General features: G+C 45.2%; 2 protein-coding genes across 2 annotated transcripts in view; both read left to right on the forward strand.

Annotated features, from left to right (window-relative positions):
- Positions 1-102,135: 102,135 nt before the first annotated feature.
- On the forward strand, positions 102,136-754,148 carry CCDC60 (coiled-coil domain containing 60). Its single transcript, XM_086943297.1, has 14 exons — positions 102,136-102,981; positions 386,284-386,373; positions 422,184-422,266; positions 536,095-536,328; positions 566,264-566,383; positions 570,451-570,555; positions 613,468-613,558; positions 637,937-638,213; positions 673,141-673,228; positions 682,386-682,478; positions 720,218-720,358; positions 723,569-723,703; positions 745,865-746,054; positions 752,476-754,148. The coding sequence occupies exons 1-14, from the start codon at positions 102,697-102,699 to the stop codon at positions 752,584-752,586; spliced, it is 2,043 nt and encodes a 680-aa protein (XP_086799423.1). The 5' UTR covers positions 102,136-102,696; the 3' UTR covers positions 752,587-754,148.
- A 101,224-nt stretch (positions 754,149-855,372) lies between these two features.
- SUSD2 (sushi domain containing 2) overlaps positions 855,373-1,153,433 on the forward strand; it is a 1,032,760-nt gene continuing 734,699 nt past the window's right edge. Inside the window, exons 1-14 of the mRNA XM_086943298.1 lie at positions 855,373-855,564; positions 1,039,572-1,039,779; positions 1,047,796-1,047,947; positions 1,050,632-1,050,799; positions 1,069,995-1,070,169; positions 1,082,477-1,082,678; positions 1,087,034-1,087,119; positions 1,088,804-1,089,072; positions 1,113,285-1,113,410; positions 1,129,501-1,129,707; positions 1,140,161-1,140,409; positions 1,144,089-1,144,355; positions 1,146,453-1,146,629; positions 1,151,879-1,152,083. Of these exons, the coding sequence (XP_086799424.1) occupies positions 855,495-855,564; positions 1,039,572-1,039,779; positions 1,047,796-1,047,947; positions 1,050,632-1,050,799; positions 1,069,995-1,070,169; positions 1,082,477-1,082,678; positions 1,087,034-1,087,119; positions 1,088,804-1,089,072; positions 1,113,285-1,113,410; positions 1,129,501-1,129,707; positions 1,140,161-1,140,409; positions 1,144,089-1,144,355; positions 1,146,453-1,146,629; positions 1,151,879-1,152,083 (2,561 nt within the window). The 5' untranslated portion in view covers positions 855,373-855,494. The remainder of the gene's footprint in view (positions 855,565-1,039,571; positions 1,039,780-1,047,795; positions 1,047,948-1,050,631; positions 1,050,800-1,069,994; positions 1,070,170-1,082,476; positions 1,082,679-1,087,033; positions 1,087,120-1,088,803; positions 1,089,073-1,113,284; positions 1,113,411-1,129,500; positions 1,129,708-1,140,160; positions 1,140,410-1,144,088; positions 1,144,356-1,146,452; positions 1,146,630-1,151,878; positions 1,152,084-1,153,433) is intronic.

The raw sequence follows: 1,153,433 nt of genomic DNA on the forward strand, positions 1-1,153,433 counted from the left end.
TCTCCGGAACACCAACCAGTCACACGTTATTCCTCCGTGCCCTGCCTTCCGCATCCTCGGCCCTGTCCTCCAGGAACTCCACCCGATTTAACAAATCCTGTATGTGTTTGTGCGATTGGCTAGCTTGGGGTTGGAGCTCTTTCACAGTTCCTTCCAGAGACGTAGTGCGGTCTGCGAGCTTTTTGTGATCTGCCCGCAGGTGCGTGAGGTCTCTGGCCACGCTGTCGATCTTGGTGGCCAGGGAGGTACGTGTGAGTTGGATAGACTCTTCCAGCCTTTCCATGACTGCAAGCATGGTGTTGAGTTTTTCTGCCGTCTGTTCCTGGTCGGTGATCTTGCCAGATTTGTCCATTTTGCCCTTGTTTATTGCGCCCCCAGTGCCGGTCCGTGCCCTGGTCCCGCCAGACATCAGTGCTCAAATCAGTGCAGTAGGGAGGTGCCTGGTGGGTAGGCCGGGTATCAGGTCTGCAGGGGAGCCAGGAACCGGGGCCGGGCGCTCCGAAAAAAGAGGGGGGGGGTCCTCACAGTCGGCCAGCGGAGCGCGTGCTCAGACACGTGGCGTCGGACGTTAGGGACCGGGTCCGAATAGACACTTCGGTTGGCCTGTTCCCATGTACTCTCTGCGGTCTGGCCGGTTCCACTCTTCGGCCTCGTGTACCACGGTGTGTCTCTCCTTTCAATGCCACTGGCAGAGGGGGTTCAGTGTGCCCTTCAGGCGCGGCCTTGGTCCGTCCAGTCTGGCCGTCGGCAAGGGTACGGCGGTGGGCCGTTGCAGTCAGGTGGCGGCTTGGCGGGCGTCTCCGTTGGGCTCCGTTGTCACCCGCCCGTGAGGTAGCCGTCTGGTGTCCGACCTCTTCCGAGGTGCGGGTAGTGTAGCTCGTTACCCCTGGGGCAGTGTTGTGGGCGCTTCGGCATGGCGCTTTCCGGCCCGGCCCCGTGTGCCTAGGTGTTGCTGCTCCTATGGCTTGCGTCCTGGGTCTTGCCGGTAAGCTGAAAGCTGCGCCGCAGTGAAGTGCCAGGGCTCGGTGCTTATTCACGGGTGTTTTGTGTCTCATAGGCGCTGCTGGCGACAAGGGTTTTGTGCGTTGTGCGCCGTGGCCTTTACGCCCACTGCTGTCCACTGGTGCTTGTCGTTTCGCATGCACCGGCCCCCGCTATTCGCTGGCCCCCAGGTGCCCAGGGTCCGGCTGCTCACCTCTTTGCTCCTCCATGTGTTCGGGCTTATGAAGCGCCTGTCGCGGGGAGGCTGCGTGCAGGTCCAATGGTTGTCCCCAATCTCGGGGTACACCCGCCGACCTTCTCCGATTTGAGTGTGGGGTCCCAGGTTGTGCCGCTGTGGTCGTCTCTCCTCGTCATCCCCCCGCCGCGGGGAGTGGACGGCTCCCGCTGCGTGAGTGCGCAGTCTGTGTGCGTTCAGTGTGGGCCGCGTTTTCGGGCCTTCCGCCGTCCTGAGATCCCCAGCGTTTCCTGGGCTCGTGCCGGGTTTGGAGTCGGCGCTTGCGGCCACAGGTGGTCAGCTCCCCTCGGTGCGGTGCGGCAGGTCCGATCGGCGCCAAAGTTGGACAGGCGCCGTATCAAGGCTTGTGGGACACTCGCCAGTGGTTTTCGGCAGGCTCTGCCGAGAATATTTCAGGATAAAAGCACCGGGAAGGGGAGCTCGGCACGGAGCTCTACCCGCAGGCGTCCATTCGCGTCGCGTGCTAAGCCTCGCCCCCATGCAAAAGAATTCTTAATGTTAGCATTGAAATAATCCACAGTTGTGTGAAAAGTTCACAGTTGCGTCACGTTTAGCCAACAGTAGCTTTAGTTGCGACAAAGTTCCAAAACAGAAGCTGGTGTGGTGTGACACTCCTGAGACCTTGGGGAGGTGATGCGCCAATTCCGCTGGATGTAGTGGCGTGTTGCAATGAATCCGGTCTGTATGGGAGGGCTGAGATACCTTGTATGGATTCCGGTGCGGACGTTCCATAGTGAAAAATGCTCGCAAAGGCACGATGCGATGATCTTCGGGGGCTGCGACTATCTCCGGGGCGACGATGCATGGTACAGCGACGATCTTCCTCTCGCAGCTCCTCGATGCGATGGCTTTACGATGATTTTCGCAGCGACGTGATGTGGTGATTTCACCCAGCGGTGACAGGTTCTGCGACGATGTTCGCAGCGACACAAATCCTCCCGCTAGCGAAGGGTGCGACTTCTTCAGGCAGCAGCGGCTGGCGCTGCAACGATCCTTGTCTTCGTAACGGTGGGAATTTTCTCGCTTTGCCGGGTATGCGACAAAACTTGCAGAAAGTTCTTTAAAAGTCGCATTTCCAGCTCCCCAACACGGGTACAACTTCCAGAGTCACCACAGCAGGCCCAAGCACTCTTGGAAGGACAGAACTCTCTCAGCAGAGTTCAGGGAAGCTGGGGGTGAATTCATTTTGTTCCTGGGACTTCAAAACAGGGAGCCAGCTCCCAACAGGCCCTTGGAGATTCCTTCAAGTCAGGGGACAAAGCATCAACAAAGTCCTTCCCCATTCCTAGGCAGCAAAGCAACTGCAGGTCAGTCCAGCATCACACAGCAGGGCAGTCCTTCTCCTTCAGTCTTCCAGCTTTCTCCATGGCAGAGGTTCCTTCTTGTTTCCAGAATGATCTAATTTTCAGTAGTCAGGGGTCCTTTATTTATTTATTTATTTATTTTCGAGCTTTTTATTGAGCAAACAAATACCCGAAGGTGTCTCGGCGCATGTGGAGGCTAGAGGGACCGAACAGCAAGCTTACTGGTTGAACAACCATGTCTTTAGGAGCCTACGAAAGCTCATCAGATTGGGGGCAGTTTTAATCATGAGTGGCAAAAGGTTCCAAAGTTTGGGAGTAGCAACCAGGAAACGCCTGTCTCCCCAGGTTGCCGTTCTCGTGCGAGGTACCGGCAGGAGGCAGGTGTTGGCGGATCTCAGCCGACTTTTTCGGGGTATACAACTGAAACGCTTCAGTCAGAAACTTAGGTCCAACGCCGTGCACTGCCTTGTAGGCAATGCAGAGGGCCTTGAATTTAATGCGGCCCTCTACTCTTAGCCAATGCAGATGACGAATGGCGGGAGTAGTAGGCTGGCGGCGGGGGATGTCAAGAAGGATTCTTGCAGCCGCATTCTGTATGGACTGCAACTTAGATAGAACGAGTTTCTGAGTACTAAGAAAGAGGGCATTCCCGTAGTCATTCCTGTACTTATACCCCTAAAAGTCTTTGTTCTCTTTGTGCAGGAGGGCTCTGAGCCTGGTCTGAACCAGTTCTGGATGTTCCTTGAGCACTTTGTTTTCCTGACTTCTCCTTTCCTTTCAGAGTGAGGGGTAGGGTCGTCAGCCACCCAGCAGGTGGTGGAGCCAGCATTGTGGAAGGCAGGCACCACCCTATTCAGGCCCAGGTGCTATCCCCTCCCACCACTCAAGGTGCAGATGCAGTCATTCGGCCTAGGGCTGACCCAGCCAGCCTCCTGGGGGCTCCCCAGCCCCTGTCACTCTCAAACCAGACAGTCAATTCACAAACAGGCCAAGGCACACAGATAGGTCAGACAAGAGAACACCAACTTTCTAAAAGTGCTGTTCTCAAACACAGGATTTAAAAACCACCTTTCCTAAAAAATGTGTTGGGAAGATATGCTGGTAGCCACTGTAGCCAGCATTCCCAATGATAGCCTATGGAGCAAGATAGCCTTACAATAGTGAAAAACGAAAATGGCTGCCATTCACTACCAGAGCATGTCACCTGCACTAGTACATGCTCTACCTTTCACATAAACTGCACCCTGCCCAAGGGGTTACCTTGGGCCTTCCATGCGGGGACCAATGTTCACAGAAAGGGAAGGGTTAGGCCCGGTCAGTGGGGACACTGACCAGGAAGACATGGCAGTTCACAGACTGCACACAGGCACTGTGGTGGCAGGCCAGAGACATCATTTTAGGGCTACTCATGTGGGTGGCACAACCAGTGCAGCAGGCCCACTAGTAACATTTGAATCACCAACCCTGGCACACCCAGTGCACTTTACTAGGGACTTCTTGGTAACACAAATATGCCAATCATGGATAACCAATTACAATACAATTTCCACATGGAGCACTTGCACTTTGACACTGATCAGCAGTTGCAAAGTGCCCAAAGCATCCAAACCAGCAAAAACGAAATCCAGCACAGTGTCAAAAATACAGGAGGCAGAGGCAAAAAGACTGGGGAAACCATGCCAAAGATGCCAGGTCTAACAGTATGGTTTAGTATTGTAAGGCTAAAGCCAAGGTTGTTTTGTGATATACACTTGTTTCAATAAATCTACCTTTTACACACAAACCCGATGTCAGTGGTCTGTGATGCTCCCCTCTTCCCCAATCTGTGATTTTAATGTTACAGATAGATCTTTGCTGCAAAGACATTCAGGTAATGAGCTAGCCTTACCGGCTGCAGACCTTAATGGTGCTCATGCCATTGATTGTTTTGATGCTCTCAGTTGATGAAAGCGCAGGGTCTGTATCCGAGCCCAGAACACTCTCAGATGAGGAAAGGCAGTCTCTATACCAGAGTCCATAATGTTCTAAGAGGAAACAGTGTTTACAACGCTGCCATTACATCTCTGTGCTTTTACAACACACTCATTCCAACAAACTCCTTGTTAGTACGCGATACCTTTACATTGCAAATCATTAAATAGACTTGCTGTAGGGGGCTCTCCAAACTAAGGAATAGTATAATTTACTATTCCAACACCTTCCCTACTGTTGAACACGCTGGAGTTGGAATAGTAAATTATACTGTGCCTAAATCCAGCATGCTCACCACAGCAGGTGGAGCTAATAACTTGTGATGTAAAGGTATCTCATTCCAACAAGGTGGTCATTGTAACAACCGCGTTGTAATAGAACGTGATGTAATAGTATGCGGAGTAAAATGCTACATTCGGTTCTAAAAGGGCAGTCCCGGCACCTCGGTTCATAAGACTCTCAGCTGAGGAAGGAGCCATCTCTGGGCCAGGGTCCAGGAGTCTGTCAGCTGACAAAAGGGCAGTTTCTGTATCTTTACCCAAAATACTTTCATTTGATTAAAGGGCAGTCTGTGCATCTTGGCCCAGGTATCACTCAGCTGAGGAATGGGCAGTCTTTGTATCTGGGCCAAGGAGTCTCTCAGTTGAGGAAAAGAGAAAGGTAGTCTCTGTTCCAGGACCCAGAATGCTCCTAGTTAGGGAAATGGCAATCCCTGTACCAGGGCTGTTGGAAATTGGATTTCTGGTTGGTAGAGGTATGCACCCTGTCCAAGCAAGAACCACAATCTTAGTCAGGGTAAGTCACAGACAAACCATAAAATTAACCTGTGCTCACCCTCTGGTAGCTTGACACAGGCCAGTCAGGCTTAACTTAGAAGGCAATGTTGAAAGTATTTATTCAACAATTCAAACAGTAAAACAACGAAAACACCACACAAAAACATTCCATGGCATGTTAGTAAAATTGGTCTTAATTTTATAAATTAAATAGGAGCAAAATGACAAAAATACAATAAGTAGAACTTGAGATATGATTTTTTAAAGAATAAATTGTAAAATAGAGCTCAGAAGAATAAGCGCCTATTTGAGATATCTGGTCGCACAGGACTCAGTCAAATTCAAAAGTACTGGCCGGCTACGATGGAGTGCGGGCCAGATACAGGGACTCAGTGAGACCCGCTGAACAAAAGCATCTTAATCCTTGGTTTTCAATGACAAAGATGCGGGGTTGCAACTGAGCGATGCCTCGGTGTTTCCCACACAGTTGGGGCGATGCATCAATTTTCTCCAAGCAACAGCGGCAATGTGATGATGCTGAAGACGATGCCCTGGTTCTGAGATATGATGGTTCTGGAGGCAATGCGCTGGGTTTCTCCATGCAATAGGGGTGATGCGTTGATCTTCTCCACACAGTAATGGTGATGTATTGGTTCAGAAGTGGTGGTTCTCGAGGGGATGCGCTGGTTCCGAGTATGATGCACCAATCCTATTCTTTCAACAGTGTCAATACGTCAATTCTACTCTCACAGCAGAGTATGCATTGGTTCCACTGCAGCAAACACCTAGGCCCACTTCCAAGGCTGCAGGACTGGGGTCGCACCAATCGGCAGGGCAGACACAGCCTGATGCAGGTCCAGTCCTTCTCACCCAGGTAAGAGAGAGCAGCAGGCAGCATGGCAACACAGCAAGGCAGGAGTCCAACAAACAGCATTCCAGCAGAGTAGCAGTCCTTTAGCAGCACGACAGTTCTTCTTCCTGGCAGAGTCAGAAGTGTACTGAAGTCATGGTGTCAGAGGTCCAATACTTATACCCAGCTGTGCCTTTGAGGTGGGGGAGACTGCAAAGAAGGGTATTTGAAGTGTACAGAGGTTCTCACTTCCTGCCTTCGCTCCAAACTAACAACAGTGGAGTATGCAACCTTTTGTGTGGGGAGAGGCCACAGCATATTCAGGTGTACTGTGAGATTGTGAGGCTGTGCCCAGCTCTCCTCTACCATCCTCCCAGATAGACCAATCAAGTCACACCTAAGCTCCCTGTGTGTGTGGCTGTCTAAAAGGACTACACAAAGCCCAGCTGTCGCCCAACCCACAATGAACAGAGACAGGCAGTAGGCACTAACTGGCTAAAGTAAAAAAATGTCAACTTTCTAAAAGTGGCATTTTCGGAATTTCACTTGAAAATCCGACAACACCATAAGTTGCGATTTTGAATTGTGATTCCAGAGATGCCAGACTTGGGGGTCTTCCCTCAATGTAATAAAGTAATCCTAATGTTATCCTATGCGAGAAATAGTCCTTGCAAGAGTGAAAAACAACTTGAGAGTTTTTTTTATTATCAAGACATTCAAAATTTCAAAGTACATCTCCTGCCTTTTAAACTATTACCCTCGGCCCTGTGACTTATACGTATTAAAAAGGATGGTTTAGGCCTAGAAAGTGGTTTAACTTGCCAGGATGACATTGCAGTTTTAACTCCACACACAGGCTCTGCAGTGGCAGGCCTGAAACAAAGTTAGGGGACTACTTAAGTGTGTGGTACAAACAGTGCTTCAGGCCCACTAGTATCATTTAATTTACAGGCCCTGATCACATGTAATGCACTTTGCTAGGGACTTATAGGTAAATTAAATATGCCAATTGGGTATGAGCCAATGCTACTATGTTTAGAAGAGAGAGGACATGCACTTGAGCACTGGCTAGCAGTGATAAAGTGCTCAGAGTCCTAAAGCCACAGGAGGAAGGCAAAATGTTTGGGGGTGACCCTGCAGAGACTGCCAGTTCCCAACAAGGACCGTAAAGACTCTCAGCCGAGGAAAGGGCAGTTTCTGTATCTCCGCCCAAAAGACTTTCAGCAGATGATAGCGCAGTCTCTATATCTGGGTTCATAAGACACTCAGGTGATGAATGGGCAGTCTCTGTACTTGGGCTGAGAGGATTCAGTTGAGGAAAGGGTGGTCTCTCTATACTGGCACGGATAAAGTTGAATTGTACAGACAGATGGTTTATCTTTTCTAAGGCAATGCATTTGTTTGGGGCCTGATACACTGTACCTCTTCTCACTGTCAGAATGTAGTTTAGTGGCATAACAAAAGGAGACGACATTTTTGCTTTACCTGGCATTTACATATAATGCTGCTTTATCAACTCTGTTATTATTCTTACTTTGGCTGGTATATGTACAACTGCATTGTGTTAATGCTAGGGCCTAGATGCAATGGTTTCTATGGCCACTTTATTATTTGTGCTTGGGTGACTGCAAGAGACAATGGAAGCTCTAAAAGATATACCAATCTTTGATTAGTGTCCCACCTCTAATAAAAACAATAGTGGAAAGAGAGGGATGCCTGCACTATATATGTGCTGCATTGGTTTATTTAAAATAAAAAGATGCAATTTTGACTTGTGATTCTTGATATTACAACAACATGCTGATTCAACATGATATGAATTGTTTGGATAATAAAAATGCTAGTTATAGAACATTCACGCAAACATTTTGCATATAGCATCTTTATTTGTAATTATTACCTAATCGAAATTGGTACTCTATCAAACTTCGAAGGACAAAAGACTGACTCAGTGAGGTTTAATCCTGCAACCAGTATATAACTCAACATTGTCAATTCAAAGTGCTCAACTCGCTGAGCTATTCCAGCTGCAGGGGCTATAGTTGTTGCTTGAATTGTACTGTCTGTGCTATGCTGAAAGAATAGAAGCTCACAATGTGGATATTTTGTACTTGATAGAGCAAAATAAAAACAACCAAAATAAACAAGACAGTGCAAGGATTTAAAAAATGTGGATGTGTTTCTATTTTGCATTTGTTTAAACATTTACTCTGGGGGGTTAATATTATTCTAGAAGAATGTTGAAAAAGGTCAAATCGAAATCTGCGTACACCCTAAGTCTATTCTTAGAACCCCACGTTTTTGTGGTCTAGCTGCAGACATGTTTAGTTGTCAGTTGCATACAGCATTGTATCATAGTACTGTCCTTTATGTTTTTTAAGTACAACTAATAAAACAAGGTAGCATTCACCTTGTTGCAATCATTCACTGGTTGTAAATGGTAATTAGGCCAGTCCGTTAGGAATCCTTGGCCCTGATGAATGCCTGTGACCGGTATAGGCAACAGTTAAGGGCAGAAACATGTTTGCGTAATAGGGATGGTTTGAGTCATTATGCTCAGGGTCCATTTCGATTTTAGTTTTTAGAGATACCAGAGACTCCAACAATAAAGGTGGTAGCCTGGGCACCTCTAGGTATTTTTAGTTTTGTCTGGATCCCTTATTGCAGAGTGGTACCTAATCTAATAACTCCCTCTGCCTCAGGAGGTTGAGTGTGCCCTAATGATATCCTGCTAGGGTGGGGAGGAGGTTGCATATGATGGAGCGTGACACATAATGTGTGTCAAGCTTCCTCTGCCAAAAAGATTGGCCTCTGGTGAATCTCAGCCATAGGAGAATTAAAAGTCTGATTAGGAAAGCCATCCGAAATACCTAGGAAGAACATTCTTTAGTAGCCAGCACACCTGCTGTGTTTTTCTTTAAGGTTCAGGGAGGATGTGCGCTGGTTGAACTCCCCCTCTCTATTTTTGTGGTTATTGCATTGTAATCAGTACTTCTATGTTTCTTAGAGTGGGCATCATGTTGTCTCATAACTGGATGTTTTCTTTGTCTGTTTCACTTTGCTGCTCCTGATTCATGGGTTGTGCTTACCATTGTGTTTATCCTGCTCCTGGAGCATTTAGGTTTCACCCTTCTGTTTAATTGGCTGATTGTATCCTTCTTCTACTGAAGTCGGAGAAATATTGTATAATTTTTTCACCATCATTTGTGATTTCCCACTTCATGGCGTGCATTTACTCCTCCTTTTTCTCACTCTCTCTTTCCCTCACGCTCTTTGTCTCTCTTCCCACTTTCCCTCTTATCCATCTCCCCAGTCAGCACCCTTACCCGACACCAAGCACAGCTATAGTTCGGTATGACACACTCTCTCTCTCCTCCCCTGCATCTCTCTCTCGTTTTCCACCTTTCTCACCCTCACCTGCAGCCTCTCTCCTGCCTCTATTGGCTTTGCCCATGCCGGATACTTTTAAAATTGCACCAGCATTGGGAAAACCATTAGTGGCGACCAGCCATCTTGAAAGTGTATTTTTTTTTACTTCTAAGATGACCACCACATTGAGCAATATAACATAACACAACCTGTGGCCATCTTGGAAGTGTATTTTTTTACTTCCAAGTTGAGTGACCGAAAGTAGCACAATACAAGATGTTGTATCTTGCAAGGATAAAAAACAGAATATTCTAAAATGACAGAGCATTATCGTTTATACTGCTAAGATGGCCACCTTATTGCATGTACAGCCAAAGTGATAGACATCTTTGAAGAATAGAAAATGTAGTCATACCATGGCCAACCACCACTAATGGCTCTGTCAATGCTAGCTCAATTGGACATGCATTAGCCATTGAATATGCATTGGCAAAACCAGAAAGGCCAAATAACAAACACTGGCATAGTGACACTGGTTGGCTTTGCCAATACTTGTCTTTAAGTTCTGAAGATTTTCTGGAGTGAAGAAACTGTTTATAATTTGATTTTAATCTAAATTGTTAAATGTTATGATTCCTTTGTGGGTGGGACTGCTCTGCTAAGAAAGGAGTGCGGGGATGGAGTGTTTGCCCACTACTAAGTGTGCAATGACTTTTTTTGGCCGGCCCTCTTTGAACGCCCAAACCAGTCATGCGCACATTCCCTTTCTCCATGCAGGCTGTAATGCAGCCTGCATGGAGAAGATGCCCACCTCTCCAGCCCCTGGCTGAGTGCCGTGTCACATTGCAGCGTTGTGATTGGTCTAGAGGAGGGAGCCTGGCTGCATGCTTCTTGTTCCTGGAGTCGGAGAGCAGGATCAGCTATTTGGGATTCTGCCTAAAGGTAAGTTACTTTTTCTTTTAAATTACGCTCACTCCTGCGCAACTCTCCAGCGAGACCCCCAGTTACTCCCCGCGACCTCCCCCCCGCCCGCACCCTGTTCCTGTGAGCCATTCTGACCCCCAACTTGTGCACACAAATGTTTATGAAGACTAATAACCAAAAGAGTTAGGAAAATAAATAGGAAAAGAAACACAGGATTGTCCTAGATGGGAGATTTTAATATTGTCCTAGATCCTAAATTAGATAAGTTAACCAAATCTAAAATTTCCAGTTCTGTCAAATCCAGAGAAACTCTCAAAAACATCATGACACATTTGGGCTTGGCAGACCTATGGAGAGAACGAGTCGGCAATAAACCAGGCGTCTCTTTGAGGAATAGTAGATTTAAACATAAATCTAGAATTGACTACGTCTTCTTTAGTTATGGTCTGAAGGATGTACTGGAGTCAATTGATTATATACCATCACATCTCTCAGATCACTCTGCTATAAAATTTGCTTTAAAATTTAATAATTCGGTTAACCACCCGTCCTGGTCTTTTGACCGGACACTGTTGCTTGAGGAGGAAGAGGTCAATTTTTTGTCAACTGAATCTCTAGTTTTTTTCGACATAAACAGAGACTCCGCAAGTCAGATTAAAAGTAGAGCCTTTTATAGGCGGAAACTATATTCTCAAAAAATTAAAAATCTAGAACAAGAAATGAGACTGTTGGAATCTAAAATCGATTCGTCTTTTGGAATATCGAGCGATCAGGAGAAAATGGCTGAATTAAAATCCCAATTGGAATACACCTTACAGGAGAGAATAAACAAAAGATGGGAAGTGAGCAAATCCTCCCAATTTGAATTTGGAGAAGCTGCAGGGAAGGTACTTGCGTGGAAAATAAGAGCAGGAAAAACCCTCAACTATATCAGAGAAATCAAGATACCTGGAGAGTTAAAAACAAGATCCACTAACTCAGAGATAGGGAGAGCTTTGTTTGATTTTTTTGAGGAGATATATAAAGAGAACATCCCCAACGACCAGCAAGCAAGGGATAGATGGCTAGAGGCCATAACCCTACCAACTTTATCAATAAGTCAGAGAAATCTCTTGGAGGCCGAGATCACTGAAGACGAGGTTAAGAAAGCAATTTGCCACTCCAAAAAAGGAAAGGCAGCGGGTCCGGACGGTCTGCCTGGAGAAATATATAGATCTCTTGAGGAAATAGTTACCCCCGGGCTTACGATACTCTTTAATGGCATTTTAGTACATGGGAACCAGCCCCCAAAAACTTGGGGAGAAGCTACAATCGTGCTCATTCCGAAACCTGGGAAATCATCACTGGACTGTGGATCATACAGACCAATATCATTGCTCAACAATGATTATAAACTTTTTACAACAATTATGTCTACAAGACTGGCTAGCGTCATTGGAAAAATCGTTCATCCCGACCAAAAAGGTTTCACCAAGGGTAGACAACTAGCAGAGTTAACATACGAAGCTGTGGGGGCTATAGACATCGCTACGGCCTTTTCTGCACCTTTGGCCATCTTGACTCTGGATGCAACTAAAGCGTTTGACAGAGATAAATTGGTTATTTCTTAACGATGTCTTGAAAAAATTCAACTGTGGGGAGAACTTCTGTAGGACTATCAAACAGCTATATAGTGCTCCTTCTGCAAGGTTAATGGTCAATGGATCTTTAACTGAAGCGTTTAATATAACTAGAGGCACAAGACAGGGCTGCCCGCTTTCCCCTCTCCTATTTAATTTATACATCGAACCGTTCGCTCAACTTTTAAGGGACAAGGCTAATATTCCATCTTTTAGCTTTGGAGAGTGGGAAAGGCGGGTAGCAATGTATGCAGATGACATTTTGATTTTCACATCTGATCCAGTAAGAGCATACCCTGTAATCATTCAACGGGCGGAGGAATTTGGCCACATATCGGGGTATGAAATTAACTCAAGTAAAAGCGAAATAATGGCCTGGAATCTACCTAACATTCAGCTGGGGGTAAAAATTTCCTCATCGATGCGCTACTTAGGAATTAGAATAACCCAAGAAGTGACTAGCATTGGGCAAATAAATTTGGAAAGGGTACACACTGAGAGTAAAAAGCTTTTAAAACCTTGGTCACATCTACCGCTTTCAACTATAGGCAGGGTGAATTTGGTTAAAATGTGTATCCTTCCAAAATTCACCTTTGTCTTCAATACCATTCCTATTGCCTTTGATCCAAAAATGATTGAAAAATCTCAAAAAGAAATTAGCTCATTCATATGGAAATACAAAACCACAAGAATTGCGTGGAAAAAGTTAAGAAGAGGAAGAGAGAAAGGGGGCCTTGCACTGCCTGATTTATTGTATTACTCAGGGGCCTTCCAGCTGTCACATTCAAGAATGCTTCTTAAGATGCCGTCTAATCTTGCAACCAATTCCATGTATAAGGCTATGTTAATGGGGGCTAATCTAACATCAGATAGCTTTATGTTTAAGTTCGGGTGTCAGAAATTCTTTAAAAATATTAAACTAAAAATTGCACAATCATGGGCTAAAAATTGGTATAACATTAGAAAAAAACTGGGTCTATCATACTATTCCAACTATTCTCCAATCTGGGACTCACCAGGGTTACCATTATGTCTGCGGGACAGCCTTTCCACTATAATAGAACAAGCATGCATTATAAGATGGGGTCAACTACTTAAAGATGGTAACCTTATAGCATGGGATGAGTTACAAGAATTGGTTGGCGCAGGGCTGTCAAGATTTAAATTCATTCAACTAAACAGCTGGGTGAGATCTCAGATCTGCACTGACACCAACCTAGGGAAAATAAGCAAAATAGAACAAAATTTGGTGGAAAGAGCTACGGGGGGAAGGAGGTAACTACTTGGTATTGGCAGCTCTTGGAGGAAATTGATGGGGAATTCCAACTCCCAGACGAATTATGGAGGACGGCAATTGGCATCTCATGTAAGGAGAGATGGCAAAACTCTTTCACCCTATTATACAAAACTGTAAAGCCTTCATGGCTGAGACGAAACCACCTTTTTTCTGTACATCGAGCATACATAACCCTGTGAAACTATCTAAATTTCTACCAAACAAAAAATGCAATAAATGTAATTTAGCAGATGCCTGTGACATACATATGTTTTTTGAATGCCCTGACATCCAAAAATTCTGGATAGATGTGAAGGAAACTTTAAACTCTATCCTAAATACATCTCTAGAAATAACTCTTTCCCTTGTCATCTTTGGGCTGGAAGATAACATAAAAGGCAAGGCGAAATCCTTTCTTTTCTACGCAATTTTACTGGCGAGAAGAAAAGTTTGCATAAACTGGGTAGAGAAAACACCGCCATTACATTCTCGGTGGCTCTCCTCTTTATATGAAATATCTAAAATGGACCTTAAAAGAACAGCTAGTAAGAGGAAATTGGCCTTTTGGGACCTCTTAATCAACTGGAGATGAACCCGGGGTTTTTTTTTTCCCGGGTCTAATGTTTATGCCCTACTTACTCCGGGACCAGGGTCAGCCAAGTATCGATAAAGGTCCTACAGGTTGAAATATAACTTGATGGAGCAAAAAGCAACTGTATCTCGTCTTATGGGACATCTCTACTACCAATATGTCAAATCACGTCTATAAGTCGTGTCAGGTGGTTGGTATGGACCTTATTGAAGAAAAGGCAAATGAGGACAAAAAAAACAACAACAAAAAAAGAAACACAGGATTCGAGTGTCAAATTTAGCTTTTTTAAAACAATGTAATAATGTAATAATGTCAAATACTATATTACTTGCCAGAACTTGGACACATTAGTCTGATCTTTATGTCGAGCTCTCATGGCAGTGTCTTCACATCAATACACAAAGTAACTTATTTGTAACTTATGTGTTGATAATTGATCAATGATTTGCAACTGCAGTCCCAAACCTGATGCAACCATACCTATTTGAAATTAGGATGAGGAAGCCACTTTCACACACCTTACTTATTGTGATTTAGTATGGGTTGCTAAATTAATTTTGTGAGTCAGAAAGGCTCTTTCGACTCACAAAATGGATTTAATACATACCTAAAATCCATTTTGGGGTGACATACCCCACGATTTTGTGAATCGCAGGGTTTGCAAGTGCAAAATGCCTTTGTATATCTGGCCCTTTATCACATTATAACAAAACATCACGTGGCAGACAAAGTGACAGATATGACGCTATAAAAAAATAAAATGACTACATTATTCTTGGATTTTTTTATTGTGGTCTACTCCATGCCCCAAACATATTAGGTGGCACATCTCCTTTAATTTTAGTTATTGTCAGGCAGGAATGACTCTGCAGGTGAAGGATTCTTATCCATATTGCAGTCTCCTCCAACTCACCTTTACATCCACTTTAAATCAAGATACTAGTGTCACAGCTCTTCCTGCACTGCGCATCCATTATTATGCAGCTGGTACATGTAAAGTCAAATGCAGAGCTCATCTCTTTATTAGAAAATTATATTGTCATGCCACTTGACAGCCCTAGCTCAAAGGTAAATTTTGTAATTAACCTCTACCCTTTTCTGTGCGACAGCATCTTACTGAGTGTTAGCTGCAGTGTGATAACTTATGTTGTTCAAGGGGCACATTGTGTTGGTGGAGACAGTTGATAGAATTCAGTTCAGTTCAAAACACTTTATTGCGGTTAGTTATAACCATAAAAGCACAAAAAAATACAATGTACAGTTTTTAAACATATCATGATAATTTAAGATCAATTCATTTATAAAATACATCGTCTTAAGTTCATCAGAATGGGAAGAGATAAGATTTCAAAAGTTGTAAAAATTTAAGTTAAAACTACAAATAATTAAAGATTATAAAATAACCCATGATGTACACCTTTACTCTCTACGTCTCTACAATAAAACTGTGTGCAATGTGTGTACCAGTTTTAACTGATCAGGTTCCATCGAGTAGAATTATTAGTCGATCTAATCACCCTTATTCCATTCATTTCCAGGAACTCATGATGAGATGGATGTATTCGGACAGTGGCGGCTGGTACAGAATGCGCATGACGGACCGGGGGAAGGGGAATAAAATATATAATAGTTACCTCTACAAGGCTGCAGTTTCTCCTCCGTCGTCTTTCTTCTGCTTCTCTTCCTGACTCCCGGAAGTAGGAGGCACACAGGCTTCCTCAAGCCAATCATGACATTGCTGTCACCAGCCTTTTAAGTGCTCTCCTGAATTGGAGAGGAGTTGTCCAACCAGATCCAATTCCTTGTATTGGAATGAACTTAAGAAGAAGCTGTGGGCTACTCCGTGTTCTAGTCCTAGTCCAGATTCATGTAAAAAAACAGGGATAGTATGAAGAGAAGCCCTGCTGCTGTTCCCTTCCCAAAAAGATGAGGATATGGACTGCTTGAGAATGATAGAAGCTGCGCTGACCAAAATGACAAGTGCAAGGTCAAGCAGGCCATGGAAGGACTGGATGCTATCTGCCATTCAGTAAATGTAGCCTTAACTGGAGCCATGTGATTCTGCAGTCAGTCAAGCATGACCAAACCTGATGGCATATACTTTGCCTGAGGGGCGAGAAAATAATACTCCTGTTAAGGCATTGCATATCTTGGAGAGCTTGCATTGACACCTGTCATATCTGACTTTTCAAGGGCCTTGTCCTTCCTTGAGAGGTATACAAATGGTTTCCCTTTTACCCTAGGTCTTCAGGGTGTGTACCATGGGCTGAGGACTACTGCTGGTCACTTGAACCATTCATATACAATGCATGGCTTCAGAGAAAGTGCTCTCTAACAGAGGAGGAACATCGCATGAGGTCCTAAAAGCTCCTTAAGACCAGGCTACTTGAGTAAGTATTCCACCTATTGTCATGAGATGTTGAGTAATTTTGTGCCTATATATTCTAGTCTATGAGAGATGGCGCCAATTACAATTAAAATTACATTAATTAATAAGGAAATACAATGGTTTAAAGGAGTGTTAGATACCTGACCCGGTGTGCCCCTGAATATCGAATCAACAATATTAATGGGACAGAAAATCGGTTATAAAATATCGACAGGTAAGCAAAGTTTTCTATACCTAACTCCACATATATCAATCTACGCAGTACATATATCTTCAAGGTGCATAGATGCAGAAGTAGGAACAGTAAATCTATACTGCACTAGATGCACTTACCTTCTAATATTTTTCCCCTCTATATTTTGTTCTCGATATCTGTATGCCACAATATTGTTGATGTTGAAATTCAGTTCTTTAATCACCTGACCCTAAAGCACTACTCATCACTAATGCTCTTGGGAATTGATGGGTGGCAAAGGTCTTGTGTTTTTTCCTGCCATTAGGATAGTTTGACCATGATCAGCCATTTATAAGGTATGAGACTTTAAAGCACACTACCCAAATTGAACCTACTTGGGATGCAAAGTTCCTACGCACCTGCAGTAGTTTCCCTATTGGTCAGATTAATTCACTGTGGCCCTAATAAATTGGAGGCTGAAACTTTGAGGTCAAATACTTTTGACAACCAAAAGACATTTTTCATGTGGTTTTGTAAACACAGGCCTTAACAATTAGTAAGGTTTTTTTTCTTCAAATTCTTAGTCATTTGATCTTGTGGGAGAGGAACTCCAAAACCCTAGACACCCTAAAATATTACCTTTAAAGGTTCTGCTCCGACAGCACCCATCTAGTGTTAAAGAACACCCTTCTCAACCTCAGGCCCAACATTAGTCTATCAGAGTAATACAATAGTAACTGGGACCACTCAATAACTGAGTTCCAGATCATAAAAGAGTTAAATGGTTTTATTACAAAAATCTCAATAAAACATTACCAAGAAATGCTGAATATATGTCATGAATGGACAGGTACAGAGCACATAGTCAGAAATCCGAATTATTCTATGTCCCAATGAACAGCAAAAATCACAAGAGGGATGGACTGCATCCCAGAGGGAAATCAAAAGTCATGGCTCACCCCCAAAACCAAGGGGTTTTATACACATTTTATGGATAGGATTTAAGCAAAAAACACACAGTACTTAGTATCGGCCACTTTAGTAATATACTCCAAAGCAGATCAATATGGAATTACAGGTTTGATGGTGCACCCAAAAGAAAGAAAGCCCAAAGTTCAAGATTTCTTATATCTTCGTTTATGTTTATTTCCATATCTTATTAGTCCATATCCATAAGAAATCTTTCATACAGCCACAGCCAATGCGTTTCATTCAAATAACAATCTTCTTCAGGTCAGTTTGTTTAGGTGATCCTTATCTCTCCATTAGTTCAATCAATTTGAGGAAAGCGAGTATCATATAGTCATATCTCCAATTCTTAATATCTCAAATCCCAGTTTGTTCATAAGGTACACTGGGTATTTCCACAGATTCACAGTTCATTGTAACCAATATTGGCACCATAGCCAGTGTCCTACGTTATGACAGGCGTTTCACATCTCTCAACCGTAAAAAAAAAAAATACTAAGCAAAAAAATAAAAACATTTGAGATGTGAAAAGCCTGTCATTACGTAGGACACTGTAGCTGTATAAAACAATATGAAACATTAGTCAAACAAAAACCCATACACCAGTGTATTCTAGCAGGCCCACCTAGGAATCTACTGCGGAAATGTATTTGAGATTGCAGCATTCAGTACGCAAAGAAAGTTTAATTCACAATACACTTCACAATTCATGCACTTTAAGGGAAATAACCAGTTATGTCACAGTGTCTTGCGCTCTGCGAAGACTGGGGGAAGAGAAGACATGAAGTGAATATTGATAGGGAGGGGTGACGAGCAGGTGCAAGATGAACGAAACAACAAAACAGTATCCATATTACTACAGATGGTGTAACTGCATTAATAAAGACACTTCTAAATGTTGAATCAAAATCGCTTCAACTGCACATTAATAATTCATTGTTTATGGTGAAATTCTTCATAAAAATCATTAGTATTCAAAAAAAATTTGCCACCAAAATTACTAGAAGAAACTTTCCACAATCTCAAACCATGTGGCACATTTGCCTTGTCTGTAATTTGTTATCTATTGCCCCTTTCATAGGTGCCAAGGTATTTTCGACAGATTTCTAACATCATGATCTTCTGACTGCATTTTGATTTTAGGTGATTTAAAATGTTGTGCTGACGATTAAATTAATCTTAATTTTCATTATTTTAATGATGACCTTAAGCCAGTGGAGGTCTAAGTAGCTTGTTGTCACTCCATTTCATATCAGTGATTGCACTCAAAATAGTCTTTGCGAATCCAGTTGCTATCTCCAACTTGACAATTCAGTCAGTAATTTCGTCAGTCGTGAAGACCTCCTGGGCTGTCAGCCTGCTGTGGAGGCAACTTTCTATCATTAATTTCTTCAGGATCCCAGTCATCGATACCTCCACCATCATAACACAGATTCCAGACAGTGCAAAATGCAGCTGCCCGTTTGGTCCGGGGTATTACACTTAGGCAACATATTTCCCCTTACCTGTGAAAATTGCACTGGCTCCCTGTCTCTAAGCGAATTGAGTTTAAAGCTATGACTCTGGCTTATCGGTTGACAAAAGGCAAAGGCCCAGCCCATCTCAGGTCAAGTCTCCGACCATACAGCAACTCCAGAGTCCTCCGTTCAAACACCAAGCTGTTACTAGTGACCCCCAGATTCAAAAAAGCCCAATCGGGAAGTAAAACTTTCGAGGTATGTGCCACCCAGCGCTGGAACAAGCTTCCGCTGCACCTTTGTATGAGCCAATCGGAACTTGAATTTCGCAGAGCCCTAAAAACCTTTTTATTCTGCCTGTAAGGTTCTATCTTGGACCATCTGCCGTCTGTTCAATCAGAGCCAGGACACCCCGTTGGGGTAGCTGCGCGCTTTATAAAATACACAAATAATAAATGTATGATATTGTTCTGCATTCTGTCCATCAATAGGTCCCTTTGCATTTGTCACCCTGAGTGGGACGGGCATGCTCAGACGTGAGTCCTGTGCTCTCCATGCCACTGGAATCAAGCCATCCTGGCTTAAGAAGGGTGAAACTCCGAAACCGGACCTAGGATGCTTGTTTCCAGTCCAGGGAGTACCTGGCCTGGCAGTTCGGGCTGGACTGTTCCCATTGGGCGCAGGGTCAAGACTGATTTGCATATGGCTTGGTCCAAACTGGAATGGCATGGTGAGCAAAAAACAATGGATTTAGGCCCAGATCTCTGTACTAGGGTGAATGTATGACATTGTTCTGCATTCTGTCCATCAATAGTTCTTTTTGCAACTTCAGACAAGGTCATGTCTGCCATCATAGAATCAATATCTGGATCACCCAATGAGCAATGTCCGGTGCCATTCTGCAAGCATTGCCTCCAACAGTTTCTCTTGCCTTCTGCAGTATATATATATATATTGCTCTGGCAAAAGGTCAGGTCCCCGGTAATTGTAAGAGTGGTATGATTAATCCCCTACAAAATTGGTCAGAATTGGGTTGAGCACATTGAACAAATCAATTAGCCTAAAGTGTAATAGAAAATCATATATTACCAGGTAGATTGCAGCCCCCATTTTCCCAGTGTGCAGTAGGGAGTCCTTCCTACTGACTAATCTGTGTGAGTTTTGTGCTACAAGAGGCTACAGGCTCCATAGTCGGCATCTACTAATAAATATGACCATGCTTGAAAAACAGTTGGTCATTGTGGTCTAGTTGGCCGTCTCTCAGCAACTGTCCTTCCTGAAGTCTAGGTCCTTGACTGATTGCACAAAAGCGGCCTTTGACCACCGTTTGCTTGGATGTGCAGTGCTTGTCCTGTGTGGTTCGACAACTGTCGGCCATTTAGCCCATTCTTTGCAAATTGTATATGGAAGCATTAGACAGACTTGTTCACTAGTTAGGCTTCAACGTGCTCTCCAATGCAGCTACTAACATTGGCTCAGTCATCTTCCTATTCCATCTGTTGTCTGGGAGAGTGCTGACTTCCATTCATTTTTAGATGGCTACCGCCATTTTGAAGATGCCTGGGGAGAAGACAGATTCTGTGATTATCCGTAAAGAAGGTGCCATTTATTGAGGTTGGGGGCTTTAGTCCACCCAGAGAGGACCACTGCTCTCAGCTGTTTCACAGATGGCTGGTCTGCATGCTAATTCTGTATTTATCTCCTCTAGAAAGGTTTGCACTTTACCCTGGTCAAATGAAGGCAGAGGTGTTCCAGGCATGGACGCTTTCTTGTCTGGAGTACAGGAGTGTCATACACATCGGCCAGCTGAGGGCTAGAGTCCATAGGCTTCAATGTATTAAAAACATGACAGTGAGAATAGGTTACCGCCCCTGAATTTCAACCATTTAGTGGCGGTAAGATGCTCTCCTTACTGCCTCCCTATTAAACTTAATCTGGGGAAGCTATACCCCTACCATGTTCTTGTATAAGAAAAGCACAACACTAAAGAGAACTTATAAAATCTAACATGCATTTAATGTAAAAATAGCCAATATGCACACAAATTATTGCGAGGCAATTGACTTTTCAATGCCCTCAATCATTTGGAGTGTGTAATTATAAAATTCATACATTCAGTGATAATATTTATGCTGTATTTTTTCAATACAAGTTTAAACTAATAGACCTCATTATGATTTACGTTGTAAAGAAAGCTGTTCCCTAAAAGATACAAACATTGAATGAATGTTGCATAAAGGATAACATCAAGTCCAAGCCTCGTTTACTCCACAAAATGGTGAATTTTTCTGTTCTTGTTTTAAAGTATCTGTAACATAGTATGAAGTTAGGGTTTATAATCTGATGTGTTATCATTTTATCCACACAAATGGAAAACGGAAAATGTATTACATTGGAAACTGAATTATTTTGTATTGAAAGAGACTGAGTTGTGTGGAAAAACTGAAGAAAGAAATTAGTGACTTTACTAAGCATGGGCGAATTTTGTGTTTGCAAGGATTTCTGACAGTTCGCAAGGATTTCTGACAGTTCGCAAGGGTTTTGTAACAGTTCGCAATTGCGAACTCACATGTCGGCTCGCAACGGTCACGATTATGTTGTTTCTACGTCTGGTTCATCAATATAGGTTCCCAGCACCCTCTGTTTCACCCATGCCACCCTCTGGTACATCAATGCCTTATGCCACCCTCTGGTTCATCATCACTGTAGATTATGGGGGGAAAAAGCAAGCACACCTGCCTGCTTCAACTGACATGAATTAATTTGGGGTTGATTTATTAATGTGTCACTGTTTTAAAATTCCAGTCTGGCATCTGCTTCCTTATCTGTAATTTGCTTTCTGTTGCAGTGCAATTTTTTTTTCCAGGACCCTTGTGGCCTACTTGTAGCTATTCTATGAGCCTGCTGTGAGGGTCAGAGCAGGGTCATACAATTGTTGCAACTAGCAACTGAACTCTGGAGGGGCCCTTGTCAGGAAGCACTACAGGGAATGGTTACTAATGATGAGTTTGAACTTTTGAACCTGCTTTCACTTTTGCAAAACTCGTTTTTCTGCAGAACAGCATTACAGCAACTGTAATGCCCCACCAAGCTTATATGAGAAAGTTGATTTCTAATCCAAAAGTTATCCAAAGAAAATCAAAAGGCCTCAAATCCAAAAAAGTGCAGGCAAATGTCAACCTGAGGAGTTATTCTGATAAAAATCATCATTTTCAGAAGGTCTATGCTGCTTGCTAGTAGATTTCTTGTGCAGAATTGCAATTTTTGTAATTTCGCGAGTGCGAGATTGTTGCTGCCCGCCGCACCTACATGTTCGCAATTGCGAACTTGCACCGCAAAGAAAAAAAATCCGCTGCGTGCGAATTTGCGGATTTTGCGGGAAATTCGCGAATCTCGCGGATTGCGAATTTACCGAAAATCCGCAAAAACCGCGAGCGTAACGGATTTTCCGCCGATGCTTAGACTTTACTAAAAGTAAATGTTCCCAAACCATCTTGGAATTCTTCAAGTCATGTGTGAGGGTTCGCCTCGCATAACAATCTTACACAAACAAGAGTGCACTTGAGTCTCATTTAGGCACATTTTGAGCCATAAAGTTTAATAAGTGGAAATTGATATAAAAAAATAAAGGAAAATCTGGGGAATTGAAATACTTGTTAATTAGTGCAACAAATGAGTCAAAATAATTCAAAACACAAAAGGCAACTCATTGGTTAGATGAGTTAAAAATCTCATTTTAAAGAACAATTTGTGGATGTTACATCTTCCTGGACTAAGGTTTTCATATGAAGTATTTGCAAACTATTTTACTCCCCAAATTAGAAAATACCTATTCAGAGTGTTGCAGCTAAAAGGCCAATATCCTAATGAAATCAGAAATAACATTACCTATGCAAATATGGAAATCCAGGCTAGGTTCTTTAATCAAAGAAATTATACACAAAGAGCAACAAGAGTTTATCAAAAGTAAAATTTGGAACAACCAATGTTAGACAAGTAGTAGACTTAATTGCAGTCTGCAGAAATAGACTTGGTTACATTTTATTAGTGAGTTTGGATGACAAAGAGGGTTTTGATAAAACAGGATATAAGTATCTACAGGAAGCCTAAAAAGTGATCTGTGAGATTAATTCTGTGCAAACCTAATTTATTTTTATGAATGCACCAAGGACTATTAATGTTGATGACCTTTTATCGAAGGTAGTAACCATAGCAAAGGGCTGCAAAGAAGCCAGCCGTATTCCCTATCATATTTAATTTGACCATATTGTCCATAGCCATTTGCATTATGGATAATGTGGTGAGTTAATGAGTTACTGTGGATCTTTTAAATTTAAAATGCCATTATTTGGTGACAATATTTTGTCAAGCCTATCTAAACTAGAAAATGTAATTTCCGTTCATTTGCATCTAGTAGAATTTGATTCCATGTTAAACTATGGTGTTGATTGCTTTAAATCAAGCCTAGTGTCAGTCTCAAACATGATTTAGAAATCCAACTATGCACACTTTCAATTTAGTTGTGAATAATTTAAACTATGCATGTGTCACTATGTTTCAAAAATTGCATCTAGGCGGACAGGTTACTCTGTCACAACGGTGACGGATGTCCCGTCTGCTGAAATATAAATCCAATTATATACGTTTGGATTTTTATTTCGGCAGACTGGATATTGTCACCGTTGTGATGAAGTAACCTGTCTGCTGAGATCTAAGTCAGGCCCTTTTTCTTGCAAAACACTTTAAGTCCTTTTGGTTTCCTGCACCTTGAAGATTATTAAAGATTGCAGGTGGTACGGAACGGGGTTGGCGGGCGGGCCGAGGGAATATAAAAAGAAAAAAACACACCTTTTCTGACGGCCGAGTCTCTTCACTGCTCTGGAAGAAGCTGCAGAAAGCACCCGGCACACAAGCTCCCTGAGCCAAACAGATCATGCTGCAATGCAGTGTTGTGGTTGGTCTGAATGCTGTGGATCGGCGCTCAGATTGGGACAGGGAGCCTGTGCTTATTCCCCACCAGGCTGTCCATTACAGCCTGGTGGGGAATATGCAGAGTGTGCATGACTGCTTGGCCGCCCAAAACCGGCCGGCCATGCAGTCATGCACACTTAGTGTGCACAGTCCTCTCCACTTCTGACCCTGAGCCCTCAGCCTCGCCCCAAACCCAGCCTGCAGCAACCAAAAATAAACAATAAGAACCTTGTTATTATCATTTTATTTTGTCCCTTTTTACTGCACTAGGAGCAGTGGGGGAGACCTGCCTCCCCCCTAACGGAGGAGCTGTCACTGTAAAGGTCCTATTTTAAACAATGAACAAACGGGGTTAAATGCATGCATACCTAGTACTACCGATTTGGGTAGGGCCGGACTGGCCATAGCGGGCACCGGGCATTTCTCTGGTGGGCTGGAGGGGTGGGAGGCGTTTTTTTTCTCCCAGTGGGGCTGGTTCTGTTACAGGGGCAGCATCGGCCCCATGTAACCAAAGTGGGAGCAATGCATTTAGCTACCCCCCTCGGCTCCCAGGGCCGGTTGGACAGCAATCGCAAGGGCTGGTTGCTGTTCCCAGTCCAGCCCTGGATTTGGGTATTTATAGAATAATAAACCTCTTTGAATTACCCTTTTGAGACTCATTTAACACTCTGCTGAATCAACGTTCAACACTGTGTTTTAGCTTTAGTGAAGATCAGCCACTTAGCACTGCTTTATGTTTATTGTGCCTTTAAAGCTGTCCGTTAGATAAAAAGCTTCACTTATGCATATAGATTCTACAAGGTCTTCTCATTATAAGTCAGGTCATAAAAGGCGATTTCCTGTGTGCCCTTTTGCAGTTTACAAAAGCACATTCGTCTTTCTACTGGAGTGATCTGCAATTACATGAGTTTGTGAAAGACAATGCTGCCAAATACCACTTGAATTCATTTTCTAGGTCGAGTGTGAGCCAGCGCACAAGCGCTGCTCTACGAAGAGCTGTGATAGTTCAGTACGAAGGGATGCTCCACCCACTCCTTGCCTTTATTTTTCTTTAGCTTGTGTGTTTGTCCTTTGTAAATGCTGTCTTCTGATTCATTTAGAGGCTTGTTAGTCCTGCCTTAGTACAGCCATGTTGTCATTTGTATCCTATCATGGCTACTGGCCCCTTTACTTGGTTGTTACACAGGCATGTACTATTTCCTTTATTGCAGTGGCGCAGTTCCTCTGGAAGTCCAAGGTCCGAGGCCCAGGGAGCAGCTACAGTCCGCCACAGGAGACGGACCAGGTGTATGCGGAATGCCTTTTCCCCTCCCTCCCGTTGTCCATGCCTTCTCTACTGCTACCCGCCCGCCCTCCCGTTGTCCATGCCTTCTCTTCCCTGCCTTCCCTCCTTCCCCACCAATATCCGTGCCTTCTCCCCCTCCTGTTTTGCCAACCATTTGCAATGCAATAGGTCTCGCGTAAATTGGAGACCTACTGCATTGCAAATGCTTGTTTACCTTTTTATTCAGTAAATTTCCTAGAGAACTTTGACCTGCAGATCTGAACTTCGACCTACAGTTCTGTCTCTTGAAGTGAAAGCGCTCTGGGCAGTAGTGCAGCCCTCCGAATACCAAAGCGTCTTTTGCGACTGTGCTAGTAGTCAAGTAGCCACAGAAGACACGTGTTGTCTGGTAGGCGGGAGCAACGGGAACGCCACTGTAAATTACTAGGTGTAAACTTCTGCCTCTGTATTTTGCACACGTGCCCCATTTCCATTATCGGCTTAGGAAAGCTAGTCTCTCGATGGACTTGTGTGTGACGGTCTGGTGGCCTCTACAAAGGCAGGGTGGTGCCTCTAGTTACAGAAAGGTCGCCATCCCTTGTTTTACAGATTATTGTGGCCAGTTGTGATGAGAAAACGCTTGCCACCAGGCCACAGCAGCTACACACAGCTGGCTCATACCAATACAAAGACATTGACGATTTATTGAAGAGATTTCAAAAACTCACGGGTCTGGTACATAAGACAAGAAGGTTTCATTATGCAACTTAAAGGCATATATGTTATCGATCTTGAAAGGGTAGAAGCTGAGCCTGCATAGATGTATGTGCATTGACGGCAAGTGCTGCTCTGTCGATCTGCTTTAGTGGACTAGGGAATAAAAGGCCCGCTCACTCTCCGCACATATTTGCCATTGGCTTGTGTCATTGTCCGTCCTAAATGCTGACTTCTGATTCGTAAATAGGCTTATTACTGCCGCCTCCTCATCATTAGTCACCTCCCATGGCGACTGGCCCCTTTACTTTGGTTGTTGGACATTACATGTTATTTAGAGTGTGAGCACTATTTACTTAATCGAGTTTCTCTTACTGCAGGCACGACATGCTTTGGTGCCTTCTTTACAATCCCGTCCTCCCTCCTGTTGTCGTGCCTCCGTTACCCTCCCCCACCCTTCCTCTGGTTATGTGTGCCTGTCCCCCCCCTGGTCCGTGATGCCTATCATTTGAAATAGGTCTCGCATTCACGCAAGTTTGAGCTATTGGCATTGTAAATGAAAATGGCTTTTATATTTGTTTTTAAAACATAAATAAAATGCATTGTCATTTACAATGCCAATAGCTTAAACTCTCATAAATGTGAGACCTATTGCATTGCAAATGCTTGTTTTAAGTTGGATGCGTCTGTCCTAAATATTGCATCTATTCCTAAACTTAATAACAATGCCTTAGAATAAATGTGACGTCTAACTTTGTTGTTCTCTATGTTAATAAAGTATTACATCTTCTCAAGACAATCTGAGGCTGAAACATTGTTTACATCGTATATATTGCATGCCATTACAACATATTTGTTACAACGACTGTGTTGTTACATCACAAACCATTACAACGTAAGTCGTTAAAATGACTTGCTGTAGGGGGCAGAAGGTGTTGGATTTAAAATCGAACACCTTCCTTACTGTTGCACACACTGGAGTTGGAATAGTAAATTATACTAGTCCATCATCCAGCTTCTCCTTCAGCAAGTCTTTGTAATGATTTGCGTTGTAATGGTATGCAATGTTACAACGCAGCCGTTGTAACAACCGTGTTGTAATGGCATGCAATGTATTGCATGCATTGTAACATGGCCTATCCACTCTGAGGTGTTGCGATTAAAACACACTCTAGTGTGCAAAACAATCAACAGAGTTATATGTGTTGTACAAAGCAATGTGACTTTCTAAAAACATATCTGCTCTTGTGCATTAAATGGTGTAGCACTGTAAGGTAGTGACTTGTGGCATGCAAAGGTTAATAGGAAACCCTACACATTTCATGAAGATGCAAATGTGTTCACTGTCAATTTGAGAGAATTAGAAGTTTGTGGGCAGTAAAATACACACATCTAGTATTTACTCCAGTAAACTGGTGCAGATGAATACATTCTTCTTGGAAAACACTTTGGGTTTTTCCTTCGCAAATGGCATTTTTCAATTTTTAATTTAGCTAAAAGTATCGTTTTCTCATTTTCTTTCTCCACAGGAACATTTTTCAATAGAATTTTTATTGCAAAGCACTGATTGCAGCAAGAGGGAAGTACTGCACGTTAGTGCACAGAATCCACTGATGACTGATCAGAAGAACATAAAGGGTAGCTTAAATAATTGTAAATTGCATTTATATAAAACTTACTGTTGGGAACTGGGCTATTATTGCAGTTACCTCCCCCTCTCCCCCACTTCTTCCCCCTTTTTAACTACTAGATGCTGATTTTCGAGTCTGACATTGCACTGAGGCCTGCAAACTAGACCTCAGTGCCAGTGCTCCTTCCCTAAAACAAGGTGTTGTCTAATTGTGTTACAATTGGCAAAGAACTATAGCACTCTGTAAGTCACTAGTAAGTGGTACCCCAGGTACCTAGGGCAGGGGTACTAAAGAGTGTCCCTAAGGGCTGCAGCATGTCTTGTATCACTCCAAGGGACCCACATACAAATTCCATACAGGCTGCCAATGCAGGCTACGTGAGATGGTGCAGATCATGAGCGAAAATATGACCTGGCACACTCCTGTGAGTCATGCCGAGGTCAAATGATCTTATATATGTAAGTCACCCCTACAGCAGGCCTTTGAGCCGTAGGGCAGGGTGCTTCATAATTCTTGTGAGGACATACCTGTTTGAGCAGATATGCCCCTGTGATGTCTAGTTCTTTTACTGGATATTGCAAGTGAGCAGTGAACCCATCTTAAGGTTTGTACTGGCACTGGTCAATATTAGTTCCCTAGCTACATAATGGCTTCACTGAAACAGATGGTGTTTGGTATCTTTTTATTTAAGAAGTTTTCTATAGCGCTGTCAAGACCCAAAGGTAACAGAGCACTTTACAGTAAGAGAATAGCATATAATCAACAGAAGCATGACATATGAAAGGTTTTAGCAGTCAACGAGTGTTAGAGTAAGAGCTGCATAATAGTAATGCAGAACTTCTTTGGTTTCAAGATTCAATGCGGTCGCATAGTTCTGGGGTTGCTGTCTGTTCCGTGTTATCCACAACCAAGGGAACAGATGAGGAATAGGGATTTGAGTTGACTTTTGAATTCCACAAAGCACGGTATGGTTCTGATGTGCGGGTAGATGGAGTTCCAAATTTTGGGGGCGTTTCCCGTGAAAGAGCAGTCCGCTATTCTTTTCTTTCTGGTTTTAGGTAGAATGAGCAGGAGGGAGTTCGAGCTTCTCAGATTCCTGGCTTGGCCTGCTTTTTTGATTTTTTTTGCCAAGTATTTGGGTTTGCCGGTATGGAGGGCTTTGTGGGTTAGGCAGGCCGTTCTGAAGTTATTTCGCATTTCTACTGGGAGCCATTTGAGTTCTTTGAGGGGCGGGGAGATGTGATCAGATTTTTTGATGCCGGTGATCATTCTGGCTGCCGCATGTAATGTTGTTTTGATCGGTGCCAAGTGCGATTTAGGAATACCTGTTAGGATTGCTTTCCCATAGTTCAGTCTTGACAGTACCAGAGATTGAGTGGCCAGTTTGAGATCCTTGTTAGGAATGTAGGGTTTGATTTTGTTCAGAAGTCTGAGGTTAAAGAATGCACTTTTGGCCGAGTTCTTAATGTGTTTCATCATGTTTAGTTTAGAATCTAAGGTGACGCCAAGAGATTTAACAGAGTCTGCTAGAGTAAGATTCCCTTTGAGCGCATCGATTGCCTTTAGCCATTCAGTGATTTGAGGGTTGTCCTCCTTGTTCAAGATAAGGAGTGTCTCGGTCTTGTCTGGATTTAGTTTCAGGTGATTGTTTGTCAGCCATTCTTGAACATCTTTCAGGACATCATTTAGTCTTTGGATGTCATTGAGAGAAGAAGTTTCCAGTTAGATCTGTGTATCATCCGCCTAGAGGTGGAAGCGGATGTTGGCTTTTCTGAGTAGCTTGGAGAGCGGTTCCATATAGATGTTAACCCATTCGGTGCTCATGACGAGCTCAGCTCGTCATGAGGCACAGTGCTCGTGTGCTCATGACGAGCTCAGCTCGTCATGACCACAATCATTTCTATTAGGGCCCAGCACAGGAGACGAATCTCTCAAGCAGCCAAGGTGTTAAAAAGCTGTGGAGAGAGCACCGATACTTGGGGGACGCCCTTGTTGACTTGCTGGGTTTCGGAGGTGAAGGTCTTGATTTTTATTTTTTGCGTGCGATTGTGTATAAAGGAGGAGAACCACTTGAGAACTACCTCACCGAGACCAGCTCTTTCTTGAAGAGCCTTGATGAGGAGTTTGTGGTCCACCATATCAAATGCTGCAGAGAGGTCAAGGAGAATGAGGAGGCAGCATTTGTCTGAGTCTAGTGATCCATGGATATCATCAATGATGTTCAGCATTGCGGTTTCTGTGCTGCAGCCTTTTCTAAAGCCAGACTGGTGGGTGTCTAGGAGGTTGATGTTGTCCAGGTGCTGTGTCAGTTGATGAAGTACGCAGTGTTCAAGTGTTTTAGAGAGCAAGGAGAGGTTAGATATAGGTCTGAAATTGTTCAGATCTGTCAAGTCTAGACCAGGTTTTTTCAGCAGGGGGTGACGCCCCATTTTAAGGCAATCAGGGACCACTCCACTTTTTAAGAAGCTATTTATGATTTTGCTCCCAATAGGTGCAAAAGCGTGCTTCATTTTCTTGATTAGTAGGGGAGGAATGGGGTCTGAGATATGTGCTGATGGTTTGGAGGTCGAGATCAACAAAATTATCTCTGTTTCTAGAACAGGGCGAAAGCTAAGCCAGGGGGTGAGAGAAGAGCCAGGAGAGAGGGCATGAGGTACAGCCGAGCTGCTCTTCTTGGGGTGTGATTCATTGATGTCTAATGATAGTTTGATTCCTCCGATCTTGTCGTTGAAGAAGTGGGCGAAGTTGTCGCATAGTTCTTTGGACGCCTGTACAGATGAGGACAGTGGCTTGGAGGTTTGTTGTCTGATGATGCTGTAGAGCTCCTTCGGTCTGTTTTCGGCCTTATCCAGTGCCTCGCGGAAGAAGCTGGATATCTTGTTTTTGATGTGGTTGTTGTACTTCCTACGGGCTGCTTTCAGTTGGTCACGAAGGATGGCGGTCGCTTTGTTTCTCCACTTTCTTTCTTTGGCTCTTAAGTTAATATGAGGTATCAAATACCTCATATTAATAAACCCACACTGATTCCAGTGATCGATTTAATAACACATGTACCCAGAGGGCACCTTAGAGGTGCCCCCTGAAAACCTGCCAATTACTAGTGTGCTGACAGACTGGTCTTTGCCAGCCTGACACCACAGATATATTTCTTGCCCCCAGGTGTGAGGACCTTTGCTCTCAGGAGGTCTGAAACAAAGCCTGCTCAGGCAGAGGGTGGTCACACCCCATCCCACAGGATGACCTGCAAATTAGCATACCACAGCAGGGGGCTTCACAGAGCCCATTGCCTTTGGTATTCAAATTTGGCTTCCCTCATTGGAGGGGATGCCAAACCCCCCTGTCCAGGGCCCATCTGGCACAAGGACAGGAGGGAAAATTAGCTATGCAGGAGGCATGTTCCACTGCCAGGCTGGGCACACCTCTAGGGTGACCAAGCCTGAAGTGAACACCAAATCTAGGATTCCACCATCATGTGTGTGGTGGAATTAGGAATTTTTGGACAGGATGATGCCCACTTCCCTAAGGAAGTGGTCATCTAGGGGGTATAGTGACCTCAGGGGTAAGCAGCCCATTGACTACTACCCTCACTCCCCTTAACATCCCTAAATTGAGTATTTAGGGAAATCTCATATTCCAGGACTTCAGATTTCTATGCAACGAAAAGAAGAAGTGGACAAAGAAGAAAACTGCAGACTCAAGAACCAAGGAGCACGACTGACTTGGAAGCCAACCCTGCCAGCCTGCCTACTGCACCAGGCCCTAATGGTGCAACTAACTCGTCCTGCCATACATAAATATACTCAGAGGCCTGCTAGTGCTTCACCAATTGCCAAAGAAACTCCCTTGGAGTAGAGGAGCTTCTCCCCTGCAGCCACAGGCACCAAAGAATCAAGACCGGGTACACATATCTGGCATCTATGGGGAATACTGATAAAACAGCCACCAAGGAAGAGGTAGCCGTACTCCTACAGGTCAGATCACTCCCAATCAGAGTGGGGGGATGCTCGAACTGATCGGAGCCTCACAACACAAACACCTGAGGTGCCTGACCACTTGCAGCAGCCAAGGCTTGTTGTGTCCAGTCCAGACACCAACACAGAAGAAGACCGACCTGCACGTAGAGGGACTTCAGGGGCAGTGAGACCCACATCGTGAGTGGCCCAGATGTCCTGTTTGCCCCCCTGCCTCAGAACCAAGGACAAAGTGTGAGTCTGCACTCCAGAGCCTGTCTCCAAGGGAGGTGATGATTCCAATGGGGTAAGCAGACCCACAAGAGCGAAGCCCATCCTTGGGTTTGCCCAGACTGGACTTCCAGTCGCCGTCTGCAGCCTCTTTCTGCAGGTCCCCACCAACTGCGAGTGATTCCAGTGCAGAAACCCAATGCTAAAAGACAACACTGCACCTGAGCCTTCAGCCTAAGGAGAAGTACACCAAGGATGTCCCTGTGTGCCTGACAATCTCAACCATCGAGCCCCCCCTGTGGGTTCACCAAGACTGATTCCCCAGTCCCTGCTTGCAGCCTCTTTGTAATCGGACCGTTTTCCCATTGAAGTGAATGGGACACGTGACGTCATGACACACCTCTGCTCCTGAACGCCACAGAGTAGTATTCATTTGAGGGAAGCCCTAAGCCACCATACCTCCTATGGGTAATCAGTTTGGACAAAGTTAGGAGTGATCTGGTGGTGCCCCTGATGAAGAAGGGATGAGACAAATGGCTGTGTCAATGGATTCGATCAGTGAGATTGGGATCAAAAACTGAAGCATGCCTAAGACTTAAGTGAATCTAGGGAGGGTTACCATTTTGATGGCCTGCATCTGCCCACAGAGGGAGAGATCAAGGTGAGTTCACTTGGTAAAGTCTGTTTGGGTCTGTTCTAGAAGAGGTTCTAGATTGTCTGCTGTCATGTGATCCAAACCCTAATTGGCAAAGACGCTCAGATATTTGTGGCAGGAAGGCAACCAGTAACCCTGAATGGCAGGCACTGTCGTGTTTGTAGAAAAGGGCAGGGCTTCGCTCTTTTCTCCATTAAAGCAGTATCCCACTTTCAGGTCAAACTTGTCAATGAGGGTCAAGAGAGCTGGTAGGGAGTTCCTTCCAAATCAATAAAATGCCATCTGCATAAAGGATGGTGGATGGGCCTCCCGCTATAGGAATTCCTACGGCATCCCTCAATTAACGAATGGCCGCAGTAAATGGTTCTAGGGCCAACAAGAAAAGGAGCAGTGAGAGCGGGCACCCCTGATGAGTCCTGCATCGAATTGGGAAGGGGGCCGATAAGTAACCAGCAGTTCACCTGTGTATCATATAACTAATGGGCTTGAGCTTTGAAATCGCCTCCATGGCCAAATAATGAAGGACCGCAAAAAGGTATCTCCGCTTTATGCCGCCAAATGCCTTTTCGACGTCGAGAGACAGGATTAGTGTCTTGTGTAGCAAGTCTTTGGCCAGCTAAAGGACTTGAGCCAGGGTTCTGAGATGGTTGTGAGAGGTGCGGCTCAGGAAGAAACCAGCCTGCATGGTGTGGCTGAGTGTGTGGATGCCATTCTTAAGGCAGGCTGCCAACACACTGGCCAGGATGTTGACATCACTGTTCAGAAGAGATATGGCTCAGTAACTGTTGCAGGCCAGTGGGTACTTACCCGACTTGAGAAGCACTGTTATGATGGCCTTGATGAAGATAGGTCCTAAGCTGCCCATTCGATCTGCCTCCTGGTGAGCTGCCTCAAGAGATTCTGCCACTTCTGACGATGTCCATTTGTAAAATTCAGAGGGGGAATCCATCTTCACCGGGAGCCATGCTGTGGGGTCCAGCAGAGTTGGTATGCGCAATCTCCATCCTGCTGATTGCTCCAGAGAGTAGTGTCCAACATCATCGTTTTTTGGGGGAGACAGACCGAAATAAGGATACTATAGATTCTGCCCTCATCCGTGGCAGCTTCCAGAGTGTAGAGGTCTCTTTGGTACTCCCAAAAAGTATCCACTATCACTTGGGGATACATGATGAGGCAGCCAGGTTGGTCTTTAATAGCCGGCATGGTGGAAACTGCCTCCTGTTATCGGAGCTGGGCCATGAGTAATCTATCGGCCTTTTCACCCTGTTTGTAATGATGGCACTTAAGCTTATGGACCGCATGTTTCGCCTTGGAGGTGAAAAGGGCATTAAGGTCTATTTTCGCTTTCTTCAGTCGGTGGCAGGTTGGGTCTGTGGGACGGAGTAGGACCAATTCAGGTCCCGAACTGTCACTTCCAAGGAGGTCTGCTAGGATACATTTTGTTTGTTGTGGAAGGCCATGTCACACCAAAGTTGACCCCTAAAGATGGCCTTAGATGCCATCCAGAGTGCCTGTTTGGATGTAACACATCCCTCGTTATTGACTAAGGTTTTAAGGTAAGATTGTAGAGGCTTTCCTCTCAGGCATCTAATAGTAAGAGGCGTTGAACCCTCAGGGTTTCCAAATCATCATGACAGTCAAAGGTTTAGCAAGAGGTTGGTCAGGGAGTGATTGGAGAGTGATCCATCCAATATATGAGCATCCAGCACAATCAATAGAAGGGATTGGGAGATGAGAAAATAGTCCAACCTAGACTTAGTGCTGTGTACAGGCGAAAAGTAAGTATATAACTTGTCAATCAGATAAAGAAGGTGCCACATATCGAGGATGCCACGGTCCTCCTGTATGTCCCTGAGGATTGCTCTATCTGTATTGGTAGCCCTATCAATTGGACCAGTGCAGTCCAGCACAGGGTCTGGTGCCAAGTTCCAATCCACCTCTAGAAGGACAGGTGCAGTACCTCATTCTGTTAGGATTCAGTTGCGATGAAGGAGAAATGTTGCCTTAGTCCCTACTGGGGCATATATCTTCCCAACACATAGGATATTGTCAATGATCTTGAGACGGGTAACGGCATACCTACCCTCTGGATCTGTCCGGGTCTTGAGAACAGTGCAGGAAAGCGATTTGCACAGCAAAATGGCCACTACACATTTTAGTGGTGTGGGTAAGCCTCTAGGAGAAGGCTGGGTAGAGCAGCTGCTGTGGATAACTTTGCCTACCCAGTCTTGTTTAATTTATCCGCTTCAGGGCTGGTGAAATGGGTTTCCTATAGCAAGGTTTTGACTGCGTGTTTAGAGTTCAGTGAAGCAATTACTTTTTTCTGTTTCATGTAATGGGTGAGGCATTGAACATGCCTAGTTAAGACCATCAAGGGCATCAATGACTGGGTAGTAGGTTGGGCCGGAGACAGCAATGGGAAGGCCGGGGAGAGAAACAGAGGGATGGGTGATTGGTTTGAAAATCAGAGCAGGTGGGGAGAGTGAGGGTGGGAAGTGCATGTGGGGTAAAAGGTCGGTCAACTACGATGGACAGGAGGGGAGAGTGGTATCGCTTTAGTCAGTGACTGGATCTGGAGAGGAATTGAAGCAAGTATTGAGACCCCACAAGAAGGAGGAGGAGGGGGTGGGAATGGTGAATGGGTGCCTGGGGGAAGGCCTCCTGTGAAGGGAGGTCCATATTGATCTTGAGGAGAACGTCAATGGTGACCATGGAGGCTTATCGGTAGAGGGGGATGTCGGGGAACATGGAGGGGGGGTCGCCAAGTGGTACTGAGAGCTGAGGATAGGGGACGTCCATCCTAGCTGGAAGAGGGTAAAGAAAGAACAGGATCCCTAACGGGAAGACCCTTCAATACCAATTGATACAAAATAGAAAGAGCCCACACCAGCATGCAATGGAATATAAAATAGCAGATAGTTGTGGACGTCATTTAACAAATTTCAACAAAGAAGACAGGAAAGTGGGAGACATGAGGACATTGTAGGTAAAGGCAACAAGAAGAACTAAGAGTACTAATCCATCAATCAATCAATCAGGGGAATTGGAAGCTCACTTTTCACCTGTGAGGGTCTCAAGGCGCTGGTGGGGGACGAGGAGCTTTGGTCAGTTGAAGAGCCAGGTCTTGAGGCTGTTCCTGAACATGTGCAGAGTCAGGACGCATCTGATGTCAATCGGGAGCTCGTTCCAGGTCTTAGCCGTGGTGTAGGAGAAGGATCTTTCACCCATTCTTGCTCTGCAGATGCACAGGGTTTCAGTGAGGGCGAGGTCTGCGGATCAGAGGTTTCTCCTGGGTACATGGAAGGAAAATCTTTCATTGAGATATTGGGGTCCGGTATTGTGGAGCCATTTGTAGGCGGGGGGAATATCTTGAAGGTTCCTCTTTTCTCGACGGTGAGCCAGTGGAGGTTTCGCAGGTGTTGGGTGATGTGTTTGTGTCAAGAAATGCCGAGGAGGAGTCTGGCTGTGGTGTTCTGTATGGTCTGTAGTTTGCGGAGCAGAGACATGTTGATCCCGGCGTGGAGGGCATTTCTGTAGTCCAGTCTGCTGGCTATGAGTAAGTGGGTGACAGTCCTTCTTAACTCTGGGGGATCCACTTGAAGGTCTTGCGAAGAATGAGGAGGGTGTTGAAACAGGTGGAGGCAACCGCATTGATCAGACCCTCCAGGATATCGCGATTTGCAAAAAAATCGCGAAATCGGCAGTTTTGAAAAAAGTCCGCGATTTTTGCTAAACTGCCCGCGAAATTTGGAAAACTCAATCCTTTTGTTTTTTTACACGGCACTCCAGCTCATTATTTCTGTGCCCTCTATAAAAGCATCTGTACTCCTTTCATTAAGACAAGGAGACAAGGTTCGAGTATTGTTAGAACTCGCGCCGACCTCTGAACTTAACAAACTAAAAGTTGGAAAGTTGTATTATTTCCGTCTGCCAAATGTTAATTAAACACAGCCGTCGCGCTGGCCAGGGGTTCATACTTACACCAGCGCGTGCTGTAGGTTTGCACGTTGCCTATCGATATGTGCTCAAACTTCTGTTTTAGTTTGACGGTATACCAAGCCCTGGGACAGTTAAGGGGATTCACTGGGCAGTGCCAGGGGTTGCAGATTATTTCAGGGCGTCTGCTAAACCAGTCGAGCTCGAAAGCATGCAGTTGCCACCCTCGATAAAAAAAGTCCCTGTCTTCAGAAGGACAAACTGCCGAGAGCTGGGCCACAATATATTAATCTGCACCTCACACGCTAGTAACCAGTGTTGGTACTCAGCCCTAGTGCAGTTTTTGTTGGCAGCTTCTGAAACGAATCCGATTTCCTCGATGAGCTAGGAACCCACTCAGCTGGCTCGGTAGAAATCACCTGGGGATTTTTTTTACCTGAATTTAATCTTGAAGAAGCCGCAGCAGCCATCTCTCGGCGGATCAAAAGTTGCTCAACTAGACAGCTGCCCACTTCTGTGAAAGCCTAAGCTGGTAGATGCGCACATACACTGTAAGGGTTTATTAAATTTACACTTGTGTTAATGTATTTTCAAGAAAACCAGAAAAAGTATTTGAAAATCATTTGGTAAATATGCAATTAAACAATGTTAGAAAATATGTAGTATTTCTATTGGAATGTCTCCAGTTCGTCAATTCTGAGCACAACAGCATGTTCTGGGATTTTAATTATATTTTTGGCCATTACTTTATGCCACCTTCCTGATACTTCTTGTTCACACCGTGTGTGTTTGTTAGTCGCACTGAATACATGAGGCGCTGCCGGACATAGAATTCCACGTGCTTCCTGACAAAAAACACACCTGGCAAAATATGATTGAAGGTTGGTTTAAATAAAACGATCTGCGACACAATATTTATCGCATTTAAGGAATTGGCAGTGCACGACGAGCATGGTTATTTTTCATTATTTGGAGACTCATAAACGTCAAATACTTTGAGATGACTCCAATTATATTCAAACCTGAAAGGGGGAAGGCGCAGACCCTTGAGTACAGTGACTGTAATCAAGGGAAACCATTGCTTGCATACTTCGCAGCTCGTGGTGAGTGAGGCAAGGTGACAGGATGTGGCATTACAGTGAAAACTGCTGACTCTGGAACTGGAGAACTCGGTTCGAGTCTCGGCGTTAGTTCTTCATGCTGTGATTCTGGGCAAATCACTTAAACACTAAAAACATTAATATGTCCTTGTGTAAAGTAACTGGCGCTCAGGTAAAGCTCCAATCAATACCTTCGGGTTGAGTTTGCGCTATAGATATAAATATGAAAAAGTGCAGAGTCCAAAAAGACCACTACTAAACTACCCCAGCTACCCTGTGGAAACTTTGAAGAGCCTAATGATGTGAGAGGGTAAGTCTGAGGTGACTAACAGGCTGAGAGGCGTAGGTTTAGCCCACAAGGAAGATTTCTAATTTGAAATAGGAACACGTTCTATGAATACTCAATTTCTACATTTTGCATAGAATTATAGTTGAACTTACATGCCTGAAACAGATAAAATACAGAAGGTAGGCTGAAGACAAATTCACATATGATGGACCCCTTTTCTGCGGCAAACGTCTGACTCCTGGGTAACACCCCATGCATGGCAGAATTCCTTAAATTTTTTACTCCCATCACAACACTCCTCCTGATGAGCTAATGATTACGTCTTCACCTTCAAACGGGGAACTGAAACCAACTTGCTTTGCAGCTCACGTTTCTACAAATCTTTCAATTCGCTCCTCTAGTCACACCCCCCCAGGATATTGCGGCATGGATTAGCAAGTTTAGCGGCACAAGGAATAGTACCAGGGTGTTAAGTACATGCTTAAGTCAACTTATGAGGACTGAACCAGGTAAGCAGGTGGTGACCTTCCTATGCAGTCTGTCTAACTTATTTGGATCAGCCACTACGATTCTGCGCCCTAGGGTGCCTGAGGAAGATGTGTCCTGCCTCACGGATCCGGGAGGCAGCGGTGCCCTGGCAGAGGTGCACATATGGGCACTAGAACATCCCAGGGAGAAATACAGCTCCCTCCCATGAGGTTAGGACTTGAGCTGTGCTTCCATAGAGCTGCAGACCCTTTAAATATGCCTATTGCAAAGTGGAATACCCTGCTAAAACAGTTTCCATTGATTACAGGCTAAAAAGGAATGATTATGAGTAAAATAAAGTGCCGCAAAAATGCCGCTAAATTTCCATATTTGTGCCGCTAAATTTCCATATTTGTGCCGCTAAATTTGCTAATCCATGCCGCTATATCCTGGGGGGTCTGATTGATCTTTCGGGTCATGGAGAGGGAGGAGTCGAGTACAATGCTGAGGTTCCGGGTGTGGTCCGTGGTGGTGGGGAGGATGGCAAGGGCAGTGGGCCACCAGATGTTTTCCCATGCTGAGGGGGAGGGTCGGAGGACGAGGACCTCTGTCTTCTCTGAGTTGAGCTTCAGGCAACAGCTGCTCATTCAGGATGCAAAGTCCTTCATTCCTTCCTGGAAGCTGAGTCTGGTGGTTATGGGGTCCTAGGTGAGGGAGAGGATGAGCTGGGTGTCATCAGTGGAGGATACTATGCTGAGTCTGTGTTGTCTGACAATGGAGGCGCGGGAGGCCATTTAGATGTTGAATAGTGTAGGGCTGAGTGATGATCCTTGGGGTACTCCGCAGTTGATCTCTGTGGGCTCAGAGTGGAAGGGTGGCAGATCGAAAGTTGCACTGCAATCCATGCTCTTTTAGTGTAGCACATAGAAGTAGACGTTAGGGTGTTAGATTTTAGATGACATTTTAACCATGTTAGAAAAGTTAATTTTATTCTTGTTATTTATATTGTGCTTTGTTGCTGTTTTTATAATATTCTGTGTAGTTGTTTTGGATGTACTGAGAAACAGATTATTCCTGGCGTAATAAATACTTTTTTCCTTAAAATGATTCACTCTTCTTAGTACAGCATATGTTTGATACTATGAATAACAATTTAAGTTTTGGTAATGTTACTACAGTGTCCCTGACCCCTTTATTGTTAGTAACTCAAAAGCAATAACTCTGTTTTAATAATACATTGATTAGTATTAGGTGGGGCTACAATAACCTGTCTTTCACATTCATCTCTGTTGCATTGAAATCAGTTCATCCGTGGCACCCATGGATGGCAAAGCAAACCTTGTAGAACTACGCCAAAGATATAGTTTATGCAACAGCAGCCGCTGGATATTGTCTCTTACCACATTCTGCAAAACTTGGTTAATTAGGATACCCAACTAAGGTTCTAGGAGGTCATGTGAGTGGGTGTCACCCAAGCATGTGTACGGTGGCAAGCGTAGTCACAGCCAAAACTTTACTCCTGCTTTATTTTCACAGTGCTTAGCAACTATCAGATTCTAATATGGTATTGGGGTTAGGTTAAACAAGAAGCATGGTGCGCTGTCACACCACCTTGATCCTCTTTAATCTAGAAGTCTTTATCGACAATGCGAGCAATGAGGATTTGATCGTAGAAGAAAAGGCCAGATGCACCTTATATTTTAGGGTACTGCCCAGGCAATGTCTCGGAAGTGGTTAGTTGTGACCTTGCTGGTGTGTTCGTAATTGTTTGATTTACCAAGTGTGGCTTTTGGGCTTGTTGCAAGGCACATTATTTCAGTCCTCAAACTGCTAAAGATGGAATCTATTGTTTTTTTTGTTCTCTTTTTTGTCCTCATCTCACCAATAAGCTTCTGCAGATCTTAAAAAGCTGTCATTCTTCAACTGGGTGGCCTAAGACTTACTGCACTTGCTTAGGTCGACCTGACTGGCCTGGTTTGATGGAGGCTTGGTGTAATCATAGGACCATGAGGAAGGCCAACACAAATTATATTATTCTCAAGTCTCGGCCCCAGCTCATTAGGGGCTGCCATATGGTTATAGAGCTATTCCCAGTTCCATCCTGGTCTAGGCGGGCCATAGCAAATGAGGCTATAAGCCAATCTTCTCTCTTTGGAGGGTGGGGATCGTTCCACTTCAAAACATATCTCTCTCCGGGCGAGTAACATCAAGTATAACAACAACCCGCTGTGAATCTGTGGAAAATTCAAAGTAAGTAAACCGTCATTCCCAAAGAACACTAATGATAAATTAACCTTGATGTTGACTCTAAAAATGCCACAGAGAGTATCTCCCACCCCCTTCCAAAAAGTTTTTAATCTCTGGAATCTAGTGTTGGGTGACCTTTGACTTTGGATCTTGTTTTGGAGAATAAAGGGGATCTTTAGATGAGGGCACAGCTAAATAAATTCACGGTGTTACTAAAGTGTGAAAAGGGAAAATATTACATTTGACTTCATTTTTTCAAATGTTGGAAGGAGCCGCACATCCCCACTCCTCTGCAAGGCTAACATGTACCCTCAAAGCCTATGCCTTATTAGACTTGTATTACATAGGCCTGGGCGGAGTTCCCCAAAAACTCAGCTGTGCTGTGCGGAGTTCTGCAAAGCAGTCAAGTGTGATAGGTCATGCCGTTCGTGCAGATTTTTAGCACCGGGTGTTTGTTCTGGACTGGAAAATCAGCACGAACTCCAGCATGGACAGCGCAAGAGTGCGCTGCTTCTTTCTGCTGCTCGAGTCGATTTTCTACTCGAGCTGTATCTTCCTCAATGCAAATGGATGTTTCCTCAACGCGAGCGATCGCAACCATCCGCGATCGCCCGCCTGGGATAAATCTCGCTGGGAGGTGATCTAACATTTGATTTTCCTCGCTCGACCTGGCCAACTTAACATTGGTGAGCGCAAGCAAGGAAACGTTTTTCAGAGCTCTATGGGACCCGCGGAGTGTGGAAAACTCCACAAACAGAGCGGAGTTCACCGCCCAGGCCTAGCATTAAACCATTTTCCAGGCCTGATCGTGGTTCCCAGTCCAGCCTTGCCACAATGGGCTTTAAAGTGCGTTTTTACTCCACTTTTAGTGACAGGTAAGTGGCACCTTCATTCCCATAGTAAAATTTATTGAACTGGGGCCACTGATACTAAGTGCATTTAAGTGCTGGTTAACTGTCTAAAAGATGGTACATGGTTTCACTTGGCCAGCAATAGTAGGTAGCAGGGAGGAGGTCGTGGCCCTTGGCCTGCTGTTCTGTTCTTCACCTTGTTGATGCTCAGATCTGGGAGACTCTTCCGGGTGGGGGAGCAGGAGCCTGTTGTAATGAAGTGAAGCAGAACTCTCTCTGCGGTGAAGCCTCCCTCTGCTCCAGCTCTCGCCGGTAATTGCACTGCAGAGAGCTCATTGCTTACCGCCTGTGGCAGGATCCTCTCCTTAATATTCTGTGCATAGATGGCTCTGTATTAACAGAGATATAAGGCCATAAAATGGAATATGTTATGACACCATAAAATGCAGCGTAATTGCTATAAAGCCGTAAAGTGTTAATGTAATTGACAATAGCAGGCATTATCTCTTTTTGCAAAGATTCAGGCAGTCACACACTGTTATGTTAATGGGCAGAGTTTGGGACAAACAGCGTGTCTGTCATCTGCCACCCCAGTGCAGCTCGGTGAAGTGCGGACCCTGGCTACGGTGCGATGGTTTTCATAGCCCATGTTGAAATTACTAATCTCAGCCTGATGCCTCGGATCTGAATCCATGTTTAATACCTTCTTTTTTATATGTTCGCTAAGCACCTGCCAGGACTGCAGATGTAAAGCCGAGCGGCGGCGAGAGCTCCGGGCCCTGGCATTAAGGAGAAGAAACGCTGTGGCATTGGAGGGAGATCTGGCGAGACGTGATGGAAATGTGGGCATGGCATCTCAAGGGTAGGCTGACAGTGGCGCCCTAGAGCGAGAGAGAGACAGACAGAGAGAGAATGAGAGAGAGAGAGAGAGAGAGAGAGAGAGAGAGAAGAGAGAGAGAGAGAGAGAGAGAGAGTGCGAGAATGAGAGAGAGAGAGTCAGTGAGAGAGACAGAGAGAGAGAGAGAGAGACGGAGTGAGAGAGAGAGAGAGAGTCAGAGAGAGAGGGAGAGGGAGAGAGAGCATGGTATCTCAAAGGCAGGCTCACAGTGGTACCCTAGAGAGAGAGAAAGAGAGAGAGAGCTCAAGGGTAGACTCACAGTTCAACCCCAGTGAGACAGATAGACAGAGAGAGAGTGAGAGAGAGAGAAAGAGAGAGAGAGAATGAGAGAGAGAGAGAGAGAGAGAGAGAGACAGAGAAACAGAGCTAGAAAGATACAGCAAACATGGCATCTCAAAGGTAGACTCACAGTGGTACCCTAAAGAGAGGGAGAGTTTAAGTGTAGACTCACAATGGAACCCCAAAGACAGTGAGAGAGAGAGCATGGCATCTGAAGGGTACACTCACAGTGGCCCCTAGAGAGAGGGAGAGCAAGGCATCTCAAGAGGAAACTCACCAGTGGGCCCTCAGGAAAAGCCTGGCATCTCATGGGTAGACTAACAGTGGAACCCTCGAGAGAGGGAGAGTGAGCTCAAGGGTAGACACACAGTGGAACCAGAGAGAAAGTGAGAGAGATAGAGCGAGCATGGTATTTCAAAGGCAGACTCAGAGTGGTCCCCTTCAGAGAGAGAGGGAGCTCAAGGGTAGACTCACAGTGGAACCAAGAGAGAAAGAGAGAGAGAGACAGAGCGAGACGAGAGAGTGGTCCCCTTGGGAGATAGAGGGCTCAAGGGTAGACTCACAGTGGAATTTCAGAGACAGTGAGAGTGAGAACATGGGATCTGAAGGGTACACTCACAGTGGCCCAGAGAGAGAGAGAACACACTGGTGGGCCCTTAAGATAGACCCTGGCATCTCATGGGCAGACTCACAGTGGTACCCTCGAGAGAGGGAGAGAGAGCTCAAGGGTAGACACGCAGTGGAACAAGAGAGAGAGAGAGACAGAGAGAGAGAGAGACAGAGAGAGAGAGAGAGACAGAGAGAGAGAGAGAGAGAGAGAGAGAGAGAGAGAGAGAGAGACCGAGTAAGAGAGATAGAGCAAGCATGGTATCTCAAAGGCAGACTCACAGTGGGACCCCTTGAGAGAAGGAGAGGGAGCTCAAGGGTAGACTCACAGTGGATCGAGTGAGTGAGCAAGAGAGAGAGGGAGAAAGAGAGGGAGAGAGCATGGTATCTCAAGAGTAAACTCACTGTGGGCACTCAAAAAACAGCATGGCATCTCATTGTCAGACTCACAGTGGGACCCTCAAGAGAGAAAGAGCGTAGTAACTCAATGGTAGACACACAGTGAGAGCCTAGAGAGAGAGAGAGAGAGAGCATGGCATCTCAAGGACAGACTCTCAGTGGTGCCTGGCAGAGTGAACATGCATGGTAGACTTGCAGTGGACCCTGGAGTTAGAACATGTCATCTGAATGGGCGCCGGCATGACAGTCATTCGTGACCTTGGTTTGATAGAGGGCTCAGGAGGCGTATTTTGGGGAATTTCAGATTGGAGCGTCCAGTACCTGCAGGCTTGACCACACTGGAGGATTTTTATCTGGGGTCGCAGCGTGTGGTCGAGTCCCAAGGGCGATAACTTACTTTCTTTCTCATGGGCTACTATAACTGTTTTCCTAATACAAGAAGGCAGCTGGAAAGGGGTCACCACAAACACTGCTTCCAGGTCCTGAGCATCAGTGTTGGCATCGGATTTAGATGCAGCAACTAGAAACGCTTCAATTTTGGCAAGTCTGTCACCCAGCCTCCCCCACACTTAGCCTTTCCTGTTTTCTGTCCTCTGCTTACAGTTTCATGATACTTTCTTTCTGCTAATGTGTATGTTTTTCTGTGGTTTCCTTGTTCTTTTACCCATAGGCATATCTTCTGATCTTTGTACTTCGCACCAGTGAACAGAAAATGGCCTAGGATTTGTTCCTCTTAGCACAAAATCGATCAGCTCGCAACGTGGGCACCCTTGCACCATGGTTCAATTGTACCTGCGTTGGCGCGTGGCAGCCCATTGAGCGCCGGCATAGGGGAAAATGACAGGAATGCACCATTATCTCGTTGATAATGTGGAGAAGTGTGGCTCAATGATTAGAGCGTCAGACCCTGATGCAGAGGTCTAGCCTAGGACCAGGGTTCAATTCCCCGCCTCGGCGGGTCTTGGGCTCAAAATTCCACGGACCTGATAATTCTCGCCTCAGTGCCTATTCCAATCATGGAGTCCCACTCTGCAACTCTGGGCAATAGCTTGCTTAATCTCCACAACTGCCCCCAAAACGCTAAGGATGCCTGGCCTCCACCTTAGGGGTGCCCTGGAGTGGACACCTCACAGGGAAAGCCAGGATGGGTTCCACAGCGGTGTTCGTACAAGCGCCTTGAGACCCTTGTGGGTGAGTAGTGCGCTATACAAGTATCAATTTACAATTTTGATACAGCGCATTTTTTTCCCTTTTGGCTTGATAGAGGGCAGCGCCGCGAGATTCCTTGTGGCGCTGCCCCGCACCAAATCCTCATAATTGAGGACCTTTATTTGACTTCCCATCCTGGCTGATTCAAGCTGGCCTAAGCGAATGTCTAATTTACTTTGTAATGGACTCAGGGCTAAGAATCACTCCAGTGTTTGATCTGTTTCTGTGCAAAGGTGCACCCCTTAGAATGCACCCTGTCTCTGAAAATTCAATGGACAGATTTCAGTTAAGCAGGCCCTCATTGGGAGCTGTTCTGAGCAAATTTACTGCATGGTTTTCAGCGAGAAATCCAATCCTTATAGTTACAAGTTTACAAGGTGTGGAAATACTGCACCCGGACATAACCTGTTGTGGTATTCCCATACTCACATATACTTGGTGTAGAAAAAGAAAACAATATGATTATAACTTGCAGCAGAATCTGCCTAAGGTGAGGAATTATGACATATTGGAAAATCACCCTAAAAGACCACCACTCACAAAATTTAAATGCAGAGAAGCAAAAAAGGTACACAACTTAAGGTGTTTTCATTTGGTGCAGCAAAAATGTAGTGCCTTATAACCTTCACTAATCAAATGTTAATATGTGTGTTAATGTATGGCTTTATACATGTAAAGAAGCCACACTTTGTAAAATTGAAGAGAAATCAGTTGCGGCTAAGGCGGAGGAGCTTCGCCCCACTGCCTTCAAGTTGGAAAAGAAAGGAAAAAAAAATGATAACAACGTAATGTTATTATCATTTTATTTTGTTCTCCTGCTGCGGCAGCTCTTGTGAGGTGATGCGCGGGGCTGCAGAGCAGGGGAGGAATGACACAACCCTCCTAAGTGCACATTGACTGTTTGGTCGGACCTCTTTGGCCACCCTAAACTGTCATGTGCACTTTCCCTGTTCTCCATGCAGGCTGCATTACAGCCTGCATGGAGAACATGCCCCCCCCCCATCCAGCCCCTGGCTGAGCGCTATGTCACTGCGCTCAGACCTATCACAATGCTGCATTGCAGTGTTGTGATTGGCTGGGGGGAGCGTGGGAGCCCTGGTGCTTCCTGTTCCCGGAAGACGAGAGCAGGAGCAGAGACGCGGGACCCGGTAGAAAGGTACATGCTTTTTAAAAAATTGTGACCTGCACTCTCCCCCTCTTGCCCCCAGTGCACGCCCGCCACCCATGAGCCGTGCCGGCAGCCACTGAGTATAATCAATAGCTTATAGTATATTCATGTTTAACCAAATGTGCATTCTTGACGTTGGCCTAATCGCAAGTAAGCCTCAGTTGCTGAAAAGTTCCTTTCTGTGGTCTGGCGGTGACACTGGACACTTATTTGTCTCCAAGTTATTGCCTAATCGCCCCCAATGCTCATGCTGTGGAAAGTCTTCAAAGAAAATGGTTTCCATTGCTCAAGAAAAGCCACCTCGCTCATTCCAGTTGAGAATTGTGTGTCCAGGGGGCCAACAGAGGTTACTGTGGCTGAGCTGATAGCTTTTGCTGGAATGATCATTGTTATTGGAGTAGTTTGACCAACACTGCTTGTGGTGAAAGTGCAGGTGGCTGTCATACTAGTAGCCCTTGTGGTTGATGGCCACAGTTGTTGTTGGTGGTCATACTTGTTGGCAAGCATTGCAATTGATTCTGACTGACGCTACACCTGCAGATGTTGATACAGTTATGGAGGGTTGGTCTGTTGTCTTCCTTTTTTCTCGCTGCATTTTAGTCAGTAGTACATGGCTAGTGGATGACCGATCCACAATTTCCCCATCATCTTCTCGTATGTCTCATGCAAAGCGCATTATGTATTTTTGGTTTGCATACATTTGACCATGTCTGTTTCACATTATACACTGTGGCATTTAGTAGGATTTTACAAGAGGTGTTTTAGCCTCTGTGTGAGTGGGCTTTGTGTTACAATGAACCTGCCCATTCAGGGTTCTACTATTATTGAGGCCTGGGTGTGAAATTCCGCTCCGATTGCGTAGAGCGCAGAGTTCTGCAACACTCTGTGTAGCAGTGTAGAGTGGAGTTTTTCCTCTCCTGCTGCTCACCAACATTAATTTCGGGAGTGTGAGTGATTAAAATCTTTCTCCAGACCACCTCCCGGCAGGATTTCTCAGTACGGGCTGTCGCGATTGGTCGCTACCACTCACATTGAGAAACCTTCCGCTCGGTTTGAGAAAGCTGCAGAAAGAAGCAGCACCCTCTTGCGCTGCACGTGGTGCTGTTCACACTGATTTTACAGCGCAGGAAAAACACCCGGTGCTACAAATTAGTGTGAGCAGCACAACGTATCTCACTCTGCTGCTTGCAAAACTCCGTGTGGCACGGCTGAGTTTTTGGGTCACTTCTACAAACTGCGCCAGGACTATTTCACAGCTTAAAATCCTATGACACCTGACACCAGGTTGTACATTATAGACAACTGTTAGCCAATTGGAGGTGGGGATTCTGGAGTAGTGATGGCGCATTCCCTTGCCTGGATCTTCAGCCCTTCCAACCTCAGCCCCTGAAGCCTTGGCCTCAGTAGTGGTGATGTCAGTGATCCTATGCATATCCTCCTCCCATGCTTTCACATTATATTGTGCATTGCTATTCATCCATATTAACTGAAAGTACTGCCTGTGGTTTGCAAAATAACACTTGTATTTGCGATTCATGTGGTTATGTGCCTTGTAAAGGCACAATGTCTAGATGTGGTTGGAAAGTCTTCTTGTGAGTTCTAGTGCACAATATATCTTCCCTCATTTGTTCTAGCTACAAATATTTTCAGTTGAGTTCTGGAACTGATGTCACTACAGCATAAAAATAATGGCATACATACAGAATTGAGCCTTGGTATCCGCCAATGGCATTTTGCTGATGGTTTCACCTTTTGATTTAGTGACTGGAGGACCAGATGGCCTTCTCATCGCAGCTGATGAGACTTTTCATGAGATTTGCAATGAGAGCATCAGAGTCCCAACTGCAGACCGTTAGCAGTTCCATCCGACCCCATGTGTGCGTGCGTTGGTGGTACTGATGGGAACCTACACCCTTTCCCAGAGATTGCCCCTACCTTCTAGCTGTTTCAGCCAATGACATCAGTGCCCCTACTGAATTTTCCACTTCACTGCCCAGTCCTGGGTCAAGCAAGTTTGCAATGTCTCATTTCTCTTATCCGTGGAAGGACATGTGACGTATCTTTCCCAAAGGACAGGGCTTGGCTGCGTAGGCTGAGGTTCCCTGGATTCTTTGGCTGCAGGATAGACTGCAGTCATATCTTTTGTGGCCTTTCTCAGCTCCTTATCATTCACGACATATGTAACACCTACAGTTCTAATCTACCATGCCTCTTTCCAAGGTTTCTCAGGACTCGCCATCCTGGCTTCCATTCTTCTGATATTTAACAATGCGCCTTGAACCTTGTTTGAATTTTGTAGAGAGGCAACTCTTATGGATAAGGAGGTTTCCAGCTTATTCAGCTCCCTACCAACTTCCACCAAACGTTTCTCCACCCCAGTAAAACTCCTCATGAGGGTCAGTAATTTGATCTTAACCACCTTTACTGATTCTTTTTAGGTCTCGCTGGTGTTAGCAGCCGAAAGTGCTGCACCTGCAAAAGACCTATTGTTGTGGGTTTGCCGGGAATGGGGCACAGGGGGTGGTTACGCGCTTCACCTCGGCGATTTCATCTCGAGGACGCGCTTCTGCAGTCGGGCTTGCATCACGTGTGCAGACTCTCCAGGGCGTTGCAGATCTGTTTTTGCGATCGCGCCTAATGACTTCCGCGTCTCTAATTATTTTAGGCAAGAGGCACGCGCTTCTGCTGGCCATGTGCAGACTCTCCTGTGCGCTTCAGTTCAGATGTTGTTAACTAATGTGCTTGGTGATTTTTATTTAACCACGGTGTTAAAAGTCGCACAGGTATGTTAAAAGCCGCCTCACTGGGACTATGGTTGCTTTTAAATTCCAAAGCATTACCACGTCTCAAACTTCATAACTCTTCTTGTCTCTGACACCATTACGGTTAAAAGAACGGCTTACAATATATCATTTCTACGATAGCTCTCATGTTATGGAATTAATTAAAATCAACAAGTTATGTAAAAAGCCGCCTCACTGCCGCCTCTGCTGGCCCTGTGCACACTCTCCTGTGCGCTTCCGTTCAGCTGTTGTGAACTAATGTGATTTGTGATAACCACGGTGGGCTCTCATGTTATGGAATTATTTAAAATCAACAAGTTATGTAGAAAAAAAGCCGCCTCACTGCCGCTTCTGCTGGCCCTGTGCACACTCTCCTGTGTGCTTCCGTTCAGCTGTTGTGAACTAATATAATTGGTGCTTTTTAGGTCTCTCTGGTGTTAGCAGCGCATAGCGCTGCTCCAGCGAAAGACCTATTGTTGTGGGTTTCCTGGGAATGGCTGAGAGGGGGTGGTTACGTGCATAACCTCGGCGATTTCACCTCGAGGACACGCTTCAGCTGACGGGCTCGCATCACGTGTTCAGACTCTCCTGGGCGCTGCAGCTCTGGTGTTGTGAACGTGCCGAACGTGCCTAATGACCGCGCCTAATGACTTCCGTCTATCAGTCTAGCCGTCAATGTTCCCCAACGCCCCCACTCACCGGGACTCTCATACTCCTCTCGTCCTGTCCCGCGGTAGTTGCGCTGCACGGGATTCGTAGGCGGCTAGCTCCCTTCCCTTTACAGGAGCGCGGGCTAGGCTCCCGTCCACTTCCTGTCTGTGCTGGTGGTCCCGCCCTCAAGCAGGCAGTCCCGGGCAGTTCAGCCTGGCTTCCTGTGTCTCGTCCGTGCAGAGGGACCAGAAACACTCAATCCAAGAAAGGTACGTTGCTTGTTGTGGTCGGCATTTGCTTGCAGCGTTCCTCAGTAGTGTCTACCAACTTTGTTTGATGCGCTCTAAGCTTTCAATTAGCTAGATAAGAATATTTACATTTTAAAGAGCTGCGAATGTTGCTGTATAGAAGGAGGCGCGATAGGCCAAGAATCACACAAGCTGATGAAGTGGGAAGCCAGGATCCCAACCTAGGTTTCTTCTTCGAGAGAGACACACTTTCTGCTCTGCCCCAGCTCACCTCAGTCTGAAGTTCCAATGCTCACTCTGACCTGAATGGCAAATTTATTTACTCTTATAGCCTTAGACAAACGTTACCATTTATAGACTGTTTTAGGAGGGAAAAGATTGCCTCAGCTGTGCGAGATCCTGTCTTCCTTGGATCCACCTGTTGGGCAGACTTCACTGCAGGCTCTCTGATCTGGATACACCCTGTTTAGTTGCCTCTTTATGCCGGGTGAGACCACCGCCTTTATCCTCTGGGACTCTCTCCCAGCCTCTCATGGCCCTTCCTGTGAGGGATCTTGAAACATTAGACCAACCACAACCCAAGAGAAGGAGCAAGAGGGTTAAGGCTGTGCCTTCCCACTTGCCCCAGGTTGAGGATCAGGTTTCACAGGAAACTGATTCTGCAGTTCAAGAGGAGACTGTCTCTGAGGAGCTTGAACCTGATCAGGTTGAGTTTCTGGGGACAGGGGGACCCTCAAGGGCAGACCTGGGGCAGTCCCAATTAGATTTCCCTTCAATTGAACCCCTCAGACAGCTAGCTGCTGCTGAGGCTGCAGGGAATGCTCAAGGTGCCCATAATGTTTATTGGGATGATGGACTCCTTTACTCAGAGGCTAGAGACCCCAAGCCTGGTACTACCAGGAGGTTGGTTATACCTTTGAAGTTTAGGGGTTTCCTTCTCACCTTGGCCCATGATATTCTCCTTGCAGGACACCTAGGCCAGAACAAGACTTGGGACAGGCTTGTTCCTCACTTTCACTGGCCTCATATGTCAGAAAATGTCAAGGAGTTTTGTCGCTCCTGTGTCACTTGCCAAGCCAGTGGTAAGTCAGGTGGCACAACAAAGGCCCCCCTGATACCACTACCTGTGGTGGGGGTACCCTTTGAAAGAGTTGGCTAGATATTGTGGGTCCCATGGATCCTCAAACAGCATCTGGGCACAGATTTATACTGGTGGTAGTGGATCATGCCACCAGGTACCCAGAGGCAATTCCCCTGAGGACCACCACAGCACCTGTGGTGGCAAAAGCCCTCATTGCAGTTTTCTCAAGAGTGGGCTTTCCAAAGGAGGTTCTTTCAGACAGAGGTACCAACTTTATGTCTGGATACTTAAAAGCAATGTGGAAGGAGTGTGGAGTAAACTACAAGTTTACCACACCCTATCATCCACAGTGCAATGGGCTTGTTGAAAGGTTCAACAAGACCCTAAAGGGAATGATAAAAGGACTACCAGAGAAGCTTAGGCGGAAATGAGACACCCTTTTACCCTGCTTGCTCTTTGCTTACAGAGAGGTCCCACAGAAGGGGGTTGGCTACAGCCCTTTTGAACTTTTGTTTGGCCACCCTGTGAGGGGTCCACTATGTTTGGTGAAGGAAGGATGGGAGTTACCTCTCAAAAAGCCTAAGCTAGATGTTGTGGACTATGTACTTGGTCTCCGCTCCAGGATGGCTGAATACATGGAGAGAGCATCCAAAAACCTGGAGGCCAGCCAAGAATTACAGAAAGCTTGGCATGACCAAAAGGCTGTTCTGGTTGAGTACCAGCCAGGGCAGAAGGTGTGGGTGTTGGACCCAGTGGGCCCAGCAGCACTCCAGGGCAAATGGACTGGACTGTCATATGGTTACTACGTTTCTATATATTGTGTTAAGTTAGCATGAGCTTATTAAATGTTTAAACGCAATATTTTCTTCCAGCTTGAGTTTGCACACAACACCTAATTGTTATTGTAGCTTTCAACCTAGACGAAAGATGTGATTTATTTGAGAATAATATGTTATTGCTCTAGTATCAGTCGTGCTTGGTACACTTGGTACAACTGTCTGTACACCGAGAACTGCACACTCTAAGAATAACCTAACACAAGGTTGCTGAAGGCCTGATCCTCGCACCACGTTAGACATAACACAAATAATGTTGCTGCCAACATTGGGCTCTACGCGGGTTTAAGATACAGTTACAGGGAATGAATCAACACACTTGAGGCTTCGCATGCAGAGAGCTGGTAGCTGTTGATGTGATCTCCTCCTACTGAGAATTAGAGGTATGGGTCCGCCCTGCTAGAACCCAGATGAGACCTTCTTAGATATAATATAATATGCTAATTAGGGTGCGCGAAATATAGGTGATACAGAATTCTATAGATTTTTGCATCATAACATGCTATCACCTTTTGCTTATTATGGATTAGTGACTATGCTGCTAACTCTGATTTTTATAATATGTATGTTGATATTATACAAGATACTGCGTTTGAGAATGTTGCTTTGAAAAATAAACATTTCAAACTTGCACGTGTGTTCTTTGCCTCCCAGTTTCGGTTTGGAATGATTATATAACGAAAGAGTGTTCATGTGTTCCACGATACCTGAGGTATTCTAAGTTCATGTTCTGGATTGTCTAAGTCATTGGTAAGTTATTACTACCGATGAGACACTGTAGCTAGCTTGGTAAGGGGATTTCTGAAACAAAGGTGAGTTTTGGGTCATCCTAATTCACCCAGGTTCTAGATCTCTGTGCACAGTTCTGTGGGAGAACGGAAACCCTGCTACATGGCGCCCATACGTTGATTGGCCTTATTTCATGACACTCGAGTAGTATATCATTCAAACCTTAACGCCTTCATTTCCCGTTTCCGGAAAACGGCAGTGTCGGAAAAACCTACCTATTTTTGAAATAGGTCTTTTTCAAGCTTGAATCTATCTGTAAAGGGTTTCTTTGAATTACTACCCAGTTGTGCTACAAAGTAATCTTTGTTTTTTCACATTCCTGTGCTGACATGGCACAAGCCGTGGACATCCCGCAGCATAGTCGCATTGCGGTGCGTGACCATTTGCGGACTTATGATGTTCCTGTGGAAGGCTTGGCTGTTGTTCTGGTAGTGAGTGCGGAACATGCTTACCCGTACGAACTGTTTTATTCGTGGGTGACATTTCCGCCAGTGGACGCTAATTCTGGAGTGTTCCGTTCATACACTGCCTCAGCTGTACCGGCTGCGTATGCTCCGTACAGAGCACTGGAGGTTCCTATTGATGCTTGGCAGCATGGAGTTTGGTTTGGTGGCGCCCTACCGCACGCTTTATCCGCTTCGAGGTTAGGTCCTTTGTCCATTCCGGGCACACCTTGGCCCGCTTTGGCTGGATTCACTCCTCACCCTCAACGCGCCACTTGTAACGTGGGAGATCTGCGGCGGCTTCATGAAGTCGCGGTGGAAGTGATTAGAGCGCTTGTTCATTACACTAGCCGTAATGTTCAGGACGCGGCCCCTAGGGGCGCACAGCTTCGTGCAGAACATGCTGGTCTGAAAATCAATCCGGTCATGGTAAATTCCCTGATGGGTAAAAAGCCCCAGGACAAGGATGATTTTCCGTTCTGGCTTGCTGAGAAATTCGGCCATCTGGAAGCTGTGTTTCCCAACACGAGTCCGGGTGATAAACACCGGATTCTTACACTAAGTTTGCCGAAAGATTTGGCACCTGAACTTGTTGACTGTGAGACCTGGGGTAAGACTTTTGCAGCGGTCTATTCGAGGTGCTATGGCTCCCCGTCTGTGACCAATCTAGGTGGGGTCCTTAAACGTGTTCAAGACGAACACGGACCGGAGTCGGCTGTTGAATTGGGTATGCGCCTGTGTGGCTCCTTTGATGTAGTTTGCGATCTGATCCTTGCGAATGTCAAGGGGGATGCAGTGAACTTTCAGGTTGCTAACGCATTGGCGTTGGTTCCCGAGGCCGAACGACCCCGACGGTTGGCAAGGATAATTGTGGCTGCTTCAAAACTGTTGGCCGCAATGCCATGGGGGTTAAAGCTTTTCCTGATAAGGAGAAGAAGCAGCCCCAGGGTCAGACATCGGAAACTAGTGGTCAACAAAAGTCCAAAAAACAAAATTGGCCTAAAAAGCAGAATCAGGGTAAGCAACAACAACAACAAACACAGGTTTCTGCTCCTGCGACTCCGTTGCCTGCGCAGTCGGATCGTGTTTATGATTTGCGCGACCGCGCGATGATTAAATCGCCTGAGAGGTTTCAGGCATCTGACCAACGCTCTCCTCGTTCATTTCAGGACTCATCGGCTCCGTCAACCGGTGGTGGAGGGGGCTGCAGGGGCCGGGGTGGCCAGCCAGGACGTGGTCAGCCCTGCCCGCGAAACAGTGGAGAGCAGCAGGAAGGCTCTACGCCCAAGAGACCGCAGTTTGCCACGAAGAAAGTCGCCGCCCTGACAGCGCATCGTTATGCCCCAGATAGTGAGAACGCGGTTCCGGAATCTGACGTGGGCTCTGACCTTGCTGGACAGCGCAGCAGAGATTACCATAGTGAGAGAGGCCCTCCGTCCACTGTTGAAGGTGACAGCGACTGATACTTATGTTGTGATTGAAACTGCTGATACGCATGTTGCTCCCCCTGAACGTCTTTTTGAAACTGTCCTGTTAATTGAAGGTGACATGCAGCGAACTGTAAAAGGGGTATTTTGGGAAAATCTCTCGTCTACGTATGACATTTTGCTTTCGGAGGCTGACTGGCCCCCACCTTTTGTTCTCGCAGCTCCGCGAGGGGAGGAGGTAATCCTGCCCAGTTTCGCGCACACTGTGCCGAGGGTGGAAGCGCTGCATTTTGCAGAAGAGTGGGCTCTGGCGCTTGCGCCGGCTGTGTACCGTAATCAGTGTGGCTGGGATAAATTGTCACCAAGCCACGAGATTCCTTTACGATCTCAGCCACAGCCTCAACCTCAATATCCCATACGGCGTGAAGCCAAAGCTTCAGTCGCGGCTATCCTTGAACAATTGGAATATCAAGGTGTAATTGAAACGTGTGTGTCACCGATGAATAACCCCCTTTTTACTGTGAACAAGCCGGACGGCTCATATCGTTTGGTTTTGGATTATAGGCATTTGAACTCGCATTGCCGTAACTGCGCAGTACAGAATACTCATGGCTCTGCGTTAGTGAATAGTCTTGAGCGTAAACGGTTCAAAACCACGCTTGACATTTCCAATGGTTTTTATGCCCATAGACTAGACGGTCTAAGTTCCCAATGGACCAGTTTTACATGCGGCGGTGTGCAAAAAATGTTTCGGCGACTCCCAATGGGCTACAAGAACAGTCCTGGAGTATTCTCCGCCCGCATTGTTTCTCTTCTGGAGGGCTTCGACCCAGTTGCTTGTTCGTATGTGGATGACATTTATCTCACAGACGACGATCTTTGGGAGCATCTGTGTCGAGTAAATAGCATAATTTGTAACTTTGCTGATATAGGTTACAAGTTTAACTTTGCAAAGTCGCACATTGCAGAGTACACAGTGTTGTTTCTAGGTTACGAGCTTAACAACGAAGGGAAGGGTTTAGCACCCCACTTCCTGGAGAAATGCGCACAGTTGCGTTCTCCGACAACACTGAAAAAATTACAATCTCTGCTGGGCTTTTTGAATTTCGGGAGGACTTACATTCCGGAATATGCCCAGCGTATCAAGCCTTTGTATGCTTTGATACAACTATCTTTTTCCAAATCATGCTGGCTGCCTGAGCATTCAGCCATTCTACAATCTTTGCAGGCTGATTTGCTCGCTTCTGAATACTTACAGACTCGTGATAACCAGACCAACCTGGTGATAAGAATTATCCCTGGGGCGGTGGGGTTCACGTACCTGACTTTTAATGAAGGAGATACAGTACCTATTGCTTACAAGTCACACTTGTACACTTCGGCTGAATTGCGTTTTTCCACAGTGGAGAAGGTTTTAACGGCTGTACAGATGGCGATTCTTAAGGAACGTGCCCTGTCACAAGGAAAACGCATGTTGGTTGTTACCCCGTGTCCTGCCTTTGAGGCGGTTACGAAAGCCAGTGTACCTAATTCCAAAGCTTTGCACCCTCGGTGGATTCAATGGGCTGCGTCCTTGACGTCCCAGGATGTCACGTTTATTTTTGACGCCACTTTACGGTCGCAGGAGTATTTACAGTATGAATTTGTTCATCCTGCTCCATTAGCAATGCGGCCGTTGGAGGATTTCCATTGCATCATTTACACTGATGGTTCGGCGCAGGTTGCGCATGGCTCTAAACATGCCTACGTTTCCGCTTGCGCCATTGTGGTCGGTGCCATGGTGAACGATGAGTTCAAGTCCAGTGTCGTGCACACGCACACACTTGGGGACTGCACCGCACAATTAGCAGAGCTTCGTGCTCTGATGCTTGCATTGGAGTACGCTGATCCTAGTGTGACGACTTTGATCGTAAGTGACTCTTACTACTGTGTCCAGTCTTACAATGAAAACTTGTTCTTTTGGATTCAGAATGAATTTCGTGATTCCAAAGGTAGCACAATAAAACATAAAATGATCTGGGTCCGAGTGGCGGAACTTAAAGAGAAGTTGCCACTCGTGTTTGTGATTCATACTCTCGGTCATCAGCGCGTGGGGGTCCACGCTGTTGGCAATTCGCTTGCTGATGAAGCAGCGAAGTCAGCGGTATCAAAATACTTAGTTGCAGCAGTCACGAGGTCCAAAAGCAAAATAGATGATGACATCTTGGCAGCAGTTGCTGCAACGGAGAAGGGAAGTAAATATAGAAGGGTTTCCTTCTAAGTACACATACCACTTAAGTCCCGATAAGGTTCCTTATGTGAAAATCCCTGATGTTGGCGAACGTCTAGTTCCCAACTCGGATCGCAGGGCTGCTTTGATTACAGCGGCTCATGAAGGTGTGGCGTCTGCGCATGCGGGCGTCTCAGCCACTGTAACTCAGCTACAACAAAGATTCTGGTGGCGGGGACTGTACAAACAGACGTGCGATTATGTTCTTCAATGTGACATTTGCCAGCAGATTAAGCCTTCAACTGCTGCGCGTCCGCCTCAGACAAGGTTGTATATCTCGAATAAACCGCTTGGATGCGTTTATTTGGATCACTGCGGTCCATTTTCTTCTGATACTGCATACAAGTACATCTTAGTAGCAGTAGATTCATGCACACGCTTTGTGTGGGTATGGCCACATCGGAGCGCTGATTCACGTACTGTCATTAAGGATTTGCGTGTCTTTGTGGGAATTTTTGCCTGTGGTACTTTCCATTCGGATCAGGGTCCGGCTTTCGCCTCTAAGGCGTATAAGGATGCTATAGTTTCGATGGGGGTCCAAGTCAAGTTTTCGAGTCCCTACAGACCTGAGGGTAACAGTGTAGTTGAACGAATGAACCGCGACTTAAAGCAATCTTTGACAGCTCGAGTTATAGGCACTGGCAGAAACTGGTTAGCCCACCTCATAGGCGTGCAGCGTGCGCTTAATAATCTCCCTAGAAGGTCTCTGGGTGAGCGGATCCCATACGAAATGCTCTTTGGTATCAAGATGTATGTCCCTGACCTCGATGGGCTAGACAGCAAGGCCCAGGCCACGGCCTTTGACGTAGATGAACATTGCAATGTTTTACAGAATCTACAAAAGACCAGAGACAGTCTTGCAAAGGAACATTTGCCCTCCACATCGGATGACGCGTTGCAGATCCCGGTAGTTGGCTGGCTACCCCAAGTTGGAGAACTGGTTCGAGAGAAGATCGATAACAAGAAAGAGTTTGGTCCCTCATATCGTGCACCGGTTCGAGTTCTTGGAGTGAAGGGCACAAGAACAGTCATTTTACCTCCACTTCCAGGTCGTAAAGAAAACAGATTTATTTCTATTGACAATGTCAAGACACACAGGGTGGCTGATTCTTCATAGCATGACACCGGCTGTATCCTGTCCTTCCATGGTGAGGCACTCTGTGCTGGCAATAAGATCTGGTGCAGAACAGGAGGTGTCCCTCGAGATGCCTGCCATATCCAGTCCTTTATTAAATACTATTCCTGTTACTAACATTGATGAGCTGAACTACACTTATCCTGCTGATTTATCGATGCCTGATATACAGACCCGGTTGGCAGACCAATCCAGATTCTCTTTTGACTCTGTTTCGGAACTTTCAAAGAAACCCTCAAATATTTCAAAATATGCCAAGTTATTTAAAAAACATTTTTTGATTCCCCCGTGGACATACATTTGGTTGATCCTATTTTCATTTTTCCTTTTTATGTCAATTGGTTTTGTGTTTTATTTTTTCTGCCTGATCGATGGTCACTACGTTAAAGAAAGAACAGGAATTCGGTACTTGAATGGAACATTGGCCCCTCTTTCCTCTTCACATTCAGCGCACAGACTGAAACGAAACTTAAATACAGTCAACATTACTGCTTGGCCTGTCCTTGATGGGATTGTGTGGGATGCGGTTAGGTTTCAGATACATGGGCCCACTGAAGTGATTAATGTTCCAAATGTGCTTAGAGTAAACATGGGAGATGTGATTAAACAAAATATACGTTCTGATGATTGGGATATTCAGGCCGTAGAAGCATTATTCTCTGATTTGAAGTATTATGCTGCCTTCGATGCTGAGGATCTGTATTCAGATTCTACTAATTATGGTGATTTGTTTTGTTTTCAACACTATGGTAATCATTTTTTACATAAGACAAATTCCAGGAGGGTTGCTGTAAATTATACACAATGGGAACATTGCCCTGCTCCATTAGGTGGCAGCTCCAATACGTTTCTGAAAAAATACACTTATTTTACAGACTTTAATCAATCTAATCCCGAGTCATTTTATTTCAAAATGACACAAAAGTCCATGTCCAAAGTTAGACTTACCGATACAAAATTGCTGTATTCGAAGTCCTTTCTAGACAGGTTGGCTGTAGATGGCTACGAGTTTTGGAAAGGAAAAATTGACCTTAAATCGGTTTGGGGTACCAAAGATTGGCAGGTACAAGGCACTGAGGCTTTGCACCGTGCATGTCTCGTCCCGAATCACATGTTGTTTTTAAATTCATCCATTTTCCAAACAACATGCTTTGGATTGGCTACTTCTAAAAAATTAAATACACCGACCATCCCAGATTTAGAGGAATATTCAGGTTGGGGTAATTGTACTGATTTGTTCATTCATGATTTGCAAGCTCTTTTGGACAATTCGTCCTTTAACATTTCCAGTTTGGATTCCAAGGGTTGGCTGATATGGCAGAAGAGTGCTGATTCTTGCCAACGCCGTTTTCTGGGTTTGGCTGAAGGGTTCACAGAAGTCAGACCCGATCCCCGTTTTGAAGAAGACTATGCTGTCACAACTTATTCTGTGGGGAAGCTGTGTCAAAATTGGTTACAACATTCCACATTAGCTGCAGTTAAACTACATCTGTCTCAATTAAATGATAATGTGGATTTGAATGATTTTATAAAAGGCCCAGCTAAAGGTAGATCTAAACGATGGCTGTATGCGATTTACAATGAAATTTGGAAAGTTTCCCAAATTGAGGCTGCTAAACGCCTGAGAGCTATTGATCAAGCAAATTTAGAAAAGGTGCTTGCAGTTGTCGATAACAGTATTAACACGCTTTCTTCCCGAATTTACACGTTGAACAATATTGTGTCTTCTGTTGTTGACATTATACATGATGAAGTGTCCGTGATATATCATGGTCAAAATCAATTGCGTTCTGTGATGCAGTTTGCTTGGACACTACAGACTTTGAAGTCTGGTCGTGTGCCTTGGAATTTTATGAACGTCTCATCACTATTTGCCCCATTTAATTTGACTGAAAAACAGCGTATGCTATCAATGAGAGATGCATCATTTTCTATGTTACACATTGAAAAATTTGAATCCTTGCCCTTTTCTGTGGCTGAGGTGACTACTGCTACATGGCTTATCCATGGTGTTATTACCTTACCTTTTGCTCTGTATAAATTTACAAATTGTATGAAATATATGGCTATAGGGCGATATGAACCATTAGGCAGTGCTTTCTTACATGAGACATGGTCTTTACCATACACTTACAGATGCCTAAAAGAGGGAAATGAAGTGAATCTGAATGGTGAAGAATGTTTACAGTCGCCTGACCGCTCACTAATAGGCAGACACATCCAGTTGCATGGTTCTTGTAATCAGGACAAACCTAATTTGGCCTGTGTTTTGAAAGGGACACCAGTTCCTGCAATAGTTCCCACGTTCACTTTATTGTCCAACGGTAGTTATTTACTTTTGAATAACGATCTGTGTTGTGGGTTACAGGCCGGTATCGCTTATGTGGTAACCGTTTCAGAGAGGGTGGTTTGCTGCAAGAATGTGTTATATCCACCCACGCATGGGAATTCAGATGTTTCAATTTGGCCACGAAAACCAACCTTGAAAGCTGAGTTCAATGGTTTAAGCCATATAAGAGCCCTATTGTCTCAAAAGCAGGTGGCCCTGAGCTCTGCCCGCGAAACTTATGTCCTTCACATAGCAAACACACGCACAGAGGTGCAGGCACTTTTAAGTACTGATTTGTCGTTTCATTTCTCCGAGCTGGTTCATCAAATCTTCAATGCCTCCTCCACAACAGGCCTGGCTCATTTTTTTAAATGGTTAGCAGTGGTCTTGTGACTACATTTGAAAAAGTATTTGGTATTATCCCTGCATTCTTTCATTCTATATTCGCTAGCCTGTTTGGCGGATTTCCTGTTTTGCTGGCTTTGGCTGCAGGCGTTCTGGTGATATTTTACTTTATAAAACATGGATGCCCATCCTGCGCAAGGAAACGCTCAGCCCCTACTGATGCAGTTTCGCAACCGGATGCTTGATTACTATGGCTCCTTGCCGCTTGCGACTTTAAGCACGGCTTTTGGATTATCGTTCAGATTTTCCTATTTCACATGTGTCCAGCCGTGTTTCATTGCCTGAGCTGTGATTTCGACTGGGCCATTGATTTGTGTCTCTGTTTACCGACTTCTCCTGACGTCGATTTTGATCAGCTGATGAACCCCGTAGTGGCTCACGAGTTGGTCTGTTCTGGCGAAAGGGTTATGGCTGTGGCAGCGATGCATGGACTAATGGGTCAGTGGGACATATTCGCAGCGGCGCATGACTTTCTGGCACATAGTGTTCTCGAGAACCCACTGAGTTGTCCTCTGATGTTGCTAGAGGAATCGGTATTGTAGGAGCACGTATGTTCTTTCCCATTGCTTAATTGGATGGCTGAACTGTTTTTGGATGATGACAGTGATTTCATGTTGGAAGCTGTAGCTACCTATTTTGCATATTCATTCAACCCATGAGTGACTTTGAAGACTTTCATTATTATGGCACGTGACTTTTTAGTAATTCTGAATGGTGCCTTTTTCAATACGAACATTCGATTTTCATATGTTCTGGGCCTATGAACTGGGAGTGGGCCTTAAGTTCGACTTTTTATATTTTGTGTGGCCACTATAGGCATTCATACATATTTTTGTTTTTAAATTTTACATACATTTGCATACATTTAGCTTGGCTCAATATCATTGAACTCTGCTTTCATGTTTTACCTTTCATGTGGTATTAGCTTGTGTTTTTCTCCTTTTTAAACCGTCCTCGGATGATTGGGGGGGTGTCATATGGTTACTACGTTTCTATATATTGTGTTAAGTTAGCATGAGCTTATTAAATGTTTAAACGCAATATTTTCTTCCAGCTTGAGTTTGCACACGACACCTAATTGTTATTGTAGCTTTCAACCTAGACGAAAGATGTGATTTATTTGAGAATAATATGTTATTGCTCTAGTATCAGTCATGCTTGGTACACTTGGTACAACTGTCTGTACACCGAGAACTGCACACTCTAAGAATAACCTAACACAAGGTTGCTGAAGGCCTGATCCTCGCACCACGTTAGACATAACACAAATAATGTTGCTGCCAACATTGGGCTCTACGCGGGTTTAAGATACAGTTACAGGGAATGAATCAACACACTTGAGACTTCGCATGCAGCGAGCTGGTAGCTGTTGATGTGATCTCCTCCTACTGAGAATTAGAGGTATGGGTCCGCCCTGCTAGAACCCAGATGAGACCTTCTTAGATATAATATAATATGCTAATTAGGGTGCGCGAAATATAGGTGATACAGAATTCTATAGATTTTTGCATCATAACATGCTATCACCTTTTGCTTATTATGGATTAGTGACTATGCTGCTAACTCTGATTTTTATAATATGTATGTTGATATTATACAAGATACTGCGTTTGAGAATGTTGCATTGAAAAATAAACATTTCAAACTTGCACGTGTGTTCTTTGCCTCCCAGTTTCGGTTTGGAATGATTATATAACGAAAGAGTGTTCATGTGTTCCACGATACCTGAGGTATTCTAAGTTCATGTTCTGGATTGTCTAAGTCATTGGTAAGTTATTACTACCGATGAGACACTGTAGCTAGCTTGGTAAGGGGATTTCTGAAACAAAGGTGAGTTTTGGGTCATCCTAATTCACCCAGGTTCTAGATCTCTGTGCACAGTTCTGTGGGAGAACGGAAACCCTGCTACAGGACCCTACCCTATCATTGAGAAAAAGGGAGAAGTCACCTATGTGGTTGACTTTGGAACCCCTAGGAGCCCCCACAGGGTGCTCCATGTAAATCGTTTGAAAGCATTTGTTGACAGGGAGGACATGAGTCTCCTCATGGCCACAGATGGGGATCAGGAGGAAGAGAGTGACCCTCTCCCAGACCTGCTTTCCCAGAACCCTGATGATGGTTCAGTTGATGGAGTAGCCTTGGCAGGCAGCCTCACTGAGCAGCAACAGGTGGACTGCAGACAGGTGTTGCAGGCCCATAGGCATATGTTTTCACTCACACCCAGCCAAACTAACTGGTGCACATTGAGGTGTGGGCACCACTTCTATTACTCTTGTTTAGAGAAGTTGTGGTAGGGCGTATTCCGACTTCCTGGCAAGAGGCGTTAGTGGTTCCGATATTCAAAAAGGGCGACAAATGCGACCCTTGTTGCTACAGGCCAATATCGCTAATAGATGCGTCTTGTAAACTGATGGGTAGGGTGATATTGGCTCGCCTGGAGACCTGGGCTGAGTCAACAGGTATTATTGTGGATTCCCAGAACGGGTTTAGGCGGGGAAAAGGAACCACTGAGCAGTGCCTTAATTTGGCTTTAATCATCGGTCCTGGACCAGGGTTCAATTCCCCGACCCGACGGGGGTTGGGCTCAAAAATTCCACGGACTCGATAATTCTCACTCCGGTGCCTACTCGACTCATGGGTTCACACTCTGCGACTCTGGGCAATAGCTTGCTTAATCTCCACAACGGCCCCTCGCGGCGGGATGCCTGGCTTTCACCTTGTGGATACCCTGCCGGGGTATCTCACAGGGGAATACCAGGACGGGTTCCCTAAGCAAGCGCATAGATGCCTGCGATGTGGGCGATTTGCGCTATATAAATACATGTACATTTACATTTACATTTACATGAGGGCTAAGCGTGGTTGTATCAACTTGGCCTTCATGGACTTATCCAGTGCCTTTGACACTGTATATAGAAACAAATTGTTGCAAATGATGGAGTCCATGGAGTTTGAAGAACCGTTGGTCACCCTTCTCCGCAGACTACATGCTGCTACAACAGTGAGGATCAGATTTGGCCCTGCCGGGAGAAGACAAAGTCGATTCCATCGACTGAAGGTGTCCGCCAGGGGTGTATCTTGGCCCCTTTTCTGTTCCTGGTGTACACCAATGGTCTGGAAGCCTTTCTGTTGGAAAGTTGTGTAGACTTTCCCCAGGTTAATGGTAAACGGATACCGATGTTATCTTATGCAGATGACACGGTGCTAATGACCCTAACCGCTAATAGCATGCAAACTTGTTTGAATGCTTTTGAAACTTTTATGCAAGGATTAGATCTAAGGGTCAACTTCACAAAGTCCTTTGCCATGGTCTGCGGCCCAAAAGGGTTAAAATCTCTCAGGCTTATGGTGAAGGACTCAATTGTGAAAGTTGATAGTTTTATTATCTGGGGAATCTATTCAATAAAACCCTGAGCTGGGATCCTCTAATATCAGCTCGCGTTCAAAAGGCTACGCAATCCATAGAGGCCATTTTCCGTTTCTCAAGTAAATTGGGTCAGAAGTCGGTTGCAGAACTAAAAACCTTATATAAAGCAAAATGCCTCCCTTATGCAACATACGGCGCGGGCGTGTGGGGTATACAAAACTGTAACAAAATCCAAATTACGGAAAATAAATGTATAAAGCGCCTCTTATCTGTCCCATCTGGTACCTCAAACATTTTCTGCCATACTGAGGGTGGCCTTGAATTTGTGAGTGACACTATCCATGTCTCCCCCCTGCTGCTATGGAGCAAGGTTTGGAGTTCTGAAGAATTGAAACTCACAAAGGAAATATTGCAAGATTGCCTTAAGCTTGAGTATTCTGCGAAGATCCCATGGTTATTATATGTCAGGGAAACATTTTATAAGATAGGTTTGGGTTATATTTATTTAAACCCCGAAACTGTCGGTAGGGAGACCAAGTTAACAATTAAAGAGGCCTATCGCATCAGGTTTAGGCATGTTGAGAAATAGTGAGAGTGTGGTATATGATAGGGGAAGGTTGCAGCAGCAGCCTTACCTTTCATATATTGCGCATATCCAATGGCGTTTTTATTTGACTAGGTTTCGCCTTAACACACTGCATTTTCTTTTTGCTTTTCCAAAGCAAGTGGGGTGGTGTGAGAGACTACCCCCTTGCCCCTGTAATAACAAAGTTTCACAAAACACTGTGCACCTTATTCTTTTTTGTAATTTGTACAAAGATCCAAGAAATCGATTTATTAGGCCTGTTTTGTTAACCCTTGGCTCACGCTATTACAAAGAGGGATATGAATACTTTTTGTCTTTATCAACTCCAGCTATATGCAGTGCTGTGCTTAGCTTTATTAGACTGGCGCTCACTATCAGAAATCGATATTGACTTCTATTATAGATTATTCTTTGATTTATATCAATGAGAACAGTGTGTAGATTGGTATCCTTATGGATTGCACAGGCACTTTACAAAAATCCCTTTTTAATGTATCCCAAATGTATTGCAAACTAAATTCTGGATATATAATATGTTTTATGGATGTTAACATAACTGTATGGTCCTTTTAAATTATTTGTGTAATGTGTAATGTTCCTTTTAATTGTTTATACTTTTATGATCCCATTTTTTGAATCGAAATAAAGTTTCTTGAACTGAAAACTGACTCATGACTCGAACAATCTATTCTCCAAAACTAACAGGCGTAGTGGCACAGACGATCTTTGAGATGGGTATAATGGTTTGACTCTTTTCCAAGGATCTTTGATCTTCGGTTCCGATTCTAGACAATGCATCCGCCTTTCCATTTTGAGCCCGTGGTCAATAAGTGATCGCCAAGTCAAATTCAGCAAAATATAGTGATCATCTGAGTTGTCTGGGCGTCAAGGTTTTAGCGGATTTCATAAATTTTAAATTTCGATGATCAGTAAAGACCGTTACTTGATGTTTGGCCCCCATAAGCTAGTGGCGCCCATCCTTGAAAGCATCCTTAATGGCCAACAATTTTTCCATAATCGTGTAATTCTGTTCCGCAGATGTTAGCTTCCTAGACCTGTAAGCTACTGGATGCAGTTGACCAGTTTCTTTATGCCTCTGGGATGGTACACCACCTATTGCTTTGTCTGAGGCATCTGTTTCCACATAAAATGGTTCAGACGGATCGGCATGTAATAGCACTAGGGCTGAAGTAAAACTTTCCTTTAATGAGTTAAAGGCTTCCTCAGCTTCTTTGGTCCATTGAAAACGAACCCCTTAGCGAAGTAATTTGGTATGGGGCAGAATCTTCCTGGAAAATTCACCAATAAATCTCCGGTAGAAATTTGTAAAACCAATAAAGCTTTGCACTTCCTTCACACAGGTAGGAGATTTCCAATGTACCACTGCCTGGATATTGCGTTCATCCATATTTATCCCTGTTGGAGAAAGGATAAATCCCCAAAATTCCACCTTGGAGACATTGAAAGCACATTTTTCTAGCTTAACGAACAGTCAGTTCTCTCTGAGTTTCTGCAAAACTCCTCTTACTTGCTCTTGGTGTTTGCAGGTGTCATCTGAGTATATCAAGATATCGTCGATGTAGACAATTACACATTGATCGATGTGTTCTCTCAGAATGTCATTGATAAAGTGCTGAAAAGCAGCCGATGCATTACATAACCCATAAGGCATCACCTGGTACTCAAATAGTCCAAGTCTTGTCCTGAAGGCCGTTTTCCATTTGTCCCCCTTTTTCATCCGGATTAAATGATAGGCTTACCTCAGGTCTAGTTTGGTGTATATCTGTGCACTTTTGACCTGGTCCAAAAGGAGGGAAATGAGTGGGAGTGGGTAGCGATTCTTCTTTGTAATTTTATTGATGGCCCAATGGTCTATACAGGTCCTTAGATCACCCTCTTTCTTTGGCACAAAAAACAGGGGCGAGGAAACTGGGGATTTGGACGGCCGGATTAACCCGTTTGGCAAATACTTGCCTAAGTATTGTTTCAGATGTTGGTGTTCTTTCTCGGTTAGCACATAGACTCGACTGCAAGGTAGATTGGCACCAGGTTCCAAATCTATTGTTCAGTCGTGGGTTTGATGAGAAGGTAATTGTTCCGCCTCTTTTTCATTGAAAACGTCCTTGAAATCTCGATATTCTTGGGGTATTTCTTGTGATTTGATAACACAAGCTGCTGCACCCGTCATACATAGTGAAAGAGCAGGGTTGTTCTCATAAATCTTTTCTTGTCTTCCAAAACAATTCTCCTTACAGTAGTTCGAATTCATTGCTATCATTCTGGTGCTTCAATCAATGGTGGGATTGTGTTTGGTGAGCCATGGTAGTCCTAGAATGAGCTGAAATTGAGGTGCATCAATCAAATTAAATTGAATGACTTCCTGTAATGCTTGACACGAATGTTGCCTCAGAAGTACCAGGAAGGCGATGTTTTTTCCTTGTCTCCCCTAACCGGTTCACCACCTGCCAGAATTATATCACTGCGCAGGAATAGTGATGCCCGTCAAGGGAACACAGGGAGACAAAACAAGGAAAGTGGGGGAAAAAAGAAAATGCAGGTGTCGTCTTTGCACCGGAGGAGTAACTGTTATTCCTGGAACCACAGAATGTCTGGATACCGGATTCCTAGGTAGATGTAAAGAACATATGGTAAGTGCAGTAATACTAAGTGTAACAGACAAGGATACTGATAGAGAGAGCAGGTACCTACAGGGGAGTTGGATGAGTAAAGCTGGGAAGGTGTAAAATATGGAAGAGATGGCATCCAGGAATGGTAATCTCTGTCTCCTGTGTAATATAATGCAAAGTGAATAACCTGTCTCTATTCTATGCAGGGAAATGAGTAAATAACCACTACTGCCTACCTGTGTATAGCTTATAAAGAAGCCTTAATGCCTGGAACTAGAATCGATACTCCTCTAGTTCCATGTAAACAATGATTCAGCGCTGGGACTAGTATCAATGCTCCACTAGTCCCGGATAGTATCCAAGAATGAAGGCACACTAACTAAATCACCTTCAATCCACCACGCACCGCGTGGTAACCCAAATCAAGAATCAATAATAAATAGAAACTAAACAAATCCCTTAAACTCAGGGAAGGCTTCGAGGCTCAATAAACAAAACAAACGTTCACACGTGTATGAACACACAAACACGCTTCAGGTATAACTAAATAATGCGCACAACCAGAATCTCCTAATAGTCGACGGTACCTGAATGGAGAAGCACCGACGCCCGGCGAAGACCCGACGGATCCCGCTGCACGCCACCACCGTGACCCGGAAACGTAACAAACCAACGACCTCAGTACCGGAACGGAACGCGAAGCGTTCAATGCAGGGAAGGGGGGTGGTTTAATGACGGGTCTGTTCTCTCTGCGCATGCTTGGCTCTTCACGCATGCGCCGTGCGTTTGCCAACCATCAGGGGCTGACGCTTGCCAACCACGTCTTTGTATGCAAGCACGACACTTCCTCGTGCCCGTCACTGGATATCATCTGCAAGGGCTCGGTATGGCTCACAATCGGTCCAGACGAAAGGTTTGTACCATCCACTGGCCTTACTGGTTCGCTTTTGGGTTTGGGGATGGCTCTTAACCCTACCTTTGATGCAAACTTTAGATCACAAAAGTTTCCAGTGACCCCAGAATCCACCATCACCGACACATCTGTTAGAGTTATTTCCCGGAACTTGATTACCATAGACTGAACCAAATGAAGTGAGGAGGACTGAAGTGTATTTGCCATCTGGTGTTCTTTCAGAGTTGATTCTTGATTAGCATCCACCGGTCCAACTCCTCCTACTTGTGGTGCTGCGAGTTTTCCTTCGGTTTAAAAGAGGTTTTAGGTTTCTTCGGACAACCTCTCACAAAGTGTCCATTCGAGCCACAGTACATGCATAAATTTCCAGCTCTCCTCTTTTCCTTCTCCTCTTTCGTCAATGGACCCCTTATAGTTCCAATTTGCATTGGTTCGGAGTTGGATTGTCCTTCCTCTGCTTGGTTATAATCGGATCGGGCTCTATTGTATCGGGATTGGTTTAAAATCCTTCCTTTTTTCACCTTTTCTTTCTCCTTGACGGAAATCAATTTCTAGTACTAAATCTACTAGTTCTGATATCTCAGTTGGTCGATTTGGTATTTGTGCCAGCACATCCTTGAGCTCATCTCGTAATCCACGATAGAAAACTGCTGCCCTTTTACTCTCTGGCCAGTTGGTTTCTACTACCAACTTATTAAATTGAGCGAGATAAGCCACTAGGTCTCGGTTGCCTTGTCGTAATACTAATAATTCATTGTCTACAGCTTGCGATATTCTTCATCTGTCAAAAATTCAGAGGATTTCTTTCTTAAACTCATCGTAATTCTGCAAAATTGGATTGTCTCTGGAAACTAGGGGCATTGACCAGGATGCTGCATCACCACTTAAATATGACAGGGCAAAGGCGACTCTTGACTGTGCATCTGGGAAAATTGAAGGGTGACACATAAAGTGAAGGGAACATTGGGTGAGGAATATTTTTGCCTTTTGGGGGTCCCCACTAAATTGCTGTGGGGGGGCAGTGGAATTACTGGGACAGGGAATGAATAACCTGCGTTGTTAGTCGGTTGGAACCTTCTGCTGTAGCCCCTAAATTCTCTCTTCCTGCACTAAAAGGTTGTCCCATTCTTTGCGCTAACTCAGCTGTTTCCTTTCTGGATTTTACAACTTCCTGTTTTAAATTTTGGTATTCCTCCCTAACAGCTATCAGCTCTTTTTGAATGGCCTCTTGAACCGTTCCCAAGGTTTGTAAATTAATGCCTTCTGCCATCCTGTTCGGGTTCAATATTAGCGTGGGCACTTCACTCTGTCAAGGACTATAGTGAACTCTTATCACGACTTGCACAGGAACAGGACTGTAGCCTTGTCCCAACTCCACCTCAAGGATACCAAGGGTCAGTCATTGAAACTTGACCCTCAAGGACCCCCAAGGGGGAGAGGGGAATTGGATAAAACAATAAACTCTTGATAGTTGACAATTTCTTAGAAGTCCTAATACAATAAAGAAAGAGAAATTAAGTACTTCTCTTCCCGATCTCTAGGGTGTCTTATTATCAATCTTATCTACTTCTTACCTAACCCTCCAGAGGCATGGAGAGGATATCTTATTGAGCCAGGTACTTGCACACAAACAGGACTGTTGCCTCGTCCCAAATCCACCTCAAGGATACCAAGGGTCAGTTATTGAAACTTGACCCTCAAGGACCCCCAAGGGGGGGAGGGAATTGGATAAAACAATAAACAACAAAAGAGACTGCTCTGGATCAGTTCTTAGCTTCTCTTGTCTTCACTTGATAGTTGACAATTTCTTTGAAGTCCTAATACAATAAAGAAAGAGAAATTAAGTACTCCTCCTCCCTATTTCCAAGGTGTCTTATTATCAATCTTATCTACTTCTTACCTAACCGTCCAGAGACTAGTGCTTCTCTTCTTTTCTTTATCACTCTTCTCTTCAAGAGCTTACTTCTAGAGACTTTTTCTGCCAGATTCATGAAAACCATATTCTGCGAATTCTACATTGCGATTAATACCGAACCGCAATTTAGAATTTGCATAATGGGATTCATGTAAATCTGCGATAAAAATTAGCGATTCGCATTCGGCCGCAAAAGCCGATAGCGAATAATCTGAAATCGCAGAAAAATCGCAAAATCGGTCAAATCCAGTGTTGAAATTGCGATCTCGCTATTAGCGAGATCGCAAAAACGGGAAGTCGCATTTCGAGGGAAGTCGCATTTCGAGCACTGTGATGACATCACAACCAGGAAGCAGGCAGTTCCCTCCCTCATTCTGAATACAGAGGCAGAATAGGAAGCAGCACTGCTCAGAGCTCCACTCCAACCACCTCCAGTGTTTGCATTTGGATACTGCAGACTGCAGCTATGTCACAGGAAGCAGCAGGGCCCAGTGACACATGGAGAAAGCGCAAAATCAAATTCTCCGAACAGGAGCTGGAATATCTCATCGATGGAGTCTGTAAAGACCATGATAGACTTTTTGGCAAGGACTCCAGGAGGGTGCCAGAGGCCGAGAAACGGCGCCTGTGGTTGCGCATCCGCACTAAAGTGAACTCTGTTGGAGTCACACAGAGATCTATTGACGATCTCAAAAAGAGGTGGTACGACCTCCGAGGTCGTGCCAAGGAGAGGGTGGCTGAGAGGCTGGGTGAGCGCCTTGCAACAGGAGGGGGAGAGGCTACAGTCCCTCCCAACACCCCATTGGAGGATCGTGTGGAGGACACATTGCAACCTGAGGCATGCGTGGGGGTTACCCGGCTGGACTCATCCCGATCCACCCAAGACAGCCAAGGTAAGTGCCATGCGACAGCGACCCTGTCCCCTAACAATGGCCATGACCTATAGCTACCCATAGTAAAGCCCAGACATGCAGCCCATGCACACCAGAACATCCCTATAGCATTGTGGGACATGTAGTCTGACCACAATGTTCAAAAAGTCCCATGCAGCCAGACATGTTCTAATGTAGTCAATGCATCAGCCAGTCAGGGAATGGTAGCCAGCATGCATGTAGCAACCTCACATGTGAAAGATACATGTAATTAATCAACGTCCACTTTCCATCACAGGTGGCGCTGATAACAGAAGCAGCCACAGTGAGGGGCTGCAAATTGATGACACACATGAGGATCCTGAGGGTGAGGAAGATACATCCACACAACCAGCTCCATCTGGCCAAGCACCAGTGCCAGCAGGCGTACCACCACCTGCAACGCCAGCTACAACAGGCGCACCACCATCCTCAGCTGTGAGACCCATGCCAGTGGCACCGTCAACACCAGCAGCTGCAAGACCAGTGACACAAAGCACACCTACTGTGCCCACCCAGCCCAGCAGGCATGACAGGGAGCGGCGCCAAAGTACACCACGCACCGGCAGGAGGGGGATGACCGTGCGTGTGCCAGGGCTCTCAATAGAGCGCCGCATGCTGCGCGTGCACCAAATACAGGCCCGACACCTAGCAGCTATACACCTGCAGCTGCACAATCCAGGCAGGAATGTTGCCCATCTGTCCGACAGGATGGACCGGATGTGCACAGCTATGGAGGCAAACACTGCGGCCATGGTTAGCCAGTGAAACCTCACCCGCCGCCGCCGCCGCCAGCTCCTCACACGCCTCTTGGCGTACACGCGCTCCAATTATGTAATTGGAAATGCCACTTCCCAGTTGTCCCGTAGGTCTTTGGCCATGCAACTCCAGATGGTCCAATGCTGTCAGGACGAGGTACGGGCACTGGAGCAGGTAACCACTGCTGTTCAGGCTCAGCAGCCAACTGGCCATGGCCATGCTGGAGGGGATGACACAAGTGAGGGGACATCTAGTCACATCAGCCTGTCTTTGTCACAGGTTAGTGTTCCACGCCGCAACAGCAGGCCCACTGCGGCATCACGTGCTCAGCCGGAGGAAGAGGTTGAGAGGCGACTGGGAGCTTCGCGCCGGAGGCGCCAATGACATTTATGTACATAGGGCAGGGACATGCTGCTGACATAAGCATGCCCACTACAAAAACTTGAGTGGTATGACGCAATACTCCTCAAATGTTACTGTTTGAAATAATGCCATATTATTGTGCAACCAACAATAATATTTATTCAACAATACTACATCAGACTCATGTCATTATTTCCATTGTCATGCATGAGTGAAGTGTTGGGTGAGGGGAGTGGGTGCACTAGAAACAGTTCATTGTGATTTGGTTGCGCAGTCTGTGTCCTTCAGCAGGATTTTCCCCGCGTGCATGACGCGCATGCGCAGGTGGGCGGTGGTCCCCTTCCGACTCACTGCCAGATATCTCTACAGGTATCCGGCGCTTGGTGGCAATGTTGTGTAGTATTGCACACATGGCTACAATGCGGCAGCAGACCTCAGGCTCGTATTTGATGGCCCCACCAGTCTTGTGAAGTATGCAGAATCTGCTCTTCAGAAGGCCAAATGTCCTCTCAATGCAATTTCTTGTGCGTATGTGTGCTGCATTGTAACGCCGTTGCTGTGGTGTAGCAGGGTTGAGGTATGGGGTGAGGAGGTACTCACGGAGAGCATAGCCACTGTCACCTGAATGAGAGGAGCAAAGGGTGAGTGCCTGTGCTGCGCAGCTACATCATCACAGTGTAACATTGTGAGGCAAGTGTACTTACTGAGTAGGTGTCCTTCACCAAAGTCTCCCCTGGCCAGTCGTGTGTGGAGGCCGCTGTGCCAGAATATGAAGGAATCATGTGTGCTCCCCGGGTACTGTGCCACTATGTCCGTGATGTATGTCTTAGCATTGCACACCATCTGGATGTTGAGGGAGTGGTAGGACTTGCGGTTGCGGTACATGTATTCCGTTTAAGCTGGTGGGCAGATGTGAATGTGGGTACAGTCAATGCATTCTATCACATGTGGAAATTGTGCAATGTTGTAAAATTGATGCTTCGTCACATCCAAGTCCTGTTGGCTGGTGGGGAATGAGATGTGGTGGTGTAGCCGGGTCAGCATTGCATCCAGGAAACTCCTTAGGCAGGGGGACATGGTGGGCTGGGATATCCCCCCTGCAACTGCAACTATCCCCTGGAAGCTTCCGGAGGCCAGAAGGTGCAGGCTGCACAATACCTGGACATGTGTGGGCACGGCATTGGTCCTCCTTGTTGGGTGCTGCATAAGGGGGTCTAGGTCCTGGATTAGCTTGATGATCATTGGCCCATTCAGGCGTACTTAGCGTATATTTGCTCCCTGGTTTGGCCCAGAAGGGTGACCCGCTGGTGGAATATCCGCTCCTGGATCCTACGTCTGTTCCGTGCTGCTCGCTGTAGCCTTCGCCGCCTGACCACCATGTAGAGTCCTGGCATTGTGAGAGTCCTGATGCTGCAGCTGCATCTCCTTAAGTGTGTTTGGTCAGGCCTGCACCTGTTGCTAATTAGGAAACGTTTTTTTCAAATACTTTTTTTTTCCTTTCTGGTTACCACCTGGTTTGGGTTCTCCTTAAATTGCGCGTCACAAAATGCGATTTTCGGGTTTTATGCAATTTGCGATTTATCATGAATTGCGATTGCGATTTATTTGCGATTTCGCAGTTTTATTTGCAGAATCAATGGTTTCTCGCAATTTCAGATTCGCTAATGGCCTTCTTCCAGGATTCTGCTAAATTAATTGCGATATCGCAAAAAGTTATTTGCTAATTCGCAATTTTTGGATTTCCACTGTCTTGAATTCCTTTTCATCAAATTGCGATCGCAATTGCTTTTTCGCAGCTATTGCGATCGCAATTTAGCTTCATGAATCTAGCTGAAAATCTGTAAATTCACATACATTTACCTCTAATCTTTTCTGATGACGTAATACTTATATTATTGCTTTTTTACTATTCTCACCATGTCTGGAATTGGTAGCTCTTCATTTGCATTCGTCTTGTTGAGTAATTATTCTTTTTTAGGTTGCTAAATGTTCTTGTTATTTGTCTTATACTTTCTCTGCTTACTTTTCAGGTTTACTTCTATTATGTCTTATTCTATTCAGGTAAGTATTGTCCATTTTATTATTTAAATTCAGCCCTGTAAATTCTCCTTTACTTATGGCTAATTCTGAGTAACTTTAAACTCTTCCTCATGGAAATATTACTCTCGATGTTTTCACTGGTACTATAATCACTTATCTGTCTCTTTTTGTCAGTTTCTTTGTTTCTAGGTGCAGGTATGATGCTCTCGTTCCTCACTGGAAATGCTCTGGATTGCGGGAGAGTCATGTTCAATAATCTTTCTTTCGTACTCAAACTCAGTGGTATTTTCTTTAAGAGGGAAGGGAAGGGGAAGGAAGATGTCCGGCGAGATAGCGGACGAAACGGGGAAGCGCGACCCCAAAAGATAAGGGAAAAATTGGGAAAAGGTACACCAGCACAAAATCTACGGTTTGCCTCTTCGGTCTACTCAGGTGAAGTGCGCATTCAAGTTCAAGCGCGCGCTTCATCTAGATACCGGCACCTGCAAGAGCACACAACAACTAGACCACTGACTTGTCTACCCAGACAGCGGCCATCTTGGAATTCCGCTCGTGAACCAGAAGGCTCCAAAAGCGGTTCCGAGTCGGATTCTTTTGTTTAGCCAACAGTCTTTTGATTTCAGGACACATACAGAGTGAGGTTGCATGGCTAGAGGTTTAGGAAGCCTGACAAGGTGGGTAAACCAGTCTCGGCCAGTACCTAAACCTTAGCTGTCAAGGATTGCTTTAAGTCATGGTTTATTTGCTCCACAACTGAATTACCCTGCATGGAGACGAAAATTTGACCTGGACCTCAAAGAACTCAAGGCATCCTTGTATGCCTTAGAGGCAAACTCTGGACCCTGGTCCGAATGGAAGGTACCACATGCAAAAATTCCCACAAAGATACGCAAATCCCTTACGACAGAACTGGAATCAGCACTACGTTGCGGCCACAATCACACAAAGCGCGTGCAAGAGTCAACTGCTAATAAGATGTACTTATACGCAGTATCAGATGAGAAAGGACCACAGTGATTCAAATAAACACACCCAAGAGGTTTATTAGAAATGTACAACTGAGTTTGGGGCGGGCGCGTAGCAGTAGAAGGTTTAATTTGCTGACAATTGCCGCATTGAAGGACATAATCATGCGTCTGTTTGTACAAACCCAGCCACCAATACCGTTGCTGGAGAAGAGATCTAGGGCCAGATGTAGGTAAAATAGATTTACCGATTCTTAATTACCGAAAATTACCGAATTTTACCGATTCGGTAATTAAGAATCGGTAAATCTGAGGGGTGGATATGTAGGTATTCCAGATGTGCTGGAATAACGAATCGGAAAAATTTGGTATTTACCGATTCGGTAAATACCGAATCGGTAATGACTATTCATTCCTATGGACTTTGAAGCCCATAGGAATGAATGGGCATTACCGATTCGGTATTTACAGAATCGGTAAATACCGATTTTAACAAGGGTGCAGGGGGTGTCACTTTGACACCCTCTGGCACCCCCAAAACAGGCTCGGGTGCCATGTGGCAGGCATACATGCCCTAAGGGCAGGTCTGCCTGTCACATGGCATAGGTGTGCATGCACACATGTGCATGCACACCGGAATCGGTATTTAACCATCAAATTGGATTTGATGGTAAAATACCGATTCGGTAAGGCCTCTGGGACTCAGAAGAGTCCCACCTACATCTGGGTGCCTCAGATTCGGTAAATTTACCGAATTTTTATTTTACTGATTCGGTAAAATTACGAATCGGTAATTTTACCGAATCGGTAAAAAAATGCCCCCTACATACCTGTCACCCATTTACCGATCAGTAACGGCCAAAATCGGCCGTTACCGGTCGGTAAATGGCCTGAAATGGCCACCTACATCTGGCCCCTAGTAGCTGACACACCGGCATGCGATGAGGCCATCCCAGCGTGGGCTGCTGTAATCAAAGTCTGTCTGCGGTCCGCGTTGGGAATTAACCTGTCACCAACGTCATTAATTCTCACATAAGGAACTTTATAAGGACTTAAATAATAAGAGTATTTAGAAGGGCAACCTCTAGGGTAATTACCTCCCTTCTCTGTTGCGGCAATAGCTGCCAAGATGTCATCATCAATCTTACTTTTGGAACGTATAACTGCTGCTACTGCATATGCTGCAACTGCTGTCTTTTCAGCCTCGTCCGCGAGATAGTTGCCAACAGCGTGAACTCCGACAAGCTGGTGACCCAGAGTATGAATTACAAACAAGAGTGGCAGCAGTTCTTTAAGCTCAGCCACTCGAACCCAGATCATTATATATTTTATTGTGCGTCCTTTGGAATCACGATATACATTTTGTGACCAAAAGTGGAGATTGTCATTGTATGATTGCACACAGTAGTAAGAGTCACTTATGATAAGAGTAGTCACACTGGGATCGGTGTACTCCAATGCAAGCATCAGAGCACGAAGTTCTGCCAACTGGGCGGTACAGTCCCCTAATGTCTGTGTATGAATGACATCGGACTTGAATTCATCATCCACCATAGTTCCAACTACAATTGCGCAGGCCGAAGAATATGGGTGCTTTGAAACTGTAGCCGCTTGCACGCTTCCATCAGTGTAAATGATACAACAGAAATCCTCAAGTGGGCGCATAGTCAGAGGAGCAGGATGAACAAATTCATACTGCAAGAACTCCTGAGTCTGCAGAGAGGAATCAAAAATTAACGTGACATCCGGGGATGTCAAGGACGTGGCCCATTGTATCCACCAAGGGTGCAAAGCTTTGGAATTTGTTACACTGGCTTTCGTCTCTGCCTCCAAGGCAGGATACGGAGTAACAACCAAAATGCGTTTTCCCTGCCACAGTGCGCGTTTCTTAAGAATCGCCATCTGCACTGCTGTCAAAACTTTTTCCTCAGTGGAAAACCGCAACTCAGCCGAAGTGTACAAGTGTGACTTGTAAGCAATAGGGACTGTGTTACCCTCATTAAAAGTGAGGTACGTGAAACCCACCACCCCTGGCACGATTCTTATTACCAGGTTGGTGTGGTTATCAAGAGTCAACGAGAATTTAGATTCTAGAAGATCAGCCTGCAAAGATTGCAAGAAGGCTGAATGTTCAGGCAGCCAGCACGATTTGGAACAATTTGGTTGCATCAAGCGTAAAGAGGCTTGATACACTGGGCATATTCGGGAATGTAGGTACGCCCGAAATTCAAAAAGCCCAGTAAAGATTGTAATTTCTTCAGTGTTGTGGGAGCTCGCAGAAGTGCGCATTTCTCCAGGAAGTTAGGAGCCAAACCTCGACCTTCATTGTTGTGCTCATAGCCCAGGAACAACACTGTGTACTCTGCAATGTGACTTTTCGAAAAGTTGAACTTACAGCCAAAATCCGTAAAACGGCAAAATATGCGGTCAACACGGCACAGATGCGGCCATAATTTGTCGTCCCTGAGATAGATATCATCCACATACGAACATGCATCTGTGTCGAGCCCCTCCAGTGGTGAGACAATGCGCGCGGCAAATACGCCTGGGCTATTCTTATAGCCCATAGTCAAACGGTGGAATTGGCGATGTTTGCCACCACTAGTAAAAGCCGTCTATTGACTACTAAGAGGGGACAGATTGTGGGCAAAAAAAATATTGGATATGTCAAGTGTTGTTTTGAACCGTTATCGCACGAGACTATCCACAAGAGCAGAACTGTGAGTATTCTGCACCGCACCCGTACGACAATGTGAGTTTAAGTGGCGGCAATCCAAAACCAAACGGTACGAGCCATCCGGCTTGGTCACAGTAAAAAGAGGGTTATTCATTGGAGACCCAGATGTTTCAATTACACCTTGATATTTCAATTGTTCAAGTATTTCCGCAGCGGAAGCTTTTGCTTCAAGCCGCATGGGTTATTAGGGTTGAGGCTGTGGCATCGACCGCAAAGGAATCTCATGTCGAGGGGAAAATTTGTCCCACCCACAGTGAGTACAGTACAATGCCGGCACAAGTGCCTTAGCCCAATCTTCTGCAAAATGCAGCGCCTGCTCCTTCGACATTGTGTGCACGAAAGTAGGGAGGATCACCTCCTTCCCTTGAGGAGCAGCTAAGACAAAGGGTGGGGGCCAGTTGACCGCCGCCAACAAAATATCATAGGTAGTAGTTGGATTTTCCCAAAATACCCCTTTTATGGTAAGTTCTATGTCACCTTCAATTATAAGGACAATTTCATAAAGTCTTTCAGGGGGAGCCACTCTAGTATCAGCTGTCTTAGCCACAACAAAGGTGTCAGTCGCTGTCACCTTCAGTAGTGGACGCAACGCCTTTCGAGTTATGATAATCTTGCCGCGCTGTCCAACAGTGTCAGCGCCCATGTCAGATTCCGAAACTGCGTTCTCACTATCTGTGGCATATCTCGCTGTTACTGCAGAAACTTTCTTCTTCTGAAACTAGGGCCTTTGACGCTCCGTCTCTTCCTGCTTGCCTTTTCCGTCAGCCTTGCGATGCTGCTCACAGCTCTATTGGGCACCTTGTCCTCTGCCGCCGCCTCCTCCACCGGTGGGTGAGACCGATGTTTCCTGAAAATAGAGAGGAGAACGTTGTTCAGGAACATGAAATCTATCAGGTGACTTAATCGTAGCGTGGTTGCGCAACATATATTTACGCTCAGTAGAGGCAGGTGTAGGTGATGCAGGACAGGACCCATGTTTCTGTTGCTGTTTCCCCTGTTTCTTGTTCTTACTCCAATTTTGATTCAGAACTTTCTGGCGCTCATCTTTATCAGATGACACCTGCTGCGTTTGCTGCTGTGTTTGTTTTTTAGCAAAAGGCTTAACACCCAAACTATTACATCCAACGGTCTTATAGGCTGGCGTGATAATTCACGGTAATTGCCGGGGTTTCTCTGCATCGGGTACATCACGCAAAGCATTTGACACCGGGAAGCTTACCGCATCTCCCTTAACATTAGCAAGGACGAGATCGGAAACTACGTCAAACACTCCAACAAGTCTTTTTCCCAATTTAACAGGCGCCTCCCGTCCGTGCTCATCCTGAACACGCTTAATGACGGAGGGTAGGACAGTCATAGATGGAGTGCCAAAGCCCCTCGTGTAGACCGCCACAAAAATCATACCCCATGAGGTACAGTCAGTCACACCCGGTACTAAGTCTTTCGGCAAACTAATTGTCAGAATTCTGTGTTTCTCGACAGGAGTTGCATTAGGAAACACTGCCTCCAGTTGGTCAAATTTCTCGGCAAGCCAGAAAGGCATTTCATCCTTATCTGTGGGACGCTTGCCCATAACTGCATGAACCATAACGGGACTAAGCTTCAACCCGTTCAGGCCAACTGGATGCGCCCTAACGCCAGGACCCCCACCTGGCAAGTTGCCAAAAATATAATGAACTAAAGCCCTAATAACCTCCACTGCAGAGGTATAGAGGGGTCTCAATTCAAGTTAAGGACATTCACCTGCACGTGGGTGCGGGGTAAATCCAGCCAAAACAAGCAAATAAGTGCCTGGAATGGACAAAGGAGGGTGGGGAAGGGTGCCATCAAACCAAACGCGGTTCTGCCAAGCAGAAATCAGAACTTCCTGTGTCCTACAAGGAGTGTACTGCACAGGCAGGGAAGTGGGAGTGTAAGTATGAAACACATTAGTGTTTGCATCAACCGCAGGAAACGTAACCCAGGAGTAGAAAAGCTCAAATGAGTACACTGCGTCTGCCTCCACAACAAAAACAACTGCCATGCCTTCCTAGGCGACGTTAAACCCCTGCAAATGATTGCGTACAGCCAAACGACTGAGCTGCAGGATATCAACGGCCATAATGACACAGAAAGAATAAAGTACAATGCAATTAAATGTAGCACAACTGAGTAGTAATTCAATTGAAACCCTTTTAGAATATCAAGCTTGAATAGACCTATGTAACTATAGGTAGGTTTTTTCCGCCACTACTGTTAACCGGAAACAATAGTGAGGGGGTCGTGGACTGATACAAGCGCTACTCGAGAGTCTCACAATAAGACCACACTCGTTGGCGGCGCCATGTTGCAAGGATCCTGCTCATACACAGAACTGTGCACAGAGACCCAGGACATCAGTGAATTGTGGTGTACCAAAAACTCACCTCAGTACCTAGAAAAACCCCAACCAGCTAGCGTCAGTGCCACATTAGCTCGTCCTATAGCAAAGTAACCAATGATTAGACTGTAGGAGAGTAGGGTCTGCAATCCTATGATCACCCAGATTTTTTGCTTTTGTTTCACTGGTTTATGACTTTCTCTGGCTGTGGGCCTGCCAATCAGACCCACAGCCTGGCTGTTCTCTCTCTAAATTACCACATGTACCCTAGGTGCATTTACTAATTGGTACTGGGCCACCTTATCAGACCCTGTAACTCAGGGCATAGGTGTACCCAGGGCCTACCAGGGGCTGAAGCATGTATTATGCCACCCCTGGCTGGCCTCCTAAATTTGACACAACTGGCTGCATGACAGCTGGGGCAAAGTCGTGTAATCACCCTTTGCTGTAGATATAGTATACCTATATCTAACCCTAAAAATGGACACACAGATTCCTATCAGTCACTCCTATGGCAGGCCTTAACAATCCTGAAGGCAGAGTGCTTGGAATCGTGTGAGATGGTGCTCTGGCATGAGCTGAGCCTGTCTGCAGCTTGCGGAATCAAGTCCTAATAGCTGTTCCATGATATCGCATACCATATACCCTTAAGTGCATTATAATCCTCGCGGTTAAATGCTATCTTTGGTATTGCTTTATCAAAACATGTCGAGTAAGGTGTCATACAAATTGGAATACTAACCCCTCGCCAATTCTGGCGACGGGGTTAGCATTCCACCCTTCTAGAGGGACACGACATGTATGTAACTGTGAACCCCGGTTAAAGTTAAACGAAGCCTCAGCTCCACAAAATGGATGCTGCCACCACAGACACGAGTCTGACCTCCTGCAGCTGGGAGTCCTTCCAGCGAGGGGAGCCTGGACAAAGGGTTTCCTGTCAGGGGCGGTGCTAGCACCGTCCCAGACATGGTTTTGTGTATCCTGGGTAGGCAGGGCTTTACAGGAAGGTGACTGCTGAGTGGCACCCCGGTGCTCACTACGCATAGGCCGGTCAGAACCAGTTCCAGGGGCACACCAGCCCCTGGCCTGGGGAAAGTCCGGCATGGCAGAGGGGTGTAACCACCCCCCTCCTAGTCCCACCCATAGGCAGGACCTAGTCACCGGGTCAGCCCCCTTTTTTAGTATAAAGATGGGAGCGGGCCCCCTGTTCAAATTAGATCATCTTTGGAATCAAGACACGACTTTCTACGAAAGGACATCAAGATTTCTTCTTCAAGATTCTCCCTTGTGGCTAAGGAGTAGTCACCCTGCATCCGCAGGCACCATCCTAAGAACACTACGGTCTGCTGCAAGTCCTTCTTCACGAATCCGACGACCCAGCTCGACGAGACCCGGCTTCCCTGGCACCTCTGACCTCTACTCACCTCTACAGCAAAGCTGAGAACCGTGAGTGCGACGAGACCTCGAGGGACCGACGATCGCCAAGACTGCACGACTTCTTTGTAACAAGCCCACCGAGTCTTCCACTGGTGAGTGCTTTGGGGTCCGAGAAGCCCCAACCCTGAGCAGCTCCAGCACCGAAGATCAGCCCTCCAGCATCTCCACGATCTGCGTGGGGCCCTTCTGCTTTTGCGTGCTCACCGCGCTGTGTGGCTACTAGCCGGCTGGCTTGTGGCCTTCTACACGACGCCCGACGACATCACTGCTGCTGGTCTGGTTGCTCCAGACTGGCCCTTGCTTCCTTCTTCAAGAGAGGCACCCCGGACCCTCCTGGTCCACTCCAGACGCCATTTTAGGTCCACCGCGTGGGCTTGAATTTGCCAAGGCTTTGTTGCCCAATCCTGGGTCCAGTGACGCCGACAGCTTCTATCTTCGTGGGACAGCTCGATCCTCCTTCCTGGTCGCCGACAACGCCTCCTGGTCCGTGAGATCTTCGAGCACAGCGTCACCCACTCGCCTTCTCGAGGTGGCTACCATCCGGTGCCCTCCTGGTGCCCACTGACTACTGGCTAGTAGTCTCGAACTTGGTCCCCTCTGCTTTCAGGTGTCATCTTCCATCGATCCAGGCTTGGATCCACCGAACTTTCTTCACTGGTCGCCTGCCAGCAACTTCTTTCTTCCAGGCTCCTGGTCCGTCAACGAGGATTCCCGACGTCCTTTGAGTCCTATGCAGCTGCAGCCCCTGGGCTAGGTAACTTCGGCATTTCGGTGCCCCAGCATAGCCTCAGTATCCAAGGGTCCGAGTCTACTTTCGTTTTCTTCCTACCAGGTCGGGTTCGCCCGAGAACACTAACTTTGCAAATTCTAGCTACCATAGACTTTGTCCCGCATCTCGCGTGAGAGTGCACACACTGCACCCGAGTCCCCTGGGTCTCCTAGAAGTAATCTAACGATTCTATAGTCAAGTCCTAGCGATTCCAAAGCCTATTAGTACTGTACTTACCTGCTAGTAATTTCGCATTCCACTTTTCAAGTATATGGTTCCCCGTGCCCCTCGGGCATTTGTATATACTGTGCTAACTTAAGTATTTTTGTAAGAGTTTTGGTTTGTGCTTAGTACCCTGTCCTCATAAAGAGTACAGGGCTGTTGTGATTCTTAATAAATAACTGTTTATTTTCATAACACTTGTGTGGTGTCCTTTCACTTGGTATTCAAGGGGTATATGTGTGGTATAACAGCTGGCTTAACACGCCCTCTCGAGTCTTTAGCCTTAGACTGCTCGTATCCATGCTACTAGGATAGCTGGTCTATAAGGTTGACTTACAACCAATCATCAATAAGGGTTGCTGGACTGATACATAGTGATCACTAGAATAGTGACCACTGCATATCAGGCCACCTTCTCACATTGGTGAGCAGCGGTTGGGATTTGAGCTTGCTGTTGTTTTACCACACGTATCCTAAGAATATCTTGTTGAAAGATCACATAAGTACTGTTAGTACATATAACTAAGCTTAGAATACTCTGAGTTCTACTGAACCAGCTGTTGCAGCTCCTCAAGGCTTAGCACACCTTGGCTGCAACTCTTAGCAAGGGATCAGTAGGCAAACACATAGTGTAGGTAGGTGCATCACTTACACCACACTAGAAACAGTATGTCGGACAAAGGAGGAAACTCTGAGTCTCCCCTTGTGTCAGTTGACCCTCCACAGGTCATCCCTTCAAGATATACTGTGCTTAGCTTCCGTGAGTTACGACAAGTATGTAACACAAGGAAGATTAAGCAAGGGGCTAACCCCACCACCTCCTTTCTGATTGGTCTCCTAGAGACTTATGATGCCAGAAAGGCTGAGAGACTTCTTAGCCCTTCTAATCCAGATGGAGGCATGCCTCCCCTTGAGGGAACCAGAGGAGACCCTGACCTAATCCACCTCTCACCTGAGAACGAGGATGTAGAGGAGGATGAGGATGAGGATCCCTCTGGGGATGAGGCAGACAAGGGACAGGTAGAAGTCAGCAGACTAACCAGGTCCAACTTAAGCAAACATGACAGTGGTACTGGGGGACCCCTGGGGCCACTATCAGGTCAGCTTAACATTGGGAATGGACGAGCCAGATCTCTGTCAAGAGGCTCTGGCAGATCCCTTCAAACCAATGGCTCTCACAACTCTTCTCAAAGAGGGATGACTTCCCCTCAGAGGAGAGTGTATGAAGCTAAAGAAAGGGCAGCCAATCTGAGGATTGAAAGGGAAGAACTTGCCCTGGCCAAAGAGAGGCTTGCCTTTGCTAGAGAGCAACAGTTAAGTGGGGTAGTCCCCACTGGTGGCAGCATTGTACCTAGCAATAGGGAAAGGAGTTTTGATACAAAACACCTGGGTAAGATAGTGCCCCCCTTTAAGCAAGGGGATGACATCCACAAATGGACTACTGCTTTGGAGAGGGCCTGCACTGTGCAAGGTGTTCCCCAGAGTCAGTGGGCAGCTATCTTGTGGCTCTCCTTTGAAGGTAAAGGAAGAGACAAGCTCCTCACTACTAGAGTGGAGGATGCTAACAATTACCAAATCTTGAAAAACACACTGATTGATGGGTTTGGCCTAACCACTGAGCAGTACCGGTTGCTGTTCAGGGATACCCAGAAAACTCAGTCTCAAGATTGGTCTGACTTTGTAGATTGTGCCACTAAGGCTTTGGAGGGCTGGTTGCTGGGCAGTAAGGTTACTGATTATACAGGATTGTACAATTTGATCATGAGAGAACAAATTTTAAACAATTGTCAGAACCAGTTGTTGCATCAGCATCTTGTTGACTCAGATCTGACCTCTCCCCAAGAATTGGAAAAGAAGGCAGACAGATGGGTGAGAACAAGAGTTAAACAGAACCAGGGCCAGAATCAAGGTGGTCAGAAGAAAGCAGACCAGAAGGGTAAAGATTCTGAGGGGGAACAAAATGACCAGAAGTCTTCGACAGGTCCCCAACAACCCAAAGAGGGTGGGGGTCAGGCTCCCCAAAAGAAGAAAGAAGGCCAATCTAAAAGGTGGTGCCAATACTGCAAAAGCAAAACTCACTGGTTTAGTGAGTGCACCAAGAAAGGAGGAGGGCAGACTCCTGCCACTGCAGCCCCTAAGGCACCTGTGCCCCCTAGTACAGTCAGCAGTGGTAGTGCACCTCCCAAGGGTTTAGTAGGGTTAACCCTGGGTTCTGAGGGGAGTGACAACTTAGTTGGCACACTCACTCAGGCTGTCCTTGTTTGTACAGGGGATGTGGATATGTCCCCTGATATAAGTCCCAATACTTTGGGCAAATACAGACAGACACCTTTCATTAATGGAAAAATGGCTCAGGCCTATAGGGACACTTGTGCCAGTGTCACAATGGTGACACCTAACTTTGTGGACCCTGGACAGATCATGCCAGGTACAGAATTCCTGGTGACCAATGCAAGCAATGTCACTACCAATCACAGTATGGCAATTGTAGCTTTCTCCTGGGGAGGGGTAACTGGCCAAAAGAAGGTTGTAGTTAGTTCAGACCTCCCAGTGGATTGTTTGTTGGGCAATGATTTGGAGTCATCACAATGGTCAGAAGTGGAGCAGAGGACTCACATGGAAATGTTAGGCTTGCCAGCACATGTGTTTGCTGTGACCAGGTCACAGGTCAGGAAATGCCCCACTGAACAGGTGCTGGATCCTGGAACAATGGACCAGACACCTCCCAAGAAGAAGAGCAGTGGGGTTAAGGCTGTGCCTTCCCCCTTGCCCCAGGTTGAGGATCAAGTCTCAGAGGAGGCTGACCTACAGGAATTGAGGGAAACTGAGCCCAGAGAGTTTGAACTTGATCAAGTTGAATTCTTGGTTTCAGGGGGACCCTCAAGGGAAGACCTGGGGAAGGACCAGTTAGACTGCCCTTCTCTTGAACCCCTCAGACAGCAGGCTGCTGCTGAGGCTGCTGGGAACGCCACAGGTACCCACAAGGTATACTGGGAAGATGGACTCCTGTACACTGAGTCAAGAGACCCCAAGCCTGGCATGACCAGGAGGCTGGTTGTACCCTTGTCTCAGAGAGGTTTCCTACTTACCTTGGCCCATGAGATTCCCTTAGCAGGTCACTTAGGCCAGACAAAGACTTGGGACAGGCTTGTCTCACACTTTCACTGGCCTCACATGAATGGGGATACCAAGGAGTTTTGTCGCTCCTGTGTCACTTGCCAAGCCAGTGGTAAGTCAGGTGGCACAACAAAGGCCCCCCTTATACCAATGCCTGTGGTGGGGGTGCCCTTTGAAAGAGTGGGGATTGACATTGTTGGTCCAATGGAACCCCAGACAGCATCAGGGCACAAGTTTATACTGGTGGTAGTGGATCATGCCACCAGGTATCCTGAAGCTATTCCACTTAGGACCACCACAGCACCTGTGGTGGCAAGGGCCCTAGTTGGAGTATTCTCCAGAGTGGGCTTCCCTAAGGAGGTTGTCTCTGACAGAGGTGCAAACTTCATGTCAAGCTACTTAACTGCTATGTGGAAGGAATGTGGTGTCAATTACAAATTCACTACACCCTATCATCCACAATGCAATGGGCTTGTTGAAAGGTTCAACAGGACCCTAAAAGGGATGATTCATGGACTACCTGAAAAGCTCAGGCGTAGATGGGATGTCCTGATACCCCGCCTTCTGTTTGCTTACAGAGAGGTCCCACAAAAGGGGGTTGGCTACAGCCCTTTTGAACTTTTGTATGGGCATCCTGTGAGAGGCCCCCTGTGTTTGGTGAAGGAAGGATGGGAGAGACCTCTCAAAAAGCCTGCAACCAGCATAGTGGACTATGTACTTGGTCTCCGCTCCAGGATGGCTGAGTATATGGAGAAGGCATCTGAAAACCTTAAGGCCAGTCAAGAACTTCAAAAAGCTTGGCATGACCAAAAGGCTGTCCTGACTGTTTACCAGCCTGGACAGAAGGTGTGGGTGTTGGAGCCAGTGGCCCCAGCAGCACTCAAAGACAAATGGTCTGGGCCCCACACAATTCTTGAGCAAAAGGGAGAGGTCACCTACCTGGTGGACCTTGGAACTCCCAGGAGCCCCCACAGGGTGCTCCATGTCAACAGGCTCAAAGCATATGTCGACAGGAAGGACATGAGCTTGCTCATGGCCATAGATGAGGGACAGGAGGAAGAGAGTGACCCTCTCCCAGACCTGCTCACTCAGAATCCTGATGATGGGTCAGTAGATGGTGTTGTCTTTTGTGGCAGCCTCACTGAGCATCAACAGAAAGACTGTAAACAGGTTCTTCAGTCTTTCAGACATATGTTTTCTCTGACACCCAGTCAGACCAATTGGTGTACCCATGAGGTTGACACTGGGGACAGTCTGCCAGTTAAGAGTAAAATCTACAGGCAGCCTGATCATGTTAGAGACTGCATAAAAACTGAAGTGCAGAAAATGTTGGAGTTGGGAGTCATTGAACCCTCAGATAGCCCTTGGGCTAGTCCAGTAGTTCTAGTGCCAAAGCCTCACACCCAGGATGGTAAGAGAGAGATGAGGTTTTGCGTAGACTACAGGGGTCTCAATGCAGTCACTAAGACTGATGCCCACCCAATACCAAGGGCAGATGAGCTGATAGATAGATTGGCTTCTGCCAACTACTTAAGCACATTTGACTTAACAGCTGGGTATTGGCAAATCAGGTTAGCTGAGGATGCCAAGCCCAAGACAGCATTTTCAACCCCTGGTGGGCATTATCAATTTGTGGTAATGCCCTTTGGTCTGAAAAATGCACCTGCCACCTTCCAAAGGTTGGTGAATCAAGTCCTTACTGGGCTGGATGACTTCTGTGCAGCATATCTAGATGATATTGCTGTCTTTAGCTCCACCTGGGAGGATCACCTGGTCCACCTGAGGAAAGTGTTAGAGGCTCTGCAAGCAGCAGGCCTCACTATCAAGGCCACCAAGTGCCAGATAGGGCAGACACAGGTTGTATACCTGGGCCACCTTGTAGGTGGAGGCCAGGTTCAGCCACTGGAGAGCAAAATACAGTCAATCAGGGACTGGGCTCCTCCAACCACCCAGACTCAGGTTCGAGCTTTCTTGGGCCTGACTGGATACTACAGAAAGTTTGTCAGGAACTATGGTTCAATTGTGACACCATTAAATGAACTGACAAGTAAGAAAATGCCAAAAAAGGTTCAGTGGACAGCAGGCTGTCAAAAAGCATTCGATGACCTAAAGCAGGCCATGTGCACAGCACCTATCCTTAAGAGTCCAGACTACTCCAAACCATTCATTGTCCAAACAGATGCGTCTGAGTTGGGTGTGGGAGCTGTTCTTTCTCAACTGAATTTTGATGGTCAAGACCAGCCCATTGCTTTTATAAGCAGAAGGCTGACCCCCAGAGAGAAGAATTGGTCAGCTATTGAGAGGGAGGCCTTTGCTGTGGTTTGGGCCCTGAAGAAGCTGAGGCCATACTTGTTTGGCACTCACTTCAAGATTCAGACCGACCATAAGCCCCTCTTGTGGCTAAATCAGATGAAGGGTGAAAACCCCAAACTGCTTAGGTGGTCCATTTCCCTACAGGGGATGGACTTTACAGTGGAACATAGACCTGGTACTGATCATGGCAATGCCGATGGGCTCTCCAGATATTTCCACTTAGAACAAGAAGACTCACCTGGTCAAGGTTAGCTTATTGTCCCAAAGTTTGGGGGGGGGGGTCATGTAGGAGAGTAGGGTCTGCAATCCTATGATCACCCAGATTTTTTGCTTTTGTTTCACTGGTTTACGACTTTCTCTGGCTGTGGGCCTGCCAATCAGACCCACAGCCTGGCTGTTCTCTCTCTAAATTACCACATGTACCCTAGGTGCATTTACTAATTGGTACTGGGCCACCTTATCAGACCCTGTAACTCAGGGCATAGGTGTACCCAGGGCCTACCAGGGGCTGAAGCATGTATTATGCCACCCCTGGCTGGCCTCCTAAATTTGACACAACTGGCTGCATGACAGCTGGGGCAAAGTCGTGTAATCACCCTTTGCTGTAGATATAGTATACCTATATCTAACCCTAAAAATGGACACACAGATTCCTATCAGTCACTCCTATGGCAGGCTTTAACAATCCTGAAGGCAGAGTGCTTGGAATCGTGTGAGATGGTGCTCTGGCATGAGCTGAGCCTGTCTGCAGCTTGCGGAATCAAGTCCTAATAGCTGTTCCATGATATCGCATACCATATACCCTTAAGTGCATTATAATCCTCGCGGTTAAATGCTATCTTTGGTATTGCTTTATCAAAACATGTCGAGTAAGGTGTCATACGAATTGGAATACTAACCCCTCGCCAATTCTGGCGACGGGGTTAGCATTCCACCCTTCTAGAGGGACACGACATGTATGTAACTGTGAACCCCGGTTAAAGTTAAACGAAGCCTCAGCTCCACAAAATGGATGCTGCCACCACAGACACGAGTCTGACCCCCTGCAGCTGGGAGTCCTTCCAGCGAGGGGAGCCTGGACAAAGGGTTTCCTGTCAGGGGCGGTGCTAGCACCGTCCCAGACATGGTTTTGTGTATCCTGGGTAGGCAGGGCTTTACAGGAAGGTGACTGCTGAGTGGCACCCCGGTGCTCACTACGCATAGGCCGGTCAGAACCAGTTCCAGGGGCACACCAGCCCCTGGCCTGGGGAAAGTCCGGCATGGCAGAGGGGTGTAACCACCCCCCTCCTAGTCCCACCCATAGGCAGGACCTAGTCACCGGGTCAGCCCCCTTTTTTAGTATAAAGATGGGAGCGGGCCCCCTGTTCAAATTAGATCATCTTTGGAATCAAGACACGACTTTCTACGAAAGGACATCAAGATTTCTTCTTCAAGATTCTCCCTTGTGGCTAAGGAGTAGTCACCCTGCATCCGCAGGCACCATCCTAAGAACACTACGGTCTGCTGCAAGTCCTTCTTCACAAATCCGACGACCCAGCTCGACGAGACCCGGCTTCCCTGGCACCTCTGACCTCTACTCACCTCTACAGCAAAGCTGAGAACCGTGAGTGCGACGAGACCTCGAGGGACCGACGATCGCCAAGACTGCACGACTTCTTTGTAACAAGCCCACCGAGTCTTCCACTGGTGAGTGCTTTGGGGTCCGAGAAGCCCCAACCCTGAGCAGCTCCAGCACCGAAGATCAGCCCTCCAGCATCTCCACGATCTGCGTGGGGCCCTTCTGCTTTTGCGTGCTCACCGCGCTGTGTGGCTACTAGCCGGCTGGCTTGTGGCCTTCTACACGACGCCCGACGACATCACTGCTGCTGGTCTGGTTGCTCCAGACTGGCCCTTGCTTCCTTCTTCAAGAGAGGCACCCCGGACCCTCCTGGTCCACTCCAGACGCCATTTTAGGTCCACCGCGTGGGCTTGAATTTGCCAAGGCTTTGTTGCCCAATCCTGGGTCCAGCGACGCCGACAGCTTCTATCTTCGTGGGACAGCTCGATCCTCCTTCCTGGTCGCCGACAACGCCTCCTGGTCCGTGAGATCTTCGAGCACAGCGTCACCCACTCGCCTTGTCGAGGTGGCTACCATCCGGTGCCCTCCTGGTGCCCACTGACTACTGGCTAGTAGTCTCGAACTTGGTCCCCTCTGCTTTCAGGTGTCATCTTCCATCGATCCAGGCTTGGATCCACCGAACTTTCTTCACTGGTCGCCTGCCAGCAACTTCTTTCTTCCAGGCTCCTGGTCCGTCAACGAGGATTCCCGACGTCCTTTGAGTCCTATGCAGCTGCAGCCCCTGGGCTAGGTAACTTCGGCATTTCGGTGCCCCAGCATAGCCTCAGTATCCAAGGGTCCGAGTCTACTTTCGTTTTCTTCCTACCAGGTCGGGTTCGCCCGAGAACACTAACTTTGCAAATTCTAGCTACCATAGACTTTGTCCCGCATCTCGCGTGAGAGTGCACACACTGCACCCGAGTCCCCTGGGTCTCCTAGAAGTAATCTAACGATTCTATAGTCAAGTCCTAGCGATTCCAAAGCCTATTAGTACTGTACTTACCTGCTAGTAATTTCGCATTCCACTTTTCAAGTATATGGTTCCCCGTGCCCCTCGGGCATTTGTATATACTGTGCTAACTTAAGTATTTTTGTAAGAGTTTTGGTTTGTGCTTAGTACCCTGTCCTCATAAAGAGTACAGGGCTGTTGTGATTCTTAATAAATAACTGTTTATTTTCATAACACTTGTGTGGTGTCCTTTCACTTGGTATTCAAGGGGTATATGTGTGGTATAACAGCTGGCTTAACACGCCCTCTCGAGTCTTTAGCCTTAGACTGCTCGTATCCATGCTACTAGGATAGCTGGTCTATAAGGTTGACTTACAACCAATCATCAATAAGGGTTGCTGGACTGATACATAGTGATCACTAGAATAGTGACCACTGCATATCAGGCCACCTTCTCACATAGACAAGCTAGAACATGCGACTTAGGACCATCTCAGGAATGGTGGGAAGTGAGAACACTCTTTTGTTATACTCTCATACCAGTCCACAACAGGAGTAAATAAGAGACACTGTAAGGTTAAAATATTTATTTCAACGACGTGATCTCAGGTTCAGTATCCTAGCCAACATAAGCAGACATATGATTAATAATAATATGGTCAGCATTGTTACAATTCCATAAAATACAAAAGGAGAAATCATATTACAATGATAGTGAAAAACAGGTCTTATAGTGCCTAGTTTTAACACCCTCCCTATATAGGAACTATGTATTATAAACTAAAGAAGGTCTCTTAGGCTTGTTTGGGGGACCCCATTACCTTTCCGCTCAGCAAGAGTATATTACATCTGGATCAGCATAAGCTCTCTGTATCCCTGGAAACGGAAATCTTCCAAGTGTCTGAAATCATGGCAAGTGTGTGATAATAAAGACGCCAGAATCTTAGTTGGTTCACAGCTGCCAAATTGTTATGTCTAACCGCGTTATTCAATCATGTCGAACAACATCAACCGTTATGATAACCTTGACGGCTTCAGCACTCACTGTGCAGACTAGGGGAACGATGTAAGTCTAGAGATGTCGAAAACAAACCTTTTCTCCTGTATATACCTTCGCAAAGCCTAACTTACAAAAACAGTTATATGCAGTGTTGTGTGCAAAAGCAGCAAAAGGTAAAATGGTGTTTAAACTTCTAAAAAGCCATGCTAACATAACATGCACGCAACGTAGGCCTCAGCCCATATTACAACAGCGAAGTACCTTGTTCTGGTGATGCTGTTGCATCTTACCTGACAAAGGTTCAGTCGAAAGGGCGAAGAGAAAGTGGGAAAGCGGGCACCCCTGTCTGGTGCCTCTGGTTATAAGGAATGCTCGAGACAGTCGCCATTGATCATGACTTTAGCCGTAGGGAGATGGTAAAGTAAATGGATCCACGAAAGAAAAAGTGGATGGAAACCCATTCGCTGCAATACTCCAAATAGATAATCCCACTCAACAGAGTCAAATGCCTTGGTGACATCTAAAAAGACAACCGCCAGGGCCAGGCTGGGGTCTGCGATGTGCAATATGGATAAAAAAGTGAGTAAATTATGTGTGATCGAACGCCCAGGGATGTTTCCCGACTGGTCGGGGAGGACGAGCTTTTCCTTGAGTAAATTTAGGCTGTTGGCGATGACCTTGGCCAGAATTTTGGTGTCATAGTTGATGAGGGACAATGGCCTGTACGAGTCGCAGTGGGTGGCCGACTTCCCAGGTTTAAGTAAGGAGATGATGAGCGCCTCTCTCATTGACGGGTGAAGCGTACCCTGCTTTATGGCATCTTCGTATACCTGCCAGAGGATGGGAACTAATTGGTCAATGTAAGCCTTATAGAAGTCAATTGCAAGTCCGTCTTGGGCCTTCCCAGACTACATTAGCATGATTGCTTTCCGTTTTTCATCCTGTTCAAATGAGACACACAGGAGCTCCTGTTGCGAGTCGCCCAGCCAACCCAGGTCTACATCCGCGAAAATGTCCTCAAGGTCAAGGGTATCCCGCCTGCCCGAGGTATATAACTTGGAGTATTGTGTGGTAAATGCATTAAGTATGTCCTCCGAGTCTCTGCATGTCACCTCTCTTAGACCCTCGACTTCCAGGATACAGTGGAGAAAAATCATATTCAGGTGCAAAATCATCTTTAATGATACATCTGCAGGACTGTGGAAGCATGTTAGACACATAAATCATATTTAGGAGGGGAAACTAGGTCCAAAACAAATTTAGCAGCAACATTAACAGGAGTGCGAAAACACCATTAGGCACACAAATCACATTTAGGAGAAAAAACATATCTTTTTTAAATAATGTTTTTTATTGTTCAGTTCATTGCATGTGCATACTTACAAATCAGTAATTAAATCATTAATGCGAACATAATGTTTCCAACTGAAAGAGTAAAACATAAAATATATAGGATGTTGTTTTTCACAATGATATGCCCATATGTTGCAACATAGGCCCCCAAATTTGAACCCACAGCTTTTTTTCCTCATATATTTAATGCTATACAACCTATTTTCTAAATTAAATACATATAAAACTTTGCACGCCACATTTCAAACGAAGGTGCTTCAGGTTGAAGCCACACTGACGCAACGCACAGTCGAGCAAATGCCGCTGCCATAAAGATCAAATATCTGAATGGATAACATGCCAGAGCAGGCTGAATACCGTCACCCACTCCCGTTGACCTCAGTAATATGAGTCAAAAACTGCGCTATATCGTGCCGAAACAGAATTAAGCCTATACCGTCAAAAATGATATGTACAATATCAGCATTCTCCATCTGACATCTATAACATTTCCCATCATGGGGTCCCCCCCACTTCTTCATTTTAACGGGGGAATGGTATAAATTTAACAACGTTTTATAATGCTGAGTGCGCAGATTAGCTCTCAACATAACTTTAGCTGCGGTATCAATTGATTGTTGCACACATTCTCCTGGCATCATGTCTCTCAATATCATCACTTAAAGTCTCTATCAAGAATCCATATAATAACCCAATCCTGGCTCTTTTCTTCACTGCCTCTATTAACATATTAATTGTTACTGCTAGATGTTTACAATGTTTAATTAAGTAATTACGGATTTGTAGAAATTTAAAGAGGTCATGTTTAAATAGATTATACTGTTCAGCTAATTCTGTGAAAGAAACTAATATCCCACCGCTATACAGATCTCCTAGATGCCAAATCCCCTTATCATGCCATCTCACGATCATTGCATCGCCAGAATATAGCAGGGAATAATTCTATGGAGTTTAGATGTGTATGATAATTTATACGACCAATCAATACCAATTTGCGTACTATCTTCCAGGCTTTATATGCTGTGCTAAAAATTTTAAACCACGTCTTCGTAAAGTAGCTAGGTTCATACAACTTAAGTAAATCATCACTGACCTGAGTCTCCATCAGCATTTGATATATATTTGGCGCTCCTGCATGTTTACGTCCGCTCCAGTCACTAAATATTGCATGTTTTGCAGGAGGCACACTAAATAATAAAATGTAAAATTCTGTACTGCCCATCCCCCACGTTCTAATGGAAGCGTCATATACTTCAAAGCCCAGCGAGGTTTCTTCTGCCCACAGATAAACCTATCAGCAATGTATTGCAGCTGTAACAATTGAAGGCGTTTTAATTCAAGTGGGACAGTCCTAAAATAGTACATTGCCTTAGGGTGTAAACACATTTTAAGCACATTGCATCTCCTTACCATTGACAGATGCAAACACTCAACCCGCTTCAGTTGTCGCCGTGCCGAGGATACTATCTCTGCCCAATTTACATCCACAACCTCTTGAAGTGACATCTGGATTTTATTACCCAAATATCTAGCTTCTTGCGTAACCCTTGCTTCTCCTAGACAAAGTCCTTCAGTACAAACAATCTGGGTTTTAGATACATTCAACTTATACCCGTCAACTGCACCATATCTCTGAGTTAGGTTCTTAATTTCTCTTACTGCTTGCTCTGGATCGGACGACACTACCGCTATATCGTCGGCGTAAGCAAGGACATGCACTTGATATTGCCCAAGTGTCAGTGACTGTATTTCATTGGTTGTCTCCAACACGGTTAAAAATGGGTTAATATAAATAGCAAAGAGAAGGGGCGAGCACGGACATCCCTGCCTTGTTCCCCTAGTGATATTTACAAAGGGTGACTCTCTGCCCATAGTGCATATTTTAGCCCGTGGCCTTTTATACATTGTTTGTATAGATGTTATATAGCCAGGCCCAAACCCCATCTTACGCATAACGGCCCAGAGAAACGGCCTTGATACACGATCAAACGCTTTTTTGGCGTCTAATAAAATTATACCCATTTGCTTTTGCTGTGCAGTGACATAATCTATAGTTGCAATCACCCTATGTATATGATAGACCGTACTCCCATCCGGTATAAAGCCATGTTGATACCTGGAGACTAGTGGAGATATAACTCGAGCCATTCTATTTGCTAGAATTTTTTGGGGATCCACGTGGTCTCTAACCACTTGTATAAGTTCCCGCTCTGCAAGCTTTATCTCTTCTAATAGACCCAACATTTGCTCCTTTTGTTGCCTTTGCTTAGCCCACCCACAGGCAAGTGCTTCCCCCCTCAACCCAGCTTTAAGTGCATCCCAGACAGTTGGTTGAGTAGCCGTGCCTCTGTTGCTCTCAAGAAATAATTTAGCTCAAGTCTTAATATGATTCATGTAGTCAGCATCACATAATAACTTCTTATTAAAAGTAAAAGATCTATGTTCCCTCACAAGACTGAGGCCTGTAAGATCTACTAACAATGGTCCATGATCCAACATGATTCGTGGCCATGCTTGCATCCTTGCGCCGACCGTAAGTGACCGGGGCAAAAACACATAGTCAAGCCGAACAAATTTATTATATGGGTATGAATAAAAAGTATACCCTGGATCACCTTGATTCACAACAGCCGAGCCATCTACTAGCGCATGATTCTGCAATAATTGTTGTAGGGCCTTGTATACTTTGGGTTTACGTCCACTATACTTCACATATACGGGGTCCCACATCTGGCCTCCCCTGTGTATTTTACGATCCCCAGACAATATCAACAGGGTTATCCATAGCGCCAGTTCAACATTCAAGAATTCAAGGGTGTCGGCCTCATCCAAGTTAGAGCCATATACTGTATACAGAACTAATTTAGTGTCACCTATAATACACTCTGTAATGGCCCACCTCCCCAAATGATCAACCTTCTCCTTACCTGTACCAGAAATAACACATCGTGGTTGCGCCGACTGTCCATTTCTTACCACCCGTTGCCGAAAAGGAAATCTGTGCGCACGTTGTATTTCCTAAGACCATTTCCATTCTTTAAGTTCAGGGAGCGCTTCATCAAACATTTCAATGACAAATTTCCGGATATCTTGCCCCTCCAGACCTTCCGGTACGCCCAGTATACGAATATTGTTACGACGCAGTTGATTTTCAATGTCAGCCAGCTTATTATACACATCCTCTTTATTAGCCTGCATATCTACAACTAGGTCGTTTTGTACTGCCATCTGATCTTCCAACGATGAGATACGGATCTCAAGAGAAAAAACATATCTAGTAAGAAAAATCACTGGAAAACATTGGCACGAATGTGGAAAACATTTCAGAGCACTAAACACATTTTGTGGTGAAATCACGTTTAGGTGCACAATCAACTTTGCATGCAAAATCAACCTTAATGTGAGGTAAGCATTATTGTATGTCATGTTTAAGAATAAAATGACATCGAATTGCAAAATAAGGTACAAAATTAATCTTGTTTTTTGCACTAGCAGAAGAGTGTAAACACTTTTAGAAGCAATTATCACATATTGGAGCAACATCATAGTAAGTTGCAACATCACAATTGGTGCAGCATCAGCAGAAGAAGGGAAGCACTTTTAAGAACACAAACATGCCTCCATTGCAGTGCATGGATGTTTCACTTCACTGAAAGCACTTGATGAAAGCACTCTTTAAGCAGGCAAACTAATACACCCAACAGGCATTAGCTAACAATGAGACTAAAACACTTCTCTAGCCTATGCCCAAATGTGAAAGACACTGTCTTCGAGCAATAATGGATAGACACTGAGCCATATAAACTAGTGACTGAACGGGGCTGACCCATGTTCTCTTTCTGTGGAAGTTTTGTTGTTCAAGATATGAGCTCTGGTAGATAGTTCAACTGCCTATAGCAGGCCCCAAAACCAGATTTGCAAACGTCTGAGGCCAATTTAACGCCAACCCAGTTTTACCATCCCCACATCAATGCACACCATCAGTCCTTAGATACAGCAAAACAGCAGGGAACTCGCTGTCAAATAGCCAGAGGCCAGCCACATGCCAAACCTGAGAAACCTTCTCAGCTCAGCCAGATGAGTGACACCTGACGTAAAGGCTCAGAACTACAAAAGTAGAAAGGGCAGGGATTTAAAGTTACCACAAAGTTATTTTACTGACATGGCCCAGAAATGTATGTCAAGGCCAGTAAAACATATTGACAAAAATCTGCTAGTTTCAGTATTTTTTTCTGGCTTCAAATATAAACTAAAGACAGCAAATACAAGAAGTTACTTGAGAAGTATTGTTAAACTGTCTAAGCATGTGATGCTACACATAGAAAACAACGGATTAGACCAAGATCTGTGACTGGGGGTGAATGTTTGATTTGTTCAGCATTCCGTCTATCATTTGTTCTTTTTGCTTTTGTCACCCTAGGTGCTCACTGTGCCACTGGATTCAAGTTAGCCTGCCTACGGAGGGTTGATACCCAGAAATGTGTCCCAGGATGCTTGTTTCCGGTCCAGGGAAGACCTGTTCTGGTAGCTCGGGCTGGTCTGTTCCCATGGGGAGCAGAGTCAAGACTGATTTGCAAATGGCTGTGTCCTAACTGGGGTGGGGTGGTGAGCAATAAACACAATGAATTAAACCAAGACCCGTGACTGGGGGTGAAAGTTTAATTTGTTCAGCATTCCTTCCATCATTTGTTCTTCTTGCTACACATAGCCAAGCACTCACCAAACCACAGCAGACGTTCAACCAACCACATAAACGGTGCAGATCCTACCGGCTCTCACACTAGCTGGAATTTGAGTCACACCAAAAGTGCAGAACGATCAACAGAAGCAGCATGGAAGAAGTGCAACTGCTTAAATATGCCTCACAGAAGTGGAAAAAGCAGTCTAAGGCAGAGACAAAGAGCAGCAGAAAGCGCTGTTCAAAGATGTGGTCCCGGCAGATGTCCTCAGTAATGGAAGACGTAGCGCAAAAAAAGAAATCTGTCTTAAATTCAGTCTAAAGGAAAATAAGAAGACTTAGACGAGGTGCTTTCCAGAAGAAGAACTGAACATCAGAACCAGGTGTGGCTAAAGGGATAGGAAGAACATGACTGGAAATCAGGACCCATAAAAAAAGAATAGCTGTCCCACAGTGGAAAGGAATTACATTCATATCAGCCCTCCCAATTTAGAAGGGAGACTCTTAAATTTTGTTTATCAAAATTGTCTTTATTTTACTTTCTCCTGACTAAAACACCCTGCACCTCAACATAAATTAATGGGGAAATTAACTTACTCAGATTATTTTTCTAAATCCCCATTTTATCTGTTTTAAGATGTTGGCATGAAAGGAATTAAGAGGCCCACACATGATTCAGAAGGAAAAAAACACTGTGCCTCAAAGGAGGTCAAATAAAACAAAATATACAACTCAAATTCGTCCCCGCGCTTAAAAAGTGAAGCCCAATATGTGGCCCAGAAAAAGAAGAAAACTATGAGTAAAGTCTGAGCACTGCCATGAAAGAACACAATCAGACTTAGACTTAGGGTCTGATTTAGAGTTTATCAAATGGGTTACTCCTTTACAAACATGATGCATATCCTGTCCTTCAGATTACAAGTTTCATAGGATATAATGCATTTGCAATAAGGTCTATGGGATACCCATCATATTTGTGACGGAGTAATCTATCCACCAAACTCTAAATTAGGCCCATAGTCTTCAAAAGAAAGCAAGGCCTTTAAAAAAAAAAGTCAAATGTGGCTCTACAAAGAAATCAGTGGAGTGTGCCCCCATAATTGTAACCTTCCAATTGCTTAACAATAAAATCTAATATCTTGCTGCCAAGATTGCGTACGCAGCTACAAGAGCTACCCATAAACCCATGAGGCCTGGGAGTAAAGACAGGATAATGTAAAATGCTCTTCTTGCCTTTGAGGAGCACTAGAAGATGGCTTTCTCCTTCTCCTATTACTTTGGGTCAAAATCCACCACCGATGAAAAGTGTATATTTAGTTTTGATTTCACATTTGAAATCCACACAAAAACAGAGGAGTAACAACCATAACAACTGATGGAGCAAGGATTCGCACGAAAAGCGACTTGCTTGAATTCATGAACCTCAAATAACCCTCACTATATAATCAACCTGTTTGTTTTAATAATTTACCCCTTTTCTATTGATATTGGGAATCTGAGTGAAGCTTGCTTATGTGTTTTCTAATCCTAATACGCTTGCATCTAAAAATGGCTGCTGCTACGCAGTAATTTCTACTGCGCATGCATCTGTCATACCCACATGACATGGCGTACTCGCAGCTTTGGAGGGAACTCTGTCGCATCTGCGCACTAGTGTTAATATGGCTGTTCTGTGTTTTCATATGCGAGAGGCTTGCACTTCTGCTTTTGCTAAGCTGTTCGTTCTGCCTAATCCTAATGCTATAGTTTATTATAAAGTAATGGGTATAGTGTAGAAATTCATGGTATACAGTGTATTCATTTATTCTGTGTTCTAAAACTGTTTCTTTTCCATTTCATGTTACACTTTGAAAACTGGCCTGTCTCGTAACGCTGTACTCCATCTTTGTTGAAACTGCGTCTGCGCGAGAATCACCAGTCTTCGGAGCAGTGACCTTTGGACTATTGCCAAGGAGCTGACTGTCTCGAAGATGCTCCTGAGAAGCTGCCCCAATGAACTCTAAATTGTATACATTGTAATTGTCAATAGAACATCCATTGTTAGGAAGAAGAAATCGGCATGAGAACCTGAATTTGATGGGCGTGGACATAAATTTGAATAAGGAGACGGCGAAAGTCTAAAATTTAAGTGGTGTCATGACCTGTCCTCCTCCTTTGTCCAATCGAAATTGGGGATCCTTACACTTGCAACATTGGGGGGTGGTACACTGACCTGGAAAATAGTATAACTAGCGTAGGTTTAGCTAGAGAAATTGTCCGACTTGTCTGAATAGCTGACCTGTCACTGACCCAACGCACTCAATAGGTAACTAAGAGGAGAGGGCTGTGGAGCACTCTGTCGGAAGGTTCGAGAACCCAATCGGGGTTCTGGGAAGTTGAAGTGCTGGCGAAGCACTTTGCTGTTGAAAGCTGTAACCCAATCACGGGTTTTGGCTGATTCCTTGCAGAGAGGGAGTAGCGCAGGCGTTGCAACCGAAACTGCGGGTGCTGGTCTTAACCTTTGGTGGTCCGGTCCTGATCCAAATCTTGGGGTTATCCTGTCCTGATTTTTTCTGATCTGCACCTGCTCGCCTACTGGCACTGAAATCTTTGAGGTTTCTCCTGTCCTTTCCAACTGACCCGTGGCCAGGGTTGGTCTTCACACCATTCTAGGTAAATATAAATCTGTGTGGGTAATTGTCATTCTATTTTGCGTCCTTTTCTTTACCTTCCCTGATTTGCAAAGTTTTGATTGCATATGTTCCTTCTCAACCTTCCCGTGGATAAATGATACATTTGCGTTTTGCTGTTTATTAGTGTGTTCCACTTTTACCCACCTTTTAGTTAAATGCTAAATGTTTTGAATAATCGTTCCCTTCTTTACCCTCCCTATAAGGAGTTATGCTGAATTTATAGCGTGATCCAAATCTTTACCCTCACTATAGTTAAGTGCTAAATTAGAGTTTCGATATTGCATATTTTGTTCTCTTTTTCAAACTGTTAGCAATTGCGAAAGTTCTTGGGTTTAGTATGTTCCTTTTCTTTACCCCCCCCCCCTTAGTCAAATTGCGAAAGACTGTATTTGAAAAATAGTATGTTCCTTGTTTTTACCTTTCCCTTATTTCAAGTTTGCTAAATGGTTGGCATAATCTATCTGTTGCATAGGTATACACTATTCGTAATCTTGGTTATTGACAGTTTAATCGCCTTTAATCTATGGCTCATGACTTTTGATGATGATTAAATAAAGAGTTTGAACCTACCCTGAGTCTGTGGTTATTATATGAGTGAAAATGTTATGGTATTTCTGATTGCCTTTCTTTACATAACTCTCTGATCCATGTGGTCTTAGGTATCAGTGACAAGGATTAGTAAATCAATGGTGTAGGAATTAGTAGAATAAAATAAACTGGTCGTAGAGTGTTAGTTACCTGATTGAGTAAATGTATAATTGAATAATGGGCCCAGGTGAGTATTGGTAAAATTACACTTGGGTGACCTGCGCGCTCTATCACAACCATAACATATTTTGTCCACATTCATACATGCGAACACTATACAATTGTCAAGGACATGAAATGAAGACAGCATAATGCAATTTGGCCTTTGTAATGCCCTAGTTGCGTTCCATCACTTTATCAATGATGTTTTGCTCTGGACAATAGTGAGCAGTCAAGGCTTAATTCAGAAGGTTGTGAAGGAACTGGAACTCAAAAACAGTACAACAAATTCACTATAGTATGACAAAGTCATCACACTCAATAAACTCACAAACCTGCAGAGGTGTATCTTTCGAGATAGCCTGATTTAGAGTTGAGGGCAAATTGTTCTATAAAGTAACAACGAAATGTTAGCCACCATAGGCTTAACATTCATTTCTCCACTAAGGTTGAAAGGCTGTTTCTTTATCCACGTGACCAGTATTTTAACACCTTCAGCGCGGCGCAAATTTTTCTCGCTGTGCTGAAGGTTCTAAGAAACGGGCGTGGCCGTGACCGAACGGTTCTGTCATAAGCACAGCCCAACCGGCGCTCGTGACGGAACCGTTCCGTCACAAGCATCGCAGGGGTTTTAATGTACCTATCAGTACAAAAATTAGGAAACTCACTTAAAACCGGTATTTTTTACCCTTATTAGTACATACCTTTAACAGTAAATGTAGGACAAGAGTGTTGTAAAAATGTTTTTATCTTTTTCCCTGACTGATAATTAAAGTAACCAAAGAGAAAAACACACATGCCAATAGACTGGATTATGGCTCTCTCCTGCCTGAAATGAACTCTGCTTCAATAGAAGTCAATGGGAAAAATACATTCTCCCAATTATTATTTTTTAATCTCTCACTTTCCTGTTCTAAAATGTTAGCATGTCTGCTAAAAGAACATTTTGAAAATGAAAACATGCAATTTTCTATAACGTTCTATTCAAATATCATGTCCGGACCGCTGCAGAATCTTAATAAAAACGGGACCAAACGCCCAGTATTTTTCATTGGGAAAAGTGGAAATCCTAGTCTCCAAACACCAGTAAAAATGTACCTAATTGCTTTGTAAATTCAGCTATCCCTGCCTTCACTCCTGCATTAATGCACGCACTCAGTATCCGTTCTAACATGGCCGCCAAATTTACCTTCCTCGACTGATCTGCAGTTAACATTTCCGCTGCTGTCTGCAACATGTGGGCGTGGTTCAAAGAAAAAGATACAACGAATATGGGGAAGTCCATAATTCAAATTAAAGTAAAACAGGCAGACAGAGAGTGTTTTCCTTCTTAGTTCCGATCCGTCCCAGTTAGTGTCAATACTTGAATGTTTATGCGTTTCTATAAATTACTACTGTAGCGTATTGCATTGATTTATTTCGTGAAACAATTTTCATTTGCATTCACCCCCCTCCGCTTCTGAGAACTGAATATGCCTAGGCGTCCTTGTAACTATGGGCGACCACGTGTTTAGGTCTCTGTTCATGCTGTTGTATAGTAAACTTCATTCTTTGCCTGTACCAGTGAGCGAGATTGAGAGGCGCTTTCACTTAGGCTGTGTTCCTGCGCTTCTCCAAGTATCCTTTCTGCGAAAATCTGCAATTGGATTTTGGGTCCATAAAGTACATTTAAAATGCTCCTTCGTGTCTCAAATATATAATCAGGTTGCGATTCCGGTCCGACAATTCTACCCTGTAATTCCAAAACAGTATATCGGCTTTTATTTTTTTATTTTCTCATACAGTCGTTACAATTTCTATTTTGACCAAACAATGCAACAGAGTGAACGTAACGTTCTCACGCGCTTGCCTATTTGAATTTGCTACCGAACATAGTTCCACTTCCAGAATTTAGACCTGTCGGCATTTAGGCAAAATAACTTTTACTTCATAGAACGCTTTAAAAGTCATTTGATTAATTGACACCAAGTAGTTTCTAAAAAAGAAAGCAAAAAAAGTTTGGTCCACTTCTGTGTTTTTCTCTCTCTGGAGTTTGGGAGTGCGCTGTTTTATCATTGGATTCTGCATACCAGCTGCTGGTTCGTAAGAAGATAGGGGTGATTCTCTAATCGTGTCATAGCAAGTGCCAAGATGCCAGGAACTTCGGGGCACAAAGACCCGCGCAGCTATGTCATCATAAAGCCACTGCCAGTGCCGAACCAAAAAGGAGTGAAGGTCCAGGCAAGGAGTGACACCGTCTACAGTAGCTGGGGGGTCACCAGGGAGCAGGTCTTCAGAGCCAACTACCAGAGGAGGCAGCGGCAGCTCACCGTTGGGTTCCGCTCACCCAGTTACAAACCCTATCAGGAGCTTGGACAGCCTCTGTACCTGGAGGCCAAAAAACTCATTCTTCATTCATTGGGGCAAGCAGCAGAGGTAAGTGACCATTAGGGCAATATCTCTCAAGAAATTGTGTTCATCACAATTAATGCAGAATGCACAGCTCACTTATCTCGTATTTATTATTACCCATTTAGTTCTTTTCCTCTTTACAGCTCTTAGTGAATTAAGAATATACCAAGGCTAATGCAAAGATGTGACACATCTTAACCCTTTCACTCTGGGGTGTTGATGCAGTCAGGGGTGTTTACGCACCTCTATTCGGAAGCTTTTAAAAAAATAAATAAAACCCAAACAAAGTCCTTGTTATATTGCTTAAACACATGCACCACTTTGGTCTCTATGTACACCATTCAAACTCTATGTTTATTCCACCACATTTATGGCTTTGTATTGGCGCAAACCTCACATCAATATCTCATTGCAGTGTAAAGATGTATTAAACATTTGAAGACATTTTTATTGTTTTAACAAATGTAATACATTTTTTTTGCTTTTTGAAATTGTACAAACGTAACTCCTAATATGTTAACCAAGGAAATGTTGCCCTGAATGTCTGGAGTCCGCGGATTCCAAATTGTGTGTGTGTTTGCCTAGGGAGTGAAATCTTTATGTAATATTTGCGCAGATCACAAATTCGTGGCAGAATCACTGTCCATGGTACGCTGTTTATTTCATGACAGATATCAAACACCTTATTATGTGTAACGTATTCTATAACTATAAACAATCATAGCTGAACAACAGTATTCCAGTAAATGTCCATCTCATTAATGACCTTTTATAGTACAAAGAGGGCGCAGGCTGATAGACATCCACACACAAGGGGTTCAATGGCCCAGCCCAGTGCCGCACACTTGCTTAAGCACAGTGAAGCACGCTTCGAGCCCAGAGGATCCCAATACGATAGTGAGGAAGTATTTTGTGTAGGGCTTCTGCTGGCGGTGGATGGAACACGTATTGATTTAATTCAAGCCAAGACTCCTCGACAGACTTAGTTGCACGTTCTCTTTTATCTGGAAAAACTGTTCGTTTCATGTATTTTTGTATTGGTGTTTTTTGTCAGTTTTTAAATATTTTAATTAACTATACACAATACAATTATATAATACAATACAATACAATATAAAACGATATATTTTCTAATTCTGTATGGCCTGGTCATGCAGCACCTAATGCAAACAAGACCTCCATTGCCCTGACTGGCTGGCCAATAGAATGCTGTGAACATGACGTTGGTACGTTTTTTAACAATTCGTTTTCCAAAACATCAACACTTTTTTGGGGGGAAGTTTTATATAGCGCGAATTCGACCCAAAGGTATCAGAGCCCTTTACATGAGAACCAGCTGCACTACAGATGGACACATTCATTTTGTTAGGCATGGAGAGATTAAATGATTTGCCCAGAGTGACAGGATGTTGAGCGTCCTTGTCGAGACTCAAACTCGGTTCCCCAGCTTCGAGGTCGACTTCTCTAGCTGTTACATATCCTAAGGTTTCTTTTGCATGGCGCCAGACCTCCCTCACCCTGGTTAGCTGGCAGAGAGATCATGTCAAAGTGACATTTGTCAAATTTATATAATTTGGGACACCGAGGAATCCAGGGTGATGTGGTTGATTTGTGTGAATGTCATCATGTTTTATTACTCAGAATCCTCTACAAATATGAAAGTATAGTTACAGAAATCAAAATTTCTTCACTTTTCTGTTGCAGAACCCTCCAGAACTTCAGACATATTACAACAATAAACCAGTGCTCATAGAAGTGTGGGTGGGCCTATTGCAGAAGGAAGCTGAAATTGTGACCCAGTGAAGACAACCAGGGCTCGAGTCGGGGGTCACGCGGGTGGACGGCGTCCCCCCACTCTTTTCACAGGGTGGACGCTGTCCCCCATGCCAAGAAGCTAGGGCCCACAGAAATATGTTGAACGTGTCCCGGTGTAAATTTCAGACACCGGGACACGTTTAGCACGTGATGTCATGAGGTCATTTGCATACTATCAGTCCCCCCTCTTCTTTTTATAGGACTTGTGCCCTTTAGACAATATTCATACTATATTGACTTCACATGGCCTGTTCTTGTTTGGTCAAAAAAACACTGATATACAAAGTACTATCAGTCCCAGGATGCATCACACCATGTTGGATGATAAACTTCATCAGAAACCAAATTTAATCCACTGTTTTTGGTTCATATTTTCAATTTTTACTGTTCGTTTGTTGAATTGTTCAAAGCAAGGTGATTCCAATTTTCAAGTGCATGTATAATGCCCAATCGCCTTTAATACAGCATGTTAAAATCCTTTGTTTCAAAAGTGAATACAAATGCTTAATCCTATGCATTGCAAGCTATTGCGGCCCTTCGTCAGGGGTTCATATCTGTAAAGTTAAAATCAAATGCATTGCCATTAACATAATGTGCTTATTACCACATGTCAATATCAATCACTGAGTTGTTTACAGCGTCCCATTCTACACCACACTAACCCTCCCGTAAACAGCGTTTTCCCTCTGTAAGCGTGTAAAAACGCATCAAACTTTGTTGCTGAATCGGTTTAACGAGTTATGCCATTCTTACTTATTACGCTTAAAATAAAAATCTGTGTTATCAGCATACAAGATTTTCAATAAACAGTAGCCCTAGAGATTACGTGTTCTTAACCATTATTATTTACCATCAAGTGTACATTGTGTTAACGTACCTTTCTTCACTAATCAACTACGAAGGTGACATTCTGAATTTCTCTTCCAAAATGTTACTCCTATCATTCTCCCCTTTAAACTGGTGGTTTTGAGCAGCTCCTCAACCACGCCCAAATCATTACCTTTTTTTCAACGATCATCTATTGCAAGGTAGTCAAGAGTTGTAACTCCCATAAGCCACCATTTTTGGCCTCATTGTTCGCCGCCCTTCCCTCGCATGTTTAATCCCTATGCTGTTTCCGCAACAGTTCTTAGCTGGCACAAGCTTGCAGATATAAATGTAATGTGAGCAAACTGAAACATACAACAAATACAATATTCTTTCTTTTGGTCCAGTAATACAATACTTCAATTTTATACTTAATTTATACTTAATTGACAATCTTGTGTGATTGACATTCTCCAATAATCCACATTATTTATGGGTGCTGAGTCGGGTAGGAGAACTGTTCGACAATGAAAAAGGTTTATGCCTCGCACTCCTCTATTTAACAAGTTCGTCTGGATTTATTCTTTTAGGGAGCTATCCTGGTATACGCTTCATCCTTTAAGCGTCGGTAGTATACGTAAAAAAAATACTGATATACAAAGTACTATCAGTCCCAGGATGCATCACACCATGTTGGATGATAAACTTCATCGTAAACCAAATTTAATCCACAATCCACTGTTTTCGGTTCATATTTTCAATTTTTATTGTTCGTTTGTTGAATTGTTCAAAGCAAGGTGATTCCAATTTTCAAGTGCACGTATAATGCCCAATCGCCTTCAATACAGCATGTTAAAATCCCTTGTTTCAAAAGTGAATACAAATGCTTAACCCAATGCATTTCAAGCCGCTGCGGCCCTTCGTCAGGGGTTCATATCTGTAAAGTTAAAATTAAATGTATTGCCATTAACATAATGTGCTTATTACCACATGTCAATATGAATCACTGAGTTGTTTACAGCGCCCCATTCTACACCACACTATCCCTCCCGTAAACAGTGTTTTCCCTCTGTAAGCGTGTAAAAACGCCGTTCTTGTTTGGTACATAGACTCGCACATGCATGTAAGGTACTGTTTACATCGGTTGAAATGTAGGCAATACTGGGTGGGGGGATTTGCTGGTCCCGACAAAATCAAAAATATTCTGTCACAGAAATGTCAGCAAATCTTTTTTTTTTTGCCAATGTTTGATCTGTGGAAGGCATTCTGAGAATGAAAGTGGTGACACCCACAAAATATACATCACCAGGCTTCCTCCAGGTATCAATTTTTCAAAAAGGTCTAGGGTTGTTAGGTTTCCTTACATGGTGGCCAATCCCAGGCCCAAATGCTTCAGCAACCAATCAGCCTAATTCCATGCTTCTTTCTTGTGCTTCTGACAGTTGGGTACTTGGGTATTTCCTGTCTCGGAAAATATAGTTTTAGGCTACACTACAAATCAGGAGAAGCATGGAAATGCAGCATGGTAGGATATTTGCTATTAACTACTGAGTTTCTCTACATTTTTAGCTTTGTTTGGTAGATCATTGCCCACAAAAGCACAATGAGTGAAATCCCCCGAAGAATCATGGGGGTTATACAGAATATGGGTTAGTACAAAATTCCACTGTGCCCAAAATTCTGATTGTATATTATATTTTAGGATCTGCCATCTGAGTGAAAATATACAGGCGAAAGCTTGTGACCCATTGCTCTGTTTTCCACTACAATACTCTGTCCTAGCAGGGATGAAGATATTTTTTGTATTTTTTCTTACCCTATGAAAAATCAGATCAGTGTCTGGCTCCTTGCTGGAGCACAGGCACACAGATGTGTGTCTCAGCACGGAGCAAGGCACTGTAGTTGGCCTGGAGGACATCTGGTTTTTGGGTATTGGGTGTATCAATACTCCCACAAAAAACAGAAAACATGAACTACTCAAAGATTTGTCCACATGCATTTCTGTTGAAGGACCTTGTTCAGGATCCTCATGAATCTTTTTCTTTGCTATTTGCTTGGGGCCATCAAGGAGTGACCCTGATATTCCATATTCTGAGTGAATAAAGATGTTCTCCTAACTTCAAGCACTGGACTTGGACTCAAGTATGAATGGGATGTCAATAGTAATGACAGGGGCCTCTCTGGTGGCCACGTGGATTGGCACACCACAGACTTTCTGATCATGGCTATGACCATGATGTTCAGTTGCAGAAATAACACCTTGATTCTCAGTCTAACCTTGGATTTCCCAATCCCTGGTGTGAGAGAAGGTTGCAGGACTCGGTTTGTAAGGGCGAAGGAATGACAAACTGCTTGACCATCAAGACTGACTCATTATGAGTTACTGCAATTTGTTGTGCACATGATGCAGGAATGTCAAGATCTAGGGAGCGTCAGTAGTGCGACATGGTTTGTTGTGAAAGACAGTTTTCCAGGAGCCTTATGAGGTATCTTGAATTGCACATTGAATGTGGGGACATTGTGAAACGCCATGACATCTCCTACATAAACAATGTATTCCTCTGTTTCCAGAACAGTCTCTGCCTTTATGTTGCTGACAGACCAAGTGTGGTGTGAACATATAGTCTGCTGGTATTTGAGATCATAGTTGGTTGGGGATTTTAAATTAATGTTTTTGAAGCTGCAGAATCTACTTTTCAGCTTACAGCAAAAGTCCTTGAGATTTGTAGTCTGATCATATTTGAAAGATGTCGCCATATCGAGAGAGTTGGAAGTGTCTGTACCCCCAGTGGATGACAAATGCTTGTTTCTTGATTTGCAAGTGCCTCTATTTGGGGGACTAGTCCTTTTCAGACCTAGTCTAATTAGACCCACTCCACACACCTTTGCTTTTGAAAAAGGGGAGCCCCTAGTCCTGTGCGAGTTGCGTCAATGCACAGGTAAGCTTATTTGGTAGAGTCGAAGAACTGTAGTGTGATATCCAATGAGAGGGCATGGAAAACCCACCGATGGTCATGCAGCACCTACAAGCTGACATGGATTTGCAGTCAAGGAGTTGTTTAATGGAGTGGTGAGATTTCTAGCGAACCACCCAGAGTGCCTGACCATGCCCAGGAAATTGCAAACGTTGGATACTTATAATGGTTTGGATACTTTGATCTCCAATACCTTGGTGGGATCACTACTTGGTCTAAGAAATTCAAATCACATTTCTTCTTGCTCAAGGTAAGGCCACAGTCCTAGAGGTGCATCAGGATGACCCTCAAGCAAGAGTTATATCCTTCAGTGGTTTTGGCTTGAAAACAATGCCATTGCTGACATTAATGCCAATGGATACCCCTGATGAAGCTGTCTGGAGCGGTTTTGAAAAAATTTGACAGCTCTAAAAATGCCAAAATTCCTCCTCTTGAACCTTTGAAAGCCAGAATGCATTGAGAAAGTAGTGATATAGCTCGACTCGGGTCAAGAAGTAGCTGATGGTATGCTGAGGTTAGGTCAGTTTGTGGGAACTAGCAGACTCCATTGACATCGGTGACCAGATTGTTTACTCTCATTATTATGTGGCATTCAAGCTTGATGGTAGTGTCACGTAGGCGCATGTCTATACAGATACACACTTTTGGTTTTGTGGCCACAACGATTAGGAAGATACATGGTGCGGTCCTTCACCTTTTTCAATAATGTTAACATTTCTGAGTCAAATTAGTTCTGCTTCTACTTTTTTCTGCTTCTAGCCGGGTCTGATGGCTTAGTGGACTAATACGTCCACTGTAGGGTCTGTGTTTGACCTCATGATCACAGGTTAAATTCCTGGTGGGTCCATTCAGCCTTTCATCCTTCTAAGGTCGATAAACTGAGTACTTTGAATTGGGTAACAATAAACATCTGTTATACAGCGCCAAGATACCCCTTGGTGAATGTGCACTTTACAAATACACGTTATGTTATGGTGATTTACGTTCTTTGTGGAATGAGGCACGTAAATAAGAGTTTTACAGAAAGCACAGTATGTTCACTATATAATCACACTTTTGTATTCTTTTTTTTTTTTATAAACATTTTTATTTGCATTTTTCATATTACAGCAAAACAGTCATGTCATCACTGGTCAACATTCCCCGGCCTTCCACCCTCCACCCCCCCAGCCACACCAATAAAAACAATACATCATTATACTTCCCGCACCATGTTACTAACACAGTCTGCACCCCAATCTGCCGTTCCCCATCCGAATGCCCTCGGAGCTCTCCTGTCCTTGAATGTGTCTTCCTCCCACTTCCCTTCTCACAGTCCCCCATCAAGGCCACAATACTTCCTCCATCTACTCCAGACTCTGCCAAATTTCTTGGGGCATCCCGTGCTTTTTATGTGACCCTCTCAGCCGCTATATAAAGGTCTAGACCTCTTCGCCATTCCTCTATCCGTGGTGACGTAACTGGACCCCAGTACTTTGCCACATCCCTCTTAGCTACCACCAAGGCCAGGACCAGGAAGATCAATAACGGGCAGGCGAGATCTACATCATTGGTCATGCCCAGCAGGACTAGTTTTGGATCTGTCGGCAAGGGCGCTTCCAGGACCTCACCCAGTTCTTTCAGAATCCCCACCCAGTAAACCTGAATCATCGGACACGACCAGAGTGTATGGTAGAAGTCTCCTCCTTCTTGGCCGCATCTTAGGCAGTTTGTATCTCCTATCTTTCCAATTCTATGTAAACGTACCCTATCGAAATAGGTCCTGTGGAGGACGTTAAACTGTATAATGCTCAGCCGGGATTTAATTGCTACCTTTCTTGGATGTATAAGAACAGTGTCCCAGTCTACCGCATCCATTGCACCCACGTCACTCTCCCACTTACTGCGAAGGGTACCGATCCCATCGGGCATGTTATTCATAAGGGTCCTATATGTAAGGGACACCGCTCTCTCTGATATTTATTCTTGCAGTAGACGGCCCTCTAGGGGTGCGTATTCAGGGAGTGTGCCTTCCGTGATCCCCTCCGCCCGCCACGCTTGTCTCAGTTGAACGTATTTAAAGTATTGTGTGCGGAGGAGTGCAAACTCCGCTCTCAAGGCTGGGAACGACTTCAGCGCCCCTTTTGCAATCACGTCTCCTAGGGTCGAGATTCCGATGTCGTCCCACTTTTTGAACCCTTTCAGTTTATTCAGCTCTTTCAGCCATGTGCAGTGCCATATGGGCGTTTGTCTGGTGGGCTTCTTTTCCCATCCTATGGACTTATTTGCTCTATTCCATAGCAGCAGCGTAAGCCTTGTAGCTGGCAGCAGTCTCTCCTTCCCTTTGCCCCTGTATAGATAGTAGTTATACGGGCGCGTACCCATAACGTACCGCTCCAATGCGTATGTGGGGTGTGCGGCCAGGGCATGAAACCAGTCATTGATGGCCACCAGGTGTTCTGCCCAGTAGTAAGCCTCTGTGTTGGGAAGTGAAATCCCCCCACTATATTGGTGTCTCTGTAGGGTTGCCAGTGCAGACTTCCGAGTTTATTCCCCTAAACACCCTTCGAGGGAGGGGGTAGTATTCGTTTTGGAACGCCTATAGAAGCTTGGGCAACGTCATCATTCTGAACATGGCCGCGCGGCCTAAGAGCGCGAGGGGAAGGGGCGCCATCTATTTGCGTCCTCTACAAAATTATGTATAATTCGTCCGACATTCTTGTCGTACGAGTTGTTTCTATCTAGCGTCATGAATACACCAAGGTAGGTGAAGCCTTCCGCCGTCGTTTGCAACCTCTCTGGAAGGGCCGTCCACTGTTCTCGTCCTCTAGGATCATATAGCACTGACTTATGCCAATTGATCCTGTAACCCGCATGCGCTCCATAGCGTTCTAACTCTGAGAAAAGCACCGGGATCATTGTGGCAGGGCGCGTAATGTATAGGAGGACATCGTCCGCGTAGAGGGATATCTTTTCCTCTGCGGCGTCTAATGGTCCCAACTGAAAACCCCTGATTTCCTGATGCTGCCGGACTGCTGCTGCAAGCACCTCTATTGTCAGCGTGAAGAGCAAGGGGGACAGGGGGCATCCCTGCCTGGTTCCCCGCCTAACTGAGAAATCCCAGGATATGATCCCGTTCACCTTGACCCTGGCTCTGGGGTCTGTATACAGCAGTTGCACCCATTGCCTGAAATTTGGGCCGAAGCCCAGCCTTATCATAACTCCCTCTAGGAAGGGCCAATGAACCGCATTGAACGCCTTCTCAGCGTCAAGCGATAGGAACCAGTGGGGGTCTTGTCTCTTGCTCACCTCCTGTAGTCAGTTATGCGACCGTCGGAGATTGAATCTAGTCGCCCTACCCGGGAGAAGCCCCGTCTGGTCCAAATGGACCAAATCTGGGATCATCCTCCGCAATCTGAGCGCCAGTACCGTCGCCAGGAGTTTCACTTCAATATTTAGTTAGGAAATAGGGCGGTAAGAGGAGCATTCCTCTGGCGGTCTACCTTCCTTAAATATCGGAATAATCGTGGCCATGCGGAGGTCCGGACAAAGTTCCCCGTCCTGGAGTGCCCCCTCAAAGAGCCCCAGCAGGTGCCGAGCCAAAAGGTCCGCCGTTTTCTTAAAGAATTCTGCCGGGAACCCATTCGGGCCGGGGGATTTCCCTGTTCGTAGTTTAGCCAGGACCTGTTTGATTTCCTCCAGCGTTAGGGGCGCTTCCAGGTCTTTGAGATCTGTGTCAGTCAGTACTGGGAGTTCCAGATGCTCCATATATTTCATGGCATCCGCTTATGTTCCCAGATCTCGCGCCTCATAAAATGACTGGTAGTGCTTAGCAAAAGCGCCCGCAATCTGGACGTCTGAACCCGTTAGGTTAACCTTGGGTGTCACGCACTTGTTCAATCCACCTAGCATCTCTCTCCCTCCTGCTCAGCCATGCCAGCAGTTTGCCCGATCTGTCTGCTACGTCATACAGACGATGCAATGTCGCCAGTGCCTGCGTTTTGGCCTCTCCCGTTACTAGTTCTCTGTATTGACTTTGGGTATCCATCAATTTACGTAGAGTCCCTATATCTTTAGTAACCTGGTATTCCCTTTCTAGCTCCAATATTCGGGCTTCCAATGTCTCAAGCTCTCTCTGGATGGCTCGGGTCGCCTCAGCCAGCCTATTTTGGGCCCTGTCTCTCATGACTGCTTTGAAGGCCTCCCATAGGACCACTTTGGACGTACCGAGCCCTTTTTTCCTGCTATGCAGACTTTGACATCTGCTCTAATACCTTTCAGTATTTTCGGGTCCTGTAAGTCCCAGGCCGACAGTCTCCAGGTCCCCTGTCTTTGAGTCCATCTTCCCACCTTGACCATGAGTGGGGAGTGGTCCATTATCCCCCTGGCTTTGTACTCGGCAGTGTCCTCTCTCGCCATAACATGTTTGGCAAGGAATATATAGTCTAGTCTAGAGTGGACCCTATGTGCGTTTGAAAAAAAGAAATAGGCTCTATCGTCCGGGTGCACCCACCTCCAAATGTATGTTAGCCCGATAGCATTGATCGTGTTAGCTAGGGCCGTCGGGGTCTGGTCTCTAATCCTGTCTCCTGTTCTCTCTAAGGTCGGAGTCATCACATCATTGAAGTCTCCCCCCAGTATCTGTATCGTGTCGGCTGAATTAAGGAGGACCTCCGTTACCCCTGACAGTGTAGCTGCTTGTAGTTTAGAAGGTGCGTACGCCGATATTATTGTATATTCCTTCCTTTTCCAGGTGCCCCTCACCCCCACAGATGTCCCCAGTGAGTCTGCCCAGATCTGCGCCACCCTGAATGGTTGGTTCCGTCTAATCAGTATCGCCACTCCTCTCGAGCCTTTGGTAAATCCCGCATGCGCCAGAACTTTGTATTCCCCTCTTGCTAGGAAACTGCAGTTGCTACCCATGAGATGTGTTTCTTGTAACAATACGATATCCGGGCCTACCCTTTTAATGTACGTGTTCACTAGGCCCCGCTTGATCTTACTACCTAGGCCATTTACATTCCATGTTAATATCGAGAGCCCCTCTAGATCCTGTCTCTGTTCCATGTGTCTATCCGACATCTTACCACAACCTGCTGTGGATGTTGTTCTGGTCCCTCACTAGTGGAGTGTCCCGTGCTGCGGCATATGTGACCTTTCTGACATGTCCCGATCCCTCCCCCTGCCCCCTTTCCTCCCTCCCCCTCCCTTTTCTGTCCCCCAACTTCTCCAACCTGAGAACGTGCACAACTCCCCCCTTTCCCCCCTCCCCACCTCCCCCCCTTCAGTCCCATCTTCCACAAAAGCAGGACTGTCGGCGGAGAGGGTCTTTCGCCCTCCCGTGTAACCCCCCTTTCAGCCTACTCTAGCAATCGGCGTAGTGAACATGTAACACATTCCCACCAGATCAACCGGAAGAGTTAAATGAAGGAAATAGTACATAGAAAAAACAAAAAGCAAAACAATAGGAAAAAGGGTGTGTCAACTTGCGTGCCCCTGTGGCGATGAGCTGCAATCTACACTGCCTAAGTCGCCACGGATTAAAAGTAAAAGACAAAACAATAGGTAAAGGGGTGTATCAACTTGCGGTCCCCTTTTAGCGATGAGCTGCAATCTCTACTGCCTGATCAGCCCCCGTTCAGGAATGTGAGTTGTGAGTGTCTGTTCTCGGGTCGTCTGTCCGTCCAGACGCATCTTGCTCCATTTCTCGGATCGCCTCCACTAAAGGGTGCATGAAGCGCATCACCTCCTCTTCCCCCCCCCGGAGGAGCGACCCCCAGTGTCCTCCTCTCCCTCGTAGCGGGCATTCCTCTCTAGCCAGCTGAATCTAGATCCCGTCGCGTCTCCCCTTCTGGGTGAAGCAGAGTTTCTACTCCGTCGACCTGTGTCCTGGATAAGGCGTTGTCTGTATCTGTCTCCTGCTCGTCGGTTTCTTCGGTCTCTGAGTCTTTGGCAGTTCCCCCCTGGAGTCCAATGGTTGCTAGTCTGTCCACCACCCTGCTTCCTGTGGCCTCTGCTCTACGGAATGTAGGTCGTTCCTCCAGCCATTGCCATGCATCTTCCGGATGGTTAAAAAAGTGCGTTCTGTCCTTGTATATCACCTTCAATTTTGCCGGGAAGAGCAACATATATGTGATATACAGGTCCCTCAGTTTCGCTTTTACCGCATCAAAGGAGCGACGTTGTTTTGTACCTCTTGGCTGTAGTCTGGGAAGATCATAATGTTCGTATTGTCTAGTCGGATCTCCCCCAGCCTTCTGGCCTCTCGCAATATCAGGTCTGGGTCTGCGAAATTGAGGAAGCGTGCAATGACCGGTCTTGGTCTCGCACCCACCGGTGGCTTTACTAACAGCGCCCTGTGTGCTCGTTCAATAACAAAGCAATTCGAGAACTGCGTATTTGGTAAGGTTGTTTTCAGCCAAGTATGTAGGTAAGTCACCATGTTCGTCCCCTCGATGCCTTCTCTAAAGCCTACAAAGCGCAGGTTGTTGTGTCTCGCCCTATTTTCTGCGTCGTCCACCTTCCACATCAGTTGGCGATGTGAGGCCTGGAGTTCCGCCATGTCTTTTCGAAGGGTAGTGAGCGAGTTCTCTGCCTCGCCTATCCGCGTCCCCGCCGTCGTCACCCTCTCTGTTAGAGTTCGGAAGTCCTGTCTCAGTAGCGTCACTTCCGAGCCCACCTCGCCGATCTTGACCTCCAGGGCTGCCCGGGACTCTTGAATGTCGGCCCTAGACGCTTGAATGGCTTCCATCAGCAACTCGGTGTCCGAGCACGAGCCAGAGGCGGGAGGTGCAGCCTCTGCCGGCGGCCGGGATGTGGCGTAGTTGTCCATGGTTCCCTGCCTGGAGGTTTTAGCGGCCAATTCTTTTTCCCCATGTCCCGCACCTCGGTGTGACCATCCGTGCGGAGGTCTCACTCTCGTACCCCTCGCTGCCTCTCTTCGAGGCCGTGGGGAAGGTTCGTTCTTCTTTTCGCCCTTCCGCGGAGGCGCCACTCGGCCACTTTTCTCCTCTGTTTCCGGAGTGCTCTCGTATCCCGCAGGCCCCTTCCACCATCAGCACCTTGTCTAATGGAGTCAACGGGACTCCCTTGGCTCTTCCTCGTCTTTCCCGGAAGCCCGTGACATGTAGGGCACAAGCCGATGGCAGCAGGTTTTTGTCGCAGCTATGTCCTCTCTTCAGCGGGTAGGTCTCCCGTCCTCAGGGTTGGGGCCTCCCTTGGGCTTAGGCAGTGCTGATCCGTCCGGTTCGTCAGGGCCTCGGGCGTCCCTTACTCCATCTAAGGGCCTAGTTCCGGCCCGTACTGCGGGTCTCGCCGTTATCTTGGCCTCTAAGCGGCAGCGAGTTTACGGGATCTGTCACCGGGGCCTAGCTCTAGGTAGTTCTCCGCCTCAGATCAGGTTGAGCTGGGAGGCAGGGCCCGAACTGCCACTCCGACTCCGGCCCCGGCTGTCTGTACGTCAGCCCTCTGCGATCCGAGGCCTACTTCTGGTGCCAGGAGCCACGCTGTCGTCCCGGATCCAGTGGCCCGCTCCCGTGTCCGTTTACACCAATATCGGGGGTCCCCCCTGTGTACCCAGGCCTGTGAGTCTTCTCCTCCCCCCCCCTTTTTTTTGTAGCTGTGTTCGGGGGGAGGGGGAGGGGGAGGAGTTGTGGAGCCTCCCGTCAGCCGCCGCCTTACCGGCCTATTGCCGAGGTCCCCGGATCTGGTGTTCCCGGTCTCTGTCCTTGCGGCCCCCGAGGGTGCCTTCCGCAAACTGCGCCGTCTCGTACCGGGCGCCGCAGGCCTGTCCCTAGGCTCTCGATGATTCGGCTCAACAAGGCAAGGGCCGGGTGTCAGGCCACCTCAGACCGCCGGGTCAACTCGCTTCCGTGGGCTCTGAGTCCAGGCCTTCCCCTCACCAGCTTAACTCCTCCGAGTCAGGCCCCTGTACTCAGAAAGGAGGCCCCAACCCACTGCGCCCGTCTCTGCCCGGATGGTGCCGGGTGCTGCTTTCCTGAGGCAATGCGGGCGGGCTCTGCAGCGTCGCCCCCCGCTAAGCCCTGGGGCCCTGGAGCCAATGTTTTCTGCTCTCCGGTGCCGAGGCCTCAGTCCGGCCCTGTCCGTCTGTTTCCGTCTCTGTCCAGGCGACGCCGGGCGCCGCGGGCCCCCAGCAGTGCGGTCGGGCCCCTCCGTGACGCACCTATCTCTCACGTCTTTGCGGCCCTGGGGCGTCTTCTGGTTCTCGTCCGAGCCGGCACCGGGGTTCCCCAATGGCTTCTGTGCTCCGGCGTCAGGACCCCACTCCGGCTCCCCCTCCACTCCGGATTCCACACCGCTAGCGCCAGGCTCCGATCAGCGACTCCGGCCACCTCCCGGCTCCTTTGCACGGCAGCCCTCTCTGCTCCGGGTTAGTCCTCACTGTTCAGGGCACCGCCGCCATCTCGGATCGCGCTTCCAGGCTCGCGCCAACTTCGGCACCGAGTTTCCTCAATTCTCGGCCATAGTGTTTTGCAGTTGCGGACCCCAGTGTGTGTCGGGTCTCTTACCGTTCCTTTTCCATCAAAACGGGGCTTCGTGGCAGTCATTAAACGTCAGATTCAGAGCAGCTCGCCAGGAGCTACAGAGGAGCACGTCCTAACCGGCCATGTAGTTGGCCACGCCCCCCACACTTTTGTAGTCTTGATCTATTCTGTGCCCTTGCAGAGTATTGATAATGTTGCTCAGTTCACACATGCTGACACTCAAAGCAAACTGTTCTGGACAGTGTGACAACTGATCAAAGTTCTATATCCAGATTTGTGACAAATACTTGGGTACAAAAGTTATGATCTCTATGGGTGATGCGAGCAACGAATACTCCACGGAGTGGAAGGGATACAGTATTGCCATAGGCAAGAATGCAAACCCTGGTTGGATGCAGAGTTGGTGGTATTTTTAGAACCATATACAATCATTTTAGTTTCACATTGGTGGAGACCCTATCATCGATCATGGTTTAACTAGCTCAGTGCATATTTCTACCTGCCTTTTTGGCTGGTGGCTCTAATGGACTATGCACTTGAAAAACCCCTCTCACCACTTTGTTTTTATCTAAGTCTTCAACTATGGCATCTGGATTGTGTAGAATCTGCTTGGATCTCATGAAGTGGAGAGGTATTCTGTGATCGGCCGCTGAATGCTGATCTAACAGACTTGCAAAGTGATTCAGTTTCAGCATGTTCAGAACTTCTTGTAAATGCAGTACTCACCCGAATGAGGCAAGCACCACCACAGCAGCTACAGGTATTCTGCTTGGTGGAGGACCTCCCAATTTAATCTTTACCACAGAGCTTTGAGCATGCCTTTGAATTGGGAGTCTTTTTTGCTTGACAGTTTAACTGAGTGGCCTAGAGTGAGCATGTTTGGTAGTGAATCCCAAGCTCCATGAGAATATAATGTTTGAGTTTTCCTGAGGTACACCCTTGCTTAATTTGCACACAATTCTCTTCTGCTACATCATGCATTGTGCATGTGGTTACCAGGTCTTTGACGCACACATGAAAATTGTCGTTTGACTCTTCCAAGCCTTGCCTGTCTTGCTGTAGTAAGAAATGTTCATAGTCAGTGTGACTGTTGCTGTGCAGTGCCTTACATGAAGGATGGGTCAGTAGTTGCATTTGCGATAGTATGAAAACTGCTTCCTTCACCAAATGAAGAAATGTTAGTATTTTTGCCTTGTCTTTGACTTTTGTGGGAGAAAAGTACATTTCAAGGAACAAGGAATAATGACATGCCAACAGTTTCAAGGAGGTGTACCGGCTTGGAAGCCAGACAATGAATGCTCTGTGGCGTTAGTCGGTCTAAGGTTGTCAAGGGCAAGATGGTGCAACAAGTATTATGGTATAGCCAGACCATTGTGTGATGGGATGGATACATGGAATCTTCCTTCACGCACTCACAAGCCTTGTACCATGTCCTATTTCTGATACATTAGTTGGAGCAACACTGGCAACTTTCCTATACTCAGCCAGTAACAGATAGGGCCATATTGGAGGCTGGCAGAGAAATGGCAAAGTGTGACCGTGTCTAGCTTGAAGCAGCCAGCAAGAGAAGTCCCAGCGATGGAGAATCCAGGGGTGTGAGGTGATTAGAATGTAGAAGAATGAGGATCTTGAAGATAAATGTTTCTATGAGGAAGATCCACTATTTGTAAAATGTAGGTGAGGATAAAAGATGCCCATTCCAAATTGGCAAAGTTGTATCCTTGAGTTCAGGTGTTTGACACCACACAAGCAGAGTATGCAGGTTATGTTAAGTTGCAGGCAAAAGTGTCCCAAACTTTTATTTAACCAATGCAATATGTCACAGGAAAAACCAGCAACAGGGGCAACATAGGGGTGAGCTACTTTTTAGTGTAGTGTATCTGCAACACTACAAGTGCCAAGAACAATAATATGATACTGAAGGTGGGTATTCTACTTGGCCATAATTCATAATGTACATGATTACTTAAACAATATTTACCAGAAAATAATCAAGCAGGTACTCTATACAAGTAGAAAACAATGCCATCAAGGTGCAAGAGTAGATGCAGTAAACGTAACCTGTGGTTCAAAGTGTTGTATTGATATGTAGTGTAATTGAATTTACATGCATCTCAAACTCTTCACAAGGTAACACAGTCCATTTGAAGATGGATAGCATAACCTATTGTTAAGTTTATACCTAAGAGAGGCCTGATGGGTGATGTTCTGGTGCACTGTACTGAACCTGGGTAGGCACCAGGGACTATGCTGAGTACAACTATATGATGTATGCATAATATTTGGTACACGTGCCAACATGTGAGGTTTTATGCCTAAGGCGTTTTGCTAAGTGCACCCTTATCAGTTTTACTGGTTGTTTTCACTATCTGTGAGTTGTGATATGATGAATTGAATTGAATCTAAATTAGATTTATAAAGCGCAGCTAATGCCCGAAGGTGTCCTGGTGCCATAAACGAGCTGGGGACAGAAGGGACAATAGTGCAGGCGGCAATCAAAGTTAATTCCTTCAGGTGGTCTCTGTGAAGAGCCACGTTTTCAGACCTTTCCTGAAACTCATCAAGGATGGTGCTGTTTTTAGGGCAATAGGTAATGTATTCCACAGCATTGCTGCTGATCTGAAAAGGCTCCTGCCTCCCCAGGTGGCCTTCTTGAAGTGGATAGTTGCCATGTTCCAGGCCATTCCTGACTGTAAGGTTCTGTTAGGAACATACCACTTTAGTTTGTTCCTGAATTGTGTTGGTCCTTGGTCGTATAGTGATTTAAAAGCCAGACATAGGACTTTAAACTTGCATCTCTGCCTGACTGGAAGCCAGTGTAATTTTTTTATGGCTTCTCTCGCAGATACATTTTGGGGGATTTTTAGGATGAGACGTGCTGCAACGTTTTGTACTATCTGAAGCCTGTTAATCAGGTCTTAATTAATGGTGAGATAGAGACTGTTGCAGTAATCTAAGCGGGAGAGGACCAAAACCAGAGTCACTGTTTTGAGGAGTTCCTCTGGTATGTGTGTCTTAATCTTATAGCACAAAAGGAAATGGATGTGACTTTGCTGACTTGTTCCTTGAATTTGAGCTCTTTATCAACGATGATGCCCAGATCCTTTGTTTTGGTGGAGGGTGTAGGCAGTGTATCAAGTACTGGTGGCCACCAGTCGGGCGTCCAGAGGGAGGGTTTGTTACCAAAAATGATAACTTCCGTCTTAGACGTATTCAACTTCAGACAGTTGCCATCCATCCAGTCACTCACATTCTTCATACAGGTCTTAAAGGCCTCACCCAAGTACTTTTCTCCATTTGTTAAAGACACCACAATCTGTGTGTCATCAGCATAGGAAGCTAGGGCGACTCCTAGTTCTTTTATTATCAAGGCTAACTGCGCTACATATAGATTAAAAAGTGTGGTGCTCAGGACAGAGCCCTGAGGAACTCTACATGGTAGGGAAAACTGTTTGGAGGCTGCTGACCCCATTGCTACATTTAGTTGCCGATTGGTTAAAAATGATTTTAAAAGTTCAAATGCAGTGCCTTTTATTCCTGCTTCCTGCAGACGGTCAGCCAAGATCTCATGGCTGACCATATCAAAGGCCGCTGAGAGGTCAAGCAGCACCAGCGTGGCTGTTCCTCCTCCATCTAGGATTGCATGGATATCTTCTGTGGCTGTGATCAGGGCAGATTCAGTGCTATGATGCCTCCTGAGCAGTAGTATGTCATCTAATAGTAAATTTAATTCAATATGTTCTGTAATTTGTTTGTTAATTGATTTTTCAAAGCATTTGGCGGCGAAAGGGAGTCTTGCGATAGGGCGATAATTGCCAGGTTCTGAGCTATCAAGATTGTCTTTTTTTAGGAGAGGGAGAATAGAGGTGCATTTCCATTGAGCGGGAAAAATTCCCCTGGCGAATATTGTGTTGATGATAGAGCCCAGATATACTGCCAGTTGGGTGGGTATCAAGTGCATTATGTTGGGCGGGCATGGGTCATATGGGGAGCCAGACTTGATTGATAAAATAAGTTCTTTTAGTTGGTCGTTGGAAGGATTCCTAAATTCGAGAAGCTGGTTATATATTTCTTAAGGTTGGGTGTATGCTTAGTCTGGATGTTAATGCTTGCAAATTTATCATAGATGTTAATCACCTTCTTTTGAAAGGAGTTCGCTAGTAGGTCGCAGAAATCCTGGTTTGATTCCGTATGGCTGACCTTATTGGGTTTGACCAACTTATTGATTAACGAAAATAGGGTTTTATTGGTATCACAAGCATTTTTTATGTGTTCAGTGAAGTAATCTATTTTGGCTTTTATGCTTCTTTTTTATGTTTTGAAAGTTTGACTTTATATGCGATTTTCTCTTCTGCCATATAATTTCTTCTCCATCTTTGTTCCTGCCTATGACATTTCTGGCTAGATAGTCTCAGATTCTCATTGTACCAGGGTTGGGACAGTTTACTTTTTATTGATATACTAGAGATGTGGGTTATTTGTCCATCGCAGTATTGAGCCAACTAGAGAGAATTTCAATGTTGTGATCTGCGTCCTGCTCCAATCGGCAGGGGGTAGCAGCAGTCGCCTCAGCAAATTCATCTGGCTGGATTTTATGCCAGGCTCTATTGTAATGTATATAATCCACTGTAAAGTCATACCTAGTGCCAGTGGGCACAGTAAATATATGTGATTGTGTACTAATGTGTTTTATGAGTAATACAAAGGATATTTTTTTATATAACCTTGTGTGGGGTTTCTTATGTAGTGTGCCTTGTGTGTCACTGATGTGTGAGTATGTTGCGCAAACGCTTTACACCTTGCCTCTGGGATAAGGCTGACTGTTCTGCCAAGCTACCAAGGGGGTGAGCTTGGGTTATCTTCAGCGTGTAACTCTCTTGCCCTGAGTAGTGTAGTGGTTTCTGCCTGGCTTAGGCGCTTGCCCTAGCCAACCAGAAATCCCATGTCTAACACTCCCAGAGATATTTTTTATTATTGGATTCATTAAAAATATTGTAAGTAATAGGAAACTGAATAACAGAGATTTTGTTACCTCCATTCTTTTGACCTATGAATCGATCCTTTCGCAGTTCCACTAATATACTCTGTAGGAAGGTGTTTCTGTACATACTATACCAAAATGAGTTTTAGTGTGCACAGAGTCCAGTGGATCCCCAGAGGCTTTATAGAGGCTCACATAGATAATACTAATGCTCTCTTTTGTGGTAGTGTGGGCAAGCAGTTAGGCTTATCAGAGGGCAGTGGTAAGCATTTGTTGTACACACACACAGACAATAAATGATTACACACACTCCACGACTAATCCGAGACCAGTGGTTTGTAAAAATATTACTTTTTGTATATTTTCTTATAGCACGAAAGATACTTTGTTGCAGTAAAATACATTTTACAATCAATAAAATGTTATTCTATGGGAGGAAACACAATCAGCAATATGCAGGTAAGTAAACGATTTACGATGTTGAGCTTTAGGATGAAGAATTGATATTAGGCATGGTTCAGGTACGAGGCAAAACTGTACCACCAGGGGCACTGGGGTGGCCGGGTGCAAAGATCAAACTCGGAATCTGGTGCCAAAGTTATCTAATGGAGAAAGGGGGCAATCGAAGTTGTGCTACTTACAGGTAAGTAGAACGGTTTGATAAACCAGTCTCCAGGAATTAAGGTCATCACAGAGGGGGCCACAAGACAGCACCAAATTTACACCCTCAGCGACATAAGGGTGACCGGGTGAAGAGCCCCAACACAGCTTCGGACCCCCAATGCAAACAAATTTAGAATCGTGAAGTCGGAAAAAGGCTGCAGGCACAGGCCAGGAGGCCAAACATAGAAAAACCTACAGCTGTACAGTTAGGATGTGCTGGGGTGCAAGGACGATTCAGAAAAGGGGGTGGTGATGAACAGAGTGTCTGAATTAAGCAGACCACTCTTACCCAGTCCAAAGATCAGGGCTTGATCCATCACCGTTTTTTAGCTCACTGCACCATCCCAGCTCAGAACTTGGCTATATACAAATTAGTCTGACCCTGGCCAGTGCATCATGGGAACAGGGCAGACCAAACTACCAAGCCAATTCTTATACTGGGAAGGAAACAAGCTACCGGGGACCGGTTTCTGGCATTTCAGCCGTCTTCGGCCCGGCTTGCTTGAATCCTGATGGTGCAATGAGCTAGGGACTCACATCTGAGTATACCCTTCCACGCTTATGGTGGACAAAAATGATTCAGAAAAGGGGGTGGTGATGAACAGAGTGTCTGAATTAAGCAGACCACTCTTACCCAGTCCAAAGATCAGGGCTTGATCCATCACCATTTTTTAGCTCACTGCACCATCCCAGCTCAGAACTTGGCTATATGCAAATTAGTCTGACCCTGGCCCAGTGCATCATGGGAACAGGGCAGACCAAACTACCAAGCCAATTCTTATACTGGGAAGGAAACAAGCTACCGGGGACCGGTTTCTGGCATTTCAGCCGTCTTCGGCCCGGCTTGCTTGAATCCTGATGGTGCAATGAGCTAGGGACTCACATCTGAGTATACCCTTCCACGCTTATGGTGGACAAAAATGATTCAGAAAAGGGGGTGGTGATGAACAGAGTGTCTGAATTAAGCAGACCACTCTTACCCAGTCCAAAGATCAGGGCTTGATCCATCACCGTTTTTTAGCTCACTGCACCATCCCAGCTCAGAACTTGGCTATATGCAAATTAGTCTGACCCTGGCCCAGTGCATCATGGGAACAGGGCAGACCAAACTACCAAGCCAATTCTTATACTGGGAAGGAAACAAGCTACTGGGGACCGGTTTCTGGCATTTTAGCCGTCTTCGGCCCGGCTTGCTTGAATCCTGATGGTGCAATGAGCTAGGGACTCACATCTGAGTATACCCTTCCACGCTTATGGTGGACAAAAATGATTCAGAAAAGGGGGTGGTGATGAACAGAGTGTCTGAATTAAGCAGACCACTCTTACCCAGTCCAAAGATCAGGGCTTGATCCATCACCGATTTTTAGCTCACTGCACCATCCCAGCTCAGAACTTGGCTATATGCAAATTAGTCTGACCCTGGCCCAGTGCATCATGGGAACAGGGCAGACCAAACTACCAAGCCAATTCTTATACTGGGAAGGAAACAAGCTACCGGGGACCGGTTTCTGGCATTTCGGCCGTCTTCGGCCCGGCTTGCTTGAATCCTGATGGTGCAATGAGCTAGGGACTCACATCTGAGTATACCCTTCCACGCTTATGGTGGACAAAAATGATTCAGAAAAGGGGGTGGTGATGAACAGAGTGTCTGAATTAAGCAGACCACTCTTACCCAGTCCAAAGATCAGGGCTTGATTCATCACCGTTTTTTAGCTCACTGCACCATCCCAGCTCAGAACTTGGCTGTATGCAAATTAGTCTGACCCTGGCCCAGTGCATCATGGGAACAGGGCAGACCAAACTACCAAGCCAATTCTTATACTAGGAAGGAAACAAGCTACCGGGGACCGGTTTCTGGCATTTCAGCCGTCTTCGGCCCGGCTTGCTTGAATCCTGATGGTGCAATGAGCTAGGGACTCACATCTGAGTATACCCTTCCACGCTTATGGTGGACAAAAATGATTCAGAAAAGGGGGTGGTGATGAACAGAGTGTCTGAATTAAGCAGACCACTCTTACCCAGTCCAAAGATCAGGGCTTGATCCATCACCGTTTTTTAGCTCACTGCACCATCCCAGCTCAGAACTTGGCTATATGCAAATTAGTCTGACCCTGGCCCAGTGCATCATGGGAACAGGGCAGACCAAACTACCAAGCCAATTCTTATACTGGGAAGGAAACAAGCTACCGGGGACCGGTTTCTGGCATTTCAGCCGTCTTCGGCCCGGCTTGCTTGAATCCTGATGGTGCAATGAGCTAGGGACTCACATCTGAGTATACCCTTCCACGCTTATGGTGGACAAAAATGATTCAGAAAAGGGGGTGGTGATGAACAGAGTGTCTGAATTAAGCAGACCACTCTTACCCAGTCCAAAGATCAGAGCTTGATCCATCACCGTTTTTTAGCTCACTGCACCATCCCAGCTCAGAACTTGGCTATATGCAAATTAGTCTGACCCTGGCCCAGTGCATCATGGGAACAGGGCAGACCAAACTACCAAGCCAATTCTTATACTGGGAAGGAAACAAGCTACCGGGGACCGGTTTCTGGCATTTCAGCCGTCTTCGGCCCGGCTTGCTTGAATCCTGATGGTGCAATGAGCTAGGGACTCACATCTGAGTATACCCTTCCACGCTTATGGTGGACAAAAATGATTCAGAAAAGGGGGTGGTGATGAACAGAGTGTCTGAATTAAGCAGACCACTCTTACCCAGTCCAAAGATCAGGGCTTGATCCATCACCGTTTTTTAGCTCACTGCACCATCCCAGCTCAGAACTTGGCTATATGCAAATTAGTCTGACCCTGGCCCAGTGCATCATGGGAACAGGGCAGACCAAACTACCAAGCCAATTCTTATACTGGGAAGGAAACAAGCTACCGGGGACCGGTTTCTGGCATTTCAGCCGTCTTCGGCCCGGCTTGCTTGAATCCTGATGGTGCAATGAGCTAGGGACTCACATCTGAGTATACCCTTCCACGCTTATGGTGGCCAAAAACGATTCAGAAAAGGGGGTGGTGATGAACAGAGTGTCTGAATTAAGCAGACCACTCTTACCCAGTCTAAAGATCAGGGCTTGATCCATCACCGTTTTTTAGCTCACTGCACCATCCCAGCTCAGAACTTGGCTATATGCAAATTAGTCTGACCCTGGCCCAGTGCATCATGGGAACCCCCTTTTCTGAATCGTTTTTGGCCACTATAGGTGAGGCAGGGTATACTCAGACATGAGTCCCTTACTCACTGCTCCATCAGGATTCAAGCAAGCCGGGCCGACGACGGCTGAAATGCCAGAAACCGGTCCCCGGAAGCTTGTCTCCTTTCTGGTGAAGAATTGGCTTGGTAGTTTGGTCTGCCCTGTTCCCATGACACACTGGGCCAGGGACAGACTGATTTGCATATAGCCAGGTTCTGAGCTGGGATGGGGCAGTGAGTTAAATAACGGCGATGGATCAAGCCCTGATCTTTGGACTGGGTAAGAGTGGTCTGCTTAATTCAGACACTCTGTTCATCACCACCCCCTTTTCTGAATCGTTTTTGGCCACTATAGGTGCGGCAGGGTATACTCAGACATGAGTCCCTTACTCACTGCTCCATCAGGATTCAAGCAAGCCGGGCCGACGACGGCTGAAATGCCAGAAACCGGTCCCCGGAAGCTTGTCTCCTTTCTGGTGAAGAATTGGCTTGGTAGTTTGGTCTGCCCTGTTCCCATGATGCACTGGGCCAGGGACAGACTGATTTGCATATAGCCAGGTTCTGAGCTGGGATGGGGCAGTGAGTTAAATAACGGTGATGGATCAAGCCCTGATCTTTGGACTGGGTAAGAGTGGTCTGCTTAATTCAGACACTCTGTTCATCACCACCCCCTTTTCTGAATCGGGGTGCAAGGACAGCATCGCTTGATCTCCCCAAAGTTGGGTGCAGGGGTGCCCTTTGGCGTTTGAAATCAGCTTACCATTGCAGGTCGCGGTTGGGGGGGTCATTGTGCAGAGGCTGCAGGCGACAACGTGGAGTCCTGCAAGGGTCAACCCAGGGTAAACTCTTGCTCTAAATCGCTGTGTAACCTTTGCTGGACTAGTGGGCCACTGGAACTTGTGTCCTGGGCTTCTGGTGCAGAGGTAGTCAGTTTCATGGTTCCGCGGGCTGAGCATTTTGTCTTTAAAGTTGGTTTTCTTCTTGACAGGTTCGCTGTCCAATGGCGATTAGGAGTCTTTTTAAAAGGCAGGCAGCCCACCCAGAGTTCTGGAGGTCACTGTACTGCGGGATAAGTTGCTTTTCTTTCGTAGGGTCTTCGAGGGCTGCAAACAGGCCGGTAGGGCGGGGGCTAAGTCAGTTAGTGTTTTTAGACTTCACTGCTGCATGACTCTTCTTTGTCCTCTTCTTCGTAGGTTGTTGGTAATCTGAGGATTAAGGTTCAGGGGTGCCCCAAAGTACTGAATTTAGGTGTGATAAAGGGTTTAGAAGGTGGTAGCCAATGGGCTACTTACCTTTAGAGTGCCTACACCCTTTGTATGTCCACTCCCTCTGGGAGGGAGCATACCCTTAACCCTATTGGCTAGAATGCTCTAAAACAACATGGAGGATTTTGAAAGGCGAGGGATCACTTCAGCTTAGGTCAAACTTAGGGGTGGCCCTGGCTGAGAGGGGACACACGTCTCCTGCTTACTAATTTTCCCACGACCTTGCCGCCAAAAGTGGGGCTTGGTAAGGGGGTGGGTATATACTCCACTAGCTGGAGAGGCCCTGGTCAGCATGACAAAAGACGGGAAACCTTGAGGCTCACTGCCTTTCAATGCTGTTCCTGCTTGGTGGTAGGTGTGAAGCATCCCCCACCCAGAGCAGGCATTCTTTCTGATCCACAAGAGTAAAAGCCTCCCACCTCAGGGGGTCAGAAACATGTTTTGAGGTGGCAGGCTAGTGCAGACCAGTCGGGTGCACACTAGTGGGTTGGTAGGTTTTCACGGGACACCTCTGAGGTGCCCTCTGGGTGTATTTTTTCATAAATTCAACACTGGCATCAATGTGGGATTATTAAGATGAGATGTTTGGTACCAAACATCTGAAAATTCGGTGAAGCCATCATGGAGCTGTGGAACTCGTAGTGACAAGTTCTCAATCCATGTACTCAGAATGGCTTCACTGTGCACTTATAATGCCTAAGAATGTATTTAGACAGTATGGAGGCTCTCCACACCACTGGAGTCAAACTATCCAGGCTGATGAAGGCTGATAGCCAGAAACCAGTCCTTGGATGCTTGATTCCGGTCTGGGAAAGACATGGCTTGGTAGTTCGGACTGGACTGTTCCCATGAGGCACAGGGTCAGAGCTGATTTGCATATAGCCAGTGTCTAACCAGGGTGGTGTGGAGTGCAAAAAAACGATGGATTTAGTCCCAGATCCTTGTGCTGGGGTGAATGTATGACATTGTTCTACATTCTGCCCATCAACTGTGTTTTTTGTAATTTTCACCCCGAGTGTGCTGGGTATACTCAGACGTGAGTCCCAGGCTCTCCACACCACGGAAGTCAAGCTATCCAGGCTGATGAAGTCTGATAGCCAGAAACCGGTCCTTGGATGCTTGATTCCGGTTTGGGAGAGACATGGCTTGGTAGTTCGGACTGGACTGTTCCCATGAGGCACAGGGTCAGAGCTGATTTGCATATAGCCAGTGTCTAACCCAGGGTGGTGTGGAGTGCAAAAAACGATGGATTTAGGCCCAGATCCTTGTACTGGGGTGAATGTATGACATTGTTCTACATTCTGTCCATCAACTGTGTTTTTTGTAATTTTCACCCCGAGTGTGCTGGGTATACTCAGACGTGAGTCCCAGGCTCTCCACACCACTGGAGTCAAGCTATCCAGGCTGATGAAGGCTGATAGCCAGAAACCGGTCCTTGGATGCTTGATTCCGGTCTGGGAAAGACATGGCTTGGTAGTTCGGACTGGACTGTTCCCATGAGGCACAGGGTCAGAGCTGATTTGCATATAGCCAGTGTCTAACCCAGGGTGGTGTGGAGTGCAAAAAAACGATGGATTTAGGCCCAGATCCTTGTACTGGGGTGAATGTATGACATTGTTCTACATTCTGTCCATCAACTGTGTTTTTTGTAATTTTCACCCCGAGTGTGCTGGGTATACTCCGACGTGAGTCCCAGGCTCTCCACACCACTGAAGTCAAGCTATCCAGGCTGATGAAGTCTGATAGCCAGAAACCGGTCCTTGGATGCTTGATTCCGGTCTGGGAAAGACATGGTTTGGTAGTTCGGACTGGACTGTTCCCATGAGGCACAGGGTCAGAGCTGATTTGCATATAGCCAGTGTCTAACCCAGGGTGGTGTGGAGTGCAAAAAACGATGGATTTAGGCCCAGATCCTTGTACTGAGGTGAATGTATGACATTGTTCTACATTCTGTCCATCAACTGTGTTTTTTGTAATTTTCACCCCGAGTGTGCTGGGTATACTCAGACGTGAGTCCCAGGCTCTCCACACCACTGGAGTCAAGCTATCCAGGCTGATGAAGGCTGATAGCCAGAAACCGGTCCTTGGATGCTTGATTCCGGTCTGGGAAAGACATGGCTTGGTAGTTCGGACTGGACTGTTCCCATGAGGCACAGGGTCAGAGCTGATTTGCATATAGCCAGTGTCTAACCCAGGGTGGTGTGGAGTGCAAAAAAACGATGGATTTAGGCCCAGATCCTTGTACTGGGGTGAATGTATGACATTGTTCTACATTCTGTCCATCAACTGTGTTTTTGGTAAGAATGTATTTAGACAGTATAGAGGCATTTCTGCTCATGCAGTTATGCCCTCACATTAGGTATAGTGCACCTTGCCTTAAGGCTATAAGACCTGCTGTAGGGGTGACTTACCTATGCCTCTTGCAGTGCCAGGTCAACACTTCACTTTTATTGGCATAAAAACAACACGCGGGCTGCAGTGGCAGTATGCCTGTGTTTTGTGAGCGGTCTCTTAGGATGGCACAATACATGCTGCAGCCTTTAGAGACCCTCTCTGATCACAAGGCATTTGCTACCATTTGTTCCTTTTATAAGCGACATATAAGTGAGCCAGAGTTTTGCCAGTTCAGAGCAGTCTGGTGGCGCTGGCAAGCACCCCCACCCCAGCCCAATACACTAAGTATTTTCTGGGAGGTGATCACACCCCCCTGTGACAGGAAACCTATTATTCTACCTCCACCTGCTGAAGCTCTGCTCAGCAGCAAGAGGGCAGAACCATGTCTATGGTCGGCAGCAGCAATAGCTTGCTGTTGGACCCTAAAAGGCTGGCCCTATAAATACAGGGGGGTACCCTAGGGGAGTTCCCACAGTACATGGGATCCTACATCCAACACTGCAATCTGTTTTGGGGTAGGATTCCAACATGTTTGATACCAAGGATGACCTGTTTTGGTACAGCCAATATATAGTTAGATATCTTGTATTTGACTGGATGTCCACTATATGTATTAAATGGCTGACCACACTTACAAAGCCTGGAAAATAGATTCTGGGGGTTGTAGAGGGGCCCTGCTTATGCAGGGGCACCCTCACACTTTTAATAAAAAGCACCCTGCCCTGAGAACTGAAGAGCCTGCCATAGGGGTGACTTATAGGTTGTTAAGTGCAGTGCAGGTCCTCCTGGATATCCAGCTCCAGTTTCCTTAGTCTTCCTGGCTGTTCTGGTCCTTCTGATCGTCAGAATCTTGCTATCTCCAAGTTCTGGTCTTTGTGCTCCACGTACTACTCTGGTCCTTTGGTTATGGTTCATCTGGAATGCCTAGGCCTGTTACTGGTCCTCTTAAGGGCTGATTCATCTAACCCTCCTTGCTCTGGTCATCTTGGTTCTGCTCCTACTAGTATCCTTAGCACTGGCCTCCTCATCTTACTTAGTAATGCACGTCCCCTTGTCCTCAACGCTAAAATATGTATGCTTCTAATCTTCAGGGTCCTACAGCCTCTGGTCCTGAGCCTCCTGCTCTTTGTCCTTCTGCTTCTACAGCAACTAATTATGGTCCTAATTGCTCCTGTCTTCCTGGTACTAGTCCTCTTGTTCCTCATCTTCCTGGCCTTCTTGTTCCTCGCCCTGTGGCATGGACCTCAAGGGTGTGGTCATCCTCGTCCTCATACTCATCTCAATGATCCTGATCCTCTTTTTCCTCCTCACCCTTGTCCTCTTGGTCTTAGCACTTAAGGACCTGATTCTCTTTGCCCTGATCTTCCTAGTCTCCCTAGTCCTTTGTTTACTCATCACCTTAGAACGTTTTCTACTGGTTCTGGTTGCCCGTGTCCCCGGGGTCACCTTCCTGGCACTCCTGGCCATAGTCATGCTATTCTTGTTTTTCATAGTCCTTGTCCTTCTTAGGAGCCTGTTGGTTCGGATCTTTCTGGTCCTCGTCCTCATAATTTGATTTCCCCTAGCCTTAGTTCTTAAGGACCTGGCTCAACAACCATCCAGAACTTGGTCTCCTTGCTCCTGGTTGCCCTGGTCCTTCTTGTCGTATTGTGCTTGTTCATAAACATTGTCTCTTGGCCATTCTGGCCCTTCTTCGTTCCGGCCAGTCTTGCCCCCTTTGCCTCTGTTCTTTTCTGGTCGTCTTGGTCTGGTCCCCTTGTCCTGGTTCTATTCACCCAGAACCTGCTAGCTCTGGTACCACAGGTCCTTGCCCATCTGGCCTCTAGTGTCCTAACACTCTTAGCCTCTGTCTTTCTGGTTTGGATTGCCCTTGTCCTGCTGGAACTTGTATTTGTTCTTTTAGTCCTACTAGTACAGCAACCATTGATCCTGGCCCTTTTGATACAGGTTCTCCTTGTTCGGGTCCTCTTGAACCTGGAAATGTTGGTATTCCAAGCCACCACTGTACATCCCCTTGCTCTCTCCCACTTGGTAACCTGAGCTGTGGTCCCCTAGGTCCTAATCTTCATGGCCCTTCTAGCCCTGTTTTTGGACCTTTTGGTCATTATCGTTTAGTTCACCTAATTCTCCTTGCTTTGGTCTTCTGGGTGCCCTTGGTAACGGTCCCCTTGGTCTTTCTAGTTCCTGTCCTGCTTATTCTTGTTTCCTGGTACTACTGACCATTGCCTTACATGTCGTGCTCTCCATAGTCCTCTTAAATCTGATCCGGATCCTCCTGCTCCTTGCCAGCATAGTTCTGCATGCTAGAGCCTTAGAACATTCTGACCCTGTACTTTTTGGTCTGTCTGATTATTATTACTATATACTCCTGCACCTAGTCCTTTGTACCCTGGGTTTCCTGTTTCACAGGCTCCTGGTCCTGGACCTTTTCACCACCTCACTATAATTTCAATCATCAGTCCTCCTGGTCCTGCTCCCCTGATTTATCTATTGACCTGGTTTTCCTTTTCCTAATCCTTCTGCCACTGGTTCTCCTGGCCCACATAGCACTGGGCTTACTTCTGGTAGTCCTTTGTCTGGTCCTCATGTATCTAGTCTTCTGGTGCTGGTCCCACTGGCCTCGGTTTCCCTCTCCCTCCTAGTCCCCCAGGCCTGTTCCATCCTAGTCCTACTACTCCTCCTCCTGGTTTGCATATTCTACCTTGTCCTTGTCAATCTGACCCTGGTCCCCTACGTCATTGTCATCCTAGTAATGGTCCTTCTGGGACTGATCTTACGACATCCCTCTGGTACTGGTCCTCAGAGTTCCCCTGTTGCGGATCAGTTTGGTTCATGTTTTCCATGTCACCCTGGTTTAGGATGCCCCTGAATCTGATCCACTTGGACCTCCTGACCCTGGCCCCACTGGGTCTAATCTCCCTGGTCTTTTATATCCCCATGTCATTCTAATCTAGGGGCTCCAGGTCCTGCTAGCTCAGGTCCTTTCTGCAAATGGACTTTCCAGTAGTGGTCCATTGGCTTCTGGCCCCTTGGTCTTCCTTGATCTGATCTTTGCTGTCCTGGACTTTCTATCTCTGCTCCTTCTCTCCATTGGTTTCCTGGTATGGGCCCTCATTAGTTTGTCTACCTTGGTCTGCTGTGCCTGGCCTGGGTCATCCTCATTCCTCTGGTCATGGTCGGTGATCTCAGGCCCTGCTAGCTCTCCTCACCATTATGCCCAGGGCCTTCTGCTCCTCAACCACTGGTGCTCTTGTTGTTTCGGGCCCTTGTTCATTTTGTCCAGATCCTCCATTCTACATTATCTTGGCCCTCCTGATCCTTATCACCCTAGTCCTGATATCACTAGTCCCATTTTTTCTTGTCCTGTTCCTTATCGTCCATTTGTTCCTGGTCCTCTCATTGGTAACCCTGGTTCTCGTTGACAAAGTCTCCCTGGATCTGGTTTTTCTAGTCTTGGTTGTCTGGCCTCTGGTTGTCCTAAACCTCCGGGCGGTCCATCTTCTGCCTTTATTCTTCTACTTGTCATCATCCTCTTCCTGCTGGTCCTACTCTTTCTTTCCCCATTCCCTCCTCAATGACGTTAGTCAGGTGTTGCCTCCAATCCTGTCACACAGATTTTTATTTGATATCTTTTTTGTGTAAAGGTTTCTTTAGCTGAGGCACCACTGTCAAGGACATACATGAGGGCTCAGTAGAGACATGACCTTGCCCACTTAAAACACTGCTTAGCATTTTATAAATACCAAACCTACCATTCCCAAGATACACGGTGCAGGTGACTTAAATGTCAGTGTTGATGAGAGGGCCACTGATGACATGGGATCAGTAAGCATCTACGTTTGAATCCCACTTAGCTGGATGAATACTATGAGTAGGTGTGTTTATTTACAAGGAGCAAAGTGAACTACTTCTGTGAGTTATCAAAATGTATTACTTACCTGTCTCCTGATTTGATGTCCCCATTCCACAGAAGCCCCATTATTGAGTCGCACTCAATTTACCTCCTGCAAGTGTCCCAAAATACTGTACCCCCAAGCACCAATTTCCTACTGTGTATATCCCTACCTCTGAGGCCCAGATACTACCTATCTGCCTGAATTTCCTTTTTTCTATGGTTTGTTGACTGTTCGTTAGTTTCCAGGCTTGAAATATCAAGCAAGCACAACCCCTTAGAAAAGAAGTCAAAAACTAGCACAAGGTTATCCATAAGAAGCCAAAAACGGGCCCGGCCCTCAAAAATATTCAAATGAGGATCATGAGCATTCAAAAAATCCAATGTATTCTCATAAGTGAATAAAATGTTTATGTACATGCTTTAAACCATACTCATTCTTTGTAAATAGCCAAGTACTGCAAGACTGCAGCACACAACATCTGTGTGCCATACTTGGAAGTTCTGAAATAGAAGTTTAATTTCTACATTTCTTATCTGATTATTTAAATAAAACATTTTTTATTTCAAAATTGATTTTACAATGTTTTCATCTGTAAGCAGCTTAGCTTAATTCATTCACCTATCAATCCACAAACTATAGCGCATTTGTATATGCTCTTACAAATACCTCACACATGTTACATTCCCATTGTAAGATGGCCACCTCCTTACCATTGCTGTTGTCCAATTTTCCTTTACGGCCGGCTAAATAAAGACCTACTTCACACTATCCAAAGCCCATCCAAATTGTACATCATCTCTACTGTGTAGCCCATGGCCAGCTAAACGGAAGAGATTATGTACTATTTTGCCATCCACCTGGTACATAGCAGAGAATATGGACTATTTAGGTGGTGGTCGGGTAAATAGCCAGTTCCATTAAATATACCGGAGAAGCCTACAGGGAGCAACTGATATCGTACCAGCCATAGTATATACTCTAAGGGTTCCATTATAAACATCTAAGCTTGTCTTGTGAGTCTCCCCAGGTGCGGCAGACAGTAAGCGTGAGGAATGGTAAGAACACAACAATAAAATAGGCAATATGATTTGAAGAGTTGTCCTGGAGTGGCAGGGGGCAACCCATTGGAATAGCAGCAATCCATTGAAATGCTGAGGAGCCCCCAGGAGCACAGAAAGAATAGCCAAATTAATGAACAGATCCCCCCCCCCCCCACCACCACACCTCCTCCCACATGCACGGGTCTCTGTGGTCCACCCAGGCCCTGTGATGAACAAGTCAGAGTACAAGAGAACTAGTGATTTCAAGGAAAATAAAATGAACTATGAGACCAGTTCTTAATTTGAGCCGGTGATTTCTGGTGCTCGGTACTAGTGCTTAATTGGTTTCCGGTGCTCGGCACCAGCACTTAATTGCCATCACCACACTTATGACACTCTGCCACATGGTGGCGCTGCTTATCAAATTTAGAGATGAGCAGAACAACAGTTTTTTATGAATATAATGTACAGTAAAAAATGCTAATACTTGCCTCCCCAGCCATTTCTTTAGCTTTGGGGACCTTGAATAATCTGAACATACAATCGTTGAACACAATTCATTAGGTTAATTCGTTTTCTCCTATGTATTTTTTCTAAATCACCCTCCCTCTGTTTCTAAATGTTGCTGTTTTTATAAGCATGAAACACGTGTGTTTATCCCAGGGTTCTCCACCCTATTCTGTAATAAGAGCTACTTTGGGTAAAATAAAGTTATCCCAAGCTACTAATATTATTAGTGTTGTAATAGCCAGCACATCAGCTAGAATACCTTAGCGGCACACAATTTATTTATTTATTTTTTATTTTTGAAGCTTATAAAGTGCACGGCTACCCCCAACGGGGGTGTCGCAGCGCTACGGACTAAGAGCAGCAGGGATGTCTAACACGGCTAGAGGTTGGAGAACAGCCAGGTTTTTAAGTTGCGCCGTAACAATGCAAGATTATCAGCAGTTACACTCAATGCATAAGGAAGGGGTCTCAGCAGTAAGGTGAAACAGACTTTGTCAATTTGGAATGGCTTTATGTGGATAATACATAATAGCCATTGCTGCACTGCTCATCCCTGGCACCAAGGTAGTCACAGTAGTAATAACTGTCTCAACACTGTATGGTTTGTCACTAAAATAGCAGCTTTAAATACATTTTGGAAATTCAGCCATTTTTTCCAAACATCAGCTTATGTATTCTAAATATACACGCATTTTCGTTTTGAATATACATTTTTCAATTTTGCTATACATATGTTAATTCAGCTAAGCAAAAGCTTCTCATATAGTATGTTGGGCTGTACACAGAAAAGCTACTAACGGGACTGGAGATTGACCAACAGCTCACAAGCTTTTCATTGGAGAAGCCTGGTTTAACCAGTCATTCCAACGAAATGTGTTGCCTATTTCGTTAAGTTGTATTATATTATATTCTATTGCAACATGTATATAGCGCTGACTATCCCTATGTGGGGAACTGATGCGCTTGCATAAATGGGTAGCACCCTACACCATGCAGGGTGTATGGTTGGAAGTGTCTTTGTTTTGATCTTATGTGGGGAGTGTTTCCATGTTGTGCATGATGACCACCCAGCAGAGATTACTAAGTTACAGGTCAAAACGCTTAGCAGTGTTACAAATGGAGAGGTGTGAGAGAGAGGCACACAGTTTATGATTTTTAGTAAGCTGGTCGCTTTTAGCAGCTCTGTAGATCCCTTTATGGTATTTCTTATAATAATAGTCCACTTAGCTGGTTAATTGACTACGATGCCGATTCTGAGATATTTTGTTTCAAGCTTATGGTCTTGAGCAGGAGTAGGTTGGAGAGAGAAATGGTGGATAGGTCTGTCAGGATAGATTTTGTTAATATCATCCCATATCTGGTTGTCACTGTAAGACGTCAAGAAGCGGTTTAGTATGTAGCTTGTAGGGACCTGCAGTGGTGGACTAAATGAATGTCTTCCTTTGGCCAGCGGCGTTTGGCAGAGCTGTTCCGTTATTCCGTGCTCTTCAGTGGCTAACGGGTGTGTTATTGCTGTGGACTGATACAGTACTGGGTGATGGACATGAGTGTATGCAATTTTGTGTTATGTCTATGTAAGACTGTCAGACAGCATAAGAGAACTATTATGCAACCTCTATGAAATACAATTGTCCGCCAGACTTCTGAGTGTTCTGGCATTAGTTCTGGAGTGTTTTAGTAGCCTTATATAGCATTTACTGCCCATGACAAAGCATTAAAGTGCTTTTTGCCAGACAGCACGCTGCTCCTGAACCCAGAGTTCGCTTTTTTTTCACCAATTGTTATTGTTGGTTATGGACTTTTAAAGGAAAGGTGGTGATGTTTGAAATGATGTGTGACAATTTGCAAAAATACAATAGCAGGGATTAGAGCAAAAATGCATGTGATTTAGAGAAAGCTGTGCTTAGAGACAGGCGACATGCAGAGGATGGAAAGTAAGTAGAGGATGGAAAATAAGTAGAGGGTCATTTGAAAGAAAATGACAGGCAGCAGTTGAAAGTTTTAAGACAAGGTCAGTTTTCTTAATAATACAGTGGAAGCTTTTTTGAGATTGCATGCAATCTGAAAATGCCAAATTGTAAAAGTAAATATTATTTGCATTTGAAACAGTGCAATCTTAGAAACATTTGATAAGCCCTAGAATCAGGCAAACATTCTATCCTCTGAAGGCTAAGAGAACAACTGATCAGCTAATGGCAAGAAGCATAAATTAATGGCTGGCTTACATACGCAGGGACATTTTGAGAAGTTTAGGCTCTGCTCAGAGGCAGCAGTAACCTCATTATCAAAGCTAGGTGGGAGAGTATGTGGGGAAAATACTGCAAACATCAAAAGGAGATAATGCTAGAAAGGATGTCTTCTGATGTTGACCCTCAAACCTTGGCTCAGAGTGTTAATTACAGAAGGAAAGTGGTATTTCTTCTGGATGACCTTGGTTGTAGCAGGTCACAAGATGGGGGTGAGAAAACCTTTCCAGACAGTAGAACTGTATTGTATGCATTCCTTTGGCTGGAGGGTGGAGACCAAGACAATGAAGTGAGGAGGATGTAGGACTACTATTAGCCATTCTATTAACTTCGTTTGCAAGGTGCTGCCAAATATTGTTTTCTGAGCGCTTTTGTTTGGTAGATCGCAGGGGTGAGGAGATGGGGCTGCACTTTGCTGTTCAAGGTGAACACGTTTCTAAGCATGGCCTGCCATTTGTCTGTCCATAATTGCTGCTTCAGAAAAGTTAATTACAGTCAGATACACTGACGTCCTTGAGCCTATATGGTTATCGCTGGTCCATCTTGTTGCTGGAGGACCCACATTTCTTACTTGTATAACAAACAGGAAGAACACGCAGTAGGTCAAACAGTTCAGAGAAGACCAATATTTAAAAACATTTAGCACAGGAAACTTCAGCCATACCCGAAGGAACTTAAGAGACGTAGACTTGTTGCAGTTTCTTTTTATTTAAAGGTCTTTCTTTTAAGTTAAAACGCCCACGTGAATACATAGGTCTGACAGAGCTTGAAGCATAGGGAGCAGCCACATACGCAGCTGTCACAGAGAGAAGAGAGTGACCTATCTTACCTGTTGCAGTGTTAGATCTGGCCCTCTTGTTCCTCCGGTTGCTCGCACCATCACTGAGCTCCCTTGTCTCCAGCTAGGCTTCACCACCCGTGCAGACAGGGTATGCAAGGCGTGCAAGAATGTGCAGACAGTGTGTTAGGGTGCACAGCTCAGGTGGGTGGTACGTTCAGCTGTCCAGGGCTCTGGCTGACAGGCTATGGAAGGTGTACAGGAGGGAAACCACCTTTACCACATGGTCATTACCACGCATTACCATTACCACGCATGTTCATAACCACGCAATTCCTTGAAAACGCAAGTCTTTACCACGCATATGCCTTTACCATGCATGCCTTTACAACAAAAATTTAACCATGTATCAAGTAGTAAAAAGCCTTTAATAAAAGGGGTGCATAAGGGTATTAAGGTGTAATGGTGTTTTTAGGGTTATGGGGTGGGTAAAGGCATTGGGCGGTAAGAGTATATTTACGTTATAGGGGTGGTTGAGTTTAGGGATTGGGGGTTGATAAGGTAATATATATAGAGCGATATACACGGTTGCCAGTAAGTAGGGTATAGTTAGGAGCATGTTTCCATAGGATAATCGTTTGTTGACTTGCCTATATCTTTAGAGCCATTTGACAAATCTTAACAAAAGTTTCCACAAAAATGTGCACTGGTGATTCTTGTTGTTCATGGAAAGTTTTGGGGTGATCCTCAAGGGGGGGCTGAGAAAAAGGGGGCGGAAGTCAAAAAAGTATGTTTCCCATGTTAATTCATGTAGGGATTTTGAACACAACTACAGCCCAAATCGCTGGATGGAATTACACTAAATTTGACAAAAAGGTAGCTCTTCGTCTACAAAGGGTGCTTTTTGTAATTTGGTGTAAATCCGTTCATAGTTGTGAAGATATTAAATGAAATTCAAATTTGTATATATAGGGACGTGAATCCTCCGAGGATTCAACAGTCCCCGTGCTGAAATGTGATTGACTGCAAACATGTTAACCAGGAAGTCTTGGCTGCCATCATCAGACTCGGCTTCAGCTGAGTCGCACAAACAAAAGAGAAAAGAAGGTAGGAATACCCTGAAAACCTAGGCTGTCTGGGTCAAATAAGCATTAAAAAAAATGTTGGTGGCAGTCAAGCTGGATCTGCTGCTCATGCCAAAAAACAGAAGCGCAGGCTCCTTCCCTTCTCTTTTTTTGTAGCCCCATGGCAAAGATGTGGGGTACGCCACCTCCGTAGTCACACATTCATCAGGAGGAAGAGAATGTGGATGTCACCTAACGAGCCCCTTGTGAGAAGTTGGCCTGATATGTAGTGCTCACTATTCTAGTGATCACTGTGTATCATTCCAAACGACCCTTATTGATGATTAGTTGTAAGTCAACCTTATAGACCAGCTATCCTAGTAGCATGGACAAGAGCAGTCTTTAGGCTAAACTCTAGAGGGCGTGTTAAGCCAGCTGTTATACCATCACATATACCCCTTGAACACCAAGTGAAAGGACACCACACAAGTTGTTATGAAAATAAAAGGATATTTTTTTATAACACAACAGCCCTGGACTCTTTATGAGGACAGGGCGCTAAGCACAATACAAAACTCTTAAAGAAATTCTGCAAGTCGCACAAGTTACGCAAATGCCCGAGGGGCACGGAAAACCATATACTACAAAAGTGGAATGCGAAATTACTAGCAGGTAAGTACTACTCTCAGAGACTTTAGAAACGCTAGGCCTACAATGCTGAACCCTTGGATTAGAAGCAGGAGGCCTAGGGACGTCGTGTGCAGAGTGGGAACTCTCACGCTTGATGCGGGACAAAGTCTATGGATACTAGTAAATGCAAAAGTTAGTGTTCTCGGGCGAACCCGACTAGGTAGGTCAAAAACGAAAGTGGATCTAGACACTTAGAGAGTTGGTCTACGCTGGAGCACAGTGGTACTCGGTTTACCTAGCCCAGGGGCTGCGGCTGCATAGGGTTCAAGTGTCGTCGGGTTTGTTCGTCGAGGAATCAGGAGCCTGAAGTGGAAGTTGCTGGCAGGCAACCAGTGAAGATGTTCTGGGCCGATCCAAGGACTGGATCAGCTGAAGAGGGTACCTGTAAGCAGAGGGGACCAAGTTCTGAATCACTAGCCAGTGATTAGATGGGCACCAGGATGGCACCGGATGAAGTTACCTCGACCAGGTGAGTGGGCGACGCTGGGCTCTGCAGTCTCTCGGACCAGGAGGCGTTGTCGGCGACCAGGATGGAGGTGCGAGCTGTCCCACGAAGGTATCTGCTGTCGGCGATGCTGGACCCAGGATTGGGGCAACAACTCTTGGCAAATGCAAGCCCACGCGGTGGACTCAAAATGGCGTCTGGAGTGGACCAGGAGGGTCCGGGGTGCTCCTCTGTTGGAGGGGAGCAAGGGCCAGTCTGGAGCAACCAGACCAGCGATGGAAGTGTCGTAGTTCGTCGTCAAGAGGGCTACAAGCTAGCAGGCAAGTGGCCGGACAACGCGTTGAGCAGCAAAGAGCAGAAGGGCCCCACGCAGATCTCGTGGATGCTTGGGGGCTGGACTTCGGTGCTGGAGCTGCTCAGGGTTAGGGCTTCTCAAACCCCAAAGCACTCACTCAAGGATCCCTCGGCGGTCGTGCTGGATAAGCGTAGTGCAGTTCTGAAGATGGCCGGTCCCTCGAGGTCTCGTCACACCCACGAATCTCAACTGGGCTGATGATGTAGGTAGAGGTCAGAGGTGCCAGGGAAGCCGGGTCTCGTCGTGCTGGCCGGTCTGGTTCCGGAGGAAGGACGTGCAGCAAACCGCAGGTTACTTAGTTGGTGCCCGCAGATGCAGGGTGACTACTCCTTAGTCACAAGGGAGAAATCTTAGGAAGAAGTCTTGAGTTCCTTTCGTAGAAAGTAGTTTCAGGATTCAAAGATGATCTAATTTGGAAGGGTCCCCGCTCCTACCTTTATTCTAAAGAAAGGGGCTGGTACTGGACTAGGTCCTGCCCATGGGTGGGACCAGGAAGGGGGGTGGTTACACCCCTCTCCCATGCCGGACTTTCCCCAGCTCGGGGGCTGGTGTGCCCCTGGAACTGGATCAAACTGGCAGATGCATAGTGAGCACCGGGGTGCCACTTGCAGTCACCTTCCTATTCAGCCCTGCCTACCTAGGATACACAAAACCCTGTCTGGGATAGTGCTAGCACCGCCCTGACAGGAAACCCTTTGTCCAAGCTCTCCTCGCTGGAAGGACTCCCAGCAGCAGGAGGTCAGACTTGTGTCTGTGGTGGCAGCATCCATTTTGTGATGCTGAGGCTCGAGTTAACTTTAACCGGGGTTCACAGTTACATGCATGTCGTGTCCCTCTAGAAGGGTGGAATGCTAACCCCGTCGCCAGAATTGGCGTGGGGTTAGTATTCCAATTCGTATGACACCTTACTCGACATGTTTTGATAAAGCGATACCAGAGTTGGCATATAACCGCGAGGATTATAATGCACTTAAGAGTATATGGTACGCGTTATCATAGAACAGCTATTAGGACTTGGTTCCGCAAGCTGCAGACGGGCTCAGCTCATGCCAGAGCACCATCTCACATAATTCCAAGCACTCTGCCTTCAGGATTGTTAAGGCCTGCCATAGGAGTGACTGATAGGAATACATGTGTCTATTTTAGGGTTAGATATAGGTATACTATATCTACAGCAAAGGGTGATTACACCACTTTGCCCCAGCTGTCGTGCAGCCAGTTGTGTCAGATTTAGATGGCCAGCCAGGGGTGGCATAATACATGCTGCAGCCCCTGGTAGGCCCTGGGTACACCTATGCCCTGAGTTACAGGGTCTGATAAGGTGGCCCAGTACCAATTGGTAAATGCACCTAAGGTACACGTGTCAATTTAGTGAGAGAACAGCTAGGCTGTGGGTCTGATTAGCAGGCCCACAGCCAGGGAAGTAGTAAACCAGTGAAGCAAAAAGCAAAAATCTGGGGTGATCATAGGACTGCAGACCCTACTCTCCTACACCCCTGTTCACTGTTGTAATGCGGGCCCATAGTTGAATATGACTAGGGTGTAGCTGAATTAGCAGAGGGACTGGTAGGGTTATAGGTTTTACCCTTGTTGCATGATCTGAGTGCGTACCATACTTTGATTATCCGGAAGAAGATCCTAGACTTTGTTGGCAAATGCAAGCCCACGCGGTGGACACAAAATGGCGTCTGGAGTGGACCAGGAGGTTCCGGGGTGCTCCTCTGTTGGAGGGGAGCAAAGGCCAGTCTGGAGCAACCAGACCAGGGATGGAAGTGTCGTAGTTCGTCGTCAAGAGGGCTACAAGCTAGCAGGCAAGTGGCCGGACAACGCGTTGAGCAGCAAAGAGCAGAAGGGCCCCACGCAGATCTCGTGGATGCTGGGGGGCTGGACTTCGGTGCTGGAGCTGCTCAGGGTTAGGGCTTCTCAAACCCCAAAGCACTCACTCAAGGATCCCTCGGAGGTCGTGCTGGATAAGCGTAGTGCAGTTCTGAAGATGGCCGGTCCCTCGAGGTCTCGTCACACCCACGAATCTCAACTGGGCTGATGATGTAGGTAGAGGTCTGAGGTGCCAGGGAAGCCGGGTCTCGTCGTGCTGGTCGGTCTGGTTCCGGAGGAAGGACGTGCAGCAAACCGCAGGTTACTTAGTTGGTGCCCGCAGATGCAGGGTGACTACTCCTTAGTCACAAGGGAGAAATCTTAGGAAGAAGCCTTGAGTTCCTTTCGTAGAAAGTAGTTTCAGGATTCAAAGATGATCTAATGTGGAAGGGTCCCCGCTCCTACCTTTATTCTAAAGAAAGGGGCTGGTACGGGACTAGGTCCTGCCCATGGGTGGGACCAGGAAGGGGGGTGGTTACACTCCTCTCCCATGCCGGACTTTCCCCAGCTCAGGGGCTGGTGTGCCCCTGGAACTGGATCAAACTGGCAGATGCATAGTGAGCACCGGGGTGCCACTTGCAGTCACCTTCCTATTCAGCCCTGCCTACCTAGGATACACAAAACCCTGTCTGGGATGGTGCTAGCACCGCCCTGACAGGAAACCCTTTGTCCAAGCTCTCCTCGCTGGAAGGACTCCCAGCAGCAGGAGGTCAGACTTGTGTCTGTGGTGGCAGCATCCATTTTGTGATGCTGAGGCTCGAGTTAACTTTAACCGGGGTTCACAGTTACATGCATGTCGTGTCCCTCTAGAAGGGTGGAATGCTAACCCCGTCGCCAGAATTGGCGAGGGGTTAGTATTCCAATATGACACCTTACTCGACATGTTTTGATAAAGCGATACCAGAGTTGGCATATAACCGCGAGGATTATAATGAACTTAAGAGTATATGGTACGCGTTATCATAGAACAGCTATTAGGACTTGGTTCCGCAAGCTGCAGACGGGCTCAGCTCATGCCAGAGCACCATCTCACATAATTCCAAGCACTCTGCCTTCAGGATTGTTAAGGCCTGCCATAGGAGTGACTGATAGGAATACATGTGTCTATTTTAGGGTTAGATATAGGTATACTATATCTACAGCAAAGGGTGATTACACCACTTTGCCCCAGCTGTTGTGCAGCCAGTTGTGTCAGATTTAGATGGCCAGCCAGGGGTGGCATAATACATGCTGCAGCCCTTGGTAGGCCCTGGGTACACCTATGCCCTGAGTTACAGGGTCTGATAAGGTGGCCCAGTACCAATTGGTAAATGCACCTAAGGTACACGTGTCAATTTAGTGAGAGAACAGCTAGGCTGTGGGTCTGATTAGCAGGCCCACAGCCAGGGAAGTCGTAAACCAGTGAAGCAAAAAGCAAAAATCTGGGGTGATCATAGGACTGCAGACCCTACTCTCCTACACCCATAGTTCACTGTTGTAATGCGGGCCCATAGTTGAATATGACTAGGGTGTAGCTGAATTAGCAGAGGGACTGGTAGGGTTACAGGTTTTACCCTTGTTGCATGATCTGAGTGCGTACCATACTTTGGTTATCCTGAAGAAGATCCTAGACCTTGTTAGGCTAAAATAGTGGTTGAAACATGTTGGTAAGGGAAAGATCTCAGATCTGGTGATTCATTACAATTCACCAGTTGACCGACATCCTTTTAGCGTTTTTAACATACCAGTCACTGAATAAAGGACTATTTTGAGTGTACCTCTAGGTATATTTTAAACACCTTTTTCTTGCCCATAAAAAACAGGGCCAAGTGCATTCTCCTGATCATAGATTTATAAGAAATCCCTGGGGAAGACTAGCTTCCTCTGGTTGAGTCCGCCAAGGTGGTATTGTTCCTACCTCGGTGTGAGAGGACGTCAAATGATGAAGCATGCCTTGATAAGTTGAGGGTGAGACGACCTCTCAAAAATCTCTTGATGACCATGCTCTGGTATAAGCCCCCAAAAAAGCTTTGTTAGTGCTTTGTTTTACACACACACACATCAAAATCACCACTATATATATATATATATATATATATATATATATATATATATATATATATATATATATATATATATATATGTATGTATATATATATATATATATGAGTACAGATTTGCTTCAAAGCAATAAATTGCGCACTCAGGAATCCATATTCAGCAGAATGTTTATTTTCAGTTACAGGCTACGCGTTTCAACACACCTTGTGTCTTGATCACATGTGAACCACCCAGGTCAGGTTGGCTTGTTATGCACGAAGGTAAACATAAAAGAGGTAACTTAGAATGTATGTACAACAAATCGTGTCTGAAAAGTACCGCCATTTTGTAATGGAGTATCAGTACAGTAAAGCATATACTTAGTAAGAACTGCTTCTCATATATATATATATATATATATTTCCACACTTGTGCTCCTGCTGCCACGCCAGCCCTCAATCCTCAGCCAACACACGAGCAAGAACACGGAAGACCCAAAGTGCAGGTGAGTTTTTATTTTGCAGTACACCATGCCAGGATAACGTTTCGCCCTACACAGAGGGCTTGGTCACATGGCGCACTGAAAAAAGTTGCGTGAATTTAAAGTGCTAGTGCAGTAACAACGACATCACTGATTGGTTGTAGCTTAATCAGTGCAAATATACAACACCATTGTAACAGTAATTTCTTTACAGGTGATAAAAGGGCAAAAGCGGCAGTATTGGGCAAATGCATGGTAATACCTGTATGAATACAGTTTCATTATCCGGTAAAATCTATGAGAAGTTTGTAAACGAGGGACCATCTGGGTATTCCCACAATACATAGTAAGTTTGTACAGATTTATCAACAAATTTCATATATTTACAATTTGTGCAAAAATGTAGCAGCATCACTGTGTGCAACCTGGCTATTGAGTAATCACTGCATAAATGATATAGCCCCTTATGTACAATGCGAGAGTCCTCACGACTTCCTAATAAAATATATACAAAAATTTCATCTATATACTTCTATATACAATAGGAATCTTACATACCATTATCAGTAATCACCTTTGGAGTATTGACTGGTAATGTACCACCGGATAACAAGAAAAGGGCCTAAAATAGTATATGCCCTACAACTTTTACAAGCGCCCTACTAAGATTACTGGTGCCAACTATGCCCATGACGTTAGTTACTAACACCCTAAAAAACAAGTGAAGTTTAAAAAAACTGTTTTTTGATTCTTAGTCAGTATAAGATTGTAAGTTACAGCTAACTCAGCTACGGAAGATCTAATACAGTGACTGATAGAACAACTCCCTAATATAAGATACAGGCGCACGGCCAGCAACATGCAGCACTAGGATGGGGGGTATTGACGAGGTACTGAGGAGATAGACAGAACTATAGACATGTATAAAAGTCCTCCGTGGAATTAAGACCATTAGGGCTTTTGCTGTCCATCTCCAGGATGCATCTGGTCTCAAGAGCCCTCAAGATCCCTTCTCGGTTACCTCCCCTTCTGAGTGGACCTATAGCGTCAATCGCATAATATTTAAGGAGCCCACTGTTATTGTTATGGAACTCCTTAAAGTGCCTGGCTACTGGGTATGTGGCATCATTTGTGTTGATTGCTCGGATGTGCTGGAGCACCCTCTTGTGTACCTGCAATTTGGTACTACCAATATATTGCAGGCCACACGGGCACTCCAGCACATACACCACATACTCTGATTTACAGGTTAGTTGCTTGGTAATTTTACGGGGCACTGTAGAAAATGCTGTCAAGAACTCGGTTTTGTTAAGTCCCTGAGAGCAAGCCTTGCAGCTAGAGCACTTCCTAAACCCGTGGCTTGCTGCTAGCCAGTTTTTGGGAGGGATCACTTCCGGGCTGGATTTAACCAGGGCATCTCGCAACGAAAACGCCTTCCTGAAGGTGATCGCAGGTCTATTGGGCATGTGATCTCCTATAACTGGATCTAGTTTAATTAGATTCCAGTGCTGATTTATGATTTTTCTCAGCACCCCATGTTGACTGTTATAGGCCCAGATGAGTCTGACTGGTTGCTCATTGCTGGCTGCAATAGTTCTCTGAGATTTCCGATGGGTCAGATGATGAAGCATGCCTTGATAAGTTGAGGGTGAGACGACCTCTCAAAAATCTCTTGATGACCATGCTCTGGTATAAGCCCCCAAAAAAGCTTTGTTATTGCTTTGTTTTACACACACACACATCAAAATCACCACTATATATATATATATATATATATATATATATATATATATATATATATATATATATATATATATATATATATATATATATATATATATATATATATGTATATATATGTGTATATATATATGAGTACAGATTTGCTTCAAAGCAATAAATTGCGCACTCAGGAATCCATATTCAGCAGAATGTTTATTTTCAGTTACAGGCTACGCGTTTCAACACACCTTGTGTCTTGATCACATGTGAACCACCCAGGTCAGGTTGGCTTGTTATGCACGAAGGTAAACATAAAAGAGGTAACTTAGAATGTATGTACAACAAATCGTGTCTGAAAAGTACCGCCATTTTGTAATGGAGTATCAGTACAGTAAAGCATATACTTAGTAAGAACTGCTTCTCATATATACATATATATATATATATATATATATATATATATATATATATATATATATATATATATATATATATATATATATATATATATATTCACTGAAAAAACCATAGGTTTCACACCAGTTATAGTTAGGAATTAGCATTTAAAAAACCTAATAAATTCACTGAAAAAACCATAGGTTTCACACCAGTTATAGTTAGCTGGAAATTTTACTGACATAAAACCATTGAAATTCCCACGTTATAGTTAGTTGGACTCACTATAACTTGCGCGCCTGCAATGCACTGCTGATGACGTCACATATTACATCACTCATGACATGGTTAGTGACATCACTCATGACATCACTGATGACACCATCCAGTGAATGTGTGTCTTTCTGAAAAATAAATATGTTTTATATATGTATTTGTAAAGGTCGATGGACGAATAAATGGTTAAATAAGTGTGTAAATGGATGCTTATTTTTATTCGTTCGTGATAACTTTATTTCGGTCAATGACCATAAAAGCACAAGCAAAGTATGTACATACAATAAAATACATAAATAATTAAGAACCAGCAGTTAAAACATTATTAAACAATCAGTTATCCACGAAAAATGGCCATCATTAAAAATTAGTCTCAATTAATCAAAGTGGACCTTCTGCGCCACATACCATACAAAAAGCGGGAGACCGAGAACACAATAAGGGGGGATGTATCATATTTTAAAATTCTAACGGCTTGAGCACAATGTTTTAGTCCCAGATTTCTACATAGTGGTACCAGCCAGGCTCTCCGGATTACGCTATAAGCAGGGCAAAAAAACAAAACATGGGCAATGTCTTCTTTGCCATTGTTGTAGACAGGGCAGATTCCCTCCTCCTGACCTGCCCATTTGCAGGTCAGTGTCCCAAGTGGCAGGCAGCCATGCCTTAATTGCGTGTATAATTTTCTTGCAGGGTGAGGTTCTATTTGATCCAGAAATTCCTCCCTGCTAGGCACGAGTTTTACCTGCAAAAACTCCGAAGACAACCTGCCCATACTTGGTGAACGGTGCAGCAGACTTAGGTTGTAGGGCCTCAGAGAGGCCAGCAGCACAGTTCTCCTCAGCACCGGACAACTCTCCGCCGGAGTCTCCCATATTTGGGGCATTCCTATTCGAAAGGCAATAGTTTTATTATGGAGCAACCAGGGTATTATCTTGCTCTTCAACGACCCCCAGACAGCAGCGAACTCAGCTCTATAATCCGCAAGCTCCGGTACTGTCCAGAGCCTTCTCCAGTACAGGAGGGGTCGGGCCGCTAGTAGTTCAGAGATGGGCTCCACACCTAGGTCAAATCTCAAGGGTATGAGCGGGATGCTTTGGGGTAGTCCAATCAAATTCCTCATAAAGGCCCGTTCAACCCTGAGAAGGCTTGCTGTACTCGAATGTCCCCAAAGTTCTGCACCATAAGTTACAGCAGGTCTAACTTGAACACTGTAGATTTCAAGCGCTGGGGAGACTGGCTTAAATTGCGTTGTCCGCTGGAACTTACCTATGCCCCCTAAAATCTGTGAGAGCTTTAGGGTAGATTTGGATACCTGAGGGCCCCAACCAAAGTCTTCAGTCAAAGTGACCCCCAGGTATACAAAAGTTCTCACCCTTTCGAGCGGGATGCTGTTTAATGTGGGGTTAGGGCGAGTGCGTTTCGGGGGACCGAAGATCATACATTTTGTTTTCTCTAAATTGATCTCGAGTCCCCGTGAGGCGCAGAATGAAACAAAACCGTCCAGAACCCGCTGGAGGCCTGTTGATGTTCGCGACAACAATAGGGTGTCGTCTGCGAACATCAGAGCAGGCACCCGACCTGACGCCAACCAAGGGGCGTCGCTATCCCTGACTCTCTCAAGTTCCCCCACCAGGCCATTTATATAGAGACTAAAGAGCGTGGGAGCCAGCGCGCAGCCAGGCGTACGCACCTAGTTACAGGGAAACGTGCAGATAGTTCCCCGTTCTTTCCACACCTCACCCGGGCATAGATGCCTGCATGAAACCGCTTCAAGACCTCCAATAGATAGGGAGGAAGGCCAAGATCTTTTAAGACCCTCCATAAACTCTCCCTCGGCACAAGGTCGAAAGCGGCCGGCAGGTCTACAAAGACCAGGTAGAGGCTGCCACCCTCGACACTTACGGTCTTCCAGAAAAGGACCTGCAGCCTAAAGAGTTGGTCCGTGGTCGAGATCCCTGATCTAAAGCCGGCCTGGAGGGTAGTCATTACTTCATGCTCCTCCGCCCATCCCAGTATTCTATCCAGGAGTATCCGGCCTATCAGTTTCTGGCTAGTGTCCAAGAGACTGGTTGGTCTATAATTTGACGGCTCCAAAGGGCACCCCTTCTTGAAAATGGGGACGATCTCGGCCCCCGCCCAGGTGTCGGGTATCTTTGCCCCCAATAAGACCGCATTAAACAATACGGTTAGGTACGGAACCCAAATCTTTGGCTGAGAACGAAAAAGGTCACCCGGTACCCTATCCAGGCCTGGTGCTTTGTTAGGGAGTTGTCTGGTAATTGCAGTCTCCACCTCCTTTGCTGAAATACTCTCGCCACTTCTCGGGGCCATCCTCACCTCGATGTCCCCATGGTCTATCTGATGTTCCATGCCCAAGGCCCCCCGCAGTCGACACTCGTGCGGGGGGCCTCGGGCAAGAGAGACCCAGGAGGGACCTTCTAACTCCGGCATCCCAGACCCATCTAAATGGTCACTGTAGCTGGACACAGGGCTAGTATAGAGTGCAGAGAAATGCACCTCCCACACTGAGGGGGGATATTTGGTAGAAGAGTCCCCCCACCATCATTTGTACCGGAATTTACTAATGCCCAGAATAGTTTGGCATCTTTTGTAACAAGGGCACCTCTAAGTACCTCTAAGTTCCTCCCACCTGGCTTCTTCCCACTCTCTTTTGCCCCTGGTCAGCTCCTTTTTATAGATCAGTCTAGCTGCCCTAATGTTCTCTCTATCTTTTGCCTTGATTGCCGCAAGGAGCTCCTTTTTTGAGTTCCTGCATGCATCATTAAACCAGGGGTGAGTTTTTGGAACATGCTTCTCAATTCTATTTAAGGGGTAGAACACATCCCCTAGTACCTCAACTAGCTGTTTATGCATATCTATTGCCTGCTGCCAGCCAGGCGAGTTACCCATCTGCGCTATAAAGGGGATAGCGAGTTGGTAGATTTTAGCAAGCTTCGAGGTTGAATCTACAAGGTGGGGCCACTTAACCCTCCTTCTGTTATTAGTCAGCGTGAGGGGAAGTGTCATCGTGGCAGGTATGTGGCCAGGAGTGGTTAGTCCAAATGACTCTGGTTTGAAAGTTACTACCAGGGCATTGTGATCACTGTCCTGTCTTTGAATGACCTTAAATTCTTTCAGCTTGTCCCAGTTTTTAGCATCCATCATTAGGTAGTCAATGATGGTTGTTTTGTTTGCCCGATTAAAGGTTGCCATTGCTGGGCGGTCAAGGTCCAGTTTTTCCATTGCACGCCCGCAAGGATGTCGCAAGGGAGAAACATTTTATTTGGAGCACAAGAGGTGTCCATGCCCTGACGGGGGCAATATTCGGGTCTGGGATATGCCATAGTGCATCTACCTCGTCTTGGTCACCCAGTTCTAGACTACCCAGAGGTTCAAATTGGCAGTTAAAATCTCCTCCGAGGATTATTGAGATAGAGGGATCTAGCCCTTGAATTAAAGAATTCAGGGTTCTAATTGTAGCTGATTCCTGGCCGTTCCTGGATGGCCTCGAGTAGGTGTTTATTATTGCTACTGGCGGTTGGCTTGGGGGTTCTATTAAGACACACTGGATGTCCGGGGAATTTGTTTGAATCTTGGTTGCTTGGATTCCCAGGTGAGTTCCTATCCAAATTGATAGCCCGCCCGACGGGCGCCCTCTACCTGTGGATACTGCCAAGATATCAAACGTTGCAAAAGTCGCACTCAAGGTCACTTCTAGTGCCCAGGTCTCTTGCATCAGGCAGATATCAAATGCTGCCATAAAGGTGGCCCCTCTGGAGTAAGCAGTTTCCAGGAAACCAATTTAAGGCATCCTTCTTCTGAGCTTTCTGTTCCTTCGACTTCCCTAATCCCCCTATTGCTAGTCCTTTTCCTTACTATATTGACAACTTTTGGAGCCTCCCTCAACGTTGGTGTCAGGATATTTTCCTCTAGTGCCCCTAAACTTCTATGTACTACATTTGTGGCTTCTGAGGGTGGCATTCCTCCTTGACTGAGTCAATCTACATTTTCCAAAACACTGAACCTATTCCAATGTGGCTGTATCGGGAGTAATGGACCATAGGAAGACATGCCCTCCCTAAATACCCCCCCATTTAAAGTTCTATGTGATGTAGGAAACCCCCCCCTGTTATTGTGTGTTAATCTAGGGCAACATGGTTCCAAGCTTGGAGTGGGGTAAAAATACGAGAGGTGCAGAGGACATATTTGCGTGTCTGAACTATAGTGCGGGGCATTACAAATATACCCTACAGCAGAAGCATCCCTAAAATTCAGAATTATCACGTCACCAGCCACTGTTTTAGGGCTCCTCCCAATCCAACCCACTCTTCTGGCTGACAGGATTTCCCCTGAGACGTTCCCCGGGAGGGGTCTATTTACACTAAGCCACTGGATACACTTGTTTTTCAGCTCAGTCTCCCTTTCTCTTTTCCCCTCAGTTAACGGAGGAACTCCTGCGAGTGCCACCACATAGGATTGGGCTTCGGGGGGTAAGTTAATTGTTGGTGGCTGTCGAGAAAAGGTTCTTGATGTTTGGCTTTGTTTCGGTGGCGGGCTTGTTTTGTTAATTCCCTTATCTCCCTCTTTTGTCTTTGGCATATCTTTCGCTATGGCATTTGCCAAGTTTCCTGCTGCTTTGCAGACCTGCTTCTGAGTGTTGGTCCTTGGCAGGTGTTGTGGTGGATCGTGCGTGGATTTTTGGGGAGTTGGTGTAGCTACGACATTAGCGGTCTGTACTAGGGGATTTTTGCTTTCCACTACTCTAGTTCTTGGGACACTTTGGGATGGAGTATCAATAACATGGGGTGCAGAGTTTCTCACTTGTTTGGCTGGCTCAATTTTCCCTCCCCCCTTTGTATTAGTGGCAGCAATGAGTTTATCAAGTTTTGAAACCAGAGGCTTGAGTTGGGCAACAATAGTCCGCTCCAAGGATGCTTGTAGATCGGCAACCATGTTTGTGACCCAGCATGGTATTCCTAGCGTTGGGCCAGTAGTACTGCTAGTTGGTGTCACAAGGTCATGGTTTGCCAATTTATTATTACCCAATTTATTTAGGATATTTCCTTTCTTTTTCCTCGTGCATGGTTTGCGTACTGCTGTCCTTTTCTCCGGGGAAGGGGAAGACAGGGTGATTGGATGCTCCTGCACGTCTATAAAAGTCTCAACGGGCTTCTGACTGCAGGGCAAGTCTACATATGATGGCGCCAAAAATGAGCTAGTGTCCAAGACATCAGTCGTGGTAGCTGAGATGTCTCTTCCCGGGTTTTGCATACCTAGTGTTGGGGTTATCGATAGCCTCCTCTCGGTGTTCTCAATAGCATTAACCACAACACCGATAGTCTGTTGCAGCATCTTATCGATAGCCGTCAAAGTTGGTAGGGGTTGTGGTTCGGCTGCCAACTGCTTGGTGTGAGATCGTGTTGCGGGGGTTATGGTTTTATTTCCCTGTTTATTCATTTTGGAAGAGGGATGTTTGGAGGTCAATAGCTGGTAGAATATATCTAACAGTCAGATGCCCCACCTCAGGTGCTCTCACAACGTTGTTAGTGCGCTATATACAGCTAAGAACGGGCGGTAGTCTTCTCACCCTTTTCTGCACCACCGGGTTTGCTTGCTGGTGGGCGTGTCACCGCCGAGCCTCCTGGGGGCTGTAGTCTCCTGCCGCGTGGTGGACAGAGCGGCGCTCAGGGACACTACAGCGGGAAACCAGCGAGAGCCCCCAAATGTCCGCCTTTTCGCTAGAAGCCCCCGTAACGAAATGAAGAGTGTATGACTGGGCCAGCAGCCAGTCTAAAACCGTGTCCGTGTGAACACAACTCCTAGCCAGCAGAGGGATACACTTGCGCGCGTTCGTACACAACTGCACACTTGCAAGCACTATCACACAAAGCGGTATTTGCAATGGAGGCTGGAGCGGCAGCGGGAATAATCCGCGGGTGATCTGCGAGTAGCGGTCAGCACCAGCCGCAGTTCGCAGTTGACAACCACAGCCGCACCAACAATCCACTCCTCTCCCCGCTCTGACACGTTGAACGGAGCCGAGGAGCCGTCCCCTTGCTTCCCTCCACTCGCTTGCACTCCCCGGCACGCTGACTGGCACCGGGACCTGGGGTGGTGTCAGCAACTTACTGCTTCTGTGGTGTGTCGCACATTAGTGAAGCTGAGATGGTCTTTCCTTGTGCCTTGCACGCCGGAGTGATGCCGGTCAATCTGGTGCTTTGAGGCGCTTTCAGCTTCCGCGATTTCCCCCCGCAGCGGAGCCGCCACAGTCAGCGTCTCTCTCCTCGCCCGACAAGTCTGGGAGTCTGCAAACCACGGACTGGAGTCTGCTAATCCATGGCTGTGTTCCTGTGACACACTGCCAGCTCTGATGCAGACATCACTACATCCACTTTACAGTGGCTGGTCAGAACCCTTTGATGATCAAGGCCTGCTTGATAGGAAAAAAACATTAAAATATTGATTGGTTAACTGGCTTATAAAGTGTATCTTAGTGAATACATATATTAGCGAGTCATTTTTAAATATATGTATCAGTGTTTCACTTTGTGTATAAGTGGCTGCATGGGTTGGTGACTGACTCACTGTTTGTATGCTTTTTTAAGACTGCGTATGTGCAGGACTGTATGGGTGGATGAGTGTGAATATGTGTGTGTTAGTGAGTGAATGCCTGCCTCACTAGTGTGTTTATGAGTAACTACATATGTTTTAATCTAGTATATGTGAGTATTGATGTATATAAGTGAGTATATGTGAGAGTGAGAGATTGAAAGAGTTCCTGTTTAAATAAGTATGTGTTTCTATAAGTGATTGTTTAAGAGAGTAAGTATGTGTAAGTTTTCTTAGAAGTAATGTACTAGTGTGTGTATAGCTGTATATGCAAATAAATGGATGTTCAATAGTTTATTTGCATGTGTGAGTATGTGTGTGAGTAACTTTTGGATGACTGTCGGTGTGTAACAGGATGTAAATGTGTATCACTACATATGATGAGTGAGTATATGTATGAGTGACTATATAGAACTGTTTCTGAATGAGAGGATGTGTATATAGATGGAGGAATTACTGAATTGGTTGTTGTAACTGGTATAGGTATCTCAATTTTTTTGAAAATGTTAGTTTCTATTTTTGAATATGTGTTTTAAGGGTTACATTACACCCAAAGGAGGTCTGTCAGTCTGTCACAAGGATGGTGTCATCAGTGATGTCATGAGTGATGTCACTGACCATGCCATGAGTGATGTAATATGTGACGTCATCAGCAGTGCATTTCAGGCGCGCAAGTTATAGTGAGTCCAACTAACTATAACGTGGGAATTTCAATGGTTTTATGTCAGTAAAATTTCCAGCTAAATATAACTGGTGTGAAACCTATGGTTTTTTTTCCAGTGAATTTCATAGGTTTTTTAAATGCTAATTCCTAACTATAACTGGTGTGAAACCTATGGTTTTTTCAGTGAATTTCATAGGTTTTTTAAATGCTAATTCCTAACTATATATAAGGCCCCAAACCTATGTTTTTTTCAGTAAATTTCAAAATTTTGTTAATAGCAAATGTCTATAGCTATGAAATGTAATATTTTCGAAAATGAATAAATCCTATATTATATTTGTATTTAAAACAATTTTTTTAATGTATATATATATATTTTTTTTGCCCTGGAGCGCTCCCTGTTGAGCGCCCCGAAAAGCGTAGTCTTTTGAAGCGCCCCAGGGCGCGCTCCGGAGAGCGTCCCGTTAGCGCTATTGCCGCAAACGAAAACAACATCGTGATGTATCGCGTAGCCGCGTCCACGTGATACGCACAGCGTAAGCGCACCCGGAAGCACTTGAGCGAATACGATCGCGCAACGTAAACATCCAACGCGCTTACGCGACGCGACCCGGGGCGCGCCTACGGGCGCGCCCGTGGGCGCGTCGCGTAAGCGCGTCAGGTCATGTGACCTGAAAATAACACTTTTAATTGGTTTAGGACATTTTTGGTTTCATAATGATGAAATCCCTAGTCTTGTGACCTGAAAATAACACTTCTCATTGGTTCAGGACATTTTTTTTTCCAAATGATGAAAGACCCCACCTTTTTTCCTTATTCTGACTTTGTCCTTTGACTGAGGAAGACCTGTTTTGCAATCTTTGAGGTATATTTTGTACTTTGAAATGGCTACAGTAGCAGCATCAGCTGGAGCATCTCCACCACCACCACCACCACCAAGAGGACCACCACAACATCACATTGGTGGTCAAGAAGAGGAGGAGGAGGAGGAGGAGGAAGAGGAGGAAGAGGAGGAGGGGACGAGGAGGAGGTGGCTGGAAGAACACAATACCCCATACCAACCCAAGCCACACATTGTATGGGAGTTTTTTTTCCATCCCTGAGGGAAAAAAGAAAGTGAATGCGGCAAAGGTGACTTGCCTTATCTGTGACACGGAACTCTCAAGGGATAACCCAAATAAAAAATATTCATTTGGGAACAATACCATGATAAGGCACATGCAGCGCAAGCACCCTAACAACTATGCTGCCGCAGAAATGAGAGAACTGGCCAGCAACCCTCCCCAATCTACACCCAGCACCTCCAAACGAAAACAACCCGCTCCATCGGGACCATGGACAAGGGAGACAATCCCTTGCATTCAACCACGATTTGGAGAATCTAGGGTCACCTGTATTTTTTGTGGTAAGACCATCTCCTATGGTGAGCAGAGCCTAAAGCTCATCCTCCTTGCTGGTGACAACAACAATTGCCCCAAAAAACCCTAATTTTTTCCTTATTTTTTTTTTGCTCCTGTTGGGCCATTTTCAATTCCGTTTTTTGTTTCTCCCCATAAAAATAACCAAACAAAATAGTTCATAAAAGCCAAAAAAAAAAAAAAATGTTCAAAAAACATTAAAAAAAATATAAAACAACAAAAAGAAGAAAAACTTTTTAGAACTACCTCCAATTTCTAAAAAAAAGGCTACATTTTTTTAAAACTCTTTCATTCATTTTTCCCCATGGCCCGCTCCCCGGTATGCTCCGCGGTGCTCGTACCGGGCGCTCCCCCCCGCGCAAATAAAAAATAAATAAATTATTTGCCCCACGGGGCCCTTTTATAGCCCCCACATCAAACCTAGGGGGTCAAGGGGGGTCTACTCTGCCCCCTTATGGTCATTTCCCCCTTTGCTTTTCCCACCTCTTGTGTCTCGATCCTACCGAGACACAATATGGCGGCTGCTCCGGAATGTTTCGAATGTTTACAGACACCCGAGAGCCAATCAGCTTTCGGTGCGCACCTCGCGTCGCGCGCCCAGAGCGCTCCCTGGAGCGAGTACCGGGACGCTGCCATAGATATATATATTTTTTTGAACCTAAATTACTCAAAAACCACTGGAGCACATATCTTGAGACATAGCAAAGGCACATCGGGCTACCAGTCCCTACAATTTTGCCAAGTTTGGTGGAAATCCATTCAGCCGTTCGGGCTAAAAGTGAGTTTGACCGCCCTATGGAAATTAACATGGGGAAAACATGTTTTGGGACCCCCCTTTTATCTCGGCCCTCGCTTCAGGACTCCCCCCCCAAACTTTCAAGGAAGGACCGAAGCTCCGCGAGGCAAATTTGAGGAAATTTTCAGGCAGATACGTCAACCGGCGCCAAAGTTATTCACAATAGAATTTTGAGATTTTGCATTGAAAAAAATCCTAACTATAACTACCTACTGGCAACCGCCAGTAGGTTATATATATATATATATATATATATATATATATATATATATATGTATGTATATATATATATATATATATATGTATATATATATATATATATATGTATATATATATATATATATATATATAAACCAAAGTTTCCCTGCGCGTTGCGGCTCGCCTCAGCTTGCGCCAGGAACACAATACACGGACCAGTTTTCTGCGGTGCTCAAAATTTCTTTATTCGCATTCCGGCTTCCTCATAACGTTTCGGCACTCAGGTGCCTTGCTCACATGACAGCGAACTTTGGTGAGAATGATTAATTTAAAGTGCAAGTGCTGTGTTGTGATTGGGCTCTCACATATAGAGCTAGAAGACAGACTTGTAATCCTTGTCTAATACAATGCGATCAAGATCCTTTAGTAAAATACACAAAAATGCTTAGTAAAATACATCATTAATACATAAAAGGAATATCGCACATCTAATTTGATAAAAGTGTTGATGACAACAATTATCTTTTAGAATGGTTGCTTAATAATTGTTAAATACATTATTTACACTCAATTCGACCACCTTAGTATAGAACTGTCGAACCTTTCCTAAGAAGCCAACCATATAAGAGTTCAAACTTCCACATTGTTCACACAGAAATATCGTTATGCCCCTATGTTATAGAGTCTACATCACCTAACATTTATGAAAAAAAGTGTTTTTGTTGTTAAAAAAAAGTGCAATGTGCATAAAATTCATATGATAACCACACACAACCATCTAAAAACCCCTCTCCGAACCGCTGACTGGGCCCAGTCAGTGAGTTGGAGTGGATGACCATCACACAATGATTAGTTAAATACACGTCAATTATTTACAAATAATCCAATAAGGCATAGATCAAATATCCCATTAGGTGGAAATAGTTTCACAACTAGTTTAAATAGACATCATCCATGGATCAAACATAAGATTCAAATATTGTGTAGATAGTCATTATTTCGCTTGAATCCAAAAGTCAATGCTCATAGTAGAGGTTGTTGAGATATTGCAGCCCATGATTTAAGAAGATCCATTATATACTTGACTGAGTTTCATATTTTGTATTTTATATATTATTCTGTGTTTGAAACGCGTAGGAGGAGGAGGAGGTCTGAAAAAAAGAATTATATTCATACCAAGGAGAGTGCCGTGTAAAGATTCTTTCGCTGAAATATAGATATATATATATATATACTGACCCTACTAACTATCTCAAGATCACCAAGGAGAGATACAAGGAAAGTATCATGGAATACAATGAACTCATCGATAAGTGGTCAAGAAAGGGAATGCTAGATCAAGATGAATTAAAATTCCTTAAATGTTCAGATCCAACAACACCAACATTTTACCACTTACCAAAAATACACAAGCATGCAAGTAAACCACTGGGTCGTCCTATCATCTCCTCAATAGGCAGTTTAACAGAACATATGTCGCAATTTATCGATGTTTTTCTGGCACCTCGGGTGCAGACATTGTCTTCTTATATTCCTGATTCAACGGATTTTGTAAGAACAATATCGGATATCACCTGGGAAGACCACATGCTAATGATGGTAATGGACATTACTAGTTTATATACTAGTATTGACCACGAACAAGGACTGAAAGCGACTCAGTATTTTTTGAAGGGAAGATCACTGGAACTGGCAGAACACAACCAAATGCTCCTTGAATTTTTGAGATTTTGTCTTTGCAATAACATCTTTCTTTTTCAGCAGCAGCTGTATTTACAACTCAAAGGGACGGCAATGGGAACCTGCTTCGCCCCCAGCTACGCAAATTTATTTGTGGGCTGGTGGGAGAAGCAGGTGGCCTGGGTTGACATCAACCAAGAATGGGTATCTAATATAGTTGGTTGGTACCGCTATATAGATGACCTTTTCATTTTATGGAAAGGTCCTAGAACAGAGGCAGTGAAATATATTGCAATTCTGAATGATAATGATGTCAATCTACAGTTCAGTGGAGAAATTAGTTCCAAGGAAGTCAATTTTTTAGACTTAAAAGTCTTTGTTAATGATAACATCTGTACTTCCTTGTTCCGTAAGCCCACGGCTTTTAATTCGATTTTAGAAGCCACCAGTAGCCACCCAGTTCCCTTAAAACAAAGTATACCTTATGGAGAACTTTTAAGGTTAAAAAGGAACTGTACCAGAGAAGAGGATTTTAATACAGCTGCAACAGAAACCATCAAAAGGTTTGACAGAAGAGGCTACTCAAGAAATCTATTAGACACAACACTTACACGTGTTGGTAGAATCTGAAGAACCAGCCTATTAAAAGACAGAGACAGAAAAATTATCTAATGATTCAAGTATAGCAAACACAAGACTAATAATGACTTACACTAGTGATGGTATATAACATTGCAAAAATAAGAAGACACAACTTGCACATTTTACAGACTGATCCAATAATAGGATCAGATCTATCCAATTATCCTAAAATAACATATGGGAGAAGTAGATCACTTAAGGACAGTCTAACTCAAAGTCACTTGGAAGGGGTAAAAAAGAACTCACGGATTAGGGATGTAATGGAGTTTTTTCCTTGTATTAAATGCAAGGCGTGTAAACACAGCAGCAAGAAGCTAACTTATCTGCTGCCAGGTTTGAGAATTGAAAGGAAAATCAATAAATTCCTCACCTGTAATACACAATTTTGTGTTTATGTACTGATGTGCCCATGTCATTTATGGTACATAGACAGTACAATTAAACCCACCAAAATGAGGATTCTTGAGCATGCCAGGGCAATTGAGAAGAAAGACCCAACATGCCCTATAGCGAGGCATTTTGCTGATTTTCATTCAAGTAATAGGAATTTGTTGAAATTCTTCGGCATTGACCACATACCTTACACTGAGATAGGAGGGAATCGAGAACTCTGCTTAACAAAACTTGAATCACGATACATAATATATCTCCAAACAAAAATACCAGGAGGTCTTAACAAAGAAGAGGAGCTAGCAATCCATCTATCATAAAGAAAATGTGAAATATAAAACTAACTTGTCTCATTTGAAGTTGATGCTATGTATAGTTCATGTTTAATTTTGGTTCTGGTACTACTCCCTAGAATCTCAATGTATTACTTTAATGACGGATTAAGAGTATCAGATGGAATATCTAATTGTTGTTATAATATTAATCAATTGGGAAGGCCCATTCAGGGCTTAATAATTAAAAATTTATTTTTTATAGAAAACAAGTTATTTGAAAAAAATTGCAATCAGGTATTGGTGGGTGTGTTTCTTATAAAAGTGATGAATTTCATTGAGCACATATCCTTACCATCCATTGCACACATTATCAAGCACTTTATAATTTTCTTCACTCATTCATTCATGTGGGTGTCATGATACAGGACATAAATTTGCGAATTTGCACATAGACATAATGTATATGCATTGGTGAATCAGCTGATGTCACAGTATTGATGTTTATTCATTCTTTTTGTATATAGAGAATTGGATTTTAGGTCAACTTTTATCACATGCCAAGCATTTTTATGTATTTTTTATATATACATATATAATTATTTATAGTAATATACCTATTTATTCCACAATATCGTGTACCATAACGCACAGAATATTTATCAATACAAACAATTTTGATCCTGAGGCAGGTTTTTAAAAAATATTATGTTTATTGATTTATATTGTTTGTATATAGGAAATGTTATGGTTAGGGATTTATCCCAATACTGTGTTTAACCACGAGGTTAGCGTGCGCAAGATTACTAGTGTCATGCGACCCGATCCATTATGTCGATTTATATGCAATAGTAAGCTTATAGGGATTGATCCCAATACTGTTTTTTGGTTAAGAAGCACATTGAAAATCAAGGGAAAATGTGTAGTATTTTTACTATGTTCCTTGTGCTTGAAACTGACACCCAATGAAATTGTTTATTTCACTTGCACTTTAAATTTCTGCCGTCGCCCTCTATGGCGCCATGTGACCAAGGCCTCTGGGAGGCCGAAACGTTATGCTGTCCGTTGCAGAAATAAAATAATTGCTCACGGAAATCTGGGTCTCCTGTTTCTTGGCGGTGCTGCGGCTGGATTGAGCCTGTTACATTGTTTTTGAAACCAGTGTGTGTGTGTGTGTATATATATAATATATATATATATATATATATAATCTCACCAAATTGCCCAGAAGCTTGTAGGGGCGCACACCAAACAAACAAACCATCCGTTTTTTTTCCTCGAGGAAGAAACCTGCGCTGTTGCCTCCTGTTTGTGTTTAAAGACCTAACGCGTTTCGAGGCTCCTGCCCCTTTGTCAAAGGTCACACGTTAAAATGAAGGTGATACGAACTTGGCTGTTGCCCTGGAGCCCACTTAGGGTGATAAAGAATGGGACTTTAAACTATGAAACACCGGACCTACCATAGGTAAAGCAATGTGTTCTGTGAATGGACTATAATACCCAACATGCACTACTGTTGTCCCGCTTGATGCGAAGCCCACTTAGGGGGTGGCATGTGTGAATAAATTGAATGCAGAACTTCTGGTGCACTTCATTTTAACGTGTGACCTTTGACAAAGGGGCAGGAGCCTCGAAACGCGTTGGCAACAGCGCAGGTTTCTTCCTCGAGGAAAAAAAAAACGGATGGTTCGTTTGTTTGGTGTGCGCCCCTACAAGCTTCTGGGCAATTTGGTGATCAATATATATATCTATATATATATATAATATATATATATGTATATATATAATATATATATATTACCTACTGGCGGTCGCCAGTAGGTAGTTATAGTTAGGATAATTTTCAATGTTAAATCTCAACATTCTATTTTGAATAACTTTGGCGCCGGTTGACGAATCTGCCTGAAATTTTCAGGAAAATGGTCTCATGGTGGTCCGGTCCTTCCCTGAAAGTTTGGGGGGGATTCATCAAGCGGGGGCCGAGATAAAAGGGGGGTCCCAAAACGCGTTTTCCCCATGTTAATTTCCATAGGGCGGTCGATTTCACTTTTAGCCCGAACGGCTGAATGGATTTCCACCAAACTTGGCAAAATTGTAGGGACTGGTAGCCCGATGTGCCTTTGCTATGTCTCAAGATATGTGCTCCAGTGGATTTTGAGTAATTAAGGTTCAAAAAAATATATATATCTATAGCCGCGCTCCGGTACGCGCACCGGTACGCGCACCGGGCGCTTACCGCGACTTGCGCGGAGAAAGCTGATTGGCTCTGGGGGGTCTGTAAACATTCTAAACAGTCCGGAGCGGCCGCCATCTTGTGTCTCGGTAGGATCGAGACACAAGAGGTGGCCAAAACAAAGGGGGAAATGACCATAAGGGGGCAGAGTAGACCCCCCTTGACCCCCTAGGTTTGATGTGGGGGCCATAAAAGGGCCCCACGGGGCAAAAAAAAAATAAAAAAATTTTTTGATTTTCGCGGGGTGAGCGCCCGGTACGCGCACCGGTAAGCGTACCGGGGAGTGTACCATGGGGAAAAAGAATGACAGTTTTAAAAGTAGCTGATTAGAAAAAAAAATGTTTCGTTGTTTTTTTTATATATACACATACATATATATAAATGCATATGCACATATATATATGCATATATGTCTATATGTGTGCGTGTAGAGAGAGGTAGAGAGGTAGAGGTGTAGAGGTAGAGAGGTAGAGAGGTAGAGAGGTAGAGAGTAGAGAGTGAGTAATAGAGAGTAGAGAGTGAGTAGTAGAGAGTAGTAGAGAGCAGTAGAGAGAGTAGCAGAGTGAGTAGTAGAGAGTAGTAGAGTGAATAGTAGAGTGAGTAGTAGAGAGTAGTAGAGAGTGAGTAGTAGAGACTGAGTAGTAGAGAGTAGTAGAGAGTAAGTAGTAGAGTGAGTAGTAGAGAGCAGTAGAGAGTGAGTAGTTGAGAGTGGGAGAGAGTAAGTAGTAGAGAGTAGTGGAGAATATTCCAAAGTTTGGCACAGCACCACTTTCACAATGAGTCCAATCAAATCATATCACTTAGAGTACTTATTGAAGCGCTGAATCTTGGTGTATATTCAAATGCTTTTATTTTCCTTAAGTTTATGTACCACAGCCAGCCGAAACGTTTCGTTCTGTACAACAGAACTTCTTCAGGGCGTTCTTATTTCCTTCAAGTTATGTCGGTATCCCGTTGTCATATAACTAGATATTTCTTCCAAATGTTAGACGAGACATAAGTATATTCCTATTCAAAGTGACTAGGTATCAATTTTACCCACACAATTCGGGCAGACTTGAGTAATTTATAGCATCCTCAAAGTCAGTCTTTCAAAAATTCCAAAGTATAGGACATGATAATCCAAATCCAAATGTTTCTCAAGAAAAGTCATTTACAATCGTTCGGAATATCGGTGTTTGGGCAGATATGATCCAGGGACCCCCAGTATGCAAGGGGAATTAGTCCCCCCTCTGCAAAGGCGCCAGTGGCCTGCATTGCAGAGAGGTGTAACAAGGGTGTGGCCTCATTACACTTCTCTGCAATGCAGCTCCCTCGTGCATACTGGAGGCTCCTGGTGGACTAGTTGACCCCAGGGACCCCCAGTATGCAAGGGGAATTAGTTCCCCCTCTGCAAACGCGGCAGTGGGCTGCGTTGCAGAGAGGTGTAACAAGGGGCATAGTCTCATTACACCTCCGCAATGCAGCCCCAGGCGCATACTGGAGGTTCCAGGTGGGCTAATAGGCCCCCAGGGGCCCCCAGTATGCAAGGGGAATTAGTTTCCCCTCTTCAAACATGCACGGGGGCTGCGTTGCAGAGAGGTGTAAAAAGGGTTGTGGCTTCATTACACCTCTCTGCAATGCAGTCCCCTGGCGCATACTGGAGATTCCTGGTGGGCTTTCAGGTCTTATATAGTTAGGAATTAGCATTAAAAAAACCTTTGAAATTCACTGAAAAAACCACAGGTTTCACACCAGTTATAGTTAGGAATTAGCATTTAAAAAACCTTTGAAATTCACTGAAAAAAACCATAGGTTTCACACCAGTTATAGTTAGGAATTAGCATTTAAAAAACCTATTAAATTCACTGACAAAACCAGTTATAGTTAGCTGGAAATTTTACTGATATAAAACCAATGAAATTCCACGTTATAGTTAGTTGGACTCACTATAACTTGCGCGTGCAATGCACTGCTGATGACGTCACATATTACATCACTCATGACATGGTCAGTGACATCACTCATGACATCACTGATGACACCATCCTTGTGACATAGTGACAGACCTCCTTTCACTGTAATGTAACCCTTGAAACACATATTCAAAAATAGAAACTGAAATTTTAAAAAAAATGGAGATACCCATATCAGTTACAACAAGCAATTCAGTAATTCCACCATCTATATGCACATCCAGTCATTCACCAACAGTTCTATATAGTCACTCATACATATACTCACTTATCATATGAAGTGATACACCTATACATCCTGTTACACACCGACAGTCATCCAAAAGTTACTCACACACATACTCACACGTGCAAATAAACTATTGAACATCCATTTATTTGAATATAGAGTTATACACACACTTCCACCTTACTTGTATTGAAAATTACACATATTTATTCTCTTAAACAATCACTTATAGAAACACATACTTATTTAAACAGGAACTCTTACAATCTCTTACTCTCACATATACTCACTTATATACATCAATATTCACATATACTAGATTAAAACATATGTAGTTACTGATAAAGACACTAGTGAGACAGTCATTCACTCACTAACAAACACATATACACACTCATCCATCCATACAGTCCTGCACATATGCTGTCTTCAAAACACATACAAACAGCGAGTCAGTCACTCATGCATCTATGTGCTAAGTAATACCCCCACCAAACCATATAGACACTCATACTGATACTAAGAGAAACATCTAATAACCCATATACATACGCATGTAGCTACTTACCAACACATGTAGCCACTTATACACAAAGTGAAACAATAATATATATATTTAAATATTTAAACATTACTCACTAATATTTATTTTTCAGAAAGACACATATTCACTGGATGGTGTCATCAGTGATGTCATGAGTGATGTCACTGACCATGTCATGAGTGATGTAATATGTGACGTCATCAGCAGTGCATTGCACGCGCAAGTTATAGTGAGTCCAACTAACTATAACGTGGAATTTCATTGGTTTTATATCAGTAAAATTTCCAGCTAACTATAACTGGTTTTGTCAGTGAATTTAATAGGTTTTTTAAATGCTAATTCCTAACTATAACTGGTGTGAAACCTATGGTTTTTTTCAGTGAATTTCAAAGGTTTTTTAAATGCTAATTCCTAACTATAACTGGTGTGAAACCTGTGGTTTTTTCAGTGAATATATATATAATCCAAACGATCTGCACATTGAATAGATACTTTACAGTTGTATGCAATTGTCCATCTTTCCCATTAGCAGTAGGACGGCACATTCACATATGCCCTATTCAGGGGTAATCAACAAACATGACATTCCCCATTTCGCCTACCCCAGCTTTTGCAATGTTCAAGAAATCACAGGTCTTTGACTACGCCTCATGACCCAGCCCCTCAGTCACTCAACTACATCAGCCAACGATAACGTTGCCCTGCTTGCGCCTTATTGATTAGACTATCGGAACCACCTAAAACGGAAAGACAGTTACTTAGTTTTGTCCTCCAAGCCTCCGGCTGCACCTACGTGAGTGCAAAAGTGCTATCCCTCCCATAGACAAAACGTTGTGACCCTGGAAGCAGGTGCACTTCCAAGTCTGGAGCAGTGTTTTCCCTCCGGCGGAGGTGTGATCTACCATAGCTCCTGCCAGCCAGCTGTAGATGCCCACAAGGCACAACGAAACCCCTCTGGCCCAGTCATGATGTTCTCCTCAACAAAGTACCTTGTGACATGGGTTAAGGGAGAGGGAACCAACTACCTCCAATTAGGTAGCGATGACAGGTACTGTTGTCCTCCCGATCTGGAGGTCGAAGATAGTCTCAGCTCCCAGCTGAGGTCCCCCAACAAACCTCGAAGACCACATGCTCCACAGTACAATCTAGCACAGGTGTCTTGGTTACAAGGACAGGTCTCTTGGACTCTGCAAGCTTCCCCCGCACTACTCAAACTCCTCACTTCCCGGTACCTCAGGTGGGCTGCTGATCTTTACAAGCACACTCCTCTGTACAGCAGGATGACGGTGTACGTCAGGATGGTCCTTGTCCCAATCAACAATCACTTCCACCTGTTTCCTCCGCACCCTGACAGTTAGCTGCAGGCCAGCAACATCCAGGCAGAATCCACCAAGTGATAGTCCTGTTCCTGGAGCATGGCAAGCTCAAGGCCACCACAAGTCTGCGGATAATTCAGTTGCAGTCCCTCCTGCCCTAATGATTCCTCTTGTTGATGTCTCAGCATTGAACCAACGTAGTAGGATTCCAAATCCAAAAGCGTATCTTAAGTTCTGAGGCCAGAGCCCCAGTAGTTATACCCAAAATGGCCTTTGACGATGCAGTCAGTTCAAAAGGCCATGTTTGAAATGCCCAGGCCCTCTTTAAATTCTGTCTTGTCTGCCATGCTACCCCGGAAGGGTAGATCACTATATCTTGTGGTGCCACAACTGGGTATAAATACTGGACCTCAAAAACAACTATTGAGTATGCTTCTGGACCTGTGGATACTCTGCCAGGAAGAAGCACTGATGTGCTACTACAATGACTGCCACTCTGCTGTACTGTTGTTCTAAAGGAACTTCTGCCCTGCTGTGCTGGCCTGCTGTCTGGGGAAGAAGAACTGGACCTGCAACTTTATCTTGAGCTCAGGACCCCAGAGTTACTGCAAGGGCTAGTTTGCTGGCTTTCTGATCTGAGCCTCAGAGGCATAAACGACTCCCCAACCAGCTTCTGGACCTAGCTGCAGCGAGTTTCTGCCCCCCCAAGTGGTGCCTCACAGGTCCTAGACCCTTGGTGTGGCTCAGCAAGATTAAATCAAGCTTTTGGGTTCTGAGCAACCACAAATGGGTCTGTTCAAACTGAGACAGCGCTGTCACACCGAAAACCAGAGCGAGCCTGCCCACCTCTTTACATAGCAACATTGCCCACTTGCGGGAAATTGCCAACGCGAATCTCCAGGCAACTTGGCCACAAAGCCTGGCCTGTTTTCTGCACCATGCAGACAGCCTCTTGCGACGCTTTCCTTGCTCCTCGTGGCCCCTCCAATGCGAACGGGACTCTTGACAGGATTAAGGTCTGGGACTATATCCGGCTTGCACTCTATCAAGGTCGGCCTGAACTTTTGACTTTGACCTGGTCCAACGTGATCAGATATGTGCTATTTTACACTTTATTCTTAAAAAATGTATAACTCCGGTTCTATTGACTGAAGGTTTGTTGCACTGGTCTTGTTTTATTTGTTAAACTTTGCTCGGTTTTTCTAAGTTGGTGTGGGATTCTTTTTATGTGTTTTTTTCACTGTTTTACAGTTTAATGTGTTGTACAAATACTTAACACATTGTTCTAAGTTAAGTCTGACTGCCCTGTGCCAAGCTACAAGGAGGTTGAGCACAGATTCATTTTGGGTTTGCTTGTGCCTTACTCTGACAAGGAGTGTGGTTGCTTCTTGATGAGGGCTCACACCCCAGTCAACTAGTAACCCAGTTTCTTAAAACACTCAAATATTGGCCTTCATTGTCAGGGCTCTAAACTCATTATAAAAATACCGGTACAATTGCCTCAGTAACACACAACACTATAGATATTTATCATACACTAAAGTGAGTGCAAAGGCGACCCAACATAAAAGTAACCATCCCAATGAGCATACTCTATTTAGCATCCATTGGGCAATACATAATAAACTATGGTTATTTAAACAACTTGCAGGTTGTCTGTTTACAAACAACAAACAGAATAAATTATGTTAGCTTCTCATCTACCTAAACCAGGCAATGGAGCTTGAAGATTGTTGTACACATTCTTTCAAAGTTCAATTACTTTCTAAAACAAACAATTAGTTTTGCAGTTAATAGAGCTGTATGTTCAGTCAGAACCAGCATCCTCCAGTATCTGCCTTCATCGCCTAAATAAATATACTGAGAGCAATCACAGTAGCTTATTAGGAAACGTACAAAATAAGTGGAATTTGCCATATAAAGTAATGTTATGGGGCAATCAAAACGCCAATTTTCTTCTGAGCAAGGTCTTAGTGTATTTTTTATGCATAGAGGTTTCAGATTCTTGGTCTGTGATAAGACACATCATCGAAGATGGGGTCCTGCAGAAGCATCACCGGACAAATTGCACATATTATCATTCCCTGCCAAAGTTGAGCGCACATGTCTCTCACCTTTCAATTAGGTACGTTTTTGAAATCTGTAATTTGGTCAATAATTCTGACACCTGAATTGAAAAGTTGTCTCAGATTTACTGTTCATTGTACCAGAGTGGATATCCGATGATACTTACTTCTCCAAATTGTCCATAGGAGAGGCATGTCTGAATCAGGAAGTTTCTTTAAAGTCATGATGTATTGGTGGGGTTATAAATGTTGATTTAAGAGGAAAACAATGTAAGTGTTGTATGTTTGACCATGCCCAACAGTAAGTAAATTTATAATAGGGCCTAATTCAGATCTTGCCGGACGAGTTACTCTGTCACAATGGGGGTGGATATCCCGTCCACCAAAATTTAAATCCCATTGTATTATAATGAGATTTATATTTCGATGGACGGGATATACATCACTATAGTGATGGAGTAATCTGTCTGCCAAGATCTAAATCAGACCCATAGTTGATGAAAAAACTCTTATGGGTTCTGTGTGGGTGGGAATTGAAGCAACAGAGTAAAAGGTCCAGATGCCTATTTCGAGAAAAGTCACTGACGCAAGAATTCATAGATGCCCTTGAATATCTGCCAACACATAGTGCAGCCTTCTTTGAAGTAGCATCCCGCAGGAGTGCCATTTATCTCATAATTTGTGCATGAAGGCTCTGGTGAGCTCATCCACTTTAGGTTTACGTGAGGTAATTACACCCTAGTGGATCACTCAAGGGTCTCTTGCCAAATGCATGATTACAGTGCACGGGAAACATCTGATCAAGGAGCATTTCTGAGCTATTTTCATAAAATATCAGTTCGTTCATAGAATTGCTTTACTCAGAACTGTCTGCCTGCATTAGAATACTTGAACATCTGATGTTCTGTTGAGGCATCATTCACCTTTCCACTGTGAGTAGTATTTACAAGGCAGCATCTAGTTTTCTAATGATTGCAAGTTAAATAAGGATATTGCACAAAGTAATCATGCATCTATGGCGTTTACGACATAGATCATTTTAGTGGCATGGTTTGATGCGGAGGACCGTCTCACTTACCTAGTTGTCTTGACGTCTGATTTGAAATCTTGTTTTTCCTTCAAAATGAGAAAAACAAGCGTCCACTTACATTCGTAAAGTCGGGTAAGTGTTTGTCGTGTTCAAAGGATTCAGTGGGTTGCCTTGACTCACACCATCACACCACTTAGGGTGGTCTTGTACTTTTGGTGAATAAGTTGACTGAAATCTCTGGGGTTGCGGCTGTACTATATGATAGGAAGTAATCAGGGAGTCATGAGTAAGATAGATTCAATCTTATTAGACCTTAATTAACTCTGCAGGCACATGTAGAGTAGATATATATAGGCATAAACATTGAAATGAGTCAAACTTTGTGCCAGTGAGTATTTCCTTGATATGCTATCAAAATGTTGTAGACTAGAGTTATTTAGGCTGACATTGTCTAAAAGTAATTTCACTGAGTCAGAGTATGAGCCTTTGAGATCTTGATTGATATTGACTGCAATTAGATACAAACTCTTAAAAATAATATTCTTCTTGTTTTGGCAAAGAGAGCACTACCAACATTACATATATTTAGCAAGGAAGAGGCGATAGATCAAATTTGTGCCTCAATAGGCAGAGAAAAAAATCAGAATACACTTATTTATTTATATGTTTATGTTATACATACTGGTATGGTGCCTCTTGTATAAGAGAATTCTATGCACTAGTGTGGGATAAAATAGCAAGCTGGGGGGACGAGGGGTTGTGGGAAAAGGGGCTTTCTGAAAGCCAGGAGATAGAAATGCGTAGATATTGAGGCATGTTATTCCAGAGGCAATGTCCTGTCAATGAAAAGCTCCTGTCACCTTGGGTGGTCTTGCAGTTAGTTGGGGGACTTTATGGTAGATGAGAATGTTATTGTTGAGTGGCCTGGTCTGGGAGTTTCAAGTTTATTTGTTTTTACATAGTTACTAAAAACCATTGCAATACAATAAAACAATAAAACCATTAATACACATCTATAAAACCAATAATACACACAGTAAAGTGCAGTGCATGTCTGGTTTTAGCACCTATCAGATGACGAGCGAGTAAAATTTAGTGCATCTTAGAACGGTGTTTTTTTATTGCTACAGTATGATAAAAATTAGCAGCATTGTCAAATTATGGGGCTAGATGTATCAACATACCCTTTTGCGATTTCCAAATAGCGATTTTTAAGGAATCGCTATTTGGGAATTGCAAAATGGCATGTATGTAGAAATTCGCTATTTTTTTGCGATTTCTTAAAATTCCTTATTTGCGTTTAGCAAATTGCTAATCGCAAATAAGGAATAATTTCCCATACATTTCTATGGGCCAGGAGGCCCATAGCAATGAATGTGAAATTATTCTCAATTTGCGATTCGCAATTTGCTAATCGCAAAATGAGAATAATTTCAAGGGTGCAGGGGTGTCTCAAGGGCACCCTGCTGCACCCTTGAAAATGACATGTGTGCGTATATGGCGCACATACATGCCCTAAGGGCATGTATGAGCAGCACATGGCACCTTTACAAATTGCATAAAGGCATTTGTAATAGAATTCTCAAATTACCACCAACTACAAGTTGGTGGTAATTTGCGATTTCTTAGGTTTAAAGTATTTTATTCATGCAGCGTGACACACCAAAACAGATACACAGCAGTATAGTATCGGCAAATGAAAAGGAGCAGAAGTCTGGCATGACACAACATTTTAGTACAAACGCCCCCCCCACCCCAACGTTCCATTACCCCACCCAACTCCCCCCCCCCCCCACCCGCCCCACCCACTGTCCAGTGCGCTACCAACAAGCAACCTATACCCCAAAGCTCTAAGTGATTGGGGAAGAGGGCTTCACCCTACTCATTGATCCGACGCCAGCGGGCTCGTGAGCCGCAGGAGGCGTAGGTATCTTGGACAAGTGAGCTCCCTGAACTCTGTGATCAGCATAGAGTGAAATGGTTCCCACAGTTCATTAAATTGCGTTACATCCCCAGCCACCACTAGAGACAGTTTCTCCATACCCAGCACATGCCACAGTCTGTGGAGCCAGCCCGTAACCGTGGGCGTTGTGACTGTGCGCCAGTATATCAAGATGTTCTGAACAGCAGAGCCAAGGGCGATGGTGATCTGCCTACCTCTTCTAGACCTGAGGGGATACATTAGATCATTCGGGAGTCCTAGCAGGGTATACGCCGGGAAGCGCGGGAGCTCTATGCCAAAATGCGAATCAATTTCGTCCAGCACTTCCTTCCAGTAACTAGTTAAGAGAGGACAATCCCATAAAATGTGCGTGAGTGTACCCCGGTGTCCGCACCCCCGCCAGCATGTATCGGTCTTACTATGGTCGAACTCGTGGATCCGCTCAGGTGTATAGTACCAGTAAGTGGACACTTTGGTGAAGGTATCAGTGAGGCCCATGTGATAAGCAGAATGGCGCGCTCTATAGGCTATGTGGTCCCATTCCTTGGGGCTCAATGTCCTCCCAAGCTCCCGTTCCCATCTAGCCCTCCCGGGATTATGAAAGTGTGTTGAGGGTAGTTGTAAGAACTTATACAAGTCCGAGATCAGTTTCGAGTCCGATGTACGGGACAACAGCCATCTCTCACACGGCAAAAGCATCCTGTCCACTACATCCCTCACCTGAGATTGAAGAGCCCAGTGCCGGACCTGCATATAACGGTGTCTCTCCGTTTTGGGGAAAGAGAATTCCTGTCGGAATTGTATGAACGGGATGACTCCCTCAGGGCCATACAAGTGACATAATGCTCTGCACCCTGCCTGCCGCCAATGTGTAAAGGCTCCTTTCTCCATTCCGGGTGTGAAGGCAGGGTTATCTACCAGCGGCGAGAGCGGCGAGGGGAATGTGGTGAGGTCATACCGAAGGTAGGTCGCGTCCCAAACCCGCAAAGGCACCCTAGTAATAAAAGAGGCGTAGAGATTCTTAGGCCGATGGGTCCGGTGCGAGAACGGTATCTCCTGCAGAGGCTGCCCCGCCACCGCCTGGTCCTGGAAAAGCCAGTGCTTATCTGACTCCCACCTGCACCATTCGACCAAATACCTCAGTTGCGCCGCTTGAAAGTATTTACGGAAGTCCGGAATGCCTAGACCTCCAGACTCAGGAGACAAGAGGGAGAGAGTCCTGCGCAACCTAGGCTTTTTCACCTGCCAAATGAAACGGGCCACATCCGACTGTAACTGCTGTATCCAACCCTTCGGTGGTTGAAGCGGCAGGGCCCTGAACAAGTAGAGCACCTGCGGCAAGATCGTCATCTTGACGGCAGCAATCCTACCCAACCAGGAGAGGATGCCGCGATTCCAATGGCCTAGTTCGTTCTTGATCTTGACTCCCAGGGCTAAGTAATTAGCCGAGACCATGGCTGGCAGCGTGGGGGCTATCTGAATCCCCAAATATGGTATCGCCTCTGAGGACCAAAGTAACGGAAATCTGTTCTGAAGATACGCTTTGGTGTCAGGCGCCAGGGAGATATCCAAAGCCACTGACTTCCCCATATTCACCTTAAAGCCAGAGACCGCGCCGAACGCCGCCAGTTCTTCCATACAGGCCAGTAGAGCTACCTGGGGTGCAGCTAACGTAAAGATGACATCATCAGCGTAAAGACTGATTGTATGAGTAAATCCACCCATCCTTATCCCCTCCACCGCTGGTCGTGTCCGCACCCTTTGGGCGAATGTTCCCATGTATAGCGCGAAGAGCAAGGGCGAGAGTGGGCAGCCTTGCCTGGTGCCTCTCTCAATGGTGAAGGCTGCGGAGGTGTGGCCATTCACCCGGACCACTGCTGAAGGTTCCTTATAGCAGTTGAGAATCATAGTGCGAAACCGTTCCCCAATACCCGCTTTCACCAGTACCTGCTCCAGGAAAGGCCAATGCACACGGTCAAACGCCTTCTCTGCGTCAACCGTGAGCATCATCCTTTCACCCGGAATCCGGGAAGCCTTTTCCAGCAGATGGACCACCCGCTTCGTATTATCTACCATCTGCCGCCCTGGCACAAAACCCGCCTGATGCGGATCGTCAAGGCCTGGCAGGTGAGGCGCAAGACGAATGGCTAAGATCCCAGTATAGAGTTTCAAATCTACATTCAAGAGGGATATTGGTCTATAGGACCCACAGTATTTAGGATCTTTCCCCGGTTTGGGGATGACCGTGATAGAGGCCCTCAGGAGATGCGGCGGGATGGCTCCAGGTTCCGCAAAAGAGTTGAAAAGGCGGGTGAGAACTGGGGCCAACGATCCGCAGAATGTCTTATAGAAGAGGGCAGAGTAGCCATCCGGGCCCGGTGCTTTGCTGTGTTTGAGTCTGGCAATGGCCGTCACTACTTCCTCTATGCTAATGTCCCTGTTTAGGTGGTCCGCCTGCAAAGGCTCCAGGGAGGGCAGAGTGACCGAGTCCAAATAGGAGGCCATAGCTGGCACATACGACGGGTCACCGGCGTATAGATTGCCATAGAACCCTCGGAAAACGGCCGAGATACGGGCGTCGTCCGTTACTGCAGTGCCCGCGGATTCATAGAGTTCTTTCACTAACTGACTCTGCCTAGCGGCCCGGAGTCTATTGGCCAGAAGTTTGCCACAGCGATCCCCCCCAGTATAAAAGGCATGGCGCAGTCGGAGGGCCGCGTATTCCGCTCGGTCCACATCCAAGGCGGCAAGAAGTTTCCTTGCTTCTTTAAGCTGCCGCCAAATCCTTGGCGCCCCAGTCCTACGGTGGATCAACTCCAGCTCTCGGACTCTGTCAGTGAGCTCATCCCTCTTTATCCTGCGCTCCTTGTTTTCGGCCGCGGAAATCGTCAGGAACTCCCCTCTGAGGACAGCCTTCAGAGCCGCCCATTGTGTGGCCCGGGTGGTATCCATGTTATCGTTGTGAGCCAAATATTCACGGAGCACCTGCTCAATACGGTCCGTTACCGGTTTCCTATGCAGCAAAGTATCCCGGAGGCGCCAAGTCCTCGCCGGTAAGGCAGAGGGTGGCAAGCAGAAAGAGGTCTCGACCGGAGTGTGATCCGACAAGGAGATTACCCCCATGTCCACGGTGGACGCCAGAGCCCGCACTGGGGAGGTGACCAGAAGATGATCAAGCCTCGCGTAGGTTTTATGCGCGTGGGAATAGTAGGAGTAGTCCCTATCTACGGGATGCATGTGACGCCAAAGGTCCAGAAGGTCCATCTCCGCAAGCCTAGCCTTACAACCCGCCGAAAATTCCCCGACCTGCGGGGAGCGCTGCGCTGATCTATCTACAGCAGAATCAAAGACCATGTTAAAGTCGCCCCCGAGGATAATATGCCTGTCCGGCGAGGCAGTGATCTCTTCTATCGCAGACTGCAAGAACCGCTCCTGTTTATCGTTGGGACTATAAAGGGAACCTACCGTGAATGTAATTCCCCCCACCTTGAACCTATGCGCCAGCAATCTCCCTTTTATTTCTGCAAATTTGTGAATGTGTTCTCCTCTGAAGTGTCGAGCCACCAGAATCGCCACCCCAGCTGTCTTGGTGGAACCAGAGGAAAAAAATTGCGTCGGAAATTTACAAGAGCGTAACCTGTGTGTGTCTTGTGGTAACAAGTGTGTTTCCTGAAGGAGGCATATGTCCGCTTGAGCATTTTCTAACAAGGACAGCACCGCCCGCCGCTTAACAGGATTGTTCAGGCCCCGAACATTCAAGGTCACAACTTTAAAAGTGTGAGGAGGCATATTGGTAAATGTAGGTAAAGGCGTTAGCGTTCTGCGTGGTGGTCATAGTGGGCGAGTGTACCCCCCACAACTCAAGCAACCAAACAATCTGCCAAAAACCATAAGCGAAGCCACTCCCCCTGCGCCGCGCAACCTAGCATCCGCCAGGAGCCCTAATGCAACCGTGCCTCCCCCCCCACACCAACCATCCCCCCACTCCACCACCACTCTCGCCTCCCCTCCCCTGCTGAGCAAGACAAGGTGGAGAAAGACAGACAAAGCAATAAATCCTAGCACAGCGCACTGGACAACTCCTACCCCCACTCCCATCTCCCACAGCCCCTCCCAGTTCCCCAACACCCCAACACAACCCCCCTTACTCCCAGAACTCCGCCCCCGTCCCCCCAAAAATGGAGTCGAAGGAACCATTGTCCAAGCCCAGCCCAAACAGGCAAGTCTATGGAAAGTCTCAAAAGTGGACGTCCAGCCACCACACAACCCCTGCTCCCCTCCCATCCCCCCCAGGCCTCCAAACCTGCAGCTCAAAAAGAAGCGATGTCGATCTCCCCCCGGAGAACTTCTAGGCGGTTAAAGCGACCTCTCCAGTCGCCGTCTCTCTAGCGACCTCTCTCACAGCATTGTCCATTTCAGCCCAGATAGTAGGTGAGTCAGGTCTCACCAATTTGCGATTTCTTAAGGAAAAATTGCTAATTGGAAATGTTTGATGCATAGCATTTAAGGAATTGCAATTTGCGATTCCTTAAATGCTGACGCAAAGTTAAGGAATCACAAATTTTGTGATTCCTTAAATTTGCGATGCGATTTTTTCATGCATCGCATTTCCCGTTTTTTTTGTCGCAAACACTGCAATTTTGCGATTCGCAACATTTGCGACAAAAAAAAAGCTTGATACATCTAGCCCTTGGTCTAGTTTTTTCGCACTCAGCCTGATACTTGCAACGAAGTACAGTACAGCAAATACAGGCTTGAAAGTAAAACCTAGCAGCTATGGGGCAGCCAGAATATGTTGTGACACGTTTTGTTGTTACTGCAAGGTTAATTTAAAAAGAGCAACATGTTTTTTAAGACCCTCTTGACATGAAGGCCTAGTGCTGAGTTCTTGCCTATGTGCACTATTCAGTTGACTACCGGTTCATTTTCAACTGGTAGCCTGGCCACCTCTGCAGTCTTAAGCTTGTGGCATTTTTTGTTCGGTTAACATGCAAAATTTTGCCAGTCTACAGTTCAATTGAGTTACCCCCGGCTTAAAGCACACCAGCACTGCTTGTCTTCTAGAGCAAGTTCCCCTCTGTTTGAAGGAAGCCTTTAGCAGCTGTATCCTTTCTTGTAGTAGCTCCTTGCAGGTGAACATTAAATGCAGATTATCTCCTATACCCATATCACACAATCTGCAACAAGAAGTTTGGGTCCGGCCCTCTGCCAGAGTGGAAGATTCTGGGCACACGGGAGAAGCTCAGACAATAACTAAGAAATTTCATTTTTAGTAATTTAGGATAGCCCTGATTAAAAACATTTTGAGGTGCAAGTTTTATAAGTATCTGGGGTCATCCAGGTGTGGTCTGGGAGGTGTTTTAAAATTTTATGTTGTAAGTAGTTTGATACGCTTGAATATTTAACAAGGACCCCCTGAGGATTCGGATACAGCAAAGTTCCTAGGCCAGGGAAAAAGAACCAATTGACAAAAAACAACCTAGGCAACCTATAGAATATAATCACAGACAAATGGCTACAAGAGGTTAAGAAAATGTATATTGCTTTATTCTCAGATTATATATTAAAAAAATGCATAACATATAGTACAATCGACAATGGACATGAATTAAAATTTACTCTCACATAAGTAAAGGTTGAACAAATTTATACATTAGTGGCAAAAAAATATATATACGAATTCTTGGATTAAAAGGGAAAACATAGAAAAGTGGCCGATAGGATCTCTACGCGTGTTTCGGCGAACCAGCGCCTTCTTCTGGAGTAGCCACACAAAGCTCTAGAACAAAATATTTTTAAAAAAAGAACAACATTGCATTAATAATACATCTTTAAAACTGTATGTATAAAAACATGTAGCAATCTACATCTTAACACTGTAGCCAACAAGTCTTGTATCTAGATAATCTAATATATATCTTTTCATTTCCTAGCGTGAGTCATGAGTCCAATCAGACACAGATCTTGTAGTTTGATACGCATCAAGCCTTTTAAACATGAGTCGAAGTGTTTTGAAGATGACCCTGTCTTTTTGGGTCTATTTAAATCTGTTTATTTAACCCCTTTGGTGCTCATGACGAGCTCAGCTCGTCATGAGGCATGATGCTCGTGTGCTCATGACGAGCTGAGCTCGTCATGACCACATTCATTATCATTATGGCCCAGCACAGCAGAGAAATATCCTGCGCAGCCAAGGTGTTAATATACAGGCAGCCAATGAAGAGGGAGTTGCAGTAATCTAATTGAGAGTTCACCAGAGGTCATGCAGCATGTAGAGTTCCTGGGATGTGCATAAATGCTTCACCATTTGTGTATTGCTATGTCATCACGGGTCCTGATCCCATTGATGGGATCGGGACCGGGAAAGGTAGAGAACTGTTTCTTGGGCATGCATCTTGACCTTGACTGAGGCAGGATGAAGTGGATTTGGCTGTCCAGTGAAATAGCTGATGCAGCACACATAGTTGACATGAGTACAAGTACAACATTTTCTCTCTAGAAACGTCACCCTCTAGATTGATAGAAAATGTATTGACTCTTGGTATATTCTCATTCTGGGTTAGAACCCAAACAGGGACTTAATATTAAATCTAGTGAGCTACAAGAGGGAGTGCTGGTAGCAAAGGAGACGCATTAGGATTGTTTGTGTGTAAGTAAATTGCCTTATTAATATCTTTTTGCCTTTCAACTTGTGTGTCTAGCATCTGTCGACACCCCGTCCCTCGTTCAGACAATTCTCCTTAGTGGGGCATGGGCCTTATTGTATTGTATTGTAATTGCATTTATATAGCAGTTACTACCCCTGACGAGGCCTCAAAGCACTTTTTTGGCGAGTAGCACAATGCTCCGGAACCCATAAAGGATTATTGTTGAATTAGTATAGTGAAATCTGAAAGTAATTTGAGTGGTGGATATTAGTCAGCTATTTGGATTGAGAAGGTTAGCGGAGGGATAGCAGAGGGAAAAAAAGGTTCTCATTTATATAGCACTTGTTACCCCTAATGGGGTGTTGAATCACTTTCTTGGCGAGTAGCACGCTACTACAGAACCCCGTAAGGATTAGGGGTGAATTAGTATAGTGAAATATGAAAGTAATTTGAGTGGTGGATATTAATCAGTTATTTGGATTGAAAGGATAGTGGAGGGATAGAAGAGGAAAAAAGGTTTGCATTTATATAGCGCGTGTTACCCCCAATGGGGTGTTGAAGCCCTTTTGGGCGAGTAGCACACTCCTTCAGAACCCATTAAAGGATTAGTGTTGAATTAATGTAGTGAAATATGAAAGTAATTTGAGTGGTGGATATCAGTCAGTTGTTTGGATTGAGAAGGATGGCGGAGGAATAGAATAGGGAAAAAAGGTTTGTATTTATATAGTGCTTGCTACTCCTAAAGAGGTGTTCAAACGCTTTTTTCCGGTGAATACCACGCTACGCTGGAACCCATAAAGGATTAGTGGTCAATTAGTATAGTGAAATATGAAATTTGAGAAGTGGACATGTTAGTCTGTTATTTTGATTGAAAATGATAATGAAGAGATCGAAGAGTGAAGGATTTAGATTTTTTTTGGAGGACTTAGCAGTAGTGGGAGGCTTGGGATGCGTAAAAAGGGAGGTGGAGGGGAAGAGTCAGAGGGAAGAGTTTAGAAAGTCTTGTTTTGGGGGATCAGTATAGTAAAAGAGGTGTCAGATGGTGCAAGGAGGGGTAGAGTAGGGGAGAATTTAGAAAGGGCTATTTTGGGGAGCATAGTAGTGGTATGGGGTTGAGATGAATGAGAGAGTTAATGTAGAGGATATATTGATGGAGGTATAGGGTGAGTAATAGGGTAGTGCATTGGAAAGAGTAGTAGAAAGAGGTTTGAGATGATTCAGAGAGTTGAAGTAGAGGATATATTGAGACAGGTATAGGATGAGAAATAGGGTAGTGCATTGGATATGCTGAATTAGAAGAAAGAAATATAAAGATCCATAAGTAGATGGAAAGTTTATATATGCATAAAGGAAGTAAGTATATGTAGTTAAAGATATTGATGGAGGTATAGGATGAGAAATAGGGTAGTGCATTGAATATGTTATTTTTTTGGTAGGAGAGTAATACATTTATAGAGTCAAGTGCATGGAAGGTATATAGATGCATAAAGGAAGTAAGTATAAGTAGATTACAGATGCATTCGATAAACGCTGGTTTTCAAGTGCATGTAGAAGCACTGGCGTAGACCAACCTTCCAGAGCACATGTTAAAGGTGCTAGGAATCAATACCTATGTTAATGAATGCTATCACATTCTTCAGCTTAGCTCATGCATCTCTCAATGTTGACTGAAAAGTGGTTGGGCTTTGCCCATCATGGCCTAAACCAGGGTTCTCCAATGTCGGTCCTGGAGTGCCAGACCCATGATAACTACATTTATCTAAATGTGGATATGCTAAAAAATCTGGCATGGATCCGGCTTTTCAGGACTGACTTTGGAGAATCGTGGCCAAACTTAAAGGAGCCACCTTCATCACCTCAGATGCTACACACATTGATGACATTAGTCATGGTTACCTGCTCTGTGAGAACCCACCTTGGAACACTGACCTGCTCAATGTACACAAATTTGGACACTGGTTTAAATTATTATATTGACACCTCACCCTTTTACATAGTCACTTGTATCATTACTGGATTCTTTGTTGATTTTGCATGTCTCTAGGAACGTGATTTTTACTGTAGCACAAACCAGCTCTCAAAAAACCTATGCCGTCTACGACTGTACACAGGGGACTAAATTCTGAAACATAAAAATGTTGTATAACTTAACATAAAACGTCAAAACAATAAATATGCATCCAGTACCAAGGAATTAAATTGAGAAAATGAAAATATCTTGCATTATACAGAAAATAAACCTCTTTAAACCTGTGTTGTTTGTTTAGTCATTTTCCAAATAAGCACAAATGCATACGATTTTTGTAAAACCGTTTTTCTCAAAGAATTGTATTGCGACCTTTCAGGAGTTATTGTCCATTTATGGCCTCTTTGAATGTCAGCGCTTAAGGAAAATTAAACAATATTGATTTTAAACACATGTTTTTTATAAGTCACCATATAGAATCGTACGTGGCGACCTACATTTTCATCTGTTCATACTGATCCAAATAAAAATATCTCCGTTTTTTTCGCAAAAATGTACACATTTGTTTATTAATTTGTGTGCTCATAACTGGTATGATTACCATTCTAACCAATGAGAACTCTGTGACTTTTAGCACAAAAATATTCTATGTCCGAGCTTCCAAATAAGTGTCTGCTTGATACAGCACATATACACCACAGTGATGATATGTAGCAACATTTTTGTTTATCAGTTTCTGATATACTTGGATGCATTCTGGAACTGAGCTTCCTGAAGTTTCAAGTACTCCTCCCAATATGACAGTTGCTTCTTTTTTTTTTGTTCAAATCTGTTTTTATTGTGAACACAGCGATAAGCCTACAACCCCTCACCGGGGCCGGCCGCGCAGAGAAAAAAATCGGTAATGGGAGCAGGTAACCAGTGGAGATGAAGCTTTTAACACAGCGCCCTGCCTACAACCCCTGGGAGGGCCGGCCGCGTGGCTTAAGGGAGCAGAAAGCAAGGAGTAGCCGTGCGCTGGCAATGTGCCACAGTACGGGGGAGGCGCTTATGGAAAGGAGAGCAGTGGTGTCACATTTTCAACGGCCCAACAGGGACCAAACTGCCCCGAAGGGGGGCGGAAGCCAGAGTGGCAAGGCAGGAAGAAAGTGAAAGTCGGAAATGGGAGAGCAGGGGTGGGGTGAAGAGGGGCCAGGGAGGTGTGCCTGCGTTCGTCTACAAGGGGCCTAAGATGCAAATCAGTGCTGGGGGGGGAGCGACTATGAGCCAAGCCTGCTTGGGTCGGCGGGGACAAGGGCGTCCTCAAACAGTTGCAGAGCGCGGAGCCTGGGAGGCATGTGGCGGGTATAGCTGATGGAGCACAGGTGACGCACAAGAGGTTCCCACACCGCCTTGAAGCGCACCCCCCTTGACTGTATCCGAGCCGTAAGTAGTTCCATGGTCAGGACCTGCCAGAGACGCACGAACCAGGAAGCTATCGGCGGTGGCTCGGCCCTCTTCCAATACAGGGCAATAAGTTGCTTGGCAGCGCCTAGCATGTGGAGGGTGAGGATCCAGTCGCTGCGCGTGAGTGCTTTAAGTGCGGGGGGTCGTACGCCTAGCAGTAGTGTGCAAACCTCCTCAGGGAGGGGGAAACCCAACACCTCCTTAATGTGACTGAGGACCTCTTTCCAAAAGACAGCCAGGGCAGGGCACGACCACCAGATGTGTATGAAGTCGCCAGTCGCAGCGCCACACCTCCAGCACAGCGGTGAGGAGGTAGGGAACATTTTGCTGAGCCGCAGGGGGGTGTAGTACCATTGTGTTAACATCTTGTATGCGTTCTCCCTCTTCGGGATGCTGCGGTAGGATTTGGGTATGTCGTTCCAGAGTCTAGACCATTGAGACGGCGTGATGTCGGAGCCAGTGGCGGTCTGCCACTGTCTCTGGTAGGGATGTGCAGGTGGAGCGGCGGGATGCTGCAAGATATTGTAGATTTGGGAGATGAGCCGCTTCAGTCCCCCAAGGGAGCGAGCCAGCTTCTCAAATGGAGTGTGCTCCCTGGAAGCAGCCTGGTACATATCGTCACCCGTGGTCCAGTGGCGCAGCTGCGCGTACTGCAAGCTGGCGGTGCAAGGGAGGTTGAATTCTTCCTTGCAGTCCGGCCACGATTTAGGCGACCCACCAAGAAAAAGATCTCCTGCAACCCTACAGTCACCCTGGGTCCAGTTCTCGAACGCCCGGGTCTGAGCAGCAGGTGGAAAGTGCGGGTTGCCTGCAATGGGGGTGTGTGGAGAGGGGAACGTGGTCAGACCTTTGGGCACTGCCACTTTGTCCCATACCTCAAGAACCGTCCTCGTGGGGACCGCCATGTATGCACTTCTGGAGCGCGCCACCCGCGGCAGCCAGGGCAGGTCCCAGATGGTGCGTCCCGTAACCACTCGGTCCATGTGGAACCAGTGTTTGTCGCTTTCGCGTGCACCCCATTCGACCACGAACCTGAGGTGCGCCGCCCAGTAGTAGTGAAGGAGATTCGGGCAGGCGAGGCCGCCCCTGTCTCGTGGCTCCATGAGGACTTTTTGTGAGAATCGGGGCCGTTTGCCCCCCCATATGAAAGACGTGAGGTCGCGTTGGAGGTGCTTAATGCAGTGGACCGGTATCGGGGTGGGGAGACACTGGAAGACATACAGAATGCGGGGGAGGATTGACATCTTGACCGCGTTGAGCCGCCCCAGCCAGGAAACCATCAGGGGCTTCCATTTCCGCAGGTCCGCCAGTACTTCCTTACGGCAGAGAGCCCAATTCCGCGAGGACCACGAGTCGAGGTGGGGAGTGAGGACCAGACCCAGGTACTTGATGTGGTCGTCCGCCCAGCGGTAGGGCGTGGTCCCCTTCAGGAAGGAGACTTCCTCCTCGGGAATAGTGAGATTGAGCGCCCAAGATTTGGTGTGATTAATTTTAAGGCCGGATGCCCGCTCGAACAGCGTGAGGGCGTCATGCACCGCAGGGAGAGAGACTCGAGGGTTCATGAGAGTAAGGATCAGGTCGTCCGCGAAGAGCGCCACCTTGTTGGCACGTCCCCCGTGGGGGATGCCATGGATGTCAGGAGCACGCCTGATTAGCTCCGTCAGCGGTTCGACCGCCAGGGCAAACAGGAGCGGTGAGAGCGGGCATCCCTGCCTCGTGCCCCTGTGGATCGGGAGCGGCGGTGTCAGTTGGCCGTTGACCCGGATCCTAGCCTGTGGCCCGATGTAAGGGGCCATACACCTGGAGATCATGGTGGGGCCAAGACCCAGCTTCTCAAGGACCGCCCTCAGAAAGTTCCAGTCGACCCGGTCAAAGGCCTTTTCCGCGTCTAGCGAGAGGAGGCAGGCCGGGATCTTCCAATGATGTACCTTTCCCACTAGGTGCGCCAACCTGCGAACATTGTCGGCCCCCTGGCGGTCCCGAATGAAGCCCACTTGGTCCGGGTTCACCAAACCCGGCATATGCGGATCCAGCCGTTTGGCCAGGATCTTGGTGTATATTTTGAGGTCGGTGTTAAGGAGGGCGATGGGACGGTAGGAGGCACACTGATCAGGGTCCTTCCCAGGTTTGGGGATCAAGGCTATTTCCGCCATGCCCATGTCAGGGGATGGGCCAGTGGTGTCAGAAAAGGAGCCGTAGAGGCGCAGCAGATGCGGGCGGAGCTGTGTCAGGAACAGGCGATAGAAGGCCAGCGGCAGCCCGTCCGGTCCCGGGGTTTTCCCCACGGGGAGGTCCCCGACCGCCTCTGTCACTTCCTCCTCCCGCAGGGGTTCCTCCAGTGAGGCTGCACATGCCGGAGACAGCGGGGAGCCCTCAAGGTTCGCGAGTACGGCCTCCCGTGCCTCCGCAGAGGTGGGTTCCTCAGCATAAAGAGAGGAGTAGTAATCAACAAACGCAGCCTGCTTGGCCCTTTCAGAAGTGACTCGGGCGCCATCCGGTCGTTTGACATTGGCAATGTGGGTCCTAGCGGCGCGCGCCCGCAGCCTGCCTGCCAGCAGGCGACCTACCTTGTCCCCCCCCTCATAATACCGTTGCTTGAGCGCCAGCAGGGAGAGTTCCGCCTTGTTAGTGCGTAGTGCGCGGAGTTGCCCCCTGAGATTGGCAAGGGTTCTTTTCGTCGCCCGATTGGGGGCGTCCCGGTCTCGGGCCTCAGCCAGCTTGATCTCACTGGCCAGGTCGGTTTCCAACTTGTACGCCTCCTTCTTCCGTGCCGCCGCCAAGGAGGTGATGTGGCCCCGAATGGTGGCCTTGAAGGCATCCCACACCGTGTGAAAGGGCATGTCAGGGGTGTCATTAATGGCGAAGTACGAGTCTATGGCGTCACGGATGCTGTCGACGTCGTCTGGGTCGCGGAGAACAGTCGGCGGAAGCACCCACCGACGTTCACGAGGGGCACGGGTCCGAGGGTCCTGCAATAACAGCTCCACGTGGGCGTGGTCCGACAGAGAGATGTCAGATATAGCGGTAGCCAAGGAGTCACGGGCTAGTTCAAGGGAGGTAAACAGATAGTCGATACGGGAGTACGTCCTATGGGAGTGTGAGTAGAAGGAGTAGTCTCGGGTCCCCGGATTGTGATAGCGCCACACGTCTACAAGACCCAGGTCTGTGAGCTGCGTCTTGAGGGCAGAGGACATCGCCCCTGCACCGTTAAGGGGGCCGCCCGCGCGGTCCAGCTCGGGGTCCCAGACAAGGTTGAAGTCGCCGCCCAGGATTGTAGCAGCGTCGCCCGTTGGGAAATGTTCCCGCAATAGTGCCTGGAGATATTTGTCCTGCGACTGGTTGGGAGCATACACACATCCCAGAGTGAGCTGTGCACAGCCTATCTGTACTGTGGTTCGGAGGAAGCGCCCGTCAGTGCTTTTGAAGGGCTTCCCGGGTCCCCGCCTGATACCAGCCCTACAGAGGATTGCCACCCCCGCTGTCTTGGTGCCAGAGGATGCCCAGAACTGTGTGGGGTACCTAGGGTGCGCCATGCGCGTGGAGTCCCCTCCGAGGAGGTGTGTCTCCTGGAGGAGTACTATGTCAGGGGAGTGGTGCAGGAGGTAGCGCCATATCTGCCTTCGCTTATTGGGAGAATTGAGCCCCTTGACGTTGAGGGAGAGGACCTTCAGGGGAGTGGGGGGGTTTGCTGTCATAGCGCTAAGGCAGGTGGAGGTCGCGCAAGTCCTGGCCCAGTGAGCCCTCCCGCAGGCGGGGCAGTAGAAGCGTCAGCACAGCGCCCGCACAGCAGCCCCCGCAGGACCCACCATACCACCCCTTCGCAAGCACGGGGAAGGAACAGGAAGAGAAGGACGCGCAAGGGGGAAGTAGGAAGAGAGGAGAGGAGGAAAGAGAAAATGACACAGAAGAAAAACAGAATCATAACAGGCCAACGGGCCCAAAGTACAGTGCCCCAGGTACCAGACATCCTCTACCCAAGGGTTTGGACGAACTCAGGAATGTCACTTCCTACGGGACAAAGGGGGGAGAACGGAGATCTGAAGTAGTATGAGGACAAGTCGTCTCAGAGTCCGTCCACCCCGCTGCCTCAAAGTAGTTCGGGGGGTGCACCGGGCTATGGGGCCCAGGCAGCCCGAGCAGGCGCCTACAGGGCGCTGGGGTGCAGTGACGTGGTGCTTGGTCGGGGAGAGGTGAAGGGCGCCAGCCATGTGTGGAACAGTGGGGTCAGGCCACCGTGGTAGATGAGGGCGAGGCCAGGCGCCCAGGTGCTGAGCGTGTGCTCAGGGTAGCTCGAGGCGTAACAGCAGCGATCAGAGTCCATCCGGCGTGGAGGGGCGATCCCCACCCTCCGAGCCAGAAGCAAAGGGCTGGGAGGCCCGCTCCTCGCGATCACCCTCGAGGGAGCGAATGTGTGCTATGATGTCCTGTTTGGTCTGAGAAGTAGAGAGTGCGTCCACCGGGGGGGACCTCCTGCGGGGGCGCACAGTGGACCAGTCCGGGCGTGGGGGGGCCCTCTCCGGGCGGGAGGGGCGAGCCGAGCTGTGGTCCGGGGATTCCGGCATGCCTAGCAGGAGTGCGGCCTCACGATAGGATCGAAGAGCCCTACGCTTGCCCTCCCACTTGAAGATGAGAGCAAAAGGATGGCCCCACTGGTAGGAGACATTGAGGGTCCGGAGTTTCTCGGTGATCGGGCGGAAGACCTTCCTTCTATGGAGCGTCGTAGGGGCCAAGTCCTGGAAGATCTGGATCCTGTGGCCCTCGTACTGTAAGTCCGGGTTGTCCCTGGCTGCCTTCAAGATGGCCTCCTTCTCGGTAAAGCAGTGGAGTCTAGTGACGATGTCGGGCAGAAGGCCCGCTTTTCCTCCCGCTCCAAAGACCCGGTGTGCACGGTCGAGGCGTGGCGGGGGGGCGTCCTCCTCGCCCCACACCGCCTGCAAGAGCAGGGCCACGTAGGCCATGGTGTTAGTCCCTTCTTCTCCAAGTGGCACACCCCGTATGCGGAGGTTGTTGCGTCGCCCCCTGTTTTCCAAATCCTCCTGCTTGATCTGGAGCTGGATGTGTTGTTCCTCAAGAGTCGCCACTCTCTGCCAGATCTGCTCCAGGTCTTCGGTGCGGGAGTCGACCGTTTTCTCCAGGCCGTCGACTCGATCGCCGAGATCAGTGACTTCCCTGCACAGTTCCTTAACACAGGTGTGGACCTCCGTTCTGAGGGATCCGATTTCTGTCTTCAGATCAGCCATGAAGGAGGTCATAAAGGCCTGCGTCACCGGTGGAGAGTCGGCTGGCGGCAGGGGCTTACCCCCCGAAGCTGCGGGGGGGCCCCCGGAAGGCGATGAGGAGCCCGCTTTGCCCCACATAGAAGCGACCGACGCCCCCCTGGTCGTCGCGGACGGAGGGTCCGGTTTGTTCCCCTTGCCGCGAGTCATGGTCCACTCGAGACGTCGCAGGGCAAGTCCGTAGCGGGGCCCGTCTGCTGGCAGGGCGCGGGGCGCACTCAAGATGGGGGGGTCTGAACGTTGCAGGGCCGCTGGAGCGGGAGCAGGCAGCGCAACCGGTGAGGTCAGGCAGCGACAAGGCAGGTGAGGCGTGTGGTGTGGAAGGGCACAGTTGACCCACGGTAGATCAGGCCTGAGGCCCACAGGTGGAGGCCGCCGGAGATCCCTGGCAAGGCGCAGCCCATATGCCCCACCAGGATCAGGGCCAGGTCTCAGTGCAGTGTCCGGTCCGCCCCTGAGCAGCAGCCAGAGGGTGTCCAGGGGGCCCCCCGGGTGTCCCAGCTCCCCAACTGCGGCGGGAGAAGCAGAAGGCCGAGTTTCTCGGGGTCCCCGCGCAGGCGCGGCAGGTGCGCCCGGTCTGCGGCCCACCAGGCTTGGCGGGACCGGGCCTTAGCGAGGGGGCGGCCAGAGGGCACAGCTATACGATGCGGGGTCCACCAGGAAGCAGGGCCCGCCTACAAGCAGCAACCGGACTGCTCCCCAGGCCGCCGTCAGCAAGCGCAGGGCAAACGAGGGCTTCCCAGCAGGGTTCCTCCGTGCGTGGTGCAGCCCTCCGCCGAGAGGAGAAGAAGGCGGGAAGAGCAACCGCCAGGCCCCGCAACCGCCGGACCCCCCGGGAAGGCAGCCGGGGAAGGGAGGAGGTCAGCGCGCTGCAGCTCACCGGGTGGGTCCAGCGCCGGGCGATGGAGCAGGAGCTCGTGGGCAGGGGCCACCGGATAGTCCTCGTGGCAGGGCCTACTGGCTTTGCAAAGCCGGGAGCTCGCGTAGATTCGGCGTCCAGACCGCCGCAGCTCCAACAGCTCCGGCGCGACTCCGCCGGCGACAGGCTGCCCCTGCGCGGTGACCAGAGTGTGTCCAGGGGGCCCCCCAGGCGTCACAGCTCCACAGCTGCAGGAGGTCCGGTGCCAGGATAAGCAGAAGGTAAGGGTCAGCGTGGTCCACCAGGGCTCTGGGTCCGCTTGCACGCAGCGATCAGGCTGCTCCCCAAGTCGCCGCCAGAAAGTTCAAGAGAGCCTGTGGAGCAGCGCAGCTCTCCGCCGAGGGGGGAGAATGGCGGGAAGGTCAACCGCCAAACCCCGTAATTGCAGCCAGGGAGGGGAAGGAGGTCAGCGCGCTGCGGCTCACCGGGTGGGTCCAGCGACGGGTGGTGATGCAGAGGCTCGTGTGCAGGGGGCACCGGCAGGCCCCCGCGTCCGGGCCTGCGTCCCTCGTGGAAGCCGGGAGCTCGCGTAGGTTCGGTGCCCAGGCCAGGGTCAGCGCGCTCCGCTCGGGGCAACCCAGCTCCGGTAGCTCCGGCGCGACTCCGCCGGCGACAGGGCGACTCCGCTGAGGCAGGGAGTCCACAGATGGGCGTAGGGGGTGTTCCGGTGCCTCGCCCGAGGCGCCGTGCCGGGCCTCACCCCGGGAGCCAGCCGAGATATGCCTCTGAGGGACCACGGGAAGATGGCGGCCAGCGGCCGACTGCGAGGGTCCCGGATGCCGGAGCCGCTACCGCTGGGAGCTCCACTGCCGCCGTTCGCCGCCCAGAGAAGGCACCAGCTGGATCGGTGGTTCACGGGGGGGACCCCAGGAGTGGACGATCCCCCGAAACTACGCTGAAACAGGCCAAAGTAAGCAGCGGGGCGACGGAGCTCAGGCGAGACACGTCCGCTTACATCGCTGTCTCGGCCACGCCCCGACAGTTGCTTCTTTAACACACATTTTGTTGCGAAAATGCTCCAGTAGTGAGTCACCCTGCCGCAACTATACTTTGTATCGCAGTCAACTTCCTTCATTTGGGCAGGTGAGTTACGGCCTGAGGCCGGAGACTTTGGTGGACGCCTGGCTTGTAGTGGAGCTCCAAGTGGTGGGGGCTGTTTGGGCCTACGCTGTGAAGGGGAGCATGGCCTGGTGAAGCCACAGTGCCGAAGAAACATCTGTTCCTGCTTACCCCAGCATTGCGGTGTGTAGCGCCCAGCGGGGATGCCTGACTTACCAGAGAGGGAGGCTGCCCCGAGTGAGGTGGCGGCTGGAGGAAGGCAGAGTCGCACGACTGCGAAGTCCCTTCAGCAGTTCAGTCAGCTTGCGGACCCCTCGACGGCGGCTCCGTGCTGAAAAAAGTGGTTGGGGCAGCAGGAAAACTACTTTTTGGCCACCCGAGAGTCTGACAATGCAGTGAAGAGATCGTTGTTGCTGTTGATGGGGGGCGATGAGCTTCATGACCTGTTTCAGGACCTTCCGGATAAGGGTGAAAGTGACGACTATGAAAAGGCGGTCCGAGCCCTGAACCGCCATTTTGATCCGCAAATAAACCACGATTTTGAACATTTTAAGTTGAGACAATAGAAACAGCGGGCTGATAAATCGATCGACATGTTCTTTGCGAGACTGCGGAAGGTGACCAGCACGTGTGTGGAGGTCGATCGAGCCTTTGAGACACGGGCCCAGCTGATTGCAGGGTGCAGGTCAATAGAACTGCGCAAATTAATTTTACGCCAGCCAGGGATCACATTGGACGAGATACTTGAACTGGGAAGGTCACATGAGCTGGCGGACGCGCACGCAGGCGAGATGGAGGCGGCGTTGGCGAGGAAGTCGGCGAGAGCACAGCCGGTGTTCCAAACGCCTATCAAGGAGGAGAAGGTTGAGGCACTCAAGAAATCCGATGGTCGAGGAGCTGGAGCTGGGGCCAAGCAGGAAGGAAGGCGCCAGAAGCGTGAGTGTAGAAAACTGTGGCATGGGGCCACATGCTCCAAGAGTGTGCCCTGCCCAAGGAAGGCAATGCCTCAAGTGCAACAAGTATGGACATTTCGCAAAGGTGTGCCAGAGCGGGGCACAGCAGGGGGGAAGTAAGCCTCAGGACTGAAATTCACAAAGTCGGCGAAGACCGCGCAGGAGGAAGAGGATGGGAACAGTCGCAATCAACAGTTGTCAGCCACGGCGGATGAGGAGGACAATGTGTTTGTCATTTCACACATCAGGGGGGTTAATACCCCCAAGAGACCCCCGCCTACCCGCCTACATGCCAAGTGTGGATCGGGGAGTTGTGTGTGCGGGCGCTGATTGATACGGGGCGTCTGTGAACATCCTGGACGCTGCACAATACAGGAAGCTCCACCCGCGGCCTCGGTTGATGCCAACTACCGCCAAAATTCTCACATACGGAGGAAGCACTCCGATTCCATTACAGGGCGTCATCGACACAGAAGTGAAGTACAAGGACAGGGTCACTGTCACCTGATTCTATGTCACCTGCGATCAGGCCAGCTCATTACTAAGCTGCCACATGGCCGAGGATTTGGGGCTAGTGATGTTTGTGAAGCACATACACCAGTCACAGGCGGACAAAATTCTTGAAGACTTCCCGGAACTGTTCAAGGGGCTGGGTTGGCTGAAGGGAGTTGCGGTCCAGCTTCACATCGATGAGTCTGCAAGCCAGTAGCGCTGCGCCACCGTAGGGTGCCCTTTCATCTAAGACCTCTGGTGGAAGCCGAGCTGGACCGGCTGGAGCGAGATGGGGTGATTGAGAAGGTGTCCGGCCCTACGCCCTGGGTGTCGCTGCTGGTGATAGCACCAAAGCTGAAACAGCCTGGGGCCATCAGGTTGTGCGTGGATATGAGGCTGCCAAACAAGGCTATCCGCAGAGAGAGACAAATCACACTTGAGGAAATTGTGACTAAATGGGGCATAATGGTTCTCGAAAGTGGACTTGAACTCTGGATACCACCAGTTGGTGCTAGCAGAAGAGAGCCGATACATCACCACTTTTTCCACCCATGTGGGACTCCATTGTTTCAAAAGGATGAGCTTTGGGGTGTCGGCGGAGGTGTTCCAGGAGGCAGTTCAAGAAGCGCTATTGGGCCTAGTGGGAGTCCTCCATGTCAGCGATGACATTCTGATTTTCTTGAATTCGCTGGAGGAACACCATGGCAGATTGAGGGCCACTTTCAAGCGATTAGCGGAGCAAGGCCTAACTCTTCACCAGAAGAAGTGTGAGTTCTATACAAAGGAGGTCGAGTTACAGGTGGATCCGGCTAAAGTGGAGGCCTTCCGGCCTCTATCCCTCAGACGCCATCAGAAGTGAGGAGTTTTTTAGGGATGGCCAACTACTGTGGCCGTTTCATTCCTCGGTTTGCTACTATATCGGAACCTCTATGACAACTCACCAAAAAAGACAGAGTGTGGCAATGGAAGCACAAGCATTCGCCGATGTGAAGGAAGCGCTGCTGAATGGGGCAACGTTGTCCTATTTTCAGCCGGGAGCGGCCACAGAGTTGATTGTGGATGCGAGCCCAGTGAAGTTGGGGCAGTGCTCTTACAGAGGAATGATCAGAATGAGTGGGTGCCTATTGCATATGCCAGTCGAGCGCTTACCGCCGTGGAGACCCACTATGCACAGATCGAGAGGGAAGCATTGGCCATCCAGTGGGCATGTCAACATTTTCACATCTACTTGTGCGGACACACGTTTACTGTGGTGACGGACCACAAACCGCTGGTGCCCCTCTTTGCAGGAACGGCGAGGAATGGGCCTCCAAGAATTGAGAGATGGGCTGGGCAAATTCAGCAGTACCGGTTCAAGGTAGTGTACCGCCCGGGGGCAAGCAACCCCGCTGACTATCTGTAGCGACACCCCCAGGCGCCGAATGGAGTCCAGGGACCAGAGGTGGATGAAGGAGCCGAGGTATTTGTGAGGCAACTACTGGAAGAGGCCCAGCCCCAAGCCCTGCTGAAAGAAGACATCCGGAAAGCATCGCTACAGATGAGTGTTTACAGGCAGTGGCAATAACGCTACGGGACCACCAGTGGAAGTGGTTCCTCCGTGGAAATGACTGCAGAACGTCCGATGACAGAGAGTACTGGAAGAGCATGTGGAGGTCTCGAGAAGATCTGAGTGCTGCGGGGGACGGTATAATCTTGAGAGTCCCACGCATCGTCATACCTGTTCCCCTACAAGACCGTACAGTGGATCTGGCACACCAGGGGGTCGAGAGAAAACCAAAGCTCACCTGCGAACAAAAGCGTGGTTCCCCGGGGTAGATCGGCTAGTGGAGGACAAAGTACGGAAGTGCCATGCGTGTTTAATAACGGGGGCTGACCCACCAGAAGTGCCAATCCTGACGGAGGGTCCGAGCCGGTCACCCTGGGCGAGGGTGAGTTTGGATTTTGGGAGTTTTCCGGATGGAAGGCAAATGATGGTGTTGGTGGACTGCGATTCCAAATTCCCCGTATTGGAAGTAGTCGCATCCACAGCTTTTGATTGTCTCCAACCAGCTGTAGAAAAGACATTTGCCTTGCTGGGGCTCTCCTAGGATATCCGAACAAACAATGGGCCACCCTTGGGCCACCCTTCCAAGGACAGGAATTTCGTGAGTTTCTGGACCAGCATGGCATAAGGCATCGGAAAATAACACTGCAGTGGCCCCAAGCGAACGGAGATGTAGAGCAGTTCATGAGGACTTGGAATACAGCCCTGAGGATTGGGGTGGCACAAGGTAGCCATTTGAAGACCTGCCTGCACCCGTTTTTGAGGGCATCCGGCAAATGCCTCACTGCACCACCAAATGTGCGCCCCACGATTTGCTGTTGAAAAGAGCTGTGCGTGATGGGATACCCAGCAGTGAAGTGTGGACTCCTGCAGTTGTGGATGTCGAGAGATCTCAGGCTTGTTGCCAGAGCAACAATGAACGAGCCAGTAAGAAAAGAAAGGCTCGGCCGGCGGATATCCAGATGGGAGACTATGTGGTGGGAAAAGATCGACACCCAGGGTCCAAGTTCCGCACACTGTTCGAGTGTGACCTGTGGATGGTGGTGAGGATAAAAGGTACTCTGGTGGTGGCAGAGAAGGGTCATCAACATATAGCCCAGAACATGTTGTGGTTTAAGAAGGCTTCCTGTCCGGGGGAGGCAGTTGTGGAGCCTGAACTGGAGGCGTGGGAGGAAGGACATGCCGAGGTGCTAAGAGAAGAGACCTCGTCAGTCGGTACTCCTCCCGAAAGACCAAGGGAGGGAGTCGAACAACAGGAGCCCACAAAGAGTCCTGACAGCAACCCCAACTGTGCCGAGCACGGAGAAGAGCAGAGCAGGCACCCTCGATATGTGTTGCGTAACAATCCCGCACCGAGCGCTCGATTGCGAGACTTTGTGCGTTAAGGGCTCCGGAAGGAACGTCGACCAATAAGTGCTGATGGGACTGGTGCAAGGGGCGGTCCCCGTCCACTGACTGTGTGACATTGCATTTCATTGTTGGTTCCAAGTTCCGAGGATGGATGGGATGTAGTGAGCCACCCGGCCGCTACTATACTTTGTTACCCAGTCCCGGGCTTGGACCAGGGAGTATTTAATAAAGGGTGCAGCTCACCTGGGTGACGGCACGGACAGAGCACTAGTGTGGACGTCCCTTATTGCTGCACAGCCGTTAGTAGTTAGGCCTACCCGAGCACTCCCTAGAAGATGGTTGTAGCCCCAACTGCATTTCCAGGGAAGTCCCTTGTTTGCACTCCCCCAGGGACACCCTAGCACTGGTGTTTCTGGGGTATCACAGCTCCTAAAGGAATTTGGGTGTCCGACTATACACAATTTAGCAACTTTTTAAGCAAAGTTTGAAGAACCGGGTTTTAGAACCCAGCGGCGCCAGGGGAAACGCCCGAAGTCTTCGAGTTCTCCGGTCTTGGAATACAGAGACACGGGATACTTCTCGGTGGTGTCAAAGATCAAATTTATTGGCTGCAACCAGGAACAGAACTTCTACGAAGTACGACACAAGTAGGTTTGTCAGAATCTGCTCAATCTTCGTATTGCGAGACATTGTCTTTTATGCTAAAAATCACATTCCTAACAAACACTTTTCAGTTGTCCAGCCCACCATCAATTACACGGGAAAGCCCAACATTCTTGCTCGGACAGGCCGGACAAACCCATAATAAAGGACCACAACCCAAACCATAAACAGACCATAAAAGAAGGAGCAGAAACAGATGAGAAGCAAGATAAAGGGTGTGTGCGTGTATAATAAACTCAGCAATGTCCTGTTCTTTTGATCCTAATCTCGATCAACTACCGGACAAGGAACTGGCTTAGCAAGGTTAGCTTCAGGCAACAGGGTCAGTTCGCTCAGGTCACTCAGAAGTCAGCTAAAGTGTACGTGTACCAAAGACTCGTTCGGCCGTAGTCATCGGCCTATGTGAGGGCAACCACAAAATGGAACCCAAGGGTTCAGAACGAAATCCCTGAATACGTAGTGAATCCATCGATCGAACATGACGAAAACACTCATACACACTGCACTCGCTAGTTACGGTTCGCTACTATCAAATTCGTAACGATATCATGACCTTTATGAAACGGGTTCAGAATTCACGGAACCTCAGACCCTCCTTTTGCCCTTACATAGGCAATAACCTAAACTCACATCAATCTGAATCCAGGTCTATATTCATCAGGTCATCAAGATGCTGCTGGAGCATCATCCTAGTACTTAGTAACTCTCTCTGGACAGGTCTCCTTGCACACGTGGTAGCACATAGGCCACATATAGCAGGAGCACACTGTATACAAAGACAGAACAGGAAAAGGATAGCTAAAACCATCCCAATGATCATCAAAATCTTCCATCCCCAAGTGGATAACAATTCCCAAAACCATCCCATCAACCACCAATCTCCTTCGTCCACATGTACAGACTCGGAGATCTTATGTAGCTTGGAAAAGGCCTGGTACACTGTCGGAGCATTGTCTGGAATGAAAATGCAGCAGCTCGATTGGATCAATTTACATACCCCTCCTCTATCTGCAAGTATGACATCTAATGCAACTCGATTCTGCAACGTCATAAGACGATCCGATTGGAGCTCAGCAGTCAGATTACTAAGGGCACCAGCAGTCTCAACTACGGTGGACTCAACCACCCTCATCAATTGCCGTATGTTCCTACTGTTGACCATAGGTCCCCAAAACGGCAGAAAACCCTTAAGAAAATCCCCCAATTCTTGTCCTGCAGTATCTTCCTTACTGAAGACACCTCTAACAACTCTCGTTTTGTGGTAATCTGCCGCAGCAGTATACGTAGGGGGCAACAAGAACGAAACATAACATGTTCCCGAAAAATCAGGGGGCAACCATGTATATGCTCTATCGTGACAAACAAAATAGGCACCCTTAGCTGCTAAAAACGGTGGGGAAGTCTGGGACGAAAAACATACGTCTCAGTGCAAACACTCTTCCCTAACTGAGCTCTCGGATTCTTGCCATTACCTTGCAGACAAAAATGACCACGATGGGGTACGATCCAAATCGGGGATGACCTTACAGCTCGCTGCTTTTCACTCAGACTAATACCATATCCAGTCACGTTCCATCCAATATATGCTAGTGTCTCATCTTCAGGAATAGTCTCCTAGGAATTAATTCCTCTAATCATGTCTACTATCCTTAACTAGAGCACTATTCCTCGGATTATCTTTCATAGAACGCAGGGGGTAAACTTCACGGGCATAGATGAACATCGTCCTATACGCCCATACAGAACCATTGTAGCTAAATGGCAGAACCAGATAAGGAATACCTTTATCCGTAGTATGAGTCATAAGCCCACACACCCAACAATTAGTGGTGTTCACTACTAACTGATGCTGATGCAAAAGTTGAACAAAGTAGTTATTACCAAATTCCAATCTTCTAATGGACTCATGTTCAGGCAAAGGATGAAAAGTATGCGAAGAAATAATAGTAGGAAAAGGCATAGGTTGTGTAGTGGGTGCAAACGTCACTTGAAAAGAGAAAGTTACATATCCCACCAAAAACATCATGATGCTAAGTAACATCAAAAGACACATTATCAGAAAACATTTTCTACTCATTACTTTACACAGTTTTCTCCTAAAGTTCATTTCTTCAACAGCTCTCTCGATCTCAAAAAACTCCATCCTCTAACCGTGCTGTTCGCGGCAGTTGGTTCTCTTCTGCTCAGGTGTACGTCTGAATGTCCCAGGGAACACCCTAGAACAAACCAAAACTGTCGACCTTGTGTCTTCCAGCTGTACACTCTGAGTCTTTATACCGCGATCCTACAGCTGAACCCGGATGGCGGTTCGAAAAACAAAAATAGGTGAAAACAGTTTTCCGGATGAGAGAGCGTAATTTCAGAGGCAAAAAAGGAAATTATCTCTTTATTAGTTCATCGACTCTCGGTCGTAAATTATAGCGGCCTTTATCAGGCAATGTCTGATCACGAAACAACAACTCAGGCTCAGTAGTGTTCAGTCGGACCGATGGAGGCTCAGCTTCCTGCAGAAATTGTCGTTGTTCTCACGCTCAGAACTTGTCCCAATCAAACGTGCATCGCTGAACGGAATGAAACGTGGCACAGTCTCAGACTCTGAATCACCAACACCTTCCTGGACCCACTGGTCGTACGGCAGAGGCAAAGGGGCCCTCTTACAATGTACGCCGTGGATCCAGTTCTTTTTGCCGTGCACCCTCACTGCGGTACGCGTCGCCAACAAAACTTGAAAGGGTCCCGTCCAGCGGGGCTGATCGTTCTTTGTCCTCTGGAAGTTCCGCACGAGGACCCACGAGCCGGGATCGATGGCATGTCCTGGATCTTCAGATGCTTGTGGCAATGTATCATGAACCTGTTAGTGTAAGATACGCAATTTAGCCGTCAAATCATACAAGTAGTCAATCAGTACAGGATGTTCAATCTTGCTAAATTTTGTTGGCCTCGGCACTCCCCATACATTTACCGGGCGACCAAAACCTATCTCATAAGGACTAAGTCCCACTCGAGAATGTACTGTCGTCCTAGTTAAAAAAAAGTACCAATGGCAAAGCATCGGGCCATTGGAGACCAGAGCTCGCCTGAATCTTGGCTAACTTCAGTTTCAAAGTGCCATTGTAGCATTCGACTAAGCCAGCTGATTGGGGATGATTTGCAGCGTGAAACTTCTGTCTGATGTCTAAACCTTCACATACTCTCTTCATGACTTGACCCACAAATTCACTCCCATTATCACTCCACACCATTCTTGGCAAAACAAACCTAGGGAAAAATTCCTTAAGTAGGGCTTTAGCTGTGGACAAGGCAGTATTATCAGGGGGTATGCTTCTTCCCATCTTGAAAAGGCACACACAACTACAAGGACGTATTTCAGGTTATTACATCTCTCCATATGGATAAAATCCAATTGCAGCACCTCGAACGGATAAGTCGGAGGCGCAAAATGACCAGCTGGAGTTGGAGTTCCCTTACCAGGATTATACATCATACAAACCATGCAATTCTTAACCAGATTCTCCGCACACTTAGGAATTCCAGCATTCTGCCATACTGGAGCCAACAACTTACAAATCCCTTTCGCACTAATGTGAGCCATTCCATGTGCCATCGTAACCACTGCAAGCACATAAGCATCAGGTAACAACCATCGCTGATGTTCTGACAACTAAATCCAACAACCAGTCGAATCCGATTTTCCCGTACTCGCTCTTCATACATTCAATTCTTTCTCCGTAGCTTCAGCCTGAATTGACTTCACACTCTCTATCGTATCCTCACACATTTCTCTATCCGGAACCCATCTTGCTGGACCCGCAACATACATTCGACTCATCACATTCTTCGCCGTCTCTTTCGCAACTTCATCCGCAAACGCATTACCACGACCAACGTCATCGGTAACCTTCTTATATGCACTGCATTTCACGATTGCAACTTGCATCGGTAACGTAAGTGACTCAAGAAGTTCATTCACCAACTGACCATGCTGAATTTTCGTACCATGCGAAGTCAGGAACCCACGCTCTTTCCACAAACGTCCAAAACTATGGGCAACACCAAACGCATACTGACTATCGGTATACACAGTCACTCTCTTTCCTTTCGACAACACACACGCTCTTGTCAGTGCAATCAACTTTGCTGCTTGAGCTGAATTCTGTGGGATGCGTGCAGCTTCAACAATCGTATGCAAAGTCGTAACCGCATATGCTGCAGTCGTATCACCATTCGGAAGCTTAAAGCATGAACCATCTACCCATAGGGTACCATCACACTTCGCAAGAGGAGTGTCCTTTAGATCTATTCTACCCTTCGTTTCCTCCTCTGTCCTAAGAAAGCAATCATGCTGTCCCTGAACATCTGTCTCTACAGAAATCGGCAACAACGTAGCTGGATTCAACGTGTTGCATCGCTTTATATGCCCATGACTCGCCAAAAGTGTCAACTCGTAACCTGACAATCGAGCACTAGTCAAGTGCTGTGTCTTGGTCCTGTTTAACAAAGTATCCACTGCATATGGAACCATCACAATCAACATGTTATCCATTACCAAACCAGCAGACTGTCGAATAGAAACAGCTGCTGCCGCTGTGTCTCTCAAACAATTCGGTAATGCTCTAGCTACCGGATCCAAAGTCGGCGAGAAATACGCACATGGACGCTGTTTATCGCCAAACTGCTGAGTCAAGACTGACAATGCACATCCCTCTTTTTCATAAACATAGAGTGTAAAAGGCTTACTGTAGTCGGGAGTACCCAACACAGGTGCCGAACACGATGCATCACGTAATTCAGAAAAACTCTTCTGGCATTCGTCAGACCAAGGAAGAGGATTCGGAGTATCCTTAACAGTAAGTGCTAACAAAGGTTTCGCAAGAAGTGAAAAATTCAGAATCTATTGCCTACAGTACGAAGTAATACCCAAGAAAGCACGCACTTCTCTCTGTATAGTTGGCACATTCATTTTCGCAATTGCTTGAATTTGTTCTGGAGTCAATCCTCTTCCCTCCTTCGATAAGAGATGACCTAAGTAGGTCACTTCTTGTCGACAATACTGCAACTTCGAAAATGACACTTTATGATGAAGGTCAGACAAATGTCACAACAAAGAAAGAGTAGCTTCTTTACAAGTCTCCTCATCATCAGCAGCAACTAACAAATCGTCAACATACTGAATAAGAGCAGCACCATCAGGTAAGACAATCATATCAAGCTGTGTTTTCAAAGCCTAACTATAGATGGATGGACTTTCACAATAGCCTTGAGGAGCGCGCTTAAACCGGAAACTTCGAACTCCTAAAGAGAAGCCAAAAATATCTCTACTCTCCTCGGCAATCGGGATGCTGAAGAAAGCATTCTTCAGATCAATCACCGAAAACCAAGTAGCTGAAGCAGAAATCATAGTCAGCAAAGCAGTAATATCTGGAACAACAGGAAACTGTGGCATAACAATTTTGTTCACTTCTCGAAGATCGATCACAAACCTATACACAGGCGGTTGAAAAGAATCAGTACGTTTCAAAATAGGCAAAACCGGACTATTGCACACATTTCCTCTCGTCTCTTCAATCACACCTTTCTCAATCAAATCATAGATGATCGCTAAAAGTGCTCTTTCGCCATCACTAGAAATCCTATATTGGGGAATACGTGGCAATCTAGCATTCGCTTTCAACGTCACAACATATGGCGGAATCTCCAAAAGACCCACATCATTAGGACCAGTAGCCCAAAGAGTATCAGGGAGAGAACGCAATTCCAATGGAAGCCGATCCTTAGACAAATACATCGGAGAGATTACTCTCTTACCCAATGTAAGCTGTACTCCTGAAGGAGAACAATACAATGTCGCATGCAATCTCTTCAACAAATCCAATCCCAACAAATTCTCACCACAACCTGTCGTTAAAATGAGGGGTGCTTCAAATTTACAAGGTCCAACAGAAAGAGACAAAGGACTAGAAACTGGATTACGAACTGGGGCGCCAGAAAAACCTACTGAAACATTCGTCAAGCCAGACAAAGGTGCGCCAGGGAGTTTAGAGTGCATGATAGAACTCTTCGCAGCACCAGTATCCAACAGAAAAGGCTCTGACACACCTGATGTAATCACTTCAACATAAGGTCCATTCTGATCTACTGGAACTGACACAACTCCCTCTCTTTGTCTATGGCTGTCCTAGCAATCATTACCGTCCGCATTCTCACTCTCAACATAGTAGTCGTCAGCATAGTACTGAGTCGACCTACCAGACGCAAAATTCTGCTGATCAAAACAATTCATCGTATTCTGTGGAGGAAAGGAACGTGCATTCTGGGGGAACACACCACGTCCTCTACCTCTAGGAGCTTGCTGAACACCTCAACCTCTCACACCAGACGCACCATTCATACGCTGCAACAGAATCGGACAACTATTCTTAAAATGCCCTTCTTCCCTACAATACGCACACTGATTAGGGCCTGGAGGAACACGCTGCTGAAAATACTCGGACCTTTGAGATCCTCTCTGAAACTGCTGAGGTTGCTGAAACTTACGCTGATTATAACGAGGCGAATACGCCTGTTGCAAAAGAACCTTCGTCTTTAAATCATTAGTCTTTCTCTCTGCTTTCTCTTTTTCATCCTTATCCCTATTTTCGTAATATTGTGCAGTAGCCAATATCTGGGCAGACGAAGAAACAGCCCATGAACTCTCTGAATCCTTCAACTTATTACATAACTCGGGAAGCAAGTTATGAACAAACTTATCGACGAACAACCGTTGGCCGCCTTCTGTACTCATATCCTGACTACTGTGATCAATAAACGTCTCTTCAAACCTAGTGAAGAAATCAGACACACTCTCATCTTTCTTCTGCTTGCATGCAGACAATTTATCCCAATTCACTCGCATAGCAGGCATCAAAGCCTTCATAAAATTAATAATCCTACCAGGGAGTTCTGCAACTAAAGGCTCAGGTTTAGCTCCACCACCTTGACGACCATCTGCAGCAGCAATGTTAGCCCATGTATCACCTAACTCTTGTGCATGATTCTCATGACGAATCTTCGCCCATAAAGGCTGAGGAACCACATTACCAAACAACATATCTATATCGGCTAAGTTCATAATGCATGCATCAGCTGTCTGTGATAACTCTTTATAATACCCCGCAGGATTCTTTCGGGGATCAGGTAACGTCTGTTTAAGGGCCAAAACTTCAGCTCTCTTTCTATTTTTCTATTTCTGGATTTGGTGAAGCGCAGCAGCTGCCCCAGCAATGGGGTGTCCCGGCGCTAAGAAACAGGCACACAGACTGAGGGTAGAGGGGGAGGGGGGGAAGGGGAATCTAGGGAGCGGGGAAGAGGTGAGTCTTAATTGCTTTACGGAAGGCTGGGAGGGAATCTATGGAACGAATGCTAAGGGGGAGATCATTCCACAATTTGGGGCCAAGGACGCTAAAGGAACGGCCTCCAGTTCGGCAAAGTCGAATCCTAGGGATTGTCAGGAGGAGTTGGTTGGAAGAGCGCAGAGCACGGCCAGGAACATAAGGTTGGGCAAGGCTACGAAGCAGAGGGGGATTTCCTTGTTTAACGATCTTAAAGATCGTGACTAAGGCCTTGAATTTAATTCGGAGTTCCACGGGCAGCCAGTGGAGCTTACGGATGGTAGCTCTGGCTGAACATCTGCGTGGGAGGCCGACCAGCGTTCTGGCTGCCGCATTCTGGATACGTTGGAACCTAGTTGTTTCCGCTTTGTTGGCTCCCAAAAGGAGGACGTTAGCGTAGTCCAGGCGCGATAGGGTGGTGGCCTGGACGATTAACTGGCGAGCCTTAGAGTCGAAGAGCCCAAGTATGGGCCTGAGGTTCCTTAGAAGGCCTATGCAGGTGGCTGCCACCTTTTTAGTGTGGGACTGGAAGCTGAGGTTGGCATCTACCCAGACTCCCAGATTTTTGACACAATTTTTGGGGAGTGGAGTGGTGCCTAGGGATGACGGCCACCAGTGCTCGTTCCAAAGGCTGGTGTTGCGGCCTAGGAGGAGCACCTCGGTTTTTCCGGCGTTGAGTTGGAGGTAGTTGTCCGTCATCCAGCGGGCCACAGCAGTCATACCCTCTTTAAACTTGGATGCCACGGAGGACGGGCTTTCCGAGAGGGTGACAACCAGCTGGGTGTCGTCGGCGTACGAGACCAGCGTGAGCCCCCACTCTCTAGCCACGTCAGTAAGTGGCTGGACGTATAGATTGAAGAGGGAGGGGCTCAACGCTGAACCCTGGGGGACACCTTGAGCTATGGGGTGGGGTTTAGAAAGAAATGGAGGAGCCGACACCTTGAAGGATCTATCCTTGAGAAAGGATTGGAACCACGCAAGTGCGAGGCCAGTCACACCGGCCATCTCCAGACGTTTCAGAAGGATGTCATGGGATACCGTGTCAAAGGCTGCGCTGAGATCAAGGAGAATCAGCGCAGCACTTTGACCGGAGTCTAAAATCGTCCGGAGATGCTCCGTAGTGGCCAGTAGGGCAGACTCCGTACTATGGCCTGCGCGGAAGCCGTTTTGGGAGGGGTCCAGGATTCCGTGACGTTCCACATGTTTCGAAAGGATGCCATTAACATGGGTTTCGGCTATTTTGGAAATCCAGGGGAGAAGGGATATAGGCCGGAAATTTTCTGGTTTGGAGGGGTCGAGGGTAGGTTTTTTAATTATCGGTGATACCCATGCTTGCTTCCAAGCTATGGGTACAGATCCTGTAGTAAAAGAAAGGTTGAGGATGTTCAGCATGGGGGATAGAAAAAAGTCCATCGAGTCCAGGAAATGAGAAGGACTCATGGGATCAGCTGGGGAGCCAGACTTCACTTTCTTACCTAGTCTGATCAGGTCTGCAGCGGTGATGGCAGAAATTTGGGACAGAGGTAAGATGTTAGGAGCTGTGGTCTTAGGAACTCCACGGAGAGGAGCGATCTGTGGAAAGGTCGCATAAATTCTCTGGACTTTTTCAACGAAATATGTTGCGAGCTGCTCACATTGTTCGTTGGAAGAAATTTTTGGTGGGGGCGCCCTAGGGTTTTGGAGCTCTTTCACTAGTTTGAAGATGATTTTAGATGGGTTCGCATTGGAGTTAATTTTGTTGGTATAAAAAGAAGCGCGGGAAGATCTGATGGCTTTATGGTAGGTCTTAAGCCTGGATAGATATTCTGCCTTATCCTGATTATCATAGTGTTTCCTCCATAGGCGCTCGGCTTTTTTACACTCCTTGCGCATTGCCCTAAGGGTATCGTCGTACCACGGGTTAGAGGGTGTATTACGTCCTTTAGTCAATTTAGCCGGAATAAGAGTGTCGAGGCCATTGCTGATCCAGTTGGTGAACGAGGTATAGGTCGCGTCTATTTCCTGGTTAGCATCGTATTGGAACTCTCCAAGGGTTTCATGTAGGGCGAGGGGGGAGAGTTTGTGCCAGGGTCTTTTTAGACGCTGAATGGATTCAGTTTTAAACTGACGTTGAGGTGCCAGAACACTCAGTTTAACAAGGTGGTGATCCGTCCATCCCATGGGGGTGGGGGTTTCTGTAGCTGCCTCCTGTATGTTAGAAAAGATCGGATCTAGGGTATGTCCAGCTATGTGGGTAGAAGTGTGGACTAGAGAGTTAAGTTGCAGTGCCGAGAGGTCTGCAAGGAGATTATTAATGGTATGGTCGCCGGTTGCGTCAAAGTGCAAGTTTAGGTCACCTAGGATGGTGAAGTTGGCGGATTTAGTAGTGAGCACTGTGGCCGTTTCGAGGAGGGCATTAATAAATCTAGTGGCCTGGCCTGGAGGACGATGAATGTATAGGCCAGATAGCGTAAATTGGGGGGTCACGCTAATTTTAAATTGGGCGCATTCACAGTCTTGGAGAGGTTCCTTGATAAAAGAACAAGTCAGGTGTTTTTTATGGATAATTGCGATGCCGCCGCCGCGAGATTCACGGTTAATGGTGACCAGGTGGAACTCATCTGGGAGCGTTAGGTTGGGGATGGTAGTTATGTCGTCTCGGAGCCATGTTTCGCATAGAAACAGTACGTCAGGGTTTTCCTCCTGAAGAAGCGTATTCACCTCAGGATGGTGTTTAACGAGGGATCTGCAGTTGAGTTGGAGTATCGTCAGTGGCGGGATTGTTGTGTTGGGTGGGTCACTCCGCACCCTAGTGGGCATGTTGGTGGAGAAATGGCAGCGGTTGCAGTAGAGATGCGTAAGACCTAAGATGCCAGTGGCGTTAGAACATTTTTGGTGGGGGTTCAGATGTAAGAGTTCCTTACCGTCATAGTGTATGCGTGGATATGGCCTGGACGGACCAGGGGGACTGGCGAGAGGCGATGGTCTGGCGATGACGGGCGCAGACGGGCTTGCCTTAGGCGCGCCTTCGGCGCGCAAACGGCGCTCCCGCTGCGCTCGTCCGCTGCGCTTCCGTCCAAGGCACATTATGTAGGTAATTGCCAAGGGGGAGGTCTAGGGGCGTGTCCTAAAAGGGGCGTGGCCTAAGTCCTCGCGCTGGGAGCGTCCGAGGAAATGTTTCACTGCTCGACCAGCCGGCAGCGTTAGGATCTGCTGCTAGTGCAGGTGAGTGGCAGAGAAGTCAACAAGGTGCTTTTAAAAGCTAGCACACATAAACAAAGTGATAATTTTATTTTATAAAAACGAGCAAATTCGAACCTCTCCCGGCTTCCGCCTCAGGGGTGTGGACCGCTGGCCTGTCAGGCGCTTGTTTTCAGCGCTTTGTAGTTGACGCGGGGGGCGTGGCCTAAAAGGGGCGTGGCCTAAGTCCTCGCGCTGGGAGCGTCCGAGGAAATGTTTCACTGCTCGACCAGCCGGCAGCGTTAGGATCTGCTGCTTGTGCAGGTGAGTGGCAGAGAAGTCAACAAGGTGCTTTTAAAAGCTAGCACACATAAACAAAGTGATAATTTTCTTTTATAAAAACGAGCAAATTCGAACCTCTCCCGGCTTCCGCCTCAGGAGTGTGGACTGTACCCAAACATGTACCCAAAAATGAGCTTCTACAGCTGCAATACCAGCATTAGCATTGGCCTGAACTGCTTCTTTCCATACCGGAGGAACTTCTCTCATTGGATACTGTCGCGCTTTTCTACTAACAGAAGAATCAGACTCAAACAACGACTGAGAAGGACGCTCACTCCTAAACGCAAGCAACGTCGCAATTGCTTTCTCAACATCAAGACCCACTATCGTTCCTTTCGCAAACTCGGACTGTACATGAAACAACTCTGATGGAGTTTGACCCAATTCACCATCTTCCCATTCCTCACGAAGGAAAGTACACATGATATTGAAGACATACCTCTGCTTTGGTGCTTCCCATTGATGGAAGACATCCATAATTGACTCTAAATCATATCTCAAGGGATTAGTAACCCATTTACGAGCCAAATGATCCAACACTACCCGCTCTTCGGGACCAGGCAACTTGCTACGCAACTGTTTACGCGCCGAAACAGGGGTCATAGTCAGTGACCCAAAAAGAGGAGACAAAAGACCAGTAACAGTGTCAGTCATTCTCTGTCGAACAGAAGGAGAAGCTGTCATCATCATCATCATCAAGAAATACTGCTGTCATAAGGACAGGAGGCAAAGCAGGTTTGGATAAGGCAAACGTAGGAGCAGTAGCAGCAGGAGTAACAGAAGAAGTAGCAAATACAGGAGAAAAAGTCGTAGGAATTGGAGACGGATCTGTTAGCAAAGTTGGCGGCCCTAGAGAAGGCTGCGCCAAAGGAGGAGGAACCAGTTGAAGAGGAGCTGGCGGCTGCGCAACAACAAGAGGCTGAACAGCTAGAGGTTGCGCAACTAAAGGTTGCGGAGGTGCCCTAGCACTCTGCGCATAAGGGGGTGGTGAACTCAACATATGTGACATCAAAGGATACTTTTCAGGGTCCTTCGTTGCACCTTGTGGAAGAGGCGACAAAGCTGGATAACATTTATCAATGGCCATTTTATGTTGCCTATGCAACTGCTCACTCAAGTGTTCTTCTTCATTATCTTTAAACTGTATAGCAGCCTGCATTATCAATATACCCTTCTCTCTTTTATTTCTTTTAGCTTGTTTAATTTCTCTCTGTTTGGCTTCCTTTCGCCAAAGGCGGAAAGAGTCAAACATTGCCGGCCGGGCTTTCTTCTTAAATAGTTTAACTTCCAGATTATCTAAAATCTCTGTGTCATAGCTACCATATTGGGGCCATTTTAGAACACCGTCTTTCCTAGTGTATCGGACCCACAATTCATTATACTTAATGGGGCCCACACCATGTTTAGAATAGAGCTCATAAGTCGGAGTTCCAACCGGAGGTATCGGACACGAATCCTCCAACCGGGAATCCCTATTACAAGTACAACAAAAACTCTTTCTAAATTTGCTAAGACCAGGCATCTTCGCTCACTAGTCTAGCTTCAAACTTCAAGGGATTACCAAACTCGATAGTCTCGCAAATATAAGAGTCCCTCGGCTTTGGCACTTGCAAGTTCCAAATCAAAGATCCCGAAGGAAACCAAAAACTAAGGACTGGGAGACGCTCCACTTATACTTAACTGAAGTATCGATCACGTCACCAGAAGACCCGTCTATCGTCTCGCTCTACAAATCATCACAAAAGGGTCCAAGACAGGGCGACAGTCAGGGCAGCAGTCCTTCGTAGCCATTGGAAAGCGGGGAAGCCTCGCAGCAAAAACCTTCGGACCACGACGACATACAGGGGTCGATGAAGTGGTTGGCCTTCCTCCAGAATTTTCTCAGGAAGCTCCTCACAATCTTCAGGCTTGGACCGGTACCACTGAAGTCGCCCCACGTTGGCGCCAGGGGAAACGCCCAAAGTCTTCGAGTTCTCCTGTCTTGGAATACAGAGACACGGGATACTTCTCGGTGGCGTCAAAGATCAAATTTATTTGCTGCAACCAGGAACAGAACTTCTACGAAGTACGACACAAGTAGGTTCGTCAGAATCTGCTCAATCTTCGTATTGCCATACATCGTCTTTTATGCTAAAAATCACATTCCTAACAAACACTCATTATTTACGAACTGTCCAATCACAAGTAGCATTGCAAAAGGTATCACATGACGACAATCCCACTTTTCAGTTGTCCAGCCCACCATCAATTACACGGGAAAGCCCAACATTCTTGCTCGGACAGGCCGGACAAACCCATAATAAAGGACCACAACCCAAACCATAAACAGACCGAAAAGAAGGAGCAGAAACAGATGAGAAGCAAGATAAAGGGTGTGTGCGTGTATAATAAACTCAGCAATGTCCTGTTCTTTTGATCCTAATCTCGATCAACTACCGGACAAGGAACTGGCTTAGCAAGGTTAGCTTCAGGCAACAGGGTCAGTTCGTTCAGGTCACTCAGAAGTCCGCTAAAGTGTATGTGTACCAAAGACTCGTTCGGCCGTAGTCATCGGCCTATGTGAGGGCAACCACAAAATGGCTACCGTACACAAAATGGAGCCCAAGGGTTCAGAACGAAATCCCTGAATACGTAGTGAATCCATCGATCGAACATGACGAAAAAACACTTGTACATACTGCACTCGCTAGTTACGGTTCGCTACTATCAAATTCGTAACGATATCATGACCTTTATGAAACGGGTTCAGAATTCACAGAACCTCAAGTTCTCAGGTGAGCATTTGATGCTCTATTGGATCCTAATCAGTTTCCAGTGCTTAATTTATGAAAGAATAAGTGTTGAAGGCGAACGTTTGTGCAGAAGCCTAGTGCTGGCCCTTTTGATGGTTGGGGAGCAGCATGCAAAGCCTGCAGTGTTTTGATTCCACCTCATATGTCAGTAATCTACAACAGACACTCCTTGCTTATTTATCTCACATTTGGAGGTGCTTTTTCATCCATGCCTCTCCCTTTACCACTGTTTTTCTGTCTTGCACATCCTCTGTCTTTCCGCCATTTATGTTTTCTTTCTCTGGAATAATGTTTGTTGAGGGAAAATGAGAGCCGATCCCCAAATATGAGTGCCAGTAGGTCCTATCTGCAACCACTGGCTCAAATTAAACACTGGCTGTTGCTTACATGGTGTATTCCTGATTGCTTGGGTCAGCGAGAGGAGCACCTGAAGAAGAGATCACAGTGGAGCTCTCCATTGAAGCGTCTTCGAGTATAATTGGTTGGCTCTGACTTTCCCCACTATTTTAAGTATAATGTTGAACCACACTTGATAAGTAATTTCTGTAGCAGTCATGACTTATCAAGGTCAGCTTGTGGTTTAGCATTACGCTTAAAAACTGTGTGGCGGGAAGCATCCAAAATGCTGGTTGCTCTTGTAAAACACGAAATCATTATTTTCTTGTTTTCCGTTCTTGTGTTTTAAGTTTGGCAGAGGATAGAATAGAGTCCCCGGGCCATCTAAGGTATATGGATGTTATAAATATTATAATGATTGCCTTATGATTTGTAAGTAGGTAAACCCATCAATATCAAAGTCTAGTTTTAATGTGCTTTTTGGTCATCTAAGTCACAGGCTTTCTCTCTAATTCAGCATCTTCCTGTGGAATCCCTAAATACAAGAGTATAGCAAAATATGAGGTGGAGGCATGCTAAAAGAGCTGCAGACTCCTATTTGTAAGAAGTTGAAATGTACCTAATAAAACTGTCCTGTGTCCTATTTTAAACTGAGCTCCCTATGATACATCTGGCCCAGCCTTTGACACATTTTAGAATGCCGTGTGCCCATAAAAACCCATGGCCATGCTGAATACTGCAGTGGCAAACAGGAGGTGTGTGCCAGTAAAATCCAGGGGTTTCCCCTGGTTAATCTTGTGTGATGGTAAAATGGATGTCCATAATTGATAATCGGCTTAGTTGTGCAAAGAACACAGTGACCTCCTGAGACTATCTTTGGGAAGCAGAATTTGCACTTCTTCAGTTATAGACATTCACCGGAAAGTGAGCAACACCAGCAGGAAATCGGTAGATCCTCAAATTGAGATCTGGCAAGTGAATGGTCTGAAGGAGCAGTATGACCATCACTGTAATTAATCACTTATGTTGGACTTGCAGGTACCCTGATCTTCTGAGGACCTACATGAGGGGTTAGTCCCATGTAACTGACTTTTAGAACAAGGCTGCACATTGATCTGCTTCATGACATCAGGGGATTTTTTATCAGGATAGCTTTATCCTTCGCCAGTGTTCACCGATTTTCTTTCAGGTCATGACCCTTAACATCCTGACTTCTTGAGAGATGTGGAACACTCAGCAGTTTCTTGTGTGCAACCTTACTAATCATGGAAGATATTCCCTCAACCTTCCTAAATATTCCTGTAACATAGAATGTGTTTTTCAATCATTGGATAAGTAGATGAGATGCAAATGATGTTGTTGCGCCCAGTAATTAAAATAATACTTTCAAGGGATTCACGGTGCATGCCTCATGTCATGATCACACCACTCCAATCCAGTCTGACTGTATTTTGCATGCTTTGTCCTTTAAGAAATGCTGAGTTAAATGTCCTACTTCCTGTATAATTTAAAAATAACAATCTGAAGCTCTTTGTGGCGTGTAGAGAGAGCTAACGTTTGCCTCCTGTTACATTGAGTTAGACATGCTACCATATCCTGCTGTCCGGCTTGTATCTTTAGAGACATGCAGGGCTAGTTCACCAAGACTGACTTCATGCACCCAGGACAATAAGCATCGCTTACATGGATCTCGAAACATCTACAAGAAAGTGGTAGACTGCACTAGAAAATGGAAGACTAAAACGTGCCAAAAAGACATCCCAGCAAGACTCTAGAGAAGAAACTGAGTTAATGGAAAGTAGAGGATAGACCAACACTGGTGAAAACTAGCAATAGTCAGCTTAACAAGATCATCACCAAAGGCGGAAAAAGCAGATTCTAGAGATGGGGACAAGGATACTGGACGAAAAGGAGTCTAAGCCAAGCTTGTTAGACTTAAATTCGCATCTGTGCCTGCCTGTGAGATGACAGGATGCATTGGCAGTCCCAGCCTTAACAAGATGAAAATACTGCAGGAATGTATTAGAAAAAAACCTGATACAGGATATAAGCAGACTTTGAGGCAGTTCTGTTTGCTGTGTTTCACTTCACATGTCTCCATTCTCACTCGCAGCCAGAACACGGAAAATAGTTTCCTGGTACTAGAAACATTGCAGAACAGTCTGCCACAACAGAGTTAGAAACAAGATAGATGGCAGTCTTCAGGAAGCATGCCTTTTCAACAAAACTGCACTCATGCAGCCTCACCATAGTACATTGATGGTGTTATACAGAATGATGGGGCTCCTTGCATAATATGATGATAGGCCCCTGAGCCTTTCATATCTCATAGATATTCATAGGCTTTAGACTGAATATGGGGCCCTAAAGCATGGGGGGCTCTTTCACAGCAAGTGCTGCACAGACCTGCCTTACGTTCCTTGCTTGAAATCACAGAGGGAGACTGCCAGAGAGCTTAGACGAGGTGCCACTTGCACTTTAATTGTTCCTTAATCTGTCAACCACCTTCGATACCATGCAGCATGGGCTCCTACTGAACCACTTGCAACAAGCTGCTGGGGCCTCTGTCAACTCTCTTAGGTGATGAGCGTCTTTAGAGATGGATAAAGTTGTGAGGAATAGTGTTATTGCACCAGCTGTAGTTTATTCCTGTGGAATACTCAAGACTCCCCATTGTTCCTCATGTGCTTCACGTGTACTGGAAGCCTTTGCATGATTTATTGGAGACAAATTGCCACAGGTCCACATTGTTATGCATGATACCCAGCTGCTACTTGCTTTAAGTGGTCGCTTTAATTTGGATTTGTTCCTCCTCTACAGCCTAATAATTCGATCAATTAATCAATCAGGAGTTTATAAAGCGCACTACTCACCCGTTAGGGTCTCAAAGTGCTGGGGGGGGGGGGCGGGGGGGCAGCTCCAGATCAGTGAAAAGCCAGGTCTTGAGGTCCTTCCTGAAGGTATGCAGGGGGCCGTAGAGCGTCTGATGTTCACTGGGAGCTCGTTCCAGGTCTTGGCTGCGATGTAGGAGAAGGCTCTCCCGCCTGCTCTGTTTCTGCGGATGCGAGGATCTCTGCCAGGGCGAGGTCGGCGGAGCGGAGGTTCCTACTGGGTACGTGGAAGGAGACTCTCTCGTTGAGGTATTCGGATCCGATGTTGTTGAGGGATTTGCAGGCGTGGGTGAGGAGTTTGAAAGTAACTCTCTTGTCGATGGGGGGCCAGTGGAGATCACATAGGTGTTGGGTCATGTGTTCAAGACACGGAATCCTGAGGACAAGTCTGGCTGCAGAGTTCGTGATGGTTTGGAGTTTGTGTAGGAGAGTACTGTTGATTCCGGCATAGAGGGCTTTGCCGTAGTCCAGTCTGCTTGTTATGAATGTGTGGGTGACAGTCTTTCTGCATTCGGGGGGGGGGGGGGATTCATTTGAAGGTATTCGGGGGGGATCCATTTGAAGTTGATCCAAGCGTAGATGCAAAACAACTAGCCTGACTTGAATGCAAGTGAAGCAGGGCTATTTCTTGTAGGATACAGGGCCAAAAATACAATGATTATTACTCCCTAGACATCAAAGAAATGAGATGCTGATGTTGGGCTCCCTCTCAAAGTTAAGACGTAGGAAGCTGTGTTCTGTATCTACTTGTCAGTGGAAAGACATGTATAGTGTTTAACAAAATCTTGTGGTTACTCTATTCGTGCTTCTAGTGCTCATCCTATTATTGTATCTAAACTAGATGTTCAGTTGTAGATAGATGGAGGTCCGCAGCAAATACAGAATTTTGCTGCCCAAGTAGAGCTAGATTAATCATCTATTTGAAGTCTACTTTGTTCAGGAGGCAGGCCAGATTCTCTGGAGCCACAGGTTAAGGTCCTACCATCTTGGCCTCATGCAGACTTTTCAAGATAAGAATCTGCTTTGTGCTTTAAAGTTTAGTGGGAAATCTATGGGATAAAAAACGCTACAAGCTGTAGGATGGTAACACTGGAATGCTCTTTCACTAGATCCAAGGAAGGAAACGTGCCTCGTGCAATTTAGAGATCACATTATAACTTAGCACCAATGCATCGTGGTATATGCTGGCTCCTGGATCGCCCTGGGATATTGAATTCTATAACTTGTTCAATGTAGGATTAAATCAAGCTATAGTTGACTATGAATAAGGAAAATTATTTCTGGAAAACTAGGCATGCCCTCAAGCACCACTAAACTCCAGAATCTGTGTATTTTCATTGTACAAATGGATTTCTACTGCTTCCCTGTAGGCTGGAGACACCAGGCATAGTGGTGAAAGTTCCATGCTGCTAGTTAAGCATATATATATATATATATATATATATATATATATATATATATATATATATATATATATATATATATATATATATATATATATATATATATATATATATATATATATATATATATATATATATATATATATATATATATATATATATATATATATATATATATATATATATATATATATATATATATATATATATATATATATATATATATATATATATATATATATATATATATATATATATATATATATATATATATATATCCATACTAATAATATAAAGAGAGAGCCCAAACCTTTGAGGCGGGTAATCTCAGGAACCACAGCACCAATCACAACACCCAATACAGCGTTGGAAAGGGCAGTTGCAGCAGAAGGACATAGGCTATACAGACGCCCACCATATACATTTAAAAGGTAAAAGAACCGTGCCAGCAAAGTAGTCCCTTGTGGGCGTGTCTGCGTTGTGCTGTGGGCGTGTGTTGAGGGCGTGTGCTGGGGGCGTGACAAACACAGGGGGCATGTGGCACGTTCCACCCTTCATGCCATGCCTCATATTGTGTGCTAATCCCACCCTGCTCCCTTTAAATACCACTGCACCCCATGATCATAACCCACCCTTACTCCTTAAAATACCCCAACACCCTTAAACACTAACCCATCTTAACCCTATAAATATACCCTGTACCCCAAAACCCAAACCTATCCCTAAACCCTAAAAATACCCCAAAACCCAAACCGAGCACTGAACCCTATAAATACCCCTGTACCTCAAAACCCAAAACCTACCCCTGAACCCTAAAAATACCCCTGTACCCCAAAACCTAAACCTAGCCCTGAACCCTAAAAATACAACTGTACCCCAAAACCCAAACCTACCCCTGAACCCTAAAATACCCCTGTATCCCAAAACACAAACCTAGCCCTGAACCCTTAAAATACCCCTGTACCCCAAAACCCAAACCTACCCCTGAACCCTAAAAATACCCCTGTACCCCAAAACCCAAACCTACCCCTGAACCCTAAAAATACCCTGTACCCCAAAACCCAAACCTACCCTAAAAATACTCCTGTACCCCAAAACCGAAACCTAGCCCTGAACCCTAAAATACCCCAGTACCCCAAAACCCAAACCTAGCCCTGAACCCTAAAAATCCCACTGTACCCCAAAACCCAAACCTACCCCTGAACCCTAAAATACCCCTGTACCCCAAAACACAAACCAAGCCCTGAAACCTTAAAATACCCCTGTACCCCAAAACCCAAACCTACCCCTGAACTCTAAAAATACCCCGTACCCCAAAACCCAAACCTAGCCCTGAACTCTATAAATACCCCTGTACCCCAAAACCCAAAACTAGCCCTGAACCCTAAATACCCCTGTTCCTCAAAACACAAACCTACCCCTGAACCCTAAAAATACCCCTGTACCCCAAAACCCAAACCTAGCCCCGAACCCTAAAAATACCACTGTACCCCAACACCCAAACCTACCCCTGAACCCTAAAATACCCCTGTACCCCAAAACACAAACCAAGCCCTGAACCCTCAAAATACCCCTGTACCCCAAAACCCAAACCTACCCCTGACCCCTAAAAATACCCCTGTACCCCAAAAACCAAACCTAGCCCTGAACCCTAAAAATACCCATGTACCCCAAAACCCAAACCTACCCCTGAACCCTAAAAATACCCCTGTACCCCAAAACCCAAACCTACCCTAAAATACTCCTGTACCCCAAAACCGAAACCTAGCCCTGAACCCTAAAAATACCCCTATACCGAAAAAACCCAAACCTAGCCCTGAACCCTATAAATACCCCTGTTCCTCAAAACCCAAACCTACCCCTGAACCCTAAAAATACCCCTGTACCCCAAAACCCAAACCTAGCAATGAACCGTAAAAATACCACTGTACCCCAAAACCCAAACCTACCCCTGAACCCTAAAATACCCCTGTACCCCAAAACACAAACCTAGCCCTGAACCCTAAAAATACCCCTGTACCCCAAAACCCAAACCTACCCCTGAACCCTAAAAATACCCCTGTACCCCAAAACCCAAACCTAGCCCTGAACCCTAAAAATACCCCTGTACCCCAAAACCCAAACCTACCCCTGAACCCTAAAATACCTCTGTACCCCAAAACCCAAACCTAGCCCTGAACCCTAAAAATACCCCTGTACCCCAAAACACAAACCTACCCCTGAACCCTAAAAATACCCCTGTACCCCAAAACCCAAACCTAGCCCCGAACCCTAAAAATACCACTGTACCCCAACACCCAAACCTACCCCTGATCCCTAAAATACCCCTGTACCCCAAAACCCAAACCTAGCCCCGAACCCTAAAAATACCACTGTACCCCAACACCCAAACCTACCCCTGATCCCTAAAATACCCCTGTACCCCAAAACCCAAACCTACCCCTGAACCCTAAAAATACCCCTGTACCCCAAAACCCAAACCTAGCCATGAACCGTAAAAATACCACTGTACCCCAAAACACAAACCTACCCCTGAACCCTAAAATACCCCTGTACCCCAAAACACAAACCTAGCCCTGAACCCTAAATATACCCCTGTACCCCAAAACCCAAACCTACCCCTGAACCCTAAAAATACCCCTGCACCCCAAAACCCAAACCTAGCCCTGAACCCTAAAAATACCCCTGTACCCCAAAACCCAAACCTACCCCTGAACCCAAAAATACCTCTGTACCCCAAAACCCAAACCTAGCCCTGAACCCTAAAAATACCCCTGTACCCCAAAACACACACCTACCCCTGAACCCTAAAAATACCCCTGTACCCCAAAACCCAAACCTAGCCCCGAACCCTAAAAATACCACTGTACCCCAACACCCAAACCTACCCCTGATCCCTAAAATACCCCTGTACCCCAAAACACAAACCAAGCCCTGAACCCTCAAAATACCCCTGTACCCCAAAACCCAAACCTACCCCTGACCCCTAAAAATACCCCTGTACCCCAAAAACCAAACCTAGCCCTGAACCCTAAAAATACCCCTGTACCCCAAAACCCAAACCTACCCCTGAACCCTAAAAATACCCCTGTACCCCAAAACCCAAACCTACCCTAAAATCCTCCTGTACCCCAAAACCGAAACCTAGCCCTGAACCCTAAAAATACCCCTATACCGGAAAAACCCAAACCTAGCCCTGAACCCTATAAATACCCCTGTTCCTCAAAACCCAAACCTACCCCTGAATCCTAAAAATACCCCTGTACCCCAAAACCCAAACCTAGCCATGAACCGTAAAAATACCACTGTACCCCAAAACCCAAACCTACCCCTGAACCCTAAAATACCCCTGTACCCCAAAACACAAACCTAGCCCTGAACCCTTAAAATACCCCTGTACCCCAAAACCCAAACCTACCCCTGAACCCTAAAAATACCCCTGTACCCCAAAACCCAAACCTAGCCCTGAACCCTAAAAATACCCCTGTACCCCAAAACCCAAACCTACCCCTGAACCCTAAAATACCTCTGTACCCCAAAACCCAAACCTAGCCCTGAACCCTAAAAATACCCCTGTACCCCAAAACCCAAACCTAGCCCTGAATCCTTAAAATACCCCTGTACCCCAAAACCCAAACCTACCCCTGAACCCTAAATATACCCCTATACCACAAAACCCAAACCTAGCCCTGAACCCTAAAAATACCCCTGTACCCCATAACCCAAAACTATATCTGAAGTTGAACCCTTAAAATACCCAAACACCCCAAAACATATACCTCAGTACCCAAAAACATATACCCCTATACCCACACTTACCTTATCCAAACATTTAAAAAAAACATGCTTTTACCATTCATGCATTTACAATGAATTTCGTTGTAAATGTATGCGTAGCAAAAGCATATAAAATGTAATGCCATGCATTATAATGGCATTGCGGAGTCATGGTACTTTCGTAATGAAAGTATGCGGAGTGATGGTATGCGGAAAGAAAGTTGCGGAATAATCTGTGTTTACCCTCCCCCGGTAAGTACATTGGTGGCACGGCGGCCCACATCTCCAGCAACATACTCATATTTTTTCACCACCCATTTGAAAAATGCACAGGTCTTTCTCATTGATGGCCAGCACCAACATACACTTTTAGACACACCTCCCGCCACAAGTTCTAGAATTGTGAACTTTAGAGCTGGGGAGCTACGTTCGAATCTCGGCATCAGCTCAACATCCTGTGATTCCAGGCAAATCGCTTTGTCTCCCCGTGCCTACCACAAATGAATGTGTTCTTCTGTAATGTAAATTGTGCTCATGCCATGTTGTCGAGTTTGCGCTATATAATATTGCAAAGAAATATATAGTAGGGAAACTCGAGTTCACACACTACTGAACACGCACTCAAGTGCATCAGCAGTGCACTGTGAATCGTAGCGTTTCACAGGCCTGTCACAGATAAGAAATGCTATCAAAACGAAATCCTACAAAACAATATACTACTGGCCGGCAACAATTCATACCCGGACAACGTCGGCACGGGCTGCTATCAACAATGAAATCATAAACCAAGGATTTATAGAATATAAGACTCACTGTATCTATTAAACGAGAAGTCCTTACAAGATTTCAGCCTGCCGCCAGCGGTTCGAACTAACTTAACTGGATACCACAATATCGCTACCGCACACAATATTCCAGAGCTAAATATTACCTTGCTCAACACTTGCCTAACTTAGTTCCCGATCAACAACTCGCCTACAACACCATAGTTGATAGTGTTGAAAAGAAGCAAGGCAAACTATTGTTCATAGACGCCCCCGGTGGCACAGGAAAGACTTACCTTATCAACCTCATACTTGCCAAAGTTCGATCTTCTGGGAATTTGACTCTAGCTGTTGCTTCATCTGGAATAGCTGCCACTTTGCTAACAGCTGGGAAAACAGCACATTCTATCTTTGAACTGCCTCTAACAGTTTCCCTGGAAAGGGATTCAATATGCTCTATTCGGAAAAACGGACCTTTGGGGACACTGCTTCAAAATGTGTCTCTTATGTGGGACAAATGTAAAATGATACTAAAACCATTGCTGCCTAGCCTTTTTTTACCCGGACAACGTCGGGACGGGCCGCTAGTATATATATATATATATATATATATATATATATATATATATATATATATTGAGAAAAACAAATATTAAAGGGGCATTATAATTAGGTGAGAATTTCAGTTAAAATATACCATTTGAAATTAAGGAAACCACTGAAATTCACCATTTACAGTTATCTCAATTAACTGTAACTCATGCACTAAAGTAACTATAACACTTGCCCCTGCCATGCACCGTGTTGTCACTGTCGTTTCAGAATATTTGAGGTAATTAGCATGGCAATGGCACAAGTTTTAATTACTTTAGGGTACTAGGTATAGTTACTTGAGATAACTATAACCGTTGAATTTCAGTGGATTTGTTTTGTTTAAAATGGTGTGTTTTCAAAGGCATTTATGCCAAAATATAATGTCCCCTTAACATTTGTTTTCTTCATTGAATTTATTTTTAATATAAAGTAAGAAATTATTACAATTCCCAAGTATAACGTCACTTTAACCTTTGTTTTTTCCAGTGACTTTCTATTTTTTTTAATGTAAAGTTAAGGGGGTTGGGAGCTGAGCCTGGCTACTGTGCCTGAACCTCAGTTATGTGCATCGCTGACTATATTATGTAACAATGTAGTGATACTCTACTATGCACAGTGGTCTCACAAATGATGTCATTTGAGTGATTTAGAGTGGCGTATCGTAGTCGCACAGTAGAATGTCATTGACTGAAGTATCATGGAGTGTCATTGAGTAGTTGATTATAAGGTGGCACAGAGTGGAGTAGAGTGTTGTGGAGTGGAGTGGCTAACGGTGGAGGAGAGTGTCATAAAGAGCAGTATTGATTGGAGTGTTGTACGGTAGAGTGAAGGAGGCTGTTGAAGAGTGTAATGTTGTAGATTGTAGTGTTGTAGAGTGGCATGTCATACAGTGAAGTGTGGTACAGTGTCACAGACTGGAGTAGAGTGGAAGGGTATACCGTGGACTAGAGTCTTCTAGAGTAAAGGGATGGAGAGTGAAGTGGCATGTCGTACTCTACGGTGGAGTGTTATAGAGTGGAGTGCTGTAGAGTGGAGTGCCACACAGTAGAGTGTCATTGAGTGGAGTATTGTTGAGTCGAGGACAGTGTCATCGAGTGGCACAGAGTGGAGTATAGTGTTGTAGAATGGAGTGACATGGAATGCTGTTGGGTGATTGGATTGTCGTTGAGTAGAGTGGAGTGTCTGGTCTTACTTTGTAGTGGCGTGCCATAGACTGGAGTGGGGCATCGTAGAGTGTCATATAGTGTAGTAGAGTAGCATAGAGTGGATGGGCATAGTTTGGAGTACAGTGTTGTAGAGTGGCATAGAGAGTAGTAGAGTATAGTTGATAGAGTGTAGTAGAGTTTTATACAGTATAACGGTGTAGAGTGGAGTGCGACCTGTAGCATAAAGTGGTGTAAAGCGTTGTACAATAGAATGGTGTTGAGTGGAGTGGCATAGCATAGAGTCTAGTGAAGTGTCATAAACTGGAGCGGAATATTGTACAGTGGATTGGAGTTGAAAGTGTTGTAGAGTGGAGTGACATAGAGTAGGTTAACGTGTTGAACAGTGGAGTTGCATAGTGTAGTACAGTGGGGTCGCATGGTGTAGAGTTGTGCGATGTAAAGTGGAGTGTCATACTGTGGCGTAGAGTGAGGTAAAGTGTGGGACAGTGGAGGGGAGTCGAGTGGACTGGAATAGCATAGATTGGAGTAAAGTGGCATAAAGTTGAGTGGCACATCATAGAGTAGAGTGGCATGGAGTGGTGTAGCATAGAGTGGAGTGGTGTGTCATGGAGTGTAGTAGGGTGTTGTAGAGTATCGTAAAGTGTCTTAGAATAGAGTGGGTGTCGTAGAGTAGAGTAATGTGAAGTGGCATACATTGGAGTAGAGTGTGGTAGAGTGAAGTGACATAGAGTGTTGAAAAGTCGAGTAGCATAGTGGAGGAGAGTGAAGTTGTGTGTCATAGTGTAGAGGTCAGTAAAGTGATGTCAAGTGGTGTAGTGGGATTTGCATAGTAGAGTAACATAGAGTGGAGCAGAGCATTGTACAGTGGCACAGAGTTGAGTAGAGTTTTGTGTAGTGTAGTGTAGTGTGATAGAGGGCAGTGTGGTAGAGTGAAGGGGCGTAGAGTGTTGCAGAGTGGAGTAGAGAGTAGTTCAGTGGAGTGGAGAGTCGTACACTCTTGTGTGGTATCGTGGAGTATTGCGGCACACAGTGTCATGGCGTAGAGTGGAGTGTTGTAGAGTCTCAGTGTACTGTGTTGTGGCAGGGAGTAAAGATTTGTAGAGTGAACTGTGTAGAGTCGAGTGGCGTAGAGTTGAATAGAGTACAGTGGAGTGGAGTGGAGTAGAATGGAGTGTCATGTCTTAGAGTACAGTGGAGTGTTGTGTCCTAGAAGAGGCGTGTCGTACAGTGCCTTACAGTGGAGGTGCGTAGAGTGGACTACCATACAGTGGAGTGGTGTAGAGTGGAATAGTGTAGAGTAGAGTGGCATTCGGTAGAGTAGAGTCTAGTAGAGTGGTTTGGCGTAGAGTGTGGGAGAGTGGAGTGGCATGGCATAGAGTGTCATAGAGTTGAGTGGCACAGAGTGGCGTTGGGTGGTGTAGAGTGCAGTACTGTTTTGTAGAGTAAAGTGGAGTGGAGTGGGTGTCATGCTGCAGAGTGTCATGCCGTAGAGTGTAGAGGAGTGCCATAGAGTGGAATAGTGTAGAGTGGAGTGACATGTCGTAGAGTGGCGTACAGTTGAGTGACGTGTCGTAGAGCAGAGTGGAGTGTACTGTCATAGAGAGGCACGCCTTACAGTGGGGAGGTGTATAGTGGAGTGGAGTGGTGTAGAGTACAGTGAAGTCACATCTTGTGGAGGGCAGTGGCGTATTGTAGAGTGAAGTGTTGTGCCATAGAATAGCCTGTATTACAGTGGAGTGGCGTAACGTTGAATAGCGTAGTGTGCAATGGGGTTGAGTGGCGTGGTGTAGAGTAGAGTGGTGAGAGTGGAATAGCGTAGAGTGGAGTCGCATTGGGGAGTAGAGTGTTGTAGTGGAGAGTGGCATAGATCAGAGTGGAGTGGCATAGAGTGATGTAGAGTGGCATTGAGCAGAATGGAGTGGCATAGAGTGAGTGTTGTACATTGCCATATCGTAGAGTGTCGTATTGTAGTGCGTATATTGGATTACAGTGGAGTGACGTAGTGTTTTTTGGTGTACAATGTTGTTGAGTAGCGTGGAGTGACGTACAGTGGAGTATCTAGAGTGGAATAGTGTGGAATGTTGTACAATGGAGTGGAGTAGAGTGTTGTGGGGTACAGTGGAATAGCGTGGAGTGGTATATAGTGGAGTAGAGTGGAGTGGGTAGAGTGCTATAGAGTGGAGTGGCATAAAGTGGAATAGCGTAAAGTACAGTGGCATAGAGTGGAGTGGCATACAGTGGAGTTGAGTGCTGTACAGTACAGTGGAATGGTGTGTCGTACAGGGTCTTGGATTGTAGGGGCGTACATTGGAGTGGCGTTTTGTAGAGTGGATTGGCATAGAGAGTAGTGGAGTGTGATACTGTAGAGTTGAGTGGTGTTTTGTACAGTGTCTTGTAGAGTAGAAGGGAATAGAGTGAACTATGATATTGTACAGTGGAGTGGCATTTGTACTGTGGAGAGGAGTGTGGTAGAGTGGTGTGTAGTAGAGTGGAGTGTACTGTCATGGAGTGGAGTGGAATGTCATACTGTGAAGTGGTGTGTTGTCATAGAGTGTTCAAGCAGATTTAGTGGGAAAATAGCTGAACGGATTCAGATGACATTTTGCAGAAATATAGATTATAGGGTGGAAAGAGTTCTTTTTGGTAGTAGATTTCAATTGGTACAGTAGTTTGTTATAATGCACAAACACGTAGTGATATATTGTGCTGCGGTATAGTGGGGTAATTTTGTGGTATACCGCAGCACATTGCATATGCAAAATAGTATATATATATTTTGGTAATGAATGTCCTTCGAAAATTAAAAGGCAGCCATATTATTTAGACCACACTTATTCAGCGTTTTGGGATATAAGGGGAAATATATTGTAGTACTGTTTTAGAAGTGCATAGGAAGGAATGAGGCAGCTTACCAAAGTAAAGCTAAGGAAAAGTAGTTTTATTACTTTATATATTTTTTTTAAAATGTACAGAGTACCACGGTAGTACCTAGAAAGTATTGCAGTACTTACAGAAATTTTAATAAAATACAGATCTACAAAATAGAAAATACACTGTACCTCACTATATTTCCTCGTAAAACCCAGAATGCACAGTAGTTTTAGTCTAAACAATATTTCGCCATTCAAAAATTTAAAGGCCGCCATATTGTTTAGACGACTCTTAATCTGTGCTACACACACTAGCGGACAAGCCAGTTTTTCTAGGTAATGTAGTCATTATTGATGCAGATTGGTTTCTTCAAGTTCATTCTAAAGAATCAATCTTTTCCAGGACAATTAATGTGAATACCTGAAATATTCCAGCTGAGGTGGAGGAGATTTCTTTTTTAAAGTTTCGTGAAGATTTGTGAAATGGGGCAAAGTTATTAAGAAAGTTATACAGAAAACAAAAAATGCGGGCGTGGCCAAGGCAGCGAACATGGCGGACGCAGCCTAGGTGAGCTCTGTCCCGCCGATGACTTATCCGCCGAATATCCTGCGTCTCCCCGACCCTGAGACGTCCTAACTGGGATATTTGGCTGTCGGGGGTGACGGAGGGGCCCCAACGGTGATCTGGACGACTTCGACGCCTGCTCGATGGTGACCCGGACCCCGAAGAGGTGCGGCCTTCCTGGCGCACAGAAGCCGGGACCTCGAGTCTGAGAGCACCCGGGCGGAAGTGCGACGCGGCCGGAGCCAGAGCGGAAGCGGTGGGCAGGTTCGCACTTCCGGTGAGTGGAGGCCCGGAGTGCGTAAACGGTGTGACGCGGAGAGGTCGATGCAATTAATGCCGCCGCTGCCACAAAGAGTTATCGGAGGCTGTGCCAGCTACGATCAAGAGGAGTGCGGGAGAGACTAGGTGGGCCTCGCTCGGCGGTCGTGTCGGACCGCGGAGAAACTGCTGGATCGTGGGCGCTGTGGGGAGTCTCTCTTATTTCCCCCCCCAGTGACAGCGCTCGCTGCAGGGGAGGCAGTGACTTTTTTCGAGCCCGGCGGATACCCCGATGTAACAGCGCTTCATACGCAGCGCGCCACTGCGTGCCCCCTACTCGGCGGTGTGATCGGACCGCGGGGGAGACCCTCCAGGGCGGGGTTCCTGGGCGCCAAAGACTAGCCCCTGAGCGGAGAAAAGCAGGCGGTAGCACAAAGGTGTTCGGAGGTGGAGGCGGGCAGCCCAACGCAGACCCTGCGATTGCCTACGCATTGGGGTCCCTGGCTCTCGGTGGAGGTCCCCGGCGGAGTAGTGGCGGTGTCCCCGGAGTGGCTCCCGAACAAAGGTGGGACCCATACATCCCCTGCATCGGAAGTGGAGTATTTGCTCATAGTAAGACTGGATGGGGCGCCGCGACATTGGTGTGACATTGGAGTGAAGAGACGCGATAACACGAGCGAGCACGCAGATTGGCTTGGGAGTGGACAATAACCTCCTCGACGCCTGAGACAGCGGGGAAGGCCCGGACACGGATCCGCTACTGAAGAGGTTGGTGTGGCTGATCTACACCCCCACAGCACCCTAGACTCTGTGCACATATACGTAGACTACCATGACGAGGGCTGGCAACAGTGGAGGTACCTTGAAACAAGGCACAATAGACAACTTTACTGGGCCGACTGGGGGTGCCGGAGCCTCGGGGGGCTCTCCAGTGTCCGGCCCGGACAATGCAGCCCTCATGGCGGCGATCACACAATCCAGAGACATGCTAGATGCAAAAACAGGGACAGTTGGGGCTGATGTTACTTTGCTGCGCCAGGATCTACGAAACGCTGTGGCCCGCATTACTGAGACTGAGACCAGAATGGGTGGAGGACGATGTGGCGACCCTGAAAAAGAAAGTGGCCAACATGGAAGGGATTCAGAAGGGTCTTGCCCTGCCGGCCGAGGATGCGGAAGAGCGTGCTCGGAGAAACAACCTGCGGTTTGTGGGATTTCCGGAGGGCTGGGAGAAGGGCGATATGGAAGCCTTTTTGACCCAATGGTTGGAGGGGTGGCTCCCTCCAGAGTCCCTTTCGCGCTGTTTTATCATTGAGCGCGCGCACGGAGCACTGATCCAAAAGCCGCCGGTGGGAGCTCGCCCTCGGCCGGTGATAGCCAAGCTACTCAATTACCATGATTGCGACACGATTCTGCGACAAGCGCGAATGAAGGAGCCTCTATTATTTGACAACCAAAAAAACTTAAGATTCCCGGACTACACTAGGCTGGTACAGCAACAACGTCAGTCAGCGGCCAAGGCGCGGCTGAGGGACCTCAATATCCAGTATGCTTTGCTCTACCCGGCCTGTCTGCGTGTGGTCTTCCTGTCCCGGACCCAATTCTTTAATACTCCGGAAGAAGACTTCACCTGGACAGACGAGACAGTCTGAATCAGAGTAAATACTCCTCTGGGTCGAGACTCGGACTCATCCTCCACGGCGGGGCCCCCGCGGACCCCCCAGGCGATCGCGGAGCAGGAGCAATTGGAGATCGCGGTCCAAGAAAAACCCTCCTCCCAACAATGGGGCGGCGGAGGCCACTGGGGCTACAGACTCAGAATCTGGAATCATGAGCTCCAAAGATGCGCAGCGGATTTCAGACAAGGGCCCGGGGAAGTGGCTAGACGATCGTACTCGTCTCTTGGGCGGAGATGACTTTTGTAATTTATCACCTGAGACTCCTGATGAACAAGTAATTTTGTGACCATGGGACGCGGGTTGGGGGACGACAAGGGGAGGGCGGTCATAACCCCTCAGTTTAGAGGAGTTTGTTAAGTGGGGGGTAGGTTGGGTCTAAGTGGGTAGTTCATGGGGATCCATTGGGATAGTGGGTCTCGAACCTCCCGTTGGGGGCCGGAGACGATCTATACCGCGACAGGTACTTCAATGTTGCTGAGGTATGGGGTGGGGGTGGTGGGGGAGTTGTGGGGGTGGCTAGGGGCAGGGAGGTGGCTGGGGGATTAGTTGGGTGGGAGTTGAGGAGGGGAAGGGGGGATGCTTTCATCTGCACAGTGTTCTTTCAAGTCCTATTGAAGCATAATATGTGTGTGTGGTCTCTGACGCCTGGGCCATTCCTCTTTCTGCCTATAGATGGCGGTTGATACTCCTGAGACAGGCCCTCAGAGGGCTTTGATGCGTGTTGTGAGCTGGGATGTATGGGGAATGCTAGATAGGATAAAGCGAGGCGCAGTCCTGCGGCAGGGTAAGAAAGAGAAAGCTGATGTGTTACTGTTGCAGGAGACTCACCTCATGGGTACCAAGACTTTTAGTTTACAGCGCTACGGATATCAGCAGGTATTTCATGCTGGTTTTGTGAGGGGATCTCGAGGAGTAGCTGTCCTAGTACACCGCAGATTGTCCTATGTTCATGAGGCTCAGTGGGTTGATGCACAGGGCAGATGCGTGTTTATCCAGGGCAGGATAGGCACTGAGGCGATAGTTTTCGGTAGTGTATATGCCCCACCTCCACTACAAGGTGCTCTTATTGAAAAGTTGTTTGGTGTATGGACCGAGATACCACATGTTCTGGCAGTGGTGGGCAGTGACTGGAACGATGTGATGAATGCACAAATGGATCGCCACAGGCTGGGGTGTGATGTGCCAGCGGACACACCTACTAAACTGAATGGCATGGTGAGAGGGATGGAATGGGTTGACGCATGGCGACACCAACACACCCAAAGTCGACAGGAGGCCCTGAAGCCCACTCTTCGCGGGGTTGACATTGCTTGGTGTGCGGCTGCTCGTAAGACATGTAAGGAGGACATAGCAAAGGCTGCGGATCTGGTCAGAGATCAGGAAGAAAGATGCCATACTGGAGGGGGTGCGGATGACGTGGGACAGTTGCTACTGACGCAGCAATCATATGCCTCCTTGCTACTGGATGAGGCTAAACAGCTGTGGCTGGCGACTCAGAGTAGGATCTACCAATGGGGCGATAAATCCAGCTCGATGCTATATAGGCTTTGCCAGAGCACTTTTCATGCGCAGTCCCTACCGTGTCTTCGTGATGGGGAGGGAACGACCATGACGGGCCCGGCAGCTCTGGCGGCCAGCTTTGCACAGTATTATGCGACCCAATATGCCCCCAGAGAGTCCCTCCCAGCAGAAGATATCGACAAATTCCTTGCTGACCTCCCGCCACGAGCGATCTCGGATGAAGGGCGTGCCCGTTTGGAACCTTGTTTGTCAGCAGAGGAGCTGGGCACAGCCCTCGGAGAACTAAATATTGGCAAAGTCCCGGACCCAACGGGTTCCCTTGTGATTTTTTAAAGAAATTTCACCTCCAACTATGAACATACTACAGAAGGGCACTGGAGGCAGCCAAAGAGTGTGGCCGTCTCCCGAAGGACTGGCGACACGCTGAAATAGTGGTCTTCTGCAAACCGGGGAGGCCCCCTGCACAACATGAGTCCTATAGACCAATATCGTTATTGAACACCGAAGCAAAAATATTGGCGAAAGCACTGGCCAACCGCCTCCTCCCGTACATTACTGACCTTGTCCACCCAGACCAAGCCGGGTTTATGCCCCGCAGAGCAACAACATGTATATAGCCTGACACCTGAATGGCTGCCAGGGCTCTTGGGTGCACTCTTAAATGAGTAAACTCTTATTTAGCTTTCAGCATTTCAATTCTTGTTTAATCAATTATTTATGTGATATATTGCATCAGTATATCAATCGTATGCAAACATTATTGACATTTTTCAACATAACCTAAAACGAGTTCATCGCATTCAATTAATCAACCAAAATATACAATGTAAAATACATCAACCCAATGCATTTCGGGACCTTGCGGCCCCTTCGTCAGGGGTCTGCCAAAGGAAAACATGAAGAAAACAAGAGTAATAGAAAGAAGAGAAAAAAGGAAAAAAGAGAACAAGAAAACTCGTTACTCTCGATGTTTAGAGGTTTTGCAGTTACTTGATATTTATCCATATTAGCATTTAAATAATTTAAGCTCTCTTATATTGAGATGCTATCTCTTTCGGTGTTAAAGTGAAAATTGTTATCAATATTACAACAAGTGGTAAATTGTATTTCACGCAGAGCAACAAGACACAATATTAGACGCGCACAGGTGGCAGTCGAAGCAGCCCGGGTGGCGGGGATCCCTGCGGCGAGATTACTGGCCGACATAGATAGGGCCTTTGACTCAGTGACCTGGGTCTACCTCCGCGCACTCCTGTCCCGCCTAAATCTCGGGCCCCACTTCCTATCGTATTTGCAGCTACTATATACGGATCTGACGGCGTCGGTGAGAGTGGCTGGGGCAGTGTCTGACTCTTTCCCCATAGGTCGGGGCACCAGACAGGGATGCCCCCTATTGCCATATTTATTTGCCCTGGCTATGGAACCGCTAGCGGCGTGGGTACGAGTGGATGCACAGATGCGAGGTATCGAATGGGAGGCGGGACCTTCCGATAGAATCGCACTCTATGCGGATGACGTCCTATTTTTCCTTACAGATCTAAATAGATCCGGGTCGTGGGTCCTTGACATTATGCGAATATTCGGGGAAGTGTCGGGCCTCCGTTTGAACTTACGTAAGTCTGTGCTGTGGGTGCTGGGTGAGCGCTGTGGCCTTGGGTCCTGGGCGGCCGCGTTGCAGGAAGCGACGGGAGGCCTTAAATACCTGGGTGTGTTCCTAACGGACTTGCGTGGGATCTCCTGGACACGCAATGTGGTACCTGTGTGGGATCGTGTCCGATCAGACGTGGCTACATGGTCCCGTATGCCCTTAAACGTGTACGGCCGATCGGCCATATTTAAAATGGTGGCCCTCCCACGTCTATTATACCAACTGCAAAATCACCCATACCCTATTTCACCGCAGTGGTTCAGGCAAGTAAACTCGGCACTCAGTCAGTTTCTCTGGGCGGGGGGAATGGCGAGAGTAGCACTCCGCACATGCTTCCTCTCTACGTATTGTGGCGGTCTAGCAACGTCGGACGTTCTGTCCTATTATCAAGCCTCTCATTTATTGATACTGAATGAGTGGTGGTATGGGGACTGGGGTGACCCGACCTATGCCCTTCAGAGACATCTAATGGACCCTGACACGCTGCACACCATACTTTACTCGACAACTAAGAGAAAGAGGCTCCCAGTGGTTACTCAGATAGTGTTTCATATATGGCGTGGAGCACTTCGCCGCATGGGGTGGTGGAACAGACTAACGAGGGAAACCCCATTGTGGCAGAATGGGCTGTTGCCGGCGTTGGCGTCCCTGCAAGGGTTTCGAGGTTGGGACACAATCGGCATATCAGCCTTAGGCCATGTTACCAAAGGTACGACCCTCAAGTCGTTCCAGGAGTTGCGGGAGGAGTTTGACATGCCCCAGACCCAATTCTTTAGATACTTACAATTCCGTCATGCTATCACACCCACCCTGAACGGCCTGGACTCATTGCCTGAATTTAGCCCACTGGAGGCTAAGGTGTTTATGGGGGAATTGGAAAGTAAAAAAATATCTAATATTTACCAAACGCTAGTCACACACTGTTCTTCCTCCCTAGACAACCTGCAGACTAAATGGGAGAGTGATGTTGGGGCGTTAGATTAGTAGGACTTCAGAGTAGCGCTTGAGGCTCCGAGAGGGGCGGCAATTGTGGTACGCCTGCGATTCATTCAGTTCAAATATTTGCATAGAGCCTACTATACTAGAGAACGGCTGTGGAAGGCGGGCATGATTGGGTCCCCTGATTGTTTGCGATGTGGTCAAGAGGTGGGAACATTTATACATACGGTATGGTCGTGTGACGGGCTGAGGAGGTTTTGGTCGGGAGTGTGGGACTGCTTGTCTGAGGTGTTGGGCTGGGAGCTCCCCCGCTTGCCACAGTTGGGGCTACATCATGTCCTGGAACAAGTGGGGGGGAATATTTACAAACAACACTTGCTGCTTTTGGGCCTCACAGTGGCTAAGAGAGATGTGGCCCGAGCCTGGAAAGACCCCAGGGCCCCCCTAGTAGGAGTTTGGAAAAGGGGACTGGATTTTTATATGGGGCTGGAGCGCCCGATCTTTGAGGCCAGAGGCTGTCCCCAGAAACACTATAAGATTTGGAAGAGGTGGGCAGACTATAGAGGACTGTGGCTGGAACCGCCAGTGCACGATGAAGCTGAAGCTAGACAATTGGACACTGATCCCGGGTGATGAGGAGTACACACTAAATGTTTCTTGATATGCTTTTTGTTTATAGACTAACTAGACGCTGTGCGGAGGGTGAGGGGGGGGGTCCTGGGTGGGGAAAGTGGGAGGGAGAAGGGAGGGGGGATATAGGAATGTTACTTTATTTTTTCTTTAAAAAACAAGAAAGAACTGTTGTTTGAATTGCCTAAATGTGATTATTCCACTAATGCTCACAGCTTCTCCGGTGCCCGGGGCGCTGTGCTTGTCAGACATCTTTTCAACAACATAATAAAATTTTGTTCTGAAAAAAAAAGAAAACAAAAAATGCTTTTCCAATGGAAATGTGGCAACTGTACCTAAGTAGTATATATGTATATATATATATATATATATATATATATATATATATATATATATATATATATATATATATATATATATATATATATATATATATAGATTTACAAATAGTTTTTAACCTTCATATATTGGAAACTACTGAACGGATTTACAGCAAATCACAAAACTCACAATCTGAAGACCAAGATTTAGATTCATGCCAAATTTGGTGTTTTTCCATTCAGCAGCTTTGACCGTAGTGCTTCTTAAAGAAGTCCATGGAAAAGGCATGGGAATTTTACATTTTGGGACCCCACTTTTTCTTGACCCCTGCTTAAAGGATCAACCGAAAACTTTCCATGCACAAACTAAGGCAAAAAAGAGCTCCGTTTCCGAGCATTTTGTAAAGATCTGTCAAGTGGTGCCAAAGTTATTCCCAACACAAAAAACTTATTTCTCATGGAAATGCTGACCTAACTATAACTATTATATATATATATAAAAAACAAAAAATGCTTTTCCTATGGAAATGTGGTACTAAATAACTGCCCTCTGGTGACTCCCACTTGGTAATATATATACATATATATTTCAGAGTTGTGCAGAGTTTATCGCAACCGGTAATCACTGAGTGCAATAAAGTCTGTATTCCCTGATGAATTTTACAATGTGAAACCCGCCAGAAATGAAAAGGCCAGGTATTTATCCGGATATGAGGATTTTGGTGCCATAAGCATCAAAATCCACATGTTCATCCTGTCACTAACTTGCACTAGGTGGAACTGATAGCTCTAGGTACATTTCAAAGTCCAGGGGTATCTGATTTTATCGAGAGCAATAAATTCGGCTACTCCTCTGGGGCAATCGTAATCAGGCCCTTTGACAGCTACGTTCTCCTGACTTCTCTCTCTCCCCATCTTTGGTGCAGAAAATAAGCTGGACATATTGCCTTTCTCTGTAGTCTGCTGTTTCCTTCACTGGGACTGAGAGAGGACGAGAGGAGAAGTAAGGTGTGTGATCCTACCTTTGTATCCCTCTGCCTCTCTGTCACTGTAATGGAGGTAAGGAGAATAGGAAAGGAGGAGAAAGGAGCCACCTTTCCAGAGGGCATTGGGCCTAGCTGCTTATGTTAGGGAGGATGGAGAAGTACTCAACACAATGGAAGGACTACAGTACTAATAGCAGCTGCAGCTCTTATTTTAGCCAAAGGAGCAAATCACATTCTAAGGTGGCATTCATTGTCCTAAAAGGTATCAATGCCCCTTCACTGCACCGAATGGACTGTGCTTCCTCCATGCACTGCAACTGCTTTGGAAATGTAAAATAATATGTGATGGATCCATCAACTTCCTGCTTAGTAGTCCATTTCTTTTAAGACACAATCCAGTAGACTTTACCTGTTGGTCCTTAGGAACCACTGTGCTATAACACCACTACACACTGACTGAGCCTTCAGCAGCCTGTGTTCAAGGAGTGTGTGTGATCGGAACCAGATGTAAACATTTCAAGGTATAGTTTCATGACTCCACAGGCCCAAACAGTTACCCCTAGCCAATGAAGACAGCGGTCCAAGTGCGCTGGTATTCTCCTTCCTGCCTTGGGGTTGGGGCAGTGAAGAGAAAACCACATCTATGAATTCTTAAACATGCAGTTTGTCAACACATCCCCATGGCCCAGAAACTGCTGTCAGACAGCCAGAAAAAGTAGTGAGAGTGCATTTGCCGTCGGCTGCATTCACCTTGATCTTCTGCTAACAGGATTGGAGTCATGCATGATATTGAGGTCAAACGCAACCGAGGTAGACTTTGGGACTGCAGCAAATTACCTAAGCCCTCTTAAATGCAGGCTCAGGAATCCATTCTCTTCCAGCATGGAAAGCTGCGAGCACTCTGAAGTGTGACCCAGCCTAATAGTTTTGAATTTCCAATTAATTTCATGCTGTGTGTATTTTAACAAGGCAAGCAGGGTGTCATGTTTAGGTGCAAAATATCTGCTGTTCTGTATTCACGACCAGAAGATATTGTATTTCCTATTTAAGCACTTTAATAAAATACGCTTTACTTAGGATGGCTGTTCTTGGTTTCTGCTGTACAGCATATCAAAATAAGGAAGCATGTCAAAGAGCCAATAAAATCATGCAACAGGAGCAGGCTAAATTAAGCAGCAGTATGGAATAAATTATACAGCAAAGGAAAGGCAATTTATGCTGCAAGGAGACACTAAGTATGCCTCGTAGCATGCAATTAATGTAAATTATGTGGCATAGTCTGTGCTATTACTGTGTAGCTTTTTTGACATTTTAGCAGCCATTTAATACAACACGGACACAAAGGCGAACCCAGTTCCAAAGAAAATACATACACCAGCATTTAAAATTGTATTCACGAACAATTTATCACTTTCTCTTGGTTGACAGCACACGAACGGCACTGCATTCCCATTGTGTCTACCTCCAATAGTTATATTGTGTAAAACATCTGCAGTATGCCACTAGAAGAAACGTGTAGACACTTCTCGTAATAAAAGATGTCTCTTTTAATCTGTTTCCCGAGTTGTGTTTTAAAACTTGGCATCAGTTCAGGTTCCCCTTATTTCACACTGAACATCTCCCAAAAAAAGAAGCAGCTCTGCGAAATAGTAATTCACGTTGGCATGTTTCTATGTCTATAATACCCCAGTAGACCAATTAATTTTCATGAGATCAGTCTATAAAAAGGGATGCAAAGTGTTTGGGATTCTTCTAAACTCTGAGAGCCATTTGAACAAACTGCTGCATCGAGAACAGCGACCAAAACATGAATTTGAAAAAAAAGTGAGGCAACATTTTCTTTAAAAAACGAATACTTAATTCCTCCTTGTTTGAATTAAATTCAGATACTCAAGGGTTCTGTTTCCTGCTGCATACAAAAGCCCTGCCACTGTCCCACAGCCACTATTTGGAAATCCTAAAACTCTCTGACTATCAGTATCTGAGCAAACTTGCAAAAATGCATTCAGTTATAAAATGCGGATAGATAACCAGTTATCTTTTACAGTGTCTGTCGATTTAATAACTTTAGACCCATATTACCTAGAAGCATTCTTTAATTGATATCTGCAAATTATAGGGTAGGTGATGCCATTATGTAGCACATTTATATTTATGTAAAAAATGCTGCCGGAATGAAGTGCCCTCATTTCACTTCCACCGAGTACCTGCAGCATCACCAGTGGAGAAGGTTCCAGGGGATACAGTTCAACAAGGCTCTGTGCATTGGGTGCTGAGAGTTGTGGACTATTGTCAGTGAATTAATGAGTCATTGGCAGTGAAAATCCCTTCAGCATAGAACAGATGCGTTTCTAGGCAGTTTTAAGACTTCACGGAAGTGGGTAGTCTGGGCCTGGGAAAATGTATATAGGGAAAGCAAGAAGACATTTCATATACCTGTCAAAAGCTGGGTTTATGGAGTACTAGTTTTCTATACAAGGAAGGTGAAGTGGCGATGGATACCTTTGATGTATATTTGTGGCTAACCGGCAAAGGTGGCAGTTGAAGTGATAACATCGGAAACATTGACTTCACAGTGAAGTTGTACTCCACGGTACGGAGAGTGGAGGAAGGAAGGGTTTTGTAGTAGTGGAGGAGTGGATTGATGACATTTCACTTATGAAAGGATTTCATATGTGTCATTGGTCTTCCTTTCACAGATAGATACAAATAGAGCTATAAGGGGCAATGGAGCAAAAATCATTTGCATGTATTAGGCAAATCCAAAATAGTTGCAAAAAGGTTTGTGTGCGTTCTTCTTCATTTATCACACAACTCTATAAATTAGGTCGAAAGCTTGGTGTTAATAAATGCAATGCATAAGTGTGCAGTTAAAGTCTTGCACCGGAGTCTAAATGTCCCTTTGGGCACTGCAGGAAATTACCTAACCTCCCTATGTCTTCTTAACCTGGGCTCCAACTTTACTCAATATTCACTACATGGATATACATTTATGTAGAAGACGTACCACTACTGAGAATACTACTACATCGATTGAAGTATAAAGAAGGGTAAGCATTAGAGTTATGGTAAGGGGTATGCTTAGATTAAAGGTTAAGGTAAGGGGTAGGATAAGCCTTACGTTTGTGTTTAAAGTTAGTGGTATGGTAAAATGTAGGATTATGGTTAACGTGAGGCTTCGATTCAGGATTAGGATACAATATAATTCTAACATTTATTGTTGGGTGAGGATTGGGGTTATGATTAGAATAAGATTAAGAATTAGGGCTACATTTTGAATTTGGTTCAGTTTAATGGTTAGGGTAAAGTCTAGTTTTGGATTTAAGATGAGAAGTAGGCTGAGCATAGGGTTAAAATAAGTGTGATGCTTAGGGGAAAGGGGTTTATGTTCATTGTAGTGGTACATTTTGTTTAGTAGCTTTTAATCAGTTACATAACTAGTGGAACTATGGAGTGGTAGATTGGTGAAGGGCAGTGCTTAGTTTGTGTAAAAAAATAAAAATAAAAAAAACATGCCAGGGCTATTTTCAGGAGGCCAATGCAACTTGCATCACACGTTGCCCCTGCCATGCTGCCAATGATAGTAACGCGGTACAAAAGGGGGTGGTGATGGACGGAGCATCTGAACCAATCAAACACTCACACCCAGTCAACAGATCTGGGTTTAATCCATCACCGTTCTTTATCCCACTCTGTTCGCCATAAGTTGGCAGGGTATGCTCAGACGTGAGTCCCTTGCTCACTTTGCCACTGGATTCAAGCAAGCCTGGCTGAAGACGGCTGAAATGCCAGAAACCGGTCCTAGGAAGCTTGTTTCAGGTACAGCGAAGGCATGGCTTGGCAGTTCGGGCTGGACTGTTCCCATGAGGCACAGGGTCAGACTGATTTGCATAGGGCCATGTCTGAACTGGGGTGGCAGAGTGGGCTAAAGAACGGTGATGGATTAAACCCAGATCTGTTGACTGGGTGTGAGTGTTTGATTGGTTCAGATGCTCCGTCCATCACCACCCCCTTTTGTACCGCCAATGATAGTAACAACACAACTACTAGCCATCACACTCCTACAAGTGTTGCAATTTGGACAATTTCAGGCTTCCAAAACTATAAGAATGGCTTGGGCGGAAGGTAATTGTTATTTTTAATGTATATTCAATTAATAATTAACTGTTGTGGTCATCTCTAAATTAGCCAAACAGCACCACCTTGTGGCAGCCTGTCACAAGCACTGGTGTTGTCAATTAAAAGCTGGTGCCGGGCACCGGAAACCACCGGCTCAAATTAAGCAATGAAAGGAGTATTCTATGTAGGGTGTCACAATCGACTGGGCAACATGCCCAAAGTGAAGGGGGTGCTGAGCGAAGTGACACTTTATTGGAAAGCCAACTGGTAACATGGCCTGACTGCTATGTATTAGTAGGCTAGGACACATGGTGTGCAAAGTTACAGTTTAACTCCATTGCCTGCTTATGACGGAACCGCGCCAACATGAGCCATGGGCAGCGTGTGCTCATGACGGCGTAGTTCAGTCATGTGGCTGCCGCTCCTCCCACGCGGCATTAATGTGCAGGCGAATTAATGAGTGGGCGGGCCTTGACAGAACCCCACCGTCATGAGCATACGCCTGTGGCTCATGACGGTGTGGTTCCATCACGAGTGCCGAAGCGCCGTGCCCGCCCCCTAGCCCCCAGCTCCATGGTGGAATTTGCTCCGTGGCCAAGGGGTTAAACCCTAGGTCAAAACAACGTAGAAAAAATTCAGATTTTTATATAAAGACAGCACTTAATTTGCACAAGTAAGTTAGCAGCATAGGACCTGATTATTTTCAGTAACTCCATCTACCCATGGTAATGGACGCATCATTTTGAATGAAAAATGGTGCTAGATAATTCTTTATTCATATGCAGTTTCTAAATTCTGGCAGTAAGATAAAGGATTACTTCAGAACATAAAAAGTTGCACCATCAGGTTGTTCAGAAAACGCATCAGACACCTTGGAAGAGGGACTGAATTCAGTGCCTGAGACAATTGTTTCCAGTTCAATAACATAATTAAAGGGAAGGTGCAGCCAAGGGCCAAGTTTCAAGAAGACAACAATCACTTAGCATTCCAACAAATGTAGAGCCAAAACAAGACACTCGGGCAGTACAAAGTGCAACTTGAGGAGAAGCAACACGGCAAAATCTGGAGCGAGATCTCGGACGAAGGCTTAGACAGACACTAGCCGACAACAGCACTCAGTTTTAGTACCAAAGTGAAGGAAATGTACCTTAACAACACATAGATCAGTCCGCTGGATGGAATTGCAACAGTGTTTTGGATACTTCCCTCTCCTGGAAACAGCACGGAGGGGTACTGTAATTCATCTAAAAAGACGGAAGCGCCATTACTAGGTAGCTCTTCATTCAGCTTCCAGCCACTCCAAAATAACAGTTAATTGCACCAGAGAGTAAAAACAAACCAGCATTTGCAATGGAATTGGTCTCGCCTTTGGGACCTTATAAGTGTTTAGCCATGAAGCACTGTATCCTGGGTGCTGTGCAACCAGGGACTGAAGAGCAATACAATTACTACACACTGGGTCATGCAGTCTGATTCAAGAATACATGTGTGCCTTTATAGACACATTCCTGGGCTTTTTAATGCAAAGACAGAAAGACATGTGCCTCGATGCACGTGAACAGCACTATAACATTTTGTGTGTGACTGCAAAGTACTATGAATTAACATTATAAAATCTGCGTCACTTTGGATCGTTGAAGCAACGGAAAGGCAATAAAAGTGCTGCCCAAGCTCCAACACGAAGCACACAGAAGAGTTACAATATTGTCAGCTAATTAAGGGCCAATATGCAGTTTTATGGCATCTGCTGTTTATGTATATTGGTAACACAAACAAAATCTAGCTTTGAGGATGGAGCTTTGTGTTTGACACGAGAATTGCAACAATGTGTGTAATATGCTGTTCGGTGAACGAAGCTAAAAGCAATGCTTCCCCTTGAAGAAAATGTGCATATAATGTAACCAAAGTAGGCAGAAGGCAAAGTGAATTCGAAAAACAGTAAATATTTATCTCCCACCAACAAAAAAAAAGAAAACAAAATTGAACCCAAGTGAAGCTTTGCCGCTTTGTGAAGCCACAGTTGTGAACCAGGCCCTGTTTTTGTATTAAGTATTTTAAGAGGCAATCAAAAATCTGTGTGAAATGATATTAGGTGAACAAAGCTAAATTAAAATTTTTCGAAAAAAGTGTTCCCTTAAAGAAAGCTCAAGATAGCGTGCATACACTGAAAGGAGGCAGATGATAATGTTAATACATTAATGTGCATTATAGCCAGGTATCCAGTCGGACTTTAAGTGGTAGTGCCTTACAGCTGGCTGTAGTGGGTAAGAGAAGGCACTAGTTATGCCCTGATTACGAGTGCTCCTCAGGCTTAATCGCTACTTATCGTACCCAATACAGTCTGACACTATAGAGTTAAGGATTTAGTGTGTGTGTTGGACTTTTTTAAGGGTGGGCGTAGTGAGCGTAGTGGGGCTACGCGGAGCTACGCTAAGTGGGCCTGAAACTACGCCCACCCCACTACGCGCCGCCCGCCTCCCTCCTGCCCTCTCCTAAATACCATTTTAAATGTAAATATACGACAGAAGTAAATTAAAAGGCACTTACCTGGTCCGCGGCGTCCCGGGGCTCCCTCTTCACTTTTGCGCCGCGATGGCAGACGGCGGCGCGAAAGAGAAGAGGGAGCCCCGCGACGCCGCGGACCAGGTAAGTGCCTTTTAATTTACTTCTGTCGTATATTTACATTTAATAAGGTATTTAGGAGAGGGCGGGAGGGAGGCGGGTGGCGGGCACTACGCTCCGTCCACGGAGCGTGCGTAGTGCTGCCTACTACGCCTACTCCGCAAAAAGCGGAGTAGGCAGCACTACGCACACTCCGTGGGCGGAGCGTAGCAGTACGCCCAGGGTTAGACTTTTTGCCCTAAACATAGGGCATAACACGCAGATTTGAGTGCATTTTTTAACCATATTTCATATGGCTCAATAATTACCATGCATTTTTCTTATGGTATTTCCGGCAGGTCTGACCTCCCATCATTTAACCGGGGCTGAGAATTTTATCATATCTGGTAATTACTGGGTGTAATAAAGTCTGCACAACTCATAATTCCGAACCTGTCCAGGGGTCTGCTTTTTCCAGCCCTCCTGGATTCACGCCTGCCTTTTGCAGTAGGCTGCTTTGTTCACGGAGAATGTGCACCAAAATATCTAGTATATCGGTTTATAGAAATTAAAAATACATAAATCTCTAAAAACAAAGGTGTTGCAGGCAATACACGACTTTTGTTTACAAAACGTATGTATATTCTTTTACTTTTATAAACAATAAATGTGGCATCAACAATTTTATTGAGTACTGTACATGAGATTTCCATTCATTGATACACATGGTAATATTAGCTAATCATTATTTACAATACTAGAGCCTTATCCATTGTGCTGTAGTGGCGGCAAGCCAATAGCATAACCCAGAGCGACTAGGGTCTGGCTGGGCTTTAAGATCCCAAAATGTTTGGCAGATAAATGGTATAACAAACACCATGTAAAATATGAAAAGTCTGTTCAAAATTCAAAAAAGCAAATGTCTTGAACATGTGGGAGCGTTTCAACATAGTACATCAGATTACATCATTGCATCAAGAGGCATTTACTAGAAGTGGCAGTTTTCAATTATGAACTTAAAAAGATCCCTGCCCCTCCACTGAGCCAAAAGGACCAGCACACATTATGAACTCACATATTGCTAAGGGCTTTTAAATGCAACAATGAGGCAAACGGAAGTACAGTGAAATAATCCCAGATTTACTGGTTTCACTTTGTGTTGTTCAGCCGCTAAATGGGTATCTTTAGCTTTCATGTGTACATCAAAGGTTAAAATGTTTTCTTTAATTCTCGGCACATGCGGTCAGGCGGTCAGAGTGTGGGTGGCAGGCAGATGCTACATGGGAGCTCGCTTGGTTTAGAGCTCGAGGGTCCCAGCGGACTCCACGCTGAGTTGGGCATCTGGCCCGAGCCTGGACAAGCTTTGAATAGCTCAGCCACGTCTATCATGCTGTTGTTAGATCTGGGGGTCTATAGTTGGCAGGGGTAGGTACCAATGTCCAAATAGGGACCCTTGCTTCTAGTCAGGGTAAGGGGGATACACACTTTAGATAATCCCTGCTCACACCCTTGGTAGCTTGGCACGAGCAGACAGGCTTATTAAAGGCAATGTGTAAAGTATTTGAACCAACACTCACAGTAACACAGTGAAAAGACCACAAATGGACTCCACACCAGTTTAGAAAAATAAAGTTATTTAATCTAAACTACACAAGACTAAAACAACAAAAATCCTACATACACAGTTCAAGAATATGATTTTCAAAGAGTTCTAGAGTTTGAGTTAAAATAATCCACAGTTGCGTCATGTTTAGCCAAAAGTACCTTTAGATGCGACAAAAGTTCCAAATGAAAGCTGCAGCTTTGAAAAACAAGCGACGCGTCACTCCTGAGACCCTGGGGAGGCGATGCGACAGCCCCGCTGGACGCAGCAGGTGTGTTGCGACGAATCCGGGGTGTATGGGGAGGGAGGCGTACCTTGTATGGATTCCGGTGCGCAGGTTTCGTAGGAAGAGTCTCGCAAAGGTATGATGCGACGATCTTCAGGACGGCGACGATCTCAGGTTCGGCGGCGATGCGCAGCTTCGATCTTCTCCTCTCGCGGCCCCTTGATGCGGTGGCTCTGCGATGACACTCGCAGCGACGTGATGCGCTCCGCAAGCAAGCGGTGTGGCGACCTCACCCAGCAACGACAGGCTCTGTGACGATACTCGCAGCGATGGTAATATTCCCGCACCAGAGCGATGCTATCCGCAAGCAAAGGATGCGTCGGTTCTTGCAGTGGCAACAGGCGCTGCGACGATCTCGATCTTCGCGGCGGCGGAAATTACCTCGCACTATCAGGGATATGCTCCGCAAGCGAGCGATCCTGGAAAATTTGCATATTTTCTTAGTTTCTCCTTGTCCAGCTTCCCAAACAGGTACAACTTCTAGAGGCACCACAACTGGACCAAGCGCTCTAGGAAGGACAGAACTCTCTCAGTAGAGCTCAAGGGGGAAGCTGGGGGTGAAGTCCTTTTGTTCCTGGGACTTCTTAACAGGGAGCTAGCTCTACTCAGGCCCTTGGAGGTCTATTCAAGCAAGGGGACACAGCACAAAGGAAAGTCCTTCCCCTCTCCTTCGCAGCAAAGCAACTGCAGGTCAGCCCACAAACACACAGCAGGACAGCCCTTCCTCTTCAGTCTTCCAGCTTTCTCCTTAGCAGTGGTAAAGTGCCCTGAGTCCTATTGCCAACAACCACTGGGTCAATAATAATAAAGGAGGAAGAAGCAAAAAGTTTGGGGATAACCCTGCAAAAAGGGCCATTTCCAACAACTGTTATACAACAAAGCAGAAGAAAATGGTGCATGAATATTTCTAGTTTCTGCACTTCTTCTAGGATCAATAAACCAAGAGCATGGCCTTCTGCCCACGGAGTAAGGCCATTTCTTGAATACCTCTCCAGCCAAACCTATGGCCCCCCCATCAAAAGGATCCATGTAGCAGGGTCGGTAGCTAGCGCGGGAATAAAACAGCCACAAGGCGGGACAAATGAGTTGTATTCACGAGCGAAAAAAATATGGAATTTGTAAAGGCAGACCAAGCAACCAATGAAAAGCGGTGGGCGTGTGAAGGGCATGTTCAATATCCACAGAGAGAATACAGCATCCCTCGCAGAGCAGCGCATGTTCGCTGAATCTAGGCTCGACCTAAAAACGTTCATGCTGAATGGTCATTGCTTTTGGTTGCCACACATTTGTTCAAAATCGCCTAATTTTCTTTGGTGAAATTTAACTATTTGTTTGTACTGCGTGAAAATTAAACATGAGTGCACACAATGAGTTCATTTTCTCCTCAAAAGGCAGATTAGAGGAGAAAATGTCTCACAGCCACGGTTTTATTGTTGCCATGAGACCATTTCTGCTCAAACCAGTGTGCCCTGGTCGAATTAGGAGAAATCTCAGAAAATATGCATAAAAATAAATTCATGAATTTCACAGGAATAACAAAAAACAGTCAGGCCTATGTGTGACCAATAAGGATTGCTACTAAGCAAGTCCGATCAAGTTTTATCAATGGCACGCCGAAAGGGCCTGTTGCATCATGGAGGTAGTTGTAACTTTACATGATAGCATGCGGTGAAGCCTGTCGAGGAAATCAAGATCTTGCTCTTTGCAGGCTTTCCTAAGCTCTAACTTCCTATTTTTTGTTTAGAACACCTTTTATTGTTTTGACCTAACCAGCCACCTGGAATGCATTACAGACTATTGACAAAACAGTTCAGCATCAACATTTCATCCAACTGACTTTCTCTGTTGAGTCTTGTTATCACTCCTTTAATGATGTGGATTGTTCAGCTGCAGTGTTTTTCACTTTCTGCCTATCTGAACCTTAACTCACACATCTCTCTTTTAAAGCTAAACATTTTCCATCTTCCTCAGACTTTGAGCCCACTCTCTATTTTTTAGTTCCATCCAAAATCCAACAGTGGCAAGGCTGTTTTGGTGGGCAACTGGCCTCTTTTTTAGCACTCCCAAACAGCATCTCAGTCAGCTTAGTATTCGCATGTAGAAGCTTGATCTTTGCATCTTCTCTACTGTATTTTTGAAGGTGTGCTTTATCAAGCACAAGGCACATTTCCTAAGACAAACTGCTTTTCTGACCAAAAAATATACAAGTGTCTTGAAGGACAGAGTCGCCTCTCACTGGGATGGATTGAGCTTGACATTTACAAAATTCCGGGGTTCTAAATGATACTTTCACGCTTTTTTAGCTTCTGCGCCTAAGATCTGGATTCCTTCACAGGTTCACATTAACTTCTCCTTTCTAAAAGCCCTCACAAAGATTCAAATCGCCTTACATTCCATCCTGCTTCTACATCATTTTATATTGTTTTTATTATTAATCATGGTTTATTTTTTTGTGTTAACTATCCACCAACAAAATTCGTTATATACTGTCCCCGTACAATTTTATGTATTTTTATACCATGTTTAAAAACAGTGTGTATAGCATTCACTTACTTCCGAGGTTGGGGTTTAACACTTTTGAATGTTATGTCTAATAAATTAAAGGCAAGCTACATTTAGGAAAGCAATGAAAAGTCTTGTTCATCATGATTTGTTATCCTTGCATTGTTACAAAGCTCAGTCTCATAAGCTCCATAATAAATACGGCTGCCAACCTAAGCGCAGGGCCTCCCAGTTTATAGTAATATATAAAAATCAAATCTTAGTTATTTGCAGGAGGATCGCCCTGTTTCTTGTGTAAATTCTAGAAAATGTTCACTTTATTTGAGAAGCGGAATGCTTCTCCCACTCTTATCTATGGGTTATTTTGTCAGCCCAGCCTGCCATTTGAGCTCATTGATAGTGTTTTCTTCCCTTTCTCGTTCTCTATTGAATTTCCAAGAGTCTCATTAGCCTCATTATTCAGGTAAACTTTATCTTTTCTACTGTTTTATTTCGTATTTTTAATGTATATGTAGTATGCTTGCCTATATATGGTAGTAGTGTGCTTTACAAATAAGGATCAGTTAGCATGCAAAATAACCCGGGACTGAAAATTAGAACAAAGCAAAACTAAAAGGTGAATATAGTTGAGTTATGGGTAGGTGGCAATTCAACCTTTATTTCTAAAAGAAATCTGACGGTCAAGCAGAATGGGTTTATTTCAGAATCCCAGTAATAGAGATTTGCAGCAGGTAGTTGCTGTATGTCCAGATATATAAGATATGTTGGCTAGGAGAGGTGGCTGTGGATTTGCTTGGTGGGGAGGAGGTGTCTTTTGAAATATTTTGTACCCTAGGCGGCAAACCGTTTGAAATTAAAATTATATTTATCTTTTTATTGTGTAATACATCAAAATATTATGACGTCTATCTGTGCTATGTTTACTCTGGTGCAAATACCGTGTGGCACATTTCAAACAAAAATGTTGCTAATGGAATTGCTGTGCTCTTTCTGCACCGCTGCAAAGCTTCTGTAATAATTTGAACCCTTGCTATTTTTCCATCTGTCGCACCTGTAAGGGTTATTCAGATAAAGTGCCCTAAAGAGTATATGGGGTCAGTGGAGACACTTCTTGTACGATAGGAGCAAGGTCTGGAGGTGTAAGAAGGCTGTGACATGTATGCTGATTTCCCCTGATGCGACCCTTCTACCGCCCCCCAGCAGTGAACCCGCCAACATCATCACTGAAACCTTTGAAGCTAGGGAAATGTTCTGCGTTGCCTCTGGCCACGTTCCACTTAGCTGAAAGTCATGTTCACTTAAGGTGATCTGCTCCCGAGACCTTTTCAAGGCTCTGAAAATAGCAAAAACATGGCATGAAATTGCTTTGCTGCCGCGTGAAGGCAACTCACCATTCCTCACCAATGCTTCTTGTTTTAATCTGACACCCACCCCCGACCAACCAAGACTTGCGGTATTCACACATTTTTGTTTTTTTCCAAATGGACATACGAAAGCAGTTTTTTCATTGTGGCCGTAAACTGGAGAATACGAAGTTCTTGTTCATTGGCCATGTGGTGTCCTTAGTGACGTGATCAGATTGGGCCTCTACTGTGATGTGCAAAAACACAGCCAAAGGAACTGGCTTAATATGTGTGTCCTGCTTCTCGGTCGGTAGTCTATTGAACTAAAGGCAACTATGCAATCCTTGTGAGAAGTACTGCTGTTGTCCCTATGTTGGAAATGGCCCCTTTTCCAGGGTTTCCCCAAACTTTTTGCATCTTTCTCCTATTTTTTCCTGACCTGTTGTTGTTGGCTTTAGGACTCTGGGCAATTTACCACTGCGAATCAGTGCTAAAGTGCATATGCTCTCTGTGTAAATTGTTATTATGATTGGTTATCCATGATTGGCATATTTGATTTACTGATAAGACCCTAGTAAATTGCATTGAGTGTGCCAGGGCATGTAAATCAAATGCTACTAGTGGGCCTGAAAGGGTACCCATTTGGACAAAGGTACCTACCTCTGCCAACTAGAGATCCCCATTTCTAACACCCTAGGAACAAAGAACTTAGATACATCTGTCGCATCTCTGAATTGCCAACTACCACCTCTTTAGTCTTTGACTTTCAACGGTAGCGAGGTCAAACAGAGACGGTTTCCTAAAAACTGTAATTTATGACATTAAGTCCCTCATTATTAGGGGCATGGTTAAATGTGATGTGTGTGGTAACTCCTGTTGCTGGAAAAATCATTATTAGGATTCTAGCGGCTACCACTGCAATTCAGCAATTATCTCTCGATATTTCAGAAGCTCAAACATGCAGAAATTTATTGGGGGAAAAATTGCTAAAAGGACATGAGGATTGTAAAGTGTTAAGCACCAACATTCACATCTTCGTCCACTTATTTGGGGGCAAACTCATGATTGAGTTATTTATCAGACCTGATAAATTCTGACCCGACACATTCAGGTTTTGTTAAGTGCAATAAATGTTGTCACAAACACAAGGCCGCCCATATTTAGGCTTGGCTTACTCACACAAACTCGTAGTACTCAGCAGCGTTCTCTTTTGGGAAAAAAAAGAAAACATTGACAAAGCTAAATAGCTCTACTATTTACCTAATCAATTCTTTTAAGCCATGTTGCACAGTGACGTGGCTGTTCTGCAGCATGGCTGAAAGTAAAAAAAATTTCAAAAACGGCACTATGACGCTGCCAGCAATAACTGCATCATCAGGGGTGTAATACGGGCCCCGTAGTGCGGGGGCTCCAAGCTCCTGGGGGCCCCCTCAGCACAGCATTCTGGCTTTAGAGCTCCTGATTGAGCCCGGAAGGGGCCCCTCCACGTGCCTTGCAGGGAGGCCCCCTCAAGATGTTACGCCAGTGTGCATCATAGCACTTTTTTGTTTGTACAGGTGGGTTGCTGTACAACTGTTCTGAAGCTACATAGGCCCGGGCACAGAACACCACCATTTTACATGTTCACGTTTAAAGTTGACATCTTTTTTAAAACATTACTTTTGATGCACATCTACTTGCATCCCTGTATGGGAAAATGTTCTCAGAAAAGGGTTTGCCTACATTTACACTTCTTTGTAGGCACATTTTCAGGCCCTTGAACATTCTCTACAAAGACTGTTTACGTTACAAAATGTAATTTGTTTTTGTCCATTTGGCGAAATGTCTGCTAGGGTGGAAATCAATAATGACAGCCAGACTGGAGACCAGGCATGGAAAGCATGGGTAACATTTATCATATAAGCTACATCGATCATTTGTTTAGACAGAGGAGCCTTTCGCGGTTACTGTTGAGGTCGTCCCAGCCCCGCTGAAACCTGTTACCTTCCCGAGAAGGACAGTTGCCTGCTCTACACTAAGACAAGCTCCCAGATGAAACATAGCCATAGGTAACTGGGGAGTAAGGCCACTATATGGTATTATGGCAGATTCACAACCCCTATATCCATCAGGGTAGGAAGTGCTAGGTAGGAGTATAGGTGTATATTATATATGTGTATACGCCCTAACGAACCAAGCACATCGGTGGCAATTTTGGAGGAGAATCGTGGAAGCGGTAGTGTACTTGGCGAGCTGCGGCCACGGGAAGGCGAAATTCTGGCCTAGATGGGACCGTGACTTCACGGAGAAACATGGAGCACTGGCACGGCGTTTCCCAGATACGCCCAAAACGTAGGCTGCAGAAGGCGTTGGACAGCACAGAACGGTTATTCAGCCCCACAAAACTATTTTCAGGACTCTGACAGCCCTTTCCATCATCCGTCACGAAGGATGCTGGAACTTGCAGTTCCTGAGTCACCACCAATGGGGAGGATGCACTTTGAATATTAATGAGGGACTGCATTTGGCGCCAGTTTGGGGGAATGAAGGCATCTGATGAAGGAGACACTACTCCGAAACGCGTCATGCCAACACCATTCTGAATTAATAAACGTACCTGAGTACTGCCCGCTGAGTCTCCCGTCGTTTCTGTTCTGGAGGCGACTTTCCTGGATATATTTGTGGAGCCACAGAGCAATTAAGGAGACCCGCCCTAACGAACCAAGCACCTCGGTGGCAATTTTGGAGGAGAATCGTGGAAGCGGTAGTGTGCTTGGCGAGCTGCGGCCACGGGAGGGCGAAATTCTGGCCTAGATGGGACCGTGACTTCACGGAGAGACACGGAGCACTGGCACGGCGTTTCCCAGATGCGCCCAAAACGTAGGCTGCAGAAGGCGTAGGGCAGCACAGAACGGTTATTCAGCCCCACGAAACTATTTTCATGACTCTGACAGCCCTTTCCATCATCCATCACGAAGGATGCTGGAACTTGCAGTTCCTGGGTCACCACCAATGGGGAGGAAGCACTTTGAATATTAATGAGGGACTGCATTTGGCGCCAGTTTGGGGGAATGAAGGCATCTGATGAAGGAGACACTACTCCTACCTACCTGAGTACTGCCCGCTGAGTCTCCCGTCGTTTCTGTTCTGGAGGCGACTTTCCTGGATATACATATATATATATATATATATATATATATATATATATATATATATATATATATATATATATATATATATATATATATATATTTTCCCTGAAAAAACCAAAGGTTTTACACAGGTTATAGTTAACTGGACATTTTACTCATATAAAACCAATGAAATTCCCCCGTTATAGTTACTTCAGCTAACTATAACTCGCGCGCCCTCAATGCACTGCTGATTACGTCACATATTACATCACTCATGCTTTGAACATTTTAGCTTCTATTTTAAATGTGTGTATCAAAGGTTATATTACGCTGAGAGGAGGTCTACCACTCTTTTACAAGGATGATGTCATCAGTGATTTCATCAGTGATGTTATTTCAGATATCATCAGTGATGTCATGAATGATGTCACTGACCATGTCATGAGTGATATAATATGTGACGTCATCAGCAGTGCATTGCGGGCGCGCGAGTTATAGTTAGCTAAAGTAGCCCATGTTGCGGATTTCCTATGGAAACTAGGTCCTAACTATAACTACCTACTGGCGACCGCCAGTAGGTAATATATATATATATATATATATATATATATATATATATATATATATATATATATATATATATATATATATATATATAAAAACAAGGGGTGTTCCCGGATGACGACGCACTCTCAAGGTGAGTATTAACACATTTAATGAGCACAGACAGTGAAGGCAGCAGCACAAGTGGGATCAATGTTCAAGCAGCCAGACCAGTTTCGGGCCAACGCCCTTGTTCACTGGCAAAAGGAGCAAGCAGCAGCTCTACAAACAAACGTCCCATTTTGAATTTTACATTTATGATGCTCCGCCCCATTGGGCCCCTCGTTGAGTCAGCAAGCTGAAAAGCATCCTGGGTCACGTAGTTGGTCCTGATCCTCCCCATGAGGGGATGGTGTCGCAGCCAATATCCCAATCAAATCCCTCCGTGTGCTGAAACCTGCATTTCCAAGCTGCAATTGCTGTCCAATAACACTGCTCAACAAGGTCTCACTGATCCCTTTCATGGCAACCTATCTTAGTTACCACAGACCCGCCAGGAAATGGCAGCAGTGCTGTCTTCGCGGCTGGACGAGCCGCAAATATATGAAAACAAAGGCTGTCCCCGGATGAAGACGCACTCTCAAGGTGAGTATTAACGCATTTAATGAGCACAGGCAGCGATGGGTAGTTCCTTGGGTCCCCAGCACTTCCACATCCTCTTGACATGACATTGTCTTGACCCGACTTGTGGTTCTTATACCACTTTCTTAGTATATGGTTTGGTAACCCCCCCCCGGGCCCACTGTGTATTCTGTGCTATTCCCTTTGTTTCTTTGCAAAGTATTGTGTGAATTGTGCATATCTCTGGGTAGGAGATATTTCTGTGTGTTAGAGAGTATTGTATTATATAATAAATACATACTTTTATAAATACCTTGTGTGTTTCTTTTTCTCTTAATGTATACTATAAGATTGCATTCTGGGGAAACAAGCTGCTTTACACTCCTTCTGAACAAAGCCCGAAGGCAGCTCTCCCCAGCTACCACTTTGAGAGCTTTCTAAGGTTGTCTAAGAACTCTTAAATGCCATAAGGGTTGTCTGGACTGGTGCAGGGTGCCCACTCACATAAGTTCCCATGAGGCACAGGGTCAAGACTGATTTGCAAATGGCTGGGGTGGTGTAGTGGGCAAAAGAATGATGAATTTAACCCAAATCTTTTGACTGGGGGAGAATGTTTGCATTGTCAGCATTCTGGCCATCATTTGTTTGCTGTAACATCATATACCAGGCCAGCTTCTCACAGTCGTCCCCCCCCCTCCACTTCTTGAATCACCTGTGCTGAAATCAGCACTGCTGGCTTCCAAGTCCAGCTTTCTCAACATCAGCTCAAGACCAAAAAGCATTTTTTATTCCTCCATGGCCAACTCATTTTTCTCCATGGCCAGTTTATCATTTTCTGTCTCTCTTTTGAGTTTAACTGGACGTCCTTTCATATGGCTGAGATACCCGCCACCCCCTCTCAACACAATCCCCAGAGATGGGAAGACGGAAACGGTTCTGAACTTTTGGAAGGCGGGAGGGAGTTACCCTCCCGGCCGTATTTATTAAAATATGAAACAAAATTAAAACATTAAAATAACAGTTTCATATCATGTACAATTTCATTTACACATTACGATGTTCTTGGCTGACCTTAACACATCTCTAATACAAAGGTTCTCCTAGCCGATACTAAACATCCTGTAAATGCATTTCTCAAAATTGAAATTGTACATCCTAACATTACGGGCCAACGGCAAGGTCGTAACCGGTGTCAGATCCCTAATACCAGACCACCCCCCTCACTTGTGAGGGGCGGGCGCACAGAGGACGGTACCTCTGTGCCAACTTCCAATTTCCCTTGTCTTAGCGGGGGCCCCTGTTAACTCGACGCCATCTTAGTGGTCGTCCGAGGACTCGTGTGAGGTGTCTAGAAGGTAGCGTAGACCCCCCTCCCACCCCACACTACTTACCACATCTGCCGTCGCAGATGTCCTGGCCCCGGGAAATTCCCAGGAGGGGCCCGTAGCCCCTCCTCCCCAGGGAGGGGCCTATGACCGCCTTCCCTTTCGGCGTCCCCATCCTTAGAGGGGACCGCCTCCCCGTTTGAGGGGCAAATGGCCGCCTCCCCCCGGGCGCTCCCATCCATAATGGGTGACGCCCCACCTCTAGGGATCTTCCAATTACTGCTCACCGATCATGACCTTACCGCCCGACCAAAATAAATACGACAATTTAAGCTAAAGAGGAGAAAAGGCAATTATACTAAGCAATTCGAAGTATAACTTCTACCAAGCATCACTGTTCAACTCGGGTGAAACTACTTTGCTGAAACCACATGCTGAAAAAATAACAACTTTATTACATACCAATTACACTTTTATTCACAACAACCTGTAAAAGAAACAATATCACGTCACTCGACTTTATTCAAACAAATCGCTGTCATCAGGGGCTGGTGGGTGGGTCAAAATTGGCTCTTCGGTCCGTCTCGAGCTCACGTGCAACGGGGAGGTGCAGCTTCATAGCACAGGAACAAGAGGATGCTTCCTTGGCTTGTTGCTCCTTTTATCCTTCTTCGGGCGGGCGTGAACCCTCCTCCAATCCGCCTCCGGGGCGTGGCCAGCGGTGTAGGTGTCTAGGACAACCCTCTCTTGGGCGGGAAAAGGCGCGCTCCGGCTACGCCGCTTCGGGCATACCAGCCGAGACTCGCCTCCTGCCCAAAATGGCTTCCCGGGGGGATCGGGGCACTCCACCATACGTTCGGGGGGACCGAGTGGTCGCCCCTTTCCATATGGCTGAGATACCCGCCACCCCTCTCAACACAATCCCCAGAGATGGGAAGACGGAAACGGTTCTGAACTTTTGGAAGGCGGGAGGGAGTTACACTCGCGGCCGTATTTATTAAAATATGAAACAAAATTAAAACATTAAAATAACAGTTTCATATCATGTACAATTTCATTTACACATTACGATGTTCTTGGCTGACCTTAACACATCTCTAATACAAAGGTTCTCCTAGCCGATACTAAACATCCTGTAAATGCATTTCTCAAAATTGAAATTGTACATCCTAACATTACGGGCCAACGGCAAGGCCGTAACCGGTGTCAGATCCCTAATACCAGACCTCCCCCCTCACTTGTGAGGGGCGGGCGCACAGAGGACGGTACCTCTGTGCCAACTTCCAATTTCCCTTGTCTTAGCGGGGGCCCCTGTTAACTCGACGCCTTCTTAGTGGTCGTCCGAGGACTCGTGTGAGGTGTCTAGAAGGTAGCGTAGACCCCCCTCCCACCCCACACTACTTACCACATCTGCCGTCGCAGATGTCCTGGCCCCGGGAAATTCCCAGGAGGGGCCCGTAGCCCCTCCTCCCCAGGGAGGGGCCTATGACCGCCTTCCCTTTCGGCGTCCCCATCCTTAGAGGGGACCGCCTCCCCGTTTGAGGGGCCAATGGCCGCCTCCCCCCGGGCGCTCCCATCCATAATGGGTGACGCCCCACCTCTAGGGATCTTCCAATTACTGCTCACCGATCATGACCTTACCGCCACAGGCCGGATAGTTGACCGGCTATCCGGACCCCCCAAAAAACTCCTACTTAAAGGTCATGACTGCACAGACTCTTTAACCAAGCTACAAAGTCTCCTATGAGTAAAGTATTCCCCACCCGGGACAAATGGACCCCATCCTCCAGATACATCTGGTCCCCCCTGATACATCCATGAGGAATAGAATGCAATGTACTTCTACGGAACAACCTACCAAGTTTGTTATTCACTTTCTTCACCGAATGGTTTAAGGCTGACACAGAATTAGCCCCCCGCCATACCTTCCGCGGAATCATATGGGACCATGCAATCGTGCACCCCGGAACCCTTCTCACCAACCAACTTACTGTGGATAGTATCAATACGAGAAGTACTCGTCGACCAGTGGTCACCAAATCATTGCCCCCAAGATGCACTATGGTTACAGATGGCGGTGACCTTGTCCGCCCTAACAAACCCTCCATAAAAGTTTGAAACTGGTCAATACAGAGCCCGCCCCTTCCGTGGAAGGTCACCCTGTACCCGTATTCCCCAGCCATGTGAACCATGTCACCTGCTTTGAATACGTCTGCGGCCCGCCTCACGTATGAGTGGCCCACGACCCACACCACTCTTTCCTCAGCCGGTGATCTTTGACCGCTGGTTCCCAGGTGTCGGGTCGACTGCACAGTCCGCCCCGCCTCGTAAGCTCGCGAAACTGTAAACCAAACAAAAGACAAGAAGCGTGAGTGCATGACATTAGCCTCACAACATGTGCAACCGCACATACCTTTTATAACAATTCGAGGACCAGCGCCCCAACCGTTTCACTTTTTCCACACTCAGACCCCTGGCTGTAGCCTCTGTAGCAGCCCCTATCCGGAAAGAATGGGTCCCAAAATCGCACGGGTTCAAGCCCGCAGCCGCGATTGCCATTGTTAGCACCCGCTGGAACTGAAACCTAGTCAGCGGGGTGGCGTCGGCGTGCCTCAGCAAGCTTCCCCCCCATGATGCCGCCATCTGCGCTAAATACTCTTCAACGCATGTTACCGGGCACATGGGAGACCCCGGAATCCGCTGGACAACCACACTGTCCCCGATCGCACCCTGATCGTTCTTGGACCTGGCAAATGATATTATCATTGTCTCCCCCTTAATTTGAATGTGCTCTCGGCACAGACCTCCCCCCGTTTCCTGCTTGTTCCTTGCTACCAGCTCGCTAACCCGCATAGCCCCATGGAATGCTAATGCAAAAGCGGCCCGGAATAGCACTGTCTCTGATTGAGATGAACAAGTCGCCGGGAGTACGGACAGTAACTGGGCCAACCTTTCCAGACCTATCGGGTGCCTCTCATCCACTCTGCGACCCTCAAGGCGTTGCCACCCACGCAGTGCCTTTTGTACTAGAAAAGACGATGTGGGGTCCTGGATGCCATGAGCCCGTGACATGAAAGAAATGGCGGCCCGGTGCCTATTGGCCGTAGCCACCGATTTGCCTGCCTGATGTAAAGATAACAGAAAGTTCAGGACATACTCCTCTTGGCCCCAAAGCTCCCCCCTAGCTGAACCCAAAAAGGACCAATACGAACGGAACGCCCCTTCATATGCCTTCCTTGTCCTGGGTGCTAGACTCTCTCCCACGAGGTTTTGTAGTCCGGGGCACCGAGAGACCAGAGAGCTTTGGGAAATGGTGCCGCTACCGGGTCCGCTGAGGGTAGAAAACCCCAGAAGGCCTGCATATGGGAACGAGAAAGCGCATCAGCTGCCTGATTTAGTACCCCTGGCACGTGTCTTGCCCTAAAGTGGACGTTTAGTCTCATACACAGTAGGACAATTTCCTTCAGCAATCTCAAGATCCATTTGCAGCGAGCTGCCTGACTATTGATACACTCAACCACGGTCATATTATCAGACCAGAACACCACAGAGCGATCACGAAACCCCTCAGGCCAGGTTTCCAAGGCCACCAGAATGGGAAACAGCTCCAGACACCCAATATTACCAGTGAGTCCATCATTGTGCCACCACTCTGGCCAGGTCCGTGCCGACCATCGATTGCCGAATATGGAGCCAAAACCTACACTCCCCGCCGAGTCAGTCCACAACCCCAGTTCTTTCGAGGAAACAGGTGGCTCGGTCCAGACCACACGACCGTTGAAATCCGCCAGAAATGCAAGCCATATGCGCATATCCTGGCGAACCTCTGCTGACAGTCTTGTGCGGTGGTGCCCTTCCCTGAGGCCCACCATGGCCTGTGCAATAGAACGGGAAAAGGGGCGAGCCATTGGTATAACTCTCAGGGCAAAGTTCAGCTGACCCACCGCCTGCTGTAACTGATGGAGAGTTACCTTCCTTTCGTCAAGACATGTTTCTAGCGAGGCCCTGAACTTTGTCACCTTCTCCCTGGGCAAGCGGAAGCACCCCTCCACAGAATCGAGCTCTATTCCCAGAAACTCGAGTGTAGTAGATGGCCCCACCGTCTTACCGGGTTCCAGCGGCACGCCAAACTCCTCCATCAGAGTACAGAATTCCCTCAAAGCCTGTGCACATTCTGTGTCCCCGGCTGCCCCCAGAAACAGGAAATCATCAAGATAATGCATAACATGTGTAAAGCCCGTGGCTCTTGTGAACGCCCATTGCAAAAAACTACTGAATTTCTCAAAATACGCACAAGAGATGGAGCAACCCATCGGCATACATTTATCCATGTAATAGCGTCCCTGAAACATAAAACCTAGGAGACGCTGATCATCTGGGTGTACCGGGAGCAACCGGAACGCTGACTCGATGTCTGATTTAGCCATCAGCGCTCCGGGCCCCAGGCGATTCAAAATGGCGACGGCCTCATCAAAAGATGCGTACCGCACTGAACAGACTCCCGGGTCAATTGCATCGTTTACCGAAAGGCCCCTTGGAGCTGACAAATTATGTATCAACCTGAACTCACCTGGGTCCTTTTTGGGGACCACTCCCAGAGGTGAACAAACAAAATTGCCAACTGGCGGCATGTCATATGGTCCAGTAACCCGACCTCTGGCCACCTCTTTCCCAATCTTTGCTTGTACCACCGCCATATTCTGTTGAACCGATAGTTGGTTCTTACATTGTGCTTCCCCCTGAAAATCCCCCGCCGGGATGCGGAAACCATACGAAAAACCGTATCGCAACACCCCGGCGGATATATGATCAGGGTATTCGTTCAGCCAAGGGATCAGTGCCATGATATCAACCGGGGTAGGTAAAGGCGCCCCTCGGCCTAATTCAGACCTGTTTGGCGCCTCCTCTACTTCCCGTATCACCCGACTTGGATCTGCACGTACTCTCGGGGTGCGAGGACTGTCCGCACCCTGCACACTCATGCCTGAACTTGCAAGACCCCTGTGGCCTAGAACACTTGCCTCTGTTAAAGCTCCAGCAGACCCCTTTCTTACCTGAGTTACCATTATTCCTCGTGTTCTGATCACTGCTTGTCCCCGCCCGAAAGGGCGCCCCCAAAGGATGGCGGGAAGGCTCAACCCCGTTTCCGCCTAAAGATGGCGACTTCGCCGTGCTTGACCTCTCAATTTTTTGCCAGGAAATGGAGTCGAAACAATCCCACGTCAGGGATGAGTCGTGCTCCTTGGCCTTACGGAATATGCTATCATAACAACACCATTGACTACCCCCGTAAGTTTCATAAAATTCCATGATACGTGTCTGATAAACGGCTAATTTAACCAATAAATCGGGCCTACGTTCCCCCATAATTGCAGTGAACATTCCAAACGCTCTGGCTCAATTGGCGATCGTTTCATCCACTCTGAAACCCGCCATCTTTGCGCGCCATACACTAGGATGCAAAAACTCTTTCTGGTTTTTTACATGCTCAATCTCATAGTGATCGGTCAACAAGGAAAACATGTTCACATATTTATCCGCCCAAATCCTCTCTTTCACATCAATTGGGATATGTTGAACGACTTTTTCCCTCCTTGAGGGTACTGACCCCTCCCCCGCCATTGGCAATGGCTGCTTACCTGGACCGGTAGCTGTGACCGCTGTCGCTGCCGACCCAACACCCGATACTGGTTGTTCCACGGGAGCCTGCGGGGAAACAAGAGGACAGGGTGCCTTCACGGCATCTTTCGATTGCCGCAACTGCTTCATTATCGACCTGGCTTCCGCAGCCGTGGCCCCCTCATTCTCTCTGCCCAACCATGCCGCCAACTGGGCAGCCAGCTCAGGAGGCATATCTTCCTCGTTTACAGGAGTAACCACCACAGGTATCGGTTGTCCCGCGTTTGGGACTGGAACTGGGGCCTCAATCGGGGTGACCGGGTTCGCTGGAGGTGATTCGGGAACCGGGGCCTCCCCACCCGATGCCCCCTTCTTGGCCCTTCTACCTCTCCCGTTAGGGACCACTCCCGGCAATGCTGGTCCGACGATTCTCTTTGGTCCACCCGCACCATTCATTGCCGCCATCTGCTTCTTCATATCCGCCATGTCCTTCATCAGCATACGAAGCATCTGGTCGGTTCCGACCCTCTTTCCGACCTTCTTGCCAGGCATCGTCCGCAGATACTCCTCGAGGTCCTAGGTCAGGAAGCTTCGAACTCACTGAAAGAAGAAACACAAAATTAAATCCTCAAAATTGGCTCTTCATTCCGTCTCGAGCTCACGTGCAACGGGGAGGTGCAGCTTCAGAGCACAGGAACAAGAGGATGCTTCCTTGGCTTGTTGCTCCTTTTATCCTTCTTCGGGCGGGCGTGAACCCTCCTCCAATCCGCCTCCGGGGCGTGGCCAGCGGTGTAGGTGTCTAGGACAACCCTCTCTTGGGCGGGAAAAGGCGCGCCCCGGCTACGCCGCTTCGGGCATACCAGCCGAGACTCGCCTCCCGCCCAAAATGGCTTCCCGGGGGGATCGGGGCACTCCACCATACGTTCGGGGGGACCGAGTGGTCGCCCCTTTCCATTCTCCATTTTGAGCTTTTCCAATTCTAGCTTCTGGTTTCTAGTTTCCTGCCTGTCTTTCAGCTCCTCTGGGGACAGACCTTTAGAGGGCACACTGCTATTTACCCTGGAGGGTGCTTCCCCCCCAGGTATATCCTGATTCACAGAATCAACATGCAGGCTCTGTTCCACCATATCCACAATATCATTATCATCTTCTTTGTGCTCACAGGCCTCCCTGACTGCCAACCAGGCTCTCATTGTGTTTTGCAGCTTCTCCTTTCTAGTGAGGCCTTTAGAAGGACAGTGGAGGTCCTTACAGAATTTTTTAGCTGAGTCAACGTATAGGTTTCCAACCTCTCCTGCTCGAACACCAAATCTGCAGCCTCAGCTGACGGCTCACCAGACTGAGGCATGATTGTGAAAACTCAAAAGTTGCACAAAAAAAAGAGAGAAAAAACAGAATGCTGGGGTGCAATGGTCTACGATAGAACAATATGGAAGTAGTGTACACCAATCACTGTATATAATGTACAAATACAAGTCCTATCCTCACCGCTGATCACCAATGTTAGAAATGAAGTCTCTAGTTGGTAGTGGTTTGCACCCTGTCTAAATAGGGACCCTTACTCTAGTCAGGTTAAGTAAGTTATGCCCTTAGAATAACCTGTGCTCGACCCCTTGGTAGCTCGACACGAGCAGTCAGGCTTATCCCAGAGTCAATGTGTAAGGTATTTGTACTGACACAGTGTTAGACCTGTCTGGCTTTTTGGCGAAGTCCCTCCTAATTTTTATTTATTTTGTCCCCTTTTTGCCCCTTATACCCTTATTAATTTTTGTGTCTACTGACTTTTTGTAGGTGTTGGCCAGGGGGATAGGTGTTCTTTCTCCCCCTCATAATCTTTTACCTCAGGCCCAGAGGCCTGTTCTGACAGGAAAGTTGGCACCACCTAAAATGGTGGCCACCAACTGCCCCAACTGTCACAAACAGAACTTGGCCATAGCCTAACATAGGGCATTCCAGAACCTTCTGGTCCATTCTGGACCACTGAAGGGCAGCCTATATAAGGCGGAATGCGGGGCAGCCATTTTGTCTACCTGTGGAAGTCAGCTGGAGGACAGGCTGTAGCTGAGGGTGGGAAGAGGTTGGACTTAGGATTGACCTCCTGGACTGGGAAGCTACCTTATTGGTCCAACCCACTATTCCCCTGTTGGTTACTTGTCTTGGCCCCACTGTGGGAAGTTACTGGAGACCCTGGGCGCCTAGCTTGCCCCTTTTCTAAATAATATAGGGGAAGTCTATAGGAGAAGGAGACTGCAGCGCTGCGGAGTGCAGTCCTCTGCCCAGCAGTTCGATTCTAGAGAGACTGTTGTAGAAGGATTCTCCTACGGAGAGGGGCTTATCCTGGTGCCCCTCCCCTTGCTCTGCTTGTTATCCAAGTGCTGCCCAACTGCTGGAATCGCGCCCCCCTGGTGCCAAAACCCCTCCGTGTCCCTCCTCCTACCTGTGACAACGAGGGCTGGGGAAGCGGAGACAGCGGGACCACAAGCTGTTCTGCACCTGGGTCGGCGTGGGAATGCTGAGGGAGCAGAAACGGTCATTCAGCTAGCCGTGCTGTTCCTGCATCGGTGTGGGCGAGCGGCGTTGTTGTGGAGCTGTAATTGAGGGCTCTGAGGTGAGGAGCGGACTGCGCAAGCCCTCGTCAATTTCGAAGTGGGCGGAGGAGGAAGACAGCGTCGATCGAACAGCGCGATCTCAGGCGGTGAGACACTCGCCTTTCGCGCATGCCCCATTGAGCTGCCGGGCTCCGTGAGGCGGAGCCGGATCAGAGGAGGCGGAAGCTGGCAGGCGGGTCCGGAAGAGGAGTGCGTCCTTCGTTCGCACTGCGGTGAGGTGAGCGCCTTCAGGAAGCTAGGCGCGAGAAGAGTCCTTCCTTCGAGGCTGCGCAGTGGGCGGCGGCATCAGCGTGAGCGGGGAGCGCCAGCTACCGCTGCAGTCAAGTGAGGATCGCGCATCTCTCCCTCGCTCAAGCGCCACCGGAGGAGCCGGCGCGAGCGAGAGGGGGAATCTGAGGAGCCATCCGCCTGCTGATTACCCTGCCAATATCCTTTTCCCGCTCGAGTGCCACCGGAGGAGCTGGCTCGAGTGGGAGAGGGGAGCTGGAGTGTCCCATGGCTGGTGAGTCTCGCCGGCGCTTGGCACAGTCATCCTGACACGTGATTTTCCCTACACTCCCTGGCAAAACAGGACCTCGATTGCAAGTAAGGAGGTAGTTATATGGGGAAAGAGCCTTCTACATGAGGAACTGGTGTTCTGGCTAGATACCTTACCAAGGAGTACACTGAGACTCTGTCTCCAGGAGTTCAGGGTCCCTAAGGGAGCCCAGGCAGGGCTTAATTAACTGTTGATTTAAGTGGTTCTTAACCAATTGCTTTTAAATAGGATTAGTAGAAAAACTGTACTGTTATCCATGTAAAGGAGTGTTGCTCTGATCTGATTTAAGTGCTGCTCTTGCCAAACTTTAAAGTAACGCTGTGTTAAGAGATAGTATAAAGTACGCAGAGTACAGTAAATGCCTAGTTAACTATTAGAAATTCTAGTAATGTAATGTGGATTCTTAAGGTCAGTGACCCTGCTAAAAAAGAATGCTAATACTGTGATGATATCTGCTTTTGCTTATAGTGAGTAGTAGTTCTCTCCCAAGATTCTAGCGGATTAATAATTAGCCTGATTGATTCTAAAGTACAGTATATACTGAATGCGGAAGTGTGAGAAGAGTTCAAGAATATAGTAACTGCTTTAAAGACAAATTGACAGTTGCTGGTAGTTTAAGAAGAACAATTACTGACGCTAGACTTTCCTGTAAAGTCCTAAACTGTAAAATTCTGACAACAAAGAGTATATTATTTTTATAAAGCAGAACGTATTTTCACACAATTTTGGTGTAGTGTTTTCTTTTTGAGTGCTATTGCGTGGAATTACTTTTGGGTGGTCTGCAACCTTTACACTGTGCCTCTGATATGCTAGTCTTGCCCTAGGCCAGGCTACCTAATTCCAACACACAGTAACACAGTGAAAATACTACAAAGGGATTCCACACCAGCTTAGACAAATAGTCAATATTTATCTCAATAGAAAAAAGACCAAAATGACAAATATCCAACATACACAAGCCACAATATGCATTTTCATAGATTAAATAAAGTTGCAGATCTTAACAATCAATGGCTGTGCTTGATACGGGCAAAGTACCTTAGATGCATCAAAAATCAAAGACGATGCGAAGCACAGGAGAGGTGAGGTGTTGAAAAAGTGGGTGATACGTCTATTCCTTACTGCTACAGGTGAGGTGATGTGTTGGTTCCTTACTGCTAGCCAGGGGAGATGATTTGTCGGTTCCTTACTGCTACAGGGGGGGGGGGGGTAAAGAATTGTTTTTGGGCACAATCCCTCGGTTCCTTACTAAGGCGCTGTGTACACTTCAGTGGCAGGTCTGAGACATGTTTGCAGGGCTACTCATGTGGGTGGCCCAATCAGTACTGAGGCCCACTAGTAGCATTTTACATACAGGCCCTAGGCACACCTAGTGCATTGTTCTAGGGACTTACTAGTAAATCTAACAGGCCAATCATGGAGAAACCAAATGCCAATACCTTTCGGAGAGAAAGCATATGCTCTTTAGCACTGGTTACCAGCTGTAAAGTGCCCATACTCCTAAAGCCAACAAAAAGAAGATCAGAAAAACTGAGGGAAGAAGGCACAAAGTTTGAGGATAACCCTGCAAAAAGGGCCTGGCCCAACAGCTACCATGGTAAATTATTTGGGATCTCCCTGTGTAGAGTCTTTGGAGTTTTTAGAGCCCGTCCTGCTTAGCCATTGACGATATTTTAATTATTTTTTTAGACCAGCGTTTGCGTGCTGTTTAATAGAGCCTTTTGTCAGCCTGATTTTTTTTAAGTCTGTTGTCATATAGGGCCAGATGTACGTAGATTTTTTTTATTGCAAACGTCCTGATTTGCCGAATTGGGACATTTGCGACTGCAAAAAAGCCTTTTTGAATGTACAAAACCCTAGTTTGCGACTATCAGACAATGGGTTTGCGATTAGAAAGGGGTGTGTTAAGGGCGCCGCTTCCTAAAAGCGACTCACAGAGGTGTGTGTGATTTTTTGCGACCTAAATGCGATCGCAGACATTAACATTTTACTGCCTACCTCAAGTAGTTGGTAACCCATTTGCAGCTGGGAAGGGGTCCCCAAGGGACCCCTTTCCACTATGTGAATGGTTGTAAAAACATTTTCTAAGAGCAGGCAGTACTCTTTAAAAATGAAAAGAATTTTTTTTGAAGCACACCCTGTTTTCCGTTAAGGAAAATGGGATATATATATATATATATATATATATATATATATATATATATATATATATATATATATATATATATATATATATATATATATATATATATATATATATATATACTTTACATTGGGTCACAGTTTGCAACCTATCTCCTGAATATTAATGAGCTATGTCTATTTGCGTCCCACTGGGAATAGCTAAATATGTTCAACACACGTTTATACATTGCTGCTTACGATTGCCTAAAAGTGAATCGCAAAAAATCGCTGTTAGGTAATCGCAAACACAAAGCTACATACATCTGGCCCCAAGTTTTTTGAATGTCAGTGTCTGGCGTTTTTGGTCATTACGTAACTTTGGTGTTTAGAACTTTTCTAATTGGTCGATCTTTTGGCAGATTTGTAAACTGAGATGTGAATTAGTCAGGTTTGTACAGTGTGGTCAGAAGAGAAATAAATATCCCTCACTCTGTAGCCCTGTTTTACAGTATGCACCCTAGCCGCCAGAGTCCCTCGTTTGTCAGACAGCCTCTTTTATTGTGATCAATTTCCTGAAAGCCTTTCAGAACTTCTTGTGTTTATGCTCTGGAACACTTTGAGAGCAGCCCTTGTTGGATCTGTGAAAAGAGGTAGGGGTTCTTTCGGGGCCTTTCTTTTCGAGTTTTTGGCCGAGTAATTGACTAGCCGAAGCCATGTGGGGAATCTTGGTAGATGGAAATGCTCTTATTTTTTATGACCTTTTATGAAGCAGGGACTGCAGAAAGCAATTTGCTTCTCACCCTTGTACAGCCAAAGTGTACATAATGAGCTCTGCGCTTGAAAATAATTTCACAGCGAGAGCCATAATATAAAATAAAGTGCAGCCTATTATGGGGTAATTAAATACTTTAATCTCTGATGGAGAGGAGTTGAAAAGCTTGCCTCGGTGTGCACGTTTTCACTTGGAATCTGAGGACCTGAAGCAATACTTGCATTTTAATAGGGAAATGCGGATTTAATAATACATCGAGAACAAAAGTGACCAAATACATTTTAAGGCAGGATGGTTAAGGCGATCAATTTTTTACAATAATACTAATATCTGTCCCAGGTTCTAAAAGATCAAGATTAACATATGTAATACACAATGAATGACATCACATGAAGTGATTTCCCAATCCTAACATACTATTGACAGTGGGAATAGGTTTATTTCCCATCTGTAAGTTAGGGTGGGCTTGGAGTGTGAGGGGGAATGATGGATTTAAATGCCAAGTGTCCCCTTTCCAGCAGAGATGGGGACAGCAACAGGACAGTTCGTGTGGATTCGAGGTTAGCTTAGCCCGGGTAGGCCCTCCTCCTCCGCCACTATAACACTTACAAAAGTACAGAGCCTTCTTGACTAGCTGGGATCCGTGCAGACAGCGTCCAGCTGCAGGCAAACCCTTGGCTCATGAGAGGAGAAGTTTAACCTCTACACCCTGTGTCCTTGACCACCCGCCGCCCGCAGCCTCCCGCCGCCTGACCCCTGCAATATCCTCAGGTCGGGCCGCCGAGCGGAGCGCTGAGCGGGCCAGGGTGAGCTACAAACTACATTACCCAGGATTCCAAGGGGACGCATTCCGCGTCTATCGCGCGCCAGGAGGCGCATTAAATTGCTGTCACCCCGGTCGAGGGGGGGGATCCGTGCAGACAGCGTCCAGCTGCAGGCAAACCCTTGGCTCATGAGAGGAGAAGTTTAACCTCTACACCCTGTGTCCTTGACCACCCGCCTCCCGCAGCCTCCCGCCGCCTGACCCCTGCAATATCCTCAGGGCGGGCCGCCGAGCGGAGCGCTGAGCGGGCCAGGGTGAGCTACAAACTACATTACCCAGGATTCCAAGGGGACGCATTCCGCGTCTATCGCGCGCCAGGAGGCGCATTAAATTGCTGTCACCCCCGTCTCGCGGGACGCCGGGCGAAGCCCGGGCCAAGGGCGGGCCCGTTTCAGCCCATTCCAGGCTGGGCTGGGCCCCCCCCCTTGGATTGAAATCGCCAGGCGACCATCTCTTCAGTTAAAGGTAGTCTCCTCTTTCGCATATCGGACTTTGTTCGCCGCCCCTGGTGCCTGCACACCCACATTATGTTGGTAACAAGGGGATCCAGGAGTAAGACTGCTCTTAGAACTGCGCAGTTCATAGGTCCTATTGACAAATTCATATCAACTACCACTGAGGCTATCAACTTAAACATTTCCCTTTTAGAGCGCAGGGTATCCCAGGAACTCGCGTTTGCTAAGAGATCCTCACTGGGTCTCATAGCTACGGCTTTAACCCCGCTCCCAGCAGTTACATCTATCCCCAGCCTTTCTCAACCTGTAAATGTTATAACACAAGTCCACTCCATTCCCAATGCTGTAGACCTATCAGCCACAAACTTGTCATTGGGACTGGACTCTACTGAGAACCTTGAGATCACTCCGGACCTAGAGCGGATCGTAGTTGAAGACCACACTCAAGGTGTCTGTTCCATGGGGGTGAGAGAAGGTGCTATATCTAAGCAGTCAATACCTTCAAATAAAGGGAATAAGGCTAACCAACATCCTAAAAACAAGAAAAAGAAAGGGTCTACTACTGCTCCAGCCACGAACATTCCCACCTGTACTAACTCTGTATCATCTGTTTTGCCTAACTCAAATTGTCTTTCTAAGGGTAACGTTCAGGGGGGTGCATCCTGTCCGTCTGAATATGAAAATGCCCAGTTGTTTGAAAGATTCAGGGACTTACTTAAACACCAACTCCAGCCCCTGGAACGGAGTATCATGGCCATTGAGAAACAACTTGCCATACTTATTGATAAATCTCCCAACCAGTCTAGGACAGGAATAGCCAAACCCGGGGGGGTTTCATCTGTGATGTCCTGTCCGGGGCTTCCTTTAGCTAACACTAACATAGACAGACCATCTGTTAATTCGGTTACGTTTAATACCCAATCTAAAACAAAGGATTCTACAACCTTAACATCGTCTGTTTCTACTACTTGTGTAAATTGCTCAAAATCCAAGCCTAAAGACAAATTAGTACCCCAGACACCGTCATCTAGTCAGCAAATCCTTGCTGTCCTGACCCCACAAGTTACCTCCACTGACGCCAACCGCACCCTGACCAACGAGTCTTTACAGCAATCTACTAGTAAAAATAAAGCCCCCAAAGCTAATCCCCTTCCAGGTAAAAAGGGGCCCAGACCTAAACGTCCATTTCATCTGGCGCCTGAGGTATCTCCATTTACTGTAATTTTAACAGGAGTACCAGAACTTCCAGAAAGAACTGATGAACCCCACTGGTCCCTCCGGAATAAAATTCTGCAGTGGCTCTGCATTAACAGGCCTTTGAAGCCCCCAACCATCTGTAGAATATCTTCGGTACGTAGGGTACCCTGGGTGGGGAAGAGCCCCAAGAGTATTCAAGGGGATTGTGTCATCGTTACATGCGAGGATGTCTCCACTGTGAACCACATTTGTTCATGGCCTGATTTAGAGAAGAAAGGGGGAATCGATACTCACCGACTCTCCTTTTTCTACCCCCCTACTTTTAATTACCATTATCCAATTCCACCGCCAAATCGGGCTATGACCCAAGAATACCAATGGGACTATGGCGACCCATGGCAAATTCAACAGTATAGAGGTAGGGATTGGGTACCTCGCCCCTGGTATCCCAATAATAACCGTTTTGCAGATGGCGGGTGGCAGGGCATCCAAACAACCAACAGATTTGACTGCCTGGAGACGGTTGATTGACTTTATGTCCCACTGCCATCTATTCATCCTGTCGGCAGGCGGTCGGTATCTGGTGTGGTTGCGCGATCTGACCCTGCCAGCCCAAATTCTGCCCTTACAGTGGCCCCCGTGTCCTCTAGTGGTCACATGGTCTTACTGAGGGCTCCTGCATCTGAAAATTCTGTGACCCAACCCCCTCCTTTTAGTCACCATCCTTCAAACATTCAATCCCCCACCTGTAGGTCAGTAATCGGACCCTTAAGGATACAAGCTCAGGTAACTAAGCTCGCCGACCTTATTTTGATTTCCTGGAATATCGCTGGTATTGCAGGGAAACTAAATACTCCTTTTTGGTCTAGATTCATAAGTGAAGGGTTTGATATAGTCCTCCTCCAGGAGACCTGGAGTCAGGAGGATATCAATGTAGAAGGTTATTCTTCTTATTGCCTTAATGCCACCAAATCCAACTCAGGCAGGGCAAAGGGGGGTCTCCTGATTCTCCTTTCTAATAGATTGGAAACCTACAAAGTTAGAAGTAGTTCAAATGTGGGAGTTCACAGCCAGGTATTAAGGATCGCATGTGCCAAGGGTAAGGATCTGGTCCTCGTTAATTTTTATAATAACATCTTTGATGCCTCCAGAGGGAATATCCTGTTCCCCCTGGAAAAAGAAATCGCTAAGGCCATGGGCATTTCAAACAAGCAGTCAGACATCCTATGGGCTGGGGACTTTAATCTGCAGCCATGCCAGCTATCTAAGGGTAACCCATGTGGCTTTGGGGCGGAGCTGGATAATTTCAACGGGAGTGTGGGTAGGAGTGAGGATTTTCCTCATTTTCCACATTGCCATTACGGCTCCACTTTAAATAAACTGCTATCCAAACTAGATTTATCCTTGTTAAATTGCAATAAAAATAAGCAGAATGCCATTTGCCCCACCTTTACAGGGAGGGAAGCTGGGACTTTCATCGATCACATCCTGTTTTCTAGTAATGGTGACTATTTAAGCTTGTACGTGAGAGAGGAAAGTCTTAGCGACCACAACAGCATTTGCGTCACCCTTCCTTTAAGGGGCGTTACACAAAGTGCTTGAGAAACCTGTACCACCGATATTGTGTCCTGCAGACCCAATGGCCCTAGGATCAAATGGACGGGGGTTAACTCCGCGGCAAAACAAAGGGAGGTGATAGTCAGCTGTAAAATTGAGATTAGTTACTGCCTTAAAGACGTTTTTAATCCCGATCTTCTGATATTACAATTTATTAATATCAACACCATTATCAAGGGTATTTTCACCAAGAAACCATCAGCTAACAAAACGGTAAAATTGGGATGGTTTGATAAGCCCTGTACTGTAGCCTTACGGGAATTGAAGCATGCTTTAGGGCTCAAACCTCGAGATGGCAACAGAATTAAACATGCAAGGGCCAACTACAAACTGGCTATCTCTAATAGGAAAAAGGTTCTACAGAGAGAAGCATGGGATAAATTGAATGATGCAGTTGAGGCAAAAAATAGTAAACTCTACTGGGAAATAGTCAACAGCCCATTTCTAAATACAGAAGGTATCCCAGAAATCACTTCTTATGTTGCCTGTGAAGACTGGGTCTCTCACTTTACTAATATCTTTAACCCAGAAAGGGTATCACTAACCCTACCTCTTGTTGATTTGCCAATATGGACACCAATACCTTTAGAGATTACGTTGCAAGAGGGACTAGAAGGCCTTGCTAAAAGCAAGGGGGGGAAGGCCCCGGGACCCGATGGGGTGCCTATAGACTTATTAAAAACAGAACCTAACCTGTGGGCCCCCATTTTGGTTAGGACCTTCAACTGTGCAGCGGAAGGCAACTTTCCTCCCTCTTGGGGTCAATCGGTTATTGTACCTTTATTTAAAAAAGGCAGCAAATCTGAGGCCTCCAATTATCGGCCAATTTCTTTACTGGATGCCTCAGTCAAGGTTATGAGTAGAATTCTGCTCAATAGACTAGAAACCTGGGCAGAAGATATGAACATTTTAACTAAAGTGCAATATGGCTTCAGGAAGGGGATGGGCACCCTGGAGCGGTGCGTGAATTTGGATCTTTTAATTAATAAATATACAGTGGCCAAAAAGGGCAATTTAATTTTATGTTTTGCTGATCTGAGCAGCGCATTTGATTTAGTTGATCACGACATTCTTTGGCAGGTTTTATTGGAGTTAGGAGCACCGAAAGAAATAGTACATTTTCTGGCAAGGCTTTACCAGAAACTTTCTTGTAAAGTCCGATATGGCACCCTAGGTGAATGTACACCATTCTTTAAGGTATCTAGGGGCATCCGCCAAGGATGCGTACTAGCTCCTCTTTTATTTTCCCTCTTTATTAACTGTGTTGACCGCACTCTGGCTACTATACCGGCAGACGCCCCGCAGATTGGAGGCAATTCTGTCTCAATCTTACTTTACGCGGATGACGCGGTACTTTTATCCCGCACCCAGATAGGCTTACAGCGTCTTATCGATAGTTTTATGTTGTTTATACAAAACAGGAGACTCTGTGTAAACAAATCCAAGACCTATGTTATGTTGTGCGGTGAGTCAGCCAAAAATTGAAGCCAAATTTTTACCTAGATAATGATAAAATGTTACAAGTTAAAACATTCTGTTACCTAGGAATTACCTATGCCAATGATGGGTCATGGAAACCAGAGCTTGATAATGCCAGGTTGAAAATGACTCGCTCCACTAGCAGCGTTTTTCGATTTGCTTCCAAGCTCGGTTCAAGAAGCATTCGAGACATGATTAATATCTATAATATTCGCTGTGTTCCCTCGGCATTGTATGGGGCGGGGGTGTGGGGCCACATAGATGGAACTTCTCTCCAAAAAGAGGAAAACAAGTTCCGAAGAAGAGTGCTATGTGTCCCCCACTCCGCTTCCATTCAACTAATTCATGACGAGGTTGGGGTCGAGTTTATCTCGGACTTAGCAGCCGTTCGTCCACTCTTATTGTGGCGTTCTATTTGGGCTAAGCCAGAAACTCGATTTACTCAAGAAATTATTCTTGATTGTATAGGTCTGGACTTTTCCGTACGAATTCTTTGGCTGAAATATATCCGTTTTTGGTACAAAACTTTGTTTGATATTGATGTTTTTCTCGACCCCGAATTGGCGGTAGAAATCCCTAAAAAAGAGATCAAACAAACTTTTCTAATGCACAAAAAGAAAGGGCGTGATGAGGTATATGGTAAGTTAGCTACTTTGAAGTTCTATAGAGAACTTAACTTACCATCGGGGTTCCAAGCTTATTTCCTATATGTCTGCCGCCCATCTCATCAATTTGTTTTAACCCGCGTCAGGTTGGGTATTGTACACTATCTAGTTGCGTTCCCAGTACAGAAACAGAAATCTGAAACCCCCTGCCCTTGTGACAACATTTCACGTCAGAGTTGCTGCCATTTCTTACTTTTTTGCAAATTTTATCACTTTTTAAGATTAAGGTATTTAAAACCTATATTTATTAAATATAATATACGGTCTTTTAAGAATGCCCTTGTGTTACTATCAGCTCTAGAAAATGTGTACATTTGTTTTTTTGTTGCCACATTTATTTTGAAATGTACAGCTGCCAGGAAAAGTATTGTATTGCTGTGATTTTTACATTCCTGTCTGTACTTTCCTAAAATGTACAGCTGCCAGGACGAGCACCTTTTAGTAGTGATAACCTATTCTCAATCCTGTCTGTACATGTTCTTTCTTTTGATTTTCATATTTTTTTGGTACAGCTGCCAGGAAACCTTTGGTGCTGTTATATTTTTATATTGTCCTGTCTGTACTCCAATTTTAAAACTAAAAATTTACATTTCCCATGATCTAGGCAGGGGTCTGTTATTTAACGTACAGCTGCCAGGATAAGCATTTTGTGATAATATATTTATTCCTGTCTGTACGATTTTAACTTCCGTACCATTCGGTCATCTTCGAATTTTTAATTATGATCCAATGTTTAAACGCTTGTCAGTATGTGTCTATTCCCATTTGAAATAGTCTGGATTCCCCTGTATAAATTTTGTATCTTATAATAATTTTTTTAATGTAATGAATTGATTTTATGTTTCGCTTGTATGATATGTTCACAAATCGAATAAAAGCTTTTGAAATTGAAATTGACTAGCTGGAAAGCCACACTGTGTAGAGGTTCCATGCTCACCTTGTTGTTGACCGTCTGATATTGGCTCTAGAATGGGAGACAGGCTGTAGAGAGCCAATTGCGTATGATAAACGGTGGTACCGTGTGAGATGTAAGGAATCAAATTGTGAATATGTGACTATATAGAGTGCTGTACCAATCGCATACCTCGTCCCATTCTGGTTTCTTTAATCTGATTGGACCCCACGCTGTGACCCATCCTCAAACTACACATTTCCCAGTTAATTTCACTCATGTGTCTTTGCAAAGAAAAAGGTGGCCGCATATTGAAGTCTGTTAATGTCAAAATGGTACAGCTCAGTTCAAATTCTTGAGAAGGTCTCTCTGATTGTCACTTTATATGCAACAGAAGGATGCCTTTGCACCTTAGAGAGATGTTCTTCCCCAGCAGGAGGGATTTGCCCTCATCACCCGGTCCTTATTTCACTTCACTGACTAGAGTCCTAGTTCTGTTTCAATTCATCTCCATTCATTTTAAAGCCCTGCAGCTGCAGCAGTCTTTTGTCCACGATTATGGGTATACCTGAGGCTTTGGTGAGCTTCACACACCATGGGAGGCAGATCTTGCCTATACTCACCAGGAGGAGCAACACTCTGCTCCAGGCTTTATTTTATTTATAAAGTTTTATATAGTGCAAACCAGACCCAGCGAGGGTATGAGCGCCTTACAAATGTTACATCAAGAGCACTTGTTCACTCCTAGAAGAACCTCGTTTCAAGAGTTATCTTATGCCTAAACACTGGATTTTGCGTCACTCTCCTGCTCCTTTCCCCCCTTCGCAATGAGTCTTCCTCCTGGGTGCATTGAGACTCAGACTAATGCATTGGCCTAAACGTGCCGAGACCTACCTATCAGGAATGAAACTTGTCAAGTATTGTAAGAGGCATCCTTCGTGCTTGTCGTTGTTCTCCGGAACTGGGCTCAGAAAGAGACATGTGGCCTCCCTCTGCTGGCTGTTTGGCAGTGGTGGGTTGAATCATTGAACACTGAATTCTGTTGCAACCCTTCACACAACGAACCCATGTAAGTTTTAAAAGTGACGTAGGCCAACACAACTTGGCGTTGTAAAAAATGATCATCGACAAATATGTCTCCCAGAGAGCTCTATTAAGGAGCAGTGCCCGGGCCGGCGCCATTGCCTGCTGAAGGACCTCCGTTTGACGTGGTGGGTGGGAGGAGGCGCGCACGCGGTGGAATAAGGCGCGAGGGAGGCGGAGGTCAGCGCCGTCTTGCTCAGTGCTTGTGGCTTTTCTATATTCATGGAATTCAGATATAAATTGGGTTGAAGTCATAGGTCCGGAACGGGGTGTGTGGGGGCGGCAGGGAGGAGTGGCGACGCTTAATACAATGTCACCGTGTTGCTTGCATTATAAAATGACCTTTCCATTAGATTAACGTTATGCAATTTGCACAGTAGGGGAGCTCTGGCAGAGAGTATTTTCGGCAGACAAAAGGCAAGTTAATTAGGCAGCTACATGGCTTTAACCGCCGAGCGTTAAAAGCTGAGTGCTCGCGCCTGAGATCAGGCTGCGGGGCCTAATGGTATTGTAAATGCCACCGCATCGTGAGGAATATTAGCCGTAGGTTCGCCCGTGGTGTTTAATATGCGGTCAGATTTCGATTTACAACGGGGCGTTGGGAACTATCTTCGCTCACCCACATCTCAGTTTGCCAGAGGAAGGCTTGCCAAGACATTTGGCCTTGGACACCCTCATAATGTATCTCCTTGTTTTGACCCTCCTGTATGGATATATTCTGTGAGAGATTGGGTTGTTGGCCAAGGGGGGTGAACCCTACTCAGTGGCGTAGCTTGACCTACTGCCACCCGGGGCGGACCCTAAGTTTGCCGCCTGCTGCAAGTAAGAGCGGGTGTGGCCACGGCTGACTGTGTTCCGTGGGGGCGCAACAGACAACTTATTCTCGGGGCGGGGGGATGGTGGTAGTTGAAAGACACGACTTGCCCCTCGCTATGTCCCTACTAAAGCAATAGCCACAATCCCTGTCAAGGTGAACCACAAAAAGCCACTTATTTAACCTGTGCTTAATCCTCTAGTAGCTTGGCACAAAAGTGATCAGGTTTATTTTAGAGGCAATGTGTACATTTTTAATGCAGCACACAAACAATAATAAATAAATCTCATGCTAATTTTGAGAGATAGTGTACATTTTAGTAAATTATTTGACACCAAAATAAACAAAAAGTCCTATCAGTGGAATCAGAGGTTTCAAGATTTAAGGTAAGAATAGCTCCTAAAAGCAGAAAGCTCCACTCTTAGTTATCTGGTTGTGTGAGACTGGGTGACAGTCTCAAGTCCAGACCGACCGTGACAGAGTGTAAGCGGCATACAGGGACCAGCTTAGTTTCGCTGAAAGAGTTACCTTCAAAGTCTAGTGCGAAGAGTCCAGTTCGTGGTGGAGAAGGCCGAAATGAGCAGGGGTAGCATCACAGATGGTCGTCTCTGTAGCGCAAAGAGCAGGCTGGATGTTGTGGATGGTCGCCGCTGTAGCCCAAAGATTCCGTTGGGTGTCACGGATGGTAATTGCTAGAGATTTGTATTGACGGTCACCACGGGCTGTTGATGCTGTAGCATGACTAGCAGATCTCGCATTGCAGGCCATCACTCGTGGTCACTTTAGTGAAGAGTCACTGGAGCTTTGCTTTGGTGGTCGGTTTTGGAGGCAAGATCTGGGATGGAAAAGACATGTTCACAGTCATGTAGAGGTCAAACTTTCAAAGATTTGTTCTTTTCTTCAAGGAGGAACTCTACTGATGCCACACAAAGTGTCCATGACCTGAAGGGCACCTCTTAGAGTTCAGATACTAACTCTAGTAGAGGCCAGCAGGGCCCAGGGAGTTCAAGTTGCAGGTAGAGGCAGCAGGTGATCTGGGCAGATGCGGGGTGGTCTTTGGAGCTTGTTATGTCGCTTAAGCTCAGAACAGGGGGGGTCTGTCAGCTAGCCATTGGAGTCACCTCAGCTTGGGATGAAAGGTGCAGATCCAGGCTTTCTTCTCAGCAAGGAGGGGAGGCCTCAAGCAGAAAGGAAGCAGAGGATCCTTGTGTAGTATCCACAGGTCTAGGAGTGTACTGAAGAGTGGCTCTGAAAGTCCCCTTTATATACCTGGTGCCCACTTTGAAGTGGGCAAAGCTTCTGGAGTTTACCCCTAGAGAGGTGTCTGAAATTTCCTGCCCCCCTGCGCTGGTCCCAGTCTGTCTGGGGGCACAATAGGCTAGTGTGAAGCCTTTTGTGTGCGAGAGCTGAACCATGGTCTTTGAAGTGTAAGTGTGGCAGGTGACCGCTCCACCCCCTTATCAAGTCAGAGCTGGCCCATCCTGCCAACATCTAGACCCTCCTTTGTGATGCTGTCGAGAAGGAATACATAAAGGCCAACTGCCAACTGCACATAGTCATGTGACCCAGGAACAGGCTGCATGCACCAAATGGTTAGGACAAGAAAAACGCCAACTTTCTAAAAGTGGCATCTTCAGAATTGTGACTTAAAATCCGACTTTACCATTAATGAGGATTTTAAATAACATTTCCTCAGACACCAAACATGACCTTCCGATCTGCTCCCAATCAAAAATGACCACATACGAAATGTAATAAGGTAAGTCCATGTTATCCTATAGGAGAGCTAATGCCGCACAATAGTGAAAAACAAATGTAGTAGTTTTCTCAGTACCAGGATATGTAAAATTAAAAACTACACGTCCAACGTTTTAAATGCTGTATGGGCTGTTAGGGCCTACCCTAGTATTGAGTTATATATATTGAAAAGGGAGGTTTAGGCCTGGCAAAGGGCTTATTTTGCCAGGTCAAAATGGCAGTTTACAACTGCAAAGAACAAAAAGAACTTGGAGGTCTGAAAAAGAAGCTAAGTCCTCTAGGTCTTCAAAGAAACAAACTACACACTGATATTGCACTGAACCAGTCCCAAGTGGTCGATAGACACTAAATGTAAGGTAGAAATCCTATCAGCCCACCCTCTTGGCGGAGCCTCGTCATTTAGGACATCTAGAACCAAATTGGTGTATCCATGCCCAGATGAATTGGCTGGATATCACACTGTTATGGTTCACAAGATGAAAGTGTCCACGCCACTGGCGGTGCTGGTACAGTGCAGTGCAGTGAAAACTGAGTGAGTGATGTTAAAATGACGGTCAAGGCAAAAGAAAAATCCTTTTATTGTTATTCACCTGGACGTCACATTAAAAAAGGGTGCAAAACAGTGTGACAAAATCACTGTCTACTTTGCTGTGTGGTTAATAAGGCCAACATGTTTCTGCCATAAGGTGAAAATACACCGGCATTCTTCAGGGCCACTAGTATAAAGATGTTACTGCAAAGATACACTCTATTGATAGTGCAAAGAAAAAGTGAAGTGTCAGACCAAAATAAGTCCGTCAACAGTAAATGTGGTCAATTGGACCATCCTACCGTATACTCTTGAACCATGTGCTGATAGAGGATGCAGTCCCTAACTATGTGTGGGAGTCAAGCCTCACCTCACCCGGCAACGGCTCGGAGAATGAGGCCCCGCTCTCTCCGTCGGTACCTCTCGGCGGAATACAAAGCCGAAGGGGAGCCCTCCGCCGAGAGGTACCGACGGAGAGAGCGGGGCCTCATTCTCCGAGCCGTTGCCGGGTGAGGTGACTCACCCGGCACATCAGCTCTATCAGCACATGGTTCAAGAGGATACGGTAGGATGGTCCAATTGACCACATTTACTGTTGACGGACTTATTTTGGTCTGACACTTCACTTTTTCTTTGCACTATCAATAGAGTGTATCTTTGCAGTAGCATCTTTATACTAGTGGCCCTGAAGAATGCCGGTGTATTTTCACCTTATGGCAGAAACATGTTGGCCTTATTAACCACACAGCAAAGTAGACAGTGATTTTGTCACACTGTTTTGCACCCTTTTTTAATGTGATGTCCAGGTGAATAACAATAAAAGGATTTTTCTTTTGCCTTGACCGTCATTTTAACATCACTCACTCAATTTTCACTGCACTGCACTGTACCAGCACCGCCAGTGGCGTGGACACTTTCATCTTGTGAACCATAACAGTGTGATATCCAGCCAATTCATCTGGGCATGGATACACCAATTTGGTTCTAGATGTCCTAAATGACGAGGCTCCGCCAAGAGGGTGGGCTGATAGGATTTCTACCTTACATTTAGTGTCTATCGACCACTTGGGACTGGTTCAGTGCAATATCAGTGTGTAGTTTGTTTCTTTGAAGTCCTAGAGGACTTAGCTTCTTTTTCAGACCTCCAAGTTCTTTTTGTTCTTTATAGTTCCAATAGGGGTCTTGAACTTGGATGGTCTATAAACATACTCCCCTTGACCCTCCCTTAATAGTTGTTTCTCAGTTTACAACTGCACACACAGGCCTAAATGGCAGGCCTGGGACATGTTTTAAAATGCTACTTAAATGGGTGGCAATATCAGTGCTGCAAGCCCACTAATAGTATTTAATTTACATGTCCTGGGTACCTGTAGTACCACTTTACTAGGGACTTACAAGTAAATTAAATGTACCAGTGGGGTGTAGGCCAATTTCACCATGTTTAAAGGAGAGAGCACAAGCACAATAGCAATGGTTAGCAGGGGTGAAGTGTGCAGAGACCTAAGGCCAATAAGAACGAATTCAGTAAAATAGGAGGAGTGAAGGCCAAAAGTTTGGTGGAAAACCACTCTAAGGCAGACAGGTGTAACATATTCCATACCACAAGGGGTGCCCGTTCTTCAACTCAGTCATTAAGTATTTAGGGGTGACATTTTCACAGATGTTTCATCACTTTTCCACTATACATGTGTAAAAATATGGCGGCCTCATCGGAATAATGGTTATTTATTGTTTTTACTAAACTAGGTGTAAAACTGCTGATTGAAGCTTGAGTATGACTTGATAGCTTTGACATTAAGGAAGGAACCACCTTGGCTTGGCACATGATGCAGAAGGAAGCAGATGACAATAGATGCATCTGTAACAAGGCTCATTCTCTGGCAACACACCAGTTGCAAAAAACATTGGTGTCAGAACTCCTTTCAGAGGGCCACAGGGTACGCAGGGTTTACTGGATCCAACTTTGGGGGTTGATGCTTTCTGCTCCTGATGTCCTGTGGCCAGACCTACTATGGATCCTGAGCAACTTTGCCAAGTGCCCCTTCTGCACTTGACTCCCAGTGGTAGCTATGGTTGAGCAGTCCAAGGATCCCCCAGGGAGGATGGGGGGGGAGGGTTATGCTAGTTAGTGAACACAACTCATAAATCAAAGAGCGCTTAGCAATGTCAATAAATCAATGTCCAGCCTGATACTTACTTTTAAAATAAAAAATAAGTATTTTAGTTCTAACTGTATGCATTCAAAGCAATATTACAACATATATAGACAATAACACATTTCCCCTTGATGTTGGGACCATAGTGATTTGCTAGCGAATCCCTGCCCCCCCCATTCTTCGCAATGTGGTAAGAGGTCTTCCCCATTCAATTGTGGCTGTATCCATTGAATGCTTACTAGTAAACCTTAACTGAAGAGTCTACTCAGACTCTTAGCAAAGTAGTCAGATGTGTCTTGGTGCCGCAGCGCACCTTAGCAGAAATTCAGACAGGGCCTGATATGCTCATAACCAGTCTTACCTGCTCCAGCACGAGGAAGAGTCTCAGCGAATGCCCTAACTGTGGACACTCCCAGTGCGCTGGTCCTGTTCGGAGAGTTGACTGCACGTGGGAGGTGTGGCAGCACCCTGCTGTCTTCTGAGTATACAAGGTCAGTTCTAGCAACGATTGGATGTGCGTCGGTTCTCCTGCACAGTAAGTCCTGCACTCTCCAGCAGGGAGTGAGAGATTCGTTTCCAATGCTCCTGACTGGGGTCCCAATAAATGTGGCAGTGCACTCACGGTGTCTTCCTCATTGTCGACATGAGCTTCGATGCCATGAGGCTGCTTTTGCGCACAACACTACATGCCTTTATATTGCAAGCCTTTGTTTGTGCCCTTTTCACACGAGAACTGTCTGCTTTTCGTGTTCTCTGCTGTGCTCTGATGTTTAGTCTGCACACGATGTACAAGGTCGATCTATAATGCCCCTTGTTATTCTGTTCTGGTCAGTTCCTCGCACCTAGATATAACATGACACACAGCTGCACTATTGATAATCGTATGCTCTAATATTGCAAGCTAAGCATGTTGTTCACGCATTTGGAGAGAGACCTTTCCAGAGAGAAAGCTGTACTTGTCCTGAGATGTAAACATTTCATCTAGGCCTTGAGGTATGGAGTCTGCTGACAAAGCCCAGAGGCCATCTTTTTTTATAATAAACTATATCTGAGCTTGGGTAGGGTGGTTAGGCACTGTAGACCTTTTCCACTGTCTTTATAAAGTTATATCCCCATTTGTATTCTATGGAATTGTGACAATGCTGACAATATTGTTTTCATTCATTTTGCTGCTAGTAATGGCACGTGTACTGTACCATAGAGCGCGTTAGTTAAAATAAACATTTTAAACTATATTGTGACTCTGAATACTCTTATTGTGGACAAGTAAAAGTGAGTGAGCGAAAGAGATGTCTTGCTCCCACGATTCCTGAGAGAGGTGGGAGTGTCGTGCTCTGGGTTGGCTAGTCATTGGTAGCTTCGCTGTTAGTCGGATCGCGAATGAGACACTATCGCTACTCGCTTTTTGGGATTTTGGGTACTGAGGTGATAGGGTGGTACACCACTATCTACCGAGGTCCTGGTTTCCTGCGTATAGTTATGTATATGTACAGAATCCCCACAACACAACTCAAGCACAAGCTTTGATGCTTTGGGTGACCTGCGGGTCACGTGGCTTACAGTTCTCGGGTGACAGCCCGATCTTCGCTGCAACTTTAGTATTGCATCCCCTTCTGTGACGCAGCATTTCCGTAATACTACCGGCCAAGGAGCCGGCCCTCACCACACAGTACCACAGTGGCCCCTCCTAACAAAACAGAGTCCCTGCTAAGCTCCTCACAAGCTTCATTCTGTATTATCCGGCAATAACTTTCATGCTTGCATATGGATGTACTCAACCTGAGCCGCACATGCTTTACTCGCCCCACCCAGCACTCCGCTAATGGCTATCTTCATGGCAGCCCTCTCCTGGTATATGGGTATTGCCAACTGGAATGTGCACATGGGCAACAATCCGGTCGGTTCAGAAGCAGTCTCCTCACACCTTGCACTAGGAGTCTGCTCAGCTCTGCTCTCAACTGGACCTCGCTCCCTCCAACACTCCTCTTCCTCACATGTCACACTGGTCCTGGCTAGCAAGCAGGTGCTGTTCCTGAGCAGGTGGACTTGGTTTTCTTGGGTGATGTCCCCTTACCCGGCAGGGAGACTAGCAGGCTTTGGCACCCAGTCCTGGTCACAGACAGACATCTTGCAGAGCTTCTCCTCCTCACACAGCCCTTCGACTGCTTGGCAGATGACAAATTTGTGGGCTCTCAACGTTCCCTTCTGATAGTCTATTTCCAGGCACTAAATGCGATTTAGGGTCCTGTTCTTTGACGTTTTATGTTGTGATTCTGCTTCTTTTGAAGTCCATGCTTCTCCTCTCCCTCTTACTCTTGAAAAGCTGCCTGTCTCAGCAGGAGAGACTCTGAAGCTGAGAGTCCTACAACACAGGTCATGGGAATGACCAGAGTTCACACTGGGATGTCAGCCACAGTGATATGTCCATCAAAAGTTTAATCCTGTGCTCCGACCCTTACTTTTTATGATTCCTTATAAGCCCCATCTCCTTCCTGAGATAGTTTTAGGCCCATTCCTTGTAATCTCCCTCTGAATCATAGGGCACCCTTTGAAGTGTATAGGTGGAGTCCCTCTCTTCATTCTCCAGTATGTCTCCTCTAACTCACAAGAATGCATCAATACACAAATCTGCCTGGGGGAATTCTGCTCCTCATGTCTTCATAAGGCAGGCCCGGGCTTCCCAAAAATTGAAGCCAGTGTCTTTCGTGTAATGTACCATTAGAGGTACACTTGCACTCAGTGTATGTACAAAGCATACACAATAATGAGGACTGTTACCTCCATGAAATGTGCCACCCTAGGCACACATATATTCAGCACACACATTCACACCTGCAGTGGTTCCTCCACTATAGCGGAGGAGTGTCTCCCCCGCCAGCCTCAGAATTAAAAAAAGAAAACATGTTTATTATCATTGTATTTTTCTTCGATTGAATGTAGCTGGGAGCGGGCCATCATAGGGCAAGTCAGGATGCGAATTGGTGAGCACTGCCTTCAGTGCGCATGTGGGTTTGGCCAGCCATCTTAGGATGGCCAAAACCACTTGTGCACTGACACTGTCTCCAACCCAGCTGCATTGCCGGGTTGAAGACAGCAGGAACAGGTTCCCAGACTCCCTGGGAACCCAAATCGAGGGCGCTCAGGCCAATCCTGACGCTGCTCACATGCATAAGAGCAGCTTAAGGATTGGCCACAGGGGAGGCTGGGAACCTGTGCTGCAACGAGGAAGAAACAGAAGAGTGGCATTTTGGTTGTCGCGATGCAGCAGAAAAGTTATTTTTTTTACTTTACTGTTTTCTCCATCGGTCCCCCGCCCCACCACTCTGACAGTGCACCAGCTGCTATTGATGAGCACTACTCAGTATTGTAGCCTTTCTGTATTGTTTCATAGTATGCCATTTACAAGCACACTGTGCTAGCACACACATTCTCCATCTGCGCGCTGCACAACACTTCACCCACAACCCTTCTTGCAAGTATGCATACACCCAGTACATGTGTTCACAGTGCACGCACTGTGCAACCCTACATCCCTCATGGAATTTACTCCTTTCAGGTGTACATGCACCCAATACATGCACTCACCATGCATTCAGTGCACATCACTACCTGTACTGTACCCTTCCCAGGCACACATATATCTAGCACAGAGTCACCACTCCTTTGCTGCGCAGCACTTTACATCTAGCAATATAGGCCAAGGATGAGTTAAACACACAGCAGCCTAACTTTAAAAAAGTAAATGAGCTGGGCCTCACTCCAGTGACACAGGTTAAAAAGATTCCTACATAGTATGCTGCCACTTCCGGGCTTGTGCTGCTTAACTCTAGGTGAAAGTGGTAGGCGTCCACCACTATGAAGATAGTGCTTTGGGCGCCACTCTTGGCCCAACAAGATTGCAATCCGTGTGACAGGCCTATGTCATGGAGCAAATGAATGATCCATGTTTGCCTATGACAGCAAAAATCAATATTAGTGTTCCAGACAACAGTACAGGTGGGCACTCAGAGCAGGGGTCCTCGTCAGTTACCTGCAGAAGACTTTTCTGGCCCAACAGTTGGCAAAGCCAGTAGGTCTGGCCGTGGCAAGACAGTGCAATGGTCACATTTCTTTTCATGTTTTGTTGACAGCCTAAGCCACAAATAAAACAAGCATTAGGAATGCATTAGGGCTCAGGTTTGTTTGAGTTAGAGATAATGGCATTGTAAATGGCAATGTGTTTTAGGCATGTGTTTTGGAGTGGAAGCATGTGTTGTGTGTTGGAGATATGTGTGTTGTATTGGAATGTTATCAATAGTGGCATGCTGCACTTTAACGCATTATCTTTAAAAGGTAAAGTGCATCATAGTGCGATAGGTACAATATTAATTGGTGGATGCGTTATCAATTGGTGTGTGCATTGATGGGTGGTGGATGTGTGTGCCTGTAGGAATTGTGCAGTGATGGCTGTTGGTGTGTGTGTGCTAGACGGGGACCCGGAGGGTCGGCCGAGTACAGGGGGAGAGGCCTCCGGTGAGGGCCGTCTCCGGCGATCGTACAGACAAGTAACTTCCCCCCCACAGATGGACACCACACAAGGATGAGTTCAACACACTTTATATAAGAATCTTGAGGCAAGGTGATAAACGATACAGTGGGGTCAGGACACGAGGATCCTCCCAAATCTAGTCTCTGTAGGGGAGAGGGGTAGCGGGACAGTCTTAGTACGGGTCCGGTACAGGTGCGGCAAGAGGGAAGCTCGCAATCCTCGAGCTTGGGGGTCCGTAAAGATGGGCCGCGGCAGCGCCAGCAGGCTAGGACGATGGTTCACAACGAGGAGGGCCGCGGCAGCGCCAGCAGGCTACGAAGATGGTGCACGACGAGAAAGGCCGCGGCAGCGCCAGCAGGCCAAGACGATGGTTCACGTTGAAGAGGGCCGCGGCAGCGCCAGCAGGCTTCGGAGATGGTTCACAGGGAAGGGCCGCGGCAGCGCCAGCAGGCTTCGGAGATGGTTCACAAGAAAGGGCCGCGGCAACGCCAGCAGGCCTCCAAGGATGAGTTCCTCACGGTGTCTCTCGACTCCAAGATACAACTGCCTTCCTGCTCTGGAGCTGCCCCAGTTATAGGTCTGGTCTCCTTTGATGTCCGGACCCTCGCCCTTGGAGGTCGGGAGGTCCGGGATGAGGGAGTCCAGACACCCAGCAGGGGGGTGGAGCCAGCGTCCGGGGAGGCCGGGGGCGATCGACACCTGGCGGAGTGGAGCCATTGACACTCCTTCTTCCATTGACCTGCCAAGTGGTCTCTTCACCCCCTATGTGGAGGGTGGTGCCTCTATGTCGGGGCCTGGCCAGGCCCAGGGTTGGGGTCGAGCCGAGGCCACGCGGCCTTGTTATGTAGTGTCCAAAGATGGCGGCAGTGGTGCTGACGGGGGCCCGGGCCAGCCGATACTGGGGTGTTCGGGGGCTGGAGTTCCGTTGTGGATGGGTCGTGGGTTGCCCCAGCGGGTTGCCGGGATGGTTCTTGCCGGGGATACAGGGAGAGCAGGGGTCCGGTCCCCGTCATGCGGGGAGGGAGCGGACCTTCCCCGAGGCCTGTCCAACATGCGTCCCCCCCAGCTGAAGGCAGGGAGAGTCACCCATCCTCTTGGGTACTCTCCTCGCCAAGGCGGAAGAAGCGTGACAGGCCGTCTGCGTTGGCGTGGTCCTGACCTGGACGATGCTCCACAGTGAACTCCATCCCCTGTAGGGAGATGGACCATCCCAACAGTTTTGGGTTCTCCCCCCGCATCTGCATCAGCCATTGCATGGGTCGGTGATCTGTTTGCACCCGGAAGTGGGTACCAAAGAGATAGGGCCGGAGCTTCTTGAGGGCCCATACCACGGCGAAGGCCTCGCGCTCGATGGTGCTCCAGCGCTGTTCTTGGGCCAGCAGGCGTCGGCTGATGAAGGCCACTGGCTGATCGACTCCCTCAGGGTTGAGTTGGGAGAGGACGTCCCCAACGCCATGATCTGAGGCGTCCGTCTGCACTATGAATTTCCGGCTGTAGTCGGGGGCCTGGAGCACGGGGGCGGTGCACATAGCGGCCTTCAATTTCTCAAAGGCCGCTTGACAGTCCGGGGTCCAGTTGACTGTTTTGGGGTTTTTCTTGGATGTGAGTTCTGTGAGGGGCCCCACAATGCTGCCATAGTCCTTTACAAACCGCCGGTAGTACCCGGTGAGCCCCAGGAAGGCTCGGACCTCGGTTTGGGTGACAGGTGGTTGCCAGGCCTGGATGGCAGCGATCTTGAGCTGGAGGGGGGCCACCAGACCGCTCCCCACTTGGTGTCCCAGGTAGGTCACGGACCCTTGGCCAATCTGGCATTTGCTGGCTTTGATGCTGAGCCCGGCCTGCCGGAGGGCGTGCAGCACCTCCCGGAGGTGGTGGAGGTGTTCTGCCCAGTGGCGACTGTATACAGCAATGTCGTCCAGATAGGCGGCGCTGAATTCTTCGAGGCCCGCCAGTACCTGATTCACGAGTCTCTGGAAGGTAGCTGGGGCGTTTTTCATGCCGAATGGCATCACCTTGAAGTGGTAGTGGCCATTCGGGGTAGAGAAGGCGGATCGCACTTGGGCCCCGGGGGTGAGGCCGATCTGCCAGTAGCCCGCTGTTAGATCGAAGATGCTCAGGTAGCGGGCGGCCCCCATGCGGTCAATCAGCTCATCCGCCCGGGAGATGGTGTGAGCATCGGTTCTGGTAACGGCGTTCAGGCCCCGATAGTCCACACAGAACCGGAGCTCGGGGACAACGCGGCAGCCTTGGGGACCAGTACGACTGGGCTGGCCCAGGGGCTGTCAGACGGCTCGATCACTCCTAGAGCCAGCATTTTGGAGACTTCGTTCTGGATGCAGGTGCGCACTCGATCCGGCACTCGGTACACCCTGTGTCGAATAGGGGGGCTATCCCCGGTGTCCACGTCGTGAAGGCACCAGGGGGTGACCCCGGGGATGAGGGAAAACAGGTCTGCGAATTGTAGCAGGAGATCTCGACAGTCTTAGCGTTGCTCCGGGGCTAAAGCATCGGAGAGTCTGACCCCTTCCACTGAGCCGTCCTGCTCGAGTGTCCTCAGCAGGTCAGGAAGGGGCTCGGAGTCTTCTTCCGTCCCACTATCGGTAGCCATAAGGAGGCTGAGTTCTGAGCGTACGAAGTGGGGTTTGAGTCTGTTGGCGTGGAGGACCCGTAGGAGGTTCCGGGGGGACTCCATGTCGATCAGGTAGGTGACGGGACCCTTGCGCTCTATCACCTTGAAGGGCCCTGTCCATTTGTCCTGTAGGGCGCAGGGTTCAACCGGGGACATCACCCAGCCTTGTTGTCCCGGCTCGAACTCGATGGAGGAGGCATGCTGATCATACCATCTCTTCATGTCCTCCTGACTGGCTTCAAGGTTGGCCTTGGCGAGTTCCCTGAATCGCCGGGTCTGGTTGCGGAGGGTCAGGAGATACTTGTATACATCCGGAGGAGTCTTCTGGGGGGCCACCTCCCACCCTTCTTTGACCAGGCTGAAGGGGCCCCGGACGGGGTGTCCATACAGGAGTTCGAATGGGCTGAAGCCCAGGGATTTCTGGGGGACTTCTCGGTAGGCGAACAGGAGGCACGGGAGCAGCACATCCCATTGGCGACGTAGGGGTTCTTCTAGGCCCATGTTCATCCCCTTGAGGGTGCGGTTAAACCGCTCGACCAGTCCATTTCCTTGCGGGTGATAGGGGGTCGTTAATCTGTAGGTGACCCCGCACTGTTGCCAGAAGGACTTCATGTATTTAGAGATAAAGTTTGTGCCCCTGTCGCTGACGACTTCCCGGGGGAAGCCCACCCGAGAGAAGATCCCCATCAGGGCTCGGCCTACCACGGGTGCCGTCACGGTCCGAAGAGGGATGGCCTCGGGATAGCGGGTGGCGTGGTCCACCAGGACCAGGATGAACCGGTGCCCTTGTGCTGTCCGGGGGTCCAGGGGCCCCACAATGTCTATTCCCACCCGTTCAAACGGGGTGGTGACGATGGGGAAAGGCTGCAAGGGTGCTTTGATCTTTCGGCCGCTCTTCCCGCTGGCCTGGCAGGATGGGCAGGCCTGGCAGTGGTTGGATACATCATTCCGCATTTTGGGCCAGTAGAAGTGGGTCACCAGGCGGCTGTACGTTTTGTCTTGCCCCAGGTGTCCGGCAAGGGGCACATCGTGTGCTAGGTACAAGAGGAAGTCTCTGAAGCGGAGGGGGACCACCAGCACCCGGCTGGCCCCCAGCTCAGCAATCCTTTGCTCACTGTAGAGCAGGTCATTGTCCCAATAAATCCAGTGGGCCCCCGAGGTGTCTCCTGCGCTCTGGGCGAGGGCTTGCTGCCGGAGTCCCTCGAGGGAAGGACATGTTCTCTGCTCCTGTCGGAATTGTTCCTGGGTGGGGCCACCCTCTTGACGCCACTGGGCCAGTTCGGGAAGGTCCCGGAGCCGATCGAGTCCTTCTTCACTGTGTTCCGGAGAACTGGCTTCCAGGGTGGCTCCCTCGTGGACGATCGGGGGAGGAGGCTCTGGCCATTCGTGTTCTTCGGGACTGGGGATGGCGCGTGCGGCCATGGACCGGGTCGTTATGCAGACCCATTCAGGGAGGCCCAGCATCCCCAGGTGCTCTCTTCTCTCGACGGCTGACCAGGGAGAACTTTCGAGGTCGTTCCCCAGGAGGCAGTCCACAGGGGCATCATCGCGGACAGTCACTTTCAGCATTCCGGATACCCCTCCCCACTCGAAGGGGACGCAGGCCATCCGACATAGGCTTTCTGAGTTGTCGGCCGACCGTACGGGGCAAAGGATATTTGGCAAGATCTGGTCCGGGGTCAGCAGATGGCAGCGGACTGCGGTCACACTAGCCCCGGTGTCGCGGAGGGCTTCAGCCCGGTGCCCATTAATGTTGACCCACTGGCTATACTTCTGCGTGTTGGCGGGAAGGGGTGCCCGCGGGATCAGGTCTCTTTCCCCTAGGCAGACCAGGGACATGGCGGCTGGTTCCCACTCGGGCTGGTCTGGCTCGTACTCTTCAGTGTCTTCTTGGGTTTGCTCTTCTCCCAGGGCGGTGGCAGCAACCTGGCGGGGCATAGGGCTGTGGTTCTTCGGGCAGTTGGGATCATTGGCGTAGTGGCCGGGTCGCTGGCATCGGTGGCAGGTAACGTTGGCGCGGAAACCTGGTCGCATCGGGAGGCTCCCCCTGCCGGCCGGGGGCGGGGTGTTGCTGGCGGGAGCCACCGGGACGGTGTCTCTTCCCAGACCCTGGCCCCCTCCTCCCCCTCGGGGGCGGTGGAACCCTTGGGCGGCTCTGTTCTGCTCGATGGGCCCGTTTCGGGGAACTCGGGTGCTTTCCCATCGGTCAGCCTCGACGGCGAGTTGCCGAGGTTCAGTCAGTTTACTGTCAAGGAGGTGCTGCATGAGCTCGACGAAGCAGTTGTTAGAAAGGTGCTCCCATACAATAAGGTCAAAGAGTTGCTCGTAAGTGGTCACCTTGCTGCCCTTGATCCACCCCTCGAAGGCTCGGCTAAAGAAGTTCACGTACTCCACACAAGTCGTACCCGGGATCCGTTTGCAGTCGCGGAACCTCTGGCGGTACATCTCGGGCGTGAGTCCGTATCGAGTGAGGAGGGCGGCTTTCATGTGGTCGTAGGATGTCATCTGATGGTCCGGGAGTTGCAGCAGGGCGTCTCACCCTTCGTTGACAAACCTCCCCCATAACCCGGCTCCCCAGTCGCTCCGGGGAATCCGGTGGGAGGTCATGGCTACTTCGTAGGCTTTGAACCATTGCTGGATATCATCGTTCCTGTAATATTCTCTGACGACATCCTTGGGGATGTGGACCTTGGGGTCCGTATGAGCAGGGGGGCTCTGGTGCCCGGGGACTCCGAGGTCTTTGTTCTGCCTCCGAATCTCTAGTTCCTTTAAGTTGCGCTCATGCTCGTAGGCTAGTCTTTTCTCTTCCAGCTCTCTCTGACTCTTTTTCTCTTCTCGCTCCTCTCGGAGCCGTAAGTGTTCCAAAGTTATTTTTTGTTCCGCCAATTTGAGTTCTCCATCTAAGCGAAGTCGAGCCAGTTCCAATTCGTGGAGCCTGCTCTTCTCTCGTTCTCGGGCCTCCTCTGGTGAGAGACCCGGTCTTCTTTCTTCTGTCGGCGCGGTGCTTGTTTCGGTTGTCTTGAGGCTTTGGTTTTGGGGTACGGCCGTACCCGTCTCTGCCCAAGATTCCAGGACGTGTTTGAAGTCCTCTTTCGTGCTCAGTCCTGTGGTAGCAATGCCCAGTTCTATGCAGAATTGTTTTAGTTCTCTGTGGCTGTATTCTTCTAGTTTTTCCATCTGGAATTTTTCCGTTGTTCCGCTCTCTTTTGTTGTCATGGTGGTTGTGTGTCGTGGGGTGAGTTACTCTCTGTACGATTATGCGTTGGCTCGGATCGCGCCGCTGGCCACCAATGTTAGACGGGGACCCAGAGGGTCGGCCGAGTACAGGGGGAGAGGCCTCCGGTGAGGGCCGTCTCCGGCGATCGTACAGACAAGTAACTTCCCCCCCCACAGATGGACACCACACAAGGATGAGTTCAACACACTTTATATAAGAATCTTGAGGCAAGGTGATAAACGATACAGTGGGGTCAGGACACGAGGATCCTCCCAATTCTAGTCTCTGTAGGGGAGAGGGGTAGCGGGACAGTCTTAGTACCGGTCCGGTACAGGTACGGCAAGAGGGAAGCTCGCAATCCTCGAGCTTGGGGGTCCGTAAAGATGGGCCGCGGCAGCGCCAGCAGGCTAGGACGATGGTTCACAACGAGGAGGGCCGCGGCAGCGCCAGCAGGCTACGAAGATGGTGCACGACGAGAAAGGCCGCGGCAGCGCCAGCAGGCCAAGACAATGGTTCACGTTGAAGAGGGCCGCAGCAGCGCCAGCAGGCTTCGGAGATGGTTCACAGGTAAGGGCCGCGGCAGCGCCAGCAGGCTTCGGAGATGGTTCACAAGAAAGGGCCGCGGCAACGCCAGCAGGCCTCCAAGGATGAGTTCCTCATGGTGTCTCTCGACTCCAAGATACAACTGCCTTCTTGCTCTGGAGCTGCCCCAGTTATAGGTCTGGTCTCCTTTGATGTCCGGACCCTCGCCCTTGGAGGTCGGGAGGCCCGGGATGAGGGAGTCCAGACACCCAGCAGGGGGGTGGAGAAAGCGCCCGGGGAGGCCGGGGGCGATCGACACCTGGCGGAGTGGAGCCATTGACACTCCTTCTTCCATTGACCTGCCAAGTGGTCTCTTCACCCCCTAGGTGGAGGGTGGTGCCTCGATGTCGGGGCCTGGCCAGGCCCAGGGTTGGGGGCGAGCCGAGGCCACGCGGCCTTGTTATGTAGTGTCCAAAGATGGCATCTGGGCCGGGGCAGTGGTGCTGACGGGGGCCCGGGCCAGCCGATACTGGGGTGTTCGGGGGCTGGAGTTCCGTTGTGGATGGGTCGTGGGTTGCCCCAGCGGGTTGCCGGGATGGTTCTTGCCGGGGATACAGGGAGAGCAGGGGTCCGGTCCCCGTCATGCGGGGAGGGAGCGGACCTTCCCCGAGGCCTGTCCAACAGTGTGTTTGGTGGAAGCGTGTTGTGGTGGCTTGAGGTATGCATGGCTGGTGGTAGTGTGCACTAAGAGCTGTTACTGAGTGTGGCTGTCAAGCGTACAGAGCTGGATGGTAATGCGTGTGGTTGGTGAAAGGGTGCACTGACAGCTGTTGTTGATTGTGCCAATTGAAAGAGTGGCTGGTGCACTGTCAGATGTTGGTGTGTGTGTGTGTTTGGTGAAAGTTGCATTGACATTGTTTGTTGTGTGCGTGGGTGTTTAGCGGCACTGATGCATGGTCGTGTTTGTTTTTGGTGAAAGCGTACATTGATGGTTGTTGGTGTTTGTGCCTGGTGAAAACATTCATTGACGGCTGGGGGTGTGGTTGTTGTGTGTGTTGTTTTGTGTGTAGTGGTGAGTGTGTGGTGGTGAGTGTGTTGTGGTGAGTGGTGACACGTGTGTGGTGTTGAGCGAGTGAGGTGTGTGTGGTTTGTGTGTGTGGTGTGTGTATGGTGTGTTTGTGTGGTATGTGTGTGTGGTGTATGTGTGTGTGGTGTTTTCTGCACACTCACACACTGCCCCTACACATTCACACACTGCTCACCCGCACACTCCCAATGTCACCCTGCATTCACACACTGTTTATCCTGCACACTCATTCTGCACACTCACACAATGTGCACCCTGCACCCTTACACACTGTCTCTGCAGTCACTCTGCACTCACTGTCACTTTACACTCACTCTGCACTCACTGTCACTCTACACTCACTCTGCACTCACTGTCACTCTCGCACTCACTGTCACTCTGCACTCACTCTGCACTCACTGTCACTGTGCACTCACTCTGCACTCACTGTCACTCTGCACTCACTTTGCACTCACTGTCACTCTACACTCACTTTGCACTCACTGTCACCGTCGCGCTCACTCTGCACTCACTGTCACTCTTCACTCACTGTCACTGTGCACTCACTGTCTCTGCACTCACTCTGCACTCAGTGTCACTCTGCACTCACTCTGCACTCACTGTCACTCTGCACTCACTCTGCACTCACTGTCACTCTACACTCACTCTGCACTCATTGTCACTCTCGCACTCACTCTGCACTCACTGTCACTCTGCACTTACTCTGCACTCACTGTCACTGTGCACTCACTCTGCACTCACTGTCACTCTGCACTCACTTTGCACTCACTGTCACTCTACACTCACTTTGCACTCACTGTCACTCTCGCACTCACTCTGCACTCACTGTCACTCTGCACTCACTGTCTCTGCACTCACTCGGCACTCACTGTCACTCTGCACTCACTCTGCACTCACTGTCACTGCACTCAGTCTGCACTCACTGTCACTCTCGCACTCACTCTGCACTCACTTTCACTCTCGCACTCACTCTGCACTCACTGTCACTCTTGCACTCACTCTGCACTCACTGTCACTCTTGCACTCACTCTCCACTCACTGTCGTTCTCGCACTCTGCACTCACTGTCACTCTGCACTCTCACTGTCACTCTTGCAATCACTCTGCACTCACTGTCACTCTCGCACTCACACTGCACTCACTGTCAGTCTCGTACTCACTCTGCACTCACTATCCTCTCGCACTCACTCTGCACTCACTGTCACTCTCGCACTCACTCTGCACTCACTGTCACTCTCGCACTCACTCTGCACTCACAGTAACTCTCGCACTCACTCTGCACTCACTACACACAGTTCACCCTGCACACTCACACTGTTTACCCTGCACACTCACACACTGCAGTCACTGTGACCAGTGCCTATGTGTGCGCGCAGTGCCGGTGTGTGTGAGCAGCCTGTGTGTGTATGTAGTGCCTGTGTGTGTGAACAGTGTCTGTGTGTGTGAGCAGTGTCTGTGTGTGAGCAGTTTCTGTGTGTGTGAACAGTGCCTATGTGTGCGTGCAGTGCCGGTGTCTGTGAGCCGCCTGTGTGTGTATGTAGTGCCTGTGTGTGTGAACAGTGCCTGTGTGTGAACAGTGCCTGTGTGTGAACAGTGCCTGTGTGTGAGAAGTGCCTGTGTAATGTAAATGTAAATGTAAATGTACAGGAATTTATATAGCGCAAATCACCGAGCGGTTTCTAAGCGCTTGCTTAGGGAACCCTTCCTGGTATTCCCCTGTCAGATAACCCCGGCAGGGTATCCACAAGGTGAAAGCCAGGCATCCCGCCGCGAGGGGCCGTTGTGGAGATTAAGCAAGCTATTGCCCAGAGTCGCAGAGTATGAACCCATGAATCGAGTAGGCACCGGAGCAAGAATTGTCGAGTCCATGAACATTTTAGGACTCAAGACCCCGCCGAGCCGGGAATTGAACCCTGGTCCCGGGCTGACCTCTGCTTCCAGGTCTGCCTCCTCTAACCAGTGAGGCACACTTCTCCAACACTGCCTGTGTGTGAACAGTGCCTGTGTGTGAGAAGTGCCTGTGTGTGTGAGAAGTGCCTGTGTGTGTGAAAAGTGCCTCTGTGGGTGAGCAGTGTATGTGTTTGTGGGCAGTGTCTGTGTGCGTGAACAGTGCCTATGTGTGAACAGTGCATGTGTGTGAACAGTGCCTGTGTGTGGACAGTGCCTGTGTGTGGACAGTGCCTGTGAGTGGACAGTGCCTGTGTGTGGACAGTGCCTGTGTGTGATCAGTGCGCCTGTGTGTGTGCGTAGTGCCGGTGTGTGTATGTAGTGCCTGTGTGTGTGAACAGTGCCTATGTGTGCGCGCAGTGCCGGTGTGTGTGAGCAGCCTGTGTGTGTATGTACTGCCTGTGTGAACAGTGCCTATGTGTGCGCGGAGTGCCGGTGTCTGTGTGTGTGAACAGTGTCTGTGTGTGTGAGCAGTGTCTGTGTGCGAGCAGTGTCTGTGTCTGAACAGTGCCTGTGTGTGAGAAGTGCCTGTGTGTGTGAGAAGTGCCTGTGTGTGTGAGAAGTGCCTATGTGTGTGAGAAGTGTCCATGTGTGTCAACAGTGTCTGTGTGTGTGAGCAGTGCCTGTGTATCCCTGCACCTAAAATCAACCTACTTGTCATGAGGCCCATGGTTAGACACACAAGCACAACTGTTGCAATTCGGCTGCTCGGACCCTCCATGCAGAAACACATTCCTGCTCTCTGAGGTTTGGTTTTGTTGCTGAACAAGACATGAGCCCCTTTGATGAGATAAGGAGAATGCGGCAAAATGTGGGACTGTTCGTAAGCCAGTGAAAAGAATTCTGTTTCGTACCTGGACGTTACTGTCTCCAATACAAACGCTCTTACATACTTTGTAGGGTAATGAAGACTGTGTGTCTCATTGTCGGCGCACAACCAAGCCAGCTCTTCAAAGGCCAACACTTACACATGAAAGGATGCAGACGAACGCGCGCCTACCAAACTCACTGCAGACTGGTGAACGTGCCCTGAACATCTGGGTTCAATTACCGCGGCACCCTGACAGCTCGTAATTGACAATTTATTGCACTCCCCTGCGCGTAACCGCACAGAATATGCAGGAAGTGCACAAACTGAAATCCATATGGCTTATTGCGTGAAGGCTACTAGAAACACAGCACTGCGAGGACCAATTACCATGCAGATGCCAAAATAAACTACGGAAAAATCTCGCGCAGTGAGGAATTTTTACTTCACTATTCTGAGCCCCGTAAGAAGACGGCTCGGAGCTCATTTACCAACGCGCACTTGCCGGCACCCTGCGCATCGCTACCTGCAAGCATAAGGACGGTATGCTTTACCTCCCGGCACTATGAAGTAAGTCCCAGCCTTCGCTACTGCATGCTTACCAGCACGCTGTCCGCCCTACGCGGTCCCGCTAATCACACGCGTTAACATCGTCTCACTACCCTTACCTTCACTTTAGCACAACGAGCACCGACGCTTTTATAGTTTGTTCCTGTCACAGCAGCACCATTATTAGTTCACTAGTAAGACAGGCATTATAACCGCACCCCCACTTACCTTAGCCTCTCGCCTTCCTCCACAGCGCTCCGTGATCAAGGGCCCCCGCCCGAAATGCATTGGAGATAATTGTTCATAGAACAACCCATATGGAATACATGTCGCCAATTGATATGCAACTAATATCTAAATGAACACACATTTGCTGAATAAAAGCATTGAAAATGAAAAACATATATGAATCAATCTCATTGATCTACCGTGGAGTGCCTACCCAGGGGATGTATTGGCAGATTTCTGCATACACTACTCACTTTGTGTCTGAACAGTGCCTGTGTGTGAGAAGTGCCTGTGTGTGTGAGAGGTGCCTGTGTGTGTGAGAAGTGCCTATGTGTGTGAGAAGTGTCAGTGTGTGTCAACAGTGTCTGTGTGTGTGAGCAGTGCCTGTGTATCCCTGCACCTAAAATCAACCTACTTGTCATGAGGCCCAAGGTTAGACACACAAGCACAACTGTTGCAATTCGGCTGCTCGGACCCTCCATGCAGAAACACATTCCTGCTCTCTGAGGTTTGGTTTTGTTGCTGAACAAGACATGAGCCCCTTTGATGAGATAAGGAGAATGAGGCAAAATGTGGGACTGTTCGTAAGCCAGTGAAAAGAATTCTGTTTCGTACCTGGACGTTACTGTCTCCAATACAAACGCTCTTACATACTTTGTAGGGTAATGAAGACTGTGTGTCTCATTGTCGGCGCACAACCAAGCCAGCTCTTCAAAGGCCAACACTTACACATGAAAGGATGCAGACGAACGCGCGCCTACCAAACTCACTGCAGACTGGTGAACGCGCCCCGAACATCTGGGTTCAATTACCGCGGCACCATGACAGCTCGTAATTGACAATTTATTGCACTCCCCTGCGCGTAACCGCACAGAATATGCAGGAAGTGCACAAACTGAAATCCATATGGCTTATTGCGTGAAGGCTACTAGAAACACAGCACTGCGAGGACCAATTACCATGCAGATGCCAAAATAAACTACGGAAAAATCTCGCGCAGTGAGGAATTTTTACTTCACTATTCTGAGCCACGTAACAAGACGGCTCGGAGCTCCGCCCCACTTCTGACGAAGTGGTGACGTAGGTCGAGCCCTAAAAAGGAGAAAAAACTATAAAACATGCACAGCCTATATGTAGTGGCCTTATAACTGCAATAAAAAAGCAAAATTAAAAAATAAGGTAATAGTCACACTAAGTTTTGGTAGAATAATTCTGGAGCTTACCAAGCGGCAGGTGTAGGTAGAACATGAACGGAAACTCTTTATCTTTAATGCACATAGCAGGAGCATATATTTGTTATAGGAGAAAAAAAGGTACTTTTGACATTGAATTACTGTAACCTGAACACATAGTATAAACAAGCAAGACTGTGTCCTGTGCTTCAGTCCATGAGATGAGCAAGTATTTTGCAATGCAATAGGTCTTGCATTGGTGAAAGTTAGAGCTCTTGGGGTTAAAAATGACCATGTTTTTTTACTTTAGATTTTTTCTATGTAGTTGAGTGATGATATTTGCATCACGCTATTGCCATTCGTATGACCCTGTGGCGCTGGAGAACCAGAAAATGGTAAATAGGTTATGAGGGAGAAGGGACGAGCAATATGCTGGTTGAAATACACATTAAACCATTCTCATTCCCTGTGCAAAGCAGTGACTTGACTTGCGCCTTACATTTCATGAATAATCTATAGAACCTTTTCAAAAAGAACTGTGTTGTAGCGTGATTAACACAGAAATGAAGCAAATGTGAAATACAGTTGGAATTTTAAACAACACCCATTATGTTTAGCAACAAGTGTGATATCACAGTGCACATATCTGAAGTTAAATACATGCATAACGGCTCTAGTGACATACATCTATTGTATGCAAGATTTCGACTCCTTTCTAAAGAAAGATACAAATTAAGAATTTCATCAATTATGCTCTTTTCAGGAATGCATATTAACCCTAAAGGAAATCACCCTCCCAGCTGTAGAGCAAAAGCTCCAGCCATGGAAACATTCAAATGCTTAAAAAAATAAAATGCTAGAGAGATGATGATTTTGGAGTCTCCCCAACCTAGGGTGAGGATACATAGAATGATCTGAAAAACGAGAGCATGTCATGCTGAACAGTTTGATGGGGGTCCCATAATCCTAGGACCACCACAGGCGATGATATAGGCAACTTGATTTTTGAAATAAAAGGCCCTGCAAAGCATAATGGGGCGGCTCCCTGCGGTGCAGTGAATTTGACAGCAGCGGCGCCCCGCTGTGCCAGGGAGAGCCGTGAAGAGGTTTTTTCTTATTTTTTTTCCCTAATTTGCAATGGCTTCACGCCTCGGTTTCATTCTTCTTCGGGGTGTTTCAACGTTATTAAAGCAGAAAAGGTTAGCAGATTAAGGAATATGCCCAGAATTACAGGATGCTGATCTGATGGCGCTACTCAGACCTGGTTCCCGTGCTCCAAAGTCGGCAATGCTGACCGTGACGCCACATCTTTTCCCCCTATAAAATGTATAAAACACAAATTCTGGGAAATATAATGAAAAAAAGCAGTAGCAAAGAAAGAGCCCACCAAGATATATATGTTGCTGCGGCGTTTACTTGTGTTTGTCCATTAATGAATGCTGCTGCGATGAATCATGTCATGTTTCATTAGTCAAGCCGTGGGAAAGAGTGTAACAGTTCATGATTGATGCCACCCAACACACATTGTTCATGGAGCTTTGTTTGCTTGGGTCCCTGCAGAGAAGGGGAGCCAACATTTTTTGCAGCCGTACTCAGTTGTAACGCCCTCTCGGAGCGCACAAAACACAACCACGCCAGTATTGAAGTATCAGAGTATCGAAACACACATGTCCAATCATATCATCTACAACATGCTGTACAATGTCGGCGTTATAATTGAATTGTTTTGCTTTGTGAAACTTTCCATATAAACAGCTTCAATATGCATGCACAGCATCCCAGATAAAAAAAAATAGTTAACTCCTGACAATATGAGCAGCCCCTCACACACTGAAAGTGAAAGAGAGTGCAAAAGCAGTCTGGGGTGGCACATGAGTGAATCACTGCTACATATGGAGTGGTGGTCATGAATGTACACAAATAGGCTAAACAAAGCAGACTGAGTGATGAGCTCCATGAAGAATGAACAACAGATGCTTCTAGAGCTTAGCTAGAATAGCTACTGTCATACCCCGACTTCCCTCCGACACTGTATCTTTAATTGCATTCACTATTTAAGATGCTAAGAACAACAGAACGACGCTTTACGTTCTTGCGTCTAGCTCCTTCCGTTTTGGGTTCCGTCCCGTTTCTGTATTGCCTGACTTCCGGTTTGCGATTTGTTCCGTTTCGCTTCTAGAGTGATTCCTGCCCTCTCGGCAAGGTGTTGTGGGCACCTGCATCCATTGCTCCTTCGGCGGAATCATGGTTATGTGACGTCTTTCCTCCTGACGTCCACATTTGCGGTGGTTACAGTGTTTGCTGTAGTCGTCCATATTCCCCCTTCCTTGAGCCCCGCCCGGCGGCCGGGACCTTCTCCACCATCCGGCTGGGTTCAGCCTCTGCTTTCATTTTAGTCCTCAGGTGCTCCGCCCGGCGGCCGGGTTTGATCTCCGCCATCCGGCTGGGCACCCTTACAGTTCACTTAGATAGTTAGGGTCCTTTCCTTCCCCCTCCTATTTTCTCCTGGTGCTTCGCCTGGGGGCCGGGATAGTCTCCGCCATCCGGCTGGGCACGGCTATTCATTTGGTCATATTATTCCTCACTTGTTGCTGGATTCTCGTGTGCACTTCTTCAGTCCACCCATTCCTTGGCCAGCTACATATTATTTCTGGGGCTCTTGCGTGGACCTGAGTGTGGTGCATATTCAGGCGACTCTTCACAGAATCACGGTAACAGCGCTGTGCGCTGCCTTACAATATATATTTATTTTGTGACTAATTGTGAGAAGACCTGAATGTATTTCCTGTTTAACAGATATTAATGCAAGATTCATGGTATTGGCTCAAGCTCATATCCATACCTACAGGAATATTGGATGTTCTCCCAGTATCCTCCAAGAACATACAGAGTGAGATTTACACTTTAGATACTTGACACTCAACAGTACAGAGTAAGAAAGAGTTATTTACTATTGTTTTTTGTCATCTTTGCAATAGCTCAAGACGAACACCTTATTATATCCTACTAATCAGTTCTACAGTCCAGACAATCAATTGTGGTATGTAGTGGTCTTATATGTATCATAGACATTGTGTATATTTATATTGTGGTTAGCAAAGATAGACTGTAATACTTATCTTCCTTTTCAGCCTACCTGTTACCAAGCATCCATTCTGAAGTCCACCATCAAGCTCTATTTTTTCTCCCCCAACCTTTCCTGTTTTGTCTCCCTGTTTTCCCCTGGCGAGCCATTCGATACTCTAGTGTTTGATAGAGTCGGGAGGCCGTAGGGGAAGGCTGAGGATTACTCTCCGGATTCCTGACGCTCCTGCGGAACCTGCTTGGAAATCATTACAGCTACATACTTAAAAATAAAGTGTGGCATGCTGAGCTGCAACAATTATAACAACACCACACACAATGGATCCCCATGTACACCATACTATCATGCGTGTTAAAAAAGAGTTCCCATAACCAGCACAAAAGCAACAAAAGTGTAAAGAAACTGTACTTAGTGGGTTCTTCTGAACAAAAAAAAATGAAGTTACGTATAGGCTGCAGAACCAATTAGCAAGCAGCAAAGAAGATTGACACTGGACGCAGCCTATTGTAAGCAGTAGGTGGAATTACACTTGAATAGTCAATATAACGCGTCTTGCAGACGGCGCATACGTGCTGCCAGGATCGACCTAAAAACAAGCAGTGTTGCAAGGGTGCAGTACCATAGTCTGTCACTAGGTGTCCATTGGGACCTCTTTTGGCCACATATAGCACAGCACCCTGCAACATGGCTAGGGAAAGGATATGGCTCAGCGGTGAGATCTGCCAACGGGGAAGCTGGGTTTCTGTGTTCGAGTCTGGTGTGGGATTAACCTTCAGCACATGGATAGGTGCGCTATATAAATAAAAGAGACAAATTTAAAATAACACTAGAATTCAAAGCACACTATATAAATAAAAGTAAAAAATTAAAATAACATAGGAATTGAAAGCAGTGATCTCAGGGGTGGGCAAGCAGTGTTGTGCAAGGGGTGGGTGATCTACTACGTTAATTAACAAATGAGCAAAACTGCAGTGGCCTGTGATCAGTGTTGTGGGAGGGGTGAGTGGGAGATAGGAGACAAAAGTAGTGTTGTGGGAGGGATGAAGGTGGCACAAGACAAGCAAATGAAATGACCGAAGTTTCATTGCACAAGTAAACAGAACAGTTATCGAGCAAAGAGGCAGGCCAACTAAAAAGGATTTCTCTCTAAGTATAAATAACCTGAACAGTAAGAACACTTGTAAGAGGGCCAGTCCTCATGGTAGGATGCCAAATTCTAAAAGGAGGGACTACTATGTGTATTCACTAATAAAAATTCTGCATTTCTAAAGAACAGTAATAGGAACCAATGAAAAAGATGCATGTTTTTTTCAATCCCATATGCTAAGATACAGCATGTCTCGAGGAGGCAGTGCATGCATTACCTAGATGAGATCTAAAAATCATCAAAGTTTGTTTCTCAAATAGGGGTTTCACTTGCAAATAGTCTTCAATAATTTCGTAAAAATAAAGAGGAGGATTTTGGATTGAAGGGAAAGGGTCGTGGAGTTCCAAATCTTAGTTGCAGCATCAGAGAAAACTCTCACCATAAACTACTGTCATTATTGAGGGGACAGAAAGAAAGAAAAGAGAAGCAAAACACAAAGCTCCACTAGGAGCATCGCAGGAGAATTTGGAGGCTAAAAATTGGAGATTTTGCTAATGGATGGCATTATGTAGAATCGTCATAGAGTTAAAAATTACCTTTGTGACCTTAATACCATTAAATGTTTGTGGCTAGACCAGCCTGCGATACTATGGGCAGCTGTAATCCGAACTACCTGTAACTGTGAGCACTGAAAACATTTGGCTGCTGAGGACAAACAGACAGAGTTCCTATAGAATTCAATGGTTTGGCACAGGGACATTGAGATGGGGTTCAGACAACACAACGGATTTCAGGAATCTAGGATGCGCAAAACAACAGTTGTCAACTTTATTGATTTGAAAGTCACAAGATAGAGATCCACCTAAAAACAGTTCCCATGTTTCATACGCCAATTGCTCCACAGTATGATTCTTTGAACGTTGAGTGCATGGCACGAAAGGTAAGATTTGTATCCGTACGTGTAAGTTGTACAAACATGTACACATGATTCATTAATACTAATGTTTTTACCATTAGAGTGAGTGCTCTCAAGAAATCCAATGAGCAGTGAGTTCAGCTTGCATCACTGACCGTAGTTCCATTATAATTTTTTTTTCATGTTTGTCAAATTTGACATTTAAGGCTATTTATATTACTTCCAGAATGGTCTCAGTTTACATAAAAATATATGCAGAGGCATGAAAGCAAGTTTGATGACTATTTGCTTTCAAAATAAAATGTGAAAACCCCCAAAAAATGTTCTAAACTATTGTGGCAACGTTAAAAGCTATTTCTCTGACACATCGCCTAGAAAAATGTTTGATGCAGGGCAGTATATTTAAATAAAGGTTAATTTGTGAGAATTGGTGTGAATCTATTTAGGGTAAAATGAAAATAATTCAGGACCCAATTCTTAAAGAAAGTCATAAAAGTGCACCGGTAGAAATATATGTTTTGGTACTGTGCTGATTTATGAATATCAGGAATTCGCAAGTGTTTACAGAAACAGACCTGGAAACCATACGCCTAGCAAACATTCGTGATTTCCATTTTTACATAATGAAATAAACACATGTATATTTGCGAATTCTGAAATCTGTGAGTGATTGCAAATTCACTTTCCCTACAACCTATTTTTCCCACTCGTTTTTACTCCTATCCTTTTCAGGAGTAAATCTCCACCCTTTTTTCAGCGTGGGCAGAGTTTGGTGGAGAGTTGGTGAATGCCCTAAAACATAAAAGTTTATGCACACTTCGAGGACGTTCTCTAGGTGGAACTACTGCTTCCTGCAAAATTGCTACTCCTGTATGTAGATTTCCTAGAATACAAACTTTAATATAATATACACCCTGACGTAAACAGAGGATTGTTTGTTATTAAATAATTAGAAGGCTGCCATAATTTGTTCTCTTCCCGCAGGGCACCAGATGGGTCAAGTGGATTTTTTTCCAGCACAAGTTCATTTCTGGTGCCTTGGGCAGCTATAAAAATTAGTTCGTTTTTAGCTCGTATGAAAAAAACGCAAGTGTGCTCGAAAAATTTGAAAACTTAGATTGGGCCTCTAATTTACCCTTCTTCGCAAAAGTCCTGGAAAGCTGCTTGAAGGCTCAATTCAAACATTTTATAGATTAAAATGACATACTAGGACAAACTTCAGTCTTACTTCAGACCGACAGAACTTCATTGAAAAGAATGCAAGAGATCTGGCCATCTACAGAGAACACCCGGCCACCAAGGAAGGCATGTTTAAAGGTGGTAATGATAAGGAGAAATTAATTAACTAGAAACCATGAGAACGTGACATCTTGTTGAAAAATAATTTCCAATTTGTGATCATGCATAGGGGATTGGTAACATTGAGATATGCGGAATGTATCAATTTAGAAATGCTTTTCAGTGTGCTGATACTGCTTACGGAATCAAGACCATGCATGTACATTACTGGGTGTATTTAGTTTGTGCTTTCTAAAGCCTTTACAAAATGAACTCTCAAATCCCTTCCAAAAAAAATTGATTACACATCTAAAAATTTCTGATTTGTGGTACAAACCCACTCCAAAATGTGATCTCAAAAGAACAATAACTAATATGTAGATATTCCATGCCTTTCGCAAAGTACATTTAGAGAGATCTGCATTCCAAAGAGAATGAAAAGATTGCTTTTTTAAAAGATGTATGCACCTACGCTGTGGTTTGCAAATACACAGATGCATACCATAGACCTTTTTTCCTTCTACTTATGCTAAAGTTACCCATATAGAGGGCAGCATATTCCAACAAATGCCATTAACATTCCTTAAGAAAAAGCAGTCCTCATCAGGTGTGCATCTGAAGGTGAAGCACTTCTGAACAGATCCTTCAACCTGCGCGAGAATATTCTTCATCACAGTAAACCTCTGACACTAGAGGCACCATCAGATTCAATCAATTAAGGAGGGATCACCAACAGATCACCCTCTTTTACCCTTTCACTGCTAGGCCTTTTCCCCGCCTTTTTTTAAAAATATTTGTGGTAGTTCGCGTGAACCAGTCGGACTGCTTCACCGCTTAGACTAGTCGCACCGCTGCCCGTGATTTATCTCCAGATAGCAGCTCGAATTCGTTCAGACGCTGCCCGTTTCTCCACCCTGCCACAGACGCCGCTTTAAGCGTCCTTTAAGATGTGCTACCCCTGACGACGAACTCAGACCTTCGAGATACGCGTCCTCCATCATTCTAACCATCCAGAACCTCCTGCCAATCGAGCTCCACGGGGCCATTAACTCCCGCAACAGAGCCCCATCAGCACACTACAAACTCGACAACCCTGTCCTGAAGAAGATCCCAATCAACCGTGGATCGAAACGCCGTCGACATCACAGCGCAATTGTTTGGCCCACTGTAGCGTTTGGCTCATAAATATGATAACCTGTATTGTGATTGACTAAAATCATTATTCACTGAGCCACCATTGTACATATATTGGTCACCTTGCGCCGTTCACGCTGTTCACCTTCATCACTTGCACTTGTATATATCACTCCTTCACCAAGTGACTCCGGGTTGTCACATGATTCTCTCTATACAGTGCTGCCTTAACTGTATTTCTATGTGCAACTTCTTCTACAAATTGGTGAATTGCAAGCCATATACCAATTACTTTAGTCTCCTTGTTTCCTTCCATTGTAATGCTGTATGCATGCATACTTAAACTGCCTTAAGATTGTTACCTGTTGGGACATTGTTTTTTTCTGTATATTCTACACCCAATCCCAACGTGGTTTATGGGTCCTACTCCTGTTCTTTATCACTACTTATTTAGGATAGCATTGTACATGTATGCGATGTTTACAACATGCCTGGTTCCTCGTCGGATAGGGAATGGGTTTTGGAATACAGGAGCTTGATGTAGGTGAAGAATCGTAGACCTAGTCCCTTACCAGGACCTTGTTCAGAAAGGACAAACCCATCGAATCAAACACCTTCTCAGAATCTATTAATAAGAGGGCCCAAGGATTTTGGTGTTGTTGAAGGCGGGCTAGTGCAACATGTACTAGTCTTAGGCAATGGCGAGTACAGCAACTGGGCTTAAAGCCACATTGATCTGGGTGAATAACTGCATACAGAATTCATTGGGGTCTGTTGGCAGGTACTTTTGCACATATTTTAATTTTCATATTGACGAGGGATTTAGTCCTATGAGGTACATTGATTTGCAGGCTGGCCCGACTTGGGGATGAGAATAGTAGCTAATCAAGTTCTGACAGGAAAGTACACTATGTGGTTGCTTCAGCATAAAGTTTGAGTAGTTGAAAAGCAAGAATATTTCCGAATTTATGGTAGTACTTGATGTGAAAGTCATCCAGACTAGACATTTTGTCAGAGTTCATCCCCTGCATTACCTCATTTATCTCCCCTATATTTTGAGCCGAGTCTAAGTCTCCTCTGGGTGAGAGTGAGATCGAAGGGAGGGAATATCTACCAGAATCGATCTGGCTTGCTCTCGTGGGAATCATGATTGCTGGGCATAGAGTGTTTGATAATAGTTGGCAAAGTCAGCCGCCATCATTACTTATCTCCATCTTTTTTGGGCGTAATGGGCCTAGGTCAGGGGCGGCTCCTCCATTAGAGCGGAGGAGCATCGCCCCACTGCTTTCCCGCAGTGTGAGAAGCAGAAACATAAAATGGTAAAACTACCATTTTATGTTTCTGCCTCTTGCACTGCGAAAAAGCAGAAGGATTTGGTTGGGGCGGGCAGATGGGTGGGACTGCTTGATTGTAGGGGAGGAGTGTCTTGCCCCATGCTGTGGGCCCTGACTGTTTGGTCGGCCCTCTGTGGCCGACCAAACCATTGATGTGCACTCTCCCTTTTCTCCATGTTGGCCTCCCCGTAGACAACTGGCTGGTCGGCGTCCCCACCAATCACAACGCTGTGATTGCAACGTTGTGATTGGTTTAGGGGAGGGGAGGGAGGCTGCCTGCTTCCTGTACGCAGGACCTGGCCAGGAGCTGAGACGGCGCGAGACCCGGGAAGGTAAGTTTATTATTATTTTTAATTAACCCCCTCCCAACCCCATTATCTCTCACCCTTCCAAACCACATTATCCCCCCCCCGCCACCCCCAGCGAGTCATGCCAGGTGCGACTGGCTTAGGATGTTGGGAATATTCTGGAGGCCATTTGCCTGGTGGCCAGCTAGTAAAGCATCTTCCCAGTTTTGTCCCCCTACTCATATTCTCGCCTCGTTGAGGCCCTCCAGCATTGGTGGGCCTTGTCTAGGGAGATTTGCCATAACGCGACTTTAGCAAGCAGCAGTTGACAATGGAGCTCTACTGATGTTCTCGTAATACTGACTCTCCAGGGTCAGGATCTGAAATTCGAGAACAGTTATTTGACTCGATCTTTCTCTTTATGTCTGACATAACTCTTCACTATACCCCTCATTGTGGTTTTTGCCTGCCCTTACGCGCTTGTTAAAGTCACACTACCATGTTTGTGTCAAAGTACAATTGGAGCTCAGTTGACAAATAGTCTGAACAATGGTCATCTGCAAGGTCCAAATTTGACTGTAAGTAGCGAGTGGTCTGAAATGCCTCTGGGTACTGTTGTTGCTACACTCACCTAGAGGACAACTGTCATAGGGAGCAGGAGGAGGTTGATGCAGGTGGGAGTCTTGTGTGCTGCGGATGTGTGAGTGTATTCCTTGTACTGAGGATACCAAACAAACCCTCCAACAACACATATACCCAATGACTGAATCCAGTAAGTAACTTGCTTAGTTCTCTTCAAATGACCTGCTGTAGGGGGCCCAGAAGATACATGGGCCCCGTGCACACTGTGTCACTGGAACCAAGCTGTACCCGGCTGAAGAGCCCATAACTAGGGCGAAACTGGTCCAGGATTTTTTGTGTTCTGGTTCATTGAGGACCTGGCTTGGAAGTTTGAGGTGGATTGTTCTGATTGGAGCAGGTACAAGAATGATTTGCATATAACTGGGTCCAAACTGAGGTGACATGGTGTGCAAAATAAGGATGGATTGAGATACAGCCCTGAATAATTATCAATGGCTGAGATTCATTCAAGCATTCCATCAATCACTTTTTTCTATACTTTAGTTTGTCACCTTAAGTGGGAAGGGTATTCCCAGATGTGGTAATCCAATTGGGAAGGAGCGTAAAAGTAATACAATGAGTATACAATAACTTCTATTCACAATAACACTTCTCCAAAAAACGTCTTCTGTATTGTTCCAATGTTCTTTTTATTCTTATTCTTATTCTTATTCTTAGTGAGTCAAAAATTCTCAAAAGGTCACAGTACAATTCAACAGCCGACACGTTTCTTCCCGTGTTGGGACGTCCTCAGGGCTTAAATAACTTTTGTTCCAATCAATATGTAAACTGGACAAGAATCCTATCCTTTAGTGGCATTCAGAAGGCGACCCAAAATCTGAGTTTTGTTTAAAATCTGTGTTCCACTCAGTAAATTCTCCCTGCTATTCTCTTCTTATTTCTGCCAATTTGGAACCTCAAAGACCGCCTGATGCTCCCTGAATAATGAGTTATTATAATCTCCTGGTATTCATCTTCATATTTTCACATAGTAGCATCAAAGCCATCCATCTGATGTTTCTTGAATAAAACGCTGTTCCTTCTTTCAAAATGTCTTTCTTGAATAGCGGACTCCTTTCTGGTTCCCCTCATAACATAATACGTCCCATGTCTCCTCTTCCTTGATAAGCACTCTCATTCACTTGACCGTCGCCTCTATCATCATCCGTGCACAAACCCGATTCAGTTTGTCAAACTGAATCAGGTTTGTGCACGGATTTTGAAAGAAGGAACAGCGTTTTATTCAAGAAACATCAGATGGATGGCTTTGATGCTACTATGTGAAAATATGAAGATGAATACCAGGAGATGATATTAACTCGTTAAGTACTGCTCACAATTGTGTCCCTAAATAAGCACACTACATGAAAACAAACTTGTATAGATTAGTGGTACTTTTAAATCCCGAATTTTGCTGGGTATTCTGTGGGTGTAGGCATGTTTCCAGCACAGAAAGGCAGCACTACACCTTCCAGAATGCCTTGAGAGGAGGTAGGCTAAGCTAGGCCAATTGAACCGTCCAGATTAGGAGGGCCTGAGGGTGTACAGTCCGCCTTGCCTTGAACGTATATGCATTTTAATGAACTCCTATAGCATTGTTTGATATCATTATATGGTTCTCAGCGTACATATTAATTTCTGTGGAACGGCAGTGATGCTACTCATTGCCTATCAGCTTTAATGATGGAATCCAAGCAACCGAAAACATAAATAAGCATTGGACGCCCTGTCAGCCTCCATCCATGCCTTCTAATGAGACTCTGCCCTTGACATGCTGCCTTGATGGCTCGCAAGCATTGCCATTTCGCAGGCTCAGCTCATGATAGCAGTTAGTCGGTCTGAATTCCCGCACTCTCGCACTCGGTTGACATACTTAGCCTTTTCTGGGCTGCCTCCCTGAGATCTGATGGCACCTCATCACATTGGCTTCAGATCTCTTTCTGAAGCAGTTTGACATTTGCTGCAGGGGTGCATCCATCAAGGATATGTTATTTCATGTCCCAATGATATTGGCTGGAAATAATCAGCGTGAAGGGGAAATGTATCACTGGCAATGGATATTTAAACTTAAAACTGAATTCTTTCTTATTATGCAAATGGCGGGCTACGACATTGAACACAAACTTACTTCTCAGCTGTGGTATACTCATTCACAATTGGACAAGAAAGCAGTTACTTTCTCTCCGCTTCAAGTTATGCATGAGGTATTTGTATTTTTACACATTTATAGAACACCAATGTTTGCTGAGTGAGTTTTTTGCAGTTTGAAAAATGCTTACTTTCTTTAAAAAAAAAAAGAAAAATAGTTCTACTATAATGCTGCCGTAATTGTGTGTGATAACAGTGGTTGTCCAGTTCATCTCTCTGGTGTCTCAGGGTCATGCTATAAACACAATAGACAAGCCATGTAGGGAGCGTGAGCGACTCCTGCAAGGTACCCAAGTGAAGAATCTCACCGTATCAAGGTGCTGTGAATCTCCACCCCGGCGTATAACTGAAAAAGCGAGAAATTAAAAGAATCTCTTACTAAAGGCCTAATTCACAAAATATTTTGGTGTAGGTAACTACAAAATACAATTCACAAACCTATCATTGTAAGTCCACCTCTCCTAGCTTTTCTAAGGGGAGATTCTTGCACATCCAAGTTTACCGCTTTGTAGTGAATGCAGGAGAGACCAGGATAAGTGGCTGGAAAATGGGAAATACTTACTAATAAATGGAAGAGATTTAGGGAGGAGTAAGGATGGGTTTAAGGTGGGACAGACACCCACCCACAAAAGAGTAGACCTATTCCTATTCACAAAAAATGATTTTAAAGTTGCTACAGTCAAAAAGCATCCAAAGCAGTAGTAAATGCACTCCAGCTCTGATTTGGTGTAAGCACCACATATGGCCAACCACAAGTGCACTACAACACCCTCCCTAGAAAATAACGGAGGAAGGGACTTAACATAGAACCCCGTAGAAAATGATAAAATCATTTATTTTGGGTTCTTAAAAATATCTATAAAGGTAATTTCATGTTAATAAATTATACATAAATAGAAAATAAAATATTTAGATTTTATTAACTTTTTAATATGAAAATAAATGTAATAACAATCTTTTTATATAACTACATTAATTAAAATTATTTCTTGAATTAACTTTTGTAATTCTTATTATGTAATGAATATTTTTTTTCTTTTGGTGAGATTTTTAAATGAAATAAAACAAACGTCTAATTTAACGTTTTTAAACTAATTAAATATGCAATTCAAAATCAAGTCAACAGTGATGTATCTTTTTTTTTGTTCTACAGTTAGAATAAATATTTACAACGAATTAACATTAATGGTTAACATACAATATTTAACTATACTTTTTAAAGGTTGATTTTTTTTACATTTTCCTATATTTTACCATAGGGAGACCTCTTTCCCAGTGGTGGTAAAGTCTGCATACATGTGAATAGTTACTCATAGTAACTTCAGACTTGTAAATTTGGCTCCTCTCCCTGTTTCAGTTTAAGTTGCTCTAGGCTCTCTTGACCATGGCTTGACCATCTTATTAGATCTGAAAGCGAAAGAGCCAGATGTACGAAGCCATTTAGCATTTCTTAATGGGGCCAAGGGTGGGGATACGAAAATTCTAGGCTATGCGGCCAAGGGTGGGGATACAAAAATTCTAGGCTATGCCGACGATTTAACCATTGTGACTGATTCCCCGCAGATGGTGTTACAAGAAATCCAAATCTTAACATCGCAGTTTGGTGTGTTATCGGGTTACCATTTAAATGAAGCAAAAACCCAAATAATCTGTAATGATAAAATCAGTTTAACAGACCCCCGTATAGTTGGCAAGTCCAAATATTTGGGGATAGAGATTAGCTTAAAGCCCGAGAAAATAGTGGCGATCAACCTGAATCCCCTAATACGTAAACTAGTAGTGGATGCTCGAAGAATGAATAATTTACAGCTGACATTGATGGGTAGATGTAACGTCATCAAAAGGATATTTCTCCGCAAGATTTTATATTGCCTTAGAGCTATCCCTTTGTTGATAGACCAAACCTAGTTCAAAAAATTAGATCGGATTACTTCATGGTTTTTATGGGCCGGAAAACGACCAAGAAGGGCTTTGAAATTTGACTTTGCCTAGAGACATGGGGGGGAGGGTTGGACAGTACCCAATTTTCAAGTATATTATTGGTCCATAACACTGAGACAGATAGCTGACCTATTGGATATAGGAGCTTTGGAGCGCTCAGATACTTCAATATATCATTACATTTTTGGGGCGGAAGGCTCTGGGACTTTTGTTTCGACATATGAGTTTTGCATATTTTAAAAGTGTGAGGTTTAAGGCCCTGCTTGGTGCCTTTAAAGTTTGGGCGGCGGTTCGTAAAATGCTTGAAATTGGAAGATTCCATATATATTCTCCATTTGCAAGGAATACTCTTTTCCCAGAAATTTTTCGGGATGCTTATTTTAGAGAGTGTTCAGCTCAAGGGGTTATTACAATAGGGGATATTATTTCTGATTCTGGGCTTATGACCTTCGAAGCCATAAAACAGAAATTTGGGATAGGGAATAGACCATTTTTCAGATTTTTACAGATTAGAGATTTTTTTTGTTAAAGAACTGCCACTTGGGTACACATCCCGATATTGGAATCGATTAATGGGAAACTATCGACCATATCTTCTATATATAAATTACTAAATGCTAAGAGAAGTGATGATTTAACCAAGCATTTCGATCGGTGGCAGGTGGGGCTACAAGCGGGACAAGGTGTTTGTGAAGATTCACTTGTGTATAGCCAATCTGCTTCTATCTCTGCTAAACTCCAGGTGCAATGTTTCAAGACTTGGTTCAATTTGTATATAATTCCTTCCCGAATTGATAAATGGGGAGGGACTGTGGGAATAAATTGTTCACGATGTGTGGAACTCGTAGCTGACAGTATACATATGCTCGCCACTTGCCCCACTTTGTGCCAATGTTATATAAAATAGAACAGCTCTTGGGCCAAGTTCTGGGAAATTCTGTATCATTGACACCTCAGGTTATTATACTGGGAGTCTCTGACCAAAACATGGCCGAACCAGAGCGGAAGTTGCTTTTTGTTGCAATGGCTGTGTTGAGGCTATGCCTAGCGACAGTTTGGTTGGATCCAGTCCCCCTGGCCCCACATGTATAGTTTAGAAAATTCGTAAGTGTATATAAATGGGAAATATCTGTATTTAAGAGAAGAGGACATAGGGCTCCGAGGTAGGGCAAACAGATTTGGGGATCTCTTACTAATTGGTTGAATTTAGAGCAATGATGCCCTCTATGGTTTTATGGTTTGATGGTTTGAATTTTGTATCTATAGCTATGTTTTTATCTATGATCGATTGATATTGTTGATAATTGTCCTCTTTACCCTGTGGGGATCCACTCAGGGCGGGTTGTGGAGGGGGGGGGGGTATAAGTATGAAAAAGAGGACCTATGGCATGGCGATTGAATGTTAGGTTTTTTCTCTCTTTTCCTTTTGTATGATTCCTGCATATGTCATATGTCCTAATAAAACATTTTAAAAGGGAAAAAAAGCATTTCTTAATGGGCTGGATCTCTATTTCGGCCCGCTAAGAAATGCTAAATTGGCTTTTCCTATGTACAAAAGACAAATCACAATCACAATTTGTGATTTATACCCGGGGGAAATCGCAAATTGCTTCCACTTTAGGGAATTGCAAAAAGGGATTACCTATTTGCGATTCACAATGCACATGTACAAAGTATTTCCTAGATGCAAATGGAGCATTTAGAAAACGCACTTACCATTGATTCAAAGTTGATGGTGATCATGTGCAAATTAACAAAAAGCATTTAAAATGCATTTTTTTAATGTGACATGAAGTGCACATCAGCCCCTTGGGGATATGTGCAATTACATGCACACTAGGAATTTCGGGGTGCCTCCAGGTGGGCCTTAAGCTCAGAGGCACCCTTGGCTTTACATTTCTTAAATTGCGATTTCCAAATAGGAAATCTCAATTTAGGAAATGCAAACCATTTCCTATTTTCCATTGGCGCGACTGCAATAGCATTTCATATTTGCAATTCCCTTATAGCAATTCCTATACTGGAGGAATCACTATTAGTGAATTCCAAATTTTGGACATATCACTTTGCATTTCATAAATAGTGAATTCAACTGAGTCGCTATTTATGAAATGCAAAATTAGCATTTTGTACATCTGGCCCAAAATGCTTAAGCCAGAAAAGTTCCAAGTGCAAAGGCTTATTGGTTGCTTCAATCAGTTTTGTAAGAGAGAATGAGTTCTTGTTCTAGTCTTGGGTCTGACGGCAGCTCCCAAGCAGGGAAGAATCATAAACAGTGCCCCAATAAAATCCAATGCTCATTTTAACTTGAACATGACCACTGTAGTGTTTCCAGCCTTGGTAACCTCTGACCACTACAATGGCCAGATGAAATGGTGCTTAATATCAAAGACTACCGACAGATAAAGAAGGAACAACAAGGATAGTATGTATGCCTTATTTCTGTAGGTTCCTATGGTGGTCAAGCCCCACTTTTACTGTCACACAGTGAAAATGCCAAGAGCAGGTTGTCTTGTTGAGAACTAGCCCATTAGCAATCTGATCACATAACGTAAACACTGACGGAATAATTTGTTCATGGCTGGCCTGTTACACTCGTGCTGGCCTTTTTCTCCGTTCCACACCTGTATGGTACAAAAATTGAGGATCTCTCAGACAGCTGTGGTTTTCGTCAAGGTCGAACATCAGACTCCTTCTTGACTGAGGAGATACTGTGGTCCTGATCCTCCTTGACATCTTGGTGGTTTTCAACACCATATCCCAATCCCACCCCACCTTCATTGACAGACTCTGCAGCTTAGGCATCCAGCAGAACGCTCTCATATGGTTCACCTCTTTCCTCACAGGACACACACAGAGCATCCGTCTGCCTACATTCACCTCTGCCAGAAGAACCTCATTTGTCACGTACCCCAAGGATCATTCCTCAGCCCCACCCTCTTCAACATCTGCATGACCCCCTTGCAGATGTGTTCAGATCCCACAGACTTAACATAATCTCCTATGCTGACAACACCGAACGAATCCTCTCGCTCATCGAAGACTCCGCCAACACCAGAATCAACTTCTGCAATGCAATGACCAATGTAGCCAATTGGATGAGAAACATCTGCCTCAAACTGAACTTGAACACAAGAGAAGTGCTGATATTCTGGAAGAACACCACCACTTGGGACCACACCTGGAGGCCTGTAGAACACGGACCAACACCCACACCGACTGACCATGCGCACAACCTGGGCTAACTAACCATGAAATGCCAAATCAATGCAGTCCAATCCTTGTGCATCCACACTCTCTGGAACCTCCTCAGAATCTTCAGATGGATCCCACTTAACACCGGAAAGACTGTCACCTAGGCACTCGGCATCCAGCCGCCTCGACTATAGAAACGCCATCTATGCTGGAATCTCCACCCATCCCCTCTGATGACCCTAGGCCATACAGACCATTGTAGCTAAACTCATCCTGGCCCTCCCCAAATGGCCCCACATCACCCCACACCTCAGAAACCTGCACTGGCTCCTGGTTCAGAAGAGATGCCAGTTCAAGATACTCAAGCACTCCTACAAATCCTTACACTGGGACCGTCCTACTTAAACCATTGACATTCCATCAGCCCTTAAGACACCTGCGTTCCCCCTCACTTGCCCTCGCCCACACCCCATCTATCTGCTGCACGCAGCGGGAGCCACTCTTGCTCCTACATCACTGTTAAGGCCTGAAACGACCTGCCCCTCCAACTCCGGACTGCACCCACCATAAAAGTCTTTAAGAAGAAACTCAAGACCTGGCTTTTTGACTAAGCTTCAGCAGCATCAGTGCTCAGATACCCTAGGGGTGATAGTGTTGCACTAAACAAATACTGATTGATTGATTTATTGATTGGTTGACTGGCTAATAGGGCAATCTAACAACGCCCATCTGACAGATCTGTGTTTGTGTTGCTTTTTTGTTTGGCTGTTTGTGGGATAGTTGTATGGTGTGGTTGGCCGGTTTTTATTGATGATTTGCCTTATTTTACCACAATGTTGGCCTGCATCAAGCTAAATGGCATGCAACCTCCCATACCTTGCAAAACACTTAGACAGCTTGTCAGTACAAGTTCAAAACTGCCCAGATTTGCAAATGTAGGCCACTTCCATCTGATTCACTATTGGGGGGCACTTTTATTTTGGTTCCTGGTCCTTTTTCTTGTCCCAGTTCGACCCTCGTTCTCATGACATTGTTCGCAGACAGCCCTACAAAAATGATCCGAATAATGGATGTACCGCAACTAAACACATTCTCAGTGTCTTGAATTTGTCAGGAGATTCACCTTCACATGCATCAGGGCCTGGAAGCCCATCTCGGTTCTCCACAATGCCACTTTTGCCTGTGACTGACTTTGACAATGTAGGAAGAATTAAGCCTCAAACACTAGAATTGGACGCTTTTAAGCTGTTATCACAATAGGAAGTCACTCCTCTCCAGCTCTTAACAGCTTCCTAATGCGGCCTTGAGGCGCGATCTAAAATGACAGCTTCCATAAAAACCGTAACCATGGCGGCCAAGCGATATGAAGGCGGAGAACCAGGCGCACGGCACCTAGGAATCAAAACAGAACGTAAGTCCGAAATTACAGTGCGATCATCTCGTCACGTTGAGATTGGTCATTACCATCTCTGGGCGATAGTGATGGCTACCACTTATCCCCCCGAAGGACGAATACATGTTCTGCACAGAGTCCTGCCAAAGGCACAAAACTGAGAACTTTTTATGAAGTCAATAAGCACTGTCTCCCACTGAAAGGGTATTATAGTCCCGGTTCCTAAGTTCCTCTGAATGCTGTCACACATACTTGGCTCCAAGTCTGAACCCACCCTTCCCCTTGCAGGATGTTTTTGCTGGGTGCTGTGACCGCTGTAATTGTTTGGGCAGCAGCTCCTGTTTCCATCAAGTTATTTTTTACTTGTTTTCTATATTGCGTCAGATGCCATTTCTGAACTAAGTTGATGTTTTCGTGAAACTCTTACATTTGATTTCCGTTAGAATTGCAAGTTAGGCCCTCATTATAAGTTTGTCCCAGTAGTGTGGGGGCGTTTATCACAAGTGGTAAATACCATTGTCCCAGAGTGAGGTGTTTACAGAGGCTGGTGCTTCAAATACAAAGTGGTGGGGCAGCGTGGGGAAATAACATTAAAAAATATAAACTTACTGGCTGCTGCAGGGTCTAGTATCTTCCACGAGCACAGTTCTTGGGCCACACTGCACAGGCTCAGGGACTCCCCACCCAATTAAGACCCTGCTCTCATGCTATTACCCAGCATGAGAGACAAGCCGGGATTGGCCTGAACGGGCTGGTTTCAAGCTCGCTCAGGACTCGCCCTGTCCCTCTTCTCCAACCCCGGCTGTGCAACCCAGCAAGCTTGGAGAAATGTAACTTAAGTGTGCATGTCAGTTTTGCTGTCCTAATACGCAAAGCAACATGCACACTTACAGTGGCCAACTCTCCTCCTCCCTCCTAGAAGATGGCCCGCCTCGCCCCGCCCTAGGCTCAGCCAGGGAAAAATAAAATGATAATATATTGCTTTATTATCATTTTATTTTTTTATCTGCTGGCTCTGAGCAGTGTGGCCCCGCTATTCCGCCATAACGGAGGAGCCGCTGCAGGGTGTTTACGTTGTGTGGGAAATACCACCTACTCCAAGTTTGGAACAGGAAAATGAAACATAACATAGGGAATCAGTTTGAAAACACTGAATTCTGAATTTTTTGCCTGTTCCTCTTTCCCCTTTTGCACAGGAATATGCATTTAACCCTGAACTCATAATGAGAGCCTTAGTAAACAAATTACCGAAATCTCAGGTGCTCATGAAATAATACAACAAACACTGCTAATGTGAAGAGGCTCACTTTCCTTCGTCTTATTTATTCCACTTTCTTTTGCACTTTTTTCTCACCTCCTCACATTTTCTTTGCTTTTTTCTGTCTCTCTCCTCATCTTCTCTCTCCGTCTCTCTCTCATTCTCTTTCTCTTTCTTTCGCTCTGTCCCTGACCCTCCCTCCTTCCTTCCTAACCGAAGGCTGCCCATAAAGCACTAATTAGACTTTTGGTTTGACCCAGCCTATCAGGTCCAGTAGCAGCTCCTCTCTGTCGTGCTATCGCCCCAGCACCTCTGCTGTAGCCGCTGAAGTGGCAGGTTCACTACTTAACTTGCTATTGACATAGAACACTGTATGTCTGTATGTTTTACTTCTGCAACCCAAACCTAGCCTAAAGGGAGCAGAGTGGTCTACAGCATAAAAGGTAACAATAGTCAACTAGTGATTAGCGTGATACCTGGGTTCTGGGGTAAGCTTTAAGTGGGATTAAAAAAAAAGTGGGGAGTCTCTAAAAGGGGCATGACCTAAGAAGGCTACCTGGGATTCCTTTCCAATTAGCGTGGACTATATATTTAAGGGAACAACTTAAAACATCTAACCTTCCATAGCGTTCCACCTGAACAGTATTGTGGTGCCTCTCTCTGAGCCTTTCTTTTGTTTTTACATCCAGACGCATCACGTAGTAATCGACATTGACCTAAAACAAGTCAAACTCATTGGTTCGCCAGTGTGTATCAACAGTGCCAGATAAAGGTGTAACAAAATTGTTTTGTTGTGAATAAATGCAATTGAAAATATTTCAATTCTAAAAATATGTGACTGTGAATTAAACTTCACTAATGTGTGTGGAAGGGAGTCTTCAGAGTGTCTCGGTCATTCCTGTTTTTCCCTTTTTACCACTAGGTTGGCATAGAAATAATAAATCGAACCCCTCCGGAGACCAACATTCCCCTGCTGTTGCTTAGAGTGCAGTGGTTATAGTAAATCTAACCCCTCCAGAGCCCAACACTTTCCCTACTGTTGTTTAGACTGGAGTGGGAATTGTAAATCTGTCCCCCACAACTCGTAGTCAAACATTTTCTTTAGTGTTGCCTAGACCATAGTGGGAATAGTAGATTAAATCTCTGAATACAACACTTTCTCTGCTGTTGCTTAGGCTGCAGTGTAAATAGTAAATGTAATCCGTTCAAAGTACAATACTTACCCTAATATTTATTAGGATGATGTGGGATTTGTAAAGTTTGCCCATGCAAGGTGCATACTTTATCTAATGTTTGTTAAACTGTATGTGTATAGTACATTTAGTATTGAGGTTTAATATTCTATATTTTTATTTTTCTAATTGTTATATTTTTCTTTACATTATTTTTAGAAAAATGTTTATTTGAAAATTATTTTTGTTTATATTTATTATAATAATTAAATTATTTATTATAATTTATTGTATTTTGTTATGTTTGTTTGTTATGCTGTTAATATTATTTTTAAAATTGTAAATGTGTTGGTAATATTTTGTATAAAATATATATATCTATAAGAGCATAATCCAGTGACTGAACATTTTGGTGTTAGAATTAGCATTAAGGGAAGGAAGCAAGGGCTGTGACAAAAGCAGCAGAAAGGTCAGCCTTACTAATAGTGGATCAGGCACTTCTTTTAATAGAGTAGTTGTAAGCAACGTAATGCTGAGCTAAGAATATGCTTAGTAGGAGTGAGAACGGTGCCAGAATTGTTATCAAAGTAGGCATGATAACATCTAATGGGTGGCAAGCTAGGTGAGTCAAGCTGGTCACCACCTGAATGGCACCTAGCAAAGTAAAAGTATCTAAGTTAGCAACTTCAGAGACAGGTAAAATCCTCTATCGAGAAGTTGAAGTTACCGAGCAGTAATTTGGTAGCTTGTATGTATGAAAGAGCCAGTGACTTTCAGAAATTAGTAGTGGATCTAGCTGGGTGCTAAATGAAACTGCCTATGATGCGAATGATTTAGAGATCAACAAGTTGACTAGAAGTGTTTCATGGAAGATAATATGGGAGCCTATTTAGGAGAGACTACTCACATGTCTATATGTATTTTGCGGCACCCTCCTACTTGGTCTGGAGTTGCAACCAACTCTGGTTATGGAAGGAATGACCATAGTTAAATCAGAGCCTGAAGATCGCCAGCTAATAGGCCACGGTTGTGCATGTAACAGCAAACTGTAATAAAGAAGATGTATAGAACAGCTATTGAGTGTTATGGCAGGTATCCGCCTCATCGAGATGGAGAAACTTCTATAAACTGTGCATAAATCAGTAAGGTTACTTCAGAATTTGAGCCAGGTTACTCCTTCACTCTGAGGTGGGTCTTGAATACCTTTTAGAAAACCAGACAGTTCAGTGCAAATATAGCATCCATTTTGAAAATGTTTTAAGTTAAACGTTCACAACATTCACAGCATTCAGTCAGCTGTTTTTGAAGATTTTGTCCCCGATTACTTGCTGTAGCTAACCACTTTCTAGACACAAGTCGCACCATCTAATAAAAGGCTAAAAAGGCCAAGAATGTGTACTTTAAGGATTGACCAGTATTACTGCTGCACACCACCTCAATTCTCCTGCAAAGTAAGGAAAGACTGACTTGCTTCTCAGTGCTCCCAATTGAAACTCCTGATCACCTTGAAGCATGTAAAACCCATCTTTATATATCAACCCTATCATTCATCTGGGTTATTAACTACAACCTCAGTGTATTTTATGTTGCCATTCAAATGCTTATTTCCTGTACACAAGCGTGCCTACAGTCTAGAACAGTGACTGACAAACAAGATCATTTTCGGGCCAACTAGAGACTCTGAGAAGGCTCTTTATCACCATCTAAGCATGCTAAATCAATGCACAGGGGTGCTGGTAATCCTGCCATGGGGACAATGCTCACAGAAATACACGATAGAAGGGGTAGAACCAATGATGTCTAGGATGGCATGGCTGCTTTTCCTAGAGAGGTGGTGTGTGAAAATTAAGATGAAAGACAACAGGAATGCTAAACTCTTTCTTAATCCATCAGTCAACATAATTTTTCCTCTGAACAAAGACTGCTTCAGTGAAGAAAACCATGGTTCTCAATCAGCGTGATAGGGACTTCTCAAGGGATAGCCTGGTGTTTGTGCCCTATCTACTAGAGGATGAGCAACCATTCTCTCAGAACTGTGTTTAGGCCTAACCAAAGAAGATTTGTTGCATTGGTTCTAACCCCATCGCTGACAGGGAGGAAAACACATATTTACAAAAAATGTTAAGCATGTTTTGTTGGACAATATTATTGCATTTCTGTTACAGGTTTAAAACCTGTATTTGAATACTAATTCATGGTGACTTTCCTATTTGCTCATGCTATTTACTTTGTGTCAGAGTGTACACTCAGTAATTGCTGTTATTTCATTATTGATGCTGAGGCATTCCATCATCATCATCATCATCATCAACAGACACCTCACTGAATGCCTCAGTGACCACCAACTCCTCAATGCCACTCAGTCTAGTTTCAGACCCTACCTAAGCATTGAAAATTCCCTTTTTGCTGCCACAGATGACATCCGAATGCCTCTGGATGGAGGAGACACTGTGGCCCTCATCCTCCTGGACTTCTTTGCAGCATTTGACACTGTCTCCCACCCCAACATCATCCTTCACCTACATGACATCGGAATCTAAGGACCCGCACTCCAAGGGATCTGCTCCATTCTGACTGGAAGGAGCCAGTCAGTCAGCTTGGTACCGTACATGTCAGAGGCCCGTAACCATGTCTACTGTGTTCTGTAACGATCCTCCCTGAGCCTAACACTCTTCTGAGGAAGCACAATCCCACTGGCTAACATCATCCGCTGTCACAACATCAACATCCTCCCCTATACTGACAACACACAGCTTATTCTCTCCTTCACGGACAAGACGCCCAGTACTCGGATCAAGTTCAATGACTGACATTGACCACTGGATGAAGGCCAAATGTCTAAAGCTGAACACTGAGATGACTGAAATCATGATCTTCAGGAAGAGCACTTCACAGTGGGACTCTACCTAGTTTCCAACTGAGCTAGGACCAACACCCATCACCGTCACTCAAGCCAAGAACATCAAGATCATCATCGACAGCAAACTTGACATGACCTCCCAAATCAATGCCATCACCGCCTCATGCTTCCATAACCTAAAGATGCTAATAAAGATTTTCAAATAGATCCCAATCAGCACCTGAAAAACTGTCACACATGCCCTGGTCACAGGCAAGCTGGATAACGCAAATATCCTCTGTGCCGGGATCACCAAAAAACTCAACAGGAACCTGCAGACCATTCAGAACGGGGTGCCCAGAATCACTCTCAACCACCTATGCTGCACTCACATCACACCACATCTGAAGGAGGTCCACGGGCTCCCAGTTCATGAAGGAGCACAATTCAAACTTTTCAACCACACTTTCAAGGCAGTGCATAACACTGGCCTAGCATACCTCAACAATTGCATCTGCTATCACAAACCTTCCAGACATCTATGGTCGTCAGGACATCTACTTGCACACATCCTTCACAACCATAACTGGACATCCAGATCTGGTGGCCAGGCCTTCTACATTGCTCCTAAAGCCTAGAATGACCTGATACTACACATAAGAGGCTCCTTCTCATATCTTGATTTCTGCAAGAAGGTGAAGACCTGACTTTTTGAGTAGTCCCACTAGGCCCTAGATGTGACTATATGCACACATGATCAGTGCCAGGATACCCGACCGGGTGACAGTGCGCTCTACAAATCTGCATTTACTAACTGTGAAGTCTCTGTAACCTGAGTGATAGCTCTATAGTTTGAACCTGTCCTTTCTGCCTCACTTAAGATAGCTCTACCATCTGTTTGTTAAATCTGTGTAACATTTTACTTTTTTCTATGTCTCTTGCAATTAGATTCTCGGTCCTAACATATGATCTGAACCAGAACCTACTTGGAAGGGACGAGATCAGAAAATGTAAGGAATTGGAGAATAGAAGTGAAAAAAGATGCCTCATGAAGCTTGAACGATGATAGGAGGCCTTATTAAATTCCATAAACAGATTATTTGAACTGCCTGTTGAAGCTATCCCTATTTAGTCACCTTTTAGCGAAAATATAGTGGAAAGGGACAGTTTTCCCTTCCATCTTTTCAAAGATTTCTGGGGTACGGTGTAGACACCTGCCCACTGTGGAAGGTTGGGTTTTCTGGCACACAGTGGAAGCACTGGAATATTTTATGAATGCCCCTTTACAAGGCCGTGTTACAAACTGTAGCTTTTAAGCCATTTTATAGCAAACTGAGGGCCAGATGTACGACCAGTGTAAATTGTGACTCGCAATTTGCGCTTGATTGCGAGTCGCAAATTGCGAGTCGGAATTTACAATGTACAACAGTGTCAGAGACACTGATTGCGATTCCCAATGGGGTCGCAAAATGCGAGACTCATGAATATTATTGAGGCACTTGCAATTTGCGACCCCATTGGGAATGGCTCGCCCTCCCAGGGATGGTGGCCTGCTGGGCTCAGCAGATCTCCATGTCTGGGACTGCTTTTCAATAAAGCAGTCTTTCTTAAATTTTTTTAATGCAGCCTGTTTTCCTTAAAGGAAAACGGGATGCATTGAAAAAAACAAATTTGAAACGTTTTCATTTCATTTAGGGAGTGGTCCCTGAGACCACTGCCTGCCCCTAAAAAATATTTTCCCCTGCATTTGCAAAGGGGAAGGGGTCCCCTGGGGACCCCTTCGCATTTGCGACTGCATTACTATCCTCCTGAAGAGGATGATAAATTGCAAGTGTTTTGCGACTACAATTGTATTTGCAAAACATTCATACATGGCTTGTGAGTCGCTATTAGGAAGGGAACGCTCCTTCCTAACAGCGAGTCACAATACACTACTTTGAGAGTCGTAAATGATGAGCGACTCGCACAATAGTGTTGATACATGGCCTAGAGGAAAATTACATGTGCAAACGGGTCGCAAACCTGTTTGCCTATGCAATTTTTAGTCGTGCATCTGGCTCTGAGGTAATAAATGCACAATTTGGGGATGGGGAGACTCGATGATCCGGAGTAAAGTTGAGTTTACTTGGTGCCTCAGGAAATGTTAGGGTGCTCTTTTCGTCTTACCCCTGCCTAAGATTAACAAAGGCCACTGCCACCACCTTTGAGCACAACTGGGGCGAATTATACATCTTATGAGTTATGATGCTGACACCCCTGCTCCTGCCTTGTCTTTCAGCCTGTACAGAATCAAGGGCAGTTTTTTCATTTCTCCTTGAACCTGCTTTACCCCGGCGCCTACTGTTATTCAGTTCCTGATCCCCACCGCTCTCCTCTTTTCTTCACACCTAGCAAGCTGTGATCTTTCTTTTCTTGCCTTTTTCATGCTGCCGCTGTTGCTGGTTTTGATGAAGTTTTTATTGATTTTGTTCAGAAGTAATTAAAGAGATAATTCTTTCTCAATTACCTTTCCTTTCAATTTCCTGAGGCTGTCGGCTCGGCGATGCCCTGCCGCTCTGTCTCTCTCACGCTCTTTATTTTTGTTTGTTTCAAATTAACTTTGTTCTCGTTGTAAAGTGAGACAGAGCACCCTTTTGTAGGGATTGATCGCTGAAAGGTGACTCGATGGCCTGAAAAACTCCTTGCAGTTGATTGGATTTACCCTTCAATGTTGGCTGCTTTCATTACAGAGACCTTGTTTTCTTCTGGCTTACAACAGCAACAGGGGGTGTGCCTGAGAGCAGCTGAGTATAACGCATTCCGATTGGCAGAACAGATGCTCCTCCCCAATCAATCAGATTGATGCTCTCAGCAAACTGCAATAAATGTGAACTACTGAGTAAGCATTTTAGTTTGTTAACAGTATCACCTGTTAGCAGGACAAACTTCAGGTGGGAGTATGTTCTGTAGACAGGATCACTTTTCCTATTGAATTGCCTTCGAATATGTGAGATTCTACAGATGGTGAACGTACACCTGGCTAAAAAATGGCTGTTATATGCAAAGTGCGCCATCTTTGTGAGATGAGAGCAGACCAGGTGCATAAGCAGGGAGCACTGCATTGTTATGTTGCGGCCCACAGCCGTGGGTAGATAAGGTAGTGTTTGGGGTTGGTGATACTGGGGGACAATGAGAATGACGAGGCACATACTTTTGGTATCGGCCGGGAGATGAACCGCGTGAGGTTCCTCCCCTTTTATTTAACCATGTGGGCCACGCCTGTCCCACGGATGCTGTGCACCTCATATACGTCTCGAAGCCGTAGCACGGGGCCGCTGACCCACAACAGCCCTTCCCAAATGGATCCTTTTGACAGCTGCCTCTGAAGTCTATTAAGCACCATTGATGCTTCAACAGCAGTCTATGAAAGTCAGTAGGCAAAACCTTGGAGATGCTGGTTAGGCCGGGGATTTGGTCTAAGGCTGTAGCATTGAGGCTGGCTTTGGAGAGGTGGTTCGACTGATCTGGGGTCCCGTTCCGGCCACTCTCTGGACAGGGGGTACTCCTGTCCGGGTCTAGAGGGACCTGGGAACCCTGCTCGGTTGAAGCAGACGGGACCTCTTTGAACCATGAGATGTTGCAGGATATTTCTCCGCTCCCTCTCCGGGCGCTCACCATAGTGCCACTGTTGGTACCAACTGTCCAGGTGCCAGGCTCATGAGTGGTTAGAAACTTTCTGGCAGGTCTGCGGTCCTTGAGTATTACAGATGCCCCTGCCCGGAGGGACCTTGGCATGGCACAACACTTGGCGTTGGCTTGGTCGCTCCCACGTTCTTCTCTTGCCTGAGTGTCTTAGATGTTATGTTGTGGGGGCCTCCACCCCGGACACCTAGGAATTCGGTCTCTTCGCAGTCCGTTGAACATGAGCACCGAGGGTGTTTGGAGTGTCGTGCAGTGCAGGGTACTCCTGCACTCCTGAAGGAACGAGTTGAGACGCTCTTCCAGGTCCGCTTGTTCCGCACTGGCAATAGGTAGCATTTTGTTTAGTGTCCTCATGAACCGTTCCACGTGCCCATTGGCTTGGGGCCACTGAGACGCGTTCCGCTGGTGATGGATGCCTCGCTGTTTGGGAAATGTGGCAAATTCAGCTCCGTGGAAGTCTGGTCCATTGTCACTCTGAATCTCAGTGGATAACCCAAACGTCCCAAATATCTTCTCCAGGACGGGCGCCACATGAGTGAATGCAGTCTAGGGGATGGTTTCCACTATGGGTGACCTGGAATGAGTGTCCACTAGGACAAGTGTGTTTCTCCCTCTGGGGAAGCTCCCAAAATCTTTACTCACTTTTGACCACGGTTGGTGCATGCCTATTCTGTGATCACCGAGGCAGGACGTTCTGGCATGCTCGTCATCTGGCAGACAGGGCTTCGATGTACCAGATCCTCAATCATTGTTTCGAGCTCTGGTAACCAGACTTTTTCCCTCATTCTGGATTTCATCTTGGTGGTGCCCGGGTGATCACTGTGGGCCAGCTGGGTAGCTTGTTGCCTTAGCACATGGGGGATCACTATGCGTGAGGCTCGTAGGAGTACTCCGTCCTGAGTGGCGCTCAGCTCGCTCCTCACCCTTCATATCTTGGTCAGCTCTTCCTCGTCTTCAGGCGCCCATGCGTTTGCTTGTAGGAGATAGTACTTCCATAATCCTTTCTGGACAGCTTGGAGAGTTCTGATATATATTGAATCCTTTTCAGCTGCTTTCTTGATGTCTTCAATCGTCATTGCTTGGGGGCACACTGCAATTAAAATCCTTTGGATGTGTTGTTCTAACCCTTCTACGTCGTTGGCCTCTTCTCCTGCGAGGGGTGTCGGGTTAGGAAGTTAGCTGGGTTTTTCGCCCCAGGTCGGTAGACCACTTCCATCTGGTAAGGCAGGAGTTGGATAGCCCACTGTTTGATCCGCGGAGGCGGGTGAGGGGCGGAACACTTGAAGAGGGGAACTAGCAGCTGATGGTAGGTTACGACTATGAAGGGTTGACCACTCAGGAACAAATTGAAGTGGTTGCAAGCCCACTTGATGACAAGTGCTTCCCGCTCGATTTGAGTATACCTGGCGTCCACCAGTAGTTCAGTGCGCTTTGCCGGGTCGAAGTATGCCAACGTGGCCTCCCCTAGGAAGGCGTCCTTGATGTTCTGAAACACCTCTTCTTCACGATGTCCCCTGGTCCACTTGGTGTTGGCCTTTGTGAGAGCTCGCAGCGGCTCGGCGCGGTTTGCGAGGTCCTGGATGAACCCCCCACAGTAGGTGGCCATGCCAAGGAAGCTTCGCACTTCAGTAGGTGTGGTGGGGGCAGGTGCATTTCGGATCGCTGGAGACTACCCGGGTCCACTTGGATGCCCTGATTAGAAATGTATCTGGAGAACTCCAGTGAGGGGTGGAAGGATAAGCACTTCTCTTGATGTAGTGTCACACCGTGCTCGCTGAGGCGGCGCACAGTATTTCTCTGGTGTCTGTGGTGGTCGGCTGTGGTGGCGGAGTGGACCAAGGTATCGTCACTGACGTTGATAACTCCGGGTAGGCCGGAGAGGAACTCGCGGATGGTGTTCTGGAATATTTCTGCCTCCGAGTCGTTTGTACTGCTGCAGCCCCAGATGGGTGCTGAACATTGTAATGTACCTGCTCTCGTCTGCCAAGGCCAGCTGGTGATACCCGGTGTTAAGATCCAACTTGGAGAACCACAGGGATCCATTGACATCCGCAATTATATCGTTCATGGTGGGTGTGATGTGGCACTCTTGTTTGATGGCACAATTGCACAATCTCATGTCAATGCACAGGCGTATTGCCCCCAGCTGTATGGGCTTCTCTGCGATCACCCTCAGGGACACCCACGTCATTGGCCCACCCCTTGCTGTTCCAGCTTTTGGAGTTCTTTTTCCACTAGAGGCCTCAGGTGGAACGGGATCCGTTGGTGTCGCAGTGACACGGGGGTGACCGTCTTGTTAATGTGCAGCTTAATGGGAACAAAGCAGCCCCCCTCCTAATTAATAAAAATAAAATTTAATAAAAGCCCATGCCCCGGGGGATGAGGTCACCGGGGGAGATTATGGCTGTGGGCGGGGGCGGGGGGCCACGCGGCCCCCTTCCCGATTTTTTTTAAAAAATAAAAATTGGGGACAGGCCCTGGGGAATGGGGTCCCCAGGGCCAAAAAAAAAGAAAAAGAAGGGGGGCTACACAGACCCCCTTCTTAAAAGTAAAGAAAAACAAGCATTTACAATTCAATGGTCTCGGCATTATTATAGGTAGAGCTATTGGTATTGCTCATTATTTTTTTTATCTTTTTTGTATCCCTAAATAAATGGCATTGTCATTTCTATCGGCATTAGCTTTTTTTGCATATGTGATACCTATTGCATTAGCAGAGAGAGAGTGAGGTAGTGAGAGAGAGTGAGGTAGATAGAGAGTGAGGTAGTGAAAGAGTGAGGGAGGGAGAGGGATGTTGTGAGGTAGTGATATAAGCATCGAGTGATGTAGTGAGAGAGAGAGAGGTAGTGAAAGAGAGTGAAAGTGAGTTATGTTATTCTAAACTTTTTAAGCGCACAGACACCCAGGGGTTTCATGGTGAGTTAGTGAGATAGAAAGAGTGAGGTAGTGAGATAGAGAGTGATTGAGGTAGTGAGTTAGAGAGAGAGAGTGAAGTTGTGAGCTAGAGGGTGAGGTAGTAAGAGAGTGAGGTAGTAAGAGAGTGAGGTAGTGATGTTTTGAGAGAGAGAAGTTGTGAGATAGTGAGGTAGTGAGATAGAGTGGTGTAGTGAGGTAGAGAGAGTTATGTAATGAGAGAGAGGTAGATAGAGTGAGGTAGTGAGAGACAGAGACTGAGGTAGTGAAAGAGTGAGGTAGAGGGATGTTCTGAGGTAGTGAGATAGAAACAGGGAGTGAGTTTGTGAGGTAGTGAGAGAGAGAGTGAGGTAGTGAAAGAGAGTGAAAGTGACTTAGTGAGATAGAAAGAGAGAGTGAGGTAGTGAGATAGAGAGAGAGTGAAGTTGTGAGGTAGTGAGATAGAGTGAGTTAGTGAGGGAGTGATGTAGTGAATTTTTGAGGGAGTGAGTCGTGATATACTGAGGTAGTGAGAGTGAGATTGAGATAGAAATAGAGTGAGCTAGTGAGATAGAGAGAGAGTGAGATAGAGAGTAAAGTTGTGAGGTAGTTGTGAGCCAAAAAGAGGGAGGGATAAAGCAGCCCTGGTTGTAATGCAGTGGTTGTAATGCATTCCTATATGAGCCACAGTATTGCCGCCTGATTGTCTGACTTTATATAAACTCTGCAGAAATAATCTGAAAACAAAGGGGAACTTATAGTAAGGCATTCGTGGCTCAGTTTGTTAGTCACCAACAGACTGCTTTGTAGATAGATGACAGGGTTAAGGGACCTGTTGCACAGATCTAGTCTAGCTGCAGTAAGCTTCAGGGCACTGTACTGGGGAGGTATGTCCAGCGTTAATGGACTTGCTCTGGTACCACGTTTGAAACAACACAAAACAGGGTCAGACTGCCCTCAATGATTAAAAAGAGAGCAGGAATGTCAAATATGCCAAACCCAGAACAGACTGTAGAAAAAACCAGAATACGTTTAATATACAATCAGATCTGATCTGAAAGTGTATTCATACAAACAAATATTTATTTAAGAGGAGAACAGTGCTCTCTCGTTTTCACAAGAATTGGACCAGTGGCATAACACAAAACCATGTGTCCCCGCAGCATAATATACGAGGAGGGGCCCCCAGCATCCCATATCTGAAAGATAGTCATAGGCTTTCAGGGGAATGGGGAATCCCTGAAGGATGGGGGCCTCCAGCCCCCCGCCCCTGAATGGAATATACGGATTACATTTATAAGCTTTCCCGGGACACCTCTGCCTTTTTGAACTGTTAACAATGCGCAGCACGTTTCAACCACGTGTTGTGTCTCCTTGAACCATAAGATCCTCTTAAAGCGTGTTTACAGAACGGGTTTTTAAATCATGTGTAGATATAACACGCGTAGCTGTAACTTGCTGTCCTGAAAATGATGGCGCTGCAAGGGATTTAACACAGAACAGATGGGCGATGCAGAAACTATTGTGCAAGCACATTCCTGTCGGTGTTCACTGCTGCACGCTTGAGTTAATATGGCCACGAGTCCTGCAGGGTGGCAGGCTGATGCAACTCGCCGGACTGAGTGGCTTGAACAATAACGTATAAAGGCTACTCTGTGCCATGACGTGCCAGGCTTTAAGACTGGTCCAGGTCTTCTCCGTTTCAGTGCAGGCTTTGTTTACACAATCCGGAGCGAGGCTAGCACCGCCCACATCTTTGCTGATTGGCCACTGTCGTTGTTGATAAACACTGCAGATCCCCACGAGAAGGTAGCACTATGGGAATTTGCACCATGTTGTCATAATAGTGCATTTCTCCCTGCAATTGTTTCTGACTGTTACTAGGCACTGATCGACATGAGATTCGTGTGAAAACGAGTTTAACGCTATAGAATAGCTACAATAATAAATGCGGTTAAATAAGCGCAGTGTGTACTTGTGCTACACATTGTCATTTCTTATTTGTACCTTCCAGGGCTGGCCTCGTGTGGCCCAACGAGCTGCGGTGTCCCATCTGGCTCCAGGCTCATCCAGCCCGACATGAAGATAAAAACGCAAGATGCCGGTTGTATACCCTTTCAACTGAACACGCATGACTACCTGTGTCGAAACTCCTGGCACTTTGTGATCTTAAATCCAGACTGTCACCAGCAGGGGCTCGAGGGGCACTGCCTTTAATCCAGACGCAATTACATTTGTTAATTGTACTGGCTTGTTTTTAGTATTTCATGTGTGCCTCAAGTGGTCGGTGAGCGGGAATATCAATTTTTGTTGTTAATAATATAACAGTAGAGCACCAGAGCACCTATCGATGAACAGTGCATGGGGTGAAAAAGTCATGTGGTACAATATTTAACTCTTGCTTTCTTTTGCATCCTCGTTTGCTTTTTCGGACACCAACTTCCACAAACTCTTAGCACCGTTACTGGCCTTTGCAATACACTCTACTGAAAGGTGTCTCTGCAGTCTCCTCCCCCACTCCATTGATGTTTTATGAATGGCGAGGAATTCACACAGACTCTCGTACAACATTTCTTGGTCAGAGCGGGGAGTAAAGGGTTAGATGCCGTGAGACCCTCGCGGTTGAGTAGTCGTGCTTCATAACAATCCTGATTGATTGAGAAGTCCAGCCACTGGCTGCCATTTCCCGAGCGCGCCGGCCATAGCCCCGCCTCCGGAATAATGTTATAATTTGAAGAAAAATTGTGCAAATCCATTTGAATCCTCAGCTCTCTAAAACAGAATGAAGCAAGGACATTGCAGTGTTTTGGGTTCTTAAAAAAGCAATGACTCGCATCGCGACAAATATCTACTTTTCCGTCTTTTTGACAGGATTACGATTTGTTGTGGATAAGATGCGAAAGTTTCATTATTTTAACCCGCCAGGCTTGAACACAAAACACTGGCATCATTTACTCATGCAAAAAAAAAACTGCTGTCGGATCAGCATCGCTGCTTTGTGCAAAAGACCCGTGGGAAATGCTTAGAGCTGCAGCAGAGGGAGGGGGAGGGGGAAGCGAGAGCGCGACGGAGGAGGGCAGAGGGAAGGGAGGAGGCGAGCGGAGCCGAGCAGCTCCTAGGGAGGAGTGAAGAAGTGGACCAAATGCGGTCCGATGTGATTTTTAGCACGACGGAGGAGAGCTGCGGGGGTGGGGGGGGTGGGGGGGAGGGAGGCGAGAGCGCGACGAGGAGGGCAGAGGGAAGGGAGGAGAGGAGCGAAGCCGAGCAGCTTCTAGGGAGGCGAGCAGCTCCAAAAACACCACCACGTTTCTCCGAGGCAAGGAGAAAATGCCTTGGAGAAACGCACGGCCATTTTCGGATTTGGGGGCGTGTTTTGCTGTCCTGAGTGACGGACAACGTCACGAGCTAAAGAACAGCAAAAATGACGCCCCCAAATCCGAAAAAGACGGGGCTTGTTTGGAATGACTCACTTCTCTTCCAATGGCTGGCCTCTGTTTAGGAAGCCAGCCAATGAAAGCGAACGGAGCTGAGAGGCGGGTCTAAACTGCCCTACTACACAGCATAAGATCTCTTTACATCCGGTTTTGCCTTCGGCAAAACCGGATATACCTCGGCCTAAAAACTGGATCGGGAGGAGGCCACGCCCCTTCCCTGCACCTCTCTGTAAATGCGCCCCCTGGCGCGTTTGCAGAGGGGGAACTAATTTCTCTTGCATACTGGGGGTCCCTGGGGGCCAACTAGCCCACCAGGAACCTCCAGTATGCGCCAGAGAGCTGCGTTGCAGAGAGGTGTAATGAGGCCATGCCCCTTTTTACACCTCTCTGCAACGCAGCCCCCTGGCGCATACTGGAGGTTCCTGGTGGGCTAGTTGGCCTTCATGGACCCCCAGTATGCAAGGGGACTTAATCCCTCAACTTAGGACGAGCTACGGGGTGTGTTTGCACAGTGGTGAAGGTAGGGGGCGGGGCTTGATGTGATATGTGTGCAAACATGCCCTGTTGCGCTTTTTAAGTTGGGGAATTAATTCCTCTTCAATCCAGAGGTCCCCTAGGGGCCAACTAATCCAACAGGTACCTCCGGTAAGCGCCACGGAGCTGCGTTGCAGAGTGTTGTAAAAAGGGGGCGTGCCCTCTGAACACCTCTCTGCATTGCAGCTCCCTGGCACATACTGGAGGTATCTGGTGGGTGAATTTACAATTGCACTATGTCTAAATCGCATTACTGCAAATTGGATCAGAAGCGGGCCAGACCAGCCATCGAGCTCCTGATCTTGAAACGGTGCGATTGCGTACTTGTAAGGAATCCCTATCTCGTCTATCCAAGTGGACTCCCGAACCAACACGATCCCTATCAGCTGGCTAACCGCCCCTTGTGACCGCGAGCTATCACGCCCGCTTCTGATCCAATTTGCAGTAATGCGATTTAGGCATAGTGCAATTGTAAATTCATAAAGACAACAATGAAATATTATGTTGTCCTGAGGATGATGCCCAGTATCTAGTGGTGGCATCGAAACGTCGTCGACACCAAAAAACCCCATATGCAATATGACTATGCAATATTGTAATGTGCAATGGTATATAAGAAAATGATCTTAGTCTGTTAAAACTTTCAAATAGGAGTTTTCAGACGTATTTCACTTTGCCCTTTGGCGATTCTGTGCTTCGTTGTGTTGTCTCACTGTTACGTGGGTCACGGCTCTGCCCACTTGTCATTGAATGTTTCTAACAATTTAATTTTATATATATTTGCAAAATAAATTCTTGTACGGCTGGACAAAAGACATACTACCTATTTAGAGTATGATTATTGTATATAAGTGATGCTTCCTCTGAAAATAGGGACAATTGTTCTCTATAACATGATACTGCCCAAGGTCCCTATACTATACCTTTTGGGATCCCTTGTTTTTTTGTAACAGTAATATGTGACACTGGAGGGCTATAAACATATCCTGAATTGGCATACAGGAAACAAACCCACTGGAGGGTACAAAATGCCTAATCTGACTACATTTCCCAGCAGACATTGTATTGAAACTCACTTTGACTATGGAGGCACACCTGGGGCCAATCGTAATTGTAATAAACAGCGAGGGAAATGTGGCCGCAATGAAATGGTTTCCTGTTATGGGGCCTATGATGAGAAGCGAAAGTGCTTCGAAACGCGTAAGGCCAAAGGATGAAGCACGGGATTTGAAAGCTGCATGTTTCTAAATAAAAGGTTTGGGAACCGACTTGCGGCCTCATATCTGAGCAAGTTTGGAAAAAAAAAAAAAATATATATATATATAGCGCGAATCTCCGTGAAAGCCTCTGAAGAGAAAGCTGAGGAGTTTTCGAAACGCGTCAGGCACACCTGCACGGAGTGATTCAAGCGGCAACCGCCTGTACCTTAAAGAGAGTCCGACTCTCTGCTGCTGTTGGTCGAGTGCAAACCAAACTGATGGACACATCCTGGAGCTTGCATATTTACGCGGCCGTCCTGCCGCGGGGTTGTGCACCTCCCCGAAAGAAAGGGGACCACTCGAGGAGAAGACACCTCTTCGAATATGTGGGGTAACAGCAGGGATTCAAGACGGACCCCCCTGCCTGAGTCCATATCTGCATCTATAAGAACTACCGCTCCCACAATGCTCAGCCAACATCATCTTCCCATTGGAGGGCGTGCATTGTTGAAATTGGGAGCGCGAATCTCCGTGAAAGCCTCTGAAGAGAAAGCTGAGGAGCTTTCGAAACGCGTCAGGCACACCTGCACGGAGTGATTCAAGCGGCAACCGCCTGTACCTTAAAGAGAGTCCGACTCTCTGCTGCTGTTGGTCGAGTGCAAACCAAACTGATGGACACATCCTGGAGCTTGCATATTTACGCGGCCGTCCTGCCGCGGGGTTGTGCACCTCCCCGAAAGAAAGGGGACCACTCGAGGAGAAGACACCTCTTCGAATATGTGGGGTAACAGCAGGGATTCAAGACGGACCCCCCTGCCTGAGTCCATATCTGCATCTATAAGAACTACCGCTCCCACAATGCTCAGCCAACATCATCTTCCCATTGGAGGGCGTGCATTGTTGAAATTGGGAGCGCGAATCTCCGTGAAAGCCTCTGAAGGGAAAGCTGAGGAGCTTTCGAAACGCGTCAGGCACACCTGCACGGAGTGATTCAAGCGGCAACCGCCTGTACCTTAAAGAGAGTCCGACTCTCTGCTGCTGTTGGTCGAGTGCAAACCAAACTGATGGACACATCCTGGAGCTTGCATATTTACGCGGCCGTCCTGCCGCGGGGTTGTGCACCTCCCCGAAAGAAAGGGGACCACTCGAGGAGAAGACACCTCTTCGAATATGTGGGGTAACAGCAGGGATTCAAGACGGACCCCCCTGCCTGAGTCCATATCTGCATCTATAAGAACTACCGCTCCCACAATGCTCAGCCAACATCATCTTCCCATTGGAGGGCGTGCATTGTTGAAATTGGGAGCGCGAATCTCCGTGAAAGCCTCTGAAGAGAAAGCTGAGGAGCTTTCGAAACGCGTCAGGCACACCTGCACGGAGTGATTCAAGCGGCAACCGCCTGTACCTTAAAGAGAGTCCGACTCTCTGCTGCTGTTGGTCGAGTGCAAACCAAACTGATGGACACATCCTGGAGCTTGCATATTTACGCGGCCGTCCTGCCGCGGGGTTGTGCACCTCCCCGAAAGAAAGGGGACCACTCGAGGAGAAGACACCTCTTCGAATATGTGGGGTAACAGCAGGGATTCAAGACGGACCCCCCTGCCTGAGTCCATATCTGCATCTATAAGAACTACCGCTCCCACAATGCTCAGCCAACATCATCTTCCCATTGGAGGGCGTGCATTGTTGAAATTGGGAGCGCGAATCTCCGTGAAAGCCTCTGAAGAGAAAGCTGAGGAGCTTTCGAAACGCGTCAGGCACACCTGCACGGAGTGATTCAAGCGGCAACCGCCTGTACCTTAAAGAGAGTCCGACTCTCTGCTGCTGTTGGTCGAGTGCAAACCAAACTGATGGACACATCCTGGAGCTTGCATATATATATATATATATATATATATCAGTCACACAAAGGGTAGCCCCCAAATAGAAAAGACCTCAGGTTGATGCTTCAGCCGGACTTTATTGACGAACAGCTGCAGACATTTTAAAAACAAAATTGCATCTCCTCTAGCTGCCAGACGCGTTTCGGGTGATGAATCCCTTTCTCAATGGCGTGGACTGCATTACACAGGAAAGTTTTGCGCACCGATTTAAACTCTCAAGGACCGCCCCAGTGGGTGGAGCCAACCGCATGCCCCTGTGGTCCCTGTAGTGCCTGTATTACTCTGGTGAGTCTCCTGTGTTCAGCAATTTAGTCCCAGTTTTAACCCCAGTGGGTTGATGCAGAAGTTCGCTTTTTAAAAGGCTGTATGTTTTGCGCTGAACATCCCGGCAACTAACCTCCCAAAAGCAACATGACGCCGGTTGACGCCAAATGCGGGCCCGCATTCACGCGGTGGGTTCTTTTCTGCGGCTGGGCTCCAGCCGCTCAATATCAGTCACACAAAGGGTAGCCCCCAAATAGAAAAGACCTCAGGTTGATGCTTCAGCCGGATTTTATTGACGAACAGCTGCAGACATTTTAAAAACAAAGTTGCATCTCCTCTAGCTGCCAGACGCGTTTCGGGTGATGAATCCCTTTCTCAATGGCGTGGACTGCATTACACAGGAAAGTTTTGTGCACCGATTTAAACTCTCAAGGACCGCCCCAGTGGGTGGAGCCAACCGCATGGCCCTGTGGTCCCTGTAGTGCCTGTATTACTCTGGTGAGTCTCCTGTGTTCAGCAATTTAGTCCCAGTTTTAACCCCAGTGGGTTGATGCAGAAGTTCGCTTTTTAAAAGGCTCTATGTTTTGCGCTGAACATCCCGGCAACTAACCTCCCAAAAGCAACATGACGCCGGTTGACGCCAAATGCGGGCCCGCATTCACGCGGTGGGTTCTTTTCTGCGGCTGGGCTCCAGCCGCTCAATATCAGTCACACAAAGGGTAGCCCCCAAATAGAAAAGACCTCAGGTTGATGCTTCAGCCGGACTTTATTGACGAACAGCTGCAGACATTTTAAAAACAAAGTTGCATCTCCTCTAGCTGCCAGACGCGTTTCGGGTGATGAATCCCTTTCTCAATGGCGTGGACTGCATTACACAGGAAAGTTTTGTGCACCGATTTAAACTCTCAAGGACCGCCCCAGTGGGTGGAGCCAACCGCATGGCCCTGTGGTCCCTGTAGCGAACTTCTGCATCAACCCACTGGGGTTAAAACTGGGACTAAATTGCTGAACACAGGAGACTCACCAGAGTAATACAGGCACTACAGGGACCACAGGGCCATGCGGTTGGCTCCACCCACTGGGGCGGTCCTTGAGAGTTTAAATCGGTGCACAAAACTTTCCTGTGTAATGCAGTCCACGCCATTGAGAAAGGGATTCATCACCCGAAACGCGTCTGGCAGCTAGAGGAGATGCAACTTTGTTTTTAAAATGTCTGCAGCTGTTCGTCAATAAAGTCCGGCTGAAGCATCAACCTGAGGTCTTTTCTATTTGGGGGCTACCCTTTGTGTGACTGATATTGAGCGGCTGGAGCCCAGCCGCAGAAAAGAACCCACCGCGTGAATGCGGGCCCGCATTTGGCGTCAACCGGCGTCATGTTGCTTTTGGGAGGTTAGTTGCCGGGATGTTCAGCGCAAAACATACAGCCTTTTAAAAAGCGAACTTCTGCATCAACCCACTGGGGTTAAAACTGGGACTAAATTGCTGAACACAGGAGACTCACCAGAGTAATACAGGCACTACAGGGACCACAGGGCCATGCGGTTGGCTCCACCCACTGGGGCGGTCCTTGAGAGTTTAAATCGGTGCACAAAACTTTCCTGTGTAATGCAGTCCACGCCATTGAGAAAGGGATTCATCACCCGAAACGCGTCTGGCAGCTAGAGGAGATGCAACTTTGTTTTTAAAATGTCTGCAGCTGTTCGTCAATAAAGTCCGGCTGAAGCATCAACCTGAGGTCTTTTCTATTTGGGGGCTACCCTTTGTGTGACTGATATTGAGCGGCTGGAGCCCAGCCGCAGAAAAGAACCCACCGCGTGAATGCGGGCCCGCATTTGGCGTCAACCGGCGTCATGTTGCTTTTGGGAGGTTAGTTGCCGGGATGTTCAGCGCAAAACATACAGCCTTTTAAAAAGCGAACTTCTGCATCAACCCACTGGGGTTAAAACTGGGACTAAATTGCTGAACACAGGAGACTCACCAGAGTAATACAGGCACTACAGGGACCACAGGGCCATGCGGTTGGCTCCACCCACTGGGGCGGTCCTTGAGAGTTTAAATCGGTGCACAAAACTTTCCTGTGTAATGCAGTCCACGCCATTGAGAAAGGGATTCATCACCCGAAACGCGTCTGGCAGCTAGAGGAGATGCAACTTTGTTTTTAAAATGTCTGCAGCTGTTCGTCAATAAAGTCCGGCTGAAGCATCAACCTGAGGTCTTTTCTATTTGGGGGCTACCCTTTGTGTGACTGATATATATATATATATATATATATATATATATATATATATATATATATATATATATATATATATATATATATATATATATATATATATATATATATACGCAAAAATTTACAGCTCGGCAAGGACAGCAGTGTGTTAGTCCAATGCTTAAAGACTTTGCTGTAGAAATGGCAAAAGACTTTGTCCTTTTCTATCTCGTCGTGGATGGCACTGTGCTAATCCTATGCTTAAAGACTTTGATAGAAAACAGACATTTGAGGTGAGCAGATCTAGAGTGTCGCTGGTGTTGAGAATGCTCTAACTGGAGCTGCTTTCCACCTAAACTTGAGAACTTCTCCTCTTCTTTTTTGCATAATTTATGCGTCACTCTATGCCCGAAAGGGTTTTGTTTTGATATATATTGGGAACAGCCTTAAAAAAAACAACTATATATATATATCCATGAAAAAACGGCGTTCCTCACGAGCACTCAGGCGCCGGACGTACAGACCACAATCCACGTATAAGTCCAGAAAAAGTTGATTTATTCAATTCATAAATCCACGTGACGCGTTTCGCACTCCATAGAGTGCTTGATCACACAAGTTGCAAGTGTTACTTTACATCTTTTATGTTTACCTAACAATCATGTTAGAAGACGGACTGCAATTGTCAGTGTAGTGCTACCAGTTAGTACACATATCGCCATTTTGGAACGGTATACAACTCTTACTGCTTTTACTAATATTCATGTAGATAGGGTTCATGTAGAATTATTATGGTAAATCATATGTTATTGCAAGTCCATCTGTCAATTATTTATTCATATTTGCAAAATTATAATGATATCTAGATGAATTTTGTCGTGTTTGTAATATACACAATACCGTTACCCTCGTGTCCTGGTTGCCGACGCATAAGATTAAAGTCATCAAAAGGTAGTATTGGTGACTAGAGTACCAGGTTAAGTGGTGTGCCCGGTGGAGTAAAGGTGGACAAGGTAACCGGGTCTCGTGATAGAGGACCGCCCCAAGCTTAGGGCGAAGCGAGGGGTCCCGGTTACCATGGCGACCCGATGCCGGTATGATCGCCCGAAAGTGAACACAGTGAAAGATTCATGTCCTGGTTAGTGGACGAGTGTTCCAATGAGCCTGCAGATAGACGATTTCATGCATAGGCAATGAAAAGGTATCATCGCGAATAGTGCGATAGCAGAATAAGATCAAGGAGAGGTGGAGGTCCTGGTTAGTGGAAATTAACTCCTAGTGGTTGGGGGAACATCTTATGTATCAGTCCAGAACACCAATTAAGGGTATATTTTTCATATATTCTTATGAATGCAAATATATCTATAGTTCATAGGTTTTATACATTTCAATTGGTTAGCTAAAGGCAACACATGCAACTTATCCGTAAATAGTGAAATAAAGTAAAGAAAGAAAATTTAAAATATTTGATACTTTCGTCCAGATGGATGGGGGAAGACCACAGTGAAAGGTTTAGGGTGATCGTGTCGTGATTTCTAGACACATCCCTCCCTTTGTATCTGTGGGAAAGAAGGAAAAGAGAGACAGTGGTCAGGATATTCACAGTGCATGTAAAAGAAGAAGAATTGTACATCTGATAAATCGGTAACAGTTATTTCATAATAATGAACATCATTCTTGCAAATGTACATTATACTCTTCATCCATGTTATGGCCTTTAGGATAACGGGTACATAGACTTATTATAAACCTGGATTCTTTTTGTCTTCATTTCATAAGACGATTCCCCCTTCTCGGGCCGATGTTCACTTGCTCTAATACATAATAGGCTAGTTTTTTGGGGTCTGAGAAATGATGACTCTCGAAATGGCGTGCTATAGGGTATTGTTGGTCCAAATTGCTAATAGCACGAGTATGTTCTAGTACTCTTTTTTTGGCCATATGGGTTGTGCTCCCAATATATATCAGTTTACATGGACAAGTTAGTGCGTAGATAACAAAGGAAGTGGTACACGTTAGAAATTGTTTGATATGTTGCATCTTTTTGCTACTGGGATTCCAGTATTCTTTTACCATGTGGCTATTAGCACAAGCTTTGCAATGGCCACAGGGATAAAAGCCCTGTAGGTTGATGCCTCTAGGAATTACATTTGTGCTTACATCGTTGTGTACTAATAAATAACTCAAGGTTCGCCCTCTTTTGTAGGTTATACTGGGTCGACTAGGTAGAGTGTCCCCGATTATGGGATCATTAGTGAGTAGATTCCAGTTCTTAACCAAACTTTTCTGTATTTGTTTAGAGTTCCCGTTATAGGTTAGAATGACTCTAGTGGTACCTACATCTTCCTCATCTTTGTTATCCTTTTCTCTGACAGTTAATAAGTCTTCTCTTTTGGTTTCTGTCACCTTTTTGCTCGCTTTTTTCATCACCCACATGGGATATCCTCTATTGAGAAATCTTTGTGTCATCACTTTTTCTTCAGCTAGGTAGTCTAGATGGTTACTACAGTTTCTTTTGGCCCTTAGTAGCTCCCCGTAGGGGATGCTCCATTTAAGATTATCAGGATGACTACTCTCTGCATGTAGCAGAGAGTTGCCTGCTGTGTTTTTCCTGAACAGTACAGTTTGGATGGTGTTTTGTCTGATTTGGACCTTGGTGTCTAAGTATTCAACCTCTTTCTCACTGATATTACTTGTGAGGGTGATGTTTCTTGTATTGTTATTCAATCTTTTGATTAATTCGGAGGCTTCTGTTTTGTCCCCTTTTCAAATGACAATAATGTCATCTATGTACCGTAGCCATAATCGGACTTTCTCAAAGTCCTTCTTGAATTGAACATCATTTTTGATGTCCGCCTCCCATGCTCCCATGAAGAGGTTAGCCAGGCTCGGCGCAAAGGAAGTACCCATCGCAGTACCATGGGCTTGTACAAAGATGTTACCATTAAAGCTGAAGAAATTGTTCTCTAGGCAGTGTTTGATCATGTCAAGCAACATAGTGGTATGTCCCAGAAATCTTATGTCTCTCCCTTTAAGGAATCTAGCGCATGCTTCCATCCCCTGTTTATGTTCAATTATGATGTAAAGAGCATTTACATCCATTGTTATTAGGAGACATTCTTTGTCAATAGTCACTTTGTTAATTTTGTCCAGAAAATCCTTCGTGTCTCTCACATACGTCGGAAGTCCCATGACAAAATCTCTAAGAAAGTGATCAATGTACCGTGAGATGTTCTCCAGTACGCATCCTCTGAAAGAGATGATAGGTCTTCCAGGGGGGTTTTGAATGCACTTTTGGACCTTAGGGAGAAGGTATAGGAGAGGTAACATGGGATGATCTTTTTTAAGATAACAAAATTCTTCCCATTCCAGCCAACCTTTGTCTCTCCATTCACCTAATTTTTCCCATATTTCTTTGATGCTACGATTATACTCATTGCGATTAGATATTTTGTATGTTTTACCATCATACAGTTGTCTTTCAGCCTCAGCAATGTACATTTCCCTAGGCATTATGATGATATTTCCGCCTTTGTCCGCGGGTCTGATGAGTATACTTTGATCATTGGCAAGATATTGTATGGCATTCTTCTGTGTCACAGTCATGTTATACTTCACTTTCTTCTTGGTTTTGGTCCAGTTCTGGCTACGTAGGTCTAATAGTTCTTTGCCCATCTGTTCTTGGAAAGTGTCTATGCTGTCATGGTTCACTTTGGGAGTGAAGGTAGACTTTGGTTTAAAGGTAGTGCCTGCCGCTTGATTATGTTGAATTTCTAATGCATCCAGGATTCTCCTGGCCTCACTACGGAGGTTAAGTTCATCTTGTTCATTCTGCAGTTCGTCAATGGCAACCAAATTGTCAATGTCTCCTATGATCATGTTGTCATTCTCTGTGGCTGGATCTTTATTCCACTGTCTTTTATTTCTATTAGGTTTCAATTTGTGCCACTTCTTCAATTTTAGTTTTCTACAAAATTTAAAGATGTCTATCTTCTCTTCAACATAATTCATGGTTACTGTTGGGCAGAAGGATAAACCTAAACAGAGTGTTCTTTTGTCCTTCTGAGTTATGTGTCTATCTAATAGGTTGATTATGGTTTTATTTACCTGTGTGCCATCCATAATTATTTTTTCTTCTGTTGTGCCCTTCTTGTTCCCACTGGCAGTTGATTGTCTGTTCTGTTTGTTCCTTTGTTTACGTTTCTTCCTCCTCTTGATCTGGTATTTCTTGGTCTTCCTCTTGCATTTGAGGGTTGTGCTTGGTTCTTCTCCTGAAGTCTCGTTGATGATCTGGTGGCTTCCCGGCTCTGTTTCATGAGCCGGTATTGCACTAAAAAATTATTCTGTTTTGGCATTGTTCCATCATTTGATTTGATACTCTCTGTGCTTATTGTTAGATCTGACATGTCAGTTAGTGAGTCACTGTTTTCATGCTCCTCAGTTGCAATTTCATCATTGATGTTTTGAATCTGGTTCGTTTGTGTCTGAGTCTCATATAGATGGCCATATTTTTTGCTGTGCGTGAGTATCCTGCCAGACTCATAATCACCACAGTCTCGATGCAGTTTATATTGTTTCCTCTTTTTTATGTCATCTTCTAGAGTTTTTAAGCGTTTTTTCATTTCCTCTATAAATTTGATGATTGTTTCTTGGTCGTCATGTTTGTTGAGTTCCTCAGTTATTTCTTCGATTTCTTTTTTGATTTTTATTCTGTCCGCCCATGCATATTTGATAAGAATTTGCATCATCACCCTGTACCTGTTAGTTGCGTTCTCCTACCAATCTTCTAACATTTGCGGATCTAATGAGTCATAGGATGGTATGAGATACAGTCTTAAGCCTCTTGGTATCATGTTTTTATCCAGGTAATCTTGTAGTGTTGTTGCTTCCCACCACTTTGAGACTTCAAGTTTATGCAGTTTTTCATATCTGTGTAATCTGTCCATAATCGTTTGTCTGCCCTGGTGGGTGTAGGGAGTGTTATTGTTTTGCCCGGTGCTCTGGCGAAAAGGGACATAGCTGCTTCCCTTCTTTCTTTCTCATCATCCATCTTGTTTACTGGGTAAAAGTGTGGTTTTTTACCCTTGGACTTATTTAGTGGTCAGTGGTACTGTGTCCTGTTGCCTCCCTGCGAATGCAGGGTTCCCCAATGTCTTTGAGCAAAAGAATCAGTAATCTACTGTCCCCGTAAAATTCTTGCTTGTAGGGTAATTGTAAGTTACTCGATTCAGTCTTGCTGTATATCAGGTTCCTTTTTTTTTTTCACAACAAATTTTATTGAGTGAATTAGGCAGAATAAGAGATGTGGCTCCCCACAGTCAGGAGATTGCCACCAAGCATCTTGGTACAGTTTACATCACAGGACCAATGTCCAATCAAGAATAAAAGAGAAAACAAGTAAAAGGAACTCCCACCCCCGCCTCTACCCCCGCCAACCCCCATTACCCAACCCCCTTGCTACCCACCCCTTATCTCTCCCTAACCCTGTGCACGTGTGTATAGAAAGCTTCTGTGCTCGGTCGTGGTATGGCAGGCATGACGCAGCTCACAGGCCCGTCTGGCATCGTGCGCCTAGAGTTCTTCTTCTGGTTTTGCTGGGGGATCTAGTGTCAACCCCCTATAATCCGCCCACCTCTTCCATATCTTAAAGTGCTTACGGGGGCATCCTCGCGCTTCAAACACTGGTCGTTCTAGACCCATACAAAAGTCCAGTCCGGCCTTCCATGCACTCAGGGGGGGGGGGCTCTCTCATCTTTCCATGCTCGGGCCAGATCTCTTTTGGCAACCACCAGCCCCAACAACAGCAAATTACTTTTATATATGTTCCCACCAACACCCTCAAGGATGTGTAGCAACCCTAGGCGATGAGTGCGTGGAAGGTCCCATCCCAGTACTTCAGACAGGCAGCTCCATACACCTCTTCAGAAACCAATTAGACCATACCGTATGCAGCAGCGTGCCCATTGCAGCCCCACAGCGCAGACATTCCGGTGACTCAATCAGTCCTGCCTTCCACAGCCGCTCACGGGTGTAATAAGCCCTGTGGAGATATTTGAATTGGATTAACCTAAGCCGCATTGCAATGGCAGTCCCCCGCGGGGATTCCAGGGCTTCCCTCCAATCATCCTCATCTTGGGGACCAATGTCTGCCTCCCAGGCCGCCCTCAAGGGAAGCAGGGTGGAGGAGCAGTGAGTGACCATCGTTTGGTAAATACGGGAGACCTTCTTATCTCCGAGGTCACCCATGAAGACCTTCGCTTCAATTGGACTAAATTCAGGGAGCGAGTCCAGGTTGGCAATGCTGGGTGCCAGTGCGTGCCGAAACTGCAGATAACGAAAGAACTGGGTCTGGGGCATATGGAACTCTGTGCTGAGCTCTTTGAACGATTTGAGAGTAACCCCGGACATTACATGTCCCAATAACGAGATCCCGATTGCATCCCAGCCATCGAACCCCGACAGCGTGGATAATTCGGGGGGGAGTCCATTATGCCACAGCGGCACTTCCGCAGTCAGTCTACCCCACCAGCCCATGCGACGTAGCGCCTGTCGCCACACAGCAAAAACAATTCTTGTGACACTTGGCAACGTCCGCCGCAGCCGGGCCGAGTATAGGATCGTATGCAGCGTATTGTCCCCCATCAGTGCGCGCTCCAGGGCATACGCCGGGTCTCCGCTTTCGCCGTACCACCATTCATTCAGAATTAGCAGTTGGGAGGCTTGATAATAGGACAGTAGGTCCGAGGTGGCCAGGCCCCCACAATACGTGGATAGGAAACATGTACGCAGCGCCACCCTGGCAGCCCCCCCAGCCCACAGGAAGCGGCCCAAGACAGAGTTGACCTGCCGAAACCACTGGGGTGTGATGGGGTGGGGATAATTCTGCAATTGATATAAGAGGCGCGGGAGCGCTACCATTTTGAAAATCGCGGACCTGCCAAAGATAGTTAGGGGCATCCGAGACCACGTTTTTAACATCCGCTTGAACCCTCTCCCAAACAGGCACTATGTTGCGTTCCCAGGTAATGCTCACCGATTCCGATAGGAACACCCCCAGATATTTCAATCCTCCGGTAGCCACCTGTAGTCCCGTTGTCCAGGGATCTGTCACAACTCCGCCCCCTAGTACCCACAGGGTGGACTTGCGTAGATTAATGTAAAGGCCCGAAACTTCCCCAAAGATTCGCATAATTTCTAACACCCGTGGCCCGAGCGTCGCAAGTCGGTAAGAAAGAAGAGGACATCGTCCGCATATAATGCAATTCTATCTGAAAGGTTCTCGGTCCACACAAAGCCCCGCATCTGTGCATTTATGCGCACCCAAGCGGCCAGAGGCTCCATGGCTAAGGCGAATAAGTAAGGGGACAGTGGACACCCCTGTCGGGTCCCCCGTCCAAAGTGAAACGTGTCTGATATCGCCCCGGCGACTCGCACCGAAGCCGTGATATCCGTGTACAGTAGTTTGACATATGACAGAAATACCGGGCCCAGATTGAGACGGGGCAGGAGCGCAAAAAGGTATGTCCAGCTAACCGAGTCAAAGGCTTTGTTTATATCAGCTAGCAATATAGCCGCCTGTTCTCCGGTGGCCCCCATGGCATCCACCGCAGCCTGAGCGCGCCGGATGTTATGTCGCGTTGCCCTATGAGGCATGAAGCCGGCCTGATCTGGATGAACCAGGTCCGTTACATATGGGAGTAAACGATTCGCCAGAGCCTTTGTCAGTATTTTAGCCTCTATATTGAGCAAGGAGATGGGGCGATATGAGTCGTGCCTGTCGGGGGGTCTACCCGGTTTTTGAAAAACCACTACTTCAGCATGGCGCCAGTCAGGAGGTAACTTGCCCCGCGTACGCGCTGTCTCAAGTGCACATCGGTAATGGGACCCTGGTTGAAGGTGGAATTTCTTAAAGAACTCACATGGGTAGCCGCTCGGCCCGGGGGCCTTCCCTGTATTGAGTTGTCCCAGTGCCTCCCCCAGTTCATCAGCTGTAAGGGGAACGTCGAGTGCCTTCCTGGTCTCATCTGACACCGCCTTAGGCGGCAAGTCGTCTATAAATTTAGCCACCTCGTCTTCTGATAGGCAGTCGCACGGAGCATATTGTGTCTCGAAGTAGCTAGCAAAGCTCGCCGCTAACTCGGTCGGGTCTGTAATTACCACTCCGTTCTTGGCAGTAAGGCCTGGCAGCGTGATAGGTTGAAAACTGCGTTGACAAAGTCTATGGAGCATTGTACATGACTTATATCAGGTAACTTTTTAGTAAAAAACGAAACGCTTACCTCCAGTAGAAGTATTCTCCACGCAGAGGTGATGATTTCGTTTTTATATGTCCAGGAAACTCCGTTGCATTCCTGATGGTCAGACTTGCTCGCCGACCGCATAGGTTGCTTTCCTTTTACTATGTCAAAACCAAAACGCTCCTGCTGGCAACCCCTCGACTTTAGCTGGGGTGGCTCGAACCGGCGGAGCAGCCAGAATTAATATCCATGAAAAAACGGCGTTCCTCACGAGCACTCAGGCGCCAGACGTACAGACCACAATCCACGTATAAGTCCAGAAAAAGTTGATTTATTCAATTCATAAATCCACGTGACATCCTTGATCTTATCCTGCTATCGCACTATTCGCGATGATACCTTTTCATTGCCTATGCATGAAATCGTCTATCTGCAGGCTCATTGGAACACTCGTCCACTAACCAGGACATGAATCTTTCACTGTGTTCACTTTCGGGCGATCATACCGGCATCGGGTCGCCATGGTAACCGGGACCCCTCGCTCCGCCCTATATAGGGACAGGGGGGCCAGAGGTTGCTGCTAATAGTACCGCCAGAGACTTGTTCAGGGAATTGGAAAAACTGAAAAGAAATGAACAGTCTAAATGGTGGGAAGCTCGCTCCCTCAAAAGATATCTGGATGTAGGGAGAGTCCCTAGATGACTTCGCATCATGCTGGCCCCCAGTTACGAAAACCCCAACCCCTTGATGATGGAGGAATGGGGTCAGTGCAACCTTGAATCCTCACGGAAATTAATGCAGATACTAGTGAAGTTTGCTGAAATTGATGGTGAGGAACTCCAAACAAAGATAGACATTCTTGAGGAGAAAATAAAAGCACTTCAAGGAGATAAGGAAAACCCACAGACCACCAAAATGAGGAATGAAATGTTAACAAGACTATCTAAGGAGGAAGAAAAAATAAAGACAAGAAAAATATATAAATTTAAAAGAGACCGGGACGACTACGCGAACGGCCAAATATTCACATTTGCACGTCGCTACGACAATTTAAGAAGAGCCACAGCAAGTAAGAGAGGAACAGCCAGTACAGGGGCAGTGACGGCAGAATCTGAAGAAATATCCATATACAGCTCGGCCGCTGAAAGCGGCTCAGACAACGAAGGGGCAAGAGGCAATGTTGTTTTGACGATGGGGGAAGAGTTGGCGGTCTTGAAAGATGGCAGAAAGGCAACCCTAAGATCGCACTTCCAGGGAAAATTGTCCCAACCAAGTCCCAAAGCAGGAGGGGCAGAAGAAAAGCTGCCAAACAAAGGCGAGCCATCCAAGCGGGGACGAGGCTGTGGACGGGGAAGGAGCAAGAAACCCCAGGCCTAGTCAAAGACAACACCATGGATTCCTCCAATAATGTGAGCGGTGATGGAGATCAATCCCGCAAGGAGAAACAAGCCAAATCCTTAATTAACCTAAGCTCAGTACAACTATCAGCTGCAGAAGAGCAACTTCTAAACTTAGGTTTAAGCTTTTGCCCTGAGTCCAATTTCTCGTATACCACCACGAGGGCAGACATCTACAGATTTATAAGGAAATTGAAACTTAAAAAACAATTCCTAAATAAGACAGCCAGCACAGAAAATGCTCCAACAAGATCAACTACTAGCACCTCTGAATTGGCAGTCAGTGACCTAAACCTATATCGTGACATGTGCCAGCTGGGGATAGATGAGACTATGGGGACACAGGAGATAGTGGCATCCAGTGGTCAAATGAAACCGATTACCCCATTTAAGCCTAAGTCCAAATACATTCCGCTAGCGGCACGTGATGGTCTTGACTCATTTAGCGATGCTGTGGTGCAACAAGTGAAAAAGATGGCCTTAAAGACTGACAATAATAAGCGACAATTCACGAACCAGGAAAGAAAATTAAATCAACTATCCACCAAGTTAAAAAATGCTGAAGTTATAGTTCGGAATTCGGACAAAGGCGGGAACATTGTTTTATGGTCTACCACGGAGTACCTTGAGGAGGCTCACAGGCAATTAGACGACCCACAATGCTACATTAAGAGTAACCCCCAGAAATACAGGGCAATGCTGGAGGCCTTGTGTAAAAACCTGGTGGCATGGAAGGGGCTGGGTATGCTAAGTGGAGATGAGTTTAAGTACGTTAAAAAAGATCATCCACTCACTCCATATATTTATTTCATACCAAAGGTCCACAAGAGTATCTCCAAACCTCCAGGCAGACCAATAATCTCAGCGTGTGGTGGCCCGTTGGAGAACCTCTCAAGGTACATTGACTATTTTTTGCAGCCACACATGAAGTCTTTAAAGTCATATGTACAAGATTCTAGTGACTTTCTGCGAAAATTGGAGAATGTAGAGTGGAGTCCAGACTTGCTGTTGGTTACGTTGGACGTCAGTTCATTATACACATGTATAAAGCACATAGATGGCCTGCGTGCATGTGAGTACTACCTTAGCCGCAGACCCATTGAACTGGCCCAACATACCAAAATGCTTTTAGAAATGTTAACATTCTGCCTCAATAATAACTTCTTCATTTTTAATGGACAAATGTACCAACAAGTTCAAGGTGTAGCAATGGGGGCCAGTTTCTCCCCTAGTTACGCGTGCCTGTTTATGGGGTGGTGGGAGGAACTGGTCCTCATGCGTAAATTTGAGAAATACTGCACCACTAATATCACTTGTTGGCTCAGGTTTATTGAGGACTTATTTATTGTATGGCGTGGTTCCAAGGAAAGTGTTTTAAATTTCATACATGAAATCAATGAAAATGATTTTAATCTGCATTTTACCTCTGATGTAAGCAGGGAATCGGTGACATTTTTAGATGTACAGGTTTTTATATCCAATAATATCATTACCAGTACTCTCTTTAGAAAACCGATGGCAGGTAACACTCTTTTACATGCCACGAGTGCTCATCCCCAACATCTAATCAAATCGATACCTTATGGCGAGATGCTACGCATCCGCCGTATTTGTAGTAATCATGAAGACATGATTGTCAAGCAACAGGAAAGTTTTCAAAGATTTGTAGATAGGGGCTATTCTGCTAAGATATTGAACACTGCTATAAAGAAATCCAGGGTTAAAGAAAGAGGTGACTTGTTGATTGAGAAAGTGAAACAATGTGACAAAACCAACGAAGTTCGACTTATTCTGACTTACTCCAAGCAAGAGAAAGAAATCAGGAGTATAGTCAGAAGAAACTGGCACTTTGTAAAAGATGATCCCATGATTGGCGATGTGATGCCCCCCAATCCATCCATTACTTTTCATAAAAGTTTTAGTATGGGCTCCATCCTCTCTAAAAACAGCCAAGAACACATAGGCAAGGAGCCATGGCGACCCACTAGTAGGGGTTTCTATAAATGCCTGGCATGTAAGGCCTGCCAACATGGTGTCAATACCAGAAAATACACAACAGTAATCCCAAGAACTACAAGGGAAATAAAACAATATTTAACCTGTAGAACGAATACTGCGTGTATATACTGGAATGCGATTGCAAACTGAAATATATTGGCAGCAGCAAATTGCAAATTCATAAGCGTATTCTACAACATCTGCGCGCCATTGTAAATAAGGACCAGAGCTATCCTGTGGCCAGACACTTTGAGGCATGTCACAACAGCAAGCCTCAGTGTCTCAAATACTTCGCCATAGAGTCCATCCCGCTTACCAAAAGAGGAGGCGATAGGGAGGCGTGTATGCGCAGACCTGAAACCAAATATATTTTGGAGTTCAATTCAAAGTGGCCGGGAGGTCTTAACACCACGGAGGACCTCCATACATACTTATGATCACTTCACGATAAGGTCACTTTTTAGCCATATAGTCAACACCATGATATAACAATATACTGTATTATAAGAGGAGTTGGTCTGCACCTTGCACTTTGTTTACACATTTGTATTTAAATTGTAATGTATTATTTATAATTTATATATTGAGTGTACTATTTGGGTGTATGTATATATATGAATTGATTGATTTTAGCCGTCGTTTTAAATATTAGGGTAGCTTGTTTTATCCTGATGTTTGATGTGATAGCTGATTTTAGTCATGTCACCGATTCCCTCTTTTTTATAGATTGTTTTTATGGTGTGAGTTTTTCTATATGTGCTACATTGGTAATGTATGATTATATCTTGTCTTGAATACTGAAGTATAGCTCTGTATGAATAGAGTTTAGACTTTCCCTCCCCCAACTACCTCATTACAGCATAATCCTCCAGCACCAGCCACTTTATCTGTATTTGCACTTTGATTGCACGATGTCACTTTAAGGAAAAAATTATATATGTATTTTTTCCAATTGACACAGAGTCACTTTAATATACAGGTGCAATAATATGGCAGAAGGTGGGAATGTAACAGTAGAACTAAATAATATCTAATGGTATTATATCCCCTTCTTCCGAGTTCTCAATGGCTGGTACCATGTTCGTTATGAATTCATTTCTTCTCTTTTTTGTAAGGTCCTCTTAGATTAAGTTATTCTCCTTTTTTGGATCTTTCTTTCTCTACTATCATGTAATAGTAGTGATTATTATTATAATTTTGTATTATGATTTAATACACATTGGTGAGCACCAACTATGCACAAATATTTACTAATGGATCTGATGGACTAAATTGGTATATTTTTTTCATTACCAACCTGAAGAGTCATAGAAAAGGCATTTATGCTGTTATGTATTCAATAGTGCAAAACCGACAATACTCTTCAGATGAGAATTGAAGCTGCAAATGTATATATTTAATAATGTTTTATACAAGGTGAATACGAGATCAATTTATGTATTTAAACAGTTATTAATTCAATTCTATGTTGGCACCATGAGAAAGTACAGGCAAATGTATTTATACATATAGTATTTTGTTTATGTCCATCACTTTTACATGTGACTGCACGATATCACTTTAAAAAGGGCAAAAGCAATCTGTATCGCCATGTGACCAAGGCCGCTGGGACGGCCGAAACGCGTCATGACTCTCTGGTTAATGGCTGAATAAATAAGATGCTGAGAAAAAGCTGGTCCTTGCCTCGTGTTTCTTGAAAGGAGCGCTGCTGCGAGGTATTTGCAGATATATATATATATATTACCTACTGGCGGTCGCCAGTAGGTAATTATAGTTAGGATTGTTTTCTATAGGAAATCCGCAAAATTCTATTGGGAATAACTTTGGGCCGGTTGAGGAATCTGCCTGTAATTTTCCTTAGATTTGCCTCGCTGCACTCCGCTCCTTCCCTGAAAGTTTGGGGGGGATTCGTCAAGCAGGGGCCGAGATAAAAGGGGGGTCCCAAAACGTGTTTTCCCCATGTTAATTTCCATAGGGCGGTTGGACTCACTTTTAGCCCGAACGGCTGAATGGATTTCCACAAAACTTGGCAAAATTGTAGGGACTGGTAGCCCGATGTGCCTTTGCTATGTCTCAAGATATGTGCTCCAGTGGATTTTTAGTAATTTAGGTTCAAAAAAATATATATATCTGGGCGGAGCCTAACCACACATCTGATCTCATTGGCTGTCAGCACTTCATCCAAGAAGTGTTGGCAGCCATCTTGGGACCAATATAGATGATAGCACCTCATTAAAAAGCATTGTAGTTAATAGAGGGTTTTAGGACTTTAGTTACATTATAAATAATGTTTTGATGGTACCATACTCATTTTAGGAATTGTGGTGTGTTCTAAGGTGATTTTACCATGTGAAAAAGCCTTCTGCTGTGATATCACGGATCAGGTTTGAAAGAAAACTAATATCTCATGATTTACCCACAGTGGTTTGGAAGGGGATCCATAAGCTAAACTGAAAGCATATTTTATGTAAATTCACATTATCTTTCTCAGTCATGTGAGAATGAAGTCTGACATTCTCAGTAAAACATGTACATCCAACAAGGACAGAGACTATCAGTTGATTCCTTTGTGTTCTACTACCCTCCTAGAGTGTTCTAAAGAACAACTAGAGCGCTAACAGTCCTACTTATTACAAAGGTATAGCACACCTGAAGCCATCGTGATGGGAATAAAGTGGTAACTCTTAAAACATTTAATTTAAAAAGGAACAAAATGAGGGGGTATTTTATGCCATAGAAAGTATTATTAGTGCTGCAGAAAGAAAAATTAGGGCACATTTTGAGTGTCTTCTCAAATCCTCTTCTATTTCATTAAAAATACTGACATGCAGTCTCCCAAGATGGCCACCAGAGACAAAAGAGCCCAAATGTAGCCCAAATATCACCCAGACGTAGCCCAAGTATAGCCCAATGACAGAATGTCCCAGAGTGTTCTAAAGAACAACTAGAGCGCTAACAGTCCTACTTATTACAAAGGTATGGCACACCTGAAGCCATCTTGATTGGAATAAAGTGGTAACTCTTAAAACATTTAATTTAAAAAGGAACAACATGAGGGGGTATATTTTGCCATAGAAAGTATGATTAGTGCTGCAGAAAGAAAAATTAGGGCACATTTTGAGTGACTTCTCAAATCCTCTTCAATTTCATTAAAAAATTCCGACATGCAGTATCCCAAGATGGCCACCAGAGACAAAAGAGCCTAAATGTAGCCCAAATATCACCCAGATGTAGCCCAAGTATAGCCCAATGACAGAATGTCCCAGAGTGTTCTAAAGAAAAACTAGAGCGCTAACAGTCTAACTTATGACAAAAGTATGGCACACCAGAAGCCATCTTGATTGGAATGAAGTGGTAAGTCTGAAAACATTTAATTTAAAAAGGAACAAAATGAGGGGGTTCATTTTGCCATAGAAAGTATGATTAGTGCTTCAGAAAGAAAAATTAGGGATCATTTTGAGTGACTTCTCAAATCCTCTTCTATTTCATTAAAAAAATTCTGACATGCAGACTGAAACATGCACTTTGAATACCAGCAGCAGACTTCCCTGGTGAGCAGTAGCTTTACTACAGTGATCTAATGAGCAACTAGAGTGCTAACATTCAGAATTTATGGCAAATGTGTGACACATCTGAATGCCTTCTTGATGAAACCAAAGTAAACAAGAATTGAAAATGTAATTGATCTCGCCCTCGTTTAAGTTAAAGCCATTCTGTTTGTAATGAGGTGGCTTTTTAGCTTTGCTTTTATTAGAGTTTTTTAAACGTTCATGTAAATAACATGCATCTGTATGCATATATGTATATGTATGCATGCATTTATATTTGTATTTATATAGATATACAGATTATATATGTTTATATATGTATGTGTATATATATATATACATACACATACATATATATAAATGCATATATATACAAATATATATGTGTATATGTGTGCGTGTAGAGAGAGGTGTAGAGGTAGAGAGGTAGAGGTAGAGAGGTAGCGGTAGAGAGGTAGAGACTAGTAGAGAGAGATGTAGAGAGAGGTAGAGAGGCAGAGAGTAGAGAGTGAGTAATAGAGAGTAGAGAGTGAGTAGTAGAGAGTAGTAGAGAGCAGTAGAGAGAGTAGCAGAGAGTGAGTAGTAGAGAGTAGTAGAGTGAGTAGTAGAGAGTAGTAGAGAGTGAGTAGTAGAGAGTGCGTAGTAGAGAGTAGTAGAGCGTAAGTAGTAGAGTGAGTAGTAGAGAGCAGTAGAGAGTGAGTAGTAGAGAGTAGTAAAGAGTAAGTAGTAGAGAGTGAGTAGTAGAGAGTAGTAGAGAGTGAGTAGCAGAGAGAGAGAATAGTAGAGTAGTAGAGAGTGAGTAGTAGAGTGAGTAGTAGAGACTAGTAGAGAGTGAGTAGTAGAGAGTAGTAGAGAGTGAGTAGTAGAGAGAGTAGTAGGATGAGTAGTAGAGTAGTAGAGAATGAGTAGTAGAGAGTGAGTATTTGAGAGTAGTGGAGTAGGAGAGAGTAAGTAGTAGAGAGTAGTGGAGAATATTCCAAAGTTTGGCACAGCACCACTTGCACAATAAGTCCAATCAAATCATATCACTTAGAGTCCTTATTGAAGCGCTGAATCTTGGTGTATATTCAAATGCTTTTATTTTCCTTAAGTTTATGTACCACAGCCAGCCGAAACGTTTCGTTCTGTACAACAAAACTTCTTCAGGGCGTTCTTATTTCCTTCAAGTTATGTCGGTATCCTGTTGTCATATAACTAGATATTTCTTCCAAATGTTAGACGAGACGTAAGTAAATTCTTATTCAAAGTGACTAGGTATCAATTTTACCCACACAATTCGGGCAGACTTGAGTAATTTATAGTATCCTCAAAGTCAGTCTTTTCAAAAATTCCAATTCCAGTATAGTACATGATAATCCAAATCCAAATGTTTCTCAAGAAAAGTCATTTTCAATCGTTCGGAATATCGGTGTTTGGGCAGATATGACCCAGGAACCCCCAGTATGCAAGGGGAATTAGTCCCCCCCTCTGCAAACGCGCCAGTGGCCTGCGTTGCAGAGAGGTGTAAAAAGGGGCATAGCCTCATTACACCTCTGTGCAATGCAGCCCCCTGGCGCATACTGGAGGTTCCAGGTGGGCTAGTTGGCCCCCAGGGACCCCTAGTATGCAAGGGGAATTAGTTCACCCTCTTCAAACATGCATGGGGGCTGCGTTGCAGAGAGGTGTAAAAAAGGGTGTGGCCTCATTACACCTCTCTGCAATGCAGCCCCCTGGTGCATACTGGAGGCTCCTGGTGGGCTAGTTGCCCGCCAGGGACCCCCAGTATGCAAGGTGGAATTAGTTCCCCCTCTGCAAACGCAGCAGGAGGTTGCGTTGCAGAGAGGTGTAACAAGGGGCATAGCCTCATTACACCTCTGCAATGCAGCCCCCTGGCGCATACTGGAGGTTCCAGGTGGGCTAGTTGGCCCCCAGGGGCCCCCAGTATGCAAGGGGAATTAGTTCCCCCTCTTCAAACATGCACGGGGGCTGCGTTGCAGAGAGGTGTAAAAAGGGGCGTGGCTTCATTACACCTCTCTGCAATGCAGTCCCCTGGCGCATACTGGAGATTCCTGGTGGGCTTTCAGGTCTTATATAGTTAGGAATTAGCATTAAAAAAACCTTTGAAATTCACTGAAAAAAACATAGGTTTCAGGCCTAACATAGTTCGGAATTAGCATTTAAAAAACCTTGTAAATTCACTGAAAAAAACATTGGTTTCAGGCCTTATATAGTTAGGAATAAGCATTTAAAAAACCTTTGAAATTCACTGAAAAAACCATAGGTTTCAGGCCTTATATAGTTAGGAATTAGCATTTTAAAAACCTTTAAAATTCACTCAAAAAACTATACGTTTTAGGGGTGTTATAGTTAGCTGGACATTTCACTCATACAAATTCATTTGAATTGCTCCTATATAGTTAGTTGTACTAACTATATTTCGCGCTTATATCGTATGCGCTCGGGTGCTTACGGGAGTGCTTACGCCGTGCGTATCACGGGGACGCGGCTACGTGATACGTCACAATGATGTTTTCGTTCGCGGCAATAGCGCAAATGGGACGCTCACCGGTACGCGCACCGGGGCGCGACGCAAGACTGCGCTTTCCGGTGCGCACACCGGTACGCGCACCGGGAGCGCTCCAGGGCAAAAAAAAAAAATGAAGAATATACATAAAAAAAATAATATTACATAAATATACAATATAGGATTCATTATAAAAAATATTATATTTGATCGCAATAGAAATTTGCTATTAAAAAACCTTTGAAATTCATTGAAAAAAACATAGGTTTGAGGCACTATATATAGTTAGGAATTAGCATTTACAAAACCTATTAAATTCACTGAAAAAACCATAGGTTTGACACCAGTTATAGTTAGCTGGAAATTTTACTGATATAAAACCATTGAAATTCCCACGTTATAGTTAGTTAGACTCACTATAACTTGCGCGCCTGCAATGCACTGCTGATGACATCACATATTACATCAATCATGACATGGTCAGTGACATCACTCATGACATCACTGATGACACCATCCTTGTGACAGAGTGACAGACCTCCTTTCAGTGTAATGTAACCCTTGAAACACATATTCAAAAATAGAAACAAAAATTTTCAAAAAAATAGAGATACCCATACCAGTTACAACAACCAATTTAGTAATACCACCATCTATATACTCATTCACCAACAGTTCTATATAGTCACTCATACATATATTCACTCATCATATGTAGTGAAACACCTATACATCCTGTTACACACTGACAGTCATCCAAAAGTTACTCACACACATAATCACACATGCAAATAAACTATTGAACATCCATTTATTTGCATATACAGCTATGCACACACTACCACCTTACTTCTAAGGAAACTTACACATACTTACTCTCTTAAACAATCACTTATAGAAACACATACTTATTTAAACAAGAACTCTTTCAATCTCTCACTCTCGCATATACTCACTTATATACATCAATACTCACATATACTAGATTAAAACATATGTAGTTACTGATAAAGACACTAGTGAGACAGTCATTCACTCACTAACACACACATATACACACTCATCCACCCATACAGTCCTGCACATATGCTGTCTTCAAAACACATACAAACAGTGAGTCAGTCATTGATGCATCTATGTGCTAAGTAACACCCCCACCAAACCATACAGACACTCATACTGATACTAAAAAAAACATCTAATAGCCCATATACACACACGGGCACATATGAACTTTGATATTTATAACAAAGTATGCACGATATAAAAGATTTATTTTATATCATTCTAAAATAAGTGTTGGATACTATTTAACACAGTAATTGATGTTACAATTGCATATATGTCTGTTATTATCGTGTAACTTTACATTGACGATGCTTGTTACGAAGTCCTGTTTCTATGACCATGAACCTTGGGAATATTAACTGAAACTGCTCACTTTCAAACTAACGTGATCAAGGCTGTCCGCAGCCGAAACATGTTGTTAGTTTAAATAAACACCCTTGGAGACTTCAGTGGTGTTGTGTTATTTTGCGGACTGAGAGCACCTGTTACTTTGGAACTTTGGAAAGCATATATATATATAAACATACAGTCACTGGATGATGTCATCAGTGATGTCATCAGTGATGTCATTTGAGATGTCATCAGTGATGTCATCAGTGATGTCATCAGTGATGTCACTGACCATGTCATGAATGATGTAATATGTGATATGATCAGCAGTAGATTGCGGGTGCGGGATATATAGTTAGTGCATCTAACTATATATGAAATTTCAATGGTTTTGTGTGAGTAAAATAAGGTTTTGTAAATGCTAATTCCTAACTATATATGGTCTATAACCTATGGTTTTTTCAGTGAATTTCATTGGTTTTTTAAAAGCTAATATCTGTAGCTGTAAAATGTATTTTTCTTTAAATCCCAAAATATATTTTATATGTTTGTTTAATTTTTTTTAAATATTTTTTTTTTTCGCTCCCGGTTCGCGAACCGGGAAGCTTTCCGTTAGCTCAATTTGATGCCGCGACCCGGTCCGCTAACCGGTAAACATTCCGTTTGCGCAACTGCCGCGTTAGAAATTAACATCGTGACAAGTCGCGGAAGCGCAACATATCACGTTGCCGCATAATGCGTCTTATGACGCGCCGCGTTAGCGCACCCGGAAGTGCTCCGGACCGCGAACAGAGGCGCGAAACGCAGCTTTCCGGAAGCGATCCGGAGCGCGGCGCGCAGTGCGTAACGTAAGCGTTACTGGTCATGTGACTTGTAAATAAAACTTTTCATTGGTTCATTTCACTTTTGGTTTCCTAATGATGTAAGACTAGGTCAGGTGACCTTACAATAACACTTTTCATTGGTTAAGAACTATTTTTTTTCCCAAATGATGAAAGCCCCCACCTTTTTTCTCACTCTGACTTTCAACTTTGTGAAAGGAAGACCTATTTTGCACAGTGGGAAATGGCTTCAGTAGTAGCTTCAGCTGGTGGATCCCCCCCCCCCCCACCACCACCACCTCCTCATAGGAAGAGAGGACCACCTCCACAGTTCCTTGCAAACCCTGAGGAGGAAGAGGATCGAGAAGAGGAAGAGGAAGAACAGGCACCACAATTTTTAGAAGAGTTGCCCCGGGTATCTCATTATAAAGATAGTTTTATTTGGCAGTTTTTTTCATTTCCAGCAGGAGAGAAAAAAGTTAATGCACGCTATGTGACGTGCCTAAAATGCAAGCAAAACTTATCTAGAGGCACAGAAAAGAAGTATAGTTATGGGAACCATACTATGCACCGTCACATGCAGAGGTGGCATCCTCTCAATTGTAGCCGGGCAGAGATGCGTGACCTGCAAGACAACCCTCCAACTTCTGTGGCCAGGACATCAGCAGATATATCTCTGTCAGGGCCAGAGGCACGAGAAACAGTGCCAAACATCCAGGAAAATTTTGTGCATATGAAGATTGTTTGTTTATATTGCGGCACCTTATTTTCATGTGCCAATATGAGTATTAAGTTAGATAATTTAGCATTTGAAAAACACCAATGCTCTAAACACCCCAAGAAATAAAGATTTTTTTTTGCTCCTGTTGAGCCCTTTTCAATGCCTGTTTTTTGTTCTTTCCCTTTCAAAAAAACAAAAAAAAACATAAAATTGTTCAAAAAATACAAAAAAAACAAATAATGTTCAAAAAAGAAAAAAAAATATAAAACAACAAAAACATAAAAAAAAGTTCTTTTCAGAACTACCTCCCCTTTATACAAAAATTGCTAGAAAGTGTAACACTCTGGCAAGCTGTATTTTTTTTTAGTTCGCTTTCCGGTTCGCTCGCCGGTACGCGAACCGGGAGCTAACCCCCCAATTAAGTACAAGGGAAGTAAACAGAGAGTAATATTAAAAGAAAGACAGCTATAGGGACTAAACCAGAGATGCTGTTTAATAGATTTATTTACCGAAGAAAAGATGGAAGAGGATATAATTGTGGAAAACAAAATAGATAAGGAAGTGAAAGAATCAAGCATTGAAAATGCAATATGTCTCACAATAGAAGAGTTTGTCCTTTTGGTTTTGCAAATGGATGAGTGGCGTTGCGTGGATGAGTGGCGTTGCGTGGATGAGTGGCGTTGCGTGGATGAGTGGCGTTGCGTGGATTAGTGGCGTTGCGTGGACGAGTTGCGTGTGTGAGTGGCGTTGCGTGTGTGAGTGGCGTTGTGTGTGTGAGTGGCGTTGCATGTGTGAGTGGCGTTGCGTGTGTGAGTGGCGTTGCGTGTGTGAGTGGCGTTGCGTGTGTAAGTGGCGTTGTGTGTGTGAGTGGCGTTACTGTGGGGAGGGGGGGGAGGAGAAATGCACACGGCGGACAGGGGAGGGGACGGAGCGGGGAGAGCAGAATGAGGGTGTAAAGCAGCCGGGGCCTTTGAAGTGAAGCTAATCTTCACTTCAAAGGTGTGGGAGGAGTGCGGCTGAGGGAACAGACGGCGATTTGTAATGTGCACACGCATTTTAGGTCAATGCACTTGCGCATTGACCTAAAAGCCACGGGCACAGCTCCAAATTGCCACATTTAGTTAAACTTTGTTTAAAGCTCTATAGTCTGAAGCCCTATAGTAGGTGAATGTGATAGAAATGTAACGAAAAGAGTAGAAAACATTTACCTTATAATTGCTGTTAACTTATTCACTTTTTTTTCATACTTTCAATCTGTGAAAGAGAGAACAAACATTTGAAAAATATTAAAACATGTATTTAAAAAATAGAAAAGACAAGGGAAAAGGTTGAAGGACAAACAGTTTTTCAACAACTTTGACATTTACAGAAGCCTCTGCTTCTCCAGGCCCCCTACACAGTCCTAAAGATATATATTTTAAACTAACAGTATCTTGATGCTGATGAAGTGAGGCCTATTTTGGAACATGGTGCATCTTTTGCACTGCTGATGTCTCACAAGAGTGATGCAATGGCAGCGCAAAAGAGATGTAAAGCCATCATAAAATTGTCCCTAACATTTTAAATGATTGTTTCAGGATGCAAATAAGATGTGTCCTATCCAGAGGTTTGTTTGAGGTGAGGGCTACTCAGGTTTCAAAATAAAACAGTACCCAGAAGTGCAGCACTGTATGCATTACCTTTGACACTTACAGAAGCCTCAGTTTCTCCATGTCTACCTCACATTTCTAAATGTATATCATAAGTACAAAAAGTAGAGGATTAATTATACATGTTAAATGGTTTATTTTTGCTGTTCTCAGAATGTATCAAATTTCACTAAAATCAGTGACTTGAAGGTATTCATCATGTAACAGCGGGGAAAAAAAAACACAATCAAAATGATTGTGTTTAAAAAACCCATACAACATAAGAAATCAGAATTCAAAACTCTTTAAAATTAACTTACTTTCCATGACGTCGAAGGATGTCCTATGAACAGCTTACACTCTGTTGTGCTGTTAATATTTTCAGCCCGCCACTTTCTGAAAGAAAACCTCTATCGTTTTGAAAAATATGTTACATACGATAAAAGACTTCTCACATTCTACCACATGTTTCCACAAGGCCAAATCATGTTAGAGCCATTTACAACTCTTGGAATTCTTGTAAGCAAATGCCGTCATTTTCTATTTTCGCAACTTTCAGAAAGAAAACGTTTAAGATTACTTTCACAATCCTGGACTACTAATATCTTACCCTTGTTGCTCACTCATGTTCTATATTTCCTATGACACTGATACTGCTTACTATGAAGCAGAGTTACTTGCATCATGTTTATATTTTTGAATTTTTAAAATGACATTATGATCAAAAGTTTGGATAAATAATCTAGACAGCATTGCAGACTTACATTCCCTCTACTCCATGAACCTCTTGAAATTCCTCAGAACAAATCCCGAGATTCTGTCCCTAAAATTTTGGTTTTAAAAACACCAGGCAAGAATTTTTAAGGTCAAAAGGCAATTTCTTTTTGAAAGTTAAAAAAGAATCGTTGCAGAATGACCAGCCGTTTCTGGACTTTAAATAAGTTGTGTAATGTCCTGATGTTGTTGTAGGACCGTCATGATATATAATTGCTGCAGTTACAAAAGTCCTTCCTAATATTGACAACTGCGAAGCAACAATTTTTTTTATTAAAGTTGTCAATTTTGTTCCATCAGGCCTACATCGTTGGAACATTAAAATGACATACAGGCCATATCTTCGTAAAAATAATGTTGACATCATTTCAGATTTACATTGGCTACACTCCATGTTGTGATCAGCTGCTTTTACTAGCTTATGAAAGGACACTGATTTACTGTCTGGCAAAGTTAAATATATAAATCTTTCAGAATCTACACTAGTAGTACTTGATACCCTACAATTCTCGCAGTCATGCTGCCATTGATAAGAAAGCCCAAACAGGTGATCTACATCTACACCTTCAGCATGCAATACATGAAGCATATATATTAAAAACTCCTGACAATCTTGCTGAATATTTTGAGAGAATTGTGTTTGACCTGAACATCTGTCTAACAGATTTCGAATTTCAGACAAACTTTGTATTTTTGTTCTATCAGTGCTACATTTCTCTAACACAGAGTTTAACAAACTGCAAAATCTTTGATCCGAATTGACCACAATCTCTTCTTTTACATTTACTAGAGAAAACAAAACATTAACCACTACATTAGCATAGCAGTTGACACCAGAACTATTTTCAAATTTAAAACCAACAACATCTTCAACAGAATCCATTTTCTTTCTGCTTATAATTTCAGGTTCATCGACTTTTCGTCTTTTTGCTATAACCTCCCTACTATTGGTCACATTTCTTCGTTTCTGGCCTACCACACGTTTCTCAAACAAAGGATATTGAGGCAAATGTGGCGCATACTCTCTTCTTAACCTATTGTATTCCTTAACACAATCTAGATCCGCACAAATGTTTGTGACATCACAGTCAATCAAGTACAATCCTGATAAAGTTCTAACTCGTGACAATGCCACATATGCCATACCCTCCTTGAACACAGAACTGCCAATATTCACCAAAGCACTATCTACACTTAAACCTTGCGATTTATGGATCGTCACCGCATATGCCAAGCAAACAGGAAACTGCTTACGGCGCACATATAAGTCTTTTACAAGCAAAAATCTAGCAGAAGAACGACCAATTAGCTGTACTTCCTCAATGCCATCAAATTAAATTTTAAAAAATTCAATTCCATCGCTATTTCTGTATTTCTCAAAATCAACAACATTACCCATTGATCCATTTACCAGACCTCTTTCAACATGTAAATTCCTTCTCAAAATGATTCGGCAATTTAAGCATAAATGCAAAGTCTTTTCAAAACCTGCAGTTTTAGATATAGTCAAATCCAATTTAGATTTCAAATTCTCAGACAAAATAATTGTTGCTCCCATATGCTCTATTTTGTCAATAGCTTCAAGTTTCACAATCTCTTGTCTTTCTAAATTCAACATTTTGTTGTTGAAGATGGCACATTCTGCAAGAGTTGGCATCAAACATATTCCAGATTTCTTCTCAGTAATTTTCTTAAAAATATTCTCAGGCACAATGTCTTGTTCTGGATATAAATTTGACAGTAATCGTGCATGTAAAGCTTCTTTCGCATGCTCGGTCACTTTTCCAATTCTAACATCTTGTAAAATATTCTTGTAATCTTCATCCTTCGCCTGACGCATATTTTCATGCAGTTCAGCATAATTGAAGTTTAACCATATATTGACGTTGCCAATGCTCCCTAGGCACTTCCTGGTATCTTCATGCATGAGTATTTTGAACACAGGTTGTCCTTTCACTGGTGTTAGCTGCAGAAGATCTCCGAAAACAATGATGTGTTTGCCACCAAATAACACATCATACTCTGTTTTAAGAACTTCTTGCATTCTCAAATGCACAAAGGCAAGCATGAGATTTGAAACCATGCTTACTTCGTCAATGATAAGAAGTTTCATTTTCCTCAAGACTCTTGAAACTTCACAACAAGCATCTCCAGATAACTTGTGGTATTGTAATTTGTTGTCATGCTCCACTGGCAACATCAGTAGACGATGCAAAGTAATTCCTTTAATGTTATGTGCTGCCAGTCCAGTTGGAGCGGTGACAACACAAGACAGCGATGACTCAGTCCTTTCCTGCAAATAACAAGAAATTGCTTTAATGAGGAAACTTTTTCCAGTTCCCGCTTCTCCACTCACGTACAATCGGACAGGCATCAACGACGTACATGAGCACTCTTTCTTCTCATGACTTAATCCATGCTCAATTTGCTTGGTAACTTCGTCATATATTTTCCTCTGCTCAACGTTGAGTTGTCTTTCCAAGTCTTCTAAGTTAACCGCATCCTCCTGAGCATGTGCCATGGCTCTTTCTACTTCATTCATAGCAGTGGCGGCTTCATTTTCAATAACAGGTCCTCCTAGTGGATCCTGACTCAATGAAACAGTACTCTGACTGTCCTGAGAACTGTCTCTAGCAATCTCGGCTGCAATCGTTGCTTCCTGCTCGATTTCCAAAGTCAACATTTCTAGATATTTGGGAAAAGCAGAACATTCTATGGTCTCCTTGGCGGCATTGAAAGAGTCTTCGTAACAAAGAAAATCTCCAAGCAGTTCTTCTTCTGCACGCCAAGGCTTGAAAAGTTGCAAGAGTGCTAAATAGAAAAACTCTTTTTTTTCGGGAGATTCGCCACTCAATTTTCGATGGTTTACCAAGTGGCATTTTCTTTGCTTGACCAGACATCCCTCACTTCCAATTACAGCATACACTCCTTTCTCAATATCTTCTTTGATGTTCCTCTTGAATATGTAATTTTGTAGAACCTCATATAGACAAACATTCTCGAGGTGACTGCTTCGATTTGGATAATATGTATCCAACATGTTGGTCTTCAAAATGTCGGTACTGTTTGGCTCCTTTTCCGCCAAATACTCAATTTCCCGGACAGGTTTTAGAACTCGATTTCGCGTTGCAGCAAGACCAAGACTCGCCCAAACGATACTCCTGGATTTGGCATAGAGACTTGCTGAAGACAACCGGTCAGAACATTCGTAAGCTCCGATTTCTCGATGCGACAACATCTTCAAACTGAAACTGTACAACTTCTTGCTGAGGCTCTTTTCATGGGAAATATCCTCCCACATATCCTTCAATTCTGTCTTTTCTTTTTTGGTGATGTAAGATGTCACATACCGAGCCACAGCCATACAGTTGTCAGCCACAAACTGTATATCCATGTTAGCATTCCACATGGACAAAATCACTGGGTTGTAGTCGTTGATGTACTTGGACTCTTCGTTTCTTTTCAAATTGTATGTGTTTTTGGGTGATTTCCTCGTCACATTATGTCGCAGCGAAGACATCAAACTGTTTACTCTTCCTTTAGAAATCACCGGTCGTGGAAAGTTGAAACGACATTTGGTGTAGAACTTGTCCTTGTTTCTGAATTTACGACGACAGTACTTTCCACAACGATGGCTTTGGAAACGTAGAACTTGTTCTCTTAGGCTTTTCTTCTCCTTTGCGTTTGGAACAGCACACGTAGAATACTGTTCTATGAAACTCATCACTAAGTCATCCGGATCTGTTCCAAAATTAGGTGCATCCTTGATCCACAGCAGCATATGTATATGAGGAGCACCTCTTGCTTGGTACTCCTTTCTCCAGAAGAAATCCAACACCTCTTCAAGAGGTGGATTCTTCTTATTCATGATGAAAGACATCATCGCTTCAAATCTATGATTGAAGTACCTGCATACATTCACTGGATCCAAAGAGCACAGTTCTCCGGGTGTCTTGAATTCAATATTTTCAATGTTTCCATTTGCCTCTCGTAGAAATTCAAGTAAGTCTTCCCAGCTATACTCGGCACAGCTGAGAGTGAGGAACCATGTCGGAGTTCCTAAGTTCCTCAGCATACATTTTAAATCACCATGACGACGGTACCAGTACTCATTAGTACCACGCTGACACGCCATGAGATTAATTAGGTGAGAATCCAAAATACTGTCTTGGACATTGACTTTATCCATAAAGTCCCTTGCCGAGATGTTTCGCATCTGTATACCACTTTTCAAGATGTGGTTCACTGCATATGACAGTCCTGACAGATCGCTTTCAAACAGGAGATGAAACAAATAGGGAATGCATTGTCGAAACCTAGCATCTTCTGCATACAATCGTAAAGTCCGGTATTCTGAAGCAGGAATTTGAACAGGTCGCTCATCATATCCTCCTCCTCGACCAGTGGGAAATAGCTGTGGGAAACACCGAGCTTCCAAACTTTCCTCCCAAACACTAATGGGACTCCCTTTGGCTTGTTTCATTTGAAACAACTCAATAGCATTCCCCATAACTTCCTTGGAATGCAAAGGATGAACACTATAATGTTCATATATTTCTTCCTTTTTAGAGGCTTCTACTTTTTCAATTTGACCAGGACACAAATCGCTATCCTCTTCCTCACTTACTTCCTCTTCTGCAACATATACATTCTTATAGTACTTATTATTTTTTTTTAAATACAATGTTGCCTTTTTGACTTTCCTAACATCCACTAAATCTTGCCATATTTTCTTACTCTTTGTCGGAACACCATTAACTATGATAACTAGAGGTTCCTCTTCCACTTTCTCTATTCCAATTGTGTTAATGTTTTTGTTCAAATCTAGAGGCAAATAAACAACTCTTCCCTTTAATCCTCTCTGTAAATCTGATGGAGGCAACTTCCCTGTCTTTGGCTCCATTCTTACAATAGCCTGAAAGGGATGGATACTTTGAATCAAAATAGATTCATAAGTATTTAAATCCTTCAATTCAGAAGGAATCTCAACCAATTCCAGATTATTATGAACCGCCCTAGCAGGCATCTGGTTTTGGTTTAATTTGTTACAACAATAAGTACACACACGTTGATCCGATCGCAAATCAAAACAATTTTCTACCATCAAGTATGTTGCGAAATCCTTCCATTCACTATTATTTTCCCTTTCACTTTCTGCATATAAATCCACTAACTTAGTCTGATTCTTATAATAAGTGCGTCGACAACACACACAAGTGAAATTAGGCCTCTCACTTGATTTCACCTGAAACGTGGCAATTTCCTTCTGAAAATTATCTGTACTGGAAACCTGTACATTATCTTCAACATTACCCTCTTCTTCTGGGTCAATTTCAACATTCTCCTCTTTACTTCCAAAGTAACAAAACTCAATTTCTTCACAAATATTCTTCACATCTATTTCAGAACCATGCAAAAGAGCAGCACATAATTGTTTAAGCATAATTGCTGGACTCTTAGCATAATACAACATTCTAACTAATTTCCTCACTTTATTATGATGCACTGCTAGCATCCTGAAATGATGAAAAACACTCTGGCATACTCTCCTGGAAAGACAAGCCAGTTAATTACCATGCAAACCTGTCACTTCTCTCACTCTGCAAGGATCTAATTCTTGCAACAACTTCATTTTCTGCTTCAAACTTTTCTTATTAAATGTCCGTACAAAATCACAAAGCAAATTGATGGAATCCTGTCGCACACTGCAAATACTACTACACTTCCAGGTGTAAACAGGACCCTTAGGACGTCTTCCTAAAACCTCATTACCTAACACCTCTTCTGTCTCTGTTGTCACAAGTTTTTCTTTTTCAACTGGACAACCATCTTTCACTTCATAAGCTCGACCACTGGTGTCAACTGCATGCACCAAATCATTATCCTGGAAATAACTCTCCTCATTAAAAAATGCCTCAGAACTTGAACTATGCATCCAGTCTCCTGAGAAAACATCACAAAAATTACTACGATTAATTATTCTCTTCCATCTACTATTTGTTTTGAAATCATAAATTACCTTGTTTACCTTCCTAATTCAGTTGATTATCAAAATAAATAACTCGTTTAATTTCAAATGCCTGATCAATAACTTTCTCAACTTTTTTTTTTCTCTTACAAAAAACCACTTTCTGTTGACCTTTGTTAATATTTTTTAACAAATTGCCAATTATCCTGTTGCGGAACATTCGTTTACGAATGTCCCTAAACTGTTCTTTCCTTCTGCTATCATGCACAGAGTTATCTCTTGCTCTAGCAGTAACATTTTTGATTGGCCCTTCCTTTCCGTTTAAATTGCTTCTCTTTTTCTGGACTGAAACATTTTCTGTAGAAATACTTTTTTTACAACAAATTTTTCTTATGAATGATTTCGTGGTCTTACCCGGTGCTTTCTTGGTGACTTGACAAGTTTTTTTTGTAGAGGACTGCTGCAGTAATTGATGGACCTGCTGTCTTTGACGTCTTGTAGCCTTTCTAATTCGATTCTTAGTTGGCATTTTCAAATTTTGAAATAATCTGCAGTTGAATCTGTGCTAAAATATAATAAAAAATGTTATTAATCACTATTACCAAATAGTAAAGCAATAACAGTCATCAAAAACTTACACCCTGCTTGTTATTTTAACATAGAATAATTTTTAGTGCATTGGCAAATTTAGAAATTACAAATAGTAGCAAAGAAATTAAATGCTTCTACATTTTACCTGTGTTGTTTTATATGTGAATCTGAACTAATTTTACGAGCATATTTGATTATTTTAATAAAGACACTACACACAAACTATTTTTGAACTTTTGTTTAATTTTAAATGAAACGGTTTACATTTTTACTACATAGGCTCAAGCAGATCAGCTTCCCACCCTATATCATACAATTCTGACAAATCTGACGCAGGTTTCATGTGGCACAGGACTTTACAGCATGACACATCTGTCTAAATGCATCAAGTTGAAAATATGTCGCCACATAGCAAATCTTTTGCACCGCCGCTGCAGAGTACAGAGGAGATAATACATGTGAAGGCCTACCAATGAAGTAAGTCATGTCCACTTCACTCTTGAACAAAGGCCAGACCTCTTTTGTGTCCGTGGACAGACCTAAACTTCATCTGCACAATGTTATTCATAAACTTAGGAAACACAGGTGATGTAATTGAAAAATGTGGAGTTTCTTTTCCTCATTGCACAATCACATCACCTGTGTTTCCTCAGTGACTTAAAATGCCCTAAGACACATGAAAGAGTTTTTTTAAAGCCTTTGCACCATTTTGGATCACTTTTAACATGGCTATGTAAGTCAAATAATCAAAATCTAAATTTGCCAAGCACAGATGGAAGCATATTTACAAGGAACGTGCACCACGGGGAAAGGTCTTAAATTAAAATGGGAAAAATAACATCAGAGACACTTAAATGCCTTATAAATATGCCCCAAACAACCTATGAAGCTCTAGCAGTACATATCCAGAAATGTAATTGATTTGAAAAAAACGTTTTTAAACACAACATATAAATCAATTGTATACCTACATTCAAGAGGAAATGACTTAAAATGTCCTGAAGACACATGAAAGGGGTTTTTGATTGCCCTTGCACCATTTTTTGGGTCACTTTTAACATGGCTATGTAACTCAGAGAATCAAAATCTAAATTTGCCAAGCACAGGTGGGAGCATATTTACAAGGAACAAGCCCCACGGCGAAAGCTCTTAAATTAAAATGGGAAAAATAACATCAGAGATACTCAAATGCCTTATAAAGAAACAGACACAATTTTTTCCTTATGATAAATTTTAAAAGCATTCCTTTTCCTCAAAAACGACAGCATGACACATCTGTCTAGATGCATCAAGTTGTAAATATGTCGCCACATAGCAAATCTTTTGCACTGCCGCTGCAGAGTACAGAGGAGATGATACATGTGAAGGCCTACCAATGAAGTAAGTCATGTCCACTTCACTCTTGAACAAAGGCCAGACCTCTTTTTGTGCCCGTGGACAGACCTAAACTTCATCTGCACAATGTTATTCATAAACTTAGGAAACACAGGTGATGTAATTGAAAAATGTGGAGTTTCTTTTCCTCATTGCACAATCACATCACCTGTGTTTCCTCAGTGACTTAAAATGCCCTAAGACACATGAAAGTGTTTTTTAAAGCCTTTGCACCATTTTTGGATCACTTTTAACATGGCTATGTAAGTCAAATAATCAAAATCTAAATTTGCCAAGCACAGATGGAAGCATATTTACAAGGAACGTGCACCACGGGGAAAGGTCTTAAATTAAAATGGGAAAAATAACATCAGAGACACTTAAATGCCTTATAAATATGCCCCAAACAACCTATGAAGCTCTAGCAGTACATATCCAGAAATGTAATTGATTTGAAAAAAACGTTTTTAAACACAACATATAAATCAATTGTATACCTACATTCAAGAGGAAATGACTTAAAATGTCCTGAAGACACATGAAAGGGGTTTTTGATTGCCCTTGCACCATTTTTTGGGTCACTTTTAACATGGCTATGTAACTCAGAGAATCAAAATCTAAATTTGCCAAGCACAGGTGGGAGCATATTTACAAGGAACAAGCCCCACGGCGAAAGCTCTTAAATTAAAATGGGAAAAATAACATCAGAGATACTCAAATGCCTTATAAAGAAACAGACACCATTTTTTCCTTGTGATAAATTTTAAAAGCATTCCTTTTCCTCAAAAACGATTTTCAAGTAATAATTTGAAAACACTGCACAGCTCCTATGTACAAAAACACCCTGACAGTGCTAATACTTCACATTATTTTCAATTACAATTTCTCAAAGAAACAAAATCTATTTGTAAAACACTTTAGACAAAGCAACATTTTAAAAACACAGCTTTCTTCATAATTTTGTCCTTAAAGCATACTATAGTCTATCTAAATTAAATAAATCTTTTCTCACCTTAGCAAATTCTTTATGAGTTTCAAAACAGTCTCAGAAATACACCAAATTGTCTTCAGCAGAACAAAGAGTATGCACTCCAGAGGCTGCAGCTATAGAAAGCACAGAAATGCTGATATTCATCACACATATCTCTCATGTTAGCCAATCAAAACTCTTCCCTCACTTTTTTCAAATCAAACCCCTTCCTCCCTCTGCCCTCTCTGCCTTTTTTGCATAGCAACCACCTCCTGAAAGACCTCTGATGTTTGCAAGTTCACACAACAATGTTTCAATTGAACTCTGAACTCTCAGTGCACCTGCGTATCCAGTGCAATCTTTCATTAAATGTTTTTTTCCTTGACCATTCAAATTACATCTTTCAAAGAACACATCCATGCACCCTAACTTTCTGTTTTCAGAAATGGAAATCCACCAATCGCTGCTAGTGAATCATTAGCACTGAAACTCCACAGTTTTTTTTTCTTTACAAACTCCTACTGTTTCATCTGCCATTTCATTACCACACTTCATCTGACTGCAGCAGAAACTTCTCTCACCATGTTTACTGTCTGGATTGTTGGACATAGTTACATCTACTGGGCTCAAAGGTATGCTGAGAACAGAAATTTACCTAACCTCAATTTACAAGATGTGGAAATTAAGTGGTTTGGCCACAGAGGATTAAAATGTCACCAATTGATACCATTGGTGAAAACCTTTATGCATTTGCCAAAACCTGACCTGTTAATTGTGCACTGTGGAGGTAATGATTTGGGCACTTTGACTGGGGTAGGTCTGGAAATGCTTTTAAAGGACACCTTTGAGCAATTAATGGCACTTTTTCCTCAAACTGCCTTGGTATATTCAAATATATGCCAAAGACAGAAATGGAGGTGGTCGAACCAATTTTGTCCACAAATTGAGAAGTCGAGGAAGCATGTAAACAAATCTGTTTCAGCTTACATGAGAGACCATGGAATGGGCTCCATGTACAACAATAACTTGCGTTTTTGCATGCAAGATATCTACAGAGGAGATGGAGTTCACTTCTCAGATGAGGGCAACAGAATTTTCATTTTGAATTTAAGACTGTGCATTGGTACCTACTTATAAGTACATAAATGTACCATAAACCCAAAAGCTCTTCTCAGAACTACCCTACATCTAATCACTCACAATTATTATTTTTCACTAACTTTTTACACTAATTTTCAACAAACTACGCTCCCCGGAGAGCTACCCGGTACGCGAACTGGAAGCTAACCACGCGAAATTTCTTAAAAAAATGTTTTTTTCCCCGCACATATGAACCTCCTCAACCACCCTCAGAAAACCTAGGGGGTCAAGATACGTCTACCGTGCCCCCTTCTACCCATTCTGAACACTATTTGCCCTCCATCTTGTATCTTAATTCGACTGAAACACAAAATGGTGGACTCCCGTAACGCTGCTGGTTACATACAATATTTGAAAAGTCTATCATTCTTCTTTCCTCATAGTACGCTCCCCGTGCCGCTTCCCGGTTCGCGAACCGGAAGCTTCCCACGCAAAAAAAAAAAAGATTTTTTTGTTTTTGCCCCACGGGCCCTTTTAAAGCCTCCACATCAAACCTAGGGGGTCAGGGAGGATCTACCTTGCCCCCTTATGGTCATTTCCCCCTTTGTTTTGGCCTCCTCTTGTTTCTCGATCCTACCGAGAGACAAGATGGCGGCCGCTCCGGACTGTTTCGAATTTTGACAGACACCGGAGAGCCAATCAGCTTCGCTTCGCGAAGTTCCGTTTCGCGTCAAGTACGCGAACCGGAGCGCTGCCCGGAGCGCTGTCACAGATATATATCTTTTTTTGAACGTTAATTTATCAAAATCCACTGGAGGACATATATTGAGACCTAGCAAAGGCACATCGGGCTAACAGTCCCTACAATTTTGCCAAGTTTCGTGCAAATCCATTCAGCCGTTCGGGCTAAAAGTGAGGCCAACCGCCCTATGGAAATTAACATGGGAAAAACGCGTTTTGGGACCCCCCTTTTTTCTCGGCCCCCCTTGACGACCCCCCCCCCCCAAAATTTTCAGGGGCTGCTCAGAAACAAAATGTGCCATTTCCTGAAAATTTCAGCCAATTCCGTCCACAAACACCAAAGTTATTAGACATAGAATTTTCAAAAATCCCATAGAGAAAAAATCCTAACTATATATACCTACTGGCGACCGCCAGTAGGTAATATATATATAGATATAGATATATATATATATATTTGTTGGAAGAAACATGTAGCTCAACATTCTACCTTCTAATGTCACTGTTAAGGGTATTTACTGTATACTTCTCCTTTCCTGTGAAGAAATATCCTTCGAATGCAGTTGTGCCTGGGTAATGTTGATTGAGACTTGCTAAAATATTTAAATGCTAGGAGGAATATTCTGTTGAAATGCAGGATTATACACATAATTGAGAGAAAACTTAGACTAGTATTTGCAGCAAAATACTTCTAGAATTTTCCATCAAAGAAACGGCTAATGCTCTGGGAAGTCTGAATAATCAAATGAGTGTGCTTTTGTGACAATCATGAAGTTTATGTTTCTAAGTCAGACTTATGTTTCTGATTCAACATAACTAATGTTCCACATAGTCAGGTAAAGACAAGATTATTGCAGACAATCACTCTAGCCCACAAAAGTGTCTTATATAAATTACAAGAGAAGAGCTGTGTTGTCTTTGGATTGGTGGTTTGAAAAGATGAATCTGAGTTTGAGGGGATGTGGCCTGATCATGGACCAGGATGGCCGCAACCTAAAGAAGCTCCTGACCAACCCTGCAATATCCGATAGCATCCGGGTCCCTAGTGAACATTATCCTGCCTGTGAAGGCGTGAACGGATGTGGGGGCGACCTGTCGCTGCTTCTCCCCCCTCCCTGGTCCTGTTCCAGGAACTATGAGCTCCGGGGCGGCCTGAGGCCCTGGTCCGCTGCTGGCGTTAGGGGTGACCAAATCTGATGTAGCAGTGTGGGGAAGCCTGGCTACTGGGCAGGACGAGCTTTGTCTGCGGGGCCAGCTGTGGCACTGTGTTTGAGGTCCCGCTGGTGACTGGCCCAGCGGAGAGTCAGCCGAGGCCGTGCCACAGGGGGGAGCCCCAGTGGATGTAGGCAAGGCCTGCGGCTAAAGTGGTGACTCAGCTTGGAAGCTCTGGTGACTCACTTGGGGGATGTCTCGCACTCCCCTAGGAAAAGAACCAGGGGCCAGAGATACTGTCCAGAAAAGAGGCACAAACTTAACAAAGATCGGCGTGCGGGTGGCGCTACTGAGAACCTGGTCCCGCACAGAGAATTATGCATCGCCGGCAGCCGCAGGGTCCTGAGACCTGCAGTAAGGTGGTGTCAGCCCAGATTGGGCGTCCGGTGCCTGGGTCAGGTGGCGACGGGCTCCGGTTAGAATCTGGCGAGGGGTCTGTCCTCGGAATGGGAGAGATTGTGCCCATCAGTTTAAAGTAGACAAGCCGACACACCGCCCACCTCGTGCCGGGTGGCCTGTGGACGAGTGTGTGGAGGTGGGGACGACTCCCCAGTCTCGACCCCGTTCTGGCCTGGCATGATTTTGATCTTAGGTGACGCCGTTTGGGGCCGCACGTTACAAGCAAATGCCCCACGTAGAAGACGTAGGGTAGACTGGAGATTGGAATGGACCAGGGAACAACATAAATTTACACCTCAAAACAGGTACACATGCCCCCATCGCATTGAGCACTGATGCAAAAGAAGTGCACATCCTAGAACAAGCATCAGTGCAGAGCAGCCTGCGTGCACCATTCACAGCAGTAAGGCGGGAATATCACCAAAGCAGGCCCCAGAACAAACATGAGTATGAGAAGTGGGGCATAATCAGCACCCCAATGGGAAGAGACCTGTCAGTGAGGGGGCTGTGAGGAGAGAGTGGGCGAGCCTGCTGAGTGCCTGCATGTAGAGCCGGCTTGGTGGAGCTCAGGATCCCTCCCCATGGATCTATTTGTTGATGATTCAGTGGAAGCTGGAGAAGTGATGGTGAAACTGAAGGGCGTGGGCTCGCCTCATGCTAACAAGATGGACAATTATGCCAATGCCAATGCCCAAAGCCCGCCAAAAACACAGAGAAAGGAGCGGCCAAAGACGCCTCGCTGGCAGCCATAATGGCAGCGATCAGAGATGTGAAGGCTTCACTAGAACCTAAAATAGACTATATCAATCGAGGTCATGCTGATTCGGGCGACCTCCCCAAATTGAGTGATAAAGACTCCACTGCTGAAACTCACATTGCCCAGCTCCAGTCTACAACAAAGTGCCTAGAGTCACAGGTGCTCACCATAGTGCAGCAAGCCTCGCATGTGGCCCCACAGTTTGAAGACCAGGAGGGTATAGAAATGAGAAACATTAGGGTGGTGGGAGTCCCAGAAGGGGCAGAGGGCCCTAGCATAGACCTATTTTTGGAGGACTTTATAATGAACAAGCTGCAGCCCAAAAGACTGTCTAAGTTTTTCTCCATAGATTGAGTGCATAGGGCTCCAGTCCCCCCCACCCAAACTGGGGGCCCAGCCCAAACAATAATTGCAAGAATATTGAATTACTGTGACAGAGATGCCATTCTTCAGGCGTCCAAAGCAAAGGGGGACAATTTGAATTTTCTTATTAGACTTTTTCTGGACTTTGCTCGGCAAGTGCAATGACAAAGGAGAAGCTTTGAGCCTGTTAAAAAGAACTAATAGAGAGAGACCTTAAATACATGATGCAGTTTCCTGCAATAGCAGAGGTCATAGTGGAGGTAAAGACTTGGCACTTCGGCTCTCTGGAAGAGGCATGAGAGTGGCTGGAAGTCTGGCGCACTGTTGACCGAAACAGAGACCGTGATCCAGGCAGCAGACGGGGCTAGCACAAGCGGCAAAGAAGAGGGGCCCTCGCAAAGCCAACAGACTATGGGGTCTCAAGAGGAAAGTCTACAGACTGACGTGGGGGCACTAGGGAACTAAATAGGTGGGGTCACAGAAGAGGTAAGAGTGAGTGGGGCTGATAACTGACCCTGGGGAGTGTCACAGCAGGAGTGGCATGACCGGGACACTAGCAAAATAACCTGGAACTGCTAGACATGTGGTGGACCTATGAGGCACACAGTGACGACAACTTGAGGGGGCGCTTGGAAGGGGAAGAATTTGAAATGGAGTGCATTTTCTGTTTTTTCTTGGCAGGACGATCCTACCTCAGTTGTAGTTTAGTAAGGTTAGTTAATGAGCTACAGGTGCTCTGCATGCTGGGTAGTCGGGGGCATTACATCCAGGTTAGCAGGGTAGCAGGGGGGACAGGGGCTGTTCTATACATGTTCTACTTAAACCCTAAGTGATAAAACAATGTGCAAAGGGAGGGACCAGGATTAAGAGGGGAGTAGTTGGGAGTGGGGGTTACAGCCCCTTACAACCACAAGCATCCGTACAAGGGGTAAATCTAGACTTCAGTACCAATGCCTAACTGTCTGAGAGAGTCAATGACGATTTGGTCCTTGAATGTGAACAGCCTTAATGGTAAAGTGAAACATTCAGTAACTTTGCAATTTATTAGAAAAAATGCTCCAGACATCAACCTACTACAAGAAACACACCTCAGAGGAAATCAATGTAAGGCCCTTGATAGATATGGATACACTCTGCTGGTGCATGCGGGATACACCGCAGGTTCCAGGGGGGTTGGAGTGTTATGTAGAAAAGCGTTCCCCTTGTGCCAATACCAGGGAAGCTATGGACAGACCCCCTGGGCAGATGCGTGGCACTGAGTGGCATTAGGAGGGCCAGACTATTAAACTCTATTCAGCATATACTCCTCCAAGATTGTAAATTCCCATGTTGGACAAACTGGCTTGTCCTTTGCTTGAGCTCCCACAAGGAAGTCTAATTTTGGGGGGAGACATGAACAATGTGCTATCAGCCGAGATGGACGTCCTGGAAGGTGTATCCACTGGAAGGGGGGCCGGGCATTAGGAGATTTTCTTATGACCATGGGATTGGATGACATATGGCGACATCATCATCCCAACCTTAGACAGTACGCTCACTTGTCGGCTGCACATTGAAGCCTCACACGCCTAGACTACCTGCTTACTCACACGCATGCCATGGGCCCCTTCAAGGAGGCTTAGCATGTGGCTCAGGAATATCCAATCACTCCCCAGTGGCAGCCGTGTTGGAGGGCCCCTGCGACATTGTGTAATACAACGCGGATTAATCCATGGGAGCTCTATGATTCACAATTTAAGGACAGTGTAAGGAAATGCACTGACCACTTCTTTGCTGAGAATGAGGGGTCAGTGGAGTGAGGGTTAACACTATGGGAAGCTTTTAAAACAGTTCTAAGGGGCCATGCCCAGGCTCAGATTGGGCTTCCAGAAAAGAACTGAATTTGAAATGCATGTCCCTTGAGAGAAAGATTTTGAACCTGGAGGCCCAGGTGGAAAGACGGGAAGGAAAGTCTGGGTAGATGGTAAACCAACTCAGCTTATGTCAGAAAGAACTGAGGGACTTGCTGGAAGAGGAGGCCAGGGCACTTGCTAAGGCCATGTATTATATGATTTATGCTATAGAGGACACGGCCTGTAAACTATGAGCATGGTTGGATAGACACAAGACCGCAACAAGGTGGGTCCCAGATATACAGGACGACACAGAGGATGTATATGTGACTGGGCGGAAGATCATGGACACGTTCACAGCCTACTATGAAAGTCTGTACATATCTACCCTCGGACATACAGAGGCAGACTGTTTTGATTTCTTCGAGATGCCACCCTATTGAGCCTGCCCGAAGTAGATAGGGAAGGAATGGAGGGCAAATTGACAGTGGTAGAGATTAGCGTGCCCACCTGAGCACTGCAGTCGGGGAATACCGCAGGGCCAAATGGCCTGGAGCTGTTTGAATGTATTCTTGATTTGATGGTGCCACACCTCCTCACAATGTTTTAAGAAGCTAATCAGACAGGGGTTCTGCTGCGGGATCAGCGGACCGCAATGATAGGCAAGCCCACAACACTGTGTGGGTCATATCGGCCGATATCGCTCCTTAATTTTAAGCTGAAGGCATTGGCGAAGGCACTAGACCCGAGACGGAGTACGGTGATTTCCTCTCTGGTACATGCAGACCAGTTGGTCTTCATGCCACACAGGGGTGCTAGACTCAATCTGCATATATTTGTAATCCTGCAGTTAACGGAGTCAAGCTCCTCAAACTCAGTGGCTCACCTGTCCCTGGATGCCAGGATCGTTTTCGATAGCGTAGCGTGGAAATACCTGTGGATGGTGTTAAGACTCATGGGGTTTGGACCACGGTTTATTGGTTGGATAAAGTTGCTGTACTACGAACCACTGGCAAGGGTGCAAATGAATTCAACTGTCTCCAGCGAGTTTCCCTTAGGCACGGGTGCCCCCTGTCACCTATTTTATTTGCCCTGGCCCTTGAACCTCTGGCTGCCTGGGTCCGTCAGGACTAACCCCTGGCGCATTTCTCACAAGACATCTTGGCAAGATGTACAGCAAAAAGGAGGAGGACAGCCCGGGACACCCCAATACAGGTAGTTGACTTTATTTCTTTTAAATTAGGTTGTAAGTATTATTTTATTAGGGGGGTGGAGGTGGGGAACCAATTTAGCGGGACGGGGGGTTGGCTAACTCCGCTCCGCTGGAGAGTCCGAATTTTGCCCTACTCTGCATTCTCAGCATAGCATGGAGTAGGGAAATCTCTGCACACTCCGCTGGCGCAGCAGAGTTCTCCGCCCGCCTATAGTCAGGACCCATTAATATGGGATATTCCAGTGTGTGACGAGTGGGAAGAGCGTATATCCTTTTACACAGATGATATCCTGTTATATGTTCACCATCCAAGGGAATCCACTGATAAAATTCTGCAAATATTCCGCATTTTCAGAGACTACTCAGGGTATTGCATTAACTTGGATAAGTACTGTTTCCATTGGCAGGGGAGCCCCCCAGACAAACTTCAAGGTGCGAGGTCCCGTTGGTGTTGGATGGGTTTAAATACCTGAGGATAAATATAGCAAGGATTTCACAGGCATTTTATGATCGTAACTTGCTACCCCAGCTGGAAAGATTTAAGAAAGATGCCCAACGATGCAAATCGCTGCCCTTGACATTGATAGGCCGGGCGGCTTTATTTAAAATGATGACACTCCGACAATTAATATACGTTCTACAAAATGCCTCGTATCAAATTCAGACATCATTATCCAGATCCATAGAGGCCGAGTTGCAATCCCTGTTGTGCAGTGGAGGGGCCTCTCGCATGGCTCTGCATGAGTTACAAAGGGAGGTTTATGAGGGAGGACTGGCGGTCCCAGATGTAAAGCTGTATTAAAGGTCACAACTAGAAATCGTAAATGACTGAACCTTTGGGGATCGCGCTGAACCGGCTTGTAGAGTTGATAGATCGTATATTGGGGCTACTTTTCTCTATATGATGGGAAGAAGGCTCAGAGACTACAAGCACATACGCAAATGGTGGTTGAATTCTAGCGGGATGCTACGAAATATCTAGACTGGAAAGGAAGGCTGACAGCAATGACTCCCCTGTGGGCCGGTGACCTACTAGAGAAGGTGAGCAGGTTGAAGGGTTTTAATAAATGAGAACTTCTAGGTTCAAAAAAACTTGGACACATCTGAAGAAACCAGGCATATACGACATTTGTGGTCCTCCAACAAGAATATGAAATGGGTGCTGGGGAGTGGTTGCAATATCTACAGTTGGGCGATGCGCTGCAATGATACAATAGTGAAGGCGAGGACCTAGCAGAGACATTCCCCGTGGATGATAGACTCCTGACAGATCCCATGGAGGGAAAGGCAATTTCCCTGATATATAAAAAACTGGTGAACAATGCCCCGGGCCCTTTAGGACCATTAAGATCAGCACGGGAAGGTGACATGGGCACACTAGAGGACGAAGACTGGGTTGAGGCCCTACAGTGCCTCAGAGAAGTTGTAATAAACTCTTGCTTCCATCTGATCCAGCTGAAGATCTTTCACAGAACATATTGTTCCGGGGGATTGTTGTGATGCCTGGGCAGAACCTTCCTGTCCATATCACCTGTGCGACAGGGGATGTGGACAGGAAGGTTCATTCATTCATTCTATCACCTCCTCTGGGAGTGCCCAAAGACACAAAGTACTGGGTTGAAATTAAGAGGATCATGGAGCAGGTATCAGGATTGGAAATCCCCCAGATGCCGCAGTGGTTCTTGTGAAGGTTTGCCAGGGTGGAGGATTGGTACACCAAAATATGATTTGCACTAGCGCCATAGTGGCAAAACGCAATATGGCTTGGTGTTGGGAGGCCCAGGCATTGCCAAAGGTAGCGAAATGGCAACCTGATATGGACTGGTGCTGGTTAGCAGACCAAACATTATATCAAAGTAGAAGATGCTCAAAGAAATGGGGGTAAATATGGGGACAGTGACAGGCATACGGAGGGCTGTAGGGTGGCATTAGCCAAGGGGACGATCACAACTATCTCCTTTGTGGTATCCTCTCCATGTGTATAATGTTAAATGTATACTATTGGTCGAATATTCCCTGTGTCAATTGTATCACTGATGTACTGCTTGTTGTGATGTTAGCAATAAAAAGATTTTTTTTAAAAATACAAAATCTGAATTTGAAAGAGGTGCTTCTTTCTGGGGAGGCCTCAAGTAACGAGGAAGGATACCGTACTCATGATGGACGGCTCTCCTAGCATGGCTTTCTGCTTGAATTGGATGATCACCGAAAAACTAACTCTGCTAGTAAAACACCTAAAGCACTGAGTAGTTAGGCCCTAATCGATGTTCAAATGGAAGCAAAGGATGTTCAGGTTCTAGGAGACATCTGGGTTATGATGGTTTACTTGGAATGCCACGAGGTATAATGCAGAAAGCGTTGTCCTACTCACTTGACAATATCATTTATCATGAAAAAAGCTGCGTTATTGGTAATTTTTTTCCAAGAATGTAAAACCTTACTGTAGGTGACAGCAGCAGACATATTTGAGCTGAATCAGCAATTATAAGAAACAATTGTATGAAACTTCAGGTTTCCTAGAGTAGGTCTTTGTGCTACAGAAAAAAAATCCACCAAATGGAAAATGTTCCCTTTAAATGGGAATAGTTCAGCCTTTCTACAAGTGTGCAGTTGTGACAATACTGCACACTAGAGCCACTAACAAAGATTCAGTGTAATACAGGAAATACTATTTGAAAGCACTACAAATGATGTGTGGTCAGAAAAAAGGTTGTTGTTATTAAAGTGGAAATGTATGTAGGAAAATGTTTGTTGACCACAAACAACCCCTACTTTTCTACATCTTAAATCTAAATTTAAAGATTATATCATGAAGTGAGGCTATTGGAACATAATTTCTTGATTTTCTGATTTTCTATGCACCGATGACATGGAACAACATGTCTTTATCCACCAGGACCATCCCAAGGCTGCTCCAACTTGGGAAGGAGTTGAAGACGCTCCTCTTTAAAGAACACTACATCCCAACCCTGCTACCTCTCCTATTACTTGTGGACTTAATGCTTGTGTTAACCTTGTACAGCACTCCGCTGCCTTTTAGCTAGGTTTGTACTATAGAAATACTATATACCTACATAAATACATAACCTGCTGTAAGACCAGTGTACAGGTTTCCTTCTCTCTTCTTTTTCCAGAAGGTTTAACATGTAAGTAAAATATGCTTCTTAGAAAAGCTGAGTATTACGAATCACGTTTTAATGTTAATTCAACAAATATTCTGCTCTATTTCTGCCGGCACAATTCCAAGATGTGTAAATGAATCACATGTTGAAGAGAATTAATATTTTCCGGATGGGGAGGGGGGGGGGCGGAATCTGAGTTTAGACAACACAATTCATAACAGAGACCCTCTGATCCAAGTTGAATGACATTTAAATGTAAATAACTTGGATAAACAAATCCCGGTGAGTAAAAAGCATTCATGCTAGACAAGGCAATTATGATTACTAATTAGCAAACTACAAGTTGTTCAACTGTGGAATCCTAATTACACAACATAAACTTGTGTGGAACTGTAGAAAAGAACTCAAAGTGAGTGAGGTCCAGTCAGAAGGAATTTGACAAGATTTGGAACTCACTTCTAAAATTTTACTCTAGATGTAGCCCTACTATTCATTGCACCTTACCTCACTTGCTTCTTCCCATTTGACCCTTAGTTTGCTCAACACTAGTCAGCCATAGTTCGGAGACGCCAGTGGAAGGTGGTGGTATGCTGAGATGCGACCAGTCAAATGCAAAAGGATTGTATTTACAAAGACGTAACTTCACACGAATGAAAAAATATTGCCCAGGGGATTCCTCCAAGGGTTTGGAATGGGCACCCTAAAACAGTCCAGGTGTAGTTATTTTTTAAACTTTATTAAAGGAATTATCAGTTTGGTGTTTCATGGGATATTTTCTATAGTCTGAGAACGTAGACACCTTTTTATAATGGCTGGATGGCATATCCCACATGTAGAAAAGTTTGCAATCAAAATAGTTTCTGTAAAAATTATTTTTGCTGCCTTCTACAAAGAGGCCGCTCCATATATATTCAAAGGGACCTGTGTGGGAGGATAGAAACTTAAGTTTCCTGGCTTCACACAGGACACTGGATTTCTAAGCCTGGACACAGCAGTGAAAAGTTTACCCGCAGGCACTGGAGAATGAGCCCTGTAGTATGGTGCCATTGAGGTTCTTTTTTTATGGTCTCTGTTCATCGCTCTTCGCTGTTTGGACCGTATGGCTATTTGAGGCCCTGGCTTCACGGAGGCCTGGGTGTACGGTAGGTCTTGGTAAGTGAATGAGCATATTTAGGGGCAGAAGGGCTGGAAGCTTTCCCTACAGTGGTGTGTTGGCCCCACTGGGCGAGGTATTTCGCCTGGGACTTTCCAGAACAGAGAGGAAAGGTGCAAGGTTACTCATTGCATACAAATTACTCATGCCACCATGGATTGGCTGGGACACTGCCAGTAAACACTGATGAACAGCTCCGACATAATGACCTTTGAGAAGGGTCTGCTGGGCCACTGTTCGGCAGACCGCCTATGGGAGAAGGCTCACTGGAGGGATGCTCCTGAGTAGGCGTGGCTCAGTGAGACCACCCAGTTTCACTCTGCTGTACCCTAAGTGGACTCTGGCAGGAGACGTCAGTGAGCATCCTGTGCCCCCTTGTTATGGATTCCAGGTGACCTCTGGATTCGACATTTGCAAGTGCGCCTTGCACACTATGCCCCTCTGACCCTTTCCACGGCCACAATGAACAAAGATGGCCGTTTACCTCTCTTCTGCCCGAAAGGGCACCACAGGGAGTGATTCACTCTTCTAACCCCCCCCCCCCCCCCCCCCCCCCACACACACACACACACACACCCCTACCTCAATGTTTCCTGTAAGTTGAGAGTAGCAGTGCACTCCTAACAGTCGATGTTGTAATAGAAGAACTCGGTTCTTCTTTTACCAAGGTTTAACGTTTTGCACCCGCTCGCCTATGCATTCGGGCGTCTGTCGAGAGTGTTTTTTTAATTAAGACCTTGCTGGTTAATGATGCGTAATAGTGCGCTTGTTGCTGGCTTATCGATCGACGCATGCGACTAATGGGTGCAGTGCAAGGAAATCCCGGTCACGCATTAATATTTGGCAACTATAAAATGGAAGCTTAGCCTGATTGTAGTGGGCTTACCTGAAGGAATAGGTTGCCACCTACTGTTGTTTCTAGGACTTGCGCCCTCACTTATGCTTCTGCACATTCATGGCCGATACTTTGGCGTTTTGTAAATATCTGCACCTTTTCAGAAATACTCCTAGAAAGCTTAGTTTGTAAATCAAGGAGTGACACGAAACAGTGGAAAAAGTAAAGTAATGTCAGTGTTCACCATAGGTACGTACTACGTTGAACAAGGGACCGTGCCTCCTGGTTCTTCTTACATCCTACGCACTTGCGTCACCAGTGTAAAAAAGTGCTTCTTATGGAAGAGCAGATCCCGATCTAACTGCCAGCCTATTCCAGTGTCAACCTTTGCCACGGCCCTCTTGACCTCCACACACCTCAACCTGGTCAACAGTAGCATTGGGTTTCTGTTTATTCGACTCCAAATTAACATTAAAAATGTTATTAAAGAGGCAAACCTTTATTGAAAGGTTAATTTAAATCAAAGAAAGGAAGTAACTAGGGTATCCTGTACTGCTAAAACTTTAGGAACACCTCAACTTGAAAAATGTCTTGCACCAAAAGTGTGAAGTTATGATAGAGTCTCTTCAAATTCAGTGTATTTCATTAACATGCAGAAATTTCACCTTAGTACATCAGATTATATCAGTGCATTAAGATGTTTTTTTTTAAAAGTGATAATTTTCAAAGATGAATTTGTAAACATTAATTCTTCCCCACCCGGCAACAATACCAATAGTAAACTAAGATGCAAGTCAGTTGTTAGGTGCATGCCTTGGGCGGCCTGGGCCCCTACTATACAGGAACAACATTATAGTTTATTAAATCAAACACAAGAGAAAATTCGATATAGTGCACATTCTCCAATCATGTATTTTGAAGTCCTCTTACATGTGATAATGAAGGAAAAAGAGGGAAAGTGAAATAAAACACTTGCCCAGGTTCACTCAATTTGGTAAAGTGGGTGGAGCTAGGATAAATCTCATGGTTTCTGGTTTCACATTGTGCAGTTCAGCCACTAGACATGTATATGCTTCACTTCTCCTACACCCACCTCAGTTCCCTCCCCCCCTTACACTGACATCACCCTGCTGGCATCCATACGACCCTCTGTCGCGCCACAGGCTGAACTTGTTGGCCCCTGGGAAAATGTTTGCAAGTAACTATGGTTCAAACCCTTGCGCTAAGCTTCCCAAAACTCATACATGATAACACATAAAAGAACTAAAGTTGGAAGCTTAGAGAAAGAATTGGGGAAATTCATTTCCCAATTATCTTACATTAGCGTGATGGGTTCTTTAAGCAGGAAAAGGCTAAAATAATACTTTCTGGCTTACAAATCCAGGGTGTTGGTACGCGAGCGGGACGCCCGGAGCTAAGCCCGGGCAAAGGGCGGGCCCTCTACGGCCCTCATCGGCAGGAGGCGGCAGGGGCAGGGCCCCACCCCCTGGTCCATCAGAGACTTGTCTACAAGTAAGACTCTGTTGCTGTGTTGTTTGTGAACCGTGTGATATATAAATGGCGACTAAAAAGAAAACTGCTGCTCTGCCCGCAAATACCATGGACAATTATGTTGTGCAAACAGTAAAGAAAATAAATGAACAAAGGAGGGAATCACTTGGGCTAAGCCAGTCACCAGATTTGCGCAGGTTAAGCCCTACTTTACCTCTGTCAGCTGAGGATAGCCCCTTCGTGTTGGTGGAAAACAGGGTCTCACCAAACGTATCACCTGTGATTGAGACTGATAGCCAGCCATTGATTATGCTAGCATCTCCTGTTACTCTGGATGTAGACTCTGATAATGTTAATGACTCAGACTCAGAAACTGTATCTGGTCCTGTGGAGGATGATCTACCACTGATTGAGCATACACCACGGCCTGTGCGCGCCTGTGTGAAGAATCAGCGTAAACAGGGCGTTCATAGGCCAAGAGTAAAAAGGAAAAGAACATTATCCCCAGGCTCCTCGAGAGCTCCACAAAAGGCAGTAGGGGAAGGGACTTTAAGAAGCAGAGGAGATGATGAAATGTTCACTAAACTGCTTGAGGTTGTAGAGGGTAAACTTTTTGACATTGTAAAACCTCTGATCTCTAAAATAGATAAATTACAGGCGGAAGTGAAAAGACTTGGAGGTGTGCAAACAAAGTTGACGGAGGAAATAGGTAGCCTTAACACTTTACTTATAACAAGAGGTACCCCCGAAAGGGTTAATCAAGCCGGGGAAGGGCCACCTGATGTGCCGACTAATTTAGTCCTTATGCCGGCCCCGAAAGTTAATCACAATATAGCAACTGTAGAAGGGCGTCCGTTGATAGAAAACCTACCCCAAGCACAAGTCCACGGAACAGACCCACTGCAGTTTATTGAGGAAGCTTCACCTGTCGTTCTGGTGTTAGCTAATGTACCCTTGCTGGATGACGGTATTACCGAGTCATCCAGCTCTCTGTGTAGTAAGGCCCTCCACTGGCTCTCTGGTAATATGAGGTTAGCGCCTGGTGGGTCACAGCAACTGGCGCATGATATCAAAGCAGCTAAACGTGTTCCCTGGATAGGGAATCGCCCCAAAAGATTTAAAGGGGACTGTGTGGCGGTAACATTTGCCCACCCCGATGTACTTCCTAATGTTCTAACACATATTCTCCCACCCCAGCGTAGACGAGGTACGGTGGTACCCCTAACACTAAAATTCTTTTATGGGGAACAGCAAAATGTAACTCTACCAAAAACGCCAGCACTAGGATGGGATAACAACTTGAATATGCATAATCGCTGGGCATCCCCCCCTAGTATCAAGCATGCTACTACACAATAGATTTGATGCCTTGTCTGGTCTTAATAACTGCGATTGACAAGAGGTCAGACATGAGCTTGCTGAAGTGGGTGCAGGATTAGATTTACATCAGTCCCCAAACACTACTGGTAGTATACAGCCTAAGTATGAGGGTACATCATGCATTACCTCAGAGGGGTTATCAACAACTTGCATTATTGCCAGTTGGAATATTGCAGGCCTAGTCTCTAAATTAGAAGTACTAGGGTGGTTAGAACTTATTAGAACATTTGATATCTTATGTTTACAAGAGACCTGGTGCTTAAATTTTGAAGGCCTGGATGGTTTTGTAGCATACGAGTTACCAGCAACGGCAACTACCTCAGGGAGGGCCAAAGGTGGTTTGCTAATCCTGATCTCGGTGAAAATGCGAATCAGGGTGAAGGAGCATATCACCGTGGGCAACAATTCCCAACTGCTGTGGTTAGTTGATGAGGCAGACAAAAACATTCTGTTGATTAATATGTATAATAATGTTTTTGATGCTAGCAGATACACGGTCATTATAGAATTAGACATCGCAATCAAACAATTGATGAAAGCTTCTAATACAGTTTTTGAGTTCATATATGTTGGAGATTTTAACATTTCTATTTGTCCTCTCTCTAACCAAAAGTTGTGTGGCACTTTGAACCGTGTTGGAGAGCCAGCTACACATTTCCAACACAATACATATGGAGAAACTCTGAACTCCTTCCTATTAGACTATGACTTGGAGATCATAGAGATTGAGCAGGATGGGAAGGGTGATAGTTTGCCAACCTTTGTGGGGAGAGGGGCAAACACTGTAATTGATTTTATTTGCATGTCTTCCGAACTAGCTCATTTTAGTTCTGATGTCAAGGTTGTTGACTACTTGGTCAGTGACCACAACTGTCTTGTTATTGAAACCAGGTTTTGGAAAGTTTGTACAATTCCAGATAGTAGCCCTATTATAAACATTGAGGTACATAGACCAAATGGTTTTAGAATAAGGTGGGCAGGGGATAAAGCAGAAGTAACATCTAATTGCATTATCTCATGCTGCTCAAATGATATCACGTCAATTATTGATGAGAAACCAAACCTGGAGGCCTGTATCCTTCATTTTACGAAAATCAATGTTTTTATTAGTGGTAAGTTTACTAGGTCGGCTGGAAACCCTAATAACAAAGCAAGGGGATGGTTTAATAACGCATGCACTGTGGCACTGAAGACACTAAAAAATGCATTATCCATTAAACCCAGAGACAAAACAGTTGTAGCTAAGCTTAGATCCGACTATAATTTAGCTCTTAAGCAAAGGAAAGCTGAATTACGTGAGGAAGCTTGGGAGCGACTGGATCTAGCGGCTGCATCGAACAATTGTACTCTTTTTTGGGCAGTAGTAAATAGCCCCCTTTTAAAAGATGATAAACTTCCCGTGTTAACCTCAAACGTGGGTAAGGATTCATGGGTACAGCACTTTTCTGGTATTTTTAATTCTAATATGGTAACGTTGCCGATAAGTTGCTCTTGGCCAGTACTTAACCTAGATATCACCTTACAGGAGGTCCTAAGCAGTATCAGGGCTAGTAAGGGTGGTAAGGCCCAGGGACCCGATGGTGTCCCAGTTGATATGTACAAATTTGCACCTGAGACTTGGGGGCCAGTACTGGTCAAAGTTTTTAACGCTGCTGTTCGCTATACTTTTCCGTGCACCTGGTCTGAATCCATAATAGTTCCGATCCATAAGAAAGGGGATCGAGGAAACGCTAAAAATTACCGGCCAATTTCATTGCTGGATTCATCCGTCAAGATTATGAGCCGTGTACTCCTCGTCCGATTAGAAGAGTGGGCAGAGTCTAATCAGATAATGACAGACTGCCAATACGGGTTCAGGAAAGGAAGAGGTTGCATTGAACAATGCTTAAACCTGGAACTCCTGATAGGGAAATATACCCGAGCAAAAAATGGCTCACTCTACCTCTGTTTCGCTGATTTGAGCAGCGCTTTTGACCTGGTGGATCACGCCATACTATGGACTACCTTGCTAGAAATGGGAGCACCTAGGGAAATTATATATTTTCTGGCCCGTTTATACGAGAGGCTTTGCTCGAGTGTCCGTTATGGGCCGTCGGGCGAATGCACAGACAAATTCAGGGTCAGGAGAGGTATTAGACAAGGGTGTGTTTTGGCACCCTTGCTTTTCACTCTGTTTATTAATGAAATAGACTCGATCTTAAAGAAGGCACCAGCTGACGCCCCTAGAGTAAACACAAGTACCATCCCCGTGTTACTCTATGCGGACGACGCTGTGTTGCTCTCTAGGACCCCTCGGGGTCTACAGCTTTTGATGGATAAATTTGTGGCCTTTATTGAAAGAAGAAAGCTGGTCATTAATAAGAGTAAGACGTATGTGATGGAGTGTGGAGCTAGTAAAGTCAAAACTAAAAAGCCCTATAGGTATCTCATTGATGGCCAAGTGGTGCAGTGTGTGGATAATTTTTGCTACCTGGGGGTTAATTTCTCCAAAAATGGCCGCTGGGATGTCGAGCACAAGGTGGTGCGCGACAAAATGATCAGGAGTGCCAATGGAATATTTGCTTTTGCAAGTAAATTAGGTAGTAGAAGACCTAAAGCAATGCTTAAAATTTTTGAAGCTAGGTGTCTCTCTGCTGCCCTCTACGGAGCTGGGGTATGGGGGGTTTCCAGGGCAGAATCTTTACAGGTAGAAGAGAATGCATTTCTGAAAAAATTATTGTGTCTCCCGACCTCTACTGCTAATAGTTTGGTCCATAAAGAACTAGGACTATGTCATCTAAACGATTTATTATTTCTGAGACCTCTGATGTTGTGGCGTTCGGTCTGGATGAAAGACGAAACCTCATTTAATAGGGCCATCATTGAGGATTGTCTACGTCTAGACTATTTTCTCAAAATCCCATGGATTAAATACATAATTGAATCCTTCTCTAATGTGTTCGGGTTTAACGTTACATTAGATCACTGTTCTGCTTCGGATCTCTCTAAAGAGAGTCTGAAATCAATTTTCCTAAATCATTGTGCAGAAAGACGAGCCACGGATGATCTTAAACTTTCCACCTGTATACGTTATAACCTTCTGAACGAATTTGTGGGCCTACATCCTTACCTCCTCCAGGTAACCAAGGGGCAACACCGGTTTGTTCTCACCAGGCTGAGGATGGGTACGGTCCACCTATTGGTTGCATTCCCTGAGATTAAAATGCGCCCCTCAGGTCCATGTCGGTGCGACAACATTTCAGAACAAAGCACAGAGCACTTTCTACTTATATGTAACCTGTATAGTGAATGTCGCAAATTCTTTTTAAAACCTTTATTTATTAAATTTGGAACTAGAACTGTTAATGCGGCAATGAAATTACTTTTTAACGTGCATCACCCTGACATCTGTTTTTATACGGCTAGTTATCTACTTAGGGCCATCAGCTACAGGAAAAGCATGATTTTTTAAAATTAAAATTTTTTATAATATCTTATTTATTCTATATCTTTTTAAGTGTGTTACTCGATTTGTTATATGTACCATACTGTATTTTTAAGCGGATTGCGATTGTCACGAATATTTTCTTTTAACATGTTTTGTATGTATGTACTTTTATGGACATGATTTACATGTTTCCGAATAAAGTTTATTGAAATGAAAAAATGAGTCAGACTTGCTTATTGTGCAGTGCAGAGACTGTAGGGTCACATCCTTTACTCTTCAGTTTGCTCAATTCTTTGTTTTCAATTATTCAATTAGTGTTAGTATTTGGAATTCAATAAACACACTTATCACACCTTAAATCAAACCGACACTATACACATATGTATAAATGTGTGTAGCCATAAGATTTAAAGGTGTGATTTTCTGTGTGGAAACTTCCTGCAGACAGGAAAGATCAAACACAGCGATGGGATATACATGTCTGAAATCATGCTGCACTTCACAAGCATCTCTCTGAAGAACTGTAACCCAGGTAGAATCGCTGTGGGGGCTTGTAGACCTCTTTGTTCTTTGCTAATTATTTAATTGCTGTGATTGCGGCGCTAAGCCTATTTTGAAATCTGTATTTTTCCCAAGTCAGCAGAGCTAGCAGTAACATTAACCTAAAAAGCATCTCCTGCTTCCTTTATTCTGCTGGCTCGCATGGTTTGACAAGTGTACCAAGTTAGGGGAGGCTCATCACCTCAATGACAGCAATGAAATAATTAACAAAACAAGGAGCTCTTTGCGCCTCCACAAGGGGTGTCAAGAGACTTGGGCCATGTGTAGCATGTCTTCAGAGAGTCATGCTCTGTCTGCCACTGTTTAATCTTCACTTTCGACGTCATAAAATATAGGTGGATAGTGTGCTCTTTTTCCCCCCATTTCAACATTTATTGGGGATAAATCCCCTCTGCCCCCATGGTTCCAACACCCATGCAGGTGTGTTCACTCCCACATCTGCAGTTCACTGCTGTATGTCTGCCCAAATGTGTGGGTGCAATGAGATAGCAGGTGGTGTCTCTGTTGATCTTACTATGCAGGAAACAACCATCCCTCTTACCCTATCAGGAACAAAGGGAACGAATATGCAGCACTGAGTCTCAAGTCAAGTTCAAGTCAAGTCAAGTCAAGTCAAACCACTTTATTCAAAATCATAAAAGTATGCTATACATATACAAAACGTTAAAAATATTGTTAAAAATATGTTATACAAAGTAAAAACACAGTACAAAAGGCAATTAAAAATCATTAATAAATGAAATTAAACACGAAGCATGGGCTTAGCTTATGGATAAAGCAACCCTAAAAGATAGTGCCAAGTTTTGGCCTATTATTAATACCCCCTTGTTTTCCTGTACTCGAAATACTGTCTTAAAAGTAAATATTGCAGAGGAGGATTGGTTGAGCCACTTTGAAAAAATGTATGGAAGTCATCTAGAGCTGGAAACCTTTTGTGGCCCCAGCCTTTGAACCCCCTGTTATGCCAGTAAGGTTTAACTTAGCTGAAGTTGCTAAAGCAATTGAGGGCACAGCAGGACGAAAGGCACCAGGCCCAGATGGGGTACCCTCAGATATGTACAAGGCAAACCCAGCGCTGAGTCTAAATGGTTTGAGTACAGAAATAGTATTTTTCCCAATGAACCGCTCTTCATTGGTGAGGAAATTAATCTTGGGCTTAAAAGAAGGAAGAGTCCCAACTCCAGATATGTTCCCTTTTCATATGCTAAAATATGATATTAACTGTTGGGACAGCTTTCTTCTAAAGGTGTTTTAGGTATGTAGATACACTTCCAAAGATCTGGCGGGGAGCCACCACAATGCCAGATTATTAAAAAGGCAACCATGACCTACCTGAAATGTTTAGTTTACGCTCTTTATTAAGTGAGGTAGCCAAAGTCTTTACTAGGCTGATTCTTAGCAGAATAGATGGAAACGTATGAGGTTATTCAATGGATTGAAGAATGTTATCGAATTAATAATTCTATTGCTCATGTTTATATTATATTCCATTTCTTGGACATATGTTGTAATCGTTGACATGGCAATGTGCATGTTGCCTTTGTGAATCTCGGTAATACATTTGATAGTGCCCATAGGCTATTATTGAAACTAGGATTTCCTTTGGATATTATCAGAGATATCCCTAAGTATACATAGACTGGTATCACTCAGGGCTGTGTCCTTGTACCAGTATTGTTTAACATATTTATGAGTACTTCCCACATGTGTTACTACCTCCACGGTATTTCAACCAAAGGCTGAGAACAGTGCTTGATGTGAGCCAGTGGTTTCCGGTGCTCGGCACCGGCAATTGTGACAGCTCTCACATAGTGGCGCTGTTTGTGTAATTTAGAGATGAGCAGAACAACGGTGGTTTATAAATTCACTGTACATTATAAGCAACTAATACCTGCCGCCCAAGCCATTCTTATATCTTTGGGGCATCGTGAAGCATTGAGGCTCCCTCCACCTCCAGGAGACCAAAGCAACTCAATGGAAGATGAAATCCCCGTCGAGTTTCACAAACACCTTGCACAAATGCAGAGGCACACCAAAAATCAGTCCAAATCTGTAAGGTAGGCAAAAACCATTATGGTAAACAGAGGAAGTCCATAAGTCTATATATCCTTTATTTCATTTCAGAATCCCATTACACAGAAAACAAACAAACCTGGCTGCCAGTGTTTCTTGTGTAATGGGAATCTGAAATGAAATAAAGGATATACAGAAGAAAAAAGATTGACTTATAGACTTCCTCTGTTTACCGTAATGGTTACTGCCTACCTTACAAATTTGGACTGATTTTTCGTGTGCCTCAGCATTATATCTTTGGGGCCTCTGATAGTCTGAATTGTCTCACTTTAGAAGTGTGATGGTTAGTAGTTGTGTGTGAATTGTCATTGGCAGTCCTGGAAGGGGCAGTTGGCGGAATAACTATAGTGTCCTCCTGACGAGGGGCCTGGCACTTGAATTTTTGCAAATTAAGCACTGGCTGGGGAGCTTGTAGCTAGTCCACTTATGTATGCACATGATTTGGCATTAAGAGATTTGATATCTTGGTTTCAGATAACATGCTTATTAGCTACGTTGCGAAAACAGCCATGATTCTTGAGGGGCACTAGTGGTCAAAACATTTTAAGCCAAACTGTGATGGTACCATAATACATACATACTCGCGGTTCCACTTTTAAATATTTAGATTACCGTACTGTATAAGCAATTTAGGAAGATGGGACTTCCCCTTCATGCCTTTATCACACTTAGGGGTAACAACGGTGAAGTTTCTTAGTACGTTTGGCCATGTGTACAGGAAAATCTGGCCTCCAAACCCAAAAGCATGCAATTGTTTGGTTATACCTCAGGTTACCCTTGGACCCGAAATATGTGGCAGAAAGCCTACTGTGTTCTTAGATCAAGTGGAAGGAAAAATGTGGCATGGGCTCTCTCGCTACCTGCTGTAACTCGGTGAAGACTTGTTGATAGCCAGCTGCCATTGATACCTTTGTCTTACAATGCAATCAAAAGCTCCTTCGTGTTTGTTAGAGCTCTTTGCAGAAAGACCAAACAGTTTCTAACTGGGTGTTCTTATTTAGAAGATCAGGCTGGCTTGGGTACAGGAATGTTATACCCTGTGAAACGCCTGCTTTTTGTGCTGTCTGACTGTATTATACCTCAGACGATGTGTGTTTTTTTTCTGGATACTCAACACTGTTTAACAAAGGTCTTGCAACTTAACTTAAAGCATCTGCTTACAATTTACTCGAGCCAATTATGAAGTTTAACTTTTGCTACCCCTCATTGAATATGGATTTGAAGAATGGAATCCAGCTTTATGGATTGCACTTTCCTGATGTGGAATTTAGAAAGTGGATTTGAAACTGAGGAGTGATATTTATGCTACCCCTTCCCTGAAACAGATACAAGGAACTCCTTCAAGGTACAAGGTTGTGTGCCTCTAGAAGCAGTGTTGTACCCCAAGTAACTTTATTATGCTTAATGTTTACAGGTATCGAGGAAATGCTTTAAAATAATTATATTTATTTTACTATAATTGTAAGGATATACTTTTGATTTTGGTATCCAGTGACTCCAATGAAATTGATTTAAATGTTGCATTTTCTAAAAATATATTGCTATGCGTTGTTCAGTTTGAAGGATGCATGAAAGAAATGATGCGAGGAATAAATGACAGGACACAATGAATAAGTGTAATAATTTACATTTATATGCAAAGTTAAGAACACCATACAGAAAATATTTTGAAGTAAACTGATATGTGCAGTATCACAAATGGTGATCAACAAGTATTTTGCCTCACAGGTGAAAGCAAACTACTGTTGATTCTTACTACAAGCTAAATGGGATCCCGGAGTATCCACCTTGACCTCTATACATCATTCTAAAGTAAATCAATGGCACTTCTCGGTATGATTCAAGAATTCGATTAAATATTTGATTGTCTTTCACTCATCAGCAATGAATTCTATCACCATATAATCATGTTTCAGACTCAGGGGAAAGGATGTGGCTTAACGGCTAGAGCTGCGGTACCAGGTTCGAGTCTCGGCAGGGACGCTCAACGTCCTGTGATTCTGGCAAATCATGTAATCTCACCATACCTACCAAAAATTAATCTGTAACGCAACTGGTGCTCATGTAAAGCGCACTGATATATTCGGGGCAAGTTCGTGCTATATAAAAACGCCGAAAAAAGCCATTTAAATAATGTATCGAATTATTGAATGATACTCCTAGGAGTGCCCTTAATTTACTTTAGTATGTATACCCAGGCCTGATGGCTTTATGGCCAGCTCTAGTGTAATGGTGTAATTGGCAAGACTTCCGATCACCCCATTAAACTTCATACCCATCGCTCTACGAATTATTACAATACAAAAGAATCGTATAATGAGCAGGGAAATCGCAAGTACACCGCTGACATTAAAGCTCATAAAACAAACAATACTCCGGTCTTTGCAGATCCTCGAAATCAGAGGGAGGAGGTACACAATAGTGCTGCAGTACCCTATTAATTGCAGAATGTGCGCTATATGCCCAGCTCTTGTCATGTGACCTTGAGAACACCCTCTCTAAGCAACCCAGAGAAAGAGGTGAGGACCCTAAATATAAAACCATAATTCATCAATCTGACCGATTATTCCTTAAACGCTTCAATGTACCCCAAAGGACATGTTTTGTTTTGTTTTCTATAGCGCGGACTAGACCCAAAGATCAGAGCGCTTTATATGAGCACCAGCTACGTTACAGACGAACACATACATTTTTGTTAGGCACAGGGAGATTAAGTGATTTGCCCAGAATCACTGAATGTTGAGTGTCCCTGCCCAGACTCAACCCCAGTTACCCAGGTCGACCGCTCTGGCCGTTAGACCACATTCTCCACCCAACATTATCGAACTTGGGAGCTCACATGGAAATTTACTCAGAAATGTCATGGCTTCAAACCCTTAATAAGATCGAAAATTGCTGGCATACTGGAAGAGGAACAATTTTGCCATGGTCTCTTTATTGGAAGATGTGAAACACTACTTGAAAGTATGCAATATGGAGTAGAAACACAAGAAATAAGAATTCCCACATTAAAAAAAACCTATTTTTTCATGTAAAAACATACTTATTTTTTACAGTTGCTCCTAATTTAGCAAAAGCACATGCATGCAGCATTCACTGTCTGTGACACTACTTTAAGCCATGCTGCGGTGGTTTCAGATGCTCGTTTCCATTTTGTATATATTTATTTAAATCTTGCCTGAAATTCCTAGTGTTGCGTAAATTAATTGAATTGCGTAATTCATCTGGTGGTTATTTAATGACAGTTGCAAAGAAATAGAAAAGAAAGTGTTCAGTTTGAATAATCAAGTTGGCATTCCTGTGCCACAGTGTTTTTAGTACGTATGGATTTATTTTTTAACCAAACACCTGCTTTGTTCATCTTGTGATGCTAAGACTTGGAAATATTTCGCATAATAACAAAGTACTCAATTTGCTTGTAGGACACGAAAGATGAAGACCTTGATTTTGCTGATGATGTTGCTGGAGCGGCCAAGACACATCCTGCATTGAAAGATTCCCAGGACAAGACTGTGAGCTTTCTTTCAATACATTTACTAACTCTTTTCCCAAGCGGTGTGATTTTGCTCTTGATGGGCACAAGATCTCATGTGAAATCTGCCCACATGCAGCAATGTGACTTTTATATGACTGCAATCACTCCAAGAACCTCTCTCCTATTCGCATTTCCTTACATGGGTCCTCATTGAAGCAAGGTGAATATTTAAAGTGTCCTGCCTGATGCACAAAGTCCTTAGCTTTGCCTCTCCTCAGCCTCTCACACAAACTGAAAATCTCTGGAGTATTCGCTCTCGTTTAAAGTTCTCGGAAACTCGCTTGCTTGAACCCACCTGTATTCAACATCCCCACCACACCTGACACAATATGCTCCTTTGGATGTGCTGACAAAATCTGGAACTCCCTTGCTCCACACGGATCCTACTAGCTCACTTTTTAAATCTAAACTCAAATACAGCCTTTTCAATAGCTTCCTCCACAAATCCCTCACTCTAACCTTGTCTTTTTCTTTTTGCTCATCCTATCTTATCTTCTTGTTTTCCTTTTACACCTCAGCTTCCCTTACCCTCTCTGGCCACTACAGTGAACTTTGCTGTCTCCAACCCATTCACCGTATATATACTGTGAATATTTTATGTCTGGTATTTGAGACAGTTTTATGTGTCTTGAGAGTCAGTCTGGTTTTTCCCCAAAAATTTGCTCATCCTATCTTATCTTCTTGTTTTCCTTTTACACCTCAGCTTCCCTTACCCTCTCTGGCCACTACAGTGAACTTTGCTGTCTCCAACCCATTCACCGTATATATACTGTGAATATTTTATGTCTGGTATTTGAGACAGTTTTATGTGTCTTGAGAGTCAGTCTGGTTTTTCCCCAAAAACATAGGCAACGTTCATAGAGGAGTTTTGGTCAGAAACCTTCATCTGATGGTGTGTTAAAATGTTATTCATATTTTGGTTCTGCCCACCAGAGCATATAGCATGGGGCTATTGGTCAGCCCATTTTACAAATTGTGTCCTTTCGCTTTGCGTCACCACGCAAAGCCTGAGCTCATTGCTCATTTTTCACATCTGCCTACAAATATTTCCTTTCCCTTTAGTTGCAAAGTTGGTTCAAAGTATGTTGTTTATTTTTTTATTTTAACTTCAAATAGCATCTGTTTTTCTGAACTATTTAAGTTACATTGTAACATTATAGATGCCTGCAAGATGATGAGCAGAAAGTAAGCTGATCAGTCAACGGGAAATGGGAGAAGATCGTGGTGTTAAAAAAAGGTGAAAATAAAATAAAGTGGGGGGAGAAAGATAAAAGGATGAGCCACAGTGCTAAAAGCAGAAGAAAAAATAATTTCCTCACATCATCAGTGTTAGGCTACAACTCATCCAATGTGAAACAGACAATAAATGCATCAATCGTGAGCAAGTTGCTGACCCAAAATCCACTCTAGGTACATAAAAAAGTATGAGATACAGTGTTGTCTTCAGTAGACTATTAAAGCTGTTTCTAGTGAGACCACAAAAATGAATTCACTTGCCATTAAAATAATTTTATCAGCATCAGAAAATGTGTTATACTCGGTAGGTGCTCCGTCCATGTCTAGAAAGTTCTAAAGTGATTTATCACATTGTTTCAGCCACAAATATTGTGATATGTTGAAAACAGCATTGGGAACATGTTTATACAAAAATGCTTACTCTTATATATTTGGCCCATCTTTTTTATAATTTGAAGTACTGACGAAGGCCATTACTTTTCAGATATATAAAGGGCCAAAACAATTGCTCTCACCTCTTACAATACAGTATTGTGATATTGTGTAATTTGGAGGTTTGTGTGGAGGCAGGGATGTGGAGATCGATACAGTAGCTGGCAGTTGTTTGATTTCTGAGTCTTAGCTTCAATCTGACAATCTTCACTGATCTATCAAAACTGTACAACTCAAGTTTTTGAGTCATCCTAGCTCATGTTAAAGAAAATATGTTTCACAAGTTCCAAAATGCCGACTAACTTTAATGTGAAACTAAGCCCTTCTTGTACACAAACATCAAAGAGCATTACATCAATACTGTGACAGAGTAAAGTTTGGGAAGGTGACATGGACAAGAGTGAAGATCAAATTACAACCCATTTAGTGACCTTGTTTGTCCATCATTCGGAACTAGACTAGAGGTTTTTTAAATAAAGGTTAAGGTGGCCATTTATAGTTTCATGGCTGGGTTGCCAAACCACTTGGGTGGTGGCACCCCAACCTCTTCCAGCTTAGTTACAGTTCTGCCAAAGTGGATGAATTTCAAGATATTGCTCCCACTGACAAGGTTCTCAGAAATAAAAAGAAATCCCCAAAAGCAGGATTGGTTTTGGGAAACAAAAAAACAATAGTCCATTTTTTTCCTGTGGCATTTCAGGCAATATGTATTTGAAGGTCAGCTGTAGTTATTGTGGATTCCTGACATTCATTGCCCTATTGCCTTGTGCAGGGTCACTGGTCAAAGGCTTCCAATTGTGAAGATGATACGCCACATTGGAATGCTGGTTTTCCCACACACGCTGAATTGTGGCAAATCTCCTGCCCTAGGTTGCATATAAGGTCTTAAATCACACTGACTGCTATTACCTCCTTCAAACTTAACATTCAAGCTGCTGTCATAGATGCAGCACAGATACAGCAATCACAAATGCCTTTGACATTGTCCTACAATTCATTGTTAAATGGTAACATCAGTGAAGCCACCAGCAGAAACAAAACACTTTAAAGAGAATCATGCACTGCATAAATCCCCTTTCAGAACCACTTATGACTCTCTCCACAGAAAAGTGCTATGTCATCAACCTGTTCTTCTGTGCAAAAGTACATAAGATTTGACAGCAAATCGACAGTACTAAGCCTACTTCATCTCTTATGCCCATTGCTTTCTTGCACATTCTCGTACTTGTCATACTTCAAACCCCTATATCGTGCAGATTTCTCTGACATACTTAACCACCTCAAAGCCACTTCTGATGAAGATTGTGTCTTACCTTCATTCTCCATCAATGCTTTCTCTGGGGACACTCTCACGACTTATTACCATGATCAATGTCTCCCTCATGCAAAGTATCTTCCTTGAAGCTCTGAAGACAAGCCAGATCCTTCCACTCCTTCCACTCCTACAGAATCCTGCATTGGACCAAATGGTCTCACCAACCACCATCCCATCATTCACCTATAATTCTTTGCCAAAATCATTGAAAATAGGAAAACACAACAAATTGCCCGCCCCTCCTTATTTATTGTAACAAAATTAATCAAATCAGGACCAAACTAATACTCAATTTCGTTTGATCAGGTACCTTGATTGGTACCACTTGATTTTTTTTTTTAGTAAAATTTCAAAACGTGCTTTAGGCAGAAAAAGGGTACACCTTATCATGTAGCCGCATATATATATATTATACATTTACATACATTACATATAAAACAAAATAATTATTCACAAAATTGGAAAAGAACATCCAACAAATATTTAAATAATAAACCTTACAATTATCATTTTCAAACAAACATCAATTTCATGGCTTATCATAAGACAACGTCAAAAGCCCAGGAACATTGAGAACTATTTCATTAATCCTAATGTGTACTCAATATATTACTCTGTTCCCGTTGGAATGCCGACGCATTTCGAGTTAGGGCCAGAGGGGTTCCCGAACTCTCATCAGGGCCTTATGAATAATCTGTGTGGGATGTAAAGGATAATGACTTTTAGTTAAAAGTCTAAAGGCCTCGTCTCTCTCTTATATCAAAAGTTATTGCATGCCAAAATGTACCTGTGTTCTTCAATCAGAAGAGAAGCGGTGTATTCTCAAGCTTCCCAACTGGGGAGGGGGGGGCGTGTAGTATTTAGTTTGCCCCCCCCCCCATCCCACACAGATTATTCATACGGCCCTGATGAGAGTTCGGGAACCCCTCTGGCCCTAACTCGAAACGCGTTGGCATTCCAACGGGAACAGAGTCATATATTGAGTACACATTAGGATTAATGAAATAGTTCTCAATGTTCCTGGGCTTTTGACGTTGTCTTATGATAAGCCATGAAATTGATGTTTGTTTGAAAATGATAATTGTAATGTTTATTATTTAAATATTTGTTGGATGTTCTTTTCCAATTTTGTGAATAATTCTTTTGTTTTATATGTAATGTATGTAAATGTATGAAATGTATATATATGCGCTACATGATAAGGTGTACCCTTTTTCTGCCTAAAGCACGTTTTGAAATGTTGCTAAAAATAAAAATCAAGTGGTACAAATCAAATTATCTGATCGAACGAAATTGAGTATTAGTTTGGTCCTGATTTGATTAATTTTGTTACAATAAATAAGGAGGGGCGGGCAATTTGTTGTGTTTTCCTATGGTTGCAAAAGGTCCAGCCGGCCCCTGTCCCGTCAAGGACCTAACTCCCTTGGGTGTCAAAAATCATTGAAAAAGCAGTATTGGCTCATCTCCAAGATCACATTAATGCGAATCATCTCGTGCACAATTACCAGCCTGGCTTCAGATCATGCTGCAGCATGGAGATAATTACCTTCCACATCATAGATGATACCCTCCTGACCACAGACAGAGATGACCACTGCCTTCTAATATTGCTGGACCTCTTATTTGCCTTTGAATGTTTATTGCACCTTCATACGCACCCTGGAGTCTTGAATGGGATCACTGGCAATGTCCTTCACTGGTTCTACTCCTACCTTTCCAACTCACAGCAGTTTGTTCACTTCCAGGCCCCTAAAGACCTCTATAAATTGCAGAACCCTCAAGATTTCCATACTGTCCCCTATCATCTCATAATCTCCGATACACTTATGATACACAACCCTATTTTAAAGTATACTCTGCTTCAGACATCCAATAACTGAAACACTTCCTGAAAGGCATCCAACGCCTGAAACAGACCTGGATGGAAAGCGCCTACCTAAAGCTCATCCCAGGCAACACAGAATTTCTGTTAATTGCTAAGAACAACATGCAAAAAACAGTACAAACCTAGCTCAGTAAGATGAACCTTGAAGGCTTTGAAACCCAACTTTCACCAAATACAAAGTCATTTGGATTCACCTTGGACACCTATCTCCCTCAAGGAACACATTGCAGAAAAAACAAGGAAGGCTTGGTAGCAGGGCTTTCGTAAAAAAAAAAAAAAAGTGAAATCGCTACCTCCAGAAAGTGGCTCCTGAACTGCTGTCAAGCCCTCATACTCTTGCACCCGTATGGTGGTATTGCTCTGCTCCTTGGCCTATCAGACACCACACTAGCTCTCATGAAAGAAATCCTGTGTGCTGCAGTATATCTCGTAAAGAACCTGGAGGAATATGATCACATCACCCCCATCCTGATGGAACTTCATTGGTTCCTTACTAGCCCGCCGCATCTTCAAATCCATCTCTTTCATTTAAAATGTCATCACAACCAGCACCCCAATCTTTTTTGCTGTCCATCTGACATTCTCTGGTTGTTCTCAGCAGCCAGGACACCATGAGATTGCAGACTAAGAATGCAAAAAAAATGATGACAAGGCCTTTTCCATCTGCGCACCCTAGATCTTAACAATATTCTTGTATCCATCAGCAACACCCCAGGTCTACTCCAATTTAGGAGGAGTTGAAGACACAACTCTTTAGATAACGCATAAATCACAATATATCAACCGCTTACAAACCAGCTCCCTTTCCTATCACTCATTGACTTTATTCTTATCTTTGACCATGTACAGTGCTCTGCTCCCTTTTGGCCACCGCTTGCACTATAGAAATACCTCATACATACTTAACTATGCCTTCGCCTCCTCCTTTTTGATTTATTTGCGGATGTTATGACTTTAGACAAAGATTAAGTAAAGAAAGTACATAATATATTAACTTTGTAAATATACAGATGTCATCACCTAAGTTGTAAAGAATACTTCAAAGTATACTTTATTGAAAGTGAAGCATATATCATGCATTCACAAGAGTGAAATCCTGGCTAGCACTTAACATTTCCGGTGGATTCATAGAAATGTAAACCTGCGAGGCCTCCTGATTTATAATTATTTATGGTTAATGTACTTAGTTTGAAAAGTAACCAACTGGTAAGCCCTTTCTTACAGAAAACAGGCATGTGTTCCTGTTATAGTTTACCTATAAAATTGCAATATAAGATTTAGCAAGAAATGTTTTAGTTTAAATGAGAATGTTGTTTCATGTGTTCCCACATTGTAACCTGGAGGATCTAGCAAATGGCTCATGGGTACAAATAGAATCAAAGCTACATTTGAAATAGGCAGCCCAGTCCACAAACCATTCTCGCTATGTAAAGTGTTTTCTTCCTGGAAATATGGGACTAAGGGCCTGATAACAATGCCGGTCGGACTTTTGTCTGACCGGCACAGTGGCGGTTGTAGGACCGCCTGACTAGTAGTCGGCGGTCCCGCTGCCCGCATTACGATGCAACCATCTTCACAGCGGTCACAATGTGTATACTTTGCATTGTGGAATGTGCTACGGGCTGCAGCACACTCTGGAGTAAAAATATACACATTTCGAATATCCCTGCACATATCATAAGACCTTTACCTTTCCTATGTTCATCTTTAAAGAAATAGATAATATTTTGGTCTATAAATCGTAAAAATTAATATGGTAATTGAGGGCCCAATCTGGACTTAAGATAAGGACTAGAAAGAATGAATTGTGGGGCGAGGTGAATCAAAGGAAATGCAAGAATAACTTATCATGATTTAAATGCACATTAGAGGAAGTATTTTATAAACCGCTCTACCGTTGGTGAAGGAGCGTATGGGCATTACTCTTTAAGGGTGGTGTTATGTTTAGGTGGGATGGGCCATTATAATTTTTAACAATCGAGAAGTAATTCCATGAGTGCCTACAGCATGCAGTGGCTCAGCAGGGTCGCTCTGTAAGGTAATGGAAGTATGGAAATTGGGCCCCACTTCCCCCAGGATTGGTAGCAAAAAAATCAACCAGTAGTTGTCGTGACATGAAGTGGGCCCTTCGCACTCCTAGGCTTCCATATCACTACACCTGCTGCACTATTTTTTAGCTACGCCCCCAATTGCTTTACATTAAAGTACTTTTAGCTAATTCATTTGTGACGAAGGACGACTGTAGGTCGTTGCTTAAGGACGTGAGATATATTTATAAAAAGGCGACTGTTCCTAGAGAGACAGTAACAAAACCCTTGAAGAATATACGATAACTAAATGCACATATTGGCACCCGCTAAATTACCCATTTCTAAAGATAAACGTGAAGACTATTGGAGGAGAAACGGATTCTGGAGCTTCATGGTTAACTGACAGAAAGCATACTGTGCTGTTATAGGATGGGTTCAAACACTAGTTTGACCTAGAAATATTAGACAGTGTGGTGTGGACATTTATCTTTATTCAGGCAGAGCCAACCAAGTGTCTTTAGCCATGTATTAGTATATTCACTAGAAAACAGTCTCTTTTTTTTTTTTTTTTATTGAGATGGATTAGAATAGCACTACAAAAAAGAAATACGTTCATACATATAATGAAATATCAGCTGGATAAGAAGATAAGTACAAAAATACACAAGGGTTTAAAAAACAGTTCATCAATACATAATACAAGTCACCATCTAAAAGTATTTTACAAACAGGCAGGAGTTCAATCAATTCATCCTCTTGTTTCCCTCCACTTACTAAGGGGTGCCCAGATTTTTTCCCCAAATACTTTCTTCTTCTGTCCCTTGAATTTATATAAGCATTCTTCGATATTATGAGTTCCAAGCAATCTAGTCAACCAAACCTGGAATGAGGGGGCAACTGAGTCTTTCCATGCCGCCGCTATTAAAATTCTTAACACTGCCACACAAAGAAAGACAAAGGCTTCCGCTTCATGTGTGATTTTCAGATTTTCATCCCTGCCAATTAACACAGTCGTTGGGGATAGAGAGATTTGTCCCTCTAGCAGCCCCGATAAAAATTTCTCCATTTCAGTTAAAACAGGTTTCAAGTTTGGACAAGAATAAAACATATGAGTTAAATCTGCAGGGCTTTGGTCGCATCTCGGGCATCTATCTGTATCCCTTTTCCCCCATTGGAACAGCTTTGTTGGGGTGTAATATAGATTAAAAATCATTTTATAATGTTGTGTTTTTAAGTTGGTTGCTCTTAATATTTTCTTGTTCAATGCTAATGCATAGTCCACATCTACATTTGGATCCCCAATTCTAAGAGCCCATGCGTTTTCCACTTGCACCACGTCATCTTCCAGACTCTGCAACAAAAGACCATAGCCTATTTTAATCTTCCGACCACCATTCCTTATATATTGAACAATCGGATTCATCTCCTGGATAGAAATCCTAGGTCTTATGGATTTCACTGATTGTTCTAATTGATTGTACAACATCCAGTGGTTCGCTGAGATGTCATATCTTTGTTGCAGAGTCTCGAACCCCAACAACTCTTCCTTACTCATTACATAACCCAGATACCGGATACCCAGCCTTTTCCAAAGGGCACTATTCCTATTCTGTCCAAGATGTTTAAATGGGTTTGAATCCCAGAGGTCTAAAATACCATTAATCTTCGGGATCTTAAGAAATTTCAACATTTGCTTCCATACACCCCATGCACCTAACATCAATTTACTTTTACTCCTCTTATAAAATTGCGCATTTACCTCCCGTATTAAAATCCCCTTGGCTTTTTCACCTATTACTAATTCATAGATTGTGGGAATTCTGGAAAGGCCAGGCTGGCCTACCGGGGTGTTACAGCATAATAACTGTTTCATATGCAACGCTAAACAGACCCAGTGATATAGTCTGAGATTAGGGGCTGCTAGCCCTCCCCTCTCTTAAGGTAGTGACAATTTAGCTAGCGATCTTCTTACTTTACCATATTGCCAGAGAAACTGTGAGAAGACTGATTCCATTCTTTTTATCAAAGTTTCTTCAATTAATAAGGGAATAGCACGAAATAAATACAGCAGTTTCGGAAACATTGTCATTTTGAGAACATTAACTCGTCCAATCAAAGATAAATGTAAAACATCGATTCTCCTCAAATCTTTCTCTATCACCGCCAATACTGCCAAATAATTTTCCTGAATTATCTTTCCCACATCTGCATTAATTTTAACTCCTAAATAAATAGGAGCATCAACATATCTTTGATCTCTTTTCTGGATATTCTTTGTACAGATTATTATAGTTTTCTCCGTGTTGAGTTTATACCCTGAATATGCCCCGAACTGAAAGCCAGATTATTTAATTCCTGTATTGCTATATCCGGTTTATTAGTAACAATTGCCAAATCGTCCGCATACGCTAGTATCTTAGTAGTATGACCATGTGAAATAACAGGGGATATTCTATCTGAGGCCAAGATTTTCCTAATCAACGGATCTATATATAACGCGAATAATATAGGTGAGCAGGGACAGCCCTGGCGTGTGCCTCTTTTGATTGTTACCTGCTCTGATTGAAGCCCCATAGTAGTGATTCTGGCAACTGGATCCGCATACATAGCCTTAATACCTTTCCTACAGTTTTCTCCGAAACCTCTTTTCTCCAACACCTCCCACATAAAATCCCATACTACACGGTCAAACGCCTTCTCGCCATCCAATAAAATCATAGCCATATCACTCCCTGTCATAGTAGCAGCATCAAATAATGAAATAGCCCTTGCAGTGTGTTCGGTGGTACCACGCCCTGGAACAAACCCATGTTGCCAGGGCGATACAAGTTGATCTATAATCCCTCCTAATCTTTTAGCCCAAACTTTTGAATATAGTTTCGCATCTGTATTAATTAAAGAGATCGGCCTATATGAGCCCGGGTTTTCCTCTGGCTTTCCCTTTTTGTGGAATACCACAATATTGGTCTGCTTCCAACTATCAGGAATAACACCTGAACATATGACTCCATTAAAAAGATCCTCCAGTATTGGCAGGATTTCTTCACTCAAAGCCCTATAAACCTCGATCGGGATCCCATCTGGACCTGCCGCTTTGCCCAATGCCAGTTCACTCAGAGCATTTTTTATCTCCTCACTTGTTATACCCAATTCCAGTCGATCTCTATCTTCATCCTCCACCCTAGGTGTTATAAAAGATTGGTCTTGTATAGGAAATACCGCCCCTGGATCCTGATCATAAAGTTTTTGGTAGAAATCGTGAAACGCCTGTATTATAGAGTTTGGGTCATTATATTCCCTCCCGTTGTAGCTTATCTTACTGATGTTATTTCTATTCGAATCTTGTCTTATACGCAATGCTAATGCTCTGCCCGCCTGCTCCCCGGTCTCATAGCGCCTTGCTCTTTGCGTTTGATATGCACAAATCTCTTTCTGAGTGATTATTTTTAGAAGGTCACCCTTAATCCTGGCCATATTTCTAGTAGTCTCACTACTATCTTTACCAGTTATTATTTCATCGATATGATGTCTCTCTGTTTCAGCCAGAGCTGCTATCAAATTATCTATCTTGCTCTTGTCTTCTTTCCTAATTCTTGTTGCGCAGCTAATCGGCTCCCCTCTTAATGCAGCTTTATACGATTCCCAGACTCCATTTCTGGATGCACTATATCTATTAACATCAAAGAATTCTTTTGGCCACATTTTCATATGATTTAAAAACCTTTCGTCATTTAATAATTTCCTGTCAAAGGTCCATCTAGAGGTTTTCCTTAATACACTGGGAACTTTATAAGAGAGTACCAGAGGATTATGATCTGAAATTATTCTTGGTAATTTCTGAATGTTTACTTTCCCAATCTCTCCAATTGTGATGAAGAAATAGTCTAACTTAGAATATTTTTGTGCTGGATGGGAGAAATATGTATAGCCACTATCACCTGGCATCTTATCTCCCCAGATGTCTACCAGGCCATGAGACTGCAGCATGGAGCTTATTGCTGCCTTAACCTTTCGTTTGCGGCCTGTATATATACTCCCCTGGCGCCAGTCTGCAGAAATGTTCATATCCCCACATACTATCAGCGGGGCATCCCAATTGGCCAATTCCTCTTCCAACTTATCAAACATCATAGGATCATCCTCATTTGGACCATACATTACACATAATGTGAACCCCATATTCATTTCCGCCAATAGCCATCTGCCTGAGCCATCCGTTTTGATACGTTTCGCTCCGCCTAGATGATTTTTAGCTAGTATGGCCACTCCTCTTATCATTGACGATTGGGTGGAACAACCAATCAAAGTAAACCCATACATTTCCAAGATCTTCCTTTTATTCCAGGGAATATGGGTTTCCTGAACGCAGACTATATCAATATTATTTGTCAATCTCTGCCTCTTCTTCCAATCATTTAAACCCCCTGTATTAATACTACAAATTCTAATGTCTGACATGTTTTACATATTTGCCTTTCCTACCTTGATTCTTATCCAGAAACCTGATATCAACCTGTAGACTATTCCTTTCCATCTCTTGCTTTTTCCAATTTTTCACCCCCCCTTCCCCCCCCACCCCCACCCTCTCCTCCCACTGCGCTTCCTCCCTCCCCCTGTCGAGCTCCGGAATGGAGCTCCCCCTCAACCCTCCCCCTTGTCTTGAGGCGCTCAGACCGCTGGTCTGTGCACGTGATGGTTACAGCTTAGCGTGAGGAGAAGTGACAACTACTGTAACCTTTTGTCCCCCTTAGTTTTACCCCCCACCAAATTTACATTAGCAAAAAATGATCTCATTGTGATCCCCCACCTTTTACCAACCCCTCCACCATATGTGTTAGCTACCAGTTAGGATCTGCCATTTTTCTTTGAACTCCTTCAGTGATACACGGGAGTACCCCCTACTCTGTTCACTCCACACGAAAATATTGTACTACCGTACTCCCATTTCCATTCCCATTCACAATTTGGGTCAACATTTGATCATTCTTTTAGCACACCAATTACGACATCAAGAACTCTTTAGCTTTGATCCCTGACGAGAAATAAAATGTTTTTCCATCCTGTATTACTTTCAGCTGGGCGGGGTTGATCAGGTAGGCCTGCATACCCTTGTCTTGGAAAGGTTTGATCATCTGCCGTAATCTCCAGCGTCTCTCGACTGTAATATGGCAGAAATCGGGGCGAACGAAAAAGGTATATTCATCAACTGTTTTTTTTTTTATCAGGTCTCGCCCTCTCAGAAATTGCTTGTCTCAAATTAAAGTTGCCCAGAAAGATCAAGATTGCCCTAGGCTTGACTCCCTCTTTTGCCTTTTGATAGATGTTTGCCGGGGTGCGATGTGCTCTCTGGATCTCCCTCTCAAAATCCCAATCTTTCAACTCCTTAAAGGCGGACACAAAGAGCTTGACGATGAATGCTTTCATATCTGTCCCCTCGGCCCCTTCGGGGATTCCAAGGATACGAAGGTTGTTTTGCCGCGACCTATTTTCTAACGACTCAAGTTTCCACTGAACGTCGGTAAACTGTTTTGCTTGCATGTCGACTTTCTTGACTGCCGCTGCTGAATCCGCTTCTGTGGATACCACTCTATCCTCCAGATTAGTCACTCGCTCACCGAGGTTCACACACGCCTTTGTCAGCTTTCTCACCTCCCCTTGTATTTTCCTCACAGCCGCCTGGGATTTCCGACTATCTTGCCTTGCTTCCTCTCTGTGAGCCAATATCTCCTGGTGAATAATCTCCAGGAGCGACATTTGTGCCGAAGCCCCCTCAGGGCTGTCTAGCGGAGCATTCGAAAGCGGTGGCTCTCCATTTTGATTAAGTGTTTTTGCTCTCACCGCCATTTTTACCGCTGTGCTTGGGGGGGTACTTTCCTCAGGTTCTGAATCACTGCCAGTCTCTATATCGCTGATTTCTTGTTCCAAGCTATCATCTCCTTCCTCAGACCATTCGCCACCCTCCGATACCGAGAAGAATGCCTCACTTTGGGCTTCTTTTTTACTACAGCTGCTCCCCCCTGTATCATCCTGCAAGATCCCTTCCATGCCATGATGTAAAGATTTAACGTCACCCAGCTGATCTTCTACCGGAATTTCCCCTTGCAGTTCCCTTTCTTCCACCAATACTACAGAATCCAACTGTTCTGCGAGATCATCAGTTGTAGTGCATGGAGGTACCTCTTCATTACCATTATCCGGGGGAACCTGTGTATCATCCTCCTTCTGATCTTTCATATCTTTAATGTCTTTATTCTTATTCAGCTTCTGGAAGATGTCTGATATTGGAACAGTGCCCAGATTATCCGAGTTCCCCTTGCTAGCACCCTGCTGAGCTAGTTTTTTTATTTGAGGGGAGCCTTGTCTCTTCCTTTTACTACCTTCATTGTCTGCCATAGACTCTGCAAGCGCCGCTGCTGCTTTTCTCCTAGCTGCTGCTTTAGCGCTGGCGCTCATTTTAGGAGCCATAATTGCCCTTCGCCTCTCTTCTGGCCCAAATGTCTCCTTACCGCCAAAAATATCCTCGTTTTCATCACTCTCAGTCTGTACAACTCCAATGCCCTCCAGATTGTAGGATCTCTGCTCCTCACCGTCTCTTGGAAGGCGAATATCCGATTTCAGTAGCTTCTCAGCGCGGGACTTCCTTCTCTGCTGGGATTGCCGTCTTTGGAAACGACTCCGCTAGGCTTCGACCCTGTAGGTTATCTCCGCGAACTCCGCCGCCTCCGCTAGCAGTCTGGAAGCAGCTCCGCCTCTGAACCGCCGAGTCAGCTGAAACACCTCCAGTAGCAGCCGCTTCAGCGGCTGACAGCACGTAAGTTTCATGCGCGTCAGTTTCACCCAGCCGCGACTTCTTGCCGTTCTCTTGCGCTTTCTTTCGCCCCGACGTCAGAGACCCTCGCAGATTCCACCCAGCATCCGAAACACAGCCTCTGTTAGGGGAAAAACGGGGTAATTGCTCGACTTTACACTCCTCCTCACGCGAGCTGTTTCCCGACCGTCTCACACGGCCGCCATCTTGCCTCCAGAAAACAGTCTCACAGCACAGTTAAACATAAGGTTGCCGTAACGTGGATCATCCTACCAGATGTAGAGGAGACTCATGAGAAGGAAACATTCTTCATGTTGTAGGTCACATCTATAGACCGCTTTAGCTGTTCATTGTCGAAAAAATACACATTGCGTACACTATCAATGCTTACAGCGGCTTTTGGAGCAGCCTTTGCTTATCATTCATTGGCTTTTTTGTCAAACTAATTTATTTCTTCTTCAATGAGTTTCACTCCATTTCTTGATTTTGCCCCCCCCCCCCCCCCCCCCCCCAGAAACCCCCCTCCCCGATCCCCACGGAGTCTGGCTTCTTCGCCATCATTTCATTTTATGATCCCTGCTTACATTCAGCGAACTATAATTTTATATTGCTTTTAGCCCTCTATCGGAGTGCTTTCTGTCTTCTCCACACTCTCAATTGTGATGCTTCGTACACTTGTGCCTCTTTGCTCTCTGACTCGGCATCTCGACTGTTGTATTTCTCACCCCAGTCCCTACTTAGTGCTGCTTACTTGTACAGTTGTTCTCACCACAGCTTCCTTCTTTGTTTCCACGCCCCTCCCTATTCCTTTATAAACATGCATTATTTTCTTTTTTATGAGGGCCTGGCAGCTTCAATTTACTACCTAGCCACTTTCTGTAAATTCACTTTTATGCACCTTTTAATCTATTTGGTCTTTTTAATTTAGTGCTACAAGGTGGGTGTCCGCCATCTGCAAAACATAATTAAAAAAAACAAATAAGCCAAAATGGCCATTGCATCTTGACCTATGAATGTGCATGCCTAATGATACATGCATGCACATAAGTCACTGCGCTGGCGCCAAAATGACGTCTCCTTCACAATGTATGCACTCGCATATATGATGACGCATGCATGCACATACAATATTATGGTGGGGCCAATTTATTTTTATTTTTTTGCCAAAGCTCTTCAGCATTTGATACAGGCATTTTTGCTTGGGCAACAAGCTTGACAAAACCAAAACATCAGCATATACCTTTTAAAACCGTGATCTATTGACTTTGCGGATACTTTTTAGGTCGAGCCTAAACAGTGCTTGCGCTGTTAGGCGAACTGTTGGCCGTATTTTGTGGGGTCTGAGTCCTCACACACTTTGGATTGGCTGTTGCGTGTGTCATGTAAAAATCGTAGCCTGCAAATGGCTAATTGTGGGTGCATGTCCCACTTTTTCTGAAAAGGTCACTCCCATGGAGTATTGCTGCGGGTACGAACAGCGACACACACGCAGTCCCTACGTGCAATTCTGACCTGGGAGTGTAGCCGATGAGTGCTTTTTTTTGTGTAAATCGTACCATGTTGCTTTTTTAATGGTGCGGGTGCCGCAACTGCTTAGCGGTGTCATGCGTATCCCTTCTCCAGCACGCACAAAGTTGAAGAGATTAGCGAGGTGCAGCGCTTAGCAACTACGACATGCAAAAAACGCATGTTTGTAATTGCCTTGCCCCAACATGTCCTCCAGAGTAGCCTATTCTTCTTGGGGCTTAGGGGTGAGGCAAAGAAGGTAAGACAATTGTGCTCAAACTTTTGTAAGAGTGCACGCCCTTTCTGAAGCAAACTTGCGCGAGGCCGTAGCTTAATATGCACTGCTCCAGGGCTTTCAGACACCAAGGAGCAGAGGAGACAGAGCGCGAGGTGTTAGCACTGCAGCAGCGTGAGCTAAAGTGGGAGCACAAGGCCTTCTCCTTCCGCTGCTGACTTTCCTCAGCCGCCTTCATACCATTATGTCAGCCAGCAGTCTACTGGAGTAAGTGAGGCCATCCTACCAACATGCCGCCACCAAAGGCCACGTGTTTCTGTAGTGCAAAAGAGGTCTGCGGCTTGGGCGGAAGCATGGACCTTCACTTTCACATCTTTTACCCCTTCATAAGTCCATATCTCAATTGTACATGCAGATCTCGCACTTCTTGTCTGCTTACAGGATAAGTGGTATGGGCGCCCTAGCACAGGCCGCAGTCACATTTAGGGTTCTCTTCCCTTTGTCAGTACAGGCCCCAAATCCTAAAACACCTTAGCCGGGTCTGGTGGCTCAATGGACTAATAGGTCCACTTCAGGGGCCTGTGTTCGACCTTATGGTAACAGGGTCAAACCCCAGCGGGTCCACTCAGCCTTTCATCCATCTGAGGTCGATAAAATGAGTACCAATGAGTTGGGTAACAATACACATCTTTTATTCAGTGCCAAGATACCCTCCTGAGTGAATGTGAGCTTTACAAATGCACATGTTATGTTAGTCAGGGCTTCTTGCTCACTCACCGCAAAGGCCTGGTACTCAAAATGTTTAGCCAAATTGCCCACAGATCTTTCCCTTCCCCGAGTATCCTGGTCCTGCCCTTGGATCAGATTTCTTTTTACAGTATTGCCGTAATTTCCACCAGTCACTCAGCGTGCCTTGCACTCCCCATTCAGAATTTTAATTGCCACATACCCCCTGTTTTCCTAACATTAGTCAGCTTGGCCCTAATCCCTCTTTAGCATCATACTACCCTTTTTTGACCTCAAGCCTTCTGCCTTCATTTTTTTGGAGAGGGATTGCTTTTTTTAGCATATGGTTTAGTTTTCTTTTCTTTTTGGATCCTCTTCTTTGCATTGTCTTCACTGATTTCCTTTGACGCCTCGTCCCAGTTTCCCAAGGACATGGCATCCCAGTTCTACCAATTTGCTGAGTTTTTCTTCTGCATCTCCAGTGCTCCCCTTTCCATAAGACTAATATCTACCATACTCTTATCAGTACTACTTCTTGGCAGTCGTGGGTGGCTCCATAGTCCCATGTCTTTTTCAGCATTAGCGACCCGCATCCCCTAATGGCTTTTTGCTTAAGCTGCTCCCAAGTTCATAATGCAATCTACATGGCACTTGATCTTAACAACTTTTTTTTTGTTCCCCGTGTCTAATGGAACTTGCTTTGGACATGATACAGAGACCAAGGTAGCCAGGGAAACTAAACGTTTGAGCTATTGGCATTGCATTTATATTAGCAGCGCCAATAGCTCAAGCTTTCAGTAATGCTAGACCTATTGCATTGCAAATGCTTGTTTCTAATGGGGTATTCATGTTCTGCCGGTACTTCACATGAGCATATCTATTGACGAATTGCAACTCTAAAAGACAAAACATCTCATTAGGGGAAAGCTCTGAAAGCCACTGCTCTACATGCATTAGCAGCAAATCATAATTTCTTTATTAGCTTATTATCAGCTCTGAACATTAGTGTGTAAGTACTCTCTGCCCCATGAATAGCCCTTTTCTATGGTACATAGTTACATTCTCTCGAAGCAGTGTGGAACTTAGCAATACATTCATTGAGTTAGAAGGTTAGACATTTTTAAAGAAAACTTTGCCTATTAACATTTTTAAGTTAGTCATGGGTAAAACACAAAGCGAGTTTTAGCGACCACTACTTATCACTTAATTATAATAAATTATAGACCAACGTTTTTAATGATGAATTTTATAATTCAATGCATTTAATAAATGTGTTATATTCTACAGTGAACGCGTGCTTCTTTAGTCCCTGCTCTTTCACATCAGTGTTTGGAGCGACAGAAAGCTTATGATTCAGCTACAAATCCATGCATTTTCCATCATCCTAAGCCAATGGGCAGTGAGTGTCCTTTGTTACCATTGTATTGCGGGCGGGGTGGGGTTTACTGTATGCTCTTGCATGACAACGCTTGTTTGTACTGGTACCTAATTTTTACATTTTTGCATTACATCTTTGTAATCTAATTTCTTATTAAAATAATGTAAAACACATATTTTGTTTGTCATAAAACTTTCAATGTTTAGTTACTGATTTAAGTTGTCCTGGGTATCATAGGGTTTACTCCGAGAAGGAATGTTCAGATCGGAAATATCATACTTCTGTGTTACAAATGGGGTTGGGGTCGCACACTACTCACACACCGGCGGTGTCGCCCCTAAGGACTCTGGTCAATGTAGTAACGTGTTCGCGATGCATCATCTTTCGATCTTTTGCTATCCTCGCTGTCTTCGCCATCCCTGTTGTTTTGTGTGGTTTTTTTCGGGTATCACCCCTCTTCAGCAGGGATAGGCCGTGCTCTGGGGTTGCCGATGGCTGCCAATATCTGCCATGTATAGTACCACTCAGGCGCGTAGGTGCGGGATCCCAGGCTCGTCAGCCCGCTGCTCAAGGGAGCTTTAAAGTTACAAATGGGGGTGGGGTCGCACACTACTCACACACCGGCGTTGTCGCCCCTAAGGACTCTGGTCAATGTAGTAACGTGTCCGCGATGCATCATCTTTCGATCTTCTGCTATCTTCGCTGTCTTCGCCATCCCCAAAAAAAAAAACAGGGATGGCGAAGACAGCGAGGATAGCAAAAGATCGAAAGATGAGTGGTACTATACCTGGCAGATATTGGCAGCCATCGGCAACCTCAGAACGCGGCCTATCCCTGCTGACAAGGGGTGATACCCTGAAAAAAAAACAAAACAGGGATAACGAAGATAGCAGAAGATCGAAAGATGATGCATCGCGAACACTTTACTTCATTGACCAGAGTCCTCAGGGGCGATACCGCCGGTGTGTGAGTAGTGTGCGACCCCACCCCCATTTGTTATCATACTTCTGTGATTTTCATTTTGTATAACTTCAGTTGAGTCAATTAAAAAAAAAAAAAAAAATTATTGAATTACTTTAAAAAGCTCTCGTGTGGGCAAACAAGAGCAGGCATGCCAAAGTACTTTACTTATTCTATTTGCAAAGGGTAAACATTGTTAAAAAAAACACGTGATTTAATAAAGTAGCAATTATTCCTGCCGCAGTAATTGATTGTCGGAAGACCTTTTACTTTTACTTTCGGTCATACTCTGACAAGGGAGTAACTGTCACTGACCTTTTTTTGCCAAACGGGAACCTTTTCTAAGAGCTGTCCAAGCAAATTGGGACTTTTGTAAATCTCTCAACATTAATAAAGACATTAATAAAGACATGATCACACGGAAAGCCAAAAGGATGAAAATACGTTTCAAATATGTTACACCAGAGCCCTTCTTATGTATAATTAAAAACATTTATAAAAGAAGGTCTTGATTGATTTGTGAATTGTAGCGAAGCAGAATACTTGCACAAATCTCATTGTCCGAAATCCATGCTAACATTAGTTATATATTAGGGGCAAATAGAAGGGCATTGAATACTATAGTAAAAAAATATATAATCTTATTTATGGATCGTGTTTTCGTCGATATTACAATAAAGGCACACATTCAGACAGAGTGCTGACGATGGATCGCTGTCTATGATGATTATTTACTGGAATGCATGTGGGGAGATGTGGTATTTTTTCATAAAATAAATGATGAAGCTTTGGATGCAAAACTATATGAGAATCTTTCAAACCTTTGTTTGGGGGGAACGGTATATTTTTGTATGCAAGAATGGTCAAGGGAATGAAGCTCTGCTTTTTATTAATAAATATATTTAGGATATGGAAATATCTCTGACAGGTTTTGAACTTGAACCTACTTGAAGGAAAAACTAAGAAACTGTACTCTAGAATAAGGAACAGAAACGTGGGGTTACCTTGAGGACATGAAGACCTTTGACTAACAAAGATGGTTAGAGGTGAAATCAAAACAATCACATTTTCAGTGCTCATGGTAGTAGGTAAATATTACATTATTAATAAATCGAGAGGAATTTTGGAAAGCTACAAAGCTCTACTGAGCTGTATGTTCAAAAGAAGCAACAGATTCCAAGAGAAATTCACTCTTGTTATTGAAAAATTGGAAGGCAACCCCAAAAAAGGCCCAGACTATCTTTGAAAAATTAGGTTGATTAAGCAATATCACGTAGCAAAGCTATAGAGATATATTTCACTCACTACCCAGTAGTTTATGAACATTTCATTTACAGGGAATTCCTGGCATAGTTTGAAAAATTCTAACATTTTTATTTCTGTAACCTACAGCTTATGTTTAATACCCAATTTCTGCCTCCTTAACTAAAATCGTTGTAACTCACATCCCCCAACTCACTTAGCTTACCTCACTAACTGCTTGCTTAATGTAAGATGGATAATTCCTCATACAAACCGTGACCAGGGACTTGTATAGTCCGAAACGCGTAGGTGGGAGAAACCTACAGGAGAATAAATACAACTAAACAGCATTGAAGTGGTGTGCGGCGTATTCTTTGATGAAGAAAACTTGTTGTAATAATATATATATATATATATATATATATATATATATATATATATATATATATATATATATATATATATTTTTTTTTTTTTTTTCACGCTCCTAGTAACTGCAGAAAACAAAGGCACTCGTACAGGCGGATGCAGTTTGCGGTTGTGGTAAAACCGCTATGCATTCATGCTCCAAGTCCTTGCTTGTCAAGAATTACCGCACTCACGGGGATGCTTTTCCAATTGCTTTATTCAGCAAACAGACAGTGAACAAACGCGTTTCGGTGTAACGCCTTACTCAGTGTTCATGACACACCGGGGGAGGCACGTTTAAAACCACTGACTATTGGGTGTGGAAATCAAGAAGGGACAAGCGCCTATTGCTATCATGGGCGCCATCTTAAAGTGTTAAATACACCATTGCATTCAATATTGCACATCATTTTACATCATGCAACATTGCAGACATGTTCCTCTAAATCATTTAGAATTTAAATGTATATATTGTATCTTAACAATTAGTTTCTTTGAGAAAACAATGAGGAATTTACACAAAGGACCCTTTGATGAATTTAGCTTTTGATCTACTTTTCAGAAATGTACAGTTTTTTACCTTCACCTCACCCATGGGTGTCCTACCCCTTTCTAGCATAAACTGCGAGTGGGTGGATCCACAAAATAAGAAACAATGATTACCACCATCCAAAAACAGAGGTTAAAAAGGGATTCTATTTACAACTGAAAGCTACAAAGAGGATCATATCAGCACAGCAATTCTCATGATGAAGCAATTATTTAACAAAAGTAATTGACCTCCAGAGCACCTTTTTCTCATTTTAAAAAAAACAACTTTTTTTTAGTCCATTTTGACTATTTTCTTGGTTGCTCTCAAGGGGAGTCCACAAACCCCAGGTACCTATACAATCTGCAACATGTGGGAAAACAACACAAATCTTTTCTGGATATCTTTTTTGGGGAAACTTTTATGAAGGCTGAAGTATGCAACGCCCTAAGCATCAAAAAGGGCATTTTTAGAAATACATAGGTTTCTTGATATTCATTTTTCACTCCTTATATTTTACCATATGAATTGCTCGATACCCGATACACAATTAAAAATCGTTTTAAGGTACAGCTCAGCTATTAGCTCTAGGTACCTTGGATTCTTTGAAAACCTACAAACTTTATGTATTCTTGCAACCAAAAGGGACTAACAGACGTAATGTTATATTGTTTATGTAAATCGGCACTAGTGACAAGAAGTTAAAAGTAAAACAGTTGTCATAAATGGACGTTTTTTCCTACTCATATTCTTTATTTTTGTATTTCAACAGTTAGTTTCTTTGGGAAAACCTCGAGGGATCTACACAAATGACCCCTTTCTGAATTCAAAAGTTTGTCTACTTTTCAGAAATCTGGGTTCACCCATTAGTTTCGCAGCAGTTTCCAACTCAAACTGGAAGTAGGTTGAAAGCACACAAATTAAGAAAAATATGCAACCTCTTTGAAAATTGCCAAAACTGTGGTGATAAAATAGTTGTTTTTGATTCATCTCTGCATGTTCCTGAAAGCTGAAAAGATGGTGAATTTAACACAGCAAACCTTTTGCTGATGACATTTTTAGGAAAATAAAAAGACACTTTTTTTGCAAAGCCATTTATTTGTCCCTGAAAAACAACCTTTTACTATATTTTGGCTATATCCTTAGTCACCTCCATGGGAATCCGCAAATCCTAGGTACCTTTAGAACTCCCATGATGTTGGGAAAAAAAAGGACGCAAAACTGGCTTGGGTACCATATGTGCAGAAAAAGTTATGGATGTCTAAGCACGAACTAACTACCACAAATAGCCAAAATAAGGCTTCGCTTTCTAAAGGAAAACGCCATAGCAGCAAAAGGGTTAAATGTGAGGTCTTAATAATAAGGCATTTGCATCATTTTGAGTCAGTGTACAAGTACTGTCCAAACGGCCAGTATAGCCATCTTGTTTAACACAAGTGTTGTATAAGTTTACAAAGTGACTAGTACTAATATTTGATCCTGAGGATTGCCTATGAACTCCGGTTGGAGTCTAACAAGGGCAGAAACATGTTGACCTTAAGAGGGCATATTTGTTTTGAACCTCCAGTCCTCTTACTTTTGAACCCTATCCAAGGACACTACTGAATAAATAAATTGAGCCCTTGAGATAGGTTTAATTTATCATGCACATTTTGTCTTAGCACTCCGTTTTTCACCAATCTTACGGAAGCCTGCGTCACCAGCTACACACCCCTGGCATGGACTGATCATTATTTGATACAGATCCACTGCCCTATTGTGGCTATTCCACCTAAGCCAGTGGTGTGCTCTGTTCCAAGACGACGCTGGAACAAACTTAAGCTGGATGAGTTCTTCCACCTCTTATCGGCTGACCCGTTTGACGTCTCGGGCCCGCCTGATCAGGTATATGACAGGTTTAGCGACTGGGTCTCTAGGGCCCTGGACACCCTTATTCCCTTGGTAACCTGCAAAACTAGAACTGGCAAGGCCAGCCCCTGGTACGACGACTCACTGCGGGCTCTGAAGGTCTCTTGTAAGCGCGCAGAGCGGGCGTGGCGCAAAGCCTACTCCAGCTCAAAGAAAGCTCTATATCTGTCAACGGTGAAGGTGTATGTAGAACTCGTGCCGCTTTTTACGCGGCACAATTCAGGAATAGCTCGAACCCGTCTAAGGCTATCTTCAAGGTACTGAAAGACCTCACTGCCAAAAAAGTCACAACATCACACCAGAGCTCTGTTGAGCATTGTGAAAAGCTGGCAGAGTTTTTCTTGGAAAAGGTGAATGCCATCTATCGAGCCTTTCCTTCGGTCGCTCCCTCGGCGAATCCACCTTTTAAGCCATTACCATCTGAGGGACTACATTCTCTACCTTTGCTAACTTCTGATAGCCTAGGCACTTTGGCCCGCAGAGTGAAGTCTGGGTCCCCAGAGGATCCACTTTGCCCTGAAGTGTTCAAGGACCTAGCGGTACATGACATCTCACCGCTTTGTTCCTTGATCAATTTGTCATTAACATCTGGCGAAGTTCCATTGAAGTGGAAGCGAGCCATGGTTCGCCCTATTCTTAAGAAACCTAGCCTGGACGGGAGCAAGCCGGAGAGCTATCGGCCTATTTCACTCCTGCCATGGCCGGCTAAGGTGATGGAGGCGCACGTAAATGCTGTCCTCTCGGAACATCTCTGCCGAGCAGATATCCTCGACGCTACGCAGAATGGGTTTAGGGCAGGTCATAGCACGGAGACGGCTCTGCTTTATATGGTGGAGCACCTTCGCTCCGTGCTTGACGCGGGACAAACGGCAGCGCTTGTGCTATTAGATCTAAGCGCTGCCTTTGACACCGTCTCGCACCCTATCCTTCTGCTGCGCCTAGAGGAGGCTGGTGTCACCGGCACTGCTCTCGAGTGGTTCCGGTCGTTCTTAACCAACCGGGCATTTAGCGTGACCGTCCCGCCTTATCAGTCCAAATTCCATCCGTTGAACCTGGGCGTCCCCCAAGGCTCCTCGCTGAGCCCTACGCTGTTTAATCTTTACGTAAGGCCGCTAGCTGAGGTTGTCAAACAATGGGGTATGACCATGGTGTCATATGCCGATGACACCCAGCTAGCGGTCACGATCAGCGGGGATGCCGAAGTCGACGCCCCCAGGTTTCAACAAGGACTGCGGGCGGTCGCCAGCTGGATGACGTCCAATTGTCTTCAGCTAAACGCTAGTAAGACCGAGGTCATGGTATTTGGCAGACAGCCGGAACTGTGGGGAGAGAGATGGTGGCCGGGGGAGCTGGGTCCTGCTCCCATCCCAGTCGCCGAGCTTAAGAACCTCGGGGTCTGGCTGGACCCTTCCCTTACGTTTGTATGCCACACTAAACGCACGGCTGCATGCTGCTTCGGCATCGTGCGTGGGCTCCGTCCTGTGCTAAAGTTCTTCGATGCCCCCACCAGGCAACTCATGATCCAAGCTACTGTCATCTCCAGGCTGGATTATGCGAGTTCCTTGCTGGCCGGTTTGAATGTGGCAGAGATCGGGCGCTTACAAAGGATCCAGAACGCCGCAGCGAGAGCGGTGGTAGGCCTCCCAAGATTCTGTCCTACCTCCAGCACCCTACGGTCACTGCATTGGCTTCCGGTGGCCCAGCGGATCCAGTTTAAGGTCCTCTGCGTCGCCTATAAGATCTTGAAGGGGTCCCCGGCAACGATCCTTACGACCCTCCTGGCCAATTACATCCCAGCGCGACCCTTAAGATCGGCAGACCTCGAATTGGCCGTTGTGCCGCGCTTCAAGCGAAGTAGGGCCGGTGGACGCTCATTTCGAGTGCGTGCAGCTGCTCTGTGGAACTCCTTACCCCCGGCAATTCGCGCTATGAGCGATTTGCTTTCCTTTCGTCGAGCGGTGAAAACGTTTTTATTCCCTTAGTTGTATGCTTATGTTGTTTATTGTTTAGTTGTGTTGTGTAGCTGCCTTGTCGGGCGCCAGGACGCTCCTTAGCTGGAGCATCTGTGCGCCAAATAAAAATCACATAACATAACATAACATAACATAACTCTGCCCCTCACTCACTTATATTGCTTTGTGGCACCCCTGTCTAAAAACACCTCAGCTCCTCTCCACCCACTACATTAGATGTAGATTTGTAGCCCACATCTGGGACCTTACGACCCCAATGTGAGGCGGGAGCCCAATGATGAAACATGTCACCCTTGGGTGTGTGAGGGTTCTCGTCCTTAAAAACAACTCCTTCCCTATGCTCCTACAAAACTTATCTTTAATGAGTTTTCATATCTAGATAGGGAGTGATACGTTCTCTAATGGGAGTGACTCCCTTGGATCCCAAGTGTGGTATTATAGCATACCCGCTCACCTTGTGTACGGTGTTGATTAACTTGGACAGTGCCCCTGAACTTGGGAAGGAAAATGCTCATTATTGGCCAGCCCCCATAGGAGAGGAGTTGGTAGAGAGGCCAGAGCACTGTTCAAGCTGGGTCACAACCCACAGGATGGGAAAGGTGGAGGGTCGAGCTGGTAGCTAGTTTCTCCACTCTGGAGCGGCGAATGGCAAGCGGACGAGGTGGGGGGGAGTGTCTGAAATTTGGCTGCATATGGGTGTTTTCTCTCAGGGTGGTGAAAAGCTGCCAGCCTTGCAAACCCAGTGTATGGCAGAAGGTGTGGAAGAGGGAGATGTCTTATGTGCAGTGTTTGCCTCTTGATATATTCAAGGGGGTAGGTGATCTTTGTGGGTGAGATTCTCAAAGTGATAAAGGAGGGTGTGCCAAGCTGTGGAAATGAGTAGCAGAGGACAGTGTTTTTCTTATCTTATTGTCTCCCTTCCGCCCTCCCCCTCTTCCGCATCACCACGCCTCCTCCGATGGGGCCTGTGCTGCCCTCCTCTACATGGTGAGGGTTCTCTTGGCTAGCAATCGAGCCATAGCAGTGTTTTGTGATTCCTTATCCTTTCCTAATGAGACCTTTTTAAGGGACCTTCGGTTTGTAGAAGGGGAAGCGGACTCCAACTGCCATATTGTAGATCTGAAGAAAATGGAGGTGATAAATAGTTTCTATGTTCCCCAATTGATTCCTCTGACATTCCTACACTGTTAAGTATCTCGGATCTTGCAGTATGTACACTTTTATGTGGTCATATTTTATCACCTAGGCTGTTTTTCCTAATATATATTATCAACCAGGTCTTGTTATATTTTGCCTTGGGTTAGAAATGGGGTTTCTGGTTGGCTAGGGTATGCACCTAAGCCAGGCAGAACCCACCATTTCAGTCAGGGTAAGGGAGTTAAACACCCAAGATAACCCCTGCTCCCCCCCTGGTTGCTTGGCAGAGCAGTCAGGCTTATTCCAGATGCAATAAGTAAAGCATTTGCACAACACACACACACACACCAATGAGACACTAGGCACACCACCAAAGAGACTCCACAGAGTAGTATATAAAAATATCCTTTGTGTTATATACCAAAACACATAGACCACAATCCCATAAATTAATATTTGCTTTGCACATAAATCACTTTGTAAATAAATTAGCATTGTTAATTTGGCCAACAAAACTTTATTTTCAGTGCACTGGAGCCAGTACATGCACTCTGCACAGAAATCAATTTGTAAATAAATGCACAATTTTTAATTAGGCCAATAAAACATCACTTTCAGTGTACTGGAGTCAGTACACGAACTTTGCACAGAAATCACTTTGTAAATAAATGCATTTGGTGCCCTGCATCCCAGATGGGCGAGCAGCCAAATTACCAGCCGGTCGCAACCGGCCAAATCCTCAGAATGCAGCCTGGATGATGGCCTGAGCAACTTGGGTTTGCCACCGGGTGCTATTACTACCAGGTGGTGGCTGGATCGTGCCCCCTCTCTCCCAGCTCCCACTGGCGGCTGCTCGTTCTCAGGCATCACCGCGGAGAGGGCTTGAAGATGCCTGAAGGATGGGGGAAAGGCACTCGCCCGGTCCCCTGGCTGAGAACAGCTGTTTCCTGACATTGGCCCCTCCCCGGGTGAATCAAGCGTGAGGCGTGAGGGCTTTCAGTCGCCTAGCACGGCGGTGAAGCTCCTGAGGATTTTCAGAGCATCCTCGCTGCTCTCCGTACTCAGCATGGCGTCCTGCTGGGTGGGGCCATAGCTTTCATCCTCTCATGAGACAGGTCGCCAGGTAATAGCTGGTGTCTCTGCTGCTCTGGGGTCTCTTCTGGCCTGCGGGTGGGGGCTGAGCCCAGCGCCGGGAGGCATTTTCAAAAAGATTAAAGCGCCCAGTGGTTTTCTAAGATTGTGAACGATTTGCCCCAGCAGCACGGGGGAGTTCAGAGTGGCATCAATAATTATACTACCAACAAAGCCTTAGAAACCTCAGAGTATATGAGGCAACAGGGATTTCAATTCAAGCGAAGCACCAGAAACCCAAAAATTAAGTGTAGCACACAGAAGGAAGACTTTGATGTCCGTGAGTCTTGCACAACTGGAGGTCAGCACACACCTTGGAGAATTCTTCTCAAGCAGGATATCACAGCAGAGCAAAAAGAGTCAGTCCTTTTCCTCCACCACAGACAGAAGCAGCAACTGCAGGCCAAACCACGCCTCCCAGAAAAGGCAGCACTCCTTCCAACAGTCCTTCCTCTCTTCTTCTTGGCAGGGTCCATTAACTCCATGAAGTAATCTAAAAGTCCTAGGGTTATAGGTCTAATACTTATACCCCATTTTGTACCTGTTCTCTTTGTGGCAAAGGTTTCTGAACCCAGTCCAAATCAATCCTGTCCTCCCTGGGGCAGCATGCCCACAGGGGGTAGAGACAGCATTGTGAAAAGGAGACACAGCTTATTCAGGTGCATGCAAAAATCCTCCCACCACCTTAAATGCAGCCAAGGTCTATTCAGCCCAGCTCTGAGTCACCCACGAAAGGCAGGGCACACCTCACCCCTCCCCATGACGGTTTAGAGTGAATGCACATCCCCAGCTCCTGTCACTCCAACATCAGACACTGAATACACAAACAGTCAGAGGCACACAGGATGGTAAAGTAAGAAAATGCTCACTTTCTATGAGTGGCATTTTCAAACACAGAATTTAAAAACCACCTTTACCAAAAGGTGCATTAATAAATTCTGAGTTCAGAGAGCCTAAACTCTGTCTCGTTCCAATTGAAAGTTACACATGTAAAATTGTTACAGTCCAGCCCCAATGATAAGCCGATGGGGCAGATAGCCTTTCAATAGAGAAAACGAAATACACAGTATTTCACTATCAGGACATGTCACACACACCAGTACATACACTGCACCCTGCCCATGGGTGTACTGTGGGCCTACCATAGGGGTGCCTTACATGTACAAAAAGGGAAGATTAGGGCCTGGTAAGTGGGTAAACTTGCCAGGGCAACCTGGCAGTTTACAACTGTGTGTATATTTTCTACAGTGGTAGCTCTGAGGCCCATTTACAGCGCTACTGATGTGGGTGGCACAGCCAGTGCTGCAAGCCCACTAGTAGCATTTGATTTGCAGGCCTTGGCACACACCATGCACTTTGCTAGGGACTTAACAGTAAATCAAATATGCCAATCATGGATAACCAACCCTATTAAAAATTTATACAACGAGCATATGCACTTTAGCCCTGGTAAGCAGAGGTAAAGTGCCCAGAATCCTATTGCCAACAAAAACAGGGTCAGAAAAATAGGAGGCAAAAGGAAAAACGTTTGCGGATAAACCTGTCAAAAGGACACAGTTTAACAACTTGCCTCTATTATTGTATGTAATTTGCTTGGCAGAGTTCGCAGTTAGTCGATAATTTCCCCCCACACAACCATTGAATTGTTGTCTTTGGAAATACCTCAGTTTGTGTCTCCATTTAATTTGAATGAAAACTGAATGCCTCTACTGTTTCTGTTAAGAGAGCCATTATCAACTTAAGAGCTACTGTCAGTGAGTCTTATATATCTAACTCATCCATTTGGGCATCAGATGTTTAAGTTTAGTTCAACACTACATTTGAGATGCTATTCTAAGAAATACACATTTTATTAGGTTTACATGAAAATGCACAATTTTATTATATCATGATATAGTTTTATTTTCCTTTTTGGTATTTGTTTGTGTATGTTTCTCACTATTAATTTGTTTTTTTTTGTTTTTTTTAAAAACCTTTATTGAAAAACATGGATATACAATAGCAAGCATGCAGCCACTCAGGGTCGGCTGTCAACATTTCCAAGGATCATAACGGATAAGTGAGTTACACTGCACTTTAGCCGACAACCCGAGGGCCCGGCGGCAATTAAACAAACATGTCATAGCCATACATTGAATCACAGGAGAAATAAGGTCTTTTTCTTTAATATGTTTTGAAAACCAAAAAAACCAAGATACTAAAAAGAGAAATAACTGTGGAGGCTAGACACAAAACGTATACACAAGTGATCCTTCTGGGGAGGGAGTACCTCATCCAAGGCTGTTACTCAGTAACAAGTGAAGTTGAAAAGCTATAGGGAGAGCAGGCGGGAGGGGGAAAGGGGAAAGAGAGCAAGCCAGCAATATATGAACAAAAATCCAGACAAGAAGGAACATCACGCTAAGGGGAGTGCAACACTTCCGGTGGAGGCACAAAAGGGGGGGTACAAATCTCACCACGGTACTGGTTCCACTGATTCCACACCCTCCCCCACTTCTTGGGCCTGCTCCGAGCGACGTAGACTGTTTTTTCACGAAACATGCACCAGTCCATGTTTCTGGACCAGGCCGACAGACTGGGTCCCTTGACGATCCCCACAGTTGCACAATGTCACGCTATGCGACCATATTACCCAAGGTGGCCCACTGCGTCTGAGCCACGTTGTAGTCATTGGGCTCCCACACATTCAGTAGACACCTTCGGGCCTCAGGCAAAATCTAAACACCCGTCACTTCCTCCATAACACCATGCACACGATTCCAAAAAGACACCACCGCCGGACATTCCCACAAAATATGAAGGAAAGTACCCACCATTCCACACCAGCGCTTACACAAGCCATCCGATGCATACCCCATACGTAACAATCGAGGGCCCGTCGTATACACTCGGTGTAGGATTTTCAATTGCACCAGTCTCAGAAGGTCCGGGATTGCCACCTCCTTCGGGGAGGATATCGCCGCCTGCCAATCCTCATCGTCAAGTTCCAGTCCATCGCTGGTCCAGGCCGTATGGAGCTGTAAAAGAAGGTCTGCTCGGTCATGTATCAGTTTTTTATATATAAGGGAGATCGTACTGTCCGGGACATGGCCGTCGAGCACTCTGTCCTCCAGGGGGGAGGACTCCGGAACAAGAGTGCCAGTCGGAAAGACCGAGGAAATGGCGTGTCGGACCTGCAGGTACCGAAAGTACTCTCGATTGCTAAGTTTATATTCAAGTTGAAACTCATCCAAAGTCTTTATCCTGTCCTTCTGCCAAAGGTCCCCCACCTTAATAATACCAATGAGGTCCCATTTTTCAAAGCCCTTGGTAGTCCACAAATTGCCTAACCTCTCGGCAGCGTAGAGTGGAGTCGCTCGAGTGATAATGTCCGACCAGCCCATAGCAGCATTAGCGTTGTACCAGACCCGCACCGCAACCTTGGTGGGCCCCGTTAACGCCGCATCTGACCGTTTAGAGTAAAGTGCCCTGTTGTAGTCCCCGCCCGGCAGCAGCCATTTATCCATAGCAAAAGCCGGGTTAGAAGCTGGGCCATACATCGCATGATTGACTGAGCTTAATTGCGAGGCCCAGTAATAGCTTCTGATATCAGGCAACGTTATACTGCCATCGTACCAAGGCAGCGGGAGCTTGGCCAAGGCAATCCGGGGACGTCCAGTCCACAGCAATTTTCTTTGGAGGCTCTCGATCTCATGGAAGTAGCTGGAAGGCACAAGATCCAGGGTGTTTTGAAGCACATATAAAAATCTAGGAAGGGAAATCATTTTAAAGAGAGCTGTTCTGCCCACCAGGGACAGCGGCAGTCTGCTCCAGGCTTTCACATCTGCCTTTAAGCGAAGAAGCGGGGGGAGCAAGTTGCGCTGATACCTGACTGCAGGATCACGCGAGACATATATACCTAAATACTTGAACCCAGAAGGCGAAATTTGTATTTGGCACTTGCGCGGTACGAGTGGTGTGTCATCCGTGAGCGAGTAAACACAGGACTTACCCCAGTTGATGACAAGACCAGAGTTCCTCCCAAAGGAACTAAGGACATCGAACAACACCCCCAGAGATTTCCGAGGGGAAGTGAGGTAAAGGAGAATGTCGTCCGCATAAAGTGAGATGCGGTCTTCAAAACCGGGAGTCCAGCTGATACCCCTGAGTGATGGCTCCCACCGCAACCTAGCGGCCAGGGGCTCCAAAGCCAAGGCAAAGAGGAGTGGAGACAGAGGGCCTTTTTCAAAATTCGAATCGGATGCCGGACACCCGAAATACTCCTTCCTGAAGCCTGAAGGCCTACACCGTGAGTCATCCCGGGACTTGGGCATCCGAAGCACCCCGAAGGTAGTTGAACAACAACGGCGTATGTAAGGGGACGACTACCCAGGGTCTACTTTCGGTTTCGCGTACCCCTCCCTAGGACAAAGGGAGCCGACACTCTACCATTAACGACCACCTGGGCTAGGGGCTCTTCATAGAGTAGCCGGATCCATCCAATGAATACCGGTCCGAAGCCGAACTTCACCAAAGCTGCCCATAGGTACGGCCATTCCACTGTGTCACATGCCATAGTGGCATCCAGAGAGACCAAAATGGGCGGCTCACGTAGCGTCTCCGCCCTCGCCAGCACGCTGTGGAGACGGCGTAAATTCAACGCAGTGTTGCGGGTCGGAATAAAGCCAGATTGATCTGGGTGCACCAAGTCTCCAATCACTTTAATTAAACGATTAGCTAACATTTTTGCCAGAATCTTAGGTTCCACATTAAGAAGTGAAATGGGTCTATAGGAGGTACACAACTCACTGGGTTTTCCTTCTTTATGTATCACCACAATAGATGCTAATCGCTGATCACAGGGAAGCAAACCCCTCTCCCTGGACTCCAAGAACATCGAGCGAAGATACAACGCCATTTTGTTCGGACACAACTTGTACAGCTCGATGGGTATGCCGTTCGGGCCCGTGGCTTTTCCAGAGCGGATGGAGCGAATAGCGAGCGCTACTTCATCGGTGGATAAGTCCGCCTCCATTAGCTCTCTGTCAGATTCAGACAAGCAAGGCAAAGCGATATCCCTGAGCAAAAGATGCGAGTCCTCCTCCGGCCGGTCTGAGACTGGCGCATACATCGCTCGGAAGTGGCAAGCGAACTCCTCCACGATCTCCAACGGATCCGTCACACGTACACCATCCACTCGCTCAACAACCGGCACCACTCCATTCAATCTCTCTTTCTTGTCCAGCCAAGCTATCAACTTCCCCGCCTTGTCGCCCACATCATACAAACGGCCCTGTTGCTCTCGACTCATGGCTTTCGCGGCATTCGTAACCAAGGCTTTATAGTCCAACTGCTTCAGTTGCAAAACATGTACCTTATCACGCGTGACCCCAGACTCAAGATCTGCCTCCAAAGCTACAATGTCAGACTCCAGCTGCTCAACCTCTTTATTGTGGCGCTTCTTAGAACTGGCGATCAGCGATAGCGTCCGACCCCGTATAACAGTTTTAAAGGCTTCCCACAGGGACACAGACGAAGACACCGATCCCACATTGTTGACAAAGTAGTGATCAATGGCTTTAACCACCCCAGCCTAGTCTCCCGAACATGGAGATGCCAGGGATTGATTGGGGCGACCCGGCCCCCTGCGTCCAGATGGAGGTCTATATGGATCCATAGCAGGGAGTGATCCGAGATGCCTCTAGGCAAACGTCGGACCTCTCTTACCGTTGTTGCCTGGGCTGCGGGCACAAGGATATAATCAAGTCTAGCCAAGCTCCCGTGGGCCCCGGAATGGAAAGTGTATTGAACTTGCCCGGGGTGAAGCATCTGCAAACAATCAACCATACCAAACGTTTCCAAGAAACCTCCCAGGCAGGACTGCGACGGTGTGAGAGCCCTGGGAGGATGGCGATCCTCCAGGCCGCTTACAACCGAGTTGAAGTTCCCTCCAACCACCAGAATCCCCTCTGGAAGCCTCAACACCAGTTTCCCCAGGTCGACAAACGTGGTCGCCTGCAAACCTGGGGGGACATATATCGAGAGGATGGCGACCACCCTCCCCTCCCACCTACCAACAATGGCCGCATATCTTCCCCCATCATCATCCAATATCATATCATCAATCTCCAAGGGATAGGGAACTATGGACCATAACACCAGCCCATCTGGAGCCCGAAGTGAATCCCGAGTGTGCAACCAACCGGGAGCCCCTCCGGTTCATAGCATGGAACGTGTTCCCCACCAAGTGCGTTTCTTGTAGTAATACAACATCGGGGGAATGGCGTTTTAAATATTGAAGTACAATCCCCCGTTTTATTTTGTCCCCCAAGCCGTTGACATTCCAACTCAAGACTCTCAACCCCCTACCCCCCATCCCAGAAAAAGTGGCAGGGTCCCCCAAACCCCATGAAGGAAACACAGATCAAACTATGCAGCAATACGTGGCCACGGAAACAATTCAAACAGGAAAAAAGAACCCCCCCTCCCCCAAAATGCCCCGAACAAACAACCCCCCATCCTGCACCCCTGCGATAAATCAAAAAACCACCCCAAGTTGCAGTGTGCCTGTCGCCCTACCCAAGAAAACTAATCTACAAGAAGAAAAGGAAACACCCCAGGAGGAGGAAAAGTCCCGAACTCCCCGCCGCCCCAGGGTTTGTCTGTAAGAGTGTCATTGACCCAAAAAAGGATAACAATCCACCGCAACACGGTACAATGGTGACACACGCCGGTGTCCCTACTCCTCCTGGTCCCGTTGGCTTCCTTCTGCTCCTCTGGAGTGTTCCGCATTGTCCCGTTGTGTCGATAGTGTGTCCAACCATTCACTGACCACCTCTGGCATATCAAAAAACAACATCATTATGTTCGATGCGCAATCGGGCGGGGAAGAGCATAGCATACTTCATGCCCAGGTCTCTCAGTCTACGCTTCACCTCAGTAAATCCCAGTCTCTGTTTCTGCACCGATTGAGTAAAGTCGGGGTAGAAGCTGATTGACGCATTCTCAAATTTGGTGGGGCCGCTAGCCCTCGAGGCCTGTAAATTGGCGTCTCTGTCCCTGTAGCTGAAGATCCTCGCAATGATGGGTCGCGGCGTAGACCCTGTTTGCGTCTTTTTCCCGGAACTCTATAGGCACGCTCCACCACAAAAAAGTTACTTAGGCCCTTAGGGACGAGGTGGTTGAGGATCAGATCTTCAACGAGTAGGTCCGTCGATTGATCGGCTGAGGACTCCGGAACTCCGACGATGCTGACATTATTGCGCCTAGCGCGACTTTCGAAATCCTCAAGCCGGCGGGCAAATTGGTCACTCGAGGTCCGAAGGGTTCGGATCTCGGTCTGGAGATCGGAGACATCGGTGGTGAGGCTGGCAGTTTTGATATCCAGCGACTTGACTCTCTCGTTAGTCTTGGCCAAATCTGCCCTAATCAAGCCTACATCCACAGCCACAGTGTCGATCTTGGCCGCCAAAGTTTCATATTGTTGGCCCATCGATGACTTCATACTCGCAATGGCGCCCATCAGGTCTCTAGGAGTCAGCTCCTCCGGCTCAGGGGGGCCACCACCAAGGTCTTCAGGGGTTTTGCCAGTCCCGCTAGGCGAGCCCTTGTTGCGCGCAAATCGGTCCATAATGGTGGTCTGAGTAATGCCACCAGGAGTCGTGTTCTTGAGTGACCGATTGTCGCTGTAGGACTTGCCCGCCATGGTGGGCTGCGCGCCCCTTGGGGGCTTTTGGGACCTGGTGAAAATGGCTCCCCACGGGGAAAAACATTGAGAAATCGAAGTGCAGGGCGCCGGTGAAGAACAGTCAAACGAGTGAGCATACAGGCCAGCTTGATCAAGAGGCAGCCGTCTCCCAGCCTTCTTAGACAGGAAAAGCGAAACCGAAAGTAGACCCTGGGTAGTCGTCCCCTTACATACGCCGTTGTTGTTCAACTACCTTCGGGGTGCTTCGGATGCCCAAGTCCCGGGATGACTCACGGTGTAGGCCTTCAGGCTTCAGGAAGGAGTATTTCGGGTGTCCGGCATCCGATTCGAATTTTGAAAAAGGCCATTCAGATCAGGAGAGTCTTAGCTACAAGAACCCGCCATCAGAAACAGTATTCGTGCCAGGATAGACGGTGGAGGCGGCGAGGGTTTCGGGAGCTCACAGCTCACACGACCATCTTGGATGCGCGCTAAGCTCCTCCTCCCACTATTAATTTGTTAATGAATATTTCTATACTGGATTACTTTCTATAAATTCTATAAAATTATTAAAGATAGAAAAACATATGTAAAGATAGATGGTTGATGAAAAGGTATTCATTGAAACTAGAATTATCCAGTTGATTTGCAACATGGGCTATTGAACATTTAATTATAGATATTGCTTATTTTGATATTGCGTTGATAGTCTATAGTCGGCACGGCCTTCCTTTTGGGAGTACTACATTACTTAGAATATCATTTTAGATATCACTGGTTGCATCGGAGAAGAAGTATGACATAGCATTCCTTGCAGAATGAGATTCAATTTTTAACTAGACTGGACAACTAAGTAAGGATTCAGTGAGTATGTTACACCAGTACGAGATATCATAATCACCTTGAAGCATTCCTTAAGATGGAGCTCACATAGCAAACACATGGGAAACGTCTTAAGTTCAATACAAGGTTCTCAAGCCCCTCTCTTTTTAGTAGCTGTTACCAATATTAAATCTTGTCCATAGTTGACTAAGCGTAATTCATAGATAACCATGGTTTGTCCTTGAACATAAAGCAGGGGTTATCCCACACCAGCCTTCTAGCAAAGTGCCACTTATTTCTTGTCTATGCTGGCCATGACCTTAGAAAGTATCAGTTCCTAAACAGTGGCATATTTTCAGGTGTAGATTGGGAAGAACTAGTGGGTGAGAGAGAATGGTGATGAAGCTGTCTGCTTTCAATACATTGATTCCTGAGCTACTCCTATTGGTTATCTTTTCAGAAACCTCTTTTGACACCTTCTGTCAGCCAGAATCGCAGAGAAAAGGATCTAAGAAGCCTCAGCAAAGGACTATCCCACACGAGGTAAGGTACATATTGAGCAAATGTTTGAATGACCTTGTTATCAAGTTGATGCCAATTCAAGAAATGGTTCAATCAAAATATTCCTTTTGGCAGTGATTTCATGATGCCAACAATGTGGAATTGAGATCTGGGCATATCCAAGCATGTGGTAGACCAAAACAACACAGAAAGGAAACAGGACTGAGTTACAAATTGGTTTAAAGCAATGTTTTAAATTATTTTTAGTGTATAAGAATATTTTTTATTCATTGCCTTATTTTGGATAATATTCATACACATTGGTTACCTATGTCTGTTTATCACCATCTTGTTGCATCTTAGATCAAAATATGATAAAGGAAACAGCAGTTTGCTCTTATTGTAGATGTGACCGGTAAGCTCTGCAATAAATGTTGTTTTCTAAGCTGGGGTGTCCACAATCTGGAAGGCCAGATCCACGTTTGATGTTCAGGATATCTGCATATAGTAACCCAGAAAATGTTAAAGACCTTACAGGGTAGACCCTGATTGTAGTGATCACTGTTCCTATTGAATAGACGTTCTCTAATAGTAAACTTACTTTTTTCACTATAAAAACATACTAAATTAATATATTTCTTTTCAAAAATGTATTATTGAACAATAAATCATGATGCATAATACAACTCTTACATTCATCAGCGTACTATTATGCAACCATCTGACAACAACATAATTGGCTTTAACACAACAAATTCTTAAATTTGAAAAAAGCTTAGTATTGTACAGTACAATTTTCCAATACAATGTATCCTTGCGTTACAGTCCCCAAATCAGTTGGTGCATAGCTGTCAAGTGGCCCATGGATGTCACAAATCCTGAACCCCAATGCATTTCGAGACTCACAGGTCCCTTCCTCGGGGGCAGTATTTTGTGTTTTATGAAAGTATGATCCATGTAACGTATCAAAACATGTTTCCAGCAAAAGCCAATGAGTAAAAGCTGGGGGACCAATTACAAAGTTGTGCTTTCTCAGATGGGTGCCCCTTTTTAGTTTATTCTCATTTTACATCTTCGAACATAGTACGTTACGCAGTTGGAGGAGCTGCTTACATTCTGTATAGAAAGGCTTTCTGTCCATGGACTGAATGTGACCCGACATAAATAACGTAATCTTCCCCATCGGCTGCACAAGACGCTCTGTGGGCTACATTGTGCCCATGGACCCGTGCTGGGTAAGCCTGCCTTAAGCCCTCCTACATCTTCAACTCTGCCTGTCTCATGTTAGATGATTTGCTAGACCCCACTGTCGCTGTCTTTCTCACCTGCTTTCCTTGCTAACCGTTATTCCATTGTGGCTATTCAAACCTCCTGTTACAGACTTGCCTTTATTCCTGGCTCTCCTTTGGCAGAGGCTCGATCATTAACAGATTCTTTGCTCACATTATGACAAGGTTTATTTTGTTGACAAGATTCCCATAACCCCGTACTCCCGGACCATATGAAATATATTAGCTACATTGTTTTGTGGCACACAGGACTTTTATACTGTAACCATATTTGCTTTCTCCGCTGGCTCTTTATGTAAGATTTTCAAAGAAAGGTTTAGTGTGAGGAATACAAGCCTTTCTGACTCGGCTGTATACTGGCCTGGTTCTTGGCATGGACTGCCTTTCATGTTTCTTTTCCAAGAAGTTATTTAAAATAGGTCTAGTTTTTATGTCAAGCCTAGCAGCATCGCTCATGTGCTGCTCACTCTGTGAGGCATGCTGTATTAGGGTATGCACTGGAAGCCCTGCCCAGTTTCCTCATATTTGTAATTGGCTTGTGTCATGCTGGCTTCTGATTTGTAAATAGGCTTGTTAGTCCCTCCTTGGTACCACCTTGTCTGCGTTTGTTACCGCCCATAACAACTGGACCTTTTTACTTGGCTTGTTACACGGTCTGCATTATAAGTGCACTATTTTCTTTATTGACACTGATGGGGACAATGGCGGTGCTTTTCTAAAGAGCGCTATGCTGCTCTAACTTGCACGGTGAGCTCAGTGCCCGCTTTAGGGACACTGCGCTCAGTTTGAATAAAAACAACAAAAATGATTTTGAGCATGGTTCCCGATTAAGGGACACCGCACTTGGTTAAAACATTTTTTTTAAACTTTAACAATGAGCGCAGCGTCCACTTCATGGACACCGCGCTCTGCAATACAATAGGTTTTGCTTTTGCAAAACTTTGAACTATTGGTATTGTAAATGCCAATGCCTTTTAATATTATAATAGGCATTGCCATTTACAATTCCAACAGCTCAAAAACTCGCGATTGCGAGAACTATTGCATTCTAAATGCTTGTTAACAAGTAGCCTGGAGGTTACTAAATATCAATGGTTCACATGGTGTCATTCAACACTGAATTTCTTAATTGTAAAGTAAACACAGATTTAATTTGACAATGGAACAATGTCTGATAATTAGATTGTCAGAACAGATGCAGATATACCAGCAGACTCTTGGTAATAGACAGAGGGATGATAAATAAATTTACTTATTCTTGGTAAAATGAGTGAAGAAGGTACAATTGGGTGAATGCGGTGCAGTACTAGGGTCTATTATGGTCCTGCCCCTTGACATACGTCTGTAAATAAATTGTTGTCCAAAGATTTTCATTTTAAATTTGTTTTTTTGTATCATTAGGAAGCAATTTAGCTTCAGTAGACTTTGCTAATCTGGGCCGAATTCTACTGGACAATATTTTAAAAATGGCCGATGTGTTGCAGTGATGATGTAATATTTTAGGAAGCATGAGTCCTATATCCCTTATTTTGGTGTAAAGACATTGGATTTTCGGGGTGAAGTAATCTTATTCAGACAGAAAATAGGTCCTCAGAACAACCCTTCCACCATTTTCCGAAATGGCAGCTCTATAATGATGTGTTTAGCCAACATATTGGTAATTCATTTCAATATTGTTCTTGATTCAGGTTTTCCTTTAATTCAAATTCGTAAACAGGAGCAAAGCAGGTGGTAGCAGAAAATCTTTACCTCCTGACAGAGTGTTGCAAAGTGCAAAATCTGAGGACTCCTTCAACAAAAGAAAAGAGTGTCATATGACAAACTAATCTGAAAGAAAAGCTAACATTAACTGTGGCTGGACAGAAGAGAGTTGGAGATGCTTCAGAACTACGGCAAGACGAACTTCACAAAAGATTGAAACTGATGGGTGAAGAGGATCAAATATATTATCATTGTAACAACAAGAGCCTGGAAAAAAATTATCAACAAATAGCAGAAACCAGTGACTCACAAGCATCTGAGTCTTCTGAGAAAGTGATGACAACCAAACCCTGTGCCCATCCACTTAGAAGATCGATGGCTGCCCCTTGTCCACTTCCAACAACTAATCAGAAAGCAGAGGATCTTCAATGTGTTATCTGTAGTTTAAGCACAAGGAGATGATGAACAGTGTTCTGAAACTTTACAGACACTCACCCCAGTCATAGATCTTGGTTGAATCTTTACTCACTTCGCCACCACAGTTCAGACCCAGACATTCCTCATGGGAACAGTCCATCCTGAACTGCCAAGCAAAGCCGTCCCTGGATTGGAAACCAGCATTCTGGGACCGGTTTCGGAATAACACCCCTCATCAGCCAGGCTTGCTTGAATCCAGTAGCAAAGTGAGCAAGGGACCCACATTTGGGCATACTATTCTAACTTAGGGCGAAGAAAGCAAGCAAAAGGAGATGATTCAAGGAAATCTGAACATTTACAGACACTCACCCTCAGTCACAGAACTGGGTTGAATCCATCATCGTCCTTTAGCTCACTATGCCACCCCAGTTCAGACCCAGCCTTATGCAAATCAGTATTTACCGTGTTCCTCAAAGGAACAGTCCAGTCCAAACTGCCAAGCTTAGGACGGAACTACAGAGTATGTGAGTCTCAAAGAGCAAATATGTTTTTATCTGCACTAGTTCCTTTCAAGATGAAGCTTTTAGCCGAGTAGCTGATCTAAACAGCGAGGTGAATACATTTGCAGCCGATCTGTGTGCCCATCTGAACTGCAGGCTTGTATGCATCCGAAAAGATGAATGTACAATTAGCTCCCAGCAGCAGCGTAACTGCCATCCTTTATTTAAGTTTTCACTCTTTGAAAAATGCAAACTAAGTTTTAAAGCCACTGTTAGACCAGGCATCATTGGCGTAGGTCTCCCTTCCCCTCTACTCTTCCTGTCTTGTATTTTGGCTGGATGTAGATGTTCTGGGCGCTGTGCTACTGCTAATCAGTGCCACAGCGCGAATGCTCCCTGTATATTAATGACTGTTTGTTCCCTGAATATAAATCACTGTTTTCTCCCTGTATATAATTGACTGTGGGAATAAGGATAACCCTGATGCCTACATCTGTGTAGACTGTTCGTTAAGGATTACTTTCTATCACCCTATCCGGCCCTAGGAATCTGATAGGAACTTCGAGATTGATATGTGTATGCTCAGGACATTGAAAGCCCGCTGTTAGTAAGGACTGTTTATATATCTCATGTTGTGAAATGCCTTTCTTGAAAACGCAGTACTTTCTGGCCTAAAGCTTTACTGGCGCTGTTGCGAGTATGTGAATTGGCCGTCTGGTTTTGGAGCAGCAGGGCCAGCTGAGTCAGACCTGGCTTGAGAGAGAGTACGGTATTCAGAGCATGGGGAGAGGTGACTCTTTGTTACGAGCAGGTCCGTGCCTAGCAAGGTGAATGATGGCTCCACCTCCCACTGGGTGTCTGATAGCGAACCCCCTCATTCTGAAAGGGCAGGATGTCACCTCGTAGACCAAGTGCTCTCCAACCCCACCGAACTGATTCTGACCGGAGTCAGTGATTTGCGAACTTAGAGAACAAAGACTTTTTAGGTATAAAATGCTGCGCTGGAACTTGGGGCAAGTGTGTTCCTTCTGGATGTTAAGACAGAACTCAGTTTGAGCAAGCAGAGCAAAGGACTTTGAAACTTTCACCAAGCTTGCCGAAGAAACTACCCGAGGGCCTAAAATCGAGAGGGCCTCCTGCAGAGCTCTCATGGACATTAGACTTCACCCCGTCAGCCGTCGGAATTCCTGTGCGAGGAATTATCCTTGGAGGTGAGGCCTGTGTCGTGTAACCCGGAGCCTCTAGTTCTACTGTGAGGACTGCGCACTGGGAACTTTTGCACCTTTTGCTAAACCTGTGTGGGCCGCTGCAGCTAAGAGAGAGCTGCCGCAGCTGAGAGCCCACCTAACTCTGAACCTTTTAACCTTTTACTAAACTTGTGCGGGTCGCTGCAGCTAAGAGAGTGCTGCCACCACTGAGAGCCTGCCTAAATATGCACCTCCAACCCTTCCACTGGATCTGTGTGGGCCGCTGCCACTGAGAGACAGCTGCTGCAGCTGAGAGCCTGCCGGAATCTGCACCTCGAGCCCTTCGCTGAACTGGTGTGGACCGCTACAGCTCAGAAAGAGGTACAGCCACTGAGCGTCCACCATTGTGCTAGCCTGGGCCGAGACCATCCTCCGTCATGTCGGCCACCGCAGCTGAGAGATCGCTGCTGCCGCTAAGTGCCCGCACCCTTGCCTACTCTGCATCATCGTGAATTGCCCCGTGGGCCGCCACAGCCAAGAGAGAGATGTAGCCACTGAATGCCCACACCTTTTGCTACTGTGCATCATCATTAATTGCTCAGTGGGCCGCCGCAGCCAAGAGAGAGCTGTAGCCGCTGAGTGCCCACACCTTTTCTACTTTACATCATCTTGAATTGCTCCGTGGGCTGCCGCAGCCAAGAAAGAGCTGTAGCCGCTGTGTGCCCATACCCTTTGCTACTGTGCATCATTATGAATTGCTCCATGGACTGCCGCAGCCAAGAGAGAGTTGTAGCCGCTGAGTGCCCTAACCCTTTGCTACTTGGCATAATCGTGAGTTGTCCCATTGGCCGCCGCAGCGAAAAGAGAGCTGTGACCGCTGTGTGCCCGCACCTTTGTCAATTTTGCATCCTTGGGATTTGTCCTGTGGGCCACCGCAGCTGAGGGAGATCTGCTGCCGCTGTGTGCCCGCACCTTGTTCACCCTTGTTGAGGATTGTCACTATCGTTTCATGGTCCGCTGCAGCTAAGAGAGAGCTGCTGCTGCTGTGCGCCCACCAGGGAGCTGCATGACGAGAGTCATCGTCACCACCAGCCCGGGCCGCCGCAGCCGCGTGCTGCTGCCGCTGAGCACCCGCCTGTCCCTGAGTGCCCGAATCATTGTGGGTGCCCGCTGCGGACATCCGCCCCCAAGAGTTGTGGTCACTGGGAGTTCGCATCTCATCGTTTCTGCTTTTTTGAGAAGCTGCGTGCTGTGCATCCTTTCCACAACAGGTATCTGGTGTGCAACGGGTCGCGTAGGCCCCGGCCCTGAACTCAGTCAGTGTCACGCTTTGGTGAATACATTATTGTCTTTCTGTTTGAGTCCCTATGGGTTGACGGGAATTGTAGTTGTTGAAACGCTTTGAGAGTTTTGAGTTAAACTGTTAGATAAAGATATTAATTTCTATACCTACCTGAGTTGTGTCCTTTTGTGGTGTCTTTACTGCCTTATTGTACGTGGTCATAAATGCTTCACACACTGCATCTGAGATAGGCCTAACTGCTCGTGCTACGTTACCACAGGGTTGAGCAGGGGTTATCAAAGGGGATGGCCCTCTTGCCCTTACTTAGGAAGATGGGTCCCTAGTTGGACAGTGGCGCCAGCCAGTGCCAACTAGAGACCCCCATTTCTAACAGCCACGCTTGAGTGCTGGCTGCGGGTTCACACTCAGTGAGATCTGAGAAATAATGTTCAACATTGATGAAACTGTTTTGGTTCATAAAATTGAAATTATTATTTTTCTTGTGAGAATGTACAATAACAGAATTATTTTTTGTCAGTCTCACACAAGGAATGAACCACTCATGATGTTCTGAGCTAATTTAACTCCTAAAGTTCTTGCTGCCAAAATAAGATCACAGGATGCAGAAAAATCAGCAGGAGCTGTTATAAGAAATGTCCTGAAAGATCTAGATTTTGGACTTAATGGCACATTTTGTGATGTGCCAGAGCTCCGCAAATCATGGGAGTCAACAAAAAATGCCTGATGTTTTCTTAACATTTTTACATCATTGCTTAATATCAGCAAAGCAAAGCTGTTACAAACTAAAGTTCTTGAGTTCCGAACAGAAGCCAAAACCATTGATGATGGCTTTGAAGATATAAGTGAAGAAGTGTAAGACAATCCTGTGAATCAGCAAACTTATGCTGTGCAAATGTACTTTCTTTTCCAAATCATGTTTTATGAATTACATCATGGCAAAAAGAAAACTCCTTTACACATGATGACTGCCCACGCAATCTATGACAAGTGCAAAAGTAAAGAGCTAATCACTTCAATCAATAGGATTAGTGTATCAACATGTTATGATGACATAGTTTGGAGCGGGAACTTGTTTGCAGCTCAATCTGTAAAATCTTATGAATCTGACAACACACCACTTCCAAGTCACTTTAACAAAAGATTTACAATTGCTACTCTTAATTTTGATTTTGAAGACAGCTCTTCTTTGTCTTGAACATCCAGCACACATGATATTGCCATGGTGCTTTTTTCAAGACTGTATTAATGAAGAAGCTGCTGGCAAACAAGCTGTATCTGCTGTATGCATAATCAAATGAAGCTGCAAACTATTAACCCAACTGCCTTGCCAACGTGTGCAAAATCACTTTAAGCCATCAAAACATCCCAGTCTACCAGAAAGTTCCAAAATGGCTGAGGACATGGATCTTTTTCTACATGATGTTGCAGTCCACAAAACTGATTTAACTGAATTTATCATATTGCTTATTCGATGCGGGCTGAAAAATGAAGAAACGCTAGTTCCTCCTTAGGCTGGAATTCATGATCCCAGAATACCATCCCACTGAAGAAGGTTGGGTTTTTACCCGTAAGACCATCTCTAGTTACAAACTACGCAACAGTAGACACAGCTCTAAAACGTTTCCAAAATATGCGTGCACAGCTTGAAGATCAGCCTATCCTGCCAATTTTCAGCGATAAAGGTGTTTTCCGTATTGGAGCTGACAATGAAGTAGAATTTGAAGATATTTATCCAATGATGGGCATTTTCCATATGACAAAAGTTGTGTTACGGTGTGCAGGAAGTTATCTCAATGTATGTGGCATAGGCTGTGCACTTATTGAGGTAGATATCTTTAGAAAGAAAACTGTTTAGTCAGTATTGAGCTGAGCTCATGTTAGTTAGTTACAAAGTATGCTTATCATATCTGAGGCAATAGAAACATTGCATTGGATTGCTTTCTGGAACAATAACGACAAATTAGGTTTTGCATATCTTATCTCAGAAGCGAACATGGCACAGGGTGCACTTCATTCAAATGACATAATGCAAAGCCAGGCAATGTTGAATACACTCAGCTCAAAATAAAAAAAAACAAGTTCCCAGAGTTTGTCAAAGAATATGAAGACAAATCCTACATCTACAGAAGATTCATCCCAATATATTTTGTGATGAAAGACACAGAGGGAAGTTTCAATGCTGTGGCTCCAGATATGAAACTGGAACAGAGGATCCAGAGATCACTGAAAAGCTCCAAGGGAATTGTTGGTCAGACATGTAAAGGTGAATATTTTGCTTTGCGGGTGCCAGTTTACCATGAAGTCCTTTCTATTTGCAAAGTTTTCAGAGAGATGACAAAATCAAAATTAATAAACCATTGTGAAACTCTTCCTCACCATGAACTTTAGGGAAAGAGCGGGGACTTGATTATTAAACATATTGATAGCCTTCTTCATTTCAAGTAGAAGCAAGGAAATCCCTTTGAAATGACTGAGCTTGTGTGACTTCACAACTTCGTGACCAAACATTATGTGTGTAATGATATAAAGACATGTCTACTAGATGTCCTGGACCATGGATTGAAACTGTATGCAGGTTCAGGTTTTAAAGTCTTTATTTCGATAATAAAATCATAAAAGACAACATTTAAAACACATAAAATTTGGACAGCATAACAATATACCAATATACTGGCATTTTACAACAACATTAAACTTGTCCGAGCTTGTTAATATTTTTTAACAATAACTAGATATATTTAAAATAGTTATTAAACATCCACGCAATATAAAGACAAACCTGACCAAATAATTCTAAGAGTGTAAAAACAGTGAGTGAATTAAAACGTTCTTAGTACGATATACATTATCCTGTATTAAGAAAAAACAATGGTGAATTAATTGAAAAGCTGGAATTTGGTCTTGTTTTTATCTGCTTTTTGCCCTAATGGCCCAAGCCCACCCTAAAAATTTCGCTACGCTCACCACGAACACCTCTGAGGTGTTAGTTTTTAATACCCAGAGGGCCTCAGAGGACCTTCTGTAAGTGAGGCGTTGAAACAGAGGTTTTATCCATTTTCTTCGTGGTGCTAGGTAGGTCGGACAGGCAAATAAAAGGTGACCCTCAGTTTCCTTGTGACCTGGGCACCAACAACAAAATTCCGTTGCTCCAGTAACCCAATTTTTTGTAAAGGAATTCAGTGGCAAAGATCCCACACGAAACTGGTGATAAAGTTTCTTATGTGTAATTGCTGCTAATTTTTAAAATACAGACTGCGTGTATTTTACTCTGTCCCTCAGTATTTTTTTTTTAAAAATTTGCAAATTGTGCACCTAGCAGGGCGCGAACCCGCGTTCCCGCCTCACCAGACCCGCCATCTTGGTTGAGGGGGACGAGCTGGGCGAGCACTCTAGTGCTCCGCCCGCCCGCCCCTGCCTGCATAAAAACCCATTGAGCCCTTCAATCGCGCTGATCACTAGCGCGGTAGGAGTGTGTCCTGAGGCGGAAGCCGGGACTGTGTTTTTACCTGTTTATATGTGTAATTGCTGCTAATTTTTAAAATACAGACTGCGTGTATTTTACTCTGTCCCTCAGTATTTAAAAAAAAAAACTTTGCAAATTGTGCACCTAGCAGGGCGCGAACCCGCGTTCCCGCCTCACCAGACCCGCCATCTTGGTTGAGGGGGACGAGCTGGGCGAGCACTCTAGTGCTCCGCCCCGCCCGCCCCTGCCTGCATAATATGTCACCTGGCTCTAGGGAGCGCAGCGGGCGCGCCGGGCGCAGCGGGCGCGCTGGACGTGCGCCGAAGCTGCGCCAAAGCCAAGCCCGTCTGCGCCCGTCCGTGACCGGACGCGGCCAAGGGCCACCCCCCCTGGCCCTGTCACCCGCATAAGGTAGAGTCGGAACGAGCTTGTAAAACTGTCCACCATTATATGCAATCCCGGCCTCCACACCATACATATAGGGGAGGAAACTGGTTGCAGACACTGTCAATTTCAGTGTACTACGTCAATAGCTGACATCCGGGGCTGCTCTACCCTGTCCTGTGGCTTACTCAATGTGAGATCGCTACGACGCCATAAATTCGACATCCATGACCTACTAATAAATAGACAACCAGACCTGATATTCCTCACAGAAACGTGGCTGGATGGCCAATCTGACCCCGACATCATTCAGGCATTACCGGAAGAATACCTGATGGTGAGGTTGGACAGACCTGATGGCAGAGGAGGAGGTATAGCCATTGCATTTAAACAGCAACTGGCCTGTCAACTGGAACAAGTCCATATGGCAGATTGCGAGGCCGGTGTTTTCACCATAAAAGTCAATGGGGGCACCACGGTGAAGGGCTATTTAATCTACCGACCCCCAGGCCCCCTGGCAAGGTTTAAAAACAACTTGATAGAATGTGTCACTGAGATGGCGTTGAGGAGAGATAACTTTCTATTACTAGGAGACCTAAACATGCATTTAGAGGATCAGATGGACAAAGGAGCAATGGAGTTTCGTCAAGAACTCCAGGCCCTACAATGAGAGCTAAAGGGCCAGCTCCCGACTCATCAGCATAACCATCTGCTCGACCCAGTGTTTGCTAACTGGGAGGAAGTAACAGCGGCCCCCCCCCGTGCCTCTCCCCTGGACCGATCATTTCCTGGTACCATTTGAAATCTCCCTCCCAAAACACAAGGTGACAGACTCCACTCCCCTCAACTACCCCAGGCGCAATTGGGCCAGGTTCTCCCTACCAGACTTCAATGAAGCCTTCATGGCAGAGGGCCCCCCTGGAGGTGACGACGCGGACACGGCAAACAAATTGCTTAACGCCCGTATCACGGCGGCTCTAGACCGGACGGCCCCTCTGGGCCGGCCGAAGGTGGGCGGTCGTAAACAGAGAACGGCACCCTGGTTCAACGAGGAACTACGGAGTGCCAAGAAGAATTGTAAGCGAGCAGAAAGGCAGTGGCGGTCAGCCTATGACAGCCAAGTAAGAGAAAAGTGCCTCGCTAATAGACGGACATACCACAACCTAATTAAGAAAGCAAAAACGGCCTACTATTCTGTCAGGATCATGGATGCAGAAAATTCAGCTAAGGAATTATTCTGTGTCTACAAATCCCTGGCTGTCCCCAAGTCCTCAACAGGATCAGAGGATCGCTCAGTCGCTGCATGCAATCGCATTGCTGACTATTTCAGCGACAAAGTATCTAAAATCTACTCTGCCTTCCCTGTCCAACCCGTGGCAGGAGGGGAGGTTAAAATACCAGCAAGAGAGGCTGATGGACAAAATATGTTGCTTAACTTCTCCACCCCACCAGTAGAAGACCTGATCAAAATCTGTAAATCAGTAAAGTCAGGCTCCCCACGGGACCCAGCATCTCCTAAACGGTTGGGCGACAGCTTGACAACACTTGAACCATACATTAGGCATCTGCTGGATGTCTCCTTTAGTTCCAGCTGCATGCCTATGGAATGGAAACAAGCTGTGGTGCTCCGCAAGAAGCCAAATATCAGCTTCGATAAGTTGGAGAATCTGCGCCCCATCTCCCTTCTATCCTACTTCTCAAAAGTGGCGGAGAAGGTGGCCAATTTGCAGTTAATGCAATTTGTGGAGAACACGAGTCTTCTACACCCCACCCAGTTCGGATTCCGGCCCCGACACTCAACGGAGTCGGCTCTTCTCATGGCAACCGAATCCATCAGGCAGGGCGTCGACGAGGGCCACACTATGGCCCTGATCCTACTAGATCTGAGCGCTGCGTTCGACACTGTAGCTCATTCCATCCTGCTACAGTGTCTGAACAAAGGAGGGGTAGGAGGTGCAGCCCTAAAATGGATCCAGTCGTTTCTAGCTGGTCGTGGTTTCCAAGTCAGGCTAGGTGACTGCTACTCCAAGATAGTTGCTCTAGACCAGGGGGTCCCGCAGGGCTCGTCCCTGAGCCCAACTCTTTTTAATCTTTATGTTGCCCCGGTTGCCACCATAGTGGAGAGTCACGGCTTGCGCATGGTATCGTAAGCTGACGACACGCAGCTGGTCATCTCCCTATCACGAGCGCCCGGTCTTGCGGCAGACATCTTCAGAGCATGCATGCAAGACCTAGCTGCCTGGATGTCTGCCAACTGTCTCAAGCTCAACGGAAGCAAGACTGAGGTGCTGGTGGTAGGGGGAGACCGAGCGGCCTGGACGTCAGAGTGGTGGCCACCCTGCCTCGGACCCACACCAATCCCTTGCCAGGAAGCAAGGAATCTAGGTGTTTGGTTCGACTCCAACCTTACTTTCGGACCCCAGGTCAACCGTGTGGTCGGCTCATGTTTTGGGACCCTCAAGACCCTCAGGAAGGTCTTGGAGTTCCTTCCCATCAAAGCCCGCCAAACACTTGTACACGCACTAGTCACATCCAAAATGGACTACGGCAACCTGCTCTACTTAGGGACCCTCGAGAAGAACTTAAACCGCCTGCAGGTTTTACAAAACGCCGCAGGTCGGCTGGTCCTCAGACAGCCCAGAAGATCAGCATCAAAATCCGCTCTCCAAACGCTACACTGGCTCCCGGTGAGAAACAGGGTGAAATTTAAAGCCCTCTGCACATGTCACCGGATCATCAACGGCAGGGCACCTCTCCCCTTGCAGGATCTCCTGGCACAATACGAGCCTGTGCGTTCCCTTAAATCATCTGGCACGGGATGCCTGTCCATCCCAAAGGTGTCCAAAGCTAGGATGGGTGGCAGGTCCTTTAGGTACCTGGCAGCGTCCAGCTGGAATAAACTCCCTGTGGCGCTTCGCTTGGAACCCTCAGAGTCCATCTTCAGAGCTAAACTAAAAACATTTCTTTACGCCCAATAGCGGACCACCTTTTCACCTCTTCTGCTAGCACTAGGATCACAGCGTGGGGACACGCCGTTGGCGTCACCATGCGCTCTACAAATCCCCCTAATATTATTATTATTATCCAACGGCCTGGTGATGATATCCCAGTAGGTCTCGCGGGAAGGGTCCAACTTAATGGTCAGAAACCTTCCCGTTAGACTAGCAGAGCTGGAAGCAATCACTAATGATTGACGGACTGAGGCCCAGTACAGTGCCTTAAATTCCTGTTTTGCGGGGAAAACATTGGTTCCTGGAGATACCCACAGCTGTTCCAGTCCCATTTCGACCAGAGTGGTTTTTGCAGTGCGTAGCCATGGGATTCTCCCGGAACCCTCAATTGACCTCACCTCAGCTAGTTCCTTAGCAAAAAGGGCAAGGTCAGGAGAGGTCCAAATGCGCCTCCAGAGGGCCACCAGTCTGAACCTTGCCATCTCATTAATTGGGTTGCATCCCAGGTCCAGGCAGAGTGGTATAGATGGAGTAGATTGAGGTAGTCCTACCAAACTCCGCATGAACTTGCACTGTATTTTAAACAAGCTGGAGAGATCCATGTATCCCCAGAGATCTGCACCATACAAAATTGCAGCATTAATCTTTGTATCGTAAATCTTTAACGCTGGATTGACCCGTTTGGTGATCGATCTCCTTTGCTCACTCAAAAGGCAACCGGTTAGTCGGGCAAGTTTTAACTGTTGTACTCCTATCTGCTCTTTCCATCGTAAACGATGGTCCAGGGTGACGCCTAAATAAGTCGTGGTCTCAACTTGTTCCAAGTTAACTCCACTCATACTTACAGAACTCCACAAAAAATGACTCTTGGTAAGAACCATAAACTTGGTTTTACCCACATTTACCTTAAGGCCATTGATGACACAGAACTCCTCGAAGCGGTCCAGAGCCAGCTGCAAACCACTACGGGTCTTAGAGAGGAGTAAAGTGTCATCGGTGAAGATGAGCATGGGGAACCTTGTCCCTGCCAGAGAAGGGGCATCAGTGGGGGTAGCTGCAAAGAATTTAACTACTTGATCAATAAATAACAGAAAGAGTGTGGGCGCCAAGACACACCCCTGACGGACTCCTCGAGTTACAGGGAAGCAGTCCGTCACCTGTCCTTGACCTCCCCACCTCACCCTTGCAAATTTGTCCTCATGCATTTTAACAATTAGATCATGTAGTTCCATGGGTAGTCCTAAGTCTCTCAGAACACACCACAGTTTATCCCTCGGCACCAGGTCGAATGCCGACTTCAGATCAATGAACGCGGCAAAGATGGTTCCACCGCCACCAGCACCACCTTCCAGTAGATTAGACAAAATCTAAACACCTGGTCGATGGTGCTCGTGCCAGATCTGAAGCCTGCTTAAATGGGAGACAAGATATCCTCCAGTTCCATCCAGCCTAGAACTCTGCCTAAAACCATCCGTGCAATAACTTTTTGAAGGGAGTCGATAAGACTAATCGGGCGATAATTGCCCGGGTTGGACCGGTCACCTTTTTTGTAAATTGGGAGGATCTCGGCCCCCTTCCAAGACTTGGGAATTCTAGCCCCTTTTGCTATTGCATTTGCTATCTTGGTAATGTATGGCACCCAGAGATCAGGGTTGGCTTTGAACAAATCAGCAGGAATTAGGTCCATCCCTGGTGCTTTCCCCCGCTGGGTCAGGCCAAGGGCTAACTCCGCTTCATGTTCAGTGAAAATCAGTTCCTCCCCATGTACAGGCATTATGAGCACCCTACCTGATGTTGGGAGGGGTTCCAAATTCTCAACACTGAATTGGGCAGAGTAGTGATTCACCCAAGCGTCAGGAGGTACGTGATTTGTGGGAGTATGGGAGTCTGAGTCTCTGCCCCACTTTACAAGTTCCCAGAACTTAGTCTGGTTATTTGAAGTGGAGGCATCCAAGAGGTCAGACCAGTGCGTATCTTCCCACTCTCGTTTTGCCTCCCACTGAATTTTCTTATACTGCGCCCTTGCTGCCTTAACATCACACATGATCCGGGACTTTACCGCTTTGACAAGATGGCTATGAGCCTCCCTACACTTCTTATTATACCATTTCTGGCGGGAGCCATGTGTTTTGACGGTTCCCTTAGGACATGGTAAAGATAGGAGGAGCTTAAGCTGGTCTAAACAACATTCGTGGGACTCAATTGTGCTTTCAGGACTAGGCCCCCCGGGATCGGCAGACATAAACTCATTTACTGTGTTGGAAACCACAGTCTTAATACTTTCCAGGAGAGTCTCATCCCCCGCTAGCCTAGACCATTTTAACCTTCTTCGGTCATTAGACAAAACGACATCCCCTGTCCGGAAGGTATCTGGTTCATTCAATCTATCCATACCCGGCAGCCTTAGTTTAAGTGACAACGGGTTATGGTCGCTTTCTGGGTGGGGTACCACTTCCATGTCTATCAAAAGTGTCCAGGATTCCATCTTTAACAAAAAATAATCTATGCGACTTTTCCTTAATCCATTATCAAAAGTATTATTGGCGCATAGATCGGATGTAGTGCGACCATTTGCGGCCCTTAACCCCCAAGTCAAACATAGAGCCATCCAGTTCAATGCAGCCTCAGTCCCTTTAACAATTTTATCAATGGACAAATCCGGGATATTCCAAGCTGCGTCCTCTGCAGACCCCCAGCTGTCCCCTGCAGCGTAAAGCGGCTCAAAGGTACAGTTCAGGTCTCCGGCTAAAATAAGAAAGTTATCTCTTCCCAAACCACCAAGGTACCTGTCCAATACATCGACAATACCAGGGCAGCGGCCGCCCGGTAGGCCTCGTGCATAAATATTAATAATGATCAAATCACGATGGCCATCCTTACTCAATTTAATGCCCATAAGGTCTGGGTGTTCTACAAATATCTCAGACGGGTGGTAGCCCAATGCCTGCTTCACCCAGATCACCAACCCCCCTGATGCCCGCCCTTTGCTGCCCCTGATAGCTGGTTTAAAAAAATTAAGAAACCCAACCCTGTGGATTGGATCTGGTGCCCAAGTTTCATGGAATAATACAACATCGAAAATATCGACAAATTCCAACCAATCCTCAGAGTGCAACCGTCCCTTGACCCCTGCCACATTCCATGAGGCTACATTAATTGTTTCGAGTGGGGGTGCTGCAATACATTGGGAAAGATGTACCATTGTCAAATGTACAGCCGGGATCGCCAATTCACTCCCTTTTCCTGGCCTTCTCACCTTGTTGACATCCCTATCCAAACGTTCCACCCCCAACATGGCCTCTGTCATATCCTCAACAATTACTGCAGCATTCTCCCCAGTTGCATGTGGCACTAAGCCCACCTCTTCAGCATTCACAAGAGACGGGGCCCCCCGACATGGCTCAGCTACCACATTCCCACAGCCCTCAACAGTGTTAGTCTTCCTAATAGGTAGATGTAGTCAATCTATGGCCTCGAGATCGGAAAGGGGCCCAAAACTATTGAAAAGTAAGGGATACTGCGGGGGGTAAGGTGTTCTGGCTGTTGGGTACCTCCTAACTGGGAGTCTCATGGATGTGGGGCCAGATGGAAAATTACAATATCTTTGAGGATAAAAATAAGCAAGCCCCAGAGTTTGTACATCCCCCAATCTGGCAAACCTGGCTTCCCTTTGAATAGTATCCACCACCCAAGGATCCTTAAACGATATTAATATGCAATCGCCCTCCAAGTCTTTGGTACCATAACCCACCCAGTCAACTCTCCTCACAAATAGGATTTCTGTAAAAGATGAACGAGGGAGGGGGCGATTTTTATTCAGCCAAAATACCACTTTATTGCGTAAGTCCCCATGTGTTTCCTTAATGCCCTCCTTTAGCGGGGCTACCCCTGTTAACACTATTGTGTATTGAGTTGCTTCAGGGGGTAAATCTGTGCGGGGAAGAGCATGCTTATTTAATTTCCCCACAGTTGGGGTATTGGTGTTATGGCGGTTAGCTGTCTGCCCTGTGAGCGACTGTGATGAAGTACTAGGGGCGGATTTTACACGGTCATTAAACCGGGCTACTTGCGTTCGATCTGGATTGTATTTGGCAGTAACCTTCTTGGGTGCCTGTGGCAAAGTACCTATAGCTACAATGCTGGGTTTGTCCCTAGGTCTCCCCCCTACTATTGGTTTATTTACAGCTACCCCTGTTATTACAGGGATAGTGGCTTTTCCAGAGGGAACATTTTTCGTACGTTTTGTTTTACTTACTGGGGAGATAATATCCCCTCCCACTGGAGTGGGCACAGTTAGCTTTTGTAGTAAGCCCAAATTTGTACTTACTACAGGCTCCAGAGCATCTAATTTAACGGTCATCAACCTGGATAGCTCCAGGACGGGAAGCAGGAGGGTTTTAATCATAGTCTCCATTTTTACCAATAGGATTTCGTCACTATTGAGGCAGGTTGGGCAGGGATTAGATGAGCCCAAGGGAATAAAGGAGTGGCATAGCACATTGGGGAATACCGGGGGTAGTTGAAGTGCGGAGGGCTGCTCAAAGTCAGAGGCACCAGTACTAGATGGATCATTTAACTTGGGCAACTTTTGGTCTCTCCCCCCCTGGTGGCTCAAATCCTTTTTCCTCTTGCGGGGTACCGGTCCCAAGGGACCAACCTCTACTGGTAGATTCGAATCGGAATTATTAGTTGTGTGCAGACTTTCTGAGCTGGTATCATTACCCGCGCTAGAATGAGTGTCGTCCTGGTTCGGGTCAACATCCACCAGAGAATCTGAAGGGCCCACTCCCTCTCCCTCTTTATGGACTAGTACCTCAGTGGTAACAGAATGTAAACCGTTATGTGATGCTTGAGCAACGGGGCTGGTGATTGTTACCAACCCATCCAACGAGGAACGCTTACCACTAACCAAATCTAAGGAGAGTCTTTTCTCTGCCATTGCTATCTCCTTTTCCAATATCCCAGTTGCTCGGGTGATAAAGGCTTCAAGTGGTCCAGAAACTACTCCCTTAGTAGTTTGCAGTTGGACTGTACGATCTTTACCTGACCTTAAAGGCATGTTAAGATGTACTAGGGCTAACTGTACCTGTATTATACCACACACAGTTTTAATAACGGATGCTATGGCAACACTGGGGCCCAAACAATGAAGAGATAGATACGTTATTTGCCAAGGGGTATGGCCTAACCCAACCTCGGCCGACCACGGACGGCCACAGACGGTCCCGCCCTTGTCCCAGGCTTCTCCCGGCGCACTCCCACGCGCTCCCGCGCAGCAGGTGCACTGGATACCTTTGAAGCAACTGAGGGTTGAGTGATGGGCGGGTGGGCGGGGCCAGCAGGGAGAGCAGCCCAGGTGTGCTCAATGGGCCTCGCAGGGACTCCTGGTTGCTGGAGTCCCTGCCTCGATGCTCGCAGCCCTGCCAGCGATTCCACACAGCCCCAGTCCTTGCAGGGAGCAACCCCTCGCTGTCAGCAGCTCCGGATGGACGTGGCACGCTGCGGGACTCGCAAAGCGGGTCCGGCGAGGCGCTGAGGGTCCCGGGAGGTAGAAGATCAGTAGCAGCAAATGGTGAGTCCCAGCAGAAAGACAGCAACAAGTTCGCAGTTTACAGGGTCCCACAAGAACAACTCTGAGCCCGCTTTTCACTCCGTGGGCGGGGGGGCGGGGCCAGCAGGGAGAGCAGCCCAGGTGTGCTCAATGGGCCTTGCAGGGACTCCTGGTTGCTGGAGTCCCTGCCTCGATGCTCGCAGCCCTGCCGGCGATTCCACACAGCCCCAGTCCTTGCAGGGAGCAGCCCCTCGCTGTCAGCAGCTCCGGATAGACGCGGCACGCTGCGGGACCCGCGAAGCGCGTCCGGCGAGGCGCTGAGGGTCCCGGGAGGTAGAAGATCAGTAGCAGCAAATGGTGAGTCCCAGCAGAAAGACAGCAATAAGTTCGCAGATTACAGGGTATGTATGCAGAACTGGAGCAACAGAGATTTGTATTGAATGAGAAACAGCTGTTTAACCTAATCACAGAAGCTAAGCTTCCATGCTTTAATTCAGCCAGCCACTACAAAGCAGGTTACATAAAAACAACTTTCGCAAGTACATAGAGAGATGGATGTAGCAAAAGAAAGGGGTGAAATTATCAAGGACATTGTCTTATGATCTTCTTCCAACAAACACGTTATTTGATGGAGATGCTGCAGCCAAACCAGTAAAGCACTAACTCGTATAGGAGGTAAAAAAAAAACCTTTCACCTGAAGAATTTCAATCGAAAAGGTGTCCTCATTGAAAACTGCTGTTGTTGTGGACTATGTGTCACAATTGCGAATGAACAAGATTTTATCCATGCAAATCTTTGGAGAGGTTGTTCAGACTGTTCTACAGATATCAAAGTCAGTGTACATCTTGCAAGACATGCACATCGTCTTTGACAGTTATTGTGAACTATCTGTCAAAGAATGTAAAAAAATGAGATAAATGGCTAAAAGTGGAACAATTGACCTTGCCTGTATCAAATATTCAACACCTATACCTGTGCAACTTGATAAATTCTGGTCTTCAACAACGAAAAGGAAGAACTTGGAGATGTTAACTTGCCAAAACATTGCTGATGCTTCAGTTAACACTGAATTTCCAATTATTGCAAGTGAAATTATTGTCAATGAGGAGTTGGCGCCTGCAGAGATATATTCAAACGGCACTGGCCACATTGTTCAAGAACTTAACAGCAAATTGAAGGAAGCTGACCTTGGTTCCAATTGAGCCAGTGTACTGTCAAAAGACACAGATGATATTATTGTGCTACTTAGATTTGTGGCAATGTTCATAAGTCAAAGATTGTCAGAAGTATCCATACATTATGGCATAGGTGAGAAAAGACACTAAATTCCTCTTCATATTCTGTACAAGATACTTGACCCAGAGATGCCCAGTGTTTTTATCAATGTGCTGCCTTTAACAAATGATGGACAGAAGGCTGAATACATCAAACATTCACCCATAGTCAAGAGATCTGAGTTAACTCTATTGTCCTTTTGCTCAGCAGTGTCACAGCTGATTTTTATATGGCTGGTTCCAAACTAGGGTGGCGTAGTGAGCAAAAGAACAATGGATTTAACCCAGATCTCTTGATACGTATGAATGTTTGGTTTACTAAGCATTCCGTTCATCATTTGTTGCCAGTGCACTTTTTGCCCTAATTGGGATTGGTATGCTCATACATGGGTCCCTTGCTCACTGTGCCACTGGATTCAAGCTAGCCTGGCTGATGAGGGGTGATACCCCAAAACCAGTCCCAGGATGCTTGTTTCCAGTCCAGGGAAGACAGGGCTTGGCAGTTTGGGTGGGAGTCTTCCCATGAGGAGCAGGGTCAAGACTGATTTGTATATGGCTAGGTCCAAACTGGGGTGGCGTAGTTAGCAAAAGAACAATGGATTTAACTCAGATCTCTTGATAGGTATGAATGTTTGAATTATTCAGCATTCCATCAATCATTTGTTGCCTCAGCACCTTTTGCACTGAGTTGGATGGGTATGCCCAGACGTGGGTCTCTTGCTCGCTGTGCCCCTGGATTAAAACTGTTCTGGCTGATGAGGGCCAAAACCCCAAAACCGGTCCCAGAATGCTTGTTTCCAGTCCAGGGAGGTCACAGCTTGGCAGTTTGGGCTGGACTGTTCCCATGAGGAGTAGAATCAAGACTGATTTGCATATGGCCAGGTCCAAACTGGGGTGGTGTAGTGAATGTACTTGGTTTTACAAAGTCACTTAATGAAACCTTGAACTGATGTGGATATTTCAAGAGTTCAGCCGGGCCATAGATTTCTTAATCCGTTTTGTCCCAAGCTACCCCACCGGGTATTGGAATGGCTGTGACGTTCACTGATGATAGTTCTCTTTTCTCGATGTGAGATGACTTGTGTGGCTTAAGGACCAAGTTGATGTTCTGACTTGCTGTGTCCATTGTACTGTATTTTCCCTCAATGAATTTTCCCAAACAAAGTACCATGATGAGCCAAAGCAGGAGGAAAAGTACACCTAACACAATCCAAAATTCGATCCATGGAGAAATCAGATAGGTTTCTTTGAGTTGATGAAAGAGTTCAGTTAATTTGTCTTTGAAAGTTTTTGTTGTTGGCGTTTCTTCAGGTTCGCTTGGATCTTCAGAAAAGTTATCGAAATTAATGAAGTAGCCAGATGCAGTTCTGTCAATTGTTGGAATTGCTTCCGAATTTTCCTTTGCTTTTTCATATTTTCTTTCATTAGCATAGTCTGAGGCTACATCAATGTAGACAGGTGTTTCTTGACAAACTGTTTCAATTTGGGTTTCAAGAGGCACAAGTTCCATGGCATTGTTGCATAGTCCTTTTTTATTCACTGCAGGTTTATCAAATGTGATTAGTCTCTCAGTTTGAACCTCTTGGATTGTAGCAAATTTTGGTATTCTGCTATTTCTTGGGAGTCCACTGGGCCTACTACTTATTATTGGCCACATGATTGTGGTTTTACCAGGTCGATGGATACAACTCGGTTCTCCTTTTTACCAGCAAGGGGCGGTAGTACAACTGATCTTGTTCCGCTGACAGCTAAGACAGGTACTGCTTTTCTGTAAGAAGGCCCAAATTTCTTCTTCACCGCGATCTTCTCTCTGACCAGATCCCCAATCTTTGGAATCCAGACAGGCCTTGCTGGGACAGGTGGTTTATCTTCAGTGGCTGTTGGCTGCTGTTTTAACTTTATGTTGCTCAGGTCTTTTCTTGTTTCATTTACGTCCTGTAAAACAGCCAGACGATCTTTGATATCAAAGCATTTTCTTTCTACCACTGAAGTCTGACTATCTAAGTCCTGAATATGCATTCTAGTACCGAACAATAGTTCGTACGGGCTGAAACCTTTTAGAGAATTTCTTGGCAGATTATTAAGACTACGTTGGACACTTGTTAAATGTTGGACCCACCCATCACCCAAACCTAATACCCTCGCCGTTATAGATTGCTTTATGTCCCGGTTTTTTCTTTCCACAATCCCATTTCCCTCAGGATGGAAGGGACAAAAGTACAGCAATGCAATGCCCATGCTGGTCATGGCCTCCTTATAAGCTCGAGAGCTAAAAGCAGGACCCTGGTCAGAATGTAGCATGCCAATTGCATATGTGCCGATAAAGACTCGCAAATCTTTTAGAACAGTTCTGGCGTCAGCCGAGCGCTGGGGCCACATCCAAATGAATCTCGTGCAGGAATCCACTGCGACCATGATATATTTATAGTTACCATCCCTTTGTAAGGGATCACAGTGGTCCAGGTAAACACATGCTAATGGTTTATCTGAGATTAGAAGGGGTGTCTGCGCAGGTCGTTTCACTGTTGATACTTTCATTCTTTGGCATATTTCGCATTCTAGAACATATTTCTTAGTTTGTATTCTCATGCGCAGCCACCAATATCTCTGTTTTAATAATGATATTGTGGCCGAAACACCAGCATGTGCAGAAGCGAGCCCTTCGTGTGCCGCTGTAATTAGTCCTAACCTGTGTTCCATGTTTGGAATTGCCCTATCCCCCACTCCAGGGATTTGAGCAAATGGAACATTATTCGCATCAGTTATGTATGAGTACTTTACTGGAAAGCCTTTCGGGAGTGTTTTTCTGTCCTGCTTTACTGACGCACTGACAGCTTGCATTATATTTATTTATTTATTTTATTTTTGCATCTTATAACGCGCGAACTAAAACCCGAAGGTGTCAAGGCGCCTAACAAAAAAGATCAGAAAGCGGGCAGTCATGCACTTACATGTACGCTTGGACAAAGAGGTGTGTTTTAAGGGCTGCTCTGAAGGTTTGGAGGGAAGGGAGGGACCTAAGTTCTATTGGAAGATCATTCCACCATTTAGGGGCCAGGAGGGAGAAAGCCTTACCACCCCATCTAGCTTTCCGAATACGTGGGATGTGAAGGAAAGAATGATTAGAGGAGCGGAGGCTCCTGCCAGGGTTGTAATATGTCAGGATGGCTCTGATCCCTGTGGGGCTGCTTTTGGCCAAGGCTTTATAGACCAAACACATGGACTTGAAAACAATCCGCTCCTTAATCGGAAGCCAATGCAGCTGCTTCCTGGCCAACGTGGCCGAGGTGCGACGGGGAAGATCGAGGACAAATCTAGCTGCCGCATTCTGGACTACCTGCAGGCGCTGCATCTGACTTTTATTCAGTCCAGCATACAGCGCATTGCAGTAGTCCAGACGCGATCCCAGAAGGGCGACAGCAAGTTGTCTTCTTGCCGGCTGGGAGAGGTAGTTCCTTATTTTCCTGAGAACATGAATTATGTCCCAGCAGGTCGATACCGTCCTGTTGACTTGCTGGCGCATGTCAAGAGTAGGGTCAATCATTACCCCAAGATTTTTAGCTACAGAGGTAGGTTTGGGGCACAGGCCAAGCGAGTCAGGCCACCACTCCGTGGACCAGATATCTTCCCTTCCACCGAACACCATCACCTCGGTCTTCTCCCCATTCAATTTGAGTGAGTTGTATATCATCCACTGGCCGACGGCCTCCATACAGGATCTAAATCTGGAGGCGGTCAGCTCAATTGACTGGGAGAGAGACATGAGGATCTGCGTGTCGTCCGCGTAGGAGACGACCTCCATCCCAAAAGATCTGATAAGTCTGGCAAGGGGGGTCACATAGATGTTAAAAAGGGTGGGACTAAGCGCCGACCCTTGAGGGACCCCACATTGCACAGACAGGGATGGAGATAGAAATTTTCCCAACATTACCCTCTGCTCCCTAAGATCGAGAAAGGAAGAGAGCAGACCCAGGGCTGCCCCCCGGACCCCAATCTCACCCAGTCGAGATGTTAAAACCTGGGGAGATAGGGTATCGAAGGCAGCTGTGAGATCCAGAAGGATCAGGAGGGATGTCCGGCCCTCATCCACACTCATACGGATGGAATCGAGAACCAGGGTGAGGGCGGACTCGGTGCTATGTTCCCTCCTGAAACCATGCTGGGAAGGGTCAAGACAGCCTGAATTCTCCACAAAGGCAGCTAGATGCTCGTTAAGATGGGACTCGAGCATCTTTGCAGGGGCCGGAAGCAGTGAGATGGGGCGAAAGTTTTTTAAGACCCCAGGATCAAGGGAGGGTTTCTTAAGAAGGGGCTGTATATCGCTGTCTATTTTTGTTTTTGACCAGGTGATAGCAGGTACGGAAGCCGTTTGCACAGCTGCCTTCGCGCCTTCATCAGCCAATGAATTCCCCACAAGGTGAACGCCATCACGTTGATGACTCAGTGTATGTATCACGTGAGTCTTCTGTAGTTCTTTCTGTAAAATAACTACTTGTTCCCAAAGCGTTTTATGCTTGATTGTGCCACCTTTTGCATCTTTGAAAATGTTTTGAACCCAGTTCTGCAAGTATTCATTATAAGACTGAATGCAGTAATATGAATCGCACACTATTAGTGTGGGGAATTCGCGATCAGTATTTTCAAGCGCCATCTTAAATTCTAGTAGTTCAGCTCGCTGAGCTGTACTATCTCCTAGAGATTGCGTTTTTGTGACCAGTGGTCTAAATTTTCCTTTGTGCCAACGACCTTTAACAATCGCGCACGCAGCACTGTAAGCTTGTTTACCCCCAACTTCGGGTTGTGCTGACTCGTCTGTATATATTATACAGCCGTAGTGTTCTAGGGGCAGGATTTCGGTTGGCAGAGGACATTCATATTCATATTGTAGAAATTCTTGTGTTTTTAAATTTGGATCAAATTCATATACTACGTCTGTTGCAGCAAGAGAATTAACCCATTGGATCCATCTCGGATGTAGTGCTTTAGCATTTGGAATGCTTGCTTTTGTTACCGCTTCTAGTGCTGGTATCGGTGTAACGATTATTATTCGTTTACCTTGTGCTAGGGCCCTTTCTTTTGCTTTTGCTACAGCAGTCTGAACCGCAGTTAGAATTTTTTCAGTTGAACTGAACTTCATTTCAGCTTTTGTGTACAAATGTGATTTGTAAGCTATTGGTACCGTTTCTCCCTCTTTAGAGGTCAGGTACGTCAATCCGCATCTTCTTGGGATGACTCGGATTACAAGGTTGCATGTGTTGTCGCGAGTTTGTAATTTTGTTTTAGCTAACATGTCTGTTTGCAATGATCTCAACATTTCTGTGGGTTTCTGAGTCCAATTGATTGGTTTAAAATCAGGTTTTATTAATTCATAGAGAGGTTTAACCCTCTCTGCATAATTTAGAATGTAAGTTCTTCCGAAATTCAGGAAACCTAGTATTGATTGTAAGTTCTTCAGCGTTTTTGGTGCTTGGATTACAGCGCACTTCTCTAAGAAGTTGTCTGCTAGGCTTTTGCCTTCACTTGATATCTCATATCCTAAAAACAGGACAGTTAGGTGGGCAATTCGTGACTTTTTAAAGTTGAATTTGTAACCCTCTGCTGCGAACCCAAGTATTATGGTGTTCACTCTTTTCATTTTTTTGTTTAAAAGTTTTTATTCAAGTTTTCACAAATATTACATTACATTACCCCCCCCCCCCCTCCGCCCCCTTTGAAGACCAAGGTCCAGAAACAGAAAATACCTTAAATCACCAAACAAAAACATCTATGTAGATGAAAGCAACTATACAAAGAATATTATAGCAGGCATAGCATAAAGCCAGTAACAGCTAGATGGAAAAGGAAAACAAATTACCCTGGATCCTGAGTTCACTCTTTTCAAGTGAGTATCCAGGTCATCATCTGTGAGATAGATGTCATCGACATAAGATAATGCCTCATCATCATATATTTGTAGTAACTCTGTTACCCTTGCTGAGAATAATCCTGGGCTATTCTTGAATCCCTGTGGGAGTCAACAGAAATTTTTCTGTGACCCCATTATTGAGAAAGCGGTTAAATACCTGCTTTCAGGTGCAATGTTTTGACAAAAGAATCCATTAGAGATGTCTAATGTTGTTTTGTATTTTTTGCGAACGATATTATTCATTAGTGCTGCACTGTGTGAGTTTTGTACAGCAAATCTCTTGCAACATGAGTTAGGGTGGCTGTAGTCCAAGACTAGACGATATGAATCGTCTGGTTTGGAGACAGGAAACAAAGGATTGTTCATTTGAGAGGTGCATGTTTCGATCACCCTTTGGTATTCAAGTTGATCTAAGATCTCCCTGACTTGTTTTTTAGCTTCTTGCTTAATTGGGTACTGCCTTTGTGCAGTTGGTTGACATTTTAACTGGATTTTGTGAGGAGGAGAGTCCTCATCCCATCTTACATGATTATTATATAATGCAGGTGCTAGAGCTACTGCCCATTTTCTTGCATATATGTATTTTCTATGAAATGGAATATGATTTGAGAAGGCAGGCATAATCATTTCTTCGCCACAAGGGCACTCCCTGACAAACTCTGGTGGCCAGTCTTTCTCAGCTAATAGGATGTCATAGCCTTTTGAAAGGTTATCCCAAAACAGACCCCTTACTTTCCTAGTCTTATATCCCTCTATACGCAATGTTATTTCGTATATTTTATGAGGTTCGCTAACTCTGGTATCTGCAGTTTCCACCTGACTGTATTCATTCGTGTCCACTGTCTCCAGATAATTCATCAGGATCTTGTGAGCTATTGTCACTTCTGCAGCGCCGTCTAGCATTGTCTGGGCCCACTCTCCGTTTTTCAGCTGTGTCCTCAGTATCCTCGGCATGCTTGATTATTTAATACTTGCTACCTTCTTTCTTGGAAATTGTAATTTTTTACTTTGAGCAGGTTCCTTGTCTTTGGACTTGACGTGCTCTTCCCTTTGTTCTGACCGTCCTCTTCTTTCCGATTTATGCGAGGAAGTCTGAAAAGATCGAGAGGGACGTGTATCAATATCTTGATATCTATCAGGCTTTTTCAAATTATCCCTATTTCTAAGGTTGTATCTTTTCTCAGAGGGCTCCCTCTGGGGAGATTTGTGTCTTTGGTCCGGAGATCTTTCTCTCCGCCGAGGAGACCTTCCTCTGGACTGGAATCTTTTTTATTTGGGAGTGGATTGTTTATTTCCATCCCAGCTCTTCTTCGGAGTGTTTAGATTATTTTTAATAAATATCTTTTCAGGATTTTCAGTTAGTTGGGGCTTTACCGGTTTCCCACCCAAACTATCTCTACCTAGTTCTTCATAGGATTTTTCTATGATTCTGGCAAGTTCAATTGGTTGGTCTGCTATGTCTGTTTCTTTCAATTTCTGGAGGTCAGTTATATCCTCCATTGCCAATTGAACTAACTCTCTATATGCCTTTGTTAATTCTTTTATTTTAACTAAGAGTTCTGCGCTTGACATTTTATCAATGTCTGGATGTGGTGTATAGCTGGCTAGAACCGGCCACGTTGCTCCTGGTCTAACTAGTGGACCGAGCCTGGTGATGTGATCATTGTTTTAGGGCACCTTTAAACCAGAGCAGGTGCTCTTGGTAATTTAGTGGGATTTCAACGTCCTCGAAAGGAGTGTATTCATCCGTAGGTTCCTCTATTTTGTAATAGTGGAATTCGTGTGTTACAGCGTTTGCTGCTGGAAAGTTTATCCATAAATAGAATACCTCAGTCTGCCGATATTCATGGGCCTCTACCACGAATATGACTGTACCACCTCGTGATGTCAGTCCGTTTTCTATAAGTTTAATAGTTATAGTTTTTCTTATGTTGACCGGAATGAGTATAGCATTCTGGTCAGTCTGTAGGAGACTCGTGTCATCCTCTAGGAGTCGAGCTGCTATTCTAGCTGCCTCCCTCTCTTCTTCACTTTCCCCCATTTTACTGGCAGAAAGGATTATGTTGCAGATCAAGTTTCAAGGAAACAAAGATTAGGTGCACAATATTTTGGAACACTGTATCCTTCAACGTTGACTAAACCAAAAACTATCAGGGGTGTGGAATTTAATGAAATATGTACTTGTCCATGGGACAAGTAGCTTCATAAATCTACTTGTCCTGTAACAAAATCCACTTGTCCCTTTGGTGCCACCTAGTGTGCCGTAAAATAATGGCAGGAATCATTATAGAAGGGCTCTGATATGGCAATGTGGCCTTTATGAGCACTAATACTGGCTGTCTAGTAAGAACGCGCTAGCAAACAGCACCACGCCTACCTGATAATCCCCAGGTAGAGAAAGGAGCATAGAGCAGGCCAAGTGAGTAACCAGAAAATTAAAATATTCCCCACTTTGATCCAAAGCTCTTATGCGACAAAGCAAGCGAATAAAATCATTGGAATCCTCTCTAGAATTGCTTTGCCTCTTCCATATAAGCATCTATCCATTCATCCTTTCACCCACTGATATCTTACATTTCACCTTTACATTGTCATCCATTCATTCTTTCATCTATTAGCCTTTCACCAATATGTTTGTCCATCTGTTGATTTGTCAGTCCATCCGGTCATCCATATCCAAACCTACCCATCCATCTCCAACCTAACCATTTCAGCCATCCGTCCATCCTTTTGCTCATCGATCTATTCACCATCCCTTTCACTTTTCCATTCATCCTTTTCACTCATCCATCCACCCTTCCACTAATCCATCAATCCATCCTTCCACTCATCCATCCATTTATCCTTTACACTTATCCATCCTTTCACTCCCTAATCCATACACCCTGTAACCCATCCATCCATCCACCTTTTCCTTCATTATAACATCCTTTGTCCATCCACCATCCCCTCACTCAACCATCCCTGTCATCCATCCATTTAGCCAGCCACACTTGCACTCACTTATCTTTTCACCTGCACATCTACCCATTCATCCTTTCACTCACACCCACCCTTTCACATTAATTATGAGCCTTTGTCTATCGAGCTGCAGACAGAAGAGGCCCATCAAGAGCTCCATCTCTACAGTAGCTGCTAAAGTGGGGCATTCACGAAGCCACTGTTCAAACCTATCCTTCCATCTCCAAACCTATCGATCAAACTCATCCATCCTGCCTTCCTTTCACTCATCCATCCTTTTTCTCATCCATCCATCCTTTCACCCCACACATCCTCCTTTTCGCTCATATTAATCCACCCTTTCACTCATCCCTACCTCCATCCATCCTTTCACTCATCCATCCATCCTCCTTTTCACTCGTATATCCTTCCACCCTTTCACTTCCTCCATTTGTTTTCTCTCATCCATCCACCCTTTCGCCTCATCCATCTTCTGTATCCCTCATATATCCATCCAGCCTTTCATTAATCCCTACATCCACCTTTACACTCAACTATCCACCCATCCATCCATCCATCAACCCTTCCACACAGGCAGCCACCTACCCGTCCACTAATTCATCCACCCACCCAGCCATCCATTCATTCATCTACTCTCTCACCCATTAATCCAAACCTTTCATTCAGCCATCCACTTTCACCCCATCCATCCCTTCATTCACCCTTGCACTTATCCATCCATTCTTTCACGCATCCATCCTTACATCCATCATTTCACTCATTCATCCATGCATCTATCCATCCACCCTTTCACTCCACCCATTCATCCATGCACCTATGCATCCAGCCTTTCACTCATTCATCCATGCATCTATCCATCCACCCTTTCACTCATTAATTTATGCATCTATCATCCACTCTTTCACTTATTCATCCATACATCTATCCATCCACCCTCTCACAGATTCATCCATGCATCTATCCATCCACCCTTTCACTCATTCATCCATGCATCTATGCATCTATTCATCCACCCTATCACTCTCTCACCCCGTCACCCACCCCTTTTAAATCCATTATGGGCTTTTGTGTGCGGACTTGCAGACTGAAGAGGCCCATGAAGAACTCCACAGCTGCGGTAGTTGCTACGGCAGTGTGTTCAAAATGCCCCTGGTGCATGCACAAAGTGAGAGCCTAGTGCAAGGATAGAAATGGGTGTGGCCTTAGGCCTGCATGAAAGCCTCATGGAGAAATGTATGAGCTTTAATGTAAGCCCTGGATAACGTAAGATATGAGAGGCCATGGGGAGCGGGCAAGGGCTGTCAGAGAGGGCGGTGGAGGGTGGTGGGGTGAGATTAGCAGGTTTAGGCACCGGGTGAAACGTAAGGTGTACAGGAAAAGCAAAATAGGAGGTGTACAGGAAAGGCAAACTGCAAAGAAGGGGGCGCACAAGCTGCATGGGAAGGGAAAGCAAAGTGAGTTGAAGATGTACAGGGATCTTGGCGCTGTATGAGGCCCAAGAGTGGAGCAGAGATTAAAAGGCAGGGGTCATACAGTTCAGCTCAGAGCAAGGGGCCAAGAGGCAGATAAAGCAGCCTCTTACATGCCAGTGCTGTGAGTGTTCTGGAGCTGCAGAAGCACGATGTTTGTCTCATGCTGAAAGAAAATAAAAGGAACAGGGGCGGGCCAGGGAGCCACACGAGCCTCTGGAGCTGGCTGCAACTTTGAGTTCTGCTTTATCATGTTATTCTTCTGTGCTGGGGAAAATAAAGTGCAGGCCCCAGCTTTTGCATTGACCCTTACACTGCCATTAAACTGCTCAGAGCTACTTATTAACATGGTTGTGACCAACAGGGTTGAACAGCATTGTATCGGATTACAGATAAGACTGTCTACTTGTCCTTTGGACAAAATACAAATTAAAACCTCTTGCCCTCCTTAGAAATCTTGATGTCTCGGGCGTCGGGAGATAGGAATTCCCCACCCCTGAACTATACATAGGAATCTCTTCCTACTAAGTTCCGGCGGATTTTAACCTCTTACCCACTTCAGACGTCTTTTGGAGTATTTACGGGAAAAAGGGTCTGTGTGAAAAAGCACGACTGAGTTACTCTAACGTCTTGCATTAGTTTTATCGCCTTACCAAACGTTGGGCGCCATGTAGTGTAGTTCCTATATTCCCAATAGGCTCTGCGCATTGGAATAATATATTCAGCAGTGTAGACGTAGGACTGAGGTCGACTAGGTCTCTACTGACTATATTAGACTTAAGGTTTGTCAGCTAGCTCAGAGGTCACTAGAAACATTCTCGAATAAACGAGGAGGAGTTTAACCTCCCTGGAGAGACAAGAAGGGATTAGCTTCCGACAACCATATAACATGACAACTTTGCTCCCTCAGAATAAGAGTGTATCTCTAGAGTTGTGTTAAAACAATAGACAGCTATTTCACTCTGTCAAATGTGCGTACTTAGTTTCACCAGAGTGCGGAGAAAAGAGAGACAGGTGTTTTCAATAAAAAGATGTAATTTATTGAGCAGTTTTCTTTCTCATGCAAGAGAAATGAATTGCCATAATTGCAATACTTAATGTAAAGTAAAGTGCGTACAGTAAAAAGAGTATTATAAAATAATACTGTAAAAGCATTGATATGGTTTCTTAGCCATAAGATACTTTAAAATGGATAAAATATATACATACATATATACATTGACTAACGTACTCAACTGGTGCTTCTAAAGTACGCCTACCCCGGTGTACCTGACCTAAGCCTAATACGTGGGAAGGAGTAAGTAAGTAGCAGTTTAAGTTAAGTTGGTTTTGCCAAGAATCTGACTCAAGAATTCTCTTCAAGTATGTATTGGCATTTATATAGCGCACTACTTACCCGTAGGGTCCCAAGGCGCTTCGACCGCTGCGAAACCCTTCCTGGCTTCCCTGAGAGATGGTCCCTTAATGGGTATCTCCAGGGTGAGACCAGGCATCCCCGGCGGTCTGGTGGGGCCGTTAGTGAAGATGAGGCAAGCTAATGCCCAGAGTTGCCGAGTGTGATCGCTGATCAGAGTGGGCACCGAGGCGAGAGAATTATCGAGTCCGCTGACCCTGGTCCAGAAACCTGCCGCGCCGGGAATCGAACCCTGGACTCGATATCCCAGCAGCCCGCAAAGGCGGCTGAGAACACCGGAGCTGGATTTCTCGGCTGGAGAAAAGACAGCGTCTTTCTCAGTGCGTCAAAGAGGAGGGGCAGCGTCCGCGGGCTCTCGCATCAGCTGGGCTCTCGGGCAAGTAGGTAGCTGCTCGGCTCCAAAACCACCACTGTGTGTTTGCTTAAGGCAACGTTGGTATATTTATACCTGAAAGGTGCCGAGTTTGACGTAAGGTTTGGACATAAGACGTCAATAAAGATGTCACTAAGAACTGACTGTTCCTTTAGTGTTCGCAGGAGTTCAATGACAAATCAAAACAAAAGCAAATGGGGATTTCCCAGGTTGCTGGAGGTTTGGTGTGTCGAAAGAACATGTTGTGCTTTCTAGGAATCCAAGGAAGTCGCTTCTGCTGTGTTTTGGACTGCAAGGGCTATGTACTTAAATATGGATCTGATTCTTATGCCATTATAGGGATATTATTGATTGTAGCCGTACAAGGGCATAAAATAGCAATATTGATTTGGTTCCTAGATAAAAACACAATAAAGCGATTGCCAAAACAAATAAATAAAGTGAACTATAAAAATGTGTTGAAAACAGAAGTGATAACCATTAGTTTTTATTTTCATATTCAGATCATAAACATTATTTGGTGTATACATAAAAGGATTAAAAAACATTATTATTTGTTTCATTTTTATATATGTCTGTTCTTCGTCTATTATAGCCACCATTTCGGAAAAAGGCGTAAGGGTTGTTTGAGGAGTTATTTTCTGTTTCTATAAGACTACTTGATCCTCAAAACCTATGTTTTGACACCAAAATGAAGTGTATACTTCTCATGGTTCCTGAAATATTACATCATCATTGCAACACATCCACTACTTTTAAAAACGTCATCAAGAAAAAGTCGGCCTAAATTGAAGGACTGGGTTCTTTAAGACCCAGCGGTGCCAGGGCACAACACCTGAAACCTTCGTGGGTAACCTGCTCCGGCGTACAAGTCACAGAGACACGGGACACTTCCTTCGGCGTCAAAGATTCAAGGTTTATTTGCTGCAGGGAACACAGAAATCACAGGAAGTACATCGAGTGTAGTTCGGGGAGACTGCTTCAAATTGGTTCTGTGGATCGCTCCTTTTATACAGTTTTTACCCATAGGATAACATTGAACACAAAAGTTTACCACCCTGTTCCCACAATTAGCCCCCAGAGGGGTCGCTTTGGTCACTTTGAAACACATGAGGTCCGGAACATAAGTGCGGAAACATTTGGCGGTTCCCAACTGTAAAAACCCATCTTCCCACCATTAGCAAATTCCAATCAGCAGTAAAGTAGATCGAAATAGGAACGAAGACAGGTGTAGAGGAAGAGAGAGACAGTGGGGAGATCGGAAAGGGTGTAAAAAGGGGAGGTAACGGGAAACACGAGATACAGGCATCAAAGGGACGTGCCTAATGAGATGCACGGCTGAGACAATAAGTCCGTGCGGCAAGATGAGCCTCGAGCGGCGCCATCTGCCTTACAGCAGCAACCCCCTCGTCATAAAGACACTTACAAAGAACATGTGTCTTCCGCAAATATCTTGGGAGTCCCAGGGTCGCGAAGCGGACAACGTCCGTTCGCTGACTACTTGAGGGCAAGAGACAAAATGGATGCCGTATCTAAGATGGAACCCGTGGGTGCAGATAGAAATACCCACGTAACAGACGAACGGTTTAGGTTAGCACAGCGAAACTGCGCACACTTACTAAACTCGTCATTTGCGGTTCATAGATACCAGACTCGACCATATTCGAGCGAGTTAAAAACACCACTTACAATTGTCACGGAACCTCAGACGCTCCTTTTGCCCTCATGTAGGCAAGCACTAGTCGGAATCATACTCGATATTCATCAGACCATCAAGATGTTGTTGTAGCATAGCTCTGTCCAATCGAGTCCCCTTGGTAACAGATGGTTGTCTCATACACGTTGTAGCACAGAGGCCACATAAGGCAGGACCACACTGCACACAAAGGCAACACGTGAACAGGAACACTACCACAACTCCGATGATCATCAGAATTTTCCAACCCCAAGTCGACATCAGGCCCCAAAACCATCCAAGTAGCGTCCAATCCCCTACATCCACGTGTATGGATTCGGAGATCTTATGCAACCTCGAGATGGCTTGATAGACAGTAGGAGCATTATCTGGAATGAAAATGCAGCAGCTCGAATGGAGGCGAGCTTTTAAGCTGCTTTTCACTAGTGAACACACTATATTCACCTCTACTTAGGACCTTATAGGCTTGTACCTCTTCTTCAGGGATAAGCGAAGGATCATAGATCTCACTATCTAAGTCCTCTATGGCTATCGATAAAGGCTTCTGATACGAGGTAGGGCCAGAGTAGGGGGAACGTGGTTCTCGAATGGGGTGGAAACCCAGTGCGCTTCGAAACATTGTTTGAAATGCTCGAGCTGACCCTTGGGAACTATACGGTAACACCAGATATGGAATTCCCTTATCCGTAGTATGTGGCATCAACCCACACACCCAACAATTAGTAGTGTTAACCACTAACTGATGCTGATGGAGGAGCTGAATAAAGGAATTGTTGCGGAATTCTACACGTCTAGCCTGCTCGTGTTCCGGTAACATATGAAAGGAATGGGGAGAAGCAGTGGAGGTAAGATTAGGGTAAGGAGTAGGAGTAGGTGTAGCAGGTAAGAAATAAGACATCGTATAATACACCCCACCCGCCAATAATGCAGAAGCAGTCAAAAACAATACAAACAATTGGAATATGAAACATTTGGTACGACTGAGTTGCTGCAGCTTGAATCTGTGCGCCTTAGCTCCCTCCAAATCATTCAGCTTCGAGAATGCCATTCCCTACGACCGTCCGCAACGTTTCTTGACGCACTTCGTTCTGTGCAGCAATAGTCAATCCCCAGGAGTTCCTAGGAACCGACGGCCTTTAACCTAGCGTCAAGACCTACTGTCCAGAAGGAAGTACGCGCGCGGCCCTACGGCCTTCAATACACAATATGTATAAACAAGCACAAAGTCTCTCGGCTGTGGAAGTAAAAAGATACAAGGAAGGAAACTCAATATATATATATATACACAAATCACAGTGATACGAATGTTCAAAACTGATCACGGGAAACGAGGATATTGTAGTTGTCAATTTCAGCAAAGCAAGAAAATTTTATTTGTCCTTAGTGCGAGATCGCAGAGAATATCTGTGTTTCCCGGGACGTGTCTGCTCGTCGAACAAAGGATCCGCTGAAGAGACAGCGTCCTGCTGATCAGTTGATTGTTCTGGTCTTGAGTCTTTTGCTGACAATGTTTCAACAGTGGCTTTCTGCTGCACTGAGGATTCTCCAACAAGCTGTGCGTCGCTGAAAGGTACAAACGCCGGCAATGTTTCTGTTTCTGTTGACGCAATGCCTTTCCTTACCCACGGGTCTGCCGGCAAAGGAATAGGGACTCGCTTACAATGGGTAGCATGTACCCAATTTTTCCGCCCCTCAAGACGAACGGCAGTCCTCGTGGCCAGGAGCACCTGGTAAGGTCCGGTAAACCTTGGGTCCAGATTATTCTTTCGTGAAAAGTTGCGAGTTACCACCCAGTCTCCGGGCTGGAGCTGGTGGCCTGGACCCTCCGTCTGCGTCGGCAATGCGTCGTAAACCTGTTGGTGAATTAACCTCAGTTTAGCAGTCAAGTCATGTAAATAGTCAATCAACATTGGATACTCAAGGTCAGAAAACATTCCTGGCCTAGGAACCCCCCAAACATTTGCAGGACGGCCGAACACTATTTCATAGGGACTAAGCCCTATTCGGGAGTGTACAGCCGCCCTAGTTGACAGTAGTGCTAGAGGCAAAGCGTCAGGCCACGAAAGTCCAGTCGTAGCCTGAATCTTCGCTAGTTTTAGTTTAAGGGTACCATTGTACCCCTCAACTAATCCAGCTGACTGGGGATGATTGGCGCTGTGGAATTTTTGGTTTATTCCAAGGCCCTTACACACACTCTTCATCACACTTCCAACAAACTCACTTCCGTTATCTGACCACACGACTCTAGGCATTCCATACCGAGGAAAATATTCCTTCAGTAGGATTTTCGCAGTAGACAAAGCAGTATTGTCTTTGAGGGGATAGGCCTCGATCCATCGAGAGAATGCGCAAACCACGACTAAAACGTATTTCAGGTTATTGCATCGCTCCATATGGATGAAGTCCAATTGAATCACCTCAAAGGGATACGAAGGAGGAGCAAAACTGCCAGGGGGAGTTGGGGTTCCTTTGCCAGGATTGTACATTATGCACACCATACAATTCTTCACCAGACGTTCAGCACATTTCGTAATTCCATCATTCTTCCACACAGGCGACAACAATTTACAAATACCTTTCGCGCTAATATGTGCTAACCCGTGTGCCATTGTCACAACAGCCAGCACATACGCATCAGGCAACATCCATCTTTTCTGATCCGACAAATCAATCCAACAACCACTCGCATCCAACTTTCCCGTACTTTCTTTCCACTTCGTCTTTTCAGTGTCGGTGGCCTCATTCTGAATTGCTTTCACGCTCTCAACAGTATCTTCACACATACTTGATTCTGTAGGCCACCTAACCGACCTCGTCACATACATTCGAGTGCTAAGGTTCCGGGCAGTCTCCTTAGCAATCTCATCTGCAAACGCATTACCACGACCAACATCATCCGTCACTTTACGATGCGCACTACACTTAACAATTGCAACTTGCTTAGGCAAAGTCAATGCATCCAAAAGATCGTTCACAAGCTGGCCATGCTGTATCTTCGTACCGTGCGACGTCAAGAAACCACGCTCTCGCCACAATCGTCCAAAACTATGTGCTACACCGAAAGCGTACTGGCTATCAGTGTACACATTCACACGTTTCCCTTTTGCTAACACACATGCTCTAGTGAGAGCAATTAATTCCGCAGCCTGGGCAGAATTCTGATTCAATCTTGCCGTTTCAACAACAGTATTCAACGTTACAACAGAATAAGCGGTAGTCGCATCACCATTCGGCAACTTGAAACATGACCCATCCACATACAGGGTGCCATCCGGATCTTCCAATGGGGTTTTTTTTAAGGTCCACTCGACCTTTCGTTTCCTCTTCCGTCCTCAAGTAGCAGTCGTGTTCTGCTACTTCATCTGACTCTGCGCTAATTGGTAACAAAGTTGCCGGATTCAGGACATTACAACGTTTTATCTGAATATGGCTTGCCAAGAGCGTCAATTCGTACCCAGACAGCCTCGCACTCGTCAGGTGCTGAGTTTTCGTACGATTCAACAGAGTATCAACTGCATGCGGAACCATCACCGTAAGCATATTATCCATGACCAATCCTGCTGATTGTCGGATGGAGACCGCAGCTGCCGCAGTTGCTCTCAAACAACTCGGCAATGCTCTAGCTACTGGGTCCAAGGTCGAGGAAAAATATGCACGTGGACGCTGCTTACCACCAAAAGGTTGCGTTAAGACACTCAAAGCACAACCTTCCCTCTCGTGAACATATAACGTAAACGGCTTACTGTAATCAGGGGTACCTAACACAGGAGCCGAACACAATGAATCACGTAATTCAGAAAAACTTTTCTGACATTCTTCCGTCCATGGTAAAGGAGTTGAAACATCCTTGCACGTAAGAGCCACCAATGGTTTCGCTAGCAATGAAAAATTAGGAATCCACTGCCTGCAGTACGACGTGATACCTAGAAAGGCACGCACATCTCTTTGGGTTTTTGGCACAGCCATTCGCGCAATTGCTGCAATTCTCTCTGGGGTCAATCTCCTTCCCTCCTTTGACAATAAGTGACCTAGATAGGTTACTTCTTGACAACAATATTGGAGTTTAGAAGGTGACACCTTGTGATGTAACTCACAGAGATGTTGCAGCAACGACACTGTCGCAATTTTGCAAATGTCCTGAGTATCAGCGGCCACCAATAAGTCGTCAACATATTGAATTAAAGCCGCACCAACCGGCAACCGAAACGCATCCAATTGACCCTTCAAGGCTTGACTGTAAATAGATGGACTTTCACAGTAGCCCTGAGGAGCGCGTTTGAACCGGAAGCTACGTCCACCGAGAGAGAAACCGAAAAGGTCCCTACTCTCCTCGGCAATCGGGATGCTGAAAAACGCATTTTTCAAGTCAATCACCGAAAACCATGATGCAGTAGCTGGAATCAGAGTCAGTAGCGCCGTGATGTCAGGCACAACAGGAAATTGAGGAATCACAATTTTATTTACCTCCCGTAAATCGATAACAAAACGATAAACAGGCGGTTTTGCAGGATCTGTACGTTTAAGAATGGGCAGTACAGGGCTATTGCACACGTTTCCCCGAGTCTCCTCAATAACATCTTTCTCGATCAAGTCATAGATGATCGCTAACAGTGTTCGTTCACCATCAAGGGAGATACGATATTGGGGAATACGTGGCAATCGCACATTCGATTCCAACTGAACAACATAAGGGGAGATATCAAGTAGGCCCACATCATTTGGACCCGTCGCCCACAAAGACGCAGGAAGAGAACTCAATTCCGGTGGAAGCTTATCGAGGGACAAATACATGGGAGAGACTACCCTCTCTCCTAACGTAAGCTTTACACCCGCAGGAGAACAGTACAAAGTTGCATACAAACGTTTAAGCAAATCCAGACCCAAAAGATTTTCACCACAACCAGTGGTCAAAATCAACGGAGCTTGGAGCTCACGAGGCCCTATGGTAAGGGGCAAAGGGCGCGAAACGGGATTGCTAACGGGGGCGCCAGAGAATCCAACGGAAACATTTGTTAAGCCAGACAAAGGTGCGCCAGGGAGTTTCGAATACATGATAGAACTTTTCGCTGCACCAGTGTCCAACAGAAAAGGCTCAACGACGCCCGATGTAGCAACTGCGACGTAAGGCCCTCTCTGATCAACCGGAACTGATACCACTCCCTCTCCTTGTCTTTGGCTGTCCTAGTAATTACTGTCGTCAGTTCCCTGATCGACGTAATAATCGTCTACATTGTACTGTGCAGATCGCCCTTGCGACGATCCACGTTGATCAAAACAATTATTAGAGTTAGATGAGTTATCAGAGCGATCGTTTTGAGCACCACGACCTCTACCACGTGATGCCTGCTGCGAGCCACCACGACCTCCTTTAGACGAATTACCACTATTACGTTCATTCAAAGCAGGACAATTGAATTTAATGTGTCCCTCTTGTCTACAATAAGCACATTGATTGTACCCCAACGAGGATCTTTGAAAGGAGGAATCATTACGCGGCTGCGATCTATTCGATTGCGACTGCGATCTATTCTGTTGGGGCGCATTTTGATTGGAACGCGGCGGATACGCTTGTTGCAACAACACTTTAGTTTTTAGTTCTTTCGTCTTTTTATCAGCACGGTCATTCTCTTCTTTCTCCCTATTTTCATAATATTGTGCCGTAGCCAATATCTGAGCTGAGGTAGAAACGGCCCATGCACTTTCCGAATTCTTCAATTTATTGCTCAAATCGGGCAACAAGTTCGACACAAATTTATCCACAAACAACCTTTGTCCACCCTCAGTACTCATATCCTGTCCACTATGATCAATGAATGCTTCCTCAAACCTCGTAAAGAAGTCTGATACACTCTCATCTTTCTTTTGTTTGCAAGCTGATAATTTGTCCCAATTTACTCTCATAGCTGGCATAAGAGTCTTCATTAACGTAATTATTCGTTGCGGAAGAGCAGTAATCAGCTGCTCGGGTTTAGCAGCAGCCGTTTGTAAACCATCTGCCGCTAAAATGGCAGCCCAATCACCACCTAATTCATTCGCATGATCTTCCTGCCGAATCTTAGCCCATACCGGTTGCGGTACGACATTGCCAAACAACATGTCGATATCGGCAAGATTCATTACCGTAGCATCTACGAGCTGCGATAACTCTTTGTAATAACCGGTAGGGTTTTTGCGCGGATCAGGCAAAGACTGCTTCACCTGTAGCACTTCCGATCGTTTCCAAGGGAGATGTATCCATACTCTCTGGAAATGTGGCGGAATAATAGGAACAGCAGTAGCATCGCCTGGCATCCACACTGGTGGAACTTCCCGCATGGGGTATTGGCCAGACTCATCAGGTTGTTTTTCAATATCCTCAACGAACAGTGCATGAGGTATTGGAGCGGGACGGAAAGACAGTAACCGCTCAATAGCACGTCGGACGTTAGTATCTACTATCAGTCCAGTTGCGAACTGAAGCCGAAGTTCAGACAGGGCGGTTAGCACCTCGTCAGGCGCATCGGCCGCTATCTGATCATGTAGGAACTTGCACATTTCGTCAAACACATATCTCTGAGTCGGTATGTTGAATTGACTAAATGTTTCAAGAACAACTCGGGGTGGATTTCTCTGCGGATTTACCATCCAACCCATCGCCATATTGTATAGCGCAACGCGTTCCCTGTTACCAGGAAGCTGACTACGTCTCTGAGGACCATCGGAACCAGCAGACCCATGAACAGGTCCGAGCGACTGAAAGAAACTGGCTGCAATAGGAGAATTACGGCTACGAGTAGAGGGAGAGAGATAAGACACAGGGCTAACAAGAGAAGGAGTTGAAACAGTAGCAGCAACAGGGGTTAACAAAACAGGAGCAGTAACAGAAACAGTAGCGGGAACAGGAGTATGTGGAAGCGGAGGAGCAGTAGGAATAGAAACAGACAAAGGAGCAGGAACAGTCGGAAGAACGGGTGCAGGTTGAGGAACGGGCGGAGGAACAATAGGTGGAAGAACAGGTACGGCAGGGACCACAGGAGCTGCGGTACCCTGTACGTACGGAGGTGGCGACTTCATAAGATAGGACATTAAAGGATCCTCAACTACCTCTTCCTTCTTATCCGACTCCGTAGGTAAAGCAGGATAACATTTATCTATAGTCATACGCTGTAGCCTCTCAAACACTTCCTTATCCTTATCCTCCTTATCACGCTGGAACTGCTCAGCTTTCTTCACTATGGTAGCAACAGTATCTCGCTGACTACGTTTATTTTGTCTGATTTCTTTCTGTCGGGCTTCTTTGCGCCACAACCGAAAGGCATCAAACATGGCCGGCCTTGATTTACGTTCGAACAATTTCATTTCTAGATTATCTAAGATCGACGCTTCGAAGCTACCGTGAGGTGGCCAACGAAGGTCGCCGTCTTTCTTTGTATATTTAACCCAATAATCGTTAAAAGCAATCGGGCCTAGCCCATGTTTGCTATATAAGTCATAAGTAGGAGTTCCAACCGGAGGTATCGGACACGAGTCCTCCAGCAGGGAATCCGCACCACAAGGTCTAAAACAGCTAAACAAAGTACTGCGACCAGGCATCTTGCACGCTAGCCGAGTTTCACAAACTTCAAGGGTTACGGGATTTACCAAGTCCCAGCAAAGAACAAAACCCTCGGTTTTTGGCGGCTGCAGTCGTCAAACAACACAACAAAGTACCAAGAACCACAAATGCAATGGAACCATGCAACTACTAAGTAACCACAACCAAGAACTCTGGGAGCGACCCACAAATACTTAACTCAAAGATCGATGGCGTCACCAGGAAGGCCCGTCAGTTGTCTCGCTATACCAAGGTCTACGCCAGGCGCCAAAACAGGTCTACAGTCAGGGCAGCAGTCCGTCGCAGCCGTCAGGAGGCGGGAATCTTCGCGGGAAAAGTCTTCGGGCCACTTATTTCGACAACAGGATCGATGAAGCGGAGTGCACCTTCCCTCGGAGATTTCACACGAAGTTCCTCACGATCGTCGGGCTTGGACCGGTACCACTGATGCAGCCCCACGTTGGGCGCCAACTGAAGGACTGGGTTCTTTAAGACCCAGCGGTGCCAGGGCACAACACCTGAAACCTTCGTGGGTAACCTGCTCCGGCGTACAAGTCACAGAGACACGGGACACTTTCTTCGGCGTCAAAGATTCAAGGTTTATTTGCTGCAGGGAACACAGAAATCACAGGAAGTACATCGAGTGTAGTTCGGGGAGACTGCTTCAAATTGGTTCTGTGGATCGCTCCTTTTATACAGTTTTTACCCATAGGATAACATTGAACACAAAAGTTTACCACCCTGTTCCCACAATTAGCCCCCAGAGGGGTCGCTTTGGTCACTTTGAAACACATGAGGTCCGGAACATAAGTGCGGAAACATTTGGCGGTTCCCAACTGTAAAAACCCATCTTCCCACCATTAGCAAATTCCAATCAGCAGTAAAGTAGATCGAAATAGGAACGAAGACAGGTGTAGAGGAAGACAGAGACAGTGGGGAGATCGGAAAGGGTGTAAAAAGGGGAGGTAACGGGAAACACGAGATACAGGCATCAAAGGGACGTGCCTAATGAGATGCACGGCTGAGACAATAAGTCCGTGCGGCAAGATGAGCCTCGAGCGGCGCCATCTGCCTTACAGCAGCAACCCCCTCGTCATAAAGACACTTACAAAGAACATGTGTCTTCCGCAAATATCTTGGGAGTCCCAGGGTCGCGAAGCGGACAACGTCCGTTCGCTGACTACTTGAGGGCAAGAGACAAAATGGATGCCGTATCTAAGATGGAACCCGTGGGTGCAGATAGAAATACCCACGTAACAGACGAACGGTTTAGGTTAGCACAGCGAAACTGCGCACACTTACTAAACTCGTCATTTGCGGTTCATAGATACCAGACTCGACCATATTCGAGCGAGTTAAAAACACCACTTACAATTGTCACGGAACCTCAAAATCAGCAATGTTTAGCCAATCTAGATTACTTCTCTAATGATCCAAAAACACAAATCAAAAATGAAAATCTCTGGACAGCAATTTTTTTACCGAGGTATATCAGGGGGCCAGGATTATTAAGTGCAGTATACATTTTAGTTCACACATTTAAGTACAGTATTTTCTAAAAGTAAGTATGTGACTATTTTACAGTTAAGAAATTCAGTGTTGAATGAAACCATATAAACTATTGTTAATCTCATAAGGACACGCCTTCGGAATTACATATGGACAACATATTGTTTGTCGTCTTTTAGTTCAGTACATTAAGAGCACGTCAAATGAGGTTAACGAATAAATAGATTTTGTACCTGCCATATGCCATTTGAAATTATAACATTCTAGGAACCCAAGAAATTATTCATTTGAAAGTAGGGAGGAGGAGAATGCATGCACATAAAAGTGATGTTAGAATATGTTACCTTGGCATTACTTCAAATAAAATGGCAGGGTGCATGAAAGTTGTGTATTCCAATTGGTGTATAGAGTGCATGAGGGGACAGGACAGAAGAAACTAAAGATTTCATAAGAACATTGGAGACTGCTAACTCAAAGGAGCATGATAGTTTATGGTGGGGTTGTTAATGGGGCTAGTCTTTCCAGTCAAGTTACATTGACATTGGCAAAAGTATGGTGCTTGACTGTCAGAGTCAAGTTCCCAAGAGAAAAAAAATCATTGCATTGGTTGATTGCATCCAATACCTGTTAAAATAGGTCTCACCAAAAGCAGTGTTGTAGGGTTTGAAGAATTTCATATTTGGGGTGTCCACCCATGCAGGCAGGCAGGCTCAAAAAGCAACAATCAATAACATGCAAAGAGATGGAGCGTGGGCTTTTTGAAGGAACCTTTCCAGTTTTCTGCAGTTGTCATGAAATATGTGCTTACAGGAGGCTTTCATCAATTACCGAAGTGATTTATGCACCTGGGAGGCAGCGAGATGCTACCTCATTTTCTTCTGCTGTGCCACTTTATGTGCCACATTCGTAGATACTATTTGTGACCATTATTTCTCTATCACCTAAGATCATAACCTGTAAAGAGGCGGAGGTTTTCTGCATGAGAACTGGTAAGAGAGCTATCGGAGAGGCTGTTTCTTCCTATATTCATGCAGCATGTAAACAAAGAGCAGACGCACATTCAAAATTTAACTTTAACCCCTTGCCCGCGGCCGGAATTCCGCTCCTGTGCGGCACATTCTGATCGCGGGTGTGGTCATGACGGCCCCCAGACGCCATCAGCACACGAGTACTGTTTGCCATGACGGCTGGAGGCCATCATCAGCATGGAAGGGGTTAACAGGCGAGCCTGGACACTATCTAACGGAGTCACATCAGATTAGACTAGCACACAAGCACTTATACATCATTATTTATTTACTTATTAGCTGATTGCCAAGTATAGTGAGCAACGCCACAGGTACTATTGTTGAAAGCATGCACATTGATAAAACAATTAGCTTAGCATTAGGGAAACTTGTCTCTTAAACCTACTGCTTTACATTGTATCAAGGAAAGAGCGTCAGCTACTTACTATCTAATTCTGACTTGCTCAGTGTGAGAAACAGGTGATACATTCTTAGGATAGGAATCATGACAATTTAAAAGTAATTACACACTTTTAAAGGATTATTAATTGTATTGCAGTATTTTGCTTTTGGGAACGCTTATGAAAACTTGTGTTGTATAATGAATTTACATTTTTATGGCCAGTTTGGCTGAAAACAATAAAACGTTGAGTCAATTCATGCACCATGGAACTGTCATATGTCTTACAAAGGAGACAATTCACATCTTCCTTACCTGTACTCTTTTGTCCTACACTATGAAAGGCAAGAAAGATTGGAGATCCATTGGGAAAACTGAAGTTATTTCATAGGATGATTAAGGGAGTAGATTCTTGTGTCAGCTCCTCCTCGCTGCTGCATGTGCTCGCCCCAGCCTATTGTGCTTCTTTGCCTGTATTCTGCCATAATTGTTTCAATCAGTAACATTACTTGGATTCAGCACTGCTGCGCACAGCAGGCCCACCGAAGATGCATCAATGACAAGCCTGTCTGCGCCCGTCCATGCCTGGGCAGCGCCAGGAATCCTGCTCCCCAAAACTTAAAGTGCTGATTGGATGAAAGGCAACTGCCTGAAACTCAACACAGACAAAACAGAAGTATGATCTTCAGGAACAACCTCCCCGTTGAGCGACTCTTGGTGGCCCTCTGAACTAGGACCCTCAACAATGACGACAGACCATGCCCGCAGCCGCTGCATCATCTGGACAGCAAACTCGACATGAAAAACCAGATCAACGCAACCACCTCCACCTTCATCCTCACTCTGCACGTGCTCCACAAGATCTTTAAATGGCTCCCCATTAACTCCAGACACAATGTCACCCAAGCGCTAGTCACCAGCCGGCTGGACTATGGCAACGCACTCTACACAGGAATCACCTCGCACCACCTGAAGAGACTACAGACCATATAGACTGCATCGGCCAAACTCATGATCGACCTCCCCAAGTGGACCAACAACCCCTACTAACTCAGAAAACTCCACTGGCTTCCCATTTAGAAGAGATGTCACTTCAAGATGATGATCCACACAAACAAAGCCCTGCACAACCAAGGATCAGCATCAACCACAGCTTGGACTTCCACCAACCCTCCAGACACTTTTGATCCGTCTCCCTCTACCTCGCTCACACCCCGCATGTTCATCGAAGCAACAGCAGTCCTGGAACAATCTCTGGTCCTCACCCTCTCTGATGGAATTCGGGAAAGGACGCAAGACCTTGCTGTTCGACTGAACCACATCTCTGCAGCAGGATTCTCAGCTTCTGGATACCCTCACAGATAATTAGCCGTGCTCCACAAATCTACTACAAATTGAACTGATTGGCCATAGAATTTAAAGCATTGAGGTGAGTTATTAAAAAAGGTAAACTAAATAAGTAGGTAGGCTCTGTATATCTGTATATTCCTTCGCCGTTTAAATGTTTATTTATAGAAAAATAGCTGTCCTTGAAGGGTTTTTTCGAATATGACCTTCAGGGTCGAATAATTTAAAACTGATCACCTAGCTCCCTTCCCCAAAAGGAGGTATTCCCCTTCACAGAGAAGCTCTTGAGGGAGGGTACTTCATACCTTCTCTACCTGGTTCGGAATGGACATGTAGGAAGATAAATTCCAGCCTATGACCTTTTGTCTTTTTCGTGATCTGTTGCCCCCTCAAAACATTTCCACTCCCCCCATTCTATCTCTTAGAGGCAACCTTAAGTTGGTGTACAAGTTTCAACAATAATACAGCACTCTGAAGAGACCTAGGTGATGTGCAGTGCTTTACAAAAGTCACCATAAATAAATAAATTATAGAACACATTATATGTGCATACACATTCTCTGCTGTCACCCTAGCATATCCTCCAGAGATATTGCAGCATCTACTACCATTTGCATTCAGTGATGCAGCCTCAGAACCTGCCTCAAAGTGCATTATACCATCCGTGACTAAAAAAGCTCACATCATATGTTAAAAGGTGTTCCTGTTTTAATTGATGTTTGCATTCTAGTCCCATTCTATCTTTCCCACGTCATTCAAAATGTAAGTCTTTCCTATCTTATCCTGCAAGTGACGGGTTTTAACTCTCACAGGGCTGATTTAGCTGATCTTACGGAGGTTGTCAAAATGCGTACCATGGATTAATCACAAATGTCACTAGTCATATTTTTGAACTTTTAGGGGATTTGTGTAGGCACGTGTTTAATTTTAGTTAGGTAGGTGATGCTACATCACCGGTTTGCTTGACCAGACCTATCATTATGGAGAGCCATTTGTTGGCCGTATAGATGTCTGTCTAATTGTTTGGTTGATATTGGGGTAATGGTGGATAAAAAAAAGAATCAATGAACAGCTTCACTATCCCTGGTCACCGGCGTATGAAAGTAGATATTTTTGATTTAATAGCTAAGAAATTATTGTGTGAACTTCATAAGCGGTTGGTCTTAGCTTCAAAAACAAATAATCTTCGCTTATGTAAAACATTCCAGAACTGATTCTTATGAATTCAGTCATCCCATGTGCAAAAAAGGTATGTATAGGTTTATTTCAAGTTGTTATTATCCACATCCGGGAGCACTAGCAAACGTAGAATTCGTTATCTCGTTCACAGATTTCCCCTAATGCTTTTACTTCCAGGCAATCATATGAGATCAGATGAAAGGAAGTCTGTGGGCTCTCTTTAAACACCATATTGTCAGCATTCGGGAATCTAATTGTTTTGGGGATGAACAAGCCAGTTTGTTTCTGTGTATAGTATCCAGGCGGACTTCTTTCATCGACGCCCCGCGCTCAGATATGAAGAGGATAAAATGACTTTGCTTCCCTAGCAAGATGTAGGGATTATTATTATGATGGTAACAAATCTGTAAATTGGAGGCTTTTCGTTTTTTTGTTTTTTAATCATCTACTAGAGATGTGTTTGGTGTCCACTGTGTACCAAAAGTGGAGTGACTCTAGCAGCATTTGAAAAGGCCAATTCCAATATCCGCATCATATAATGAGAAACCTGTGTATGGCAGATGCGGTTTCTAACTATTGCCACCAGGATCTAGATATTTATACTCTAGGATGCCATCTTTTGTCAGAAAGATTTCTTGCTGGGACATATTCACATAAAGTAGTGAATGAACCATCTGGGTAGCCATAAACAAGAAGCAAGGAACCAATGTTGACCATAAATGAAAGCTCCCACACATCTGGGTTTAGTGTCAGTATCCATATGGTGCTGACTCTGGGAGCGCAGAACCTCAGGGAGGGGGTCACTTTTTAACAGGCAATTAATTAGAGAATACCTCTGTTTAAAACAAACCGCAGCGTCCATAAACACTGCTTTTGATGGTTCAGCAGTGTCTTTAGAAGTAAATGGACTCATCCAGTGTGAATGCTGTGCGTGAACTTCAGTAAAGGTGGAAAATATGAAAGTTTTGACTTCCGTGGGATACAACATTTTGTGAAATTCTGTCAACTTCATTTGCTAATTATGATTGGGCTTTTCAAATAATATGGGGTACTTTGCTACAAAATGACAGTTCCAATTGAACGTTGGAAATCGAGGATGTGACTCTTTTGTCAATGTACAGCTGTTCAAGCCTGCATACTCTTGTATCCGGATGGTGGTATCGCTCTGTTCCGTGGCCTGTCAGACTCCACACTGGCACTCCTCAAGAGCATACCACACACCTCAGCAAGTCTCATCTGGGGCTAAAAAAACTATGATTACATAACCCCCACCCTGATGAAACTCAATTCCCCCCTCCCTCCATTCCGGCCCGCACCATCTTCAACATTTACAAAGCCATCATGAACAGCAACCCGCTTATCATGCAGACAAGCTCCCCCTCTCTGGTGGTCTCTGCACACCCGCAGCCAGAACACCCTCTGTAGACTACAAGACCTCGAGCCGTTTCCATTTACAGTCAGGATCAAAAATAACATCCTGGTATCCATCTCCATCAGGACCACCTGAACGATGCTCCAGATTAGTTAAGAGTCGAAGACGGAGCTCTTTCAAGAACACTACATCACAAAGCATTTAACATCCACACCCCAGCTGCAACTCCCATCACTCGCTGACTTTATATTTGACTTTAACCCTGTGCACTGCTCGGCTGCCTTTTGACTAGATTTGCACTATCGCAGTACCATATACACACATACAGTTATCTTTATGCCCAGTGCATTCCTTGAGTTTACCTTGACAAGATATACAAATGAGATCTCTCGACTCTCTACATCCGAAATATTCATAGAAAATCTCATCAAATGTTAAATTGGAGAGCTTTAGCAACAGAGACACAAAGAATCGACTTGCTACAGTGCATGGCATCACCAGAATTCATAGAAGAAGTTGTGTGGGCCAGGTTTTACAGGCACAACAACATGCAGGTAAACACAAAAAGCTGTCAACACATGAAGTTGTAGAGCTGAAAGAGGAGAAAGAGATGTCTTTGAACTTAGACATAGTGCACACTGGGGAGAAGCAGGACAAATCGACAGAGGACAACTTCAGCAGGCAATCTACCCCAGCTAGAGCATCTCATTGACCTGAGCTAGGTGGCCTGCGCACCTTTCACTTTCAAGCCGCTAGCAGAAAACATGTACATTCCCGGCATGATTTTGGGTGACTGGCTAAGTTCTGCCTGGAGGGCGTTACTCTCATTTCAAAGAACAGTGTAGGCCACATGGGATGACCTGCTGGTCTCCTCTGCCGGCTGCTGCTTTTGGTGATTTTCAGCGCCTTCTGTCCACATACCGGTTACCCTTTGATGGTTGCAGGTATGGGAGGAAATAAATCCAGTTTTAGTTCTAGACAGCGGAGTAAAGGTAGGAAAGCACCTGCAGGATTGTTTATGTTCAGACCCATAGGCCTGGCTAATCAATAATTCCACAAGATGTATTGGTCTGAAGACGGGCGTGGGCTTAATTCATATGTGTTGTCCACAGGCTGAGTCCAGTCCTACAGCTTGGCGGGAGTTAAAGGATACCCATTTCTGGTCCCTTTGGCTGTGCTTCACATTGGTGCCCCCAATCCACCAAGGCACTATCCACTATAGGTCTTTTTCACTCCAAGACGTGCCCACTTTGCTTTTCAGCCTCCCTCGATGCTTCTTGACTCGACTAAACGCTATAGATGCTGTGGTGAGCAAGCCGTTCGCTTAGTACTGCTTGAGCCCCATGTACTCCTAGCATATAAATACAATCGGGCTCTTCTGTGCTACAACTCAAGGCACCTGCAGCAAGGATGCCTTCATCGCCCCCTTCACTACTGCTTCCAGAAGGAGGGCACTGACTCTTCTGCAGTCCTGGATTAAACCCTTTGGAGGTCACTAGACAGTCGAAATTTTGAGACCCCCATCCCCTAATTACATTAATCTCCTAATTACATTAATACAGTACTGCAATAATGCAATGTTTGCTCTATAGAGTCTTTCATATAAAGTTTTCGTTTCTTTCGGTTGATTTATTTTGTTCTATATTTTAGACAACAATTTAAGAAAGCTTGATTTTAATTTTCTTTCAAGATCAAATCAATATTATTTTGATTCATTGTCGCGGGCCTCTAAAAGGAGCTGGACCTATAAGCCGGTGCCTACTTTGCCTATTTGATCATCAGAGACTGTTCTCCTGCTACCATAGCACAAATATATAATAATAACAAATCAAATAATAATGTGATTCATTGACTTTTGATTGGACCTTAGTAAAACAGCACTATACCTGCTTTCCAGTAAGTGAATTGTCCTTGACTAACCCATACATGTCATTTCTTCGTTTGCTTCTCTGTTCTTCACCCTAATTCTCCCATAATGTATCGGGATTTGAAGCTGTCCGTTCTTTTTAGCAGTTATACCCTTTCTAGCAGAGCCCCGCAGCTCGTAATTTGCAGTGCCACTGGCAGGGAGCCAGCCATCCTTGGCCTCTTGCACTTTTAATTGACACATCTCCAGAGCCGCGGTTGCTCAGTATTTTCATCATTCTTTTTTTAGCTTCATAGGAACGCCAGTCTTCTCCCCTGAATAATGACAGGCTGTAATTGGACAGTAGTCCTGCGCGAGACATCTATTTCGCAATCTGGATGGCTGAGTCATCCTTCCCATCATCCCCCAGGGCAAGGAGTGGGGACTGCTATAAATAGCTCTCGTTACAGCCACTCCCGAGGTTCATGGCTGGTTCCTATTGGGAGTGTAATGTACCAAGGTAGTTCTGCATCGAAAAATAATGTGTCATTGAATTTCGCTCAGACCAGTGCAGGCAGTACGACAGCATCAGATGAGGTGGGTGGGAGGACACAACTTGTGGCATTGGTGGTACTGACCCACTCCATTTTGCAGGTGGTCTTAGGACAGCACCCTGTGGTATGAATGGGAACCATGTTAGACCTCACTGACGACGTCCATGCGCATGGCGAACGGGACCATGGTGCACACTCAACCGGAGATTTTAGGCTGCTACCGGCACTACTATGACCAGTTGTATCGCAGTCGTGCTGTCAAAGACCCTGACCTTCTCGAGGACTATCTGAGGCCCCTAGAGCTCCCAGTGGTGGAGCCTGACGTGGCGAAAGCCCTGGGGTCCGATATTGAACTGGGGGAGATCCGCAGCGCCATTAAAAAGATGGCGCGGAATAAGACCCCAGGGCTAGACGGTCTTCCTGTGGAATTTTACGCGGCCTATGCCGACCTCCTGGCTCCGAGACTGGTGATTGTTTATAGAGAGGCGAAGAGGCTTGGCCGACTGCCTGGCTCGATGCGCGAGGCCCTGGTGGTTCCCCTCCTCAAGCCGGGGCGGGACTCAACCGATCCGGCGTCCTACCGTCCCTTATCGATGCTGACGGTCGATTATAAGATTCTGAGCAGCATCTTGGCCTCGAGACTGCTGGGCCACATGGGCTCCCTGGTGCATGAGGACCAGGCTGGGTTCATCCCCAAGCGCAACACGACAATGAACATCCGTAGGTTGTTCCGCTTGCTGGGTGAACCGCTAATGGATGCTCCGTGCCCGGTGGTCCTATCGGTGGACTTAGAGAAGGCGTTTGATAGCCTGGAATGGGACTACCTACACACGGTGTTGCGGCGGTTCGGCCTCGGAGAGGGCTTCATCAGGTGGACCGCGGTCTTATATACCTCCGTGTCGGCCAGGGTTCGGGCGGGTCCGTTAATTTCCTCGCAGTACCCGGTAGAAAGAGGCACGAGACAGGGCTGTTCGTTATCCCCACTTCTCTTCGCGCTGGCGGTGGAGCCCCTCGCATTGCTACTCCGATCGGGAGTGCATTACAATGGTTTCTGGACACCTTCGGGCCCGCACCACGTTTCGTTATATGCCGACGACCTGTTGCTCTTCCTTGAGGACCCAGTCGAGGCCCTACATGGAGCTGAGGCGGCGCTCACGGCGTTTGAGGAGGTCTCGGGCCTACGAGTGAATTGGGCCAAGACATGCCTTTTCCCGGTTCGCAGAGACACCCCTAGTCCAGTCCTCAATAGAGAGCTTAGATGGGAACCTGACTGCTTCAGGTACCTGGGAGTGTACATCTATCATGATCCATCTGACCTCCTGGACGGAAACATTACCAGATGCAGTCGAGCTCTACGGGGGAGTATGGACTTCTGGGCTACGCTACCGCTTTCGTTGGCGGGGCGGGTCGCTCTCCTCAAAATGGTGGCTCTTCCCCGGCTGCTGTACTATTTCCGGGCGCTACCAGTTTGGATCCCTCCAGCCACATTTAGGCTCCTACGGTCGATGATAGTCGGATTCCTCTGGGGCTCGGGCCGCCGTAGAGTGGCCCTTAAGACCCTGATGAGGCCGAAAGCCGAGGGTGGACTCGCGGTGCCGGATTTTGAGAAATACTATCTGGCAGCGCAGCTCCAGACCCTCACCCAGGAGATTGCCAGGGAATTCCGAGGCCCGGAGGACAGGAGAGGTATAGGGATGGCCAGGCATGTCCTATCCTTCATAGCTCTACGCCAACGTTTGACCTTGCAGGACCTGACGCTGGAGGAAAAGACCATTCGCCTGTGTTGGAACCGGGCTCACGCCCGGGGCCAATTGCGGATACCATATGCGCCTGAAATACCATTGGGGATGTTGACGGCCTTGCCCCATGGCGGTGATTGGTCACGATTGGCGGACTGGGAGAACGCGGGGTTGCAGTTGGTGGGGGATCTTTATGAGGCTGGGGTACTCTTGCCCTTTCAGGAGCTCATTGACCGCTTCGAGATTCCCCACGGAGACTTCCTGTTGCACTCGGCCCTGGTCCGTGCGATCCAGGCGCATTGGAAAGGCGGACAGGAGGAACCTCCTACGTCTCCGGTGTGCCAATACGTCATGATGTCTGCGGGCACGGTGAAGGCGGTCACCTGCCTCTACGGTAGATTGATCAATGAAGGGCTGACCCCCCTTACGACCCTGAAGGCCCGTTGGGAGGCAGACATAGGCAAGGAAATCCCGGAAGCGACCTGGTCTCAGCTCGTGCGGCGAGCTTGGAAGGGGACGCGCCACGCCCGTTTTCAGTTGGTCCACTATTATGTACTCCATCGGGCATACCTGACCCCGGCGAAAATCCAACAGTACTTCGCCACGGGCTCGGCAACCTGCCCCAGATGCCCGGCGCCGGAGGCGGACCTCCTCCATATGTTGTGGGCCTGCCCGGGTTTGTCCTCCTACTGGGTGGAAGTGGAGAAGACCCTGACGGAGGTGACGGGGAGACCCCTATCGGTCGATGCGGCGGTGGGTCTTTTGCATTGGTTTCCACATACCCCCAAAAACAAAATTTCCAGTAAATTTATTGATTTAGGGCTTCTCTTGGCCAAACGAGAGGTGACCAGGAACTGGAAGGCACGAGCTGGTCCGACTGGGAGCAGGTGGCATAGCGAACTCTTGAAGTGGGCGGCGGGGGAAAGCACGCTGAGATACCAACTGGCTGGGAGGCAGCGTAACGAAAAAGCACAGGAGGCAGCGCTAGAATGGGAGACACTAGTGCAGGCCCTCAGAGACTATTGCGCCCCCAGCGACTCTGATAGTGAGATTGCAGCGCGCCCTGAGTCCCGATAGGCGATTGCGTTTTCTGTTTCTGATACGCTCATCTTGGGTCCTCTCACGAATCCTATTGCGGCTGCTACCATACACTGATGGCGGGGTTGGGTTGGGGAGGGATTTCTTTGTAAGTTAGTGTTTTGTGGGTGGGACTTTCTTTTGGGTTTTGGGGCTTGTTTAGAAAAGCAGATGACGGACAGTGGTTTATCCGGATCAGCCTTGCGCTCCTGCTGAGCCCCCACTGGATTTTGTCGCCCGACCTTTGAACTGTGGGCTGAATGATTATGTATGAAAACGTGCTGCGGGGGGTGGACGGGATGCAGTTAATTGATTTCAGTGGATTTCTGATGCTGGTCATATATGTAACAGTTTGCTGATTCCTGCAATAAAAATATATTTCACAAACAAATGAATGGGAACCATGTTATAACCATTATTGATCAGACCTAGCTGATGCTCCCATCTCTATTAAGAGTTTGGGCTGCTGGGATACCCTGGGCAGCGCAAACACCGCCAAAGAAGAATGCCTTTACACCACATAGGCCCCTAAACAAAACTACCACTGCTTTTATTTATTCGAAAGTAAACCTGTTCTGTCCTTCTGTGTCCTTCTCTCCCCTCTTTACTGTTTCTATCACAAAAGTTCCGATATCTCTATCCCCAACTTCTGCTTCCCTCTCTCCACGTACCCCTCTTGTTTCATTCGCCTTTTTAACTCCTGTACTTTTTATCTCTTCTTCGCTGTCCCCTTCTTTCACCATGCATTCTTAAAGCAGAATCTCTCTCCTTTACCAAACATAATTCTCACCCTTTGCTTCTCACATTTTAATGTCGTTTCTTTACCATCTCTTTTTATGACATTATCTTTTTTCCTCTCTTGCTCATCCTTTTCATTCCATTCTCTTACTCAAACTCCCCCTCATGTATTTCCTTATTGTTGTATCTTTCTCACACCTGCTTACTCACTCCCTCTCCTACTTTACTCAGTTTTTCGCGTATTTCTGCCGCCCTCTTTCAAGGAAAAGAACAATTGCATATATATATATATATATATATATATATATATATATATATATTATTTTTTTTATTTATTTTATTTATATATGTGTGTATATATCATCTACTGGTTGTTGCCAGTAGAAAGTTATAGTTAGGACCTTGTTTCTATTCAAAAGCATTTTTTCTTTTCCCAATGACTTTGGCACCATTTAACGAATCTTCGCAAAATTTGCAAAACTTATGGCCCGCTCAGGTCAGCTCCTATCTTGAAAGTTTCGGGGTGACTTGGCAAGCGGGGGCCGAGAATTACACCAAATTTGGCAAAAAGGTAGCCCTTCTTTCAGAAAACATTCTTTTTTGTAAATGGTGTAAATCAGTTCAGTAGTTCCTGAGAAATTAAAAAAAAAAGTAGAAAATGCATTTTCCATAGGAAACTTTAAATATAGATACAGCTCGAACTGCTGACTTGGAATTACACCAAATTTGGCATAAAGGTAGCCCTTGTTTCAGAAAGAACTCTTTTTCTTAAATGGTGTAAATCCGTTAAGCAGTTGCTGAGAAAACAAAAAATAAAAGTTTCGCTATATAGAGAAACGGAGGATCCGCGCACCATCCCGACCACGAGCTTTATGCTAATTGGCTGTCAACACTCCAAACCAGGAAGTGTTGGCAGCCATCTTGTGCCTCGGTAACCGAGGCACAAGAAAACTGAAAGACACTGAAAAACAAACACAAAACAAGAATAGGGGCAGGGTAGAAACACCCTGACCCCCTGGGCCTGCTCAGGGGGTTCCACAAGGACCCCCAGGGCCAAAACATAAAAAAACAAATCAGCGACATTCGCGCACCCAGCGTGAATTTTGCCCGAAAATAAATAAAAACTAAGCGCGGGCTCCCGCGATTTGTTATTATTTAGCCCACGGGTGGGCCTAGTCCCGGGCGCATGTACAATTGAAATTGCTGGTGCCCATGCAGGCTCCCCCAGTCCAGGGGGCAGCCACCCCTGGGGCTTTCATTAAATATTTGTGTGTGGGCAGCTCACTGACCCCCTGCAGCCCAAGGGACTGCCACCCCATTGGGGCTGTGTTTTTTTTTATGTGTGGGGGGCTTCTGAGGCCCCCCTAGCCCCAGGGACCACCCCGAGGTGTTTACTAATTATTTAGCGGGGCACACGGCCCCCGGGGACCGCCACCCCCCGGGGCTTGTTTAAAAAAAAAAATCATACACCTGTGTGGGGGGGCTCGAGCCCCCCTACACATCTTGGGGACCGCCACCTCCCCGGGCACTAAAATGCAAATTTGGGGGTCCATTACGGGCCCCCAAGTCCCGGGGACCACCACCTCCCCGGGGCTGTGCATGTGATGGGAGTGGGGCTGCATGGCACCCCTCCTGAAGGTTGTGACGGCCCTGGGGACCGCCACCCCCCAGGGCCGGCTCCTGCAGTGTCCCGGGGTGCCCACCCCCGGGACACTGCTGTTTTTAATGACAGGGCGGGAGCCGCGTGGTTCCCACCCTGTCATTACAAACTGCTTTGCATCATTGAAGCAAGAGCAGGGGAACCTTTCAAAGCCGACACTTGCCAGCAGATCATTGCAGAAAGGGGTATTGTTTGTTTTCTTTTAAGACAATGACAGACAAGCCCCCAGTACACTTGTATGTAACAATATGGAAGTAAATAGTATTGACCTACACATATATTGACTTCACAATATCGACCAGCACCTTATCATCACCGTGAGCATACACGTGGAAGTTGCCGTTTTATTGTTCTAAAAGCCCATCTACTGAGCTTGTTGACCGAGTTGTAATGAAATAGTGGATATAACTTAAAAGGAAGCCGGTAATAAAACTTAATAGCATAGCGCTTCACCCTCTGAACTCATTTATTTATGCTTTCTTTTCAGATTGTGGCTTTGAAAAGACAACTTTATATACAACATATTTTCTTAAATTAGTTTCTCGTGTGCCTTATTCACATGCTATTGCTTTCAAATGTCTGAGAGCTCTATCTAAAGAAATTAGGGTGAAATGCCCAGATGAGCTCTCAATCTCTACTGAATATAATACATTTGGACTGAAGGTCTTTTTGACATAAAAAGTCTGGGCTGTATGGGGGCGTCAGACAGAAATCACAGGTTTTGGAGAATGTTTCGAAAGATCACTGCTGAAGATGGTCGTTACTTGATTTAGAAAAGGGCATTAAGGCCCTATTGTTAAGACCTCGACCTCCTGTTATATACAGATGGGATGTAGTGTCACCATAATAGAGTAAGGATCAATTAGGGAACTGGGAGATAAGATAGTCAAGACCTGGTTACAAAAACACCGTTGGCTAGTATGTGCTACAACTACAGCTTCATTGCGGACCTTCTCTAAATGCATCAGCGTTATACTCAAGACCAAACCAACTCCAGAAGGTCCTGCATCTTAACAAAATGTCCAAAAAGGTTTAAGTGCATTTCAAGACCCTGTTCAGAGGACCACGGGGCAAGCAGAAACTACTGGACCCAACCGTGGGGGTTTTGGCCTTTTACTCTTGATGTCCCAGGGCCGACCTACTATGGATCCTGAGCAACTGAGCCAAGTACCCCTTTAGCACTTGACTTTCAGTGATAGCACAGGTCGAGCAGTCCAAGGTTTCTCAAGGAGGAGGTAGACACAAGGGGTTGAACATACACTCACATCTCAAAATACGCTCAGTAGAAGCAATAAATGATTGCCCAGTCAAATACTTGTCTTTGTGAAAAAAGGAGCAATTATATGCAAAAGCAAAGTAAAATACAACATTTACAGGCTATACACACAGTCCCCTCATGTCACGGCTCTAGTATTTCATAGGCAGGACCCTGGTTCCTACTGCCCTCTATCCAGCTGTAGTAGTTATTCCCTGTTCAATAAAGGCGACATTCAGGTTAAACCCCACTAGTGGTCCTAGTCTCAGGAGTCCCATTGTGACTGGTAAAGTCAGAAGTGTTCTAGTGCTTAAGTGCTTTCTGGCAGGGAAATTCCCCCGGGCCGTCTGGCCTATAGATAAGTGTTCCCAGCACCAGCAGAATCTGAGTGACTTTAGTGTCTGAGCTCACCCCCTTCAGAGGTGCTGAAGCTGCTCTGGCTGCCTTTAGTAAGTCTTTCACACGCCTCCCAAGAGGGCTTTAGTTGGGTGCCCATGAGTTCCTCACACGTGGCCCTAGAGCGGCCAGAGGCATTCTCGATGCTCGCCTTATACTGGTAAGTTCCTTTTGATCGACCGCATGGGCAACGGTGGAGCAATGCTCCTGGTGCTGCTCCTCATTTGCGGCTTGAGCCTGCTCGGGTTACACTATGGTCTCCTTCCTCCTCCGATGGTCTCAAATAGCCCACCCTCCTTGCATTGTCCCAGTGGCCCCAGCATACAGGGTCACTTTTCCTCTTCTGTACTTGGATTACAGCCCAATTGATACAGCAGCAATCTTCATGGCACACAATGTCACCAATTTAGCTCCGCACAAGGTCTGCAGCCCGCTTGGCATGGCAGTACTATTCACAGTGGCCCCACCTGGCATACGAGATCACCAAATTACAACCTGCACATGGACGATGACCCATTCGGTGCAGCAATGGTCATGACTCACTTCATGGCGGCCCTCCGCTGGCATACATGGGTCACCGACTTTCCCCTGCACACAGTCATTGACTCAATCAGAACAGCAGTCATTGTCTGCCACCTTGCTACAGGGATCCAATCACCAGAATCCTCCAATGCACTCCTCTCCATCACAGAGATCACTGGTCTTGTCAAGCAGGCATTTACTGGTGCTATAGGCTCTAGGGGCAGATGGTCTTGAAGTCCCTAAGTGATATTCCCTCGCCCTGCTGGGAGACTGGCAAGCTTTTGCCCCTTGTTATGGTCACAGGCAGAAGTCTTGCAGAGCTTCTCCTGATGCAGCCAGACTGGCTGCTTGACAGTTGACAGATTTGGTGGACCTCAAACCCCCCTTGTATAGTCCATTTCCACACACCAAATGTGATTTAGAGTGTGACTCTTTGAAGTTCTTATTGGGGGTCTGCTTCCTGTTGAAGTGCCCTCTCATCTGCACTGCCATTCCTCCAGAAAGGAGTCTGTTACATCAGGATGGACTCCAAATCTGATGGCCCCACAACACAGGCCATGGATGTGAAGATATTTACACCTGGATGTCAGCTATATTGATGCGTATTGAAAGGTTACACCAGAGCCTCAGCCCTACTCTTTATGATTCTATTTTTACCCCCTATCCTTCCTAGCTGGTGCCCAGGCCCATTCCCAGCGACCTCTCTCTGAATCAAAGAGCACCCCTTGAAGTGTACTGAAGAGCCTGGCTCTTCCCCTCCAGTGTGTCCTACTCAGCTTACAGGAATGCAGCGATACACAAATCTGTCCGAGGGGCTTCCTCTACCTCCTCTCCTCATACTCCTCCATTTAGCCCTTGGTCTTCCAAAATGGAAGAGTCTTTCATGTATTGTACCATTCACAGGCACACATACATACAGCACATGCATATTACATAAACTGCACAGCACTACTTCCTTCATATATTGTATCATTCGCAGGCACACATACACCCAGCATATGCATGTTACATACACTGCACAGCAGTACATCCTTCATATATTGTACCATTCACTAGCACACATACAACAACCACATGTATATAATATTCACTCACTGCACAGCACTGCATTATCCCTGCATCATACCTCTCACAGTCACACATACATCCAGCAAATGTGTCCCACAATCGCACTGCTCAGCACTCTAACCAAACCATTAGATGCCTAAAGTGATTTATGTACACAGCAGCAGAACTTTAAATGAGTGAGCCCATAGACCTCACTCCAGGGACACAGTTAAAAAGGACCTGCTCACTCCAACTGATCACTACACGTTATGTTGCCACCATCGCACACATGCTGCTTAACTCCTGGTAAAGGCACTAGGATTTCACCACTATGAAGGTAGCACTTTGGGTGCCCCTCCCAGTCCTAAAAGACACCAGTCTGTGACAGGCCTATGTCATGGTGTACAGGTCTGATCTATGTTCGTGTAGGACAACACAAATCAGCATTAGGGACCCAGACATCATTTCAGCTGGGGGAACCAGGTCAGAGGTGCACATCCATCACCATGCAAGGGACAGTGCATTTCAGAAAAACACTATTGGTCACTTGGCAAATCAACAATCAACTGTCCTTTGAAAGGCTTGGTTCCTTATACTGCTAAGCGAAAATTCACACTGCTGAAGTGATGGTTTCTTTGTGAGGGCGAGGGGGCTTCTCCCCACCCGCTGTGGCGCTAAACGTGACAAACAAAATGGCAATTAAATTATTTCACTGCCATTTTATTTTTCACGTTTAGCAGCGCAGTAGACTGCTGCCGCGATTAGTGGGGGCTTGCCATCCTCTGCTGTCAATTGGCAGCAGAGGAGGACTGGTGGAGCAAGATAGACCCTCCAAAGTGTGCATGTCACTTTGGTCGGCTCCCTTGAGCCAGCACGTCCAGCCAGGACGCTCAATCCAATCCTAGTACTGCTCTCATGCTAGTGAGAGTAGCACCTGGGATTAGTTAGTGAAGTTCCTGGAGTCTGGAGCCCGTTGAGCTGATGGAGGAGGGACCGAAGAGAAGGTCAGACTCTCATCAGGAAAGTTACGTGACTTTATTTATTATTATTTACCACTCGATTTGCCTGCATGCAAACATGCTTAGTTGCCTTGGCCACCTGTACATATACATGCCAGCCGCCTCTGCACTGCTGCCCTATAATATTGATTGTGCACGGCTGGAGGGAGCTCATATTGCTAGAGTCCTACGGCATTAAAGGGTTTGTGATGGGCTTGGTTCACCCAGGAAAGGAAAGAGAAAACATATCTGAGGCACAGAGGAAAACTCCTGGTCACCAGATGCATTTATTTTCTGATGCACAGATAGAAACCCTGCTTTGGGGATTTCTTTCTGAAGAATAAAAACTGACATAGCGCGCTACTCAGCATTAATTTTCGCCAAAAGTGCCCTCACTTTTTTGGCGGTAGCACTTTAGGCAAAAACAATCCCTTTCAAGCCAGTAGGACCTCTAATCATGGGGTGCATTCCTTGGGCAACCTGGTGGAGGCACCTGCTGCCGCGGAGGGATCATTGACTTGCTAAAAATATGCCATTTCGTTTTGGCAGCGCTTTAAATGTGCAGGTACTGTCTGGTACATCGTACCTGAATTTCTTTAATTTGAAAAGGAGAGTGCCTGCACTTCTCAGCACCCCTGCAATACATTTAATGGGAGCGTATCAGCACTTATCAAAAGTAAGCAGGCACTCTGAAGGATAAGTACCTACACGTCTATATATCCATTTACAACAGTGTATGGCATAATTGCCTTCTTCTCTTTCGCATGAGTTTTCCACATTCAGTAGCTTGGAGTATGCTATGTGCGTTCAGGGTGATATTTTAGTTTCTAGAATTTCAGAAAAAAAGGGTACTCCAATGTCGTTCCTGGAGGGCCGGATCCATGCCAGATCTATAGCATATCCTCATATAGATAAATGTAGCCATCTTAAAAATCTGGCATGGATCTGGCCCTTGAGGACTGGCTTTAGAGAACCCTGCTTTTAAGTCTAATGTCTTCTCTATAAGTGAGGCTGGCATCTAATAAAAAAAGTTGTCCCAGGGGAAGCTATTGTGAGGGCTTCTCCTCGTATTGATAAATACCTAATGAAATTCAATTATCTAATTTACTAATTTTATTGACCGTTCTTTTTTGTTCTTTTTGGAGTCATTAACGACTATTATGGAAATTATATGTCCCGCATCAGGAGTTAAAAAGGCTTTAGGAAGTGGAATTTGTCAGCCTCTAGTTTCAAGCCTTATGAAGTGCAAAAACCCAGTGTTATTACCAGGGCTGTAAGCATGTGTGCAATCCGTTCAGTGTCCATACAGATGTGCGCGGGGCAGTTAGGAACCAGGGTTGCAAAGTACCAAGCAGTTTATTTTTGATTCTGCCTCAAACCTTTCTTCCTCTACTCATCATGTAATGTTTGTTTATCTGTCACGGGCAACTTCTTTATCATTCCTGCTTCTTCCTTGTTTGTTGTCGTTTTCTGTCATTATTTTGTTGTACGTCGAAGTATTATAAAAAATAAATCAAGGTCCCAAAAATGAGTGTTGGTGACCACCTCTTGCAACCACTGGCACAAATTAGGCACTGGATTATGATCAAGTTTGTGTCACATATTTTAAGACTGCCAGAATGTTAGTATTGATTAATAGAAAATTAACTTCTGTCCTGTGCAAAGACATGTCACCCATTACAAACATTATTTGTGAGATTTTGATTTCACTATAAGAACTTGTCACAAATTGTTGACGTACGGTCATGATTCATGCAGATAGAGGCGTGGCTTGGGCGCCGATGGCGATGGTCGCCTGAGAGCTCGGCTCCGGGACTGAGCCCGGAATTATCCTGAACATCGGAGGCTGAGGGGCACCCCAGACCCCGCATTCGGTTGAGCGAGGCGACGACACCCTCCCGAAGGCCCTGGTGGAGTTTGGACGGAGGTGGCTTTGAAGAAATGCCGAAGTTTGCGAAGTGGCGGAGTGCGACCCAATATGGCGCCCGGACCCCTTTGTCCCCTTGATCGAACCTACGGAGTTGAGGAGGTCTCGCGGGTGTCGCCCGGCACCCGGCTTCACCAGCCTCAGTTGTTTTAGACATTGGACATTGGCTGGTTCGGACCCTCTACAGCGGGACCATACTTGTTTAGACGACCGGGCGGGTGCCCACGCGTTAGAGGGCACCGGGCACGGGTGCACTCAGTTCTAGGCAGTGGTCGGCACCGCGACTCCGCAACTAGCTGCGAGTTCCTGGCCACCCCAACTACATGGATGGCGCGACACTCGGGCGCCACAGGAAAACCGGGGGAGTTGGTGGCCCTCCCCCCGGAGCTATAGTGGGTGAACGGGCCTGCCCGACTCGGAGACGGGTGTCTCCGCCCCCTTATCGGTGCCCTCGGACGCCGTGGCGGTGGCGTGAGCCGAAACGGCGGAGTCTCCACAGGCTCTGGAGAAGGAGATCGCCCATTCCGGACTGGAGGGCGAAACCCCGGGAAAGTCGTGCTGGACACTTGCACACGGAGGCGACTACTCCGGGACCTTTGCGGAGAGCCCCTGGCAGCATGGGGAAACCTAAAGGAGCCAAGGGATCCAGCCAGGCCACCTCGGACTCTGAGGCCCAGGACAAGGAAGAACATGGAGATCCTAAAAGACCTGGTGGCGCACCACTCCAACAACAATTCGACCGTGTACTGGAAGCCATAGAGGCAACTCGGTCGGCCCTACAACAGGACATTGCCCAGGTGGCGACTGGCCTGGGCCTCCTTAGGGCAGACCACGGTAAACTCTCGGACCGGGTCAAGGAGGTGGAGAGCACGGTGAAGACTATCGAACCGGCGCAGAGAACCCTGGCTGCGACGATAAAGGATGCCATGTCCCGAATCGAGACCCTCGAACGGAGGGCGGAGGATGCGGAAGGCCGAAACAGGAGGAATAACATTCGGGTAGTGGGCCTGCCGGAAAAGGTTGAGGAAGGCGATATGGTGCGCTACCTGGAGACCTGGCTCCGAGACACGGTGGTCCCGGAGGGCCTGTCCTCCTTTTACACTCTAGAAGGGCCCACAGAGTTCCAGCGCGGCCCCCACAGCAGGGACGAGCCCCGAGGCCGGTGGTGGCGCGGTTGCTACATTTCCGGGACAGAGACCTGATCCTAAATGCCGCCAGACACAATGGCCCGTTCCAGGTTGCAAACAGCCAGGTGAATATCTTCCCTGACTATACCTACGAGACGCAGCGCAAGCGGTTCTCCTTCCTGGCGGTTAAGCGTGAACTCAGGAGTGAGGGCATCCAATATTCACTCCTATTTCCCGCGAGGCTCCGAGTCATTGTCGACGACAAAACCCAGTTCTTCGACACCCCGGAGGAGGCCTGTGACTGGCTCGAACTGTACCGAACAGGGAAGGATGGTTACAACGCCTCGACCCATCAGGCGGAGGAGCCGGAACAAAGGAGGCGATCTAAAAGGGTCAGGAACCGCCGTGGCCGCACGGGAGGACCCTCGACAGCGGAGACATCATCTGAGCGGAGGGGAGTGCTGGAAGTTCTGTCGGAACTGTCGGGAGCAAGGGGCGAAGACGTCGAAGAGGAGGAGGAAAACCCGGGTGCTCAGGGGGCACCATCGGACTCGGAAGACTCAGTGGCAGACAGTACCCACACACCGGTGATCACACCGAAATCGGTGGAGGACCTTTTGGACGGACAAGGGTAATGGGATAGGTTGCCTTGTTTTGGGTGGGGGCCCGGCAGGGGGGAGGCGGCTGCCGTTCTTTATTGCTGACAATGGTAGAGGGAGGGTTGGGAGGCTTCTACTCTTGCCCCGAAAGATTTTGACACGGGGGGGCTTATTATAGTCCTGGTAGCCTGGGCGACGAGGGCCCACTGCCTCCGCTCAGCCCGCACCTGGCCCATAAGGCCTTCCTACGGTGGCGACCGTAGGACTAGTGGGGTTTTTGGGGTTGTTCTCCGTAGAAGTTTGGATGGGATCTAGATGGTGCAGTTTGGGTCCTGTTCTGGGGTGGTTGGGAGGGGGTTTTGTTGGTTTTTGGGGGGTTTGGTTCTGGTTGGGGAAAATGGCCGCCGACAGCGCTGGGAGGATTGATGTTTTTTCTTTGTGGGGACCCGGACGGGGAGACTGTGCAAGAACACTTTGGGACAATGGCTGATGTTGCTAACTTGAAATGTATTACTTGGAACGTGAGGGGGCTTCACACTATGTCTAGGCGTCACAAGGTCCACGCTTATTTAGAGCGTAGGGGAGTGCAAATGGCGCTGCTGCAGGAAACGCATCTGAACAAGGCGGAAGGGGCGGCGCTTCAGCGTAGGTGGCGAGGGCAGGTCTTCTCCACGGCGTACTCTGCTTATGCCAGGGGGGCGCTAATATGGATCAGGGCAGGAGTCCCCTTCCAGGTCACGAGGACAGTGTTGGACCCAGAGGGGCGCTTCGTGGCCATATCAGGCACGCTAGGAGGGAGGGACTTGAATGTTTGCTGTGTGTATGCCCCTAATGTGGACCAGACTGCCTTCCTTTCCGGGTTATCGGGCTCGTTGGCCCACTTTTTCACCGGTCCCCTCCTGCTGGGGGGAGACTTTAACTCCGTGGTAGATGTAGACATAGACCGCTCGCATCCCCCGCTCCCCGACTCCCCGGTCCGGCGGACGGCTAAGGGCCGTCAAGATTGGCAGACCCGCTGGGGTTTGACGGACATATGGAGGGCGCATCACCCCGCGTCTAGAGATTATTCGTACTTTTCGAGCCTTCATGAGCTGCATGTCAGACTGGATGGCTTTCTTGGTTCGTCCGAATTAGTCTCGGCAGCGGTCCGATCGGAGTATTTATCGCGGACCATTTCGGACCATAACCCCCTCCTGCTGGACATTCGCTGGTTCCCTGGGACGCCAGCGGTACCCACCTGGAAGATGCGCCCCGAGATCCTCGAGGACAGTGTCTTCAAGGCAGACCTAGGGGAGAGAATCACGGATTATTTTGCATCCAACGGCGGTTCCGCGAGTACTAGGGCGTTCGAATGGGACGCTTTCAAGGTGGTGGTGAGGGGGTACTGTATCTCTAAGAGGGTGGGCATGCGGCGTGTTATCCTGGCTGATTTAGACGCAGCGGACCGAACGCTCCGCGCGCTCGAAATTAGCCGACCCGGACGCCCGGAATTGCAAACACAAACGGTAGAGGCGAGGGAGAAGGTGGCGGTGGAGGTCGAACGGCTCCGCTGTTTCGATTATAAGGCCTACACGGTCCGATCTATAGCGGAGGGCGACAGGTCGAGCGCGTTACTGGCGTGGTTGGCCAACCCTACGCGCCAGTCCCAAACGACGACTAGGATGCGTAGGGCGGATGGGACCGAGGTGTGCACCCAACCGGAGATTCTTACTTGCTTCCGGCATTATTACGAATGTTTATACCGCAGTCGCTCCGCGCGTGACCCAGACCGGCTCGATAACTATCTTCGCCCGCTGGAACTCCGCACAGTGGAACAAGAAGTGGCAGACACCCTGGGATCTGACATAGACTTGGGGGAGATCCGCGGGGCCATCAAACGGATGGCGAGGAACAAGACCCCGGGCCTAGATGGCCTGCCGGTGGAGTTCTATGCAGCTTATGCTGACCTTCTGGCCCCTCGTTTATTGGTGGTCTACAGGGAGGCGAAGAGGCTGGGTCGCCTCCCCGGCTCGATGTGTGAGGCGTTGGTGGTTCCTCTCCTCAAGCCAGGCCGAGACTCGTCTGACCCGGGGTCCTACCGTCCCCTCTCAATGCTGACGGTGGACTACAAAATATTGAGCAGCATCTTGGCCTCGAGGCTGTTAGGACATATGGGCTCCCTAGTACACGAGGACCAAGCCGGTTTCATCCCACGGCGAAATACGACCATGAACATCCGAAGGTTGTTTCGCTTGCTTGGGGAACCATTCGTGGATGCCCCGTCCCCGGTAGTTTTGTCGGTGGACCTGGAGAAGGCGTTTGATAGCCTGGAGTGGGACTACTTAAGCGCGGTATTGCGGAAATTCGGCCTCGGGGAGGGATTTATCAAATGGACGGCAGTTCTTTACGCTTCCGCTTCAGCCAGGGTTAGATCGGGCCCTTTGATTTCATCGCGATATCCGGTGGAGCGTGGCACGAGGCAAGGGTGTTCCTTATCCCCGCTTCTTTTTGCACTAGCGGTGGAGCCACTAGCGATGCATCTTCGCTCGGGAGCCCACTATACGGGCTTATGGACAGCGGCGGGCCCGCATTACGTCTCGCTCTATGCGGACGACCTGTTGCTCTTCCTGGAGGACCCGGTCGACGCATTACGGGGAGCGGAATTAGCGCTAACGGAGTTCGGAGAAGTCTCAGGCCTACGAGTGAACTGGTCTAAGACCTGCCTCTTCCCGATGCGTAGGGGTGTCCCCGCTCCGGCGCTATGTAGGGAGATCAGATGGGAACCCGACTGCTTTAAATACCTTGGGGTATTTGTGTACCACGACCAGCCCGACCTCCTAGACGGAAACATTGCCCGTTGCATACGAGCACTCCGAGGCAGCATGGATTTTTGGGCCACGCTGCCGCTCTCCGTGGCAGGACGCATCGCCCTGCTCAAAATGGTGGCGCTCCCCCGACTATTGTATTACTTTCGGACTTTGCCGATCTGGGTCCCTCCGGCTACGTTTCGCCGCTTGCGTTCTATGGTGGTCGGGTTCCTTTGGGGCACGGGCCGGCGGCGGGTGGCCCTCAATACCCTGATGAGGCCGAAGGACGAAGGGGGGCTCGCTGTGCCGGACTTTGAGAAGTACTACCTGGCGGCGCAGCTCCAGACATACACCCAGGAGATAGCCAGGGAGTTCAGAGGCCCGGAAGACGGTAGAGGGACGGGTATGGCCAGGCACGTCCTCTCCTTTATCGCGCTGCGACAGCGTTTAGTCCTTCGGGACCTGTCGATGGAGGAGCGGACTATCCGACTCTGTTGGAATCGGGCTCATAACAGAGGTCACCTGCGGACCCCATATGCACCTGAAATACCATTGGGGATGCTGACGGCCCTCCCCCACGGAGGAGACTGGTCGCGACTGGCGGACTAAGAGGATTCGGGTTTACAGCTCGTCGGGGACCTGTATGAGGACGGAGTGCTCCTGTCCTTCCAGGATCTCATTGACCGCTTTGGGATCCCCCGGGGCGACTTTCTGCTGCACTCGGCCATTGTGCGAGTGATCCAGGCGTACTGGCAAAACGGACTAGAGGAACCTCAGTTGTCTCAGGTGTGCCAGTATGTAATGATGTCGGCGGGCACAGTGAAGGCGGTCACTTGCCTTTACGGCAGGTTGATTACTGAGGGGTTGGTCCCTCTCACCACACTGAAGTCCCGCTGGGAGGAGGACATCGGTAGGGAGATCCCGGAGACGACCTGGTCCCAGCTGGTGCGGCGAGCATGGAAGGGTACACGTAGCGCCCGTTTCCAACTGGTCCACTACTATGTTCTCCATAGGGCGTACCTGACCCCGGTTAAGATCAGGCGTTATTTTGCCACAGCCTCGGCGGAATGCCCTAGGTGCCCGGCTCAGGAGGCGGGCCTCCTACACATGCTATGGGCCTGTCCCGGATTGACGTCCTACTGGCAGGAGGTGGCGGCGACTTTAGAAGAGGTGACGGGGAGGCACTTATCGTTCGATGCGGCGGTAGGGCTACTGCACTGGTTCCCCCATACCCCCCGGAATAAAATCACCAGTAAATTTATAGACCTGGGGCTCCTACTGGCTAAGCGAGAGGTGACCAGGAACTGGAAGGCACGTGCTGGTCCTACGGGCAGCAGATGGCACGGTGAACTTTTGAAATGGGCGGCGGGTGAGAGCGCGCTGCGATATCAGTTGGCTTGGAGGCAAAGCAATGAGAAGGCGCAGGAGGCCGCGTTAGAATGGGAAACGTTGGTGCAGGCCCTCAGGGATTATTGTACCCCCAGCGACTCCGAAAGTGAAGAAGCAACTAGACCCGAGTCCCGTTAGACACTAGCATTAACAGCACTATTACCTTCCCCGAGGGTCAAGCAGTGGATCCTACAGTGATAAAACTCCCTGGCGCTGATGGTGGGGGAGGGGAGGGGGGAGTTTCACAATGACTGGTAGTTTGAGGGGGGGGGTATCTTTTTGGGGGTTGGGGTTTGTTTAGAAAAGCAGATGACGGACAGTGTGTTATCCGGACCAGCTCCAGCATCCTACTGACCCCAGCTACATTCGCTGTCCAACCCCAGGAATATGGGCCGCTTGGCTGTATAGCAATGCTATGGAAGGGGGTCGGTGGGCTATATCTTGTAAGAGTTGGCTATAATATGATGCTGGTCGTTACTGTATTGTTGTACTGATTCCTGCAATAAAAATATATTTAAAAAAAAAAAAAAAAAAAATGATTCATGCAGATAGTGTACCGCTAGATCCCACATAGCAAGTTTACCATGTAAACAGAATGCTGTAGCTGGATTCAATTCTTTATGATAATCCGGTCGGAGGAAAGGACAGTGGATTGCAGTTAGAGTGAGTTTTTCAAAGTACATGGAGTTAGGCACCATACAGTATCTTTGTACCACCAACGAACGAATGGTATAGTGAATCGGATTAATAGTATGCTGTAGGTTTTTATTCAGTTGGCTGTTCAAGGAGGGGTAACATGGTTCCGACATGTGCCGGAAACTATCTGGGTGTGTCTCTCCTATTCTAAATCATAAACACAAGTCTCTTCCTTTTTTGGTCACGGCTACAGAAAGCCTCAGATGTCTGCACCCAGACCCATTGTTTAGTGTATACTTGGAGTGGCCTTTGGGCTAGCACTTTGCTGATGATTGGATGGCCTTATTGTCCATCTCAGTCAGGGTGTCCTAATTAAATGTTCTCCTCCCTATTTAAAAAAATCATATGTTTCTCACAAAGAATTAAGTATCATGGCACACCTCGTGGTTATCAGATGTTATTTATTGCAGACCATACATTTTCTCCTACGCGTTTCGAACCGAAGTTCCTTCTCCCGGGTGCTTTTTTTTGCCGCAATGCTGACTCAGTAAGACCGCCGTCACTGTTGCCACCTGGGTGACACGGGCGGGTTTTTAAAAATGGCGTTTTACTGTAACAAATTGTAACACTGATGAAGGATTGAATCCGAAACGCGTTTGTTTACCGTACCATCTGCTGAATAAACAACGTCGATGGTTGCCTCCTGTGTGCCCGAATTCCTAATTTGTACGAGACGGAATTGGCAGCACTGATATATATATATATATATATATATATCACAAAAAATCATATATATATATCCTTACTAATATAATAAAGAGAGAGCCCAAACCTTTGAGGCGGGTAATCTCAGGAACCACAGCACCAATCACAACACCCAATACAGCGTTGGAAAGGGCAGTTGCAGCAGAAGGACATAGGCTATGCAGATGCCCACCATATACATTTAAAAGGTAAAAAAAACGTGCCAGCAAAGTAGTCCCTTGTGGGCGTGTCTGCGTTGTGCTGTGGTCATGTGCTGGGGGCGTGACAAACGCTGGGGGCGTGTGGTACGTTCCCAGGTTCTGTTCATTCCAGCTCCGGGTGTGCGTGCCCCGCGCTCCCCTTTACACCCTAAAAACGAATTCCACCCTGCTCCCTTTAAATTCCCCTGCACCCCATAATCATAATCCACCCTTACTCCTTAAAATACCCCAACACCCTTACACACTAACCCATCTTAACCCGATACATATACCCTGTACCTCAAAACCAAACCTATCCCTAAACCCTAAAAATACCCCTGTACCCCAAAACCCAAACCTGGCCCTGAACCCTAAAAATACCCCTGTACCTCAAAACCCAAACCTACCCCTGAACCCTAAAACACCCCTTTACCCCAAAACCCAAACCTAGCCCTGAACCCTTAAAATACCCCTGTACCCCAAAACCCAAACCTACCCCTGAACCCTAAAAATACCCCTGTACCCCAAAACCCAAAACTAGCCCTGAACCCTAAAAATAACCCTGTACCCCAAAACCCAAACTTACCCCTGAACCCTAAAATACCCCTGTACCCCAAATCCCACACCTACCCCTGAACCCTAAAAACACCCCTATACCCCAAAACCCAAACCTAGCCCTGAACCCTAAAAATACCTCTGTACCCCAAAAGCCATACCTATCCCTAAACCCTAAATCTACCCCTGTACCCCATAACCCAAAACTATATCTGAACCCTTAAAATACCCAAACACCCCAAAACATATAACCCAATACCCATACTTACCTTATCCAAAGATTTTAAAAAAAACATGCTTTTACCATTTATGCATTTACAACTAATTTTGTTGTAAATGCATGCATGGTAAAAGCATATAAAATGTAATGCCATGCGTTATAAGGGCATGGTACTTTCGCAAGGAAAGTATGCGGAGTGATGGTATGCGGAAACAAAGTTGCGGAATAATGGGTGTTTACCCTCCCCCGGTAAGTACATTGGTGGCACCGCGGCCCACATCTCCAGCAACATACTCATATTTTTTCACCACTTATTTGAAAAATGCACAGGTCTCTCTCATTGATGGCCAGCACCGACATACACTTTTAGACACGCCTCCGCCACAAGTTCTAGAAGTGCAAACTTTAGACCTGGGGAGCTACGTTCGAATCTCGGCATCAGCTCAACATCCTGTGATTCCAGGCAAATCGCTTTGTCTCCCCGTGCCTACCACAAATGAATGTGTTCTTCTGTAATGTAAATTGCGCTCATGCCATGTTGTCGAGTTCGCGCTATATAATATTGCTAGGAAAAATAAAGTAGGGAAACTCGAGTTCACACACTACTGAACGCGCACTCTTAAGTGCATCAGCAGTGCACTGTGAATCAGAGCGTTTCACAGGCCTGTCACAGATAAGAAATGCTATCAAAACGAAATCCTACAAAAACAATATACTAATGGCCGGCAGCAATTCATACCCGGACAACGTCGGGACGGGCTGGTAATATATATATATATATATATATATATATATATATATATATATATATATATATAAAAAAATATATGCGGTGAGGTGTGCTGGGCATAACCAATTTATTTGCATTAGTCTCCTTCGATCTCGTATGTGTGCCTATGACTGTTTTATACTTCATGCTGCTCGATTGATCACGCAACATTTCTGTAACTGTAACATTGATTAGGGACTTCATCCCTCTTGTTTGAACTATTATCCGGTTATTGGCACAGACTATTCAAGGAGCACTTTAATTTTGAACTCCCACATAAAACACTCGCTAACCAAACAGGAACACGCAAGGCTGCCTAAGGGGGTTATGGGTCTTGCAGTCCCGCTTAAAGGAGTAGCAATTACCCGGAGGCCGGCATTTAAGTCAAAATTAGACACAACCTGAGTAATTAGAGTCCCGTGGCTTTGTTACAAGCCCAATATCTGTTTACCCCATGTGTTTGTTCCTGCGCCCATTTAGAAGCATAGTTCAAATTTCGCTCTGTGTGACATTGTTTACACCGGACAGGTTTTCTTTTATTTAGATACGAGGCAATGCAGTGGATGCAATCGAGTATTAACATTATTGGCAGCATGACTTGTATACAAAACCGTTTTAATTTTTGCAGTTCTATTTTGTATTATCTGATTTATCATCAGCAAGGCAGCATGTTCTGAGAGTATTGACGCCATATATATATATATATATATATATTATATATGTATATATATATATATATGTATATGTATATATATATATATATATATATATGTATAACAACACCAAAGTTCCGGTTGGCACTCAGTCACGTTCACGGGTGGGTCGGCGTAGGGCTACCGGTCACCCAATACATCCATAAGGTACCTTTATCCGTTAGAATAAAACGTCGCCGACACTCAGAAAGTTGCTGTGCACGATAGATTTTAATAAGGCAGGAAAACAACGCGTTTCGCTTTACAGCTTGATCACGTTTACCATATGTATATATATATGCATATATATATATATATATATATATATATATATATATATATATATATATATATATATATATGTTTTTAGGATCCAAGAGGATCATTTTATCTGTATTAATTGATGAATCTATGAAGTTTCTGGCGTACAGATGATTGGACCTAGTATATACATTTGAATAATTTGAGAAATTCACACCATTCACATTGGCACTTTATACATTTAATGTTATGGTATGCACTTTTTGCACTTTTTTGTCGCCTCTCCAGTACTTGAGACTACATAGTCTGACTAAACAACTTAAAAATCATGAAAAATAAGAATAATGGTTAAAATAATAGCGCATCACAAAGAGTGCAGGTTGGTTATAAACGGATTTAACCGGTTATATATTTTCCTATGCTCACGTTGTAAAAAATGGCTAATACAATGGGATTGATCCTTTGTAGAGAAGTTGTTTTAAAGAATTGAACTGTATTTATTATTTTAATTAGTTCAAGGACACCCGGGCAATTTACATGTAATTTTAAATCAGCATGTTTATGTAAAATATCTGCCGTGTGTCCATAGCTATATGCCCTTTTTGAAAAACGTTGTGAAAGCGAATGGTGAAAACGCATTAGGATGTTTTCAGTGTTTTTGCACATGTGATCAATGACGCAAAGAGTGGGAGGGGCACTTTGCACTTTAAATGTAGACAATGGTGTATTCAAACTGTGACACATGATCAAGGGCTTACGGGCTTGAAACGCGGTGTGTTGGGTCACTTAAAATAAAATCACTGCCCACTTGAAATACCTCGGAGGTCTGTGTCTCTTTCCTCGCCTGTCTGCTGCTGCGGAGTATCAGGAAGTGGTTCGAGTGTTTCCATATATATATATATATATATATATATATATATATATATATATATATATATATATATATATATATATATATATATATATATATATATATATATATATATGTATACTTCTCACAAAAAACAAAGGTTACAGGCACGTTATAATTAGGTTCAGATTTTACATGCATAAAACCATAGAAACTGAGCATTTAGAGTTATCCCAAGAAACTATACCTTGTGCCCTAAGGTAACTATAACCAGCGCCCCCACCATGCATAGTTTTAACATCAATAATTTTATCTCAAATGTTGCAATGATATTATCAATGATATTATAGAAGATGTCATGAGCAAAGTAATATGTGGGGGTTGATAGCAGTGCACGGCAAGGGTGCGAGTTAGAGAGTTAGTGTACCCTAGGGCATGAGTTATAATTTCTTGAGATAACTATAACTGCTGAATTTTCATGGTTTTGTGTGTGTAAAATCTGAAGCTAACTATAACTTTCCTGTAACCTTTTGTTCTTTTTAGTGAATTTCTAACTTTTTTTAAATACTATTTTGTGGTAAATTTTAATTACCTATACGGAATTTATGCGGTAAAGTTCAATAAGAATAACTCAGTCAAAATGAAGAGGCAGAATCCGTGGCATCTGAGGTTTAAAAGGGGTTTTATTCCTTAAAAAGGAATTGGTTTGAACCAGGTAACATGACCCATCGCCACGAGGGTTCAGGGTAGGAATTGCAATGGACATGTACAATAATTTATTAACAGGAAATCATATATATAGTCATTTCATACAGTAATATTGAATGCAGAAGGCGTAACAGCTGAGAGAAACGAGATAAGAACAGAAATACGTAACAGAAGGCGTGCACTAGGGCGTACACGGAGGTGTGTGCTAGAAACGTCACATAAAGGTGTCATAAGTGGGTGGATCCCTAGAAGGATCCTGCAGAGTCAGCAAAAACATGTGGCAGAGATGCGCGCGCAGCAGCATGACGTATGATTGACGTGTAACTGGAGGGTAAGGGGACTTGACATTTAGCCCTACATGTGGAGACAGAAGTCTGGAGTGTCAGAACAACCTAATCCCAAATCATATCTAATATCTTGTGTTTGAGGAACTGTTTTATCTAGAAGGAAAGGTCTCTCGGGCAGAGGCTATTCTATACTGACTGCTAATTCGTGCATATGCGACTGCGTGTCTACGTGTAAAGCAAGGGGGCCATGGGCCTACCATGGTAACGGAGGCTATGAATTACTTGCATGGAGACAGAAAGGCCGGGCCCTTTGCTCTGCAGCTGGGAAGGATGTTTACCTAAACTACTAGACAGGAATGTATTTTTCGAGGAGCGGAGCAGATAACTTGAAGGCTGAATACAGTCTTGGCAGGCCGGCAGGCTGAACCAGGCACCGCTAGCCGCACAGGAAGTAAGTGAAAGGTCATGGATACAGATGCAGGTCCAGGCTGCAGCTTCCAGAGGCAGAAGGCAGGAGAAAGCTTGAATGGCAGAAAACAAGGCCCAACTCGCCAGGGCCAGAAAAACGTGAAAGTGCACCATGTAAAGACGTTGGCAAGGCACACTTAGGAACTGAATATCGGACCCATTCATGGTGGATCTGAAAGAGGACATGTTAACGTTGGACGCAAATGTATTTGCGTCTTCATAGCTGGTTGTGGAGGGAACTTACATGTACTAGAAGCACGTACATGGAGCCGTTGGGGTCTACGATAGGGGACACAATTGACCATAAAAACTCATATTACCTCATTCCCTCCTTGTCCCCTACGGACCCTTCATGATATATCAATCCTCATTAATCTATCAATCTGTTCATGTAACATCATTTGCTCTTCTTTCTTCTTACGACGTTTTGAAGGTGTACTTGAATGAGGGATACATGATGTGGCGCACAAGCCGCAAATCGCTGGCCCACATTGCAGACATAGGCAACAACTGAATACTATGAGAAGGGCTATACCTAGGAAGGATAGGACTTTCCATCCCCAGGCTGACAACGTGGTCCAGAACTAACCGGACCAAGTCCAGGTGCCTGGATTCTGGTGTAGCAGACCTGCAATCTTATGAAGACGGGTAATGGCTTTATATACTGATGGCGCGTTTTCTGGAATGAAAACACAGCAGCTCGATCCGATGACTCTACAGGCTCCGCCCCTATCGGCCAGGATGACGTCAAGGACGAGACGATTTTGAAGAACAACAATCCGCATCGCGGACTGCTCCTCTGTTAAGTTGCCCAGGGCGGAAGTAGTTTCATTCACTACAGCTTCAAGGGTTCTAGTTAATTTTCGTATCAGTTTACTATTAAAGACAGCACCTAAGTAGGGAAAGAAACCTTTATTGAAATCTGTGTATTGCTCCCATGCCGTTTCAGTATAGTCGACAATCGGGAGATCTCTCTGCGGTCTATTGTGTACTAGATGAGTGTCTCTATGATAGTCAGGAGGGGCTAGAAAAACAGGTGGCAGAAGGAATGCAATGTAACAGGTGCCATCCCAATCTAGAGGTAAGCGTATATATGCAGTATGACCACAAATGAAGTAGGAATGACGTGAAGCTTTGAAGGTAGACTTGCCCTTATCACTGAATTCGATCACAGTAGTACATCTACTATGACCCAGGTGTACTGAACCATTCTTTCTGACACATAATTCACCTTTGACTGGAAGTACGGACATGGCGGGCAAGACTGGTTCTGTTTCAGATTCAACACTGAGAATCATGAGGTTAAGTGTAAAGTTACCTAATCCATATACTTCATTTCATCAGTTCCTGTCCTTTTGGGGAGACCCTCCTTGTCAGGGAAACATACTTTATGCAAAACAGTGTTCAGGTTTCCCCATACCCAGTTACCCTGGTAAACTACGGAATCTGAATTCAAGGAATTAATCAAACTAAACCATGCACCACAGGATCCATTGTGTGTGAACGGGTACGGAAAAAGAGGCAGAACTCCTTTGTATTTCTGATAGGGAGGGAGTCGGCCACATATCCAACAATTAGTAGCATTGCTGGTCTGATGGGAATGATGTAACATACTAATGAATGTATTGTTGCGCAGCGCAAGTCTGTAAGATAATTCATGCGGGGGTAGTTCACTAAAAGAATGCAGTAACATTGAAGGGAGACTGTGCACGTTTGAATATAGGATAGTATATGTGTAGAAGCACACTTGCAGCAATAATCATAAGGCTCAGAAAAAACATAATCAATAAAGTCACAATGCAGTGGCTGCGAAGAGATTTGCAATATTCACGTTTCTTGAGCTGTTCTGTCTATCTCTCTCTCTATTGGGGTCTAGGGGATACATGTCAGAAAACACGTCTAACCGATTCACCTAGGGGAGGACTTAAACAATTAAACTGTCTGACTTGCTAGACCTCAGTTTTTCTTTATACTCCTGCTGTGGAGTTTTCTCTATCAGGGGAAGTTTAGAGTCACTAGAATCTGGACAGTCCTTAGAGGGGGAGGGTGAGTCAGTCTCTGGCAATGCATGAAATTTCTTCACATGACTCGAGTGGAGCCACCCTTTGCGGCCCTCGACCTTGATTGCAGTCCTCGTGGTGAGAAGTACCAACTTCGGCGCCTGCCAACGGGGCTCCAGCGGACTTTTCCTGTCGAAATTTCTCACAAGGACGATGTCTCCTGGAACAACGTCATGCGGTTTCACCTCGGTGTTGTCGGGAAAGGCTGCAGCGACCTGTGAACGACATGATTGTAGTGCAGACATCAAGGAGGCAAGGTAATCTGTCAACATATTACAATCGACATCAGTAATTTTTCTAGGCAAAGGCGTCCCCCACATATTTGGAGGCCTTCCGAAGACCACCTCGTACGGGGATAGCCCTGTTCTGGAGTGTGCGATCATTCTCATATAAAAAAGGGCGACTGGCAAAGCTATGATCCAGTCGACACCCTTCTCCCTACAGATTTTAGCAAGACGAATTTTCAGGGTCTGATTGTGTCTCTCTACGAGACCTGCTGCTTCGGGATGCCGGACACAGTGAAACTTCCATTGGTAGCCTAGCAGGAGTGATACCTGCTTCATAAGCTCGGACGAGAATGGCTGACCGTTGTCTGAGTATACGATACGGGGCAAACCATATCGAGGGAAGAATTCACGAACCAGCTGCTTGGCAGTGGTCGGAGCAGTGTAATCTGGGACTGGATATGCTTCTGTCCAACGGGATAGTGCACATACAACTACGAGGACATATTTGAAACCTCGACAACGTTCCATCTGGATATAATCCATCTGGAGGACTTCAAAGGGGTGATCGGGAGGATGAAAACCACCTTGCTCTACGGGAACGCCTTTTCCTGGGTTGAACTGACAACAAATCATGCAAGTACGCACTTTCTTTTTGGCTGCTGCTCGTAAGTGTTTATTGAACCAGAGATGTTGAATACTGTCTAACATGGCTTTTTCTCCTAAATGCGCTGGACTGTGTACTGTGTTAATGATAACTTGAACCATAGAGTCGGGGAGAAACCATGTGGATTTTCCTTTCGTCATCCATCCCTGTTCTGTCTGGATCCCTCCTAGTTCAGTCCATTTCTTGATTTTGTCTGGTGTGGCATGGGGAATTACATAAATTCGAGTTGGTTTCTACAACCACTCCTTGTGCAATGAGCTCTTCAATGATTTTCAGTAAAGCCACTACAGCATCTGGGGGTAACTTGTATTGTCGAATTCGTGGTAAAACAACACCTGGCTTGAGTGTGACTCGATACGGTGTAATGTGCATACAACCTACATCAGTGGGGCCTTGCACCCATAAATGTGCAGGTACATTCTGTAATCGGGGATCAATATCTCTCAACACATAGTGACCTTTAAAGTCACGTAGAAACAATCGTACTCCTTCCGGAGAACAACAAATAACAGCTCCTAGAGCTTTCAGAGTCATTATACCTAACAGGTTTTCTGGACATGACTTCGTAAGCAATAAATCTGTAGTACGTGTTAATGGACCAACTGCAAGGGGAAGTGGTTGCGATACTTCATTAATAATAGGCTTGCCTGAAAAACCAAGGGAAACATTCTGTGAGCCTGAGAGGGGTGACCCTGGGACCTCGTCATGACTTATCGTTGTTCGGCTTGCCCCTGTATCAATTAAAAACTTTCTGTCTTTCCCTAATACTTGACTGTGTACATAAGGACCCTCTTGATCTACAGGAACCTCAATAAGAGGCAAGCCAACTTCCCTCTCTAGGTTGTTTCATGTGTATCGCTGATAATCGGGATAATCAGTCTGGGCATACTGGTACATCTGCTGTGATGCATGTTGAGTTGCAGCAATCGGTTGGGGCTGTGGTACCGCTACTGTCTGAACTGTCGGTTGTGAGGCTTGCATAGGCTGGATATTCTGTGGTACTTGTTGTTGGACCTGGTCCTGTCTAGGAGGACGCGGTCTCTCTTTAGTTTTTCCAGTAAGTATATTATGTTTCAAAACTGCACAATCGTTTATATAGTGACCTGGCTGTTTACAATAGTTGCATGTCCCTTTAACAGGAGCTGCTGAATTATTAGACTGTGTCGTGCCCTTTTTCTGACCGTCAGCTGGAACTGACTGAGCAACTAACATTTTCATTTTCGTGTCTTTCATGCGTCTCTGTTCGTGTTCTTGTTCTTCTCTAATTCTATTCTGGTGGTACTGTAACATTTGTAACATTTGTGAAGGCGTATTCGCTTGCCATGTGCTCTCGACTTTCTGTACACAATTCTTAACTTGGGGCAGGGAATTCTCGACTAGCTTTGTTACGAAAAGATGTGGATACGACTCGCTACTTGCTTTCAGGCCACTATTAATACCAAAACATTTCTCAAATCGGGAATAAAAATCGCTAGTGTCTTCATCGGGTTTCTGTTTGCAGGCTGAGATTGCATCCCAGTCCTCCTTTTTAGTTGCTAATAAACGTGGCAATACTTGCACTAACAATCCTGGTAATGCTTTAGATTTGTCCCCAAGCCCTGTTCCTGGGGTACAAGTCTTTTCTTCGTCTTCTAATGCAGCCCAATCAATCTTTTGTTCTCCCACCTCCCAATCTTTTTCTTTGAGTTTCTCGTAAATACCGGCAGGCATTAACACTTTTAATATTTTCATAATGTCGGGATAGGTATAATCCCCCATGAGTAACATGTCTTTAATTTCGCGGTGGAAACCTGCTGGGTCTTTATCGTGACTGGGCACTAATTTCTTCATTTCTAACAGTTCCATTTTAGTTATAGGCGTGTACACAAACACGTGTCTAAAGGTATTATCAGCATTCTGGACTGGATGTACTTCTCGCAAGGGGTTCTGTCTGTCTATGTAATACATTTTTCTTCCTACGGGTGGTGCTGGAACAAACTGTGTATTCAGGAAGGTATTATACCTATGTCGATGTTCTAGAATTACTTTAATTAAGTCGGTACCTAGACCTCTCCATTGTGGCGAGAGTAGTTCCATTAAAATATCAGGTAAGGGACCTGGATCAGAATGTTGGCCTTTGAATAATGTAATGAGATGCTGAACCATATATATACCAGCTAATTTCTGTTCGTCAGGGGAAAGGTTTAAAAAGGTCTGCGCTAAACCATCATCACTATATTTATCAGGATTGTCAGTCCATTGTACTGCTGACCTAGCCAATTCTTGTTCATCCATGGTACTGAGAACATGGTATCCCATGCGTTCTTGAAGTATTCTATCAGTAGCCTGAAATAGATGTTCAGGGGTCTTTGGATTTGACATGACAGCTTGAAAGATTCTTTTACTTTCCGGACGTACCGGACGCATTGAATTATTATAGGGTCTTCCCTTACCTACATATGCTATCATTTCTCTAGCTGGTAATTGTAATTGTCCTGTTGCCGTTTCTGGCTGATCCTCCTCCTCCGAAAATTCATTCTTATCTGAATCTATTTCTGGTGCAGGCTGTTTTCTTCTTTCGTGTATCTGTTCTACTACCTTCCGGATCCTTCGATACATATTTTCTATGCAACTCTGTTTATCATGTTTTCCATCGGCTATATTCTGACCCCATTTATTAAGTGCTTTCATTTCTTCCTGGTCTACACCAGGCCTATCCTGGTTTCTTATCAAACAGTTTATGAAGAATCGTAATATCATTTTCTGAGTCTCTACTTTCTGGTATGCCATTGCATCGCCGATACTTTCGGGACCTTTCCCCGTTTGAACAAAATGATATATTCTGTCTAGATGATCAATCATTCCTGGTAATAACATTAGATAGTTTGCAACTCGTCGTAGACGTACTGATGATAGCATCATTCTGTCGTCTTTACCGGGTACCGGATCATATCTACAGTCTGTGAGAGGTTCTTTAAGTATGTCGTAACTGGCTGATTGAGGTGTACGTTGTTGCGCTAAATCCCTATAAGTCAATCGGTGTGCTGGTGGCGGTGTTTGAAAACCTGTCGCACCTCCCGAGGTGCCAGGTCCAAAAGGATTTTGTGGATGAAGGATAGGAAGAATAGGTGCAGGGAGAGTTGGGGAACCAGGTGCAGGGGGTGGACCGGGAGGGGGAGTTCGTTGCGGAGGCGGGAGAATATTATCTCGGGGTGGAGAACCAACAGTGGGTGGTGCTTGAACACGTCTATTTACATATGTGGGAGCTACGTCGTCTAAATAGGAAGAAAGGAATATGTCTTTTGTGGTCTTATGATGTACTTTAGTCGGGAGCAGTGGAGGGGGCAGATCCTTCGGTATTTCCGGAGTGGCCTTAGGTAAACCCTCGGCCAGCAAAGGATACATACCATTCATAAGAGTGTTTCGTTGTCGGTCTACTTGTTCTGCTTTTACTCGTATCCCCTCCTCAACTAATACGTTTTCTTGGGCTTTGTCTGAATCCTCTCTATGTTTTTCTGCTTTTCTGAGTGCTTTCTCTGTGCGTCTGTGCGATTCTTTACGCCATAGTTCAATGGCGTCTTTCTGTGACTGTCTGGCTTTCTTTTTCCATAATGCTTCTTCTACTCTCATGATGCACTCGGCATCCCATGTCCCGGTAGCGGGCCATCTTTGATTCTCTGCTAAATCTTTAGTATAGTCTACCCACAAATCGAGATATAATACAGCATCTAGGCCGTGTTTGTGGTACATAAAGTGCCCTGGAGTGTCCCTAGGTGGAACAGGCACTGCTTCTTCTAGAATCCCTTTTCTAGTTCCTATCTGTCTTAGTTTGGAGAACAGCGGCATGTTTCAGCCGTGCTACTCTGGGCTTGATACTTACTCGAACTTGGACACAACTAATACAGTAAACACAATAATGCAGATCGAACAATCACTCATACCACGACATTAAAACATACTAAAACATTTCAGAGCGAACAATAATGATTAGAAAAAACTAACTAATTTCATACTGGATATACTGCTAAATAGTACAGATACACCGCTAAACAGTGCAGACCGGATCTGCGTACCCAAACCCGTCTTGACCGGCACAAATTAATGCGCTCGTCTAGATGCGTCCCCAGCAACGGTACTCACCGGGAAGCACGGAACAGAAGGCCTCGGAAACTCGACACTGGACTGGACTCGACTGGACTCGACTCGTGACGTAAGCACTTCGGAACTTCGGAACTGGTGGGCCTCCGGATACCTCGGACTTTGCTCTCTCAGCTAGGCTCTGGTCGGGATCCTCCGCACTCCTCACCGCCTCGTCTGGGTGTCGATCGCAGCCTCAGTCACCTCCGTTGGCCTGAGGGAGATGCAGGAAATCCTGCGGGTACGCGTAGTTGTCCGTCAGCGCTGTGGCAGGGGACCGGGCCTGCAACGCACCGCCAGCGCGTGGGGTGGGGGAGGGGTCCCTGTTCGGGCGCCAATTATGTGGTAAATTTTAATTACCTATACGGAATTTATGCGGTAAAGTTCAATAAGAATAACTCAGTCAAAATGAAGAGGCAGAATCCGTGGTATCTGAGGTTTAAAAGGGGTTTTATTCCTTAAAAAGGAATTGGTTCGAACCAGGTAACATGACCCATCGCCACGAGGGTTCAGGGTATGAATTGCAATGGACATGTACAATAATTTATTAACAGGAAATCATATATATAGTCATTTCATACAGTAATATTGAATGCAGAAGGCGTAACAGCTGAGAGAAACGAGATAAGAACAGAAATACGTAACAGAAGGCGTGCACTAGGGCGTACACGGAGGTGTGTGCTAGAAACGTCACATAAAGGTGTCATAAGTGGGTGGATCCCTAGAAGGATCCTGCAGAGTCAGCAAAAACATGTGGCAGAGATGCGCGCGCAGCAGCATGACGTATAATTGACGTGTAACTGGAGGGTGAAGGGGACTTGACATTTAGCCCTACATGTGGAGACAGAAGTCTGGAGTGTCAGAACAACCTAATCCCAAATCATATCTAATATCTTGTGTTTGAGGAACTGTTTTATCAAGAAGGAAAGGTCTCTCAGGCAGAGGCTATTCTATACTGACTGCTAATTCGTGCATATGCGACTGCGTGTCTACGTGTAAAGCAAGGGGGCCATGGGCCTACCATGGTAACGGAGGCTATGAATTACTTGCATGGAGACAGAAAGGCCGGGCCCTTTGCTCTGCAGCTGGGAAGGATGTTTACCTAAACTACTAGACAGGAATGTCTTTTTCGAGGAGCGGAGCAGATAACTTGAAGGCTGAATACAGTCTTGGCAGGCCGGCAGGCTGAACCAGGCACCGCTAGCCGCACAGGAAGTAAGTGAAAGGTCATGGATACAGATGCAGGTCCAGGCTGCAGCTTCCAGAGGCAGAAGGCAGGAGAAAGCTTGAATGGCAGAAAACAAGGCCCAACTCGCCAGGGCCAGAAAAACGTGAAAGTTCACCATGTAAAGACGTTGGCAAGGCACACTTAGGAACTGAATATCGGACCCATTCATGGTGGATCTGAAAGAGGACATGTTAACGTTGGACGCAAATGTATTTGCGTCTTCATAGCTGGTTGTGGAGGGAACTTACATGTACTAGAAGCACGTACATGGAGCCGTTGGGGTCTACGATAGGGGACACAATTGACCATAAAAATTCATATTACCTCAATTTACTAAATATAACAACTCTGTAACCTTTGTTTTTTTTCAGTGAATTTCTAGTTTTTTATCATAAAGTAATATTTAATTAGCATACGTTAATCCAACTCCCCACATGTACCCAACCTCATGCTGCACACTGCCCTTAGCCGTGCATGGCATGGGGTTGTCTCAGGGCCTAGCATCTGGTCAACCCCATGCATGCAGCCAACCCCACGCTGTGCATTGCCTTTACCATTTTGCCTTGTGCAGTGGAGGATTGTTGGCTGCAAGAACTGGCCACAACACCCAACGGCAGCCAACCTGCTGTCCCCCTCCAGCATGCTTCCCCCTCCCCGGGCCGCTTCTGGCCCCAAGGACTCCATCCACCAGGCCCTGGGGTCACCAGGGCTGAAATCGGCCTTGGGAGGGGGGCCGCATACCCTTCTCCCTTTTTTAGGTCAAGCCTATGCAGCGCATGCGCTGTCTGGAAGATGTTCTGTATTTATGATGTGGGCTTTCATTCCTCCCCTCGCTTCTGATTGGTTAAAGAGAGTGGCACTCGCTTAAGCTTGCTTCTCAATCGTGAATTTGCCTTCTATGTCCCTCCTTATCATGTCTTGGTCTTCCCCTGGAGCATTTCCATATTACAGTATCCTTTCACAAAGGTGTGTTTCCCTTTGTGTTTGCGTACTCTTTTAGTTTTGCACCAACATGAGTTCCATTAATCACTCCGGTGTCATCCTAGCACCACCACCTCCGACCGTCGCTGCTTGACTGGGCTAGCACCCAAGCTGTATGTTTTTTAGGGGGTTTACTCGCTGTGCCGTTCCCCCCCCCCGTTTATTTTAGGTCCCCGAGCGGGTTAGTTATATACTCAGCTTAGAATGTGATACTACTAATTATCATTTATTTTGGCAGCCTGTAGATAATTATATAGCTTTACATTGTTAAATATTTTTAAATAGTCCTGTTTATAACAGTTTCCTCTTTGCATTGATTGATTCACTTTAGTAGCTGTATTTTGTTATAGTTGAACTGTTTTTCTAATTAGTTCACCTTTTTTTAGTTTCCCTTGTTTCTTTCATTACACTTATCTTTTTCCCATTTGAGAATGCATGTGTACTTTATTGACTTCATGCTATCTTTTATGTTGCATTGCAACGAAATAAAGATTAAACTTGAACTTGAACTTGAACTTGACTTCATGCTCCCTTATATCACATTTGATATTGTTATTAGCTTCGTTATTCTATGATGTATAACTCTCTGTACCTTTATTCAGTGTCTTTTTTGTATGGTCTTTTGTTTCCTACTAAACTTCAATAAAATATCTTTATACACGATGTGATAAACTCAAACCTTCACTGAAAAAAGTTAATTAGATTAAAGTGATGTTATAGTTAGTTATAGTAATAAGATGTTAACATACTTTAAAATTCACTGAAATTAAAACAAAGGTTATATTGACAATATATTTAGGTGTTGAAATGAGATAAGAACCAGCTTTTAAAAATATGGAACACCACCGAAAATTGCCACAGTTTAGTCAACGAAGTATACCTTGCCTTCATCATGCACTACTTATGGCCACACATATTGTATAATTCATGATTTGTTAAATGACATTAATTGATGCCATCACTTTACATTACATCTCCAATTACAAAATTGCTGACATCATTCATGATACTTCTATTTACATCACTCCATAATCCCTTACATCATTAAAAAAAAGAAAGTAGGTAGTAATGAGTTTACACTACAGCATGAACTGCATAGAATTACTATCTGAACATGTGTGGATGTACAGAATAGAAAAAGCGTTGGCCCTGGAGCCAAGTGTGGCTGTCCATGGTGAAAATAATATGGTGCACATACTACCTACCAGTAAAGCTTGGGGTGCAAGATTTACTCCGTGTTAAATAAGGTAAAGGCTGAGTTTACATGGTGTGGGTTACAGAGGCGTGTTTCAAACAAGGCTGAATTTTAAAGCCAAAGTTTGCTGCCAAAAGTCTGTGTGAAAAGCCAAAGCTTCTATTCACAATAGTGATCCACCAGTGGATGTCTGGGCATCTGCCCATGTTAAATGGTTATCATACTGTGCTGTAGACAAATTTGATGTAAAGTGTTATTTATAAGCTGTGGAAGATCATTTAAAGAACTTCTCTGAAGATGTTGAGGCATTGCACGTTGTTGAATAATGTGCAACGTAGGGATGACCCACTTAGTCATGATTAAACTCAGTGTGCATGTAACCATGTCTCTAAAGTTGACACAAATTTAGTCATCTCGGGAATGTGTGTAGTGTATTTTACCAAATTGCAGAGGGTTGTCGATAGGACCTAGCTGTACGTCTCATATAAGTGGCAAATGAATGTGTGTCAACCACTTACCTCAAAATTGTGTAAATATTTCTTTATTGGTATTTTCAGTAACAACCCAATCATACTAGTGCAGCTGGTCAACATTAGCAAAGAATAAATACATGTGAACATATTCTCATCATTTGCATGTCTTGCACGGAAATGTCCAAATGCCACCTTCCCGCATTCTTTTAATTTCATCTCACAAGTGTGAGAGGATGGGGAGATCATGACCATTCTTGGGTCGGCCTCCCCGATGTTCGTCCCACTGGATTCCTGTGAGTACCCCATCTCCCCATCATCCACCTAATCCTGCCTAATGTAACCTCGGCCATTCCATCTCCAGGGTGGTCAAAATTATTTGCATCTCCCAGGACCATAGGGAATAGCAACATATATGATTTTAAGGGATACCTTATGTCTTTCGGCATAAAGGATGGTGGAAACAGTTCAGAGTATATAGACATTTATTCCTAGCAAAATAATAAATCTTTAATCCAATCCTTGAATTTTGGAGCCTTTCTCGCCCCCATCTGCATGCCACCCTTCGTTTGGCCATCAATAATCCAAGTGATACATAGCGTCTAACCGTTACTTCCACATTCTCGGTGCATCCTAGTAATACCACAAGTGGGGTGAGTTGTTTCCGTTAGCTCGTCATTTGTGACAGGGCGTCTTCCACCTCTGTCCACTAGCTATTAACCGAGTAGCATGTCCACACCAGGTAGAAGAAGTCCGCTCCCTCTACCCTGCATCTGTCACACTTATCATTGGTGCACAAGCGGTAGGGGTGTAGCCTAGCTGGAGTATAGTAAATACAGTGTAAGAACATATAGTGTATTGTGTGTAATCTGCTTTTAGCCGTTATCTTTCCTGTCTGTTGACCGCAATATTCAGCCTCCCACCCCAATCGTGCCTCAGCCTCCATTTCTGTTTGTTCTGATTGAGCACTACGGTACAGCATTGAGACTGTGTGTGTGAGGTTGGGTGTTTGCAATAGTGTATGCAAAGGGGTAAGTGTGTGGCGATCCCGTGGGAAATCAGGGGAAGCTGCCTTAATATTATGCCTCAGCCAAATGTACAAGAATGTTTCCATCAGGGTTGGGACAGTGTTTCCGAAAAAGGCCTCTCTGCTCAAGAAGCTTCCCTCCTTGTATAAGTCCACCCATGTGTGGATTCCAACCCTCAGGAGAATCTGTCTGCAACACGCTTCATGTGTCACCGGGAGCTGGGGATGGTATGATAACCATAGGAGCAGGGAATATAAGATGGGATATTTGCTAGGCAGTAGTGGTGCAGGCTACCGTTGTGATATCTGCCTCAGTTTCCTTTGGGCACGTCCCCAAAAAAGTGTTTTTACAGATTGGCACCATGTACCCCTGCTCTATCACCAGGTGGGGCATGTAGCAGGGATGGTAGAACCAATACGCAGTGTAATGGGTCTAAGTGCCCTCCATAACTGATAAATTCCCGGAGCATTGGGTTGAGTCTCACTTGCGGGTCCCGTACGTATACGGTGATATTATTGGCATAAAGGGATACTAACAAATGTCTAGTAGGATGTCAAATGTTATACTCCCAATGTTGTTTATGGAGCTTAGCTGCTTGTGGTTCCACTGCTAAAACAAACAGCAAGGGGGACAACAGCCATCCCTGCCTGGTTCCGCTGGAGATAGCAAAGTAAGGAGAGCACTTCCCATTTATGTGTACTCTCGTTCGTGGCTGATTGTATAGGAGCTCTAATCAGGAAAGAGATGAAGAGAGGAAACCCATGCGCCTCAATACTGTTAGTTGATAATCCCATTTCAGGGAATCTAATGCTTTTGTGGCGGCTAAAAAGACAACCACCGCAGTCAATCTGGGTTGATATCTTGTAATCATGTAAAGAGAGTACTCAAGATATGTGAGGTCGCTGTTGCTGGTATAAAACCAGACTGATCAGGCAATACAAGGGAGAGGGAGGTCCTGAAAAGACTGAGCCGGATGGCCAAAACTTTAGCCAGGATTTTCACTTCTCAATTAATCAATGATAAGGGCCTATAAGACTCACAGATGCCTTACCAGGTTTTGAGAGTGATATTATTAAGACCTCCGTCTTGGAGGGCAGTCGAGTGCCTGAGTCCGGGCTTCCTCATATGAAGTTTTTAGGCCATAAATTAAGCTGTCAACATAGGTTTTATAAAATCCGTCCGGTAGTCCAATCGGACCAAGAGCGGCCCCGATCGTAGTTGCATGATTGCAGTCGTAATCTCATTGCTTACAAAGGCAGCATAGAGAAAGTCATGTTGGGCATCGCTCAGCCACCCCGGAGACACTTCTTTCCAGACAAGCATCCACATCAAGAGGTTGAGATGTACAAGTGGTGTAGAGAATAAAATGGCACAAATGTGAGGAGAATATCCCCTGTACCTTTTCGCAGGACACCTCCAGAGTCCCTGACCTCAAGTATGTAATTCGAGAAGCAAGGCTTGCGGGTCATCTTGGCTAGAGCCTTGTTGGGATGCTCCCCCTCTCCATACCATCAGGCCTGCTGATTTCTTCTTGGAAACAGGTATTCTCATTCACAGGTGTCCTGATAGTCAGTGAGCATGTCTCTGAATTTAGCACAAATGCGTCTACCCAACTGGGAATAGTCAAGTCACGATTCCATGAATTAAAGTTCCGTTTCCATTTTCCAGAGCTTTTCGCAAATATTGCATAATATGTCCTCATCTTTGGCAATACAGAGGCCGTGGATAGTGATATTGAATGCTTCCCACACAGTCGCCAGTGGCGAAACAGAATGAATCTTATGGTGGACAAAAGATTTTACCTCCTCGCGCAATTCTTCCCTAAAGGGAGTATCCAGCGGAGTTGTAGGGGGGAGTCTACAAAACATGGAGAGGGAAGGGTAATTTGGCAGAGACAATCTCATTAGGACCCGGGAGTGGGTCCGACTATGTTCAGGCCAAGTGTTGTGCCTGCAACAACCAGGTGCCAAGCCCCCTAGATATAATCCAGTAATCTAACCGTGACCAGTTTGAGTGTTCTGACGAGTGAAGTGTACCCTCTTTCTCAGAGGGATGCATAGTTCTCCAGGCATCTAATAGATGACATTCATTGATCATTTCCCCTTTATAAAGCTGAGCATTGGTGTAGTGATATGTCTACTTCATATGTGAATCTTGGCCTTTGTTGTCAAATTGTACACAGATAACTTTGCTCAGGTTAGATGGGACAAGGCAGGTCATACCACTGAAAACATTTTGGTGGAAAAGGGGGTAAGACAGGGGTGCGTCCTCGCACCCACCTTATTTTCTATTTACATCAATGGGGTACTGGAATATTTTGAAAACTGTCCCACTGATGCCCCGAGTTTAGGTGGAAAAAAGATCCCACTTCTAATGTTCGCCGACAACACTCTTATTCTTTCCAAAACGCGCCAGGGGCTCCACGTGCCCTTTATAGATTTGAAGAGTTTTGTGCAGATCAATACTTGGCTGTTGATGTTGATAAAACTAAGTTTATGATTCTCCCGAACTCCAGTAAACCCGTCGGTGTAGTTAGGATGAAGGAAGGTGCTTTAGAGCAAACTGAGATTTTCTCATATTTAGGAGTAACTCTAGACAAAAGAATGAGCAGGAGGCCGCAAATTGACTGTCTTTTGGCCAGACATGCCCAACTATCGGGGGTACTGCTTAGGGAGCACAGCCTCTCCTTTACTAAACCCATAGCTCCTGTATTGCACATTTATAATGCCAAAATTAGTGCCTCAATCTTGTATGGTTCGGAGCTATGGGCGCATGTGAATTTGGACTCCCTGTCGGTGGCACAAAATAAATATTTACATTTATTAAAGGGGCTGCCGCAATCACCTCCCTTGATTCCCTTGTATATGGACTTGGGGTGCCATTCTATTCGGGACATCGCCTGCTATAGATTAGTATCATATTGGAGAAGACTCTGGGTGACTCCCGAATTAGCGATCTATGCATCGGCTGTGTTAGAAATTCCGGACATGGATGTGAAAAACAAAATTGAGTGGTTCAGGTGTATTAAAAACGTTCTTTCTGAGTTGGGCCTGAGCCGGCTATGGACTTCCCCTGCGGGTAGTCCTTTTCCTAGCAAATCTGAGCTAAAAGCAGCATACTGGTATTTGGTCTACTCTAGGCAGTTTGTCTCTTCCAGCAGTCCAACTTTGTCTAGTACTTTTCTACAAATCAAATCTGAACCCACCTATGAATTGTATTGGGATCTAATCACTTCAACCCGGGGCAGAAAACTTTTCCACCAATTCAGAGTGGGAATACTACCCACCAAGGATTTTACCTCTAAGTAGTCTAACTTGTACACTAACTGTAGTAATTGCCTTTCTGCCCGGGCAGGGTTGAAACTGTGGCCCACATTTTATTTGCTTGCCCTGCGTATCAAAATCAGAGAAGTCATTGGCTGAAACCTGTGTGTTTATTAATGGGGACCTGGTACCACTGTGAGGCTTACAGATTACTTAAAACCGCAGTGGATATCCCATTAGTGATTGCAACAGCCAAGTTTTGTGGCTAGGTGTGGGTGATTCGCTGGTCTTTAGGGAGGAAAAGATAAACATCCCTTTTTATACAAATTTTATTGATTGTTTTTACAAATGTTTTTCTTTCTCTTTTTATGATTGATTGATACTCTTTTTAAAAAGGATACAGCTCTCTGGCATGCTATTTGGGTGTGTTTTTATAGTGTATTAAATTATTTATTGTTTTAACATGTGTATTTGAGAGATATTCACATTCATGCTGTTGTGACAGTGTAATGTTATTGTTCAATTTAGCCCCTGTATTTGTACTGTGATGACTTTTGTGATTTATTTTAAAATCGAAATAAAGTTTATAAATTGGAATTGGATATGTTTGAGGATGGGACCTGTCCAGTTTCAGGTCAATCGTAAGATTGAAATCACCTCCCCAGATACCGTGAATGGAGCCTATATTAAGGACTAATCTCCATAATTCAGTGAAGAATTTAACATCATACCATATTCCAACAGTAACAATTTACTAACTTCATTGAATGAGTAGCCAGCCTGCCCCACTTAATACAGTATCAGCCTGATGGATTCTGCATGGAGCCAGCCGAGACATAGGGTGTATTTTTCGTATGATTATGGCAGTACCTCAAGAATATGTGGAATACATGGAAAAACTACTATAAGACGCCCATCTGGTAGCGAATGTGGACTGGGAGCTAGGGCCCTTGTGTATTTCTTGCAGCATGGCCACATGGATGTTATGTCTATATAGATAAGCAAGAATGGTGTAGCGTTTGCATGGGTCCCCCAATCCTCTCACATTCCATCTCATGAAACTATATCCTGGGCGTGTTGGTCTATCTATCATGCATGGTATGTCTTGATTATTATGCGAGTATAGTCCTTCCTGTAAGACACCATGGGCCTACAGTAGGCAGACACAGATAATCAAACACTATGAAATGCAAACAAGTGCCCCCAACCCCTCCCTCCTCCTCCTCCCACAACGGCAGCCCAATCTCGCCAGAGACAATAACCCACCCTCCCCCAATGCCCCAACGTGGGCATGGAACCCTATGACTCAAACCTTGAGTGAGGTAGCAGGAAAACCAAAAGAGACCGAGAGAGAAACCCAAAAGGAACAGAGAAAAATTATATTGGAGAGTTGAAAGAGTGAATAACGAAGCTCCTGAGCCAAGTTGAGACCAGGGCTAGAAAAAAGGTGCAGATGGAGAAAAATGAGTGAGGAGAGATAGTGGTGGAGGAGAAGAAGAAGCAGGACACTGCATTGTGGCAGGGGTATCCTTCTGTGGTGTTGACACAGGACAAGGCTGGTCCTCCTCGAGTATACAAGGGTGTCCAGGACATTTATTGGAAGTCCCAGTCGACCTGCAGAGATAACAGAAATTCTACGTCTGCAACAGTAGTGACATGTCTTCTGACACATCACCACAGGCGGATAACGATACACGAGTCCTAAAGTAGTATATCCAAGTAGAGGCGATGAGTTAGTGGCAATTTAACAGAAAGCGTTGCACCTATTAGTTCGATGTGAGTGAAATAAATGGTCGATAGTTTGATGTTCAGTGCACCCATAGTTCCGGGGGAGCATCTTACTTTCAGGAGGGGAGATGCAGTTCAACCTGTTTCCAACATAGGAGACGAAGATCTGTCCTCTGGCAATTAAAACTGGTGTCTGCGGCGAGCCACGAGGAAGGCGTTTCAAGAAGTCTGTAACGTGCTACTGGTTGGTAAAGAAGTGCTGCTTCCCCTGATGGGTGACCCAGAGGCAGGTCGGATAAAGAATAGCATAGGTGATGTTGGCTTGCTGAAGTTTTCATTTGACTGGAGGAATTTCTTTCTGGCTTTTTGGTCCACCAAAGTAAAATCAGGGTATATTGTTATCGTTTTGCCCTCGAACGTGAGCGTGCGGACCTCCTTGGCCAGTCAAAGGGCTGCATCACGGTCTCAATAATTTAACATTCTGGTCACAAGGGGCCTCTGGTTGACTCCGAGAGGGGGGCGAGCCATCAGTAAACGATGGGCTGTCTCCACTACCATCAATTGGGAGAAGGCATCGGTCCCAAATGTAGTGGTAAACACCCTCTCCACATACTCCTCCATTTTCCCGTGTTGGTGGTCTCTGGAACCCCGAGAATTCTGATGTTATTTCTGCTTAAGCGCGCTTCTAAATCTTCATTCTTTGCGACCATAACTTTTAATAGACGCTCAATGTTAAGAACTTGATTGTCCCTATGCGAGGATGAGTCCTCTAGCTTTGATATTCTGTGCTCTGCATCCTCGAGCCGGCCAGCATGTTTTTTCAGTTTTTGAGCAATAAAGTCCATTCTCAAGCACATGGATCCATCTTGGATTCTATAGACGTGAGACTCTGCTTCATCGTGGGGAGGAGTGTTTTCATGTCTTCTTTGCCTGAGGGCTGATCCATCCACACCCTCTCAACCATGGTGTGTTCAGTGTCATTGCTGTAATTCTGAGCAGACTTGCAGTGTTAAAATGGTAGTTTTGAATGTTTCACCTCCGTCCTTCCCACTTCGTGAAGGTGTGTGTCAGGTTGCTCCATGACACAGAGGGCTAGAGTCAGCGCAGCAGGGACAGTGCAGATTAAGACTCCCAATGGTGTCATGATTTGTGACCCTGTGTAGTATTCTTCCGGTCCCGCTTCGCCCTCCTGGGATCCACAGTGGGAGCTTAAGCAGACCTATACCCACAGCAGGATCGTGGCACGTGGAAGATGGCCCAGGCAGTACCCAGTGGGTAGTTCATGCAAAACTCAAGTAGGCTGGGGGAGGGAGGTGGGAATGTATGTAACCCTCTGGCACAACAGTCTCCCATTCCCCACGATCAGGTCGTTATGTGGCATGCCACAGTGTCACCCTTCAGTCTGGTCCAGAAGCCTCATGGCCTTGCAACAAATCTTTTTGCGGGTCTACAGATCCCCGCGGTTGTGTTAATTGCTGGCCACCACGCCCCTCACTCACCCCCAGGCCACTGTAGCCACTGCGTCTAATCCTTGCTAAAAAGTCTCAGGCTGACAGGCATTCCCCCTCAGGCAGACGCTGCCTCCAGCCACTGCCAGTTCACAGCAGGGTCGAGCGGGTCTCCCCGACTGCTGCCAGTGGTATGCATCAAGCGATCAAGTTGTTTGACAGGGACCAGTCACAGTCCCTACATCACCTCGTTCCGGGAGCCCACGTCTCTGGAGTCCGGGTGGCTTTACATGCACAGAGGCCTCTCCAAGTAATCATCATTCCGTAGATGGCCAGCAGGGAAACAACTGGTAAAAAGGCACTGCAGCACCCTTTTACCACACTACGCTGACATTTTGATGGGTTCTGTGGCCATTTGGGGCAGGATCATGTTGATATGGCGTCCGAGACAGCAGGAGCCTCATGAAAATGCGTCCATTTTGCTAGCCTGCCCTTTAGCGCCCCCTGATACCTTGGTCATCCTGGGGCATCCCACAGTAAGGTTCAATGTCCAGCCAGAGGTACTGCTTTGAAAAGTATTACATTGTAATTCACCGGCATAATCAAACAATTGAAATAACAAATAAATATTCTAAAATACTTAGCACTTACACTTACTGAGATACCAGACTAAAGAAAACCCATTTTAGACTGTATAGTTAAGAACACCCCAGTGTTCACTTATGAGGCCAATTTTGTAATTTCTTCCAAAAGGATTGAGTTGTTACGGGTAGGGATGAGGTACTGGAGTACTTGGACAGTAAGTGGAGGAAATATTATTTCAGTAGCTCTGATACCAGGGCCTCCTGTAGACCTCCATTGACTAATTATACTACCAGAGAGACAAAAAGAGCCTGTAATTCAGAAATGGCCAGTCAGGGTTTGATACTGCCAGTGTGTATACATTTATTGGAACTAGATCTTAGAACGGGCCTTACCAGGTTAAACTATTTGGGTGTCAGTTTTTAGATGGTCCCAGAAGTCTGGCGGAGGAGAGTAAGGCCTAACGGGAAAGCTTCAAGTCCCTATATCTCAGGAACCTGTGATCTGCGATCCCTTTTTAAAGGTATCTGCTAGCCTCTAAGATAGGTTAGAGATAACGTGCCTTGGAGATATTAGCCTGGATAGAAGGGAGAATAGTTAAAGGTCCTGTGTAGCCACAACCACCACCTTACCTGTTCTTGTCAAATGGGGATCTTAGGGGAGTCACTTTTGACTACAGAAATCCTCCCAACTCAGCAGCTGTAATCTTTGGGCTCATTAGAGTTAGGCGGGGCCCTGTGGCATGAGATTGTGGATATGTTCAGCTGGAGGGTAGAAAGAGTTCTCTCCCCACTTGGAGCAGTAAACCTGCCTGACTTATCGAAAAAACATGCATACACTTTCTGTCTCCCTCGGACTCACAATTGCCCCATACTTACCGTTTCCCTTTTCCACTTTCCTGTTTCTCATTTTCCCTTCTTTTTACATCTTTGTCCTTACCTCGCTGGCATGTCTCCATTCTCACTAACACAAGTAAGTAGTTGGTAGACCACATTCAGACGGGTACAGAAAACGATGTTCTCGGAATGTTAATCCAAACCACCAATAACCTAGTACTCCCACTTAGCTTCCGGAGAGTCTTTGTTGCCGATGAAATGAGGAGCAGTTTGGGTTCTCCTTGATGCAGCTTAGTTTTAACTTTACTTGGTGGCATGCCAGAGTTAATACCAGAGTGCTCTCTGATATGGAGGAAACTCAGTGTAATCCGTGTGAGAAACAGTTTTTTTCCAGGGTAAGGAGCATAGCAAAAAATCAAAGGACTGAACAGCTGCAAGTGGGATCTCTCAAATTCTGCCCTGACTCATAACTGCCAGAAGCAGTGATTCTGTCAAGTATTTTTCCTGTTTCTTACTTACTCATGAGAGAGAAATCTCAATTTGCTTTCAGTGTGGGCCATCCATTGATGAGGGATCTTCCTTCTCAAGTAGTTACAATGAGTGATTTTGAGTAGAACACAGGCTGGACACCGGATCCAACTAGCAATGCAAAGGTGAACTGGCTAGCTGGAATGCAACAATATATGGACTCCATAAACAGATCATTATCCGAGTGCCAAGCTACTAGAACCCCTACCTCATAGAAACTCGTCAACACTCTCTACAATCCTGATCAGTCAGTGAACCTGCACCTTAGATAACGGACTTTATTCATCTCCTCTATTCTTGACCTGGGAGCTTCAAACATTGTACAATTAACATGTCACTAAACGTCCTGGGCTTCCACTTTTGCGACACTGCGATCCGCATCTCATCCAAAACTGATCAACATAGGAGTCCTAGGACAACAAGCATATCAGTGACACCAGAGTAAACAAAATGTATATCTTCTGACACTGGAACTTAGCTGAAAAGTACAAATCATATCTTTTTGGTGGCCATTTACTTCATTGAAAGTGAATGCATGTCGTTTACATTTAACATAGTGGACTTATTTGTTGTGATAAATTCCCCAAGCCTACCACTCATCACAAGTTTACTTCCATGTAGGTCGTTGACCTTCAGCGCTGCAATGTTAGGAGGTACTAGCCGCTCCACTGAAAAATTCTCAGCAATCAGAGAAGAAGGGAGTTGTAAATTTGCATGCTGACAGAGTTATTAACTTGCATGTTTTTATATAAAAAACGAGGCGTCATTTTGATCTGAAAGGCAGTTCGAAAGCTGTGATGTGACTACAGCTGACTGAGACTCAATTACTGTAATAAATGTATTCCAAATTTCATCTCAATTGCATTTGCATTTTAATAGATGATTTGCTCCTTACTTGTCAATTTGGCGGCAGTGCTAAATTTATTAAGTTCTTTTTTATATTGAATTCATGGAGCGTTCCGCTGATGTTTGCACGCAAATGTGAAAAGTTCTGCTTTTGGAACCTGATTAGATTTACAACATTAGATCTATTTGGGATAAGTTAGAAGACAATTTTCACTCTATGAAAACAAAGTCGGCGCACACATTTGCATTTCAGTTGAATAATGCATCCATCCCTTCCAGGATCCACTTTGAGAGAAAGGCCTTAATGTATTTTCCATGAATATAATTTAAAAAGTATGTTTCACCAGTAGGAAAGCAGTATTTTAACTTTTCCCCCCAAGGTACATACCCTATTCTATCCTCTCCTGGCTGCCATTACCTTGGCACTTTGTTCTCGTCAACTTATACTAAAAACATTTTGATATCACAATTACAGCCTCTCCTCCTTATTTTTTTTTTTTTATTTTTTATTTTTTTTTAATTATATTTTTATTGCAGAGTTATAAACCACAGGATACAATTAATCAGCCAGTACACTTGTGAGATCCCCCCGTCCAATAAGAATTTCCAGTCGTACACAGCCATTCAGCCCGCATCCCGGAGGCCGGGCGGCATATTATATCGCTCAAGAGGAACACATCACAGTGCACGTCCCATAGGGACCCTGGTTGAAAGATCGTTTTGCGTATCTGCTTTTACCCCCCCACCCACAACAACATTCCCGTCAGCCATCCCAGTGATAGTCAGTGATGTCGCCCTTGTCGGGACCTGCCCTAGGCGCCATGGGTCGTCACACCAGGCCGCTCTACCCAGCCATTCTACCCTCCACATAGTAACCACCGTCCCAGTAGATCCAAGGCCCTAACAAGCGACCATCTAATGGCTTCCGGCCCTCCCCAAACACCCAACAACCAACCCCCCCAAAGCCCCCCCTCCCCTGGCAACTGCTAAGGTGTGTGCCTCGTCCCGTCGAATTGGATGGGTCCACTACAGTGCGTGATGCTATGCTTCTGTGTTCGCCCCGCGGTGTCCAGCGGCTTAGGTCTCGCCATCCTCATCCTCTACCAAAGAATCACGCATAGCCTGTACCACTAACTCCCATGCACGCGCCGCATCCAATGCCTTCTCATTCCCCAACTTTACAGCTTGCTTCATCCGGAGCACACTGTCGCAGTCAGACCACCGCAGCAGCTCATTCTTCCATCTACGCAGCGAGGGTCCCCCCCTGGACTTCCAATGCCACGAGATTTCCCTCTGTGCCAATATCAGGCCCAGGTCTATGAATTTGCTTGTCACCCTGGTGTGTTTAGTATGCGGGAACCAGAGCAATAGGCACGCCGCCATGTCGAATTCCACCTCCCTGTCAGTCACTTCATTCAGAAGTTCCCCGCCCAATAGGTCCCCAGTTGTGGGCACCCCCAAAACAAGTGGTCCATGTCCGCTCCCTGGGACGAACACCGCGGGCAACAGGCATCCAGCACCTGAAAGTACCGCTGTAATTTCTCAGGAGTTAAATAGGCCCTATGGAGCACATAGAAATGTACCTGCTGAAAACGCGCGTTTCTATTGCCCTTCCACGTGCGTCGCAGGATGTGACCCCATGCCGTATCCGGTATGGGCCGGCCGATGCTCACCTCCCATTTAGCCTTGAGCCCTTGGAGTGGTTCCAACCCTTCATTCAGCATCCTATTATGGAGGCACGTCACAGCTTTAAACGTACCAGCCGCCATCACCACATATTGGCACGCCATAGTCGTCGTGGGTTCCAGGAGCCCCTCCTTCCAGTGCTTTTGTATGGCAGCCACCACTGCCGCGTGTAGGAGAAAGCCCCCAGCAGGCAGCCCGAACTGGTCCCGGAGCACTTCGAACGGCGCCAAAGCCCCATCTATGTACAAGTCGCCCACCACCTGCAGTCCCGCCTCCTCCCAATCCAACAACGGGGACCAATCTCCTCCGTGCGGCAATGCCGTCAACATCCCGATCGGGATCTCCGGGGCATAAGGCCGCGATGCCCTCGCTCTCCGAAGGCTCCGTTGCCAGCACAGCCGGAGCGTCCGCTCTTCCATGGTGAGGGCCCGTGGCTCGAGCCGCTGCTGCATGATGATGTAGGACAGCACGTGGCGTTGCATTCCCCGATCCCGGTCCTCCTCCGGGCCCCGGAACACCCTGGCTACGTTCTGTGTAAGGACCTGTAACTGCGCTGCAAGATAATACAGCTCGAGGTCGGGCACAGCCATGCCCCCTTCTGGCTTGGGGCGAAGTAGCGTGCTCAGGGCTACTCTACGGCGGCCATGCCCCCAAAGAAAGCCAATTATCATTGACCGCAGTTCTCTAAACACCCCCTGGGGAATCCAGACAGGCAGCGTTCGGAAATAATAGAGGAAGCGGGGGAGCGCCACCATTTTCAACAGTGCTATCCTGCCCAGGACTGACAGCGGGAGGGTTGACCAGAAAGACAAGCTGCCCCGCAGCGCCTGGACACAGCGGCCGATGTTGCCCTCCAATAGGTCCGCAGCCGCGTGGTAAATGCGGACACCCAAATAGGTGATGCAAGAGGGTTCCCATACTACACCCAAATCGCTGCTAGGGGCTGGCGAACCCGCTCGCAGCGGGAACACACAAGTCTTCGCCCAATTGACCTTAAGGCCCGACAGCTGGCCGAACTCAGACAGCAGGTCCATCGCTCCAACCAATGCCCCCGAGGTGTCGGCTAGGTACAGAAGCAAGTCATCCGCGTATAGCGATATATAATGCCACTGCCCGTCACTAACTATCCCCGCGTATCGGTCACCTGACCTCGCATGGACCGCCAAGGGTTCCATCGCCAGGGCAAACAATAGGGGGGAGAGAGAACATCCCTGTCGTGTTCCCCTGCCCGCTGGGTACGCCGCAGACACCATGCCGCCCAATCGTACTCTCGCTGTCGCCGAGGTATATAAGACCCTCGTCCACCTCCGAAACCCCTCGCCCATGCCAAACCTCTCTAGCACTCCATCCAGGAAAGGCCATTCCAAGCTATCAAAGGCCTTCTCGATGTCCACGGACAGAACCGCCGGTGCTCCCTCCCCGTCCAAGATGGCGTCCATTATTCCCACCAGGCGGCGGATATTCAGCGCCGTGCTCCTCGTGGGTATAAACCCGGTCTGATCCCCGTGTACCAGACCCGTCATGTGCGGGGCCAGCCTGGTGGCCAGGATTCGGCTCAGGATCTTATAATCCACCGTCAGCATGGACAGCGGGCGATAAGACCTCACATCCGCGGCATCCCGGCCAGGCTTGAGGAGCGGTACAATCAAGGCCTCCCGCATGGACCCCGGCAATGCCCCCGTCTCGAAGGCTTCCGTGTACACCACCAGCAGCCTGGGCGCCAAGCTGTCCACATAATGTTGATAGAACTCAATTGGCAGTCCGTCCGCCCCGGGCGTCTTGTTGCGGGCCATATGTTTGATGGCCACCCGTATTTCCGTGAGCGTGATCGGGCTACCCAGCTCCCTCACGTCTTCCTCGTCCAGGACCGGGAGCTGCCTCTCCCCCAGGTATTCCGCGATGTCCTGAGCCCCCACTCCCAGCTGACTCCGGTATAGTTCCTCATAATACCCCCTAAATCGTTCCAACACCGCTGCCTGGGAGTACACCATCTCTCCCTGCGCATTATTAATGCAGAGAATCGGGCAGCCCCTAAGTTCCGGGTTAGCTAATCTGGCCAAGAGGGTACCCACCTTGTCCCTTTCTGCGTGTGCCCTGATGATGTACTGCCTATAGTCATAGCACCTCAAACGTTCCGTCTCGGTGGCAACCACTTCCTTCGCCTCCAGCAACTGGGCCTGTAGACCTGGCCTAGCCGGCCTGCGGCGCTCCAAGTCCCTCAAAGTTTCTTCCGCTTTCATTAGGTCATTCAGCACAGTCGTACGAGCATTCGAGAACCTACCCAGACACACCCCTCTCACCACCACTTTCATTGCATCCCATTCAATAGACCTACTCGCAGCCGTGCCCTCATTCACTCCGAAATAACTATCAATGCCTTGCCGAACCGCATCGCTGAACACAGAGTCCTCTAGCATCTCCGGCCGAAGCCGCCATGTTGGTATCACTGAGCGCTCTCTCTGCCACTGAATATGCACCAATAGGGGGTTATGATCGGATATAGTCCTAGCCAGGTACTCCGCATGGGTAATCAATGGGGCCAGGGATCCCCCGCAAAGCACCGAATCGATCCTGACATGTAGATCATGGAGAGCGGAATAAAAGGAATAATCCCTGGCTCCCCTGTGCCGCTCCCTCCAGACATCCAGCAACCCCCATCGTTCCTGCCAGTCCTTCCTGTGCGCGGCCAGCCTGCGCACCGGAGAGTCTACTAGGGGGGGATGGGATCTATCCAGAGCAACATCCGTAATCGAGTTGAGGTCCCCCCTAACACTATCGGACCCGCCAGGAAAGAGGCCAAGGACCCCGAGAGACTATCAAAGTATCGGCCTTGGTCAGTGTTCGGTGCATAGACACATCAGAAAACCACATCCCGTCCATACAACCTCCCCTCCACCGCCACAAACCTGCCATCCGGATCTACTACTTGATTCAGCACCTGAAAGGGTATCCCCGCCCTCACCCAGATCAACACCCCCCTGGCATACGCTGAGTAAGTGGTGCCAAACACCTGGCCCCGCCATCTTTTCTGCAAGGCAGCGCACTCTTTTTTGGTGAGATGAGTCTCCTGGAGCATAGCAATCTGAACCCCCCTGCGTACCAGATATGCATGTACTTTGTGACGTTTCACCATGGTCCGCAGCCCCCGGACATTCCACGTTAGGCATTTCAAGTTAGGTAATGTCCCCATACCAACTTCGTACAGTCCGAATCAAAGAACAAAAGTCCATGGCCCCCCCATTGCAGTTGCCCCCCCCCGAACATTCCCAAAACTGAAACTCTTCCCAAACCCCACTCCCCAGGACAGAGCACACGAACCCAACGGCCGCCCCCATCCAAACCTTGAACCAACTTCTCACACTCTTACCCTGTGGTCTCCACCACAGTCGACCTTAAGGGCCCAAGGGGGGTGAGTCGCCGCCGACCCCAGCTAGCGGAGCCCGCACCCCGCACCTTCATCCCCTCCAAAGCACACAGCTCCCCCTCCCGGCAACCCGCCCTCCATCAACAGGATATCACCCTACCATGAAGTCCCGATCCAGTCCCAGTTCTATCTCAGCCGCAGAAAATACCATCCGATGTCTGTGGGGTCACTATCGGCCCCTTCGAACTTTCCGCCTCTGAAAGTTCCTCTCCCGTTCTGCTGCCTTCCCCTCCCGAGTCCGTTTCAGCCCGTTCACTGTTCTGTTGCGACCCTGTAATGGCCGCCGTCGCTGCGAGCGCATCCCTCTTCTCCGCCGCCATTTGAGCCTCCCGTTTCTCCCGCTGGCGCCTGTTGCGGGATCTGATGCGTTGTGACTGCCTCACCCGGGGCTGCTTGGGTTGGTCTCGCCTACTTTGGTGTGATCTGTCCGTCCCCGCTCTATATGACTCGAGCCAATGCCAAACCTCGTCCGGAGTCTGGAAGAAGTGCGTAGTACCGTCCATGATGATCCGCAGCTTGGCTGGGTAGAGCAAGGAGTACTGGATGCCTTCCTCCCTGAGCTCCTTCTTCACAGCGAGGAACGATGCCCTGTTTTTCTGGACCGCTTGAGTGTAATCCGGGAAGATCGTTACCTTACTGTTCTCCACCCCATACGGGCCCGACATCCTGGCCCGCTGGATGAGAAGATCCCGGTCCTTGTAGTGGAGGAGCCGCACCACCATCGGTCGGGGGGGGCGGCCAAGCCCCGGCGGGCGAGCAGACACCCGGTGAGCTCGCTCCAGAGTGAAAAAAGGAGTAAGCCCCTCCGGTGCCACCACAGTGCGGAACCAGTTCTCCATGTAGGCCACCGCATCCTCCCCCTCAATCCGTTCCGGCAGGCCCACGACCCGCACGTTGTTCCGTCTATTGCGGCCTTCGGCATCCTCCGCCCTCCGTTCCAGTGAGTCCAGTCGGGCCAAAATGTCCGTGATCCTGTGCTCCGCGGTCACCACCGATGGCTTCAGGTCCAGCAACAGCTGGTCATGGTCCTTGACCCTGTCTGCCAGCTTCGCGTGATCCGCGCGTAGCAGCCCCAGGCCCGTGGCCACTTGGGCAATGTCATTGTGCAATGCTTCCTTAGTGGAGGTGATCGCATCAAGGATGGCATCCAAACGCCGGTTCAGCCGCTGTTCCTGATCAAGCTCCGGGGAGGGACTCTCACTCAGCCGAATTGATGTCGCTGAGTCCCCCTCGCGACTCCCGGGCATCGGCCCTCCGATCGCCGCCATGCCAGGGTGCTGCGTCACAAGTCCTGTCGCCCGTTTTGCGGTTACGCCCGTGATTCTGTGCCGGTCTCCGGGCACCAGGCAGCTCTATGTCCCCGCCGACGCTCTCAGGAACAATGGCCAGGTGGACGGGCTCCGTTCCGTCACCCCCCTCCGGCCTGAGGGGGGAAGGATAAGTCTCAGGGCGGTGGCCAACGAGGGTCCCCGAGCTCCTGGGTGAATCAGGTCAGCGTCCCCTGGTCTCAGGACACAGCACCGCCAATCCTAGTGCCTCGGGCAGCCAAGTGCAGGATCTCTTGCCACTCGGCGACAACTTGGTTCAGGGCTGAAGTTCGGGGCCGTCCGAACTCCTCGCCGCCATTTTCTTCTCACCCTCGGCAACACCTCGGCCGCCTCTTCTCTCGATCTTCTCGGGGCCAGCAGTCCCCCAGCGACTCCCCGATTGCGCCCAGCTGTCCCCTTACACTTCAGAGGGCAGGAACGTCGTCTTCGGGTCGCCTAGGGTCCCGAAAACAGGAGAATTAGCGGGATTCCGCGCGGAGCTGCGAGCTCACGCCGCCATCCCGATCGGCGTCCAAGCCACGCCCCCCCCTCTCCTCCTTATGATCTTAACCACGTCACTAATGCCTAAGTTTAACCTCACTCATTCCCTACTTTTAATATATGTTTTATAGTATTAATTACATTTAAAAAAAATTTTTAATACAGTAAGTTACATACTTGTTGGACCAGGCCCTTTCAGCAGGGACACAGTAGATTTCTGCATTTTTATGCTGAACCCATTTTTAGTGGGGAAGGGGGTTTAAGGCGCTGTACACTTTACTCCTCCTAAGCAGTGGTAAAGTGCTGTGCTCTCCATTGAAATCATGGTAAAATTGGCATATACATGATTGGTATATTTAATTTGCTTTTAGGTCCCTAGTATAAGGTACTACATGTTCTCCGGGCCTGTACATTTAATGCTACTAATGTGCTGCAGGCATTGTGCCACTCGCTAAAGTAGCCTTGTAAAAGATGTCTCAGGCCTGCCACTGGATCCTGTGGTACTGTTTTAAAAGTGCCATTTCCATGATGCAGAATACCCATTTTTCAGGCCTTAATCTTCCTTTTTTTATACTTCTAAGTCACCCCTACAGCTGGACCTAAAGCCTCATAGGGCAGGGTGCATTGTATTTAAAAAGTAGGGCATGTGTGTTTAAGTTTTACATATCCTTATGGTGAAAAACTCCCAAAGTAATTTTTCATTGTAGCTAGGCTATCTCCTCCGTACCTTATTACACTTAATAAGTGATAACTTCAGTTTGGTAACAGATAGAGAAATACTTATTCAACTCATTTGAATTGTAATTTAAAATCCTCTTCAGTGGCAAACTCGTATTACTATTTTGAAAATGCCACTTTTAGAAAGTCAGCACTTCTCAGCCTAAACCAAATATGCCTTTCTGCCACTGTTCATAGTCACATGATTGTGAATGGACTCTCCTGTGGTTTTTTGTCTATTCCTTCCAGACTTGGGGACAGAAAGGACCTAGGCGTGGAGGAAGTGGGTCTTCCCAACAGGATGACTGAGGAGGAGTTGTGCCCAGCCCTGATTATAATTCGAAGGATTCTGCGACCAGTGCACACAAAGAGACCTGACACCAGGTCTGCCCTTGCTTTTGTCACCCTAGACAGTGTAGAGCCACACCCAGGAAAAGGGGAAGAACTGACTAGATCCAGTTTGGGAGTAGGCCAGGGATTTTGTCCCACACAAATGCTGGCACTAGGTCTAAATGTGTCACCTTCAGAACCTCTTATTGGAACACTGCTGGACTTGTGTAAAATTCAGAAGAAAAAGCATCTTTCTGTCTAAAGAATTAAACTAGACCTGCTTGCCTTGAATCTAGGATTCCCAGAAGTGACATAACAGTCAGTTGGCTGACCTTCTGTTTAAGCTACAAGGCACAACAAACTTCCAGATGCCTTCCCTGCAACTGCCCAACTGACAAATAAATGAGCCCTGCTGCTGGCCTGTGCTTAGTGAGTCCTGATCCCAAAAGCACCTGCATCCTTGGCTAGCATCACAGTGGGCTCCTCCTGGTTCAAGTCATCAAAATCTGCACTCCAGGTGACAACCCAGATGTTTGTGGCTCCTTTTGACCACAAGCAGAAAGCTGCAGTGATGATTGCTCCTAGTACCTTCAGGGATGTGGAATTTCCTGTAGGACATATTGTTAGGGGTCAAGGGCAACACTTTTTCATGTGTATTTTGTCCTTGGGACAAGAAGGCACAAACCTTTTGGCTGCCAGTTTGTAGAACCACATTATGGATCACGGAAGGGCACAGTCTGTAGGTAAAGTTATATTTTTGCCTATATGTTAATGATGTTCAAACTGGTATTTATGGTTCATTAATTGAAAGCCTTTATTATTAGGGTGAGCGCTCCAAGTAAATGTAAGCTCCGACTGCACTACTGAAAGTGGTTCCAGTATAAAAATGTGTACAGACCTTTTCAATGTTTAGCAATATGAGGCTATGTATAATACTCCCAGAATGCTCTCTGATTTGATGCAAATATTTGCCGAACCTTGAAAGCAAGATTGATCATTCTTTGCTTTTAAAGTAAAATGTTCATAAAAAATGAAAGCAAGAAAAAAACATTTTGTATAACTACTGTAAGATTCCAGGTACCATTTCTTTGCAGCATCATTTAGTAATGTGTTGATGCATGCTAGTATTTACCCCAAAATTTTCAGAATGGAAAATCAGTGTAACCAGTTTCAATAGGATTATGGGAAAGACAAATAAACAAGCATTGGCAAAGCCAGAAGATCTGAAATTGATGGTCAGCTTTTTAGTTTTTTCAATGTGTGACTTGTTTTGGCATGGTTTTTGTAAAACCTTTTTGGTGGGGGGACTGCCGGGCCCTCACCATTATAACAAAAATTGGCAAAAGCAAAAATTGTTTTTCATCTCAAAAAGCACACACTGCCATGCCGTTACTGGCAGTGAACAAAACTACTTTGTGTGCTAATATGTTCCTTGTGAAAGAGCAGAATGCTGTCACTCACACTGAAGCCAGCCAAAACAGAGAGAGAGAGACAGACTTTTAATAAACACAAAAGGTCACAATTAACACCAGGGCCAAATTAGGGGCCCAATTATTAAAGAAAGTCTCAAAAGTGCACCCATGGTATATATGTCCTTGCATTAAATGCAGCTCTACAGCTTTCGTAAATTCCCAAGTTCTACAGAAATAGGGAAAGAAATAGTACTCCTAGAAAATATTTGTGAAAGGCATTTTAGCATGAGCAAATATGCATGTGTAGATTTCCTCATGCGAAAATCTGAGTGTTTGCAAGTTCACTTTCCCTCCTACCACTTTTTTCCAACTCTGGAAGAAGGTGTACATCTGCCATTGTCAGGAGTAAATTTCCAATATTTCTCAGTTTGGGAAAAGATTAGAGAAGAGTTGTTGAAGACCCTTAAACATGCAAGCTAGTAGGTTTTCACAGACACGGCGCATCCTAACCCTGGAACTATTGCTTACCACTTCCTTCAGCCCCAGTATGTAGATCTGCGGAAACGTGGCAACATAAGTGGATTGCAAGTATTCAAACACTACTATGGTATGAGCCCTGGCATAATCAGAGAGGCTATATCAGAGCTCTTATATAATGGGATTGCTGCCATAATTTGTTGCTGCAGTACATGGCACCAAGGGGGCAAGTGGATTTTGCTACAGGACAAGTAGATTTATGAAGTAACCTGCCCTATGGACAAGTAGCTATTTTATTAAATTCCACACCCCTGAACCTCCAATGACCTCCTCTTGGCTCTCGCTATAGCAAAGGTCCAGCTGAGGGTCCGCACTTTGACTTGGGATACGAGAAAGTAAATCCTTGTCCCTGTACGTGACCCACACTCCATCATGGTTGACTTGAACTTCTCCGTTTGACCACCATGACCAGATACCTGTGAGTGTCGTTTATGCATTTTGGGGATATTTTCATATGAAACTTTAAAAATTCATGACTCTAGTTCTAATGCTTGGATCTTTGTCGCTTTGGTGTCATTTTATATATTACATTCTTCTCTGTGTTTCTAATTTGGTTTGGGATTTACCTTGTGTTGTGTTTTCCTGTTATCATTGTTTGAGTGCTGCATAAATACTTTACATATTGCCTCTGAGTTAAGCCTGATTGATTTTGTGCAAGCTATCGGAAGTTTAAGCACAAAATTATTTAGCAACTTTTGTGGCTCACCCTAACACAGATTTTGTTTATTATTGGAGTACAGCTCAGACCTGTCTCAAACTAATAATTGCCCACTTTCGTACGTACATCCAAGCACAACCAACTATATTTACTTGATTGTATTATTTTTAATTAATTTGTATTGTCATATTTTAATTATATTTAATAAGCGTATATTATAGTAAATTTTGATAAATTATATTTTTTCATTTAATTACTTTAACCTTTTTACTTTACCAGGTAGTGGTGCACAATGCAATCTCATATGACGTAATAGCATTTTAGAGGTAACTTTGTTGAGGTATGAAGGTCAGTAGAGATCATTGTGGAGAGGTAATTCTTTTGTCCCTTTTTCCAAGACCCTTTTTTTGTGCTCAAGGCCAGACAAGCGTAACTGTCCCAGGCCCTATTCCTTGTCATTATCACAGTGCTGGGGTTCCTTTGGAGAAGGCGGGATAACCAGAGCTGAACATTTTGCCCCCCCCCTTAGTTCATTGACCACTTTCTGATGACCTCCATTTCCAAACTCTAGCAAAAACAGGCCAGTCTCTGTAAACTGTTCAACCAAGAGGCATGCGCCCTGTGACTTCCATACCCCGTTAAGTAATGCTAAGTGGTGGCATATTGTCAGTGTATGTCTTAAGCTTCCCTCCTAGACCATTGAAAAAGGCAAGTGAAAAGATGCAGTACACATTACTAACTGAAGGTAATCATTTAAGCTACATCTTCAGCTTATTATGATGATAGAATATCAAAATTAACAGTAACAATTGGGCACATTTCCAAAAAGGAGAAAATACACAATTTAAGTTGACTGATATCCCTTTCTTTCCTTGCTGGAGCTGTAATCTAGAAATGTGCCTGGACTTTAAAAAATGTACATGACCGTTTTTGTGCCCTCACCTCCTGTCAAGGCATACTCTTCATAGTGGACTGCCTCTCCTTTCCTCCCTTGGGTATATTCTCCTCATAGGCGGGCTCTCAGCTACACTCAAAGGTATGCTATTTCCTTTTAAGCTGTCTTTCACATTTAGTCTCAGGTATGTTCTATCTCGTAGGCTAGCTCTCACCTTCAGTCACAAGCAAGCTTTTTCACCGAAGGGAGCTCTCCTCTGCGGTCAACAGCATACTATTCAACCTATGCAGGATCTTACTTCTAACAGTGCGTACTTTTTTCACTTAGGCTTGCCCTCACCTCCAGTCACAGGCATATTTATACTCATGGGCAGTCTCTCGCCGCTTGTTATGGGGATACATATCCACCTAGGCTGTGTCTCACCTCCAGTTACAGATATTAAACTGGGTTGAGGTTCTCCTTCAGTCTCTGGGGTACTAATCAATATCTGATCGATCTTTCTTCCAGTGCAGTGCATACTCTTTCACTTGGACTTGCATTCGCCTCCAAATACAGACTTATTTCTCCACATGGCTTGTCCCTCACCTCCAGTCACAGGCCTTTTGTTCCAACTATGCTGACTCTCCTCTGGTTACAGATCTACTCTTTCTCCTTGGCTGGCTTTCGCCTCCAGTTCAAAGCATACTCTTCCACTTAGCAGTGGGTTCTCACATAGCAGAGTGTACTTTAGGCCTTCTTCCCAAGTTCAATGATAGAATCCTGCAGAGTGGGTAACACATTTTTCCCTTGCTTTCCACTTATATCGGTGGAGGAATAGAGGGCTCTGTCTACTGGTCATCCTCCTCAAGTATTGATACAAAGCACTGCTCTATGTTTGAGTTTCTTTTAGGTTTTCATATAGAATATTCATGACCTTAGGTTCCTTTGGAATTTAGAATGTCAGCTAGAAAGGAATCTGATCTAGTCAGTTGCAGTTGGGAGTTTAACCTCTCAGATCTTTGGGGCTAGATGTATCCAATTACACCAATTATTCTACCTGGTGCTGTTGGAGCTTTACTTTCAGACAAAACACACAACAATGTGTCAGACTCTACAGGCCACCATTTTTTGGTGGTGGCAGTGCACCTGTTGTACTAGAGTAATTTCCTTCCTGCTTTATTGCTATATTCCTGAGGCTTTAATCACTTCCCTTGTAAAAAGAACAATAGATTGACGGAATGCTGAACAATGTCAAACATTCACCCCAGTATGCAAATTAGTCTTGACCCTGCTCCCCATGGGAACAGTCCAGCCCAAACTGCCAGGCCAGGTTCTCCCTGTACCATAAACAAGCATCCTGAGACCGTTTTTGGGGTATCACCCCTCATCAGTCAGGCTAGTTTGACTACAGTGGCATGGTGAGCACGGGACACACATGTGTAAACATGTACTAAACACAAATGGACTACAGGCAGAGGGATATGACCAACTTCTCTTAATGCTGTGGGCACATTAAAGGATGGAGAAAGGGTCAGGCCTCACTCTATGATTAAAGGGTCTACTATTTCCATAAGATACACCATGCAGAAATGTACTCAGTATGCATTGGAAACAGACAGTCAATATGATTAGAGTAGAGTAGGAGCATTTGCTTTTCCGCAGAACCCACAAAGCCTGAGCGGCCGTCACTCTGCCGCCTTCCTTCCGACCAAAGACCTCGTCATCCATTGCACTCCGACCCACCGCAAGTCACCTACCCCACTTCGCCGGGCACACCCTTTCCTGACCTCCAGGTCCCAACACCACCCACGTCCCCACAGCTCTTTGATCTGTCTTCGAGCGTCGCAGGCGCACCGCAACTTCCCGGTCCCGCATCTCCACGTCCTCCCACAGGAGTCCCCGCCCCCCTTTCACACCCACCAGTTCCCACACCCGAAATGCTCCAAAAAACAGCCAGGACATTAGTGTGGAGAACAATACTGTCTCCTCCCCGATGCGGCAGACCGACGGCAACGCAGCGATCAAGCCCACCAGCAAACCCCCGTTATCCGCCGGCGCTGTGCGACGCCCGCTCCCCTCTCCCTCGCCCATCCTTCCAGTAGACGAGTCCCCAACTCACCCGCTGACTGGGGATACCCCCACCACAACTTCCCCATGAACGCCACCGCCGCCAGCTTACCCGCAATCATAACCCGTGACAAACCTCTGTCCATCAGGCTCAACATGAAACTCACCACCTGCTCCTCCCTCCACCAGGGATCCCCCGCCGTACCGCACCAGAGTGCCGAAACTCCTCTCACGCCTGTGAATACGCCTTCCACATGGACCCAGCCACGATGCCCTCACCAGCTGAACGACCCGGCGTCTCTCGCCGACCAGAGCCCCCCCTCGGAACCCGCGTCTTGACCTTCTCCACCGCCGTGGCTAGCCCATGGAACCTCTGCCACTGTGAACGAGACAAGGCATCCGCAATGTCATTGTTCACTCCCGGGACGTGGCGCGCATGAAACATAATGTCATTCTCCAAACAGCGCAGCACAAAAACTCTCATCAGCTTCAAAACCTGGGGGTCCCGCGCCGACTGCCTGTTCACCACATGTACCACCGCCATGTTATCCACCCGGAACAACACCCGCCTGTGCGCTAACTCAGCCGCCCACACCGTGACTGCCACCAACAACGGACACAACTCTAGGAAGGCAATGCTCTATCCCACCGCCTGCCAGTGTGTTGGCCATTGCTCCGCGCACCAATTACTGTCCCAATACAGGCCAAAACCGCAGACACCCACCGCGTCGGAGTACAGCGTCACGTCCCGCTCCAACCATTGAACCGTTCCAGGAAAACCCGCCACATCCGCAAATCCTCCTTCACCCCGCCGAGAGATGCATGTGGTGATGGGGGAGCGTCAAGCCCAACAGCGCCAAACCCAACCGCCGGCAGAAGGTATGTCCCACTCGCACCACTCGACATGCAAAGTTCAGATGCTCCAACAGCACCTCCACCTCCCGAACCAACACTTTCTGTTTGCCCAGCATGTCGCCCACCAACGACAACATAGCCAAACCTCTTGTCCTCCGGCAGGCGTGCTTCCATGCCCGCTACGTCGAGCTCTATACCGAGAAAGGACAACACCGTGCTGGGACTGTGCGTCCTCTCCGGCACCATGGGGACACCAAATTCCCCCATCATCCCTGCCAAACTGTCCAGCAGCCGCTGGCAGTCCGTCGCACCGGGGCGCCCAACCAGAAAGAAGTCATCTAGGTAGTGTGTCACAATCTCAGAGCCAGTGCGCCTGGAAAAAGCCCACTGCAAAAAGGAACTGAAACACTCAAATAGCGCACAGGAGATGGAACACCCCATTGGCAGTGCCTTGTCCACAAAAATGCCAATGTCAAACTGGATCCCCAGTAACTGGTGGTCCTCTGGGTGTACTGGGAGCAATCGGAACGCTGACTTAATGTCACACTTCCCCATCATGGCGCCCCCCCACCTCCCGACACCAGCCTCCGCGCCACATCCACCGACAAGTAGGACACCGACGCCAAGTCCGACGCGATGAAGTCATTGACTGATCCACCTGCCGGCCATGACAAGTGCTGAATCAGCCGGAATTGCCCCAGCTCCTTCTTGGGCTCCACCCCTATCGGGGATATAATCAACCCCGGCAGCGGAGGCTCCGCAAACGGGCCCACCATACGGCCCTCCCTGACCTCCTTAAACAGCTTCTCTCTCACAATACCTCTGTGGGCCTGTACCGATTTCAGTTTGTCTGGCCAGCGCGCAATCCGCGGGCCCTCATAGCTCAGCCGAAAACCATCCCAAAACCCCCCTTGCAACACAGCAGCATCGTCCGCCCACGGATACGCCGTTAGCCATGGCTCCATCTGTTCCAATCTAACTGGTGTATAAGCCTTTTCCCAAAGCCCCAGACCCCCCCCGGCCACCTCCCCTCCCCTGTGCCCCCCCTTCCTGCACTCCACCTTGTGCGGGCTGCTGTCCTGGTGGCCCCACGACACCCCAGCAGCGTACCACTGGGAGTCGCCGTCCGCATTTGGAGCACTCGTGCCGGAAGCGGCACACCTGCCGACCACACGTACCTTTATTGAAGTCCCAGCAGGCCCCGATTGAGCCTTGACCGGTGGGCTCAATCTGTCCCACCCCCCCCCGCGGGTGGGGCGGGCCGTAAAGGGTGCAGGCGCCAGCAGCAAGCCGCTGGCCGTATAAATGGTGCGACCAAACTTGGCCCCTCCCATCGTCTGCTGGTAAAGGTCAGAATCTAGCTCCCCCCACTTCGCCTCTGTGTCGGCCGCCATCCGCGCCCGGAATTCCTCATAATAGTGAGACCAGGCGTACCCCCCATACATCACCTGCGCCCTCCGCACCATGTCCATGTACTTGAATAGCGCGATGGACTGATCTGGGAAATTTTCGCAATATAAGCTGGCGTATATTAGGAAAGCCGCTGACCAATTGTCGATTGTTAACGGGACCTTGGGGCGCCGAGCCAACTCTTGTTCCTCCTCCTTTGACCCCTCCTTCGAAGTCAACTCCCTATGCAACATCTTTAAAATATCAATCTATTCACCTTTCCAGATCTTCTCCCTCGTCGCCAGCGACAAATGCGCCCCCAGCGGCTTGGTCACTCCCATGTATGGAAGCTTCCGCACCGGCACCACGCAACTCTCTTTACTCCCGGCCGCAGCCGCCCCCGCCTCAGCTCCCCCCGATGCCATCCCCCCGCCAGCGCACGACCCGACCGCGCTAGCCAGTGCCCCGCCATCCGTCCCCACCCCGTGTCTTTTACATACCGGCCTTTCACCAGCCGTCCCCCATCATCCCCCCGAGTATCTGTCCCCACCGACACCTGCACACAGCGCCTTTTGCCCACACCACTCCCCACTCCGTCTCTAACCTTACCTGGCGTCAAGGTCGGCGTCCGTGCCGAATCCCGCCGCCTAACCAGTGGAGCTGAGGGGGCCGTCACCCTGGGCGCGTCTTGCTGTGGCCGGACCTGTAACACACTGCCAACAAAATTACTAGATCCCCCCTCCCATATCTCCTCCTCCTCCTCAGACTCCCCATCTCCAACATCCTGTAGCCCCCGGCCGTCCCCCATGGACTCCAGCAGGCTCAATCCCGTCTTCTCTCTGCACACCCACATCAGATCCACCAAGTTCACGCACTCGCCCCCTCCCGCCTCCGCACTCGCACCAACAGTCAAAGGAACAGAAGCTGCATGACCCCCCCTAACCCCGGCGGCCGATGTGACCCTTTGGGGGGGTTAGCGGTGACTCGTCCAGTCGCCGCCCAACGCCGTTCCACGCCTTGTCCCACGTTGGAGCGCGACCGCCCGTACCAGGCAGAGCCGGCCCGTCCCCTCGGTGGAACGGAGCCGCATGCTGCTCACCCGAGCCCCACGCCAACATATCCTGCCAATGAAAAAATGTGAAGTCCAGCATACCGGGGAAAAAAGGCCCTTCCTGCCCCCCCCCACGCGCTGCTCCCGTCCCAGCCCCGCTGTGTCCCTCAACCCCACCGCGCAGAATGTCCCCTGCGCCGTGCCGGGCGCCGCCAGCTCCCACCCCACCCCCCTGCCCCCATCCCCACCCCCCCTCACATTGCGGCCCCCGTACCCCCCACCCCCGGGCCCCCAGCCCGGCCCCACCCCCCATCTATCCCCCCCCCACTCCCCACTGCCTCCACCCTGTCTCCGCCTTCCAACCGAGTACCCCCGCCTCCACGCCCCTCCCCTCGGCGCCCCCCCCCCCTCCTGCCTTCTCGGCGACGGAGACCTGCTCGGGCCCACCACGCTCGCCCCCTCCCCGGAGGAAGAACCCCAGTCGAGTTCACTCTCTGCGCCCCCCTCCTCTCCCCTCCCCGACTCCCTCCACCTCCATATCCGACTCCGCTATGAGTAACTGGGACCCCGCCCCCCCTGCATCCTGTCCAGCCCCGCCCCGCCCCTCCCCCCCACCCTCCAGCTCTTGTAGTCCCCTCGCACCCTCCCCGTCTCCTGCTGCCTTGCCATCACCCACCCCTCCTGGCGCCCCTCCCCCGACAACCCCCGTAGTCCCCGCCCCCCTGCCAGGTACCTCACTGCTGTCACCCCCAGCCCCCCCACGCCCGCCCACAAACTGCAGCTCAGGGCGTTCCTGTAGGCCCCCAGACCCTCCCGCACCCTTCCGCGCCTTGCCGCGCCTCGTGGCCTTCCCCCGCCGGCCCCTTCCTCCCGCTTCGCCTCCCACCCCTCCCGCCTCCCGTAGCCTTCCTCGACCGGGACCGCGACAGACCACACGCTATCACCGTTGCCGCTGCGCCATTGGCAGCGCGCCGCGGCGGCCTTACCTGGAGGTCAGGCCGCACCAGGTCCATGCGGCCCGCCTCCCCCAGCAACCTCAGAGCCTCCTGGACACGGGGGTCACCAAGCGCCGCCATTCCGCTCCGCAACCAACCACCGGCACGCAGAGCTGCCAGCTCGCCGTCACTACACCACTACTTGCCGCGACTCCACGTAGGACCCCTACCACAGCGCTCACTACCTAAACGCACAAAAACACGTGTCCCAACTGCCTACTACCGGCTGCTGTGTAACTGTACCACAAAATGGTGGACAGTGACACACGATGTCCGGCTATAACCACCCCAGCCCAAAAGCAGCCCAAGGGTAGCCCAAATGCCCTCCCCCAGCCCAAACAGCCCAAGGAGCCCTTCCCGTCCGCCCCGTGTCCCCTTCCCCTCCTACCAGCCTTAAAACTTCCTGTGGGGGCAAGCCTCCCAATGGTCGGCTGCACCCCCAAATCCCCATTCTCTATTTTGCACCCTCACTCTTTACAAATTATTACATTTTTTCCAGCACGTTGACAATCCGACCTCACTCCCAGGGTGTAAAGCCAGTAACGTTTCTCGACCGAAGTTGACCTTGGATTTTATCTTGTGTTCTTGCAGGCAGTTGGTCAGCGCATCACGCCATGGCAGAGGGTATTTCTGTCAGTTGAAGAAGGAGAAAGAAGAGAAGGTGGGCGCTAACAAAGCCGACCTAAAGCGACCTATGGGAGCATGCAGCATAGGGAGTCAGTCCTCCAGGCATTCCTCGTCTGCTGAGGATGATGATACTGAAAATGATGATGAGGAGGAGGAGATGGAAGAGCAGCAATGGGCTGCACAACTGCAACCAAACAAGTAAGAGTTTTCTGCATTACTTTATTGAACCTCCAGTGTTGACAGAAGCATACAAATATGTATTAATTGAACCGTGATTATGCCATGTTGTCAAAAACTGAAGAAGTGTGCTTTTTAGGTAGAAGCCTGCTGGACAGCACAGCTGTCTGGTTGTGAAAGACTAATTTGGGACGTGTCAACAGCTGGCCTAGAATTTAATTTCAACCACTGCTTTACATTAGCTTTTTATTTTGTCACTCTTATTTTCTTGCTTTCCATTTGAAAAACCTTTAAATGATACCCACCCCATGGGATAATGCGCTCATGGCAAGAGGTTAATTGTTTTTTTTTTCTTGGTTTTTTTTCATTTAATAAAAAAATCCCGCTTGGGAATTTTATTTAAAGAAAATATGTTCTAAGTTTGACTTACGTTTCCGTCAAGTTGACAAAGGCGTCCATCAAACTTTTTATGCAGCTCCAGGAACCGCCATGATAATCCAATGCAAGAGATGTCCTCAGGGCAGCTGACATCTTTAAATACGGCGTGTGGAATTCCCTTGACATGGCGGGAGTAAAGTACACAGTAATGTCAATAGTCATTATTTTGTCTGCCAATATATAAATCTGCCCTGCTACACCATGCGCACGATTGAAACTCAGGCCCTATTCACTAATCTGGAGTTCTATAACCCAGTTAGGGCAGCGGGAAAGGGACGTTATAAAGTCCAAGCTCCTTGAATGTTTGGTAACTCCCAAAAATGTATATATGCGATCGTTCCAAAACTCTACTCCGATTCCTTACCCTCTTCTGCTACCTTGAAAATGGTCTGCAATTTACTCCAAATCGGGGCTGGAGCAGCTCCTCTTCTACAAATGTAGGGGAACGATATTTACTCACATTTGGTGGTTTGCAGGAGTTTAAGGGAAAAAGGTATATTTTCAAAGGAAGATTAATTCCCCCTGTGTGTAGTTCTACCCTATGTAGAAATGCACACAAGGGGAATAGGACCCGTGACGTTCACAGTAGTATACCTGCATCTGGCACAGCTTTCCTGTCGCCCTACTGGAAATGCTGGTGAATAGCAAAGGATAGTAAGTCTGTACCTATATGCAGATGTTATTCTATGGATGTAGATTTAGTACTTTTTTCATGAACAGGGCCCTTAGTTGCTATGAAAATCCATAGATGGCATACAAAGTGCACTCACTCCCATCACCATTCTCTCCCCCTCTCAATAGAGACACCTGAGTCTTGTTTGGTTTTCGTAGTGTGTACATTTTTATTAAATTACAGTTCTAGGCCAATTGTTCCATTGGCCTCTTTTATTTATTGTAACTCTTTAAAACTTGTTTATCGACATCACAGTATTCAAATACTCACACGTATATACATAGTCATTCTATTTACAGCCCGTTCTCCAAAGGGGCCTTGCTTGACCTTCGGGCTGTGCCAGCAGGCCACAACCAAGTTAGCCTGTTCTCCTTAAGTTAACCGCCCTCCAGTCAACAGAGCCGCAGGTAAATAATCTGCCACCACTTGTGGCAACCAACGGCTTCCAGGATAGGGCTAGAGAATCCAGGGCCACCAGCAGGTCAGCCCCAAATCTCCCGCCAGCCCAGAGCCCATGATGATTTTTAAGACCTGTTCTGGGGTAAAAAATGGCACTGACCAAAGGAGTCCCTGTGATACCTCTTGTCCAGGACCCCGCCACAGGGCGAGGCGCTTACTGGCGGACTCGACCTCTCCCCCTGCACTCCAGAGCTTCCGAGATGGCCCCTAGTACGGTTTGTATGAAAAGTTCATTGCCCGCTTCAGACAGGTGTACTCCATCCGAAGCGTATAGCTCCGGACTAGACGTTTGTATTAATTTGTGCCTAATGGTCAAAATGCTCGATTTCTGAAGTATTTCTGCAACTGACTGATTCAACCTTTTCACAGACTTATTCACCACTTTTGGAGGCGCGCCCCGTGCCCCGTGCCCATGCCTGCCTCGGAATGACTTCGGACCATAGCAAGATCGTATTCGGCAACATATTCTTGATTGCTGCTAAAGCAGTGAACAGTGACTCTTTTACGCCCCTTCTTCCCGCCGGGATCATGTCGTTGCCTCCAGAGTGTAGCACTAATAAGTCGGGGGTAGGCGTACCTCTGTTCATGGCCGCCCGCAAATCGTTAGGGGCGTCGGCTAAATGTTGTCCACCTATCCCCACCCATGGTGGTCCAATCCTTGTGCCTCCCACGCTTTTCCCACGTGCGATTTCGAGAAGGCCAACCCCGCCCTACGAATAAAGGAGTGGCCGCACCAGCATATTTGGGGTCTTTGGGATGTGGTACCTAGGGTAAATTTGAAATGAAAAACACTACCTATGTACGATAGGGGAGGCACGCTGCGACACTCAAACTAATTGTGGGCGAACCGAACGCTCATAACACGCTGACTTCCACCAACCTAACCTCTTAATCGTTTTTTCTGGGAGCCCCAGGCCTGCCGCTGTAGTTGCTGCCCCAATACGGAATGAATGGGAAGTGAAGTCAGTCGAGTCTATGCCCAGCCTTGTCAATGCCAGCTTAACCACCCTTGTGAACTGAAATCTGGTGAGGGGTAAACCGTCCCTGTGCAACAGAACTCTGTCATCGCCCCCTTGCGGTCTCATTTGCAAGAATTCCCTTGTTAATCTTACAGGACAGTATGACAACCCCGCTACCCTGCCTAGTTGCAAACATATCCCCTTACCCAATGGATCTGTCTTTGATCTCTGGACCCTAACTCTCAGGACGTCTCCTGCCACAATCAAGTCCCCGCACCTTATGCCCCCTTCCCTATCCGCCTTAGAGGCAGGGAGCAATTCCGAGATCCTGAGTGCCCCGCAAAAGGCTAGAACGTAGGCTACCCTGAATAACTGAGTTTCGTATGGGGAAAAGCAAATCTTGGGCAGAGTCTCCAGGATATTTAAACAAAAAAAAAAAAACAACAACGACGAGAATCAAGAGAGAGAGAGAGGACCAGAAAGCTAGTCCAGATCCCCGGTTTATATGTATCGGTATCAATAGGAGACTAGCTCTAGAGTGGATTAATCTGACACGGATATGGTAGATTAATATTAATAATGTAGCGACTCAGTATTTTGTCAGATGGCAAAGGCACCTGTTGGGTGTCTTTAGAAAGCCCTCACCCACCAACCTAGTTGGTGGCATGCTTCATCATCGGGCCCACCCAGTGACACCTAGCGTGTCCCGGGTGTGCTTCGACGCCTGATTACAGCGGAGCAGGTATGTCACTGTGTGTGCAGTGTGAGGTGCTAAGGTAAGTGAAGTTAAAACGGCTTGGCAGACGGTCCCTGGGGTGAGGATACTTTATTAAAAGGGCCTCCGCCAGCGGTTAAAAATAAGGCTGTGGGACGTTAGAGGCGGGTTACGACCTCCTACGTCCTAGAGTAGTCAACATGTTTCAGCCAGTGCCTTATATTAATCTGGCTTTCATCAGGACAATAAATATGTGTGGGTTAAAATTAGGGGTTGTGTAGTGTAGTCTATGTGTCTACACGCCCTAAAGTGTATCTAACTGTGAGACGGGGGATTCCTTCGCAGAACCGGTTCTGCGAAGGAGGCACAACAGGTCCCACGCTGGTGCTGGCCAGAAATCCTGGCCTCACCCTGCCACTTCAATAACCTTGGAGCTAACAACAAGCATTGAAAGCGTGATCTTGAGAAGGGAATCCCCCGTCTCACAGTTAGATACACTTTAGGGCGTGTAGACACATAGACTACACTACACAACCCCTAATTTTAACCCACACATATTTATTGTCCTGATGAAAGCCAGATTAATATAAGGCACTGGCTGAAACATGTTGACTACTCTAGGACGTAGGAGGTCGTAACCCGCCTCTAACGTCCCACAGCCTTATTTTTAACCGCTGGCGGAGGCCCTTTTAATAAAGTATCCTCACCCCAGGGACCGTCTGCCAAGCCGTTTTAACTTCACTTACCTTAGCACCTCACACTGCACACACAGTGACATACCTGCTCCGCTGTAATCAGGCGTCGAAGCACACCCGGGACACGCTAGGTGTCACTGGGTGGGCCCGATGATGAAGCATGCCACCAACTAGGTTGGTGGGTGAGGGCTTTCTAAAGACACCCAACAGGTGCCTTTGCCATCTGACAAAATACTGAGTCGCTACATTATTAATATTAATCTACCATATCCGTGTCAGATTAATCCACTCTAGAGCTAGTCTCCTATTGATACCGATATATATTCTCCAGGATATTTACCAGTCTGCTCACGTCTATGGGTCTTCTTGAATCCTTCGCCCCGGGGGTTAAACTTTCCCATCCCTTCACAGCTCTCCTCACTCTCTGGTCCTTTGTAGGGTCTGCCACCCCCCTTAAGCCAGCATAGAATGCCATTGCCACAATTGTCTTTTCATCATCACCACTGATTTTCCGCTAGCTCTCTGCTGCACTATAAAGCCCAAGAGGCTCAAGGGTGAGAATGTCTCTACTAACCCCGCCCCATTTTAAGTAGTCTTGGTAAAACTGCCACGACCTCTCATACATACTCTTAGTTTTGGGGGCCAGGGATGCTGCTATCAACTCAGGTGCTGCGGGGCACCAAGCTTCCATAGCCCCGCCGGGAAGTTCGTCATCTCTCTGTCTGCCTGCGGCCAGTGTGTGCGGAATTCTGCCAACTTAAAACGGGACAAGGCGTCAGCGGGACGCCTTGTCCCGCTGACGCTGACGCCCCAGGAACATGCTTTGCAGTAAAATGTACATTGCGATGCAGACATTGCAACACTAATTCTTTCAATAAGCGCAGCACCCATGTGCAAGTTGCTCTCTGATTGTTGATCGCCATAACCACTGACATGCTGTCTGACCAGAAAACAACGTGCCTGTTTGCGAGCATATCTCCCCACAGGTGCAATGCCATCACTATAGGTAACAGTTCTAAAAAAGTAACATTGCATGTCAGACCCTGTCGTGCCCATTCCTCTGGCCAATGCTGCATGCACCACTTGTGACCCAAGACTGCCCCGAATCCTACACTACCTGCCGCATCAGTGAACAATTCAAGCTCTGCGTTCGAGGAGCTCTGTCTCCGCCAAATCACGAACCCATTAAAGTTCTCTAAGAAGTCCTTCCAAATGTTCAGGTCATTCCTCACTTCCGCTGACAGCCTAACTCTATGATGCTTAGCCCGCAGCCCTGACATTGCCCTTGCAATGCTCCTAGAGAAGGCCCTGCCCATCGGTATGACTCTCGAGGCAAAGTTCAGTTGTCCTACCAAGACTTGCAGCTGATGTAATGTGACCTTCCTTGTCCCCAAACAGGTGTCAATAGCATCCTTGAAAGCAGACACCTTCGACCTGGGTAGCCTGCAGACCCCTTCTCCAGTATCGATTTCAATGCCTAGGAATGTTAGACAGGAAGTTGGCCCTTCAGTCTTTTCAGCTGCCAGAGGTACTCCCAGGGCTTTTGCCAGGTGCTGGAAGCCCAGCAGGGCCTTCCTGCATGACTGTGAACCCTTAGGTCCCATGAATAGAAAATCGTCTAGATAGTGTACCACAGCATGGGAATAGTCTGTAGAAAGGAATTGCCCCACCGCCCATTCTGGAAACTAAGCATGAGCGTGAAATCCGTTACGCTCGCGGATTTTGCGGATTTTCGGGAAATCCGCAATCCGCGAATTTTGCGGATTTCCCGCAAAATCCGCAAAAAAAAATCCGCGAACGTAACGGGTTCAAAAGTTGAACCCACACTCATTTAACTATTTTACAATGGCGCCAGCAAGCTGCCAGCGCCGTTGTAAAATAGTTACAAAGTTAGCTTGCACAGGAACCACTAGATAAAACGAAGCAGGTGCTTCCTGTGCAAGCTAACTTTGTAACTATTTTACAACGGCGCTGGCAGCTTGCTGGCGCCATTGTAAAATAGTTACAGGGCAGCACAGCCTTACAGGTCACTCAAGGGACCCCTGCGCCCTTCAGGGCGATTGCATAGTAACACACACATGGTCGCTCGAACTAGTTAATGCTCAAATTCAGTGACTCATTCATTAGCCCAAAAACAATCATGTGCCTCTTCCCAAATGTACAGCGGAAAATCAGCTGTGATGCTGGATAGAGGCCTTTGCATCCTTGACTTTCACGAGCGCAATACCCGTGCTGTTCCTGTGACCAGGAGCTTCTTTTTCTTCATCTGCTGAACTGATCTTTCTCTGACCTTTTATACATACAAGAGGCATGTGAACTTGCATGGAAGCACCCCCCCCCACCACAAAATCCGCAAATCATGGTCGCTCGAACTAGTTAATGCTCAAATTCAGTGACTCATTCATTAGCCCAAAAACAATCATGAGCGTCTTCGAGGCTGGACAGGTGTGCCTCTTCCCAAATCTACCGTGGAAAATCAGCTGTGATGCTGGGTAGAGGCCTTTGCATCCTTGACTTTCATGAGCGCAATCCCCGTGCTGTTCCTGTGACCAGGAGCTTCTTTCTCTTCGTGTTCGCACGGGTTGCTGCAAGTTCGCACGCGTTTTCTACAATTGTACAAAACCCTCGCGAACTTGCAGAAACCCGTGCGTACATAAAAAAAAAAATCCACAAATTCGCGAGAATTCGCGGATTGCGAGTTCGCAAATCCGCGAACGCGAGATCCGCAAAATTTGCCCATGCTTACTAGAAACCTGGCAAAAGACTCGAATACTGCGCAAGCAATTGAACAGCCCATGGGCATGCTAAGGTCACTGAAATAATCTCCTCTGAAGGTGAAACCCAAAAACTTAGTATCCTCCGGGTGTACTGGCAGGAGCCTTAATGCCGCCTCGATATCGGACTTGGCCATTAATGCCCCTTCCCCCATGTCCTGCAATTTTTGGATTGCGGTGTCAAACGTTGTATAGCGCACCGTGCATAAGTCTGGGTCGAGCTTGTCATTGACGGATAGCCCTGGGGGGCTTGACAAATTATGTATTAGGCGGAATTTCCCTTTCTCTTTTTTAGGCACTAACTCCAGCGGAGAACAAACGAGATCAGGTTTTGGCAATTGTTTGAAGGGACCCGCCACCCTCCCCAAGGCAACTTCTTTCATTATTTTCTTTTCAGCTGCTTCCATGTTCTGGAGCACTGAGCTCTGGTTGCGCGGGGGGACATTGGTGGGAGTAGCTGAAGATGGGATACGGAAACCTGACATGAAACCATTTAGTAGAAACTGAGCATCTTGTAGCTTGTCGTACTTGCTAAGGTGGTGTGTCAGCACATGTCTCTTAATGGGTGTTGGCAGATTTTTCGGATGTCTGAGGGGGCCGCCCTTTAGCTGCAGCCTGAGTCGGCTGTTCCCTTGGTCTTCCTGACTTCTTAAAGCATTTGACCTCTGGATGAGACGGACCCCCACAGAAGGAGCAGCAATGCTTGAATCTACACGTAGTCCCTCTGGTGCACTCATTCTTGTTATACAGCCAACAGGCCTGCTTTTTGTCTCCTGCCCCCCTGTCGCTCCGAAAGGACTGATTGTGAGAAGGGTAACTAATCTTGGTCACAGGTGCAGAGGAATAAAACACTGCATGCCATACATTAATCTCGCGTTGGTCCCATGCTATCTCGGGATGTACTGACTTAATTTGCCTGAACTTGGTGTCATATTGTAACCAACCTGTGCCTGGGAACTCAGAGGCCGCCCCATGTATCAAAGATATGTAACTGATTATCTGAGGGGCCACTGCGGGATACCTTTCTACCATGATGGCAGCGTAAATGGCGAATCCTGTAATCCAATTCCTTATAGACCATTCAACATAAGCCTTCTTCTGCTTGTACTCGCCTTCCTTGCCTACCCTAGTCTTACCTGGAACCACTCTAATAAAAGAGAGAGGGACCCTCTACCAAAGGGATGGGGTACCAACTATTGACTTTGTCAAGAAAGCAATTCCCTCTGGCCACATTAATGTGGCCAGAGGGAATTGCTTACCTGGAACCACCCCTGCATTAATGAGATCGAATACGTCCATATATTCTCCCTTTAGAATCTTTTCTTTGGTGTCTGAGGGTACATGCCATGTGATCTCTGCAGATGGCGATAAAGTCATGGACGAGGAACCGTAAATTAAAGGGCTGTGAGCTAAAGACGGCTGCCCAGTCGGCACCGGCCCTCCCTGAATCTGATTAACTGCTGGCCCTGCCAAATCTGCGCCGGTGTTTGCTGTTTGCCCCTGCGGGCACAAGGCTACTACTTTCGGGATGTACCCCCTATAACCACTGGTCCTACCAATCCCGGGTAAGCTGTGGAGAGCACCATTGCGCTAGCAGGGCAATTACTAATTGCCTGCCCGTGTGAAGTTGACGCTAATACACCTGGTGAGTGGGCTACCCCCCCAGACTGCACCCAGACTTGTGCAATTCCACTACCCGGCTGTGCGACCACTGAAGGTAAGGGTGCTTGAGCACCGGGCGCCTCCGCATTAGCGCCGGGCGCCGCCCCCGGCTGCGCAATGTTAGACTGAGTGTTACTTCCCCCAACTGGGCCCGCCTGCAGGATACTGTTTCCTTTGGTTGTGTTAGGAATCAAGTCTATTGTCTCGAGCACCTCCTTCTCACCTGAGGATGTTGGTTGTGACTCAACTGCCCTGGGCCGCTTTTCCTTCGAGGCCTCTTTAAAACGTTCCGGTGTGCAACAAGCTTGCTTGCCTTGCCCTCTTTCATCTTGGGCATCCGCTCTTGCCCCTTCTCTCATTGTCTTTAACGCCCAATCGACGCCTTTTTCTTTTGTGAACTCCAGCAGCTCCGTCAATGCCAAGTAGTCATCTCTTTTGGTCGAGGCCCCCTTGCCCTTCGTTGGCCGTTTTGGTGGCATTCTGCACTTAATAAAATAGAAATGTGTTAGACCTTCTTTTACTGACAAAAACACACCCTTCCGAATTAGCCACCCGTTTGTTACCTGGCGTCAAGATCCTTATTTCCATTAACAATTAAAGCAAGCTGATCGCTCTGAGTATGCAGATGCATTGCATCGCAACTAAATGCCGCTAGATAGCGCTACCCCGCTTTGTTTGCTAATTTTGTATGCAAAGCATGGGCCCCCCGTATCTGCCCCCTACCTTTGTATGCAAGCATGGACTGGTGCACTGAGGGTTAAAAAGTAGCGCTAGCATAGCCCAAGATGATGGCATCATTTTTTCATTTGCTCGGGGTGTACCACTATTCTCAACAGAAGAACATTACCCTGGCCAGTACTGGTATCGAACCTGCTTGCTTGGCGTAAACCACACCACGCTCTAAAAAAGCGCGCTAACCGGCCACTGGAGTGCATCCGATGCGGACCGTTCTGTTATCCCTATCTGAAACAAGGAGCCGCGCATCTCGTCAGCCTTCCCATTAGATTATGCTATTAGTTACAAAGGAGTAAAACGGGGGCATTCAGTGCAGCGCGGTCCGCTTTCTCTACTTCAAAGGAACCGAGCCGCATGCCTGGACCTTCGAAGTCTCGCTTCTCATTGCGGCCAAATATGTAGCTCAATCTCCCCTGCGCCGGACATAACTGCACCGATATTCGAACCAACACTTGAAAAAATTCCTGTAATTATTACTTATTTGCTTCGCGTTTGCCACCTACCTCGGCACAAACAACAAACTCATACCGCCGATTCGGCCAAGTCAGCGCACACGAGGCGCTCGCAAGCATACCCGGACCCGATTCGGGCAAGCACCCCCACGAGGTAACATTTTTTCTCATCCGCACGCCCGCTCGCTTCGACCAGCTCCACACTCCATGCAGGTCACATTTCGCGCACAGATCACACGTATTACCTTCAAACACACTATCGCACTGCGAGGCCCACTCACCTGCACACTAAAGTCGGATGACTTTCGACGCGCCCAGCTGCCGCGACATGGTTCACGGGTCCACCAGGACTTCCTATGCGACGTCCGACTCTTGGGAGGCGAAGTGGACAAAAGAGGGGGGGTAACTTGAGGCGCTGGCTTTTCAAGCCTCGCGCTTCCGAACTGCTTTCGGGTCACTCTGGCCCTATCCCCTGACACACTTCCTGTTTTCTTCTTTGCTATCCCTTCCGGGTCGCGCGACCCGGAAGTGATCCCTTTCCTATGCGGCCCTTTGGCTGCCACTAACGCTGCCACGCCCCTTATGTGGGGTGGCTCCCTGCATAACCATCGTGGGCGACATGTTGCTGCTTGCATAGAAAACAAGGGAAACAGAAGTAAGTGGGCAGAACAAAGCCATGCATGGAGATTAACATCGTGCAAGTCCTTTTGGGACATAGCCACAAGGTGTACAGAGGAAGTAAAAACATCTTTTAGCATTGCAGTCATCTATTACAGACCATCCTTTTAAAAAGTCCTACAACGAGATACAGTGAACGAGGAAACATTTGATGACGGATTTCAACTAATTGGTAGACTTTGCCAGATACAAACAGTAATTCAGCTCAATGTTATTGTGTTATGCTTCACAAAGTCACACCTAAATAAAGTGAAATCAAATCCAGGCCCAATCCATCAAGCAATGCCAGAGGCACTTCTGCTCTGTTCATGGACCTCACCAACGCATCCAAAGGGGTACTTTTTGAAGACTTGAAGTTAGAGATGTTTATTTTCTTTATTCAGCAGTTTTGTACAGTGCACACTATATCCAGCAGAGGACATGCTTCACGACAGTCCATCTTACAAATGACAGGTTATGTTATGTTATATGTGATTTATAGAGCACACAGCTACTCAAAAGAGTGTTCCGGCGCTAACAGAACAGTAAGGGCTCAAGAGATTTATCTACTGGACAAAGAGCCAGGTTTTAGGCATTTTCCTGAACAGTCTTTCATCCTCCATACGCCTGAGTTCAAAAGGAAGGTTGCAGCAACAACACTACTGAATGTATCAGACAATAAAATACAAAATAGGCAGAGTATAATAGCATCCAATGTATGCAATTCACAGAATATCCAGGTGGATACTCCCTCATAATCTATGTATAAAAGCTAGATATAGTAGGCAGGCGATGTGGTGCAACTACCAGAGGCAAATTTGGAGCTGGGGAACTAGGTTCAAGTCTTGGCATTGGCTCGACATCCTATGATTCTGGGCAAATCTCTAAATCTCCCTGTGCTTAAAAGAAAAGCGAGATATAGTATAATATACAGCGAAAGTCCTGTGGGTATATGGCAGACTGCATCACCACGTTCAGTCCCAAGGTTGGAGTTAGTTGCCCTTCATACATGTCTCTTGTCCTTGAAATGTATCTTTTAGGCTGTGAGGTCACTATTGAACTGCTAACATGCAGGTTTTTTTTTAATGTAGAATATCATAAAACGATAATTTTGTGATCTTTGAAGGGATGGAGTTCCAGGGGAGTGGAAACACTTCGTGAGCAATATTGTTTTAGCATCTTTTCACAGTTGAAGTATGAGATTTCAAGAATGGGTGAGCCTGCATGCCTTTGAGCATGGACAAGACTCAAATAGTCCTTGACAAAAGTCCTGTTAAGTTCTACCTCGTGTTTAAGCCAGTTAATCAACTATAGAGTGAGGGGCCTCAGCCTCTAACAGAGTTCAAGGGGAAGCCCTGCTCTTCATTAATATTAAACGTAGTCGAACTATTGGGGAGGGCCAATAGCCTTCTCAAAAACATGTTCTCAGTATTTTGTAAAACAGTACAATTTGCACACCCCTAAAGATCCAATCCATAAGTCGTTATGGGCACATATTGGGCCTTACAAATCTCTAGCATAGCTGCCCTACACTTATGTCCTAACCTAACAGCAGTCTCAAAACTGGAAGCGATACTTCTTGCAAAAAGTTGTCTCCTTGCCCTTATTAACACTGTCCAGTTGATGGATGAACCAAACAAAATTCCAAGGTAGGAGAATGTGCTCACTTTACTAAGTACTCAGCCATCACAGAAAAAAAGATCTACTCTTGATATTTTCAGGCCCGATATTCCTGTGAAATTTAGAGGATTTAACACTGCACTCCAGGTAATCCATGTAGCCAATGAAAATATCTAATAACAACTGTAAGCCTAAGGCTGTTCCCTAGCGGTATACAGCACCAGGATGCCACGAGTGATGGGGTAACAGTGCGCTTTACAAGTATACATACATTTTGTACCAAGAACTAAATCCTCAGCATTAAGAAGTGCTGGTATAGGCTGCCCACCGAACATAGGCAAATCACAACACTCTGTGGCTAAGACCTGCTACAGTTTATTAAATAAGAGGAGCGGCATGATGCAGCCCTGTCCTATACCCCCTTTAAGCAGCACATGCTCAGTGCATTCTGCCCACACCTTACAGATGAATTCAGATTTAGGTGCACATTGTACAAAAAAAAAACAGGTTTTTATGAGCCACAGTTTCTCTTTATTTACTTGAAAGCTGAGCTGAGATCCATCCAAGCCATGCAAGTCACTCCTGAACTTCTCAGAGTGTACTCATTTATGAGCATATATAGCTTTATGATTTGATCCACTGTCCTGTTCCTGGTTTAAAATCATACTGAACTTCGGAAAGCACACAACTGTCTTTCTCCCAGATTGTCAACCTGGAGGGTATCTTTCTTCCTATTCCCTTGACCAGTGAATCTATTAAAGCGTCAAGATGTATTGCATTGGGCCAGTACTTCTGGAGCCTCTGTTCAGGAGCTGCGATGCGTGGTCTGGCATTGAGATGCTTTGAACTGGGCTAGTTGTCAGCGGTGAGATGCGTCATGTTGGGTTAGTGTTTGTGATGCAATCAAAATGGGTCAAGATGCATTGAGTTGCATTGCCACAGAGGAGCCTCTATGTCCCTGTAGCTCAGAACAGTAGGTCAGCTAACTAACCCTTGAAGAAACTCTGGTGGTCCTGCAGACATTATGTAGATTCTGTACTTTCAATAACCCAACAAGATCACTGGAATGTAAATTTCAGCGGAGAGTGAGTACTTGTTAAGAAGACATCTGAGAGACCTAGCATGATCTGCAGTGAGATGAGAACTAATGGCATTATAAAAAATGATAACAAGCAATCTGCAATTGCTAGAGAAAGAAAAATCGAATCATGAGAAAATTAGGTGAGTAAGTATCTATTTGGTGTAATTTGCAGTTCAAACAAAGAGAAACCAAAAGCAGAAGTCCGCCCTTGGCCTTCCTCAACTGCGTACTGTGAGCTGGGACAGAAAAACAATAACAGCCCTCTAAGAAAACTGTTGTTCACTTCCCAGGTTTAGAATGAAAGACTGTTTTTTTTAACCCCTTCGCTGCGGCGGCTATTCCGCCGCAGCGCTAAGAGGGGGGTGGCGGGGGGGGTGGCGGCGGTCGCGGCGGTCGCGCGGCGGTCCCGTGCTTGTGCTTGTGACGGAACCGCTCCGTCACGGCTCGCCCGCCCATTAATTAGTCAGCGCAGGCACGGAATTCGCACCAAGCAGGCGCGGCGAGCGGGCCTTGATGGAACCGTTCTGTCACAAGCACAGCTCACCCGTGGCTTGTGACGGAGCGGTTCCGTCACAAGCATGCAACGGGTTAAAGGACAACCAAGTGAGATCATCCTGCTGTCTCCACCTCCTGCCGGGAAGCTGGGCCAGAGAGGACCAAACTGGTTTGGACTGGGTACGACACTCTCTGCCCAGAGGAACAAAGAGAAACTGAGTATAAATATTGGGGCCCAATCCCCAGAACTTTAGAACTCACTGGAATCAAGGAACCTGCTACGAAGAAGAGCTGGAAGAACTACCAGGAGGAGTACTGCCCCTATGCTGTGTTGTTGCTTTATTGGGTTTGCCTGCAGTTGCTGCTTCTACCTTGGGCAGTGAAAGAACTGAACTGAACTTTCTTTACCTGTGCTGAGCATCTCGAAGGTCATGAAGTAGAGATTGCCCCCTGTTCTGAAGTCTCAGGGACGCAAAGACTTCACTGACCTCTGGGAACCACTTCTTGAACCGTGATTTCAGTTGCCACAGAGGGGGAAAAGCAACCAACTCTGTCACTGACTCCGTCGCTGTCTCCGTGTCCTGAAAGCACTGCAGAGGCAACCGCCGCATCTCGCACTGCATTCCTGGTCTCACCGACAATGCCGCTGCCACATAAGCGCTGCTGCTTGCACCATGACCTGTGGACACGGCACTCCCCACCGCCTCGCTTCATTACGCGCCCTGGTCTCACTGACGCGGTCTGCTGACTTTAACACCTGTGACCGCATTGTGGCTGGGGGCACCACTTGTAAGTCTCATGGTGCACCACCTCACCCCAACACCACAGTCTGGGGCAATCTACGCCAGCTCCCGCTAACCGGCTCTGCCGCTTGCACCGTGACCTGTCAGCACCGCAACGAGCACCACCTCACTCCACATTGAAGCCCTGGTCTCAGCAATGCCGCTGGACGACATTCACTTAGCCCCTTTCTGCACCGCGCTTTGAGGGCACTGCACTCCTCACCGCTACACTTCACATCACAACCATGACGGTTGCCATGACCGACTCGCACCAACGTGATTGGCCGCAAAAAAAGATACAGTTTACGAGTCTAACGATACCTCGACGTACACGGTCATATGGAACTGTAGGATTCTGTTGTTTTCAGTATCGCAGCAGCAGCGGATGGAGCTACAGATTCCAAGGAACTGCATTTTTAAGGGTATTCTTGCAAAGTATATATTTTTAAGTATTGTATGTTGGTTTCTTATCGTTTTGGTCTTGTTTTAAATATATAAAGTATTGGATGTTTTTCTAAACTGTTGTGGTGTCATTTTGTAGTGTTTTCACTGTATTAGTGTTGGTTATGTGCAAATGTTTACTTCCCTTCCCTGAGGTGGTGCCAAGAAGCGTGTCCCGGTCCGGTCACAGTCAGGCACAGACGGTCCCGCTCTTGGCCTGGTCTTCGCCTTGGCACATCCTGCGCGCCTCACTTGATGCAGGCCTTGAGCGTGGCTTTAAGGGCTCCATTCCTCAGGCTTCAGGGGATTGTAGTAATTGCAGTCTGGACCCCCATACAGAAGGGCTGAAGATAGCATACCCCTTGCTATTGACCTTTTCCTCTACCTCCAGACCTTAGGGGACTGTGGTAATTGCAGCCCGCTCCCATCAAAGCAGGGCTGAAGATATGGCATTATAAATGCTACCAAACTTACAACAAAGAGAGCTGCGTACCAGAAGAGACTCCAGGATGCACGTAACAACGCCTCAGGGGTTATATTACTATCTGGCCTCTACACTGCCTGGGTTCCGCGGGCCCTACCGGGCATCGGACGTTTCCCCTGGAGGCTGGAGGGGTGGGTGCCGGTTTTGTTACTGGGGTCGATTTTGCAGTGGTGCTGCAATATCAGCCCCTAATATCAAAAGCAGCAAGCAAGGATAATCTACTCACTTTCGTTTCCAGCCTCATGGGACCACCCAGTGCTTCACACTTGCACCCCCCCCCCCCCTCCAAATTCACATCTTAGTGGTCAGACTCACTACCTACACACCGTGCGGGGACTGGTCCGACAAAATTGCCAGGGCTGCTTTGGGTTCCCAGTCCGGCCCTGTTCATCTGCTTGACTCAAATTTCAAAAACACAGAAACCTGATAGTCAACCTGTAAACTTTAATTAGTGAAGCACACCATAGTCTCGTTCGGTTCTCCATTTAACCTGATCTATTGTGTTTTTGTTGTTGTTGAATGGGGACGTACTCTCCTGGACCGATACTAAATTGTTTTCACTTATGCAAAGACTGAACTATTTCAGTTTACCATTAGCAGAAAAGTGAACTACACTACACACACCCTGTGTGAAAAGAGGCAGGTGAAGGTCCCGTGGTCAGATATCAACCTTCATATTTTAGGAATATTCAGGTAGATGCATCAAGCATTTTTGCGAGCGCAAACGGTGCGAATCGCAAAATGCGGCCGTTTGCGCCCGCAAAAATGGCATTTGAGATGCATCAAGTGTTCATGCACTCGCAATTTAAGAATTCGCAAATAATTGCGAGTTCTCAAATTGCGATTGCATTTAAGGAATCGTAATTTGAGATTCCTTAAATGCAATGCATGAACCATTCCAAGATTGCGAATTCGCAATCTGAGGTCGCTATTTACCGCAAATCCAAACTACGTGGTAAATAGCAAAAACTTAGAAATATGCACTTTAGTGCATTTTTCTAAGTTGTATATTACACACACACATGTCCTTGGGACTTGTGTGTGCGCAACACCAGTGATCATTACCATTTCAGGAGTGCAACAGGGTGTCCTTTGGACACCCTGGCACCCTTGAAATTGTGGCACATTTGCGATTCGCTAATTGCTAATCGCAAATAAGGAATGGCTTTCCCATTCATTCCTATGGCCCTTTAGGCCCATAGGAATGAATGGGAAAGCCATTCCTTATTTGCGATTAGCAATTAGCGAATCGCAAATAAGGAATCAGTAGGAATCGCAAATAACATTGCGATTCCTACATGCATCCCGTTTTGCGAGTCTTTAATACTGATTCCTGAAAATTCGCTATTAAGGACTCGCAAAATATAACTTTGATGCATCTGGGGGTTAGTTTGTTATTGTTAGCCCAAAGGCCATAAAAACGTCTACATGTATAGAAAAACAACACTGATACAATGGGTAACATTTCAGTTGCCTACAACACAGCTAGCTGTAGTGCCTGTGTCCTGTATTGTATTCCACATGTGCTGCTGATTTTTTTAATTTTTTATTTCCAAATCTTGAAACAGCATACATTTCTGCATGCTTCTTTATTCATGCGTTAGCACAATAAACTCAAACCTATTAGCTTTGCCAATGCCTGTATGATAGAAGTGAGGAAAACATAGCTAATAAAAATGTTTTGCAGCCGCGCCTAAACTTGCCCTGCATCACCCTCTGCTGCCGTAGTGGGGAAATACTACTTTGAAAAGAGTGTAAACGTGTTCTTTACGAGTGCGTTCTGGCATGTTGAACACATTTTACATTACAGTACTAGAGTAGATGCATTCCTTTCCTTGTCTGACAAGAAGCCATATTAAGCCTCCGTGACACGACGATCAGTATTGTTCATTGGTTGTTTCTTTTTCTTTTGATTTGAGGAATAATGAGGCTCTCCTGTCAAAATCCTTGGGCCTTTATGGTAATACTGCGATTTCAGTAGTAGTCTTATGCGAATTGATAATTGTGCGATTACAGCAAATTTAGAAATAAAAATGGGATAGGAGACCCATTTAGAGCCAGCCGTAAGAATATCCTGTCGCACATTAGTTCAAGGTAAAGATTTTTAAGACCCAACCTCTCTGTATTAATAGGTCGGTTCTTGAATATCTAAATCATAGTGGGCTACAATCCAACCTACTTCAAGAATATTAATGCGTTAGTCCACAAATTACTACTCACTACGATTGAAGGCCATCATAAGGATCAACAAACCACCATGTTTGTGATTACGTTTCAATAAAGTAAGCAGCCTTTATTTCTTAAAAGGAATGCGACTTTGTTTAAAATGAAAAGTAAAAAAAAAAAATATATGTTAAAAGACTTGGTAGGGAGAACTGCCTACTCTTCAGCATTTTTTTTAAACATTCATAAAGGGGACGGGATCCCAAAGGACCCTTTTGTGTGTATGTTACCATCGCCTTTGAGGTGTTGTTAAAATATCAATGCTTTGCGACCAGATGTCGGCCGCAAAAATAGATACATTAGATACTTCTTTGTTAATTGAAAGGTATGCTTACATCTCGAACCCCTTTCACATACTGAATCTATATCCTTTCGGATTCCATTTTAGGAGTACGAAAATTATTTTTCGACTACTAAAATGGGATTAGTACATACGAAAAAACATGTAAACAGCTGCAAACACCAAATTGGAGCTTTTGGGACATTAAAGTGGTTAGTATATTCGACCCTTAATTTTGTACTTGCTGTAATTTGCTCCTGCTAAAGGGGAAAGACTTTTTTATACAGTGAAGTTATCATAATATTGTTGATGATTTCATACTATATTTTCCTAAATACAAAAATATGCTAAATGCATGGAATCCCGCTTCTTGCATATTTAGAACATGTTTACATGTTTTGGCAAACTCTTAAGTTACCACTTCAGAGTCTTGGTGTGTGCCCAGCCTGCTATGGAGGTTGTTTGATCAGGAGTCAACAGAGGCTCTGGGATAAAGCTGTGTGCCTCCTACTTCCAGTGGATTAGCCTCTGTACAGGAAAAAGGCACCTGGTAGCCTCCTTTCTTTTGCATTTTTTGTTAGATTGCACCAACTCGACCTGCAGGTATTGGAGCGCTTTAATTGAGTTTTAGTTACATTACACAAAGACACATTCATTTTTTTGGTCGCATTGGCGAGATTAAGAGATCTGCCCAGAATCACAAAATGTAGAGCCGACGCCGAGACTGGAAACTGGTTCCCCAGTTCCTAAGTCGGCTGCTGTGGCCGTTATGCCACTTCCTCTGCTACTTTAAAGTAAGAGAAGCAGTATGACCCTCAAAGCATTGTTTTCTCACACTCTACACGACTATGCCGTGGCAGTCCTATCTGAATTTTCTTCTTTAACTGCAGCATAGCCACATGGATATCCAGTAGAACATTTCTGTGATGGACTAACTTGACACTATCAAACAAACATGCTGTGGCAAAACCATTAATTCTGGTTTGGCAAGGTGGTGCCATGGTTATTTTTTTTTTACTTTTATACTGCATGCATATGACTCAAAAATCGAAACATGCCGCCATTTAACCTAAGGTCGTAAAGGAAAAACAAGGGAACCCTACTCACAACGGAACCAGGGTTATTAAGTATTTTAAGGAAAAGCAGTGGCTCCTGTGAAGAAGATACTTAATAGTAGATTAAAGGAAGAGGCGAAAATTTGCATATATCTGCAGGGATTTTGGTTGAGATGTCAGATAGAGATGAAGCCATAAGCACTGATTACGTTTTTTAATCAATGAATTGAAAATTAGAATCACAGTGAAAGCGGTTTTACACGAAATATCAGAAATTATTTACAGTTGTGTAATGTGTCCCAAGTGAAATTATGACCCAAAAACATAGAAATAACATTTGTGAAGCAATATGTGAAAGGTTTCAATTAAACTTTGTTGTTTCCAAAAAACGACTACTCTTTTTTTTTCAGAAATACATAACATCTATATGGTGATAGAGTGCCAATTAAAGTAGTTCGCTTTTCTTAATTGTCGATGGCGTTTCGACCCTAACATGGATGTAGGGTCTCTTCAGGACCTACAGTGTTGGGGATATCTGGGGAAACTAAAATATATGTCTTTAGTAATGTCGGTTCAATTACTGAGTAGGAATAGTATTCTAGAGATGGGAGTTGGAAGAATTACCTGATTTGCGAATTGCTAGGATATAAGTGCTGTGTGTGAAGAAACCGTGTGCAGGTGAATTTAAAATACTCACTAGGAAACCCAGCCGGGTTCTGTTAGGGAAGACAAAATCATATCCCACTCACCATGACCAAACAAGTCAGCGCTGTCTCCTCCGCCTGCTTCAACACCCTCCATATGCTCCGTAAGATCTACAGATGGATCCCGACAGACATAAGGAAAACAGTCACCCAGGCCCTAGTCAGCAGCAGACTCAAACGCCCTCTACGCCGGCGCCCCGAACAATCTCATCAACAGAGTGCAAAGAATCCAGAATGCCTCTGCACACCTGATCCTTGACGTCCTGCGCCGCGACCACATCACCCCCCTCCTGAGAAACCTGCACTGGCTCCCCGTTGACAAAAGAATCTCCTGCAAGCTCCTGATTAACGCACACAAGGCACTCCACAAGACCGGCCTAGCCTACCTAAACAGTCAACTCTCCTTCTACGTACCCAATCGAAAACTCCGCTCCGCAGACCTCTCCCTGGCTACCGTCGCACGCATCCGTAGAACCACAGCCGGAGGCAGATCCTTCTCCCACCGCGCCGCCAAGACCTGGAACACCCTCCCCCTTATCCTACGACAAACTGAAGACCTTCTAACCTTCAGGAGACAACTCAAGACCTGGCTGTTCGACCAGTAGCAACAGCCCCCCCCCCCCTCCCCTCCCTCAGCGCCTTGGAACCCTTGCGGGCATGTAGTGTGCTCTGCAAATTATCTGATTCATTGATTGATGGGGATCCTCTACAAATTGTAGCGTGGGGTCCTACTATTTCATCTAGGCTGGCCACTTTATCTAACCCATACAGGTCATGGGCTGAGGAGATGCAGTGGCCTTTGTACCACACCTATCAGTATTAAGTAATTCAGGTAGTGGTGGGGCCCTGTCCAACCTCTTGCTTGACACTGTAAATGAAAGACCTTTTAGAGTCTTCCATCAATGAAAGATTGTAGGTCACTAGTCCTGTTCAGCACCTTCACCTTGCCAGCAGAACTTGTCAACACAAAGCACGGCTTCCCCATTGAACCTACTTACAAGATTTGATGAGTCATTCATTCTGTAATAAAATATATTTCTGTTTGGTGATTCCATAAGAGCCACCAAGAAGGGGACTTGACTTTTATCAAAGGAAGTGATAAAAAATGTTTTTTCCGATAATACTCTTTGATTCTGGGATTAAATGAAAGTCCTAAAACTCTTCTAGAGACAGATATTGGAAATGGTGCCCTAATTAATGTACCAGGTCCTTTTGCACTGAATACCACACAACCTCAGTGTGAAGTTAAAATAATGTGGCGGAAATCGGTCAATCTACGGATGTGTTTTGGCGTTTGTCATGTATTTACCAGATCTTCTTCAGAAGGAACAAGGAGCTTCTTTGTAGTTCAGAGCTTGTAGGCAAGGGCACTGACAAGACACGCACGTGGCCTTACTTAGAGGCTGGTGGACAGACTTCCAGATAGTGGGGTCGGTGAAGGCACTGGTCTATACCCTTCCAGCACCGAACCACCAGTCCTATCTAGGAATCAACACCTGCCTAGTGGGGATCAGATCTCTGTTCTGACAATGGATCTGCTGGTGCGGTGGATGCACTTTTCTGACCAATGAGCGCCGACCGAGCATCCATACTGATAAGGACCATAAGGCATTCTATTGTGTCTCTTCAACTGTGAAAAATAAATACAAACTTGGTGAACATTATCGGCGCCATCTTGCCCCTTTTCCAAGCCCATTCGTGCGCGTAAACGGCAGCCATTTTGAGCACCATGGCCTCCCTGCCCCTCGCTGATAGCCAGCGCGTCTCTCTCTCTCTTAACCTCGCAAGCATTCCCCCGCACGCTGACAACCCCCGCTCTCTCATGCCTTGGGTCATAAACCCCTCTTCAGCGCAGCTTCACCACTGAATCCCATCCTGTTCCCAGCGCGACACCTCCCCTCATTCCTTTCATGGCCTCAAACCCTTTTGATGCAAACCCCCTTTTCCTGTGTCCCCGTTTGTCTTCCCTGTTCCCAGGCCGCCACCTGGCTCTGCGGATACTGTTTATTACCCCGTACAGTAGGAAGCTTCCCCTCCCCATCAAAAGACCCCCGAACCAATCAAAGCCCCCACCCCATGAGATCCGATCAAACCCCATGCATTCCGTGAATCGGCGGAATGCCCTGCTGTGCGACAACCATCACCTGTTGTGACCGGGGTGGGGAATCCAACTGTAAATGTATGTGGGAACGGGTCTGAAGGGGAGATTCCGAGGATGTTCTTTCAAGTACTAAAGTATTGCGAGAATGTGTTATGTGCAATAAAGGTCGTAAACCCTAGTATAAGAGGCCAGGCCTCAGAGATGTGGTTAGAGCACCTCGTGACGATACTTGCTGTCTGAATTGATGTGTTCTCCTCCGGAGAGAATAAAATCCTCGTTTCCTGCCTTCCAGTCTCCAGCGCCTGCTTCTTCATTGATTAATATTGGTGGGTCATAGAGGCGATACCGCCGGGCAACATAAAAGGGTCTTTGGTTACCGGTTGTCTTTGGAACCATTTTTAACAATTGGCGTCCCAAACGTGGGGCCCATCAGCGACTCGTGGATCCAGTGGGAGAGGTCCCGACGACAGAGTGAACGACTGCAACGATCGGAAGGTACCCTGTCCGATAGACCCTCGTCTGACAGCCGATCATCCGAACTTCACTGGTTCCGAACAGACCTCTCTCGAGTGATCTACGGTCCTGACTGGGAACCATCAGGAGTGCCACGAGAAGTACGAAGAGAAGAGGACGATCGGGCGCTGGATTCGGAAGACGAGAAACTGTCCATGCGGTCCGGGTAAGGTCGTGTAAACACGACGAATTGCGAAAGTGATAGATAATTGAAAGTAATTGATAATTGTTGAGAAAATACTAGTATTACTCTTTGTTAATTTATTGGAGATTCACTGTCTACAAACGGAGAAACAACAGGCTCTCCCTTTATAAACAGCGAAGGATAGGTACGCACCCGTCGGACCTATCTTTCTCCCCCATTGATTAACTGTTATAGATTGTTTTCTGGAGATTCTCTGTCTGCAAACAGGGAAAAATAGGTCCCCTCTTTGCAGATAGTGAAAGGGTAGGTGACGCGAACCTTCGCGAGCCTACTTATTCTCCCCATTGACCATATTGATTTTTTATTTTCGACCTAAACATTGATTAACTGTTATAGATTGTTTTCTGGAGATTCTCCGTCTGCAAACAGGGAAAAATAGGTCCCCTCTTTACAGATAGTGAAAGGGTAGGTGACGCGAACCTTTGCGAGCCTACTTATTCTCCCCATTGACCATATTGATTTTTAATTTTTGACCTAACATTGATCGATTGCTCAGAATTGGTTCATGAGGTATTCACTACGTGCAAACAACGTAGAATAGAAATATTCTGTCTAGTCTTTGCGCGCAGTGATAAGATAGGTAGTGCTGACTATTATCCCATTGTGATCCGTCATGCCTGTCTTCTCCCCACTGGTTAGTAGCCTGTTTAACCCGGACCGCTTATTAGAGATGAACCATCCGGCTCCGCTGGAAGGCACCCCTAATAAGGACATGTTCATGAAGCATGGATTAATTGCTATAGCCTATAGTGAGCTGTGGCATAAATATACAGAAAAGGATCGAGAAAGACAGTGGCCACTGAGAGGATCCTTTGATCTTGACAAAATAGAAACGGTAGAAATAGCCCTTCGTAGGAATGAAACAACACCTATTATGCTCGATAGCCTCGGTATGTGGCGCAAAGAAGCCGCACGACGAAGGGAAGGCGACGAATTCGGAGAAGGTGAAGGGACACGACGGACAACCCTCCAAACGTCTAGTAGGCAAAGGGAAGGGCCAGCGATGGCACAGTCCCGAGGAGTAGACATGAAAAGCGAACGGTGTAAAGGGATGTGCCGACAAGCCAACCCCGGAACACAACGACCCGAAGGTAATCCCCCGACATTACGCACAGGACGGACAGATTTAAAACAAAACCAATGTGCTTTCTGTAAATGTCTTGGACACTGGAAAGCCCAATGCCCGACTCTGCAAAGCATAGGTAAGAATAGAGGGTTGACAGAAAGGACGGACCGACAGAAAGGAAAAAGACGTGAGATAAAAACCAATCAGACTAGTGCAGACAGAACAGACAGGACCACCCCGTTTGATTATGCTCGGTGGCACAGATTTCGTCAGGCCAATTTTAACGACATGTTAGAGTTCTGGGACTGATTGCTCTCTGTTGCTCCCCCACTCTGAAAAACAAACACAACTGCAGGTCAGTGTAAACAACCCCCCGTTAGAGAAAAGACTCAAGAAAGCCAAGCATCTATTATATAACTTAGGATTTAATTACGGTAAAACACACAACCAACAGTAAATAGAATAACTAGTAGAACTCTCTAAAAAGCAAAATTGACTAATAGGAAAAATACAAAACATGTTATGCTCACTCCGGAAGTCCTCGAAATGTAACAGTTCGATGGTCCCGCCCATCCGAAACACATAGCACGTGTGGGGCGGGGCCTGCCAGCAGCCATGAGCCAAAAGGAGATCGCTGGCGAGAAGGTCCTGGAGGCTCCACCAAGCAGGCAATGAAATGGTCTTCCCATACTGCCCTTCCAGGGATGGCGTCCCCCGGGCCGTGAGTAGGGAGGGGGCGGTTGCAAATGACCCCCTCCCTCGTATCTCCTGGTCCGGCCATCACGAATTCCTCCATCGAACGGATGCAGGGTGGGCAGGGAGGAAGAGGCGACGCGGACGAGCCTCTTCCACCTCCACAGGTAGGAGGCTTCCCTGCCCTGGCCCGACGCCGATGTCCTCCAGCCGGGCGACGGCCATATACCTACGCTGCACAGGAAATATAATGCCCGGTTGGTGTATTTCCGCAACACAGGGCATACAATGCCCGACTGGTATACTTGCGTAGTACAGGACATACAATGCCCGACTGGTATACTTTCTCAGAACAGGACATACAATGTCCGACGGGCATATTTACGGAGCACCGGACGTACAGTGGTCCCCCAAGAGTCGGAATCAGGGGTGTAGGGTGGTCATCATGTGCGCCCCTGATTCCAAGGGACGGTGTAGGATGCACCGGGAGAGGGAGACGGCACGGGTGAGCCTCCCTCACCTCCCCAGATGAAGGCTCCACTGCTGCACCCTGGCGCCCCGAACCAAAATGTCCTGCTCCAGCAACATGATGCTCCGTCTTTCACCATCACAAGAAGTTTCTTCCTCTCCTGATGGATACGGCAAAGGGCGGTTGCTGCAGGGTCTCGAAATGGCGTCTGGGCCCTCGAAAAGGCGGGTCTAGGCCGCTGGAGTAACTTTGTCCGAAATTGCAACTCGGGCACTTGCCCACCTGGGCGCAAGCCCCCACCATCGACAAACATCCCCTCGACTTTGAAGATTCTACCAAAGTCCCAAGAGCCCTCGGCCCCTTCAGGCTTCCGGTGAGGAACAGTTGCATTGATCTCAAATGAAATAACCACGGCACAGCAACAAGATGGCGGTGCTCTCGTGTCTGCATCAACTTCCGTCTGAACCACCCAGGAACATTATGGGCTAACGAACTCGAGCAAGTTCCGGCTGAACATCAACATGACCCGGTAAGAGAGACTCTACCCCCTCCCTCTCTTGATTGACGGTCCACACCACCAGCCCCTCTGTTAGCACAGTTTTCTTTTTGAACTGCCGAAAGGGACTCTGGTCCAACCGCCAATTGTCGGGGATATTTTGCCCCTGATGCTACTTCCGGACTAAACCGGCCTCGCCCAAAATGGCGCTGGTATCAATGGAAACTAACGGATGCCTCGTGGTGTTCCTTAGCTAATGAAACTTGATGTACTAAGATATATATATATATATATACGAACCATTGTGCACTCGATGTTAAAGGGAGGAGGGTTCACTTGGCGAACATTTAAGAAGAGTTCCGTAAAATGTTGATTTCAATGAACAATTTATTTTTGATATTTGTTGTAACTGATACATAACGTCGCTTATGATGCACACCCGCGGTTTACATCTAGGAAATGTGATTACGATGAGCTTGACTGTGTTTCCATTTATGAACTGAAATGCCCCTGATTCCTTCGTCACGCAATGAAATGTTTTTGGTTACTTGCAAATAATTAATTAGACCTTTTTACATGTTCTTGTGCTACAAAATAACCCCCTACTGTATGTGCTTCCATCGACGACATATCAGGCCAAAATATGAATTGCGCTCTCACATTTTACGTACTGAATAATTCTGCAAATAAAGGTCTTAAAAAGCTATGGATAGGCATCGCATACTTTTGTAAATGCGGGTATCGGTGGGAGGGTTTTTTTCTGTGCGCAACTGTTCTGCTCTTTTTTAAGGTTATCCGAGAAATGGTTGTTCGACCCTGGGTTGATGGTCGAATCAAAGGTATGATACGCTGCCTCCAAGATATGCGACTAAGCTCAGGAACTGACGTATGAAGAAGGACCTCGACTTCTGAGAATGGGTAAAGTAAAACGGTGTAATTGATAAAATGATATAAAGATATGGTGATCGAAGGTACTAAGGTACAGGGCTGAACGAAGAACTGATATGCCTTAGAACATCACAGCTTTGGGAATGATTTAGGGATCCCGAAGGCCGGATACATCTACAAAACCGGGTACCTCACGCTAGGCACCTCTGATTCCTCTTTTTAGCGTTTTCACTACACACGATCCTTAATGCCATCCTCGAACCTCCCCATGAACCACCTATCACATTGCCTGCCCCCATGACTTTAGGAAACCAGAACCCTAAGGGATTATATCCCGAAGAGATAAGTACGAGTATGTGGTAAGTAAAGGACTTTCGTGCCCATACATTTGATGTGTTCGAATGTTGTCCCCCTACCTCCCCTTTTTCCCCCTTTTTCCCACTGCAGGTTACATTAGAATCCCGATTAGAGTATCATAAGGGATCTGGAACCACGTCACGCCCGATGCATGAAGACGGACTAGCGCTGCAAAATGGCACAACAAGGACGCTCTACCCAATGCACGACCTTTTTACCAAATCTAATGTTTTTTTTGTCCCAAAACTGCATGCTTCTACCTCCTAACACAGACCCGAAACGTCTAAACGTTAGGTAACGCACTGAATAGCCCAAACAATACACGGTCATTCTCTATGTCACACGTGTACTGTTTGGCCTATTGTCTGTCTCTCTCACTCTCTCTCTCTCTCTCTTACTCTCTCTCTCCATCTCTCTCTCTCTCTCTCTCTCACTCACTCTTCCACCCCTCCACACTTTCCCTCTTCCTAGCAACTGGCACCTAATTGGCGAACCTGGTGCACCTCCTGATTGGCCCCAAATACCACAAGTATTTGCACAAATTTGTCCTAAATAAAATTGTATCGGTACCACGTTACTACCTCTCCTTTTCTACTAAAATATGGATGAAATTGGCCGATAGGAAAGGGACAGGTAAGACGACTAAGGTTCCCTAAATTTGACCCACTCTCAGGGAACTATTTGTCAGTGGCTTCTATGATAAAATGTGTCTGTGGTAATGCGACCATCCCCATTGCAAATTGTCTCCGTACCCCAAGCCGTAAGAAATGATCGAGACACCCCCATCTATCTAAAATGCCCCAGTTTTGTGTCAGCTGCCCTGAACGAGAGCCTGAAAAACGCCCCCTGCTCTAATTCACTGTGTCCCTAATTGTTGTCCATAAGATCCCTCCTTCTCCTTCCCCGAGGATAAGTTTAATAATTATTGCAAACCACCCCTCCCGAGTTTTTGTAGTAACCAGGTTGCGAGGATTTATATAGAAAGTTAGAAAGATGTATGCAAAGTTAAAAATTAAATCGAAAATCGAAAGAACTTGTTGCAGTAAGCCTGGTTGAAAATAAGATGTTTTTATGTAATGCAGACTTGTTTAGCCTATGTTCATCCCTCAGAAGGATGCCTATCAGACTATGGTGAATAGCACGTTGCACTTTTTGTAAAATACAAGGCCCTGAAGACCAGCCTAGCCTTTCAAGACTTGTACTAGGGAAATGGGTCTCTGCCAGAAGAACTGACATCTACTATAATAGACATATGACAAATGAACGTAATAATCATCAAAGCGTCAAAGAATTAGCCAACAAAAGGAAGTTGTAAGGAATCCAGCAAGCCCATCATCAATTGTTTATACGTTAGTCGCAAGAATCTCCAATGTAGCGAGTGCTTACCCCAGTTGCTTGGTGTTGGGAGAGAAATAGACTTATGTAATTACCTTCTTCTGCAATATCTCTAAAGACTGTCTTTTCAAAACTCATTTAAGGGTATCACTGTCGGAGGAGAAAGAGACCGGATGTGGGAGCACGCGGCCTGACTGCGGATTGTGGAACATCAGCGACGGAGGCCGAGGCGAGACCACAGCAGTAAGGAGACGCCGGACGGGGCATTGTTTCAGACAAAGCTAAGGAAAGGGCTGACCTGAAGCCCCTGCTATATGATCAACGTGTGCCAAAAGCCCCCGCTCTCTGAACATGGTTACGGACTCGCCTGTCGCAAACTCTCCGCCTCCCCCTGATCTGTTCCCGACTTGGCCTTGCTCCATCCCCTCCTCCTCCGACCTACCATAAGGACTGTTCACACCCGCACCTTTCCATCCGAACTCCCAAGTTCCTCCAAATCCTACTGAGCTACCCAGAGAAGAGTACTCCCTGCGTCAGAAGGGAGGGAGCTCCGACTAAGTAGACCACGAACTATGTTAAATCCCAGAACGGTGACCTAGAACTCCACCAAGGGTCGCCCCCGAAGAAAAGATAAACAAAGTCTGTGGTTCTGCCCGCTACCAAGCACCTTGAAGATGATGGAAGCAACAGGAAATGCCCACCACAGAGACTCAAGAAACGAACAGATCCCACAATTCTGGAACAATTGCATTTTCCATTGCAAATCTATGCTCTGCATTGCGGAAGAAGATGCACCTGCTCCAAAACCGTAACGCATTTCTCCTACGAGGTCTGACGAAAACCAAACAGAATGCACCCCTACCCGCAGACCCCCAACAACTCGATCCACATGAACATTTCTGTTGATAGGTAATCCAGGTGCTCAACAGTGCCGACAGAAGACGACAAAGGACAACGAGAACTCTGATATTTTTACTGTATCTCCTTTCTCTCCCAATCACCATTGGACTGACTATACACCCGCCGTATACAAAAAGGACTTACTTATATGATAACTTACCAGTTCTTATTCTATGATCTGTACCCAACGCCCTCGCTACGTAATTCTAGTCTGATATTGCATTACGATGACTTTTTCTGCAACCAACTTAACGATGAACCCGCCTACTAAATGATGAGATTTTTCAATATGATGTTTATGATGTGATGTTTATGTACAGTTCTTTCGCCTAAGTCCCCTCTCCCTTACTTATGATTGCTGCATATAGGTGTAGATAGGAAATAGACCAGCAAGATGTCTTGGAAATGTTAAAGGGAGGACTGTGAAAAATAAATACAAACTTGGTGAACATTATCGGCGCCATCTTGCCCCTTTTCCAAGCCCATTCGTGCGCGTAAACGGCAGCCATTTTGAGCACCATGGCCTCCCTGCCCCTCGCTGATAGCCAGCGCGTCTCTCTCTCTCTTAACCTCGCAAGCATTCCCCCGCACGCTGACAACCCCCGCTCTCTCATGCCTTGGGTCATAAACCCCTCTTCAGCGCAGCTTCACCACTGAATCCCATCCTGTTCCCAGCGCGACACCTCCCCTCATTCCTTTCATGGCCTCAAACCCTTTTGATGCAAACCCCCTTTTCCTGTGTCCCCGTTTGTCTTCCCTGTTCCCAGGCCGCCACCTGGCTCTGCGGATACTGTTTATTACCCCGTACAGTAGGAAGTTTCCCCTCCCCATCAAAAGACCCCCGAACCAATCAAAGCCCCCACCCCATGAGATCCGATCAAACCCCATGCATTCCGTGAATCGGCGGAATGCCCTGCTGTGCGACAACCATCACCTGTTGTGACCGGGGTGGGGAATCCAACTGTAAATGTATGTGGGAACGGGTCTGAAGGGGAGATTCCGAGGATGTTCTTTCAAGTACTAAAGTATTGCGAGAATGTGTTATGTGCAATAAAGGTCGTAAACCCTAGTATAAGAGGCCAGGCCTCAGAGATGTGGTTAGAGCACCTCGTGACGATACTTGCTGTCTGAATTGATGTGTTCTCCTCCGGAGAGAATAAAATCCTCGTTTCCTGCCTTCCAGTCTCCAGCGCCTGCTTCTTCATTGATTAATATTGGTGGGTCATAGAGGCGATACCGCCGGGCAACATAAAAGGGTCTTTGGTTACCGGTTGTCTTTGGAACCATTTTTAACACAACAAGTCCCCAAAGTGGAGGTTTGTTAGTGAAACAGAAAAATACAATGTTCTTGAATCGATGGGGGTTTTCTTCCTTTGTGCCAGCAACCCTTTCCTATTTTTCTGTCTGAATACACCATGAGCTGCATGACAGGCTGGGGCAAGAAAAATCAATGAAATTAGCCCTGCACTATTCTAAAGGCTGTGAGTGATTGTCACGACATGATATGATATACAAGTGAAATTCTTTATTTCCCTTATTTTTGTTGTAGGTTTTTTCAGACAGAAAATAAAGAATGCAGGAAGAAGAAAAAGGAACCAGGAAGGCGTAGCCGACCTTTCACTCCAGTGCACAACAGCCTCTTCTCTGAAAATCTGTTTGATGCTGACCCGTACGTTGGTTTTCTTTTTTTTCTGGTTTAAGTAAGATGTCGGACTACTTAAGTGAATATAATAGTTTTCGTTTTGTGGAGCTCCTTTACATTATTGTACATTATTGTATTAGTCCAACTTGTTCTATTTGAAAACCCCTTTGCTTCTCTTCTCCAGGAGCTTTTTTCTTAGCTCAACGATTATGATTATTAGTTCCATATTCCTATTAGTTGTTCTTTCCATGCACTTTTCAATCCATCTTTTGCATTTAAAACGTTTACAATCCCCAATGTGTCTTCATCTAGTTAAATCACACCATACGAAATTTGCAAATGGCTGTCCTTCCATTGTGCGTGTTAACAGGCCACATTATATCATAAATACATTTTTAATATGCTGGACACAAGACGTCATCATTGGCCTACAATGCTAAATACTACACATGCTCTTATCCTTGTCCTGAGTTCATTCCTCTCTCTAGTTGGTATTTCTCTAACTCCCACCTTTTCTGTCATGCATATTTTCAAAGACTACATTCTTCTACCTCATTTGTCACTTTAAGTGTCTTTTACTGTATACATACTATCCAACATGGTGACAGTCCACGTTTTGTGCAGCGGCAGCATCTTGTGCGACATCAAGTAATGCAAACCTACTAATTTCCAAAAATCCAACATAATTCAACACAGTACTAAAACACACCACAAGAGAACGAAAACACAAACCTATTAAAACAACTAAGCCTGCATCTGATCAGCCCGTCCGCCACCCCAATTCTCACAGTCCTAAGAGCAAAGCTGCTTCCAGCAATTAATTACGGTCATCTTGCCTTTCCTGGGAAATTGGACGCCCTTCTTAACACAGCCCAAGCTAAGGCGCATAAGGCAGTGCTTTCGATTCCGAGGACAGCCAGAAACAAGGCTAAGGCTGGAGTTAGGTCTGGCAAGCCCAGACCTGTCGTGCCAGGGGGAGATAATAAAGTTATACTTAAGGATTTTGAGGGCACCGGCTAACTCCCTAAAAAATCAGTTGAAATCAATCTTTGAGGGCCCAGGTTCGGCCTGGAACTCCAGCCTTGCCAACACAATTACAGCTTTGAGGATCGAGGAAGAAAGCATCAAAAGGCCGGACATCCCACTGAACGCCTGGAAGAGAGCAGTCAACAAACAGGTGCGTGTCATCTCCTTCAAACTAGATCTCGAATCTCTCCGCCAAAGCGCTCACTTAGACCCGTTGAATAACTCCTACGTGGCAGGTAAAGCTCAACCTTACCTAAGCGAGGCTCTCACCACACAGGCCCGAAGCAAAATCTTATTCATGAGGCTGACCATGCTAGGGATCGCGGAATTCAACCCAGCATGGGCTCGAAAAGGGGAACTTACAACCTGCAGATTGTGCCACTACAAGAGGGAATCCTGTCTGCATCTCCTTTGCTGCTGTCCTAATTTTGATAATGAATGCCGGCGACTCCTGCGTCCGATCTGCATTAGAAATGGTATAAAGTCATGCAGCGAAGCATCAGCCCTGTGTTTCTCAAATACCAACACAACGGCACTAGCGAGACTGGCAAAACTCATCCACCAAATCAGGATAGCCTTAAAAGCTGCTGACGAAAGTAGAGACATCCCAGGGAAGATCATTGTTATCCCTGCGGAGGAAAGCTAATGGGATTTTCTCAACGACGAACCAGTGTTGTATCAACAGTGCCCTCCTTGCATGCTCTCCAAGAGAATTTTGCCCACTGAGAGACACTTACTGCGCCACAAAGGGCAGTTTAAGAGACCTGCATACTACATCATCTTCAGGGCACAAATGGGGCATTAAGAATACGTGCTCACATGCTGGGGAAAGACTATTCGGGTTTTGTGGAGGGGCCTCAAAAACAAAAAAAAACAACAACAAAAAATATTATAATTTTTCAACCAGTTTTAAGGTTCTGAATCATAGTTTTTAGCCTTTCTAAATTGATCTCTAGTATTGATTTTTCTTTTTACTGTAAAGATTTCAATTAATTGAACAGTTAATAAAACATACACAAAACAAAGGCAAACACTGCACAACTTACCAAAGTAAATACATCCCACTTAACACAAAACAATTTTGTTTTTGTGTTGACTTTTACTGGATGATGGTAGATTTTAATATGGCGTTGATGTTGTGTTATCTTCGTATGTTCATCTTTAGTTTTTGTGTTTGCTGAATTCAAGCGTTGTTATAGTACCACATTGTGTGGCTCTGTTGATTTTTAGGGTTAATATAGATTTATTAGATTTATCTCCTGCCAAGGAGGGCAGGGTGCACGCATCTTTGTTTCATAGGCCCAAGGCAAATGTTATGTAGGTCTGCTGCTGGATCCCCTTTGACACCTGCTCCAAGCAAGGGTCTTAGTGACAAAAGGAATCGATTCGCCTTTCATTTGAAGCTGGACATCAAGAACAGGTGCTGTGGATAAAGGGTTATGTGAACAGAGTCCGCTCTAAGCCTGCGGACTCAGTAGCTGTCATGCCTCATCACACGGCCATATGGTATAGATGCCCAATTACAAGAGAGCTGGAAACCCTTGCCTAGAAGGGGGTTGCAGCAGGGGTAGCTCCTCCATAATGGGGCGTTGCCCCACTCGTCAAATTCAGTCAGCGAGAAATAAAATGATAATAAAACAATATTATCATTTTCTTTTCCACTGACTTACTTAACAGATGTCAGTGTGGGCTGGACCATGGGAGTGAAAGGAGGGATGGGCACTGTAAAGAGCGCATGTCGGGTTTGGTCGGCCGACTTAGGTTTCTCCAGCCCAGCTGTGTTGTAGAGCCGGGTTGGAGAAACACCACTGACTCCTAGGCACGGTCTGAGCAACAAACCAGGTTAATCAGACCTATCTCGGTGCTGTTCTCATGCTAGGTATAGCATGAGAGCAGCGTCCGTATTGGGAGGGGAGCCTGTGCCCCAGTGACTTCTGGAGTAGAGCCGGGGAGGAGCACCGAGGCGGCTGGTGTCGACAAGTAAATTTGAAAAAATGTTTATTGGTCCCCTAATCCCCCATTCCTCCGTCCCCAGCCCCCATTATAGTTAAGTGGCAGCCGCCACTGGGTTGCAGCTCACATGTGAAAGCTCTACACAGGGGATCTCAAATTACAACCTCCCCAGGACATGGGAGGTGCGCCACATGAGTTCCTTACTGTTCTGGCTAGGTAGGATAGGTATGGCTGTTAGGCAGAGCTGGGGCTCCACTCGCCATTGTCCCCTTCTCACAGTAAAAATATTCTTAGGCAGGTCTTCAACCTTCAGACTTAGCACATGATGGAAGCTAAATGGCACTGCAATTTTTACAGTGCGTCTCTGTGAACTGAAGGCCTTCAATTCAGGGGGTCAAAGAGGACCAACTGCAACCGGCGAGACACCAGCATGATGTGTTGCCAGTGGGAAGCCGCCAGGGAATACCTGATGACTATAGTTACAGGTGAAAATTAGCTACAAGAAAACACTGGCCGAAAGAAGATTGTTGGTAAGAAAAAAAGGAACCTGTTGAATTTCATATGAAATGCAACTGGTTCCTCTTATTCTCATTCTCAATAATAACAATCCACTTTCTGACAGTCTGCTGTTGTAGCTAAATTGCTGACTTTGGTATCTGGACACTTAGCTTTTAATCCAAACTTCAGCACTTTGGCAAAACCTCTGTGGTTCTGGTCAAATCCCTGAACTGCAACACCTGTCAGTATGAGCTTGACTGTTCCTATTACAGCAGCGTTGGGAGAGACTTGCATATATCTGGGTCCAACTGAGGAGCAATGGCGGGCAAAAGAATGATGGGTTGGAATGCTTCATAAGATCTGCCACCTAGAGATTTTTACCTGATTGGGAGACCGCTCTAAATATGCAGTCAGCTAGGGCAGCGGAGTACATCCCTCTAGTGCCTTGGCAGAAGGGAATACATTACATGAGTTGTATGTCTTGTTTATGTTTCTGCTCTTTGAATTGCTTTATTAGGAATCCATTTACCCCTGTTTCCCACTGTTAATCTTCTGGATCTTAGAGATGGTAAGTTGAGCTCTTTTCTTTGTCACAGCTCTGTTTCTCTCTTTTACAGGGAACCTCTCTTCCGCCAGCTCTGTGCCCTACACTGGCTTCTGGAAGCTCTGTACATAGAGCCCTTCAGTGCAATGCGGCCAGTGTCTAGCTGCTGGAACATGAAGTAAGTAACCTAGTCAGATCATATAAACTGGTGCACAGGAATGTAAAGTCACATATAGCAAAGGTGGCTCTTGGGACACTGAGACTTCAACATTCCTTTTCCAGACGTAGTGTTGTCAACACTTCTTTTGTATATGAATAAAACATCTCAAAATGGCGGTGGACTAACCACTATAAGTACCTCAAATGTTAAAGGCAGTTCATGAGTATTAGTCCACATTACAACCAGGCAGTGGGGATGTTTACTTGGGGAGAGGAGGCCGGCGAGGTCTCGCTATGGGCCGTTCATGCAAGTGCCATGGTGTGAGGACATGGGTGGTCAGGACAGCAGCTTGTGTTGTGAATGAGGGCTGGGAGTTCTGGTTAATGGTCAATGTCCTTTCCATTGGGAGACTGTGAGTCCTGAAGAGAATGTTGTCCTCTTCTATTTTCGCCTTCTCCTCCTCCACTAGTTATTGGCGGTTTAGCGGGGGGAGGGCTTCTGTGGCTTTGGGTGTGATGAACCTGGATTACTTTAGCTAAACAGGCTTTGATTGCTGAGAAATAGGGTGGTGTTTGTAGAGTCTTTGCCGCTGTTGGGACAGGTTTGAAGTTCAAGGAAGGAGATATATCACAGACAAGTGACTAATTTGAGGGGTAAATGGAGACTTGGCTTGGACCCCCAGCATTTGAGTCAGTTCGGGGAAATGGGGTGTAAAAGAGCTGAGATGTGGTGGTAAGGAACGGCATGGGTACTGTAGATGGGCCAAGGTGGCAGGAGGGTGGTGAAGGCAAGGAATAAAAGGAAGGTGACGTTAGGATGGGTAGACTGATAATGATTAAGGTTAAAAAGACATGTGAGAGTTTTAAAAACGTTGAGTTTGGATGTTTATGCATGGGAGGTTCAAAGGATGTGTTGGTTGTTAGGTATGTTTATTGTATTAGTGAAAACATAGTTTCTCAGGTTGGATGGTGTTGGCAGGGGTTGTTACTTTTAGTTTCTCATTAAAGCAGCCTTCCTCATACTACACTGGTGGCTTTCGGGGGGTTGCTGTTCTCATAAAGCAGCCTTTCTCATACTACACTGGTGACTTTCAGGGGTTTGCTATTCTCATAAAGAAGCCTTCCTCATACTACACTGGTGACTTTCAGGGTTGAGTTGTCTCTCCTGTGCGTCTGTGACTAAAGATGGCGGGAAGCAAAACACATGTCAGTGCTAAAAAAATATGGCATCGAAGTCAGGCTTAAAATATCAGGATGCCTTTGCTTTAATGAGAATGTTCAACAATGATACCATTCTAAGCACAGAGCACTTGTGACAGGAACATCGCTTCCTTCTTTTTAAAATGTATAATGTAAGCATTTGGTACTAAAACACGTTATTGCCTTTAGTATTATGTCAATGAATTCTAAGTGCTAACAATTCCTCCAACACAATTTCTTTTCAGCTTACTCAGTTATATTTTGATATAGTTTAGAGAGAACGCACAGGTTTTTCAATCTGGACATAGCAGCGAAAAGCATCACCAACGGCTAATTTGATCCACTATTTTCACGTGGGGCCCACCGGCACTTTTTATTGGTGGCCAGGACTTATTTTTATTCGTCAGACTTTGACTCAGAAGAAGAGAGAGAAAGGCAGCAAATGGGGGAAAGAAGGGAGAAGTGAAGGAGTGAACAACAGTAAAAGACAGCAGGGATAAAATGCAACCCGCAAGAGAGTGCGAAAAAGGGGCAGAGAGAGTATGTAGAAGGAGGAAAGAGTAATGATGTGAAATACATCCCTGGTATTCGGCAATCTAATCTGCCTCATCACCTGCGCTCTTCTGAGAACAATGTTGGCTCTTGCACTTATTATTTTACAAATTAGCCTGAACATCGCTGACCATGAATATTTAATAAAAACATAAGTAGACATAAACTTATTATTATTATTATTGCCCTTTATGGTGTGTGGTTAATTAAAACCATTCAAAAATTTAAAATACAAATGAAACATCATTTTCGATTATTAAAATTAACCTCGAAACGTGAGCTCATATGTTAAATCATTTTGGGAAAGTTTTTATTTGCTAAATCGCATTGCAGAATTTCACTGTTCTGCTAGCTAGTCACAGGTATTAAAACACTCTCTTACCTCCTCATAGGACCTCCTCATTCCAGTCCCATTGATCACTGCCTGCCCTTAAAAAAATGAGACGAAAATGTTTAAGGTCCAGAAGAATTCTATCAATGTCATTAAAGATGCCTTAGGGGAGTTACATTCCGAACCAGACAAAATAGCAGACGTATTCAAAGTATTTTATGAAGATCTATATGCAAAAAATGAAAAGGTGGAGGGACACAAGACTAAGGCGTATTTGGATGGATGTGCTCTTCCACGGCTATCTGCCGAGGACCAGGTTAGTCTTAACTGCCCAATTGATGCTGTAGAAATAGAGAATGCAATTAAAAATCTGAAGACAGGGAAGGCCCCGGGGCCTGATGGCTTCACGGCGAAATTCTACAAGACCTTTTCCTCCCTCTTAGTTGAGCCCCTTTTTCGTCTATTTCAGGAAATAAATAACTCAGGTGAGGTCGGAGGCACTCTGGCAGAAGCGATCATTGCAGTGCTCCCTAAGGAGGGTAAAGATCCTTCGCTCCCGAAAAACTACAGACCCATATCACTGATTAATATAGACTGCAAGATCTTAGCTATGATACTCTCTGCCCGCCTTCAGAAGGTCCTTCCCCAATTAGTTCATCCGTCCCAAGCAGGGTTCCTTAAAAATAGGTTGTCCAGCGACAACACGAGGATTTTAGCACATGTATTAGAAAAGGCGAAATTAATAGACACACCCACAGTAGCTATAACGTTGGATGCCGAAAAAGCCTTCGACAAGGTAGATTGGTCCTTCCTCGAAGCAGTCCTACATAAATTCAACCTAGGTGACACCTTTACGAGATTGGTAATGTCCTTATACTGCTGCCCCTCAGCAAGGGTTCGAGCGGGTGGTTCTTTTTCCTCCTCCTTTTGTCTAAAGCAGGGCACGAGACAGGGATGCCCCCTATCTCCCTCATTGTTCTTACTAGCGATCGAACCGTTCTTGTATCACATAAGGAACAACGCTAATATAGCGGGCATTACATTTGGGGATTGTACGGTTAAATTAACAGCATACGCGGATGATGTGCTTGTCTTATCTGAGAGAGCTGATGAAGCAATTCCTGCACTTATGGCTGACATCGATGAATTCTCCAAGGTATCTGGCTACAGCTCAATAAAGAAAAAACGGAGGTTAAACTCCTGAACAACATAGGGGACAAAGGTATCATTGGGGACTCTGGTCTTACCTGGCAGCCTCACTGTTTTAAATATCTGGGGTTGGACTTCGACAAAGATCTGGTTTCCACTCTGAGATAAATGAGGAACTAACTTTAAAGAAGATAGCTACACTATTGGAAGGGTGGTCTCCGAAGTTCATCTCCTGGTGGGGCAGAGCGGAGACGCTCAAGATGATGACTACTCCGTTGGTCAACTATCTAGCTAGCATGCTCCCTATGTCGTTTTCGGACAATTTTATTACTAGAGTAGACAAACTGTTTGGTAACTTCCTGTGGCGTGGCAAGAAAGCCAGGATTGCACTAAAAAAGCTGCAATTAGCGAAAGATAAAGGCGGCCTGGGCCTGCCCTCTTTCAGGAATTACCAGACAGCATTCCTCTGCAAACAAGGTGCCCAATGGTTGACAAATTCCCCTCTCTATACTCCGATATGGATCAATATTGAGGAATCCTTAGTAAATCATGCCCCTCTTGCATCCTTCCTCACTATGGACCTAAAACATTTACCACACTCCAAATATATAATCCTGAATACTAGACGGGCGTTACTTAGACTAGACCTCACACACAAAACAAGGTTAACATTCACTAGGTCGTCTTTCTTGTCCTTGTGGGGAAACCCCTATCTTAAGCATAACGTAGATAGACTGGGCTGGGAATCATGGTCCGGGAAGGGCATTAACTTAGCAAAGGATTTGTATGATGATAAAGGTCCAATCCCGTTCTCGACCTTGCAACAGAAATATGACCTTACTCCGATGGAATTTTATGAATTCTTGAAAATCAAAGCTGCTCTGACCGCTCGTAACTTCTCTCCCTACACCCCTTGGTTAATACTCCATCTCCCTCGATTTATGTATGCGGGTCACTTTGTCTCTAGGGTTTATAAATTGTTATTACCTCTACCCACGAAAGCTCATAAAAAGGTGGAATTGAAATGGGAGGCTGAACCGAACCCAACGGGAATATGTTTTGATTGGGAAATAATCCATAAGGCTGCTCTTACCCATAAAGTATCTCCCATCCTATTCCAGACAAAATATATGCTTATAAACCGGGCGTTCTGGACTCCGGATAGACTCTTTAAATGTAAATTAAGAGACTCATCAACATGCTGGAACTGCCAGTCAGGTCCAGGGGATCTTGCTCACATGTTGTTTTACTGTCCTGCTCTAGGAGCTTATTGGGATAGAATATTCGACTGCATCTCTTTCGTTTTCAAGATCAAACCTGCACGGTCCTTCGTATATGTGATCTTAGGAGCCCTTGACCCGCAGCTGTCAAATGATCAAGACCGCCTGCTCCTGGACTTAATGCTTACATTGGCCTGTAAGGTGGTTCTGTGCAAGTGGAAAAGTGCGCATGAGGTGCACTTCAAAATCTGGCAGGAGTGGTTATCATTCCTGAGGGGTGCTAGCAATCCGGCACTTCAGGCATCTACATGGAGGCCATCAAATAAGAAGCTGTGGAAATCATTGGACGCCTCCTCTTTTCACTATAAGCCTCCCTGAGGCAGTCGCTGTTGTACTGTCACGTTCCCCCTGCAGTATTTGAGAAATGCTCTATTTGTTCTCCTAAGGGCCCTTGCCTCTGTATCCATGCACTGAGCGTTATATATGTACTTGTACCTCAACTTAGCAAGCAATGTCTTACTTTATTTTCATATTCTTTGCTTTTGTGTAATTGTACATCGCTAAATGTATCAGTCATCTCTGTAACGGAAGAATTATTGTACTGTGTTTCTTTTGCTTTCTTCTACTTCAATAAAAATGATTTGAAATAAAAAAAAAAGAAAATGTTGAATTTTCTTCTTTTAAATGCATCCTGTTTTCCTTTAAGGAAAACGGGCTGCATTTAAAAAACAAAACTGCTTTATTTAAAAGCAGTCACAAACATGGTGGTCTACTGAGCCCAGCAGGCCACCATCCCTGGGAAGGCCAGCCATTCCCAATGGGGTCGTAAAAGGCGAGTGCCTCATTAATATTAATGAGCCTCACATTTTGCGACCCTATTGGGAATCGCAATCAATCAGTGTCTCTGACACTGTAGTACATAATAAATTGTGACTCGCAATTTGCAACTCACAATCAAGCGCAAATGGCGAGTCGCAATTTACTGTGGTCGCACATCTGGAACCTTAGTTGCTTTCAAGAGACAGAAAGTTTCCAGAATTCTTCCATGATGAGCATCTTGATTGTATTTTTCCCGGGTGGGAGTGTTTTAGATCTTGACAGACCCATAATTCTCTCCAGTTGAAGGATCTTAACAAAACCTCTTTGGCTCTCTTTGGCTCTCTGGCTTTGCCTATAGGAACATGGGTGCCTCCCTGCTATAATGATTGTTTTGGCATATCAAATTCTCACCTGATTTGGACTTGAGCTGTTGTTGAGCTGGATCTTCAACCGGACCACAGCGCCTTCGAAGGACCAGCAGCTCTCTCACCACCCCTCTCCATCCCAACTGCCTTAGATCCTGAGTATATTTACAACAAGGGGTGGTGAGGGACAGAGTCTCTGAATTAAGCAGAACGCTCTCACCCAGTCAAGAGATCAGGGCTAGATCCAACACCGTTTTTTAGCTCACTGCACCATCCCAGTTTCAGAACCTGGCTGTATGCAAATTAGTCTGTTCCTGTCCCAGTGCATGATGGGAACAGGGTAAACCAAACTACAAAAGCCAATTCTTACACTGGGAAGGAAACAAGCTCCCGGGGACCGGTTTCTGGCATTAGAGCCGTCTTCGGCCAGGTTTGCTTGAATCCTGATGGTGCAATGAGCAAGGGTCTCACATCTGAGAATACCCTTCCACGCTTAGGGTGGACAAAAATATTTACAACAAGGGGTGGTGAGGGACAGAGTCTCTGAATTAAGCAGAACGCTCTCACCCAGTCAAGAGATCAGGGCTAGATCCAACACCGTTTTTTAGCTCACTGCACCATCCCAGTTTCAGAACCTGGCTGTATGCAAATTAGTCTGTTCCTGTCCCAGTGCATGATGGGAACAGGGCAAACCAAACTACAAAAGCCAATTCTTACACTGGGAAGGAAACAAGCTCCCGGGGACCGGTTTCTGGCATTACAGCCGTCTTCGGCCCGGTTTGCTTGAATCCTGATGGTGCAATGAGCAAGGGTCTCACATCTGAGAATACCCTTCCACGCTTAGGGTGGACAAAAATATTTACAACAAGGGGTGGTGAGGGACAGAGTCTCTGAATTAAGCAGAACGCTCTCACCCAGTCAAGAGATCAGGGCTAGATCCAACACCGTTTTTTAGCTCACTGCACCATCCCAGTTTCAGAACCTGGCTAATTTGCATATAGCCAGGTTCTGAGCTGGGATGGGGCAGTGAGATAAATAACGGTGATGGATCAAACCCTGATCTTTGGACTGGGTAAGAGTGGTCTGCTTAATTCAGACACTCTGTTCATCACCACCCCCTTTTCTGTATCGTTTTTGGCCACTATAGGTGTGGCAGGGTATACTCAGACATGAGTCCCTTTCTCACTGCTCCATCAGGATTCAAGCAAGCCGGGCCGAAGAGGCTGAAATGCCAGAAACCGGTCCCCGGTAGCTTGTCTCCTTTCTGGTGAAGAATTGGCTTGGTAGTTTGGTCTGCCCTGTTCCCATGATGCACTGGGCCAGGGACAGACTAATTTGCATATAGCCAGGTTCTGAGCTGGGATGGGGCAGTGAGATAAATAACGGTGATGGATCAAGCCCTGATCTTTGGACTGGGTAAGAGTGGTCTGCTTAATTCAGACACTCTGTTCATCACCACCCCCTTTTCTGTATCGTTTTTGGCCACTATAGGTGTGGCAGGGTATACTCGGACATGAGTCCCTTTCTCACTGCTCCATCAGGATTCAAGCAAGCCGGGCCGAAGAGGCTGAAATGCCAGAAACCGGTCCCCGGTAGCTTGTCTCCTTTCTGGTGAAGAATTGGCTTGGTAGTTTGGTCTGCCCTGTTCCCATGATGCACTGGGCCAGGGACAGACTAATTTGCATATAGCCAGGTTCTGAGCTGGGATGGGGCAGTGAGATAAATAACGGTGATGGATCAAGCCCTGATCTTTGGACTGGGTAAGAGTGGTCTGCTTAATTCAGACACTCTGTTCATCACCACCCCCTTTTCTGTATCGTTAGATCCTGAGTAGTCATGCTTTACAAGCCACCTGATTGATTGATCGAGTGTAAGAGGAATAGCCTCCTGAAGAGGGTGCACTGTGCTATGCTCAATTATTCAATCTGGGAAGAAGGGAACATTTCACAGCTACATCACAGAAAAGACTTTCACTTTGTTTTAATCATCTGAAATAGGGCATTTAAACTGAGCCTCAATAATTGTTGAGAAGCTACAGGAAGATGTTGGTAGGCTATTCTCTTAGAATTTTAATTCCTCGAATTGTATAGAGATGGAACATTTGGTATTAAACCATAGATTCAGTTATTTCTAGCTGTCGGAGGGATTGTTTGTAAATTTATTTCCACACATCCATCCTTCTTGCTTACCCTTTTGCTGTTATGTAGGACGTTGGGCTTTTTATGGTTTATGCTTAGGTTAGTAGCAGCACAGTACGGCAATCCCAGCAGATGTAATATATGTTATTTATATGACAGTGCCGTCTGCTTACATTAAAGGTTGGATGGGCATTCCTCCAAGTTTGAACAGGTGCGCTCTATTGCTGTGAAGGTTACAAGCCATCACAGCTATATAGAGAATGAAAAGTAATGGGGTGAGGATGCAGCCTTGATTGAAGCCTCAAGTTCTATAGATTTGACTGGTTAAAGAATAACCATCACCCATTTGAACGCAAACCCATGTGTCAGTATGTAATACCTGAAGGGCTCTCTGTAAGGTCCTGTTAATGCTCCATCCTACCTGTTTGTGTCATATAAAGTTGTCATTTGTTGTATGGTGTTAAAATTGGTGTAATACAGGAACAAAGGAAAGTAGGATATCATTGAAGAGACGGGTGTAGCCATTTGGAATTAGCATGTTGCATGTTGTTGGGAAGGTAAGAGCAAACCAGGTTTCAATAATGAAAAGTTGATCTGACTCATGTAAAAATACTCGGTCAGCAAGCTCACACCACTTAATTGAAAGGCGATGAGAAACTGAGGTTGAATTTGGGAGATAACTACAACCATAAGCAGAGAGGGATGAAAGGAATATTTATACTATGGTTTTAAGATAACTTTTTGGCTGATCTTTTCAAACTTGAGTAACTTTACCCCTTGAGTTTGCCAATAAAAGAGTTTGAGTACAGCTAAATGCACCCAAAAGATGGATGTTCATTTATTTGTTTTGGAGCAGGGCCTTAGTTTGTTTGAAAGGTTTCTAGTAGTTTTTAATTCCGAAAATTGTCCTCAATGTTTAGAATAGAGTATGTTGTGTGATGGAGCACTTCTAGTATTTTCATGTCCCAGATGGGGAGTGATATGTTTTAAAATGAAAACGGCTTGTGAGTCCTTACAGCTTTGGCGTGCTGTTAGGCCCTATGAAAACTCTTGAAACCATATAGTGGCTCTCCATTCGCCACCGTGAAGTAGAAGCCTGGCACTTGTCACTCACCAGCAGTGATGGAGTGAGGGTTGTACGTCAGGATATCGATATTGCTTCAGAAAATATCATCTAATATATATATTGTGCCCTAAATATCATTAAAAAAATATTGCTAAATTTGGTGTACAGTTTCTATCATTAACAATAAAGGTGCAATATCTTTGTAAACCATATTTAGGACACTGTTTTTGTCAGACGATATTTAGACCACGAAGTTCTGTTACTGTATCTATTGGGAAGATGCATCCCTACAACCTGCGGTCTCTTTATTATATTATTCCCGCCTTTGAGGTACAGGAGGGGCAACAATCTGAGATGCAGCAGAGAAGAAAATGTTGATCGGTCTCTAGGCATTAAGTCAAACTTTAGGTGCAAGTCATTTGCAAGGGGCGGGTGTCATGCACATCTCCATACTTTCAGGATCTGGTAAAGTGTGAGCGTGGGATCTGAAATAATAATAATAAGAAATAATACCAGAAATACAGTTCTCTGTCAGCACAGAAGATAGAAGAATTTATTGGAGACCAACAAACAATGCGAAGTATGTGTGGCACAGAGACAGACAGCAAAGATACTGAATGTCCAACAATGTGACATTTCTGACAGCTTTTATAGCCCCAAACCGCAAAGCATGCAGCATCTTAACATACGTAGTACAAATTAAGCATAGTTCATTTGACCAATTAGTAAAGGCCTAGACTGTGCTATACCATTTAAGGTCCGAAATATACTGTTGCTGACCACATAACCCAAGTAGGCAGCTTCTGGGACTTTCCACTGTAATGTAAGATATCAGTTTCGGTACTTTTCCAGTTAATAATTGCAACATAATAGCAGTGACCGGAAATATTGTGAAATGGGATATGCTGAAACGTTTGTGTCTAGGCGAGCATCTTCCTTTGTCACGTATCTCTCTTGAGCAAGCCTTGCATTACTAAAGCCATTTCTCTGAAGCCAAGGAAAAGTACAAACATCTGGTGCAGTGATTTTCATGTCAACTTAACAGGGCCTAGAAGCTTCCAGCATTTGGTATCACAAAAGAAAGATGGCTTCTACATTGCCCCATTTGATACCAAATCACTAATTTCTAATGTCTGACCACCATCTCCTCTCCTTCATCATCAGGATTGGTGTGATGTTTGTGAGGTCTGTGCCATTTGTTTGTGGCCTACATTGTGCACAGCACGAAATAAATACTGTGCAGCTTGCTGGTCAAACATAGATCATTATGCAGAGGATTATTAACACTGTTATTACTACAATAATCACCTCCAATATACATGATTTCCAGTTTCCTAACCATAGCATTAGCTGTTCCCACATCCTTCCAGTATGTATGCTGTGTGGTTCATCCTTTGCCTGTTATGTTTGGTATTGCCTTGTCTATATTGCGGCTGTTGTCAGGTATCCAGGAACAATACCTGGTGGATGGCATGCCATACTCCACCTTCGTTCGCCAGGATGATGTCTAATGCAACCCTGTTCTGTATTACTACTGCTCTCATGGCAGTGAGTTTTTCAGTGATATTTCCCAAAGCTGCTACGGTCAAATCTGCAATCTCTTCAATCATCCTTGCTAACTGGTGTATCCGTATGAAGGTATATACTACCCCTGCACCAGGCACTATGGCCCCTAACCCTGTCAGCAGGTCTTCCTGCCATTCTGGTGTCCTCCAAACCCTTCCTGTCCGGTGCTCTTTGTGCTCAACCTGTACTAAGTCAGTGAAGTGTGTAATTCAAAGCAGGATGGAGGCAAGGTAGCAAATACCATACCATCCCAGGGGCAAAGAGAAGTATGCCCATTGGCCACAGACAAAGAACAGTCATTTGAAACCCACTAGTCCAGGTGAAGATAGCTGATCATTCTTCCTAATCCGTTATAGCTTAGTTGTGTGTGTGCAGTTACTCTCACCAACGAAAATTGATAGTGTTACTGAATATTCTCCTTCTGAAATTCCTAGGGCTTTATCATTCCTTTCCTAGCATTCCCTTAACCCTTGCTCACCCATGGCTAATTCTGCAATGCTACACCCTAAACTGCATTTCTTCCATTCTCCCCTTCCCTTCACTAGTTGTGATATTGTGCATGTTTGCTTCAAGAGGCGCACCAGCACAGCTGGCCTCTTAGGGGCCATCCATTTCTCGTTCTGAATGCATGACGGTGGTATGAGCTGTTGTCTTACCTTACATCCTGGGATTTTTTACTCAGCCCTTTTGTCCTGACCATCCCTGTCTTTCCACTCCTCATTCCTAGCAGTCTTGTCAAATGTTTTGATCATTGCCGGATCTCTTTTTATTGGTTGCATGTTCATGCATGACACCCTCTGTGTCTTAGGCCTTGCAGTTGCTGGTCCTACTGCTATCCCCTTCATAGAAACTGCAACAGTTATGAACATGTTATGCTGTCTGAAGAGAATATTGTGCATTAGGCACACCCCACATATTTAGAGACATGTAGGACATTGTAGCTCATGCTGTTTTCTGTGTTTGTTGATAGATGTGTGCAAACATAACATCCCAATATGTTCATAATGCGTACATACATTTTTAACATTCAACTTATTTATTTCCTTGGTACTCGTCCCATAATTCCCGTTCCTTTTCTCCTTTAATTTTAACCCCCAGAATGTCTTGTTCTGTCATATTAATTTTCCTTTCTTCATATGTTACATTTAAACCACTTCCATCCCCACCTCGAAATTAAGGAACTAGGGGGCATATTACCAAGGGCCTTATCGCCGCGTTAGCGGGAATTTTTCCCGCTAAAGCGGCGATAATTTAATCGCCCTATTACCTAGCTGTCGCTAACACCAGTTAGCGACAGCTAATAGGCAATAGCGGGCATTTAGGGGCCCACTTTGCATGTCAGCGATAATTATCGCTAATGACATGCAAAGTGGGCGTGCCAAGATGTTAGCGACTGGAAACAGCCGCTAACATCGCTATCCCCTATCACCAACTTTTGGAAATAATCGCGCTAAGCGCATTTATCTCCAAAAGCTAACGCCTGCCCAGAGCAGTTCTTAGCCATGTTATCCAATGGTAGGTGGATAACATGGCTAAGAGCATTTGCTCGGTAATGCATGAATATCGCTGACTTTTCAGCGATATTCATGCATTTCGGCCGATTTTTATCGCTTAGGAGATAAACCTTGATAATATCAAGGCTCCTAAGCGATAAAAATAGGCGAAACTCGGCGATATAATTTTGGCCGCTAACCAAGCTTAGCGATATTTTTCGCTTAAGCTTGGTAATATGCCCCAGTATTTCCAGATCTTTTGCATATACTATTATCAGTGCATTCACTATTATCCCTGGGACTGGCAATAGTATTGCCAGTAGCACTGATTGCCATTTCCTTTCCCCTCTTCTTGTTCTTGGCATAGTTCCTATTTTCCTACCTATTTCCAGTTCACTGTTCAGTTAACCTCTCTGATAAGACCAGATCAAATGTCTTCTATGGCGTAAATCACGCAATGTAAAATGTCAAGGCATGTGTCTGCGATATCTTGTGCTGATGCCTGATATCCAAAAGTGAGGAATTAAATGTCTTGGAAAATTAGGTCTCTTAACCTACTCAGTAGCTGGGTGTTTGGCACAGTCAGTTTCAGTACTCCGTTTATCTCTATTCCAGGGGACATTGGTCTTATGTTAATTATTAGTTCTGACTCTTCCACTTTCACTTGTATAAATCGGAGTCTTCCAGATCTTATCATTGGCATTTGTGATCAGATGAGCCTATTTATGTTTTGGGCATGTCCTTGATAGCTTTGTCTTCGGTATCTACCTAACGGGGTCTGCACCACTACGGATGTGATGATGCAGATGCCAGTAACACTAACTAGCAGGGTCTGCTCCTCTAATGGTATTGGCGCAGACGCAAGCAACAATTGAAGAGAGACGTTGGTGCCTTTGTTGTGTACCATCAGAGGTTACTAACACATAACAGTTGGCACTTTTGAAGAAAACATGTGTCTTTGGAAGGATGATACCCGGAAACCTGGGCTGTTGTGCGCAGCAGGGGACTGCCTCTGGTATGTTGTGTCTTCTGTTGGATGCCTGGCCTGCAGCGAGCAGGTAACTGCCTCTAATCTCTTGTCAGTCTTTTCTTGTCTGTTGGAGCGAAGGTTGTACCTGCCAAGAGCCTCAGATGCCTCGGATGGTGCTGGTGGAGCTTGCTCTCTGTTTCCCTGCCCTGGTGCTTTCTTGGTGTGGGAGCTGTGGAGCCACGATGTCAGCCTTTCGTACTTCATGGCAGTAGCTGTTAGCAGGATCTGGTGGGGGCCTTTCCACCTTGGCTGGAGGCAGTGTTGTCTGGTGTGGGCCTTTACCCAGCTCCAATCACGAGGCTGCAGGTCATGTGGAGGTGGAGTTGCTGCTTCTGGAAGAGCCTGCAGAACCTGGCCATGAAGATGATATAATGTCTCTGTTAATTTCTTGCAATAGCACAAAAGCAGATCATTTACTATTGACAGTGGGGCAGTGGACATGTGGCCTGCAATGTTCATGTTGCGACCAAACACTATTTCATGGGGGCTGAGCTTTGTTACACTGTCTGGCGTGCTTCTCGTTGCCAACAGGGCTAGTGGTAGTGCATCCACCCATGAAAGTTCAGTTGATGCACAAATCTTTCCAATTTTATTTTTCAACACCCCATTCTTTCTCTCCTCAGCACCCACTGCAGGTGGGTGATAGGCACAGTGTAGTTTCTGTGTGACCCTAAGCCCCTTGCATACTCCCCCTATTTCATGGGAAATGAACGCAGGTCCATTGTCGGAGCTCAGGAGGGCTGGAATTCCGAAACGCGGGACAGGTTCTTTCAGAAGGCATTTAGCAACAGTATGTGCATCACAGTTCTTTGGTGGATAGGCCTCGGTCCACTTGCTGAACAGGCACACAATTACCAACACTAGTTTGTACTTCTTGGCGGGGGGCATGTCAATGAAGTCTAGTTGGAGACTTTCGAAGCGTCAGTGGGGTGGTGGGAAATGACCAGGTGCAGTTGGAGTACCCTTCCCAGCATTATACCGTGTACAAACAGTGCATTGCCTGCAAAGTCTTTCTGCTATTTGACAAAAATTGCAGCTGTACCAACATTGGGAAAATAATCTGATCATGCCATCTCGGCCCACATGTGAAGGACCATGAAAGAGGCCTGCCATGGAGGGAGGCATTGATGAAGGCAGGCATATTTTTCCATTTGACCCTGCCCATAACCCCTCCTTTGTTTGCACACACCCTCTTTTTGCCCACTCCTCCTTTTCATGTTTCTCAACCCTTTCCTGAATGTGTATCGGGTCAAAATGTAATGAATCATTGCTAGTATCTGTGTCTTAGTTGTGGCCTATGATCTGTATCATTGCTAGCTGGCAGCCTGTCAGCGCTATTCTCTTTGATTCCCCATCAATGAATGCCTTGCCTTTTGATACGTAGTCTTTTACCAAAGTGTGTGCTGCACATTTTATGATTGCTAATTTCGACGGCAGCAATGCTCGGAGAAGGTCACTGATCAATTGTGCGTATTGTATTTGTTGTCCTGCTGATGTGAGGAATCCCCTCATTGACCACAGATGGCCGAAGTCATGGACCACCCCGAAGGCATACTGGCTGTCTGTGTATATGTTTTCTCTTTTTACTCTAGCCAATGTGCATGCCCTCATCAGTGACATGAGCTCGGCCGCCTGTGCGCTTTTGGCAGCCATCAGACTTCCCCCTTCCAGTAGTTTGTTAGCGGTGCCCACTGCATAGGAGGCCTGCAGCCCCCCTTTGTCTTCCCTCAGACATGACTCATCTACAAACAAATCCCCTTCGGCATCTGGCAGTGGCTCTACATGAGCTTGGAGGGCAGAAAAGTGGAGCATGAAGCAAGAGCTGTCTGTATGGATTTTGACATGGCAGTTGGATCTCCAGTTGATGGAGTGTTTGGCTTTTTAACTAGACGGAGGTAAATTCTTGACTGCAGTTGAGCTGTTGCAGTTTGTGAGTCTAGTGGGTTGGCAGGTGGGACTGGTGGCCTCTGAGTATCGAGTTGACCTCCAGGCACCAATGTTGTCAGTTTTGAGGCCGCTAGTTGTCTGGCCACCTGCCCAGTAGTTGTCTGGCCAGTGTCAAACAAATGTAGGGCCAAATGAGATGTGAGCTGTCTGGTGCTGGGTCTGGGTTTCTCCTCCAGTTGCTAAGGCTTTGTAACCCTTGGCGATGATGGCAGACCTGCTGTGGGGCAAAATCAGAAGCAATTTCATGTAAGCTGCAATTTCAGCAGATGAAGCACCTGCAGAGGTTTCGGTGTAGCTCATTGTGGCATGGCTTTTCTCCCTTATGTGGTCTCAGAGGTCAACGGCTGTAGTGTCAATATAGTGTATGGATACAGTGGCTTAGTGAAGGGAGCTCCTGGACCACATGGGTGGAAGTGGGCCCATGGTGAGGCAGTAGTTTAAATGCCAAGAGTGGTGTTATATTAAGTGCAGTTGTGTTAGGTGCCTGTTGCAGGATTATGTTGGTGGGTATGGATGAAAGTAGAAATAGAGAAGCATTGTCATGGTATATTGAGGTAGCTTTGGGCTGATTTGGTGTTTGGCTGGGGACATACCTGGAAAGAGCCATATTTAACTTTCAGTAAGTTTGCACATAACACTATGCAGTGCAATGGCACGGCAAGCAAAGTTAATAGGATTACACCCATGCGGCTTAAATCTATGCAGACATTCTGGTCAACATTGCAAATAGTTTGATATTTCATTCTGTGAGAAGGGGATGGAATTTGACCTACCGAAACTCTTTAGTATACTTGGCTATCCTAATGACAAGTAATTTCTTTGGATGCCAGTAGCATTCTTAGTACTTTAATATTTTTACATGATGTCAGTTTGTTGTGGTGTTATTAATTCTCAGTCAATAATATTGTGTTTTATATTAGTAGACCCTGATATTCACTAGGTTATACCTAATATACCACATTTCCCCCTTGATATCTGGTATATCCGCCAGCCTTATGGTTGTCTTCCCCCAAACATTTTGCCTTTCTTCCTCCATTTTACTGACCCTATTTTAATTTGTCATAGGACACTGGGCATTTTACAACTGCTAACTGGTGCTAAAGTACTTGTGCTCTCTTCTCTAAAAATATTAGATTGGCCTATAACCAATTGGCATATTTAATTTATTTCTACATCCTTAGAAAAGTGGTATTACATGTACTGGGGCCTGTAAATTAAATGCTACTGTGGGCCTGCAGCACTGATTTTGCCTACCTCTTAAGTAGCCCTTTTAACACGTGTCAGGCCTGCTCATGCAGAGCCTGTGTGTACCGTTTTAATCAGCCATTTTGACCTGGCAAAATAAACAATTGCTAGGCCTAAACCATTCTGTTTATTAAATATAAATCAACCCTAGGGTAGGCCCTGGACAGCACAGAGGACAGAGTATGTTATGGTTTTTGGATCTTTAACGCGCACACCTACTCATGAGTGTCCCGGCGCGACGTCTTAAGGGGAGCAAGGAGCCTAGCAAACGAAATGCCAGTGAAAGTGCGCTCCAAGCAGCTACAGCCCTCCGTGCCAGAGAACTGCCACCAAGCCTCTGGTACTTAAATTGAGGAACCGGTGTAAACCGGTGGGATGCTGATCACAACTGTCTTGATGGCACATAGAAGGTGAACCGCTTTTGCAGATAGGATGGTCCAATGGGCTAGGACCAGCGATTCAAACTTCACCCGTTCAGTGACAGGGAGCCAGTGAAGGGAACACAGGTGATGATGCAAGCTATATCTGGTGGAGATGCCCAGATGAAGTCTAGCTGCCGTATTCTGGACCACCTGAAGCTTTATTATCAGGTAGCCAGGTATGCCGCTGTAGAGCGCATTGGCATAATCCACCCAAAACAGGATGAAAGCAAAGGTGACCGTCTCGCTGCATGGGGCAGGAGAGGAAAGAACTTTCTTAAAGTCTTGTGGAGACCGAAAAAATTGCCGGCCAACTTCTTGATTTGAAATGAGAATTAGAGGCTCTCGTCAAACCAGAACCCCAAGTTCTTGACCTGCTTCCCTACAGAGGTGGGCAGGGGGAGCTCCAGAGGCCAGAGAGCTTCTTTGAAATTGGGAGGGAATTTTCCAAACAGGAGAATCTCTGACTTCTCCTCGTTACATTTCAATTGTGCAGCGCTAACCATTTAAAAATGGAGGAAAGACCGTGATGAGCCAAGGATACAGAATTGTTGTCATTGTCCCAAGTAAAGAGCAACTGGGTGTCATCGGCGTAGGCGATCACCTTAGCTCCCAGGCTCTCGGCCAGATAGACCATGGGTGTCACATAAATGTTAAATAGAAGGGGGCTTAGGGAGGACCCCCGAGTTACTCCCGTAGTAGCAGACTGTAGAGTAGAAGAGGATGGAGGCATCCATCTGCTGGGCCCGACCCTCAAGAAAGGACCTAAGCCAGTTCCAGGCAGTACCCGACTCACCTATCCTGGCAAGTCGCGAGAGGAAAAGAGAGTGTGGGACCTTGTCGAACTCTGCTGAGAGGTCAAGCAAAATCAATGCTGACCTCTCGCCGGCATCCAAACACGCCCGGATGGCCTCTACGACTTCCACCAGCACCGATTCAGTGCTGTGAGCGGCTCGGAACCCTGACGGAATGCAACAGACCTTCTCTCTCAACGAACTCAGTAAGTTATTTGGTGACAACCTTCTCACACACCTTGTTTAGGCCAGGTAATAGAGAGATTGGCCTGTAGTTCACTGGGCTGCAGGGGTCTAATGACGGCTTTTTTATAAGTGGCAAAATCTTGGCCTGTTTCCAGGATGCTGGACAAATTAATAATGTTATTCACCTCCGAATTAATTGTCTCAGCTGCTGCTGCTAGCCAGACTGTAAACTCTTCAGAATTTTAAGCGGTGGAGGCGATACTGTTGCATCGATCTCACTGTCACCGGGTAAAAAGGCCGCCCGGATCAGGCGGATTTTCTCCATGAAAAAAGTGGACAATGGAGAGGCACTAGCTTGGGCTGAAGGCGACGTAAAGCTCTGAACAATCGTAAACACTTCCTTAGCGTTGTTTTTAGCAGAGTCGATACGGGTAGCGTAGAATTCCCTTTTAGCTAGAGCTATGGCCTCATAATAAACTTTTTGCTTAGTTCTTAGCTTCAGCTTGGCTGCGGGGCAGTAGTTCCTGCGGCGCCAAGCTCGCTCTAGAGTTTTACGTTCTTGTTTTAGTTCTGGACTGTACCTCTGTTTAGTGTAATGTACTTAAAAAGTTAGATATGTATTTTTAAGTTTTACATGTCCTAAAAACGAATTTAAGAGTTTTTCACTACTGCAAGGACTATCTCTCCTATACGATAACATTGGGGTTGCCTTATTACATTTTATAAATGTAATTTCCAAAACAGAAGAGGTTACCAGTTCATGTTTGGTGTCTTTGGAATTGGGCTGAAGAGCCCTCTTTAGTGGTGAATTCGAATTTTTGATCACAATTTTAAAAATGCCACTTTTAGAAAGTTGATACAAATAAACAGTGGTCCACTCGGGGGAGCAACCACAAGAAATGATTGACTCAATTTTTATTAACACTATATGAGTAAGCACAGGTGAGGGACAAATAAATAAATATTTGCAACAACTGCTTCAGAAGGAAATGACGAGATACCATCAGATATGGACTCTTCAACAATTTTTTAGATTTAAGTTGAAATTAGTAGAAAACACAGTAATTTCTGCACGTCTTACATAAATACTTAAAACAGATCAATATGTGCTCAAGTTTCCATAGAGCTAGGGGATAGGAGTTGTGCTCAAGGAAGGTGCTTGTGAAGGTGTAAAAAGGAAAGGAGCAAATGCTTTTCTTAGTTAGATTTCTTCATCCAAAAGCCTGTCAAATACATAAATATGGCTTGAGCTACATCCCTCATCTAGGGCACAGCTGTTTAGTCACAATTTCCCACATATGGACTAAAAAAAATCTTATTCCAGGCTTGTTTTAATCAGGCGTTGATGTTTCAACACGACACAATGGAAGGTTCCACTTAATGCCTTAAACACGGCTCTTCATCAGGACTAGAGAGGAGCGTGACCTATGGGAAGGGGGCTACAGTATAAACTTAATTCTAACTTCAAGTGTGTCTCGAAGAACAAAACTCATAATGCCCTCACCTGGATGCGGGCATCAACCACTTATGACAACGAATCCCGAAAGTGTGCAAAAAAATAGACCGGAGGATTCTGTCTTCTTAGGTGATTGAGATCCATCTGAAGCATACTTATATACCATCACTTATGTGTGGAAAGACGGAAAGGATCAAAACCTAATTCCCCTGTGAATTTTGAAAATATTTGAAAAGTCGATTCCCACCTGGATGTCAGTCATCTAAGGTTACTCAAAGGGGAACCAATCCAAAGATGTTCCACAAAAGGTCAAACTGACAGCTGCCAGACTCGCTGGATATATCTCCACCTAGGAAGTTGAGAGAGGGCAAATGAACACTTATGTACCCACTCCTAGGATAGGGAATTAAACAAACAACTCACTTGTAAGGCTCGCCTTAATGTGAAAAAATAGGCACAACGGCTCCAAATAGTTAAGCTTGATAATTCAATTATAGAGGGACCTAAGAGAGGATAGAGTTCTCTGTTGGAAGGGCTATCCGATCAAGAGTTCAGTGAATCAGCACATATGTCCCAGAGCAGCACTACTTTACATCCAAACAGCAGCTTCTTGCAGCCGGCAGCGAATGCCCCAGTGCGAGCGCCGAAAGATGTAGTCTTCCCGAGCGTCAGCCTGCACGTTCCCATTGACGTGAAATGGGGATGATCGAACAGAGAAGGCTCCATATCCCCGTGAAGGCCCCTAATGGCCATACATAGGCAGTTCTTAGTGATCACAGAGTCTATATTTATTTGTTGTGGTATCCAATTAAAAATATAAGCAAGTTATAAATACATTTTACATTCCGATTGGTGAAGTGCAACTAAAGCCTCAGGTCATATTCAATAAGTGAATAATTAATGCATAATCTGTCCGCAATTTATACTCAGCATGAGAATCGAAGAATGGAGAATAGTAAGTGTGCTCACATTACATGAAAGAGCAAAAATATTTTGATTAACAGTTTGATTATATCCACTTCCAGGGTTACATGGAAAGGCACCACGAGTTACATATGTAGACAGTTACAATCGTATTACAAGGAAGACCTTGTTTAAGTTGATTATATTGAGGTGGGTGAAAACCCTTCTCAAGCAACAACCACAAACCTTGTCAGGGTGAACCACAAAAGTCACTAAATGAACCTCTGCTTTCCCTCCAGTCACTTGGCACAAAAACAGTCAGACTTCACTTAGAGGCACTTTGTATAGTATTTATGCAGCACACAAAAAAGTAATAAAGTGAAAACACAACACAAGAAAAATCCTATTTTAGAGAAATAGCACACATTCTAATAAATAATATGGCACCAAAACAAATGAAATTTAATCACTAGAACCAGAGTTATGAATTTCTAAAGTTTTAAGTGAAAAATAGCTCCTAAAAGATTGTAGCACCAACCTTGTGTATCTGGTTGCATGAGATCTGTGCCAAGTCAGAAGTGGATTGAAGGTCAGATACACAACGGTAATTAGGCCTGGTCTTGGCTTACCTTCAGACCAAGAAGAAATTCTGCCTGAAGGTCAGGGAGAAGGTTGAGTTCACTGGGAGAAGGCAGTAGCCTGTGGCCAAGGAGGAGTCGACGTTAGGGAGTTCTGGACGAAGTCCCTGTGAAGCCATTGATGATGGCAGAAAAAGCTCAGAGTGAGAGAAAGCAGATTTCAAAGGCTGAGGAGGTCGTTGTTGAGGAGGAGCCTTCTTGCCTTCGAACCTGGTGACGATTTTTTACCTTCGGACTTAGACAACTTCTTGGAAGTATAAATTCTCTAGCGGGACAAGGCTACCAGCCATAGCTGTAGAGGGTTCCATGAGACTAGATACTGTCCCACATAACAGGAAATGCTGCTGCGGATAAGACTGTAAAGGGAATTTCTATGAAGTCAGTCGATTGGCAATGCACCTTGGATGGATTGGCTGGCAAAGAGTTCCCGATCTTCTACCGGTTCTTCTGGCACTTTTTGGTGAAAATGTTTTTAAGTCCCAACGTTTAGGGTTCAGCCAAAGACGCACTTCTAACACTCTTCCAAGGGTCCAGGACTGGAGGAACACCACCACCTGGGGGTCGGGGGCTAGGGCTCCCTCCATCATAGGCCAGGTGTAGGATTCAAGGTCTCTGGACCTTGTGATGTCCCTGTAGTTCACTCAGGAGGCCAGCCAACTAGCCATTAGTGTCACTCTAGTAGTCCTGGGTTTAAGCAGCAGTGCAATCCTCTGGTAGCAGTCGGGCAGTCTTCTGAGGGTCCAAGTCAATCTTTCTGATGTCCTCCACAGGTTGAGGAGTGTACTGAAGAGTTTGTTTGAAGTTCCACTATGAATGCATGGTCCTAGCCTTGGAAATGGGGTAATAGTCTAGGCTACCCAGACATCTGGCAGAGAAAGAAAGTTTCTTTATTCCTCTGCCATGGCTACATGAAGTCAGGGGTGACAACACTTGTGTTAGATTTCATTGTGTGTAGTGGGGGCAAGCCCTTTTGAAGTGCAAGTGGGGCAGGGAACACTTCCGTCCCACCCACTAGTCAGGATTACCCATCCTACCCACCACTAAACTCTTTTGCCTCACTGTCTAGGAGGAATACCCAAAGCCTAACAGCAGGGTCATATGGTCTATAGCACTGGCAGCATGCGCTAAATGGTTAGGACAAGAAAATGCCAACATTTTAAAGTGTGATTGTCAGAATTGTGACTTATAAGTCAACTTTACCATTAAAGAGGTTTTTAAATAACAATTAATGTGAGTCCAAGCATGATATTTCTACCTATTTCCAATGAAACATTAGCACTTACTAAATGCAGTAAGGTAATCCAATGTTTTCCTGAGGTAGAGGTAGGCCTTACCCTAATGAAAAACAAATATAGGAGTTTTTCAGTACCAGGACATGTAAAACTTAAAAACACGTCCTACCCTTTAAATACAATTCACCCGACGCTGCGGACTGTTTAGAACCTACCTTAGGGCTGACTGATATGTATTAAAAAGGAAGGTTTAGGCTTGGCAAAAAGTCTATTTTGCCAGGTTAACTTTCCAGTATAAAAATGCACTGCAGGCTGCAATGGCACGCCTGGGACATGTATAATGTACTACTCTAGTGGGTGGCACAATGAGTCCTGAAGGCCCACTAGAAGCATTTAATTTACAGGCCATGGGTGCATATAGACATATACTAGGGACTTATATGTAAATTCCGGTGTAGGCTAATGTTACCATGTTTTAGAGAGAGGGAGCACTTTAGGACTTGTTAGCAGTGGAATATGCAGTCTCTTAATGCCAACAAAAACGAATTTCAGAAAACAAGAAGGGTGAAAGCAAAAGGTTTGGGGGAAGAGCACACCAAGGATGTCGGGTCTAAGAGCAGTGAAATGCTATCCAATGTATGCATGTGATATTTATACTGTACAAACGGAGTCAATAGGTAGCAGAGAACTATACACTGTCAAAAGGCATACCCAAAATATTATACAATGCAGCAATACCATACAATGCAATACTATACAACTGCTATAAGAACAAAACTATATGATGCTATTCAGTCTAATACAGCGCATTGTAGAACATTGTGATGCAATACGATATAGTACAGCAGTCCTGGTGCAATGCGTTCAATGGCATACTATTGGTAATGCCATTTGTATAACATCACGGCTGCTGTCTGCGACCTCATCCTGTAGGATTGGTGTTCCCTGTACACATCCGTCTATTAAATACATTCTACCCATTCACCAAGCCATCCACCATTACACTGACTGTCATCCACACCCACTCACATGTTAATTATCCTTCAATTCTTCAATCCGTCACTCATTCATTCATCTATCCAGGTGTTGACACATTCTCCCATTCCCCCACAATCTGACCCATTTACATGTCCACCCAGACAGTTTCGCCAATGAAGGATTCCCCTTTGCTTATAATATAGCAGGCCTTATGCCATTGCTTTTTAGGGGTGGGCTAGAGACCGCTTTAGCTGCCTTGTCTGCGTCGTACAATCAAAGAAATTCATAACATTAAAAACATACATATTTACATACATAAAATGGTTTTGGGCCAGCTCACTTCCACCATGTTATACCGGACATCCTGGTGTGGTATTCTACGAAACTTGTTGCTTCACTCCCTTACATGGTAAACTTGTTTTTGTTGGAATTCGAACTCTGTGCACTTTACCCCTATTAACCAGTTCTATAGTGCGCACATTTAATTTAATTGTCAAGTCCCTAGTAAATGGTACTACCTATACCCAAGGCCTTTAAATGAAATGCTAATGGTGGGCCCCAACACTCATGTGGCACTCGATAAAGTAGCACTGATTTTAAGACAAAACAGTTAACTTTGTAACTGTCAATGTGTTAAGAAAATCATTTGTCAAATGAAAATTCTTCCCTGCATGCAAGGTACGTTGGGCTATATTTAGAATATGACTGATTAATGTGCCAGATGTCCCGACTGCCATATTTTCTGTACATTAAAGCCTGTGGCAGACAGGATATCCACCACATTTTGACACAGTAGCTCGTCCGACAAGCTCTAAATAATTTCCTGTCTCCTTGGTACCAAATTGTCAACAGTGAAAGGAATGGCTTCATAATCTCTCTGTTTTAAAGACTCCTCCCATGTTGGAGCCAAAATATCGTCGGTAGCACAAGGCTAGCAGAAGCAGCCTATCGTAGCGGATTTTTCTTCCCATCCCGCGCTCTACCATAACTGTCAATCACCAGCAATCCTCTTTTTCCTTCTTCTTTAAGGATTCGAACTACCCCCTTCTACTCGCCCCAGCCTCCATATTTTGGCCTCACTTATCGATGACGCAGAAGAGTAATCCGACACCTGGTTTCAGTTCCCTACAGCTCTGTCTGGCCTTGTCCCTGTGGCCCATTCCACTTACATTTCTTTAGGAAAGGATGTTGTACAGTGCTCTTTTGCTTCTCAAATAGATTCAGGCTACTTAATCCACATGCATGCAGACACCTTCCTGTGGACATAGAAACTGATTTTTGCTGAATTTTGACATCCTAAAAGTCTGTCAAATAAATCAAAAAATGTATTTATCCTATTTTAATTCCTAGCTTGTAGCTTGTTCTGCTCTTTTCTAAAAACCGATGCTTTGTGTAGGATGAGGTTTTAGTGCATTTTCACTTTGTTGCCTAGTGCACAACTGTGAGGCTGGCACCATTCCTTCTTGTCAACCTGTCGTCGAACCACTCAATTTGTCAAGTTACAAATTGTGCCCAGCACCATCACCAGTTGTATTTATAGCACTGTTTATCAACATTAAAGGCAGCATTAAGTTACTTCCAAGAAACTGCTTAGGACGTTCTGTGAAAGCAGAGAAACAAAACATGGTGCAATAACAGATGAAAAAATGAGACACATGCCAAATCATAATAGCGACAAAACATTGGTGAGGTGGAAGCAGGAGAGACGGGTAGGTAAACAACATAACTAGTTGAATCCCACAAGAAGGAGGCAAAAGAGGAACATGTGGCATATCTAATGTTGTAGGGTCTAGGGAGGTAATGACCATTGAGTTGAGTACGCTTGTCTTCTGTTTTAGGTATTGCGTATTCTTAAACTGCGTACTGCTGACATGATAATCCAGGGAGACTCAGCTTTGGCCTTATACTGGGCAGAGATTGTGGATGTATTCTCCCGTTCCACCTTTTCGAGTTTTAAGCCCACCAGTCACTGGAATTTTTACTACAGTGTTATATGGAAGGTCACCTCACCTTCAAAGAGAAGTCCTTGGTAAGCACATCCTCCTCCTCTCTCCTTAGTGCCTGGACTGCAGGTGTCCTTTCGGGTAAGATCAGCAAGAAGCTGTGTTCAGATCTAGTTTTAGAGAACAGTGGTCCCTATTTTGGAAGGAAAAATGGACAACCACAATAATCATACGCTTAAATAGATTGTATGTCTTTCGTGCAGCTGGACAAGAATTTATTTTTATATAAGTTATGGTGCTAAAAGCACCATATGCAATATGATTTTATAATATTATAATGATCAATGGTGTGAAAATGGATATTTAAGTCTGTCATAGTGATTACAAACAAACAGACACATCCTATACCCTGCCTTTGGCCATTCTGTTTTTGGTTGGTTTGTCTTGTGTTCTGTGCGTCACGGCTGTGCCCACTTGTCATTTAATGTTTTGAATCACAATCAACTGAACTTATATAAAAATAAATTCTTGTCCGGCTGGACGAAAGACATACGATCTATTTAAGCATATGATTATTGTGGTTGTCCATTTTTCCTTCCAAAATAGGGACCACTGTTCTCTAAAACATGTTACTGCCCAAGGTCCCTATGGCATACCTTCTGGGTTTCCCTTGTTTTGTTTTATAGTGTTCTGATCTAGGGCAGATGATATTGCCATGGCCTATCCATCCGTCCAAAATTAATGGGGCCAACAGCTGCGATTTTATTTGCGTGTAGAATCCTCAGGAGTGAGCGAGATATCGCTGCTTTAAGGTTCTTTAATCCGTTGTTTGGGTGCATGCTTCAGGACTTGTAGTGCATTTCTTCTGCCGCTCACAATAACAGCCAACTGGTTGAAATGCTGTTCGGAAAGCGTAACGACGCAGCTCGCGTCTTAGTGTCATAAGAGTCCCTTTCACCACTGTCCTCAGGCAAAGGAGTCCAAGGGGACTGTGTATACTTTGTCACAGGCTGGCAGAGTCTCCCACACACTTGCCTGCGAAGTGTGCACAAAGCACTTTAGACTATATGTGTTGTTCCCATGTCCTCAGTATACCTGTTCAATCTGCCCTGTGCTCCGGGACATTTGCTGATGTACCTTGCCACCCACAACGTAGCTGTGGTCCAACTTGGTCATGTCATCCTATTTTAGAGTGAAATTGAACACAACAACCATAGAGGATGTGCAGAACGCATATAAGTTTACACATAAATGTCTACAAATTCAGGACATACACAGTTGCTTTTAGTTGAGAAGGCTTCGTTTGTTTCCATGAGTGGGTGGGAGCTTCAGTTTGAATCTTTCACTTCCCTGCTACTGGCACCTTGAATATATATGCAGGAGAGTAGTGGCTTAGGCTGGGAAACGTCATCATCTGTCAGTATGTCCATATATAAACCCCTTCCCAAGGCCATCTAGTGACACAGTTTGTGTAATTGATCGTACCTGCTACCACGAGCTGCAACAATCTCGCCTGCCATTGATGAGGTATGCTGCTATCGCTGTCACAAACTCTGCCGCTGATGCGGCCTTCCACTATTCCTGCAACAGCTTCTTTTATCGATAGGGCATTCAACTATAACTGACATGGCCTCTTTAATTCATGTCGCTTACCACCATTGCTGCAGCGGTCTCGGCCATTGACTGAGTCGGCCACCATCACTGTCCCAACATTTGTCTGTGATGGGGCTTACCACTTTTACTCCTACAGCTTTTTTGTTAATTAGATCTGCCACAATCTCTGTCACAGCCTTTGCCATTGATTTGCCCTGCCACCATATCTGGCACTGCCTCCTCTGTTGATGGGTCTGGCTGGTCCTTCCACGGTTGCTGCCACAGCCACTTTCGCTTATGATGAAAATGACTTGGTCATATAGAGTTACTAATCATCCTTCTTTAGGTTGCAGTCCCTTTTCCATAATGAGAGGCAGGATTCCGTTTTCAAAAGAGAATCCTAGTTGGATGAACAGAAGTAAGTGTGTTCATTCTGATTGGGATAACATTAAACAACCTATTGAAACATCTCAATCTAAGAATAAGGCTTATTTTGACATGAAGCATGGTAGTAAACCTTGTAATCTGTCTGTTGGTCAATGGGTCTGTATCAAACTTGCTAAAAAAAAAATCCTAAAGGGATTAGCAGGTTTAGCGAACCTCATAAAATTCCCAAAAGAAATATTAATTCTGGAGTTCTTGACAATGGTGAAGTTTGGCACATGAACCGTCTGACTATTAGTACAAATTCAACTCATGATTTAATTGATGTTCCTTTACAAAAAATATTTTGGTGGATGTTGGATTGTGATGTATGTTCAGAGTCCAATTGTTTTCAAACTTCTGACACTTCAATTTCTGCACAAGATAATTGTAGATCTATTTCTAATAATGGAGTTTCTTCTGATTTTCAGGTGTTTTCTCAAGATTTGCCTCAATCTGATCTCAGTGAAACCTCTTTGTCTTTCGAAGGTTGTTCAACATCTGATAATGAAAAGACTTCATGTGGGAGGATCATTAAGAAACCTTCTTGTTTTAATGATTTTGTGTGCGAATAGTTTTATATTTTTCTTTTAAAGGGAAAGGATGTGTAGTATTTATGGTTATATATATATATTCTGTGTAACATGTAAGCTTAGGTAGCTTGGAAGTTAGAACTTCCATTTGTATATTCTATGTTCAAAAGTTCTGGTTGTAATTGGAATCTTTAGACAGATTCATCTAGGCTCTTGAAGGGATAACTTCTCGTCCTTAGGGTTGGAATAAATATACTTTTATCTAACTTCTACTTCTGAGTGGTTACTTCACTCTTCCTTAAGTGTTGTCACGCTGGAAACTTTTTTAAAAAGGTATTTCTGCTTTTCTTGTTGTCTGCATGTACGTCTTAGCTGAATGTTGTGGCATCAAGGTCACTGGTTGCCTTAAGGGTCAGCCTTCAAGCTGTATAGGATTCACTTTTGATGCCCAACTACCCCGAAAGGAACAATATGCAAGCATTAGCTGGTTCATTACCCGAAGAGGATCGATACTTCCCTTCATTGAGAGATATGGCACACCATGTGTTGTGTTTAATGAAATCACTGATGTATGGGACAATGCTTTATGGATGGACAAATCAAAAATTGCTTTCCTACTTTAAATAGTTTCTGGCAATAACTCGTGAAGAAGTACGTCTTCAAACGTGTGCTGCTTTCTTCAGGCCAGTGCAGCAATGTCTGGAAAGGAAAACATCCAGTAATCCGGTTACTGGCAATTTCTGCAAAACATTTCAAACACTGGGTGTGTTAGTAATATGAGTAGACGTCAATAGCGGGCACTGGGTGTCTCCCTGGTGGTCCACAGGGGTGAGGGCTGGTTTTGAAACCCTTTGGGGTGGGGGGGGGGGGAGGGGGTCATTTTTGCTACCGGGGTATGGTTTTGCAGCCTAGCTGCAATAACAGCCCCCTGTAACAAAAGCGGCAGTGGTGAGACGGGGTAGGTGCTTTCCACTGGCAGCCCCTCCCAACCCCCCCTGGGGTCTGGCTGTGGTCCTGCTAAACACTATATAGCTTATGGACATCAATATTGGTTGGCAGTAACGTTGTTTCGCCCAGGTATTTCCGAATTGTCTAAATATTGTGGAAATGGCTTTGGTCGTGTTAAAATTTGACCCGTCATGTTTGCAATGTTCTGGTGCCGTCATTACGGTCTCCCTAGTGCAGCAGCGATCTGACAATCATGGGGAGTAACAGATGGTGTGCTTGTACTCTCCTCACACCACACGTCCAGCCCTCACCTCTCTTCCCTGCAGCACAATCTGGAGGGGTAGAGTTGTGACAGGACTGCTTGAGCGCCCTGCTGTCTGTGTTAAAAAAAAAATCAATTGTGGGTACAAGCGCTGTAGCTGCTCATGTCCGCTTAGGAGAAACAAGCAGTGGCAAAGCTAAACGTTCTCGCCTTTGTTATGAGAGCGATTTACATTGACAGCACTTGTTTCCTCATGTCAAGTAAATTTACAAACAAATTAAAATTAGAAGATGGCCACTGGTGCGTTAGAACCTCTGCACACACATTGGCAGCCATTCTGGAAAGCTTTTATTTTGTTTATGATCAAAACCATTTCAACATGGTAACATATGTGTGAAGACTCCTGGGCGGCCACATTGCAATGGTTTTAATCATAAAGAAAAAGCATTCCAAGGTCACTGCATGTTCATGCACATGCGTACTGCTGCCTTAGAGACCATTTCGGATTTTTGATTATAACTTTAACCCCTTCGCTGCGGGCATTTTCACCTGCAGTGCGGGGGCAGGGGGGCCGTGTGCAGCGCCGCCGTGATTGTGACGAGCTCGGCTCGTCATGAGGCACAGTGGAGCTGTGCTCATGACGAGCAGAGCTTGTCATGGCCACACCCGCTTTAAAACATTCAGCACAGCAGAGAAATTACCCCCGCGTGTGAACGATCCAACAGCCATGACGAGCTTAGCTCTTTATGAGCACATCTCAACCGTGCCTCATGACGAGCTGAGCTTGTCATGAGCATGGATAGTGTTAATTTACTGGTCACATCTGGTACACAGACATTTCAGAATGCTAAATTAAAACAAAGTTTGCACAAGATTTGCACAAACTAAAATCAGCAATAGGTGTAGAGGCCCTGTGAAGCTTCCAGGCCCTTGCAAAAATATTTTTTATAAAGCCAACTACACACAAAAGTGGGTGAGAGTGGAGAAGGAAACCATGGATGAGTAGGGCAGCAAGAGGTGCAATAACAGTGTGAAGCTACCAAGTCCTCACAAATGCACATTTGAAAAAAGTGGGAAGAGGAAGTGGTTGGGGAGCAATAGATGAGCCGGGGAATGGGTTGTAGTTAGCAGGAAAGGAGGAGTGTAGTGAGGGTGGAAATCCATGCACTCCTTTGAAGAAATGTCAGTAGTGGAAGGATGAGAATCAGTGAATTAAAACTATGATAAAATAAGCTATCCTTTAGTGACAGGACAACGCCATTGAATTATGAACCTCAAACTGAGGTAGGCAAAAGAAATATTCAGACATGAGCAAGGGGCTGGCCCAAAGCACACTCTAAATATTGAACTGTAGATCATAGGTCTCTGATAACAGGCATTTAAACCAGCCTGTAAGTGAGACCTAAAAACATTTTTTAGTTAAACCTCTTAATTGGACGAAGCTCCTCTATAAATGCATTTGTGTTTGACACTAGTTTAAGTGGATTATTATTATTATTATTATTATATGAAATTTATAGCGCGCTCAGCTTACCCGGGGGCATCCCGGCGCGAAACAGACCAAAAGGAGAGGCTCAATCTAATCACTACTGTGGGAACAAATAGGTCTTGAGAAGTTTCCTAAACAGTAGGAACTTGGGCTCTGAGCGAATCTTAAGGGGCAAAGAGTTCCACAGAGTCGCCACCTGCACAGAGAAACGCCTTCCCCCAGAACGAGCTCTCCTTACTCTCGCTGACTGCAGAAGATGTTTTTGGTCCGAGCGCAAAAGACGCGGGGGCTTATAAGGACGGGCCATGTTAAAAAGGATGGGGGGGGCCCTTGCCATGCAAAATTTTGTGGGCCGTGCATAGCGCTTTAAATTTCACCCGCTCCTTCACGGGGAGCCAGTGAAGCGTTTTGAGGGCCGGGGCGGCAGACTGCCTTCTGGGAACATCCATAAGGACTCTCGCAGCTGCATTTTGCACCTGTTGGAGGGTTTTAAAGGTCGCTTCGGGAGCACCAAGAAACAACGCATTCCCATAGTCAAGCCTCGATAGGATTAAACCACGTATCAAAAGCTTCCTTGCTGAATCAGGAAGCAGTGGTAACACCTTACGGGCTGACCGCAGCAGACCAAAGCAAACCCCCGCGGTCTTCCTGGCGTGGGTCCTGAAGGACAGATCTTCCTCCAACCACACTCCCAAGGACTTGATCTCCTTCTTGGGAGATGATGGGTCACCAAGAGACCGGGGCCAACAACTAGCAATAATGGAGGGGCTGGAATTACCCAGAAGCATCAGCTCGGTTTTTCCTCCATTAAGCTTTAAGGCAGAGTGAGACATCCAGCGATAGACATTAGCAAGGCAGTCGTGTAAAACTTCAGGTTGTTCCCCCAACTGAGTGAGGCCCACCACCAGCTGAGTATCATCAGCGTAGCTGATGATCTTCACCCCTGAAGGGGCGACCACTCTTTCAAGTGGAGTCATGTATATATTAAACAAGGTAGGGCTCAGCGATGAGCCCTGCGGGACTCCACATTGAAGAGGGAATAGGGTCGACTGCTCTGCCCCTTCCCAGACTTGGTAGAAACGGTTGGAGAGAAAAGATCCCAACCATTTCAGGGCCGTCCCTGAGACACCTACCTCTGACAGACGTTGGAGGAGCACCTGATGACTCACGGTGTCAAAGGCAGCACTCAAGTCCAGGAGGATCACTGCCACTGACCCTCCTGTATCAAGAGTGCTCCTTGCTTCCTCCACTACTGCCAGTAAGGCTGTGTCTGTTCCCTGGCCGGGGCGGAAACCAGTCTGGGAGTCTCCCAACAGGTGGTTGGACTCTAGATGATAAGAAAGCTGACGGTTGACCAGCTTCTCTGCAACTTTTGAGAACCCAGGCAGAAGTGAAATTGGCCTGAAGTTGGTCAAGTTGGATGGATCCAATCCTGGTTTTTTCAGTAAGGCTTTTACCACTGCCTTTTTCCATCTCTGGGGCACTGTACCATGAGAGAGTGAAAGATTAATAAGGTCGGTCAGCGGATTGCCACAAGCTTGAGGTATTTTATGGGCACTGGGTCACTCGGAGATCCACTCTTCATCTCTGTCAGGACTTTTATAACCTCCTCTTCCGAGAAAGGGCCAAAGGAGGCTAGCTCAGTCGGGCATCTTATTGGACTAACAGCCAGCTCAGGGATTTGAGGGATAGCGGGCAAGGAGGATAATATCTTCTCTATTTTAGAATGGAAGAAGCTAGCCAGTTCTTCACATTTTTCTTTAGGATTATCATACACGACTGGCGGGACCGGGGCTTTCAGAAGTTCCTTAAAAATTTTGAACGATTCTCCTGGAGAGTTACTTGCCCTCTCGATCCTATCGCTAACCTTAAAGAACAGTTATATCTACTCTTACAGATCCAACAAGGGTTCCCATCATCCTGCAGCTTATTTTCCCATTATTTCTTAAAGCATTGCTTGTTATACTGTATATTATCTGGTGATCACTCTTTTTCTGTAACACAATCAACGTGAAAAAAGTGTTTTTTCAAATTGCATTGGCATTTACGCAGCAATCCCTATTGATTTCTTATCATTATTATTCAAGCATTTGAGGTGCATTTCGACCTTTAATTCAGTGTTGATAACACTCTGCCCATCAAATTAATTGGTCACAGTTTCATCAGCAAAATGTCAATTGCCCAGAATCCACCCTTAAGGAGCAGCTAATCCAATGCCTAGGGATTACCCGAAAAGCCAACTAAGAACTTGCATGTAAAGAAGTGGATCAGAGACTTAACTGATTAGACAATTTAGGACCTTCACATGTAGGTGGCATCGCAATGATCAGCATGATATGCATTCACAAATTGTTACTGTCTTTTCAGAGACCTCCCAGTGTATTTGCTTGCAGCCTTTTTCTATTGATTTCAGGCAGTTGTTACTTAGTTTATCTGGATTATGAAACAGTCTAGCCCACAGAATGTGGATATTTTTCATTCAGTGAATGGACATCTTCTGCCTTCAAATCATACCATTGTTCTGGAATCATTGGGAAATGTAGGATGGATCCCTAAATGTCAATAAACACTCATCAAACAACAAAAATGACCTAACAAGAAATATAATGAGGCACACCATGAGGTCTTCGTACAAGAATATGCAATTTTTTTTAAATATTTACAATTAATTTGCTTTTTACACCCATAATTCAAACTCCATTTCTATACCTACCCTATATTTTGAACGTTCACAATCTTGAAAAATGGCAGTTTGATTTTTTTATACAGCCAAAAAACCTTCTGTCTGTAAGACTTTGTAGGTTGGAATGTTTTGTCTCCATATTTTGTTACAGTCTGATGTAATCTGTGTGGTCTGTTGATGTGCTTGTACACGCAGCGTTTTGTTTACTGATCAATTCATATAGCCTTCATTGTAAAGGCTCATCGTAAAGAGAGCGCTCCTCAGTATAAGTGCAATGAACAGATAGGGTCCTCTCGATATCCCCAATTCTGCTTACCATAAAGGCACAGAATGTTAGGGCGATCAAGTGAGGGAAAGTAACACATGGACTGAGACATATCCCCACGCAGACTAGCTCCTAAGTATGACCGAACATCATCTGCGCAGAGCGTGTCTCAAATGGTACCCCTTGCCGGATAAATGAATATATGGAAATACTAACAAAGAAAGAAGGGTTGTAGTTATTGCCAAATGAGATCTCTCATCAAAAAAAAGGTTCAGCAGATTTCTCTCTCATAAATCCAATTTGGTTTAAGATAGTCACCAGTACTCCGGAACGTAGGCTGAAGCTGACCACGGGAAGAAAATTAGAATACAGCTCTCAAAAAACAGGATCCCATAAATTTGCAGTAATCCATGGAATATCGAACCCTCACAGAAACTGCTATTTGCAGTGAATATTCCAAATTGACACCTACCCCCAAAGTTTCATTGAAGATAGAGTTTTAAGCACTAAGGGCTATATGTATGAACACATTTCCCCATAGACACAGAATGGGTAAAACCCTTTGATACATCTGGCCCCAATCACTCCTCACACATTACACCAGGTAGCGAGCCCTTAACCAGCAAACCTCCATAAGTATAAGTACAAGTCCTGAATGTGCTTACTTTCTTTTTTTTAATTCGAGCGCGGCTCACACTTCCGAATTTAATGAGCGCCTGTACAGAAAACCTGTTGAACAAGCAACATAAGCGCTCCACGGGCTGAAGGGCACACACAAAAACTCTACGTCTCAGAGTAGTATAGACGTTTATTCCCTACTTGGGAAAACCAACGCTGTCGGAAGTCAGAAACAGGCGTCTCTCCATAGACTTACATGGAGCAGTGGGCAATCAGCATGGAGCAGTGGGCAATCAGCTGACGGCCTCCAGCAAGCACACACGCCACAAGCACGTCTTGCCGAACGCTCATCTGACATCAAGGGGAACTTTAATCACGCTCGTTGGACACCGTGCAGGCATTTCTATATGTACTCACGCCCGACAGCAGCCAGCTGCAAGTCATTTCCACATGCGGATTCATGAGTTGTGTAGTTCTATTGAGCTTATGAGTAAATATAAAACGTATGGGATTAAACAGGTTTAATTACATATGATACATAAACAACAAGAATCCCCCCACTGATGTACAGAAAGGGACCATGAAGGCACCAATGAGTTTTCATTTCCTGACATTCATAACAGCAAAATCTTTACAACAATTATAATGCTCTAGGGCGAATGTCTACCTAAAGGGCATCGAAATTTACTCCATCTTTAATACATTCACATCTGTCTTTAATTCGCAACATCTTGTGATATCTAAATTTTTGAACACCCCTGGTAACATCACATCACATTTTCATCAAACAATGCCAATAAGTCTAAATAATGCCCATTACTTAACGGTAATCTTCGTTCCTACTGGTCCCATTTTCCTCATCCGATTCATGACAAAGTGGAGATAACCATCTCCCGACAGAAAAAAAGAGCAGAGGAATGCTGGGACTCTAACCTCAACCCCTCCGACTTGGAGTACATAAAGAGTACTTACCCAGCATTCTGCCTGAATTACCAAGCTCAACAGGAAGGCCAGCCGTCCGGGAGGGAGTGCGGGTGCAATGAATGGTCCGAGGACAATGGGACCTGGAGTAATGAAGATTATCGGTAAATAATAGGGCATTACCCCCAGGTCCCTCCTGTCCTCGTCCCATTAAAGACAAAGTGGAGAATACCAAAGCCAGAAACCCGGCCTTCTAAAACACAGCCAGGAAACCACCCCAGGAGTAGTAACCAAGGAAAGAAAAAAAAAAGAACTGCAAGGAACAGGCAGGGCATAAAGCCCAGAAAGAACCCCATCAAAATGCAAAACACAACTCCCCCACAAACCAAGCAAGAAACGACCAAAGCGAGAACAAAATAATATAACCACCACCCAGAGGGCAGTGAAGACACACCAGGAACACCCCAAACAACCAAGGAAGGAGGAGAACCCGCCAAGAAACCACCAAGGGCTGCCAGCAAAGTGAAGGATAGTGAGGAGGCCAAACAAAAATGAAGACCCAAGAGGCCAAAACACCCTCATGGAAGGCAAACCTCAAACCGCCAAGCGGAAGGAAGAAAGCCACAAAGCCACAAAAGTGCCAAGGCCAAGAAACCAAGGCCAAAAAGGAGGACCTCCCTCCTAGAGACCCCCAAGAGCAGAGCCCCAGAAAGGAAAACAAGCCAAACCAATCAACACCACCAGTACCCAGAGGATCCGAAAAAAAACCACATGGCCGCACACTGGATAAAACGAGGACAAGGCCAGCACCACCACGAACAGTGAGCAGAACAGACAGAGAGGGAGCCCGGAGTCAGAACGTAAGAGAAGCACCGGAAAGCCGCACAGACACCAAAGCAACCCCAATGGGAGACAAGGGGAAGAAAGAAAAGGCCCCACAGCCCAACCAATAGGCACGAAGGGCGAAAGAGTCAATCAGAGGACAAACCCTCCAACCAAAAAGAAAGGGGAAAATCAGACTCCAACAAGGTAAGTCACAAACCCAAGGAACCAACCAAGGGCAGGGCCACACAGACTAGTCCAGAAAAGGAGGGGAAGCACAGACCAAACATTAACCCGAACCACCCCTCCCCAGACGGCCCAGAGGAGGACCAGGCCCTGGGCAGGAACATACAGCACCAAACAGGAGACCTGACACAGGGCAACAGCCAAGCGCACAGCATGGGAAAAGGAACCAAAGCGGGAGCCCAAGGACAGGCAAAGAGACCAAAGCAAAGGCCCACACCAGATGGTCGGGAAACCCGGACAACCACCGGAACACAGCTCAACAAGGCAGGCCCCAGAGCCAAAAAGGAGTAGGCACAGCACCCAAAGAAATCCAGCTGCCGAAAGACCAACCAGGAGAACCAGGGAATCAAAGCCCAGCCCCAACCCTCCCGGAAAAACAAGAGAAGAGCCAGAGACCAGAACTCCGGGAAGCCACAACAGTCCGCCAGGAGCAAGGCCAGCAACAGAGCCCAACCAAAGGAAAGGCCAAGAAGCGGAAACCACCAGACCCTGGAACCAACCCGACCAGGGGCCGGAAAGGAAAGGACAGAACAAAAGGGGAGGGAAACCTCCAAAGCAGCCAAGACCCAAGCAACCCAAACAACAAAAAGGCACAACAGGAAAAACGCCACCCCAAACAAAACACCCCCAGAAGGACACCCAAGCCGGAAACTCGGGGGCGGACAGGAGACACAAGAAACGCCCCCACGGGTACTGAGCAGCCAACAAACCGAACAACAGACAGGCCTTCTAAGACCGGCAGCCACCAACACGGTCCCTACACAGGCTCAGAAGAGGCGGGACCGGGCAACAGCCACAGTCCCAAGCCAGACAGGCCACAGAGGCAACAAAAGCCATGGTGGAAGACAAGCAGACTGCACAGGCACACCAAAGCCAAGCCCCAGCACACCCCAGAGGAGAGCAAAACCCCCAGGGCCAACCACAAGCAAGGCCACCAAAACCAGGAATCCAGGGCCCAAGCCAAGCAACCGGGTAGGGCAGGAGGACATGAGAGCCTAACCCACACCCGGGGAAGGGCCATGCAGAGCAAAGGCAAAGCCAAGGGCTGGGAGGCCGGCAGGGAACCTCCCCCCTAACCCTCCCACCCCTGTCGCCAGAACTGCTGGACCACCAGGACCAAAAACCCAAAAAAGGCAAAAGCCCACAGGCCCAGACCAGCAAGGGCCGAGAACAGAACAACAACGGCCCAAAAGAAAACAGACAGAACCAAACCAGGAGCCAAGCGCCGTAGCCCAGGCCCAACCCTACATAACTACTGAGAGCAGATGAGTTTAGGTGCGGTCAGGGTGGAGCGGCCACAGGACACGGAGAACAGCCCCCACCCCCCACGACGGAGCAGAGACAACAAGACAAAGCACAGGAACAGCCCGATGCAGGCCAACCGTCAAGACACAACAAGACGGAGGAGTGCAGGTGGCCAAGACAATAGAAAACAGCCGCCAGCAGAGGGACAACAGTCCAGGAACAGAAGGGAACCCAGAAGCCAGAGGCCCAAAAGCCCACCCAAACTACTGTGGCAGGCACCGGGAACCCCAGCAACAAGGCGAGCAGGGACCTAACGCACTAAGACACACCCCACCACGACTGCCCCTTAGAGAGGGGAGGAGAGAAAGAGACGGCGGGGGCAGCCGGAACGCGCACCGACCGCCACCGACAACAGGAGCGTGCCAAGGGGGGCATACAGGTAAGACAGGAGAACGGCACAGCCAAAGAAACTCGGGCTGAGGCTACAAACAGCAGAACCACCTACCCCTGCATGGACAGGGACCCACCGAAGGGGGACCAGCCTCCGCCCCCCCCAAGGCCAAGACCATGCAAGAGGTGGGAGAAAGAAAAATACCATAGCTACCCCCAAAGGAGGGGTAAACGACCCCAAAGCATCTGCAACAACGACACCACACCACCAAAACCATGCAACATAGACCAGTATCAGGCAGTAAAACACAAAATGGAGAGCCAGCGGTAATACTCATGCCTCAGGGCAGAAGTGAGGATGTAGCACAGTGGCAGAGCACATGCTACGCATGTATGAGGGCCCGGGTGCAATCACCAGCATCTCCAGGAATCTCTGTAGCTGAACTTGGCTTTTCCAGAAGGCTAGCCTGCCATCAGGCCGAAGGAAGAGAAATTTCCTTTGGAGGAAGAGTCTGCAACCGTAACCACAAGGCCATGGTGACACACATAGCAAACACAGCGTGAAAGGTGGCACAACAAGCCGCACAACACAACCACGGCCACCAAGGGCACCCACAGGGCGGCAGGACCAAAATAGAAGAAGCCGGTGGACACCAGAGCACAGTACCAGCACTCCAGCACGAGCGCCAGAGCAAGAGTGCAAGGAACAGCAGTTAAGGACAGACTCTAGGGCACAGGGAGAGCACTAGACATGCCCCAAAGCACCCTATGGAGAGCCAAGCAGAGACCACTGAGGCCGGCAGCAGAAGGCAAGCAGGCATGACTCCTTAACTTAAATGTGTGGAGACTTCTCTGTACAGCAGGAGGCCATCACAGAACAAAGTAGAAATCCGCTATGAGGTACTCACCAGGGTGGAGGGTTGGCAGACTCCAAATAAGACCCCCATCCCCCCGTCCACACCCAGCCCAAGGTGAACCACCAACAACCACGCCAGGGCAGCAGGAACCAGAGAAGACGACCAGCGAGCAAACATCTGGCCAGGCCTGAGGAAGTCGCGCCCCCAACACAGAAATGACCGGGAGGCTGGCGCATCAGCCGTAAAGGGCGGTCCACGCGCAATCCAAGAACCAGCCGATAGCCAATAAACCAAGCACACCCGTCCAGAACAGCCAGGCACCAGACGGGGCACCGAAGAAAACTGCCACTCGAGCCCAGCAGGAGCAGCACCAGCACCTCGTCCCATTCCATTCGAAGACCGAAAAAAGAACGGGTGGAATGATAGGTAAGTACTCCTTATGTACTCTCAGTGGGAGGGGTTGGGGTTAGGGTCCCAGCATTCCTCTGCTCTTTTTTTCTGTCGGAAGATGGTTATCTCCACTTTGTCATGAATGGGATGACCACAAGAGGGACCTGGGGTAATAGTGGTCAGTGTGCCATTTACTAGAAATCATCTGCATATGCACAAGTTTAAAACAAGAAGGTCTGGTGAAAAAAAGCACGAAGTAGGTAAGCGTCGAACCCGTATCAAATTGAAAGAAGAAGAGAAAATAGATAAACATAATAAATTACCCCATATCACTGGCTTCTGGCCCTGTCATAGGGCTTTCCTAATGAAGCTACGAGCCCCACATGCATGTTTCAAACCTGGGATTAGGGCTTTAAGTGGAATTTAAAAAAATAGCTGTAAAATAATTACTTAATTACTTCTAGTTGACATCCATGTATAAATCAAAGCTTACCACGTTTTCTCATAGTAGTGCCACTTGAGCAGACAGTTGTGACTGACTGCCAACAACAAGAATACTCTTATATTTTATCTAACAACCTTTAACAGCTTGGTTAATAATAACATATATTAGTTGAAGGATAAAATGCTTTCACATGCATCACTTGTCTGATCCTGAATTAGATGACTGGTATACAAAGATAAAGGAATATTTAATTGAGAAACCTACAACGATAAAAGTAATATCATTACTGTTCTCTCTGTTTGGCAAGGTGTGGCTGTTCACATGCCATATCTCTCAGCCCAATTCTTGTTCAAACTTGTGTATCTTGAATTAGCATCCTGTATTAATTATGGTGAGCTGGCCAGCCAATCATCCTTTAGAGACCATAGCTACCATTCGAAGCCTGTAGAGGGAGCATGTGTGTCTTCCAGAGCGGTGAATTCAGCTCAGTGTGGTTGAAGGGATATTTTCTTCTCGGATTTAAATCTTGTGCTGACATAATTGCCCTCCTTCCTAGTAATGTAGTAATTGTATTACTGCCTACTGAAAGGTGTTAATGCACCTATTAATAACGGGTCCTATACTGCCACTTGCTGTTCGGGTCACAAAATCCTCCTGCTTAGAGAAGGTAGATGTTGTAAGTGAAAATGGCACAGAATTCAGAACAGTGTGTTGTAAAACACACGGTAATGCTCTACCCCGCATGCCATTGTGCATTAAGTGCCAAATCAGTTTAGTAAACGACACACAATTGATGGACGGAATGTGTAACACATCTAACATTCATCGCCAGTCAAGAGATCTGGGTTAAATCCTTTCTTCTTTTGCTCACCATGCCACCTGGGAACAGTCCAGTTCAAGCTGCCAAGGCAGGTTCTCCGTGGACCAGAAACAAGCATCCTGGGACTGGTTTTGGAGTATCAACCCTCATCAGCCAGGCTAGCTTGAATCCAGTAGCACAGTGAGCCTGGGACCCACGTCTGGGCATACCCGGCGCACTTAGAGCGAGAAATCATTTTAGTGGCCTGTAAATAGGGTGGTGATAACACCTGGTTTCATTAATAGCTGGTCTGGAATAACCTCTCTAGCAGTAACAAGACTCTATGTATTTGGACCAGAACCATTATCTATCTACTTTTCCTTTAAACAATTACTTAGTGCCTCTGAAAACTCATTGAGAAACAGATTGCTTCACATCTCTGCCTGGATGAACATCCCACTGATTTCAAGTTGAAGACGTATCATTTATGACGCTGGTCATGAAGTAGACGACAGCCACTGGGCAAGTGCTATTATTGACTCTCCACATATTTATTTTTTTCCTATGCCAGAGTTCTAAAGCAACACTGTTTGCCAGCATGAGTGACGTTTGTGCAGAGGGGAATGACCCCTCCTCCTGTGACTACTTAAGCTTTGAAGTGCCTTGAAAATCTAGACTATTCCTTACTTTTTATTAGATTACAAGTTGAATTCCCATTTTTATGGTGTGTATTTCTTGTATACATTTCCGTTATATTTATCCACATTTATTTTTTTTGCTCATTGTATACGTATTTATCCATATATTTTTTCTGTTTTGTGAAAAAATGAAGCTGCAGCTATTAAAATTCAACATTTGTATAACTGATAAAGGTACGCTTGAGCTTGGATTCTTGATGGTTTATAATGCTGTAGGCAGAAGTATAGAATGCACCATTCATAGACAGTGCACTCATATGAAAATGTTAGCATTAAAGTTCCCCACATGTACACCGGCAGCTGTTTAAAACTTCATTAGGAAATCTAAGGCCTGATTTAGAGTTCTGTGGATGGGGTAACTCCGTCACAAACATGGCAGATAGCCCGTTGGTTGTATTACAAGTGCCATTGGATAGAATGCACTTATAATAGGATGGACAGGAAATACATGACCAACATAACGGAGTAACAAATCCACCAAACTATAGATCAGGCCCCTGGTACCTATTCATTTTGTGACTGCCCTATCTCTGTGCACTGGGCCGGGAAGTCGTGACTGACCATATTGAGAACCACTCAAAAGACGAACTATATTTAAAAATGAATACCTACAGAGATAGTGGGTTTTCTCTTTATATTTATCTGTAAAAGTAATTTAAATGGACAACAGGGATCCTAAAAAATGAATAGTGACCAAGAAAAGTCCTTCTATAGCAAAGAAAGGGTACGAAGTTACTAGGTGATGTGGTAATCACTATTAGGATGCCATAGTGAGTGAAGTTTTGGCAGGGTGTGTACAGGAAGCCAAGGAGAGGAACTCCTCCTTTCAGAACTAGGGCTCTCACACACCCAGTAAGCTAGGTGTCATGCTTCATTATTTAAGCCTGCTCCTTGTCGGGCCGGCGCTACAATGCCCGTCGGGCACCCTTAAAGGGACTCTTTATCAGAGATCTTTTGTTCCTTGCCATAAGGGTGCAGTGGGTGTAAGGGGCCTAGTTAGATGTAGATGTGTATAGTGATTTAAAAACAGGTAAGGGAATCCTCTTCAAGCCTTTATTCTGTGAGGGACCCTGCCTGGTTAAAATATTGAGGGAGGGGTAGCGTATTGGTTCTTAATGAGACAAATTGCATACTCTACTCCCAGATGGTCGACATGTTTCTCTCCTTAGAAATGTCATGTAATGTTCAATGGAGATTCTTCAGGACCGTGAACAAAATCGTACGATTAAATGTGGAAAACTATCTACATGTGGGTGGAAAGGTGCTTTGCTACCTACCACTGGTTAATACTAATAACATGTCTACTAGCGTAGTGAGGCAACCTGTAATTTAAAAAAAAGAAGCACAGAACATTCCTTGTCAGTAGCCCATGAGGCCATGGATGGATGGTTAAAACATGTAACATACATAAAACCTGTGTTCCCAAAAAACCCATCGCCATGTCAGAAGACCAAATGGAAAAACACAGTGTGACTCATAGTAGACAAGCAAACATAAAAGCTTCATATGTGACAACACCAACAAGGCGAGATTGGTGCAGACTCACCATAAAAATTATAAGATATGGCCTCATCAGGTGCAGCAGAGAAAAGGTACACCCAGAGAGTGGTGTCTCGGCAAAATCGATAGTAGGGAGACATACAAACGATGGTCAGGAGTTATGGTTAATGAAGGCTACAACTTGACATGTGTCATCGGTAATGGGGGTAAAATGTTGCAGTCCTAGTCAGTGTGCTCGGGCAATGTAATGACCATGTAACATCCCCATTGTAAAATCCCACAATGGCGTAACTCCAAGTACTGGCCAACAACCAAGGAGAAGGTTTGGAAAGAGAATAAACTCGCTGCTGGCCCGCTCCTCATAGGGTATGAGAATAACAGACCTGCTGTGGTAAAATCCGAATCCAAAACCAGGAATTGTGGCAAAGTAGCTGGCGCCGTTGGGCAACCGCGTACAAAGTAGGGCTGCCAGCTCACACCACGGATACCCAGACAAGGCGCCATCAGTAAACTTACCTGTTCCTCGTTAGGAAACCGGCGTTGGACCTACCCCCGTTCCTCTGCTTCCAGGAAGGTGCCATCTCCTTGCTTAGGTGGCGTTAAGTATCCTATCTTGACTGTTTCCAACAGTTTAAGTAAGTCACAGCAGGCTAGCCTGTAGTAGTCCGGGTTTTAATTTAAACTGAATGCAAAAAACACATTACCCTTAGTGATGGACTGTCCACATTTCACAATGTGGATAAAAGTTACTTGCTGTATCAGTGGTCACCACAGTGAATAACCTCCGTATGGTTGCCTGTTGCTTCTTCAGCCTCTGCCTGCCTGTTAGCAAGAACAAAATAGAATTTCTGCGGGGCTGGGTGATGGCCTACGAGAGAATCCATGTATGGTTCTTTTGATGTCAATATGACGGTTTAAAAGTGCTTGTTGTATTAACAATAACTGTGTAAACTCCAATACATTTCGAGATTCCCACTTCTCTTGAGACTTTCGATTATGTCAGTTTTCATATAGATATCCTGCCTGAATAATCGCTTTTACGTGTAGTTAACCTATTTTTTCTTTAAAAAAATACATGCTTGAGAACAAACCAAAAATCAAAAATCCTAACTATTGATGTTGTTTCCCCCTTAGGGAGCCGGGTGGGACCAAGAATACACTGAAGCGGATCAGTAAGGAGAAGGAGGTGGAGGCCAAGTGGGACCATTTTACCACGCAGGCAAAGGTACCTAATTACTTATCACTTTCCTCTAAACACAGCAATAAGTTGGGAAAAGTTTCAAGCAAACTGTAAGTCTTGATAAGGTGGCGTTGGTATATACGCTGTGCACTGAAATGAGTTTGTGGATCGCTTCAGCAAGCATTCTGTAGGGGGGTACCTTATTTACAATGTGTATATCTAAACACACATTCAATCCCTGCATAGAAAGTGACACATGAATCCATAAATTGTCAATAATTGTAAAGATTATACCTGCAGACAAGTGAGCTCCATCGGCCTTGTGTGATTACTGAGCCTCAGGGTATCAGAATGACATGTCCAACATACGTGTTTTATCAGTGGATAGTCTTGTAGCAGTCACCAAGGTCCAAACTTATGCATTGCCCACTTCAACCCAATGAGCAGTTGATTTTCACTACCAAACCTAGAAATGCTGGGCTGAATTTCCCTGCTTGCATTAGGGCCCATTGAGACCTTACTATTCCATTAGTTCCTCAATGTGGTTAACTAATTTTCCATTACTGCATATAGAAGTGTTTTGTATATGTGCCTTATTCTTTGTGCATGTCCATATGTTCAGTATTTGTCCCGAAAATATTCTCAAAAAAACTGAACATTAAAAATGAAAGTAGATCTGTCGTCATAAGAAAATTTACAGGTGCAGAAAATGGTGTAATGCAATTCGCGTGTACTTCCTCATAGATGCTACCTTTATTTCATTGTAGTTAGTGTGTGTGCCACCAGCTGAGTAAGTTCCAAAATCTATAGACTGGGATGAGAGAACCTTTTCAATCAAATACCCAACAATCCTCTGGGTGGACTCAACTGCATCCCCAAAGAGGAAAAAGTAGTACCAGTGGTTCTGTTATATAGCGTAATAATAGAGGAGTGACAAAAAGTTAAACTTAGAAAATAATTTTCCAAACTTATTATATTTAAAGTTGGATTAGGGTGTTCACTCAGCCTCTGGGATGTTCTTATTTGTAATACATAGTTAAACCATGCTTTATTTAGAAAATGCAAAAAAACATATAGGTGTTCAACCACGGAGAGAATGTGGAAGACGCCAAATCAAGGGCAATGTCTTGGTCCGAGACAATAAAAACAATTTTGTTACAAAAGGTAGGTTCTCCACATTCTAATATGTACTAAAATCCTACCACCAATCATGACCCCCTGCTTTAATCAATATGCCTGTCAGTATGACTTTAATAGATGGTACTGATACAGTGCTCTATGGACCCACTTTCTTGCCAATCGTCCTCTTATGGAGCTTTTTTTCTTGACTGAGTGGTGATGGGAGTTAACATTACATCAAAGAATTCCAATTAACAGTGTAACCCATTTACCTACCAAATAAGGCCCAGGAATCATAAATATAGTTCAGAAGATTTATTACAAATTAATTATCAGGTTTACATACATGACTCTTATCACCATGCTAAAAAAGATACAGAATAACCACAGGGAACCCTATCCTCCTAAAGAAGTTTAGGCGTACCAGAATCAAGCAAACAAGGAGTTAAGTCACAGCGATACAAAAGATTAACAAAGATACTTGGTACTCAGAGAAGAGTCTCAGATGTTTCAGTCTGTACATGGGTAAATCTGCATCACCTAAAGTAAAGTCCAAGCTAAGAGGATGGTACTAGAGTCTAAAGGATCTCAAAAATCAAGGAATTCCATAAATGAAAATAGAATGGGGCAGGAGGTTAAGTAGGAAGGTGTCGGTATTACAGAAGGCTCGGTCAATAGTCTTCTTGGGCCAGGGAAGTAAGTATTAGCCTAAGCCTCACTTATGAAAGAATCAAGGGAAGCATAGAAGTTGGAACCGTTCCAAGTCCATTGCTCTAGACCAGGGGTCTCCAACCTTTGTAGTCCGAGCTACTTCTGGCCAGTGAAAATCGTCGTGAGCTACTGAACCCGAATCAACTCGCACATTTTTCCGAGAGACCCCTCACGCCCAGTTTCATTGACTTTAAGCCTAATTTCATCAGAGCCCATACTGTGGTTTGAACAAAATACCCAAGACAGGCCTGACTTAAGAGTTCCTTAGAACACCAAAAGGAATGACTTTGGATTTGTGACGCTTCAAGACATTTCAATTAATTGGTCTAAAATTAAGACCTTCCAGTAATAGTGGTCATTGAAATAATCATTGTAATGCGGCTCAATTAACAAACATACATGGAAAGCGATCTTACCTTCAATGTGGAACTGATTTGTTCTTATGCTGCAAATAATCATTTGGAAACGTGCTCAAGATTCTTGTCTCCAACTACGTTTTATTGTGTTTGTAATACAGGCCTGTAGTACACATTGCATTGTTCTTGTTCAAATAATAAAACAGCTTTGCAGGAGGCTGAAGATTCTTCTCTGCAGCGACTTTAATCTTGGTTTTAATAATGAAACAGATATGTGATTTCACCAGGAACTGTGACTGAACAAGTATTGATTCCGACTGCATACAAATAATTTCAGTGAGAGACTTGACACTGCATGGTGTTCAGCAACGCCTTGTAATCTGGGGTGTAGCTTGAGTGGGCAACTCTTATAGATGTCATTTAAATGTTCGTCAGTCAGACGTGTGCAAAACTTAGATCTTATGAAGTTCATATCAGAAAATGCAGATTCACAAAGATAGGTAGAGCCAAACAGAGAAAATAGTTTCAATGCAGCTGTGTGGATGTTCTTAAGTTATTCACACTAAACTTGTTCAGGTAACACCCCTCTGTTCGCATCATCAGGAGTCCATTATCTTTCTCCCTTCTCACGTTGCAGACTGCAACATTCACTAATTATCCCACACTGAACAAGGGAACAACTTTGTCATCTTATAATCAGGTTAGGTGGTAACATTGCTGAATAAGCCTTTCAGTTAACACTATTGTTCTGCATGTTCTTTCGTCAAAGTTTTCTTCTCAGGCTTTCTCTCTCTATTACTAATACAGTAATGAATCTATTCTCAAGTTAACAATGTGTCTGAATGCCGGCAAGAAAAGTCATGTTAGCAGAAAGTGGAAAACAATATTTTATGCAGCATGGCAAATTGTAGCCCTAACATTTCAACTTAACGTGTTAAAGTAAGAGTGAACATTTAATATACATGTGCACTTTTAAACTCAAGTAAATGTAAAATGTCAGTACATTAAATTCATATGACATGTGTCATACAGTAAAAACGTAAAGGTATACGTGTAAGTGTGTCTAGGAACTACATTTTAAGGCAATATTTGAATCATAGTACACATATTACATAAACCTTTGTCATTTCTAGAGTAATCCCATTCTACATATATGAAGATTGTTAGACCTGGCTCCATTGGCGTGGGTCTCCCTTCCATTTTTGCTGTTGCTTCATGTGTTTTTGCTGGTTTTAGATGCTTTGGGCACTGTGCCACTGCTGTCCAGTGCCACAGTGCGAGTACTCCCTATTGTAAATTGATATATGAATTTGTGATTCCATGATTGGCTGGTTTGGTTTACCTGTCAGACGCTAGTACAGTGCACCAGGGATGCCCAGGGCTTGTAAACCAAATGCTGCTGGTGGGCTTGCAGCACTGATTGTGCCACCCACAGAAGCAGCCTGTAAAATGTGTCTAAGGTCTGCCATTGCAGAGCCTGTGTGCAGTATGGTACTTCGTTGTTGACTGGGCACATGCATCCACTTGCCAGTCCCTAAACCTTCCCTTTTCTTCATATCGGACACCCCATGGTAGGCCCAAGGGCAGGGTGCATTGTCAGTATAAGGGAAGACATGCTCTGGTGTGTGTGCCATATCCTCATAGTGAATAACAGCCATTTTAGTTTTTCACTATTGCAAGGCTACCTATTCTCTATAGGCCAGAATGGGCAGTTAGATTATTACATCCTATAATCCTAACTGACTCAGGGAACACAGTAGAAATTCAAGTTCAGTATGCCTTGACTCAGAATGATAAAATGCATCTTTTAGTGAAGTTGATTTTAACATTTTGTATTTGAAAATACCACTTTTAGAAAGTAGGTATTTTCTTGTCTAACTATCCAAGCCTGCCTCTGCTAGGTTGTGTATTCTAAGCACGGGCGGAAAATCCGTTCCACTCGCGGATTTTGCGGATTTTCGGTAAATTCGCAATCCGCAAACTCTCGCAAATTTACCGAAAATCCGAGATTTCGCACGCAGAGGATTTTTTTGCTTGGTGATACAATATTGCGGCTTGCGGCGTTCACTTACCGTCATTCAGCGTTTGCCGAGTTGTTTTTCTCGATATTTTGCGAGTGCTGCGCCATTTTGGATCTTGCTGCGGGGGTCCCGCGGGAGTTTGGCGACGCATCGCGAGAGTTCGCAATTGCGAACATGTAGATGCGGCGGGCAGCAACAAGCTCGCACTCGCGAAATTACAAAATTTGCAATTCTGCACAAGAAATCCACTAGCAAGCAGCATAAACCTTCTGAAAATGATGATTTTTATCAGAATAACTCCTCAGGTTGACATTTGCCTGCACTTTTTTGGATTTGAGGCCTTTTTGACTTCCTTTGGATCACTTTTGGATTAGAAATCAACTTTCACAAGTAAGTTTGTTTGGGGCATTACAGTTGCTGTTCTGCAGAAAAACAAGTTTTGCAAAACTGAAAGTACTCAGCAGTTGCAAAAGTTCAAACTCATCATTAGAAACCGTTCCCTGTAGTGCTTCCTGACTGGGGCCCCTCCAGAGTTCAGTTGCTAGTTGCAACAATTCTATGACCCTGCTCTGACCCTCACAGCAGGCTCATAGAATAGCTACAAGTAGGCCACAAAGGTCCTGGAAAAAAAAATTGCACTGCAACAGAAAGCAAATTAAAGATAAGGAAGCAGGTGGCAGACTGGAATTTTAAAACAGTGACACATTAATAAATCAACCCCAAATTAATTCATGTCAGTTGAAGCAGGGCAGGTGTGCTTGCTTTCTTCCCCCCCCCCCCATAATCTACAGTGATGAACTAGAGGGTGGCATTGATGTACCAGAGGGTGGCATGGTTGAAACAGGGTGGCAGTGGTGAAACAGAGGGTGCTGTGAACCTGTGATGATGAACCAGACGTAGAAACAACATAGTCGCGGCCGTTGCGAGCCGACAAGTAAGTTCGCAATTGCGAACTGGTACAAAACCCTCACAAACTGGCAGAAACCCTTGCGAACACAAAAAAAAATCTGCAAATTCGCGAGAATTTGCGGATTTTGCGGATTGTGAGTTCGCAAATACGCAAATTCGCGAACGCCAGATTCGCAAAATTCGCCCATGCTTAGTGTATTCCTTGTCTGGAGTTTTGAGTGACAGGGCTGGGGGATTCCAGGAGACAGAATGAGTCAGCCAAGTGGTGAATAGAGAGATCTGCATCTAGATGGGAGGGAGTAGTCGCACCTGGGACCTGAGTAGGGCTGTGCCTTTCCTCCGCAATGCTGGCTCCACCTCCTGTGGTGCGACAGATGTCTCTGCCCTGCACTGTGGAAGAAGAGAAGGAATCATGTCAACAAGGTGCTCCAGGGCTGTGCTTTCCCGCCACAATGCTGGCCCCACCTCCTGTGGGCCGTCTGATGTTTCTGCCCTGCACTGTAAAAGGAAAGAAGGAGTCATGTCAACAGAGTGCTCCAGAACTGGTTTGGACTGGGAAAAGGCCCCTCTGCCCTCAGAAGAAGGGTTTTGGGGAATAAATATTGGGACCCTGGTCCCAAGAATTTAGATCACTTTTGGACAAACGAGAAGAAACCTTTACTGAGGAGAGGAAGCTAAAGAAACTGAGGAGAGACTATCCCTAAGCTGAAGTGCTGCTTGGGGGATTGGCCTGCAGTGGTTGCCTGACTGCCAAAGGAAGGAGAAAGGAACTTTGTGTACTTTATTTCAACCTGTACGGATGGAGAGAAGAGCTTGCCTCCTGCTGAAGTCTCAGGGACGACAGACTTCAAGCCCCAGCTCCCCAAGAGTTTTTTGGAAGTGCCTGCTGCTGTTTTGGGCCTTCTGAGGGACTGCGTGTCGCAAGGAGCTGGAAGGCGCAACTCAAGAGGAAGAAGCGTGTGACCGTCGCAGCCGCTGCCGCTGCCGTTGCATCTCTGAACAAAGGTGTCGCCGCTGTAGCTGACGCATTGCACCGCATCGAGAGAAGCGTCTCGCAATGAAGAAGAAGCCTGTCACAGCCGCTGCCGTCGCATTTCTGAACAAGGATGTCGCCGCTGTAGCTGACGCATTGCACCGCATCAAGAGAATTGCCTCTCATCCACGGAAAAGTGTGCCGCTGTCAGAGCTTCTGTCATCGCATCTCTAAACAACGGTGTCGCCGCAGCAGTTGTCGCATCGAACAGAAGAGTCTCGCATCGAGGGAGAAGAGTGTCGCCGCCAAAGCTGCTGTCGTCGCATCTCTGAACAAGGGTGTCGCCACTGCAGCTGGCACATCAAGCCAAGACTTCTCACAACATCGGAGAAGCGTGCCGCATGTGGAAGATCTTCACGTCTTTATTTCTTTGCACCAGAACTTTGCCGCATTTCCATCGCTGCAACACTTGTGTTGTGGGAGCGTCATGCATTGTATGGTACATTGACTTAAAGTGTCGCATTTTAAGAACTGAACAGAACTAAGCTAAAACTACCATTCTAAGTACAGTATTGTGGATTTTTGTCATTTGTGGTCTTGTTTAGTCTATATAAAGAATACTAATTTTTTAGGTCTCGTGTGGCGTCGGGTGCGCACATGCGTACTCAAACTCGCGAGATTTAATGACTTTAGGGTACTTTCACTAGCGAGGGTTAAGCCCGGCCCCTCTTCTCCATTGGCTGGCCTCCTAAACGATGACCAGCCATTGGAGAAGAGGTCCTAGTGACGTTCTTCTTTCGATCTAAGCCCCGTCCTTTTCAGATTGGGGGGAGTGCGTTTTGTCTTTCTTTGTAGGCTGTAAACAACCATCAAAAACATGCCCCCCAGTCTGAAAAGGACGGGCTTACAGACAAATGGCGATTGTTTGTTCATACTGCCTCTGCGCTGTTTTTGACTATAAAAGTAAATTTGGAGCTCACGTGTCATCAGATTATGGCCATAAATCTGAAGGCAGAGGTATTAGTGATTTGCAGACGGGTGTAGAGTTAATCGGAGGCCTTGCCGGGGGCCGCCTGGTGAGCGGGAGTTGGCTGCCAGTTTTGAGCTACTTTGTTGCAGTTGTGGATCTTGTGCGTTTGACCTCTGCTCCTTCTCCTCCTCTTTCCTCCACTCTCTCGCTCAGCAGCGGAACTCAGAGCTCCCTCACTCAGCGCCAGTGTGCGGTGTGAGTGCGCACGGCAGCTGTGCAGCAACTCCTGCCCCTCGCTTACATACATGGGCACATAGCTCAATGCAGCGGTGGTGCTGGTGGTGGCGCCCACCGTCCGCTCACCAGGTTCCTCAATCGAGCGCAGAGCCTGCCAGTGCACTCGCACACGGTTCCATTTTACTTTCAGCACCAGAGCCTCCCCAGAGCCTTCCCTCTCCCTTCTCTAGCAGCACAGCCGCCGCCGCACCCACCCTCCCCGTTTTTTCTCCTCCTCATCTCTCTGACCCCCACCCTTCCTTCTACAGTCCCCGATCCCCCGTCCCATTGTCCTTCAATTCCATCCGACGGAGTCTAGCTGTTGGTTGGGTCAAGTCGTTCTTGATTTCCGTGTCTCAAGTGCTAATATTTATTTAAGAAGGTGGGAGTATGCTGACTGCACAGCTTTGTTTAATTAGCGAAATAATAGTTACAAGTATCGCTGCTATCCACTCCCCTTATTTCCCCTCCTCCCTTTCACCGACACACATCGATCCTCTTCGTCATTTGACCCGCCCTGTGGCAGTCTCAGAACTTCAAAGTTTTTTCCCCTCATGGGGGAGAGCGTGGAATTCAGTTAAAATTACCGACACTCTCAACACATGTCGCCCCTCTAGTGAAAATGTAAAGAAGCCAACCAAGTAAAAGTTGCGAGCCATCCACACCACCCTATATGCAGCCTTTTTCCACATCCTCTTTAGTGGCACTCTACACAATGACACTTTTGTGTAACTGTCAATTCACCAGCAAAGGAAAAATAATGAAATATTGCGAAAGCCGACGTCGCGAGGTTTAATGAAATTGTTTTGGGCACCTGAAATAAAACCGAGTAATGATGTCACTTGTGCAATGGTATGCTGAATGTTAATCGGCGTGGCCACTTTTACCTTTCCCCACCACATGGTGGCTCCGGGGTACTTTGTTAACACCCTAAAACACGCACATACTGTAAAACGTGTCCAGAATGCTTTAATACCCGACATCAAGATGCATTTAATACTGGGGTCTAATTAAAAATAGTTTAGGCACATGGTAACCACCAGGAACGGGTGCCATGGAAATTATGGGTATTCCTAAAACCAATTTGAAGGTACAGTGTTGCCATCAAGATATATCACTGAAGAGTACTAGGCCTAGAAATGAATGAAATGAAATGAAATGAAATGAATGAAATGAAATTGGATTTATAAAGCGCATGGCTGCCCGTAAGCGTCCCAGCGCTACCATGCGAAATTAAGAGGCTCTGAGGAAGGGCAGGGGAATTTTAAGAGGCTTTGGGAAAAAGAAAGAATTTAAGACATTTGCGGAATTTGCTAAGGGATGGTTCAGTGCGAATGTGTCTAGGGAGGGCGTTCCAGGTCTTTGCTGCATTTACCGAGAAGCGACGGCCTCCCGAGCGAGCTTTTCTGACTCTGGGGACTATGACCAGGTTTTCAAGGTCCGATCTCAAGGCTCGTGAGGGTCTGTATGGTCGTATCAGGCTGCTTAGGGCTTGGGGACCTTTACCTTGAAGAGCTTTGTGGACGATGCATGATGATTTGAAGGAGATTGGTTCACGCACTGGAAGCCAGTGCAAGGTTTTCAGCAATGGTTTTGCTGATGCTCTTCTTGGGGCACCCAGGAGCATCCTGGCAGCAGCGTTTTGTACTCGTTGTAGCGTGTTGATAGTGGCTTCCGGGGCTGCCAGGAGCAAAGCATTACTATAATCCAGTCTGGACAAGATCAGTCCCTGAATTAATAGTTTTCTAGATTGGAAGGGTAGCAGTGGCAGGACTTTCCGCACAGTTCGGAGCAGGCCGAAACATGTGCCTGCCACTTTCTGGGCATGTGCCCTGAAGGTTAGTTCGGGCTCGAACCATACCCCCAGGCTCTTGATTTTGTCTTTTGGTGAGGGCACCTCTCCCATGCACGGGGGCCAAGATGTGGTGGGTAGAGAGGAGAGTTGGTGACCCAGCATTAAAATCTCAGTTTTTGCTCCGTTTAATTTGAGCTTGGAGTTGGTCATCCAGAAGAAAATTTCCGAGAGGCAGGCTGAGAGGTTGTCTGAGCATCCCGAATTTTGCGTCAGCGAAACGACTAGTTGGGTGTCATAAGCGTAGGTGACGCATTTAATCCCGAACGGGGCTACTACCTCCTCCAGTGGGGCCATATAAACATTGAATAGGGTAGGGCTCAAGGCTGAGCCCTGGGGGACTCCACACTGGAGGGGAGTAGATTTGGACATAATGCCATTTTCCCAGATCTTAAATGCTCGTTCATCCAAAAAGGATTCCAACCATTTCAGGGCCATTCCCGTGATCCCGAGTCTTGCAAGGCGGTGGACTAGTATTTTATGGTCCACCGTATCAAATGCAGCGCTTAGATCCAGGAGGATCAGAACTCCAGACCCCCCTGAATCCAAGATGCATCTTGCCTCCTCAGTTACCATTATGAGGGCTGTGTCAGTGCCCTGGCCTGGGCGAAAGCCCATTTGCGAGCCACTCAACAGGTCATTGTTTTCTAAAAACCCAGAGAGCTGTTTATTTACAATTCTTTCAGCAATTTTTCCTAGACCAGGCAGCAGCGAGATAGGGCGATAGTTGGCCAAATCGGCCATGTCTAGGCCTGGTTTTTTCAAAAGGGTCTTAATTCTTGCTTGCATCCAGCTGGGTGGAACCACCCCTTTAGCGAAGGAAGCATTTAGTAAGTCTGTTGCAAGGGGGGTGATGGTGTCAGCTACTTTTTTGAGGATATACATGGGAGTAGGGTCAGAAGGAGACCCGCTCTTCACTGCGGTGAGCGTATTGCGGAAGTCATCCATGGTGATGGTTCCAAGACTGTCCAGCCGGGGTGAATGGATCGGGGCAGAGGGGACTTCATCGCCAGCAGCGGGGACAACCTGTGGGAGGGAGTCAAGTATTCTTTGGACTTTGGTGTCGAAATACTCTGCAAGCAGGTCACATCTAGCTTCTGTGCACTCCTGGTTGGTAGTTGGAGTGGGGGATTTAAGCAGTTGCTTTACAATTTTGAAGGTCTCCCTAGAGGAGTTGGCGGATGTGTTAATTTTTTCCTCGAAAAAGGCTGCTTGGGTTTTCTGCCGTGCAGTTTTATACAGTCTTAAAGCCGCCTGGTAGGAGAGCTTACTGTTGGCTGCCCAATCCTTCCTCCAGGTGCGTTCCAGCTTTTTGCAGTTTTTCTTAAGATCCCTCAGTTCAGTGGTGTACCATGGTGATTTGAAGGTGCCACTTTTCTTTGTGATCTTTTTCAGGGGCAGTACTGCGTAAGGGAATTGGTAAACCAATTCTGAAAGTTTAGATCTGCTAACAGAGGGTCCGTTTCTGCCATAGGGGCCGTTTGTTCTAGGGCCTGGGTCCATTCCTCCACTGATAGTTTCGCCAAAGCTCTCTGTAGAGTTCGTGGTCGGGAAGCGTTTTTTCCTTCTAATGGAGTTTTCCAGGAGAAGGGGACCATAAAGTGGTCCGACCATGGGAGTGGTAGTGGGGGCTTAACCGTGATGAGACTGTTATTCGAGAAAATAGGGTCCAACAAATGTCCCTTAGTGTGTGTACTCTCTGTGTTTAGAAGTGTTATACCCAGTGCTTTGAGGTCCGTACTGAGGTCAGAGGCCGCCTTGTCAGTGGGATCATCAAAGTGCAGGTTCAGGTCACCCAGGACTAAAAAATTGGGCGACTGTGCTGCTGTCCCCAATATAGTTTCTAGTAGGGATCCTGTAAACTGTTTTAGTTGACCTGGTGGGCGATAAATTAGGAGTCCTACCACTGATTTGGTGGGGGAAGTTTGAATATGAAATTGGACACTTTCAGAATCTAAGATACCACCCTCCTCGATTCTACAAGAATAAGTGTCTTTATAAATTATTGCCAGGCCCCCGCCTTTCCCTTGTACCCTGTGCTGACACTGGATGAAAAAACCATTGTGCAGGGCGGTGTTGATATCATAGTCTGAGTTCGAGTGCAACCACGTCTCAGTGAGGAAGAGTAAGTCCAGTTTGTTGTCTTCAATAAGAAGACTAATCTCCACTGCGTGTTTAGGTAGGGACCTGCAGTTTAATAGTGCCATCCCAATATCTCTGCCAGGTTCCCTGTCATTATTTATGTCGGGACAGTATTTACAACGAGAGAGATGTTCATCGAGGTAGTCCATCTGGGAGCACCATATTCCATTCTTGTCCTGTAGTAGCATGAGTTCCTCCCTGGAGTAGCTTACCGGGAGTCGGTTGTCCGCCGGCATAGTGGCTGACCCTAGGTCCGGTCGGGCCCGGACGGGCCCAGACGGGCTTGCCTCTGGCGCGCCTCGGCGCGCCCGCTGCGCCCGCCCGCTGCGCGGACGGGAAATGCCTTTCATTTTATAGGACTCGGGCCGAAAATCGCCCGAGCGCTAGAGCGCCAACCCTGCCTTTACCCCCAAGATGTCAATGCCCTTGAGTTTTTCCCCCTTTGTCTCTTCCGGAAATCCGTTGCATGCAATGAAAGTGAAGCAGGGATATAAGTTATCACTCATTCTGACCACCAAATAACCCTATGAAATGATCCCTGACCTAAATATGTCCCTGTAACGTGCGGGGTAGGAAATGGCAGGAGACGTGTCTTAATTTTAGCAGGATGTATTTGTTGGAACAACAGATCTGTACATGTCGTGCGAGGGACACCTCGTCTTGGGAATCGGCTTCTCTCTTAACGGATTTTTCGGAGTAGTCCCTCCTCCCTTCGTCGGATCGGGCTCCTCCTTCGGGTCGGCTCTGTCGGCTCCGTTCTGGCCCAAGTTCCACCGGTGAAAGGGGAAACACAAAGAGGCAAGTATCAGTACGTCCTACATGAACCAATATCAAGGGGGGGGGGAAGTTGTGAGGGAAACCGTAAGTGCTGACAACCGTACTCTAGGCGTGCAATTGGTGAAGGGGCGGGTTCCCGGGAAACAGGTTTGGTCTATGTAAGGCTTTTGCCTTTCTTTCTCACCCAGCCCACGATACAGGTATGCTCCTCTGATAGCCACACCCCTCCTGGTGTGCGGCTGGGCGACGCGTAGTGTTGGCCTCCTGGCTTTCTCCTTGGCTCGTCCTTCCTCCCGTCCTGTTCTTCACCTCGTCCTGGCGGCTCCTCCGTCTCTGATGTTACTCGGGGTGCGCATGCCTCGGTCTCTTCCTCCGCCTCCTGCTTCTCCTTTTCGTCCTCCGCTTCGATCTCCACTTTGCTCCATGCCTCTCCACTCTGCCACTCACTGTCCGCTCCTCCGGTGTAGTAACACACCTGTGGAATAGCACCGCTGACGTTTATCGGGACTCGTGACTCCTCCTCCTCCATACGACTGCCCATCCAGTTAAAGGGCCCGATCTCGTCCTCCTCATCGCAGCTGTATTTCTCTTCACAGGTCCATTCCGGGAGACACTGAGGCTGAGGAGATAAGAGGGGGGGTCACAAGTTATAGGGTCGCGCCGGGTATCAGGGGGGCGTGGTTCGTGTCGGTCCTCCATATTACACACCATCCCCCCTGGACACTTCCGTTCGGGAAGTGGATTCCTGGAGAGAAAATCAGCACCCGTATTGTCAGTCCCTTTCCTGTGACATATCATGAAGGCATAGGGCTGTAGAGCCAAGAACCAACGCATCACTCTGGCATTGAGTGATTTGTTGCGAGCCATCCACAGAAGGGGCGCATGGTCTGTATAGAGAGTAAATGGACGCCCCTCCAAATAGTAAGCCAGTTTGTCCACCGCCCACTTTATCGCAAGGCATTCCTTTTCTACTGTAGGGTAACTGAGCTCCCTGGGGAACAGCTTCCTGCTAACGTACAGGATAGGATGATCCATCCCATCCACCCCCACCTGTGATAGCACAGCCTCTATCCCATAATCGTATGCATCTGTATGCAGGGAGAAGGGACGCGAAAAGTCAGGGGAGGATAGGATGGGGGTCGGTGTGATCATACGTTTGAGGGCAGAGAAGGCTTCCAACATCATCGGGGTTGGGGTGGACAATGCATTTTGTTTTACGCTAGTCTTCAGGGTCTCGGTGAGAGGGGCGGCTAGCTGCGCAAACTGGGGAATGAAACCTCTATAGTAGCCGATAAGGCCCAAAAACGCACGCATTTCTTTTTTTGTGCTGGGGAACGGTGTCTCGGCTATGGCCCGTACCTTCTCAATTTGGGGCTCGATAAGGCCGTGTCCAAGTACGTATCCCAGATATTTAACTTTCTGAAAAGCCATTCTAGATTTCGTCTCATTGATTTTCAGGCCTGCCTTCTCAAGGATGTCTAGGACCCGGTGCAGGTGTTCCAAATGGGTCTCCCAGTCAGGGCTAAAAACAACAATGTCGTCCAGATATGCGGATGTGAAGGCTGAGATGTTGGTTAGCAAGTTGTTCATTAGCCTTTGAAAGGTGGCAGGAGCACCGTGTAGTCCAAAGGGCAACACTGTGAATTCGTAATGCCCCTCCTCGGTTGTAAAGGCAGTCTTGTGTCGGCCTTCCTCTTTCAGGGGAACCTGCCAATATCCTTTGGTGAGGTCTATAGTGCTTATGACTTTGGCTTCCCCTAACTTCTCTATGAGTTCGTCTATCCTAGGGATAGGATAGGCGTCGAAGGTTGAAATCTCGTTAAGGGCTCGGAAGTCCATGCAGAACCTCCGCGTCCCATCGGGTTTCGGGATCAATACGATGGGACTTGACCAGTTGCTACGGGAGGGCCGAATGACACCTAATCTCAGCATTTCTGCTACTTCTTGTCGGATCCCCTTCCTTCTGGCTTCCGGTATCCGGTAGGGACGGATCTTGACAGTCTTACCAGGCAGGGTCGGGATGTGGTGTTCCGCCAGGGTGGTTTTTCCCGGTATGTCTGAGAACACGATGGCGTGTTCTTTCAAGGTGTTCATCAGTTCCCGCTTCTCGTCCTCTCTTAGGTCCTCATTGATCACTAGTTTGTCTATGATGTTAGATTCGTCGGGAGGGTTGGGTTCGGTCAGATGTATCCCCGCTGGTGGGATACCGAGCCATTTCTTCAATATGTTGATATGGTACACCTGGGTCTTCCGGGGATGTATCTGCAGCCGGTAACTAGTGTTCCCAATAGTGTCGACCACCTTATAGGGACCTCCCCTTTCCGCTTTGAATTTTTGGGTAAACGAGGGTAGGACGACTAAGGCCCAATCGTCCTTCTGTAAACGCCGCCATTTCTTTCCCTTGTCGTATACTGCTTTCTGCTTCCTCTGGTTTTTTTCCAGATTGGCGCAGGCCAGGTCTCTTAGCTTTCCCAGCTTGGACCGAAGGTTACGGGCATACTCCAGGGTCTTTAGTGTCTCTTCCGGCGTCTCCTTCTCCCAAGCCTCCTTTGTCATGTCCAGCAGGGAGCGGGGTTGTCGTCCGTATAGTAGCTCGAATGACGAGAAACCCATGCTGCTTTGTTTTTGTCCACGTATGACATACAGGGCTAGGGGCAGGATCTGGTCCCAGTCGGCTCGGTTTACCTCTAGCATTTTCCTCAGAGTGGTCTTGAGTGTTCTGTTGTACCTCTCTACTGAGCCGTCCGTTTGGGGATGGTATACGGCCGTTCGGATCTGGTGTATATGTAGAAGCTGGCACACCTCTCTCATCAGGCGAGACACAAGAGGGTTCCCTGGTCGGTCAGAACTTCCTTAGGGAACCCCACCCTAGTAAACAGCTCCAACATTTTGTCTGCAATGTGTCTGGTGGTGGTGGAGGTAAGTGGAAAGGCCTCCGGAAACCTTGTTGAGTAGTCCACGATCACAAGGACGTATTGGTGTCCCTTTCTTGTCTTGGGGAGAGGGCTTATGATGTCCATGCCAATCCTCTCGAAGGGTACCCCAATGATGGGTAGGGGTTGCAGAGGCACAGCGGGTGGTTGGGTCATGTTTCGTTTCTGACAAACGTCGCATTCTTGACAGAAGGTCATCACGTCCTTGTATATCCCAGGCCAATAGAAGCATCGGAGGATATTCTGAGTAGTTTTTTCTGCCCCCGTATGGCCGGCTACCAAGTGTGAGTGGGAGTAAAAGAGCACTTGTTCTCTGAAGTGGACGGGGACAAGTAACTGTTCTGGTTCGTATTTTTGTCCCTGTCGGTACAGTAAATCGTTCTTGATAAAAAAAAACGGGGGTATCTAACCGGCGTTTGTCCATCTGTTTGGTGAGCGGTTTCCCATGCGTTGAACAACGTCGCATCGTTCGCCTGGGCGAAATGAAAGCTTCTGTCCAGGATCCAGGGTTCGGGGGACACCAACGCGGGGAACGTCCGGTTGTCCTCCTCCTTCCTCGGCCCGTCTGGTCCTAGGCTCCTCCGAAACATTTCTAGGAAGGCGGGATTGTCGGTTCCAATTATCAGGTCCTCCGGAAGAGAGGAAAGCACCCCCATTCTAATGTCATGGGGTTTCCCCCTGTAGGGGACTATGGGAAGTACTGCTACAGGGTAAGGTCTCACATCCCCGTGGACACACCTGATGTACACTTTTTCACGGGGAAAGACCTGTTGGGGTCGCACGTGATGGGCTTGTACTACCGATTGGCGGCACCCTGAGTCTAGGAGGGCTTGGACGGGGTTACCATTTACCTCTATACTCACCCGATATGCATGCCCCATTTCTGATGAATACAGTACAGTCCTAGGCAGGTACCCGACCTCCATCGGTTCTTCGGTTGGCTTCTTCCGGGGACACAGTCGGGCTATATGGCCCCAGGTACCACATTCGAAGCATTGTGGTCCGCTATGAGGCGGGGGTTCCGGTCTCCACGGTCTGGCTTTCGGCGCGTCCGGGATTTTCGGTGGTCTTCTCTCTATTTTGAGGGGGGCCTTTTGTTTTTCCATTTCCCAGGGTGTGAGTGGCCTCTGCTGCACTCTCGAAAACGTGTTAGCCATTTCCACAGCTTGGCTAATGGTAAGGTTATGGTGCTGTTTCAACCACCTCTGGGTAGCGAATGGTAGCGCCTCTAAAAACTGTTCCAAATAGATCCTGTCCATAATCTCCTCTTTCCTGCACGTGTTGGGCGACAGCCATTTATCGGCAGCCATCTTTAACCGCACAAACAGCGTTTTAGGGGTTTCTCCTGGTACCCCTCTCTCCTTATGAAACCTGAGGCGGTATGCCTCTTGATCCAGACCGAGATGGTCCAATATGATCCTCTTGATATCGGCATAGGGGGTGTCGCCTCTCGGATTCGCTACCTGGTAGGCCGCTTGGGCCTCTCCTACCAACAACGGTGCAAGAAAGAACGGCCACTTCGCGCCGGGCCAACCACAGGCTCGGGCAGCCCTCTCGAAGTTAAGCAGAAACGCATCCGGATCCTCACCGGGCTGGTATTTTTGCAAGGACACCCCGCTTATACTCTGAGGAGTCCCTCCGACAGTTACTGGGCCGCTGGCCAGGGTAGGGTCGAGTGCTCGGGCCGTCATGGCCGCCTTCATTATCTCTCTGTCGGCATCAGCTGATCGTATCTGTTGCTCCGCGAGCCACTCCAATCTTTCTTGTCCTTTCACGAGTGCCTGTACTACCTCCTCCATCTTCTTTACACAGACGGATGGCTTGCCCGCATTCTCCACCACTGTAACGTGCGGGGTAGGAACTGGCAGGAGACGTGTCTTAGTTTTAGCAGGATTTACTTTTTTGGAACAACAGATCTGTACATGTCTTGCGAGGGACACCTCGTCTTGAGGATCGGCTTCTCTCTTGACGGGTCTTTCGGAGTAGTCCCTCCTCCCTTCTTCGGATGGGGCTCCTCCTTCGGGTCGGCTCCGTCTGCTCCGTTCTGGCCCAAGTTCCACCGGTGAAAGGGGAAACACAAAGAGGCAAGTATCAGTACGTCCTACACGAACCAATATCAAGGGGGGGGTTGTGAGGGAAACCGTAAGTGCTGACAACCGTACTCTAGACGTGCAATTGGTGAAGGGGCGGGTTCCCGGGAAACAGATTTGGTCTATGTAAGGCTTTTGCCTTTCTTTCCTACCCAGCCCACGATACGGGTACGCACCTTTGATAGCCACACCCCTCCTGGTGTGCGGCTGGGCGACGCGTAGTGTTGGCCTCCTGGCTTTCTCCTTGGCTCGTCTTTCCTCCCGTCCTGTTCTTCACCTCGTCCTGGCGGCTCCTCCATCTCTGATGTTACTCGGGATGCGCACGCCTCGGTCTCTTCCTCCGCCTCCTGCTTCTCCTTTTCGTCCTCCGCTCCGATCTCCACGCCTCTTCACTCTGCCACTCACTGTCCGCTCCTCTAGTGTAGTAACACACCTGTGGAATAGCAAGGCTGACGTTTATCGGGACTCGTGACTCCTCCTCCTCCATACGACCGCCCATCCAGTTAAAGGGCCCAATCTCGTCCTCCTCATCGCAGCTGTATTTCTCTTCACGGGTCCATTCCGGGAGACACTGAGGCTGAGGAGATAAGAGGGGGGGGGGTCACAAGTTATAGGGTCGTGCCGGGTATCAGGGGGGCTTGGTTTGTGTCGATCCTCCATGTTACAGTCCCCAAATTAGCTTTCATCAATATGGGATTCCACATTAATTCCGTTAAACATTCTACTTTGAAAAAAACGTCTTTCTGTGCAGTCCTTTAGTTAATCCCAACAAATGTAAAGGACACCAAAACGTGTACAACCTCACGATCAAAAGAAATGCTTTTAAACTGGGACTCTCAAATAAATAAGAGAGGCTTCTTTGTGATTTGGATTTGACTAGGCTTTTTGAGAATACACAAAGAGAAACTCTGTGGGTTTGTGGTTGGCATTTGCGAGAGATTAACCTTTTGGCATTGTAAATGACAATGCCATTTATTTATCTGTTTTCACAACCAACACATAAATAAAAAATTGTATCATTTACAATGCCAATAGCTCTAACTTTTGCAAAGGCGAGACCGTTGCATTGTAAATGCTTGTTATATAAAACCTGTGTGGTGTCCCTTTGTAGTGTTGTCACTTGATTACTGTATGTGGTCACACATGCTTTACACACTGCCTCTGAGATAAGCCTGTCGGCTCGTACCAAGCTACCAAGGGGGTGAGCAGCAGTTGTTTTAGGAGTGTACCCCCTTACCCTGACCAGAGGCAAGGGTCCCTATTTGTCACAAGTACCTACCTGGGCGAACTAGAGGCCCCAAATCTAACAAATATGGTTTATATTCATCATTATACTTTATTTGGTGTTTACAAAGAAAACCATAAAAGTTAAACAAACATAGATAAAAAAGCTCCATCTTATGTACAAAAAAACAGTACAGTATGACCATCATGGGCCTATAATTACAGAGTTACAAAAACAAGCACCATATCGAGAACAAAAGGGTCCAAAATTAGAAGTAACATCATCAAAGCACCATGAAATACAATATTAATTATTAGGGCTATATCAATGGCAATAAACCATTCCAAATGGCCCCATAAAATAAAAAATTATAAACATAAACAATTTTTCTATTCAATCATCTAAACAGTAAATGTCATTTATTGTCTTAAGGCACACATTATGAAAGTCAAACTCATCTTTATAGTGAGTATATATCTACTAAGTAAGGATTTTTTATATCTCATTTGATGCATTAGAAACACTTAACTTGAGTAAATTCACTAATCCTACAGTAAAGGCACTCTAGAAATAAATATCCAGTGCAACACTTATTTTAATATTGTTGAACCACAGGAGAAACATGTGCTAAGTGAACGTTCATGTTATGAAATTGCGTAGTGTAAAGATGTAGCCAAAATTTGCACTGCACTAGTACTATATTGATAAGATCAGAATCCTGACTCGAAAAGGTGGTTGTGTTCACAGAAAATATTGAGGTCAGAAAATACCATAAATGTTTTTCTTAATGATCCCAAATTATGCAGAATAACTTGATCAATATGAAGTTAATGTTACAGTTGGGAGAATCTACCCTTTGTAATGAAATTCATTATTCCTCCACCTGCCGAGTCATGAAAAGGCATTAGCCTGTAGAACGGGGAAGCTTTCCATCTGATAAAGTTCATGACACCCGTGGATTAAGACAAGGGATGCCACATGGCTCCTGGGGATCGGGGTTGCTGACCTAAATATTTGACCTGCTTGAAGTATATCTTTGAAAGGATACTTTTACCTGAGGAATTCTAAATGTAGTAGACATTTGTAAGTTGCAGACCATATTGGAAATCAAGCGTATGTGTTTGCTGGTATTTACCTCACTAATAGTGTTCTACAGGTTTTATTCAGGGACTGAAGCATCTTTAAATACACGCTTATATCTAACAAAAACTAATATCCAGGGCTGACAGGAAACACCAGAACACCCTGCATTTCTACACAACTCCTGATCACTTGCAACCTCACCTATATAGAATACTAGCGGCCCGTCCCGATGTTGTCCGGGTAAAAAAAGGCTAGGCAGCAATGGTTTTAGTATCATTGTACATTCGTCCCACATGATAAGAGACACATTTTGAAGCAGTGTCCCCAAAGGTCCGTTTTTCCGAATTGAGCATATTGAATCCCTTTCAAGGGAAACTGTTAGAGGCAGTTCAAAGGTAGAATGTGCTGTTTTCCCAGCTGTTAGCAAAGTGGCAGCTATTCCAGATGAAGCAACAGCTAGAGCCAAATTCCCAGAAGATCGAACTTTGGCAAGTATGAGGTTGATTAGGTAAGTCTTTCCTGTGCCACCGGGGGCGTCTATGAACAATAGTTTGCCTTGCTTCTTTTCAACACTATCAACTATGGTGTTGTAGGCGAGTTGTTGATCGGGAACTAAGTTAGTCAAGTGTTGAGCAAGGTAGTTATTTAGCTCTGGAATATTGTGTGCGGTAGCGATATTGTGGTATCCAGTTAGGTTAGTTCGGACCGTTGGCGGCAGGCTGAAATCTTGTAAGGACTTCTCGCTTAATAGATACAGTGAGTCTTCAATTTCTATAAGTCCTTGGTTTATGATTTCATTGTTGATAGCAGTCCGTGCCGACGTTGTCCGGGTATGAATTGTTGCCGGCCAGTAGTATATTGTTTTGTAGGATTTCGCTTTGATAGCATTTCTTATCTGTGACAGGCCTGTGAAACGCTCCGATTCACAGTGCACTGCTGATGCACTTAAGAGTGCGCGTTCAGTAGTGTGTGAACTCGAGTTTCCCTACTTTATATTTCTTTGCAATATTATATAGCGCAAACTCGACAACATGGCATGAGCACAATTTACATTACAGAAGAACACATTCATTTGTGGTAGGCACGGGGAGACAAAGCGATTTGCCTGGAATCACAGGATGTTGAGCTGATGCCAAGATTCAAACGTAGCTCCCCAGCTCTAAAGTTCGCAATTCTAGAACTTGTGGCGTAAGGTGTGTCTAAAAGTGTATGTTGGTGCTGGCCATCAATGAGAGAGACCTGTGCATTTTTCAAATGGGTGGTGAAAAAATATGAGTATGTTGCTGGAGATGTGGGCCGCCGTGCCACCAATGTACTTACCGGGGAGGGTAAACACCGATTATTCCGCAACTTTCTTTCCGCATACCATCACTCCGCATACTTTCATTACGAAAGTACCATGACTCCGCAATGCCATTATAACGCATGGCATTACATTTTATATGCTTTTACTACGCATACATTTACAACGAAATTCGTTGTAAATGCATGAATGGTAACAGCATGTTTTTTTTTATGTTTGGATAAGGTAAGTATTGGTATAGGGGTATATGTTTTGGGGTACTGAGGTATATGTTTTGGGGTGTTTGGGTATTTTAAGGGTTCAGATATAGTTTTGGATTATGGGGTACAGGGGTAGTTTTAGGGTTAGGTATGGGTTTTGGGGTACAGGGGTATTTTTAGGATTCAGGGCTAGGTTTGGGTTTTGGGGTATAGGGGTATTTTTTAGGGTTCATGGGTAGGTTTGCGTTTTGGGGTACAGGGGTATTTTAAGGGTTCAGGGCTAGGTTTGAGTTTTGGGGTACAGGGGTATTTTTGGGGTTCAGGTCTAGGTTTGGTTTAAGGGTTCAGATATAGTTTTGGGTTTTGGGGTATAGGGGCATTTTTAGGGTTCAGGGGTAGGTTTGGGGGTACAGGGGTATTTTAAGGGTTCAGGGCTAGGTTTGGGTTTTGGGGTACAGGGGTATTTTTAGGGTTCAGGGCTAGGTTTGGGTTTTGGGGTACAGGGGTATTTTTAGGGTTCAGGGGTAGGTTTGGGTTTTGTGGTAAAGGGGTATTTTAAGGGTTCAGGGCTAGGTTTGGGTTTTGGGGTATAGGGGTATTTTTAGGATTTAGGGATAGGTTTGGGTTTTGGGGTACAGGGTATATTTATAGGGTAAAGATGGGTTAGTGTTTAAGGGTGTTGGGGTATTTTAAGGAGTAAGGGTGGGTTATGATCATGGGGTGCAGGGGTATTTAAAGGGAGCAGGGTGGGATTAGCACACAATATGAGGCATGGCATGAAGGGTGGAACGCACCACACGCCCCCAGTGTTTGTCACACCCCCAGCACACGCCCTCAGCACACGCCCACAGCACAACGCAGACACGCCCACAAGGGACTACTTTGCTGGCACGGTTCTTTTACCTTTTAAATGTATATGGTGGGTGTCTGTATAGCCTATGTCCTTCTGCTGCAACTGCCCTTTCCAACGCTGTATTGGGTGTTGTGATTGGTGCTGTGGTTCCTGAGATTACCCGCCTCAAAGGTTTGGGCTCTCTCTTTATATTATTAGTATGGACAGAGATATTGGTGTGGTGCAATCTCAACATTACATTTATGTCATGTGGTATAGACAAGGATTTGGATTTACTGAGATTTTCTGTCTTTTTACTAAGGGAACTTTAAAGGAAACATAGTACCAGAGCACTCTACATCTGTACATTATAAACATGCCGAGGCCCAAGGAGAGTACTAATACTTATTTTGAAAATGTTCTAAACCGAATATTTACTTGAAATTGCTATGGCATTGATAATATTAAAATCATCTTCATTGCTTAAATGCCAAGAAGTGAGTCCTGTGCTCACTGCGCCACTGGACTCAAGCTAGCCTGGCTGATTAGCGGTGATGCCCCAAAACCGGTCCCAGGTTGCTTGTGTCTGGTCCAGGAATCACCTGGCTTGGCAGCTCGGGCTGGACTGTTCCCATTTTGAACAGGGTCAAGATTGCTTTGTATATGGCTGGGTCCAAACTGGGGTGGCGTGGTGAGCAAAAGAACGATGGATTAAACCCAGATCCTTGTGAATGGGGGGGGAATGTTTGCATTGTTCAACATTCCATCAATCAGTTGTTCCTTTTGCTAGTGCTGCGTTAGGCCACAAATCTATTCTGAGTTAAAGCGTCCTAACTATCTTTGGTCGGTGGGTTTTTCCTATCAAAATATGTGAATGGCCGTAAAAGGAACCGTGGTACTGGTTTGTAGAAGTAATACATAGGAATTGAGTAAGTTGTGTAAAAGCACCCCATTAACGATTTCCAGATTTAGAAGTCCTGAAATTGTCTATGACATGGCAAAAAGAAGCTGTCTTCTTTGCTGAGCTTATGTCAAATCAGTGCATTTACCGTGGGCACAGCCCAATTAATAGGATTGGTGACCCATTTGAAACACAAAACTTTGGTGGTGTAATGAGAACATCAACCAACACATTAGGGCACACATTAGCTCATTGGTTGATGTCCAAAAAGTACTGAGCGAAGAGATAAAGGGGGTAGCTACAAGTGTTATAGTGAATACATTGAAGCACTGAACAGTTGAAACTTCCTTTAAGCTGCTGCACCTTTGTCCAAGATTCATGCAGAATACAGATGTGGTATGAGGGCTCTATGAAGGATCCATAATTCTCCTGGAAGTATCAACATTTTCGTTTCTGCGCTTAACCTTGCTAGATAGTTATGTACTTGACTAGGCAATGAGTGAGGATTCCAGAGTTTAGCTACTAGTTCTAAAACAATGCCTCACCTTGTCCACATTATTGAAGTTGGGTACGAAAGAACCTCAGCAGAACAGACAAAATACTCAGAACTAGTGCTTGTGTCTTTTTCTCCCTGTACAAAAGCAAGAGCCACATGGACATATGCTAGACACACAATGTAGTCTTGAGGAGTATTCCTGGCAGAGTAGCATGTAAGCATTTTCTGTGTCCAAAAGGAACTACAATATGTCAGAAACTGACGTCATCCCAAAGAAAGACTATTGCCTTAGGACTCTCAGATGAAATAAGCAGGAACGTACCACTATCTGCAAGCTCTGAGTAATACCTCCATTACGTAGTTCAACAGTATCATCAATCAGAAGAAATATCACTCTGGTAGAGACAGGTAGACATAACAAATGATGTTACGTCCAAGCCGTAATCCCAGATCGTCGATACCTAGCCAGGCAGTTTTCCCTTGGGTAAGGAAAGCTAGATGGGGTTGCCATTCCTCCATCTGAACTATTGTTAGGAAGGAAAAACATGACTATTCCGCTATGTGTTAGCTTAGATCTTAACCCAACTCAAGTAGATCGACATATTACCAGATTTTACTCCTCTGCTCCCCCCTCTCGCATTACTGGGAGGCACTGTTAGACGTAACCAGGTGCTTTATACATATCCTTATTATTATATTATTATTATTACTATTAACCCATACACCCATACATTAGGCAGTATGTGGTACTGTACAAGACTGAAAACAAGTACTTCAGCATTCTCTCTAATCCAGGGTTTTAAATAGAAAGCTCTCAAAGATATGCTTCAACAAAATAAAATGGCTAATTTGAAGGGGAGGAATTGGGCCTGCAAGGGCTCCTGCTAAAACAATGACTTGAGAACTGCAGTTAATGGCAAGAGTAAATCCACATGCATTATTTTGTTGCTCGGATACACCTGAATGTGAAAAATGCGACACAATGACGTTCCTATGGAATCAAGGTATCCACCAGTAAGGAGTAATATGTTTCCCTCTGGTCGATACAAACACTGAAGTAATATTCCATCCAGTGAGTAAGGGGTCAGTGACATGTGAGATTTGGAGTATTTATCACATCAAGACAAGCATGCGACAAGAAAACAGAGATAAGTTAAATCAATTCTCCATATGTCTTAAAGTGAAACATTGTCGCAAGTCAAACTCGTACAAGGATAACAATACATTCTAATTGTTAATTTCTACCATTCACAGGCAAAGAAACCCACCCCAAGAGTGCTGAAGAGCCAGTTCCAGCGCCCACGGAGGTTCTCCTTCATGAGTAGCTCCCGCTACAGTGCCCTGTCGTCTTCGGTCACTCCCACAATGGGCAGTACATCATCCCTGATACCCAGTTCAGAAGAAGTTGTTCCTGGAGCCTCTGTCTCTTCTGACATTCCCCGGGAAGCGGAAGACAATGAGTCGATAACAAACAACTCAGTTATTCAAGCCAAGCAAGCCAAAGAAGAGGATGAGTCGCCCATGTGTGATTGTAAGTGTCTCATAGAACTGGTTGGCTTCCCTCAGCCAAGCAATGAAAAGAGCTTCAGGACAGTATTCTCGTTGAAACATATCCTTATGTGTGATCTATGAGGTGGCCTATATTAGCCATAGATCTGTACATAATATGGATTTATTGTATGACCATTTAAACTTGGTTCCCTGCAGGTATGAAACTATTATTACAAACAATTGGCAGTCTCAGAAGATCAATCAGATGTATAAAACCTGTAAAAAGCAGTTTCTCACTCCTGTTTGTGCTTCTCCAAAGATAGTCTCATGATTTGACGAGCATGCGCATAAGACAAATACTTCCCATATGTCAGAGAGGATCCTCTGGGAGGAAACCTGTATTTGAATGTGCATGGCAATGTGCATTGAAAAAATGAATGGGAAATCATGCATACTAGAGAAGTATCTCCATTCAATATGGACAAACATTTAAATGGAGATGGTAACAGGGCTCTCCAACGTGCCTAGCAATGTTGGGTGCCTGTTTTAGTTTCTTGCCAGTCTACTACCTCTCCTGTACCTTTGTTAATGGTCATTTGCTAGATTATTTTCCGTTGCTACCACTGTGGCTCTAGTGATCTCCTTACCATACGTTCTAGACTGAAGTAGCTGCACTAATATAGTAAGAGAACTATTGAACAACGGATGGGGAAGTGTAAAGAAGATAGGTTTGAAGTTGAGATGTCGGGTGTCATTCAGGGCAGAGGCATGGATGGACTCACACACTACAGCTTTTAGATTCAGATTCCATAGCATACAAGTTCTCCAGTTATTGTTGTTCATGAAATGTGTCTAGCGATGGGCTCTACATTTCCATGCCTAGATAAGTGACACCTGAAACTATAGGCCATGTAGATCGACACATCTGAGTTACCGAGTTTATGTTGAAAGAGAAGACCTGGTGTATGGGCAATGGAGACGAAATGTGTAATTGGTGCATAAGACCACTCTCTGGATAGCAAAAGCATAGTGGAATAGTACCCATTATTCTGATACTCCTGCTTGCAGATTCCTCATCTTGTGAATATTCCCCAGGCACTAGGCTGACGTTAGAAACTTTAAAACAGTACTCCTTCACACCTGTTAGTAGGGGTGTTCAGCTCTGCACCAAAATTGTTCCACTCTGGACGTGATGACCAGAGCCGCATATAAACCCCACCCCTGTGTGCACTTTCTTTCTGTGCCTTCAGATGAGAATCCAGATCTACTACTTAGTTTTTTCAAGACTTTTTTCGAGAAAATGTCTCCTCCCAATACAACAGTGTACAAACCGCGTAGGGACTGACACAAATAGAAGTCTGAGACAGACCTTCACAAAGTGTGATTATAGTGCCTGTGGCAATAACTATATCTGGATGAATGTGAAGGTCGCACGGGAGCACAAGGTGAAGCTTTGTCTCCAAACATCGGAAGACTTCGCACCGTAACAGTTCTCCTGAACTTATTCCCGCAGCACATTGCAGTCTAATTGTTCTCGTAAACCCAAAAAGAAGCTTTTGAAATCCAAGTGGGAATCAGCCATTCAGGTGTTTCAACGTGCCAGATGGCCCAAGCTATCCAGAATATTCTGACTCGTGTTGCAGAAAACTTTATGATCCTCTCTGGCTTGGACATGATGGTCTGCTTAGGTAGGACACAGATGTGGTGCTTCAGCTCCATGCCTGTGGTCAGGAGGCTTCTGGGGGATGTCATTCGATGGCTCTCAACCTTGGAACATTTTAAGGAAAGTAGGGCGACAGCAAGTTCCTTAGGCATGTCTGAATTCTCCAAACAGTTCTGTAAACAATTTAGCCCCCTTCAAAGCTAATGTAGGGGTTCCCAATACCACCAGCCAGCTAAACAGCTTTCCCAGCCCTTTTGTTGGGCCATATTTCCTTTCGAGCATGATGATTACAAACAAAGGTTTTTGAGGATTGAGGGTCAAAAAATTGTTTGGTATTCATATTTCTAATTTTGTGAAGCCAGAGCAAAACACAAGTATGTCATTTATGAACCTTTTACCTAGATTTGTTTGTGATATACCTTATGATGCCTAGGCTACCCCCACTCACTACCACTCTGCCCCTCACCCTCCTCAATGACTTAGCTCAGCTGAACATTATGTACTGCTCTTCACTGCCTTTAGGCTACATTTGTGCTTTTGAAATACAATACACCTTTAAAGTTCTTCCAAAAGATAGACTTCAGTATGTCACGTGCCAAGGATAGATAGATATGAAGGCTAGAAATGTAGCAGTAGAACCAATCTCATTTCAGACCAGTCTTAGCGTCAAATATCTGTGGGAAATAGTCAGTTATTTGCCTTATTTGTGTCTGGAAAAGTTAACAAATCATTGTCAAGCAGTCCAGGTGTATCTAACATACCCTGGGGCGTGTGCCCCATCTGTCCAATGCCATTCCAAAACCTCTAAAATGTTAGAGTACCTGAGATACAGTTAGTCCACTGACAGTATGTGGATCCTAGACAAAATTGGTTTAACGTAATGCAAGTGTCAATTTCGAGCCACATGACTAGGAAGAATTGTCTATTATGCAGCCAGTACTTCTTGAAGTCTGGAAGATTTGGGGTGGTGTAACTTTCTTCTGACTGTGGTACTCTTTATAGATGCTATCTTGGGCAGAAAATATTCTTTCCTGTAGACTGACTTATTTCTAGAAGAGTTTATAATGTTCATACTTTGCTTACTAGGCCATGCCTGTATCGATGCTGTGGAGGCTTGTGAGGGAGAGGCAGGTCACTTACCCGATTATGGGGAAAGGAGTGTTCTCAGTTGCATTCTTCATGGAGCCAGTCAGCCTATAAAAGAAAACATCACTCAGTCATAAACGAGGGACTCAAGAAATGAGGTTACGGTCAGGAGGAAAGAAATACAAAAAAATAAGACAAACAGGAAAAAAAAAGGGGAAAGAGCCCAATAAAGAAGAAATAATTTCTTACCCGCCTTACCAGGACCTGAAAGACTCCACTGTTGCCAAGACAGGAGGTGCAAGATCATGCCACACTGAAGACTACCTTGAGGACATCTGGAAAAAGAAAGGACTTTGAGCAGTCCCGATGATTTGGGAAAGTCAGAATAAGCTTGCAAATGCCAGAACATGAGGACATTCCAGCAAATCAGCAGAGTGGGTATTGGCCTAGAGTGATCTATACTTTGCTAGACAGCACTTCCAAGGAGACTTACTGTCCCCACAACATTCTACGAGGATCATGGCCCAGTCATCTAAGTGTCATGAGGAAGAGGAGAAGAGCATGACCAGTATCTTAGTCACAAATAGAAGTGCCTGAATATAAAACGTATGGTGACTGAAGAAAAGACAACAATTGTTGTTTCTTGAAACTGGGACAACAGCCCTGAAGTAGATACTTTTGTTTGTGCTAGCCATCTAAGGATATAATGAGTTTTTCTGGGCTTACAAAGACATAGTTACTATATCCCTGAGATGGGAGAGGGAAGAGTGATCCAGAGAAGAAGTCTAAAAAGGAAAGGGCCTAGGTTTTAAATCTGCTAAGTAAATATTAGAAGTCGAGAACAGCAAAGGCTAAGAAAAGGGAGAGTGAAGAAAGAAGAGGAAATTAATAAGAAGGGACACCAAACGAGGAGACAACTTTGAAGTAGCCAAAAGACGTGACATTTACCTGAGGGAAGAAGAAGAGTGAAAATGAGAAAAGGGCTAAATCCTGAAGGAGTGAAACTCTGGACTATGTGAATTCACCTGAGATTAAGAAGGGTGCATCAAGGGACTAGGGAATAAATGCAGACTAAGAGATTCCAGTACTTTATGGAGTAATCTTGTACCTGGCCATACTCACAGCAAGGCTTTTCTCAGAACCCATGCACAGCTCCCTCAAAGGGTTGTTTCCAACTTTCATATGTTATTTATACTTTTTGCCATTTTCCTTCGCAAATCATTTAGCTCCAGCAGTGCAATCTTCCACTTATTGTGTGTTCTCTGCAGATTCACATGCAACCATTATCCTCCCTACTTTTTGCGCATTTGCTGTACTTTCCATCTACTTGTCTAGTAAAATATATAATATAATACCCAGGAATATAGGATTGCGCAATATCACTGTTATTACAATGGAATGTATGACTTGCAGATGATTTGAAAACGGTATTAACTTTTACCCTGCAGTCTCTACACATGACTTTTACCCCTCAGTCTTTACCTTGCTTACACCTAAACTCCCCATTGTGTATGGCTGTCTAAGAGGAATACAGAAATCCCAACTGAGAGCTACACCCAGTCATGTGACTCAGAGACAGGCTGCAGGCAATAAATGGATAAGGCAAGAAAATACCAACTCTCTAAAAGTGACATTTTCAAAGGTATAATTTAAAATCCAGAGACACTAAACATAATACAAATACCTGTTCCTATTTGGAAATTACACTTATAAAATGTAGTAAGGTAACTCCAATGTTATCCTATTGGAGAGGTAGGCCTTGCAGTAGTGAAAAACAACTTTAAGGGTTTTCACTGCCAGGATATGTAAACCTAAAAGGCTCTCCAGGGCATACCCTAGGTTTACTTTGCCATATAGAAATGTCAGTTTACAACTGCACATATACAGGTGGAATAGCAGGCCTGAGACACGCGTAAAGAGCTACTTAAGTGGGTGGCACAATGAGTGCTGTAAGCCCAATAGTAACAGTTAATGTACAGGCCCTGGGGACAGCCAATGCAACTTTACTAGGGACTTACAAGTAAATTAAATATGTCAATTGGGTATAAGCCAAATCATGTTTTAAGGAGAGAGCAAAAGCACTGTAGTACTGCTAAATCAGTGGTAAAGTTTGCAGAGTACTAAGGCCAGCAAAAATAAATTCCACAAAAACAAGAGGCCTGAAAACAAAAAGTTAGGTTGAAAACCATGCCATGGATGCCAGGTCAAACAACACCTATTTCCTAATATTTGATGTAAAGTAATTGAAGACAGCACATTGCACTGCATTAAATTACTATTTTAAAAACCCTCTCATTTATCAAAATGCTTTTAAATGATATTACTTTGAGATACAAATTCCAAAATCGAAGAGCGGAAGGGATCAAGGCGGTACCCTTGGGATAGGTGTATAAACCAGCTGAACTGATTTGTTTTTGCCCATATTAACAGGATCACCCCACTTATACAATCTTGATGAAGAAGATTGACAATCAGGGGAGAATACATTTCTCCCAGATTAGCTCGGGGGAGGGGGAGAATACAAGTGTATTTTTTCAAAAACTCGAGAAGGCCCTCAATGCACTTCTTTCAAATGGGGGAAAACTTACCTTTAACTAGAGTAAATACTCATAGGGAACCAGATGATGTAAAAACTAGGGATCAAAACTTGGAATGTGGCTGGAATATCAAATAAGTTTGATAATGAGTAATCAATAAAATTAATAGATAAGAGCCACATATGGTTTCTACAAGAAAACTGTCAGACACATCGCTTTACTGTGGATGGGTTTGTCACTGTAACAACTCCGGCCTTTCCCTCGGTAACATGGCAGAGTCAAGGGAGGTTTGGCTGTATTAATTTCAGCTACAATTAATGGAAAAATTGTTAAATCAAGCTTGTTACCCTCCTTTTTCCAAGTAGCATTTTTGCAGACAAGTACATCCCAACGATTGGTGCTAGTAAACTTCCACAACAATGTGTTTACTAACCAAAAGCACAACGTTGTAGAAGATTTGGGGAAAGAATTGGATGCCTTCCTTGATGGCACCAAAAAAGATTACATGATAATTTCGGAAGTAAATTTCACTATACATTAATGTCATCCTTCCAGGGTCAAGACCTGCGGCAATACTGATGTTAAAGGAAATCCATGGTACCACTTTCCACACAGTAATTTCGGTAATTGTTTAAATGAATTGTTAGATAAGTACAACTTGGAGTTGTTGATACATGATAGGTTGGGAGAAAGGATTCCATTTCCCACCTTTCTATTGAGTACATGTACTTCTTATATCGACCACCTGATAGTTTCCTCATCAGCAGTAGATTTAATTAGCCCCCTATACATTGATACAGTCCTTTATAGTGAGCATAAGCCATTATCGCTTGCATTGAAAGCTGGTCATAAGAATATCTTGACTTTGCCATCTACCCTAAACATTGAAGTGGCAACTAGGAGCGGTATTAGCCACAAATGGGCCAGTGTTGATACAACTGTAGTTCTAGGTGATGTCATTAGTTAAAATAGGGACAACCAAATGACTTGTACTAACCCTGAGACACCACCAGGGGCTATTGTGGAGGCCTTTACTAGCATAATGCCTACGTGTTGCAATTAATTTGAAAAGGACAAGCACTGGAGCCCGGCGGAAAACCAAAAGGTGGTTAGATACATCATGTTCATTAGCACATTTTAAATTAACAGAGGCCCTACAGTTAGTTCCTAGAGATTACAAGGACATAAGAGATTTAAGAATTCCATATAAAGTAGCTTTGAAGAAAAGGAAGCCATATTTGCAGGAAGAAGCTTGGGCCAAACTATTTCAAGCCACAGATTCTAATGGCATGATCCTCTTTTGGAAATTAATACATTCAACTTTACTGAAGAATTCTCATGACCCAAAGGTTGACACTGTTGTACCCCCCAGAATAGCTTACACATTTTGGGGACAGTAGACCTTAATAAAATGGATCTTAGGTATTAATGTGTTAAGGTACTCTTGAAAGCAGTCAAACTGGAGTAGGAAAAACTGTCTATATACAAATATGCAGTTGCCAAGGCTCCTGGGCTAGATGGAATACCAGTGGATGTTTTCAAATCCAACATATTTTTATGGGCTCCTATACTCACTGCAGTTTTCAATGCGGTAGCGGAAGGGGAAATTCCACACACTAGACCCGAGAGCATAATTGTTCCCATTTTCAGAAATGGCGATAGAATCAAACTAAATGTTACCAGCCTATATCTATTTTAGAGTGATCTAAAAAAGTCATGGGTATGATTATTTTTCACAGGCTAGAAGATTGGGCATTGGAGAACAGTATACTCGCAGACATGCCTACTGGTTTAAGAAGGAATATAGGGACAAATGAACAATTTATTAACCGTGGCCTTTTGATCAGCAAATATACTGAGGCAAAACATCTACTTATGTTTTGCTGATTTAAGTAGTCCCTTCAACCTTGTCAATCATGCTATATTATGGAAGACCCCTACGGAGTTTGCGGCCTAAGTAGATATAGTCACCTATTTCAAATCTCTGGAAGATTGACTACACAAGTGAGATATGGGTTGTTAACGCATAGATACCTTAGGGTATTGTTGTGCTCTACAAATACATCATCATCAGAGGAGGAGGAGGAGAATGTACGCCCAGGTTTAGTGGAACTAGAAGCATAAGACAAGGGTGCATTTTAGTGCCTTTTCTCTTTTCAATATATAGCAACGGAGTATATATGGCACTGCAACAGTTAGAAGCAGATTTCCCTAGTGTAGGCCTATAAAAGACCCCTGTGCTCCTGTACGCCGATAATGCGGTCCTGATATCAAGTACTGCAAATGGCTTGCAGCTTTTGATCGAGGCGTTCGCATCATACATGGAAAAACGGGGCTCAAGGCTCAATTTATCTAAAACATATACTATGGTCTGTGGGTGGGGCAACCCCAAAAAAGGCCATATTATGTGAGGGATGTTAAATTTTGTTGAAGTACAGAGCTTCTCTTACCTTGGCATTCAAATTTCCAACACTAAGTCATTGGTCCTGTACATCAGAAATGCAAAAGCTAGAGCAGTTTGGACTATGGAGGCCCTGAATAGATTATCTAGTAAAGTAGGAAATAAGCTCATAAGAGATTTGACTAAACTATATAGGAGCAAATGTATACCGACTGCTATATTTGGGACCGCAGTATGGGGCAGGGCAGAGAGTATTTCCCTCCAAACTCAGGAAAATTGCTTTTTATGTAAGATATTGGCTGTATCCTGCACTGTTTCATCCTATATAAGTCCCAAAGAGCTTGATATGCCTTATATAAAAGACTTGATTGATCAGAGCTCTATTACTTGCTTTTACAATATATGGAGTTAGACAGGCTCAAAATGTACAGAAGATGTAATATTTGATCGTTTATATCTTGATCAATAACATAAGATCTCTTGGTTGAGTTATGTCAATAGATTGCTTACTGAGTCTTTTGAGGAAGTAACTAATGCCAAATCAGCAAGCTTCCTGCAGTTTAGCAAGAGTGAGCTAAAACTGGTCTTTAATAATCATAGGAGGTTTACAAGGGAAAATAGTGTGAATAGTAAATCTTCTGTGATAAGAGATATATCAATTCAGTCTTAGCCGGGTTTACCTAAGTATCTATCATTATTGAAAAACACCCAGCAGAGATTCTATCTGACACGTATGCGACTGGGCGCATTACATCAGCTGATGGCCTACCCTTAGAGGGCCACTTGGATATCTGGCTTGCCAAAATGTCTCTTTGATGGTCGGGCAAAACAATCTATCATCTTTCTTATGCTCTTTTGCGGCCTATATAGAGACATAAGGGGTAGTCTGTTACGCCCACTTTTCCTCCCCCAGAAACTCTTCTTGTACCCGGGTGCATTTAAATGGTTATGTAACCTCTAGACTTAATTAGTCTGGTATACTGTTTCGATGTATAATACACATGTTATCGCTAGTAGAAAGTTTGGATTGGACTATCTGTAATATAAAGATCAGAGTCTATAGTACCCTGAATAATGGAGGATATATCTGGCAAACCCATTTTAAAGAAATAGAAATTTATTAAATTGATTCTAATATTAATTTTAGGATTTTAGACTGTCTATTTTTGTGCAGCTCTACATAGGATGTAAATTGGATCAAGATATTAATTGTATAGCTGTATAAATTGTTTTGCTTATTATATTACTTTTTATAATGTATTTTTGCAGAGTTTTTTTAATGCTTTTGTTAGATTTGGGGGTCTCTAGTTGGCACAGGTAGGTACTTGTGACAAATAGGGACCCTTGCCTCTAGTCATGGTAAGGGGGTACACTCCTAAAATAAACTCTGCTCACCCCTTGGTAGCTTGACACGAGCAGACGGGCTTATCTCAGGCAGTTTGTAAAGCATTTGTGATCACGTACAGTAATCAAGTGACAACACTACAGATGGACACCACACAGGTTTTATATCAAAAATAAGTATTCTTTATATAGATTTAACACAAGACCACAAACGACAAAAATCCACAATACTGTACTTAAAATGGTAGAATTTAGCACAGTTCTCTTTAGATCTTAAAATGCGACACTTTGAGTCAATGTACCTTACGATGTGTCACACTTCTACAATGAGAGTGTTGCAGAGATGGAGATGAGGCAAAGATCCGTTGCAAATAAATAAAGACAGTCAAGTTCTTCCTGATGCGGCACGCTTCTCCGATGTTGCGAGAAGCCCCGACTCGATGCGTCAGCTACTGCGGCGACACCCTTGTTCCGTGATGCGACAACAGCGACTTTGGCGGCGACACTCTTCTCTGACGATGCGAGATGCTTCCGCTCGATGCGACAACTGCAGCGGCGACACCCTTGTTTCGTGATGCAACGACAGCAGCTCAGATGGCGGCACGCTTCTCCGTGGATGTGAGGCACTTTTTTTGATGCGCTGCAATGCGACAGCTACATTGGTGACATCCATGATGCGACGGCAGCGGCTGCGACGGTGACACACTTCTTCCTTGTTGTGAGACGCTTATCTTGATGCGGTGCAATGCGACACCTACAGCGGCGTCATCCACGATGCGATGGCAGCGGCTGAAACAGCGACACGCTTCTTTGGAGTTGTGGGACGTTTCTTGAGATGCGGTGCAATGCGATAGCTACAGCGGCGTCATCTCTGTAATGCGACGGCAGCGGCTGCGATGGCGACGTGCTTCTCCCTCTTGAGTCGCGCTTCCAGCTAATTGCGGCATGCAGTCCCTCAGAAGGCCTAAAACAGCAGCAGGCACTTCCAAAGAAATCTTGGGGACCTGGGGGTTGAAGTCTGTTGTCCCTGAGACTTCAGCAGGGAGGCAAGCACTTCTCTCAAGCCCTTGGAGATCCTGACAAGTTGAATAAAGCACACAAAGTCCTTTCTCCTTTCTTTGGCAGTCAGGCAACCACTGTAGGCCAATCCCCTAAGCAGCATTTCAGCTTAGGGATAGTCTCTCCTCAGTTTCTTCAGGTTCCTCTCCTCAGCAAAGGATTCTTGTTGTTGTCCAAAAGTGATCTAAATTCTTGGGATCAGGGTCCCAATACCCCAAAATCTTTTGTTCTCTGAAGGTAGAGAGGCCTTTGCCTAGTCCAAACCAGTTCTGGTCAGTACTGGAGCACTCTGTTAACATGATTCCTTCTTTCCTTTCACAGTGCAGGGCAGAAACATCAGACGCCCCACAGGAGGTGGACTCAGCATTGTGGAGGGAAGGCACAGCCCTATTCAGGTCCCAGGTGCAACTCCTCCCTCCCATCTAGATGCAGTTCTCCCTATTTACCACTGGGCTGACTCACTCGGTCTTCTGGAATCCCCCAGCCCCTGTCATTCAAACTCCAGACAAGGAATACACAACCTAGCAGAGGCAGGCTTGAATAGTTAGACAAGAAAATACTTACTTTCTAAAAGTGTTATTTTCAAACACAGAATGTTAAAATCAGCTCCACTAAAAGATGTATTTTATCATTCTGAGTTCAGGCATACTGAACTCGAATTTCTACCATGCTCCCTGAGTAAGTTAGGATTATAAAATGTAATAATCTAACTGCCCATTCTGGCCTATGGAGAACAGGTAGCATTGCAATAGTGAACAACGTAAATTGCTGTAATTCACTATTAGAGCATGCCACACACACCAGGGCTTTTCCTACCTTATACTTACAATGCACCCGGCCCTTGGGCATACCATAGGGTTGTCTGACATGAAGAAAAGGGAAGGTTTAGGGACTGGCAACTGGGTTCACTTGTCCAGTCAGCATCGCAGTGCCAAACTGCGCCCAGACTCTGCAGTGGCAAACCGTAGACACACTTTTACAGGCTGCTTCGATGGGTGGCACAACCAGTGCTGCAAGCCCACTAGCAACATTTGGTTTACAAGCCCTGCAAACTTCCGGTGCACTGTACTAGGGTCTGACAGGTAAACCAAACCAGCCAATCAAGGAATCACTAATTCATACATTAATTGACAATAGGGAGCACTTGCACTGTGGCACTGTGGCACTGTGTCTAAAGCATCTAACACAGCAAAAACACATGAGGCAACAGCAAAAATGGAAGGGAGACCCACGCAAAGGTGCAAGCTCTAACACCAAGTATTTTACACCCTCTTTTATGGATAAATAATTATACAAATAAAGATTACATTGATTCAAATTACTATTACGTATTAACCAGCAGAAAAAAATATTTTGTAAGTTTCCAAATCGAAATTTAAGTTTTGTGTCAGGTCTGCATTAAATATATGCAGAAAAATTTTAATTAATGCAAATCAAGTATATATATATATATATATTCCCAACTCCTTACTACAGAGTACGCCGTCGCCTTAGCGAACAGCGGGTGTGTTGTTGCAAAAAGGACTTCCGTAGTCGAGTCCTTAACATTAAATTCTCCAGCACGCCGTAGAACAACACGCTTGACGACACCATGTGCTGGCCAAAATTCTTTTATTGAGTCAGCCCCTCGGACGCGTTTCGCCTGACCTGCAGGCTTGATCACCGAAGGTTTATGTTTTGTGGCGGCCATTATAACCCATGTGAAAAACACCCCGATCATGTGATGGTAAACTACAAAGCGGTAGACATGAATAACAGACTCGTAGTTCTGGCTGAGTTACACATTGTCATCAAATCATTAGCGCTCTTAGGTTGCACGCGAAAAACTGTGGATTGCATCATTTAAATACTTTTTACACAGTGCAAAAATAAATAAATGCGTGCAAGTTATTGGCATAGTAATTGCAACAGTAATAAAATTAGGCTAGAGGAAACCATGTTGTCCCTATACCATAGCCCGATTTTTTCAAAATTGCCATATTATTAACTTGCTTATTACTTTTCTCTTTTGCGTACTGCCCCAGTGGGCAGATACTTATGTGCACAACTCAGAAGGAATCCCATGTCATTTCCAATTGTTATTGAGCCTCTAGTGGGCTTAAACTGTCTTGTGTCTATCGCTAAACAATGTGAAAATCCCATTCATCCCCGTGTTGTCATTTAATTACATTAAAAGACCATACATTAAAACCTTAAAGTAGTGCTTAAAAAAGGTTGCTGTTCCTAATTCCAACATTTCAAGGTACATTTCATATCATAAGGCGGTACTATTCATAAGTGTGTGATCAGGTCCTCTTCCACGTTTAGACCCATCGGTGCCTTAGTATTTAATTCAACAATATATCGCGACTCTAGACGTCTCAGTTTTTTCAGTCTGTCCCCACCTCGGGCATTGTGTGGCACATTGTCTATAACAAAGTAGGATAATCCTGTATCATCTTTGTTATGCTCAAGCTCGAAATGGCGTGCCACCGGGTATGCTTTATCTGCACTTCTTATAGCCCTCATGTGCTGTAGAATTCTCAGGTGGACAGGATAAATGGTGCTCCCCACGTACCTCAGGCCACATGGGCACTGAAGCACGTAAATAGCATAGTCTGACTTACAGGTAAAACTTCCTCTTATCTTTTTCTCCCTCTTAGACAGATTAGAAGTAAACTTTTGTGTATTTTTTCCTTGTTTGCATGCCTTGCACTTCGTGCATCGTACAAAGCCCGGTTTACTTTTAAGCCAGGTTGTGTTCCCTTTAGTTTTTTGCGGTAAGATATTGGAAACCAGCATTTGCTTAAATGACCTAGCTTTCCTAAATGTTATTGCTGGTCTTTTAGGTACTAGCGGTTGCAGTATTGGATCATTGCAGATTAAATGCCAGTGCCTGTTTAGAATGTTCCGGACCTCTCTGTGTTTGCGGTTATAAGTGGTAATCATCCTTACCTTGGAACTCTCTTTTTTACCTTGGTCTTTCTTATTGCTAAAAAGGATCTCCTCTCTGCTCTTTAGTTTGGCTTTATGGATAGAGCTTTTGATGTTTTCATCTGTATAACCCCTCTCCTTGAATCTAGAACTCAGGGTAGCTAGTTCTATTTCTAAATCAGCTTTGTCACTACAGTTACGAATAGCCCTCAGGCTTTCCCCGTAGGGGATACTTCTTATCAGATTTTTCGGATGGAAACTTGCTGCATGAAGCAGTGTGTTTCCAGGCGTAGGCTTTCTGTATAGTTTAGTATGAAGTCTGGAGTCTTTGATAAAAACTTCAAGGTCAAGGAAGGTGGGTGATGTATCACTGATGTTGTAAGTGATATATATATATATATATATATATATATATATATATATATATATATATATATATATATATATATATGTATATATATACATATATATACATATATATATATATATATTACCTACTGGCGGTCGCCAGTAGGTAGTTATAGTTAGGATTGTTTTCCATAGGAAATCCGCAACATTCTATTGGGAATAACTTTGGCGCCGGTTGAGGAATCTGCCTGTAATTTTCCTTTAATTTGCCTCGCTGCGCTCTGCTCCTTCCCTGAAAGTTTGGGGGGGTTTGTCAAGCGGGGGCCGAGATAAAAGGGGGGTCCCAAAACGTGTTTTCCCCATGTTAATTTCCATAGGGCGGTTGGACTCACTTTTAGCCCGAACGGCTGAATGGATTTCCACAAAACTTGGCAAAATTGTAGGGACTGGTAGCCCGATGTGCCTTTGCTATGTCTCAAGATATGTGCTCCAGTGGATTTTGAGTAATTTAGGTTAAAGAAAATTATATATCTATAAGCGCGCCCCGGTACGCGCACCGGGGCGCGCTCCAGCACGCTACGCGAGTTCGCGAGCGGAAAGCAGATTGGCTCTCGGGTGTCTGTCAACATTCCAAACAGTCCGGAGCGGCCGCCATCTTGTGTCTCAGTAGGATCGAGACACAAGAGGTGGCAGAAACAAAGGGGGAAATGACAAAAAGGGGGCAGGGTAGACCCCCCCTGACCCCCTAGGTTTGATGTGGGGGCCATAAAAGTGCTCCGCGGTGCAACAAAAAAAAATATTTTTTTTTTATTTGCGCGGGGGGAGCGCCCTGTACGCGCACCGCGGAGCGTACCGGGGAGCGTACCATGGGGAAAAAAGAATGACAGAGTTTTTAAAAAATTTAGCATTTTTTTATGAATTGGAGGTAGTTCTAAAAAGAACTGTTTTTTTATTATTTTTGTTGTTTTATATTTTTTTTATTGTTTTTTGGAACATTTTTTACTTTTTTTTGCTTTTATGAACAATTTCATATTTTTTTTGTAATTTTTATGGGGACAAACAAAAAACAGGGAATTGTAAACGGCTCAACTGGGGCAAAAAAAAGCAGGAAAAAATTAAGGTTTGTTTTTGCACTTGTGGTTGTCTCCAGCACGGTTAATCAGTTTAATACTTTGCTCTCCATAGCAAATTGTAGTCCCGCAAAATTTACAAACTATTTTAAAATCTCCAAACTGGGCCCGATGGAGTGGGTTGTTTACTTTGGGAGAAGATTGGGGAGGGTTTCTGGTCAGTTTTCTGACCTCTGCCGCAGCATAGTTGTTTGGGTGCCGGCGTTGCATGTGGCGAATCATAGTATTGTTGCCAAAAGAATACTTTTTGGCAGGGTTCCCCCTGGAAAGTACTGTGCCACAGATCAGACATGTAACTTTTGGAGCATTAACTTTCTTTAGGCCCCTTGGGATTTTAAAAAACTCCCAGACAATGTGCTCCTTTGGCTTATAGGGGGTATTATCTTCAGGCAGGAATCGCCTCTCCTCCTCCTCCTCTTCTTCTTCTCCACCACTGTGGTGTTGTGGTGGTCCTTGTGGTGGTGGTGGTGGTGGTGGTGGTTGAGATGCTCCTGCTGCTGCTGCTACTGTAGCCATTTCTCAGTACAAATAGGTCTGCAAACAGATCTTCCTCAGTCAAAGTACAAAGTGAGAATGAGGAAAAAAGCTGGAGGCTTTCATCATTTGGAGAAAAAAAACTGTTCTGAACCAATGAAAAGTGTTATATTCAGGTCACATGACCCGACGCGCTTACGCTACGCGCCCCGGGGCGCTTTCGTAGAGCGATCGTATGCGCTCGGGTGCTTCCGGGTGCGCTTACTCCGTGCGTATCACGCTGACGCGGCTACGCGATACGTCACGATCATGTTTTCGTTCGCTGCAATAGCGCAAACGGGACGCTCACCGGTACGCGCACCGGGGCGCGCCGCAAGACTGCGCACACCAGTACGCACACGGGGAGCGCTCCAGGGCAAAAAAATAAATAAAATGAAGAATATACATAAAAAAATAGTATTACATAAATATACAATATAGGATTCGTTATAAAAAATATTATATATATTTGATAGCAATAGAAATTTGCTATTAAAAAACCTTTGAAATTCACTGAAAAAAACATAGGTTTGAGGCCCTATATATAGTTAGGAATTAGCATTTAAAAAACCTATGAAATTCACAGAAACAAAAATAGGTTTCACACCTGTTATAGTTAGCTGGAAATTTTACTGACATAAAACCATTGAAATTCCCACGTTATAGTTAGTTGGACTCACTATAACTTGCGCGCCTGCAATGCACTGCTGATGACGTCACATATTACATCACTCATGACATGGTCAGTGACATCACTCATGACATCACTGATGACACCATCCAGTGAATGTGTGTCTTTTTGAAAAATAAATATTTTTTATATATGTATATGTAAAGGTCGATGGAAGAGTAAATGTTTAAATAAGTGTCTTAATGGATGTTTTTTTTAAAAAAAATTGATTGGTTAACTGGCTTATTAAGTGTATCTTAGTGAATACATATATTAGCGAGTAATGTTTAAATATTTAAATATATGTATCAGTGTTTCACTTTGTGTATAAGTGGCTGCATGGGTTGGTGAGTAGCTACATGTGTGTTTATATGGGTTATTAGATGTTTTTTTAGTATCAGTATGAGTGTCTGTATGGTTTGGTGGGGGTATTACTTAGCACATAGATGAATCAATGACTGACTCACTGTTTGTATGTGTTTTGAAGACACCATATGTGCAGGGCTGTATGGGTGGATGATAGGCATGGGCGAATTTTGCGAATCTCGCGTTCGCGAATTTTGCGGATTTGCGAACTCGCAATCCGCAAAATCCGCGAATTCCCGCTAATTTGCGGATTTTTTTTTTTTGTGTGTTCGCGCGTGTTTCTGCCAGTTCGCGAGGGTTTTTACAATTTCGCAATTTGCGAACTTACCTGTCGGGTGGCAAGTTTTGCGAACTTGTTGTTTTTACGTGTCCAGCCTGTTTGGGACACTCTTCTTCATCACTGCCACTCTCTGTCACCACTGCCACTCTCTGACTACTCATGCCACCCTCTGGCCCACCCATGCCACCCTCTGTTTCATCACCACACCCTCTGGTTGTCCAGTGTACATTATTTTCGGCAAAGCAAAGCACACCTTCCCTGCATCAAGTGACCTGAATTAATTTGGGGCTGATTAATGTGTCACAGAATATTTTTTTAGCTGGCACCTGCTTCCTTAGTGCTTCCTGATTAGTGATCTTTTGCACTTGCTAAGTGCTTTCATTGTTGCAAAATTAGTTACAACACCTGCCCTGCCCCAACTGACAATAATGAATTAGGGGCTGATTAATGGATTTTAACTTCCAGCCTGGCTCCTGCTTGTCTCCCTTAGCTGTAATTCAGGACCTTTGTGGCATATGTGTAACTATTCTGAGGTTCAGAGCAGGGTCACATAATAGTTGCAACTGGCAACTGAACTCTGGAGAGGCCCCTCAGGAAGCACTACAGGAAATGGCTACTAATGATGAGCCTGAACTTTTGAACCTGGTAAGTAGTTTCAGTTTTGCTAAGATCGTATTTCTGCAATTTAGCACTTACTCGCGGGGTGCGAAGTTGTACTGGCAAGCCGCGAACTCACGCGAACAGTGCGAGTAAGCCATAAAATCCGCTGCTCGCGGATTTGCGGATTTCACGGGAAATTCGCAAATCTCGCGGATTGCGAATTTACCAAAAATCCGCAAAATCCGCGAGCGAAACGGATTTTCCGCCCATGTTTAGTAGATGAGTGTGTATATGTGTGTGTTAGTGAGTGAATGACTGTCTCACTAGTGTCTTTATCAGTAACTACATATGTTTTAATCTAGTATATGTGAGTATTGATGTATATAAGTGAGTATATGTGGGAGTGAGAAATTGAAAGAGTTCCTGTTTAAATACGTATGTGTTTCTATAAGTGATTGTTTAGGAGAGTAAGTATGTGTAAGTTTCCTTAGAAGTAAGGTGGTAGTGTGTGTATAGCTGTATATGCAAATAAATGGATGTTCAATAGTTTATTTGCATGTGTGAGTATGTGTGTGAGTAACCTTTGGATGACTGTCGGTGTGTAACAGGATGTATAGGTGTATCACTACATATGATGAGTGAGTATATGTATGAGTGACTATATAGAACTGTTGGTGAATGAGTGGATGTGTATATAGATGGTGGAATTACTGAATTGGTTGTTGTAACTGGTATGGGTATTTTTTGAAAATGTTAGTTTCTATTTTTGAATATGTGTTTCAAGGGGTACATTACACTGAAAGGAGGTCTGTCACTCTGTCACAAGGATGGTGTCATCAGTGATGTCATGAGTGATGTCACTGACCATGTCATGAGTGATGTAATATGTGACGTCATCAGCAGTGCATTGCAGGCGCGCAAGTTATAGTGAGTCCAACTAACTATAACGTGGGAATTTCAATGGTTTTATATCAGTAAAATTTCCAGCTAACTATAACTGGTGTCAAACCTATGGTTTTTTCAGTGAATATATATATATATATATATATATATATGCATATATATATATATATTCACTGAAAAAACCATAGGTTATAGACCATATATAGTTAGGAATTAGCATTTACAAAACCTTGAAAATTCACTGAAAAAAACATAGGTTATAGACCATATATAGTTAGGGATTAGCATTTACAAAACCTTATTTTACTCACACAAAACCATTGAAATTTGCATATATAGTTAGTTGCACTAACTATATATCGCGCACCCGCAATCCACTGCTGATGATGTCACATATTACATCATTCATGACATGATCAGTAACATCACTGATGACATCACTGATGACATCATCCAGTGACTGTATGTTTCTGTAAATTTAAAATATGTTTTACATATTGAATAATGAGTGGATGTATAAGTGTCTGGATGAAGGATTTAGTAGGTGCATGACAGACTGTATGAGAGAGTGATTAAATGTGTCTCACTGAGTGCATGGGTTAGTGACTAAACTGTCTTAATTTGTGCATCATTATGTCTGTTGTTCTGAAAACTGCTGCATGTGTTGATCAGTAGCTATATGAGTTATTGATTGGTTGCCCAAGTATTTGTATGGGGGACTGAGTGTGTGTGTGTGTGTGTGGGTGGCTGGGAGGTGTGTGACTCTGTGCATAGATGTGTGAACAGTTGATTCACTAGATGTATGGGTTCAAAAGTGCATGTGGAATCAGCTGTGTGGGCGGTTGCCTGTGTGCATGAGTGTATTGGTGAGTGAATGGATATCTCAGTGCTACATGTCAAAGTAAGAACATATGTAAAACACAGTACATGTGAGAGTTGACATATATAAATAACTGTGCATAAGAGCCAGTGAATGTGTGAGTGGCTGCATGGATCATTGTAAACTTGTATCAGGGATTGTATAAGAGAGTAAATAGGTGTTAGTATATGTTTGAATAAGTAAGGTGTGTATAACTATATAGTTGAGGAAATGGAGGTGTGATTGATTCTTTGCATGACTGACTAGGTGTATGAGTAACTCCATAGATGAGTGACAATCTGTGAGTGTCTGTTTACACAGAGTGTATCTAAGGTTATATTAGAGTCTGAAGATGTTCATCGTATTATCACATGAATGATATCATCAGTGATGTTATCAGTGATGTCATTTGAGTTGTCATCAGTGATGTCATCAGTGATGTCACTGACCATGTCATGAATGATGTAATATGTGACATCATCAGCAGTGGATTGCGGGTGCGCGATATATAGTTAGTGCAACTAACTATATATGCGAATTGCAATGGTTTTGTGTGAGTAAAATAAGGTTTTGTAAATGCTAATCCCTAACTATATATGGTCTATAACCTATGGTTTTTTCAGTGAATTTTCAAGGTTTTGTAAATTCTAATCCCTAACTATATATAGTCTATAACCTATGGTTTTTTCAGTGAATTTTCAAGGTTTTGTAAATGCTAATTCCTAACTATATATGGTCTATAGCCTATGGTTTTTTCTGTGAATTTCAATGGTTTTTTAATAGCAAATATCAAAAGCTGTAAAATGTATTCTTCTTTTAAATGAAAAATATATTTTATATGTTTTTAATATAATTTTTTTATGCATCTGCCAAACCCTGACCTCTTAATAGTGCACTGTGGTGGAAATGATTTTGGGACAATGACTGGGGTTGGTCTGGAAATGCTTTTAAAGGACACCTTTCATCCATTGATTACACTTTTTCCCCAAACTGCCTTAGTATATTCCAATATATGCCAAAGACAGAAATGGAACTGTTCCAACCAATTTTGTCCACAATTTGAGAAAGCACAGAAACATGTGAATAAATCTGTTTCTGCTTACATGAGAGACTTTAGAATGGGTTCAATATACAACAATAACTTGCGTTACAACATGCAAGACATCTACAGAGGAGATGGTGTGCACTTCTCAGATGAGGGGAATAGAATATTCCTCTTGAATTTTAAACTGTGCATTGAAACCTACTTGTAGGTACCTAAATCAGCCACAGAACCCAATAGCTCTTTTCTGAGCTACCCTACCTCTGATCATTGAAAACGTTTATCTTTTTCTAACTTTTTAGGTCTCGCCTGTCGATGCGCATGCGCATCGAGCTTGCGAGACTATGGGGGCTTAACCACTCTTTCCCTAACTTGCAAGGAATCGTGGCGATTCCTTGCAGTGCCCGTGACTTTTAAGCCCAATGCGCATGCGCATTGAGCCTAAAAGCGCGTGCACATGCCCCCAGCCGTATTTTCCCTCAAGGCGCACTCCTCCCACACCCCCGCTCCGCCCCCTCCCCTGCCCGCCGTGTCGCATTTCTCCTCCCCCTCCCCTTGTCTGCCTTCCCTCCGTCTTGTCTCTTCACTTCGCCGTGCCTCCCCTACTCTCCTCCCCCCTCCTCCTCCTACTCTCCTCCCCCTTCCTCCTCCTACTCTCCTCCCCACTCTCTCTCTCCCAGCACAACCTTTAAAATTCATTATTTTGGTTCGTCACGCTGATACCAAGGAACTTGCTATTTGCGAGGGTCCTTTTTTTTTTTTGTTGAGGTTCATGAAGATAACTTTTAAGTGGCCCCTCGCATGCTTACCACTCCTGGGCCGAATTATATGGGTAGGCGACTGAAGAATATTACTTCCTTTTTATATACGCATTTTGTGCTTATTGGAAATTGTGGGAAATTAACTTTTGGCATGTTCCTTGGTGTTGACTGCTCTAGAAGTAGGACCTGGGACTGATATGCTTGTAATAGCTTTGCACAGTAAATTTGTTTAAATCCATTAATTAAAGGCACACCGTACCAGAAAATGTATTGATTCAAACCATGAATGAGTTTTGTTTTGGATTATGCAATTCATCTATTTGGAAGCATTCTTTTTGTATTCATTTAGGTTTGTGCGTTGCATGGGTACCTTTTGTATGGGTCTCGATCACTAGTGTACGAAAGCCAGTACTTCCCTCTCTGTAGCACTCCTCTCCCCGCTCCGCCCCCTCCCCTGCCCGCCGTGTCGCATTTCTCCTCCCCCTTCCCCTTCTCTGCCTTCCCCCTCCGTCTTCCCCCTCCGTCTTGTTTACCATGGGCACCCGCTTCACGGCCGCCATGCACATCAGCACAACCTTTAAAATTCATTATTTTGGTTCGTCACGCTGATACCAAGGAACTTGCTATTTTTTGTGGAGGTTCATGAAGATAACTTTTAAGTGGCCCCTCGTGTGCTTACCACTCCTGGGCCGAATTATATGGGTAGGCGACTGAAGAATATTACTTCCTTTTTATATACGCATTTTGTGCTTATTGGAAATTGTGGGAAATTAACTTTTGGCATGTTCCTTGGTGTTGACTGCTCTAGAAGTAGGACCTGGGACTGATATGCTTGTAATAGCTTTGCACAGTAAATTCGTTTAAATCCATTAATTAAAGGCACACGTACAAGAAAATGTATTGATTCAAACCATGAATGAGTTTTCTTTTGGATTATGCAATTCATCTATTTGGAAGCATTCGTTTTGTATTCATTTAGGTTTGTGCGTTGCATAAGTACCTTTTGTATGGGTCTCTATCACTAGTGTACGAAAGCCAGTACTTCCCTCTCTGTAGCACTCCTCTCCCCGCTCCGCCCCCTCCCCTGCCCGCTGTGTCGCATTTCTCCTCCCCCTTCCCCTTCTCTGCCTTCCCCCTCCGTCTTCCCCCTCCGTCTTGTTTACCATGGGCGCACGCTTCACGGCCGCCATGCACATAAGTGAAACATACAGGGGCACCATTTTAGTGCGCCCCCTGCGTTTATCATTTAAAAAGAATTTACAGCCATGGCACCCATTGCCGCCTGGTAGGTCACGCAGTGTGACATGCATCAGGGGCCCAGTGTAGCCCAAATAGCTGATACTCGCCGTTCATCTGCTCCGTTCTACGATGGTGCTTTGGCCCTGAATGTAGCAACGGAAGCATGAGGCTCGGGCAGAGCTGCTCTCCTCGGCCACTACCATCAACGGGCACAACAGTCACCCGAAAGCAGCAGCATAAGCAGAAGGCTTGACCCTGCTTTGGTCAACATACATTTGTTTGATATAACCACAACACCCGTTTTACTCAGGCCCGGTGCTGCAGCGCGACATATATCAGGGGCCCAGCGTAGCCCATAGCTTCTGCACGCTGTTAATGTGCTCCTTTCGGTGATGATGCTTTGGACCTGAAAGCAGCAATAGAAGTGGGAGGCTCGGGCGGAGCTGCTCTCCTTTGCCCTCGCCATCAAAGGGCACAGCAGTCACCCGAAAGCAGAAGCAGAAGGCTTGGACGGAGCTGTTATCTGTAGCAACTGCCATTGATGATCAGAGCAGTCACCCAAAGCGCCGTGTCCAGAGCAGGTAAGGGACCCATGGCTTCGGGGAGCCATCCTGAGGTTTTGTCTGTACCTAACCCTTGCACCATCTCACCCTCACACCATCTCACCCTCACTCACCCTCACACCCTCTCACACCCTCACCCCATCACCCTCACACCTCCTCACCCTCACACCTCCTCACCCTCATCCCCCTCAATCCCACACACCCTCACCCACACACACACCCTCACTCATCCTCACCCCCTCATCCTCACACACCCTCACTCACCCTCACACCCCCTCACAACCCTCTCACCCTCACTCAGCCTCACACCCCCTCACCCTCACACACCCTCACACACCCTCACACACCCTCACCCTCACCCACCCTCGCACCCTCTCACCATCACCCCCTCTCCCTCACACACCCTTACCCTCATCCCCTTACCCTCACACACACTCAGTCACCCTCTTACCCTCACCCTCACACCCCCTAACCCTCACCCTCACCACCTCACACACCCTCACTCCCCCACACACACCCTCACCCTCACTCACCCTCACCCTCACTCACCCTCACACCCTCACACACCCACTCACCCTCACACCACTCAGTGCTACAACACATATTGTGTTGCAATAGGTGTCACATTTGCGAAAGATAAAACTATTGGCATTGTAAATAACAAAGCTATTAATTTCGCAATTTTCAAAACAAGCACATAAATGAAAAATGTGTCCTTTACAATACCAATAGCTCAAACTTTCCTAATGCGAGACCTATTGCATTGCTGTGCTTCTCTCCCCTGCTGCACTCTCCTGCTCTCTAGAGATGTGCCCTAACGACCACAGCTGCCATCTATGTCACGTAAATACAAAACATGTTGCATTCCAAATGCTATAGGTGTCACATTCGTGAAAGTTATAACTATTGGCGTTGTAAATGACAAAGCTATCAATTTAGCTATTTCAAAAACCAACAAATAAATAAAATATTTGTCATTTACAAGACCAATAGCTCCAACTTTTCTAATGCGAGACCTATTGCATTTCCAATGCTTGTTTCACTATTTTTCACTCAAGTACGCTCCCCGGTTCGCTTACCGGTGCGCGTACCGGGCGCTCCCCGCGTGATTTTTAAAAAAAATTTTTGGCCTATATGAGCGTCTTAAACCTCCCTCAGAAAACCTATAGGGTCAGAAAGTGTCTACCGTGTCCCCTTCTACCCATTCCGAACATTGTTTTCCCTCCATCTGGTGTCTCAATTCTACCGACACACAAAATGGAGGACTCCCGTAACGCTGCCGGTGCGCGTACCGGGGCGCGCACCGGTGAGCGCCCGATAAAAAAAAGGTGGGAAAGTAATTTACATAAAAACCACTGGAGACACTTTCATCAAATATAGAATAGGCCCTACTACATAGCAGTCTCTACCATTTACCCAAATTTGATGGAATTCCATTGAGAAAATTATGCTGTAGGCCTGACTAAATATCCTGAGGTAAATTACATGACAGAAACACATATGTAGTGTTAGAATTGACAACCAATGAAAATGTTACTTTCATTTTCTACTGCTATTTCAAGACATTTGATTGGTTATGTACCTGAATATATATAAAGAAAGAGAGAGAAACACAGCCATTTTGACTACTACTTCCTGAAGTACATTTCAAGAGCATTTTCACTGTCAACTTTAACTTCTTTTTCAAAGGTAAGATATAATTTAAAAAATGTGAAAGGAGAACTATGTTATGCACTTTAAATTAAATAAGGAAAACGTTTTCAGATAGTTACATACTGTCCCTCTATAAGAGTTAGTCATTGAGAAAGACTTAATTATTTAAATTATTGTTTGAGTTAGGCTTCTGTGATATAATTATGAATTTACTTAGGCTTCATCAAAGGCACTTTTTAATAGTTCTACTTCCTGCCTGAAACCATGCACTGCCCAAAGATTACTTCACTGTTAAAAACTCACAAGTACCTGTCTGAACTTAAACCCAACAGTGCCCTATCTCCACTGATATATTTTTTTAATGCAATTTACAACAAGAAAATGGAAACACAGCAAAAAGAAAATACAATTTCATTTGAAATTAAGATTGAAAGCAATCCAAACCAAGAAAAAGAAGAACTAGACTTTATGGATGAATCAGAAGACCAAGAATTATTAAAATGTGCTGAAGAATGTGAATGTGATTCTTGGAATCAAAAGGAGGACATTCCTGATGATTTAATGTTACAAATTCTCTTAGATTTTGAAAAATCAGGACAATAAATTTAAATTTTAAAAGTTAAAATTGTTTGAGACATTATTCTTTTTAATATGAAAATTATGAAATAGTACCCAAAAAGATAAAATATAAACTGAGACTTAAAATATACTGTGCAACTTTTTTTGTGTTACATTGTAAGTTTGCTCATAGTTACTTCCTTTCTCCCACTATATTATCTCCAATGTGTATTTAACATCTCTTTATCATCTCCTGCCTCCATGTTCTTTCTGCTTTCCTCACAGACTATGCTATGAATTCCATATACCACAATAACTTCTGAAACAACATGCAAGATATCTACAAAGGAAACGGTGTATATTTATTTTTAGACTCTGCATTGGTACCTACATGTTGGTACTTACATAAAAAAAAATACAACAAAAAGAACAATCAATAAACATACAATTTTTGAACATTCTTTCATTCTTTTTTCCATATATTACGCTCCCCGGACCGCTTCCCGGTGCACGTCCCGTGCGCTCCCCCCGCAAAAAAAAGATAATACATTTTTTTTTTTTTGCCCCGCGGGGCCCTTTTAAAGCCCCCTCATCAAACCTAGGGGGTCAGGGAGGATGTACTCTGCCCCCTTATGCTCATTTCCCCCTTTGTTTTTGCCACCTCTTGTGTCTCGATCCTACCGAGACACAAGATGGCGGCCGTTCCGGACTGTTTAGAATGTTGACAGACACCGGAGAGCCAATCAGCTTCACTTCGCGAAGTTCCGTTACGCGTCAGGTACGCGAACCGGGGCGCTAACCGGAGCGCTGTCACAGATATATCTGTTTTTTAAAACGTTAGTTTCTCAAAATCCACCGGAGCACATATATTAAGACATAACAAAGGCACGTCGGGCAAACCATATCTACAATTTTGCCAAGTTTCGTGTAAATCCATTAAGCCGTTCGAGCTAAAAGTGATTCCAACCGCCCCATGGAAAAATGAATGGGAAAAACGCGTTTTGGGACCCCCCTTTTTCTCTGCCCCCCCTTGAGGAAACCCCCCCAAATTGTCAGGGGCTGCTCAGAAACAAAATGTGCTATTTTCCTGAAAATTTCAGCCAATTCCGTCCACAAACGCTAAAGTTATTCGACATAGAATTTTCAGAAATCCCATAGGAAAAAAATCCTAACTATATATACCTACTGGCGACTCTACAAATGTATGTAGTTCTATTGAAAGTTGAGTATTTTTACACTTTCTATTACATGTGATGGCACTACTTGCACTTTAAAAGGGGTGGTCATCCCCCGTGACGTTGTCATGTGATCAAGGCTATCTCTAGCCGAAACGCGTCATGGCGGACTGGTGCTGGGCTGAAATTTAAATAAAATCTAATTGCACCACTTTGGGTCTCGCTGGTTCCTGTTTGTCGGTGTGGCTGACTGCGCTGCACTGCTTTCGCTGGGAACTGGACATATTATTAGATATATAGACATATATATAGATATATTAGACATATATTAGATATATATATTTATATATATATATATATATATATATATATATATATATATATATATATATATATATATATATATATATATATATTAAAGGCTACTTTTAAAAATTAACTACAAAATCTAAAAACAAGATTATCAATGTAAATAATTACAATTGTAATATAATTTTTCAAATCATAAAAAACATTCACTTAAAAAAGAACCAGTTATAATTTACTGAGCTAACTGTATCTTGCGCCCCCGCCACACACATGATCACACACATTACATCACTCATGACATGTACAATGACATCATTGATGACATAACTAATCACATCGCAAATTATTGATGACATCATGCACTCTACTGCTGTTCAATTTAGTCTCCAAACTGGTACAGTCTTTGAAATCTGTACATAAGTACTAAATGCCTCAGAATCATAGTATCCAACAAAGAACAAGCGCCTATACTGAAAGTTATTACAAAAGGGATTTACCACCAGAAAGGAGAATTCTTCAAGACTGGGGTGTGCTTGTAAATTGCTATTTTATTTTAACGTCTGAGTCAAAGAAAGAAGGGGTTATATATGTTTTAGTCATATACAATTGAACAGAAAATACAGTTTTTTCACACCAAGGGAAAATACTATGGACAAAAACCAGTGAAAATGTTAAACTCCAACAGGCATATCGAATTCAGTCATATCACATTCATTCATCTTCATTCGTACAACACACAACTACAAATACTCAACCCGGTTAAATACGAATAAATAACCGAGCGGAGTATTAGGTCTGCTACAATATATACAATTATTATATACAATTTTTACAAAGGTTATACACGTGTAAATCAAAATAAATCAATAAGGTTCAAAAAATGCAATCAAAAGCAATATATCCAACAGTTTGTGGCCAGTAGTATGCCAATGTTTCCACACTATGGGAAGGATAATGAAAAGAAGCAGACGCTGGACATGAAGGGGCCCACGCGTTTCAAATCCCTATGAGTTGGGAGGGATTCTCATCAGGGCCGGGTAGCTCTAAAAAGAAAAAAGAACACGATTCTATAGTGTATAACTTAAAAGATTAAAAGAACCAAGAAGCTAGAGTGTAGAACCACCCAAGGTTCCAAAAGCTTACCAATAGCGGAGAAAATCCGAAGGAAAAGATGTATCACCTGTGTAACAACAAAACAATAAGGACTACATAAATGAAGTGAAGTGTTTGTCCGAGGCTTTGAAATACAGTGTTTTAGGACAAAACAATTACCTAAGGTGTGTGCGGCAGCCACATCGGTGAAACAAGTCCAAGTTGGAGAATGGACGGCGAGTAGACTTCGGATGGCCTAGGGGAGAGACGAACACTATTAGTGTGGAATGGTAGCGTAAGGTTGTGCTTCTTAGAATGGTACTGAACTTGGGTTCCTACCGGAGGATCGTGGACGGTCACGTCCCACCTCTTGGTTTCCAAATATTCAGGTTCAGTCTTCGTTAGTTTCCAGTCACTGATTAAAAAAGAGAAGAATATTGAAGGCTTCTCAGGCCAGTGTTCGAGGTGTGAGTACACACGTCTTTAAAAGTTAACGCTAAACGAACAAGAGCTTACCGGAAGAAGCGAAAGATCTAATCGAAAGAATAACCGGCGTCTCCAATCGCACTGGTCCCTCGCACATGTGTGGAGTGTAATGTGGTGGCTGAAGCTCCTCTTTATGTAGTACATGATTGCGCATGCGTGAAGTCAAAAAGGTAGTGACTTCAGTAATTCAGGTATTTCCTCATAATTTATATATCTCCGATATTTCATTGAGCCCTCTCACGGCTGTGTCAAATTTGACAATTAGATAGGCCTCTCTTTTTGAAAGTTTTTGATCCATATCTCCTCCTCGTGGATCCTTTTCGATACGCGAGATCACTGTCCATTTGATGTCACTCAGGGAATGGTTACAACGTTTCCAGTGGTTTACCAATGGGGCGTTTTCAGTTCCATTCTTTATTCTGGATTTGTGTTGGGTAATTCTGGTGCGAATTTCTTGATTGGTCTTACCTATGTAAAGTAAGCCACACGGGCAGATGATTCCGTATACAACATATTTCGTTTTACAATTGCTGAAGTTATCATGTTTCCATGAGATGCCCTGATGTTGGAATAAGGATCCCTCGATGGTTAATTCACAACACAGACATGTTCCACACTTGTGGTGGCCTGTAATCGGGGGGAATCTCTTCATCTGCCTTAACGAAGGTTGTGCGTTAGGTCTTATACCAGCTCTTACTACGTGGTTGGCCACGCTGTTTTCTTTCCTAAAAGCAAACAGCGGCGGGTTTTGAAGGCTGGCATCCAGATTTTTTACGAGGTGCCAATTTTGATTGATGATTTTTTTGAGATTATTGGCGTTAGGGCAGTAAGTTGTTACACAGACTTGTCTGTTGGAAACTGGTTTATTTTTTCTTTCTAACAAGCTGTCCCTCGGGGTCCATCTGGCTCTTTTCATGGAGTTCCGGACTAGTTTTTTAGGGTAACCCCTGTCGCACAGTTTAGAAACTAGATTCTCAGTGTGTAATTTGTAGTCCTCGTTTGAGGTGCAATTTCTACGAATTCGTAGAAATTGCCCGTACGGCAAATTTTCTTTAAGGCTCCTCGGGTGATTGCTGGAGAATAACAGAGCCTTATTTCTGTCCGTGGGCTTGGTAAAGAGGGAGGTGGCCAATCCTCCTGCCGATGGAAAGACTTCAACATCCAGAAAAGCAATTTTTTTTGGCTGAGTGAGCTATGCTGAATTGTATGTCCAGTGTTCTGGTATTTAGCCAGTTGTGAAACAGTATGAGGGCCTCCTCACCTCCAGTCCAAATCATGAAGACGTCATCTATAAAACGCCACCAAGTGGCGATGTGATCTTTAAAGGGGTTATTATTGTGGATGTATTTGTCCTCATAGAGTGACATAAATAATACTGCCAACTCCGGGGCAAAGGGACACCCCATAGCGACCCCTTTCGTTTGGAGAAAAAATTCATTTCCGAAACAAAAATAGTTTTTTTTCAAGGCAAACGTGGCCAGATCCACTAGAAATTTTGTGGGCACCCGGACGGGTCTGGGTCTTAGATCTAAAAAGTATTCCAGTACGGCCACAGCTTCCTCCTGCGGGATTTGTGTATAAAGCTGTGTGACGTCCAGTGTTACAAGTAGATCTTTTTCTTTTTCGAATGTTATTCCTTCCAGTTTAGTTATAAAGTCCGTTGTGTCTCTCAAATAAGAGACAACCAGATCCATGAACTGCTTCAAAAAGCAGTCGACATACTTCGCTATCGGTTCTAACAAGGAGTCACACCCCGCTACGATGGGTCTCCCCGGAGGCTTTGTTTGATGTTTATGGACCTTCGGAAGGACGTAAAAAAGTGGTATTTTGGGATGTTTGTTACGTAAATAATCCAATTCTTTTGGTCCCAAAAAGCCTGCATCAAAGCCTTCCTGTAAAATTGGAAAAAGAAGGTTTTGGAATTCCAACGTAGGGTCTTTGGCAATTTTGCGATAGCAAGTTTGGTCATTTAACTGTCTCATTATTTCAGTTGTATAATCGTTGGTGTCCCAAATGACAATGGAGCCGCCCTTATCGGCTTGCTTGATGGTAATTGAATTGTCATTTTTTAATGTGGAAAGGGCATTTGTTTCCTCTTTTGAGAGATTGAATTTGACGAACTTTCTTTGTTTTTCCATGTCCGAGATGGCAGAGAGGACAGTTCTTTCAAAGATTATTATCTCTTTTGGTACTTTGTTCCCTGGGGGGCAGAATGTAGATTTTTTGCGTAATCCGGTGACCTCTGACGGTGTAGGAGATGTATTGTCAGCGAAAAACATGGTGAGGCGCAGTTTCCGACAGAATTCGATGAACTCAGTCTTCATCTTGACAAAATCCGTTTTTTTAGACGGTACAAAGGATAAACCTTTGGATAAGATACTTTCCTCAGCTTTAGTTAAATTCCTATTTGAGAGGTTGAAAATAGAAGAGACAGTTAATTTTTGTATTGTTTTTGGCGGGTTGTCATTTCCCACGGTTGATTGTAACGTTGTCTCCCCCTGGAACTCGATTGGCCCCTCCCTAAAAAAGAATTCGATGTTTGTCCCTGAGGTTGTTGCATCTGGTTCCATTTACGATTTTTATTTTGTCGGGCGTTATTGGTGTCACTATCGTCTCCAGAGGAGGAGGTGTCCGAGAATGTCAAAAATTTGTTGCGGGATCGACCCCGATTATCCGACAAATATCTCCTGGAGTCAGCTTTAGTATAAAAATCGGGTTGAAGAAACGGATAGACGTTGTCCAGTCTAAAATTCTTTTTGTCTTTCTCAAATTGATTATTCTTTTGAGTTACAGTGAAGTCTTTGAATTCTTGGATCTCTTTGGCCACTTTTTCAAGTAGACCCTTAGAGTCCGTCAGTGTTTGGTTGTTGCTAATTTCCTCCTCTAGTTTTGCGATTTCCTCGAGTTCAGCTTTGGAAATCCTAACAGCTGTTTCGATGGTAAGGACCATGAGGTCCCTACTACATTTAGTTTCTATACAGCTGAACCCTTTCTTGAATACCGGATCTTCCGTGAATATGACGGGAATATGTTTTATTTGCAAGCCTCCTGGGATAGTGCCTTCACGGAGATGTTTTAACAGAAAATGTCCGTGCAAATCAGTCCGAATTTGTTTCTTTTTTAATCTCAGGAGTCTATCAGATTCGTTCTGAGAGGTGGCTGTGGTACTTATGGAAACTGATGAAAAAATGGGTGGATCACTCAGAAGGTTCTTGATGTGGCTCTCACTATATGCAAAGGTGTCCTCCTCTGCCATAATCTTTATAATGAGGCTTACTAAAAAGTGGTGTTTGTAACATATAACATAAATACAGACAAAGTGCTACACAAAACAAAAGTGAAATCCTTCACCAAAGGAAAGAAGAAAGGGGAATTCAACCCCTTGGACCTACCGCTAGTAGGAATTACCAAAAGACCTCGCGAGACAGCTCCCGCTATGATCAACCTGAAAACAAGTAGGGTTGGCCCTGAATCAGCAAGGCTGGGCCGATATATATCCAACAAAGAACAAGCGCCTATACTGAAAGTTCTTACAAAAGGGATTTACCACCAGAAAGGAGAATTCTTCAAGACTGGATCAGAATCATAGTAAGCATTAATTGCATAAACATACATGCTACTGTAAAATAAGGATACCATTGCCCACTCTCTCTAGAAACACAGCCCCATTAGGTGGCCAAACCCCTACTAAGTACATCTTTCGTAATGTGCACAATTTTTCACAGAGTGTCTACTACTTTCAGATGCACAAACCCCATTGTGTGACCAAAACCCTACTATACACAGCCTTCTACCAGAGAAAAGCACCTCACAAACAGCCCTCTCCCTCCAGACAACCAAGCCCCATTAGTTGGCGAAACTCCTACTATGTACAGCCTTTGCTCTGTGCAGTGCTCTTCATGGAGAGCCTACTGCCTACACACAACCAATCCCCATTTGTTGGCCAAGATCCTATTACGAACAGCCTTCTCCCTGTGTACCATTCTTCACGGAAAGATCACTCACTCCAGAAAATCCAGCCCCATTAGCTGGGCAAAACCCCTAATAACTACAACCTCCACCATGTGCACAACTCTTCATGGAGAGGCCACTCTTTACAGGCACTCAAGCCCCATTATGTCACCAAGCACCTACTGCTCACAGCTGTCGCAACCTTCTTAGGTAGTGAAGCCCCTACTAACCACAGCCTTTCTGCTGTGGAGAACTCTTCACAGAGAGCCTACACCTTGCACACAAGCAATCCCCATTAGGAGGTCAAGAACATTGCACATGCTTACACTCATTAGGAACATGGAAGATATGGAAAATTTGCTCTAGATGTAGCTCACTAAATACCTTTCAATGTTGACAAACTATAGGAAACTGTCACATGTGTCCTCACTATGCACTGCTAATTACCCCATATATTACATTATTCATGACATCTATTATGTCATCATTGATAATCTCAACGCAACATTTGCATTACATTTATTGTTAAGAAAACTGCATAGCGGAGGAGCAAGCTATGATTACTTTATGGCACTTGTTATAGTTACTTGAAATAACTATACCTGATGGATTTTAGTGGTATTGTATATCTAAAACGTTATATTGTCACTGACATTTTCACATAACTATGACATTACTTTGTCTTGGTTTTCTCTCTCTCTCTTTGTGTGTGTATATATATATATATATATATATATATATATATATATATATATATATATATATATATATATATATATATATATATATACATACATACATACATACATATATATATATATATATATATATATATATATATATATATATATATATATATATATATATATATATATATATATATATAGATATATATGTGTACACACACACACGCACGCACACACACCCTCCCCCCCTCCCCCGCCCCCATGGTGTCAGGTGACTCAATTTAATGGCGGACTGTTTGATTTTCGTAGTCCGAATACCTCAATGTCCCAGAATGCACCATGGAAGATAGTAAAGTTTCTTTCTGGAATTTGCAAGTACACCTGATATGTGAGTGCAAGAAAATACAAAAATAAAGTTTCAACAGCTGGCGCGTTTCGCCGTGTTGCCTTCTACTGTGCCTATAAAGCCATCATGGCACACAATGCTTTCTTTTATAATCCTATCTCCATTTCATTGCCCCGTTGAAAACTAGAACAGTTACTTATTCAAAGAATGACCCCTGCAGCATTGCCTTCCTTCGTAGACTAGCAATACAGCTCATGCATTTGCATTGCGGATACAGTGCCATGAATCTCATTTGTATTGTGATTACAGCATAACAGGCCTCATACCTTCTTTTAAGTTGTTATGCATTATATGGTCATAAACATTGTCTCTCGAATTTGCGATGTCTTGCAGGGTACCTGATTTCCGTAGTTATTTTTCTGCATTCTCAATTAGATAGCATATTATATCCACTATTTTACATGAATTTTTCAATACCATGTTATCCATTATATTACATTTGCTCATTACATATTTAGATATGCAGTGCATCCTGAACCAATTTTCAATGTTATTCACTGGGTTTTATTTTATAATAGCCCCCCTGCATGTAACAGATTCCCATATAATTTCACATATATTATTGTTCACATATATTGTACTTTCCCCGACAGTGTCCACTGTATCAGGATCCAGTATGCACACAATCACTAACTAATTCCTTAAGCAGTTTAATTTGCCCCTGTTGCATGCACCCTACCTATTTATAAGTCCTCAAGAGCTTCTATTAAATTGCAATCTCATTCGTATATCATCTACATTGAATGTGTTCCAATGTAAGATTGTTTTTATGAATATTTATTGGTACGTGAAAAAGTGGCATGTGCTTACGTGCAAATGAGCCATGATGTTCTACATTTTGGAGCACGAGAAAGTGGCATGTGCTAAAGTGCAAGTGCATCTAATGTTTCTAATGTTCAGCCACGTTATTCCTGTATCCTAGTAGTGCTCCCTGCAGTCTAATGGATTGAAACATGAGATGGGGGTATGTACTAAAATGCAAATGCATCATAACAGCACTGTCTTTTTACTACTTCGGGCTAAGTAAAGTGCTAAGGTGCAATGTAGTTGCTAAATGTATTTTAAGTCCAATTGCCCAAGTTCACGTTTTTATTGACTTGGGTCATACCATGGTAGAGCACGCATTCGCGTGTCCATATATATATAAAATGCCCAGGGTGGCATTACAACATGTTGTAAAGGTCAATGCGTTGCATTGCCCATGGAGTAAAGGCATGCTGAGCAAAGACCCGTTTTGTAACATCTGATAATTTTGCAAACAATTTAGTACTGAATGCAGATGCTTGAGAAACCTCACTACATGCACAGAAATTTTACAGCCAAGCTTCCTAATCCTGGAATTAGACCAGTAATGTGGTCCCAGGTTAAAAAAAGTTGTGTACGCCTTTGTTTATATCCAAATGTATATGTCCTTTAGCATAATATGTTTTGTAATACTCTCAGTAGTTGACTAGATGGGTAAGTTAGGGTTCCTCCATTATCCATATTAAAGAGTTGAATCAGCATTGTTTTCTTTACTACTAATGGAAGATTCTTGAAGCTGCCCTGTCTTTTATAGACCCCCCTACATGGTAATTAAATCTAGATTTTAACAAAACCTTTCCTCTTCACCCTCTCAGTTCTTGCCCTTTGAAGTTGTTTATATTGAAGGCACCCTCACTGTTTTCCATCATGTGAGCCAAGATGAACTGTAAGCTACTAGTAGTTTATGCTGTGTATAAATGCAATTGTGTTTCACAATGAAAGTATGGTTTTGAGGACCTGTCTCTGTACTCTTACTCTATATATAGTGATTTCATAGTGTTGCTTAATCCAATCTGTGTTTCTGTATGTGCTTTATCCTGAGCTCATATCTCCAACTTTAAAAGGGAACTCTTCATATTGGACGGCACAGAAGCCTTGTAACTCTAATTTGAGAAACGTGTCATGAGGAAACTCTTAGTGCAAGAAACAATCCAGCTACATTTGTCACTATCGCCTTCATTTTTAATCAGTAGCTATTGCTGAGGGGGCTGGAAAAATATGCTTGCCATAAGCAGTTGTAATACTTGAATTCTACAAGAGATTATCTTATATTGCCAATATAGTGCCTACATTCTACACCCGCTGCTTAGTAGTCAATGTTTAACACTGTTCCAATTTGATATTCAGTTACCTGACTTTGGTAAAGCGCAGGCTGATAAAATATAATGGTTGGAGAGTCTGTCGTCTGTAGCCATGTGTAAGTGTAAAGGCAACATATTAAATACAATTGAAACAGTTCAATATAAGAACGTGTAAAAACATTTAATATGTAAACTCCATCGATAAAATTATGAAGAAAACAAATTGGTGTAAGTACTTTAATTCTCAAGTATTCAGTTGCTATCCTTAGATTTGCAGTCGCTGGTGGAGGAGATCCGATTGAGTGTGTTGAAACAACTGAATGAAGAAGAGAACCAGAAGAAACAAAAGCTGGCAAGGTATGATACTTATTTGAGGATCTCATCAAAAAGTGGTGTTTACATTGCTAAAGAACTTTGAACCTCTGATATCAATTTTACACACGTTCTCCTCCTTTGAACAAAGTTTTCACAGAGAGGTCATGTTTGTGTATGTACATAGGAATCTATTTATCCCCTACGTCATCTATCCTTACTGCTAATATTTCAGCATTCTTGAGATCCTGGGAGATGAAGATTGAAACGAATGGTCTTCAAAGTATCTCAACAGTTTAAGAGTAAAAGTTGGAGAATCTACTTGTTTTTCGGTCTTCCCGGTTTCTTGCGGGAAATGTAGCACCATCCTTTAGATTTGCTATTGTTGTGCTTTGGTGAAGAGCAAAGAACATGTTTGAATATCACATTTCATTCAGAGATTGAATATCACATTTCATTCAGAGAGCCTGATTACGAGTCGGTCGGTTAATTCCGACCCATTCATAAACCCCTGTTTACCCATGGGTCAGAATTATACGTTTGAAGGTATTTAATTCTTCTAATACTTATTGAATGCAGGAAATAACTCAACCTTCGTTACATTTTGCAGGTCAAACCTGTCGAAATTTAATGGGGAAAAGCCGACAGTGTTTACTGTATCTGGCGGATTTTGGTGTGTTAAATACCAAAATTCATATGTTACTACCCACAATCTCGTAATAGGTGTTTTTTTATCACATCCAATAATTAACATACTCTGTGGTATCGTTATTTATCTGGTAGGGGAAATAACACCAACACTCAAAATCAGGCCCTTTAAATGTGGCGCTTGACAAACATTACTTTAGGCCCCCAATTTGTATTCTGTGCAACTCAGTAGTCTCAATGCTGGGATACTCTGCAGTCGGTAATGCTGATTTTGACGACAATTTATTCCTATCCGGATCATTGTGCTCTATGTTCTAGCTCCTTCATAGTCCCACCTGTTTCGAGGAAGAAATGTATGGCTTTAAAATGTATATGCTCATAGCCTAACACCCCAGGCTGCTGCTTCACATTCACATGTAAAATTCACAACTCGCCTAGATTTTCTTTCTTACCGGTGGTGGAAGAGGAGGTGGTCCCTCCTCAGTTTGCAGCTGTCTCTGTAATTTGTTTTTTTTATCCCTGGTGATAACGGTGCTTACAATGCATCCTTTTCAAAACTTTTGTAGCTGGTGAAACGGATTTTCTAGTTGCCGACCCTTGCAATTCCTTCATCCTTTATTAGGAAACGTGCCTGGAATCCATCTTTAAATAAGCTCTATAGCTATTCTAAGAAGTACACATATGTGTGTGCATGGATGTACACACACAGGCAGCCATCTTTGATGTATGTTGCACTATTTAAAAATAATCCCACGGTGGCCATCCATTCCTCTGCATGCCTGCGGATGCACAGGCAGATTGTTGCTGCAATTTATACCAAAAGCATTCCTAGATGGCCGCCCGTGCGTGTGCATGCATACATATGCATGAATAGCAATCTTAGAATGTTTTTTTCACCAAGTAGAACAAAGGTCTCCACAAGATGGCTTCCTGGGCATCTGCATGCATTCACATGCATGGGTGGCGGCCTTGGAATGCTCTCTGTTATACTTTAGCATTACCTTTCGCTTCCATGATACCCAACGTGTTGCTTTCTTCGAATGGAAAGGTAAACATACGCTATATCACAGAAAACAAGCATTGGCAAAACAAATTACTCAGCAAATAAAGCCTCTCTGCTTTGTCAGTGCTTTTTAAAGATGCCTCCTTGTGTTGCTTATTCTGGCTACGCAGCTATAGACGGATACCAGGAGGAGGCCTTGCTGCTGATGTTTTGTTTTGAACGGCACTGCTCTCTGTAGCATGTAATTGAAAAAGTCTTATCTAAATTATAAACATATGAACACAATTGCTCCTTGTAATCTAAAGGAACCATCTACTGGATAGTGAGGTTTTATGCATTCTTCTTCTTTGGTAAGACATGTTATTTCAGCCCATAAAAGCCCTCAATCATAGCTGCTCAGTATTCCCACTAGGCTCGTAGCAGGAATTACTGTGCATCACAATCATAAATTGGAGTATTTCACCTGGATTATTCTAGTAGCCGAAATAGGTGAATTACTGGGCAAAATGTGGACATCAGAGCGGATACACGGATACCTTCATGTTATTCTCCCCAAATCCCCTTATTATGAGGATTGAGCCCCACCCAACCCCCACTCGCACCACCTGGAGACACTGATGCAACTTATTAGCTGTTACTCATGGTGGTCGGAGGATCACAAGACTGAGGTACTACTTAGGTCAGGATGGAGACCTGAAATGTCTTTAAATGTGTTTAGACAGGATTTTAACGGCTAGAAACGTATCTTTAGACTAAGTGATATGAAAGAAATACTTTGTATCTCTATACACGTATCCAGAACTCGGCCGCCAGAGCTGTGGTTGGTCTCCCACGCAGGTGCTCTGCCAGAACCACCATTCGCAATTTGCACTGGCTGCCTGTGGAATCTCGGATCCATTTTAAAACCCTGACCACGGCTTTTAAGATTCTCAAAGCCGACTGCCCTGAACTCCTACGCCCACTTCTGACACCATACACGCCCCAGCGCAACTTGCGTTCTTTGGGACAACACCTCGTGATGATCCCTCGAACTAAGCTCTGTAGACAGGGTGGACGTTCCTTCAAAGTCCTAGGAGCTAAGCTATGGAACTCACTGCCTCCACACATCCGTGCCCAAACCAATCTGATCGCTTTCCGGAAAGCACTTAAGACCCACCTCTTCTCTGCCATTTAATTCCTTTGGTTCCCCCTCTCCCCTCTGGTATTGGTTAGGTCAGCGCCGGGACGCTCCGTTGCTGGGGCAGCTGTTTGCGCTTAACAAATTATATAACATAACATAACATAACATTTGCATGTTGCTGCCCAGACTGCCTTTTCACTGAACTGTGATGTTTTAATTGATATGCCCACTGTTCTATAAATACGTTCTGTAAGATAAGTACAGGTTTTACCTACTGGTGGGCTGGGAGGTATGTAACTGGCAAGGAAAGCAGAGGTTAATCAGCTTGTCTTCATTACTGTAGAGCATCTTTACAGAACCGCACCATGACATTAGAAAGGAAATCCTGCATTGGCACAGAGAACGAGTGCAGGCATGGGCGCCTACGTGCACATTGCTATAACACATATATTGCCATTTATAAGTGACAAATAGCTGAAAATATTGAGCCCCCTTGAATTTCGAATTGAATAAACTGCACCTTCTCCTTAATTCATAGAGGACATACTTGAAATAATTTGTTTTTACTTAAAACTTAGTCTAGCAGTTTTAACGTTTCAGGTGTTACTATTACTCTGTTTAATGATTCTCAGTTTATAGCCTATGGGGAACAAATGTGGAACTTTGTGTATTACCACAGAATACTGAACTTTCCCCCACAGAAATCTGAGTAAATTGCTTGATTTTAGCCAATGTTTGAGGTTTGTGAAGGCATTATGGTTAAGAAAAGGTAGTGGGATCCATGCCAGGCACACCACTCTGTACTGTAGTGCCTAGTTTTCAGGAATGTCTGAGTTTGATAGGTTGGCCGAGGTCAGGCCTAAATTCCCAGCTACCCATATCACCAGAAAGGGTTAATTTTGATGTGGAACATGTTATGTGGAGTGGTGTGGCTCATTGGTTAGAGGTGGCAGACCCGGAAGCAGAGAACGGCCCAGGACCGTGGTGAAGTTTGCGGCCCTCGGCCCCACTTTCTGGAACTCCCTCCCTCTCAATATCCGATCCACCCCACTTTACCCTGATTTCCGTAAGGCCTTAAAAACCCATCTCTTTCTGCAATCATTCCCAGCCTAGTTCTCTCACAGCTGCCACCCGGGTTCTAAAGTCCTCAGCGCCAAGAAACCGCTAGGTAAAAGCGCGCTTTATAAGTGTTTTTAAATTCAAATTCAAATTCAAATTCAGAACCATTCCCGACGCGGCAGGGTGGTGGACCAGGGTCAACGGACTTGATCATTCTCGCCTCGGTGCCTACTCTAACCAGGAATCACACTCGGCAACTCTGGGCATTAAGCTTGCCTCATCTCTACAACGATTAAGAAAATCATCTCTACAACGGCCCCCCTCAGACGCCGGGGATGCCTGGTTTCACCTTGGAGATACCCAGAAGGGACCATCTCACCGGGAAAGCCAGGACGAGTTCCCCAGCGGTCTTCAGCGCCAGGACACTCACGGGCAACAGTGCGCTTTACAAGTCCCACACATTTACATTTACATTCACATGTTTTCACATTGCATTTTGCGGTCTTTCCTGTTGCGGTTGCTAGGCCCAGTCATATAAGTGGGCCACTGTTTTTACTGGTAGACATATGGAACTCTTGTTGATAAGAAATTTGTGGGTGCTTATTCCAAAACTTTCCCTTAGAAATGTGGGGAGAATTTGTTATTCGAGTCAAAGTTTGAGTATTTTCAGAGTTTTGGGGGGAAAAGAAGGTAGTGGTATCCACGTAGATCAGACCCCCCTGACTCCCCTGTTTGTCTAGTTTTGAGAAAGGTCAGGGTTTGATACACTACTCTGTGTAGCGGCCAAACCCAGGCCCAATTTCTACATACACCCAAATCGCACAAAAGGATGTCTCCTTGTGGCGTTTTGGGTCCTTTGCTGTCGTGGTCACTATGCCCATCCAATCAATCAATCAATCATAGGTTTGTTGAGCGCAAGTACTCACCCAGTAGGTTCTCAAGGCTCTGGTGGAGGGATGATGTGCAGAACCTGGAGGTTCATGGAAATTCGTCGAAGAGCCAGGTCTTGAGGTTCTTCGTGAACTTGGAAAGCATTCGCGTCTGCCTGAGGTGGAGTGGAAGGGTGTTCCATGCCTTGGCTGCGAGAAAGGTGATTGAGCGACCTTCTGTTCTGGTCTTCTTGATGCACTGCACCGTAGCAAGGAAGAGCTGGGCTGATTGGAGGGATCTTTGGGGTGCGTGGAACCAGAGGCTGTGGTTCAGGTAGGCCAGTCCGGTGTTGTGGAAGGCTTTGTGGGCGTGAGTGTGAATCTTGAAGGTGAATCTCTTCTCGATGGGGGCCCAATGCAGTGTCCACAGATGTTGGATGATGTGACAGTGACGTGGTAGATTTTGGACTAGTCTGGCAGAGGCGTTCTGAAGTTTACGGATGAGGTTCTTGTTGATTCTGGCATAGCGAGTGTTGCCGTAGTCGAGTCTGCTGCTTATGAGAGTGTGGGTGACGGTTTTCCTGTGTTCAAGGGGTATCCAATTGAATGTCTTTCATAGGAGTCAGGGAGTGTGGAAACAGGAGGATGAGAAAGTGTTGATTTGGGGGTCCATTTTGAGTTCAGATTCCAGAATGATTCCAAGATTGCATGCGTGGTCCGTGGGGTAGGGCGGGTTCCTGCGTGCGGGGGCCCAGGGGTTGGGGTGTGGGCGCATGATGAGTACTCAGTTTTGTCTGTGTTGAGATGTAGGCAGCCGTTCTTCATCCACCTGGCGTCTGCTTCCATTCCTTTTTTGAAAGTTGTGTTTGGAGACGTTGGGTTCATTGGATAGGGAGAGGATGAGTTGGGTGTCGTCTGCGTAGGATACAATGTTGAGTCTGTAGGATCTGACAATGGGTGTGAGTGAGGCCATGTAGATGCTGAATAGTATGGGACTGATGGAGGTTCCTTGGGCAACTCCAGAGGTGGTCGGTGCAGGATCCGAGAGGAAGGGTGGAAGTCTGACCCGCTGCGTTCTACCAGAGAGGAATGAGCAGATTCAGTCGAGGGCCCTGTTCCAGATCCCTGTGTTGTGGAATCTGATGGCTAGGGTGCGGTGAGAGACTGTGGCGAAGGCTGCGGAGAGGTCCAGGAGGATGAGGGCCACAGTCTCCCCTCTGTCATCAGGCGCAGCGCAAAAGGGGGCTGCTTCTTTCTGCCTCGCAATTAGAAGTTCTACTCAAGCGCCAGCTTCCTCAACGCGAACGGAAGGTTTCTCAATGCGAGCAGTAGTAGCGACCATTCTCGACCGCCCACGTTTAGAAATCTTGCTGGGAAGCATTCTAGCGTTGGATTTGCCTTGCTCGCACTCGCCAACTCACCGTTGGCGAGCGAGGAAAAACTCTACTCCGCTGAGCGGAGTTTTTCGGAACTCTGTGAGCTCATCGGAATGCGATAAACTTTGCAAACTCCACAAACTGAGCGGGGTTCATTGTCCAGGGCTTATGATAGAGTGGGCCACAGTCTCCCCTCTGTCGAGGAGGGAGTGGATGTCGTCTGTTGCGGCGAGGAGGGCGATGTTGGTGCTGTGGTTTTTCCTGAAGCCGGATTGGGAGGTGTCGAGGATGTTGTTTTCTTCAATGAAGGCTTCAATCGGCTGTTGGTGTTTTTTTCGATGCACATATGTGGGGTACCATTAGAATCGGGAGAAGTGTAAGAATAGTAGAACATTTGTTATTACCAACTAGGTTGCATTCCATCTTTGGCTTCCAAATGTAAGCAAGTGTGCAAAATGGACTTGGGATCATGATAATTAGGCCTAGGAGGAGTTCGCGGAGTTCCGCTACACGAAACTCTGTGAAGTGACAAAAAAACTCCTCAAAGCTACGTGGAGTTTGCGTGCAGCAGATTGCATTACCTCATACATTTTGCACTGATTTTTAGAGCCCAGTGTTTGTTCCGTGCTGTAAAATCTGTGCAAACGGCATCAGGCGCAGCGCAAAAGGGGGCTGCTTCTTTCTGCCTCTCGATTAGAAGTTCTACTCAAGCGCCAGCTTCCTCAACGCGAACGGAAGGTTTCTCAATGCGAGCAGTAGTACCGACCATTCTTGACCGCCCACATTTAGAAATCTTGCTGGGAAGCATTCTAGCGTTGGATTTTCCTTGCTCGCACTCGCCAACTCACCATTGGCGAGCGTGGAAAAACTCCACTCCGCTGTGCGGAGTTTTTCGGAACTCTGTGAGCTCATCGGAATGCGATAAACTTTGCAAACTCCACAAACGGAGCGGGGTTCATTGTCCAGGGCCTATGATAGAGTGGGTAACCAAGCATGCAGAGGTGTACAAATAATCACTGTTCCTAATCTCAGTAACTTTTGCACATTTCAGTATCTTCTGCACATTAAAAAAATAGACAGCTTTCCTACATACTCATTTTCCCATTCATTAGATTTTACCATGCACATTGCTGCAGGGCCAATACACCATAAAAAAATAATTGTATGCTGCAGCTCAGTTGTTGGTTCTGGGGATCTCCTTTTTTGGGGGAACCAGCCAACACTAGACTTAATTGCAACTAGAAGATGTCATGGTATTTTACTTTTGTAAGTGGGCCTTCGGAAAACAAAATTACAGATGAAAACCTTGTCTCCATCTACTACTTTTTCCTACTATTTTATCGATTCGTTTCTTTGGGAAAACAAAGAGCACTCTACACAAATGACCCTTTTGCTGTATTTGGACTTCTTTAGCTTTCAGAAATGCATAGCTTCCCGGGTTCCCCCAGGGGTTTCAAACTTATAGGGAGAAAGCCCGCTGAGCAGTCAGTTAGTCCCCGAGACACAGTGGCCAAATTGTAGGAAAGAAAGAATCATGAAGAAATCATGCACAAAGCCAGACAAATGGAGCACCTTCAATTTGAAGACAACCAGGTCCTTCTGTTCCAATACCTGGCAGTGGTCGTCCTATGGTGCAGAAGAGACCTGCAACCATTTGCGCAAGCACTGAATTAGAAGCAGATCAGGACGAGAAGGATCTTCTTTCACGTGTGTAGTTTAATTCCAGTGGACCTTTCTATAGGTCATTATATATGCCTATGTTTAAAAAACATCAAAAAATGGACTTGAAGTAAAAAGGATTTTGCGCTATAAGGTACCATTGGTGGAAGACCAGAAAGAGGTTGTGGAGAGTTGAATTTTATATTGTCGATTAATTGGAGATAAAAATAGTGCAGAACTTCCAACCTGTTTCAGGCAGATTGCTTGTGAGTTCTAGATCTATTTTTACTCTGGTTCCGGGGCATTTGTGTGATGGCATAGTGCATTTTTGCCTAAGTTGAAAGTCTGGATGTCATGCACTGGAAATGTGTACTTATTGACGAGTTGCTACCACTTCACAAAGATTAAACTGGCCAGCTATCAACGTGGGATCAGAAATTGTGCAAGGAGACACAAGTCTTGTCACGAGGCTTCAAGCAGCAGTGTATCTGATTGCAAATACCGTTGGAAATAAATTGAGGGGAGGACTCGGTTGCAGGGCTCAGGGATATTGGAGTTCCAGGGGGAGAACGAGCACCACAAATACTTCGAAGTGGTGCTTCTATTCTGGTCTGAATTGTAAGACATGGGTGTAAACCATATGCATGTTGAATAGCTGAGAAATACTTCTTTGAAAATGGCAGCTAAACCTGAATTTGAGGTGCTTGCACAATAAGATATTTAGCACTTTTCAAATATATCTTCTCCTCATACAGAAAATGTCAGCTAAATCTCAATTCACTTTCCTCTTTCTAAGTAGGGCCACACAAACCAAGTCAAGTCCTATGGCACAGTGAGCACGTCTGAGCATACCCATCGCACTCAGGACGTCTACTTCAAAAACAAAAAGGCGTTGCTTGTGTTCGGTTCAGGGAGCACTTGGCCTGGCAGTTTTGACTGGACTGTTCCTATTGAAGCAAGATCAAGGCTGATTTACATATGGCTGGGTACAAACTGAAATGGCATGGTAAGCAAAAGAACGATGGGTTTGGATGCTTCCCCAAGCGATTGCCAATGGTTAGACTTATTGAAAACATTCCTCTAATCTCCTTTTGTGTGTTTGATGTACGTCCCTAAGTATGCCCAGACATGGATCTTGTGCTCACTGTGCCACAGGAACCAAACTACACCCAACGGATGATCCCCAATCAGGGCTCAAGTGATATTGGGTTGCTTGTGTTCCAGTAAAAGGAGGATCTGTCCTGGCAGTTTGTGCTGGACTGTTCCTAGTGGATGAAGACAGATTTGCATATGGCTAGGTCTATACTGAGGTGGCATGGTAGGGACAGGAACGATGGAATGGAATGCTACCCTGAGCGATTGCCAGTCGTTCAACTTATTGCAAGGGTTCCTCTCATCACCTTTTGTGAATTTGATTTTACTGTTAGGAATGGCCGTGATTTACTGTGCACTTTTCTGCATCTTGCAGAACACCGTCCATGTCGATGATCGAAGAGAAAACCAACATTCCAGAATGTGTGGAGCAGGAAAAAGCAAGGACACCAAAGCAGAGGCCAAAAAGGTAAAAAGTTCGGAATGCTTCCTAAATGTATTGTGATAACAAGCTGTGTGTCTGAATAATATGCATTATTCTGCTAACTCGTTTTTGTTCGTTTCCTCAAACTCTCCCTTCCTACTTGCTAGAATCCAAAGTGCATTACTTACTTCACACATTTTACAAAAGACATATAATAGCCATGATGAGAGGGTATTACATTTATGATTGTATTGGCTCCTAGGTTTTCAAACACTCCATTCTAGAAATGCGTATGTTAACTGCATGGCCTATGCATATGAGGTCATGTATATACACCAAGAAAAAAGTTTTCCTTCTAAAGATGGCATTCATCTCCAAGTTTTAAGCTGCCCTTGAATAGCCTCACCATTAGCCGCTGAAATCTGTGTTTCACCATGATGTTCAACCTTTAATTGTTTTAGAGATTCGTCACATTTTTAGCTTTCGTTGCACTTATGGAGTGTTCTCTGTCGCCCTTTCTAACTTCTTTCTGTTCCTCTCCTAGGGAACTGTCACAACATGCTGAAGGGAGGTGAAACTGCTCTTAAGTGGTTACAATTTGAGAATTTGTAAAATATGGCAAGAAGCCAGCACCACTGATGAGTGCTTGCCTGTAGCATCCCAGCGCCTCACCCTGTTTTCCTTTTCTTTTTCCGACTGGTGGTGATTGCCTTGAACAAGCGTACTTGGCCCATTCGAATATTTATTAGGGTTGGCGTAATGAATGCCGCTTCTAACATTGATTGCAAATCTTGAGAGATATATGAGTAAGGGATGTGGCTGTTATTTGCATAATTGTAGGCTTTTTGGTTGGTTTAGTAGGCGACATGCTTCAGAATTGGAGTTTAGTTGTTGCAAGATTGTAAGGATGTATCTGCTATTTTCATTGGTGGCATTGTTAAAAATGAAAACTTGTCTTTAGAGAAACCATTTTTGGAGCAGGCCTTTACTGTAATAATCTGCTTCTATATCGCAGCCTTGATTGACTGTAGCAAGTCGTCAGTATCAAAGTTGTTGAACATTGTTTTGTTAATCTACCTGAATCTTCGTTTAGGAGGGTTAATGGTATGGACTGTACTTTTCATGTCTTTGGGTCAAAGAAAACGAGACCCCAGCAGTGGAAAATGTTTCCTCCTCTATCGAGTTTGTTTTTACTACAATGTTTCAAAATAGTAATTGGAGAAAAGCCTAATTCGTTTAAAAAAGGTAATGTAATGTAAATTAATGGAACGAAAGCATAGGAAGAGCAAAAGATAAAAAAAGAAGAGTATTAAGGCATCCAAGGAGATGACTAGTGCTATCCCTTCTATAGAGTCATCAGGCCAGACTTGGAAACCAAAAGCAGGCCTGGTAAAAATTCTTAAACCAGCCCTGCTCCCTTGGTCTCCTGTGCAATCTCTCTCTCTCTCTCTCTCTCTCTCTCTCTCTCTCTCTCTCTCTCTCTCTCTCTCTCCCCCTCTCTCTCCCACTCTCTCTCTCTCCCCCCTCTCTCTCCCCTCTCTCTCTCTCTCTCGCTCTCCCCTCTCTCTCTCCCCCTCCCCTCCCTCTCTCTCTCTCTCTCTCTCTACCCCCCCTTTCTCTCTCCTCTCTCTCCCCTCTTTTCCCTCTCTCCCTCTCTCCTTGCCGTACCTGCTGCAATTAACATTGGGGAGTTGAAGAAAGTCACAGAGGCACCATAAACAGCCATGGTTTTTCAAAACTGGCCTCCAAGAGCGCCAGCCTTTTGGGGATATTCTCGGTGCAATAAAAGGCCTGTCCAGCCTTCGCTAGCCCTGTTATCAGACTGGGACCAAGAGTGTTCTAGATCTAGCACGAAACAGTTGTGGTTTCAGACATTTTAATTTCTCCCAGACCCAGCATCCATTTTTTGTTTTGTTTTTTTTGTCCTCAAAACCACCGTGTAGACCAGTGCCAAGAAGGAATCAACGGAGAATAACTGACTGTTTAAACTGGTGGGGACACAGATCTTGAAGGCCATCTATCCCACAGTCTTCCACCGTAATCCAAAGAGGCACTAGATCTTAATTTGCCATCCCACAGCAAATCTCGGAGTAGTTTTAGAAGCCATATAGGAGCCGGGCATGAACCGGGTAGCAGCTGTTCCAATGGTGCTGAAAACAAAGAGCACCTTAGGAGATCAATCATTGGACTCGGGAGGAAAAAAAAAATGAATACATCACTGAGGCCACTTTAGCATATGCCAAAATGCCCTTTTTCTGCGATTTCCTGATCTAGCCAAATCCATGACTGAGGTCCGTAATACAGAGTCTTGCCAGTCTCTAAAGGTAGGAGGTGAGGTGTCCTTCCATTTCCTGCAGATCTCTCTTCTTGCGAGCAGGATGGAATAAAAAACTAGACATTTAGGTAGATGATGTACTCCTTCCAACACTCCAAAAATAATCAGAGACAAATCCATTGTGACAGGTCTTCCTAGAGACTCAGTGAGGCAGTTGCTGATATCCTGCCAAAATGCTGTTAGTATCGGGCATTCCAAGAACATATGAGTATCCGAAGCAGCGATTTGACCACATTTTGCACAAGACACTGTCTGACCTCCTGTAAATTTAGAGAGTCTTGAGGGGGAGTAATACGCCCTATAGAGGGTAAAGATGGGATTTCTGCGAAGCCATGATGGCTTGACGATACTCCACAAGAGCTCGAAAGAAGATTTCCAAAGCGTTTGTAAGTTCACATCCGCCAGAACAGAACCCCATACTGACTCTGGTAAAACGAAGTTTCCATCTACCTCCTCCATAATAGAGTTGTACCATCTAGATATTTCTTTCTTTTCTGGCCCTCTGTTTAGTAGGTCGGAGATAAAGGGGCTATGTCCACCCAGTTTGAACTTATTTTTATTAGAAGGAGATGTTTTATAGGCTGCTGTCCAACTATAAATCTGGATATATTTGAAGCGTGAAAAGTTAGGACCAATCTTAGCTTGCAAATATTCCCATGGAAATAAATCTCCCTCGTAGAAAAGGTCCCCCCAAACCTCCTACCCAGCATCCATTTCGGGTACAGTCTCCAAACTCCTGATTGTAATGCAAGTGTTTCTTTAGTATAGCTACTGTCTTTCTTTACTGTGTTGGGTTTACCACGCCTGCAAACATTTCTCTATCCAAAATGTAGTTACAGCCCTCGTAGTTCTGCAAGACTTCCATCATACCTAGATATACAGCTTCTGGTTTCTTGGCAACCTTCAGTGATTAAACCGAAGGTCTCACCTTGGCTGAGCAGCAAGGGAGTCAATGAGTCAGACATAGCTCACCCCACTGAACCAACTGTTCCAAGGCATTGATCAGAGAATATCCACAGGTATTGAAAAGTTGGCACTACTTCAAATCGTACATTATTATCTGAGTGGCAATTACATTTGAATGGTTTTGCCCAATGATCAGAAGAGAGATCCTCCCAGGTTGACCTTAAGATCATTGACAGTTGAATAAACTGGCAACATATCAAGCGCAACTCAATTGCTGTGTGCTCAAGTAAGACAACGCGATCGGCGTAACAGATGGCTATGATGCACTAGTGACCAAAACGAGGAGGATGGTTCTGAACATCCAGGGAGGCATTGAGGTCACATAACAAGATGGTAAGAAGACAAAAATCACGGCTTGCAAACAGAAGGACCCAAAATATGTCCTGCAAGATGCAATTGATAAGAGGTGCTCCACAATGAGAACAGCTCCTTCTGACTGAGCAAGGGCCAGCTTGGATTCATTAGACACCAACGAGTATTGTACGATTGGAAATGACTGTGGAAAGGATGTATGGAAGTGCCATGAACAGAACATGTGTCAAAGGGAGCAGAATTAATAGGCACAGTCTGCCTTTGACTGAGATTGTGATGTTTTGAGAGTAGGCAAGAAGACTGCTGTGAATTCAAAGTTCAGACAATGCCTGAAACAGTTGCATTGTTATTTTGTTGGTCTAGCTCTAGATCTGTTGGTTGGTTCGAAGAAAAAAAAAGTGCTGTCACTTGGATTGAATCTGGCAATGTGAGATTGAGCAGAAGTATTACTATTGCCCTTTTGACTAGAGATTGAGGGCGCTCTATTGATTGACTCACTCTCAGTAGTTTGGCGACCGCAGATGATAGTACAACAAACCGGCTGTTTTTAATTTCGATTGTGTTTGTGAGCGTGCCAAAAAGTGGAAGTTTACCAATTCCAAAAACTCAATACAGTTTAACATTATTAACTTAGAGTGACAATTCATTACGGAAAATGGAAACTAAATGATAAAACAACATATTTTACATCGATGGGGTTCTGTCCCCTTCATATGATGGTATGGTCTCCCACAGTAGTGCTGGAACAATTTTCAGAGTGGAAGTGCTTCCATCAATGTTACGTCACTGACGTCTTAGGGACTGTGAAAATCCCAAGTGTCACACAAAGTACAAGTATAACAAATGAGCCACACCCATTCAGAAGTAGAGTGGTCTGGGTGTGGTATTTAGGCAGTGAAGCCTTGTGGAGTACACTGTCTCACATATATTTCTAAAGCATGGAGTCGTAGGACACTGTCTTTTACTGACAGCACATCTTCCTTTGAGATGGTCACTAAGTTTTCACAGACATGCAATTTAAGTCATTAAACTGTAGTACAAAAATGATAATGTGTGGAAATCGATTTTCACAAATATTTATCATATGTGCCTCATCGGGAAAGTGCCACAATTCGTTAGCTCTATTTAAAAATAATTTTGCTTTCACCATGCTTCAGAATAGCAAAACTTTGGGCTTCATTTGTACTTTTCTAACTATTTTGAATATTTTGTACAGTGTATTTACAGCTGCTTAAAATGTATTTTGTGCTTGAAAAATGTTGACACCCTACATCCTTTCCTTTCCAACTTCCTGTAGCCCAGCAATAGTTCCACATAGTTCACTTTACAAAATCCACTCATTACATTCGGAGAAAGAAAAGTAAACTAAAATAAATAAATAAGCAGGAATTGGACAGAAGACAGGCTGACATTTGACCTCTGTCTTTGAACGCACAACAAATGTGACAGGGTATAAACAAAATGTAAACGTATCTTTATTGCTCAGTCACCTTCTGAGCTCCAGTATGGTGATTTTGAGAGTGTAATGTAAATTGATACTTGTATAGCGCACTACTCACCCGCAAGGGTCTCAAGGCGCTTGTACGAATACCGCTGTGGAACCCATCCTGACTTTCCCTGTGAGGCGTCCACTCCTGGGCACCCCTAAGGTGGAGGCCAGGCATCCTTAGCGTTGTGGGGGCCGTTGTGGAGATTAAGCAAGCTATTGCCCAGAGTTGCAGAGTGGGACTCCATGATTGGAATAGGCACCGAGGTGAGAATTATCAGGTCCGTGGAATTTTGAGCCCAAGACCCGCCGAGGCGGGGAATTGAACCCTGGTCCTGGGCTAGACCTCTGCATCAGGGTCTGCCGCTCTAATCATTGAGCCACACTTCTCTGGGGGGGGAAGGGGGTGCTTTAACCCCCCCCTCCCCCCCCCCCCCCCAGCACCACTACTTACAGAACCTGGGAAAACCAAGCTCTGATCAGCAGTGTCTGGCTAAGGTTGCCTCTTGTGAAGTGCAGCTAAGGCAGGAGATATGGTGATGAGGCAAGGTGATATGTGACTTTACCTGCACTATTGAAAAGCATTGTTTTTGCTATTGAAAAGCAAACCAAGACAACTAAGGTGACTTGCAGTGATTACTAAGAGGGAAAGCAATAGCCAACACAGTCATGTCTCGGGTACAAAGAGCATTAATTAAATGCTTTGAGCACTAAACATTTTCTGTATGTATTCATATTGCATAAGAAAGGTCTGTGGAAGGCCTTTAAGGGCAAAAGGAAGCACAGCGCTCTTAGCGGTGGTACCCCTACCCGGTCACCCACCCCAAATGCCAGTGATGGAGACCACAGGTGCTGTTTTGAAAGCGTAAAGGCTGCAGTGTGTTGGCTGCCTTCTCTTAAATGTGATCGGTCATTGTTAGACCTGGCATCTTTGGCGTGGTTTCCCTGTCTTTTTGCCTCTGCCTCCTGTATTTTTGTCGCTGTGCTGGATTTCATTTTTGCTGGTTTAGATGCTTTGGGTACCTTGCCACTGCTGATCAGTGTCAAAGAGCAAGTGCTCCCTGTGTTAATTGTTATTGTAATTGGTTATCCATGATTGGCATATTTGTATCACCAGGAAGTCCCTAGTAAAGTGCACTGAGTGTGCCAGGGCTGGTGATACAAATGCTACTAGTGGGCCTGCTGCACTGATTGTGCCACCCACATGAGTAGCCCTAAAATGGTGTCTCAGGCCTGCACCGCAGTGCCTGTGTGCAGTCTGTGAACTGCCATGTCCTCCTGGTCAGTGTCCCCAATGATCAGGCCTAACCCTTCCCTTTCTGTACACATTGGACACCCCTATGGGAGGCCCAAGGTACCCCCTTGGGCAGGGTGCAGTGTATGTGAAAGGTAGAGCATGTACTAGTGCAGGTGACATGCTCTGGTAGTGAATGACAGCCATTTTAGTTTTTCACTATTGTAAGGCTACTTCGCCTATAGGCTATCATGGGGAATGGTGGCTACACTTCTACCAGCATATCTTCCCATAGGAGCAAGGTAGGACATAAAAGTCTGGTATCCATGAACTAAGAATTTAATAACACATCTTTTAGGAAAGGTGGTTTTTAAATCCTGTGTTTGAGAACAGCACTTTAGAAAGTGGCTGTTCTCTTGTCAGAAGAAAAACCAAAGGGGATGATGGACGGAGCGTTGACAATACAAACACTCACCCCCAGTCAACAGATCTGGGTTTAATCCATCACCGTTCTTTAGCTCACTCCGCCACCCCAGTTCAGACATGGCCATATGCAAATCAGTCTGACCCTGTGCCTCATGGGAACAGTCCAGCCCGAACTGCCAAGCCTGAACTGGGGTGGCAGAGTGGGCTAAAGAACGGTGATGGATTAAACCCAGATCAGTTGACTGGGGGTGAGTGCTTGTATTGTCAACGCTCCGTCCATCATTTCCTTTTTTTTTTTTTTTTTGTTCGCCCTAAGTTGGCAGGGTATGCTCAGACGTGAGTCCCTTGCTCACTTTGCCACTGGATTCAAACAAGCCGGGTTGAAGAAGGCTGGAATCCCAGAAACCGGTACTCGGTAGCTTGTTTCCGGTCCAGGGAAGGCATGGCTTGGCAGTACGGGCTGGACTGTTCCCAGGAGGCACAGGGTCAGACTGATTTGCATATGGCCATGTCTGAACTGGGGTGGCAGAGTGGGCTAAAGAACGGTGATGGATTAAACCCAGATCAGTTGACTGGGGGTGAGTGCTTGTATTGTCAATGCTCCGTCCATCATTTCCTTTGGTTTTTTTTGTTGTTTTTTTTTGTTCGCCCTAAGTTGGCAGGGTATGCTCAGACGTGAGTCCCTTGCTCACTTTGCCACTGGATTCAAGAAAGCCGGGCTGAAGAGGGCTGGAATGCCAGAAACCGGTCCTCGATAGCTTGTTTCCGGTCCAGGGTCAACGCTCCGTCCATCATTTCCTTTGGTTTTTTTTTTGTTCTCTTGTCTGACCTTTCTGTTTGCCTTGGCCTGTTTGTGAATTGACTGTCTGGTTTGAGAGTGACAGGGGCTGGGGAGCCCCCAGGAGGTTGGATGAGTCAGCCCTAGGCTAAATGATTGCATCTGCATCTTGAGTGGTGGGAGGGGATGGCACCTGGGCCTGAAAAGGGCTGAGACTGCCTTCCACAATGCTGGCTCCACCTCCTGCTGGGCGGCTGACGACCCTGCCCCGCTCTCTGAAAGGACTGGAGAAGCCAGGAAAACAAAGTGCTCAAGGACCACCCAGAACTGGTTCAGACCGGGCTCAGAGCCCTCCTGCACAAAGGGAACAAAGACTTTGAGGGGTATAAGTACAGGACCCCAGACTACAGAAAATTAGATCATCCTGGAGTCAAGAAGGAACCTCTGCAAAGGAGAAAGCTGGAAGACTGAAGAAGGAAGACTGTTCTGCCGTGTGCTTGTGGACTGCCCTGCAGTTGCTTTGCTGCCAAGGAGAGGGGAAGGACTTTGCTTTGTGTTGTGTTCCCTTGCTTGAAGGAATCTTCAAGGGCCTGAGAAGAGCTGGCTCCCTGTTAAGAAATCCCAGGAACAAAAGAACTTCACCCCCAGCTTCCCTGAACTCTACTGAGAGAGTTCTGTCCTATCCAGAGTACTTGGGCCAGTTGTGGTGCCTCTGGAAGTTGTACCTGTGATTGGGAAGCTTGAAACTAAAGACTTTCCGCAAAGTTTGACGCATCACTTGCTTGTGGCGCGCATCCCCGTCAGTGTGAGGAAATTCCCGCCGCTGCGAAGATCGAGATCTTCCCAGCGCCTGTTGCTGCTGCAAGAACCGACGCATCCTTCGCTTGCGGAACTCATCGCTACAGTGCGGGAAAAGTACCATCCCTGCGAACATCATTGCAGAGCCTTTCGTCACTGAGTGAGATCATCGTACCGCCTGCTTGCGGACCGCATCACGTCGCTGCGAGAGTCGTCGCAGAGCCATCACTTCGAGGGGCCGCGAGTGGGGAAGATCGACGCTGCGCCGCACATCGCCGCCGCACCTGAGATTGTCGCCGTCCCAAAGATCGTCGCATCGTACCTTTTGTGAGCCGCTTCCACCGAAACCTGTGCACCAGAATTCACGCAAGGTATTGCATCCCTCCCCATACAGAAAGGAGTCATCGCAACACACCCGCTACATCCAGCGGGGTTGTCGCATCACCTCCCCAGGGTCTCAGGAGTGACGCAACGCTTGCTTTTCAACACTGCAGCTTTCACTTGGAACTTTTATCGCATCTAAAGGTACTGTTGGCTAAAATGTGACGCAACAGTGGAATATTTTAACGCAACCTTTGGAACACTTTTGAAACCATATTCTTGAACTGTGTATGTTGGATTTTTGTCACTTTATTCTTGTGTAGTTTAGATTAAATACCTTTAGTTTTCTAAACTGTTGTGTAGTCAGTTTGTGGTGTTTTCACTGTGTTACTGTGAGTGTTGGTACAAATACTTTATGCATTGCCTTTGATAAGCCTGACTGCTCGTGCCAAGCTACCAAGGAGTGAGCAGGGGTTATCTAAAGAGTGTACCCTGACCAAAAGCGAGGGTCCCTATTTGGGCAGTGGTACCTACCTCAGCCAACAAGAGACCCCCAGATCTAACAGTCATAGTTTTACTGTTTGCTCTACATCCAAAGTGAGAGTGATTTCCTCCCCTCTGTTGACCCTTCAGTGGTGTCACCATGAGTTAATCCGCAATACCGAGTTGCCATTCACTTCTGGTAGCTATGCTTCAGGCACAGCGGGGGACCCTTAACTTCCAGAGGTTGTGCTTCAACAGTCCCCATCTAACAAAAGCCATGTTTCATCATCTCCAGTCAATGTAGTGTGCCAGGCGCCCCCCCCCCCCCACACTTCCAATAGCCGTACCTCAGTCTGTCAGACACACCATGTAAACATTCCCTTTCTGGTGGCCTTGCTTCAATGTTCACCATCTTACAAAAGCCATGGTTCATTACTTTCAGTCAATCAGTCTTGTCAGGTGGCCATCAGTTTCCAATAGCAGTGCCTCATTCAGTCAGGGACTATGGGTAGCCTTCACTTCTGGTGGCTGTGCTTCAACGATTACAGTTGTATAGTAGCCATGTTTAGTTCACCTCCAGTCAATAATGTATGGTGGGTGACATTCAACTTAACTTTGGGTAAGTCCCACTGGGTGATCTTTCACGTCTGGAAGCTACGCTTCAACATTCAGCATCCAACTGCAAGTTTCATTACCTTCGTTCACCAGGAATGCCAGGTGGTTATCCACTTTTGGTAGCCATGCGTCTGTAAGGGACACTAGGGACACTTCATTTCTGGTGGCCTTGTGACAACAGACGTAATCTTACAGCAGCCGTCTTTAATTCATCTTCAGTTAATCAGGCACGCCAGGTGTCCGTCCACTTCCGATAGCCATGCCTCAGTCAGTCAGACGCTCTAGGAGCACCTCTACTTCCATTGGCCGTGCTTTATTTACCTTCACTTCGATCAGGCCTGCCACATCCTTCCAGCTGAACATTCCTTGGAAAAATTGATCTTTTCCTCCATCATTTCTAGGTACTCCCCGGGGCACATTCTTGTTCTTCTGGGTGCTGCCTCTACCACGTGGATTGGGCAGCTGACCGTACAGCTGTTGTGGATCAACTTTTAAGTTGTGTGAAGTTTCCATGGTGGCTTCCGTTGCCAGGAAGGCCCCAAGCTGGCCTGAAGGTCTTTAAAGGCAAGATTTAGAACAGTGCTCTGTGCTTGGCTCCAATTCAGCTTTCGACATAGCTCTTTCCTCTTAGACACTCACCATGTTCCACATACAATTGCACTTTTCCAAACTTCTTAGCTGCTTGCTGTGATTGCAGAACTCTGTGGTGCCCCTCAAGAATGGCAACAAGACACATGAACCACTGTGTTTTGTAGTAGCAGCAGGCAGGGAATGAGGTTGAATGGGCAGAGAGGGTGGAGGGTGGACATAATAAAATACCACTTACCTCTTCCGAGACTCCTCTGCTACACCGCTGACCCGGAACCATGAAGCACCCAATCTCCCCATAGCCAATCACAATGCTGCAAAGCCGTATTGTGATTGGTCTGAGCACTTTGGATCAGCTTTCAAATGGGGACTGGGGACCTGTGTCGTGGGGCTGAGCCTTGCATTCACACTGTGTTAAGTTGACATGAGCTTATTAGAAGTTTAAACGCCATTTTTCCGTTCTGCTGCCTTCTGCACACCGCACACATTATAATAAATGTTTAGAGTTTAGCAGAGTGTTTTGCTTCACACGAGAATAACATGTTTTTCTGTACTAGCAGCCTTGCTTGGTAAGCTTAGTCTGAACAGTGAGTGCCGAAGCCTTCAAGGTTATTTCAACACAGTGGTTGTTGTTCGGACTGATCAGCGCACGTTCTAGACATAACATATATGCAGCTGTGGCCACCTCTGATTTTGGCCTGTTTAATAATGCACTGCGTAGGCATGCTCACACACACTTGGAGAAACATCGTATGATGAGAGCTTGTGCAGAATTTGATGTGATCTGTTTCTGCTAATACCAGAGGTATGTGGCCACCTACGTAATCCCAAAGAGACCTTCTGTAGATATAAAATAACCTACTAGCAAGGGAGGGTGAAATATAGGTATATTTTAAGCCTGTTTCCATTTAGCATTATAACATGCTTTCTCCCTTTGTATTTTATGGAATAGTAACTATGCTGATAATCTTGTTGCTTATAATATGTCTGCTTGTATTATCTAAAATACTGCGCATGAGAACACAGCATTAGAAATAAATATTTCAAACTTCCACGTGTCTTCTTTTACTCCCTGTTTTGGACTGGTTTGTTAGTATAACGAAAGAGTGTTCATGTGTTCCACCTTTCCTAAGGTAATCTAAGTTCCATGTTCTGGGTTGTCTAATCATTGGTGTTATGGAAGAGCCAATGAGACACTGATGCTAGTCTGGTAGGGAATGTTGGGTACTAAGGTGAGTTTTGGCACACCCTAATTCACTGATGTTCCAAGTCTCTATGCACAGTTCTGTGTAGGAGCAGAATCCCTGCTACTCCTTGGCATATTCCCAAACAAACTGCGTAATGCAGTCTAGTGGGGAACATGCAAAGTGCACATGACTGTTTGGCCCGGCCAATACGGCCAGCCAAGCAGTCAGGCGTGCTTGGATTGTGTACACCACTCTTCCTCTTGTGCCACTAGCCCCCTACGTCCTACCCGAGCCCCAAACCTACGTTATCACCATTTTATTGTTCGTGCTCTGAGAGCAGTGGGTCGACACTCCTCTGCCTTAGCAGAAGAGCTGCCCCTGGCATTTTGGCTTTGCAGTTTGTCAACTGCTGATCCGCCGCAGACACCTGCCCTCCTTCCTACTACTCGCTGCCTGTTGTTTTGCCCTGGCTTCCTAGCAGCACAGTTCAGGCCGAAATGACATGGCAGTAAGAGGCTTACAGCGGCTGTGGGCAGGAAGCTGTAGACTTGAATAAGCAGTCAGAAGGCACAAGTGAGTCTGCCCGCTTCTTCGCAGTTAGGCAGGAGAGAGACACTGAGCATCAAGTTAAAGACTTGGAAATGTAGTACGCAACTGTTAAAAAAGCAGATATTATTAGTTGCTAGCTGGACACACAATGGTCCACCTTTTTTTAAGTCGAGCCTGAGCAGCGCATGTGCTGCTCTGCGAGGCATGCTGTACTTGATATATGGACTATCGGGGACTTAGGACAGGCCACCCACTCTTGGTTGGTTAGTTGGCCTGCTTTTTAAAATTCCTTTTCTCTGGTTGATAAATATTGTGCATCTGTCCCGCCTTTTGGTGCTTGGTTCCCTTCCAGAAGACATCACTAATTGATTCTTTTGTTTGGCCAGCTCTAGCCATCTCTTTACTCCTCGCTTACACACCTTCCCACCCTCTCGTCAAGAATACATGAACACATCTGCACTTTACAGGGCTGCTGCTGTAGACCACACGGCGCATTGGTGGGAAAGCAGTCTGCACATGTGCATTATATAGGGGCCATTTTGTTTATGCAACCCACATAACCGCTTCAATGCACTTAGACCATATAAAAATGTCTGAACTGGGGTGGCGCAGTGAACAAAAAAAACGATGATGGATTCAAACCAGATTTGTGACTGGGGGTGAGTGTCGGAAAAGTTTCAGCGCTCTGTCTATCATCTCCTTGTGTTTGCTTTGTTCGACCTAAGTTGGCAGGTTATGCCCAGACGTAGGTCCCTTACTCACTTTTCCACTGGATTCAAGCTAGCCTGGCTGATGAGCGCTATTACCCCGAAACCGGTCCAGAGATGCTTGTTTCTGGTCCAGGGAAGATATGGCTTGGCAGTTCAGGCTGGACTGTTCCCATGAGGCACTGGGTCAAGATTGATTTGCATATAGCTGTGTCTGAGCTGGGGTGGCCAAGTGAGCTAAAGAACAATGGTGGATTCAACCCAGACCTGTGTCTGGGGCGAGTGTCTGAAAAGTTTCAGCGCTCTGTCCATCAGCTCCTTGTGTTTGCTTTGTGCGCCTTAAGTTGGCAGGATATGCCTAGACGTGGGTCCCTTGCTCAGTTTGCCACTGGATTCAAGCTAGCCTGAATGATGAGGGGTGTTACCCCGAAACCAGTCCCTGGATGCTTGTATCTGGTCAAGAGAATACATGGACATCTAACCCAAAAGCCACCTTCCCATGACTCATTCGACCTCCAGCCACTGGACGCCCTCCACATGACGCAGAGTCTGCGCACCCTTACCAACACTTGTTGTTACTAAACTATGCCGGACCCCCTCATATTTTTCAGGACTCAACATCCCTCCAGCACCCTGGAGAGTCCCACCATCTCCACCTTGAAGGACTCTAGTCCACTAACTGGGCCCTACCCGAGCCTCACTTTTATACCTTCGCTCTCCATCAGTCCACGTTCCTCTCCCCTTTTCCCTCTCCCACAGACCAGCTCGCCGGTTCACCCCAGATGGTGGTGCTCCTTGATCCCCCGCATTGGTTTTTCCTCCCTTCCGGGATTCATTCATTTGTTTCCTGGTTCCACATCAAGCTCAGGTACCCACTGGCTTCTCTTACCTCCCTTCCTCTCGCCTCATTCCGCACCCTGTTTATCTCATCCTTGCCTTTCACTTTCTCCCTTTATGTACAGTATGAAAAAGAAAAAAGCTTAAGTTGGTCCTGAAGATGTCCTTAACTCACTAAATGTCGAAATGCCGTTGAATTTCCAGCGCAATTCTTGGTGCAAATCCACTGTTTCCGAAATTGTCAATCCCTTGTAAATTAATCCTTGTGAAAAACTACTTGTGAACCTGAAAGTATCTTGTGTATAGCGTTATTCTTGCCTCCTCTGCGCCGTTCCTCGCTGTGTCGCTTGTCACTTTCGCCGCTCACTGTATGTTCCACGAGCACTCATGTGCACATGTTTTTTTCGGGGTATGCTTGCATTTATTGTAAACAGTGCTGATACTGTTCTTCTGCATATACTTGCTCCAAATACAAATTGCTCCTTGCATCTTCCAAAAACCCTTGATTCTCTCTCTTCTTTTTCTTTGCAACTTAAATGTGCATGTTTTATTAACGGCCTCCCAAATATTACCTGTTGAGACATTGTTTTTGTTATATAAATTTATCACCCAGGTCTCAACAGGGAATATGGGTGATCTCCTATTGGTTGAGTCCCCATCTTTCTAAAAGTGGCATTTTCAACCACACAATTTAAAAACTAACTTTACTAAAAGATGTATTTTTAAATGGTGAGTTCAGGGACCACAAACTCCAAATCTCTATCCCTTCCCAATTGGAAGTTACACTTGTAAGATGTTACAAGGTAGCTCCAATGATAACCTATGGGAGAGATATTCTATGCAGTAGTGAAAAACTAAATTAGCAGTATTTCACTACCAGGGCATGTAAAACACAAGAGTGCATATCCTACCTTTTAAATATACTGCACCCTGCCCATGGGCTCCCTTGAGCCTATATTAGGGTTGATGTATAAGTAGTAAAAGGGAAGATCTGGGTCTGAAAAGTGAATGCACTTGCCAGGCCGACATGGCAGTTTCAAAATGCACACACAGACACTGTTGTGGCAAGTCTAAGACATGGTTGCAAGGCTACTCATGTGGGTAACACAATCAGTGCTGCAAGCCCACTAGTGGCATTTGATTTACAGGCCCTGGGCACACCTGGTGCACTTTACTAGGGACTTACTAGTACATTAAATATGCTAATCATGGATAAATTAATTACACATACATTTTATACTGGGAGTACTTGCACTTTAGCACTGACCAGCAGTGGTAAAGTGCCCAAGTTAAAAAAAACAGCAAAAACAAAATGCAGCACACAGTCAAAACAGGAGGTCAGTAGCAAAAAAGGTAGGGCGAAAACACACCAAAGATGTAAGGTCTAACAACTACCAACATTTATCTAGGAATAAGGACAGTAAGAAAGGCAAATCATGCATAATTGGGTGTATTAAAAACTGGTTGAGCATGTTATGTCTTATGTGCAAGTAGAACATTTGGAATAGTAGGTATTTACCAGCAGTTTTAAATATCTCATCCTGTGGTAATGGTTTTAACCAGCTGTGGTAAAAAAAAACTCACTCTATTTGACTTACTTTTAGTAGAGGCCATGATATTTTTATGAGTAGACACTGTCCAGATGGTATGGAGGTGGGAGATGGTTGGGGAGCTGACCCTTGGCATTACGGTCACTTTATTAGGCTCCCTCTGGGATGGATCATGGTATATAGCCAGGCAGTTGTTGTAACGAAGTGGCGACTATTTCACTAATACAACTCTTTGAATTAGAAAAAATGTGTGTTGTTGAATAGAGGTATCACTTTATTTCACCCTTGTCTATCTAATCCCTTAAACTGGCCTTCCTGTCTGCTACAGCCCTGACGAAGTTCTGCTTTAAGAATGAAACCCATTAGCTGGGCTCATAATTCCTGTGAATATTGAAGAATTAAATAGAACTTGTAATGAATTGGTCTGTTTGAATACTTTAATGGACTGAATGTGGAAGGAACTGTAATTGGACTCTAGAAGCCTGATGCAATTACAATCATACTGGTACTAGACGCCGGCAGCACTAATTGAGCCTCCTAATAAAGTAGCCTTATAAAACATGTCTCAGGCTTCTATTGCAGCCTGTGGCTCTGTTTTAAACTGCATTTTTGACCTGGAAAAATAAGCATTTTTGCCGGACCCAAACCTTCCTTTTAAATACTTAAAAGTCACTCTGACGGTAGACCCTAAAGGCTCATAGGACAGGGTTCATTGCATTTAAAAAATGGGACATGCTGGCTTAATTTTGACATGTCATAGTAGTAAAAAAACTCCTAAAGTAATTTTTCACTATTGCAAGGCCTATCTCTCCATTAAATGACGTGTACCTCAGCCCGAGTGCCCAACTATACAATTGTCTGTACTTTATGTCATAGACAAATACAGATCATGCATTTGAGCCATGATATACGCCTGTCTCATGGATTGTGCTCTTATTGGACTGGGAGGGGTGGCCAAAGCTCTACTCTCCTAGTAGTAAGGCTACCTCCTCCATCAAGAGTTAAGCAGCATGAGTGCTGTGGTGACAGCATAGCGTGTAATGATCAGTATAAGTGAAAAGGTTGTTATTTAGGTTTGAACCTGTGAGGGTATGGACTAGCCCATGCGTCTCGTTTGCAAGACTCTATTTCAACAAAAAGGGCTTGGAGCCTGCCCATATAATCAGCATTTGTAGAAGTCAATGTCTCTCATCTTTGTAGCCTCCGCAGTTGGCCAGTGCAAGCCACACATCACTTAAAATCCTTTATTTGGCACATGGACCATGAACAGATTCATTCAACTTATCCAGTGCCCATCTGCTGCTCTAGATATAATTGAAGTACTATTTCCCCCTCACCTCGCACTCTCCGTGCCTGCTGTCCCCCTCCTTAGTGTGTTTTTAACCTCTTGTTTACTCTGCGCATGTCATCAATTACTCCTCATCGTTGCTGGTCGAACTTGTTGGTCTTGTTATCAGTTTTATTGCAATGTCTTTTTCTTGCCAAACCTAGGATTATTTTTTTATATTTCATCGTGTTATAGACTTCCGTACATAGTTTACCAACTTCCTCCTTTTTTATGTTATACAGAGATATTATGAGGTTCCAGAATGGCCGGCAGAGCTGGGAATGAGTCAGTCACGTGCCAGATTTGCCTACTTTCACTCCTTAAGCAGCAGCACTTAGTTGACAATTTTGTGTCTGTCTTGTGAGGGTAACTGTGAGGGGTACAGCTCCCTCGTGAAGCAGCAGTATTATGGGCACTGCCCTTTCCTGCCTAAATGAATGTGTGCCTGTGGGAAAATACATGGAGGTAACAGTACTGGACAGCGTGCGTGTGCTGTGTAAATGCACTGAGTGCAAGTGTGCCTGTAACAGTACATTTCATAGAGGACCCTGGGTTCCATTTTGGGAAGCCATGGCCTGCCTGGTGAAAAGAATATGAAGAATAGAGGAATCCGCCAAGACAGTTTTGTGTATTGCTGCATTACTATGAGTTGGGTGGGACACACTGGAGGAAGGGAAAAAGAGACTCCATTGTTATACATCAAAAGGTTGTTCTTTGATTCAGTGAAAGATTACCAGGAAGAGGCCTGGACACTTCTCAGGAAGGCAATTGGGCTGATAAAGGAATAATAAAGAATACTGAGGAGCCTGGGATTAACATTTTCATGCACAAATCACTGTGGCTGACATGCGGGTGTGAACTCTAGCCACGGCCTGTGTTTTCGGACAATCAGTTTCAGAGTCTTTCCAGCTGTGACAAACAGCCTTCCATGAAGAAAGAAGAGAAAGAAAAGTGTACAGTTCAAAAGAGGCAGAACCCAACATCAAATTTCAAAGACATAGGGCCTGATTATGGACTGCCGTACCTGTGGTGGAGGTGCAGTGGGGGTTGGGGACTGCTGCACCAGGGTTCTGACCGCCGTATTACGACTACGGTTGTAGGACCATTTTGGGACCGCCGCAACTGCTGGGGATCCGTGATCCCTGGTGTTGGCGCAGAGGTCTTGAGGTCACAATATGCTTGGTGGTGCAGCCAGAGGCTTCATGGCATTGAGGCCGCCATAAAAACTGTGGCTATGAGGACACCAAGGGGGTGCTACAGGGTACTTCAGGGCCAAGGGGTGTCTGCCCTTTACAGTTCATGCCGTGCCGAAAAGGGCTTTGGCATTCTTATTGCTGTGCCTTTTTATTAGGCTCCGCTGTGGGAATGCCAAAGAGCCTCCCACCCAGACCACAAGATCACTCGTAATCTAGCCGGCAGTCTAGAGTCCTGGACCGGGGCGTGGCAGCGTACTCCAGGACGGCCAAACTCTTTAATAAGGCCGGTTTGTGAACAGAAGAAAGGAGCACACGAGGAGACTAATAAGTCCCGGCAAACCTGGAATCTTGAATGCACAAATTGAAGGGGTGCAGTTTTATGAAAAGCCCATAGGAATTAGGACCTTTTATTGTTCTGTGGGCCATAGCCCCAGTGGCTAAGACAACACAGATTTATAACCAAATGTAATCAGTGAGGTTGTGTACACTGATTTTCAAATTTGAGATGCATTTTCCCATAAAATCAACGAGAGAAAGAGGCTATTAAGGGAAGACTTGTGCGCCCCTATTGTCAGCATTAGTATTGCGGCCATACTGAGAAGGAAGCCGCCACTGGGGAGGAGATATACCTCCCTTCTGTATACTTATTATCTGATGAATGTGTTGGGAGACATTGAATAATAGTTTTAAGCCTGAAGAAGGTGGTGAACCTAATCATACCACTGAAACGTGTCACTTTGGTTAAGAAAGCACCCAAGCAACACCTGGTCTGAGTAGGAGAAAAGGAAAGCTGTTAAATATCGAATCAGGGTTATTAATATTATTCCCTATGTACTTGGAGTGCTCACTAAATTCATCGGGTTGTTGATGATTTTATAGCTTGATGAATTCTCCCATTTGTTTGTGTATGAAATGTGTGTGTATTGACAATACAGATGCTTTTTAATCTTTTTGTATATATGTTGAATTTATAAGGATAGTTACAATAAAAGTACATGATATTATATATATTATTTTTTTGGTTTCTATTCAGTGCTGGTGATTGGGCCGCTAGTGGATGTCAGTAAGGCGTTTCTGTATGTTTTAAAAAGAGTCCAAAGGGATTTTGCTTTTGACAGAAGTGTCCACAGTGGGAATGCCAAAAGGCCTCCCACCCATACCACAAGATCACTAGTAATCTAGCCGGCGGTCTAGTTGTCCTGGACCAGGGCGTAGTAGCCTAGTCCAGGACCGACAAACTCTAAATCAGGTCTTTAGACATTAAAATCACATTTGGTGTCTTGAAATGGACTATAAGAAGAGGAGGTTGACAGCTTAGAAATGTGTCATCTACCATGCACTCAGCTGGGCTGTGTGAGAAGGGGAAGCTCTGCAAGACTTCCTCCTGTGATCAGGACTGGGGGCTAAGGCCTACTAGTCTCCCAGCTGGTTGAGGGGACATCGCCCAAAAAAACCAAGTCCACCTTCTTGGAGTCTGAAGCACCAAGTGCCTGCCTGCTTGTTAAGACTGGTGTGCTCTGGACAAATAGAAGAGTTGGGGATGGAGGGAGGTCCATTTGGGAGACCTACAGTGAGGGCTCCATGAACGAGGCGTGAGGATACAGCATTGCACCAATCGGGTCATTGCCCCTGTGCATGATTATTCCAGTGACACTGCTATGCCAGGAGAGAGCCGTTATGGGCTTTAAAGTTCTGTGGCAACTGAATTTGCGAGAAGTGGCTGCCTGCACAAACATCGACAGAAAGTTCAGCCCATTGCCTGGTTTATGGCTGAGGCTGCAACCAGCAGGTCGAGTCCACACGTCGAGATCTGCCACTGACTGACCTGTGAAGGACACAACAGAAGATACCGCACCCTCCCTGGGCTCCTGTCAGGAGCTGGAGGATTAAATCACTCCACCCGTGTGTGGACGATTGACTTGCCACGTCTTTGCAGGCTAGGACCATCTCCGATCACTGGGGAAAGTTGGCAGTGCCACATGGGAGACAGAGACTGCACCTGCCAGGCACAGCTGCACATATCGCAGAAACTGGTTCTAGGATGCTTGATTCCGGTCCAGGAAAGACATGGCTTGGCAGTTCGGGCTGGACTGTTCCCATGAGGCACGTGGTCAAGGCTGATTTGCATATGGCCATGTCTAAACTGGGGTGGTGTGGAGTGCAAAAAAACAATGGATTTAGGCCCAGATCTCTGTACTGGGGTGAATGTATGACATTGATCTGCATTCTGTCCATCAACTGTTGTTTTTGCATTTGTCACCCCGAGTGGGATGGGTATGCTCAGGAGTGAGTCCCATGCTCTCCACCTCACTGGAGTCAAGCTATCCTGGCTGAAGACGGCTGATAGCCAGAAACCGGTCCTAGGATGCTTGATTCCTGTCCAGGAAAGACATGGCTTGGCAGTTCGGGCTGGACTGTTCCCATGAGGCACAGGGTCAAGGCTGATTTGCATATGGCCATGTCTGAACTGGGGTGGTGTGGAGTGCAAGAAAACGATGGATTTAGGCCCAGATCTCTGTACTGGGGTGAATGTATGACATTGTTCTGCATTCCGTCCATCAACTGTTGTTTTTGTACATATTGCAAGCAGCTCAACTTCTCCTAAAAGGGTCAGGACTAGTGAGTGCCCATGGTCAGGGCAATCCCTGCAATGCTGAATGCTTCTATGGTAAAGGAGCAGATAAGACTTGTATTGAGTCAGTTGGGCTTGAGGGACTTGCTGCTGACGGTGCTTGGGCACCATGGACTCTTTTGACTAATTCCTAAAGAGTCAATGGAGAACTCTTAAGCACGGCCTACTAGTGAGCATTCCCTGAATCAGGCCACTAGTGAATGGGAAATAACCCTAAACATGTTAGAAAAAAGAGAGTGGGACAGTGAGTTCTCTTCCAAGGGATACTCATCAATAGCCATAAGCACTGAATAGTCTACGTGTGTGGTCCCCGGAGCATATACAAAGAAATATATGAATATAAATATATATATGCTAATGCTGGTTTAACCCAATCTAAGGACTAGTCCTGTGAAAACATCTATATATATATATATATATATATATATATATATATATATATATATATATATACGAACTCTGTTATGTCCCAAACGCCGCTTAGAACACCAACGAAACTGGACCCAATTGGAAATTTGCAAAGTGTTTTTATTTCATCCTAGTGCAGACAAACACGCCGCCATGACGCGTTTCGGGACCTTGATCACATGACATGGTCCGGCAAATCACCGATCATTTTAAAGTGCAAGTGCGTAATCAGCTGACCCCACAGCCTGTGGACATAAAAAACAGACTTCAGCCTGGTCAGGAATGAATGCACGACATATTCACATGTAAAATACCAGTGCAAACAGATTACTCATGGTCCATATGATTTAAAATACAACATGTACAAATAAGAGATAAACACAGTAAGAAAATTATAATCATTTTTCTCCATTTAAAACTCTTAATCCTCGTATTGCCCTCAAGCAGGTTCCTATTGATTGAATTGATTAAATTTAAAAACCAAGTAAAAGAATAAAGTGCTCTCGTATATTGCATGTTAAAATCATGACTAAAAATATACAATTCTTTAATTCTGTGCAAATTCGCTCTGTTATGTGCAAATTACGCAAACGGAAACCTAGCATGGGTATGCTTCCGAGGAAAACATGTTAAGGACCTTTTCTCAAAATGGAGCCCAAGTGGGCATATCAACTCCTTCAACCACTGCGTCCACACTGCAGTATACTGGGAAACTGCTGATGCACTTGAAAACACCTTAAACTAATGCATTGTTTCAATAAACAAAAATTGTGCCCTGGTGGTTAAAATAACATTATACCCATCACCAACAAAATTGAGTTAAGAAATTATATATATAGGCCATCTCATGTTTGACAATGCTCCATTTGGATTAAAACTAATTGCTCCCCCTTACAGTACTAATATTTTGCTGATTGAAACCCCCTGCTTAATATTCAGATTCTCAATATAAACATGAATGTAAGTCTTCAGTTTGGTTCAGACCATTAGGGGTTTTTGAATTGAGCTCTAAGATGTAACGAGTCTCCAATATTCTCAATCGTGCCTCTCTGTCCCCCCCTCTACGAAGGGGTGGGACCATATCTATGGCATAGTACTGCAGACATCCTACATCACCTCCGTGGCATGTGTTCACATGTCTAGCAACAGGGTAAGTCTCATCCCTGTTGCTGATTGCCCTTAGATGTTGTAGGATGCGCTTGTGAACCTGCAATTTCGTGCACGTATCGCAAGCCACAAGCGCACTCCAACACATAAACAACAAAGTCCGATTTACAGGTGATTTTCTTTTTAATGTCCATCACCACATCACTAAAAGGCGTGATATAAGAAGTACGACTCTTCCCTATCTTACACGCCTTGCAGACAGCACATTTGATAAAGCCCTTACTTTTTCCCAGCCAGTTATCATCAGACACTTCAGGACTGCTGCTCACCAACATATCGCTCATAGATCTGGCCCGACTGTATGTTATGGCTGGTCTATCAGCTAGGATCCCCCCAATAACCGGATCTCCCTTGATGACCTGCCAATTCTTGCGTATTATGTTGTGAATTTGTTTGTGCTGCCGGCTATAAGCAGTTATCAATCTGGGTTGACCGGACTCCTTGTCCTCTAGTCCCTGTGTTGGTTCAACCTCGGCAATAATCTCCTGCCCAGAGGTTTTTATTGGCACGTCTCATGGCACCCTCCACCATTTCTCTCGAGTACCCTCTTTCCACAAATCTTTCCCTGCTCGCATTCTGGGCACTAGCACTGTTCTCCCCCATGCTGCAAATCCTCCTGATCCTTAGCATTTCCCCATAGGGGATACTACGAATCAGGTGGGCTGGGTGATGGCTAGTGGCGTGCAGAACCGTATTGCCTGCTGTATCTTTACGGTGCAGGTCCGTTACCATTCTATTGTTAGCGATGCTAACCTCCACATCCAAGAAGGTGACTTTTGAGCTACTGATCTGACCAGTGAATCTTAAGTTCAAATCGTTTTTGTGATGTTTGAAATGAACTTAGATGCCTCCTCTTCTGACCCCCTCCAAATAATGAAGAGGTCATCTATAAACCTGTACCAGGCTATGATGTTATTAGCCATAATACTCTCATAGGTTCCCCAAGGACCTGCTCCTCCCAAAGCCCCATGTGCAAGCATGCATAGCTTGGGGAGAAGCAGGCCCCCATCGCAACCCCCCTCAGTTGTTGAAACACCTGCTTTTGAAACAGGAAGAAGTTGCTTTTCAGGCAGATCTCTGTCATCTCACTGATCATGTTATTGTGTTGTAGCATGTGGGCCGGCCTTCTCTGCAGAAAATGTTTTACCGCCCGCAAGCCATCATCATGGTTTATACTTGTGTACAAGGAAGTTACATCAAGTGTCAACAGTAAGTAATTTTCCTGCCACACAACCGATCTAATCTTGTCCAAAAAATCCCCAGTATCCCTGATGTAAGAGGGGAGAGCTCTCACATGCTCCTGCAGGAAATGATCAATATAGCGGGAGGTGTTCTCAAATGTGCCCTGTCTGGCCGAGATTATAGGCCTACCCGGTGGTTTGGATATATTCTTGTGGACTTTTGGGATCATATAGAAAACAGGGATTACAGGATAGTTGGATTTGAGAAACTTCTGCTCATCCCCACTCAATAACCCCATGCCCTTCCAAGTATATAATTTGGTATGGAAAGCATCCCAGGCCAATCTAGCTGTTTTCCAGTCGCTCCTACAATAACAACTTCTGTCATTGAGTTGCAACAAAGCCTCCTCCATATACATTTCTTTAGGCCAAAGGACAATGTTGCCCCCCTTATCTGACTGTTTGACAATCACTTTGTTGTCCCCCTGCAGTTTTTTCATAAGGCTACCATAGGCGTTATTGCATTTTTTGTTCTTTGCATCTTGGGCTATGGATGCCTGGTGCAGTTTTTTCAAGTCAGATGTTACCAGATTGTTAAAAACCTCTATATTGTCAAATGTTAACACTGGATTAAAAGTTGATTTGGCCTTGAAACTTGTTGCCGCTGGAGCATTGGTTATCAGTTGCTGTTCCATACCAGTCTCATCCAAAATGCCCCCTTCTCTGTTAAGCTCTACCAAATCCACATATAGGCCCACTTCTCCTGCCAGACAAGGGGCTGGGTCCAAAGCAATCCTATTACCAGCCTGAGGTGCTGTGCGCGCTTTCATTTTATTCATTAAGAACAGCTTCTTCAATTTCAGTTTCCTGATATATTTAAAAAAATCCATTCTAGTGCGCGCATAATCAAAAGTGCATGGTGGGCAATATGTCAAACCCAGCGATAAAGTCTTAGTCTCACTGGCACTCAGATGGATATTTGAAAGGGTAATAATGGAAAGTTGGTTGCTTACTTGCATATTTACTGGCGGTTCCATCGTTTGCGTCCCCGACCCCTCATGGGAGGCTTCCCTGTGCCGGTTTGCTGCCCGACTTCTCCTCCGCCACTTGCGTTTGAGGTTGTGCTTTTGTTTGTTTTTGCACCTGCGGTGTGCGATCTCAGGGTTTGTCTGCGGTCGTGTCTCAGGCACTCCACTTCCTGACCTAACGACCGCTTGGTAAACTCCACCGCATCCCCACTGTTCCGCTGTTCATTATCCGACTCGCTGCCCGGTATAGAGCTCAGATTAGACTCCGATGTTGAAGGACTGTTGCCCATTTGCCCCCTCTGTCCGGTTCCTGTTGTTGGAGGTACGGCTGTTCCTTTAGGCTGATCGTACTTTTTCGAAAAAGTGAATATACGGCCATTCTGGTAATCAAGTTTGTCTCTTTGAAACTTGAAAGTTTTTTTCTTCTTGATTACATCTTCCTCCTTAGCGAGTCTTTGGAGCATTACATCACGCAGTCGCTTTTCTTGCTCTGCATCATCCAACTTCTTTTTTTTTTTTTTTTTTTTAAACCTTTATTGAAAAAATAAGGAGATACATGCGCAAGCCCACAACCATCATGGCCGGCCGCAAAGACAGTCAATAGAAACAGGAGAACCGTAGTCCAATCTACAATCAGGATATTTCAAAGTACACCAGACGTGACCGTGGGGTGCGCAACACAGGATATGAGGTTTTCATTTTTAAGTTTAGAAGAAGAGAGGGGGCTGCAACAACAAGGACTGCACACCTTACATGAAGGACACAAAAGAAACAAGGGGGACGCACCCCATTTACAATCAGAGGTAGGCTATGACTACAGCAACTATATAATCTAAGCAGCCGCCACGGCAAGACTGGAAAATAAGCAGCATTACAGAAAGCAACATTCCCAAGTATGACCCCAGAGAGCCCATCCCCAAGAACAGGAAACGGAGGCTAGTTGAGATGACGGAAAAAGAAAAAAGGTGCGAGACCCAGAGACAGCCAACCCTACTAAAGAGGAAAGAACCCTCCCAAAGCCAGAAAAGAGCGATAGGGACCATAGAACAAAACAAACTAAAATAACAAACCCCCCCCGCACCCGCCACCCCTGTAATGGCTACGGCCTAACCCACTAACAGCGTGCCTGTCGCCCCGGAACTGCCCCACAGTAGGGAAAAATATAAGAAGCGGAGGAGGAGAGAAACAGACCCGTTCCCGGGCACCCGGTGCCCCCCGCCGGCAATCAAAACATACGAGCACAAGGGGTCATCATTGAGCAGGATATGCACAGTCGGGACTACTGCGAGCGGAGCGTAGGTAGTAGCACGCATTAAACAGGATTGACTATAAAACAGTACATTCCGCCCCCCAAAGCAGCAATACCCGCTGTAGTAACCACGTTATGAAAGCAGCACTCCTTGCAACATAAGTCATAAACAAAAATGAAGAGCCAACCTATAGCAGTCCCTCGGCCTCTCCCTCACATAATCGTTATATCCGCACATAATATGAACTAAAGCAGCAAGAGTCAGATCGAATTAAACAAGTAACAAGGGACAAAATCAACCCAATGCAGCATTGGATGAGGCAACGTATCGCGCACCCCTCACAGTCCCCAGCTGAAAAGACGATGACCCGGAGGAGAGTCATTTATCCTTGTCCAGTCTTGCTTATATCGCCAGATCCAGCAACATTACCAATCTCCAGCAAGTGCGACGGGCAAGACCTGGCACTGAAACAGACCTTCCACACTCCATGCAACGAGGTAACACAGGAGAACAGCGTTTCAATGTCCAAACACGGCAGGAACAGCACCAGGATCTCCAGCAGCAGATCGTAGGAAAAGGGTCCATCAGTCAGATCCAGTCTACCGCCTCCAGACTGTCCAGTGCATCCAATAGTACAATCATGGAATGTCGCGGGGCACAGTGTTTCCGGCCCTTCAGCTTCAGTAGTAGGCGCCATCTTGAAGCATCTGGGCGCCGAAGACGGCGTCCCGCTATGCATTAACGGGTCAGCCGAACTCATTCGCTCCACCGCGAGGATCACCTTGTCAAACTTGTCCCCCAGTAATCGGGCGCCCTGCACCAAGGTGTCATGGAGAGCAGCTAGGGAGGCCATCAGATCGCCAAGGCGCAGATCTGTTCCGTGCCCCCCGTGTACCATGTTTCCCTTCTCAATATTTGCACGGGTCAGAGCAGGGCCGGAGTGGGCCGAGGCACAAGCAACAGGGCAGCGAGCAATGTAGCTCCACCGGCAGGGCCACCGAGATCAATTAAAAGGCACCGCTGGAGTAAGTTCAGCTTAATGGCGGCTCGTATGAAATTCGGGAGCCTCCCGCCAGAAGCGGGACGAGTAGCAAAACACTTCTCGGCGGAGGACAAGTGAAAATCGTGTCGCACTATCTGTCTACACGGGGGCACAACGATAGCCTCGGTCCTCACACGTGCTCACAGTCTGCCAACATGAGCCTGCCAGAAGAACCGCCGCTACTTGCCACTTCGGAGCTGACCGGTCCCTCCAGGTCACCGGCGGCCGCTGTTATTCACTCGAGGACCAGCCTCACAGTCTGGCCGAGTCCCCGGTCTCAGGGCTGCTGCGGGCCGCAAACGTCGCCGACCATATCTCGCCTCCACAAGCAGGCACGAACCTCGGGACTTCAGCCTCGGTGATCGGACGCATTCATGTCCCCGTACACTCCGTCTTGCTGCGGTAGTTCATGCAGGATGTGGTCCTGGGAGGAGATGGTGATCGGAGCCGAGGGAATAGGCGGCCATTGCGGTCGCCGGCGTGGCTCCTCCCATCATCCAACTTCTTGATTTGATCATTCAAATCCATTATAACCGCCCCCAGTTTCACCCCGTCACTCTCCGCATATTTGATCAAAATGCGTAACAGTCTACTGGAGGAATCCAAATTGCATTTAGCCCAGTCATGCAGCATCTCAGGATCTGGATTCTCAAAGCTTGGGGCAAGCATTATCCTTAAGCCACGGGGGATACGATCTACCTCCAAATAGCGGGATAACGATTTTTTCTCCCACCGTTTCGCCTGTTCAGTGCGCATGGCTTTCTCGAGTTTTTTAAATAAGTCTTTCATCTCGTTGCTCCCCGTGCCCGTTTGTGTAATATGTCTATTAGGGTTACTCTCCACAATCGGAGCATCATCAAACATTTCAATGGTTGCTTCTTCCCGGCTCCTGACCACGTCTGCGGCAGCCATGTTCTCTGCACAAATTTACTTTTTATGGATGGATTCCTGCACCTAGCTGTGCGTTTCGGTGATTTCTAATAACCCCTAGCGCCGTGCTGGTCCTCCTCCAGTCCCGAAAATTATTCCTCGTGGTCTCAGACAAAGCCGCAAGCTGCTACCTGGCGTCCGCTTTACCACAGCCGTGGGAACTCACTCGTCTCTCTTTGCAGCTGCCGCTTCCAGTGATTACCGCTTGTCGGGGGCTGCTGCGGTTGCTCTTACCAGAGCCGCTGATCCTTCCGGCCAAACCGCAAGTGTGCTTCCTTCCGCTTTCGCCCTGATTGCTGGAGGGGTCCGGTATACACCAAGAAGCTGACGGTGTAAAAACGTGAGACGAACTCCGTTATGTCCCAAACGCCGCTTAGAACACCAACGAAACCGGACCCAATTGGAAATTTGCAAAGTGTTTTTATTTCATCCTAGTGCAGACAAACACGCCGCCATGACGCGTTTCGGGACCTCGATCCCTTGATCACATGACATGGTCCGGCAAATCACCGATCATTTTAAAGTGCAAGTGCGTAATCAGCTGACCCCACAGCCTGTGGACATAAAAAACAGACTTCAGCCTGGTCAGGAATAAATGCACGACATATTCACATGTAAAATACCAGTGCAAACAGATTACTCATGGTCCATATGATTTAAAATACAACATGTACAAATAAGAGATAAACACAGTAAGAAAATTATAATCATTTTTCTCCATTTAAAACTCTTAATCCTCGTATTGCCCTCAAGCAGGTTCCCATTGATTGAATTGATTAAATTTAAAAACCAATTAAAAGAATAAAGTGCTCTCGTATATTGCATGTTAAAATCATGACTAAAAATATACAATTCTTTAATTCTGTGCAAATTCGCTCTGTTATGTGCAAATTACGCAAGCGGAAACCTAGCATGGGTATGCTTCCGAGGAAAACATGTTAAGGACCTTTTCTCAATATATATATATATTATCCAGTCTGGCTCCAAGTTTAGCGAGACCCCTGGTGCTTCTTTCTCCGGTGTGATATTCCTCGGCCGAGCCCAGCCTTAATTTATTGCACACATCTCTTCCAGCTAGAAGAATTAAATACGCACTCACAAAGTTCCTTGCGTATTCCCTCGGTTTATTTTATCTTAGCATCCAGTATTTCAGCACATAAAGCCAACGCGTTTCGATGTCACGTCCGCTTTCTGTAAACAGGAAGTGACATAGTAAAAAGTAAACATTTTTGGCGGTTCCCCTATAGAAATAGGAGGGGCTCAGAAATATCTGCGTATTAACCGTGAGCAAGCTGTGTGTGCACAGCGAAACGCGTCGGCTTTATGTGCTGAAATACTGGATGCTAAGTTAAAATAAACCGAGGGAATACGCAAGGAACTTTGTGAGTGCGTATTTAATTCTTCTAGCTGGAAGAGATGTGTGCAATATATATATATATATATATATATATATATATATATATATATATATATATATATATATATATATATATATATATATACATATATATATATATATACATATATATATACACTAGCGGCCCGTCCCGACGATGTCCGGGTAAAAAAAGGCTAGGCAGCAATGGTTTTAGTATCATTGTACATTCGTCCCACATGATAAGAGACACATTTTGAAGCAGTGTCCCCAAAGGTCCGTTTTTCCGAATAGAGCATATTGAATCCCTTTCAAGGGAAACTGTTAGAGGCAGTTCAAAGGTAGAATGTGCTGTTTTCCCAGCTGTTAGCAAAGTGGCAGCTATTCCAGATGAAGCAACAGCTAGAGCCAAATTCCCAGAAGATCGAACTTTGGCAAGTATGAGGTTGATTAGGTAAGTCTTTCCTGTGCCACCGGGGGCGTCTATGAACAATAGTTTTCCTTGCTTCTTTCCAACACTATCAACTATGGTGTTGTAGGCGAGTTGTTGATCGGGAACTAAGTTAGGCAAGTGTTGATCAAGGTAGTTATTTAGCTCTGGAATATTGTGTGTGGTAGCGATATTGTGGTATCCAGTTAGGTTAGTTCGGACCGCTGGCGGCAGGCTGAAATCTTGTAAGGACTTCTCGCTTAATAGATACAGTGGGTCTTCAATTTCTATAAGTCCTTGGTTTATGATTTCATTGTTGATAGCAGCCTGTGCTGACGTTGTCCGGGTATGATTTGCTGCCGGCCAGTAGTATATTGTTCTGTAGGATTTCGTTTTGATAGCATTTCTTATCTGTGACAGGCCTGTGAAACGCTCCGATTCACAGTGCACTGCTGATGCCCTTAAGAGTGCGCGTTCAGTAGTGTGTGAACTCGAGTTTCCCTACTTTATATTTCTTTGCAATATTATATAGCGCAAACTCGACAACATGGCATGAGCACAATTTACATTACAGAAGAACACATTAATTTGTGGTAGGCACGGGGAGACAAAGCGATTTGCCTGGAATCACAGGATGTTGAGCTGATGCCGAGATTCGAACGTAGCTCCCCAGCTCTAAAGTTCGCAATTCTAGAACTTGTGACGGGAGGTGTGTCTAAAAGTGTATGTTGGTGCTGGCCATCAATGAGAGAGACCTGTGCATTTTTCAAATGGGTGGTGAAAAAATATGAGTATGTTGCTGGAGATGTTGGTCAGCGTGCCACCAATGTACTTACTGGGGGAGGGTAAACACCGATTATTCCGCAACTTTCTTTCCGCATACCATCACTTCGCATACTTTCATTACGAAAGTACCATGACTCCGCAATGCCATTATAACGCATGGCATTACATTTTATATGCTTTTACTACGCAATTCGTTGTAAATGCATGAATGGTAAAAGCATGTTTTTTTTAAATGTTTGGATAAGGTAAGTGTGGGTATAGGGGTATATGTTTTGGGGTACTGAGGTATATGTTTTGGGGTGTTTTAAGGGTTCAGATATAGTTTTGGGTTATGGGGTACAGGGGTAGTTTTAGGGTTTAGGGATAGGTATGAGTTTTGGGGTACAGGGGTATTTTTAGGGTTCAGGGCTAGGTTTGGGTTTTGGGGTATAGGGGTATTTTAGGGTTCAGGGGTAGGTTTGGGGTTTGGGGTATTTTAAGGGTTCAGGGCTAGGTTTGGATTTTGGGGTACAGGGGTATTTTTAGGGTTCAGGGCTAGGGTTGGGTTTTGGGGTACAGGGGTATTTTAAAGGTTTAGATATAGTTTTTGGTTTTGGGTTACAGGGGTATTTTTAGGGTTCAGGGGTAGGTTTGGGTTTTGGGTACAGGGGTATTTTAAGGGTTCAGGGCTAGGTTTGGGTTTTGGGGTACAGAGGTATTTTAGGGTTCAGGGGTAGGTTTGGGTTTTGGGGTACAGGGGTATTTTTAGGGTTCAGGGCTAGGTTTGGGTTTTGGCGTAAAGGGGTATTTTTAGGGTTCATGGGTAGGTTTGGGTTTTGGGGTACAGGGGTATTTTAAGGGTCGAGGGCTAGGTTTGTGTTTTGGGGTACATGGGTATTTTAGGGTTCAGGGGTAGGTTTGGGTTTTGGGGTACAGTGGTATTTTTAGGGTTCAGGACTAGGTTTGGGTTTTGGGGTACAGGTGTATTTTTAGGGCTCAGGGGTAGGTTTGGGTTTTGGGGGACGGGGTATTTTAAGGGTTCAGATATAGTTTTGGGTTTAGGGGTATTTTTAGGGTTCAGGGGTAGGTTTGGGTTTTGGGGTACAGGTGTATTTTAAGGGTTCAGGGCTAAGTTTGGGTTTTGGGGTACAGGGGTATTTTTAGGGTTCAGGGCTAGGTTTGGGTTTTGGGGTAGAGAGGTATTTTAGGGTTCAGGGGTAGGTTTGGGTTTAGGGGTACAGGGGTATTTTTAGGGTTCAGGGCTAGGTTTGGGTTTTGGGGTACATGGGTATTTTTAGGGTTCAGAGGTAGGTTTGGGTTTGGGGGTACAGGGGTATTTTAAGGGTTCAGGGCTAGGTTTGTGTTTTGGGGTACAGGGGTATTTTAGGGTTCAGGGGTAGGTTTGGGATTAGGGGTACAGTTGTATTTTTAGGGTTCAGGGCTAGGTTTGGGTTTTGGGGTACAGGGGTATTTTTAGGGTTATGGGGTAGGTTTGGGTTTTGAGGTACAGGGGTATTTATAGGGTTCAGGGCTAGGTTTGGGGGTATAGGGGTATTTTTAGGGTTTAGGGATAGGTTTGGGTTTTGGGGTACAGGGTATATTTATAGGGTTAAGATGGGTTAGTGTTTAAGGGTGTTGGGGTATTTTAAGGAGTAAGGGTGGGTTATGATCATGGGGTACAGGGGTATTTAAAGGGAGCAGGGTGGGATTAGCACACAATATGAGACATGGCATGAAGGGTGGAACGTACCACACGCCCCCAGTGTTTGTCACGCCCCCAGCACACGCCGCAGGACACGCCCACAGCACAACGCAGACACACCCACAAAGGACTACTTTGCTGGCGTGGTTCTTTTACCTTTTAAATGTATATGGTGGGCGTCTGTATAGCCTATGTCCTTCTGCTTCAACTGCCCATTCCAACGCTGTATTGGGTGTTGTGATTGGTGCTGTGGTTCCTGAGATTACCCGCCTCAAAGGTTTGGGCTCTCTCTTTATATTATTAGTATGGATACATCCATACACCACTGTGAGCAGCCGCTCACCCTCCTGTCGACGCCGGTGCCAGCAGCAGTCACAGTACCGCTCATATATGTTTCACACAAAGAAGTCCTCTCAGAATTCTGAAATAACTCCAAAGCGGCACTACACAGGACGTGTCCAATAACGATTTATTGTCTCATAAACGCAACAGTACGACGCGTTTCGGCGAAGCCTTTGTCAAGTACATGACCTGTGAGGAGGACTTCTTTGTGTGAAACATATCTATATATACATACACATATTTATGCAGCCTAAAAGATAAGTCTGGCTCAAACATGCCAATATTGCACTGTATTTTCCCATTTAAAATAAAACATATTTGCAACATTTCTATGACATAGAGAAATGTACTCTTAACTTGTTTGAACATAGCCATTTGTTTTCAAGGAAAAAGGCAAGGTAATAGCAGGCAGAGTAGCCCATAAGGCTGTATATAGAACTCTCATCAAAAACTGGTGCCATGCCTTTAAGACCTCCAAGACCTCCTGGCTCCCATGATGCCCCACAGGTGACAGTTAGGTCAGTTCTTTTTTCCGGCTCCTTCTTTGAGGATCCTGGAGCATTGAGCTTGTCAGTTACTGACTTTTTGTCTGATAGTCTGAAGTTAAAGTATGTTGGCGTCACTTAATGTCTTTTAGTACAAGCTGTACTATTCTAAACTTTTTATGACTTCTCTAGATATTTTTTTGTCAAAAATGCCAGCCCTGTTTTACAAGTGTCCTTCGTGTGGGAAGAAAATGACTAAATCAGATCAACAATCAGTCTGTATTGCGTTTACACACAGAACCACTTTCTTAGTGACAATTACATCTGCTCGCAGAGTGAGCAAGATTCAGGCACTATGTTATAAAGAACCTTATCTAATTTTCCATACTAACAGGGTGGTCCTGGGGACCCATCCCAGTTTCCACCCTAAGGTGATCTTGGATTTTCATATCAATCAGTCTATTACTCTCCCCATCTTTTTTACAGAATCCTACCCCCCTTGAGAAGGCGTTACATTGCCTTGACCTAAAAAGGTTTCTAACATTTAGCTTGGCTAAAACTAAGATCATGAGAAAGTCGTATCATCTCTTTGTGAATTATGGTGCGATGCACTCTGGTCTTCCTTCCTCTAAGCAGTCCATCTCCAGATGGATGGTGTCTTGTATCACTTTATCTCATCAGTTAGCTAACAAACAGCTCCTTGGTGGATGGAAGGCTCACTCCACTAAGGGCAAAGCCTCCACTACAGCCCTTCTCAGGAATGTACCCATTAAAGAGATCTGTAAAGCGGCTACATGGCGATTCGTACACACCGTTACCCGCCATTATTGCCTGGATTCTGATATTCAGGCAGATACCCAGTTTGGGCAAGCTTCCTTGAGGAATTTTTTTGGTTAACATGTTGTCCGGAGTGTGTTAGTTATACTGGTATTCGTCCAGGATTAAGCATGGGCGAATTTTGCGGATCTGGCGTTCGCGAATTTGTGTATTTGCGAACTCGCAATCCGCAAAATCCGCAAATTCTTGCGAATTTTTGGATTTTTATTTTTTTGTGTTCGCAAGGGTTTCTGCAAGTTCGCGAGGATTTTGTACCAGTTCGCAATTGCGAACTTACTTGTGGGCTCGCAACGGTCGTGACTATGTTGTTTCTACGTCTGGTTCATCATCACAGGTTCCCAGCACCCTCTGTTTCACCACTGCCACCCTCTGTTTCACCCATGCCACCCTCTGGTCCATCAATGCCACCCTCTGGTTCATCATCACTGTAGATTGTGGGGGGGAAAAGCAAGCACACCTACTCTGCTTCAACTGACATGAATTAATTTGGGGTTGATTTATTAATGTGTCACGGTTTTAAAATTCCAGTCTGGCACCTGCTTCCTTATCTGTAATTTGCTTTCTGTTGCAGTGCAAATTTTTTTTCCAGGACCTTTGTGGCCTACTTGTAGCTATTCTATGAGCCTGCTGTGAGGGTCAGAGCAGGGTCATAGAATTGTTGCAACTAGCAACTGAACTCTGGAGGGGCCCCAGTCAGGAAGCACTACAGGGAATGGTTACTATTACTAATGATGCGTTTGAACTTTTGCACCTGCTGAGTGCTTTCAGTTTTGCAAAACTCGTTTTTCTGCAAAACAGCAACTGTAATGCCCCAAACAAACATAGGCAACTGAACTCTGGAGGGGCCCCTCAGGAAGTACTACAGGGAATGGTTACTAATGATGAGTGAACATTTGCACCTGCTGAGTGCTTTCAGTTTTGCAAAACTCGTTTTTCTGCAGAACAGCAACTGTAATGCCCCAAACAAACTGACTTGTGAAAGTTGATTTCTAATCCAAAAGTGATCCAAAGAAAGTCAAAAGGCCTCAAATCCCAAAAAGTGCAGGCAAATGTCAACCTGAGGAGTTATTCTGATAAACATCATCATTTTCAGAAGGTCTATGCTGCTTGCTAGTGGATTTCTTGTGCAGAATTGCAAATTTTGTAATTTCATGAGTGCGAGATTGTTGCTGCCCGCCGCACCTACATGTTCGCAATTGCGAACTCTCGCGATGCGTCGCCAAACTCCGGCGGGATCCCGCAGCAAGATCCAAAATGGCGCAGCACTCGCAAAATATCGAGAAAAACAACTCGACAAACGCTGAATGACGGTAAGTGAACGCCGCACGCCGCAAAATTGTATCACCAAGAAAAAAAAATCCGCTGCGTGCGAATTTGCGGATTGTGTGGGAAATTCGCGAATCTCGCGGATTGCGAATTTACCGAAAATCCGCAAAATCCCCGAGCGGAACGGATTTTCCGCCCATGCTTATCCTGGATTCTGGGGATGGGCTTACTACTCTATTCCATTCTTATGACTATTAATGAGTATCCCCTGGAAGAGAAGGATACGTTACTTACCTGTAACCCTATTTCTCTTCCTTGGGAATACTCATCAAAGTCATAAGGAACTCACCCTCCTCCCCGGATGAATACCATGTTGTAACAACACTTTGTTTTCCTTATCAACACTAAACATTGTAACACGCCATTAAAAAAGACCTGACCTAACTGTCACTGGTGGGGCTATGATGGGAGCTTGGAGGTCTCAAAGGCACTCACCAGTATTTGATGAGTGTTCAATATGCAGCTTTCTAGGCTAACATGCTTGCTATTACCTTGCCTTTTTACTTGAAAATAAAAACTGTGTTCAAACAAGTAAATCATTTTTTAATTTTTTTATTTAAGGAGTTTTAGCGCTGCCCTGACCCGAGGGTATCGGAGCGCTTTACAACAGATTATAATCAAGGAGACCAAAAATAAGGCATAGGTATACAAATTAGTTCATAGCGTCCCGGCGCGTGATGCTACAAATGAGGTAAGGCAGTCCTGGCAGCCTCGCACCCTGTCATGAACAGAAACCTATTACAGGTAGGGGGTAAAAAGGGGGGGCGTAGGGGCACTTGGAGTAGGTAGATGATGGTGAGAAAGTGGCATGGTGCTACAGAAAGTCAGCAAGTGTCCAACAGCGAGGATTAACTGTTCGGTAAGGCGCGGTTGAGGTAGAGGTCTTTTAGGAGTTTTTTTTATTTTTACAAAGGACGGGATAGTCCTGATGTATGCTGGGATGGAATTCCAGATTTTGTGTGCGTATCCAGCGAAGGATCGTGTGGCAGTTTTTTGTTTATGTGTTTTCAAAGGGATGAGCAGTAGGGAGTTAGAGCTCCTGAGGTTCCTTGTCTAGCCAGCCTTATTGAGTTTGGAAGCCAGGTATTCCGGTTTCCCTGTGTGGAGGGCTTTGTGTCTGAGACAGGCAGTTCTGAAGCTGGCACGCATCTCTACTGGGAGCCATTTTAGTTCTTTGAGTGCAGGTGCAAAGTGGTCAAATTTCCTGACTCCGGTGACCATTGTGGCTGCTGCGTTTAGAGTAGTTTTGAGGGGGGCCAGGTGGGATTTCGCTGTACCAGTGAGGATAGCATTTCGATAATCAAGTCTGAATATCACCAGGGATTGGGTGGCTTGTTTGAGGTCTTTGGGTGGGATGAAGGGTTTTATTTTGTTGAGAAGCTTCAGATTGAGGAAGGCACTTTTAGCGGAGTACTTGATGTGTCTGTCCATGTCCAGTTTAGGGTCTAGGGTGATTCCTAAAGATTTTATGGCGTTGGGCGTGGTGAGATTACCGTTGAGAGCATCGATTGCTTTGATCCATTCCATGGTTTGGGGATTTTCTTCTTTGTAGGAGAGGAGGAGTATTTTGGTGTTGCCTTGGTTGAGTTTAAGGTGGTTTATGGCTAGCCAGTGTTGGACATCTATGAAAGTGTTGTTTAGTCTCTGAATATCTTCAAAGGAGGAGGTTTCCAGATAGATCTGGGTGTTTTAAGTATGGAGGTGAGGGTTTCCATATAAATGTTGAACAGTTGAGGGGAGAGCATTGATCCTTGTGGGACACCTCTCTTGACTGGGGTGTGACTCAGATGTGAAGGATTTGAGTTTTATTTTTTGGGAGCGGTTTTGTAAGAAGGAGGAGAACCATTGTTAATAGTACATTTCTCTATGTGATAAGAAATGTTGCAATATATGTTTTTATTTTAAATGAGAAAAACAATGCAATATTGGCATGTTTGAGCCAGACTGATTTAGGTTAACAATTATAATCAGATACATTCGACAATCGTTGTTGTAGGGCAAGACCACCTTGACCCTGTATTATTTCTTACTATGGTGCATAAGTAACTGGCCCCTACTATTTGTATATTTAAGAGAGAAAGAGTAGAAAGGAGAAGGCAGAGAGTTTAGTGTTAAAAACAAAATAGGAGTTTTAATCTCAGCTCTTTTCAATTCATTACTGGCAAATGTGGTATTTGAGTGTGGTTATATATATATATATATATATATATATATATATATATATATATATATATATATATAACCACACTCAAATACCATATATATTGCTACAGTGTAGCCCTGAAAGTTGACGCTGGCGCTCCCTTCATAAGCGGTGCGTCTTTTCCGGCAGGACCAAGCCGGTTCCAATTTCACCACAAAACAACTCTGCTGCCTCACGACAGTAGAGATTGTAAAATAAAGACGCACTCTGTCGTATATCCTGCCGTATATGCGTGCAAGCAGTCTCCTGTGTCTCTTAATAGGCCTCTCGTTTTGGTTTTCATGGAGAGTGAAATAACGGGCGTCTCCGTGCCCGTGGTAAAGAGGCCGCCCTGTAGGGTTGGTGGCTCCCTTTTTGGGGGCTTGTGTTGGGGTCTAATAATGGGAGCATGACCCACATGCTGCCGCTAAACCCATTTGGGAGAGGCCAACCGGCGAAAACAACGGTGTGTGTGCACTTTGAGTTATGAATCGTATTCACTAATCTGTATCTACATTCCCCCAAGCCTTTCCCCCCTGTGGGAGGCTTTGACTGCTTATCCACAGCTACCTCTGAGCGTCAAGTGCAGAAGGGGTACTTGTCCCAGTTGCTTATGATCTATAGTAGTATGGCCCTGGGACATCAGGTGTAAAAGGCCTCAGCCACATCGGTTGGGCCCGGCAGCCCCCTGTATGCCCCATGGTCCTCTAAAAGGAGTTGTGACACCATGTGTTTTTAACCACATCGCTGCTTGACAAATCCCTCTGCTGTGCTGGACAGAAATGAAAACGGGTGTGGTCATGACGAGCTCAGCTCGTCATGAGCACCCTAGAGGTATACCTCATGACGAGCTGAGCTTGTCATGAGCATTGAAGGGGTTAAGAGTTTCACTCACTTTCTTTTGATCGTCACACAATTCCAGCTTCTAATATATGTAGAAATTTTAAAATTTCAGTTAAATGTGTTTTCTTTCAGCCATATTATTTGCCATACTTTGTTTTGAACAGCTCCCCAGCAATGCGCCTCTCCCCCACCACCAAATTCATCAATGAGAAATCATCTATGACCTTTGAGATGCGGAAGAAGTTCTTCGAAGTTGCTGACGAGGCTGACCTCTGCCTGCGTAACAATATGGAGGCCATTGAGAGGTGGGTGCTACAGTGGGCTGGTATATGGTACACAGAAGTCATGACCAGTATTTTGTCACAGCTAATTAAATACTGTCTTTACTGTTCCTTATTCAGTTTGTGTGGCTGCCATTTCAATGTTAGAGTTACTGTTCCCATTTATGACTATTTGTTTGCTGCATTGGGGGCAGAAGTCTTCTGTCTGCCAAAATTCTTCCATGTACTGTAGTATACATTGTCCTTTCACATAGTGGAACTATTTAGATTTCAGTCGATGGGTTACTCTGTCACAAAGGGGACGGATCGTCCGCCGAAATATAAATCCCTTAATATCCTATAGGATTTATATTTCAGCGGACGGGATATCTTTCACCGTTGTGACGGAGTAACCCGTCCGCCACAATCTAAATCAGGCCCAGAATTCCTGTCAGGTATCCTTTTATGGTATATGTCTCTGGAATAGAAGAGTCCCCTTGTTTCTTTGCTGCTCAGTCATGTAAATCCAACACATGAAGTCTCTCTGAGAAAACAGAGTTCTGAATTGTCACATATTTTGTACACATTTTCAGGACTGGGTTTCTTCCGACATTCTGGAATATACTTCCCAGACAATATTGTGTGGAAAAACATAATACAATTGGGGCATCTGTTATGTTAATCCAAATCTACCAATAATTGATTTCTTTCTTAGGTAGTTGTGTACAGGGAGAAATACCAAATCTTAAAAATTTACTTTTTAGATTTAAATCTGTTTATTGGTTTACATAATTAATAAACCACCTACATCCAAAAGCCGATGGTTGTAGTAAAAAAAAGTGCGGGTAGGAACAAATAAAAAAAAAAAAAAACGGCAACCCCACACACCAACTAAATTCATTGAGTTCACCACCTAGAGATTCGGGCCCTCACCATCCACATGTGATCTAACTCATCTAAGTCTTCCACCCCCATGCCAGAAAGAGTCCAACCCAAAAACTCACGAATTTCCGACAGTACCATTCTATTATGGAGTGTCCGCTATATATACCTAGGCATTTGCTAATATGTCATAAGTCAGGGTATATGAAATGTACTTTTTTAGAATCCAGCATGGCACAATAGAATTTATGCCGAGTCCACAGATTCTTCAGTTTTCTAAACATTTTCAAATTCAGGTACTTTGCACAACTTCACCTATGTGACAAAGATTTAATCAAAAATGTTTTGCAGGAGAATTTTACCTGAATTTTATTTTCTAGAAATTAGTTTTGTAGGATTTATAGAATACGAAATCCTACTCTGTTACCCCCCTATAATTTAAAGTAGGCCAACTTTGTGCAGATGGCAAATACTTAAATTTTCCTTTTTTTAAATATGCCTGAGCTCAATTGAACAGTATATTAAATATGTGGATTATTCCATGGAGACAAGCTCATCACTTTGGGAAGAGAGGATATAAAAATATATGGAATCAGGCTAAAAAGTCCCTCTGCCAGTGGGATGGAAAACATAATAAAAGGTCTGTATCCTGCCATGTATTTCTGTAAATGGTACCAGCATCCGATAAACATAGTCTACAGACTAATGAAGTAGACTATCAGAAAGTAGCAAGGAATCGCACAATTTATGTTGCTGAAGTAACCTGCAAGAGCAGGAGGCTAGGAAAAGCTTAACCTCTTCCATGCTCATGACTGCTCCCGGCCGTCATGAGTCACGGTGGGCGTGTGCTGATGACGGCCGGGAGCCGCCATGACCACGCCTGCGATAGGAATGTTCAGCACTGCGGCGAAATTCGCGCCGCAGCGATGAAGTTAAATGATGTAATGAATATGATACAAATGGTAGGTGGTAGTCGGAAGAAGACCCTAGTAACATATGCCTTCAAGAAAGTTTGAATAGGATTTAATATTTTGTAGTTCGTAACAAATAGCAGTTTTCTTAGGTTATCTCCTGTAAAATATGCAAGATAGACATTAAATTTATAGATGTCCAATATATTTGTATCTTATTGTATATGGTATGAGGTCTCTCTTACATTATTTTCCAGGTTAGTATAATCCTTTGTTTGTGTAAAGTTATCTCTAGGTTTTGCTGGGATTATTAGAGACCTTCTCACCCTTGCAGCAGTGCCTTTAGAAGTCTACCATGAACCCATAAAATACAGTTTGCTAAAATGATTTTTGTGACTCTTTCTGAATCTCAAATAGGAGAGACATAAAAGGGGTATTGCCTTCGTATTTGTGATTCAGAAAGGTATGTATCAGAAGGTTTGTGACTGCAGTTGTGGATGCAAATCATTTATCAATTAGCAACCCCCAGGTTGAGGTGGTAACTGATTCACAAAGCAAAAGTTGTCACCATGGGACAGCTTCTCCTTCGGGGATCATGGCAGCAACCTCTTACAGAGTAGGCAGTGGTCTGGGGGTCTTAAAAGCAGGGGACCAAAAAGCAGTACTTGTCCTTTTAATTGAAAAAGAGTTCTTTAAAAAAAAGTTTCCTATTTACCTCATTTGCGGCCTCAATCCTCTGATTTGCAGACAATCACAAGCAGTCAAGTTTGCAACTTGCTTAATTAATATTAATTGGGCAGGTCGTTTTGCAACCCCCTGTGTATTTAAAATGTGAAATGTGACCTATTATTACATAGGTGGTAGTACTAATTGAACAGTCCTGGTTTATGACTAGGATTAGTACATCTGGGAGCAAAGGTCATACCAAGCAGCCTGCAGATCTGTTAAAATATGTAGTAAAGGGAAGGGCAGGGAATGCTTCTTAACCCCTCATGTTGCATTCATGACTCCTGAGCCCTGTTACATGATCTGTGATCACTTTGTTCTACACGGTTTCACAATAAAGAGAAGCTTCTGCTCATGTCTCTTGCTGCTCAGTATCTTGATATGTACCTAAGTTTTCAAACTCTAACAACCGCACCCACTAAACTCTTTTTCTGAACACCAAATTTACACCTTAAAAGACTTTCAAAAATGCACAAACTGTAACATTTACGTACACTTTTCACATTGTGTCTACTAATCAATGCTAATATTTATTGGATGATTGTAACTAATTAAATGGTGTCTAATTTCTGTCACTGTTTTCAAGTGGTAACTGAAAGAATATATTTAGTTAGGGACGTGTCAAGTACTGTAAATATCACAACTGCTGTAATGGGTATGAGGAAAGTTTAAATTAGTAAATATGTTACTACAAAACCTCAGTCTTTTTAACCAAACATTGTTATTTTGTTTTAAGGAGGCGGGAAGAATTTAGCAACCAGAAGTTTCATGCACTGGAGAACATTACCTTCTTCCATCATGACATGGAGAAGTTAAGAAAGCCGTTCCACCATATCAGGGAGGATAAGGATTATGCCAATACTGAGAACTGGTAGGGCTTTACCAAACAGTATTGATTAAATGCCTGCTTGTTTTACTTCCTATTTTGGGCAGACGGAGGACCCTTGGTAGGATGAAATCCTTTTTAGGTCGGGCAACAGGCTGCTTTCGTTTGTGCTTGACCATTTGTTCCCAGTGGTCATATCATGAACAGCTTTGATGACCCCGCGATTGATGCGGGCAGGAAGCACGCCCATGCAGCAGTGTCCTCACTACTAGGCTGATTCAGAACTAACCCTTCTAATTGATTTAGGGCATATGTATCAACATTCCATTTTGCGATTCCTAAATAGCGATTTTTAAGAAATCGCTATGTAGAAATCGCAAAATGGTATGTATGTAGAAAATCGCTTCTTTTTAGCGATTCCTTAAAATTCCATAATTGCGATTAGCAAATTGCTAATCGCAATTAAGGAATAATTTCCCATTCATGTCTATGGGCCAGGAGGCCCATAGGAATGAAGGGGAAATTGCGAATCGCAATTTGCTAATCGCAAATTTTGAATATCTTCAAGGGTGCAGGGGTGTCTCAAGAACACCCTGCTGCACCCCTGAAAATGACATGTGTGCGCATATGGCGCACATGCATGTCCTAAGGGCATGTATGAGCGTCACATGGCACCTTTTGATTTAAAAAAAATTTTTTTTTAAAGGAATTCGCAAGTTACCACCAACTAGAAGTTGGTGGTAATTTGCGATTCCTTAATGGCATTTTGGAAAGTTTTTCTCCTTGATACATTGCATTTAAGGAATCGCAAAATTTGCAATTCCTTCAATGCAATTGCAAAATAAGGAATGGCAAATTTAGCGATTCCTTATTTTGCACCAAAAATGTTTCATACATACCATTTAGCGAAAATGGGTTCGCAAACGCCGGAATTCTGCAAATTTCGGCGTTTGCGAACCCATTTTGCCTTGATACATATGGCCCATAGTGACTGCGCATGCGGAGCCATCTCTACCAACCCCTTGCAGGTTTGACCGCACAAGGTCCAGGCGCTTAATCTGCCCCCAGCCCGTGCGTATCCAAGCTACTCTCTTCTGGATATTAGGCAAATGTACCCAGGCCTGCTAATGTAAATGTCCTGATGATGATCGTAATATGTTTTGTAAGGATCAAAACACTGTCGACCTAATGCACACCATAGTTCTCAACTAAATATCGCTCATGTGTAATGGTGTCCCACTATATTTTGTTTGTAACATCAGTATGTGCTACATACAAACAACTTACTCTACCTGAGCCTTTTCTGTTACATGTTGTTCGTCCTATTTTGCTGAGTTGGATGCAGGCTTGTATCCCACTTCAAATGCCCTTTGTTCATTTTTTCGAAACGAATTGAATATTAAAGTATCTGTCCAGCTGGACAGCTTCACATATAGTACAGATTGAGTCTATATTACTTGTTTGTTTAATCTTCTGTTTAGGGACCATTGTATTTGAAACTCAGTGCAGAGTTAAGCACCTGTGTTTATACACATGCAGTGTGTAAAGTGAATTCATTTATTCAGATAGTTATGTGAATTAATGTTTTATTTTCAGACAGTACAGCTCGGAAGCAGTAGGAAATGTTTGCCCCTTTCTGTTTCCGAGCTCTACTTTCGGAAAAATTGAGCATTAACTTAAAACAAAATCTCACTACCACCACCATTAGCACGCATTGGCAAAACTCAAAATTCTTTTTTTATTATCTGCTATTGTTTGGAAATAAATGTCTCCTTACTTATGTTTTCATCTGTTCTCGTGTTAAAGCCCGAATTATTGTTTTTTCTGATCCGTAATTGGTTAATTAATTTCCCCCCTGTAGGCGACAAACCCAAAACGCTTGTATTTTCTTTAGCATCAGGAGAAGCTTGTTTAGATTAATATGAATAGCCTTGAATTATGCTAGGTGTTTGTGTGCTGTTACAGCCATGTTTTCTTGCTTCCACTAAAAACTGTGAGCCAGAAGACCCCATCTCCGATCCAAGACAAGAACAACTTCCCGTACTTGAGGTGATCCCTCTGTGCTTCTGCCCTGAGTGGTCGCTCCCCTGCCTCTCCACCGTGAAACGGTATCGTTGAACTGCGCTGCTTTGAGCGACTGTACCATACTTAGAACTGCCAATTAATTGTATTGACCTCGCTTGCTTGCCGGTATCGTTGAACTGAGCTGCATTAATTAACTGTGCCATATTTCGATCTGCGTATTAACTGTATTGACTGCACCTCGCTTGCTTGCACCATTGTTGTCTTGCCATAGAGTTAACTGCGCGATACCCCCCGGCGCCCTGCTCGACTCCCCCCTCCATTTTGTATCTGTTGTTGTTGTGCTCTGTGTTGACCTGAGCCCGCCCCGCCTCCCAGCTGAGCCGCCCTCCCACTATCTATTTACAGCGCTCCCTGTACCAGAAGCGCTGTGATCCCTCTGTGCTTCTGCCCTGAGTGGTCGCTCCCCTGCCTCACCACCGTGAAGCGGTATCGTTGAACTGCGCTGCTTTGAGCAACTGTACCATACTTAGAACTGCCAATTAATTGTATTGACCTCGCTTGCTTGCCGGTATCGTCGAACTGAGCTGCATTAATTAACTGTGCCATATTTCGATCTGCGTATTAACTGTATTGACTGCACCTCGCTTGCTTGCACCATTGTTGTCTTGCCATAGAGTTAACTGTGCGATACCCCCCGGCGCCCTGCTCGACTCTCCCCTCCATTTTGTATCTGTTGTTGTTGTGCTCCGTGTTGACCTGAGCCCGCCCCGCCTCCCAGCTGAGCCGCCCTCCCACTATCTATTTACAGCGCTCCCTGTACCAGAAGCGCTGTGATCCCTCTGTGCTTCTGCCCTGAGTGGTCGCTCCCCTGCCTCTCCATCGTGAAGCGGTATTGTTGAACTGCGCTGCTTTGAGCGACTGTACTATACTTAGAACTGCCAATTAATTGTATTGACCTCGCTTGCTTGCCGGTATCGTTGAACTGAGCTGCATTAATTAACTGTGCCATATTTCGATCTGCGTATTAACTGTATTGACTGCACCTCGCTTGCTTGCACCATTGTTGTCTTGCCATAGAGTTAACTGCGCGATACCCCCCGGCGCCCTGCTCGACTCCCCCCTCCATTTTGTATCCGTTGTTGTTGTGCTCCGTGTTGACCTGAGCCCGCCCCGCCTCCCAGCTGAGCCGCTCTCGCCCCTCCCCCATCCCACCATCCATATATGACAGCAGCCCAAGCGTGCAGCGTTCACGCGCAGCGACAGCGCCCAATCCGCGCCGAAGGTGCGCCAAAGGTAAGGCCGTCTACGCCCGTCTACGCCCGTCTAGGCCCGTCTACGCCCGTCTACGCCCCTCCCGCCTGGACCGCGCCCAGCGCCATACCCCCTGGCCCTCGCGCTGCCCAGCCCTCCCGCATTACCTACGATGCCGCCTGCCTCCTAGCCCTTAACCCCGGTCGCGCCCCCAACTGCGTCCAAGCCGCTCCTGGACACACCCATGGACCTTTCTCTTGCCACTCCTGCAAATTCAGCGGCACCAACAACATCTCCGCTACGACCACACCACAGATTCCCGACCCCAACCACCTACAATGCATCCTTCTCAACACCCGATCGGTCCACAGGCACGCCATTGACCTATGGAATCTACTAGACACCATCTCTCCAGACGTCGCCTTCCTAACAGAAACATGGATGAACGCTTCCTCCGCCCCAGACATCACCATTGCCATCCCTGAAGATTATAAGATCACACGCAAGGACCGTACCGGCCACACAGGAGGAGGAATCGCTATCGTCCATAAAAAATCAATCCACATCTCTACCAGCTCTGACGTCAACCTCGCCAACTCCGAACACCTTCACTTCCAGATCCACATCGACCCCAAGACCACACTCAGAGGCACCCTCCTCTACAGACCACCAGGACCCAGTGCAAAATTCAGTGAAGACATCACGGACTTCATCACTCCACACGCGCTCCCCTCCAAAGATTACATCCTTCTGGGAGACCTCAACTTTCACCTTGAAAAGCACAACGACCGCAACACCATCACCCTCTTAGACAACCTCGCCAACCTCGGACTTAAACAACTGGTCACTTCCCCCACCCACATCGCAGGTCACACACTCGACCCCATCTTCACCTCCAGCAATCATGTCTCCTTCAGCCACACTACAGATCTCCTCTGGACTGACCACAGCTGCGTTCACTTCACCTACAACAAGCCGAAACCCACCAACCACCTCCAACCAACTCTGCAAAGAAACTGGAACAAAATCACCATCGACCAGATCTCCTCATCGCTCCTTCTAAACACCCCAGCCCACTCTTCTAACCCAGACCAAGCCGCCGCCAACCTCACCCTATGGTTATCCAACACCGCCGACATCCTAGCACCACTGAAAAAACGTCAAAGCAAACCTGGCAGCAAGAAGGCCTCATGGTTCAACGATGATCTTAAGAAGTCCAAGAAACTCTGCCGCTCCCTTGAGAAGGCCTGGAAAAAAGACCCAACCACTAGCACCAAGGACGCCTTCAAAAACGCCACCCGCACACACCACCAACTAATCCGAAAGGCCAAGAAAACAGCATTCAAGGATCGACTAGACAACAACGCCCACAACAGCAAGGAACTTTTCAACATCGTCAAGGAATTTACCAACCCCTCGGCCAACTCCAACGACATCACCCCCTCTCAAACACTCTGCGACTCCCTGGCTTTATTCTTCCACAACAAAATTGCAGACATCCACAACAGCATCGACAACCAACCCGGAGATCAACCCACCCAACCATATGCTGAACATTCTCCCCCCTTGAACACCCTCAACGACTGGAACCCAATCTCCACTGAGGACACCATCTGCCTGATGAACTCCATCCACTCAGGATCCCCCACAGACCCATGTCCTCACCACATCTTCAACAAAGCAGACTCCGTCATAGCACCGCACCTCCGAGACGTCATCAACTGCTCCTTCAACTCCGCCACCTTCCCGGAAAGCTGGAAACACGCTGAACTCACCGCCCTTCTGAAAAAACCCACAGCGGACCCCACCGAACTCAAAAATTACCGCCCCATATCGCTCCTTCCTTTCCCGGCCAAAGTCATCGAGAAAGCTGTCAACAACCAACTCGCCGCTTTCCTCGAAGCCAACAAATCCCTCGACTCCTCACAATCTGGCTTCCGAGCAAAACACAGCACTGAGACCGCCCTCATCGCAGCAACAGACGACATTCGAACTCTACTGGACAATGGAGACACAGTCGCCCTCATCCTCCTCGACCTCTCTGCAGCCTTCGACACAGTCTGCCACAGCACCCTTTTACAACGCCTCAGAAACATCGGAATACAAGGAAAAGCACTTGAATGGATCACCTCGTTCCTCACCGGAAGAACCCAGAGAGTCCGCCTTCCACCATTCAAGTCCGAGGCCACTGAAGTCATCTGTGGCGTACCACAAGGATCCTCACTCAGTCCCACCCTCTTCAACGTATACATGAGCCCCCTTGCGGCCATCGCTCGCCAACACAATCTCAACATCATCTCCTACGCGGATGACACTCAACTGATCCTTTCTCTCACCAATGACCCCAGCACCGCCAAAACCAACCTACACGAAGGAATGAAAGAAGTTGCCGAATGGATGAAACACAGCCGTCTGAAACTGAACTCAGATAAAACAGAAGTCCTCATCTTAGGTACATCCCCCTCTGCATGGGACGACTCTTGGTGGCCGGAAGCCCTCGGAAAAGCACCCATCCAGACAGACCACGCACGGAACCTAGGCGTTATCCTGGATTCTTCACTTTCAATGAACAGACAAGTCAGCGCCGTATCCTCATCCTGCTTCAACATTCTTCGCATGCTCAAAAAAACATTTCGCTGGATCCCCACCGAAACCAGAAAAACAGTCACCCATGCTCTGGTCACGAGCCGACTGGACTACGGAAACACCCTCTACGCAGGTACTACCGCTAAAATCCAGAAGAAACTCCAACGAATCCAAAACGCCTCAGCCAGGATCATATTAGACATCCCGCGTAACGAACACATCTCTGGCCACCTGAAAGACCTCCACTGGCTACCCGTCAATAAGAGGATCACTTTCCGACTGCTAACCCACGCACACAAATCACTCTACGACATCGGACCAGAATGCCTCAACTCACGACTGTCCTTCTACACCCCCTCCCGCCAACTACGTTCTTCCAGCCAAGCCCTCGCCACTGTACCCCGCATCAACAAGACCACCATGGGAGGAAGATCCTTCTCATACCTGGCAGCTAAAACATGGAACTCACTCCCCACTTACCTTCGCCTTACCCAGAACCACCTAGCATTCAGAAAGCAACTTAAAACGTGGATATTTGACAAGTAATCCTCCTCCCCTCCCTAAGCGCCTTGAGACCCTCTGGGTATGTAGTGCACTATATAAATTCTTTGACTTGACTTGACTTGACTACTTGAGACGAGAACTTTTAACTGTCGTCTGCTATCATTCTACTGAGCTCATCCATGCACCAGCTTGCTGGTCAAAACCACTTGTCTTGTGATCTATTGTAGAATCATCTACATTAGGGTGTAAATGGGTGCTCCCTCTCACCCTTGGGAACTGCACTCCATAGATATTGGGGCGACACCTGCCCCATTTTTCCTGTGACTCCCAGCACCTTTTCTAATGCATATGTGTTCAAACTTCACAAACACCTACAGTTTCAAAGTTCCTAACTTCTCATTTAATATGCTCCTTTGATTCACTGCACCAACTGATGCAATTAAATTGAAGTTTCTGTGTGGTTCTGTCAACACCATGGGCCGATACACAAGCTACATTTTGTAGTTTATACGTTACCCATTCTGCTGGGAGAAGAAGCTGAAGGCACGCCGTATCCTGCGCAAACTTTGTGACCAGGAGCTGAGTGGGGGGGTAGAGGGAGGGTGGGGGGGGGGCATGGGCATCCGCAGAAATTTTTTCAGGGGAGTGCATCACTTTAACATCCATCCTCTGCGCGGCACAATCTCAATACATAGCTGCCAAGTTTTGAGATTGGTTATGTGTGACATTTCACATTTGCCATGATTTTATGTGTGTCACTTCAATGAGTTTGAGTGACACTTTATTGTATGTGGAGTTGTATCATGGAGTATAAAGATATTATTTGTAACAATAATGCCCTTTTCTAAATCGCAATCTTCTAGAAGAGCTTTGAAAGCCGCAGCAACATTAGACCCACATGAAGCTTACATTGGCATGTCATAACTTCAGGACGCAATGACTTGGATCCTATAGACCATTGACAGGCAGAGCAAAGCTGCAGCAGGGAGCCTGTCACCAGTACTCTGTCAACCCCTGTGCTCTTTACTCCTGCATCTGAGTCTGCTAAAAGTCAGACAGAGGTGGGGAGTACAGTGAAAGTTTAGAGCAGCAATGCTAAACAGCTGGGTTATTGGCACTACAGACCGAGAAAAAACACAGCATAAAATGAAGATTCCAATTGTGATATTTCCTCCACCATGCTTTCGTTCTGGTGAAAGTAATTCCAGCTGTGAATTATTTTCTAGATTTCTCCATTTTCATCTATTCCTAAAACAATCCCTGAACTAGTCAATCGCTAGACAAAGCTCCAGAGGCTCGGACCACACTTTTGTTTTACAGAATAGAACATTCGTAGCAGACTCCTCTGTCTTTCCTACTTGCTTCCTCATCCTTCTCGTCCATTAATTCACATTCTCTTTCATCTAAATTGCTTGTCCTTTTCCTTTTCTCTTTATGTATGTTTTTTCTCTTACCTTCATCTTCTCCCTCTCTTCTTTTACCCTTTTCCCCCTTATCTTCATCTCCCTCTCGCTTTAATATCTCAACTTCTCTATCTTGCCCTTCCAAACTCCTCAGGCTTTCATGTGAGTGGTAACTGAGCGAGATCCAAGAAACGTAAAAGGCGGCATTGAAAAGAGCCTCAGGGAACGGTCTTGTGTATAAACATTAGTGGCAGGAAGAAAGAAAGGGGTCTCAGGAGGTGCAGGCGCGGGTACTGTCAGCAGCACCCGGTTTAGAATCCACTACCTTTTACTGCGAGTGGCACTGTGCTCAAATGGGCTCGTGCAGCAAATACCTTTAGTCACATTGTTAAAAAAACCCAATTTCTCCACGTCACCCCCAGTACGCCCGCACCGGACAGACCGGCGAGCCAGGAGGGTGGCAAGTGCCCCTCCTTGCCCTCCCCTGCGGACGCCCATGGGTGGGGGTGCACAAGAGGGCACAAGGTGGCAAAGGAAGACAGAACATGCTGAAGCACAGGAAGTTGAAACACTACCAAGTGGTCCTGCGGAGGTGCTGGACAAAGAATACTACAAAATAAATGTGCACCTAAAAGGTTTCACAGTGTACAGCTTGGAGTTCAAGGTCTACACATTGTGTGGGGAACAAAACTAAATAATTGGGGAGGAGAAGATGGAAAACTTTTTCAGAAGTTCCATCAATACAAAAATAATAGTGGCCTTTTGGCACAGCAATTGTTAAAAAAGGTACAAATATATAAAAAATGAAAACAAACAAAATCAAACCATTCCTGCCCCCCATAAAACCTGATCTTCTCTTAACCACCAACAAACATCAAAGACTATGGCCCACATGCATCAAGCACTTTTGCATTCGCAAACGGTGCGATTCCTTAAAATCGGCCGTTTGCGAATGCAAAAGTGCTTTTTCAGATGCATCATCATTTCTGAATGGAATTCGCTGATTTTGCGACTTTCCAGAATGCGAATGCATTTAAGGAATCGCAAATTTGCGATTCCTTAAATGCAATGCATCATTCAGAAATGAAATTGCGAGAACAAGGTTTGGAAGTGCAAATTACCACGAGGTTGAACCTCGTGGTAAATTGCGAAAAATGTTTAAAATGTACTAATTTACATTTTAAACGATGTCATGTTACAGACACACATGTCCTTAGGACATGTGTGTGTGAAACATCCATTTCAAATTACATTTCGGGGGTGCAGGGGGGGGTCCTTTGGACCCCCCCCTGCACCCATGAAATTTTCTAAGTGCCATTCGCAATTTCCATTGATTCCTATGGGCCTTTTGGCCCATAGGAATCAATGGGAATTGCGAATTCGCAATTTTGAAGTCACAAAATATTTGCGAGTCGGTAAAAATTGCGAATTTTACCGAATCGGAAATATTTTGCACTTTCCATGATGCATCCCGTTTTGCGAATCCATATTTGCGATTCGGTAAAATTCGCAAATTTGGAAACGCAAAACGGGAGTTTGATGCATGAGCCCCAAAGTCTTAGCCTTGTACAGCCGTATTTTGCATGTAGCATATGAAAATACATTACGAAAAAACAAAGTTCAACGTAAAGTTATGGTCATTTTTATTATACCTTTTCTTTTTAATTATTTTTATTTTGTAACAACACAGCAGTTAGGACATTTCTGCATAGGATTGGTACATCAGGTATATAAACACAATAGCAGGCATATCGCAATTACATTCAATTTGAAATCACAGGTATTAAATACGACATTTTGAACACATCTCTTCATCAGCCGTACATCCCATTAGTTATCATTAGTCTAGATCCTCATTGTCCCCATCAGTGCTTGGTGGTTCGCAGATGTTACCCCTGAACGTGTTCCATTCAACCCATATCTTACCCCATTTGCTTGGGCAACGATGATGAATAAATACAGCCTTCTCGCTACCATTGCCCCATCCATATCTTTACACCAACTATTTAATGTCGGCGACACTGCAGAGCCCCAAAGCCTGGCGACTCTGCGTTTTGCCATCAGCATGCCCAACATCACCCAGTCCTGCTGCCGGTGGTTCAAGTCATTAGGCTTCCATACATTTAGTAAGCATCGCCGAGGCTCCGGCAGCAGGGAAATGTCTATTGTTTGAGAAATCGTGCGCATCACTGCTGTCCAGTGTATTGATATGAACCTACACTCCCAGATAGTGAGGAAAAAGGTCCCCTCTTTCCCGCAATTACGTAGGCAGAATTTATGCACAGCTCTTCCCATCTTGTGTAGGAGTGGTCTGGTATAGTACCTACGATGCAATATTTTGAGTTGGATCAGTTTTAGTCTAGAGGGGATCGCCGCTTCACGTGGAAATGCAAGGGCCTCCTGCCATTCAGAATCATCAAGTGGGGCCACCTCCTCAGACCAGCGTTGTTTCAGGGTGGTTGTAGCGTCAGGGAGGTTATTAACTAGCTTTCAATATGTGAGGGAAGTGGCCCTTTCCTGCATGTGTTCGGTCAAGATCCTATCCTCGAGAGGAGTGGATTCCCCAAGGACAGTGCCGACCGGTATAGCCGATTGAAGCGCATGTTTAACTTGAAGGTATCTAAATATCTCTGTTTGTGACATTTCATGTTGTGTTTGCAGATGGGTGAAGTCTACCACCCTACCCTTCTTCCATAAATCTCCTACCACTGAAATACCAATGTTGTCCCAGGCCTGGAATCCCTTACTATTTCGGAGGAAACCCAGTCTGCTTGAATCACACAATGGTGTCATTTGGGTGATGGTTCTCAAGCATTTGAGTCTTCTGTTAGCCCGGAACCAAAGCTGCACAGAGTGTTGCGTTGGGCCTATCAAGTGTGAAGGTGGACGGGGGCTGTATAAATTACCCAGCAGTTCCCTACCTTCCAAAGAATGTCTGTCAGCATGATACGTAGGTTCAGTTTGCGGGGCATGTAACCAAAAATCAATCTGCTTCAGATGTGCCGCCTAGTAGTGAAGCTCTACATTTGGAAGTGCAATTCCCCCATCGTACCAACTTCTAGTCAGTTTATCTTGCGCTATCCATGGTGGCCCTCCACCCCACAGCAGGTGGGAAACTGATGACGCTATCGATTTAAAGTACTGTGTAGGGACTAAGGAAGGAGTATTCTCAAGAACGTAAAGGAAGCGGGGGAGAGCCATCATTTTATACAATGCTGCCTTTCCTAGGAGCGTGAGAGGGAGAGTCTGCCACACCTTCACGTCACGTTTGAAGCGGTCCAATAGGGGGCTGAGATTTAGACTGTAGAATTCATCGGGGTCTGGCATTATGTAGATACCCAGGTAATTGAATGCAGTTGTGGTTACTCTTAAAGGGCAGGTCAATGGTAGGGTAGGCGGCGGACCAGAAAGGATAAACAGGATGGATTTAGTCCAGTTAATCTTGTATCCTGATACTCTACCGAACTTTTCACACACATTCAGTAGTTCAAGAATGGATTTTTTCTGGGATGTTAGATACAGAAGGATGTCCGCATATAGGGATATACAATCCTCCCATGTGTCAGTCCACCGGAGCCCCTTGATGGAGGGTTCCCTTCTGATCCAGATCACAAGTGGTTCCAGGATCAGTGCGAATAGCAACGGAGACAGTGGGCATCCCTGTCTCGTGCCTCGGCCAAGTGGGAAATCTCGTGAAATGTGTCCATTTGCGACAACATGCGCTAATGACTTGGTGTACAGCAAACAAACCCAGGAGCAAAATTTGGGACCAAATCCCATATGTTGGAGCACTGCAAACAAGTAGGACCATTCGACTGTGTCGAACGCCATAGTGGCGTCTAGAGAGAGGATGACAGCAGGGTCTTTGAGATAGGGGGCACGTGCAAGGACAGCATGAAGCCGTCGGAGATTAAGGGCCGTGCTCTGATGTGGCATGAAGCCAGATTGGTCCGGGTGCACTAATGTCGCTAGGTGAGGAGTGAGTCGCAACGCTAGCAATTTAGCGAGGATCTTAGGCTCCACGTTAATGAGTGAGATCGGACGGTATGAGGCACAGTCCGTCTCAGGCCTGCCAGGTTTGTGGATTGCAACAATCGTGGCTAGTCGTTGATCTCGTGGCAGCTCTCCTAATTCCAGACTGTCGGAGATCATACTAAGGAAGGAGGGTGCTGTCGATTGTATCAGCCTCTTGTGCATTTCAACTGGGAGCCCATTCGGCCCCAGTGCTTTGCTAGACGCTAAGGCGTAGGTAGCTGTCTGCACTTCATCGGTGGTAATGTCGGCCTCAAAGAGGAGAACTGCCTCCGGGGGGAGCTTGGGTATTGATAGATCCTTAATATATTCATATGCCTCAGCAGTCTAATAGGCTGCCCGGGGAGCATAGATTTATTCATAGTGGTCGGCTAGGAGATTGACTATACCATCTGGGTTGGAAAAGGGGGAGCCTGTAGGGGAGGTAAGCTGTGGAATGACTTTACGTGCTCTCTCTTTCCGATCTAGCCAGACCAGCATTTTCCCTGCCTTATCTCCCAGTTCATACACCCTGTGTCTAGTGGCTTGAATCTTGGTTAGCGCTATTTCTCTCTGGTGGGCCAAAAGTTCCTTTTGTTCTAGGCGAACCGAACGGGCGGTTCCCGGAGATGGGTGGGCCTCCTGCTCCTCTATGGCTACGGTAAGTTCAGCCTCAAGGCTGTCCAGTTCTGCCTGACGCTCCCGTTTGTGTCCCAGAATGGATGCCATAGCTTGTCCCCGGAGGACCACTTTATACGCCTCCCAGAGCGAGCTGGGTGAGTCCACCGAGCCCTGGTTTTCTTGGAAGAATTGTTTAGTGGTACGTGCAAGGGTGGACTGAATGGGTGGAATCTGGAGGAAGCTAGCGTGTACCGGGAACATGCGCTTTCGGCGGACCTGATGATGGGTGTATTTAAGCATTATTGGGGAGTGGTCCGATATGCCTCTGGGGCCGATAGTGACATCTTCTATACCATGCAGTGCGTCTGCTGACACCAGGAAATAATCAATACGTGTGAGAGATTTATCTACTGCTGAGTAGAAGGTGTACCGTGACTCATTCGGGTGCTTGAATCTCCAGCTGTCTGTAAGCCCTAGGGCATCTATGAGACCGAGAAGACGTCGCCCACTTTGAGTTTCAGGCCTGGTAGGGAATCTGTCCTGTGAGCCATCTACTATGTCATTTAAGTCTCCCCCCATTAGTATTGTCGCCTCTGGGAGTGTCAATAGGAACTTCGTAAGAGCTGAATGGGATTGTGTCTGGAGTGCAGGCGGTATGTATACAGAGACCAAGTTGAATAACCTTCCTTCCCAGCGACAGGTCAGCGCCGCGAAGCGGCCCTGTTCGTCAACTCGTGTTTGTTGCACCGCTAATGGGAAGTTTTTCCTAATAAGAATCCCCGTACCCCTGGAGCCCGTGGAGAAGTCTGCATGGGCCACCATCTGATAACCCCATCTGTCCATAGCTCGAACCGCAGACCCAACCAGGTGCATCTCCTGCAGAAAGACCACCGCAGGGCCACAGCGTTTCAGGCATTGCAGTACTAGGCCTCTTTTCACTTTATCTCCCAGGCCCCTAACATTCCAGGTGAGAAGGGTGAGAGTAGTCCGGTGAGCCTGTGACTCATGCGAAGCAGCTGCAGCCATTATCTATAGTAAGGTGCATCATGCAGGTGACCCACCAATTATTGTGTGCATTGAGGTGGATCGAGAATCTAGAGTTGCGTGTGGCCCATAGTGCCAAAGTGTCGTCCCATAGTGCTGTCAGAACCAGAGTGAGTCGAACAAACAAACAAGAAACAATTGTATACATAACAAAAGCTGTTGCATAAGTTACCTTCCCATCCCGCGTTGCACCCACCCTCCCTGCCTCCCTGCCAGGCGAACTTAGAACTGCCCGCCATCCCAACTTTGCAGAGTGCTTTATTGTCCCTCCCAGAGCTGCAATACTTGCGTGCCGGGGGAGAGTCCTTTGAGGCAGCAGCCTTTTGGAGTCCCTTAGGCCCCCCCAGTCCAGAACTTCAAGGCAGCTCAATTGTCAGCGTTCATGGTGCCGTACTTTCTAGTCTAAAGTATTGTCTGCAGGTTGGTCAGCCCTACTCTTCTTTAGGATGTGGATCATGGTGGTACTCCTGATCCCTGGGGCCCATGTCTTCTGGGGAGTCCACCCTCTCTCGGCGGCGGTGTGATCCTGGTCTCCGATTCTTTTGGTTTACTGGACGCCATCCCTCTAGCCATTCGAGGGTCGTCTCTGGCGTGTCGAAGAACCATGTTTTCCCTTCAGCCATTACCCTGAGCCTTGCTGGAAATAGCATGGAATATGGCAATTCTTGCACCCGCAGCAGTTTTTTAACCTCAAAGAAATTACGACGTCTCTGAGAGACGGCTGCAGTATAATCCGGAAAGAAGGAGAGGGTCGAGTTCAAAATCCGAACAGGGGGGGAGATCCTTGCCGCTTGCAAAATGGTGTTGCGATCCCTAAAGTTGAAAAGACGTGCGAGTACAGCACTTGGAGGCGCCCCCGGTTTGGGCCTTCCACCTGGCACTCTATGAGCGCGCTCGACTGAAAAGAAGTGCGAGAGTCCCTTGGGCTGTAGCTTAGTTTTTATCAGGTCTTCAACATAAAGGTCCATTGCCTGGGTCCCTTCCGATTCAGAAATGCCAATAATTCTGACGTTGTTCCGTCTAGCGCGCCCTTCCTGGTCATCCAGTTTGTCCATAAACAGCTTGTTATCCTTTTCCAGGCGGGCCACTGATACTTGGAGGTCCGAGGTATCTTGGACCAGGGATTTTGCCACTATCTCCACATCTTTTACTCTGTCCGCCATTTTGTGGAGGTCTGCCCGCAGCAGGGATACATCCGTAGAGATCGTTCCGACCGTCGTCTGGACATTTGCTAGTGCCTTCATGATGTCTTCCAATGTTACTTTCTTCCCTTCGTCACCCTCCTGTGCTTTGCCGTGAGGTGGCGTTGTATGCAATCCCTTTTCGTATGCATACTTGTCCAATTTCGCCTGGACAGTCTGGTTTCTGGGCCCTCTGCCCGCCATTTCACCATGGGTTGTAGGGTGCGTACCAGTTGTGAACTTGGTGGAGCTACTGGGTACACCAAGTACACGCTCTCAATGTTCTCGACGTCCCAGTCCCTAGCTGTTGTAGTGGGGTGGAGGCGAGAGGGTTCCTGTGAGGGTGAGTCGGTGGGTCAGAGGCGATGGGCGAGGCCAGAGAGACATCCTCCGCAAGGCCGAGAGACCAACGGACGACGTTGGCCAATTTTCTGCCACTCGCAGCAGGGTCCCGCTAGCCAGGGAGGCAATCAAAGGAAGGAGCAGAGGCGGAAGGAGCGTCGTGCAGGCGTAGGCCGTTGTCTATGAGGCCACCACCAGCTTCTGTAACCAACTGAGTCCCCGGACTCACAGGCTCCACCAGCCCTCGTACAGTCCAGAGAGGATAACTTCTGAAGCGGGCTTCGGTTTAGAAGCACGGGGGCATCAATGTGTGCCGCTCGAGTTCCGACGGCGGAGGAGCCCCTCGGGAAGCCCCAATTCAGCGAATAAATGTGCGAATTGATGTTTAAGGGCTGCTGTTACTCCGGAGCTCTCGGACTAGGCGGACATTTCCCACTGCCGGTAGCCACACCCCCTCTATTATAGCTTTTTTTACAATTTAGAAAATCACTTAAAAAAACACAGTTATGATTGCAAATTAAAACTGAAAAAACATTGAAATTCACGTTATGATTACAACCTCAATCTGTAACACACACACCAGCCATGCAAACCATATAACACAATAAATGCAGTACTTATACCCTCATAATATTCTAACCAATAAGTAACAATGCCTAAACGCACAAACTCTTTGCAGTGGAGAGTTTGGTTTTTCTGCTCTCATCCTATTCTGTGTCAGTTACTGCAGTGTTACAGTGTAGGGGCGACAGATCTTTTTCTCCTCCAAACCATCTAGGTAGTTACATGTCAGTCTTTTTATGCAATTGATGTTTCTCTTCTGGGTGTAGTATTTCCGATATTGATTGTAATGGAAATATGCCACCCTGGATTTATATTCTCCTGTCTTTTAATTGGAACAACTTTGCCCCGGATTAGCACTTTTCCTATTGTTCTTGGATTTGCTGCCCCTTTGTTGTTGTGTGATATGCAGAAGTGGCATAGTGTAGGGACAATGGATCTTTACCCGTCCAAATTACCTAAATCATTGCAGTCAGTCTTTTTATGCAATGTATGTTTCTGGATTAATGAATGATGAAGATTTATAAAGGGCACAGCTACTCGGAGGAGTGTCACGGCACTGGATCTGCTTGAGTGTAGTGTTTCTGAACTATGGGGCATATTAGCAAGGAATAGCGATATTTATCTCAAAATGCACATAGCGCATATTTTTTTATCGCTGCCTATCACTGGATATGTTAGCGGAGTAAACATGCTATTAGCAACGTTTTTCTCCATTGTGCTAAAATATCCAGCGATAGTGGCGAAATGCATGAATATCGCTGGAAATCCAGCGATATTCACGCATTAACGCCAATGGGGACTTAACCTGAAAATCCACCTCCCAATCGATAAACAGGTAAGTCATGTTTTTAGCAGGTGTTAGATAATAGCGATAATCGCGCTTTATCGCTATGCCTGCCTTGCTAATAGGCGATAGCTGTGTTAGCGACTGCTTTCAGTCGCTAACAGTTTGGGTACGCCAACTTTGCATGTCATTAGCGATAAATATCGCTGACATGCAAAGCGGACCCCAAACCGTTAGCAACAGCATGCTAATAGGGCGATAAAAATATTGCCGCTTTAGCGGCAAAATGTGCCGCTAAAGCGGTGATATGGCCCTTGCTAATATGCCCTAATGTTCTCAGAGGTTCTGTTTCCCTGCAAAAGATGCCTCTGAGGTTCTCTTTTCCTCAATGTCCTCAAGGTCTCTTAATTGCTGGTTCCCTATACTTCAAGAGTCCATGTTCATGTCCTTTCTAAAGATAGTTTATCAATTGCACATCTTTTTAGATATTTTACCATTTTCATCAATGGCAATTCTTATTTTGTCACTTCCTTTCATACCGTTGTTTCTCACTGTCACTTAACTTGGGTTCCAATAATGTCATTGAGTGTGCTAATTTGTACTCACTCCTGGAAAATTTAGAGTTCAGATACTGTTTGGTAATATGCCGTTCTATGCATAACTGGAGCAGAATGAAGAGGTTCCCTGTGTAGACACAATGGATACATTTAAACTGTTGTACTCCAGAAGACTAAGCAGATGGAAGTATGGACTGCTGGAGTATGTATTATGATATACAAACAAGAATGGTTAGGGTGCTACTAAGACTCAAGAAGGACAAAGGAAAAAAAACAACACAGGATTATCACCCCATATTTACCTCAGAGATGGCATTAGACTAAGCTCATGCTCCTACAGAACCTTGAAAATAGAGCATTTTCTGAAGAGTTACTGGCAAAACATTTGCTGCTACTGATTGTCTTTTCCCTCTCAGGATTCTATGCATTACAACATTGAAATGTCTACTTGATTGTAGTGTATGGTTTTGCTGCATTTATATAGCCTTTACTACCCCTAGGTGGGGTGCTGCAGCACTTGCCCAAAGGGGTAACATGCTCCACTATGTGTAGTCCGGAAGCAGGGAACTCCTCCAGAGAGCTGTTCAGGATCTTACAGACCTTTGTAAAGCCCTTGGCTTGTGAGAGTCCTGATGAATTTACCCAAGCATTATGTAATTATATTTCCCTCTTCTTTGAGGAAAAAATTGACACCATCTATCAAAAGATTACAATGGCTAAAAACTCCGGGACTAGCATTAAAAATACTCTGATGCCCTCTGATAATAACCAACCTAAGTTAACTGAGTTCCCTGAAACAAGTCAAACAGAAATCTTATCCTTGATCAGTAGCATTAAAACCGGCTCCCCATTAGATCTCATTCCAGCAAAAACAACGGCCTTAATAAGCAATCTTCTGTCTCCCATGATACAGACGATCATCAATCTATCTCTCAAAGAGGGACGAATCCCCCAAGACTGGAAAAAGGCGGTAGTAAACCTCATCCGTAAAAACACGGCCTTGCCTTGGTCAGAAATATCCAACTTACGCCCCATTTCCCTACTACCATTCTTAAGCAAACTGGCCGAAAAACATGTAAACACTCATGTGTCACGGTTTGTTGAGGCTACAGGGGGTCTGGACCATTCTCAATCTGGGTTCAGACCCAACTACAGCACCGAATCTGCACTCCTCTCCGTGTCAGATAACATCAAAATGACACAGGATAGAGGAGGCTCCATGATTCTGGTGCTGTTAGACCTGTCTGCAGCCTTTGACACCGTGTCTCATGAGATTCTTCTCGGCCGGTTGCAGCAGGTGGGGATCGAAGGCGTAGCTCTGTCCTGGCTAGAGAGCTTTCTCACAGGCCGCTCACAAAGCGTCAGCTTGGGCTCCTATCATTCCATCTCTAGGGAGCTCACCAAGTGGGTTCCGCAGGGCTCATGCCTAAGCCCCACATTATTTAATGTGTATGTGGCCCCCCTTGCTGACATTGTGAGACAGTATGGGTTTACCCCTGTGTCGTATGCTGACGACACCCAGCTCTTGTTCCCTTTTCAGACTTTAACCCCAGAAATTAGGAACTCCTTTGCTGAAGGTATGAGAGTGGTATCACACTGGATGGCTTCTAATTGCCTCCAGTGTAACGTGGGCAAGACAGAAGTCATGCTATTTGGGAACGCGAATCTTCTGTGGTCACCAGATTGGTGGCCTCTGGAATTGGGACCTATTCCATGTCCAAAACAATCAGTTAAGAACTTGGGAGTCAGACTAGACCAGAACCTGGTCCTAAAAGAACATGTGAATCTGGTGACTGGATCCTGTTTTCAGACAATCGGTCTTTTGAGAAGGGTTTTTCCCTACCTATCAGATGTTTACAGAAAGACCTTAGTCCAGGCGCTTGTAATAAGTTGGTTGGATTACTGCAATGGCCTCCTTATTTCAGCAAATGAACATGTAATCAACCGACTCCAAGTGGCCCAAAACACTGCGGCCAGACTGGTTCTCAATGTTCCTTCAAGAACTCCATCTAGGCCCCTTCTGAAAGAGCTTCACTGGCTGCCTGTACGCCAGTGAATCAAATTTAAAATTTGCTGTATCATTCACAAAAGTCTCTTTAGATCAGGTCCCCAATACCTGACTCAGATATTTCAAATTTACAAATCTGAACGCCAATTCCTACTAAAAATTCCATTTATAAAAAAGGCAAGGCAGGGTGGCCGTGCCCTCTCTTATGTAGGACCTTCCCTTTGGAATAAACTCCCTTTGGACATGCACCATAATACCAATCTTCCCTCCCTTAGGAAGGCACTAAAAACCTACCTCTTTAGGCAAGCTTAGACTCCCAACCGTTCAGCACCCAAGACCCTATTCTCTGTATCTACAGCGTGCAAAGCACGGAGATACCCCTCAGGGGGTCGAGTCCAGTGCTATAGAAGCAAATAATATAAATAAATAAATAGTCTGTTGTGTGAACAGTGCTGTCTTAGTATTGAGCCTATGTGGGTAGTGTTTCAATGTAATTCGGGATGCAGGTTATTGTGTTATTGGACACAATATTAAAGCAGTGTTGTGAATTAAAGGAGAGTGAGGGATAGATGCACACGTTGCATTTTGAGATGTACTATCAGTGTTGGCTGGCACTTTAGTTCTCTTTTTGGTATTTGTAGTTAGAAGCGAGATTCTAGTCCTGTTTCAGTATTGGTTGCTGCATTAAGGTCTCCCACAATGGCATTGTATAAGGCTGCAGAGGTATTAGCCTGCATGGACTATGATGCAGCCCTCTTATGTGATAATTATGGTGGTAGATAGTTGAATGTCCTAATATATAGCTAGTGGTTCCACCAGTGCTTGAATGTTACAGTTGTTTCATCGGCCAGCATTTGTTGGCAGATCTTTCTATCATATGCCTACTCTACGGTCTGCTGTACAGTGGTTGGTTGCGCAGTCTGGAATTTACACTGGCTGATAGAGCCGTTTTGAAGTTCTTCCACATCATGTCTATCTGTCTGAAACAGGATTGATGTTTTGGCATGTAGCCTGCCTTGGGTAAGCAGCTATGAGACCTTTGGGTACTTATCAGAGCAGCAGGCCAAAATTCTGGTATGTGTACTGGGATCTCATTTTGAGAGAGGGTTGTCTAAAGGCTGTAGCCAACAGTGGTTATTCTCTACTGGATTATGGGATTTCAGGCTTGGGTGCAGTGGATCATGGCCAGTAGAGCGTCCCAAAGCTTTGCTTCGTGGACCAAAATAGAAGATATTTCTATGGGTTCCTTATTGTTCTGTGGAATGAAGATCCAAGAGAATAGGCTGGAGCAGAAATGTCTGTTTTGTTTTTACAGATTTTATTTGAAGTTATACTGGTCCTTTTTCTTGCAAGGCTTTATATATACCATGTATAGTAGTTTGAACATTAATCTGCATGTGTTTTTTGGGAATGTACTAGGAGGGGGAGTCTTGCAGCAACAGTTTGAATCCATCACATCAGGTATGAGAATGGCCTGCAGCTTTCGTTGGTACTTAAGGTATGGGAAGATGTGGCTCAAGGTTTTCATGGTGTGAAAGATGCTTTTTGTGACTTGGTTAACATGTAGTATCAGAGATAGGTTTGAGTCCATGATCACTACTAAGTTATTCACCTCTCTTGATATGGTTGGGGGGGGGGGGGGGCATGATTTTCCTTTGGTCAAATATCTGTAGGTTGATATTTGTGCACTTGTCCACAGCGCATGAGCTCTTTTTTGTGGTGTTAAGCTTCAGTTGATTATTCCTCCTCCATGTATCTATGGCATAGAGACAATTATCTGGTTCAGATTCTTGTAGGTCTTCTGGCTGTCCATCTTTAGGATACCTTCCTTTTAGTTATCATATGAGAGATTGAAGGAGTTGATTAGGTCTGGTGAATGAGTGAGTTAGATGTTGAATATGAGAAGGGAGTGATGGTTCATTGGGAAGATCAACAGTGGAGGATGAGGACCTCATATGAAAAGAGGTAAGAATACCAGCCTTTGTGGTAGGAGGCAATCCATTGTAGTGCTTTCCCCATATTACAAAAGGTTGCATCCTTTGTAGAATAGTGTGATGGTGTGTTGTGGAGGTTGATGGATTGTGTCAGATGCTGCTGATCAAGGAGTGATAGAGCAGCAACCTCATATTTGTCCACTGTGAGTTTTAGAGGATCCTGTGTAAATAACAGAACCGATTCTGAGCTACTTCATGGTCTGAAACCAAATTGAAGATCTGACAGCAGGCTATTAGTTTGAATGAAGTTGGAGAGTTGTGAATAGACTGCTCTTTCGAATAGTTTAACCAGGAAAGAACCATTTAATATTTGTCCCTAGTTTGCTGGGTTCGATGGGTCGAGTTTCTTTTTTTTGATGTTTTGATGTGTGAGTTTCACTCTGGAGGGGAGTATCTTAGCTCTGTTGATTTTAGGAGAATATATGTAGCTACTTCTCGTGCACAAGTTGTTCAAATAATCTCTTTAAAGATGTTTGGAGGGGCAGGGCCTCTAGGTGACCCCGATTGTCTGCTTACATTGATGATGTTGTGGAATTCCTTCACTGAGATAGTGTTGGTGACTTGGAATGGCAGACTGGTGTCCTTCCGCACATGGGGCCTGACAGGTGTGGATGGTGCTCTCATTTATCACTTTCTCTATTTTAGATGTATACTACGTGGTAATTCTGTCACAGAAGGCCTGTGATCAATGGTTTTCTGTGTTCTGGAACTCTGGTTGCTGGATTCTGCTATGATCAAGTTATGTTTTCAGTTTTTTAATGTTGTCACTGGTCCAGGGGGATGTTTCCCTTGGATTGTCCAGGAAAGAGGTTTTTAGTGGTATCTGGAGATGGCAGAAGAATTTCCTTCATCTGCTTTTTCTTTTTTGTTTTCGTCCTGGTCTGCTGCTTAGTGCAAATCCTCTCACCCTGAACCCCATGCAGATCATCTGAAATCCAGGTGCAGAGCTACGGCTTGGTGCCATTTTAGAAATGCTTCAAGACAGAATGCACATTGGATCCTTTTAATGAGTTTCAAATATTCTTCTTAAATAAACAAACCATCTCCACCCTTCTTCTAGGAGCGGTGCAGTGCTTTATTCAAACCAGACCACTGAGATCTTCTGGTTGGAGAGATCTGCAACTGCCCTTAGATCTCAGCAAAGGATCCTTTTGATTTATAAGTTTTGGGTGACTGGGGCCATATTTCAGAAAAGCCACTTTAAATAGTTCAAACTATAAACGTTCTAGGCACTACCAAATACATGTATTTTATGAAAGTTTGGAAGTTACTATTCCTTATCCTGTGTGTTCTCTTATTCATACTGCCATCCTTGCATTTTTATTTTGAAGGTTTTTCAGCCTTTTGGCAAGAATACCAGAATCTTTGAAGAAGAACCTTAAGATTCAGAAAATTTTAAGCAAACTTGAAAAGCTTGAGGAGAAGCAATACATTAAGATCCGACCCAACGCCTTCCTCAAAGTACTGAATGGACTGCGCCCTTGGGAGCTGTGTTCACCAGATATCTCTGTGGCCATTGAGGTAACTTTATTCCCTGTTCCTCTGATGTAAGTAATACAGGAAAGTACCTGTATTGGGTGGAGCTACTGTGTACTGCCATGCACTTGTGGCAGAATATAAGTTGTCTTTCCAAACTCTAGTGGGATGTTTTGTAAACAGAACAATATATACAAGGCTTGCAAATTAACACTTGCTAACAAAACTTGCACTAGTCAAACAATGTATCGCCTTTCTGTACCCTATCTCTATTTTGGTCGATTTCTAGAGTGTCAAGCAGCACTAATATAAATTAGATCCTGATACCTGGAGACATTCATTTATAACAGGAAGACTGTTACACGCCTGCAATTCAAAACCTCTATAACGTTATCCAGGTAGTGGACGTTCTGCAGAAACTTACAGATACAACTATTGTGGGAAATGCACATTAATCATCCTATTTCAAAACCTACTATTGGCCCTCTCTGTGGACAGGCAATTGTCTGATTCAGTCTCACTTGTCCCAGTGATCGACGCCTTTGAATTGTAGCTTGGTGAACAGTGCTTATTAAAGGCTCCCTGAGGTAGTGTGCCTATGAATCATTCCTACTGTATGAATAGCTCCCAGAGCCTCTGTGTGCCTTGCCTCTCTTCCTTCCTCCTCATTCCTACATTCAAGGAGTGATGGAGCTTACATAGGTGTCAAGATGCAGTTTCTAATCCCAGGTGTGTAGCAAATGAAGGCTTCTGTTCTGGTCTTTTCTGTTTTGAACTTGTTGGTCTTCAGTGAAGCCACTGATGCTCATGTTGCATTAGGCACCAGTGAACTTGACTATGCCTGCCAATTGTGGTGGCCTGTTGGGGCGCACTGCCTTCAAAGTGAGGCAGCAGATCTTGAACGTGAGGGGGTAGGCTAGAGGAACCAATGGACTTCATAAAGTGTGGGTTTTAGATACTTTATCAGCCCCTTGATGAGCCCTGTCCGTGCACGAATGATTCTCCTAATCGGTGCAAGGTGAGTTTCGAGGGTGCAGACAAATAGGACACTGCATTTCTCTAGTATGGTTTGTACCAATGCTTATTGAGAAATTCTGATGCCACGTTTTTGGAGGTATACCTTGGTGTGTGAAAAATGATGAGCTTGTGCCAAACTGTTTTTTTTATTAACAATTCCCCATTTAAAGCTGAGCTCACTCAGGTTATTGAATTTGAGAAACTTGCTTTAGTTGATTGAATCTATTCAGGGTCATTAGTATGAATAGGTCTTGCACTTTAGCTTGTCCAAGGACTTCAGGGTATTAAACAGCAGTAAGGTTTTGGTTTTTAAAGATCTTTTTATTGGATAGAAAACAAATAGAAGTGTGATGACATTCAGCAGCATGCCGCACAGTGGTAAAACATAGATATATAGTGACTAATTTCCACCTGGTCTCTGAAACCCCTCACACCCAGCCACCCCCCAACAGATCATAAGGCAGTGACAAAGTCTAAATATCTTTGACCCAAGCATCTCTAGTTACATCAGAAATAGGAGCAAACAGCTCTTCCCGATATGCATTCCATTTTCCCCATGTTTTAGTCCATTTGTTCAGACAACCCTTGCGCTTGTAGACCACTCTCTCTGCCTGCATACACCAGTCCATGTCCCTTTTGCAATCGCTTTGGCATGGTGCTAGCTGAGCACTTTACAGTTGTGCTACGTTACTCTTGCCCACCATCAACCCCAGTGTGAGCCATGGGCCAGCAGCGGGTGCTGCCAATCCGATTTGCGGGGGCAGTGCGGGGAAAGAATAATAAAAAAAAATAGCTGAAACACCTTCTGCTTCTTGGCCGTGCTGTGCCTCGCTGCTCCTGGCACTACAAACCCCATGAGCACAGGCTCCCAGAATCCCCACACAATCCCAGTGCTTCTCTCATGTAATTACTCCCAGCATGAGAGAAGTGCTGGGATTGGGCAGAGTGGGCCAGGTCTACGCTCCAACAGGGATCGAGAGCCTGTGCTCCTGAGCACTGCTGATATCTCCAAGGTAAAGCCTGGAGATAACAAAGTGTGCATGTCTACGGTTGACCAAACCGACAAGCGCACTTTCCGGGCCTGCTACTCCTCCTCCCCCTTATGTGTGAGCTGCAAAATGGCCCCACCCCGCCCTATTCTCCGCGGCTGGAAGTGTAAAATAAATTGACGATAAAATAATTTTATTGTCATTTATTTTTATTCTATCTGCTGGCATGTCACCAGTGGGGTGACGCTCCTTTACCATGGTGAAGAAGCCACCGCTGCCATAGGCAGTCCATACCGGTGAGATCTGTTTAGTCCCATTTATTCAGGAGGCATCGTTTTGGTTATGGTACCATGTCACTCCCGCAAACACTGTTTAGACAGTCAGTCGCCGCTTCCAAATACCTTTGGAGCACCAGGCAACTCCATATTATATGAAAATGTTTTGCCTCCGTACCGCATTTCCTGTGGCACAGTGCCGTATCCGTTTTACCCATCTTAATCAATGTGGTACAAGCATAGTAACACCTATGGAGAATTTTGAGCTGCACCATGTGGAATCTTGATCTGATAGCCACCTCCGGGGGGACGCCAACGCCTCAAGCAACTCATCATCCTCCAGACTCCCAAAATCATGCTCCCAACTCCCTGGCAAGTGGTTCAAAGCGTGAGGGAAATTATTCAACAATTTTCTGTATGTAAGCGAGATCACCTTTTTGGCACATTGTCATCCAACAACTGATCTGGGGAGGATTCAGGGAGTTCTTCACCCCTTGTCAGTTCGTTTTGTAGGGCATGACAGATGTATAAATAGCAGTAGATCTCAGTGGGAGCCATTTAGTATTCTCTTTGTAACTCTTTGTATTTGAGTTCTCCACAAGACTCCCAGCTTGGACAGGACAATGAGATCCCACCTATCAAAGCCTGTTGCAAGGCCAAGGTGCCAAATTGCGAGGACTCCCACAAGGGAGTGGCTAGTGTAATTTTATTCCCCCAGTCCATAGCATTCACTACCATGTGCCAGCGAGTAAGAATGTCCGGGGTAGGGAGGGGTGTGTTACGCAGGCCCCCATAGATGGCTCCTAGATAACCCCCGGGCATCATTCTCCTCCTGTCGATCCTATAGGCTGGTTCATCCTCCGGGAGATTAAACCAATGATTAATGACGATAAGTTGTGACACCCTTTAGTTCTTTTGTAGATCGGGGAGATATTCCCCTATCTCACCAGCCCCCTGTTAATTTTTGTATCGCTAATTAGGGTGCGGGCACATCTCAGAGAAGTGTACAGTGTGTGCTGTCTATGGCTTGGCAGTAGGACTGTGGAACTAGGTAAGGTGTGTTCTGAAGTGCGTACAGAAAGCAGGAGAGGGCCATCTTTTTAATTAGGGCATCTTTCCGCAGTAGGGACAGAGGCCAAACCCTCCAGTGTTGAACGTCTCCACGTAAGCATGTAAGCGGTGGCTCAAGATTGTAGGCATAAAGAACGTCCGGGTCCATGGCGAGGAAGATTCCCAGATTGCGGAAATCCCCAATGACCAACCATGCTGCACAGTCATTAGTTTGACGCAGTGCATGCCCATGGAGAATACAGATCAGCAACTTATTCCAGTTAATAGTGTAACCTGAATAGCTATGAAAAAGTATGAATTTGTTCATTATCCTATCAAGAGCGGAGGATGGGTCAGCTATATAAAGCAGGATATCGTCCGCATAACGGGAGATTCTATCCTCCCAGTCTGCAGTCCTTCGCAGCCCTTTGACAAGGGGATCACTTCGAATCCAGACCGCAAGCGGTTCCAGGACTAGAGAAAAAATATGGGGTGAAAGCGGGCTGCCCTGTCTCGTACCCCGCCGAAGGTGGAACAATTCTGATGTGCACCCATTTACCGGCACCTGAGCGAGGGGGTCAGAATATAGGAGCCGTGTCCAGAAGAGCCATAAGGATTTTGCCATTCAGAATTTAATGCTGAGAGGCTGTCCTACCAGTGGTCAATAATTCAATAATGTGGCCAAAATATAACCTCAACTAGTACTCTGTGCCATCTTTATATTGAATAAATGTTGCTGTTTTTGTCCCTTTCTTCCGATATTTTTGTAAGAACTAAAAACACGTCTTCTTCTTCCACCCACCCATTACAATACCACAATATTTCCTCTCCCCGGCCAGGCATTTACATTTCTCCAGCAATAGGTCTTTCATATATTCAGATGTTTGAACCATTTCCCCTCGTCTGGCTGGGCCCCCCAGCCTGACAAGGGGGAATGATTTGAACAAGTGAATATGTGAAAGGTACCAACAAGGTGGCGCCTTGCTCTCTATTGTCTGTACGTCTTCCTTAGGTTCAGGCTGGAAGATTCAGGCTGACCTTGCAAATAAGTTACATGGTCCCGATGTTGACTCCATTCAGTTATCTGACCTTTTGGAGGTCTCCCCAGCAGTGGCTACTGCCACACACCAAAAGGGATTGCAGGGCGTGGGGGAGCCTGGTGGGAAGTTTAATAATGACTAAAAAAGGAAGACAGCATCAGACACTCCCTGCGCTGCTCTGCATGGATTTACCTGGGCAGGCTGGTTTGACGCTCCACTCAGGCATAGGGAGTCTGTGCAGTTTTTCCAACCCAGCTGTGCAATACAGCTGGGTTGGAGAAACCTAAGTGCGCATGTGTGTGCCAAAAATGGCCATCCATACAGGCATGCGCACTTAGAAGTGCAGCCAAAGAGTCCTCCTCCCCCTCCCATGGCCCAGCCCTACCCCTCCCTAGACACGCTGGCTCAGCCAGCAGGTGAAAAATAAAACAATGATAGAGTATTGTTTAATTTTTCAGCTGCTGGTTCTAAGCCAGTGGGGCGACACTAGTCCGCCATTGCAAAGGAGTTGCTCATGCTCCTCAGGACTTGGACTGGTGTGAATATCTGAATATCCTACAGAATAAATTGCAATAGCTTTCAGATTCATAGGAAAGTGGGGTGCAATGTTTTCAAATGCTGCAAAGCTGTATGTTATGGTACTTACGCCTTTGTTTTGCTGATAACCATATGTCTAGTTTCAAAAGAAAATTGCAAGAATTACCCTATTAAATATATATTTAAAAAAAAGGGTTTGTGCAGCCAGGAGCATCTTTTGGAGAATAAAACGTACGCACTATTGTGATTTGATATGTGTATGCCACTGTGCTCAATAAACAGAATCGGATAAAATTTGCATTTTCCTACACAATTTATCAGGGTTTCAATCACCACACACATCATCTCCCCGGAATGAGTTAGCTTAATTTTTTTAAAGGCTATAGTGACTTGAGTGATGCCAGAAAGCGAGCAACAGAAAGTTCAAATATGGCTCCATTGCTATTGAAAGGGGCGGCTAACTGCATTTCATTAGAATTATTGGCGATAATGTCCCACTGTACCTTCACCCCCTTTCCGCCACCAGTAAACCCTGACAGGGTGTTTGGTCTGCCTGCAAAGCTGTCCTTATCATGCTGGCCACTGTTGTCCCCTAAATATTCGCCTCCTCCCTCCTTATCGCGCCATTCACACATGGGACAAATGTAGGGGCTGACCCATACTCTGGGCTGCCGAAGCACTTCTCTGGGCCTCCTCACATGACTTGTGGACTAAGGGCTGCCACACGCACTCCTATCTTCCACTGAGGTTGCATGCTCACCCTCCTACCTCGTGAGGGGTTGCACTTCTCTAACAGCCTCCCTCTCGCACATCAGGGAGCCAGCTACGCATATGGCCTGTAGCCAGATGTGCTCTCCACCCTTTGCGGAAGTTGGCGCCCGCTGCCAGCCCTGGTTACTCCCCCAGCCCCTCGGGCCACAATGCTTGGCTAGGTAAGCCAGCCTTGCGCTGACCCCGAGCACTTGGCCCGCCCTCTTGCCTTGTTATTTTGTAGCGTGTCCTCGGTCAAGACATCACTTCTGCCGCCACGCCTTGTGCTGCTATCCTTTCTGGACAGCCCCAGCTGCAACCTGCTCCTGGGCCTTGAATATCAACAGGTCCCCCTTCCACAACACCTAAAGCATCTCCTGGACCTTACAATCCATCCCAACCTTGTATCCACCCCACACCGACCTACCAGCTCCTCCCTGACACTGTCTCCTCCAACCTGCCCCACTTTTACCTAAGCTGGCTACCCCAACTAGGCCACATTTAAAAACTGTCCCTGTCTACCTGACCTGCCGCCACGCTGTTTTACTATCAAAATGGTGGCTGTTTACTCTTGCCTTGTCTGAAATGGCTCCTAACTCTGCCCGACCATTGTCTACCAGTTACCACCCTACAATACTGTCTGGGCTGCACTACCCACACAAATCGCCTGGGGTACCCCAAAGCCCCTATTACACCATAATTGTTTGTGGAGTGCCCTTGCTTGCCTTACAATGTGCCAAGTACATGGTAAGCCCAAGATAAAACTTTAAAAGTTGAATTTCACACGCGTCTGTCTTTTGTTTTGCAGTTTGTGCGCGAAAGTCTGGTTCAGATGTCACCAGAGGATTACGCCACATGGCTCCAGTCGCGTGTTTCCGCCAACTGCCAAAGAGCACAGAGCGCCCCGCCCATGAGGTGAACGACAAGGGAACCACCCTCTGCCTTGCAGTGAAGCGGCGCCTTGCGGACATTACTGAGAAGGCACAAAGGATAAAATTCATGATGAACTATAAAATACCCAACAAGATGTTATGTATCTATTGGCCAGGGCGGGGTGTGTCACTGCAAGAAAGGAAAGACGAAAGCAGCAGTACACTAGCACATGACAGCACACAACTAATGCACAAAGAGTGAAGTCTTGACCACAGGCTGAAGTAAGCCTTGCAGTGTATCTGCAGGAGAAATGTTTTCATTTTTGTTTTTCACTGTAGCCTGACAAATGTCCATGTTAGGTGTTCAACAGTGTCCGCTTTCGACTTCAGTGTCTCTTCGATTTCATGGGGCGGTGTTAAATCTAGAGGTAAATCCGCTGAAGGGATCATCTTCAACTAGGAATTGAAGGCTAGAGGATATTTCTTTGATGTGTCCTTTTCGTGATTTAGCGTTTCCTCTGGAAATCTGAGTATTCTCCAGTAGCAAGGCAACCAGGAACTGCAATTGGAGGATAGTCATACAATGGATTTCATTTGGGGGAGCTGGGACAAGGGGCAGCCATGTTCTGTTTCCTCTAAGTGTCCTCCTGACTCTTCAGTGTCGCAGCGAATTGATGTCAAGGGACTATGCTGTTTTCCTTCTGTTTCTTTCATGTTTCCCATGTATCACACCTGGTTCATTGTCCTCAACTGTACCAGCTACACCACCATTAATGTTGCATTATTCCCATTTAAGTATTCGATTTGTTTTGTAATATACAAACAGGTTGCGTCACGGCCACACTTTTCACATGTCTTCTCCACTAACAATTTGGTATTTTAATATATTTCAGACCCTCCTTCCGATGTTACTTCTCCTCCCTTCCGACTATCTGAGTAATCATTTCCTCAGCCGCTCTTCAGTCATTCCATCTGCGTTTCCCATCCATGATAACCCAAACACACTTGTACATATTCTGTTTCCTCATAACCTGTTTTGTTCGAACGGATAGAACTTTCATACCTTGGAAACAGGGGAGTGCTACATAGAATTTATAAAAAAAAAAGAGGTGGGCTATAAATCAGAGCTTTTAGTTTGTAGCCACCAGCATCTAATTCCATCCTGTTTTCTGGAAACAGAGCAGTATGTCCCAGCCCTGTCTGGGCCATTCAAATCTATGATATTTTTAAAATCAAACAAATTTAAGGAATGAAAATTCCATCCTAGGGCTGTTTTTTTGTTCAATCCTTGTGTGGTTCTGTACAACGAGTTGCACTTTCATCCAAGTCATTGAATATGTCTAAGATGACTGGAGTTATGGACCTAAATGTATTAAAATGGAATAGCAAATCACTAAAATAGTGAATGTCTGTGACTCACAAATTGGAACAGCTCGCAAAGCAAGTGTTCCATACCAGGTCATAACTAGTGCTGTTGTCACAATTCTTCACTTAGTTGAAATGGCCAATAGTGCATTATCACGTTGTCAAGTGCTGGGGGCATCACAAAAATACTCAGTCGCTTTATCAGCTTTACAGACTTACAAAAATCAGTAAAGCCAGAACAATCCTAAAGATGGAGAAAACCAGAGAAATAGAAAAAGGATTTTTTCAGAAAAAGGATTTTCTCTGAAATGCAGCTTGATATCTTGGTTGGGAGAAGGTGTAGCTGATCTTGACATTTGTTTAGAGAGATAGCATTTACACCATGGTGCCGACACAGAAAGTTAAAATACAGGAGTTAATATCATATTTTCCTCATTACCTCCATATCATTACCAAAAATCCAAAGTGAAACATACCAAAGATCTTCACGAGTGAGTTTTAGTATTTGAAGGTCAAGCGTTTCAATCTATTAGTATTAAGTGTAGAGTGCAATAAGCAGAAATGCAATTAAAACACGCATGGGCCATATTACATATAAGGCACACTGTCATTGTTTGCGCCAGGTGCAAACTGGTACAGTGCACCTTACCCTGGGGGCCGTGTATTTAGTAAAATACGAAGTGTCAGTTTCAAAAGTCACTCCGTGTCTCTATGTGCATGTAGCAACCCGCCTGAGTGACTGCCCCAGCCTACACCGTTCACCCCTCCTGAGGGCTTCCCCCAGTGGGCGGACTGACAGTGCAACACCTCTTTGGGGTGCACTTACAATGCACTTCTTAAGGGTATGTTTAATTCTGCACCTGCATTCATAATATGCACTAACAGCGAGCCAAATTGATTCCCTCATTTGCATGGGGCCCCAACCCATGCAAGTGAGGGAATACCTCTGAAGATAGCTCCGGGGCTACATGTGATAGCAGGTCTATCAGTATTACAGAAGAGTCTGCACAAGGGTCTGCAGCCTGTTATGTAATAAGAAAGCGTCTCGGGGACGTACATAGCGGGTGCATACGCCCGTTGCATCCCCTGGGCACTATGTGTAATATGTCCTCCAAAATTCAGTGAGAGAACAAAAGTCTGTGTTTTCTGTATGGAGTGCCTACAGAAGTGGAAATTAGGTAAGTAATTTCTAAATGAAAGATAACATATAGATGTTATCAAATCTGGTAGTCAACTGCAGATGTAGTTTTCCTTTTAGCTACTACCGATCTGTTAATCAGAGTAGTCCATTATATTTAAGTACTGGCTATCAAGACAAAATCTTATAAAGGAAAATAAGCATGAAGTGGGTAAAAGGTACTCTAAGAAACATTTATATTGTTACTACTTTAAATGGTTTGTCAACATAATTGTAATAGCGCTTCTATTGATGCACGATAAGTGAGGGTTCATCAAAAAACTGGTCAAAATTAATCCACCACAAAATGATAAAGTTGGCTCTAAATTAAATAATAGGTAGTTTGTCTATTGGCAATTTTATAACATAATTCACGATACAGTGTGTCACTTTCAACTATGTTAATGTAGTTTCTATGTTGGTGTTAATAGCATATAAAATTTCTACATCTGGATCAGAGAATAAGCAAGTCAATTCCAATAATGCAATATTAGATTCATTAGAAATTGTTTGTTTACAGATTGAACACAGAAATGATATGTTGAAAAGTATATATGTCAAGAGAAGAGGGTTGGCGTGGCAATATTTGGCCTAACCTCAGAAAATGCCAAAGTAGTGTCACTAAGTTTAAAACCATTTATCTCATATTCTATTGTAAGCCATATAATGGAGTGTCATCTGTCAGATGTACAAAATAAGTGTCAACTAATATTCTGAATATTTGAACTAGGCCATATATGTAAATGATATTATAAAAACTTACTTGTAATGCAGCAAGAAACAATTATTGTTACTAACGCAGTTCAAGAATATGTCTGTCTTCTTCAATCATAATATCAGCTTAAGTAAATGTTTGGTTCGATTATCTGATTTGGTAATAAAAAGATTTGTGTTAGAAATATGATAAAACTGTTTCTATGTCAATTTTAAAAACTTTTTAAAATAGTTACCAGTTAATAATTGCTATTGATAATAGTTATTAATAATCTAATTCAATGATGAAGTCAGAGTTTAAATACATTTTTAGGAAAAGTAACTTTTAGAAAAGTACTCTTTACCTGTTAGAGCTTTCTGATGGCTAATTAGCATTAGCTTTTACCAACTCCCTGACTGTGCTCAGCCCTGAATGGGGTGTGGGCAAGGTGTTATATTGCTCTCAGGATCTGCACAATGGTTGCCCTGTATGGACAGTGATGACTCCTCTAAGTTGTGCTCTTGAAAAGAGGAAAACAGATGGCCAGGCCAACTCATGTATATCTCCTGTCCAGTGCTGTAGTGCCCTGCTTTAGTCCTACCAGACGTCTATCTCAGGGTGTGGCTCAATCTAGATTTTAGTGTTAGTTGTGGGAGGACACTAGTAATTACCATAGTGCACTTCCCTGAACGCCCACACAGCTCAGAGCCCAAGTTTACTGTGGCCGCAGACTTCACCATCTTGAAAATGCCCTCACTCATTGCATTTTGGGCCTGTTTTCAGTGAGGTGAAGAGGAACTACTGAAAACGTTGTTAGGATTGCCCCTGGGAACCTTTACCCCATTGGTAAGATAGTATTCAGGAGCCATCCCCGTCCACTAGCTAGTTCTTTACATGCTCAGGAGTTATCCCCACCCACTAGCTAGAACCAGTCATAAATGTGGCACCCCATAAGAACATTTTCTGGACCTGCTGAAGATCAGGAAAGGACTATACCTGCTGTACCTGAGAGGAACTCTGAAAAACTGAACCTGCTCTCTCTTGTATCCAGGACAAAAAAGTGGATTCCCGGAGTCAATTGGCTGACCTTCTAAGTATCTCCAGGCCCACAACGAGCTTGAAGCACCCTTTTGTCTAAAATGCCCAGCTGACCAGTGGCAACTGAACTTGGGCTGTTGTTTGCATTTGGCCTTTGCCTAGTAGCATGAAAGATTCTAAGTACCAGAAGTGAACTTGTGTGGTTGTTTGGGCACCAGAAGAAAGCTTGGAAACTTTAAGGAATTTTTGATCTTTTGCTGATGTTCTCAAAACACCCATAGGTTCTGATCTACTGCACCCGTTGACTATCATAGGAGCTTTGAGCTTTTTCTTGCTATTGTTACATAGAACTTTAAAAATACACATTTTTGATTGCACTTATTTAATCTTTGGCACTTTGGTGTCAATTTGTCCATAACATTTTACTCTATTTTTATTTGAGATTTTTATTGCTCAGTGTTTTTGCTTTATTACTGATTTGGTACGGCATTCATGCTTCACGCATTGCCATAAGTTAAACCTGTCTGCTCTCCGTTTGATAGTTTCTGAAGTTTGGTAGACTGGTTCCTCCTCTGCTGTTGCCCTTTTTGAGTTTTACCAGAGATATTCTAGCTTTCTTCCCTTGCCATAAGGAGTTGGCAAGAGCCTCATCAGTTTTCTTCAGAAAGTCTTCTAACTCATAGGGAGCATACTAATAAGATAGTTGATCAGTGGTGATATCATCATTTTAATTGTTTATACCCTTCCCCACCATGATAGAAATTTGTGTGACCATCCATCCAGTAGCTCACAGATTTTCTTATATATGGAGTTTTCATTCTCTTGTAGCATAGTTATAAGATCTTTAGTGAATAGCAGGCCCAGATATTTAATTGGTCCTGGTGTTGCCATGCCAGGCCTGTGTCTCCCAAGATGTCCCTACTATCCCAGTGTTCAACAGCTTAACTTCCATTTTATCTTTATAGAGGGTGTAGCCTGAGACTTCAGCCAACATCTGTATTCATCAGGGCTGGGAAGGCTGTTCCACCCACCATGGAAATGGCTAGAACATTATCCACAAAGGCGGCCACTTTGAAAGTTGCACTTCCAAATTCTATCCCTGGTACTTCTGCATTTTCTTTCTAATGTTGAAGAAATGGCTCTAAAGCTAGTAAGAAAAGAGATGGTGAAAGAGGGCAGCCTTGCCTGTTGCCTTGTCGTGGTGATAGGGAGGCGGGCATTGCACCCTGCTCTAACTTTAGCTCTAGGTTCATGATAGAGTGCCATGATCATTCGTAACAGTGAGTCTCCCAAGTGGAACCTTTCTAGTGTCATATATTAGTATGCCCAGCCAACCTTGTCGAATGCTTTTTCTGTGTCCAAGGTGATAGCGACAGTTGGGGAGTCGATTAGCTGAGCATTTTCAATTGCGTGGCAGAATATCCTAGTATTATCACTGGAGAGCCAATGTTTAAGGAATTCTATTTGCGTAGGGTGCACGCCATCTTGGACAAAATGGATGACATCTCTGTCACTCATTCCTGCTTTCCCCCATGTTTACAACTTCTCCCTACAAAATCCATATAACATAGTGATGTGAAATGGTTTAATTTCATTGCTGTGTTTACATTGTTTTCGATACATTTTTGCCTATTACATATGATTTGAAACATTATCAAGGTCTCTTCCGCTGTCTTCTATTGTGAATACTGTCCATTCATTTGCCGAAAGTTCCATTGTTTAAATGTTTCGTATTGATTACAACATCACTAAATTTTATCATCAAAGAGGATACTGAATACATTTTCTGTAAAAAGGATGATGCTTATTTGTTAAGGTAATGACATGTATTTTTCCCTGTATTCTGATTTTCCAAAAAGATTATGTTGTTTGCTCAGACCATAATGATTTTGCAGTTTTTCTAATTTGTTATGCAAGAATTGTGTGCCAGAGGTCCTGGTTTATAGACGTGAGCCAGGAGACTTTCCTTTCCTATTTGGGATGCTGTAAGACTTCTTTTTGATTTGGCAGCTCATTTGGGACTCAGAATATTTCTGTTCTTGCATTCTCTGTCTGATTATGCAATCAGGCAGCTTTATGGCATTATTTTAGTACTGCTTACTCTTGAATTTTGTAATGAAACCCTTGAATTTTGATAGATCTAGAACTCATTGAGTGGGCCCCATTATTGTTTTTAACTATTTTGCTATTGGTAATCATTTTTTAAGGGGTGTCCTACCTAGACGTGGGAAATCCAACAAATTCATAGGGAGAGTCGCGCTAGAGAAAAGTGAATGATCTGACTTGGCTCCTACAGCCCGTGCATGAACTGTGCCCTGTAAATGTTTTCTATATAAATCAAACAACAAACATCACATAAAGTATTATAAAGTCCCTTCAAAACTCATAAAAGTGTATTTCGTAAACTTGTTGAAGCTTTGACATAAATATCTCATATTATTGCAATGCGAAGTACTTATTAAATAATTTCTTTAAACATGAACCATTAGTGAACTAAGAGGCAAGACAGTTGTCTTGTAAACCATGTATGTGATTATTATATTAAGTCAAGCACAATAGATTTTTGTACAACTGGTATATTCAGAACTCACATATTTGAAAGTGCTTTCATACACGATAATGAAGAACAAGCATTTGCAATGCAATAGGTCTTGCATTAGGAAAAGTTTGAGTTTTTGGCGTAGCAAATATTAATGCAACACAACTAGCTCGAGTTTTTGGTAATGGAGACTTAAAGAGTGTAGTGTGGTACAGTGAAGTGGTGTAGTATAGAGTTGAGGAAATTATTATAGAGTGTAGTGGAGTGGAGTAGTTTAGCGTGGAGTGGTGTTGATTTGAGTAAAGTGGAGGGAAGTTTATAGAGTGGATTTGAGTGAAGTAGAGGAGTGTTGAGTGGTGTAGAGTTTAGTAAAGCGGCGTATATTGTAGTAGAGTAGCAGACAGTGGTATAGATTGTTGTTGAGTCGACTGTTATAGAGTAGAGTGTTGGAGCGTTGAGTGGGATACAGAAGAGTGTGTAAGAGTAGCATTACGTGGAGTGCAATTGAGTGTGATACATTGGAGTGGTAGAGTGGTATAGGGTTTATAGAGTGGAGTATGATAGAGTGTTTTAGAGCGGAGTGATGTTAAATGTGGTGGTGTTGCACTGAACCAATTGAAGTAATGTGCTATATTGTGTTGCTTTCTCCCCCAACCACAACTGTCCTCACTGACTAAGAAAATGGTGTTGTGATTAGATAATGGGTATGGTAAGGGACACTTGAAAGTATATATACAAGCAGACGGGGTGGGAAAGAACGAGCAAGTAGCAGTTGGGTAAGAGTTGTTTTAGTAGTCGCTCGCACTAACTTGTTTTGGGTTAGGTGACTGTGAGAGCCACTGTGGTGCTTGCTAACAAAACTTATCAGCGCGCCAAGCATCACTGACTCAGAAGAGCCTGTTGTGTAGCTCTGTGTGACAGGTTGCGACTGGTATGATGGTGGCACTTCGGAGGTAATGGGCAGCATGCAGGACCGGGGCGCACAACAAAGTAATTCTTTTTGTGGCTTATGATGTGACTCGTATTAGAGTTCCTTGTTGCTTACATGGGTTTAATTTCTGATATTTATGTTTCTGTCATCTTCACTGCTTGAGTTTTTTTACGAGAAAGTATCACTTATAGTCCTAGAAATGGCACTGATAATTACACTGAAATTAAGAAATTGGCACACACAGCAATCCTTGCCAGCTATGTCTGCTGAAAAATAACAAGTTAATAAGGGACAGCACAGAGCTAGGGAGCGAGTGAGCAGTAAGTGTGATGATGCTGTGCGCATGACACTTGTATATATATTTAAAAGGTATCCCAGGACGGCTGCCTATTTCTTTCTTGTTTTTAGTGGCTAACGCCGCTGTACGTGTGCGAGGAAGAAGGAGGGGGCGTGCTAATGTGCAGCGTGCCTTACGCGTGCACATGTCCTGTCCTCTGAGTTTTGCTAACGGAGTTATACACGTGCACAACTGCTGTTGTTTGTACGTGTGCACATATTTTGGGCGGGTGGAGAGAAGCTGAGCAGCATTGGAGTAGCAGTTTAAACGGTAAGTCCCTGGTAAAGAATAATGAGTAAGTGTGTGGTGTGTGGGGTGCAGAGTTTTGGGACTTGCGTTAATGTGCAGTGGAGTTTTTTGTTTTGGCGGTTGGATAAGCGGTGTTGCTACGTAGGGGCCTGATGGTATGAGGAAAGGAAGGAGCGAACAATGTAATTAAAGCAGAACGACCCTAAAAAAGAGGAAGGAAGAGAGCGAGTAAGAGGAACGGCAGAGAGGCAGCGAGCGAGCAGGACGTATTACAAGACGTATTACAAGACGCGTGCACATCTTCTGTCCTCTGAGTAATGCTAACGCCGCTGTACGCTTGGGAACAAGCAAGAAGGAGGCGTGTTAACGTGCTGCTAGCCGTACATGTGCACATCTTCTGTCCTCCAAGTTCTGCTGACGGCGCCATACGCATGCACGACTGCTGTCCTTTCTACGCGTGCACATATCCTGTCCCCCTTCGGAAAAAAAGTCGACAACGATAGATCTTGCAAGGCAGGTAGCGCATGCACTACGTCGCGAAGCGAGACCTAAAAAGGAGTTTTGGTTAAATTAACTATTTGTCTATGGTCAGACAATTTAAGAAGAGAATCTGCGATTTATCAACATTTCTGGTTTCACTTTTTACAAATCAGCTACTAAGTCGGTATCTATTTGTCTTTCCCTATATTAAGGCTTTGTTTTTATCAAATATATTGAGACGTCTCTGAGACTCGTATCTGTTTCCCCAGTTCCAAAGTCTGAAGCTGTGGCTGTATCGTATCATACTGTGTAGAGAAGGGTGGCAGATAGAAGCCACTTAAAAGTTCGGATTGTTATGGGCTCGAAGTTCCAACAGGACCTTGAGCTGAGCTAGAGCCAGGCTTCAAGATCAAGCCTGGCTCCAGCTTTTAGTGGCTTGCCCCCCTCTAGTCCTAACGCACAATTTAACCCATGGGAGAACTGGATGAGGTAACATTTCGGGGAGACTAAATTTTGGGATGTCTAAATTCTGAGGTACAGTTTTGCTCCCACAGGGGTTGCAAGACAGGGATGTCCCTTGTATATCCTTCCTGTTTGCACAAAGCATACAGCCATTTGCATTTATGATACGCAGCTCCCAAAACAAAAAATGGGATTACATTTGGATCAGATGAGCACAAGATAGTCTTATATGCAGATGATGTCCTTTTAACACTCTTTTCTCAAAAATGCCCCCTTCCTGTGGTTACCCACCAATTGGCTGAGTTTGTAGCAGTAACAGAATACAAGATAAACTTGGCGAAATCCACAATAGGTATTTGCCCAATGAAGTAACACAAAGTCTTGAGGCCTCTCTTCCATCTAGGCTGACAAAGGGATATATTAAATACCTGTGAATTAAAATACCCCCAAAAATTCAAGATCTTCTCAAAGCTACCTACTCATCATTGATAGACTGAATAAATAAAGACTTGATTAGATGGCCTCTCCTGTATATATCCTGGATAGGTAGAATTAATGTAGTTAAAGTGAATATTTGGCCCGGGGTCTTTATCTTTTCTAGGCACTGCCCATTCTTGTGAATAATACCTTCCTAGAGCAAATACAAAGATGGATAACAAGATTAATTTAGAATACAGCAAGGCCAAGATTAGCTACATAATTACCTCACCAATCCAAGCTACATGGGGATATGGCATTTCCCAAATTATGGTAGTATTATGGAGCAGCTTAACTCGGGGTGCTCACACAATTGTCCAGGGCAGAATCAGATATCCTTGGCTGCACAGAGAACACACATTCATGGGCATGCAACTATAGGACATTATCTGGTTGGGAAAGGAGCACAGACAACCAAACATTTAAGTACACCAGTAACTACAACATTCAAAGTATGAGATAGAGCTGTGAAGCAAAATAAAGTGACACCTTTCCACTCTTCTAAGAATTTAGGTTACTAGTTGAGGGGGGTAAATATGCACCTCAAGTAATAATCACAATCTTTGTCAGGGCGAACCCTTAAAGTCACTAAATTAACCAGAGCTCAACCCCCTGGTATGGCACAGAACAGGCAGCCTTAACTTTGAGGCAATTTGTAAAGAATGTATGCATTGCTAGAACAGAAAAAATGCAAAACAACAAAAATCCCAAAACAAATTAGAGAAACAGAGCACAATTTAATAAGCAAAATGACAAAAATCCAATAAAGAAAACCTGAGATATGGATTTTTAACGTCTCAAGTAGAAATAGCGCCAGGAAGCACAAAGTGCCAGTGATAGTCAGTAGAACACAACCTAGGCGCAATCTGAGGCTGACCGCATTGGAGCATGGGTTGGATGTACTGACCAGGTTTGTCCTGGGCAAAATTTATAACTGTCTTACTTTAGCCTTTTAAATCCCATTCCACCACAGGAGTACACTTATTAGGCTCCCGAGGACCTCAGGTCAGCACGCTGTGTATCAGGTAAAGAACACAGCAGGGTTCTGTCCAGGTCCAGTTACCACTGGTAAGCTGGCCAGTTGCAGGAAAAGGCCTCTTGTAGCTTGTTGGGTCCCTGTGACTTTTACAAGAGGTCCGCCTTATGCCCCTTTGAATCCACTTCTTTGTCCATTGTACAAGAGGGAGAGCAGATCCAGTCTTCAGGACTCTTCTCAGGAGACAGAAAGCAGGTTCAGTCCTCTTCTTTTCTTCTACAGGTCCAGAAGTTATCTCACAAACATAGGAACAAGGAAAGAAAGAGGTAAATAGAGTGAAGTGGGGGTAGAGAAAGATAAAACAGATACAATGAGTAGGAACAAAACAAAAAAAAGATGTATAGGTAGGACTGGAGGGGAAACTGTGAAAAGAGGAAGGTAAAAGAAGGAAGAAAAGGTGTAAGAAATGGTACGTGGAAGGAAGGAATGGTACAAAGAAGGAAGAAAGTGAATGATGGATGGATCAATGAAAGGGTGGACAGTTGAAAGGATAAAATGATGTGTAGATGGAAGGATAGATTGAAGGATGAAAGGATGGATGCAAATAAAAATAAAAAGATGTATGGAGAGCTGAAGGGAAAAGTAAAAGTATGGATGTATGGGTGAGTAAATGAATTGAAAGAATGAGTTGATGAATGGGAGTGTAAATGGATGGATGGAATTGTCAATGATGGATAAAAGGACTGTCTGTGGCCTTGCTAGGCAATGTTGACTACACCTGATCCCTGCCCCACCCAATGCAGGTATATCAATGTGCCATTCCCACCAGGGAAAACAGATGAGTGTCCCCTGAGCCACTCAAAAACATGTCTGGAAAGGCTCCATGTTACAAACTATCAAACCTGCTACAATCAACATATTTTATTGACGCACACACACACACACACACACACACACACACACACACACACACACACACACACACACACCATCAAAGGCTTATTAATAGCCATACTAGTAAAGAACAGATGCAGAATATAGTAGCAAATATCATATAGAAAATATCAATAAATCAAAATTATGGAGAGTGCTAAAAACATTTTTGATGTATTTCTCATTCCTATTGAGTCTCTGTTACTAATAATTAGAAACAAAAAAGAGCCAATCCATTTGCTACAAACTAACCCTCCACAAGGTGAAGAAAATACACTTTTTTTCTTATATAACCCGCACCCATCGGGGTTGCCCCTTGGGGGCATGTTTCATCACTGGGTCTATCCTGTTCAGCTGTGGAATGGGGTGTACTGCAACCTACTAATTATGCAGGAGTACTTAGAGATGTATTTATACAGTATAAAATGATGCCAAAATAGGGCAGGGGGTATACTTTATGTGAAAAGAAAACCTCAAAAATACCTGCCTAGTAGGTAAATTAAAATTTATATTTGGGGTGCGATTATGATGTTGGGCATAAGGGCATCCGAGGGCCTGTCGGAGGTGGACCGTCCAAGCGATTCGTCCGCGGAATCGGTTGTTCCAACCGACGCATTATGATGCCCAAAACCCCTTGCTTTTCGACCAACTCAGTTTCTCCAATTCCGAATGAAAAATCCGACCGCAAAGCTATCGGAAATGCCCAATGGAGCCGTTCGAAGCCTCTGTATAGCTTGAGATTGACTACTACAGTCTAACCTGGCTTGCCACTCCCTCATCAGCCCAATCGCGCAGTCCCACATCCTGGGTCCTGATGAGTACAGCAGTGTCTGAGCAGGTATCTACCAAAGCCTACCTTCACCTTTATCTCAGCCTTACCGCAGGGCATGTAGCCAACTCATCATAGGGAGTCACAATCAGAATGGGATGTTGGATGTGTCAATAATAACAACATGTGAAGGATCCAGCATAGATCCAGAGCAGGACTGAGACAGATGAATCCCTTATGTAGAAACACTATTAATGCACACAGGTCTGATAGCATGCACACTCCATTCAAATACATTAGGAAACATCTATCTTAGAGGCCAGTATGCTTTGCCAGGCATTGTTCACACACCCCTGGTAGACCCTTGTCATTCCTCCACCACTGTTGACTGAGACCAGCCGGCAGGGCATGAGATAGGATACCTACCTATATAGTCAAAACATGGTATCAAAATGTCCCGCTTGGAGTTACAGCACTCAAAATCGTCCAAAGTGATAACAGTCCACAAAGAGCAGGCATCAAATCTGCAAGTATATAAAGGATGGTTCATCATCCATTCTGATTGAATTGTTTTTACCTGTGTGTATCACCTTCCCCTGGGCACTCCCCCTCCTCAACTTGCTCAGTTCTCCCCGCGCAGCCGATCTAAACGCTGCTGCGGGTCAGAGAACAAATTTACCGCCATTACACAGGAAGCCAGGCCACGCCCACTGCCGTGAGGCCACGCCCCTCCCTCCCCCTTTAAAACAATGTGCCTCTCCCGGATGCGCAGCGGATGCGAGCTGCGGGCCCGCCGCCAGCGCACCGAAGGTGCACCTAAGGTAAGCCTGTCTGCACCCGTCCGCGCCAGGATGGGCCATGGCCCCAGTCCCCCTGCACTCACCAGCTCGACACCCATCAGTTACTCCGCAGGCACACTTCTGCAACTCAGGAATAGTACCCCTGACCTCTGTGTCCGTAAAGTCTCACTCGAGGAGCGTCAAAATAAATGCAGCCATTGCTCATACAGACTCACTCCTCACTCCTCCCCCAAAACCCGCACAATCAAAATGACCCTGCTTAACTGCAGATCCCTCCCCAAACACAGTACCGAGATCAACCTTCTCATACTGGACAATGATATCGAGGTGCTGTTCCTTACGGAAACCTGGATCAACTCAGCCTCAGACCCAGACATAGTCCAAGCTCTACCCCCGGGTTACCTAATTAAACACCTTGACAGACCATTAGGGCCAGGAGGTGGCATAGCAATTATCACCAAAGCCCACCTCTCCTGCCAGCTCAAGGACAGCCCAATCCTCGACTGTGAAAACATCCACTTCTCCATACACCTCTCCCCTGAGAAAACTCTCTCGGGACTGTTGGTCTATCGACCCCCGGGCCCACTTGGACAGTTTCCTAACTCACTAGTGGATACAGCTACCTCACTAGCCTGTCTCTCCTTCAACTTCACAGTGTTAGGAGATCTCAATATTCATTTTGACGACCCAGGGAACAAAATAGCTGTAGACCTCAAAGAAGATCTAGCGCACTCAGCCTCTCCTTGAAAAATCTCCACCCCACCCACATCAAGGGCCATCTCTTGGACCCAATCTTCTCAAATATTCCTGAACTCACCACATCAATACCCCTCCCTATCCCCTGGTCAGATCACCACCTGATTCCTCTAAATCACCCGATCACCACCAAAGCCACTCACAGCCCTCCACCCCAGGCACCTTCCCGCCCGTGGCACAAACTTGACACGGGTGCATGGATCAGCCAGCTGACAGCCTCCACTCCCACTCTGGATCCGGACCCCTCGCTAGCGGACATCTAAATCCGAACTTGGATAGAAACATCCCTAGACTTGGTCCTCTCCTATAAACACCTCCCCAGTAAGAGGGGATGATTCAAATCACCTTGGTTCACCCCAGAATTGCGCAAATTGCGGAAAAAATGCAAAAAACTAGAACGCCTCTGGAGGAAAGACTGGACCTCAAACAGCAGAGAAAAATATAAATCATCCATGAAACAGTATAAAACCTGTATAAAAGATACGCAAGCTGCCTATTTTGAAGGAAAAATTCTAGCTGCAGCTAACTCTTCCAAGGAGACCTACCGCATTGTACGGTCACTTATGAAAGTCCCCGAACCTCAGCCCGTCGCCGACCCTACCGGCGCTAGATGCACCCAACTTGCCGAGTTTTTTTCCTCTAAAATCCTCAAAATCCTAAAGACCTTCCCCCATTTCCACCCCCCGCTAGACCCACCAGCTCGGCCCACCGACCGAGACGCCCCCTTCCTGGACGTCTTCTCCCTCATATCCACTGAGACGATGGTGGCCACCCTCAACCAAGTTAAGAGCAGCTCCCCGGCCGATTCAGCGCCCATGAGCAAACTGAAATTAGTCGCCCCGACAATATCCCCCCTCCTAACCAGGCTGATTAATGCCTCCTTCTCCCAAGGGATAGTTCCCACCAACTGGAAAAGTGCGATAGTACTCGCCCTCCTCAAGAAACCCCACCTCGACCCCACGGACCCCTCCAACTTTAGACCTATTTCCCTCCACCCAGGCATCAGCAAAGCGGCGGAAAAAATTGTGAATGAACAGCTATCCACCTTTTTAGAGGCCCACAACCTCCTTCCCAGACAGGGTTCAGACCAGGACAGGGGACCGACAGCGCCCTCCTGGCCATGACAGAAAAGACTAGTTCCATCTTGGACGCAGGGGGATCAGTGGCAGTGATCCTCCTGGACCTGAGCGCCGCCTTTGACACGGTGGACCATACCATCCTCCTCCACCGTCTTCACAAAACTGGAGTCACTGGGACTGCCTGGCCTGGTTAAAATCGTTCTTAGAGCATAGGACCTTCCAAGTGGCCGATAGTCACGGTCATTCCAAAGCCCTTCCCCTTCAGTGTGGGGTTCCCCAGGGATCGTCCCTGAGCCCCACGCTTTTTAACGTTTGCATGGCCCCTTTAGACGACATAGTCTCACCATTCGGCATAAAGGTGGTCATGTACGCCGACGACACCCAACTAGTCGTTTCCATCAATCAGTCCGACCAGTCCATGGAGAATCTGGTCTCCTGCCTGCAGAGCATATCTAAATGGATGGGCGACTCCCGCCTCAAACTCAATGGTGAGAAGTCGGAGATTATGCTCCTAGGTGACCCGCACAAACTCCCAAAGTCTCTCGCCTGGCCACCCAGCATGGGCTCCCCCTCCTATACCAAAAAATGAAATCAAGAGCCTAGGCATCTGCCTTGACCAGGACCTTAGCTTCAGAGCCCAAGCGAGAAAGACAGCCGGCACATACTTTGGTCTCATGCGAACTGCCCGGGAGATCCTCCCTCTTATCCCCCCCCCAGTCTAGAAAAATTCTTATCCAGGGCCTCATCATCTCTAGATCGGATTACGGGAACGCCCTGTACCTGGGCGCCCCAGTAGCTGTCATCAAAAAACTCCAGCACGTTCAGAATGCCGCAGCAAGACTCCTCACGGGGACGAAATCCAGATGCTCTGCTAAACCCTCCCTCAAAGCTCTCCACTGGCTCCCCATTCAGGAGCGCATTGCCTTTAAAACCCTGTGCATCTCTCACAAAATCCTCCAGGGTAAAGGCCCCTCCATACTAAAACCACTCATTAAACCCCACAAATCCACCAGACAGCTTAGGTCAGATTCCCTTTTCCTTGCCAGCATCCCTAGAATAAAAAGAGCGCGAACGGGTGGGCGCCGCTTCGCATACAACGCCCCAAAGCTCTGGAATAGCCTCCCCCTCAGCATCCGTAAAGAAACCAACCTGCTGCCATTCCGCAGGCTACTGAAGACCTGGCTCTTCCCCCAATAATTCCCCCCCAGGAGCATTTCAAGCTGACACGACAGCGCTGGGACGCCCTTGGGTAGCTACGCGCTTTACAAACCCAAAATCAAATCAAATCAAATCAAATCAAATCCAAAACCTTGCCGAAGGAAGAAACACATCTCAAAACTAAGACAATTTCTGACATGCAATAGAAAGAGACAGGGAATTGCGTTTGCTAGCATATGGCTCAGTCAGTCAGTCAGTCAAAACTCTTTATTTCGATTAGTTAAAATCATAAAAGAGGCAGCGATACATACATACATTGTACATAAAATAGATTAAAAAAAATATATATATACAAGTAAATAAAAAGGGCTATATTTACAGACATTCATGTATATACACTACTTATGATTCATAATTCGTACAAAACAGTTGGTCAGCAAATGTCTCCGCCTGACCTAAAAACTACCATTTAAAATACGATAAAAATTCTAAGACCTTCGTTCCAGTTTCCATGATTATAAGGACAAAAGCTTAATTCATGCATATTGTTCTTTTGTTCTTCACTCTCGCTGCGGCCAGCAGAAAACTTGCTACACTGAAGATGAGCCGCACACTGTTCAACAGTTGCAAATATAAAAGTGCAGGCCTCACCTGTAGAAACCCTGCTTCTCGTAATATAGCATATGGCTCAATGCATGTACATGCACACTAGTCACATGACATTTCAATATCCAAACAAATTCCTTACTATCAGCTCATTATCATTTCTTGGGGAGAAAATGGGATGGATGTAAATCATCTTACATTAAGCAGTCAATTTAGATCTGTTCATCTGGGCAAATACAAACATTCATCATTGAGTCAAGCATACCACAACAAGAGCATATGCTACAACATTGAACAACATGATAACCTTAACAAGATAGATGAGCACAGAGGGATCATGGGCATTTAGAAGGTCAGCAACCCATATTCCTCACAGGCCACACATGGGGGGTAAGACAGGGGCCTCTAGTATAATTGCCATTATCAACAGTTGACATTGTAGCATATGTTAACTCTAAAATACACCCTTACATGTGAACGAAGGAAGAAATGTCATACAACCAGTCTGCCTCACATGACAGAACAGCTGCTTCATCTAGCCATGTCCGGAACATGTCTGATAGGTCCATGACCAGGTGACTGTGATCCTAACCCTTCAAAGTCCTTCACCCATCCAGTGGCTCTCTGTGTGTATCCTGTAAGTCCTGTGACAAGTTGTCCTACAGCTTAGCCATTGCAATCCTGTGGAGGCACACAACATTTTCCCTGTGCTACGCAGCAGCCTCAGCACTAGACCATTGGCGAGTTGCTGTGCCCAAGTGTTGGGGTGTTAGGGCTGCAGTGGCCTAACAATGCATGCAAATGGCCTGGCATGTGATGAGCATTTACAAATCCATCCTTTCATTGGATACCTTTTTAAAACCTAATCTGCAGGAATATCCCTCTCTGCACCTTCTCCGATGGAAGGAGGTTCAACCAAGCACTCACGTGACCAAGTACATCTGTAACTCCGGAACACTGATTTGCAGCATGCAGCCATGTCCGAAACATATGTATCAATTACAAAATAGGAGCATTAAATTGTGTGCACAAAGGGCAAGATACAAACTTACTGGGTCAGACAGCTGAGGTGAGACATGCCCTGGCCAGATGTCAAAATAAATGGACTGGAGTTTAGCATCACGAGATACTGTAGATCGGTAGTGCCTAGAGTATTCACAATCCTCACCCATGAGGGCTCATAATATATCAGTGTCCCATAGCTAGTGAGCAGGTGACAGTGGGTCATTTTTCATGTGTTCAAACACATCAACAAATGAGATCACCAGTCTCAGAACTCCACCCATGATGTTTAGGGTGTGAGTTAGAGGGCAAAGTGCTGATTGAGTGTCTGACTCTCCACATGTGTCCCATCTCAGCTGTCAATGTGTCATGTTCCAGGAAATGGACCCCTGGAATGTCAGGATCTTCCTGCAACTGGAGAAAAGTAATGTGCTCCCAGACCCTGAATAGGTCCCCTACTGAGCTCAATCCTGTGTCCCTCCATTCTGGCAGACCTTCCCGACAATGCTTCTATGGAAAAGTGACAGGACCTGCAGAATAAGAGACGGAGACAGAGGGATCATGTCCCTCAGTAGCCACAGGCCCTACTAACCCAAAAACACACTTTCATCAGGCTGTTCTCTACAAAGGAGAGCTGTGCTACAGGGAGCAACATTGATCCCTCAATCTCATGTGCCCTGCATTTTGGGAACATGCCCACTTTGTACAAATGCGTCCTAAAAAGCTTAACACTGTCTATTGCAGTGGCCCTGCCACATAACATTCCTTTTAAGATGGTCAGCCTGGACAGCCTTCACTCTGGCAGATCCAGCCTCCACCGAGCCACACTTATCATGCCACTATTGCAGATCAACCCTCGAAGCATGGTGTCAAACTCCCTGGAGGTGGCACCAGGCACAGCCACCGCTAGGTGATGGGTAAATTACAAGATGCAGGGGAGCATTACCATCTTGGAAAGTGAAATACATCCTTGGCCTGTACCTGGGAGAGTGCTACAAAAAGCCATGTGTGAATGTAAGGAGGATATGGTCCTGCTCAGATTTACGCAATGAGATAGTTTGCATCATGACAGTTACAGATCCTTAAGTACCAAAACACACAAATCTCACGCATGACCCTCTGCTCACTCGCATTCACCTCTTGTGGAGGATACTCCTCACAGAGGGCAAAAACACAACACTTGACCTAGTTAACGCACAAACTCGACACGCCCTGCAAATCTGATTGTCTCACAGAAATATCTGAAATGTCCATGCAGATAGACTAAATATAGAGCAGCGTGTTGTTTGCATTAATGGATCAGCGTAACCCACCATGATTAACACCACTGACAAATTTGCTGAGCTAGCGGCTACATTGTCAGGGCAAAGAGAAGTGGGGAAAGGGGACACCAATGACGAGTCCCCCTGCACAATCAACAAGAGGGTGTCACCTGACTTGAGCTGCTGGCTTGGTATGAAAAAGACATATGTGTTGTTGCAGCTGCCCTGCAATGTCCAGTTTGCACTTAGTGCTTAACATGTATGCACAATCAACGGTATTGAATGCTTTCACCAATTCCAGCACTGAGCAGGCTATGTAGGGACTCCTACCCCTGACAAGCTACAGCGCCCTATTTTGCATTTGAATGTTAACCGGCGTGGATTTATCAGGGATAGAAAGCTTTTGGACACCATGCACTAGATGCAGTATGTGTACCAACAGGCGAGGTGCCACTACTGTACTAAAGTTTAAAAATCCATTGCAAGAATGGACAATGGATTGTAGGACTTCAGTTTCGCCAGGTCACTGTTGGGTTTTACCAATGATCAGAAAAAAGACCTCCACATGGATTGTGGCTGTCTCCAAACACTCAAGGTGGCCGGAGAGAGATACAGTCACCTGTGGGCTAGTACAAGCTCATAGGCATTATCGAGACTCAATGGGAGGCTGTCCACTGAATGAGTAGTCAATGTGGCAGTGCGCAGAATCACTCTGAGTACCTCTTGTACCAGCCAATGGGTTGTTGATCACTGCACGCGCTGCCACATCAAGTACAAGTAGATTCAATCCAGTCAGGAATCAGAAAGCATCTACCCTGTGTTCAGACTAGGGGGAGGAATGTATGGGCCACAACAATACACTATGAAGGATACATGGATGGCTGTCTGACTATTGTACATCTGGGGCCGGTGATCCACAATCATCAACATCTGCTGGGTTGTTTAGCAACAGAAGAGGCAGGACAGGAGTTGCCCTGACTTATCTTCCTCCGTGGGCAATTCAGTGTGTCATGCTGCAAAGTAAAAGCAACGCAGTTGCTCAATCAGATGGGTGTGGTGTGTTTGAGCATTTGTCAGCGTGGGTAAAATCCCAGGTTGCAACTGAACCGCAGACTATTGATGATCTAGTGATGCCTCTGTTTATACCCAAGCCCTGTAGATATTGGCCCTAGATATCACCCAAGCCACAAGCACCAGCCACTCAGTACGGCTTTCAGTACTTCCCACTCCAACAACCTAGAAGTTGCGTCCCAGTAGTCTTTGAAATATTTGGAGATGGAATCCCTTAGGAAAGAACAAATTTCATGCTCCAACAACAACATAGGATACAGTCACCATGTGTGGACTGGGGACGTTGTACACGATGCCCAATGGGTATGTGTCATCCTATGAGAATGTCATTCACAGCTATTCGCCATCTATCTCCTCAGGCTGTAGTGTGAGCTACTAACAAATAATCCATCTTTAATGTGCATATTGTATACTGCAGAGTAGTAGGAGTACTCATGAATTTTAGGATGTAGGATCAACCGACAGTGTTGTAAGGACCACTGTCCAGCCCTTTGTGTAAAATAAGCTGCCAGAACTGGAGAGGATGCCATGGGGGCACTTAATCTGTGGCTCTCGGACACAATTGACATTGCCATCCTCAAACCAGCGGATATGGGTACACCTTGTGAGGATGATGGTTATGTGCAGAATGAAGTCTGCTTTGTCAATGAAACACTGCCCCCTGATCTTTGAAGACATCAAGGAGACCCTCCTCAATGACATATTGCCCTCAGGCTCCGTGGCCGTGTCTAATGGGCTAAATCGGACCCCGTATGACACACACAAGGACTATCCTTGCCAAGCCAGGCTAGAGGATGCAAAAATATTGGCAATGCAAACACTTATGGAACTGGGTATAATATTCCAGTGCCAAGTGTGTCTCTTGTAACATTGCAATGTTTTTTCTCTGCACACCCAGAGATATCATCACAATGTGTCTATCTTCCTTGGTGTCCCCATACCTCTGACATTCAAAGTCAGAATGCAATGAGTACCCATGTGTGTGTAGTGTAATAGGAAGTATAGGGAAGTATTTCAGGAGCACTTTTCCCATAAATGGACCACCAACACACATCCTGGAGTTTTCACTCTGGCCCTTTAATACATAGACTGCCATTCAATGGTTCTGCATCATGACAGTATCATATGAATCTTCAATACCTGCATCCCAGGGCAGTATCCAGGGGGAAGAAATAGCAATCCGTGACAACATGTACCTACAAAGGGTAACTTGGCAGTTATGCCCACAAACAACTCAGCCAAGGCAAGGCTAGGTGGAGGGAATGTGTCCTGTGATGCCAATAGGTTTTGCCTATACTAGTGTTCTCCTAGCGGCCATGTCAACAATCTGTCATAAATACTCAGTGGCAGCTAACACATACTAAATCCTAAAAGTTCTGCTGTCAAATGTTTTGGCATACCTACATCCACTTAATCTCTACATGTGCAAATTTCAACATTACCTCTTTGCCTGCATAATCTCTACTTGTGCTGATCTGACCCCTCTCACATTCACCTCAAGGTACATTCTCATCTCTCAACCTATCCTTCAGACATAAGCTCCTCATTATCACCCTCTGGTGCAGCTATCCTGAAAACCATTCCTGCTCTCGAAGCTCCATCCTTGTTCTCTAACTCTTCCAGCCACACCCTCACAAACTCATCCTTATTCTGCCCCTCGTACATCCGCACCTACATTCACAGCATCGCTCTTCATCGCTATATACACAAACCTCTCCCATTCATGCTATGTACACAATTTACGGTACTCATCACCTATTCAGCAGATATTAAAAATATCATGTCAACGGTACACCCCTCATCCCCATTTTGACCTTCACTAATGGCTTGGACCGCACTTTTTTCACAAGGTGCAGCATCACATCCAACTCTGACATACAGACTTAAAACCTCACCACATCTTTCACCCAGACACTCACATTGCTCAATGAATCTTTCCTCATTCATTCGCCTCTCATCATTCACTCACCGTACTCTGCTTAAGGACTATTGATCATGATTTGAGAATGCATCCACAGATTTAAACACAACATACATCAACTGGACAACACCTCGCATCTTGCCATACAGCACACTAACTTACACACATACACTTATTCACTTTGTTATAAATAACAAGTTTAACTTTGTCTCCCCACAGTTCCATGTTCCATACCTTCATTCACTTCTGCAAATTAAGAATTACCTTTATCAATGGCACTGCCCTGTCACAGTCATGCCTCATCGTAGTGACACAGACTACAGTTCTCATCTCATGGCAGCCCCCAACCTTGTCTAGCTGGTTCTACCTCAATTACATCCACCTATTCCTAACATTTCTTGCACTGGCTATAACGAGTTTTACAAGGTTACACACTTTGATTCCCGCCCTCTCCATCATTTCCAAAACTTTACATTGAAATAATGAAGATAATTCACGTATCCTATACAAGAACTGCCTTTGGGCTTAACTCCTAACTTCAACTCTCATTCAACACACCAGTCCTCAGTGTCAGTCATCTTGGCAGTACATTGCCATTCACTGTCAGGTAAGCTTAGTTTCTGGTGAACTGTTTGGGCTGAGTGGTAAGGTGTGTGTAGGAAAGGGCTTGATGGGAGATGGAGTCTGTGCAAATAATCCTCCCACCCAGCCCAAACAGACCACCAGGAAGGGTGGTGTTCAGACAATGAGGGGAAGTGTACTATCAAGATGTGTGACACTGATGACTGAGTTGACCACAACTCCCATTGTGACCTTGTGCTCCAAACACCAGTGCCCAGTGTCAGCCATCTTGCCAGTACATTTCCACTCGCTGTCTGGAAAGCATAGTTCCAGGTGTGTTGTTTGGGCTGGGTAGGAAGGTGTGAGTAGGACAGGGTCTGATGGGAGATGGAGTCAGTGGAAAGACTCCTCATCCAACCCAGCACAAACAGCTCATCTCTGCCTATGGATAACTGACAGTGATTGGAAGTTTACTAGCAAGATGGCTGACACTGGTGACTTTTGTTTGGAACACAAGGCATTGATGGGAGTTGGCTTTAAGTTCACCACCATGCAGTAGCATCAGCTATCTTGCTAGTCCTTTTAACTTCACTGTAATGGAAGGCATGGGCCCAGAGGAGCTAGCTGGGCTGGGTGGGAAGAGTAGTATTTGCAATGGCTATAACTCCCATCAGGCCTTGTCCCACATACACCTTCCCACCCAGCCCAAACAGCCCACAATGAACTATGCTTTCTTCACAGTGTTTCAAAATGTACTAGCAGGATGTCTGTCACTGGTGACTTGTGTTTGACTTTACCACAACTACCAACCGGGCCTTGTGCTACAAAAACCAGTCCACAGTGTCAGCCATTTTGTCAGTACATTTCCACTCACTGCCAGGTAGCCATAGGTCCAGATGAACTGGTTGTGATGTGTAAGAGGATGAGTCTTTGTTGTCACTACAACTCCCATCAGGCCTGGGCCCACACACACCTTCCCACCCAGCCCAACCAGTGCACCAGGAAGAGTGTGAGTAAAGCATGGCTCCAGGTAGGCTTTTGGTGCTGGGTGGGAGGAGGGGTATTTGCAATGGCCAAATCTAGCATCAGGCCCTGTACTACACACACTCTTCCCACCCTGATCAACAAGGCCACCAGGGAGAATGGTTTCTTAAATGTGATTGGAAATGTACTGTCAAGATGTCTGACACTGGTCCCTGGTGCCTGAGTTGGCCACAACTCCCATCCAGGCCTTGTGCTTTGAACAGCAGTCCCCTGTGTCAGCCATTTTGCCAGTAAATTTCCACTAACTCTCAGGAAAGCAGACTTCCAGGTGGGCTTGTTGTGCTGGGTGGAAGGAGGAATGTTTCCACTGGCCCATTCCCCATGTGGCCCTGTCCTCCAAACATCTTTCCCACCCATCCCAACCAGCCTACCTGGGACTCTGCTTTCCTGGCAGTAAGTGGAAATGTACTGGCAAGATGTCTGCCACTGGAGACTTGTGTTTTAAGCACAATGCTTAGCTGTGAGTTTGGAACAAATGTGTACATGGCAATAATTTTAAGCTTTTTTATTTTCCTTGCAGGTATGTAGTTTATCTATATTACATACACATCACATGCTCATTGACTATTGGTTTGTTTGAATCTAAAAACGGTTATTTAGTTAACTGGGTCCATTAAAATGATGTCTGCAGCTGTATAATTGCTAACTGAAGTGGAATGTGGAGTACCTACTTACCAGACTGCGTTCCTTCTATGAGTCCATACACGCTCTCCGGCGGATGGATGGCATGCACCTTCTCATCCCAGGAAGTAAAGTTTACAGGTGGTGCAGGAGGGCCACCACACGTCCGTTGTGCGTTTTGATGTTCTTCAGCAAGCAGTTTTTTTTACCCACCTTCTCACTTCGTACCACCTTGTCTTGATATCATCCTGTGAGCGCAGGGCAGGTGCTCCAGTATTGACCTTGTTAACTATCCTGTCCGACATCCTTTTTTTCTGGGTGATGGGGTCTGTTGGACTAGGTTCCCAAATAAATGTGGCTCTACTTTGATGATTTCATCTACAAGCACTATCATCTCCTTATTTTTAAAACGGGTTGCTCCTTAGGAGCATGGTGAGGGTCAGGGCAAATGTGAAATAGAGGGTGTGTTTGAAAAAAGGGATTACAAAAAGTGATATTTGAAAGTTGTGGGGTAGATGAAGTGTGTGAGTGTGTGCAAGGCTGAGAGCAGAGAATTGCCAGGGACTTCTCTCTTGGGCTACCATCAGTATTTTATGAGCAAAGGATCATGGTAATTTCTTTGGTCTTTATATAGGTAGACTAGAGGGCGTGTCTACTATTTACATTTTATTTTTATTTGGCACTGCCTATGCTTGTTGTTGTGTCTGATTTTTGTAGTTTACACTTGCCATGTGGAACACAAATGGTTCTGAAACCACTTTCGATGGATTGTAATCTATTCGGCGGGACAACCGATGCTTGTTTGTAACCAGAATGCCTATGTTACGGCATTTCTGACCGACTCAGTCAGTTCTGACTTGTTTCCGACCGACGCGGTTGGGCAGAATGATTTCCAAATGACTCTGTCAGCGTTTTACCTGCTATGCATCATAATACGGTGGGCGGAAAGTTTGTGGTTGAGACGTTCGGAATGTTTCTAAGGACGAATCGGTCAGACGAGTCGGTCAGACGGGACCAACATTGTAATTAGGCCCCAATTCTGAACTCTCGTCTGTATGATTAAAAGTTAACCCCAGGCAGAGAACTCCGCTACGCCAGTGGACTGTACAGAGTTTTGCCTACTCTGCGCTCTGCTGAGATTGCGGAGTTCAGGCAAAAATCCGACTCCGTGGCAGAGCGGAGTTAGCCGGCCCCTCCACCCTCCCTATTTAATTATATATTTTTTTAAAGTCACTTACCTGCTGGGGTGTCTCCGGGCTGCCTCCTCCTCACCTCTCACTCATCACTGTCCTTATCCATGGAAGCCGCTTCCATGTATGCGCATGCGTGCATGCATGACGTACAACGTAAGGGTTTCCGTGGGCAAGGAGGAGGCAGCCCGGAGACGCCCCATTAGCTAAGTGCCATTTTTTAAAAAGAATTCAATTAGTGAGGGTGGAGGGGAGCCGAGTTCCACAGGGTTTTTTTCCACTACGCTTAGCGACACTTCGCCAGCTCTGCCAGAGTCAGTTAAAAATAGGGAAAGGAAGGAGTAGATAACTATGTATCTGCCTTCCTAAGGGTCAGCATGTTTAAAGCCATCCCCATGGCTTTTCATCAGGACTAAGGATCTACCTCCTTGATACCACTTCTGCAGTTATGTTGGCGCTGATAGCTCTCAAATACTTTGCATGCTACATATAGGACATTGACTATACCTACGTGGTATTCACTGCTTTTTTAATTTGCAATATATAATCATGAAAGGGTTAGTCTGCCAAAGGTTGGCAAAAAACATATTCATTCCAGGACGTTTATACAGAGTTGCTACAAGTATGTGCTGTTTACACATATTCTGAACACTACCTCATAGTGTCATAACTAGTGAGCTAAAACATGCCAATCATATTGGTGAACACTTCTAATAAGATCCGTGTACCTTTTGAGACACAACACATAGCACATCAAACATAGAAATAAATATGAGGGACATTACATACATTATTTAGGCAATTGTATTGCTACATGGATCCACTGGTGGTCAATGTGAGTTTATAGTCACACTCTGCTGGATAAAGAAATTGTGCCAATCATGTCAAAAATAATGTCTATTGCCTGAATTTGCATTAAAGGAGTGTTCCTTGTACCAAAATCAGCTGTGCCGTATTGGTACTTATTAGTCGGAAGACAAGCCTTTCTGTACCTCTGTCTTCCCCTCATTTTTATGCTAATAATCAGCCATGGCCCATGCAGGTAAGAGTGGTGGGGCAGTGGGGCCTGGTGAGGGTGGGGGTGGGGGGGGGGGGGGGTGGATTTGGACAGACGATGAGGGAAAATTAAATATGTATTTAATTTTCCCTCGTGATTGTCTGTCCAATACCCCCGCCTCCCAACCTGGCCCCACTGCTCTTACCTGCACAGGGCCGCGGCTGCTAATAATTAGTAGCCAAAAGGACTACAGAAAATTCATAGTATTATTACACAGTCAATGCTATAGCAGGCAGGCTGTATTATCAGCCAGAGTGTCTTTGTAGCTGTTCCTCCAATTTGTAGGCAATGTGTAATGTTTCTGCAGCAGGACTATGTCATGATGTCTTTCTTATACTGCTGTCCTGTGTGAAGAATCACATGGGAATTCACACAGTTTCCTATACGTTTAAACCACTGGTGTAAAACAAAATGCTGTAGCCCCCTTGCAAAATGTAAATAGAGGCCCTTTAGTCTCCCATATCTCACAGATATTCATTGGCCGTGGGCTGCCCTGAAGGTTTAGAGGACCCTTGGAAGGTTGGGCGTCTTCCTGCGCCTCAAGGGCTGCAGCAACTTGTGTTACACTCCTGGTTTACATAAGTAACAATTAACACTCCTGGTTTACATAAGTAACAATTCTCTAGGCCTAAGCAAAACATTATACCACATAAGACATATAGAGATATGAATGAAAAGTACATAATCATAATATAGTAAGACATGACCAATACACTGTTACATGAGAATATGTCCAATGCAATATAATCAGTTGAAAGGCTGGGTAAAGGCAACATATAAATGATAGGCAAATGTACACAATAATGCAAAGACAAACAGCAGGCAGCAGCGGAACTCTTCCTGTCCGTATTCCTTCAGTACAATATCATGTATTAATGCTTAACTGAGTGTCAGACCTCCAGACCATCTGGTTGATACTGTGTGTGCATTACAGAGCCCAAGACAATACCTGAAAATGTGACCAGGAACCACACTTTGAGAACGTTGTGGAATAAGAGAAACTTAAAGATGGCCGCCGAGTTTCAAAACACTTTTGCGGTCTAGTTTATTTTCCCCTCACCTGTTTGGAATCTTAGGTGAAGCACGCTCTCCCTAACAAATGCGCACTTCACGGAAGAATTTCCAGAGTTTGCATCGTGTGGAAATTGCTCTGTGGAATCGACTGTTATCTCTTAGTTCACGTCGGTTCATTTCTCCCGGCTTCACTCCGTCCAGTCCCCCGTCGTGAATAGGTCTTCCCTGCTTTTGTCCGCAAGTTTGTGTTTTGGGTTTCTGAGAGCTGAGGGCACATTTCTGGGCGTTTCCACACAGTGTCGCCCCTCCTTCCTTCTCAGAGTTTCCTGGCCCTCGTCGGAAGAGAGAGTTTCACGAAGGCTTCAGCAGTATTCTGAAATACGCGAGACAGCGAAGAATATATAAGCTAAGTGACATAAAACTTTGAAGGTTATTTTGGCATTAAAGAAAACAAAATAATGACAATAAGGCAATGCATATAATTGTTTAAAACGAAAAGGAACTTACCTCTGGATAGTTTTTGTGATTCTTATGAGAAAAGAAGAAAGAACAAACTAAAATTCAGCAATAGAAATTTCAGTACTGAGAAAATTATAAGGACTTATAAAAGAGAAATAAAAAAGTAAGAAGAAAAGGAATATAAAGTAAGAAAGAATGATTGACAAACAGAAAATACTGGTGTGTGTAATTAGCAAGATTTTATCACATAGTTTTGGAATAGCGATAGGTAGAAAAACCATAGTAACTAACAGGCACATGCATCAAGCATTTAAGGAATTGCTAAATTTGCGAATCGCAAAGAAATGGCATGTGCGATCGCAAATCACAGTGTAGCAATGCACCCCCGTTATTTTTGCGAAAAACTGTATTTTTTCCCCAAATTTAAGAATCGTAAAATTATTCTGAGAAAACATTTGCGATTCTTTATTTGTGACTCTCAAATAGAGAATCACAAATATTGAATCGCAAATGAAATGCATAAAAAAAATCGCAAATAGCGATTTCTTTGAAAATCGCTAAATTGCAATCGCTAAATAAGAAAGAACACAACCATGTGGTAATCAGGAGTGCAAATTTCACACAGCTGCAAATCAACTGAAACTGATTTAAACACACCCACAATGAGCTACCAGAACTCACAATGGCAGGGCTGTACCTGTTGGCGAGGAGGATGAGGCTGCAGGCTGCGCGACAGAGACGGAGGCGAATCAATGCGCGCATCTTCAGAGTCCGCATAACTTTGCCCATGACATTGCCAAGACTAAGCAGGAGTTTTACCATATTGCAGGCTTCCCACAAGTTTTGGGTTGTATTGATTGTACCCATGTGGCAATATGCCCCCCTGCAGCACAGGAGTATTTGTGTAGGAATAGGAAATGTTATCATTCCCTCAATATTAAGGTTGTGTGTAATGCCCAAAACATCACAACGGACATTTTGGCGCAATTTCCCGGCAGAGCACATGATTCATATATATTCAGGCAAAGTGGCATTCACACCCGTCTTGCAAGGGGAGAATTTGGAGAGGGACATCTGCTAGGTAAATATGTGCAATAGACCAACACATTCATTGTACGTATATCAATTTCAAACAACCACTAACACCCTTTACTTCCTCACATGTAGGTGACAGTGAATACGCCTTGCGGAATTACCTCATGAAACCTTACCTCAATCCTACAACTGCCTCCGAACAAAGGTACAATGCAGCACATATATCAACCAGGAACATCATAGAGTGCACATTTGGGCTGATGAAGAGCTGATTCAGATGCCTTCATAAGACCTGTGGAGGACTGAAATACAACCCTAAACAATGCTGCAAGATAGTGGCAGCATGAGCCATGCTGCACAACATTGCGACAAAGGGACTTTTGGAAATGGAGCTGTCTGACAGTGACTCGGAGGATGGGAACCAGCAAGTGCAACACCACCGTGGCCTACAAGGATCAGGCGTTGCAGAAGGGCGCAGGAGAAGATTGGAGATCACACAAAATTACTTCTAAGGTGAGTAATGAGGACACAAAAACAGTATTTTGCAAAGAAAATAACTTTTATGTAAGGAAATAATGACCAGGGTGTTCAAACACACTCTCAATGTGACTAGTGGCACAAGAGTCTTGGTAATAAACATGTATAGATGCAAAGGAACGAATACTTGAAAGTCATTAATAAGGTCACATTGTAACAATGGTTACGTCACCATCATTGAAAATCATTGTACATGGCGGCCTAGCGCTTTCTCCCATGAACACCCAGACGCCTGTCAGTGGCAGCATCTTCATGCCTCGCGCTGGGAGTGGAGGGGGTGCTGCTGCGTGTGTTGCGTCTCACTGCAGTGGCAACTGACATTATTGTACTGCCCATGCTTGAGGCACACTCCCTACTCTCTTCCTGCGGAGACATGTTGCCTCCACTAGTGGCGCATAAAAGGGGACGTTCATGCATCCGCGCAGCGGGCGCGGGCAGCGGACGTGCCGGACCTGCGCCGGAGTTGTGCCAGAGTCCTGCCCATCTGTGCCGTCCGCGCCAAGGAGGCGCAGGAGGCCCCCTCCCCCTTTGTTTATTCCTCTCAGGCTCTTAGGGACCTGGACTGTGTATCTGTTGCACTACCCACGAGGACCCTAGATTCTATCTCGGCACTTGGTATTGCGCGGAATGTACCTCTTCCCTCCCCTTGCACTAAACAGTCATCTGATCCCAGCACGACTGAAACGCGTATCCGGGTCCTATACTTAAACACACGCTCACTGGTCAAGCATCAAGTTGATCTCTTTCTCCTTCTCATCGACGAAAGGCCTGATATCCTTTTACTTACCGAGACCTGGCTGACTGATGATTCTCTCCCTGACATCTTAGCAGCTCTGCCCCCCGATTATTACCTGCTCAACACGAACCGACCTTCTGGTCGTGCCGGCGGCGGGGTGGCAGCTGTCATTCGCAAGGAGCTTAAATTTATCTCCACGTCTTCTTTCACCCTTACTGACGTGGACAATCTCATCATTAAGCTAGAGACTGGAGAGTCAGTGAACAGCTAGCTAATCTACTCACTTCATCTGCTCGAGTCGCCATCTTCGGCAACTTTAACTATTGGTATAATGATCATGAAGCTTGTCCTCATGCGGCTGAGTTATTTGAAGTCCTCACCAGCTCCAACATGAACCAACACGTCACTTCTCCCACCCATACTGGGGGCCACATCTTAGATCATATCTGGACTCATAATCTCACTCCCTCCTACCCTGTGATCACCCCTTGTATCTGGTCCGACCATCACTTGATCGATACAGTGATCACAGCCAGGGGTTGCATTAAGGTCTCTCCCATGGCCGGTGGGACTGCCCGTAAATGGAGTACTCTTGACTCTCAGGCATTCCTCTCGTTCTTGGCTGAGACTCGTCCTTCGCTGTCTAATACTGCGACTGTCCATACTCTGGAGGAAGATCTTACTGGCTGGATCATCAAAGCCAGTGATCGTTTTGCCCCTCCCTCCAGTTTTCCTCGCTCCCGGCACAGTAAGTCCCACAAGTGGTTTAACTCCACCTTGAAAGCTCAGCAACTCGAACTGCGCCAAATTGAACGTAGGTGGAGACGCAATTACCTGCCCATCGACAGAGAGCTATATGTTGCTGCGAGAAAAAAATATAAAGATGCAATCATGGCAGGAAAAGCTCTTCACATTTCGGAAAGGATCCTCACTGCTCATAATAAACCTAAGGAGATCTTTTCAATCATGAGGGAGCTCACGTCTGATGCAAGGACTCTCCCCTCTCAGACCCCGACGCAAGAATCTTGCAATGCCTTAAATAGCTTCTTCATCAACAAAGTCGCCTAGATCAAGAATACTATCCCTTCAGTCCCTCCTGATGATATGCCAGCCTCCCCCCCTGAAAACCTGCTCTCTTTGCTCTCTTTCCCTGCCCTCGACCCCAGTACTTTGGCTAAACTTGCTGCTCGGGTCAAATCCGGCTCGCCCAACGATTGCTGCCCACCCTCTGTCTTTCGTAACATCTGCCTGTCCTTACCGGACTGCATCTTGCCTTTATTAAATGCCTCATTGGAGGCAGGAGCAGTGCCTAATTCCTTCAAGGAGGCTGTTCTTGGGCCCTTACTGAAGAAGCCTGGAGCTGACCTGGACGATCTCGCCAACTATCGGCCTATCTCTCTCTTGCCCTATCTATCCAAACTCTTGGAGGCACACGTTACTAGCTGCCTATCTGAATCCATCGAGTGTTCCAACTTTCTCGAACCTAATCAGGCTGGGTTCAGACCAGCCCATTCCACCGAGGCTGTGATCCTGGCAGTTATGGATACACTTAGGGCTAATGCCGATAAAGGGACACCACAGGCGCTCGTCTTACTGGATCTGTCGGCTGCGTTCGACACGGTGGACCACACCATCCTTATCCACCTGCCGAGCAAGCCGGCATCTGAGGCCTGGCTTCTGCCTGGCTCAAATCCTTCCTGTCGAGCAGAATGCAGGCGGTCCGGCTTGGTCCCGCACAGGTCCCATCCATCTGCGGAGTGCCTCAGGGATCCTCCCTGTCCCCTCTGCTTTTTAATCTTTACCTTCAGCCGCTCATTTTTTCCTTGAAGAGGTGGAACGTCACCGTATTCAACTATGAAGACGATCTGCAAATCATCTTTCCGCTCAACACCCCCAATGCAGCCCTCGACTGCCAAGCAGTGATGTTACACATCCAACATTGGATGAACTCCCACCAGCTTAAATTGAACCCGGGGAAGACCGAGTTAATTCTTCCAGGAAACAGTCTTATCCACTGGGGCCCACAGTTTTGGCCGACTGAGCTTGGCTCCCCGCCCGTCAGCAAAGAGCCTCGGGTCATAATTGACTCGGAGGTCTCTCTTAAGCCTCAGGTGGGTGCAGTTGTGTCATCATGCATGCTCCAGCTCAGAAAAATCAGGAAAGTTTCTTACCTCCTGACACCGGAGGCCCTGATACAAGTCCTGATTGCCTTGGTGCTCTCCCGCCTGGATTTTTCAAACTCCCTGTACTACGGCCTACCCAAATTCCTCCTTAATAGGCTCCAGATTGTACAGAACCAAGCGGCAAGACTAGCCTATAAAACCCCGAAGTGGCAATCTGCGAGACCACTGCTTCACAGACTCCACTGGTTGCCGGTGGAGCAGAGGACTGCATTTAAGATCGGCTGCCTGACTTTCAAGGCTGTGTCCGGGACCTCCCCTGCCTTTCTCAAATCACTGGTCGTCCCTTACCGTCCGGTACGTAATCTCCGTTCCTCCCATCGCCTATTGCTAGCTGTCCCTTCTACCAAACTTTAAAAAACCGGCGGTCGCAGATTTGCTTACCTTGCCCCCTCCTTCTGGAATCAGCTGCCCCTCCCTCTCAAATCTGCCAACTCCCTCCTGGCATTTAGAAAACTTCTGAAAACTTACCTCTTCACGCAGACTGGCTAGACCCCGTCTCCCCATCTCACAGCACTCAGCCAGCGCCAGGAAACCTTTTGGTGTCAGTGCGCTATGTAAGAGGCCCTTAAGATAAGATAAGATGCATTCATCATCTCAACAGCATTGGTCACCTGGTCTAGTGCTTTGGCTACATCTCCGCTCCAATGACACATTTGGGTTTGCATGGTCACGGACCTACGTGCCAGCAGTGCAGTTGTAGTGGCCAGCCTATTGTTTGATTTCACATACAGTTTGAGGTGCTGCATAAGTTGCCAATGCTTTCTATTTTGAGATGCATGTCCCTCCTGCATGACCCTGGTCAGTTCCTGCACACTACTGGACAGTACTGCTCTTTTATCTGCCATCTTTGCAATTTCCATCTTCACTAATCGTGTGTTCTTGCTTTGCAGGCGATGTGTACGAAGCATCTGTCCATCCAGGCCACCCCAGACCTCATTTGTCTACACCGCCTCCTGTGTTCTGCGTGCTCTACGTCTTCTCCGTCGCACTCTGGGATTGCCTCTGCGGATCTGTGTTGGTGGAGTTGTGATGGTGGTACTTTGGCGAAGGCTGCCCTCAGGTGTTGCATTGGCCTCATCATCTGACGCCATGGGAACCAGTGTTGGGACAGGTGCCCTACGGGAATTTGGTACACATGACTGTTTAGTTGGCAGAGCTGGTGTGTCCTCGTGTTCAGATTCACTGGAGTGCTGCAGTTCCTGGACCTCACTATCCCCAGCCTTAACACGTTCTGCATCTGTGAGGTTAAATAGTGCAAAACAGCATTAATCCATGCTTGTGAGGTCATGTCACAGTTGACAATTAATACATTTGTCATTAATTTAAACATCAGCTACACTATTTGTATTCGTTTTTTTGCATATGTGTGTGGTAGTCACTGTCACTGCTTGCCCTGCCTACATCTCCCATAATGCACTTCCTTTTTGATAACAAATGTACTTAATACTTTACAGTGTGCACTTATGCTGTACAGAGCTCAGGTTGTGACTTAAGTAATTGGGACAATGGCAACATACATTCCTCTTACCTTCAGATGTGTGTGCAGTTCCTGAGGTGTCCAGCTGAGTAACACCAACAACCGCTTCAGGCTGGATTGTGGATTCCACCGAGTCCTCCAGGGGAGTGTTTCCTGTGTCTGTTGGTGTTCCCCCTCCTGTTTTATTTGCCTCCTTCAGCCGGTCTGCAATGCGCACCTTAGCCCGACTGCGCAGATCGTACCATCGCTTTTTTAGCTCTTCATTGGTGCGGTGTGTCACCCCAATTGCATTTACTCTGTTCTGAATCCGGATCCATATTTTCCGTTTCTCCTGCTCTGGTACTTTCAATGAAAAATTTCCAAACCGCTTATCATGGCTGTGGACTACTCCCTCAATGAGTGTTTCAATTTCTTTCTATGAAAATTTTACTTTTCTTTTCCTGCCTGTTTGGCTGTCCTCTGCTGTTTGTGCAGCTTCCATTTTCAGTTGGTTGCCAGGTGTTTGCAATCTCTCTCTCCCACTCCTGTTCTGATCCCAGAGCCAGCTCACTCCTCTCCCTGAGCCTCTGCACTGAAAATGAGGCTTGGAGTGCTCACTTCATGGTTCTGATGTCATCAAGATGCATCAATGTGCGACTCGGGAAATTGCGATTTCGCTAATTGCGAAATCTCAAATTGCAAAATCGCAAAAGCCAGAAATCGCAAATAATTCTGCGATTTTTGGCCATTCTTTAATTTTCTGCTATTTTTATGATGCATCGCGTTTTGCGATTCCTTATTTGCGATTTCGTAAAAATCGCAAATAAGGAATTGCAAATTCATAGAATGATACATGTGCCTGTTAGTTATGTAATTTACAGGTTGATATCTACTGAATACAGTGACAGTAAACAAGATTGAGGCAGAGATCACTAATTTAAAAATCATAAAGAAGAGAGGCTCAGTTCTTGGGGCATTGGGGAGCATAGCAGCACATAAGAGAAAATATAAAGAAAGAATAGAGTAGAATGGGGTTTACAGTAATGATTTATGTTTCGTTTCCTCAGGACTCCTCAGTACCGCAGTCTGCAGAACGGACAGGCACAACACGAGCAGTTGGCAAATTTGAGGTCCAGACCCAGTTTTTTTTGTTGTTTATTATTTTCCACCCCCCTTCCCCCTTTGGGGTATTTTGGAGACGAGATTCATATCGGTCTCTGGGAAATCCCTGAGAGGGAGTAGGGAACTAGCTTCTTCTGTTCCTGTGCAAGCTCTTGGTAAGAATTCTCTGTTATCATCCTTGACACTGAGGGATAAAATAAATCATCAATAAATCACCACTGTAAACAATACCATTTACAATGATAAACATTAGGAGAAACAAGTAGAAAATTGCCCTGTAAAAATTGTGAGGATGTGTATTGCGAAACAAACTAATGCCAAGTCACAGAGGGATATCTGGACCGGGATTTGTAAAAAGAAAAAAAAATGCCTTGGGCAAGTAGGTCAGAAGAATCAAGAACACATACACGTCTCTCAGTCAGTATCATAGTTCAGTGATGCAAGATAGTGTAAGTTTCTGTCCTGCACCCAGTAGCTTATACATTGATGTGAAGTGTGAAGCTGATCAGTGTACAAACAGGCAACCACTCAATATTTCATATAATTGGACTAGGCCCATGAATTGCTTGATACTCTCTTAAAAATCAATGCCCTTCCAAGTGTGAATATTTTTTTTAAAAAGCAGTTACACCATAAGTCAGTATAACACTGCTGTGTACAATTTGTACATACATCTCAAATGTACAACAATCGATTAGTGGTCTGTATTGCACATCCAAGTCAGGTTACTAATACATAAGATGTTGGTATTCAGCAAACTGACACATGTTACACGGACCCCTCACTTCCCCTAGACTGCACAAATAATAGAGATAGACACTGCGGGTAAATAATAAAGACACATATATAGTTAATATACGAAATGACAATACCACCCGATGAAAAAAGTAATGTTAAAACCAACAGTACAAATGGTTAAAATAAATATCAAATCACGACTTACCAACAAAAGATATGTAATAACAAAAAAATGCATTCAAACAGGAATGCATGCAAATTAGCAATTCTCAAAAAGCTTTCTGTTTAGTAAATTTAATACTCTAAATTTCATCTTCAAAACATACAGATTGAGGCATCTCTCACTAAAATCTAAAGCAACCGTTCGTTGCAAAAATAAACAATACTTCCAGACAGACATAATAATGAAACCTTCCCACTTTATATGAGCTGACCATCTCATTTTACAGCTGTTGGACCAACATTTCCTCATGTCATAGTGTTTAAAAAATCCTTTGCAGCCAAAGGAATTATTAATATATTTATTGGTCATGTTCTGCGAGTTACATAGCTATATTCACCATTCATCTACACATATCTCTATTCTTCTATTTATCTCTACTAAAAACTTTCTTACCTACCTAGTAGGGTGTCAAACACTCACCTCTAATTGTATATTCCTTTCCATTGAAGAAAACCAAAGTGCCAAATCTTCTAATTCTGAGCAATCTTAAATGTTATGCCGCACCACACCACAATTAAATCTTCACTTCATGCCTTGCTCTACAAAAAAGCAAATCAATTCCTTTCACTAAAGCACATTATTTTATATCTTGATTCTACATCCAATGATATTTAGTAAGCCAACCAAATATCAATACTTCTATATCATTGTTGGAAACTGCTCTTTCTGCAGTGTCACCCCCAAATGTTTTACCTTCCTCCTCCTCTTTTGGCTGGCTTTTGGACTCTGGACACTTTACCCCTGCTAGCCAGTGCTTATGTGCATCTGCTCACTCCCCTAAAGCATGGTAACATTGGTGTATCCACAATTGCCATATTTAATGTACTTATATGTCCTTGGTACAGTGCATCATTCGACTTCGCATTTAAAGCCCATTGCCAAGCCTTAAACTCCCGTCTTATTATATATGAGTCACCCCTAAGGTAGGCCCTAGGTAGCCCATAGGGCAGTATGTTGTGCTGTGTAAGTAAAAGGCAGCACATATATTTTTAGTTTTACTTTTCCTGGTAGTGAAAACTCTAAGATTCGTTATTCACTATGTGAGACATACTCCACTCATAGATTAACATTGGGGATAACTTAATACACCTATTAAGTATAATCCATGAGTGAGAAGGAGTAGGATAGTAGTATCTGGTACCAATAGACGTGTAATGATAAATCCTATTTAATGGTAAAGTTAGATTCAGGATGACAACTTTGGCATTTTTTACTTTTAAACCCTCTGTACACGGTGCATTCCCTGTAGACAGTCACACACAAAGGGAGCTGTGGTGTGTCATTCATATCCTGATGGCCCATCACCAGACAGGTGGGCCTTGCTGAGATAGATGATTGGGAGGAGATGACACTTGCACCTGAATAGGGCTGTGCCTGTCCCCACACAAAGAGCTGCATACCCCCCTGTTGTGTGTCTTTAGCCTGGGCAGGAAAGGAGGACCTCTTTGCACTTTAAAGGACCCTTCCAGAAGCTTCACCCACCTTTGAGAACCAGGGCACCACAGTATAAATACTGGACCGCCGACACCACCATATTAGTACACTTCTGGACCTGTGGATACTTTGCCAGGAAGAAAGACGGTTGTGCTTCTGAAGGACTGCTTCTCTGTGGAATTGCTTTTCTACTGTGTTGCCCTGCCTGCTGTCTCCTACATCTCTCTCTGCCTGGTTGAGAAGGACTGCACTTTCACCACTTGAACCCAGAGTGGTTAGAAGGGCTTGACTGCTTGCCTCCTGTTCTGTAGTCTCAGGGACATCAAAGACTGCCTGCAACTCTCCACCCAGCACCTGGACTCTGCCAGCTGTGAGTCCTATCCTTACATGAGGTCCCCCCTCCATTGCAGGGGCTCAGAAGGGGTTTTCTGTGCTTTTCTGCTGAAAAACCCACACAGACCCGACTTTGTACTGGTCGGAACTGATGCAATTTTCATTTACGCCAATGCAGCACCTTCATCGCTGAGGTTCGACGACGATATGGGACCTCCAGCGCAGCTCGATGATGATGCATTACCTTCATCGCCGAAGCTTGACAATCATGCAGAGATTGACTATGCATTGCCAACAATCCTCCGGATCGAAGAAAATTCATCTCCTCCTCCAATCCTCACAGCCTCTATTTGACATCACCGCTTGTTCAGATTTGAACCGGTCCACAGCGTCCTCAAGGTACCCCTCAGAACCATTGACTTTTAGGCACTAGATTTCCAGAAATTCTTTAAAATACTTAGCTCCGGTTCTACTTTTTGGATTGCACCATTTAAATAAACAACATTAGTGCATTTTTAAAACTCAAGCTAACACAAATATCACTTCCAATATAAACACATGGAAACGTATGCTGATCTGCAGTCTTTCTCTTTATAATTGCATTAGGTGTGCAGTATCTTATGTGGCTAATAGAGGTCCCTTTACAACTCCATCGGGACACTTAATAACAGCCTCTGGTACTGCACCCTTTCCTTGCTTCGTTGAATATCTTTTAGTACTTATGCCACTGCTGGGATATTTTTTAACCAATAAAATTAAATAACAAATATTAGCATTTGCAATGCCAGTAGCTCAAAGTTTCATTAGTGTGAGACCAATTGCAGTACGAAAGCTTGTTGTAACCAGGAGTTGATTTAGTTTTGTGTGGCGTTTCTCACTGTTTTACTGTAAGATGTGTTGCACAAATACTTTATACATTGCTTCTTAGGTTAAGCCTTCCTGCTCTGTGCCAAGCTGCCATAGAGTGAGCACAGGGTAATTTGGGGTGAGAATCTGACTTACCCTTCGTAGAGTGGTGGTCCCACTCACCAGGGTGCATTCCTCTGCCAACTTGAGACCCCATTTCTAACAAACATGTTTCTAGTCTGTTAGCCATTAAAAAGTTCCTAAATAAAAATAACCACTGAATCAAATGAGGCGTTATGTCATTATGTCCTTAAGGTATGCCGCTCCCTTCCATGACACCTCTATAATAATTTTGCCAGTCACATGAACTACTAACCACTCAAAGACACTGTTGTAGTTCAACACTTTGTTCACAACGTCCCATTTTACATTTGGGTTATAAAACTTGCACAAGACACACCTTCTTGCAATGTATGGCTGACTCAATTGTCATCAGCTAACCTTCAAACCATAAATCTACAAATTCAGCAAATCAATGATCCTCAAAGAAAAGACCCAATCTATTTTAGCAGTTTTAAAGGTCCATACCAACTGACAGATGGAAGTACAAGAAAATGGCTTCACACTGAACAAAACGTGGATGATCACAAATAAAACACTAGTGAAATATGAGACCTACATTAATATAGGTGTTGAATAAGACCTAAATATATCATTCATACAATTCTACTCACCCTAATGACTGAAATAATTACATACTTTCTAAGCATTACATCAACATCTATTAATCATAGAACAATAATCAAGTTATAAAAGCACACAAAATCAGCTCTCTTTAAACCCTGTAGTGAGCCTGATGCAGGAATAGCAGCCCTTATCCTTCATTTCCCAAAAACTGGTCTTTTGAGCTTATCTATCATAGAATCCTAATAATTCATACACCTTTAGTTCTATTCTGTGTTAAACAGCACATTTCTATTGGGATGTTTAAACCCCTACAAGACACCCTTCTGTGACTCCAAAATGACATATTGAACTGTGCAACCAAGACTAACAAATACATTGAACCATAGTGTACATTTGGAAAAGTCAGCCTAAAAAAATCATGGCTGTAACTTTTTTTTATATCAGAGTATTAACACGTAATTCCAATTGAATCCCTTTGTCACTGCTTTCAACCATTCTATCTCAATTGTTTCTTCTCCCGTGTTTGTTTTAGTGATCACCCCCTCTTCTATGTAATGGGATATGATTTATCCCTACAGATCTAAAGTATTTTAAATGCTGATTGGGTTATAAGCCATTTTTGGTAAATTGAACTGAAAGAGGCTACATGTTGTTACCATTTTTACCAAGTAACGCTGAGGTACCATGAAATAAATGAAATGTTTCATGAGATGCCCTTAAGAATGACATTTTTAAACAGCAGATTTAACCAGTTATTTGACAAATGTGCAGTAAAATGCACACTGTGCCCCCATGTTTTCAAAAATGATCTGAGAGGATGCGCCACACCACTGAGAACAGTCCGGTTTAGTAAGCAGTCTTTTATTTACCAGATTATTACACGAGTGTTCATTCAAAAGTAAGACATGTGTCAATTGGCCTAAAAGTGCTGTAAAATTCATCACTGAGCCCCATTTATTTCAACATATTTATTTGGGGAGGACATCCTTGGGATGTCATGCTTGCTCTCTCTGCCTTTCATCTTATGATTCAAAGTATCTTCTCTTTCTGGCTACACCTTTGCATGTTTTGGCGTGCACATTTTGTCAACTTTTCTGTCTGTATGATTAGAACTGCCATGAGAAAACCTGGAAGTTGCCCTTTTAAAATGCTGATTGATACACATATATTTATTAATTTAATTTGTTATGTGTAAACTACACCCCACGGTATTTAGCTTCAGAGTGCCAATGAGAAGACAGTGCTAGTTTGTAAGGAGGAAGGGGAGCAAACAGCAGAACGAAACAAGCATTTGCAATGCAATAGGTCTCGCATTAGGAAAGTTTGAGCTATTGGTATTGTAAATGACAATTTTTTTAATTTAGGTTTTGTTTTTGAAAATAGCGAAATTAATAGCTTTGTCATTTACAATGCAAATAGTTATAACTTTTGCAAATGTGACACCTATAGCATTTGTAATGCAATATGTGTTGTATTTACGTGAATTACATGTATTACCGGGTTCTTATTTTTACTCACAACACAAAGGCCTCTCTTAAAGGCCCACCAGTCATACTTTTAGTGCAGTCACATCCTGGCTGGGATCTATCCTAAGTCAAATAACAGAGATACCAACACAATGAAGGGGAGGAAAAAGTATTACGGATCATCATTTAACAAGTGTTAAGAAAACAAAATTTGCAGGCAGGTTTTTGACTTTTTAAACCCTTTTATGTAAGAAATGTATCTGTTGTATCAGTAATCACATTAATAATGAAGTGAATAGCACTGACTAGTGTGTTATTTAGAACTACTCATCCCAATGTATGGTGCCAGAGAGCTTTACATCACACACAGTATAAATACCAGTAGGTAGTATATGATAAAGAGTGATTGGTTTGGAAAAACAAAGTCAGGATTTCAAACTTATCACAGTGGCTGTCTGCACTAAAAAAAAAAAAAGAAGAGGAGTTCACTACCAAAACGAGCCCTTTTTTAACAACCTTAGAATAACAAACGATTGAGGGGAAAAAAAGAATAAGGTACTAAACCGTAACCTTGTAGTTTGCATGCAACTGTGGTGTCGATTCATATCTCAGTGTGCTATAGTAGGAGGATTGTAATTAAAGAATAGCAAATGACTAAGTTATTTGTAACAAAAGCAGTAACCCACTGAACTACCTACATAAAATAAAAATCATATCTCCTTGTTACACCTTGTGCTATGCCGGAGACACATTAAACCTCTATACTACTTTATTACGATTCAAAATTGTGGAAACACAGATCTCTTAACTCCATCCCTAGTTGCCAATTTCTTTGCAGCAGAGTATGAAAAACAAGAATGTGTACGTTGACTGTAGGACGCCACTTGACTGTCTCTATTGATTTAGGGCCCGATGTAGGTAAATCCCATTTACCGATTTTGAAATACCGAATTTTACCGATTCGGTATTTCAAAATCGGTAAATGGGATGTAGGTCCCAACATCTGGATTCTTTTCCGAATCCTTAAAATTCGGTATTTACCGATTCGGTAAATACCGAATCGGTATTTGCTATTGAATCCTATGGGCCTTTGAAGCCCATAGGATTCAATTCAAATACCGAATCGGTATTCAACGATTCGGTAAATACCGATTTTGTCAAGGGTGCAGGGGGTGTCACTTTGACACCCTCTAGCACCCCCAAAACGGGCATGTGTGCAATGTGGCACACAGACATGCCCTAAGGGCACGTCTGTCTGTCACATGGCACATGTGTACATGCACAGATGTGCATGTACACAGGAATCGGTATTTTACCATGGATTTGTATTCCATGGTAAAATACCGATTCTGTAAGCCATTTGCCAATGTAAAATTGGCTACCCACATAGCATAATCGGTAATTTTACCGAATCGGTAAATATTACCGAATCGGTAATAATTATACCGATTCGTTAAATATTACCGAATCGGTAAATTTACCGATTCGGTAATATTAACGATTCGGTAAAATTACCGAATATGTGCACCTACATCTCCCTAGCCCTTTACCGATCGGAAACGGCCGAAAATCGGTATTTTCGGCCGTTTCCGATCGGTAAAGGGCTACCTACATCTGGCCCTTAAACCCCGTTTAGCTGCCACACCTTAACCCCCAGTTTATGGAATCTCGGAGTACTTTTTTTCAGTTTACTGGACTACAGATGGTAAATAATAAAGTGCAAAACTAAACTGCACAGCGACCCAAGTATCGCAATCTCATATTTTATCTTGGCTCTATGTGTTCCCTTGGGTCTGCCACTAGAGTCGCACGGAAAGCAGGCCACCCATCCCCGCACTGCTCCATGGCCCTTTTTGTGTGCAAATCCATGGCTGCCGGTACACCGCGAGTCAGCAGCTACCAGTAGCATGGCCACCGGTACACCGCGAGTCAGCAGCTACCAGTAGCATCACAGGATAGACGTAAAGCTTTTACCAAAGACACATTATAGACAGCCAAGAACTTCCGAGCATCCGGCCGGTGTGAGAGTCCACCGCTAGCGCTGTAAGGGTCTTATAACACAGCTCCCTATTCCGGTTTTCCATTGGGTTAACGCTTACCATGTTGCCGATCACTCGTGTAGAGTCCTACGGATACTGTCTGCGGAAGCGACCAGCCTCGGAACAGGAAACTGCAGCGTGCCAACGACAGTGTCACGTGACCAGCACGTACCACCTCCCTAAGCGCAAGCGCAGTCGGTTGCTGTTGTGTTCGCCTGTATTTCTGCTCAAATTAATGGGGGACGCCGAAAGAGATTAGAGAAAGTGAAAGCTAGGTCGCAGCTCACATAATACTTGACGGATGACTAAAGCTTAAACTGAGCCGAAAAAGAAAGGTCTCGTCAATTTTACAGCAACTACATTAAGTCCTGGGTCCCAGGAGGGGGCCCGGGTGAAGACCAGCGGGGAGACTGCGAGGCCCCCATGCCTATGGGGAGAGCTCCGCTCCTTGGTAGAGTGGGAGAGGAGCTTGAGTGCTCTGCGGGGCTCTCTTGGCAGATGGTGCGAGCCTGACTCCGGTGAGGTAAGAGGGGAGGGGGCGGGTGGGGGGGCTGTGTGCCTGCATGTGTGTGCGCGTGTGTGTGTGTGTGTGTGTGTGTGTGTGTGTGTGTGTGTGTGTGCGCGCGCGCGCGCGTGTGCCTGTGCGTGCAGGGGATGAGGCCTGCCTGTGTGCGCGCCGTGTTTGCATGCACGTCCTGTGGTCTGCGCAAGCGCGCTCGCTCCCGCGGTGAAATCCGACACTGGGAAAGCTCGTGACACTTTGGTGTCCACTTTCCCAAATACGGATAGCATTAGTTGTCGAGCTGACAGCATTCATGCTTCGCATGAATGCTAACGTCAGCTCGACCTAAAAAGGAAGGGATAAGGCTGTCAAAGGCCTACTTCCTGAACTAGAATATATATTTTTGGCAAGCGCAGGCATATTCAGTTTGCCAACACGGATGCCTCCAGCCTAGCCAAACACTCAGCACAGTCCCGCTTCAAAATTATAGGTTAGGAGAAGAAATAGTCTCCTTGATGCCCAGTTGCTAAAAACAAAAGCTGGCCCAGTAAGTCTGTCTGCATCAAGCCAGCGGAAACTGATAATGGTGCTATGATAGAGCCCAGAGGAAAAATCCAGCACGTTATCACTTGCAAACAATTTCTCATACCGCCCCCGCACAGATATGCAAAACATGAGCTGCCATCTCAGCAGAGAGTGATGTCGCAAGTTAAATATAGCTTCGTATTCTAGAATAGTTGGGAGCAGAGCATTTCTCCAGAGAGCTTTACTGAGGATTTCAAACTCCAGCAGCTAATGCATTCGCAAGCACAATATTACAAGGCCAGATGCATATATCCGCTTTAGACCACTCAACTGCATATCAGCAGCCAGCTGTGAAGCAGTCCAGGCATGCGCACGAGGATCTGGGCATCTGAATCCTCTTCTTTGACACTTTGACACATTCCCTTGCATTGAATCTATCTGGAAGTATCTGGCCACCAGCTCTTGTCCCCTTGAGATTCCCTCGCATATGCAGGATGTGGTCGCCCACCATGCCGCCACCGACTCTTCGAGAAGGAGCTTCTCTCCTCACATACTAGCAAAATCTGCATTTAACCTATATCTGAACACCCCCAGGAGAGAGCATGCTTTTCAGTTTTTAGTTAGGCGATGGGCCTCTTTCAGGGCTAAATGTCAGAAGTCCCCGTTGTATATATTTATTGCTCATCATTCAAACTGCTTGGTCAATACAGAGCTTATTTCATAGAATTATAGGTGTTTGGAGAATAAAGAGCATATCTAATGCAGTTATGTCTGCTTGGTCAGAGTTGAGCACAATTGACAGAATTCCAACTTACTGGTCAAGAAAAAGCACATTTAACACAATTCCACCAGCCTGTACAATACAGAGCATATTTATAAAATTCAACTTTTTCGGTCATTAAAAAGTATATTTAGTAGAAATATACTTGCTTGATAATTATGTAACATACATAATAGAATTGCATGTGCCTGATCAAAATACAGCTTATTTGATAGAATTCTATCTGCTTTATTAATATTGGGGTATTGTTTTCAGAAAATAAATATAGAAAGCAAAATGTGTATACTTTACCTAGGAAAAGGTAACAGCATATCAAAATTGATCACAATAAACGTACTCCAAACCGGGCAGATGTGCTGATTTCACCCGGCTCTGTGCACCCCACTGCACACTGAGCCTTTTATCCTTCAAGCACTGCACGCGCCACAGTTTTTCTCCACTGACTGATAGCAGAATAGACAAAATAGCAAGTTATCACTGACGTTGTCATGACAGCGTCATCGCCTTGGGTGTACGAAATGTGAGGAATCTGTTCAATACGGCAGGAAAGTACCAAAACAAATCTACCAAACAAAGTGGAATACACGTTAGGGCTGAAGGTCGAGACTGTCAAAATACCACTTTTTATTAGGACTGCAAGGAGAGAAAGGTCGCTGTACACAGAATTGTTTTGATAGAATTAACTGAGGAAGACACGTTTATACATCACAACCCAGAGGCAGAAACACCTTGAATTATGTGAAACACATTTATAAACAAAAACTGGTTAACAGAAACCCTCCGATGTTCTAAATCACATTAAAAAGCACACAGAAACACGAAAGAGACGCTCTATGACTGGCTATTTCATACGGATGCATCTTGTCTGCCTGAGAAGCAGCCTTTGTTCTAAACATTTTAATGCAGCGTTGTGTGTGTTTAGCGGGCTGCCTGTTCCTTCATTTCCAAAACTAAACAAAAATGAACATTAAGCAGGAATAAATAGTTATTTTCCATCTTCGCGTGTGCCAGGCATCTTTGGCATGTAGGTAGCACAAAAACAACGACCCAGCTTGCAAATTAAAAAATAAATCAATGAGATTGAATGTATATGTTATTTTACCAGTCTCTTCCCTTCCAGATGTGTAGCCAGAAACATTATTGCACTAAAACCGGATTCGTTTGCTTTACGATATAAAGAGAAGATTAACCAGGGAAAAAAATACAACAAAAAACCAAACGTACACAGCCTACATACAGTCCTACCTGAAATCCTCAAATGCATACATGGCTAGGGGTAAGGCAATTCGGTGAGATGGAGCAAACAAGTACCAGAAGTGTATTATTATCATGAGTGGATTACATGAATGACTTACTCTTAACAGAGCCGCCGGCCTCTCCTTGGAACAAGCATGACGGCAGGATCTGTGAAGCGCGTGCTGCAGTCCGCCGTCGGCCTGCGACCAGGAAGTCAGGCAGGCCGGGCGGGACAACCGGAAACAGGAAGTAGGAGGGCGGGAGCCTACCCCGCCTCCCACGGAAGAGCCGCGATTGTTTGGAGCACCGGAGCAGGCAGGAGCCTACCCTGCGCCCCGGTGCCGAAGAAGGGAGGAAGAGTCCTGCTGCCGGTTAGAGCCGCTGCACCAAGGAAGCCGGTGAGTGGGGCTTCGCCTTGTTGCTGGTCTGCGAGGGCGGGGGGCATGTGTGTGTGCGCGCGTGCAGCGGCGGGCTGTGTATGTGTGTGAGCGTGCGTGTGTGTGTATGTGTCTTGGAGTCTGTGTGTATGCGTGTGTGTGTGTGACTGTGGGGGGGGGGTTGCCTGTCTGGGTGCCTGCGTGTCTGTGTAAGTGTAAATGCGTGTGCGCGTTTGTGTGCATGCATGCGCGTTAGGCTGACTTGCTGGGAGTATGGGAGGGAAGTGCACGACGCGGCGCAGGACGGAACGTGCGCGTTCGCTCACCCAAATCTGCTCATGACAGTTTCTTGTCCTCCATTCCCCCGTGTCCGATAGCTATAAGTCTCCGACCCTGGACGCATCCTTCGGATGCGAATTCCAGGGCGAGACCTAAAAATGGGAGACGAAGCAGTCAATAGTTTTACAAATGCATACAATTGACCGAGACACGAAAGGCTGGATTAGAGATGGTGCTGGTAGAAGGACAATGAAAGATAGAAAAGAAGCAGCTTCAAATGTTTCCTAAAAGTATCCATGTTGAGTAGGCAGTTGAAGGAGAATGAAAATATATTCCAAAGTTTCATGCCTTTTGACCTAAGTTTTTTGTGTTCATGTCTTTGACTTTTTATTGTCTATTTAGTTGTGGCAAGTTGTAGAACCGGGTTGAGTTTAGGTTAACAGTAGGGGTTGAACAAAGTAGCTTAAATTCTCATTTTAACGTTTAAAAATGAAGCATACTGACAGGAAACTTGTGGCTCTGAAGATGTATGTTTTTTGTGGTAAGGGCAAAATATACACCGCGCACTGATTTGTGGTAGGTTGCCATTTTTGCATAGGGACCAAGGAGATCTCATTATACTTATTAAGTTATGGCAGAACAGCAGCTGACAACAAATTGGTTATGGAGTGGAGTGGAGTGGAGTGGAAGAAGGTAGATGCTGACAATCAATTATTGGTAGAAGATAGTTTGAATTTGTTGGTTGGAGATTGGTGATTTGGTAAGGTGGTCGAATTAAATCTGTTTGCAAGAGCAATAGCTCCACTGAATTGGGCTCCTTTTGGCTGGGTTCATACCATAAAAATACCACATATATATATATATATATGTACATATGTACAAACATCTATACATACATGCATATACATACATATATATGGTGAAAGTCTGGCTCTGATTTGGTGAGCCCCAACCAACCACGTTGGCTCCTTGAGGTCTAATAAATCATTCCTTTTTCTGAAAAATGGATATAAATTACAAATGCCAGGTAAATATGGATACCCTCAAATCAAAACCAATGACCCTTTAATGTACAATCAACAAAACATTAACTAGGGCTATGGTGAGAATCACTAAACCTTCTACTACAGCAGGGTGGCTGGCACAACTTAGCGTAATCTTCCTAAAGTTTCTGAATTAAAAGAATGAACAGAAATTAAATTTAAATCAGTCTATTGCCCCCTCCTTTTGTTTATTTTTGAAAGCTATACTACACAGAGTTTTATTGTTATTTGGCAAGACCAATAAACATGTGGTCCCTTGAACGCATGCAACATTAATGAGGTTAAACCGACGTTTGTAAGTTCCATGTGGCACATATTTATTTATTTATTCATTTATTTATTTGATTTATATAGCGCGCAAATACCCTGGGGTGTCTCGGCGCTGAACGTAACTCAAGAGACGCTAGGTGGGGTTACTGATTGAAAAGCCAGGTTTTTATTTGTTTCCGGAATAGCAGCAAGGATGGGCTGTTTTTGATGTGGAGTGGCAGGGTATTCCACAGTCTGGAAACGGCCACTATGAATCGTCTGTCTCTCAGACCACTTTTTTCGTAGGCGGGATTGGGAGCAGGTGGGCCGAGGATGAGCGTAGGGATCTTTTAGGGGTGTATGTGCGCAAAGCTTTTTTTAGAAACTCTGGCCCTGTATTGTTCATAGCTTTTTAGGCGATGCACAGAGCCTTAAGTTTAGTGCGGCTTCTGACCGGGAGCCAGTGAAGTTGACGAATGATGGGAGATATTGAGGTAAACTTTGGGGTGCGGGTCAGAATTCTTGCTGCCGCGTTCTGGATTAGCTGCATTTTGTTAAGGACTTTCTCCTGAGCATTTAATAAGAGTCCTTTGCAGTAGTCGACCTTGGATAGTACCAAGGTGCACATGAGGGTCTTTCCGGCGCTGGGAGGGAGGAAAGGCAGGAGTTTTCTAACCATTCCAAGGGTATAAAATGAGGAGGAAACGACAGCATTTGCATGGCTGACAAAAGACAACTGCTTGAGTGAGCTAAAGAATGGTGATGGAATAAACCCAGATCAGTTGACTGGGGGTGGGTGTTTGATTTGCTCAAATGCTCCGTCCATCATCCCCTTTTGTTTCACGTTGTTCGCCCTAAGTTGGCAGGGTATGCTCAGACGTGAGTCCCTTGCTCACTTGGCCACTGGATTCAAGATAGCCTGGCTGATGAGGATTATGAATCCGAAACCGGTCCCAGGATGCTTGTTTCCGGTCCAGGGAAGACATGGCATGGCAGTTCGGGCTGGACTGTTCCCATGAGGCACACGGTCGGCTGATTTGCATATGGCCATGTCTGAACTGGGGTGGCTGAGTGAGCTAAAGAATGGTGATGGATTAAACCCAGATCAATTGACTGGGGGTGAGTGTTTGATTTGCTCAAACGCTCCGTCCATCATCATCTTTTGTTTCCCTTTGTTCGCCCTAAGTTGGCAGGGTATGCTCAGACGTGAGTCCCTTTCTCACTTGGCCACTGGATTCAAGATAGCCTGGCTGATGAGGATTATGAGTCCGAAACTGGTCCCAGGATGCTTGTTTCCGGTCCAGGGAAGACATGGCTTGGCAGTTCATCCTGGACTGTTCCCATGGGGCACAGGGTCAGACTGACTTGCATATGGCCATGTCTGAACTGGGGTGGCTGAGTGAGCTAAAGAATGGTGATGGATTAAACCCAGATCAGTTGACTGGGGGTGAGTGTTTGATTTGCTCAAACGCTCCGTCCATCATTCCCTTTTGTTTCGACAAAAGACAACTTGTCATCAAATATTACTCCTAAGTTCCTCACCTTCGTAACAGGTAGTGGAGGGGGACCCAGATCGGTAGGCCACCAAACTAGGGACCATGAGGGGGTGAGACTGCCAAAGATCATGACCTCCGTTTTGTCGGAATTAAGTTTTAGGCAGTTACATAAAACAAGTCTATTGGAGAAAGAAACACTGCATATTAGTACCACTCATTTTTTAATACACATAGGGTCCAATTCACAACAGCACTTATGACTCGTATTATAGCCAAAGAATAATATATTTTTCCATTTGGGTCCTATGATTATTTGACGATGTTCCATACCTCATATTAACTCCCTCCCTGGTACGGATGTGATGTATTTTACTTGTGGAGTCACCTCCTGTTGACTTGGAATGAGTACTCTGCATGCCATGTGGTATTATATGCTACCTTACTGGCCATTGCTACATAATGCAGACTGTGTGACACACAATATCGGCTCCCTTCACATGGTCACTCAGTGAAGAGCTGATATCATATGGTAGCAGGGAAAACCAGCAGAAAAACCACTATACAAAATGGATTTCTAGCTCGTTTTCGGAGGCTTTGAAATGCCAACATCCATTAAGGGGGTAGTTGAATTACCATTGAGTTGGGTAACAATAAACATCTGTTATTCAGCGCCAAGATGCCTACGGGTTAACATGCGCTTTACAAATGCACGTTATGTTATGTTATGAAATTAAAACACCCAGGACATCGGCACCAGCCTCAGCAAGCTTCTTTTTTTCTCTTCAATGCAGAACACTTGCCACCTGCTTATTCCTCACTGTAAATTTTACAATAGTCCTTTTCATGGTCTCCAGGGCAGCTTGCCTGGCAGCTCTGTTTCCTATACTTAAGTTCAGACAATCTTTCTCTTTCATCAGCAATAGCTGATAATAGGTTAGGTTGTTAGTCATAGGCATGCTGCATGGCTCAGCTTCCTCCTTTTCAATGATAATTTAGTGTCCTTATTAACAAAGAAGACTATTCACATTTGGGGCGTCTAGTTCTCTCGAGCCAGGAGACGATTACAAAGAGTAACAAGGTGCTACTCTGACCTTAAGGGCTGTCAAAAGAATTCATGAGCAAGGGAAGTAGTACAACAGGAGTATTCTTTTATGTACTTTATGTGTCTTTGTGAACTTTCAACTTCCTATTAGTAGAAGTGGAAATGGGGCACAGTGCCTTCAGTCTGAACTCCTTGTAAAGTAATAGTCCTTGAATATTTTAATTTTCCCATTTTATTCGCATTTTAGATGCTTCGTCCAAATCACAAAGGCATGTAGGAGTAAGTAAACGAGTCCTGCAGTATTTCTATTTTACATACTCTAATATACCTTTGTGAATCGGCATCTTTAATAGTAAGACATGTGCTAGTCTTTCCACTCTCATGAATGTACTTTGGGGCTGATTTACAAGCCCCTTTCGCCACATTTGCATCACTTTTCCACTGTTAAAAATGTAGAAAAATTGGAGCATGGGTCTTGTAAATAAGCCCTTTGTTTTTAAGGCAGACAAACCAATATCTTGCAGAAACTAAAGTCATGCCATGCACTCAAAATAATGCTGCAGCCCATCTGGCAAGTATATTGCAGCTGCTTTTCCACATTCAACACAATGTGGCTGTTGCATTCATAAAAGGATTCACTCACTCAGATGTTTTCTCTCATGAGCGAGGTGCAGGTAAAGACGTTGCAGGAATGTCCTGAAAGTTTATCAACACCCAAAAATATATACTCATAAAAATATTAAAACACATTAGTCATACATTTCTCTCCAACTAATTTCCACCCTGGAAATGGTGGGAGGTTTTCTTCTGACAAAAGGCAAGAGTACAGCCCTTTCAGGGAGAATAGGCATGGCATTTCATCAAACGTCGTTTTATAACGAAGAGGTTTCGCTATGTAATGTCCTTAGACTGCGGGTTAGCAGTCCAGTTGTTCGCGCACGTAGGTGTGTGCAAACGCGGGTGTGGTACGTCACACCGCGTACTATATAAATAAAGGAGGCGTGGCCCGGGGGTTATTCCAGACCACGCGGAGTACTAAATCTGGTGTCCCAGGTCCTTGTATTGCTGCGGCGCTTGCCACCCTGCGCAGCGCGGCCTAGCGACCCGACAATGGCGACGAGGGTTCAAAAGGACCCATGCTGAGCCTCGCCTGCCGCTCCCGCCTGCTCTCCGGCTGTACGCCGATGATCGACCGGCATCTGAGGCCCCCGGTTGCAGTGGGCCCGGCCAGAATTCCATGCCCCAGTCGCTGGAGTCGGCAACTGACGGCGCGCATTGCCGGCGGCCCCGCGGAGGTGCCCAAGACGCGGAGAGTGGCGGTCGGAGCAGCACCCTGGGGGGCAGGGCCATCGCCCTCGAACAGCAGCATAGGGGTAAGGACACTCAAAGCCCACTGCTAGCCGGTGGAGGCCCTGCATCCTCTCTGCCCGCATAAGCGGACACCGCACCACGTCTGGGTGGCCCCATTCATCGCCAGCCTCAGGGTGCAAGCACTGCCAAGCGGCCTTTCGGCGAGGCGAACTGTGTGGACATCGCCCCGAGCAGCCACAACGCCAGCGTTGCCCCCATCGTTGCTCTGAGGGACCCCACGTGACAAAATGGCAGCCATTCCCCCATCGAGCCGTTTTGTGGTCGACGGCGCACCTACATCCCTGGCGCCACGATGGAAAGACTGGACGGAGCGGTTGCAATTCAATTTTCAAGGTGCTGGCACAGCGAGAGAACGCCGCAGGGTGCTTCTCCTTCATCTAGGAGGGAAGGATATCCACAGAATTTACAAGACCCTGGTAGAGGCCACGCCACACACCTACGTCACACTCCTCAATGCGCTCAATGCACATTTCGAGCCAATGGCCAGCAAAGATTATGAACGGTTCATATTCAGACAGGCGCGACAGGAGGCCGAAGAGTCACTGGACGCATTCCATGGCAGGCTTAAAGAACTCGCCAGCACCTGTGGTTTCCGTGACGAACAAGAGGAGATACGTGGGCAAATTATACAGGGGTGCTACTCATCCAACCTGAGAGTGAAAATCCTTCAAGAGGATGGAAAACCGCTAGCTGACATTTTGAAACTAGGCCGTTCCAAAGAACTGTCACAAGCGAGAGCGTAACACATGGAGGCGGCACTCCATAGACCAGTCAAAGTGGAGCAAGTCAACACAGCTGAACAAGTCAACGTGGCCTAAGTCACGCCAATTCGGAGGAAAGAAGCCACAAGAACGTCAAAAGGAATGTGGATACTGCGGAGGCATGCCCCATCGTGCTCAAGATTGTCCGGCGCGCGGGAGGAAATGCAGCTTGTGTGGACGGATGAATCTCTTCGCAGCTGTTTGCAGGTCCTCCAAGCAGAAACCCGAGGCAGCCCACGCCATCCGAGAAAGCCCAGGCAGCGAAGACATGGACGACGATTCCAACGACTACCCGGTCCACTACGTGTTCGCCATCGACCAGCCACAGAGGAAGAAGAGGCGTCTCCCAAAGTGTCGCATAAGAATACACCAGCAAGAAGTGAGGGCCACGATCGACACGGGAGCCTCAATTGAACTCATGGCGGCAAATGTATACAACCAATTGCGGGAAATGCCGGTTTTGAAGACAGCAAAGATCCAAGTCTTCGCCTACGGACAAAAGACCCCGATCTGGCTGATTGGATGCTTCCAAACGGAACTACAACACCAGGGCCGGAAGGTCCCAACATCCGTCTATGTAACCAAAGAAGGCAGTGGCATGCTCCTCAGTGGACAGGCGGATGAATAACTCCAACCAATATCATTCGCGATGGCAGTATTGGAAGAGTAGTTGGACACGATTCTTGAAGATTTCGAGGGCACGTTCCGAGGCATTGGGTGTCTGAAAGGAAAAGAAGTATCTCTCCACATAGACCCATCTATTCAACCGGTAGCCCTCAGACACAGAAGAATAGCATTCCACCTAAGGAAGAAAGTGAAAGAAGAACTCGAGGCTCTCGAGCGACAGGGCATCATCGAAAAAGTCAGTGGGCCCACTCCCTGGGTATCGCCGATTGTGGTGGCGCGAAAACCCAAACAGCCGGGACAGGTCCGCCTCTGTGTCGACATGCGCCTTCCCAATGCGGCAGTCAAGAGGGAGCGACACTTAACACCCACCATCTATGACATTCTGGGAGAATTGAACGGAGCAAAGTGGTTCTCAAAAATGGATCTCCGGTCAGGCTATCACCAGCTGCCCCTGCACCCGGACTCCCGGTATATAACCACTTTCTCCACCCATGTGGGTCTCAGACGATACTGACGACTCAACTTCAGCATCTCCAGCGCAGCTGAAGTCTTCCATAACACCCTCAGGGAAGTTCTTAACGGGCTCCCAGGAGTCTTGAACGTCAGCGATGATCTACTCATATATGCGAACACCGTTGAAGAACACCACCAAAGACTGAGGGGCGTGTTGCAGAGAATCAAAGACTCCGGCCTGACACTGCACCGTGAGAAGTGCCATTTCCTCCAGAACAAGATTAGTTTCTTTGGATACACCTTTTCAGACCAAGGGATCGCCCCAGACCCAGACAAAGTGAAGGACGTGCAAGCTGCCCCAGCACCGACGAACATATCAGAGGTACGAAGCTTCCTGGGCATGGTAAACTTCTGCGGGAGATTCATCCCAGACCTGTCCAACCTCACCAGGCCCCTCCGGGAGCTCACCAAGTCCACCACCCCCTGGCAGTGGGGAGAGGAACAAAACATTGCATTCCAAAACACCAAGGTCGCATTGTCGGTGGATAAGACTCTGTCGTACTTCGACCCGGCGAAACCGTGGATGCCAGCCCTTATGGCCTGGGAGCCGTGCTGACACAGCGCCAGTGAGGAGAAGACTGGGCGCCCATTGCCTGGCCATGGAGGCACTTCCACGTATACGTGTAGGGACACCCGTTTACTGTCTCCACGGATCACAAGCCTCTGATCCCCCTGTTCCGAGGGTCGGTCTCCAAACCACCACCCAGAATAGAGAAATGGGTCCTGCAACTCCAGGAGTACGATTACCAGCTGGAATTCAAGCCGGGAGCGACAAACCCCGCAGACTATCTCTCGAGGCACCCCCGAGCGGCAACTAGTGGGGAGGAGGAAGATGCAGAAGAGACAGAGGAGTATGTAAAGGTGGTACTAGAAAGGTCAAGACCCCTGCCAATGAGCATCGACATGATCGTTGAAGCAGCCCGCAGCGTTGAAGTCCTCCAACTAGTGGTGAACGCTCTACAGGCCATCGACTGGAGAGCCCTTCAAATGTCACTAAGCAAGAGGACACCACAGGCGAGGAGCGCCCTAGAGACACTTCTGAAAGTAAAAGAGGAACTGTCCGTTGACAGCCAAGGGTGCCTATTGAGAGGACCACGGATCGAGATGCCAATGAGCCTGACCCAACAAGCAATCGAGTTACCTCACCGCGGACACCAAGGGATGGTGAAAACCAAGAGCAGACTCCGCGCAAAGGTGTGGTTTCCGGATGTGGACACCAGAGTCGAACAAACTGTCAAAGGATGCCAATGGTGCCAGGCTGCGGGGCAACCCGAATGCCCACCCCCGGTCATCACTGAAGACGACCTGCGGAGACCATGGGAACATGTTAGCGCGGATTTCGGACACCTTCCAGATGGCAGATATATGCTCGTCATCATTGACGACTTCACCAAATACCCGGAGGTGGAAATCGTAACAACCCTCACATCCAAAGAAGTAATAGCGAAGTTTGAGAAGGTCATCGCCACACACGGCATTTTCGAACAGGTCAAGACTGACAACGGACCAGGCCATTAATAAACTTAAAACAGAGAAAACGCCGGGGCCCAACGGATTCCCGGCGGAATTTTTTAAACGTACAGCAGATCTGTTGACGCCCCACCTGAAGGCCCTGTATGCTGAATCTTACCAGGCAAGACGCCTCCCACCGGACCTCACTCTAGCCACCATTGTCCCGATTCACAAAAAGGGCAAACCCACAGACGATTGTGCTTCGTATCGCCCCATTTCACTCCTTAACATCGAGGTGAAGATATTGGCAACGGTGTTGGCGGCCCGCTTGAGGTCAGTGATTCCAGACCTCATACACGCAGACCAATCCGGATTCTTGCCAGACAGAGCGACTAAACTAAATCTGAGACGCACGCAAAACTGGCTGCAAGAAGTCAAAGATAGAGAGGAACCTCACTGGTTTCTATCCTTAGACGCGGAAAAAGCGTTTGGCGCAGTGCACTGGCCATTTCTTTTGGCGGCGCTACAACGGTTCGGCCTAGGCCCAAAATTCCAGGGGTGGATAGAGTTACTGTACACAGCACCGAAAGCCCGTGTTCGGGTGAATGGCGAGCTATCAAGAGACTTCCGGGTGTCCAGAGGCACGAGGCAGGGGTGCCCACTGTCCCCCCTACTATTCACGCTCACGATAGAGGTCCTGGCGGCCAAGATTAGACAAAACCCCGAAATCCATGGCTTCTCGGGGGAGGCGCCGGGGGAAACGCAGGAAAAAATATCGTTATACGCGGATGATGTGCTGTTGTACATTACCGAACCAGAGGTTTCGGTCCCGGAGTTATTCAGGGAACTAGAGGGTTTTGGAGCAAGAGCGGGAAACACTATCAACTGGAACAAATCAGTACTATACGATCCTCAAGGGGCCGACGAGTGGGGGACCCTGCCTGAGCAACTGCTCACCACTACCGAGGGGTTTCAGTATTTGGGGGTCTATGTTACACTACATAGAGCGCTCTCTTTCAATAGAAATGTAGAGCGAGTCATGACCGAAGCGATAGAGGACATGAATAGATGGAGGCAACTGCCGCTCACCCTGCTGGGAAGGGCAGCAATGTATAAAATGATTACCCTCCCAAAGTTCCTCTATGCACTCCAAAATGAGTACTACCCACTCCCGGCTACCGCATTACCCAAAGTTCACGCGGACCTCCGTTCCTATCTGTGGTTGGGGAAACAGCCACGTATTGCCCTTCAGACACTCCAACGACACCAGTACAATGGGGGGATTTCCCTACCTAATCTAGAAGCGTACTATTGGGCGGAACACCTGACGCCCATAAACGACTGGATTCATTCCCCGGCCGATCACCCGACATATGCACTGGAGAGACAGAAGATGTCACCACACAATGTGCATCACTATTTATATGGAGGAAAGATACGTAGGTCGCTCCTACCTGTGACATTGATCACGCTACGAGCATGGATACGAGCGACAAAACGTATGGGATGAAACGGGAGACCAACTAGACAGACGCCGTTGTGGCAGTGCCATTGGCTGACGGAATTAAAAAAATTAAAGGGTTTCCAAAGATGGGACGACATAGGAATCTCGCATATTGGAGATGTCATATATAAGGGGGAACTGAAGTCGTTTCACAGGCTACAAGAGGAATATGGTCTACACCGCTCGCAACTTTTCAAACATACACAATTGACACATGCATGGAGAGCCCAAAATATCACACTCACGGACTTGCCGGAATACGCACCGCTGGAAGGTAGACTCCTGCAGGAACAGTTAACACATCAGGCGGTCTCGCTCACATACAAGACACTAACCAATAATATGCTGGGGGACTTAACGAAATTAAGGGGGTTGTGGGAGGCGGACGTGGGCGAAATGGAAGATTTAGACTGGGAGATAGTCCTGATGCACCCACGCGAGGTAGCGATTAAATCTAGACTGAGACTCATTCAACTGAACGTGCTCCACAGGACGTACTTTGATAGGGTGCGCCTCCTCAAAAAAGGGAAAATAACAGACCCCAGGTGTCTCAGATGTAAACATCAAATAGGAGACTTTTACCACACTATCTGGTCGTGCGACAAAATACAACTATATTGGACACACATTTTCACGGAACTAGGGGAAGTCTTAGGGATAGAATTAGAGCGGGATCCGAAATTGGCATTGTTGGGCATGACGAACGAAGTAGACCTACCGCGCAATCAACTCATATTTCTAGTGCTAGCACTGGTAGTGGCAAAGAGGGACATAGCAAAACACTGGGGGGCAGCAGAGACACCGGACATAGAGGAATGGAGAAGGGGCCTAAATCTCTACATGGTGGCAGAAAGGGTAACATATAAGGCGAGAGGGTGCCCCAAAAAGTTCCGGAAAGTCTGGGCGAAATGGAGGCAATACCATGGTCTTGAGGGAGGGCAGTGAGGAGTGATGGGCTGAGAACGGAGGGTCAGTCACTGGAGTGAGACCAAATGTGACATGATGAGGTCATGAGGGGACAGGTGTACAACATCAAGGAGAAACTTTAAAAAACAAGACTGGAAAGGCAATGTTCAGTGGGGAGGTGCTGGGAGGGGGGAAGTGGTGGGGGGGGGGGGGAAACGACGACCACAGGGCAGATGTCACGAATACCGTGGTGCACAGTGGACATGATGTGGCAATGTACATGTTGGGGAATGGTATTTTAGTTACAACGGACACAGTGGGGGGGAGGGAGGGTGCGGTATAAACAAAATGCAGGTTACCGATTTGACATGGAAAGCCCGAAATGACAATGACTTTACAATGTTGGCTGATTAACTGAAACTGCGCCGCCCGGCCTCAGGGATGTGGACTGATGGGCCGTGATAACAATTGTGATTTATATCAATGTAGAATCGGCAGTTTGGTAATGCAGCATATGGGCTGGTGAGATCCGTGTCTACCCTGCAACAAAAATAAAGTTTTTAAAAAAAAAAGACTGACAACGGGCCACCCTTCCAGGGACACGAGTTTGCAGACTACCTCAAGGAGTGGGGAATCCAACACCGGAAAGTGACTCCCCGTTGGCCTCAAGCCAACGGGGAGATTGAGAGGTTTATGCGCACTCTAAACAAAGTCGTCCGGATTGCCCATGCTGAAGAAGCCCCACTAGAAAAGGCTATCTACACGTTCCTGAGGAAGTACCGGCTCACACCACATCGTACTACTGAAGCCGCACCAGGCCCTCGGCAATGGGGAGGATAGTCAGAGACACAATCCCCAACCATAAACACCTGGACTCCAAACAGTGCAAACCCCCGAAGAACTCTGTTCAACCGGAGGCGATCAAATGACTACGCTAGCTTCCGACGCAGGGCCAAGGAACCTTCCATTCGGGAAAGAGACCAAGTCTACGTGAAAGATACATATCCCAGGAGCAAGTTCAGGCTCCCATTTGAACCGAGGCCCTGGACAGTCATGCGCCGCACTGGCACCATGGTGACAGCTCAACGAGGAAGGGAAACCGTCACGCGCAACATCTCCTTCTTCAAGAAAGCGTCCACTCAACCAGGAGGACACCAAAGCCTAATCTATGGGAAGAGAACGACAGTCCACAAGGAGGTGAAGAGGGCACCCAAGGCGAAAGTTCAGCTGCGAGCCCCATTGCCGCTGAGACGTCGAGAATAGACAGCCCTCATGTCCCTACGGGGCCCGGCCTACCCGAACACCACAGCAAGAGACCCCACGGAGGACATTATTCCGCGGGGAAGCCGCAGGCTATGGGCTGAGAAGGAACCCGGCCCCTCCTCACAACTGGCGGACTATGCAGTGGGCTGAACATAGACTTCCTAGCCACCAGACTGGTAACAGGCCGGACGGCCTTTGTTTTTACTTTCTTAATACCAGTCTACCTAGTAACTCGTGTGTGACTATTGTGTTTTGTTCAAATAAAGGTTGAAAGGAATGTAATGTCCTTAGACTGCGGGTTAGCAGTCCAGTTGTTTGCGCACGTAGGCGTGCGCATTCGTGGGTGCGGTGCGTCACACCGCGTACTATATAAATAAAGGAGGCGTGGCCCGGGGGTTAGTCCGGACCACGCAGAGTACTAAATCTGGTGTCCCGGGTCCTTGTATTTCCGCGGCGCTTGCCACTCTGCGCAGCGCGGCCTAGCGACCCGACATGCTACAGGAAAAGAATTTGCTTGGAAATACATCGTTGACTGGGGAACTGTTCATCATCATTTAACTTTATTTTGGTTATAAAACCATAAAAGTACACATAGCAGCATAAGTTTAAATGCATGGCACAATTAAAACATGTCAAATCAACAAGCAGCATTGACGAGAATTAATATAGCTGGCAACCGAGTAAAGAACACATATCCTAGTCCATTTTGGCCCTATTGATGCATTTGGCATCTGGATTAATTGGAGGTGTTTTGGAGAGTTGCTCTGCCTAGAGGGCGATAAAGTACACCACCCAGTCTGCCTTGAGGATTTGGCAATCAGGAGAAGCAAACTCTTCCTTCCTACAGCCATCCTCTTGAAATCTTAAGTGCCTCCTAAATTCTAATACTCCTGCTCCCTGGATTTTGACTCCTCCTCTAGTGTTCCATTGTTCTTGCACCATATGATAACCCCAGTAAAAGTGTGAGTGTGGTCACACTTTAGATGCTGAATCCACCAAAACTGCCCGCTTAGGGGCAGCTTTATCAAGACATTACGCTGCTCCAAAGTCTCACAAAGCATCATAAAGTCTTGCTAATGTATTTACTATCAAACACAAAACAAAACTGTTATTTGCCCATAAAGTAGCGCAAATAGCACTTGTCTGCTTTGAGTCAATGGGAAGACATGTGGGTTTTATTTGAATGCTCTAATGCTTAAATCAAGGAGAACTAGCTATACTATCGGTGCTCCTAGTGTATGCTTGTACAGGGGAAACACATTTGTGTTTTTAGAAGATCCTCACTCATCAACCTAGTTGGAGTGAGGTTGAGGAGTGAGGGTCTTCTAAAAACACAAATGTGTTTCTCCGTAACACGCATACACTAAGAGCACCGATATTATAGCTAGTTCTCCTTGATTTACACATTCATATGCGGGGAAGTGAACTGGCTTCAGTACCTCTCCTCTCTCTCCCACTTGATACTTGTGATGCTCCAATGCTGCCACCCATGGTTTTTAATTCAAAGCCAGATCTATAAAGATTGTCAGAGTTAGGTTTGTTCAAAAAAAAAAATTTAAAACACCTCCTTGAGACAGACATTAGGAAGGAGAAATTTATATATTTCTCCTAACATTTCACACATTGCACCCGTGCTGCACTGGACAGCAGACATCCAATGTGTGAAATGTATTAAAGTTTGTGTAAGTTTAGTATTTTATTTACCCAAAAGGTACCCTTCCGGAACAATTCTTCTGCTAGACATCAGGAACACACCTTTGCTTTGAACTTTATGCAAAGGTGTGTGTGATGCTAGTCAGCCTGATTGTGTGCCAGCCTAAAGGTCGAGAGCAACAGCAGTCTATATGTTATAAATATGGCTTCCGCCTAGCACTAGGCAGTGTAGCAACTTTGGTTGCTGCGCTACGCTGTCCAGAAGCTTATTAAATGTGCCCCATTTTCTCTACTGATCAGTGGTTCAGGTTTTATAGCTTCTACCTCTTAAACTGCAAATAAAGTGCAAGGTGACTTTGGACTTGCCAATTTTCCCCTCTCATATCTCTTTGTTTATTCTGGGGTATTGTTCTCATTTCTGTTCTTTGCATTATTATTACAGTGCACATCATCAGTGGTGTATTTTTCTTATATTTCACAACAAAGGTATCCGCTTATTCCCACAGTTGCAGGCTCATTTCTGATTGATACGTACAACCACAGATTCCTCACCTTTAAAACATTCCCCGGGCCCTAGTCTAGATCCAGTAGTTTTCACAGCAGTGTTTCCCCGTGCTGCTATGTGGCAATGTGTGACTCCACATTTGCCATGTGCCATCCAGGAAGTGACGGAGTGGGGTCACATATAAACGCCACCCCTGCCGGCTGACATCAGTTTCCTTCCTTCCGCACCTTGAAACATGGGTCCAGAGGTCTTTGCACTTTTAAATAAATTGATGAATTTTTTCAAATTCTTTTCCAGCATGCAAGGGAATGATGTCCACATTAAATGCAATAGGGTTCAAAGTCATGGCATGACTCTCAGACACAGATGTCGTTAATGGACCCAAATGAGGTCTGCTTTTGGTGTTTGGGCTTAGGTCAAGGCACCAAGATGTGAATAATGTACCCTCATGCAACTGAAGGTGATCTGAGAAAGTGTAGTGAAGCTGTATGTCTTGAAACGGCACATAAAGTCATAGACCTCATACTAGTTCCACTCCTACTCCAAGTCGAGGGCATGAATAGATTCTGGCTCTCAAGGCGGTTCACATGATCTTCTTCACGGTCAAAGTTGCTAGGTAATTTAAATACGGAGTTGAAGAAGAAACCGAAGAAGTCAAAATTTGACACATCCCCATCCAGAAACTCTCTGTCTAAAGAGAATCAGGAGGGTGTCATGATGGCAACTGATCTCGCTCCGGAATGAAGAGCCGTTTTGACAACTCATCCCACTGGGATTCAAATGCCCCTAACCATCAGTAACACAGGAACAGGTCGAGACATTTAGGGACGCTATACAACATATTTTCTGCACCTTTCCGGTTTCCTTTGGCACAGCTTTGGGCCTCATGGATCTGTAGGGACCTCCAGCCAGGTTAACTCAAGCTGATTCTTCCTTTGTGTTGTCTGAGATCCTTAAACTCCCCTAGGTTCCACACCCACTCCAGAGCTGACTTACATTCCAGTTCCAAGACCTGCGCTTGTCCTTTCTTCGTTGAAAATGGTCCAAATGTCACTGCCTTAAAGGCTGAGACCTTCTTGACTACCGTGTCTGACCCCCTACTTAATCCGACTTAACCCCAACAAAAGTTTCACTTTGACTCCACTTCAGTGCACCCAGTTCCTATATCTTGTGACTCAGACACTTCTCCTACCATGGAACATTCCTCAGAGGCTCCATTATCTTTATGGCTCAGATTCTAAACAGAATTTGTCTGCACCTGATCATAATGATGATAATGATGATGGAGACGATTGACACCACCTTTCGATGATGACAGTGTATGTATGGACTTGCAGGAAGCAAGTGAGCTTAATACTTCCTGTGATACAGGGTTAATTTTGCCCCTTAGGCCCCCAACAGAGGGAGTACTTCATTTGCCTTAGTGATTAGATGAGCGCCTTAGATCCTAGACCTACACCTGCCTTCGATTGAAGTCAAGACAATTGTCCTTACTGACTTTTTGCATTGTGGGCCAACTTCATTTGAGCCATTACTCCCATTTAATGAAGCCCTGACTGACACCTTTATGGACACCTGGACTCATTTTTGCTCTTGCACACCAGTGAACCTGCAAATGGTCTGATGCTACAGACCAGTGCCTGGTAAAATGGATTTTCTTATTTAGCACCTTATTCCTGAGAGTTTGGTGATCCAGATTCTACCTGCAAAGTAAACTCAAAATGAGTCAAAGAAGAAGATTGAGGTATTCAGGGAGCAAATGTTCTCAATGTCTCGCTTGGCATTGACGTCAGTTAATGCGGCCTGCCTCTTAGGGCCATTATACGTATGCTGTCTGGGAAATGGCCAGTGTGATCTTGCTGAGGGTCCCGTAGAAGTTTCGGGCCTGTTGGCTCAAAGCAGTCAGAATGGCCCGGATATAGCCAAGTATGTTATTATGGCTGGCCTTCATTGCTGGAGGTGAGAGGTGGGCACAAGTGTGGTGCTCTACCGCCATTTGTAGATGCAGTCAAAGGCTTATTCTCCCCTCAAATGCTTTAAGAAAAGTCAAGTCACAGTGTGTTCTTTAGGCCTTTCCATTCCCAGTTGTCAATTATCCCATCAGTTTAAATCCTTTTGATGCTACTCCAGAGGGTTGGCATTAAGACAGCATGAGGCCCAACCACCACCACAGCAACCGTCCCAGTCCTTTTTGCCTAGGGAACAATCAAACATCACTCAGATCAACAGGGACAATTTTCTTCTCAGTCCTTGCCCCTGTGTTATCAGCTTCCAGCTGATTTAGTTTGTCCTTAGTGGCACACGTTCACCCTCTGTGAGGCAGATTCAAACATTTTCTCCCAGGGTGGAAGTTCATTCTTGGTCCTCCAGAAAATCCAGCAGGGTTATGGCCTCCAGGTTCCTTCTGACCCATCATAACTTCCTCCCACATCAGAGCGGCTTTCTGAGGAGCACCTATCCATCTTGCTACAAGGGGTTCAGGCCTTACTGGTAAAAAGGACTATTGAGAGGCTGCTGGGAAGTAGGGACGGGTTGTTACTGCCTCTACTTCCTCAAGTCAAAGAAGAATGAAGGCCTTGTCCCATATTAGATATTTTGCCTCTGAATACCTTCTTGCTGAAGGACACAGTCAAAATGCTCACTTTACCCCAAGTTCTGTTTACCCTGGATCCGGGTGGCTGGATGATTGCCTTGGACCTGCAGGATGCTTACTTTCATATGCATATCATACAGTCTCACAGATGTTATCTGTGGTTTCAGGTGGGCCAAGAGCAGTTTCAGTTTGACGAGCTCCCCTTCGACCTTACCAGTGTCGCTTGGATGTTTAAGAAAGTGATGGTAGCAGTCCCCGCCCAGTATCGGAGTTTGGGGGTTGTAGTTTCTCCCCTAGCTCAATGACAGGCTTGCCATAATCAGTTGTAGAGCACTTCCAGATGACGGTAGAACCTCTTCCATATTTGGTTTTCTTTAACAATGAGCTAAATTCATCCCTGACACGGTGCACTTCTGGCACTTTCCATCTTCGCATTCAGTTCAGGATATTTGGGCTATTATCCCGATGTTTCGGCTTCTATCCTGGATCTCAGTGAGAGCAGCTCTGGGGCTTCTGAGGCCTTCTTGCCTCATGCATCCTGATTATCCTTTTACTAGGTGGTATATATGGGCTCTGCAGTGGCAATAAATCTCAGTAGGCCAGCATCAAGGAACCTGTTGATGTTATCCAGGTTTCCATGGAAACTGCACAAGATCTGCAATGGTGGCTGCTCGACTGCAACTGAGCATCTGCCGACCCCTCTCCCTTCCCAACCCAGCCTACAGATGCATCTCTCTTGGGCTAGGCAGGTCATCTGGAAGAGGTGGAGATCAAAGGGCTCTGGTCTCCGCTGGAAACCCAGCTCCACATAAATATGTTGGAACTGTGGGCCATCTGCGTGACATTGAAGGCTGTCATTCTGTCTCTCCAGGAATGGCCAGTGCAGGTTCTCTCAGACAACATCACCACAAAGTGTACTGCATTAAGCTGGGTGGAGTGTGATCTCAGGTTCTGTGCAAAGAGACACTGCACCTCTGAAGTTAGCTGGACCGTCAGGACATCACCCAGATCCTGAACTTCCTGGCTAGATCTTTCAATGCCAGCGCAGACACACTCGGCAGGTGACATGTGGCAGATTATAAAATGGCGGTTGCATCCCAAGGAGGTGCAGGACATCTTCCGACAGTGGCAAGAGCCCCGACTGGATCTTTTTGCCACTGTCGAGGATGGTATTTTGAAGCCTGCCTGTCTTGACAGGGACTCGGAACGCGGAGGAATCACGGTCGGAAAGTTACCATACTAGAATTATGAAAGATCCCAGCACGAAAATCGGTTACCCGGATCCCCGCTGAAACCCCTTCTGTGGTCTACGACCGAGCCCCTGGGACTACTAGAGACTCCACCTGCCACAAAGACGTAGTAACCGTTAATCTCATTGTGGACGATATCCCTGAAAACTTGCCGATTCCTTAAAACCTGGGATGAGGACCTGCCTAATGTGCGTTGCTTGAAAAAGGAACATTGGATTAGCTCTGTTGTGCCGTATTGCCGCTGTGAGCCGTGAGCCGTGACCCCGTGACCCCGTGACCCGACGTGTGACGTGACGTGCGCTTCGGAGCGCGAAGGGAGCCGATTTTGAAGTTGCTGGAGCCGAGCGGTGCGAGAAATATAAAAACCTTTAACTACACGAACTTCACGAACACAATTTTACTCCCCAAAGAGGTGCGAGGAGTAAGTGGAGTGGTGGAGCGAGGCATCCAGTGCCTGTGGGACCCGTGTGTCCAGGCTGTGCTCCAGCCCTCGCCCCCACCCTCGGAGGATTGATCCCAGAGCCCTGGCCCAAAGAGGTGCGAGGAGTAAGTGGAGTGGGGGAGCGAGGCATCCAGTGCCTGTGGGACCCGTGTGTCCAGGCTGTGCTCCAGCCCTCGCCCCCACCCTCGGAGGATTGATCCCAGAGCCCTGGCCCAAAGGGGTGCGAGGAGTAAGTGGAGTGGGGGAGTGAGGCATCCAGTGCCTGTGGGACTTGTGTGTCCAGGCTGTGCTCCAGCCCTCGCCCCCACCCTCGGAGGATCGATCCCAGTGCCCCGGGCCAAAACCGGGTGGCCAGTAGTGGAAAATTAAGCCCCACAAACCCGAGCTTGCTACCTCCTCCGTAGATGAGGACGTGATAAAAAACTTGGACTACTTGGCAGAATAATCTGCTTAGCCCAGATATATATTATTTTAAAGAAAAAGTGGAGAAAGCCACGGGTCACGAGCGCAAGGGCAAGGCACAACAGAGGTAAGTGGAAAGAATTTTCATTTATTCAATTAAATTGTCTTTTAAATCGAAGCACGAAAGGGAAGTGATTAAGGATTAAAATGGCCCCACGAAGAAATAAGAGCACACTAGGAACATCTAGGAAAGCAAAGCCTAGCAGCGAAAATAGACAAGACGACCAAGAGAGTCCGACATCACCTGTGGTCAAGGAAAAAACAAAACGTCCCCAAAAGAACAAAGAGAAAACTCCCAATAATGTCCAACAGGGAGGAAGTAAGGGGAATGTAGCAACCCATACAATTAAAGAATTTGTGGGAAAACACTTCAAAAGGGTTTTTTCACCGGCTAAGACTAATGCTACTGAAGAGGAGGAGGAACCATGGAAAGGGGGCACGTCACTAATCTTTGATGACCGATTGGCAGACTCAATAAATCTAGTCGACCGATCAGTACAGTCCCTGCCAGGCCAAAAAGGGACAATAATGTCACCGCGACTTTCTTCCTCACCGCGACTTTCTTCCTCTCCGCTATTCGTACGACAGACGTTGGAGGATGTAGTTAGCCTGAGCTCGAGGCACAGTGATGAAAAAACCCCAATCATAGATGGAAGTTCTAATGGCTCAGGAAAAATGGCATTCCCAAATAGCAATGACCTTGTGGGCTTGGTTAAAAATGGTGACACAAACGGGGAAAACCAGCATCCTGAGATAAACTTGGAGTCGTCGGAATCCCCAGCATCCTCAATCTTGGAACTGATGTTAATGGTGCAAAAATCGTTACAAGGTCTGCTAGAAGTAACAATGTTAAATCATGACATTTTGAAAAGTCAAAAAATGCACCTGTCTAAAATTGAGGGAGAATTACACGGGATTAGGGTTCAAATGCCCTCAATGTTAAGACCCGTAGCAGACTCAGTGATGATGAGTCAAGAAGGGGAAGAGGAAGGTGGAACAACTAAACCCCGACCAGCAAGCCAGACTGACATAGCCCCTTCTGGGGGAAACCAAGTTTATGTGTCAAGATGGCCAATGCTGGTAAAAAGAAGAAGTAAATTTATGAGTCACGGTATACTAAAGAGAGTCAGAGTGGCAAGAAGGAGGGTGAAAGCGAAGCTAAGTAAAAGAGCGATAAAAACCCACAAAGAAAAACGTGAGTCAATAGAAGCAGTAGTGCATGACCCTATGCCCCAGCCTCACAAGAAGGCGAGTGTATCTAGATCAATGAGACTAAGATCTGAGAATCGGGACAGGGGCCTAGTGGACGAGGAAAGCAGCTGTAGAAAGCAAACCCTCCAGGAAAAGGTGATAAAACATAAGAGACAGGTTGCTTCAGAGCAAGTGACTACACCCGCCCGGAAGGCCACAGCGAAAAAGAAGGTATACTGGGAAACTAGCCTAGAGGAAGGTTGTAGAATTAATACAAAACTACACCAGGATGAGGGTAAATTTGGAGAGGAGATGAATAAAGGGAATAAGCAACTCTATTTCGAACGAGTGAAATTGGGAAGGGGCGGAAAAAAAGTAAAAAAGTGCGCTCCTTTAAATAGGTCCTATCTTCTTAATATGTTCGCACTTTGCCCAAACCTAAAAAGTATAGGTACAGAAGACTTGAAACAGGTGGGCTTTCAAGCAAATGGCGATGGCAAGGAGGTTACTAAGGTACAGTTCTATTCCGCTCTGGCTGTTACAGCAATAATAAACGCAGAACAGGAGATTCAAAAAGAGGGGGTTAGACTAGTGCCCAAAGAAGAGCTAGGACTAGGCCAGATGGTGTCCCAACAGAGAACCTTCCTAAAGTACCATGCAGGGCTAGGAAAGAGACAAGTGAAATTACCTGGAAGAGAAATGAAACAAGGGCGGGAAAATATCAATATAGTGATAAATAACTCGGACCTAGTAGAGTCCTGGAAAAATTGGAGTAATATTGAAAGCCCGGCAGGCCCCTCACAAAGCTATAGGGAAGAATCAGAAATAAATGACCCCCTAAGCGATGTAGAATAGGAAAGGGGGCAACCACGGAGCACAAATATGGTCTCTTGGAATATAAATGGGATGGGTACCCAAGTAAAACAGGAAACTCTGAAGGAACTCGCAAAAAAGTGTGAAATCATTTGTATTCAAGAGACCTGGCTCAGTGGGGAACCCCCAATAGTGGAAGGGTTTAAACAAATTTACCGCCCAGCAGAAAAATCTACATCTGGCCGCCCGGCCGGGGGCCTGCTGACTCTGATCTCAACATGTATACTAATAACGACTTTACAGATACCTGTGACATCTAAGTGGCTGTTGGCTTGCAGAATACAAACATCATTTGCTGATAAAAAATATGAATGTATGTTGATCCTAAATGTGTATATGCAGTGGAGCTCAAGGAAGGAATACGGGGATGAACTGTTACATTTTAAAAATGACATGGATATGCTGTGTGATAAGTATGGAAATGATTTAATGCTGTTAATGGGAGATTTTAATCATAAATTAAACCCAAAACGGACTGATCAGTTGTATATTGAAATTCTAGATGCATGTGATGTGAAAAAAGCAGAATTCCTGGAAACTAAAATAACAACTGATGCGGCCAACTTGGGCAACTTCTTGGCGACAAAAAGTTTATTCTGTCTAAATGGGAGGACAACGCAGGATTGTCCCGCAAAGAAAACTTTTAATTATGGGACGCAAATATGCCCGATAGATTATATTTTTATGTTGGCTTGGAATTTTGAATTGATAAAAGATTTCAGGATTGCCCCTGCGGAATGTAGTGATCATAAAATGTTAAAACTAGAGCTTGTAATCGCCCAACATTTAGCATGTGATATAGTTATCCCCCAAGAGATGGATTATCCAAAACGGATAACCACTCGTTTAACTGAAAAATATATCGCCAGGTTGACTAAGCTGCAACAAAAGGTGCAATTAGGGCACTTATGTGGCCAAAATTTACCTTGGTATGTTGAGAAAATAACTCAAGTAGTGGAAAGCATAAGCGTAGAATTAAAGTATGATGTAAGCGCCAATAAGAATAATGGAAGGTCACAAGCAAAGCGAGAAACTTGGTTTAATCAGGAATGTTTACTAAAGAAAAGAGAAGTTAGGCGAGAAGAACGTAGCCTACGGAAAAAATTCGTGCAAACCAGGGCAGAAAATCTAATAAAAATAAAAAAGGAATATACTACTCTAATCCGTAATGCTAAAAGGACCTATAAAGAAAAGTGTTGGGGCAAACTATTAGAAGCAATCGAAGCCAAAAATATACGGCAGTTCTGGGAGTTAATCCAGACAGCAATGGTACCTGCGGTTGCCCCGATGAGTTGCGTAGTGGAAGAGGGAGCGTGGATACAGTATATACAGCAATTATATGCCCCAAGGGGAGGGACTGGAAATGAGGTAGCTGGGGACTGGCGTGGCCAAGTAGAGGATCTAAAACAAGAATGTCTAACAGCAAATGTTCTTAGAACAATAAAGACACTGAACCTAACTAGGGCTGCGGGCCCAGATAACCTACCAGCCCTGATACTAAATTCAAATCAGACTTGGTGGGCGGAATTCTACGCAAAAATGTTTACTATAATTTTAGAACAAGGGATTATGCCCCCAAATTGGAAGGGAGCTATAATAAGACCGCTACACAAGAAAGGGGATGCATATGCCCCAAATAATTATAGGCTAATCAACCTATTAGATATAGGAGAAAAAATTTTCTCTAAAATAGTCCTTAGTAAGTTAAAAATCTGGGTAGAACAAAGTTCTATCATCCCGGTTGAGCAAGGGGGCTTCAAAGAAGGCCACTCTACGATAGATCATTGTTTTGCATTGTGGGCCCTGGCTAGGAAATCGATGGAACAAAATGGCAAATTATTTTGCTGTTTCGTCGATTTCCGAGCGGCGTTTGACACAGTAGACCGAAATAGCCTTTGGGAGATACTGGAAAATTATGGAATACCACAGGGACTATTGAACATCTTGAAAGAACTTCATAGTGGTAACTGGGCACAGGTCATTAGAGATATAAAGGGTTCCCTAACCCAAAAAATTCCAATAAAAAATGGCTTGAGACAGGGGTGCGTTTTGGCACCCTTGCTTTTCTCAATCTTTTTGGCAGACCTCCCAGCGACTTTGGAAATTGAAAAGAGTGCGAGCCCTCGTATGAACAATAATAAAGTGTCATGTCTCTTGTACGCTGATGATCTTGTGATTTTGGATCAAACAGAAATGGGCCTACAAAGGAAGTTAAACGTGTTCAATAAGTACTGTGATAAAAAGCTCTTAACAGTGAATATGGAAAAAACTAAGATCCTATGTTTAGGAAAGAGGGTAAACAATTTTAATTGGTTTTTAGGACAGGATAAATTAGATATAGTAAATGAATATAAATATTTAGGCCTCTGGTTTAATGGCGCATTAAAGTGGAATACCCACTTGGAGGCACAGAAGGCAAAGGCCTATTCGTCTGTCTGTGGGCTGAAAAAATTTAACAAAGATTATGGCGATATGTCACACAGACCGCTTTTGAAGGCTTTTGAAGCAATGATCCCCCCACAAGTGCTTTATGGAACTGAGGTGCTTTTTCTGAGTGGTAAAAATGGGTGGGATCGGGAAGAAGGAAAAATTGTGAAGATGTTGTTGTCCTTACCAAATAGCTCCATGATTCAAGCAATTAGAATGGAGGTGGGTTTAACATCATGGGAGGTAAAGTCCCAATCGTCTCTAATAAGATTTTGGAACCGACTGGAGACTGGTGGCGATGAGAAAGTTTCAATCTGGTGTAGAGAGGAAATTCGAGTAAGCAGCTTACGCTGGGCGCGAGATGTGAAGAAAACCCTCCAGACGGTAGCTGCAAACTTGAAATTGAGCCTTTCCCAACCACTGTTAAATATAGCGTGTACGAAAAAGATGCTTAGAGACCAAGGGCTTGATTACTCTAGATCAAAAGATATGGACTATCTAAGGCTAAAAAAATCAGTGAATTGGGTAAAAAATGAGTGGGAAAAGAAGGTTCGGTACCCATACCTGGATTTATTGCCTAGTAGATGGCTAAGAAATGAAATTTTGAAGATTCGGGTGGGACTAAATCCATGGAAGATTGAAAGAAAAATAAGTGTGGCCCTGATCCATCCGGATGGAACTTGCAAATGTGGTCTAGGTGTAAGGAATAATATTTTACATATATTGTGTGATTGTACATGTATTTTAGCAATTCGGAAAACATTTTTACGTCCAATTTTTTTAAAAAATGAGGTGTTCTCACGGGCTGAGGCTATTTGCCTCCTTACAGAAATGTCTTCTTTGGATACTACAATTGCGTTGGGGAAATTTCTGAAAGCAATACGAGAATATGTAATGGAGACAACAAAGGAGAATGGGAGAGTTTGAATTTATAGAGTATCCCAATTTTATGTATATGGCCCTCATAAGTTTTGTAATTGTATAAAATGAACTGTTTTTTTTTTTAATATTGTATGCGTATGGTTTTACAAGTGCTGTAATATGTAAAATGAATTGTGGTTTTAAATGTCTTATCACGATACGCGATCCATTGTTCTATGTATGGTTTATAGACTATGGTCTAAATAAACTTATGTGTTAACAGTAACAGTAACAGGATGCACAGTGTCCAAACATCTGCTCGTTTGAAGGTCCTAACTGCACTCTCTAGGAGGACCATTCAGGTTAGAGTGGAGCACAGGACTCATATTCCCCTTTCCATTGCTTCCTCTCCTGCCTTGGGTTCAGAAGAAGATCAGGAATGGCCGGGGCCAATCCATTCTAATGGCTCTGGATTGTGCCAGGAGAGTGTGGTACACAGAACTTGTGAGCATGAGTATCTGTCTGCCAATATGGCTACCAATTTCGGCTGATCGTATGTCCCTGCTGCAGGGCAGGGTTTTGCACCAGAGCCTGTGCAATCTATATCACCATGAATGGAAATTCAGCAGCAACAGGTTGTGGATTTCGTCTTCTCTACAAAGTCTATTTACACTGGGCGCTGAGACAGGTTTGTGGCCTGGTAAGTAGTCCCCAACATAGACCCCTTACAAGACAAACTGTGGGATGTTTTGTTGTTTGTTTTATACCGGGCTTATCAGGGGCTTGCGGTGGGCACCATTAAAGATTACTTGGTGACTCTTTCGCTTTTTTGCATTTGCTAGATCTGCCATCCTAGGTTATGTTGTGATGCAGTTTATTAAAGGTTGGGTACGCATGTTCCCCCCCCTCCCCCAACCATTTGTGATACCATAACGTGATCGGAAGCTTGTCCTGACCTTCCTAATGTACCCCCTTTGAACCAATGCACAGCTGACCATTATTTCTGCCTACTCCCAAACCTATCTTCCTCATTGGGATCACTGCAGCTCATTGTGTGAGTGAGCTCCAGGCTATTTAAGTGCAACCTCCTTACCCCAACTTTTTCCGCGACAAACTGGTGTTGAGGACCAGGGAAGCTTTCTTGCCTAAACTTGTGGTGGCTTAAAACACTGGGTAATCCATCACTCTCCCAATGTTCTTCGGCCCTGCTCAATCTTTGAAAGAGGAGGAGAGACTCCATTGGCTAGACCCCAAAGAGATTTTAACTTTTATATCTATCACACCATAGACTATTGGGTGGATGGTTATTTTTTAGTGGTGCTCTTTGGGTCTAAGAAAGAAAATGTAGTGTAGGAAATAACTCCCTTGAGGTGCATGAATTAAGATCTGAGACGCAATGTCCAAAAAGCAGCATCCAAAGAACCAAGGGCCCATTTCACTGGGGCCAAGGCTGCTACTGCTGCATTGGCCTACGCAGTGCCTGTCCTTGAAATCAGTCAGACTGTGAATTTGGTGTCAGCGCACACTTTCAGGAAGCACTAGTGCCAATGGGAAAAATATTTCACCCATTTGTTCCTGCAGGAGTTTTTGGTACGATCCCACTTCACTGACTCCTTTAGAGTTACTCCTTTAGCGTCTATTCTAAAGTTGAGAAATCTGAGGTTAATAATAAAACACTTACACTTAGTTAGAAGTATAAATGGGAAGAACAAGTTACTTACCTTCGGTAAAAACTCTTTCTCGTAGATACTCTATCTATCTACAGATTCCTCACTGTCCTCACACTTCTCCATTCTGAGGAGCTCTCTCTTTTTGCCACGTAAAAAGGTCCCAAATTCGAGATCTGCTCACTGATACCTACATTTGTTGTATGCGCCACGTTCCAGGGTGTAGAAAGATTCAAGCAAGAAACTGATGTTAGTGCACCAGGAGTGGTGTTTATATGTGGCTTCCCTCCATCACTTACGAAGTGGAATGAGGTCAATGTGGGCCACACAATGCCACCTAGTAGCATGCGGGAGAACTGCTATGAATATGTCTATATATAGCCTGGTGGGAGGGGAATATTCTAAAGGGGCAAAATCTGCTATTTTACTATTCTTAGAAATATCATTACCAATGGTAAATAACCTGTTCATTATTCACTGTCAAGCTGCACTAATCTTGCACTCTGGTTCCAGTAGGAGTGTTGAGAGCTTCCACACTTCTCTGAATCCACTGTCAAACTTACATGAACAATAGGTAAGTTGGATGTAACTCCAGGGAAAAGGGAATGAAACGAGAGAGAGAACGGAGAAACTGGATGTTGACACACTGAATGGTGGCATAGCTTAACTTGACCTGCATTGCAGGGGCATTGATATCTAAAGGGTAGAGTCGTCTTTAAGAACGCCTTTGCTATTGACATTGGTATCAAAGTTCTGGTATTGTATATAATATACCTGCTTATATATTTTGTTTTTATCAACTCTCTATTCTGGAATGAAACTCAATATTTTTCCGGAGTAATGAAAGTTGATATGACAACTTTGAACAGCATTGTGAATTATTCTGTGTTATTTTCTAAAGAAAGCTGCCTTCAATATTATGTGAAAGCCTTACATTACTTTAATTACCTTCAATATATCAGATTAATAATTGCAATATGAAAATCATTCATTACTATTTAGTTGTTTGCCTACATACACATCATTCAAACTTATTCAGATTAATACCTCAATACCGTACTTGTTCTATGAGCAACAATAGGCCTATATAAAAGTGATTTCACTAACTTCTGTAATAAAAATGAGTTGCATATGAAGTTCCTAATCCGAATGGACAACTTCTTGATGGAAAAAAAAGTGCAAGTCTATATCCTTATGCAATGCCGGTGAAAATACTTCTCTGACTCCGAGGATGTCTTTTGCTGACTCCCCAGAATAGCACATTTTGAGTATTCAAACATCTAAACAGCGAGTTCCAGCTGTAGCAACTATGTATTATGATTTCTGTTAGAACTGGGATTCTCTAGTTGGCAGAGGTAGGTACCTTTGATCAAGTAGGGACCCTTACTTCTGGTCAGGATAAGTGGGAAACACACTGTAGATAACTCCTGCTCACCCCCTTGGTAGCTTGGCACAAGCAGATCGGCTTATCCCCAAGGCAATGTGTAAAGTATTTGCACCAACACCCAAATGTAACACAGTGAAACACCACAAATGGAGACCACACAGGTTATTATAAAAATAGATATATTTTTATCTAATTTATGCAAGAACAAAACAACATAAATTTCACATACACAATTAGCTCTTCTTCATGAATTGTCTTTGATAAGGTTTATGGTTAGAAAAAGGGAAATAAGCTTGCAGGTACAGTATGGATGAAAACACGGTTCCAGATGTGTGGAAAGTCACTTAGAAATCAGGCTGCTGGCTTTAAATGGTGTTATCCTCAATACCGGGCACTTATCTCTAGTGCACGGGAGCCTTCTCCCTTCTCAACCTCTTGTAGGCAAATTACTAGGCCCCAAGCTGCATGGTCAGTTGAGAGGCTGACTTTGTCTTCAGAGATCCCCAAAAATATGCCCCAAATACTGTAGGAATATAATTGATTGTCTCCACACAGACCCCGGTACTGCTGCTGCTCTAGGGGCGAGAATGGGCCACTAATATTCCATGGCTCGCTCAACAATGACGGGAGGCCGAGAGTGGACTCTTGCAGACCTGCACCCCTGCCCCAGACGGTAACACCCACACGCTCCCTGGACCTAATCTGAGCGGTTACCTAGTGGGGTGCGGTCTCTCTCCTTTCTTCACAGGCAGCAGCTGATCGTTGGGACGCGATCGGGTTGCTCGGCCATGCCTCGCTCTTTCTGTAATTAAGCATGGTTCCTTTTAGTGATAAGCCCTGATCCTGGTGCGGTTCCTGGGACAGCGGTGGTGAAATGCAGGCACTCAGCACTTTCCTCAGGCCACAGGCTGTCGGCGGTGACACACACAGCGCTTTCGGCCTCACAGGCCGTGGAGGTAAAATACAGGCACACATCGCTTCCCTCCGTTCACGGGCAGGCGGCGGTGAAGCCCAAGGCACTTTTGGGCTCACGGGCCGGTGGCGGTGAAATGCAGGCTTGGAAACAGCGATCCTGGACAAAGGACGTGCAGGCACTGCATGTCTCACGAAGGGCACCAGCGGCGTCCTGGGACACACAGTTATTTTTAGAGGCAGTACAAAAGGTGTAGCTTCAAGATCCTTGGAAACCTTTGCAATCCTGGGTTTCAATAACAGGAGGCCAGATTTCATCAGGCCCTTGGATTCTCTTTACTTCTGGACACAGCACACAGCACAGTCCTAAGTAAGCAGGGGGGGCACAGCACACAGCAAAGTCCCTTGTCCTCTCCTTAGTTAAATCAGCAAACTGCAGGCCAGCCCCAAAGCACACAAATAGGGCAGTACTTTTCAGTCTTCTTCAGCTGTTCTTCTTTGGCAGAGGTTCCTCTTGATCACCAAGTAGTCTCGGAAACTTTTTTATCCCTGTAATTCCACAACAGAAGGCCAGCTCTTCTCATGCCCTTGGAGACTTTCTTTTCAGGACACAGCACACAGCAAAGTCCTTGGCAAACAGGTGGACACAGCACACAGCAAAGTCCCATGTCCTTCCTTTGGCAGAAATAGCAACTGCAGGGCCAACCCCAGACACACAGCAAGTGCAGTACTTCTTCTTCAGCTCTTCAGCTTTTCTCCTCAGCAAAGGTTCCTCCTTGGTTCCAAAGCAGTCTTTTTTTACAGGGGTTTCAGTTCTTACTTTATACCCCAAAGGTCTTTGTTCTACATGTGTTAGGGGTCCTGGACCCAGTTCAAACCAGTTCTGGGTGCACTCTGCCAGTGCACAACTTCTTTCTTTGTAACTGTGGGCCAGGGTCTTCCGATGCACTGCAGGAGGTGGAACCAGCATTGTGGAAGGCAGGCACAGCCCTATTCAGGCCCTGGTGCTACTCCTCCCACCTCTCCAAATGCAGATAGGTCTATTCAGCTTAGTGCTGACTCACCCAGACTCCTGGAGCCACTCCAGCCCCTGCCATTCTCAAACCAGACAGACAATCCACAACCAGGCAGAGGCACACAGAAAGGTTGAACAAGAAAATAGCCACTTTCTAAAAGTACTATTTTGAAACACAGAATTTAAAACCCATCTTTACTAAAAGATGTGTTATCAAATTCTGAGTTCAGGGATACCAGACTCCAATGGCCTATCTGACTCATGTGGGAAGATATGCAGGTAAACATGTTACCCAGCATGCCCCATTCTGTCATATGGGCAAGATGGCTTCTCAATAGTGAAAAACGTAATTGGCAGTACTTCACTATCAGGATGTGGTACACACATCAGTAAATGTCCTACCTTTCACATACACTGCACCCTGCCCAGGGGGTACCTTGGGCCTGCTATAGGGGTGTCCTATGTGCACAGAAAGGGAGAGGTATGGCCTGGCAAGTGGGTGCACTTGTCAGGTCAAGGTGGCAGTTAGCAACTGCACGCAGGCACTGCGGTGGCAGGCCTGAGACATCTCTTTTAGGGCTACTTATGCAGGTGGCACAATCAGTGCTGCAGGCCCACTAGTAGCATTTGACTTAACAGCCCTGGCACACTTAGTGCCCTTTACTAGGAGCCTACTGGTAGGACAAATATGCCAATCATGGATAGCCAATCACCATAACAATTTTTACAGGGCGCATTTCACTTTGACACTAATCAGCAGTGGCGAAGTGCCCAAAGCATCTAAACCAGCAAAAATGAAATCCAGCATAGCATTAAAAATATAAGAGGTAGAGGGAAAACCACACCAAGGATGCCAGGTCTAACAATTACCTAGCAAGGATGCTATGGACCTTATGGAACTTATAGTTTTAGGCATTCGAGATGGCCACCACCATTTGTAAGTCTCATGACAGTCCTTTACTCAAGTATTTTGCGTAGAGTATCCCTCTAAGACTCAAAGGTTCTATCCACATTATAGGAACCTCTTTAACGTTTTCTGCACCTGAAGATGTGCACATTGAGGAGATTTGGTGTAGTACATCGTGTAGGCCCTGCATGCAGAGGTAAGTAAGCCCCATGCCACACCTTAACATGCAGACCAGAGACCCTCAAAGGTTAAGTGTCTCTTAACAATATCTTCAAACTCCATAGAGTCCCTGGCACTCAGCACCTTAAATAATGTTGGGTGATCTACTTTTATAATCATTGGTATATTGGCTATTAATTGAATTTGAAGAGATTGCTTAGCTTGTGAATTGCACAAGGATTAGTTGTCTACTTTAGGAAATTAAACTTTTATTTTTTGGATCCCATGACTACGTTGCCTTTTGGGCGGCAGAATTATTTTTAAGCTTGGGCAGTGAGAGAAAGCTAAACTGCCCTTCAATGGGTTTTCCGTTTCATAATCTATAGCAAACATTTTGAGTCATAAATTGGCCTATATGAATTATGTATAAGTCAGTCATAGGTGCATTAACCACTTGGGCTGCATACAATTCCCATGACATTTGTGTGCCTCAGCTAGATCGGTGCGATACGACTGTGGAGCTAATCTTACTTCAAAGTCTGAGAAGCGGCCGTGTGTGATTACCGTATGCAAGTACAGTGTCCCATTTGGATTCATTCTAAAGTACTTTCAGTAATTGAAGGCGCCTCAACGAGTTGAAGTCAACATACCTGATAACAAACAATGCACCAAAAAATAAATGACTGTTTACGACCTCTATTGTAAACAATAACTATTGGCTAAAGGAAAGTTAAAAATGTACGATTTGCTGGTGAAGATACGGTGGAAGTGACAGTGGTGAACAAATAGAGCACAGACATTTATATTCAATCATTTTTAGTCACAGGGACACCCATGAATCCTTAATTGGCCTCAGCGGTGCTTTGATAGTTTCATAAACTGACTTAGGAGAGCCTTTCGATTGATTGCAGCATTTTAATTAATACCTTGATCGTATCGATGAAATGTTCTTGAATGCAGTTAAGTTTGTGCCATAATTTCAAGTCAGGTTGTTACCTGTCTATTGTCCTGAGGAAGAACCAGTTTAAGTTATGTATTGGTGTCGAAATGTCAACATTGTATAATTATTGTCACTCATATATTGTTGGAAGTAAAATGAGACCGAACTATTACCTGTATTGATCGTCCTAGTGAACAAAACATATTAAATATAATTGTCTGTGCACTATATTATTTTTTCATCACTGTCACTTACACTGCATCTATACCAGGAGCACCTGTATTTTGTACTGTCTTTCAACCAATGGTTATTGGACAACACGAGAACGAAATAAATTATCAAACATATGCTTTAGGGCTTGAGCAGTGGCATAAAATGTTTCAATAGGTTTTTTTAAGGCATCCTTGTGACTATGAAACCAAGGGAAGAGAATCGAATTGTCAGATGTGACCACGTCATTGAAACTGAAGAATGTTCCAGTCTTTGAAATAGACCAGAGAGATAATTAGCCTTCATATTCGAATATATGATTTTTCAACTATTACAAGTTCCACGCATGGCATTACCACGCGAATTTTACATCGCAAGTGGCTTTACCACGCTGGAATTTACAACGAAGGATTGTACCACGGTAGAAACGTCTTACCTGCACGTCTTTCTCCAGCAGCCCCTTACTTCCATCTACCATGGAAACAAGCGTCAAAACACGTCTTCTAAAATAAAAAAAGGACTGTTTTTTTTACGTACACTGCACGTCTTTGGGGGAGGGTCATTCCTTTTACTTCAATAATACCACAGAGCGTTTTTTTTTTCTAACTCGCTCCTTAATTCTTGTTATTTTTTGGGGGGGAGACCCCCCCAGCCCCCCTAGCCCCCCTCCCAACCCTCCCCCAGACCCCCCCAGCATGACTGGACGGAATACCACGTCTCCCCCCAACCCACGCTGAACGTACTTTCGTGGTCAAGACGGTCGTTGAAGGCTCCCTCGTTGAAGAGACGTTTGCGGGGTAAGTGGATCGTTAAAAACGTCAAGCGTGGAAAAGACATCGTTGTAAATGATGTTTCCCTTCATATTCAACCCAAACATACAATCTACTGGATGGCGAAATTCTGCAAGTGAGCTGTAGTCTGCACGCTGAAGTGTAAGAAAGGAAAAAAGAAAAAAAATATTTGGAATTGCTTATATTTATTACAAGTCTTCTTTTTTTGTTTTTCTTCTTTATAAAGGAGAGAATGCATACAAACCGTGAGGAAGAAGTGACGAATATTTAATAACATCTTCTTCAAATAACATCTTTTTCAAGAGATGTGAACTTTACTCCAAAACGAACTCGGAATCTGTTTTAGAACATGTAAGTGAATGGGACAGAATTCTATATTGGAATTGGATTGAATTCTATTTTGTAAACTTGTTTAATTTGACATAGGGGCCAACTGAAATATTTAACTAATTATTTTTAAAACAGTTGAAAAATTGAAGAGAAGCCACTCTGATCGAACCAGTGTAACTTTCGCCTTTCCATAGTGCTATGTATACACCCTCTGAGTGACTCTCAGAAGCGGATCTGAGGACTAAAATCATGGGGCGTCCGCTGGGCAGACCTGACTGCTGCAGAAGAGATGACATACCACAATAATCTAATGAAATTAGAAAGTATATATGATCGTATGTGAATTTTAATGAGCGAGAAAGGTAATCAGGTTACAGTCAGCAGTTCTATTCGTGCCCTTTTCGGTAATTGGGTGTGCGTTTGCATTTCTTCTGCTTTTTCTTTTCCCTTTACTCAGGGGGGAGATAGTTCTGTCAGCTGTTTTTGGCCGCTATATTAGGGAGTGGCAGGACTGAAAACAAATTGTGAGCCTTCAGTCTTAGAGAAAGTGAGTCAGGGAATCTCTAAGCCTGTTGTTGCAGTTGGGTGGAGTGCATGCTTCCTTTAAGATGTGCTGCGCTGGCACCATCAGAAAATTAAATCAAGGTTATGAAGAGTCTTAAAACAACAGGAAACAAAGGTGGTGAGTTTCAAATCACAAACCCCTCTGTTTATGTGCTCGTGGGAAACAAATTTTGCAGAGCTAATGTTGAAGTAGGCTGAGTTTTTAGAGTAGAATCAGTGCTCTTTCTCTGCCTTTCAACAGAGTCGCGTGGAGCATCAACGGTGTCTTTTTTGCCTTTGTGCTCACAGGCACTGATGCTACTTTGGTTTTGCCCAAACTCCAAAGAGTGAATATAAATAAAGACATTTCCATAAATTAAGTTCACTTGCTTCGTCATACATTTGCCTTTAAAGAACAGTCTTCGCCCTTTGACCATGCCACAGGGATTACACAATGAAGATAAGTTCAAATTCCATAAGTATTCAACAAGTTTGTTTCTTTTTTTCAACATTGAATAGGCGAGTCGAGCTTCGAATTATGGTTTGTGAAATAATGGATGCAAACCCTACACACACACACACAGCATTATATCATTATATACCTGCTGTTAATGATTAACAATCTTAAAATTGTACACATTATGATGATTAACTTAGGTATTTGCAGGCCAAGTGGAACTAAAGGTCCAGAGGGCACCAGATCATAGTTTTGAAGACACAGCCAGATGCGGGTCTGTTATGTATGTTGCTGGGTAAAAGAATTGTGCCTCCCAGAAGTTTATGGAATTTGTGACTCAGTTGTTTCATGAAGCCCATTTAAGTATAGTCCAAACTAAAAGCGTAGTCAGAGATTTATTTTGGTGCCCTGAAGTGGATGTAGAAGTGGAAAGGTTTGTGAGGAATTGTATAATTTGCTCTTCTGCAGTTAAAACTTGGCAAACCTTAAGGCCACACATATGTGAGGATTACATTCCCAAATATCCATGGCATAATTTGGTTATTGATTTTTTAGGTCCTGTTGGTGTAAGTCAGAGATATGTCATAGTTTCCATGCATTTGTTTTTCAAGTGGCCAGTGGTAAGTGTGGTAGAAAAGGTTGACACAACCACTGTATTGGAATTCATGGACACAGTTGTTGTATCCGAAGGGTTGCTTAATTCAGTACTTGGTGATAATGGAGTGCAGTTTTTATCTAATCTAGGCAATGATTATTTTATGAGAGTGGGTGTAGCACATAAAACGACTTCCCTATATAATCCAAGTAGAAACAGAGCGGTAGAGAGGTTCAACCAAGTTGTCAAAGGGGTAATCCAGTTTGCTGTAGCCAATAGTATGGATTTGGAGGTGCAATCGCATAAAGCTTTTTGGGCCTGTAGGGTGACAAAGAATGATACGACAGGGCTAGCCCCCTTTGTGATCATGAGAGGATGCAACCCCAGGTTTAAGTTTAATCTGAGATGGTTAAGTAAAACCTGTGTTCAGTAGGGGTTGTTGGAGTCAGTTCAGTGTAAATTGGCTGAATATTATTCTAAGATGAAGGCGTCCTATGATAAGAAACATGGGGTCAGGCTAGTCAGTATCAGAATTGGGTACTGGGTTCGAGTGAAGAAACCAGGTAAGGTAAGGAGGGTGAGGGTCAATTTTGTGAACCAGACGAGGTGGTGGAAGTTCTTAAAAATGCTGTCAGAGTCATGAGTGGGATGGTTTGGAATCTTAAGCGAGTAGTCCTTATCTCCAAAGAACAGTGGAAGAGTTTTTCCACCAGAAACCTTGAGGAGGATTTCCAATGGCTGGAATTTTAAGGTATGAATTTGTGTGGAGATGAGAAGGACACCAGCAAAGGGGGTGGTGTTACAATGGAAGGAGAGGGTGTAGCTGAAGATGTTTCTGGGAGGAGAGAGAGGTTGGTGTGGGAGATATTGGTGTGGAGCATGAAGAGGGCCTGTCAGGATGCATCACTTAGCATGGGAAATTAGGAAATCACTTGTGAAGATACAAGAGAGTGTGTTAGAGTGCGCAGAACTTCCAAATGGTTAGAGCACTATGTACGTGAGGGAATAGACTCACGTGACTATGTATTAAGGGTTTTTCATTTTCAGGTGCTGTTTTACCAATTGTAATTCACTCTTATACTTTAATTCTTGTGATTTATGTACTCTTAGTAGTATCTTTTAGGATTGATAAATATTTATTTACTGTGATTACATTTTTCTTGCGTAAATAGTTTGCCTTTCTGTTTAATAAAAAGGAGGGAGATGTGCTATGTATGTTGCTGGATATTGATGAGAGGGCTACATTTCAATGTTCTACCGTTTTAATGTAGATGGGTAGGCAAGAGAGAAGAGATGCAAAAGTTGGACAACGGACGTGTGTATGCTTTGCTCCGTACAATAAACTTGTGTACTTTTCCTGGAGTCTTGTCCTTTGTACACAACAGGGTCTGCTACCTGGTTCCTAGTACTTCTACAACCTGTGGGTTTGGCTGGATCAGATCAGCTTATGTCGAGAGTATCCCACCATCAAACCATGAATGCAGTTGTAAATCTTACGTATTTGAACATTCCTGTTTCTGTCTTTAAAGGTAGATTTTAACAATTAAGGTTACATAATTTTTTTAGAATGTTGCTTTTGTGGTGTCTGTGTTGCCCATATAGTTCTAGTCGGGCAAGCATTTCCTAAAAATGTGGAATCTTAGGTTTTTCTTTCAAGTGATCAATATCTGGCTCCAGATACACAGGGGCTGATGATAGGAAGCTGCATATTTCCGGGTTGTAGCCTTTCAAGGACTGCTGAAGTGTTTTGATTTCACTGAATTGTGGTATGTCAAGTAGCAGCATACTTTTACCGTGCAGCACTTATTCGTGATCTGTTGTAATTCTTCTTTTTGCTGGATAGCAATGGCCACGATCAGCAAACAGAGACTGTGATTAAGGCATCATCATTTTGCCTGCATATATTAGAGCCCAGTTTTGTGTTCCTCTGGCCTTAGTGACAATAGTTTCCTAAGCCTGACATCAATGACTTACATGAACTTTATAAAGTCCTTGTTGGGGAATCTTTTCCAGAAGCCACATGGCTAGCAGCTTTGAACCTTGTGGTGCCAGTTGTACCAGCAGCCAACTTCATTGTCTTATGTAGTGGGATAAGTGGAACTCCCTCAGAATTTTTACTGCAATCTTGTTCAAGTCAGGAGACCTCACGGGACCTTCTTAGAAGCATCAATTCCTCTATGTCCCTCCTGCACACCCCATGACTTTCAGGAGGTGTCACTGATAGCTGATCGCAGAGAGGATATGAAGTCTTCTGCTTCAATACCATGCATCTTAGTGTAGTTTTCTACTCTTCGTCCCAGCATGGAGATTGTTATCTTCACATTTGACAAAGTGTCATCTACCTGAGTGGCATCTACTGTCTGGCTGAGCAAGATTGCAGTTCAAACAATAAAGAATGAGTAGTCTTTTGCAAGAGAGGTACATGGTTTTGCATTTTTCAGAGATTGACATGACATGTAGGGGATATGTACAAGAAACTGCCATAGCGTAGTGTAACGCCAAATGTGGCAACAACGTGCTCCGAAATTTTCAAAACGCAGTGATGTGCCGTATTTACAAAAACACAGCACAACTGTGCTTTTCCCCTAGTGCTGGTGCTTAAAAAGCTGCCTATCACCAGCACATGCAAAAACAACAGGTGATGGACAGAATGCAGAACAATGTCTTACATTCACCCCAGTACAGAGATCTGGGCCTAAATCCATCGTTTTTTTCTCACCATGCCATTCCAGTTTGAACCCAGCCATATGCAAATCAGTCTTGACCCTGTGCCCCATGGGAACAGTCCAGCCCGAACTGCCAAGCCAGGTCCTCCCTGGACTGGAAACAAGCATCCAAGGACCGGTTTCGGGCTTTCAGCCCTCATCAGCCTGGATAGCTTGATTCCAGTGGCATGGAGAGCATGGGACTCACGTCTGAGCATACCCGTCACACTCGGGGTGACTAATGCAAAAACAACAGGTGATGGACAGACACCAGCACAGGCACCTTTGCACCATGTTCAAAGGGTGCCTGCACTGCAGGGGGGATTGTTTATCTGCAGGAAGGGACACCTTCTGTTTATGTGCAGGAAGGGACACCTACCTGCACATAAACAATCTTTAAAGGCAGAATGCAGCACATATAGATAGATCAAAATACGAGGACAAATTATTAATTTCTCCTCGTATTGCCATCCTAAGACCAGGTTTTACCTGGCCTTAGTTTTTGGGCGCTGCATCAGTCTTGTAAATATGGGGCAGCGTCAAAAGGCAATGGTGTTGTTGTGGAATTCCCACTGCAACATCCATGGCATGCACCTTTGCCGCAGCACACTGCTGCGATAAGGGGCATATTTTCAAGGTAGAATTAAGCCATGTTAAGTAGCTTAACACCACCTTGTAAATATGGGGTAGAGTGCAACGCCACCGGATCATCAGAAAGAGTGACTCTCTGGTGGCATTAGGGGCTTGTAAATATGGCCCGTAGTGTCTTTCATAGGTTATTGTATTTACATGTATATTTCGCTCTTGCAGTCTAACACAAATCCTTGTTTTTGGGATAGCATATTGGTGTTTGGTTCCCCCAAAAAGTGTCAACAATGCTTGATCATTTATTAGTGAGTTGATGGTTATACACAAATAAATCAATAATTATATTGAAAATCCCATACAACAAACATGCTAAAATTCTATGGTTAAAAGTGGCTACTCTTCATCTGAAAACCACTTGCTTGCATAGAGTACAACTGCCTTTTAATTCAGTTCCATTGTGATATTAAGTTCCCCCACCTGGTGGTAAGGAAGCAATATTTGTTGAAGAGTTTTTGCAAGAACCCAGGCCAGCAACTCAATATTTGTAATTATGACTGAATTTGCATTTGTGTAAATAAAAATGCCTTTGACTCCTCTCAAAAAACTGTGAGTGTTCATTGCATATATTGACTTTAATTAACAGACTTGAGGCCCAGCTGTGGCGGTACAGTGCTTGTGAAGTGGAAACTCCAGGCTTGTGTAAGGAAGGAAACAAGAAAATTAAACTACTTAGTTTACTTAGTTATATCATTCTATCTTCCAACTTAGAGATGGAAGGAACCAGTACATTTGTGTTACATACCCCCTGACAGGGCCGGTTTTAGTGCTACTGGCGCCCAGTGCAGCAATGTTTTTTTCCCCCTTCAATGACTGCCTTCTCCATGGATTCGCTCACTACCACTCTCGAACAGTGCCCCTCATCTCTTCCTAACCCCTCTCTCACATGCATCTCATTTGTTTTATAGTGCTACTAATACCAGTGTAGGGTATCAGAGAACTTAACCACACCCACACACATTATACGACAACAATGAATCATGTGTGAGTAAATCTGTCTACTATAGGAAATGTTACATAAGACAATGAGAATTACAAAGTTTGGGACTTGCGTTTCATTCATACTAGTAGGCAGTATAATTTAAGAGTGTTTGACCTGGAGAAGCACACACTCAGGATTTAAAATGTACTACAGAGGTTTGGGGATAACTTTACTATTGATTCAGCGTTTCCTGGGCCCACTTGCTTACCATTGGTCCTCTGATGGACCTTTTTAGCTGTCTGGGAGTTGATGGGAGTGGGCATTAACACTCAATCCAAATTCAATTAAAAGTGCAACCCATTTGGCTACACGTTGAGGACCAGGAATCGGAAGCCAAGTTCAAAAGGTTTATTACAAACGTATAATAAAATTCAAAAAAATAACTCTTAGTACCATGCTGTAAAGATACAGAATGACAACTGGGATTAATTAGTATGAAACAAACAAGCAGTTTAGGCTGTAATGCAAAACAATAACATTAAGATCTGGCGCTCAGAAAACAATCTAAGACTTACTCTCCTATGCATTAGAAGGCTAAGAATTCAGAGGGTGGTTTAGAGGAAGGAATCTAAGCAAATTAGAGAAACTCCATATACCTTCATCAAGGTCTTTTTCTCAGGCTCTGGTTCCCCCTATCTCTAGTACAGTAATGTATATGTTCTAAACTATCTATTCAGTCAGTCAGTCAGTCAGTCAGTCAGTCAGTCTAAAAACAAATTTATTTGGTTTATCATAACCATAAAGCATGAAGTAAAAAATATAAATATCACCCAATAGAAAACATCGTATTTCAGTAAAACTTTTAAAACATTACCAAATCTAAAAATCCCTAAGCGGGTCCCCCCATGCATTTATACATTATCTACTTTCAATAAGAGGGTGTCCGCTTGGGTCATAAATTTTACTCCACGACAAATTAAAATATTGGAAGTGCCTCTCATCCAGCTTATAACCGGCTGCCCGCAAGTACGAGTTTGAAAGACCTTAAAATGTGCCAGTAACGACTTGTTTCATTCTATTTTTAAATCACAAACGCACATCAAATGACATATTGATTCCTTACAGTATCCACACAGCCGGCAATTTTCTGTTAGATCTTTTCTTTTCCAGGTAGGGACTAAATCCTTTGTATTATAGTCACCCAGTCTGTATGCAGTAAACTTCTTTTTTAAAAGTAGCCGAAATTCGTCACTAAATAAGGTGCGGTTTTAATGTGGTGTACGAATTTATTACAGTCCATGCATGGCGTCGTTTGGACAGTCTTCTTTTGTCTTCCACAAATTACAGTTTTTTAGCCTTGGCGTTACATGCTGTGTTAAATGTAGTTCTCTCCATCTTTTGATTCCAGACTTCTTCCGTATCTAGTACCGCTAGAGCAGTTCGCAGGGAATCCCCCCATGTATTTGTTTTTCTTTTAATATATTGAGTTTGTATTTCCATCCAACATAAATAGTTCAGCGACCCAGGTTCAGATGCTCTAAGTTTCCAGAACAATTTTACAAATGTTGCTTTTCTTTGGTATTCCTGATTCTGGAGGCCAAATTCCAGGCACACTTGTGCTGGTGATGCTCCCTTTGGGAGATTAAAAACTGCTTTGAATGTTTTTGTCTGCAGTTCGTTAAAAATAGTAATTTCTTGGCCGTGCCAGATTTCCAGGCCGTAGGACATGGTCGGAAGCAGTTGAGCTGCCATTATTTTCAAGAGATGTCCATGTGAGGGGCATTGCAATTTCTTGTAGAGCTGTTTATAGGTGAAAATCAATGATTGGGCTTTCGCTTTTATATCCATTTTTTGCTCCATAAAAAACATTCTTTGGCACAATTTAATGCCTAGGTATTTATACGATCTTGTTTCTTCGATTTGCGTCTCCTTAGCATACCATTTATATTTTGTTCCGGCTTTTGGGCCTGCTAGTCGAACCACCTTGGTTTTTTTCTTATTTATTTCAAAGCCTAAAAGATCCAAGTATTCAATCAGTTTGTTTATGCTTCTTTGCAGTCCTATTGGGGCTTGACTCACAACCACGATGTCATCCGCATACTGCAGATACTGAATTGGCTCATTTGCTATGTTTGGTGGGTGGCCGTTTGTCGTTAGATAGTTATTTAAATCTGCTAAATATAGGTTAAATAGACATGGTGATAGCACACAGCCGTGTTTTAAGCCATTGGTTATTTGTATCTTAACTGATAGTCTGCTGCCATCTCCTAGCTTCACCCTAGCCCATGTTTCGCTGTATAGTGCCATTATCGTGTTTAACAATTCCTGCCGTAGTCCCCATTCTTTTAATTTAAGCCAAAGTCGGTCTCATGGTACTCTATCAAAAGCAGATTTCAGATCGATGTAACATGCCAGTAGACTGTTTTTTTTCATTATAGCTTTTTTGATTAAGATAGCCATTGTTTCCAGATTAGTGATGGTGCCCATTCCCTTCCTGAAACCAGTTTGACATCTTGGGATTATTCTTTTTTCCTCCATCCACTCCTGTACAGGTTATAAAATGCAGGATGAGAACATTTTTGCCTCAACATCTATTAAGGCAATGAGCCTATAATTCCCTGGTTCAATTTTTATAAATTGAATGGAGTAAGCTTTCTCTCCAGCAAGCTGGTATTGGGTTCTCTGAATGCAGCTTGTTAAAAAGGGGAGCAAGATAGTTCGCCCAAAAATCCGGGTCTTGCTTAAAGAGGTAATTTGGAAGGCCATTTGGCCCTGCTGCACCAGAGGGCTTCAACTTTTTTATCAACCCCCTTAAGTTTTTCGTTGTTATAAAAGTTATTTGTTCTTGTATAACAGTAAGCCCTTTTTTCAAAATGGGACCTCCAATTGATGTTGATATCTGATTTACATCCACCGTTTCATCACGATTCGGTGCTACACATCTATGAGTACTTGTTTGGATGTTGTTATACAAATTACCGAAATGTTGGGTCCAAACTGGCTCACTTATTCCGGTGTTTTGAAGAGTCTCAGTTTCCTTTGATAGTTTATTTATTAGTCCCCAAAATTCCCTGCTGTTTGGTAAATTGCTTGCCCATAATAATTTCTCCCAGAGATTTTCAGTATAAGCCCCTTTGCCTCTCTACACCTTTCTTTTTATATCTTTCTCATTTTTGTGATCTTACTAGAATCTATCTCATTTCTCAATCTGCCCTCTAAGGCCATTACTCTTGCTTCCTTTGCAATATTTCTCTTCTGGTCTCTCAGTTTTGTGTTGAACTATGGTGGCTTTCTTGATCCATAAAAGGATTTTCCTGCTGGGCCTACTGGAAATTTGTCAAGCAAGAGCATACTCAGGTTCTCCCAGTCCTGTAATAGTGAATGAACGCCTAATATCTCATTTTTCCCCACATATAGTTTTGCTGTGTGTAAACTAACTATTCATGTGAATACCTACATAAAATGTTGAGTCAGCAGAAAAATGAAATCAGCATTATGCAGCATGGTGAAATACAGGGCCACTTCGGACAAGTTTAAACACTAATTTATATGGAGCTCTTTTAATATGCGTGTGCACATTTAAACTCAAATGAATATAAGTTTCTAGTGCATTCAGTATTCTACCAAATGTAATGTTCAATAAGTCATCATAATAATATTCAATAAGTATGACTGAGAACTACACTTAAATCAAATATATGGAATAGTAATGCATTCAGTACATAAATCCACTATCGTTTATAGTAGGATTACATTCTACATATATGAGAAAGTGTTTAATCATAGTTTCAATTTGTTAAAAGTCACATTTTATCTCTATTGTGAGCATACTTCCTACTAAATAAAGATGATTATATATTAATCACTTTTTAGTTAAGGCAATATGTATAAGTAAGTTTTTGAAGCCTAGAGTGAAGGCACTCTTTAATAAATGTCAAGTGCAACACTTACATTAATTTGTTAAACCATACATAAATCATGTTCTAAGTGCACTTTCATACCTTGTGTTTCTTAAGAGTCTGTGACAATTGTGATAATAAAGGGTGGGCAATCTTTGCGCTGCACCAGTAATTAGAATGTATATCTACCCAAACTAACCCTTTTTAGCAACATTTGTATAATGAAAGACCAGGGAAAAAAACATAATATTTTATTCTATATCATGCAGTTTCCACAGGTCATTGGGCTATATTGGGATTGCAACTGATGAAATGCAAGTAACAAAACGATCTCTGTGACAAAAGCAGTAACCACTGAGTTTTCCACATAAGATACAATTTTGTGATCTGCATGGTACACAATATTTGCAGCAGGTATATTAACCCTCTAAACTTCTTTATAATGAGCCAAACTGCTATTAATCGATAACCAAATTAAGTGGAGTGAAGTGGTGCTGTAGAGCATGGGCTAACCCTCCTCTGACACAGATCTTTAGACAAACTATAGAGCCCAACTATATCAATATAAGAACCCTCCCGTCGACCTAAGGAGAAGAGAACAATTTTTCTTTAAAGAACTCTCACCCACCAGGGGTACCCCTTGGTGGCATGCTTCATCATAGAGTTCCTTCCCGTTCTGTTGAGGAACTGGGCGTGCTACAACCAGTGAGAGGTACGGGACCACTTTATTGGAAAAGGAATAGGGTAGTGAGCGGGGAAGGGTTACTCTTTTCAAATACCTGCTTGGTAGCCCTAATGTTTTAATCTGGATGCCAGCTAGTATGATTAAACATGGGAAAGTTAGAAAGTCCAGAAGGCTTTAGTTACCCCAACTTCCTCTTAGGGTCAACATCATTTCTGCTACTTATGTTCCCAAATGTTCATGGCTTTGGTAAGAACCGATTATAGTACCACAATCCACATCTATTCCATAATTCTGATGGAATTTATGGATTAAACATACATGCATCAAGCACACCTAAACCACCTACTTGGTGTCTGTAAATTCGTATATATTAAGGCACTTAATAGTACTTCCTTGGTGCACGGAGGAGAGGCATGCTTATTGTCACATAGACTCCACCTTCCCTGCTTGTCTAAAATACCTCTGTCCGTGCCTGTTTCTTAAGTGTGACAACAGCCACACTTCTTTGGGACCAACCAATATAACTAATTCAGTAACGTGTGTTTGTTGCCCCATAACCCTTGGTATGCATGTCTAGGTTCATGATCTGTCCCTCTTTAGGCCAATACTGCTTGTTCTATCCAAAATATGTTTGAGCCTGATGATGGAAATCTTAAGTGGGCTCTACTACCAACTTCATTCCAGTTGCCTTGTACCAGTAGATCAGCAGGATTAGTGAACAGATTCTGGCTGGACCTCCGGAGGACATTTTTCGCCTACTTTATTTAATTTTTAAAGCAGTTCTAAATGCAACACATTTTCGTATGTGTTTTTCAGTGGTTTTTCTTTTGCTTCATCCAATTTGCTTCATTTTGTTCTAATTTTTGTTATTTCTTTTTTTCTGTTTTTACTCATATTTTATGTGCACTTGCAGCTGAGACTAAGATGCAAAAATTGAAAACAGGGTTACCCTTGCTAAAACCTAAAAATGTAGGAGTAAAGCGAGCTGATGACTATAACCAGTTTCCTTCATGCAAAATATTAATATAATTTCTTCAGAATGCAATTATTTTCTGAACACCTGCGAGATTATATGTCTATGTGTCACTTTTAGATTGACACTGCCTAGAGGTTTGTATGTAATACTGAACTATTGTTTAAATCACTTAAGCTATGGACTATGAGATTTCCAATAAAACGTTGTAAAATCTCTTCTTCTGCCTGCATCAACAGAGAGCTGAAGACAAACTTTCAGGTGTAAACCATGTTATCTGACCGGTTTTATTTATAAAGTGTGTGTCTGGGTGGAACCAACCAGTGAAATTCCTTCACAATAAGGATGATATTAAGGATTCTTCCAGTAGAATCTTCCCAGAATTTGACATGACCTCCAAAAAAAAAGAGTATTTTAATTACTATCTAATTCTAAATGAAACTCATGTCCCTTATGCCCATAACTTACAAGTGGATTTTCCTACAGTTGTCAACAATACTTTTTGAAAATTCTTTGAGTTGAGTATTTACCCCTTGTTTACAGCTCCAAAATAAATAACTCCTGCTCTAGCTTTCCTACTTCCCATTAGGTTCTGCAAAGTCTATCCCATAGATTCATCAAGCATCCATTCTGCGATTCCTTATTAGCGAAAAATAAGGATTCGCTAATAAGGAATAGCAAAAGGCTATGCATGAAGAACTCGCTAAAAAAAATAGCGATTTCTTAAAATTCCTTAATTGCGACTCGCAAATTGCGAGCCGCAATTAAGGAATGCCTCCCCATTCATTCCTACGGACTTAGAGGCCCATAGGAATGAATGGGAAGACAATCTCTATTTGCGATTCTCAATTAGAGAATCGCAAATTGAGATTGCAATTTCATGGGTGCCAGGGTGTCAAAAGTATAAGGTAGAGGGTGTCTACAAGGGATTTACTTGATTCAGTGATTTCATTTATTCATACGTATTAATCTTGGAGTATGTTGTAATCAATCTTACTCCGGCGTGTCAGCAAGACATCTAAACAGATTTAACATTCACTTGAGCTTTGTCTTGACCTGGTTCAGACTGAACATTTTTCACCATTTAATATCTTTCCCAAAAATGAATGAATGGACGAAAACAGCGTCAACGTGCCCTTGTGACGATAACTCTGTGCAGTCCTCCATACATGTCGTATTGTTTTGTAAATTATACAAAGAATTTAGGAGTCGCTGGATAAAACCTATCTTAAAAATCTTAGTCCTCAGATACTGCCGACCGGCTTTTCTTGCCTTACAATTTTTGGATGCAGAGTGTATGACTAAAAATATTGCACATTTTTTGAAACTCTGCATTAGGCATGGGAAAAATTTGGAGCAGAACTGAACTGCAGTGGATTAAAGGACGTGACTGTTTAGGATAAAATCCATTCCCTACGCTGCTTTGAAAAGTTTACCATTTTTATACCATGTTTCCCAATCACAGTACTCAAATCTTTATGCAGTTACAGGTGTCCTTTTTTAGACTGATGCTGTTAATGTATTCTGTTAACATTTATCTTGTTGTTTTTAATCTATAATGTTGACATTTTTAAATCTTCCTCTCATTTTAACAAAGAAAATGTATTTTTATATGTGTACTTTTATGATTTTTGTAAATTGGAAAAAAAGAAAACCGTATAAAGTTAATAAATGATCAATGAATGCCAAAAGCAGGGCACCTTGGACACAAGATGAAGGACAATTCCTGGGGTAGATACCAGTGGTTAAGATGGTGATATTTCTGGATCTATTTGAGCTAAAATAATTAAAAAAAATATTTAATCTGGGCGGCCAACTCAAGATATCCCACCAAATCCCCATGCCAGTGGGTGAAGTTAAAGTACTTGCAAGATCTCTGAGGTAAAGCAGAAGGTGTACAAAGGCTTCCAGCAATATGGAGTTGGTGACAAGAAAGAAGTAAGCTTACTCTTGAAGGAAGTTGGAAGAGACAGCGGTTCACCTAGGCTCTGGTACTTCATGTGTTTGTTGATGACTCCTGAGCACCTGGTTGGGGTGCTCTTGTGTTTCTGGAGGTTGAATAGTTTAGCAATTTTCCCACAGATCAGGTCGTTCTCCAACCGAAAATTCTTCCTTCTAACATAGGTAGCCTCAGTAGTGATTTGTTCAAGCACTACACAGCCATCTGCAAAATCTGGAGGGAAGATTGTAACCAACAAGGCCCTGTCTCTAAAAGGCAGTTATTTTCAGCTGCACTGGTGACCAGCTCCTCCGAGCATGTAGTACAAAAGTGTAACACTTTACTAGTCAAGGAGTCAAGCACTTAATGCCTGTCTGCCCAACCATACCACTTGCACCTTTTTTGCAAAATCAATGTTTTATTATTTATCAAATGATACAAGCAGGGCTTGAAACACCAATTCACCCACACAGGCCCGTGGGCATGACAAAACAGAGACTTAATAAATTAAATTGTTTGTCCACGTGGGGAGCAATATGGATCACCCAGCCGAAAAATCTGCAATATGCAAGAAGAGAAACACACAGTTATAGATAAGAGACAAAAAAAATCAGGTTAACAACATTTTTCCATGAAGCCCGCTGCGAATCAGGTGAGTGAACTGTAAGGGGGGGGGGGGGCTACTGAGGTGGAGTGGCATGGGGCTCCTCCAATCATGGTGGAGCATGGCCACTGCTTAATCAATTCTTGCCGGACCCATATCTCACTGTAGCTTCTCTATGGCTGGTTTATGTAATTCTACCGGAAATGGGTATTAGCGTCAGACGGAAGCCCAGATCCTTAAGGTATACTGGCAAACGAGGGGGAGGTTGAGGAAATGGGGAAGACACTGCGGTAGTTTCATATGAGACTGGTTGGATAATTCTTCCACCAAATGAGCGAACTTGTATCTGGGAAGTGAGAAGAAAGGGTAAATGTGCTCCTTTGAAGGTACTTCATTGAATCTGGGAAACCCTGCACAAAGACGAGCACATCTTGTCGGTATCCACTAATGAGGAATCCAATGAACTCTATCATTCACTCCAACAAGCATCCTTGCAAGCCTCTCTTGACCATAAGTCTATACATACACATGGAAGGACCCTCAGCCTACGTCACAGACATGAAGGAGCCAAACAACTATGGCTAGGGGAGAGCAAATAGAATTGTACCAGGGAAAGCCCTTGGTCATTAACCCTCTCTAGGATAGGAGAAATGGCTTACCTCCTCACCACAAATACTGTGTGGAAAGAGAGGAGCAGCCACATTTTAAAAAAAGGGTACTAATCTATAGGGCGGGGCAGCACTGCCCCACAGAGCCGCCTATATGACTTTTGACCCAACACAAGAACCCCACTTGGCTTTAACCACCTGCAGCTTTTTGATATGGGTTATTGAAGTGCTTCATTTGAGCTGGTGGTTTCCGGTGCTCGGTAACTGCACTTAATTGTGAACACCGGCGCTTATGACAGTCTGCCACATGGTGGCGCTGTCTGTCAAATTATTTACAGATGAGTACTATAGCAGTTGTATATTAATTCAATATACATTCAAAATGGCTAATACCTGCCACCCATCTTGACCTTCGTATAGCTTTGGGGGCGTGGAATAGTATGAGTTGTCACACTTGTAGGAGTGTGATGCTTTGCAGTTGTCTTGCTACTGTCATTGGTAGCGCTGGCAGTGGCAATGGGTAGTGCAAGGTGCAATGGGCTCCTGATAAGGGCCTTGTCACTTGTGTTTTTATCGTTTTACAAATTGAGTACTGGCTACAACTATCACAGCACAATGGAGAAATAACTTTGAATTGCAAAAGAAACGCTTGGTTTCACCAGTAAGTAATGGTTGTTGTCCAGTTACTGATTTTCAATTAAAAACCTCGAGCAAAATGTATTACTCCGGATTACTTTTGAGCATTTAAACATTGTTTACTTGTTTAATCTCAACTGAAACGATTGGTTCTTTTAGTGAGCGTTTATTTGCATTTCTATTACTTTCACAGCTAACTTTTTTCTGACTAGGTGTATATTTTAGAAATAAGTTGTTTTCTTAAAGCGACAAAGGAAGGTTTTGCTTTGAGCAATTTGTCTAAAATATTCCGAATAGATTATTAATCTAATTTCTTTTGAAAACATCTGGCGCTATCTGTTGTTTTCAAATTAACGTGCTCTTTGGAACACTGCATCCTCTTGAAAAAAGAAGATCCATTAATACGCTTGAAGAAACTACGATTTAAAGGTTTCTCAGACGTCCACACATGTAATGATTGAAAAGAATTTCGATTTAGAGAGGAGAGGTAGGGAATGTCTGAAGAGGGGCACAGATGAAAGGCGAAAGAAGTTGAAACGTGATTGCTACATATAAAAAATGTCAAAACAACTAGAAAATGTATACATGAATTTCAAATGTACACTAATAAAAAAAAGAAATGCTGGTTGGTTATCTAATGCTTACATCATGCCCTCTCTCTAAACAGGTATTGGAAAGCTAATACCTCTAAATATTTGCAAATTGAAATTGCTTCTTTAATGATTCTCAAATTGTGCCGTTTAGGTGAACGAATGTGTGAATGAAGTACAAATACACTTGGATGGATGAATGAATTGATCATTGTATGTGTGGTATATTAATGCGAAGGAGTAGAAATACGATTGGTAAAGAATGACTGCATGCTTTGATGATTATCAAACTGGCTGCATGGGTGAATGAATGGAGAGAGGTTGCACCATTCTTATAGGCCAATGCCTCCGCATAAGTGCGAATATAATTAAAATGCCACAACTGCCAATACTGTTCCAGAAGTAGTACTAAATCAGGACAGGGCACTTTTGAGCGGACAATACCCTCAATGTACAAAATTGGCATTGTTATGCCAGTGAAGCATCACTCAGGAGAGGGCACCATCATGCCATGAACACAGTAGCATGGCAAGGTGTACCATGGCCAGCATCGTGGTTGTGGTGGGCACCAACATAACACTGATGGCCATTTTCTGCCAAGAATTACCACAATTATACCAGAGCCCGTGAATGAGTAGCATCACGTCATGGTTATCTACAGTATGCCTTTAACAAGCACCATTATGTCTGTGCCTGCATTTTGCTTAGACGGCCACTATCATGCCACAGATGCCCACATGATGTCAATAATGGTTGGCTATTTCAGGATACATTTCTACCCATGAAAAACGCAAACCAAGTACAAACCACCAAACATTACATTTCTACATAAATGCTTACATACACATTGTGAACGCTCAAATACCCCCAAAAGGGTACAGACTGATGGCACTTTTTTCCAACAGAGGCCCTGACTTATTATGTCTTTTAAAAATCCCTAAAAATACCGGCTGATGATCGAACATATTACAATAATACACAAGCACAATACAACAGCACAACACACCAGCATATCATAACATTAACACACAACAGAAACACCACTACAACATATAGCAAAAGAGCTAAAAATAACAAAACACAGCCTAACACAACACAGTTGCATTTATGAGCTGTTGTCTTGTTATTGTACTGTTTGTTGTATTGTGGTATTTTATTCTGTTGTTGTGTGACTCTTATCTTGTGTTTTTTAGTGCTTTGTTGTGTTGTTGAGTTGAGGTGTTTTGGGCTTTTGTTTTGTTATTATGTTGTGTAAGTGTGTTTAGTCTGTTGTATATTGTGTTGTTGTTTAAGTGCCCGTATTTTATTATTGTTGTGTTGCTTCAGTCGATCTGTAATTATTGTTGAATTGTGCTTATTGTTGTATGTTATGCGTATGTTATGATATTGTGCTATGTGTGGTGTTGTAATGTGTTGTGTATTTCTTTGCTGTTTTATTATGATTGTGTTGTTGTATTGTATTGTGTTGGTCTGTTTTGTAGCTAGTATTGCATTTTCTGTGTTGTGTGTACTGTGCTGTATTTTGGATGTGTGTGCTATTTTAGTTTTTTGTTATTCTATGCTGCATTGTTTTAGATGTGTTGTTTGTTGATGACTTTTGTTGTGTAATTAAATTGAATTGTTGTGTGTTGCTGTGTTATTGTGGTGTTTGTTGTGTGTAGTGTTATTCTAGGTTCACTGTATTTTTGTGCTGTGTTGTATATTTTTCTTGTTCTGTATTGATTTGTTTCTTTCAAGTTGTGTGGTACTCAGGTTGGGGCTTAGTTCACAGAGTTTTGCTACAGGAACTCCGCGAAGTTACAAAAACATTCTGTGGAGTTCCGCAAGTGGCGGGGTGCAGCACGAACTGTCATTCGCGCTGGCCTTCTTGCTGTTTGGGTAGAAATTCTACCCGAGTGGCAGCTCGCGCTCGCAAACTTACTGTTCGCAATTGAGAGAAGGGAAAAAAACAACGCTGCACTATGCAAAGCAGAATTTTCATATTCCGCCAGCTCCGCAGAGTGCAGAAAACTCTGCAAACACCATGAACAGACAGGAGTTCGCCCAGGCCGTATTGTCAATGATGTATTATTTCTTGTCTTTTTTGCATGCAGTTTTGTTGTATAGTGTTGCTTTTGGGTTTTGTTTCTGTGGGGTTGGTATTATTGCTAGTGTGCTATTGCTTTATTTTGTGTGCTGTTGTGTTGTGCTAATGTAGTGTTGTAGTATTTAATATGGTGATGTTTTGTTATTACTGTACTGAAACTATAGCCTGACTACCTTGTGAACTAGTAGTGCTATATAAGCGTTATAGTGTGATTGTAGAGCAGTGATAGAGGCCGTTTGGCCTCATAATGCCGTGATAAATGGTAGTGTTATTGTTGTGGGTGAAGTTTATCGATGGAGTCAATATTATGCCATTTTATGTGATAGTTTCTTGGTTGGGGTGATAGTGTAGAGATACAGGTTGTACATAGTGGCAGGATTTGGTAGTATAATAATAGTTGATGGTACTGTGGTGCTGGTAACACAATGGTCAGGTGGAAGTACAGAGATGGAGAGGAGTAGTGATGGGTGAGCTCTTGGTGCTATTAGGTGGGTTTGTGCTGGAAATGGTAATTGCACGGTTGGATTGGTTGTGTACTGTTGTGGGTTGGTTATATGGTGCTGTAGGGTGAGGGGGTAGGTGGTGACTGGGAGTGTGGTTTAGTTGGGATTTTGTGTAGTGGCCATGGAGGTACTGGCAACATGAGCACCAGGGATTTTACATTTAAGCAAAACAAAGGCTTGCAGGTGTCCCAACTTGGTACTGGTGGGAGAGAGAGACGGTTTGCCTCAGGTTGGGATCTGGCCAAACCTAACATCAGGTCCACCCCCATGCCTAAAACCTCACCATTCTTTCTATAGAGTGGGGTTAAATCCCAATATCAACCCACTTGCCAAGCTGAATGGGTGCACTATTTGGGCATGAGACTGCAACTGCCAAATCCAGACATTTCTGAAAACTACACCTCCATGAAAATCAATGGTGGTTGTATGTAGATCTCATGGCGTTATCTGACTCAAAATGCCCTGCAAACTTTAAACTTTGCCTAAAATCACTCCTTCTCTTCATATTTTTGTGACCTGAACTTCAAGAATCTGAAAGGATCTGCAAAAATGCTACCACCTAGTGTTCCCACACGTCTTCTGATAAAAACACAAGCCCACTTGTGTGGCTTAGCTTAGAAGCTTCAACACAAAAGACCCTCAAAACCCGGCATTGCATCAGCAATAGCAGTAGCTGCTACATTAGTTCCCGATTTGGTCATCACTTGCAAACCTACCAAACCCAAGCATTTTTGCTAATTAGACACCTGGAGGAGTCCAAGGTGGAATGCATTACATGGATCTCACAACTTTTGGGAAAACTTGGAAGATCTACACAAATGGCCCCTTCATGAATTCAGAACTTCATCTACTTTTCAGAGACTTATAGCTTTCCAGGATTACCCATGGATTTCTCACCTGTTTCCACCATAAACTGCAAGTAGGCTGGAAACACAAACATTTAACAATGGACTACCTCTGCAAGATCTATTGGCTTTGTCAATGTTTTTTTAAGCCATGTTGCACAGCAGCACAGCTGCTGTGCAGCATTGTTGAAAGTAAAGAAAAAAAAAGAACTATAAAATGGCCAACATTGACCATGTCATGGCACTTTTTGCTGTACTTTTACTCATGCTGTACCCCCCCCCCCCTATCTAAAAATAAATTGACAAAGCTAATAGATCTCGCATAGGCAAGACCAATTGAGTTTGCCAAAGCTTTTTTTGCAGTTTTCATATAGCGTGAACTCAACACAAGGGCACTGGAGCACTGTACATGAGCACAAGCTACATTCTATAAGGTTACATTAATTTTTAAGCAAGGGGAGTTTACAGGATGTGCCCAGAATTAACGGATGGTGAGCAAACGCCGGGTCTCAACCTCACTTTGAAAGTTCACTGCCCTGGGCGTAAGGCCACAACTTCTCATGACTTCTTTCTCAAACCTAGCCTCTGCAAATAACAACGTAGGGCCTGATTAGGGTAGCTGCCAGTTAAACCGCCAACCGTACCGGTCAGGAGACCCCCTCAACAAGCAGTCAGCGGTTTCAATGCAACCGCCAGGCTGGCAGTCAGAAAGTGCTATTTACACAGCGGCTTGTGCTGCGGCTCAGAAAAAAAGGCTGCAGCACAAGCCGCAGTGTAAAAGAGCACTTTGAGAACATTTATTCATTGTGTGCCATGCACAATGTGATGCATGATGCACTGTACATGGAGGTGCGTGGGGGCACTACCTGTGCTCCCTAGGTCACTTTACAATGACCCATGATGGACATGTTTAGGGCTACCAAATCACTTTCCGACAGTTGTTTCAAATCGGTCGATCCGGCATGAAAGAGCTCTCGGTAAGGGGTATCGCAATCCCGATTGCGATGCCTGCCTCGGCATCGCCGACATTCAAGTGACACGATTCCGACCACCGCTTTGATGGGATCTCAAATCCTGTTGGAGGCGGCGGTCTTCCCCTAACCGCTGAGGGACCAACAGCCTGCATCATAAGCAGTCGGACCGAAGGGCTGTCATTTGGTGGTGGTCCGACCGACATCATATTCAGGCCCTTGGTTGGGTCAGAGCAGAATGGTGGGGTGCAGGAAAAAAGGGAAGAGCTCAACTATACATATAAATTTCTTGAATTTATACTGTAAACTTGGATTTCTGAGCAGCATGCTTGATGAGGCAGTCGTTTTCAAGAAATTAAATTCCTGCCTGACTGGCGCATCAAGGGGCATTGTTTTTCCTATCTAGCGATCGGAGCAAAAAAAGAAATTTAAAAACATAGATTAGTTTGTACACACCACACATGTCTGGCACTATATACGTCAGTGACTCATTGACAAGGATGCAGGAGCCAGGCGTCCCTACCCACTTGAAATGATAAATATGAAATCAATGATTCCGTAAAAAAAGCCTCCGATGACCCCAACGATCTCAAAAAGTACCATCCTATCTACCTGCTCCCCTACATAGCCAAAGTTCTTGAGAAATCCATCAACCAGCAGCTCTCCAAATTCCTGGATCAAAACCACCTATAAGATAACTCTCAAACAGGATTCTGTGCCAACCTCAGCACTGAAACCGCTCTGATTGCCGCCACTGACGACATCAGAACACTCCTCGACCATGGAGAAACCGTGGCCCTGATCCTCTTCGACTTCTCTGTCATGTACAACACAGTCTCCCACAAAATCCTCATCAACAGACTACACAACATAGTCATACAGCAAGACCCCCTCAAGTGTATACCCTCTTCCTCACAGGATGCTCACAGAGCATCCAACTGCCTCCTTTCACCTCTGCACCCAAATACATCATATGATGCATGCCACATGGATCATCCCTCAGCCTCACCCTGTTCAACTTCTACATGGGCGGCGTAACCCCCCTCACAATTACGCCATCGGATTCCCACGGACTAAACATAATCTCCTACGCAGATGACACACACTCCTATGCAGATCACACTCATCATCAACATACTTTATATTCACTCAACAGATCCTCTCATTCACCGAAGACCCCTCCAATACCAAAGCCAACTTTTGCAACACCATGACCAACATAACCAAATGGATGGGAGACAACTGCCTCCAACTCAACTCCAACAAAACCGAAGTGCTGATCTTCTGGTAAGAACACCTCTACATGTGACCATACCTGGTGATTTGCAGAACTCAGGCCCACGCCGACCACGCACACAATCTCGGCATCATTCTTGGCAGCCAACCGACCATGAAATGACAAGTTAAAGCAGTTGCCTCCTCCTGCTTCTACACACTGTGCATGCTCTGCAGAATCTTAGGATGGATTCCAACAAACACCAGGAAGACTGTCACTCAAGCCCTCATCGCAAGCCACCTCGACTATGGCAACACCCTCTATGCCGGCATCTCCATCGAACTCCTCAGAAGACTCCAGACCATGCAGAACACTGCAGCCAGACTCATTCTGGACCTTCCTAAATGAACACACATTGTCCCCCACCGGCCCCCCATCTAGAAAAGATGCAAGTTTAAGATCCTAATATAAAAAAAGACAAGGGGACTGAATTGTAAGACCTTGGGTAAGTTAACTGTTTCTAAAGACAATTGTCCCTAGACAATGATCAGATACAAAATAATTATTATAGCCTCAATCAGTGCTATATCTCTCTGTCCAGCCGGACAGGAATTCAATATGCAATTTGAAGTATAAAAAGTAGTGAAGAGAAAATGATATAAGTGGGGCACAAGCCTGCATCCAGTTTAGCACGAAGGAACATACAACATAAAGTAAAGGGTTCAGGCAAAAAGAGTTTGTCTGTTTAGGGGCACATTTCAAATGGAACAAACAAGATATAGTTGAGACACCATTCCATATTAGACATAACAATATGGAAAACGTATATGGTGTACATAGTGTCGACGGCGTTTAACCCCTTCGATGCGGCGGCTATTCCGCCGCAGCGCTAAGGGGGTGGGGCGGCCGCGTGGCGGTTCCGTGCTTGTGACGGAACCGCTCCGTCACAGCTCGCGGGTGAGCTGTGCTTGTGACGGAACGGTTCCGTCACGAACCCGCCCGCCCAATATTTCGTCAGCGCTGGCGCGGCGAGCGGGCTGTGACGGAACCGTTCCATCACAAGCACAGCTCACCTGAGGCTTGTGACGGAACGGTTCCGTCACAAGCATGCAACGGGTTAAATCCCTTAATTAAATGCTGGGATCAAAATCAGGACATTTTAAGTTAACATACTTGTATACAATAGCCTGTAATTACACGAACCATGGGAAAAAATAAAGGAAGAAAAACAAGGAAGAAATAACACTGAGTAAAATTCAAACAATTGAAGGTACGTCCAAAAGTGCTCGTGAAGTTGTCTCGAGTGTGTTCTCAAACATTATGCGCGACGCTTATAAATAAGAAGTAGTGCACGTGGATCAACCGTGCTAGACAATCAGAGGTGTGAAAGAGGGCTAGAGAAGGGGAAGTAGAGCCAGGGATCAAAAGGCAGAGCGGCTTGATCTGGCTAAACTTCAGAAGAATCGGTGAAAATGACTTTATCGGTCTTCACACCACGTCTACCGATAAAGTCATTGCCACTGATTCTTCTAGATTTTTTTTAAAAAAAACATGTGCTTTCGTGAACTGCACTCTTTTACCACAGAAACCAAAATGTTGCTATATTTCGTCTATTTTCTTGGTATCCTCCAGGGAAATCTACCTTTAGAAACTCTAGGATACTGAGAAAAAAGGACACAAATTTGGTTTGGGCACCTTTTGCTTTAAAAAAATCGGAAAGTTTAAGAGTGAGCTACACCAAACATCCCAAAAAGGACTTAGCAATGGGGGGAAGCCTTAGCAATGAAGTGGTTAATGTGGGCACACACTGCCCACATGTGAAATTCTCACCTAACACGCTTACGCATGCAAACAAATAGAACCCCACGTTTATTTGCGCCACACACAGTACACTTTACATGTGTCTGCGTGCTTTGGTTGCACCATTCTCATAGTCCTGACGCTCTCTGAAGAGACAGGAGTGGCTTCCTTGGCAAGAAATCCCAGTTCCTGTAGATACTCCTTGAGCCTTCCCTCTCCCTCCCTCTGGCATTTTGAAGGCAGCCTTTGAACCCTGAGGGCTTCAGTTCGTCTCCCGTCATCGTGTGACTCCAGCGAGGACAGCCTGGCGTTGCCTCGCAGAGGAGGGACGGATAGAACAACAGCTGCTGCACCTAGCGCGCGACACCATGGAGCGAGCCCTGGCTGTCCTCGCGGCTCTGTGCACCTGCCTCGCCACCTTCCCCTCGCACGCATTGGGTAAATATAACATTCGTGACAGACTAATAGCTCTGCATGTGAAATGCACGGTAACTCCGTGAAACTCTGCTGCGGGCGCTGAGCGCACCCGGTGGATTTCTGCTGACGAGCAGCTCTGAATGAGGGCCTCTGAAAACAAGTGCACGGCGCTGCCATATGTGTCAGCGAGCTCCCGTCTGTGTCAGGGATTCCACGGGAGGTCAGCAGACTCGGAGACTGACAGGTGTTTTGAATGTGGTGGTTATGTTAAAACATGCAAGTAGCGATTGTTAGCGCACACCGCAGGTTGATTATTAAATTATGTTTGAGTATATTCAGTGTTACACCTGTTACCCTGCTGTTTTAGGCTGTCTGCACTCGTTTAATAACATGACCCTGTTTCCTTTTGGTAAACTTGTAGTTGTAAGCTCATGACTACCCCCTTTAATTCCTCTTCGCTGAACACTTTTCTGATGCCCATGTCGGGTTGTAGCGTGTCATAACACAATAGATAACGTTATAAGTTGTCGACCTCGCAAGAATAAATGGTTGAGTCAGTCCTGTCATGATTCGAACATAAAAAAGTCGGGATACATGAAAATCTGTTGAGTGAGTGCTGAACCCACACCTCTATGTTCAGTGTCCATTCTAGTGGACTCGCCTACGAAGTAGTTAGAGTGAGAGAAAAGGGGTCATGCGCATAGTTATTCGCATAGGAAGGATTTGAGAGGAGATTCTGTTATAGGAAGGAAACTACATGAAATGGATTAATTGAGCTGAGGCAGTCTCCCTGGTGGGAATGTTCCGATAGCAGCGATGTCTCCCCGTATAAAGGGCACTAGAATTATGTGGCATAATGGGACACATTCTGCAGTATTATTTGTTCTCTATTTTGTGATTATAAGAAAAATTAACACTGCTTCAAGCTTTCATCTCAAAAGCACCAAAGCACCAGTTTAACTCATGAATGCATCACTCAACTTCTGAAAGGTAGGAGTTAACCTATGCTAAGGCATCCACACGTGGCACATTTTAAGTAACTTTTGATCCATACTGGCTAGAAATAAAAATGTTTTTATCCAAACCTGCAAATTATGTGGCAGGTTATGCATTATGTGGCAAGTATGGTAAATCCGTGACAGCGAGGCAGATGCAGTGCTGCAATTCAGAATTGCATACTTTCAGAGGTTTAACCGTATAGTCCTCTTATTATGCTGGGCTGAACCTTGTTTGGCGCTGGACTGCATTTGAGTCATGTTGTGATTGAAAATGCTCATATGTTTACTATAATAGCACTTTCTACTGATACATTTAAACCATGCCAACACCAGTCAAACAGCAACAGGTCTAAAGAAAAATCCCGGGGCTGAAAAAGGCTACAGGGAAGCCTTGGTATCTATTACTCCTGGGAACTGTGAGCAACTCTGCTGTGTCACACAGTAAGTGTACTAAACGACAATTGCAACACCGAGGCTGTCACACACGAGCGATGGATGGCTTTGTGATTGCCTTGAGGGATGACGTGTCTACCCCTCTGGATGCCTGCACAGCTGCGAGGAATTCAACAATATAGTTCTGCAGCTCATCCACTGGTGAGAATTTGTCGACCAACACATCAGTTATTTAGAAATATGACATTATTTTTGGGACTTTAACCTGGAAACATGGTTCTTTTTCAAATATGTCATCAGCAGAAATAGTCCCTGCCAGTCACTCTCACTTGTATGCCAGACCTTGGTGGGAACTAATGGCCTAATTTATGAGGAATTGGCATAGGGCAGCACCGCAGGTCTAATCGCTGCTCTGCCCTACCCCCAATGTGAAAAGGCAGGAATGCACAGTATTTATGAAACACAGTGAATTCCTGGGGCCTCATTTATGAAAAGTGACGCATCGCTGCGTGAAAACAGCGATGCGTCACTTTTCACTGCGCACTCCTTGCGACACCAATGATGCGTCATATTTAATGTATGACGCATCATGTCGCAAGGACTTACAGATACGTCAGTATTTCTGACGCATCTATAAGCGCAAAAGTGACGCATTGCTGGAGTGTGTCACAAAAGTGACGCATCTCCAGCAATGCGTCCTTTCACATGGGGAAAGCCCCATGTGAAAGGGCTTGCGTCAGTCTTACGCCTGCTGTGAGGCAGGCGCAAGATTTTGACGCAACAGCATCCTAAAAGTGACGCAGTGAAATCTCATAGATTTCACTGCGTCACTATTACGAGGCTTTTTGCGGGGGAACGCCCCCTCTGCATACATTATACCTGACGCAGGTATAATGTGGCGCAGGGGTTTAAAAAGTGACGCATCTACCTAGATGCGTCACTTTTTAAATATGGCGCAACAAGGCGCATGTTTTACGCCGCAGATGCGTCACAAAAAGTGACGCATCCGCAGCGCAAAACTGACGCAAGGCCTCATAAATGAGGCCCCTGTTCTTTACCCCTGTGCTGGTGCGCAATTTGCTGCCTAGTGCCAACGTAGGCACCCTTGCTCCCTATTGCAAGGGTGCCTCCATTTCAGGTAGGAAGGCCTCCTTGACACCCACACTGCAGGATCAGAGCCTTTCAGATTCCAGGCGGGAAGAACCCTAGTTAGAAATGAGTGTACTCGAAATCTAACAATGAGAGGCGAGACAGGGGTCTGGCTTGACTCTTAAGAGCCTGTGTACGAGCCGAGCCATGAAACCATATGGAGCAGTGCAACAAACATCATGTGAAAATATGACAGTCTTCAAGATTCAAAAAGGTGTATTTTTTTAACATGTGTAAGGGTTTCACCTTAGTACATCAGAGTATATCACTCCATTTGGAGGTATTTATTGAAAGGTACAGTTTAAAACATGAATTTAGACATACCCACCCTGATGGCAATGTCATTAGTGGATACGTGGCCTAGATTCTTAAAAATAAAAAATAAACAGATAGTCTGGGCCACTGGAATCATGTGGCAGGAGAGGACCAAATTATGCAGCAGCGTTCTCTAAATTATGCTGCAAGAATGGTCAAAATATGCAGTGTATTGTGACACAGTCTGTGATTGTGATACTTCATTATTTTGTAATGCTTGCACATGTTAACACTCTCGCAGCAAAGCTATCACCTCATTAGTGCCAGTTTAAAAAACAAATACAGCAATAAGCAACAGAAAGTTGACCAGGCAATCTTTGTGAAGGACCTTTCATTGTACGGCAACATGTTTCACATCATGTTTAGTAACTTTTGATCCATTTGTTCAGGAAACAAAAAATCTTTTTTGTTTCAATCTACAGATTATGCAGCAGATTGTGTATTATGTGGCAAATGCAGCAAATCCTTTATCATGTGGAAAACACAGTTGCACAGAATTCAATTTGAGTGGCCATGATGATAGTCTATTACATCAAACATGCAAAGTTTTTGTATCGGTTGTACGTGTCACCTTCATATGCCTACCAGGCCGTACTGTGTGAAGCTCACAGACAGGGCCATACTCACATTGTGTTGCCCAACTATTTAGTGGTAAACTCATATATGTGTTGTCTGACCTCCTATAGGAATCCATGCTGGAACTTTTAAGGATCTTTTAAACCTGCACTTTTCACTGTTATAGTTAAACTTCAATTCCAAGAATCTAAATTTGGGTTGGCTAAAATGTCAAGACTTGCGGAAGGTGTCTCCCAAGACATGGGAGATCTTGGGAGCATTACCTATCAAGGTAATTATGGTTATAACTACACTTGTCGTTCATACAGGGATTACAACTGGTGATGCTCTAATTTGTCGACAGTATCAGCTTTGTGGTTCCTTACTTCCACAGGAAAATAATATTGGGTCATTACATAAGGGATAAAGTACCCTCTGCTGTACATTATAAGGCGATCTCAAGTCACAGAGGAGTTCCAAAGCCATATAGAGGAACGGGGCCGAAGGCTGAGTTCCCTTATAAGGTTATGGAATCCCGAGGTGAATTGCAATATTCTTATCATGTATGTCAGGGGGTACTTTATCCCATATAATACATGGTCCCACAATCACTTTTTCTACAAACCACTTAACGCTTTGGTGCATAGCTCTTTCAAATGAAAGAGATAGCTGGCAAACATGAAGAATAAAAGTAGAACCTCTAGTGCAAAATTAAACTAAAGAAATACCAGTTAGATATTTGTTTCAAAAAGATATTAGAAACAGTTTAATACAATTTCGTTTTTAAAAAAAAACTAAAAATCAGCTGCAGTAGCTCTTGAGGGGTTAGAAACATGAAAAAAGATTCAAACGTTTCTATAATTTGCTAAGGAGTGCAAACAATAAACATGTTCTTTCTGCTTCTCAATGTGAGATATAAAAACAAAACAGAAGAAAGAAAAACAATATTTCATTTCCATTGCTTTAAACCGCTGCTTTGTGACCTGACTTGCCTTTCACGCTGCCTCTGACATCAGGCATTGTGAAGTCGGAACTCATTGTTGCACCAGGCAGCACACACGCGGCCAAAGGTTCTGTTGACCATGAAATCTATCTACTTAAGTATAACAGGAACTCATTTCAATGGAAGAGACATGCTGACCTGCATAAATATTTCTCGATAAGGGAATATTCTCAGGGTGGGGTGCCGCCAAGGCTTTGGAAATATGCCATGCAATGATGCAAGGAAAGACCGAGAGCCCAGTTCTCAAAAGAAAACACCAACATTGATGAACAAACGTTCTCAGTGCAAACCCGTCATTCTAAAAATTACTTATGCAGAGGAAATCATTTGTGCTGAGAAATTAACCTTATGCCACATTATAACGTCGTTCTGTGCAAAGTTATGCCGCCATATTATACCATTAGCAGTACAGGAAATGCCCTTTGCAATAGAACAGGACCAGGCAAATCAATTCATCACGCACGTTTCAGTCCCTTAATTAGAGTTTATTCGTGGGAAAAATGGTCCCTAATGTGTGGAAAATAGTTTGCTGTGTGCATTTACCCTAAAAATTATATTCAGAGGAAATCATCAAAAATGTGGTAATTCCACTTTTCCGCGTGGAAATCCCACGCATATTAGCACCAGGAAAACGCGAATATAAATTCTGCATATTTAATGGCAGAATATAGGATGGAAACTCTTTTAATACTTTTTTTTTCTGTACGCCGTTTCCATATCTGCTGTTATATTCCTATCTGTGCTCAAACTCTTGCACAGGGATCCGAAAACTGAGATTTGAGGTAAACATTCCACACATAATAAATGCCAATCTCCCATTTGGTCCACTTGTAATCGGGCCATAATCATGGCAATGACGTGAGGGCGAAGCATATTACAAACAAGGGCCAGTGTTTTGTATGGTCTGTCATTCTGTATCTTCCAATGCTGGGTTTCTCCTAACTTCTAAGAGCTAATTATGCTCAATGAAAATCATATCAAGCTGCTAATAATGTTAGTGCAGTTGTCGTGTAGTTCCTATATTCCCAATAGGCTCTGCGCATTGGAATAATATATACTGTAGTTTAGACGTAGGACTGATATCGACTAGGTCTCTACCGAATATATTAAACTTAATAGTGAGTGCCAGCTAGCTCAGAGGTCACTAGAAACGTTCTCGAATTCACAAGAAGGGATTTGTTTCTGACAACTGCATAAACATGACAACTTTTGTTTCCCAAGAATAAGAAATCAAATCTCTAGAGTCGCGGAAACAATAGATAACTATTTTACTCAGTCTTTCGAGCATACTTCGTTTCACGAGAGATGCAGAGAAATAGAGAGACGGGTGTTTTCAATAAAAAGTATTTATTGAACAGTCTTCTTTCTCAAGCATTGGAAATGAACTGCTACAACCGTAATACAGGTTATGAAGTACAATGCATATAATACGAACAGTATTATAAAGTAGTACTGTAAAAGCATGATATGGTTTCTAAGCCATAAAAGTGCATAAAATGTATAAAATACATACACTAATAAATAATGACTAAAAGTACTCAACGGGTGCTTCTAAAATACGCCTACCCCGGTCTACCTAACCTGAGTCTAGTACGAGGGAAGAAGTAAGTGAGGAGTAGTCTAAGTTATGTAATTCTCTGCCAGGAATCTATTCCAAGAGGTCTAATCAGCTCCGTACCTTGGTGTTAGAATGAAGGAGGTCTTGTATCTCTCTCTCAGGTCTCGATTTCCCAGATACCCGCAAGGGTAAGCCGAAAACACTGGAGCTGGATTTCTCGGCAAGAGAAAAGACAGCGTCTCTCTCAGTGAGTCAGCTGGAGGGTCGGCTTCCTTCGGCACTTGCTGCTGCAGGACGTTGGGCAAGTAGATAGTCGATCTGCTCCAAACCACCGTGTGTTTGACTGGGCAAATCTGGGCATATTTATACTTTGAAGGTGCCGATTTTGGCGCATGTTTGGACTTAATATCGGCGCTCAAAGGCTAAATTCTTGGAAAAGGCCAGGAGTTATTGGAGAACTTAATATTCAAGCAGGGGGTAGTTCCTAGCTGCTGAAGGTGGGTTTTTCCAAGAAATCTTTGTTAATTCTCGGAACCTAGTAGAAATAGCCATGCCGTATTTGGGCTGTATGGCGTAGACCAAATAGGGTAGTATTTTTTATGCCTATATAAGGATATGATAAAGTATACCTATATAAAGGCATGAATCGGGAAAATTACACTAGGGGCCTAGATTTGATTACAACACTGTAATAGTGACCACTTGAGACAACATTACGTTAGTGGCCATCCCATCCAAGATTACCAGCAGTAATTACCTAAGTGCATCAGGCAAAATTGTCCACAGTAATGTGGAAATGGCTTTATCACTTCGGAAAGCATCTACTGGGTTAATACTTGACAGCCATAGCTGCAGTGCCACTGGCACCAATGTAATAATTTTAGAAATAAATTTCCCCAGCCTCATGAATCACCCCTCGGTATTAGCTTTAGACATATTTTGAAAAGCCCGCCATTTGATTTCGAAAACTAGCTAAGCTTATAAGCAGCCGCGGTCGATAGTGGGAGTACCTGACGGGCGGTGAAGTGGGGAGGGGGAGGGGCAGGGTGGGGGGGTAGTAATCTATGGATTACGGAACTTTACAGGTAAGTAAACATTTAAATAAATAAAACGAATTTCTCTGCGTGCACTGCATCCCCAAATGCGATGCAGTGCGCGCAAAGAAATTTGTTTTATTTATTTATATGTTTACTTACCTGTAAAGCTGCGTAATCCATAGATTACTACCCCCACCCTGCCCCTCCCCACCACACCGCCCTGGCAGGTACTCCCACTGCCGACCGCAGCTGCCTATGAGTTAAATAGACTGTTGTCTCAAATACACACTTTTCAATTTTGGGATACATATATTAATTCAACCAAGCAAAAGTTTCCAATTTAGTAGTGTGGACTCAATACAGCAGAGCTACTGTCAGGCAGAGCTACCAGTAGCTCGAGAGCTTCTCGTTGGAGAAGCCTGCTTTCATGGCACCTGCTCAACTCTAAACATTTGTACAGCTGCGGCCCGTGAAGGGCGTTGCAGTGGGACAGAGATGCGGAGCGGAGGAGGGGCAGGGTGGAGGGTGCTAAAAACCGGCATATGGATAATTGGAGGTAAGTAAACAATTTAATTAATTAAACGAATTTCGTATCATGCCCTGCATTGCATCAGGGCATGCTACGAAATTCGTTTTATTAATTAAATTGTTTACTTACCTCCAATTATCCATATACCGGCTTTTAGCACCCCCCACCCTGCCCCTCCGCCTCACCGCAACTTCCTCCACGGGCCGCATCTGCATTTGTATGTAATAATTTTTGATTTGTGAACTCCTTAGTTGTTGATAAGGTAACATTTGCTTGTAGAACTGGTTATGTAAATGTTTACCGTGCTATGACTAGTTATGTCACCCCACATCAACTTTTAATCGTTAGAGTTATAAACTGTTAGAATGCTGATAGGTACTCTCTTCGTGATTAAGACATTTTAAGGGTAAGATTTTCTTCCGTCTAGGAAAAATGTACATTGTATGAAGTATTATATGCAATTCTTTTTGGATGGGCTTCTCAAGTCGAAAATATTTACACAAATTACAGTAGAGTTTGGAAAAAGTAGGGTAGACACATTACAAGATTTGTAAAACAATTAGATATAAAATCGACTTTCAGTTTTTAATTCATGGAGATTTCGGTTGCACCCTCAAAGTATTTGTTTATTTTTCCATTTACCAACTCAACAGAAGCAATAACCCTCATTGTCAACTACATCTTTGTAAATATTGGCTCTCCCTATACCATACCTCCCAGGAAAGATAATTAATTCTACTTTTTCCTGTTTTGTTCTGTTTCCTGTGGAGACACGGGTCCTTGTTTTAGCTCTGACCATGGGCCAGGCAACTATCTGCTACGTTTGCATGCCCCTCTGTATTTTGCGAATCTGCTTTGTTTTTCTATGTACCTAGAATGTAGCTTGGCTTGAGCCAGAGTTTCTCATCTGATAGCGGACTCATTATTTTGCGGTCTCGCTGCAGACAGTTTCTGCTGTCTGTTGAAGACAGCTTTATACTCACAGTGCCTATCTTTGCTCAAGATTGGATGTCTTTTGTAATATTCTCAGAGGATTGGGTGATATTTGTAGCGTTCCTCCCTTTCTATGTTTGCCTCACCCACACAGGACTGTTTTGGTTTGACTTTTGGTAGATTTGCAATTTCTTCCTGCTACAAACACAAAATTGAATCTAAGAGAACAGAGCCTTGCTGCATTTCAGTGCCACAAAGTGGTCACTAGAAAAAATGCAACAGATCTGAGTAAGCTACAATATCGATTTTGACAGACATTAAAGATTACTATAAACAAGCTTTGGCAATTGAATCAGTTAAGCTTCTATGTAAAAGGAAGCAAGACCGATTGGCATTGCCAATGCTTTTTTTCTCTTTGGCCTGGCCAGTGAAGCCCTCTGTGGAGATCAAACTGATGCAGTTGGTGCTAGTGGTGATTGGGCCACAGTGCAACCATTACTTTTGATCCCTTTTTATCGGGTTTGTATATCGCAAGATGTATTTTGTTATGACAAATGCTGAGAACAATAAATACAATGTACATTACTTTTGATCCTATTATCAACATTGGTTTGTTGGTGAGGTGCAGCAGAAATTGGGAGGATTTGGATGACATGTGCTGGAAGCAAAAATCTGCATTAGGTATGAGGTTGTGGACCTCTTCTCATGAGCACCACAGGCATGGATTGCGCGATCCTTCTTATTGCAGATATTTTCTTTCTCCAGAGGTTAGGTGCCCAAGAAGGATGAGTTGAAACAGGATCAGATAAACAGCTGTGCCCCATATAAGTTTTGGAAATCATTTCTTGATAGAATCTGGATCAACTCTCATTTTCTTCTTGCACAGTCAGATCCATTCTGCTGGATATCTTTGGTACATTACTCCTTCACCGTGCCAGCTTACAGGGTATAATGGAAAAATGAAGGGTGTAGATACGTCTGTGATTCCAACGTTCATGGCCAAAATGTTGAGTCTGGCATGGAGTTTGATGAATTGAGCGGATCTCTCCAGGTAGAGTCCTCATTATCTCCTTTAGTAGCAGGCAGAAGCACAGTCCAAACATCTGTCTCTGCTGGAGGCGGTAGCCCAGATGGTTATTATGTTCCTGAAGAATTGTTGCCCTGTCTGTTCTTGAACACTTCTAAACCATAAAAAGATCTGTCATATAATTTAGATTTTTCTGAATTTTGGTTGCCTTGGCCCTGAAGGTGAGAAACATTATCTATTATAGGGTTTGCAACTGAGGTGCAGTAAAAACAAGCCAACTGGCTAAATGTCTGTCCTAAAAAGAATTGACATGCAACTTTGATGTAGAGGGCTTTTGAGAATTTCAATGATGTCACGCCAAATAAGGGTTCTGTTTGTGCAACTGGGATGTTTTTATGGAAGTGTGAAATAGGTAGACCTTATTATTTATTTGTATATCATACATTGGAGCTCATCAATTCCCACTGGTTACTTTATAAGTGAGGCACAGATGATGTGTGTGTGCCAGATATATCCTCCTTATCCTGACAAAGAAGGCCAAGTGTTATCTGCTTGGGTATTTCCTCAATGAAGCAAGAACTTTGATCAGGAGGAAATATGAAGTGGTAACTACTTACTGTAATCACTATTACTCCTAACCCTATTCTTCCTCATTCCAGCCATTCAGCCGCACTCACCTTCCCCACCGATGGCCTGTGTACACATCTCAACCATGGCACGAATGACTGACTTTGAAAAAGTAACTGAATTGGCAAATGGAACACCCTTTGAGGAGTCAGAGTAAAGAGAGAAATATTGTATTTAAAAGCTTAGGTGACTGCAGCGGTGTAGCCACGACCTGACTGAAGTAATTCATGAATTAAGTGAAATTCTTAGTTAAGTACTTCTATAGGAAAGAAGATCTTAGGTTTCAGATCAGATAATATGGGTGGAGAATGTTAACACTAAGACTTGCTTCAGAAAGGAGTACAGCAGCTGTGGATAAAACGTTATGTGAGAAACATTGTAGTGCTGGGACTACCACCTATAAGAATGAGACTACTTGGGTTGTTGAACAAATTGTGTGTGTTTGAGTGTGTGGTGTTTCAAGGGTACAAAATGCCTATTTAAAGAGGAACGGTTATGCAGTGGGCACATATTATGGGTGGAGTGTTCTAATGGTAAGGCTTGCTATGCTAAACCAGAGTGAGGAACACCAAAGCTGTGGAACAACAGTATGGTTGGAATATAATAATTCCAAGAGCTGCTTCTAGAGGGAGTAGAATACTGGAGCTTTGGAACAAACAATTATGCTTGGAAAGTCCTAATGCCAATAATTGCTTCTATGGGGAGACGAATAATTATGCTGTGGATCGTTCAGTGTAATGAACAGAATGTTCTAATGCAAAGAATTTGTATCTATAGAAACGTTTTAAATATAGAGATGTGGAACAAACCTTAATGGTGGTAGGCATAAATGTCAAGACTTGCTTCTAAAAAGAGTGTGGTTCCAATGGTGTGGAACGACAATGTAGCTGACTGTCCTGATGATAGAAACTGCTTCTCCAGGAAGAGGAATATTGAGAGCATGGAACAAACTGTGCGTGTGCGTAGTATGTTAATGTTCAGAATTGCAACTATTGGAAGGGGGTGTTGAGGCTGAGCAACAAATATTATAGGTGAAGTGCTTAAATGCTCAAGGTTCTATGGAAAGAGCAAAACAAGAGAGGGTTGTAAACAAAGAATATGGTGGAATGTTTTAGTTCTAGGAACTACTTCTAAATGAAGTGTAATCTGGGGGCTAAGGAGAAATATTGGGACTGGAGTGTTCTAATGCTATTAACTTTTCTATATGTTGGAAGTGGGTGTAGTTGCAGGGGAGTAAAAACGGGCTGAGTGATATTGTAATACTAGGTCCTTCATCTAGAGGAATGAGACTATTAGGCTGTGGATCAAACTTCCTGGGTGGAAGGTTCTAATAAGTACCTAAGTAGGTGGCTGCCTAGTGAGGTTGTGGGACAAACGCTATGGGTGGAGCATTGTCATGCTAAATATTATTTCTAAGGCATGGTAAAGACTAGTAGAATAAAATAACGACAGAGACCTGTAATCCGAAGAATTGTTTCAATAGATGTGAACACCAATGATGTAAACAAACAATATGGATGGAATGTTCTAATGCTTAAAAACGGATTCCATAAAATATTAACAGTGGGTCTATGATAAATGTGCTGTGTGTAATATTCTAATTCTAATACCTGCTTCTATAGTGAGGGCATTATATGGCTGTTGATCCTACTTAATCGATTAAATGTTGCAATGTTAGGAAAGGCTTCAATAGTGAGGGGATATTAAGGTTGTTGAACAAATGCTATGTGTTTAATGCAGATTATTGTTTCTAAAGAAAATTAAATACTGGGGGTTTGGGCCAAACATGAGGTATGTTCTAAAGCTAAGTGCTACTTCTCAAAGGAAGTGGAATACTAGGAGAGTGGAACAAACGCTGTGAATGGGATGTACTATTTACAAAAGATGGTTGGATAGGAAGGAGACAATTGAGGCTGTGTGGGGAATAGAAGCAATGGGCCCGATTCACAAAAGTAATCTGAGACAAAATCCTAACTTTACGACTTTCGTTATTCACAAAGGGCATTTAAGAGTAGTAAAGGTAGGAATCCTAACTTTACTACTTCTAAATTCCCTTTGTGAATACCGACAGTTGTAATGTTAGGATTTTGTCTCAGTTTAACTTAAGTTTTGGTCTTAAAATCCTAACTTTATGACTTTCGGTAGTCACAAAGGGCATTTAGGAATAGTAAAGTTAGGGTTCCTAACTCTACTACTCCTAAATGCCCTTTGTGAATATCGAAAGTCGTAAAGTTAGAATTTTGTCTCAGATTACTTTTGTGAATCGGGCCCAATGCGTGAAATGTTTCAGTGCAAAGAACTGGATCCAGGAACTCTTGAATAATGCCTTATCTGGTGACAGTGTGTCTGACCGCCCGTAATTATGATCGGAGGGGAAAGCAGGGGTGTCTCTCAGTGGATGTTCCTGTGGTAAGAATTACTTCCACGTGAAGAGCATGATTGGACTTTAGAAGCGTGGATTGAACAGGGGAATGATCGGATAGGGGCCTCAACTCACGCACATAGTCACAGCTGTTCTTGTTTATCAGAAGAGACGCTATTGAGCAGGAAAGTGTGGGGAAGAATCTCCTGATAGGCTAGAGATGTACTTTGTACACATCACATTTGATTCCACCACTATAGGCTCTGCAGAGGCTCCAGTCTGGTAGAACATTTGCTGACACGGGATGGTCTCTTGTGCAGTGCTGCAGACACCAGGATGTTGTGAAAGGTCCTTACACATTATGGAATTTCTTCCAAACCTTCTGACTACACTGAAATATCAGTGGTAGATATCATTACATGCAATCGTGTAAAATGCACTGCATTGTTAATTACTTTTCCCAATGATGTATTTTGCATTGAATGTTAGAAACCAAAAGGCTTAATAGTATTAATTAGCCCCAGAAAGTTATGCATGCACACAGTTTGTCAACTGTGATTTTTTTTATACTTTTTTAAAAGGTCAGGTTAGCAGGTTATTTGTATACCACAGTCTGACTCTTTCTACGAATTGAAGACTGAAACAGCCGTAATATACAGCCATTTTTAGATGATAAAAGACAGGCCAAATTTGTGGTATTTAAACAATCTGATCATGCTCACTTTGCAAGTGTCTAAAGAAATGTACCACCCAATGTAGTTTTAAGACGTGTGTTTCTGTCATTTTATGATGTAAATTCCTTATTTCTCATATACTTGTCACAGGTATGTCTAAACAGAATAGGGGATGTTTGTATCTCTCATTCAGCCGACACATGATTCGCTCTAACCTGTTAGTCAAGGAGATTTTTCAAGGCTTAATACCATAATTGAGTAATTAAAAAAATAAAATGAAGATAGCGATATTAAAACATAATCGAAATAGTAACCAAAGTTAAGCCCTTGCACATTGTCTACATCTAACATTCATATGGCAGATTAAAAACATTTGGTTGATGGAGTAAAGATTAAGGACGGACCTACCTTTTGTGACCATTACAACTCTGTGATTATACCACTATCTTTCTACCTTTTCCTCCTCTGTATTCTTACGTATCTTAGTTAGGCATGAGCGGATTTTGCGGATTCGCAATCCGCGAATTTGCGGATTTGCGGATTGCGAAAATCCGCAAAATCCGCGAATCCTCGCGGATTTTGCGGATTTTTTTTTTGGGGTGTTCGCACGGGTTTCTGCAAGTTCGCGAGGGTTTTGTGCAATTTCGCAAATTGCGAACTTACTTGTCAGGTCGCCAGTTTTGCGAACTTGTTGTTTCTACGTGCCCAGCCTATTTGCACTTTTTGCAATTTCGCGAGTGCGAGATTGTTGCTTCACGACGCGAACGCGGGAAAACACCCGCAAAATCCCCCAAACCACCCCAAAAGTCGGAAAACACACACAAAAATCACCACAAAGAAAATCAACTTATCAACTTACTTGTGAAATCAAATTTCGAATCCAAAAGTAATACAAATGGCCCACCACCAACATAGCCAGCCCCCAACACCACCCCAAAAGTCGAAAAACACACACAAAAATCACCGCAAACAACATCAACTTATCAACTTACTTGTGAAATCAAATTTTGAATCCAAAAGGCCTCAAATCCAAATATCCAGCAGCATCCACAAAAAGTAATCCTTCCCAGTCAAGATCGTATCCAAAATGGCCAGGAAAGGAAACAGGAACAGGAAGTTGGAGACTGGGGCACTTCCTTCACCCCTCCCCAATGGGAGGAACTTGCTGGACAGGAACAGGAAGTTGGAGACTGGGCCACTTCCTTCCTTCACTCCTCCGCCATTTTTATTTTTTTTTGTAATTTCGCGAGTGCGAGATTGTTGCTGCCCGCGCCACGGGCCGCGAGCAGTGCGAACACAAGCAAAAAATCCGCAGCGCGCGGATTTGCGGATTTTGCGGGAAATCCGCGAATCTCGCGGATTGCGGATTTACCGAAAATCCGCAAAATCCGCGAGCGGAACGGATTTTACGCCCATGCCTAATCTTAGTCCACACTTTCTTTGCAGAGCGGCATAGATCTGGCATTAGCAAAACTTATGCATGTGAAATCTAGGATTAGCTGATGTACTTCTGGCAAAGATGCTGAAGTTTGACATATGTAAATCCTGAGTATGTTTCATCAACGGTGACCTCACAAAATAGTTGTTTTACTATTTTATTTTTCTATTATTTTTATATTTTTATATACCATTAATTTGACATTTTATGTTTGTTACACACATTCTTATTGTTAACTGCACGCTTTGGGATGTGCTAGGATGCCCATAGTACCTTTTACATGATACGTTAAACCATAAAGGAAACACATATTTAAATAAAGTCGAAATGGATGAGATCAGGGGTTTCTTAAAACGTGCATAATCTGGACTCGGAAAGAGGTACCCAGCCTTTTTTTGAGCCCTGGTTAAAGTCATCTTTATTTTCAGATACTGTCACTGTGTGCAGGGCCGGCTCTAGGCTCATGGTGGCCCTGGGCAAGGAGCATAGGTAGGGGGCCCGGAAGAGAGGGTCCGGGCGGGGCGGAGCGCGCAGGCCGGTAAAGAGGGGAGGGGGTCAGGGTGTTTAGAAGTGGAACAGAGCCGGAGGCCACCAAATCCCTGCCAGGGGCCACCACACAAATATGTATCCATCCTCAGAGGATTAATATATTAAGGATATATATTGGCGTGGTGGCCCCTGGGGTTTGGTGGCCCTGTGCAGGTGCACAGCTTGCACATGCCTAGAGCCGGCCCTGCTGTGTGAGAGGGAAGCTTTCACTTCTACTCCGTATACTTGGAACATTTTGCTTTTTGAGGAAGCTGAGCTTTGTTCACATCCACTTAAAAGTAGTTTGTTTCTGTTCAGTGACAAAGCTGTTTCAAAGTGTGCTTTTTACGTATTTTTTATTTTAACTTTAAATACCAGTTATGTAATTGGCTTGCACTTCTGCTTCCCAGTTAGATTGGGATTTATTTCCTGTCTGTTTTTGTACAGTTGCTGCTATAAAGTACTAATGTGACACAGTAACGTTGTGCCTGCCTGTGATTTAAGTGCTCGTTTAGATTGTGATGTATTCTTGTCTCGGTCACAAATAATACAACTTTAAAATTCATGAAGCAGATGGAAGGGTTGGTATTTAAAAGACATCACCAGTACAACAGCCATATCACTGAATTATTTTAAAAGTTACAAATGCTTTTGGGAGCTTATGGCGGCCTTGTTTAGGCTGTGGCATACTTTCTTTTTTATGCAGATGTATGCAATAACATTGATTATTAAAAAAACGTAACCATCCCACACGCCTGCCAAGGTCAGACCTTTTAGCTTGGCTATTGGTTGTTTTTGTATTGCACTTATCATTGATGGTACTCTATGTGATTATGCTTACACTTTATCATTTTTAATGAAAGTATAAAAAATAATTAATAACACTTATAAAGGGTGCTTGGAAGGTATTGGGCACTGATTTGTATTTCTTTAACATGCTTTTCTTCTTTTAATTTTTTTTATATAACAGTTAAAGAAATACACATATCAGGTGCATTAATAAAACATGCATTGGTAATGCTTAGAACGAAATATTCCTCATCAGTCACTGGTGAGCTGAGGTATTCAATAGCACATCATGTATGGACAAAAAATAAAAAGTCATTTAAAGGGACTTGTTAAAGGAGTAAATGGAAAACCAAATGATTGGTCCATGTTGGACTTGGCCCTTTTTGACAGGTTCACCCCTGAACGTTTTACCTTTAGCTCTGACATGGTGGTAGTGATTTTAAGCCTCTGCACACTTCAGCTTTGTGGCCCAGTGTAAAGTGTGTGCGCTCTCTTTTTGCGTGTGGTGAGATTGGGCTGCCTTCCCATAGGAATGCATTGGGGTTAAGTGTGTCCATGGGAATTCCTGGTATGAGAGGAGGGCAGGGTCGAGTTTAGTATGTATGAACTTGTGAGAATAAATGCTGCACAATGGTGTGCGTAGAATTATGGTGACTGGTGAAGAAATGCCACTTTTAGAAGTTGGAATTTCTGTGTGCTATGTGTCTGCCTGCCTGATGTGAATTGCATGTTTGGCATGTGATTGACAGGAGCTGAGGGGTGTGGGTGGCTCCAGGAGGGACAGGATGAGTCGGAGCTAGGCTGAATGTGACACCTGAGCTGAGAGTGGTGGGAGGAGAAATCCTCTGACTCTGAATAGGATGGTGCTTCCCTAGTATAATGCTGGCTCCGCCCCTGTGGTGTGTCTGATCACTGAGCCCCCACCAGACAAAGGGGAGAGGAGCTGGGCAAAACAAAGTGCTCCAAATCTCCCCTAAACCAGTTCTGACTGGTGTCCCCAAGCCCTGTGCTGCTGTGACACAATGGGATTTTATAATATAAATATAGGGGCTGTGACCCCATGAAAATGTTTAGTCTTGGTGTGCTGTTCCTGCTGGGGCGTGCTGCTGCTGGGGCCCAGGGGGGCTGCAATGAGGGCTTGCCTCCCTGGGCCCTGCCTTGCCCCTGGACCTGGAACACCTGTTATTTTGGACCTTTTTGTGCTGATCATCCTCAAGGACTTCCAGAACTCTTGTGGCATCTAGCGCCTTGTGAGCGCTTTATTTTATTTCCTAAAGGCGCTATCTCCCTGCAGCTGATGGAGAGCGTGGGCTTTGCAGTGCAGCCCTGTTATAGGGAATCCCCAGTGTAGGGATTCCCCCGACTTGTATCTTTAGCGGGAGCACACCCCGCGTCTATGCCGATTATTTCGCTTTGAGGCTGGCATTTTCCCACCCTGCCTTATGCTGCCTATTTGTGAGAGTCTACCCCGCATTTGCTGCAATTCTTATTGTCGGACCGGTGGGTGCCCACCCCACATTTGCCCGGAGAAAAGGAGTTGCCGGGCTGCTGCCGATCGCGACCCAGAAGTAGAGAGGTGGAGGGGCCGGCGCCTAAAGTGCGTCCGGAGCCTCGAGGGCTCCCATTCGAAGTCCCGGTCCCAAGAGAGAGGGGACCGGGCGAAGCGTCAGAGAGAGCCCCGGGTCCCAGAAGGGGGCCCTGGTGAAGAAGAAAGGGCGGCAGAAGCTGCTGATGGCAGCGCGGGGCTTCCAGGAGTGAAGGGAAGCCCCGCGCTGCGAGAGAAGTGCTGCCTGTCTGCCTGGCCAAGGAGAGGAGACCCCGAGCGGTGCCAGGAGCTACGGCAAGATCGCCAGTCCTGGTGAGTGCTACGTTTCCGAGCTGCCCCATCTGGCCCCACAGTTCTTTGTGGGCAAGTTCTTTTTTTGTGTATGAGAGAGCTCCAGAGTGCCCCAGTCTTTGGGGAAAGATCGAGGTACATTGTAGGTGCCTGGCTGGTCCCACCAGAGAGTGGGCCGCTTCAACTATGGGGGCATGTGCTTAATGCCACAAGGGGGGATCCAGATGGCACAGAGGTGCCGGGCTCTCTTCATGAGAAGTGCCACAGCTGCGCCGCACCAGCGCGGGCAGCTGCAACAAGCTGGGCACAATTGAGAGAGAGTCCCTGAGAGGGAGCAGAGGCACAGTGAGTGCCAGTGAGTTTCACAGCTGCCCAGCAATTAGTGGGCAGCTGCTACATTTAGGTGTGTGCAGTGGCGCACTTTGGATTCAGCTGCTATACAGTAGCCCTGACATTCCGGACAAAGGGCGTTTGAGCACCTTTTGCGAAGGCTAGTTGGCCAGGGGGACTGGGAGGTTTGTAGGGCGCCAGGCCCTAATGTGATTTATGCCTCTACTATGGTCTTCCTTAGGAGACTATGTGCTAATGTGATTTATGTGGTGCAAGGAAATGTGATTCATGTAGTATAATTTATGCACCCTGTTTGATGCCTTTAACTGTGGTTTAGGTATGAGGTTATTTGCATAATATGGTTTATGCTTGGGAGGTTATCCTCCACTGTGATCAATGCCCCTAATGTGAGTTATGCTTAGGAGGTTAGGGGCTAATGCGTTTAGATTTATGAGATGATTGCATAATGAAGTTATGCTGGTGAGGCTGGCGAAGAATGTACTTTGCACCTAATGTGATACTGTGCATAATGCCACTACTCACTGTTCAATAGATGCAATGACTGAAGTGGGCTGACACATTGGCCCATGGCTCATTTCCTCTCTCCTCTATCACTATGTCCCTTCTCGTAACCTCCGATCCTCCCATCTTGCACTACTCAAGATATCAACCTTCAAACGCAAGAAACATGGAGGGCTCAGATTCTCGTTTCTTGCCCCATCCTTTTGGAACGCACTCCCTTTAGAGTTTAGGCTCACTACATCTTACACTCACTTCAGGTCTTTCCTGAAAACCCACTTGTTCTGCAAAGCACACAACTAGGTCCTTCTCTTGTTCTTCTTCTCCCTGTTCTCATCTCTCCCCATCTGCTCCCTTTTGCCCATAGCGCCAAGAAACCGTTTGGTGTAAGTGCGCTCTATAAGAATTTTTACATAACATAACATAACATGTGTGCTGTCATGGGTGAGAGTAGAATGTAAATGACACACAAATTGACTAAAGGCCCGCGATGTATGTCTTTTTAATAAACACATTTTTTATTACTAGTCCCTAAAACTTTGCAGGGAACATCAAATTTGCAGTTTTTTCTTTCAGACTAAAGTCCAGGTGCAGTTGCTCCGCTCTTCTGCACTTAATGACGTCTGTTGGTTGGCAGCTACATAACAGTTTGGGACTATTGGAAAAACAACAGACTACTCACCTTTTCAAACTTGTTGATCTACTCCCTGTCGTCACTTCTCCGAAATGTATTTTTATATTCGGTCTTCTTCTGCCCACTTTAGGATCCCTAGTTTCCCAGCATGCACTATACTTTTGCCATCCTGCTAATTCCCTATACAGCTTCGTGCGTATACCAGGTGACCCCATTGTCCTGCTTTGCAGCAAGTATTCTAGCTCAAGTTTCCTGACTTTTTTTGTCTCTAGTTCAGGCAGTAATTCTTGGTAAATCCTTCTAAATCTCTTGACATATCAATTGCAGACCACTTTGGCTTAGATGCCCCGTTATCACACTCTAGATCACATCTCTTCATAATAGACATACAGTTCAGTGCAAAGTGGCGCGGGTTGCCACCCATCAGTAAATCCTGCTGCCAATGAATCCTCACGCCACTCTCTTTTGCTGTAACTGCAGGGATACCACTGGGTTTTCCTACCAATGCTGACAGGGACTATTTTGTAATTATGTGTTGCCCCGTGAAGGTGGCGCCTCATTATTACCATGTCTGAAAAAGCCTTGCTCTTCAGGTAGTTCTAGTTAACAATTGTGGCTACATCTCATACCCCCGCCCTACTAAATTAATATGAGGAAATTCATCCTGTGTAACTTCTCTTTAATCTCTCTACGTGGGCTGAAGCATTCATCAAGTACAATCTTCTTTCTGCATCACAAGAACCTTCTACCATCCACCCACCTGCCTAATCTTTGCCTCACCTCCTCCTTCATTTCCACATCTCCCAGGGCTGCTGGCTAGTGACAACTGGTCCTGGTACACCTTTGGTACCCTCTGGCTTATCCTGTATCACCTTTACTGCTCCATGTGTATCTCTTTTTAATCTTTGAGGGAAAGTGCAACCACCATTCTTTCTCGCCTTACTAGTAATCTATATACATATCAAGGCGTTGCACCCCTCTTCTCACGAGTTTCTTCTTCTTACTCTGGGCCACTGTGAGGATCTGAGCCAGAAAGAGCAGCTACATGGGAGGTGCCCAAGACGACCTCATACCAAAGGCCACAGAGAGATGTCTAGCATTGAGCCAGGATGGCTCAACACCTTTCAACACCTATATTTCATGGGGAACTTCTAAAAGCTGGTCGCATTCATTGTTGTCATGAAATGGAAGCCATCCAGAATTGTGTCCCAAAACCTAATTTTGAGACAGTCACTATTAACGAAGCATTTTCTTCACTGATGCGGTAAGATATTTTTGCAATTTACTAACCTAAAGCATAGCTATTTTATCATAGCCGCGAGCCTGCCCAATATGCTTAACCTGTGGGGTAGCTTTGCTGTAAATTACGTGTTTCTGTAAGATATGGCTGACCCAGAGAAACATTTTACTCTTGGAAATGCAAGCCTGTGATATCTTTGTAATCTGATGGAAACACCTTCTTGCTGAAACAGTAACACATAGGCTCTGTAACCTGCGAGCTAGTTTTACAGTATAAAGCTTGAGGATCTAAGAGAAGTGCAACCTGTGGGACTGCTCTGCTCTCAGCGCCCTCATCCCGTGAAATATGTGTAATCCAAGGTATTGGTTATCTCAGATGCCTGAGTATGGAAGATTCCAGTTATCGGATGCTAAGTTCTGCTGTCGCGTAAGCTCTCGGTAAATAGTGATAGCCGTTTAGTAAGACACATAACCCTCTAGTACCTGCATAACTTGATGCATAGGTTTACTGCCAGGTAGCCTGAGAGAATGTGTAACCTAGTTAGTGCCTGTCACATTTGTTTTGACGACAAATGATTCTATCTGGAAAAGGTTTTTAATTAGCCATATGTCTATGAAATGCAGACATTTAAAACAAAACAAACAAAACAAAACATTCCCAAAAAACTCAAGCATACCCCACATTTTCTAGAATGGGAATAAATGAGCCACATCTTCTAAATATATGAAATTATTTCAAAATAACCCAATACAAAAGCTCCTCCACACCCCAGAATGAGCAGAGAGAAACCGCTCATGGAGATGTGCAGCTGTGACCAGTATACCGATTGACATGGGGTGCACCAGGAGGGTGAGTTAGCTTTTAAGCATCCCCAGAGCTCATCGCCTGTCACCTTCTTCTTAGGTCTGTCTGGCTAAAGACATCTTTAGTGCATGCAAGACCTCATGACATCAATTCTTAATGAGAATACAAGAAGAAGCACAGAATGGTCTTTAGGTCAGCCTGTTTCTTGGCTTTCATATCTTTTTCGTGGCTGCTTTGCTTGGTTGGGATGCCTATCAAGTTCATGGCATTTTGTGGATGGTAACATAAGCCCATTTGTGTTCCACTACAGTTTGATAAGTGAGCATCAAGTAGTTTATACAGGTATTGCAGTCAGCAGAACTAGTTCTCAGATTATAGAGATGCTTTGTGCCTAGTAAACATCAGAGTGACTCACCGCTTGGGTTGCATGGATGTTACATACATGTCCCTCAGATATTATGCCCATCGTGGACGTTACAAAGACGCTCTTGGTTTGTTGCTCAAAGAGCAGCAAATATATCCCACAGTTTACAAAGATCCTATCGGTGTGCATACAAAAAAGTGCAAGGATGTACAGTGATACAGGCAAAAAACTGTTTTATAGATTCTGTCTTCCCATACACTAATATAATTCATTTCAGTCCTAATTTGAGCCCTTTTGTTGTAATTTGACACCACCTTGTGTGGGCATCACCTCACCTCATGGAGATGATGGACCTGGGTGTGCACCCCAAACAGCAGATCTGTCATTCAGCTTAAAACACTATTATAGTTGAGCCCTTCAGGCAACAGCTCTATCACCCAACGTATGCATATTTTTGGCACTATAGTGCAAAGACTTCTTTACTTATAAAACATATTAAAAAATTAAACAAAACAGATCATAAAGTACAGATTCTTTTAAACAGGTTCATTCGGAAAAGAAATTGGATTTATCAGCCTGACACAATAGGATTAAAAACACAATAATCGAAGGACCTTTGCAGAGCAGAGCGCACGAGCAGGATTATGCCAGAACTAATGACAGAGCTGAAGGGTAAATAGCTAATAGATCGTAGATCGGTTCGATGACCTGAAGAGGAACCGTTTTGTCAACAAGACAATAGAATATTTAATCCATTTACCTAAGTAAAATGCTTGCGGACAGATATTAATCCAAGCATTACTTAATCCCCTGCTAAAAAGCATCTGATTCCTTGCCAGGGGGTGGGGGGTAAGGTGTGTGTGTTTGTGTGTGTGTGTAGTGTGTGTGTGTAGTGTGATACACAGAGGGGTGCTTAAGTGTACCATATTGCAAGAGTGTACAAGTGATGTTAAGCATACGTTTTTTACTGAAAGTGCCTGCTTAGCCGCTTAACCGCAGCAGCAATTCCACCGCAGTGCGGTGGTTTAGCGGAGTGGGCGGGGCGGCGTCAGTCAACAGACGCGCGCGGCACTACAGAGGTAGTGCTCGCGGCGGCCGTTGGCCGACAAACGCAGCGAAGGGGTTAGACATAGTTGAACACTTTTTCCACTTTGTATGTATGCTGTACAGTGCAACACACTTACAAAGTTGGAAAAGTTTAAAGACAAAATAGAATTTCTGCCTTCAGGAGGCGTTAAATATTCAGCAAAATTAGTACATAGGGCTTTGCCTGTAAATCCATGGATGATTGGTTGGGACAGCCCATGTACCAGACATTGGAAAGACACCATGACGCAATGTAGCACAAAGAAGCACAAAAAGCTACTATGGTTATGTTGTAGAGCTTACATTTAGCCTCCATTTTAGATTTCGATTTTAACTTAGCATCTTTTTCTGATGGTGATTTGCACATGCTTTCCCTAATGTGTGTGCCATGCACGCATTTATTTCTGATACACATTGTCACCCTGTAGTCTGCACATTTAGATCCGGGGGTCGCACAACTTAAAACATGATGCCTTATTTTCTTTTTGCTCAAAGAATATGACTTATTCTCCTCAAACTAATTAAAGACGTTGTTCTGCACCTCTGGCACAGTGTGATAAGCATGCTGTTATATTATTTAAACAGCATCCATGTTGATCTCGGTGAGAGCTACACCTCCCGCTGGACTTATCATAGAAGCTGCTGTGAGCTGCGACTGAGATGCAGCTCTGCTGTCCATAACCTTCATCATGAGAAGGAAGATAGCCATGCAAGAGAAAACTCAGACAGAGGTGCATTTGCTAATGCACATAGGCTGGCTTCCTGACATACAGTACCAAGTTATGGGGTTAGGTCATTCCAATAGGCCTAGCAGATGGGTACTCTCTTTAGCATAGAGAAATTAGTGATAGCTAGGAGTAATCTTAGCAACATTATGAACAATTAACCTGTTTTTTGTGTTTTTCACCATTCTAGTAATGCTTATAACAATTATGTGTCTCATCTTTCTAATAATGTCAGTTCATGTTTTATTTGCAAAGATTACAGCTGTTCAATAAACATCTAAAAATGCAGTATCATAACTTTTCTTTGTGACACCTTGGGCATTCAAAAGTGACAAACAAAAGGGTTAAATCTGTTTTCATGTATTCCTTCATAAGCAGAGTGGTCATGTTTGAGGTTTCAGACAACATCCCTAACTCTGTAAGTTTAGATATGGTACTGTAAGCTTACCAAACAAAGCAACACTTTGTGATTATGTAAGAAGACTCAGCCTCTGTATTATGAAGTTTTGTTGCTCTAGATACACTGGGGCAGATTTACAAGCCCCTTGCGCCACTTTTGCGTCATTTTTAACATGGGAAATGTGACGCAAAGGTGGCGCAAGGGGCTTGTAAATCTGTCCCACAGTCCTTCTAAATGAGCAGGAACCGTATAATAGTTACTTTAAGCCTATTTTCATACACATATAAGAATGTGCATTGGAAAATAAATCCCGTAAGATCACTTTGGGCCGGATTTGTGTCACTCTTGCGGCTCTCTTGCGGCACAACCTGTGCAAAGATGGACTGGAGCTAGAAACCAAGTATGGACAAATTGTCTGATATGTATATGATTACATTGTCGTCACTAGGTCTCTTGATATCATTATGCTAGGAGCACTGTATTGAGGCGACACCCAGCAAAGTTTATGTTTATAAATATGTTTTTAAACATGTCCAATTTACTTGCTTCTGAATAATGTATGTGCCTGTCTGTCATAAAAATGGATTTCTTCTGAATGTAAATGTTCTTTCTTGTGCACATAAATAATGACTCTGGGATGAGTTTAAAAATATTGTAATGGAGTTTGAGTTTAATGTGTCTCCTTTTCCATGTATTCACTTTACCTAATTTTATTTAGACAGGAGTTAGAATAGTAAATGTGTCCTCCACATTCGCCATTATATGTTAGACTGAAGTTAGATTGGATTCTGACACTCTCCTTCTAAAATTAAACTTAGAATAGTAAATCTGAGCTCCCCTTGCCCAAATGCATGTACTTTCCCTGAACTTTTTTTATGTTGAGGTTAGAATAGTTAAATCTGACCTCTCAATGTATGCTCTTTCTCCAATTTGTGTTAGACTGAATGTTGAATAGTAAAACTGTCATTCCCAATGTAGCACTTTCCCAAATGTTTGTTATACTAAAAATGTTGTTATGTTATGTAGCTATGTAGAGAGCACTCTCACCAGGTAGGATACCCTGGCACTGAGTAGGTGTGAATGCACATCAGTCGTGACCCAGCTCCATTTTGAGCAGTACAACCCTAACTGCTAGGCCCGGTCGTCCCTGAACCAGAACAAAAAAACAACCCAAGGCCAGAGGGGTGTGACCATATCTCTCTGAACACATGGAGCTTAAAACTCATGATGTTAAACCATATAATTGGAGCTGTTGTTGCACCCCGTAACCAGTGCCTAATTTGTGCTTCTGAGTGGAGACCACTAGCACTCTTTTTTGGGCACCAGCACTTATTTTACTCCATCAGACTTTGATCAAGGGCAAGAGAGAAAAACCGACTAGAGGGGGAGAAAGACAGAAAAACAGTGACCAAAATAAAGCATGGATAAAAAAGAATCTGCTAGCAAGAGTAATATAAAGAGGCATGCTGTGTTTGGTGGTGGATAAAAGAGGCAGGAGGTTGAATCAAGACTATTCAGCATTGTTATCTGGTGATACTGACATTCCATATCACCAGGGGCAGACCACGTAGCTTGCTCATCCAATTCTGTCTTGTACTTTGCATTCTAGCACTTGCATTCTTGCTTTTATAATGTAGTAGAAAGTATCTGAGGTATGAAATGGCAAGAAAGAAAATGGCTGGAGCAGCTACTCATACCTGATGTAGAAGAACCTGAGAGCTCTACCGAATGCTCTGCCACACTATTCAATTACATTTACATTACAGTACAAACATTTGAGTTGTCCCATATCAGCATCCATTGGAATAATCCATTCTTTCATGTTGCTGATGTAGCCATTATAATGTATGATCCAGCTATATTATATTATATCCAATATATTTATTAGAACACCTACCTAAAACATAACTATTATATTCAACTAAGAGTGAGCGAAACACACTGTATATATTTATTTTCAAACACAGAGCTAAACTTTACTGACTCCTGTAGCTCACACACTAAACTCCCTTACATAGGGAGTTGCTGCATGCATTCAGTGCTTGCAGTCTTGGCATTGGTGCACAGGGGCCTTTTAATTCTGAACGCAGAATTAAGAAATTAGCAGGTACATAGATGATAGGTTGCAGGCCTCTGGGGTAGGTGTGGTGGGTAGGGGTCCGATAGGGCCCCTCAGTGGATGGACTTCATGATAGCAGTGGTTTCTTCTGGGGTGATGATGGGCCAAGTGGTCAGCTCTGTTTCTTTGGATAATTTAGGGAGGCATTTGGTGAGGTCTGTTGGGTCTGACTACAAGTTAAAGTTACTATAAATGGTTGTGATTTTGTTATTGAAGAATTGAGAGAGATTGTTGCAGAGGTCCTGCAAGGGACTGATCGAATTGGAGGCGGCTACTGGTGAGGGGAAATCCTTCACAATGGCAAACATTTATTTGCTTCAATTAGTACTGGCAGTAATGTAGTCATCTTTGGTGGTCTGAATCATTTAGTGCCAGTGCCTCAGGGTGGATTTAAATGTGCACCTGTGTGCATTGTCCTGGCTCATTCTCCATTGTTGTGGTATTTTATCAATCTGTGTAGCAAGTGGTCTGGGGTCTAGATCTTAAAGTATTGCTGTGTCTGAGGGGAGGCCGAGGCTCCGCACAGGAGGTGATCCAATTTGTGAAATTCTTGATGTTTTTAGAGAAGCTGTTGCTGTGTTTGGGTCGATGGGTGTTGAGAATGCCATTCCAGCCCTTGTCAGTGATGAAGATCCAGTTAGGCAGGTCTGGTGGTTGTGCACATGCAATGGACCGGGATGGGAATGCTGAACATGATGGATGCTGATGAAGGCATGGTTTTTCTAGGAGACTGGAATGGACTCATCAACAAGGATGTTTTGAAGGTGGTGGAAATAGGCTCCACGAGGTATATGGCTATGTAAGTAGGTCCCTGTACTAGTTTTTTACGGCCAATACTTCCATTAACAAATCTGCCCGCCCTCACTGTATGAGATAGACTGGTGTTAAAATAGTAAATTTGCACCCTCAATCTATCTATATATTATTTTTTTAAACAAAGCGGGTTTACTTTAGGCCCGTGGGTGGGCCAGGTCCCAGGTACAATTAGAAATATACGGGGGCCCACGCAGGCCCCGCAGCCCTGGGGCCCACCACCTTTCCGGGGCTTTATTGTAATTTATTGTAACCATAATGTGTTGGGGACCCCCAGGCCCCCCACGCAGCCCCAGGGACTGCCACCTCCCGGGCGCTCATTTTTTTTAATGCAGGGGGGCACATGGCCTCCTGCAGCCCCAGGGCCATCACCTCCCTAGTCTACAAGGAAATAAGTTCCATGGGGTCGCCGGCCCCCTCACGCAGCCCCGGGGACCACCACCTCCCCGGGGCTGGTATAGAAAGATTCAGGAGGGCCATGCGCCCCCCTGCTGCCTCGGGGACCTCCATATCCCGGGATTATTTTAAAAATGGGAGATGTGGCCGTGCAACCCCCCTCCTGGAGCTGCAAATGGCCCTGAGGACTGCCATCCCTGGAGGGCTGCCTCCAGCACTGTCCCAGGGTGCCCACGCCAGGAGATTGCAGTTTGCTATGGATCCTGCCATTTCATAGCAAACAAGTGCTCCACTTTGAACACACGAGAGCATTTTTCTCCGGCTTGTTCCAAGTGGAGCACTTTGCTTTTTACGCCCGAGAGCTGCATCTTAGCAGCTCTCGGGCGTAAAAAGCAACGCCAGCTCCCACAGGAGGCGGGAGACAGCTGGGACCGCGGGGACTTCAGGCATCCCCCATGGTCCCCAAGGTGATGGCCTTGCCCTGGAGGATGGGGTCCTAGGGCCAATCACAAAAAACACGCTCAGGTGAGCCCATCAGTTTCATCAAAAGGGAACTGCAAGTTCCAAATTCTTCCCTTTTATTTGAAACACAAAAACGCTCAGGTGAGCACATCTCACTGGAGTCCCATAATGCCTACTGATGGGCTCACCTGAGCGTGTTTATGTGTCAAACAAAAGGGAAGAGTCTGGAACTTCAAATTGCTGATGGTTATGTGCAGTTCACTTTTGATGAAGAGTGCATGCTCGAAACTCATCAGGACTGTTTAGGACGGGATGTGCACAATCTGACTCTCCCTCATCGTTACTTACCTTCTGAGAGTGCGGCTCAACTAGGGGCAACCTTTTCCTTTCATTAAAACGGCCAGCCCGGTCGCGAGCTGACACTGTCACTGATGATGCGGATCTGTTGCTGGTGACTTTTCAGCGCAATACGAAGCAGGAGGTGATTGTTGGCACTGGGCGGGGGGAGTACTGGGTTCTGACCCGGACCGTTTTTAAACTACTACTGCATTCCGCCAGCAGCCCACTGGGGAAATAATATGAATGGACTTCCAGTCCCATAATGCTGACTGATGGGCTCACCTGAGCATGTTTGTGTTTCAAACAAAGGGGAAGAATCTGGAACTTCAAATTACTGGTGGCTATGTGCCATTCACTTTCGATGAAGAGCGCATGCTCGAAATGTGTCAGGACTGTTTAGGGTGGGATGGGCACAACCTGACTCTCCCTAATTGTTACTTACCTTCTGAGAGTGTGGCTGAACTAGGGGCAACATTTTCCTTTCATTAATACAACCAGCCCAGTCGCGAGTTGACACTGCCGCTGATGGTGCGGATCCGTTGCTGTTGACTTTTTAGCGCGATACAGAGCGGGAGGTGATTGTTGGCACTGGGGGGAGAGCTGGGTTGTAAAACGGAACGGTTTTAAACTACTACTGCAATCTGCCAGCAGCCCACTGGGGAAATAATGTGAATGGACTTCCAGTCCCATGATGCTTACTGATGGGCTCACCCGAGCGTGTTTGTGTTCCAAATAAAAGGGAAGAATCTGGAACTTCAAATTGCTGGTGGTTATGTGCAGTTCACTTTTGATGAAGAGCACATGCTCGAAACGCATCTGGACTGTTTTGGACACAATGCGCACAAACTGACTCGGCCTAATCCACAACACCTCCGGTAAGCAGTTCTGCAACACCACCGAGAAAGGAGACGGACCACAGGATCAGGTGCGATAATTTATTTTAGCACAGAGAAGAACAGCTACGTGTTTCAGGCTACACGAGCCCTTGTTCACTCTGCAAGTCAATAAAGTTTTTGTTGCTTTTTTATATGTAAGCATAAACGTGCTTGCCCGTAACAGTGACATCATGCAGCACATGGTCATAGAAAGGGATAACATACTATATATATATATATATATATATATATATATATATATATATGCAAAAGCACGTGCACATTCAGTCACGTAAGCCAGACCACACCAGCGATACTGCAAAGAAATTGTTTCTTTATTTAAAAGGGTTTTAAATAGGCATGACGCGTTTCAAGTGCAGGACTCTGCACACCGGTGGGTTCGTTAGGTTTAAATAACGGGACTCTGTAGACATTGGAGGAGGACTCAGTCCATTACGTCCAGATCTTAAAGGAGACAGTTGCACTTTTTCTTTTTTTTCCATTCATTAAAGTTAATTATTTCAAGCCCAGTGGCAAAGTCTTTTTAACATCCATTCATTTTAGAATTCGTAGAACCCATGGAGGTAGCTTACTGGTTTACATTTCTATGCAGGGACTTCAATACCCACAGTGCATCACAACTGCTCCGTTGCTACTTTACTGGTTTTCAATGCTGATCTCGGCGAAATCTCACCTCATGCACCAAGAGCTGGGTGCTATTCATGCTGTCAAAAGGAAAGTTCCGTTTCCCAGTCATGATGCGCAGGTAAGTGATTCACTACCACCATGGCAGAAAAAGTCTTCTCTAGGCCGTGTTTCGGTAAATTCCTCTACAAATCCTAGCTGCTGATAAGTTCAGTCACTCCGTATCGAGGCGGGCTACCATCAGTAGCCCTTCCATCATATACATCGTTTCTGTGCCTTTCGCAGCCGGGGGGCTCCTGATAAGCTTCTCGCTTCCTTTCAGATATCTGACAAAGGGGATGCCTCTCCCAAGCGGATCGGGGCTGGATCTTGAAGTGTGTCAGACACTTCAGTTGTATGCAAAAGCACGTGCACATTCAGTCACGTACGCCAGACCACACCAGCGATACTGCAAAGAAATTGTTTCTTTATTTAAAAGGGTTTTAAATAGGCATGACGCATTTCGAGTGCAGGACTCTTTTTCAAATGCCGCTTTCTGCACACAGGTGGGTTCGTTAGGTTTAAATAACGGGACTCTGTAGACATTGAAGGAGGACTCAGTCCATTACGCCCAGATCTTAAAGGAGACAGTTGCACTTTTTCTTTTTTTTCCATTCATTAAAGTTAATTATTTCAAGCCCAGTGGCAAAGTCTTTTTAACATCCATTCATTTTAGAATTCGTAGAACCCATGGAGGTAGCTTACTGGTTCACATTTCTATGCTGGGACTTCAATACCCACAGTGCATCACAACTGCTCCTTGGCTACTTTACTGGTTTTCAATGCTGATCTCAGCGAAATCTCACCTCATGCACCAAGAGCTGGGTGCAATTCATGCTATCAAAAGGAAAGTTCAGTTTCCCAGTCATGATGCGCAGGTGAAATGAATGAATGAAAATTGCACTTGTATAGCGCTAAACTACCCGGAGGCCTCGTAGCGCTTGTGACTGAATTTGCTTAACGCGGGCTCAGGGCAGATCAGCAGAATTTGGCATACAAGTGTGTTTTCAAGGCTTTCCTGAAGGACAGGTGGTTACTGTTGCCTCGAAGGGATAGAGGGAGGGTGTTCCAGAGCTTGGCCACAGTATGGGAGAAAGAGCAGCCTCCCCATCAAGCTTTCCTGACTCTGGCGGAAGTAGCCAGCCGGAGGGTGCAGGAGCGGAGGGAACGGGACGGGACGTAGGGAGTAGCCAAGGGATGCAGAATGGCGGGACCTGTGCGATGAAAGGCTTTGTGTAGAAAATACATGGCCTTAAATTGTACTCTTGCCACTATAGGGAGCCAGTGAAGCTCCCTTAGGGCATTCCTCGCTGACTGCCAGCGAGGGAGGTTATAGAGTAGGCGGGCCGCACTATTTTGTGTGACTTGGAGCTTCTGGGTGGCAAAGGTCGGAGCTCCCATGTAGAGGGCATTCCCGTAATCCAGGTGGGAGAGTATAAGGGCCTGGACCAGGATCCTCCTTGCCTGGAATGGGAGCAGAGGGAGCACCTTCCGCAACATCCTCATGAGCCAAAAGCAGGTGGCGGCGGTCTTTGTGGCTTGGACTGAAAAGTCCAAAGCTTTATCAAACCAGATCCCGAGGCTTTTTATGTGGGACTTGGGGACGGGGGGCAGGCCCAAACATGGTGGCCAGATGGATGCTAGAACAGAGGGAGAAGGATTGCCCAATAGGATGACGTCTGTCTTCTCCCTGTTAAGTTTTAGGCAGGAAGATTGCATCCATCTGGCAACAGCCTCCAGACAGGGGCCTAAGGTGTGGGACGATCCCTCAGAGTGGTCTAAGGAGACCACCAGTTGGGTATCGTCCGCGTAGGTGACGATCCGCACACCGAAGGGATGGACTATCCTGTCTAGGGGTTCCATGTAGGCATTAAACAGGGTAGGGCTCAGGGAGGAGCCCTGGGGGACCCCACACCTGAGTGGGTGTTTAGGAGACACCGCCTTGCCCTCAAAGACCTGGAAGAAACGGTCGGCCAGGAAGGATGTCAGCCATTCCAGGGCCGCGCCCGACACGCCCATGTCCGCCAGTCGTTGTAATAGCGTGACATGGTTCACGGTGTCGAACGCGGCGCTGAGATCTAAAAGGATGATGGCGACTTTTCCACCCCGGTCCAAAACAGCTCTTGCCTCTTCCGTCACCGCTAAGAGAGGGGTTTCAGTCCCATGCAGGGGACGGAACCCTGTCTGAGAGGCCCGCAGAAGACTATTAAACTCCAGATAGTTCATCAAGGTGTTATTTACGTGCCTCTCTAGCAGTTTGCTCAGCCAGGGGAGTAAGGAAATAGGACGGTAGTTCGCCAAGTTGTTCTGGTCGAGATTGGGCTTCTTCAACAGAGCCCTCACCATCGCGCACTTCCATGAAGGTGGTACGGATTTAGAGGTGATGGATGTGTAAAGAACATCCAATATGACCGGGCGAATAATGTCCGTGACCTTAGTGAGGGTCTGAGGGGGTGCTGGATCGTTGGGAGAACCAGAGGTGATTTTGGGGATGAGTTTATCCAAGGCAGGAATGTCCAAAAGTTGGATTGTATCAAGCGTACAAAGGACAGAGGTGTCGGAGGTTGTAGATATGAGGGGTTCCGTATCATTGTTAGCGTCCCTGAAAGAGGAGTATATGGCCTGGATTTTTTGGGAAAAGAAAACGGCCAAATCGTTACAACGATTTTGGGCGCCCTCGGCAGAGGGACACTCAGCAGGGGGTGAAATAAGGGATTTGACAATTTTAAAAATTTCCCTTGGGGCATTAGCGGCTGCATTAATTTTGCCACCGTAAAAAGAAGCTTGTGCCACCTTTATCTCCTGTTTGTAGAGCTTAATGGCAGCTTTATATTCAGTTTTCCTAAGTTGGGAGTAGTCCTGTCTCCAGGCTCTCTCGATTTTCCGGCAAGCTAATTTCATGGTCTTAAGGGCAGGTGTGTACCATGGGGCTGCTTTGGGTCTTTTTATGGAGTTACCAGATTGTATGGGGAGGACCAGATCGAGTGTGCTAGAGATCCAGCCATCGAAATTGTTGGTGGCTGTGTTGGTATTCGTTACCTTCCTAGGTGGGTCTCTAGCAAGGGCGTCTTCCCATGCAGGGAGGGGGATTGAGGACCACTTCCTACCTCGATGTCTAGCAGGATGGAGAGTCGAGGGAGGGGGGTTTGTGCGCCACGTGAAGGTATCAAAAAGTGGTCGGTCCAAGGTAGTGGTGTAGGGGGATCCACCACAAGAGCATCTATATTGCTATAGATGTGGTCAAGAAGATGACCCCTATTATGGGTTACGTGAAAGCCCTTTTGATGTAGATCCAATGCTTGTAAGTTGGAGCGAAGATTATTAACTGTAGTGTCGTGAGGATCATCTAGATGTAAGTTAAGATCCCCCAACAGAGTGAAATTAGGCGAGGACAACACGAGACTTGCAGCAAGGTCTGTTATTTTAGTAATGAAATTGTTAAGAGCGCCAGGTGGGCGATAGGCTAGGATGCCAGAAAAGGTGGTAGTGGGGGAGAATTCTAGTGAAAAGTGGAAGCTCTCACAAGTTGTTGAGGTGGTGGGGGTAATACGGCATTTATAGCTGTCTCGATAAATGATGGCCAATCCTCCACCTCTCCCGGTCTGGCGATCCAGTCTTTTAAGCGTGTATCCTTGTGGGGTGGCCCATACAATAGTCGGATCGTTATCTGTGTGAAGCCACATTTCAGTTAGGAAGAGAGCCTCAGGTTTGAGCTCTTCAATCAGTAAGTGCAGTTCGGTATAATGTTTGCATAAGGACCTACAATTAAGGAGGAACATTCTCCATTCTTGACCAGGGGGTGAAGGGCAGGTGTGAGATGGGCTCCAATTACAGCTTTTACAGAGGTACTCAGTAAGGGATGGGAGGAACGTGAAAGTGATTCACTACCACCATGGCAGAAAAAGTCTTCAGTATGCCGTGTTTCGGTAAATTCCTCTACAAATCCTAGCTGCTGATAAGTTCAGTCACTCCGTTTCGAGGCGGGCCACCATCAGTAGCCCTTCCATCACATACATCGTTTCTGTGCCTTTCGCAGCCGGGGGGCTCCCGATAAGCTTCTCGCTTCCTCTCAGATATCTGACAAAGGGGATGCCTCTCCCAAGCGGATCGGGGCTGGATCTCGAAGTGTGTCAGACACTTCAGTTGTATGCAAAAGCATGTGCACATTCAGTCAGGTAAGCCAGACCACACCAGCGATACTGCAAAGAAATTGTTTCTTTATTTAAAAGGGTTTTAAATAGGCATGACGCGTTTCGAGTGCAGGACTCTTTTTCAAATGCCGCTTTCTGCACACAGGTGGGTTCATTAGGTTTAAATAACGGGACTCTGTAGACATTGAAGGAGGACTCAGTCCATTACGTCCAGATCTTAAAGGAGACAGTTGCACTTTTTCTTTTTTTTCCATTCATTAAAGTTAATTATTTCAAGCCCAGTGGCAAAGTCTTTTTAACATCCATTCATTTTAGAATTCGTAGAACCCATGGAGGTAGCTTACTGGTTCACATTTCTATGCTGGGACTTCAATACCCACAGTGCATCACAACTGCTCTGTTGCTACTTTACTGGTTTTCAATGCTGATCTCGGCGAAATCTCACCTCATGCACCAACAGCTGGGTGCAATTCATGCTATCAAAAGGAAAGTTCTGTTTCCCAGTCATGATGCGCACGTAAGTGATTCACTACCACCATGGCAGAAAAAGTCTTCAGTACGCCGGGTTTCGGTAAATTCCTCTACAAATCCTAGCTGCTGATAAGTTCAGTCACTCCGTATCGAGGCGGGCCACCATCAGTAGCCCTTCCATCACATACATCGTTTCTGTGCCTTATATATATATATATATATATATATATATATATATATATATATATATACCTACTCAGGTCACAATAATTTCACATTGATGGGTAAATCCCATATTAACCTTATCAGTCAACCTTATCAGTCAATTTCATTATTTATGTATAAATACAAAACAAATTACTTCAAAACCTTGTTAATGAAGATCACTCATACCCTACCTAATTATTCTATACATAGGTAACTGATATATAGTATTCTATATGACCATTATGAAGTGCAAAATTTAGCAAAGCAGCAATCAATTTAAAGTGCAGATAGTTGTGCAAATTTAAGTGCAAAGAAGACATATTTTAAATGTAAAGTGCAAATAACTGTTTGATTTAAGAAGCATGTCAATATTTATAACTATAGTCCATTACAGAGCCCTGTAATGGATTCGTTAAAATCATATAAATAACCTTCTAAAATTCATCAAAACAATATGAATAGTGCTTAAAAAAAGGGGGGGGGGCATTGGGAATGATTTAAATAAGAATATACATATATACACACATATATGTACAAGGAAAACATTTCATAAAATATTTCATGTAACAAGACAAGAGATATAAAAGGACATCACATTTGATACTATTTACGCATCAAATAATTAATATCGAGGATATCATTATAGTGCAAAAATAGTATAAATATAGATGTTGAAACAGCTTGAAAAATTATACTGATGTGATGTATTACATTGCCCTCCATTTCTTGATCTTACTCAAGAATTAAATCTCAATATTAGGGAACCTATTCATTGAGAGTAAATGTCATCACAGAGGTAGGGCAAGTAAAAGAATCACCTTCTATCCATAGACACGGATCGCATTGTCGGCCCCACGTTGCTTTATCCAGTCATCTTTCTTATCATAGAGGCTGCATTGTTGCCCCAACCGGTAGCTTCTTCATATCCAGGTTATTGACGTCTGCGCCTCTCTGCAGGCTGAGCAAGTTAATTCTGATCTTGTTATAATTCTCTGAAAAAGTGAAAGGCATATATGTAATCTCCTGAGGATGAATCTGTATTAACCATAGGTTCGAAACGTCGTCGACTGTGCCACACTATATGCAGTTGAAATGTACTAATTAATATCAGCTATAGTGTGTTTACATTTTGGTCTGACTGTGAATTCACTACACAGTTGCCTTGTTTGTTTTTTCTTTAGTGTATCAGTTGACATCGGCTGGTGTCCTGCTGTAACACTTTTTAAAAATGTCAAGAATTGTTTATTACAAAATAAATCTGTCCGGCTGGACTAAGAATATAGTGTCTATTTAGCCTATATTTATCTGATATAATTGCTTTGTCTAGGGACCATTGTCCTGTTTATAAAACCACTCTTACAGCAACCTAAATAGCGGTTGATGGTATTGACTAAAAGGGTATACTGGGCAAGTGCCCAAATTAGATGGTACACATATTACGGATCTCAAAATAGATAACGTAAAAGGTATTAGACGACCCAAGCATGTAAAGTGCCATACATGAAATCGAGACATCCTGTAGTCATATAACTATCATGCAAATAATACCAGTAGTTTAAGATACATACAAAATATCACATACCAGTCTGATTAGCAGCAGATAATTCCATAATAAAGTGCAAGTGCAATATTGTCAGGGAAACGGTCAAAAACACAAAGACCAAATGCTAAAAGAATGACCAAAATGGATAAAATATGATAGTATCAAAATTGCATGATACAAAGTATATGTACAGTAACAGATGCCATGTGATAATAAATAGTCGGTATAAAAAAGAAGTGCAAAGTGCAAAAAGTGCAAAATATTGGAACATTAGCAGCAAGGGAAGAACCCTGAATGGCTTAAACCTAAACAATCCTAAAGTGCGTGTGCAATATTAGGTAATGAAATCACAGAACAAACCACATCTATAGAGAGCATAAATATATAACACTGATACAATGAAAAAGTTGACCATTATACTTAATTATCCCCATAAAAAATTACCATCATAAAAAATTGTGCAAATCTTCATTCATGTGAGACCATTAGGGACTCTTGTGTCGAGAGCTAAAATGAAATGGGATTCACGTTGTCTGAGTAGCTTATCTCGATTCCCTCCCTGTCCGGGATTAGGAATTGACCCTATAACTGTATACTCCAGATCCTTCAGTTTGTTGTCATGAACAGACTTGAAGTGTCTGGCGACAGGATAATTATGGTCCGAATTCACGATGGCACTAACATGTTAGAGAATGTGTTTATGCACTGGGAGTTTGGTACTGCCAATGTATTCCAGATTGCAGGTGCACTTCAGTTTGTAGATAGCATATTCGGTACGACAAATGGGATGATCTTGAATAGCTATCTCCTTCTCACTGAACGCTGTTTTATAGTGAGTACTATTCTTAGCAAACGTGCACGCACGGCAAGGATTATATTTAAAAAGAAAAAAACATCTTAGTGAGCCAGGTACTTTTGGTTTTCACCTCAGGCATAGATTTCACAAGGGCATCCCTCATGGAGGGAGCCCTTCTGAAGGTGATAGCTTGTAAACTGAGTAGAATGGGACCAAGGATGTTATCAGTCAAAACGATGGGCCATTCTGAATAAATTATCTTGTGAAGAACTTTTTCTTGTGCACTGAAAGTAGTTAGTTATCAACTGGATAGGACATACATCTTTCTCCAAACTCTCTTTCTCAGATTCAATATTGGATTGGGGCTGAATCAGGATATCTCTTTGCAGACAGTTAGCTTTATTCAAGGCAAGGGTCAATTGATGTTTTTTATAACCCCTGTCAAGAAATCTGCGAAATGCTGCCATCTGACAATGAATGGAGACTGTTTTCAGAGCTGCAAATTCTCCGAATACGGATGAACTCGCCGTATGGTATGCTGTTGATGAGGTGACGGGGATGTGCACTGTCTGCGTGTAGAATCGAGTTAGCAGCTGTGGTCTTTCTGTGTAACTTAGTGTGGAGAATACCTTCATCTACATACAACAGAACATCAAGAAATTCGACCTTGGAGCTATCAATAGAGGCAGTAAACATTAAATTTAAAATCATTGGAATTGATATCTCCTACAAATTTCATGGCATCTTCCCTAGACCCACTCCAGAGTAAAATGCTGTCATCAATATAGCGCCAGTAGTGCACTATATGGCCCCACCAGTGTCAGTGTGTGGTTCTGAGGACATGCTTCTCCCACCAGCCCACCTGCAAGCATGAGTAACTGGGAGAGAAGCATGCCCCCATCACCACACTACGCACCTCTTGGTAAATATCGTTCCGGAATAGGAAAAAGTTGGTCGTTAAAAACAAATCAATTATTTCCAATAGCATGTTGTTATGTTCTTTCATATCTATGTCCCTGTTCTCCAGAAAATATTTAGTATCATTGATACCATGGGAGTGATTAATGCTAGTGTAAAGAGATTCAATGTCCTTTACCACCAACAAATAAATCAGAACACCAAATTCTATTTTTGATCTTGTTTAAAAAGTCAGTGGTGTCTCTTAGGTAAGATGGCAGACTGGTCACATAAGGCTGCTGGAAAGAAAATCGACATACTTGGATAAATTCTCATTTATACTTCCTTGGGCTGAAATGATCGGACGGCATGGCACTGGAGTGACCTTTTTATGTACTTCAGGCAGAAAATATAACATAGGAGTGACTGGATGTTCTGTGTTGAGAAAAATAATTTCTTCTTTAGTCACTAACCCATTTCTTTTCCCTTGATTGATTTTTTTACGAGTTCTTTCTTCTGCCGCTCTCATTTCAAATTTAGTAGAATGTCTATAGCATGAGGTGTAAGAGAGATGACGTTCAGCTTCTGCCAAATAATCTGTATGAGAGCATGAAACTGTATTACCACCTTTATCAGATTTATTGATAATGAGGTCTTGATTTCTTTGAAGTTTGGTAATCAGCTTGTGGTATTGATTGTTTTGTAGTCCTCTCTCGAGCTTGAGAAGATACAGTTCTATTTAGGAACTTCAACTCAGTGATGACTGTCACTAAATACATCCACTGCATCTTTTGGCATGAGTGGAAGAAACGTGGAGGCTGGGCGGAATGGACAAGGAGCTGTCCTTATGTGGCAAGATTCTTGGGTGGCAACAGATAGATCAACATTACTGGTTTCTTGTGCCAAATCATACAATCTCTGTAAGTTAGGGATATCTTTGACCTGTAATGTCCCATCCGTATTGATGGTATTCGATGTATCAACAGGTGATTTGCCAGTAAACGTGTTTAGCTGAAAATGTTTATTCAATTTTATTTTTCTGATAAATTTGAACACGTCAATCCTCGCCTGACTGTAGGAAAAGTGATGTTTGGGACAGTATGATAGGCCTAATGATAAAAAGTTGCACTTCAGCTTTGGATAACACTGTGTCTGTAAGATTGATGACAGTGTTCTGTATCTCACTTTTTATTTCTTCCAAGTCCTTCTCGCATTGCCTCTTGATGTAGTTTTGACGGTGCTTGACCCTCCTCCTCTCCCTCCTGCGTTTGTTTGCTGATCCCCATGCACATACTGAGGTTTGCGGGGGCGCAAGGTGTACCGCCGGTCCTCGCTTACCAAATTCAGTTCTTCTGCAAGAGAAAAACTACTTATGCCAGATGATGAAGGAGCCGAGGTACCAGGTCGACCATCCTCACAATCACTAATTGATGTAAGAGAAACTGAATCAGATTCACCTTCATTCACGCTAGCCTCACCACCAATAGTTCCTTGTTTGCTTTGTAAATTGCCCCTGGTTAATACTTGTCTCTTGTAACTATCATACTTGCGAGCAAATGTGAAAATTCTTCCAGTGGCATAATCATTCTGATTAATGGCAAACTTATAGATTTTTCTTTCTTTTTTTTGATGCATAATTCAATTTCATGTTTACTTTTATTAATCAGGTCACTTTGTCCTGTTACATCAAGTAAGCCATTAATACGATCAATTTCTGTCAAGAGAACATTGCGGTCAATTTCAGCGTATTTAATTAGAATATGGATCATGTTCATTGATGCCTGCAAGTTATCCTCTGTACATTCTTGTAGCATTTGAGGGTTTGGGTTTTCAAATGTAGGGGCAATGAGTACACGCAGCCCTCTTGGGACACGATTGGCATCTCTATATTTTTCGTATGATTTTTCTCCCACCATTTATATAGTTCATTTCTTAATAATTTTTCTAAGGTTTTCAATAATGTTTTAACATCGTTGCTTCTTGTATCAGTGTTGGAGCCTCTGCGCTTATTAGTAACTGTTGGTAGGTTCTGGGGCCTCATTTATGAAAAGTGACTCATCGCTGCGAGAAAACAGCGATGCGTCACTTTCCATTGCGACCTCCTTGCGACCCCAACGATGCGTCATATTTACAATATGACGCATCATTGCGCAAGGAATTACAGATGCGTCAATATTTCTGGCATATCTGTAAGCGCAAAAGTGACGCATTGCTGGAGTGTGTCACAAAAGTGACGCAACTCCAGCAATGCGTCCTTTCACATGGGGAAAGCCCCATGTGAAAGGGCTTGCGTCAGTCTTACGCCTGCTGGGAGGCAGGCGCAAGATTTTGACGCAACAGCGTCCTAAAAGTGACGCAGTGAAATCTCATAGATTTCACTGCGTCGCTATAACGAGGCTTTTTGCGGGGGAACTCCCCCTCTGCATACATTATACCTGACGCAGGTATAATGTAGCGCAGGGGTTTACAAAGTGACCCATCTGCTTAGATGCGTCACTTTGTAAATAGTGCGCAACTGAAGGCATGTTTTTTGCCACCGATGCGTCACATAAAGTGACGCACCGGCGGCGTAAAAGTGACACACGGCCTCATAAATGAGTCCCCTGCTGGAATAGGGCTTCCGCCGCTGATTCCCTGTCGCGGATAGCCTCACTGGAAAACATGTTTGTTTGGTTTACTGGTGAATATGTATACACCTTAGACACTGCTTCGTCAATAACATAAAATAAGGTGCTGGAGACAATTCTGTAACCTGATGTATCCCTGCTCAGACTGGCACCAAAAAACGAACGTCTCCTTACCGGTGGCAGAATTGCAGCTCTTCCGGTCCTCCGACCTAACAGACTTCGCAACCTCACAATGTCAGGAGAACACCTCGCACAATGGTGATGTCTACACAGGTGAATCGGAGGGCCTATCAGCTGCAAAGCTCTTCCGAGAAAGGAAAACCATGCGCCGAAACACAGACGGCTGTAAAGCAGCTATGCCTCGGAGAAACAGAAGGGTCTGTGAAACGGGAAACAGCCTATTGATATATATACATAAATGCACACACACACACATATACAGGTTACATATTTTCAATATCACATCTTTTACTGGCCCAGAGACCCAGTAACTTTTGGGAGTTCCTTATGTACACATTCATATCATAATTAACAATATTAAATATTGTTTGGGAAAATTGCACCCCTGGTTTTTCCCTTTTGTAACTGGAAAAGGATCTGTTGGATTCCCCTAGGCACCAAAATGTACTGCTGCTTTAATGTCGGCTTGCAATAGGAATATAGCCATGATAAATGATAGAGGAACTTCAAATCAAATCAAAAAGAACTTTATTCGGTTTTCGTGATGAAAGCCATAAAAGTACAAATATACACAATAAAAAATACCAAGAAAGTTATTGACATCATTAGATTCAAAAATATAAAAGATTAATATAAAAGATTAATCTCTCACAGAGAGCACTATACTGTCTCTAAAGTCTGTGTTTGATGCAGCTATTTATTTTTCATAAGTTCATGCGATGCCTGAGGCACAGTTTTAGGTAGTGTACGACAGATTTCGTTGCTAAGATGTTTTCCAGAAACTGCAGCGCCAGGTATGCTGGGCGGCATCTGCGGATCTTCATAACTTTTAAAATTGGTGTAATCCACCTTTTGCGAAGTGGCGTATAAAATCTACAAAAGAAAAGAACATGTATCGTGGACTGAAATGAAACAGAGTCACAGGGGCACAGTATCGTATTAGGTGTCCAAATGTTCTGTGACGGGAATGAAACCATGATGTGAAAGAGATTAAACCTGAAGCGGGTGAGAAGGAACTTTTCAAATTGCGTCAGGTCATACTGCAGATACGGTTGGATAGATGGAGTCAGTTGTATCATAAGGCAGTGTTGGACAGATGGCTTTCCTATTTCGGACATCAGTCGCAGTTGAGTTAAGTGGGACAGGCATAGCTTTTTTAAGTCTTTCTTTGATACGTCTGTTACTGACTGAGGTTCTTCAAAGAACCTCGAAAGACCAATATCCGCAAAAAACGACTTTACGTATCTTAGCCACTTAATCTTGTTCATAGAATCTAGTTTCATGCAGTCGTCGATAATTGCTCTTGTCAGATGACATTCATCTGTGGCCCATATTCTGCGCCACAGCATAATGGGCTGAATCTTAATGAGGTCTGCAATATGATCCAATCCAAGTTCCAAGTGGCAACCGAAAGTAGTTGTGGATTTAGGAACTGCTATTAAGAATTTTAAAAAGAGGTTTTCAATTTTCTGTATTTGTTCAGCGTTGGCTGTTCCCCAAACTCCTGCACCAAAAATGGCAGTGCTGATGCATTTTGCGCTATAAATTTTTAGCATCTCTGTTATAGGTCTTTTTCCTAGGCGAAGGGAGAACGCTTTTAAAGCACCAATGGTTCTTGAGAGAGACAGCTTACGTGATGTAATTGCTTGTTTCCAGTTAAACTCTTCGTCAATAGTGATGCCGAGGTATGAGTACGTTTTAGTTCTTTCAAGTGGGATTTTATCCACAAATATTGACTTTACTTTTTTCCTTTTAGTACCAGCGTGCATCACAAAAGTTTTTTTTATATTGACTTTTAGATTGAGGCTTCCCATGAAAGTGCAGTAGTTGTTTAATGCTTTTTGTAACTGGATCGGAGTTCGTGCCAGGATCACAGCATCGTCAGCATATAACAATGCTGGGATCGGTCGCCGACCCACTTCTGGGAGATCTTGTACGCCTTGTAGCATGGCCGCTTCTAGTCCGTTTGTGTAGAGCGTAAATAGGAAGGGGGCCAGTACGCACCCTTGCCTGACCCCCTTCTGTACTGGAAAGCTGTCAGTGAGTTGGCCCTCCAGACCATATCGAACCTTTCCCGTGGCTCCAGAGTATAACTCGCAGGAAGTCTATAATTGCAGGCTCGATCCCCATTTGTAGCATTATTGCCCAAAGTTTTGAATGTTCTACACAGTCAAACGCTGCCGTAAGGTCAACGTAGACCATGTGTAGAGTTGATTTTTTTGCTGAGATGTATTTTCCAGCCAGCAGTGTTAAATTTAAGACTTGGTCCACAGTGCTCAGGCCTGGCCTGAACCCAAATTGAAGATCTGATAGTGCCCCGTGTTCTGTGGACCACTCCTGGAGACGGTCTAGAAGTATCCTCCCTGCCATCTTCCCGACCGAATCCAGGAGGGAAATGGGACGGTAGCAGGTGGGGGAGTCTCTGTTGCCTTTCTTAAATATGGGGACCAGAATCGATGTAGACCAGGAGTTCGGGAGGGTGGTTTCCTTGGCTGCATTCAAGACCTTGGTTAGAAGAGGGGACCAGAGATCAGGGAGTGATTTGTAAAGGTCCATTGGGACAGAGTCCGGTCCTGGGGCTTTGCCATTTTTTGCAGTTTTTATCGCCTTTGTTACCTCATTCATAGTGAATTGAATTTTTATCGGGTAGTTCACTGGAGGGAGGAGCTGGGGAGTAGAGACCAAGTCTCCAGTTTTGTCCTTGCTGAAGACCTCTGTGAAATGTCGCACCCAGTCTTCGGCGTTTATTGCAACATCCAGCGAAGGCCCGTCGTTTTTTCCATTTAAAAATGGCGATTTTACGATTTTCCAGAAGGCTACATTGTCCTTTTGTGTGCTGCTATTTAGGAGTTGGGACCAGAGATTACTTTGTATCTCTTTTTTCCTCTGCCTCAGTGAGAGCTTGTACATTTTCCTTAGTTGTCCAATCTCTTCTCTGTTTCGATCTTTTTTTGCTAAGGCTTTCTTTAATGCTGAATAAGTTTTTGTACACTGAGAGTCAAACCAACCTTTTCTTAGTGTATTACTTTGTTTCCTGGGTTTGGTTAATTCTGTACCGATGATTTTTACTATCTCATTGTAATTAGTCAGAATTTCCATTGGAGTGGCCAAGGGATTTAGACAAATATCAATATAGGTCATGCATTTTTTGATTATACTTGCGCAAGTTACGTCTTGATCAAGGTTACCCCATTTGAGGGTGAAGCCATTCAGTCTATTTAGTGTAAGGTTCTCTTGGTGTAAAAGGCCGTTGTAATCCTTTGCTTGCGTTTTGTGATGACCAGGCTCTAAGTAAGTTAGTCTAAGTGGATAATGGTCGCTAAGTACATTAGTATCCACTGCGAAGTGACACACGGCCTCATAAATGAGTCCCCTGCTGGAATAGGGCTTCCGCCGCTGATTCCCTGATTCCCTGTCGCGGATAGCCTCACTGGAAAACATGTTTGTTTGGTTTACTGGTGAATATTTACACACCTTAGACACTGCTTCGTCAATAACATAAAATAAGGTGCTGGAGACAATTCTGTAACCTGATGTATCCCTGCTCAGACTGGCACCAAAAAACGAACGTCTCCTTACCGGTGGCAGAATTGCAGCTCTTCCGGTCCTCCGACCTAACAGACTCCGCAACCTCACAATGTCAGGAGAACACCTCGCACAATGGTGATGTCTACACAGGTGAATCGGAGGGCCTATCAGCTGCAAAGCTCTTCCGAGAAAGGAAAACCATGCGCCGAAACACAGACGGCTGTAAAGCAGCTATGCCTCGGAGAAACAGAAGGGTCTGTGAAACGGGAAACAGCCTATTGATATATATACATAAATGCACACACACACACATATACAGGTTACATATTTTCAATATCACATCTTTTACTGGCCCAGAGACCCAGTAACTTTTGGGAGTTCCTTATGTACACATTCATATCATAATTAACAATATTAAATATTGTTTGGGAAAATTGCACCCCTGCTTTTTCCCTTTTGTAACTGGAAAAGGATCTGTTGGATTCCCCTAGGCACCAAAATGTACTGCTGCTTTAATGTCGGCTTGCAATAGGAATATAGCCATGATAAATGATAGAGGAACTTGACATTCTTCAATTGAGGCTCTTAGCCACTGCGGACAAATGCCCCTTTTTTAGTAGTCACTGCATTTTTGGGCAGATTCTGTGGCTGGCAGTTGACTGCACATAAGTAAGTTACTAACCAATGTTCAGTGCATGAGCTCTAATCCCTTAAACATGTTGAAATTGGCTACTCTCCTGCAAACCTTACCTATAAGTCAATAGTGTTATGATACAAAAGTGTACCCAGGGCTCTTAAGTTAAATGAGATAGCATGTCTCCGGGCCTGCCCCTGCTGTCTGGGTATGTACTTTTAAAACTGCCAGTTCAACCTACAAAATAAACATTTTGCCAGTCCTAAACCTTCCATTTTGGTACATATGTATAACCCCTGAAGTTTGGCCCTAAATGCCCACAGGGCAAAGTGCCTGGTATTTTAAAAAAAATAGGATATTATATTGTATGTCCTACATGTCCTGGCAATGGAAAACTTCCAAAGTCATTTTTCATTGTGGTGAAGTTGTGCCTCACATAGGAAAACACTGGGTTACATTATTAGATCTTATAGTGCTTAACTTTAGTTTCGCAGTAGCTAGAAAATTGACTCAAGGACACATTTTAATAATAATCAAATTCCAACTTAATCGTCAAGTCAGATTTTATATTATTATTTTAAAAATGACACTTTTAGAAAGTTGTCATTTTCCTGCCTTAAGCATGTGGGCCTTTCAACCAGTGTGCACCGTAAACCTGGAGATCACCCCTATATTAGTTGTGAAGGGAGTACCAGAGCTGAGACAAAGGGAGAGGGGCTTAACTTCTCATGACAGGATGTCCATCTGGACTGTGCCCAGGAGCTTCATTAACTTCAAAGGATGCTTACACTGTCACAGACAGATGTAGCACACACCTGGGCCTGTCCTCTGTTATGACCTGCTAGCTAGCCAGATACCATTACCAATGATTGGAGTGGATACAAGAGAAGGTTTGCCATCATCATAGCCATACCTCTGTATAGTAAATGAAGCTGGGCACATGAAATAAAAGTTCTGCCATGTTGGTTTTAGATGGAGAGAGCCACTGTGGGATAGCTTAAAGGAAATGCTGCAAAAGTGGATAGGATCCCCCCTGGCAACGTTTACCACATTGGTTAGGAAGTGGCCAGGTGTTTCCCTCACCCACTGCTGGCACTGGGCACAAATGTGGCACCCCTTAGTATCCACTTCAGAACAGTGCTGGACCTGTGGAAATTATGATGTTGTGGACTATTACGAGAACCACGTGTACCCAGGACTACGAAGTGGACTTCAAGGGTCAGCTCCTTTTATGCTACAGGGGCCCAAAAGCTGCTAGAAGCCCACTTTCCCGAGGAGATCAGCTGATCAGATCCAACTGGTCATGCCCTGGATACTGCTGGAGTGAGTCCAGACCCCCAAGGGGTGTTCGTACGGTCCTAGGGCCCTAAGACAAGTGTCATTGTGTACTGATGTCAAGACCTTCCTGGGCACAGATGCTGAGCTTCACCCTCTTGGAGCTTTCCTGGCTTCATCCATGACTACATCGGGACCCTGCTCTGGAGCAACCTGCCACGTTCATGCAGCTCTGCAGATGCAAAAACTAAAAAAGTACTCAAATCTAATTGGCCGAGAAAGCTTTTCCTCCCATTAACCATTTTGAGGGGGTGCCTTAGAGCATGGCAAGCACTATTAGCAAAGCTAATAGGTCCCAAATGAGAGGCCAATTGCTTTACCAGTGCGTTTGTCAATCTCAAGCATGTATTATTGTAACTGCAACAAATGATGGATGGGATGCTAAATGATTCATATATTCTCCCCCATTCAAGAGATCTGGGTTAAATGCATCATTCTTTTGCCCACTACGCCACCTGAGTTTGGACCCAGCTATATGCAAATGAGTCTTGACCCTGTGCCTCATAGGAGCAGTCCACACCGAACTGCCAAGCCAGGTTCTCCCTCGACCGGAAACAAGCATCCTGGGATCGGTTTCGGGGTATATCGCCCTTCATCAGCCAGGCAAGCTTGAATCCAGTGACACAGTAAGCAAAGGACCCACATCTGGGCATACCCATCCCACTTAGAACAACAAGTGTAACTGCAACAAATGATGGACGGAATTCTGAATGATTCAAGCATTCTCTAACCAGTCAATAGATCTGGGTTAAAACCATCGTTCTTTTGCCCACTACGCCACCCCACTTTGGATCCAGCCATATGCATATCAGTCTTGACCCTGTGCCTCATAGAAACAGTCCATACTGAACTGCCAAGCAAGGCCCTCCCTGGACTGGAAACAAGAAGCCCACATTCCTGAGGAGCCCAACTGATCAGCTCCAACTGGCCTGGACACTGCTGGAGTAAGTCCAAACCCCCAAGGGTTGTTCGTAAGGTCCTGGGGCCCTAAGATAAGTGTCAGAGTGTTCTGATGTTGAGACCTTCCTGGGCACCGACACTGGACTTCGCCAGCTTGGAGCTTTCCTGGCTTTATCCATGACTACACAAGGACGCTGCCCTGGAACAACCTGCCAAAATTCATGGAGCTCTGCAGATGTAAAAACTAAAAAAGTACTCAAATCTAATTGACGGAGAAAGCTCGTCCTCCCATTAGTCATTTTGAAGGGATGCTGTAGAGCATACCAAGCACTATTAGTAAAGCTAATAAGTCCCAAATGAGAGGCCAATTGCTTTACCAGTGCTTTTGTCAATCTAAAGTATATATTATTGTAACTGCAACAAATGATGGGTGGAATGCTGAATGATTCCCACATTCTCCCCCAGTCAAGAGATCTGGTTTAAATGCATCATTCTTTTGCCCACTACACCACCGCAGTTTGGACCCACACATATGCAAATGAGTCTACACCTTGTGCCTCCTGGGATCAGTCCAGACCGAACTGCCAAGCCAGGTCCTCCCTGAACCAGAAATAAGCATCCTGGGATGGGTTTCGGGGTATGTCACCCTTCAACAGCCAGGCTAGCTTGAATCCAGTGACACACTGAGCAAGGGACCCACTTAGAACAACAAGTGTAACTGCAACAAATGATGGACGGAATGCTGAATGATTCAAGCATTCTCCCCCAGTGAAGAGATCTGGGTTAAATCCATTGTTCTTTTGTCCACAACACCACCCCAGTTTGGACTCCGCTATATGCAAATCTGTTTTCACTCTGTGCCTCATGGGAACAGTCCAGGTAGAACTGCCAAGCCATGTTCTCCCTGGAGCCAAAGCAAAGCATACTGGGGCCAGTTTCAGGGTATGTCACCCTTCATCAACCAGGCCAGCTTCAATCCAGTGGCACTGTGAGCAAGGGACCCATGTCTGGGCATTCCCAACCCACTTAGGGCAAAAAGTGTAACTACAACAAATGATGGACGTGATGATGAATGATACAAACATTCTCCCCCAGTCAAGAGATCTGGGTTAAATCCATTGTTCTTTTGCCCACTATGCCACCCCAGTTTGGACCAAGCCATATGCAAATCAGTCTTGACCCTGTGCCTCATGGGAATAGTCCAGACTGAACTGCCAAGCCAGGTACTCCCTGGACCGAAACAAGCATCCTTGCACCAGTTTCAGGGTATATCACCCTTCATCAGCCAGGCTAGCTTGACTCCAGTGGCACAGTGAGCAAGGGACCCACATCTGGGCATACCCACCCCACTAAGAGCACAAAGCGGCCTTCGATATGGTTCACCATGCTTTGTTGGTGGACCGGTTGGAGGGCTGCGGGATCCAGGGGAAAGCACTCAACATCCTCAAGGCCTTTTTGAAAGACCGGGTACAAGTGGTGGCTATGGGGGATGCTGAATCAAGACCTTTCGAACTCCCCGGGGGGCCCTCAAGGATCCTCCCTTATCCCCACCTTATTTAACATATATGTATCCTCCCTTGCTCCGGTGATCCGAGCCTTCGGGTTCGAGTTAACCTCTTACGCAGATGACACCCAGATCGTGGTCTCGGTGCTCCCTGAGAAAGAGCTGGTGGTGGCAGCCAGGTTTCAGGAATGCATGTCAGCAGTCAGTTCTTGGATGGCAAAAAGTTGCCTAAAACTCAACTCCTCCAAGACTGAGGTGATTGTCTTTGGGTCCAACTCAAATCTTTGGAGTCCAAGATGGTGGCCAACTGACATGGGAGAACCACCCGCTCCAGCTCAAAAGGTAAAAAATCTGGGAGCCATTATAGATAGTCAACTTTCTTTTAAACCACAAGTTATGGCGCTGACATTGTCCATATACTGGCTCCTGAAAATCATTAGGAAAGTGCTTCCCTTCCTACCTGAGGGAAGCAAAAAAAGGGTGGTGACGGCACTTGTTTTGTCGCGCCTCGACTATTGTAACAGTCTTTTCCTTGAGGCCCTACAGGGAGTGTTGAATAAACTTCAGGTTCTACAAAACGCCGCAGCCCGCCTCATTGGAGGCCTGCCAAAATTTGCTTCAGCTACCAAGGAACTGGAGAAATTGAATTGGCTTCCGATGCGAAAGAGGATCATGTTTAAAGCCCTCTGTTTTGTCTTTAAGACACTGCATGGCTTGGGTCCAGTCTCTCTTCAAGATCATTTCCATTGGTATAGACCAGAGAGACATCTGAGATCTGCCAGTATGGGACTGATCAAAACAGCGCGGATTAGGAAGGCACGCTGGGGGGGTAGGAGCTTTCTCCGAGGAGCAGCAAAGGCATGGAACTCCCTCCCCCTGACCCTTAAATCAATCACCAATCTGCTAGCTTTCAGAAAACATCAAAAAACATGGCTCTTTACCCTCTAGCCGCGGAACTTTAACCTCAGGGAGTTATCACTTCAGCGCCAGGACACCGGATGGTATTAGTGCGCTTTATAAGTGTTATAATAAATAAATAAATAAAATAAATAAAGTGTAACTGCAACAAATGATGGACAGAATGCTTAATGATTTAAACATTCTTCCCCAGTTAAGAGATCTGGGTTAAATCCATTGTTCTTTTGCCCACTACACCACCCCAGTTTGGGCCCAGCATATGTAAATCAGTCTTGACCTTGTGCCTAATAGAAACAGTCCAGACCAAATTGCCTAGCTAGATTCTCCCTGGACCGGAAACAAGCATCCTGGGACCGGTTTCGGGGTATGTCACCCTTCATGAGCCAGGCTAGCTTGAATCCAGTGGCACAGTGAGCAAGGGATCCACTTCTGGGCACCCCATCCCACTTAGGGTGAAAAGTGTAACTACTGCAACAAATGATGGACGTAATGCTGAATGATTCAAACACTGTCCTCCAGTCAGGAGATCTGGGTTAAATCCTTCATTCTTTTGCCCACTACGCCACCCCAGTTTGGACCCAGCCATATGCAAATCAGTCTTGACACTGTGCCTCATTGGTACAGTCCAGAACAAACTGCCAAGCTAGGTCCTCCCTGGACCGGAAACAAGTATCCTGGGACCAGTTATGGTGTATGTCACACTTCATCAGCCAGGCTAGCTTGAATCCAGTGGCACAGTGAGCAAAGGTCACACGTCTGGGCAGGCTCATCCCACTTAGGGCATAAAGTGTAACTGAAACAAATGATGGACGATCTGCTAAATAATTCAAACCTTCTCCTCCAGTCCAGAGATTGGGGTTAAATCCATTGTTCTTTTGCCCACTATGCCACCCCAGTTTGGACCCAGCCATTTTCAAAGCAGTCTTGACCCTGTGCCTGGACGGGAAACAAGAAGCCCACTTTCCTGAGTAGCCCAGCTGATCAGATCCAACTGGTCATGGAATGAATCCAGACCCTCAAGGGGTGTTAGTAAGGTCTGTGGTCCCTAAGATAAGTGTCAGAGTGTACTGATGTTGAGACCTTCCTGGGCACAGACGCTGGACTTTGCCCGCTTGGAGCTTTCCTGGCTTCATCCATGACTACACCGGGACCCTCCTCTGGAGCAACCTGACAAGTTCATGGAGCTCTGAAGATGCAAAAACTAAAAAGTAGTCAAATCTAATTGGCCTAGAAAGTTTTTCCTCCCATGAATCATTTTGAGGGGATGCTGTAGAGCATGGCAAGCACTATTTACAAAGCTAATAATTCCCAAATGAGAGGCCAATTGTTTACTAATGCTTTTGTGAATCTCAAACATGCATTAGGCTAGGTCTTCAAGAAACTTAACATGGCCAATAAAGGCCAGAACATTTTTCGAAAAAAATTGCATATTTTGCTTACAGAGAGATGCCTACACACGAAATTGTGTCAGTGATATCACTTAGCAGATAAAGTGTAAGCAGGCATCTTGTTTCATGCAGGTATGGCTATCCAATGTTTGTCATAGTCTATTACATTGTAGCAACTGCTTCGCCACAGACAGACCAAAACAGTTAGTCCCCATCAGCCTTTTACTTAGTGATGTCATATGTATGTTTTCTTTTAAGTGGCAGGCTATTTAATGACTATTAAGAATGGAAATCCTAACAAAATACTTCTTTCACTACTGAATTTCCATTTTCATTAGATACATGCTAATGACAGCTAATGTGTAGTTTACTTTTTTATAAATGTTGGAGAATGTTGATGCGGCAGCTTCTAGACAAAGTGGGCACACTACACTGTATAGTACGTTGGAGGTTTTAGCCAACTTTGCGCTGCTTGCCTGCCCACAGTGTACTTGCTTATGAATAAGAATTATTTTTTCTTCCACCTGTGCTGGAGTTGAAAGTTACAATTCTATCTCTGTTTTAACCATTATTATATTTCAAGTAGGTATAGATATAGTAACACTGGCATGAATTCCACAAATGTGCAGTGCTATTGAAGTGAGGCAGTCAACCACTTTTTTCTTTGGCGCACCACATATGTGTCATGCTTTTAAACTAGGGCCCAGATTCACTAAGATTGTGAGTCAGGGTTGCATCACTTTTTTCGTGCAGCCCTGCTGCACGATCTATTTTGGTATTCACTAAGCAATGCAAAGCTTGATTTGGGTGACTGTGCGTGACTTTGTAAAAAAATAAAAGTAACGCAACGCAGCATTGCTTTGCATTACCTTACGTCAGATAGGTGTTAAATGGGTGGAACATGGATATTCCCGTGCATGAACCCATATATTTTTATGTAAATCCGTATTTACTAAAGACTTGTAAATATGGGTATGTGCTAAAATGGTGCACCTGCCCGAGGCTGGTGCAATGAAGATAAATATCTTTATTTCTCTTCGTTACTTCCTCTTTGCATGTGCTTCAATCTGCAGCACACATACAAAAAGGAATTCCCTTGAGAGGATAGTGATTGTGTAGGAAGGGGGCAAAAGCTATCCTACCATTACCTCGAACAGCCTTGCGATAGGGCACTAGAGGCCTGTGTTGGTGGTAGGCAGCTATGAGTGCGCTAGCACTAGAAAAGAGCAGAACTACGCCATACCTTTGTAAATATGGAACTGCCCTGCTCTCTCCCATTCATGCAATGCAGCACACCATCCGGGCTTACTGCTCCGCATGAACTTTTAGCAAATCTGGCTTTAGATGCGTACAAAAAAGAATTGTCTGTATGATGCAGGTGTACAAGGAGCTGTAAAAGATTCTGTGTTCTAGTATACACCCCTGTGCTGCTCCCTGGAAGGCAGAAATAATATAATGCTCTCTGGATCTATATACGTTTATTTACCTCTGCTGCAACAGGAATACCTTTCCCGATACACTTTGCAATGGCTTTAGTAAAGAGAAAGATAGGAAGCGGTCTTACTATCTGCACAGACTAATTCCTGTTACCCTCTTTAATGGTTCGGTTTGCCCCTGTTACAGAAAACACTTGGGTTAGTGCTTAGAAGTCTAATGTGTTTAATGCAAAAAGTGCCAGCAAGACTTCAAAATAAGACATGGCAATTACCTAATCATCAGACCACAGCTTTAAGTCCGATCAGTTGGACCAGGAATTTTAAAATCCAGGAATTTTGGTGCTGCATTTATGCACTTTTTCTTAATGCAAGTAAATGAAAGTAGGTTCACGTGACCAACTGAATCCTACAGACAGGCACTAATGAGCAGGTGACAGTCTCTTCTCGTAGGACGAAAGCTAGACGGCCTTGAGAAGCAGGTACATGTTTTCGAACCAAAGGCTAACTGCTACTTTCTACAGCCTCGCTTCAGTGTGCCAGCTTCAGAATGAGCCTATCCTTACTAGAGCGAGTAAGCTAAAATGTGCAGTGTTCAACATAGGAGACTATAACAAAATGTATACTACTTTACAAATGCATGTCACCTTAAAGCCGTTGCAACTGATTAATAAAATAAATCAGCATCTGTTAAGGAGTACATGCGAGTTATGTTCTTATGTTATATAAGCAATAATTAAGACTGACTGATGGTATTTCTAAAGCGCACTAATGCCGAGGCATCTTGGCACTGAGTAAAGTAACTAAACAAGTACTAGCCGATGCATTATTGGGTGAAAAGCCATGTCTTAATTACCTTCCAAAACAGCCTCTGGTTAGTGATCTGTCTGAGGTGTAAGGGGGGTGAGTTTCATCACCTTGAGGCCAAATGGGAGAAGCCCTTGCCTCCCCATCGTAGTCTTTTGATCTTAGAAACATTGACAAGACCCTGCACAGCAGACCTCAAGGAGCAGCGGGTTGGCTGGTATCGGGAGAATAGGGATTGAAGATCCTAAGCCCCATCTCCGGACAGTGCCTTATGAACCAAGAATAACTTCTTAAGGTACATTGGTATACAAATTCATGTCTTCACTCTTTAACAAATTTAACTGAAAGTTTCTGTGCAAATCCAGCAGTAGATACACATACTTCAAGTATGTCCTTCTTGGCCTTCATTTTTGTGGTGCGTGCGTCAATTACATTGGGTAATCCTTATTAATGTATTGATAGTTCTCTTCGTCACATAAGATCTAAGGTCACCTCTCCTCGAGTTGCTCTTTACTTCAGATTTGCAAGAAAACACTGCCACAGCCAGGCCTTTGTAGGTGCTGGTCTTTGAAAGCAGCCCCATTCCATTATTTTCTCAGACCTTAGGTAATCTTGAGAAATGTTCACCAGACCAGAGAGCACACTTCCATCATGCACCCCCTTACGTGGTCCTTCAGCCTCCGTAGAGCATGTGGTAACCAAGTAGGTGTGCAGTACACTCAGGAATAACATGAATAAATGCACGCTGCATGTTTAGGACACGTACATTGCTTCTCGGTGTTCATCAAATATTAGAAAATTGGAATGTTGGGAGCTCCATTGCAGACAATGGAGTGCTCCCTGCTTCTAAGGGTCAGAAAAGGCCCGCAGAGCAACATTCCAATGTTCTACAAAGTCTTCTCGAAGCTCGAGGGGATTTATATCCCCTCGAGCTTCAAGAATCCTTTGTTTAATTTGTTAGAACATTCTGCCCTCTAGTGGCAGAATGTTCTAATAGCCTTATAGCCCTTCGTAGCAGGGCTATAACGGCAATAAAAGTCCAGCTGTCTCGTTAAAGTCCCTCGCCTTCGGCTGGGGCCTTTAACGATCCAGCGGGCCTTTAATAGCCGGTATAGCCTGCTTTGGCGGGCTATAAGGCTATAGTAGAATATGGGCAAAATGATTTAAATGCCAGCATTGACATCAAATCCAAGCAAACATTCTGAAAGACAGGTTAAAATGAGACCTGCTGCAGTCCTTCTTAAGTGGAATGCACGGAGGCCAGACAAGCCCAGACACATACTCCTGAATAAATCTGACACTCCCCCATCAACACAGCAAACTGCCCAGAACTGCCTGCGGAAGTGGAATACAAATCAGCTGCAACCTTGGCTCTCTGGGTCAGTATTATGAAACTGACTTAGCATATCTGCCGCAGTGCAATTTCTGTTCATTGTTCCACTAAAAAAGCCAGAGCAAAAGAAGTTAAAATATCTGACTCAAACAGGACCGGAAAGTGCACACTGTACGTTCACTGTAAGTGTGACAATAGAGAAATATCAGAGTATGCCCCGATTCAGTGCTTGGGCTGACTCCAGTCATAACATATATATGAAAAAATATTAGCTGGCATGCTATGTTTATGCCCCGGAGAGCCCACCTTTGAGGCTGTATTCATAAAGGGGAGGGGGCAGCAAGGCCCCGATCTCCGAGCCTCCAGAGGCCAAGGTAAACCCACCCCTGGGGCAAAAATGACCTTATTTGGGAGGGAGGCCACATGAACCCCCTCCATGAGCCTCCAGTTGCCCCAGGAAGCCCATCCTCAGGGCAAAAATTACTTTATATGGAGAGGGGCGATGCGCAGCCCCCTAAGCGTCAATAGGCCCCAGGAAGACCACCACTGGGGCTGAAATTTGACAAAATGGGGTGAGGGCCTTATGACCACCGACAAACTTCAAAGGGCCCTAGGGAGCCCACCTCAGGGCCAAAATGTAAGAAAATTGGGAGGGGACCACACAGCTCCCTCCCCTTAATTTAAATACGTAGACCTGGGGGATGGAATCCTCAAGGTTACATGGTCCCTCCCCTTTATTTAAATATATAGCGCAGAGGAATGGGGTCCCTCGGGCCAATAATGTCTTGGGAAGGGGGCCATGCTGCCTTCTCCTCTTAAGTTGTAAAATGAAATGAAATGAAATGAGAAATGAAATGAAAAAGATTCTTGATAGAGCGCACTGTGACCAAACGGCTTCCTGGCGCTAGAGGTAAGGGCTGAGGGAGGTGGGGGAAGCCAATACTGTTTAGCAGGAGTACGCAATAGAAAACAGATGAGTTTTTAGGGCCTTGCGGAATTGAGAGTAAACAGTGATTGATCTGATCGACAGAGGGAGGCTATTCCAGAAAGAGGGACCCAGCACAGAGAATCTGGTGCCTCCAGTTTTGGATCTGCGAAACCGAGGTACATTGGAAAGGAACTGATTAGCGGAGCGGAGGGAACGGTTGGGGGTGTAGGGAGTGATGAGGGAGTTAATGAAGGCTGGACCTATGCGGGTCCGAGCCATGAAGGCCAGGCAGCCCATCTTAAAAAGGGATCTCTGAGAGATAGGGAGCCAATGAAGGGCTTTCAGAACGGGGGTAATGTGGGAGGACTTAGGGAGGTGGAGGATGAGGCGGGCGGCCTGATTCTGAACAGCCTGTAGGCGGCGAAGTTCGTAAGCCTGAATGCCCACATACAGGCTGTTCCCGTAATCGAGACGGGAGAGAATCATTGCCAGGATAATGAGCTTAAGGGCATCAGAGGAAACAAACGGGACACCTTTCGGATGATTTGGAGGGAAAGAAAACAGGAGGAGACAACCAAGCTGATCTGGGCATGCATAGAGAGGTCCCGACTGACTTTAATCCCCAAGGTCTTTGTCGAGGTCGCTGGTAAAGGAGGGGGGCCAAAGGTGGAAGGCCAAAAAGCGGCCGACCAGGGGGAAGAGGAAGGGCCAGTCAGGACCAACTCCGTCTTGTCCAGATTGAGCTTCAGTTGATTCCCATTCATCCAGTCTGAAATAAAAACTAAGGTGGAGTGGAATTTGGGTAAGGAGTGCAAGGGAGAGGAAAGATCAAAAACAAGCTGGAGGTAATCCGCGTAGTTATACAAGGAGACCCCCATTTCGAGGAGGGAAAGAATAAGGGGACGGATATAAAGGTTGAAAAGAAGAGGGGACAGGGAGGAACCTTGGGGGACTCCACAGGAAACCAAGCGGGTGGGGGCGGTGTAGCAAGAAAGATGCACCGCCTGAGTCCGGTCTTTGAGAAAGGAAGCGAGCCAAGAGAGGGCAGTGCACTGAACGCCCGCTGCGCAGACACGGTCGAGAAGGATGGAATGGTCGACCGTGTTGAACGCAGCGGACAGATCAAGGGGCACCAAAGCTTGGGGCAAGTTAGAATCTGCCTTACTCTTTAGCTCGTCCAAGACGGACAGAACAACTGACTCGGTGGAGTGATCCGGTCAGAAACCCGCTTGGTGGGAGGCCAGGAGGTGGTTATCCTCGATGTAGGAAGAGCGACAAGAAGTGATATAGCTCTCCAGGATCTTTCCAAGGTAAGGGAGAAGGGAAATGGGTCTAAAGTTAGAGGGAAGGAAAGGGTCTAAACCAGGTGTTTTTAGAATGGGACGAACAATAGCGGATTTGAAATATTTAGGGACTGAGCCAGATGATATGGAGGTATTGAGAAGAGGAAGAGGAGGGTCAGGACAATGAGTGAAGAGCACTTTCAAAATACGAGCTGGCGCACAGTCATCTGGGGAGCCAGACTTCACTTTCTGAAGAAGAGCCAAGAAAGCGTCCAGGGAGATAGGGGGAAACTGATTAAGAGGAGAGGAAAGCAAAGGGGAGGCAAGGGAAGGGGGGGACTGAGGAACTAAGGGGATATTCGATTTAATCTTGGCAATCCTCTCTAGGAAGAAGTCATTGAGAGAAAGGCAGAGGTCTTGGGAAGGAATAAGGTTCAGATTGGCTCCATCAGAGGCAACAAGGTTAGGCTTATTAGATGACAGAGATATTCTCTCCAAAAAGTAGATAGTTTTGGCTCGCAGAATAGCTTTTTTGTAGCTCGCCAGAAGCATTTTGTATTTAGCTCGCAGGACAGGACAGTATTTACGCCTCCAATGGCACTCAGAGCGTCTAAGGTCCAGTTTGAGGATTTTTAGCTTGTCTGAAAACCATTTTTGGGCGTCATGGGGGCGGCAGGTCTTAACTTTCCTAAGGGGGGCAACTAGATCACAGGAGGAGGACAACCAGTGATTCACGGAGTCTATTTGATGGTCAATAGGGAGGTTGCATAGGTCAGGGCTGGAGGAGGCGAGGGAGACACAAAGAGAATCAAGGTCTACCCTGTTCCAGTTGCGAGCCATGACATTTTTAGGTAGGGGGGGCTTCTCTTGCGATCCAAGCTCAATGGAGAAGGAGATCAGTGAGTGATCAGACCAAATGCCAGGAAGGATGATAGGGGAAAGGATGGGGCGGTTGGCTGATCAAATTTGGTCCAAAACATGACCATGGATATGAGTGGGGGAGTGAATATGTGGGAGAAAATTAAGGGACTGGAGAGTAGCCGAAAAACCCTTGGAAGACGGATCTTCCCTGGGGTCGCCCGGCCAATAATTAAAGTCCCCCAGAAGGAGCACAGAAGAATTATTGACGACGAGCGTAGCCAGTAGTTCTTGCAAAGCAGGAACAAAGGAAGGCATGTACCGCGGGGGGCAATAAAAAAGGGCTATAGTAAGGGGGGCCCGAAGATTGACTGAACGGGCAACTATAAAATCTATTCCAAGTATGGGAGGATAGGGAAGAAACTGAAACTGAAGACTAGAACGAATGATCATCGCCACACCGCCCTCCGAGTTTACCAGCGGAACGATCCGCCTGAAGAGCATAGTAAGAGGGGAGGGCGGAGAGAAGATCAGGAAGGGAGTCAGCAGAGAACCAAGTCTCCGTGAGGAAAAGAAAATCAGGGGTGTCAGTGTCCAGTAAATTAAAAATCTCCAGCTGATGTCTACCTGCAGATCTAGTATTAAGCAGGTGGGCAGTGGCTGTGCTAGGAGGGGAAAGGGAAGAAGGGGCCGGGATGGGAAGAGTCTGAGACCGGGGGGACGATGGCGTGAATTCGGGTTGTGAGGCCAATGGAGGAGAAATGTCCAATGTGATAATGTGCTGAAGCAGAAAAGGGTCAATATGCTGGCCTGTATTGAGGGAGAGAAGTTGGGCTGGGGTATAGGATAAGAAGTGGGCAGGGTCCATGGCCCCTGGTCCCTGCCGGTCGCGGACGGGCGTAGACGGGCTTGCCTTTGGCGCGCCTTAGGCGCGCTGACGGCGCGCCCGCTGCGCCCGTCCGCTGCGCGACCGGGGGAGACACATTATATATAGAGGGAAAAAAACAGAGGGGGCGTGGCCTGTAGGTGGTGGGCGTGGCCTGTGGCCTCTGGGGAATGGCGGCGAGAGGGTAGTGGCCCTAGGAGATTGGGTCCCCAGGGCCTAACAAGGCTCACAGAGGGGACCACGCTGCCACCCCTTTAATTAAAAAACAAGCTGCCCTGAGGGATGGGGTCCCTAGGGCCTGACAAGGCTCAGGGAGGTGGGCCGTGTGGCTCCCTTCCCCTTTTAACGTATATGCACAGCCCTGGGGGATGGGGTCCACAGGGCCTAAAGAGGCTAGGGGAGGGGGGCTGTGGGACACCCTACTCTAATAACTTGTATCTACAATCCTGGGGGAAGGGGTCCCTAGAGTCTAAAGAGGCTTGGGGAGGGGGACCATGTTGCCCCCCTTCCCTTTAATAAAAAAAGGCCCTGGGGGACGGGTTGTCCATGGCCAGACCCTATGGCCAACCGCACACTGCACACGGCCATTATGTTATAGTTAGGTGAATATGTCAGTGACAACATTAACATTTTGAGTTAAGAAAAATCGCTGAAATTCTTAGGTTATAGTTAGCGTTGCCATGCACTGCTTAGGACCTCATATATTACATCACTCATGACATTATTCTATGGCATCATTTATGACATCACTGATGACATCTCAAATTACATAATTGATGACATCACTAATGACATCATCCAGGCTTCTTCTGTACATATTGCTCTATAAACTGGTATGGCAACTAGAGCTCTGAATGTAAGAACAAAAAAACTCAGAAGAATATGAGACGTTATTAATGCATCACAGCAACAACTCCCTAAGGTGTAGAAACCATGCGTTACGTGCCACATTGACCCTATACCATACACTTCATGGGTAGCATAGTTTGCATTAACAATCAACCACAGATATATGGGAAACCCTCTATGCATATGGGGTTCAATCTGCATGCAACTGTTCAGAGAAAGTCAAGTTCCTAAAAATACTGAACTTATATTCCAAAAGGAATGCCCTACTACGGACAGCTTTTACTTGTATCAAACCCCTGACTGTCACCAAAGCTACAATGACAAATGAAGTTGATATAAGCAGAGAAGAGGGTATTGTAAAAAGTATTCACTCTATGGATAGAGTTTACGCTGTACCAGACTGCTTGCACACAATGAAATTCTCATCAAAAATACACTACAGAGCATTTTAAAAGTATCTACTAAAAACAGTGTACACCATATGCAACTCGTGGACAAAAAAAATACGCTATTTGTTTAAAATAAGCAATGTCTGAAAGTGATAAAGATTATACTACCAGCAGCCTTCATTCTGTGGTGAAAACTTTAGAGAGAGCCCATTTTATGAAGCAATGCCATCACATGTACATAGCTAAATACCTGATGGACAGTCTTCTATGTTAAGTAGAAATTGTTTGTCTAATAACTCAAGGCAACTTACATTACTTAGTATGTAGTATGTAGACTATTTGCCCTGCTGGAAACTTATTCTTCAGTACCAACAACATTTGTGTGCCACATAATGCACACAAATCGTCAACTGTCACCTACACATGGAGTTATTCATCAATACAAAGATTTAACTATATTCAATACCTCTACGCGCCTTTCATGCATTAGAAGCACATGTGTTTTGTAAACAGTTACACCCTTTAGCTGGAAACAGGCTGCACAAAATTAGGTAGAAAATTAATATAGTACTTACCCGCCACTATGTAAACTATAAAACAAACTAACACACTCATTGGGTGATGTCATCAGTGATGTCATCAATTACGTCATTTGAGATATCAGCAGTGATGTCATAAATAATGTCATAGAACATGTCATTAGTGATTTAATATATGAGAAAAGGGAAGTTGCCTTGGCAACTGGTGTTTCAGTCACCATGATTTCCCTCATAATTTCTCCCACACATTTTGCCGATTTTATGTTGGTGCACTGTTAGGGCTGTTAAACAGTGGCATTCAGTCAGGCGTTTTCCTTTTATCACTCATGGGCCTGGCTCACAAGTAGGGAGGAAATCCAACAAAGGTAATTTCCCAGGAAATATGACATCCTAATTACAAAACGCCAGCCAGATTGCTCCTTAGGCAATGGGGATTTACCACGGTACTTGTAATTCCCAATTTTCAACCGGTTTCACATCTGTAGATTTCACAATGCATTTGGCAAGGCAGCGTGCGCAACAACATTTGTTTCATTTATTTATTTGTATACTTACCTCCGTTAGGCCATAATCCGGAGTTTACTACCACCGACCCTGCCCCTCCCCTGCCTGCGTCACCGCCCGCAGCACTCCCTCCAGGAGCCGCTACTGGTTGAGATAAAGTCTTAGGGACCCGGTGGACTAAATACTGGTTGCAAAAAACTGATATCAATTTGCAACAATTATTTTTATCACTTCATCAATATAAATAAGGATAGTTGCACATTGCGACTCACTCTGATTGGTGCCCTCCACAAGGAGGCTGGCCTGGTAGGGTCAGAAGACCATCAAGTCTGTGATTGCCTTTTAATAAAGTAAACTTTGTTATAAAATGCAGTTGGTTTTCAATAAAAGAAATGGTGCTCTTTTTAAAAATAAAAGATTACCTTTTTTAAATGTTGTTTTAGAATTGGCAGTAATCCCCTGAATTACTGCCTACTCCCTAACAAACATTCATTTTTACATTCCCAGAGGCAAGAGGTCCCAGAGTAACCATTTTCCTTTTGTGAATAACTTATCACCCCAACACAGGAGTAAATAATTTTTCAGTTGTGTACAGCTGCATTTTTATTACAAAACATTGATCCATCTCATTCCGTATTGCTATTTGGAAGGGACGTCAACAACATGCGCCTTCCAGAGTGTAATTCAGTACTGAGCAGCAAAGCCACTCTTCTTCAGAGTCAGGGAAAAATCTGGTAGATTCAGACTGTTTACGATTGTAAAGAATATATAGTGCATCTGACCCTTAGACTAGTTCTTGGCATTTTTGTCGAATAGTTCCAAAACAGTCATTCAATCACAATTTCTGTCACTTCACGAGATTTTACATGAGGGGTGACCCATGGTGCTACCTTATCATCTCTGCTTTTCATTAGTTATATGCTACCTCTTGTTCATCTGCTGTATATACTTGCTGTCAAATGTTATGTTTATGGAGATGACGCCCAGCTTCTTCTCAATTGCACACAGCAGCGATCCTCCCAAGCCCATCTTACCTTCTGTTTTATGGCTTTAAAATGGTGGATGTCCTCCAATTTTGCAAAGCTAAATCCGTCAAAGTACAATGCATGGCTAGCTGATACTTCGCCACCATACTGCATATCCATTGATTGCCTCTAATCAGTGGTACATTTCTGATGGAGGTTGGCAGTAGGCACCAATGGAAATTATTTTAGGGACCGAGACTCAGCACCCGACTTGAATCAGTTAGTGCACAGAGTATAATAAATTATTGCATTCTCCCTTCTCGCAGTCTAGTTTGTCAGCACCAACCAGGCTGCGGCCTAGTGATGTAGCAATGCCACCGCGCCTGTGGTAAAGCGGGGAGGCCCGAGCTCCAGAGGGCCCCCTCCGGCACTGTGCACGCATGGCGCGGAGACCCCTGGCCTGAGAGCTCCTGACTGGGTCTGAAGATTGGGGGTCGCCCTACATGTACTTTGAAGGGATGCCCCCTCAAATTTCGTTACACAATTGCTGCCACCTGTACCATAAACTCAAAGATATTTAGTTATCAAAAATAGGAAAAAAAAGAAAAGAAAAGAAGTATATATTTAAATATATATATATATATATATATATATATATATATATATATATATATATATATATATATATATATATATATATTTCTTTTTTTGTGTGACAGGAACTGACCCACTAGACAGTTAAGAAGATGGATGCCATCATTCATTGTGCTCTGTGGACTGTCTATTTCAATTAATAGCAATAGAAGAAAATCTTATTCTAGACCTGAAGTTTGCAGCATAAACTAGTTCATCACTTGAAAATTCCTAACTGCCTTATGCCTTTCTTGGCCACAGTTTCACATTATAGCTATAAACGCCATTAAGCATCCAGATTAGTTTATGATAACAGTGTGTATTTGGGATCTTCTGTTAAATGCTTCAAATGCTTTGACTTAATCCAAAAAGCAGCAACCCGGTTGCTCACATACACAATAGATCCAGACTTGGGTGCCATCCGCTTGGTTTTCTCAATGCTTGTTTTAATGTGTCATAGTTATTGTAATGTTTTAATTTGTCATGGTTATTATAAAACGTTATGTTCGAGAATTGCTGAGCTCTCGTCAATCAAAAAGAAAATGGCTATAAGCAAAAATATTGTTTTGGTCTCAAAAAGCTTACATTGCCATAGTAGTCACTGGCACTGAAGCAAACTAATTTGGGGATGTGTCCCATGTCCAAGGGCACAACGTCATCACTCACAGTGAAGTTTGGCAGTATCTGAAGTAGAATGACCCATTGCTCCATGCTATGCTGGAGTGGCAGGAAGAAAAATGAGAATGACATAATAGCTTGTCAATGGATTAAAAGGGCAGGCTGAAAGCCCCTAAAAGCAAATACATTACACATATAATTATACTAAAATTAAATACATTCCCGTAAGGATATCCTTATGGGAAGGTAATTGACTATGCTCAATCAGCTGTAAACTTTTCCCTGACACTCTTTTTATCAGTCAATCAATCCATTCTCTTGGGGATACAATATCACAGTCTTTTAGTTTTGGTGTTTAATGCCATTGTTAGAAATGAGATTTCTGTTTGGTTGAGGTATGCACCCAAGTCAGGCAGAAATCACCACTCAGATACATACAAAAATATAACCTGTGCTCACCCTGTGGCAGCTTGGCACAGAACAGCCAGGCTTATCTAAAGAGGATATGTGTAAAGTGTTTGTGCTACACACACACACACACACAGTAACACAATGAACCCACCACAAAAAGGCTCCTAACCGGTTTAGAAAAATAGATTATTAGATTCTGAAGAAAGCAAGACCACAACAACAAAAATCAAATGTATACAAGTCAATATACTGCATTTTGAAAGAAAAAAATGTAGTTAAGTGCTTAAAAGAGCTTAAAAGCAAGTAGCGCTAAAAAGGTTATTTGAGGTTGCACTAGACTGGGGTACATCTAAAGTTCAGACCGACCACAATGGAGGGCAGACCAGCTGGCTAAAGGACTCAGACACGTACCGTTTACAAAGTACCTTCGATGGACCAAGAGTTCGCACTGTCTCAAAAATAATTGACTAATTTTGCATAATATTCACCCATCCAACAAATGACAACTGATTCATATTTCCCATCTACACACCATCTCTAAAGCCTTTGCAAGTTTAATTTGCATGTGATACCCTCCCTTGTGATAATATGCCACAGGTACTACAACTCCCCCACTGTAAACTTGCATTTCTCCATTACGACCATCAACCAGACTTAATTCAACATCTCTAAAACATTATTTTATTGAATCTTGTTCTGTCCACCAACAAATATGTTACCATTAAAGTACCTGACCTAATCCACGCTTTTAAAATACTCTTGCATAACTCAAAGGAAAACTATAGATTCTGAAGCAAAGCCAAATGTCATCCTCATAAGCCTATATGCCTCCTAGGGCTTTATAAAGGATGTCAAGTCACAGCATGAATCCAAAATTGGCAAGGCTACAGTCTTCTATCATCCAGTCACTGCTGCCACTCATTTGCCCTTGAACCATGTTAACTTGTCACTCCATTACAAACGTCATGTTTATCCTTACCACTTTCTTCCAAATGCACTATACCCACAACCCTGCTAATAAAGTGAACAACATATCTGTCACATTGTGATGGAGTAGCCTGCCCCCCAAATTCTAAATCAGGCACTTAGTCCTTTCCATGCCATGTTTACATACCCAAGCAAAATGCTTGATGTAGGAAACTGGCTATGTATATACTGTAACAAAATATAGTATAGTGTGCTCAGAGTCGATTGGATCCCTAGAGGCTTTACAGAAGCTCAAGCAGATAATATTAATGCTCTCTTTTGTGGTAGTGTGAGCGAGCAGTTAGGCTCTATTACAGGGCAGTGCTAGGCATTTGTGGCACACACACAGGCAAGAAATTATTACACAAACTCAATGACTAAATAAGAGACTAATGGTTGGTAAACATATTACTTTTAGTATAGTTATTGTATAGAACCAAATATACTTTATTGCAATATAAATGCTTTTCCATGTGAAAAGTGGACACGTGCATTTTTCAACAAAACAATATTATCCTATTGGATGAAACACAATCAGCAATATGTTGGTAAGTAAAAGATTTACAATATTGAGTTTCTGGATAAAGAATCAGTACCAGGTAAGGTACAGGTAAGTAACAAAACCGCCTCTCCCTGGCCTGGCTCCAGACACACTATAGGGGGTGGAGACAGCTTTGTGTGAAGACAGGAGCAGCCCTATTCAGGTGTCAGTGACAACTACTCCTACCACTCTAGCTACTTACAGGTCAGCAGGACAGATGGTGGGTCTTCCTGAGCTAGAGTGGTAGGAGTAGTTGTCACTGACACCTGAATAGCGCTGCACCTGTCTTCACACAAAGCTGTCTCCACCCCCTATAGTGTCTCTGGAGCCAGGCCAGGGAGAGGCAGGGTCTTGTATACTACAAATACTTTCCTTTAACGTTGCCTACTTCAAAGGCAGAAAGTGGTATAAGTATTGAACCTCTGACACCCCAAAATGAGGACATTTCAGGACTGAGGATATGCTTTCGGGAAGAAGAGCTGGATGCTTTGTATGTCCTGCTTTCAAGGTTCTACAATGGCTTGTGTGTGTTTGCCTCCTTTTAAGAAGTCTAAGAGCCATCAAAGACTTCACGTACCAGTGTCTGGGCTCTTCTGTTGAGAGCCCTGACTTACCAAGTGGTGCCAAATCCAGTTCCTGGGCCCTTGGAAGTATAATTTGTTGAGAAAATCCACCCATGGACTCTCATCACCTGTTTTCACGGCGTAGCACTGTGTCACCAATGTCTTCCCACCCGTCTTCTTCTCTCTTCATCTCAAGCTAACTTCCTAGTGCCCAGATTTAAACTTTCACATACGGGCGGTCGCTCATTTTCGTATTTGGCTCTTATGTTGTGGAACTCTTTACCCTCCTTACTCCGTCACGAAGTGAGCCACAAAAGCTTCCGCAAAGGCCTTAAGACCTGGCTATTCAACCTTTAAGTGCTGTCTTTTCAGTCTGTTATGTGTCCGAGCGCAGGGAAACCTCCGGGTAGCTGAACGCCTTATAAATTTAATTTAATAATAATGATAATAATGTCCAAGCCACCTGTTCCAACTCTGACACAGCCCCTGCATCGCAGCTGAAAAATCAACGTACCACCTGCTTTACGGCTGTGAAATCTACACTGCACCTGCATTACCACCACTGCGTTGTTGCAGCACATCTGGATTTCTGGCGCATCATCCCTCAAAGCCGACTCTTCATCGACATCAGGCCACAGTAAGGAACCAAGGTCGCGTGATCACATGACCTCCCCTTCCAGTAAGGAACCAACCTATCCTGTGAAGTAAGGAACTGACGCCTCGCTTTGCTTTTCTGGCACCTCACCTCCCCTGCACCTGTTATCGTCTTTGAATTTTGACGCATCTCAGGTACTTTGTGCTAAAAGAACTCATCTATTGATGTCTATAGACTAAGCTTACCTAACCTTTTAAAAGTGATATCTTGACTTGCATATGTTGGATGTTTTTGAGGTTTTGGACTTGTTTTATTCAGATAAATATTAGCTATTTTTCTAAAGCGAGTGTTGACTCCTTTTAATATGCTTTCACTTTATTATTGTGTGTGTATTTACAAATTATTTACAAATTAACTCTGAGATAAGCCTGACTGCTTGCGCCAAGCTACCAAGGGGGTGAGCGGGGGTTATCTTAGCTGTGTGACTCCTTTACCCTGACTAGTGTGAGGGTCCCCACTTGGACAGGGTGCAAACCACTGAAACCACTGCCAACTAGAGACCCCATTTCTAACACACAATATTACAGCATGGTCTGCCCCACCTCCCCGGGTCGTAATTCAGGCTCGTTATCACCATGACACCCTTGTACCTTCAGGTCAGGCCCCAGTACATGACACGCATAGTTAGTGTCAGTCAGGCACAAAACTTCTTCAGGCACCTCTACCGTCTGCCAGCACGTAGACAATAGAATTGTCAGTCAACCAGGAATAATTTGGAGAGTACTGTTGTGGTGCAAGCAGGTTTAAACATGTTTTTATTAGGCTAGAGCGTGGGCAGAAACGTTTGCAAAAAACGATCATCTTGTTTACCTTTAGCACCTCTCATTTTGATGGGACAGAAATATAGATTACAAAGGAAAGGGCAAAGGGGGCTGTGTTGTTTGGAGCATCCCTGTGAGTATTAGGTTCATGGTGCATGTGTGTTAATTGTTACCTCTTTAATATGTTCACATTAACATATGTGCTGATTAATATGGCGCTGCGATTGAGCAGGAGGGATAGGGAAACAGTCCACCTTTTATGCAATAACAGTATAGAGTGCATCAATAGTAATTCATCCAGGTTTCTCAGAAGATAAGATAACACTGGTGATCTTAAGATTGTTTGAAACATTTTTGTCAACCAAGTACATGGTTTATCAATTTATGGTTCTGAGAAGAATTTATTGTTTTGAAAATTGTGTTCAAAGTCTAAAGGGTCGAAACTTGTCACTGGTCGGTCACTTGTTTCTGCTGAGACAAATGTCTGAGTTAATTTCATAGAAGTAGCATCCTGTAGTCTCAACCCTTGTTGAATGGTAGGGTAAGTTGGTGAACAGATATACATTTGGGTATTTATCACCTGATATTCTCAAAGATCAAATTTTAATAAACTGCCTAGTTCAGAAATAATGTCACCACCTTCACCGATGGGGATGGTCCTTGTAAAGTAATCCCGAGAATTGAAGACCAGACGTTGATATAACATGGTGTAAGACTGTTGGTTATACAGCAAAAGGGACTCTAGAATACCTTTGGCGTGCCTCTCCCTTTTCATAAATATACTAATAAGAGATAACACTGTTGAAATGATAGTGTTAAAATGACCACTTAGTTCTAGCATTTTTCTTTAAAGGGGCCATGGGGGTCAAGAGGATACTTAGGACCTGATTTATATCTCAGTGGTATGTATACTCTGTCACTTACCGCCAAGATAAATGTCTGCCCACAAATGTATATGCGGGCAGATCTTAGGGTTAGCCATGGCAGAGAATACTTCTTCTCCACCATGAATAAATCTCTCTGATGGCCATCTGGAGTGAGGGCCAATGGAGGCAGACCTCTACTTCCACCCATTTAAGTTAGATGGGCAGAATTAAAGGTCAGTTTTTATTGCCCATCACTGCCAGGAAAGCCTTGGTGGCAAGGGGCAGTGAAAACTGCAAAATGCTCCTCTTGCCATGGTATAGGACTCCAAAAGGCGAAAGAAACATTTTCTTTTTTGTTATAAAAAAGAAAAAACAGCTTTCAGGATTTTCGTTTTGAAGAAAAATAAAGAAACCAGTTGGGTGCAGGGATCCATCAGGTTGACAGACCTCTGCACCAAAATGTCAACAGCATTGACAGGAACGCCCATGATGGTGGTTCCTACCAATCCTTTAGAAATGACCACCAACTTAGTGATCATTTCTAAATTTGGTGGGTGAAATAATCCTGATCTGGAGGTTGTTACTCATCCCCCAGGCCAATGGAGATGACTGTGTCTGCCAAAATATAAATTAGGACCTTAGTTCTGCCTGTGTCTGAATAAGACATGATCAGAAAAAATCAAAGATTTCTCCAAGCAAATATCTTTAGGTATTGCCAAACAAAAGTAATTTCATGTGGTTCATTCATGCTTTGCACCGGTGATAACACATCTCACTTAGTGAGTGCAGTTTTACCTTAGACAGTATCTTCGTTTTCCCAGCCATCAGATTTTTATAAGAGCAGTGGTGTTCAGCATGAAAGGTCATCAGCAAAGCATCCTACAATGCCCTTGGGCCTTCCTTCCAACTGAGACATGCCGGGATTTAAAATTGACAGGAAGTAAAACCAACGCATGTAACTGAGGGAGCAAACCTATAAAATAAAACACAACAATTCGGGGAAGCCAAACGTCTAACATACATTTAATACAAACATACAACATGATGCAGAGTTCCTTGGGTGTTCAGCATTTTTCAGGCAACAATAAAAATATCAAGATAACTCTGGTGATTAATGTAGCTGCTGGGCAGAGATCAAGAGTTTTGTATAGTGGCAGATGTTAAATGTTAAATGTTTTTTGCTGGGGCAGCTGTGCGCTTTACAAGTATACAACATTTAACATTTAACATATGCAAACTTCAAGATATAGGTTAGAACGTTATGTTTTTTCAACTGTCTGTCATCATCCTAATGAAGCAAAAAAAATATTTTTGGGTAGAAATAAATTCTTATTGTTATAGCCAACCTGAACCACATTTTAAATACTGAGTTTGTGCTTTTCCAGAACAAGCACTCTTAAAGTATAATGTATACCAGTGCAGGGGGCATGTTACTCCTACACCTAGTTGTCCTCATTTTCTTAGGTAACATTTCCAATACACTGAGTTACACATTGTATGATTCTTTGTCTGTATAAAATGTATGTGATGTATAGTGCTTTGGCGCTACACTGGTATGTGTAGCACCATAAAACAAAAAAATACATATGAGGTAGGGGCTATGGAGTGTTGAGAGGCACTGTTGGAGGGTGGAAGTGAGGGATTTTGTGGATAAGTAGGTCATGGGGGGGTACGTGAAAAGTTTATTGCACCAGGTGCCACCAGCGTTAAAGCTGGCCCTGCTAAAATCTATACATTTTGGAAGCCTTTTTATACATTCTTTACTTAATATAAGTCAATGGAAATGAGAGTATGTGATAGAAACTGTTGCTTCAACAAAACTAACTTATGAGCAGGAGTCTGGATCTTCTTATGACAAAGAATATAGGTAGGCCTTGAAGAAGAGCTACGGATACATAAAGCAATGCTGAGTTCACTACATTCTAAAGTTCACACTTCTTGTTGCCAATCCTCATAAGAAGGCTACGCTTCCTACACAGTGCAGGAAATGTGCAGATGTACAACACAAAATAAAATGGCAACTGGGCCTCAGAAATTCATAAAACATAAGAGGCATGTTAAGGTTGATGTGTAGGTTAAGCTTTTATAGAAACTGCATTACAGTTCCACATAAAATGTACTCACACATGTTGTGGTATAATGGCATTGGCAAGTTCACAATAAGCATAGGCTTAAAAAGCACATTAATAAATTAATCAGATTTCTCAAAACATACTTCAATAGCACACCTGAGCAGTGAGCAAACAAAAATGGGCAGATTTACTAAGATTTTGCTTCAGGGTTGTTTCACTTTTGTGGTGCAGTCCCAATTCTATATTATTTTAGTGATTTACTAAGCCACACTGTGTGGCTTACCGTGGTTTAGTACATATAAAGTAACAAAACACCGCGCAAAGTGCTGCCTTGCTTTACTTTGCGTCAGGGAGGGGTTCCACGGTGGGAGTAGGGGCCTCCTTCTTATGCATTCACCCATGGATTTTGACACAATGCCAGATTTAGTATGGTGAGTAAACCTGGGATGGCACCGAAATGCTACGGCTCCCCAAACTAGGGAAAATGATGAGAAGTATCTTTATTCTCCTTTATTCTGCAGTAAACATAGAAAGAGGAAAATGCCTTTAAAGATTGTTTATGTTCAGAACGGTATTCCCTCTGCAAAAAATCAATGCTACTGTCTTGTGTATTGGTTTCACCTTTGCACTGTGTTAAGTTAGCATGTGCTGGTTAGAAGTTAAAAACCATTTTTCCTTTCCTGCTGCCTCTGCGCACGACACATTTTGTTATTAATGCTTTTCACGCAGTTAGGTATTTTGCTTTACACGAGAATAACATGTTTGCTTATAATATCAGTCTTCTTTGGTAATCTATGTCTGTACAGTGAGTACCGAGGCCTTCAAGGTTATTTCAACACAGCGCTTATTGTTTCGATTGATCAGCGCACAGAGTAGACATAATATGGATGCAGCTGTGGCCAACTTTGGTTTTAGGCACGAATAATAATGCACTGCAGAAGGCAGGAGACACACTTGATGAATATTCGTATGCAGAGTGTTGGTGCAGGAGATGATGTGATCCATTTCCACTGAACCCAAAGGTATGGGCCCGCCCTTCTAAAGCCAAAGAGACCTTCTGTAGATATAATATAATATACTAGCTAGGGAGGGTAAACCGAGCTTCTATTTAGACCTGTTTCCTTTAGCATTTTAACATGCTTTCACCCTTTGTATTTTATGGAATAGTAACTATGCTGTTAACCTTGATCTTTATCATATGTTTGCTTGTATTAGCTAAGATACTGAGTTTGAGAACACTGCATTAGAAATAAACATTTCAAACTTGCACGTGTCCTCATTTACTCCTCGTTCTGGATTGATATGTTGGTATACCGAAAGAGTGTTCATGTGTTCCACGTTACCTGAGGTGTTCTAAGTCCATGTTCTGGGTTGTCTAAATCATTGGGGTTTTGTAAGTACCAATGAGACACTGATAGTTATTCTGGTAGGGAATTTTGGATGCTGAGGTGAGTTTTGGCATGCCCTAATTCACTGAGGTTCCAAGTCTCTATGCACAGTTCTGTATATGAGCAGAAATCCTTGCTACACTACCTGTAAAACAAGCACTCTCGCACCACAGTGCAATGTTTCCTGCATTGGTGCTAAGCAGCACAGAGTGTGCCTGTCCAAAGAGAGATCAGATATTCTTAAATCTTGGCAAATAGGGAGCATTTTAGACCACTCCCTTTCATGCAGCACAGCAAGTTGCCTTGCTGCGTTTCGTTGTGTGAAAGAATAATAACTCCACCCCACAGTTTACTGCTCTGCCAGGGTACAGGTCTTGAGTTTGTGACTGAAAGAAGGTGGATGATGAATTGAATGCCCGGGAGAAATAATTCCCTCCTTTTGAAACGTCTCAGGATTAGATTCTAAAATGGGTGTTGGCATGGAATCACTGAAATACAGAAATCAGTGATTGGTTTAAACTGTAGACTGCATGTTGGTATTTAGGTATTCTAAAGTGGGAACAAGCTGATAATTGCAGCCCAAGCATACACATTTTGTTTTTCTAATGACATAACAAAGTTTCTCGACTGTGCTGAGTGGTGGCTGGATTGACAAAAACATATTTTCCATTATTTTTTCCAGACAAACATTATGTTAATTTCCTTTTTCAAAATATCCATTGTGATCGCTCTCATAAAAATTATTGGAACAGTTTCTAAGCAATTAGAGAAAAAATATATATATTTTTAACATTTATTTATTTTATTTTTTTAACAGCCATTATCATTTTACATAAAGGAATACACAGTGAAATTGTTAATGATGTTTTAACAGCTACTTATTAGCCATAATTTACTTTTCCTTCTTCCTTCTTATGTAGTATTTTGTATATACCAAATACATTTGAGAGAAAATATTATTACAAATAGGTAAACACTATACGTCAATAGTATCAATTTTGGTAATAGAATGTGTCATTCGCTCTTGTCACAGTCTGCAAAGGCATCCCTTTTGTAATGGTCTAGGAATTGATGAAAGCTCTTAAATACGTTGTATTTGTTCCCTCTAATAGATGTGGCTTTCAGTATACAATTTGCCCTAGGGATGTTAATTAATCACAAAGTTGGTCACCCACTTCTTGTGCACTGGGACTTGCAATCATACTCATTTCAGGGAAAGCAAGCATTTTACAGTAAGAAATGCAAATAAGATCAAGACATCCTAGATAATATGTGCATTTAACATTGATTTCCAATACTTCTAGAATTGAGTACTGGGTGCCAGGTCAGCTGGTATTCTTTAAGATTATCAAGTATTAATGTGACAAACTGAGACCACTGCATTTATATTGAATCGTTGTTTCTTCAAATTCCTCTCAGTATCTTGAATCAATCATCCCTTGGCACACATGACAGTCTTTTTGAAAGTGGAACGCTTAGCCATTCTCAACAAAAACAAGCATTCATTAATGACTACATTAAAATTACATTATAACTAAAAGTTAAATACCAAATACAATGTTTCTACTATATATCAGATGTAAGACATGAGATATTGTAAATTGAAGTAGACATTGGGCAAGTGTTAATGCTCGACAACAGTACTGTGAAGGACTGAGCTTCAGTTTTCTCTTTTGCATGTTTTTGTTTAATTGTTGTTAATATGTTGTATCTTTAATGAAAAGATTTGAATATTAAAAAAAATAATTACATTGTACTTTGTAACATCTTAACATGTGATAAAATTAGTGACCTTTAACCATATGAAAAAATGTCAAAGCATTTCCATCAAACTGAAGCTTCGCTTTTTTTACATGCTCAGTCAAATGTTTTAGAAATATTTGAGTTGACATCTCATGCTATGGCATTGAACAAATTGTACCATGATGAGTTAAAAAGTAACTGTATTACTATTTTTTACATGGATGGCATTACTCAGACCGGTCAACACACAGACAGGGACTTATGGACACCAAGAAAGCAAACACAACAAACATGCAGACTTCTATGCACATAAATAGATAGACATTCAGGCCCCTTTGCTCACATGATAAAAGACATTCAGAAGCATGTGCATTAGGACTGAGAAAAGTTGGAAAAATATTTCTATTTCACACTTCTTGCAATTTTTGCAAATATTATGATTAATTAATGCCCGTAGTGAAGATTTCTACATTTTTCACATTGAAATTAAGGCATTTGCCCCCAACTTAAGTTGTTGCAAGAAAGATAAAGATGATCAACATCCATCCATTTTAAATGCTGCGGAAAAAAAACGAAACAATCTTGCAGTTAACTTACACGCAAAGGGACCATTTTCAGCTCAGCCAGCACCCGCTGGGAATAGTAGCCCTTACCAGGAAATATTACAAGTTGTAGTAAAAAGTTCTTAAGTGCACAAACCACAAAAATAGCAGGCCACTCTGCAAAATCCGGTATTTGAAATACTTCAAAACTACCTGATACTAAGCTTGTGTAATGAAAACTTTGCATACCCCTAATTTGCAGGCAGGCACATATGCCTACTGGCGACTGTGCACACAGACCGACAGTCTTGCAAGTACATATTTACATGTTTGGTTAAACAATTTTTGTTGTTTCCAAATATAAAGAAAACATACAGATATCCTCTTCAGATTTGGTGCATAGTTTTTCATAACGCTTATTCTGTCCCCAGGGAACCCATATTTTATTACATTTCTTTTGACATTCTTTTTGCTTGGTGCACCACTTCCTCTGCCTGCATGCACCAGTCCATATTATTGTCCTATTGGCTCATCACAGGAGTACTTTGATGCACCTTAGTTTGCCAAGGTCTCTTTGTGTTAGCGCCATTGCAACACTGCAGAACAACTGTGTCTATTCGTGTATTGTAAGATCAGTCCAGGTCTCCTAAATCATTAGTTGTGATAGCTAATCCAGCACTTTCCCTGTCACTTTGGCTATTGGCTGGCTCGCTCTTCTCCAGAATTAGTGTATTCCGGGGCACTCTCATATAATATGGATGAAAGTTCCCCACTATGTAGAACCCAAAAGTCTTGCATCAATATCTGCCCTCCCCATGTTCTGTATTAGTGCTTTAGCATATTAAATTCTCCATATTATTTTCAATTGTACCAACCGGAAGCCGGCTCTTATAGCCACTTCTTGTAGATGCCTACACTTTTCACTCCAATCTTCCATCTCTAATATTCCTATGTCGTCCACCCATGTGTCTTTGAATGCATCTAGTATACACTGACAGTTATTGATCAGTTTCTTATACGTTTGTGATATTGCATGTCTGTGCAGGGAGGCACCAACATTCTATATTCAAGTGGTGATTCTTCTTGTACAACCAGCAGTCTGTTTGAATATCATACGAGTGCATGCTTAACGTGTAAATATTTGTAATGTTGCGTGTTTGACCAGTCAAGCTCCCGAATACCTGTAGGGCTCTATGGGGCATATTTACGTCTTCTGGCGCATCTCTGCAAATCAGCAGGGATGCGCCAGGACAGATGCGTCACGTAATTCCCCCCCTTGCCCCACCACAAATGCATCGCATTTACAATGCGGCGCACCATGGTGCAAGGAGGGGCAGATGCGTGACGCATCTTGAGGCGCACGGGCGGCACATTGATGGAGTCATGTCGCAAGCGCGACGCAACTCCTGCAATGCACAGGGGCCGCCCATACTCAACACGGTGCCTCACTCCTTACACCTGCTTCAAGCAGGCGTAAGGATTTGACGCAGCAGCGGCGTAAAACTGACTCAGTGAAATCTTGTAGATTTCACTGCGTCAGTTTTACGTGGCTTTCCTGCGAGGGAACGCCAACTCTGCGACAGAACGCCACATGAAACTGATGCAGGTTTCTTGTGGCGCAGGGCTTTACAACGTGACGCATCTGCCTAGATGCGTCACGTTGTAAATAAGTTGCAACGTGGCGCATGGTTTACGCTGCCGCTGCGTCACAAAAGTGAGGCAACGGCGGCGTAAAAGTGTTGCAAGGGGCTTGTAAATCTGCCCCTATATGTCTCCCAGTTTGGTATTCCCACTTTTTAAAATCCCTTTAGATTCTGCATGCCTTGCAATAATCTAGAATCCTACAGTTGAGTTTGCAATGGAAGCCTATCTTTACAACCCATCTTCCAGTTGGCTGCTCTCTATTTGTTGACTACCATTGCAATCTGACTCAGGACTGATCCTGAGAACCTCCCTCCATATAGTTCATACACATATCACGTCAGCGTCATCACCCACACATATGCTCTTAACTCTGGTTCTTGCTGACCACTTAAGAACCACTCGAAAGGAAAGAATGACATTTCTCATATGAAATGAACAAACTAGCTTTCCTTTGATTGCCTGGACACAAGCAGTCCCATACATACTTTCTTAGTGAAAAGAAAGCTCCACAGCGGTCGCTAATCCATTTCTGCTAGATGCACCACCCTTTAGTGAGTCCAGCCCATAACTGCCTTTTCCTAAGGCAAGCCTTTGAAATGCTTTTTGCTGGTGAAATTACCTGGGCCCATTAGCACAAGCCAGTCAGCCTTTTTCCAATCCCTAGAAAGTATTTCAGTGAATTAAATCTTGTCTTGAAAAGATAGGGTTCATAAAATTGGTTGTTTCTCAAAACTGAAAGCTACAACTAAAACCTGTTTTAAAACATTAGCTTTTCAGGGCATGCATAAAGTTACCAACTATTTAAAAATAAATGTTTATAGTTTTAATTAATTGTCGGAGGTAGGAAACTCACTACTGTAATATCACAGTTTTGTCAACTTTATTCAATAAGATTGTTCTTTGCGGATATTTATAGGCAGAGTTCTCTTGGTGCTATAGAAACTGAGTTTGATTTTGAGGGTTTTGTGTTGGCGAATATCAGCTTTGGAGTGCTTCAGAGTTACATAACTCTTCTTAATGCACATGCACATGAACTCCAAAGCCTTGATAATAAGAATATTAGTTCCATCATTACTACCTTCTCACACATCCATCAGGAGTGGCTTCCGAGGTCATGGGAAAATGAATGCCCAGTTTGTGTGTCATTGCCAAAGGGTGCTGCTGTACATTGGAGGCGTCACTGGGCAGAACCCCGTGGGAGACCCCCAAACAAGGGCACCTGGCTTACCTCTAAAAAAGCCATGCTGAACTGATATAGAACCATCTACTTAAAAACATTTGATACATTTAAATACCTTAACTCCTATGCCCATATCTGTTAGTATTTTTAACAGGAAACATTTTGCACTACTTAACAGTAGAATACAATATTTGTAAATTGAATGCACCTTTCTGCCTCAGTCAATGATCTTCTCTTAGTAGAGTATTCAGCATCAGTGGCTGCACTGAAACTGCTTGTAGTGCCTGAGCCTGTTTTGAAGGTGTCAAACCACAGCACGGCCCAAAAGTTGGGGACTTAAAATGATTTTAATGATGAAGATGGATGTTCTGACATACATACAGACATACATACATATGAATGGTGGGCTGGACAGGCAGGCAAATATACATACATACGTCAATCAAAATGATATCGTGCTGCATCTCCATAAAGATTCTTTTGACTACTTGTCTCCAAAATGTTGTACTTGGACTGAACAGGAGTGCTCCTCCCTTCACCCCTCGTGCCTTGAGACCCTCACGGGTGAGTAGCGCACTGTAAAAGCCCCTGATTGATTGATTGGAGGGCAGATGCTTCATATGAGAGTCTGGAACACTTTAAGGAAGAGGTAAGTTCTTCATTTCACCTTAGGTCCTTGAGTTACCGTCACAGCCTAATAGGTCGTGTTACAGCTCCATTCTTCCTTTCATTGCCACCTTACCACATGGAACGATTCCACTTTTCAACTCACAATTATATATTTTTTAATTGTTTTCACATCAACCGCTCCCACTTCGTTGAATTTTGCAAGGGTTAAGTGGAGCACCCTCCGGCCCTTACCTGCAGTGATTTTGCTGTTGGTTGTGCAGCTTCCGTGCCAGCAGCACGCCTGCAGTTAGAGTTGGGAGGGGAAGCTTCCAGCTGGCCTTATTCTCAAGTCCCTTTCTACCCATTGTATAGACAGGGGTGCGTAATAAGCTCGAACGAAGGGAGGGGCCAGCGCTGCCTGCCAAGTCAGCATCAAAGTAAAGTAAACTACTCTCGGGTGGAAGGCTGCCAGATGGAAGGTTTAGGAAGCAGTAATACTGTACTGTAGCCTGTATCCCAGCCCTTTGCACTCTAATGCTTGAAGAGCCAGACTCTATAAAGTGCATCTAGTTTGGCCTCTCTGGGTTAGCTAACTAGTTATGGGGTTACTTATGGTGGACTTAACCCCATGCATATACAAATCAAATCAAAATCAAATCAATTGTTTGTTAAGCACGACTACTCACCCGTAAGGATCTCAAGGCGCTGGGGGTGTAGGGGGGGTTCGCAGGTTCCAGTCCATCAAGAAGGGGGTGTGTCGAAGAGCCAGGTTTTGAGGTTTCTTGCGAAGATGGGGAGGGATGTTATCTGTCTGAGGTGGAGTGGAAGGTCGTTCCAGGCACTGGCCGCACGGAAGTAGAAGGAGCGGCCTCCTGATCTGGTCCTTCAGGTGCGGGGGACCACGATGTAGGAGAGCTGGGCTGATCGTAGGGTCCTTTGGGGTGCATGGAACTTGAGTTGGCTCTTCAGGTATGCTTGTCCGATGTCGTGGAGGGCCTTGTGAGCGTGGATTAGCATCTTGAAGGTGACTCTAGCTTCAATGGAGAGCCAGAGGAGTGCGTGCAGGTGCTGGGAGATTTGGCAGTGGCTTCGCAGGTTGAAGACCAGTCTTGCGGCGGCGTTTTGGATGTTCTGTAGCTTGCGGGGGAGGTTTTTGTTTATTCTGGCATAAAGTGCATTGCCGTAGTCGAGCCTGCTGGTGACCAATATAGATTATTGAAAGCTGAGAACACTCTTTTCGTACTAATATGAGTGCTTAACTGCTGTTTCTAGGAATTCATTCTTGGCAATAGTGGAATGAATGTTTCCATTTTATTTCATAGGTAAAGTTACCAATTGAATAAGTGGCAAGTTCATTCTTGGTGCTCACCTAATCTGTCTTGAGCTCATCTCTCTTCCTTGTGCAGTGCAGAGGGCCGGACTTGGAACCAGCAAATTATGTTGCATCAGCTCCGTGTCGGCCGACACAATTAAGAGGTGATGAGGCGGGTGGAGAGGATGCAGCGGAGCATGGGAGGGGGAATGCTCCGGGGTGGGGAGGTAATCATTAAAGAAAAACCACTTACCATAACCTGCTTGCCGCCTCCAGCGGCGCGTCATGTCTCAGTGAACTTCCTTGTCTCAGCAGGCACTGGGGCAGCGTCACAGACTCCCTGTGCAATCCCCACACTGCTCTCATTTTATGAGAGGAGCGTGAGGATTGGCCTGAGCGGGCTGAGATGATGCTCCGCTCTGACCAGGGAGTCTGTGGGTTTTCTACAGCCTGGCTGCTCCATGCCACCAGCCTGAGACAGCCGGCCAAACACACATTGGCACTTAGAAGTGCACATAGAGCTCCTCCTACCACCTCCCATGCTTCGGCCCGCCCCTCCCTGCATACTCTAGCTGAGATACGGCAAGTGAAAAATAAAATTATTGTAAAATATCATTTTATTTTTCACTTTCTGGCTCTGAGCCAGTGGGACGATGCTCCTTTGCCATTTAGGGTGACCAACAGTCAGTAAATTTCACGGACCGTCAGTTATTTTAGTATAATGTCTGTAAGGCGTCCGTAATTTGGGGTGCTCAAATTACAGATGCCTTACAGACATCATACTAAAATCCAATTGGGGAATTTCAGGACAGTATGCTGTTCCCCTGCGAGAGGCCCAATGAGTTTAAAAGTTTCCACTCTGGGCCTCTCGCACTTATCTTTTAATCTATAGACTGAGGCTGCCTGCAGCAGCCCCTCACAAACCTCGCAAAGACTGTGGACTGGCTTATTGTCATTTTGAGACTGCAGACGATTATCACAGATAGAATGACAATGGGCCCTATTATAGTGACAGCATGTGGTGTGCCTTCTCCTGCACACATTTTGATTGCAGAAAGGGCCTGATGTCGCTTAGCAAAGTTGCGCGCATACTGAAAAACTGTGAAGTGCATGATGTCTCAACCTTATATAAACTTATTTGGACTTGTACTTATTTTGGTTGTCTATTTACTTATACACTATTGTGCGACCGACCTCCTCTGATATATCTGTAAAACTTATGTTTTGTCCCAAATTTTTGTTCTGAATTTTGACCTTCTGTCCTGAATTTTTGTCCTGAATTTTGACCCTTTGTCCTGAATTGTTACACTGATCACCCTGAATATGCACCCGCCATTGCGTAGGAGCAGTCCCAGCATCTGCTGTTTGTGATCAGCGGTGCACAGTGTGCATGTTCTACCACTACAAGGGGGTGGCTTGGAGAGGTGCTCCACAATGGATGTAACTTTAGGTTCCCCAAGAGTCAGGGCTGTGACCCCTGGCTTGCCCTGTGTGACCCATAGCACTGTTTTTTCGCATCTGGCCTCAGAAATGGCAAGAGCGACCTTTGATCCTGCCATCAGGTAGGTCGCCCCCCCAGCCGCCATCTGTGTCGCTGCCACCGCTGTTAGCTGTCACCTGCTCCTGCCTGCTGTAACGTGAGTCTTTCGCCGTCCCCTTTCGTCTCCTCTGGTCTTTGTCCCCCGTTTCTCCTGTTGCCTTGTGCCTTTACATTTTGTTGCCTGTTGCCATCTGTTTTGTACCACCTTTCTTTCTACTGTAGTGCCCCTTGTGTACCTTGTGCCCCTTTACCCCGATTTTCCTTCTGTGCCTTTTTTGTTCCCCGTTTTCCGTTCTTTCCGTTTTCCGTTCTTGCTGCCTTGTTGCCTTTATTCTGTACCCCTTCACCGGTTGTGCCCTTTGTGCCCCCTTTTACTCCGATCTACCTTCTGTATCCTCTCCCCCGTTTTCCGCTCTGTGCCACCTTTCCCGCTGCTGCGTCCCTGCGGCCCGCCCCCCGCTGGTCCCATTAACTGCCCCGCTCCCGCCTCCTAGCTGCTCCTCCCTCCCACAGCCCCTCATATGGAGGCCATGTGCAGCGGTCGCGCCGCTGGCGCGCCGAATGGACGCCTAAGGCAAGCCCGTCTGCGCCCGTCCGTGCCTGGACCGCGCCCAGCGCCAGAACCCCTGGCCCCCGCCGAAGCCAAGCTACCTGACTGAGATACGACTCCGCCACCCTCAACGCACTCAACACCGGATGACCACCCGCCTGCTACCGAGCCACCCCAATGCGATCCCACGGACCCTTCAGATGTCAATCAACCCTGCAAATTCACATGCCTCCTAACCTGCAGACCTCCCACCAGACCTAACATCGACAACAACCACCTCAAGTGCATCCTCCTCAACATCCGCTCCGTCCACAAGCACGCCGTCGAACTCTGGGACCTCCTCGACACAACAGCACCAGACGTCGCCTTCCTCACGGAAACCTGAATGAACGCGTCCTCGGCCCCCGACATCACCATAGCCATCCCGGACGGCTACAAGATCACCCAGAAGGACCGCATCAACCAAACCGTAGGAGGAATTGGCATCATCTACATGAACACCATCAACATCATGACCAACGATGAAGACACACTCTCCGCCGCCGAACACCTACACTTCCAGATTCACACCGACCCCAAGACCACCCTTAGAGGAAGGCTCATCTACAGACCCCCGGGCACGCGCACACAATTCAGCGAAACCATCGCCGACTTCATCAGCCTGCACGCCCTAGCCTCACCAGAATACATCCTCCTAGGGGACCTGAACTACCACCTGGAGAAAAACAACAACAACACCACCACCACCCTGCTCGACAACCTCGCCAACCTCGGACTCAAGCAACTGGTGAACACCCCCACCAACCTAGCTGGCCACATGCTCGACCCCATCTTCTCCGCCAGCAACCACGTCTCCTTCAGCCACTCCACCGGGCTACACTGGACTAACCACAGATGCATCCACTTCACCTTCAAAAAGACTACATCCCACCTCCGCACGCAACAAATCCCCCGCAGATGCTGGAGCAAAATCACGACAGACCAGCTCCTCTCATCACTGAGCCAGAACCCGCCAGCCGACACCGCGGACACCAACAACGCAGCCCACAACCTCGCACAGTGGATTACCAACTGCGCCGACGACCTCGCTCCACTGAAGAACCCCCCAGGCGAGTCCCGCAACAGGAAATCCTCATGGTTCACCGACGCCCTCAAAAACTCAAAGAAATCCTGCCGAACCCTCGAAAAAACCTGGCACCACGATCAGACTACCGAAAACATGACTGCCCCCAAGAACCTCACTCGCGAACACCACCAGCTGATCCGCACCACCAAAAGGGCATAGTTCAAAGAGCGGCTAGACAGCAACACCCACAACAGCAAGGAACTCTTCAGCATCGTCAAAGAGCTCTCCAACCCCAGCGCAAGCAACAACAACATCACACCATCACAATACCTCTGCAACTTCCTCGCCACGTTCTTCCACTGCAAAATCATAGACATACACAACAGCTTCGGACCCCAGACTCCACCTCCAGTCACCGAACCACCGACCCCCACCACCATCCTCAGCACCTGGACCCACATCAGCACTGAAGACACCACCCACGTCATGAACACCATCCACTCTGGCTCCCCTCTGACCCTTGCCCCCATCACATCTTCAACAAAGCCGACATCATCATCGCACCCCACCTCCGGAACAGCATAAACAACTCCTTCACGTCAGCCACCTTCCCTGAGAGCTGGAAGCACGCAGAAATCAACGCTGTTGGACTTGGCCCTTCTGGCAGGTTCACCCCTAATCTTTTTGCTTTTAGTATGTGATCCGTGTTAGTGATTTTTGGTTTCTGCGCACTTTTTCCCTGTGTCCCAGAGTAAAGTGCGTGCATGTAGTGAGGCTGGCCTGCCCTCCCATAGGAATGCATGGGGAATGTGTGTGCCCATGTTAATTCCTGATGTGTGGGGAGTGCAGGCTCGAGTTTGGTATGTGCGAACTCGTGAGATTGAATGCTGTGCAATGATGTGTGCAGCGTGAATGTGTCTAGTGTGGAAGTGCCACTTCTAGACATTGGTGTGTGTATGCAGTGAGTGTGCCGGCGTGTGATTGGCTGGAGCTGGCTGGTGAGCCTGGCTCCAGGAGTCTGGATGGGTCTGCCCGGTGGTGAGTGTGGAGATTAGCATGAGTGATGTGAGGGAGGGGTGCACCTGGGTCCTGACTAGGGCTGGGCTTTCCCCACACAATGCTGGCTCCGCCCCTGTGGTGCATCTAATGACCCTAGCCCTGCCAGTGAATAGAGTGAGGGGCTGAGCACATCAAGAGTGCTCAAAAACCAGCTGAGACTGTTTTTTCCCCTCACCCTGAAGCCAGACAAAGGATTTTACAGTATAAGAAGGAGCTATGTCCCCTTACAAGTTGTTCTCTTCCAGAATTATTTTGCTGAGGGGGGCTGTTGCTGTTGGGTGCCAGGAGGACTGCCACTTGGACTGCATCCCTGCCTGGAGGCCCAGTGAGCTGGCTCTGGGCCCAGCCTTGCCCCCCTGCCTGCCTAAGAACTTTGATGGAGGGCTTTATTTTGTCCCTAGCGCTTTATAGTGCTTCTTTTTACTCATAGCGCTTGAGGACGCTCTTCTCTTGTTCTTTAGCGCTTGAGAGCGCTTCATGTGCTTTGGCCGGTGCCCACTTGGCGTTTGACCCGATTGTTAATTGCCGATTTTTAGCCCGGCTGCCCACGCTGCATATTCGCCCTCTATTTGTCTGCAGCTCTGCCGGGTTCCCACCCCGGTTTATCATCCCGCACCTGGTGCCCGCCATGACGTGCTGTTTCCCCCCCTCCGTGCCGCCGTGCCGCCGCGCTGCCTGTGATGACCCAGAAGTATTGTGAGCCAAACCGGAAGTCCCGCCCCGTAGCCGCGGAGCGAGAAGGGTCCGGCCGCGTCGGATCACCGGAGAGCCCCGAGTGAAGCCAGCGTTTGTCCACGAGGCTCCCTCAGTGAGAGGAGAGCCCAGACGCGAAAGGAAAGCGCTGGGAGTGCAGGCGGGGCTCCGGTGTTGAAGAGGAGCCCCGCGCTGCCTGAAGGAAGAGCCAGCAGTGTTCCCGCCCCCGCAGCACCAGCAAGGTCCCTGTGAGTGCGGGGACAGGGTCTTTTCATTTAGCGCGGCCCCGGTTGAGAGCGGGCCGCTCCGGTGACCTGGGGCATTGTGATTTTGAGCAGCGAGGCTCCCGGGGGCATTGGTTCTTGTGAGTCCACGAGAGACAAGAGTCCCCCGAGAGGGACACCAATGGGAAAAGCCACATTTGTCTGTTGAGCCCCGAGAGGCTCAGCGCACCCCTTTGTATTTACAAGCCTGCAAGGCTCGAGGGGGCATTTGTTCTTCAGAGCCTGCGAGGTTCAGACCCGGCATCAGTGTTTACGAGCCCTGAGAGGCTCTTGGGTGCCATTTGCTCTCCGAGCCCACGAGAGTCTCACATCGCCATTTGTTCTTCGAGACCCGAGAGGCTCCAGGGTGCCATTCTGTTGTTTAGAGCCACGAGGCTCTTGGGGGACAATATTGTTTTGGCCCCATTGTTGTTCTTGAGCCCACGAGGCTCCAACGTTGGCCCCATCAGTGTCTTCAGCTGCCCAGCACTTAGTGGGCAGTGGCCATGTTTAGGTTTGTGCTTTTGGCTGCCTGCGCAGCCTGCCCTAACATTTTGGACTAAGGGCATTTCAGCCCTTGTAAGGCCAGTTGGCCCGAGGGACAGTTCTAGTGTTGAGCCTTGCCCAATTTGTGATTTACTTGCTAATGTGATTTCTGCGCAATTGTTATTACCTACACCTCTGAATGTTTTTCATGCATCATGTGTTTTGCATCTTTCCCTTTGCTATGTGTTTGATGTTTAGGTGATTGTTTTTCCTTCTATAGGTCCTGCTAGTAAGGTCCTCCCTGCGTGATTTCCCTAAGGTGGTTAGGGTGGCGTAGGAGGTACTTACCTTTACCAGTAATTACTGGTTGTGTGCTACATGTATTATTTTGATGCTACAGTTCTTATAGGTTCTATGTGTTAGTGTTATACCTACAAGTATTATTATTCCTACAAAGTGCTAGTTACAACAAGTGCTAATTCTAAAAAGTGCATACCCCTGACAGTGATCCATGTGGCCCTGTTCTGTACATAATCCCCTGTAAATTCTGCCCGTGCCTGTTGGCACATTGTAAAGTGTGTGTGTTATTATCTAATGTGTTTTACTATAATACAAAGGCTATTTTTTATATAACCTTGTGTGGAGTTTCCTTTGTGGTGGGCCTTGGGTGTTGTTGCTGGGTGCGCGCGCAAACGCTTTACACATCGCCTCCGAGATTGGCCTTGCTGCTCGCATCACGTTACCTAGAGGGTGAGCAGGGGTTATCTTGGTGTGTAACTCCCTTGCCCTGACATAGGAATGGTGATCTCTGACTGACTTTGGCGCGAGCCCTGGCCAGCCAGGGGTCCCGTTTCTAACAAACGCCCTTCTGAAGAAACCCACAGCGGACACCAAAGACCTCAAGAACTTCTGCCCCATCTCTCTTCTTCCCTTCCCGGCTAAAGTCATCGAGAAGACCGTCAATAAACAACTGACTGCTTTCCTCGTGGCAAATAACTCGCTCGACCCGTCCCAGTCCGGATTTTGAGCCAACCACAGCACGAGACCGCCCTCATCACAGCCACTGATGACATCAGGACCCTGATGGACAACGGAGAAACAACCGCTCTCATCCTCCTAGACCTCTCTGCTGCCTTCGACACCGTATGCCACCCCACCCTGATAGCCCACCTCTTCAACACTGGGATCCAAGGAAAGGCCCTCGACTGGGTCACCTCGTTCCTCTCGGACAGAACCTAGAGAGTCCGCCTACCTTCTTTCCGCTCAGCGGCCACCGAGATCATCTGTGGCGTACCTCAAGGCTCTTCGCTCAGCCCAACCCTCTTCAATATCTACATGAGCCCCCTCGCCGCCATCGCAGGCAAACACAACATCAACATCATCTCCAATTCCGATGACACCCAACTGATCCTCTCCCTCACCAAGGAACCCCACACCACCAAAACCAACCACCACCAAGGAATGAAGGCCTTTGCTGAATGGATGAGGAACAGCCGACTGAAACTGAACTCGGACAAGACGGAGGTCCTCATCCTCGGACCCACTCCTTCAGCCTGGGATGACTCGTGGAGGCCGACCGCACTGGGAACAGCTCCAACATCCACCAAACACGCATGCAACCTAGGGGTCATCCTTGAATCCACCCTATCCATGACTAAGCAGGTCAACACCGTCTCTTCCTCCTGCTTCAACACCCTCTGCATGCTCCCCAAGATCTACATGTGGATCCCCACCGAAACAAGAAGAACGACCACCCAGGCCCTCGTCAGCAGCAGGTTGGACTACGGAAATGCTCTCTATGCCGGAGCTTCGGCCAAAACTCCTGAAACGGCTTCAACGCATCCAGAATGCCTCTGCGCGCCTGATCCTCGACATCCCTCACGGCAGCCAAATCACACCCAACCTGAGAGACCTGCACTGGCCCCCCGTCAACAAGAGGATCACCTTCAAGCTCCTCACCCACGCACTCAAGACACTCCATAACACCGGGCCAGTGTATCTCAACAGACGACTCAACTTCTACACCCCCACCCGCCAGCTCCCCTCTGCCAACCTCGCCCTCACCACAGTCCCCCGCATCCAAAAGACCCAACCACCGCCAAAACCAAACCTCCAGGAAGGAATTAAAGATGTCGCAGAATGGATAAAACTCAGTCTCCTGAAGTTGAACTCAGATAATACAGAGGTCCTCATCCTCGGACAATCCCCTTCCGCCTGGGACGATTCCTGGGGGCCCACAACGCTGGGCTCCGCACCAAAACCCACGGACCACGCACGCAACCTGGGATTCATCCTGGACTCCTCCCTCACAATGACTAAGCAAGTCAACGCTGTCTCGTTATCTTGCTTCAACACCCTGCGCATGCTCCGTAAGATCTTTCGGTGGATCCCCACCGAAACCAGAAAGACCGTCACCCAGGCCCTCGTCGCCAGTCGACTGGACTACAGAAACGCCCTATATGGAGGAACCACAGCCAAACTTCAGAAACGACTCCAGCGCATACAGAACGCCTCCGCAAGACTCATCCTCGACATCCCCCGTCACAACCACAAATCCGCCCACCTGAGAAACCTGCACTGGCTCCCCGTCAGCAAGAGGATCACGTTCAGGCTCCTCACCCACGCACACAAAGAGCTCCATAACAATGGCTCCGAATACCTCAACAACCGCCTCTCGTTCAACACCCCCACCCGCCAGCTACACTCTTCCAGCCTCGCCCTCGCCACCGTCCCACGGATCCGCAAAACCACCACCGGAGGAAGATCGTTCTCCTACCTGGCAGCTAAAACATGGAACTCCCTCCCCGCACACCTACGACTGACCAAGGACCATCTCACCTTCAGGAAACACCTCAAGACCTGGTTTTTCGAGCAGTAGCGACCCCCCCCCCCTTCCTTCAGCGCCTTGAGACCCTCACGGGTGAGTAGCGTGCTCTATAAATGTATTGATTGGTTGACTGTAGAACACAGGGGTGACTCGTGTCCGGCTCTAACCTCCTTATTTTCTTCTCATTTTTATTACATTACTAGTGAATATTAGTCTTTCATTCACTATTTGTGTAATAAAAAGTGGAGCAGCAAGATGTGGAACATGACCTTCAGTGGTAAAATGTTGGAGATGGCACACTGGAGGTAAATCGTGGCATGGGTTACCCGTCAAGAAAAAGCTGGCACTGGCATACTGGAGGAAATTCATGGCATCTGTGGCACTTTTGGCAAAATGTTGGTGCTGGCATATTGGGGTAAAGTCTTGGCATAAGAGTGGACATGAGTGGCATATGTCAAAGGGATGCCCGTGAAAAAATGCTGTCCCCAACGTACTACACATAACGTTTGACATAATTGTCACCAAAAGTAAATGGACCGCAGCATTGGTAATGTTTTAGGACTGGACTATTGTATATTATGTTTGGGCACACCATGAAAGGACTTGAAAATGTAATGACCCTGTGGCTTTTTAGCACATTCATGTGAAAATTGTGCTTTAAAATGCACTATTAGAGCCCATTGTTTTCACAATTTTCTCAGAAGGGAGCAACCCCCACCACCCTCTCCACCCCAGAAGATGTCAGGCTAAATCACTTTGCTCACTTACTACAAATCAGGTACATTTTCCCTTCACATGTCATGTTTGTATCTTACTATAGATGATATCTAGAATAGACAATTGCCTATGTTGCTATATGAATCATGCAGTTATTATGGAACTCAAGCAATGCTAATTATTGTTATGACACCATGATTAGGGTCATGTGAATTCACTTCCTGGGGGAAGAGAAAGGGTCCAAGGTCCAAGGTCTTAAGGCCTTGCTGGGTGCACCCCAAATCATTCTCCTCCATCTTGTGAATTGCAGCCTACCTGTGCCCCAGATTGCAGTGAGCAGAGTCCAGGAAGTGGTAAGGAGACAGACTAGTGCTGTCTCTTCCCAAAACAAAAATTGTTTAAAAAACGATTTTCCCTTTCTGTGATTACTGTCTTTGCATGTGGTTGTTACAGTTTAAAATTGCAGTTTTGACCTGCCTGTGATTGCATATGTTATCACCTGTTTTGTGTTTTAAACTTGTGGTTTTCCCTGCCCATGATTGTGTAGTGTAGTTCCTAATTTCCCACTAGGCCCTGCGCATTGGAATAACATAAACAGTAGTATCGACGTGGAACTGCTTATATTCCAGGCCTCCACTGACTATGCTAAACTTAATTGGGTTGTGTTACCAACTAGCTCAGAGGTCACTGGAAACTTTCTTCTCTGCATAGGAAGTGATCAGCTTCCTTGGCACAGACAAGAAGGGATTCAGTTTTCCAACAACCGTGCAACATGACAACTTTGCTCCTCAGATCAAGAGTTGATCTCTAGGGTCGTGTGAAACAATAGACATAGATTTCACTCAGTCAGTCTAGTGCAGTTTACTTTCACGAGATGTAGAGAATAGAGAGACGGGCGTGTATCAATAAAGGTTAACATTTATTGAACAGTCTTTCTTCTCGTACAAGAGAAATGTATTGCCACAATTGCAATAATTGTTATTATAAAAAGTACGTACAGTAAGATAAGTATTGCGAAATAGAACTGTAAAAGCATTGATATGGTTTCTTAGCCATACAATGGTTTAAAAGTAATAAAACATATATACAGTCATATATACATTAGGCTAACATACTCAACTGGTGCTTCTAACTAAGCCTACCCCAGTGTGCCTGACCTAAGCCTAACACGTGAGAAGGGGAGTAAGTAAGTAGCTTTAAGTTAAGTTGGTTTTGCCAAGGTTTGTTTCAAGAATTCTCGTCTAAGGGTTTAGTCAACACCATACCTCTGAATAGAATGATGGAGGATTGGTATCTCCTTCAGGGGTCTCTCTCGATATCCCAGTCACCCGCGAGGGTAAACCGGAAGCGCCGGGACTGGATTTCTCTGCACGAGAAAGGCAGCGGCTTCTCTTCAGCGCGTCGAGGAAGGAGGGGTGACAGCGTCCGCGGGCAGCTGGAATCTGCTGGATGTCTTCGCAGAGGACGGCTGTTCAGCTCCTTAAGCGCACTGCACCATAGTTCGCGCTGTAGCGGCGATAATGGTAATCAGCAGCTTCACCACCACAGGATAGCAGGCTGCAGCGACAGAGTGCTAGATTTACCAACACAGGGTCATGCAGGCAGCTGGCATCAGCAACAGGCAACGTACTCGCATTGCTTAAGGCAACGTTGGTAATATTTATACCTGACAGGTGCCGGCTTTGACGCAAGTTTGCTGGACATAAGACGTCAATTAAAGATGTCACTAGGAAGTGACAGTTATCAGTTGCTCATTAGAGTTCCATTACTAATCAAAACATAGCAAGCGGGGATTTCCAGGTTTGCTAAGTTTTTATCTTGTTGAAGAACTCGGAGTGTTATCTAGGAATATCAGATAGTGACTACTGCTCTGTCATTGCACTAATTGGTCGCAAAGGAAGTAGCAGAGAGTCATGCTGGAATGTGGCTCTGTTCGTTTGAGGCCAGAGATGACTTTTCAGAAAATCGCACTTGAACGGTTATGCCAATATAGGGAATAAATGGATTTATAGCCGAATAGGGGCATAAGGTCACAGTATCGATCAGGAACCTAGATAAGCACGCAACACCCACTCCACGTTTTCATGTCCATCAAAATTACTAAAACTAAGCAATTAGATGCATGTGTAACATTGCCCACCCCAAAATACATAAATGCATTCGAAATAGGCGTACTTGTAATACATGGAATTTAGGTACTGTACGTTTTTTAAAGCATAGTAATCATTCAAAAAAATGATTGCATATGAAATCAATGAACGATTATGCAAAAGGAATTACACATGAAGTATCTCTGACAGAAGAAAGGCGAGATAAATCATCACATAAAAATGCATTGTAATAACATGTGCGCTAGAGGCTGGTGTTATGTTGTTATGTCTCTAGATGTGTTTTTAGAAATAGAAGTGTGAAGCTTCTGTTCTCTAAGAATAGTTTTTACGCTAAGCAAAAAATTGTTCGTGCCAAAAAAGGTCAATATTAGAAAAATTGTCCAATTCAAAGAAAATAGATTTCCAAAGCTCCTGGCAGTTTTTGTTGATCAAAACTGAAGGCCGAATTCAGAGTTCATGGGAACACTGTGTGTCGGAAAGCTTCTAAAAAAGTTACTGTTTCTCTGTGGGTGAGAACATCGTATCAGACAGGCTCTCAAAGAATTGGTCTACAAAATCAGGTGATAGTTCAACCAAATTAGATAGCGCTGTAACTTGGCAGGTGTGAGAATGATTGCTGTCATCGAAGGCAGGACCAGCAATGCTCACAGAACGTTGTACCTGGATGATGTTGCTTTTGTCACTCGCTCCACTGTTACCACTTGGTTGTAGTACAGGAGTCTCCACGAATGCCGTCATCAGGATTGGTAGCCGCTGGGGACAACACAATGCGTGAGCCGTTATTGGACTGAGCAAAGTATCGACGTCCATTGGTACTGCTGATGGAAGTGAAAGACAGATGTCCAACACGCATTCATCGCCGCAAAGCATACACCGTAGCACAGGTAAAATGCAATTTTGCCATATCGGTCTGAATGAAAGGAACCAGGTCATGTTTAGATCTCTCAGCCTGGCCAATCCGAGGACGTTAGTTATCCTGCCCCTGTAGCGCATTGCTAGGATTGTCTCTTCCATTCCCATGGGAGCTATGTCTGAGCCGAGGCTTGCCATAACGTAGCAGGAGGGTCAAAAATAGAATCCCTGCAACGAGTCCCAAAAATAGTGGTATACCGCCAAAAATGGAGTGCACAAAATTAGGAAAGATTCCCAAAATTGCCTGGAAGGGTGTTAGCAGTCCCGTAAAGACTGTCTTAAATATGCCTGGGATGCTTGTTGTACTAGACATGTTAAGGAGTTGGCTGAACATTTCTACGAAATGCACGGGGCAATTTGTTGATAAAAGGTCATGGACTTCAGTAGCCGTCCTTGCGACTAGAAGATCATACGTCTCTTTAGATGACGTTATAGGCACTGTTGTCTGTAAAAGTACAGATTTCATTTTGCTTAATGTATCAATTCGTATAGAATAGAGATTCAGACGAGGCCAGATGGGAGTCACTATGTCTGGAGGCCCGCTCGGAAACAATGCTTGCATACAACATTTGACCATGGACGTTACTTGTACTAGATAACTTTTCCCTGGCGTCAGGCCACAACATCTTTGATCCGTTCTAAGAATGTAACTCCCGTTTGCGAGTTGCATAAAGAAGGGCTCTATCTGAGTTGCAGGTGTGACTAGCTGGTGGCATGAAAGGTTGTTTGAATTTCCATCGCATGCTCCGTGTAAATTAATACCCTGACACAAAAGTATACCGCTTAGTGAATGTTTACAATTTTCACCACTAAGAAATACATTTTCGTCGCTGTCACTATAGCAAGAATGAGTGTATGGTAATTTCCATATAGATTTTACATATCCTTTACCCAATTGTTCATACTGGCCAGCAGGTATGTATTCAAGGCACTTTTTAAATCGGAAAGTTGTTATCGGAATTGTGATAATTCTGTGTATTATCCATTCAATGACAGGACTCTCTGACATTGTCAATGGTAATCGCTCGAGTTTTTCAATGCTCAGGATTGTATAGTCTGCTCCTTTCTGTGCCAAACTGATCTGTTTATCAGTAAGGTTAAAACTGGAAAATAATGACGTTGTGTTGATTAAACGCCAAGGCACATAGCCTGAACGAAGATTTTGCAGCGTCCAGCCTAATTCTATAATAGAGCGTAACTGAGACTGGCCATGTTGTAACATTAGCAAATCTCTGTCTATCACATCAAAGGCAGAGGATACAATATTGTCCAACGAATATATTCTGGAAGACAGAGTCATTAACCCATTGTCTACCACAGAAAGTGATTTCTCCAAATTAATACGATCAATTTCTCGTATTTTTTCAGCAGTTTCAATTTGCTTTACTTTCCAAGCCTCGTTGTAAGCAGCATAGATGCTAGTCGCTATGAAACGCTTTTGACGCTGTTTGCGTGGTCCAAGAATGAAATCGCGCAAATCAGCACCATCTTTTAATAAAGACAAGTGTTGCTTAATTTCAGCCAGTGTGGATGTAGTTAGCCATTCTAGGCAGAGTTTCCCTACACTGTATGTTGTTATAATCCCTGGATGCTGTCTCTGGGAGTATCTTGGGTCTAATCTGGTCATTTTTAAACCCTGTGTTTTATTCAGGAATCTATCTTGACAGCTATTTGTGTCTGTAGGCCAGATTAACCACTTTTTTCCAATCAGGATGTGTTCTGTTGAAATGTAAAATTTGTGACACGTCTAACTCAATATCTGTGGTTGCATTTTCAGGTATTGGCTTTGGTATAGACGGTGTTTTAAGGTCTTTGATCTTAGCTAGGCCAAGACAAGATGTTTGGTGTATTGTGTCATTTAAAAATAACATTTGTTCAGGTATCATGCAGGTTCTAAATAGTGCTTCAATGCCTTGCACCTGCCAATCTTTTGTACCCCAAATCGTTTTCGTTTCAATATTATTTTTCCAATAATCAAAACCAAATGTCATCATTTTGTCATAAAATGCTTCTGAATATATCAATTTAGAATTTGTCAGCATTGTTTTCATTCCTGTTTTATCTAACAGTTTATAATAAAACGTTTCTGCATCACTGGTGTTAAACCCTGAGAAGTATTTGAATTTCTCAAAACATGCTTTAGAACTGCTTTTAGGTGGTGTAGAACAATGTTCCCATTGATTATACATAAAAACATTTCTAGGCTGTGCAGATTTATGCAAGTAATGATCCCCATAGTGGGTGTAACAGAATAACTGCTCATAACTAGATGAACCTTGTAAATAATCATGATCTGTGAATCTAGCTGACATTACTAAATCAGACATCATGTCATTAATACTGTTAAAGTCCCAATCATCAGAGAATGTACTAGGAGTCACAAAGTCACTTAAGGAAACCTTTAGTTGATGAGGATACTTCAGGATTTCGACCGGACCATAGATCTCATAGTCTGTTTTCTCCCATACTACCCCACCAGGTATTGGAATTGCTGTGACATTTACTGTTGACAGTTCTCTTTTCTTCACGTGGGATGATCTGTGTGGTTTCAGGACTAGGTTGATGTTCTGACTTGCTGTGTCCATTCAATTGTAATGAACTTTCCTAAAATTAAAACTAAAATTAGGCAGAGTAGGAGTATGAATACCCCTGAAATAATCCAATGCTCAATCAACGGTGAATCCAGATATAGTTCTTTGATTTGTTGAAGGAGTCCTGTTGTATTTTCTTTAGAATACTTTTTTGTTTCTGGCATCACTTCGGGCTCATTTTGGTCTTCAGAGAAGTTGTCGAAGTTGATGAAATAACCAGAGGCAGTTCTGTCAATTGATGGGATTGTTCTTTCAATCTGTCTCTCGGTAGCACTTTCTGATGCCACATCGTTGTAGACTGGTGTTGTTTCTTGACGAACTGTTTCAATCTGTGTTTCAAGAGGCACGAGTTCCATGGCATTATTGCATAGTCCTTCATTGTGCACTGCAGGCTGATCGAATGTGATTAGTCTTTCAGTTTGAACCTCTTGGATTGTTGCAAGTTTGGGCATTCTGTTGTTTCTTGGGAGTCCACTGGGCCTACTGTTGATTATAGGCCACATGCTTGTGGTTTTACCAGATCGATGGACACGACTCTGTTCTCCTTTTTACCAGCAAGGGGCGGCAGCACAACTGATCTTGTTCCGGTGACTGCTAAGACAGGTACTGCTTTTCTGTAAGAAGGCCCAAATTCCTTCTTAACCGCGATCCTTTCTCTGACTAGATCCCCAATCTTTGGAATCCAGACAGGCCTTGCTGGGGCTGTTGCGGGTGGTGCCTCGTCAGTGGTACTTGGCTGTTGCTTTAATTTTATGTTGCTTAAAGATTTTCTTGTTTCATTCAGTTCCTGTAAAACAGCCAAACGGTCTTTTACATCAAACTGCGTTGTTTCTTCTTGTACCACTGACATCTGACTATCGAGGTCCTGAACGCGCATTCTAATTCCGAACAATAGTTCGTATGGGCTGAAACCTTTTAGAGAATTTCTTGGCATGTTGTTAAGACTAGTCTGGACACTTGTTAAATGTTTGACCCACCCAGCGCCTGAACCTAATACCTTCGCTGTTATAGATTGCTTTATGCCCCGGTTTTTTCTTTCTATCACACTATTCCCTTCCAGGGTATGACGGACAAGAATACCGCAACCCAATTCCCATGCTGGCCATGGCCTCCTTATAAGCTCGAGAGCTGAAAGCAGGACCCTGGTCAGAATGGAACGTGGTAATTGCGTATATGCCGATATGGACTCGCAAATCTTTTATAACCGTTCTAGCGTCAGCCGAGCGCTGGTGGCCTCATTATTTAAGTGTATTTCGTCTTAACTATTAATAGGACGCAGGATGGGGTGTAGGCAGCGTTACGCTCTTTCTGACTGGTAGCCGGTAGCAAGGTTCGCTACTGCGATCCCTATTGCAGTTTTCACAGTTGTTTGCATATATTTGGTGTTCTACACTCATTCCCGGCCACCAGAAAACTGATTGTAATTCAGTCAGTAATTCCTTGATCTCTCTGTGCCTAGGACCCAAACCCATGTGTGCGTCTGCTATTAAAAATATTCTCCTGTTCATGTTTGGAATTACTCTGTCCCCCACTCCAGGGATTCGAGCAAAAGGAACGGAGTTTACATCGATGATGTATGCATAATTGAGTGGATAGTTTACGGGTAGTGCTGCACAGTCGCCTTTTACGGTCGTTTTTACTGCCAGCATAGTTTCCCCGTCTATGTACTTATCTGTATGCTTTTTTGTGGCTACGGAAGCCGGTTTAGTTGCTTCCGCGGTGGCTGTATTAGCCAATGAATTCCCTGCAACGTGAACGCCATCACGTTGAGGACTCTGTGCGTGAATCACGTGAGTCTTTTGTAGTTCTTTGTGTAAAAGAGCTACCTCGTTCCAGAGCTTTTTATGCTTTATTGTGGCACCTGTGTCATCTTTGTAGTCGTTTTCGATCCAACTCTGCAGTTTATTGTTGTAAGAGTTGACGCAAAAATGAGAATCGCACACTATAAGTGTCGGGAATTCGCGTTCTGCATTTTCGAGCGCCATCTTTAAAGATCTGATTTCAGTTCTTTGAGCCGAACAGTACTTTACTGATTCAGTTTTTGTTATTTTCGGTTTGATTTTACCGCACAGCCAACGACATTTAATGATCGCACATGCTGCATCGTAGGATTTTTTCTCTACGTTGAAATGCTGTACAAAGCTATCTGTATAGATTATACAGGCGTACAGTGGGAGAGGCAGAATTTCGATTGGCAGAGGATCTTCTTCTTCATATTCTAAATCATTCAGTTCTTCGTATTGCGGGGCGAAATAGTATTTCACATCTTCCGCTCCTAGAGAATCTATACACTGTATCCATTTCGGATCCAGTGACACTGTAGGCAGGTTTACTGGGCTGAATAGCGCCTCGAAGGTGGATTCCGCTGTAAGGATATTAATCCTTTTGCCGTGTGCTAGTTCTCGTTCATTAGCTAATGCGATTTGCACTGCGTTCACAGTTCTTTATGTGTGACTGAATGTTTTTTCTGCTTGTGTGTACAAGTGAGATTTAATTGAAATTGGTACCTTTTCTCCCTCATTAGAGGTTAGGTACGTGAATCCGCATCTTCCTGGGATGACTCGGATTACAAGATCGATCGTGTTGTCACGTGTATCTAATTTTGTTTTAGCTAACATGTCTGTTTGCAGTGATCTCAAAATTTCTGTGTGTTTTTGAGTCCAATTGATTTGTTTTAAATCAGGTTTAATTAGTTCGTAGAGAGGTTTAACCCTCTCTGCGTAATTTAGAATGTAAGTTCTTCCGAAATTCAGAAAACCTAGTATGGATTGTAAATTCTTCAGCGTTTTTGGAGCTTGGAGTACAGCGCACTTCTCTAAGAAGTTGTCCGCTAGGCTTTTCCCTTCACTTGATAATTCGTACCCTAAGAATAGTACTGTCAGATGGGCAATTCGGGACTTTTTAAAGTTGAATTTGTAACCCTCTGCTGCGAACCCAAGTATAATGGTGTTCACTCTTTTCAAGTGAGTATCCAAGTCGTCGTCTGTGAGATAAATATCATCTACGTAAGACAATGCTTTATCATCATAGATTTGTAGTAACTCTGTTACCCTAGCTGAGAATAGTCCTGGGCTGTTCTTGAACCCCTGTGGGAGTCGACAGAATTTTTTCTGTGACCCAAATGCGGAGAAAGCGGTCAAATATCTGCTTTCTGGTGCAATGTTTTGACAAAAGAATCCATTAGAAATATCTAATGTCGTTTTATATTTTTTCCTAACTATATTATTCATTAGGGCTGCACTATGCGAGTTTTGTACTGCAAAAGTTTTGCAACATGTATTAAGATGTCTGTAGTCCAAAACTAGACGATATGAATTGTCTGGCTTGGAGACAGGAAACAAAGGATTGTTCATTTGAGAGGTGCATGTTTCAATCACCCCCTGGTACTCAAGTTGATCTAAGATCTCCCTGACTTGTTTTTTAGCTTCTTGCTTAATGGGATACTGCCGTTGGGCAGTTGGTTCACTTTTTAATTGGATTTTGTGAGGAGGTGAATCCTCATCCCATCCTACATGATTTTTATACAATGCAGGTGCCTGGGCTACTGCCCATTTCCTTGCATATGTATATTTTTTGTGAATCGGAACGTGATTCGAGAAGGCAGGCATAATCACTTCTTCGCCACGAGGGCACTCCCTGACAAACTCCGGGGGCCAATCTTTTTCAGCTAACAGAATATCATAGCCTTTTGAGAGCTTATCCCAAAATAGACCCTTAATTTTCCTAGTCTTATCACCCTCTATACGCAATGTTATTTCGTATATTTTATGGGGCTCGCTAAGTCTGGCGTCGGCAGTTTCAACCTGAATGTATTCATTCGTGTCCACTGTCTCCAGATGACTCATCAAGATCTTCCGCGCTATACTGATTTCTGCTGCACTGTCCAACATTGTCAATGCCCACTCCCCGTTTTTCAACTGTGTCCTCAGTATTCTCGGCATGGTTGATTACTCTAATACTGGCTACCTTCTTTTTCTGAAATTGTGATTTCTTATTCTGAGCAGGTTCCTTGTCTTTGGACTTGGTGTGCTCTCCTGGGTCTGACCGTCCTCTTCTTTCCGAATTCTGTGGAAGAGATCGAGAGGGACGTGTATCAATACTTTGATATCTATCAGGTTTTTTTTATATTATCCCTATTTCTAAGGTTATATCTTTTCTCAGAGGGCTCCCGTTGGGGAGACTGGCGTTCTCGAGTCGGAGTTCTTTCCCTCCGTCGAGGAGACCTTCCTCTGGACTGGAAAACTTTTTCCTTGGGAGTGGATTGTTTATTTCCATCCCAGCTCTTTTTAGGAGTGTTTAAATTATTTTTAATAAATAATTTTTCAGGATTTTCGAGCAGTTGGGGCTTTACTGGTTTTCCACCCAAGCTGTCTCTACCTAATTCTTCATAGCATTTTTCTATGATTTTTGCTAGCTCAACAGGATCTTTTATATCTGTTTCCCTCAAATTCTGGCGAATCGCCACAGATGCTGCTTCTCCCTTTACGTTGGCTAATAATATAGCCGTGACCTGCTTGAAGTCTTTCAGTAATTTCATACCTAGATTTAAAGCGGGCTCTGGACCGAATTCATTTTGAATCTGTTTTAGCACTTCTGGTATTACTGCCATAGACGGAACACCGTGTGTTTTTGTGTAAATGGAAGCAAAGACTGTACCCCAAGTGTCGCAGTCCTCCACGTGTGGTGCGATTCCCATAGGAAGGCAGATGGTCAAGATTCTGTGTTTCTCAATAGGGGTAGTATCAGGAAATACTGCCTCTATTTGAGTGATTTTCTGGGCTAACCAGAAAGGAATTTGTTCCCGTTTTACGGGTGTTTTACCAAGACATGACTGTATGTTCTGTGGTGTAATTTTATTTGTGTTCCCCTGATGAGGGGTCAGCTGTGGTATATTAACAGCTGGCTGGACTGTTGCAGTCCGCATTACATATTGGACTAATTGCCTATGTATTTTTATTAATGTGTTTAGCTGTGCTAACAGCTCTTCTCTAGACATTTTTGCAATGTCAGGATGTGGTGTGTAGCTGGCTAGAACCGGCCACGTGGCTCCTGGTCTTCCTAGTGGACCGAGCCTAGTTATGTGATCATTGTGTTTTAGGGCGCCATTAAACCAGAGCAGGTGCTCTTGAAATTTAAGTGGAATTTCAACCTCCTCGAAAGGAGCGTACTCTTCCGGAGGTTTCTCTATTTTGTAATAGTGAAACTCTTTTGTTCTAGCGTTTACCGCTGGAAAGTTTATCCATGAATAGAATACCTCTGTCTGCCGATACTCGTGAGCCTCTATCACGAAAATTACTGTACCACCTAGAGGTGTCAGTCCGTTTTCTATAAGTTTTAAAGTTATAGATCTTCTTAAGTGGACCGGGATGATAATAGCATCCGGGTCTGTATCGTCGGAATCCTGCTGAGTCGCATTTACTGCGGCCCCAGTGGTTCCGTTATTTTCTACTGACATTTTTCAAAAAAAAAAAATGTAGGCTTTGCAGAGTAGGTCTCCAAGGAGACAAAGATTAGGTACACAATATTTTGGAACACTGTATCCTTCAACGTTGAATAAACCAGAGCTTTACATAGGAATCTCTTCCTACTAAGGTCGGGCGGATTTTAACCTTTCACCCACTCCAGACGTCTATTGGAGTATTTACGGGAGAAAGGGGTGTGAAATATGCACGACTGAGTTACTCTACAAGTCTTGCGTTAGTTTATCGCCTTACCAAACGTTAGGGCGCCATGTAGTGTAGTTCCTAGTTTCCCACTAGGCCCTGCGCATTGGAATAACATAAACAGTAGTATCGACGTGGAACTGCTTATATTCCAGGCCTCCACTGACTATGCTAAACTTAATTGGGTTGTGTTACCAACTAGCTCAGAGGTCACTGGAAACTTTCTTCTCTGCATAGGAAGTGATCAGCTTCCTTGGCACAGATAAGAAGGGATTCAGTTTTCCAACAACCGTGCAACATGACAACTTTGCTCCTCAGATCAAGAGTCGATCTCTAGGGTCGTGTGAAACAATAGACATAGATTTCACTCAGTCAGTCTAGTGCAGTTTACTTTCACGAGATGTAGAGAATAGAGAGACGGGCGTGTATCAATAAAGGTTAACATTTATTGAACAGTCTTTCTTCTCGTACAAGAGAAATGTATTGCCACAATTGCAATAATTGTTATTATAAAAAGTACGTACAGTAAGATAAGTATTGCGAAATAGAACTGTAAAAGCATTGATATGGTTTCTTAGCCATACAATGGTTTAAAAGTAATAAAACATATATACAGTCATATATACATTAGGCTAACATACTCAACTGGTGCTTCTAACTAAGCCTACTGTAGTGAAGAGAGACACTGATTTCTTTGACTGGAGTTCTTTATTGTCTTGTGAAACACCACAGACTGCCGTCAGCTTCAAACTCGTAGCTCGGGTCACTGTGTCAACATTCCACAGTGAGCGCCTGGCTGTCACATGGGAGATACCAACAATCTACAATAAGGAGGGGGGAAACCGGGAGAGGGAAAGGGGAAACACATATCTCAAGTTACAACACATCATCCCCCTTAAGGGAAATTGCAAATGTGCTCTAGAAATCTACATTAAAGTGAATGAAAGACTATGCCTGCATGTATGTGTCTATCTCATTATGTACTGTTTGTGCCACTGAGGAGAGGTTCTAGATCTATCACTCCTTCTGTCTTGTCTTATGTTTTCTCTGACTTCATTACCTCCTGCCCTTCTTATTACTGTCCTCTGTTCTCTCCCTTCTGCCGGAACCACTCGATCATGGCTCCATAGTCTCCCATCTTCCAGGACCACAGAATTTCTATTGGGCCTGCGGATGGTCTTGGAGGCATAGAACTTGTCGCCCCCTCTCCATAGTCTCTCGGGTTTCTTCACAAAGACTCCTTGACCTTCCTGAAATTCTCTTTCCTTCACTCCCCACTTCTTGTCATACCATTCCTTGTATTTTCGTTGGCTGTCTTCAATCTTCCTCTTGACTTCTCCGTGCTCGATTTCCGTTGTCTGTTTTCTCCCCATCCAACCTGGAGTAAGTTTGGTGCCTGCTTTTCTTCCCCTCAGTAACTCGAAGGGCGTGCTTCCAGTGGTAGATTTTGGCGTGGTGTGGTATGCCCACAGCATGTCCCTTATGGCTTCCTCTATGTTCTCCCCTGCCCGGTTGGCCAACTGTATGCATTCCTTCAACATTCGGTTGACTCTCTCCACCTTTCCGTTAGCTTTGGGACAATACAGTGGCGTGCGAATGTGGTTCACGGAGCAGTCTTTGAGGAAATCCTTCATCTCTTCTGACACCAGTTGGACGCCATTGTCGGTCACCAGAGTTGAGGGTATGCCTTCTAGGGTGAACACCTCTTTAAGGAAATCTACAATCACCTTTGTGCTTACGCTGTGGACTGACTTGCAGGTTATCCAGCTTGAGAAGTAGTCTACTAAGACCAATAAATAACAGTCTTGCGGTCCTCTGCCATGGATGGGACCTGCAATGTCAAATCCTAACTTGCTCCACGGCACTTCCGGAACTTCCACAGGTGCCAGTGGTGCTCTTCTCGTGATCTTGGTTTTATCGCTCAGAGCGCATGCGTAACAATCACGCACCTTGTCCTCCATCTCTCTGTCCATTGTTGGAAACCAGTAGTCTGCACGAATTCGGGTCTTGCACAAGCTTCTTCCAAGATGTCCTTCGTGGGCCAGATCCACTACTTGGTTTCTTAAGGCTTCTGGAGGGACTAATTTTCCTGATTTCAGTACGAGATCCCCTTCCACCGATAGCTCCTCTCTCACATTCCAATATGGCTGGATCTCTGACTCTACATCCTTGCATTTCTTTGGCCATCCTGCCAAAATATATCTCCTCACCTTCTTCAAAACTTCATCTCGTTCCATTTGTGTTTCCCAGGACACCTTTTCTACTGCTGCTATTCGCACCTCCAGGATTGAGCTACCCTTCTCCTCTTCTTCTTCTTCTCCTTCTGTGGGTGCTCTCGACAAGAAGTCAGCAACTCTGTTTTGTTGCCCCGGAATGTAGGATACGGTGAAGTTATAGGCTTGTAGGCCCACTGCCCATTTTGCTATCCTTGGCGTCATGCTTTCCATGTCCTTTTTGGTGAAAAGGGAAACCAACGGTTTGTGGTCAGTCTGTATTTCAAACGGGATACCCCAAATGAAAAATTTGTAGTGGCGCACGGCCCAATACACAGCTAGAGCCTCCTTCTCTATGGTTGAGTAGTTCTTCTCTGACAATGTGAGGGTTCTTGATGCGAAAGCTATCACATTTATCTTGCTGCCTTCTTTCTGTGCCAGAGTTGCCCCAATGCCTCTGTTGCTCGCATCCGTGGAGATGATGGTTACCCCGTTGGGATCAAACTTCCCTATGTATGGAGCTTCGATGATGGCTTTCTTAATACTCTTCATGGACATCTCTTGTTCCTTACCCCATTCAAACACACTGTCCTTCTTTATCAGGTCTCTTAACGGCTGTGAAACCATCGCAAAGTCCTTGATAAACTTGTCCATATATTCTGCCAGGCCTAGGAAAGACAATATGTCCTCCTTACTCTTGGGAGCTGGAGCATTCTCCACTGCCTTCACTAAGTCATGTTTTGGCTTGATGCCGTCTTCGGATAGTGTGTGTCCCAGGTAGTCTACCGAGCTTACTCCCAGTTTGCATTTGGAGGGTTTCGTGGTGAAGCCTACCTCTTTCAACTTTTTCAAGACTCTTCTAGCCATTTCGTTGTGTTCTTCTTCACCACTTCCATAGATAAGTATGTCGTCTTGGAAACAGACGGTGTTCCTGCAGTCTTTTAATGCATGTTGCATGACCCTTTGGAAGGCAGCTGCGGCTGACGCCAATCCGAATGGCATTCTCTGAAACTTGAAATTTCCAAATGGGGTGGTGAATGCAGTAAGAAGTTGGGAGTCCGGATGGAGCTTGATTTGATAATAGGCCGATGATAGATCCAGCACACTGAAATACTTGGCCCCCTTTATGGTGCTTAGCATCTCCCCTATCCTGGGAAGGGGAAACCTGTCCACAAGGATGTTTGCATTCAAGTCTCTTAGGTCCACACAGAGTCTTATGCTGTTCCCTTTATCTTTGGCCATGATGACAATCGGTGCTAGCCATGCAGAACTCTCAATTTCTGTGATGACCCCCTCACTGACTAGTCTCTTGAGTTCCTGCTGGAGGGGCTCCCTCATGCGCAATGGTATGGACCTGGTCTTGTGCACTACTGGCACAGCTCCCTCCTTTAATACTATCTTGTGCATGTAATTCTTGAATACCCCCAATCTATCACTGAACACTTCTCTGAACTCTTTGGTGAGGTCCTCGGATATTCCTTCCGGTTCAATCAACAACACCTGCTCTCTATTGTTTGGGTCAAGGGTAATCCCCAACTGCTTCTGATGTCTCCAGCTCAATAAGGTCGAACCTCTCGTGGACACATACACCTTCCCTACTGTGTGCCTATCCTTAAAAGAGATTCTCATGGTCGCCATGCCCTCCAGGGGAATCTTCCCTTCGTTGTAACCCTTGGGACTGATATCTGGTGGTAGCAATTTCACAGGGCGGTTGGCGAATTTGTCATCAAACACTTTCTTATCTACTAGTGTATATGGGGAGCATGAATCTGCAAACATACAAAACTTGACCCCATCAAGTAAAACATCACATTTGGGGTAAACATCATCATTATTGTCCTCATCCCCCACTTGAAAAACAAAAGACTTTTCCCTTTCCTCTTCCTGGTGTGTCTCCTCAATGACATGTACCGCCTTTCCCGGGGCCTTACACACCTTAGAAAAATGCCCCCACCGGTTGCACTTTCTGCACTGTACATTCCTTGCCGGACATTTCCAGTTATTGGCTAAGTGGTTGGAACTTCCACATTTATAACACACTGAAGGACTGGGCTTGCTGCGAGTGAGCTCTTTACCCTTGTCACCTACTTTGCAAACTGTTTCACTCTCTGTACTAGATTTTCCTTCAGCCCTCTCTCTGTTAGAGCCCTCTGATACCTTCATTTCCCTCATGCAGCGTGCTGTGTGTTCTAAACCCTTGGCAATGTTTATTGCCTCTTCCAGATTGGGGTTCTTAGTGAGTAATTCCTCTTGTATCTTTGTGTCATTGGTGCACCTCACTAGTTGGTCTCTTATTAAAGAGTCTGTGAGCTGACCAAACTCGCATGTGGCTGACAATCCTCTTAACACTGCTATATAATTGCTCACCTTCTCCTCCCTCTTCTGAACTCTGTTGAAGAACTTATGCCTTTCCATCACTACGTTTATTTTCTCCTTAAAGTGAGCCGCTAATTCCCTCGGCGTGCTTTCATAAACATTGACACCTTCCTCCACCACCTCATCCTCAATCAATCTTCCTGTAATGTCTTCATATATTTTCCTTCCATGTGTGCCTAAATTGTGTAGCAATATATGTTGTTTGCGTATGTTAGTGTAGTTGCTACCTCCAATTGCTATTAGGTAAGATTTGAATATTCCTTCCCACCTTCTCCAGGGAATAACTGGTTCACCTAACTCATTGAGGAAGGGGGGAGGTTGGCTCATTCCTGCTCCTGCCATGGCCATAAAACTTCACAAATCTTATTGGTAAATGTATTACCCAATGGAACTACAACCATAAATTTCGGGAGCAGCTCTACTCTCTTGCTTTTGCTACTGAGGTAAACCCACATGCAAATATAGAAAAAACTTCACTTTTTTTTTTTTTTTTTTTTCCAAGTGTAAAACACAAATCATGAAAATGCATGAAATTCACATTGAACCCATGTTCGTGCAGTCCACTTTCTGCCTCTTCAGGTTTACTTTCACTATCCAATGGAACTGCTACTTTCCCTTGGCTGGCGGGAACTTCCTGTGTTGAGGCTTTCCCTCAGAGTAGTTCCTGTCAGAAAAATGTCAACTGCCGGCTGGGCTATGGCTTCCTGGACATGCACCTCAAAGAAACGACTATCCGGACTGTCTGACCGACGTTCCCGCCAAGGGAAGGTATGTGCACCCAGAGCCGAGTCACCACCGACCTTTCAGGAGGACCGACGGTGAGTTCGCTGCTTGTGTTTGCCAAACAGCAGGAGCGCTGTCAGTCAGGGAGCTGTTGCTGGGTTTCCGCCTCAGCGTTATGCTAGAGCGCTTGTGACAGAGCGCGCTGGAGCTGGTGCCGTGAGGAGAGACTCCGCTCGTCTTCTGACAGAAAACGAGTGGATTGCTGCGCTGAGTGTCCAGAGACCTCTTTAATGTTTCCTGATAAAGCCGCCTAGAGTGCTCCGATCGTGTCGCTGCCCTCACGTTACATGCGCGACCTAGCGGCTGCACTCCTTTCCTCAGCTGCGACACACATTCCCCTGCGAGAACGGAGAACACGATGCCCGATGAGGCACCCGAAAGTGATGATAAGCTTTTGACCCCAGCAGCCTCGCTTCGCCCTCACACTCGTGACACTGTCACTGCCAATCATACGATGCCCGATGAGGCACCCGAGCTGAGCCTGAACACGCGGGTATTAATCTTGAAATATACAATAGGCTGAAACGGCGCTGCAGAGTCACCTTACTTGTTGATTTTCTCAGCTCCCACGTCCTCCTGCATAGCGGTCACACTCCTGTTGAACTTTACTCACAGGCTCCTTGATATTCTTCTCCTTATTGACAAGCGATTCACATAATCCAGGGAAACGGCAGTCACTGTCCCTGGCTCAGTTTCCTCACCCTCGTCGCCAGGAAATGTAGTGAAGAGAGACACTGATTTCTTTGACTGGAGTTCTTTATTGTCTTGTGAAACACCACAGACTGCCGTCAGCTTCAAACTCGTAGCTCGGGTCACTGTGTCAACATTCCACAGTGAGCGCCTGGCTGTCACATGGGAGATACCAACAATCTACAATAAGGAGGGGGGAAACCGGGAGAGGGAAAGGGGAAACACATATCTCAAGTTACAACACCTACCCCAGTGTGCCTGACCTAAGCCTAACACGTGAGAAGGGGAGTAAGTAAGTAGCTTTAAGTTAAGTTGGTTTTGCCAAGGTTTGTTTCAAGAATTCTCGTCTAAGGGTTTCGTCAACACCATACCTCTGAATAGAATGATGGAGGATTGGTATCTCCTTCAGGGGTCTCTCTCGATATCCCAGTCACCCGCGAGGGTAAACCGGAAGCGCCGGGACTGGATTTCTCTGCACGAGAAAGGCAGCGGCTTCTCTTCAGCGCGTCGAGGAAGGAGGGGTGACAGCGTCCGCGGGCAGCTGGAATCTGCTGGATGTCTTCGCAGAGGACGGCTGTTCAGCTCCTTAAGCGTACTGCACCATAGTTCGCGCTGTAGCTGCGATAATGGTAATCAGCAGCTTCACCACCACAGGATAGCAGGCTGCAGCGACAGAGTGCTAGATTTACCAACACAGGGTCATGCAGGCAGCTGGCATCAGCAACAGGCAACGTACTCGCATTGCTTAAGGCAACGTTGGTAATATTTATACCTGACAGGTGCCGGGTTTGACGCAAGTTTGCTGGACATAAGACGTCAATTAAAGATGTCACTAGGAAGTGACAGTTATCAGTTGCTCATTAGAGTTCCATTACTAATCAAAACATAGCAAGCAGGGATTTCCAGGTTTGCTAAGTTTTTATCTTGTTGAAGAACTCGGAGTGTTATCTAGGAATATCAGATAGTGACTACTGCTCTGTCATTGCACTAATTGGTCGCAAAGGAAGTAGCAGAGAGTCATGCTGGAATGTGGCTCTGTTCGTGTGAGGCCAGAGATGACTTTTCAGAAAATCGCACTTGAACGGTTATGCCAATATAGGGAATAAATGGATTTATAGCCGAATAGGGGCATAAGGTCACAGTATCGATCAGGAACCTAGATAAGCACGCAACAATTGCATGCATTTAACGTGTTGAATTGTGGGATTTGCAGTCCAACCACTGTAGTTTGTCCCTCTCATTCCTTGGTGACAAATCTGTTTCCCTCTAAATTTCTCCTTTGCTCTGTGCTGACCTTTGTGTTAAAACACTGCATCCCCAGCCACCATTTTTGTGTTCGCAAACCCTATTTCTCATCCTGTGCCTCTATCAATATATTTAATCTGAATATACTTACTTCCTTTATGTATCTATATACTTTCAATATACTCATGGATCTATATATTTATCACTTTCATCTAATTTAGCATTTCCAATGCACTAGCCAATTTCTCAGCCTATACTTCGCTCAATATATCTACTAGCCCAGCCTTCTGACTCATCTCAAACTTCTTTCTACTACTCCTTCCAATGCACTACCCTATCTCTCATCCTATACATCTATCAATATATCCTCTATATCCACTCTCTCATTTATCCCAAACCCCATACCACTACTATGATTGCCAAAATAACCCTTTCTAGACTCTCTCCTGCTCTACCTCTCCTTGCATCATCTGACACCCTTTTACTACACCGATCCCCTAAAACAAACCTTTCTAAACTCTCCCCTCTGACTACTCCCCTCCAAAACTCCTTTTTACTCATCCAAAAGCCTCTTCCTACTGCTAAGACCTAAAACAAAATGCTTCACTCTTTTATCCCTCCACTATCCTTTTCAATCAAAATTAACAGATTAACATGTTCACTTCTCAAATTCCATATTCAACTATACTAATATACTGCCCAAATAACTTAATAACATATCTACTACTCAAATGACTTCATATTTATACTATACTAATTTTCAACACTAATCCTTTATGGGTTCCGGAGTGACTCGCCAGAAAAGCACTTCAACACCCATCAGGGGTAACATGTGCTATATGAATGCAAATCTTTCTTTCCCTTTTATCCCCCCGCTATCCTTCTCACTCCAAGTAACAGACTAATATCCACCACTGAAATTACGTCATATTTCACCATATTAATTCACCACTACTCCTTTATAGGCTTCATGAATGCGTCAACAAGTGATAAATAAATACAAACCTTTGTCCTCTTCTATCCTTCTGCTATCATTCCAAATCCAAATATCTGACTAACCTATCCACCACTTAAAAAGTACTTGCATGTTTCACTATACTAATTCAACACTAATCCTCTATGGGTCCCGGAGTAGCGTGCTACCCACCGAAAAAGCGCTTCGACGCCTCGTCAGAGGTACTAGGCGCTATATAAATGCAATTACAATACAATACAATTACAATGTCACTTCCATTACCCCTGGTATTTTGGTGAATCAATGCCCATGTCTTCCCCCAAGATGTTTTGCAAAAAACTGAGAAAATATGCTTTTCATGACATAGGTTTTATATTATACTAAAATATCATACATTTAAAGCAAAGTAAATGATCTTAAAGTGCACCAGGATATACTGGGAGAGTGAAAACAACATTTGACCCTGTCCAGCATTCCACTGATTTTTGGCAAGGTTTGCTCTAATCAAGTACCCAATACTAAGAAACAGAGGGGCACATTTACAGGAAAAAATACAGTAGCTCACAAATAGGCTACTTAGAGCAAGGCAATGTCTGTCATAGGTGTTGTATTGTAAGGGTACCCGTACCAGTACTAAATACTATGCTCAGACATAGTTTTAAAACTTTTCCCACTTTGAATGTAGATGCAGTGCAAAACAATATGCAAAGATTGGGGGTAAATAACTTTTCACCTGCTTTAAGCAGGTTGAATTTTTGGCACGAAGCCCTGTCTACAGATGTTACTAAATAGTGCTTTGCTGTAAAAAAAACAATGGTGGTAGCATGACAACGCCCAAATACCACCCATGCAACACCCCTTTGATGAAAAGTAATCCAAAGCCCTATTTGCTTTACTTTTAGGCAATTTCTCTGTAAAAAAAACGTTTGTGTTGGAAAATAAATAGTTTATCAAGACTTTGCACTAGTTTGCATGACTTTTTGGAACTTTGCACTGGCTCAAAGCCTTGAAAATTCTGTCCTAAAAGGCAAATGTTTTCATGGATAACAATAAGAAAGATGGTGAGGCATTCATTCATGTCATCATGGCTTGATTGTAGTATGCAAGTTTGTGTCTGCTATTTGGCTAAAGGTGTTCACTCTTGATTGATTAGTATGTAAAGTATACACTGCAATTTGAAGGATCCTTTGTTTCTCCCAATATGTGTGCTGAAAGACACAGGGATAAGGAATCTTCATTCCGTGGATCCGCCTCTTCCCACTTCTCTCACATTTCTTTATCTGATGGAGTCAAAAGGATGAATGTATTGTCAGCACACACAAAATTATGCAGAATAGCACAAAATGCAAATCCATGATTTAGCACTATGTTTTAGAGTGAAATGAGTCCTCGCTCAATGTTTGATGCATTTTGTGCTAAAAAAAAGTGCAAAAAAACAAAAACACTGCGAACAGTAGCAGCTCACGTTTTGTTGTCCCTGTGTGTTTGCAGTAAACGTTTACCATCAATGATGCAGTTGCAGTATATTTTTACAACAAATGGTGTGCAATTATGTGAAGTGGCTTAATGGCATAATCCCCAAAATTACATGATTTAGGCCAGCATATTTCAAATTTTACCTTAGGCCTAAGAAAAAGTTGCAACAACATAATTCCCATTCATTTAAATGGTGATTTGTGATAAAAAAAAAAGGTAAATATGCCTAGGCAGTAATGCTAATATTGACTCATAGTATTACTGCCAATGTACCAAGAAACGCTAAATGATGGACTTTGTGTTTTAGGGTACGTTGGCATGCAGCTAGTAGTGGTTTGCCACCTCCAAGACCAGAATCTGGTGCGGTAGCACAGCTGATGGCTAATCAGGATTAGTCCACCTAGAGGATAGCTACCTTTTGGACAGTTTCAGTCAGAGATATTTCTGACTCCTCTAAATGGGCTATACCATGGAAATTCACATGGCATAAACCCCTGGCAGTGGGAGGTGGCCAGTAGGATTAATTTAGAATTGAGTTGTGTGGTTTCTTACTAAAACTGTATGGTATTCAAATTCACCTCTACGATTCAACAAATATTTAGTGTGGTTTGGTATATTCTTGTGGGTTATTTATGAATTATTAACAGTTTTTTTTAATTAATTGGAGATGTTGCTTTTAGCCAAGTTTATAAGACGCCCCCCCAAAAAATGTTAGAAGTATGCGAATTTTTAAATGTATTGCTTACAAATAAAAATTATGAAATTTGTTAATTTGAATAAATGTGTTAATGCACATTTCATTTGATGGGTTTATGTGCTGTAACAACTTATTTTATTAGTTTCCGATTATATTAGACATGCAATTTGTTTGTTTACTTTTTAAGACCGAGATACTAAAATAATGTTCCCTATACTTTCCCATTGGGAGATTTCCACCTAGGGGGTAGAAGCGTCCACCTTCATAAGAGAAGTCTCCTTCCCAGTGCAGACATGTCCTTTAATCAGGCAGAATACAAAATACAGTTGTAAATTACTTATAGTAACTTTAAAGTTATAAATACATTTGGTAGTGTTCCACCCCTCTAATGAAGGGGGTGAAAACAGGTCAGTCTATACCTAGGTGCAAATCCCCACTCAGAAATAGTGAATATCAAAGAAGGAGAGTTACACCTAGGTGTGTTTTAAGCATTCAGGTGAATTAATATATACGTGTATATTTACCTTTGTGAATCAGGCCCACTATGTCAAGATGTTTCTGGCCCTGAACATGTGTGTGATAATTTAATACATCCTGGGAATAGTAGTATTCTTGTGCTTCTATTGTAGCCATTGGGTAAACATACCTGAAAACTATGATTAGTAGGAGAAACGTTCATGACTTTAGACAGCATCTGTAATCACCTAAAGTGAGATTATCACTCTAACAATAGACAGGTTGAAAAGCTCAATATTTCCTAATATCCTCTGAAAATATCCTCCCATGAAGTTAAAATCATTGTGTCCATTTGTTATTCTGATGTGTTATCTAGTCCTTGTGTTGAGAGGCAATGTGCAAAGCCCCTGGGCTCTAGAGATCTAGATGTCCAAAGTTCAACTTCTTTGTGCTTCTAAACTAAAGCATCCTCAATGAAGGTGCATGCGTGTCTATGTTTCTTGCAATTCTTTCAGAAGTTCAGTTCTGTAGTTAAACTTCTGGTGCGATCTCTCTCTGCACTAGGAGTGTACATAGCACTCCTCCTTCCCCCCTCTCATGCCTCGGCCCGCCCCTCCCTACAATGCTGGCACAAAACCGTCAAATTAAAAATAAAACGATGCGAGAACTTCGCTTTATTTTCCATTTGTTGGCTCTGAGTCATTGCAGAGGTGCCGCCACTGCATCCTACCTCTATTGACATTGCACCCCTGCAAGGATCTTAAAATTCCCCAGTGGCAGTTCTCCCGGGACCGGTTTTGATTTGTGCTAAATCTTATAGTTCTCTTTTTTTCTATTAAAAATACTAGACAATACCAATGAAAGATAGAACAGGTTTGTCTACTGACAGTCACAGTGCTGGGTTCCCTCTCATATCATGAACAGATCCTGCTTATTTTAAGTACCTTTTGGGATTTGATTAACACGTTTAATGGTGGTGCACCTGCCAACATCTCTGCCTGGCATGCACCTGGCATTTTTTTGTGTGTGAGTAAGTGTAAACTAGGCTTGTGTAAGCTGTGCGGAGGCCAGGTCTCCTAGTCACTGGCTCACTACAACAACCTCCTGACCTCAGCTGCTGCCAGGTAGTTCACGAAACAGGAGATACCAGGCCTGCCAGCCAAGTAATTACAATGCTGTGTTTTAGAAGAGAGGCGGTGTCAGGGCGGGTCCCATGTCAGGATCTCAGGCGTGTTAACCTTGCACTACTGCCTACAGGTTGATTCAGGGCAAGACTACAAAGTAATAGATGCAAAGCAACCACTGTTTTTATCTCCTACTTTTTACATGTATAGATGTCTCTTCAGTGGTTGCAAGCACAACATGCAGGACCGGCTTTAGTGTGCCAATCTTTGTTGGCGCCCCCTACCAAAAACCTCCTTCCGCCAATGCCCCTCCATAACCCATCTCTCACATACATTACATTTATTTTAAGCGCTACTCATACCAGTGTAGGGTGTCAGAGCACTTTACATCACACACACATTATACAGAGACAATGAATCATAACTGTGTGAATCAATCTATAGGAATTGTTATATGAGACAATGACAAATACAAGGTATAGAAATATCATGTCATCCTTAGTAGTAGAAGTGGCAGCTGCTGTGATGTAAAAGTGGGAGGGCAGCGTGTGGGGAAAATAAAAAACAAATAAATAAAAAGGTGCTTACCTGCTGGCAGCCACCTCAGTTCTCTTCTGCACCTCTCCGCTTGACTTCCAGCAGTCCATGCAAGGCTCCCAGTCCTCTATGCCAACCACAACGCTGCTCTTGTCCTGGTAATACATGAGAGCAGCACCTGGTTGGCCTGAGTGGGCTGGTTTAATGCTCAGTTAGGGCCTGGGAGCCTCAGCTTCTTCTCCACCCAGCTGTGTAACACAGTTCAGGTTGGAGAGATCTAAGTGTGCTTGATGGTTTGTTCATCTTAACCCCTTCGATGCTCATGACGGAACGGTTCCGTCATGAGCATCGGTTGAGCTGTGCTCATGACGGAACCATTCCGTCATGAGCCCGTTGGCTCATTAGAACCTTCAGCACAGCGCGAGAATTCACGACGCGCTGAAGGTGCTAAGATGGCCGGCCAAACCGTCATGCGCAATTGCATCAGTGCCCACCACTCCTCCCCGCTTTTGCAAATGCTGTCCATCAGCAAAGCCTGGCCCTGGCCTGGAATTGCCTCAGCATGGAAATATAAAATGATAATAACCCGTGTTATTATCATTTTATTTTTCATGTTTTCACTGCTGAGAGAGAGTGGGGCAACACACCTCCACCATACCGGACGAGCCGCCACTGACTAAAAGGCCTTATATTTGAATTGAGTTTGGTCTGGAGATGCAGAAACTCAGGATTTGAAATGTACCACAGTGGTTGGCTTTCCTGATAAGAAGAATGTATTTATAGCCAACTTAACCCTTTTTTTTTAAAATCAACTTTAGGATAATTAAAGGCTGGGGGAAAATATAGCATTTTAACCTTTACTCTGCAGTTTTCATGCAGCTCTTTCGTGGCAGTTCATAGTTTACTGTGCTATATTAGGGTTGTAAATTATGAACTGCAAGTAACAAAAGGATCTATGTGACCCACTGAGCGAGCCACGTTCCATGATTTGCACAGCACATGTTCTCTGCAGCAGGTATATTAACCCGCTCTGCTACTTTATCATGAGTAGAAGCTGCCACTAGAGAAAAGATCTCTCTCCTGCAAGAACATTAATCACCAGAGCAATCTAGATATTTTTATTGTTGCCTGAATACTACTGGACACACAAAGAACTCTGCAGCAGGCGCTTTCAAACTCCGATTTCTAAACCCAGTGCACATGCACCTCTACCAGCGGTCGCACCGCCAAGCCAGCCCTGGCAATTTGAGTACGTTTTTGCACCTGATAATGCTTGGTTGCTAGAGACTGACCCACATTTGAAGTGGGCCGTGTTTTGTTGTTTGCCCATGAGTGATTGGATCTCTCTAGTTAGGTCTCGGACCGGAAATGCTGGCTTGCCAGCTTCCGGTAGGGGATCTTATGTTTCTTTGTAGTGTGGTTTAACCCACCTCTCTCCTCCATTGGCTGGCTTCCTAGACGGAGGCCAGCCATTGGAGGAGAGAGCCATCACTCCGATTTAGCCCCGTCTCTTTCGGATTCGGGGGCGTACATTTTGCTGTTCTTTAGCTCGTGAAGTGGTCCGTCACTCAAAACACGCCCCCGAATGCGAAAATTACCATGCTTTCTCCGAGGCATTTCTGCTTTGCCTCTGAGAAAGACGGTGGTGGTTTACAGAGCTGCTCTGCTCGTCCCCCCTCCCTCCTCCCGCAGCTCTCCTTCGTCCCGGTCCCACCGCACCTCCCTCCGCCCGCAGCTCTCCTTCGTCCCGCTCCCACCCCCCCTCCGCCCGCCTGCAGCTCACCTTAGTCCCGCTCCCCCCCTCCCTCTGCCCGCCCGCAGCTCTCCTTAGTCCTCTCCCCCCTCCCTCCACCCACCCGCAGCTCTCCTTAGTCCCGCTCCCCCCTCCCTCCGCCCGCCCGCAGCTCTCCTTAGTCCCGCTCCCCCCCTCCCTCCACCCGCCCGCAGCTCTCCTTAGTCCCGCTCCCCCCCTCCCTCCCTCCGCCCGCAGCTCTCCGGTAGTCTGCTCTTGCTTTCCTAGTTTGGATATGATACCCGTATCATGGTGTCAAGGATCGGGCAGGAGTTCCCCACTTGCCTCGGTACACCCTACGAGACGTGCCGCCTTGCAATCACCTGCCCAGTACACCTCGCACTCCGGGTCTCCAAAGTGCCTTGAGGATGCCGAGTACGCTGGAGGCGTACTGAGAGGCTGCATCGCCTCCGTGATCCCGTGAACTCCGCATCCAGAGAGAGGAGTCCGGCCACAAGAACCACGAGGTCCCACAGCCAGTGAAGGAAGCCGCCGCAGAGGAGCCCCCGCTACAACAGCCCAGTGAGTGTGGGCGTCTGGGGGGCTCAGCAGTAGTGCAAGAGCTGCCCCGGATGGTACAGGGCCGCTCCATCTTCCGGTGGCAGCACCCAGGGGGCATTACCGTTGTAGAGCCCTGAGAAGGTTCCAAGGGCATCTACGTACTTCAAGTCCCCCGAGCGGGACTCCCACGGAGGTGTACTGCTTTATTTTATCGAGGCTCAGGGAATTTGCAATTTCGAGCCACAAGGCTCCTCCTGGGCAGTGTTTATTTAGAGCCCCGAGAGACTCACGCTGCACCTTTGCTGGATTCAGAGCCTCGGAGGGGCAACTGGACGGGGACGACCGGGATGTGCGTTATTTGGTATGGAGTATGCTTTGGTATGGAGTATGCTTTCAATACATGTCATCTTGGTAGGGGAATGCTGGGACATGTAGTTTTTTGAGGAGTATGCCCCTTTTTTAACAAAAATTGCATGTTGCAAGGACACAAGGAGGCACAGGGAAGCATGGAGAGCCACAAGGAAACAGAGTGCGATAGAAAGCACATGGAGGCACACGGAAGCATGGAGAGTCTGCGTTACGCCCCTGGTGCTACAACGAAATGCAAGGTGGGCGTGTGCACAGTGCGGCAGTGTGACCAATAATAGTTCACAGAGGCACAGAGAACTACAAGGAAGTCGGGAGAGGTACAAGGACACACGTACAGCGACGAGGTTTTTACTGTCGCCACTCCTAGTATGACTCGCCCCCCCCACATTGTTCACTTGCCCCATCCCATTGCACCCCCAATGCCCTGTTTATGTACCTCGGGTTACGGTATGCACCACTGAATGAATGAACTGGAGGCTGTGTATGTCCACTCCGGGGTTCCAAACACTCTGAGCCCTCAGTGCGCGTGCGCGGGTTTTCTAGGCGCTCGACGCTCCCGGCTGCGGGTGAGCGGCTGCTCCCAGCCGGGCCAGGCATCAGCTGCCCCCCTCCGCTGGGATGTTTGATTTAATCAGAGCCGCTGCCCCCACCCGGGCCCCGAGGATTATCCGCTCAGCCTTGTGAGCCATCCGAGAAAACCCCACGCCACATTAATCGCAGCCGGGGGGTCTGCCAGGCGCCCGCTGGGGGGCACCAAGGAGGGCTCTGCTGACGAAGTTTAAAGAGTTTCTTTCTTTATTTTTCTTGCCATTTATTTTATTTTTGTTTATTCAGGAGAGGGTGTTAGGCCAGCTGTTCACTGTAGTAACTTCACTCCTTAGATTCACTAGGGGGTTCCATGGCACCCCACCCCGTTCAGCCAGTGAGACGGTGGCAGAGCGTGCATTCATGGCTTAATTTGTGAAACACTAAGTGCCGGGACACAAAGTATTTCTCAGAAGCCCATGCTGCTTTATTTATGTTTTTTAAAATAAAAAAAATAAAAAAAGTCATGAGCAATGCCAATAGCTCTACCTTTAATAATGCCGAGACCATTGCATTGTAAATGCTTGTTTAACTTCTTTACCGGGTCAGACTGGTGGCATGGGAACAGGGAAAACTCCTGTGGACAATAGCAGTGGTACCAAGGGCTTCATTCAGGGCTGGGTGAATTTAAGGATTCCCATGCCCTAGGAAGGAGTCCTTCATTTTTAGGCTCGGCCCTTTTCTATTTCGCAGAAATAGAACAGGGGGAGCCCTTATGTCACTGATCTGCTTCTTTCCCCAAAGGCTCTCTTCAGGCAGCTGATTGGCTGTCCTCAAGGAGGATTCCCAACAGTTCACGAGCTCGTGGACGAGCTTGCCCGATCCTTCCCCCTGACAGCAGCATTTGGCACATCAAAGGCTTCGCTGCCCCGCCCCCCGCCGTCACTTATTCACGGACGCAGGCCGTGCCTCCCTGTGTGTTCGTGTGCGGGAAAAACTGGCTTGGGCACTTGGCACATCAAAGGCTTCGCTGCCCCGCCCCCCGCCGTCACTTATTCACGGCCGCAGGCCGTGCCTCCCTGTGTGTTTGTGTGCGGGAAAAACTGGCTTGGGCGCGCTCCCACAATCACACACACACACTCTCAAAGCGCATCGCGCTTCGCACACAGTCACTAACTCACATGAGCAGAAGGCAGCCATAAAGCAAGGTCTGGCATCCATCAATGGCCTGGCTCTAAGAGACACGGGGCCCGCATTTCAAAAGGTAGGCAAACTGAGGCCGACACCAGTCTCTGCCTCAGGCCATGCCAGGCCCAGCCGGCCCATGCGTATTTATTTTATTGTTTTTTATTTATGCCGCCCCCGCCGTCACTTATTCACGGCCGCAGGCCGTGCCTCCCTGTGTGTTCGAGTGCGGGAAAAACTGGCTTGGGCGGGCGCCCACAATCACGCACACACACTCTCAAAGCGCATCGCGCTTCGCACACAGTCACTAACTCACATGAGCAGAAGGCAGCCATAAAGCAAGGTCTGGCATCCATGAATGGCCTGGCTCGAAGAGACACGGGGCCCGCATTTCAAAAGGCAGGCAAACTGAGGCCGACACCAGCCTCTGCCTCAGGCCATGCCAGGCCCAGCCGGCCCATGAGTATTTATTTTATTGTATTTTATTTATGCCTGTTTATATAAATTCCCAGCCGGCCCATGCGTATTTATTGTATTGTATTTTATTTATGCCTGTTTATATAAATTCACACAGTTCACGCTCCCTCGTATTTTTCTTTATTTATGCGATGTTATATAGCGCGGACTTTACCGGAAGGTGTCAGAGAACAGTAACGTCAAGAGAAAGCCTCAAGTCTCCGCTGCCAGAGATTTAATAGGTTGAGAAATGTGCTTTTTCTCTGCTTTGACTCCAGGTAAACAAAGTACCAGCAGGAAACCGCTAGCAGCACCGCCCGCCATAGCGGAGAGAATGACACTCCTTCTAATCAGACAACCTGTTCTTTACATCAGGCTTTTACCACGGCGCGCTCAAAAGAACATTTCTGTAGTCGTTTGTTGTCGCCCATTTGAACCTGTGCTCATTTCATGGATGTTTTAGGATGAAAGGCTCACCTAGATATTCAGCAGTGCAATGTGTAGGCAACAAGCGCTCAACCCACTGAGTTTTAATAGCACATTTATGAAGGGTTTCATTGCTCAGATCTCGCAAACAAGAGACCTGTATAAAAAGGTATTCGAGTTGTATAAACACATTCATCTACGTGGTCAGACTTGCATAAACATAAAACTAGACGTTCTCAGTGTGAAAAATAGTCCCGCTCGCTTTACTTCCTGTGGCGCTCGTGGGCACTCTACAGCCGTTCGTATGTCTTTAGGATGGGCGCCCTGCTGCAGAGTGTCTTTCCCGGCACAGGTCTGTCTCAGCAGCGGCGTTCCACACTCACTGACTGGGCTGAGCAAAGGCAGTGTGTACACTGGGGGTCAAGGGTCACAGTTTCATCATTCTGAGATAAGTGCTGTGCAGACTAATCATTTGGGAAATTAGAAAACCTGATATTAAGCATTAGGAAACTGCTTAGCCTAAAATGTGCAGGATGTAAATGGTAAACACTGAAGCATTATTCACTGTGGAGTCCGTCATTAAAGATTATTGCCCTTCTCTCGATTTATGAGTCGAAAATGCACAGTAGGCCAGTGATGGAAATGAAACTATTGACTGACTCAATGGTCAGTAATACTGCTAGATTAGGACTGTGGCAGTGTTGTCGACCTAGTTTTTTCTCCGTCCCACTCCTCAGTTGGACTTTGTGTCAGGAGAGCTTCTGCTGAGGGCGTGTCCCAATTGTTGTACACCACAGTGGGATCACCTTGATGGCTGTCACGCTCCCAACATTACATTAAATGCATTGATTAAGCGTTGTTGCTTTCTGCTGCAGGTTCATCATTTACGACTATTGAGTGCCAACGCTTAATTAGGGGCCTTAACTAACGATTAGAGCATGCAGTGAGGAAAGTGGAATGAGCAGGTATTGGAGCGCTTCACATGAGCACCAGTTACGTTACACAAGGACACTTTCATTGTGTGGTAGGCGCAGGGAGATAAAATGATTTGATCTGAATCACAGGATGCTGAGCCCACGCCGAGGCTCCAACTCGGTTCCCCAGCAGCATTTGGCACATCAAAGGCTTCGCTGCCCCGCCCCCTGCCGTCACTTATTCACGGCCGCAGGCCTGCCCTCTTCTTGCTGTCTGTAGTTCCTTTCACCCCCGCCGTTGTCCTGCTGTCCGTGGTAACTCTCACTCATTGCTTCTGTTGCATATGTTTAAACTTGCTGTTATATCGGCCCTTGTGTAGCACAAGCAACGGATTACAAATGCTATAGGTGTCACATTTCCACAAGTTAACACTATTAGCATTGTAAATGACAGTTATTAATTTCCAAAATTTCAAAACAAAAACATAAATAATAAATTTGTCATTTACAATAATAATCCCTCAAACTTTACTAATGCGAGCCCTATTGCATTGCAAATGCTTGTTTTGATTTGCTGCTGCTGATTAAAAAAAACATCTAGGTACTCCTAGGTCTGAACCTGAACTGCTGGACGAATTTGGAAGTTTCTCTTTAGAACTATGTGTAATACCCAGAAGGGGATATTCTCAAGAATGAGTGATAATCATCGCAAAATTAGCTTAACGCAACTCTTCACAACGCAGTCTATTGCGGGAATATAACGCTGTGTTAACGTTGTATTCTCAACACGGCGGTATCATGCGATATTCTCACAATAACGCGTCAAATGACCGAGATAAAATCGACAGACACCGAAAAAACGTGAAACATTAATGCGCAAATAGTAGCGATGAGCCCATCGCAATACAAAAACAAGCATTGGCATAGCCAATAGGTCTCGCCTTTGGGACCTTCTAAGTGTTTAGTTATCCTTGGTGCAACAACATCACATGCTGCATGGCTAAAGACTTATACGGTCCCAAAGGCGAGACCTATTGGCTATGCCAATGCTTGTTGCATTTGACAGTCAGTGCAAATTTAGTTTTCAACTGGTTGGTTGGTGCAAATGGGTTTGGAAAATTTGAAAGGGCGCCAATGTGATATAACCAAGGTCATTAGAATTATGAGCCAGGGAAGAACCACATTAAGCTGCAGGCTTCACCAAATTATGTGGCAAGAACAACCCAAACTATGTGTCATAGTGCAGCACATTTTGTGATAGTATTACTGAATTATTTTGCAATTTTTGCACATGTTAACACTGACCAGGCAAAGCATTTACCTCAGTAGTACCAGGTTAACATTCAAATACAGCAATAAGTAACTGAAATGTGACCAGTAAACTTTGCAAATGGTCTTCCACTGAGTGGCAACACATGTAGTACATTTTGGACCGTCTGAGCTAGAAACACCTGTTTTTGTTAACCCAGGAAGATTATGCAGCAGATGAAGGTGTATAAGGGAAATGCAGTTAATCCATAACTATGCATAAAAAAATCGGGGCTGCAGAAAGGCATAAGGGTATCTACTGAATGCCCTCTCAATCTAAGTAGCTAAGAACGTGGACTCGTTTTTATAAAAAGCAGCATTTAAAAGCCAATTTAAGTCTGAACAAACACAGGTCACATGCGCCAATGAAATGGAAATAGTTATTAGGTGACTGGGCATGTTTACTTTTGCCCAAAATAGGCTAGCGCTCTAGTACCGCCTGAGGGCTGTCCCCTGTTGCCAAGGTCCCTGGAAGAGGCTTCATTTGAAGCATCAAGGTGCTGGGGAAAGAGCCAAAGCGTTGTGTGGCCTGCAGAGGTTCACACACAGCGGCTGTGCTTGACTGACCCCGAAACACACACGAGGCAGACAAAAGAGGAGACATGAGAGGCACTTCTTGCCGGTCCTAGGCCTTCTGAGACCGTGGGCGAACGGGAAGATGTGAGGCCCCTCTAATTGCATATTGCGTCGCAAGAATAATCCGAAACTGTGCCTTCAAGGCCTCTAAAGTACATATCACAGGACAAGCAAAGAAAGCCTGATTGGGAAAGCAGCACAATGAAATTGAAACTGAAGTAAAGTCGTGAAAAATATATAATAAAAACGAGCAAGAGTGATGTAGTATTCTCTTCATCCATCTGCTCTGCTCCTCCATCTGTTCTGGAATGCTGGGTCGTGTCATTGTGTAACAGCATTCTCATTAAAAAAGAAAAAAGTGGCCCCGTTACCAGACTGGATTTTTGAGAGCAGAGGTGCTCAGTGTGGGTACTAAATGTAATATTTGCATGTGGAATTGCTTTAGATGCGGTGACTCAATGTCCTAATGTGAACAGCAAGGGCTGCCCACACGACTCACAGGGATTCCTGGGTGAGTTGAAGTTAAGTCAACGGCAATGGTTGCCTTTGAGGACAAATTAAGGCATGGTACTTATTTCAAAAAGTATTCACATAGCTATGCAGGGAATAGTAACTCTAACAACATAAAGTAAAGAGTCAACTCTCATTAGACACGTTTTTGAATGCACACCATAAGGCGTTACATTTTCACCCATGAATCACCACCTGGGGCACGGAGCTCTTTCTACATGTTCCACCTTCTAACAAACATTTTTATATTCACACTTTTGTGAATGAAACTTTTTTTTTTACTTTTCACGTCCGATTAACCATCTTTGAGCACACCGAGCACTTTCTAACACACCTCAGACGGACGCAAGTATATGAACTATTTATGTTTTGTAACTCAACTCCCTTTCACGTTTCCTTGGGACCGCTGTGTAGCCCAGTGTTGCAGTTCCACCCGTGCCCACTGTCCCCAGTCTGACAGTGGTGGTGGCATCATGCAGCACATAAACGGGCTGCTTTAGGCCTGCCTGCCTGGGTACAATCATCCCAGCATGGGCCATTATGGGTGAGGCTGTGGCTGTTGTGCACTAGTTCTCTTCAAATAATACTGGACTGTGCAATGCCATGTGTAAACGCATGCCTGTGTGCCCAGGACACACTGTGACTATCACAGTCTGCATGATAGGGAACTGAATAGATACTCTGCGGGTCAAAACATTCAAAACTGATGTATAAGCCACATAGTCTTGTGACAGTGGGCGTCTCCCGTCCTCTTGACTGATCATAACGCATGTTACAACAGTACCCAAAAAGATACCAGCAGGAAAAGTCATAACTGAAAATACGAATAAAAAACAAAATATTCGGCTACTGCGATGTACATTATTTTATTATTTATTATATAAAATAAAAGTAAAGTGCTTTGAAAGACCGAGGTAAGGAAGACAATAGCAAAACAACACATAGCAACCTGGGAGTTACCGTCCCATACCATGCCTACCCTTTAAACCATCTCCCAAATCCGAGCACTCAGAAAGACCCGAGTGCTTGGTCTTTCTGCTGCTGCAGGTCTTTCTCTTACCTTAAGACGTAGTAAAACGCGGCACGGCCCCGAACCATCCGACTCCCGACTCCATACCACCTTGCTCTCCTCTCCTGGGCAGGGAGCACGTACGGCGTGCATGCTGCACAGCGTCACCGTCACTGAAGAGCGGGGGCTGGCCAAAATGATGTCCAGGGCCGTCATTGGTAGCGCTTTCGCTCGCTACCAGATTGAAGGCCGGGCGGCCCTGGGAAAGGCCTGCCGCCCGCGCACTGCGAACTGCGCATGGCACCACCACCACTAAGCTAGGTGGTGGGGTGCGTGCATGCAAACGGTGACTGTGTTGAGACTAGTTCCCTAACTGCCTGCGCCAGGCGAGTGCGCTCATCGCTTTTCATCACGTCGGGACTCGGGCAATACATTATACATTTAGTTTTTGGGCCCCCTGCGTTTGGAAATAATTGATTCATTTATTTTCTATTTTTCTATTAACTCTGCTGCTAAATGAAAAATGTACTTGTTCTCCGCTCTCTGCTCGCCCCCCCTGAGCGCGAGGCCCTGGGCAGCTGCCCATACCGCCCATGCCTAGGACCGGCCCTGTCTGGCGAAGTTAATGCATGCGACAAACCAGCCTTAAAGAATCCAACGGGATAATGGTGGAAAGAAGTGCCATTTTCAACATCCGATATTGTAGCTCAGGAGGTTAGTACCACCCCTGAGATCGGAGCGTGGTTTTCAAGCTAATGGCAGCCTAAAAGCATCATTTAATTCTACTGATTCCCGACAAGCAGAGCGTCAATTTCCCTTGTATGCTAATATTTTATACACACATACATGGGTTTCAAAGAATAGAGCATTGGGTGAAACTACATTACTGATAATTGTCGGTTTGTCCCCACTGTAGCTCCCAGGAGCGGTCATAGAAATCCAGAAAAGGTGCATGCGTGTGCATTGCCCAGGAAAAGTCTATGTTCCATCACAACTAAAGAAAGACAAACTAGACTTACTGGTACCCAAATGACTGACATTCCTCTTACCGACCTCAGAAGGATGGAAGGCTGAGTTAACCTTACTAGTATTTCAAGATGCGAGCTTCAGCCCGTGTTCGTGAGGACGTGGGTCTTGCTGTAGCGGCCGTTCAAGGGTGAACCCCTCCTCGGGGTGCTAAGGAGCTGACCCCGGCTGTGACCCAGTGGGCTGGTAGAGGCTGCAGTGTTTGTACGTCTGCTTCCCAAAAACATAACAGCCAACGCGTCTACATCAGCATGATCCCGGTGGTATAGTGATATTGAGTTAATTAATCATCAAGCGCTTTATTCTTACTGACCTCGAGCCCTTATCAACCCAAAAATAAAAGTGGTTATAATTAGAAACGGTCTGCAAACCAGTACTTAGCGCTACGTAAAAACATTTACTGGACTGCGCTCTGTAGACTGCTGGGCAGCGCCTAAGTTCACAACAACGCTTATTTAGGTTGGAAAACGCAAGGCCCACGTAAACAGATATTTATTCAGGGTTTTTTTTTTGCATCTATAATTTAATTCACTTTAAAAGTAGCTGCGCCCACAGCTTCAGGGCTGGGGTGAGAACATTTTGGGCCCGATGTAGGTGGCCAATACCGGTCGGAAACGGCCGAATTCGGCCGTTTCCGACCGGTATTTGGCCTTTTGAGATGTAGGGGACCTTTTTTTGTTCGATTCGGTATTTTACCAATTCGGTAAAATTACCGAATTTGAAAAATACCGAATCGGTAAGTTTACCGAGTTTTAAAATTCGGGATGTAGGTGGGACTACTTTCAGTCCCACAGGACCTTCAGATTCGGTATTTTAACACCCAATCCAATTGGGTGTTAAAATACCGAATCCAGGTGTGCATGCACATGTGTGCATGCACACCTATGCCATGTGACAGACAGACATGCCCTTAGGGCATGTCTGTGTGCCACATGGCACACAAGCCAGTATTGGGGGTGCTAGAGGGTGTCAAAGTGACACCCCCTGCACCCTTGCAGAAATCGGTAATTACCAAATCGGTAAATACCGATTCAGTAATGCACATTGATTCCTATGGGCTTCAAGGCCCATAGGAATCAATGGGGGATACCGATTCGGTATTTACAGAATCGGTAAATACCGAATCTTACAGATTCGGTATTTACCGATTCTGAAATACCCACATCTCCCCTCCTCCAATTTACCACTTCTTAAATACCGAATCGGTATGATTCGGTATTTAAGAAGTGGTAAATTGGAGTTTACCTACATCGGGCCCTTTGAGCTTTGCAGCATAGGCTAAACCAACAGAGTTTTCTCACAGGTTACGACGAGAAAGACTTTAATAAAATCCAGTGACACACATTGACTCCAGCTGTGCGGCGACCGCTGTTATTTGAGAGCTGAAAAGCACAAAGACGACAATGATGTTACATTAATAAAACTGTGAAATGAGGAAGGAGAAGATTATGACCGAGAAAGTTTGAGTAGCTTAGAAAAAGTGATGGCAAAAAAAGAGACGAGCCATGCAAAAACACAGCCAAAAGGAAGAACGAGTAACATTAAGGAACTGAGTGTAACACATTGTTATGTGTGAGTTTGGAAGTGCTCTAAAATGGTGATGGTAATGTTTTTACTGCATCAATATGTTCCCAGGTATATGTGGGCGGGACACATACATCCGTTTGGAACTGGACCCTTTTTAGCTTCAGCCGACCGTTTGCCTACGTCATCATTTCAGAGACCCTAATACCTCCTGCGTCATCTGCATGCCTAGCAAACTAGGCCATACTGCAGCATTTGCATTCGTGGACGACATTTCCGGAAAGCAGGGGCTTGTTAAAATCAGTACTTCAAAAATGGAGGACTGTACCTGCGAGAGGTGTGCAGGACACCCCGGCATCTTCCTTGTGGCCACAGTTGTGCTCTCCCCATGAGCTCTTTGCGCTCTGCTGTATCGAGAACTCGTTGCCCATGCACTGCACCTCGTCCAGCAGCACCGGGCCTGAATAGCGTAAAATAGCATAATTTGAGGGGCGCAGGGTTATGTTTAATACTTAAGGCATAATACCAAGCATGGTTTACATTCTACAGGTTTCATTATTTTGGGAAAAACAGGGTTCTGTTTAATGACAGAGAGACTGCGATTCACTCGCGGGAGCGATAATTGCGACCAGATGGGCCGCGCGCTCCCACGAGTGGGTCTCCTGACGTGCACGCGTTGCCATTGGAGGCAATGGCAACGCTTGCACGTGCTTGGCTGAAAAGCCTAAGCGCTCGGAATAGGTTGTTTTCCTTTGCAGCGCATGCGCTGCAAAGGCTCGACCTAATCAGATATAACCAGCGACAGGCCAGCATTTTCCCATGCGTCATGCGGGAAAATGCTCTATAAAAGCAAAGTAAAAAAGATGACAATATACGCGCACAACCCCACAGCCGTGACATAGAACAAATGACCATTGTCCCACATCAGATAGGCATCTCCTCACAAACAGTAACAATGTAATAATAATAATAATCCACATTTGTAAAGCGCACAATCACCCGTAAGGGTCTCTAGGCGCTGGGGGCCGTCGGGTAGATTAAGCAAGCTATTGCCCAGAGTCACATGGTGCTGGGCTAACCTGCCGCCGGTGCTACATTGACATGCATTCTGTATGTAAACTGCGCCAATGCGGAAACATACATGGAACACACTGTGAAACAGCATCTCCCCTTCACATTGCAGAGGGACAATCAACACCTCCTGCACACAGACGTGTCATGTCCATGATCAATCAATTATAAAAGCATGGCGAATGTAGGGACAGTGATTCCCCCTTACGTACATGTCGCCCATGTCGTGGGACCTGAGTCACAGGGTGCATTCCTGCATCATGGCGGTACACATCTGACCCCAAAAGAAGCCCTGTAGTCACTTGTAGGCCACAAATGACAGCCAATATGGAATGATCTGGGACACATTTGAAATGTTGAAGAGTGGGATCCTGTACTAACTGTGACACACAGAACTGGCAGTTCAAATACGTGACACCCTAAACAGCCTCTCTGCACAGAGGTGACACATCCACCATCCATTAACAAATCGCAAATTTGATATCCCTACATGTCGCACTCCCACTTGTCTGAGTGATGTGCCTGTACAGATGAGTGACATGCACGCAGGAAATGTGTCTTGGGAATGCATTTATTTGCACATGCTGTGCCTGTGGTCATTTTGTACTGTCCCATGATTGCTAAGGAATCTCACAATGTGACGTTAACATGAGAAGAAATTGTCAATGATGGTGTTCCTATGGGCCATTCCTGCTGCAGCTGCAGTGGGGTGTGGTCCACCTGCCTCACCTTCATCATCATTGTCTGGTGCATCTGGCACTTGTATCCACTGGGCATTGCTGATTACACATATGTTGTGCAAAAGACAACATGCAACGATCATCTTGCACACGATGTCTGGGCTGTACAGGAGCTGTTGGACCCGGCCTCGTGGCGTGGTCCTCGCGGATCTCCGCAACCCCCAGAACTACGGGTGGAACTGATTCCCATCCACCCAGAACTGTACATGACACCCCTACACCCGACCTGAGACGATCTCCAGACAGCGTGCCTGCACCCGTGCACGTGACCATCAGACGCCATGTTTGGCCACCCCGGCCGGCCGCCTTCTTCCCTTTCGGCAGCCCCTTGCCGCTCCTGGCTACAACTAGGCGTGCGCGTCCGGCGCCCAGACCCGCCCGGGGGGGTGAACGACTCACCAAGTACCCGAAACCAAGACTTCCATCACACCTCCGGCCCCCTTCCGAGGAACTGGTTCCCCTCACACCTCTGAACTATCCCTGGGGGCTGGTTTCGATCGTACCTTTGGCCTCCTAGCGAGCTGGCTCCAGACCTTGATGGGCGTCTGGGATCCCCTGGACGCATGGTCTAAAGCATCAAAGAACCAGCCGCCCAGACAATCGGCCGCCTGGCCCTCGGACCACCGGCCTCCTGCCACTGAGAGTCCAGACATCAAAGGGCTCCTGGACTATAAGACAGCCTGCCTCCCATCTAGCCCGCAGTTGTATCCTGGACAAGAAAGCCCTGCTGATCTGATCGCGCTGAACTTGAGGGGAACAGACTCTGACCCACCGAGCCCTGCTGACATCGTCGCGGCTCATCCTCAAAGCTACGGAACTGAACCACCGAGCCCTGCTGACGCTGTTGCGGCTCCTTCTCGAAGAGTAAGACCTGAACCACCGAGCCCTGCTGATGCTGTTGCGGCTCTCTCGAAGAAGAATAAGACCTGAACCATCGGAGCCCTGCTGACCTCGTCGCGTCCCACTCTCGAGAACGAGAGACTCTTGCTACCATCCTGAGCCCTGCGGACGCTGTCGCGGCTCCCCCTGCTTACGAGTACTGCGGAGTACTCCCGATCAAGCGCTGCTGACCTCGTCGCAGCTTAAAGAACCCTCTGGTCCGGCTGGACCGTCAACACTACCCTCATGACAATCTCGAACCGAAGTGAGTAGGACAGCAAGTTTCATTGCCAGCCCCCCGTACCCCCCCAGTTCGAGGATTGAGAACTGTGCGCAGGGTACGCGGCGTACCAACTGGCCCTCTAAGACTGTCCCGCTTCCCCGTTCCCTCGTTCACGAGACTTTCACGATCCCTCGATCGCTGTGTATTGCTACCTATTTTACTTTGATAAAGTTCATACTTGATAAAGATTCACAGTGTGGTGTCCGTTCGTAAGTGTGGTGTGTCGGCAGTGTGTACGATCAGTCCTCCCCGGTGAAGACCTTCCCTCAATAAGACTCGGCAGGAATTGTGGGAGAGGAGGGTCTCGGGTGGTTAAGAGAGCAGTCTTGACCCCTGGGGTCACCGCCTTCCAACATTGGTGGCAGCGACGCAATACGAACCTACGTCTAGAGATCGTACCACTGACACACTACCTGAACCCACACGCAACAAGCGCACCAGAAAGAAAGAGCAATCATGTCGTCCACAGAATCCGGTGAGAAAACGACATTCGATAAAGACCTATTGGAAGACTACACCCATAGAGAGCTAAAGCAGTTCTGCAAAGAACTAAGTATTGCGAGTACCGGACTAAGTACTAAGGAGGATTTCCAAAAAGCGCTAACCGCTTGGGTAGAGTCCGGAGTATCCCTTTCCCCGCCTGAAGACAACGGGGGAGGGAGACCACAGACCGAATCCAGTACACCGACCAGTGAAAGAAACCAGCAAACAACCCGTAGCCCAGCAACCGGAAGGGATCGGTCGACGGAAGAGATGGCCGACCGAGAACGTGACCGAAGCCATGAACTAGAACTGGCGTGCCTCAAATTGGAGGGAGAACTCAAACTGGCAGAGAAAAAGGTGGCAGTCGAGCAATTGCGGCTCCAGGGGGATCTGGAAGAGAAGAAGCTCCAGAGGGAGCATGAAGGCCGGAAACTCCAGTTCGAGCACGAGCACGAGCGCAGCCTCAAAGAACTAGAATTGAAAGCCAGAGCAGAGGCCCCCGGACCACCGGGACTCGGAGAGCCGGTGATCCCCCGAGAAAAGAAGGTACACATCCCCAAAGACGTCGTGAAGGAGTTTTACAAAGGAGACGACATCCAGTAGTGGTTCAAGGCCTACGAGGTCGCCATGTCTGCCCACCGGGTCCCCGAGAAGGACTGGGGGGCCGGCCTGTGGAGCCGCTTCCTCAGCGAGGGAAGAGACACCCTGCTGGACCTACCAACCGCACAAATGAACGCCTACCCCCACATGAAAGACGCTCTCCTATTCCGCTACGGCCTAACGCAAGAAATGTATCGCCAGCGGTTTAGGGAGTGCAAGAAGATTCCTGGCACCACATGGGTGGACTATGTGAACTACTACAACCGGGCCTTAGATGGGTGGACCAAGGGCAGCAATGTGACCACCTTCGAAGGCCTGGTCGACCTAGTCGCTTACGAGCACCTGTCCGCGAAATGCTTTGTAGAACTGAGGCAGCATCTCCTGGACAGCAAGCTCGCCAATCCACAAAAACTGGCTGTGGAAGCCGATCGCTGGGTGGCCACCCGAGTCCAGAAGGGGCCCGGGGGGACCCCCCATGGAACGACCAAGGATCTTCCCGCCAGAGGGGTGGGGGAGGTCGAGGTAAACGGCAAGGATCTCAGTCAGGGCCCCAGCGCAGCCCCCCCAGAAACCAGACCCCCCGTTCTCCTCCCTCGACGAGAGCAACCCTGAGCGTAGGTCCCCCAGGGCTCCGCCCCAGCACAGCGTGCTTTAAGTGTCAGCAACCCGGGCACTATGCCGGTGATCACCGATGCCCCATGTCCCAGAAATCCACTCCCACTGGCTCCTCCACCAGACAGATATCCTCGGTAGCCCTAGAGGAGGAAGAAATAGAAGAGCAAGGGGAGTGGGAGCCCGCAGCCATGGTCTCAGCCTCCCTGGGGAATAGCAAGATGATCCCGGGAGATGACCTGCCCGACAACACAGAAAAGTATCGTCAGACAGTTAAGGTTAACGGGCGCAGCATAGGAGCCCTTAGAGACACAGGAGCCAGCATCACAGCCGTCAGATACACGCTAGTCCCCGAGTCCCTGATCATCCCTCATGCCTCTTGCAGAGTGATAGCAGCTGACAATTCCGTCCGCACCTGCAAGATAGCACAGGTTCCGTTTGAGTGGGAGGGAGTCTCGGGTGATCTACGGGTAGCGGTCCGCACGGACATGCCCGTGGACTGCCTCCTGGGAAATGACCTAGAGAGCTCGAAGTGGAAAGATGTAGAAAGGAGGACCCATCTAGAGATGTTGGGTCTGCCCCACTGGGCCAGTGTGACCACCCGAGCCATGACCGCCAGAATGACCAACCCCGGGAACGAAGAGTCCGAGTTCCCCAGTGCAGCCCCTGATGCCCCGGAGGGAGGCGAGCGCCCCACGGTCTTCGACCAGCCCTCCAACGCAGACAGCGAATCCGACAAAGGTCCCCTCGGACCCGTCGTCGATCCGGTCCCCACCCTAGCAGATATCCCCGAGTTGGCCCAGTGGCGCCAAGAAGGAGGACCATCCCGAGAAGAGTTCTGCCAGGAGCAGACCTCCTGCCCTGCCCTTGAGGGGCTCCAGCAACAGGCCACGGCCCAGGCCGCCGGAGACTAGTCCGGCTCCCACTACCTTTACTGGGAAAATGGCCTACTCTACAGCGAACAGAAGACCGCCGAACTAGGGTCAGCCCGAGTGCTGGTGGTAATCCTACGTTTCCGCGGCATCCTCCTCAACCTGGCCCACGATGTGCCCCTGGCGGGACACTTGGGCCAAGATAAAACCTACCAACGACTAGTGACCCATTTCTACTGGCCCCGCATGCGGGCCAATGTGGAACACCACTGTAAGTCCTGCCCCACGTGTCAGGCTAGCGGCAAAAGCGGAGGTAAGCGCAAGGCTCCCCTCCAGCCCTTCCCAGTTGTCAGTACCCCCTTTGAGAGGGTGAGAATCGACATTGTCAGACCCCTGGACCCCCGGACCTCATTGGGTCACACGTTCATTCTTGTCTTGGTCGATCACGCCACCCGATACCCCGAAGCCATCCCCCTCCGGACAGTGACGGCCCCGGTCGTGGGCCGGGCCCTCATGGCGATCTTCTCCCGGATGGGATTCCCGCTGGAAGTGGTGAGCGACCGAGGCACAAACTTTATTTCCCGGTACATGAAGTCCCTTTGGCAACAGTGTGGGGTGTCGTACAGGTTCACCACCCCATACCATCCCCAGGGTAACGGCCTGGTTGAGCGGTTCAACCGCACCCTGAAAGGAATGATCATGGGTCTCGAGGAGCCCTTGCGACGCAAGTGGGATGTCCTCCTGCCCTGCCTCCTGTTCGCATACCGAGAAGTTCCCCAGAAATCCTTGGGGTTCAGCCCTTTCGAGCTGCTCTATGGGCACCCCGTCCGGGGTCCCCTCAGCCTGGTCAAGGAAGGCTGGGAGACAGCCCCCCCGAGCACACCCCCCGATGTGTTCTCCTACGTCCTTGCCCTCCGGAACCAGACGCGGAGATTTCGCGAACTGGCCGAGGCCAACCTGGAGACCAGCCAAGAGGAGATGAAACGCTGGTACGACCAGAATGCCACTCTGGTCGAGTTTCAGCCCGGCCAACAGGTTTGGGTCATGTCCCCAGTGGAACCTTGTGCCCTTCAGGACAAGTGGACTGGACCCTTTCAAGGTGATAGAGCGCAAGAGCCAGGTCACCTACCTCGTCGATACGAAATCGGCCAGGAATGCCCTGAAGGTTCACCACGTGAACCAGCTCAAACCCCACTTTGTGCGTTCTGAGTTAGGATTACTCCTTGCCACTGACGACGGAGAGGAAGAGGAAATGGACCCTCTACCGGATCTCCTGTGTGCGAAGGACCAAGATGGCTCCGTAGAGGGAGTGAGTCTCTCCTCCACCTCACCCCCGTTCAGCGTGAAGAATGTCACTGGTTGTTGGGACAGTTCTCAGACCTCTTCTCCCTCACCCCCGGCGTCACCAGTTGGTGCGTCCACGACGTGGACACCGGGGACAGCCCTCCGGTACGGCACAGAGCCTACCGAGTCCCTGACCGAGTTCGAGCCTGCATCAAGGTCGAAGTTGACAAGATGTTGACCCTGGGAGTAGTGAAGCCTCCGACAGCCCAAGGGCTAGCCCCGTGGTCCTGGTTCCGAAGGCGGCCGCCCCCGGCACCGTTCCTGAGCTGAGGTTCTGCGTAGACTACATCGGACTCAACGCAGTCACCCGAACCGACGCACACCCCATCCCCCGAGCCGACGAACTCATTGACCGCCTAGGGTCGGCTCAGTACCTCAGCACCTTCGATCTCACCAGTGGCTACTGGCAGATCGGCCTCACGGAGAGGGCCCGAGAAAGGTCTGCTTTCTCCACTCCGGATGGCCACTTCCACTTCCGAGTAATGCCCTTCGGCATGAAAAACGCCCCCGCCACCTTCCAGAGACTGGTCAACCAGGTCCTGGCAGGGTTGGAAAGTTTCAGTGCAGCCTATTTCGACGACATTGCCGTGTTCCGTGCCCACTGGCCTGAGCACTTGCAACACCTCTGGGAGGTGTTGGACGCGCCGCGCCGGGCTCCCCATTAAAGCTAGCAAGTGCCAGGTAGGACAAAGCTCCGTGGTATACTTCGGGCACCAGGTCGGAAGCGGCCTCGTAGCCCCCCTCCAATCCAAGATAGACGCTATCAATGCCTGGGAGACCCCCACGACCCAGACCGAGGTGCGGGCCTTCCTAGGACTCACAGCGTACTTCCGTAGATTCATCAAGGGTTACGGGAGTATTGTAGGCCCCCTCACAGAGTTGACAGCCAAGGCAAACCCCAAGAAGGTTAGTTGGACCCCCGCCTGCCAGAAGGCGTTTGAGGAATTGAAACAGGCCATGTGCACCGCTCCAGTACTACAGGCCCCTGATTACTCCAGAGAGTTCGTGGTCCAGACCGACGCCTCCGAACATGGCATCGGAGCCGTGCTCTCCCAGGTGGACGACCAGGGGATTGATCACCCAGTAGCCATTATCAGCCGGAGGCTACTACCCCGGGAGCAGAGATGGAGCACCATCGAGCGAGAGGCCTTCGCAGTAGTCTGGGCCTTGAAGAAGCTGAGGCCCTACCTGTTCGGTACCCACTTCCTGGTCCAGACCGATCATCGCCCTCTCCGGTGGCTCATGCAGATGAGAGGAGAGAACCCTAAACTGCTACGCTGGTCCATCTCCCTCCAAGGGATGGATTTTACTGTGGAACACAGGCCTGGTGCCGACCACGCCAAAGCTGACGGCCTGTCCCGCTTCTTCCGCCTCGGCAAAGAGAACCCCCAGGAGGATGGGTAGTTCTCCTTGTCTTTCAGCTGGAGGGGACGCATGTTGGACCCGGCCTTGTGGCGTGGTCCTCGCGGATCTCCGCAACCCCCAGAACTACGGGTGGAACTGATTCCCATCCACCCAGAACTGTACATGCCACCCCTACACCGGACCTGAGACGATCTCCAGACCGCGTGCCTGCACCTGTGCACGTGACCATCAGACGCCATGTTTGGCCACCCTGGCCGGCCGGCCGCCTTCTTCCCTTTCGGCAGCCCCTGGCCGCTCCTGGCTACAGCTAGGCGTGCGCGTCCGGTGCCCAGACCCGCCCGGGGGGGTGGACGACTCACCAAGTACCCGAAACCAAGACTTCCATCACACCTCCGGCCCCCTTCTGAGGAACTGGTTCCCCTCACACCTCTGAACTATCCCTGGGGGCTGGTTTCGATCGTACCTTTGGCCTCCTAGCGAGCTGGCTCCAGACCTTAATGGGCATCTGGGATCCCCTGGACGCACGGTCCAAAGCATCAAAGAACCAGCCGCCCAGACAATCGGCCGCCTGGCCCTCGGACCACCGGCCTCCTGCCACTGAGAGTCCGGACATCAAAGGGCTCCTGGACTATAAGACAGCCTGCCTCTCATCTAGCCGGCAGTTGTATTCTGGACAAGAAAGCCCTGCTGATCTGATCGCGGCTGACCTTGAGGAGAACAGACTCTGACCCACCGAGCCCTGCTGACGTTGTCGCGGCTCATCCTCGAAGCTACGGAACTGAACCACCGAGCCCTGCTGACGCTGTCGCGACTCCCTCTCGAAGAGTAAGACCTGAACCACCGAGCCTTGCTGACGCTGTCGCGGCTCCCTCTGGAAGAGTAAGACCAAAACCACCGAGCCCTGCTGACGCTGTCGCAGCTCCCTCTCGAAGAATAAGACCTGAACCATTGGAGCCCTGCTGACCTCGTCGCGGCCCACTCTCGAGAACGAGAGACTTCTGCTACCATCCTGAGCCCTGCGGACGCTGTCGCGGCTCCCCCTGCTTACGAGTACTGCGGAGTACTCCCGATCAAGCGCTGCTGACCTCGTCGCAGCTTAAAGAACCCTCTGGTCCGGCTGGACCATCAACACTACCCTCATGACAATCTCGAACCGAAGTGAGTAGGACAGCAAGTATCATTGCCAGCCCCCCGCACCCCCCCAGTTCGAGGATTGAGAACTGTGCGCAGGGTACGTGGCGTACCAACTGGCCCTCTAAGACTGTCCCGCTTCCCCGTTCCCTCGTTCACGAGACTTTCACGATCCCTCGATCGCTGTGTATTGCTACCTATTTTACTTTGATAAAGTTCATACTTGATAAAGATTCACGGTGTGGTGTCCGTTCGTAAGTGTGGTGTGTCAGCAGTGTGTACGATCAGTCCTCCCCGGTGAAGACCTTCCCTCAATAAGACTCGGCAGGAATTGTGGGAGAGGAGGGTCTCGGGTGGTTAAGAGAGCAGTCTTGACCCCTGGGGTCACCGCCTTCCAACATTGGTGGCAGCGACGCAATACGAACCTACGTCTAGAGATCGTACCACTGACACACTACCCGAACCCACACGCAACAAGCGCACCAGAAAGAAAGAGCAATCATGTCGTCCACAGAATCCGGTGAGAAAACGACATTCGATAAAGACCTATTGGAAGACTAAACCCATAGAGAGCTAAAGCAGTTCTGCAAAGAACTAAGTATTGTGAGTACCGGACTAAGTACTAAGGAGGATTTCCAAAAAGCGCTAACCGCTTGGGTAGAGTCCGGAGCATCCCTTTCCCCGCCTGAAGACAACGGGGGAGGGAGACCACAGACCGAATCCAGTACACCGACCAGTGAAAGAAACCAGCAAACAACCCGTAGCCCAGCAACCGGAAGGGATCGGTCGACGGAAGAGATGGCCGACCGAGAACGTGACCGAAGCCATGAACTAGAACTGGCGTGCCTCAAATTGGAGGGAGAACTCAAACTGGCAGAGAAAAAGGTGGCAGTCGAGCAATTGCGGCTCCAGGGAGATCTGGAAGAGAAGAAGCTCCAGAGGGAGCATGAAGGCCGGAAACTCCAGTTCGAGCACGAGCACGAGCGCAGCCTCAAAGAACTAGAATTGAAAGCCAGAGCAGAGGCCCCCGGACCACCGGGACTCGGAGAGCCGGTGATCCCCCGAGAAAAGAAGGTACACATCCCCAAAGACGTCGTGAAGGAGTTTTACAAAGGAGACGACATCCAGTAGTGGTTCAAGGCCTACGAGGTCGCCATGTCTGCCCACCGGGTCCCCGAGAAGGACTGGGGGGCCGGCCTGTGGAACCGCTTCCTCAGCGAGGGAAGAGACACCCTGCTGGACCTACCAACCGCACAAATGAACGCCTACCCCCACATGAAAGACGCTCTCCTATTCCGCTACGGCCTAACGCAAGAAATGTATCGCCAGCGGTTTAGGGAGTGCAAGAAGATTCCTGGCACCACATGGGTGGACTATGTGAACTACTACAACCGGGCCTTAGATGGGTGGATCAAGGGCAGCAATGTGACCACCTTCGAAGGCCTGGTCGACCTAGTCGCTTACGAGCACCTGTCCGCGAAATGCTTTGTAGAACTGAGGCAGCATCTCCTGGACAGCAAGCTCGCCAATCCACAAAAACTGGCTGTGGAAGCCGATCGCTGGGTGGCCACCCGAGTCCAGAAGGGGCCTGGGGGGACCCCCCATGGAACGACCAAGGATCTTCCCGCCAGAGGGGTGGGGGAGGTCGAGGTAAACGGCAAGGATCTCAGTCAGGGCCCCAGCGCAGCCCCCCCAGAAACCAGACCCCCCGTTCTCCTCCCTCAACGAGAGCAACCCTGAGCGTAGGTCCCCCAGGGCTCCGCCCCAGCACAGCGTGCTTTAAGTGTCAGCAACCCGGGCACTATGCCGGTGATCCCCGATGCCCCATGTCCCAGAAATCCACTCCCACTGGCTCCTCCACCAGACAGATATCCTCGGTAGCCCTAGAGGAGGAAGAAATAGAAGAGCAAGGGGAGTGGGAGCCCGCAGCCATGGTCTCAGCCTCCCTGGGGAATAGCAAGATGGTCCCGGGAGATGACCTGCCCGACAACACAGAAAAGTATCGTCAGACAGTTAAGGTTAACGGGCGCAGCATAGGAGCCCTTAGAGACACAGGAGCCAGCATCACAGCCGTCAGATACACGCTAGTCCCCGAGTCCCTGATCATCCCTCATGCCTCTTGCAGAGTGATAGCAGCTGACAATTCCGTCCGCACCTGCAAGATAGCACAGGTTCCGTTTGAGTGGGAGGGAGTCTCGGGTGATCTACGGGTAGCGGTCCGCACGGACATGCCCGTGGACTGCCTCCTGGGAAATGACCTAGAGAGCTCGAAGTGGAAAGATGTAGAAAGGAGGACCCATCTAGAGATGTTGGGTCTGCCCCACTGGGCCAGTGTGACCACCCGAGCCATGACCGCCAGAATGACCAACCCCGGGAACGAAGAGTCCGAGTTCCCCAGTGCAGCCCCTGATGCCCCGGAGGGAGGCGAGCGCCCCACGGTCTTCGACCAGCCCTCCAACGCAGACAGCGAATCCGACAAAGGTCCCCTCGGACCCGTCGTCGATCCGGTCCCCACCCTAGCAGATATCCCCGAGTTGGCCCAGTGGCGCCAAGAAGGAGGACCATCCCGAGAAGAGTTCTGCCAGGAGCAGACCTCCTGCCCTGCCCTTGAGGGGCTCCAGCAACAGGCCGCGGCCCAGGCCGCCGGAGACCAGTCCGGCTCCCACTACCTTTACTGGGAAAATGGCCTACTCTACAGCGAACAGAAGACCGCCGAACTAGGGTCAGCCCGAGTGCTGGTGGTAATCCTACGTTTCCGCGGCATCCTCCTCAACCTGGCCCACGATGTGCCCCTGGCGGGACACTTGGGCCAAGATAAAACCTACCAACGACTAGTGACCCATTTCTACTGGCCCCGCATGCGGGCCAATGTGGAACACCACTGTAAGTTCTGCCCCACGTGTCAGGCTAGCGGCAAAAGCGGAGGTAAGCGCAAGGCTCCCCTCCAGCCCTTCCCAGTTGTCAGTACCCCCTTTGAGAGGGTGGGAATCGACATTGTCAGACCCCTGGACCCCCGGACCTCCTTGGGTCACACGTTCATTCTTGTCTTGGTCGATCACGCCACCCGATACCCCGAAGCCATCCCCCTCCGGACAGTGACGGCCCCGGTCGTGGGCCGGGCCCTCATGGCGATCTTCTCCCGGATGGGATTCCAGCGGGAAGTGGTGAGCGACCGAGGCACAAACTTTATTTCCCGGTACATGAAGTCCCTTTGGCAACAGTGTGGGGTGTCGTACAGGTTCACCACCCCATACCATCCCCAGGGTAACGGCCTGGTTGAGCGGTTCAACCGCACCCTGAAAGGAATGATCATGGGTCTCGAGGAGCCCTTGCGACGCAAGTGGGATGTCCTCCTGCCCTGCCTCCTGTTCGCATACCGAGAAGTTCCCCAGAAATCCTTGGGGTTCAGCCCTTTCGAGCTGCTCTATGGGCACCCCGTCCGGGATCCCCTCAGCCTGGTCAAGGAAGGCTGGGAGACAGCCCCCCGAGCACACCCCCGATGTGTTCTCCTACGTCCTTGCCCTCCGGAACCAGACGCGGAGATTTCGCGAACTGGCCGAGGCCAACCTGGAGACCAGGCAAGAGGAGATGAAACGCTGGTACGACCAGAATGCCACTCTGGTCGAGTTTCAGCCCGGCCAACAGGTTTGGGTCATGTCCACAGTGGAACCTTGTGCCCTTCAGGACAAGTGGACTGGACCCTTTCAAGGTGATAGAGCGCAAGAGCCAGGTCACCTACCTCGTCGATACGAAATCGGCCAGGAATGCCCTGAAGGTTCACCACGTGAACCAGCTCAAACCCCACTTTGTGCGTTCTGAGTTAGGATTACTCCTTGCCACTGACGACGGAGAGGAAGAGGAAATGGACCCTCTACCGGATCTCCTGTGTGCGAAGGACCAAGATGGCTCCGTAGAGGGAGTGAGTCTCTCCTCCACCTCACCCCCGTGCAGCGTGAAGAATGTCACCGGTTGTTGGGACAGTTCTCAGACCTCTTCTCCCTCACCCCCGGCGTCACCAGTTGGTGCGTCCACGACGTGGACACCGGGGACAGCCCTCCCGTACGGCACAGAGCCTACCGAGTCCCTGACCGAGTTCGAGCCTGCATCAAGGTCGAAGTTGACAAGATGTTGACCCTGGGAGTAGTAGAAGCCTCCGACAGCCCAAGGGCTAGCCCCGTGGTCCTGGTTCTGAAGGCGGCCGCCCCCGGCACCGTTCCTGAGCTGAGGTTCTGCGTAGACTACATCGGACTCAACGCAGTCACCCGAACCGACGCACACCCCATCCCCCGAGCCGACGAACTCATTGACCGCCTAGGGTCGGCTCAGTACCTCAGCACCTTCGATCTCACCAGTGGCTACTGGCAGATCGGCCTCACGGAGAGGGCCCGAGAAAGGTCTGCTTTCTCCACTCCGGATGGCCACTTCCACTTCCGAGTAATGCCCTTCGGCATGAAAAACGCCCCCGCCACCTTCCAGAGACTGGTCAACCAGGTCCTGGCAGGGTTGGAAAGTTTCAGTGCAGCCTATTTCGAAGACATTGCCGTGTTCAGTGCCCACTGGCCCGAGCACTTGCAACACCTCTGGGAGGTGTTGGACGCGCCGCGCCGGGCTCCCCATTAAAGCTAGCAAGTGCCAGGTAGGACAAAGCTCCGTGGTATACTTCGGGCACCAGGTCGGAAGCGGCCTCGTAGCCCCCCTCCAACCCAAGATAGACGCTATTAATGCCTGGGAGACCCCCGCGACCCAGACCGAGGTGCGGGCCTTCCTAGGACTCACAGCGTACTTCCGTAGATTCATCAAGGGTTACGGGAGTATTGTAGGCCCCCTCACAGAGTTGACAGCCAAGGCAAACCCCAAGAAGGTTAGTTGGACCCCCGCCTGCCAGAAGGCGTTTGAGGAATTGAAACAGGCCATGTGCACCGCTCCAGTACTACAGGCCCCTGATTACTCCAGAGAGTTCGTGGTCCAGACCGACGCCTCCGAACATGGCATCGGAGCCGTGCTCTCCCAGGTGGACGACCAGGGGATTGATCACCCAGTAGCCATTATCAGCCGGAGGCTACTACCCCAGGAGCAGAGATGGAGCACCATCGAGCGAGAGGCCTTCGCAGTAGTCTGGGCCTTGAAGAAGCTGAGGCCCTACCTGTTCGGTACCCACTTCCTGGTCCAGACCGATCATCGCCCTCTCCGGTGGCTCATGCAGATGAGAGGAGAGAACCCTAAACTGCTACGCTGGTCCATCTCCCTCCAAGGGATGGATTTTACTGTGGAACACAGGCCTGGTGCCGACCACGCCAAAGCTGACGGCCTGTCCCGCTTCTTCCGCCTCGGCAAAGAGAACCCCCAGGAGGATGGGTAGTTCTCCTCGTCTTTCAGCTGGAGGGGACGCATGTTGGACCCGGCCTTGTGGCGTGGTCCTCGCGGATCTCCGCAACCCCCAGAACTACGGGTGGAACTGATTCCCATCCACCCAGAACTGTACATGCCACCCCTACACCGGACCTGAGACGATCTCCAGACCGCGTGCCTGCACCCGTGCACGTGACCATCAGACGCCATGTTTGGCCACCCCGGCCGGCCGGCCGCCTTCTTCCCTTTCGGCAGCCCCTGTCCGCTCCTGGCTACAGCTAGGCGTGCGCGTCCGGTGCCCAGACCCGCCCGGGGGGGGGGGTGGACGACTCAACAAGTACCCGAAACCAAGACTTCCATCACACCTCCGGCCCCCTTCCGAGGAACTGGTTCCCCTCACACCTCTGAACTATCCCTGGGGGCTGGTTTCGATCGTACCTTTGGCCTCCTAGCGAGCTGGCTCCAGACCTTAATGGGCATCTGGGATCCCCTGGACGCACGGTCCAAAGCATCAAAGAACCAGCCGCCCAGACAATCGGCCGCCTGGCCCTCGGACCACCGGCCTCCTGCCACTGAGAGTCCGGACATCAAAGGGCTCCTGGACTATAAGACAGCCTGCCTCTCATCTAGCCGGCAGTTGTATCCTGGACAAGAAAGCCCTGCTGATCTGATCGCGGCTGACCTTGAGGAGAACAGACTCTGACCCACCGAGCCCTGCTGACGTTGTCGCGGCTCATCCTCGAAGCTACGGAACTGAACCACCGAGCCCTGCTGACGCTGTCGCGACTCCCTCTAGAAGAGTAAGACCTGAACCACCGAGCCTTGCTGACGCTGTCGCGGCTCCCTCTGGAAGAGTAAGACCTGAACCACCGAGCCCTGCTGACGCTGTCGCAGCTCCCTCTCGAAGAATAAGACCTGAACCATTGGAGCCCTGCTGACCTCGTCGCGGCCCACTCCCGAGAACGAGAGACTTCTGCTACCATCCTGAGCCCTGCGGACGCTGTCGCGGCTCCCCCTGCCTACGAGTACTGCGGAGAACTCCCGATCAAGCCCCGCTGACCTCGTCGCGGCTTAAAGAACCCTCTGGTCCGGCTGGACCATCGACACTACCCTCACGACAATCTCGAACCGAAGTGAGTAGGACAGCAAGTATCATCGCCAGCCCCCCGTACCCTCCAGTTCGAGGATTGAGAACTGTGCGCAGGGTACGCGGCGTACCAACTGGCCCTCTAAGACTGTCCCGCTTCCCCGTTCCCTCGTTCACAAGACTTTCGCGATCCCTCGATCGTTGTGTATTGCTACCTATTTTACTTTGATAAAGTTCATACTTGATAAAGATTCACGGTGTGGTGTCCGTTCGTAAGTGTGGTGTGTCGGCAGTGTGTACGATCAGTCCTCCCCGGTGAGGACCTTCCCTCGATAAGACTCGGCAGGAATTGTGGGAGAGGAGGGTCTCGGGTGGTTAAGAGAGCAGTCTTGACCCCTGGGGTCACTGCCTTCCAACAGGAGCCTTCCACCTCTGATGTCCAGGCACCTGAAACGTGACTTCAACACACCAAAGTGCGTTCCACAATGCCCCTGGTGCGTTTGTAGGCCAAATTGTACTGCCTCTGGGCCTGTGTGTTCAGGGCTCAGAGGGGTGTCATCATCCAAGCGCAGAGTGCATATCCTTGCTCACCTGTGACAGTGCAGAGAGACATGAGTCAATACTTCGTACTGCAGGATGTGTTGGCAGGCTCACTGGTTCATTGGTGTGTGTTATGTGTGACTTAGTGATTCCTGTATGACACGTACTGCTTGTTGCAAATGAGCGGCATCAATGTGTATTACGTAGCTTCACTGCTGCTTCTCCCTCCCCCCGAGCCTATTCGCTAGTGTATGCAGCGTGTTTGCATCACTTGCACCCCTACGACACACCATTGTCATGCCTGTCTGTGCATGTCCACAAGCCTGACTACGACCCAGTGATGTTGTGCGCTGAAGGTGGGCGGCCACGTGTATGTAGGCCTATAGTAAGGACAGAGCCGACACAGATGTAGAGTTCATGCCTGGCTGAACCCGCTATGCGGTTAAGGGTAGACCCTTGGCTCATGCTGCGCTAATAGCAACACACACAACAGTTGGCATGTGTTATCCCAGACCCGAGCGGGTTTGCGCTCCTTCATTTATCCCTTCGGCCGAGCCCGCACTCCGGTGGCATGCTAAATAGCAACATTGTCCATTGCGGGATGAGTGGCGCAGACACTACAACAAAGACATATGCATTAGTGACTTCCTTGGCAAGGCCTAAACTTAACCACGCCCAGAGCCATGTGTTGAAGAACCGCACAGGGTTAGTGGCCCCGGGTGCACTGTGGCTGGCCCAGGCCCACCGCTATGGGACGATGCCTTGCGGTGCACTGAGGTAGGGCCACAAGAGCTGAGCGGGTCCTAGTTGATGTCCAAGGAGAATGTCGCTCAGTCTTACAGGGGACAGTGGAAGGTGTCCTTCCAGGGCATGATGCAGAGAGCAGAAGCAAGCAGAAACAGGCAAACAAATTGAGGAGTTGAATGCTACAGCCTCCTTTTTACCACCATGTCAGTATCAGCTACATGATGATGAAGACAACCCCCAGGCCATAGACCAGACGCCACCAAAGTTCAACTAGAGAGTGTCCCTGACTTCCGTGGCACAGAGTCAGTGATACCAGAGCTGGAAGGGATGCAGTCTGCGATGAGGCATGTACAATATTATAAACTCTGCCATGAAGAGATCAAGATTCAGTTCCAATTGTGTGACCTACTCGACCGCAGTGTGTGCCGGAGGCAGCGGTCAGCAGTGGCCGCGTGTTGTCGGTTTGCGATGCACAGAGTTAATGGCACCAGTGCAGTTGTTGGTAGTGTTCGATCATCTCCGTAATGGAGATCCTTTATTCCTCTGGACTGAACTGCGTCTTCCTCTTACTCCTCTCCTTGCGTACTGTGACATGAACTCTGCCATGAAGAAATCCAGACTCAGTTCCATATGTGTGACCGCAGTGTAGGCCAGAGGCAGCGGTCAGCGCGGGTCAACCGATGTCCAGCCAGCTCCTCCTGGATCTCTAACACATGACGTTGGAATGGTATGTGGAGAATATTTGTGGCTGACGGAGGTAGTGGCACCAGAGCTGAGCAGGTGTGCAGCCTGCGACGATGCCATGTCCTCACTGGTACGGACTGCATTGGATTGGTGTGATGCCAGCTGGACCGCTGTGTAGGTCGAAGGCCAAAGTCAGCAAGGGCCCACAGACACGTGTGGTTGGAATGCTGTGCACAGAGTTAGTGGCACAACATCGAAGGGAGTATAGTGATATAAACTCTGCCATAAAAAATGGACTCTGCCATTGTGTAATCAAGACTCAATTACAAATGTGTGACCTACTTGTCCGCTGTGTCTCCCGGTGGAGTATGTCAACGAGAAAGGAGTACTGCAGGCTTTGCTCACGGAGTCCGTGATGGTCTGAGGAGGCTGCCAAGGTCGCGGGCCTCAGGGTTAGAGCTTGCACTGGTGCGTGGTGGGCCCTCCATGACACATGCTGTTGTCAGCAGGTGAGCAGTGAGGCCTGGATGTGCAGGGGCGGGCACAACTGGTTTGGGGACCAGCGGCCCGGGCTGCGGCAGGCACACAGGATTGCAGGCAGCGACGCTCATGGCGTCAGCCTCATGACAGGGTGAGAGGCGCCGCCCTGCTAGAGACGGTGGCCATTCCAGAAGATAACCATGCCCAGGTCTACATGCTTTTTATTCACACCCCTACGCTAGCCTGCCGAATGCCGGGCCAGCCCACTCTGCACACGTGTACAGGGGGGAGGTAACGAGCTACATTTCCGTGATCTTCCCCACTGGCTGGGGTGACATGGTTGTATCCACTGTCCACTACACTACTTATGTCTGTGGTCTGCATACTGCAGTCTGTCCAGCACATCCACGCAACACTTGGCATTGTGTACATTCTCACTCATGGGTCACCTGCCTCCTTCGCGCATGCCTGGTTCCCACCTCTCCCCATATTCTGCTAATGTGTGGCTGAGGTGCCATGCCGCTGATGGCTTGTGTACATGGCCAGCCCAGGTGACCACAGTAAGTTGTGCTGTCATGTCTGGTAGGTGGGCATGTTGTTTGGCATGTTGTATGTGAGTTTGGAACATGTGCATTCCCAGAGTTGTGAGTTTCATGATTGTGGGCTTGAGGTGTGTGGTGTGTTCATTTGGTACTTACTAACGAGCAGTGCATTTCTGTAGGTGCCATCCTGGAAGCGCTGGTTGATGATGGACTCATGCATGCTGCCTGGGTGGTTGGCGACGACATTGGTGAAGAGTCTCCAGTGGTCCACTATTGCCTGCACATTGATGGAATCTGTGTGCTTTCTGTTGCGGCATTTGTGTTCAGTTTTGGCAGGGGGCACAAATAGGACATGTGTGCAGTCAATTGCCCCCAACAAGAGTGGGAAGCCAGCTATGGTTTAGAAGCCTTGCTTGGTCTCCAGCTGTTCCTGTGCAGTGTGGGGGAAGTATAGGTACCGGGGTACCAAGCCGATGATGGCATCTAGGACAGGTGTGAGGAACTTTGGTACAAGCTGTTAGCACCAGCTTGTGAAAGGGTCGATAAATTTATCGCAACTTTGGCTGCGATAAGGTGTCGATAACTCAACGATAAGTCCTTGAGGATATGCCCCATAGAGTGTTTGCATAATCTAGTCTGCTGGTAATGACGGCTTGGGTGGTAGTTATTTTGGTGTTGTCTGATAGCCACTTGAAGATTTTATTCAGCATCCATTCCTTACTGTGTTGAAGCAGGCCAAGGCCACTGCTTTAACCTGGGTGGTCATGTCCAGTTTATTGTCTGTAATGATTCTGATGTTTCTCTGCAGGGCATGTGGGCGGGTCCAAGATTTGTGGGCCACCAAGTGGAGCCTCATTGTGATGCATTCTTCCTGAAGATGACCACCTCGGACTTGTCTGAGTTCAATTTGAGGCCATTGGATTTCATCCTGGTGGATATTTCTGTCATGCATGTGGGGAACTTGCTCCTTGTGTTGGATGTTTGACTGAGAGGGATAGTATCATTTGCGTATCATTGGCATAAGCGAGGTTGTATATGGTGTGGACTCGTATGATGTCAGACTGCAGGGTCATCTAGATGTTGAAGAACATTGAGGTAAACAAGGACCCCTGTGGGACTCCATAAATAAGATCCAGTGCTTTAGAGGTGTAGAAAGGCATGTTGATGGTTTGGGTTCTTCCAGTGAGGAAGGCACAGATCCATTCAAGGGCGAGTCCCTGGATGCCTGCTTTGTGGAGTCATTAGAATAGGATGGGGTTAGAGACTGTGTAGAAGGCTGCTGGTAGTTCTAGAAGTATGAGGCTGCAGTTCCCCCCTGTTGAGGATCATCCAGATGTAATCCACTGCTGCTATAACATCAGTTTCCGTACTGTGGCTGGGTCTGAATCCTGATTGTGTGGTGTTGAGAATCCGGTGTTTGGCATGGTGGTAGGGGAGATGCTTATTGATGGCTTTTTCTAGGACTTTGGCTTTGTAGGGAATGAGTGATATCAGTTGGTAATTAGCGAGTGGTGACTTGCGAGTTTGGTCATGCAGCTCAAGATTTCTTTAGGAAAGCGTTGGCAGCTACGTGTTACCATCATTCTTGGAAGATGGCTGTACCATGGAGTTGCTGAGGATAGGGGTGAGGGCCTCGCTGATAGGGATTGCTCTCTAGTGGAAGGCGTGGTGGGGCAGAGTTCTTCCAGTGCCCCGGAGTGAATGGTCTTCATGATTGTTGTGGTTTCCTCTGTGCTAATGGTGTATCATGCTGTGATTGTGTTTACTTCCTTCATCACTGGGACACTTCTGGAGAGGACCAGGAGGTCCTGGTTGTGGGATGAAGTTGTGATTTTACTGCAGAAGAAGTTCAAAAGGTCATTGCACAGTTCTTGTGATGGGTTGATGTTTCTGGTGATAGCTGTGGGTGTGGTGAAGTCTTTGACAATTATGAAGGGATTTGCTGCAAACAAACAAAAGCTAGCTTTTATTTGTTTGAACAGGTCCTTCCTCTTGGTTCTTGGATGAGCTAGTGTTACCTCCTCTGGGTGGCTTTGAAGGTGTCCTTTTGCACTTCCCCTATGCTGGTTTTATATTTCCTTTCCAGTTGTTTGCAGGTGCCGCTTGGTCATTGGACACATTCTTTGCCCATCCACTTCATTCAATATGGTGAACTATAACTTGTTGCTTAGCTGCCTTCTGACAGAGGCTGCCATATTGAAAATAGCCAGAGGACTGTTTAGATCATTCCTTACAGGGGTGATACTGTGCATCAGACTTAATTGATTCCGATTGACTACAGTCAAATTTGAGAGCCCAGGGCCTAGTTGTCAACCCGTTCACAACTATCATTTGTTGTATTCATCCAGGCACTTTTTCAATCATTAGGGCAGGGTGCCTGCAATTCCATTTTATTCTTACCAAATGCAGCTCTGTCTGTAATATGGGGTCCAGATTGTGACTTCCTAGTCCTAATACAATGGTGAAAATGAAGTGGCCACATCTATGTATAACAGGGGAATCAAGTTGAATTGGACTAACACTAATGAACATTCAATAAGGGGAGGAAGTAGTCAAAAATTCTAAATTGCAGGAAATATCATTCAGTTTCCCTCCCGTTATTTGAGATATTTGCCATGCAAAATAATCGAAAAACGAAAGAGTTATTTAGGATCCCAATCTCAAAGTTGAGCCTAATCAGCTAGATAGTTCACTCAGCCCTCTTTAGTCTGTGACTGCTGAAACTCACCTTCCAAGAAAAACTCCATAAAGCTTACCCAGTGCGTCAATCAGCTGAAAACTGGATTTTACTAATGCTATAAAAATCAGAGGTCCAAATGTTCAGTTTTCACATTATCAAAATGCAGTATTTCCAGCAGCAAGACCTGTGCTTATCTCAACCAAATTTCAGAAGGGTTACTGTTGAGACAGAGAAGTCCCTTGCTTGGTGACGGATGTGGTTGTGGGCCTTGAGTGCTCTAGCTAAATGGATATCTGGATCCTTGGTACTGACATGTGGTAAGGAGCAGGGCAAACTGGAAATCGGAAGCAGCCCTGGAAAATGTTGTCCGAACCCGCCCCCATACTGTACATAGTGAGCGCAGTGAGTGAGCCTGACCACTACAACGGGGGCTTTGGGTGTTCTCCACCCAAGAAAAGTTGGGGGAAAATGGCAAAAGTGGTGCATTCTACAACTCATTTTATATTACATATTCAATTGTATTTGTTTTTAAAGCATAGTAAATTATGACCTTACAGTTCATCAGGATACGACAATCTTAATTGGGGCTCTTCAATGATTCCCTCCCTATCACCCTCCGACAGTGCCTCTCATCTCTCCATAGCCCCTCTCTCACATGTATTCCATTTGTTTCATAGCATCTCTCATACCAGTGTAGGGTGTTGGAGCATTTACATTGACAATGAATCATTTGTGTGTAAATCAATGTATAGAAAATGTTAAAAAAGACAAAGGGGACTACAAGGTATTCACAACGATAATGGTAGGCATTTTTTAAGAGTGATTGGTCTGGGGAAGTACAAACTCAGGATTCGGAATGTAACACATTGAATTGGGCTGATTTTACTAACATGAATGTATTTCTCCCCAAACAACCCCTTTTTCACAAAATTAGGATAATGAAAGGCTGGGACACAAAAAGATCCCTTTGTATTGTATGTATGTATGTCGATTTATATAGCGCGATTGCTGCCCCACGGGCGTCCAAGCGCTGAGTGTGTAGACAGAACTGGGCGACCCTTGATTACGATGGTAATTTATGAACTGCACAGTAACAAAAGGATTGCTGTGACAAAAACAGTAACCCCTTGAGCTATGCACATAAAATCTGTTCTGTAATCTGCATAGTACATGCTCTTTGCAGAAGGGATATTAACCCTCTGTGCTACCTTAGATGAGTCAAAACTGTAATTAGGCTAAATCTCATCTCATTTAGCAGGTACATTAATCACCAGAGTAATCTTGGTACTTTTATTGTTGGCTGAAAACTGTTCGATATACAAGGAACTCTGCAGTGCTTTTAAAACTGCTGCACTGCAACAAAACTGACCTCCCCAGTAACAAAAGCAGCCTTCCACCCTTCCAGCCTCCTGGGGAAACGCCTGATGCCCAATCCGACCAGTCTGGCCTATGTTATGGGTGAACATGGACCACTAGTGTGCGCCTCACCTAAGCCTCCCTCATTGTAATGCGGTCTTGTTAGAAAGGGAGGGGTGCACCATGTGCTACACTCATGGTGTGAGATGGTGGTTCTGATAAGCTTGGCACTGTAGAACCAGGGAATCATGACAGAGGGGAAATACTTATGTGTTTGAACCTTTGTGAGGCGTATATAAGTGAAGTCTGGCAGCCAGGTGTAATCATTTGTTACACCCTTGGCTTGTGTTGCAGATCAATAACAACTGGAGATGAAAGTGCTTTGGCAGGCTGTCCCTTTTACAAAGACAGGACAGGGGAGTGGGCTAGGAAGTGGATGCTCATAACAGGACATCAAAGGATGAGATAATATATCACATCGCTATCTTGATTTCGACCATTCAAGAGCACTGATCAACCGGAGTGAAAATCACCGAGACTTCTAGCGGCTTGAACCTGGACCAAGGTCTGCTAGTCTCTCTGCTGGATGAGGGACCATCACCCAGGAAAGCAAACCATTTGCCCAGAACCTGGAGCACCAGCCTTCTACCTGCTTCCCATGACCAGCGGACCCTCTGAGAAGTGTCCCTGGAGTTAGCAAGGCCCAACAGCGATGCTGCTGAGTGGATCAAGGTGAGCGAAGTGCGAGATGCATGGTCCGGTCAGGAGTGCTGCAAAAGTGCAGGCCACCTGCCTGTTCTTGCAAAGTCTGCAACACCTACGTGCCAGAAGAGGACCATTGTGAAACTGAAGGAATCGATCTTGTGCAAGAGAAGTTGACGACCATCTGTGTGCCAGGAGGGGGCCATTGGAAGTGAGGGCTGTCGCCCTTGTGAAAGTGAATCCAGCGACCCCCGCGTACCAGGAGGGGACCACTGTAAAACTATGACCAGCAGGCATCCACAAAGAACACACAGAGGGACCTTATTCCCATAAATAGAACTGAAACACTACCCTACAGAATACTGTACTGGAGACATATATAATCAAGCTGTGATAAAGTTAGCAATATTACCGGCACTGCCACAAAACACACATTGGCTGGTTCGATTTTGAAGATTAGCTGACTTTTTTTTATTACTTCAAGACCAATGAAAGAGCTAATTTGTTACTGTGTGTGATACCACTGTTTGGAGTACTGGCTATCTGTTTACTTAAGGTAATTAGCCATCTGCCTATTTAATATTCCTTAGACATCTTTTTCTGCAACCACCACTTCCAGCAAAAAGAGATTTTGTGATGTAACCTACTAGTACATACGTCACATTGCAAAATGAAAGACTGTTCGCAAAACGTTGGTGGTCAATTTGAGACCACTTTTTTGCATACAGTCTTTTACTACATCTGGCCCTGAATGACCAAGTTCTTTGCGATGGATACTTTATAATTATTCTGTTTTTCCAGTATAATAATTTATCTAAGAGATAAGCTGTGCAGTTGTGGTGTCGACCCAGTTTGATTGTGGCCACCAATGATGATTGGCTGAGCACTTTCTTAAGATACCATCAACCTGATCCCCTTCCTTCTTTTCGGCTTCACATTACCTGTATGCCAAAGCAAATGCCAAAAACGTTTATGGCTAAAAGCAATTAAGACAAATCAAATAATTGGAGGAAGTAAAAACAGAAACAAAACTGAAATTGTGTTAGGACAATGCAACTGCCTCCAATTGTTGACATTGATGGAAAAAAAGTGATGCGTGGACAGACCCTTCAAAATCTCAGAGAGCTAAGAACATGTTGTGGGGGGAAAAGAGATAACCTTTGTAGAAAGCTGGCTCTGTATATACTTGTCCAAAGTAAGGTATACTATGCACAAATTCCAGGGGTTCCCCAGAGGTATAGCAGAAGCTAAATTAGATAATCACTAGCAGCTCTCTTTGTGGTAGTGTGGTCGAGCAGTTAGGCTTATCAGTTGGCTGTATAAAGCATTTATTGTATTCATCCAATTACAAATGAAGGAACACACACAGAGACTGAATCCAGACCAATAAGGTATGTAAAAAAAAAGGTATACTTAGCTTTTAATTCTGGAACCAAGCAGGACTTGCCACAGGTAGGTAAAATATACTTTCAAATGCAAAACTTTACAAGGAAATGCAATGGTGACTGGAATTGGCTTTGTACCAGGTTTTAATTAGCTCTTAAAACATTTTAGAATACATAGAAATTACTTCTGATTACTTTTCAGTTACTTAGTGTATTTGAGGTGATATGCCAAAATATCACATACTGGAGCTTGCACTTTACAGGTAAGTATAACAATTCTTAGGTAAAGTACATATACTTTTTCTTTCATACAAAAACAGTTGAACACAAAATTTTTAGGAGCAAAACTCTTAAGATTGGTGACTATGGGAAAAAGAAGGATATTGGTTTGCAGCTAACTAAAGGACCTGCAAGAATAGTTTTTGGAGGTTAGATGCAAAGTTTAGTTAGGCACTGAAATGTCACCATCAGTCACACAAGGGCGGCTGGGTGCAAAGTGTGGGGGCCCAATGTTAGCCAATGGAGCTAAAGGGGCCTTGGTTCAGGGACTGCTTACAAGCAGTCCACTTGGTTGTTGGAGCAAATATCCAGAGGTTAGGATCAGCACTGCAGGTGAAAACAATCAGCATAGGAGCGGCACCACCAGCGGCACGGATGCAGCTGGATGCAGAATGCCAAGGAGATATCGGGAACCCTGTGGATTGCAATTGAGATCTCCGGTTTGAAAAGATGCTTCAGGCTCAGTCAGGGAGACTTCCTGAAGGCAACTACCAGCTGGACAGGTAAGTTGGGTTCTTGGGGGATGCTTCAATACCGTTGGTTGGGCCACTCAAGGCCGAGGGGTGTCGGTGCAGTGGTTTCCTTTGGCTTTGAATCTTCTTACCAGCTTCGATCATGGTCGGGCCGACCCACCAGGTTGAGGTTGCAGGTGAAGGTTTGAAGCTCGAGGTAGGTCAGGGATAACCAGATCCTAGGTCAGGATTGCTGGAGAGACTACCTTGTGGTGTTTGTCCACTCGGGCAGTGGGTGTCAGGTGCAGAGTGGTGCAGAACTGTGGAGTCGCCTAGATCTGGGTTCTGTGTTTGAAGTCTTTTTATTTTAGCAAATCCTGTGCTCACAGGAGACAGAGTCATTCGGATAAGTGCAGGGCAGGGCTCCTGGGTTCTGGGGGGCTGCTGGACATGCTGGGTTTCAGCTGAAGACAGGTCCGAGTTGGTACAGGACGATCGGCTGGAGCCAAAGCAGTTGGTGTCCTCTTCTTCCTGTGTCATCACGGTTCTTCGGCCCTTCTTTCTTCCTCAAATCTGAGGAGGTAAGGTTCATAGTCGCCCCTGAATACTAGATTTAGGGACACTAAAGGGGTGTGCAGGTCAGGACCAATAGGTCCCTTACTTGGGGTGGGAACATCCCCTATTATGCCACTCTCATTGCAGGGGGGCATGAGCTTCTCTCTAATTGGCTGGTCCCCTCATCATCCAGATGGAGGGGACTGAGATGGGTGATTCTCCTCACTTCCCTCACCTGAGGGATGGGGTTGGCAAAGGCGGGCACACCTCTCCTGCCAAAAGAGGGGGCCAGAACCAGTGGGAGCCAGTTTTTGGGGGAAGTAAAAGGCAGGGACTGCTTACAAAGCTAGCAGGCCTTCGAAGATTTCCCTTTGTGGACCCAGCCCAACCTAGGGGAGGAGGCCGGACACCTCTGCCCTGAATTGACTTTGTTTCTGGACTCCGAGGGCAGAGGCTCTCTACGCGGGTTTCCAGAACTGCCTGATGGTTGCAAATGGTGGGCTGCCATTCAGTAACTACATCAGTTCTGGTCATTTTTAAGGGGGCATCTCTAAGATGTTCTCTGAGGGTATTTTACATTAAATCCCACACTGGCATCTGAGAAAGTTTGCTACCAGACTTTACAAGTTTCAGTAATGCCATTATGGAGCTTCGGCAATTGTAATGGCCAACTCCCAGACCATATGCTCTTTACAGCTTTACAGCAATTGCAATGTCTAAGAATGGACTTAGACACTGTTGGGGTACAGTGCTCATGAAACTTTACCCTCACCTGGGGGCTGGTGCCCCCTCCTAGAGGGGTAGGTTACGTTGTGGGTCTTGGGCTCACTGTATCACTGGATTCAAACAAGCCTGGCTGATGAGGAATATTGCCCCGAAACCGGTCCCAGGTTGCTTGTTTCTGGTCCAGGGAGGACGTGGTTTGGTAGTTCAGGCTGGACTGTTCCCACAAGTAATACTGGAAAGACTGATTTGCACATGACTAAAATAAGCTAGGGTGGCAAGGTGAGTAGAAGAACAATGGATTTAACCCAGATATCTTGACTTGGTGGAAATGTTTGATTTGCTCTGCATTCCGTCCATCATTTTTGTGTCTTCTGCTTTACCCTGCCAAATGTGCACCTTGTATGCGCAGACGTGTGTCGTAGGGCTCACTGTGTCACTGTATTCAAGCTAGCCTGGCTGATATGGGGTGATGTCCCTAAATCAATTCCAGGATGCTTGTTTCTGATCCAGGGAAGACCTGGCTTGGAGTTCAGGCTGGGCTGTTCCCATGAAGAACAGGGTCAAGACGGATGTGCATATGGCTGGGCCCAAACTTGGGTGGCATGGTGAGCAAAAGAAAAAAACAATGGATTTAGGCCCAGATCTCTGTACTGGGATGGATGTTTGACTTTGATCAGCATTCTGTCCATTGATTATTCTTTTTGCATTTGTCACCCGAGTGGGACGGGTCTGCCCAGATGTGGGCCCTGTGCACTCCATGCCACTGGGGTCAAGCTAGCCTGGCTGATGAGGGGTGAATCCCTGAAACTGGTCCTAGGGTGCTTGTTTCCGGTCCAGTGAGAATCTAGCTGGACTGACCCCATGGGGAACAGGGTCAATACTGATTTGCATATGGCTGGGTTTAAACTGGAATGGCATGGAGATCAAAAGTACAATGGATTTAGCCCTAGATCTCTGTACTGGGGTGAATGTTTGACATTGATCAATATTCTGTTCACCAATTGATCTTTGTGCATTTGTCACCCCGAGTGGGACGGGCATGCCCCGACGTGGCTCCTGTGCTCTCCACACCACTGGGGTCAAGCTATCCTGGCTGAAGACGGCTGATAGCCAGAAACCGGTCCTAGGATGCTTATTTCGGGTCCAAGGAGAAGTTGGCTTGGCAGTTCAGGCTAGTCTGTTCCCCTGCGGAACAGGGTCAAGACTGATTTGCATATGACTGGGTTTAAACTGGATTGGCATGGGGAGCAAAACAATGATAGACTTAGGTCCAGATCTCTGTTCTGGGGTGAATGTTTTGCATTGATCAGCATTCTGTCAATCAATTGTTCTTTTTGCAGTAGAAGAAGTCGACATAAAATGTGTGCCTAGTAATTCATCACTTTTAAATAATATGCCAGGAGACTTTAATGTTCATCATTCCCTGTAAGACTATCTGCCCATTGTTCTCTCTGCTTTAGGCTACCTAGCTCTCTTTACTCAGATTACTCTCTTTACTCGCTTTATGCAGAGCGAATGGATATTTCTCATGTTGCAGTTTTATGGCCTCTCGGCAGCTCATGCTTTAAATTTACATTTTCCCCTCTTTGTTTCTCTCTCACACACTCGTGTATTGTTCAAAAGTTCATGCACTTCCTCTCTTCTCCACATGTGATCCTGCTCCAGTGTCTACCTGACGGTAACACGAATTTCGTTGCGCGCACTGCATCACCAAATGCGATGCAGTGCGCTCAACGAAATTCGCTTTATTTATTTATATGTTTACTTACCTGCTAAAGTCCATAATCCATCGGCCGCGGCTGAGTACAATACAATAATTCCTAATGCTATCTATCGCCTTGCAACTACAAACATAATCTATAGTTTTGGTGTGTATGTATATTTATATTTGTACAGCAGATGGCGCTCTAACATCACTAATATAATCCTCCAATCAAATTAAAAAAAAGAAAGACCAAGAAACAAAATAGGTCTCTGTTTATGAGAACCTCACTGAAATGTTCGAGTTTGGCCCATAAGATTTTAAAAACAATCCTTGGCAAAGCCAATAGGTCTCGCCTTTTTCAGTGGGTCTTGCTTTTATGATCTTGTGGCTTTGCCAATGTCTTTGCCAGTGCTGTGCAGCATCTGAAAAAATAGGGCACAATCTAGCAGCTGCAATGGCAGCCACAGCATTCCGTGGACCTCCTCATGCATGATGACGTACGTGTGCGCACTTAGGGCTATATTTATGAAGATTGCATCACATTTATACCACGCAAAGGGGTACATGTGTGACGCAAACCACTAAGTCCGATTTATGAAGCCATGCCTAGCCATATTGCATAGCTTTGAATGGGTTCATTAATCAGGAGTAAGGCAACGCAGTGCAAATGCTGTGTTATCTTACTCTCTGCAAGGGAGGCAGTTCATGCGCGTTGGAGTGGGTGTTCCCACGCAACTCACATTGTTTTTGACGCATTACCAGATTTACAAGAACTTGTAAACCTGGGAATGAGCCCATATTTTACCCCACCCACTGTGAGGAATAACGAGGAGAAATATCTTTATGTCTCCTAGTTTTTACTCTTTCTAAGTGTGCTGCATTGTGCAGCACACGTTGAAAAAAGAAAAAGTAAAAGTATTGTTTTGTGCAGGAAAGTGCCCTTTCCTGCAAAAAAATCAATTCTGCATGCTACAGAGGCAATCCTGAACCATGGTGCAAGGGTGCCTTTGTTGGCACTAGGCTGCCAAAATGGCTTCAGTGCAAGGGGAAAGGACAGGAATGCACTTTATTTGATAGATATTGTGCATTCCTGCATCGCTGCGCCACCCTACGCCCCTATTTTCATAAATATAGCCTTAGTTAATGAGCAGGTGCCAATTAATGTTGTTTACTGATCTAAGATGGTGTATTAGTAAATAAAAAAAAAAAGAAACCCCACAAAACCCCACAAAACCACATTTTGACAGGAGAAGCAGTCACGCAGCAAAGTAAGGCAGCCGGGTCCTTCAAAACCTTAAAGAAAAGAAAAAAAGTAAAAAGACTGCATAGGGTGAAAATAATTCATAAACTAGGGTCCAGGGAAGCAATGGACATGCTTCTGTGGTCGGCGGTGCAGGAGCAAAATGGAATGCGTACAGGAGGCGGTTGAATGTAAGGGGAAACGCAACCCACATAGGTAAAAGGCTAACAGCACATACACTCTTATGGAGTGCTAAAAGCAAAGAAAAAAAGTGGATAGAAGAAAGGATATGCTCCAGGAGAGAGGCCAGGATAAGCATAGAGAAAGGCACACCATTGCATAAACAAGCAAGCAAATGAGAGTGAAATTGCTAGCTAAGGGTAAGCAATAGGCAGGCTCTAAGCCCACTACATTTTTGGTATGGACCATAAAGGTCTTTCACAACCAGATAATGGTAGGCGAGACCAAATAAGGTTAATGATGAAGCAGTGTAAAACCCATTATGGATAACATGAAATAAATGATGGGCGATTCTCAAAAGATTCTAGCAGGTCTGTCCTTGCTATGGTGCAGAATTGCGACTTTCAGGAATTCACAAAAGTTTTACAAAAGTAGGTCTTGGAAACCGTGCTCCTAGCAAACCTAATTTCATGCTAACAGCAGCAAATATACATAGACATTTTTTTTATATGAAAACTTGCATTTGAAGTGTTCAATTCATCCAGTCAGAAACATTGTAAAACAGCTATAATCCAGGGTGGGGACAACAACAAGAAGAGGAAGGCAAGCCATGGAATAACAGTAAGCAAATGGCACTGACAAGAAAGCCAACAAATTATAATCACAGGAATTACTCTCTGCACTGTATTGTACACACACCCCTTTTGACAACAATACGCAGCTGAAGCTGAATGTAGGCTATGCGTAGAAATTGTATTTAAACCACTTTTTTTCACTACAGGGTGCTGTTGACCCATCTGATCCTGTTATTCTTTTAACATCTTTTACTAATGGCTTTGGTAGTGGAAATGTTCTCTGACGGGTGTATGAATGAAACTTTGTCTGACTTAAAAATCATTTAAACTATTCATATTGAATACTGTAATTGATGCACTTATAACTGTATCTTATATTTAAAAACCTTGGCATATAACAGCTGATCATGTTAGCTACATTAAAGGCAGGCAGAATTGTTAAATGTTTTTCTCTGTGGTGTGGATGCGACAGTGTCACTCCAGTTTTGAATGCCTTTACATAAATATAGAACTACTAGCGGCCCGTCCCGACGTTGTCCGGGTAAAAAAAGGCAAGGCAGCAATGGTTTTAGTATCATTGTACATTCGTCCCACATGATAAGAGACACATTTTGAAGCAGTGTCCCCAAAGGTCAGTTTTTCCGAATATAGCATATTGAATCCCTTTCAAGGGAAACTGTTAGAGCCAGTTCAACGGTAGAATGTGCTGTTTTCCCAGCTGTTAGCAAAGTGGCAGCTATTCCAGATGAAGCAACAGCTAGAGATCGAACTTTGGCAAGTATGAGGTTGATTAGGTAAATCTTTCCTGTGCCACCGGGGGCGTCTATGAACAATAGTTTGCCTTGCTTCTTTTCAACACTATCAACTATGATGTTGTAGGCGAGTTGTTGATCGGGAACTAAGTTAGGCAAGTGTCGAGCAAGGTAGTTATTTAGCTCTGGAATATTGTGTGCGGTAGCGATATTGTGGTATCCAGTTAGGTTAGTTCGGACCGCTGGCGGCAGGCTGAAATCTTGTAAGGACTTCTCGCTTAATAGATACAGTGAGTCTTCAATTTCTATAAGTCCTTGGTTTATGATTTCATTGTTGATAGCAGCCCGTGCCGACGTTGTCCGGGTATGAATTGCTGCCGGCCAGTAGTATATTGTTTTGTAGGATTTCGTTTTGATAGCATTTCTTATCTGTGACAGGCCTGTGAAACGCTCCGATTCACAGTGCACTGCTGATGCACTTAAGAGTGCGCGTTCAGTAGTGTGTGAACTCGAGTTTCCCTACTTTATATTTCTTTGCAATATTATATAGCCCAAACTCGACAACATGGCATGAGCACAATTTACATTACAGAAGAACACATTCATTTGTGGTAGGCACAGAGAGACAAAGCGATTTGCCTGGAATCACAGGATGTTGAGCTGATGCCGAGATTCGAACGTAGCTCCCCAGCTGTAAAGTTCGCAGTTCTAGAACTTGTGGCGGGTGGTGTGCCCAAAAGTGTATGTTGGTGCTGCCCATCAATGAGAGAGACCTGTGCATTTTTCAAATGGGTGGTAAAAAAATATGAGTATGTTGCTGGAGATGTGGGCCGCCGTGCCACCAATGTACTTACCCGGGGAGGGTAAACACCGATTATTCCGCAACTTTCTTTCCGCATACCATCACTCCGCATACTTTCATTACGAAAGTACCATGACTCCCCAATCCCATGATAGCGCATGGCATTACATTTTATATGCTTTTACTACGCATACATTTACAACGAAATTCGTTGTAAATGCATGAATGGTAAAAGCATGTTTTTTTAATGTTTTGATAAGGTAAGTATGGGTATAGGGGTATATGTTTTGGGGTACTGAGGTATATGTTTTGGGGTGTTTGGGTATTTTAAGGGTTCAGATATAGTTTTGAGTTATGGGGTACAGGGGTAGTTTTAGTATTTAGGGATAGGTATGGGTTTTGGGGTACAGGGGTATTTTTAGGGTTCAGGGCTAGGTTTGGGTTTTGGGGTATAGGGGTATTTTTAGGGTTTAGTGGTAGGTTTGGGTTTTGGGGTATAGGGGTATTTTTAGGGTTTAGTGGTAGGTTTGGGTTTTGGGGTACAGGGGTATTTTAAGGGTTCAGGGCTAGGTTTGGGTTTTGGGGTACAGGGGCATTTTAAGGGTTCAGGGCTAGGTTTGGCTTTTGGGGTACATGGGTATTTTTAGGGTTCAGGGCTAGGTTTGGGTTTTGGGGTACAGGGGTATTTTAAGGGTTCAGATATAGTTTTGTGTTTTGGGGTATAGGGGTATTTTTACGGTTCAGGGGTAGGTTTGGGTTTTGGGGTACAGGCGTATTTTAAGGGTTCAGGGCTAGGTTTGGGTTTTGGGGTACAGGTGTATTTTAGGGTTCAGGGGTAGGTGTGGGTTTTGGGGTACAGGGGTATTTTTAGGGTTCAGGGGTAGGTTTGGGTTTTGGGGTATAGGGGTATTTTAAGGGTTCAGGGCTAGGTTTGTGTGTTGGGGTACAGGGGTATTTTAGGGTTATGGGGTAGCTTTGGGTTTTGGGGTACAGTGGTATTTTTAGGGTTCAGGGCTAGGTTTGGGTTTTGGGGTACAGGGGTATTTTTAGGGTTCAGGGGTAGGTTTGGGTTTTGGGGTACAGGGGTATTCTGTTCTGTTCAAAAAGCTTAATTCGAATTGTAAAAACAGTTCATAAAAGCATACAATAAAATACATCTATTTGAATTTCTTCATGATTACAAACAGTCATAAAATACATAGTGATTCAGTAAAATATTTAGTATCTAAATTAAAATAGCGAAACCACCTATCAAACTACACAAAAATACATTAACATTTTGGGATGGGAGGCCAGTTAGTCTAATACAATAGAGCGTCGAAATCTCTCCAGTTACATCTCTGTCAGGACTGCTTTTATATCGCCCCCCTTGCCAACTCGCCGAATTCCCTAGCAAGCTCATCGACCATATCACCCTCGAGTGTACGACCTCCTCCAACTATCTCTTACTAGGGGACCTCAATCTCCATTTTTTGGACCCAGTCGACACGCAGGCTGCCGAACTCTTACAAGATATCTCCTCCACTGGCCTCTGCCTAAAGAACCCACAGGCCACTCACGACAAAGGACAGTTACTCAATCCCATTTTCACAAATATTCACAAATATTCAAGATCTGAATACTTGTCCTCACATCCCCCTCCCCTGGACCGACCATTTCCTGGTCCCTTTTGAATGGCACACCAACATTCCCCCACCTCAACCTCCCAAAATCAGAACCCTTATCAGACGCTGGCACAAGCTGGTCCCAGTTGAATGGGCAGCCAAACTAAGTGAAGATATCCCCCCCCCCTCTCAAGACACCATTACTGCCGAATTTAATACATGGGTCACCCAATCTTTGGATTGCATCCTCCCGAGATCTAGCTCCCTTAAACGTACCAAGAGAGTCAACCCCTCCCCCTGGTACACCCCCGAATTAAATCTCTTACGGAAGGAATGCAAGAGAAATGAACGCATATGGAGGAAAGATAAGACGGCAGACAAGAAAGACATATTTTGTGCCTCCTTAAAATCTTACAAACTGGAACTCCACAAAACCAAAAGCGCATTCTACGAAGACAGAATTAAAATCTCCTCCTGCTCGGCCCATGAAACCTTTGCCATTCTCAAAGAACTCCTCCATGCTCCAGACCCCCCTGCGAACCCCCTGGACCCCAAAGCAGCGGAAAGTAAATGTATTAAACTAGCCACTTTCTTTGACGAGAAAATTCAAAAAATTCTCGCGTCCCTACCCCCCTTCGTTGCTGGCCACATGGACGGGGATCTTTCTAACTCTCCCCATTACCACTCTCATTCCATTGATGGCTCCTCACCCCTTCTTGAGACCTTCGGCCCAGTATCTACGGAAGAGGTAGCCGCGACGTTGGCCACAATCAAAAGTGGCTCACCTAACGACCCTGCCCCGCTTCGCTTCCTGAAAAAAGTGTCCAGCACCATTATCCCTCCTCTCACGTCCCTCATCAACTCCTCCCTTTCGCAGGGAGTAGTCCCTCCAAGCTGGAAAGCGGCGGTAGTCAAAGGTCTCCTGAAGAAACCTTCACTGGACCCCCAGGACCTAGCCAACTACAGACCAATCTCCCTCCTCCCAGGAAACAGTAAAATCACGGAGAAGCTAGTGAATAAAAAACTATCACTATTCCTTGAGAGCAACAACTTACTCAGGACCTCCCAGACAGGTTTCCGCCCAGGCCAGGGCACCGACACCGCCCTCCTAACAGCAGTGGAGAAGGCCAGAAGCATTCTGGACACAGGAGGATCAGTGGCAGTGATCCTCCTGGACCTCAGTGCGGCCTTCGACACTGTAAACCACCACACCTTAATCTAACGACTGGGAGACATTGGAGTAAGGGGCACGGCCTTGAAGTGGCTCATGTCTTTCCTAGATGGTCGCTCCTTTCAAGTCTGGGAGAATGACAGCCACTCCCCCCGCAATCCCCCTCCGTTGTGGAGTACCGCAGGGCTCATCTCTTAGCCCTACGTTATTCACCGTTTACATGTCCCCGCTGGAGAAATTGGTCAACCCGTTCGGCGTAACGATCATCAATTACGCCGACGATACCCAGCTGGTGGTGACCCTCTCACACCCTCACCAAGATCCCTCTGACCTTCACAGCTGTCTCACTGAAATCCACAGCTGGATGAACACCTCAGCGCTTAAACTGAATGGGTCCAAGACCGAGATTCTGCTGCTCGGACATAAAGGGCCTTCCTTGCCGCCTAACATCTGGCCCCTCGCACCCAAGGAGGAGGTTAAGAGCCTGGGCGTATGGATCGAAAAAGACCTGAGCTTTAGAACTCAGGCCAAAAAGACGGCAGGAATATGCTTTGGACTTCTCAGGGCCTGCAGGAAGGTCTTCCCCCTGCTTCCCCCTGCTTCCTGCCACCTCCAAGAAACTATTGATCCAGGGCCTCGAGGCTAGATTACTGCAATGCAATCTACCTGGGTGCCCCTGAAGCCACATTCAATACCCTGCAGAGAATTCAAAACGCCGCGGCCCGCCTACTCACTGACACCCCTGCCAGATCCTCTGCAAAGCCAGCCTTGAAGCTTCTTCATTGGCTCCCAGTCAGAGAAAGGGTTGCTTTGAAGGCCCTCTGTCTGGCCCATAAGACTCTCCATAACAAAGGTCCACCCATCCTCAATGAATTCATCACTCCCTATAAAGCGACTAGAGCTCTTTGTTCAAACGGAGTGAACTTCATCACTGTCCCCAGAGTTAAAAAAGCTCGGTCCGGAGGACGCCGCTTCTCGGTACACATGGCCAAACATTGGAACAGTCTCCCTCGGAGACTAAGAACTGAACCTAATCTCCTTCAGTTCAGGAAGGCACTGAAGACTCTTCTTTTCCCCTGACTCTCAACCCCTTCCGTTGCTGACCCCTCCTGAATTCAGGTTTAAGCGCTGGGATGCTCAAGGGTTACTACGCGCTCTACAAAAACCTTAAATAAATAAAATAATCTTAATACTACTTTCAAAAAAGCTGTTACTGTGACAATTGTATGGTGATCGGCCAAACAACGCAATTTATTATAAGCCTCAAGGGACTTTCGCACTCCCCAAGTACGCAATAAGGGCCTTAAAATCTGTCTCCTTGGATGTGCGTAAAAGGTACAATAAAAGGTCAAATGAATGTTAGACTGGAAGGAAGACATGTCACATGGGCAGATTACTTTCTCCTTGGACCATTCCTTACATATTGAGAGCATAATTATCCTAAAAAATGTTTCCAACCTAAAATAAGTTAGTAGTCTACGGTCATAAAAAGGCTGAACTATTAAGAGATAGAGCTGGATAGTGTTATGGAGGATGACAGCATCATGATTTTTTACTGTTATTTTTAACCTCTCATTACCCCATCTCTTAATTTCCAGGTGCGCCATCAGGAGCTTTTTTAAGGTTGACCTCGACACCAGGTCCAATGATGAGGGATTTTGGAAATATTCTGGGTGGCCGATGTCGTTTACAAAGCTCTTAATATAGGAGAACCACTTTACGTTTTTTACTCCCTGACTTTGTAGACAGTCCTCTACTATCATTCTATTAAGGGAGGTGGCCGGATTGGTCCAGATGTTATGCCAGAGTAATATTGGTGCCACCCTTATGATGTCAGTGATATACATTACTGCCAGTTCCTCGTGAAGTACATAAGTAGACGTGCTCGGCGGTAATGCTAAAAGGTAGCGTAAAAATTTGTTTTCTGTACATTGAATTACTTCAGCCGTTAACCATCCCCACAGGCCAGCACCGTATGTACCTATCGAAACACATTTTGCTCTATATACCTGAAGGAGCTCCCTAGGAGGTCTTGAGCCTATTTTTTTGGAAAAGTTTAAAAGAGCTCCAATGGCTTTATTAAACAAAAGGGCTCTGGCCTTCACTGCTGGTTTCCAGATGCTGCGACGATCAAAGAGAACTCCTAAGTAACAGAAAGTATCTGTTACTTCCAGTGGTTTATTTTCTAAGAAGATGCTACAAGGAGCTCTCACTTTCTTTATACCACAGAACATTGTGAAGGTTTTTGATATGTTTATGTTGAGGCCCCGTTCAGTCATAAAAAGTGCAAAGGTATCAACGGCCCTTTGAAGTCCCCTCTTAGTCTATGAAAGGATAGCTGCATCGTCGGCATAGAGCAATATCGGTATGGGTCTTCCCTTAATAACAGGGCAATTGTTATAACTCTGCACCAATTTAGCTCCCACACCGTTAATATACAGATTAAACAACAGGGGTGCCAAAATACACCCCTGTCTAACACCTCTGTGGATCCGAAAGAAATCTGTACATTCCCCCTTCTTTCCTTATCTAACACGGGCCCCAGCACCAAAGTAAAGTTGTTTGATGAAATTTAAAATGTTTATGTCCAGCCCTATGTCCCCCAGTGTTTGCCATAAAAGGTCATGCCTTACGCAGTCAAAAGCGGAGCTAAGATCTACGTATGTAATGTACAAGTTATTAGCTCTAGCGTGCATATATTTAGCAGTTATGAGGGCTAAATTCAAACCCTGCTCTATGGTACCCCACCCACGCCTAAACCCATATTGGAGTGGAGAAAGAATGTCCTTCTCTTCAAGCCATTCCTGAATTTGGGATAGAATGATCCTGCCAGCAATCTTCATAAGGCCGTCTAGAACAGAAATCGGCCGATAGCATGCAGGATCATTTCGATCCCCTTTTTTGAACATAGGAACAAGGACTGACTCCTTCCAGGTTTTTATGAAGCCGACCTTGTTAGAGCAGTTAAGGACGTTGGTAAGAATAGGAGCCCAGAGATCAGGGAAAGTTTTAAAAATGTCAATTGGGATATTATCAGGACCGGGGGCTTTGGCAGCCGAGCTTTCTTGTAAAGCTTTTTGAACCTCATGTAAATTAAAACAGATATCTATCTGGGTTTTAGATCCCTGCGTTTCTGTAAAGGCTCCCGTTATAGTGGGAACTAACAAGCAGGGAGAAATGCTATAGAGTCGCTCGAAATGGAGAACCCATTCTTGCGCTGAAATGGCATTATCTATTATAGGGCCAGTGCGCTCCTGGTAGTAAGGTGCGTTTACGGCCTTCTAAAAGGCCACATTATCCCTACTTTCTGAAGCCTCCCGTAATGTATTCCATGCCTTAGTTTTAAGATCTTGTTTCCTGACCAATAGTGCCTTGCGGTAGTTTAGCCTCGCAAGCTTAACCTCTGATCTACTCACTGTGGATGAATGAAGGACCTTCTTTAGGGTCCTCAGAGCCCTTGTACATTTTGCGTCAAACCAGCCCCTAGGGTCCTTCGCGGGATTAGAAAAAGTTCTTGTTAGTAGGTTTTTTTATAGAAGAACACATTTTACCAAACGCCTCGGTCACCTTCAACGGGTCACCCTCTATGGACAGGCAGACATTAAACTCATTAAAGGATGAGCTCACAAGGTTTTTTAGAAAGGATTCTGGAACGATTTTGTTCCACTTAATGGTAAAACCATTTTTTTGGCCCAAGATTGGGTTAAAGTCATAATTTGGACATATCGCAGGGGGTTTGCTATTTAACTCACAGATAAGTGTCGCTAGTATGGGATAGTGATCACTCATTGGGGAACGAAGGGTCTCCCAATCTGCTACCAGAGAAACATACCGTGATGAGTATAGTATGAAATTTATTGTTGTGTTCACACCCCTACCATTGAAAGTTGGAGAAAATCTCTTGGGTGGGTTACAAAGCTCGTTAAAGAATACAAGCGAGAAATCCCCTATTAATGTATTAAATAAGTCCCCCGCTTTTGTGTGGGCAAAGTGATAACCTGTTGCCCCCTGTTCATCCTCATCTGTGCCACATACCCCCTTAGTGCTCATAGGGCAGGTTGGACAATTAAAATCACCTGCCCAAATGACAGCCATATCCCCCGATGTTCGGTCTTCTAAAGAGTTTAGTGTATTAATCAGGTTTTTAATGTTTTGTCCAGATCTAATGCTGGGATGTTATTGTAGAAGTTTATAAAGGCCAGGTTTTTATGGTGGCCCCAAGATCCCAGTAAGATTTGGAAATATGAGTTATCCAGGAATGACTTCCGAATAATCGGTCCTGTGGTAATAGACACGTATGTGGCTAAACCTCCCTTTGCTCTACCTCTGTTACTGGGGATAGCTGGAGTAAAAAATGTCTGATAGCCCAGTAAGTGTAGTGGTTCTATTGCCCACGTTTCTTGGGTGGCAATGATCGAGTGGGTTGAAATGATCGAATGCCACTGGGAATCTTGTATTTTGGTGGCTAGACCTGCCACATTCCATGTCATGACCGTAGCCCGAGTTTCTAGGTTGGGCAACGGTAACAACTCTGGATGAGAAGGAATAGGAGAAGCGACGTTGATATTTGGGGGTAATAAGGTTTTAACAGGTAGAGGGGTTAAATAGGAATGAGAAAGATCGTTTTGGAGCATGGGGTGATTAAGTCAATCCACACTATCTAATCCTAGTAGGGCATTATATCTATTTGTAAACAGGGAGAAGGACAGATAGTCTTCGTGTTGCCTCTGAGATTGGGGAACCTGATGTTGTCTTGGAAAAACCATGGGCCTAGGATAAAAATAATCTAGTTGTTTTAGATGTATCCCTAGGATTTCTTTCTCCTGATACCATTCATTCAGGAAGGTCATCACTCTATGGTCTCTAAAATTTATAATTATAATGTCACCACTAATGTCCTTTTGTCTTACTCCCACCCAGTTAGCCCTTCTTACATGTAAGATCTCCCCGTTGATGTGTGGAGGTAGTGGTCTGTTCTTTTTTAACCAATGAATTGTTTTATTGTTAAGACTCCCATAATCTTCATATTGAGCTGGTAGTAACTCAGGGACCCCTGTTAGAACTGCGACATACGAAGCAGATTCTGGGGGGAGCATAATTGGAACCTCACGATGATTTCTCCTATAGGGCTTACTTTGAACTGGGCCATTACTTTTTCCTGGTGCCAGGGGTACAGATGACAAACTTTTTGCACCCCTTACATCTGGTATGTCAGTGGCAAGTGTTTTTTCTTTTGAAACTGTCCCCTCTCTTACTTCACCTGTATTGCCTAAGCCCTGCGTGATAGAAACTCGAGAGCTGTCTCTACTTTGGGCAGGGATTGTAGTGGATGGAGTTTTGGACATAGAAAGATTCCCGTTGGATTTAGAATAAGCTTGTCTTTGCGCTGATTTAATTTCCAATCTGGGTGCTTTAGTCTGGGAAGCTGGAACAGGATTAGATTGTTTAACAAGAACCTTCTTAGGTACTTGTTTAGTTAGTTCTTTTAAGAGTTGAGTGTCAGTTTGTGTATTGTTTTCCAACTCTCCCAATTTTTCAGTAATTATTTTTAACCTGTGTACAATTGGAAGTACTAGGGATTGCATTAGGGTTTGTATGCTTTCTACAACCTCCTTAACAAAGGAAGGCTGAATGGCAGGTGTGTTTAAGATAAAGGGTTGTTTTGTCTTTAAGTCCCCCAAGGGTATCGTAATTTTCCCTTGTTTATTCTCAGGTTTTTTCCTCGATTTACCGTTTCTCGCTAGAGGAATATCAGCCCCTCGCTTCCTCTTTCTCGGAGGGGAATGGCTTTTACTACCCTCGGGTATAGAAGGAATAGGTTGAGACAGGGATTTCGCCCCCTCTATAGGAAGAGGGTTATTACCTAATAAATCCATAGTAGATGTAGGGGACCTAGAGTACTTTCGCAGTTGGAGCGGAATGCTAATGTCTGCAATGTTGTTAATTTCAGACGAGTGGTGCAAGAGTGACAAAGCCGCATCCCCCTGCCCTAGAAGAACTCCACCTGTGTCCCCCTGTCTAGCGGGTAACGCCGTTGAGTGAATGGAGAGGGAATCAACACTTGTTGGATCTTCAAGGGGTGTATCAGCATCTGGGGTCAAAGAACTCGCCACATATGGAAGGGCAACAAAAGATGGCAAGTTTTAGGGTTTAGGGATAGGTATGGGTTTTGGGGTACAGGGGTATTTTTAGGGTTCAGGGGTAGGTTTGGGTTTTGGGGTAGAGGGGTATTTTAAGGGTTCAGGGCTAGGTTTGGGTTTTGGGGTACAGGGGTATTTTTAGGGTTCAGGGCTAGGTTTGGGTTTTGGGGTACAGGGGTATTTTAAGGGTTCAGATATAGTTTTGGGTTTTGGGGTATAGGGGTATTTTTAGGGTTCAGGGGTAGGTTTGGGGTACAGGGGTATTTTAAGGGTTCAGGGCTAGGTTTGAGTATTGGGGTACAGGGGTATTTTTAGGGTTCAGGGCTAGGTTTGGGTTTTGGGGTACAGAGGTATTTTAGGGCTCAGGGGTAGGGTTGGGTTTTGAGGTACAGGGGTATTGTTAGGGTTCAGGGCTAGGTTTGACTTTTGGGGTACAGGGGTATTTTTAGGGTTCAGGGGTAGGTTTGGGTTTTGGGGTACAGGGGTATTTTATGGGTTCAGGGCTAGGTTTGTGTTTTGGGGTACAGGGGTATTTTAGGGTTCAGGGGTAGGTTTGGGTTTTGGGGTACAGGTGGGGGGTTGTAATGTATGGATTACGGACTTTAACAGGTAAGTAAACATATAAATAAATAAAACGAATTTCGTTGCACGCACTGCATCGCATTTGGGGATGCAGTGCACACAACGAAATTCGTTTTATTTATTTATATGTTTACTTACCTGTTAAAGTCCGTAATCCATAGATTACTACCTCCCACCCTGCCCCTCCCTCTCCCTACGTCACCGCCCTGCAGTTAAACCTACTGCCGGCCGTGGCTGGTTAAAGCAAAGGTTTAGCTTCTCTAATTTTCACTGGGAGCTGCAGAGAAAGAAGTTGTGTTAGAGGGAGACCGTGCCTAACTTAGGGAAACAATCTCACTTGCCAGAAAATGCACTTCGGCATTGTCATTACATAGTAAAACTGTGATAAAATGCTAGTGCACCAATGTGCATCCGTGCTCTTCAAAATACCCACCAGTGCCAGTGGTAGACGTTGTTAAAACACTACAAATGAACTAGGTTATTTATTTAAAGGAGGGTCCTACAATGCAATTGTGACTTCAGTGCTTTGTTGTGAAAACTTTTCTAGTACATCAAAAGCGAGAGTTAGGATGCATTTTGTAAATAACTTTTGTATTTGCCATCTACTGTGACTAGCTCTTTCATGTGGATGTGATGCTTTTCTCACAAAACATCCTGTTGCAATTCATTCTCTGGTGTGAAAAGGACAGTCTAAAAACACATAAGGCACTTGGAGGATGATAAGCAACAAAATGCAGTACTGAGAAGCTATGGCCTACTAAGAAGTAGCTGGGTGGGGAGAAGGAAAAACAACATTGTGGAGTTCCGAACAAAACAACATTGCGGCATAAGTGCAAGCCCCGAGTGTCACCAGAGAGTCACCTGTGTTGATGCGCCGGTGGCGATATTCTCTGATCCATATTTACAAAGTGGCCTTAAAAAGTGGCTCAACTCCACTTTCTGAATATGCGACTCTTTCACGCAGGTATCTGCATGAAAGGGAGGTACAATGGCTGCTGCTCTGGGTGTTTCACCGCAACACCCATTGCTTTTTGACGCTACCCCAGATTTACAAGGAGGTGTGAATACATAGCAGCGGCAACAATTTAACACCATGCAAGTGCATGCTCTAGAATGGCGCATGAGGAGAAATGCTTGTATTTCTTCTCGTTTTTTCTTTTTCTATGTGTGCTGCAGCATGCAGCACACATAGAAACAGCAAAAAGCAATTAATGAATGTTTATGTGTAGGAATGTGTCCTTTCCTGCACCTAAACAATCATTAAATAATGAAGATTTGCTACTTCTATGTATGCTGCAGAATGCAGCACACATAGAACTAACAAATAGTCATTATGGTTTGTTTAGGTTTAGGAAGGGACACTTTCCTGTACATAATCAATCATTCCCTGCAACACATGGGCTCTTGCACTATGCTGCAAGGGCGCCTGTATTGGCACTAGGCAATTTTAGCGCTAGCGCTAGAGAAAACACAGGGGTGCACCATATTTTAGTAAGTATTGCACATCCCTGCATTTTGAAAATTTGCCGCAGCTCCGACATTTTTTTGCACGTATGTCCTATTGTGTCCCATCAACTTGGTCTGCTGGGCGAAGAGGAGCTGCTGTGTGGGGATTTGACCTGCCCTCCCCACCTGCAGCCAGTGTAGCCCAGGACTGTCTACCTAAGGATGGGAATATGCTCTATAAGAGAGGTGTGGTGCAGTGGCCAGAGCAGCTGACTTCGGAGCACAGCGTTCACAGTTCGATCCTGCTCTGGTGACAGCTCAGCTCAGCACCATGTGACTCTGGGCAATAGCTCACTTAATTTCCACGACGGCCTCCAGCGCTTTGAGACCAGTATGGGTGAGTATTTTGCAGTTTACAAATACGAATTTACATTTACATTTACAAGGGACACCGACAACCCATTGCCCTTTAGTGGTTGGCTCCGAGGGAGGGTCTTTGTCAGATGATGTCATTTCCTGCAAGCAGTACTCCATGCAAGTCCATCAGCAGCGATGATCTGGGAAAAATAAAAGAGACAGGTGAGAAACACATTAGTAAGAGAACAACACAAGGCAAAGGGAGAGGTACATACACGAGAGAGTACAACAATGGAGTGCCTGGGACAAACAAGCACACTGAGGAGAGTTCAAACTATGGAGCTTGTGGGGGGGGGAGGCAGAGAGCATAGGAGGCTGAGAAGCACATGAGCGAGAGAGAGCAGTGAGGAGGGGGGACACACAGGTGAGACAGCTGCAAAATACATGGAGTACTTAAAGAAAAAGTAGCTTCCTAAAAAGAACAAAGGATTCTTTGAAGCCGCCCAACAGCTGAGCTAATAACGGTACTATGCTCCAGGTGAGGAACAAACACAAGATGGTCAGGCTGAAACAAAGAATGACATCAGATAGAAAGCAAGCAAATACAATGGTAGCCAATCTGTGGTCTGCAAGCCCCTGTGTGTTCTTGGTAAGCCCACAATGTCTTTTGCTGCCAGACAGCCCACACTGTCTGCTAGACTCGATCTAATGTACCGGATTCTGCTTATGAGAACATTATTGCAGAATACGAATTTGGCTCTCTTTTTGTATCTATTTTTTTACATTACAGTTTTAGAATTTGTCAAAAGCAAGACTTATCGAGTGCTCCTTCAGGAAATAATGTTGGTCAGAAAAGAATCACACCAGACCAGAAATATCCACATTCTCAACATGATTCTTCCTTTAACAAAGAATGTTTGTTTTAACAGCATCCCCTTTAGGGAACTCTTTCCAAAGTCTCGGTTCGTACATCCTCGGGAAAAATGTCAAATAACAGAACACTCCCTCTCAAGAAAAGAGACATCCAGAGGCTCGGTGCGGTGGGCTTCTACCTGAATTCATCATATACATTTTTTTTAAGTTCAAAAATAATTTTATTTCAGGGAAGAAGAGAACAAGGTGTCAATCCAAAGTACAATAAAAATAGAAAGTACAAGTACATCAGTAAGCAATGGGCGTAATACAGTTATAAACCATAATGAAAGCTAATCATGAGCGTCAAAACTAAATAAAATAAAAACCACAGTTGTAGAGATAAAATTATACAAAATAGAATTACATACAGTTGATGTTGTAAAAGAAACGGAATGTGGGGGGCACTCAAGGAGGCTTGAGAGAACTTCTTGCTGTGAAGGCTGTGGGTGAAACGAACGTTTAGCACATACATCAAGATAATGCGTAACAGGAAGCCATACGTCTGTGCGTTGTGCTGCCATGTGGGCAGGAAAAACAAAAGCAGTATCCAATCTATGATTATGGCAAACGTTATACCACCAGGCTTTAAAAGAAATGTTAGAAAAATTCTTCCAGTTGACTGTAATTTGCTGAAAGGCAACAGCTAATAATAAGTTAATAATCTGAGTCTTAAATTCAGCATCCTCCCAGCAAGGAGAGAGACTTCCTAAAAAACATTAGTATAAGAGAAAGGAATGCAAGTATGAAACCTTACATTAATTTGGGCCCAAACCTGCAACCAAAAGTCATGGACAGATTTACATAAGAATAACATATGAAACAAAGTCGCTTGCGGGGAAGAACAGGACCCGCAAATGTGTGGAGTGGTTGGAAAGCGCTTATGAAGATCAAATGGCGTGAAAAGAAGCCTATTGTAAATGAAGAACAGGGTTTGTGTCAGGGTCGCTGCTCTAGAGGACTTGCGAATCTTATTCCAGATCTTATCCCATAAAGGGATGGGCCAGGATGCATCAAAATCCTGTTCCCAGCATTCCTCCACCTTAGATTTGGGTCTGATAGAGTCTTTAGTGTGAAGGTGTTTGTAAATGGAGGAAGCTTTAGGAGTAGTACGAAGAAAGGAATGAAGTAATGCGGCATGAGTAGGAGAAGAAGTAGGGGAAGGTGCGTGCAAAAGACTGGTGTAAGTTGCCATTACAGCTTCTTTAAGAAGAAGATATCTGTGGGTGACAGAAGCAGGCAAACCATAGGTGGTGCGAAGAGTAGGGAAGGGTATGAAAGAGGAATGCGAAAACAGTTGGGAAACCCAGATTAGTCCTCTATGCCGCCACGACTTCCGGTAAAAGGGCTTATCACGTATCAGGAGGGAAGTATTATACCAAATGGTGGAGGCAAGAAACTCAGCAATTGTCATAGGGGGATCAGGAGAGGAAGATTGAAGCAATTTAACAGTGAATTTGTGAATGGGAGTAGGAATAGAGGAAGGCTTGCGTGAGAAAGAAAGATATTCAGCAAGGGAGAAAGGGGAAAGGAAGAGACGTTCAACCTTAGCCCATAAGGGGCAAGGGGAAGTCGGGTCTTGCAACCAGAGGGAAGCCTGTCGCAACAGAAACGCCTTATGATAGACTGGGAAATCTGGGAAATTGACTCCGCCTTCTGATTTGGGACGAATAAGCAGAGCAAGGGACATTCTAGGTTTCTTGTTGCTCCAGAGAAAAGATGTCAAAATTGAGTTAATTCTCCTGAAAAATTTAGAGGGGATGGAGACAGGAATATTAGAGATAGTGTAGAGGACTATAGGAGATAGCATCATTTTAATTGTATCAAGACAGCCCCACCACGATAAGTAAAGGGGGTGCCATCTAGATGTTAAGTCCAATAGTTTTTGAATGTATTTATTTAAACAGAGGAAGACTGTGTCTGAGATGGAAGGGGTGATATGAAGACCAAGGTATTTAATGTGTGAGGAACTCCATGCAAAGTTGGAGGTATTAAAATCAGGTTTAAATGTGAACTTCGTCAAGGGCAGAATCTCACATTTGTCATTATTGAGCTTATAGCCAGAGATCTGGGAGTAATCTCTGACTTCTGCAAGGAAGGTGGGAATAGATTCAATGGGGTTGGAGATAAAAAGTAAAATATCGTCCGCATAAGCGGCCAGCTTAACTTGGGAATCCAAGGCATGAAAGCCGTGGATGTTAGGGTTTTGACGGAGTTTGGATAAAAAAGGTTCTAAAGCCAGATTAAAAAGAAAAGGGGACAGAGGGCAGCCTTGACGCACTCCCCTTCCTAAATCAAAATAGGAAGAGACCAGGCCATTGGCACAAACTGCTGCACGTGGATTGGAGTACAATAAGGAAATCAAAGAAATAAATTTGGGGCCAAAAACGAACCATTTGAGGGCATAAAATAAATAGGTCCATTCAACTCTGTCAAAAGCTTTCTCAGCATTTAGTGTAATTCCCGCAAGGGCATGGGATGATTTATGAGATTTTGATAAAACATTAAACAGAAGTCTGGTATTATCTGTGATAAATCAGCCCTTGACGAAACCTGATTGTTCCTCGCATAAGAGGTCTGGAAGTAGAAGATCTAGACGCGCTGCAAGTGATTTAGCAAATATCTTGTAATCGATATTGACCAAAGAAATGGGTCTATAGTTCTTACAGTGTTGTGCATCTTTCCCCTCCTTGGGTATGAGGCAAATGTGGGCGTCAGAGAAAGAGCCTGAAGAGGCACCTAAGGCAAGAAATGAGTCCAATAGAGAGTGTAATTTTGGGATGAGGAGTTTTGAAAAATGTAGGAAAAATTCAACAGTAAGACCATCTGGTCCAGGGGCCTTGTCTTTTTTGAGAGTCTGGAGTGCTAGAAGTAATTCATGCTGGGAAATATCTAATTCTAAAGGAGAGAGGTCAAGAGGGAAATTGTCAGGTTTATGTATGGTAGAAAAGAAATGATCTAAAGATTGGGTAGAGGGTTGGGTTTCAGAGGAGTACAACGTTTTGTAGAAAGAGGAAAATTCGGTGAGTATGTCTGCATCTTTATGTTGGAGATTAAATTGAGCATCGTAATTGGATTCAATATTTAATTTGTTGTGTTTGATTTTCAAATAGTTAGCTAAGATTTTCCCGGCTTTATTTCTGCCGCCATAGAATTTTGCACTGGATTTCAATAAATAAAGGGAGGCGTCCTCTGTGGATTTTTTTTAACTTCATTTTGGCATTAACAAGGGCTGTTAAACTGTCTTGTGAATGAGAGGTAAAATAGGCGTGTTCTAATTTCTTGATATCGTGGAGAAGATCCCCTGTAAATTTGCGGGCAATTCTTTGTTTCTTTGCAACATATCCAATTATAAAATCTCTTGCCGAAGCCTTAAAGGCATCCCAGATAGTATATTTGGGGATGGAGGAGGTGTCATTTAACAAAAAATAATCATTGAAAAATTCAATAAAGGAAGCAGTGAATTTGGGATCCAATAAAAGAGCGTTATTAAAGCGCCATCTCTTTGGTCCAACAGGTTTAGGGAGTATGTCAATATGAACTATGGTAGGAGCATGATCCGAAAGTAAAATTGGACCAATTTCAGCATTGGTAAGAGTTTGGGCAATATTATGAGTAACAAAAATATAATCAATTCGGGACTGGGAATGATGGCATGGGGAATAGAAAGTAAATTCTCTCATTGTCGGATTACACATGCGCCAGGCATCAATTAGTTTATGTTGAGGGATAGCTTGAGTAAAGAGCTTGTGAGGTTTATTTGGAACATAAGAAGTCTTGGAATTCCGGTCAATAAAGGGATCAAGGGGTTGATTACAGTCACCTGTTAAGACAAAGTTATCATCAGCAAATCTAGTGATATGATGGTAAAAGTCATGTCAAAAAGCAGGATCGCCACCAGTGGGAGCATAGACATTAAGGAGGGAAATTGGAACACCCTTTAAAGACAGTTTAACATGTAACCATCTACCTTCAGCATCTGATTCCTGAGCAATTAGGGAATGGGATAAGGTTTTACGACATAAAATAGCTACTCCATTTCGTTTACCATCACCCTGGGAATAGTAAACCTCACCCACCCAACCTCTTTTGAGCTTAGCCGATTCTACATCAGATAAATGAGTTTCTTGTAAAAACGCAACATCCACATTTAACCTGGCTAGGTGAGATAAGATGCATTGCCTCTTGATTGGAGAGTTAATGCCCTTAACATTCCATGTAATTATTTTCAATGACATAATACATAAAATAGAAGAAAAAGAAGATCAGTAGCAACGTAAGAAGGAGAACCCATGAGAGAAAGTGAGCAAAAGAGAAAAAGATGATCATAAATGCCAGAAAGAGAGGAGAGAAGAAATAATGAAAAGAAGAAGAGTATAGAGGATAGGGAAAAAAGAAGATAGGAACAAAAAGGAAAAAAAGAAGCCATAAGAGATAAGCAAATGTTAGGAAACAGAACAGTAAAGACCAAAGACGCAGGAAAAAAACCTGTAGAAAGAGGAGAGGATAGAACAGAATCCTGAAGATTAAGAAGGAAAAGCAAGTAGATAAAAAAGACACCTTTAAGCATAGAAAAAATATGAAAGCTAGGTAAAGGGGGACAAAGGGGAAAGTAAACATGATGAACAGGAAGGAAAGCTGTACTTACGGGAAGGGAGGAGAGCACAATTGGGAGGAGGATCAAACGAGAAGAAGATCAGGGGGGGTAGAGCCAACTAGAGGAGGTCGGGCAACAGGGTCAACGAACCACCCAACCAAGGGGACAACACGGAACGCGATATGTAACCTGTGAATAAAGAAGAATAACATTAGGAGACGAAACCACCATTAACAGTAAGCCAAACAAAAAACCATGGAAATAGAAAAGAAGATCAGGGAAGAAGAACATAAAGGGAAAAGGGAATGGGTACATATGCATATGGGGGTAAAAAGCACAACTGATAGATTCAAAGAACAGATTGAGCAAGAAAAACAACAATGAAAGTCAACCATTAAAGAGAGAGAAGATGCAAAAATCAAGGAGAAAAAGAAGAAGATGGGCCAGAAAGGTCCGTATCAGCAGCATGGCAGGAGTTCAGGAAACTCTGGAGGCGAACTGGATCCTCGTAGGTTGTCGTTTTGTTGTTGTAGGTAACCCTGAAAAAGCACAGGTGAAAGAGACCATATCTAGCACCGATGGAGCGAAGAGCCGGTCTCACACCCAGGAAGGCCTTACGTCGATTCGCCGTGGCTCTTGCATAGTCCTGTGCAAAGAACAAGGAGGAACCTGACCAGGTTAGGCGAGGAGAGGCTCTGGCTGCTGAAAGAACCTTTAATAAATCGGTGTATTCCAGAAAGTACATGATGACGCCTCTTGGTTTTGAAGAAGTGGAGGTAGAAGAAGGAGCTCTGCCAAGCCTGTGGGCCCGTTGTATATTAAGCATAGTGCCTTCCGGCAAGTGTAAGAGGGTGGGAAGAAAAGATTTGAAAAAGGCAACAGGGTCAGCCCCTCGCAACCCTCCACCAGGCCGTAAATACGTAGGTTGTTGCGTCTATTTCGATTTCCCAACTCCTCCACCTTTGAATGCAAGTGGGAGACGTTGGACGACGACTCCTGAAGAGAAGAGACGCTGCACTCCACAGACGAGACTCTCGCGTCCATTTGAGACAAGTTACCAGTCAAAACCTGTAGTTTGGCGTTGGTTTCATCCATAAAAGGGCGTAATGCCCTTATCTCCTCCAACAATAGTTCCATGGATATGGCAAAAGCAGGATTAGATGGAGGAGGGTCCTTCTTTAGCCGCTTGGTGGTTCCTTTCCCCACAGTCTGTGCAGATTGCTCCATTGAGGACTGTGGTAAATGGATAGAAGACGACTGAGAAACTTCTAACTGGGCAAAGGCCGAGAACACCTTGGAGCTTTTGATGAAGATATGCTGCGCAGGTTTAGTGACGCCGTTCGGCGTAAGTTTGCCCATGAAAGCTAGCCATCAAAGAGGAAGGCAACTAAATAAGGAATATGTAGAATTTCCATAGACTGCAAAGCAACTTGAAGGGAACAATGTAGCAGAAAAAAAAAGAAAAATAGTCTCTAATGCAGTAAGTAAATTAAGATAAACCAGCAGCCGCAAATGAATAGTCCAGAAGGATAGCACAATTCATAAAATGGCAGCCATCTTTGGAAAGCTGAGGAGGCTTGAGGCGGCATGAAAAGCCAGCAAGAAAGAGCAGTCACAATCAGGAGGTAAAACGAGTTGAAAATGAGGAGAACATGGCTCAGCCTATGTGAGGAACAGAGGTGCAAACAAGAGAGTAGCCGTCTTGAAAAGCTGCTCGTACCTGAAAGGCAGCCTCGGCGTGTCCCGAAAACAAAATGGCGGCCGCGGATATGACAAACCCGCGACCGGAGCTTCAGTCCCCAAAAAAACGGCAATGGAGGTCTTCTAAGAGCCACATGGAGAGCTCATTGCATGCTCAGCTGTGTCCGCCATAGAGACCCGCTGGTAGCGAGTCGGAAAAGAGTCGCGGACCGCTCGTTCCCCTCAGTGGGATCGGAGCGCTCACGTCCGCGCCGCCATCCGCATCGGGTACTAAGCCACCCATCATATACATATTTAAAAGTACAATCCACTAGGAACATGCGCTTCCCTCCCTCTGGAAGAGTGCTCCCCAAACGTTTTATTCCTTGCCTGTTTGAGAGAAATATACTCAGCTTTACGTACGCCCTTAGAAGCAAACCTACTTACATTGTTTACTATATTTATTTACATCAAATGTTTTAAGGACCTTAGCAATCCAACTCTGGCGTCTTTGGAGGCTCAAACAAGTAGACCCCAGTGGTAGGGGGGTGATTTTGATTTATTTTAAAGTAATGCACAAAGCGAGCAAGTGAACCAGACATTTCTGGCCGGATTTGTAGAAGGTGAGTGAAAAATAACCCTTAGAAAAAGTAGCTGAAGAAGGAGGTTCGCTATTGCTTATTTTCGGACAGTAAGCATGTGAACTTCAATACATTATGAGCAAGCCAACTGTATTAGAGGGGATTATATGTATGGGGGCAGAGAGTGTAGAGTATGAGTGAGCTAAGAGTATACTGAAAGAATTGACAAATAGCATAGAGTATGAGCGGGTCTAAGAGTGCACACAATGAGTTGGCTGAGCACAGAGTATGAGTGGTCTAAGAGTACACATTATTAGTGGGCTGAGCACAGAGTATGAGTGGTCTATGAGTGCACACTATGAGTTGGCTGAGCACAGAGTATGAGTGGTCTATGAGTGCACATTATGAGTTGGCTGAGCACAGAGTATGAGTGGTCTATGAGTGCACACTATGAGTGGGCTGAGCACAGAGTATGAGTGGTCTATGAGTGCACACCATGAGTGGGCTGAGCATAGAGTGTGAGTGATCTTAGAGTGCACCCTATGAGTGGGCTAAGCACAGAGTATGAGTGCACTAAGAGTGCACACTAGGAGTAGGATGAGCACAGATAGTGAGTGGTCTATGAGTGTACACTATGAGTGTGCTGAGCACAGAACATGAATGGTCTATGAGTACACATTATGAGCGGGCTGAGAATAGAGTATGAGTGGTCTAAGTGCACACTATGAGTGTGCTGAGCACAGAGTATGAGTGGTCTATGAGTACACATTATGAGTGGGCTGAGCATAGAGTATGAGTTGTCTATGAGTGCACACCATGAGTGTGCTGAGCACAGAGTATGAGTGGTATATGAGTGCACACCATGAGTGGGCTGAGCACAGAGTATGAGTGGTCTATGAATGCACACTACGAGTGAGCCAAGCACAGAGTATGGGTGGGCTAAGATGGCACACTATGAGTGGACTGAGAATAGTGGATGAGTGGGCTAAGAGTGCACACTATGAGTGGGCTGAGCACAGAGTATGAGTGGTCTATGAGTGCACACTATGAGTGTGCTGAGCACAGAGTATGAGTGGTCTATGAGTACACATTATGAGCGGGCTGAGCATAGTGTATGAGTGGTCTATGAGTGCACACTATGAGTGTTCTGAGCACAGAGTATGAGTGGTCTATGAGTACACATTATGAGCGGGCTGAGCATAGAGTATGAGTGGTCTATGAGTGCACACTATGAGTGTGTTTAGCACAGAATATGAGTGGTCTATGAGTACATATTATGAGCGGGCTGAGCATAGAGTGTGAGTGGTCTATGAGTGCACACTATGAGTAGTATGAGCATAGAGTGTCAGTGGTCTATGAGTGCACACTATGAGTGGGTTGAGCACAGAGTATGAGTGATCTATGAGTGCACACCATGACTTGGCTGAGCATAGAGTGTGAGAGATCTTAGAGTGCACCCTATGAGTGGGTTGAGCACAGAGTATGAGCGCACTAAGAGTGCCCACTAGGAGTAGGATGAGCATAGAGAGTGAGTGTTCTATGAGTGCACATCATTAGTGTGCTGAGCACAGAGAATGAGTGGTCTATGAGTACACATGAATGTGCTGAGCACAGAGTATGAGTGGTCTCTGAGTACACATTATGAGGGAGCTGAGCATAGAGTGTGAGTGGTCTATGAGTGCACACCATGAGTGTGCTGAGCACAGAGTATGAGTGGTCTATGAGTGCACACCATGAGTGGGCTGAGCACAGAGTATGAGTGGTCTATGAGTGCACACCATGAGTGTGCTGAGCCTATAGTGTGAGTGGTCTATGAGTGCACACTATGGGCTGAGCACAGAGTATGAGTGGGCTAAGAGTGCACACTATACGAGTATGACAGGGGAGTCTATAACTGTTTGCTCAACTAGTGAGGCAATATATGTTAATAGTAGAACTCTCTTTACCAGATGGGATCCTGGTCTTACTTAATATATGTTTGTAATAATATGGGTCTTTACTTTACTTGAGGCTTTCTGCACTAGATCTGTTTTTATGATTGCGTGTTTTTATAATAATTGCTTATGGAATTTTTTGATATATGTATGTTTTTTTAACATACAGGTGTACTGCAATGAATAACTTTCATGTATATGATTCGAGAGTTTAATCATAGTCTTGATAAAGATGATTTAATCAGGACAACACCATCGAAACGGATCGATGCCTTGATAAACAATCTGTGTTGGTGGATGGTACCATAGATATTCAACAAGGATCAATATATCAGGTTCCAGTCCTAAAGTTTTATACAGACAGATGTGACTTTCCTGATGACAAAGTGCATTGCCTTGTTTTACTCTCATCTTTGTTATGCTGTTTGTTTGATTTGTTGACTTTGTACTTGGTGGCAAGTTTTCTTGCCACATGCTGCTAAAACATTTGTACTTTATTATATATATTATTATTATTATTATTATTATTATTATTAATTAATTCTTATTGAGCGCATGGCTACCCTCAGGCATCCCAGCAATATCATGCGATAGACAAGACAGGACATAGGGGATCTAGACACTGTTCTGGAATAGACATGTTTTTAGTTGTTTCCTGAACGTAAGGTGGTTGGGGTTGGATCTGAGATTGGTCGGGAGAGAGTTCCAAAGTATAGCTGCGTTATAGGAGAACATATGTCCGCTGGCTCTTGCTCTCTTTGTTTTCGGTATCTTAGATTGGAAGAGGATGGCGGATCTCAGATGACGTGAGGGGCGGTGGAAGGTGAGGAGGGTATTGTGTATTCTTGGGCCTGTATTCCAATGCGTTTTGTGAGCAATGCCTAGTCTTTGAATTTGATGCGATCTGCAATGGGTAACCAGTGCAAAGCAATTAGTGCTGGTTTCGCTGATTGTCTGCTTGGGATATTGTGGAGTAGTCTGGCTGCTGCATTTTAAACTATTTGTTATTTCCTGATCGTGGTTTTCGGGGTCCCAAGGTAGAGTGAATTGCAGTAGTCTAGCCGGGGTAGAATCAGAGATTGTACTAAGGTTCTACGTACAGTGTCCGGGAGAAGTGCAAGAATATTTCTGATTTGTTTTAGGATGCCAAAGCAGGTGGCTGCTGCTGTGACTGCCTGATGGCTGAGTTTGAGTTCCCTGTCTAGCCAGATTCCCAGGCTTTTGATCTTCTCTTTAGACTGGGGGTTGGGGCTGAGGCGACTGGGCCAGTTTATATTTGTGTGCGTTTCGGCCTTGTTTCCCAGGATCATTAGCTCTGTTTTGTCTCCATTGAGTCTGAGGAACGATTGTTCCATCCAAGTGGCTACTTGTTCCAGGCAAGATTTAAGGTCAATGGGGTTTTCCTTTGCGTGTTCCAGGGCTACCACCAGCTGGGTATCGTCTGCGTATGTGATTATAGTCACACCATATGGCTGTACTATCTCTGCTAGTGGTTTTAGGTATACGTTAAAAAGAGTGGGGCTATACATGAAATATATGTGCTTTGATTCCTTGTGATTCCTGTTTTTAACCTTCATAAATGTTTTCAATAAATAGTTGTGTATAATTTCTACTACTGACGTATCTCTGGTTTGTTGGTTTTGAGTTGACAACTAGACTCTCTTGTGTATGTTAGATTCTGCATTGAGCAGTTCGGTGGATGCTTGTGATTGGTGTTCATTATTAGGCAGACCAAAGGATAGCTTGTTTTTTCTCCTGTATTTTTAGTGCACATTATGAATGGGCTGAGCATAGACTATGTGTGGGCTGCGAGCATCTAATGTGAGCCCACTCACACACTGTGCTGCTAGGACACAAATTAAACAGTCTACATATGGCTGTTTCTAGTGTATCTTAATAATCTGCTTGACTGCCACACAGTTGTTGGAGTGAATATCCTATAAACCACATGAATTGCTGAAACAACTAACTGTTGTGAAGATTTGTTTAGAGTCGCAATTTGATGCCCCAGAAGTGATGATTGTCAATATGGGATTCACCTAATTTCTAGAAGAACATTGCTGCTATACCTTTTTTGTGCTGCTCTCTGGTAATCCTCTTGATTTTCTGGATGGATTGTTAATGGGTATGATTGTGATGTCAGTTTGTGTATAAGCATGTGTTTATTGGGCTCAATATATCCTTCATTATACATTTGTTTGATAGGGTGGCATGTTGTCATGTCTGCCCCATGCAAGGAACTGCAAACAGCCTTTTAGCTGTTGGCAGTTTCAATATATGTTTCTTTTGAATATGCGATGTTACGTTGCATGCGGTATAACGCATGCGATTGCAATGCGGTTGTTACAACAACTGCGTTGTTACAACTCCTACCATTAAATCGCAAGTCGTTTCTAGGACTTGCTGTAGGGGGCGCGCTGGATTTAGGAATAGTATAATTTAATATTCCAACTCCAGTGTGCGCAACAATTAGGAAGGTGTAAGAATAGTAAATTGTACTATTCCTTAGTTTAGAGTGCCCCCTATGGCAAGTCATAGAAGCAACTTGTGTTGTAACAACGCGGTTGTTGTAACAACTGCGTTATAATAGTATGCATTGTACTGCATGCGATGTAAACACTGCTTCCCATTTCTTTCAGGCGATTGTGTTCCCTTAAATACCTAGGCTAATGTGATAATCTTCATTGCCATATGATATATTCTTCTGCAAAGTGTTGACTTTGTGGTTATTGCTTATTTTATATAAATAGTTTTGCATAGTATGATCTTAAACCTTTGCAGAGCTAGCATAATTAATGTTAAGCACAAAGAATAGTGCATACAGTGAACATACGTACAGCAGATGGTACGTAGAATGGAGCTATGTGGTTTCTAGTATCGAGGAGGGCTGGGTTTAATTCTCACTTCTCGTTTGCAGAATATTAGTTAGGGAAATCAATACGAAAGAAAAGTTGTAGTGGAGTATATTGGATAGTGGCTCAGTTTGTACCAAAATCAACGGTAGTATGTAAACTTTAAAAAAAAACTTTGAATACGTTTAGAAAGGACGCTATTAGAGTCCTGTCCTGTTTTCAGTTTCTATTTTTGGTAAAATCTGGTGGGGTTTTTTCAGTGCTTTCAATATCTTAAAAAACAGTTGTTATCAGTGGTTACACATTTTCACGCCACTTAAAACAAAAGAAAAAGTGTTTTTCCTGTGTTTATGGAACGTTTTGGAACGTTTTGCTTTTATCATTGCTTGCTTTCTGCACTGAAAGAACATGGTATATAGACAGTGTACGTATAGTGTATATGAGGTCCAAAGAGATTTTTGCAAATTAATCTTATTTTAGTACACCATTCAATACTTCAGTGAGTCTTTGGTCATGTGCGCTCGTGCTTTCCTTCCCATGTAAACTTCTGTGAAAAGGCCCTCTCAGCATTCATAGCCCCTTGGGCTGAGAACTGTCAGCTAAGGGACACAGTTGGGATGACTCTTTCTTTGATGCCACATAAAGCACAAAATGATAAATATTTGCATTTTAGTTCCTGGGCATAAGAAAACAGTGCACCAGAATGGACTAAAAAGTCAATAGCATCCCTCATTAACTCAGAAGATTGTAAAGATGTTTTCAGCATACCATCTAACAAGTGGCAAGGATCTCCTACAGGGAATCACTTCAGCTTGGGTATCAATTTGACAGGTCATCACACAAATTTTTTATATACGTAGCTGAATCACTACAAATACAATCACTATCTCTCCAATCTTTGTTGAACTTGGAAATAACCTTTTTTGCAGAGCATAACAAGTGACACTGCATTCCATGTTTTCCAAAAGTCTGGTGTCATGTTTTCACCACTATCCCAGATGTTTGGTGATATATATATTTGTCACTATACCTTGCATTTAACGTTTAAAGCCTGAGGTGTTGGCAATTCACCTACTATCAATACTGACCCACTAGAAACTATGGTCTTATGTATTAAGGATTTTTACCCATTCTTTGTGGGTAAATGTGAAACATATTAGGAAAGATTTTTATGAAACTAGCCATTTTACCGATCAGTGAAAAAATCAAATGCAGCCAAAATATCAAATGTGAGTTTGATATGTCCTGATTCTCTACAGTTTATAAAATAATTAAACTAAACCTAAAACGTGAAACTAAACCTTGCATCTTTAGACCAAAGGCCATAAAACTGAAAAAAGTAAAAGGAAGAAGAAACAATATTCTAGTGGCATCCCTAAAGAACAAAACTCAAGCAGAATAATGTTATCCAGTCTTTCTTACTGCTAGCTTGTATAACAAAGTTACACTTTATTGACCCCTTCAGTAAGAACAAAATGACTCTTTCACTTTCTTTTTCCTTTCTTTGAATGGCATTTAGTTTGTGGTTGTGCAGGTGTTTTTTCAGTGTTTATATGTTTTCACCGGTGAGGGCTATTTTTCTTTCAGTGGGGTTTTATCAGTTATTATAGGTTTAAACCTAAAACCCCACAGCCTAAGTGTGGGTTGGAAGAAAATTCCAAATCCTATTGGCAGCAAATGGACAATTTGTTGTAGAACTTTACTCGGGTAAGAGATGGACATATCGCTTAATGATCTTTTCCCTTCAGAGATGATCAGTTTCCCTTGGCAAGTATGCGGGTGATGGAGGGTGGTAGAATAGTAGCTATTAAATGAGGATGGCAGTCTCGTGGGTGCTCTGGACCACAATGGGTGCCCAATTTAGGACACCTGATTGGCAAGATGTGATTACGTTGTTTGGTGGCCGATATGAGCCAAGCGGTAGAGTGGATAACACCTTTGAGAGGAGCACATCGAATCTTTAGAAGGACTACGAGTAATCCTTCCTCATAGTGACAACTCAATATGACCATCGCTTTGACTATAAGTCTTTGCACATCCCTGGAGAGGAAGTCTTTGACATTTCCTGTGCCTCTTGACTGGCAATTGGCATGTGCGATGATGTGATGTCCTCCCAAAGTTAATGATTTGACTATTTGTCATGCTTGAGGGATGGGATATGCTCCTGTTTGTTACTTATTGAAAGACCCTATCTTTTGAGCAATGTCTTCCACAAATGATTTCTTGCACAATTGTCCTCTCGTAAATGCTATTCATCAACTCACTGTCTCCTTCATGAGGTGAGGAGTCCATCTATAGAGGGTGGCTGCACACTTCACTTTGGAGCATAATCAGAATTGTTGTGTCTTCTACGTGCTTCTGTATTACCTATGTAATTGAGGTGGGATTGGGGATGTTTACAGTACTTTGACCCTCATTGGATTGGGACCAACATTTCATATGCAGGATACCTTCTTGATAAAGTATTCCTTCACCTGCTGCCTCCATATTCATGTCAACATTGACAAAGAAAACAGACCAGGTAACAAATGCTGTTTTAGAAATAGATTCTGGAATGGTAATGATGGCAGATCTATGACTCATGTTATCAACAAGTGAAGGTCAAGTAACTAAACCTTAGTATTAAATATAATTGGTCTGGAAGACTCGGTGCTAATTAGACCAAATCTCAGAGTTGCTGTGTAAATAATAGAACATCTACTGTAAGAAATTGGTCTGGCTTACTGAGGTCCAGAGTGTCCACTGGCCTTTAAAAACTGCTATTCCAAAGCACCACAAAACCCTTGCCACAAAGTCAAACGAAAGGCTGTCAAACGTATTGTTAGCGTATCGTTGAGAAGTTTGCAGGGATCTTAAGACTTGTTCTCAGAGGTGTATAAAACAATAATAACTGATATGCATAATATGAAGCAAGCATTGGCGAAGCTGTGCAACATGGCTTAAAGTCAAGAAAAAACGCTCTTTGGCCAGAGTTGGCTTGTGCCATAAAGGTTTTTTTAAAATTTTAAGTCATGTTGCACGGGCAGCCCTTGCAGCTGTGCAATATGTTAAAGAAAGCACAAGTAGGGGGGCAAAGCACACGAGAGAGGTGCGTGGGAGATGAGAGAGAGCAGCAACAATGGACATAGGGAGGGAAGCCACACAAGGGAGGTGCAGGGGAGGAGGCGGCAGCAGCTGCAATGGAAAGGGAGAACAGCAACAAGAAGAAGGTGCAGGGAAGAGGGAGGGAGCAGCAATAATGAACAGCAAGAAGAGGGAGGATATGCGGAAAGCAAAACAAGGGAGGTGCAGGGGGCTGGCAGGGAGCACCAGATGGGGGCAGCAACATGGAGAAGGGGTGGCTGGGGGGGATAAGAAGCACCATGCACAAGGGGTTGGTAAGAGAGGGAAGAAGAAATAGTGCCTCAATCGTAGGGCTAGCAGCAGACAGGCACTAATTAAGTTCGATCAATTTGTGCGTGGTCGATTCTTCACAGCAAAGAAAGGAAGTGACACTTGCCGTGAGCTGGCCAATTAGGAGTCAGCAAAAAAGAGTGACATTGGAGCCAATGAATAGCAAGCAATGGGTGGACTCCAACCCTTTTATTGTAAACATCAAGTTTTGCAGGCTGGAATGCATGCAGCACATGCACTGTCACAGGCTTAGACAAAAAAGCACTAAATACCATGGAAATGTGATGAAAAATTACAGAGACCAGAGTTAAATATTTTTATTGTTTCAAGCTAAGTCAATAAGGAGAAGTGGGTAACATTCTGTGAGGAGTAGTTAATGTCATAAAAAATAATAAGCGCTTCAAGGACAATGCCAAATTAATCGCAAACAGTATTTATGTCAAATTTGACATTCTGAGTTCAGTGTAGGCCCATATTATTCACAGCCCCAATTGCGATAGAGAATACCCGTAGAAATTTGAGGGAACGAAAACAGGTCCTTATTCAGAGTTTTGTAATTTGGAAAAAGAGAAAACTTGAGGTTTTACCATGTGGTAAATGGGAAACCATATGTGTTCTTTATTACAACTTACAAAACTTAGAATGGGTAGGGAAGATCGCCTTGGTAAAAAGCATGCAGAGCAATCCTGCAAAAAAACCCCACATACTGCTGTTATACATTTAACAAAAGCACAAATAGGAGCCTTGGGCAAATATGGGCACTATACCATTATTATAGCCTTATAACCCCCGTAGAGGGCTATACCGGCTATTAAAGGCCCTCTCCAGCGTTAAAGGCCCGAGCCGAAGGCGAGGGCCTTTAACAAGGGAGAGGGACTTTAATAGCCGGTATAGCCCAGCTACGAAGGGCTATAAGGCTATTAGAACAGTCTGCCACTAGAGGGTAGAATGTTCTAACAAAAAAGAACAAAGCCTTATGGGAGCATGAGGGGATTGGAATCCCCTCAGGTTCCTTGAAGCCTTTGTTTACAGCCAGAGCTGTGAACAAAGAAACATTTGAATGTCGGAGCTCCAGGCTTATACCAGCCATTATAAGCCCAGAGCACTCCATTGTTTTCAATAGAGCTCCCAACATTCCAATGTTCTAATATAACATTATAACCCAATGAGAGCAATGCAAGTTGTTAAATGGCCCCTTCCCTCTAGGCAGATGCCTTTAACAACTGGTATAGCCCAGAAACAGAATGTCTATATTGTTACAGAACCTTCCTCCCTCTGAAGGTAGAATGTAATCAATTAAAAAGGGAGAAGCAGGAAGAAGGACATTGGTCTGTTGGATCAGAAGGTCTATACAAGCCCTTATTAGCTCATTTAAAAACTCAAAGACAAAGAAGCTATATGGAAAGAAAGATGTTGAAAACTGAGCATTAATGAGGGCTAACTTAGAAGCCAAAGAAATAACAAGTACTTGTTTAGGATATCTATTATTAATGAAGAAAATGACTAATAGAATTGTGCTACTGTATTTTAGGTGCACCCGAATCCTGCTCTAGCCTCTGTGGACTTCAGCTTACAAACTGTTCCTGCCTTGTGACCTGCAAAGGCCTAGGGACCTGCTGTCATGATTACAGCAATTTCTGTGTGGAGATCTCCCCTTACTCAGGGACCCTATTGGGGGGCACAGACTTCACCATTAAAGGACCAACCTTTAACACCACCACCTCTGCTGTGAAGTGCAGGTAAGTGTACCAAGATACTCCTATTTCTTTCTTCTTATCATGAAAGTCCCATCAGAACATCACTGAAGATGCCCCTTTATGTTTATGGATGAGTCTAAATGGCGTCTCTGCATGCTGTATGACCATTTGTAATCAGGTCAATGAATGGAGGAACCTATGCTGAGGGCCTCTTTTGGAGTTTGGCACATGTGGTACATCTACCAAAGAGCATCAGATGCTCTGTCCAACAAATGTGCAGGTCTCATGCTGATTAATCAGGGAAAGTACAATGTTTCTGAAAGCAGAGCATCCACTGGCTTTGTCAGTGGAAACCTTTGACCAACAGCCCATGTGCCACTGGGATGTCAGTCAATGTATGAGAGAACGTCCGCCTATCAAGGGCAGCAATTCTGTCATACGTTTTCCCTGTTAAAACCAGCAAACAGCTGTAAGAAGTAGAGATTTGTGATATTAATTTGGACAACTGGGGCCCGTATTACATGAAGTTCCCTGGGGTTGAAATGGGTGTCTGCGTACACTTTTTGTGCCCCCCAGTGCACTTGTGAATTACACAAGAGTCCACAGACCCATGTGTGGTCCCTCCTATAATGGTGGCCGATCATTCTCCTATTTGGCCCCTAATCTCTGGAATAAGCTTCCATCACACCTCCCATCCATAGTTGATCATAGATGCCTCCAAAGAGAACTAAAAGCCTGGCTCTTTTACCAGGAAGCTGGCTTTCACTGTCCTTTGCTGTTGTCCTTCTGCTGATGTTGCTGTCCAGCGCCATGAGACCACCCGGTGATATGTGCGCTTAACAAGAACATTTGATATTGACATAATGCGGATAACATCCACACATGTGTAGGCCAGGTGCTATCCTGATGGGGTGTGCCCACATTTGCTTGCGGCCTTGACCCAGGCAAATGAGGGAAGCCTTTGCCACAAATCAAACATTTATCTCGACCAACTGAGGGAAACACTTTGCTTCTGCATTGTGGATGGGCTCAGAGTCAAGGAGATCATCAGGAGATGCATGGACTGTGCACCACAAAGATTTGGGGCACAGTCAGTGCACCTCCACCTTCCACCCTGACAACCCCTGAAAGGACAGGCTGGAGGTCCCAATGACCCTGAAAATATCGCACTCCAGGGAGATGCAGTCACTCACTGAAGCTATCTGCAGGATAACTTTGTCCCACACTTGGAAGTGCTGGTTGGATCCCGCTGCATTATGAAATAAGAAGGAGTGGCTTCAGTTACTTCTCCATTCACTACTGGGCTGCCCCTGGGGCATGGGCAAGCTTGTGGCTTCCCTGAGGAAGCGCATTGTCAATAATGGTATGCAGTGTCCCTGTGTGCTCCCAGTGCACCCTGTTAAGGGTGAACCATGGTGCTAACAATCACATTATGTCCTATTTATAATGCATCCCCTACAATGCCAAACAAGAGACAACATGAGTATTTGAATTTTCTCTTCACCGGATGTATTAATTTGAGTTTCCCTGTTGTTATGCTTGGATTGGTGATTTTATGTGTTTTTAGTATAATTAATATTCCGTGGATGAGTTGTGTGATAAAATTGTATAATGAAAGAATCTCTGGAATATTGTTCACATTTGTTAAATAAATGATGGTATTTTGCATGATTTTGTATGAATAATCACGAATATTAAATACAAAGAGACATTAGATAACAATGAATCGCTAGCACTGATCAGTTCTATTCTCAATACACATCAAGTTGGTATCAATTACATACAAAACTATGTTATTTGATACCAGGTGTGGTCGATTGTTTAGCACATTGTGTGGCAAAGTAGGACACAATGAGTTTGGTCAGAATGTCATTTCCTCCGCATTGAGACTACCTTTGAAAAGGCTTCCTCATCTTGTCCATAATGGAAAGGACCAATAGAAGTTAGGATTTTCTTTGAGACAATAGTACGGCCCTTCCTGAAGTCTCAAACTGAGCAAATAACTAATACTTGCTTATAGAGTTGGAGTAACAGAGTGCCACCACCCTGGTGTAATTTCAATAAAGTTATTTATACTGTCCATGACCAACGGCCAGATTGTTTCTTTGCGGACTACATTTATGTAATGCCTCTGTGAACAGTGGAGAACAAGTGGAGAAGTGTGGCTCACTGGTTAGAGGAGGCAGACCTGGAAGCAGAGGTCAGCCTGGGACCAGGGTTCAATTCCCAGCTTGGCGGGGTCTTGAGTCCTAAAATGTCCACGGACTCGACAATTCTTGCTCCGGTACCTACTCGATTCATGGGTTTCGCACTCTGGGCAATAGCTTGCTTAATCTCCACAACGGCCCCTCGCGGCGGGATGGTTAATCTCCACAACGGCCCCTCGTGGCGGGATGCCTGGCTTTCACCTTGTGGATACCCTGCCGGGGTTATACCAGGACGGGTTCCCTAAGCAAGCGCTTAGATACCGGGTCGGTGATTTGCGCTATATAAATACATTTACATTTACAACAGGCCCCATTGAGTCCTTTAACCAACAGTCTCAGCTATCTGTATCATCCTCTGCATTTGACTGACAACTATTTCACATAATATCATATCCTAAGCCTGCAATAGAATAATCTTGAACTTAGCAGTATTCTTGTCAAGGGGCATAATATAGAACCACCACATTAGCCAATCTCGGTATGGTGCCATGGCTTTTCAGTCTAAACCAGGGTCACCATCTGGCATTAATGAAAGCAAGAATGTAAGAGACATATTTTGTGGAAAATTGTCATTTTGTAGGCTAAACTTAATTCCAAAGTTTATTATAATTACGAACATTCTCCATTAAGTAGGATACAACCTATTAAAGTCAAACGTACGAGGGGTAGTTCGTTGTTCTACTTTCATGAGTCATTCTACCATTACGGAAGCTAAAGTGTTATTTCTGACATCACTTCCCATCGCTTGTCCTTGCAAGTTCTCAGAATAGCAAACCTGAAACCACAAGATTCAAGAAGCTACCTCTCATGAAATACTGAAAAAAATGAATATTGGCACACAATCTTCCCACCCATGTGATATTCCAGGACTCTAAGGTGTTAGTGTATTTCTGAATATGTTAGGTGAAGTATTGTGAAATGTGCAGCCTTATGTGGCAGTGACGTAATGTAAAATGATGGCCCTTCCCCCTGCAGAATGCGAAGCGGGGCCACAGAATAGCCCATATCTCACAGATATTCATTTTCCTATGGGGGAATGGGCCCTCCAAATTGTTCAGGGGCCCCTGAAAGGTTGCCCTCCCACGCACCACAGTGGATGCAGGGGCCTACGTTACATGCCTGAAATGAGCATTACATTGCTCTGAAAATAGCCAGTTGGGTAATAACATTAGCACATATTCAATGTGGCCAGTAAAGGAGAGATCATAGGGCCAAATGTCATAATTTTGTAATTCAGAATTACAAATAATTCCCAAAACACTAATTGTGAATAGCAAATTCTAGTGTACCAAGGGGTACCAGTACCAAACAGCAATCAATGTGTTATTAGGCTGATTTGTAAAAAAAATGGTTCATTATTTTTGAATGGAACAAAGCTGCACATTGTTAATGTCACTCTGGCAGTGATTAATGACATTATAACCAGAAAGCAAGCAATACACCACCTGATCAGAACAACAAGGAGAGCACACTATAGAGGAGCCGGAGAGCCACACATTTCGGTTTTATCATGGTAAGCAGAAGGGAGAACGGTGCAAGAAAAAAAGAGTGAAAATGAACTAGAAATGCTTGTGGAAGGATGTGTAGCTCACCGTGATGACTCAAGAAACAAAACCTCATTAAGTGTGCCAGGGGCAAGCAAAAGGAATATCTGGCTGACAATTCCAGGGAGAATTGCTGCCGTTGTTGAAACTCATAGATGCAATTAATAAGCTTTGTTACAACCTGCGCTCTAGTGCAACAGCAACACTGGCAAGACAAAGGAGGGAGCCAGGAGGCACAGGAGGTGGGTCCTTAGCAGATCCAGCCACCATGGCCATGGAGGAGTTAATAGAATCCACTTTACATCTGGAGGCTGTGTATGGGGAACTCACTGCGGGCCCCCGAAGTAAGAGTTTCTAATTATATTTATTCCAGGAAAAGTGAGGCACAGTTCCAACTGCCGGTCTGAATCAAACCATAACATTCCCTACATCACATTAGGAATACATTATGGAATATCAACCTTACACATCTCTCTTCTTATCCCACAAACAAAAATGAAACAAGGCAAAACAAAACACAATTTAAAACAGAAAAACATTGTTAGAAAAACTTACAATGCATATTTCAATGTTTATGAAAATGCAAAGGGGTTACACATAGGGCCAGACGTACGACCGGTTTTTGTGATCGCAAATGGGAAATTGGCCCGTTTGTGACCGCAAAATAGGTCTGTGCAATGTACAAACCCTATTTTGCGAGTCCGTAACCTAATACTGACTCGCAAAAAATGGTTGCAACTGGCTGTTAGGAAGGGGAGTGCCAAGGCTGTCCCTTCCTAATAGCAAGTCGCACTTCTATGTTTGAATGTTTTGTGACCGCAACTGCAGTCGCAAAACACTTGCAGTTTACCACCTACTTCAAAAGGTGGTAAGCCACTCGCAAACAAAAAGGGTCCCCAAGGGACCCTTTGTGACAGGCAGGTCATTTGCAACCCCATTGGGAATCGCAAACAGTGTCTGAGACCCTGTTGTACATTCCATTTTGCCAATCGGAAATTGCCAGTCGAAAAACAATGAAATTTATGACTCGCAAAATAGAAAGGTTGTACATCTGGCCCCTAGTCCTGAAGCTTTATGAGTGGCCTCCTCTCATGAGATGTCCTGAAGCTTCTCATACTGTAAGACATTTCATTGGGATTGACCTGAGATCCATCACCTCTCACCACAATCACCTCTTCATGCACCCCCAGCCCACTGGGGAGACAGCCTCTCTTTATTCCCCCACTTGTTACCGTCTAACATGATCACTCTATCCTTAACCATTATAATTTTCTTTGGTTGAGAAAATTTCAACTGACCCTTGGTCATGATGCTAGGTAGTCACACTCTGACCACCAGGTTTAATAAGTGAAGTCTGTGCTCTTTCTGGTTTTGTGCAACAAGCATACTTGTTCTGTGCCACTTCATACTTCAGCGTCACTGACAACATATTTCTTTCCACCTTATAATCACCCCATCCATAGACAAATCAACTTGGAAGCAGGCTAACACCCTTTGAGAAGAGTAAACGGAAACACCTTTGTGACCGCATTATGAGTGGTGCGAATTGCCCATAGTAAATCCTCAAACTCCTTGCACCACTCCAACCAGCTAGCAATGGATAACTGAATGTTATCATTGATAACCCTATTGCAACCTAAGGCCATTGCTGCGAGGGTAGACATTTCAGCAGGGTATAAGATCTGTAGAATTTTAAGCATGCAGTGATGGCGGGCTAAGGTTTATGTTTAGGATATGAATAATGTCATAGTGGAGTGGAGTGAGGGTGGGAAGAAGAATGTCAATGTTCTTTGAAGTGTTACCTTTAGCAGTATGTATTTTGTTCTCATCTCTCTTCATGAGTTAACATGTAAATGATGTTGACCTTTGCAAGCAATTCGGCAGGAAGCTCATGCACAACCTAATTTTCTTTATCTTGAGACTAATGTTGCCCTCATGCGACCAAAGGTCCACAGTTATCAGGTGCCATGTTTAGGAACAAATAACTAAAAGCTGACGCCCCCACCTCAGCAGAGCATCGCGTAGCCATCTATCCTGGGCTTTGTGAAGACAGAGAAGCTTGGGGCATATTACCAAGGGCCTTATCGCTGCTTTAGCTGGAATTTTGTCCCGCTAAAGCGGCGATAATTTCATCGCCCTATTACCTAGCTGTCGCTAACACCAGTTAGTGACAGCTAGTAGGAGATAGCGATCATCTGGGGGCCTACTTTGCATGTCAGCGATATTTATCGCTAATGACATGCAAAGTGGGCGTGCCAAGATGTTAGCGACTGTAAACAGTCGCTAACATTGCTATCTCCTATTACCTACAATGGCGAACTTTTGTAAATATTCGAGCTAAGCGCGAATATCTCCGAAAGCTAACGCCTGCCCAGAGCAGTTCTTAGCCATGTTATCCAATGGTAGGTGGATAACATGGCTAAGAGCATTAGCTCGGTAGTGCATGAATATCGTTGACTTTTCAGCGATATTCATGCATTTCGGCCGATTTTTATCGCTTTTGAGATGAACCTTGATAATTGCAAGGTTTATCTGCGATAAAAATCGGCGGAGCTCGGCGATAATTATATTGCCGCTAACCGTGTTAAGTGATAATTATCGCTTAATCTTGGTAATATGCCCCCTTGTTTTTTAACAGACTAAATGCAGGTTCGGCCATATTTCTGATCCTTACTTATGCTGTGGTTTACCTCTTCCTGAGTAGCTGTTGTGTGGAACAGCGGGGTTGGTTATCGTGGTGCTGCAGTGAATATCCAGCCCCTCCTGTAGAAAGGAAGGGAAAGGCAAATGGAAAAGGCTAAACTTGCTCTCTTCATGTCTGTCTTTTATTAGCATGCACGTCCAGTGGGAATCGAAATATACTTTGTGTTCATTGGGGAAATGTTTACCTCTCTTCTCCCTCTGTGACCAATGAGAGCCATTACTAATGCCTTTGCAAACTTAGAACAAAATGTTTCTTTCATTCTTTCCAGTACAGAATGTGATAGGAGGCATGTTATTAAAGACCCGATGTAAATTTTAACCGACAGATCACTCTGTCCCGAATGTGGTAGATATACCATCTGCCTTATTGCAAGCGTATTATATCTTATGGTATCCTACGTCCTTGTCCTAAGGCGGACAGGATTTCCGCCATGTTTGAGACAGAGTACCCGTCCGTCAACCTCTAAATCAGGGCCCAAATATCTTTACTTGTTTGCCTAAAATATAAATATTCATGTATACTATATTTTTTTGCTGAAAATGTTTCTACAACACACAAGACCTTTTGGTGAAATTTGACACTGTCAACAGAGAAACTCTTCCATTTGCCGTGCTCTGTGCCTTTCCCAAGTATAATTATGAAGAGGGAACCAATACTTTTCAGGACATGACATTCATTGGGAGAATACAACACGTTAATTCCCAAAGGATGCATCTGACATGATGTATTCCACCATTTCAGTGAAAGGATATTTCCATAGTCTTTCCAATTGTGTATCACGGTGGTAGCAGCTGATGCAAGCATAGTAAGGTAGAAGTTTGCTTGTATCTTTAGTAAGGGTGGAATTTATTAGTCTTATTTCCAAAATACCTACAGTTTTGCTTCACATATTTTCTAGAAGGTATTTATTGAATGCAAATCAAATAACATATACCCATATAAGCCAGTGCTGGTGTAACAGTACCATTAATTTTTGGTGGTACTTAGTTTTGCTTTATGTACACCTTCTGGTGTCCTTTATGCTCTTTGAATCTTTTATTCTTGATGTCTTAGACATGTCACAATAGTATATCCATCTCTGCCTGCACATATTGGGGTCCATTCCCTGGGTAAGTTCCTCATTCCCCTTTTTTTCCATACATTTTGAGTTTTATCTTCCTCGTGCGTCAGATGACACAGGCCAGCAGCTGCACTAGCCTTTCTTTATGTTTTGCTGTTCTCAAAGGTATGTGTAGGAGTCAAGGAGAAGAGAACATAGGAAGTGGATTATGTATATATTCCCTTTGGAATTAGATAATGATTATAATGATTGGTTAAGTCAGATTCATCAAGGCTATATATTCATCATGCATTTGCTAGCCAATGGGAGCTCTTCTAGACTAACAGAGACTATTAACAAATGTTTTGGAGGTACTGTGAAGATCATAAAAAAGTTCTGCAAAACAATAGGTTGACCTTCATGGGAGTGGAGACCCTCCTCTTAGGATTGTTGAAGAGGCCTTTTGCACATCCTTCCTCAGAAGCATGGAGAAAAGGTCGTATACATCAAATTTTCACTACTAAGGAAGACACTGATCAATGAAAATGCAATTTATTCCCATAGGTTTAACAATGAAACAGTCACAGGGGGATACATTGATGACAACGGTGCAGCGCACTGCATCTCCCCTTTACTGTATGAGACCGGCCGCATCCCCTTTGCGTTATCAGTGGATAATGGAGTCACCTATCCCCACACTGGAGTGTGGCTAGCAGGTGAATTACTATTCTTATCTTCCTCCCTATTTTAATAGCCTGTTTTCCTAGATCCTGCACTTCAAAGACAGTTGTTTATCTCTATCCGCTCTTTTTCTGTTGTTTTTTTAAGTCTTCTGGGGTGATATCAATACGCGAGGTCCTATGTTCCTATTTTTCTCACAACAAGATATATGATCTCATATACAATATTTGACACACGGCAGCGCCACAAGCCTTCCTGCTGTACTGCCGTGCGTCAAAAGAAAATGGCAGGAATGCGCCGTTCCTACAAGATTCTGCGAATTCCTGTCCTTTCCCCTGCACTAGTGCACAGTTTGCTGCCATTCCCCAATGTAGGCACCCTTGCCCCATGGTGCAAGGGTGTCTGCGTTGTGGGTGGGGATTGTTTTTGTGCAGTAAAGGACACCTTCCTCCACAAAAACAATCACGAAAGGTGCTTTCCTCTTTCTATGTGTGCTGCAAAATACAGCACACATAGAAAACGGAAAAACAAGAAGAAATAAAAGTATATCTCCTCGTTGCGCCTCCCTTACGCCTCCCCTGGGAAGATGTAGGAATCTAACGCATTCCCAGGTTTACAAAACTTTAAAAATCTGTGAATGCATCAGGTTCCATGGATGTGGGAACACCCACAGCAACACCCATGGAGAGCCCCTTTCACACAGTTATGCGTGTAATGGGGCCATATTTACAAGGCCACGAAAAGCCATGTAGGGTGACTTTAACTGACCTTGTAAATATGGGCAGGTATACTGCGCTGCTGGTGCGTCAAAAGAAAGTGACACACCAGCCGCACAATGGCCTTGTACATAAGCCCCTTTTCTTTCCTAACTTCACCTTAATGAGTTTTGTGAAAGAGAATAGCTACAAACTTGCTGGTAATCTTTAAATATGATAACTGCATGAAGTGACTTGGAGTGGTATGAGGGTATGCCATCCAATTGCTTTTTCTGTTGCGTTGACATGAGTAGGTTTGGGAACATGCTCCATGCTCCTATCAGCATTTGTATAAACACTGATCATCATCATTCTCTGCATTAGTGAGAGGGAATACCTGTTTTTCAGCTGTTGAAGGGGAGAACCCAATAATGCTTCAAAGCATTGTATAGACTCAGCCAATAGATATAGGGTGGACAATTGAAAAACAAAATACCAGATGAAGCACAGCAGACAATTGTTTCAATGGTGAATGGGCCTTCTTCTTCAATCAGGGGTTTATATAGCGCGCTACTCACTCGAGAGGGTCTCAAGGTACTGACCAGTATGTTTGTAACCAGTAAGTGTTTTGTGTCTGTCCTACAATAGCGAGGCAAGCATAGCTGCATCCTCCTGCACAACACTGCCCTTTATCACCTCTACTTGGAGATGATAATCAGAGATTAACTTTTTTGATAAAGCTACTTCCACCCCATCTTCCCCTCTGATGTGTACTTGTGCCATTGTAAAATCTAGGACTACTGTATGCCATTTACACAAAAAACCTCTTTCCATACGTATTGAATTTTTTCCAGCATGGCACTGTTCACATCCTTCCACTGTACGATTAAAGGCCCTAATATCATATTCAGCACTCACCTAGTTCTTGGGCCCTTAGCCATTATTCAGAGCTCTCCTTCATATCTCCGAGGATTATGGCCCCTGGCTTCTGTTGCAATAGGGCCAGTGCTTAGCACAGGTTTGCTTATATATGCCACTCTCCACCTAGGAGGCCACAGGTGCAAAGCATCCATATTTTAGTAGACAACATCTAGAAGTGGCAGCCAACTCACAACAGATGCTCTATCATTTAAAGTGGAGAGGTAATGGAAGGTTTTATTGCTGTCCAGAAGTTTTAAAAGCCATCCTGCAAGAAATTAGTGTTATTTATTTTAGCACATGCTTTGTCTACGTAGGCCTCCAGAAGAATGTCTACCGAGGGCAAACACAATCTAAATTAATGGGCCAGAAGTGAAAACCACTTGATAGAGTACTTTACTATATCTGATGTCTAGTCGTGCACTCGCTGAATGTGTCTTAGTTTAACAAAGTGGAGGCTGTTAGCATAATAAAGGTAGGAATACTGAACACAGTTATCTACTGAGACCTTAAGACAAAGTGGAGAAAGCTCAGGTGGAAGAATGTAGTGTGTTTTTTCCATATAATCGCCAGCGAGGGGATTGATTGGCAAATATTGTTTCAATAAGGCTAGAATGTATCTTAAGAAAGGCTTGATAACATTTCTGTGTTATCGCCTAAGCTCTATTTGCATCTGAATGTAATGCTGAAATCAGAGGATGGATTGGCTTCTCACTTAGAGTAATGTTGGAAGTTTCAGAAGGTAATGCCATTCACATAATCTGTTTTTAGGAAAGGGATAAAGAGTTGCCTGTAGGGAAACCATAGGACTGCCTGGGGGCTCTAGTTCTGTCAAGAGCCTAAATATGATCCCAATGAAGGAGGATGCAAATACTTTTTAAAGAAACTTTTTGGAACATACACTCTTGCCAAGGTGCTTGCTTGAGGATTGCATTACACTTTTCTGTTGGAAAATTCACCTTGCCACTTGCTGTTTTTCACATTCGACTCATGTTGCATTATGATTTTCATCTCCATGCACTATGTGATAAATGCTCAGAACCAATGATTTCTCAGTTGTCTTATTATATTAACCCTTGAATATTTTATTATTTGCTTGTCCCCAGTACACCACAGCAAGGCCTCTGTGCTGGAGAAGAGTGTTTTGGTAAACTCCAAGAAGTGGCAATTCTATGGAACCCCTGGCTTTAATGGAACTCTCTTTCTAGCTTGGAATTCTAGGGTTCTGAAAAGTGACTCTGTTAACATTGAACTCTGGGGCTACAGGGAAACAGGTGAGAAAGAGGAAAACAAAGACAGGGAAAAACGAGTGTGAGAGAGAAATGAATGGAAAAAAAAGAACAAGAAAACAAACGATAATAAGAGCGAGAGAGAGAGTGCGTGCACAAGAGACCTGCTGAATAACATCGTGTTTGGTTTAAATCTGAGGTTTACATTATGAATGTGGGGTCATGATGGGAAATAGTTGTCTCTAATTTTTGGTATGTTGTTTTTTTGAAATATAACATTTCGGTGTGTAGTAAATGTCAGATTTTCAGTCGAAATGGGATGATCTTCCATGTAACCTTTTCGTTGAGACAACTCAATTGCGAGAGAACGGTTGTATGACGTTACAATGCATGCTTTTACCACGCATGCTGTTACAACGAAAACCTTTACAACGCATTACACTTGGGGTGCTGGATAGTGAATAGTTTAATTTACTACTCCAACTCCCTTCCCCGTGGACACTAGGGAAGGTGTTGGATAGTAAATTAAAACTATTGCTTATCCTAGAGCACCTAGAGCGCCCCCCAGTGTAATGCGTTGTAATGGCTTTCGTTGTAATACATGCGTTGTAATAGCACTGCGTGGTAAAAGTTGAGTTGTAAAGGTTGCATACCCGAGAGAACAGAAATATGTTATCTATTAGCTAACTATGGAGTTGGTGTTACATCGCGATTTCCAGGATAAGTGAAATTGCTAAAATTCTACTTTTTGTTGACTTAACACTGAGATTTGGAAGTCGATATCGAAGAATTTTAGCTTACCTTACACTGACATTTGCAGTAGAATTGGCACCCACTTGCAAAATGGCAAGACAGTGGAGACTATTAACAATATTGTAGCTTATTGTAGCTAAAATATCTGCTTCCTCCAAAGTTCTATTCTCACTGCTAAAAATGATCCGAAACAGTCTCACCCAACAGTAATCATTGTAAATATGCCAACACATGCACACTACTTCCTTTGACATTGATACGCCTACATGCATCAAGGGTTTTTGCATTCGGAAACGGTGCAAATCGCAAAAATCGGCCGTTTGCGAACGCAAATCCCTTTTTTGGGATGCATTAAGGTTTTGGCTTTTTTCGCAATTTAAGAAATCGCAATTTATTTGCGATTTCTTAAATTGCGATAGCATTTAAGAAAATGCAATTTTGCGATTTCTTAAATGCAATGCATGATTATTTTGAAATTGCGAATTCGCAATTTGGAAGGGGTAAATTAGCATGAAGTTGAACTTCATGCTAATTTACCGAAAACTTTCAAATATGCACAAATTGCATTTTTGAAAGTTTTAATTTACACACACACGTGCCCTTGGGGCATGTGTGTGTGTAAATTGCATATAAAGTTACATTTCAGGGGTGCAGGGAGGGGTTCTTTGGACCCCCCCTGCACCCTTGAAATTGCATTCACATTTTGCGAATCGCAATTTGAAATTCGCAAAATGTGAATGCCTTCCCATTCATTCCAAAGGGCCTTTTGGCCCATAGGAATCAATGGGAAGGGTTTTCCTTAATTGCGATTCGCAAATTGTGAATCTCAATTAAGGAAAAATACTGAATCGCAAAAATAAATGCGATTTGTTCATGCATTGCCGTTTGCGATTTCTAAATTGCGATTCCTTAATTTTCGCAATTTAGGAATCGCAAACGGGTGCAATTATGCATGTGGCCGTTAGACACTTGCTTATGACTCTTTTCTCCATTTTCCAGGATCAGTTCCTTTACTTCTTCAGCATCTTCTTCTACTGTCAACTACTTCCCTGTCATTACACTCTTGCATAGTGTTCCCTTTGATCACACTTGCAACATTTAGAGTTCCAAGAATAACATCCCAGACTCGCAGAAAGGTGCCCCAAGCTGCTACACCTGAACCACCTTGATTTAGTGTCACTTATGCTTCCTTTGCCACTAGACACTTCCACACCTCAACACTTTCTTCATTCTTATTGATGGTCATACCTGCACCTAACTCTACCCACCACATTTCAACTTTTTCAAACGTAGACACTGCACTGTGTTTCACTAAATCGTTCATGTAGGTTTGGGTAGTATGTTTCATTATACCCATCCCATGGAATTGCCATTTCTCTTGTAGTGCAGAGTTCCGGACAAATTCCTTCAATTGCTAGGTAAGGGAAGTTTTCCTCTTAGGCTCCAAAAACACGAGCGAGAGTTGGCATCCCCTAGCGCTATTTTCTAACTCAGATGGTCATGGTGAGAGGGCTGCTTCTTGAGTAGATTTGTTGCCTCTCAAGTATATTTTCTACTCGAGTGGCAGCAAAATCAATTTGAATGGCCACACACTCTTGCACACCGCATGGCGCCATTCGCTCTAACTTCTCAGTGCTGCTCACGCTAGTGGGGCTAAATTGCAGCACCACATTCATATTTCCGCCCTTTGGCAGAACTCTGTGACATCTAACAGAGTTTTTATGTAACTCTGCGAGTTCCGCCCTCCCCTAATTTTATGGTGGTGGACTTTCAAATCTTGTTACTTCATAAATAATATCTCGTGCATAATTTGTTGGTACATCTAACCAATTGTCCATTAATTGTCAAGATGGCCATCTCCCCAGACTCACATTTAACTGCCAACTCTACCAATCACAGATTTCTACCTTGTGTTTATCTTACATATTTATGCCATTTGATTACTAAATTTATCCTGGCATAAAAATGTACTTCCAGCATCTTCAGAGACTCAGTAAATATATGATTAACATCACATTTAACATCTCTGACATTCATGTCTGGAAAACTGTCATCGATGTCCTACCCTCCACTCCTTTATTTCCTGATGATACACCCTTCTTCCATAAGGGAGTACTCTGCACCCACTTGAATCTCAGAATTGTTTCCATGGAGCTGGGGGTTACTAAGTCTGTCTGTAATATAATAACTTAATTTTTCATAAGAGTACACTTCTTTCTACAATAAAATATGGTTCTGCAATTTTACCCCACAACTCTTCTGCTACAAACAGTGTGTTCTTCAAACCCATGCTGCTTTCTATAGTCTGCATCGATTTTGCACTCCTACAGTTAACCATCTGCAACCAGTGATGTGCTGCAGCTATGTGCCTATATCTAAAGCATTTGCACTCGAGTATATTCCACCTGTGCTCTTCAGTCCCTCATGTGCTGCCATTAGGGCAGCACAGTCAGCCACACTACATGTTCCAATTGCAGCAATCAAGTAATCAGCTTCTACATCAAGCACATTAGATCACGCCTCTTCCTCCTGGGTTACTAAGCTCCCAGCTGCTCTTCTGCCACACTGTAAGCAAGTCCAGCTTCACCCCTGCATCCTCCAGTGATTGGCTACTTTCCTGGTTGCACAAGAACCAACAAGAATTGCCATGGAATGTTTTCTTCCTAGCTTTTACCCATGTGGAAGGCCCCATGCATACTTAGACTTCTGACCACTTCCAAGGTGAATTATGTGCACCTCTGAACAGTGCCACATGTCAGTTTCAACAACTCGTGAACATTGAGCTCTCGCACCTCCAATGGTGTAACCCTTAAAAAATGCAGGGTTATAGCACAAAATGCACATTTGACGATCTGGGTTGTGCGGTATATGTCCGTCATCCATGTATCTTGCACTGTTGAAAATACCAGAACTTTGTAGAATAGACTAGAACAGTAGAACCATGTGGTCATGAAGTTCTAGAATGTAGAGTGAGGAGACTGCGCGCTCCAGATTTGGCAGTAGGTATGATGTGACTGAGGAGGTGTAGGGAATACATCTGATGCTTCACTTCACTCTCTGGTCTGCTTATTGAGTAATCCTCTTATCTTGCATTTGACATTTTGGCCAAAACAGTGCCTGCTAAGCCTTGCCCATTCTGTCCTAATTCTATTGTTTCCTCTCGCATGCTATGCTGCATCATGTCTGTGCCCAAAATAAGGACAATGGTGTAGCTTCTGGCTGCTCCCTATGCAGTTACTTCCATGAGTCACCTCTCTGCCAAATTGGTATCAATGAGGTTGACTGCAATGCAGATGATTAATGTTATATTAGGTGTAAGAGACACCATCTGAGGCAACCTGAGCATCAGGATGGCCAATGTCTACTTTGTCTTAATCAGCAAGTATTCCAGAATTTATATAAGTTCTAACATTCTCACAGATTAAGCAAATGAAGGACTAAACACATTTGTCTTGTATTTAACTGCAGCAACTTTTTTGATTGTAAATTATGATATATCAATGGCTAAGAAGGAGCACTAGAACAAGAGGCTTTGCATTTCTTATTACAAAAAAAATATTGCAAAGTTTTTAAACTATCGAATATATTATATCATAAATTCTGTAAGTTCACAAGAAACAATTAAATCCAGCTGGGTGTATTTGGAAAGTAATGATCTGTGTTGCGAGAACTGAAGGTATAATATTTGAGCTTTTTTACACAGATGTGGAGAGGCAACGTGTATCAAATCTATTATTGGCTTCAGATGCCATACATTAGACATAAATAGATGACAGGAGTGATGAATCTTCCAACAGATGACGTAGTTTTCAAATGCTTTTATTGTGATTCATAAAATCCACAGCCTACGCGTTTCGCCCAACACGGGCTTCTTCAGGGCTTATCTTTGTATCTTGGCACTGAAAGATAAGCTTTCCGGAACAAAGACTTGAGGAGAAGGGCTCCGACAAAGGAGATAGGACATTGTGCCTAAATTGGCACATGATAGCGACACGGCTATTATTAAAGTTATCCTTTCATTCCAAGAAGCAAGGACTCCCTCGACATAGGAGGGATTTCCATAATAATACCCACCTATTTAACGAATGGGTGACTTTGTGAATTGGGATATATTCGCCCATGCTGGAGTGGAAAGTCAATGAAGACTCCTTAATTTGGAGACATTACGTTTCAGTGCCAAGATACAAAGATAAGCCCTGAAGAAGCCCGTGTTGGGCGAAACGCGTAGGCTGTGGATTTTATGAATCACAATAAAAGCATTTGAAAACTACGTCATCTGTTGGAAGATTCATCACTCCTGTCATCTATTTATGTCTAATGTATGGCATCTGAAGCCAATAATATATTTGATACACGTTGCCTCTCCACATCTGTGTAAAAAAGCTTATATGTAAAGTTAAAGACCAACATTGGTGGCTGGTTTTAGGAGGTGGGCAATAGTGCAAACTGTAGCCAGAACCAAGGAACGGTTTTCATAACTGTCTGTTAGTGCGGCAATAGTACCTGCCACCAGTTTCTGTGTTGTAACGTATAATATTTGAGCCAACATTTCAAAAAGGTTCATCAGACGGTTTTCAACATTTAAATCCACAGGACTACCTGAAGAAAATTATCAAGGAATTAAATGTTGTGCTTAACTGGACCATTGATGAATTAATGTGGGATAACCAAGACACACCAATCTTATAAGGCCAGCATATTAGACTTATTTTAAGCCTTCATAGTAAAACTCATCAGCCTGCATGTCTATTATAACCTTGAATTTGTAAAGCGCACATCTACCTTCGGTGGTTTACCGGCACTGGGGCCCTCGGGAAGATTAAGCGAGCTATTGCCAGAGTCACATGGTGCGGGCTGACCTGCCGCCGGCGATTGAACCGTGAAGCCCGTGGTCCGGAGTCAGGCACCATGGCCGCTGCGCCACACCTCTTTAAGTAAATTCAAAAGAGTTCAAAGGGCATTATTTTTCATGTGTTCAGAAAAACTAGAAAAGTATTTGAAAGTAAACATAGAACAGAACATGTAACAAGTGCAATATATTTAACTAAACAAGAAAGCTATGAAGAGTTATTTAAATGTTTATAATTGGGCCTTTTCACTAACTGCATTTGATAGCAAGTTTATTAGTACTACAATTGACCTACAGTGGAACTTCTCACATACTACAAAATCCTATTCACAAACCTACATGCAGAGACCTACACCTCAGCCTCTCTCCTATTATTTCTGTGTGGATATCTCCATCCAGATTGCAGAGATCTCATCACACACACATAAATGTGGGAGGGACAGGGAAGTGTCTGTTAAATGCGGCATACTTACTACTAAATTGGAGAGGTTTATAGAGGAGGAAGGAGGGGTTGTGGAAGAGCTAGGGATGGGTTTAGGGAGGGATACGCACCCACCCACAAACGTGTGAGACCATTGCTATTCACAACATGCCATTTTATGGTTACTACAGCCGAAAAGCATTACAACACTTGTAAATTGACTCCAGCCCAGGCCTGGAATAACACATGGCCAACTACAGGTACTGCAGTACACTCCCATAGAAAACAGCGATACCAGGGGCTTCAATGAAACAACCCAGGAAATAATGTTTATATCCCAATTTCAATGCAATAATAAATATGCTCCTAGAATGTCGATTGAGCCCACTTTGGCTTTTAGGGGCTGAGGAGGACCTGATGATGTAGCAATCCACTATTAGAGTGGGTGAGAGTCATATAAAATAAAATAATTATTTTCTTTGGCTTCACATCGTTGGTAGGGACCTTGAGGTGTAGACCACAAGCTGCCTTTTTCTCTGCAGTTTCATTACTTAGCCACTTAGTCCCTATCTCTGTCACATGACTAGGTGTAGTTGGTAGTTGATCTTTGTGTATTCCTCCTAGACAGCCATGCATAATAGAGAGCTTAGGTGTTCCTGCATGTGCCATTCCTGGCAGGATGGGAGGTTCGAGGTGTGCACCGCTCTAATTACACCTGAGTAGTCTGTATCCTGTCTTCACACAAACAGTTCACACCCCCTGTGGCTAGTCTGGAGCCAAGGCAGGGAGTGCAGGAAACCTGTGCAATTCAAAGGGAAACCTCTGGTACTTCAAATGAGGTACCAGGTATAAAAACTGGACCTCAGAAATCAATTCTTCAGTATACTTATGGACCTGTGGAACACTCTGCCAAGATGGACATCTGTGCTGCTGAAAGGACTGCTGCACTGAAGGACTGCTGCCTGTTGTGCTGACCTGCTGCCCTCTTGCCTGGGCGAGAAGGGCTGTAACTGTAACCTGAACCAAGGACTACCAGAGTGACTCCAACAGTTAATCTCTTGGAACCAGCACCTGGACTTTGTAACCGTGAGTCCTACCTGCCAGGTGGTTCCCTTGGAAGTGGGCCTGAAGGCGCTCTGCCAGCCCTCTATGGATCCAGCAGAACAAAAGTATCACCTCTGCTGTGCCGCGCAACCCTGAGCAGAACTGATGCATCGCCTCTGCTGCAAGGATTTTTCCAGTGCGAGGACTCCACCTGGACCTCCCAGCCTGCATCGGAACCGCCGCTGTGCAGCCCATCCCTGACGGAGGCCCTTGCATTGCAATCCCTTGTAGATGGCAGCCTCAATGACTACACAGGACTTCGCATTGCAAGGCCACAGTCTCTTCTGATGCATCACCTCGGGTGCACACTGTATCCTCGACGCGGGACTTCACAACACTCCACAACCAGAGTTTAAGGAACTCTTCTTTAGCAAGCCTAACTGGGTCCCTTAAGCCATCTTGCACTCCATCGCAGTCGGGCTGAACATATGACTTTATCCCATTTCGGTGTCACCAGATATCCACAGTTGGGGCTTTTTGGTGAAATTTTCACTTTAATGTTTAAAATTGCATATCGTCGGTCCTACTGATTATATTTTTGTCATTCTAATCTTGTTTTATTAATTAAAATGTACTCTATTTTTATAATTTCATTTAGGATCCTAATTGTGGTGTGTTTTCACTTTATTACTGTTTAAAGTGTTGCACAAATACTTTACACATTGCATCTGAGGTAAGTCTGACTGCTCTGTGCCAAACTACTCGAGGATTGAGCACAGGTTAATTTAGGATTTGCATAGGACTTCACCCTAATAAGATTTGTGGTTACTACTTGAGTAGGATTTCACCCCCACCCCCACAGACAATAGCTCAATTTCTTACAAGTCCAATATGTACATTGCTCCTATCATGATATGTCAGCACCTGCCTGGCCTTTTGGGCATTGTTAAGCCTCCTCGCATTCCATGTGAGGAGATTTATTTATGTTTTAAGGACTGTTCCGTACAAGCTCCTATAGTTGGCGGTAAGTATGAGTAACATATACGAGTGTTGAAATCCCATGTTAGTCATACATTGTGCTTTGCAATCTGCAGTGTAATATATATTTTTTTAAGCATCCCAGCCATTCCTCCCCCCACCTACACCAACCCACAATTGGTCAGTGAACTATCCCTATCACCCAAGAAAGCCAAGTTAAAGAAGAAAGAGACGTGCAGGCTCTGGTTCTTCCCTTTACCACAACCCTACACCCTTTCTTGCAGGCCTGGAGTCCATCTAGGTGGATAGGAAGAAAATAACAAACTATTGTAGCTTAACATTGTACTGCATGTTGTCAAAGGGGCATGGTTTGTCCTTGAAGAGAACATACAGTCTTGCCAGGTGAAGCATAGTTCATTTGAAACGCATGTCACTACAAAGCATGCCATTACAACGCATACCATTACATTGCATACCATTACAACGCATTATAAAGTAAGTAATGGAGATTGTTTTAGTATTAGGGTGGGTATGGGTTTTGGGGTACATGGGAAAAGTAATTTGTACCCCTACACCATCAAACACTTTCCCTACTGTTGCCCTTAAAGTATTATGTGTTGTAATTGTATGCATTGTAATGGTATGTGTTATAATGGAATGTGTTGTAATGGTAGTTTTTAAAAATGCGTTGTAATGGCATGCGTTGTAAAATCATGCAATGTAATGGTAGTTGTGATGTAAAGACTGTGTTGTAAAAGCATGCGTTGTAATTGCATGCATTGTAACATCATATATTCCAATGGTAGAGCTTTGGTAATCGTTGTGTCCAGCTCACCATTGAGGGTATAACACCCCTCCATCCCACATCTGTGTCCCCTAGAGCGCTTGTGCTCGAAAAACAGTTTGGATTGGTACTGATTGGTTTACCCATATTTTATTTGAACAGACCCACTGACATTAGTGCAGTATGAGATGAAACTCTTCTATACCCCAGCTGTGTGGGGAGTTAGTGCCAAATTGTTGTGGTGTACTTCTTCCTGTGACTAGTGTGTTTGCGAATGTTATAGTTCACACATCCTCAGATTCTGTTTGTAATGTTCAAGTCAGTTGGTGATCATTCATGATCATGTAGAGTAGTGCCATAATGATGGTGAATGTGTGATTCTGTGTTAATATTATATGTTTCTTAGTTGATAGGGCCATTAAACATAGTCCACAGAAGTGCGGCAATGTTGGGTGCAGAAGCTCAATCTCATGTCTGTCTAGATATGTAACATTCCCCTTGGCCCAGAGTTGGGCCATCTACTCGAGACCCAGTGCTCTGGACACAGGCTTGCTTGTGTGCTGTTATACTGTCAGGTAAAATTGGTATCTATACGTATGAGTACTTTGAAGGGACGCACAGACGCAAACCCGTTGACATCAGAATCTGTTTTTGTTACGTGCAAAATGAGTTGGGGGCCCTGATGGAAATTCTGGAAATTGCTGTACTGCACCTGACTTAGACACAGTAGGTCCCAGTGTCTGCATAGTCCACCCTCATTGGCTTTTTGTAGCTGTGTTCTCAAGTATTTTGTCTCCCCCCTTTAGCTGGCCATGTCGATGTAGGCCAGATGATGTTGGCCGGTCCAGACGCCACCTAGGAGGCAGATCTAGCAAACCCACGAGGTCTTCCATGTCCAACCGATCACCAATGCAGGCCACTGCTGGAGTGCCGCTCAGTAGCACAGAATTCACCTTGAGGTGTGCTGTTCTTGAATCAAGCAGCAGTTGTGCAGTCCCCATCACTTCACTAGACCCCACGAAGAGACATATATGACCATGGCGTGCCCGGTTTCAGGCATCCGCTCCCTTCTCAGCTCTGTGGCCACAACAAGTACCCGTTCTGGCCACAGCGTCAGATCGGACTGGTCACATTGGGTCAGCAGTGATCCATGCCTGCCTGTCCATCCATCCATTTATGGCTTTCCAGAATCAGCAGGCGACACGCGATTAAGGCATGTTGTTGTTTGGTGTTTTTTTTTAAACCTTTATTGAAAAAGACCTGAAAATACAATAGCAATCATACAGCCGCTCCGGGTCAGGTGGCAACGATTCCAAATCAAAGTAGGATGAAAAAATACACAGCCCTTCAGCCGACAACCCTAGGGCCCGGCGGCGATTAACAAATCATGCCAAGCCATACGTAATTGTACAGGAGAACTGAGGTTTTGATTTTATCTTTTTAAAAACAACCCCCCAACCAACAAACATAAGACAACTACTGCAAGGGCTAAACAAAAAGGGAACGACCTTGGTGAATCCTTCTGGAGAGGGGTACCATATCTGCAACTATACATAATCAACAAAAAGAATGTCCGGGAGGGGAGGAGAGAGGGAACAAGTAGTAGGCAACAGTACATAAACAAAATCTGGAGAAGAGGAAACGTCATGCTAAGGGGACTGTAACCGCTCCGGTGGAGGCTTAAAAGGAGGGGTACAAATCTCACCACGGTATTGATTCCACTGACTCCATATCTTCCCCCACTTCTTGGGTCTGCCCCAGGCAATGTATACTGTTTTTTTCACGGAACATGCACCAGTCCTTGTTCCTAGACCAGGCCGACAGACTCGGTGGCTTCGCCGACCCCCACAATTGCGCAATGTCACGCTTAGCAATCATGTTACCCAAGGTGGCCCACTGCGTTTGGGCCGCATTATAGTAGTTGGGCTCCCATACATTTAACAGACATCTCCAGGCCTCAGGCAGAAGCGAGACACTCGTTACCTCAGACATGACACCATGCACACGAGTCCATCGCCGGTCCAAGACATGTGAAGCTGTAAAAGAAGGTCCGCTCTGTGGTTTATCAATTTTTTATATATGAGTGAAATCGTACTGTCCGGGACGTGCCCATCAAGTACTTTGTCCTCCAGGGGCGAGGAGTCTGGAACGGGCGTCCCAGGCACCATAACAGAGGAAAGGGCGTGTCGAACTTGCAGGTATCGAAAGTATTCGCGAGGGCCGAGCTTAAATTTCTAGTTCTAACTCCTCAAAGGATTTAATCTTGTCCTTCCGCAAAAGATCACCCACTGCACTGATTCCGATAAGTTCCCATTTGTCGAACCCCTTAGTCGTTCACAGATTACCCAACTTCTCAGAAGCATAGAGTGGAGTTGCCCGAGTAAGGGTATCCGACCAACCCGTGGCAGCGGTAGCATTGTACCAGACCCGAACCGGACCTTGGTAGGCCCGGTTAATTCCACGTCAGACCGTTTCGAATAAAGTGCCCTATTATAATTTTCGCCCGGAAGCAGCCATTTATCCATCGCAAAGGCCGGGTTAGCAGCCGGACCGTACATCGCATGGTTAACTGGGCTCAGTTGGGAAGCCCAGTAATACCGTCGGATATCCGGTAGCGCAATTCCGCCATCGTACCATGGCAGCGTAAGCTTGGCCAAGGCTATCCGGGGACGACCGGCCCACACCAGTTTCCTTTGTAGGCATTCAATCTCATTAAAATAGCTGGAGGGCACTAGATCTAAAGTATTCTGGAGAGCATACAAGAATCTGGGAAGGGACATCATTTTGAATAAGGCTGCCCTACCCACCAGGGACAGAGGCAGCCTGCTCCACTCCTTCACATCCGCTCTTAACCGAGCGAGCGGGGGGAGTAAATTGAGTCGGTATCTAGCAGTCGAGTCACGTGAAATATGAATGCCTAAATACTTAAATCCGGTGGACGAGATTTGTATAGGACAGCTGCGTGGTACAAGTGGGACATCATCCGTGAGCGAGTACACACAGGACTTGGCCCAATTAATGACCAGTCCTGAGTTCCTGCCAAATGAGCTAAGGACATCAAATAGTACTCCCAAGGATTTCCGGGGGGAGGTAAGGTAAAGAAGAATGTCATCCGCATAGAGCGAGATGCGATCTTCAAAACCGGGGGTCCACCTAATGCCCTTAAGGGATGGCTCCCATCGCAACCAGGCCGCCAAGGGCTCGAGAGCCAGAGCAAAGAGCAGCGGAGAAAGGGGACATCCCTGCCGCGTACCTCGACCCAGAGCAAAGGGAGCCGACACTCTACCGTTTACGACCACCTGGGCCAAGGGCTCCTCATACAACAGACGGACCCAGCCAAAGAACACCGGTCCAAAGCCAAACTTAGCCAGAGCTGCCCATAAGTATGGCCATTCCATAGTGTCAAATGCCATGGTGTCATCTAACGAAACCAAAATGGCCGGTTCACGCAACGTATCCGCCCTCGCCAGCACGCCGTGAAGGCGACGCAAATTCAGCGCAGTGTTACGGGCAGGAATAAAGCCAGATTGATCCGGGTGCACCAGATCACCTATCACAGTTATCAGTCGGTTGGCAAATACTTTTGCCAAAACCTTAGGTTCACCTTTTAGGAGCGAAATAGGTCTATACGAAGCACAGAATTCACGTGGTTTACCCTCCTTAGGAATCACCACAATAGACGCAAGTCGTTGATCACGAGGAATCTGGCCTCTCTCTCTAGATTCCAGAAACATCGAGCGAAGATACAACGCCATTTTGTCCGGACACAACTTGTACAGCTCGATGGGCAGGCCGTTTGGACCCGTAGCCTTACCCGAGCGAATGGAGCGAATAGCGAGCGCTACTTCATCAGTTGAAAAATCTGCCTCCATTAGCTCTCTATCAGAGTCAGACAGACAAGGCAAGGCGATATCCCGAAGCAAAAGACGGTAGTCCTCCTCTGGCCGGTCCGAGACCGGCGCATACACCGTTCGAAAGTGAGAAGCAAACTGCTCCACTATCTCCAGTGGATCCGTCACACGTACCCCATCCACTCGCTCGATCACAGGCACCACACGATTCAATCTCTCCCGTTTGTCCAACCACACTATCAACTTCCCGGCTTTATCACCCACATCATACAGATGGCCCATTTGCTCCCGACTCATAGCTTTCGCTGCATTCGTGACCAAAGCCTTATAATCAGACTGTTTTAACTGCAGAACATGCAATTTCTCCCGCGTGACTCCATTTTCAAGATCTCTCTCTAGAGTTACCACCTCGGCCTCCAACTGCTCAACCTCCTCATTGTGTCGCTTCTTGGAGCTAGCGATAAGTGAGAGCGCCTGGCCCCGTATCACAGACTTGAAAGCTTCCCAGAGGGACACAGAGGACGACACGGATCCCACATTCTCAGCAAAGTAATGGTCTACAGCTTTTATCATCCCCGCTCTAGTCTCCGGAACCCGGAGATGCCCGGGATTGACTGGGGCGACCCGGCCCGCAGCATTCAAATGGAGATCAATATGGACCCACAGCGGGGAGTGGTCCGAAATGCCTCTAGGCAAATGTCGGGCCTCTCGCACCGTCTTGGCCTGGGCAGCGGGCACAAGAAGATAGTCAAGCCTAGTCAAGCTCCTGTGTGCCCCGGAGTGAAAGGTATATTGGGCCTGTCCAGGGTGAAGCATCCGCCAGCAATCTACCATACCAAACGTATCCAGGAACCCACCAAGACATGACTGTGATTGTGTGAGAACCCTGGGAGGATATCGATCCAGCGAGCCATCAATCACTGAGTTAAAGTCTCCTCCCATCACTAGAAGCCCCCCGGGAAGCCCCAGCAACAATTTACCCAAGTCGACAAATGTGGTGGCCTGCAAACCGGGGGGGACATATACCGAAAGGACGACTACGGTTCTCCCCTCCCACCTCCCAACAATTGCTGCATATCTACCCCTGTCATCCAATATCGTGTCATCAATCTCCAAGGGAAGGGAACTACGGAGCATAATGCCAGCTCCTCTGAGGCCCGAAGTAAACTCTGAATGGGCCACCAACCTGTAACCCCTCCGATTCATAGCATGGAACGTATTCCCCACCAGGTGTGTTTCCTGCAGGAGTACAATGTCAGGAGAATGACGTTTCACATATTGGAGTACAATCCCCCGCTTTATTTTGTCCCCCAAGCCATTGATATTCCAACTCAAGGCCCGTAACCCCCTACCCCCCATCCCAGAAGTGAGTAGTCAGGTCCACCAAACCCCACGAAGGAAACACAGAACATGCAGCAATACGTAGCCCCAAATGCAGTATGAACAAAGAAAGGAAAACCCAACCCCCCTCCCCCAAAGCCCCAGAACAACAACCCCCCACCCTGCACCCCTGCAATGAACCAAGAAACCACCCCATTCAGCAGTGTGCCTGTCGCCCTACCCCAAAAACCAAACTACAGATAGAAAGGAAAACACCCCCCGGAGGAGGAGAAGTCCCGAACACCCCGCCGCCCCAGTGCCCATTTTGGGATAAAAGTCATCGACCCAAACAAGGAGAACAACCCATCGTAACACAGTACAATGGAAGCATACACCGGTGCCTCTACTCCTCCTGGTCCCGTCGGCCACCTTCAGCACCACTAGTTTGATCCACATTGTCCCGTGGCATGGATAGTGTGTCCAACCAGTCACTGACCACCTCAGGCATATCGAAGAAGAGCACCCGCTCATTGTGTTCAATGCGCAATCGGGCGGGGAAAAGCATGGCATATTTCATGCCCAGATCTCGTAACCTTCGTTTCACCCCGGAGAACGCCAGTCTCGGTTTTTGCACCAAGGGGGTAAAATCAGGGTAAAAGTTGATGGAGGCATTCTCAAACCTTGTGGGACCGCTGGTCCTCGAAGCCTGCAAAATGGCGTCTCTGTCTCTGTAATTGAAGATCCGCGCAATGATGGGCCGCGGGGCCGTCCCCTGCTTGCGTCTGCCACCCGGAATCCTATGGGCGCGTTCTACAGCAAATAGCTTGCTCAAGCCTTTAGGGGCAAGATGGTTAATGATCAGGTCTTCAACAAGAAGGTCTGTCGATTGATCTGCTGATGTCTCCGGAACTCCGACTATGCGTATGTTGTTGCCCCTAGCACGACTTTCAAAATCCTCAAGCCGGCGGGCAAACTGATCGCTAGAGGATCGAAGGGTACGAACCTCGGTCTGGAGCTCGGAGACATCCGTGGTGAGACTGGCCGTCTTGATATCCAACGACTTCACCCTCTCGTTGGTTTTAGCCAGATCTGCCCTGATCAGGCCCACATCCACCGCCACTGTGTCGATCTTGGCTGCCAAGGTTTCATATTGTTGGCCCATCGACGATTGTATGCTGGCGATGGCGCCCATGACGTCTCGTAGAGTCGGTTCCTCCGATTCCGGGGGGCCACTACCCAGGTCCTCCGAGGTTTTACCAGTCCCACTTGGCGAGCCCTTATTACGTGCAAATCTGTCCATGATGGAGGTTTGGGTCCCGCCACCACGAGTTGTAGTCTTGAGAGACCGCTTGTCACCCTCAGACTTGGCCGCCATGGTGGGTTGCCCGCCCCTCTGTGGCTTTCGGGACCTGGTGTAAATGGCTCCCCCGAAGGAAAAATCCACAGGGTATTGAAACACGGGGCGTCGATAGGGATCAGTCAGGAGGTTGCAGTAACCAGCAGGCTCGAGCACCCAACAGCTACCTCCAATCCTCGCGGCCAGGGAGAAATGAAACCGAAAGTAGACCCCAGGCAGCCGTCCCTTGCCACAGGCCGTTGTTATTCAACTACTTTCGGGGTGCTCCTGATGCCCAAGGCCTGGGACGAGCCACGGTGTAGGCCTCTAGTCTCCAGGAAGGAGCAAGTCGGGCATCCGGCATCCAATTCAAATTCCGAAAAGGGTCTTCCAGATCAGGAGAGTCGCGGCTAAAAGAACCCGTCGTCCAAAACAGGATTAATGCCAGGATAGTCGATGGAGGCGGCGAGGGTCTCGGGAGCTCACAGCTCACGCAACCATCTTGGATGCGCGCTAAGCTCCTCCCCCTTGTTTGGTGTTTTTGAACGTGTTAGCTGTAGGATGGAGGCAGATTTTAGACTCTGGCAACAGGAGTTTATTGTAGTGTGGCCGTCTTGGGCTGCAGCTCTCTGGTGTCCCCTTAGTAACTTTTAATTAATACCCAATAAATATAAACATTTTAGTTTTGGAAGTATATTTTTAATACATCTTTCAAATATAATTTTAATTTCAAATACTTAAATATTTAATTAGAAATGCAGTTAATAGTGCTGTGGCATTTTCTTAATTAGTTCCACATTTAAAATAAACATATACAATTAATTTACATTTATGTTTAACATGAAAATGTTTTTCATGTTTTCAAGCTTTAATAAACTTTTTTTTAGATTTCTCTACACTTTAGTATAGGCTGATCTCCACACCGATTGCAGAAGTCCCCATCAGTGTGCAGAACGTAAAATTTGGTCCTATCTTTACAGACATATTTTATGCTTTTTCAGATTTTCCCCCATTTCAGGAATCAGGACATGCAAGTCTACACTTTGTAGTGACTTCATTCTCAGAAATGGTTAATAACCAAAAGTAGCAAAGTTAAAAAAAAGTGTAAGAGTTGATTAACGCGTATTTATTTACTCACATGTAAAGTTACCTTTGTGAATAGCAATAAAAATGCTTTATTTTAACCATTGCTTGTTTGCTCCTGCAATAAATGTGCATATATTCATTGTACGATTTATCTGTAAGTATGTTTATTTAGAATAAAAGCATACTTTTGGAGGCACGTCTTCGATTTATGGAAGTTTAATATATTGTTATTTACAAATGCTGAGGTGTACGCCAGAAACTTATCCTCAATTTAGCTTTTCCTATCAGGAAAGGATTCAGGTTGCATTATCGGCAAACTAAATGCGTGACAAGGGTTCGATTCCTGTGAATTCTTAGACACAGTGTCAATACATGCTAAAGGGAAAAGCAATAGGTGGGAGTGTAAAGTATGGTTCTGCAGTAAACAGAGACACCTGCAGAGACTTTGTGCACTGTGTCTATTCCAGCACTGGTGAAGAACCTACTAACTAGATGCGTTATTATTGAATTCGTTTTTGCATATACTTTATGATCACGACCCTAGAGTGTTTTTGGAGCTAATGGTTTCAAGACATGGCCAAAGTTTCTCCTAAGAAGTTCTCTTCAGTTCACAACAGGGAAGAAAAGATTTGAGTCTTTGAATTTTTCCTTCAGCTCCCCAGAAGTTGTTCTCTTAAATTCCCAGGGTTATGCAGAGAGATATATTTGAAACGAGTGTCCACTTGCCATTAACACAACAGTTTGTTCATGTAGTTCAGTCTTGTTTGGAAGGGCATGAGGCTTTCTACTTCTGTTGTCAATCTGTGGTTTCAGACATTGGTTTCTATGGTTTATGACTTGTCACATACTGGGCTTACATGCAGGCTGTCAGGCAGATTGATAAGGTGTGGCGGCTTCTTGAGTAGAGTCCAATAGGAGATATTTGCAAGGGGACCCTCTGGGCAGCACACTGCAGCATGGAGACGTGTGTTCTGGGGGCACAAAGGTTGTATCTTTAAGTCTGCCTCTTGTCTTGCTCAAATGAACATTGCAGCAGTAAATCCTCATGACTGTAAACCACTTTTGCCCTGGTTGTCCATTAGTGAGAAGTCAACAAAGGGAAGCCTGTAGATTATGTATATTCTTATATAGTCTATTGACTCAGATGACAAAAACATGAGAACATGATGCAACAGTAACTTATCTGTGATACGATTGTGTTGATTCTATCTTCCTCTTTGTAGTCCTTAGACTCCACCCACAGTTCCAGAGAAGGTCTTTGGGTATTGAGTGGTAAAGGTTGATAGTCCATGCAGGAGAGTTAGTCGGAGAGATGTGGCACTCAAGTCCTCCTGGGTAGGCAACAATACACTTTACCTGACACCTTGAACATATATCTCACCGTGTGATGAGGGGGTGAGGCCTTGGTCCTCGTGCTGAGAAGTACCGAAGAGGCATTTTTAAACCCCACCTGGCCACCAAGCCCCCTCCTCTCTCCCCCCAAAAAAGCTTGCTGAGGCTGCTGCTGATGTCATGGGGTGTTTTCACTCCGCATAATGGACATTGGCTGTTTAGAGCATCGGAAAACAAGCTGGAAAACCACTATTTACAGTGGTTTTCAGCTCGTTTTTCCTGCCTCCGTGTGATATCAGGCCCCCACTGTGTGACCGTATGATTGGAGTCGATATCGTGTGTATCATGGTGGCACTGCGTGAGTTGTCAGGTCTGCTACAGCTATCTATTAGCATGTGGGTACCTTTCATGGAATCCAAGGACTGAGATGTGAAATAATGGCATTAATGAGATTACTGATAGGTAGCAACAGCAATTAAAATGATATGGTGATATTGGAATGCAAGATAATTTGCCGATCTGCCCTTCTCCGTTTGCTCTCATTCTGTAGTGAAAACCCTCTCAAAAGTATATTGTTTTCCTAAGTGCGGATTATGTTATGATTTTTTGAAATGTTTCAATTACACTAACGTTATAATATAATCATTTAATAAATGCTTCCTTTGCTGAAGATAAATCAACAAACCACACAAGATGATGGACGGAATGTTGCACAATGCCAAAACATTCACCCCCAGTCACAGATCTGGGTTTAATCCATCGTTATTTTGCTCACCAATCCACCCCAGTTCAGACATGGCCATATGCAAATCAGTCTTGACCCTGTGCCTCATGGGAACAGTCCAGCCCGAACTACCAAGCCATGTCTTACCTGGACCGGAATCAAGCATCCTAGGACCAGTTTCTGCTATCAGCCTTCATCAGCCAGGATAGCTTGACTACAGTGGCGTAGTGAGCACGGGACCCACGTCTGGGCATACCCTTCCCACATAGGGTGAACAGCAAAACACACAAGATGATGGATGGAATGTTGCACAATGGCAAAACATTCACCCCCAGTCACGGATCGGGGTTTAATCCATCGTTATTTTGCTCACCAAGCCACCCCAGTTCAGACATGGTCACATGCAAATCAGTCTTGACCCTGTGCCTCATGGGAACAGTCCAGCCCGAACTGCCATGCCATGTCTTACCTGGACCGGAATCCGATGGATTAAACCCAGATATGTGACGGGTGAATATTTTGCCAATGTGCCACATTACGTCCATCACCTTGTGTGTTCTGAAGATACATCAAAGCAATTGTGATTGTGCTGTACCTTGTCAGAGATGCTTTATTTTGCATGAATGAACATTATACCTTATTTAATCAGTACTGTATGCACTGTGTACGTGATTTAGAGTTTATTAGATTACTGTGCTCATCTTTTTTGTCTTCCATTCCTTTTCCTCTGTGTTTCATCTTATTTATTTTGTCTTTGAAAAGGTGTGCCTTATTCACAGTCATGGGAGCCAGAATGGAAGTACCTCTACACCTTAACAATATCTTACCCCAACAATGGCACCTTTATGTTCACTCCTAGTCCAGGGACTGCAGAATTCAGCAGTTGGGATGTTGGACTCTTGAGAATCAGTCCAAGCACCTTTCGTGCAGGACAGCAGTAAGTATATGGTCAATAGATCACATTTAATGTAACTGGAGTAAAAGTGAGCACATTCCTTTAAACGGTTGCCACTGAATATGTGAGCTGGCATTTCATTTCCAAGTGTCCATGAGGGATCTCTAGTCAGGCTCAGGGTTGGATTGGGATTAAAAATCGGTTTGGGCACTCAAACGTAAAAGTGACCCACATTTGCATATTGCCTCTCTGCAAAACACAGCTTTGGCAAAATTTTAATAAATAAAGGGGAGGGGGAAGGGGTAAAATAATTGCCTGGATAAGTTTACACTGTTGAAACACACCTGAAAACAAGTGAGGCCACCTCTGCTCAAGCCCCCTGGTCCACTCAATGTGCATACACTAATGGGCCGGCCCAGCGAGAGAAAGGGAGTGACACCTCTGCCCGTTGATAAAAGGGAGGTAATGGACGCCCATCTGCCTCCAGAAAGGACACTCAGGCACCCACTGGGTGGCTGGCGGTATCCGAACAATGCAGAAACCACCCAAATCAGCCCCCCAGACTGCTCAAAAAAGCGCCCACAGCTGGAACTGGACACTGGCCCCTAAGGCATTGCCCGACCCTGGTCAGGCTTCCTACCATATGGAATGTGTTACCAGAATGTCACTGGCAAAATATTCCCTACAAAAATATTACTCTTAGTAATATTAGAAAATCTACACCTAGTGAAATTATATAGGTTGTAAACAATATTTAAGGTGCAACATTTATTCCAGATGATATTCCTGCATAGAATTTTCTAATATCAAACTCCATATAGAACATGTTGACCTGTTTCTTGATTGGAATGGCTATGGCCCAGATGAATCTTTTATTAATTTGATCTGTCTGTTGCCTAGATGGATTGAACAGATATTTGTACGTTGTCTCCAATAAAATATGTGGAGGCAAATTTAAAAGAGGAACAAAACTCCTCCTTCACAAGAAAGATAAAGCTGGACTAGAGATCAGCAACCACCAAACAATGATAGTAACTCCTTTACATGAATTCTTAATTTACATTTTGAAGAACTCTTCTATTAACCCCTTCCATGCTCATGACGGAACGGTTCCGTCATGAGCATAAGGTGACCTGTGCTTATGACGGAACCGTTCCGTCATGGTTCCATAGGCCCAATGGAACGTTCAGCACCGGGGGAAAATTCGCGCAGCATAGAAGGGGTTAAGCTAACTGGACCAATAGGTCGATTTGCATCTGGGGAAATTATAAGAACACATAAAATGCCAGTTGCTTCAGTTTTTAATAGGGCTAGGATAGAGTCTTGCAAAGCCAGATATGTATGATCAAGAATTGCTGATATATTAGGAACCACCCCATATTTTCTGAATCTTCCATATAAAGATGAATATAGCAGAATGTTCAAGAGAGATTCAGCCTAAGCCAAATTTGGATCTTGGATTAAAAAGTAGGTCAACACTATGGTGCCAATTGAGCATACCTTTCTGAATCCTACAGCAATGTTACAGACGAATTTGCAGATCCACAATTCAGGTTTTAAATGGAGTTTAATCATCTGATGAAGTGGTCAAGCCAAACAAGCAAATAATACCTATTAGACACAGTGGAACAAGGTTGGTACCAGGGAGCTCATATGGTAATTAATCAAGTCTACAAATGCTTTTTCTTAATGTCCATTTTGTTTCCCGCAGAAGTAATACTATTTGCAATATAACAATGCAAAATGTGTGGTGGGAAAGGTGCCTTTAAATTTCAACTCAGAGTCAAAGCAATATGCTACATTATTATATTACAGAAATCGAACCACACATTGTATCCATATATCCATGGAGATTCAGCATATATTAGCAATGGACTGATCAAGTAGTGTCAGAAGACAGATTTGGCAAAGGAGAACTTTGGACATACAGTTGAATTTCATGATATATTTGGGATGTGACTAAGGCCTCCATGTTGGAAGCCAAGGCCTTAAAGGAACGGGCAACCAAACCTTTTCAAACATACACATTTTATCTTGCATCATTGCTGTGAGATTATTAGTTGCGACAACAACAATGCTTGAATTAATCGCAGCCATTGGCTATCACTTGGGGCTGCATCTGAGCCCATCGTCTTTTGCCCACCATGCCACCTAAGTTTGAACCCAGCCATATGCTGGAACACAGAGCCAATTATAAATAGACATAGAGGTATCCCACTGTCAGGTCTTCCCCAAAACTTTTTTTCCTCACCCTCCTGTTTTAATGAATTTGGTTGTGTTGGTGTTAGGACTTTGTGCACTTCGCCACTGTTAAAAGGTGCTAATTTGCATGTGCTCTCTCCCTAAAACATGATAAAATTGGCTTACACCTGATTGACATCTTTAATTTATGTATAAATCTTGAAAACAACAGTGGTATACCATATACCCAAGGCCTGTAAATTAAATGCTACTAGTGATTCTGCAGCATGTATTGTGTTATCCACTTAAGTAGCCCCTACATCATGTCCCAGGCCTGCTGTGCAACCTGTGTGAGGTATTAAACTGACAATCCAACTTGGCAATATAACCCCTTGCCAAGCCGTAAACTCCTAAGGTAGGCCCTAGGTAGCCCATAAGTCAGGGTGATTGTAATTAAAAGGTTGGACATGTACTTTTAAGTTTTACATGGTAAAGTCGGAATTTAAGTTACAATTTTGAAAATGTAATTGCTAGAAATGTGTCATTTTCCTGCTATATATGGTGCCTGCAGCCTGTTCCTGGGTCACATGACTGGGTGTAGCTGTCAATTGGACTTTGTTTATTACTCCGAGACAGTCACACAATAGAGGGATTAGATGTGCCTCGATTGTGTATCGACTGGCACGATGGGGGGCAGAGCTGGCACAGTCCCACAAGTTACGGAATTGGCTGTGCTCTACCTTCAGTTAAAGGACTTGTCATTCCCTGAATGTAACAGCAAGATTGATCCTGATTGGTTTAAGAAGGCCATTTTTAATGCAAGTGCATAGGTCAACAAAAGAACAGATAACTGAGTTCCCGTATTAAAGATTTAAGACATTGTGTTGGATTTGGAGGACTCCATACCAGCCCAAGACCATTAGGGGTTGATTGGCGTTTGCTGATCACTTCTACTACTTTTTTACCTTCCTTAATGATAATGACAATGCTGCTTGTTCTATTGGATTATGGCTCCATGCTTTAATGAATTGATTAGACAGAAGGTCATAAAAATTTAATCAATTTCTGAAGCACGCCCTCTGCCTCTATAAGTAGGCAGTGGGGTTTCTCTACATAATTCTAATTCCATGACTTTACTTAGATCAAGGAGGTAGATCACTACCTCCTTGCCTTTATGATCTTCACCACCAGTGAAGTGCTCCAGGTCTTCCAGCATTGGACGTTGTCTCAGTCTAGCCTTAAAATGGCCTGCTAGAATCAGGTGTAGCTCATGCCCCTTAATATTATATTTTGTTATAAGTGAATGAATAAATTCAAACAAAATCGTGAACTTTGCATTCAGAATGCTTACAAAATCATTGTTATAAAAATGAATCAAATACAAACAAATGCTAGAATTTTCTTTGCTGCTTACGGCTTGAAAATCTTGTCCAGGTTTTTTCAGGCCCTGAGCTCTCACAACCAGTGACAATTTAATTCAAATAGTTAGACCCTCAGCAGCATGACAGGATGGTATTGGTGGTACATTGAAACACTCATATCTGTTGTAAACCAGTGGTTGAAAGTCCCCAGTCTCATGGAATAATAGAATATCTTAATCTCTTATAAACTAGTGTCAATTTGGTAGGAGCATTTTTGAATGAAGGGCAGCTATATTTCACGTCAAGATCCTCAAATTGAAGATTGTGGGTTCAAGTTCGTTATGGATGGGGTACGATTGGAGATGAGGGAAATTTGCTTGGTAACTATTTCCTGACTTGTGGCCTCAATATAGGACAGTCAATCAGTAGCGGCAACATTAGTCGCAAATCTGCTCATCACCTCCATAGTTTGTGGATATCCTTGTGGAGATAAAATTGCTGAGTATTTGTAGAAAAAACCCAAAGGCAAGGTGGCAACCCCCAAACAGGGATGCTCACTACCTGCCTGCAATTTCATGAGATTTTTCACACAGACCAACAAGGTGACTGCAATACAATCTTCATAGATATTTTTGTTCAAATGACCCACCCAGACCACTCTACCGACTAATAAGATCTTGCCATCACATTAAAATTGGATTACTTTAGTTGGTGGTTGTTCCCAAGATTCAAGTTGATTATGCTTTTAAGGCATTACTCCTGCCAAAATAACCAAATAGGGACACGATAATGGTGGTAGGTTTAAAACCATTTAGTTAGAAGGAGCCACATCACTCGAATCATCCATAGATATTGAAGCAGCACATTTGTAAAGTTGATGGAAATGTGGTGCCTGGGGCCACCAGTGCTTCCTCCCTGTTTCTCAGAAGGGGCATGGGAACCATTTCCCTCCTCCTTATTCCGGGACTTGTGTATGTCATCTTGGAGCTCACCCTCACTTTGCTGGGTGGGACCTGAACTACCTTTCCTAGAGTCACTTCCAGATACATTCTTAGACACTCTGGTGCTGATCCAGTGGTCTGCCTCCCTGCCAAGTTTGCTGCGGTCAGTAAGCTTGCAGTCAACCAAATGTTGGTGCGACTCTATGAAAACTCTTCTCTCAAAAATAGATCGTACACCTCCTCATAACTACTCACTTGGCCATCCTTTACCCAACCATTCATTGCCTAATATACCTAAGACTGGTTTGACAGCTTGTGGCTGTTGCTAAACCTCATGCGGTATTTCTCTTGGGTGAGCCCAAACTTGGTGACAAGTTATTTTGATGAGGATATACTTCATATGGTCATCTATCTCAAGTGTCAGCAGGGTATCCCTCCCCACCATGGGCACGTGCTTGCAGAGGCTCAGCCCCAATAAGCTGGAAACCATTTACCAATGTCAACCCCCGGTAAATATCTAGGCACTAGGTATTTAGGAAAGGGGACGCATATGTCTCCATTGGACACCACAGTTTCACTGCCGCCATTTTTGCTGGGCCCTGTGTTTTGTTTAGCCTTCAGGTCTAGCTCCCTAAGACTCACTTTATGAACCAACAACATCTTTTCTTCCAAGGCTCATTCAGCCTTGTTTGTTTCTGCCAGCTTCACCTACAGGGCCTGTTTCCTTTCCTCTAAGATCCGTTTAGCAGCAATTTCCTACTTGGCTGCCACTCGCATGGCAGCAGACTCCTCCTTGGCTGCCTCTAATTTTAATTTGAACAGTTGCAGCTGGAAATTTCTCTCCCCACTTCTGTCCTCCAGCTTTTCTGTCGACAGGTCATAGGGAGCAGGGCCGGACTGGGACCTCAAACCAGCTTTGGCAATTAAGTTGGACCAGCCCTAGAGGTGCAGCTGGGAGGAGCTGTTGGAAAACACTGCTATGGCGCTTTGTTTACAGGGGGGTGATTTTGCAGCACCTCTGCAAAACTAGCCCCCAGTCACAAAACCGGCCCCCAACCCTCCGGCCCACTGGGAAAACACATGGTGCCTGCTATGGCCAGTTCAGCCATGACTGGAAGTCACAATGCTCAGCAACATGGCAGAGGGCTACTCCTGTCAGTGGTGTTGCAGCTCAGGGCCTGTGCCCAGGTTCACTTCTTGCTCCTCAAGAGCCTCCTCTTCTGCTGTGCCTAGCAACTGATGGGCCTCCTCATAGGCCTTGAGGAACTTCTGTAGCTCCTCCTTTTGGAGCTCCGTTTTGCTGGAATCCCCTCTCCTTGCAGAATCCTCTGAGCTCAGCTGCAGGGTAGCTCTCCATGTTGCAGAGCTCAAATTCCATACTTGTAGGTAGGGTCCCAGGCAAAGACAGTCATGTAGGGCAATTAAGTAGGCCTGGGCAAAATTCAAATTGCACTGAAGTAATTGGCATAATTTTGGTATTTTTATATAACAAAATGTATGCAAAATTACTGAGATTAGCATGTTACTGCACATCGTGTAATTCTGAGGAGAAATTTTAATTCAAGATGTGCTGTTCCACTAATTTTTGAATGCAAGTGGCATTTCAGGTAGATTTTTTTACACAAGCGGACCATTATTGGGAAGGGAAGAGGTGTGGCACCGCGGCAGGATGACTGACACTGGAATCTGGGGCCCACGGTTCGATACCCGGCACCGGCGGCAGGTCACCCCAGCACCATGTGACTCTGGGCAATATCTTGCTTAATCTTCCCGATGGCCCCCAGCGCCGGGATGCCTCCGGATAACTGTTCACACTTTACAAATACTGGATTTATTGAGTGCAAAACTACAAATTTGAATGCACTGTTTTGAATGTGAGTGGCTTTTCCTTTATTGTAGGTGGTCAACAAACATTTCAGAGTTTTTTTTGCTAAACAGACTGTTTGGGTAATTTGTAAATGCAAAACTGCAGATACAAAGGTGAGCTGCAGTTTTTCTGACAGAAGCAGCCAAAAAACAACTCAAAATTACATTTTTGAGTTGAATTGTTACCCGAATGGATCATTTCGGTAATACTTTCAGTGAGAGTTTCATTTTACATATATTTGCATAATTTCTTGGAATTGCTCTGCCTTAGCTTACAGAAGATAATTAAGGAGCATTTTAAAACAATTGAATACCATCAAAATATTTATAAAGGGTTTTTTGCATTACACGATCGCTGTATGGCACAGGACAACCACAAGTACTGAATCCCACTGCTACCGGCAATGTGAGAAATTGGATTATTGGTTGAGTTGGGTGTGAACCCTTCTTAAGAAACAACCACAGTCCTTGTCAAGCTGAACCACAGAAGTCACTAAATTAACTTGTGCTTAACCCGCTGGTAGTTTGGCATAAATGCAGTCAGACTTAACTGAGGCAATGTGTAAAGTATTTATGCAGCACACAAACAGTAAAAAAGTAATAAAGACAGCTCAAGAAAAATCCCATACCAATTTAGAAAAATAGACTAAAATCAAATAATTTATTTGACATCAAAATGAAAAAAAATCCATTCAATGGAACCGGAGATATGCAATTTCAAAGATTAAGGTAAGTATAGCGCCTAAAAGCACAAAGCAACACTTACAGTTATCTGGTCGTGCGAGACTGGGTGAAAGTCATAAGTTCAGGCCAATCATGATAGAGCGTGGGCCCAAAATCGGGAACAGGTTAGTATGGCTAAAAAAGTTACCTTCTAAAGTCTCCAGCGCGAAGAGTTACGTTCTCAGTGGAGCAGGCTGCGAGGCGCAGGGAGAGTGTCAGGTGATGTGGATGGTCTTCGCGGTAGTACGAAAAAATTGTCGGGTGGCACAGAAGATAGTTGCTGGAGATTTGCATTGGCGGTCCCCGCAAGCTGTCAATGCTGCAGCGTTAAGTATAGACCTCATCTTGCTGGTTGTCACTGGTGGTCGCTGAAGTGTGAATAGTCTGGTACACCGGAGCTTCACATTGGCGGTCGGTACGGATGGCAAAATCCTAGTGTGAAAAGGCCTGTTTGCGTCACAAAGAACCAAAAACTTCAGGATTTCTCATTTTCTTCAAGATCTCTTGACTGGGGTTGTGTGATTAATAATTTGAAGCACTTTGTCCATAATCTTGTTGTGTTTGCTATGTTCACCCTAAGTGGCCATGGGTCTGGTCAGACTTGGGTCCCTTGCTCACTGTGCCACTGGATTTTGGCTAGCCTGGCTGATGAGGTGTGATACCCCAAACTTGTTTCTGGTCCTGGGAGGACCTAGACTGGCTGTTTGGGCTGGACTGTTCCCATGAGGAGCAGGGTCAAGGCTGATTTGCATATGGCTGGGTCCAAAATGGGGTGACGTTGCAAGCAAAATAATGAGATTTTAAACCCAGACCTGTGACCCGGGGTGAGTGTTTGAAAAGTTCAATACTCCATCCATTTTTTTATTTTGTGATGTAACTTTCTAAAAATGGCATTTTCAAAATAATAATTTAAAATCCTCCTTTACAATAAGATTGGATATAAAATCCCTAATAATTTGAGTCCTTGCAATAGGGTCATAGCTATTAATTTTTAAAAGGCTGATGCAACCCTTCTCAGAAAAGTGAATACGCCCTTCAAAAATCAGAGTGCAAAGTTGACTTGAATCTAAACGCAATTTTAGGATGACTGCAATGGCATGGATGTTGGGTAGATCCAGCAGGTCACACAAGGCTAAGTTTTTGTTCTAATTTTTGGACTTCCACATTTTAATGTGTGGAGAATCTAGAGGCTGAAACTGGCAAGAGTCCATCAAAGTTGAATATGTCAACGAGGTCCTGCTGACGCATTCAGTTTTGATGCCAAAGGTTCTAGACTGGACAAAGCAGAGTTCCACAACCACTGAGGTTGCTTTACTGTTGCTGTACATTTGCTACCTCTCCCCAGGTGAAGGTTTTATCTTCATGCTCAGTCACTTTTTTTCCTCTCAAAATCCATCAGTGGGTTAGGGCCGGAAGCTGTAGTAGGGATTCAACAGGCCAGATACCTTTTCCATGTCCTTGAAGCCTATTCTGTCGTAGTAAAAACTCAGAGTAGGACAAGCCTTGATTTCTTGTCTGCAAATCCTGCGGAACTTCAGCACATTGCCCAATCCTCTGGAGATGGAAATATGACTTGGGCCTGATTTATATATTGGTGGAGAGGGTACTCCATTGCAATAGCGATGGAGTTCTCTTCCTGCCAATATAGTCATCCGCCCACCACATTTGCATGTGGGCGGACTACTCTATCTCTACCATGACTAATCCTCTCTGACAACCCTGGGGAGCCAAGGCCTTTAGATAAATCACTACATGTCTGCATACTCAATTTATATGGGTGGACATGTAGTCTTTTTTTTACCGTTCCTTACCGCCAGGTAATGCCTGGGGCCGTACCAACTATAGGGCGCACTTTCCCTGTTTGTGCCATGGTGCAGCTTAAAACAGGCGTGCAGTGCGCAGACAGGGAAAGTGCACCTTATCACGTTGAATGCGCTTCCCAGAGGGCAGCTCATTCAACTGAAAAATGGAGCAGCTATGAAGCAGCTGCACAGTGTTTCACTGTTCGGGAGGCAACCCGCCTGCACTTTAAATGGGTGTTAGAGATCCCCTTTCAGGTGTGTGCAGTGAGTGGCTGCACACACTTGCAATGGGGTGTCTGGGGGGGTCCACAGCACCCCCTTCCCCACCTCTAGAGGGCTGCTATCAGGGGTTGCACCTACAGTGCGCCACCTGGCAGCTTCTTTGCCTACGTTTATAATATGGCACAGGTGCAGAGGCAAAAGGATTCCCTCATTTAAACGGGGCCACGCCCCCATACGAATGATGGAACGCCCTCTTGAGAAAACGCTGGCACTGTATGTGCTCCAACACGTTCAGTATTTCACAAGGGGACCCACAACAGGTGCTAATGCCCTTTGTGTCCCCTGAGCACTTCCATAATACAGCCCCTGGTAGTTAGGAACAGTTCAACATTATAATGCTACCCTCGCCATGGTAGAAGAGGCCCATGGTGAGGAAAGCATTACTTTTCTTCCTTTTCTTAAAAAAAATCTTGTTATGTTGAAATGAAAATATGAAAAGAATACAGTTTGCTACAGGGCTGACGTCCGACTCAGCCCCATATCAGAGACTAAAATGCATTGACGGGACCCACTGGTAAGGCAGTTCCTGCTAAATGCTTTATAAATGACCACCAGCTAGGTGGTCATTTATAAATCTGGAAAGTGCAGTAGTCTCGGCCTGGCGGACTGAAAGTCCTCCACCTGGTCAAGTGAGAATACTCCCTACACCAGAATATAGAGTGGGCCCTTAAGCCCTAAAGCAGCTGGAAAGGTTTCTCCTGATCACACCTGAAGTCCAAAGGTCCTCAGTGCAGGTGTCTAGGCATCAGTTCTCATTGCATCCATTGCTTCTGCTGCGTCCTATCTACAGAAATCAGCTGGACAGGGCCTTCTTGTAGTCAAGATTCCTTTCAGTGGCAGAGGATTGTCGCTCCATTGCTTTCTCGCAGTGTGAGAAGCAAAAACATCATTTGGTAATAACTTTTACACACGAGGGGCGTATCGGAACGGTTCCGTCAATAGCGCTGAAAGGGTTAACATTTTATGTTTCCTTTGACACCGGGCGGGTTGGCAGGGCTGCTCTGCTTACAAAGCAGGGCAGGGGAGGAGTGGTTTGCCCACTCATGAGTGCGCAATAACTGTTTGGTCAACCCTCTCGGGCCACCCAAACCAGTCATGAGCACTTTCCCCTTCTCCATGCAGGCTGCAATGCAGCCTACATGGAGAACATGACTACCTCTCCAGTCCCTGGCTTAGCACTGTGTTAAGGCGCTCAGACCAAGCACAAATCTGGATTGCAGCATTTTGATTAGCTTTGGGGAGGGAGCCTGGCTTTCTGCTTCCTGTTGGAGGCAGGAGACCAGGAGAGCAGGAGCAAAGAAGACGTGGACCCGACTTTGTGGTAAGTTTTTTTATTATTATGAACCCCCGCGTGTACGACCCCTGCGAAAACATGCCTGCCCCCCATCCGCGATCCATGCCAGCCGCAACTGATTTCTTTGCTTTTGTTTTATTGTAGCAAATACCAAGACACCAATTTCTTAATCACTTAGGGCCAGATGTATCAAAAAAGCATTTTGCGATTCTCAAATAGAGATTTTTACCAAAGGGCTATTTGGGAATTGCAAAGTGCTATGTATGCAGTATTCGCCAAAGATTTAGCAATTTCTTAATATTACCTAATTGCGATTCGGTAAATAGCGAATCGCTATTAGGTATTATTACTCCATTCGTTCCTATGAGCCGAAAGGTCACTAGGAGCAAATGGTTTTGCATTAGCGAATTTGTGATTACCTAATTGGTCATTCAAATTAGCCAAGGCAAAGCCAAGGGTGCCCGGGGGCGTAAGGTCCAACTGAAGCTCCCCCCAAAAAAGAAATTGTGTACATGTAAAGCACACACATGCCCTAGGGACATGTGTGCGGTACATGGCACTTTGAAAAATGCAGTTTGGTGCATTTTTCAAAGTTTGCACATGGTTACCATTAACTCGAATTTGACGGTAGTTAGTGTTTCCTAAATGCACAGTTCGCATTTAAGAAAGGTTTCCTGCATGTGCATTAGGGATTCGTATATTGTGATTCCCTATTTTTATTAGTAATTTAGGTAATAGCAAAAATTGCAATTACCTGAATTGTGAATACAAAGCCTTTCATACATGAGGAAAGGCCATATTGCTTTTGCAATCGCCGAATTTTGCGATTCGCACTGTTTGCGAACGCAGAATAGTTTCGTACATCTGGTCCCTAGAGAGAAGTTCTAATAACTGTGACTAAGCAGAAGTCCTTATATTTCTTTTCTTCCAACAGCCAGGCAGTCTTCTTCCTTCAGGATATTTCCTCACAGGTACAGGAACGTTCTGCATAGGTGGTGATGAGATGCCAGTCTTATGTACTAGATAGCGATTGGAGAATTCCCGAACTCAATCTTAGTTACTTTCTCACACAATCCTCATCTCCTTCTCAGTCTTTCCAGTCTTTGTTTACTACAAACCTTCCCAGAATCCTTAAAAAAAAATTACCTAACTTTTTTCCAGTTAACACCTTCAGTGCTGAAGGTTCTAAATAACGGGCGTGGTCGTGACGGAACGGTTCTGTCATAAGCACAGCCCAAACGGCGCTCATGACGGAACCGTTCTGTCAGTAGCATCGAAAGGAGCCTCATACCTCCTTCTATCAACTTGCCAATGGAGATGAGGTGTGCCACCCATGACCAACCGTCAATGACAGAACTGTTTTTCTTCCCTTATGCGGATACAACAGAAAGTCTAGGGTGGCTCTGGGAATAAATGATGGCAGCTGTTGCCAATTCCATTTCAAAAGCAGAGCTAAGAAAGCAGACTGTGTTGGCAGTTTTTACTATCCTTCTATGCAGCATTGTGCCAACAATAAAGATGGGATGTGGCTATAGTTTTAGCCACTTCCCTTAACATGCATTCTAAAATAGGCTACAGGATGTAGTATTGTGCAGTCTGGCAGTTATAGGCTCATCCTTTTGTACATAGGACTTATGTTCTTCATTTTAAATTACTAGTTTACTACCATTAAACCCGGTGTACTAATGATAGCTAGACCTCTCCACCTAGTTGAAGCAATGGAGGCTCATAAAATGATGTAATTAGCCCTTGCAGGTATAATGCATTGGTATGCTTGTCCCTACTACACTACAAAGCTAAATTACATGTGCATTTGGTTTTATATTTGTGGTAATTTTCCCGAACCACTGCTACACTGTTTTTATGGCTTATTGAATGGTACTTCAACCCTTCTTTCAGCAACATTGCAGCCATATGGAGTCCTGTCCATGCCCTTGCCTGGAACCTTGGGGAGGACTTCAGAGAGAACCCTGCCGTCTGGGCATCCAAGAAGTGTTTTGACTGGGATCGTGCAGAAAAGGAGCTGCCCAACTTTCTGGAAGAGGTTCCTGACTGTCCCTGCACCTTGGCCCAGGCCAGGGCTGACACGGGCAGGTACCACGTAAGTGGCTGATTACCCTTTTATGTCTGATAGTTGGGTTCGAAAAACGCATATGTTATGCATAGGTATTGAAGGTGCGTTTTGAAATAATATGCGTTTTGAAATAATATTAATTGTTGATGTGGACTTCAAAATTCGCCAGTAAAATAACGAAATAACTAATTAACCCCCAGATTCATCAAAGTCATGTTTTGCGAGTCCTTAATAGCGAATTTTAAGGATTCGCTATTAAAGACTCGCAAAACGGGATGCATGTAGAAATCGCAATATTTTTTGCGATTTCTACTGCTTCCTTATTTGCGATTCGCTAATTGCTAATCGCAAATAAGGAATGGCTTTCCCATTCATTCCTATGGGCCTAGAGGCCCATAGGAATTAATGGGGAGTCATTCCTTATTTGCGATTAGCAATTAGCAAATCGCAAATAAGGAAGCAATTTCAAGGGTGCCAGGGTGTCCAAAGGACACCCTGTTGCACCCCTGAAATGGTAATGTACACTGGTGTTGCGCACACATATGTCCCAAGGACATGTGTGTGTGTAACATACAACTTAGAAAAATGCACTAAAGTGCATTTTTCTAAGTTTTTGCTATTTAACACGTAGTTAGAGTTCGCGGTAAATAACGGCCCCAGATTGCGAATTCGCAATTTTGAAATGGTTCATGCATTGCATTTAAGGAATCTCAAATTGAGATTCCTTAAATGCAAATAATCGCAATGTAGCGATTTCTAAAATTGCGATTTTTGCATTTGGGATGATGCATCCCAAATGCAAAAATACCGCTCGCAAAGGGCCAGATTATCAGAATCTGGCCCTTTGCGAGCGGATTTTGGTTTGATGACTCTGGCCCTAAGAGAATAGAGGCACCCAATATATATTTTTTGTAAAAATAAACAATTCTTGGCATCTAAATATTGAACGTATACAGCTTCAATGAATGCTATACACTCTTTTCAATCTTTTACACTGAATAATTTCCGATAGTTACAGTCACATTGAAATAAACTTCAAGGTAGAGTTATGGAGTACAAATAAACCTGCGAATTGCTACAGTAGATATGGATAACTCATGCCTCCAAGATTCAAATTGCAACTTATTTAACATTTTAAAGACTTCCTTCAGGATTTGGTAAAGGTTACAAATCTTTCCCTTAGCACATTCAGAGGCAGATTTACTACATTGTTGTGCAAAAACAGCAACCAACGTTGCTTCCTATGCACAAGGCGGAGACAGCAGCGCAGAGCCAAATTTACTAAATATGGCATGTTGTTGCTCTGTTCCTCTGCACTAGCGCACACACATGCTGCATAGCACAAAGCACACATCTTTGTGTCATATTAGCGCCTATTGAATGAATCTAGATTAAAAATACGCAAAACAGCATAAAGTGCTAGCTCTGCTAAAATCAACACTTTCCTATGATAAAAAAGTTTTTTTTACTAGGAAGTAAATACTCTATCATAACTAGGGGTGGGAGCATCTCGCGTTTTTCCACTCCATGGAATTCTGCGGAGTTACAACAGAAAAACTCCACGAGATTCCGCAGAATTCTGCTGATGGGTGGAAAATATGCAGCTTGCACTGTTCGTACTGCAAGTTAGTGGCGGTAGCCTGAACAGCATCAAACCTCAGTGAGAACGGCACCATGCGTTATGGAAGAGCATGCAGCCATTCAGTTGATTTTGTTGCCACTTGCAAATCTCTTCGAGCGGCAGCCCTCAGACCATGACCGCTCGCGAACGACGCCGACTGCCCATGTTAGAAAATCGTACTAGGGGATGCCAAATCTCGCTTGCCAGCTCACATATTCTGGTGCTCCGTGGGAGAAAATTCCACCACGCGACAATAGCCAGAATTGGGCCAGAACTCAGCATTAAAGAGTAATGTGGAGTGGCCAAAAATCTGCCAATTCTGGGGGCAGAAAGGAGCATTCCGCCCACCCCTAAATAAAACTTTAAGCCTATTTGCATCACTTTATCTGATTTTCCCAAGTAAACCAGCACACACACTCACCCACATGCAAACAAACTCATATTAATGGCCCGATACTTGTCCTCATTATGGATGTCGGACAATTCCCAAACTCCACAAGAAAGTTGTTTTAAAGACTCGTAGTAGAGCGGACCCCATAATATTTTGGAAGAGTGTCATGAATTCCTATCTGTGTCTAAGGGTTCTAGTTAAACTATCTTGGGGCAGGCAATTGAGTGATACACAAATTATTTCTGGGCATCCTCATAACAATAAATCTATATTCCAGGTCACACTGCTTATTTAGAATGTATGCCCACTTCCCAGACAACCACCTTGTGGTTCCCTCTTTCAAGAATTTCTGCATTTTATTTTCTATAGGCCCCTCTCGCTAACACTTCCCTCCTTTAAGGGCGAGATACACCTGTGTTACCTTCTATTCCCATATACAGTCCAGAAGCGCCATACTACACAACCCATGGGTTGAAGGGTGTGCACTATACAAAGTATGAGCAAAGACTGGACTGACAATTAATTGTAAATAATGTTAGCATTGTCTATTTTTATCTATTCCTTGTCACTCTCTTTACTAATAAAGATATACCAAAAACAATGAAAGCCCACAGCAAATTGTGATGTAAACTGTTTCTGTCATGGATCAGACACTGGTTCATCAGTGCTGTACTGCAATAGAGTGTAAGAACTGAAAATCTAGTCTTGCACTGACAGACTTCCCTGGCTGTCGTCTGTAATCCACAATGACAGTAAAATAGGAAGCCAAAACTGCTGCCTTGCAAATGTCCTTCAGAGAAGCTTCCTTGCTGATGCAGAGAGAGGAGGCCAGCTTCCTTAGAAAAATCCCCATTACTACTGGCGGCTTGCCAGACAGAGTATATACCTGTGAAAATGAGAACTCTAATATACCTCAAGATGCCTTGGACAGTTTTTGCCCTTTCTAGACTTTCTTGCAGATCACAGAAAGCTGCATTAATAACGTTTTCTGACAAAGACGACTAGATCAGTGCTGTCCATCCAACATCTAAAGCTTGAAATCAATACTGATCTGGGAAGAAAGGGTCAATGTTATGTGCCAGAGAAGGAACACCAGACCTTTGGTAGAAATCCATGTCCTGTTTTTAATGTTAATGACTGAGGCAAGAGCATAAGGCACAATGGCATACAGTAACTATATTCCTAATGGATGTTGCACCCACCAAAACTACAGTCAAAGGATCAAAGGAAAACTTCCCCCGGGTTCAAAACAAAGAGTTTGAACCCGATCACTAACATCCATAAAGGAATAACTAGTTTTGTAGAGGATTTAGCAACCAAAACCTATTGAATAATAGAGACATTAGGACTTCAAACATCCTTAGCACTATCCAAGGCTGACAAGAAATGATAGCAACAGCCTACTGCGCTTTGTGTGTATCAACTGCTGACTACATATGAAACCCCTTGAACAAAATGGGGTTGCAAAACTCATCTCATGTCTTTAAATACCTCAAGTGTTTCAATATCCTGAGGATGCCTAGTAGCGCGAGTAACATATGCGATCACCTCCGTTCCCTACAAGAAGCCATTATTTTCAGAGCTCTCTTGCAGTCTGGAAGTATTCTTCTAGGCCTTCTTAAACAGATCTGCCCTGACAGCTCTACTAAAATGCCTCCTCTTGACTGGAAGTTTCCGATAAACTATGGTAAAGCTGGATTTTGATCGATTTTGAATGCCTGTATGTGGGGTGTTACCCAATTTTGGAAACCATACCACATACATCCACAACGGGCTGTCTCAGATCACGATATCCGTTCGACCATCCAAGCTCAAAACACAGAGTAATGGACCTACGGTAAAAGCATCAAACACAGAATGTGGTTCAAATACCTAGACTACTGTCAAAGGATCAAGACCCAGAACAATTAATTCAACACCGAATTAGGGGAACCTCCAATTATGAGACCCTACAAAATCACGCTTCTAAAACAATCTGGTCACTGTTTCGGATGCCGTCTTGGTCACGCTGAGTAAAATTCAATCATCATACTATGAGCTTTTTTATTTCTCTTTAATCTTTGAAAGCAACCCACACAACACACTTTACCACTGTGAAGACAGGACCGCCTGCCACATAAACCATGTCATGGACGGCCTCAAGAAGTCCCCCCAAAAGGATAATTCATCTCTGACTCTGTAAAAGGCACACTGTCAACCACACACAAGGATTTCTGGTCCTCACCATATAGATGCTACCCACATCCACCAGCAGCCACTTAAAAGTGTCTTCCATAAAAATTTCAAAACACAATTTGAAGTGTTGGTTGGAATAGGGGTATGTTATTTTTCAGGTTTTTAAGTCATTGGCTAATATGTTTTCTCTTGCAGACGGATTATGGCTGTGATATTGAGAAGGGGAGTGTGTGTACCTACCACCCAGGTGCTATTCACTGTGTACGAAGCATTCAAAGCAGGTAATATACAGCGCTATCGAATTCCCTTAGTGACATTACAATACCGAAGATGGACAATGTGTGTGAAAGTCAATCAACAGATGTAGACTGACGGCTTTACAGGCCCCCATGAAAGTACTCTATGGGAATTTGAGCCAGAATTATAGCACATGCACCACTATGAGTGAGACACAGTGAATCCAAAGTAGGCATCATGTAGAACATAGCCACCCTGAGATCTCTAAGGACTCTATGCCTTCAAATAAGGCAAAGCGAGAAAAATTCAAAACCTACCCTACCTTTGGCCCATGTCCGCACATGTCCGCACAAGTTTAATGCATCCCTTTGGCCTGTTGTTATCCATTGGGTTCTGAATGCTGCAGGCAAGCAACTCTTGGCCATGTGAATTTCCAGTGGAAACCCATATTATTGCGACTGCAATGCAGTATAGCGAAGAGAACATTGAATCCTAATCAGTAATCTCACGTTAGTTTGCTCACTGTCAGGTTGTGTGACTTTAGGGTAGGAGTTACCCCATTCACGCCCATCTTGGAGATTTGTGAGTTCAAACCATAATCCCTCTCCACTGGGCCTCCCTGATTTCACCCTGATGGCCAAGGACTCCGAATAAGCTCATCCAATGGGTAGCCTTGGTTCAGAGCATATACAACAAGGATCCTCCCTCCTCTTTTTCTATGGAGTCTGGGGGCCAGGTAGTACAAAGTGTGCACAACGGAAATATGGTTATCTGTCATTATAAATCATTGGCTTTGTAAATCCAAAATATGCATTTTTGTTTTGAATGAACCATGCCAGTACTAGTATTCCTGAACTTGCTGCAGGTTTACTCTGACCCTACTTTGTGTGAACCATGTTGCGCTGTATGTCAGTGAAAACAAAAATCCAGTTTGCACCACTGATTGACAACAGAATCAACTGAGTCAAAGGGGGGAAGGAGAGGGTTGCACAGGTGCATGCGTGTAAGAAAATGTCTGGTCAGTTTGTAAATTGTGCAGAATTTTGGATCTAAAGTAGCGATGTGCAAAAATGTATCAACCAGTAAAGTTGTGAGAGTTCACAATTTTCACTATTTGCATAGTTTGAGAAGATTCCCAGTTTAAATTTGTTTTTGCTTGAGCATATTGCGATTTAATTTGCACTGTGTTGCAAGATCGTTTTCAGTCAAATTCAATAATGGGTAATGCATGCAACATTTCTTCGAGGATTTACTTCTTGGGACGTAAACCATTGCAAAACACAATTTTCACACAAATGTGGAGAAACCACTTACAATGTTGTATCTTCAATTGCAAAGTTTTCCAATAGAACTTTGTTAAGGCTGCAAAATGAAAATTGGAACAGTGCACAGTGCGAGCCCAAAAAAGATAAATGGAAGATCTCAAGATAATATCTTATATTTCAAGGGATCTGTTTGCTCAATTCATACAAGAAAAAGTTTTCTGCCTGAATAGCATTTTTCAAATATTCACATGGTCTCTGAGCTCAACATTATGGTATTTTACTCAGATGAAGATAGTAAAAAATGAACCTAGACTTTGCTCAGAATGAACTATGGTGGTTGATGTGATGAGCAAGGAATGAACCATGATGAAATGATCACACTTTTTCACTTGTTCCTCTTCCATCCAAGACCACATTTTGTTTGTGAGAGTCTGAATGGTTGTTCCTGTCATTCTCTTTTCAGTCCTAAATATGGTTCTGGACAGCAGTGTTGCTATGACTCAACGGGTGCCCAAGTTCTCACAAAGGACACATTGGGAGGCAGCACTCCAGACCGCGGCCATGATTGGGGCTCTCCACCATACAAGAAGCCCCCCAGAATTCCTAGCTTCTCCCACTGGCTCTATGATGTCATCACCTTCTACTATTGCTGCCTGTGGTCTGACAACTGCCAGTACTACCTTGAGCGCAGACCCTCCAGCGAATGCCGTACCTACACACCACCCAGAGTTGGTAAGTTTAACTTTGTTTGCAAGTGCACAAGCATAAAGAAGTTAAGTGCTTCAGCAACAGCTGACACAATTTTGTGGTGGTCTGTTGGAACTTTTTCTGCAACAAAATAGTTTGGAAAGAAGATTATTCTTTCAAAATATTGTTATGGGAGGATTATTCTCATGTAAAATAAAAATTGTCATGTTATTCTCCCACAAAATTTACTTTTTACACTGACCTAGACTATGTTCTACGCAATAAAGCTGCCAACATCTTTTCCAGTTATGATTTACTGTCATTATTTTCCCACCCTCCTGCTTCATTTTGTCTCTTCTACACCCAACAACCTTTATTCGTTTATAAATCAATAAAAATATCATCCAGTTATTCACTCAAAAATACATTATAAATATGTAGTTGTTACAAATTTAACAATTGCTCCTGGGCCTTGTCCATCCAAAATAAATAATTAGATGAATAAAAGTACAGGGCAAACACATCGTCAAGATACATTTGCTCCTTAAAATCCACAGAGAAACTTAATGTCAGCCACCCACCCCCTTCATTATGAGGATGATGACAGGCATGAAAGGGAACGTAAAATGTCTCTGTAGAAAACCTACAGAGGAAACTAGGAGGAGAGTTGAGACGATGTGGAAATCTTAAATTTAGAAAGAAAAGCGGGTTTAAACCGAATCTGCGTGTTTTAGGGACTTCCTCAGGTGAATTTTGGGACTAAAAAGCGATTTCGACTATGCTATCTAATTTTCAGGGACGCATTTTAAAACTCATTTACACAACATACAAAGAAACTTAAATTCAATGTATTTCTCAATATCTAACAATTGAAGTCGGTCCTGCCATCAGAGATGTGGCCTTGCCTTTTTCAGGTTAAGTAGGAGGTAAGCATGAGCGAATTTTGCGGATCTCGCGTTCGCGAATTTTGCGGATTTGCGGATTCGCAATCCGCAAAATCCGCGAATTCCCGCGAATTTGCGGATTTTTTTTTTTTGTGTTCGCCCGTGTTTCTGCCAGTTCGCGAGGGTTTTGTACACTTTCGCAAATTGCGAACTTACCTGTCGGGTCGCAAGTTTCGCGAACTTGTTGTTTCTACGTGTCCAGCCTGTTTGGGACACTCTTCTTCATCACTGCCACTCTCTGTCACCACTGCCACTCTCTGACTACTCATGCCACCCTCTGGCCCACCCATGCCACCCTCTGTTTCATCACCACACCCTCTGGTTGTCCAGTGTACATTATTTTCGGCAAAGCAAAGCACACCTTCCCTGCCTCAAGTGACCTGAATTAATTTGGGGCTGATTAATGTGTCACAGAATATTTTTTTAGCTGGCACCTGCTTCCTTAGTGCGCCCTGATTAGTGATCTTTTGCACTTGCTAAGTGCTTTCATTGTTGCAAAATTAGTTACAACACCTGCCCTGCCCCAACTGACAATAATGAATTAGGGGCTGATTAATGGATTTTAACTTCCAGCCTGGCTCCTGCTTGTCTCCCTTAGCTGTAATTCAGGACCTTTGTGGCATATGTGTAACTATTCTGAGGTTCAGAGCAGGGTCACATAATAGTTTCAACTGGCAACTGAACTCTGGAGGGGCCCCTCAGGAAGCACTACAGGAAATGGCTACTAATGATGAGCCTGAACTTTTGAACCTGGTAAGTAGTTACTTTCAGTTTTGCTAAGATCGTATTTCTGCAATTTTGCACTTATTCGCGGGGCGCGAACTCACGCGAACAGTGCGAGCAGTGCGAGCAAAATCCGCTGCTCGCGGATTTGCGGATTTTGCGGGAAATTAGCAAATCTCGCGGATTGCGGATTTCCCGAAAATCCGCAAAGTCCGCGAGCGGAACGAATTTTCCGCCCACCCCTAGTAGGAGGCCAATTTGACTCTTGGATTTGGGGAGATCAGACTTTTTAAATCAACTTTGTTTACACCCTTGAATACTCATTATTTGTGTCAGCACATCTAGAGATCTTACAAACATTGCTATAAAGAGAATAATGTCAAATGGGCCACTTTCTATAGTTTCGAGATATGGTGTAAGATCTTTCTGAGTCATCACCTACCTGCGACTTCATGAAATTGTGTTTGTCAAAGAGGCAACACCATTTCAACCCAGAGCTATTTAGCGCCCCCAGATTTTACCCCAGTTAGTTGTAGCCAATTATCAGGTGTTCAAGTTCTGATGTCCGATAGCCAGGGATATAGGTTTATCATTCAGATCAAAGAACCTGTCTACTGCCATGACTGTTTATATGTCATTTGCACAGGACCGAAAACGCAAGCACAACCATGATTTATGGGGATTTAAGAGCACAGGTAGATGTTAAAAGTGTAATATTTTCATTAATTGTTGAGGTAAAAATTATTCAAACTAGGCCTAGGGATTTCCCAATAATACACTCAACTGATATACTGAATGTAATGGCACTGTAAAACGTGGTCCCACTGCCAATATGTTAACACCTGTCTTGCCAATGTCACAGCAGCAGTGGAAACACCTCCCTCCCTGCCAGTCACGCCACAGATGTTGCTTGTAAACCTCCAGTAGAGGTCGTGATGTTGTGGGATGGCTAGAACACTGGAAGGACAATTCAGCAAAGAGGGTCTCTCTAAACACCACCCCTCAGCGGCCCGAGTTCTCTTCGCCACCAGGCTTTTAGTTGGTCTGCTGATTTTTTCTTGAGATTGTCTGGGGGAATTAGATAGGGGTGAGGTGTCAACTATCTTTTTTTTAAGTTTCACCAAGTATGACTCCTACTTACGACAGGTGTAAAAGTACCCAGCATTTAAGTCAGAAGCATAACCATCGCAGCAGCAAGGGGGTTCGCAGCGCTGCTCTGCCTCTAAGGCTATCGCTAACTTCTTAATTTCACTCTGACATGCATCATGCATGCTATTCTATACACCGTGTTAGTCGCATGATACAGCAGCGCAAATTTAGCCCAGTAATGACATACACAATAGCACAGCCGACCAGACATCACACGCTTGAAAACACAAGTGCAGTTCCAGAGATGATTCATATAGGTTTTCTTCGGAAATGCTGCCATCTAGTGGACTTGTTGGGATCTTTGGTGGTTGTGTGACTGTGCTACCGTTATCTCTAAGTGGATCTGTTTCGATTTCCGGCGAGCCTGTATGCTTGTGGCTTGGTGCCGCTATTAACCATCCTGCTCTCCAGTCTGCCCATGGCTCCTGGAGGGCCTCCTATTTAAAATACTTATTTATTTGTTCATTTACTCAATTGTTTTTGTGATTTTATGTAGAAAGGACATGGTCCGGAGGTATCAGAGCGCTTTACAATAAAGCAGAACATGCCAATAATTGTTGTGTCGGGGACTTATCAGGACCACTACCAGGTGTGCTGTTTGCTGGTTCAAGTAGGCGCTGTAGAGGCCTAGCGCGTGGCAGCCTGCTCGGCAGGCAATAAAGACTCACACAGTAGTTATGCTTTACTGGTCCGCACGTCGCCGTCAACTGGCGTACGTCCGTGGCGGGACCCTATTTATTAGCAGTGGTCACGTGGTCTTACGCTACGCATGTTTGGCGCCGCTGGCGTCAAACACTAGAACACAAAATTCCTCCCCAAACACAAAGAAAACAATAATGGACACAAAATAATTTCGCTCAAACAGTCAATTCCAGTCTTTCAGTTCCACGCTAACTTACTTGAAATGATCTCGGAGACGACAGAAAGGCATCGGGTTTCTTCTCAGCTGATACTGGGACGCCCCTCGTCTCGGCGTGCAGCCACCCCCAGCCGGGGATGCTGTTCCACTGTTGGAAGTCTCCGGATCGCTCTCGACACAGTCCAGGACGGTACCTTCGGGCGGACCCTGGCCGTCTCCACTAGCCGTGCTCAAGTCCTGCTCACCATGCGACAAGCCTCGTGGTGGTGATGGGGTGTTCCTGATTCTTGGCATTGGGACTCCCGGATTGCGGGAGAGGCGGGGGAAAAGGCTGCAACTCCTCCGTCGTGGTATTTCTTGAAATGAGACACGATGCGAGTCACAGTTTCCCTGCCCCGCGCTGCGATGACTAGAGTTCCCTTCACATTGATTACCGTCCATGGACGTGTTTTATAGGGCAGACGGAATTTCCCATTGGTGGCACGATTCTTGAGTAGAACTCGGTCTCCCCTGACGATCTGCGGCACTTGGGACCTCCGACGCTGGCTGACTTGGGCATAGGCTTTTCGCCGTCGAGTTTCAATCTGACCTTCATTGGATAAATTCGGTAGCCACCGGGGGTGGTGAGGTATAGAGTCAGAAACTACTCTTCCCATGAGAACATGTCCCGGAGCGACACCGGTTGTGGTGTGAGGTGTCTGTCGATAGCTCCTCAGGAATGCGAATATGGCCATTTCTAGTGATTGTCCTTTCTCATGGGCGATTCGAATGACTTTGTTGATGGGCCGCATGAATTGCTCCACTTCGCCGTTGGCTTGCGGCCATCAGGGAGTTATCCGGCGGTGTTGGATGCCCAACGCATGAGATAGTTGGCTAATTCTTGTCCTTGAAAAGGAGGGCCATTCTCCGTCCTCAATTCATGCATCAGTCCATGCGCAGCTATAATTTTCTCCAGTTTAGGTATCACCTCACTGGTGCTTGTGGTGGAGATTATTTCGACCTCCTTGATACTTGGAGTGGTCATTAATGGCTACCATGGTGTGTCGACCGTCCGGAAGAATGGCGAAATCCAATCTGATGCACTCTCAAGGGGATTGTGGTCGAGGCTCCACTATGATGGGCGCAGCTCGCGGTCCTTCCCCGCCACCTGACAGGCCTCGTAGGTTTTCACCATGGCTTCCACTAGGTCCTCCATTAGTGGGAACCAGACCTTGGTGCGCAGTCTGGATTTTGTTTTGACCATTCCTTGGTGGCCTACATGAGCCAGTTGCACCACTTGAGCCGCCAGGGAGGACGGTATCACCAGCCGGTGCCCTCGTAGCAGACACCCTGTGTCGTCTTCATTAAGTTCATCTCGGACATGGTGAAGGCTCTCCATTATGTGTTGCGCCTCTGGGGTCAATATTTTCCATTCCTCCTGGGCCTTGTGCCAGTTCCCGCGCTGAAGGGCTGTCTGGACCCTTTGCAGGCAGTCATCCTCTTGGGTGGCTGTGGCGATGGCCTCCAGGGATAATGGCATTGGACAGGATCGGGCAGTGATACACAGTGACACAGGCTTCAGTGTCATCCGCATCCTCCAACTTTTCTGGGGTGGCCGCTCGCGGATGGCGTGAGAGGTAGTCACCCTGGTTTCGGTATCCTGGCTGGTATTCCACCTTGCAGTTGTAGTCTTGGAGTTGGAGCATCCATTTCTCAATGCGTGGTGGAGGCTTCATAGAGGTCCCCGAAAACAGAGCGACCAACGGCTTGTGGTCGGTGATGACCACGAAGGGCTGTCCGTACACATACAAGTGGGTGCCGCTTCCTTGATGTCTTTCATCTTATCCGGATCTGGGTTGACTCCCTCGACTGAGAATGTATATCCAAAGAATTGTAGCTTCCGTCTCAGGAACTCGCACTTCTCCCTGTGCAGTGTGAGGCCGACCTCTCGCAGTCTTTGGAATACCTGGGTTAGTCTGTTGCTGTCCTCAGGAATCGTCCGGGCATGGATCATGATGTCATCACTGACGTTGATCACACCGGGTATGTCGGCAATGAGCTCTTGTATGACGTTTTGAAATATTTCGGCTGCACTGGACACTCCAAAACTGAGGCGAGTGTATCGGCGGAGTCCTACGTGTGTCGAGAACGTCGTGATGTTGCGTGACTCCTCATCAAGTACCAGTTGGTGGTAGCCGGACAGCAAGTTTAGTTTGGAGAACCAGCAGGCTCCGGCCATTTCCCCTATGAGGTCGTCAATGGTGGGCTTTATGTGGCGTTCTCGCTTGATAGCGGCGTTGGGAAGTCGCATATCGACGCAGATCCGCACCACTCCCGGCTGCTTGGGTTTCCTCGTGACCACTATGGGTGACACCCACGGGGTAGGGCCAGTCACCTTTTCTAATATTCCAGCTGCCTCCAGCTTCTTGAGTGCTTCTTCGACGGAGGGCCTTAGGCAAAATGCAATTCGGTGATGTCTCAGGGCCACGGGCTGAACGGTCAGATCAATGTGTAGATGTACCTACTTTCCTGTGAATTTCCCGATTCCCTTGAATACGTCAGCAAATTCCGCTATCAGTTGCTGGATGGACTCTTGGTGCACCCCGAAGGCGAATGTGACGACGCCCAGGTCCTCCGCTGCTCGGCAATCTAGCAGCATGCCTTGTCCATCCTCTGAGACGAAGACGTTGGTGGTGATGGACTTGTCCCCATGTGAGATGCTCCCTTGTCTACCACGGCCATGACTTCTTGCGCACCTACCCGGACACCACACTGGGTCAGCCTCCGGGCTCTTCGGGCGGCGGTGCCAATAATGTGCACTCTGTGAACCGTTCTCTTCTCCTCCTCGTCATCATCCGTGTCACTCTGACTGAGATCTCCCTCGGGCACGGTGTTCACCACCTGTCGGGGTTTTCAAAACTTCTTAGAGCAACAGACCTTCTCGAAGTGGTTGAGGCGTCCACATCCGGAGCACCGCTTCCCTCTGGCAGGGCATTCCGTCGGAGTGTTATGGGGCTATCCCCGCAGTATCCACATGTCTTTGGCGTGATTCCCGCGGTGTTTCCTGTACCTCTCTTGTTCCATTTCGTCGGGGATCTCACTGTTACTTTGTTGACCGACTCAGCTTTGACCGGCGCCTGGAGCGCCGCTTCCATATGGGCTGCTCGGGCCTTCGACAGCTCTTTTGTGCGTGCTAGAGTCAAAATGTCCGCCAGTGGTTTGCCCAATTCTACGAGAATGCGTTCCTTGAGTTTGGCGGAGGCACAGCCCTGGATGATTTGACCTCGTATTTCCTCTGTGGGGTCGGCGAATCCGCAGGTTGATGCTAAGTTCTTCAACCTGGCGTGGAACGTGTCCAGCGACTCCTCCGGTAGTTGTCTTGCCTGTCGGAATATGAATTTCTCATAGTCCTGGTTGGCCATGGGCTCGAAGTGCGCATTCAGGGCATTGATGAGCGAGATGTGATTCTTTGGGGGTACCTCCACTAATGTTTTGGCTATATTGTGGACATATTTTCCTCCTAGGTGAAGGACCATGGCGCGCTTCTGATCTTTGTGCACTTTGGTTGCCTCAAAGAATATCAGGAGGCCGTCTATCCAGTCCTTCCACTTCGGGGCCAGTGATGATGGAGATCCTTCCACGAGAAAAGGTTCAATTGGGGGTATATTGGCCATGTTTCAACCCTGTGCTCTGATGAGTGTGGCTGTGACTGGAGAGACGCTTCTCTGCTCCCTTGGCTAGCCTGAACGTTGGTTGTGCCACTGCTTGTGTTGCTGGGGCGGTGTAGGTGATGTCTGTGCCCCCTTGCAGTGATTAGGGGCTGGCACACTCAACCTGCTTGCTCCTCTGCCAGTGTCCGTTTTTCTCCTGGCCCAGCAATCGTGGCCGCGTGTTTCTATGGCCTGGGGGAAAACTTTTGCCTGTTTTCTTTCCCCCTCGCGGCACATGCGATGAAAAGGGGGCGTGGCCAGGCGCACGAGTGACGCTTCTTCCAGCGCTCGGTCCACAGCGGAAGGCCCGCAAGTCCTCCGCTTGTTTCTGGGGCTCAGAGCGCACCTCCCTGCATGAATTATAGCACGCGTGCGTGCGAGCTCCTGGGTCATGCGAGGTCGCGGGGCAGCGCGGCTCATCGTCGAGTGTAGATGCCGAAGCAGGGCTTCCAGCTGTGTTGACGATCACGCAGCCGCTCAGCAGGCGGAAACCCCGGGGCACGAGCACCGCGAGCGGATGACTGAGCTCGCGGCCGCCCCGACGAGGAAAGTGCAACACACACAACGAGAGCGATCCCACCCTCGTCGCCAGCTGTTGTGTCGGTGTACTTATCAGGACCACTACCAGGTGTGCTGTTTGCTGGTTCAATTAGGCGTTGTAGAGGCCTAGCGCGTGGCAGACTGCTCGGCAGGCAATAAAGACTCAGACACAGTAGTTATGCTTAACTGGTCCACACTTCGCCGTCAACTGGCGTACGTCCGTGGCGGGACCCTATTTATTAGCAGTGGTCACGTGGTCTTACGCTACGCATGTTTGGCGCCGCTGGCGTCTAACATTAGAACACAACAATAATCAAAAAGAAAATGTACCTGTGCTTTAAAGCAGCAGCGGCTCCTCCTCTATGGAGGGGGAGCGTCGCACCCCCCAAAAACCTCGGGAAAGACCTTGGGGGCAGGGTCTGGGGGTTGACAAAACTGATGGGAGTGGTGTGTGCACTCCCTTCACTGCACATGGCGGTTTAGCTGGCCAAACCTGCATGCACAGTGAAGCTCTCTCAAACACCAGCTGCATTGCTGGGGATGAAGAGGGCAGGCGCAGTCTCCCAGTACATCCTGGAGCGGCAATCGAGAGTGCTCAGGCCATCTGAAGCTGCTCTCATGTGAGAGCAGTTTCAGGATTCGGTGTAGGGCAGGCTTGGAGCCTTTGACTGAAGAAGAGGAAGGAGCAGAGGAGCACAACACAGGACGCGGCCGGCTGAAAGTAAGTTTTTAAAAATTATTTTTTATTTCCTCCATCCCTTCAGGCCTCGCCACCTCATCACACCCCCGCCCGCTAATTTTTTGGTATTCACAGAAGACACTTACTCATCAATGAGTAATTTATTACTCAAAATGAGTAAGTTACTGATTTTGGTATTCATAGGAGGCACTTACTCATCAATGATTAAGTGCCTTCAGTGAATACCAAAATTAGTAAGTGCCTTTTGTGAATACCAAAATGAGTAAGTGCTTTCCGCGAATACCAAAATGTTAGTAAGTTTAGGATTTTGTCTTAAGTTAGTTCTGTGAATCGAGCTCTATGTCTTGGAATATTGACTATATTCTCATAGTTTCTGCGCTCTTCAAATAATATGTCTTCATCAGGATGATAGATAATTTGACTGATATAGATAATAGCCAGATATCATTAACAGATGTGTATCTTAATCTCTCTTCCCAGTCCTATTTAGAGTTCACACGCCCAAATACCCCACTTGGATTTTTGCTTTAGGGATTAATTTGGTAAAAAAAAAGGGATCTTTAAAACTTATTGTGCAATGTTTCTCTTTATGTAGGAGGTTATGTAACCAACCATAAGTCACAAATTATAGGTGATCAGTATTAGCCCTGGGCGTAGTGGGCGTAGTGGGGCTTCACGGAGATATGTGAAGTGGGCGAGAAACTACGCCCACCTCCGCACTCCGCGTAGCCCCACTACGCACCGCAGGCCTCCCTCCCTCCTGCCCTCCCTAAATACTTTAATTTAAATGTTAGAAAGAATTAAAAGGCACTTACCTTGCCCGCCGCTGCCCGCCGCGTCTCCGGGGCTCCCTCTCTTCATCGCCGCCGTCTTGGGTACTAATGCGCATGCGGCCGCGCATGCGCATTTCTCGTGAGAAATGCGCATGCGCGGCCGCCCGCGCATGCGCATTAGTACCCAAGACGGCAGCGATGAAGAGAGGGAGCCCCGGGGACGCGGCGGGCAGCGGCGGGCAAGGTAAGTGCCTTTTAATTCTTACTAACATTTAAATTAAAGTATTTAGGGAGGGCGGGAGGGAGGCGGGTGGCGGCCAGCTACGCACCGCCTGCGGAGCGTGCGTAGTGCCGAATTCTACGCCTGCTACGCAAAATGCGTAGAAGCCGGCAGTACGCACACTCCGTGCACGGAGCGTAGCTGCCCACCCAGGCTTAATCAGTATGCCATATCATTTCTCTATTTAGATGAATCCCGTTCATCTCATATGTCTGCTCAAATATCTTGTTCTTCCCATGAAGAATGAGACCCAAATGCAAGCAAACTGAGAAATTAAATTCCACCCATTTTTGTTTCAAAATCTCCCAAATTATATTTATAAGTTTCAAAGTAACTGTATTAATACAGATTAATAGCAGAAATAATACAGTACAACAACAATTCAAAGGAGAAAATAAATACAGTGTAACAGTCTGGATTAATAATTACACAATAAAATCGAAAAAGAGAAACAAGTTTGGCATATCAGAGAAATACAGAGTTGAAAAGTCCTAAACTAATTAATGTAAAAAAACTAACTTATTAGGTAAATTTTCAAAAGAAGAATAAATAGACTAAAACTGAGCTGAGATATAACAGTAAGAAAAGGAAGTCACAGGGGTTTAGCTACTTCTTGCTGCAGAGGAGTTTGGGACAAAGAGCGCTTGGCACTGGCATCAATAAAGAGTGTGACGGGTGTCCAAAGGTCTACTCGCTTTAATGCCATATGTGGGGGATATACATATGTTGTATCTAGTCTATGATTATAGCAAATAGCGTACCACCATGCCTGATATGATAATTTGGTAAAGTCCTTCCAGTTCCTAGTAATCTGTTGGAAAGATACTGCCAATAGGAGATCGATTATCTTAGTGTTAGAATCGCAAGCATCCCAGATAGAAGACGTACTGCCTAAGAAAATGTGTAAAATAGAAAAAGGATGGCTGGAAGAGAAAATGTAATTAATTTGGGACCAAACCTAAAACCAAAAACTTCTGAACAAGGTCACAATTAAAAAGCAAGTAGAGTAAGTCAGCATGTGTTGAGGAACAGGTCCAACATACATCTGAGATTCCAGAGTGTCTTTTGTTAAGAACAGTCGGAGAAAGGAAACGTCTATTGTAAATGAAAAAAAAGTGTCTGTGTAGTATTCACACCACGGGATGATTTCCCCAACTTGAGCCATATCTTGTCCCACAACTCCACAGGCCAGGTTACTGCTAAATCCTCCTCCCACAAAGTCTCTACCTTAGATTTTGTCCCTGGAATAGAAGGTCCATTTAGAATCCTGTAGATTGTAGAAGCTCTTGTGCCAAGAGAAAACAACGGTCGGAGAGTTAGTGTATGTGGATGTTCAAGCGAATGTGTATGTTGCATATAAGCTGAGTGAATTGCATCTGTTAAGATAGAGTACTTAGAACGGAGGGTGGCTGGTATAGCAAAGGAAACTGCAGCTTGTGGGAACGGAATGGGCTCATTATGATCATATAATTGACGTACCCAAATTAGGTCTTGTGGTCTCCAGGATTTCCCAAAAATTGGCTTGTTACGAAGGAGGATGGAAACATTATGCCAGATGGGTTAATCAAGAAAGGATGGTAGAAGAGGGGGTGGAAGAATGTTGGAGGTGTACTTAATAATGGGAGTAGAAACAGTTTGTGGTTTCAGAGAAAAGGAGAGATATTCAGAAAACGAAAAAGGGGAGAGAAAAGACAATTCGAGTGCCCATAGAGGGTAGGCTGTGGGGGTTTCAGAAAGCCACTTCGATGATTGATTTATTAGGAAAGATTTGTGGTACAGAGGAAAGTTGGGATAGTTTACTCCACCTTCTGTCTTTGGACGAGTTAATTTCAAGATGGACATTCGTGATTTTTTATGTCCCCATAAAAAGTTAGATAAAACGGAGTTGATTTTTTAAAAATGTTTAAGAGGAATAGAGATCGGGATGTTAGAAATCTTATAAAGAACTATAGGAGAGAGCATCATTTTAATGGTATCTAACCAACCCCACCAAGACAAGTATAAAGGGTGCCATTTCGCGGTTAAGGTAGATAATCTTTGTGCACAATTTTCCATACATCGGGTGATTGTACCAGAGATGGAGGAAGTAAAATGAAGACCCAGATATTTAATGTATTTGGAGTTCCACGTAAAACCTGAAGTCGTGAAATCAGCCGGAAAAGTGTACTTGGTGAGTGGTAATATTTCACATTTGTCTTTATTTAATTTGTAGCCAGAGACAGAAGCAAAAGACTCGACTTCTCCTAAAAAAGCGGGGGGATAGATCTGGGGTTGTGAAAGAAATAAGAGAACATCATCAGCATAAGCATGAGCATGAGTTTGTTGAAAGTTTAAACCATGAATATCTATATTTTGACAATGCGTATCAATAAAGGTTCTAAAGCAAGGTTGAAAAGAAAAGGAGAGAGTGGACAGCATTGTCTGACACCTCTACCTAGGCATAAGTGGAAATGCCACCATTTGCTGATACAGCCGCTCTCGGATTCGAATACAGGATGAAAATCAATGCAGAGGTTTTTGGACCAAAAATAAACCAATCTAGTGTACGGAAATGATATGGCCATTCTACCCTATCAAATGCCTTCTCAGCATCTAGAGCAATGGCAGCTAGAGAATGAGAGGAATAGGATGATTTAGAAAGGACGTCAAAGAATAGTCGAGTATTATCTGTTAATAATCTACCTTTAACGAAACCAGACTGTTCCAATCCTAGCAAATGAGGCAGTTGTGATTCTAAACGTAAAGCTAAAGCTTTGGAATAGATCTTGTAATCAATATTTACCAAGGAAATGGGGCAGTAATTTTTGCAAAATTGCGGATCTTTGCCATCTGTAGGGATGAGGCAAATAAGGGCATCTGAAAAAGAACCAGAAGATGCACCAGATTGTAAAAAGATAAGTATGAGAGTGTGAAGTTTAGGAATAAGCAGAGAAGCAAAATGGGTAAAAAATTTGACAGTAAAAACATCTGGACCAGGAGCTTTGTCATGTTTGAATGTTTTTAAGGCAGCATGTAATTCTTTTTGCGTAAGATCAGCTTCTAACGATGAAAGATCAGGACAATTATTAGGGGAACGTTGGATCTCGGAGAAGAATTGAGTTATGGTGCATTCAGAAGAAAGGGTTTCAGAAGTGTACAGTGATTTATAAAATTGAAGGAATTCATTTAAGATGTCTTCATCTTTGGATTTCAAGGAACTGTCGGGCTGTATACCGAATCTATGTTAAGTTTATTTTGCTTGACTTTTAAATAATTGGCTAATAGTTTCCCAGCTTTGTTTTGACCCCCATAACATTTTGCACTAGATTTTAGTAAGTAATTGGAAGCATTGGTGGTCATATCTTTATTGAATTGAAATTTAGCCTTGAGCAGGTCAGATAGGCCTTCCTTCAGTTTAGAAGAATAGTAAGAGTGTTCCAATTTCTTGATTTTGGCAAGCAAATCATTTGTGAGTCGTTGGGCGTTCTTCCGCTTATGTGAGACATATCTTATAATAAAATCCCTAGCTGATGCTTTTAAAGCGTCCCACACTACAGGAAAGGGAATGGTGTCTGACTGATTAAAGAGAAAGAATTCGTGAAAAAAAGAAGTGAAAGATGAAGCAAAATCCACGTCTAAAAGCAAAGTGTTATTGAAATGCCACTTCCGAGTCGTTTTAGGTTTGTACAAAGTGTCTAAGAGTATGGCAACAGGGGCATGATCAGAAATCAGAATAGATCCAATGTTTGCCGATATAAGTGATTGAGATATGTGATGCAAGAGAAAAATATAATCCAATCTTTACTGAGTGTGATGTGTCGGGGAGTAAAAAGAACATTCTCTCAGTGTAGGATTGCATTATCTCCATGCATCAATATGTTTATGTTGCTTAATTGTTTGTGTAAAAAGTTTGTGAGAACTATGAGACATGAAAGGACTCGATGACTCCCGGTCTAAGAAAGGATCAAAAACTTCATTACAGACCCCTCTAAGTATGAAATTATCATCATATTGTTATTTGAGTTGTTGAGCTAAAGAAGTCGAGAAGGAAGGGTCTCCTCTTGTGGGTGCATAAATATTCAAAAGTGAAAGTGAGACACCATTAACCACGAGCTTAACAAAAACCCATCTACCCATTTGATCAGTACAATGCGTTATTGCCTTAGCCGAAAGGGATTTACGAATAAGTATAGAAACTCCATTCTTCTTACCATCTCCCGGGGAAAAGAAGACCTCTCCCGCCCAATTCCTCTTCAACTTTGCGGATTCTTCAGCTGATAAATGTGTCTCCTGTATACAAGCAATATCAATATTAAGCTTGGCCAAGTGCAAACCCCTAACGTTCCATGAAACAACTTTTAAAGGCATATCATAAAAGTGTAAAACTGTAACGAAAGCCAATAAATATAAAATCTTAATCTAAGTGAACTATAAATAACATCAATCCAACTGTATATACATTGAAACATTTGAAAACAAGAACTGAAAAGGAAAAGAAAGAGAGAAAGATAGAACCAAGATAGATTAGAAAGATCACAAGAGGTCAAGCTAGAAAAGGATATTGGAAGGAAAAAATCAGGTGGTATAAGCCATGAAATGTGAGAGAGATCAAAAAGAGGGATCAGAACAGAGAATAGAAAGATAATAGGTAGGGTAATAGACTTACATAACATCCAAAACATAGAAGGTTGAGGGGTAGAGGCCACACAGAACAATGACGTGTCCAAAGCTCAGGAGGGAAGGCGGACAAGGAAGACATCATCAACGGACCCCAAAACATGAAGAAGGGCGTAACAATCAAACAGATATCTGTGGGAGGCAAAAAGAGAACAATGTATAATTGAAAATAGAAACATAGTAAACTACATCTTCAAATTAATATAAGAAATAAAATATCAATACAGAGGCAAAAACAGCGAGAGAGAAAAGGAAGATTCATGAGATGAATTACAAATGATCATTTAGAACTGGATGAAGAAGCAGTGTCCATTGTGTCGGAGTTAATGGCATAAATAAAACTCTTCAACTTCAATGGGTCATCGTATGTAGTTGTGTTAATATTGAAAGTCACTTTGAAAAGGCAGGGGTGAAAGAGACCATAACGTGCTCCCATTGACTGAAGCTGTGGACCAAGAGCCAAAAATTCTTTCCGGCGATCTGCAGTTGATTTGGCGTAATCCTGAGAAAAATAAATGGATTTTCCTGACCAAGTAATGTAATTTATGGCTCTGGCTGCCGATATGATTTTCAATAGATCAGTATATTCACAAAAGTATAGGATCACACCCCGTGGCTTTTTTTGTAGGCAAGGTGTGGGACCCAAACGATGAGCTCTCTGTATATTCAAACTAGTGTTGTCTGATACTTTGGGGAGTTTTGGCAAAAAGGACTTGAAGAAAATAATGGGATCAGATCCCTCTGTTCCTTTGGGAAGGCCATGAATGCAAAGGTTGTTCCTCCTATTTCTGTTTTCCAAGTTTTCAATCTGCTTATGAAGGCCAGAAATTTTGGAAGCAGAGTAATTAAGGGAAGAACCATTGTGTTCTAATGAAGTATCTTGTTCCCCTACATTTGACCATTTGTCAGAGAGCATCTGCATTGTAGGTTTAGTTTCTTCAATGAAAGGGCGTAAGGCCCTGATTTCTTCCAGCAGAATATCCATGGTAACCGAAGTGGTTTGTTTAGGAGGAGAAGGGGGATCTTTCTTCAGTCTTTTAATTGATCCTTTGGTAGTAGAAGGCATTGAGGTAGTAGGAGATGTGGTCGAGCCCTTAGATGTGGTATCTGACAGTTCTTCCATTGATAAACACTGGTACCGTGAACTTGTATGAATCAAAAACTTGCGTGGTGAAGGAGTAGATATGTTTGAGGTCTTAGTTAACCTGCCCATAAAGGTAAGTATTACAGTAAAGTGTAAGCATGGGCAAATTTTGCGAATCTGGCGTTCGCTAATTTGCGTATTTGCGAACTCGCAATCCGCAAAATCCGCGAATTCTCGCGAATTTGCGGATTTTTTTTGTGTGTTCGCAAGGGTTTCTGCCAGTTCGCGAGGGTTTTGTACCAGTTCGCAATTGCGAACTTACTTGTCGGCTCGCAACGGTCGCGACTATGTTGTTTCTACGTCTGGTTCATCATCACAGGTTCCCAGCACCCTCTTTTTCACCACTGCCACCCTCTGTTTCACCCATGCCACCCTCTGGTACATCAATGCCACCCTCTGGTTCATCATCAGTGTAGATTATGGGGGGGAAAAGCAAGCACACCTGCCCTGCTTCAACTGACATGAATTAATTTGGGGTTGATTTATTAATGTGTCACTGTTTTAAAATTCCAGTCTGGCACCTGCTTCCCTATCTATAATTTGCTTTCTGTTGCAGTGCAATTTTTTTTTCAGGACCTTTGTGGCCTACTTGTAGCTATTCTATGAGCCTGCTGAGAGGGTCAGTGCAGGATCATAGAATTGTTGCAACTAGCAACTGAACTCTGGAGGGGCCCCAGTCAGGAAGAACTACAGGGAATGGTTACTATTAATAATGATGAGTTTGAACTTTTGCACCTGCTGAGTGCTTTCAGTTTTGCAAAACTCGTTTTTCTGCAGAACAGCAACTGTAATGCCCCAAACAAACATAGGCAACTGAACTCTGGAGGGGCCCCTCAGGAAGTACTACAGGGAATGGTTACTAATGATGAGTGAACTTTTGCACCTGCTGAGTGCTTTCAGTTTTGCAAAACTCGTTTTTCTGCAGAACAGCAACTGAAATGCCCCAAACAAATTTACTTGTGAAAGTTGATTTCTAATCCAAAAGTGATCCAAAGAAAGTCAAAAGGCCTCAAATCCAAAAAAGTGCAGGCAAATGTCAACCTGAGAAGTTATTCTGATAAAAATCATCATTTTCAGAAGGTCTATGCTGCTTGCTAGTGGATTTCTTGTGCAGAATTGCAAATTTTGTAATTTTGCGAGTGCGAGATTGTTGCTGCCCGCCGCACCTACATGTTCGCAATTGCGAACTCTCGCGATGCGTCGCCAACTCCCGCGGGATCCCGCTGCAAGATCCAAAATGGCGCAGCACTCGCAAAATATCGAGAAAAACAACTCGGCAAACGCTGAATGACGGTAAGTGAATGCTGCACGCCGCAATATTGTATCACCAAGAAAAAAATCCGCTGCGTGCGAATTTGCAGATTTTCGGTAAATTTGCGAGAGTTCGTGGATTGCAAATTTACCGAAAATCCGCAAAATCCGCGAGCGGAATGGATTTTCCGCCCATGCTTAGTAAAGTGAAGAAAATTAAGAATAAATAAAAATCCAAGTTACAACAACCAAAAAATCATTTGCATAGCATAAAAAATTAAGCAGTGCACTGTGTAAAATATCAGCATAGCAATAAAGCCCTGTATTAACACTAAAGTTCAAGGAGAAAGACAATGCTTAGTTAGAAAGGTAACAGTAGCAGGATAATGAAACATCACAATAACTGTAACTTACGTCCCATATAGCGTTTCATGTAGAAGGGAATAGACAAAAGCCACCTATATTTGATAGAGCAACAAAGCAATGAGAGAAAAAGTATTAAAAAACAACAGCCGTGAAAGGAGTGGATTATTTGGAATATTACATGGCTCAATGAAGAGTTGAAAGAGGATTCACCTGCCCCGCGATCGACCGGGGCGCGGGGCAGGACTCCATGCTCGCACAGAACAAACATCTGACGCAGATCAGCATAGTATTCATTATACCAAAACGGACCTCCTTACTATTGGTAAGAATAGTTCTCAAGCCTGCCTCCACACCATAGACCCTGAAGTGCTGCCCGCATACTGCAATATATGTAACATGTCACTTCCTACATTAAATAATACCACTGAACCAATAGTTAAATTGAAGATGACACTGTTAAATTGCAGATCAATGATAAAGCATAAATCGGAAATCCACAACTTATTAATAAACAATGACTTTGACACAATGTTCCTTACTGAAACATGGTTAGAAGAGTCATCCTCCCCCGATATTTTAGAAGCTATACCACCCAACTACTGTCTTCTTAGAATCGACAGGTACAAACAACGAGGTGGGGGACTTGCACTCATTTGTAAAAAAGAGTTAGAGTGCACTCTAAATACTAAAACCATCATTAACAGTGAATGTGGTGTTTTTTCCATAAAATTAGATGCATCTAATACGATAACAGCTTTACTTATTTATCGACCCCCTGGATCTTTGGGCCCTTTTTGTGATCAACTTGTAGAAGCAACGACCCAGCTGGCAATAAGACATAAAAACCTTATGATCTTAGGTGATCTGAATCTTCATTTTGAAGATATTAATGCAAAAGAAGCACAAACACTAAAGACCGCACTCAACTCATTGGGCTTAAAATTATTGTCCACTAATCCCACCCACCAACAAGGACACCTTCTAGACCCAATATTTGCTAGTTGGGAAGGGATCGACATATTCCCCCCTATTCCGTTAATATGGTCTGACCATTATATGATAAATTTTGAAATACCTAATAGTCTCACTATGCCTGCACCTTCTAAAACTTATTCTCATAAACGCCGCAATTGGAAGAACTATACCCCGGACCGTTTCAAAAGCTCATTAGATGAACAACCTCTTGTCATGGGACAATCCTTACAAGAGACATGGAACAATTACGAACTTTGGCAAAGTAAGGCTTTGGACAAAATAGCACCATGGACCACCAAACCTCCAGTCAGAAGAAGGAAATCCGAGCCGTGGTTCACTGAAAAACTCCAACTTGCTAAAGCTCAATGTAAAGCAGTGGAGCGCAAATGGAGAAAAAGCTATACACCTGAACTTAAGAAAGAGTATACAACTAAGCTTAAAGAATATCATAAATTGATAAGAGAAGAGAAGAGTGCTTTAAAAATAGAATTGAGGAGGCAAATAATCCCAGGAAGGAAATGTTCTGTATTTTTAAAGAACTTACAAATTCCTCACTCCTAGATCCCCAAGACACGTATTCCTCGGAAATATGCGAACAAATAGCAGATTATTTTGTAGAAAAAGTAGAGAAAATCCATTCCACTTTCACTAAATCTACTAATTTGACTAATACTAATGTACCTATTAAAGCTCCTTGTACACACAATCTCACACTTAACAAATTCATTACACCCGACAGAAAGGATCTACTTAAGATCATAAATGGAATACAGTCAGGATCCCCTAATGATGTGTGCCCGCAGAAAAGGAGTAAGGACATTATGGAAAACACACTTATTAATCATATCAGTCATATGATTACGCTCTCCTTTCAGGAATGTCTGGTTCCAGAGGCTTGGAAAATAGCCCAAGTAATCCCTTTAAAGAAAAAACCGAATATTCCCATTTCTCAGCTTCAAAACCTGAGACCAATCTCCCTTCTCCTGTACTGTGCCAAAATTATTGAAAAAATAGTTAATAAACAACTCATGGCATTTTTGGAGGGAGAAACATTACTCCATCCATCCCAATCGGGATTTAGACCAGGTTATTCCACCGAATCCGCAGTCCTGTACTCTACAGAATACATCCGTAAGATGGTGGACGAGGGCGAGACGGCAGCGCTGGTCATGCTCGACCTCAGTGAAGCATTTGACACCGTGCTGCACTCCACGCTGTTGTCTCGCCTCTCGGATTTAGGTGTGACAGGATCTGGTCTTGCCTGGATGGAATCCTTCCTTACTGATAGATCGTTCCAGCTGTATTGCCCACCCTTTAAGTCATCTCCTCGCAGCGTGAACCATGGGGTTCCACAGGGCTCCAGTTTGAGCCCTACTTTATTCAACATCTATATGGAACCCCTGGCACACGTTATAGAGAATTTTGGGGTGGGCATTGTCAGCTACGCTGACGATACTCAATTAATGTTCAAATTAACACCGGATAGTAAAGACTATGCCGCCAACTTTTCCAACTGTATGGCGGCTGTAGCCACCTGGATGGACAACAATTGTCTCCGTTTAAATGGCGACAAGACAGAGGTGCTGGTGGTAGGGAAGGAAACCTCCATATGGTCTCACGCATGGTGGCCTAGTGAACTGGGAGAACTACCCAATCCCGTTAAATCGGTAAGAAACCTAGGGATCATACTAGATTCGGATCTCTCTGGCAAATCCCAAGTTAATAAAACTACAGGAATATGCTTCGGCACACTAAAGGTTCTTCGAAAAATTATCGACCTTATTCCCACCAAAGCTAGAAAAGCATTAGTCCATGCTCTCATAACTCCCCACCTGGACTATGGAAATGCTCTCCTGATAGGTCTCAATCAGAAAGGCCTGCACCAGCTACAATGCATTCAAAATGCAGCGGCTCGAATGGTGCTAGGCCTCTCGAGAAGAACATCTACCAAAGCAGCCTTAACCAAGCTACATTGGCTTCCTGTCAAGGAAAGAATTAGATTCAAAAGCCTCTGCTATGCCCATCGTATAGCTCATAAAAAAGGCCCCACCTACCTCAGAAGCCTTCTGACTATCCATTGTCCGTTAAGAGACTTAAGATCATCAGGAATGATGCAATTCAAACTCCCTCGCATTACGAGAGCCAAAATGGGAGGTAAATCCTTCCGTTTTTTGGCCACTAAATATTGGAACGCCCTTCCACTTCCTCTTCGGATGGAACCCTCCGAAACACTATTTAGGGCCAAATTGAAAACTCTTCTATTCCCTAAATAATTGCTGTCTTTACTCCCTCAGGTTTCATCTTCCTCAGTTTATGAATTGTAAGCAGTTAGCGCGGGGACACACAGTTTTGTGCAGCCAGGCGCTCTATAAGTGTTTTTATTATTATTATTATTTCAATGACTTGTATAAATAGTTGTCTTAAAGTCAAAATAATCCAAGAAATTGTTAAAATTATATGGCCAGCAGTATCATAAAAACTAGCTCAACATATATAAGTCCTACAAATAATGTAGCCATGTAAGCAGGTAATGAGCGTCATTTAAGAGTTGAGGTGGCAGTTCATCCTGAAGAGATACATGCGCATGGGTTTGAGCACACAGAGTCCACAGTGACGTAAGTGCAGCATATAAAAGAGCAATTGGTGAAAAATGAAGAAAAAATGTTCAGGAGGTATCAACAACAATGCGCAACTGCGTAGAAAATAGCTCGTAGGAATCCAAACATGAGTGAGGAGACACAAAATGGCGATATGTGCTGTGACAGAAGGAGATATTAATATCCTTGCTGGGAATTGAAGGAGAGCCACAAGTAGAAGTTAGCCAAAGCAAAAGGAAAAGTGCTCATTGTAAAATTGAGGAGACATGAAGAGTCGCGCTGGAAAAGGGAACACCGCATAGGAGCCGAACTCCGTCAGCGCTGCTTGCAAAATAGCGGCCGCAATGCTGAGAGTGACGCACCTCACTCACTTGTGGAGGAAATGCATGAAATATGCTCCAATACTCCTTAAAAGCACTTCTCATCAGTCCTCAGGGCTTCCGACGACGCTACCTTCAGTCAAAAGGAGTTCGCATGACTTGGTAGGTCGCGTCTTGCCCGTCCCCTTCTCTGCCGATCTGGAGAGCTAAAGGAACGCCGCCATCTCCTTCGGGCGCGTCACGCCCCCCCCCCCCCAAACTACATTTATGTCTGTATGAATATTTACTCCATTCTCTCTCTCAAAACCATGACATGCATTTATTTATATAAAAATGAGGGGACCATGGGACAGATGTCTAGAAACCAGGGCTGTCCCTGAAATCGGGACATCTCAGCCCATGGCCCTCATTTCTTCAGAAAGAACATTTATTGTAAGGTAACTTATTCTTGTTGTTCTCAAATGTCTGTTTTCCATTGGGTCACTTCACAAAGGAAATGGCCCTGCAATGTCCAACTCCCTATTAGTGAACGTACAAAGGGTAAACAGTCATAATATTGATTCCAAAATATAGAATAGACATAATATCGAAGTAAAAATATAGAATGGACAAAATATCGAATGGACACAATATAGTGGTTAAAAATATCGAATTTAAGGTAAGTAATATCGATTTTCAAAATATAGAAGTCAAAATATCGAAGTATACAATATAGGCATTAAATATATCGATTTTTTAATAATATCATTTTTTTTAAAGTGTTTTGTATGTTAGTATATGTGTGAAAAGTGTATATTAATTTTTGTAATGTATGTTTAATGTATTTTAAGTAATGAATTTTATGTTATTTAATTTTTGCGTAATTTAATTCTGTAGCGGGTTGTGGGTTTATAGGGGAATAGGGTGGGAAGTAATTTAATTATATTAAATATTAATTTTAGCAATTATTAATATTTGTTAATTAAATTTTGCTTTTTAGTTCTGTAGCCGGTTGTGGGTTTATAGGGGAATAGGGTGGGAAGTAATTTAATTGTAATTAATTAAATATTTTTATTTATTTATTGGTATTCATTTTGAATTTATTGTTATTTTTTAATTGGTAATTAATTTTTATTAATTGCCAATTAATTTGTATTAATTGATTAATTGTTAATTATGTTAATTTTCTAAATTTATTTTCTGTAGCGGGTTGTGGGTTTATAGGGGAATAGGGTGGGAAGTAATTTAATTGTAATTAAGTAAATCATTTTTTTCATTCATTGGTATTGATTTTAAATTTATTGTTAATTAATTTTTAATTGGTAATTAATTTCTATTAATTGGCAATACATTTTTATTAATTGGTAATTATTTTGTATCAATTAAATATTTGATAATTATGATAATTGTATTAATGTATTTTCTGTAGTGGGATGTGGGTTTATAGGGGAACAGGGTGGGAAGTAATGTAATTGTAATTAATTACATGTTAAAAATACTTTTTGTGTATTGATAATTAATTTACTGTTAATTTTTAATTGGTATTAATTTGTATTATGAATTAGTTTTTGTTATTGAAAATTAATTAGTTGTTAAATAATTATGAATAGGTTATTAATTTGTAATACCTAATATGTAGTTGTATTTCTAATTAATTATTACATAATATTAAATTGGTTATTAATTTCAATTAATGTTTTATTGGGATTGATATTTAATTTATTTTTAATAATATATTAAATCATTACTTTCCCTACTGTTAAACTTACTGGAGTGGGAATAGTAATTTTCACCCTCCCGCTATCCAACGCTTTCCCTACTGTTGCACTCTCTGGAGTGGGAATAGTATTTTCTACCCCTACGCTATCCAACGCTTTCCCTACTGTTGCACACTCTGGAGTGGGAATAGTAATTTTTACCCCTACGCTATCCAAAGCTTTCCCTACTGTTGCACTATCTGGAGTGGTAATAGTAATTTTCACACTCCCGCTATCCAACGCTTTCCCTACTGCTGCACTCTCTGGAGTGGGAATAGTATTTTTTACCCCTACGCTATCCAACGCTTTCCCTACTGTTGCACTCTCTGGAGTGGGAATATTAGTTTTTACCCCTACGCTATCCAACGCATTCCCTACTGTTGCACTTTCTGGAGTGGGAATAGTATTTTTTACCCCTACGCTAGCCAACGCTTTCCCTACTGTTGCACTCACTGGAGTGGGAATAGTATTTTTTACCCTCCCGCTATCCAACGCTTTCCCTACTGTTGCACTCTCCGGAGTGGGAATAGTAATTTTTACCCTTACGCTATCCAAAGCTTTCCCTACAGTTGTACTCACTGGAGTGGGAATAGTATTTTTTACCCCTACGCTATCCAATGCTTTCCCTACTGTTGCACTCTCTTGAGTGGGAATAGTAATTTTTACCCCTACGCTATCCAACGCTTTCCCTACTGTTGCAATCTCTGGAGTGGGAATAGTATTTTGTACCCCTACGCTATCCAATGCTTTCCCTACTGTTGCACTCACTGGAGTGGGAATAGTATTTTTTACCCCTACGCTATCCAACGCTTTCCCTACTGTTGCACTCACTGGAGTGGTAATATTAAATGTTACCCTCCTGCTATCCTACGATAAAATATTGTAAATTTTTTATTAATAACTTAAATTAATTATATCTTAATTTTAAAGTTATTTGAGTATTTTTAAGTATGTTTTAGTTAATTATATTTAGTATTTCATTAATTTTAAATTACTTTTAAGACATTTAAAAAAATTTGATATTTTGACTGACTATATTTTTTACAGACTATATTTTGGATTCGATATTTTTGTACTTACCTGTTTGTAGATAGGAATTCGATATTTTGGCATTCTATATTTTGGTGACTATATTTTGGTAAGTCTATATTTTGTCATTCTATATTATGTCAGTGATCCCGTACAAAGATGGCACAGTACTTTCTAATTGTGCTAACTACACATGACTATTATGTTAATGTTCCTATTTTAGATGGTTTGAGGCCAGTTCACAAAGGCATTTAAAAGTGCATGAAATATTACTACATGAGTACTACTTTACATATTAATTAAAGATTTTGTGAATTGGATCTCAAATATTTGTCTGGCTCTAGGCTTATTTCTGTTTGCTTTTCCTGACTAGTATATGATTTAGTTCTTCAGAAATATCAGAGAGTGATTTTATTATCGTGTAGCTAATGCTTCGGCCAGCAGATTTAGAGAGTTTTGCTCCCAAGTCCATGAAATGCTTTGAATTGTACAGAAGTTTATCTGTGGTGTCTTGTACCCCTAACAGCTTCCATCTTCGGAGATCCCCACTGTGTCACCTTCGATGGGGCAAACCTCACCTTCAAAGGGAAAGGGGAGTACACACTGGTCCAATCCAGTACCTTAACCATCCAAGGGAGGACACAGCCTGTGGGTAAGTTGCGGCAATATGATGGAGTGATTTGGTGGTCAGTAATTTGAATCCCAGCAAAGCTGATTCAGCCTTCCTTCCTTCTGCATTTAGTAATTGATGTGCCAATAATTTGGTTAACACTAACACCAACTATTTACAAAAGTTGGACATGACAGCGCTAAATAAAAAACAAGGTATCATAAGCAGTTTTAACATCACAGGCAACCTTCCTGCCATGATTTCGCTGTTCTTAGTGTGCCACAATAGGAAACTTCCCAGAATGATGTGACCCAGAATTTCCCCATGTGCTTAAACACAGAACAGAGCCTTTAACCTTTGTCCTAGAGCAGGGTCTAGTCTATGTGTGCCTTCTTGCTGTTTTGATTTCAGTCACTTTCCACATGTCTATGTGTAATCAGGAGATAGAAATGACCTCTGGATATTGTGCACACTCCATACATTTTAATTAAATCTAGAGACACGCCATCTCTGCACCCCTCATGGCACAGTCACATGATGCATGATATGTATAAGGGTGGCAACACATTTATCTACAGATGCAGAAATTAACCTATGTTCTTAGCCTAAACTTTATGAACAAGCAGTAGTACCATCTGTACAGATGTAGCACAAACAGTAATAACTTCTTTTTATTTAGCACTTTGTACCACACATCCAACCAGCGTTAGCCAATCTAATGGTATTCAGTTTATTGACATCTGATGAATGAAAGCTGAAGTTGTCTTGTTTGGATTTAACCTTGTAACTTGCACATCATGGAAGTTATCAGCTGCAAGAATGTAATTTGCTAATGGACCAAGATGGCAAGATGATGCAGCGATTTAAAAGCTCTCCGCTGACACCTGCTGTAATCGTTAGGTCGTGAGTTTGACTTTACCACACTGTTAGACCTTTGCTGAGAGAGACAATGGCCCCTTGCAAGGTAAATTAGTAAAGTACCACAATTTCACAATCAACATTGGGTCTATTAGTGTCTCAATTGACAGTTAAGGATTTTATTCACAAATTAATGACAACAAAACAATATTTGAAAAAGGTGAGTGAGCAGGACGTGACAGGGTATTGGGAAGTCAGCCAATTTCCCTACCACAGGCAGGTGACTTAAAAGTGACTTTCAAATTGACAAAATATAGATAAGCAGAAGCCACAATCAAAAATATATCTTGCACTCCACAATTAATTTCAATTTACAGTATAGAGTTAAGATGCAAGTGTCAACGACATTTCAATCCCTACATGGTTAGGGGATCACCATCAGGACTAAGCAATAAAACAAGTGCCTGAGAAGTTGCCTGGATAAGTAGAGGAAGAGGAAGGTAGGGAATGGGGTGTAGAGAAAACAAGAGGAAAGGAGTTAAATTACAGCATATCACAAAGGTAAGGTCATGTAATGTGGTATACAATTCAGACAAACGCTTCCATTACTATACAAGTGGACCAGCGAATGGAGATCCATTGAGGTGATTAATTTCCAATGCCAGTAGGTGATTATTGGTCAGAAATCTACCAATAAAAGTGACAATGAGGACTCAAGCAAGGGAGCATAGACATGCAGTGGATGTGTCTCAGCACGCGCAATGTTCAACCATGTATTCGGGACAAGCGGATGGTAAAGTGCAAAGCGACAAGCAAGAGGTGTGGCGAGTTCCAACCTGAAACAATTGGGTCCATGCTGACTGAGGCTAGTTGAGCCTGGTCAAGTGGTGCACACAAATGTAGGGTAGATCACGAATAAAAAAGGTGTGAGATAGGCACGAACAACCAAAATTGCCGGACTTGCGAGCATTACTCAGTGGGAGAGGCAGTGCATGAGCAAATGAAGTGATCATGATGGGACGGAAAAGGTGCACTGGAGCAGGCAGTGCGTGACCAGGAATGTTAAACATTTCAGGATGAAGGAGGCTTACTGGTATTGATAAGTCAATGGTGTCTAGTAATTGTGTGGATGCTCAGGCTTCATTGGAGGTGAGTGGCCTGGGGAGGAGAAGAGAAACAATGACTGGAATGGTGGGAAAGTGGGAGTAATTGTGACAAGTGAAATGTGGGAGAGCAATTGCTTACAGGAGAATATATAAAAAGGGAGAATAAGTCACGATCTGCCGTCAAGTTGGAGGGTTGCACTGTTATGCGATGTCCCGTCCAGGAGTGGTTAGGTGGTTAGACGGTAGGGGATTTATGATACCCAAGCCTGAGGGAAACTTAAAAAATTAGCAGTAGGGTGGGGTCGGACCGGCGTTGTCGGGGAGTTTCGAAAGGGCACTTACCGTAATATGGCAGGTATTAGTATAGAGAAGGCATCATGCAGAGGTATCTGTGAGCTCTGCTCCTAAGGAATTAGCCGAGTGGTTGATGAGGCGATGGGGTGCTCCAGATATGGGCGGCACATGGAAGTGACGCTGCATGTAGGTACGAACACCAATTCAATAGGGCGTTATGGAGACAGTAAGGGCCATCTTGAAAGTGAGTACCGTTAGTAGTTGCGCATACATATATATTGATCGTTGCAGCTGTTAATATTCGAGATCGAGTGAACCGACAGCAGGCCTTATGGTGTGCATACCGAAGTTAATGTCAGGGTTGGCAAGGATGAATTGAAGTGATGCACGTGCCTTTGCGTAATTAGTAAAGACCTGTCATCCTTAGGGGGGTCTTTCCCCCAAACCTTTGCTTTTTGCCTCCCATTTTTGTTGGCCTTAGGATTCTGAACACTCTACCACTGCTGACCTGTGCTAAAGTGCATTTGCTTCTCCCATAAACATGATGACATTGGTGTATATTTGTTGGACTGGCAAGTCCCTTGTAAAGTGGTATCCCATATACTCAGGGCCTGTTCTTCAAATGCTACTAGTGAACTGCAGTAATGATTGTGCCACCCACAGAAGTAGCCTTTCAAGCCTGTCTCAGGCCTGTCATGGCAGTGCCTGTGTGTGCAATTTACTGCCACTTCGGAATAGCACTTAAAACTACTTGTGAAGCCTTAAACTTTCCTTTTTTTACATATAAGTCACCCCTGAGGTAGGCCCTAAGTAACACTAAGGGTAGGGTGCTATGTAAGTAAAGGTGCGTGCGCTTCTATGTTTTGAATGTCCTGGTAGTGATAAACAGCCTATTTCACTTTTCACTGATGTGAGGCCTAGCCCTCTCATAGGCCAGCATTCAGAATTCATTTACACAATTGTAAGCTGCAATTCCTGATCACAGAGGAGTAGCTTTTTCCTGTTTGATATGTTTGGAATGGTAATGATAAATCCTGTTTACCAATGAAGTTGGATTTAACATTACTGTTTTATAACATGACCCAAAGTCGAATATATGAACATGGAGACAAGGCTGGTAAATTGATTGCGTGACTTGAACGTGAGTAGTTGGCATCTCGGCTCGTACCTAAGCTACAGGGAGCAGATTACGTCATGGTCACAGACCCACAGGCAGTGGCGGATGAGTTCTCTGACTATTAGAGAGGAGTATACACTTCGGTCGGTGGATATTCAGAGGCGGAGAACAGTGATATGATTAGGAACGTCTGTATGCCTGAGCTGTCGGAGAAAGATGAGGGATATCTGGACTCCCCTTTTACTGATGATGAAGTGGCCCAGGTGATCAGAGGGGTGAGATCCGGGAAGGCCACCGGCCCAAACAGAATCCCTATAGAATTATATAAATTGAATGCTAATAAACTCCCCCATACATTCAATCCATGTTTGCAGAAAGTAGAGAGAAAGGTAGACTCCCATATGACCAGCGGGTGGCTAATATTGGGGTAATCCATAAGGCAGGTAAGCCTAAGGCGATTTGATCTTCTTATAGACCCATTTCTCTGCTTAACGCCAAGCCTAAAATCCTGGCGAAACTAATTGCTGCTAGATTGGTTAAGGTAATCACCACTTTGATACACCCGGATCAGTCTGGCTTCAAGCCGTGACAAAACACAGCCCTTAACCTGCGGAGGTTGCATGGGATTTTGGGTGGCTCCTCGAAGATTCATGAGCCGACGGTCTAGTGTCCTTGGATGCCACTATGGCATTCGATAGGGTCGAGTGGTCCTATCTGTTTGGGGTATTGGCAAAGATGGGCTTTGTACCAGAGTTTATTGGTTGGGTGCATTTGCTATATGTTAACCCCTTGGCCAGAGTAGTTGTTAATAACTGCAAGTCGGCTGACTTTTCCCTTGGTAGGTGTTAGAACTGGGGGTCTCTAGTTGGCAGAGGTAGGTACCAATGTCCAAATAGGGACCCTTGCTTCTAGTCAGGACGAGGAGATAACCCTCCTAGATAACCCCTGCTCGCCCTCAAGGTAGCTTGGCCTGAGCAGTCTAGGCTAACCAGAGGCAATGCGTTAAGTATTTGTACCAACACTCACAGTAACACAGCGAAAACACCACAAACTGATTCCACAACAGTTTAGGAAAATAAAGATATTTATTCTAAACTACACAAGACCAAAAACGGCAAAAATCCAACATACACAGTTCAAGAATATGGTTTCAAAAGAGTTCTTCAGGTTGTAATCAAAGTTTTTTTTTAAGTTGCGTTAAAATAATCCACAGATGCGTGAAAAGTTCACAGTTGCGTCACGTTTACTCACAGTACCTTTTAGATGCAACAAAGTTCCACAAGCAGGAAGCTGGTGCGGTGGAAACAAGCGATGCGTTACTCCTGAGACCCTGGGGAGGCGATGCGACAGCCCCGCTGCAGCAGCGGGCGTGTTGCGACGAATCCGGTCTGTATGGGGAGGAAGGCAGCTTGCGTAGATTCCGGTGCGTAGGTTCCGTAGGAAGTCTGTTCTCGCAAAGGCACGATGCGATGATCTCGTAGGGGCTGCGACGATCTCCGGGGCGACGATGCGCGGTCCAGCGGTGATCCTCTCTCTCTCGCAGCTCCTCGATGCGATGGTTCTGCGACGACGCTCGCAGCGACGTGATGCGGTCCGCAAGCAAGCGGTGCGGCGATCTCACCCAGCGACGACCGGCTCTGCGACGACACTCGCAGCGATGTTCGATTCTCCCGCGCCGGTCTGGTGCGTCCCGCAAACGAAGGATGCGACGGCTCCGGCAGCGGCGTCAGGCGCTGCGCCGATCTCGACCTTCGTAGAGGCGGGAAACTTCTCGCACTGTCGGGGATGCGCTCCGCAAGCGACGATGCGACACTTTTCAGCTTCAAAAGTCTCTCAAGCTTAGTTTCAAGCTTCCCAGCTCAGGTTCAACTTCCAGAGGCCCCACAACTGGATCAAGCACTCTAGGAAGGACAGAACTCTCTCAGCAGAGTTCAGGGAAACTGGGGGTGAAGTCCTTTTGTTCCTGGGACTTCAAAAACAGGGAGCCAGCTCTTCTCAGGCCCTTGGAGATTCCTTCAAGACAGGGGACACAGCTCACAGCAAAGTCCTTCCCCTCTCCTTGGCAGCAAAGCAACAGCAGGTCAGTCCAGCAGAGCAACAGCAGGACAGTCTTCCTTCTTCAGAGTCAGCTTTCTCCTTGGCAGAGGTTCCTTCTTGATTTCCAGGATGATCTAATTTTCTGTTGTCAGGGGTCCTGTACTTATACCCCTAAAGTCTTTGTTCTCTCTGTGCATGTGGGCCCTGAGCCCGGTCTGAACCAGTTCTGGGTGGATCCTGAGCACTTTGTTTTGCTGGCTGCATCTTTTCTTTCAGAGTGAGGGGCAGAGTCCTCAGCCGCCCAGCAGGAGGTGGAGCCAGCATTGTGGCAGGCAGGCACAGCCCTATTCAGCCCAGGTGCTAACTCCTCCCACCACTCAGGTTGCAATTGCTTCATTCAGCCTAGTGCTGACTCATCCAGCCTCTGGGGGAATTCCCCAGCCCCTGTCACTCACAAACCAGACAGTCAATACACAAACAGGCCCAGGCACACAGAAGGGTCAGACAAGAGAACAGCAACTTTCTAAAAGTGCTGTTCTCAAACACAGGATTTAAAAACCACCTTTCCTAAAAGATGTATTATTAAATTCTGAGTTCAGGGATACTAGATACTTATGTCCTATCTTGTTCCTATGGGAAGAAATGCTGTTAACCACTGTAGCCAGCATCCCCCATGTTAACCTATGGAACAAGATAGCCTTACAATAGTGAAAAACGAAAATGGCTGTAATTCACTACCAGAGCATGATACCTGCACTAGTACATGCTCTACCTTTCACATACACTGCACCCTGCCCAGGGGGGTAGCTTGGGCCTTCCATAGGGGCGACTGATGTGCACGAAAAGGGAAGGGTTAGGCCTGGTCGGTGGGGACACTGACCAGGAAGACATGGCAGTTCTAAACTGCCCATAGGCGCTGCAGTGGCAGGCCCGAGACACCATTTTAGAGCTACTCCTGTGGGTGGCACAATCAGTGCTGCAGGCCCACTAGTAGCATTTGTCATCACCAGCCCTGGCACACCCAGTGCACTTTACTAGGGACTTCATGGTGATACCAATATGCCAAACATGTATATCCAATCAGAATAACAATTTACATAGAGAGCATATGCACTTTAGCACTGATCAGCAGTGGTAAAGTGCTCAGAGTCCTATTGCCAACAACCACGGGTCAGGAAAAATAAGGGAGGAAGAAGCAAAAAGTTTGGGGATGACCCTGCAAAAAGGGCCAGTTCCAACAGTAGGGGCACGAGACAGGGGTGCCCTTTGTCCCCGCTTCTCTTCGCTCTTGCACTTCAACGTCTTGCGGCTTGGGTCAGATGAGACCGGTCAATACGCGGCCTACGATGGACGCCGGAGTGGGAGGATAAAATCTCATTGTACACTGATGATATTTTACTATGTCTCACCAACCCTAGGAGATCTGGGATCGGTTTTCTAGATGTGCTAGCCATATTCGGAAGGTATTCCGGATTCGCAATTAATTGGTCGAAATCGTTGCTTTTCGTCCTCAGGGGCGAGCCACCAGTAATCCCTCAGTCATGCCCTTTACAAATTGAGCCAGTAGGGTTTAAATACCTAGGTATTTATGTGACACTTGATTCGAATTTGCGGTATACCAATAACCTGAGTCCCCCCTTAAACCAGTTTAAAAGGGACGTGGAGCGCTGGAAGGCTCTTCCACTCTCCCTGTTGGGTAGGGCGGTACTGTTTAAGATGATGGCTCTTCCCTGATTTTTGTATGTACTTCAGGATACCATGGACCCGGTACCGGCATCCTATTTCAAATAAATAGAGACCCTCCAGAGGAAGCTTCTCTGGGAGGGAAGTCCCCGTATACCTTTCACTAAACTTACCCTCCCTTGGTACAGTGGGGGGATTAGACTGCTAGATCTACGGAAATACCATTGGGCTCGCACCTTGTGGTGGTAAACCATGTTGTGTACAGACCCTCAGGGGATCCAGGGTATGTCATGGATTGCGGACAGGCGCCAGGTGGGGATTTCACCAGGGCGCTTTATGCCAGGCCTAGGCGGTTTTCACTGGCAGGCCCAATGGCGCAAGCAGTCCACATGTTGCACGCGGCCAATATATCTCTTCCCTAGGAAGGGAAATTAACCTTGGCCACCCCCCTATGGAATTTGGAGAGACTTGGGAGCTTGTGGAAGTCTAAGGGATTTGACAAGTGGGATCTTATTGGGATCACTCATATCAAAGACGTTTGGGGTGGGGACACAATACACACATTCGATTCTCTCAAACAGCAATATAGCCTGCATGATAGTGAGTATTATCGTTACCTCCAGGTTAGACATGCACTCCTCCCACACATACCCAAAGGCACCACGCTTCTAGAGGCCTCTCCTCTCGAAGATCGAGTACTAGACGGGTATTTCCCTGAAAAGACTATCTCTTTAATATACAAAAAGCTTATTAACAATTATCTGCCAGTGATAAAGTAGCCCCACTAAAAATCATAAAAACTAAACGTCCCCATGACGCTCAGCGTTGGTTCACAGATCAACTGAAATCGGATAAATTGTCCCTCCGCCAAGCTGGAAGCCGATGGAGGCGGAACTACGACCCCATATCCAAAATTGAGTATGTGGACTTACTGAAACAGTACAAAAAATCTATCTTATTGGCCAAAACTTCCTATTTTTCCCAGAAAATTATGGATTCTGCCTCTAAGGCTAAGGACATCTTTTCCATAGTTGAGGAGCTCACTCTGCCGGACCGTGTTACTGTTCAACCCCTACCTACTCAAGCTCTCTGCGATTCTCTGAATTCATACTTCACTGAAAAAATTGTCACCATCAAAAACAACATCCCCCCCTTCCTCTCCCATTCCCCCTCCTTTGCCCCCTATGAACCCCTGTTGATTTGATGCTTTCCCTCCCATTTCCCTGACCGAGTTCACTTCATTGCTACATTCAGTGAGCTTTGGTTCCCCTAATGATTGCTGTCCCCCGCAAATTCTTAAAGACATCTTCTTGGCCTGCCCTGATCCCCCTTTGTCACTGCTCAACAAATCGCTTGCTACTGGCATGGTCCCAGATTCTTTCAAACAGGCGCTTGTATTTCCCCTACTAAAAAAACCGGGAGCTGACCCTTCGGTCATGAGTAACTTTCGACCAATTTCCCTTCTTCCCTACCTGGGAAAAATCTTAGAGACCTACGTCACTCGCTGCCTCAGTGCATTCATCGAGGGCTCTTCCTTTTTGGATAATCAGCAAGCTGGCTTCCAGACAGCTCACTCCACCGAAGCTGCTATTGTGGCCGTGATGGATGTGCTGAGGCAAGGCGCCGACAAGAATATCGCCCAGGCTCTTGTATTATTAGACCTGTCGGCTGCGTTTGGCACAGCCGATCATGCCATCTTGATCGACCATGTCAACAACGCGGGTATCCAAGGCTTGGCCCTCTCATGGATTAAATCTTTCCTGCACCAGCGCTCCCAGGCAGTCCACCTGTCCACTTATTCCGCTTCTTATTCCCCCTTATGTAGTGGAGTCCCTCAGGGCTCTGCTCTGTCGCCACTTTTGTTTAATCTCTATATGCAACCCCTTATGGCATCCCTCTGTCACACCCCCGTTACTATTTTTAATTATGCGGACGATTTACAACTGATTTTTCCTGTTGATCCCTCCCCCTCCTCCTGCACCAACTTTCAATCCACTATGCTTGTGATCTCTGAGTGGATGCACTATAGTCAGCTTAAGCTTAATCCTAACAAGACGGAGTTGGTGTTGATGGGTCGGCCAGCTAACCCCTGGAATTCCAGCTTCTGGCCCCCCACCCTTGGGCCTTCGCCCTGCCCTGTCAATTCGGTAAAGAGCCTAGGCGTAATAAGATCTAGTGACTTATCCATGAGGCCTCAAATTAATGCAGTAACATAATCCTGTTTCTTCCATCTACGCAGGATAAGCAAAATTCGTAGATTCCTTACCACTGAGGCACTCATTCTTGTCATCATGGCTCTCGTTACCTCGCGTATTGACTATGCCAACTCCCTCTATGTTGGAATTCCTGCTTACTATCTTCATCGGCTGCAGCTGGTGCAAAACCAGGCGGCAAGACTGATCTTTCATCAGCCCAAACACCAACATGTCTCGCCCCTGTTGAGGAGACTGCACTGGCTCCCTGTGGCCTATCGCTGCTCGTTCAAACTTGGCTGTACTGTTTTTAGGGCCCTTATAGACCAAGCCCCAGCCTTCATCAAATCTAGCCTTCAGCGCTACACCCATTCCAGAGATCTCCGGTTTATTTCTCACAACTTGCTGATGATCCCAAGGTATAAACGCAAAAAGCATGGAGGATTGTGTTTTTCTTTCTTGGCCCCCACTATGTGGAACTCCCTCCCTATTTCCCTTAGGCTCTGCCTTTGTTATGTTTGCTTCCGCAAATTACTTAAGACTCATCTTTTTCAGCCAGCTTATTGAGCTATCCCGCTGTTCTGTTCCCCCCGCAATTGTTTTGAGCGCCATGAACCCGTCTGGTGACCGAGCGCGGTACAAATAGTTTTAACATAACATAACAATATAGAGGACCCGCTAGTCCACATCCGGCCACAGAGGACTGCAGACGGGATGGAGTTAGATGACGAAGACTAGACAGAGGCGGTCTCCTCTCCGAGGGTTGTTGCGATCCAGATGAGACTTAGACTTTTGCTATTAAAGATTTTGCATAGGTCGTACATTACAGGGCCTCGCCTGGTATGAATGGGTCGCAGAGAGAGTGGAGAGTGCAGAAGGGGGTCTGGAGAGCTTGGCACATTTATGCATACTCTGTGGCATTGCATGGAAGTACAGGAATATTGGACAAAGGTTCATGACGAGATGCGTGGCGCTCAGGGGGTGGAGATACTACCGGAGGCCCGGAGGTGTATATTGAATATGTGGGAACCCACAGACTTTAATGTATATGGGAAACAGTGTGTAACACTGGTGTATATGGTAGCGAAGCGAAATATTGCTCAACTGTGGGGAGCCAGTCAGCTACCCCGGGTTCCCAAATGGACGGAGGACATGGACTTGTGTATGTCCTGGGAGAAGTCAGTATATGTTGCCAGGGGTTGTCCTGAAAAGTGGGGGAAGGTATGGGGGGCCTGGAATAGCCATCGCAGAGAGATTTGTGCGCCCCCGGCGTGGCAAGCTTTGACAGAAGTGCAAGAATCTCCATGAGCCATAACGTATGTATTGTCTTTATGATTCTGTATGATCTACACTTCATCTTCTTGACCAGTGAGGAACTGTTACCCACCTGATGTTTTTCTTTTCTTTGTTCACCTGTTAATAAAAAGATTTTTTTTAAAACATTACTGTTTTAGAACTGACACTTTAACAAAGTGGGCACCTCTATGTACTTACTATTCTTTGTGCCTGACAGCATGTCTCCAATACATGTATCGGTTGAGTGACAGCTACACTTTGAATATTCCCTTTAGACAGCCACAAACACAGGACGTTGAGGCTCATCTGCATTCAGAGCACTCATCTTCTTCATGCCTATGGGTCTTCCTTCGCAGGGAAGAATAGGAGGGGCTGAAACTTACACTTCAATAGGTAGTGTTCTGGCCACACATAAAGGAGGGATACCCCCCTATAGGAGGCAGGCTTAGTATATGATGCACACTTATTTAAGTGAAGTACCTTGCACTAATCCAGACAACCCTTATGGTGATTTTAGTGGTCTAAGGCAACCTTAGAAAGCTGGTAGTTGTGGACAGCAGCCTTCAGGCTTATCCATGAGGGGTGATGCCCTGAAATTGGTCTCACAATGCATGTTTCCTGTCCAGGGAGGACCTGGCTTGGCAGTGCGGGCTGCACTGTTCCCATGAGGCACAGGGGTCAAGACTGATGTGCATATGGCTCGGTCTAAACTGGGGTGGGATGGTGAACAAAAGAACAATGGATTTAACCCAAATCTATTGACTGGTGTAAATGTTTGATTTGCTCTGCATTCCGTCTACCATCTGTGTGTCTTTTGCTGGAGAAGACGAAGCAGGAGCTTGGTGGAATCCAAGGGTGGATTCTTGAAGAGGAGAACCTGTAAGCAGAGGTGACAGTGCCTATGCCACTCGGAGGTGACCATGAGGCATGGAAGAGCAATGCCCACCAATGAATAACAGTTCAAAGGAGTTGACAGTGACCTTGTTGCTGCAGCTGTGAGGACCAGGCGACACTGAGGAAGAGCAGGAGCTGTGTGCGAGCTATCCCACCACTGCTACCAATGTAGTAGACTGGCCTAGTATATGGTGCACAGTTAATTAAGTGAAGCATCTTGTAGTAATGCAGACAACCCTTATGGTGATTTTGGTGGTCTTAGACAACCTTAGAAAGCTCTCTAAGTGGTAGCTGTGGAGAGCAGCATTCAGGCCTATCCAGAAGTGTTAAGCAGCTTGTTTAACCTACACTAAATGATTAGATCTGGTAAAACATGCTGCCTAAGACTCCTTCTGGATATGCCTGAAGGCTGCTCTCCACAGCTACCACTTGGGGAGCTTTCAAAGGTTGTCTAATACCACTAAAATCACAATAAGGGTTGTATGGATTCGTGCAAGGTTCTTCGCTCAAATAAATGTGCACCATATACTAAGCCAACCTCCTACACCCCCACAGGTAGCCTGGCAGACAGTACTGGATTGCAAGGGATCCTTGTGCTTTTCAGAGAGCTCCTTTGAAGTCACTCCCTATATCAAAGGCATGTTTGGGTATAAGTACTGCATCTCTGACCCCCTAAAATCTGACACTTCTAGATATCGAACTGAACCTCCGTCAGTATTACTGCTGTGCTGCTTAAAGGACTGAACTGGACTGCTTATCTGGAAGGACTGGTTTTCTTCTTGTTTCCCTGCTGCCTGATACCCTCTGACTCTGCTACTTTCAGTCCAAGTGATCTCCAATGGCTCGCTGGCTTGCTTCCTGTTTTTTTAACTCTCAGGGGCACAAAACACTTCCCGCCCCACATCTTGAACACAGAGTGGGAGAAGGCCTTTCCCGATTAAATATTTTCAACTGACAAGCTGGGTTCAATCCCACCCACAATTAAATTGTAAGAACGCAGTGGGTTCTGGTAGTTTTTTAGAACGCCAGCTTGTAACCAAACTCCCAGGGAGGAAGGAAGTCTCTTTTTGATACCAATCCTTGTTAGAAGAAGTAGATGGTGAATTCAATTTAGCTGAGGAACTGTGGGATGGCTCTTTACTGGCACAGGACTGTGTTCAACTATGGACGAATTCTTGTAAGACCTTACACAAAAATGTGAAACCAGCTTGGTTAAAAAGAAACCACCTTTTCACTATTCATAGGGTCTACTTCACCCCTCACATATTGTCAAAAATCACCAAAGGGCCACCAGTGAGTTGTAAAGAATGTGGGGGCATATTACCAAGCAATAGCGATAATTATCGCTATTGCTTGATTAGCGTGAAAAAATTAACGCTGAGCTGCGGCGATTTTTATCGCAGATAAACCTAGGTATTACCAAGGTTTATCGCAAATGCGATAAAAATCGGCCGCAATGCATGAATATCGCTGAAAAGTCAGCGATATTCATGCATTAGCGAGCTAATGCTCTTAGCCATGTTATCCACCTCCCATTGGATAACATGGCTAAGAACTGCTCAGGACAGGTGTTAGCTCTTGGAGATATTCGCACTTAGCACGAATATCTCCAAAAGTTGGTAATAGGAGATAGCGATGTTAGCGACTGTTTTCTGTCGCTAACATCTTGGCACGCCCACTTTGCATGTCATTAGTGATAAATATCACTGACACGCAAAGTGGGGCCCAAGATGGTCGCTATCTCCTTATTGCTGTCGCTAACTGGTGTTAGCGACAGCTAGGTAATGGGGAGATAATTTTATCTCCGCTTTCTTGGCTTTTAAAGCCAAAAAAGCTGAGATAAACCCCCTTGATAATATGCCCCGTGGTCTGGTTGCTGCTACCAACATCCACATGTTTAAGGAGTGCCCATCTCTGGCTACCTTCTGGGGGAGTGTTGGTGACTTTTTAACAAACACCTTGGGTTACCCTATTAACATAGATTTACCCCTAATTATATGCGACTCTGCAGAAAAAGTTACTGGCCCCGCGGGAGCTCTGCTTTTCTATGCTATCCTCCAAGTAAGGAAGCAAATCTGTATAAAATGGGCAGAATCAACCCCTCCCATATTTTTAGACTGGCAGTCTTCAGTCTTCACGGTTTCCAAAATGAATATTGCCAGATCAGGCAGTAATAAGAAGACAGCATTTTGGAACCTTCTGCAACTTAGATGGGGCACAGAGTTGACGTAACAATGTTTTTTGTTTTTTTTCTTCCCCCCGAGTCCTATGATTATGCCATTAATACTCTTCAGGCTGAGTTGGGGAGGGCCAGATCCCATGGCAACTCTTCGACGAAAGCCATCTAGCTCCTAGACCTTGGCAGAAGAGGTACTCAGTGGTTTCTTCACTGATCCCCAAGATGTTCTGGTACTAGTAGGCGGGTCCCCCTTTCCAATAGCCTGTGCCCGTCAGCCGGCTGAGTGTGAGTACAGACATCTCGGGTGTGATTTGAAGTGAGATTGGAGGCGTATGAGGATAAAAAAATAAAAAAAAACACTTCCTGCAATTCTGCTGGTGCTGCTGGACTCTGACTTCTGTGAGTCTTACCCTTGTCTGACGTGCCCCCCTCTACGTTTTGGGCCTCAGAAGTGGGTTCTGTGGCTGATTTCTGCAAAACAGATGCATTGCATTGACTGTGTGGGAAATTCTGCCACATCGCCCTTTGATGACAATGAGGAAGCTGCTCAACACAGCCTGCACAGCTCGACGAAGATGCTTTGTGCGGCTCGACGATGACGCATTGCCTTAGCTTCATTGGAGCTCAACAACATGGGATGCCCTTTGCGCGTCACAACAACGCAGTGGACTCTCAACTTCAACACTCGTTCCATCCAAGGAATTTCTTCAGTGGTTCCTTTCTGGGTACTGTAGCCGGCCTGCCATCGATTGCCGTTGGCCTGAACTTTGGATTTACTCTGGTCTAGCGCAAACTCAAGTAACCTTTCAGTCCTAATAAATTCTAGGCACTGTTTTTGCATTAATTATTGAAAAATTACTATCTTAACTTCTACTGATCGTATTTTTGTCATTTTGGTCTTAATATGATCAGAAAAATATTCTCTATTTTTCTAAACCTGTCTGGAGTTTTTTGTATATTGTATATTCATCATGTTACTGTGTGTGTGTGTTACACAAATACGTTATACATTCCATTGTAGATAAGCCTGACTGCTCTGTGCCAAACTATCAAAGGATGAGCACAGGTTGTTTAGTTGTGTATTGAACTTACTCTAACATAAGAGGCAGTTCCTGCCTAGTCTGGGTGCATACCTCAGTCAACCAGGAATCCCGTTTCTAACACACTTCATCTCAGCATTGCATCCACCTGGGTTTAGTATGGTATACTAATCATATCTGTTATATAACTGGAGACGTAGTATGCATTAAACAGATACTGAGAGAGAAGATAGGCGAGGGAAGAAGAGAAAGCAGAGTGTTGGTAGGAAGAAAGCAGGTTAATGTGTGAGAGAAAAAAGGGAAATGGAGAAGCTGAAGAAAGTGGGGTAGAGAACAAAGTTCAGCAAGAGAGGTATGAAGAGAAAAAGTAGAGGTTTACAAATACGTAGCCACAAAAGCACCAGTTTATGTTTGTTGCATCACATAAACACTAACACACACTCTGTGTAATTTTGGCACAGTGATGACTGTCTTCGTGAACCCAATCTGGGACAGTGACTAAAAAATATGGAGGGGCCTGGCCTCTCTAGGCACACCAATAGCTACGCTGTGGTCCAACTTAACCTTGCAACGAAATAGCGAGTATTTAGCCTCTCAGTAAAATTATGTGCATAGACAGTCACAAAGTACTAGGTGCCTCATTTACGAGAACTGGCGCATCGCTGCCTGAAAGCAATGATGCACCACTTCTCAGTGCGCCCTCCTTGCGACACCAATGATGCGTCATATTTACAATATGACGCATCATGTCTCAAGGAAGGACAGATACGTCAGTATAACTGACGTATCTGTCAGCGCAAGAAGTGGGCATTGCTGGAGTTGTGTCGGAAGCCTGACGCAACTACAGCAATGTTCCTTTCACGTGGGGCAAGCCCCATGTGAAAGGGCCTGCGTCACCTTATGCCTGCCATGAGGTAGGCATTAGGTTGTGACGCATTGACGTCCTAGAAGTGGCGCAGTGAAATCTCAAATATTTTGCTGTGCCACTCCCACGACCCTTTCTTGCGGGGGAACGCCCACCCTGCAGACATTATACCTGACGCAGGTATACTGTAGTGCAGGGGCTTACAAAGTGACACATCTGCCTAGTTGCGTCACTTCATAAATATGGCCTAACACGGCACATTATTTACTCCACCGCTGCGTCACTAAAAGTGACACAATGGCGGTGCAAAACTGGAGCAAGGGACTCATAAATAAGCCCCTAAGTACTGTTGTCCCACATATGATATTTGCGTGGATAACATTAAATCTAAAACTCTCTATTTCACTAAGTAAGGGTTGACAGTCCCTGTTACACAGAGGTCATCTGCCAACAGCAAAGTTATGAGGGACATAAGAGGGGATGATATTAGATCCAGGCAGGATACTGAGCATGTCAAAACAGCTGTCTTTATTTTCAGCAGACTGAACCTATATATGTGTTTTTTCAAAAGGTAGAGGCCACAGTGCAGAAATGTTTTATACACATATGAATGACAGCGTGGAGGCGCATGGTCTGTCCTCTGTGGCCATGCAGGAGAATGGATCAGACGTGATAGAAGTGCGCCATCCAGAGGCCGCACAGGAAGCAGCCGACTTGGAGGTCCTTCTTAACCAGAAAGTGATCAGCTTCAGGGAGCAGCCTTGGATGGATCTGAAAGGTGAGCACCAGCTCCTTGCATCTTATTAAAGTAGCCATGTGTGATGCTCAGGTGAGGCACTGAGTTTCTGCAAAACGTGATCATCTCTGGAGAATGGAGAGATAATTCTGATGCACTTCCTAAATCGAATTCAAATATGAATGTGTTCATTTCAGTTATTAGTGCACCTCTCTTGAAACCCTTTTACATTTTGCTGATGTCCACACCTTTACAAAACCTACATTTTCCATTGCTTAAATTAGTGGTGTGCTTTGTGAGCTGCGTATATTTTCTGACACTGATATATTTGTTCGAGGAAGTGCTTTCCCTCTCTCTTTGACTGTCACTCTTTCTTTCTCTCCTTCAATCTTTCTCTGAACACACACACCCACACATATTTTGCTCCAGATATTAATGCGATCAATACAGGGCCACCGCATATCAACATTCCACTAGAATAAGCGTGAGTTCATAAAGGGATTATATTTTTTGAAATGTGGAGTCACGGATTATCCTGCTACAAAAGTAACAGATATTTTGTATGTAATAATATATTTGGACTTTTGTTTTTTGATTATTAGAAACATTGTATATTGTGTTTCTCGTTTTCATTAGAGTAATACCCACAACATGATAAGGTCGGCTCACTATTATGCCTATGATACAGTATAGAACTGAATGCTGACATTGTGTCAAACATGCCAGGAGAGGCAGGATATCCTCAGGAATACCTAATGAATATGTGAAAGAACAGTCAGTATAACGTGTGTGGAATATGCACTGGTCTACAACAATAGCCAACAATATTCCATGGATAGACCAATAGTTGCAAAAGACCGGGGCAAAGTCAAAGGTAATGGGTGACTATGATGGACTACAGGTTGGGATACATGTAGTGGATTGGGCCCGGCCTCGGTTTACCTTCGAACGAAGTAGAATTGATGAAGAAAAATGTCTGCAAAGGTAAAGTGCAGTGATGTGTGTGAATTAGTGGAAAATGAACATTGAAAAACTACATTGAAGGAAACCAAATCATGGAAAACCAATTTTACGGAAAGTGACTTTTAGGGAAATACTAAAATAAATTGAAAATTAAAGGAAACATTTTAAATGAAAGATCCAACATTACATTAAAATTGGGTGGAGTTTAGAACTACTGTGGGGTTTTTGGGTTCAGGGATGAGCAACGTTTAGGGTGAGGATAGGTTTTAGGCGTCAGGAATAATTGAAGTTAAGGCATAGAAAGGTTTTTTTTAGGATTAAGAGATGGGTGGAGTGTAGGGGTGGTGAGGGGTTATAGGGGTTCACAGATGAGTGGTGTTTAGGTGTGTGAGGATTTTTTAGGTTTCATGGATGGGTGGGGTGTAATGGTGTAGATGGGTTTTAGGGTTCATGGATGGGCGAAGTTTGGGGCTGCTGAGGTTTTTTAAGTTCAATTATAGGAAGCGGCTGTGGTGTAGAAGAGTTTTTAGGGTTCACGAAGAGGTGGTGTTTGGGGTAGAGAGGTGTTTTAAGGACTCACAGACTTTAGATGTAGAAAGAGGTATTTAGGGTTCTGAAATGAGTAGCTTAGGTTGATTCATTCTTATGGGTCATGGATGACTGGTGTTTAGGGCGATGAGCATTTTTTAGGGTTCAGCGATGGGGGTTTGGAGTGCTGAGGTGTTTTAAAGGGTATGCGATGGATGGGGTTTAGGTGTGGAAAGGGTTTTTTATAGTTGCTGAGTGGGAAGAGGTAGGGGTTGTGGGAGACTATGATGGACTACAAGTTGGGATACATGAAGTGAATTGGGCCCAGTTTTGGTTTACCTTCGAACTAAGTAGAATTTTTGAAGAAACATGTCTGAAAAGGTAAAGTTCAGTGATGTGTGTGAATTAGTGGAAAATGAAAATTGAGGAACTACATTGGAAGAAACCAAATCATGGTAAAACAATTTTAAGGAAAGTGACTTTTAGGGAAATACAAAAAAAATGAAAATTAAAGGAAACATTTTAACGGAAATATCCAAAATTACATTAAAATTGGGTGGAGTTTAGGACTACTGTGGGGTTTTTGAGTTCAGGGATGAGTAACGTTTAGGGTGAGGATAGGTTTTAGGGTTTTAGGGGGTCAGGAATAATTGAAGTTAAGGCATAGAAAGGGGATTTTTAGGGCTAAGAGATGGGTGGAGTGTTGGGGTGGTGACGGGTTATAAGGGTTATCAGATGAGTGGTGTTTAGGTGTGTGAGGATTTTTTAGGTTTCCGGGATGGGTGGGGTGTAATGGTGTAGATGGGTTTTAGGTTTCATGGATGGGCAAAGTTTAGGGCTGGTGAGGTTTTTAAGTTCAATTATAGGTAGCGGCTGGGGTGGAGAAGAGTTTTTAGGGTTCACGAAGAGGTGGTTTTTAGGGTAGTGTGGTGATTAATGGACTCGGGGACTTTAGATGTAGAAAGGGGTATTTAGGGTTCTGAAATGAGTAGCTTCGTGTGATTCATTCTTATGGGTCATGGATGACTGGTGTTTAGGGCGATGAGCATTTTTTAGGGTTCAGAGATGGGGGTTTGGATGTGCTGAGGTGTTTTAAAGGGTATGCGATTGGTGGGGTTTAGGTGTGGAAAGGGTTTTTTAGAGTTGCAGAGTGGGTTGAGCTAGGGGTTGTGGGTGACTATGATGGACTACAGGTTGGGATGCATGAAGTGAATTGGGCCCAGTCTCGGTTTACCTTCGAACTAAGTAGAATTTTTGAAGAAACATGTCTGAAAAGGTAAAGTTCAGTGATGTGTGTGAATTAGTGGAAAATAAAAATTGAGAAACTACATTGGAAGAAACCAAATCATGGAAAAACAATTTTAAGGAAAGTGACTTTTAGGGAAATACAAAAAAATGAAAATTAAAGGAAACATTTTATAGGAAAGATCCAAAATGACATTAAAATTGGGAGGCGTTTAGGACTACTGTGGGGTTTTTGGGTTCAGGGATGAGTAACATTTAGGGTGAGGATAGGTTTTAGGGTTTTAGGGGGTCAGGAATAATTGAAGTTAAGGCATAGAAAGGGGTTTTTTAGGGCTAAGAGATGGGTGGAGTGTTGGGGTGGTGAGGGACTGAAGGGGACAGGGATTGATGGTTTTAAGGAGTTGTGATGGGTCAGTGATGGATGGTGTTTACAGGTGGTGATGGATTAACAAATTAAAATCATCCCAGGTAATTGTTTGACAATGCAAAATATATAAATATAAATCATGTCAACTAATGGAAAATACTGAAATAAATATCTCCGACAAAATTTTCTGAATGTAAGATCTTCAACCAATGCATTAAAAAACATAAGCATTCAAAAGCCAATTTCAATCAAAATAATATTCTATGAATTGGTTTCTAAGAAATGGTAAATGCCATTCATTCTGAAAATTTCCATTAAGCAGGTTAGATGAAATGGTTTCTCAGTAATGTTAGGCTAAGAAATTGTTTTCTATTTAATTACATAAAAACCAAATGTTCAGCAGGGCTGGATAGCAAGACTGTTGCCATAAATGCACAGATTATTTCAGGAATTACCTACTTAAATTCCAGAGATAGCCTGAAAATCACCAGGAAGGGCCACAATATATTATGGATGGGTGCGTTTCACGCCTACGATAGGTTGAACGCTGCTGTCACTGCCCACAGTATGTCCTGATGTACTGCTATTATATGGTTGTATAGAAAATATAATTCCTACAATATGTCAATGATGGGCCACTAGAATATCTATGATAACCTAAATTTCATCCTGAACGGCAACAGACTGTCAAGCAAAAGTCTGAATAGTAAAAAGAAAAGTGGGAGTGAATGTTCATTGTTAGACTTGGCATCTTTTGGCGTGTTTCCCCTGACTTTTTGCTTTCTGACCTCCCATTTTTTAATCTGTTTTTGCTGGTGTAATGATTCTGCACACTTTCCTCACTGCTGTCCAGAGGAAAAGTGCAAGTGCTCCTGTTATAAAATGTGTTATGGATTGGTATTTCCATGATTTGCTTATTTTATTTATGTGTCAGTCCCTAGTAAAGTGAACTGCGAGTGCCAAGGCCTATAAATCAAAGGCTGTTGGTGGGCTGCAGCACTGGATTGTGCCACCCACGCAAACAGCCCGTAAAGTGTAACTTTGACCTGCTATTGCAGAGCCTGTCTGCAGCTGGGTCTGCCATGTCGACTTGGCAAGTGCACACACTTGCAAGTCCCTAAACCTTCCCTTTTCTACATGTGAGCCACCCATAAGGTAGGCCCAAGGTACCCCCATGGGCAGGGTGTATTGTATGTGAAAGGTAGGACATGCCCTGGTGTGTGTGGCATGTCCTGATACTGATTTACAGCCTACTTCGTTTTTCACTATTGCAAGGCTACCTGTTCCTTATAGGCCAGAGAGGGCAGATTGATTATAACATCCTATAATCCTAACTGACTTAGGGAACATGGTACAAAATTCGAGTTTAGTGTGCCGAAACTCAGAATGATAAAACACATCTTTTAGTGAAGTTGGTTTTAACATTCTGTGTTTGAAAACACCACTTTCAGAAATTGGATATTTTCTGACCTAACCCTCCAGCCTGCCTCTGCTAGCTTGTGTATTGTCTGTCTGGTTTGTGAGTGACAGGGGCTGGGGGAGAATCCAGGAGACAGGGTGAGTCAGCACAAGGCTGAATGGACCTATCTGCACATAGATGGGTGGGAGGAGTAGAACCTGGGTCTGAATACGGCTGCGTCTGCCTTCCACAATGTTGGCTCCACCTCCTGTGGTGCGTCGGAGGACCCTGGCCCACACTGACAAAGGAAAAAGGAGCACACCGGCAGAATTCACACAAAACTGGTTTAAACTAGGTACATGCCCCTCTGCCTTCAGAGGACAAAGGAATTTCTGGTATAAATATTGGGGCCCAGACCCCAAGACTTTAGAACTCGCTGGAATCAAGGAACCTGCCAAGAAGAAGAGCTGGAAGAGCTGCCAGGAAGAGTACTGCCCCTTTGCTGTGGTGTTGCTTTGTTGGGTTGGCCTGCAGCTGCTGCTTCTGCCTTGGGCAGTGAAAGGACTGGACTGAACTTTCTCCACTTGTGCTGAGTATCTCCAAGTGCCTGAACCCGAGCTGGTCTACTGTTAAGAAGTCTCAGGGACTGCTAAGAGTTCATCAACCTCTGGGTACCGCTCCTGGAACCGCTGTTTCAGTTGCCACAGAGAAGAGGGTACTGCGACCGACTCTGTCACCTTTTCTGTCGCTGGCCTTGTGTCCTGAAGGGACCGCAGGCCGCACCGTCTTGCCCTGCACAGCAAGCCTTGGTCTCAACCGACACCGTCTGCATGATCGTCACTGAGCCGCTGCCTGCACCGCATCGAGAGGCACTGCAGCCCGCACCGCCTCGCTTCACCTCATTGGCCTGGTCTCACCGACACAAGTGCCGCTGGCTCGACACCCGTGACTGCCTCATCACGCACAGCTGTCCGTCTCCGCTACCGGCAATTCCCGCCAACCGGCTCTGTCGCTTACATCGCAACCTGCCAGCGCTGCATCGAGCACCGTCTCGCCCTGCACCGCACGCCTTGGTCTCACCGACGCCGTCTACACAATCGTCACCGAGCCGCTGCCTGTACCGCATCGGGGAACACCGCGCCCTGCGCCGATTTCACTTTGCAACGTAACCTCGACGGACGCCACGACCGGCTCTGTCGCCTACACTGCAACCTGCCAGCACTGCATCGAGCACTGTCATGCCCTGCACCGCAAGCCTTGGTCCCATCGATGCCGTCTGGACGATCGTCACCAAGCCGCTGCTTGCACCGCATCGAGGGGACACCGCACCTTGCACCGCTTCCACTTTGCATCGCAACTGCGACGGATGCCAAGACCGACTCGCACCTCCGTGTGAGCCGCACTAAGAAAGGTACTGTTAACGAGTCTGTTCACGCTGTTGCTGGCTCGTACCGACGCGGTCAGCTGAAACTGCGAGACTGTTGTTTTCAGCATTGCGGTGGGCTCGGACCAAGCTACCAACTTGTGCAAACTGTGTTTTCAACGTATTTTGGCAATTTAAAGACATCTTGCGAATTAACTATTTTTAAAGTACTGTATTGTGGATTTCTATTGTATTTGGTCTTGTCTTGAGTATACAAAAATATTGGATATTTTACTAAACTGGTGTGGTGTCCTTTTGTAGTGCTTACACTGTATTACTGTTGGTTATGTGCAAATGCTTTACACACTGCCTCTAAGTGAAGCCTGACTGCTCGTGCCAAGCTACCAAGGTGGTGAGCAGGGGTTATTTTAGGAGTGTAACTCCCTTATCCTGACTAGGAAGAAGGGTCCCTACTTGGACAAAGGTACAAACCCTTGCCAACTAGATACCCTCATTTCTAACACTCATATTATGTCAAGAAGAGGGCAGTCAGGTTTTCCTGGATTCAGATGCTGTAAGAGAATGTACCTTCCATGTGCTCCTATCTGGGTGCTGGAGTAACATAGCAACAGTAACAGGTGTGGGAGGAAATTAAGGAAAAAGAAAGAAAAGGACACAGCACAGACTCTCTCTGTCAATTCAGGCCTGCTGCTGTCTCAATCTTTAGTACAGCAACAAGTATTGTTTGTATACGGATCCACTCAGAAAGAATAACTTGCAAAGAGAAAGGCAAATGGTCAGAACAGTGGCTATATTCAACAATATTAGAATATGAATTAAGCAATATGCAACACTCGGCCAAGATAACTTACTTCTTTACACTTACCAGAAGGCTAAACCGAGCTCATAGGGAAAGTCTGGATACTGACCCTGGAGCCCACAAAAACAGCATCTCACAAGGGGTCTGGAAAAGTACTTGGTGCAAGCGTGAGTATCTGAAAGGTGCCTGTGGATGATCATATATCAAATATTAGAAGCAAAAGGTAGGGATGGGGGAAAAACAAAGACTGGGAAGTGGGAGACTGGTTGCGAACTTTATCGATGGCAAAGTGGTGAAGCCTGCTGAGATATGTTGTCAGACGCCATAACTCTTATGAAAATGTTCTCCTACTGTTCCTTCTGGTCTTGCCTCACGAGGTCTTTCAGTGACCTGGAGGTACTGTTAGTCTTTTCCCACTGGGCAGCCATGTTTGTAGTCCATAGGTGTACAATGCAGTCTCCAACTCCCTGCCTTCCACATTCAGCAAGCTCTGTCTAAAGGAAGGCACATTGTGAAATGAACTAGCCCCCTATGCAGCCTGACAGGGACCCTATTATGTGAAGCATAGGCAAATTTCACTATGAATATCCAACATTTGTTATGGCTGGACCCATGGCATGTGAGGAAAAGTCCGAATATCATCCTGAATACCAACAAATGTCACAAATGTACCCTTTTATGCGACAGATAGCCAGAATGTTGCCATGAATGCCCACATGTCAGCCATGGGCTCTGAGTTTGTGTCGCATAGACAGAACTTTGCCATGAGTAGTCGTTATCTGTCATATGCGTACTAGCAAGCCCTAGTAAATCACATAACCCTTTCATATAAACCTTGACTCAACTGACACACATATACTCACTCATATAGATTTGTGTGCGCACATAAGCTGTCTCTTTTTTATTCACTCACTCCTTATTTACCAGGTCAAATGACAATGTAGACAGTTCTGGTTGAGCTGGAATACGCTGAGGCTTTGAGCAGTAAAATAACAAGGAATTCTAGCCAAAAAGGACTGGTGAATACAGTTAATATTCACAGCTTCCACTTGTTCCATGCAGGTATATAGTCCTGCGCAATGCAGGTGTCTCTTAAATGCAGTAATCATTCAAACATTCCACAATAATCTCTAAGAAAAGAAACTGTTTCTTCACATGGGAAAGAAGGAAACAGAACATTGTGCTCGACAATTAAAACTCCAGCTTACCTAGAAATAAAAATGTTCATGTGTCACAAAACAAGATGGCAAACAACATTAGACATTTTGACATTCACGCCTACATTAGCTATAGACAATTTAAACTGTGAACAGAGGCAGCTGCCTCTGAAATGGTGTGGTGGGACGGAGGAGATGAAAAAAAAACGTACCTTTGCCGCCGCATGCCTCTCCTCCGTCCTCACTCGACACTGGCAACACCGGAAGCACCCAGGCTCCCAGACTATTCCAACCAATCACAACGCTGCATCAGCAGCATTGTGATTGGCCAGTTTGGCCACTCAGGCAGTGCCTGGGCACCTGGAAATGTTCTCCACCGGGCTGTGCAATGAAGCTAGGTGGAGAACATGCTAAGTGAACATGCTAAGTTTAGCCGGCCTAACCTGCTAAGTGCGCATGACTGTTTGGTAAGCTCAACCTGGTTTGCGTCCCGCACAGAACAATAAAATGAGGATAAAATCTTGTTATTATCATTTTATTTATATTTTTTGCACAGTTTCAAGAGCAATGGGGCGACGCTCCTAGTCATAGTGGAGGAGCTGCCACTGACAGTGAATAAACATAATTTCTTTCTGCGTATAACATTAGTATGATCTCGCAGTAATGAAGTGTTAATGAAAACATTTAATATTTAAACATGTCTTCAAATCCTATTCCTTTAGCTATCAATAAGCCTCAGAAATAAGAGTCCAACCTCAGACTGAAGCAACCGCTTTAATGATAAAATCCTTAGCATGTACAGCAAACTTTCACAATTTTACGATTTGATTGCATTGTAAATTACAGGTATCACTATTATGAACTGTAATTGGGCTCATTATCAACCCTGGAAAGATGAAAAGTTGTGTTCACCCTGCTTGGGGTGAGTCTTGAAACCCATGTGCACTCATGTCCTAGTAATGCCTGATTATGTGCTTATGTACTGTGTATTAAACATACACTTAAAGTTCAAACAATATTTAGGTCTGAATTGACATCATTGCTGTCTGCTAGGCTGCTTACACATACAGAGAAGGCTTTGGCCATTACTCCTCTGCCACTGGCTCATATGGATCAGCATCTTATGCCAGAGCCTTGAGTCACTGTCAATCACAACGCAGCTAACGCCTGAGGAGGACTTCCCATTCTTCATAATGCTATTGACCTTTTGGTGTATTTTTCTGCCTTTTTTCTATTCTAGTGCACAAGGGACTATTTTCCTTCTAAAATGTACTTTCAACCATCACATTTTGTCAAACAGAATTCTTGATCATACATGTGCATTTTCTATAGGGCGCAATCCTTACTTGTACTGCAGCAGGCCTTTTTTCAATGCTTCTCATGAATCAAGTGCAAGGCTGACCATACCATGTCCTGATAATTGTTTTTTAATGAATTCAGGTCAGCCATTTTGGTTTCATCCCATCCAATGTGTTAAGCATTAAGGAAGTGTATTAGATACTCCTTCTGCTATAGGTGAGCTTTGCCTCCCTCGTAGATTTTAAGAATAAATAGTGCAACCAAAGCTCTGTACCCAGGCATGCTTCTATCAGCCAGCACCTCTAACATCAATGCCATACTACAACCAGTTACACACCACCACTAGTACTGGATGCATAGCAAGCACTGGATACCAGTTTGTCTAAGCTCCCTAAAGATCTCTTTGTGTGAACAAAACTACTCCTGCCCATCCTTTCCTAAATGAATCAGTGCATGCTGCTCACGAATCGATGCAGACCAATCAGCATTTTAACATTAAATTCTGTATTGGCTCAAAACAACTTAGTTTTAAATAGTTATCCATGAAAGGATTTGTGTATGTGGATGCCACTTTCAAGCCCACTGTGCTCATGTGTGCCTACCTGTAGAAATGACTCAGAAATCTGAAATAGTTAAAATTAAGTGCAATACTAAAACAAACCTCACAAATTCAGCATTTATCACAGTTACTGCATGTGTTTCAGGTACATCTGAAAACATCAAAAGATAGTTTTATGAGGAATATTTGTGAATACACTTTGTACATTTGTGGTCAAATGCCTTACCTCTGAGGCGGTTTCTGTCTCGAGGTCCTGTTTTCTTGCAGAGTGTCTTCAATATATAAATTCTGTCTGTAAAAATGTGTGTTGAGACCATAGAAAAATAACACTTTGTTGTCATCATCTCTTCCCATGTGTCCACATTGCCTCTAACCACTCTTCATTCCAACCCCTAACACTTTCAATCCCTTATCTACATTTCCTTTCTATATCCCTCCTCCAGCTGTCTTGCTTTATCTACCTCAAAACATCAAACTCCATCTTTAATCTTTCCTGATTCCATCCTACCTTTATGCTACCTCCTCGGTGATATAACCTTTCCTTCTTTAAGTCACACTTTGTTTCCTAACCTCTTTACACCTTTCTCCCTTCCCTAACCCTTACTTTTTCCCTCCTTCTCTCTTCCTACTCCCCTATCTTGGCCTACCTTCTGCTACTCCTTCCTTCTCTGCTCCCTGCTCCACACCATGTCTCCTGTCCTACCTACCTATCTTCATCCCATGCTTCCTTCCTGTCTTCCTGCATTCTTCCTCTAGATATCCTCTCCTCTGAATCTGTGCTGCCTTGCCTTGCAGGAGTATTTGTCTTCTCGAATTCTGGGAAGAATGTGACGGTGATGTTTCCCTCTGGAGCCGGAGTGGAGGTGCGAGCAATGGGGGAGTTCCTGAGTGTCATGGTTCTGCTTCCTGAGAAGTTTCTGAATGACACCGGGGGCCTACTAGGTGTCATGAATGGCAACCCAGAGGATGATTTCACCTTCAGGAATGGCTCAGCCCTGCCCAGCAATGCTACTGCCGAGGAGCTCTACGCGCTGGGGGCAGACTGTAAGTAGGAAGTGGTTTAATTATGCTACCACTATGAGGATCCAAATGTTTGTGTTTACTTTTAAAGACTATGGTATAAATAAACATTGTTTATCTCTCTCTCTCAAGTAGCAAGTATTCCCAGCTTTCTCTCAGAAAGACCTCCATTGGTCATCTTTTCTAGTCTGGGGAACACATCAAGCCTACAAAAAGAGGCCATACCCTCTTGGTTGCAATGCAGATCATCCAGGTGTAGCATTGATTGCAGTAGAAGTTTTGTTTATTTACCACCGGTTTTATTTAAAAAACAAGTAATTGGTATGTGAAACAATAGTAAAATGTTTTTGGGGTTAGGGATCTATGGCCTGGCTCCTTCACCTCTCACCTGCTCCACTCTTTACATTTTACTTTAAATCTATCAAACTAAGGGCCAGATGTAGGTCGGCAAATACCGGTCGGTAACGGACGATTTCGGCGGTTACCGACCGGTATTTGCAAGTGGAAAAGTAGGGGCCTTCAAATATACAGAATCTGTAAATTTACCGATTCGGTAAATTTACTGATTCTGTAAAATACTGAATCGGTAAATATACCGAATCGGTAAATCCAGATGTAGGTGGCACTGAAAACAGTGCCATAGGCCATTACCGATTTGTTATTTACCATGAAATTCTATTGCATGGTAAATAACGAATACCTGTGTACATGCACATCTGTGCATGTACACCTGTGCCATGTGGCACACATACATGCCCTAAGGACATGTATGTGTGTCACATGGCACACAAGCCAAAATCAGGGGTGCAACAGAGTGTCAAAGTGACACCCTGTCACCCTTGCAAAAACGGTCATTTTACCGAATCGGTATTTACCGATTCGGTAATTGACATTGATTCCTATGGGCCTGTAGGCCCATAGAAATCAATAGCAATTACCGAATCGGTAATCACCGATTCAGTAATTACCGAATCATACAGATTCAGTAAAAATGACCGAATTTTTACCTACATCTGATTTACCGAATCTAAAAAAACGAATCGGTAAAATTCGGTATTCAAGAGTCGGTAAATCAGATTTTACCTACATCTGGGCCATAGATACGTAATCAAACTTAATATTATTTCATGTAAGTCGTGTTTTTTGTTCTTTCAGTTGCCTCAAAGTAGTTCACACCACATCTTTGGTATATTTCATCAAATACTTCTTTATTGGTTTATTAGATCCAAAATCAGAAAGCCAGTCAATGCGTGTTTCAAGGGACACAAACCCTCTTCCTCAGGGCTTATAGGGCCAGATGTAGGTAAATCCGATTTACCGACTTTTAAATACCGAGTCCTACCGATTCGGTATTTAAAAGTCGGTAAATTGGAAGGAGGCAGATGTAGGTAAAAAATTACAGAATCTGTAAGAGTCGGTATTTACAGACTCTGTAAATACCGATTCTGTATTTCCCATTGATTCCTATGGGCCTTGAAGCCCATAGGAATCAATGTGAAATACAGATTCGGTATTTACAGAATCGGTAAATACCGAATCCTGCAAGGGTGCAGGGGGTGTCACTTTGAAACCCTCTAGCACCCCAATTCTGGACTTGTGTGCAATGTGGCACACAGACATGCCCTTAGGGCATGTCTGTGTGTCACAGTGCACAGGTGTGCATGCACAAATGTGCATGCACACCTGAATTCGGTATTTTACCACCCAATAGGATTGGGTGGTAAAATACCGATTTTTAAGGGCCGGTGGCACTCTTAGGAGTGCCACCTACATATGGTTTTTCCGAATCGGTAAATATACCGATTCGGTATTTTACCGATTCTGTAAATTTACCGATTCGGTAACTTTACAGAATCGGTAAAATATAGGCCCCCTACATCTGGAAACCCTAATACCGGTCGGTAACGGCCGAATTCGGCCGTTACCGACCGGTATTAGGGCTCCTACATCTGGCCCATAGTTATTTTATCACATTTGTCACAGAGCTTTCATGCTGCAAATATCCTATTATTTAACTTTAATTCCATTGCCCCATTCCGGTATCAGCAATGATATTATCATGGTACAAACTCTCTAATACCAGCAAGAAAACCCCAACTAGCAAACTACGCTTGGAATAATACTCACAGAGCCAGAATCTATACAAGGGAGACCAATATTTCTGATGGGCTGCCCCCCACCGTTGAAGCAACCTGTCCAAGCAAACTTTGCGCTCTCAGTTACAGTGCTTCCACAAAATATCAGATAAACAATATTGTATGGACAAAATATTGTGTCGGGAATATCGAGGGCAAAAATATCATGAAGTAAGTATCTATGGTAAGCAAACTTGAACTATACTTAACTCCACACACATACACCTTGAGGATATACATTTCTTCAAGGTACGTATATGTCAAGTTAAAATAGTAAATCTATACATCTCTCATTGCACTTACCTTCTTAATATTTTAGTCCTTGATATTTTCGGCACAATATCCTGCCCACACAGGTTCTACCTATCTTAACAGCCACGGCCGGTAGTAGGTGTAACTGCAGGGCGGTGACGTAGGGAGGGGGAGGGACAGGGTGGGGGGTAGTAATGTATGGATTACGGACTTTAACAGGTAAGTAAACATATAAATAAATAAAACGAATTTCGTTGCACGCACTGCATCGCATTTGGTGATGCAGTGCACACAACCAAATTCGTTTTATTTATTTATATGTTTACTTACCTGTTAAAGTCCGTAATCCATACATCACTACCCCCCACCCTGTCCCCCCCCCCCCTACGTCACCGCCCTGCAGTTACACCTACTACCGGCCCTGGCTGCGGGCTGGTTTATTTAATTTGTAGCAAACGGGGAGCGCTTCAGGGGCCATGGGGGACAGAAGGGGGCAACTCAGCGATGCCTTCAAGCATTTGGAATGCAATAGGTCTCACATTTGCGAGAGTTTAATCTATTGGCATTGTAAATGACAATGCCTTTTATTTATGTTTTAAAAACCAAAACATAAATAAAAGGAATTTTCATTTACAATGCCAATAGCTCAAAAACGTGTAAATGCAAGACCTATTGAATTACAGATGCTTGTCTTTAGTACACCTCCTAGTAAAAAATGTGGGTTATGGTAATTACTGGAAAGAGACTCCCAAAATGTGTTTGCACCTGCGTAGGGATTTGTGAGGGGATCTAACATAGATGGAGAGCAGTTCATTTATCCCCTCCCATGTTTGCCTGTGACATAGGCTGTTACATGGTCTTACTGGCATACAGGGGAAGTAGGGCTGGTCTAACAGTGCAGTCTATTGGCCTGTTTTGTGGTCTTGTTGTCCAGTGTTTACTGTTGAAGTCCCCGAAATTACCACATACATTGCCTGAAGCATGCACAAATGCAACCATCTCCCATAGCTTGCAAAACATCTACATGGCTTGTCTTTACAAGTTAAAAACTGCCCTGATTTGCAAATGAAGGCTACTTTTTTAAGGTATCTGATTTGCTTATGAGGGACCTTTTATTTTGGAGCCCAGTCCTATTTTCTGCCCTACTCCGATGGAGAGAATCATTCTTTCACCACTAAAGGTACATTTTTTTTAGCTATAGGTCATGCCTGAGAACTCCCTGGGGTTATGCCATTACATGCTCTTTCATCTTGAGGTGATTGTGTCACGCCACGCCACTGGATCCAGATTAAAGGGAACTTCTCTTTCTTTTTCAGGGTCCATCACGAATGAAACAACCCTTTTCACCTACGACTCCTTGTCCTTGGAAAATAGCTTTTATTTTAAGCATGACCCCAGCTATATACCTGTATTTAGAATCGAGGAGGACCCGAATGACCCACTGACAGACAAAATGCGGAAGCTCTGTGAGTCCGATGAATTCTGCAGGTTCGATACCCTCACAACCAGGAGACTCATGGTTGGAAATACCACCAAGATCTCCCATCAGCATCATCAGAAGATGGTGGATAGTCTTAAGCCAGGTGAGGTGGGGGTGTGTCGGTGATGTGGCAGCAGCGGCGGTTGTGGTCATTGTAGCAGTGGTGATTGTGAGTGTGTGTCAATGACCATGTGTAAATTACAATTCAAATTATTATTGAGAAAAAACACATAAGGAACATGCACAACTTCCTGCTCACCATCTCTGCATCATTGCATTATTGGGGTGACTGACCCAACAAGGGAGTCGGCAGAGTTGTGGAGTGGTAAGAAAAAGGGATGGGAATAGTTCACTCCCTGGAATTTCTATATGATTCATACACTGAATTTGGCTGTGCAGGGCGTGTGTGCCTCTCCTTGAAGCTCCACCCATCCATGGGGACATCTGATGAAGACTCGACTTGGCAAAGCACAAGAAACAATCTTGGTTATTGAAAATAATGTCAGAACTAGTCCTGCGGGAAAAACTAGCGGTTAATAACTATAATTGTCTACACAGTTATTGTGAGGCCGAAGGAACTTACTCATACCCTGGAGTACATGCTTGCCAGCTTTTATATCATACAGATAGAGCTCTTGATGAAGGTGTGTCTTGGGAGAAAAACAGGGTTTCAGAGCGGGAATTCTGATGGTGGCAAGCATTAAACATAAGATAATACAGAGTAGTTGTTGGGGAGGTACCTGTGCCCCAACATAGGTTTTTCTTGGAGCCCGGAGAGGATGGACTTGAAGATGGAGCCAAGAGAGAAACCACAAGCTTAACGGGCAAGAATGGAGGGTCGATTCCTGCGGCATACAGATATCTCGCTTTGAATGGAATCACACCATAACAGCGTGAAAAGTACCCTCCCATCAAAACTCTCAGGAGAAAGGCAACAGACCAGCAGACTTTGGAGTCTCGGGATCCCTGCTAGGGTGGACAGACTTCTTGTTTCATGGCAGAAGAACATGGAAAAGAGAATCGCGTGCCCTGGATTCAGGCCAGTCTTGCTTGTCAGATGCGCCTGTTCTCTGCAAATCGTAGAGCCTTATTACCTGCAGATGATCCACCCAAATGGGATAGACTTGAAGGGCACGGAGACTAAAGTCCATTGCCCAGTAGAAGTTATTTCTCCAAGAAGAGGCCATGGACGGATTGAGAGTCGGCACCTTGAAGGTGGCTTCCTCTCTAATGGGGATAATTATTAACCGACCACACTGAATTTCCATGGAGCAAAATTAAGCAACCACCAATCAGTCCATCTATCTCTCAGTAATCTTATCACATATTTATTTCTGTCACAGTAAAATGTTATGTTATCTAGTTTTGTGAAGAGCCTGTGATGCATATAAAGTGTTCTCATTATCTGGTTTGGCTGTGTCCTGCCTGTTGATGTTGCATGTGCCCTACATGGACATCTTGAACTATCCTTGTGCTTTCTCTTTATTATTGTTCTGATGTTTTGAGCGCAGGAACTTCTAGACATAATTTAATTAAGATTTCTTTCCTACCACTCCAGATGGGAGTTTGCAATATTGATTCACCGCGTTTTGCCTGGAAACATGTCATACATTCACTCCTGAGCCTCCCCTCCACTGCTTCATATAGTTAAGTTTATTTCTTAAATGTATAATGCGCGACAGCTACCCAAAAAGGGTTTCCCGGTGCAGAAACACCTAAGACACGAATAGAATGTGTCTTAGGTGTGTCTGTGTATTTACCTGAATTATGTGTGTGTGTTGGAGATTAAATGTTGGTCTGTGTGCAGGGGTACCTATATGTTTGTTAGCCTCTGCAGACCACAACCTGTCTGGTTGCCTGAACACCTGGTTGGCTGAATGTCTGGTGGGCTGCAAGACAGTGACTGGGGTGGTCTGTGGAGAGTGGACTTTTCATGTGTTTCTTTGTGTGCTCAGCTGTCTCCATGCCTGTTGCTGCGTAAGTGTATGTACAAAAATGTGTGACCTCTATCGATGTGAGCATGGATAGTGTCTGTCTTTGGGCACGCTCTATTTAAAAGTGAAACCTGCTGCTTTGCCAAAGTTTGCTTCCAGCTTGGGAAACTTCTGTTCATTTGCATTGATGCTTGCAGCTCCCACTGCTCCAGTTTTAATGAACCTACGTAGGCGCTACTCTAACTCCCCTCCCCTCCTGTCCTCAGTGGTGTGCTGTGGCTGGCTGGGCCGTCCAGCAAACGGGACCAAGGAAGGCACCTCGTACATTTTTAACTCCGAAGTCAAGTTCACGTGTGACCCTGGATTCATCCTGTTCGGTCCACGAGTGAGGACCTGTCTGTCCAGTGGAGCATGGTCCGGAGAAGAGGCCGAGTGCAAGCCAGGTGAGAATGCTGCATTACCTCTGTGTACTATTACAATCATCTTGATGGGATCTGCTTTCTTCAGCAGTAGAGGGGACAGGTCTTCCACCAGGGTGGATGCACAAAAGTTTCTCAGGGACGCCATAGTACAGTGTCTGCTGGTGCACTTTGAGGCTGTGCGTGGATGTCAAACAAGGGTCGTCACAGGCATTCGCTATGCCTGGGTTGTCCTATTGTACTTCTGGCACTGCCCTTGTTACCTTTGGTCTCAAGGGCCTAAAGGCAGAGCAAGAATTGTAAGTAAGTAACGCTGTAAATCACACTGTGTTGCAGCAAACAAATGATGGACGGAATGCTGACAATGCAAACATTCTCCCCCAGTCAGAAGATCTGGGTTAAATCCATTGTTCTTTTGCTCACCATGCCACCCCAGGTTAGACCCTGCCATATGCAAATCAGTCTTGACCATGTGCCTCATGGCAACAGTCCAGACCGAACTGCCAGGCCAGGTCTTCCCTGGACCGGAAACAAGCATCCTGGGACCGGTTTCAGGGTATGTCACCCTTCTTAGGCCAGGCTAGCTTGAATCCAGTGGCACACTGAGCAAGGGACCTACGTCTGGACATGGGTCCCTTGCTCAGGATGCTTGTTTCCGGTCCAGGGAGGACCTGTCTTTGCAGTTCGGTCTGGACTGTGTAGTAGGAAATGTTCATGAGTAGGCTACAGTGAACCACTTACTCATATCAGCACCGGTGCCAATGTTCTTGGGGATGAAAGCGTGAATGAATAAACATTTGATCTGTTGGGCCTATTGAGAAAGAAGCAGTGGCACCAAAATGAAATGAGCTCTGTTTGCTTCATGCCTATAAGCTGACCCTACCAATAAATACTCAATAGAAGCATTGTCATTTTATTGATGCAGGCAGATGCATTGTGCAAGGTCCGAAGGGTTTTCATTTAGTGGAAATTCCATTTGGAGGAGACAGCCATCCAAAGAGACTTGTCCCACACCAAAATGTAATTCTAGGATATGTATTCCAGATCTAGCCACTTCGTGTGGTCAGTCCTGACTTCCCCAGAGGACAGGTCTTTTATCTGCACCCAAGAGAAGAAAACCATCAAAACTAAGACCTGATTTGGAGTTTGATAATATTAGGAACTTTGCTGAGTTCCAAAGGAATTGCTTCCTCCACCATACTGGTAGTATGTAAAAGGAATTTCTGTCAGAGCATTTGTCTGTAGTTATAGCACCCCCCTCCCCAGAAAGGTTTTTTCAGTGGAATTTAAATTTAAATTAACACTCACCGTTTACAAAATGATACCCGATTTAAAGGGTCCCTTGCCTCACCATTGCTTCATAACATGATCTAGTATTCTGTCATTAGTTGTGGAGAAAACCCAAAGCAAATTAATACACGTCAGCTGCAGTATGGACCACCAGGTGCTCTCAAACTACTGAGCATTCGATACATTTACCTTAACACATTGGTGATAAGCTGAGTGTGGCCGACATACTTGGCGTCCTGTCCTTTTTTCAGGATAACCAATGTGTAAGTAAATTACTGCCAGTAGGCAAACTGAATTATTCATTTGAAAAGAATACAGTGGATGAAGTTTGTAACGGATAATGTGCCAAATCTGAATATTGGGAATTCTGAGAGAGATGGCAGTAAAGTGATATATATATGATGTGATCAAGGCCTCGCCAGGCCGAAACGCGTCATGGCAGAATGGTGAAGGGTTGTAAATAAATCTTCACGCACAACTACTTGGGTTTGCCTCGTCTTTTCCGAATTACTGGATGCTGGGACGACAACGTACTGAATATATATATATATATATATATATATATATATATATATATATATATATATATATATATATATATATATATATATATTAATATGGAATTGAGTACAAGTGGTCTCATTAGCTAATTATGTCTGATTAAATATTGTTTTTATTTTCTTCCTGTATCTATTCCAGAAAGTAATAATTTTCTCAAGAACTGTGCTGACATTACATTAGAAAGCGACAATAAAATATTTCATCAGTGATTAGCCCGCTCTGGCTCAATTTCCATATAAGAATGAGGCACAGAACTGTACAGCTGTATAACTGGCACGACAACATCATTGGATGACCAATGGAAAGGGGACAAAAAAGTATTACGTGTTAAATGAAATTTGCTGAAATGGACAGAGAGTATATTACTTCAGGAACCACAATTTAGTGTAACTGATGTTCATTGAATGATATTCCATTCATGATATAACTATAATTTATTTGCATTTGCTACTTAATTTAATTTTGAAAACCGAATGCACTACATGCACAGATTGGAGGTATCGATTATAAATTAAAAGAGCGATGTTAAATTGCCATGAGCAATAATTTACAGAGAAATCTGTTGCTGATTACAAATGATTGTTACATTATAAGATGACCGCCATGAATGCTCACCTAGTTTCTCCCAGTGTGAGTCCTTTCTTTTTGTTCATGACACTATCACAAGTACATATTGTGTTGATTGGATTGCCCCTTTTGAAAAAAGCTCTAGGAGCCAAAACGCGTAGGGCCTAATTAAACTCATTTGGACCTGGCAGCATACTGCCAGTGTACAACTCTGTCTTTTTCAAAAAAATCAAAAGGACAAATGTGCTGCCTGACAGAGAACCCCAAGTCAAAATTTAGAAATTTAAGACACAGGGTGCCAAATCTAGAGCATAAAACATGCCCTGATTTCTGCATGGAGCAACAACGGATTCAAATCTCATAGACTGGCTATCATCCTGTGCAAATTATGTAAAATACACAAGATTTTGAATTTTGGGTGTAAATAAGTAATTTCTCTAATTCTGCCGTAGACAACTCCTATTTTGTTTTTCGAAATTATGGGGAGATCCTAGGACTGTATATGCATGAGAGAAGATAATGGTTGCGCAACTTGAAGAGCCAGCCAGAGACCTAATATTTTATTCTACTATTATATGCTGTCTGTATTCGAACAATATTGCCAAGCCCTCAATGTATTCCTTGAACACAAGATTCTATTGTTTATATTTGATTTTATGAACCTGGAAAACTATATGGTAGGGACTGCATTGCTACTTTACTTCAAAAATGTACTTGATGTTTTGAAAGGTTTATGAAATATGCAGTGAATTCACGGTAGACTAGTTATGTGTAAATTCTTCATTGAAAAACACAATAGAAAAGATTATTTCATATTTTATACATGCGTAATTGAAATCATGTTCAGTAATGCATGTCATTTTGATGTTTGTAAAGTTTAATAATTAATCAAATCAAACTCAAACAAATAAGCGAATACTTCCTGTTTCCCCTTACTCTCACTGGTATTAGGAATGCCCCTTGGTTACTGCACCTAATTAGCCAATCTAAGAGGCCAAAGCCCTACAGAGGGAGGGAGGCGAGAGATTGAGAGAAAGTGGGCGAGCGAGAGAGAGAGATGGAGAAAGACGGAGGGTATAGTTTGTCAGAATACAGTAACAACAATAAAGTTTGACATAATATCGTGGCCTGAATATTGCTTACAAAGATACTGCTCCATTGGGTGTAGATTTTCTAACTCTAACTCCAATAGTGTGATATTTTAGTAAACAATATATAGGTCGAAATATTTGTGCCCGAAGATATTTAGGCCACATGAATAGAACAGAGCGGTAATAGGGCTTGTGAAGTGATAAGGTGGATGAGTAGAAACTCGTTAATGTAAGACAGGACCTCGGGATGGAGGCATCCTAATAATTTCCTGAAAAAGGAAGGATCACCTATTTGATTGTGAGCTGACATTTGGTATTGAAGATGCCACCTGACTGAAGTAAGTAAGGGGTGGTCGGCATGGACAGAGTGCCTGTTTCTCATAACGCCCTGCAGAGTCTCTAGCCTCTAGTGTATGCTACTGTGATGTTGGCCCAGAGGCACCGGATAAAGGGACGGCTACAAAATCTGAAACTTCCACGGTGAACAGGTTAATAAAGTCCTTTCCCAGCTTTGGAAGTGCTGGTTCTTGAAGGAACAAGGATTGAGGCACAGGGTGGCCCATGGACCCCATTTGAAGCTCAATCACAATGGAAGCCACTCAAATTTGTGGATAATTATTCTTAGTCTGGATTAGATTCCACAGGATGAGTTGCCTTCATTATAATCCTTCGTTAGGAAGTTTAGGCAGCACAATCTCCTTCGCATTCAGCATTTGCTTCAGAAGATTGAAGAGGTTTTTCTATTGCACCAAACTCTAACTTTGACCCTTGAATGAAAGAAGATGCATTAGTAGTACATACTTCAAGCTACAGTTCTAGGTTTGGAAGATCCCTAGGGAGATACCTCGGTGCCTGTTGGGGCTGCAACAAGAAAACAGTGAGCAGAAGGTTCCAAGTTCTGGGACTGACACTAGCAAAACGTAAGATTGTAACAGGGCGGCTGTAGCCCAGACCACCGAAAGTTGAAGACTGGCTGAAAGATATGGCTGAATGGATGAATGCTGAGGGGTGCCACATGAGAAAGTCACGCAAAGGTGGAAAAATAGAAGATGCCATGAGGGCCTGGGCGGCAATGCTCTCTGAGATAATGTCTCCTCCAGATGAGCTACCCCCATAGATTCTGATTTAGAGGAGGCAACAAACAGGCAGGGGGTAATTGGAGTAGGGACACCTGTGGCCTACTGTGCGCCTCTAAATAATGATGTTAATGAAGACTGTCTGCTCCACTACTATTGCCCAATAGTAAACTGTAGTACTGTTTTGGACCATGCATACGTTAGGACTGAGCCTTTGCGGGGTGAGGGAGAGATTAATATTAGTGGTTTTGTATGCAATTGATATATGGTATAATATGCTTCATTGATGTTTGTATTTTATTGTGAAAATGCCAATAAAATACTATACTTAAAAACAAAAATAACACAACATAAGTTGTGACTTGTCTAGCATTACAGGCATCAGCATTTTGCAAGACTTGTGCTCTATTGGAATGTATTCGCCTTCTAGCTGCTGAAGGCCCATTGAAAGCAATGTCATTAAATACATTGTACATCAACATTAGTAAAGTGAAATTAGAATAGCCATTCACAGTAGAGGATATAGTCACAGAAAGATTGCCCCCATAACTCCAGCAAGAATTTGCATTCACTGGCTGCGTCCACTTTTCACTTGCTAAGTTCTTCCTAATGTATACATCGTTCACCACATGTAACTGTCTCCTAGTGTTGTTTTCACCACATTCTCCAAACATATTTCTTCTGGCAGGTGCATCCCATTCCTGTGCAGGGCAGTGTGGTCAGAACATACCCGGCTGCTCCTGTAGGCCCACCTGTGAGAACCTAGGGACCTGCTGCCCAGATTACAGGAGGTTCTGCATTCAGATTGCACCACAGTCTGGGATTCTCTTAGGAGGCAGAGACATTCTGGTGCTCAATGTGACTTTTGATGTCGCCTCGAACATAACATGTAGGTAAGTGCACCACTCCTGTTCCATCAAGACCACCAGAAACTGATGGCCATCCAGCTCAGAACAAACTACAGCATTGTTTTTGTAGTCAGTGTGAGGTGGGTTTTTATTCAGAACATTATTGTGGATTTGACCTTCTAAAAAATATTAACATTTTAAAATGTCTTTGGACCTTAGCTGACAGAATCGACTTAGAACTATCCTGGGATTCCTCTCTCTTGTTTTCTTTGTGTTGTGTTTTGGACGCAGTGTACTTATGCGGTGAAATGAAAAACTGCAGGCCCCATAGTGGTGGGAAGATAGGAAAAGTCACATTTGCATTTCCCATATTCAGGGTTGGTCTGGGAGAGTAAATAGGCCTAGGCACCAAAAAGAATTGGCCCCACGAGTGAATTATATCGCTTAAAAGGTGGCCCACGTTTGCAAATCAGGGCAGTTTTGAACTTGTAAAGAAAGGCTGTATAAGGGTTTTGCAATATTTGGAAGCGACTGCTTGCATTTGAGCTTCCTGCAGACAATGCTTGCTTTTAAGGAAATTAACTGTAAAAATCGACCCGGCAGACGATAAAACGGACCCACAAACAGCCAAAAACCAGTCCACACACTGACCATTCAGACAAGCGCTATAGACCAGTCCGACCCTGCCATTATTTAGAAAGGTGTACTCAGCAAATGCTGCGTTTTGTGAGAAACATCTTTACCGTCGGTTTCCTGTTCCTCAATATCCAACCACAAACCAGACTTTTTGCTGCTTCCTCTCTAAAATTAATGGTTATAGTGACACCCCTGCTAAAACGAGTTTCTGCTATTCCCTCATACTGCAGACATAGGGGCATATTTACAATAGCTGGGGCATCCCTGTATATCAGCAGGGATGCACCAGTTATTGTGCGCCACAGCTCCGCCATCATGGATACGCCGCATTTAAAATGCGGTGCACCATGGTGCAAAAACGGCACAGATGCGTGACGCATCTGTGCCGCGAAAGTGGCGCAATGCTGGAGTTGCGTCGCAAGTGCGACGCAGCTCCAGCAATGCTCTGGGGGCCCTATCTGGGTAATGCTGCGTCAATCCTTACGCCTGCTTCAGGCAGGCGCAGGGTTTTGACGCAGCATGGGCCTAAAAGTGACTGAGTGAAATCTTGTAGATTTCACTCAGCCAATTTTAGGAGGCGTTCCTGTGCTGGAATGCCCCCCCTGCCCAGGAACGCCTACATGTGGCACAGGGCTTTACAATGTGACGCATCTCCCAGATGCGTCACGTTGTAAGTACCCCGCACCATGGCGCAGGATTTGCGCCGCCGCTGCGTCACAAAAGTGAAGCAACGGCGGTGTAAATAAGGCGCAAGGGATT

Source organism: Lissotriton vulgaris, chromosome 11 (genome assembly GCF_964263255.1).
Source record: "Lissotriton vulgaris chromosome 11, aLisVul1.2, whole genome shotgun sequence".
Taxonomy (NCBI): Eukaryota; Metazoa; Chordata; class Amphibia; order Caudata; family Salamandridae; genus Lissotriton; species Lissotriton vulgaris.

Bases quoted from the DNA above. Each gene is read 5' to 3' on its own strand.
- CCDC60 (XM_086943297.1), top strand. From the start codon at position 102,697: ATGCCAGGAACTTCGGGGCACAAAGACCCGCGCAGCTATGTCATCATA. The intron at 422,267-536,094 runs GTAAGGTACATA...GTGTTCTTGCAG, and splicing joins AAAGGACTATCCCACACGAG to GCAGTTGGTCAGCGCATCAC. The intron at 673,229-682,385 runs GTATGATACTTA...TGCATCTTGCAG, and splicing joins AAGAAACAAAAGCTGGCAAG to AACACCGTCCATGTCGATGA.